The sequence below is a fragment of the Columba livia genome, chromosome 3 (assembly GCF_036013475.1).
Source record: "Columba livia isolate bColLiv1 breed racing homer chromosome 3, bColLiv1.pat.W.v2, whole genome shotgun sequence".
NCBI classification, from domain to species: domain Eukaryota; kingdom Metazoa; phylum Chordata; class Aves; order Columbiformes; family Columbidae; genus Columba; species Columba livia.
This window is the reverse complement of record NC_088604.1, coordinates 1,322,360-2,231,758: the sequence shown is the minus strand read 5'-3', so window position 1 is coordinate 2,231,758 and position 909,399 is coordinate 1,322,360. Positions and strand designations below refer to the sequence as shown.

General features: G+C 52.1%; 32 protein-coding genes and 5 long non-coding RNA genes across 116 annotated transcripts; 17 read left to right on the top strand and 20 right to left on the bottom strand.

Moving 5' to 3' along the window:
• Window positions 1–6,124: 6,124 nt before the first annotated feature.
• Window positions 6,125–70,537, bottom strand: FZD3 (frizzled class receptor 3). Of its 2 annotated transcripts, none has more exons than XM_065055549.1 (7): window positions 70,405–70,537; window positions 64,622–65,135; window positions 38,476–38,672; window positions 34,728–35,745; window positions 14,176–14,324; window positions 12,407–12,640; window positions 6,125–10,337 (listed from the first exon to the last, which is right to left on the bottom strand). In XM_065055549.1, exons 2-7 carry the CDS (start codon window positions 64,808–64,810, stop codon window positions 10,124–10,126), a joined length of 2,001 nt encoding a protein of 666 aa, XP_064911621.1. In that variant the 5' UTR covers window positions 64,811–65,135; window positions 70,405–70,537; the 3' UTR covers window positions 6,125–10,123. The 2 variants fall into 2 exon arrangements, with proteins under 2 accessions (XP_064911621.1, XP_005510629.1); XM_005510572.3 differs by lacking the exon at window positions 70,405–70,537 and adding an exon at window positions 66,437–66,587.
• A 74-nt stretch (window positions 70,538–70,611) lies between these two features.
• FBXO16 (F-box protein 16) lies at window positions 70,612–109,734 on the top strand. 2 transcript variants are annotated; one of them, XM_005510573.3, is made up of 9 exons: window positions 70,612–70,769; window positions 78,676–78,827; window positions 84,908–84,943; window positions 91,630–91,836; window positions 94,184–94,348; window positions 95,057–95,262; window positions 102,648–102,753; window positions 106,521–106,746; window positions 109,545–109,734. In XM_005510573.3, exons 2-9 carry the CDS (start codon window positions 78,732–78,734, stop codon window positions 109,610–109,612), a joined length of 1,110 nt encoding a protein of 369 aa, XP_005510630.2. In that variant the 5' UTR covers window positions 70,612–70,769; window positions 78,676–78,731; the 3' UTR covers window positions 109,613–109,734. The 2 variants fall into 2 exon arrangements, with proteins under 2 accessions (XP_005510630.2, XP_021154210.2); XM_021298535.2 differs by lacking the exon at window positions 106,521–106,746 and having other exon boundaries at window positions 70,614–70,769.
• On the bottom strand, window positions 93,821–110,846 carry LOC110364791 (uncharacterized). Of its 5 annotated transcripts, none has more exons than XR_010471054.1 (3): window positions 110,508–110,846; window positions 102,457–110,104; window positions 93,821–94,293 (listed from the first exon to the last, which is right to left on the bottom strand). It is a non-coding gene; the product is annotated as an uncharacterized LOC110364791 (long non-coding RNA). The 5 variants fall into 5 exon arrangements; XR_010471055.1 differs by having other exon boundaries at window positions 102,457–110,035; XR_010471056.1 differs by lacking the exon at window positions 110,508–110,846 and having other exon boundaries at window positions 102,457–109,110; window positions 109,904–110,487.
• A 256-nt stretch (window positions 110,847–111,102) lies between these two features.
• On the top strand, window positions 111,103–216,704 carry ELP3 (elongator acetyltransferase complex subunit 3). Its single transcript, XM_065055550.1, has 15 exons — window positions 111,103–111,296; window positions 113,911–114,010; window positions 114,867–115,005; window positions 117,250–117,320; window positions 120,255–120,318; window positions 122,121–122,189; window positions 125,646–125,800; window positions 149,811–149,972; window positions 154,371–154,497; window positions 172,512–172,705; window positions 179,045–179,135; window positions 183,861–183,926; window positions 190,426–190,653; window positions 193,689–193,770; window positions 216,289–216,704. Exons 1-15 carry the CDS (start codon window positions 111,278–111,280, stop codon window positions 216,363–216,365), a joined length of 1,644 nt encoding a protein of 547 aa, XP_064911622.1. The 5' UTR covers window positions 111,103–111,277; the 3' UTR covers window positions 216,366–216,704.
• Window positions 132,113–138,190, top strand: LOC135578958 (uncharacterized). Its single transcript, XR_010471065.1, has 2 exons — window positions 132,113–135,708; window positions 136,105–138,190. It is a non-coding gene; the product is annotated as an uncharacterized LOC135578958 (long non-coding RNA).
• Window positions 216,705–230,388: 13,684 nt separating the features above from the next.
• LOC102090600 (serine/threonine-protein kinase PDIK1L) lies at window positions 230,389–237,741 on the bottom strand. The gene is made up of 4 exons (XM_005510574.3): window positions 237,196–237,741; window positions 235,969–236,185; window positions 233,788–234,040; window positions 230,389–231,100 (listed from the first exon to the last, which is right to left on the bottom strand). Exons 1-3 carry the CDS (start codon window positions 237,739–237,741, stop codon window positions 233,805–233,807), a joined length of 999 nt encoding a protein of 332 aa, XP_005510631.1. The 3' UTR covers window positions 230,389–231,100; window positions 233,788–233,804.
• A 12,339-nt stretch (window positions 237,742–250,080) lies between these two features.
• On the top strand, window positions 250,081–260,391 carry PNOC (prepronociceptin). 4 transcript variants are annotated; one of them, XR_010471053.1, is made up of 4 exons: window positions 250,081–250,238; window positions 253,810–253,952; window positions 258,206–258,757; window positions 259,485–260,391. XR_010471053.1 is itself a non-coding variant. In XM_065055561.1 (4 exons), the coding sequence occupies exons 2-4, from the start codon at window positions 253,833–253,835 to the stop codon at window positions 259,532–259,534; spliced, it is 594 nt and encodes a 197-aa protein (XP_064911633.1). In that variant the 5' UTR covers window positions 250,081–250,238; window positions 253,810–253,832; the 3' UTR covers window positions 259,535–260,391. The 4 variants fall into 4 exon arrangements, 3 of the variants coding, with proteins under 3 accessions (XP_064911633.1, XP_064911634.1, XP_021154193.2); XM_065055561.1 differs by having other exon boundaries at window positions 258,206–258,629; XM_065055562.1 differs by having other exon boundaries at window positions 258,206–258,705.
• Window positions 260,392–261,062: 671 nt separating this feature from the next.
• Window positions 261,063–282,476, bottom strand: ZNF395 (zinc finger protein 395). 6 transcript variants are annotated; one of them, XM_065055555.1, is made up of 14 exons: window positions 282,345–282,476; window positions 281,751–281,904; window positions 281,443–281,522; window positions 280,451–280,498; window positions 279,419–279,522; window positions 273,228–273,480; window positions 270,547–270,761; window positions 269,523–269,635; window positions 268,611–268,846; window positions 268,393–268,493; window positions 266,726–266,990; window positions 265,785–265,877; window positions 265,479–265,582; window positions 261,063–264,380 (listed from the first exon to the last, which is right to left on the bottom strand). In XM_065055555.1, the coding sequence occupies exons 6-14, from the start codon at window positions 273,468–273,470 to the stop codon at window positions 264,269–264,271; spliced, it is 1,482 nt and encodes a 493-aa protein (XP_064911627.1). In that variant the 5' UTR covers window positions 273,471–273,480; window positions 279,419–279,522; window positions 280,451–280,498; window positions 281,443–281,522; window positions 281,751–281,904; window positions 282,345–282,476; the 3' UTR covers window positions 261,063–264,268. The 6 variants fall into 6 exon arrangements, with proteins under 6 accessions (XP_064911627.1, XP_064911626.1, XP_064911625.1 ...); XM_065055554.1 differs by having other exon boundaries at window positions 281,751–281,924; window positions 282,345–282,359; XM_065055553.1 differs by lacking the exon at window positions 281,751–281,904 and having other exon boundaries at window positions 282,345–282,466.
• A 98-nt stretch (window positions 282,477–282,574) lies between these two features.
• On the top strand, window positions 282,575–293,725 carry LOC110364793 (uncharacterized). 5 transcript variants are annotated; one of them, XR_010471063.1, is made up of 9 exons: window positions 282,576–283,388; window positions 283,485–283,571; window positions 284,703–284,795; window positions 285,697–287,007; window positions 287,121–287,921; window positions 289,252–289,374; window positions 289,949–290,079; window positions 291,001–291,096; window positions 293,552–293,725. It is a non-coding gene; the product is annotated as an uncharacterized LOC110364793 (long non-coding RNA). The 5 variants fall into 5 exon arrangements; XR_010471061.1 differs by having other exon boundaries at window positions 282,577–283,571; XR_010471060.1 differs by having other exon boundaries at window positions 282,575–284,795; window positions 289,252–289,538.
• LOC135578956 (uncharacterized) lies at window positions 293,249–302,031 on the bottom strand. The gene is made up of 5 exons (XM_065055558.1): window positions 301,738–302,031; window positions 300,233–300,339; window positions 299,883–299,940; window positions 297,581–297,632; window positions 293,249–294,197 (listed from the first exon to the last, which is right to left on the bottom strand). Exons 1-5 carry the CDS (start codon window positions 302,014–302,016, stop codon window positions 293,665–293,667), a joined length of 1,029 nt encoding a protein of 342 aa, XP_064911630.1. The 5' UTR covers window positions 302,017–302,031; the 3' UTR covers window positions 293,249–293,664.
• Window positions 302,032–325,403: 23,372 nt separating this feature from the next.
• LOC135578955 (uncharacterized) lies at window positions 325,404–327,689 on the bottom strand. Its single transcript, XR_010471051.1, has 2 exons — window positions 327,350–327,689; window positions 325,404–326,988 (listed from the first exon to the last, which is right to left on the bottom strand). It is a non-coding gene; the product is annotated as an uncharacterized LOC135578955 (long non-coding RNA).
• A 3,503-nt stretch (window positions 327,690–331,192) lies between these two features.
• On the top strand, window positions 331,193–520,506 carry NCOA1 (nuclear receptor coactivator 1). Of its 8 annotated transcripts, none has more exons than XM_065055540.1 (23): window positions 331,193–331,481; window positions 390,478–390,645; window positions 451,053–451,159; window positions 456,049–456,215; window positions 481,285–481,379; window positions 485,400–485,577; window positions 487,603–487,782; window positions 489,134–489,229; window positions 490,372–490,512; window positions 491,276–491,423; window positions 492,593–493,940; window positions 498,786–498,960; window positions 500,543–500,728; window positions 502,613–502,739; window positions 506,499–506,667; window positions 511,044–511,358; window positions 512,181–512,282; window positions 513,633–514,032; window positions 515,178–515,352; window positions 516,273–516,456; window positions 517,195–517,284; window positions 518,026–518,083; window positions 518,180–520,506. In XM_065055540.1, exons 3-22 carry the CDS (start codon window positions 451,074–451,076, stop codon window positions 518,068–518,070), a joined length of 4,407 nt encoding a protein of 1,468 aa, XP_064911612.1. In that variant the 5' UTR covers window positions 331,193–331,481; window positions 390,478–390,645; window positions 451,053–451,073; the 3' UTR covers window positions 518,071–518,083; window positions 518,180–520,506. The 8 variants fall into 8 exon arrangements, with proteins under 8 accessions (XP_064911612.1, XP_064911611.1, XP_064911609.1 ...); XM_065055539.1 differs by having other exon boundaries at window positions 518,177–520,506; XM_065055537.1 differs by lacking the exon at window positions 518,026–518,083 and adding an exon at window positions 427,710–427,855 and having other exon boundaries at window positions 518,177–520,506.
• A 688-nt stretch (window positions 520,507–521,194) lies between these two features.
• On the bottom strand, window positions 521,195–522,986 carry PTRHD1 (peptidyl-tRNA hydrolase domain containing 1). Its single transcript, XM_065055563.1, has 2 exons — window positions 522,734–522,986; window positions 521,195–521,929 (listed from the first exon to the last, which is right to left on the bottom strand). The coding sequence occupies exons 1-2, from the start codon at window positions 522,941–522,943 to the stop codon at window positions 521,759–521,761; spliced, it is 381 nt and encodes a 126-aa protein (XP_064911635.1). The 5' UTR covers window positions 522,944–522,986; the 3' UTR covers window positions 521,195–521,758.
• Window positions 522,937–530,498, top strand: CENPO (centromere protein O). 3 transcript variants are annotated; one of them, XR_010471052.1, is made up of 8 exons: window positions 522,937–523,080; window positions 524,424–524,728; window positions 525,648–525,817; window positions 526,199–526,310; window positions 527,343–527,602; window positions 528,049–528,220; window positions 529,282–529,882; window positions 530,200–530,498. XR_010471052.1 is itself a non-coding variant. In XM_065055559.1 (7 exons), exons 2-7 carry the CDS (start codon window positions 524,698–524,700, stop codon window positions 529,404–529,406), a joined length of 870 nt encoding a protein of 289 aa, XP_064911631.1. In that variant the 5' UTR covers window positions 522,937–523,080; window positions 524,424–524,697; the 3' UTR covers window positions 529,407–529,941. The 3 variants fall into 3 exon arrangements, 2 of the variants coding, with proteins under 2 accessions (XP_064911631.1, XP_005510641.2); XM_065055559.1 differs by lacking the exon at window positions 530,200–530,498 and having other exon boundaries at window positions 529,282–529,941; XM_005510584.3 differs by lacking the exons at window positions 522,937–523,080; window positions 530,200–530,498 and adding an exon at window positions 523,132–523,616 and having other exon boundaries at window positions 529,282–529,941.
• A 241-nt stretch (window positions 530,499–530,739) lies between these two features.
• On the bottom strand, window positions 530,740–549,233 carry ADCY3 (adenylate cyclase 3). Of its 2 annotated transcripts, none has more exons than XM_065055543.1 (21): window positions 548,898–549,233; window positions 547,758–548,572; window positions 544,257–544,406; window positions 539,264–539,394; window positions 537,284–537,395; window positions 536,312–536,439; window positions 535,990–536,148; window positions 535,744–535,906; window positions 535,562–535,666; window positions 535,269–535,411; window positions 535,030–535,191; window positions 534,860–534,947; window positions 534,642–534,758; window positions 534,162–534,421; window positions 533,993–534,074; window positions 533,415–533,573; window positions 533,004–533,150; window positions 532,770–532,883; window positions 532,572–532,698; window positions 532,252–532,376; window positions 530,740–531,724 (listed from the first exon to the last, which is right to left on the bottom strand). In XM_065055543.1, exons 2-21 carry the CDS (start codon window positions 548,430–548,432, stop codon window positions 531,542–531,544), a joined length of 3,330 nt encoding a protein of 1,109 aa, XP_064911615.1. In that variant the 5' UTR covers window positions 548,433–548,572; window positions 548,898–549,233; the 3' UTR covers window positions 530,740–531,541. The 2 variants fall into 2 exon arrangements, with proteins under 2 accessions (XP_064911615.1, XP_064911614.1); XM_065055542.1 differs by having other exon boundaries at window positions 535,523–535,666; window positions 548,898–549,231.
• A 1,855-nt stretch (window positions 549,234–551,088) lies between these two features.
• On the bottom strand, window positions 551,089–560,848 carry DNAJC27 (DnaJ heat shock protein family (Hsp40) member C27). Of its 2 annotated transcripts, XM_065055560.1 has the most exons (9): window positions 560,644–560,839; window positions 560,031–560,190; window positions 559,442–559,524; window positions 558,881–558,950; window positions 557,774–557,938; window positions 556,498–556,620; window positions 555,575–555,735; window positions 552,956–553,084; window positions 551,089–551,562 (listed from the first exon to the last, which is right to left on the bottom strand). In XM_065055560.1, exons 2-9 carry the CDS (start codon window positions 560,031–560,033, stop codon window positions 551,520–551,522), a joined length of 777 nt encoding a protein of 258 aa, XP_064911632.1. In that variant the 5' UTR covers window positions 560,034–560,190; window positions 560,644–560,839; the 3' UTR covers window positions 551,089–551,519. The 2 variants fall into 2 exon arrangements, with proteins under 2 accessions (XP_064911632.1, XP_005510632.2); XM_005510575.3 differs by lacking the exon at window positions 560,031–560,190 and having other exon boundaries at window positions 560,644–560,848.
• On the top strand, window positions 560,752–616,179 carry EFR3B (EFR3 homolog B). Of its 7 annotated transcripts, none has more exons than XM_065055544.1 (24): window positions 560,752–560,914; window positions 563,554–563,607; window positions 582,893–582,969; window positions 583,794–583,921; window positions 587,987–588,137; window positions 594,459–594,580; window positions 596,518–596,667; window positions 598,032–598,166; window positions 598,921–598,999; window positions 600,612–600,747; window positions 601,329–601,490; window positions 602,260–602,371; window positions 604,819–604,870; window positions 605,075–605,247; window positions 605,827–605,902; window positions 607,209–607,370; window positions 608,266–608,397; window positions 608,488–608,555; window positions 609,571–609,698; window positions 610,057–610,148; window positions 610,814–610,862; window positions 611,135–611,238; window positions 612,039–612,088; window positions 612,814–616,179. In XM_065055544.1, exons 2-24 carry the CDS (start codon window positions 563,592–563,594, stop codon window positions 612,917–612,919), a joined length of 2,460 nt encoding a protein of 819 aa, XP_064911616.1. In that variant the 5' UTR covers window positions 560,752–560,914; window positions 563,554–563,591; the 3' UTR covers window positions 612,920–616,179. The 7 variants fall into 7 exon arrangements, with proteins under 7 accessions (XP_064911616.1, XP_021154204.2, XP_064911618.1 ...); XM_021298529.2 differs by having other exon boundaries at window positions 611,132–611,238; XM_065055546.1 differs by lacking the exons at window positions 560,752–560,914; window positions 563,554–563,607 and adding an exon at window positions 570,154–570,307.
• A 257-nt stretch (window positions 616,180–616,436) lies between these two features.
• POMC (proopiomelanocortin) lies at window positions 616,437–620,261 on the bottom strand. Its single transcript, XM_065055557.1, has 3 exons — window positions 620,089–620,261; window positions 618,341–618,526; window positions 616,437–617,415 (listed from the first exon to the last, which is right to left on the bottom strand). Exons 1-3 carry the CDS (start codon window positions 620,209–620,211, stop codon window positions 616,768–616,770), a joined length of 957 nt encoding a protein of 318 aa, XP_064911629.1. The 5' UTR covers window positions 620,212–620,261; the 3' UTR covers window positions 616,437–616,767.
• On the top strand, window positions 618,500–630,795 carry LOC135578957 (uncharacterized). Its single transcript, XR_010471064.1, has 2 exons — window positions 618,500–618,832; window positions 622,042–630,795. It is a non-coding gene; the product is annotated as an uncharacterized LOC135578957 (long non-coding RNA).
• A 3,488-nt stretch (window positions 630,796–634,283) lies between these two features.
• Window positions 634,284–647,765, top strand: LOC102092967 (angiopoietin-related protein 7). Its single transcript, XM_065055305.1, has 6 exons — window positions 634,284–634,706; window positions 641,541–641,763; window positions 642,537–642,674; window positions 644,064–644,280; window positions 645,530–645,725; window positions 646,250–647,765. The coding sequence occupies exons 1-6, from the start codon at window positions 634,284–634,286 to the stop codon at window positions 646,394–646,396; spliced, it is 1,344 nt and encodes a 447-aa protein (XP_064911377.1). The 3' UTR covers window positions 646,397–647,765.
• Window positions 647,766–649,638: 1,873 nt separating this feature from the next.
• Window positions 649,639–656,715, bottom strand: STMN4 (stathmin 4). 6 transcript variants are annotated; one of them, XM_065055531.1, is made up of 6 exons: window positions 656,585–656,715; window positions 654,215–654,265; window positions 653,724–653,819; window positions 652,552–652,757; window positions 652,164–652,355; window positions 649,639–651,677 (listed from the first exon to the last, which is right to left on the bottom strand). In XM_065055531.1, the coding sequence occupies exons 1-6, from the start codon at window positions 656,628–656,630 to the stop codon at window positions 651,534–651,536; spliced, it is 735 nt and encodes a 244-aa protein (XP_064911603.1). In that variant the 5' UTR covers window positions 656,631–656,715; the 3' UTR covers window positions 649,639–651,533. The 6 variants fall into 6 exon arrangements, with proteins under 6 accessions (XP_064911603.1, XP_064911601.1, XP_064911599.1 ...); XM_065055529.1 differs by having other exon boundaries at window positions 652,552–652,760; window positions 656,585–656,702; XM_065055527.1 differs by having other exon boundaries at window positions 649,639–651,680; window positions 652,552–652,760; window positions 656,585–656,699.
• A 4,244-nt stretch (window positions 656,716–660,959) lies between these two features.
• On the bottom strand, window positions 660,960–667,717 carry TRIM35 (tripartite motif containing 35). Of its 3 annotated transcripts, none has more exons than XM_065055523.1 (7): window positions 667,559–667,717; window positions 665,924–666,371; window positions 664,806–664,928; window positions 664,210–664,440; window positions 663,333–663,355; window positions 662,384–662,505; window positions 660,960–661,676 (listed from the first exon to the last, which is right to left on the bottom strand). In XM_065055523.1, the coding sequence occupies exons 1-7, from the start codon at window positions 667,639–667,641 to the stop codon at window positions 661,111–661,113; spliced, it is 1,596 nt and encodes a 531-aa protein (XP_064911595.1). In that variant the 5' UTR covers window positions 667,642–667,717; the 3' UTR covers window positions 660,960–661,110. The 3 variants fall into 3 exon arrangements, with proteins under 3 accessions (XP_064911595.1, XP_064911596.1, XP_064911594.1); XM_065055524.1 differs by having other exon boundaries at window positions 664,806–664,901; XM_065055522.1 differs by lacking the exon at window positions 667,559–667,717 and having other exon boundaries at window positions 665,924–667,317.
• Window positions 667,718–668,950: 1,233 nt separating this feature from the next.
• Window positions 668,951–682,146, bottom strand: DRC1 (dynein regulatory complex subunit 1). 3 transcript variants are annotated; one of them, XM_021298539.2, is made up of 17 exons: window positions 681,959–682,146; window positions 680,749–680,836; window positions 679,628–679,740; window positions 677,371–677,554; window positions 676,704–676,841; window positions 676,468–676,554; window positions 675,845–675,967; window positions 674,231–674,370; window positions 673,335–673,469; window positions 672,980–673,209; window positions 672,494–672,666; window positions 671,512–671,601; window positions 670,732–670,818; window positions 670,269–670,456; window positions 669,436–669,579; window positions 669,240–669,342; window positions 668,951–669,105 (listed from the first exon to the last, which is right to left on the bottom strand). In XM_021298539.2, the coding sequence occupies exons 1-17, from the start codon at window positions 682,084–682,086 to the stop codon at window positions 669,001–669,003; spliced, it is 2,256 nt and encodes a 751-aa protein (XP_021154214.2). In that variant the 5' UTR covers window positions 682,087–682,146; the 3' UTR covers window positions 668,951–669,000. The 3 variants fall into 3 exon arrangements, with proteins under 3 accessions (XP_021154214.2, XP_064911591.1, XP_064911592.1); XM_065055519.1 differs by having other exon boundaries at window positions 681,947–682,088; XM_065055520.1 differs by having other exon boundaries at window positions 681,818–682,038.
• A 401-nt stretch (window positions 682,147–682,547) lies between these two features.
• LOC110364792 (uncharacterized) lies at window positions 682,548–687,624 on the bottom strand. 2 transcript variants are annotated; one of them, XM_065055525.1, is made up of 5 exons: window positions 687,463–687,624; window positions 684,973–685,161; window positions 684,579–684,748; window positions 683,071–684,309; window positions 682,548–682,720 (listed from the first exon to the last, which is right to left on the bottom strand). In XM_065055525.1, exons 2-4 carry the CDS (start codon window positions 685,123–685,125, stop codon window positions 683,088–683,090), a joined length of 1,545 nt encoding a protein of 514 aa, XP_064911597.1. In that variant the 5' UTR covers window positions 685,126–685,161; window positions 687,463–687,624; the 3' UTR covers window positions 682,548–682,720; window positions 683,071–683,087. The 2 variants fall into 2 exon arrangements, with proteins under 2 accessions (XP_064911597.1, XP_064911598.1); XM_065055526.1 differs by lacking the exon at window positions 687,463–687,624 and adding an exon at window positions 685,269–685,577.
• Window positions 687,625–690,114: 2,490 nt separating this feature from the next.
• PTK2B (protein tyrosine kinase 2 beta) lies at window positions 690,115–727,764 on the top strand. 17 transcript variants are annotated; one of them, XM_065055510.1, is made up of 31 exons: window positions 690,115–690,219; window positions 708,612–708,859; window positions 710,542–710,720; window positions 710,849–710,936; window positions 711,819–711,898; window positions 712,048–712,110; window positions 712,554–712,608; window positions 714,961–715,101; window positions 715,703–715,777; window positions 715,869–715,970; window positions 716,706–716,823; window positions 717,186–717,225; window positions 717,318–717,364; window positions 717,830–717,883; window positions 718,246–718,343; window positions 718,434–718,518; window positions 719,044–719,144; window positions 719,228–719,343; window positions 719,637–719,737; window positions 719,862–719,951; window positions 720,669–720,873; window positions 721,280–721,388; window positions 721,502–721,567; window positions 722,858–722,983; window positions 723,760–723,906; window positions 724,580–724,615; window positions 724,893–724,920; window positions 725,271–725,317; window positions 725,563–725,709; window positions 726,598–726,678; window positions 726,766–727,764. In XM_065055510.1, exons 1-31 carry the CDS (start codon window positions 690,183–690,185, stop codon window positions 726,979–726,981), a joined length of 3,126 nt encoding a protein of 1,041 aa, XP_064911582.1. In that variant the 5' UTR covers window positions 690,115–690,182; the 3' UTR covers window positions 726,982–727,764. The 17 variants fall into 17 exon arrangements, with proteins under 17 accessions (XP_064911582.1, XP_064911581.1, XP_064911577.1 ...); XM_065055509.1 differs by having other exon boundaries at window positions 725,262–725,317; XM_065055505.1 differs by having other exon boundaries at window positions 690,150–690,219; window positions 708,576–708,859; window positions 725,262–725,317.
• Window positions 727,444–733,802, bottom strand: CHRNA2 (cholinergic receptor nicotinic alpha 2 subunit). Of its 2 annotated transcripts, XM_065055516.1 has the most exons (6): window positions 733,191–733,802; window positions 731,771–731,925; window positions 730,996–731,040; window positions 730,695–730,804; window positions 729,447–730,548; window positions 727,444–728,944 (listed from the first exon to the last, which is right to left on the bottom strand). In XM_065055516.1, the coding sequence occupies exons 1-6, from the start codon at window positions 733,252–733,254 to the stop codon at window positions 728,819–728,821; spliced, it is 1,602 nt and encodes a 533-aa protein (XP_064911588.1). In that variant the 5' UTR covers window positions 733,255–733,802; the 3' UTR covers window positions 727,444–728,818. The 2 variants fall into 2 exon arrangements, with proteins under 2 accessions (XP_064911588.1, XP_021135550.1); XM_021279875.2 differs by lacking the exons at window positions 731,771–731,925; window positions 733,191–733,802 and having other exon boundaries at window positions 729,447–730,412; window positions 730,996–731,014.
• Window positions 733,803–735,722: 1,920 nt separating this feature from the next.
• On the bottom strand, window positions 735,723–741,509 carry LOC102086435 (uncharacterized). 3 transcript variants are annotated; one of them, XM_065055518.1, is made up of 4 exons: window positions 740,857–741,169; window positions 739,525–739,997; window positions 738,873–739,074; window positions 735,723–736,868 (listed from the first exon to the last, which is right to left on the bottom strand). In XM_065055518.1, exons 1-3 carry the CDS (start codon window positions 741,022–741,024, stop codon window positions 738,921–738,923), a joined length of 795 nt encoding a protein of 264 aa, XP_064911590.1. In that variant the 5' UTR covers window positions 741,025–741,169; the 3' UTR covers window positions 735,723–736,868; window positions 738,873–738,920. The 3 variants fall into 3 exon arrangements, with proteins under 3 accessions (XP_064911590.1, XP_064911589.1, XP_005512802.2); XM_065055517.1 differs by having other exon boundaries at window positions 735,723–736,798; XM_005512745.3 differs by lacking the exons at window positions 735,723–736,868; window positions 740,857–741,169 and adding an exon at window positions 741,343–741,509 and having other exon boundaries at window positions 737,468–739,074.
• Window positions 741,510–742,657: 1,148 nt separating this feature from the next.
• EPHX2 (epoxide hydrolase 2) lies at window positions 742,658–753,666 on the top strand. Of its 3 annotated transcripts, none has more exons than XM_065055513.1 (19): window positions 742,658–742,866; window positions 744,100–744,184; window positions 744,313–744,472; window positions 745,208–745,398; window positions 745,487–745,609; window positions 746,480–746,554; window positions 746,798–746,893; window positions 747,258–747,336; window positions 747,537–747,571; window positions 747,660–747,686; window positions 749,232–749,317; window positions 749,435–749,546; window positions 749,858–749,932; window positions 751,377–751,422; window positions 751,502–751,604; window positions 751,803–751,872; window positions 751,954–752,034; window positions 753,031–753,089; window positions 753,178–753,666. In XM_065055513.1, exons 1-19 carry the CDS (start codon window positions 742,766–742,768, stop codon window positions 753,260–753,262), a joined length of 1,689 nt encoding a protein of 562 aa, XP_064911585.1. In that variant the 5' UTR covers window positions 742,658–742,765; the 3' UTR covers window positions 753,263–753,666. The 3 variants fall into 3 exon arrangements, with proteins under 3 accessions (XP_064911585.1, XP_064911587.1, XP_064911586.1); XM_065055514.1 differs by lacking the exon at window positions 742,658–742,866 and adding an exon at window positions 743,201–743,657; XM_065055515.1 differs by lacking the exon at window positions 744,100–744,184 and having other exon boundaries at window positions 742,733–742,866.
• A 9,512-nt stretch (window positions 753,667–763,178) lies between these two features.
• Window positions 763,179–783,711, top strand: LOC102086252 (L-gulonolactone oxidase-like). Its single transcript, XM_021279865.2, has 12 exons — window positions 763,179–763,308; window positions 765,739–765,840; window positions 766,474–766,599; window positions 767,790–767,884; window positions 769,362–769,452; window positions 770,105–770,290; window positions 778,880–778,987; window positions 779,359–779,435; window positions 780,172–780,321; window positions 781,000–781,164; window positions 782,157–782,247; window positions 783,326–783,711. Exons 1-12 carry the CDS (start codon window positions 763,306–763,308, stop codon window positions 783,452–783,454), a joined length of 1,323 nt encoding a protein of 440 aa, XP_021135540.2. The 5' UTR covers window positions 763,179–763,305; the 3' UTR covers window positions 783,455–783,711.
• An 8,215-nt stretch (window positions 783,712–791,926) lies between these two features.
• Window positions 791,927–828,796, top strand: SCARA5 (scavenger receptor class A member 5). 4 transcript variants are annotated; one of them, XM_021279873.2, is made up of 9 exons: window positions 791,927–792,234; window positions 793,895–794,007; window positions 799,058–799,186; window positions 804,035–804,709; window positions 810,042–810,122; window positions 812,495–812,593; window positions 819,485–819,532; window positions 824,659–824,853; window positions 828,550–828,796. In XM_021279873.2, exons 2-9 carry the CDS (start codon window positions 793,896–793,898, stop codon window positions 828,684–828,686), a joined length of 1,476 nt encoding a protein of 491 aa, XP_021135548.1. In that variant the 5' UTR covers window positions 791,927–792,234; window position 793,895; the 3' UTR covers window positions 828,687–828,796. The 4 variants fall into 4 exon arrangements, with proteins under 4 accessions (XP_021135548.1, XP_005512800.1, XP_064911564.1 ...); XM_005512743.3 differs by having other exon boundaries at window positions 791,962–792,234; window positions 824,656–824,853; XM_065055492.1 differs by lacking the exon at window positions 799,058–799,186 and having other exon boundaries at window positions 791,977–792,234.
• Window positions 803,089–894,666, bottom strand: LOC135578953 (uncharacterized). Of its 6 annotated transcripts, none has more exons than XR_010471050.1 (3): window positions 894,276–894,299; window positions 890,959–894,175; window positions 803,089–803,198 (listed from the first exon to the last, which is right to left on the bottom strand). XR_010471050.1 is itself a non-coding variant. In XM_065055483.1 (2 exons), exon 2 carries the CDS (start codon window positions 893,874–893,876, stop codon window positions 891,021–891,023), a length of 2,856 nt encoding a protein of 951 aa, XP_064911555.1. In that variant the 5' UTR covers window positions 893,877–894,175; window positions 894,474–894,666; the 3' UTR covers window positions 889,968–891,020. The 6 variants fall into 6 exon arrangements, 4 of the variants coding, with proteins under 4 accessions (XP_064911555.1, XP_064911557.1, XP_064911556.1 ...); XR_010471049.1 differs by lacking the exon at window positions 803,089–803,198 and adding an exon at window positions 814,532–814,576; XM_065055483.1 differs by lacking the exons at window positions 803,089–803,198; window positions 894,276–894,299 and adding an exon at window positions 894,474–894,666 and having other exon boundaries at window positions 889,968–894,175.
• On the top strand, window positions 829,656–837,926 carry PBK (PDZ binding kinase). 2 transcript variants are annotated; one of them, XM_065055494.1, is made up of 8 exons: window positions 829,656–829,793; window positions 831,065–831,156; window positions 831,489–831,567; window positions 833,178–833,320; window positions 834,462–834,631; window positions 835,161–835,290; window positions 836,464–836,640; window positions 837,139–837,926. In XM_065055494.1, exons 2-8 carry the CDS (start codon window positions 831,111–831,113, stop codon window positions 837,342–837,344), a joined length of 951 nt encoding a protein of 316 aa, XP_064911566.1. In that variant the 5' UTR covers window positions 829,656–829,793; window positions 831,065–831,110; the 3' UTR covers window positions 837,345–837,926. The 2 variants fall into 2 exon arrangements, with proteins under 2 accessions (XP_064911566.1, XP_064911567.1); XM_065055495.1 differs by having other exon boundaries at window positions 829,789–830,055.
• Window positions 837,438–859,600, bottom strand: ESCO2 (establishment of sister chromatid cohesion N-acetyltransferase 2). Of its 2 annotated transcripts, none has more exons than XM_065055487.1 (11): window positions 859,546–859,600; window positions 856,235–856,303; window positions 852,764–853,715; window positions 849,913–850,003; window positions 847,759–847,819; window positions 842,995–843,124; window positions 840,904–841,035; window positions 840,566–840,655; window positions 840,040–840,183; window positions 839,369–839,553; window positions 837,438–838,032 (listed from the first exon to the last, which is right to left on the bottom strand). In XM_065055487.1, the coding sequence occupies exons 1-11, from the start codon at window positions 859,557–859,559 to the stop codon at window positions 837,894–837,896; spliced, it is 2,007 nt and encodes a 668-aa protein (XP_064911559.1). In that variant the 5' UTR covers window positions 859,560–859,600; the 3' UTR covers window positions 837,438–837,893. The 2 variants fall into 2 exon arrangements, with proteins under 2 accessions (XP_064911559.1, XP_064911560.1); XM_065055488.1 differs by having other exon boundaries at window positions 856,235–856,341; window positions 859,546–859,594.
• On the top strand, window positions 861,060–874,650 carry CCDC25 (coiled-coil domain containing 25). 2 transcript variants are annotated; one of them, XM_005512736.3, is made up of 9 exons: window positions 861,060–861,300; window positions 865,077–865,124; window positions 865,830–865,869; window positions 867,990–868,041; window positions 868,438–868,513; window positions 869,019–869,122; window positions 870,745–870,947; window positions 871,930–871,975; window positions 873,988–874,650. In XM_005512736.3, the coding sequence occupies exons 1-9, from the start codon at window positions 861,276–861,278 to the stop codon at window positions 874,015–874,017; spliced, it is 624 nt and encodes a 207-aa protein (XP_005512793.2). In that variant the 5' UTR covers window positions 861,060–861,275; the 3' UTR covers window positions 874,018–874,650. The 2 variants fall into 2 exon arrangements, 1 of the variants encoding a protein (XP_005512793.2); XR_010471047.1 differs by having other exon boundaries at window positions 861,141–861,300; window positions 870,728–870,947.
• SCARA3 (scavenger receptor class A member 3) lies at window positions 878,498–886,944 on the bottom strand. 2 transcript variants are annotated; one of them, XM_065055464.1, is made up of 6 exons: window positions 886,631–886,944; window positions 883,572–883,631; window positions 883,388–883,507; window positions 882,688–882,786; window positions 880,525–881,568; window positions 878,498–879,251 (listed from the first exon to the last, which is right to left on the bottom strand). In XM_065055464.1, the coding sequence occupies exons 1-6, from the start codon at window positions 886,635–886,637 to the stop codon at window positions 878,812–878,814; spliced, it is 1,770 nt and encodes a 589-aa protein (XP_064911536.1). In that variant the 5' UTR covers window positions 886,638–886,944; the 3' UTR covers window positions 878,498–878,811. The 2 variants fall into 2 exon arrangements, with proteins under 2 accessions (XP_064911536.1, XP_064911537.1); XM_065055465.1 differs by lacking the exon at window positions 886,631–886,944 and adding an exon at window positions 886,086–886,178.
• Window positions 894,410–901,781, top strand: CLU (clusterin). 2 transcript variants are annotated; one of them, XM_065055489.1, is made up of 9 exons: window positions 894,410–894,469; window positions 896,480–896,586; window positions 897,415–897,563; window positions 897,674–897,844; window positions 898,448–898,865; window positions 899,396–899,509; window positions 900,874–901,100; window positions 901,300–901,481; window positions 901,564–901,781. In XM_065055489.1, exons 2-9 carry the CDS (start codon window positions 896,490–896,492, stop codon window positions 901,568–901,570), a joined length of 1,365 nt encoding a protein of 454 aa, XP_064911561.1. In that variant the 5' UTR covers window positions 894,410–894,469; window positions 896,480–896,489; the 3' UTR covers window positions 901,571–901,781. The 2 variants fall into 2 exon arrangements, with proteins under 2 accessions (XP_064911561.1, XP_064911562.1); XM_065055490.1 differs by lacking the exon at window positions 894,410–894,469 and adding an exon at window positions 895,260–895,315.
• A 303-nt stretch (window positions 901,782–902,084) lies between these two features.
• Window positions 902,085–907,897, bottom strand: SLC35F6 (solute carrier family 35 member F6). Its single transcript, XM_065055493.1, has 6 exons — window positions 907,741–907,897; window positions 905,676–905,748; window positions 905,439–905,610; window positions 904,626–904,838; window positions 903,680–903,790; window positions 902,085–902,887 (listed from the first exon to the last, which is right to left on the bottom strand). Exons 1-6 carry the CDS (start codon window positions 907,815–907,817, stop codon window positions 902,418–902,420), a joined length of 1,116 nt encoding a protein of 371 aa, XP_064911565.1. The 5' UTR covers window positions 907,818–907,897; the 3' UTR covers window positions 902,085–902,417.
• Between the last annotated feature and the right edge of the window lie 1,502 nt (window positions 907,898–909,399).

Genomic DNA, 909,399 nt, shown 5'->3' with positions numbered 1-909,399 from the left:
GGTTGGAAAAGACCCTCAAGATCATTGAGTCCAATTGTTAACCCACCCCAGCACTGCCCCATGTCCTGAGAACCTCATGTCCGTCTGTCCAACCCTCCAGGGCTGGTGACTCCAGCACTGCCCTGGGCAGCCTGTTCCAATGCCCCACAGCCCTTTGGGGAAGAAATTGTTCCCACATCCAACCTCAACCTCCCCTGGGCAACTTGAGGCCGTTTCCTCTGCTCCTGGCGCTTGTTCCTGGGGAGCAGAGCCCGACCCCCCTGGCTCCAAGCTCCTTTCAGGCAGTTCAGAGATCAGAAGGTCTCCCCTCAGCTCCTGTTCTCCAGCTGAACCCCCCAGGTCCCTCAGCCGCTCCATCACACTTGTGCTCCAGCCCCTCACCGGCTCCGTTCCCTTCTCTCCACTCGCTCCAGCACCTCAAGGCCTTTCTTGGCGTGAGGGGCCCAGAACTGCCCCAGGATTGGCGGTTTGGCCTCCCCAGGTCCCAGCACAGGGACGGTCACTGCCCTGGGCCTGCTGGCCACACCAGTGCTGGTACCAGCCAGGATGCTGGTGGCCTCTTGGCCACCTGGGCACACGGTGGCTCATGTTCAGCCGCTGTCACCAACACCCCCAGGGCCTTTTCCAGCCGCTGTTCCCCAGCTGCAGCGTCCATGGGGTTGTTGTGACCCAAGAGCAGGACCCGGCACTTGGCCTTGTTGACCCTCATACAACTGGCCTGAGCCCATCGATCCAGCTGGTCCAGATCCCTCTGTATGGCCTTCCCACCATCCAGCACATCAACACTGCCACCCAACTCGGTGTCGTATGAAAGGCCTTTAAGGCTGGTTTGAGCTCGGGGAAACGCGGCACAGGGGAGCAGACGTTTCAGAAGGAGCTCTGCTCGGAGCAGGAGCAGCGGAGGCCGAGGCCGACGCCGGGGCTGGGTTGTGCTCAGCCTCAGCCCCGGTGTCCATCATGCGAGTTGGTGGGATGGTCCAGCTCTTTGCCTGTTCCCGTACCGCCCTTGATCCAACTAATGTGATTAGTGCAAAGCCCCACAGGGTCTGGGGCGGCATTGGGAGTTTGATTTATTGCTGCTTGAGGGGGGAACGGTGCCGGCTTGTGACAACCCCCGTGCAGCCGCAGGGCTCCTCACTCCTGCGATTTAAACAAAAACAGCAAAGCTTCAGTCCTGCCGGTCACAGCTTTTCCAGCAGCAGCTGCTCCAAGTTTTCCCCCCATTATCCCAATGCCGTGGGATGGGGGGACACCCTGGGGACACAGGTCACCGCTGCGCACAAAGACAGGTCAAAACCCCTCCCCGGCCGCCGGAGGGAGAAATGTCCCCCTGGAACAGGTCGAGGGGTCACTCACACTGAGTGATGGGGCAAACTGGGGTTCTGGGGGGCCTGGGGGTGACCCAGCACCTGTTAACGGCCGCAAAGCTCAGCACCTCTTGGTTGCGTGGCTGATAATTTATCGCAGCTCGGAGGCCGCCGCGGCGAGGCCGTCGCTCCAATTAGCGTTGTTGCTCTTCATCCTGCTCATGGGCTAACGAGCTCTGGCAGGATTCGGGCATTTCGCTCACAGTTAAAGACACCCAAAGACCAGCGTTAACCCTTCATCTGCCGCGGCGTGCCCGTGTTCCGCTGCCGCCACGCTCAGGTCCCCCGAGAGATTTCTGGACAACCAAGTCCTTCAGAGTTGTATTTGGGGAGAAACTTTTCAAGTTCAAAAAAATATTTGAAATATAAAGACGGCTTCTTATTTTCATTGGCGTCCAAACACTTGGTCAGTCCCAGATTTTACTGCTTTTCCACCAGCTGGCACATCGGTGCCACCATCCCCAAGGGCCTGGCAGCACCTCGGGGTTCGGGGACCACCGTGCAAGCCCCAAACCCCCACCAAGCAAGAGAGAACCTGCACAAAAAGCCAGTTCCCTCCCCCAGACATTAAAACTTAGGAGTGAGTTTGGCTTCTCCTAATCCCGCCAAGCAGATGTTTCACCTCTTCTGGCAGGGGCTGAGCTTTATCTGACGGCCGCGTTTCCACGGGGAGATCAGAGGGTTTGGAGCTGTGTTGGGGCTCGTTGCTCCTGACGGATTCCAGGTGGGATTTGTAGCTGGATTATGTTGCAATCCAGAGCCTTAAGGGATTTTTTCGGCGCGTTCTCCCAAGGCAGGAACGCTCCGCGCCAGCGCCGGGCCAACAAGCACGAGAAGCAGCGGAGGGCACGTCTACACCAGGCAAGACTGGGTTGTAAAAGCCCGCAGGAAGAAAACAGGATGTTTTCTATACTACAAGACAAAACAATAAGAAATGAAATCAATATTTGAAGCTCTGAGAGCCAAAAATGTGTCCTCGGCCGATGCCCAGAAGGAGCAGAACAAGCTGCTCCGAGGTGGAGCTGCAGCTTTGCTGGCTTTTCTTTCACACTTTTTAAAAGAACCCAACCTGTTGTTGGAAGGACAAGCTTGGTTTAAACCAGAAGATGACACAGCAGCCACCTGAGGAGGCTCCTTCTCTTTCCACTTCGGCTGCTGGGGTGTCTCCAGGTCTCATTTGAAACCTTCAGGGTTAGAAATGCCTTTTGGGGGTGAAGTAATTATTACAGTGAGCTCTGAGACACAGAATCCTGGTTTTGGGATGGCTGCAAAGCTGCGAGGAGTCTGACAGGACCCTGCACCTTCCTCATCCTCGTGTGGGCGGTGCAGATTGATGTGAAACCATCATTTTTCTGATCACAGAATCCCAGGATGTCAGGGGTTGGAAGGGCCCTGGAAAGCTCATCCAGTGCAATCCCCCCATGGAGCAGGAACACCCAGATGAGGTTACACAGGAAGGTGTCCAGGCGGGTTGGAATGTCTGCACAGAAGGAGACTCCACAACCCCCCTGGGCAGCCTGGGCCAGGCTCTGCCACCCTCACCCCCAACAAGTTGCTTCTCCTCTTGCAGTGGAACCTCCTGTGTTCCAGTTTGCACCCATTGCCCCTTGTCCTGTCACTGGTTGTCACCAGAAGAGCCTGGCTCCATCCTCCTGACACTCCCCCTTTCCATCTTGATCCCCAGGAATGAGTCCCCCCTCAGTGTCCTCTTGTCCAGCTCCAGAGCCCCAGCTCCCTCAGCCTTTCCTCACACGGGAGATGCTCCACTCCCTTCAGCATCTTGGTGGCTGCGCTGGACTCTCTCCAGCAGTTCCCTGTCCTGCTGGAACTGAGGGGCCACAGCTGGACACAAGATTCCAGGTGTGGTCTCCCCAGGGCAGAGCAGAGGGGAAGGAGAACCAACATAACCCCCAAAGGACAATATAGTCACTAAATCCTAACAAAAATCAGAAATCAGGGAGAAAGGTGATTGGGGGGATAAAAAAGAAGACACCAGCCTAATGCTGGGAGCTAGAAACGCAGAATTAAAGCACTCAAATGGAGCGTTTTGCTGGAGTTTTGCCTCGCACGCCGCCCGCCCTCAGGAGACACCCTGGCCACCCAGCAAACGTTTTCCAAGCCGGCGGCGACGTGGAGGCATCAAAACGCAGCCAAGTGCCGCAGGGGGAACTGCGGAGGCGATGGGATGAACGGGGAGCGAAGCAAAGGGTCTGGGCGAAGCGGGGTTTCATAAAACAGAAGAGCAAAGAGATGAGAAAGGGGGCGAAGCGCTCGGAGGTGTCACCGTGGGATGGAGGGGGAGCGGGAGTTGCCGGGGGGAGAAGGATGTGGGTGTTGGGAACAGGCACCGAAACCGGAGGCTGAATATCAATCAAAGGCGCTTGAGTATTATCCTGAAAACCAGTCGGACCGGTAGCAAGGCACGTCTGAAACGTGGATCCCGGCGCGCGGTCACGTCAGAGGGTCCGTGTTTGAGCAGCTCCGAGCTGGCGATAATGCCTGAAGAAAAGGAGGTTTTTTAAAAGATCCTTCCATTTCTACCCATTTTGATTCAATCTTTTGTCATCAAGGATTTTCTGGAGATTTTCCTTTCTTTGGGATTTGTGCGTGGCCGGATGCTCTTCGGCCTTCAAACTGGCGGAGAAATGGCAATGAGGGCACCGGTCGGCAGAGCTGAGGGGCAAAGTTGGACCCAAAACGGTGAACAGGGTGCGAAGGTGCATCGGGAACACGACAGCGGCTAAAATTTGCTGCCCTTAAACTCACCGGCCCTGGAGGTTTTTCAACTGAGATTGGCCATGGCACTTAGTGCCATGATCTAGTCAATGGACTGGAGTTGGACCAAGGGTTGGACTGGATGATCTCTGAGGGCTTTTCCAACCCAGTCCATTCTGTGATTCAGCGTGGGCACAGAGGGGGCTCTGGGCTGCCTCAAGTTCTGCCATGTCTCCTCTCCCATTTGCTCTTTCTGATTTCATGCTCGTCCTGTGTTCCTCAGCTGCAAGTCATCTAAAGCATCTTTAAACCTTGTTTCCGTGCACCCCAAGGGCTGAGCGCTGTCCGGATTACTCTAATCTCCCCCCAAAACCCTTCATCCCCTCCATGAACCCCTTTGGGACCTGCTAACGCAGCGCAAAAGTGAGGAGATAAATGATGCGAGCTCCGATTTCTCACCCCTGATGGTTTTAGCTCTAGTGAGAACCCCCCCGGCTGCCCCAAGCTGATCATTTTATCAGCTGCTCAAGTTGCCCAGGGGAGGTTGAGGTTGGATGTGGGAACAATTTCTTCCCCAAAGGGCTGTGGGGCATTGGAACAGGCTGCCCAGGGCAGTGCTGGAGTCACCAGCCCTGGAGGGCTGGACAGACGGACATGAGGTTCTCAGGACATGGGGCTGGGACAGGGGTAGGTTAACAATTGGACTCGATGACCTGAGGATCTCTTCCAACCAAAATGATTCTGTGATTCTATGATTCAGAGCCAACATGCTCCCAAACCAGAAATTCAGGGAAGAAGGATGAGAAGGGCTATTGTCCTTACGGCAGGATGGGCAGCGGCCTTTTCAGTGTCCCCAAACCAGCTCTGAGAGTCTCCAGGGCTCAGTAGCCACAGGCTCAGTAGCCACAGCCCTAATTGCTTTTTTCCCTGCAAGGAGTTTTCCGTGGCCGCTGTCTCCGCACCAACAGGCTCTTCAGCTGCTGCAGGTGCAGAATCTCCAGAGAGGCCCATGTTTTGGGATGAGCGGCTCTGCTGAGGATGCTCAGCCGGGCGCACGCACACACCGGTTGATGTTTATAAATATGGAAAGGGTGAGTATCAGGAGGATGGAGCCAGGCTCTTCTGGTGACAACCAGTGACAGGACAAGGGGCAATGGGTGCAAACTGGAACACAGGAGGTTCCACTGAAAGAGGAGAAGCAACTTGTTGGGGGTGAGGGTGGCAGAGCCTGGCCCAGGCTGCCCAGGGAGGTTGTGGAGTCTCCTTCTCTGCAGACATTCCAACCCGCCTGGACACCTTCCTGTGTAACCTCATCTGGGTGTTCCTGCTCCATGGGGGGATTGCACTGGATGAGCTTCCCAGGGCCCTTCCAACCCCTGACACTCTGGGATTCTGTGATTTCACGGCTCCACAAGGCTCTGCAGGACCTGTGTCTGAACCAGCAGCTCCTAAAATGTCATCACTAAACTGCATTATTTATCTTAACAAGACCCAAACCATCGCCGTGCGTTAAAACAGCACCATCTGCGATTATTAAAACTACTGATTTTATCACCAGCTGTGCGAGACAGAACGTACGGCTTCCCAAAACACTTATCTGCCCCACTGCTAGACAGCTACTTAAAAAAACCCTAAGTCATCCTGGTTTTGGGGTTTGATTCGGCAATAAAACACCCAACACAGAGCCCCAGACACCCCTGGTCCTGCTGCTCCCAAACCCAGCTGCCGTTCCTCAGCTCACTCGTCTTTTTGCTCACAAAACGCCGGTGGTTTGAGATTGTTGATTGTAGAAGGGTGGAATTGTTGATTGTTGATTGTAGAAGGGTGGAATGAACCAGAGCCCCAAGTCTGCGGAGAGTTTGTGTTTGCTGGAAGGGTGCCCGGCGTCCACGAGCGCAGATGTCAGGGGAAGATTAATCCTAGAAAAGCCTTCTTCAAATTCAGAGCAAGATTTAATATTTAAATCCGAGCTGCCGCTGAACTGGGTTTCAAAAGGAGTTGCACACGTCGGAGAGGGTTTGAAAGCTCGTTGACCAAGAGACTGGGAGTTTTCATTCGTTTTATTAAAAACTTTGGAAGGTCTAAAATGAAAATGTACACCTACTACAACAGAATCAGTTTGTACACTCACAGTTAAAGTGCTAAAAATTAAACGTTACAAAAGCGACACCGGACTAACTGTAAACAAGTCTACCAAGAGCCGAGTGCAAGTCGGGTCGGCGACGCTCGGGTACGACCCCACGTACAACACAAAAGCTTCTTCCCCTCTCGTTCAAAAATGGATGAAAGTATTAAATATACACGAGTGCACCGAGGGGAAGCGCTGGAGGGGGCGGCATCGAGTTCCCCAGCGCACGGACCCGACAGGCAAAACCCACATAAAACATCCCGCCTCCAGGGAACATAAATCCCGATCTGGGTGTAAATGAAGTACGTTGGGATAGGGGTGAAATTTCACATTCAATTCGACATTCTGCTGTCTCCGGCTCCCAGGGTTCTTCTCAGGGTCCCCCAGGCCCTTCCCGAGGGGGTTTCTCTCCCCTTCCTTGCTGGAACCATTTGGCTGCGGCTAGATTTCAGCTTCGATCTACAGCTTCTGTAGCAAAACTCAGGTTGAAGCGTGAAGAAAAGGGAGAGGGCTTGAGAGCAGATGAATTTCCAACTACACACGGCTTTTTGCTGCTCTTGGGCTTTTTACACTTGAAAAAGATGAGCAAGAGGCGGGTGGCTGAGCGTGGCCCTAAGAGCCTTTTCCATGAGGCGCTATCACATCTCTGATTTGCGATATTGCGATGAACAACAAGAGCTACGAAGGGATTAATGAGCAGCAAAAGCTTGGAGGAGTCTGTTGTCAGTGGCAATCGGGGCCCCCGTCTGGATTCACCAGCCCCAGCTCTGCCCGGACAGGACAGCAAAGGTCTCGGAGAAAAGCCGCGTTGGGGATAAAACCAGAGATTTAGTTCCCTGGGAATATTGAGAATAAGAAGCCAGGGATTTTATAGGAAGCTTCGATATTGCAATAGTGCAAGGCAGCATTTTGGGGCTTCAGTCATTGTACGTGTGGGATGGAGACACATGGACCTGCTGGGGGATGAGCTGGAGAAACTGGGGCTTTGAACAGCGAGAGGGTCAGACTTTGAGCAGCGCGGCCAAACAAAATCATTCTGTGGTTCTATTAATCCTGTGGGACATGAGCTCAGCTCCAGGTACATCAGGTCAGCCCAAGCACAAAGCAACCAGAGCGTTTCGGCAACCACGGAACCGCCGTCCTGGGCAGGGTTTAAGCTCCGGGCGAATTTAAAGACTGGCACAGGTCCCAGAAACAGGCACTGGAGCTCTTGGTGGTGCCAGGCAGGAAAACACCCCAAAAATGTGCCCAGGTACCCCCGTGTTGATGGCGCTGGGCTGCGTTGGAACTCGGACACGCTTCAGAGACCCCGAGCGTGAGGATTCGGGAGGTGAAGCTCTGCGAGTGCCCCGACCGGGGAATCCTACACCTGAAACCTGAAACAGTCGTAAAGGGCTTTGAACTCCCGGGGTGGAATGTTTTGTAGAGAGAGCGACGTGCTAATTCAGGTGTTGAAAATAAAAGGGAGGGTTTGGGGTTATGAGGGCATAAAACCCAGCAAGAACTTGAGTTTTACATTTGAATCATCTCTTTGGGGTGCTGGGAGCCTGTCCCTCGCGTACAGGACACACGCGCTAGGAACAGATCAGATATTCCCATCTGGAAGCAATATGGGGACTAAACCTCACAAGTGAACAAGCTTGCAAGCAGGATATATTTCAAACCTCCATCATCATTCCCCTCCCTGACTCTAAACAAGTTAAAGCATTGGCTACAATTTTTTAAAAAAAGTACTGGAAATTGAGCCAAGAAGATCAACATAAACACTTGAGCCTATTTAGTTCAGTTCCAGCGTTCAGGAAAACTACCCGGCTCCTTCTGCAGATCCAGATTCCTAAAACTATCATGCCTTGGAAGCTGCAAGTTACTCGGTAGAGGCTGAACTGGAAAATAAAAACGGGTTTTTCACCTTTGTGGCTTATGGGGATTATAGTTGTGCCAGTTTAGGTCACTCTAAAGACATTTCATGCCCCTGTGCTCTCAAAGAGGGGATCTGGACCTGGACAGTTGTCCCTGCAGCCGTCCCCCGGGGCTGTTTGCTGAGCAGGTTGCTCTGCCCCGGGGCGGTGGGATCAGCAACATCCCCGCCTGGATTTACAATAAAGCAAGCGCCGAGTTGTTGCTAAACTTCCATATTCCACACTGGGATTGGTTTGTGCTTCTCCTCCGTGGAAGCAAGCAAGACAATTCACGGTAGATATATTTCTAAAAGACACGGTGAACTCCCAGGGCAAGCTTTGATTTCAAAGAGCGCACTGTTACGTGCTTTGCTGTTGTGTCATCCGCTCCCATTAAAATGAGGAATCACAGCGCAGCTCCGCCTGTGCCGCTCGCCAAAGCCTCTGAAGTTCGCACCTCGGGTTTTTCCCCGTTCCTGCCCTTGAGGTGGTGCCAATAAAGGCTTTTCAACACGCCTCAAACAGGTCAAAAAGGGAATTATGTCAGGACAATGCAAAAATAACTATTCCTTAGCAGGGATCTGTAGTAATTACTGAGGTAGGTTTCAATGCAATCAGTGTTTCCTCGTGCTGAATGAATCTTGCAGGAGATGCTTCAGAAGATCTGCCGCGCCATCCAGGACGTGCCTCGGCTTTTGCCTGCGGTGCCAATGACGACTTGCTGTACCCCAACAGATTATTTACACCCAAAAAAACCCCAAACTGAGAATTCTCTACCAGGGAATGAAAAGAAAACAACCTACAGCAGAGGTCGATCGGCAATGCAAGCCCCTCAGCTGGGAAGCATACAACAATTTTTGGTGGATACCGGTCTCTTCAGGGCAGCGACACAGTGGCTGCCACATCCCGCTCTCTCCCTACCTTGATTTCTCCCACTCACGTCTAAATTCTTGCTCGACACCAAGAGAATCCCCCCAAAAAAACAGCGCAAGGAAGGTGGGACATCCCTGATTCAACTCCTCCTGCTTTGGCCTCCTCCTTCCTTGGCGTTTGTAAACAGGCTTTGTTCTGTTTGGAAGGAAAAGGGCGTACATTCCAGTTTGGGCGACAAATTCAGCTTTTTCTATTATTATTATTATCTTAAATAGATCAGGAACAGGCAATCTCAGCTTTTGTACATTAATCTAAAAAATAAGTGGCTGAATATTATCTAGATAACCGGTTTTTAAATTGATCTCTTCCTACATAGATTGTAAACAAGTAGAAAATTTAAATAGTACTTTGTAAAAAAAGCGAGGACAATACAAGTTATACAAAAATCGCTCTTCCCTGCCTCTCTGCCCCCCACCCTCCCACCCCGTCCCACCTACTGAGCCCAAACAGCTCTGGAAAGAGCTGGTGGTCACCCCCGGAGTTTCCTTTCCTTCTCCAAAAGGCTCATTCCTGCGTTGCATTTCCAGTGTAACAATTAAAACCACCCGCCGATTCTGCACAGACGTCCTTTATCCGGCATCTCACGTGCGTCCCCTCCCCCTGCGCTTGATGAGAACAAGCGTCGGTTCGTTATCTAATCAGAGAGGCACGCGGAGGAATTCCTGCAATATTCAAGAGTTCCCTTATGCCTTGCAAGAAAAAACCATCTCAGCGTGACTCTGCCAGCGAGTTTTCAAGGGGAACACCTACTGACATGCGGAGCCGTCAGACGGAGGGGGAGACGCTTTTCAACAAAGAAATTCAGCAATGGTGTCTGATGAGTACCAGTTATTGAATAAATAATTACCTACAGACAGGTTCACATGAGGCAACCGGCTTTTTACTCAATAATTCAAGATTGCTGAACGCTCCAGCTCTGACGCAAGCATGAGAATGCGCTGGCTTCAATGTGACGAAGCCGGTTTTGGCTTCCTGATGCACAAAACGAGCACCCGATGAGAGGCGTGATAATACTGAGCGTTATCATGTCACCAAGGATGGGACTGCGCGCCGGGCGGCTCCTCCTTGTCGAGCGAGGCGGCTCAAGCGCTGGTGCCGTCCTCCTCGATGACGCGGTTCATGCTGGTCCCATGTGTGATGTGTGTCATGGGGTTGGTGCTGAGGTCCCTGATGCTGCTGTGGCGTGACTGCTCGTTGAGCCGGTGGGAGCTGCTGTGCCTGGAGTGGTCGGTCAGCCGGGACATGCTGCCGTGAGGTAGTCGCTCCTCCACGCCTCTGTAGCTGCACGGAGTGTACCTGGTTCATCAAAACAGAGGACAATTACAGAATCGCAGAACGTCAGGGGTTGAAGGGCCCTGGAAAGCTCATCCAGTGCAATCCCCCCATGGAGCAGGAACACCCAGATGAGGTTACACAGGAAGGTGTCCAGGCGGGTTGGAATGTCTGCACAGAAGGAGACTCCACAACCCCCCTGGGCAGCCTGGGCCAGGCTCTGCCACCCTCACCCCCCAACAAGTTGCTTCTCCTCTTGCAGTGGAACCTCCTGTGTTCCAGTTTGCACCCATCACCCCTTGTCCTGTCCCTGGTTGTCACCAGAAGAGCCTGGCTCCATCCTCCTGACACTCCCCCTTTCCATCTTGATCCCCAGGAATGAGTCCCCCCTCAGTCTCCTCTTGTCCAGCTCCAGAGCCCCAGCTCCCTCAGCCTTTCCTCCCACGGGAGATGCTCCACTCCCTTCAGCATCTTGGTGGCTGCGCTGGACTCTCTCCAGCAGTTCCCTGTCCTGCTGGAACTGAGGGGCCACAGCTGGACACAAGATTCCAGGTGTGGTCTCCCCAGGGCAGAGCAGAGGGGCAGGAGAACCTCTCTGACCTACTGACCACCCCCTTCTAACCCACCCCAGGTACCATTGGCCTTCCTGGCCACAAGGGCCCAGTGCTGGCTCATGGTCACCCTGCTGTCCCCAGGACCCCCAGGTCCCTTTCCCCTACAGTGCTCTCTAATAGGTCATTCCCCAACTTACACTGGAACCTGGGGTTGTTCCTGCCCAGATTCAAGACTCTACACTTGCCCTTGTTCTGTTTCATTAAATTTCCCCCCCCCCAGCTCTCCAGCCTGTCCAGGTCTCTGATGGCAGCACAGCTTCCAGTGTCACCACTCCTCCCAGCTTGGTGTCACCAGCAAACTTGCTGACAGTCACTCTATTCCCTCGTCCAAGTCATTGATGAATATATTGAATTGTACAGGTCCCAGCACTGACCCTTGAACACTCCACTAGTTCCAGGCCTCCAACCGGACTCTGTCCCACTGACCATGACTTTCTGGCTTCTTTATTTCTGTTTATTTCCTTCAATTATTGCTACTGTTACCACCACAGACATGAAAGAATGTAAATAAATCTCACAAACTCTCTGCTTTTGTGAGAAAAAAACTCATTCTCTGGTTAGCTTAGTCATTTCGCTCATACAGCCCCCGGGCAAACGTTTCAACTCCTTGTGCAGCTTGGTTCTTGCTACAGCGCTGTGTATTGTATTGATAATTAGGCGAGTAAACTACCTGATGATAAATTATGTTATAAACCTTTACTACACCTCAAGTTAAAGCGGGTAACTTTTGTTATTGTCTACGTCAGCAGGGCTAGGGCTATTTACAGAAACAAAATCAATTCACACACACAAAAAAGCGGCCACAAAAAGCTGATTCTGGGAGAGATTTCTTTTCCCACGCACTGACATGATGTAACACAGATCGTGGCCTTTGCAGGAAAACCAGTGCTGAACACGTTCACGCCACGTAATTTCCAACCCAGACACTAGAAAGGAGAGATGCAATCAGGTAAGTAGGTATCAGCAGAACTTCTAGTTTTAGCAACACGCTGACCAAATGCCCAGCTAAGCAGAGGCCTGTCTGTTTTTCTCCAAGATTTTAAGGAGAAGGAAAGATGCTGAGGGGTCTGGAGCATCTTTGTGATGGGGAGACTGAGAGAGCTGGGGCTGCTGAGCTGGAGAAGAGAAGCTGAGAGGGATGTGATCAATGGGATCAGTATCTCAGGGTGGGTGTCAGAGGATGGACCAGACTCTGTTCAGTGGTGCCCAATGCCAGGGTGAGGGGCAACGGGCACAGACTGAAACACAGGAGGCTCCATGTGAACATGAGCAGAAACTTGTTTGCTGGGAGGTGCCAGAGCCTGGCCCAGGCTGCCCAGAGTGGGTGTGGAGTCTCCTGCTCTGAGACATTCAAACCCGCCTGGACCCACCTGTGTGATCTGCTCTGTGACCCTGCGTGAGCAGCTGGGTTGGACTGGGGGATCTCCAGAGGTCCCTTCAACCCAACCAGCCTGGGCTGCTGTGATTCTGGGAACGTACCGGCCGTCGCGCGATCGGTGCAGGCTGCCATGGTAGCTGCTCACTTTGCTGTGGACGCTGCCGGCCTTGCTCCTCTGGTCGTCCAGCATGGCCAGCTGGGTGGAGGAGGCGTGAGTGGAGGTGCCCTGGGTGGAAGTGCCTCGGGACTTGCGGATGATGGGGGTGTTGGGATCTCGCAGAAGAGACTGAGCGAAGTCCGGCTCTTGCAGCACCTGGCGACTCTCATTTACAACTCTGAATGAGACACGCGATTGGAATAGTTAATGTTGATAACAGCAATGTATATGTGATTGCAGCAACAGTGCTGTAACTGTATATAAATGGAACAGACAAATATTACAGCTTGGCATTTTACATTATAATGTCCCTATTTGCCCGATTTTGGACTTTTTAGCAAAGTTCATATTCTTGAATCCTTCCTACTCCCTGTATTTGATGCTCTAGCCCAGACATGTGGAATAACGGCAGTATATTTTGCCTTAGTTTGTGAAAATTGTTACGAGAACATTCTTGGGACAGCACTGTGACTTGGCACACTCGGGTTTCCCAGGGAACGCGAGAAGCCACTTCCCCACTCAAATGAGCATTTAAAATCTGGATTCAAACTGGCAGGAAGAGCAGAGCAGATGAAATACTACATATCTAATAATGCATAAACAACCCTTAGGTCAGTGGTTACGGCCCCACGGCTCCTCTGTTTGCTGGAATCCCTCGCTGGGCAGGGCTGGCAGACGGGCACACGCTTGGCTGCTCTACCACAGCATTATGAAAGGAGGTGCTATCACATCCTCGACACGCCTTTTTTCTTTTATTTTTCAAATATTTTTAATGGAGAGGCTTTATCCTCTTCTCACATTCTCTATATTATCCTTTCACGTTCTGTTTTCTCCACTTGGCATGCTCCTCCTCTTAATTTTTGTGCTTGCAGGGGATCACAGGCTGCCCAAAGAGGGAGGTTTGTATTGATTCCTATTTCATAGGAGCCACCCAGCTCTCTCCAAAACAGGATAAGACAGTCCTGCAAAACCGCTTCCTCTGCCTTCATGAACTCTATTCCTGTCCTCTACCCACCCAACTAGTGTGTTGCCTCTATGTAAATCCTATCTAAATGTATATAAGTGTATTAAAATCATATTAATTTGTTGTTAACCCAGGCATATCTTAGTAGGTCATCTACTGAATAAAGAGAAATCTACTCCAGCTCCACAGAAGGCAATTTTACTTGAAGCTCAGCAGAAGGCCAGTTCTGTGACGGGTGTACAAGTCAAACTCATGGAGTGGTCACTTAAAGGCTTGTTAGATTTGTGCACCTATTTTTGAAACACCTACTTACAGGGCAATATTTATAATTATGCAAATAGCTATTACATAACCATATTGTTTGTCTCTAAGTTTATTCCATACCTTAGTCTAAATTAATTTCAATCTCACAGAAGTGGTAAGACATTCTTAAACGTCATTTTATCAAACTGCGCTTTGGCACTAACGCATAAGGGGAGATTAAAAGCAGAGGCAATTGCTTTTAACGGCAATCACGGTGAAAAGAGCTTATGTTTAATTTCAACATAAAGGTCTGATTCAGTTGACTAGATAAGCTGTTGTTTGTCTTGCTCCATTTTGGAGAGGGAGGGGATTTCTAAGAAAAATGCCCCTATCTTTTCCTATATTTTTCTCCATGAAAACTCAACCAAGATACTCTTCCAGGACTACAGGGGAAGAGATTATTCGCCATTACTCAACCGGTTTATCTATCAGATAGCGATACGCACTCTTTTTTCCTGCGTCCGTGGAAGAAGCTCGCCCACTCAAAACAGGTCTTCTTGCTTCCGACCCAGAAGACAGAGGGTATCCCGACCACCAGGGCCATGAGATACTTCATGAGAAAGAGAATCAAATCCGGACGACTCATCTGAGTGACCTAGGGAGAAAAGAAGAGAAAAAGATGATACAAACCAGCATAGTTCAATACTCTGTTTATTAACTCAGTTAAAACAACTGTCTGTCCTTCAGCCAAAGTAAACATCAACAGGGTTCCTTTGTTCCGTGCTCTAGGGAGCACGACCGTGCGTGTTGTACAGCCCCGCTGTTGGGTAAAACAAAAGATTCAACTGCTGGCCTTGATTTGTATTTCTGGTCTTTTGTTTGTGCCCTGAATAATTGTGAAATATTTTCTAGTCTAAAAATTATAAAGACTCGATTCTTTGACGGAATGAACCTATATAAAGCCAGGTGCTACATTTGGGGAAAAATCTCAATGAAATGCTCCAAGAGATGTTCAGCACTGATCCTTTATTCCTTATGTGAAGGGTTATATCCATAATTTCCTTCCCTCAGGAACTCGAGGCATCAGCAAGGTATGACCGATTCCTACTGACCTGGCAAAACTCCTGCTATTCCAGGGGATTGATTTAATCTGAAAAAGCTCACCAAACTGATTTTTGCAAACATTTCAATTGTTTTTGAAAAGGCGCAGAGAAGATGCAAAGATATTATTTGCAGGTAGGTCTGTAAGGTAGTTTTAAAACAAACAGGCACCCGGGTACTCTTGAATCAATAACCCAGCTCAAACACTGAACCTTCAAGGACAGAGAACTTCAAGTGTAAGCCTGAAAGATACCACTGACTTCCTAAGAGAAGAGGAACCAACTTATTCTGGTGTAATTAAGTCCTCTGCAAGCATTCGTGTGACACTGGCACTTACACTGTGACCATGGAAGGTGCTCTAGATCTCAAACATCCACTGGCCATTCACCATAGAATCATAGAAGAGTTTGGGTTGAAGGGACCATTAAAGCTCATCCAGTGCCAGCCCTGCCATGAGCAGGGACATCTGCACCAGCTCAGGTTGCTCAGAACCCCGTCCAGCCTGGCCTGGGATGTCTCCAGGGATGGTTCATCCACCACCTCTCTGGCCAACCTGGGCCAGGCTCTCACCACCCTCATTTTAAACAATTTCTTCCTCATGTCTGGCCTGAATCTCCCTCCTTTAGTTTAAAACCATCACCCCTTTTCCTATCACAACAGCCCCTGCTCAAAAGTCTGTCCCCATCTTTCTTCGCGGCCCTTTTTAAGTCCAGAAAGGCCACACTGAGGTCTCCCCGGAGCTTCTCTTCTCCAGCTGAACACCCCAACTCTCTCAGCCTGTCCCCAGCAGAGCTGTTCCAGCCTCGGGTCATTCCTGGGGCTCCTCTGGCCCCTCTCCAGCAGCTCCACGTGTGTCCTGTGCTGAGGCTCCTCCTGCTCCCACCACAGACATGGAGCCGGGTGAAATGCTGAAGACCCGATCCCTGGGGAGCTGCCCAGAAGCAAAGGATGGAGAACGCAATATAGACCCTTAGTGAGGGGACATCTGAGGAAGAGCCACCGAGGGGACTCCATCGGTAATGTGTCCATGGAAAAGAAGCACCAGCATATCATTTTGTGAGTGGGCCCTGCTCAAAAGTCTGTCCCCATCTTTCTTCTCAGCCCCTTTCTTCTTTCTTCTCAGCCCCTTTTAAGTCCAGAAAGGCCGCACTAAGGTCTCCCCGGAGCTTCTCTTCTCCAGGCTTAAATAAGTGGAAATTTGATTGATCTCCCATTAAATTCTCCTGATCCCAACAGAAATGAAACAGATACGTAACAGGATAACAAAGATCCACAGATGGCCCAAGGATTAGCATGGCAGGAAGGTTCAGGGCTGTTTAATCGCGGGGAGATGCTCACGAAACTCGGTCTCTTTCCAACAAGGAGTCCCTGCAGCAACAGCTGTGAAACTGATAAAAACCGTACCTAAAAACACAAATACAACCTCTTAAAACTACACAAAGAACCTTCTTTTCCCCAAATGAAAATCTGAATTCACTGTATTTGCTGTGTAAAGATGATTTGCCAGAAGCAGGTTCATGCCCCATGAGTTTCCAACCATATAAAGCTGAGGGGCAGCACAGCGTCTATATGGACCAGTGAAAATCCAGCAATTATTGCTTTAATAATTTGTATTATTGCACATTTGTTAATAATATCACCATTGTAGATGGATGTTGAAGGTCTTTCACAACACTACGGACCTTCCTACGCTTGCAACCATCGAACCGTGCAAAACGAGTCTGCAAGTGGTTTTGTAGGTGGTTTTGTAGCCAACCTGTGAGTTTCCACTCAAGGAGAAAAATATTAACAATTACCCAATTAAAAATTATCCAGCAAAATTAAGCTCTCAAAAAATTAACCTCATTATCTCATTTCATAATGCGCAAATGTGGCATTAAGTGGAATAAATGGCGAAATTCATAGTTTCTTAATGAAAGTCATCTTCGGGTAAATTTTTGTATATGTATATAATGCTCGTCCACTGGGCCAAGTCCCCCCTGGCATAACTACTGCCCCAAAGGGAATTTAATTTTGATTTTTGCATTAGAAATAAAACAATAGTTTAGTGCTAAAGTTCTTAGTTGCTCATTGTACTACAGGACATATTTATTTTATTGACTGAGTCACTGCTTTATTTTAGAGCCAACAGAAATCAGGAGCTGTGATGTGTACTACTGCCAATACCGACACATATTAGACTCCCCGGTCATTAATACTCAAGTGACTGCACCTGTTTTAAACAAGATACATCTGTGGATTATGAGACATTCATAATCATTAACATTGGGAAAATCAAACTTGAAATTACTATTCCGGTCTTATAGAACTGAAAATCCCGGGTGTTTTAAGCCAAACCCAAGGCCGTTTCCCAGAGTGCGGCACTCACGTCAGTCCCAGCCCAAAATGCTGAAATCTCCTGTCATTAGGACAGAGAACAGGCTTCTAAAAGCAGTAAAACTACCCAACAACTCATGTTCACCCTCAGAGCTTAAATTTGGGAGATATTAACTTTGGCTGTGCTGCACGGCTATGTAGGAAGAGTTAAAAATACAACTTAAATCAGCAGAGCACTGCATGGTTAGATATAGGCACAAAACATGAAATTATAATTTGATCTGGAACATTCAAACTTCACCCACCACTTGACTAAAACGCCAAACGTTTTCCGAAAGCTTGCTTATCAATATTTATGCCTTCTGCTGAGAAAATCCGGGTAATGAGGATTTCTGAGGCAAGTTTGGGTTGAAGCATCAATGCCAGCGATTCCAGCACTAAGAACTCACTTGCTCTTCCTTTTCTCCACAAATTCAATGTGCAGGACCCAAACTCTTCTAGAATATCTAAGTCCAACACGTCAAACCTCAATAATTTCCTGGGGGAATACTTCAGGCTTCTGTTGTAAACACTGTCCACACTCCTAAATTAATCAGCATCTTCCGTTCTACAAATTCTTTCAGTTGAATGGCTAAAAGAGATGCAACTTCACTAAATTCCAGATTTCTGCCTCTGAAGATGATGGTGAAAACTAGATAAGATCCCCAGTTTCTATTTATCTTCTTGGAGAGCAAAGATGATGCAGGGAGTATAAATATTATATATATAAATATAATGTGGTCCTAGATGCTGTTAAGAGCATCCTCCCATGCCTCTAGAGATGATAATTTTCTCCTCTCCTCCAGCCCGTTCACTCAGCTTTGCTTGATTCTTCACACAAAACCTTTTGCACATTTGAGACAACAGAGGATTCATTCATATTTTGGATATAAGAGAAATGGGCAACTGATTTATTGACTCAGGTTGATGATGCCACCCATGCTTATGTAATACGGTCACTCGATGCACAATGTAGTGTTCGTAAAAATTCAGAATGTAAGCAAAATTCTTCTTGAAGTGTTAATTGTGTCCATTGAGTTTAAAAAACACTCTGAAAACTAAACTATCGACATAACTGAAAGGAGGAAAAGAAACTGAAATGCAATTACTAAGAATTTCAAATGTATTTTCACCTCTTAATGGGTTTTTCTACAAAAACCTTCAGAGCTGCTGGTTTCTGCTGTAACTACACATAAAACATTCTGTAATAATAAGCGATAAAAATCACTGCTATGTGTTCTATGCAGAATCTCATATAGAATTCCAACGCAAGCAAAGCACTGCTAATAGTCATTAGGCTGTGATTTACTCAGGAGATACTGTTAAATATAAAAAGCACAATCTCAGCGGCACAAGGGCAAAAAGAGCCTAGGAAATAGCGTCTATTATTTGTGCTTTGATTTTAAGTACACGGTAAGTAGCTTCTGAAGGTCCAATTAAGGGTATTTTAGCCAGGTAAGTTGAAGGCATTCTTTGTTACTCTAAAGAAGTTTTAGATATTCAGCTTAAAAGTAGGGACCTAAAGGGGAATTGATCACAAAATACCCTCTGCAACTGCAGCACCATCCAACTCACCTTAGTTGTCTATTTTAGGACTTCAATATCAACCCCAGATTATGTGCCACAGTAATTTCCCTTGAAACTAGTTCCGTAGGAGCACTAATGTCCACTTTAAGTTCTGTTCCGCAGGTAATCCAAGTTGTGAAATGCTTATAAAAAGTCCCAAAATGCAACTAAAAATGGAGGGCGAGCACTGTTTCAGCTATAAAATAATGGCTCTCAAATATTATGACTTTTTGGCACAGATGGAGAAGCACGAATCCCATGAGAAAAGTGATCCTGTTAATATTATAGATTTGAGTTCCACGCAGACGCAGCCAATAAGGGAAAAAACACTTGAACTATAAGATGTTTTAGTCCTCCTACACTCACATTATCAGCTACAACAATAAATGGGAACAGCTACTAAGTAATTTAATTCAGTCATTTCTTCAGTTTCCCTCTTGGCACTGTTGCCAGACCCTTCTTTACATCTGTTAATCACAGCGCGCCACTCATTATCATACATCAAAGGTTTTCAGAAGGCCTCTTATATATTGGCAAGCCACTGAGATGGATCTAGAGACACCGTAGATCTCCTCTGGGCCTTAAAAATCTGTGATAATACCTTGTTTTCTAGATAAAAGACCATCTTACAAGCATCACAGCTGCTTTTCCATGAGGGCAGCCAGTGTCAAGGCAACAGAGAGCAGAAGGCGGCTGGTGGCAACGTCCTTCGAGGTGAGAACCTCTCCTAGAGGAAAGATAATACTGGGGGTGATTCTCCATTTTCCTCCACACCTGATCGCTTTCCTGGAGATGCACGAGGGGCTCGTGCACTTCAGCAACATGAGAACGCGGCGATTTAGCAAAGAATGAGTTTGCGTGGGTCTCAAGAAACAGCCCGTCCATCACATGCGGAGTCGGACCTGCCGCAAAGGCGACTGGAAAACCTTGACTTATTCGCGCAGACACCGTGCAATTGCACAGTTCGAAGGCCCTGAAATGAATTTGGTTTGTTTTGCAGCGCTTGGCCTTCAGAGGCATCCAGCTAACAAGGAATATAAGCAATGCGATGCAGAGGTTTGGGTTGCGCGCTCTCCGCTCTGCTCTGTCCAGACACGTCTTGCGGGCACCGATGCTTCACCTCCTGAAGACCAACGAACAAGTTCTGTCAGATACAAAGATTGCATATGCGATAGCGAGATTTCCGCAACCCTTTTAATGTTTTCTTTCTTTCCTCCCATCTGCTGGGCTGGCATGGATCATCAAACAGAAAGGCGCTTTCCTCGGTGAAGAGGAAAAGACGTTCGTCTGAACGCGTTGCTTCCCTGCTGAAACTACCCAGTGGCAGGTGTTCAGAAAGGAGGTTAAAAACATCAATTTCAGCATTCCTCCGGGGAAAAACAAGGCTGCTTTGTAGGCACACTGTTAATTTAAGATGCTTATATAACTAATTTCTGAATATTTTTCCCTTCTGCCCCCGATTGATCAATCACGGTCGCTTTTTAGTGACAGAGACCAGTGGCCTCTCCCTACTAGAATGTATGAAATGGCAAATTAATGAGCTCGCTGCACACGTGGAGTGAAAGCACAAACACAGCACCTGTCCCCCTCCTCTGGGGCACAGTTCCACAATAACACTCATCATTTGATATCTCCCTCAGGATAAAAAGCAATGAAATTCAAATTAACCCGTCCTTTTGTTGAAAATGGGAGGAGTGGGGGAAAGACCAAAGGGAATCTGATCCAACAGTCTTGCTTTCATAACCATTTCCATCACCATCAATGCTTTGAGACTTAGAATATTATGCTCACACTGCTGATTTCCCAGTAAAACGTTGTAGTGTTTGTCACTGTAAAGCAAAATTATTTGTCCAGGTTATTCAAATCTTAGGACTTGCTTGTTTTACTCTTACCCAGCCAGCAAATCCACGTCACTGTTCTGGCTACAAGCTGAAGAATTGAGAAACTAAAAGCACCTGAAATAAAAAAGGTAATGGCTAAGCTGATTTAACCCTCATTTAAGAGTTCATGACAAAGCCAATATATATTTAAGGAGCTTCAAGTAGCTCAAGTCTGTGTGAAACAGTCTCACCAGGATCAGGAGACTTCCCTGCATCCCAAAGAAATGACATTTTTCTGGTTGTAATTACCAAAAGCCACATGGCTCATGAGACATCCGGACTATTCCAAGCAGAATCAATAGGATCATTCAGAGCGGGGGGATCACGTGAGAACACGGATCCTCTTTGTTTCTTACTCCCAGTTGTAACTCTACTCAGCCGCAGGAGCGTGAAAGCGCCATGCTGTAGCTTTGCCCATTGGCTTACATTAAAATAATTAAATTGTTAGAACAATTAGGGAAAAAAACCCTAACTATGCTCCAGACTTACTTAATAACTACTGAGTTGCTGTAGAGTGGATATTAAAGCAAAGTGCTCAGCCTTGCCAAGACTTGGGCCTGTAACAGATAGCTCAGAAACCTAACCCGAGTGAAAAAGAAATAAATAAGACTCTGTAATAAAAGCTTATAAAATTACCATCTTAATGGGATACAGGCTGCTCTGGAGAAACGTATTCACCACAGAAGTTTAGCACTAGCGCTGCAGATCCCTCTCACCATGCCGAACTCATCTACAATACATTCAAGGACTTAGTACATGTAAGTGCCTAAAAATACATTTTTACAAAAACTGCCTATACAGAATATTTTCAAATGCAATGAGTTGTATTTGAGAAGAGTTTCTCGAGTTTCCAGGTTCCAGTATGAGTTGGGGAATGACCTGTTGGAGAGCAGCATAGGGGAAAGGGACCTGGGGGTCCTGGGGACAGCAGGGTGACCATGAGCCAGCACTGGGCCCTTGTGGCCAGGAAGCCAATGGTACCTGGGGTGGGTTAGAAGGGGGTGGTCAGTAGGTCAGAGAGGTTCTCCTGCCCCTCTGCTCTGCCCTGGGGAGACCACACCTGGAATATTGTGTCCAGTTGTGGCCCCTCAGTTCCAGCAGGACAGGGAACTGCTGGAGAGAGTCCAGCGCAGCCACCAAGATGCTGAAGGGAGTGGAGCATCTCCCGTGGGAGGAAAGGCTGAGGGAGCTGGGGCTCTGGAGCTGGACAAGAGGACACTGAGGGGTGACTCACTCATGGGGATCAAGATGGAAAGGGGGAGTGTCAGGAGGATGGAGCCAGGCTCTTCTGGTGACAACCAGGGACAGGACAAGGGGCAATGGGTTCAAACTGGAACACAGGAGGTTCCACTTAAATTTGAGAAGGAACTTCTGCTCAGTAAGGATGACAGAACACTGGCCCAGGCTGCCCAGGGAGGTTGTGGAGTCTCCTTCTGTGCAGACATTCCAACCCGCCTGGACACCTTCCTGTGTAACCTCATCTGGGTGTTCCTTCTCCATGGGGGGATTGCACTGGATGAGCTTTCCAGGGCCCTTCCAATCCCTGACATTCTGGGATTCTGTGATTCTCTGGGAAATAAATATACGGGAAGTAAATATTTGGGCAGGAAACGATTCTGTCCATAGAAGAGCAGCACTGGTTTCCACCAGAAGTCTGCGTTGTGCCAGGGGAACACACTGGATTCTAATAATCTCCTGGAAAAACAGCTTGAATAAAGAATATCCCAGCAGAGAGCTGCGTCTCACGAGGTAACGCTGCAGGGTTTTCCTCATCCATCTCCTTGATAGGATCCCAGATGACAACTAAAAAGGTCCTGACTCACGACTGGAGTCTAATGCCTCCAACGCCTTTGCCCTGCAGTTAGTCCTGGCGATTGTCAAGAGGTTCAATGCTGACGGCTCTTGCGCTCATGGGACGGGAATGTAGAAGACAAGAGCTTTGGTATCTCACAATCATCGTCGGACGGGTTGATTCTGCAGCTTCCGGAGACTAAATCTGGGAGAGCTGAATCTCAGTGACTCTCTCAGGGTGTCTGGTAATCTGTGGCTTTACCATGACACAGAAGACAGCGTTCAATCACAGCGACTAATTTTTTAAGTGGTTTGTAATTAGAGAGATTGCTCAAGCACCTGCCTTCTGTTTTACCATGATGAGGAACTGGTGTCGCGAGTCTCTTAGCACTAAACATGGGACAAGCAAGTCTACGTGAACATCCTACCCAGGAGACACTTGAACCTCTCTTTGCTTTTCCTGAGAACGTGTAGGGGTGTCCTCTGGAGAGACATAAAAAGCAAACAAGCCCTCACCTGCCACACAGTTGTTTTCCCCAGCACAGCTTATCTTTCCTCTTGTCACTGGAATAAAAGACTCACATCACAATGCTTGAACGTATTACTCACTTTGGACCGTTCAGATGAAAACGACAAAGTATTACTTCAAGTCAAGGAATGAGTCACCTGAAGGTGTTGAAAACGAACAACAAAACAAAACTGATCTACTACAATTTATCTTATTTAAATCCCAATGCTCACCACAAAGAAAAAGGTCACGCAGTTGTCCTCACCCTCATTGTGGAACCAGATGGTGTTACTGAAATATTTGTGCAAACAGGTTGGCATGGGTCAATAAACTTACAGCTGACACCAAGTTTGATCAGCAAATGCTTCTTTATGGGCACCTGCAACACATCGCTTGATAGATCTCCCTTTCCCAGAAAGGAATTCCTGGCAAATCTGTCAAACTAGGGATACTGAAAGGTCGCTGCAGTAGGTTGCACTTGGAATATTTGTCCCATGGCCAAAGAGGTTGGCAGCTCCCCGTTGCCATTCAGAAACAAACAGCTTTTGTCTTCCCTTCAGATATTAGCACTTCATTGAGGCTCTAACAGTTAAGTCAGGAAAAAAAAATAATGAATGAGAAAATCTGATTTCTGTCAACCCTGCTGCTAAAAATGTGCTTGGACTAAAATCTTCGCAGCCTTAATATCTGTTTTGGCAGTAGATAATTCTTTCATGAATGTATTCAGTTCTTACAAGACAAAATTTAGCAAGCTTCCTACAATCCAGGCGTGGAGTATGTCCCCATTAATAAACTCCCACCACTTGAATGAAGACGCTTGGCATGAAGAACACAGAACAAAAGAAACATCCTCGGTCAAATCAAGTCTTCCACTGCTGCTGGTGATGGCACACGAGCCTGTTCAGCTATCCAGCTTTGTCCTGAAACCATCTAGTTCTCTATTTTCCAACCAAAGTTTATTCATGGCCATGTTATCATTCTGCTGTTTGACTTTATCAGCTCTTTTTTAACGTCCTTTATGGATTTTTGCATCCTTTTGCAAGGCACCCTCCTCACCCAAAGGCGAGCGCTAACACAACCTTGTTCTGCCGCCCTTTAATTAATTTTCACTTATTTGTTTCTTCATCCAGTCTTTTTTTCATCCAACACAACGCAGCCTCTCAATGCCATACAGAAAAACATAGTTGCACATGAGATTATATTTGTTCCAAGAAGCGAAGGCGTAATTGCCACGCCGTGAAATCGCGGGAGCTGAAGTCATAAGAAACAAATCAGTGTGATTTTGTCAAGGCAAATAATGGCCAAAGCATAGCTTTAAGCAAAAGTACGCAACTTAGGGGAGAAGAAACAAACAGCTATTTTAGCAAACATAGTATTTATAAAATATTTCTTATCTTCCCCAGACAGAAATACTATGTTCATTAGTCTAAAGGCTGCCTTTTTCAAGTTAGAGAGTGAATGGAGTAATGTTAAAGATCACTGTCATTATTTCATTAAAACAAAATCAGTTCAACTGAATCTGAAAAATAATTTGGTGTCAAGGCTGCCATAGCAATTGAGAAAACTTTACAGGGTAATGCTTAATACTCCAATGCTGTCAGGGTAACCGACCACGTTGCCAAGGTGACCCAGCTCGTGAGTTTTGATATCGCTTATCAGTTTGGATATTCACCAGTTCATGATACTGCTCAGCACTTTGGTGTTCATACTCTGACTCTTTTGTGGCAATATTGACAAATACTCACTGGTCTTAGGGTTTTGAGCGTAACGGATATTTTAACATAAGCCAGCATTAAAGATTATATATAATGACTTCAGAAGCTCTATTAATAAGAAAAAATGCATAAAGAAAACACAAGTAAATACATAGCAATATTACTAAGAATATAAACTATTAATGGAAAACGTGAATAATGCAGCTCTTTAGATAACTCAAATAGAGTCTTTTTGGTATAAAAAGGGTATTATTTATATTTTTTAAAGTATTTTTGTGTTCCTCAACTGAATTTTGAAGCTGCAGCTGATTCTTGAGTGGGCTCAGCTGATGTAGAAGAGATACTCTACTCTTTGTCTGCATTTACTTTGCTAGGAAACACAATAACTCTCTGTTAAGAAAAAAGAAGCGATAGAAATATGATGCTGGAGAGCACTGTTTCACAGAATCACAGAATGGACTGGGTTGGAAAAGCCCTCAGAGATCATCCAGTCCAACCCTTGGTCCAGCTCCAGTCCATTGACTAGATCATGGCACTAAGTGCCATGTCCAATCTCAGCTGAAAAACCTCCAGGGCCAGTGAGTCCAGCACCTCCCTGGGCAGCCATTCCAATGCCTGACCACTCTCTCTGCAAAGAATTGCTTTCTAATAGCCAGCCTCAATTTCCCCTGGCAGAGTTGAAGCACATGCCCCCTTGTCCTATTGCTGATGCCTGGGAGAAGAGCCCAATCCCCACCTGGCTAGAACTGCCCTTCAGGTAGTTCTAGAGAGTGCTGAGCTCAGCTCTAAGCCTCCTCTTCTCCAGACTAAACAAGCCCAGCTCCCTCAGCCTCTCCCCATAGGGCTTGTGTTCAGGTCCCTTCCCCAGTCTTGTTGCTCTTCTCTGGACCCGCTCCAGCACTTCAATCTCTTTCCTGAGCTGAGGGGCCCAGAACTGAACACAACACTCCAGGTGTGGCCTCCCCAATGCAGAGCACAGGGGAAGGATCACTGCCCTTGTCCTGCTGACCACGCTGGTTTTGTTCATATGAATGATGTAAACCAAAAACCAAACTTGAAATGTCCAAGTATTTGTTACATTTTCATGCTACATAGCCCAGACATATGGAACATGTCTGAGAGATCTGGACCAGTTTTACAGGTGAACTTGAAATAGTTTATATATCTAATTATTAGGATACGGCTATCATTAGAATAGATCTATAATTTTTAAGTACAGTCTTTACTTAAGAATACTTATTTCAGGTCTAGAAACAAATTATTTCAATGCAGAGAATAACCATCTTTCTACAGTTGTGTATTTATAGACTGTATTCTGAGCTGCTGGATGTTACAACACCAAGTAAATCTCTCAAACCACTCGCCACAGGAGTTGGGTGCCCATGTTACACCCCATGGTGTTACAGATCCAGCAATTACAGCCGCAATTTCTTGAAAAGCCAAAGACTTCTGAAGCAAATCTGTTGTCAGGGGTGGAACTGTCAGAGTCGCTTAGTCCTGAGACCAATGATATTCAAATGTAAGTACCTTTCCAAGACTTGAGTTTTAATAATTGGTCGAAAATAACAATGATACTCTGGAATAATTAGGAATAAAGGCACAGAAGTGCAGTATCTCTGCAATTTATTGTATTATACCTTGTGTTTCTGTGCGGACAGGACGAGCCGTTCGATGGTCAAGGAAGAGCACAACAAAAGCCATCTTACTGAAATTCGCTCGGACACAGAATATTCGGACTTAGAAACATCGAAGTTCAGCATTTGCTGAATTACAGGCAATTTCCTCTCATTTATTAAAATGAAAAGGTAAAACCTTTTGGAGGTGACTGATTTCTTAACATATATATTGCAACATTCAGTTCTGACGGTTAAAAGTGAAAACCAGAGAAATCAGAGCTCCTCACTTAGGTTTTGTTGCCATTCTAAAAGCAATTAAAAGAGTCAGTGGAAAAAAGGAGCTGCCTTAACAATGAGAATGAAAGGCTGTTCCACATATACAGCATGCTTATTAAAAAGAGAATGGAACGAAACGGAGAACTTAAAAATAGCAAGATCTGACGTGCTTTGGCAAGTCACCCTCAGCAAAATAGCGAATAAGGAGAAAAGGTGACCGTGAGGAGTCAGACCCGGGTACAAGTGCAAATGGAACAGCTGAGAAATCAACATCTCCCTTTGTCTCTAGCTCGGTCAATCCAATGAAAAAAACACAGCCAGAAATGAGTGACGTGAATTAATTGGTTGATTCCACTCAATATGTTAATTGACTGGAAATTGCATACGTGCCAAGGTGAGATAAGAGAATATAGCGCATCCTATGTAGGATTTCTCAAAGTCCTGGATGCGCAAGGAGCCAGGACTGAAAAGGAGAATTCAGAGAAATCAACTTGAGTATATTCTTTTCCTTCAATATATTCTTTTTCCTAAGCATCTAAACCAGGAGACATTAATTGAATCACTGCTAGGAAGCAGTGTATTAATAATACTGGGATTAAGGTTTTTCTGAGCTGACATTACTTCTGCTTTTGAAAGAAGCCTAAGTCATAATTGAATAATTGAGAATTGCTCAGTCTTTTCTGAGTAAACACCAATATGGCAAATATGGTTTTATCTCAACCTCTTCTTTTTTCTAGGACATAATAATTATATTCAACAAGAAGCGATTCCTTAGGGCAGATTTAAGCAAATCCATTACCTCTTCTAAGAGGAATTCTAAACAATCACTAATGAAAATGAGGAAGGAGGAGCAATGTAGATTCATAGACATCTCTAGATATATTCTCTTTATGCCTGTGCCACACAGCAGCCGCACTAAGACACTTCCCAACAAAGCCCCTTTTCTGTACCCAGCACGTTTCTGCAGAGCCGTTGTAACACAGATGGGAAAACAGCCGAGATGTTTTATATTTAAAAGGCAACACCGCTGATTAATGAAGAAAATGGCAAAAAAATGGAAAACGCCATTTATTGTAGCCAATCAAAATGGGGAAACACCATCTCAACTTCGCCAGCACCCCAAAAACGCAGACCCTACATCTCAAGAGTTTTTGCTTGACGCCGTTTTCGGCGAGATGTTTGAAAGCCCCATCTTTTCTTCTCCCTGGTCCGTGCGTGCGATTGTTCTGAAGCGCTTGTGCGTGAAAAGAAAGGCCGTGTCAACAGGGGTTACGCTTCACCCGCAACGCGGCCATGGGAAAAGACAGTCGGCTGCAAGAGCGTCGCTTAAGCGCACGCGATGCAACTTTGTCACCCTAAAATTTAGAATTTCTACGGTAAATTCAAATGTCTGTCAAGGATTTTTTGGGGGATACAAATAGAGTTTACAAAGTAAAGTTTCTTCTTCAATTTAATTCTCTGTTTTAGGGGAACGGGGGGGAAATGAAGAGATGTAGCTACAAAACCTGAGCTGGAACTTCCAGGAGCTCATCTCAGCGTCTCTTTTCCTTCTCCCCAGTTTTATTTAAAAGTAGGCGCTATGAGATATAATATTCCGTGGTGAAATGATATCAGAGGAGATGACTGAGCACTCCTGGCTCCCAGCCGACCATTACTTTACCCCCACGGTCGCTTTTCGGTTGGCACCTGTTCATAAGAAAACTTCCCTGCGCTGAAATGGATCCAAAGTCGGCGACGCGTGGTCTCCGCTCTCCGGAACGTTCCTGTGAGGTTTGTTCAGAACGTGAAAAAAGGACAAAGCCACAAGAAGTGGGAATAAAACGCACTTGAAAATGGTACCTGGGCAACCTTTAAAAAGGATGCAAACCAAGCAATGCGATTTATAGTTGTTCGTGATCCAAATGGAGACTTCTGTTGCAGCGTTAGAATCATGGAATCATCCATTCTGAGACATCTAAAATGACCTTGCAAACGTAAAGAGTCAAAAAATAAATAATAGCTGTGATTAAATCCCAAAGTACATTTATGAAAATGGAAAACAAGAAAGCTGACAAATTTTTGAGCCAAAATCATCAGCGGGTAACAGATTAATCCTCGCATTAAAATCCATTTCTCCAACGTTAATTGTCAAGTGACGCCTTAAAATAATCTGTATGCGGTGTAATGTTAATATGCGTAATATGCGGTCTTAAATATTAAGAGAAATCTATTAGCAAGATTCTACTTTGTTTTCCTTTGTGCCTGTACTAGATACATTTAACTGCCACTGACAGACGAGAGATGCTATTATATTAACAAGACGTTCTTCCCATTTACGCTTTTGGTCTCTTAGGTAACCACAATTCATCCTCTCTTCTCTCTCCGACACCGGCACCGCACAGAAGTGAGTGGGTGAGAACTCCCATCTCCAGTAAAAACCCGTCTGGATTTATTCCACAGCAAAACTGGGGCCTCGTACCGAATGAAATACATAGAGCAGGGAGGAAAACAAAGTTGGCTGATGGAAATGATATCGTTGCTGATGGAGATGATATTCGGTATTACATCACCTCATGGCATCGCTCTTAATAATTCAGTCTTTAAAAACACCAAGGCGGGTTTGATTTTTGTTTTAAAGCGAAGATCAGAAGAAAAGTAGGAGCGGTATAAAGAGATAAGCGTGGTGAGTGCTTCAAGAACTCACAGTTGGTTAAAATTACATTTGCAAATATAGTTGTGTTGGGGTTGTTCTTGCAGGAAAAGTCTTCTCCATCAGTAGTTGAAACGTGGGTTTTGATGCTTAGCAAAGCAAAATTACCTGTCTATAGGATTCCCAAATTCAGGCCTGTGTCCTTCTAGGTCTTAGGTGCTTATTTATGTATTTTCTTCAAAAATAGAGTAAAAATCATGTTACCAAGTTTTCTTTCTGGATTTTTTTATTCAAATCAAGACGTGTCAGGATCTAAAAGTGTATTTAAAAGGTGCTGAGGCACATCCTGACTCTTGAAGGGGAGAGATTGCAAAAAAAAACCACCCAAACCCAACCTCTCCTCATCCTTTCCCATGAAAAAATTCCCCAGAATTTTGCAGCAAAAAATCCTGACATAAATATATGAAATACGAGCAAATGTGACGTCTTCAAACAGACAATTAATTAAGCCAGGATTCATTGGAATGAATTTTTATAGTTAAAAATGCCATTTTTCTGCTTTAGCTAGAAAAGGAGGCCGGGGTGCCCCGCTCAGACGGAGACATCAGAAATGAGATAAATGGATGTTGTTCTCAGTAGCCGCTCTTGATTTTCACATTGTTTTCATTCTAATATATGGCCATTATTTCCTCTCTGAAATTCCTCTGGTCGAGCCCCAAAGCTAAAGAAATAGATGATACAGGGGTGTAGACACCTAAATTGAGTTCCTAGTGAAAAATAGAAGAGTTTCCAATACAAAATTCATTCTAAACTCACCCTGTTACTAAGATTTCCTCATCAAGAGGCAATAAAATGTGTTATCCAGATCTGCTTCTATTCCTCTAAATAATATCGAAAAGATAAGCGGGGAGCAGCACCTCCACTCTTTGCAAGTTAGCACTAAGGTCTTTTAATGCATTGAAACCATGATGAATATCAGATGGCAAGCAAAGATAATCGCACTGCTGAGATCATTTCTCAAGGACTCCCACTAGGGCAGCAAATGCCTTTGAAATAGTTTATTTTTCTTTCTTCTTTTCCTCTTTAATATCTACATTAGATGTTTCTCCCATCAGTGCCCAGCCTAGGCCTGAGGCACCTGTGGAAGCGGTGGAGGGTCTATTTACATTTGGATTTATGAGAAATGAATCTGAACTCGGAAGCTTCTTTACTTCGCAGCGAATCTGATGTTGTGGTTCAGCCCTATAAACCTTCTCAGGCCCAAACTACCTCACACAGCTCAATTATGGGATTCAAAAAAGTGGTATAACCTTTAATTCCATGCTCTACCATTCCAAGAAAGCAGATGTATTTCCTTATCTTGGGAAGACGACAATTATAATTTTCTTCCACCTTTGGATTTTGTGGCTTGACGTAGCCCATTCCTTCTCTCTGGGCTAGAAAAGCCATATCAACGATTAGAATTCCCACTTTTCATAAGAGAAACATACATTATAAGCAGAGTTTGCAGAGTTCTCCTTTTCCCTTTGTACCCAAATTCATCCCAGCTTTGAGACATCTTTTCATAGACTGGGGCAGGTCACCATGTCCCAGTTTGTAACCTCCAAAAGGAACAAAACCAACACTCTCCTTGTAAAAACCAAATCACTGCGGTGCGTGGAGGACGAGAATATGTAACAGCAGCTAAATGCACTTCAAACATCTGTTTTTTTCCCTTTTACCCTACTTTTTACCTTACATTAGACATGTCCAAGGTTAGATGTCCAATAGAAAGAAACTTCTCGCTTCTACGGCAACAGGAATTGAAAACCCGGCTGGATGTGGTCCTGGGCTGACCCTGCTTGAGCTGGGGGGTTGGAACAGATAATTTCCAGCGGTCCCTTCAACCTGAGCCATTCCGGGCTTCTGCAAAGCGACCAGCCAAAATCTGCTTCATCCTATTAGTTGCTGTAGCGTGACGTGCTCCATCAACATACAGGGCAGAAATTGCACAATAAGGAAGAGACAAACTTGGAGAGCCAAGGACTGTGGATTAAAAAGCCAAGCCAGTATCTAGAACTTGTTAATAATGATAGAATTATCAAAGAGATGATGAGGATGACAGCCACGCTGAACAGCACCAGGAGCATTGTGAATCTTATTGCCCCAAATGCTCATCCTAGTGTCCAACATAACAAAAATCCAACTCTCTGCTCCAAAGCTCTGTCCTCTGAACAATATCATTGTGGTAGAACCACCCAGTTACAAACAGAAACAGGAATGGGAGCAGAAAAGGAGGTATTATATTTTTAACTATAGCTAAAGAGATTGCTAGATGACTACTCCCTTCATTTCTGCATTTTACTTTGATGCAAAATGGTGCTATATGCTCTTAAAAATATCATATATGAGATAAAAGTCTGACCTGAAGAACACGGAATGCACACAGCGCCGCTAAAATGGGAATGTGGGCTACCACATCCTGGTATAATGGGAGTACCCAGTTCTACAGCTACTGAAAATCAAGTTTATTTTCCCTGCATGAACTCTTCTTGCACGAAACCATTTATTGAGGCCAAGCACCAACTCCTTTTTTTAAGGCAATGAGTGAGAAGTGGGATCCTAACAGAAAATTCAGCTCTTCCTTTGAGTATTATTGTGCTGAAAGTCGATTATAAAGATGCTTTTCCCCCCTCCAGTAAAAGAATGAATGTCCCAGCCTTGGTGGGAATGGAGATGGATGGTTAAGGCATTTTTAGGTTGCTGTGAGCAGTATTTCACAGAGAAATAATACTGACTTGAAGCAAATTACACCACTGCAAATAGCCCTAGCATCAAAAACCATCAAAATAATTATTTGTGATAACACCTTGGTCAATTTGCCGTTATTCACGCTGAAAGAAGGATGCTCTAATATAGCAACCTTGAGATTTCTAACGAAATTAAGAGATTTATCCAGGTTGATAGAAAACGTAAATCCCCCTACCACGTGTTTAAGTTGACACCCACAAAAACAATACATTTCCCCTACAATGGGAACGAAACTAAGTTTCTTAATGTGAGGTACATTGTCTATACCATAAATAAACCTCACCTCTCAATGTAGTAGTTTTTTCCTCACGAAAGGAGACTTGAGGAAACAATATTGACCCAAGTTTTGAGGGCTCAGAGCCCAGCTGAGCCCTCGCTGCCTGTTTTGCCTCCCGGTGCTGCCCAGGGAACAATTAAAGCCGCTGCCTGAAGCGCATGTACCCGCGATGCTGCAAAAATCAAGGACGGGGACGTGTTCATGGCCAGAGAGCTGCTCCCGGCTTCTACAAACCCTGCTCCTGCTTGGTCTCTCCCAGGAACTTGGACCCCGGTATCCCTTGGGAATATTGGGACATTGATTTCCTGTCTTTGTGAGAAAAATCAAGTTTTGATTTCACAAGGAAAGCAACAGATCTGACAAATAACCAGAATCATATGTAGCCTGCTCAACCCAAGAAAACATCCACGTAGCCAAAAATCAAGATGGAAGCGTAAAGATATCTTGTTGCTTCCTCTATTTTGGGAGTATTTAGCCCTTTAGGTAAAGAAATGTGATGATTATTTTTAATTTGACCGGTTTAGCAGCAGCCAGGAGAATCTGCAGCAAATGATTGACCCTATGGTACCTCCTGCACCAAGCAGCTGCATCCCCCGGCTCCCCCATCAGTGGTTTTCCAGAACGAGTTCCTGTGGCATTGGCCTCTGATGGCAAAGATGATGTAACGCTTGAGCAGACTAATGAATTTTTAACCTCAGATTTGCTGGTGTTAGAAGAAAAGCGCGGCTACGCAAGCAGCAAATTCTAACTATGGCAACGCTGCCTAGGGTTTACACGTAAACCTCACGTCCGCCGTGGAATCGACTACAGCTCTCAATTTGGGATAGTTTAGTATCAAATATCCAAATATTTGAAGTTAAATTACGTCAAGGCTTAGAAAAAATACAGTCTTATTTTGCAAGTGATAGTCTCCGCAACGCTTTAAATTTCCCCTAATTTAATAACGAATTTTACTAGCATGATCTAAGGATAAAATTATTTTTCCCCACAGCTTTGGAAATCTGTTTCAATTATAAGTCTGGGCAGTTTAATTAGGGAAACATGTTTAGTTTAAGAAAAAAACTGGATGGGTTAGAAGAAAAACCCTTCTAATGCTCCCTAGGGTCTCTGGGTCCTTCAACCCAATTTGACATGAATGAAACCATTATTGTTCTTTTGACTCCCGCTGAGCCATTATGGCAACGGTTTTCCAGAGATCTGAGTAGCATTTTACTACATGTTTTCATTATTCTACTAGCCAGGATTTTGGTCCTTTGACATCAGAAGATTTCAACTTTAAAACATTTTTTGTTCAACACATCCTTTTAATTTCGGAGATTATACACAGTTCAGATTGGCATACGGTGGGTATTTGTAATTAATTGAGAGAAAACTGCATGTCCCTCATTTTCTCTCTTTTTAAGCGTCAATCAGTTTAATGTATTAAAACCTGCAGCGATGAGGACTCAATCAAGCAAATTAAACTGAACACACCCACTGACAGATATTTCCTGCGATAAAAACGCTCACACGTTGGATGGGAGGGAGGAGTCACACCCTCATAAAATCGAACAGAGACAACAATAAAAAGAGTTAAAAGGCAATAAAAGGATTATTATCGAGCTATATAGACTAAGCCAAACCTTTAAGCGATATGTTGTTGTACTAAAATGTGAGCTTTGATGATCCAGCTGGTGTTTTAACTGCTTTAGAGCCAAAATACTAACTTGTTTTTATACCCCTGTGTGTGCAGCTATATAATAGATGCTCGCTGGACAACCTGCTTGAAATAAAGTAGCTTTCAAATAAGTTGTAGAAAATATCTATGCAATATCATTCCAAAAAGCAATTTGCCACTTTGGCTCAAAAAGTAAAGCAGGCTTCAAGTAATTAATAGTTTTAATACTTTCTTTGCGACCGCATAACACTGCAGTGAACAGGGGGCAGGTTGATATCTGGTGCGCTTAGAGGCGTCTGTCCTGGGATAACTCAATTAAACAAATGAGCAGGTAAGCGTAACTTCCTTGAAATAACAGAACTGATGAGCTCTAAGCTCTGTTTTCTTCAGAAGACACTTCAACTAAGATTTATAGAGATGTTTCTGACACTTGCATAGGCTGCACTAAAAGGAGCTCTAGGCCAATCAAGGCAACAAAACAGTTATAGACGAACAACAAAAATGAGAAAAAGCAGCAATCAGGCTGATGACAGCTCAGCGTAAATGCGAAAATCCCATCAGAGCAAACCTTCTAACGTATCTGCAATGAACAAAATTAAACTCATCAACTCCTGTTCTTGAAGCTGCTTTGAAATAGCATCTTTATACCCTGTATAGGTCCCATGCAGCCCAGAATCTCCACAGAAACACACCGAGCAGCTGAGGCAAGTCCCCAGTTTTCCAATAATACCTTGCCTTCCAGAAGGCCTAAAACGTTATCCAAATAATTTCAGTACAGAAAGAACCTTCCCTTGTAGGAACAGCAGTATTTTCAGTTCGGGATGACAAGTAAATCTTAACATATCCCCTCATTCCCCATTTTCAGCACTCCCGAACAGGTCATGTTGGCTTCCTCACCTGATAGGGACACGGGATGTGATATTCTCTGCAGCGTTCCTGAATCCACGTCGTCTCCCACACGCCGCGATAAGCCTGCTCATAGAAATAGCAGCCAATTACAACCAACAGTGGCACGAGGTACAGAACACTGAACACGCCAATCCGGATCATGAACTTCACCAGTTTGTCCTGGTTCTCTTTTTCTAACGGGATTTCAATGCGGACCCGATTGAGAGAGATAATGCCAGCTAGCAGGAGGGAAACTCCGACAACAACATACAGGCAGAGAGGTGCGAGGACAAAGTATCTCAACGCATCCACATCATAGAGGCCGACAAAACATACGCCGCTAATATTGTCACCTTCGATTTTATTCATGGCTAAGAGGATGATGGTGAGAGTTCCCGGAATGCCCCAGGCGCTGGCGTGGAAGAGCAATGCTTTCTTCTCGATGGCTTCGCTGCCCCATTTCGGCACCGCCGCCAGGAACCAGGTGATGGTGAGAATGACCCACCAAACGCTGCCGGCCATGGTGAAGAAATAGAGCACCATGAAGAGCATGGTGCAGGCTTTGTTGTGAGAGCCCTGGGTCACCGTGGACGCCTTGTACTGGGCAGGGCTGGAGGCGTTACACGCTACCCTGTCTTCAAGCAGGAAGCCAATGAAGAAAATTAACGACACCATCATGTAGCAGACGGCGTAAAATATGATGGGTCTTTCCGGGTAGCGAAATCTTGTGACGTCAATCAGAAAAGTTAAAAAGGTGAACAAGGTAGCGGAAAGGCAGACGATGGAGATGACGCCGATGAAGTAGCGAGCGAAGGAGAGTTCTTCACGTCGAAAGTACATGTTTGGGCAAGGAGGGGAACAGTCCCGTACCCTCAGGAAAGAGTAACCCAGATCAGGGTCTATTTTCAACTCCCGAGGACACCAAAAACCATAATCCCTCTGTACAGCCATTGGGGCCTCTTCTGTGGGCTCCCCAGCTAAATTGAGGTCGACGAGGCGAGGATACGGCTCATCACAATCTGGGAATCTAAAAGGGAAGAAAGGAGTTATTTATGAGAAATATACACATACTTGGCAAAGATTAGTAACCTTATTTACACGTCTGACTTTAGGCACACTAACTGGAGGGAAAACAAAGGCAATCCAAATAATGGGTAATCCATGAAATACTACACTATGTTTAAACAAACTCTAGAACTCATTGTTCTATTATGCAGTGGATGTTGAAACTATGAAATCCGTTTAAAAATAAACCACAGAAATAAATGGACCAAAGACCCATTAGGGCTTTAAACATAAAGGGGAGGAGGATACAAAATCCATCTCAGGAGGTCTATAAATTCAGGCTTACTGCAAACTGAGACTATGCGCCCAAGGAAGCATGATTTTATAGAACATTTTAAAACCTTGCCCTAAGCAACTGTACCAGCCACTATCAGACAGGATGGCGAGCTAGTTAGACCAAAAATTCAAGTGAGCATTAATAAATTGAAATCACGCTGAAGACTTTTCTGTAATGAAGTCCTCTGCCACAGTCCGTGTTCTGGCACAATGGCACTAACACAGCACCAGCTAACTTCCCTTGTTTTTAAGCTCTGGTTTTGAAATTTCACTGCCTGGGTCTTACTGAGGAGATGGAGAGACCTAAAGGGCCCAGGCACCTGTGTGGAGTATGGAGTTAGAGCTAGTTTTGAGCTACATTATCAGGACCTCAATGCATCCTCTGACTTTTTCTTTTGCTAAAACTTTTAATTACTTTTCATTCTCTCCGATCCAACTGTATGAGACGCTACTTCCTCCTGTATTTTAGCAGCTGTTGGAGTCATTTATATAAAAAAAATAAAGCTTAAAGATATTGTTTTCAATGTAATGTATCACAGTATCACAGTATCACAGTATCACAGTATGTTTGGGATTGGAAGGGACCTCAAAAGATCATCTAGTCCAATCCCCCCATGGAGCAGGAACGCCCAGGTGAGGTCACACAGGAAGGTGTCCAGGCGGGTTGGAATGTCTGCACAGAAGGAGACTCCACAACCTCCCTGGGCAGCCTGGGCCAGGCTCTGCCACCCTCACCCCCAAAAAGTTTTTTCTCAAATTTAAGTGGAACCTCTTGTGTTCCAGCTTGATCCCATTACCCCTTGTCCTATCATTGTTTGCCACCGAGAAGAGCCTGGCTCCGTCCTCATGGCACTCACCCTTTATATATTTATAAACATTAATAAGGTCACCCCTCAGTCTCCTCTTCTCCAAACTAAAGAGCCCCAGCTCCCTCAGCCTTTCTTTATAAGGGAGGTGCTCCACTCCCTTAATCATCTTGGTTGCCCTATGCTGGACCCTCTCCAGCAGTTCCCTGTCCTGCTGGAACTGAGGGGCCACAACTGGACACAATATTCCAGATGGGGTCTCACCAGGACAGAGTAGAGGGGGAGGAGGATCTCTCTCGATCTACTAACCACCCCCCTTGTAATACACCCCGGGATGCCATTGGCCTTCCTGGCCACAAGGGCCCAGTGCTGGCTCATGGTCATCCTGTTGTCCACCAGGACCCCCAGGTCCCTTTCCCCTACACTGCTCTCTAATAGGTAATTTCCCAACCTATACTGGAACCTGGGGTTGTTCCTGCCCAGATGCAGGACTCTACACTTGCCCTTGTTAAATTTCATCAGGTTATTCCCCGCCCAACTCTCCAGCCTGTCCAGGTCTCTGATGGCAGCACAGCTTCCAGTGTCACCACTCCTCCCAGCTTGGTGTCATCACCAACTTGCTGATAGTACACTCAATTCCCTCATCTAAATCGTTAATGAATATATTGAATAATATTGGCCCCAGTACTGCCCCCTGAGGCACTGCACTAGATACTGGCCACCAACTAGACTCCGCACCATTGACTACCACTCTCTGGCTTCTCTCCTTAAGCCAGTTTGCAACCCACCTCACTACTCTATTGTCCAGACCACACCTCCTCAACTGAGCTGTGAGGATGCTGTGGGAGACTGTGTCAAAGGCTTTACCGAAGTCAAGGTAGACCACATCCACCGCTCTGCCATCATCCATCCACCTTGTTACTTTCTCATAAAAGGCTATGAGGTTGGTCAGTCATGACTTACTCTTGGTAAAGCCATGCTGACTACTCCTAATAACCCTCTTATCCTTGATATGCCTTGAGATGGCACCAAGGATAAGCTGTTCCATTACTATAAGATACATTATGTATATTCTGTTTCAAATATCATGGAATATTTTTCTGTTATTTGTGTAATGTAAAGCTGCAAACTGTTTGCACACAAGCTCAACAAGCGGTGGATGCTCTGAAAATAGAGCTTTGAGATTTTATACACCCATCAAAATCAGACAGCTCCCCTTTCAGAAGAGACCATGAATCTCTAGCATATGTAATTTTGCCTCTCAGAGAAATTTCTAGCAGTATTGCCTATTAAACTTTGGTATAGCAGACAAAACCAGCTCAGTATAATTGACAAAGGAGAAAAAAAGAGATGGGTACATTCATTCATTTAAGAATATGCGTGTGCAGAAATTGCCCATAGAAATTTTCAGCTTATCTCTTGGGCAGACGATAGAAATATGACCTGTTTCCATGCCAGGAAACAGGCTGTAAAACACGTGGAAGGGAAAAGAAGGGCACTCACAATGGAACAGATTTAAAATAGCTGTTTCAGAACATAAAGCGACCTAGATCATAGTAAAATTTTAACCTGGGATTTTGAAAAATGAAAAAACCAATAGATTTTCTCACCTTGTGCACTCCATATCCTCGGGCCAAGAGACCCCAAACATCTCCATGAGCTTGGAGCACTCGCTGAACGCTCTCTGGCAGAGCCGGCGGCACGGGAGCGTGACCCGGCCGTACTCCATGCACACCGGGGCATAGAGGGCGCACAGGAACGGGCGGAAATCACGGGAGCATTCCAGATTCACCATGGGATGGAAAGGCTGGAAAAGAAAAAGAACTCAATAAGTACAACCAGCAGTTTGGTAGAACACTTCAGCGTGAAGCTGTAATTTGTCTCATGAGGCGTTAGGGCTTTGACAACCGTAACCATGACCTTCTTTTTCTGAATGTTGTTGGCAAAATTGCTCATCCTAACACAGTACTTAAATATTTTAGGAAGACAGGCAGTGAGGAAGCCTGAGGACAATGACAAAGATTCACATGGGACACTTATGTACTCAATTTGCATTAAAATGAACGGCAATCAGACAGCTGAACGCCCCTGAGGATTCAGGCTTAGCTTCACACTCTCCAATAAGTCACATAAACTCAACTCCTTTTAGTGCTTGTGTGACTGCCAGACACATCACGAATCTCCAGCTGCTTATTTGGTAGAATATGAAATCTTGCATTCAGTTGATGAGATTACAATCTGAGGAATGTCAGATAACGCAAGATTCCTTGACAATATAGAAATACAGCAGACCATGATCCTTCAAATATTATTTTCAGATCACAGCATAATAATTGTAAATAATCTATTCCTTGAGTTTCTTCAGCAGGGCAGCGTTCTCCCTTTATTCTACAAAATGCAAACACGGGATATTTTCCATTGCATTCTTCCCACAGTGTCTTGTCCAACAGTAACAGTAACAACGCTCCTTGGAAGCACCGAAAAATCGATCACAATTAGCCAATATACAGCTCTTCTCAAATATTTCTAAAGATGAAAAAGAAGGGAAAAAGTAGGACAGGGATTTATGTCTTAATAAAAACTGGTGCGCGTGGATAATCTTCTTACTGCCCCGTGTGGGTTCTCTTTAAAACTCCCTAAGAATCAATCAATATATTATTCTGAGTTTGTGTGGCACCTACCACTATACAAAGCCTCGCCATATCTTTGGATATTAATATAAGTTAAATTCTATCCTCTTCAGACTGGAACTACACAATACCAAAATACATTAGGACTTACAACTCTAGAACAAAACCAAACTGCATGTGAATGCTGAATTATTCTGTTACCTCCAGACAGGAGAAACAGCAGTGACATTCACTTTAATAAGTCACCTCCTTTCCTTGACTTGTATTTCAAATCATAGCTCAAAGGGAAAAGGAGACAGGTGCTTGATCAATGGCAAAGCTCATCTGAGCTCCATTCTAGAGAGATTTTTATTAAAAGTCCATTATCTTGATAGCAGAGTTTCCTCTTCTCCAAGCCCAGCAGGATTATAGAGCAAGAAGTCTAATCTTCACCATTTGTGAGGCAATAGCAGAAGCACAAATGAACCTGATATATATATATCTTTCTAAAACCTAAATCTTCTTATAACTGAAGCTGAAGAGTAGGCTGTAGAAAGATTATGTTTTCAAACAGCAATTTCCTAAAAAGTATTTTAAACCACTTCAACAGTTTCTTATTTTCCAAACCATAGAACAGAACAGACCTCACAACAAAAAATAGGTCACCTTCTGTGGCAAAACAGTGACAATTACCAGAAACAAGGAGGAACAGTTTCACATTTCAGTTCTTCCTTATCCCCTCCTTATTCTTCCATTTCTTCCTATATGCTTTCTTTTCTTTGCAAAAGGGTTATTTTTGGAATATAAGACGCATCCATGCTGTGATTTTATTGATTTTTTAAACATAAATATTATTTACCAAGCTGATTAAATCCTCTTTAGTGCTATGCACTTCTGGAAATGTTTGACGTGTCACCAAAGCCGTGCAAATCAACAAGAGCTGCATAAACCTTCAGAGCTATTGACAAGGAAAAAGGAAGCGACAGTTGGAAAGTATTAATATTGACATTTAGAAGCGCATTGTTACTCAAGGAACACTTTCTGTACCACTGGGCATTTACTCCAGATGCACATGTGGTTTTATTTTTAAAGGGTTATTGCCTATAACGCAGTTAAAGCCACTGTTTGACAACACGGATCCAAGAAACGGGTTCTAAGGAGTTCAGACACCTGAGACAACTGGGAAAACATAATATAATAGTCTTCCTTTATTTGATACAAAGGGAAAGTAAAACTCCACTTCTATTTCGGGAAGTGTTTAACTTTCTTTTTGTTTCAAAGAACCTGGAAAATAAGAAAATGAAGTTATATCTTTATCCTTCTACTATGTTGTCACTGATTTGCATTTCCATTTTCATGAAGAATTATTTGCTTTTTCTTGTAAAAACTTGCTTCTTTAGAGTCCTTTTGTAGTTTTGCTCTCCTGATGGGTATTTTAAAGATCCTGCTCAGTCAGGATTTTACCTTATTACTTACATTTTCCTCAAATGCATCTATTTCAGAATTTGAAACCATGCTGCCTCTTTTGTTTACTCAAAGCGCTCATTAGATTCTTATTAGAATATGTTTTCAAAATCATTTTGATTTTTATATACCAGAAGTTGTGAGGATAAGTATATTAAGTGATGATTGCACAATGACAAATAGTCATACCCTTAACAAACACATATTTGTTTCATAGCCTGAATTTTGCAAAAGGACAAGTAACAAAGCAGGTTAAGGGAACAGAGAGTGACCAGCATCTCCCTGTATCCTGTTGATCCTACGAGGGACTGGCAGCTGTTGAAATGGCTTTTGGCCAACTCCAGAGGACACTGGGCAATGGTGTCCCAGGGAAAATTGGAACTGAGACAGGAAACATCCAAAAATGGGGATGCAGATGGTGCTTTTTGGCACTGAAAGGGCACTCGCCATCCAAGCAGCGTGTTCCCTGGCTGTCGCCTTCAGGGCTAAGTTACAGAGATTCAAAGGCGCAAGATGCCAGACAGCTGCTGAACAGCAGCTTGTGCTGCCATCCAAGGGTCTGGTGGACAACAGGGTGACTGTGAGTCACCAATGTGCCCTGTGGCCAAGAGGCCAATGGGACCTGGGGTGCATGAGGAAGAGTGTGAGCAGCAGGTGGAGGGAGGTTGTTCCTCCCCCTCTGCTCTGCCCTGGGGAGGCCCCATCTGCAGTTGTGGGTCCAGTGCTGGGCTCCCCAGTTTAGGAAGGACAAGGAATTACTGGAGAGAGTCCAGCGGAGGGACACAAAGATGCTGAGGGGTCTGGAGCATCTTTGTGATGAGGAGACTGAGAGAGCTGGGGCTGTTGAGCTGGAGAAGAGAAGCTGAGAGGGATGTGATCAATGGATCAATATGTCAGGGTGGGTGTCAGAGGATGGACCAGACTCTGTTCAGTGGTGCCCAACGCCAGGGTGAGGGGCAACGGGCACAGACTGAAACACAGGAGGCTCCATGTGAACATGAGCAGAAACTTGTTTGCTGGGAGGTGCCAGAGCCTGGCCCAGGCTGCCCAGAGCGGGTGTGGAGTCTCCTGCTCTGAGACATTCAAACCCCCTGGACCCACCTGTGTGATCTGCTCTGTGACCCTGCGTGAGCAGCTGGGTTGGACTGGGGGATCTCCAGAAGTGTCTTCCAACCCCAGCCACGCTGTGGGGCTGTGATTCTAATGTCCCATTTATTTTGCAAGACACCCACATGGGCTTGGACGATGAGGCCCAAGATCTGCCCTCTCTTGGGCCTGATACATACAACACAGGGTCTGTGTGGAGACTCATTCCCTTCTGGCACAGCAGCTGGGGGTTGGGTTGAAGATGCTGAAATATCTGAAGTAACACGAGTGTCACTGAATCTTCCCTCACAAAGTCCCCCAGAAGGCACATTAGAGCTGCAGAAAACAAGTCTGGTTCTGAGTATGGCCTCAGTATACTCCTTAAAACCCAGTACAGATACGCTGAGCCCCAACAACACTGGAAAAATACACTTAAGTAGGGTTAATTTAATAGGACTGTTTGCCTAGTGCTGGCTGTTCTGTTTCGCAGCAGCTCCAGGCCTCTCTCACACCATCCTGCTATTCAAAATAGCAACAGCAGGCAGACAAAAACTCTCTTATGAATTATATCAAATCAGTTTATCTTAAAATCATGATGAGGCTGATCTAGACAGCACAAGAAAAAACCCTACAACCGCTCCTCAAAATGCAGAAAAAGAGACTCACTTCCATTTGTGCCTGTGAGCAGCTTGGGCTGTAAGCACGCTGTCTCTAAAATTACCATTTTTCATTGCAGTGCCTAAGATGAAAAGTCACTTCCATCTACCAATCATGTTGTTCACTGTTAAAAACAAAGCCAGAGAGATTAAGAGACTTTTTTATGCTCTTGCCCAAGGATGCAGATAAATGCTTAAGGAGAGATAAACACTTCTTCAGTCTTGAAGGTACTTAAGTATTTAAAATATGCCAAATCACATAACTGTATAATATTTCTACAGTTGTACACCCACTGGTCTTTCTAACCCGGAGAACGATCTTTATGACCATGCCAGTTCCAAACCCAGTGCTAAGAGCAACACTGTGAATCTGACTTTTTCCAGGCTGATGCAGCACACTCGCACCCCTCCTCTGCTTTGTGGTGCGGGTGTTGCGTAGCAAATACAACCCAAAAATGTAGCACTGCTTTTCTCTGAGCACTCCACCCTTGCCCATCTCTTCCTTCCCTCTCCTCCAGAATTGCCTTTGCTCGTAGCGAAGCTGCTTTGAGAAATTCCCCAATTCCCAGCAGTGTGGCCCCAGCTCCCTCCCTCCCTACAATTCCCGTCTGCTCAAAACGTTTGCATGGCCATGCTCTAACAAACTGTAGATATTTCCTATGGTTTTCTCTGTTTTTTTTTGCGGTGGTTTTTTTTGGTTTTGTTTTGTTTTTGGTTCTTGTTGGTTTTTTTTTTCAGAAAAGGATGAAAGTCAAAGGGAAGCCAGAATGGCACGTGTAGATTTTTCACCCCCAAATAAATTTTTAAACACATTCTCACTTTCAGTTACAGAGCAAGAGCAATAACTATCTATAAAAACACTGTGGAACTGTGTTACACGTTCAGACTTCTTGTATTACTGAGATATGTCACAATAAACCAAATGCTACCTTTTCTTTTCCACAGCAGTAGCCATTTAGCCGGCTGTCGCTTGGGCAGTGACACTATTGCAAGATTTAAACAAAACAACTTTAATTATTCTGTTTACATGTTCCTCTCTTTTAACAGAAAACTAACCAGGACACATTCTCATAAACTCACAGACAGAAGGAGGGAACTTTTCCTCCCTCAGGCTCACGGGATGAGAGCGATGCTATGACTATCAATTACTGCTGCAATTCTCTGGTGGACGCAACCGCCTCGGGGCATATCCTGTCTCAGACCAGCTATATCATCTGCTCCGGGTTGCCTGTGTTTGTATTTAGCTCGCCGTTCATTAGGAAAATACCCTGAATCGTATCTCAAAGTGCATGGGTAATGATGCTTTCCAGGCTGCCTCCCGAGTGGAATCGCAGAAGCTGCAGATTTAACTCTTCAGACAACTGCTGGTTAGAGTGAACACGTCACCGCCTCCTGCTTTTCATACCTACATGTCTTCTCCAACCAACCTGCCCTCACAGCTCTGACAGTTCATGTCAATGGTCTCTAGAGACTGTTACAGGCAGAACTGGTTTTCACAGCAGCCCAGCCTGGTTGTGGTTGAAGGGACCTCTGGAGATCCCCCAGTCCAACCCAGCTGCTCACACAGGGTCACAGAGCAGATCACACAGGTGGGTCCAGGGGGTTTGAATGTCTCAGAGCAGGAGACTCCACACCCGCTCTGGGCAGCCTGGGCCAGGCTCTGGCACCTCCCAGCAAACAAGTTTCTGCTCATGTTCACATGGAGCCTCCTGTGTTTCAGTCTCTGCCCGTTGCCCCTCACCCTGGCGTTGGGCACCACTGAACAGAGTCTGGTCCATCCTCTGACACCCACCCTGACATATTGATCCCATTGATCACATCCCTCTCAGCTTCTCTTCTCCAGGCTGAATAGTTTTCTTGAAACAGTGGGAATCTGTTCTCTGACGGCTCTGACCTGCATGCTCCTCAGAATCCTTCTAGGTTTGCTGTATCCCATCGCCACGCTGGTACACAAACGCAACCTGAAAATATTTGCTGTAAGCAAATATCTTGAGCTGTATAACTGCTGTAGTACTTGAACTGCCAATGCTGCCATCAAATGAGGCTGTACTTGGGAATCCAGCCTTAACCATGCTGGTGTTTTCTACAGAAATCCAGGGAGTGCTCACACAGGCACAGCAGGGCTGGTGCTTTGCAAAGAGCACTGAGCAGGGGCACCAACCGCTTTCAAAAGGAGCACAAGTGTGATGGAGCGGCTGAGGGACCTGGGGGTTCAGCTGGAGAACAGGAGCTGAGGGGAGACCTTCTGATCTCTGAACTGCCTGAAAGGAGCTTGGAGCCAGGGGGGTCGGGCTCTGCTCCCCAGGAACAAGCGCCAGGAGCAGAGGAAACGGCCTCAAGTTGCCCAGGGGAGGTTGAGGTTGGATGTGGGAACAATTTCTTCCCCAAAGGGCTGTGGGGCATTGGAACAGGCTGCCCAGGGCAGTGCTGGAGTCACCAGCCCTGGAGGGCTGGACAGACGGACATGAGGTTCTCAGGGACATGGGGCAGTGCTAGAGTTGGTTAGGTTATGGTTAGACTCAATGATCCTGAGGGTCTCTTCCAACTGAAAGGATTCTATGATTCTATGACAAAAAATGTAGCCGGATCTAACAGAAAGCTGCTCTTATTCCCCTCAGTTTGTTCCACTCAGATAGTGCCACATGGCCATGGACGTAATGGCTGCAAAAAGGGACAGAAACAGCCAGATGTGTAAGGGGACAGCCACTTCTCTTGGAACCCACCCACACTTGCTCAGCTTCACGTGACTCTGGAAGCGCAGCTTTATTACAGACACTTTATTTTGTTTTCCAAAGGCAATGGGTTAATTTGCCCACGCCTGCTTCTAATGCACAGTGCCAAGGCCAATTTAGTGTACAGCACTTAGCATAATGCACACTCAAAGCTTACAGAACCATTAACTTCCTGGTCTGAAGAAGCTTCGGTCTGCTTTATATTTTGTAATTACTTCTAGGTCTGCACGGTGATGGAGGTGTGAAAACCCAAATGCGGTACCAACAGCAATGAACACCAATGGGTATTTTCCCATTATCCATGGGAACCCTTATGAACCACACAACCCACCACCTTCCGATATCCCATGTCTCTAAATTTGATGTTCGCTGGAAAAGTTACAGTTGCAATGAGGATTAGATTGACACTGGGCTACTTTAGGCACCGGGAAGTAAAAAAAATTCAGATTGTTTTGCCTTAGCACTAAAAATATACTTCCACATTTAAATAGCTATTAAGTCATCCCAACAATAAAAATGTCAGGTAGTTAGTACGGTTTTAAATTATGTTTTTCTCGTGCTATAGGTTGAACCAGACAATAACCTTGTTACTCACTTTAAAACAGAAGACCAATTATTTCACCTGCCTTGCGAAAGCGCAGCAATCATGCAAACCATCCTGAGCTTTCTGGGCTGCAAACAGACAGCTGAGGTTAATTTCACAACTGCAGAAAAAAATAAGTAGGATAAAGATGAAAGTAGTTAAAAGCCAGCAAATGACATTAATCTCTGTCTATGTGACTAAAGAGCAAAGCCATCTGCTCTTGTTCTTTAAAGAGGTCTCGTGCTTCATTTGAAATTCTGAAGTTCCTTTGGACGACACTGAAAAGATGGCATCCATCTGTCAACGTGCACTTCTAAACGTGCTCGTGATGTTTTAGGGAGCGCTGAATGCAGATGGGTGGTCCTGGTAACAATTTCCATTTGCAAGAAGTGTTGGTTTTTCTAAGACGGCTGAGACTGCTTGGACTTCCTCACCATACGCCCGCTGTGATGGGCTTGGGACAACTCCAAATATCCCAGAGAAATAAATATGTAGCCCTCTGGATGGTATTTTAGATATTATTAAGTTAAGATGCTATAAGGCACACTTGCCTAGACAAGCAAGAGACTATTGGGCAGGAGCTGTAAGCCTTGGCAAAATAATATTTGTCACTTAAATGACACATTTCTGTCTCCTTCTGAGTACAAACCGCGTGCGATCGCTGCTTTGACGCCTGCCGAAAAATGCACCAGCGCCGCTGTTGCTGTGGGAAGGAGCAAGATACCCGTTAGGAGAAGTGGCGCATTAGTGATAACGAGCTTTTCTTTCCATCAACTCTGCCACCGCAGCCTGATCTGCATGTCAGGGACTCACGGACTAATTGCCAGCTCAAGGGAGGTCTGTCTCCTTGAGGAATAACAGGAACGAAGGGTATTAATATAACCAACTCGCTGCTGGTGCGGCACTCCAAAATTTATCTTGCTGAGCGAAGGAGAAAAGCATTTGTTATGAAGATTTCTTGGAGGACTTGATTGACACTGACTTGAGAGCAGACAATGGAGTTGGAAGCCAGATCGAGTTCTTCGGAGCACATAAAAAGGGAATTTCCAAAGCCGGGAAACACGAGGGAAGATCCCGATAAGGACGTAGCCAAGTTGCAAAATCACCAATGAGATTAGCTTTGTCTTTTCATTTTTACTGCCATCAACATACAGAACGACAGTGTCTGGCACCTAATAAATGGCATTAATACCCTGCAGAATAAAGTCAGAGAAGCTGGATTTCTAAAATACGATGAAAGTAACACTGAATCACAGAACATTAGGGATTGGAAGGGACCTCAAAAGATCCTCTAGTGCAATCCCCCTGCTGGAGCAGGAACACTTAGATGAGGCTATTTCTCAAGGGCTTGATGACTTCTGCTGTTTCATGTGTGACTTCGCTAACTGTGGTTTTTTACATGATGTAAACGTACATGTTTTTATATGACATAGAAGAATACCTAAGAGAGCTTATTATTCCAAGCCAATGTGGACTATACCAAGCTCCATGTTTTCCACTGGGCTGAGGACAGAAGAAAGCTGCTATTTTCTGAATTCTGACCTTCAAGGTGCTTCTTGACAGGCTGACCAAGGGAATCTACAGTGTGCTGACCCCCTTAAAAGAAAACTTGCTCTGTGCAATTGTCATAATCAACCTCCTATATGGCTGTGAAATGAGGACAAATTACAGTTGTCATCTAATGCACTTCAGGGAGCAGTTTCACAACAGGCCACCAGCCTCCTCTGCACTGACCTGGGTTTAAGATTGATTTAAACTGCCCACAAAACCAATCTCTAAGCCATATGTACTGTTTTGGACCATTAGTAGCATAAAAAATCAGGGTAAGATCCTGAATGCTGAGACCTTTAAGTGTTAGCATCTAAAGACCATTCCTGTAGGCTTAGGATAAAACTTTATAATACACCAAGGCTGATCAATTAGCTTTTTTCTAAGCTTAGTTTAGCTCCTTACTGACCTTACAATAGCTTTGGGCAAATGGAAGAGGTGCCAAATGGACATGTTACTGGGCAAAAAATGGGGCACAGCTAAACTCATCTTTCAAGTAATTAACATTGAACCCTAAGCTTGGGATATCCAATGTGTTCATAGAATCACAGGATCATTTTGGTTGGAAAAGACCTTTCAGATCATCAAGTCCAACTGTTAACTGAGCACTGTCTTAACTATCTAAAACAGAGTTCAACTGCCATGGATGCAACTAGACCCAGAAAACGTTACGAGGATGTGTTTAAGGCAAACTTTTGAGTTTTATAGCACTATTTCCACAACATGGAGTACAAAGACTTTGTGCTATAGTGGAGAATGGGTGTTGATGGCACTAAAACCCAAGAGCACAACCTTTTGCAGACAGAAGGCTGCAAGAGAAAAAAACCACATGAAATGACTTCAAGAAGGTCTATTCGCTGCTCTCTTGGCATCCCGTCTGCTGTCAAAATCATCTCATCAAATTCTTTTACTAGCCAAAACACCTGGTCGCATTTATGAGAAAGCGATGGCAGATTCAGTCATCATAACAAATACATTTACTGTTTGACCTTTGAACATCAGTGTTCTCAAAGCAGGAGTCATCATTCAAAAACTCTCATGTCTTTCCTGGTTGCATTAGGATCGACGTCTCCTTGGGCAGGGGTTAAATTACTTAATTTTGCTTCTCTGAAAGCCCATCAAGAGTCTAACTGAAATATTGCAGGGAATGATATCACAACATCCACTAGGATTAGAGAATCACAGAATGGACTGGGTTGGAAAAGACCTCGGAGATGATCAAGTCCAACCCTTGGTCCAACTCCAGTCCATTGACTAGATCATGGCACTAAGTGCCATGTCCAATCTCAGCTGAAAAACCTCCAGGGCCGGTGAGTCCAGCACCTCCCTGGGCAGCCATTCCAATGCCTGACCACTCTCTCTGCACAGAATTGCTTTCTCATCTCCAGCCTCAATTTCCCCTGGCAGAGTTGAAGCCCATGGCCCCTTGTCCTATTGCTGACTGCCTGGGAGAAGAGCCCAATCCCCACCTGGCTAGAACTGCCCTTCAGGTAGTTCTAGAGAGTGCTGAGCTCAGCTCTAAGCCTCCTCTTCTCCAGACTAAACAAGCCCAGCTCCCTCAGCCTCTCCCCATAGGGCTTGTGCTCAAGTCCCTTCCCCAGTCTTGTTGCTCTTCTCTGGACCCGCTCCAGCACTTCAATCTCTTTCCTGAGCTGAGGGGCCCAGAACTGAACACAATACTCCAGGTGTGGCCTCCCCAGTGCAGAGCACAGGGGAAGGATCACTGCCCTTGTCCTGCTGACCACGCTAGTTTGGATACAGGACAGGATCCCATTGACCTTCTTGGCCACCTGGACACACTGTTGGCTCATGTTGAGCTTCCTGTCCATTAGTCCCCCAGGTCCCTTTCTGCCTGGCTGCTCTCCAGCCACTCTGTGCCCAGCCTGGAGCGCTGCAGGGGGTTGTTGTGACCAAAGTGCAGGACCCGGCACTTGGCCTTGTTGAACTTCATCCCACTGGAATCAGCCCATTTTTCCAGTCTATCCAGATCCCTCCGCAGAGCCCTCCTGCCTTCCAGCAGGTAGACACTCCCTCCCAACTTGGTGTCATTGTTACTTTGTTCTTAGATTGTTACTTTGTTGTGTACTATTATATAAAAAAACCAAAACTAGTTGTGCCAAATGAATTTGCAGCTGTGTTTGGCTACATATTGAAACTTTTATTGACTCTGCCCAGTATTTATTGCCGAAATTGAAAATCGAATGCTCAGGTAATATAATAATGTCTCTCTAACAACAGTAAAGTCGGGGGGTGGTATATATGGCTTGGAAAGAAACAAGAGCACGACACTGATCCAGTACAACTATGTACATAAATAACATGATGCAAACTGAACCAAGAACATAATCTATTGGATTAATACTGTAAAAAGTATTCTGAAAAAAATTATCTGCAAAATGAATGCTAACATTCTAGCAGCTGGGTCTTAATCTAACATTACAAACCATCTGTTACATCTACATAGCAGTAAAAACACATACACACACACAGACGTACACATACATATGTCAACAGCTGGATAGGAGGGGAGATTTGCATCTTCGGGTCTCAGAATAAAGGATATTTCACAGGGTAATATTTAAAACATTTTGTCAATTGGCTTGACAACTATTAGTTTTCTTTCCCTCACAATTCCAGGAAGGCTCCACTACCAGTCTAGTCTATTAATCTGTCCCTCGGTATAGGTAATTCTAAAAATTAGCAGGTTGTTTCACATGTATAACCAATGCAGGGTAGTTTTCCTGGCTGTGTGGTCTGCACTGTACAAGCCCTGCAGTCCTGTATATGCATTTATTGGAGTATTATCCAATTCCAGTCAAGCTGCACCACCTCCAAATCTCAATTCAACAGCAGTTTCCACTTCATTTTTCAGAGTTACTCCACTAGAACTGTTAAAATTTATCCTGTCTCTCATACACCAATTACAGTTCTCAGACTATTTTGATTGTAAGGATTCTCAGGGGATTACATCTGGATTGGCTGATTTCTAACGCAAGAGAAGCAAAGCTGCAGTAGTTAGTGCTTTTCACATGCCTTAATTGGGTAGAGGTGGGCAGATCATGTTATAATCCAGATTTATTCAGGAAAATTTGGATATTTGCCTGGAAGCTCGAGGAAAAATCTAGCAGTGTCATCTCTCAGTGTTCCCACGGGCTCCACGGAGAATCGTCCTGTCCTGTGGCTGTTATTGCAAGTACAATAAAGCCATTAAAACACATAAAAGCTCACCTGGATAGTTGAACCTTGGGATCAACTTGCTATATTTTGGTATCACGCATTAAATTCTTCCCATGCACAGCACGTACAGCTGGACACAAACTATGGGAAAATGAGGTGGCTTTGGGGGAAGTTTTCTATCTTTAGAAAGAGAATTTTCTCTCATTATTGTAATTCTACAGTGAGTCTACACATTCTGACCAAATGTCGACTCTATCTACTGGATGGCTTTTTTAACTTTTAAGAGAGATTGTCCATCCCAATATTTGTTTGTTACCTAATTAGAATTATAACAGGGTCACTAAGTGGGCACCTTCACTTCGTCAGACAGTAACACGAAACAGAAACATTAAGACTAAGAAAATCTCAATTTACTCCAACATATTAAATGAAAATTCATTCCTGCTCAAAATAGAAGCTTTAAGATAATTAGTTGGTGACTTCAATTCAAATAATTAACCATTTTTAAAAAACATGGCTGAACACAGCAGCTGTAAATTAAAATTCAATATTCATCAGGGGATCCGGTCTCTCCCACTTAGTGCCAAGTTAATGAGCTCACTGCTGAACTCTACAGGGGAGGACAGGGAAAGAGAATTACAAAAAACAATTGCAATTGTCCACCACTTTTCCAACTGTTATCCACCTCACACACGTCTGAACGACCCGTTCTGAAAGCCGCACCAAAACTGTCACATTAACAATAAAACCAAGCTCCTGAAGTCGATTTTTCTTCCCTACAGTTAATAATTGACCAGCTAAATATTTGACAGGAATCCCCACAGTGCCTCGGTCTCTTTGTTTCTGCGGCATCCTAAAAGCGTGCTGGCTTCTCTCAAAAATACATTAAATAATAGTTTGCCCTCCAAGGGCCAGAAGTTTGTCCCTGTTGAGGACAAAGTTTGTGTGTGGTTGTTTCTCTTCTGTTTCACTCGTTATTTTGGGAAAAACTGATCCCACGGCGTATCCCGCGTGTCTTTGAAACACCCTTGACAAGTAGGACGAGCCCTAACACAATAACGGGATTAATAAGACAGCGGGAGAAAGGGAACACGGATGGAAGGAAACAAGGGAATGCAAAAAGGTGACGCATGTGAGGCCCCTCCACGGGATGACAGACCCAAACTATTTTCCAGTTAAATAAATAAAGAGATGCAAATATCTATAGGCATTGCAGAAGAAGTAAGTCTTCAAAAGAGATTTCAAACAGTGACACTCAAGTGGACTCTGTGTGCCAGGGTCTGTCTGGAACACGTGCCGGGGGGGTTTGCAATGAGGGAATCGACAGAAAATGGAATTAGTGGGATCAAATGATAAAAGAGCAGAGCAGATAAACACGAAAGACTCCATTAAATTGCTTGGAGATGTAAGGGTGATGCAAGACAAGGGGAGATAAGTGTGTTTTCCCATTGATTGCTTCTTTGAATAATTGCCCAACACTGCAAAAATCCCTTTCATCTACACATACATATATATATATTTATATATATAGGTGTCCAAAAGGCTGGAAAATGCAATTGAGCAAATCCCAGGTGTGGGGCTGGAAGGTGGGGAAGCCAAAAGAGCTGGAAACCTGCTGTGATAAGCCCCCGTTGTCTGGCAGAGCACACAAGACCAGTCTGGGGCCATTTCTGTTCCAAAGAACCATAGCAAGTTCACAGAGAGCTGGTTTTCCAGCTCCCTTTGTCCCTTAAACCTCCAAAGCAGCAGGATGGGGACAGGAGAGCGGGTGGGAGTGTACGGACGTGCATTTGTTAATGTTTCATGACGAGTTTTGTTTAATAGCTTGCTCAATTTTACTCGTACTTACCTCCCGGGTGAGGACTAACACCCGAAGATCAAAACTGCATTCTTTAATCCTCTCGGATGGATACACCAGGTTCTGGCAGAGGAATCAGCTGCCACTGTAGAACCACAAGCCATAGATCTTTTATAGTCCTGGTTTCAATTCAACGCCCCTTTCTTGAGTCCCCTCCGTGACCCTGGCTAATAAGAACAACTCATACAAAGTGGGAGAGGAACCAAAGCCTAAAATTTCAAAGCCTGGAAGCTTAGTATTTCCAGACAAAAGCAACAGCCTCCTGTTGTGTAAGGAAATAAAAAGCAAGTGATGGATCAGAAGAATTACGCTGCCTTTTTGTGATGCCACTTAATTAAGGTTATGCTGAAGAAGAGGAGAAATATTCTTGTAGTTGCAAAGTAAGACTAAGAAAAATGTCTGTGAACTCTTCAGGATTTGTGGTTTTTCAGGAGTTTAGCCACAAGATTTTGTAGAAGTGCAGCTGGAGGGCAAATTTTCAAATCAGACCATTTAAATGATGTTTCTTCTACACGAGGTAAGGACTATTCTTCTCTAAGAACCAGACAATTTGTCATTCAAAAAGCCACCATGGAAAATCTGAAGACAAAGTAACTTTGTTGTTCTTTAAGAAATTCATATCAAACTTTAATTATGTAACACATTTGTAAAATATGCAGATAAACTGTCCCAGAAGGCACTTAATATCCTGTGACACACGCTTTTGTTTCCTTGATTCTTTTCTTTATTATTGACAGGAAGCATCAAAACTGAAATCCAAGGTCAAACTTTATTACCATATTCTTCTCTGCAGTTATATTTCCATATCGCACCTGCCCAGATCAGACCACGATGCTAAAAATGTCCAGTAAAGAACCAAAAAGAATAGGAATCCAACTGATGGGTCTGCTGATTCTGAATGGCGTGTATTCATTCACTCCTCCGCAAAACACGATGCACAGATGTGAGATAATTGACAGTATGACTGAATTATTACAAAGGGAAAAAATGTAATACATGTAAGTTTTCTGAGAAAAATATTAAAAATGTGAATGATGCTTTTGCACCTGTGAGGGCACAAAAGCTAAACGAATGGCTGACCAGAATTTTCCCATTGAATTTTAAAAGAAAGATGTTTCTCCTTGCTCGGTGCCACAAACATGACAACCCTTGTTCTACAAATCAAGTAACAGGGAATATAAACAAGTTTACAAATTGAAAGCAACTTCTAAAAGATAAATTTCAGATTTCTACAACATATGAAGATGAACTACAAGGAGCCTTCCTCCCTTGTTCAAATTCAAATTAACCAGCCCTTTGTGCTTCTGTTTTCTTCTCTTTTCAAATTTCCTCCCTTGTTTCCATAGGAACCCCCTGGCTGACAAACCACCGAGCAGAGCCAGAGGCCAAGCTTAGCAAGGGGTGTGAAAAGGGGAGAGAGTCAAAGGGCAGAATTTGGCTGGGGAGAATCAAGATGCCAACCTTTGTCACCCCCCAAAGCGGGGGTAACCATAGGAACTGACTCTGCGGGACAGGGGTGGGAGGAGGAGGAAGGAGAATCATGGCCAAATTCACAAGATGGGAAACGAAACGGGAAAGGAGTCATTAAAAACGCAACGCTAGAACCTACAGGGAAAGTAAATCATCCTACACATACAAAAAAATCAACTATAAAGGATTGAGTGTCCAACTTTGCACTGGTTTTAAGTTCTCATAATAGCATCACATTAATTTATATGACACCACAGAGAAACTGGGCAGATCTGATTTTCAAATCCAACACTACTATTTAATGTTCTCCTGAAATGAAGCAGAATCATAGAACCCCAGGCTGGCTGGGGTTGACGGGACCTCTGGAGATCCCCCAGTCCAACCCAGCTGCTCACGCAGGGTCACAGAGCAGATCCCACAGGCGGGTCCAGGGGGTTTGAATGTCTCAGAGCAGGAGACTCCACACCCGCTCTGGGCAGCCTGGGCCAGGCTCTGGCACCTCCCAGCAAACAAGTTTCTGCTCATGTTCACATGGAGCCTCCTGTGTTTCAGTCTGTGCCCGTTGCCCCTCACCCTGGCGTTGGGCACCACTGAAAAGAGCCTGGTCCATCCTCTTCACATCCACCCTGAGATATTGATCAGCATTGATAAGATCCCTTCTCAGACTGGGCCAGCTTGTCTAGACTGGGCTTTTGCTATAAAAGATTGGACCAGATGATCCTTGTGGTCCCCTCCAACCTGGTATTCTATGATTCGATGATTCTCTTCTGCAGGCTGAACAGCCCCAGCTCTCTCTGCCTTTCCTCCTAAGAAAGATGCTCCTGTCTCCTAATCATCTTTGTAGCCCTTTGACTTTGAAGACGTTTCCTAAATGTCTCACAGATAACTGGAAACAACACAGCTTTAGGAAGATTGTTATTGAGCTATGGTTTCAAACATGCAGAGACAGTTTACACTAACAGTTCTACAAAATATGGAAGTTAATCTAGTCATTGTTACTGCAAGAGCAATCTGACAGCGCAGATTTACATACAGTATATTAAAATGGTACTGCATTCATATACTACATAAAATATAGATTTGGGACACTTATTTTTGTACCTTGTAAACGAGACAGCAGGAGGATGAGGCATGAAACAACTCTATAAAATTACAAATGATACTTAAAGGAAAAAATATGGTCCAACTGCTCACTGTATCTTTAGCATTAAAAGCAGGGACATAAAACCAACAGGCGGTTTGTTGGAAGAAAAAAACAAAACAAAACACAACAACAGCAATTTTTTCACGCACCACCTTAACTTCTGTAACTCTTTGTCACTGATTTCTGTGGATGCTAAAAGAACGTTTGAGTTCAGGAAGAAAACCGATCAATTTGTGGAAAAATACATCCGAGGTTATTAATGCAAGCCCTGATTTCCAAGCCCCAGGCTGCTGACCATGGGAGAACAGATGGTCGGTGGGTGTTACACACCCGACCTGCTCTGTATGACACCCGCTTAGGGTCACCAGCGGGTGACAGAACACCCGGCTGAGCACAGCTCTGCTCTGAATTCACGTCACTCTTCTTGGGTTCCTACATTTATCCATCTCCTCCCCATTTCCATTTCTTCCAGCCTGTCTCTCATACCAAAGATATTCTTTGAAAGCACATTTTATAAAAATGCTATTGTTTTGCAGGTCTGAAGTGTCGCAAAACTGAGTCATGAACTCAGTTCTAAAGCACTGGGTTCCTTCAGTACCAGCTTGGTGCTACATTTAAGACAAGCACAGGCTCCATTTCCTTCAGAAAGTCACCAAACCCTCATACATTTGCACCTCTTAATGACCACGATACAAAATGGGGAGTAAAGCGGCTGCACACAAGTGAGGCATATGTGAATTTCAGAAGATTTGTCCTTTGAACATTAAAATCATGCTTTGGTGAATTCTTCTCATACCGCAGAACACAATAGCTTCACAGCCACACAGGAACATCCCATTGATACCAAAAATTATTCAAATCCATAAAAGCCATCCCAACTGTCTCTAAAATCACCACGAATGTCTCTAAAATCACCACGAATGTCTCCCAAAACAAAGAAGAGAACTGCAGGCATACCAGCAAGAGAAATGCAGCTGCTCCTTGGGCATTTATTTCATACTTATTCTCTTGTCTTGACAGCCTGTTGTGGCTTTATTTCTGAATCCGATTGTCCTATAGTTAGAACCACCATCACACACTAGAGAAAGCAAGGAAGCACCTTTTCCAAATGACCAGTAAAATAAAAAGTTCATCCTAGCCAAGCCATACAACTTTTATCTAGTCAACCGTTACCTGCATCACTGACAACTTTTTGCACAAAAAACATGTTCTGAAAGAATAGCAAGTCAAAAAGATGGAAAACTAAAGAGCTTCCAACCTATTATGTCATCTTACAGGTTATAAGTCAGATATCTAAATAGTCTTTGTATCAGAAGAGTGTAAAGGGGGAAGAGAAAGGTCTTGCTGGTAACTTGGACCAAACAAAAGTGGTGACTTGATTCTCCAGAGGAGAATTTACGCTTGCAGATATAAAGCTACAACTGACTATAAAGCACATCGTCATTTGACTATTCAAAATAAATTCATGTGTGTTCCACCTTTCCTAATAATTCCTCTTTTAGCCGGCACCAGATGCTCCAGAATTAGCCACAATGCAGAGCCATCTGCCTTCACGACCCTGAAAACAAGCCCGCTGTGAATACATGTTGATTAAGATGTAGATCGTTCGCTTTAAACTGAAACGCCACATAAAACTAATGTTTTTTTCATATGCCTGCGCTAAACTATCAAGGCTAAACTTTGTTTCTATATTTCCACTGAATCGTCATTCAGAATTTATCTTTTATTCAATGAAATATGAACACGGTGGCAGTTCATCTTCAATTCACAAACGAAAAAAAAGCCCAATTCTACTTCTCTTCATTTTCCCTCTTGCTACTAGGCTGCATTTTGAAAATATTCATGTGGCATCTTGTTCTCATTAACAAACATAAAAGATTAGGAAACAGTAATTCTGAAATTATTACCCTCTGGAGAACGTCTGTTAGCCAGGCAAAAGAAAATAAGGGGTTTTACCACTTGCTACCTAGCTCTGCTATCTGAGTGTTGAGGATTCATATGCAGAAGATTTAACCCTTGTGTTCTTTGTATTTTGGAAAGAAGCATCTCTTTAGTACTCTGTTCTTACTGCTCTGTACAGCACAGCACTTGAACACCTTTATCTGGTTTCTGGAAGTGCAATGATGTGGGCCCTAGAGGCAAGAAAAAATAAATCAGAGACACACAGTTGTGATTGTTCACATTAAACATCTGTTCCTCCTTAAAATGTCACTTACAGTTCATATTCCCTTTAATTGTTGTACTAGGATGGATCACATGCTCAGGTATGATCTGGGTCCCCAAATCTATTCAGTTTGCTATTCAGGATTCTATATTTGACAGTCTGATTGTCAGAATTACAGTGTTCTCCCAGACACAAAACATTGCAGGGAACAACAGCCGAAAACTCCATTTGTGCGTCTATTCCTGGATGTTACTCTGTTTGGGTCAAGGACTTCACGAGACTTCTAGCCAAAGACAAAGCTCTTTCTCTTTCTTCCTTATTGAAGACTCTACCAGCTTCAAAGTAGGTACATACATGATGTATCTCAACACAAACAATTATCTCACTTGGCTGTTCCTCCTGTCCAAGGAGTCAAAACACTTCAGCATTCATAGAATATCCTTCATTCAGATTATCTTGAAGCTCACTGGACCTTAATGTGAAAAGGATCGAAGGTTCTAATATGATACCATTTAAGGCTACGTTCAAGAAACAGCTTCCTCAGCAGCCTCATTGTACAAAATTGTCAGCTCGTACTAATTTTTGTATGGATCTCCTTGGGGATGTAACAGCTCTAGTTGTACCCAAATTGTTCTTACCCACTCAGGATTTCTACCACCTTTGCATAACAGGTCAAGATTGAAATAACGAGTTGATGCGTTTGAAACAGACAATTGTCAGGTATTCCTAAACCAGAAATTTTCAAGCAGTATTTTGTCAGAAATTCCTTTGCTCTGCCTGTACTCTTTGCAATTCTAGCTTTGAGACATTATAGTTTAACGACAACAAAACCTAAAATCTTTATGTGGCTATTTCTAGGGTGAAAATTCAGAGTGGGAATAAGAGAATATCAAGTTAATGAAAGAGGAGGCTTTAATCAGCTAGTGCACAATTTGCTTATGATCATGTACAGCCCCATTGTTCTGTAGGCATCATAATCTTACACACTAAGGAGAAAATTAATCCTTACTGCAAATTAGTGTCTAAGATTAGAATGCTCACAGAACATCAGCTGATGAAAACCTACTTCTCCATTAGCTTTATATTCTTATACTTCTATGAGTTTTGCCTGCAGACCTGAAGAATACAGAAAGCCAAGGACAAGTGCTAAGATTTAGCAAGGGAAAAGAAGATGGGGGACAGAAAGGAGTAAAGATGGAATTACGGGAGGAGAATGTAAAGGTCTTCCACCCTACATTCACTCCATCCCTGCTGCTCAGTACAAAATCAAAGAAAGGTGCTTCCCACTTCTATCCAAAAAGAATCACTCAGAAATAGAAGAGGAATGGGGCAGCACCACCTCCCAGCTCCAGGGAAGGTAAGAATCACAACCATGGTAACCAACATCAGTCAATGTTGCACACTCTTCCCTGGCTCTTATGCAAATCAAGATTTAAGAGACAATATTCCACATTGAGTCCAAACCCTGATTATCTGAAATCAGTTGTAATATATGCCTGAAAGAAAAGCTATTTGAGAAACACCATTAAAATGGGCCACTTAATATTTGACCTTTCTACACTGGAAAAATGCCTAACTCCTATCCCACATACTAAGACCAGGCAGGGAATAAATACCACTATGTCTTCTTCTGATGTCATTTTAAAGCATACTCCAGTTCTTTTCCACAAATAAGAAAACCCCCAAAAAACAAGATTCCAAAGAGCACTGCTGGGAAAAGAAAAATATCTATTGCCACAAAAAAGAAACACATAGAAATAGAGTTAGCAAGATACACAAACCTTGCAGCACGCATGCTGCTCTGGGGCAGGTCAACGGCATTATCCTCTACAAGAATCAGTGCAAGCCAGAAACCACTAAATTTGAAACAAAACATGAAAAATCAGGTGCTTCACATCTGCAGTTGCATATCCGGTGACAAAGTCCATTAACTATTCGCTGCTTCTGCTTCTAAATATTTAAAAGTCCATGACTGGTTAGTTCATCGATATTAATGCGATGATTCCCAGCTGATGGTGTATGAGTCAACATTACCCCTCTCCCCTTCCAGCCACCTCCCTCATCCTGAAAATAAAAAAGTAAACCGTAGAATAACATTTTTTCTCTATTACTCCTTTTCATCTCCCACCTACGCACTAATCAACCTTGCCACGGTGGATCCCTAAGTCCCTGCTACTGCTCTTTTTTGATAAGGAAAATAGGAATCTGAGTGGAGAGACAGTGCAGAGGAATAGCATGTTATCTACTCTGCCCATATGGTGAGTGTATCATCTCATTTCTGGAGCGCTTGACCTCTGGTATAATCCCAAAAGACAACGCTGCTGCATTCACCAAGAGGGACCCATTTAGCCTTCGACTATGTCTGGTTCCTGTCTTCAAAGCTTCTTTTATCCCTAGTATCATCTGAAAGGACCCAAAAACACCAGGGTAAGGAGAAGAAAGATCTGGCAGTATATTCAAGTGCCAAAAGACTGGCAATCATCATATTAAATCACTTCTCTTCATCAGTGACAAAAGCTTTAATAGCACACTCTCAGGCTCCAACGGGTACCAAGTTACATGTTCGCTGACAAAAACATTTGTCTACAAAAATCACATTATAGGCAGATAAAAACCACTGCTTGCTAGTGTTATGCATAAGCAAATCCTTCCAAGCCAAAGGAATATTAAGTGAAAAAGGGATGGAAGATAATTATTCATGTTGCAGCGATAATCCAAGAGATGGGTAAAGAAGGGCAGGACAACTCCTGGCTCCACTTGGCCGGGGGCTCCAAAAAATACACACCCTTCACACCTATTGTATCTCCATCCTCCATTACGACCAGTGTGCTGGTCCATAGGAACCGGCGTCACTCCTTTTAGAAAGAAGATGATGTAAAATGACTCTCATTTTAGGCTCTGGCCAAGCAGATGTTAACAGAGGTTGGACCAGTGTGGCCGGTGTTTGTCCTCCAGCAAAAGGAGGCAAGTCCCTTTAGAGACACCTGGGGATACAATAATGCTCCAGGCCCTTCAACACAGAAATTCCTCCCTTCAGTCTCCCTGGGTTAAAGCAAATCGTGCTGTTGTAGCACAGCACAAAGTTTAAGGCATCCTCGTAAATAAAGGCACAAGAACCGATTATTTGAGTTTTGAAGAAATAACAGTAAATAACTTTTTAAACAGTTCCTTCAACAAAGCAACCAATGGTATGGGAAAAGAAGTGCATGGAATTTGTTGATGGTAAGACAACTGCTGTGGTGGTTCTCTTCATTAGTTCTCATTAACTCTTTCTCGTATTATATTCTTGCAGTACAAACAAGCTGAGTTTGTCTTATGGGTTTTATTAGGAACTATTGTAAAAAAGCACTACTGAAAAACTGTGAGAATGACAAAGCTTCCCCCTGCAATACACAAGATGAATCACACTGATTCTGCTGCTATGTTATACTATTTTATGCCCAGGGCAGTTAGGGAGGGCTTGGACATGAAAGACGTTTACCAGAAAAAGCCACAATGTAAGTTTTAATAGACATAATTCAGTTCAAAACTTAAGTGCTCCATCCATTTGACTGCAACATGAAATAATGTCTAAAAAGCCAAATAATAAAATCTTACTTCTTGCTAAGTACAGATTTAAAGGGCAATCTAGGCTGACACAAGGAGTGGAAATAGACTTACAAAAACCTGTGGCTTTCCATTCTTTTTTTCTGTTCAAACACCTAAAAAGCTCTGCAATGGAGGCACAGGCCCCTGCATAGGGCATTTAAGTTTGATAATAGCCTTATTTGCTTGCACAGTCTCAACCATTTTTCACAAGGCATTCAGAAGCAGCCCATAGCCCATCCCCAGACCAAACCCACTGGCCTATGTGCCAATTATATTGGCAGAAGGGAGTTGTATACATACCCACAACACCACTGCGCCCATGCTAAGTTTACGAATGGCTTTGGCAACGAGTAAGCGTATGAATCGCAGCACCACAGTGTTTCACACAAGCTAATTTCTGCTATTAAATTGAGCTTTATACCACAGAGTGCAGAGAAGTAACATTCACTTCTCAGCTGTTTCTCTCTCCATAGCAGAAAGCTATTTTATGAAGATAAGAACAATTATGTCAGTTATTCTGGCTCAGTCTGAGGGTCCATATAATCACTGCTCTGCTTTCAACAGTGGCCATAAAAAGCCTGTTAGTGAAAGCGATATTTTTGACAGTTCTGTGAAATAATTGGTTTAACATAACAAAAGCCAGATAAATGAACATCATGTTGGCCATTACTAGGAAGCTATTAGCAGCAAAAAGCATGATTTTATTTATTTTATGTATTAAAAAACCCTAGTGTGCCTGCATGTGGAGTGGTGCACCATTCTAATCGCCACATCTCAACAAGGACAAGGCTAGAAAAAGGGACTGAGAAGGGTAACTAAAATTATCACAGGAATGAAGCAGCTGAATTGCAACAAGAAAGCCAAAACGGCTGGAACACTTCAGTTTGGAGAGGAAAAGCCTGGGGGATACAACTGAGGTTTCCAAAATCACAAGTGTAGCAGAGGATTTAACTGCAGCATAATATTGCACAACTCTGGAACAAATGATATTAAATGAAAGTAGCAGGAAATTGGCTTAAAACAGGTTAGAGAATAAGTGCTTCTTCATGCAGTGGTTAGTGAGCTGGTTGACAGCATTCTATCATGGAATAATTTAGATAAATTAATCGCTTATAGATCCATTAAATCATACTGAAAGGAACAGGCAGACAGGTACCTTCTAACATCCATAATTCAGGGACTGCGGGTCCCAGGGAAGCACCAGCCCATAGACAAGAGGTCTCACTTGCATCCTTTCCCAAAACAGTCCCTCTTCTTCCCATGGGCAGATACAAAGCACTTGGTAGAACAAACCATGAGCAGGACATTTCTTATGTACCTTAAACGCTGTCCCAATTTTCTGCTGTGTGGAAGAGCCTGAAGTGCTTTGTTTCTATGCAGTCACCCTCACTGGTATCATCTTCCAAGTTCTGGTCTGGTCTCCTCAAACTTTTTGCATCCACAATACTGGTTAAGAGTTTCACAGCTATTTTTGAAGAGCCACCTCTACCTCTTTCTTCTGACTTGGCTTCTAGCAACTTCATTTGATGAAGCCTGGTAGAGACAGTCCATCCCTATAATGCTTCGCATGCCACTTATGATGGTAGTTTTTGTTTTGTTTTGTCTTCTATTTTAAAAGTAAGCCACCCTGTCATAGTCTAACGTTCCTCATATGGGAATTTTTCCTGTTCTTCTCTGGCCCTCCTTCAGTTCAAACACATTTTTTGCAATAGCTCGGAACTTCACCCAGCACTCCAGCCATTTGTGAGCCACAGGATTATATAATACCACAGTCATGTCCGGTCTTCATTTCTTTCTTAATTATTCCACGTCTGATTTGCCTTTTGGTTTTCTTACTGCTCAGTCACACTTTCAACTCATATTTCAATAGAACAAATTATCCTAACTCCAATGAAATCAGCTTATCACCACCAATGTGAGGAATATTATTCCCCCAACAATTCCTATCGCAAACGTAGTCTCCAGATCTTTACAATTCTTCATTCTGATTCAATCTCAGCTTTACGTTACTCACCACAGTATCAACAGGCTTTCTCATCTCACTGCCAGTCTTCTCTTCTGGATCATTTAAGAAAATACTGAGGTGCACAGATCCTGAAAGCCTTCAGCTGATAATCTGCCCCTCCAAGAGGTGAAAATCTACCTCCCCAACCACCCAACAAAACCAAAACCCACTAATATCTCCACATCTCTGCAAGCCAGTCTCAGAAGCCTTTAATCCAGTTGGTTTTCATCAATTCCTTCAATATCCTAAATTCCACCTTCCAAAGACAAAATAAACAGTTTGTACACACCTACATGTTCACCCTGTTATCCTATTAAACTTCTTTACTTGCTCTGGCTCCATTGTTCCTCCTTCCAGTTAGATCTTCAAAGGTCCTCAGAATTTACCCCAACCAATTCTAAAAAAAATATTCATTCCTGTTGCTATGTATTTAGCATAACTAGAATCCCTGGCCACATCCAAATGAGCCATTGAAATGCAAGTCCATAGTTCTTTCAAAGAAAGCAAATTTAAGGGTAAGAATCTCTGTTTTCTTCTTATAGTAAAAAACCTGTCAAGTCTGGTTCACAACTCTTCCATAGAGGAAAATATATAAAGCATTGTCTTTGTATCACTTAACAAGAACAATTAGATTAGGTTTCTATATTGTCAGGCGGAGCATTCAAAGATGAAATCTTTCTGTTCTCAGTGTACAGCACAACGTACCTACCAGTGAGGGCTCCCAAGCACTTCAAAAATACAAATAATCCTCATCTGCACAAATCTCTCATGAAAATTTGAACAGGCTGACAGCAAGACTTGCCTAATATTCTGAATTTCCACAGAATACCAAGTAAGGAAACCCCTTAAGCAGAGTGGTAGGATAGAGGACAGACTGAAATGAGCTTAAATGTCTTGTACTGGTACAAAGAGACTAAAGGTGTTGTTGAAGCCCCATCTGGAAAGTTCTCCAAAGAAAGGTCAGACAAATATCAGTGGAAATGCATTGTTGTTTGTTTGTTTGTTTTCTTAAAGGAGAAAATTATTACGTTTAAGTCCAAATAAGGTTTTAGGGGACAATGGCAACAGTAATAAGGTACCATTATAACAAAGCAAGCACAAATCTAAAAGCTTGTCTGTCTGGACAGAGAACAGACACAGGTTAACTAAAGAGTCTGCAAGAGAAGAGACTTTCTTTCAGCTGAGAAAAGCAGTACTTAGGAATGAGCAATTCCCATTATTTTCATAGTATATCTTATTATTCTCATTTTCTTCACACCAAACTTCAGGCAAGTAAGAAAAGGTCAAATATGACAAAGCCACCAAAGAACGTACTCTTCAGAATGAAGAATCTTCTGCTTTTCTGGCATTTAAATGCGACAGACCACTCAAAATATGCATCCTCGATCTGTCTAAATATTTAAAGTAACAGACTACCATACAAACACATCCAGAGTATTTCACACTCAGTTATAGTAAATTAGGCAAACTTTGCAGTCATAGAATATTTTAGTATATATTACAGCACGTATTTTGCAAGTGGTGTTTGCTTTTATATTTAAATTACTAATTATCTTGATTTATCTTTTTTTTTTTTTAATTTTTAATATAAATACCTTCCTGGCTTCTGTTACCAATTAACTGCCAACTAAAGGCCAAAAACGTTAATCTTGCTGAAAAAAAACAGTCTTACCTCCATTGCTAATGCTGCTGTTTGCTGGTCATAATGATTCAGAAGATTAGGCATAAAAGTGGTGTTGTAAGGCAGATCCTGGCACATCCGCAAGATGATGGGCTCACAGGAAAATAAACTGTGCCCTCTCGTGTGCCCCAGCAAAACATCCAGAAGCCACAGGTACCGCAGCATCCAGGTCCCAGCCATCCTTCCACACTGGGAACGGGGCCGGTCACTGAGCCCCACCAGAAACCTCCTTCAGCTCCTCATGCACCTTCAGATTTCACTTCCACGGCAATATTTGCAGTCCTTGTCTAAGGTTCTTCAGAACTGGGATGCTCTTTGTGTGCAACATCATTGGCTCAGTCTAGAAGATGATGTATTTGAGACAGACGTGCGAGAAATCTTGCCTTCTCAGTATTATACAGTGTGTATTAGGTCCAGGTATTAAGATGTTTAACCGCATTCCCACACAATTGACCCCATCGTGACAGAAGAGCAGTTGAGTTACGTTCTTCTTTTGTTAGATAACCTAGAATAAAACCCACAACAAACAGAATACAGTAAAAAGCCTTGTAATTGATTAATATGTTTTAGTTCTAAATAGCCTGGTAGACAAATTGCTTCAAGTTCCCGTGTGCAAGACTAGAGGGTCCCTTGACGAGTTTTAATCCTGGTTTCAAATGATTTCTGGTGGAAAAAAAGACGGTGTGCTGCAAAACTCAGGATGGCGAACAAGGGGAATGTATTTAATAGAAAAAAAATATTTTTAGAAAACCCCACACTTTACATTTAACCACGTGAGTATTACAATTGTTGACCACACTGAAACCAAGCTATTTCTGACTCAGCATCTCCACCAGTGCATTCGCAGCGATAGCATCTTTTTAGCTGCACGGCCTCGTAGCTTCTGCCGAATAATTATAAAACAAAAACAAAACAGTCACCACCACCAATACACAAGTCCCAGCTTGCAGGACTGAAGGCGACTGTTCTGTCCAACAGACACAGGTTTGGCTACCTGTGTTCAAATATGGCATTTTAGCTGTAAACAACTTTTTTGTTGTCTCTAAGCCACTTTACTTGCACAAATCTCACACTTTCCTCTCCAGAAACCATCAGAACAGGTAAGGATAAACCAGAAGACAGCATTATTCGAGGAACCCTTCCTCCACACGCTCTCAAAGATGGAAATTACAAAGGGAGCTACGTATGGTTGTTCTGCCAGTTCCACTCTACCTATAGAGCCAATTCAAACAGCAATCACTCCCCAGGCTGGATCTGCAATTTCTCAGCACTAAGGGGCTGGAGCGGAACGGGCAGAACAGGGACTCAGCATATTGTGCTCATCAACCAGAGAAACAAACTCTGAAGCTGGAGGTGAAAGCATGGAAAAAGCTGACAGAGCCATAAGAGTACAAAGAGGCCCCTTTCTTAGGATAATTTTGTCTTACGGCAATAAAATTTGCAAAATTCAGTCTCTAACCAACCGCTTTAAAAAAATATATATGGTTCGCACTTAAAGGTAACAGAAACTTGAAATTGTTTGAATTAGAAAACCCCAAGTACTTCATCGATATTCCCCAGAGAAGGGCAATTTGAACAGACTTCCAGTCTTGAGAGTTTAATGTTTTTCTTTAGATATTCAGAAAGGTGAATAAATTCTATACTCAGAGAGGGGAAAAAAGTGTTTCCTTTCTTCCTAATGCAAACTTAGGGAGAGATATGAAAGAATTAATTCCCAGACTTCAGCTGGTATCTGCCGATCAAGAAAGTTCTGAATGCACACTTTTGTTTACACAGGTCCATCTTATGGTCAGAAAAATTAAATACCTCTTTAAACCCTCATATACTTTGTGGGTTGGACTAGATAATCTTGAGAGGTTCCTTCCAACCTCAACAGTTCTGTGCTTCTCTTTCAGATCATGTGCGGCAATGGTTTTGGCTGGAGCTGTTCAAGACAGGCTGGTAAAAACAAACATGCAAACAGGAAAAAGCCCAAGATGTTAAACATAGCCATGTTAAATGAAGTTATTGACAACTTGCTTTCACAGGCTGCTTACTCGCACAGCTATTGACAGACAATCCATGCTTGACGCAGCACATAAAGAAAATAACACAAACAATACTGTTCCAAACCTAGGAAAAAATAAAACATGGCAAAAAAAAAGCAGAAAAGAGAATTATCTACAGCTTAAGCCAGGCAGAAGAACGAACAAACATAGCTTAAATTGCTTATATTCTGAAGGGAGCAAGTGCTGCTGTGAAGAGCAGTCAACACACTGAATTTAAAAGAGGAAAATTAGCCATAAGACATGTTACATCTAACCACACTTAACTTCAGTCCAACCTCAAGTTCATATGGCATTGAGAAGCCGTGGCCTCCTGATCTAAGGAAGCCATTCCTCAGACTTAGTTTTCAAGAATTTGGCATCTCTTTCCGGAAAAAAAGAGCCAAGGATCTGAACTATGCCATCTGCCAGGCCAGCATTACTTAACCCCCAACGACATTTTCACATCCTGACCAGAAGATTACAAGTTATAGACAGACAAAATCCATTCCTACTCAGTTTCATATGAGGCGTCTAATCTCCTTTGAATTCAGCCTTTTGGGTTTGATAGTTTATTAACAGGTTTCCACACTCAGGAAAAGAAACCTGAAAAGTTCGTTGCCATCTCCAAAACATTGGTTTCAAACACTTCAGCCACCAACAGCAAGAGATTTGATGGAATAACTCCAGCAAAGTCAATTTGTAGCGTGGATTAGCAATTGAATTTATAGCACGCTCCCTGTAATTCAGGTGCCATTCCAGCAGTGATCAGAAGATAATGCTTTATAAGAGTGGTTCAGAAGCAATTTCAGATGAACTATACTCACACCAGGTATTTTGTTAAAGCTGGAAGCACAAACATTGGGCAAATCCAGGCCAGGATCTTGGGAAAAACTCCAAGAACACTTCACAAATCATCATATTAATGACATTCAAAGTAGAGACTCCAAACAAATCCACACATCCTCTGACTTCCTCACAACCTCAAACTGAAAAAAACCCCATGCAGAAACCTTAACTCAATAAGCCACAAAAAGTTTTAAACTGTGCAAAAAGCATAAAAAGATTCATCGTTTCCTTTCAGGGCTTTTCCATTTTATGTTCAAGATCTTATTGCTATAGAGTATCATAAAGGAAATAAAGTCTATATTTATTAGAGACAGAAAAGCACATCATATTATATAGCCTAGTCATCCAGTGCCCTTTCGCGGAAACAAACAAAAAAATCTAGGTGAAAGTAAGAAAAAAGACAACCATGTAATTGCGAAAGGAGACGAAAGTTTTGCAAACGAGCATATGGATGACCTATTAATTGGTGTAGACAGATGAATGCTGTAATAAGCAATCTTTAGTGTCAAGATAGTTTCTTACCACACATCCAGTTCTGTACACTCATTGTTGAGCCTCTACATATGAAATTTTGTGGTTATTTTTATATGTATATAAAACCAAAACACTTGTGATGACACAGGGGATAAAAGAGGAGGAGGGGATACCTGCCCATCTACCCCAAGGCACTGCAAAAAAGAAAAAAACTGTGGGCAAAAGGGGTAGGAAACAGCTAGTTTGTTGGTGTGGTTACGGATTTATACAGTATTTACAATCATCAGAAGCCCATGCAATTCCTGCTGTAAAGGATAAATTAAGAAATGGGTAGATGACTATTATAAAGAGTGAAAAGCATTACATGAAAGGGTTGACTCCCACAAGTGATTTTTTTTTTAATATGATTTTCAAAGTTCCTAAAGGAGCAATGAGAAAAACATCATCAGACTTTAGAAAGAAAGTACGTAGGTGGATTAATTAACAGTTATCTGTCCCAGAGAAATGGGGTGATAAAACAACAAACCAGACTCCTCCTGTACAAGTGAGAAGAGGAGAATGTCACCTTAGTCACTCCCCACCCAATTCTGATGGTGGAGAAAGGAACGGAGCTCACTCATTGCACACAAGCACCAGCAGCGCTTCCCCAACCCATTCCCACCCACATGAAGGCACAAAAGGAGAATACATTATTCTCCCAACTCCATTTTAATTAGGCAGTGGGAAAGAAACTCCAGCGCTGCACTCCCCTTGTTCTCCACTTGTGTTATGGATTAAGGGAGAACCACACTATAATCCCCCACATCCTCTCTTTCAATTAGGGGACCACGGAGGAAAGAGGGCACATGCTGCAACTCTTCCACACTCCTCATCACTGTATGACGGGGGAGAATGAAGAAAGATGCTGAATATCTCTTCTTCCCCTCTCCCTTCACACAGTGACAACATGATGGTCCCTGCTCCAGTCCACACAGGGAGGACGGAAAGGTAGAAATGCTTTTTGGTGAGATTCTCTATGTATACGGAGGGATAATTCTAGCACCTCTCTCCACTTGAGTCAATATTGCTTGGCAAGCTAAAAGGACTGGAGAGGGAGCCTTAGCCTGGAAAAGGAGGTAGGGTGCAGATTGATGCTAATCCCTTTTCCCGTTGAATCCCCACTGTGTTTTAAAGGGAAAAGAAACAAGTCCACACACAGAACTAGCATCCTCTTGGATTCCAGCTGCACTGCAAAGGAAAAGGAAGGATACCATATAATCACAGAATGTCCTGAGCTGGAAGGACCCACCAGGGTCATTGAGTCCAACTGCTGTCCCTGCACAGGACACCCCACAGGTCACCCCGTGTGTCTGAGGACGTTGTCCAGTCTCTTGTTGAACACTGTCAGGTTGGGGCCGTGACACCTCCCTGGGGAGCCTGTGCAGTGTCCAGGAGCCCCTGGGTGAAGAACCTTTTCCTCATGTCCAACTGACCCTCCCTGGCACATCTTCTGCCATTCCCTCAGGTTCTGTCCTTGCTCACTAAAGAAAAGAGATCAGCACCTGCCTTTCCTTCCTTCCTTCCTTCCTTCTTATGTACGTAAGACCTGCACCCATCCCCCTGGGTCCCCACTGCATCGCAAAAAGAAAAGGAAGGATATATATGTACGTAAAACCTGCAACCCTTTTCCCGAGTCCACGCTGTATTGCAAAAGGAAGGAGATATATGTACATAAAACCAGCAACCCTTTCCCCTGGTCCACACTGTATTGCAAAAGAAAAGGGGAGCACACGGCTGGAGCTGGTCCTGCACTGCACAGGGAAAGGGGGAGCGAGGTTTGCGTGGGGGTCACATCCCTTTGCTCCTGGGTCACTGCAGGATGGAAGGAGGGAAGCGTGGGGCTAGAAACCTCCTGGGTCCCCAATGCACCGCAGAAGGCTGGGAGGTGTGGAGGGGGGAATGGGGTCCCCAGGGGCAGCGCATCCCCCTTTCCTTTTGATCCACAACAAGGAGAAAAGGGAGGGGGTGCACATGGACGAACACCCCCCAGGGGAGAGTCCCTGGGACCGCATCCCCCTCCCCTCGCCTCCCTGGTGCAAAGGGAGGGACCCGGGCGGGACGAGCATCCCCTTGTGAGGCCGGAGGGAGCGGGGACTGGGGACCAGCATCTCCCAGCGCCGGGGGTGGGTTCAGCACCTCCATGGCGATCAGCGGAGGGCAGGACCAGCATCCCCTGCCCCGCGGTCGCCCGATTTAACCCTCCGCTCCGCTCGCCCACCCCGCGCCCGGAGGACGCTTCATGGCCGCCCCCCGCCGCGCCGCCTCCGGGAGCGGGTGTCTCTGCCCTTGGCGAGCCAGGCGGCCGCTGGGGGGCTGGAAGAACGACACCCCTGAGGGAAACCCCCCGCTCATCTTTCACATCCCGGGGCCCCAGGTCCCCACCGTTACCTCAGTGCGGGTTCCCGCCGCGGTGACCAGGGTCCGTACCTCAGGTGGCGGCGGCGGCGGAGGCAGCGGCCGCGCCTCCTCCCGCCCGACCCCGCCGCAGCGCCTGCCCCGCCCCGCGCACCCGGCCACGCCCTGCCGCGCCCCGCCCCTCCACCCTGCCGAAGCGAACGGGCCAATCAAAACGGGCCGAACAGGTTGCTAGGTAAATCGGAACCTCCGGCCGTTCTGCCTTCCCGCCCCCCCGTTGCTAGGAGCTGATTGGCTGGGTGCCTCCCCGAGGGGGCCGCGGGAAGCGGTTGCCATAGCGACGGGAAGCGGCCTCGCGGGAGGACTAGGCCGCGCCGCCCGCGGGCGGGAGGAGGCAGGTGAGGGGCTGACCGGGGTGTGTGGGGACACGGGGCTGAAGGGTCCCCTGGGAGAGCGTGGGGCACACGGGGGACGTGGGGAGGGGGGTACAAATGCATTGGGACACGGAGTGGAAAGAGAGAGTAGAACAACCCCCCTGCAGTGCTGGTTCAGCTCTGGGTCCTCAGCACAGGACACACATGGAGCTGCTGGAGAGGGGCCAGAGGAGCCCCAGAAATGACCCGAGGCTGGAACAGCTCTGCTGGGGGACAGGCTGGGAGAGTTGGGGTGTTCAGCTGGAGAAGAGAAGCTCCGGGGAGACCTCAATGCAGCCTTTCAGTGCTTAAAAGGGGCCGAGAAGAAGGATGGGACAGACTTTTGGCAGGGCCTGTTGCGATAGGACAAGGAGTGATGGTTTTAAACTAAAGGAGGGAGATTCAGGCCGGACATGAGGCAGAAATTGTTTGTGCTGAGGGTGGTGAGAGCCTGGACCAGGTTGGCCAGAGAGGTGGTGGATGAACCATCCCTGGAGACATCCCAGGCCAGGCTGGACGGGGCTCTGAGCACCCTGAGCTGGTGAAGATGTCCCTGCTCATGGCAGGGGGGGAACTGGATGGGCTTTTGAAGGTCCTCTCGTACCCAAACCAATCCATGATTCAATTATTCTATACTTCAGGGCTGACCAAAAGTCAAATCATGTCCAAATGCCACTTAAACACTGACAGGCACAGACCATGAACCACCTCTCTAGGAAACCTTTCCCAGTGTTTGACCATGCTCTTGGTAAATGCTTCCTAGTATTTAGTCTGAACCTCTTCTAACGCGGTTTTGAGCCACGGTCATAAAGTGAATGGGTGTGGAAGTTAAAGCAGCGCAGCAGGGACACTGGCAGGGGGCAATGGTGTGGAGGAGCAGAAGGGATTTGGAGATTGTCACCTCTGGGGTGGAGCTGCCAACGCCTCGGTGGGCATCATGGACCAAGGAGGAGCACAGAGTTAGTTACTCACTGCCTGGGGTTGGGGTACTCAGACCTTGGGTAAGAACACAGGGATACTTCAAGCAAACCCTGACAGGTGTAAGGGTGTGGATCTCACGCAGTATAGGGTGCACAGGGTGATGGTGCTGGGGAAAGGCAGAAGTATCAGTGGCACGAGGTGCTGCAGGTGTTTGGTTTTCTCAGTACGGTGGCATTGCCATGTTCTGGGCTTTATTGATGCTGCAGCGTTGGTACCACAGAGGTGTCTGAAGCCGGGTGGGCAAACGTCTATGCCAAGGTCACAGAGCATGGGACCGGGGACACCTGTGAGAAGATGGATGTGGCAGTGGGGATCACAGCCAATATCATGCGGTCAGAGATGATGTGTTAACCGAGGACAGGACGTTGCTGTGCAAAGTGCAGGTGGCAAATGTGGAAGGCTGGATGATATCCGTGCTTCACAGCTTGCGGGTTAAGGGCTAGTTCAAGGGAAAGGAGGAATGCAGTGTTGTTATAAATCATTGCAGGTGTGCACTTAGCCTCCTGCCCTTCTCCTCTCGCCATCCTCCTAGGTGTTTCCCTACATACAAGGATCTGTTTCACGTCACCTTTTCCACCCAGAGCTATCCTCTCGAATTTTCCCATTTTGAATGCTCTGTTGTTTGGCCTACATTCTAGATCATTTTTCTGTTACTGCTGTTTGAAGCATTTCCTCCATAGCATAAATCATCGCACTGTTTATTGTCGATATAATAATTCACAATAAAAATTACTTCCATGCCTGATCTTGAGATTGATTCAGTTAAATTCTGTTTATTCGCAATGAACTCCTCGACTGTGTCATTGCTGTCACTTGGATTAATGCGATGAGGCTCTTTCTCTGCAAAATGCATCTTTAAACCTCCGAGTGCACCAGGCTCTGTTGAACCACAAAGACTCACTGCTATGGAGATGTGGCCAAAACCATGAATAAAGCAGGACTTGTTTGGAGTATGGTTTGCACAAACCCCTGGAATGCCATTCCAGAGGGTTAAGCGGAGATTAACCCAGCTAAAGGAAACGATTCCAATGCCCTTAGTTAATATGATATGATCACTGTGTATTCTTAATCTTCCTTAAATGCAATCATGTTTGTGGTTTTTTTTAAACCGAGGGCTTGACCCAACTTGTACTGAAATCAGTGAAAGTATTTCCATTGGCTTCAGCGGGGTTTCGATCAGTATTGAAATTGTCTCACTGTTAGACACCATTTCGCCCTGTGAAATTAATGTCTGTCTTCTTCATACACCTCAAACCCACAAATCTCCTGGCTCCCCACTCCGTATAACCTTTCATTCGAACTGTGAGCCATTCCCAGGTGCTTTCTGGCTGTAGTAACCCAAGCAGTTTGGCTCTTCTTTAACATTTGTGCTCTGCCGGGCTCCCCGGCTCTCTGCAAAGTGGGTAAGAGAAGTGCTTGGAAACAGCTGGACATCGCTGACCAACTTGGTGTGAAGTTAATCAAACAAAACCAGCTTGAAAACACTGTATATACTCATGAATCTCAGTCTTTCACCCAAATCACTTTTGCACAGATATTTATTATGCCAGCCACCTGCTCCTACATTGCCTTTCCTTTTCCTAGGACGGGGATATTAGATATGTTTTTTAGCATCATCTGTCAATAGCTTTTCCTCTCTGGCTACTGAAACCAGCATCTTCCTTATCTATATTTAAAGCCTGATTTCTTCTTAACCTCATCTTGCATCTCTTGCTGGTTGAATGTTTTTGGATCAGTTGAGCTGGATGAATTTCATCCCAGGATACACAGAGAACAAGCTGGAGCAATCTCTGGAATGTTATTTTGGGCAGCCGGTCCAAAGATAACGACTATTGCAGAAGAACAGTGGGGCCCTGGCTAAACAGCTTGACAATCACTGGTCTGCATGGTATACCAGCTGCTTTTTAATGCTTTCCTAACTCTGATCAGAGTTTCTTTAGGCTCTTGAGGAAGACAGATTAGTTTTTAATCCTGCCAGGGATAGGGAATTCAGGGTGAAGATAAGCACAGGTTTTCCTTTGGGGAACAAGCAGCTAAACTGTAGTTGGTAAACCAAGTCTCTCCTTAGAAGGCCTATGAAGAAATTTCAGTCCAATTTTTAGGCTAGCTGCGTGTTATAGGTAAGATGCTTCTAGATTTTTGAATGCTGCTGGGTCCTCTGGTGCATCCCATGAAATCCAAGGCTGCCTGACAACTGATGGTACTAACTCCCCGTGTGCCTTTGAGGAACCCAAGGGAAACATGCGCTCTGATCATCCCCTTGTGCTCAGCACGATCAGCCCCCTGGACAGGGCACTGGGGAGGCCAGTCCTCAAATCCTGGGGGCAGTTCTGGGCCCCTCACGCCAAGAAAGGCCTTGAGGTGCTGGAGCGAGTGGAGAGAAGGGAACGGAGCTGGTGAGGGGCTGGAGCACAAGTGTGATGGAGCGGCTGAGGGACCTGGGGGGTTCAGCTGGAGAACAGGAGCTGAGGGGAGACCTTCTGATCTCTGAACTGCCTGAAAGGAGCTTGGAGCCAGGGGGGTCGGGCTCTGCTCCCCAGGAACAATCGCCAGGAGCAGAGGAAACGGCCTCAAGTTGCCCAGGGGAGGTTGAGGTTGGATGTGGGGAACAATTTCTTCCCCAAAGGGCTGTGGGGCATTGGAACAGGCTGCCCAGGGCAGTGCTGGAGTCACCAGCCCTGGAGGGCTGGACAGACGGACATGAGGTTCTCAGGACATGGGGCAGTGCCAGGGGTGGTGTAACCATTCAACTTGATGATCTTGAGTGTCTTTTCCACCCAAAATGATTCTATGATTCTAAGTGACACCGCACAGTCCTAAAATCACCAAAGAATTCCTCATGTGAACACACGCCGCTGAGGCTGCATTTGGGGTTTCCTCCCTCCCCTCATCACGATTTTGAGTGTGGCCATGCAGAGGACGAGCAGAGCGGCTCGTAGTGGGTCGGTGCGGCAAAGGGGCAGCGAGGGTGGGACGTCAGGCTGGCACATCGCCTTCACAGCTAAAACATTTGGCTCCGCTCACCTTTGCACCTGATGGTACCTGCCCTGGCAGCCCTGTTTCCATATCATGCTCAGACACGGAGTTTTACGGCACGTGCAGCTGGGAACATGATCCCTGCCAGGTGTGCTGTGAGCCACGTTTGGCACAGAAGCAGCACAAGAGGGTCCGGAGGCACAACTTTGGGGCTAAAGGTTTTTAACACACCAGCTTTGTGAACACAGCTGCTCCAGCACCAAGAAAACAGCGTCCGCATAGGGAAACTGGAGCATGAATCCCAAGCTGGGAGTGTGTTGTGGTGACAATTGATGTTTTTGTGACTAATGTAGAAGGTCATCCCTGTAAAACAGGACATGGTTGCCTAAACCTGTTTTATTTTTGGCAGTGGAGCTCTTTCTCTAGCTTGTAATGTTGTGTTTTCTGTGCATTGGAAAGGGCAGGGGCCCTGCAGATAAACAAAACAAAACAAAACCAACCCGGTAGATGATCCCATTGTAATGCATATCCCACATGCACCTACTGGGTTGCACAAGAAGCCTCTGACATTGGCCAACTATGGAATTGTGGGACTTTGAAACCTTAGCAAGTCTTTTAACTTCTCTGTGGGAAGATAAAATTGCAGCGTGCAGACAACAAATTACTTAGGGGTCTCTAGAAAGAATAAAAATAAAAAAATCTCAGATGGCTGTGGAGCCATCCAGAGACCTGGACAGGCTGGAGAGCTGGGAAGGGAAGAGTTTAATGAACTAGAACAAGGGCAAGTGTAGAGTCTTGAATCTGGGCAGGAACAACCCCAGGTTCCAGTGTAAGTTGGGAATGACCTGTTGGAGAGCAGTGTAGGGGAAAGGGACCTGGGGGTCCTGGGGACAGCAGGGTGACCATGAGCCAGCACTGGGCCCTTGTGGCCAGGAAGCCAATGGTACCTGGGGTGGGTTAGAAGGGGGTGGTCAGTAGGTCAGAGAGGTTCTCCTGCCCCTCTGCTCTGCCCTGGGGAGACCACACCTGGAATATTGTGTCCAGTTGTGGCCCCTCAGTTCCAGCAGGACAGGGAACTGCTGGAGAGAGTCCAGCGCAGCCACCAAGATGCTGAAGGGAGTGGAGCATCTCCCGTGTGAGGAAAGGCTGAGGGAGCTGGGGCTCTGGAGCTGGACAAGAGGAGACTGAGGGGGGACTCATTGCTGGGGATCAAGATGGAAAGGGGGAGTGTCAGGAGGATGGAGCCAGGCTCTTCTGGTGACAACCAGTGACAGGACAAGGGGCAATGGGTGCAAACTGGAACACAGGAGGTTCCACTGCAAGAGGAGAAGCAACTTGTTGGGGGTGAGGGTGGCAGAGCCTGGCCCAGGCTGCCCAGGGAGGTTGTGGAGTCTCCTTCTGTGCAGACATTCCAACCCGCCTGGACACCTTCCTGTGTAACCTCATCTGGGTGTTCCTGCTCCATGGGGGGATTGCACCGGATGAGCTTTCCAGGGCCCTTCCAGCCCCTGACATTCTGGGATTCTTGTTAACTTATTTCCTAACCACAGAGCACGTTACATCACCAGATGCAGAGACAAAGATATAACATTTTTTCTTTGATTCCATAATAACTTAGGAGGGAAAAGGAGGAAAAACCACTCTGAAAAGTGATGTGCCCAGACAGATCCTGCAGTGGGTTTTGAAGATTAATCTCCCATTTGTTTACACAGGAATTTTGTTTGGGGAAGGAATGAGGGACTGGGCTTTGTGAGCCTCAGAGCTCTATTAGAAAGGTCCATTTGCTGGGTGGTTTTCAGATGCTTGGGTTCAGGGTGGGCTGGCAACACAATATTGGCGTTACTGGGTGGATTTTCCTTTTCTTTTGTTCCAAAAGTCCTATTATTCAACTTGCCACCCTGGAGCTTTTAAGCAATCTGAAGTGTTTACAGAAAAATTGCCTCCTAACTATATGCAGGGAAGTGAGATATTTTTAATGTGGTAAAGAAATTACTTGGTTTTCAGGCTGCGGCAGCTTAAGGCTCCAGTCTGGAAATGGGCTGCCTGAGGTGAGCAGTGACATTATCCTACAGAATCCAGCTGTGGGATAGAAGATGAAGCAAAAAGAGCTTTTCCAATGTTTGGGCAAAAATTTAGGAAGAAATGGCTTTGTCAGAATGTGATCCAGTTATTTGGTGTCACAAAAGGGACGGGAAAATGTTGTTAAATGTCCCATTTACTTCACATAGCAATTTTTCTTTAAAAGAGCAGCACCACCAGTCCAAACCATCAAAACCAATGCAGCCGAACACAGGACCCTGAGAGGTTTCAGTCAGCTCTGAACCATTCTGGATTTTACTCTTTCAGTTACATGCTACAGAAACAAATTGGCCCTTTGAGACCTGGCATTATATGCCCGTCAAACCCAGTAAAAACCCATCTAGTGTCACTGAAGTATCTGAAGTGATCTGCAATTTTCAGTGCCAGCAACTGGAAAAAGAAATTTCATATACATTCTAGATCGCTGTAAATCACACAGAATCACAGAATCCCAGAATGTCAGGGGTTGAAGGGCCCTGGAAAGCTCATCCAGTGCAATCCCCTCATGGAGCAGGAACACCCAGATGAGGTTACACAGGAAGGTGTCCAGGCGGGTTGGAATGTCTGCACAGAAGGAGACTCCACAACCTCCCTGGGCAGCCTGGGCCAGGCTCTGCCACCCTCACCCCAACAAGTTGCTTCTCCTCTTGCAGTGGAACCTCCTGTGTTCCAGTTTGCACCCATTGCCCCTTGTCCTGTCCCTGGTTGTCACCAGAAGAGCCTGGCTCCATCCTCCTGACACTCCCCCTTTCCATATTGATCCCCAGGAATGAGTCCCCCCTCAGTCTCCTCTTGTCCAGCTCCAGAGCCCCAGCTCCCTCAGCCTTTCCTCCCACGGGAGATGCTCCACTCCCTTCAGCATCTTGGTGGCTGCGCTGGACTCTCTCCAGCAGTTCCCTGTCCTGCTGGAACTGAGGGGCCACAACTGGACACAATATTCCAGGTGTGGTCTCCCCAGGGCAGAGCAGAGGGGCAGGAGAACCTGTCTGACCTACTGACCACCCCCTTCTAACCCACCCCAGGTACCATTGGCTTCCTGGCCACAAGGCCCAGTGCTGGCTCATGGTCACCCTGCTGTCCCCAGGACCCCCAGGTCCCTTTCCCCTACACTGCTCTCTAATAGCTCATTCCCCAACTTACACTGGAACCTGGGGTTGTTCCTGCCCAGATTCAAGACTCTACACTTGCCCTTGTTCTAGTTCATTAAATTTTTACTGCCCAGCTCTCCAGCCTGTCCAGGTCTCTGATGGCAGCACAGCTTCCAGTGTCACCACTCCTCCCAGCTTGGTGTCACCAGCAAACTTGCTGATAGTCACTCTAGTCCCTCATCCAAGTCATTGATGAATATATTGAATAATACCGGCCCCAGCACTGACCCTTGAACACTGCACTAGATCCAGGCCTCAACTGGACTCTGCCCATTGACCACGACTCTCTGGCTTCTTCCCTTCAGCCAGTTCACAGTCACCTCACCACCCGATCGTCCAGACTGCACTCCCTCAGTTTGGCTGTGAGGATCCTGTGGGAGACTGTGTCAAATGCCTTACTCAAGTCAAGGTAGACATACTTAGTTGTGATCATTCATGTAGCAAAAATCAAAGGCGTATTCAATAACATTTGTGATAGGGAAGAGCTGCTTATTTATTTATATGATATTAGTTCCATCAGGAAATGTGGCCTTTACTGTCGTGATTGCTGTGGGTACATAAAATAAAAGGCCTTACCCTAGCTGACTTTCAAATAATTTTGCTTGTGTCATTGCTATGCTGTGAAACCATTGAATTCCTTCCTAAAATGATTTGCTTTTCAGTTAGTGAAGTAGCACAGAGATAATATTGGTCTTTGTTCTGTTCAGTCCTTGTAGCCGTCGGTGCTGACAGGGCAGCAGAAGACCCACCATCTCCCACATCGATGGCATCTTCGCCCCCGAGAACCGTGGATGGCCCCAAGCTCCAGACCAAGATGAGCACGTGGACTCCGCTCAACAATCAGCTCATGAATGACAAGGCAAGATCTGTGCGAATGGGTCAAATTCATAGAATCACACAGTTGTTGAGGTTGGAAGGGACCTGTGGAGATCTCCCAGTCCAACCCCTTGAGGCAGAGCCAGTGTTTGCTCAGGATCTTGGCTGGTCAGATTTGGGGTATTCTCAAATCCTAAGGCGAATTCTCTTCTTCAGTTCACAAATTCTCAAGCCGTAAAAAAAACCCACAACTTTTTACCTATGATTCGATGACATCCCAAGTCCTGCTGCCTCCATCTATGGTTTTGTGCCCTTACAGCAGCCGTGAGAAAAGTCTATTCAGGCTGTTACTACTGGGACATGGGCAGTGATGCTGGTTTTAAAGCCAGGGTCACCATCAGGGATGGACCAAAGTCAAGGAGCCAGAGGTAGAAAACCTCATGAGTAATGGAATAAGAACTTAAAAATTTTGTTTACTATTAGAAGTATATATACATCAAACTCACATAGAGTCTTCACTATACATAAAACCTAAAGCCAGGATCACCATCAGGGATGGACCAAAGTCAAGGAGCTAGAGGTAGAAAACCTCATGAGTAATGGAATAAGAACTTAAAGATTTTATTTACTATTAGAAGTATATATACATCGAACACACATAGAGTTTTTACTATACATAAATCCTAATATGTAAAAACTAAATGTTCTAATGTGCGTAGTTTAAAGCATGGAAGTATTTTGTTCAAATATTGGTATTTTGTCCAATCATTTGGTTTTAAACAAAAAATGTGTATTTGTTTCTTAGTGAAAATTAGCAAATCATTCTTTTTCTGTGCTAGAAGACTTCGATTTAACTGCAAAGTGCGTGGCCGGTGAGCTCCATAGGAGCAGCTCATAGGAGAGACCTTCGTACCCATGCCCTGGCTGTTCTACTAAGCCTGGCAGTGCTGACGCGAGCTTGATATTTTGGAAACCAATGTGATGCACTTAATTTATAAATAACGAGTTGCATTTCCATGCCCTCCCACTCTGTATTCTTTATCTGGGATGTGCTAACATCACGGAGAGGGGGGTTGGCTTGTGTATCACCATATTCCTCCCTCAGAATTCCGTTTAAGTTTCTGTTGATGATTCATATTATTGAATTGGATCCCGAGTGGGCCATGACATCGCATAGTCTGGCTTCCTGGGTTTCTTGGGCCCTCTTGTTTCACGTTGTTCTCTTGGTCTTGAGCTCCGTAACTACGCTTGGCTAAAATATATCTTCAACAAAGGTATCCAGACTTCCTTTGGACTTATCAAGAAATGAACATGTCATCACTTCCCTTATAATTTTCTCATGCTTAATTCCCTACGCCATCAAAAGATAAAACATTGTCTCCTGTCTGAATACCTCTAGCATTAGCTTCCATCATTTAAATCTTCCTCTGCTAGCTTATTAAACTCTTCTGTAACCGGTATTTTTTCCTTCTGGAAGGACTTTTGCCCTGCTTCAAGCCAACACTTGAACTTTTTTTGATAAACTAAACAGATTGAGCTCTTTGAAGTCCTTTCAATCTGGCATATTCTCCAGCCTTTGAATCATTTTAATGTCTTGTTTCCTACACCCTTTATAACATATTTTTATAGATGCACATCACTGCGCAATAAAGTATGATCTAACTAGAAATAAGTATGTGGTTAAAACCACCCTTTCCCACCTTTGTACTCCTCTGCTTTTTAGGCAATCTGGGCTGCAACAAAACTTTTAGGAACTCATGTTGGATTGTTGTATATTCCAGCACTTAATGATGTTCTGGGTAGGAAAGAACACGCCATAAGCTCCCAAACCTCTGCTCAGTGATGAAGTTTGTGATAAATAGTGTTTGCTTGTTTCTGATCCAGGTTTTAAAGCATTGACCTTCCTGAAACTCCTTTTCATATATCACTGCACTGCTTTCAGTGCTGGCTCTGCAGAACAAAACAACTAGTTGCAATAACAATATTGCTGACAGCTAAAATCAGGAGATAATCCAATTGATATAAACAGGGAGCTAGCGAGTGACAAGGTGCCGTTTTCATACAATCGTATCTCTGTTCATTTTTGCACTCGAGTTAAGAGAAAGCATAACAGGAGAAAATCATATCTAGATAAAAGGTATGTGAAAAACAGTGAGAAGATGAAGGCATAGAGAGAAGAGCTGCATAAGAAATGTACAATGAGGGGCTGGAGGGGTGGAATTCAGACCTGGTCCAAGGCAGAAGCATTTAAGCTCCATCTAAACCACTCTTAGGAGCAGACCCAAGAACAGTTAGTAGCATAAACCTGTGTAATTTGGGGTAATCCTGGGTGTAATCCATCAGTAGTTGCTGTAGATCTCCCTGGATTTTTGGCATGCTCAAGAGTACATTTGTCTGCATTGTTGGTACGACCCAGCTCTCTCCTGCATATTGTACCTTGGGGGGTTGGACTAGATGACATTTAAAGGTCCCCTCCAACCCAAACTATTCTATGATTCGATGACATCCCAAGTCCTCCTGCCTCCATCTATGGTTTTGTGCCCTTACAGCAGCTGTGAGAAAAGCCTATTTGGGTGTTACATGGGCAGTGGTGCTGGTTTTAAAGCCAGGATCACCATCAGGGATGGACCAAAGTCAAGGAGCCAGAGGTAGAAAACCTCAAATTATGCAGCGTTTATGGTCAGAAAACTAGAGGCAGAGTCTTAGATACCCCAAGGTTGTTCTACAGCAAAAGATGGAGTGAAGGAAGGAGATAGGGCAGCCCACAGCAAAACCAGACTTCAGCATCAGTCCTAAAGGGCTGTGCTGCCTTTAAGGAAGGACTGGAAGGCGGAAGATTATTTGCCTTCTGCTGGGCAGTGATTCAGCCGTGGCATAAAAGAGCCCCCAGCGGCATTTGCAGCAAGGGCTGGAGGGATTTGCCAGGCAGCCTTGAAGCTGAGCTTATTTTAAACCACCGGAAGGCATGGATGGGAGGTGGCAGGGCTCAGGAGCAACCTAAGCCTTGGGGCACATCCAAAACCAGCCAGCTTAGGTACAGTAGAGCTTTAACTCCAAGGCCGTGGAGAAGAGGACAGCAAACATGGGCTTGATTAAGGCAGTGGATGATTACACCAATTTTGGGCCATTCTGTTGCTAATTAATGCTTCCAAGTGCCTGGAGTAGGCAGAACTTGCTGTCTGAGTTGGCTCAGATGTATCTCCAAGAATGCTGAGAGCAAATATGCGCCTTTCTTTGATCAAAGGCCATTAACATTGCTTGCAGTTATATAAATAGCTGCCTGCTTCACTTGAATTATCCAACCCAAAACTTAGATCTTTGACTATTCATCACAAGCCTGCGGCAAATCCTTTTCCAAGTTCCGCTTGGTAGAATTTGGGGTTTTTTTCTTCTTATTTGCCAAGTGTCCCGCATGCAAATGGAACAAAAAATAACTGTCAACAGACAAATAAAAGAAATGTCATTTTCCATTCCTCGCAAGAGACGTCCCTGCTGAGAGAGACAGAGCTAACGCCGTCAGCTGCCACACCAGACATCAGCGCTGATAACGTCTTTCTCTGCAGGAACCTTCTTCGCAGGCTGTCACAGCGATAACACGTGTGGAGTTTCTAATGATCAAGCATGTTTTCCTAGTTGCAGTTAATAGCTGGTTTTATGTGCAGTTATAAGCTGGGCTTTTTCCTCTTTGATCTGTCTTGTGCAAAAATCACCCACAGCATTTCCTCACTTCCCAGGTCACGAGCTTGAGTGCAGAAGTCAGTTTTGTGGTGGTGGGAAGCCACTTGCTAGTGCTTTAAGGTCTAACTCCCTATGGATAGAGGTCAACATCATAAATCCTCCTCTATACTTTGATACTGATCATTGTTCTTGTTAGTCGTCACTGTAAAGTAGCCAGAGAACAAAGACTGGTCTTGCTATCTTACTCGTAATGGCATAGCTGCCCCAAGATTGAAGCCATCGCTGGGGTTGTGTGATAGGACCTGTGTTGTGTTCACTCCAGGAGATTTCAGGCACCCAATGCTTCCAACTCAGGAAAACTGAATTTCCAACATAGAGACATGAGAAGCCCAGTGTCTGGTCTCCCCAAAGCATGTGAGATACCACACACCAGGACCAGAGGAAATGACCTCAAGTTGCACCAGGGGAGGTTGAGGTTGGATCTGGGGAATAGTTTCTTCCCCAAAGGGCTGTTGGGCATTGGAACAGGCTGCCCAGGGCAGTGCTGGAGTCACCAGCCCTGGAGGGCTGGACAGATGGACATGAGGTTCTCAGGGACATGGTTTAGTGCCAGAGTTAGGTTGTGGTTGGATTTGGTGATCTCAAGGGACTCTTCCAACTGGAATGATTCTGGTCTTCACAGTCATGCACACATAGCCCTTGAACTTCAGGGATTTTCTTCAGTGAAAGGAACCTTCCACAGGAACCAACCTGTAGAGTTGAAGAAGATCAGGAAGAAGTACATGAGGCCTTTCTCAGACAAGTAGAAGCCTCATGTTCCCAGGTCTTGGTCCTCATGGGGAACTTTAACCACCATGATGTCTGCGGTAAAGGCAACACAGGCACTCCCATAGGTTTCAGGAGTGTATTGATGATAACCTCCTGACACAAGTCATCAAGGAACCAACAAGGGAAGATGCTCTGCTGGACTTCATACTTACAGAGAAGGAAGAACTGGTTGAGGATGCAAAGGACAGGGACAATGCTGGCTGCAGTGACCAGGAGATGCTGGAGTTCAGGATACCCAAAGGGAAGGGCAAGACAAACAACAGGATCACAACCCAGGTTGACTTCTTCAGGGATCTGTGTGGAAGAATCACATGGGATATGGTCCTGGACAGAAGAGAGGTCCAGGAAAACTGATTGATTTTCAGACTTCAGTAAGGCTTTCAATACTGTCTACCATAATATCCTCATAGACAAGGTGATGAAGTACAGATAGAGAGTGAGGTGGACTGAAAACCAACTGACTTACTGGCCTCAAAGGATCATGGTCTGCAGCACAATGTTCAGCTGGAGGCCAGTCACTAGCAGAGTATGCCAGGGGTTGACGCTGGGGCCACGATCATTTGAAGTCTTCATTAACAACTTGGATGATGGGGCAGAATGCAACCTCAGCAAGTTTGGAGATGATACAGAATTGAGAGGAGTAGTTGTTTGTGCTCTCATGAGTCACAGAATCACAGCACAGCCCAGGTTGGAAGGGACCTGAAAACATCATCTGGTCCAACATTTTGTGGAAAAGGAAGCCTAGATGAGATGAACTAGCACTCTGTCCAATCACATCTTGAAAACCTCCAGCAATGGGGACTCTACCAGATCCCTGAGGAGGCTGTTGCAGCGATTAACAGGGGCCTGGAGAAATGGACTGACTGTCTGGAAAGCAGCTTGGCAGAGAATGACCTGGGGGTCCTGATGAACATCAAGATGACCACGAGCCAACCAAGGTGGCCATCGTCATCCTGGGCTGCATTAGGAAGAGCGTAGGTGGCAGGTGAGGGGAGGTGATCCTTCCCCTTGACTCAGCACTGGTGAGGACAGATCCAGAATGCCGTGTCTGGTTCTGGGCTCCTTGGTACAATAAATACTGGACTTAGTGGAACAAGTCCAGTGTAAAGCTGCAAAAATGAGCAAGTAATTGGAGAATCTGATGTGTACGGAAGCGTTGAGAGCTCTGGGTTGTTCAGCCTGGAGAAGAGAGGCTCGTGGAGGACCTTATCAATATGTATAGATATCTGATGGGAGGGGTAAAGAAGACAGAGCCAGACTCTTCTTGGTGGCGTCCAGTGAAAGCACAGGAGGTGATGGCCACAAATTGAAATACAGGAAATTCCATTTAAAGATAAAAACGAATGTTCTTACTGTGAGGGTGGTTACAAATTGCCCAGAAAGATTGTGGAGTCTCCATCCAAGAAGATATTCAAAACCCAGCTGGACGTGGTCCTGAGCAACCTTCAGTTGACCATAGCAGAACATTTTGACTAAATGATCTCCATGAGTTCCTTCCAAACTCTACCATTCGGTGATTCTGTTGATATTTTGTGGGTTGCGTAGATTGTTTTTCAAGCTTAGGAGATATTGAATCCGCTTTAAGTATTAAATTTTCTTTACATGTCTGTTTTATAGATATTTGAAGAAAGAAGAGCCCTGCTTGGAAAATGGGTAAACTTTCCTCTTTAAATATATATTTAAATACAGCTGGATTTCTGAACTGCTCAAGAGATTACTCTAATGGGAATGTAAAGCAAATCCTGTTTTGAAAAAAAGCTTCGTTTTTCTGCTGTGAAATTGAGCTTTAGCTACTCTGCTCTAGAGGAAGGTAAAGGTGTAAATTCCCTCAGTGCCCACATTTTGTAAGTTCTGAACTCGGGAAATCATATTCCATCATCGGAATGATCCAAAATGGGATAAGACGCCCTGGGAAGAGCCTGTGAAGTCTTCAAAGAAGGTGCTGGATGTTGAGGTATTGCCGTTGCCTGGGAGCACGTCTTTGAAACCTGTAATAGGCGACGTGTTATCTCCCAAGCGCACACATGCGGATCCTCATCCTGTAATCACTGAGCACCTCACAATCTCTGACTGTCGTTATCTTCACAGCTCCTACGTGAGACAAGAAAATGCTGTCACCACGTTTTGCAGATGAAAAGATAATGAGGCACACAGAGACGTGAGGTAGAATTTATTTACCCCGACCACAAATGACTGCAAGTTAGACATTTTGCCAGGTCTATACGTCTAAAACATAACATTTAAGCCTGGCTTGTTTGGTCATCCCAGGCTCCTTGTACAGTCAACAGAGAGAAAGCAGTAATTCCAGAGGGTAATTCTATTTGCCCCAGTCCTAAACTCACCCCTTAAAAATTGCATTGGGCTTTCTTTTCTATAAGGCAAAATCCATTTATAGGCCATTCCAAGAAAGCGGCCGTAATCTGCTCAGTCTCCTATGCAGACAGGAATACAGACTCAGGGACTTTAATGCAATAAATGAGTGAATTCAGCTCAGTGTGGCTTGGTAGTAACTGTATAGTTGAGTTCTGTGCACATCTTTATAAATGGAACCAGAGAACCAGTTATATGGTCACAAATGATACATAAGCTAAACAAAAATACAGAAATGTTGCTCCTTATCAGCACTTTGATAAAGAGCATTTGCACAGCAACTTTATTGGAATGATAATGCTTATTCTTTATGCCTTCTAGGTCACTCATGGGCATTTTTTTGCATTTGAACTGGTCTTTACAAACAAGTATTTTGATTTTAAGGTCCTGAGGATTATTCATCTTTATAGGAAATGTGCTTTCCATGACTTGTTGATGTGCACGTGTTTTGATACTAAGGGATTTCATGGGTACTAAGAAAGCAAAATACACCTTTCAGCTTGATAGTCAGGAGCTGACAGGCCTAAAACCCATCTCTTGAAAATTGTTGCGTACATATTCTATGCAAAGGGAAAGCACAAAAGCTGCTCTTAACTCCCTTCAAAGCCCGTGGTGTTATAATATCTGGTATGCAAAGCCTGGAGCACTTTGAGTTGGGGAGAAACGGTGTCAAGAAATCACAGTGCTCTGGGCAGGACTATTTGCATTGATCCACATGAGCCTCTCGTGCTCTCTGGGAGCACGAGATGAAACTGCTGAATGGTGGGTTTGTGAGGCTGGGAACCCATATTCAAAGTAGTTATACATGATTTATTATAATACTGGAAGGCTAAAGTCTGTCCTAAGTCCAGAACGGTGAAGTGTTTCCACTCTGGGTGATAGAATGGAAAGTACATACCTGCAGATGATAACAGGCTTGGAGGGATTTCAGGAACTTTGGAGGATAGAAATCAGCATGAAATGTTCTGCAGTGTAATAAGGGCAAGTGGAAAGTGCGGCTTGTAATGACGACATTCACAAAAACTGCAGATACGGGAAAAGCAAAGTATGCAGGAGTTCTGCAAAAAGAAATTGCTGGGAATTACGGTGGATCACAAACTTAATATAAGATGACAGTATAATTGTAATCAAAGGAGGGCTGTCTGAAACGTCCCCAGCTCTGGTCCCTGCACTTTGAGAAAGCAGAGGACCAGCTGGAGATAGTTCTGAGAACAAGTCATATGTGAGAACAGTCTCAGGTCCAGAAAATAAGAAAACAATCCCTTAACTCTAGGGAAGATGCAGAAAACATGTAATAACACCTTTCCAATGACATACAAAAGATTTCTGAAAAGAGGAAGGGAATTATCTGATCTCTGCGGTCACATTGGGTAGGACAAGAATTCATGACCTTGAGATACAACAGTGGAGACACAATTTAGACACCAGCAAAATCCAGCGCTACAGATCATTCACTGCTTGCCAAGGGGTTAGGGGCGGAATCTCCATCGCTGGAGCCTTTTGAGAACAGGTTAGACAAACATTTATCAGGAATGGTTTAGGAAAGTGGATCCTGCCGTGCAGCAGGAGATTTTAGCCTGGAGAACAGGAGCTGAGGGGAGACCTTCTGATCTCTGAACTGCCTGAAAGGAGCTTGGAGCCAGGGGGTCGGGCTCTGCTCCCCAGGAACAAGCGCCAGGAGCAGAGGAAACGGCCTCAAGTTGCACCAGGGGAGGTTGAGGTTGGATGTGGGAACAATTTCTTCCCCAAAGGGCTGTGGGGCATTGGAACAGGCTGCCCAGGGCAGTGCTGGAGTCACCAGCCCTGGAGGGCTGGACAGACGGACATGAGGTTCTCAGGACATGGGACAGGGACGGGGCTGAGGTTACGGTTGGATTTGATGAAATGGACCTGGGGGTCCTGGGGACAGCAGGGTGACCATGAGCCAGCACTGGGCCCTTGTGGCCAGGAAGCCAATGGTACCTGGGGTGGGTTAGAAGGGGGTGGTCAGTAGGTCAGAGAGGTTCTCCTGCCCCTCTGCTCTGCCCTGGGAAGACCACACCTGGAATATTGTGTCCAGTTGTGGCCCCTCAGTTCCAGCAGGACAGGGAACTGCTGGAGAGAGTCCAGCGCAGCCACCAAGATGCTGAAGGGAGTGGAGCATCTCCCGTGTGAGGAAAGGCTGAGGGAGCTGGGGCTCTGGAGCTGGACAAGAGGAGACTGAGGGGGGACTCATTCCTGGGGATCAAGATGGAAAGGGGGAGTGTCAGGAGGATGGAGCCAGGCTCTTCTGGTGACAACCAGTGACAGGACAAGGGGCAATGGGTGCAAACTGGAACACAGGAGGTTCCACTGCAAGAGGAGAAGCAACTTGTTGGGGGTGAGGGTGGCAGAGCCTGGCCCAGGCTGCCCAGGGAGGTTGTGGAGTCTCCTTCTGTGCAGACATTCCAACCCGCCTGGACACCTTCCTGTGTAACCTCATCTGGGTGTTCCTGCTCCATGGGGGGATTGCACTGGATGAGCTTTCCAGGGCCCTTCCAACCCCTGACATTCTGGGATTCTGTGATCTTGTGGCTCTCTTCCAACCGATATGATTCCATGATTCCATTCTGAGATGGCTGGGGAGGGAGGGGAAAATTGCTTCTCCTGAAGTGAATCATCTCTATCTACTTGCGAGCCTTTCCTCAAAAGAGCCTTGTTGAGCCGAGCATTCCTTCCTATTTGCAGAGCACAGGGATGCCTGCGTGTGATTGTAGCCCCGTGATCTCCTGCCCATATGCTGGTTTGGAGCTGAGGATCACATCCCATTGCAGCGATTAGTTCAAGTCAGTAAAACAACCCGTCTCCTATAGCAGAGAGGGGCTCTGCATGTGAAGGGGCAGAGCCGCTGTACTTGGGTGCTGCGGTCCTGGGCTCTCCCCGTGGCATCAGGCCGTGTTATTTGTGTGTGTGCGCTCATGGATTAACTGTAAGCTGAGCACTCCCCATTGCCAGCATAGCCTTATGTCATCCAGTCCCTGGGGAGACATTGTTCACCAGGGCTCGGGGAAAGGCACAGAAAAGGGAATAAAGAATAAAAATGTTCTTAGCTGCGGATAGAGAAGGTGCAACACCTTGAAAAGGGGAATCCGGTCCAACTGGTTGGGTTGCTGTAATCAGATGCAAGGGGAGGAACTGTGGAGAAGAGCAGCCAAATGTAGCATGGGGACATGCTTGTTAATACTGGAAAAGAGACAAATTATGCCGGCTTAAGTACTTGGCTGCCGCTGAATGCGGCGGGGAAGAAGCTGCGTGTTCCCATGGTCCTGACGCTGTGGTGCTGAGTTAAATGAGAGTTTCCCTGGCAGCGTAAGCACAGGCTGAGGATGCTTTACTGCGAAAGCCAGGGCAGAATGGGAAGAGTTAAAGAGAACCATATATTCTGTCTTCTCTGAAGAGAAGCTGGATTTGCTTTGCTGAATTCACTTCATCTCTTGGTGTGGAAGGGAGCAAGCCAGTTACCCCTTGTCTCCAGAGCTTGTATGGGAGAAATTTATCTTTGCAAAGGGGTGATTGCGGATTGTTTTAATTACAAGAGGATGTAGCTGTGATCATGAATGGAGAATCTGTGCAGTTCACCATGGGACAGAAAAAGCTTTTCATATCAAGCTGAGGGTGAGAAGGGGGCAGGCGGAACCTCCTCCGTACCCCTCTGCTACACCTTTGATTTTAGTCTTGTTTCTAAGCCCCGAATCCAAATGTCCTCCTTCGGTTTCTCCTCACTATGCTGCTAAACATCATTAGAGGTGAAAGTTATATGCAAAAGAGGGATGGGAGGGAAAGGGTGTAATGCCTTAATTCACTCTCTGTGTCTGACAGTGCACAGACATTCGGGAGCTTTCTTCTATTTGGCTCTTTGTCTCTGGGATCTCAGGAATGCCCATTCCACCCTTCCTCCATGCTGACCTTCTCATATGTCTTGCAGAGGTGTGTGCAAGATGAGCTATTTACTCCTCCATTACTGGGATTAAATGCATCCAAGTAAAAATAAAGAAAGAAACAAAGGGTGCTTTAAAATGATCTGGAAATAAATGACCTTTCATCTGCACAGGATACTTTATTATTCCGCCACTCCTCAACTTGACCATAGATTTTGGTGGATGGGGGCAAGCAGAGTCAAAAAAATCTGAATTTCTAGTCTGTTTTGTTCTGAAAGGGAAAATAAGGGACATTAAACCATTTAGCCACAATAATTAAAAAAAATATTGGAAGAAATGCATGGTTTTTCTTATTTTTGGAGGTGACATTGAAATAAGGGTTTCAATGCCCCTGAGGTTAAATGCACAAGTGAACGTGCTGTGATTTGAGCTGTGGAGGGCGCATTGTCAGGCGGGGAACGCCGACGTCGGGAGACAAAGTCCTGAAAGCAGAGTGTGTGTTTTGGGGACGGCCAAAGCATGAGAAAGAAACAACCGGGGTAAAGCAAAATTCCCCAAAGAGGGGAATTCCCCAAACAGTTTTCCCTTTGAAAAGAAGGTGAGTTTGGGTGAAGACTTGTCCGAAATTGGCGTTTCACCTCTGCAGAGCCACCTCGAGCTGTGCCGTTCTCACCAGGGATTCCTGCCGACCGGGTCCTCTGAGGTTTCCTTCCCCCCGGCACCCGGTGCAGGTTTGGAGCCAGATTACCTGGGTTGTGGTGATGAGGTCGGTCCCTTCCCAGGAGATTCCTGCTGACGGGGCCCATTTCCATCCTCCCGCTATCAACACAAACGAACCACCAGCCGCCACCGCCGCTGCTCCCACCCTGTTTACACAGCTCCACTCCATGCAGCCTTGGTGTTGCCGTCGTAGCAAAGGGATACGTGTTTGTGTGGCTACCTACGTGCTTGTTCCTTCCCACAACCATTTTAATCCTCTTTAGGTACCTGTCATAAGCATAGAAATGCTGTGAAAAAGTCTTTTGTGCCGCAGACTTCACTTGTGAGACATGGACAACTGATTTAGCTTCTCTTAGTTCCGCTTCTCTGTAGCGGGGATTCCTCTCCTCTGCAGCGCGATTGTGAGAATGAATATTTTAGAAATTGTGAGGCATTCAAATACCGTAGTAGTGGGTTCATATAAGTGTCAGGGTAGATGGGGAAGCAGCATTGAACTTGTTGTAGTTTGGGACCTGGTCCTGTGAGCACACGTCTGAGTGTCACACAGAATCACAGAACCCCAGAGTGTCAGGGGTTGAAGGGCCCTGGAAAGCTCATCCAGTGCAATCCCCCCATGGAGCAGGAACACCCAGATGAGGTTACACAGGAAGGTGTCCAGGCGGGTTGGAATGTCTGCACAGAAGGAGACTCCACAACCCCCTGGGCAGCCTGGGCCAGGCTCTGCCACCCTCACCCCCAACAAGTTGCTTCTCCTCTTGCAGTGGAACCTCCTGTGTTCCAGTTTGCACCCATTGCCTCTTGTCCTGTCACTGGTTGTCACCAGAAGAGCCTGGCTCCATCCTCCTGACACTCCCCCTTTCCATATTGATCCCCATGAACGAGTCCCCCCTCAGTCTCCTCTTGTCCAGCTCCAGAGCCCCAGCTCCCTCAGCCTTTCCTCACACGGGAGATGCTCCACTCCCTTCAGCATCTTGGTGGCTGCGCTGGACTCTCTCCAGCAGTTCCCTGTCCTGCTGGAACTGAGGGGCCACAACTGGACACAAGATTCCAGGTGTGGTCCTTCTTTCCACAAGTGAAGCCAAAGTGTGAGTGAGCAAAGAGTCTTGTAAGCGTGAGCGTGTCCTGGACGAGGCCATCCTGGGTCCTTTGAGGATTATAAATGATATGTTATGTGACTTCAGAGTTTCTTTTAATGTAGCCTCTCCATTTGTTCCCGGTTCCTACATGCTTCGCTCTTCAATGAGTCACCAGAATGTGCTGCTTATGCACTTTCCCTTGTCTTAAATGTGTGCTTTATTTTAAGAAGTTGAATCTCCAGTTTCTCAGAACCTGAAACTCCTTTCTTTTCCCCAGTTTGACAAGTGGACAGACGGTCAGAGGCGGCGGATCCTGGGGGACCTGTTGGCACGCTGCTCCCTGCCACAGCAGAAATTCTGTGCCAAGCAGCTGCACGATCGCATTCCCACCGAGGCTCTGGATTTCACCACGAGGCTTCCCCGAGTCCTTTCCTTATACATCTTCTCCTTCCTGGACCCGCGGAGCCTCTGCCGATGCGCACAGGTAAAAAAGCCAACGTGTACGTAAAGTTCAGACAGTCAGGTCAAGCTACTTGAAAGGAAAAAGGAAACAGCACTGTTTTCAGTAAAGACATACCAGTTATGTGCTTTGGACTGCAAGGATGTCTTCATTTGGCAGCCTGGTGCCAAATGCTTCGTGGTGCTTATGTGAGACCACATGCAACGTTTCTGCAGATCCTCAGTGAAGCCAGATTGGCCAAGATTTACAAAAGTGAGGAGTAATTTTAGATGCTCAGCTCTAAGGCATTTAACATGTGGTTCTTGACAAGACTGATTCTTCCCAAGAAGGAGGCCTGGTACTTTCTGGAAATCATGTTATTTTAAAGTACCTTGCACTGTGTGCAGAATCATTCATTGCTTTGAAAAGTATTGGCTTGTGCTAGTTGCAAAGAATCACGTGCGATGCTTTAAGAAAACCAGATCTTTTAAAATGCTCGAGGGCAAAGTGTTGGATGTGGAGAAGCAGAGAAGTTACAGATGTGCTTTGGAGTAAGGCAGATGGAGCTTCTGTCTTTTGAGCACAAACAAAACTATGTTTGCATGAGATAAAGCGCTGTGAGGTGATGCCCAAAGTAGTTCTGAATGAATAAGTTCAGATATTGGTGACGTTATCACCGCGCTAATATATGTATCAGAACCTCAGCTCGTTTAAAGCTTGTTCTAGTGTCTTGCACCAGCCCTTCATGTTTTATGTGGATGCAACTCACCCTATTCACTCCCAGGCAGGGAGAAGACAGGTTAGGGAATTACTTAGAAAGAAAGGTTTGCACAGTTCTACTTGTGTCAGATCGTTGGACAGCTGCTGTATAAAGCTGGGCAGTGCAACAGTGAGGTGACTGTGAACTGGCTGAAGGGAAGAAGCCAGAGAGTCGTGGTCAATGGGGCAGAGTCCAGTTGGAGGCCTGGATCTAGTGCAGTGTTCAAGGGTCAGTGCTGGGACCTGTGCTATTCAATATATTCATCAATGATTTGAATGAGGGAACAGAGTGACTGTCAGCAAGTTTGCTGGTGACACCAAGCTGGGAGGAGTGGTGACACTGGAAGCTGTGCTGCCATCAGAGACCTGGACAGGCTGGAGAGCTGGGCAGGGAAAATTTAATGAACTAGAACAAGGGCAAGTGTAGAGTCTTGAATCTGGGCAGGAACAACCCCAGGTTCCAGTGTAAGTTGGGAATGGCCTGTTGGAGAGCAGTGTAGGGGAAAGGGACCTGGGGGTCCTGGGGACAGCAGGGTGACCATGAGCCAGCACTGGGCCCTTGTGGCCAGGAAGCCAATGGTACCTGGGGTGGGTTAGAAGGGGGTGGTCAGTAGGTCAGAGAGGTTCTCCTGCCCCTCTGCTCTGCCCTGGGGAGACCACACCTGGAATATTGTGTCCAGCTGTGGCCCCTCAGTTCCAGCAGGACAGGGAACTGCTGGAGAGGGTCCAGCGCAGCCACCAAGATGCTGAAGGGAGTGGAGCATCTCCCGTGGGAGGAAAGGCTGAGGGAGCTGGGGCTCTGGAGCTGGACAAGAGGAGACTGAGGGGGGACTCGTTCATGGGGGTCAAGATGGAAAGGGGGAGTGTCAGGAGGATGGAGCCAGGCTCTTCTGGTGACAACCAGGGACAGGACAAGGGGCAATGGGTGCAAACTGGAACACAGGAGGTTCCACTTGTATTTGAGAAGCAACTTGTTGGGGGTGAGGGTGTCAGAGCCTGGCCCAGGCTGCCCAGGGGGTTGTGGAGTCTCCTTCTGTGCAGACATTCCAACCCGCCTGGACACCTTCCTGTGTAACCTCATCTGGGTGTTCCTGCTCCATGGGGGGATTGCACTGGATGAGCTTTCCAGGGCCCTTCCAACCCCTGACATTCTGGGATTCTGTGATGATGTTTGTCCTGAAGCTGGAAGAAGCATTTTACACCAAGTGACTGTGTGATGGAGCGTAACAGCAGAACGTGAGCAGAAGAAGACATTCAGAACAGGTCTATCAGTCTTAGGGAGTTTATTGATGCTGTTTTTCTCACTGGAAGCTGATAAATGGGTTATTCCAAGTACTGTAGCTTATTGAGGAGAAGTGCAGGAAGTTACCCCAAACAAGCTGAGATTTCTTCTCTGGGCCCGTGTTTCTTGGAGTATTTCACCCTGTGCTGGAGATCAGCTAACACTTAGACACTGAGCATGCCGTGAAGACCTTGAATGGTTTATTGAAAGGTTTAAATGGAGCATAAGAAGCGCTGAATATAATTGTAGTAGAGTAAGGACATAGGGGAATTACATCCACAGCGCAGAAGTCTCTTGCTGCAGTCTTGGATGCTTGAAATCCCAAGGTTTTCAACTTACTGGGCTTCCCAGGTGAGCTGGTACTGGAAGTACCTGTCGGAACTGGACCAGCTCTGGATGCTGAAGTGCCTCCGTTTCGGCTGGTACATCAACTTCTCTCCAACCCCCTTTGAGCAAGGAATCTGGAAGAAACATTACATTGAGATGGTGAAAGAGCTGCACGTCACGAGGCCAAAGGTACGTACAACCACCTCCAGAGCTGTTCGGGGCCAGTGGGAAAACAGGGCTGGTTGGGTTCCTGACCACTGTGCCTCTTTATCTTCCTGTCATCTCCCTTTCGTAAAATAGAAGATAAACCATTTTAAATTTCTCCCGTTTATAGAGCACATGGTAGCCAGAGGTGGAGCGCCCAACATCACCCCTGCTGACATTTCAGAGTCACTTTGATACCTAAAATCAGCAATTAGTAGTAAAATAAGTCTGGGGGAAGGGAAAAAACACTCATTATAGCCCTGTTATAGCCCTTGGTATTATTCCTTTCTCTCTTCTTCAAAGGGAGGTGGAACATTACTCAGTAGCCATTGCTTTTTCCTGAGATTCACTGCTGCCATGCCTGGTTTGTGGGGCTGTGAGGGTGGGATTCTTCTGCCCCGAATTCAAAGCTCAGCCTTCTAATTTTAACCAAACTCACTCATAGGCTTCCTCCGTAGTCCATGGAGAGAAGCCAGAGCATCTCAAAAGAAGTTCAGCTCAGCTTAACGCAGATTTTGGGACATGGGCCATGATGTTCACTGTGTCCCTCTTTCTGTTCACTGACAATAATGGAGCCTGGAGAGACTAATTTCAAGTTAATACCAAATTCTTAGAAATCTAAAGTTAGGCAAAATAAATCTCACTTTCACTATAAGCTACAATTTGTTTCCTTCTTTTCTTCTCTCTTATTAGACTCTTTCAAGGGATGACTTTGTAGTTATTGACGTGCAACCTGTAAGAAGCAGCGTCCCAGAGGCAAAACTTTCGGTGCCAGCAAGGAGGACGAGCAAGGAGAAAAAAGAGCTCCCGCCGTGGCGTTCGACAGACAGGCACCCTACAGACACCATCCGATTCAACTACCTCGACAACTACGACCCCATCGAACAGGCTCGGCAGGCGTAAGAGCTCGACCTCTTCCCTTTTGCTTTTTGTGCCACGTGGGGTATGCCTGTGTCCTTTCCAAACTCACCGCCTGTGCTCCAAGCTGCCTGGAAGTTGTTCAGCAACCTGGTTGCAAACCCACTTTGCTGCTTTTTTTGGCTGTTCTTGGGTTGATCTTGGTCTGGTTGTGTTGCAGCTGCTCTACTTTGTGCCCTTTCAGTGCAGAGGTGGGTACAGCTTGCTAGTGGCTGCCTATAAAATAGGCTGTAGCTCCTGGGGAAGTTACACAGATGTAACGGGAGGAATCAGGACAACAGTTTTGAAAAGTATTAGTTACCTAAATATTTAGACTGCATGGGATACACTGCCTAGATCCATCAGTTCCTAGGCTGCCAGGATTTTCTGGTTAACAGCTGGCAAAATAAAGGCATTAGAAAGGTGCATGAGGAAGAGTGTGAGCAGCAGGTGGAGGGAGGTTGTTCCTCCCCCTCTGCTCTGCCCTGGGGAGGCCCCGTCTGCAGTTGTGGGTCCAGTGCTGGGCTCCCCAGGTGAAGAAGGACAAGGAATTACTGGAGAGAGTCCAGCGGAGGGACACAAAGATGCTGAGGGGTCTGGAGCATCTTTGTGATGAGGAGACTGAGAGAGCTGGGGCTGTTGAGCTGGAGAAGAGAAGCTGGGAGGGATGTGATCAATGGGATCAATATGTCAGGGTGGGTGTCAGAGGATGGACCAGACTCTGTTCAGTGGTGCCCAACGCCAGGGTGAGGGGCAACGGGCACAGACTGAAACACAGGAGGCTCCATGTGAACATGAGCAGAAACTTGTTTGCTGGGAGGTGCCAGAGCCTGGCCCAGGCTGCCCAGAGCGGGTGTGGAGTCTCCTGCTCTGAGACATTCAAACCCCCTGGACCCACCTGTGTGATCTGCTCTGTGACCCTGCGTGAGCAGCTGGGCTGGACTGGGGGATCTCCAGAGGTCCCTTCAACCCCAGCCAGCCTGGGGTTCTGTGATTTCCACCCCAAAGTATAGTTTTGCACGTTGACTTGTGTTAGGACTGTCCCATGCTTTTTCCTTTGACACATCTGGCATCAGATATTTTCAGAACCGTAGACCTGTGGTCATGTTTCTGTGCATCAACAAGCATCAGCAGCAGCAGTCGCAAGGAGGTTCCTTTAGTCACCTCTGTGCCGTGTTCAACCCGTTTCTCATTTAAATCTCTGTTAATACCACCTCTTATTTTTCACAGGCTCACAGCAGTTACCTCCATTCAGCTGATGTACAGTAATTTGTGCAACTGGTAATAGTATCATTAAGCTGAGCTTGGTGAACAGGTAATGGATTAGCTTGAGTGCGAGTCCCTGTGAAAAGGATTGCACAGACTCTCCCCCAAGCGAATGTGCAAGAGGAGGAGATTCCTCTCCGCTGTGCCAACAAAAACCTTGGGAACCAACTGAGCCGCAGTGAAAGCACCCAGATTGTACATTACGTGAATAACTGATAGAGCTGAGATTAGCCTGGTGCACAGGAACAATCAACCCGTGAATTACCCCAGCCGAGCGGTTCTTTGGCTCAGCAAACGTGCACTTGCGTAAGCTCTTTCTCAACGTGATTAACTTCGCCGGACCCACCGCTCCTCCGGGGTATTCCACAAAGTTCCCAGTGTCTGAGCTAAAGCCTTTTATGAATCATTTTCTAATCCGCGTCCCCTAGTCCGAGGATACTGTGCTACTTCAAAGAGCTTTCCAGTTTCCACCTCACCCTCTTTCTGCGGGACGTTTCCAAACTTGAGCACCATTTTTTGGGTAGAGTTCTTTGAAGCTTTTAACTAAATATTTTGACAAAATGCCTCTTGTTGCAAATGGATGTCCTGATATTACTTCTCAGCTGTGCTAAATGTTTCTAGGTATCGGCTCCCAAAGGTTTATGTGAGATTTAGGGTCCCCTTGGGCTGACCGTAAAAAGGGGACAAGCCTTGTTTGATGTGTTTAAAAGTTGCTTTTTCCAGCATTAGAGCTGTAGATGCAGCTGACAACCAGATGCAAATGATTTTGCGTTGTTAATGATACAGTCAGTACATTGACTCTTTTCTTCTTGTGAGATTTAAACCTCCATCCACTTGTGCAATGGAGAACATTTAAATGCCAAGTGTTGGAGCAAATCTTGCATTTATCTGTCATTATAGAGGATTATTGCAAGGAGACAAACAAATTCCGTGAGATTTCCTTGTTTATCAAGGATCTCCCTTTAATATCACTTAAGCCAAAAGTAATTGCTGGTGTGTAGTCTCATCTGGAATGATTATTCAGCAATACAGGTGTGCTGTTTGAGTGCTGGCCCAGCTGCCCACTCACAAAATGATATTCTGGTGCTTCTTTTCCATGGACACATTACCAATGGAGTCCCCTCGGTGGCTCTTCCTCAGATGTCCCCTCACTAAGGGTCTATATTGTGTTCTCCATCCTTTGCTTCTGGGCAGCCCCCCAGGGATCGGGTCTTCAGCATTTCACCCGGCTCCATGTCTGCGGTGGGAGCAGGAGGAGCCTCAGCACAGGACACACGTGGAGCTGCTGGAGAGGGGCCTGAGGAGCCCCAGAAATGATCCGAGGCTGGAACAGCTCTGCTGGGGACAGGCTGAGAGAGTTGGGGTGTTCAGCTGGAGAACAGAAGCTCCGGGGAGACCTCAGTGTGGCCTTTCTGGTCTTAAAAAGGGCCGAGAAGAAAGATGGGGACAGACTTTTGAGCAGGGGCTGTTGCAATAGGACAAGGGGTGATGGTTTTAAACTAAAGGAGGGAGATTCAGGCCAGACATGATGCAGAAATTGTTTGTGCTGAGGGTGGCGAGAGCCTGGCCCAGGTTGGCCAGAGAGGTGGTAGATGAACCATCCCTGGAGACATTCCAGGCCAGGCTGGACGGGGCTCTGAGCACCCTGAGCTGGTGCAGATGTCCCTGCTCATGACAGGGGTGGCACTGGGGGAGCTTGAAGGTCCCTTCAACCCAAACCATCCTGTGATTCTGTGACCACCTTTCATGCTTGAGTGCTCCTCCAGTGTAGGCTTTTAGTGGAGGTGACAGGAGCAGTTAACGGGTGGCTTGGTCAGGTGTAGGGTGCCTATCAACAGCAGCACGATGGCAAAGTGGTCAGAGTGCCCCGCTGTGACACCAGGATTTGTTTTGGACAGCCACGCTCAGCCAACTGTGAGTGAATTTCGAATCGGTTGAGCCAGCGAGTCTCACGTGAATCCCATGTGAGATGATCTACCTCCCTGCAGCCCACAGGCTCCGGCAGACCCTGCCTGACCAGTGTACGGGCTTGTAAAACAGAACAGAAAAGCCAGATAAAAATCTCTGCCCCCCCAGGTTGTGTTAGGTAGAGTTATTCTTCAGATTAGATGAATTCTTGGAGCTCAAGGGCATAACAACCACTCTTCATGTAAAATGAATGTCACAGGTAATGAAATCTATGTAAAATCAGATCGCTAAAACAATAGGAGTGATTTCCCACAATACAAGGTTTTGCAAAGGTAGCCTGGGAGAGGAAATGAGTTTTGCTGTCGTCTGAATGCATATAGAGAGGAACCAGTGTTTTCTTGAGGCGATGAGCGGGTGTGAAAAGCCGCAGCAGAACCAGCAGAAAAGCAGCAGGAAGCCAAAGCGACGGCTGGGAGAGAAGGACCAGAGACAACACTTGGGGCAGCAGGTCGGCTGCGAAGCCGTGAGCCCACAAACCATCTTTTCTGAGTTCTGCTGCGCCGAGGCAAACCTGGCTTGTAGAAAAGTCTCTGTGAACAAACAGGATCACATCAAAGGAGCACCTGACGCCATCATCAAAGCAATGTGTGAGACTAGTCACTGGCTGCTGCTTTGAATCAAAGTTAATCTGCCTAATGTCAGGTTGAATTTTGTAGAATTTAAGAGGTAGTGAAACAATAAAGCTTTTCCTAGCTCTGGGAGCTGGTTAAAATCTCCTCTTGAGCTGAACCTCACATGACACTTGCTTTCTGATCCAAAGAGAGGTGACAACTCTCCTGTTCATCATAAGAGGGTATCCACGCTACGGCCAAAACATTGTCATTTAAATGGCAGAGGTGTCATCTTTCCATGTTCACATCCATAGCGGTATCTGAACAACACTGCTGTGAATTCATAGCAGAGAACTTATCCTTGCTTAGCCAAAAAAAGGGAAACATGGAAAGCCTGACAAGCTGCAGTCGATTCTGAATTATAAAGGGGAGCGGAGACAAAGGGAGTCCTAAAAGAGGTAACACAAAACATATACTGTAGGCTGTAAGACAGTAATTGGGTATTTACCTCAGAAAAACAAACGAATAGAAGATAGGACAGAGATCCTTGAGTGTGGGGAGGTTGTTTGGTTTAGATGGGATAGCGAGGGAAAAGATTTGTAGTCACTGAGCAGTGAAATTAAGAATAGTAATGACCAGATGTATAGTTGAGGGAAGAGAGGAGAAGAGAGAGAAAAGAGAAGAAGAGAGAAGAAGAAGAGAGAAGAAAAAGAAGAGAGAGAGAAGAAGAAGGAGAGAGAAGAAGAAGAGAGAGAAGAAGAAGAAGAAAAAGAAGAAGAAGAGAGAAGAAGAAGAGAGAGAAGAAGAAGGAAAGAGAAGAAGAGAGAGAAGAGAGAGAAGAAGAAGGAGAGAGAGAAGAAGAAGAGACGAAGAAGGAGAGAGAAGAAGAAGAAGGAGAGAGAAGAAGAAGAAGGAGAGAGAAGAAGAAGAGAGAGAAGAAGAGAGAGAAGAAGAAGAGAGAGAAGAAGGAGAGAGAAGAAGAAGAAGAAAAAGAAGAAGAAGAGAGAGGAAGAAGAGAGAGAAGAAGAAGGAAAGAGAAGAAGAGAGAGAAGAGAGAGAAGAAGAAGGAGAGAGAAGAAGGAGAGAGAAGAAGAAGAAGAAGAGAGAGAAGAAGAAGAAGAAGAAGAAGAGAGAGAAGAAGAAGAAGAAGGAGAAGAAGAAGAAGAAGAAGAAGAAGAAGAAGAAGAGAAGAGGAGGGCTTGAATTAGAAATTGCCTGGAAGGGCTTATCAAAATTTCAGTGTTGCTGCATGTGTGTGTGCAATTTATCATACAGGTGATTTCTGGTAGGTTTGGTTTGTTTTCTGCCTGAAGCATCCAGGTAACTTGTTGTTTATATAGGACCAAAACAAGAACGCAGCAAGGATAGATTGTGTCTTTGCACACAAAGTGATACTGCAAATGTGAAGTGGCAGATTTGTATCTAAAGCGTGGAACCACGTTAGCAAATTTTCACTAGGGCTCCAACCTGCCTGGAAAGGACCGGGAGGGCTGTTTCCTTCACTCCGTGCACACACGGTTCTGCTGGAAGGCATCTGGTGTTTGTGCTGCTCGCTGCCAATAAATCAAAAGATTCGCCTCCCACTTTATCAGGAATAATGAATTCCGATCCTGGCCTTGCGCTGGACCCCCGCCAAGGCTGTGCCTCAGGAAAGAGCCCTGCGCCTTCTCATGACAACAGCTCGGCCAAAATGCAACCTCCTTCCCCCCCCGGCCAAGCAGCTCGGGCTTCTGGAAACCAGCAGTAATTCAGTTAGATAATTTATGGCTCTAAAAACAGTTGCGTATTGTACTGGAGTGTTTACCCAATCAGAAAATAATTACTTTCAGTAATTGTTCTGTCAGCAGCCTGGGCCCAGTTTCTGACAAAAAAAGGGGCTGGTTTGCGTGAGAAGGGCACAGTGTTCCGCTGGCCCCCCGAATCCCAGCGCTCGTCTCTTGCTTTTCATGTTTCTGAATAGCCGGCCCCGTCCTCTCTGCCTGTGCGGTGTGTGGGAATTAAAAACGTTCCTTAAGGGAGGGAAATGGGGTGAAAAACACCCAGTTCAGCGCTGGGAGTGAGACCTCCTGGCCTCGGCTCGCCCCGGTGCCCTTTTCCTTTGCAGCCTTGAGAAACTCATCCTCACTGCCTACATTTTCCTAGAATCATGGAATACTTTGGGTTGGAAGGGATCTTCAAAGCTCCTCCAGTTCCCCCTGCCATGAGCAGGGACATCTGCACCAGCTCAGGTTGCTCAGAGCCCCGTCCAGCCTGGCCTGGGATGTCTCCAGGGATGGAGATCACGGTTGGTCAGTGCTGCTCCAACACCACGAGCATGGGCACAACAACACAGCAGAGCTTAATATCTTAATTTATGACCACAAGGCCAGGCCTGTGTTCTATCTAAAGATCACAGAGTCATTGAGGTTGGAAAAGACCTTTAAGATCGAGTCCAGCCGTAAACCTGACACTGCCAAGTCCACCAAGATGACCAGTTCATTCCCCATAATAATAGTTTGGCTTGAATTTTCTCTCTTGACTGTTAGCAAAGTGTTTACAGATTGCAGTTTTCCTTTATTTGCCATTTGAAATAATTTGTCGGATTTTTCTTTGCTATTTTTGGTCTGCAGCTGGTCTGGGATGAGTGAATACCAGATACATGCTGGTGTTGGCTGCTTTTGAGGATGTGTGTGTTATGGGTTGTGACTCTACTCCTGTATAAGGATAAATGTTGCTTTTAGCGTCTATTTCTACTCTTTATATTCATGGTTTTGTATTCATACTGTGCTTTTTAGCCAACCAAGAGCCTTGAGATGCTGGTGGTGGGGCTGGGAGATCAACCCAGCCAGCACACAGTTGCTTTATATTCACTAATTTATATTCACTAATTTCACTAAGTTGCTTTATATTCACAGTTGCTTTATATTCACTAATTCTGTATTGCAGAATTGGAATGTGGAAGGGGAATGAACAACTTCCGAGTCAATGTGTTTAAGGACTGACTAAGTTCTTAAGAAAATCCTCCTCACAGTATGGATTTTACTCCTGGTATTGGAAAAATGTAACAACTGGCCATGTTCTGGTGTACTTAATTTTCAGAGTCTGGAATATTCCTGTTCTGCCAGTTAATTATATGGACTTTATTAATAGCTGCATATAAATTTATGTACATACACATTTATGGAAACATATACAAGGAGAAGTATTTGGCTATGAAAACAATGAATAAATAACCTGTTGGACAGGCAGTCCTCCAGCATTATTTATGTTACAAGTTACATGGACTTAACAAAAAACTCCTGAACTGATTTAGCTAAACTTGTCTTGCTGTGAATTCCCTTAAGCTGGTGTAGCGTATTTAGCGATTTTAGCTTAAATCAGTAAATCTCGAGCTAAGGGCACGTGTCCGAAGTGCTGCAAACTTACCATTACCTTAAAGACCAGCAAGTTGCCACCTTCCTCTGGGCCGCCGCATCCAATCGTGCGCTCTTGGTCTGCCCCAGGTGCAAGATGAAATGTGTTATCTCAAACTGTGTCTTTTTGGGTGGCAACATCACAAGGGATTTTCTTCTTCTCAGCCCCAGGAAACCAGCTTGTTAATACTGTTCTGTTCCACTCTGCAGGAGAAAGAAAGGAGGAGGGGAGACCCCGGACCTCAGCCGGCAAGCAGCGGAGAGAAAAAAGAGAGCGAGTCGTGGATCTAATAAGCTCCATAAAGCAAAATCACTGGCAAGTATCACCCGCTTGGAATTATATCAACCGCAGCCCAGCAGCAGGGACACCCAGGAACATTTTGGCTCAGCGCTGTCTGTATGTAAGCAGTGACCTTGTTATCCGCTCCTCCGTCGCGTATCCCGACAGCCAATTTCCATTGTTTCCCAAAGCACCGGATCAATTCTCTCTCTCAATTCTCAATTCTCTCCTCAAAGCCGCTCTTCTGCGCTCGCAACTTGTGATCGGGACAATTCGATGGGGGTTTATTCTCCGTTCATCAGGCTGAGCCTGAGCGAGCAGCCCCAGGGTCTTAATACTGAGGATTCTTTATGCTCCTGGCTGGTAAAATAGGGCATCCTCCCATGAAAGGAGTCTGGGGAAGTCAGGCTTCCAGAAAACACCCCAGCTCGAAGCTTTTGTAGATACGGTGATGAATAACTGTCGGAAGAAGGACGTGCTCACAAGTGTATCGGGGGTTCTTCCAGACCTGGAAGCGCGTTTCCTAAGCGATGAAAGCGAGGGAATGCACGTGAGTTGAGCTAAAGAAGGTTTCCATGAAAGAGAGGCATTGTGTCCCGAGACTGGGAGGCATTCTCCTGCCCCAAATGCAGCCTGTTGGCGAGGAAATAGATTCAGTCAGTGTTAAAGAACGGAAAATATAATTATTCAGCATGTGTATTGCATTTTCCATTCCCTGATGGCTTCCTCTGGAGCCCTTAGATCAGAGCGGCCTTACGTGGTTTCATTCCACCACGGCTTCCTGTTTCAAATTTAAAGCTATTTTATTGTCAGTCTAGAAGTGAAAAAATCTTAGTTCAGGGTAAAAAAAGGTGAATTTGGTTTTCTTTCCCCAGATTTTAGAAAAATTAGGTGTTCTTCAAAGTTACTTAACCCGAAACCCACGATCAGGAAGGCACAGGCACTTAGTCTGACTCCCACCATGACATCCAGAGCCTCCTGCGCAACGTCGGTGGGAGGTTTTGCTATAAATTGCAGCAGCAGAGGGTTGAACGGTGTGTGTGGATGTGTCACCTTCTGTCCCTTCAAAAGGGACATGATGATTCCTCGAGCAAACAGTCACCAGAAAGCACGTAGCCGACACAAAATGCTCACAGATGTCTAGGGGAACATGTGGAGTCGGCAGGTACTGAATCCTCACCCCACAAAAAGCCCTGGGACAATCTCCAAGCCACTGCCTGTTTCCAAGCTCCACCATGATCCCTCGGTCCCTCCTAAGCAGTTAGGACAGCCTAACCTTGGTGACATAAGCCCAGACAGAGCTCAGTGTCTTCGTGCTGTGCAATTTTGGTAGCACTGGCTTCTCTTGGTGTGAAAAATCTGGTAGTTGTCGTGTCACTCTTTCCTAGACCCTTACATTAAAAATAGGCTTTTATTTCTCTAAAGTTGCCCAAATCTCAGTAGAAGAGCTCTGTTTCTTATTCTCTGATGTATAAACATGCTGTTAGGCTGGCCATTAATGACTACATGACACTAAAAGTTAAATTGCGGTACGCTGATGCATAGAAAATAATATATGACTTGCTAGGAATAATCCAAAATTAATTTCCATTTATTATTAAGGTAGCATTGGGAAATCTTGTTGAAATGGAGACCTTTGAAAAGACTTGTATTTAACTGACTCCAAATAAAGAGGCTTAATGCTCAAAATCTTTTAGTAAATCCTTAGAAGAACAGACTGTGACAAAAGTGCCCCAAGCAAGCAAACATCAAGTCAAATGAAAATGAAGCTCTTAAATAGATCAATGATTCAAGGGCAGAAAGTAGGTGAGAATAAAGTAAATTACAGCCAATAATGAAGATGTGGCTATTTTATGGAGCTCCAAGCTCCGGAGGCGGATGAACAGCACACAAAAAGAGAAGAAACACGTAATTAAGATGATGACCTGAGTCCTGGAATTACATCCACTGGCTCCACGTTTGCGTGCGGTGAATCAGTTCTCCTCCTAGTAAATCTGTGAGGTTTTGGAGTTTATTAGTAATCATGGCAACTGTAGCAGAAAATGTGACCAGGCTCACACTTCATTTGGAATAAATTAAATGAGCTAAATTAGAATAAGTAGTAAATTACAATCAATTAAGTTAATTAGGTCTCTGAATGAAGGGCCGCGTTCTTTCTTATGGATGCGCATGTCTCTGTAGCGGGGAGGGAATTCCTGCTCTCTCTTTACCCAGGGACATGCCTTACTCGAAGGATACGTCTAGTTGCAGTGTTAACCATCTCTTGAAGCGCTTTGCTGGATCAAGGTTTATGGCTTGTCTATACCCCCGTGATGCTCGCGTTGCCTTTAGCAGCTGCTCTCCTGGTATTTTCTACAGAAAAGCGAAGAATACAATGGGTTGGGTGACTCCTCCGGGCTGGGCATGGAAACCAGATCGGCTTTGGGCCACTCTATTGTACCTCTGTCCACTCGGACACGGAGCTACGCTGTCCATCATGATTTTTGTCCCTCCAAGTCCCTTGGCAGGTGTCACCGCTGTCACATCAGCGTCCTTTACACGGAACTTCCACCGAGGACTCTGCTGCAGCTTCTCAGCAAAACAAGAAGTGAAAATTCCCAGATACTTTATTAGGAACGCACAGTTTGATGGATGTTTTTGACAGCTTTGCAAATGACTGCGATGTCAGCAATCAGGGGCCGGTTTTGCCTTTCGGGCTGTCTGCTTGTTTCTATTCGAGACAGTTCCACCCTCACAGCTGTTTCTGAATTACTGACTTATTTTTAGTACTCACTAAATAACGTTTTCTTGACAGGATCAGTCATTCTTGCCTCACTGCCTATATCCTAAGGTGATAAGATTGCAGCATCTGAAGTCAGGAATATATTTCCCTATGACGTATTGACAGGGAATTGATGTTTTCAGTATGGATCACATTTACGTACCGTGTGGGTACAGCCCACATGAAGCTCCTCAGCACTAAGATACAGTCCTGTCAGTGTATATTTATATTCTGCAAACCTTATGTTGAATTTTATTTATTCATACAAGAAATCCTGTTGAACTTCACGGGACTACTCCTGAAAGTGAAAATAACTCAGTATAATGTTTGCATATTCAAGCTCAGCTTTTATACGTCACTCTAATTTTAAAAGTATAACCTGGCTCTAATAATCATGGCCTGTCTGTCCCTTAGAGCTTTGGCCACCCACATATTGCTTTTTAATGAGTTGCTACATAAATGTTTGGGTTTGGTAACGTTTGTTCACTATTGTTACCAAATAATTCATATCAGTCAATAAAACCCAAAGCTGCCGGTCTGCAGCACTTGTGTTTTTTGACTATTTGGGATCTTGCTCCAGGAATAAACAATCATGGTGTTGCTAAGGGGATTTTTTTTGCTTATTTTTTATTTTACTTCAGTAAAATGTTCATTGAACAGGATGTTAAAACAAACTTCATCCTTTACACTGCGAGACTTCAAACAGCAAGTGAGACTGGGATTAGTTGCAGCCATATGCCCAGGGGAGAATTTGTACATTAACATATGAACTGATGTGAAGAATCAGTTAATGAGGGTTTGGCTTTACTAGCATCAGTTTCTAATTGGGTCCTTTTGTCCTTAAGGTAAATTTCAACCAGAGCACAGATCACTGCAAGTAACGCAGATTATGCTTTATCATTTAGGGATATCATTTTGGAATATAATTTATAGAATGGAGATAGAATATATAGAATTTATACAAGTTCTCAATGGACTCTGACATTTTCAGCCCCTCTGAAGCTGTCGGGATGATATGATTTTTACTGCCTTCTCTTCCCAGCTATCACTCTCTGCAGATCTTCAATCTGTTCCAAAAACAGCAGTTCGTCCCAGCTGGGCTGCTCACCGGTCAAACGGTTACCTGCCCTCCATAGCAGCAGCAAAGATGCTGCTCCAGAGTTCCCAGTGGAACGCCGGGATCCGACCAGCACCTGTTCGAGCCCCAGTGCCGAAACCACATGAAAGAGGAAAGAAGGACTTCACAAGGACGAACAGCAGGTCCCCATGTTAGTGTCCTGCCCTGTGCCGCGGGGAGGCTATTGCAGAGATTGCCAAGATCCCAAATTAGTGTGCGGAGGGAAGGAGATGGTGCCGACAGCGTATTTCTGTAGGAGAAGGAGAAGGCAGGCATTCTGGATGGTGGGAATGCAGATGACAGTGATCTGCTGCATCAAAAGAGAACATATGGCCAAAGACGTCACATCTAGCACTTGTGAGAGCCACCTGCCTGTCACGGCTGTCATCTTGATATTGAACGCTGGCACAGGATTCACACGGGTTTAACTCGCTAATACTCAGTGGCAGAGCAAGAGACAGAATCACATAATCACAGAATGGTTCTGCTTGGAAAAGACCTTTAAGATCATTGAGTCCAACTGATACCCCACCCCAGCACTGCCCCATGTCCTGAGAACCTCATGTCCGTCTGTCCAGCCCTCCAGGGCTGGTGACTCCAGCACTGCCCTGGGCAGCCTGTTCCAATGCCCCACAGCCCTTTGGGGAAGAAATTGTTCCCACATCCAACCTCAACCTCCCCTGGCGCAACTTGAGGCCGTTTCCTCTGCTCCTGGCGCTTGTTCCTGGGGAGCAGAGCCCGACCCCCCTGGCTCCAAGCTCCTTTCAGGCAGTTCAGAGATCAGAAGGTCTCCCCTCAGCTCCTGTTCTCCAGCTGAACCCCCCAGGTCCCTCAGCCGCTCCATCACACTTGTGCTCCAGCCCCTCACCAGCTCCGTTCCCTTCTCTCCACTCGCTCCAGCACCTCAAGGTCTTTCTTGGTGTGAGGGGCCCAGAACTGCCCCAGGATTTGCGGTTTGGCCTCCCCAGTGCCCAGCACAGGGACGGTCACTGCCCTGGGCCTGCTGGCCATACCAATGCTGGTACTTAGATCAGAAGTGACAATGGGCTCAATCCAAAGTCCACAGGGACTCTGCCAGGTCCTGGATTGATGCCAGGATGACCTGAGACGGTTGGGCTTGAAGCAGAACATTCAGCAAATTACAAAAGAAAGCAATCAGCTCTAGGGAGATGAGGAAGCAACTGCCTTCTAAATGACAGAGCCCAGGGAACGGCAGAAGATGTGCCAGGGAGGGTCAGTGGGACCTGAGGAAAAGGTTCTTCCCCCAGAGGTGCTGGACACTGAACAGGCTCCCCAGGGAGGTGTCACAGCCCCAACCTGACAGTGTTCAACAAGAGACTGGACACCGTCCTCAGACACACGGGGTGACCTGTGGGGTGTCCTGTGCAGGGACAGCAGTTGGACTCCATGACCTTTGTGGGTTCCTTCCAGCTCAGGACATTCTGTGATTCTGTGAGTGACACAATCAAACCCAATTTCATGCCATTTCAGTCTAGGATTGGCTTGGGCAGCTGTTTTTGAAGACCTCACCTCTTGATACACCCAGCACCTCCATGTCTGCAGCCAGCTGGAAAAGTATTGGCTATGTTTCAGAAGCACCCAACATTTTAGCAGATTTTGGTGAAAGTCCTATTAGTTCACAAGTGGGTTATCAACATAAGGGTTGTAGTCTGTGACCCCAATGATTTTTAATAGCACAAGAACAGTGGTGGATAAAGAACCTGGAGTGAACAAAGGAAAAGAGGCTTCTGATGTGATAATATTGGCTTTTTCAAAGAGATCACAGAGGTGGAGTGAGGGGAGCTCCTACAGGGCAGCAACCATCTGGTAATTATTGATGATCCCAGCTAGGAAGGAGCTAACAGAGCACGTGGAAACCTCCAGCATCCCTTTGGATCTCCCTGGCGTAAGCGTTTTTGCAGGTCCATAGGCTAACCACCCATGAGGAGGATGCACGGTGCAAATGAGCGATCGCAAATCCTTCTGTGGGAGAAGAAAGAAAGAACCCAAACACAGGCGAAGGATGATATGTAGGGGAAAGCACTGGAACGAGTAAGATGAGGCCCAAGGAAAGCTTCATGTAGGAAACAGGACATAAATGCATCCTGGTCGTAAAAGCCAAGAGAGGAAAGCATCGAGGCTAGAGTTACAGACGCACGTATTTCTAAAGAAACACAAGTTTTCTACGAACTAAAGCTCTCACCCTGAAGTCACACTGCCTGGGCAGAGCCTTAGGAAGGTTTCAGGCTGGACTGAAGAGTTAAGCAGAGACTCGGGGCCTTGGTTGAGTTCTTGGTTGTCCCAGTCGATCAAGGGAATCCCACGGGTCTGGCAGCAGCGCTGTGACCTCCCAGGAATGTGGCAATTAACTCTGATGCTGCCACCCGGGAGGCGCTGGGAACAGGGAAAAAGTGGTTCTTCAGTCTCTTAATTTCTGCAAAACAATCGGCAACGGCTGCTGGGGTGCAGTTTAGTGTTATCAAAGAGGATGAGGAGGATGGAAGAAGTGGAGCTTCTGTAGGGAAGTGATCACATGGTCATTATTCATTATTTGCAAGGCAGAACTATGTATTTTTTATATCAGAGAGAGACAAATCCTATCTAAATTCCTTCAGTGGCCACTCCCGGACCTTTGTGATCTCTGCCAGGATTTTCCCAAGGTAAACTCGCCAACTGTAGATATTCCTGCAGCTGAGCTTTGCCAGGGAATGTTTGCAGATTGCCAGAAAGGTGGGCAGGAAAAGTAAAGATGTTTTGATTGACAACTATTTTGTCTGTAATGAGATGATGAATGCAAACCGTCTTTCAATTCAATCCAGATTTGTAAAGGTATTTGAGGTATTAAATGCCACCGAAATCCCACAGATTGGCCGACTGCCTAAATATGCTTAGAATCTGAATTCTCTGACTAAATTACTCTGATTCTGACATTATTTCTCTTTTGTCCAGCACCTCCACTGTTTGAGCCCCAGCCCTGGCACACTGCTCCATCTAACCAAGGATCTGACACAGACTAACAGAGGATCTGGAGTATCTTTCACCCTGTGGGATGGAAACTGAATTCAGCTCTTCAAAAAACCCTGAAGGGAGGAGAGAGGTAGTAACAGGAGCTAATGATCTAAACCATATTTTCAACATCTCTCAGCATCTCTTGTCATTTTTTTCCTGTTACTTGTTTTCTTTTTCTTTTTGGAGGCCTGTTTTTCTTTGCTGCCTGTTCCCTCCTCCTCCACAATGCTGTTTTCTCATCCTGGCGGCCTCTCCCCTCTCCTCACTGCCAGATTCACGTTACTCACAAAGAGACCCACCAGAATCCAGCAGTTGTCCAGGATGCCACCAGCAAGGAGAGGCAGGAGCTGGTGGCGCCAGCGAGGCTCTAACAGCAACGAACAAAAGCAGTTCCCCACATGGGAAGTTAATTCAGTCGTGGAACTCCCAGCCTGGAGAAGTAGATGTTGAAGCACCTGTGAGCTCTAGAAGTCACTGGAGATTCATGGAAGGATCTCAAGCTGATTTAATAGAATCACAGAATCATTTTTGTTGGAAAAGACCCTCAAGAACGAGGCCGACTGTTACCACTGCCCCATATCCCCGAGAACTTAATTTCAACATCTTTTCAACCCCTCCAGGGCTGGTGACTCCAGCACTGCCCTGGGCAGCCTGTTCCAATGCCCCACAGCCCTTTGGGGAAGAAATTGTTCCCCACATCCAACCTCAACCTCCCCTGGCGCAACTTGAGGCCGTTTCCTCTGCTCCTGGCGCTTGTTCCTGGGGAGCAGAGCCCGACCCCCCTGGCTCCAAGCTCCTTTCAGGCAGCTCAGAGATCAGAAGGTCTCCCCTCAGCTCCTGTTCTCCAGCTGAACCCCCCAGGTCCCTCAGCCGCTCCATCACACTTGTGCTCCAGCCCCTCACCAGCTCCGTTCCCTTCTCTCCACTCGCTCCAGCACCTCAAGGCCTTTCTTGGTGTGAGGGGCCCAGAACTGCCCCCAGGATCCGCGGTTTGGCCTCCCCGGTGCCCAGCACAGGGACGGTCACTGCCCCGGTCCCTTCCAGCGCTCCCCCTTGTGCCCCCCAGGAGCCCGCAGGTCTCCCGGCACCTCTCAAGCAGAAACATTTTACTGTTTTGTGAGGAAAACCCCGCAGCTTTCTCGTCACGCCGATACTTTGCTACCCCCTAGTGCTGACTGGGCGCAGGGACCGGCAGACGGCGGGGGGTGGAGGGGTGCGGAGGGGGGACTCGCGCCTCACCGATGACTCCGCAGCAATATCGATAAATATCGGTAAATGTTGAGGGCTCCAACTTAACACCAGGCACCATAATTACGGTCGGACAGGCAGGCACGCAGTCCCGTAGGGCCCCGGCACACACGCGTGGGGTCCCCCGGGGGACACACCACCCCCTCAGGTAGCCCCGATGGTACCGCCCGCTTTCCCCCCCCCAACCCGGGACGGGTGCCCCGCTCCGCCCCCCGGCGGAGACACCACACCGCCCTGCCTGCGGTGTGCGCATGCGCAGTACGGCCACACAAGCACCGCCGGTGGGCAGCCCTCTTGTCGCTTTCCGGCAGCGCGGCTGTAAGGTGCGACGTTTTCACGACGGCGCGTGTGGCGGGGCGACTTCGCTTCACGGCGGGAGGCGCTGGCCTGGTCCGTGAGGCGGCGGCTGAGCAGAACCGGGCAGCATGAGGCAGAAGAGGAAAGGTACCGGTGCGGGGCCGTGGGAGCGGTGTGGGGCCAGGGCAGAGCCCGGGGCTGGCGGCGGGGTGAGCCCTTACCCTCCCCCAGGAGCTCAGGGCAGTGGGACTGGGCTTTGCTGCCCCCCGGCCCGGGGAATGAGAGGCTGTGGGGCAGGGCCTGACCCTCCTCCCCATTCACCTCAGACTCAGCCAGGACCTGCTGGAGACCCAGCGGCCGTTGTCACCCACGGTGTGGTAGAGACCAGGCAGGGGGTTACGTGCTGTTTGGCCAATAGTATCAGAGAATCATTTTAGTTGGAAGTGACCGTCAAGATCATGGAGTGCAACCATAACCCAGCCCTGGCACTGCCTCATGTCCCTGAGAACCTCATGTCTGTCTGTCCAGCCCTCCAGGGCTGGTGACTCCAGCACTGCCCTGGGCAGCCTGTTCCAATGCCCCACAGCCCTTTGGGGAAGAAATTGTTCCCACATCCAACCTCAACCTCCCCTGGTGCAACTTGAGGCCGTTTCCTCTGCTCCTGGTGCTTGTTCCTGGGGAGCAGAGCCCGACCCCCCTGGCTCCAAGCTCCTTTCAGGCAGTTCAGAGATCAGAAGGTCTCCCCTCAGCTCCTGTTCTCAGCTGAACCCCCAGGTCCCTCAGCCGCTCCATCACACTTGTGCTCCAGCCCCTCACCAGCTCCGTTCCCTTCTCTCCACTCGCTCCCCCTCTGCTCTGCCCTGGGGAGACCACACCTGGAATATTGTGTCCAGTTGTGGCCCCTCAGTTCCAGCAGGACAGGGAACTGCTGGAGAGAGTCCAGCGCAGCCACCAAGATGCTGAAGGGAGTGGAGCATCTCCCGTGGGAGGAAAGGCTGAGGGAGCTGGGGCTCTGGAGCTGGACAAGAGGAGACTGAGGGGGGACTCATTCCTGGGGATCAAGATGGAAAGGGGGAGTGTCAGGAGGATGGAGCCAGGCTCTTCTGGTGACAACCAGGGACAGGACAAGGGGCAATGGGTGCAAACTGGAACACAGGAGGTTCCACTTAAATATGAGAAGCAACTTGTTGGGGGTGAGGGTGGCAGAGCCTGGCCCAGGCTGCCCAGGGAGGTTGTGGAGTCTCCTTCTGTGCAGACATTCCAACCCGCCTGGACACCTTCCTGTGTAACCTCATCTGGGTGTTCCTGCTCCATGGGGGGATTGCACTGGATGAGCTTTCCAGGGCCCTTCCAACCCCTGACATTCTGTGGTTCTGTGATTCTGTCTGGGCATCATGGGGGTCTGTGGGACGGGGCTCCCTCCCTTTCTTGTTTCCGCTGGTCCTGTGAGGGTGGCAGCTGGGGGGTGTCAGGGCTTTACCACCTCCCCTATTATTGTGTCTATGTGTGGAGTGGGAAAATGGGGCAATAACTTTCTCCCTCCCCTCCCTGTTGTTTTGAGGAGGGTTGAAGGCCCAGCCCCAACCTTACACGAGGGTTGGAGAGACTTAGCACCCCTCTGCCAGCCACCTGTTTTCTCTCCCTGTTTAACTGTCACTGTCACTAGAATGCAGAGTCCTTTGCACCCATGTGGGTGCCCAGGAGTTCCTTTTGCTCCTGACCGGTGCCCTGGTTGTCTGATGTGGATTGGGGTGCAGGGGACAGGAGAGTCCAGGTGTTGCTGGGCTTGTCCCTCATGCCAGAGTGGAAAAAAACAGGGAGAAGGATGTAGGGAGCAAAGATGATGCAGGGCAGCAGCCCCATGTGCCCCACAGAACTACTTGCAGACAGAGACCAGATGGAGCTTTGCTGTGGTGCTTCTCCTGGGTGGGTCTAAATTCCATATTTCAGCAGAGCTGGTACAAACAAAAACTTGCTGGAGCGGGTGTGCACCCACCTGTGTCCCTGCTGGTGGCTTCTCTGGCAAGCTTGGCGTGTAGATTTTACTGTCCCAGCACTTAGTGGTGTAGACAGAGCTGCACGAGGTGGAATAAATACACATTGTTGTTTCAAGTGTGGATAGATCATTTAATAGAACCACAGAACATTTTGGGTGGGAAGGGACCTTTAAAGCTCATCCAGTTCCCCCTGCCATGAGCAGGGACATCTGCACCAGCTCAGGTTGCTCAGAGCCCCGTCCAGCCTGGCCTGGGATGTCTCCAGGGATGGTTCATCCACCACCTCTCTGGCCAACCTGGGCCAGGCTCTCACCACCCTCAGTGCAAACAATTTCTCCCTGAAGCATCATTTGCTTTCCGTGATGGGGAGAGTTCTCAGAGCTGCCGTCTCCGTTCGGCTTCTCCCACTGTCCTCACAAACGCATTCTGTTCCTTACCACAGATCCTGGTCTCATCCGACTATTCTACTAATCGACTTGAACTTCCAATGGCTTTTTGTTTCTAGCTGTTGTGCAAATTGCTCTGACACAAGAAGGGGGAGTTTGTCCTAGAAGTAAAAGGAAAGCAGCAATTCAAGGCCGTGACTGTCATTTTTAGGGGGAATGCTGCAAATCAAGAGTGATAACGTGGTGGCAAAATTCCCTCTGCAGGCAGCAATTGTGGCAAATATTCAAAATTAACCACAGGGCAGGTGCGCCCTGTTGTCACAAGCAGTTAGAAAGCACTGACTGTACATGTGGTTTGTCACTTTGTTCTCATTTCAGGAGACCTCAGCCATGCTGAGCTGATGGTGATGACGATAGCTGACATCATAAAGCAATTAATTGAGGCCCATGAGCAGGGAAAAGATGTGAATCTGAACAAGTAAGTCGCTCTGGATGACACTGAAGAGCTGGTCCACCGCTGCTGAATGTGGCCTGTACAGTCTGCTACGTTCAAGCTTTATTTTAAAATGTTTTCACAGGCTACTCTCATTTGTCTTGGCGTTTTCTGATAATAAAGGCAGCAAGACTAGTAAATTTTGTGGTGATTTGTGACATCGTTGGCAACATTCAGATCATAAGATGGGTTGTGTTGGTGAAAAACTCTCAGAAATTTGTCATTGCCTTTTTGTGTTTCCATCTGTGTTCATCCTTCAGTAGTCCTGAAGTTCCATCAGGGAAAGGAGAGATTAATTTACAGATGCAATTTAAATCAGATTTTCTTAGCCATGTGTTATAAATGAGGTTGTTGTTTACAGAAATTTCTTTTTTACGTATGTAGAATAATAACACCTGAATTTCTCCCACTGTTTCTGTTTCATTGACGTGATATAATTGCAAACTTTTTGCTGATGCTGGAAATAACTGACACGAATGTCTTAGCAATGAACTCAGCTGCAGTCTGTGTGTATAGGGGTTAATCACAGGGAAGCTGTGAAAAGAATTAAATCCCAGAGTCTGGGTGTCCTTCACGATGTTTTGATAAAACCATATTTAGAAGAAAGATACACAGAAAGTAAAAGCACAGGCAGTTGTTGCATATCAGATCTGTTTGGAGCTTATTTTTGGTATCTCAACACACAGCACAGCTGTTGCAAGGAATGACTGTGCGCTCGTTAACTTACCTGGAAAGGTAAATTAGGAGAGCTTCTCTAGATCTCCATGTAAGTGAACAGTAACTTGAATGTGGGTGTGCAGGTCAGAACGGGGTTGTTAATCTGAGATATTTCTGCTTTTAGACTGAAAACCAAGACGTCGGCGAAGTACGGACTTGCGGCACAGCCGCGGTTGGTCGACATCATCGCTGCGGTTCCCCCGCAGTACCGCAAGGCTCTGGTGCCGAAGCTGAAGGCCAAGCCCATCAGAACTGCTAGCGGGGTAAAGCGCATACGTCATTCTGTCCATCCACCACCGTCCCCCTGTGCTCTCATTGATAAATTGTATGTAGTTGTTCTCAAAGACCGGGATATTGAACGTCCAGAAGGTTTAATGTAGCTGCACTGCTGCACTGGCAGCTGCCAAGTGGCCTTTTCTGTGGTGATATGGCAATCAAAGCACTTTGGAGAAGAGAAAGAGGAGATCTGGAGATTTGTTTTCAGGGCAGCATGTTTTGCTTGTTAGAATAACAGAATAGAATCATGGAATCATTTTGGATGGAAAAGCTCCTCAAGGTCATCGAGTCCAACCGTTATCCCACCCCTGGCACTACCCCATGATTGATCCTTTTACAGCAGGAGGCCGTGAGGGCTGGAAACCGTCACCTTGCTGGTGGTAGGAATTGAGATTAAAACTTAAACTGACCATGGTGGTGACACACAACAGTGGAGAAACAGGTTAGAAGGGACCTCTGAGGTCTGTTGTCCAGCCCCACTCAAAGCAGGTCCAATTAGATCAAGATGGTGATGCTTGAATAGCTCCAAGGGTGGAGATTCTACAGTTCTGTAACATTCAGTGGATGTGGATGGAGGGTCCACAGTGTCAAGGTCTGTGTTTCAATATTAGACCACTCTTATATTGAAAAAGTTTTTCCTAATCCTAGAATCATTTTGGTTGGAAAAGACACCCAAGATCATCAAATTCAGCTGTTAACCCACCCCTGGCACTGCCCCATGTCCTGAGAACCTCATCTCTCTGTATTTTAAATCCCTCCAGGACTGGTGACTCCAGCACTGCCCTGGGCAGCCTGTTCCAATGCCCCACAGCCCTTTGGGGAAGAAATTGTTCCCCACATCCAACCTCAACCTCCCCTGGCGCAACTTGAGGCCGTTTCCTCTGCTCCTGGCGCTTGTTCCTGGGGAGCAGAGCCCGACCCCCCTGGCTCCAAGCTCCTTTCAGGCAGTTCAGAGATCAGAAGGTCTCCCCTCAGCTCCTGTTCTCCAGCTGAACCCCCCAGGTCCCTCAGCCGCTCCATCACACTTGTGCTCCAGCCCCTCACCAGCTCCGTTCCCTTCTCTGCACTCGCTCCAGCACCTCAAGGCCTTTCTTGGCGTGAGGGGCCCAAAACTACCCCCAGGATTGGAGGTTTGACCTCAGCCAGCACAGGGTAGTTGCTATAAAAACAGCGTGGCTTAATCCGCAGGCCCTCTTGGTGAACAGAGATAAAATGTTTGTACTTAACCTGTTTCTTTGGAAGGTAATTGAGGCTGAAAGCATGAATTGTAATACAGTTAACACTCAGCTGTGTTTTTAAGCTTCCCTGCTATACGTACAGCGTGCCTAATGTTAAGAAACCAAACAAAAAAACCTCAGCAAAATCCAGGAAATGTTCAATTTTTATAACTTAAAAAAAGAAAACCCAGCAAAAAGCCAAAGAACCCCGTAAAAAACCAAAACCACCCAAAAAATTCCAAACAAAACCACAAAAAACCCACACTCCCCCCTCATATGCTTAATCTCTTTATTTTCTTCTTTCTGGCTATGGAATGCTTTGTTAAACTCTTACTCCAACCAGGATCTATGAAAACTAGAAATGGGGTATTCCAAGTTGGACACCCCAAATTAGTGGACACCAGGAGACCTGAGTGCGTCCATCTCTTCTTCCCTCCGCTCCTTTTTAAAAGAGAAGGTGGCATCCTACGTTGTGTTTGCATTTAATGTGCGAAAATCTGGTGGAGACCAGCGTGAGGGGAAAAATGGCTTGGCTCAGTTATTTTGTATTGTTTTTATTAGTTATATATATAGATATAGTTGTGTTTTAATTATCTTTGGTTTACATATTTTTGTTTCTCTCCACTTCTACCCCATTTTCATCCCTTGCTTGTACGCGCTCACCCTCGCATTGTTTTAGATGCGTGTTAGATGGTGAATACCTGAATATCCGTCTGCGTCTTTTCAGCAGGGCGGTTAATCAGATTTCTTGTAAGACATCGGGTTCTTTATAATACGCTGCCAGTTTATTCTGAACTGTGAAAAGATTAAATAATAGGATTCCTATTTCTTGATGTATTTGTTATCTCCTTAGAGATAACTCACAGATATTCTAGGCGGCAGACTAAGCAGAAAACATCTTTAAATAGCCTCTCGCAGATGCAAATGTATATAAAGCCTTCCAAGATGCGCTTGATTTTTGTAAATATAGAAGCAATTACTATAATTTTTGCTCTCTAACTTTGCTTCTTCCAGATCGCTGTGGTGGCCGTGATGTGTAAACCACACAGGTGTCCGCACATTAACTTTACAGGCAACATTTGTGTGTAAGTATGACAGCTCAGATGACCTAACAGGACTATTTGCCAGCATTTCTGTATAAATCGAATACTGACGTAGCATCGTACTGCGGACCGGCTTCCTTTCTGCAGAAGCGCAAAGCTGCAGATTGCCGATAACTGAATGTTATATCTAAAAATTCTCCTTCTCCAAGGAGGAGACCTTTATTTTTCATGGGCCAAAGCCTATTTGCCTTAGTAGATACCCAGTTTTGTGAGTATAGTAGTTAGGATAATAAATTGATGATCAGATGTGAGTTGCGTTACTGTGAACAGGTGCGTTGTGCAGGTAACCGGGTACTCAAGCAGGTTGGAGGAGACTGTTACAGAAAAAACCAAAAACCAACAGGATTCCACGGGCAAAGTTGGGAAACTGCTGACCTGAGACCCACCTGAGGAGGCGCAGATGTTGTCTGCAAAAACTTGCTGGGTGTGACAGCCCGGTTTGGAATCAAACACATGAGAGCGCAGATGGAAGGGAAGGTTTCCAGCTGGCGTTAAGCAAAAAGCGTCTGAGTTTTATTTGAATTGAGAAACCTGAGCTGGGTTTACCTTGAAGTTTGTTACCTCTGTTTAAGAATCCGCGCACCTGAAATCTCATCTGTTTTTTTTCTAGCCATATCAACTCATTATTTCAAACTGTTCCTTCTTTTTCCCACTTTGCCGCTCCTGGAACATCATTGTTTTTCCCTAACAGAGAGTGAGCTGGCTCCATTCTTGTTTTGGCGTGAGCAGCTTTTCTGTTTGAGATGTTCCAGGTAATTACGTGTACCAAACGGCTTCGATTGGCTCGCGCAACTTTTGCCAGCAAATTAGCTCGGCCGCGGTAATTTGGTAATTAATTTTCTAATGGTGACAGATGACTTGGGTTGAGTTTGCAGGGCAGGCAGTGAGGAAACTAATTATAGTGGGAACGCAATGTGTCTGGTTTGATAGAGATGGCATTATTTTGGTGTCTGTGTGCTTGAGATTCGCACCGTAAGTAACACTACGCCGACTGCTCGATTATCTTGTCTGTTGGAGAAGCTCAGTGCCCGCAGATAATGTCAAAGGGGTTGTCAGCCCTCCTGTCTCAGCTCATTTTTTGAGCACAGAATGGCTGTAAATTGATCATGAATCCCACAGTCCTTGAAAGAAAGCAGGGGACCCTTCAGGATAAATTTATATACCTTTTAATGACTATCTTCTGTGTACCATTCCGCTCCTGGGTAGCAGTCGTGCTGTGGCAGCTGCAAATCTGTCTTGCTGTGTCGCAGAATAAGGGTTTCAAACAAGCCTCTAGATGCCGAAACTGTAATTTAATACCAAATATCCACAGTAGATGGATTATATTCTTTTGAAGTAGCCTGTGTTCATTAAATAGCATGTTCCTAAGTTCAGAAAATAAATGTAAATGAGGTTTCTCACCATCTAGATATTTAAATGCTACAAATTGCTGGAAAAGAAACGTAGATTGTGTAATGGGATGATATCTCTATTTTATATCTTTTCATGGCAAACAAAGACTCTATTTTACAACAAATGAGACGATGTTCTCAACAGAATGGTGGGAAATATTTAAATTGTTTATGATTGTAAAATTTACTTTAAAAAAATGTAATGATCTATGGGTAACTGTTATTCTTAAAGTGCATGGCAGCTCCCTAAAATAATGCCATGTTCCAGGAATACGTTCAAAGTACATTTTGCTTCTCGTGAGTCTTATGAAGTTGTTTTCTGTGAATGCAGTCAGCGGACAGGTCTGAACTGGCTTTTGACGTCCCGTTCTCATTAAAATTAAATGAAACAACTGTTTTGCACAGTATACTGAGTGTTTGTAGACACACGCAGGCTCAGTTCCTCTCAGTGTTACTGGATATCACAGAATCACTCTCTCCAAAGTGTACATTTGGGTTTGTACGTATATATTTGCACAGGGTGATGCAGAAACACAGGAATTCACAGAATCACAGAATGGACTGGGTTGGAAAAGACCTCAGAGATCATCCAGTCCAACCCTTGGTCCAACTCCAGTCCATTGACTAGATCATGGCACTAAGTGCCATGTCCAATCTCAGTTTAAAAACCTCCAGGGCCGCTGAGTCCAGCACCTCCCTGGGCAGCCATTCCAATGCCTGACCACTCTCTCTGCAAAGAATTGCTTTCTAATAGCCAGCCTCAATTTCCCCTGGCAGAGTTGAAGCCCATGGGCCCTTGTCCTATTGCTGATGCCTGGGAGAAGAGCCCAATCCCCACCTGGCTAGAACTGCCCTTCAGGTAGTTCTAGAGAGTGCTGAGCTCACCTCTAAGCCTCCTCTTCTCCAGACTAAACAAGCCCAGCTCCCTCAGCCTCTCCCCATAGGGCTTGTGTTCAAGTCCCTTCCCCAGTCTTGTTGCTCTTCATTCACTCCTTCATTCACTCCTTCATTCACTCCTTCATTCACTCCTTCATTCACTCCTTCATTCACTCCTTCATTCACTCCTTCATTCACTCCTTCATTCACTCCTTCATTCACTCCTTCATTCACTCCTTCATTCACTCCTTCATTCACTCCTTCATTCACTCCTTCATTCACTCCTTCATTCACTCCTTCATTCACTCCTTCATTCACTCCTTCATTCACTCCTTCATTCACTCCTTCATTCACTCCTTCATTCACTCCTTCATTCACTCCTTCATTCACTCCTTCATTCACTCCTTCATTCACTCCTTCATTCACTCCTTCATTCACTCCTTCATTCACTCCTTCATTCTTCCCATGCTCTCAGCTGGTTTTAGTCTGGGAGGTGTATTGTGTTAAGTTACCGTAGTGCCAGAGCTAACAAAACCTTCCTTTTGTGAAGTTCTGTTGTTGTTGTTTTTTGCCGATTCGAGAGCTCTGATTAAATCGTTGCGATTGCATGAGTTTGATGCCTTTCTTTTTTGTCTTTTAATATCTGCAGATACTGCCCAGGTGGACCTGATTCCGATTTTGAATATTCGACACAGTCTTACACGGGATATGAGGTATTACTTCAATCTGCCACAATGTGTTGCCTACACTTGATAAACTTAGGTTAAGCTGCTCTTTATTTCTACAAATTCATTCGTACTGCAAGAACAAAAACCAAAAGCAGACTTCATAAATCTGGAGATCTAAAGCAGCTCAGCTATAGGACTGGAAATTCTTCTCCATTATTGCAGTGGTGGTTTTGTTCTCCCCTCTTGCTGCTGTTCATACTGTTACTGCTGGACCCCATGACTTGCTGGTGTCGTGATTGCTGCAGGAGTTATCAGTCTGTGCCCAAATTTTCTTAAACTGTCCTGCAGAAACCTAGTTTTACTTGTGGCCCAATATAGGTTTAAGGAATTAAGGCAGAGAAGCCAGAGCTGGAACTCCTCAGATCTGCCCAGTGGAAAGCTGAGAGGCAACACACATGTGGAAAATTGTCCCTTAATTCAAGAAAATAGTGTCTTAACGTGACAGTCTTCAAACAGCTGAGTAGGGATCTAGAGAGGTTTTGGGATCTCTGTTCTGGACACAGCCCTGAGCATCCTGTCCTAACTGGACCTGCCTTAAGTCCTGTCCATCTTACAGCACCCTCTGGATTAACAAAGGTGAAGCTCTGGAAAAAAAACCAACATTATTTAGCTGTTAGTGCCTCCAAATTTCATTCATGCCCTTTTATGTCTCTGTATCTACAGTGATTGCTCACGAAATAGATAGATTTCTGAAATAATGCTCTCTTCTGCTGTTTAACAGCAGCAGATCTTGTTGTGACTCAAATCTTGTGACTGGTGTTAACAAAATAGCTCATAGCTGTAATACAGATGCAAAGTAGCAAAATGAGGTAAAATATAAACTGGATTAATTTGGTAATCAGCGACGCAGCATCCTTTTAGTCTGGATCTTGTCTGCTGTTTTCCACTTCTCGGTGACTTGAAACTTGTCCTGTTGAAGTAGGAAAATCCAGTGTATTTGTAAGTGCTTTATAATTTGTGTTGATTTGGATACGTTGTATTAATTTGTTTCATACTAGCAGCATGTGGGAATTGTGTGCGGTTAAAAGCGGCCCCATCCTTTAGAGCTTCTAATATAACAGATACAAAATACCAAATGAATCCAGAATACAAGAGATACTTGAAAACCCTATCTTAGAGTATTATTAATAGGCGTGCATCAGCTAATAATATAAAAAGTGAGTTTCTTAGGGATTTCAGTTGAAATAATATGTTTAGCTTAAAGAATATTTGAAGTTTAGACTGAGTTCTAGAGGACACTCCTTGGATTACTGTTGTGGAAGTGAAGAGAAACTAAAACGACAGGGACAGCAAAAGCGGTACTTTGAAAAACAGTTTGTTTGTGATTTTTGCAGTATTTTTTGTGGCTCACAACAGAGATTCTTTATCCATCCTGTTGTAATGCACTCTGAAAGATTGTCTCATTCTTTTTATACCATCTTATCACCTCAGCGTGAAAATGTGTTTTGTTGTTAAAATTGGATGGTTGTGAGACTGAAGACTTGGGGGTCAATTAGGATTTGAAGACTTGGGGGTCAATTAGGATTTGAAGACTTGGGGGTCAATTAGGATTTGAAGACTTGGGGGTCAATTAGGATTTGAAGACTTGGGGGTCAATTAGGATTTGAAGACTTGGGGGTCAATTAGGATTTGAAGACTTGGGGGTCAATTAGGATTTGAAGACTTGGGGGTCAATTAGGATTTGAAGACTTAATCCATTTCAATGCTACAAGTTGTCTTTTGTTCTTTTTCACTGTGTCCTTTAGAAACAAGTTGTTTACAAAATGCATCTCCTTGTGTTTTCTTAGCCAACGTCTATGAGGGCCATTCGGGCTAGATACGACCCTTATCTGCAAACAAGACACAGAGTGGAACAGGTAAATTTTTAGTGATTGTGATGAAAATAATGAGAATACTTTTAATTGCCTGAACTGGTGGGCTGGAACGGTTGTGATCAGCAGCACTAAGCCCAGTCTCTAGTGATACAACCCAGCTGTCAAGTTTGTGGCTGATAATGACCTGGATGTTGGTACAGGACACACTGTCAGTGAGTTTGTAGATGACACAGAATTGGTGGATGATAGACCAGAGGATCATGCTGCTGTTCAAACAGACCCGAAGGTTCTTCACTCAGACAGTGCTGGACGTTAGAACAGATTCCCAAGGGAGGCGTCATGGTCCCAGCCTGACAGTGTTCAAGAAGAGACTGGACAATGTTCTCAGACACATGGTGTGAACTGTAGTGAGGTGACTGCGAACTGGCTGAAGGGAAGAAGCCAGAGAGTCGTGGTCAACGGGGCAGAGTCCAGTTGGAGGCCTGGATCTAGTGCAGTGTTCAAGGGTCAGTGCTGGGGCCAGTATTATTCAATATATTCATCAATGATTTGGATGAGGGACTAGAGTGACTGTCAGCAAGTTTGCTGGTGACACCAAGCTGGGAGGAGTGGTGACACTGGAAGCTGTGCTGCCATCAGAGACCTGGACAGGCTGGAGAGCTGGGCGGGAAAAATTTAATGAAATAGAACAAGGGCAAGTGTAGAGTCTTGAATCTGGGCAGGAACAACCCCAGGTTCCAGTGTAAGTTGGGGAATGACCTGTTGGAGAGCAGTGTAGGGGAAAGGGACCTGGGGGTCCTGGGGACAGCAGGGTGACCATGAGCCAGCACTGGGCCCTTGTGGCCAGGAAGCCAATGGTACCTGGGGTGGGTTAGAAGGGGGTGGTCAGTAGGTCAGAGAGGTTCTCCTGCCCCTCTGCTCTGCCCTGGGGAGACCACACCTGGAATATTGTGTCCAGTTGTGGCCCCTCAGCTCCAGCAGGACAGGGAACTGCTGGAGAGAGTCCAGCGCAGCCACCAAGATGCTGAAGGGAGTGGAGCATCTCCCGTGGGAGGAAAGGCTGAGGGAGCTGGGGCTCTGGAGCTGGACAAGAGGACACTGAGGGGTGACCTTCTTAATGTTTGCAAATATGGAAAGGTGGAGTGTAAAGAGGATGGAGCCAGGCTCCTCTCGGTGACAACCAACGGTAGGACAAGGGGTGATGGGTACAAACTGGAACACAGGAGGTTCCACTTAAATTAGAGAAGAAACTTCTTCTCGGTAGGAGTATCAGAACACTGGCCCAGGCTGCCAGGGGGATTGCGAAGTCTCCTTCTCTGCAGACATTCCAACCCGCCTGGACACCTTCCTGTGTAACCTCATCTGGGTGTTCCTGCTCCATGGGGGGATTGCACTGGATGAGCTTTCCAGGGCCCTTCAACCCCTGACATTCTGGGATTCTGTGTGAACTATGGGGTTATCCTGTGCAGGGACAGGAGTTGGACTTGATGATCCTGATGGGTCCTTCCCAACTCAGGACACTATCATTCTATGACCTGGACAAGGCTGGAGAAATGGGCTGGTGGGAGGTTTTTGAAGTTCAGCAAAGGGAAATGCCAAGTCCTCCCTCTGGGGAGGAACAACACCAGTCACTAGTACATGCTGGGAGCTGACCAGTTGGAAAGCAGCTTGTTGGAAGAGGACCTGAAGGTGCTGGTGGACACCAAGATGACCAAGAGCAGCATTAGGCCCTTGAGGCAAAGAAGACCGAGAACCTCCTGGGCTGCGTTAGGAGGAGTGTGTCCAACATGTCAAAGGAGGAGATCCTTCTTCTTGCCCCAGCCTTGCTGAAGCTCCACCTGGAGAGTTGCGTCCAGTTCTGAGCTCCCCAGAAGAAGATACGGGAGCACAAGTCTTATGAGGAGCAATTGAGGGAACTGGGGCTGTTTAGCCTGGAGAAAAGGAGGCTGAGGGGAGACCTTGTCGCTGTCTACAACTACCTGAAAGGAGGTTGTAGCATGGAGGGGGTTGGTCTCTTCTCCCAAGTAGCAAGTGATGGGACAAGAGGAAGCAGCCTCAAGTTGCGTCAGGGGAGGTTGAGGTTGGGTCTGGGGAACAATTTCTTCCCCAAAGGGCTGTGGGGCATTGGAACAGGCTGCCCAGGGCAGTGCTGGAGTCACCAGCCCTGGAGGGGTTGAACAGGCGTGGAGATGAGGTTCTCAGGACATGGGGCAGCGCCGGGGTAGACTTTTCCAACCAAAATGATTCTATGATTCTAAGTCTAGCAGAGGACCACTAAGATGATGAAGGGACTGGAGCATCTGAGGAGATGTTGAGAAAGCAAATACTCTTTAGGCTGGGGAAGGGAAGGCTTGAGGGCATCTCACCATGTTTATAAATACCTGGTGGAGGGCTGCGAAGAAGATGGAGCCAGGCTCTTCACAGTGCTGACCACTGACAGGACACGATGCAATGGGCAGAAATTTAAACACGAGAAATTCCAGTGGAACAGATTTAAATTGTGAGGGTGACCGAGCACTGGGCCAGGTTACCCAGAGAGGCGCTGCAGTCTCCATCCTTTATGATGCTCAAAGCCTGTTTGGACACGGAGTGGTGGTTTTAAACTAAAGCAAAGGAGATTCAGGTCAGACATGAGGGAGAAATTGTTTGCACTGAGGGTGGTGAGAAGCTGTCCCAGGTTGGCCAGAGAGGTGGTAGATGAACCATCCCTGGAGACATCCCAGGCCAGGCTGGACGGGGCTCTGAGCACCCTGAGCTGGTGCAGATGTCCCTGCTCATGGCAGGGGGAACTGGAAACTGGGAAGGTCCCTTCCCACCCAAACCATTCTGTGATCTTGTGACACAGGACTGAACAAACTGATGTTGCTGATGCTCCTTTGAGCGTCAGAATATTGCTGAACTTCTGTGGCTCTTGCTACTTCTTGGCATTTACTTACATGGAGAATTTAGTACTCAAAGAGTGGTTTTCCCACCAAGATGTTTTTTTGGGGTCTCCACTGGAGAGTGGAAGATCTGAAGAGTTTCTCCATCCTGTTCTGCTTTGGCTGGTTTCTTGTATATCTCCAAATCCACTGGAAAATTCTCCTTGGATTCTGTGTAGTGCTTTTCTCCCACAAGTTTGTAGGGAAAGTTACTTCTATGTGTATGGAAACAGATGCGATGAAACTTTTCTTACTGGCCTTAGGTAACTTCAAACTGGAACCGATGTGACTCCATCCACAAAGTGCCAGGCTCAAATAATTCTGCTTCCTCATGAAAACCTGTTATGCTGGGCTCAATATGTTCTGTATCATGTTCTCACAGTAGAAAAATAACTTTTGAGATTTTTTTGGGGGGGTGATTACAAGAAATGTGTGCAAAAGGATTAATGGTTTGTCATTCGTAAAAGTTATGACAAGTAAAAGAAGAAATTCGGTGTAAGAACGTCAGAGTCTTCAGACAAGTCTTTTAGATAAGTTCCCGATTGGTAATTTTTCCCTGGTACCTTTAATTTTACAGCTGAAGCAGTTGGGCCACAGTGTGGATAAAGTCGAGTTTATTGTGATGGGTGGAACGTTCATGGCCCTGCCTGAAGACTACAGAGATTATTTCATCAGAAACCTTCATGATGCCTTGTCAGGTCACACTTCCAATAACGTAGCAGAGGCCGTCAGGTAAGCATCTTGGTTTTCCTTGTTTAAAAGCGTTCTTTAATTGGTGTAAAGCCAGAAAACACTGAAGGCAAAATTTTTTGTTGAAGGCAACATTTATCCAAATATGTTCTTAGGCACAGGTCTGTGTTTTATCTCTTTTCTCATGGAAGAAGTGCTGAGCCGCTTCTGATTTCTTGACGTTCCACCCGGACTTCTACCTTTTATGCCTCGTCACCTTGATTTGGGGTTGTGACGAACGGCGTCGCCGTGGGATTGATTTCCTTTGGCTGGGAAGGGGAGCTGAGCCTGGCTTGGAGCAAGGCCAGACATCAGCTCCGGCCAGGGCTGAGTCACCCGCACAGCGTCAGCGCTCCCGGCCCCTCGCACACTCCAACGCAGTCGCCCTTGCGGCATTTCGGTGTGACAGGGAGACGCTCCTTTTATTTTACAGTCGATAAATTGAAAATCAGGGGCAGGTTTAGCCACGTGCGCTTTAGATTGTGAAATCCGTAACTTTCCAGTGCGTTTTGCGCTATAAAACTGAGTAGAATGAGAAAGATGTGACGGTTTGGAGCTTTTCGAACGAGGTGAGCGTCCCTGCTGGCGGCTTTAGTTTGTTACCTTGTTGTGGTTCAGTGCAGTGGATTTTCCTTAATACCATTCTCAGCCACTACAGAAAGCAGTTTTCAAACTGAGCAGGACCAACCCTTGTCTAGTTTCATGTCTTTGTATTTTGAAGTTGTAATTTCATTTGGTTTTCCTCTGGAGGGCAGCAAACACTTCTGCTGCTTTCCTTTGGGTTTTGTCTCTTGTCGTTACAAAGACCAGACAAAAAGTGCTACGCTGCTCTTTCCAAGTGAATTTTATCGAGGTAAAATCACAGGCAAGATGGGAAAAGAGTTGTTTTTCTTTTGCTCTCGTGCCCTGGTTGTGAGCGCAGAAGGATGCAGCTCATAATAGGAGAACAGTGGAGTTTACAGGTTGTCTATTCAAATCAGCGCTGTGGTTTTACATACATCAGGTGGTTCAGGACGTGCTTATTTCATATTCTTGCTGCTGCAGGTGCCTAGCTAATCTTATTGGACCTAAAACTGCTTTTCGAGCAGCCACTTCTTTGCTCTGCAGATTATTGGGAAACTATTTAGGACACAGATGATGTGACCAAGTAGTTTTAATTGCATGCAAAACCGAAGTGACTCTGAAGTGGGCACAGTGCCTCACGAGCATGCAGATCGAGCCGTGTCAGAAAACCTGCACTAATGATGTGTATTTTTTCCAGCAGATAGATAAAGGTTTGTATTTTTAACATAAAATTCATGCGAAGTGCATAGTAAATGGAGGTACATGGGAGTTATTGTAGTTGCACTTCCGAAATATTCTATAGGTGAGAAAATTGGGCTTGAGATGAATCGGATCTTTTACTTTTTGTGCTTCTTGCGTTGAGCCGTTGTCCCCTGTCACTGCAGTGCTCTTTTGAGATGGCCAATGACACTGGAAATAGACATTCAAGGTTGGATTTATGTCTCTCTGGAGGTGAGGATTCAGCCCTCCTCCCTCACCGCTTCCATCCACAGAGGCCACGCTACGTGGGGAATACCAACAGTTACACTGTGGGTCTCTCTCACTCCTTACTTTGAATGGGATTACGGTAGCCTTAACATTTGTATTAAAATTTTGGACAAATCATAACTTTAGATTTTGTACAACGATTCCCTAACGGGGAAAAAGACCTTCAGCCAGGTTACTGTTCTAAAAAATCCTCTGAGCATGACCTTTGGTTAAGCCAGTGGAGCATCTATAGGCTACAGGTTGAGGTATCTTTCCCTCTTCGTCCAGTCATTTCTTTACTTTGTCCTAAACCTGAGCTCTGCTTCTGTACCCAACGCTGTCTTTGCAGCGACAGCGATGCTGAATCGTGCAGCACTCAAGGGCTCATCCATCTGGCATCCTCCTCTTGACGTAATGGGGAATTTTCTTCATTGAATGTTTGTCTCGATCAGCCCGCTGCAGCGTCTGGGCCCAGTTAATCTGATAAAAAGGATGTGACTCTGGGCAGTTTGAACCATCCCTTTCCGTGGAGGTATGTTCTGTTCCTCACCACGAACCGCGATTCCGACTGAAGAAATAAGTCTTCAAACTGCCCTTGGACTCCAGCTGATGTTCCGAGTTGCCTTCTGTTTTTCTTACAGATTTAAAGTCTTAAGCCTCGTGGTAAATCACAAAGCTGCAAACCCAGCAGTGCCTACGTGAGAGAAATGATGTGGGACGAGGAGTGATCAGTCTCAGGGATGTGGGGCAATGCTCCAGCCAGTTGCTGCTGAATAAGTAAGGCTGAAATTGTGGTTTTAGAGCCAGTGGACAGAACAGGAACTTCAAGGGATGGCTCAGAGCATCCAGGCTTGGTTGCTGCTTTAAACCGTTTCCAGGTAAACTGGGCAGCTGGCTTGGAGGATGCGAAGAACTCCCTTTATATCTCTATTGATAAAACAGTGGGAGATCCTTTTTGCGTGAGTGGACCTGAAGTGAGTGAAGATTTTCAGTTTTATGGATGCATGAATAGAAGATGAGTCTAGAAATGACCATATTTACATACTATGAACTCACCAACCAAATGTGTGATGTTCTTAAAAAGATAAACCGCCAGACTTTCATAGCGACTCTGTTGCAAATGGAGGAAGGAATTTATTTCCCCGAGAAAGTGTTGCTGGTGTTTAGTGTTTCTGTAGCACCTCCCTCTTGAGGTAATAAACACTTTTTAGACTATTCAGGCAGAAGTCTTTGCTTGGGGTGCTTTGGTGTGCTTGAGAAATAAGTTGGCCAAGGAATGGGTGAAGAATTGCAGAGCCAGAGGGGATCTTTGTTTTGCAGAGAGTGTGCGAGGAGATTGAGAAGTTTTAATTTCTAGCTGCTGAGAGCACCACGTAGGAGAGTTGTGTGCGCTTCTGGGTGCCTGTAAAGCAAGGTTGTGGCCTTGGCGATAAGCTTCTCTTCTTTAGGAGGAGATTTGTAATTACTGCTAAAGAATTGCTATAAGATTTTTCTCTCTATAGACATACATCTTTCTCCAGGAGTTGTTCCCATCAAGCCAAAGCGTTGGCTTGATTGCTGCCGCCTTTGCTCTTTCGTGAGGACAGTGAACCAAGAAGGTGTAAAATCCACATGTAAATGAGAATTGCTGCTCCCCATCATTTTGCTCGTCTCACCTGACCCGTGAGTCACTGGAGGTGTTGGGTATATTTAACCGCCACCGTGACTCACCGCTTCAAAGAGAAGCTCAGCCCGTGGAGCGGAGCCAGGAGCTGACTTTTAATTAGCGAACGAGGCCAAAGGAGAGCTTGCCCGTGTGGAGAAAGGTGGGTGTCGGAAAGGTCCCCCCAGGCTACGCGCCCGTGCGCCTCCTTGGACCGCGACACCCAGCCCGGCTTCTCTTCGTCTATTTAAAAATGCACAGGAATTATATTTTAAATTCTATTTTAACAGCATCGCACGTTGCCTGATGTTCAGTCTGGTTGTAAATCACCTTCATGGCAAAGTAAGAAGGAGATAAAATAGCTGGAACCTCATGTTTTGCAGTCAGGTATCTTGTGCATCTGAGATTTATGTGACAATATCCAGGTACGCAGCAGACATAACAACTGTTTCCATAATAGATCTGTAATCCCAGACTAGTTCGGCTCTACATCCGCTCATCAGTCGGTTCTCTCTTAAAAAGCTCATTTTCCATTTGCATCGTGTGTTGAAGCCCAGAACTCGCGGAGGCGAGCGCTGTCGGCCGCGCTTGATTCCTGCTGGAGAAATGGCGGCTCCTAATACCGGCTGGCACCACGGAAGCGCCTTTTTCTTCGGGCTTGTCATCGATTGCTTCTGCCAAGCGTCCTTTTGTGTTTTAGCTTTGTCCTCTGCTGGGCTGGTGAGCAGGAGGCGACGCTTCCTGCTGCCACTGATGTTTTCATCACACAGGAGGAAATTTCCTTTCGATATCCCAAAAGCCGTATTGATCTCTTGGCGGTAAGCACATAGATCCAGCTACTTTAGAGCCTTCGCTAGAGGATAAAACACAGGTTTTAAATAAGCGCCGCTTAGGGCTGGATTGTTGTGTGTCCAGTTTAAGACCTTTTAGTCCATCTGAGGAAGGAAAAAAAACCCCTGAACGCTGGCAATTTCAGCAGCAGTTGGTTTGATACATGGAGCTCCTGACACATTTTAAAACCCAGCTGGAAGTGGCTCTTCTTGAACACACCAGGTCAGAGCAACCCATGAAAGACGTGTTTTGTGTGGTTATCAGCGGATACGTTTTCTGGAAAGGTCGTTATATTCTTTTTCTTAAATACCCACATTAGGTCTCATGTATCACTAATTTTTCTAGTATAGAACTACAGTGATTGCGAAGGTTGACAACTAAGCAACTCTGAATTTTGCTTTCCAACAGTGAGCAGTAAACCTCCTTTCAGAAGGTCGCTCTTTATTGTCAAAGTTGAAGTCTGTTTTACATTTCCCAAATCATTCTGTAGGAATTTTGCTGGAAGACACAGGTTTCTGCCGGTAAGTCTTGTTGCTGCCGCTGCTGTAGTTTTCCCAAGCCTAAGCCCAGCTGCTTGACTTAGGGCACAGACCTGCAATGAAGTGACGCGGGATAACAAGTGGGGACATTATGCCTGTGCGGTCACAGCTGGCTTGATGTATGTATTTAGCTGACCCCACTCGTGATAAATTCTACTGTAAATCTAAAGGAAAGATTTGATCTTTACCTTGTGGTTAATATAGCCAAAGAAGATGCTCTCCAACAACTCAGCTGGCGTGATTGACATACAGTTGCTTGTTACGCTAATGTGTCTTAATTGTGCTTTCTGAGTACTAATTGTGACTCTTGCAAAAATAACCGAGAGCTTTGACTCACCAGCTCCAGTGATTCATGCTGGGGCGATTTAAGAGGTTACTGTTCTCTTTTTATCTACCTCAACCCTCTGCTTGAGGTGACCGCTCCCGAAACAGGCGCCTAAACGTAGTCGGCCGCCCTTCAGCTGCTGAGTTCACCCCGTGGCAAATGACCGTCACCTGGAAGGGATCGTGATTTAAGAAGAGACGCCGCTTCTCTTTCTGCGGGAAGCCCGGCCTTGTTAAATCGCCCTGTTACAAATTGCCGGGATTTGATAGTCAGATCTCACCTCCCGACTTGCTGTAATGAGTAGGTGCTGTGACAGGTACTCGTGGAGCTCCGGCACAAACCGCTCTAATTGCTGCCTTGAGCGGCTGTTCTAGCGGTAATTTGGGCAAACCGGAGTGTGCGGGGACTTGGCCGGTCCTGTGTCCCCTCCTGCGGCTTCTGGCAGGGAAGGAACTGAACAGTGGGCGGCAGAAACATTGCAAATTGCTCCGGCTGCATCCATCAGAGCTTTTCTGTCAAATCCTTCGGGACATCTGACCGGGCAGTGATTTTTCTGTGCCAGGCAGGAGACCACTGGCTATTGTTTTAGTGCCAGATCGTTTGCAACAGATTCTGCCTGAATTTTGGGTTGTTCCCAGCGATTTGGAGACGAGCTCCTAATGTTCCAGAGAAGCAGGCAGATGTTTTTTGTTTCCAGCTTTGGATGAGACTCTTCCATGGTGCAGGAGGCTTGTTTGCCATTAAAATATTTTCGCTCCTGAGTGTTTACCCCTAAATACACTCAGTATGGAGAATGTCTTTCCATGTCGCAGAATTTGAGGAAAGGCTGTGCTGCCATCCAGAGACCTGGACAGGCTGGAGAGTTGGGCGGGGAATAACCTAATGAAATTTAACAAGGGCAAGTGTAGAGTCCTGCACCTGGGCAGGAACAACCCCAGGTTCCAGTATAGGTTGGGAAATGACATATTAGAGAGCAGTGTAGGGGAAAGGGACCTGGGGGTCCTGGGGACAGCAGGGTGACCATGAGCCAGCACTGGGCCCTTGTGGCCAGGAAGCCAATGGTACCTGGGGTGGATTAGAAGGGGGTGGTCAGTAGGTCAGAGAGGTTCTCCTGCCCCTCTGCTCTGCCCTGGGGAGACCACATCTGGAATATTGTGTCCAGCTGTGGCCCCTCAGTTCCAGCAGGACAGGGAACTGCTGGAGAGGGTCCAGCGTAGGGCAACAAAGATGATTAAGGGAGTGGAGCATCTCCTTTATGAAGAAAGGCTGAGGGAGCTGGGGCTCTTTAGTTTGGAGAAGAGGAGACTGAGGGGGGACCTTATAAATGTTTATAAATATATAAAGGGTGAGTGCCATGAGGATGGAGCCAGGCTCTTCTCGGTGGCCAACAATGATAGGACAAGGGGTAATGGGATCAAGCTGGAACACAAGAGGTTCCGCTTAAATTTGAGAAGCAACTTGTTGGGGGTGAGGGTGGCAGAGCCTGGCCCAGGCTGCCCAGGGAGGTTGTGGAGTCTCCTTCTGTGCAGACATTCCAACCCGCCTGGACACCTTCCTGTGTAACCTCATCTGGGTGTTCCTGCTCCATGGGGGGGATTGGACTAGATGATCTTTTGAGGTCCTTTCCAATCCCAAACATACTGTGATACTGTGAAATTTACCCCAAAGCTGGCTGGCCTTTCTTTCTCTTACTTTTACCTTGCTTATTTTCTCCAGCAAGCCCAACTTTTAGCCGCTGAAATATGTGTTATTTGGAAGAAATGTAAGTGAAAGTCATTTTATTAGATCCTAATCTTGTTACGTGTAGTTGCTCATTTTTCTCCCTCCTGCAGCTATGGGAGGTGATTGCCTATCCAGTTATCTGTCCTGTTCAGTATTTCCGCAGCATTTTCTTCTCTGTTTGAAATATTCAGGTTTGTGATGACTCAGGAAGGTGACGATGAGGAAGCCATACCCACGTGTTTCTTTACATGTGCAACAGCACATCTGATATTACGTGACTTTAGGTATTTTAAGGTGAATGCTGGAACCAAATACGTCTTTTTCAAGGGTTTATGAGGTGATAGTGTGTTTATTCATAACAGGAATTTGTGCTACACCACATTTAGCAATATCTGTAAATGCTGTTGATCCGTATTTTATCCTGTGCTGGTGGGAAGGATAATGGCCTTAGCGGTCATGACATTGTCAAAGCTAAATAATGAATTTCAGTGCCTTTTTTTGTACATTTTCAGCAAATTACTGCTGAACACCTGCCAAAGGGAATACTTTTCGCATTTTTGCTGCTTCACTGCTGTGCGTGTGTAATTTGGCAAGCGTAACAAGTTCTCCGGTGACCTGCACTAAAATGTTAATGGTAGGATGGGATCTGAGTGGCGAACTGGGACCAGTAACTGGAGCTGGAGTTTTATTCCTGGCTTGGTCACCTGTATGAATATGAACCTGCCCTGCTGATTATTCGGCTCTAGATCAAATGGTGCTCATGATCCAAAGGTGGTGTCACAACGAGACGGTGTGAGATGCACTAAATAAGCTTTCTGGGTTAATTTTCTCCCTGACACACGTATTACACTGTGCTTTACAAATGTACTGTTGTATTCTGATTTTTCCAAGTGGGCAGAAGATAAACATTACTGAGTTCTGTAAGGATGCAGACAACCCTAGATTGATGCTCCCGTGCCCTGGAGAGCCAACATGGGACCTGCGCTACCTATTTTTCCCCTTCTTCCAACAGAGATTGCTTTCCAGCCCAAATTAAAATGGGCTGGTGGAAGAGTGAGATGCGCTTTATAGTTCCCTCAGCTGTGCTGTGTTTGCCTCATTGATATTGTAAACTGAGATCCGCTGCCTTTCAACAGCGCTAAATTAATTTGAAAGAAAAGTAATTTTCTAGTAACGTGGTGGGTGCAGTAGGCATGCAAACAAAAAAGAGCCAGGTTGAATTTTCACGCTTTTATGGATGGATGTGGGTTTTCTGTGACTGTTTCGCTAGTGCTGTGCTGAGCAGAGACTGTTTGCTCTCTCTGCAATGTTTTGCAGCTCCTAATGTGCTCTGGGTCGTGGTGACTCCTCGTGGCCCATCGGTTTGCAAAGCCAAGCTCTCAAAAGCTGGAACTGGCAGAGCTGGGGGCGTTTGTGCCGCTTTCATTTGGTCACCCCCTGTCTGGGCCTTGGATTATAGAGTTACGTGTTTTATTTCTCTTTCTGCAAGAACTTGGCCTGGTTTGTCTTCAAAGATAGATCACGCACTCCTCTGAAAACTCTAAAATTAGTGAGAAGGACCTTTGTTCCTTTGATATTTAACAAACAGGAGTCACCTTTTCTGAGATGTGGTTCAGTGTGTGGGTTAAGGCAGCTCAGTTCGGGTGTTTCCCTGTGAACCGGGCGCTTCAGGCCAGTGGAGATGTGGGCAGTGGAGCCCCGAGAGGGATCCGGCTCCTAGGATCATAGCATGATCTCAGTTGGAAGAGACCCTCAGAATCATCGAGTCTGACCATAACCTAACTCTAGCACCAAACCATATCCCTAAGAATCATTGAGTCCAACCATAACCCACCCCTGGCACTGCCCCACGTCCTGAGAACCTCATCTATGTGTATTTTAAACCCCTCCAGGGATGGTGACTCCACCACTGCCTTGGGCAGCCTGTTCCAATGCCCCACAGCCCATTCCAGGAAGAATTTTTTCCTAATATCCAATCTAAACCTCCCCTGGTGCAACTTGAGGCTGATTCCTCTTGTCCTGTCACTTGCTACTTGGGAGAATAGACCAACACCCTCATGCTGAAGCAGGAACCGATGCTGGGGTTGGCTCCTGACCAGGCACAGGAGACGAGAACGTCAGTTCAGTGTAGGTGTTTGTATCCAGGAGCTGCACTGAGAGTCTTGGCTCCAATTCAGGCTCAGGCCAGAAGTATTTTCTTCTTCATCTCTGACTTCCAAGTAGCAAGAGATAGGACAAGAATGGCCTCAAGTTGCGCCAGGGGAGGTTGAGGTTGGATTTGGGGAACAATTTCTTCCCCAAAGGGCTGTGGGGCATTGGAACAGGCTGCCCAGGGCAGTGCTGGAGTCACCAGCCCTGGAGGGTTGGACAGATGGACATGAGGTTCTCAGGGACATGGGGCAGGGACAGGGGTGGGGGAACGGTTGGACTCCATGGTCTTGAGGGTCTCTTCCAACCAAATGATTCTGTGATTTCTGACTCCTTGAGCTTGTGCTGGTTTTTGCTGCATTGTCACTTTTTCCAAGATACTCCAGTTTCTTCCAGCGTTGGTTCTTGTTCCCATTCTCCTTTCCGGGTCTTTGCTTCACCCCACCTCTAGGAAGACACAAGTGGTCACTCACCTTTGGTCGTACTCTTCTGTATCCTCTCTGGTGTATTCGTCTTGTCAAAAGCCAAGTTGGGCCATTTGTGGGGGTCGTAGCCATGATAGGAAACACTTGGCTTCAATACTTGGCAGGAACTTGCTCCTTGGGACCAACTGGAGCTGCGAGGGATCAAGGCAGTTTTAAGCTACTGTAGCAGCTAAAAGCTGAAAGACTTTTCCAAAGCCCGGTCACTGTTAAAAGTTAAATAGCTGTTGGCACCTTACACTGTGGTGGAGCTGCAATGGACGGCACATGGAGCAAGAGAAATGGCACCGTCAGTTCGTGTCATCTGCAAAAAGCTTCTTCCTGAGCGCGTGGTTTTACAAGCACGGAGAAAACAGGCGCATGTATGTTTGTGTAGAACTTTTTTAGAGATTATATTGCAGCTTTATGGATGAGGGAGTTGCTTTGGTGAGAGAAGAAGATGAGCTAAACCGCAGCTTTTCGCTGGCAGTTTTGGCTGATGACTGCTTTTTATTAGCTCGGTTTATAATTTTATTGACACAATTTCTTTGTTTCCTCAAAGCAGCAATCAAGCTGTTCTTCCTTCCTCAAGCTAAATGTTTATACCGGAGTGTCAGATGGGGACAAGATGAATCCTGTTGATGTAGGTGCGGAAACTACAAAGCCAGGTCTTTACTGGACACTGTCTTTATTCAACAATAACTTCCAGGGCGGTGAGTTGTGGGCACGATATGCAGCACTGCAGAGGTGGTTATTTTCTTCAATAACAGCTGGTTGTTATTAAGAATATGCAGCTTTCCTTAGGCCACAGTGAGTCAATAGCAGAAGTGAAATTGGAACTAGATTGTTTTAAAAATACATATAAGTCTCACCTAGCGCTGACTCAACCGTAGCAAGAAAACCTTGAGCTTCAGTTTGGATTTAATAAGAGACTGTCATGTCATTTCTTTTGTAATTTTAGATATAAGGATTTTTTTCTCCTGAATCCCTTTTTAGCCTGCATCTCTAACTACATATTGACTGCTCCGTGGTAAACTGTCTATATAATTATGACCTAATCATCGATCGCATTGACTTGACAACAGACATTTAAATTGTTGTTCTCTCAGGTTTCCCTGAACTAAATAGTGCAGCAAAGATGTGAGAATCCAAGGGCAAATCTTGGGCATCTCCTGGTGGAAGTTGGATAACAGCCTTTGTTTCGGTGTCGCCGCCGTGACGTGGTTTGTTGTGCATGGGATGTGTTATCTGCCTCCTTGCACTTGGATGAGAAGAGAAAGGGACGTAGAAGAAAACCTGTCCTGTGGGAACAGCCGATATCGATTGCCTGGTTCAGCTGGAATTTAACTAAAGGTCAAATAAAATTGTGCTGGAATCCACAGAAGGGATGGCTGAAATGGGACTAAGAGCTACTTCTTTTTAGATTTTTATATTGCTTGGTGAAAAGACACCGGAAAATTGACCAAAATGAAATATTAAGCAAACGCAGCCTGCAGCTTGCTGCTTTTCTCCCCTTGAAATACTGGGCGGGTTGAGCCACAACGCTGCACAGAATTGATGCTTAAAGCAACGTGCAGGACTCTGTATTTAGTGTTTATCCTGAATTACTGGACAGAAATCCCCAAATTGTTACTGAGAAATGCGTTTGATTCTTTCTGAAACTTTATAGCTTAAAGTGTCTCCAATTTTCTCTCACTGTGCTGAGCGTATTTTGTTTCCAAGCTTTTCTTTTGCACCATAGGCTGACAAACGGCTTTGAAAATAATACAGTTTGGGGTTGATAACCCTCATGCGTGGGTTCTTTTCTTCACTTCAGAAGTGACCTGTGTGGTTTGGGTAGTACATGAGGGCATGTAATTCCTTATAAGCTATTTTATTTTCTTAAAAGGAGAGGAGCTGGGTTTGGCATGGGAATCTTACCCTATTTTTATAGCGAACCCACAACCTCGTAGCACCTTCAACCAACCCATCATTCCATCTGCGTGCGGCTCATCCATCCGCTTGTCTTGGCTGCTGGAAACTCAAGCTGGTGGTGCCTTGGACTGGCTGCATCTTCCACACATAAGATAGATTGGTTTAGTGTTAGTATTTTTTTCTGGCATCATATATTAGTCTGCAATTTCTGGTGTCTGGCTCGTGGTGAAGGCAAGAGTGTACACTCCGCATCTAATAGGTTGAGTATGGGCTTAAGACGTGGACATCTTACAAGCACCCCATGTTTTTTCTTTATTTAGACATCTTGGAAAAAGTTGCATTTTGCTGCTTTGTTGGACCTCAGTTCTCTTTATTAGGATAAGAGGTTTGGGTTTCTTTACCTGCTAAAATCCCGAACCACCTCCCTCTTTATGGACAGTGAGTATAGAGAGATTCTTTTTTCCATAGGACGCGTTTTCATCTTAGGGCAGATGAACTCCTTTCCTCTAGCTGCTTGAAACGGGATAATATTTCAGCAAAACGTCTAAGTTGTAGTTTTCTTTTAACCATTTGACATATATATGTAACTTTACCCGGATTTCCAACAATAAGGTCCTTCTCCAAAGCTTTTTCAAAGATTGTGGGAATAAGAGCAAAGACTTTACATGCATAAATAATTGAAATAAATTAGGAGAGGGAATAAATTATCAACTTAATACAACAGAAAACAGGTGTCCCAGAGGCGTCTGTGCTGGAATAGGTGGTCTTGACCATGCGGTTGTGCGTGGTGAAGGGGCAGGTGAAAATCAACGTAGATACAGAGTGATGTGGATAAGAAAGATTTGTCCTTATTTTCCTACAGGACTGTGATCTCCAAGTTGGCTGATGCTGCTCAGGAACAAGATTTTCAAGTTACAGTAGATAACTGTGAGAAACACAGACTCGATGCTTGGTGTTAGTTAAAAGACCCAACTCAGTGTGAGGGGTTATAATGAGGGAAATAGGGAGCAAACTGGCAAATATTGCTATGCTGCCATGTAATTCAGCAGTGCCTTCACAGCTTGAACCTCTGTTCAGTTCTTCCTTTTAAAAATAAGTGAGGGAAGAAGGAAAATTGAACTGTGGAACCAGAGAAAAGTATTTGAGGGTGATATAACAGAGATTTATGAAATTCTGAGCAACATGGAGAAGACAGAAGAAGGATAAACGTTGTTTGTTTTCTAAAGCACAAGAATTGGAGCTGTCAGATAAAATGGGGATTAAACATGAAGGAGGCGTTTCTTTGTGTGGTACATAGTTGGGCTGAGAGGTGATTAAATACATTCCAAGGGCAAATATCCACTGAGAGCTGGTAAATCCTGAAGACACCTACTAAAGATATCACCTCTGGCTCAGGGAGTTGTTGGAGAGGAGACAACTGGCAACTGAGAGAATATTCAAGGAAAATACGGCTGCTGCTTGTCCCCCTCCTGTTGTTCTAAACATCTGCAACCAGCTTTGGGTGGATGGGATGTTGGGTGAAATTTTAGAATCCCAGGCTGGTTGGGTTGAAGGGACCTCTGGAGACGCCCCAGTCCAACCCAGCTGCTCACGCAGGGTCACAGAGCAGATCACACAGGTGGGTCCAGGGGGTTTGAATGTCTCAGAGCAGGAGACTCCACACCCGCTCTGGGCAGCCTGGGCCAGGCTCTGGCACCTCCCAGCAAACAAGTTTCTGCTCATGTTCACATGGAGCCTCCTGTGTTTCAGTCTGTGCCCGTTGCCCCTCACCCTGGCGTTGGGCACCACTGAAAAGAGTCTGGTCCATCCTCTGACACCCACCCTGACATATTGATCCCATTGATCACATCCCTCTCAGCTTCTCTTCTCCAGCTCAACAGCCCCAGCTCTCTCAGTCTCCTCATCACAAAGATGCTCCAGACCCCTCAGCATCTTTGTGTCCCTCCCTGGACTCTCTCCAGTAATTCCTTGTCCTTCTTCACCTGGGGAGCCCAGCACTGGACCCACAACTGCAGGTGGGGCCTCCCCAGGGCAGAGCAGAGGGGGAGGAACAACCTCCCTCCACCTGCTGCTCACGCTCTTCCTCATGCACCCCAGGTCCCATTGGCCTCTTGGCCACAGGGCACATTGGTGACTCACGGTCACCCTGTTGTCCCCCAGAACTCCCAGGTCCTTCTCTGCAGAGCTGCTTTCCAGCAGCTCAACCCCAACCTGTGCTGGTGCTGAGGGCTGTTCCTCCCCAGGGGCAGGACCCTGCACTTGCCCTTGGTGAATTTCATTAGGTCCAAGTCCAAACAGACCTGTGGACTTTCCCTGGGTAATGTTGGTGTGTTTATGGATTGTGTGGGTCCCTTGTTCCACTGGGACGGGTTTGAGAAAGGCAGGGGGCTGAGATAAGGGAGGAGGAGATCACAGAACCCCAGACTGGTTGGGGTTGAAGGGACCTCTGGAGATCATCCGGTCCAACCCACCCGCTAATGCAGGTACACCTAGATAGATTGCACGGGATCGCGTCCAGGCGGTTTTGAATGTCTCCAGAGAAGGAGATAAGCATTCTCTGGCCCATATTAGCCCGGTTTCAGCTTTTTCTCTTTAAACCTTTAGTTTTGACAGAGAAAGGTAAAAAAGAGGTTGCAACGCACCTCCTGTTAGAGCAACACACACATTTTTCTTGTTTGAAATATTTCACTCTAGCATACGCTTATTCATCCTGGTGCTTTCAGTTATAGCTTGCTAATAATTTATTGCTGAAACAAAAAAGCCGCAACAGTGTGATCTGTATCGCTCTTACCTTGAATTTGATGGATGGGAGCTTAGAAAACATGCCTGCACTGCTAGAAGGTCCTGTCGGGGTTTTCTGTTCGGTCTGTCCAGTGTCCTTAGTTTTGCTGCCCGAGCTACGACAGACCTTTCCAGGCCTGCTCAGATGTGCTCTGAGAACAGGCGCTGATTACAGCTTGTTGAAATAATTACGCATTTATTAGCCCAGCTCAGTCCTGGCTGTCGGGAACGACACGGTCCCTCCAGCAAAGCTCCAGCCTCCTTGCCCAAAGGTCCTTAACATGATGTTGCTCTGTGGATGATATAAAAATAAACCAAATCACTCCGCCACCCCCTCCCCTCTATGCTCAACGTCATTACCTCCTTGTCGTTACAGCCAGGCGTTTAATTAGTCCATGCAAATAGCCCTGCTTTGATTAGGCCTGAAGTGCGTTCGCATAACCACACTGTGCTTTTTCTTCGGAGGGTTTTCAGACGTCGGATCCGTTCATTGTGGTTACAACTTGGTAAAACAAATAAAGAAAAAGAGAAAACTCCTAAGTTCTAGGGCTTTTTGCTTCAGAATGAATAGTTTTGAACATAGATCCTATCCTGGATTTCTACACCGAGTGACACAGCGGGAGGGAGCATAATTATGGATGACTTATCTGTTAGTGACATTTCACCAGAAAAAAAGAGAATTTGTTCTTATCTTTTAGCAGGTATAAGTAACATTACTTTGTCAAAATCGGGAAATTATATTTTAGTCAATAATTGACTGTATTTTAAGTAACTGGAAGTTTTTCAGTATTTGAAAAGCGAACCTGGGGAATCTGATGCTGAGAAACCAAAGCAGTTTGTTGTACTCCTGGTACTGGTGATAAAGAACATACTGAAATGTTGTAATGAAAAGGGAGCAGTACAAAGCCAAATAACTGGCATTTGAGCTTTCAGAAATATCTGCTCTGGGCAGTCATCAAACACGCAACTTTTGAAATATATTGGATGAGTAAGATGCCACCTGTTCTGTTTACTAGCAGGAAATTGTAGATATTGAATTAATTATTGGTAGCTGTGTTTCAGAGATTGGCGTTGTGATAAAGCAGAGCTATTAGAGATCAAGAAGGAGAAGGTCATTTAAGTAACAGGCGGGGATGTGGTACGTAAGATACTTGTGTATTATAGCAGCAGTTTCCTCTTCAGAAACCCATGGTGTCACTTTTTGTCTTAATTTCATATGTGTAGACATTGTTGTCTGCCTTGAACACCTGTAACTGAGTTACCATGCTCCTTGTAGTCAAGGGCACAAGAAGGTTTTTTTCAGGATGTCAGACTTGTTTGAGATGCTGGATGTTCACAGTCATAGAATCACAGAATTGTTTTGATTGAAAAATACCTTTAAGATCATTGACGCCAACTGTTAATCGCATACTGCCAAGGCCACCTCTACCCCATGTCCTTGAGAACTTCATCTCTCTGTGTTTTCAACCCCTCCAGGGCTGGTGACTCCAGCACTGCCCTGGGCAGCCTGTTCCAATGCCCAACAGCCCTTCGGGGAAGAAATTGTTCCCACATCCAACCTCAACCTCCCCTGGCGCAACTTGAGGCCGTTTCCTCTGCTCCTGGCGCTTGTTCCTGGGGAGCAGAGCCCGACCCCCCTGGCTCCAAGCTCCTTTCAGGCAGTTCAGAGATCAGAAGGTCTCCCCTCAGCTCCTGTTCTCCAGCTGAACCCCCCAGGTCCCTCAGCTGCTCCCATCACACTTGTGCTCCAGCCCCTCACCAGCTCCGTTCCCTTCTCTCCACTCGCTCCAGCACCTCAAGATCTTTCTTGAGCCCTCAGGTGGTTTTGGTGCCCCTGATGCCGCCATTTTGTGTGTGAGGTGATCCCGCCACCCCGGGGGCTGCCATTTTGAGCCCTGAGGTGATTCTGGTGGCGCCATTTTGTGCACTGAGGTGAGGAGCCCAAAACTGACCCCAGGATTGGTGGTTTGGCCTCCCCAGGTCCCAGCACAGGGACGGTCACTGCCCTGGGCCTGCTGGCCACACCAGTGCTGGGACCAGCCAGGATGCTGGTGGCCTCTTGGCCACCTGGGCACACGCTGCCTCATGTTCAGCCGCTGTCACCAACACCCCCAGGGCCTTTTCCACCGGGCACTTTCCAGCCACTTTTCCCCGAGCCCGGAGCACTGCTGGGGTTGTTGTTCACAGTGTTAATGCTAGGAACCTTCTCCTAAGGACTCCTTTGTTTGCTTGTTAAAATTCTCGTTTTTCCCACCCTCCACCACTTCCTTCTTTCCACAAGACTCCTGGCATCTCTTCTAAGGCAGGTTTGGAGCTATTTTGGTTTTTGGTTTGGGTTCAGGCTAAAGGTAGGTGAGCAGCGGTGCCTTTCCTTTCCCAGCTAAGCTGTGACCACTTATTGTGATGTGTTTGAGTGGGGAGCACCACATTTTGTGGGAATTGCTGCTGTTGGATGATCCGTTAGCAACAATGGTGATCAAGTAATATGAATATTTTCATTATTTATTCTGTCCACCTTCTAGATGGTTTTCTTTGGCTTTTGAAGTAATGTTCTGCAGGCAGGTTTTTGGGGACTGTTGCGTTGGATGAGTTGTTGTAGATCCTTCCCATTGTCATCCCAAAACCAGCGTTTTGTCACCTGGTGTGTGAAAAAGCCAAATTGTAGCACACCCAGATGAGATATTGTTTATTACAGAGTTGTGCAAGCCTGGCTGCTGGAATAAAGCCAGCACGCCAAAAGGAAAACTAGCAGCCATTATACACAAAGTCTTATCACTACTCAGGGCAGTCCTAAGGAGCCAGTTGGGTGCACGTCTGTATACTGGTTCCATAATCATTTTAGCATATAACGAGCAACATTCAGCTAAAGGACACTTGGTCCAGCGGTCTTGAGGCAGATGTTAAAGCAAGACTCAACTAATTGTGCGGGCTTCATAACATCTAAAGCTGCAAAGTCAGGCTCTCTGATTAGGTGATTTGCAAGTCGCCCTTATCTGACAAAGACTGACCTAAAACTGAAAAGATTTATGTATTTTTATGTTAGCAAATGCAGAACGGATTCATTCTTTTAAGTGATAATGGCAACACCATCTTTCTATATAGATGGCAACACCTAAATGCTTCTTGCTCTTTCTCTTTGATGCTGCCTTTGAACCGTTTCTACTGCTTCTTGTGCCTTTTTCTGCTCTTTTGTCTCCTCATTACGTCCTCTCCTCCTCTGAAACCTGTAAAACAGATAAACAGTTCAAAGCCGTGTGATTTACATGCTGCACATGCACCATTTTAACCCATTTACCTCATTCTTATAGTTTTATCTTTTCTGAGCTTCTTGGGATGCGTTAAGTCTTTCTGGTTTGTTTTGGCATCGTGCCGTTCTGGTCCCATCCAGAGAGTTTGGAAGCTGCTGTAGGATGGATTGTAAATAATGGAGTCTTTGATGTTCAGGTTTCATGAGACTTTCATCTGTAGACCAGAGTTTAATGGAGAGTGAGCAGGTGCTTTGGTAAGTGAGTTGTTTCATGCCAGAACGGTGCTGTCTGCTCTCTCTCTAAGTGAGAAAGTTCCTGAGACCCTGAGTCAAACTGGTGGAGATGTAGGTGCCTTTTTGATCTAAAAAAAAGAGCTGATTTTAGAGGCAGAGCCTGATTTGAAGTCTGCTTAATGTACCAGCTTTCTCTGAGAATTCACTCAAATATTCTCTAATGATGAAAACTAATAATCTTTCCTTTACTTCTTCCTATTTGAGACATTTCTATAATCACACTGGAAAAACCTGACTTCACAGTAGCTATGTCTGTGCAAATCTTAAGGTTTCTCTCTGTCTCATTTCCTTCGTTTCTATGGCTTAACATCTATTTTATTTGCATAATTCTCCTTTGCAGTCAGTCCATTATTGAAATTGCCCCACTGTCATCTTGTTCTATACATTTGCTTTGATTTCTGATTAGTCTTTTGATTATGTGGAGTTACTATTACATGTATTATATATAATTACATGTATTATAAATAACAAATAAGACTGCTCCAGGGAAGGAGGAGAAATACTGTAAGATGTTTATTACTGCTGGAGAAGATAAAATCCATCTCCACACTCAAGTTCCAGAAGAAAGGCACATCATAAATATTAATATTAATGTCAGAATGAACCTGGAAATGGGGTGAACTTGTATATACAAGACCATCACAGGTGGAGTTTTCAACTTGGGTTCATTGGATTTCTCAAGGCTTTCTATATTTTGCTTCTTTTGGTCTTCAGTTAATAATAGTTTTGGTTGCCTTGGTCATCAACAAGGTCGTCTTAACCTCTTGTGGCAGAGTATCCTGAGTCATCCTCTTCAGAGCTCTAGATATTTGCTTTTCAGGCTCTCTGCCTAGTTGGATAGAGCCTGTTCCCTCTTTGTATCTTCGTATTCCTGCAGGATATGTGGCTAGATGTTTGTTGTTTTTAAAGATTAAAAGAAGGCAGATCCATCATCTCCATTATCATGATAGGTCACTGTATCCTGTGGGTGAGCTTAGAGGCTTTTATAGAGAAATGGAGTATAATATGCATAAACTTCTGCAAAAGAATTGACTTGGTACGGTGAGATATTTTGGCATTAAAAAAAAGAGGCTAGAACAACATGTCACCCATTACATTGGTTTGCAAAACAGGCATAGCAGAAAATGATTGTTGTTGACCTGAATGATTTCTAATAGGATTCTGCTGGTTTTGCCTCTGGGCTTTGTGTTAAAACAGTAATTTCTGAGGGCTGGCAGGTGCCATCAATATTGGAGATGGGCAAATAAGGGGTAAGTCTGTATTCCATAGGAAGCTGTGTACAAGCAAGCTGTGTACTTCATTATGGGAAAATGTAAAGCTGTTTTTCTAGGAAGGGTGCAGGATTCTATTCTGAGAGACAGCGAAATATCTAGAAAATACTTAGGAGTTAAGTTGCATTATCATGAGCGTTCTGTATGATTCAGCAGCCAAATTACCCTTGACTGTATAAATAGTGGAAAATTGGATAGGAATAGGCAAATCATATCCCATCTGGATATAGCATTGGTGTCTCTGCAAAGTTCTGTGGCTGTTTTTGGTATCAAAGGCAACAAGAAGAATGCTTAAAAACTGGAGATAGTGCTATGAGAGGGTATGAAAATGATGTAAGTATTAAAAAGAGACGCATTTAATGAACAATATACAAAACTCTTTGAATCTAGTCTGACACCCTGATACCTACTAGAAGGGCAACATGGTGGAACACAACTCATTTAGGATATTTCCAGAGTGTATTATGATGATATTTTGAAATAGTTGGCTCATCCAGTGCTTAGGGGAGGTATTAATATTTCATGGGATCTGCTACTCTCAAAGAGCTGGTTGAGGTGGGGATTTGGTCTTGACTGGGATGGCTCTGAGATGGTAGAACTTAAGGTCCTGAAGGATGCAAGTAGCAGAATAAAGATGTCAGAATTCAGGACAACAAACTTCACACACAGAATCACACAGAATCGACTGGGTTGGAAAAGACCTCAGAGATCATCCAGTCCAACCCTTGGTCCAACTCCAGTCCATTGACTAGATCATGGCACTAAGTGCCATGTCCAATCTCAGTTGAAAAACCTCTAGGGACGGCAAGTCCAGCACCTCCCTGGGCAGCCATTCCAATGCCTGACCACTCTCTCTGTAAAGAATTTCTTTCTAATCTCCAGCCTAAATTTCCCCTGGCAGAGTTGAAGCCCATGGCCCCTTGTCCTATTGCTGACTGCCTGGGAGAAGAGACCAATCCCCACCTGGCTAGAACTGCCCTTCAGGTAGTTCTAGAGAGTGCTGAGCTCAGCTCTAAGCCTCCTCTTCTCCAGACTAAACAAGCCCAGCTCCCTCAGCCTCTCCCCATAGGGCTTGTGTTCAAGTCCCTTCCCCAGTCTTGTTGCTCTTCTCTGGACCCGCTCCAGCACTTCAATCTCTTTCCTGAGCTGAGGGGCCCAGAACTGAACACAATACTCCAGGTGTGGCCTCCCCAATGCAGAGCACATGGGAAGGATCACTGCCCTTGTCCTGCTGACCACGCTGGTTTGGATACAGGACAGGACACCATTGGCCTTCTTGGCCACCTGGGCACACTGTTGGCTCATGTTGAGCTTCCTGTCCATTAGTACCCCCAGGTCCCTTTCTGTCTGACTGCTCTCCAGCCACTCTGTGCCCAGCCTGGAGCGCTGCAGGGGGTTGTTGTGACCAAAGTGCAGCACCCGGCACTTGGCCTTGTTGAACTTCATCCCACTGGAATCAGCCCATTTTTCCAGTCTATCCAGATCCCTCCGCAGAGCCCTCCTGCCTTCCAGCAGGTCGACACTCCCTCCCAACTTGGTGTCATCAGCATATTTGCTGATGATGGTCTCAACTTGAAGCATTGAGGGATGCCCTGAAAGGTGAATTAACCGAGGTGAGTTTAGCTGATCTTCTGGGACAACCTCCTCAAGTTGCAAAGAGAGTTCATGTGAAGGAAACCAAGCAGGCACAGCAGGCTTTGCTTACCGGAGAAGTCCTGGTGGAGCTCAACCAGGAAAAAAGGAGTTTGTGCAGAATGTGAAAGGAGATGTGGGATGCCCAGGAGGGAGACAGGCAGAGGGGACGTAGGAAACCTTAACCAGAGTTGAAACTCAAAGGGATTATCGGACAACAAGTAGGACTTTCATAGATACCTTGTCAGCAAAGAAAAAACGAAGAAGATGTGGATCTGCTGGATAAGGCACGCAGTTCTGTGAGGAAGGACATGGAAATGGCTGAGATGTGCGTTGTTTCTTTGCTTTGGTCTTTATTTGCAAGATCTGCCCTTGTTGGGGACCCTTGTTGGCTGCCAGTTTGGGATGAGAGGTTGTAGCCATGGCAGAGGATGGTGTTGGCACCACCAGCAGGTTGTACACGTGGAAGGGAAAGGTGAGTCAGGTCCATGTCACCTTGGAGAGATCGTGACAACCGAGAGGTCCCCAGTGACTGGAAATGTCATGTCTGTGTTCAAGAAGTTGAGAAGGAGACCTCCAGACTGGTAAGTCCTTGAGAACATCATGGAACATGTCCTTGTGAAAGCTGCTTCCATGGTCGGGAAGGTGGCCAGGAGGACTCAGCAAGGATTTGCCTAACTGACCTGCTAGAAATGTGGGAAACCACCGTAATAAACAATACCTCGTCTCTGTGTGCTACAGTTTGGCTTTTTTCCGCACATCAGGTGACAGAACCCGTGTTTTGGGACGACATTTCCAGTGGGTGGTTATGATGAAACCTGTAAAAAGTAGATGTGCAAAGTCTGGCTTGAAACAGCCCACCTACTATAAATTGTTACATAAATCACTGATTAATAATAAAAAAAATTGACTTGAAAACTGCAAATCAGGCTCAAAGATATGCTACTTCAACAATAAGAAACAAAAATAATCAAAACCAAAACGTTACTCTTAAGCACACATCAGTTTGTCTTTTCTTCTTCTCTGTTGGCTGCATAATATTAATCAGTACAGCTTTTCTGGGTGCTGTTTGGTAACTCCTTCCATAAAACATCAGGTTATGTAAAACTAGGACAGGTTTTAATTCGTGTCTACCTCTGGTGCTCTGCATTTGGCTTCTTAACTTACAGTCTTACAATTTGTGCCTGTCCTTAGTTTTAGTAGTAGGTTTCCAATGAAACAGAATTACTCATTTTGCAAATAGGAAAAATGTCGAATATCCAAATGAGTTTAAAGTTTGAAAGTAGACAAAAACCAGAAGAAAAGTCCGATTTCTCGTTCTTTATTTGGGAAAATGGTGGAGATATGTTGTCAGAATCACCTTCTGGGGAAGGTTGACTATCACACACTCATTTCTTTGTCTTTTTTCCAATTAGTTGAATCTCTAGGCTTTTTTAAATATGGACCGTGCAATTCAAGCATTTATTTAATGTTGATAAAATAGAGTAGAGTATAAGACGGTGCTTTATTGGCTCCCCCTGAGTCCTTGGGAGAGCTGGAGATCGTGATGCTCAAACTGAAAGTGTCACATACAGAGGACGGTGGGTTGAAGAGACTCATGACTCTTCTTGGAAATGTTGTATTAATTACTTTATCTGTTTCGAGCTCGTTTTTGGGTTGCTTTTCTAATTACCATTAAGACACACTTCTCTTCATGGCACAGAGTCGGGCGAGACAATTCTACCAGCCCTTACACCAACCTGAAATCCTGTCGGTACCCTCAGTAAATGTCATAATTAAGGGTCTGTTGGCATTTGTCTTATGCAGCGTTTTATATCTTGGCCATAAATTTGCTTGTGGGGTGGGGAAGCATAATTATTTTGGCTCCCATCATTATTTCTGATTACAGGTGTTTAATATTAACACGCACCCTCTGGCACGATGGGCGAGTTTTCTGGCGACCTCCCCCCGTCCCTTCGCTAAAACTTCTCTCTTTAATTTTTGCAAATGACATCTTTAAGAATGAGCGGTTTTAGTTGGATGTTAATGAATCACACGTTGGCGATGTTTTCCTTGACGTGGTAAACAATTGTTCTGTTAATCTGTCAGATTAGTGAGCCACAAATGAAATGTTTTATGTGTTTTCTGTTGCTTTCTGGGCTTTTTTTAACAATGCTTATTTTGACAGCCATTACAGCCTGTCCCGCGAATATCCTGCTCTTTATATATCTTATGCTCTAACAGTTTGAAGGGCATTAATATTTTTGCTTGTAATTCTGAGCCCACGTTTTTTGGGGGGGGGTTTGTGCTTTTCTTCTTGGTGGTGTTTGTGTTGTGGGTTTTTATTTGTTTCTCATTGTTTTGTTAGTTCATTTGGGGTTTTTTTGTCATATTACATGCTCTAAAGTAGACTCAGAGCTTTATTTTGATTCCAATTTTTCCAGCTCTCCGGAGCTGGATATCGGATGATGAATCTTTACAGAACACCTGAAAAAGAGCTGAATTCAGTCATCTTGGTCATTTTGGTGTGCAATATTCTTTCAGGTACCAGAACAACCCTTACTCAAGGTGTCCTGTTTCTAGCAATGTTTAATATTAATACCGAGATCTCCATCATTTGGGACCATTAAAGAGACCGAAATTCCTCTCACACAGTGGCTGTTAATCCTGCCCACATCCCAGTTTGGGAATTTTCCAGATTCTTTGCAGTTTCAAATAGTTTCAAGAGAAGAAATTTCCTCCTTCAAGCTGTAAATCTTTTCCCCTCTGTTACACAACCACCATATTCTGCAGAAAAGATGGTCAAGTGAAATGATTCCTACATGGAAAGTAACATTATCCTTGCTGGTAGTGTTGGAAATGATGTTGATCGATGGGTTTATTTGGTTCTGGATCGCTTTGGATTCCTTTATTCTTTCGTTTTACTCTCTCGTAGGTCAATAACTTACCATTTGTCATCGGTAGGTTTTTCTACTCGCTGGAATAATTAGTCTCTGTTAGACGTCCAGTGATAAATGGGGGGAAAAAGGTTAACAATGAATTTTGTTTCAGCATTAGACTTCAATGAAGTTGCGAGCGTGCCGCTTGCTCACAAAGGGAGGGATTTGTGGCATTTTTCATAGGCTGTGTTGTACATTTTCTTGTGAGAACGCAGCTGGATCTTGTCCCAATCCCTGCAATTTACCTGAACACCCTGAGAATCAAATGAAAAAGTACCAACTACCCCAAACTGTCCCTAATGGGAGATCCTGTGTTATCGTCAGGGCGAGAGCGAGTGCTCAAATCACCTTTGGTTTATCCCCCAAACCAAGCACAGTTTTCATTGCCTACCCTGACTTTTCCTTCTGCCCAGGCTTCATTTCCAGATGATGAGAACTGAAGGCTCCATCTGGTCCAGGACCATCTTCCTAACAAGTACTATTTAAAAATAAAAGCCTTCAAAGCTGCCACAGTCCAGTTCTCTTCTATACAAAGCAAATCCCAGACTCGTATTCATGTATTTGTGCATCACTTCACCCATGCGTTGCCATAAGGTTGAAGACACCCTGGCTACTGGGATATTTGAAGTTTTTCAGCTCTATTTTAATTCTGGTAGTGACGTAGAAGCTCACCTGGAGAAATACTGGAAACTGTTTCGAAGTTATTTGTGACAACTTCATGATATTAATAGAAGATGTTTTTCTGGGTTTTTTTGCAGGTATTCAGAACGCAGCCTGACAAAATGTGTCGGGATAACCATAGAGACCAGACCAGATTACTGCCTGAAGCGACATTTGAGCGACATGTTGTCCTACGGCTGCACGAGGCTGGAAATCGGGGTGCAGAGCGTGTACGAGGACGTGGCCAGGGACACCAACAGGTGAGGAGGAGCCCTCAGGGGAAAGCTGAGCGCGGTTGCTTTCTGGAATTCCAGTTTGTTTTGGCAAATAGGTAGAAGCCTGGACATGTTTGTTTAGCCACCCAAAACTAATTTGGTATAAATAATCACAGAATCCCAGAATGTCAGGGGTTGGAAGGGCCCTGGAAAGCTCATCCAGTGCAATCCCCCCATGGAGCAGGAACACCCAGATGAGGTTACACAGGAAGGTGTCCAGGCGGGTTGGAATGTCTGCACAGAAGGAGACTCCACAACCCCCCTGGGCAGCCTGGGCCAGGCTCTGCCACCCTCACCCCCAACAAGTTGCTTCTCAGATTTAAGTGGAACCTTTTGTGTTCCAGTTTGCACCCATTGCCCCTTGTCCTGTCCCTGGTTGTCACCAGAAGAGCCTGGCTCCATCCTCCTGACACTCCCCCTTTCCATCTTGATCCCCAGGAATGAGTCCCCCCTCAGTCTCCTCTTGTCCAGCTCCAGAGCCCCAGCTCCCTCAGCCTTTCCTCCCACGGGAGATGCTCCACTCCCTTCAGCATCTTGGTGGCTGCGCTGGACTCTCTCCAGCAGTTCCCTGTCCTGCTGGAACTGAGGGGCCACAACTGGACACAATGTTCCATAATATTGATTTCCAGTTGTGAACTGTGGGGTGTCCTCTGCTACAGGAGTTGGACTCTATGAACCTTGTGGGTCCCTTCCAACTCAGGACGTTCCATGATTCTATGATAATGATTCTATGATTTGCTTTCTGGAACACTGTTGAGGAGCATGTCTTGACCTGTTCGCTTGAACACCCGTTTAACACTGAATTTTGAAACATTGAGCTTGCTGTGTGGCCACATATCTGTTAAGAAAAACTAATAAACTGCCCTGGCTTCATGGATTTCTTTGTGATATTGTGTAGAATGCAGCTTGAGAAAATTTAGTTATTTGCGATGTTTTATTTTAAACTCTATTTCTGGTATTGTACATCTCTCTCTTTTTTTTAATTTTTTTTTAATTGCTTCCTAAATAAATGTGGTTTGGTGAAGCAGAACAGAGAGAGCTCATAGTTCTTGTCTTAAATAGTTCAGAATCTATAGGCTTGATATGGCGCAGCGTAATCTCTTGGAGGTATTTTATGTTCTCTATACCAGGCGCCTTTTTCTGCTGAGAAATGACATTGGCAAGTACAGAGAGTGAGGCACAGCCAGAAACAACACCTGTCGGTAGATGAGCCACCGGTGTTCCAGGCATACGGCGTCTCTAGAGACTGCAAAAGTTATTTGCAAGCGGCCTGTGATTTATTCCATGTCACCTTGGACCTGTGGTCAAAAGAACAGTTGTCCTGCGTAGGAGAGCACACAATATATTGTTCATCCCACTCCTTACGGGCAAATAAGCCAATCTCTTGGGTTTTTTTTAATTGCAAGTCTGTTCAGATTTTGAAAGAAACATTTTTTCCTGTTTTTTTCCACTTCTAACACTCGTACAACTTCATTCTTGTTGCGCATTCCAGTCACCTACCAAAGATGTTAAATAACCATAATCACACGTAATGACAGGGAGAGATTATGGTTCAATAAGCAAAGCACATTGTGGTTAATACCTACCTTAAAGGCAGCAGCGCAAAACTGAACACGTTGGACATTTTCTTTTAGAGGCTTAAAGAATCCACAATGAGTTCACTCCTGCTGGTCTACCTTTAGTTTTGCAGGATGTCACTGCTGTGAAATGCTTGAGTTCCAGGTTTCAATAGGCAAGAAAAGCCATTTATTGAGTCGTCCAAGAGTTAAGGGCTAATATTTATAGGTGGTACTTTCCTCCTCTAGATGTCAGAGCTTTCCAAAGGAAAAGATCTGGACTAAGGATGTGTTGCGAGATGTCACTTTTAGGCTCGATGTATTCATACAGATTGTAAATTGAACAATTAATTTCTCTTCACCTTTTACTTCTTTCCACCTCAGATCTTTTAAAGGCATCTTATCCTAAGGTGGTACTTGAAAACCCCACTTAACTTGGGTCGTTTGTCCATCGCATCAGAGCCGGTGCCATAAATGACTCAAAGCTTTTAGCTTGTGCATTTGCTAACGAACCTTTGCTTTGCTGCTGCTGAATCAGAAGAAGGATGAAGTGGTGTGTTACAGCCTTGATTTCACTCCGAAATCATCCCGTATAAAATGATATTTGTAAAGGGTTTTGGCACTTTTCAAAGCTGCTTGCGGAATTCCTAAAAGGTTTTGCCGCAGGCTGGCTGAGAGCAGGGAAAACACAGACCGCTCGCTCCAATATCTCCCTGCAACTTTTCAGAAGAATGAATTGAAAGACACTTTTAGAGGAGGGTGATTCAGGTTTCTTCTGCAGCGACCTCATTTTGCTTCTGTTCTGCTTTGTGGGGGAAGTGTTTTGCCTTCAAACTTTTAATATTTCGCTCGTAGCAAAATGTCAGATTACAACCAATTAGACTAACTGTTTGGAAATTACTTTCTATTATGTTCCATAAGTCATTAGTGAGGTTTTTGAGTGCTTTTGGTGGCTGTGAGGCAGAAAAATATTCAAGAGCAGATCTAGGCATCAAATAATCAAGTTATTGATGCAGCTCAAATTCCACTTCTAATAAGAAAATAATTTTTATTTATGAAGCAAGTCTCCATTTACTCCCCTCAGGCTACTCAAGGTCTTGAGTAATACTGTCCTTGAACAGTCTCGGAAAAACACCGTAATACTTCTGAAAAAATCGTAAATAAACCTGTAGTCATAAAACTACATGTGGGGATTTAAAAGAGGCAGAATCTTCCAGTAGAGAGGAAGGAAATGGTCCTTAAAAGAAGGGAAGTAGCTGTTTAGTTTGGTTAATGTCAGGTCTTGGCAGAAGGTGTATGTAGAGGTGCTCAGATGGTGTTAATTTTTCATCCAAAGGACCGTGGTGGAGAAGAAGAGTCACTTGCTGAGCTAAGTTATTGGCAAGACATTCCCAAAAAACCCCAGGGTGAACTGGTGTAGTGGGAAGAAAATGGGGATTGTAAAGAAGGCAGGAGATGCTGAGAGGATGGAAATGTCCAGAAATGTCAGGCAGCAGTGGAAGAACCTTCCCAGCCTGGGCAGAGCAAATGCTTGTGGGGAGACGGCTGGTGGGGACCTCCTGGTCACGGCTGCGGGGGCAGGAGGCTCCTGAAGGATTGTTCAGTTTTGGGCCCCTCACGCCTAGAAAGGCCTTGAGGTGCTGGAGCGAGTGGAGAGAAGGGACCGGAGCTGGTGAGGGGCTGGAGCACAAGTGTGATGGAGCGGCTGAGGGACCTGGGGGGTTCAGCTGGAGAACAGGAGCTGAGGGGAGACCTTCTGATCTCTGAACTGCCTGAAAGGAGCTTGGAGCCAGGGGGGTCGGGCTCTGCTCCCCAGGAACAAGCGCCAGGAGCAGAGGAAACGGCCTCAAGTTGCGCCAGGGCAGGTTGAGGTTGGATGTGGGGAACAATTTCTTCCCCAAAGGGCTGTGGGGCATTGGAACAGGCTGCCCAGGGCAGTGCTGGAGTCACCATCCCTGGGGGGCTGGACAGACGGACATGAGGTTCTCAGGGACATGGGGCAGTGCCAGAGTTAGGTTATGGTTGCACTCTATGATCTTAAGGGTCGCTTCCAATGAAAATGATTCTGTGAACGATGGAGGTGGAATGAGACAGAAGAGTTTGCTTTCATCCTAATGAGTTATGTGAGGTTCAACCTTTGCTCCTGCATTTGTTTGTGCCCCTAGTCTCACTGAGCTCCAGCAGAGCAAGCCTGGGTTAGTTTGGTTTGATGTCAGTGAAGAAGAACATGGCATACTTCAAGATTCCCAGTCCAACCTGTGATTTGGAGGTTTGGCACCTCTTGGAAGCTGAATCATAAAATTGTGGAATGGTTTGGGTGGGAAGGGACCTTCCCAGCTCCTCCAGTTCCCCCCTGCCATGAGCAAGGACGTCTTCACCAGCTCAGGTTGCTCAGAGCCCCGTCCAGCCTGGCCTGGGATGTCTCCAGGGATGGTTCATCCACCACCTCTCTGGCCAGCCTGGGACAGGCTCTCACCACCCTCATTGCTTTAGCAGGTGGGTTGCAGTAGATGATCTCCAGAGGTCACTTCCAACCCCAGCCATTCTGTGATTCTGTGAGCTGGGTGCAGATGTCCCTGCTCATGGCAGGGGTTGGACTAGATGAGCTTTGAAGGTCCCTTCCAACCCAAACTGTTCTATGTTTCTGTGACTTTTAGGACATATTGTAGTTTAATTTACTGGCAATTTATTGGCAAGACTTGAGTGGTAATAAACTTATAATAAAACTCAACCCTTCTTACTTCCTAGAGAATAATCTCATTTAAACCTATCAAAATACGTTCTATATTCTGTGTCATCATTGTGAATCTCTTCTGTCTCTTCCCAGAGGTCACACCGTGAAGGCCGTGTGCGAGTCGTTTCACTTAGCCAAGGATGCCGGGTTCAAAGTGGTGGCGCACATGATGCCTGATCTCCCAAACATGGGCCTGGAAAGGGACATGGACCAGTTCGTTGTGAGTATGGCCTAAAAGAACTAGGAATTTCTGTTTTATTCCAGCTTTTCCATCTAACACCACCTCTCTTTCTTAGCTCAGCTCTTAGTTACGATCCCAATTGTTTTTTAAGGACAGATAATTTCAAATTCAGTTTTGAAGGTGGAGGTTGAGGAAGATTTGTTGAACTACTTCATCCAGAAAATTATATCCTTGCCTCATGAAAGACTGAGTCACTGGCATCTCTGTGGAATATAGCTTTTCCGATATTAACTAGGGCTCTAACTTTTTTCCAAGGTGGTTTTCTTTCCTTAGATATAGAATAGTACATGATTCAAAGTTAAAAGCATGTTACCTCGAAGGTAATTAATTGCCAAGTAGAGTGTCTAGGTGTATTATATGGCATCTCTGTTCTTGGCTCAGTGCTATTCAATATCTATATCAATGATATGGAAGAAGATATAAAAATTGTTTCTAGAGAAACTGAAATGAGAAAAGAGCAAATGGTAAACACTGTAGGGAATAAACCACTTTATCTGGTGGCATGGTAGATTTTTTTCACTATATATTTTTTCTTTTCAAGTCAAAATTGTTTGTCTTTTTAAAATAGCGCAGAAATTGCCATCATGATATAGGAACCACAGGTATATTTCTGTGCGAGGTCAGACTAGGTGCTTTCTGGCTCTAACAAGCCGTCAATGCAATGGAATATATTGGTTAGAAGTACAGGCAGAACGCAGTGGTTTATCTTGATATGTCTAGAAAGAAGCAATCGAAAACACGGCTGTATGGTGCATGAAGGAAATTCTGCAAACTGTGGTAGGTACTTTTTTAAAAGGGTTTTGTGCAGAATTCCTTGAGCTCTTCATAAACGTAATGTCACATACTCAGCAAATGTTATGTTTGTGTGACAAAGCGAGAGGCTGGGGCAAAGCGATGTGTGTAAAACTAGAAGTGAATCACAGAATCGACTGGGTTGGAAAAGCCCTCAGAGATGATCAAGTCCAACCCTTGGTCCAACTCCAGTCCATTGACTAGATCATGGCACTAAGTGCCATGTTCAGTCTCAGCTGAAAAACCTCCAGGGCCGGTGAGTCCAGCACCTCCCTGGGCAGCCATTCCAATGCCTGACCACTCTCTCTGCCAAGAATTGCTTTCTAATATCCAGCCTCAGTTTCCCCTGGCAGAGTTGAAGCCCATGGCCCCTTGTCCTATTGCTGATGCCTGGGAGAAGAGCCCAATCCCCACCTGGCTAGAACTGCCCTTCAGGTAGTTCTAGAGAGTGCTGAGCTCAGCTCTAAGCCTCCTCTTCTCCAGACTAAACAAGCCCAGCTCCCTCAGCCTCTCCCCATAGGGCTTGTGTTCCAGTCCCTTCCCCAGTCTTGTTGCTCTTCTCTGGACCCGCTCCAGCACTTCAATCTCTTTCCTGAGCTGAGGGGCCCAGAACTGAACACAACACTCCAGGTGTGGCCTCCCCAATGCAGAGCACAGGGGAAGGATCACTGCCCTTGTCCTGCTGACCACGCTAGTTTTGATGCAGTAATAGTAGTTGTAGTAGTAATAGTAATAGAGGTGAAGTCCGTGACGCAGCTGTAAACTCAAAATTCCTGCCCCAGACTCTTGTTGCTCCTGGATGATTTTATAACGCTGAAGGGATAGTGGACATCACATGAGCTGTGGGTTTGTGGAATTACTTGTGATGCAGGGTACAGCAAACCCTGAGTCACCTATTTGGTATCTCATGAAGCTGCAGCCGTAGTTCTGGGTTCTTTATGGGTCTGTCATTACTAGAAGTAATTTTAGGCTGGAGAGAATTTGTGGTGGAAGAACAATACTGACTAAAAGATTTAAAGAGAGAACCTTGGGTAAGACCCAGCAAAGAGGAGACAATAATCTAAGGCATTTGCAAGGTGTTAAACTGAAGAGGGAGGAACTGTTTAAGACAGAATTACAATCTTCCATAGAAAGTAAGTAGTGATTATTATTCTTTGCTACTTATTCATGATAAATAGCTAAGGGTCGGATCTCCAGTTACTCCTGTTTCATTGCAGGAGATTTAGGGACACTGAAAGATAGAACTTCAAGTGATGCTAAACTGCCTCAGGTTTCTGCAGGCCAGCAGGCTCCCTTGCTCATTAGAAGAAGTGTAATGCCGTGTTGGTTTTTTTCCATTTATTAGTGACAATTTTTGCAGAAATAGAAGAGGCAGAAGGCGAAATGTTCAGAAAGAGGAGACAAGAATGTGGCGAAGAGGCTGGAATTGTGAGAGGGGTATTCAAAGCAAACAGGGAAAACAGTTGAGCGTAGAAAAGCAAGAGAAGGAGAAAACAGAAAAGAGAAGCTCGACTGGTTTAGATTGTTTCTGCCAGAGAAGTCTCTTGGCTTTAGGAGCTGGGGACAATTGTGATGGTGAGCCAGCTCTGGCACGCAGCAGGGAGGATTTTGTGTTGTGGTGGGGAAGGATGGGAAAAGTGAGAGAAGCCCAAAGAGAATTAAGAAAATTTTCGATTTGGAAAAGGAATGGTTAAGCTAAGATCGGAAATTCTGTGCTGAAGGGCTGCAATTGGCAAAAAAAGCTGGTTGGAGGGCCAGGGAAGAGAAATGCTAAGCAGGGGAATAGGAAAACCAGGTGATAGTTTAAGAGGGGAATTCAAGAATACAGAGAGGGTGATGAGGGGACCAGCTCAAGTGACAGCCCTGTTGATGAGTTCAGAAATTTGAAGCAGGACTCACAGATCAGATTAAGATTTGATGCCTGTGAACATACAGATGCAGAGTTGGAGGATGAGTAATCAGTGTGGAGGATGAAGCCCTCAAGAAGTAATGATTGCTGCAGGAAGAGAAACGGGAGTTGGGGAATCATAGAGTAGTTTGGGTAGGAAAGGACCTTCCCAGCTCCCCCAGTGGCACCCCTGCCATGAGCAGGGACATCTGCACCAGCTCAGGTTGCTCAGAGCCCCGTCCAGCCTGGCCTGGGATGTCTCCAGGGATGGTTCATCCACCACCTCTCTGGCCAACCTGGGCCAGGCTCTCACCACCCTCAGCACAAACAATTTCTGCATCATGTCTGGCCTGAATCTCCCTCCTTTAGCTTAAAACCATCACCCCTTGTCCTATTGCAACAGGCCCTGCTCAAAAGTCTGTCCCCATCTTTCTTCTTGGCCCCTTTCAAGTCTGGAAAGGCCGCACTAAGGTCTCCCCGGAGCTTCTCTTCTCCAGCTGAACACCCCAACTCTCTCAGCCTGTCCCCAGCAGAGCTGTTCCAGCCTCGGATCATTTCTGGGGCTCCTCTGGCCCCTCTCCAGCAGCTCCACGTGTGTCCTGTGCTGAGGACAAGAGAGTTGGGGAACAGGTGATAAATCACATCGGCATGGAGAAGAATTATACCTGTGTTGTTTTGAAGAGAAGAAAGAGAAGAAAGGAGAGAAGAAGGGATCAAAAATGCCTGTGTTAGAGGTGCGCAGGGTCACCACAGCCATCTGAGACCAGAAAACACATGAAAATATATCAATGGAGTTGACGCCCAGCTCTGTGATCACTGTGTGTTTCTGAAATGAGAGCTGCAGGGAATGAGATGGAGAGGTGCTGGATCACTGGGACACGTTTCAAGATGGAATGGTAAATGAGACAGCTCTCCTCTTCCTTTTCACCTTCTCTGCCTTCCTCATCCAATCTTAAATGCTTTATCAGTTAATTTTAAAAGATCCTTTGTCTTAAATAGGAAAGAATAGACGGTAAAAACAACCCTCTGGGGTTCTTGTCCAGAGCCATGCACTGGTGAACATACCAGAAGTGTTCAGCAGACAATAATTCCTTCTTTCCTGGGAATTCAGCTAGATACTACGTTCTCTATTTTCTACGTTAAAATTTGATATCATAGTTTTGAGTTATTAAAACAGCTTATTTATATGCTGTGCTGTATAAATGTTAGTCCATGCTGGTAAATATTTAGACACTTCTACTGCATAAAAATAATGTGAGAGCAACGAGAGGAACCAAGTGGAGACCATCTGTTGTGTTCCTGCAACAGCACTAAGCCGCTCACCAGCAGCAATAATGCTCTTTTATGCGATATTCTCCTAGTTTCCAAAAACATATCATCTTCCTCTGACTTTCTGAAACAAAGACACCTGCAGCTTGTCCAGACTCCTTAGAGATTTGGGATTTTACAGTTAATAAGTTTGGAAGAAATCAGCGATTTGTTGTGATGCTCACCTCCTTTCTAGCCGCCCCGTTTCTCAGACCAGGGCCAGGTAGGACAAAAAGGATCCAGGTGACTTTAGAAGGAGGTCTGAGCACCTCGTTGATCACCAGTTGATATATTAAATCCAGGAGCTTCTCCTGGGAAGATAATAACTTGCTGATTGTGCTGACTGCGTACTAAAAATACTGGGTGCTTCTTCAACTTGAGCAGGTAATTACGGTTTCAAGAGTAACGTTGCTTCTGTCCTTTATGACCTATTGATTTTGAAGTGGTTTTTGCTGCTTTATCCGGCAGCGAGGATGCCCATCAGTTGCTCTTTTGCAAACGTATCGAGGTTTTTAAAGTTGTGTGTGTGCATAGCAACTGTTTTTCTGGAGAGTTTATTAATATATTGATAGGAGTGAGTATATTAGGTCTTTCATTATAAGTATATATTACTTTTTGCAGTAAGTGGCAGGTGAGTGGCCTTTTGCCTGCCATCATCTTGAAGATATTTACAATTAACTTTTTTAAACAGAGTGGATGTACTAGGCCTGTGTCCCACTTATGTTGTGCTTCTCCCCTCCTTTCCCCTGTCACACCTCTTTTCTTCCCTTCTTATTGATATTTTTTTAATAGCCTCAGAGGATTTCCTTCCAACTTCAGGTCTTTCCACCCCATTGCACATCTGGGCGAACGCAGCGGGGAGGGCGCGTGCTCTGCTCCCCCCACCGCCCGTCTCATCGCACCAGGTAGCGTACGTTTACACACACATACCGCTACTTACTGTTAGCAAACGCCGGCGTAAAGATAAGCGCGATTCACAGCGCCTCACGTAGCAGGTGGTCGGAGAAAATAATTAGAATAATAGCTGGAATAAATCAAGGGCTCAGCGGGAATAATGGAATTGTTACCAGAGCAGACACCTCATTCTGCGGAACGCGATAAACGCTCAGCTTGGCTGTTGTGGCACGAGGGAGATGAGGTGACTCTAGGGGTAAATGGTTGGGAGGATTCATGAATCACACTTGCCGACAGGGCTACCAAGCAGAACTTTGGATTTAAGCAAAAACTTTAAGAGGCTGAAAATTCCCAGGGCGCTGTTACTCATTTCTCATTCTGTTTCCGCAGAGCCACTGAGTGGCAATAGTCTAATCAAACTGTATCTCCTCTGGAATAATTCTTACTAAGCTAATAACATTTATTAATGGAGAATATCTTGTCTTTACTTTGGTTTTATGGTCTTTTCCTAAGCGCGATTTGCCGTCGCTGTTCCTCTTGGTCCTCCATGAGGGATGGTCGTGAGCCCATCTCAAACCTCATAGCCTTTTATGAGAATGTAACAAGGTGGATGGATGATGGCAGAGCGGTGGATGTGGTCTACCTTGACTTCGGTAAAGCCTTTGACACAGTCTCCCACAGCATCCTCACAGCTCAGTTGAGGAGGTGTGGTCTGGACAATAGAGTAGTGAGGTGGGTTGCAAACTGGCTTAAGGAGAGAAGCCAGAGAGTGGTAGTCAATGGTGCGGAGTCCAGTTGGAGGCCAGTATCCAGTGCAGTGCCTCAGGGGTCAGTGCTGGGGCCAATATTATTCAATATATTCATTAACGATTTAGACGAGGGAATTGAGTGCACTATCAGCAAGTTTGCTGGTGACACCAAGCTGGGAGGAGTGGTGACACTGGAAGCTGTGCTGCCATCAGAGACCTGGACAGGCTGGAGAGCTGGGCGGGGAATAACCTGATGAAATTTAACAAGGGCAAGTGTAGAGTCTTGAATCTGGGCAGGAACAACCCCAGGTTCCAGTATAGGTTGGGAAATTACATATTAGAGAGCAGTGTAGGGGAAAGGGACCTGGGGGTCCCGGGGACAGCAGGGTGACCATGAGCCAGCACTGGGCCCTTGTGGCCAGGAAGCCAATGGTACCTGGGGTGGGTTAGAAGGGGGTGGTCAGTAGGTCAGAGAGGTTCTCCTGCCCCTCTGCTCTGCCCTGGGGAGACCACACCTGGAATATTGTGTCCAGTTGTGGCCCCTCAGTTCCAGCAGGACAGGGAACTGCTGGGGAGGATCCAGCGTAGGGCAACAAAGATGCTGAAGGGAGTGGAGCATCTCCCTTATGAAGAAAGGCTGAGGGAGCTGGGTCTCTTTAGTTTGGAGAAGGGGAGACTGAGGGGTGACCTTATTAATGCTTATAAATATATAAAGGGTGAGTGCCATGAGGACGAAGCCAGGCTCTTCTCGGTGGCAAACAATGATAGGACAAGGGGTAATGGGATCAAGCTGGAACACAAGAGGTTCCACTTAAATTTGAGAAAAAGCTTCTTCTCAGTGAGGGTGGCAGAGCCTGGAACAGGCTGCCCAGGGAGGTTGTGGAGTCTCCTTCTGTGCAGACATTCCAACCCGCCTGGACATGTTCCTGTGCGACCTCACCTGGGCGTTCCTGCTCCAGCAGGGGGATTGGACTAGATGATCTTTTGAGGTCCCTTCCAATCCCAAACATACTGTGATACTGTGAACTTTAAAGACCCTTCGCAGGTAAAATAAATGAAAGGGAACCGGGAAAGAGCCAGAAGATGAGATATGTCAAGTGTGGGAAGCGTCATAGCAAGATGTTGGCAGAATCATCCAGGTTGGAAGGTACATGGGAGCTGGTGGATGCTGTCCAGAAACATCAGGTGGACCTTCAGCTGCTGAGAAGCTCTTTTTCCGTGAGGAGATCCTTGGGGAAGTCCTGTGGCTTCATTCTGTCTGCCTAAAATCTCATAGAAATAGAACTAAGAGGGTAAAAGCACAGGCTGGACCATTCAGTGATCAGTACAGGAGATAAATATCAGACTAAAGAGATTTTTAGTCCAATTCAGCAGAGCTGCTCTTATGTTCTTTAAATAAAATGCAATCATTGAATGACTTTAGTCGGTGAAAATTCCTTTTCTTACAGTCATGTGTCAAGCTGTGTTTTGGGTTTTTTTTTTCAAAAGGAATTGCAAAATAAGCATTTCCCAGAAATAGACTGATTTTAGTGCAACGCCTGGTGCATCTATGATCCAAGTGTAAGTTACACAGGTGCTACAGCCTCCTTGGTGTGTTGAACACAGGAGAAAAATGATGGTCAAGTAGTACAGTGCATAATATGAGTGTATTTGATGTTGTTGTAAAACTTTGAGACTATCGTCTCTCCTTTGGCTGTAAATTAGGAGATTGTTTTCCCGAGGGCTCCCATTTTTATCAAGGAGATAAAACTCGTAATGAAACTAATATATTGCACCTCTATCAGAAGCTTTTAATAACCGTAATAAAAGGCAGTTAAACTGTTGATCCACATTGATTTTTACTCTTTTGGGAAGACAATTATCTGTGTTTTTAAATGTAGCTCTGAAATGTTTAGTGGGGTAAGTGATATTCCTTTCAATGCCTACTGAACATCTCATTGAATCACTATTACTGGCAGCTAGCCAGAATTACCTCGGAAAACTTGTCTCTTCTTTCTTTTTATCATGGGCACATTTCCAGAAGCAGATGAGTTGGTATTTAATGATCGGTCCTTCAGTTCCTGGAGCTTCTCTCAGAGTCTTAGTAAACGTTAGAGCTAAAAAGCTCTTTGCTTTGGAAACAATTACAGCCTCATGAACGATGGCCAACGCCGCGGTGAGTTTTATGTTAATGAGAATCGTGGTAGTAAGGAACAGGCTATTTTTAGCAACTATTTTCACAGACAATTGCACTCATATTTCTGTGGATAAAACAAGCAGATAAAGCCCCAGTGTGTGCCCACTTCTGCAGATGGTGGAGTTGTGCACGCAAAGCTGCTCTCCCTGTCCGGCGTCTGCGTGGAAATCAATCTCATTTGCTTGTTGGGTGTGTTTGCTGCGGTTTTCTATAAAGCAGGTCTGATTTCTCCCTGAATATGTGCAATATAGGGAAAAAAATAGAAATTAAAGCTTTGGTGTGATGATGCGCAGGAGCAGAAGAGCTGAATCAGTTGAATAGTCCAGGTAAAACCGGTCCCTTATTTTCTGTGTCACTTGGGGGTCCCTGCGTAATGTGGGTAGGGGATCACAATTTAAACCCAAAGATGCAAAGGACGGGGGGTTCAGTACTGCGTGATCTTTGCTACGTTCCATTGTAGCGCATAGAAACACTGTGTGTTGCTGGACCATTAGTGTGGACATGATAAATTGCAAGGCTGTGTGGACAAATTGCGTTTATTATGGGTCTTGGATTGTTTCCTTTGTCTTCCTGAATTAGTATTTTGTGCGCACACGCGTTCTCCTCCAGCACGCCAGCCGTAAAAGTCATGATAATAACGATTGCTACCTTTACAATAGCCTCTCATTCAGAAAAAGCTTCTGCTAAATGTAAAGGTACCATTGAGACCCTTTTTCTACCTGAACTAAAAGATCATTTCTGCACTAAGAGTTGCTCTGGTTGAGTGGTGGTTTTTCAATCCAGGGTTCAGAAGTTGTTTTCTGGGGCTCTTTCACTAAGGCCTTTGCTGTGGGAAGCAATAATGAGCATATGGTTGGGAACATCCAGCCAAATGGGAATGAGAATAAAGGGATGTGACTTGTACTGAGAGTGTAGATTGGCCAGATATATAGGCATCATTCAATAAAATAGGTGTTTTACCACAAATCAGCATCAGCAACCCAATGCTTGCTGGTCCAATGCTCCTTATGGAAAGGTCTGATGAAGGATGGTTAGATTATCAAAACCATGATACAGTTGCTGGCCTGGGTGTTTTTTAGGGTAGAAGATATGCTTAAAGAGATCTGTGTTGTGAAACTAGTGTACTTAAGACAATGAAAAATGCTATATTTCCCATATCTAGCCCTAGGGACAAGCTGACCCTCCCAGAAACAGAAAACCCAGAGTTTCTGTGCTTGGTAAAAGTGAAGGTGAAACTTCACAGCAAATGGATTGAGGTATTCTCATGGGTTTCTTCAAAACTGCGTAATAAATGGAGACTCACGTGAAGCACCTGCAAGACAAAGCAGATGGAGCTGCTCGGTGCGGTGAGCACAATCTGGTGAGATTTGTCTTGGCGTTCGAGCAGATACTGTGATCAGGAGTCACAACCATGCTCCAAGGTCGTGTTGCGGGTGCCCAAGGCCTCTTCCAAATGTTAAATGTTGCTTATTATTGAGTTCACACAGAATCCCAGAATGTCAGGGATTGGAAGGGCCCTGGAAAGCTCATCACAGTATGTTTGGGATTGGAAGGGACCTCAAAAGATCATCTAGTTCAATCCCCCCATGGAGCAGGAACGCCCAGGTGAGGTCGCACAGGAACATGTCCAGGCGGGTTGGAATGTCTGCACAGAAGGAGACTCCACAACCTCCCTGGGCAGCCTGGGCCAGACTCTGACACCCTCACTGAGAACAAGTTTATTCTCAAATTTAAGTGGTACCTCCTGTGTTCCAGTTTGCACCCATTACCCCTTGTCCTGTCACTGGTTGTCACCAGAAGAGCCTGGCTCCATCCTCCTGACACTCCCCCTTTCCATCTTGATCCCCAGGAATGAGTCCCCCCTCAGTCTCCTCTTGTCCAGCTCCAGAGCCCCAGCTCCCTCAGCGTTTCCCCACACGGGAGATGCTCCACTCCCTGCAGCATCTTGGTGGCTGCGCTGGACTCTCTCCAGCAGTTCCCTGTCCTGCTGGAACTGAGGGGCCACAACTGGACACAAGATTCCAGGTGTGGAAGTTCCAGTTGCATTATAGCAGCACCAGGGACTGTTGCAGAGTAGAATCTACTTGGGGTAAGTTCTGTGCAAGCTTGGAGAGACTGAACATCTCTACAACTGAAAGGAGGTTGTAGCCTGGAGAACAGGAGCTGAGGGGAGACCTGATCTCTGAACTGCCTGAAAGGAGCTTGGAGCCAGGGGGGTCGGGCTCTGCTCCCCAGGAACAAGCACCAGGAGCAGAGGAAATGGCCTCAAGTTGCGCCAGGGGAGGTTGAGGTTGGATGTGGGAACAATTTCTTCCCCAAAGGGCTGTGGGGCATTGGAACAGGCTGCCCAGGGCAGTGCTGGAGTCACCAGCCCTGGAGGGCTGGACAGACAGAGATGACGTTCTCAGGGACATGGGGCAGTGCCAGGGGTGGGTTAATAGTTGGACTTGATGATCTTGAGGGTCTTTTCCAACCAAACTGATTCCATGATTCTATATGTGTACTCATACCATGCATCACAGTTAATATTTTTTCCCCATTCTCTGAGTGGTAAACTCAATCTAAAACCATCACGAGTCGGAATCTGCAAACAGATGCTTTTCAGTGCCACTAGTAGTATCTTACCATGTTCTGCTAAGTCTGAGGTCGCATAATTGAAAGATAATGACATTAAGTGACTTTAAAATGACCGCGTTTGGTACCGCATGTCCCTGCGTCCCAGGTGACAACTGGGCCTTGATGGCGTGTGTGTTCCCAGGATGCTCCAAAGGCAGCACAAAGGCACATTTTAGTCTCTACTTCTCGGTCAGTAGGCCATTGTCGGTATCAGCGAATGCAGATCCTATCATTACATTCTAATTAGACTTGCATTTACAAGAAAGAGGGGAAAATGCAAATTTCGAGTTAAAAAGGAGCCGCATTTTTGAGCCACAAGCTTCTGTTAATGCATATAATTAAGCTACTAAGTGATTGTTCGTTCCCTGCGGAGTTGGAAGTGTCATTCAACGCGGTAGCTTTCAAGTGCTACCCGTATTCGTAGTTATACAGCTGGTGGAGATAAGGAATGCTGTAATATGGAGAGTCAAGATAATGTTCATCTTAATGTAGTCAGACCTCAATTTAATCATTTGTTTAATGCAGGGACTACAGTAAAGGAACCAATTCAAGAATCAGGTTGACTGGCATCTGGTTTCTAGTGGGCAGTCATTAAAAACAGGGGTGGGTGACCTTTATTTTTTAACAAATCCTGACATTTTAGTAAATTGCTTTTAAAACTGCTGCACTTATCTTACGACCGATATCTCCTCAAACAGTTGGACATGTGAAGAGCAAGAAGGTTAAAGATGCCAAATGAATGTTTGGTCCGTAAAATGTTGAAGTGGGATCCCATAAAGTAATATTTTTCTCATTGGGGATAACTGCAGCTTTTGGGTGTCTTCAGAACATGTTTCTAATTTGCTCTGTACTTTAAGTGGTCAGTAAAATCAGATTAAAACTGCAAAGTCTAATCTTTTAGTAGTGACTATTACCAAACTTGAAAATGGGACCAAACCGCTGCGTGGTCTGATCATGAACCCAAATCATTTGGCCTTTCTGTTGCAACTCTGAACAGACACATGAGCGACTAGTGGGTTTTCTATTTAAAAAGGTTATTACGAACACACGTGCAAGTGAAATGTTGGGAGTCCAGGACTTCATCTCCTGATTCCATCTCCTCTTATATTCTGATATTTTGGTCTTTTGGTTCACATAGTGTTACATTGACTTTTGGTTATCAATAAGTATCTGTTTTCTTGGACAGTAATAACAATGTCATGCAATTTTCAAGGCTCAAAAGCAATCAATGGGAGTTGGACAGGAAGATTCCATCGTGCGCTTCGATACGTCTGCATTGACGGAAAAATCATTGGCTTCTTGGCATCCAAATGACTAATTTTACACCCATTGGGCCCCGATTATTCACAGCGGCCGTGAATTTATGAGGTGGTGGATGAATGGATCCTATAGATGCCGTTAGCTTTAATAACAGGGAACTTCTACAACAAAGGCATATGCTACTAAAATCAATTACTGTTCTCATAAAACATGTTAGTGGCAAACTTGTGTAACCTTGTAGACTGAGCATGTGTTGATGAATCTTATTAAGATTCATTGTTTGTAATTCATGGAGCAGCTGTTCCTACACTGGAGTGTGTTTAATGGAGCTCAGGTGAAGCAAAAAAAAGTGAATTCCAGGATTCTCTGGTTACTCATTTTATTATTTACTGTGAAAATGTACTCAACTTTTCTCTAATACCACATAAATTGGGCAAGGTTATGGGAAACGTTAATCTAGGGTGTAAAAAGGTCCCTGTTTATGAAGCTCCAGGTCATTGAAGTTTCGGCTGATCCGAATTGATATTTTTAATTACAATTAAGCCACTATGGTAATCTTTCACGTCCTGTCCATCATCTGCACACAAAAATTAAAGATTTTGCTCGAGCATCCATCATTATTATACAAGACATGCTAAATGCCTGTTGACTTAGTCTTTAGCTAGAGGGGACCAAACTTCAAGTTCAAAGAAAATTGGTTTAGTAGCTTTGAGGTTGTACGTGCTTCCAATTGGAATATTCATGTATTCACTACACCACGTCCTCAAGTGATTCAAAAGAGCCTGGAAATACGTCAGGATCCTTTTTCTCTAGGTCATCTTTGACCTCTAACTTCACAGCGCATTAGCAGACGTGGGTTTAAGCCTTGAGTAAGTGTTTGGTACCTCCTGTTGACTCCAATGACGCTATGGATGGTGGGCTCTGGAACAAACGTTGTTTTAGGGATTGAATTTGTTTTGGCAGCAAACTGTTCGGAACGTTTTTATCAGTCAAAGACACCTTTTAAGGTGTCTAATTAGAAATAAAAGGCTACGGTTCCTACTGAAGGTTGGCATGTGTTAGCATTTTATAGTTCCTTTGTTTCCTGAGAGACTTAATCAAAACTTTGTACATGGGAAAAGGTTAAGCCTTTCAATATTGGGATTTACCAGAACTATTTAAAGTTTACCACTGGAAAAAGGGGGTTGGGGAAAAAAAGGAGACACTGCTTCGTTGTATTGTTCGAAATTAATTATTTTTTAAGTAATTAAACTCGAGGAGTGTTTCGAGAAATAGTTTAAGAAATAAAGATGAAAACGTATTGATTTTATTTTCAATGCCAGCATTGCCAAAAGACGGAGCAGCATTATCAGCTGGCTTAAAATATTGACGTGAAATGTGCGATGTGTATGAAGTGGCAAAACTCAGGATGCGATTAGAAACCTTAACTTTTGACCTTGCCTTTGCTGGACGGCTTTAACCTCAGCGCCGCGTCCACGGCCGCCTTTAATCTGCAATGCAAATCGGGATGTTTCAGCATTCTGACCGGTGAATCATACATGCTTTTGCATTCGCTATCATTGCGAATACTAATATATAACCGTACTGGAAGCCTTTTTTCCTTGCTGGCGTGGTATATTTACCTTCCGATAACTCACTGGGGAAGCATCACTGCTTCTTTACCTTAATGTCTTTCTCTTCCTCAGTGCTGCTTGCCCATCGTTCCTCACGTCAGAACAATTGCCTCTTACACCATTTTCTTATTCCTTCTTTCACAGTGGCTTTGTTTTACGTTAGAGCTCCTCTAACCACCCACAAAAGATGGAATTCTGTCCTTTTGGGGTTGTTCCAGGACAACGGGATTCTGAATTATTTTTCTGACCCTCCGCTACTGTGTGACTTTGGATTACACACCTGCTTCAGCTGACTGCTTTGGAAATCAGTCCAGTAATTTATTTTTTGGTCCCACTTTTTGCATCTCGAGCGTCAGCTGCACACCAGGGCCAGCACAGAGGTGGTCGGCCAAGGGCAGAGCGTGTCTGCTGTACCTGACAGCCACCAGCCACAGGAATGACCTGTAACGTCAGACAGAACCCTCGGAGCAGAGGGGAGGACACAGGCGTCCAAGAGATGCATTAAGCAGACATGTCACAGGGAGGCAGATCCTGTTTCTGACCTTACTTTCATAGAGTCATAGAATTACAGAATCATTTTGGTTGAAAAAGACCTTTAAGATCATCGAGTCCAACTGTTACCCCAACCCAGGCACTGCCTCATGTGCCTGAGAACCTCATGTCCGTCTGTCCAGCCCTCCAGGGCTGGTGACTCCAGCACTGCCCTGGGCAGCCTGTTCCAATGCCCCACAGCCCTTTGGGGAAGAAATTGTTCCCACATCCAACCTCAACCTCCCCTGGCGCAACTTGAGGCCGTTTCCTCTGCTCCTGGCGCTTGTTCCTGGGGAGCAGAGCCCGACCCCCCTGGCTCCAAGCTCCTTTCAGGCAGTTCAGAGATCAGAAGGTCTCCCCTCAGCTCCTGTTCTCCAGCTGAACCCCCCAGGTCCCTCAGCCGCTCCATCACACTTGTGCTCCAGCCCCTCACCAGCTCCGTTCCCTTCTCCCCACTCGCTCCAGCACCTCAAGGCCTTTCTTGGCGTGAGGGGCCCAGAACTGCCCCCAGGATTGGCGGTTTGGCCTCCCCAGGTCCCAGCACAGGGACGGTCACTGCCCTGGGCCTGCTGGCCACACCAGTGCTGGTACCAGCCAGGATGCTGGTGGCCTCTTGGCCACCTGGGCACACGCTGCCTCATGTTCAGCTGCTGTCACCAACACCCCCAGGGCCTTTTCCAGCCGCTCTTCCCCAGCCTGCAGAGTTCATGGGGTTGTTGTGACCCAAGAGCAGGACCCAGCACTTGGCCTTGTTGAACCTCAGACTTGGCCTCAGCCCATTGATCCAACTGGTCCAGATCTTACTGGCAGTTGGAATCAATGATCCTTCTGGTTCCCTTCCAGCTTGAGATATTCTATGATTCATCGATGATGCTCAATAGACCAAGCCAGCCCAATGCTGACACAAAAGAAATGCTCTCCCCTCAAAATGCACGTTGGTTTCTCTCGCATTAGTGATATGAGTCATCCTGGTCAAGGGTGTGTTGGGAATCGGAGCTGACACAAGGTTGGGAGCAGGATGGCGTGGCTGGAATCATGGGCAGGGCAGGGAACCATCACATCTGCTGCCTTAGAGCTGCAGCACGAACCAGCCCGGAGTGCCTCCAGGTAAGTTGTTTATCACAGAATCACAGAATCGACTGGGTTGGAAAAGACCTGAGATCATCGAGTCCAACCCTTGGTCCAACTCTAGTCTGTTTACTAGATCATGGCACTAAGTGCCATGTCCAATCTCAGTTTAAAAACCTCTAGGGACGGCGAGTCCAGCACCTCCCTGGGCAGCCATTCCAATGCCTGACCACTCTCTCTGTAAAGAATTTCTTTCTAATATCCAGCCTAAATTTCCCCTGGCAGAGTTTAAGCCCATGGCCCCTTGTCCTATTGCTGATGCCTGGGAGAAGAGCCCAATCCCCACCTGGCTAGAACTGCCCTTCAGGTAGTTCTAGAGAGTGCTGAGCTCACCTCTAAGCCTCCTCTTCTCTAGACTAAACAAGCCCAGCTCCCTCAGCCTCTCCCCATAGGTCTTATGTTCAAGTCCCTTCACCAGTCGTGTTGCTACATTATGTCCTGTCCACAGAGGTGATCATGATGATTTTAGTATTTCATGGAGCTGGCAGAACATATATGCTTTTTCATCTTGTGGTGACCATGGGAGGTTCGTGACAAACGGGAGTGTTTTTGGAGGGCATAAACAGTCCTGGGGAAAGGAGACTGACCTTACATCTACACACACTGCAGAGCGAGCACCTTGACGCCGGGGTTGAGAGTCATCTGTCTTTATCTACTTTTGCCCAATTCAACAGCATGTTGGGCATTGGAACAGGCTGCCCAGGGCGGTGCTGGAGTCACCATCTCTGGAGGGTTGAACAGACGGAGATGAGGTTCTCAGGGACATGGGGCAGTGCCAGGGGTGGGGGAACGGTTGAACTTGATGATCTTGAGGGTCTTTTCCAAACTAAACAATTCTATGATTCTGTCTCCCTTATAAACTATTTTCTTCACAGATGGCACAGCTTAATGGGCTGCAGGGTTTGTTACCCGTCTGGGATGGCTGGTCTGTGTCTTGGATCCTCTTTGAGGAGAAATCAATCAATTATCTCTCCTGGAGGCTGAGGATGGAGAACGTGGATCTCACTTTCTGCATGAAACAAATTATTTAGTAACTCCATAAGGAGTTGAGGGCGACGAGGCCATGCCTGGATGGGGTTCTCTCATGACCGAGCAGCTTTTGACACAACCATTTTGCAAAGCTGCAGGTAACTCAAGTCAGCAAGTTAATTCAAGTTAAAACAAACCTGCAAAATTTAAAACCAGTACCTCCCCCTTGTGGTGGTTTTTTTGGTTGGTTTCTCTTTCTGGGTCCATCTGGGACTTACTGCACCTTAGGCCAGCAGCGCTGCTGGGGTGGTGATGGCTGAAGCTTCATTAGACCGTGAACACAGGATTTAACAGTTCATTTTGCAGCAGCCGTGTGGGCTTGGGGGTGTTCAGCCTGGAGAAGAGAAGCTCTGGGGAGACCTTATTGTGGCGTTTCTGGACTTAAAAGGGGCCAAGAAGAAAGATGGGGACAGACCTGAGCAGGTCCTGTTGCGATAGGACAAGGGGTGATGGTTTTAAATGAAAGGAGGGAGATTCAGACGTGAGGGAGAAATTTTTGAGACTGAGGGTGGTGAGAGCCTGGCCCAGGTTGGCCAGAGAGGTGGTGGATGAACCATCCCTGGAGACATCCCAGGCCAGGCTGGACGGGGCTCTGAGCAGCCTGAGCTGGTGCAGATGTCCCTGCTCATGGCAGGGGTGGCACTGGGGGAGCTGGGAAGGTCCCTTCCCACCCAGACTATTCTATGACTTCATCCGTGATCCAGATCTTGCTTTGTCTCAAACTGACTCAGTTGTTCCTATCTCTCTCTTTGTGAGGATGTGTATAAATGACTCAGGAGGCTGCTCTGCCTGGAAAAGACATATATATTTATGTATATATATATTTACTGTTTGATTTTTTCAGCTGGATTAGCTCTCTGCTCTGGTTTCCCTGGAGCTGCACAGCAGGTGGGATGGCCCAGGAGCGCAGGCACACCGGCTCGGGCAGGGAGTCCCATACAGTCCCATACATGTGGTCCTGCCGTTCCCCTGGCCTTGCTACCTCCTCCCATCCTCGAGCTGGACCTGGCATGTATTCTGGTCTGTGCAGATCCATTCTGGTCTGCTTAAGCTAGCAGGAAACCATTGGCTGCTTTTTACCCTGCTAAAGAAGGGGGTTGTGAAGCAGGGGGAGCCGACAGAGCTGCTTAGAGCTGCCCAGGTGGGGAGCTCCATGAACTCAGCTTAACAGACTTGTACTTTTTTATGTACTATGAGAATACCGCGCTGGAGATTGATCAAGTGGTGGTTTTCAAGTGTGCAATAGTCTAATCCAGTATTAGATCTGGCCCATCGATGCTGTTTTTTATATATATATACACACACAGATATATAAATAAATATAACGAGGACCATGTCATCACATCGGTCATTTTAATGGTTGCGTGGTTCAAGGTGCCTTGATTTTTTGTAAGTGATTTGATTTTAAGTGCCATTACTGAAATTTCATCTGCAAAAACCGCCCAATGTGATTGTTGTTCAGTGCGTAGCGCTGCTCAGTTTGCTGTACTGTGCTGGGATTTAGTCATAGGAGTTAGCAGGAGATACACTTTGTCCTCCCGTTCTCTGCGATTGTTCAGAACATCACTGTGGAATAAATCTGTTTTTCTTGGTTGCTGTTCAAATGATGTGTCCCAGACACATTGATTAATCTCTAAATGTGGTCTGCTGAGATCGAAGACAAGTACACTCATTTCTATTGTTCTAATTCTGAGCAGACTCTGTTACAATAAATGGTGCAGTATCTATTGAATTCGTGCTGAAAGGCAGAAGTAACGCACAGATTTCACTTGTAGCATTGTCACGTGGATTTTTTTCTTCAGTGGCGCCTCTTTAAATCTAGAACATGCGCTTTTATTTCCAAAAAAATGTCGTAAACTGATAAATGCTGGCATAATGTAAGCCAGTAATTCTTCAAATGTATTTACAATTGTCTTTTATGAAATCAGCTTTGAAATTAGTGTTGTTGAAGCCGGGGGGAATGTAGTTCGGTTTCGCCCTGACTTGCATGTTTTGTTCCACTTGTGCAGGAGTTTTTTGAGAATCCCGCCTTTCGCCCGGACGGCATGAAGCTCTATCCGACGCTGGTGATCCGCGGCACGGGTCTGTACGAGCTCTGGAAGACGGGAAGATACAAGAGCTACCCCCCCAGCACTCTCGTGGATCTGGTGGCCAGAATCCTGGCCCTTGTCCCCCCGTGGACACGCGTGTACCGTGTTCAGAGGTAATTTGCTGCTGTGGGCCTTGATTTATTGCACTTGGAGGGATTCTTACTTTAATTACAGCGAGATCTGACTCAGGCTTTTATGATTTTACAGTCTTAATCATTATTGCACTAAATATTTTTAAAATTACTTCCTACCTATTCAGAATGGGAAAGGCCAAGTAGAATGAGAAGCTATTTAAACAGAACCACCTCTCTAATGCCCCCAGAAATGTCAAGATTTCTGGAGGCTCCGCTTTTGCTGGGGCTGCAGCACACGTTGTACTTTAATGATATTGATAGATAATTGCCTCTTGGCTGTGGGGGAAGTTTCCTACCTTTATTGCGGGAGCTTCAAGGTGTGTAATATTTTTTTGGCTATAGAGACTTCCTTTCTTTCCCCGTGGGTGTTGCAGGGTTTTCATCAATGTACTATGGTTGTGCCATTATTTCCATCACTCGCCTCCCAGAACAATAGATAATACTTCCATTTAGCACTGCATCTTCAGTGTGGGGTCTTCCTTGGATTATTTGCTGTTATCTCCTCCATCTGTCTGATATTGGGAAGAGAGGCTGTAGCGTCTTCGCCTGCTTTTGCGTGTGCAGACAATACTGGGTTGGCTTCCAGTTCCATGAGCTGGAAACAGTGCAAACTGGCTCTCCAAAGTGTGCAGAATTTGGGAGCCTTGTGCATTAGACCTCATCTGCCTGGACTTCTCTAAGGCATTTGGTTAAAGATATAAGGAAGAAGATCTTCATCATGAGGGCAGTGAGACACTGGAATGGGTTGTCCAGAGAAGCTGTGGATGCCCCATCCAAGGAAGTGTTCAGGTTCAGGCTGGACGGGGCTCTGAGCAACCTGGTCTAGTGGAAGTTGTCCCTGCCCATGGTGGGTTGGAACTAGATGGTCTTTAAGGTCCCTTCCTACCCAAACCATTTGATGATTTTATCAGAAATACAGTGGAGCAGGGATAGGCAGAGAAAGATGGTAGAGAAGAAAGTGGCTGAAGGCAAGAAGCACTGAGTAGCTTTGACAAAGAAAGTACAGACTCGGGGTTATTAGTAGAGTTTCTCAAATATCCATTGAAAAACTGATTTTCCTCAAAGTTGTATTTATTTACAATGACACAAAAAAGTACGAAGGCACTGAGGAAATCTTGCAGGGCTGGGAAATGTTGCTGAAAAAGAGAGGAGGTGCAAGCAGGACCTGGTGGTGGCGAAGCTGGAGTGACAAAGATGGGATGAGATGCAGTTCAGGGAAGCTTGAGGTCAAACTCGGAGGAGGTTTTGCTGCGAACCATGAGGTCACTGTGTGAGAAGAGCAGAGGAGGGAAGGAAGTTCTTCATGTCTCAGTCTCTAATATGAGTAAGTCATGGCTGTGAAGCTGTGAAAAGTATTTTTTTCAGAATAACTCTTCTAAGAGATGAAAAGTATTAATGCAGCAGCCAGACAAAGCTTTGGTAAGAGTGTGTCTGGAATAATCTGCATCGTCCAGAAAATGAATGGTGGAAATATGCACAGGGGAGGTTTAAATTGGATATTAGGAAAGATTTCTTCCTGGAAAGGGTTGTTGGGCACTGGAACAGGCTGCCCAGGGCAGTGCTGGAGTCACCATCCCTGGAGGGTTGGACAGACGGACATGAGGTTCTCAGGGATGTGGGGCAGTGCCAGGGGTGGATTAATGGTTGGACTCGATGATCTTGAGGGTCTTTTCCAACCAAACGATTCTGTGATTCTGCTGTAGATGCAACGGCCTGTTTGTTCATGATGCTATCACCATAGCATCGCATCTAAACCCAACAGGTTTATTCTTAGAGGATGGCATGAGTTTTTAGCCTGGTAGGTCTTCTCCTAAGGAACATGGGCCTGGAAAAGTCTTTCCTTGGAGTGCTGAGCCCGAGCTTGCTCGGACTTCTCCGGCCACCAGCAGCCTCCGTTCAGCTGTCATCTGCTGCTCAGTTACTGTGTTCCAGTGCAATTGCTGTTTTCTTACCGACTGGCTCGTCTTATCTGAAACTTGTTTGTGGTGATTAGAGATTTTTACACCTCCAGTGCAAAGTCCAAAAGCTATTACTTTGATCTAAATTGCTTTTGGGGTTATCGTGTGACTCTGTAACAGAATCATGAACTAAACTGGATTTCTAAGAAGGTTTGTGGCCAGTCCCCCACTCTGCTTCACTGGGGACAGCGGCTTTTCTCCCTTTCTCCATTGCTGCCCTGGGCCCTTCCCTTCTCCCTCCAGCCTGTTGCCACGGGTCCGTCATCCTTCACATTTTGCATTTCAGGCTTTATTTCCACAATCCTTTCAGATATTAGTTATCCTGAGCTCTCTGTGCATTGACCGCCTGTTCTATATGTGCATTTTGTAGCAAACACCATCAGGAAAAGGCTAAGTTATCTATCCCCTTCCTTATTAGAATCACTATTTGGGGTCCCTGTCCCCTAGTACCAGTTTTTGAAGAAACATGAGAGACTTGATAGTTTTTAGTCCCTCGCATGCTTAAAATCATCAGTTTAAGGAGTGGGGTGAGCTTTGGAGAGGTGTCACTGACAAAACACTGTAGAAGTCTTTCAGGAAACCAGGTTCATGTTTAAAAGATAAATAAGATGCTGTTGCTAATGGCTGGTTGGAGGAGAATAAATCTTCCAGGGTGTTCTGTAACGATCAGAGATGCTTAATACTGTATTTATCCTCAACGTTTGTGAACCTCATTATCGCCAAAGTGCTTTGGTGTGTGAGAAGGTGTGAAATGACAGGAGTAGTGCCACACACCTCGAGACTTCTCCTTTTGTGAATCTCGGGGTTTTATATGAACATTATTTTCACTGGACTGATGGGGAGACGCAGATATGAAGAACTAAAATACTTACTCAACTGAGATTGTGTGATAAGTCAGAGCTGAGAGTGGACTCAAGCCCTTTAGACTTTCACATTGTGTTTCAATCAGCAGCTTCACAAGTGTCCTAAGTAATGCAAAATGTTTGAGAAATAGATTAAATAGGCCTTGCTGAAGCTTCTGGCAAATTGCACGTTAGTAAGGTCAGGATTTAATCCCCTGCATCCCTGAATTTGTTTAACATTTTAACAAGTCCTAACATCAGTGATACAGTGATGCCTTGTGGCGATTTAACAGAGGCAGTTCGTGTGTACGCTCACGATGCACACAGATATTTATTTAAATGCTCTAATCTGAAGCGGGGATGGAAAACCTATTTCTTGCTTAAAAAACTTATTTTTCACATGCATATTTTAATTTAGTTTGCTCCCTAGTAAGCAGATGCTACTCAAGTCACTGTATCGTGTAATCTCTCTTTTATTTGCAGTACTTCATTTACTATTTCATGGCTGACTCAGGATTTAGCTGAAGACCTGGGACTGGAAGATGTCGGGATGTTTTATCTGCATCCCTATGGAGAAAATACATACAGCCTGTCTTTTTGGAGTTGTTCCATAATTAGGAGAAAGGCGTTTAGTTAGATTATCACTGTAGATCTAACATGCTCTGGTGAAAATGCCCTTCTCCTCTAGTGAGTCCTTTAGTCACAACGTGAAGTGCCCATTTCCTCTAATTGAAGCTCTTTGAAGTATGTTTTGTTGGCTCTGTGGTGTCTTATTTACTCAAAGAAATCCACTGAATAAATGAACCAGTGAGCTAATTGTATTTTATCTCAACTTTTTGGCATGTGAGTGTAAGAGATGAGGAATTTTTCACACAGTCTTTGAACAAACAGCAGGGAAAAGAGGGGAGGAAAGTAAAATACTGGGCTTCCTTTATGCTGGAGAAATTTGTAAATAATCCCAGAATGTCAGGGGTTGAAGGGCCCTGGAAAGCTCATCCAGTGCAATCCCCCCATGGAGCAGGAACACCCAGATGAGGTTACACAGGAAGGTGTCCAGGCGGGTTGGAATGTCTGCACAGAAGGAGACTCCACAACCTCCCTGGGCAGCCTGGGCCAGGCTCTGCCACCCTCACCCCCAACAAGTTGCTTCTCCTCTTTCAGTGGAACCTCCTGTGTTCCAGTTTGCACCCATTGCCCCTTGTCCTGTCACTGGTTGTCACCAGAAGAGCCTGGCTCCATCCTCCTGACACTGCCCCTTTCCATCTTGATCCCCAGGAATGAGTCCCCCCTCAGTCTCCTCTTGTCCAGCTCCAGAGCCCCAGCTCCCTCAGCCTTTCCTCACACGGGAGATGCTCCACTCCCTCCAGCATCTTGGTGGCTGCGCTGGACTCTCTGCAGCAGTTCCCTGTCCTGCTGGAACTGAGGGGCCACAACTGGACACAATATTCCAGGTGTGGTCTCCCCAGGGCAGAGCAGAGGGGCAGGAGAACCTCTCTGACCTACTGACCACCCCCTTCTAACCCACCCCAGGTACCATTGGCTTCCTGGCCACAAGGGCCCAGTGCTGGCTCATGGTCACCCTGCTGTCCCCAGCACCCCCAGGTCCCTTTCCCCTACACTGCTCTCTAATAGCTCATTCCCCAACTTACACTGGAACCTGGGATTGTTCCTGCCCAGATTCAAGACTCTACACTTGCCCTTGTTCTATTTCATTAAATTTTCCCTGCCCAGCTCTCCAGCCTGTCCAGGTCTCTGATGGCAGCACAGCTTCCAGTGTCACCACTCCTCCCAGCTTGGTGTCACCAGCAAACTTGCTGACAGTCACTCTATTCCCTCATCCAAATCATTGATGAATATATTGAATAATACAGGCCCCAGCACTGACCCTTGAACACTGCACTAGATCCAGGCCTCCAACTGGACTCTGCCCCATTGACCACGACTCTCTGGCTTCTTCCCTTCAGCCAGTTCACAGTCACCTCACTACCCGATCGTCCAGACTGCACTCCCTCAGTTTGGCTGTGAGGATGCTGTGGGAGACCGTGTCAAATGCCTTACTCAAGTCAAGGTAGATCACGTCCACCGCTCTGTCATCATCCATCCGCCTCGGAGAGCAATGCTGAAACGGGAGGAAAATCCTGGAGTTCTGATACCCTTGTTTTCATTCTTAACAGGAAAGGAAAACTCCTTTTCTTGCCCCCCTCGGCAGCATCACAAGGCTGAAGCAGTTGAGGATCAGGTCTTTAGGACCCTTGAAGACCTTTGTCTATTGTAGAGCCGCTGCCAAAAATAGTAAATTGTTAACAGGGGCCGTGTGTGAGCGCACGTCCTCAAGGAACTGAATAGATCAATTAATACGTTTTGCGGAGGTCATCAGACAGCTGCCGGCTGGTGAGGACTTTCAATCACTGCTGAACCAAGATGGATTCAGCTAATTACATTACCAATTCCCTCAACCAGCCCATTCTCTGTCTGGTTTTGTTTAATGTGATATTCTATTCTTTATTCTGTTGGATGCTTGCGCAGATGAATTAAATACTCACCGAAGTCTGAGTGCTGTTTGGAGACCAACCTGTTGTACGATTTACTGAGTATCTGTTCTGCTTTTTAGTCCTTGTTTCCCTGGGTCTGGATTACACAGTGGAGCGCTTGGGGGTGTTATCAGAGGTGCCAGGGTGGATTTTGAGCAGGGAGAAGGAGAAACATTTGAAACCTCCATACAGAACAGCGTTAGGTAGAAGGAGAGCGTGGATTGGGATGTGCCAATAATCCACGTGTTTCTTTTTCAGCTCGTTGTGATGCAGAAATCCTTCTTTCCCTAAGGGTTGGTATCCCGCTTATTTAATCCCTAGAGGGACAAACTGCCCTGGAAGGCAGCGGAGAGGCCAAACCTGCTCTTGCTTTCAAATTTCATTTAATACCCCCGCAGAGAACTGCGGGACTGAGTTCTGCCACGTGCAGCCTCATGATTTACATTCCTGTTTTAATGCCCTAGACTTTCTGGCTAGACTTTGCTGCAAATCATTTGTTAAACAGAACTTTTTGGCTTTGAAGCAGCTGGTGTCCTGGTATTAAAATGTTGTAATTCTGATTAATTCTCCCTGATGGCCATTTAACCTGGAGACGGCAGGAAGACACAATCTTCCCAATTTTGGTCTCCAGCAGCAGATACCATGAAGACCATTGAGCTGGAGTCCTGGGTGAGACTCACGCTCAACTGGATGATCCTTCTTTTTACCAGACTCCCAAGTGACAAACAGAGCAAAACTATAACTTATTTCTCAGGATTTCAAGCACCTACTTTAGTCTTCATATTTTACCAAAATAAAACCTGTAGCTTTCCCCCTTATTTTGTGTGTGTTATTTCTTGTTCAACCGAAGACACGAAGTAACAGCAATTCAGATAAATTTTGTGGTCTGCTCTTGGGACTCTTGGCTGAGGAGGCTGTAGTGGTGCTTTATGGTGTATTGCCTGCTGGTGCTGTTGTTTGAGGGTTTGGTTTCTCTCTTCTCTGCAGAGATATCCCGATGCCGCTGGTCAGCTCAGGAGTGGAGCACGGGAACCTGCGCGAACTCGCCCTGGCCAGGATGAAAGATCTGGGGACGCAGGTAAAATATTTGTCAATTAATACTGATAAACAACTACTTGATGACTTTACACAAAGGAGCAGAGAGGAATATAATGACCAGGAGACGTGGGACGAACCAGATTTACTGCTGAACTAAAACTATCTGCAAAAAAACAAAATTTAATGACTGAAAACAACGCTTCTGAAAAGCTGGTTTTGTTTGGTTGGTTTTTAGTTTAGCACTTTCACTTCCTGAAGATACTTGGTAACTGGTTTGTGATGTTCCATCCTTTTACTAGAATGAAACCCTTAAATCAGACAGCATGCAGGGAGGTTTCTTTTTAATTTATGCTATTAGCAATTCTCCGTCTTTTCTTTTTCCCACGCACGCACTTACTTGACTGAACAACTGGAAGAAAAGCTCTTAGTCTGAGGCCAGAGAAATCTTGCAAGAGAGATTTCAGCACAAACAAATGAGACATAATATTCTTGATATTTCTAAGGTCAAATAAAAATATGAGTGGGGGTGGAGAGAGGGAGGAATTACGTTGATATCTGAAGTCACAAAGAGGTACGTATACCCAGTCTTGATTTTCCTCAGAAGGTCGCTGTGGCGTTTGGCATTCATGGTGCCCACCACGGTTTGCTCTGACGCCTCTCGCTCTTTGAACCTCTCTCCGAAACCCGGTTATCAGCCACAGTTTGCAAGCCCTCTGTCCCATCCCAACAGATGGGATGAGGGATGAGTTCACTCCAAATGCAACACGCGCCATGATCAACAGATGAGATCAGGTGTGAGTTAACTCTGCGTTAATTCTGCGCCGTTATGTGAAGTGAATGACAGACAGTCACTCCAGGGCTCCAATCCAATTATGAGTTTACTAAAAGCACGTGGTGGGAATACTAATTGCAGTGATTAGTGACTTGGCAAAAGTATTTTATGATGTCACAGAACTTATCAATACATTTAATATTATCAATAATTATTAATTATCAATACATTTTATTATTAATACTGTTAATTACATTAACAGTAAAAGTCCTTCTACAAGTGATGGATTGGCAACTGTTAGTAGCTATAATACAAAACTTAACTAGACTTTAACAGCAGAACTTAAAATGGTGTTACTCTTATATGTTCAAAAGGAAAAGAGAGAAAGAGAGGGAAGGAAAACTAAGGTGTAAGAGAGAGAGTAAGATATCACCACTCTCAGAAGGAGAGACAAAGAAATAGGGATATAGAAATAAAAAAAGAGAAGGAAAGATCGAAGAGAAGGGAAGAAAGAAAAGAGTGAGGGATCCAGCTGCTCTTATGCACCGTGGATGACGAAACTTGCACGAAGATGTATGGTCTCCGGTGTCCCCAGCGAGGATGCTGGGGTTTGCAGTTCAGGAGCGCAGCGTCCTCCGGTGTCTGCTCCGGTTCCCGCGGTGAGGCTGGTGCACGGAGGGTCCTCAGGGTGGTGGGTTCCCCTGGCAGTGATGTTTTAGGTGAGCTTTTTATAGCCCTCCCAGTAGAGGAAAGTCTGGGGGGAAGGGGTGATTGCGAAAGATCGACAAGTCTAAACAAGTCTCAGGCCGTGTTGAAAAGTCTCAGCCTTTTCCCTTTGTGTGCCAAGCTGGGCATATCAGAAGATGGGGCTCTGTGCCCTCTGGCACGTCCCCCACCTCCGGTATCGCCAGCCGGCCTGGGCTGTGGCTCGTTAGCTTGTCCTTGATATATAAATCACAGTTCACCCTGTGCTGAATTTGTCATCTCCTGCTACAGTGTTTGAGGCACGATTCCTTTTAGCCTTTGACAATCCTGGGGCTGGAGGAACTAGTTTTGCCACAATGTTTTGGCCATGATCATTGTCAATACATGACACCCTCCAGTAAAGTTATGGCCAAGTTCTTCCTTTCTTGGGATGTCCAGCTTCCTACACAAAATATCATGCAAACCCTGTGCTCCTTGAGACTTTTCCAAAGGGCTTTAATGGCCCTGGTGTTCAGACAGGGGCAGATCCTCATCACAACCCCTACATACATCTGTATTATGATTTAACTCTTCCTCTTTCTAGCTCGCCTTTTTTTAAAGACTTTTAAGGCATTCGTGGGATCGTTTCGGTTGGAAGAGATCCTTAAGATCATCAAGTCCAACCATAACCTAAATCCAGCACTAACCCATGTCCCTAAGAGCCTCATCATCGCTGCATCCAGCAGTAGTAAAGTCTTTGGCTGCTGTTGTGTCCCTGTAGTCCCACACCAATTTATGCTGCCCTGTATTTTTGGTGATTAACATGTATAGTTCTCCAGGGTACATCTACCTCCTTACTGCCTTTGCCATCTCACCTGGACCTTGCAGTTGTAGCACAAAAGATCAGAAAACAAACTCCAGGCTGTCCTCCTTCCCGCTGGGCTTTCCACGCCGGTTCATCTCTCCTAAGCTGGACTTTCTCCTTAAATCATTCCTCCCAGTAACAAGCCAGGGTTGGGCAGACGGCTTCACCAGCCACAGGAGCTTCCACCCCTCCTGCTGACATTTTGCTTCAAAGCCAGGCAGGGGAGACAACCTCCATGGTGCATCTAAGGCTTTTCAAATGATTTCTTCAGGGCTAACAGTGAACTCTTCCTGGGGTTTGATACTAAACCCACATCATCTGATCTGAACCTGATCAAGAGCAGCTGGAGAAGCTGCTCCATGGCGGTCAGGGCAGAGCTGAACCATTAAAGGGCTTGTCAGGCTGGGAGTCGTCGCTTTTAGATAATACCCCAATCTGGAAATATCTCCACTGTGCAGATGATTACAGATTTTAATTTAGTGAGGCAGAAACGCTGCAGCTGGTGGAATGAGAAACCGATCTGCTGCAACGTGCCTTGAAATGTAAGGTATTGTCGTGTTTTCCTATAAATATGCTTTGTCCTCTTGTCTTTTAGCTTGGAAAGGAGAGGAAAAGGCCAAGGAAGGAAGGGACTTGTAGGAATCTTATATGTTTGCAGACAGTTCTGGCGTCTGTCTTTGGGGAAGCGCGTTTGAGGGATGAGGATCAGTCCTGCCAACACTGCGACTCGTGTCTCTGCTTGCTGGAAAGGAATTATTCTTTAGGAGCTGGAAAGAAATGTTTCTGGAGGGAGCAGATGCTGGCCAGTGATTGCCAGCCGCTGAGTGCAAGGGGAGATACGCAGTTGGGCCATGGGATTTGAAAGGAGCATCCCAAAATACATCATCCTTCCGCATTTCTGGGGTTTTGAATGAAGAGTGGTAATTTCTCTGCCTTTTAGTGTGATATCTGTGTAGCTAGGAAACTGTAAAGCACAGAAGAGTTTGTCTAATCTAGAATCTCGGTACGACAGTGAATCCTGGTTTTACCATAGACCACTATAAAAAACAAACTCAGACCCACTGCTTTCTGCTATTTGGGAGATTGTTGGTTTATATTGATAATGGAATTTGAAAACATGCAGAAGGGGACGGGGCATGAGATAGAGCTGTCCTCATTCTGGGTGCTCTGAGCTTCAGTGTGAAATGAATTTTCACACATTCATCGAATCATTTTGGTTGGAAAAGTCCTTTAAGATCATTGAGTCCAACCAGTAACATCACACCACTAAACCATGTCCCTGAGAACCTCATGTCCGTCTGTCCAACCCTCCAGGGCTGGTGACTCCAGCACTGCCCTGGGCAGCCTGTTCCAATGCCCCACAGCCCTTTGGGGAAGAAATTGTTCCCACATCCAACCTCAACCTCCCCTGGCGCAACTTGAGGCCGTTTCCTCTGCTCCTGGCGCTTGTTCCTGGGGAGCAGAGCCCAGCACCCTCATTCTTTCCCTGTCTGAAAGTCCGGCTTTTGGAGGTACTTGGGCAGGTAGATGTTGCTGTTAAAGCATTTTTAGCCTATTGGTGGGATTATCTTCTTCTGGAATGGAATGGGCATTTGCAACTCATTTGCTTTGGGTAAAACTATTGTGGCTGCACTTTGTTGTCAAAAGTTGGGTTAAGCTTAGGACTGGGCTTTCCACTAAACCCACTAAGATGTGAATACATGTCGTCTCCAATGGTAGAAGTTTATACTGTCAACTGCTTGCTGATGTGAGTGGGGGCCAAATTACTCAACTCCATTGGCTTTGAGAAGCACGAAAGTTAACGCGGGTTATAACCCACCTCTCAAGCCTCATCTTTTCTTGTCTGACTTCTAAGGAAGATTTCTTTTGGCCGCCTTTGTTTTCTCCACCATTGCTCCCAAGCCTCAGTGATGCTCAGTGGATGCCAGATCAACGTTAGCTTTACTTTCTGATATTTGGGTCGGGCTTCTGCAACTGTTCCTATTTAAAAACTGGTATTGCTGAGGTTCAAAAACTGGCTGTATAAGGACTCTGAGATGCCTTGGCATAGATTTTGCCAACGTTAGACCTTCCCAATCCAGGGTAAAAATGGATTAGGCCCAAGTATTTTTTTTCCCCTCTTATTTCTTTTCTGTACGTTGATTTTTGCCTCCAGACCCTGTTGTTTGTGAATCGAAGTGTACATTTCCTCATGAGCCATAATAGTTGCTTAGTGAATTGATTTTTGCCAGCATGGCTTTCCATTTAGCACTAAGACCTCTTTCCGAGGTATATTAGGGATGGATCGGTGAGCACTTTTATTTTGAAGTCTGCCCATTTGAAATTAATCTGTGCAACTTCATGCTATTTCAGTTTAGTTTGAAACCCAATGGGTGGCTGGAAATCTCTAGAGCTTAATGTTTTTCTCCTATGTAATTTTTTTCCCCCTCCCTTTCTTTTCCCAGTGTCGTGATGTAAGAACAAGAGAGGTTGGAATTCAAGAAATTCACCATAAAGTGAGACCATATCAGGTAAGATTTGTCTTCTTTTTCTAGGCGCTTGTTTCAGACACAATTTGTAACGTGTGTTTGGTGTGGAGGCGTTGGGACCCATTTGTTGCATGTCCCGCCTTTGTAGATGGATCCAGTTTTCCATTTATTTTCCCTGCAGCTCTGGATGTCTTTTGTTTGAGCACAGTCACATGTTGAAATTTATGGACCACCGTGTTCAATAAACCGACTGCAGCCAGCAGTTAGTTTGATATTTGCGCCGCTATAACAAAATAGCTGCCTTCCCTTTTCTCCCTCCTCATTACAAATTGGGATTTAGAAGATATGAATAATCCCATGTGTGCATGCTGAACAGGAAGCATGTTGAGTTTACAGCCTGTTTTTGTGGATGTGCATGTTCATATAGGCAAACAGTGTAAGTGTATAAATACGCTTCAGCATGTGGATGTACATGGTGTTTCAAAAAGACGGACCCAATTTGAAATCACTGTATCTTTGAAATTGGGTGCATCTTGAAACACCCTGTATATATGTACATATAAGAGTAGATCCATTTAGCATATGACACGTATGTTGTGGTTTTCGTTCCTGAAGTCTTGAAGCGGGGCCCAAAAAATTGCTCTGCTTATTTTATGGAAAGGAAAAGGTTCACTCATGAACTTCAAGCATCCAGTTTAGGAAACTAATCCTCCTGTTCACTGTAGTCCCAAGGAGGGTCTGGTCCTTCCCGAAAGCGCTCAGGAGCTCCACAGCACCCGAGGAAATGAATTTTTTAATGTAAATCATACCCTACATGTAAATCATACCCTAAAAGTATTTTCTTCCTGTTCCTTTGCTGACATTCGAGAGGGACTGAAATGAGTCTGGAGTTTATCCATCGTATGTTGCCTTTGCATTCCAACAAGATTTCTTTGTGTCGAGCAGAAGATACTGCCAGCCTGGGCAGAACGCTGGCTCAGAATCACACCTGCATTCCTTTCTCGTCTTCTGTGCAATGGGTTTTAAATGTCAGCACTAAACTGGGCTTAGGCTTTGTGTGGCAGCACAGAGGGAGATTCCTTACACAAGTCCTCTCGCTTGTGCTTTGGTTATTTAGGTTTCAAAGAGGCTCTGAGTTTGGTGCCAGAATTTAAGTAGAATTAATATTCTCTGAGTTTAGCAAGGGGAGACCTTCTTGCTCTCTGCAACCACATGAAAGGAGGGTGTTGGTCTCTGCTCCCCAGGAACAAGCACCAGGAGCAGAGGAAACGGCCTCAAGTTGCGCCAGGGGAGGTTGAGGTTGGATGTGGGAACAATTTCTTCCCCAAAGGGCTGTGGGGCATTGGAACAGGCTGCCCAGGGCAGTGCTGGAGTCACCAGCCCTGGAGGGGTTGAAAATACACATGGATGAGGTTCTCAGGGACATGGGGCAGTGCCAGGGGTGGGTTATGGTTGGACTCAATGATATTGAGAGTCTCTTCCAACCAAAATGATTCTATGAAACATGTTCTCACTTTGCAAATCAGAGATTACCAGGAGCCATATTCCATTTTTCTCCTGCCATTATGTGAATTCAGATGGAGTGCAACTCTTCCCATCCTGCATAACAGTAGTTTAACTGGGTCTAGCATACATAAATACATAACAATCCTGAATAAATGATCTTGTTCTTGGCAGATTTCTGCAAGAACTGAGGCCGTACAGACTCGTTTGTCCGTGCAGCCTTAGTGCTCTGCTCCTCTTATCTGATCTGTGGTCATTCCATGAAATATCTTCCCAAGATGTCTGTTGTCAGCAGCGCTCACCTCATTTAAATTGTAAATGTATTGAGTAGTTAGCAAATAGCTTATCACAGGGTTTTCAAAGCAACGTTCTGTTGAAAATCCCCTTTGTTAAACTCATCTGTCTGAGTGGCAGGAGGATGTCATTATGTCGTCGCAGCAAAATTTATCATGACAGCGAGCAAGAGAAATATTCTGAAGATGGTATAATTTTTCATGCACTTTAGACTAATTACAAGGTATGATGTTTTCCTTGGCTTCCGAAGTAAACAACGCATCCTCTTGATAAAAGAGGCTATCATGTCAGATCTACAATAAATTAATCGCTTGCTGTAATTAGTTACACTTTTTGCAACTTCTTTTTGTTTAGGCATCAGTGGGCTGTGTGTATTTTTACAATGGTGATGGTTTGTCTGATTTAAAAAGTGTATTTTTCTAGTTTTTAATCAATTTGAAGTAGCTTCCTTGCCCGTAGCTGTCTCTAAGCTGCCTTTTCAATTAGTGCCGTTTCTCCGTAGGTATTTTCTTGCTCTCAGAATGGTTAAGGCTACACAGCTCTATGTAATAACCTTAAAAACGCTTTAGTGAGTTGTTGCTGTAAAGAGATGGATGGTTTTTGAAAGGTGAGGGGCAGCGACAGCTCTATTACGGGTAAGAACCTGTATTAGTGTTAAGCAGAAAGTATAAAATGTAGAAGCTGCTATGCCTGCAAAACATGGGATTTTGTATTAAGATAATGATCTTGATCACAGAGTCACAGAATGTCAGAGTTGAAGGGCCCTGGAAAGCTCATCCAGTGCAATCCCCCATGGAGCAGGAACACCCAGATGAGGTTACACAGGAAGGTGTCCAGGCGGGTTGGAATGTCTGCACAGAAGGAGACTCCACAACCTCCCTGGGCAGCCTGGGCCAGGCTCTGACACCCTCACCCCCAACAAGTTGCTTCTCCTCTTTCAGTGGAACCTCCTGTGTTCCAGTTTGCACCCATTGCCCCCTGTCCTGTCACTGGTTGTCACCAGAAGAGCCTGGCTCCATCCTCCTGACACTCCCCCTTTCCATCTTGATCCCCAGGAATGAGTCCCCCCTCAGTCTCCTCTTGTCCAGCTCCAGAGCCCCAGCTCCCTCAGCCTTTCCTCACACGGGAGATGCTCCACTCCCTTCAGCATCTTGGTGGCTGCGCTGGACTCTCTCCAGCAGTTCCCTGTCCTGCTGGAACTGAGGGGCCACAACTGGACACAAGATTCCAGGTGTGGTCTCCCCAGGGCAGAGCAGAGGGGCAGGAGAACCTCTCTGACCCACTGACCACCCCCTTCTAACCCACCCCAGGTACCGTTGGCTTCCTGGCCACAAGGGCCCAGTGCTGGCTCATGGTCACCCTGCTGTCCCCAGGACCGCCAGGTCCCTTTCCCCTACGCTGCTCTCCAACAGGTCATTCCCCAACTTACACTGGAACCTGGGGTTGTTCCTGCCCAGATTCAAGACTCTACACTTGCCCTTGTTCTAGTTCATTAAATTTTTCCCGCCCAGCTCTCCAGCCTGTCCAGGTCTCTGATGGCAGCACAGCTTCCAGTGTCACCACTCCTCCCAGCTTGGTGTCACCAGCAAACTTGCTGACAGTCACTCTATTCCCTCATCCAAATCATTGATGAATATATTGAATAATACCGGCCCCAGCACTGACCCTTGAACACTGCACTAGATCCAGGCCTCCAACTGGACTCTGCCCCATTGACCACGACTCTCTGGCTTCTTCTCTTCAGCCAGTTCACAGTCACCTCACTACCCGATCATCCAGACCGCACTCCCTCAGTTCAGCTGTGAGGATGCTGTGGGAGACTGTGTCAAATGCCTTACTCAAGTCAAGGTAGACCACATCCACTGCTCTGCCATCATCCATCCATCTTGTTATGTCCTCATAAAAGTCAATGGGGTTGGTCAAGCATGACTTCCCCTTGGTGAAGCCATGTTGACTGTTGATGTAGAGCCTTAGTAGGAATAAAGCAGATTTTTTTAAGCTGGGAGTAGCTGTTTTAGGTTAAGAGTGTAATCTGCAACTGGATTTTCTCTTTGTCTAAGTACGTTTAAAACAGACATTTAATAGGATTGCAAGTGAAATGGTTGATCACCCTGGTGAGGTGGATCATCCCAGCACATGGGGTGGTTTGTGGGGACGGCAGCTGCACGTCACTGTGCACCCACCAACTGGGACGGCATTCGGGCTGGATTTGGCTGTGTTTATACCAGAAGAAAAATGTTCTGTAAGTCTCAAGAGTCCCTGCAAACCCCTTGAGGGGATTCATCTATCCAGAACGCTCTGTGCCCAAGGGAGAACAAAAACTCGATCCAGTTGGGGCTTTTCTGAGCTGATCAGCTTGGCTGGTACATGCCTATGATGCTCTAGAAATGCACACAATGTTCTGATGAAGGTTCCTGATCTTGCATCTTCTTGTTCTACAAGTGGCTTTTGGGCTGGATGTGGACACAATGGGGCATCTAGTCCCTGCTGGAGGACGAGCAATGGAGCCACTTTTCCACTCATTTTGTTTCACCCTCATTCAACCAGGGATTCTCCAGTCTTACCATTTCAAACACTTAGTATGCAGAGTTTAATAATATTTTCTGCTTTTCCACTTGGAAAACGACCCACAGAATCTGGGGATTTTAAAAACCTTGTGCTCTTTTCCTCTGCGTTTCCATTTTGCCAGCGGTGTTACGTACTGAACGGTAGCTCTGGATGGGCGCGTGTCAGCCGTCCCGACACGCAGGCTGGAGTTGCGCTCGTGGAGAACGTGGCACATCGGCAGACACAGCGTTTCACCCCCCGAGCCGCACGTCAGCACCCAAATGAGCCTCTGTAGGCAGCGAGGGGTTTAATTGCGAGCTGCGTTCACCGGGCTTCACTGTGGAGGAGAGCAGGCAGGCGACAGCATCCGTACGGCTTCGCTGTAAACAAATCTTTAATTCATGGCTTTCTGGGTATTAGGGGATTTGCAGAGAAAAGACTGACTGAGGTGCTTTGCTTTAGTCTTTGTAGTGGGACAGGGAAGAGCACGGTAAGGTATATATAGGGATTAGTCCTATACTGGGCGCAAATGTTTGAAATGCGGCTGCACGGGGCATCCACTGCCACTTGCCCTTCGCGTTTGAATTCCTGAAGTTAAAGGAGTCTCTTAAAATGATGGCAGGTGTACCTGTGTGATGGTTTTGGTTCAGATCAAGGGGTGCTTTTGAAGCAAATCCTCTGGTCATTCCCCACTTTGAAAGCATCAAGAACACAGAAATGTGATTCCTTTTGGGTTGATTTAGAAAGCGCCTTCCAGGAGCGCACCTAAGGCACCCCAGCTGGTGATGGGTGCCCAGGTCATGGGACTGAGACCAGGTCTAGTCTCTACTGAAAACCTCCCAGCATATTCTTTAGAAATAAGTTGTTTGTGCTGAGGGTGGTGAGAGCCTGGCCCAGGTTGGCCAGAGAGGTGGTGGATGAACCATCCCTGGAGACATCCCAGGCCAGGCTGGACGGGGCTCTGAGCACCCTGAGCTGGTGCAGATGTCCCCGCTCATGACAGGGGGGACTGGGGGAGCTTTAATGGTCCCTTCAACCCAAACTATTCTATAATTCTATATTATGTTGTCACCAGGCTCTCGATATTGCAAACTATTGCTGCTGCTCCTCTGTTGAGTCCCTACAGCAAGATGGGTGGCTATTTGAGCTACACCATATCAATTCAAACCCAAGTTTTTTCTTCTTTGTGCTTTCTTATCCACCAGTTGCTCTTTATAGCTTCTAGGTGCTCTGCAGATGTAATTTCTTCTACCCAAGCATGGTCTTTATTTTATTCTCCACAGCTGGCCAACTCTTCCGTTCTGCTTGTTCTGATCTTCAGAGCTGCCTTTGTCTAGATCATTATCAGACATTGGATTTGAGGGAAGGAATATGTTGTTACTGTCACTTCTCAGGGTAATTTTCTGGCTGGTTTTGGTGTCTTCAGTATGATCTGAATAAGAAAATGCTTCCTGCTGATTCTGTGAAGCACACGTAATGCAATAATCGCTCACCGACAGCTCTTCCAGATCCACTCCTGTTACACGGCACAGTTTGCTCGTGTTGGTAGATCCTGTGCGGTGCTGGAAGGAACTAATTGGTAATTAATAAAGAAGTTGAGCGCTGCCTGGAAGGCCCATGTTCTGTAGACATCTCAAGCCATTCCATTGGCAAAGCGGTAGAGAAATGGACCTAGATGCAGATTTAGTGAAGGCAGATGCAAAACTGCTCATTCTACATTAGCAGGTTTCTAAACCGGAGCTGAATTGCAATTAGAGCAAGTCCCTTGGTTAGTGGCGAGAGCTGCTGCCCCCATCGCTTGGCAGTGATTATGAAACTCAAATAACTCAAGAAACAGAGGTTTTGGGTTCCTGATTTACAAAGAGGTAACCATAAGGGTTAGCAGCCCTTCTTGAAAGCTCGCAAACAGGGACACAAGAGCAGTTCTGTCCCATTGGCAAATACATTTCTATTAAATAGGCACATGTTTTATCTTTAATGTGACTGCGGTAACAGCGGTTCTTACCCAGCGCTGCTAAAATCCATCTAGAATTAAATTGGCCTTTAAGAAAGCACTTCATGTTTTCCCTGAATCATAATACTTTATGGACCCATGAAATTGGTTTTGGTCTGTTCAACGTGTCGCTTAAATATTTTTAAAGGAGTTTTTTCCCTTTTTCCCCCTTTGTATTCATCGCCGCTTCCTCTCTTTGCCCAGATTGAATTAGTCCGAAGAGATTATGTGGCTAATGGTGGCTGGGAGACCTTCCTGTCCTACGAAGACCCGGAGCAGGACATTCTCGTTGGGCTCCTGCGCCTGCGGAAATGTTCCGAGGAGTCGTTCAGAGCGGAGCTGAAAGGAGGAGTTTCCATCGTCCGCGAACTCCACGTGTACGGGAGCGTCGTCCCCGTGAGCAGCCGGGACCCTTCCAAATTCCAGCACCAGGTACGAGGCGTCTTTATTTTGCAGTTGTGCCTCTTTCTTGCACCCTTTGCCCCCGTATCATTGGAGAAAAAATTCATTTAACACCTGAGATTCATTCGATTGCTTTGAATAGCTCGCTGCAGTAGAAACAGAGTGCTGCTCCTGAGGTTTTTGCTGGCATGGTCATGAGTTATCTGAGATATAAAAAGGCCAGTCAATGCTGTCAGCGTTGCTTCGTGCCTGTACAATACAAACTCACGTACGCTGGTGCTGATTTGCCTTTAGAGCAAGAAGCATCTTTGGTTCTGAAGCATCTTTCCTTTGATCTCCTGTATGGTACATCAGACTTCTCTGCAAATGAAACAAAGCAGATATATCCATTGTTTCTTTTTATTTCCTTTGAAAATAGATCTTGTTTGAGAGACGAATTTCCCTTCTGAAATAATTACATATGGGAAGGCGAGATTTTATTCGGCACTACCCAGTTTTCTTTCAAAGGAGCGTTTATTGAACATGCTCTTCCTTTGAAAACAAGAAATCCAACTTCAATTCTGCTACGTGTATCAGTTTAAGTGGTTTAGCGAGACAGGAGTGAAGTGGCTTAGTTGGGTCTGACAGTTTTTTTGCTTCAGACGCACTTGCGAAGCCATTTCATGTATATCTTAAAGCGTGTGAAGAATTGAGTGGAAAGCCGCGGTTCTGATTCCTTGCAGTGACTTGTAGGAAAATGGCACATTATCCTCCTGCCGCATGGAACGTGCTGTGGCTTGCGGTGAGCAAAAATGAGAATTAAATTTTGCCCCAGTAGGTTTTGAACCTTTAGACTGAGATTTTTCCTAAAAAAACAATCAGTTTCTTCTCCTTGCCAGAAATGCTCCAGGCCAATGCTTTAAATTAACTTCCTTGTATTTCACTGAGTCTCAGAGTGTCAGGGGTTGGAAGGGCCATGGAAAGCTCATCCAGTGCAATCCCCCCATGGAGCAGGAACACCCAGATGAGGTTACACAGGAAGGTGTCCAGGCGGGTTGGAATGTCTGCACAGAAGGAGACTCCACAACCCCCTGGGCAGCCTGGGCCAGTGTTCTGATACCCTTAGTGAGAAGAAGTTTCTTCTCAAATTTAAGTGGAACCTCTCCTGTTCCAGTTTGCACCCATTGCCCCTTGTCCTATCACTGGTTGTCACCCAGAAGAGCCTGGCTCCATCCTCCTGACACTCCCCCTTTCCATCTTGATCCCCAGGAATGAGTCCCCCCTCAGTCTCCTCTTGTCCAGCTCCAGAGCCCCAGCTCCCTCAGCCTTTCCTCACACGGGAGATGCTCCACTCCCTTCAGCATCTTTGTTGCCCTGCACTGGACTCTCTCCAGCAGTTCCCTGTCCTGCTGGAACTGAGGGGCCACAACTGGACACAAGATTCCAGGTGTGGTCTCCCCAGGGCAGAGCAGAGGGGCAGGAGAACCTCTCTGACCTACTGACCACCCCCTTCTAACCCACCCCAGGTACCATTGGCTTCCTGGCCACAAGGGCCCAGTGCTGGCTCATGGTCACCCTGCTGTCCCCAGGACCCCCAGGTCCCTTTCCCCTACGCTGCTCTCCAACAGGTCATTCCCCAACTTACACTGGAATCTGGGGTTGTTCCTGCCCAGATTCAAGACTCTACACTTGCCCTTGTTCTAATTCATTAAATTTTCCCTGCCCAGCTCTCCAGCCTGTCCAGGTCTCTGATGGCAGCACAGCTTCCAGTGTCACCACTCCTCCCAGCTTGGTGTCACCAGCAAACTTGCTGACAGTCACTCTGTTCCCTCATCCAAATCATTGATGAATATATTGAATAGCACAGGTCCCAGCACTGACCCTTGAACACTGCACTAGATCCAGGCCTCCAACTGGACTCTGCCCCATTGACCAGGACTCTCTGGCTTCTTCCCTTCAGCCAGTTCGCAGTCCACATTTATTAATCTTTCCCTGAGTACATGCATTAACATGCAGTTTGGCTAGACGGTAATGATGTATGACCATAAGGCAGTGGCTGGGGTGGGGGAAATAATAAAATAAAAATTTAGGAAGGGAAAAGTGGTCATCCCAAGCATTTGAAAAAAAAATAAATACAAAAACAAAAAAGAGAGAAAGAAAATCAATTGAAAGTAGCCAGCTACAAACACTAAAATAGGCTGCAAATTGAAATTTCATGGCATATGATGCACTCATGTTCATTTGGAATAGTCAGCGTTCAAGAGGTTAATCAGAGAGTGTTCTTCACAGTCGCGGGGGCAATTTCTGATGAGAAGGAGGTTTTAGAGTGAAGAGTTCTGCGTGTTATTTAAAAATGCCTGTAAGTGTTAAATGTTTTCTAGAATTAAATCGCATCTGCTTCAGCGTCGCCACAGCCCAATTTTGTACGTCTTGTCAGGAAAACAGATGAACAAAGAGCCGGGTATACGTCCTGCATCCTAATGTTAGGAGTGAATTAATCCAATCAATTATTCCCAGATATATGGGACAACAAAGTTGTTAAATAGAGTGGAAAGGCTATTCCCTTATTTTGAAGTGTTATTGTGATTCCCACAGCTCTCCTGCAGTGCAAGATTTCCAAATGTAAATAGAGACATGGATCTAGTCCAGAATATTAATGTGTTCTTCTGCGATTCTTCTGGATTGGGCATCTCCTGTGTCACGAGCCGAGCTTATGAGAGCCGGGTCTAGTAAGGCGGCCGTTGAGATGGGTGGTGGTTGTTTAGGATCAGTTACCTCACCAGGAATTACAGGTTACCTACCAACTTAATATATCAATGGTTTTAACTCCGTTGTGTTGCTGGTGTTGAGAAGCAGCCGGACAGCAGAACTGCCCATGGATAATTTCACAATCACAATAAAACCCCCGTTGACACTGTGCTGTAAAGCTTAGCGTTGGTTCACCTCAAGCAGTAAGGTTTTGATCATTCCTGTGGCAAAAATACGAGTCTTTTGGAACTGTACTGATGCTTGCATCCTGACCTTGCTTATGCTTTCTATTTTTACAGAACTTACCTTTTATTTCCCTGTTATTTCTCCCGTTGTAGGGATTTGGTATGTTACTAATGGAGGAAGCAGAAAGAATAGCCAAGGAGGAGCACGGGTCATGGAAAATTGCTGTAATTTCAGGTACCTCGCTTTATCCCTATTATTTTTTTATATATATATATATATGTCTTAATCCGAAAATCATCCCGCTGCAGCCAGCGCCACTGCTGTGAACATTCATATCAGGTAGACAACGAGCATCAGCAGATGCTTCTTCGTACCATTCCGCCGCAGTTTTGTCTGGACGATACTATTATTGCAAGCGGCGTTCTGGGGACGCGCCGCGGGGAAATGTCCTGCTGTCCGTGCTGGAACGGACAGACAGAATGACCGTGGGCGTCCTCCTCCTCCAAACGCTGCCATTTCCAACCCCGTCGCGGGTTCTTATTGTCCGGGGCTGCTTTCCAGAGATGACGAGGATAGAAAATTGCCGGTGCCCGTTTTAGAGTCTTCCTGCAAATACCGTCATTAGGGTGGCCAGATGTGCTTTTAGGAGACATTAAGTTTCATCACGAAGGAGGGAGCTATATAAGAAAGAGCTGCAGCCTTTTATTTCATTTCATTTTCAAGGCGTTGTGACTAAGAGCGGCATCAGTTCATCGCCTGGGTGTGAAGTCAAGGTCGGGGACTGCCTTTGTGCCTTTATTTATCTTATATTAGTGGTTATGGTAGCTATAGAAAGCTTTTAGAGGCATATAGGTTATGTAGAGGTGGAGTTGGCGGTGTGAGCTTAACGGTTGGACTCGATCTTAAAGGTCTTTTCTAACCAAAATGATTCTAGAAGATGGAAGAATGTATGGGAAGAGGAACTCTTGTTGGCATAAAATTCATATATGCTGGGGAATTTAAACAGAATAGCTGTCATATAGACCTTTAAAAAAAAAAGTCATCATCTGATGCTGTCTTATTGAAAATAAAATCAACCCAAAAGCAGGAAACTACCACTTTGGTCCACGCTGCTGAGTGCTCAAGCAAAAAGCTTCTCTGTGTGTTTCCAGCTGTGTCGTGTATCTGGATGATAAAAAGCCAAAGCATTGAGGAATACGTGTGACAAGGGCTGGAGCGTGAGTGAGGACGGCGTGCAGGCAGGAGCTTTAAAATAATACTGTGTTCTCTGGTTTTGATATTTCTTGTTCGCTTAAGACATACGTGGGTCCTGTTTCCCAGTTGCTGCTGTGTGGCCACACCTGGAGTGTTGTGTTCAGTTCTGGGCCCCTCAGCTCAGGAAAGAGATTGAAGTGCTTTAGCGGGTCCAGAGAAGAGACACAAGACTGGGGAAGGGACTTGAACACAAGCCCTATGGGGAGAGGCTGAGGGAGCTGGGCTTGTTTAGTCTGGAGAAGAGGAGGCTTAGAGGTGAGCTCAGCACTCTCTAGAACTACCTGAAGGGCAGTTCTAGCCAGGTGGGGATTGGGCTCTTCTCCCAGGCATCAGCAATAGGACAAGGGACCATGGGCTTCAACTCTGCCAGGGGAAACTGAGGCTGGCTATTAGAAAGCAATTCTTTGCAGAGAGAGTGGTCAGGCATTGGAATGGCTGCCCAGGGAGGTGCTGGACTCACCGGCCCTGGAGGTTTTTAAACTGAGATTGGACATGGCACTTAGTGCCATGATCTAGTCAATGGACTGGAGTTGGACCAAGGGTTGGACTTGATCATCTCTGAGGGCTTTTCCAGCCCAGTCCATTCTGTGATTCTGTGGGTGTCGATTTGAACTGGGCATTCCATAGGGTGAAGAAATGTCCGTAACCGTGTCGCTCCTCGGTAAAGGAAAGAGGCAAAAGGGAAAATGGTTTGGTTTTGCTGGTAGCTTTGTGGAGAGAGGACATTGCGATTCCTCCATGCTAAAGATCACTTCTTTTAAGAAGAACAGAAAACATACAGCGATTACTAAAAAATTATTTGTGAAAGCATTCTTGTTACTAATTTTAGCTGTATTTTAGCAAACTGATGTGAAGAATATCTGCTTTGCATTGAGATCCATTGCCTGAAGTCTGTTTTGCTGCATGGACAATTTGTGGCATCCAACTAAGACCTTGTCTGCAATTTTCATTTTTTTTCCCCCCAAGTGCAAAGTACAATATGGTACAATTTGTCTTTAAATACAAGATACTACAGCATCTGCAAAGAGCACAAGTTTTCCTGCTGTTTCCTTGGAGATGTTACCACTTGAATTTTAGTTCTCCTGTAGGTTTTATCAGAAATAAAAACGCAGCCAGAAGTTCTTTCTCCATTGGAAGAGGAGCTTAATTTTGCTAATTTTGGTTTCAAAATAGACTTCTTCAATCTGGGAACCCACTGCCAAGTTAAGTCTCCAACATATTGCAAAATGTTGACTGCTTTCTAGAGAGAAGCGTGTAAGGGAGATCTGCTTTGAAGATCTCTCGCAGGACTCTGTCTCATTAGTACGATGTGGATTTTAGGAACGCTTCGTTGCGGTGTTTTCTTCAACAGTGTCCTTTCTTCAGCAGGATTTTCCAGTCTTGCACTCCATGGCTACATCAGCACCAGCCAAACTGCATCTTCAGGGGGTGGTCCCTGGTCCTCACTGGGGTCTGTCAGGGCTGAAACCTTCACAGGGCTCCTGGTGGTGAAGTAACAGAGTGGGTGGTTGGATTTCTGTACTCTCCCAGTCCCCCTGCCATGAGCAGGGACATCTGCACCAGCTCAGATCTGCTGATTGCTACCTCAGAGGTTAATCATAGAATCATTTTGGGTGGGAGAGACCCATCCAGACCAACCATAACCTAAATCTAGCACTAAACCACGTCCCTAAGAGCTTCTGGTAAGTAAAATAAGTGTGAGAAAAGAGCAGAAAGACCCCAAATGCCCAGCAGGAATCCCTGTGATGTGTTCCTGCGAGCAACAGGCACACTCAGCAGTTTAGACGGCTTCACCTTAAGGTTATCACCACACGTATTTTTAACAAAAAGCATCAAAACTAAAAAAAAAAAAAAAAATAATGCAACTGATCAAAAACAAGTGAGAACACCCATGCAGGGAAAAAGCCCTTACAATCTCTTCTCATTTTCACATGTATTTGCTTTATTGTCCCTCTTGCAAAGTTGTTGATGGCGCTCCCAGTTTGTGTGTCTGGACATGGAGAGGGTCACTCCAACATCAATCATGTTTGAGTCTCTGCAGCGCAAGGAGGCCTGGAAAAGCCTCCGGTGTGGCAAACAATGAATTCAAGCAGTTAATATAGGTTAATCCTAGCCAGCCTCTCGCTGCAGACAACACCCCTTACCTGCTCTGCAGAAATACCCTTGCTCAGAGCCCCGTCCAGCCTGGCCTGGGATGTCTCCAGGGATGGTTCATCCACCCCCTCTCTGGCCAACCTGGGCCAGGCTCTCACCACCCTCAGCACAAACAGTTTCTCCCTCATGTCCGGCCTGAATTAGCAGCTTTGGTTAGAAATTAGCAGCAGCCATCGTGGCGGGGGGGTTGGACAAAGTGATCTTTAAAAGTCTCTTCCAACCCAAACCATCCAGTGGTTCTGTGATCACCTCTGGCTGTTCCCTACCCTGGTACTGAGCGGGGACATCTCTTACTGGTTGTTTTAGGACAGCCCAGTTCCTAGAGACCCCAAAATTATGGTGCCCCCCGTAACCTGCTGTATGGCAGAGCCTTGCTTTGCGCTATTGACCACTGGAGATGTTCCTGTCTCTCCAGATGTGTGAGGCCAGATGTCCACCTCTAATACACCTTCCAGGGAGTGAATTTGGGGAGCCAGATGAATATGAAGGGGTCCAGGAGTCTCTGGCTGATAATTTGCCACAGCCTCAGTTTGAAAATGCATTTAACTCAAGCCAGATTAAGGTAAATTCAGATAAAAGTGTTCATGGACGACATCCAAAACAGGCAATACAGTTACGAGTGGTTATGAAAAACAGGAAAGAAAAAAACCACACTGTATGACTAATCTGCTTTTAGTGGGGTTCCATTAGAAACGCCTCTCTCCTGTCCAGCTGATTTGCTGCCCGTCCTGATCAAGGTAGTGTTCGCCGTTTCCTGACGTCTCAGGCTGTGTTCCTGACAGCCTCGCTGATTAGAAACCTCTTTTCTCCACGGCAAAGCGTGGCGGCTGCCAGAGCCAATTTTCCTTTTGTCCAGCCTCCCTGGAGAACTTGAGGCTTAATCTTTTCCCCCTCTGCCTCTGCTTGTTTCCTTCCCACGTGTAACCTGGCCAATGCTCTTAATTAAACGTTACTCCAGATGCCGATGGCCACTTCGTTAGGTCAGGTGTCGTGTCTTGGACTTGCCCGTTTCTTGCTTCGAGGAGGCTGAAGCTCCTTCCCCCTCAGCGGTGAGTCAGTGGCATATCTGAAGTGTTTGCATTTCTATAATCTCTACCAGGCTATACTGTAAAATCACTTGCTACAAAGATGTAAATGGGAAACAAGTGAGTAATCAATGATTGCCTCCTGATTAAGACCATAATAATCAGGTCGGGGTGACTGATCCCAACGTCTTTCTCCTAAGTTCACTGCAGCAGCCAGGAATCCACAATCGCAAGGCTGCGAATAGACATTAAACTAATACAGCCTGTTTTCTGTGGTCTCCACCAGAGAGAAAATGGTTGATTATCATCGGTGACTCATCTCCCAGGCTGTTGGTGCTGCTTGAGCGCCGGCTCATGTGTTTTAGGAAACTGTGCTGCTCTTGCCTTCGCCTTTTGCAGCTGGGGAGAAAACAGAGGTTCAGAACTTAGAATCACAGGATGGTTTGGGATGAAGGGACCTTCAAAGCTCATCCAGTGCCACCCCTGCCATGAGCAGGGACATCTGCACCAGCTCAGGTTGCTCAGAGCCCTGTCCAGCCTGGCCTGGGATGTCTCCAGGGATGGTTCATCCACCACCTCTCTGCCCAACCTGGGTCAGGCTCTCGCCACCCTCTTGTAGAAGATTCTTCCTCATGTCTGGTCTGAATCTCTCTCCTTTAGTTTAAAACCATCACCCCTTGTCCTATCGCAACAAGCCCTGCTCAAAAGTCTGTCCCTATCTTTCTTCTCGGCCCTTTCTAAGTCTGGAAAGGCCCCACTAAGGTCTCCCCGGAGCTTCTCTTCTCCAGCTGAACACCCGACTCTCTCAGCCTGTCCCCAGCAGAGCTGTTCCAGCCTCGGGTCATTTCTGTGGCTCCTCTGGCCCCTCTCCAGCAGCTCCATGTGTGTCCTGTGCTGAGGACCCAGAGCTGGACCAGCACTGCAGGGGGGTCTCACCAGAGCGGAGCAGAGGGGCAGAATCCCCCCAAACCTGCTGCTCACGGGGCTGGGGACGCAGCCCAGGACACGGGTGTTTTTTTGGGGCTGAAGCTGCATGTTGGTGGCTCATACCCAGTTTTCACCCCCAGCACCACAAGTCCTTCTGGGGGCTGCTCTCCATCCCTCCATCCCCAGCCTGGACTGATTGCAGGGTTGCCCCGAGGCATCGCAGCAGCATTAAATTCACCTGCGATGAAGAACATTAATGGGAGAAAAGCCGAGCCAGCGTATAAATCAGAGCTAAACTTTCAGGGCACATTCAACAGCACTGTAAAGTATCCTAATTTCCCTGTGTAAACAGCCTTTTGGTCACCCTAGAAGTAATAAATTACTCGAGTAATCAGCGTCTCATAATTCATATTGGATGTTGATTCATGGGCTGATTCGGAGATTGCCAAGTGCTGAGTTTTACTCGGGAGACCTTAGGATGAGGCTCCGAGGTGGTGCTGGGAGGATTGATGAGGTCTGGGGGGGCTCCCTGGGGTTTTCCTTCCAGCGCCGCTTGGTTATTTTTAGAAATGCCAATCTTACTAAGCTATTAATAAGAAAAGAAGTGGCCCGAGATAAGTGGAAATACGGGAACGTTAATGAATTGTCTCTCTGATGTTTGTCTGCTTCAGATTGATGGCCTTCGGAAAAAAAATTAATTAGGGGGATTTGGAAGAAGCGAAGGATAAACCGTACGAGGGGATTGGTGCTGTGGAGTAGCTGCCATGTACAATCCTCTAGTTCTTAATGAATTTCAATTTTGAAGGTTTAATAGTATAACAGCTTTGAAAACAGGCTTGATACTATAATAACCGGAGTCTCGGCGCAGGCGTGAACAGGAATGTTGGTGTCCTTAAGCAAGGACGCCACTGTGAATTCTGCACGGGTGTTTGATGGGAAGCTTTTTTTTTAATATACAGATCTTCGTAAGATATATTTTGATAATGCGACTGTAACTTCTGCGTAACACAGACCAGAGACGTCCACCTGTCCCAGGTGAGCGTGTTGTGGAAAGTGGGGACCTACCTTGGTTCTTTAGGGTTTTCGTGTGGTCTCCATCTCCCGGAGCTTTCCCTAGAGGAAAAACTGCTAAAACAAACCCTACACAACGTCTGGTGGAGTTGAATGCTTGGGGATTTACTCCTTTGGGCTTCCTCCTTCCTCCACAGCCCTTTTCCCAGTCTCAACCCAAACTATCCCCAAGTTTATAAAACTGAAATTCGATTGGGTAGGAAGTGTTTAGAAGTCAGATTAATGATGAAACGAAGGTGATTTCCATCCTAGTGACTTACAATACACAGCACTACAAATAGTGTTGAATCAGAACTGTGGGCAACAGCAGTTTTCAGGGGTTTAGAAAATAAACATGGTTTTCTTTCGCAGGATTCTTGCTCTCTGGTGCTGTTCTTACGCTGCCCGCAAGCGATAATCCTCCTTTTCAAGGCTGCGCCGGGGGGTTACGGCCTTAAAGCTTGTTCTTAGTCGAAGCTTTAAGCGCCGAGTCCGTTGACTTGTGGGTTTCATCTTTGTCATGTTCGTAACCCAAATCTGACGCGCGCTGGCAGCCCAGCTTTGCAACCGCTGCTTTAGCCGAGAATTACATCTGGCTTAAGGCAGGCTTATCTCCGCTGCGCTTTGTCGGTCTCTAAAGGCTGTAATCGAAAGACTAAGACTCCTCCCTGGTTTAGCAGTCTGGCCCAGCTGATCCGAGCAGCGTTTGCCATCATCCTACCCGAAGCGGGGCAGATATTAATGAAGCAGTGAATGATTTTCCTTTAAAAGCACATCCAAACCAGGACTGCACAGAGTTAATGTGCTGCTCAGAGGGCGTTAGTTTGCGCTCCTAGGGAACAATTCAGAGTTTCCCAGCAGATTCTTTCCGAAGCGTTTTGTTCTCCCTGCTCTTGGAATAAACAGGTTCTGCTGAACCTGTCTTCTGATCATAAGGCTCTTTGCTCTTGGGGTGGTTGAATTTACAGCCGGAAAAATGGAGAAGATGTGGCAGGTTTTAGCAGAATTGCACCGATGGTGTGTAAAACCACGCAAGGTTACACTCAAACAAAGGCAAAGCTGAGGTCCCCAGCACTGGGCACCCAGGAATCATCACGGGCGATGAACCGGGGAATGATGCACAAGGCGAGCGCGGCTGCACGGCAGCTGCCTCGCGGTGTATGTAGTTAAATATCACTCCATTGGGAGAGGACCGGTGGGAGAACGGTGTTTAATCGACTGTGGAGTCGGTGACAAACGCACCAGGAGTGCATTTGGAAGGGGAGATGAGCGTTTGCGAGGCGGGAAGGACGGTTGGGATTCTGGCGGCACACGGGGAAATGAGGGCGCGGATGGGGTGGGAAATGGTGTCAGCCGTAAATACTCTGGTTTCTACCCCTGGTGTTGCCGCTGCGCGGATTCGCTGCTCCATTTAAAGCTTGGATGCTTGTGACCCTGGATGCTTTGGAGCCTGGATGTTTGGGATCGCAAGGTACGTCCTTCCCCCCAGAAACACGATCTCACATCTGGACGTTTGACTAAACCAACCAGAATTAAATATTCACATGGTTTTGCGGCCCGTTCGCGAGGTTTTTGCGCAGAACCCGAGTTGCGCCGTCTGCTCTTCGCACTAGGGAGGACGTGCCCCCCACACCGAACCCAAAGAGCAAAGTGAAAAAGCCGAGTGGCTTGTTTATCATGAAGTCGTTGCTCATTTAAGGTAATTTTCTGCATGAGTGGTGCCTTTCTACTCTTCTGATGTGAGCAGTGTATTAGTATGCAGGCTTGGGTAGCTGAATGGTAGACCCTGGAGGCATCACTCCATTATTCAGAGCTCTGGGGAGGTCTGATCTGAAATGTCTGTTTTTCCATTTTCCAGCATTTGTAATTGCATGTATGTTTTCTTTGCCTTTTGTTGCCTTTGTGTTTGCTTTTTCTTTTAGTTATACCTGCTTTGAATTTGCATGTTTATTCCCTTTCAAAAAGAAAGCCCCCGCAAACGTAAATTACGCTAACACAGTTTAGAACATGTTACTCCTCTGGTGTCCACAAGGCATTAAAATGTGAAAAACCCTCGGTGGTTGAGGCCAGTGGACGGACTCGCAAGCTTTGCCGAATTTATCATCGCTTCTTTTTGGCAATACCCGATGCTCGAATTCTGTATTCGGAGTATTCTCTCCTTTTGGTGTAATGATGCTGCTCCAACCCCTAATGAAGTTTTCCCTTCTCATCCTCTTACCATTCAATGTAGGGACCTTTATCTGTTTCTATTCGGGGTGGGATTGTTGTGAGCTCTATTTTGAGGCCGTATCTCCCGTTTTGTGGTCCGGAGGTGTTGGCACTTGCCGGGGTCCCTTTTGGGAGCCAGTGCCCATCAGTCGCACCCCCGGCAATACAGGGGTTTTGTCAGCAACTGCACAGCACCCACAGGAGGATTTGGGACAAATAAATGTCCCCGTGTTCCTCCCACGAGATCATTACGACGCAGCCTCGTGCCTCTTGTCTCTCGCAGCCTATTTGCTTCAGACTCTGCCCAAAGAACACAAATAGGCTGCAACGGGTTGGGTGGATTTATCGTTTCTGCAAGTGCTGGGTGTCCCGGGGAAAGGAGTAAATATGGAGTAAGGATGCAAACGTCTTCTCGGTCTCCAGGTGTTTGTTGCCCAAGGACTTCTGGAGTCAGAGAGGGTGTCTCTGTGTCTGATGTTTCTGCTTTTCCAGTCTGGCTGCCTGCAACAACTGATAAACTTCTCTCCCCATCCCTCTCTATGAGGTTTTTAGGGTGGGTGAGGCAACCCTTGTACCTTGAGCCTGGGAGGAGGAATCGCTGCGTTTAGGTGAAGGTGGATAAAGGATAATCCATTCAAACCTTTCCTCTTGTCCCCTTGAGGGTTCGTTTGCCATTGGTTTGACTTTGCTGCTTGGCATCCCATAATTACCCCCTTCTGACCTTAATCCTGTTGCAAGTACTCCAAATTGCTCCCTTAAAACGGCACCAGGGAGGAGTGTGTGAAATGTAACGTACAATCAGTGCTGAAATATTAGAAGTCCTGGGTCCTCCTCCTGTGAAATGACAGAAGCATAAAGCTTCTGCTGGGATGTGCTTGAAAATATTCATATATCGTGGGTCCTTTATGTTTCCTCTAAGCAGCAACTCAATTGTTCTGATGTTGTCCTCTAATTTTGGTGATTATCTTTAGTAACACAATGACCGGAGAAATTGAGGCCGGTGCTTTACAATTACTTGAAGTACCTGAGCAATTAAATTACAATGCAGATACCTTTCTCTTTTAGTAGTTACATATGATGCTGAAAAACACGTGGCAGAAATGTTTTCCGCTTCCTTTTAAAAATAATCTTTGTGAGCTGAATTATGTGTATGCAGGCGCAGTTCTGGGAAAGTTCCCATCTGAAATGTTTCTGTTCTTTCAATGCGTGTGTCATCTCCTATAGAGATCTAGGAAATGCGGAGAGAGGCTGGAACAGCAGGGCTGCCAAGACAGAAGGTACAAATGGGTGAGTGTGGCAGAACCACACACACGTTCCAGGTTGCTCAAAAGGACTTGGTGCTCCTGGAAGTGCCCGGCAGCACCGGCCAAAGCCCTGGGTGCTCATCTGGGAAGGGACAAGTGTCACAGCCCAGAACGGAGCCAGCAAAGAGATCTGCTCAGTGCTGCTGTCATCCCTGGCCGGGCTCAGGGCTGTTCTGCTTTGTGAGCTCCTTGCCGAGTCTGAGGTTCAACAAGGCCAAGTGCTGGGTCTTGCGCTTGGGTCACAACAACCGCATGAACGCTGCAGGCTGGGGAACAGCGGCTGGAAAAGGCCCGGTGGAAAAGGCCCTGGGGGTGTTGGTGACAGCGGCTGAACATGAGCCACCGTGTGCCCAGGTGGCCAAGAGGCCACCAGCATCCTGGCTGGTACCAGCACTGGTGTGGCCAGCAGGCCCAGGGCAGTGACCGTCCCTGTGCTGGGACCTGGGGAGGCCAAACCTCCAATCCTGGGGCAGTTCTGGGCCCCTCACGCCAAGAAAGGCCTTGAGGTGCTGGAGCGAGTGGAGAGAAGGGAACGGAGCTGGTGAGGGGCTGGAGCACAAGTGTGATGGAGCGGCTGAGGGACCTGGGGGGTTCAGCTGGAGAACAGGAGCTGAGGGGAGACCTTCTGATCTCTGAACTGCCTGAAAGGAGCTTGGAGCCAGGGGGGTCGGGCTCTGCTCCCCAGGAACAAGCGCCAGGAGCAGAGGAAACGGCCTCAAGTTGCGCCAGGGGAGGTTGAGGTTGGATCTGGGGAACAATTTCTTCCCCAAAGGGCTGTGGGTAGTGCTGGAGTCACCATCCCTGGAGGGTTGGACAGACAAACATGAGGTTCTCAGGACATGGGGCAGGGACAGGGGTGGGGTAACAATTGGACTCAATGATCCTGGGGTTCTTTTCCAACCAAAATGATTCTAAGCCCTGAATCTCCTGCTCCTCTTGGCGAGAAGTGTTGAGGTTGTGCCAAACTGACATCCTGTCCTGGCCCCAAAATGTCTTGCTTTGGCTCCATGTGTAACATTACTGCGCTTGTTAGTTTTGGGGTTTATTTTTTAAAGGATATGTCTCCTCCTGTCCCAGGGATATCCACTGGCTTTACGTGTGATTTTCCACGTTACCATCCCCAAACCCCAGCTGTCCTGGCCACCACCGCTCTGTGCCCTTCACACGTCTTCACTTTCCTCCAAACTTTACAGCACTGGCACATGCAGAGAACAGTCATTGCCTCCAACTTCACTTTCTACGGACACAGCAGAGGTTGGTGGTTTCAGTACTAGTGACATTTAACAGTGAGAGCATGTAGCTTATTTATTTTACCTCCATAACCTGAGTTTCTTGCATGACGAAGGGACAGGAGTTGGACTCAATGATCCTTGTGGGTCCCTTCCAACTCAGGACAGTCTGTGATCCTATGATAAGATGGGGCTACCACAGAGTATTCCCTTTATTCACAGCAGAGGAATTGAAGGTATATGCCTATCCCTAGCCTGAATCAGCTGCCAAAAGGAGAGGGACGGCACTTTTGTACTGCCACGTCGTCCTCAAAGCGCTGGCCTTTTGCAGGTTGTCCTTGTCACCCGTGCTGGTGGCAGCAGGTGAGCTCCCTCCTTGCTTTAGCGGATCAGAAAGCTCCGATGCCGCGGGTGAGGCTGCCGGCTGCTCCAAGGGCAAGGACCAGCAATGCACAGCCCAAATATTTATGCGCTGTTAAGACTGCAAATTACTTTTCAAGCACTCCAAGCTGGCTCTATAAATACAGCGCTCTTGCAGGGAAGAGCTTTTTGGGCTGCAGTATCTGCCGTGACGTCTGTCAGCGTTATCTGTTTGTGCGGGCATCAGAAAAGCAGACTAGCTTGGCTTGTACCAACAGGATTGTCTCCTTATCTCTGTACAGAAGATGCTTGTTCGGGGAGGTGGGGGATGAGATTGAATTCCCCTATCGCAGGTGCTTGCCCTGTTCAAACCGAGGTCCATTAATAAGCACCCTTTCCTTTCGGCGTTTTGTCACCTGTGCCAACCCCGTCTCCGGCCGCCTCTAAACCAGCCTCATCGCTAATTCACTCCCCACACTGAAGAGGTGCCGGGAACCGCAGCCGAATCCACGCCAGCATGCCTCGTTTTCCAAAGCCGTAGGTTAATGCCTCCCTGCAGCGCGATTTCGCTGTAGCATCGCTCCATCCCGGTGACGTAGCAGCCTTATCGCAGCACTGTAAGGCCTGGCACCGCCGCCGTCCCCCCCGCTATAACCTAATTACTATGCAGCAAGATGATCAGTTATTTCTTCTTTATTTTTTCCCCTAGACCAGGTCTATTTGTGTTCTGTCAAGTAGAAAATTAACATGGACACAGGCCAGGGATGTTTCACGCCTGAGTGAGCCGAGGCTGAAGGTGGCGGTGGGGAAGGCAGGCTGGATTTCTGAATGGTAGGAGCGGGTGATGTCGAGCGTCGCCGGCCCGTTTCGTTAGCCACATCGTCAGAGAAGTCAAGTAGCTGGGGAGGAGACGGAGAAAAATCGCCCGTAGCGTGCAGAGTCCTAATTAACCGCCCATCTCGGTGTGCTTTGCTCAGAACGAAGCTCAAGGGTATTTCTGTGGAGCAGGTAAGGGGTGTTGTCTGCAGCGAGAGGCTGGCTAGGATTAACCTATATTAACTGCTTGAATTCATTGTTTGCCACACCGGAGGCTTTTCCAGGCCTCCTTGCGCTGCAGAGACTCAAACATGATTGATGTTGGAGTGACCCTCTCCATGTCCAGACACACAAACTGGGAGCGCCATCAACAACTTTGCAAGAGGGACAATAAAGCAAATACATGTGAAAATGAGAAGAGATTGTAAGGGCTTTTTCCCTGCATGGGTGTTCTCACTTGTTTTTGATCAGTTGCATTATTTTATTTTTTTTTTAGTTTTGATGCTTTTTGTTAAAAATACGTGTGGTGATAACCTTAAGGTGGAGCCATCTAAACTGCTGAGTGTGCCTGTTGCTCGCAGGAACACATCACAGGGATTCCTGCTGGGCATTTGGGGTCTTTCTGTTCTTTTCTCACACTTATTTTACTCACCAGAAGTCACCAGAGGCTCTTAGGGACGTGGTTTAGTGCTAGATTTGGGTTATGGTTGGTCTGGATGGGTCTCTCCCACCCAAAATGATTCTATGATTAACCTCTGAGGTAGCAATCAGCAGATCAAACTGCAGATCTACAGGAACCTTCTAAGTTGTTCTTCAGTACAGAGCCATCATACTTATAGCATGAATTATCTCATTCTGATGAGTGAGAGGGGAAGTTCAGAAGAAGAAGCTGGTTCTGACCGCAACCTTCCTGCACTGCTCTGAGCAACCTGAGCTGGTGCAGATGTCCCTGCTCACGGCAGGGGTGGCACTGGGGGAGCTTTAACAGCCCCTTCAACCCAAAACATCCTGTGAATCTATGAAGAAGTAGGTACATGAGGACACTGCTGATTTAATGGCAGGTCGGCTCACTCACGAGATCGCCGAGTGTTTCTTCATTGGCATTTAAAATCTCGTAGCCCATAGGAACAGAATGGTGAATGGCTCACATGCTGGCTGAGTCATCCTAAATCCCCCATTTCTCAGCAATTCCTCTCCAGCTGGGTCAGATATTTCAGCAACCATCTCTGGAAGAAGCCTCGAGACATTACGTAGCATCTCACGAACCTTTAACTTGACAAATTTGGGGTTGAGTAGCAGACGCATTTCACTGTCCCTGTCTCTCTCCATGCCTGCTGGCAGCGTTTTGTTAAAGCGTATGAGAAGTTACGATATTAACTCTTCAATATTTAATTGTTCTTGGTTGAGAGTGGGCAGATCTGTCAGCTCCGGCTTCATCCGCCGCGGTTGACGGCGGTGGTGGGTTTCTCTCTCCTGACAGCGGATGCTTTGGGTGCAGCTTTGGGCAGGCCTGTGTAACTCATTAATGAAATAATTGCTTCTGTAATAAAGAGATCAATGAGATGTAATCTCACCATCTGGACGCTCTAGGACGGGTCTTTGCTGCAGACTCGCTGTTTAGAAACCAGTTCTAGCCCAGGGAGCTCCTGTGTGCATCCCAGAAGCTGAATGATGTAAAATCAGCTCTTTTATTCTAGCGTTAGATTTCTTTTCATTGTTTTTAAATTAAGAAAAAAAACCTATTGGTGACAGTCTTTGTTTTGATATTTTGCCTTAAGAACAAACCAGAAAATCCCCAAACAATCCATTTGTGAACATTATAAAGCTTTTGCTGTGGTTTTCCTTCACCAACACGCAAATTCTGCAGCATGATAGGGTAGGAGGAAATAAATATCATATATCTACTCTGCTTCAATAAAACTGCATAAGCAGTTCACTAAATTAATGTATTTAGGAATTCTTACAACTAAAATACCTTCCCAGAGCGGGGCTGGCGCATCTGTACCCCACAAAGCCCTCAGGCACATGAGGCTCCCACCCTGTCCTGTCCGTCCCCAAATTTGCCCTGTTAACTCATATTTGGTGCTTCAGTCTTTGGCAAAACCTACCCTGGCAAATTAGAGTTGTCCTCCAAAGCTGGTGTCCCCAAACATCTCTTCTTCACCTTGAAATTGCTCCATTACGGAAGGATTTGTCACAGCTTGCGTTCACCTTTGACGCTGAGGTGGTTCTACCAGGGGGGCGCTTTGCTGGATTAAAGATCTCCCTGGATTAAGTAAGTGTCTCTGTTTGAAAGGACTGAAGTTAATGTGAGGATACTGCCCTTTACATGCAAGAAAAAAGGAACCTTCCAATGGGTCAGATCCCAGACCATGCCAAGCCATTCTAGATTTAAATTAAATTAAATCTGTAGTGTATAAAGGGCAAGTTGCAAAGAGGAGAGTAAAAGTTGCCCGAGCTGTTTTCATAGTGTGGTTTCTTTAGTTTTATTTATCAAGCCCAAGACTGCGAGTCGGAGGAAGGACCAGCTCCATCAGAAAGCAACTGTATCTCTGCGTTTGCATCAAATCCAGAGCGTGTTTAAACAGACTGGGGGGCGGATTTACTGGGGGCATTGCTGGGGATATTCAGGGCTTTGCTTGTGAGTCACGGCTTCAAAAATAATCCAGTTTGGAATCCGCAAGGCCATGGGCGTTGGGTGATAGTGAACCGGGTCGGTGAGCTGATGAAGGAGCTTCAAAACTCGCCTTTTAATCGCAGAATAGCTTTGTGATTTCAGACAATTTCCCCGGCTGATCTCAGCTCTTCTTGCGGGACGTGGTGATGGCAGCACCTCCCTGCTAGACATGGTGGTGTGAAAATAATCATTTCAAATCTCTGGGAAGGGCCACACGGGAAGAAAGCACAAGTTGCATTGGACAGGGAAAAAAATGAGGTTTTTCAGGCACGGATTTCTCTTCCAGGTCCAACAACCAGACTAAATACAGGTTGTGCACAGTTGCCGTTTAATCATTTAGACCTCAACAGAGAAAGGATTATGAAACACTTCACACACAGCGATATTAACAATCGTGTGAGTACATGAAGACGTGTCCACATCACAACTCAATCGCCGCGACGCTAATTGGCTCCTTGTGGTTGGTGCGGCAGCAGGAGGTCATGAAATCCCGAATTCACCCATCCCTGGATTTAGTCTCTCTGTGGGGAAAACACTTGACCCCAGCACTGGGATGTTATTATGGGTGCAAAAATATATCAAAAAGAGCTCCCAGTGCTCCATTTTTGAAGCAAATTCATTGAAATAACAATATTTTCAATGACCTTTAAAAATAAAACAATCATATTATTATTTTCCACTCCCATTGCCTGGATTATGTTTTCTGCCGACTGCTGAAGTATCGGTATTTCTCAGTAATTCTCAACAGAATCTGTTGCTTTAAAAGTGAACACGTCTGTGTTCACTCCTCCTTTTCAGAGGATTTTTATCTCCAAGTATCTTCAGGAATTTTCAGGAAATGAGTTACCAATTATCTAATCTTTAAAACAAACCATATATCTTTGCCGCAGGGGTAGATGTAGGGATTGTTCCTTGGTTTCTGCAATTAATAACTGTTCTTTGTGATTGCTCTGACATGCCCAGGTTTTCTCAGCGGTGTTAAGAACGTTGGTTTCTCTGTCTCCTCAGTGCTGATAAGGCTTGTTGGTTATCTCACATCCTTCACGGTTTGCCCATTGTTGCCGTTCTCCGCGGTCGGTTCCCAGCGATTCACGTGAAACGGCCTCGTGTTTTCCCTGCAGATAAAATCCAGCATTGTGGAAAAAGTGTAAATGCCAAAACAAACTCGTCGGAGGTTCTGGATGGATCTGCTGCACATTCTTAACTCATGCATCAGTTCAGAACGTGGTGTGTGGCTTTTTGGTCGGCACCCAGTACACGACAGACAAGAAAACATTCTCTTGTCCTATTTTCCTACTGCTCTCATGTGTTTGAAACCCAGTTTTGACCCTTCCTCATGTAAACAGGTCCTACCAAGTGCCAGCACATGTTGGCTTTTCTTGAAGTCTGATGCAGAGCCTAAGTTTGGATAGCAGAGGGTTTCACAAAGAGATTTTGACAGCTGGCGAAGTGTCTTCTTGGACTTGGTGAAAGTCAAAGCAAGGACTGTAAAGAAAAACCTAAAAACCTTGGTTTCCACCAAGACCAGTGGTAAAAAAGAGGTTTGTGTTTGCTCACTTGCCATCAATGTCAGGCTCCAAGTCACCCAAGCCCAAGTTTTGAGAGATTCTAAAATGGGAGGTTCATGCTCTCTGAACGATGGCCTGAGATCTCGTGATGGTTTGGCAGCCTTGCTCTGGTCATGGGAGACACACTCGGAGGCCAAGGAGATTCTCTGAGGCCTCTTGTTTTCTTTCTTCGCTTTTCTGGCTGTGTTGGAAATGCAGATGTTTATGGTCTGTCCTGTGGCAGCGGCGCCTTCCAAGCCCCCTGTGCCATCGCTGTGTTTAACCCATGTCTGTTGGAGTCCTGTACGTGACCACGGGAGCTTTTCTGCCTTCCCTCTCTGAGCCTTTTCAAAACTGACAAAAATATAGAATCACAGAATCATTTTGGTTGGAAAAACGCCTCAAGATCATTGAGTCCAATTATTACGCAACCCCAGCACTGCCCCACGTCCCTGAGAACCTCATGTCCGTCTGTCCAGCCCTCCAGGGCTGGTGACTCCAGCACTGCCCTGGGCAGCCTGTTCCAATGCCCCACAGCCCTTTGGGGAAGAAATTGTTCCCACATCCAACCTCAACCTCCCCTGGCGCAACTTGAGGCCGTTTCCTCTGCTCCTGGCGCTTGTTCCTGGGGAGCAGAGCCCGACCCCCCTGGCTCCAAGCTCCTTTCAGGCAGTTCAGAGATCAGAAGGTCTCCCCTCAGCTCCTGTTCTCCAGCTGAACCCCCCAGGTCCCTCAGCCGCTCCATCACACTTGTGCTCCAGCCCCTCACCAGCTCCGTTCCCTTCTCTCCACTCACTCAGCACCTCAAGGGTTTTCTTAGTGTGAGGGGCCCAGAACTGCCCCCAGGATTGGCGGTTTGGCCTCCCCGGTGCCCAGCACAGGGACGGTCACTGCCCTGGGCCTGCTGGCCATACCACAAATATTTTCCAGCCATGGCAGCGCGTTCCCCTCGCAGAGCATCGCTGTGCCAGCAGCAACGCTGGCAGTCATGGGGAAAACATCCTTTCTGATACCAAGAGCAGCTGCCTCCATTGTCCCAAATCCCAGGGCCTGGCTTGAGACTCGCTGCTGGTTCTGGGTAAAATCCATAGCTCTTTGGCCAACGTAGCATCCCCCTTTCCCGTTGCATCTTCTAACCACAGATCCTGTTCTCAGCACCCTTGAAGGACAGTCCTACCTACCCAAGATCCTCCAGATGGTCTGGGTGTCCGCGCAGTGAGCAAAGCACCAAGCCAGGTACCTAATTCCCCCAAAAAACCTTAAAGAGGCCTCGCTGTCACCAGAATTGCAGCTGGAATGTCCATGGATTGAGGCAATTTGGAAAGTTCAGCTGACTGGTTCTCTGCCATGTACACAAGGTCCCACTATCTGCTTCTGAGGAATATCTGGAGGGGAGATGAAGGTGCAACACACAATGTGCCTCGACCGCGCATCTTCGGAAAAGCATTTAGTCGTCGCCAAAAGCTGCGGGCGCCTGTGTTGGAGCCTCTCGTGCCATGATCTAGTAAACGGACTAGAGTTGGACCAGGGGTTGGACTCGATGATCTCTGAGGTCTTTTCCAACCCAGTCGATTCTGTGATTCTGTGAGCCTCAGTAAGTCTCCACAGTGGAAATTTTGTGAACTATGATCCCGAAAACAATCTCATTTTCACTTAGTTCTGTGACCAGTGAGCCACAGCGAAGGAATCTTGGAGGATGCTCGGCCTGGGCGATATTTCTGCGCGGCGGGGCTGAGTCGGGTGGATTTATGGGCTCTGTGCTGAAAAGGTCACGGGCAGGAGGTGCTGCATGTGAAATCTGATTTCTGCCCTCCTCCGGGTAGCAGTTCCGTGCCAATCACTCATCCTTCTGGGCTAGAAAGGTGTTTAACCCCAACGCTGTGGTCACCTTTCTCTGTCTCCTGCTACAGGCAGACTTCTAAAAAATTTAATTAATTAACTTTGTGGTTTACATGTTATGCTGCAAAGCCACGTTTGGGGTTTTATCAGTAGGCTTCACCATTATTCGGGCGCTTCCAAAGGAAGAGAACAAAAGGCGATTAAATTATCCAGCAGCCGTTGCCAGAGGATGTGTCATTTGAAGATTGCGGCGAGGGACGCGTCCAAAAAGCTGCAGCTGGCTCGTGGCCACGGGTTTCCATCCATCCAGGCAGGCGGGACCGGAGCCCCCGCGCTTCAGCCACATCACCGGCCGTGAATCTGGAAGAGGTTGGTTGAAAACTGCTCTGCTGAGTTCAAACTAAACTCTCCTGCACAATATGATACGGAATATTTAAAATTTAAAAGCCTGTTTTAAAGATACAGGATGAGAAATTCTGGCTTGGAAAGTCAAAAAGCTCCTTGGGCCAGATTTTGGCCTTAAGTGCCCAATCTTGCTTGATCTCCTGGAGAACAGGAGCTGAGGGGAGACCTTCTAATCTCTGAACTGCCTGAAAGGAGCTTGGAGCCGGGGGGGTCGGGCTCTGCTCCCCAGGAACAAGCGCCAGGAGCAGAGGAAACGGCCTCAAGTTGCGCCAGGGGAGGTTGAGGTTGGATGTGGGAACAATTTATTCCCCAAAGGGCTGTGGGGCATTGGAACAGGCTGCCCAGGGCAGTGCTGGAGTCACCAGCCCTGGAGGGTTGGACAGACGGACATGAGGTTCTCAGAGATGTGGTGAAGTGCCAGAGCCGAGTAACAGTTGGACTCGATGATCTTGAGGGTCTTTTCCAAGCAAAATGATTCTATTCTCTGATTCTAAGCCCACACCTCTACACTGTGGGTGACTGGGGGGGTGGCTTCAGACTGTATTTTTGGTACCCTGGGCCACATCTCTCCACCACACTCTTGAACTTGGCCAAAGAGCCATTGGCAGACCACCCTGCCCCTTCAGAGGGTGAACTGTGTTCCATCTGCACCTGGAGCACAGCTTGTGGTTTCGTTTCCCCCAAAAGGCACCAAAACCTCCCCATGAGCCAAACTGGTGCACGAGTGAGGATGAGATGGGATTCACTTCAGCTGCTCTGAACCCAAAGGCTTTGTTAAACCCAGCCTACAATATTCACTGGGATGTCACGAACATGGAGGTATCTCCTTGTAGTCAGGGTATGTCAGGGAAATCACAACCAGAACAGAGGGTGTTCTGAGAGCAGCATGGCACAAATGGGAGAGAAACGGGGTGACATCCACAGACATGAGAGAAATGCAAGACAGAAAACACCGCTAAATAGAATATAAGATCTGTGGGACACTAACAACTGCCTATAAATCACACAGAAGGAATCCATCGCATCTACTTTGTGAAATTATCACAACTTTGTACGAATTCAAAAGCCAAAAGAACCCAAAGTTACAGGATTGTCCTGCTGAGTTCTGATCATGTAGAGAGTGGGAACACACAGCCCTAAGAAAATCAGAGCTACGGCTCTTAAAAAAAACGTCATTTTGTCTGTTCACAAGTCGTCCAAGGGGTAAGTGCTGATGCCCAGCATGGACTCAGTCCTTGTCCGTCAAGCCTACCTGAAAGGAAGGTCCCATCTGTGGCACAAATTCTCTTCCCAAATCTTTGCTGCTCTAATTTAGAGCAAACACACAACAGAGCAGGTGGGACCTGTTCTTCCCACTGCTCCAAGTCACACCCGTGCCTTCCAGTGAAAAGAAATGTCACCCAAGAAGTAGCACAAAAGAAAGGCAGAATCACAGAATCATTTTGGTTTGAAGAGACCCCCGAGGTCATGGAGTCCAACCATTAACCCACCCCTGTCCCTGCCCCATGTCCCTGAGAACCTCATGTCCGTCTGTCCAGCCCTCCAGGGCTGGTGACTCCAGCACTGCCCTGGGCAGCCTGTTCCAATGCCCCACAGCCCTTTGGGGAAGAAATTGTTCCCACATCCAACCTCAACCTCCCCTGGGCAACTTGAGGCCGTTTCCTCTGCTCCTGGCGCTTGTTCCTGGGGAGCAGAGACCTGATACTTGAGCCCCAAGTGCTTCCATCAGCTGATCCGCTACACTGAATGAGATCATGTCTTTTGAGACTTTTTTTCCCCAAAAACCTCTTGCCTTAAAAATGTTCCTGCAGCACTGGAGCGAGCGACACCTCCCCAGTTAGAGCTGGGCAGTGGGGAAGCCACCCTGTGTCTTCATGGCAGCTCTCAGCTTGAGGCACCTTCCGTCTCCTCTTCACAGAACACTTTCCCGTTGAAGGACAGCAATTTTGTGCCAGGAGTTACTGCTGAGATGACGGCTGAGATGCTTCGCGAAGCGGCACAGCCGGGGACCCCTGGGGCACAGGGCCGGCCAACTGCATCATCACTCTTGTTAATGGCTTGAACCCGTCGCCCTCGAACCAGGAGGAGCTGGCGCTTAACTAGAGCCACTTAATAGTTCTGAGATTAATGGAGGTGGCGCACAACGCTCTGGCACAGCCTTTAAAATCCACACCTTTCCTACGGGCTTCGGAAGAAAAGGGGGAATGTTAAATAACTCTGATCAAGGTGTTAGTAAAACCGTCAGCTGAATTACTCAGTTGTCCTTTACCTTCAAGAGAGTTCTTTGGCTTTAGTTTGAATCTTGTTGAATCATTGAATGGTTTGGGTTGAAGGGACCTTCCCAGCTCCCCCAGTCCCCCCTGCCATGAGCAGGGACATCTGCACCAGCTCAGGTTGCTCAGAGCCCCGTCCAGCCTGGCCTGGGATGTCTCCAGGGATGGTTCATCTACCACCTCTCTGGACACCTCTCCTTTAACCGAGTTGCTCCGCGCCACGCGTGGGGTGGCTCTGCTGCTTTACTGCCAAAATCTGTATGTTGTGCCCCAGCGCCTCTGGCTGATGAACCCAGAGGATGTTTTTTATGCAAAATACTGTCAAGGTGATAGTTTAGAGGTCCTGACCCTCGCGGGCAGGGATCAGGAATGGACCAGTGAATGTGTGTGCGGTGAACTTGGGTTTTTCCTTTGCTCCAGGTTCCTGCTGAAGCTGAGTGAATTTGGATCCCTTCGGGATGTTTTTAGCTGAGGACACTGCTCTGCTGTCATGTCACAGGTGCTTTGCCACTGCTCAGAGGGAAACTTGCTCAGGTGTTCCCCAGTTTGGGGTTCTTTGTGGCTTTTCAAGCTCTTCCCAGCTTCAGTTGGAACGAGGAGCACGAGGCCACCTCAGGTCTGGGTTTCAAGTGTCTTTTCCATACCTTAAATTAATAAAATGCTTCCGCAGGGTTTTGGCCGTGGGGTTGTCTGGAGCTGCAGTGCTTAAGCCATTTGGTAGCTATTCCAATGCGCGTTCAGGAAATAAATTACCACTAATTTAAACAAGTCTGTCCAAGCAGCGATGGGTGCAATTGCTGCAGCGCGGTGTGGGCAGGAAGGGGTTACCGGCTGCTCCGCTCGCCCACTGCACAGGAGACGCGATTCCTGGAGAACCATTTGTGAGCACCAGGGTTTCCAGGAACCCGCTGGAGGGATGAGAGGAGAAGAAGGGGGCTGCTTGTGATGGAGTAACCGCATCCTCTCTGTCCTCCTGTCCCTTCCCACCAGCTGCGCTGACGGCGATGCTGAATTCCTCCTCCTCCCTCCCCTAGTAATTAGTGTCTGTGAGTAATTAGCCAAGGTGAGGAGGAAGGCTGGACCGGTCCTGCCTCGCTCAGTGGGGCCGGGCTTACCCCGGGGTCTCATTAAGAAAGGAAGGAGAAGGACGAGGCTGTTTGAGGACCGAGGCGTTCAGCGTTGTCCTTTTCAACGAGGAAATTGGATTGCGGCGGCAGAGCCCACTTGTTTTATCTCAAGTGGAGCTGAGCTCGTTTCTAGGAGCGATCAGACGGGGTTTGTGGGGTTTTAGAGCCCTTCAGTTCCTGGTAATGATGCCGGCAGCTGGGCCGCCTCCTCTCTACAGCCTGTTCTTGGGGTTTTGTTCTCCTCGGGGTGCTCTGAACTCTTGACTCACGTTTCGCTGTTGTTCCCGTGTCGCTTCCTCTCTCCCTCGCAGCCTTTCTCAGGACAAAGGACATGGCGTGTAATTCAGGGTAGACAGAACAGCGATGTTCCTGCGTAAAAACATTGTAATTAGTCCAGATGCTAACGAGTAACGACCGCCGCTCCACGGCAGCTGGGGAGGCCCAGTGCCCACTGTTCAGAGAGGCCGAGCTCTTTTCGGCACCGTCACTGCGTGGAAGTGACTTTCCAGCCTGGCTGGCTTGTCATTAATTAAACCTTTCTGTCGTTCTTCTCACAGGTGTTGGCACAAGGAACTACTACAGGAAGATCGGCTACGAGCTGGAAGGGCCTTACATGGTGAAAAAGCTGGAGTGATGCCCCAAGAGCTCCTCACCCCACCAGCTGCTGCTGGGAGAGGAGAAGAGACAAGACTCATCCTGGAAAGAAAGCTCAAGGTGACAAACTTAGGCATAAAACCAAAATCTGCCAGTTTTGAAGGACTTGCTTAAGCCAGAGCCACCAGCAGCAAATGCGGTGTCTCCTCTGGGGAGAGCGGTTCTCCAGGTTTGCGTGAGCCTGGTCTGCAGGACACTCTGGTGCATCGCAGCAGTGCATAGGTGAACTGAAAACGTTGTTTCTGTCGTGCTGTCAGCGAGCTTTTGGCGTTGAAATTGTGTGGGTTGTTCTGCAACATGAATTAATTCTCTCTGTGTATTTATTTCTGTCGGGCTTAGCTTTTTCCTGTCCATCCCAAGTGATGCCGATTGATCCTTTTACAGCAGGAGGCCGTGAGGGCTGGAAACCATCACCTTGGTGGTGGTAGGAACTGAGGTCAAAACTTAAACTGACCGTGGTGGTGACACACAACAGTGGAGAAACAGGTTAGAAGGGACCTCTGAGGTCTGTTGTCCAGCCCCACTCAAAGCAGGTCCAATTAGATCAAGATGGTGATGCTTGAATAGCTCCAAGGGTGGAGATTCTACAGTTCTGTGACATTCAGTGGATGTGGATGGAGGGTCCACAGTGTCAAGGTCTGTGTTTCAATATTAGACCACCCATATACTGAAAAAGTCTTTCCTAATCCTAGAATCATTTTGGTTGGAAAAGACACCCAAGATCATCAAATCCAACTGTTACCCCACCCCAGCACTGCCCCATGTCCTGAGAACCTCATGTCCGTCTGTCCAGCCCTCCAGGGCTGGTGACTCCAGCACTGCCCTGGGCAGCCTGTTCCAATGCCCCACAGCCCTTTGGGGAAGAAATTGTTCCCAGATCCAACCTCAACCTCCCCTGGGCAACTTGAGGCCGTTTCCTCTGCTCCTGGCGCTTGTTCCTGGGGAGCAGAGCCCGACCCCCCTGGCTCCAAGCTCCTTTCAGGCAGTTCAGAGATCAGAAGGTCTCCCCTCAGCTCCTGTTCTCCAGCTGAACCCCCCAGGTCCCTCAGCCGCTCCATCACACTTGTGCTCCAGCCCCTCACCAGCTCCGTTCCCTTCTCTCCACTCGCTCCAGCACCTCAAGGTCTTTCTTGGTGTGAGGGGCCCAGAACTGCCCCAGGATTGGCGGTTTGGCCTCCCCAGGTCCCAGCACAGGGACGGTCACTGCCCTGGGCCTGCTGGCCACACCAGTGCTGGTACCAGCCAGGATGCTGGTGGCCTCTTGGCCACATGGGCACACGCTGGTTCGCATTCAGCCGCTGTCACCAACACCCCCAGGTCTGTATTTCCAGCACCTGCTCTGCTGCTTCTCCAGCCCATAACCCAGTGACCGGTGCACGAGGAGGCTGGGTGGCAGCGGTGGCCTGGCAAGGTGACAATATCTGACACCCACAAACCTCCCTTACCTGCACAGTCGGGTTTCTCAGCCGAGATCTGGCCACAGAGGATCCCTCCTGACTGTTCCCAGCTCTTCCTCTCTCTGTTCCAGCTGGGAAGGGCTTTGGGGAGGGTTGGTCCCTCCCAGTATGGAGGTGGGAGCTCCTCTGATCCTCCTGGTCCTCCCAGGAGATGGGTGTGATGGTCGCCTTTTCCAGGCGTCGGGAATTCTGCCAGGAGTGACGGAAACATTAAAGATTCTCTTTGCAAACAGAGCCCGGATGTGGGAGCGAGATGAGGTGAAGATCTCAGCACCTTTCTCGCTTCGCCTCGACCCTTTGGCAGGGTGGGGACAGCCCAGGACATGCGGGTGCCCTTCGACATCGGCGAGTCGGGGTTTTCTAAAGCAGCTTCTGGTGCTGCCCGCTCGAGTTAACAAACTGAGACGGGACCAGCCAGAGCTCCGACCTCCTCTGCTGCTTTTTTATAGCATTTCAATCAAAACCAGGGTTGAAATCCCAAGTAGCAGCCTGTAGAGAAGTTGACGTTTCAGGTGTTGCTCTAATCAATAACTGGCGGGAGCTTTCTGGAAACTTCGTCACTAACGAGCGCTCAGACACACGTGATTAACTCGGCGGAGCGGTTTGGGGCGGAAAGCTCAGTAAATGCGATTCCGTGCCGTGATCTGTCGCCGGGCAGAGCTGCGCTGACGGCTGCTGACGCACGAAGGCTGGAGACAACCGAGAAACCTGCAATAAGGTCGTTGTTATTGAAGGTAAATGCTGGTGCCCTGTGTTTTTAAGGGTTGGGGAGTGAGAAACCACAGACCCGGTGGTTGGTACCAAAACCCCAAGCGTGTTTGAGCCTGTTTGATTTGAAGAGACGGAAGCTGGTGCCACTTCATTTGTTTCACTGATTTTTTTTTTTTTTAATCCTCCAAAATAGTGGTAAATGGGCCACGTTAAACTCCTGACACTGTTCAAGCAGCAGAGACAGAAAAGGACGTGATTTCCGTGCAAAACATCTTCTGCAAAATTTGTCGTCCCGATGCCGCTGACATAATTATGAATCACTCTGACGCTTTCAGCTCTGACAGCCCGGGGTTTGGGTTTTGTTCAGGTACTGACCAGAAAAATCTCCCAGCTTCCGTGTGTCTGAAAGCACGGCCCTCCGGCCACTCCAGGAAATATCAGATACGTTTTCTTTTGGTTTGTGTTTAAGGCCAATGTGGTTTGAGTTAACTAGCAGCTTTATCAAGAAATAAAGCAATTGGGGGGGGGAATATTATTTTTAGTTTCCCATCAGTGTGTTCTTTCTGGGGTGATTTCACGCCGCACTGGCTCAGCAGCTGCAGAACTCGCCGGGCTTGTCTGCACAGGTTGTTTGAAGTGTGATGGATTGATTGGATCGTTGGATACAAACACAGGCGAAGGAAGAGTGGGGCTGTAGCAGGAGCCGGGCACAGGGCGCTCCTCCAGCGTGTGGTCCAGCTCCCGCGTCGCCGGCGTTCGGATTTGCAGTCAGGAGCCAAAATGAAAACAAAACAAACCAACACAACGAAAACGCGGCTCGCACTAAAGCTGCCCTGGAGGGATTTGGGCTTTCTTGTTTTGTTAAGTACATCAGGCAACAACAGCAATGAAACCACGGAGCCTGGTGAGATTTTCGACACCTTTAGCTGGAGGCACAAAGGAAATGTGGGATACAACGGGGACAAAAGTGGCTGCGCAGATCCCTCCCGTGGGGACGCTTGAAGCTTTGTGGTCACCTCTTGAGCTAAATGTCATTGATATGTGGTGGGCGGGTATCCAAATAAGTTTTGGGCAGTGATCACGACGAACCGCTTCTGCAATCCCTGCCAGGCAACATATCAAATAAAACATGGGTTTTGTGTGGTTTTTTTCTCCTCCCATCACTTAAAATTCACACTCCTGGCTCAAGAGGAGCGGAGGCCTTGCCCTGGGCACACAGGGTGGAAGCCAAGACCTTTAGAGCAACAGGACTGGGGAAGGGACTTGAACACAAGCCCTATGGGGAGAGGCTGAGGGAGCTGGGCTTGTTTAGTCTGAAGAAGAGGAGGCTTAGAGCTGAGCTCAGCACTCTCTAGAACTACCTGAAGGGCAGTTCTAGCCAGGTGGGGATTGGTCTCTTCTCCCAGGCATCAGCAATAGGACAAGGGGCCATGGGCTTCAACTCTGCCAGGGGAAATTGAGGCTGGCTATTAGAAAGCAATTCTTTGCAGAGAGAGTGGTCAGGATTGGAATGGCTGCCCAGGGAGGTGCTGGACTCAGCGGCCCTGGAGGTTTTTCAGCTGAGATTGGACATGGCACTTAGTGCCATGATCTAGTCAATGGACTGGAGTTGGACCAAGGGTTGGACTGGATGATCTCTGAGGTCTTTTCCAACCCAGTCCATTCTGTGATTTATTATAAGAGAAATTACCAGTAACAGTTTAATTTGGCTGTGTTGGCTTTGTCCTGGCCCGGCTGCTCATTTGGATTCTTGGGAGCTGATCAGCTTTTCCAGTTGGTTAGGACATTTCTTTTTTTGCAATATTCTGAAATTTGGGGCTATTACATGAGCTTTTGGCTTTGTTGGTTTTTTACTCCCCGAAAACAGCATCCTATTCAGTGCAGGTTCATCATTCTTACTGAGCTACCGTGTAGGAAATCAGCTAATTGCATCCTGTAATTAATTACAGAAGGGAGAGCAGCTTTGAAATCCAGGAGCTTCGCTGCAGCCTTTGAAACGTTTGTCTTGCACTGCCAGGAGTTGTCGCACGGTTTGAGGTTGGTTAAACGCAAATGGTGTTGCCATCGGTGGCCAAACTCGGCGTCTTTTACACGGGACTCAAGTATGTAATGAAAGCAAAAACCACCCAAAAAATCAACCAAAATAACCCCCACACCAAGGTGATTTGTATTGAGAAGCTGCAGCTCCTCGTTCTTCTCCCTTCCTGACGGGAGTGATGTCGGTTAAGCAGACAAGGGTTCTGTAGATGAACAAAATCCAGAAAACTCAATTTGCCTGTGAAACCCAACAGATCAAGGGCTTGGGATGATCCTGCACCCGTGGAAATGAAACCTGGGGCTGGGAAGGGCACAAGTCGAAACAAGTTGAAGTTTCCAGGTTGAAACGGTGAGAAAGCAGCAGCGAGGGCTGCGCTCCCCAGCTCCTTCGCGGCCGATGAGGAAAAACACGCAGGCACGAAGAAACCAAGTCATTAGCGGCAGCTGCTCTCTCGTTTCATGGGCAAACAGTGGTGAGCGGCTTAAAATACTCTGAAGAAGCAGCAAAAGGTGAGTCAGTCTCCTTTCTGCATTAATTTTTGTTGCGTTCCTCCTGCTCTGTCTTTTCGGGACGCTGATGATCTCTGCCTGCGACCAGACATGGCCAAGATGTGGCAGGGACCTCAGGTGCAGCTCGAGACGCGATTTCGGACGTGAAAAGCAGCATTGCCACCTTCAATATTTCTCCTGCTTCTATTTATATGCTTTTCCCTCCTTGCTTTAAAATTGTCTTCTGCCCCTGCCTCGCTGGTCTGGAGTGACTGGGGAAGGGCCCACTAAGCGCAGCTGGAAGCACAAGGGCTGCAGAGCTGGGTTTTGTGTCCCCGTGGCCATGAGATGACGCTGAACTTTGCCCAGGAGAGCAGGGACGAGAGGAAACGGCCTCAGGTTGCGCCAGGGGAGGTTGAGGTTGGATGTGGGGAACAATTTCTTCCCCAAAGGGCTGTGGGGCATTGGAACAGGCTGCCCAGGGCAGTGCTGGAGTCACCAGCCCTGGAGGGCTGGACAGACGGACATGAGGTTCTCAGGACATGGGGCAGGGACAGGGGTGGATAACGGTTGGACTCCATGATCCTGAGGGTCTTTTCCAACCAAAATGATGCCATGCCTATGTTTTTCGAGCACATCTGGGCCCCTCTGTTCTTTCTCCTTTGGTGCTCAACCCGAGCTTGGAGGATGCGATGAGCATCGTGCCCCTGCATGAGTGAACGCGCAGCCCAAATCAAGTCAAGAAGTAGATGAAAACAATGATTCAACCACCTTTTCAGGCAAAAAAACAATTACAAAGCTGTTGCCGGGAGCCGCGGGATGTGACACACCGATGGCTTTTGCTGAACTGTCCCAGGCAGTGACTCCTGCCGGAACTGGCTGCTGGACAAGGATGTGTGACCACAGCCCAACAGCAGTAGGAGATTTAAGAGCAGCCAGGAGGTGCCTCCAAAAACGTGAGGTGTTCAAGCCCAAGATGGCCAAGGTGAAGCATCACCATCCCAGGAACGCAGCCGTAAAACAAGAGGACAGCAACACGGAGATGAACATGGAAAAGCAGGGGATGAGCAGCTCAACATTAATGACAGCAGAGCATTAAGGGCAACTTTTACATCCAAGAGACCTTTCTGCTGTTGAAAGGGATGAATTTAGCAGAATAGATGCTGCTCAGCTTGGGGGAAATAGAATATGTTTCCAGATCTTTGCTTGGTACATCCTGCATCCAGCTCTAAGCCAGGGTTAGTGCCGTTGCTTCCCGAAACCCCAGCAGCTCAATCAATGATTAACAAAGTGAACTGGGGAAAAACAAACCAAAGAGAAACAGAGGAAATAAAAAAGGTAAGTAACTCAGAAATACCTAATGACACCGGGCAGCACCCCTGGTGAGGCCAAGCAGGCCAGGGTGGTGGGGATCTGATCTGCTCTCGGGCATCGATCCCCTTCTACCAGCTCAGAGTCTGTTTTTCTCCTTGGCGCAGCGGCAGGAGCTGCCTCCTGCCTCCAGTGCAATAAGCTGTCACGCCAGGGGCTCGGGGAGGCCGCGCCGAAGCTGTAAGGATAGGACAAAATTAAATCAAGAGATGCAGAAGTCAGAAAGGAGCCTGATTTTAAAAAACACGGCTGTCACGATCCGGCCGCGCTCCCCAGCTTTGGTTAACGAGGAGTCCGCGGTTCGGAATAACGAAGTCGAGGTAAAGCGGCACCGCTTGGACCTTGGGTAAGCAGCACAGGATCTTTGGACTCAACTTGAGGCCTTTTCCAAACGGAAAAGAAGTGTTTAACATAGATTTATCGCCATCACCGCCTTCTCCTCCTTTTGTCCCTTCCCTGTTGGCGCAGGGACTTCGTGCCCAAAGTTCCCTTCCCAAGGCCACCTGCATGGACTCAGAGACACTTTGGTGCTTCTAAACACTTGCAGCTTTATATTTTCCCCCCTTTCTCTTTTAGTTTGCTTATAATTGTGGGAAAAAGCCAAATGTGGTGGGTTTAGCCTCAGTTTTACGTGTAAGCAAAAGGCTGAGACTTCCCTGTCATGACCTGCCAGCTGAAGTGATCCAGCACTTCTTCAGCAGACGTTAGTGCTGGTTTAAGGTAAAAAGCTTAAAAAATAAACCTCCTAAGTCAATGTGTACAACTTCCTCTGTAGATGCCTCTTTTCATTGATACTTCCTCCCAGAATCTGTCCAGTTCTAGTTTTTGTCCTAATCCAGCTGATACCACAATCAAAACTAAATAGAAGCTTTGGCCACATCCAGCAGCAATCATTTTAAGTACCCACTGATGGTTCTTGGGCATTAGACCTATGTCCAAGCCTTGTGTATACACCATATAAGCCTTAGATAGACTGGACGCATCCCACAGCCCTTCCAGGTCACTTCCCAGGCAGCCAGGGGTGAAACACAAGCTCAGGGACACATCTCCCCATGCAGGAGCATCCTTAGATCCTTCCCTCCTCTCCACCGCCGGGATTTCAACCTCCTGCACCATTGCGTGTATCGGAGCGCTCCTAGGAATTTATTTCCCATTAGTAACGTTTCTTTAATTAAACCTCGATGCGAGAGGGCTGATGGCTTTCGGGTTTTACACCCCTGTGTGGACATCAGCACGTGGTGGCTGCCAGACGTCCCTCTTGTCCGTGTTCTCAGGAAATCCAGCTGTTCCATGCTCCCGACATCCCTCTTGTCCATGTTCTCAAGAAATCCAGCCGTTCCATGCTCCCAGCGTCCCTCTTGTCCGTGTTCTCAGGAAATCCAGCTGTTCCGTGCTCCCAGCGTCCCTCTTGTCCATGTTCTCGGGAAATCCAGACGTTCCATGCTCCCGACGTCCCTCTTGTCCGTGTTTTCGGGAAATCCAGCTGTTCCATGCTCCCGACGTCCCTCTTGTCCGTGTTCTCAGGAAATCCAGCTGTTCCGTGCTCCCAGCGTCCCTCTTGTCCATGTTCGCGGGAAATCCAGCTGTTCCGTGCTCCCAGCGTCCCTCTTGTCCGTGTTCTCGGGAAATCCAGATGTTCCGTGCTCCCAGCGTCCCTCTTGTCTGTGTTCTTGGGAAATCCAGCTGTTCCATGCTCCCAGCGTCCCTCTTGTCCATGTTCTCGGGAAATCCAGCTGTTCCATGCTCCCGACGTCCCTCTTGTCCGTGTTCTCGGGAAATCCAGCTGTTCCATGCTCCCAGCGTCCCTCTTGTCCATGTTCTCGGGAAATCCAGCTGTTCCATGCTCCCGACGTCCCTCTTGTCCGTGTTCTCGGGAAATCCAGCTGTTCCATGCTCCCGACGTCCCTCTTGTCCATGTTCTCGGGAAATCCAGCTGTTCCATGCTCCCAGCGTCCCTCTTGTCCATGTTCTCGGGAAATCCAGCCGTTCCATGCTCCCGACGTCCCTCTTGTCCGTGTTCTCGGGAAATCCAGCTGTTCCGTGCTCCCGACATCCCTCTTGTCCGTGTTCTCGGGAAATCCAGCTGTTCCATGCTCCCGACATCCCTCTTGTCCGTGTTCTCGGGAAATCCAGATGTTCCGTGCTCCCAGCGTCCCTCTTGTCTGTGTTCTTGGGAAATCCAGCTGTTCCATGCTCCCAGCGTCCCTCTTGTCCATGTTCTCGGGAAATCCAGCTGTTCCGTGCTCCCAGCGTCCCTCTTGTCCATGTTCTCGGGAAATCCAGCTGTTCCGTGCTCCCAACGTCCCTCTTGTCCGTGTTCTCGGGAAATCCAGATGTTCCGTGCTCCCGACATCCCTCTTGTCCGTGTTCTCGGGAAATCCAGCTGTTTCGTGCTCCGGGCTGTTCTGCAAACAGGGAACAAGTAGGAGGCTGTGCCGAGCAGGAGGTGTGAATCATGCCAGCAGACTGCACATTGTTACCATTTAAAAACAATTCAATCTGAATTCTTTGATCCTGCAGCTCTCTGAGAATAAAGGAACTCTAAGTAAGCTTAAAAGGAAGCAAACTGCTGCTTCCAGCTTCAAAAAGCCTCGGCAAAATCAATTAAGAGCGTACGAAGGATCTTGGAAGAACAGGGACTGACAGATTGAGCCACACGAACTCGGTACCTTTTCAAATCCTTTCTCTCTCCGATGTTCCTGCGCGAGCAGCGACGGCACGTAGGAGTCTTTACGTTTTGCCTGCGAGAGAACCTGGATCGTGCTTTGCAAACAGAATGCAAATCCGACAATTAAATGCAGCAGCTATTTAACAGAACAAAGGAGCAACACATTCTAAGTTTAGGTTGAGAGAGGAGGAAGAACAAATGTGAACCAAACACTCCAGTGCTGAAGGTTCTCATTAGGAAATAGTCTATACCCGTATCCGATGCATTAAGCTGCAGGTTGCCCCATTTTCCCTTGTTTTGCAGAAATATTTCTCTGGATTCAGCCAGGCTAGTTCATTTCTGCCCCCACACAGGTCAATAACTTCGTTCTTACCTCTCCAGCCATAGAGAAATTTAACTCAATCCTTCCTCTGACCCTTTGCAGAGGGAACGTTTCCAGGTGATGGATCAGGATGCGATGCCGCGGCCCCGAGCTTTAGCTGAACCCAACCTGCCGTCTCTCCTCCTTCCCGAGCCGCGAGAACAGGTTGGGAAACCGGCTTTCCTTGGTAAATCTGCTTGTTTAGCTCTTCCTGAGCCCCTGCTGACAGGAGACACAGTCACATAATCATTTTGGTTGGAAAAGACCCTCAAAATCATCAAGTCCAACCGTTCCCCCACTGACCTTCGTTAGTCTTTGTAATTAAGAGACCTGGGAATCTATTTAGTTCCAAAAAAACCCCTCAAAAATGCTTCCCAGCAGCTGTAATGCTATGGGGATGTATTTAACAGACATAGGAAAAAGACAAGACCTGCTGCCTGGTGGATGTGCTGGGTTCATGATTAATGGAAGGTTCTGCTAACGAATGATTTGGAGGCAAAGCTTAACTTTAGAGAAAAATAGAAGAGTATTGACTGAGTTGATCCTGAGTGGGGACAGCAGCGAGTATTTAATTCCTCCCCGGATGAATTCAGCCTTCAGCTATCTTGCGTCTCTGTGACCGATGTTATTTGTCCCATTGAAAACAAATTAACTAGTCTGGAGCATCCTTAATCCAAAGCAATCAATTAAACTGCCCGGCTCGATGGACAACGCCAGCATCTAGAGAGGTTGTTCTAACAAACAGCGCCAACGCGTGTGAGGCTCATTGCAGGGGAAAGTACCTTCACTATCTGCTCACCTGAGATACAAAGCTGAATCGCCAACCCACGTTCCTCGCCGTTCTTTTTTCCTTCGGGAGGGATTGTGTGGCAGATAAACAAGCAGCACATCCTTAGTGACCGCTGCGGGTGCTCTGAAAAAAGAATTAAATACAAATAAAACTGGAGAGATCCAAGCTCCCCAATCAGGCACTGGGCCCTGTCGCCCCACAATGCGCTTGACAGCACCTGTTTCTTCCCAAAATGTGAAGTCAGAAGCGGTTATTGCTGGCAGAACTCTTCCTCCGGTCACCCAAGCAGCGGTGGTCACCAAGACCCATGTACTTCAATGGGAGAGGAGCGATGAGTGGCAATATTGAGGGTTTAGTGCTTTGCAGAGCAGCATCGCCGGCTGTCCCGAGAGCTGCAAGAAAAATTGTCCGCAAAGAAGGGACCATGGAGAAAACAGCTCCAGCAGCACCCAAACAACTGCCAGAGCCAAAGGTTTGCCCTAAACCCCCCGGTCAGTAACTGCTCATGGATTTATTTTCCACAAACAAGCCTGATTCCAGCGCTCTGACACCAGGGACTTCAGCAACTGGCCATGCGCATCCCCCAGGAGTCCCCTTCATTCTCACAGCACCAGGGAGCACCATCCATTCCATCTTTCTCTGTAAAATACATAGTTTAACAAATTTCCCATCCCAGAATGTCAGGGGTTGGAAGAGACCTGGAAAGCTCATCCAGTGCAATCCCCCCATGGAGCAGGAACACCCAGATGAGGTTACACAGGAAGGTGTCCAGGCGGGTTGGAATGTCTGCACAGAAGGAGACTCCACAACCCCCTGGGCAGCCTGGGCCAGGCTCTGCCACCCTCACCCCCAACAAGTTGCTTCTCCTCTTGCAGTGGAACCTCCTGTGTTCCAGTTTGCACCCATTGCCCCTTGTCCTGTCCCTGGTTGTCACCAGAAGAGCCTGGCTCCATCCTCCTGACACTCCCCCTTTCCATCTTGATCCCCAGGAATGAGTCCCCCCTCAGTCTCCTCTTGTCCAGCTCCAGAGCCCCAGCTCCCTCAGCCTTTCCTCCCACGGGAGATGCTCCACTCCCTTCAGCATCTTGGTGGCTGCGCTGGACTCTCTCCAGCAGTTCCCTGTCCTGCTGGAACTGAGGGGCCACAACTGGACACAATATTCCAGGTGTGGTCTCCCCAGGGCAGAGCAGAGGGGCAGGAGAACCTCTCTGACCTACTGACCACCCCCTTCTAACCCACCCCAGGTACCATTGGCTTCCTGGCCACAAGGGCCCAGTGCTGGCTCATGGTCACCCTGCTGTCCCCAGGACCCCCAGGTCCCTTTCCCCTACACTGCTCTCCAACAGGTCATTCCCCAACTTACACTGGAACCTGGGGTTGTTCCTGCCCAGATTCAAGACTCTACACTTGCCCTTGTTCTATTTCATTAAATTTCTCCCCGCCCAGCCCTCCAGCCTGTCCAGGTCTCTGATGGCAGCACAGCTTCCAGTGTCACCACTCCTCCCAGCTTGGTGTCACCAGCAAACTTGCTGACAGTCACTCTGTTCCCTCATCCAAATCACTGATGAATATATTGAATAATATAGACCCCAGTACTGACCCATCCCCAAATTTTAGGTCTTTCACAAACTTCTCTGTATTTTCTTTTTTTTAATCTCTATTATTATTAACAAGCCGTGTGCAGCTTTTGAAACAAAATACCACGGATTCACGCACTCTTCCATTTTATTCCGTTCCTTTCCCGGCTACAGACGTTACATTCACCCTTTAGATCACTTTTTGAATATAAAGCTCGTTTGCAGAGAGCTACACACTGCAGCTCCAGGATTCTCCCCCCGCGCCCACCCCTTTCCTTAAGAAACAGTCACTTAAATTAGAGGCTGTCATCGCACGGGTTCATTTTCCAATTCACCAGGTATTAGAGTAAGACTTACTAAACACAAAAGAAAAAAGAAGCGTCGCACGTGATTCTAAAGCAAAGCTCAGTATCACCACACTTTCCCATGCGTTGGGAAATACAGTGTTTTATAAATTTATAAATTAAAGTACAGAGTTTGCAGCGATTAAAGTGTACGTACGGATTAGCTAAAAATACCTAGTCGCTGGGAGGATGCTCGCTTAGCATGGGCGAGCAAGGAAGGCCAATGGGCGAGCAAGGAAGGCCAATGGGCGAGCAAGGAAGGCCAATGGGCGAGCAAGGAAGGCCAATGGGCGAGCAAGGAAGGCCAATGGGCGAGCAAGGAAGGCCAATGGGCGAGCAAGGAAGGCCAATGGGCGAGCAAGGAAGGCCAATGGGCGAGCAAGGAAGGCCAATGGGCGAGCAAGGAAGGCCAATGGGCGAGCAAGGAAGGCCAATGGGCGAGCAAGGAAGGCCAATGGGCGAGCAAGGAAGGCCAATGGGCGAGCAAGGAAGGCCAATGGGCGAGCAAGGAAGGCCAATGGGCGAGCAAGGAAGGCCAATGGGCGAGCAAGGAAGGCCAATGGGCGAGCAAGGAAGGCCAATGGGCGAGCAAGGAAGGCCAATGGGCGAGCAAGGAAGGCCAATGGGCGAGCAAGGAAGGCCAATGGGCGAGCAAGGAAGGCCAATGGGCGAGCAAGGAAGGCCAATGGGCGAGCAAGGAAGGCCAATGGGCGAGCAAGGAAGGCCAATGGGCGAGCAAGGAAGGCCAATGGGCGAGCAAGGAAGGCCAATGGGCGAGCAAGGAAGGCCAATGGGCGAGCAAGGAAGGCCAATGGGCGAGCAAGGAAGGCCAATGGGCGAGCAAGGAAGGCCAATGGGCGAGCAAGGAAGGCCAATGGGCGAGCAAGGAAGGCCAATGGGCGAGCAAGGAAGGCCAATGGGCGAGCAAGGAAGGCCAATGGGCGAGCAAGGAAGGCCAATGGGCGAGCAAGGAAGGCCAATGGGCGAGCAAGGAAGGCCAATGGGCGAGCAAGGAAGGCCAATGGGCCAATGAGCCATTCTTGTGCCCCGCAGTTTTGTGAGGGTGCCCAAATCTACCTGTATTGCAGAAAAGCAGACCTGATCACGACTAAAACCAGCCCTGGAAGAAAACCAGCATGCTCTGAGGTGGCAAAAATGAGTTGCAGTGACTACAGGATTAAAAAGGGTGGAGGAACCTTAGTTTAAAAGAGCAGCTCTGCAAAGAGGGATTGTAAGCGAAAGCTGCGGAAAGGAAAACTCAGCAGCCAGTCCCGATTGCCCCAGAACTCCCAGGTTAGGTAAGAAATCCAAGAGCGAGGATTAGGTAAAACCGGGTTGTACTGCAGGTGTTGAGACTAAAGTCAGATCTGTCTCCTCTAGATCCAGACCCCCTTTTTCAGCCTGTTTGCCTGCATGGAGGTGTCAAGAGCTGAATGAGCTTCAAAGCAACCGTGTCTGTCACACTGCACACAATCCATGACACACCGGATTGTCGATTCTCTAAATTCAATTTTGGGGTTTAACCTACCGATTTAAATCAACTTATTTTTCCCACAACAGCTCTTTTCAGGCACAGCTCACAGCGGGCAGCCCGTTCGTTACCTGCTACAGGGACGGAGGTCAATTAGTGCTCATTTGTGCAGGGTAACTACGGGCTGTGTTCTATGGAACGTCATGGGAGGCTGGTGAAGCCTCTGGATAAAGTCACAGCAAGAAGATCCTCTCCGTGAATTAACTTTACGACAAAGTATTTATAAGAGAGTCTTCAACATTGCAGCCAAAATCTCAGTAGAGCAGGGGGAAGAAATATATAATGTTTTTAGCAGAAACAGACATATTCCCGCCCTCCGCGTGGCACAGGTGGTTCACCCCGTTATCTTTTTGGTTTTGGCATTTATTCCTCTCCTACAAAAGGAATCTGTCCCCAAAGGACATTACTTCACCTCCGCACGACACAAGAGCAGAGGAGGAACCTTCCCCAGGAGCTCCTTAAAACAAGCCAAGATCAGCAGCAGTTTACCGAGACTCCCAAACAGGGTGCAAATCAGGCTCCCCATTTACCTGCCAAGATCCAGTTCAGCCCTTTTCACCCCCCTCGTAAGAACAGCTGGCGCGAGCCGCTAACACAGCAGGAAGCACGATTCCTCCAGCTACTTTAAGTGTTAGTGACGCATACGTTCTAATCAAGAGTTGGCATCTTTAACGTTTTTTGTATTTATTTTAAGAAAGCGTTTTAGTTAATCTAAGCAAGAATATTCAAAAAGCCACTGCGAAGAAAAATCCATCTTCTTGTGTTTCGGCTCAAACTTCGCAGAATAGACACTGAGCACTTTGCCAGCTCATTCAGACATCACTCAGTTACGTGGCCAAGAAACATGAAGAATTACACCCAAAAAAAAGCTCCAATTAAACCTCCCGAAGACAATTTCTGCGCCAAGGACAAGCGATGTGGTTTTATCAGCGAGAAGCCAGGGATGGAAAGGGAGTCAACACAAAATAGGGCACAGACCCATCTCTAAACGGTTTCGGCATGTTGTTTTGCCGTCCTTCGAAAGGGCAGTCATGGGATGTCAAGGGAAGGGGGTACAAGGGTTGTTTTAAAAAGAACAGGTGCAGAAATTCCTCTACGAGTACAGCCAGACAACTACGGTCACCTCAGCCGAGTTTTCACCTGCGCTACTCGCCAAGTAAAAGAACACGAATGTAAAAACACCGAGGGTTTGCATAAAAAATAAGGCTTTCTGTAGTTCTCCTCTTAAAATTACTGTACAAATAAATAAAATTGTTGTCCATTTAAATATAACCGTTGGGGAAAACTGGCAGCCGGCAACAGTCTTCGGATGGACCCGCTTGTTCCAAAGGCGCGCGGAGTTGGTCACCATCGCCGAGGCCTCCAAACCGCAGCGAGACCTGCAAAGAAAACATGTTAAAGTTGCAAAATAAAACACTTTTGACCGAGAACACTGGCCCGCAAAGGTCCCCTGACCCACCGCGCTGCCTCGGGGGTGTCAACTGCACTTTGGGAAGAGCACAGGGCGGGTACCCAAGCAGCCTTTCCTCAGTAAAGACCAAGTTCTGAGCAATGTTTGACTTCAGGATGGCCTGAATCACAGGTTCTACCCATAGCCTTGTCTTTAAATTCATTTTGGTGTTTTTCACGCTGTTCTGAGGAGATGTAGCATTTGGCTGCCCTACACCGCAAAGTTCATTGCCCTGTGATCACGAAGTATTATGGAAAAACAACAAAAAGCAAAGCGCCTGTTTGCTTTGAACTTGCCATTGCAGAATTTCTTCTGATGCACCAAGATTTAGGGTTGTGAGAAACGCTTTCCAGCTTCTGCCCTACTCCTGATTTTCGATTAGGAAAGTCTGATACAAAACCCCGTCTGTTTTCTGGACCATGAGCTGGCAGTTCAGACAAGCCCCGTTTGGAAAGGCAAGCTGGTTTTCATTTTAAGCCAGACTAACACAGCGTGAGGCTCACGCCTGGTGGCGTGGAACGCTGTGCCATGAGTTGCTGCTGCATCAACTCCCATTACACGCCACAAACAACCAGAGGAGATATCCAGCCAGCTTCCTACCGAACGAGAAAATAAAGTGAATTGAGACAGAAGTGGTTTTGAGGGATACATCCTGGTGGTTCCACCCTGAACCGACGCTGCGAATCTATTTATAATCACGGTTTCATCGTGAAAAAGGAAAAAAACACAGCGGTAAGCCTGACATTGTGCTGCTAGAGCCTTTTCTTCTGTCTTTATCCTTGCAAATTCCTCTCTGGCAGCAAAGCACTTCAGGGCTGGGCTGCCAACTAGTGGCACTGTCGCTATTTCAGAAGCGCCAGTCCCCAGAAACGCAGATCCTACCAAGCTCAGCGATAAAACCGATTTGTGTCGATAAAAAGAAGCGTTGGTCTTGTCCGCTGAGACCTCAGTAAAGCATAAATGTATTAGACAAGGGAAGAGCGGGATTAGTAAAAAGGAAGAGGTAAAGCGGTTAACCTGGCCCAAGGGAAAAGTGAACCAGATAATTTGGAAATGAAGAGGTTAGAGTCGAGTTTTATCAAGACTGGCGCTGGCAATGGACTTGTTTAATTAATGCTTTCACTGACAGCCTTGGCACAATTAGAAGTGGGCCGACAACACAAGGTATTGCGGTTATAAGAAAGATGAGGAAATGATGAGGGTTATTCACCGTTTCTTCTGACAGGAGGTGAAACTCAGCAACAAAACATCAGGTCACGCACCCGTGAACAGAAGTTTCTGCTGTAACCCAGAACATTATCAATCTGAAGCAACTCAGGTCAAAAGAGGGCTTTAGGATATGAAGAAATTATGAGAGGATTAAGTGATATAGATATGAAAGGAGAGAGATGCGATCCTGGAACACATCAGGAAGAATATTTCCAGACTAGAGAATAAATTCTTGTGCTTTACAAGGACTTGAAGAGACTTGTCTAGAGTAACAAATTATTTGTGTGTGGAGGAGATGGAGGAGCCAACCTACCAACCTCAGACAGGAAGAAACGCTGCTAAGGTTACAATTGTTCTCTAGAAAATAGTTCAGAATGAGCAAACAACCAGCAAGGAGAAAAACATTTTAAGCTAAAGGACAAATCTGTCACAAGATCAAGAGTATTAAACTGCTCAGAAATGCATTTGTGTTGCAAAGGATAATGTCCTTAGCTATAAGGACAGCCAGGTGCTCAGTGATAGTATCAGACACAAAACCCTTTATGCGTTTATGATACATTTACCAAATAAATTCTAGGATATGATGCCTGTGATGGCAGAAAACAGGACTTGAAAACCCTGGAAACTCCATTCTGTATTTTCACCGCTCTGCTGGAAAACACAGAATCTAACAAACCACCTCAAGTTCAAACTTCCACCGAGGTGGAAACTAAAGAGGCCATTAAGAACTCAAAGGTCAGGATCAGTGATGCTTTATTTTTCCAAGTGGGCACATAAACCCAAGAGTCTCACTGCAGGACTCAGCCAGACCACCAGACCTCCAGTCCAGCCTTTTCCAAGATAGTTTTCAAGGCCTTTAAACAATTTGGGACAGGATGCTCCTGTCCCCTGGTGCACCCCGCTCTGATGAGCTCTGAGCATTGACAGTGCTTTAATTACAGAAAAATAAACCTGGTTTTAATCTGACAGTTACTGTCATACCCAAATCCCATATTTAAGATGCACACCTACAAATATACAGTGGCCTTGCCCACTTTGGCTTCTATTTAGTTAGAAAATATATTGGAAAAGCAGCAAACAAGCATGGGAGTGACGGCAGAAACCTGTCGTTGCTTGTGGAAATAGGCGAGGTTTAGGGTAAAGGACAGGCTGGCCTAAATCCAGACAGCAAAGCCAATTCCCCGAACAAACACCCCTGAGGAGGCCAAAAGTTTCTTTGTTAGAGGCACTTCCCCCAAATTCCTTTTCCCAAAGGTTGTTTTTGATTTCTAGTTTGACTGAGTCATTCTGTGGCTGAATTTTCGAAACTACCACAGGTCACATTTGATTTAAAAGGCTTAGGCCTGGAGGTCAAGGATAGAAAATCCCCTTTAAGCTCAGCTTAAATAGCCTGGCAGAGGCACCAACCTGAACGTCCTTCGCCTCTACGAGACCGAGCGCTGGCGTTTTTTGCCGTAGGAGATTTGCCTGATTCGGACTTCGAGCTGGAAGGCATCCAACCTTTCTTTTGGGTTAAAAGCCAACATATCGCGCAGGAGCTTGCAGAGATCATCGGGCATGGCCTTCTTGCTCTTCAGGGGAATCTGTAATTTCAGGTTGGGATTCTCCAGCAACGCTTCTCCGAGGGGAATAAGCTCCTTGCCTTGGCAGATGTAAGTTCCTGAACACAGATTAGGAGGAATCAGGTTATACAGGTAAAGGCTACAAAAATTAGTGTCATGTCCAACAATCCCGAAGACAAAACATACGAAAGATTACTGGAAAAAATCACTCATTAAGAGGCAACCACGAGGTCAAATATTGTGAGAAGTTATCAGAAGAGGCTGCCAAAATTCAATTTCACCCTATTCAGAAGCTCTGAAAGAGGGACGGAGACTCTGGTTGGCTGAGGTAACTTGAAAGAGTTAAACACAAAACTTGTTTGCTCAGTTAGTCAAACAATTTTCAATTAAAATGACAGCACATGCCATTTACCCTAAGCCAACTTCTCCCCAGCAAGATTAAGGAAGGGAAATGTAAATTTGCTGCTGGTAATCTAAATAATTTCACCGGTTGTTGAAAATGATTAACCGGCTTCCAAAACAGACAGTATAACCAGCTTTGCTCACTCAAGCTGTTCTGCCCCTGCACCGAGCAAAGAATAAATGTTGCAAAGGCAGCGACCTGTCTGTGTACAGAAAAGGTTGCTTGCAAACTCCTTATCTCGACTTGGCGGGCAGCTGCTTTAATGAAATCTGTTCATGCTTTGGTCTCAGCTGCAGCCATTCGCTTGTTTTCCTAGGCAGGAACTAAACCATTTATCAATGTTTGGCATTTTTAGACGAAATAAATAATAGAATTAGAACTGAGCCTACTTGAAGGTGGAAAAAATAAAGGGGTAGCACGATAGCTTAAGTTCCTCTGTAGAAATTCCTTTTAAGAATTTAAATATTTAAAAGACAGACAGGTAAACTATGATCTCAGTGCCTGGGTAGATGTCTTCAATTATTATGCTAATGCGCACGACTGGCATTCTCTCCTCTAGAGATGGATTTTCTGCCGCAATATAGTCTTCTGAAATCACTCAGTACAGAATATTTCAAGTGTGTGTGTATGTGGGGGGTTTGGAGTAAGGAGGAGGCCACTGGAGGAGTCATCCCAGCGAGATCTTGCATCCCTAAACGCGAGGAAACTCAGCCAGATGGCAGCGAAGCTGATCTAAATATCCTCGCCCAGATTATTTTTGGCTCCTTGGAACACCCTTTCAGTGCTCCGAGTGATCCCGTCCCTCGGTTAAGCCAAGTCAAGAACACAAGCAAACCCGCAAGCCCTATTCCAGAAACATTTTGGTTTTAAGAGCATTAAAACCATTTTTGAGAGCATTTCTGAGCAAATGGGAGTATATGGACACTAAATCCTCTACGAAGAGCAGAGCTGTAAGACAGATGTCTCACCAACAGCTACGAGTTTTTACTCTTACAATTCATTAGTGACAATAAAGGCCAAATCCACTTTTGAAGAGCATTTCTTAGATTCAAGGAAGCCTGACAGCAGAGAAGCCGGAACATAGATTAGTTTTTGTTGGAAAAGACCTTTAAAATCGAGTCCAACTGTTAACCTCGCGCTGCCAAGTCCACCACTAACCCATGGCCCTGAGAACCTCATCTCCATGTCTGTTCAACCCCTCCATGGATGGTGACTCCACCACCGGACCTGGGCAGCCTGAGATATTTTCCCTTAACCTTTAAATCCCACAGAGTATTTCTGGCAGAGGGAACGATCTTCTACACAACATGATTTTTCAACCCAAAAAAGCATTCCCTCTGCCTTAGCGATATTGCTTCAAGACCTGGAAATCCAACATGAGAAGCAACCAAATCAGGAGCAATACGTGCTGAAGAAAAAGAGATTTCTTTACTGTTCTCTTAAAAACAAAAACCCAAAACACCCCCCAAAAAAACACAATTTTGGGTTTCTTGGGTTGTAAAGTGCTTGGAAAAAGCCACATCTAAAGCATTAGTAACTATGCCTGGGAGAAACACCTCTCAGAGGATCCCTATGGATCCAGAGTATCCCCTGACACCAGGACAGCACTGATCTGACCCTCACCAAGCAATTCCTTCTCAGTATCCCCGTCTCGGAAGGTGATCCTCTCCACCATAGCCCAGAAAATGATCCCAAGGGCAAATACGTCCGCCTTGGCCGTGTAGTGACCTTCCCAGACTTCTGGAGCCATGTAGAAGTTGGAGCCGCACGCGGAGGAGAAGCGATGCTGGTTCACGTTCCCTTTCCCCTGACACACCTTGCTGAGGCCAAAATCCGCAACCTGCAATGCGTCAAAAGTAAAACAAAATCAGTTATACACCAACACCGTGTTCACAAACAGCAGCTCAGTGAATTTCCCTCCGAAATGCCCCACGACGTGGCACCGACGCTTATCACGTGGCAACCCTGGTGAAATGATAAGCTGATTATTTCCTTCGAGCTGCCCCTTCCCAAAATTCCTGTTGTTTGTTCCCCTTCCCAAGATGGGCGAAAGACTTATCTGAGCGTTATCTTTCAGTGCAGCTTACTCTGATTACATCTAATCAGGCATAAACATACATTGAACAATATCTATGGTAGAATTAGCTGTTACCATTCCACGGTGAGCGCACTGAATCTCTTGCATTACCATTATTATCTACAGTGATTAAGACGACATTGATTTAAGCGTCCCTTGACGGCTCTACAGGTCGAACTACAAATACCATTATTGATCTGAACGGTCAAGAAATGAATTATCTACCGACCTGTTATTTTATGTCTGACTACAGGAACTCTCAGGACTGAAAGATCGGGAGCGAGCTGGCTCCCAGTGTTTCCAGCAGCTGCACAGACTTTCAGTTTGGTGCTACGAGAAATGCAACCAAACGTCTTTATCTCCATCAGGGCATCAACCCACACGCAGCACGAAGACATTCCCCACCTTCCCTGAACATCAATATGTGCTTGAGGCAGCAATATTGGAAGCGCTGGCTGCTGTAACGGGACGGTGTGTTCTTAAAGTTTAAGGGCACAGAAAATATTGCTTCATTTTTCGACTGATCGTCATATCTCTGATTATCTAGGGTGCAGAGATTCAACGGCCCTGAACTGCTCCTCTCAACAGACACTAGAAACACCACCATGACCTCAACTCCCTCCCAAGACTCCTAAAAAACTAAACCCCACAACTGATATCAGATGTTCCAATTATTACAAGTATCACAAGACTCACCAAAAGCCTGTTAGGAAGTACATGACATGTACGCGTGTAGGTCACACACTCGTTACAGCGAGGTTTTATTCCCTTACCTTCACAATGGGACTTCCACATCTATGAGAAATCAAAATATTGTCGGCTTTGAGGTCCCTGTGCACGATGTGGTTTCTGTGCAGGAACGCCACGGCGCTGCTGAGCTGCCGCATGAAGCTGTTGTTCAGCTGCGCGTCGGGGCCGCGGGACAACAGGTATTCGTTCATGTTGCCCCCGTCGCAAAACTCCATGACGAACCACAGAAAGCAGGCAGATTTGGGATCCATGCACCTCCGCCCTTTCAGGCAGGTCTCAATTAGCAGCAAATGGCTGTCTGATTTCCTGTAACGATGACTAATTGGCTGAAAGGCTTGCCCGTCCTGCAGGATACACTCCTCCAACTGGATCACGTTCTCATGTTGCCTCTGGATGCTCTGCAGGGCCCAGAACTCTTGCAGAGCCAGTTCCACGTTTTCGGGCACATGGCAGCGCATCCTTTTCACAGCGACTTTGCTCCTCGTTTGGTTAACGATGGCCTCGTAAACCACGCCGTAGCTCCCCCGGCCCACTTCTCGCACGATGCTGTACTTGGCTTCCGCAGCCATCCCTCGTTTCAGCCCAGCAAACGGCAAATCAGAGGAAAATACCTGAACTCATGGCAACCGGTCATCACCTGCAGTAAAACCCTGGAAGAGAAAGGGATTAAAAGCTTAAAACTCTCCCAAACCAAGCAGTTTACCAACTATCAACTGCAAATACTTCCAACCGGTAACGATTTTATTGGCATATGTATCAGGATATGATGCAGCTCCACGAGGACAGAAAACTAAACTGGCTTTTTAAGATAAAACCTATAGCCATGGTAACTTCAAGACATTATCAAATAGAATCCTGACTGCGCAGCGGGACACAACCACCTGGAAATGACATTGATTTGTCCACAGCAGATGAAGTTCAGTGAGAAAGAAAAAGGGTTTTATAGACACGTTTCCTGAGCAGGGCATGAACGGGAAGACAAGACCTCCTGGGTAACGGCTGTTTCTAGAACTGACTTTTAAAGAAATTAAGCTCACCAAAAGTGCCAGTTTGACACTAGATCTTTCGCCCTCACTTTCCCCACCTTGTTAACATACTTCCCCATCAATGGCAATGTTGTGTTCCTGCATTTTCACCACCGATTTTGTGCCAGTTTGTGCCCTGATACTCCCCCCCTTTCTCCAGTTCACCCCTTCACAAGCCCCACACTGCATTTCATCCCCACCTCAAGCTCCCTGTCCCATTCCCACATTACCTACCCCAGGTAAGTCTTCACTCTCTGGCACAGACTCCCTGGGATCCTCATGGTCCCTCACTCACTCCCACCTCGCAGTCCTGTCCCCTGATAATCCTGCTCCCACCTTAGCCCCTCATCTCACTTCTCCCTAGCCCAGTGCTCTTCAACACCAGCCCAAGTTACATCTTTAATTAACACATTAATTCTTCTCTCCAACTCAAATTTTCTCAGCTTTCATGCCCCACATGTTCCTTTCCCAACCCCCACAACCCTTCCCCCTACCCCACAGCTGTTGCCTTCAAAGCCCCACATTCCCCTAAATTCTCCTCCCTTTCCAAACCTTCTGTCCAGCCCCCTCCAACCTAACCCCCTCCTCCCCACCCAATTTTCCTTCTCAGTCCCCCTCCAGCTCCATCCCCCTGCTGTGCTCTTTTCCCAAATCTTTCATCTTTTCATCCAGCCCTCCCACCCTATTCCTTGCTCTCCAGCCTGCAGCCCCCACCACAGACCAAACCCCAACCTTCCCCCAAACCCACCCCCACCAAACCCCAACCTTCCCCCAAACCCACCCCCACCAAACCCACCCCCCACCAAACCTCAGTGTACGGAACGTTTAACAAAGAACCGTGGTTTTTATGTAACTGAGGACCTAGCACCTGACCCCAGCCGGGGGAAGGACCAAGAGGCATCAGAATATGAATCCTTAATGTAAAACACAGTCTCCTCCTGCAATATAAACTGATACCTGTATTTACAAGTTAATTTAGGGGGAAGAGTAGCCAAAGTACCAGGAATCCATATCATAAATATATCAATAAGGGGAAGGGTATTCTATGCATCAGGGTAGTCTGTAAGCCCTGAAGAACCCAGCCAATGGGGAACAGGGGAAGGAAATTGCAGCCAGGATTTTGGGGGCTTTTTGCCCTATTATGCGTGCCTACCTTTAGGTAGAACACAGGGTGCTGCAATATCGTTATTAAAAAAATTGCTTTGCTGAGAGATCCTGCCTGAGCCTATTATATTTGCAAAAGAGTTGTTTCCTACACCAACCTTCCCCCAAACCCACCCCCCACGAAACCCCAACCTTCCCCCAAACCCACCCCCCACGAAACCCCAACCTTCCCCCAAACCCACCCCCCTCCAAACCCCAACCTTCCCCCAAACCCACCCCCCTCCAAACCCCAACCTTCCCCCAAACCCACCCCCCTCCAAACCCCAACCTTCCCCCAAACCCACCCTCCACCCCCCACCAAGCCCCAGCCTTCCCCCAAACCCACCCCCCACCATGCCCCAACCTTCCCCCAAACCCACCCCCCACCAAGCCCCAGCCTTCCCCCAAACCCACCCCCCACCAAACCCCAACCTTCCCCCAAACCCACCCCCCACCATGCCCCAGCCTTCCCCCAAACCCACCCCCCTCCAAACCCCAGCCTTCCCCCAAACCCACCCCCCACCAAGCCCCAGCCTTCCCCCAAACCCACCCCCCTCCAAACCCCAACCTTCCCCCAAACCCACCCCCCACCATGCCCCAGCCTTCCCCCAAACCCACCCCCCACCAAGCCCCAACCGTCCCCCAAACCCACCCCCCACCAAGCCCCAACCTTCCCCCAAACCCACCCTCCACCAAGCCCCAGCCTTCCCCCAAACCCACCCCCCACCAAGCCCCAACCTTCCCCCAAACCCACCCCCCACCATGCCCCAACCTTCCCCCAAACCCACCCCACCCACAGCCCAGTCCCAACCCCCATCTGCATGTGCACAAGCCCAGTTCCCTTCCCCACCTCAGCCCCCCCCTTAATCACCTCCACTGCCCACCCACCTTACCTCAGCCCCCTTCCCCGCCTCCCCCATACCCTCAGGGGTAGCGCTTCCCCCCTTCTCGCCTAAAACCGCCTTACTCACCTCAGGCCCCTCGCCCACCCCCCTCCTCGTCCCTGTCTCCTTCCCCACCCCCACTTTGTCCCTGTCTCCTTCCCCACCCCCCACCTTGTCCCTGTCTCCTTCCCCACCCCCCACCTTGTCCCTGTCTCCTTCCCCACCCCCCACCTTGTCCCTGTCTCCTTCCCCACCCCCCACCTTGTCCCTGTCTCCTTCCCCACCTCCCCTATGCCCTCAGGTCCAGCTCTTCCCAGCATCTCAACTAAAACCTCTCGGCCACCTCAACCCCCTTTCCCCACCCCTCTCAGCCCCAGCTCCTTCCCCACCTCAGGCCTCCCTTCCACCATCCCCTCAGGCCCAGCTTTGCCCCGCTTCTTCCCTAAGACCCCGTCCCTTCCCCATCCTCCCACCCCCTCAGGCCCGCTCTTCCCAGCACCTGGCCTCAGGCCCCTGCCCCTACCCTCTCCCCGGCAGCCCCTCAGGCCCAGCTTCGTTCCCGCTTCCACTCGTCCCAGCCCGTTGCTCGGTCCGGCTCCCCCCTCACCACAGCCGCCCGCTCGCGTCCGCCGCCGCAATTCCCGCCACTACCGGCCACCCCGCCCACTAGCGGCAGCCGGCCAACCAGAAAGAAGGAGGCGCGGTCAAACCAATGATAAATCAGATACGGGGTGGGCGGGGCCGTCTCCGGGCCAATCGGCGAACGCTTTGCCTTCCCCAGCTCAAGCTGCCCGGGAGGGGAAGTTCTGCGCCTGCATGGTGGTGGCGGAGAGGGTGGAAACTACAAGTCCCAGCAGCCTTTGCGGCGGACGACAGGTGCTGGCTAAGGACAAACTTCCTCAAAACGCCGTGTGTGCTGGCGCTGTGGGTCGTGTCGGGGACCGACAGCAAATGCCGTGTCTTCCCCATCCGTCTGTCTGTCCGTCCCCTTGTCCCGGCGGCACTTAGTGAGGCAGTTGTGTAACACAGGGAAATGCAGCCGCCCCTCTGCTTTGGCCCAAAGATTTAAAATAATGAAATAAATACATTTTTTTAAAAGCTTTTGGCAGGTGCTCAGAGGGTGCTCAGCCCACCTGGGTCCTGCTTCCCCTGCGTCAGGGTCCTAGTGCACCGCCCCCAAGACACGGTGGCATCAAACACCCTGAAAAGAGCACCAGAGGGATGTGTCCCCACCCCAGAGCATCATCTTTGGGGGTTCACCCCAAACTGTGGGTCACCCCCTTGTTCTCAGCCCTGCCTTTGTGTTCAGACCGTGCCAAGGAGGAGGAGCAGGATGGGGTTCCACCATGGGCAGGGTGATTTCCAGTCCATTTCTCTTAATTTGCAGCATTTTCAAGCAGTGTAAAAGTGCCTTTTCAATCCAATTTCTTATTCCCCCCCCCAAGCTGCAGCCAGGACAAAAAACTGGGTGTGCACGAGCAAGACAATTTCCCCACCACACCTGCAGAAATTAGTGAAACAAACCAGTTTATAATGACCTGATTTCGCCAGAAAATTGAGCCATTTGCTGATATTTTACTTTACGGACAGCGACCGGATCTGGTTGCATGGCTGGGGAAGCAAGTTCCTTGACGAGGGGAATTTCAGACCATCCCACGTTTTGTTCCCACTCCTGTTAAACTCCGCCTGGCCACCTTTGCAAACTAAAATACAACTTTACGAGGTGTCTTTGGGACGTGCAGATGAGCTGCTGGAGATATCCATGCCCTAAATAAGACTTTTCCACTGATGGGGCCGGGAAAAGGGACTGGCAAGAGGCAGATGGGACCATCCCCATCCCAGCAATAGGGGCGGTTGTGGTCCCTTGGTGAGAAAGCGCTTGGAACATCCATCCTGGTTGTATTTGCATTAGGAATCACAACCGAATAATACCCTGGGGTGCTCCCAAACGTCACTTTGGGATGTCCCGGTGATGGGGACCTGGGATGGCAGCTGGGTACCAGCCCTGGGGATGGAGCATCCTGGTCCCCCAGCGTTAATCAGCAAAGCCAGGGAGGTTTCCCCCCGGGGCCAAACTCTGCGTGGGTATCACCCCTCCTTGAAACTGGTTTTAATAACAGCTGGAGCTCCCGAGAGGAAATAAAACCACAGAAATATTTCCTCACGTCTTAAAAACAAGGAGCCAGACCCGGGGATGCGCTGTCACCCCCCGGGGGGGCACATCAGCCCCAAATCCTGGCTCTGTGTGGAATTGCTCCAGGGAGGATGCGCCCAGTGGGACGTCGGGTCCCACCCCGTCGCCTTCCCAGCCGTGTCCCGCTGGCGGGGAGGGTTTAATTGCCTTTCTCTGGGTTCTTATTCCCTTATTATCGCGGCAGCATCCTTCAGCTTGCGATGTCCCGCAGCAAGGAGCCCATGGCTCATCCCTCCTCCTCTCCCCTTGCAGCCGCCCATCTGCTCGCTGCGTTTCTGTATTTTATCCTGTGGAAAAAAGTCATTTTTCTTATTAAGTTTTCTACCCTTGCAGGCTTTCCTAGACCTCTAGCACATCCGCCCGAGCTGCCTCTTTCCCCATCCCTTGTGGGGGAACCACCCCATCCTTCAGCATCACCAGAAACCTGCTCCCGCTATCAGAAATAATTGTGATTTTTGCATTAAAAAATAATGAAGCATGAAGAGGACCAGTGGGGCGGTCAGTCTGTCCTTCCTCACCCGTGCAGCATCCACTGGCTCCGGCAAACGCATGGTCCCACATATCAGGGTGTTAGTGGGGGGAACATTTTAATGGAGCAACCTAAATAAATAAAATAAAGCAAAATCTCGAATATTAAACGTTGGGCCCTCTGGGACTGTTTGGACTCTATTAAAAACCACTGCACATTCCTCCAGTGACTCAGAGGGTTTATGTGCTAAAGACGACAGTGATGTAGCAGTTTTTCTTTCACAAAGCACCAAACGCTGGGGTTCGGGGGTTATATTTTTTGGCGCATCATGGTTTAGCGGGTACCAGCCCAGGCTCTTTACTGGGAGGATGCTGGGAATGATGGGGTGAACTGAGGGTGCAAGGGCTGATGGAGAAATGTAGTTACTGCTGAGCAAAGAAATCCCTTATTGTTATTTTTTCACTATCAATTGCTGAACCTGTTTCATTAAACTTCAAGGTGTTTTCTCCGGTGTGAGCCCGGCCGGAGCATTTGGGGCTGCGCAAGGATGGATGCTCCGGGCTTCAGATCCATCCTCCGCACTCGGGTGGGATCATTGGCCCCTCAAAACCCAAATCCTGCCCCAAAACCACCCCCCCAGCACATCTCTTCGTTGGTTATCGGCTCTATCGCAGCGCCTATAGACATCACGGTGTTTATAAGCGATGGAGATCTCATAGGGAAGCTGATTGCTAATTATCTCCCCTCCTGGGGACAGCTGCCAAATGTCACCCATCAACAGCCAAAGGGGGGGACACGGGGGGCCCGGGTACCAGCGGGGACAAAGCTGCATCCTCATCCCATGTCTGGCAGAGGACGTGAGGATACAAAACAAAAAGCGAGAAAAAGCTCCAATTAGGGTGAAAACTCATTTGCCAGCCCCGCAGCAGCACGGGGGGGGTCGGAGGTGGCTGCGGGGACCTTCCAACCACCTGATGGATGTCGAGGGGGGGGACACGGCTGCTTTTCTCCCCCAAAATAGCCGCCGGTGGGAAATGAGTCACTGGTTTCAATCTGGTTTCTCACCAGCCACCATCCATCAGACGGGGCTGAGTCGAGCAGATTTTTTTCCCCCGGGGAAGATGTTTGTTTGCTTTATTTTTATGGGAAGGAAGAGATGGAGGGGGGGTTGCTGTGGCCCTAAAGCGAGAAGCGAGGAGATGGTTTGAACATCATCCTTCCCATCTTTCAAGTGCTGGCCCCAGGGGTTGGACACAAATATGACAACCATGGGGATAACAGCATCGTTGCTCTTGGATGCTTTGGGGGGCAGAATCTAGACCGGTAAATTTTGTATATGTCTATGGACATGACCACCCTTAAAATGTTTATTCTTAAAATCTTTCCTCTACAAAGCTTGTTTTCTGCCTTAAAGTGGGTTTTTTTGAGATTTGCCTAAAGTCAAGAGCTTTTCCCCCCAAAAAAATCAGGCCATGGTGCTAATAAGGTGATTTTCCCACACTGGGATCAAGCCCATCTCCAAATGAACCCGCTCTTGGAGGGGACATACAAGGGATGATATACTATATGTCGGAGCAAATTTGGGATCAAATCTACCATTTCCCCCTCCATTTGAACAAAAAAACTGTTCCACAACCTTTTATAACAGCTCGGTCAACATCCCATCCCAGCATCCCTGTGGCCTCCCAGTCCCCATGTGGCTCCTGAGAGCCAAGCATCCCATGGGACACTCCAGATGTGGCTCCACAGGTGATGAATTGAGAAGGGTTACGGCTTCAGGCATTCAGAGACCTTCTTGACGACCTTAATTCATCAGTGAAGAGGTAATTTGTGAAAGGACGGGTGTTCTTCGGCAACGTCTCCTCGCTCCCCGCTCCAGCACTAATAAGCAGCTGCAGAAGGGTTTGAGCGACAGCTAAATGAGCACAATTGGGCTTTCAATAAAACTGCAATAATGTCTAACTAGATGACACAAATACTTGGCAGGGCCCCGTCAAGCCCCCATCGCTTGTGTTGCTGACAATATCTCCTGTTGGTTTTATTTCTTGAGGAACCTATTGATGGCTCTGCTTGGAGAAGACTGCAAACCATTGTCCAGCCGTTCTCTGCTTCATGGGGTCACATCAAGGTGGGTACGTGGTGATGGTGGTGGCAGCTGCCACTTGCGTGTCCCATGGGGCAACAGAGCTGGGGAAGGCAGAGCTTTGGGGATGTTTTGGGGATGATGTGTCCCAGTATGGGGTAACCAAGGGGATGGTTTGCGTTGCTGGCACAAAGAGTTTTTGGGGCAAAAATCACCTTGAATGGCAAATTTGGAGATGTTGGAAGAAAAGTTATCACCCATGTTTGTTGTTTGTATAGAGGTGATGCGACAGAACCCCCAAAACCAGCACTGGAGGAAGGGTGGGAGGTCCAGGTCCATCTGCAAGGAAAGTAGGGGCTGGTGGAGGCTTTCTGATATGGTCAGGGCAGTTTGGTACCACAAATCAGTCCAAAAACCACCAGGTTGGATGTTCTCCATCACCTTGCTGTGGGCCAGAGGGGATCTCTGAGTGCTGCCCCATCCCCACTGGGACTGGTTCAGGGATGGAGGTGGAGATGGAGATGGAGATGGAGATGGAGATGGAGATGGAGATGGAGATGAAGATGGAGGTGGAGATGGAGGTGGAGGTGGAGATGGAGATGGAGGGAGAGATGGAGATGGACATGGACATGGACATGGACATGGAGGTAGAGATGGAGATGGAGGTGGAGATGGAGATAAAGATGAATATGAAGATGGAGATGAGATGGAGATGGCTACATCCTGTAATTCCAAGGTTCACTCCCTTATTATTTTTAGTAAAGGTCCTCCTGGCCCTTTTTGTGTCTCCGGTACCTTTCATCCCCCTTTGGTCAGAAAGTCCCGGGAAGGTGGGATGGGACCTCTGGAGGACTCTGGTCCCAACCCTGCTCAAATCAGGGCCAGTCTCAAAGCTGCTCAGTGCCCGTCCAGACATGGTTCCAGCATCTCGAAGGATGAAACCCTGAGGTTGTGCAGAGTGGAGCAGCCACGTCTTTTGGGCGTTGGGGGCAAAATCTTCCTTTCCCAATGCAAAGTGGCAATTCCGTGTCCAAATTGCCCCTTCCCATCACAGGGATGAAGGGCACCAGGCAGGAATTATGATCTTCTCAGATGCTGCCTCAAGCTTAATTGCTATAGTCCTTCCATTGCAGGAACAAATATCACCTTCCCTTCTTTCCTGCTTGATGCAAAGTGCAGGAAGGGATTGCTCTCCCGTCCCTTTCATGGTTTTTCCCCTTAACATTTCTCCCAAATCCTTCAACTCCTCCATTCTTGACCTCATACTCAACCAGGACCTGCTGGAGACCCAGAGGCCACTATCGCCCATGTTATGGTAGAAACCAGGCAGGGGGTTATGTGCTGCTTGGCCAATAGAATCATAGTATCATTTTGGTTGGAAAAGCCCCTCAAGATCATCAAGTCCAACCATAACCCACCCTCGGCACTGGCCCATGTCCTGAGAACCTCATGTCCATCTGTCCAACTCTCCAGGGCTGGTGACTCCAGCACTGCCCTGGGCAGCCTGTTCCAATGCCCCACAGCCCTTTGGGGAAGAAATTGTTCCGCACATCCAACCTCAACATCCCCTGGGCAACTTGAGGCCGTTTCCTCTGCTCCTGGCGCTTGTTCCTGGGGAGCAGAGACCTGATACTTGAGCCCCAAGTGCTTCTTCCATCAGCTGATCCGCTACACTGAATGAGATCATGTCTTTTGAGACTTTTTTTCCCCAAAAACCTCTTGCCTTAAAAATGTTCCTGCAGCACTGGAGCGAGCGACACCTCCCCAGTTAGAGCTGGGCAGTGGGGAAGCCACCCTGTGGAGAAGAGACCAACACCCTCCATGAAGAGCTGCATCCACACAGGAGGATGGTTTCTGCCCCCTCAGCCCCATTTCTGAGTTCTTCCAGCTCATTAAAGTGCTGGAAAACTGAGTAAAAAGCAGTTTATTTCCCCACCCCCAATGCGTTGAATCATGTCCAGCCCATTTACAATATCACCCTCAGCACCTATCAGTGATGGAGTCAGAGGGTGCCCCACGATGCCCCTCATCCCCAAGGCTTGGCAAAGAGCTGCTTTCCCTCCCACAACATTTAAACTTGGGGTTTGCTCAAATTAGAGTGGTGGTGCTCTGCATGCAGACATGGTGTGCCAGCCCTGAGCTACTTGTGGGGGTGCAGAAAGGGCTTGAGCCTTCATCATGCTCATCCTCATGGGCAGAGCTCAAACCTCCCATCATTGCTGGTGAATGGCAGAGAGTGTTGGGGTGTTCAGCTGGAGAAGAGAAGCTCTGGGGAGACCTTATTGTGGCCTTTACAGACTTAAAAGAGGCTGATAAGAAAGATGGGGACAGACTTTTGAGAAGCGCCTGTTGCAATAGGACAAGGGGTGACGGTTTTAAACTAAAGGAGGGAGATTCAGGCTGGACATGATGCAGAAATTGTTTGTGCTGAGGGTGGTGAGAACCTGTCCCAGGTTGGCCAGAGAGGTGGTGGATGAACCATCCCTGGAGACATCCCAGGCCAGGCTGGACGGGGCTCTGAGCAACCTGAGCTGGTTGCAGAGTGGTTGGACTAGGTGACCTTTGAAGGTCCCTCCCCACCCAAACCACTCTGTGATTCTGTGATTCCAAATCAGCAGCACCAGTCTGTACCTCACCATTGGCATTTATCAACCCCAAATCGGGGACAATGAAATGCTTTAAACTGCTGCTTCATCTTCTTAAAGCATTCCATGGCAGCTGCCCATGAGCAGGATGCAGCCCTGAGTGCCTGATTTTTGAAAATACGCAAATCCTGGGGTCAGTTTTGGGCCCCTCATGTTTAAAAAGGCCTTGAGGTGCTGGAGCGAGTGGAGAGAAGGGAACGGAGCTGGTGAGGGGCTGGAGCACAAGTGTGATGGAGCGGCTGAGGGACCTGGGGGTTCAGCTGGAGAACAGGAGCTGAGGGGAGACCTTCTGATCTCTGAACTGCCTGAAAGGAGCTTGGAGCCAGGGGGGTCGGGCAGCATCCTTGGGCTGTGTCACACAGCTTAGGGTATGTCCTCACCCCCTCCAGCTGCGACTTTCCACAAGACCAGAGGAACAACACAACTTCCCAGCTCCCGAGTCTTCCAGCTCCTGCGTCCTCCAGGCGGCTTTGGAGTCCTCTCCATGTTTCCCTTGTGCCAGATCCCATCTGCTTTATGTTTTCTCCCTGAAAAGGATCGTTGCTTTTTCGCTGCTAATTGCCTGTCGCTCCGAATCCTCCCGCTCCGCCTCGCCAGGGATGCTCTTCCCCCTGCCAAGCCAGGGAGGAGAGCGCTTGGGCAAACCCAACTTTGAACCAGAAACGCCCAAAAAACCTTTAAAAAAGAAAAAAAATCATCTGTATTTTCCAATGTTACACAGGGTGAACATTCCCCAGATCCCAAACCAAATCCCTCCCCAGTAGCACTGATGGAGATTTAGGTGCTGGTACCCACATGGATCTGGAAAAACCTGGAAATGCTGCAAAACTGAGTATTTCTCCTGCCTAGCGTGCTGCCTTTGGGCACTTCGGCTGTCAGTCACCCCCCCACACCCCTCCGTTAATTAGCGAGACCATAAACGACGTCACCCCGATGTCATTTGCTGCCTCTTGCTCCTGCCAGCTCAACAACATCATCATCATCGGCTTGAACAAGGGGCCGTGGAGGCAATTCCCTTTGGCCAGGTTAGGGGAGAAAAGGCTCCGTCACCTCAATAAACACCAAGAAACTGAGATTTTGGGGGCTATGCATTGAACAAAAGCCCCAAAAGCTTGTAAAATTACCCCAGGAGAGAACAAAAGAAACAAGAAGCCTTCCCGCTCCCGCTCGGCTTTGCATAAGAGCTGGGGAATATGTCCTTAATGAAAAAATGAGTGGTTAAGGAAAAATTGAAGCTATATATATATATATAATACACTAAAAAATAATAGTATAGGATATATTGGAAAAAATCAGCATCCCTATCTCCAGCGCTTGCCTGGGAGCATGATGGGGAGCTGCTTTACCCCATAGGTCCTACATGATATTGCTCACCAGCCCCATTTTCCCCTAAAACACCCCAAATGCAGGCTCATACCTTGCCCCCAGCACCAGGCGTGTCGCCTCCATCCACTCCTACGACGCTGTTTCACTTCTTGGCATTTCGATCCATTTCTAGATTTTTATTTTACGCCTGCTCAAGCGCCGACACATCCCAATTCTTACCCGGGGGCATTCAACTCAATGATTTAAGAGCTGTAGCCGAACCAAAAAGCGGGCCAAGGCGTTTCGCTCGGATCTCCAGCCCTTCCTGGGGAGTCGTTACAAGAAATTACCAAGATAGGATCACAGCGCCGCGGCAGATTTGATTTTGTAATTGCCGAGGTGGGGCAGGGTGGGATGCTCGGGGGATTCTGGCTCCGTACCAGTGCAAACGGGATGAACGTTATGGCTCTGGGTCACTTAAACAAGGAGAAAAATGGGGTGATGCTGCTTAGCAGAGGAAACTATTGAAGGTTGGGATCAGTTTGGCCTTTCCAAATCAAAGGCAACGTCTCTCCCCGGTGCCGGAGCGGCCAAATCCGCCCCCACGAGGTGCCGGCATGTGGCTGCGTCTGCCTCGCCGGGCGTTTCCATCATCTGTGAAATGTAAAGTTGGGGTTTTTGTGCTCCCCCTGCCCGCCCGGCATCATCCACTGAGCCTGAAATCCATTATTCCCACCCGCACGCCTGCCATCGGTGCGCGACACGCTCGGTGGTTGCGTGGCAGTGCCGCAGCTGTGCCGGAGCGTGTTGGTAATGGGGGTCGGGGACCCCCCCCTTTCACCTCCTTCTGGGGTCTAAAGGGGGAAAAAGAGGCCCCCGGAAAGGGCTGAGGGGTGATTTTTGGGCTGACCCAGCTGCTGGTACCTTCAGGTCCTTGTACCCCCCAAATCTGGGCTGGGGCACATCGTCACACCCCCCCCCCCCCACAATCTCCATCCCAACCCCACCATCCCCAAGACACAGGGTGCCACCTTTGGATAACCACAAGGCCAACATCCCTCACCTCTTTCGTGGGCTGCCCCTCGGATTTGGGGAGGAGGAGGAGGGAGGGATGAAGGATGCGGGAAGGGATGCACATCCCTGGTCCCCAGCTAGCGCATCCCTCCGCCGGCAGCCCCCGGGGGTGGGCTCAGCGACGCACGTGTGCGGGGAGGGAGGTGTGGGGACGCGTGTGTACACCGTCTATATATACCACCGTGGCACAGGCGCCGGCGGAGTCACAGATCAGAGGAGCCGGCAGCCGACAGCACACCCGCAGGTAGGAAAATCCGCTTTAATTTTCCATCCTAGGGGGGCTCAGTTTGGTTCTGTTTTAACCCAAGGATGGTCCGTCCGGCTCCGATTCATGGATAGATCTTCCCCTCCCTGCTAAGGGTTAAATGAAATATCTTCCTGGAGGGAAAAAAAACATCTTTATCCCAAGAGAGGAAAAGTTTCTGCTTCACCATCCAGCCCCCAAAATCAAGCGGAGCGGAGCAGGAGGGACGCAACAGGAGTCGGTGCGGGACGCCTGCCCGAAACCACGGGAAACCCACAGGGTGATGGTGGGTTCCTCCGGGACGAGCGGCATTTTTTAGGGGATTTATTTGGTGACCCGCCACACCACAACTTACCTCATTCAGTATTCCTGCCCTTTCTTCTTGTAGCCAGGACTTCACCAGGGTCACTGCAAGATGCTCCTGCCTTGCGAGCCATCCCTTTTATTCCTCAAAAAAACCCCACAAAAAGGAGGAAAATGATGTGATTTTTGTTGCTTTGATTTTTTTTAGTCCCTTCCAAATAGCAGGAATGAATGGCTGAGCTATGGGGACACAGAGGGAAATGTTCTTCCCGAGCTTTTTTACCTCTAAACAGCCTTTTCTCAGCCTCTCCAGCCCACATCTGTGTTTACAGTCGCGCTGCAGCGTCTAATTTCGGCCAATTATGGCCAATTACCTGATTGAGGGGGACCGACAAAAGGAAACGCTTATTTTTCTAGTGAGTGCCAGGCATCTGTAGCCAAACCACCCCCCCCAAAATCCCTCAGATTCTCCCCAAAATCCCCCCCAAAAGCTGCCAGCACAAAGCCGTGCGGCATCGCAGGGGTTTGGGGGAGCCGGTGGGAGACACTCTTAGACAATATTGCGTTTTTTCGACTGGAAAGAAAAGCTTTGACTCCTTCAACTCTGGGTCCAGATCGTGCCCGGTTGCATCTCTGGATCAGGCCTTGGCTTATGGGTAGCGGGGGGGGGAAATTAGCAGGGAAAAGCAATATTAATTTGGGCTGGTTGTGCTCTGGGGGTGGGAAGTGAGATGCTCTGAAATGTGCGCCCCGCATTGATCCTGACCTGGGAAAAAGCGAGAGCATCGCTGGATTTAAACCCCAGTGAAGGTTTTTGGGGATGGACGGTGATCCCGCTGCTGGGATAATTCCCAATGTGTCCCAGTTCGCATCTCCCATAGGGAAAAGGGGATGGAGCATCCCCGGGGAGAGGCAGGGAGCATCTCCCCAGCCCAAATTGCCTCAAATCAAGCGAATAAAAACCCATCTCGGCAAGCACCTGCTTCCCTTTTCACCTCTTCTCTTCTCCATCCTTCCCCCCCTCCAAATCATCCCTTTTGTATGGCTGCATCTCCCACATCATCCCACCCAGAGCGATAAATACAAAGCCGCTTGTCCTGACAGATAACCAGACCCAACGTTATCTGAATCGCAGGCTGGATTTCTAGAAAAACCTCTTCTTATTTTTCTTACCCCCTCCCGAATATTAATAAGGATCATTCAACTGGATTGTAAACTCCAAATGACGCGCCCGTGGGGCAGTGGGAGGGGGTCCCGAAGCTATTTTATGGGATGGAGTGGTTGTATCCTCATACCCCCGGCATGGAAGGGGAGGAAGAGGAAGGTTTGTGCCCAGGAGCAGCCCCATTGTTAAGGAGCCGTGGGGGTGGCTGTGGTGTGACACCGGTGTGTCGCGTCCTTTGCTGGGGTAGGTGGCATCTGTGGGTGCGAGGGCAGTGGGACAGGATGGTGCAACCCTTGGGAAATAGGGTCCAGGTTGGATTTTCTTGGGGGGAAAAATGGAGAAAAATACCAAAAAAGTGGGGGAAAAAAAGAGGAAAAAAAAAAGGGGTGAAAAATGGGAAAAATTGAAAAAATAGGGAAAAATTGAAAAAATAGGGAAAATAGGGAAAAACTGGGGAAAAAAGACATCCCTCTCTTTCTTGAGGGTCTGTGGCTGCAAAACTCAGAACGGGGCTTCATGCCGTCACCACCCCCAACCCTGCCGTCCCCCTCACCCCAAACACCCAAGGGCAGAAACAAGAAAAACGTGCCCTTTGAAAGGCTGATTTAATATTTGGGGGAGCAAAGCGGGGGTTGTTTCCCTCCTTGCCACCCCTGCCCCGGCTGGTGATGCTGCCAGGGTACCGCATCCTGCCCGATAGCATCTTTCAATTAACCGGGAAGAAAAGCCGAGCCGTAATCTCGCAGCCTCCTCTGCAACCAGATGTGACCTGCTTTTCCCAGGACTTGGTGGCTCTTGGGGACACGGGGGCAGTGCTGGGGGGTGGGTTGCAGCCCCCTCTTTGGCTCCGCTGAACCCTGTTTTGGGGCTCAGTGATTTTTTGGGGGGTTTGCCCTCTCCTGGGAGCTTTCTGCCAAGCCTCTGACTCACACCGCCAACCAGTTTTAATGAGACTTGACGAAGATTAAGCCTTAATTCCTGCCCCTTATCAGCTTCCCCTGGTCCCCTCCAGCAAATGACAACTGGGAGCTGCCAGGGGCTGTGTCACTGCCCGGCTGGTGGGGACAAAAGGTGACCGTGACACCGTGCAGGGACCCCAGTGGATGCTCTGCCTTTGTGGCAAAGTGTGGGGGTGTCCCCTCATCTCGATGGGGTGTGAATAAATGGGGACCCCCTGGCCAGGTGCTCAAGCGCCCCCCCAAGCAGCCTGAAATGCTGCTGGAGTGACACATGGGTTGTAAAGCCACCGCCACCGAGGTCTTCCGCATCTCTGACATCCCGGTACGGGTGTTTCTGGGTGTTGCTCCGGTATGGAGGGACCCCAGTGCCATCAAGGGTGGCACCAACCTTCACGTCTCCATCCTGTTCCTCTCTGTCACCTCCACCTCCTCCCCTTGTGTCACTGTGCAGCCCCAGGACCTGCTCCCCAGGACCACAGGGATCTCACATCCCTTTTCCTGATGGGATGAGGGCGAGGGGAGGGTCAGGAGGACCAGCCCTCCTGTTTGCGGATGGCTGGGGGGATGCGTGGGGCTAAACAGCCTGGAATTGGGGGGAAAGCGCACAGCCTTGGTCATGTCACTTAATCACTGCCTGTCACTGGTGTTGGCAAAGCTGGACAGGACACGGGGTTCTTTGGCTTTGCTGCTCCACACCGGGTGGGCTCAGATCCCGGCGATCCCTCCCAGCAGCGATGGCTGAACCCTCCCAAGATACAGACAGGGGCGGCAGCACCCCAGAAATGGCCGGGAGGGGAAACCGGAGCAGAACAACCTCTCTCAGCTCCGGTGATGCTGGGATAAGGAGTGTCCTGTTCAGGGGACAGCTGGGGACGTGCTGCCCCACCACGTCCACCTGCTAAAATAAGCCCCGTCTGGGACTTGTGCCATGAGATAGCCTGGAAAAAATTAAGCCGGGACACACCGGATCCGTTTTGGGGATGAGGAGGCAGTCGGGCTCCTTTCCCAAAAGGATAATTTTGGCAGGGGGACCAGGTGGTGAGGGAGGACGGGCTGAGAACGGCCATACTTCGGCGCAGGTGCGGGGCTCGGCGGTGCCGGTGCCGTCCTGGTTTGACGGGTTTTCCTCTCTCCGGTGCCGCAGCCGCTGCCGGTGCCAGTGTCACCATGAGGACCGTGCTCTGGGACCTGCTGCTGCTCTGCCTCTTCGCCCGGGCGCGGGGCGACTGCCGGGGGGACTGTCTGCACTGCGACCGTCAGCTCTACCGGGACAGCTTCGACGTCCTCGTAAGTCCCCTGGGGGTGGCACCCATGGGTGCTGTGCCAGCTGCACCCCTGTGCTGGGTGGGCACCTTGTGCCAGGGTTTGGGGCTTTGGAGGGGGGTTTGGCTACCGGTTGGTGTCAAATCTCAAGGGGATGGTGCCACCTGCTGTCACTGTCCCTCCTCCTTGGGCACCCCCCAAGGGACACCAAGATGGTCCTGAGGGAGGATGCAGAGCCCAGATCAGCTGCTGGGAGTGATGGGGACAACGCTGTGGTGGCCCAAAGAGGGTCTCAAGACCCCCAGCATCCCCAGCTCCCATACCCCCATGGCTTGTGGCATCACTGTCCCCACCTATGCCAACCCCAGACCCCCCAGATCACCACCCCATCCTCCAAGAAGACACCAAAATCCCCCCGGAACCCCATCAGGATGGGACCAGCTTTGCAGATGCCCAGTGAGCTGCAGTGTTTCAGGGGATCGGGCACCCCACAGACCCTCTACCTTCTTCCCTTCGATGCTGGATGGAAAGAGCCATTAAATGACATTTTTGGGTTTCTTTTCCAGTCCCTAATCCTTTCTTTTCCCCTCCACCGAGCCATGGCCGTGCCCTGCCTGGCAGCATTTCTTTCCCTCCTGTTCCCCCTCTGCCCTCGAGGGATTATCCATCACCCGCTCGCTAATTTATTAACAATGATAAATCACAGCAGGTTGGGGCGTCTACCCAAAAGGACGTGGCATGTCAGGAAGCCCCCAGGGCTGGAAACGTCCCCCCAAAACCAGGTGGGATCAGTGACTTCCAGGGCTTCGTGGAGATGCTGGAGCCACCCCAGTGCCACCCCCTTGCTGGCAAAGCCTTCTGCAACCACACGTCACTGCCACCAAGTTTTGGGGCGCGATTGCCCTGTTTACGCCCCAAAATGTTGGTTTGTAATCTGAAGGCACCAGTGTCTCTGCAGGGACAACCCCCTCCTGCCTAGTCCTGCTTCTGGAGTTGCATCTGGACTCGATGATCTTGAGGATCTCTTCCAACCAAGATGACCCGATGATTCTGTGATTTTGCTCTGTCTCTCCTGGCCAGCAAGATGGAGATGGGATGGTTGGTGGCTCCTGGGTCCCATGCAAGGTTGTATCTCAAAGCAAGAGTGGTTTGAAGCAGGCGCAGAGGAACCCGGGGTCTTTGGAGGCTTGGTTTCAGCTGGAAAAAGCGGCATGGTGGGATTTAATACAGTCTTCCACCATTTCCAAAGCAACGGCCAAGGGAGTCCCACCAGCACCGTGGCTGATCCATCCTTCAGAAGTAGAAACAGGAGATCCCTCTGAAGTCACAGGTGTATTAGCACCATCATCACAGCTTCCAGGGCAGGACAGGAAGCAGCTGATGGAGCTGGTCTTGAAGATGTGGATGCATCACCTATGTCCTGCTCCTCAGAGTCACCTAGGGATGGTGCAAAGCCATGGTGGCACCAACAATGCCAAATGAAGATTGGAAGGAGCCACCCCAGGTAGTTTTGGTGCTGGAGGTGGTGGACCGTTGGATGGTATTTCCTGAGGACTCCCAAAACACTGTGAGCAGAAGCTATTTCCATGTGAATTAAGACCACAGCATGACGGCTGAGGACCCTGGGATGTTTATGGTGCTGCCTTGTGGATGAGCAATAGGACCATGGATGGTCTTCCAGTTGATGCCTCGGGTAATGCCTTTTGAAGCCTATTAGCTGGTGCTCATTGGAGCTGTTACCTACACAGGATCCACCACCTTTCATCTCAAACGCAGGGCACCGTCAGGACACTGTCCATCAGCTGTAGACCTTGGAGATCCCAGGAGAGAATCTTGGCTCAGCACAGGGTGCCCTTGGTGTCTCCACAAGGACCGTTGTAGGTGTCCCAGCTTGCAAGGTCCTCATCACCACCTCACTTTGGGACAGCTATTTTTCTTTCGTCTTTGTGTCTGAAGAACCTGGATGCCCTCAGGGATGGCAACAGCCACGTGCTTGAGCTTCAGCCCTGAGACACCACGTTGGGATTTGTAGCACCTCTCACCTGGTGAAGTTAATGAACCCATGGTGAAGAGGGTCTTTGCAAGGGTTTTGGTCTTTGCAAGGGTTTTGGTCTTGCAGGTAGTTTGTAGCAAGGAGACACGCCAAAGTGCTTCATCATGGCATCCTCCAGTTGGCGTTAAGCATTTAGAAGAGCCCACCATGAAGCTCATGCTGGGATGGAGACACTTCAATGGAAGGGAGGACAACCCTTCCCTCCTGGGCCCTCCAGCCCTGGTTTCTTTGGGTATTTAGTTTGGTTCTTCTACGATTGTCTCCTGGATGGTTTCCCCTGGGTGCTGGTTTTGGTGGTACTGGAACAGGCTGCCCATTTGGGGCTATCACCCAACAGTGGTGCCGGGTCTATGTCCTGCCTTGGTGGATGAGGCGTCTTGGAAAGAGATGAGCCACAAAAATGGTAGGATGTACCCATGGGTGCTGAGGAAGCCCAATGGGAGCTCTTGATGAGGCTGCTCTTGATGGCCTTTGAAGGAACATGGAGAAGGAGGCGGGTTCCTGGGGTCTGGGAGGAGGCAGATGTCACACCTGACTTTGCGGAAGGCATGGAGGAGGATCTGGGAAGCCATGAGCTGGTGGCCATGAGATGGTGGAGCACATCATCCTGCAGACATGCAAAGGACAAGAAGGTCACCAGGAGCAGCCAGCATGGATTGATGAAGGGGAAATCATGCTCGACCAACCTGATCGCTTTCTGCATGGAGACAACCAGCTTGTCTTGACTTTCATCAGGCTTTGACGTTGTCTCCCGCGACATCCTCATGGACCAGCTGCTGAAGCACAGGGTAGATAAACAGGCAGTGACGTGGATTGAACCCGGGGGAGCTTGACATCTTCATTAACGACCGGAACGATGTGGCAGACGCACCCTCAGCAGTTGTCAGAAAATGCAGAGTTCGGAGGGGTGGATGGTCGACCGCAGGGTTGTGCTGCCATCCAGAGGAGCCTCGCCGAGCTGGAGACATGGGTGGGTAGGAACCTCCTGAAGTTCAACGAGGAGAAGAGCTAAGTCCTGCCCAGGGGAGGAACAACCCCAGGCACCAGCACATGCCGTGGGTCCCTTCCCACCGCCACTGTCCTGCCACTTAGTGATTTTTTGGGCTCATGCCCAGCTGAAGGACCCAGCAGTGCAGAGCATGGGGCAGTGGGACCAGAGTATGGACATCAACAGGAGAAGTGCAGAGCATGTCCAGCATGGAGCAGAGCCTGTCCAGGCATGGTCGGGAGAGGGATGCTGAGCAGCTGCCATAGGTCCCCAGCATCTCCACTTCTGGGAGCCCATAAAGGAGCTTTGGGATGGGACACCTCACCAAATGAGGCCAGGCAATGCCGGAACCTTTCCACGGGTGTCTTCCAACATGCTGCATCACTGGACAGGCTAGATGTGGGGGCATTTGGGGTACGCTGGAACAGGCTGCCCAGGGCAGTGGTGGAGTCCCCATGCCTGGAGGGGTTGAACAGACGTGGACATGAGGTTCTCAGGGACATGAGTTATGGCCAGGGTTGGGTCAATGGATTCCATGATCTTGAGGGTCTCTTCCAACCAAAATAATTCTATGATTTGATGATTCAATTACTTGATGATTCTACACCACGCCGTGCTTCCCAGTGTCCCAAAGTCCTGGTGGGACCCAAACCCACCTGACACCCATCCACATGTCTCCTGTGGTCTTGGTGGGACCCAAACCCACCTGAAACCCATCCCTCTGTGTCCCACAGTTCTGGTGGGACCCAAACCCACCTGACACCCATCCCCATGTCTCCCACAGTCCTGCTGGGACCCAAACCCACCTGACACCCATCCCTCTGTGTCCCACAGTCCTGGTGGGACTCAAACCCACCTGACACCCATCCCCATGTCTCCCATAGTCCTGATGGGACCCAAACCCACTTGACAGCCATCTCCACATCTCCCACAGCCCTGGTGGGACTCAAACCCACTTGACAGCCATCCCTGTATCTCCCGCTGTCCCAGTAGGACCCAAACCCACCTGACACCCATCTCTCTGTGTCCCACAGCCCTGATGGGACCCAAACTCACTTGATACCCATCTCCATGTCACCCACAGTCCTGGTGGGACTCAAACCCACCTGACACCCATTTCCATGTCTCCTGTGGTCTTGGCGGGACCCAAACCCACCTGACACCCATCTCCATGTCTCCCACAGTCCTGGTGGGACTCAAACCCACCTGACACCCATCCCCGTGTCTCCCACCCAGGTCTGCATCCTGGAGTGCGAAGGCGAAGCTGTGCCGCGGGCCACCTGGGAGCTCTGTGCCGCCGCCGCCGGCCGAGCCGCCCCGCGTCCCCGTGACCTCCAGGACGCTCCCTGGCGCGGCGCGGTGCCGGCAGTGCCACCGGCAAACCCGTTCCAGGTAAGCGAGCTGCTGCAGCGCCGGGAAACCGAAGACGACGAAGGCGTCGAGGTGGCGCCGGGCGCTTTCCCGCAGCCGCCCGAGGACATTTCCCGACGATCCGGTTTCCCCCGGGGGACGCGCGGCTGGTGGCCGGCGCCGACGGCGAAAGGGGTGCAGAAGCGATACGGGGGTTTCATCGGGGTGCGCAAGTCGGCGAGGAAGTGGAACAACCAGAAGAGGTTTAGCGAGTTCCTGAAGCAGTACCTGGGCATGTCGCCGCGCTCCAGTGAGTACGAGGTTGCCGGCGGCGTCAGCGAGCACAACGAGATCTAACGGAGCCCCCGCCGCGCCGCCACGGCGAGGTCCGCCATGGCCAAAAAAGTCAACCCTCCTACCCCTCTACACCACATGTCCGTAGGTGCAAATTAAAAAACAAAAGGGGGCAAAATAATTTGGAAGATGTTGATTTGGAGAGCGGGGAGGGGTGGGCAGAGCGGCCGCCGCGGCATCCGGAGGGTGGTTGGGGAAAAGTCCTTTTGGTCGTCAGATTCCACCCCCCCGGCAGGGACGATGGGCGAAAGTTGGTTGCTTTGTGATTGGACACAAAATAGGTGTGAAGGATGGCTCAGCGCCCCCCCCCAAAAAAAGCAGATATTTAAAAATTATGAAAATTTTTAAAAGGTAATTTAAAAATTAAGGAATTTTCACAATTAAATCAGATTAAAGTAAAATTTTCCTTGTAGAAAACTCCTTCGTCCTAAATTGCTCCCGCTCCACCTCGCCAAATTCCGCAGTGGGTTATCCCCACGCTTCCACCCCACAGGACCGGTGTGTGTCCCCGGGATGCTCAGACCCCCATCCCACCCCCTCCAAATTTCTCATTTGGAAGAATTTACCTTTTCTTTTCCCCCTTTTTCTTGGTTCTTTTTCATTATTTTTCCCCCCCTTGGGTGGCATCTCCCTAAATCCAGGGATGTACCCCCAAGCCCCGGGAGGGAGCCCCTTGCTCCCTCCGCTTTCGGCTCAGCTGATTTATTTTCCCTTTTCTTTAATTCTCTTGATTTTTTCTTTTTCCTTATTTTTAATTTTTTATTATTTTTATTGTTATTTTCTCTATTATTTTATATTTATATTTTTATAGCGTTCCGGCACCGCATCCCAGCACCTTCCGCCAGGCACAGGCAAAATTAACCCTGCTCCTGCCCGCCTCCATCCTCTCTCTGACGGACCCCAAAGCGCTTCAGACTCACACGCGGTCAGAAACCACTTTGCTCTTCACTCACTTAAGCCAGACTTAACCCCGGGACCCGAGGAATCGCGGACGGCGACGGGGAGCGAGATGCCGCGGGGATGGGGGGGGACGGGACCGCGGGGGAGCGGGCGCAGATTTAAACGAAATAAGGCAAAACCCACCAAAACCCACCAAAAACAAGGGGGGATTTTCGCCAAAATAATCTGATTTTTTGGCTCAGCCGCTACGAACGAACCACCTTGAATCCGGCGGAAAATCGGCCTGGCGCCCAGAAACCACGTGGCAATGTGTCCTTAAACCGTAACAAAATGTTTATTTTTGATTTTTTCCCCTTTTATTTTAGTTTTACCCTTTTAAAAGCGTTTTCCTTGATGTTTTATAAAGCCTCTGGGGTTGACTTCTTTGCTCAGCAATACAAACCGCGCACGTTGTTTTCGTTGCGTCCCCCCCCTCATTCCCCAGCATGTGTCACGTCCCCAGCATGGGACGCGGGGGTTTAATTCTGTCCGTGTTGCTCCCATGAGAATAATCAGAACTGGTTGGTCCTCCTGGTTGAATTCGCTACCCAAAAAGAAATCAAGCACATTATGGGAGCGACTATCCCCAGGTCTCACCCGCAGCGCTGCCGTTCTTCACCCTTTGTAAAAATAATTAAAAATATAATAATATAACATAATCCCTCTGGAAAAAACAATTATCCCAAGATCTGGTTCTTTTTAATTGTTTCATACAAAGATTTCTCCATTAAACTTGTACATAGCAAAAGGATTAATAAATCAGTTTACTGTTTCTACGATATCATTGCGACTGGCGACCGTCACTTGGGTCAGCGCTTGGGGAGAAGGTCCCTGACCCCCCCAAAAAAGCCACCATGGGGGGGATCAAATCGCCCCACGCAGATGGGAAATAGTTTGGTTTTAGGGTGGAAAACAAGGCAAAATTTGGTAATTTGTATTATTTGAAGAGTGGGGGCTTTTGGGGTGGTAGAAATGCCCCCCTTGGGTGGAACTTGCAGAGCTGCTGGGGGTCTGTCCTGTTGCACGTGTGTCCCACAGCCAAAAATGGGATGGAATCAGGGTTATTTGGGGGAAAAACCAGCAAATTATAGGGTTTTTTGCACCAAAAAGCATCTTCTCAGCTCGAGTGCTCTGGGCCACAAGAATTTTCAGGATGCTGATAACCGCCCCCAGGTTTAGCACATTAATCCCTCCCAGCAGCTTCCAGGTTGAAAACTTGATGAAATGGGGATTTTTGGCGGGGGGGGAAGCAGCAAAATAAAGGAGCGACGGAGGGAGCGGCGGCGCAGGGCCGGGCGGACACTGCGACCTAGTGGTGCCACACATGGTTGTGCCAAGGAGAAATACCACGGGTCGCGAACGGCGGCTAAAAGGGTCCCCAGGGGACACCGGGGACACCGGGGGACACCCCCACAATTGGGTCTATAAGGACAAGGCGGAGGCTGTGAGCTACCAGGTAACTTTTCTTTTTATTTCTTATAAAATATATTTCATATTGCTGCTGTAAAAATTACATTTCACATTTTTTATTCTTTTAACTTTTTTTTTTTCCCCTCTTTTTCTTTGTTTTCTTATCAATAAAAATAATACTTGGAAGACAGCTGAGAAAAGCTCCAAAACGACAATATTCACTTGATCATCGGCCCCGCTCGGCCGGTGGCCCCATGGGGGCACGGCCACGGTGACAATGTCCCCAACCCCCCGGTGACAACTCAACGGGGGCACCGAGTGACAACCAGGGGTCACCCTGCGCTAAACCGACTCGCTTTGCCTTTCGGGGTCCCGGCTGGAGATGGGGGAGCAGTCCCTAATTAATGAGCGCCCAATTAAGAGGGTCCTATATACATACATGTACATGCGCCGGGGAGGATTTAGAGGTTGAGGCCAAAGTCTTTGTGAGATCAATGAGGCTCGAGTGTTGGAGGAGAAGTCCAATGGTCGGGAGGTGGCTGGAAGTGAGTTAAAAAGGAAGAGGAAAGGGAAATAATAGGGGGAAAAGATAAGTATATATATATAAAAATGTATCTCCAGCATGAAGCAACCTGATAGACACGGAGGAAGCCGTGCTGCTGGTTCTGCAACAACAGGAGGGGGGTTTTCTTCTTTCAAGCGTAAAATTGCTGAAATGGGCCCAAAGTAGGAGGAGAAAAGAAAAGAACAGGCCCTGAATTGATTTGTTCATTGAAAAAATAGAGATAAAGGAAAAGGGGAAAAAAGAGGAAAAGGGAAAAAGGAAAGGAAAGGGGGGGGGAAGAGAAGGAAAGGGGGGGGAAGAGAAGGAAAGGGGGGGGGAAGAGAAGGAAAGGGGGGGGGAAGAGAAGGAAAGGGGGGGGGAAGAGAAGGAAAGGGGGGGGAAGAGAAGGAAAGGGGGGGGGAAGAGAAGGAAAGGGGGGGGAAGAGAAGGAAAGGGGGGGGGAAGAGAAGGAAAGGGGGGGGGAAGAGAAGGAAAGGGGGGGGGAAGAGAAGGAAAGGGGGGGGGAAGAGAAGGAAAGGGGGGGGGAAGAGAAGGAAAGGGGGGGGGAAGAGAAGGAAAGGGGGGGGAAGAGAAGGAAAGGGGGGGGGAAGAGAAGGAAAGGGGGGGGGAAGAGAAGGAAATGAACCCCAAAATGAACCCCAATGGCTTCGTTTGACATTTCCTGAGTGATTTTGCTGGGAGCCGAGTCGTGTCCCACCAGCGCCTGGCACCGTTTTGGGGCAAAAAGGGCATCAAAAGCAATAAGTTCCATCTCCGGTCCTGCCTGGGGTTGAATCATGGGGAGAAAGGCACAAGGATTGAGGAAAAGAGTAAATTAACCCTTATTCTTTTTGCCTTCCATGCTCCGAGCACCGTTTTTAATAAATATTCGGAAAATTAAAATGTAGCTGTGTGGGATTCGCCGAAGCACCGGCTCATTTCTGGAAAGCACCGGCAACTCCGGCATTGCCGAAAAATGGGATCGCAGGGGGATAAATGAGCCAAGCTCTGTAACGTGATGCAGGTCGGACGCTGCAGCAGCAAAAACATGGGGGTTTTTAACCATTTTTTTAAAAATGACCTCTTTTTGAGTAGTGCAACAACCCCGCCACGCGATGAATTGTCACCAGTGCTTTGCAAAGCCATAAAACGCTCAACTTGGGAACCCGCAAAGAGTCTCCGAGGGGAAAAGGCTCTTCCCAACATTTTGCTCCTAAAACGGGGATAGGAGGATGGATCTCCAGGAGATAAACCTCTTTGTTTCCCCTGAATTTGAGCCATCCGGGGGTATCACACACGGTGCTTTTTTCTTACTTTCTAGTAGCCTAATTTTTGCATCCATCACTTGGATACCGGAGCAAACAGATCGCAGGACAATATATATGTACAAAATTACAAACAAACGACATAAAATTATACTCAAACGCATGGACAAGCACCAGTAATACAGATGAATGTCTCTCAACCTGCTTCGCCCAACCCCTTCGACAATGGGAGCAATATGGGACTCTCCCAAGCGCTTGAGTTGCTTTTAGGAGGGAAGTTGAGTCCTTATAAAACACCCCAGGCGCAGGGATCGCTTTGGGCTGAGCGGCTGTGATTATACGGACTATGATTATCGAAAACGCAGCGAAAAGTAGTAAAAAACACGGTCCAAACTGGGGAGAAAAGGCGACGGGGCAACGCGGGACATCGCGACATCACAAGCAATGCTGGTGTAGGTGTGATAGTCACAATAGTGAAACCAGGAGCAATTCGGGTCGGGTAAAGTATTTTAAAGGATGGAAGGTCAGAAAACTGATTCCCACCCAGCGTGATGGGATTTAAAAGCAAATTTAAAGTGTTTCGCTGAATTGTGGCCATGCGGTGATGCGTCCCAGCCCTCCCAGCGGCCTGTATGGGTGGAATCATTACATTGAAAGATAAAATTGCTCAGTCTGGTTTTGAAAGACACAGCGAGGGCCACAATGTAGCTTTTCATGGAGCTAAACCAACTTATGAAGCCTAAAATGAGAAGAACACTGAGTTTTGCCTTCATTCTCAGAGTCTTCCTGATTAATATGTTTGGGGTGGTTTTTTCCCCCCTCCAAAAATGAAGCGTGGGAACCAACCGGAGACAGGCGCAGGTTGGAGCTACCGGTGGGACACAACACGAGCAAAAGCTTCAACCACACAGGGAGAGAAACCTCCGGCTCCTGCTCCAAAAATGCTCCTGCCTTGCTTGCAGCAACCCAAGCGCATTTTCTATAAGCTATGATCATTACCGACCCCTTCTCTTAAAGGTCACCAGAGATTTGCACTTTTTAGGTAGTCAAAGGACATGAGAAGTGGCCTCAACGCTGCGACAGTTCGGGAGATTATTAGGGCTGAACTGGGAAATGCAGGAAGCTCTTTGGTCCCCAGATCACCCACAATCTCCCCCAAACCCTGAGGAACCGACTTCCCTCCCAGCCCAAAACTTATACCGTACAAAGGGAAATATTCTTCAGGTTAAAAAAAAAAAAGTTGGAAAAAGGATTTTCTTTAAAAAAACAAAAGAGCAAACCCAGCAGATGTACAATATACAGAAGGAGGAATTTACATGCAGCTCTGGAGGCGTCTTCTGGGGTGACAGGAGGTACCTCCAAGGTCCCTGGTTGCAGCACTGAGGGACTCGGGTGTCCCCGGGGGGAGCGGGGAGGGACGTGGCACCGCGGTGCCGCTCAGTCCAGGAATCGCTGGCAGGCTTTTTTCCACCGGCAGGCCGTGCACCACTGGTCCCGGTGCTCGATGCCATAAACCTTACGGCACTTTTTGGCTTCGCCGCGGACTTTTCTGCAAAAAGGGAAAAAAATCATGCTTACCCACTCGTTGGGGAATTTTGGTTGTGTATCTAAGGGTAGTGACGTGTGAGCTTTGCTCTGCTGAGTCTCAGTAGAGATCACAGAATCCCAGGATGTCAGGGGTTGAAAGGGCCCTGGAAAGCTCATCCAGTGCAATCCCCCCATGGAGCAGGAACACCCAGATGAGGTTACACAGGAAGGTGTCCAGGCGGGTTGGAATGTCTGCACAGAAGGAGACTCCACAACCTCCCTGGGCAGCCTGGGCCAGGCTCTGCCACCCTCACCCCCAACAAGTTGCTTCTCAGATTCAAGTGGAACCTCCTGTGCTCCAGTTTGCACCCATTGCCCCTTGTCCTGTCACTGGTTGTCACCAGAAGAGCCTGGCTCCATCCTCCTGACACTCCCCCTTTCCATATTGATCCCCAGGAATGAGTCCCCCCTCAGTCTCCTCTTGTCCAGCTCCAGAGCCCCAGCTCCCTCAGCCTTTCCTCACACAGGAGATGCTCCACTCCCTTCAGCATCTTGGTGGCTGCGCTGGACTCTCTGCAGCAGTTCCCTGTCCTGCTGGAACTGAGGGGCCACAGCTGGACACAAGATTCCAGGTGTGGTCTCCCCAGGGCAGAGCAGAGGGGCAGGAGAACCTCTCTGACCTACTGACCACCCCCTTCTAACCCACCCCAGGTACCATTGGCTTCCTGGCCACAAGGGCCCAGTGCTGGCTCATGGTCACCCTGCTGTCCCCAGGACCCCCAGGTCCCTTTCCCCTACACTGCTCTCCAACAGGTCATTCCCCAACTTACACTGGAACCTGGGGTTGTTCCTGCCCAGATTCAAGACTCTACACTTGCCCTTGTTCTAGTTCATTAAATTTTTCCCACCCAGCTCTCCAGCCTGTCCAGGTCTCTGGATGGCAGCACAGCTTCCAGTGTCACCACTGCTCCCAGCTTGGTGTCACCAGCAAACTTGCTGACAGTCACTCTAGTCCGTCATCCAAGTCACTGATGTCATTGAATAGCCCTGGAGATGTGGAAGGGTCCCTCTGCTTTTTTCTGACGCCTACTCCCCACCTTTTTGCCGGTGGGACCCTCACCTGGTGCCGATGGACACCCTGGGTGGCGAGGCGACGATCAGGTGGGACTTGAGCATCGGCGTCGGTGGTTGGGGTTCGCTGAAGCTGAGCGACCGGCTCCGCACCTGCGGGGAATCGGGTGTCAAAAGGCAGGGGGGACAACGCAGTCCCCGTCCCGTGTGCCCCTGCATGCTCTGATGGGACAGTGGGAGACGCAGGTGCCTCCAACTCATAAATGCAGATGTTTAAAGCGAGGAGAGATGAGGTCCCCATAGCTCTCAACCCCACACTTCAAAAGGATGAAGGGGAAACGCAGGCAGGACTCACCGGTGACAGGGACGGGAGAGTCGAGGTCGCAGTGGCCCAGCTGATGCTGGTGAAGATGTGCGGGGACACTGGAATTTGGATCGAGGGCAATGCCTGTAGGGAAAAGAGGGGTCAGCATTAGCCCCGGGCCCACCCCGTTTCCCTGCTCTGCCCCACAGGCATTCACATCCCCAAGAAGACCAGTCTGGAGTACCCACAAACTGGGAACGGGATGGAAATCCCTGCGCAAACTCTTCTCCAGGACTGGATCTGACACACGCGCCGTGTCACCCTTTGCTAGGGCACAGCAGCTTCGTCACTCCCACAACTGCTTTTGGTTGTAATACTAAACCATGTGCCACATCCTCATCTATACATATAGATTTTTCATACTTCTTTAGGTGGGCTTTCTACTTTTAGATGATGTCGCATCCGCTCCATGGGATGGAAATGGATATAGGTGAAGCTTATGGATCCATACAGCCTATCCCTGCGCCAGCTGGCAGCTCCCCAACAACGCTCGGCTCCCAAGCAGGGACACCGAGACAGGGTGACCCTGCAGCCACTGCACCGGGTCCCCAAATTTCCTGTGCCTCAAAAGCCCATGTCCTGGTGCGTGCAGCTGAGACGTGCAGGATCCAGCGCGGCTGCATTCCAGCCCTCCACGTTATCTGCCGGCAGAAGGGCGTGTTGCATACCAGCACCAGGTAATTGCAGGGGAGCGGAGACAGGCAGCTCCCCTCAGCCTGGGAACGGTGGCAGAAGCACACGAGCCCATTAACCAGGTGTTAACGAAGCTGGTTGCTCAGCCAGACAGTGCTACACCAAAGCCTCTCCCGTGCTGTGGAGGTGGCAACAAGACATCCCTGCTGTCATGGCGACTTGTAGCAAACCGGAGCATGACCTCCCCTTTGGCAAGATTTTGGGAGGTGACACAGCCCCAGGAGATGCCACCAGCTCACCTGGTAGGCGTGATCAGCCTGGATGTGCCAGAAGGAGCCGGGGGCAGACTGGCTGAGGGCGCTGCCAGCCAGCGCGGGCTCCAGCGCCGGCTGCTCTACCAGCAGCGCCTCCGGCTTCGCCAGCGCCGGCTGGATGATGATGGGGGCGGACGCGGACGTGGGGCTGGTGGCAGTGGTGGCCTCCGGCGTCGGCTCTTCCTTCACCTGCACTTCAGTGTAGTAGAAATCCTCCTCCCGCTTCCGCTGGTCAGAGTCTGCGCCATCCCTGCCGGGGGGTGGAAATAAAAAAGGGTCAGAGGTGAAAAAGAAGCCCTGTTTCCATCACGGGGAAGGTGAGCAACCCCCAGCTCCACCAGGAGGGAGCAATCTTGCCTTGCTGGGCAGAGCAGCTCGGCTCCAGGCACCAAAACATCACATTTGCTGCAATCAGCACAGCCCCTTCGTGCTTCCAAGGAAGATCAATACCCCTTCCAGGACCTTTAGAAACACTGACACATCGACCGGGCGCCACTGAAAATCCCCTGCTCATTTCTAATTGAGTTCATCCAGCACAGCTGCGAACAAAGCCCCGCAGTTCACCCAGCTGGAAAGTAGTCCCTGAAGTCTTTAATTATTTTTCCAGTGTGTTTAGCCGGCACTGGATGGCAGTCCGGCACTGGATGGCAGTCCGGCACTGGATGGCAGTCCGGCACTGCCTGCTGCACCGCGGCCCTTCTGTCTTGCCCAGAGCGGGCGCCTGTGCCAGCCCTGATGGCCACCACCACACAGGCACAGCTTTGAGGCTGCCAGCCCTCATGAAATCCAGCCGGGATGATGCTTTTCGGCCTCTGCCCAGGAGCCCAGGCCTCATGTGTAACCTGACCCCCCAGCCTGGTGCAAAAGGGACACCCGAGCTGGGCAGTCCCCAAGCCCAGACGGGACTCCTGGAAAGCTCCAGGCTCCCTGAAGGTGGGGCAACAAATACAACAGCGGCTTTGGTGACACCCGACTGTTTGGCTGAGAACTGCCAAGCTCAGTGCACAAGGGAATGATGAATTACTCAGTCTGGTTTTGAAAGACACAGTGAGAGTCACAACACAGCTTTTGACGGGGCTAAGCCAACTTACGAAGCCTAAAATGAGAAGGAACACTGAGTTTTGCCTTCATTCTCAGAGTTTTCCTGATTAATATGTTTTGGGTGTCTTCTTCCCGCCTCCAAAAATGAAGCGCTGGAACCAACCGGAGACACGCACAGGTTGGAGCTACCGGTGGGACACAACACAAGCAAAAGCTTCAACCACACAGGGAGAGAAACCTCCTTCTCCTGCCCCAAAAGAGCTCCTGCCTTGTTAGCAGCAAGCCAAGAGCATTTTCTATAAGCTATAATCATTAGTGACCCTCTCTCTCAAAGGTCACGACAGATTTGCACTTTTTAGGTAGCCAAAGGACACGAGAAGCAGCCTCAACGCTGCAATGGTTTGGGAGACTTTCAGGGCTGATCTGGGAAATGCAGGAAGCTCTTTGGTCCCCAGATCACCCACAATCTCCCCCAAACCCTGAGGAACCGACTTCCCTCCCAGCCCCAAACTTTTACCACACAACAGGAAATATTCTTCAGGTTAAAAAGGTGGCAGGGTGCGCGGCTTCAGCACCAAGAGGGAATCAAGGAGGCGAAACCTTCGTCTTACCCAAGGTGCTGGGTCTTGACGTGCCGCTTGATGCCAACGATGGAGCGCAGGACCTTGCCACAGCTCGGCCACAGGCACTTGTACATCACCTTCACCGAATTCTGGCAAAGAGACGACACGTGTCACCCCCTGCCCAGCACCAGCGTCCCCTCCGTGGGACAACGGCTCAGCCAGAGCCACCCCACCGGTGCCAGGACCCCCCACCACAGCAGCAGTACCTTTCTCTTGCGCGGAGCGGGTTCATCAAGGAGAAAGGGGTCGGAGTCAGTCTCGAAGCCATCGTCTGCCTGGGGGGAGCTCAGGGCCTCGCTGGAGTATTTGGGGCTTCCGGCGGGGTGGGGCGGCGAAGGGGTGGAGATGCCGCTGCCCCCGCTCCAGTGCCCGCTGGTGGTGCTGCTGCCGCTGTCCGAGACGTCGCCGCTCTCCTTCCAGGGATCGCACGGCGCCCGTGTGGCTGCGGGGAGGGGACATGTGTTGCCACTCTCGGCTGGGGGCCACCTGAACCCCCACAAGGGCACAGACCAGCCCTGAGGCTGGGTAACTCTCAACAACAGTTTCCCTCTATTTATTTTTTTGTGAAAACTTGGCGAGGTGAAACCTTGCTCGGTGCGAACTTCCAATTATTGGGAGTTTATCCATTTTTTTCCCCCTCCCCATTCTGCTTGGCACCGGTGCAGCCCCGCGGGCACAGCCAGCACACGGCGAGCAGCCAGCACCGGGGCATGCACATTTCCCACGGCTCCGGCCGGTTATTTTTATCCCTTCGGCTGCATTTGACTCCCGGGGAATGAAACCGTCTCTAAAAAAAGGAGTGACCGGACGGTGCTCCCTGGTCTGGGACTCCTGCACGGGGCTCCCCGGCCCCATGGGACGGCTGCGGTGAGCAGGGTTACCCCACCACGCTGCCAGGGCTGTCCCGGTTCGCTCAGCACCCATGGGTGCCACCGTGACACTGGTGCCGGTCCCCAGCCACCTCCAGCCCAACACGGTCCTGGCAGCTATTCGGTACCTCTGCAGCGAGCAAGAGCCCCAGCACTGAGATCCAAAGGGCACAGTGCACTTCTCCACATCTCCTTTTGTTTCAGATGTTGCTTTTTTTGAGTAAATTAATATTTTAATCGCGCACTCACGGGGGATGCTGCTCTCGCCGGTGGGAGGGCTCTGCACCACGGGGCTGCAGGAGAGGCTCGTCAGCACCATGGCTGCCACCATCTCGTCCATGTCCACAGCAGCGTCAGCTTTCCTGCACCGTGAGGGGAGAGATCATAGAATCGCACAGAATCCCAGAGTGTCAGGGGTTGAAGGGCCCTGGAAAGCTCATCCAGTGCAATCCCCCCATGGAGCAGGAACACCCAGATGAGGTTACACAGGAAGGTGTCCAGACAGGTTGGAATGTCTGCAGAGAAGGAGACTCCACAACCTCCCTGGGCAGCCTGGGCCAGGCTCTGCCACCCTCACCCCCAACAAGTTGCTTCTCCTCTTTCAGTGGAACCTCCTGTATTCCAGTTTGCACCCATTGCCCCTTGTCCTGTCCCTGGTTGTCACCAGAAGAGCCTGGCTCCATCCTCCTGACACTCCCCCTCTACATATCGATCCCCAGGAATGAGTCCCCCCTCAGTCTCCTCTTGTCCAGCTCCAGAGCCCCAGCTCCCTCAGCCTTTCCTCCCACGGGAGATGCTCCACTCCCTTCAGCATCTTGGTGGCTGCGCTGGACTCTCTCCAGCAGTTCCCTGTCCTGCTGGAACTGAGGGGCCACAGCTGGACACAATATTCCAGGTGTGGTCTCCCCAGGGCAGAGCAGAGGGCCAGGAGAACTTCTCTCGACAAGTGGAGGAAAAAGCAGAGAAACAGCCCAGGCACAACCCAGGGAGTCACCGGGTACCCAACGGGCAGCACAGCCGTGCAGGTTCCCCCTTGCCTCCTCCTTCCATAAACTTAAGTCACTGGGAAGGATGTTTTCTACCCACGTGGAGGAAAAACAAATTAAAAATCCCCTTAATCCTAAATTAAACCATCCTCCGGATAATCCCGCGCTGGGGAGATGGATCTATTCCCAGCATCGCTGTTCTGTCAGTGTAAAATGAAGCGCAAGTACCAGCAAAGCTGCCAAGAATCCCCCTCCTGCCAGATATATCACCAGCCAAAGGCACAAACCTCTTGGGCACGTCGATATTGCTGGATACGGATCTCTGCAGCGCCTCAGAGGGGCCGGGACTGCCGGCCGTGGGCAGGGCAGGGGGCTGCACGTCCTGCACCCTCCAGCACGGCTGCAAACCCTGATCTGGCAGTGGCACCTTCACCTTGTCGCTCAGCAGGTTGTGCTGCTCCACCAGGCCGGGACACTCCTGCCCGTTGTAGGTGACGAGGACCTGAAAACGGCACAAGGAGCGGTTTGTCGGTGCTACCGAGGATCCCGCCTCCTCCTCCTCCCGCAGCAAAGGGGGACGCAGAGGGTGTTGGGACAAAGGGACCTCAGACTGCTGTCACCGCAGATTAGAGGGACACCAGGGTCCATGCCAGTCCTACCACCCAGAGATCTGCTCTTCCCAGGCACAAATTCTCCAGCAAACCCAAACTGAAGGATTTCCTGAGCTGGTACCAGCTGCATCGCTAAATGTTGCGACTTTGGGTGGACTTTTTTCCAATGAATTTGTCTGCTTTGGTTTTGTTCTCCTACCATCTCACAATTATTACACACCCTGGCAAAGTACATCAATGAAAGGATTAAAAGCCAGAAGGGGACGAGAGAATGGAGGTTTCCTGGGCAAAGTGATCTTGAATTCACACCTTAGCTTCTCCAGGCAGGAGAAGATGAGCAAACCTCACCTCCTCCTTCCCACAGCCTCAAACTCCTTCTGATGGGCAGGTTTCCACCACCACCACCCATGAGCCTATTTTTGTTGATGGAAATGCATCTGTGTCAAAAGACGCTACATGTGTCCTTGGCTATTTATAGGAACAGAAACATCTCTTTATGGAAACGCCGTGGGATGGACACATGCACACACCCCCTGATGGGGGACGAGGTTGTGAGACCATCTCAGGTGGGACCTCGGGCAGATACAAGGTGGAAAAAGCCACCCACGGTGGGACCATTGTAAAGGGGACTGGCTCATGGATCAGGACACAGAAAATCCTGATCCTGCTTTCCTGGGGGCATGAGGAGCCAACATCTCCTTCAGCTTTGCACAGCCACCAGCACAGGTCCTGGCTGTTGCTGGGAGGTGAAGACATCCCACCACTATTTTTATGCCGTTCCCAGCAGCAAAGCAAGTAAAATAGGCACACGTAGGAGAAAACAACCCTCACTGTCCTGTGCTTGAGAAACACGGGACAGGAGGAGCCAGAAAACCAAACAGAGGCCTTATTACACTCAGTTTTATGAGCTCTGCCCAGAAAAGGTTTTACGGTGCTGCAGGTAGCAGCCAAGAAACGGGCCCTTGAACAGCACTGCTTGGCCATGCGTTGATGGGTGGGATGGAGAATAAGTGCTGTTCCCTGGGCTATGCAGCATTCCGGCCAAGGCACGGCCCTCTTGAGCATCAGGAGCTCGGGGAACAAGAAATGGCTTGTCCCGCAGGACTAGATGTCTTCTCTGGACAAGCCATCAGACCTCAACTCTTCCCTAAGAGCTTCCTCACCGCGTACATCTGCACCATCGACCCTCAACCCTGCAGCAAAAAGCTGCGGCACACTGAGCTCTGAGCCACGAGGCTCATGGTCGTTGTGGCTGAACTGGGGGGGTTCCTTCAGCTGGAAACATGGGTTATGGGGAGAAAGGACAAGTTCATGGAAGAGAGCCACTAAATGTATAGAAACCACCTCCCTTAGCTGGAGAACACTGGAGGGAAGTATCCGGTCTTCTCCAGTCACCCATTTGTGGCCAGGACTGGAGACATCTCCTCGCGAAGATGGATCTCCACTTGAGCTGGTTTGGTCTAAACCCATCAGGCATGGTTGGGTCCAAGTGCACGAATGCTGACAGCCATTAACAGCTCACAGTAATTACAGATTCCGTAATTGCCACCACACAGAATCACAGAACGTCAGGGGTTGGAAGGGCCCTGGAAAGCTCATCCAGTGCAATCCCCCCATGGAGCAGGAACACCCAGATGAGGTTACACAGGAAGGTGTCCAGGCGGGTTGGAATGTCTGCACAGAAGGAGACTCCACAACCTCCCTGGGCAGCCTGGGCCAGGCTCTGCCACCCTCACCCCCAACAAGTTGCTTCTCAAATTCAAGTGGAACCTCCTGTGTTCCAGTTTGTACCCATTGCCCCTTGTCCTATCACTGGTTGTCACCAAGAAGAGCCTGGCTCCATCCTCCTGACACTCCCCCTTTCCATATTGATCCCCATGAATGAGTCCCCCCTCAGTCTCCTCTTGTCCAGCTCCAGAGCCCCAGCTCCCTCAGCCTTTCCTCACACGGGAGATGCTCCACTCCCTTCAGCATCTTGGTGGCTGCGCTGGACTCTCTCCAGCAGTTCCCTGTCCTGCTGGAACTGAGGGGCCACAACTGGACACAATATTCCAGGTGTGGTCTCCCCAGGGCAGAGCAGAGGGGCAGGAGAACCTCTCTGACCTACTGACCACCCCCTTCTAACCCACCCCAGGTACCATTGGCTTCCTGGCCACAAGGGCCCAGTGCTGGCTCATGGTCACCCTGCTGTCCCCAGGACCCCCAGGTCCCTCTCCCCTACACTGCTCTCCAACAGGTCATTCCCCAACTATACTTATACCTTACAACAGTAGAGCCCAAGGAGTTTTATTCCCCCCTAGAACCACCCACCAGAGCACATCCCGCCAACCAAGGACACCGAGAACCTCCTCACGTACCTGCTGCCCGGTGTGGAGCTGCTGGCAGCCGGGGCTGGGGAACTGGAGTGCAGGGCCGCTCTCCTCTGCCGGCAGCGCGCAGGATCCATCGTCTCGTGGTGCAGACACCCGGCCGAGGTCACTGGTGGGCAAGCCAGGGATCTGGGTGGCCACCAGCACCCCCTCGGCCAAGGCGGCGGGGGCAGAGACGCGGGTGCCGAGCAGGGAGCGCTTCCCCAGCCGCCTGGACAGCACGCTCGCCATCTTGGACACGCTGCGGAACAGAAACATCATCAAGTCCAACAGTTCACCTAACAAACTGGTATCAAAGTTTGTTTCCAATTCCTCCCAAATCTCTTTTGTTTTCCACTCCAACTTCTGCCATGAGTAACTTCCAGTGTGAAACTATTAACTTCTCTTTTCACTGAAAGGCTCTTTTTCCCCACTAATTTTCCATCTTTTGTTAGGAAGACTGAAGAGCTGATGCTGGAAGTGAGAACGCTTATTCTTCTTAAATTATTAGCAGGAAAATTATCTCATCAATGATATGAAGCAAGGTGCGATAAAAGGATTGAAGTTAGCTATTCAATAAGAGATTTAGGCATCCTCAGGGAAGACTGCAAGACATTGCAGCTTTAATTCACAGCAACAACATGAAAACCTTCATTCACCTGCTGCCTCATCGCACTAATTCCTAATAAAGGAATTTGATTGGATCTGATTAACACCTTGAGAAAATCCTGAGGTATACAGTCAGATCATCACAAGCAATCACCCAGCAACTAGACTGCATTAATCTCCAGTGCAGGACCGTGATGTTCAACCCGTGTCCTCCCCCGACGGCCACCCTGGGAGCTGAGACAGCAGCTCCCAGACACTTAGACCCTTGGGGACATAGGGACAGCAGTGAGCCCGAGCTCCCCAAACCCTGCAGCTCTTGCATTTTACGGTCATTTCTAAATCCCTCTGGGATAAAACAGAGATGAGCCAGCACAAAGGGAACCCTGCAGACGCAGCCGGGACAGCCCTTGGAGCCCAAATCCCCTCCCCGAGCTGCCACCGTGGCTCTTCACACCCGTCACGTCGAGTCCCACGGTCGGTGCCCGGCAACCTTGACCTCCAGACTTGGCCAACCTGCAACTCCCCTGCGCACAGCCTGGTATGAAAACCCTGTGGCAGTGAAAGCCAGCACCCCCTCTCAGCCATGCCCCGGTGCTCCCCATTTCGGGACCTCTTGTGCTTTTGGGAGAGGTTTCTCCGAGCTCGCAGTTCATGCCCGGCCCTCCCGGGGTCGGTGTGGCAACAAAACTGGAGCATCCCCATGCCCTGCTTTGTTAGAAAAGCAAATAATTGGAATATTTTTACCCTAAACTGTTTCTATCTATTATATTTTTGCCACTCCAATAGCTCCCCTTTCCTCTTACATGAGTTTTCCTTGTGTTGGTGTAGCTCTGCTAGCAAAGCCGATCCTGGAGCAGCTTGCCTGCCTCATTTCTTTGGGTTTGTCCATTTTATTGCTGTTTTAAAAGAAACAAGTGTTTTTATAGGTTTCCTTAAAAGCAAGGGACACCCAGGCATGGCGAAAGAGATAATATCCCATGGCTCCAGCAGCACGTGCTGTCCTCCTCTTTCCCACTGCAACACCCTCTGCGAGGAGCACGGCAAGCGAGGATGCACATCGCAGCGAGGCTGAAGGCTGACGGGGTTTGGGAGGAGGGAGAGGTGCCCTGTGGTGCACCAAAAAAGCCACGTGCTGTCACACTGCCAACAAATCTGTCACCTCTGCCACCCTGCCTGGGCTTGTCAGCAAGTGTCACCCAGCAGGCTGGGGGTCGCGGGTGTTGGTTGGGTGTTTGTTGGGTGTTTGGGGCATAACTTGGGCCACGGAGTCCAAGTTCAAGGAGCTGCTGCTTGTGCGAGAGGGAGGATTAACCCTGAGCCACGGGGCGCTTGCACCCATACCCTCCCCTCCTCACTGCAAGAGATGTTAAGTTCCCCATCACGAAGTGGCAGCATTTTAATGGCAAATCCAGCTTTTTTTTTGCACATCTGATTTACACAGCGCTGTTTTGCACGCTACCTCAGACAAGAAAAGTTTCCTGAGGAAGGGAAGGGTAGCTCGCTGCTCCTCTCGACCTCCAGCTATCCCGGGAAGGGTTACTCCAAACCACGTCCCGCTTCAAAGGACACTCAAGATTTACGAGCGGTTTTATGAATAACTGTGCGTGCTCCGCTTGCTTTGCCCTCCCCGAGTAGAAAATTAACAGCTATTTAGGAGTCATAAAGAACACAGGAGGAAAAGCAGGACAGGGTACAAAATGGATAGAGGGGTGTGCTGGGGGCAGCACCTCACACCAGGGCCACACGTCCCGCAGCGCTCGGGGACTTCACCGCTGTCACTGGGATCAAAGGGGCCGTGGTGGTGACCGAGCAAGAGCCATTCCCCGTTCCCCTGCTCATCTCCCATCTCGCCCTGCCCAAGGAACACGCCGGACTTTGTAGCGTCTGGGGATCACCGGGGGCATTCCAGATAATGTCGTTTTTTCTGTCATACAACAGGTTTTCTGATGAACACCAGCAAGCTGGTTAAGCAGTTCTGCTCCCGAATCTCCTGTACACCTGGATGGGACTGCAGGAATTAACCACCAGACCAGTGTTTTCTCCAGCATCACCTTAAACCCTTGCTCTCAGATACCCCGAGCACCGGGATTTGGGAACTACCCCTCTGAGGGCTTGAGGAGCCGATGTGGCGATGTTGGTGCTGCCACCGCATAGACGGTGGTGCCAAATCTCCACACACTGGTTTCAATGCAGTGCCAGGTGCAGGGAAGGCAGCACCGATGGTGGGAAGCTGCTTTTCATTTCCTTCGGGGTTTCGTTTCGCCTTCCCTTTCCTTCCCGGGGCGGGGAGCGGGAAGGAGGAGATAGGCACCATTACAACCAGGGGAAGGAAAACCCTCCCGAAGAGTCAGTTTTTGGAGCTTTCCAGCAGACCTTTGAATGCCAGATCCCGCTTGGGCGCTCAGCCCACAGCCGAGGGTGACAAGCCAAAATCCTTCACCCCACCATGCCCCCAAAACACAAAGCGAAGAAGAGGAGCAAGAGCTGGGAGGGCGACAGCAGCGCAGGCGGAGCCGGGAGGCCACGCTGCCGCCGGAGCCCTCCCAGCTGTTCGCAATCACGCGCCGCAGGGGTCAGACCCGGCACAGATCCCAAATTATTTCTTGCTTCAATGCCGGGAGTGTATTTTAGACGGTGGGTTTTTTCTCCAGCTCTCGCCAGGGAAAAACATCAGCCCTTGTGCCTACCGGCGTCACTGCCGCCGGCAGCTGAGCCAAGCGCGGGGGGAGGTTTGGGGTTTGGCAAACAAGGGACCCCTCGTTTAGCGAGCGGGGAAGGTCGGGGGGCACCGCGGCGCTCACCCCGGGGTTTGCTGGGAGAAAGGTAGCTCCTGCGCAAACCAGAGCCACCACCACAAACCCCCTGCCCAGATAATGCGCAGTTACAGCACACGCTGGGTTTTTCCCCTCTTTTTTTTAGGAATAAATGCTGGTAGGTTCCCTCAAATCCAGCCTAACTGCTGCCACAGCGCACCACGCAACCCGCACCACGAAGTCCGCGCTGTAAGAGACCCTAAACGCTGCAATGACTGATAATGAACCTCAGCTTTTCATCTTCTCTCCCAGCCTGTGGTTTCCAAAAAAGCTTCTTCTCAACCCAAAACGTCCCAAAGCGCTTTACAAACCCCACTCCAGCCCCGCGCCTGTCAGCACACGTGACCGGGAAACAAGATATCTGCACGGAGCATTTTCCAAAGTTTGGGCGACAAGGATCTACCGACCCCGAGATGGAGCCAAACCCACCCATGACCTAACAGCCAATAATACAAAACAGGCGCTTTCCCAAAGAGTTTCCCCCTCATCCCGCCTCGGCGCTCGCCGCTCGGGTTATGCCCGCAGACGTGTCACCACTGGGCTGCACCAAAAAGGGCTCCCTGACCCTCGCCCACGCCAGTGCTCGCTGGAGAAAAACGCTTCTGGAAGATGCCCGCCTGCCTAAAGACGCATTTTCCGGTGCAGGCGGGAACGCCGGCGCAGCCAGAACAACGTCCCCGGGCACCCGCGGGCCGGTGCGCACCGGCGGCGAGGGCGGCCAGGAAGGAAAGGGCGGGAGTTTTGGTGCTTTCTGGGAGCAGTGCCAACCGAGCGTGACTCGAAGCCGTCATTCGGGTACCGGGAGAAGCACGCAGCAGGTGACAGGGCACGCACAGCACACACGTGTGCATGTGTGCGTGCACACGCGTGTGCAGGGCACGTGGGGAAGATGCGTGTGCCAGGGCCTGCAGCGCAGGGTGGCACTGGGCAGGGCACGTGTGTGCGGGGCGGGGGACATGCACGGGAGGGGACACACGCACACACATACATGCACAAGTCGAGGGGCGGAGCATGCACCGGGGCGGGGGGCATGCACCGGGCACAGGCCCCGGTTGGGCGGGACATGCACGGGAAGGACGCGGGGGGGGGAGCGAGAGTTGCAACGGAGGGGGTGCATGCAGCGGGCAGGCGGGGGGTGTGGCACACACCGGGGGGGGGGTGTGTGCAACGGGGGAACGGGTCCACCGGGCAAGAGGAGGGGCGTGCATAGGGGTGGGGGGTGCACCAGGCAAGGGGGGGCTGTGCACAGGGTTAGGGGTGCACCGGGCAAGGGCGACGTGCACAGGGTTTGGGGTGCATACACCGGGCAAGGGCCATACACCAGGGAGGGGAGTGCATTGGAGGAGTGGGTGCTCTGGACAAGGCGGGGGTGCACAGGGTTGGCGGGTGCACCGGGCAATTGGGGGGGCGTGCACAGGGCTTGGGGTGTATACACTGGGCAAGGGCCATACAGCTGGGGGGGTACGCACCGGGTGGGGGGGCGTATACACCGGGCAAGGGCCATGCACCGGGGTGGGGGGGTCGTATACACCGAGCAATGGGCATGCACCAGGTAGGGGTGCACCGGGCAACGGGGCGGGGGGGCGTATACACCGGGCAGGGGCCATGCATCGGGGAGGGGGGGGTCGTATACATTGAGCAAAAGGCATGCATCGGGGTAGGGGTGCACCGGGCAAGGGGGGGGGTTCGTATACACCGAGCAAGGGGCATGCACCGGGTGGGGGGCGCACGCTCCGTGCAGAAGGGCGGGCCCCCAGCAGGCAGGCCCCGCTGGGGGAAGAGGGCAGGACTCGGGGGAGCGGGTACGCGCCCCGGCGGACGGCAGAGAAAGCGGCTGGGGAAGGGGGTGCAGAGCCGGCTGTACCCCCAGAGGGTCGGGTTGTGGAGCGGGCCCGGCTCGGCGCTTACCTCCGGCGCGGCTCCCGCCTTCCCCCGCCCTCCTCCCCCGCCGACAGCTTGTTTTGAAATCCCCGTCCCCGCCGCCCGGCTCACGTACGCGGCGGCCCCGGGCTGGAACCCGCCGGGCGGGGCGGGGAGGAGCCGGGGCCGGGGGGGCGCGGCCGGGCCGGGCGGGAACCGCTCCCGCGCGCGCGGGTTTTTTATTTTTATTATATTTTGGCTTTTTTTCCACCCCCACCCCCCCCCCGCTTTTTGTTTAATTACTCCCCCCAGGGAGGAACGGCTGCCCTACTTGGGGGCACCGTCGCCCCGCTACTCACAGCGTCCGGGTAACCCCGCTCCGCTCTTCGCCGCCGGCCGGGTTAAAGCTCCCGGGGCCGGGCTGGTGTAAACAACCTCCCCACATGCTCGGCCCCTTCCTCCGCATTGGCTCCGCCGCTCCCTTTAAATGCACGCCCCCGCCAGCCCGGCCCGGGGGATCCCGCCGCTCCCCGCGGGGGAAGGAGGGTGGGGGAAGCGCTCCGGTTCTTTGCGGTTCGTTCCCGGTGCTTCCCCTCCGAGCGGGCGGCGGCCCCGCCGTTCCCCCCCGCTCTCCCCGGGCTTCCCGCAGCCCCCCGGGGCTCCGCTGTTTACCCAAGCGCCGGGCGGGGGGAGGCCAGGCGTGGCGGCTGGCGGCGCTCCCGCTGCTTCCTTCTTGCTTACTAAGCTGGATTGGCCTGAAAAGCGCTTCTTTTTTTTTTAATTTTTAAAGTTTTGGCCATCGGGGCTTTTTTGCCTCTGCAGGGCCGGGGGTCCCCTCACTCCCCAGCACCGTCACCCTGCTGTCCTCGTACCCCCGCCAATGCACGGACACCCTAACGGGCCCAACCGCTGATTTACCTTAATTTTGAGGGGACACCGCGGTGACCCCGACTCAAGTCTCCGCCACAGCGCAGCCACACGAAAACCTCGAAGGTTTTTCTCCTGCCACGATCTCACTGAGCCTGTTCGGCAATAGGGGGAAAATAACACCAGTGATGCTCCTCTTAGGGTTTGTTTCGGGCACTGGATTCCCCCCCTCAAAGCTTCGCCTTCTGTGTTCTCCATGGCAAAACCTCCCATTTTGCTGCTTGTACCATTATGGCAAAGTACAAAATACATTCGGGCTTTATGCAGGATCCCCCCAAATACCAAACACCAATTCTTACTCCCCAGGATAATTCAGCAGATAAGGATTATTCAGTATCAAAGATAAAACTGAACTAAATCAGTGAGGGGGGGGAAAAAGGAATAAGCCAAGACCCTGGCTTGCTTTTTAAAGCTGAAAAGCTTTTTTTAATTATTATTATTATTATTGTTTTAAAGCTGCAGCTGTATGAACATGAGTGGGTCCTGGAGGAATCTTGATCCCGGCTGTTTTTTATTCCTGGGGTGTGTCTTGGGACACCCCAGGGGAAACCTCCCTGGGGATCACACCGTGCCCTCCAAGCCCAGTTTGTCTGGCAGAGCCCGTGGTTTAATTTCTAATTTGGGGGGAAAAGATAATAAAAAGCATGATAACCCTTCCTGCTGTCAAAAGGGCCACTCACTACCATCCCGGCCGGTCAATCACCTTTAAAACCTCGGTGTTTTAATGTCTGTCGGGTAGCAGAGACAAACACTGGGCCCATTGCCAGCTTAAAAAAAACAAGTGTATTTTTACTGTCCCAGGCAAGATGGGATTTTACTCTAGTTGTTCAAAGTAAATTGTTGGGATGGGAAGGGGTTATCATCCACTCGTATAAAAAATGAAACCTGCCTTGTCTGCATGATGTCTTTAATATCTATTAACAGTGTGTATAGATGTATTTTGTCCAGTAAAAATAAAGCACTTTCTCCAAAGCACCCAAAGAGGAAACAAAATGTCTTTTTCAGCACTGGTTGTGCACCTACATTTCCTCCCGAAGTCCTCAGGTGTGGATTTCCAAGTCACCTCAATACCTGTTGAGATGAAAAGTGAATTATTACACACGCAGATGAAGGCGGGTGCCTATGAAAGCCCTCACCTTAACGTCTCATCTGCTGCCATGGCCGCCCCTTATGTCCCCATGGCCACCCCTCATCTCCTACCATGGCTGCTCCTCTCCTGCCCCCATGGCCACCCCTCATGTCCCCATGGCCACCCCTCATCTCCTGCCATGGCTGCTCCTCTCCTGCCCCCAAGGCCACCCCTCATGTCCCCATGGCCACCCCTCATCTCCTGCTATGGCTGCTCCTCTCCTGCCCCCATGGTCACCCCTCATCTCCTGCTATGGCTGCTCCTCTCCTGCCCCCATGGTCACCCCTCATCTCCTGCTATGGCTGCTCCTCTCCTGCCCCCAAGGCCACCCCTCATCTCCTGCCATGGCTGCTCCTCATGTCCCCATGGCCAGCCCTCATGTCCCCATGGCCACCCCTCATCTCCTGCTATGGCTGCTCCTCTCCTGCCCCCAAGGCCACCCCTCATGTCCCCATGGCTGCTTCTCATGTCCCCATGGCCACCCCTCATGTCCCCATGGCCACCCCTTATCTCCTGCTATGGCTGCTCCTCTCCCGCCCCAAAGGCCACCCCTCATGTCCCCATGGCCACCCCTCATGTCCCCATGGTCACACCTCATCTCCTGCTATGGCTGCTCCTCATGTCCCCATGGCCAGCCCTCATGTCCCCATGGCCACCCCTCATGTCCCCATGGCCACCCCTCATCTCTTGCTATGGCTGCTCCTCTCCTGCCCCCAAGGCCACCCCTCATGTCCCCATGGCTGCTTCTCATGTCCCCATGGCCACCCCTCATCTCCTCTCATGATCTCACAAGTCGCCATCCCTGGAGAGGTTTAAAAGACACATAGATAAGTGAAGAGAAGCTGCTAAATTAATGTACACTGTGATTAAGTTATCAAAGACGTACCCATCATTAACCAGCTGACATGATAAACGCTTTCTGGCCACCTGCAAAACGAGGGGACGCTCTTCAAGTTTTAGATCCTTCTGTGTGACAAGAGGAGACACAAGATGAAGTGATACATTGTTTAGAAGTAGAGTGCTTAGTTTCTATTTAACTAATAGATGCACTGCAAGTAAGAAACGAAACAATTATAACTAACATAGTCAATTATTTCTTAGTATAGATGTCAAAAAATTCAAGAATTGTAATGCATATGTAATAATTATGTGAATATAAGCAATGCGCGAGCATCCAGTCTTTGGAGCACTTACGGAGGATGGTTCCTAGTGCTGATAAAGTAAAGAATGCTGCTTAACAGTATAATTGATTCTGCTGTTCAGTTTATTTCTTCGTTTAATGAGGTTCTCAGGGACTTGGGGCAGGGCCTGGGCTGGGTTAACGCTTAGACTCGATGATCTTGAGGGTCTTTTCCAACCAAAATGATCCTGCGATTCCATCTCCCCTCATGGCTGCCCTTCACCTCCCCTCAAGGACGCTGCCCCTCGTCTCCCCCCACATCAGCCCCTTACACCCCACGGCCATCACGCCTCATCCCCTCATGGCCGCCCCTCACTCCCATGGCCACCACTCATCTCCCCTCACTATCTCCCCCCATGGCCGCCCTCACTCCCATGATCGCCCCTCATCTCCCCTCATGATCTCCCCCCATGGCCGCCCCCCACTTCCATGGCCACCCCTCATCTCCCCTCACGATCTCCCCCCATGGCCGCCCCTCATCTCCTCTCACTCCCATGGTCACCCCTGTTCTCCCCCCACCATGCCCCCCCCCGCCGTGACGTCCCCTCCGCTTCCCGCCTCCCGGCGCTGGCGGGAACGGCGCGTGCCCTCCCCGCCCCCCCGCGCACCCTGACTACGTGCAGTTCCCCACGTGGCGGCCGCGCGCGCCCCCCGGCCAGAGAACAGCGCGCCCGGCACGTTCGCGCCCCCGTCCAGGGGGAGGGGGAGCGGCCGGCCAATCGGCGGGCGGCAGAGCGAGCCGGAAAGGACCAATGACGTGAGGCGGTGCCGCCCGGTGACCAATAGCGACGGCCGCGGTGCGGGACGTCCCGCCCCCCCCCGGTGCCCCTAGCGGCGCTGCGGCCGGAGCGCGGCGCCAGTTCCGAGCGGCTGTGGCGGCGGGAGGGCGGCGCTCCCGCCTCCCCTGGCCCCGGCGGGGGCTGTGCCAACAGCTGGCCCCGTTCCCGGCACCCGCTGCGGGTTGTGGCTCCGCGCCGGCGACCCTCCCTCCCTTCGTTCGCCGGTCAGCCAGGCCGCACCGCCTCAGCTGGGGGCGGAGGCCCCGCTCGGACCGCCGGCCCCGAGGAGCCGGGAGGGCCCGGGGTCCTCATCTCCCGCCCCACCCGGGACTGTGTGAGGCGCTGAGGGACGGGGAGCTCTGCCCTCAGACCCGCGGGTGGCGAGGGCTGCTCCTCAAGGGGGAACGGCCCGAAAACGGGCAAGGAGAGGTGGTGGCTCTGAAACGAAGACAAAACTGAACAGCGGAGTCAGTTACACTGTGAAGCGGCATTATTTCTTTTATCAATACTGGGGACCATCCTCCACAAGTGCTGCCAAGACTGGATGCTCTTGTGTCACTTATATTCACATAATTATTATATATGTGTTACAATTTTTGAAAATTTTGACGTGCATCTAAGTAATAACTGGTGATGTTGGTTATAATTGTTTAGTTTCTTACCTGCCATACATCTATTAGTTAAATATAAGCTAAGCACTCTGCTGCCAAACAGTGTATCACTTCATCTTCTGTCTCCTCACGCTGAAGGATCTAAAACTTGAAAAACATGCCCTTGTTTTGCAGGTGGTCAGAAAGTGTTGATCATGATGGGGGCGTCTTTTATAACTTAATCACAGTCTGCATTAATTTAGCAGCTTCAGCTCAAGCTCAGGTTGGCGTGTGGGGGTCACAGTTATTTTACTAAAAGAGGGATAAGTTAGGGTAAAGGTTTAAGGAAAATTATCTGTTGTGTTCACTTTCTTTTTAGTGCAACAAGCAAAGAGATGACGGGCAGCAGGCACCCGGCTGCATTGCAAGTTAGCCCTGTCCTAACTAGGCTGGACACTCAGCCCAGGTGAACTGTGTGGCTGCGGCATCGTGTGCGGACAATTCCTGCTTAGATATTCCTGCTTAGATAATTCACCACCTTGGTTTAAAAGAATGTTTACGGCCCATTAAAATGCCATAAAAGCAACAACAACAAACAAATCCCCGACAATAAACTATCCTAAACCTTGCAAAACTCCTTCAAGACAATGTAAAGCTTTCACCTCAGGACATTATTTGATCTCGTGCCTTCCCAGCTTTACTGATTCTCATTGCGTTAATTCCGCTGTTGTTATCAAGGGTTTGGGCTCGATGTCACATTAAATCTCAGCTGAAAGTAAGCTAAATCTGAGGAGAATAAATATTAATGACACCGGTATAAAGTCTAGATTTGGAGACTTGGTGCAGTATTAGAGCGTTTAATAATACCGTAGAAACAGGATGTGTGTTATTCACTGCTTAAATATTCCAGATACTTGTCCAGTCCTGGGCAGCTCTTTATATACTAATAAAGTGTAACGTGATCGATACTGGTGCGTAAAACTCATCGATACGTCAGTGGATTTAGAACTGACACCCTCTGGCATCTCTGCCGAGATTGTGAGTGACGGGGGGTATCGCTGATGAAATCCTGCACCGAGATAATTGCACCCAGCACAGAAAGCTTTTTTTTTTGTGGTTAATAGCCCACTTTTAATCCACAGAGCGCCCTCCTATCATGTTTAGTAGCACTAATGCACCTTTAATGCAATAATTTATTTTTTGAACCATTTTAATTGGCCTAGTCTCCGTGACATTCTGCTCCCGGCAGCTTCGATACGTTACAAGCTTCTTCGCTTTTGTTTGCTTGGGAATTTCTTTGGTGTCTCCAGCTTTTGTGTTAGGTGTTTACTGCCTAATTATTCCTTCGTTGTCCCTGCGGTATTTGTGACTCAGGAGCTTTATCAGGTTCTCCCTCTCTGCCCCACCAGTCACGTCCTTCACGGACTTTTGATTTTCCCTCTTGATTAATCACGATGACCCTTCACTGTAACTTTAGTAATTTTAGATAGGCTTTTGGAAATGGGGCGACCGGATCGGCATCAGTCGCCAAAACGTGGTATTTAATACACCAGCATAATGATGTTTATTATTTTGGTCTCTATTTCTCTCCTAACAGCTGCCAGCGCCTGGTTTGACTGCGGCTGAGCCTTAAACTGATCTTCTTGGACAACTCTCAACAATCGCCCCCAAATCTCTTCTTTCCTGAGAGGTAATTGCTGATTTAGAGCCCGTGACTGTACACGTATGATTAGCGTAATTATTACAAGATGTGTTTCTTACTGACATGAACTCACACCTGCAAGATCCTCCCCTGGTTTCAGGCGCAGCAGTTTGGGATAATTTGGCCTGTAAATATTGTCACCTCGCTCCTCATTCCCTGGTCAGATTATGTAACGATGTGTTGAAGAACAGATCACCCATCCCAGATCCGCGAGGGATCCCATCTGTTACCCTCTTGCTTTGGGAATGGATGTGAAACTGTTGATTCCTCACCTTGGTTTTTTATTATAAACCAATTATAAACCATTTTTTATTATAAACCAATTATCTACAACAGAGGTTTCTGTTCCTGTCCCACGAAACCTCCGTCTCTCTGAATTTGATACGGAATCTTGGTGAATCTCTGTGAACCTGTAAGTGGAAAATCCCAATTAAAAGTATTTAGTGCTGGTTTAGTCTGGCTTATGTAAGTAGAACTAAAATATGCTTATTCCTGGTGTTGTTATTCTTTTTGCTCTTTGTAGTATTCCCAGTATCACTATGTGCGCAATGTGACCAACATGCACAATTAATTGTGCAACGTTTTTAAACAGTGTGGGGAAAACACAATGGGAAAAAAAATGCCATACATTAAAAACCCCCATGTCCACAGGACGACCGTTACTCACAGCTTTAATTTCAATTAATATTAAATGTTAGTTAGAATCCAACAACGCTGAGCAGTTGAATAAATCTGGCTTGGGTTTACCACCCACCGCTCTGCCCGGCATTTCACTTTGGCCTCTGTCCCTCGACCTCAAGAGATAATTCATTTCTGAATGCACAAGCTCGGGATAAACTGCTTAACTGACATTTTAAATCTATTAATATATTTCATTTTGTTTTGATAGGAGATGAACCAGAGCCAAGCCACCGATACCAAATTAACCGAGTAAACTGGAGGGTTTTTTACTAGATTTTCCTATGTGTCGTTGCCATTACAAATGACCTGGGCGACTCCAGACTGGGAAAATCCAGACCTCAAAGTTGCTGATTCTTGCAGTTGTTGGAACGGGATGTTTTTAAAATCCTCATCTCTAAGACATTTAGGGAAGAAATGTGGAGGGGACAAATTGAAGCAACTACGCTGTTGAAGAAAAGCAGGAAAATTTCCTCAAAAAGCATCTTCCGTGAGTTTCGCTTCTGCCCTTTGGGTTTCCTGAGCCGCAGCAGCTCGTCCTTCTGACAGCTACAATTTTACTTGATTTACGCAAGTCAAGGACACGTCGTTGTTCATCATCCTCCTTCCCAAATTGGGTGTCGACAGCTGGACCAGCAGCACAAGAACCTCTGAGTCTCAAAGCAGTTCTTGAAATCACATCTCGTTGGGGTGGTCTGCTTGGGAAACCAACACTTCTCCCTGTGTTTCTGGGGTGTTTGATCCCGCAGGACCTCAGAGCTTGTCGGAACTGTTGGTTTGGCTGTCAGAAGTGAGGAGCCTCTACGGTGGCACGTGGTGTCCATCTAAAATGGATGTTACATCATCAGGTTGCACCAGGGGAGGTTGAGGTTGGATGTGGGAACAATTTCTTCCCCAAAGGGCTGTGGGGCATTGAACAGGCTGCCCAGGGCAGTGCTGGAGTCACCAGCCCTGGAGGGCTGGACAGACGGACATGAGGTTCTCAGGACATCGGGCAGTGCCAGGGGTGGGGGAACGGTTGGATTCGATCTTGAGGGTCTTTTCCAACCAAAATGATTCTATCATTTGAAGTTAACCACATCTCGATGGGACCTTTTGCTTATTTCCCACACTACAAATGATTAATCACTTTTTGAAGCCAGGCGTGCAGAACTGCTTCTCGTGGGGTACGAGGCTTTTGGTGGCGACCGCGCAAAATGGTTCGTCTGCCTGCAGAGGCTTCTGGCGAGTCGAGAACTGCAAGAGGACACCGTGGCCAAGCATCATCTCCTGCAAACATCGCATTTTTGGGATTCAGGACATCTGCCTTGCTCGTCTTCGTTTTGCAGAGCGTGTTTTATAGGAAAAAGCTTGAATTGGGCTGTCAGGAGGAGATGGAGTCCTGGAGCATGTGTTTTTACACAGCTTCTGGTCCGGAGCAGATGACGTGACCTGCCCAGGCTTGACATGATCAGCTGGAGGGGAAAAAGCCTCTTGGATTTACAAGCAGCTACAACCCCTCGTCTGATCCAGAGCTGCTGTGGTAAACCTGTGATCAGGGGCAGGTCTGGGGAGAAGGGAAGGAGGAATCCACGAGGGATAATTTGTTGTTTTTAAGTGAAATAATCCCAGCTTTTTTAATTTCCTTTTTTTCAGTGAGCCCTTTATTGAAACGTGCCCGTTCCAGTCAGTGACACAAAAGCTGGTGGTTGGATCCTGACGCCCTTTTAATACAATTTTGCCAGTTCTCACGTGCAGAAGCTTCGTGGGCACCGAGCAGGAGGTCAGGAGCTGCTTGAGAAGATTATCTGCATTTCGCTTCACCGTGCATGATATCGCAAAAGCGTTCTGCAACGCGGTTATTTGCAGCGTCTCGCACGAGCAGGGGGACCCAGGAACGCTCTGCGGAGGTGGTGGGATCCCTCACATCAGCATCCCCGGAGGAACCTCCGACCCGCGCACGAGCTGCCGCTCTCAGCCGCGGCGTTTCGAAGTCGTGAAGACGATGACGATACGTGGCGGCGATTCCCGCTTGGGCAATTCAGCCGTTTGCAATTTTGCTTCTTTCCAAACGCCCTCCGGGCTCTTTTCCACGTTATAAACAAACCAGCCTGCAACATGTCGTGCGGAAGGCAGAAACCGGTGCCCTGGATGCTCGCCCTGCGCTGCATTTCTGCTTATTTTTTGATAGGGAAACCTGAAAATACCACTTGGTGTAGCGCTTTGGTGATGCTTTTCAGCGGAGTTATGTCTGATGGAACAAACTGCAAGAGCAAGCATGTTTTGAAAAGAAAGCCTGTGCTCTTTTTCGCTGGGGTTTTGTTTAAAAATTAAAAAGGGAGTTCTACTCCGTGTCCATATAAAGGGTTTCGTGACGCGGCTGTGGGGAGTGTTCACCGCTTGGCATTTCCAATTGTGAGACAAAAAAGGAAACAGGAAGGAACGATGTAAACAGCGGTAAGGGAGCCCGTGCTCGCCGTGGGCTCCGAGCAGCTCTGGCCCTGTTCCTCCGCTCGTTTTCGGAGGGGGCGGTGGAAAGAGGGCAGACGGGCGCTGCCAGAGCTTCGCGGAGCCCTTGGCTGGGTTGCAAATCTCCCGATTGCCTCCACTGCCTCTTGCTTCCAGCTGTTGGCCCTCAGCCCCTGCTTGATGCAACGAGCTCTTAGGGGGAGGAAAAAGGGGGCAAAATAATGCGTCACCGTTAGCTGCAAAATCAAACGTCAGGGTGCTTTTTCAGGCACTGTGTGACCAGACGGAGACACCCCACTCGTATGTTTAAAATATTGCGTTTTCTAATACAAGTACGAAAATATTTGGAAATGTGGTGCGAGTGCTCCCCAAGAGCCTGAAAAAGCAGTTTGGTGGGTACCAGATGGGCCACGGAACAGCAAAACCTGCAAACCGGCACCTGCTCTGGCCAGGGGATCCTCTCTTGCATCGACCGAGCCCCAATTGCAAGAGCTCATTTGGGGAGCAATCACCTTAAAAATCATCCCCAGGCTCCCTCTTGGATTTCCCTCTGGTTTTCTGCAAGCATATAATTACTTTTTAGATGTGATAATGGTGTGATTAGCCTTCGCGCCCCAGCACCATGTCAGCTGTGCCCGCACCCCGTATTGCTCTGCCTGTGCTGCCATTGTGCCTCCTTGTTCCCCAAATTACGAGCGGGCGACGTATTTTGTGTGTTTTATCCCAATTGTGCCGGGGAACTCGCTCAGGCTCCTTCGCTGCCGAACGTGCCCGTCCGACAAGCTGCCGATGGAGCCGGGAAAGGGGAAGGGAGTGAAACCCCTCAGCTCCCGGCTCCTGGTTCTTGCAGCCGCTGCTGGGACGCCCACGGGGAAGCGGAACCTGCTCTTCCCTTAACGAGCTCGTCCCAAAACCCGCATTTCCAAATCGCGGTGTAAGCACCCCGCTGTGTTTCGCTGGAGGAAATGGTGCTTTCAGCCGCTCGCCGCAGCTCCCGGCTTTCGTGGAAATGGTGAAACGCGGCGATAAGCGGTTTTTTGGGTGCATTAGGGAGCTCACGGCCCCGCTCCTGCTCCTGCCAGGGAGAGGTTTGCTCGGTGCCGGAGTCGCAGGGACGGCTCTGGGAGCTGAGCCCAGCTCTGTCCTTTCACTGTCTGAGCCAGGAAAAGCCAAGAGGGGAAGAGCCGCTCACGAGGTTTCCTTTTCTGCTCTTTGCCGCCTTCTGCTTTGCTTTTTTTTAAACTCTGGCCTGTTTGCACTTTGTTACGCCCCCTTTCCTTTGACTTGATCCTATTTAACTCTTTGCTTTCCCTCCCAGCGCTGCTCTCTGCATGGTTTCAGCAAACTCCAAGTCAACACAAAATAGTGGAGTGCACCAGGCATGGGCTCTGCTTTGTGTCGGAGCCGGGTTTATTTTGGAAGCGGAGCAGATCCAAAGCCGGTGAGTTACGGAGCTCCTGGGACAAGAGCCAGAGGACTCAGGCTAAGGAGCCATGGGTCACCGGGCGCAAACTGGAGCTGCTCCACTGCATCTCGGTGGGCAGTTTTGGGGAAGATCGTCTTGTTTGGAGAATGTGATGAAGATTTAGAAGAGCGACAGAGCTGGTGAGGGGCTGGAGCACAAGTGTGATGGAGCGGCTGAGGGACCTGGGGGGTTCAGCTGGAGAACAGGAGCTGAGGGGAGACCTTCTGATCTCTGAACTGCCTGAAAGGAGCTTGGAGCCAGGGGGGTCGGGCTCTGCTCCCCAGGAACAAGCGCCAGGAGCAGAGGAAACGGCCTCAAGTTGCGCCAGGGGAGGTTGAGGTTGGATGTGGGAACAATTTCTTCCCCAAAGGGCTGTGGGGCATTGGAACAGGCTGCCCAGGGCAGTGCTGGAGTCACCATCCCTGGAGGGCTGGACAGACGGACATGAGGTTCTCAGGACATGGGGCAGTGCCAGGGGTACGTTAACGGTTGGACTCAATGATCTTAAGGGTCTTTTCCAACCAAAATGATTCTGTGATTCTGTGATCAGGTGTGGAGGAGCCCATCTCCAAGCAAAAGCTGGATCAGCTGTGATCTGAGGAGGAAATAGCGATCTGCACAGACTGCGTTGCTGGTGAGGAGGAAGGAGACCGAGGAGGAATGTGACAGATCTATAAGATGGTGAGTGGCTTGGAGACAGTGAATTTTCCTTTACTAGAGGGGAGAAGATGCAAAACTGGTTTGCAACACGTTCAAAACCACACGGAGTCTTTCATCTCGATCCCCTGCGGAGCTGCGGGACCCCTCGCTGCAGGATGCTCCGGGTGCTGAAGGTTTCACATGATTCCAGAAACTCGCAGGACATATAGATGGAATTAAAATGCACCAAGGGCTCTTAAATACAAAAGCATCGCTTCTTCCCCACAAAGTTACCAACCTGCAGGTTGCTGAAGGCTGGTAGACCCTTCATGGGGGATGTCAGCAAAGTCTTGTCCTCTCCTGGGTCTTCTCCCTTCCAAAATGTTCCAGGGTTGGGAGAACCCCACAGAGATCTTCCACCTGAGTGGGTGGATTTGTCCTCTCCTGGTTCTTGCTGGCAGCAGGTGAGATATGGTCACTGCTCCCTGAGCAGGTTTTTAGGATCATGGACATTTCTTCTTGGCTATGCCTGTGTCGATCTCACCCTGCCCTTCCCTGCAGTCCCGGACTTCTCACTCAACCAACCCTCCTTCTTTCACTCTGCTTCATTTAAAATAGAAAATTAATAATTAACTGGCCCATCCTTTGAGCAGCAGGTGAAGAAAATCCCAGACACCCGCCTTACGGGTTTTGTGTCACTCTGGAGTTTGTGTTCCCAGGAGCAGAATGCTGGTGTTTGGGGTGCTCAGGGCTTGCCTCCACCACCTCTCTTTGCAACCAGCCTGTCCTCCTGCAATACTGGCCACAATATTTGTGAAATATTGTGAATATTTCAGCACGTGAACGTCTTTTTTGCATCTGCAGGGCGTTCCCTCCGAGTCCTGGGTGTGACAGTGGGTCACAAACCCCCTGCAGCATCTTGCCGCCTTCTGTGACCTCCATCCTCTTGTCCCCATCTTGCAGGACATGTCAACGTGTTCCAGCTGCTGAAGGTGGAACAGGAGGAGGCTTCACCCTAGTCTGGCAATTTCGGGAGACAGAAGAATGATAGGAAAGGAGGTAGGAGCTGGTTGGTTTGATCTCTTTCTGCTTTTTTTTGCACTTTATTAATGTGTTACCCTTTGACGCTTTGGTTGGGTGGAGGGAGAAGGTCGACCTTCTTTTCCAGTGGAGAAGGAAAGTCCTGAGTTATTTCCCATCCTAGTTTAACTGCAGCCCAGGAACTTCACCACCCCATCTCTAGAGCTTCAACTCCAACAACGGCCAGAGAAGCAAAGATGCCTGTTTTGGATACATTACATCTAAAACCCAACACTTTGGGCAAAACTGGATGAAAGGAATCCTCTTTCATAAAGATTCGCCCTCCTGATTGATGGGTGAACGTGCAAATGCTCCCACCCTGCTCCCTTATTTTTACGACACTTGTAAAGATGTCGTTAGTGTTCAATCTCCCTTCCAGTGCAAATGAACCAATGGGCATATAGGAAGGCGGGTGAACATATAGAAAGGCAGCAGAGCATGTGGAAAGGCAGCTGAGTGTATAGGAAGGCAGGTGAGCATATGGGAGGGTGGGCAAGCATATAGGAAGGTAGATGAGTGTATAGGAATGCAGGTGAGTGTATAAGAAGGTGAATGGGCATATAGGAAAGCAGGTGAACATATATGAAGGCAAGTGACCATATAGGAAGGTGCGTGAATGTATAGGAAGGCAGGTGAGCATGTAGGAGGTCAGGCGAATGTATAGAAAGGTAGGTGAGCATATAGAAAGGCAGTTGAGCATGTGGAAAGGCAGGTGAGTGTATAGGGAGGTGAATGGGTGTATAGGAGGGCAGATGAGCATATAGGAAGGTGTATGAGTGTATAGGAAGGCAGGTGAGCATATAGAAAGGCAGTTGAGCATGTGGAAAGGCAGGTGAGTGTATAGGAAGGTGGATGAGCATATAGGAAGGTGGATGAGCATATAGGAAGGTGAATGGCCGTATAGGAATGCAGGTGAGCATATAGAGTGGCAAGTGAGTGTATAGGAAGGCAGGGGAGTGTATAGGAGGGCAAGGGAGTGTATAGGAGGGAAGGGGAGTGTATAGGAGGGAAGGTGAGTGTATAGAAGGGCAGATGGGTGTGTAGGAATGTGGATGAGTGTGTAGGAAGGTGGATGAATGTACAGGAAGGCAGGTGAGCATACAGACCCTGCCGGGGTCAGGTATCTGCACCTCAAGCAGCCGCACCTCCCTCCATCAGGAACAGCCGGTGCTTTTGGGGCTACTGGGATTTTTCTGGGGGCACAGGCCCCCATGAGCAGGAACCCCTGACCCCCCGAGGCTCCCGCACCCAACCTCCCCTCAGGCACCGCGGCTGCGCTGGCACAGCCGTGCCAGAGCCGGCGTGCCAGGGCTGCGCCGCGGTGACTCATCCCACACCTCGGCAGCACAACTCCAACCAGTGACACGTGACAATAGAAACGTCCCCAGCTCTTGAGCCAGCAAGAACGTCACAGGGTGTTTTTCTTTTTACCCTTTTTTAAATTCTGGCTTAGCCCCAATAAACCACCGTGTAGCAGCAAAGTCCCCTCCCTGGTTTCTCCACATCGGCCACCGATGCCAGTGGGGGCGGATGCGGGAGGGGAGAAGCAAAGCCCGGCGAGGTGGATATAGGGGACGATGCCACATCCTGGTGGGACACGGCTCGGTGTTTTGCCTGGATGCAGAGCTCAGGAGCAAAAAGGGGAGGAGGAGCAGTTGGGGTTGTAGCCCAGGTTTTTTGGGAGGTTTGTACAATGAGAGGATGAGGAGGAGAGGATGGGTGACTGCTGGGACAGAGAGCTGGGAGCAGCCAGAGCCTCCTGCCTTGATGGCGGGATGGGGACAAGGGGTCTCCTCGGCTTTGGGCTGAGGTGGTGGGTGATGGAAAGAGGGGTGAAAGGGCTGTGCCTGTCCCCACCAAGCCACCCAGGGCCAGTGGGGTTGTCACAGGGGTGCGGGGACATCCTGGGACCAGCCACGGAGTCGTTATCTGTCACTCCTCGTCACTGCTGCTCCCGTTCCACGCTGGCCCTGTCAGCCTTTTGGGAGGGGGATGAGCCGAGTCCCACCGCCCCATCAAGCCAACTCACACCCAGGATCCAGCAAAACGCGGCCACTGTCCCCACCGCTGCTCGTCACCCCCACACAGCCCATCCAAACCACCCCAGGGATGAAACAGCACAGCACACCCATTAAAAACGATTAAAATAGCAATTAAGGACTATTTACACAGCTCTCCATCCACAGACTCTTGCTCCCGGGAAGCAAAACCACGCTACATGTGATTCTTTTCCCAGGGGATCCCAGCTGGATGTGTGGAAGTCATTTTGGGGTTTTTTTTGAAGCTTCTCCAAAATATAATCCCACATTTTCCTTCTGCTGTTATTCTTCAGTCAATCCCACGTGGGGGCCACCCGGTGGGGGCCCCGAGGGACACTTGGGGATCCCCGTGCTGGATGCGGGGGATAACCTGGGCCACCTACACTCCGTTTCAGTGCTGGGAATGGAGCGGGCAGCTCTCCAGGGCCGCTGTGACCGGGAAGACCCTTCAGCAAACTTGCATGAAGCCTCCTGGCCCACGACAGCTCCAGAACATCCCCGGGACGTCCTACACCACATCGAATCGCTTCTCCGGCAGCGCTGGAGGTGCTTCTTCTTGGGGTTCGGGGGGGCTGTGGGGCTGCCGGGGCTGTGTTCCCCGGGGCGGTTTGCACACCCGGGCATACACGGGGCTGGGGTCCCCCTTGCTGTCCAGCTCCTCCTGGGCTGTGATGTCCAGCTCGGGGACACTCGGTTCATCCCCTCTGGTCAGGAACAGGGAGTCCCCCGAGTCACCCAGGGTGCTGCCGGCATCCTGAGGCTTTTTCAGCGTCCCGGGTTTGTACCGGATGCTTTCATAGATACGTCCCTCGGCATCCGGCACAGGGTCCGTTGCGGCGGTGCCGGCATCCCCAGGCAGGACCGGCAGCTGCCGGTGCCGCAGGAACTCGGGGGTTCTTGAGGACGGGCTGGAAGGTGCGTGGGAATGGGGTGTCCAGCCCGGCACATGGAGCTTGGGGTCCCCCACAGCGGGGTTATCCGTGTCCCCCCGCACCGCCGGGCTGTTCTCCTGCTGCCGGGGATCACCGGGAGACGGGGCGTCTGCAGGAGGGACAGGGGGGATGCTGAGCTGCGGAGTGCCCCCCCAAATCCTGCTGTGCTGGGGGGGGCATCGCTGGCTAATGCAAGGGAATCATAGCAAGTAAATGGGATTAAATGGGTCCCAGTCCTGCTTCTGTCCCCGCTCTCTGCTTTTAGCAAGAAGGATCACAGAATCATCAGATCATTTTGGTTGGAAGAGACCCTCAAGATCATGGAGTCCAACCATTCCCCACCCCCGGCACTGCCCCATGTCCTGAGAACCTCATGTCCGTCTGTCCAGCCCTCCAGGGCTGGTGACTCCAGCACTGCCCTGGGCAGCCTGTTCCAATGCCCCACAGCCCTTTGGGGAAGAAATTGTTCCCAGATCCAACCTCAACCTCCCCTGGCGCAACTTGAGGCCGTTTCCTCTGATCCTAAAAGACAATTAAAAGGACAGGAGCAGCAGGGGAGCATCCCGGGTTGCGGGGGAGCTGTGCTCCCCGCCGCGGGGCCAGCGCGGCGTCAGGACCTGCCGCTCGCCTCTGCTCAAATATTGATTTAGAAGGAGGCTCCGCTGCGTGCGCGGATCTGTGAACACGGGGCTGGCCCAGCAGGACACCCGGCCGGTTTGGTCGCTCTGAAGGTGAAAGAGGCTCTGGAAAAGCTGCAGAACCGGGCGTTCCACCCCAACGTGAGCACCCCAATGTGAATGCCCCACTGTGGGCACTCCAGTGTAAACACCTCCAGTATGAGCACCCCAGCACAAGCATGTGCTGACCCCCCCGCAACATGAGCACCACAACATGAGCACCCCAAAATTGGTATCTCAGTCTGAGCACCTTCAATATGAGCACTCCAGCACAAGCACCCCAATGTGAGCACCCCAACATTAGCATCCCAATGTGAGCACTCTGGTTAGCACCCCAGAATGAGCACCCCAACACGAGTATCCCAAAGGGAACAGCCCAACCTGAGCACCCCAAAACAGACACCTCAATGTGAACACCCCAACAGAAACACCCCAACATGAGCATCTGAACATGAGCACCCCAACACGAGCGTCTTAATGCAAGCACCCCAATGTGAGCACCCTAGCCTAGGCACCTCAACATGAGCACCCCAATGTGTGTCCCAGCCTAAGCACCCCAACTTGAGAACACCAGTGTGAGCATCAAATGTGAGCACCCCAACATGAGCATCTCAATGTGGGCACCCCAGCGTGAGCACCCCCAATGTGAGCACCCTTGTGTGAACACCCCAACATGAGCATCTCGATGTGAGCACCCCAGCATGGGCACCCCAACGTGAATGCCCCACTGTGAGCACCCCAATGTAAACTCCAGTGTGAGCACCCCAGCATGAGCACCCCAACATGGGCACCCCAACATGAGTATCCCAGCTTGAGCATCCCAATATGAGCACCCCAGCATGAGCACCCCCAATGTGAGCACCCCAGCATAAGCAACTCAATGTAAGCATCCCAGCCTAAGCACCCCAAAATGAGCGTCTAAATGTGAGCACCCCAACATGAGCCACCCTCATGAGCACCCCAACATGAGCACTGCAATATGAGCACCTCAGCATGAGCGTCCCAAAGGGGATATCCCAGTCTGAGCTCCCCCTTGTGAGCACCCGTCTAAGCACCCCAAAGTGAACATCTTAATGTGAGCACCCCAACATGAGCACTCTGTTAGCACCCCAGCATGAGCAACCCAGTATGAGCACCCTAACATAAGCACCCCGATTTGGGCATCCCAGCGTGAGCATCCCAATATGAGCACCCCAGTGTGCACATCCTGACATGGGCACCCCAACATGAGCGTCTCAACATGAGCACCCCAATGTCAGCACCCCAACATGAGCACCCCAATGTCAGCACCCCAATGTGAACACCCCAATGTGAGCATCTTGATGTGAGCACCCCAGCCTGAGCACCCCAACATGAGCATCCCATTGTGAGAACCCCAATATGGACGTCCCAACGCAAACACCCCAACATGAGCACCCCAACATGGGCGCTCCAATGTGAGCACCCCAACATGTGCATCTCAACGTGAGCACCCTAGCCTGAGCACCCCAACATGAGCATCCCATTGTGAGAACCCCAGTATGGACAACCCAACACGAACACCCCAACATGAGCATCTCAATGTGATCACCCCAATGTGAGCACCCCAACATGAGCATCCCATTGTGAGAACCCCAATATGGACCCCAACGTGAACACCCCAACATGAACATCTTGATGTGAGCACCCCAGCCTGAGCACCCCAACATGAGCATCTCAATGTGAGCACCCCAACATGGGCACCCCAATGCGAGCATCCCCATGTGAGCACCCCAAAACGAGCATCTCAGTGTGGGCACCCCAACTTAAACACCCCAACACGAGGATCCCACCATGAGCCCCCAATGTGAGCACCCCATCTGGCCACTGCGGTGCACCCCACATCCTGCCTGCGCACCCCGAGGGGCCGAGGCTTCACATTTGGGGTGTCCCTTCCCCACCCCACTGCAGCAAAGGGGGGAAACGCAGCGGGGGAGCCCCAGGAATGGGGTACGGGGGGGACACCCCATAAAATACCCAACAGCCCCCCATGGCAGCCCAGGGAGGAGCAGGAATTGCGTTTGAGCATCTCAGCTGCAGCGTGGCCAAGTGGGGCAATTAAGACATAGGGTTTAATTATCCTCGTTATCCAGCCATGCTGATTAAAGCGAACGAGCTGATTCCTTAATCTGGTTGGAGGGTTTGAAGCATTAAAACATCTCTTTTTTAATGCTTTCCCATGGCAATTCCCTTTCTGAGAGCGGGACGGGGATTGTGAACGTCTGACACGGTCCTGCTGGTGAACTGGGACTCGCGGCGGGTTTTACTGGGATATTCTGCTGTAACTGGGAATTTTAGGAGCTGATTTTGGATGCCCGTGCAGCCTCCTGCGACCCCCTTCACTATATCATGGGGTGTCCCCATCATCTCCTCCGTGCCTGGGAAGCGAGGGTGGCCACTCGCCACTAACGAGCTTCACTAATTGCCCCCGTTTTGGCTGCCGGGGGACTCGGGGGTGCAGCCCCCCTATGTCTGGCCAAGGGCCGGCTCAAAGTCCCGCCAACTCCAAGTTCATCAGCCGGGCAAATCATTAACCGGGCTGGCTCGGTGTCACCAGGCTGAGCCTCAGGGACCTTCGGACCGTGGCACCCAGCTCGGTGACACTGGGGTGGCCCTTCCCCAAGGCATGGCCAGTGTTCCAGTGTGGGGGGACCCTGGCCTGCTGCACCCCAAACCTGCAGCGGGGGCCATGGAGGGCCCAGGTGACACCCAGCACCCATGTCCCCAGGTGTGCGAGGGCCCCGGGAGCAACCACAGAGGGACGCGGCCACATCCTTGTCCCCAGCGTGTCACCTACCTCCCGGCAGCGCTGTCCCCCCATCACCGGAGCCCAGCCTGGCCAGCTTCACCTGCAGCAGCAACGAGGGGACACTTGCATATTGACCCCCCAGAACTTGTGCACCCCCCCCCGAACTTGTGCATTGCCCCCAGAACTTGTGCATCCCCCCCCAACACTTGTGCATCGCCCCCAAAACTTGTGCATTGCCCCCCAGCACTTCTGCACCCCCCCAGCACTTCTGCACCCCCCAGCGCTTCCACATTCTGCCCATTTGTGCATTCCCCCCAACTCTTTTGCACCCCCCTGCAGTTGTGCACCCCCCAGCACTTCTGCATCCCCCCCAGCCCTTGTGCACCCCCCAAACTTGTGCATTGCCCCCCAGCACTTCTGCACCCCCCAGCACTTCTGCATCCTGCCCATCTGTGCATTCCCCCCAACTCTTTTGCATCCCCCTGTAGTTGTGCACCCCCCAGCACTTCTGCATCCCCCCCAGCCCTTGTGCACCCCCCCTCCCCAGCTCTTCTGCACCCCCAGCACTTGTGTACCCTCCAGCTCTTCTGCATCCTGCCCATTTGTGCATCCCCCCCAACACTTTTGCACCCCCAGCACTTGTGCATCCCCCCCCAGCCCTTGTGTGCCCCCCAAACTTGTGCATTGCTCCCCAGCACTTGTGCACCCCCCAGCACTTCCGCATCACACTCATTTGTGCATCCCCCCCAACTCTTTTGCACCCCCCTGTAGTTGTGCACCCCCCAGCCCTTGTGTGGCCCCCAGCACTTCTGCACCCCCTAACACTTGTGCGCCCCCCACAGCACTTGTGCATCCCACCAATTTGTGCATCCCCCCAACTCTTTTGCACCCTCCTGCAGCTGTGCACCCCCAGCACTTCTGCATCCCCCCCAACACTTGTGCACCCCCCACTCTTCTGCACCCCCAGCATTTGCGTACCCCCCAGCACTTCCACATCCTGCCCATTTGTGCATTCCCCCCAACACTTCTGCACCCACTGCAGTTGTGCACCCCCCAGCACTTGTGCATCCCCCCAGCACTTCTGCATCCCCCCAACACTTGTGCACCCCCCCAGCACTTGTGCATCCCCCCCAACCCTTGTGCACCCCCATCCCCAGCACTTGTGCACCCCCCCAGCACTCGTGCAACCCGCCCAGCATTTGTGCATCTTCCAGCACTTGTGCATCCCACTCATTTATGCATCCTCCCCAACACTTTTGTACCCCTCTGTAGTTGTGCACCCCCCCAGCACTTCTGCATCCCCCCCAATGCTTGTGCACCCCCCAACACTTGTACGTCCCCCCCAACCCTTGTGCACCCCCCAACACTTGTGCACCCAACACTTGTGCACCCCCAGCTCTTCCGCATCCTCAAAGAGCATCCCCCCTAACACTTCTGCACCCCCTGCAGTTGTGCACCCCCCAGCACTTCTGCATCCCCCCCAGCACTTCTTCGCCTCCCACACTTGTGCACCCCCCCAGCACTTGTGCATCCCCCCGACTTGTGCATCCCCTCCAACTCTTGTGCACCCCCCAGCACTCATGCACCCCCCCAGTACGTCTGCATCCCCCCCAGCATTTGTGCATCATGCCTGACAGTTGTTCACACCTCCTGCGACTTGTGCATCACCCCCCAAAATGTGTGCCCCCCCCAGCACCTCTCCATCCTCTCCTGGCATTTATCTATTCCCCAAGCACCCATGCACCCCCTAATTCCGCCCCCCTCCCGCATCCCCCATGGGCACTTGTGCACCCCACAGCACTTGTGCATCATCCCCCCAGGAACTGTGCACCCCCCGTATCACTCGGGCGCCCCCCCAGCCCCGGGGTCATCAGTGCGGGTGTTGGGGGGCTCAGAGGACCCCAGAATTTTTTTTGGAGGGGTGTCAGTGTGGGAAAATGGGGGGTGGGGGCAGCTGCCCCCAGTCCCGCATCAACCAGTTCCAACTGGGCCGGCGGGGGCACCCGTATCCCCCCTGCAAACCGCGGGGATGGGGCACCCACAGGGTCACACCGTGGCCAGGGCCACCCGCTGTCCCCACCCCCTTGTCCCCCATCCTCTTTCCCCCCCGCCGCCCCAGCCCTGATGCTTTTGGGGGGGATGCAATTGAAGCATTTGGGGTGAATTTGGGGTGAGGTGCGGGATGTTCCCCGTGCTGACGCTGGAGGGCTGTCAAAGCACACGGTACGTGGTGGGACAGGGGACATGGGGTGACAGGCCACTGTCCCCGCAGCCCCCCAGCCCGCCGCCTCGCTGGGACGAGCAGGCACAAGGTGCCACCCAAGGGGCTGGGGGACACCCTGGGACTGACCCCTCTGACGAGCCCCGTGTCTTCTCCCATTTTTGGGGTGGGATACGGCCGTTTTGTCCTGCAGGAAAAGGGAGAGGTCAGTGCTGTCACCTCTTGTCCCCAGGGATGCTGAGACCAGGGTGACACGGACCCCCCCAGTCCCCTCCCCTCGCTGCTGTTTGTTAATTCATCCCCGTGTCCCCTGCCCCAGCGCTTGTCCCCACCCCAGGTTGGTGGCACCCAGACGTCACCGTGCCAGCACGGATAGTGACCCCCCCATCCATGGCATTTCCCCAGAGCCCCCGATATCCGTGACAAACCCTCGGGAAAGAGCCAAATCCCCCCGTTTTACCCCCAAAAAGCGAAGGTACCTGTGGAAGAAGGAGCAGAGGAGGAGCAGGAGCAGGATGGTGGCCAAGCCCCAGGCCACTGTGGCCACCACGGCCACCGAGCCCAGTGCCGGGGCCATGGAGTGGAGCTGGGGGAGAGACGAGCCCCGGGTCAGGCCGGTTTGGGGGGGGATTGGGGTGATAACGGGGTGCGCAGGGCTGGTGAGAGGGTGCTGGGGGGAAATCTCGTTCTCCCTTTAATTTCAGGAACCATTTTCCCAGTGATGACTCCCCAGCCCTTCATCCCAGTGGGGTGCACAGTGTCACCCCCCCAGCATGGGAGGTAATAGTGCGGTGTGGGGGTGATGCTGGGTAATGGGGGTGGTGCTGGATAATGGGGGGTGATACTGGATAATGGGGGTTGATGCTGGGGGGCTGATGCTGAGGCATTGGGGGAAGACGCTGGGGTGTGGGGGGTGATGCTGGATTGTGGGGGGTGATGCTGGGTGGCAGGGGGTTGATTCTGCAATGTGGGGGGCGACGTTGGGAAGGTGGGGTGTGATTCTGGGGTGTGGGAGGTGATGCTGAGATGTGGGGGGTGATGCTGGGGGGCTGATGCTGGGGCATTGGGGGAAGATGCTGGGATGTGGGGGGTGATGCTGGGGGGCGGGGAGGGTGGTTCTGGAATGTGGGGGGCGATGCTGGGAAGGTGGGGTGTGATTCTGGGCTGTGGGAGGTGATGCTGGATTGTGGGAGGTGATGCTGGGGGGTGGGGGGTTGATTCTGGAATGTGGGGGGTGATGCGGGGGGGTGGGGGGTGATTCCGGGGTTTGGGGAGTGATGCTGGTTGATGGGGGAGTGATACTGAGATGTAGGGGTGGTGCCGGGGGGGTGGGAGTGACGCTGGGTAATGGGGGGTGATAATGGGGTGTAAGAAGCGATGCTGAGCTTTGGGGGTGATACTGGGGAGTGGGGGGTGATTCTGGGGGCTGGGGAGTGATGCCTGGGGGGTGATGCCGTTGTCCCAGACATCCCCACCTTATCCCCACCTGGGTGCCCCCAAACCCGCACCGAGCACGTGGAGCCCCCCGCTTTGAGAAAACACATTCCCAAGCTCTCCCAAAAATATCCTGTATCCTTCTCCTACCCAAGCCCCCCCCGCCTAAAACTTGGGGTGACCCGAGCTCCCCCGGCAAGCCCGGCAAAGCGAAACGCCGAGCAGGCTGAGCCCGTTCTGCCGGCTGTGACTCAGCTTCCCGGCACGACACCCCGAGCCCCGGAGCCGTGGGGGGGTTCAGGGACCCCCCAGCTCCAGCCACCCCGGGATCGGGACACCCCCATTGGGCGCAATGACAGGCAACAAACCCTGAGCCCATCCTGCCTCAGTTTCCCCAGCTGGACCCTGAGACGAGTGAGACCGGGATCAACTCAAAGTGCCTCCCCACACCCCACCTCGCTCGGGCACCCCAGCCCGCGGTGGGGACGGGGCTGGGGACACCCCATGGCCCAGGACCCCCCTGATTCCCACCCCTGAGGACACCACTCACCCCACGGCGGTGCCGGACCCACGGGGACGGGCACAACCGGCTCCTCTGGGTGCTCGGCGCGGGACGGGAGGGGTGGTTGGGTGGCACCCGCCGCACCCCGCTTCCTGCTCCCACGGGACGTGTCTGCAGCGGCCGCGGGCATGTCGGGGTCACCTGAACCCTGGGGTGGGGGCCCTGCACCCCAGGAATGGTCCTGCACCCCCAGGAGGGGTCCAGGTCCCCCCAAAGGGATCCTGCACCCCCAGGCCCAGCACCCCTCAAATCCAGAGCCCCAGACATGTCTCAGACCCCAGAAATGTCCCAGACCCCCAGGAGGGGTGTTACACCCCCAGACCCAGCACCCCTGAATTCCATACCTCTTAGAGGGGTCTGAGACCCTGGGGAGGGGTCTTGCACCCCCAGACCCAGCACCCCTGAAACCTGCACCCCCAGGAGGGTTTCTTGTCCCCCAAGAGGGATCCTGCACCCCAGACCCAGCACCCCTCAAATCCAGAGCCCCAGAAATGTCTTAAACCCCCAGGAGGGGCCTTGCACCCCCAGACCCAGCACCCCTGAAACCTGCACCCCCAGGAGGGTTTCTTGTCCCCCAAGAAGGATCCTGCACCCCCAGACCCAGCACCTCTCATATCCAGAGCCCCCAGAAATGTCCCAGCACCCCAGGAGGGGTGTTACACCCCCAGAACCAGCACCTCTGAATTCCATAGCTCTTAGGGGGGTCTGAGACCCTGGGGAGGGGTCTTGCACCCCCAGACCTGGTACCCCTGAAACTTTCACCCCCAGGAGGGCTGTTTGTCCCCCCAAAGAGGCTCCTATACCCCTGAAATAGGGAACCACAGGAGGGGTCCCAGACCCCCAGGAGGGATCCTGTACCCCCAGACCCAGCACCCCTAAAATTCAGAGCCCCCAGAAATGTCCCAGACCCCCAGGAGGGGTCTTGCACCCCCACACCCAGCGACCCAGCACCCCAAAACCTTCAACCCCAGCAGGGCTCCTGGGCCCCCAGAAGAGGCTCCTGCACCCCCAAGCTCAGCACCCACAAGACTGGGAACCCCAGGGGGGCTCCTGGTCATCCAAGAGGGATCCTGTACCCCCAAACCCAGCACCCCTAAAATCCAGAGCCCCCAGAGGGGTCCCAGACCCTGCACCCCCAGCACCCCTGAAACCTGCACCCCCCAGGAGAGCTCCTGGTTCCCCAAAAGAGGCTCCTGCACCCCCAAGCTCAACACCCGTGAGACTGGAAACCCCAGAAAAGGCCCCAGATTGCCATGAAGGGTCCTGCACCCCCAGATCCAAAAGCCAATTGTAATCAAAAGGGCAATAACTACATTGTCCCAACTGAGGGAGAGGCACATTTTTGGGGAAAAAACCTACTTTCTGATCATGGAAATGCGGGTTCGTAGCATCCCAGCCCCTTGGTGTGTCCCAAAAATGGGGTTCACACTCAAATAGTTCAACACCTCCCTGAGCCCGGCACATCATGGGTGGAATGTTTTGCTTATCACAAGCTCATCTGCAAAAGCGTGGCGGAATCTGTGGGGATTTTCTGCAGAGGGCAGCACGATCCAGGAGATCAGACGCGTCTTCCCTCCCGCTGAAAGATGGGGAAGATCCGTCAAATCTGTATTTTTCAGCAAAATGCTTGGTGGAATATTCCCTCGTTGGTGCCAAAATGCTTTGGAAAATTTAATGAACTAGAACAAGGGCAAGTGTAGAGTCTTGAATCTGGGCAGGAACAACCCCAGGTTCCAGTGTAAGTTGGGGAATGACCTGTTGGAGAGCAGTGTAGGGGAAAGGGACCTGGGGGTCCTGGGGACAGCAGGGTGACCATGAGCCAGCACTGTGCCCTTGTGGCCAGGAAGCCAATGGTACCTGGGGTGGGTTAGAAGGGGGTGGTCAGTAGGTCAGAGAGGTTCTCCTGCCCCTCTGCTCTGCCCTGGGGAGACCACACCTGGAATCTTGTGTCCAGCTGTGGCCCCTCAGTTCCAGCAGGACACGGAACTGCTGGAGAGAGTCCAGCGCAGCCACCAAGATGCTGAAGGGAGTGGAGCATCTCCCGTGTGAGGAAAGGCTGAGGGAGCTGGGGCTCTGGAGCTGGACAAGAGGAGACTGAGGGGGGACTCATTCCTGGGGATCAAGATGGAAAGGGGGAGTGTCAGGAGGATGGAGCCAGGCTCTTCTGGTGACAACCAGGGACAGGACAAGGGGCAATGGGTGCAAACTGGAACACAGGAGGTTCCACTTAAATTTGAGAAGCAACTTGTTGGTGGTGAGGGTGGCAGAGCCTGGCCCAGGCTGCCCAGGGAGGTTGCGGAGTCTCCTTCTGTGCAGACATTCCAACCCGCCTGGACACCTTCCTGTGTAACCTCATCTGGGTGTTCCTGCTCCATGGGGGGATTGCACTGCATGAGCTTTCCAGGGCCCTTCCCATCCCTGACATTCTGGGATTCTGTGACTGTGCCTCTGTGACTGTGACTCTTTAAGCTGTGACTCTGTAAGCTGTGACTCTGTAGGTTGTGGGCTCAGCTATAAGAGGAGGATGCACCGGTGTGAAATTATTAGTTTTTTGGTTACTTTCACTGCGGTTGGCTCCTCCAACAGCACAAATTGATTCTCCATCATCTGATACCGTGTGAGCGGGAGCCCGATGTGAATGTGAATGAAAGTAGACATGTCGCTTGTTGATTAAATCAATTTAAATTGGAATTTTAATTCCTACCTGAGTGATTTAACAGCAGATAAGAGGGGTGAGGAGAGCAGGGGGAAGCTGAGGAGCCAGGCAGGAATTGGCCTTTCTGGGGGCAGCTTTGTAACTCATCTCAGGAATTGAACAGGGAATTAATCATATTTTATTCTGGTATTTGCTTTTCAAGAAGCACATTGAGCCATCACTGGGGGTACAAGCACAACTCAACTTATTCTCCAGCCCCTACACCAGCCGGAGTGCTATTAAGTTAACTTTAGCAATCAAGAGAACAATTCATAGAATCACAGAATTGTTTGGGTTGAAGGAACCATTAAAGCTCCCCCAGTTCCCCCTGCCATGACAGGGACATCTGCACCAGCTCAGGTTGCTCAGAACCCCGTCCAGCCTGGCCTGGGATGTCTCCAGGGATGGTTCAGCCACCACCTCTCTGGGTGCAAATTTTGCTGCTTTTCCCATGCAAAATTCACTGCGTGACTCCCAGGGATCTCACAACCTCATTGTGCACTAAAGCATCCTCCAAAATCCCCATCTCCTGGCCAAGAGGTTTCTTTGGGTTACAAAACCACTTCCAGGAGCATCTTTGAGGATGCTCCAGCTTGGAGAAGAAAGCCGAGGTGGGCAGGAGTCCCACCACTGCCTTTGCATCCTGGACACACCGAGATGCTGAGCACCCAGGGGCTGGGATTAATTATTTTACGATGAAGAAATTGTTTGTGCTGAGGGTGGTGAGAGCCTGGCCCAGGTTGGCCAGAGAGGTGGTAGATGAACCATCCCTGAGACATCCCAGGCCAGGCTGGACGGGGCTCTGAGCAACCTGAGCTGGTGCAGATGTCCCTGCTCATGGCAGGGGGGACTGGGGGAGCTTTAATGGTCCTTCAACCCAAACCATCCTGTGATTCCATGAAATGGTGTCTGCCAGAATTTCAGCAAGCCAGGCCCAAGCCTGTGCCTTCCTGAAACAGGAGCACTGGTGACATTTGACAATCCTGGCCCATTGCCTCTTCTAATTAAACCCTCTGTCTCCAGCAGTCATTTGTCACCCTATTTTAAGCCGGCTGGAGCTGCTGTGCCATTCTGACGTTCTTGCTTCAAAATTTAATGACTTTTAAAATTTACCAGAAGGCTGAGAAACGCAGCTCCATGGTGTGTCTTCATCTTTCCATTTGCACATGAGAGCTCCAGGCTTTGGTGCATTTTAATTGCAGCTTGACCAAGCGATGGGCGCCTGCAGCCAAAACTGGGCACTGAGAACAGCATTTGGAGGAGCCGGCGAGTGGAGTTTGTGGCTTGTTGGGAAGGTGACACCATGTGCAAAGTTGAGTTTACACCACTTTTGTGCCTAATTACTTTGCCTGAAAGGAGCCTGGTGGACTTCAAGGGTTTCTTGCGAGTCAACGCTGTTGTGATGGGTTTTGATGGGGCCAGCCAGGGTGATGCTGCAGTGCCCTTTCCCTGCCGATTTCACCCCAATTTCCATCTCTGGGGGGTCCCGGAAGGTTTCTAGCTCCCTTGGGCTCTTGGTGTTTTCCCAGCACAAGCGGCTGATCTCTGTTGTGCTGGTTTATCCCTTCACCGTTGCTTTGTAGGGACATGGTTTAGAGGTGGACTTGGCAGTGTCATGTTTATGGTTGGACTCGATAATCTTAAAGCACTTTTCCCACCAAAGTGATTCTCTGATTCTAGAAACAACGTCAGGAGCACAAAACTATCTAAGCTGAGGGAATACAAATGATTCCCCACCTTTCTCTCCCAGTTTATATATAGGATGTCAGAACTCAACTGGCTCTCAGGCCCACCAGGAAAAGCAGAGAAAACTACAATTTTTGAAATAAGCAAGGGGAAACGCTCACCTTTGAGAAGCCTTTGGTACACAGGAAAAGTGCTTTGACATCTTCATCATGGAACAAAGCACAGTGGAGCAGCCCAGCTCAAGAGCCCCGTGCTCTCGCACTTAAGTCAGGCTTAGTTTGGAGCACGGCAGCCCATCTAACCAACCTGGAGGGCTTTGTTGGAGTCTGTATCCAAGGTTTGCTCCAGACTTACTCAACATCCATCATCACCACCAGGAGATAAGTTAGGACACTGTAGACTCAACGCGTATCCCTACACATCCATGGCCAACTGACTTCCACCAAGAGCAGGACATGAAGACATGGATGTTCAGCTAATACATCACTTCAGCAGCAGCAGCTGCCAGGAACACAACCATCTTTCCTCCACCATCTCCCTGGTTGCATTCCACATCATCATGATGTTTCTGAGCTTTGGCCCAGGATACTGAAAAACTGAACCTAAAGCTGCTGATGTTCATGCTTCATTTATTTGGTGAGCATGCTAAAGCTTTCTCCATGAGGCTGAGGCTCAGTACTGTAGCTATTATGATGCTGAGGTGTATTTTGGGGACACTGAGGAAACACCCAATCTCCAGCTGAGATGATGAAGCTCAGTGCAGGAGTTGGTGGCTTTGGTGCTTCATCTTATGAGAAGCAGCTGAGGGACCTGGGGGGTTCAGCTGGAGAACAGGAGCTAAGGGGAGACCTTCTGATCTCTGAACTGCCTGAAAGGAGCTTGGAGCCAGGGGGGTCGGGCTCTGCTCCCCAGGAACAAGCGCCAGGAGCAGAGGAAACGGCCTCAAGTTGCGCCAGGGGAGGTTGAGGTTGGATGTGGGAACAATTTCTTCCCCAAAGGGCTGTGGGGCATTGGAACAGGCTGCCCAGGGCAGTGCTGGAGTCACCAGCCCTGGAGGGCTGGACAGACGGACATGAGGTTCTCAGGACATGGGGCAGTGCCAGGGGTGAGTTATGGTTGGACTTGATGATCTTGAGGGTGTCTTCCAACCAAAATGATTCTCTGAAATTCTATTTCACTGACTTGCCCATCATCTCCTCTGGTTTCAATAAGACACCGTCATGGCCACTGTCCAGAGGAGACTCCCTGCTTTGAAGCCCCATCCTGGACCTCCCTGTGCTGGGATATCAGTGTTGACCGTGATTCCAGGTGCTCCACCAAGCTCTGCACGGCCTCACCTTTCCCCAGATCCCAGGATTCTGTAGCATTCAATAGCTTCCTAGAAAAGAGAGGAGCTTTGCTTCCTTCCAGCGAGGACAAAAGGAGGCAGGGAGGCAGCCAAAGGCGAGATGAGCTGAGGAACAGCATCCGGGCTTGGAGTGGGAGACCAGCTGGAAATGATTGCCCTGAGGATCCAAACACAGCCACAGCATGTTGGTGAGCTCCATGTGTTGTCCAGCACCTCCTACACATTTAACCAGCTCCAAGGGATGTGTGGGAAGGGGTGTCAGTGTCCCCCACATGCAGGACATGGGTGTCCCCATGAAGGTACCAGCAGTGCATGGTGCAAACGTGTGGGTGGACATCGGTGCTGCGGAGCCAAAGCATTTCAAAGCCAGGTTCATGGAGGACATGGTTGCACCATGGAGGTCCAACTTTCAGATTGGATATTAGGAAAAAATTCTTCACAGAGAGGGTTGTGAAGCAGTGGAACAGGCTGCCCAGGGCAGTGATAGAGTCACCATCCCTGGAGGGGCTTAAAAGGAGTATAGATGAGGTTCTTAGGGACATGGTTTAGTGCTAGAGTTAGGTTATAGTTGGACTCGATGATCCTAACCGTCTCTTCCAATCAAAATGATTCTATTATGATTCTAACTGCAGGTGTGGTAGGTCCCTTTGCTTTTCTTCCGAAGCCATCATCTGCATCTATCCCTTCCAGATGTGGCACCTGGACCCTCCTGTTTCTCTCCCATCTGCCACATCTGTCACAGAATATAAGAATCCCAGAATGTCGGGGTTTGGAAGGGCCCTGGAAAGCTCATCCAGTGCAATCCCCCCATGGAGCAGGAACACCCAGATGAGGTTACACAGGAAGGTGTCCAGGCGGGTTGGAATGTCTGCACAGAAGGAGACTCCACAACCTCCCTGGGCAGCCTGGGCCAGGCTCTGCCACCCTCACCCCCAACAAGTTGCTTCTCCTCTTTCAGTGGAACCTCCTGTGTTCCAGTTTGCACCCATTGCCCCTTGTCCTGTCACTGGTTGTCACCAGAAGAGCCTGGCTCCATCCTCCTGACACTCCCCCTTTCCATCTTGATCCCCAGGAATGAGTCCCCCCTCAGTGTCCTCTTGTCCAGCTCCAGAGCCCCAGCTCCCTCAGCCTTTCCTCACACGGGAGATGCTCCACTCCCTTCAGCATCTTGGTGGCTGCGCTGGACTCTCTCCAGCAGTTCCCTGTCCTGCTGGAACTGAGGGGCCACAGCTGGACACAATATTCCAGGTGTGGTCTCCCCAGGGCAGAGCAGAGGGGCAGGAGAACCTCTCTGACCTACTGACCACCCCCTTCTAACCCACCCCAGGTACCATTGGCTTCCTGGCCACAAGGGCCCAGTGCTGGCTCATGGTCACCCTGCTACATCTTTAGGCAAAGGGGATCCGTATCCATCAACTCCACCACCCTCAAATTTCGGGCACCATGGGCAGAGGGGCATTTCTTCAAGGTAAAACCAGGTGGTGTGTTGAACCATGGGGCCCGTTACACAGCAAAAGACCAAATGCCGAACACAAGTGGAAGGACGCGCTGCTGAAAAAACAATAAAACAATTTTTAAAAAGAGCCTTTGAATAATACCAAGTATTAAATATACTGTACTACAGCTCAATGTATTTCTACAAGGACTTTTCTAGCCATGAAAAGCAGGCAGTGGGATTGCACGTCACTTGATGGCAGAATCAGCTGAACCAGGACAGAGAAACCTCCAATGTGTTTCATGTCTGGTCTTGCTGTGTGCGAGGAATCAGAGCAAAACCCATTGGCCACATCCCTACCGGTAAGAGAAAGTCTCCTCTGGTTTTGAGGGTCACCAGCTGGTCCCAGGAGCCCTGGACCAAAGCCTTAGCTTACAGTGAGAAGCCAGATTGAAGCAGCTCCTCCAGATTTGTCATACTGAAGTTGTTAGAGAAAATGTGATCAGTGCCCAGCCTTGCCAGGAACGATAAATTGATCATTTAATATGTTTAGTGGAATAAGGATGTGAACTATTTCTTTGGGCAGCAAGATGGTAGCATGTGGAATTCATCAAAGGGCAAAAGATCCCAGATCTTCTCTTGTTTTCACGAGCATAAATCACCTCTTTCTTGGGGGAACTTCTTCAAGAGCAGAACGAAGCTCAACTACCATATTGGGTGTAACAGTTTATAACTAATATTATTGTAGCAATATATATAATACAAAGTCAGCTGCAATCTCATCTCTTCAAGGTTAATTTAGCGTTTGAGAGCCATCACAAAATTAGTACTGGAACCCCAGGTTCCAGTGTAAGTTGGGGAATGAGCTATTAGAGAGCAGCATAGGGGAAAGGGACCTGGGGGTCCTGGGGACAGCAGGGTGACCATGAGCCAGCACTGGGCCCTTGTGGCCAGGAAGCCAATGGTACCTGGGGTGGGTTAGAAGGGGGTGGTCAGTAGGTCAGAGAGGTTCTCCTGCCCCTCTGCTCTGCCCTGGGGAGACCACACCTGGAATCTTGTGTCCAGTTGTGGCCCCTCAGTTCCAGCAGGACAGGGAACTGCTGGAGAGAGTCCAGCGCAGCCACCAAGATGCTGAAGGGAGTGGAGCATCTCCCGTGTGAGGAAAGGCTGAGGGAGCTGGGGCTCTGGAGCTGGACAAGAGGAGACTGAGGGGGGACTCATTCCTGGGGATCAAGATGGAAAGGGGGAGTGTCAGGAGGATGGAGCCAGGCTCTTCTGGTGACAACCAGTGACAGGACAAGGGGCAATGGGTGCAAACTGGAACACAGGAGGTTCCACTGCAAGAGGAGAAGCAACTTGTTGGGGGTGAGGGTGGCAGAGCCTGGCCCAGGCTGCCCAGGGAGGTTGTGGAGTCTCCTTCTGTGCAGACATTCCAACCCGCCTGGACACCTTCCTGTGTAACCTCATCTGGGTGTTCCTGCTCCATGGGGGGATTGCACTGGATGAGCTTTCCAGGGCCCTTCCAACCCCTGACATTCTGGGATTCTGGGGTTCTGTAATATGGTGGCATTCGGTGGAGTATTTGGGCGTTTTTTATCTTTTGTTTTGAACCCCAAATACAGAAATTGGATATGCAGTGTGGTTAAACCAAGTTGGAGCTGGCAGAAAAAGGGCTTAAAGTGAAAAAGAATGGTTGGAGATAAAAGAGCGTGCGTACGAGAGCCAAACAACTGCTCCAAAGGCAGATTTGACAGGAGAAGAGTGAATGAATGCACAAAACTCGAGCCTCCTAGTGAGCACAATAGCCCGAAACAATACAGAATTGTTAAAACAAAAAAAGGAAAGAAAAAAATACAGCAAATAAGTTCAGAGCAGTCGGGTTTCTTGCCAAGAGCATTTTCACATGATTAAATATAATAAAATAAAGTGTTGGCAGAGCTCTGCCTGAAGATGATGGGATAGAGGAGAAGGAATGGCAGCGAGGGGGGTACGGCGATGAGGCCGAGGGAGCAAGAATTGCTTCGTGTATTCCCCGAGCGATGGCTGGTGACGCTCCCGGGGTCCGCAGGATGCCGGCAGCTCTCTTCAAAGCGAGCGGGGACTGCGGTATTGATCTCAAGTGGAAAATATGCAGTGATGTATAGTAGAACCAGCCATGGGCCAGCCGGCAGGATGAAGGGAATCTTTCTTACAAAAGAAAATTGAGCGTAACAGGGGGTCGTAGCGACTGTACCCGCCTGCCGATATTGCACGCGAGCTCCGCTCCGTCTGATCCCCGCTTGGAGGGGAAGAAGGGAGGCAGAGCTACTGCTGCAACAAGATGATTTTGGAGAGCGACGAGGCACATACAGCTCAATTAGGAACATCTGTCTCCCATCGCCTGTGCTGATGCCTGGGATCCCATCCCATCCCATCCCATCCCATCCCATCCCATCCCATCCCATCCCGCCCCATCCCATCCCATCCCATCCCATCCCATCCCATCCCATCCCATCCCATCCTGCCCCATCCCATCCCATCCCATCCCATCCCACCCCATCCCATCCCATCCCGCCCCACCCCACCTGGCCCCATCCCATCCCATCCCATCCCATCCCATCCCATCCTATCCCGCCCCATCCCATCCCATCCCATCCCATCCCATCCCATCCCATCCCATCCCTTCCCATCCCATCCCACCTCATCCCATCCCATCCCATCCCATCCCATCCCATCCCATCCCATCCCATTCCACCCCATCCCATCCCATCCCATCCCATCCCATCCCATCCCATCCCGCCCCATCCCCTCCCCTCCCCTCCCCTCCCCTCCCCTCCCCTCCCCTCCCCAAAACCTCTTGGAGAACACTGGAAGCCCACAGATGATCACCATTTCACTATTACATCACTAGCTCAGAGCTTTTTGCAATCAAAACATTGGAACAGGGAAGGGATTTTTTGCTTTGCAGCAGGGGCCACAAAGGGGTGTTGTACCCCAGGCCTTAATCCAGAGGTTTTGGGGCAAAGCGGGAAAATCCAGGACTGTAACTGACAGACGACTGTTACCCACCAATGTACAAAGAAAGTGCAGATTCCTGAATGTGTGTGTTGAGGAAAGCTTCTTGTTTTCTGCAGTGGTTTCTGGAGGTGAAATGCTGGGGGGTGAGCAGAGGGGTCAGGAGGAGAAGCAGCATATCTGAGAACATTCACTGCACTTAGAATCAAGGAGTCACAGAGTATCTTGGGCTGAAGGGACCATTAAATCTCCCCCAGTTCCCCCTGCCATGAGCAGGGACATCTGCACCAGCTCAGGGTGCTCAGAGCCCCGTCCAGCCTGGCCTGGGATGTCTCCAGGGATGGTTCATCTACCACCTCTCTGGCCAACCTGGGCCAGGCTCTCACCACCCTCAGCACAAACAATTTCTGCATCACGTCTGGCCTGAATCTCCATCCTTTAGTTTAAAACCATCCCCCCTTGTCCTATCGCAACAGGCCCTGCTCAAAAGTCTGTCCCCATCTTTCTCATCGGCCCCTTTTGAGTCTGGAAAGGCCACACTGAGGTCTCCCCGGAGCTTCTCTTCTCCAGCTGAACACCCCAACTCTCTCAGCCTGTCCCCAGCAGAGCTGTTCCAGCCTTGGGTCATTTCTGAGGCCCATGGTACCTGTTGGGACCCTTGAACAACAGCACAATGACATCAAAGGGTAAAGTTGAATGTTCAAGTGGGATGGGAGACGAGTGAAAACAAAACCAGCCATCTGGATGAGTATGGATCAGCAGATGGGATATTGCAGACAGCACCGATCAGCTCATGGTTGGTGGCAAATGAAGCACAGGATCACTTGCTTGGTGCAAACACTCATAGTTTACACCGTGCAGTTGAATCCCACCTATTTATTTCACCTACTCGGGAGACGGGGCAGATGCCACCATCAGGGGTGGCTGCTCCTGGTGGACGCTGGTGGGACACCCAGGGTAAGTTCATCCTTTTCCAGCCCCAAACAGCAGCTATTTAACCAGATAAGCTGAAAAATAGCATCCTTGAGGCCAAGGAAATCAGAGCTGCGTAATACTCTGCTTGTCCCAGAGTCACCCTGCGCGCTGTCTTGAATGCGAGAATAAGCCAACAGGAAATGTAATTAAAGCAAAAAGAGATGATTTAGATCAAAATCACCCATTTGGCTCCGATTCTGAACTTCCCCAACCGGAGAAATTGAGATTTGCAAGTCAGACGCAGACCATTTATCAGGGCAGCTTCTCCAAAGAACGGGGCTCATACTCTCTCAGGTACAACCTTGGCCAAAATAAAATTGAAGTTATTAAAATTAGGAGTTATTGAAAGCATCTCCTGGAGGTGCAGCGCCTGCCCTTCAAGCACATGAATTTCTACAGACCTGTGGATGAGGTGGTACTTCTAATTTCGCTCAGTGATGCCTTGGATTGTTTCCAAGCCCTGGTCAATCGAAAGCATCTTGGGGCTGCGTGGGGTCGAGCGTCTTCTCCAGCAAAAGAGAAAAGCTCCTCGAGCAACCCCCGAAATGCCGAGGGAGGGCATGTGGCTGAAAAGTGATGCAGCCGGCAAATTTTGGGGCTGACAGAATGACATTAGGGAGAGAATTCAGTTCCAGATCGAAGTGAAAAAATACTGCAGAAAACTTTACTAAAGATGATAATTGCTTTTATGAAAGCTGCCAAGGATCTGTTGGCAAGGGACTGAGAAATGAGGCAGAATAAAAGAGGAAAGGGAACAGCACAGTGAGGAAATTAGTTGTGGGAATGGTGCTTTTTCACATTTAGTTTTCCTTTTGAATTTACTGTGGGAAGGGGCTGTATTGAGGAGGAAGTCATTGACAGTGACACTGCCCAATTTGCTCTCCAAAGCAAGATTCCAAACCACTCGCCCCTGCCACATCCTTCGGAGAAAGGTAAATGAAATGATCCCTTTTTCAACGAGGTGGCGAGAGCGAAGCCTCGGTCACGTCCAGAGACCGAGGAAATTTGGGATCTTCAGGGATTTGCACAAGTTCCCATCATCTGCCGGTTTGCCCAGGAAAGCTTCGCTGCTGCTCCCAAGGCTCAGTGACAGATGTGACAAAGAGCCAGGAGATGACTTGAGGAAATCTGAACTCCTGCTTCGTGCTACGAGCCAAACTCACACACATTTGGGTGGAAAATGGGGTCCTGTGCACGCACCAGTTGTACACTCCGGAGGAGCCCAGTCCAGCATCTTTTCTGAACTGGTCATAGAATCACAGGATGATTTGGGTTGAAGGGTCCATTAAATCTCCCCCAGTTCCCCCTGCCATGAGCAGGGACATCTGCACCAGCTCAGGTTGCTCAGAGCCCCGTCCAGCCTGGCCTGGGATGTCTCCAGGGATGGTTCATCTACCACCTCTCTGGCCAACCTGGGCCAGGCTCTCACCACCCTCAGCACAAACAATTTCTCCCTCATGTCTGGCCTGAATCTCCCTCCTTTAGTTTAAACCCATTGCTCCTTGTCCTATCACTACAGGCCCTACTAAAAAGTACGTATATCACAGTTTAAAAATGTATATCATGGTGAAAAAGAGGCCGGCAGGGTCAGCGTAACTCTGTACGAGTCACCCCCAGCTCTCAGACTGCCTCTTGGAGCCCTCAGGAGGAGAAAGCAAACTGAGAAATGCCCTGATTTATATCAGGATCTAGGCAAGGATTAACAAATTGTGAGATAATGGTACAATCTGCTTGCACCATCCTCCAGTAACCCTGTGTCGAACGCCTTCGCAGATGAATGGGGCTGGTTCATTAATAGCTAATGCCTGGGCCAGAAAACTCATTTATTTAAAATCATTAGCAGAATGGAAAAGGATCATCCTGTAGGTTAGAAACCCTGGTTTTAGATTTTCTCTTTGGATGGAGCGGTTTTTCTTTTAGCTTCCTTAGATACCATCGTGCTGGGTATAACAATGAGATAAGCAGCCTCAGAGGCTGTTAAACATCAGATGAAAGATGCAGCCGTCGTCAGCGCTGAAGACGTCAGGCGTGTGGCATTCCAAGTTATGTGACCTATGGGAGAACGACCAAAAAATCCTCAAATTTTATTCTAAAGAGGAAATTGCAGGGCTATGAATGAATCTTTGTGCCGCTAACAAACCCCATTGCCAGAGCTCGGCTGGTATTTTAGGGGATGCTGCTACGCTGAGGGCAATAAAAGCCCATGCTCATTTTCATGTTTATGCAATTAGAAATAGAAATGTGTGTGGGAAAATTCTTTATCTCAAGAAAATTCCCTGTTGCAGAGACTTGCTGGAGCACCTGCTTCCCCTCTGCTCTGCCCTGGGGAGACCACACCTGGAATATTGTGTCCAGTTGTGGCCCCTCAGTTCCAGCAGGACAGGGAACTGCTGGAGAGAGTCCAGCGCAGCCACCAAGATGCTGAAGGGAGTGGAGCATCTCCCGTGTGAGGAAAGGCTGAGGGAGCTGGGGCTCTGGAGCTGGACAAGAGGAGACTGAGGGGGGACTCATTCCTGGGGATCAAGATGGAAAGGGGCAGTGTCAGGTGGATGGAGCCAGGCTCTTCTGGTGACAACCAGGGACAGGACAAGGGGCAATGGGTGCAAACTGGAACACAGGAGGTTCCACTGCAAGAGGAGAAGCAACTTGTTGGGGGTGAGGGTGGCAGAGCCTGGCCCAGGCTGCCCAGGGAGGTTGTGGAGTCTCCTTCTGTGCAGACATTCCAACCCGCCTGGACACCTTCCTGTGTAACCTCATCTGGGTGTTCCTGCTCCATGGGGGATTGCACTGGATGAGATTTCCAGGGCCCTTCCAACCCCTGACATTCTGGGATTCTGGATAAGGCAGCAGTGAATTCAGGAAGGCTGATGTAGATGGAACTGTGTCAGTAGATGAGTTTTCTCATTTTTGGGGGATAATCTTGTGGCTCTTGCTGTTAAAATCCCATTAATCCTCTGCTGCCCGGTGACAGTGGGTGCTGGGGTGCCTGTGTGGTGGTGGCAGCTCTTTGGTGCATCCAGGCGTTTTGGACCTTGCAGCCAAACACCTTCCTGCATGAACCAGAGCTGAGACAACTGAAGCCACCCAGAAGCTCTGAGGAGCACCCAGGGCCCACCGAAATTCTGCCATGACCATGATGCAGCCCAGGACAGCCTGTCCATGCTGGGAACCCCATTTTGGAGTTTCAAAGACGTTGGTTTCACAGACCAATCAGCCCATCCACCGTTTTCCTGACTCCTGCCCAGCCACTGACCTCTCCATTTGTACCTCCAGTGCGTTTTGTACCTTCCTGCAAATGTCCACAAAGGGGTGATAGCAACAGGGAAATCACATCTGCCACCTTCCCACAGGTCATGTCCACACAGCGGTTTTTACTCCTGGCTCCAGCATTTCCTGCTCCCCAAACCCCTCTGAAGAACTGGGTTTAGACATGATGCAGGAATTGTTTGTGCTGAGAGTGGTGGGAGCCTGGCCCAGGTTGGCCAGAGAGGTGGTAGATGAACCATCCCTGGAGACATCCCAGGCCAGGCTGGACGGGGCTCTGAGCAACCTGAGCTGGTGCAGACGTCCCTGCTCATGGCAGGGGTGGCACTGGCATCCTGTGATTCAATGATTAGATGATGGGACGAGGCCTGGCACAAGGCTGGCACATCCTTGCCTCTTGTAGTTTCGTCTCTAGAAGAGCTCCAGCCAAATATTCACAAACTATACCCTTGGCAACCCACAATTTACATCAGTTCTGTTCTCACATGAGGTTTGCATCAATTTAACCATATCAGCGTGGCTGTGCTAATGCTAAAGTCCTCAGTCCAGGTAAGATCTGCCCAGCAGCACTGACGGTCCGAAACGCTTGGACTCAATGATCTTGAGCGTCCCTTCCAGCCAAAATGATTCTACAATTCTATGAAACAGCAGCTTTGGTAAAACTGAATCATCTCCATATAACTGTGCAGCCCGACAGCTCTAAAACCAATGACTTAAGTCAGTAATATTAGCTAATTTGGCAGATAACACAGTATTAACTTCAGGAAAGGAGGGAAGATCAAGGAATTTCAGCCAAAGCAGGAAAGCTCCGTGTTGGAAGCAGCACCCGACGTGCCTGTGTCTGCAGGGAAACAAAGCGGATTTGGGCATGAAAAGCTGAAAGTAGCTTTGATACACTAAGCCGCCTGCCGCCAAGATTTCCATATATTTTTTCACTTATCATCCATTGAATTGGATTTTAGGGGTAATATTTTAGCTCCTGAAAGTGTTCCCAGTGATTTTCTGTTTGATGAAGGCCCTGCCGGCTTTGGCAGAGAGAATCAGACCTTCCACAAGAAAACACTACTATTTGATGTTTTGTGAGGTGTAATGTACAGCCATTAAACAAAGAAAAGCAATCCATAGGATCACCAAGAAGGGGAAAATGGAATGTCCTCTTCCTCTGACCTCCAGTTCCATCTTCAAGTTAGCTGTGGTTTTGGGAATACCGCTACAATCAGGTGGCAAAGACATGGGTGCAGTTTGCCTGTGTGCGCTTATGGAGGAGGTTTGAGGCAAGGCAGGCGCTCTGCCTCCCTTGCTGGCTTGTTTCCACTCAGAATTCAGCAACTGGGGAACTATTATTGGATATTTCATACAGAGCAGATGGCTCTGCATTTGCTGAATCCTAAATGAAAACCACTAAGGCAGCAAGAAAAGAATATTCCATATTTCACCGTCCTTGGACGTGCTGTGGTCTCTCTGGGAAAGATGCAGAGCGTCCTCGGGGAGGGCGGCCGCACCAGCCGAGCCTACGAGAACAAAAGGGATAGAAGAAATAATACGTGTTTCTCTGATGTGCCATGTTAGATTCATTTGTTGTCTGCATGGGCAGAGAGCCGCATGGCTGTAGCAGCAATAGTTCTCCAATGTAGAAGATCAAGCACAAAGATGAGAAATCAAACCTCCAAGGGAACAGGGAGGTAGAATTTTAAGAAAATAACAAGAAACCAACAAAAAAAGAACCTGAGATGTGTCGGGATAAATCCTGACATGGAGAACAATCTATTCCCTGAGGTAAGGAGCAACATTTTGACGCCAGGATCTCAAAGCACTAGGCAAATACAAATTAAACCTTGTAATCTGGTACTTCGATAAGTATTGTTATCCTCGGTTCTCTCAGTGAGGAGACAGACACAGGCAAGTCCAGCGACTTTCTTCGACTTCCAAGTCACGTCTGCAGTGTAAGCGTGTCCGCAATTCCCATCCCTGGCTCCCAGCCCTGTCCTCCCAACAAAAATCTTGCCCGACTTATGGGAGCAGATTCCTCAGCTCTCCCGAGCAAGAAAATACCATGAGGCTCCTCCCAGGACAATCTCCATCCTCTTTGCTGAGCAAAACACAAAGAACAGCTTCTCCTCCCTCCCAGGGTACACCCACGTATGTATGGGGATGGCAAAATCCTGGAGACCCAAACCCTGTACACTTAATTTTGGTAATATCCTCCGGAATAACAACTTAGCAGCAGAGTTTTCATTATTATCCCAAACTGTATTTATCAAGATGGTTTCAACTGTTGCACAAAACTTTGGGGCAAGTAAATATTTGATATATGGACATTAGTTGTAGCATGGAGAGTGTTGGTCTCTGCTCCCCAGGAACAAGCGCCAGGAGCAGAGGAAACGGCCTCAAGTTGCGCCAGGGGAGGTTGAGGTTGGATGTGGGAACAATTTCTTCCCCAAAGGGCTGTGGGGCATTGGAACAGGCTGCCCAGGGCAGTGCTGGAGTCACCAGCCCTGGAGGGCTGGACAGACGGACATGAGGTTCTCAGGACATGGGGCAGTGCCAGGGGAACGGTTGGACTCGATGATCTTGAGGGTCTTTTCTAACCAAAATGATTCTATGATTCTCTGATTTCCAACTGTACAGCGCTGGTTTTATAACCTATTTTATTTGCCATTTCATAGCCTATTTATAGAACCCGTTAGCTTGCAAAAGATCTTTGAGATCCTTGAGTCCAACCACAATTGATTTTTACTCTGTAGCCCGTGTGACATCAACAATCTGTGTCAGCTCAGTAAAGGAAGCACATCAGCCTTTTCTCACAGTATTTCCTCTGCCTTTTCAGCAAGGTAAGCCCTGCAAAAAGGGCCTGTAAGTATTAGGGTTATGCTTTCTAAGAAGCCAGAAACAACTACAATACCAGCATCCGTGGCCTCTTGACAGATCTCCCCAGCAGCGGGGTTAACACAGCCAGATTTTCAGGAGAAAGAGAATGATGTGCGACTTCCAAGAGCATCTCACCTCCTCCCAGTCTGCTGCCGCTAGTGCTGCCTGATTTGTGTGCAAGGGCAGAGCCAAAACCACTAATAAAACTTGCATTGAAAAAATGGAATAAAGAAGTGGAAATACTCCATAAAAGTAAAGAATCGCTTTATGGTCCCTGTGGACTTTCCTTCTTTATCTCTTCCTATTCCCTCCTTTTTTGTTGTTGCAATTTTCCCCATTTAATGTGTTTTCTTCAGACTGCTTTTTGTCCCTCTGCTTCTTTAAAATGCTCTCCGTGAGATGCAGTTCTTTCCTGACTGTTAATTCTTCCCTTCATGTCTCTACCAACACAGTGCCCAAACCCCTCCCTATCATTTCCAAATCCATCCTTGCAACAACACCCCTATGGAAGAGAAATTCTGCATTTTGCAGCCTTTGGTGTGCAACTCAATGGGAACTGACGCAGGGACTTGTGCCCTCTGGTGTTGAGATACCTGGTGGTGGGGTGGAAATTAGAGGCCTGGCTTCACAGGGCTCCCCACGAACCCACAAGAGGAGCCAAGACAGTTCCCAAGGTGGCAACTTGCCTGGTGGCTCTTGGTGTTGAAGGTGGACGGGACGACTTGCTTGGGAAGTCTGAGTGCTGCAGCGAGGGCTAAAATGAGGTGGGATGGATCCAGGAGTACACAACTGCTCAGAACACACAGAATTTCTGCTTTTAAATGAAGACATAGAATCACGGAATCATTTTTGTTGGAAGAGCCCCTCAAGGTCATCAAGTCCAACCATTCCTCCAGTTCTGGCACTGCCCCATGTCCTGAGAACCTCATGTCCGTCTGTCCAACCCTCCAGGGCTGGTGACTCCAGCACTGCCCTGGGCAGCCTGTTCCAATGCCCCACAGCCCTTTGGGGAAGAAATTGTTCCCCACATCCAACCTCAACCTCCCCTGGGCAACTTGAGGCCGTTTCCTCTGCTCCTGGCGCTTGTTCCTGGGGAGCAGAGCCCGACCCCCCTGGCTCCAAGCTCCTTTCAGGCAGTTCAGAGATCAGAAGGTCTCCCCTCAGCTCCTGTTCTCCAGCTGAACCCCCAGGTCCCTCAGCCGCTCCATCACACTTGTGCTCCAGCCCCTCACCAGCTCCGTTCCCTTCTCTCCACTCGCTCCAGCACCTCAAGGCCCCAGGATTCGAGGCGCAACAATCTCCAGTTTCTCCTCTCCCTACTACTTCTTCTCCATATTCCCATGGTTCTTCCAATCTGACTTTATTTCTTCATCTTCCTCCCTGTTGCAGTTATTCCCCTTCATACAGTCATCCCGTGGTTTCTTTCTGCACCACTAAGGTCTCTTCTTTCCCCTTTATGAACTGTTGTCTCCTTGACTTTCCTTTTCTCTTGGTCTCCCAACAGTTCACCCGCACTCTTGAAGCCAGAATGCTGGAGTTTTGCACCAAAAAGCTGTTAGGAGACCAGAAACAAAAAGTAGAAATAAATGGTTGGTTCTCATCTCGATCACACGGCAAACATCACTGCTATACAGAGTTCTGCAGTGTGTCTGGTTTAAATGCATTTATTAAAAGCCTAATTGGGAGAGGGGCAGTAATGACAGGATTTCAGGCGAGGTTCAGTTCAGCAGTTTATAGAGAAAACAAACCAAAACACCCAAACCTTTTTCAAAGGCATTGACGCAAATCAAATCAGCAGCAACACGGTGGTAGGTACCATGGGCAAGAACTGCAATGGAAATGAAACTGCTCTTCAGCTACATCTTTCAGGAGAAGGCCAAGCACATCATTGGAGACAGATCTTGCTCAGTAAGCAGTTTGGTAGGAAACAAGCAAGCAAATTTTGGGGTTGCACTAAAAGAAGTGTGTGTAGGAATGGTATGTAGCACCTTTGCGGACATTCGCAGCTGCACGTCTCAAATCCTCTATCACACGGGGTACCACAGAACTGCAGGGGGTTCAGAGCTGCCCACCCCAATGAGCAGGATCCTCCAGCATTAAATAGCTCATGAGGGCAAATTGATGCTGTTTCCTAACGAGACGAGGAGAACAAAAGCTACATTTAGGCCTAAATTGGCCAATTACAGGATGTGAAGCCAACTGTGGTGACCAGCTCTCCAAATAACTTCACTGAGAGATTTCTTGCCGTGGGTTTGCTAACGCTTTAGCTTCTCACTGCATCTGTTGCAACTTGGTAGTAAGTTTACTCGAGGGATCCCACACTAGATGGTCTTGACTGTACCAGAGAGTGAATACTGTACGTGTTTTACCTCTTTATCTGCATTACAGACACTACACACACGTTTTACTTGGGTGGGGTGTGAGCTATTTGATGTGATCCCCACCAAAAGAGATGTCAAGAAACAATATAAGCAAAGCTCAGATCTCTGAGAATCATTAATTGGTGCCACGCACATGGAGTTATTCCCTCACTAGGAGCACAAGATCTTTCAGACAGAATTTAGTAGGACTTATTAATTCTTACTTAATTCTATTCCATTCTATGAGCCAACAGTGTGTCCAGGTGGCCAAGAAGGCCAATGGGATCCTGTCCCGTATCCAAACGAGCGTGGTCAGCAGGACAAGGGCAGTGATCCTTCCCCTGTGCTCTGCATTGGGGAGGCCACACCTGGAGTGTTGTGTTCAGTTCTGGGCCCCTCAGCTCAGGAAAGAGATTGAAGTGCTGGAGCGGGTCCAGAGAAGAGCAACAAGACTGGGGAAGGGACTTGAACACAAGCCCTATGGGGAGAGGCTGAGGGAGCTGGGCTTGTTTAGTCTGGAGAAGAGGAGGCTTAGAGCTGAGCTCAGCACTCTCTAGAACTACCTGAAGGGCAGTTCTAGCCAGGTGGGGATTGGGCTCTTCTCCCAGGCATCAGCAATAGGACAAGGGGCCATGGGCTTCAGCTCTGCCAGGGGAAATTGAGGCTGGCTATTAGAAAGCAATTCTGTGCAGAGAGAGTGGTCAGGCATTGGAATGGCTGCCCAGGGAGGTGCTGGACTCACCGGCCCTGGAGGTTTTTCAACTGAGACTGGACATGGCACTTAGTGCCATGATCTAGTCAATGGACTGGAGTTGGACCAAGGGTTGGACTTGATGATCTCTGAGGTCTTTTCCAACCCAGTCCATTCTGTGATTTTCACAGTGTATTTCTAAATCTGTCAGAACACCGTTACCCAACGATGGACCTTTACTATTGACTATTAAACCATTTGGGGTAACGCAAGTCCAGTTTGCCCAGACATACATTTTCTAATTTTCTGACAGGTTGCTGTTTTTTTGTTGTTTTCATGTGTAATACCTTAGCTCACATCTCTTGATAATGCAGTCCCATTTCATTTCTAGAACTGGAACCTAAATAAATCTGGACATCAGTTTTTACATAACATGTGTTCATGGTAATAGGTATTTTCATGGTAAGAGCTCGTTACTGAGAGAGCCGACTAATTCATCAGCAGTCTCAACAGCAAACAGTTGCATTTGGGAACAAGCTGTACTAATGCTAAAAATATTCTGCAGTTCGAATAGTGTAGAAAAAAATTACACATTTCTATTGCTTTTGGTCCATATTTTATGATCCCAGCATGACTTCATTAAATTTTCACTGGGTTCCTAAATTTGCCATTCACCGTCATTGAACAGGGTGTGTGGTACCTCCTTACTTAGGCAGCTCTTGGCTAGAGGTTCCATACAGAAGGAGTTAAACACTTCCAGCCTATAAAACAGCATCACTCAGGCCTCTCACAATGTCATATACCATTGTACCAGTCGGGAGCCCATGCTGGCAATACTTCCTTTACTTAGGGGCCACGTTTTTATCAATCAAAATATTTTTGGTGATGCAACAGCCTTGTTGCCACTGCAGGGAAGTCTTGTATTGCTAAACCCACGGGTTTCTTTTTCTCAGGAAGGATCCATGATTATTAAAGGAGAAAGCCATGAGCTAAATATGTTTAATACCTGGTTTCGTTTACCGGCGTATTCCTTATATTCAGGTTAACCTCAGGTTGTGGGATTCTCCAGTCACACATCTTGGGTCACTTCGATGTCCAAGCTCCATTATAATTCCTCTCATTTGCACTATTTCTCCACCAGTTACAAGAAGGACCATCTCCCCAATTTAGGTCATTGCCATTTTTAACATTGTACTTTCCACCAACTGGGAAACTGCAGCATCCTGAAGTGTTAACAATATTAGTGACACTTTGCAACAACTTGTATCATCTTCAAAGCAGCAGGGTTACAATTATCACTATCAGGAGGCACCAACAGAAACACAGTTGCCCACGTTTGAAAATGGAATTGTTTTTTAATTTTCCCTGCCCTTATTCTCCTCCCGTTCCTTTCTTGCTTCTGATTTCAGCCACAGCAGCTGACCAACAAGGGAAGGTGTTAAATACTCACAAAAGGTGAAAGAAAAGCAACCAAAGCAGAGAAAACCTAATATTTAATATTCCATGATTTTTCATGTTTCTCTGCTACCTGTGAAGGACAGAACGGGGAACATTTTGTTCATGATCTACAGATTCCAGGTTGTGACAAGCGTCCCCATCTTCCCTTTGGACTTCGTTGATTTGAAATGACAAAGAACTCATTAACTACAAACACTGCTTCCCATTCATCCTGCATGTTGTACTCCTGGAGCGCCACCTTTACCTCTTTCCTCTCTCCTCAGCTGCTTCCCCTGTATTTTCTTGCATTTCTAATCACTTCTGGTGCATCTGTTCTCCAGGTTGAAGCATCTACCTCTGCAGGGGTCTCTGGAACAAGTAAGGACCTAATTAACGGCACAGGATTTCCAGAGGCAGACCCCAGGCAGAATGAGGCATTTTTGAGGATAACAAGATACCCGGGATCCTCATAGCAAAGGACAACAAAAATATTTGGAAAAAAAGCCTTTTTTCTTTTCTTCCACCTTGTGCTTCAAGGTGCAAGTACCGCTCCTAATGACGAGGCAACGGGAAAGATCATGGAATCATTTTGGTTGGAAAAGACCCTCAAGGTCATTGAGTCTGACTGTTCACCAGCCCTGTCCCTGCCCCATGTCCTCAGAACCTCATGTCCGTCTGTCCAACCCCCAGGGCTGGTGACTCCAGCACTGCCCTGGGCAGCCTGTTCCAATGCCCCACAGCCCTTTGGGGAAGAAATTGTTCCCAGATCCAACCTCAACCTCCCCTGGCGCAACTTGAGGCCGTTTCCTCTTGTCCTAAGATTTTGCGTTAAAACCTCTATTGATAGCGACCAACGCAACAGAAACCTGGTGGTCGCCGTGGTGGTGTTGGCATCGGTGGTGGAAGGGATGGTGGTGTGGTGATTCGAGATCTCAAATTAGTGGGGAAGTGGTTATGATGGCATCAACCCTTTTCTTCTCAATGCAGTGATGCGGGGAGCCGGAGTGGAGGAGCAGGAATCCGGTGTTGGGCACTCTTGGAAACGATGGAGTGAAGGAGACGGACTGCCAGCTCTGTGTGATGGCAGCAGGTCTGGTGAGCCTCACAAACTACTCCTGGGTGTAAAAGGAAGCCCTTAAGTGCCTACTGGCTGCACGAGGGCTTTCGTGCTCTTCAAACTAGTCAAGCAGATGATACTTCAAAGGCATTAAAAGTAGGTTAAGGAAAAGTATTTCACAGACTGAGCAGATATCTGAATAAAACTGACAGTCGTTAAGCGCAGATGAGTAAATAGAGGAGGTTCTCAGGGGGATCATCTCTGTAGGGTTAGAGAACAGCTCGGCTTTATTCCCTGTTCAGCACTTGGTCTCTCCGGCGCGATTGCCAAAAAAGGACAAGTTATACCAACTCTGATGGGAGTTATCATTCCGCTCACCAACAGACTGAAATAATAGATCCTTTTTTACACAGGCCACCTAAAAGCCAACAACGAAAAAATACCACCAGGAAAGAATGAGAAAAATATTGTTTTCTTTCATATTTAGTATTATCTAATTAACCGAGCACTTTACAATCGGGGTGAATTGCAGATAAAGGCAAACACGGGCACTGATAGCGACGAGCGATCTGACCTGTGCGAGGGCTCGGGACCTTAACCGAGCTGAAAAAAGCTGTTTAACACTTTCCTCTTAACCCTTAACCATCTAGAACCACCCCCCCTGCATCTAATGAGTCCACTTTAAAGGGCTCTGGAGCATATTTAAATGCACTTAGAAATATAATTTACTTCTGTGATTAGTAACACTTGAGATGACTAAAACCGAAATAGTGTATTTCCCCACCCCCCTTTTTTTTAGCCTTTTGCTCAGATGAGATAAGGAAATGAGGTTACATGGTTTCCCTTTAGAGTTTATAATCAGCCAGACTATTTTAATAATCTCCATTTAGTTCCACTTTCTGTTTCTCAAAGGCCAGGACAATGCAGCAGCGTTTGGGTCGCAGGCTCCACAGGAAGACGTTTCAAAACCCAACAAACACCATCACCACAGTTTTCTTTCCATTATTATTTTTCCTTTTAAATGTCAGGAAATATTTCCACCGACAGGAAATTTTGTACATCTTTTTCCAAGTGATTTCCCACCTTCAACTGGCTAATGTAGGGAATTAAAATACAAAAACTACGCGTTAGCTTGAGGAACTTTTCAACCCATAAGAGATCAGCAGATCCACACAATCTGCTCTGAGAATCCAGTGGCACTAAGTGTTGAGCCTGGCAGGAAACCTGGTATTCCTTGTGGTAGGAAATACAAAGCTTTTTAGCACTGATTTGGGAACAACAGGATTCTGTATAAGCATAAGTATCACCAAAAATGAGTATATCTACACTACAACCTCCTTTTTGCAACCAGCGCTGTCATTAAGTCGTCCGGTGTTATAAGAAATGAAATAATTATCCTATGAAAGACAGGAGTTAATAATAGTCACAATAACTTCGGTTAAGTACATAAACGCATTATTAATCATTAACAGAAATCAGCCCATTAATATTGCTTCAAAGCAGAGGCACTGTAGGAAACGGAGGTTTCCTCTGTATTTTAAATGGGGCCACTTGTTCTCTAGCTTTATTCACCCAAAAAAAGCGATTGTTTAGGGAAAAATATAATAAATCTGTTGCAATTTCGCATGGCTGTCCCTCTTTTGACACCATCTGTGGGCAGATTAAATGCTGAGATCTGAATCAACATCTCTGCATTTAATCTCTTCTTGATACTTGCGCAGATTGAGAGGTAAAAAAGTACATGATCACAGTCGTACAAGTATGAGTTACAGCAGGGCCAACCTAAGGAATTCCTTCAGTCAAATGTAAATATGACCCTGGAATTGTGGAAGCACACGGTTTTGCTCTCTGAGGTCTAATAACAACACAAAAGCTTTCTCTCCGCTTCAACGCAGCATCAGAAGCGCTTTGCAACCTACCCCCGCACTCTCCGCAGCTTCTGAAGCTCAAATTAAAGTCCGCGGAGTTTCCTGCGGGACATGAAGTGTTTTCCTTTGAACTGTTTACAACGTGCTCTCCGCCGTGCCCGCGCTTGGCGCCGACACCGTAAAAAGCCACCGGCAGATGCGACGCGGTCACTTTGCAGCCAGGAAAGCAGAAGAAACACGCGCCGGGGGCTTTTCTACCCACGGCGAATAACTCGGCGGTAACAGACGCCGCGAAGTTACAAACCGCACACTTTTGCCCTCGCATCCAGCGTAAAATAGGTCACGGTAGAGAGACTCTGTGGCTTTAAGTATTGCCTGGCCTGAGCCGGATTATCATTAGGTTACGTAACTGCTTGATGAGCTGCTTTTCATTAAGTCTTCCCCGAGCGGCGCTGGGAGCCGGCGCTGCCTCCAACAACCATCCTGGGCAAGGATTTCATTCTGCTCTGAGTCCCCGCGTCCGCAGCCAGGCCGAGGCGTTCGCGTGGACCACGCAGGTGGCTGAAAGCGAAACAACTCATTAACCTTAATGGGCTAGTGCATTAATTTCGGTTAAAGCATGCTTGCAAAGTCGTAAAAGTAAGAGGTTTGGAAAAGGTGTTGAATCGGCGTGTTGAAAGCATCTTGCTCTTGGCTTGGAGCTTTTGGGGTTTTTTTTTTAGTGAAATGCATCCTCTGGTGCATAAATACCCCAAAAGTTCATATTTTAGGTGGTCTTGAATGCCAGCAAACAGGCTGTCACGCAGGAAATGATGGCACAACGCTGCACACCTGCACCTGAGACCTTAGAAGGTGGAAAAAATGTTAAACAAAGCAGATTTCAATCATATCCTCACACGGACTCAGAAGCAGCGGGTAGTACCTTCAAATGCCAAAGTGCTTGCGTCCATTGCTTTGTCCCATCTCAGGATGAGCTGGAGGACAAGGGGTGTTCATCCTCACGTCTCATTTCTTCCACGTTCCACACGGGTGGACAGCTCATGCAACCCTGGTGACCTGCTGGTCCAGATGCCATCATCAGATGTCATTCTTGTCCCCTTCTCCTGCCTTTTGTTCCTCCCGGTGCTCCCATACTCGGTATTCCTGTTCAACCCCTCATTTAGGGCAACCTGAACGTTTTAATTACATTTTTAGGGCATAAGTAAGTCAGTAGTAAGGGAGGAGCTCAGCACTTCTCAGTGTGAAACAGAGTCAAGTTCATATTCAGGAGTTATGTGGATCTCTAAAGAATCATATATGTACTAAATGAATTGTTTATTACTTATTACAATGCTGAATTTGGCCAAGAAGCGTTAACGAACTCCATACTATTAATTTTGCCTTCTCAGATTAACAACTTGAGGCTTGCAAGAAACTCTGAAAAGCCTCTGCTTCCTAAACTGAAATAAAGCCTGAAAAATGGCCTTTAGTGCACGTGAGTTGTACAGAACAACGTGCAACAGGTGACAGCGTCACATCGAGGGTTGGTGTCAGGAAACAGGACAACTCGACACTGTTTTGGTTGGGGATTCCATCACTCATTTGCTGCTTGACGCTCATTTAAACCTCTTAAACACTGCTTTGCCTATGTAAAATGAAGATGATCAAACAAGCTTCTTTTACAAAGTGCTCAGGCTAGAAAGATCGAACACCAATAAATTATTTGTCATTTATCAGTTGGAAATTAAGCTCCCAGATAAAGTCTCACCCACTGTGGTATCACTTACCTGGCGGGAGAGGCCTTTGTTTTGGGTTTAATTCTAGGAAGTTTTGAAATAATTTCATTTTGCTGATGGATTTCATTTCTATTTCATGTGTATTTCAATGAGACATTTAATCTTTTTCCTAATACTTTTTGAAGTCTCATTCATTTAAATTGTCAAAGCCTGACAGCTCCATAATGTACTTAAACCCGGCATTGTTTATACTCGCATTCCATTTAAAAATTAGCCGGCAGATTAAAGTAATAAAAATGGTTTTATACTTCTCAGCGCTAATATCATTGAAAACTTACAATGTCCCTACTGCCGGAGATTAGCTCATGTATTACTTTCCCGCGAGGAATGCGCAGAGGGGAAATATTCTAACACCGAGTTTTGTTATTAGTTGGGAAGGCTGAACATTTTCTGCCTGAATAAAGCCCAAGTGGGCACAGCCTGCAGAGGCACTGGAGAGCTGGCAATGCAGGAAAGCTCCGGACTTCTGCAGAGCTTCCTTCCCTCATCGATGTTGCAGAGTGAGCGGGACCAGGAGGAATCTATTAGCGCTTCCACCTTGGTGTGTTGCAACCAAGGGTCATACAGCAGCTGCTCACATCACCTCAGTCCCTACCAAGAATGCAGTTAAAGGAGAATTGGGAGCATCCCTTCGTTACCTCGGGGGTTTGGACCTTGGTTTGGCTGGGGGTGCGTGATCTCAGGTCGCCACTCCCCTCCATCTCACTGCTCCACCACATCTCCTCCGTCTCACTGCTCCACCACATCTCCTCCGTCTCGCTGCTCCACCACATCTCCTCCGTCTCGCTGCTCCACCACATCTCCTCCGTCTCGCTGCTCCACCACATCTCCTCCGTCTCGCTGCTCCACCACATCCCCGCTCGTTTTGATGCTTTTGTTCACAAGCACAGGCCTGAAATTCTTCTAAAATAAGAAGCTTGCTGTCTAGTTGAAGATGGACAAAACATACAGTATTTCATATGCAAACGCACCTATGGTTAAGCAGGTTTGGATGAAATGGCCCAGGAAACATCTCATTGATCCTAAAATAACAAGAAAAAACCCCAATTCATAAGCCTGTGATTGATATCCCCTGTCCCTTTACTTGCTGAAGGGTTAACTGGGGTTTATCTTGCCCATCCCCTTCACAGGTGCTGCAGACACAGTCACTTATTAAATACACCTGGCATGGGCTTTTTTATGAGAAGCAAGAACCTTGGGGGTACCTGGGACCCCAGGGAAGGTGCAGGTTTCTGAGGGTGACAGAAAATCCAGTTTGGATGATGATGATGATCATGATGTGGGTGACCATGGCAGGTGGATTTGTGATGTTGTGTGGTTGACTGGGGTTTTCTTTCTTTAAGGCCAATTTGTTTTGTTGTAACACAGGCACTTGCAAGCCCCTGAGGAATAAAGAGCCCCTGTGGAGGAAAACGAGGCACCTGAAGCTCTGGTTTATTTTAAACTGTTCAAGCCATCAGGGTGTTTTGCTTCATAACACATGAAGTGTTTGGGGATTTTGTAGTTTCATAGAGATGATAAATAATGTAACCAGATGCGGCCTGGATGTGGTAAAATAGTTGATACAGCAGTTGTGACTGTTCTATGGATGGCATCTTTGTTTGGAAGTAGCCGAAAATGTCAGTGACACCAAATGATGGGTCTGTGTGGGACGATCTGTCACCCTGTACTGCTCGCTGAACTTCGTGTTGGTGTTCCCAGCTGATCCAGGGACTTTTCAGCCCTTTTGATGTGTAGTCAGAGAACAAGAAGAAAGACAAAAGCCTTTAGGTCTTTCTTGAAGCCTTGGTAGGGGATGGTGATTGGAAAACAGACCCCAACAGGTAACTTCCAGCACAAAATGCCGCTGCTCAGCGACACCAGCCCATCCAGGCGAGTGGGACAAGGAGACCACAAGCGTGGAGGCATCTTTGGTTTGGGGGACGGGTTGGGCTGGTTGAGCTCAACCAGACGGTGCTTTAGAACAGGGAGGTGTTGAAGCGGATAAATTAACTAAAAAGCAGAGTCAAATGATACTGTTAAGCGGTGTTCTTTATTTTTGCATTGAAATATGAGAAGCAACTCGTTGGGGGTGAGGGTGGCAGAGCCTGGCCCAGGCTGCCCAGGGGGGTTGTGGAGTCTCCTTCTGTGCAGACATTCCAACCCGCCTGGACACCTTCCTGTGTAACCTCATCTGGGTGTTCCTGCTCCATGGGGGGATTGCACTGGATGAGCTTTCCAGGGCCCTTCCAACCCCTGACATTCTGGGATTCTGCGATTCTTTATTTTATCAGAACTGCAGGACATTGGGGACCATCCTCCATAAGCGCTGCAAAGACTGGATGCTCTTGCGTTGCTTATATTCACGTAATTATTACATATGCATTACAATTTTTGAAAATGTTGATGTACTAAGAAATAATTGATGATGCTCGTTATAATAGTTCATTTTCTCACATCTATTAATTATTAGTTAATTATAAACTAAGCACTCTGCTTCTAAACAATGTACGACTCAATCTTCTGTCTCGTTGCGCAGAAGGATCTAAAACTTGAAGAGCATCCCCTTGTTTTGCAGGTCGCTAGAAAGCACTGATCATGATGGGGATGTCTTTTATAACTTAATCACAGCGTACGTTTATTTAGCAGCTTCTCTCTTCAGTGTGACGAGAGGGCTGTGGGGATGAGGGTGATGTCGCCATGGGGGTCCCAGGCTGGGGAGGCAGCGCCTGCGGCCGGGGCCTGACCGGGGCGGCTGGGGGGGCTCCGATGGCACCTCCGGTGCCATCGGAGCCCCCCCCAGCCGCCCCGGTCAGGTCCCGGCCGCCACTGAGATGGCCCAACAGCGGAGATGGGGACAACAGCGGACGATCCGCGGCCTCCCCAGCCCCTCCGGGCCGCGGGTGGGCAGGGGAAGATGGCGGCCGGCAGCGGCTGAGCGAGGAGGAGGAGTGATCCGTGCCGGGCCGCGGCGGCCTCCTCCGACACCGCCCCCCCCCGTCCTCCTCCTCCGTATCCAGCTCCGCCCCGTCCCGCCGGGAGGGAGAGCGGCGAGCAGAGCCGGAGAAGCCCCGCAGCCTCGCCGCGCCGCCCAGGCAAGGGGCCCCGGCTACCCCGGGAGCCCCGCAGCGGGAACCGGGGCCCCCAGCTAAAGCGCCCGCCCGCCCGCCGCTCATCGCGATCGCCGGCGGGCGCAGCTGCGAACCCCCCCGCCGCTTGGCCGGGGGAGTCGCTGTCGCGTTGCCCGTTGAGCTCCACGGCCTCAGCCCCGGCGGGGGGAGGCGGCTGTCACCCAGGCAGGTGAGTGGCGCCCGGGTTGAGGGAGGGAGGGCGGAGGAGGAGAAGCGGGGGAGGCCGGGGCGCCCCGCCGCGCAGGGCGGGGGTGTGTCTGGCGGGGCCGGCCCGCCGCCCCCCGGCCCCCGCCGCAGCCCCCCGGCCTGCGGGGAGGCGCAGCTGTCACGGCGGGGGCGGGCACGGCGGGAGGGGGGGGACGGCCCGGCCCCCCGCCCCGGGCTGCCATGGCGGCGGGCGGAGCGCTGAGGGGCGACGCGGCCTCTCCCCTCCCGCTCCCTCCCGCCACCTTCCCCTCGCCCGCCCGCCGGCCCCTGAGGAGAAGCGCCCCGGGGGCGCTGCAACCCCAACCCTCCTTTTCCTATATATCCCTCACCCCTCATTATTATTAATTCAAAGTTGATTAAAAAAGTGAAAGCGCCGTCCCCCCCACCCCCCCACCCCTGGGGATGACCCCCCCGGGCAGGGAGGACGCTCGGTTTGGTGGCGTTTTAGGTGACAGCTCTTTGTCTGCGTGTGACATCGTGTGTGCGTGTCCCCCCTCCCCGGTGTGTGGCTGTGTCCCCCCAAAACCCACCCCCCGACCCCGGCGGGGCTCTTCTGGTTGTCAGCAGAGGTGAGTAAGTTTGGTCAGGGGGAGCTGGACGTGGCCGTGGGGGGTTTTGGGGTCACCGGAGTGGGGAACAGCTGCTTGTCAGGTGGGGTGAGTGGGGAATCGGGCTCCTCAGAGCTTGGGGGGGAGTCCACCCCCCATTCCTAGCAGAGCGCTTGCCCTAAATTTCCTTCATTTCTCCCTTAGAGACACGGACCAGCCGCGTATCGCAAATAATCCCAAATACCTGCCCGTGCAGAGGCGAGCGGCAGCCCCGGCTTGTGCGCCGGGGGGGCTCCAGCTGCTGGAATATGACATTTAGCGGTTGAAAAACCCGTCGCGGGAAGGCTGTTTCCTTTCCCGTGTAGGTTGCTAGACGCTCGCAAGCCCTCCAGTTTCCTAGGTGCGTTTTGACCTTTCGGTGGCTGAGAACTGGGTCGTGTGCGTTGGGTGACGGTCTCCTGTTTGTGCTTTGGTTTCTTGTCTTTTTTTGCACCTGAAAGAGCGTGTTTGCAAAGGCGGAAAGGTGTGGAGCGCCGTCTGGGGCTGCCGCTTGCATCCACTGGAAGCTTAAGCAGTGTACGGTAGATAGCAAATTTTCACTGGCCAAATACGGTGCAGCCCTCCCCCCCCCCCCCAAAAAAAAAAATAGTGACACAGCAAAGTGTATTAAAACTGGAAATTTGGACTCGTGTGGGTGGCGCTTGTATGTTCTTCGCTTTGTCTCGTGGCTTCTATGCTTTGTGTTGATGGTTTAAACTGAAAGAAAGACCTGGTTTGTGTGGGCTGGCAGGATGCACATATGTGTGTGTGCAAAATGTGCATGCGTATATATATATATATCTATAAAAAGAGTAATGTACCTGGTGGGTTCTAGTGGCAAGATGGTAAATATGAACAAAAAAGATGCTTCGTTTCCCTTTCTGGGCTCGCTGTCCCATCGCAGTTTGGAGGTTGTGATCTGCCTGCAGAATATTTCGGCAAAGGTGTTTGTGCTCTGAACTCTTTCTGCTGTGCCCATCAGTTTCTACAAGTAAACACCAGGTGTTACGTATGGAAGTGTAGGTAGTATGTGGTGCATCCGTAGCTTTACACTGAGGCCTTTTGCAAAGCGGCAGAGAAACATTGTGAACCGGGAAAAGATGGATGCAAAGCCACAAATGTGTGGAGGAGCGAGTGCTGTGGTATCCGCAGCTTTGCAGCGCTGTTCGGTGAAAATGATTAAAGTTCAAGTTGCCACTTAAGGGGACAAACAGCTCTTGATGGCAGATAATAAACAGTAGTAACTTTGGCAATCCTGCGCCTGGCTCGAAGCCGACGGGCACGGTGAAATGTTAAATCTCGACTTATTTGCTCAAGATGGGTATCTGCTGTTTGGAAACGCGTTGCCAAACAATATGGCAGCGCAAAACCCCCTGTTTCCTCCCAAAATAAATAGGCGAACGGGGGCTTTGGCTCTTTGGGAGTCAGACCCTGACTTTGGGTTCACTCCGGGCCGACTTTGATTTGGAGCGTGCGTGTTTTTCCCCGAGCCTTGCCCTCTGATCGTTCTACGACACATGCTCACAACTGCATGACTAATTCAGACAATTAGTCATACGCTTCCACTGGAGGTTTATTGGAGCGGGATCGCTGTCATTCTCGTGTTGTAAAAGTCTGCGTTTGGGGACGTGGACCCTCTGTTGACTTCCCTTGGGTCTCCTGGTGCTGTTGTCGGGTGGGCTGCTACAAATCTTCAAAGCCTGTTAAGATTATTAGGCTCGCTTAATTATATCAGCACATTTTCAATGAGCAGATATGCTGGAGATCGGCACCTCGTCGCTTGCTAATCGGAGGGGGGGTGATTTGCATCAGACTTTGCAGGGATTGCCAGAAATGAAGGTGTGAGTGCTACTACTAAAAATATCCCGTCTCCTGCATAAATAGTTTGCTGGTTGAAAAACAGTATATTTTGTATAAGGCAAGTATTTATATGACAAGTTATTCTTGTTTTGCTTGGTTGACTGTGTTTCTTTGAAGCGCGGTTCTTATCTCTATGATCAAAGAGGAGGGATAAAAACCATAGTTTTAAAAGTTAGATTCTGCCTTTAAAGACAGGATTTGAAGCAGGAAGGGGTTGGGCTAACAGGTAAATATTTTAACCAGGTGTTTCTGAACGGCCAACATGCTGTGTAATACCCTGTAGCATGTGGCCACCATTCTACATATGAATTTTAATTGCTGGCAGATACAAATAAGCAATTTTTATTGGTGGTTCTATGTCATTGCTGTTGCTGCGGCACCCGGGAAGCCCAGGAATGGACCAGTGGGGTAAGAGGGATGCTAAACCAGAGCAAAAGCGGCCTCTGCTTCCCAAAACTTCCAGCCTGAACTGAAAGAGGAGCCGAGTTGTGATGGGAAAGCAGCTGGATGGTGGTGGGCAGCAGGAGACTCGCATTAGTAGCTTGAATATTGAGTTTTTGGGAGTTTTTTAGTAACATCGCAGCGCAACGGCGCTTTATGGTCTGGGATAGGCCGTTTGGCTGTAGCTGCAATATTAACAATTACGGCTTGGACCTCTTTGCACGCCCTGGATGTGTGAGTCAGGGCGACGCAGAACAGGTTTTTACCGCCGCGGCAGCATCTCCGTGTTAAACTGACCATTCGAAACGTTGCGGCTTTGCCGTGGGACAGATTGCAAAGCTCTCGGGGGCCCGGGCTGGGTCTAAAGGACGTGTCAGCACCGTGCGCTTCACCTGGGCTCCTGTCATTACAAAGGGAAAGAAAAAAACCACCGCTGAACTGGTTTGGAAGTTCTTTAAGCCTGAACTAATTTACCTGGCTGGGAATGTAGGTTAGAAACTAGGCTTCGCTTAGCTTTGGGCTAGAGCCAGCGCACTCCGCAGGGAAAACGCAGGCGGAACAGCTTCTGCGCCGATAATCCTGCGCTACTGCTCCTGTTTCCTCCGCAAAGAGCGCTGGGTTCTCGTGTGGACGACTCGGATGCGTCTCGGCACAAGGAGTTTGGGATTTTTTCCCCTCGGATGCCCTTGGGTGAGTGGGGGAAGAATGGAGGGCGGGTTTTCTCACGTGGATTTTGCGGCGAGGATCCTCGGGCGAGGTTGCGTGGCCCAAACTGGGTGGGTTTGTTCACCAATGCAGGGCCATCCGCACATAGGTATTCTGAAATCTGTTTAAACCTGCTTAGTGGTTTATTACGTTCTGCAAGCCGGTCGTGTGTGTCCACGCGGAGCTTCGCCTTGATTTAGCAGAGCTGACGAGTTACAGAAAGGTGATCTGGGAAAATAAAACATTGCAGTGAATATAGAAACCAACATTCTGCTGACTTGCTCGGGTTAGTGAATTCTCCAGCATCCATATTATGCTCTGACGATTCCCAAATCGTCAGCTTCTTAAAACTGCTTGGTGAAAGGGCTCTTCAATGTGTGTTTTTCTGCAGAGGGAAAAGATCCTTAAGCGTCAGGTCCTGTTTTAAACAAGTCTCAGGAATGTCTCAGTCAAGGCTGATCCTGCAACTTGCTATTTCGGAACATACATCATTAAAACGTCTCTTTTTGAGCTATTTATGTTTCTTTTTAATTATCTATCATGGAATACGCTATGAAACAAGCTCAAACCAGTGTTTCTTTGGCTTAATTTTCCCCACTTTTTAAATGTGGGGTCTCTTTTTTCTGTAATTTTCAGAGTGTGAAGGCTTCAAAAATAAGGCAATATGTCAGGCAGGGCAAGAAGTAGGTTTGTTTCTTGTCTTTGTATGATGGAATTAGGAAAGAGGAGCTGTTGAAAACCCAAACAAATCGGTGGCTTTCCTGTGTATTTGGAATCCACATTGTGCGTGGAGGGGTAAGTTTAGAATCGCAACACTGCCCTGGGATCAAATGCTGTTAAATGGTATCACACAGTAGCGAGAAGGTTGGGTGTTGATACTGTTATACACTTGATATTAGTGGGTTTTTGTCCTGTCTTTGGAAATAAAGGAGTTGGGAGGGGAGAGAGATTCCCCCACAGCACTGGGATCCCCTGGCCAGAAGGTTTCAGAACAGTATTTGCCATTTCAATAATAATAATAATAATAATAATAATAATAATAATAATAATAATAATAATAATAATGATGTAGGTATTAAAATCTTTCTAGTAAAACTGCACTGAAAGTTTGACAATGAGAACTAAACCCTTTTTCTCTTGTATTTTCCCTTTTCTGGTAACATTCTCTAACTCCCGGATTGAAGAAACAGGAGAGAAAAGCCCTGAATTTTTCAGACCATTAGATCAGATTCATATGTAAATTGGACAAGAAATCTCACAGCTCCGACTCCTGAACTTCTCGTAGCCCTTTTCTCTTGTGAATCCCCTCCTTGCTGCCTGTCCTCCCGCTCCCCAGAACCTGCATTTTGCTTTTCATCTGACCCTTTACATCCAGTTTTATCAACACGCTTCCCAGACCTTGACTAAGTGGCGAGATGCACTTTTCAGTGGACGTGCCGCTCACCCTCTGTCTCTGAAGTTGTTTTTTTCACTTAACGGAAGTCTGACTAACCCGAAAAGGATTTTGACGCGTGTTTGTGACCAGTTACGTCAAATCACACTGGAATAGTTGTGTGTGAAAATCAACATGTAACTAGAATTAAACCTATCGCAGGCTGGGTGTGTAAAGCTCAATCTCTTTGTCTTTCATGCGTTTCTGAGACGTGATCGCTGGCAAAATGAGTTTGGTGTCTCCCTGCTAATTCTGTAAACATCTGGCAGCTACGCTACCTGTTTCTTGTTTTATGAGCAGAGGTTTCCAAGCTGGATTTTACCAGCACGGCTTGGCAGGATGGGTTTGCCAGACTTTCCTCCATGCTCCAGTTGCGCTCGGCCGAACGGGGAATAGCAGACAAGTGGTTTTTAATGATGGAAGGTGCTGCCTTAGGATTGAAGGAACGATCACTGGGCGCTCTGGAAACATTGACAGCAGAAACATTTAGAGCAGAACCCAACAGATCACGCTGCGCTTTTATACGGCTCCTAAGTCCAAATTTAATAATGCAAAGCCGCACGCACAGCATTGCCGAGGATATAAAACTCGAGCGTTTACAATATGCTGATGGCTCAACTTACTGCAAAGTGGAGCGCAAAGTCCCAATGTGTGTTGAAATGTAATTAGTGCGAAGCCTAATTTACTGTTGTATGAATAGTTAGGATTTCTTGGAGTGGAACTGGGGTAAAATGTCTCCAAATGTCATTTTAAGCATGTTGATTTATGGAACGAGTGGGAGCTGCTGGTGGAGGATCAGGTAAAACCCCACGTTACGTTGGCTTCGGATTCAAGGAGAACAAGAACCAAACCAGTTCAGAGCGCGGAACTCTTGCTTTCTTTTAAATTAAGGTTATGCCAATCCACCATTTTAGAGCACGCTTTGTATTTATACTGTTTGCAAACTTCCTCGGTGCTCTTTCAACCGGATCCTATTGTCTCAGCAATTCTTTTTCTATAGAAATGTTCTCTGTAAAAATACTTCCATGTGGGTTTTCCCTGGGTGTCCTAAATCACCTTTCCCGGGTCCATATTGTAGTGTAATCGGGTCGTGTTCCGTGTGGAATATCCACCGAAGGCCAAGTGGAAGTTGTGGGATCTCCGACAGCCAAATTAATAGTTATGGCCTTAACCTTTAAAACAGTTTCCCCAGACTTGATGGAGTTGGCACAGAGTTCTGTGTTTTTGAAGGTGCGATGGTGATAATGCCTTTGAAGGCCCAAAAGAAATGAACAAAAAGCTTTACCGGATTGAAAAATGCCATTGAAAATAGCATTTGGCTTGATTTTACGCTTTTGTTGTTGTTGGAAATGGAAACAATATTGTATATACAAAGGTCGCTGTATGGAAAATATCTGGTAAATATACTTTAATCTAGTTTATTTTTCAAATGCAGTGAAAATGGAAAAATAAACTACCTAAATTCTGTTAAATACATCTGTTCCCATGTGACATAATGTGATAATTTAATATTATTTTCTGATACTGTTGTGGATGAGCTATGTTAAAATACAGCATATTAAAAAAGTACAGTTTGATATTGCAGGCTAGAACCCAAACCTGGGAAGTTGCATTAAATCAAGAAGCTATGCAGTTTGTAAAGCCGAACATTCAAGTTAGGAAAAACAGATGCAACTGCAATTATAATTTTGTAGCCACGTGATATTTTTCCATAGGTTCTGTGTCTTATTCACTGGATGGGTTGGACTAACAAAGTGGAACGGATTACGGTTGCGCAGACGATCACAAATCTGTCACTCTATAATTTTCAGTGCTTGGTTTTGCAACCTACTTGGTTTTCTTCTAATGGTTTTAGATGATAAGCTGCTTGATGATGTTCAGTTTTGATATGAACGGAGCGTCGTGCGTGTATCGGCTGCTTTTTGTAACGCCCCTCCCTGCAAGACCAAGAACTGTTCCAATTTCTTCAGGTGAATAAACCAGAATCGCATCAATTGGATGATTTGCCCAAGTAGCCGGGGGTTTGTGAAAGGTAAAAGGCACTTGACGGGTTACTCTCAAGTATCCGGAGCACTCGATCGCGCTGGTTGTATATGTGGATTCATTAGACTGGGTGCAACTTGCCTTGAATTTGCCAGCAAACCCTCCAGAGGCTTTGGCTCTGGAGGTCCCTGCGTCATCCACAAGTAGCTCTGGTGGCTTTCGGTCTTTGGAGCAGAGGTTCCCAAACTGTGGTGCACATGTGGTGGGGTCTGTACAACACTTCAGAACACGGGGAATTTTGTGACATGACCGCAGGAACTCCTGATGCCGGAGGTTATTGTGAGACCCTTGGTGTGGGTGAGTCCTCGTGGTGGCACTTGGGAGTTGTCATCACCTGCAAAGTGCTGTAAAATTGGGGATTTCAGGTGGGCTTGTGATGGAGGTTGCAAAGGAGTGAGGATGGAGATGGTGGATGAGGATGAGGCCACCAGCATCCTGGCTGGTATCAGCCATAGCATGGCCAGCAGGCCCAGGGCAGTGACCGTCCCCATGCTGGGCATTGGGGAGGCCAAACCTCCAATCTGGGGGCAGTTCTGGGCCCCTCACGCCAAGAAAGGCCTTGAGGTGCTGGAGCGAGTGGAGAGAAGGGACCGGAGCTGGTGAGGGGCTGGAGCACAAGTGTGATGGAGCGGCTGAGGGACCTGGGGGGTTCAGCTGGAGAACAGGAGCTGAGGGGAGACCTTCTGATCTCTGAACTGCCTGAAAGGAGCTTGGAGCCAGGGGGGTCGGGCTCTGCTCCCCAGGAACAAGCGCCAGGAGCAGAGGAAACGGCCTCAAGTTGCACCAGGGGAGGTTGAGGTTGGATGTGGGAACAATTTCTTCCCCAAAGGGCTGTGGGGCATTGGAACAGGCTGCCCAGGGCAGTGCTGGAGTCACCAGCCCTGGAGGGCTGGACAGATGGACATGAGGTTCTCAGGACATGGGGCAGTGCCAAGGGTGCGTAATAGTTGGATTCAATGATCTTGAGGGTCTTTTCCAACCAAAATGATTCTGTGATTCTAGGATGTGCGTCATGTCTCGCTTTGGGGAGCTGGGATGAGTGTGGAAGATGGGAAGCAAAGGTTTTGGTGTTTGGGAGGTCATAGGTTAGGCAACAAAGATGCTGAAGGGAGTGGAGCATCTCCTGTGTGAGGAAAGGCTGAGGGAGCTGGGGCTCTGGAGCTGGACAAGAGGAGACTGAGGGGGGACTCATTCCTGGGGATCAAGATGGAAAGGGGGAGTGTCAGGAGGATGGAGCCAGGCTCTTCTGGTGACAACCAGTGACAGGACAAGGGGCAATGGGTGCAAACTGGAACACAGGAGGTTCCACTGAAAGAGGAGAAGCAACTTGTTGTGGGTGAGGGTGTCAGAGCCTGGCCCAGGCTGCCCAGGGAGGTTGTGGAGTCTCCTTCTGTGCAGACATTCCAACCCGCCTGGACACCTTCCTGTGTAACCTCATCTGGGTGTTCCTGCTCCATGGGGGGATTGCACTGGATGAGCTTTCCGGGGCCCTTCCAACCCCTGACATTCTGGGATTCAGGTCAGCAGGGCTCAGGGTGCAGAAAGGGAATAAACATCATTTTCATGTCCTGATTTGTGGAGAATGTGGTGTGCTTTTTAGGCGGGGTGGGGATAGCACAGATTTGTTCATTTTGGGGTGCAGAAAAGTTGGTGATCAAGTCCTGCCGGGGAGAACTGTCACCCAGCCAAAGGGATATGCTGGTTTCGGGAGGTCAAACGTGTTCGGACGTCACTAAAAAAGCAGAAACACGTTTCTACCGATGGCCTCCAAAAAACCTGTGGCCTCCGTTCCCAACCTGAGCTGTTGTGCGGTTGTTGACTTGCTGGTAGGTGTGTGCGTGGTGCTACGTGCGAGGAGAGCTGGATTCCTGAATTCCTGCTCCGCCACAGAATGTATGATCGCAGAGATACCGCCGACTGCTTCAAAACAGCGGTAAATAACTTCTGGAGGCTTTTTAAGGAGGTATTTTCAACCCAAGAAGCACGCTTTGACTCTCGGGTTTCCTCCTGGATGCTGGAAAATACCCCCATTCGGTAATTCAGACATTTCGCGTGCGACTGGCGGGCCAGAAAAAAAACCAACAACCCTCTTCAGGGCTTGTAAAAACATTTTAAACAAATCTAGTTAAACAAGATTTAAGTTTCACTGCAGAGGTTTAAAGTGCGAGAGGAAAATACACAGAACAGCCATTAAAAATTAAAGAAAAAAAGCAACAAACTCCCCAAAGAACACTATGTGGAAATGGTTTCCTCCCTCGGTGCTGCCTGTTCCTTTGCTGATGGGGAGAACTTTGATATTAAATGTTCCGGGGGTTGGTGCTCTTGGGTGTTTGGCCCCCAAATCAGGTTTTGCTGCAAATTTAGGTGCTTTTGAGAACTCATGTTTGTTGAAACGAAGCCCCAGAGATTATTTGGAACTTTTTCTAAGTGTAAATATCATCTTTGGGGAGGAGGGAAGTGTAATTGCCACTTCACCAACAGGCGTGGGCTTGGCCAGCTTGCCACGGGGAAATCTGGAGATCCAGCGTTTGACCCTTAATCTGCATTTACTCTTTGAACAGCTGCTCTGCAGCCTTCAGCTTTCTCTTTATATTGTCTAAAAGCAATATAGCACTATGATTTTAATTTGTTTACTAAGAGAGCTCTTCAGCTGGGCCTCCCGAAGTGCGAGGAATACGGAACAACTGCTCCTCGAAGACAGAAGAGCCGGGTTGGTTTCAAGCTGTTTAAAAGCCTTCGGATCGGAGATAAGTGTGTATTTTACATCCCGACCAGCGAGTTCTAATGAGATTTAGAGCACTAAACGAGTTCTCTCCCAACCCACAGAATGATGCACAGAGCTATTGTTCTCGGCAGCCCTCGCTGGTGAAATAATTTAGGAAATTGCGATACGCTGCAAACTGGATTTAATCAGCGAGTCGTTTCCACCTTCAGAAGATGACTTAAGTAGATATAAAGCATTTTTTGAAGTCCACAAGGGAAGTTGTCCTTGTGTTGCTAGTGAAAAAGGGTTATCTGGAACTTCAAACACGTCAAGAGGCTGTAGGATTAAGTGTTCTCTGTCGTGATGAGGGCAAGTTGTATCTTCCAAGTGCCGGAAGGTTCTAAAAGGGTGTTCTGTTTCTCCATCAGTAGAAGATAATGAAAGAGCACAAGCGAGGAAGAGTCGTGGTAAGGAATACAAAGGTGGAGATGCTTCTTCCCTGTTGAGCGGCGAAAAGGAGATGAGCAGTACAAGAACACTAATAGGATCCTTGTGATGGATCTACACGTGGCCGGAGGGTCGTTCGCTGCCCGTGGTGTGCAAGCGTCCATCATTTTGACTCCAACTCAAACAGATTCAAAGGATTGGAGTTTTTCTTCAGGCCAGAGGTTCCTCTCGTAATCCAGAGGTTGTGCTCTGGAAATTCTAATTCTGATGTGGTTTTGAGAGCGACACGTGGAGGTGGAATAGGAGGGAAGACCCTGCGCTGCTCTGCAGAGAAAAGAAAGGTCAGGCATCCACGGCTATAAATGTATATCGCCAAGACTCCTCGTCTGAGCCTTGAGCTCTTTCCATCTCCCCGTTCGCAGCAGATTGTCAAGACTGAAGATAAGTCTTCTCTTTTACATTTATTTTTCCTCGAGTATTGAAAGCTTTGTTCGTTCCAGGCTCATTTCCTACTTTACTGCCGCATACTCGGTTCAAGGTCCCCGAAAATGTTATGAACAGTCTTATCTCTGTAAGCTCCCGCGGGTTTTATGTACCTGACCGTGTCAAACTTCATCCTCTTTTTCCTCTGAAATGACCTGTGAGAATTCTCATGGGGGCAAAAATGAGGATTATTGAAATATTATCTGTTAAGTCAGCACAGAAGGGTCGGAGCGATCTGGCGGTTGCTTCAAACTCAAGATATTCTGCTGGTTGCTAAAGAACATTTTACGTTTCCCTGATTCAAGATGGCTCGAAACCTTGTCCTTGTCCTCCTTGATTCTACTCCTATCAAAAATTACCAAGTATCCATAATTAGCTGATCGCAAAGCGCCTTGAACCGAACTCCAAACCAGGGAATTTAAGGTAATTTACACCAAAGTCATCCCTTTTGAAAGGGAGATGAGTTGAACTTGGCTCCCTGTTCTCCTCCCCATAAGGAGCTTCCTATGAGTTATTCTGAAGGATTTTTGCTGAATTCTCCCCCAAATCTAGTGATTTTTACAGATAACAAAGTCTATATAATAAGTATTATCTTTGCTTTGGAATCGCAACGGGGCTTCTGAGATAGACTCGAAAAGGCGTCTTGGCTTGCATTGTAGGTTAACCCAAATAAACGGTTAGTAAGTAATAGCAGTAATTAGTATTTCTAATGAGGTAGTAACAGGCAACCTGAATTAGCTCGAGCTCCCATTGCCCCTGAAACTAAACAAACAAATAAGCTGTTTAGGGAGGGACTGCAGTGATTCAAGTGTATTTGTCATTTCTCGTCCAAAATGTCTCTAAGGTGATATTTAGTGCACTTTTCTTAGTCATGTAAGCGTGATATTTAATCATATATGTGGTCTGTATTTTGCTTACCGTGGTTCCTGCTGGGCTGAGACACCCAAGCTGGGGCCTATATTATTCGATATATTCATCAATGACTTGGACGAGGGAATAGAGTGACTGTCAGCAAGTTTGCTGGTGACACCAAGCTGGGAGGAGTGGTGACACTGGAAGCTGTGCTGCCATCAGAGACCTGGACAGGCTGGAGAGCTGGGCGGGAAAAATGTAATGAAATAGAACAAGGGCAAGTGTAGAGTCTTGAATCTGGGCAGGAACAACCCCAGGTTCCAGTGTAAGTTGGGGAATGACCTGTTGGAGAGCAGTGTAGGGGAAAGGGACCTGGGGGTCCTGGGGACAGCAGGGTGACCATGAGCCAGCACTGGGCCCTTGTGGCCAGGAAGCCAATGGTACCTGGGGTGGGTTAGAAGGGGGTGGTCAGTAGGTCAGAGAGGTTCTCCTGCCCCTCTGCTCTGCCCTGGGGAGACCACACCTGGAATATTGTGTCCAGTTGTGGCCCCTCAGTTCCAGCAGGACAGGGAACTGCTGGAGAGAGTCCAGCGCAGCCACCAAGATGCTGAAGGGAGTGGAGCATCTCCCGTGGGAGGAAAGGCTGAGGGAGCTGGGGCTCTGGAGCTGGACAAGAGGAGACTGAGGGGGGACTCATTCATGGGGATCGAGATGGAAAGGGGCAGTGTCAGGAGGATGGAGCCAGGCTCTTCTGGTGACAACCAGTGACAGGACAAGGGGCAATGGGTGCAAACTGGAACACAGGAGGTTCCACTGCAAGAGGAGAAGCAACTTGTTGGGGGTGAGGGTGGCAGAGCCTGGCCCAGGCTGCCCAGGGAGGTTGTGGAGTCTCCTTCTGTGCAGACATTCCAACCCGCCTGGACACCTTCCTGTGTAACCTCATCTGGGTGTTCCTGCTCCATGGGGGGATTGCACTGGGTGAGCTTTCCAGGGCCCTTCCAACCCCTGACATTCTGGGATTTTGCTGTTTCTGGTCGATGGGTTAAAGGCTCCAGGAGTTCAAGGCCAACTCCCAAAATTCAGCTGGCAGATGTTTTTTAGTTGTTATCTTGACAGGCTGTTGGAGACATTTTTGGTGTGTTTTTTCCACATCACCCCAACACTATTTTAACCAAAAAGGTAGAAAATAAAGGTCCAAACCAGCTTCACAGGCAGAATTTTCAGCCTTCAAATGTGAACATATTTTTCTGAAAAAGCCGAATTGCAGAAGAGTGATGGGAAGATGTTGGAATGGGAATAACTCACCCTTGCAAATCTGATTGGTTCCTAAAAATGGCTGAAATTCAGGCTGTCTCCACAAACACGAGGAATTAACCATTTCAGACATTTGTTAGGGAGTTGATTACAATTTATAATGGCTTATGATGTGTTTGCACAGTGTAAGTAAGTAGTGCAGTTCACTTAGAACAGAATTAGTCTCAGATTCTCAAGGAGAAGTGGCTGTTCTTGCTGATCTGGCTCAACTGGGCTCGCTCAGGATCTTGGTGGATGTTTCTGGCAGAGCTGGAAACCCATCCAAGGCTTTTCTGCTGTGTAACCCTGTGTTTTAACCACAAAATGCAGCTTTTTCATCAGCGCAGATACTGGACCTTTGAATCCAAATTTAAACCTGTGGAGCGAGTGGTGACAGAGTAGCCAAATACCCTTGCTTTTTGTAACTCTTCCCCCCGAAAATGGCTACTTATGTATTGAAAAAGTTCTTGAGGTGTGTATATTTAATATTGATACTTTAAACAACAATGAAATACTGTAATCCTTGAGTTGTGCTTTCAACTTTTATTGCTCTGGAAATACCTTTTTTCTTTAATAAAAGAACCCAAGTTTATTTTCCTTGCTGCGCTGGCACGATCTCCGGTGTTGATGGAGAGCTCTGGTTTCTAATGAGCCCATTAAGCCGCTGCCAGTAATTAGCATTTCTTAAAAATCTGCTTTTGCATGTGGATATCGCTTTATCAAGAGCACTAAGAGGAGGCTCTGGGTGCCCTTTGGTGAACTGGGTGGGGGGAAAAGGACTTTTCCTTTAGCACAGCTGGAGCAAAGTTGCTCAACTGAGCCATTCTCCGAGGAGTAGGGACCGAGGAACAAGTGCACGTGGGGTAGGAGTTAATGAACACTTTATGGCTTAGAAGTATTGATTGTGGCTGATGGAACAACCAGCAATGGGAATAATCTCCCAGGGAAGCGACGGGTTCCCCAACATCGCACGTTTTAAGGGTTGGGCCAGACCAGCTTGTCTAGATGGTGTTTTTGCCAAGGAAGGTTGGACCTGGATGTCCCAAATCCCTGGGATTTGATGGTTCCATGGACAAGGTTGCGTTATATCGCTGTGCCGTGTGTCAAACTGCAGACCTGTTTTGAAATCTGTGATGTTTCTAGAATATTTCCCCTTAGGCTGGATCACCAAGCTCCTCGTGTAGCCTGCAAGTGCGTTTTGACTTGGATTCACCACTGGTGACAATGCTGCTACAGATGGATACAGATATGACCAAGGATACAGTGAGACCCAAGTCTCAGATTTATCGCGGCTTTTTTTTTTTGCTTTAATGGAATAACCGTGTCTTAATGTGGAAGTTTATAAGTGAAGCCCCACCCCAAGGCTTTATAATAGAATAATTGTGGCGCTAGACCTTCATCGTCCTCTTATCTTGGGGACTTTGTGTCCTTGGGACGGTGGCGTTGAGGAAAGGAGCATTGTTGGGTGAAATAATCCTGTTGTGATGCTGCTCCGGGTCCTTTTTGTCCCATGTCACAAGCGAAACATCATTTTCCTCTTGGGGTTTGAAAGCAATTCCCAAAGGAATAGTTCCACGCGTGGCTACGTCGCTACCGTGTAGTGTGTCAGCCCCAGTGTAAACGTCTTCATAAAGCCCTTGTGTAATCCTCTTAGTCAGGCTAAAAATATGCAGGGCTTTATTTTATTGTTTATGAAGATTTTTATCATGGGCAAGGTTGTATTTGCTTCCAGCAGAAGCACGTGGTAGCCATCTGTGTTCTTTCTTTTCTTTATGTTTTGGCAACATTTGTTTGGGGTGTTAGACCCTCTCAGGATCTCTGGAATCGATTGTAATTTCTACTCGGAATGGCTTAAGTGATATTTCTGCTCCTAATTCAACGGCTACACATGTGCTATGGAAATACAGCAAATCTTTCTTTTCTTTTGCAAACGCAACTCAAAAAATGATGCAAAGAGCTGATTTTCTTGTGTTTGATTTTTCCGCTGAGAAGATGACCCCGGTGTTTTAGGAGCGGGGAGGGATCGCTTTGAATGGGGGGAGCTGGGTCGTGCTGCTGGGTGGTGAATTGGACTGGGCGAGCTCCTTGGTGCTTCGCCTCGTGCCGCCGATTCGCTTGGAGCAAAAGGGTGAGTGGCACACAAGAGTCATTGAAAACCTTCTCCCTAGAACTGAAAACGAAACCCAAAAACCAGTGCTGCCTCCTACCTGTTGCCATTTTGATGCTAGAAGCGTAACTTGAATTTTTGGGGGTTTCTGCAGTAAAAGTTTCAGCTGTTGTTGTGTCTAATGTACATGATTCTGTAAGAAATGAGGTTTCTCATTTCTCGTTTAACTTGATGTTTGGAAGAAAGTCTCACAGAAGGATTTACTTTGGTTCAGTCTGGCACTGCTACTGCTCACAGGTTCTTTGTGAAGGGATGAAAATCCTGCTTTAAAAATTGGAGTAACAGAGTAGCAAAAAATGAACAGAACCACGTTTCTTGGGAAGCCTAGAACATTCCCATAATGACTTTACGTTATCGATTGAGTTTTCAGATAACATGAATTACGCTGAGTTTCTGTTTCCCCGTGACCCGGTTCACGCCTTTCCAGGAGAATATTTTGTACTGATATTATTCATAAAGAAACTTCCGACTCCTTGTATTTCAAGGGCATTGTGAAGATAAACCCCTGTAGCTGCGACAGCCCTATCAACAGCAAAAACCCACCTTATTGGTGAGAGTCACCGAAGCCAAGAGGCACATGAGGTCGGATTATGGCTACAATGCACTTTCACAACTGGAAACTCAGGTGCTGGGGCCGAGGTGCAAACGCGGTGTATGTTACACCGGGGTTTCTAAAGGCAGCACGTGTAGCAGCTTGTGCCTCTGCAAGAGCTTATTAAACCTCAGGCTTCTAACACAGCTCATCACTCAGCGGCACTTTTAGAGAGGAATTAGTTACCGACGTCAGCTGCGAGCATAAAATTTTGCGTGTAGTTGCAGAGGATACTTTGTGCTTACGGTCAGCTAAAGTCTGCGTTCTGCAGAATATGACAAAGTGAAGGATGACTTGCTGGAAAAATAAAGGGAGAAATGCTAGAGATGTTCCAGAATGTAACTTTTCATCTCCTTTCTTTGTAAAGATTTTGTAATATGATGCGTAACGGGGCTCTAGATATGTTTAACAATAATACTAATGCACTGGAATCTTAGGAAGGTACGACAGATTTCTTGCTCTGCAAAACGTGTGTGCGGTCCCAGGAGAACAAAACACCTCGTGCAGTGGCTTTGTCAGAGCAAAGGGCTTCACAGCACCAGGAGGAGGTTCCTTCAGCTCCATTTGGTGCCATCAGCTCATCTCCTCAGCCCAGGGCCACAGGTGACACCGCAGTTGAGCTCGGTGACACGCAGCAAGGGATTTTCTGCATGCCAGGTTGAAACGCTCTTTGCCTTGGTCCTACCCCAACCTGATGGATGACAAATCCTCAGGATGCTCTTGGTCAACAAGTTGAGAGAGGTTTGGTGTGGCAGGAGGAGGGCAGACACACTATCATTAGTGCATCCTGACTCGGGCTTTAGTAGAGTAATGAGATCCAAAATGTGTTGTGGTGTAGCAGAACATCACTGTCCTCATGCTGAGAAAGGCCTTGAGGTGCTGGAGCGAGTGGAGAGAAGGGAACGGAGCTGGTGAGGGGCTGGAGCACAAGTGTGATGGAGCGGCTGAGGGACCTGGGGGTTCAGCTGGAGAACAGGAGCTGAGGGGAGACCTTCTGATCTCTGAACTGCCTGAAAGGAGCTTGGAGCCAGGGGGGTCGGGCTCTGCTCCCCAGGAACAAGCGCCAGGAGCAGAGGAAACGGCCTCAAGTTGCGCCAGGGGAGGTTGAGGTTGGATGTGGGAACAATTTCTTCCCCCAAGGGCTGTGGGGCATTGGAACAGGCTGCCCAGGGCAGTGCTGGAGTCACCAGCCCTGGAGGGTTGGACAGACGAACATGAGGTTCTCAGGACATGGGGTAGTGCCAGGAGTGGGGTAATGGTTGGACTTGATGATCTTGAGGGTCTTTTCCAACCAAATGATTCTATGATCCGGCAGAGAGCATTTGCCTGTGCTGGGTTGCTTTTTTTTTTTTTTTTTGGTAATCCCAGGATGTCAGGGGTTGAAGGGACCTGGAAAGCTCATCCAGTGCAATCCCCCCATGGAGCAGGAACACCCAGATGAGGTTACACAGGAAGGTGTCCAGGCGGGTTGGAATGTCTGCACAGAAGGAGACTCCACAACCCCCTGGGCAGCCTGGGCCAGGCTCTGCCACCCTCACCCCCAACAAGTTGCTTCTCCTCTTGCAGTGGAACCTCCTGTGTTCCAGTTTGCACCCATTGCCCCTTGTCCTGTCCCTGGTTGTCACCAGAAGAGCCTGGCTCCATCCTCCTGACACTCCCCCTTTCCATCTTGATCCCCAGGAATGAGTCCCCCCTCAGTCTCCTCTTGTCCAGCTCCAGAGCCCCAGCTCCCTCAGCCTTTCCTCACACGGGAGATGCTCCACTCCCTCCAGCATCTTGGTGGCTGCGCTGGACTCTCTCCAGCAGTTCCCTGTCCTGCTGGAACTGAGGGGCCACAGCTGGACACAAGATTCCAGATGCAGTCTCACCAATCTTTCCGAAAGCAGCACAACGTTGTTTATTCCAACGCCCTGTGTGTACCTTTGCTGCTCCAGCTGTATCCTCATCTGGGTGAAGTGCTAACACAGTTTACACTGACACATCTTCCACCCCGAGTAAAGCGAATTCTGCCAACAGGAACACTTTTCACCACTCTAAGCCACGTACAATACCTGTCCTGACTGTATTAAACACCCCAGGCTGATCCATGATGTCTGTGCAGCCTCTTTGTTCAGGAGCTCATGCTCCACGCGCCTGCGCCGTGTCACCCAGCGGCTCATTTTGCAGGTGACTAAAGGGACTCACGAGCTCTGTGCCGCCTATTGTCACAACCTGGTGTCCTGACTCAACAGGATTTTGCTTTTTCCAACACAATTGCCCTTTTTCCCTAAAGGGAGGGAGGTGTAACGCACAACCTGGGGAAATGCTACAAGCATTTAGTAGGCGCTTGGCGTTCGCTTAAATCATCCTCATTTTCTGACTTGCTCTTAAGAAAATTAATTCCCTTGCTGGGATGACAGTTGAAATGACTGCTTGAAGAAGTGGGCTGACTCTTTTATCAAAGCATAATTAAAATGAGTTTCGAGCTTTCTCAGCTTATTTTTGAACGCTTGAAAGTTCACCGAGGAGTGGTTTAGTAAAAGCAATAACATAGGAGGTACATATTTACAAAGGGATGCAATAGAGACCCCAAATTTAGGCAATTTTCTGAAAGCAAGACAAACTTGTTACCTCAAACAAATGTTGACGCAGTTTAATCTCAAACGGGGGGCAGGGACAAAGTAACTTATTTCAAGTTGCTTTTAAGTATACTGGAAAACACAACAAACAGGAAACCACAGCTCATACCAGGAGTCCGTGAGGAGCCTCGGTCGCTTCACCACTGATTGCCAGAAAGCAGTAAAACTGAAATAGCTTTGAGCAGCTCGCAGCAACAGCCTTGCTCTAGCTTTGGAAAAGAATGAATGTTTGTAACATGTTTATTATCCTTCCCAAATGCTGCCGGTTGCGTGGTGTTTACTAGGTGGAGTAGGGACCGGGCAGCTTCACCTTCTCCATCCATCCTGTGCTCAAGGAGAGGAGCCGCGGTTTGTTCTTTTGTGCCCAGGTGAGATGCTCTTTGACGGCGTGTTTTTCTAAGCTGTTTCGGTCCGTCGGAAAGAAATAGTTGTTGAGGCGGTGAGTAGCTCATAGCTTGTGTAATTGCTTTAAGGGCATTGTTGGTGAAGGGACTGGAACACAAGCCCTATGGGGAGAGGCTGAGGGAGCTGGGCTTGTTTAGTCTGGAGAAGAGGAGGCTTAGAGGTGAGCTCAGCACTCTCTAGAACTACCTGAAGGGCAGTTCTAGCCAGGTGGGGATTGGGCTCTTCTCCCAGGCATCAGCAATAGGACAAGGGGCCATGGGCTTCAACTCTGCCAGGGGAAATTGAGGCTGGCTATTAGAAAGCAATTCTTTGCAGAGAGTGGTCAGGATTGGAATGGCTGCCCAGGGAGGTGCTGGACTCAGCGGCCCTGGAGGTTTTTCAGCTGAGATTGGACATGGCACTTAGTGCCATGATCTAGTCAATGGACTGGAGTTGGACCAAGGGTTGGACTTGATCATCTCTGAGGGCTTTTCCAACCCAGTCCATTCTGTGATTCTGTTGGGGAAAAAGCCTCGTCAGGAGAAAGCTCCGGCTTGTGCTGGTGAGGAAAATCCGAGTGGGAACCGCTCTTGTGCAAGGTGACAGTGGCTGTTACGTCCGTGATGGGCCCATTCACTTAAACCTGGGCTCAAACCACGTAATCGTGAGTGTCCGTGTCCACGTGCCAGCCTGTGGGTCCGGGATGTTGGGTTACACCTGTAGTAAAGCTTGTGGAAAGCCGGTTTACACCTTGGGCGCTGCTGGGCAGGTTTGCGGACGAATCGTGGTCGTTCCTAATACTGCAAGTCTTAGCTTGCTGTTCTCTCTCCCTGTTTGACTTTCTTTGCTTATAATGTTTTGTAGTCCAGGGATCATCTGCAGAAGACTCTGAATCCACGATGCTTCTTTAGCAAAAGCAGAGGATGCTCTTGACCTTGTATTTACCCATATACTAGATATATTATGGGGCTAGAATGAAAAATGAGATCAAAGGATCATCTAAGTGGATTCTTTTAGGTAAATTATAAGTGATCCAGGTTCTTTCCCCGCCGCTGCTTTTCTTCTGCACCTTTGTCACAGCTGCAGAGTCGCTCTTGTAGCTTAAGCCCCTTGGGAAGTTTAAGTTTGTTAAAATATTAGCTGAAAACCTCTATGTCCAATGTGAATAAATTCGTTATAAAAAAGTAAGTTATAAATTTGATTTAAGAAATCACAGCAAAAGCTGTGAGGTGATTTTGTGGCTGTGGAGGAGGCCAGAATTCAGGCACCTTGAACTCTAGAAAAGCACAAATCTCAACCCACAACAGGCAGGTTTTGCAAGCGGCGTGGCAGGAATGCGTGTTATCTACCCCCTGTCTCCAGGCACATGCAAATTCTATTTATTTAAGCAGATTTAGATAAAAAGGCCATGGCGGTACATCCACGGGCTCGGCGTTCCCGTTCCCCAGAGCCGTGTCGCTGGATTCGGTCTTGACCGTCATCTCCGGCGCAGGAGCACGACGTTCCCATTCCCGCTGCCCGGAAACTTTTGCAAATGATGTTAAACCCTCCAAGAAAACTTTTTGGGAAGTTGAGAAGTATTTTTGGCTTTGAAAGGACAGCTGTCGCTTTAGGTGGATGTGTATTTTAGGTTAAACTCAGTCTTTATCGCAGGGAAGCGCCGTCTGTAAAGTGATCTCGCGGGGTTTTGAGTGTTTTAATGAGCTCGGCTGCAGCAAAAACCTGTTCAGTGAAGAGTCTTGGTGGCCAAGAGTATTTGCAGCGTCTTCTCTCCGGTTTGAAACACTATTTGAGGATCTATGCTCTGCTTTTTCAACTTAACAACATGTAGCATCACAGCCTGTCCTCATGGGTGGTTTTGCTGTGGTCTGGCTTGGGCACGGATGCAGGTTGGGTCGATTTCTTTTAATCCGAGCCTCCTGTTTTTCAGAGTTTCATAGGCATTAGTGAATATTTAGAAATCACTTTTGCACCCTGAGAGGTAAATTACTAAACCACAGTAGCCTCCGTAATGAGGACCATTAGCAAGAGAGGTAAACAAGTACACAAATATTTTACTGTTGGTTCTCGTTCTGTGACTCTGGCTGCGTTCTTTGGGTATTAATAATGTTAAAGATTACAAACCTTTTGTGTGCGTGTTTGCGGTGGGCACTCAGAGCTCCTTTTACATGGCCTTGGGCAGGCGATGCTTCAATGAAGCATCTCGCCTTTAAAAGCCCCAGCAAGGAGAAAAGCTCTAAAAGCCATTAAAGGAATAGAAGGAGCGGATGCTGCTTTGATATTTCAAACCTTTCCCTTTGTGGAGGGGAAACGAGGGACAAGGGAAAGAAAAGAAGAGAGGAGGAAAACTGGCTAAAGGTATCAGAGAAGAGAGGGAAGATGAGAACAGACTGGAATGGGAGGCAGAAAGCGAAAGGATAGATGTAAGTACTTACGCACGCTAATTAAATTATTTCATTTTTGTAGAAAAATCTCCTTATTGTTCCTTCTCTGGTGGGATTTGGTAGAACGGCGCGAATTTTGCCCACACTTGGATGTGTCAGGCAGCTAAATAGGCTGGGTCTCTCTTGTGTTTGGTTGAGTTGCCAAGTCAGCGTTGTGTTAATTGCTCAGTTTACGAAGCACGTGGTAATAATAGAAATGTCTGTCAGAATAAAAGGGTATGCGGGGAAAAATTTCGAGGCTGCCGCAGTCGCGGGTGGGAGGTAAAAGTGTCAATTTTCGTGTCGTTTGCTGTCAGACGAGTCTTCTCCAGCGTGGAGCATCAAGAAAGGACCCACAGCAGCTGACGGCTTCGCCCTTATTTACCTCTGTAAATTTTAATCCCTGAGAAAACCGCTGGATCATTGGAAACCGGTGACCCACAGCGCCGGTACCGAGCTGCTACGTACTGGTGTGTAACAACGGGCGTTGAGGCTTGGGATTTAACAGCTCTATGCAAATATTGATCTTCCAGTTGAGTTTATTTGAGGAGCGAGAACATGGGAGGGTGTCGGTGACCTTGGCGCTTCACCCAATGAACCCGTTGTCTCAGTCGAAGAACCTCAATGCTAATGGGATCATTTGATGTGTCACTCACTGGGGCTTCTCCTTGGGTAGGAGGCGTTCTCCTCAAAGGAAAAATGGGCTGATTCCAATGGGATGAAGTTCAACAAGGCCAAGTGCCGGGTGCTGCACTTTGGCCACAACAACCCCCTGCAGCGCTCCAGGCTGGGCACAGAGTGGCTGGAGAGCAGCCAGGCAGAAAGGGACCTGGGGGACTAATGGACAGAAGGTCAACATGAGCCAACAGTGTGTCCAGGTGGCCAAGAAGGCCAATGGTGTCCTGTCCTGTATCCAAACGAGCGTGGTCAGCAGGACAAGGGCAGTGATCCTTCCCCTGTACTCTGCATTGGGGAGGCCACACCTGGAGTGTTGTGTTCAGTTCTGGGCCCCTCAGCTCAGGAAAGAGATTGAAGTGCTGGAGCGGGTCCAGAGAAGAGCAACAAGACTGGGGAAGGGACTTGGACACAAGCCCTATGGGGAGAGGCTGAGGGAGCTGGGCTTGTTTAGTCTGGAGAAGAGGAGGCTTAGAGCTGAGCTCAGCACTCTCTAGAACTACCTGAAGGGCAGTTCTAGCCAGGTGGGGATTGGGCTCTTCTCCCAGGCATCAGCAATAGGACAAGGGGCCATGGGCTTCAACTCTGCCAGGGGAAATTGAGGCTGGCTATTAGAAAGCAATTCTTTGCAGAGAGAGTGGTCAGGCATTGGAATGGCTGCCCAGGGAGGTGCTGGACTCAGCGGCCCTGGAGGTTTTTCAGCTGAGATTGGACATGGCACTTAGTGCCATGATCTAGTCAATGGACTGGAGTTGGACCAAGGGTTGGACTGGATGATCTCTGAGGGCTTTTCCAGCCCAGTCGATTCTGTGAATTTCTGATAACCCACCTCTGTTGATGGATGGATGGCATTTCCTCAAGGCTTGCTCCATTTTTTGGCATATTTAGCAAGCACGTTTCCCTTGGGGTGTGGATGTATATCTTCTTCATATAGAACTAGGGAATGCAAAGAGTCCACCTGCTTTAATTACCTTTCTGTGAGGTTTTAGTAGGGCTTTGTAATGAGGCTAAATTGTGTAGCAAGTGAATTAGATCCAAGTAAAATCCTTACTTCATTACAGGAGGGTCAGGAGACATTTCACGACGCCTTTAGCAAATTGTAGTCCTCTCCAGTTTGCCTTTTAATGGGAGCATCAAATCATTTGCTCGTTTTCAACCCTTACTCTTAAACGTAATTTTTTTGGAAGGCTTTACTAGTTATTAAAAATATACTTAAATTGCATGGAGCTTCAGCACAGCGGCGGCTTTGAGAATCCTGACAACCTCCCTTTTCCTGCTTTCAGCCTTGCTTTGTACTATTTTATTTAGTCTTTTATTTGAGTGGTTTGGTTCGTCATGACGGTAAAAGTCCTTTTGGATAAAGCGAGTCCCTTTTAACCATATAAGCTGTGCCGAGGAAGCAATACGGGAAGCTCGGGGTGCTGGAAAGGCTGCGATTCTGACAGCATTGTTGTTCATTTTGCAATAGTTTCTTCTGACTCCACTCGAGACTCCGGTGGTGATGTCAGCCAGGATACAGTTTATGTTCTGTCTGTCACCCCAGTGATAGATTGCACTGAGTCTTGCCAGAATCCTCAATTGCCTGGGAGATTGTAGTAAAGTTGTTGGTGGAATCCTGCAGAGCGGGAGCCAGGACTTGAGAACCTCAGGAGAAGCCTCTTGAAGAACAATCTGAGCATGAACATCACCCCGTTCCCTTGAAAAGTTACGTCAAGCTCCATCCTTGGACATCCAAAGGGTGAAACTACTTATTCACGCTGTAATAATTAATACCTCGTTCAGCTTCCAGCTGTCGTGCTTTCCAAACGTTGTCTCAACAGGTTGCATAAGAAGATCATTTGGACCATTGTCACTATAATAAGGCCGTAAAACTATTTATTTAGCAAAAGCTCGAAAAGGGAAATTGCAAAAAGGGAAAGCAGATGCGATGCCGGCAGCGAATGGCATTTATTTGGATTTATTTATTTTTATTTAATTGGTGTAAAAAGAGTTTGAAGACGTGACGAAACAGAGGGAGCCGCTCTGGGTGAGAAATACTCAGCGTCCAAAACCCACCCTTGTGACTAATGGCATCTTTTTGATTTAGTTAACAAGCTATTATAACCAGGAGTTAATTCTGTGTCTATATAATGTATTTCAGCGCGAGCAACAGCACACAAGGTGTTCCATGATTGTCCAATCCCTAAGAGCGAATGTGCGTAAGGAGTAAATTTACAACGCGGAGCAGACAACGTTGTATCCCGTGAGGAGGTGAATGAAGAGGAGTTGATGGGGAATGGGAGCACCAGCGTAGGGAATGAGTGGGATTTGAGCTGTGCAGAGGTTGGAATAGAGGAGACGCTCTCAGGCAATAGGGATTTATCCATTGGGTTTAGCGAAACCGTGACGGTTTGTACCCATGGGGGATCCTGAGGAGTTACTCCAGGTAGGGATGATGGAAGAGGGAAAAGAGACCTAAGAAATACAAGGTGCGGGGAAATACTCCCAAATCAGGAGGGGATTGGAATCATTAGACACTGTGTATCTTATTTCTATCTGGGGAGCGGGTTATTTAAAAAGCCGAGGATGATGAAGACCCTTCATCGTGAGGAAAAGATTCACTTTGCGAAAGGAGTTAAGAACGACGCTTGTCAAACCTCGTGCTCTAAAGATGAATAAATTATGTTGTCTCAAGTAGTGTTTCTAATATAATAATCCTGGCATTAAAAAGGAGAAGGTGTGAAGTGTAAAGAAATGAATGCAGTGGGAAAACAAGGAAGGTGAAAAGCAACGATTGGATTTTTGGTGGTAAGGAATTGGGAAATAATTTTGGACAAGTTTTGACTGCAAGATTTTGTGGATTTGGGACAAAGCAAATCAGCCCTTAAACACCCCAAAATCTTCAAGTCTAAACTGAAGGAAATGTTTGCAAATAAGGGATTTCATCAGTATGGACGTGATGCCTCGTTCAACAAAGCGCTTGACAACCAACTGCTGCCTTTGGGCTGTGCAAGATGAATCCATAGATGTTTTTCCTCTCACAAAAAACCAACCCCATGTATCTCCAGCCAATATATACGTCCCAAAGAGGATTTAATTCTGCACGGTCGACTTCTTGCAATGGGTCGGAACTTGTGCAGCTCCAACTTGTTGCGTAACCCAGCTATGTTGATGTTGTTCCTGCTGACCAAAGGCGGCTCCGTTGCCTTGTTGCTTGCAGAATGATGAGATGCACTGGAAAATTAGCAACTGGCCAAGATTTTGGGGAAAAAAACAAAAGAGGAAGAGGAATAGGAAGCTGGTAAGGGGAATAAATGCAGATGTTATGAATTCTTGTAATTATTACTTCATTGAAATCTTGCCATGACAATTCAGCGCTCCCTACAAACCGAGCTGGCTCCCAGCTAAAGGCTGAAAAGCGGCTGCTGATCGTGTTCAGATCTGGAGGGCTCTGGAATAAGGAAAATAACCTCTGAAAAGTCAAACGGCTTCTTGGTGGTTTGACCTGCAAATTGGGGATTGAAAACCCCAAAAGACTTTGGCACAAGAAAATGATTCAGGGTTGTGCGAAGGTTGTTCGCATCAGGTCCCAGAGCTCAGCCTGCGAGTGATCACCCGGGTTAACGCTGCTCCTGGTGTATTGGGAGAAGAGGAGGGTTAATCCCAAACCTTTTCGAAAGAAAATGAGATAAAGTTTGACTAAGAATACTGCATACAAGGAATTAATATTCTGTAAATAGGTAGCGAGATCAGCTTGTGAAATAAATACCGTTCTTATGCAATTCTTTAACAAAAATAAACACTTAAGACGAGGGAAAAAGGAGTTAAAAGAGGCAGGACAGGTTTGCAGGTGGTCACGTAACCTGAACAAACTTATTTAACCTTTAAAGAAGAAAACCATGGTAAAAGGCTAGAAATAATTGGCTTTAATTTTCAGGAGGCTTCAGATTGTAACCCAAGTTGTTCTTATGTTGCCGTGATATGCTCGAGTGCTTTAAAAAAGGCCCTTTTCTGAGGGATCTGGGTGGCTGATAATAATGAGTGGGGAAACATTCCTTGCGCCACACGGGCTCCAAGAGGAGGAATTAAGGAGAGGGGTGTTTGCAGAGCCTGAAACGGGGAGTTGGGACCAGCAGGAAGTTGCCACAAAGGCGCCCATGGCAAAGAAAGACTTGAAATGAAGAGGAAAGGAGGCGAAGCAAAGGGCGTGTAACCAGCGTGGAAAATCCCAGAGCTGCGTGAACGTGGGCCCCCAGTTAAATGATGTTATAGCACAAGGTGAGGATAAGAAAAGGGATAAATGTCTTGTGTATGATGATCAATGATGAGTGGCTACTCCGCATCTGATGTTTCTTTGCTCTCCAAATGCTCCAGAATCTTTGCTTCACCGCTTCTAGAATCTTGCTGGGCTTGCGGGACAGACCCCACTTGGTGTTTAAAACCTCGGGGATGACGCTGAGTGCGGCTCGTTGGGCTCGATGGACACTGGAAGAGCAGGTACGGGGGGATTTTATGCATCGCTCGAGTGCGGATGCAGCAGATGTGCACCCCAGGGATGCTCCCGCTCACCCCCGTGCTGGTTCCGAACAAAACCAGCTTTTCCATATGTGGCAAAGGAGTGATTTTAGGGTTCTTCTTGCTGCAGAACAACATTTTGTTCAGCTGCAGACACCGTTCATGGTCCATATCCTTGCAAGTACCATTTTGTCTGGATAAATCCTTTCTCCTCAGCGAAGTGCAAAACAGGCCCCGCTTTACAGATGTGTGTGTGTCTCTGTTTTAGCCTTGGATCGTTGTTTTCTCAGTCAGTTCCATTTTTCCCAGCGTAATGCAAGCTGGACTTTATCTTGCAGGCGTTCAGTTGCTTTTGGTAAATACGAGCTCAAAATGTTAGCCAATCTAGTCTACCAAGTAACATGAATCAAAGCGTATATTAAAAATCATACAACCTTATATCTCTAAATAATCCGTTATATTTAGTGTGCATCTACTTAAGCTAAATGATGAGTATTGAACTTGAATGGGGCTCATCCACTGACCTGTGAGCAGTAAAACCATGGCCACCCAGCTCACTTATTCAGCAGGGAGAGCTCACAGTAGCTCATCCAGGCTGGTGTATTTATAGAGTAAAGGGGTTGACTCGTAGTCAAATTGCACATGGTAGGAAAAGTCTGCACGGGACTCCCTGAGCCCACAAGTTATTGGGGTTCAGTTCCCGTTCTGCTTCCCGTGGGTCTCCTGGTAGTTCTCGGCCTGGACCAAACTGCTCTGCTTTACCTGGGGAGGGTTGAGTGAACCCACCACACCGTACATGATTTTGATGCCGATTCGGCTCATTCCCGCAGCTCGAGCGGTAGCATCTCACCATCACGTCAGGCCTTCTCTTCCCTCCTTGGAGCACGAGCTTTTTCTTTCTTGGAGAGCTTTTGTTCCAGAATAGGAAGCTGGTGTTGCTAGGGAGTCGGTGTTTGCGTGGGGCTCGAACGGCCGCGCTTCTCCGAGCTCCTGAAACATCTCGCTCTGGTGCTTGAGGGATGAGCCCGAGCGCTGAGTGGAGTTTGACGAGCCCCCTCGATGAGTAGAAATGAACCTTTTGTCATTTCCAGGAGGCTGTTAATAGCAGCTCCGTCTACGCACGCACGCAAATGCCTGTGTTGAGTCACAACGATGAAAATAATGGAGCCAGAAAATCCCCTCCTTCAAAACGGGGGAAAAAGGCTATTTCCTGAGCTCTTGCAGCTTCTATTCATAGAGGTCTGGCTGCTCAGCTCCAAAGCAGGAATCAATTAGAAGCGCTCGTGACATTGTCTTCTGGAGCTGTGTCTTGATGGACACCGGTCTTGTAAATGGGTTTGTAGCCCGGTTGCCCAAACCCGGCGGAGGAGAAAGGTTGAGCGTGTGTTTGTGGTTCTTGTCGGTAATTACAACCCGGAGGATCAGGCGGAGGGAGGAATCGCTTCTGCGGGCACGTGGAGCTTCGGCATCACCCGCCGTGGGGCTGGCGCTACGGTCCACACCTCGTTTAAAAACATATCCGTGACCTAGTTCGTGGAGCGTGTGGTCTCTGTGGGGCCAACTTCATTCTCTAGTCCTCAACCAGACCGGTCTGGGCATCCATTAGGAAGAGAAGAACATTGGGTGTAACCACCCGAAATTGGTGCTTTTCAGGTACGTGCTCCTCGCCGTGAGGATTTACACTCGTCCTGTGGATGAAGGGAATGAGGAGGGTGGAGGTGAGGATGAGAAAAGGCACATTGTGGTTTTGGGCTGCTGCTTGTGCGGCGTTTCCAGCCGCTGGAGCGCAGGAGATGCAGAGCCCGGCGTGCTGGGGGGTTTTGGGGCGATGGGAGAGGGCTGGACATGCTGTGGAACCCTCACATTGCCGCGAACACACCAATTCTCACTCCTTTATTCCTTGTTTCTCATCCCCAAAATAGGTGGTGCTGGGAAGGCTCACATATCCCCTCCAAATCCCCATATATGCCGCTCCAAAGCTGCCATTTCCTCGCAGAATTTATTCCCCTTTTCTCCGTGCCAACGACAAACCCTTAATTGTTTGGTGAGCTTGTGTTTTTAATTGTCTGGCCGGGCCAGCAGCGTGTGGTGGAGCCTTTAAAGTATTGTTTCCAAACACAGATCCCTTTGGGAAATGTCTGTTTTGCTCCGTTCTGCAATGGATCTCTCTCTCGCAAAGGCTTAGTTTACATAATATCTGAGTGCGAATGTGGAGGCCTTTTGTAAATACACTAAGATGCTTACTAAGCTGGTTGCCTGCTTGTCTACATAACAAAGCCCGGAGTTATGTAGTGGGTGTAGAGAAAGGGTGTGACATGTACTTTAACCTATTAGGCTTGCTAAATCTGGGGAAAAGGGCTTTTGCTTTATTCATCGGGATGGTTTATCTGCGCGCCGGCTCCGTCTCCGCGCACAGAACACAGAGCGTTTCGCCTTTCAGCAAGGGTTTCATTTCCGAATAAATAGGGTTTGAATGCTCTCTGTTGGCTTTCAGAAAAGCTAAAACCAAAGTCTTCGAGGGTGGGTTTTTCTTTCACACCACACTGTGCTTTCTTTGCGTGTTTCCGCAGTGGTGGATTTGAAGACGTTGCTTTCTCAATCTTGTGGTTTTTTGGCGCTTTGTTTTTCAAAACCCTGAATGAGTCTTGAATCTGGGCAGGAACAACCCCAGGTTCCAGTGTAAGTTGGGGAATGACCTGTTGGAGAGCAGTGTTTTCCCCCCTGCATCTCAGCAAGAGAGCGTGAACACCCTGCTCTTCGCTTCCAAACCCACTAAAAACTGTCACCAAAGCCTAAATCAAAAGCAATTTGGTCTTTTTTTAAAAAAAATCAGCCACAAGGCAAGTGTAGAGTCTTGTATCTGGGCAGGAACAGCCCCAGATTCCAGTATAAATTGGAGAATGACCTGTTGGAGAGCAGTGTAGGGAAAAGGGACCTGGGGGTCCTGGGGACAGCAGGGCGACCATGAGCCAGCACTGGGCCCTTGTGGCCAGGAAGCCAATGGTACCTGGGGTGGGTTAGAAGGGGGTGGTCAGTAGGTCAGAGAGGTTCTCCTGCCCCTCTGCTCTGCCCTGGGGAGACCACACCTGGAATCTTGTGTCCAGTTGTGGCCCCTCAGTTCCAGCAGGACAGGGAACTGCTGGAGAGAGTCCAGCGCAGCCACCAAGATGCTGGAGGGAGTGGAGCATCTCCCGTGTGAGGAAAGGCTGAGGGAGCTGGGGCTCTGGAGCTGGACAAGAGGAGACTGAGGGGGGACTCATTCCTGGGGATCAAGATGGAAAGGGGGAGTGTCAGGAGGATGGAGCCAGGCTCTTCTGGTGACAACCAGGGACAGGACAAGGGGCAATGGGTGCAAACTGGAACACAGGAGGTTCCACTGCAAGAGGAGAAGCAACTTGTTGGGGGTGAGGGTGGCAGAGCCTGGCCCAGGCTGCCCAGGGAGGTTGTGGAGTCTCCTTCTGTGCAGACATTCCAACCCGCCTGGACACCTTCCTGTGTAACCTCATCTGGGTGTTCCTGCTCCATGGGGGGATTGCACTGGATGAGCTTTCCAGGGCCTTTCAACCCCTGACATTCTGGGATTCTGTGAGAACCAGAGAAAACTGCACAACGCTGAAAACTTTACAGCCTATCCTTATATATCCTCTTATACAGCAGTTAGTGAGCAAATGTGCAGGAACAGGGATGATGAGAAAACTCATTTTGCTCCAGAGCTCGTGGTCGGTTTTCACCCTTATCTTCTGACTCATAGCGCGAAGCTTTGTTTTAATCATTTTGCAGCATAATTTGTTGTAAATGACAACCTTTCAAACACCGACTTTCCCAGAAGTTCTTTTTCATCCCTTCCTCTTGTTTTACCTCCAGATGAGTAACCTCGCCGAGGCAAAGCCCGGCTTAAAGTCATTTATTGCTGGCGATGGTTGGAAATTAAATCAAACCGTGGGGACGAGGCTTTAGAAATTAAACCCTCCAGTTGCTGAGTCTATTAGGATGTCGGGCTGGGAATCGCTGGCGTTTCAAATGAAGAGCTGATTTGTTTTGCTGGATGATAAGAAGCTAAAGATCATTTACTGACCCTCTCCAGCTGCTTTCTGGGTGTTATTTCTGGGTGTTATTTCTGGGTGAGAACCGTCGTCTTGTATCGGTTGGATTTTTGCAGCTCGTTTTACCTGCTAAACCACTTTCTTCTCCTCGTGGCCTCGTGGCTGCGCTTGGTATTTTTATCTTTGAAGTGGATTTGTTCAAGAAGTTTTGCTGGTGTCTTTCCCTACAAACATCCTTGTTCTTTTTAGGTAATAAGCTCACTCCTGGTTCATGCCAACGCATGAGATCTCTTTAGGAGAACATGATTGTAAATAGTTTATTTACTAGAGACACAAACCTGTAAGAAGAAACAACAGCAAAATTAAAGTAAGTAAAACAACAAAAAAAGAATGAGTAATAAGGCGTAAATGTGTTTAATATACCCGGTACCATAATGAAATATTCTAATTGCAGAGGCTTTGTTCCAAAGCACAAGTTATATTGACATTTCACTCCCAGGTGACTTTACAAGGTTAAGAAAAGATCAAAATGACTTGCAAGCTGAGCAGATTTTGAACATAAGGCTGCGTAATATTTCTTTATATACAGGAGAAAGATTCTTTAGGACTTTTCAACAAGAAACGTGGGGATCTTTTATCCTATTGTTGCAGTGAGGACTTGGCACCGCCAGAGTTTGTTGCTGTTAACCACGGAAAATGCTCCTGACCCGGAGAGGAAAGAATCTGTTCCTACACACACAACCAAATGAGGAATTATCTCTTGACCAAAGCGGTTCCCGACCATCAGACCGAGTGCAAAAAAGCCCCGTGGCATGAGGGGAGCTGTGGGTTTCTTTGGGCTTCAGGATGCTTGAAAATCCATGTTCTAAATGGGAAGAATAAGGGGTGTTTGTGTGGTGGTTGCAGCGGAGCCCCGTGGCTGCTGGCACAGCGCTCCCGTTCGCACGCAGCTTGCTCAGCCAAGATTGGTTTGTTTCTTTCTCCTCTAGAAGAGAAATAATTGAAACCAGTATTTCCTGCCCTTGAATATTTGTTCTGTCAGAAACGAGCTTATTTTTTTATTAAGCCGTTTGATATATTATGTATTAGCCAAACGTGCAATGTTGCCGTGTAGAACCGGTCTGCTGCTGGACGAGCTTTTTCTCCTCCTTGTGTTGCCCCTATTCCAAACGCTGACAAACTGGCGAGTGTAACTTCTGCTGTAATTAAATTAGACTGAGATTGATTTTTTTAATTCGCACGCTTTAGCCATAAGAATAACACAGTGTAGGAGAAGTAGTTTGGCATAGAAATTTTGTTCTTGAGTAGCCTTGGTGTTTATGTCCCTTTATTTTGTGACTTTGCAGTCGGTTCCATTTTTCTCTTCTTTGCTCAATGGCTCTTCTTGGTTTTGAAAGACCAGGACGTGCACTATCAGCAAGTTTGCTGGTGACACCAAGCTGGGAGGAGTGGTGACACTGGAAGCTGTGCTGCCATCAGAGACCTGGACAGGCTGGAGAGTTGGGTGGGAAAAATTTAATGAACTAGAACAAGGGCAAGTGTAGAGTCTTGAATCTGGGCAGGAACAACCCCAGGTTCCAGTGTAAGTTGGGGAATGAGCTATTTGAGAGCAGTGTAGGGGAAAGGGACCTGGGGGTCCTGGGGACAGCAGGGTGACCATGAGCCAGCACTGGGCCCTTGTGGCCAGGAAGCCAATGGTACCTGGGGTGGGTTAGAAGGGGGTGGTCAGTAGGTCAGAGAGGTTCTCCTGCCCCTCTGCTCTGCCCTGGGGAGACCACACCTGGAATCTTGTGTCCAGTTGTGGCCCCTCAGTTCCAGCAGGACAGGGAACTGCTGGAGAGAGTCCAGCGCAGCCACCAAGATGCTGGAGGGAGTGGAGCATCTCCCGTGTGAGGAAAGGCTGAGGGAGCTGGGGCTCTGGAGCTGGACAAGAGGAGACTGAGGGGGGACTCATTCCTGGGGATCAAGATGGAAAGGGGGAGTGTCAGGAGGATGGAGCCAGGCTCTTCTGGTGACAACCAGTGACAGGACAAGGGGCAATGGGTGCAAACTGGAACACAGGAGGTACCACTTAAATTTGAGAAGAAACTTGTTCCCGCTGAGGGTGGCAGAGCCTGGCCCAGGCTGCCCAGGGAGGTTGTGGAGTCTCCTTCTGTGCAGACATTCCAACCCGCCTGGACACCTTCCTGTGTAACCTCATCTGGGTGTTCCTGCTCCATGGGGGGATTGCACTGCATGAGCTTTCCAGGGCCTTTTCAACCCCTGACACTCTGGGATTTTGTGATTCTGTGTCGTGGTCCATCATCTGATCACTCTCCTCAGCATCAATCATGGGGCTGGTCCATTTAAACTTAACCTAAACCCTTCACTTTTTTGAGACGAGGTCAATATTTTAGATCTCAACACTGTCCCAGGTCTGGGAGCATTTCCCTGATGTGTAATTTTAGAATAGAATCATTTTGGTTGGAAAAGACTTTGAAGGTCATTGAGTCCAACTGTACTTTGAGGTGGGACCCCAGTTTTATATAAAAGGACTTGTTGAGTTTTTGATGCCATAAGATGAGCATGAGGCTGCGATGGGTTAATGGTACTTGATACATTGGGGCAAACTATTCAATGGGGATTATTCAAAAAAGGTGATTGTTGGAGGAATTCCCGAGGAAAGGGTGACCTCAACGAATTGAGGATGTGCATGGAAAATTTCAGAACTTATTCTGGTAATGGGGTTGGTATCGTTTCTGCCACGGCCCTTGCTGGTTGTGATTGCAGCGATCCCAGTTTCTCCCATGCTGTAATTACACAGTATCACAGTATGTTTGGGATTGGAAGAGACCTCAAAAGCTCATCCAGTCCAATCCCCCTGCTGGAGCAGGAACGCCCAGGTGAGGTTACACAGGAACATGTCCAGGCGGGTTGGAATGTCTGCACAGAAGGAGACTCCACAACCTCCCTGGGCAGCCTGGGCCAGGCTCTGCCACCCTCACTGAGAAGAAGTTTTTTCTCAAATTTAAGCGGAACCTCTTGTGTTCCAGTTTGATCCCGTTACCCCTTGTCCTATCATTGTTTGCCACCGAGAAGAGCCTGGCTCCATCCTCATGGCACTCACCCTTTATATATTTATAAACGTTAATGAGGTCCCCCCTTAGTCTCCTCTTCTCCAAACTAAAGAGCCCCAGCTCCCTCAGCCTTTCTTCATAAGGGAGATGCTCCACTCCCTTAATCATCTTGGTTGCCCTACGCTGGACTCTCTCCAGCAGTTCCCTGTCCTGCTGGAACTGAGGGGCCACAACTGGACACAATATTCCAGGTGTGGTCTCACCAGGGCGGAGCAGAGGGGCAGGAGAACCTCTCTGACCTACTGACCACCCCCTTCTAACCCACCCCAGGTACCATTGGCTTCCTGGCCACAAGGGCCCAGTGCTGGCTCATGGTCACCCTGCTGTCCCCGGGACCCCCAGGTCCCTTTCCCCTACACTGCTCTCTAATATGTCATTTCCCAACCTATACTGGAACCTGGGGTTGTTCCTGCCCAGATGCAGGACTCTACACTTGCCCTTGTTAAATTTCATTAGGTTATTGTAATTTGCAATAACACCCTCAAAATGCTTGACCGCGAGTCGTTGAGCGTAGAATTCATCTCCCCAGAATTAAACCAAAGCAGAAATTAGTGAATAATCCTGGTACAGTATTCCAAGCCTATTATCTTGTCTTTTCAGTTTCTTATGTTATATCTGCATTACTACGCGTCGCTGTTAAACAGACCTGCTCGCTTGATTTCATATTCTTTTAGACATCAAAAGTCTTTGAACAAGCCTGGAATTACTCATGATGTCAGGCTGCATTTCCATTAGACTTAATACACTTTTTCCCCCACCCCCCGCAACACAAAAAGGCAGAAAAGGGTAAAGCGAATATATTCTTGGCGGCGGAAGCGTTCGGCAATCTGGAGTTATTTATATGTTTGGAACGCGGGAGCGTGCAATCATAAAATATTAATATTGCTTTATAAAATTACAAATAAATAAATAACCAACTGTCTTTGCAGCGGATGGAGCAATCGGGGCCGGAATCGCTCCTGCTCAGGTCTTACAGTTTAGCGCTAAACAAATATTTGCGCCGGCGTTTGTCTCCGCGTCGGCAAAGCCGCCGTGGTTCTGTCTCATCGGTAATAGGGCTTTGAAAGCAGATTATGGGATTGCTGTTTACACAGCGCGTTTGTCCCGGAGAATGGGTTCTAGCTGGGCTGGTTTGGGAGCGACGTGCGGCTGCTCGTCCTTATGGTTTTGAAGACTCTGACACGGACACTGAGCTCGGCGTGGAGATGGGGCCTTGCTGCTTCATTCCAGGATATGGTGACAAACACGCTCTGTTGGATTTTCTTTACTCGCTTCTTTAAAGGAGGAGACGGCGCTTTCAGTGGGAAATCACAAAGGGACAGATGATTTTCAGGATTCTTAGGGAGAGGAGCTGTTAGACCTCAAGAGTCCAGAATTCGCGGGTTCGGATAAATGATGTAATTCCTTGCTTTGTGCCAGAGCTATTAGAAGCAGAATACTTTTTAAAAGTATCATCTCCCCATAGTAATCTATGCGTTTGCATCCAATCCTTTTAAAAAGTATCATCTCCCTATAGTCATCTATGCATTTGCATCCAAAATCTGCATCCCCAGCTCTTGGATGGAGTTGTTCCCCAGCTCTTGGATGGAGTTGTTCCCCAGCTCTTGGATGGAGTTGTTCCCCAGCTCTTGGATGGATGTTTAGGGACAGATCATTAAAACCGAAGCACTCGCCAAGTAGGGAATGGTCAAGTTCAGCCCGAGTTCCTCCACAAGGGCCCTTTTTTTAGGTTTAGAAGATTCATAAACCATTCCTTGTACTCAGAAACTAAAACAATGGGGGTTCATACCTGCGCTTGTTTGGACAGAGAAAACAAAATTGCATGTTTGTGCCTGAAAAAGGAACATTTTGCTTGGAATTCCTGTTTTTAGGGGTCAGTTTAGATGGTGTCACAGGCTCTTCATGTCATGGGGAGGTTTAGGGTTAGAAAGCTGGAGGATTTGCAGTATCATGGCATTTTAGTCTCCCAGCTGGAAACACAGCTCAGAGGTCAGAAAAATCCCCTTGGAAGAACACAATGAATATATTTATAGTATATTTTTATAGAATTTATATATTTATCTGTAATTCATGTAAAAACGCTAAAGCACGTTTTGCTTCACCTCTTACGCAGTGTCAAGATGTGGCGCCTGTAATGCTTTATGGCGATGGGGAGGGAGATCCCTGTCTCAGCAGCTTTGTGGAATAGCAGCATGTTTTGGGGGGACAACAATGTGTCTGGAGCGGAGATGTGGCCTCCAGCAGCACTTTTTGTGCTTGGAATTGGGTTTTGCTGCCCAGGGCTTTGGAGGTTTAGCCCAATTCTTGTGTTTAGCATAGAGAAGAGCCAACCTGTGTAAATGAATTAAGGAAGAAGCTCAAGGAATGGTCACTGAAAATGGAATATGGTCATCGCTGCGTGATCCTGATGGAGCAGCACGTCCCAGTCAACTGTAAATGTTAGTACCCAAATTGAGTCTTTTTTGCCACGTGAAGAAGGTTCATAAACTGGGAGGCTTCGGTGGATCCGCTCCATACGCAAATATCAGCGCTACAAAATCTCAGGCCTGTGTTCAAGAGGGCATTTGTTAGAGGTTGTTTCGTATTGATGTCTGTTTGTTGTTATCCGTGAAATTAAACAAGTTCTTGGTTCTTGACCTGTGCTCTTTAAGAGAGGTCTCTATCTGCGCTTAATTCTCTTGTAATTAATGAAATATCCATTGGAGCCCGGGGCAAATGTTCTTTGTTTCATCAGTTGACTGAAGTTCTTGGCCACAGTCGCTTCTGTCGGGAAAGTTAATGAGTTACAGGCGCTTGTGTTGGCTCCACCATTTGCAGGTTTTGCTTAAGTATGAAGTTGTATGTCCCTTGTCCCCTCTATACATCCCTTGACCCCTCTGTGTATCCCTTGTCCCCTCTGTACTTCCCTTGTCCCTTCTATATGTCCCTTGTCCTCTCTGTGCATCCCCTGTCCATTCTATATGTCCCTTGTCCCCTCTGTGCATCCCTTGTCTGCTCTATATATATCCCTTGTCCCCTTTATATGTCCCTTGTCCCCTCTGTGCATCCCTTGCCCGCTCTATATGTCCCTTGTCCGCTCTATATGCCCCTTGTCCACTCTATATGCCCCTTGTCTCCTCTGTGCATCCCTTGTCCCCTCTATATGTCCCTTGTGCCCTCCTCTCTATACATCCCTTGTCCCCTCTGTGCATCCCTTGCCTGCTTTATATGTCCCTTGTCCCCTCCTCTCTATACATCCCTTGTCCCCTCTGTGTCCCTTGTCCCCTCTGTGTGTCCCTTATCCCAGTTTCTGATACAGTTGCGTATGTTCTTGGGAGTGAAATTTGCATCTATTTTTCTTTATTTCTAACCCCCAAGCCCGTAAAGGTAAAGCCAGGCGGTGATTTTCAGATGTTAAAAGAGGTCTGGCCTTGTTATTAGGAAAAGATAATGTTATCTCCTGCTATTTCCCATGCTGGGAATAAAGAGAAGAAACTTCCCCAGGGACTAAACTTGCCAGGGAGGCATTTTGAGAGCTGGTTCCCATCTCTTTTCCTTAGAGGATCAAGTCCTGGTCCTGCAGAGCCGAGGGAGCTTGAGGAAAAGTCTCCGTCTGCCAGATGGACACACGTGGAGCTGCCCTTTGGATCTCAATCCTCATTCGGAGCAAACAGCGTTTGCTGAATTCAGCTTCTGGGTTGTGCTGTGGTTTGCCTGGCCCGCCCTCCGGCTGCTCTTTAATTTGGATTCTTATTGACGGTCTCCACGCAGCCCCACTCTTCGGGGAGGAAACGCGGCCGCTTCGTTCTTACGGGGTTTCTCCGGGATGAGTTTTGCCTGTTTCCCACTTGGGTAGCTTTCCAGAGATGGCACAATCAGCTCGAACATCACGTGGATTCAAATACAAATATTTCTCTTTAATTTGCTGCATTTAGGAAATGAGTACATTTTGTATATCGCTAAATCCTCCTAGCTGATCTTTCTTCCTTCCTGTGAGCACATATTTCTAAGCATATTAATGCTTACCAACACTTGATCAGCTTCAAAGTACTTGTTTATATGAGGGCGTACTCAAGGCATATTAAGTTTAATTTCAGGCTTAAGTTTCATTTCAGGCCGCCAGGGCAACCTTTGAGCTCTGGTTTCGTTCCCCACATTTTACGCTTTATATCCTTAATGTCTGTGAAATAAAACTTGAGAGAGGAGCAATGAGCGTTTGGAGAACAAGACCTGCATTAGGACCAGAGTCTCTCCCAGCCACCAGGACCTTCACCACCACGTTTGTGCAAGACTTTTGGGCTGATTTCCATGCATTTTGGGACCTTCTGGCAAGAGCTACAGAGAACAGAAAGGCCAACAGTGATGCTGGTTACGTTGCAAAGTGTGAAGACCACTGTAAAATATAAAACCACCCAACATGGAGATGTGTTGGCTCCTGTGACAGGGCAGGAGCTAGTGAAAGTCCTAGTGAAAAGTTTGGGAGATGAAGGTGTATATTTGGAGGAGAGCTCTTGATAACAGGAATGGAAAGGGCTCAACACGCAACACACTTTTTCCAGCGCCTTGCATCTTTTTATGGCACTGAAGCACGGACTAACTTGCTGACGCTGTGCTCAACGCTTTTGGAGAACCAAATGAAGCCAATAAATCCTTTTCCTGGAGGTACGCTCAATATTAAGCCGCTACCTGTGGCTTTGTAGGTTCATCAGCAGAACTTTGCGCCGCCTGGGAAAGCGCTGAACGTCTCCGGGTGCTCGGGAATCAAGAGCCTCCTCAAGAGACGTCGCTTTGTTCAGGCTTAATAAAAACATCACGTTTTCCAACGCTGGGCTGAATCACCGGGGAATTCTCCCTTTCAGCCCGGCCTAACCGAGTGGGAAAAGCACATACCCAAGATCATTTTATACGCCTCGCTCTAGGAAGTACTTTTGAAATGGTGTTTAAAGCTTCTCCGTTTTATTTTTTACAAAAGCTTCCCTGGTGTTTGGCTAAACAGGCTCTTCGGGAGAGACTTTTGTAAAGCAAGGGGAGGAGAAAACAGTTCTTTCGAGTGGTCTTGAGCGATGTAAAGAGCCGCGGGACGTCGGAGCGTCGCCACTCGGAGCCAGAGCGAGCGGGGCCGGCACAAGCAGCTACTTGTAGGAGAGCAGGAGGTAATTACCACGCAGCGAGTTCGCTTGAGACTTCAAACGCCGCGGAGTTAATTTGCTCTAACGCGACCGAAAACACCAAACGTTTGTAGATGGGCTGCTCCCGAGATGAAGGATTTCAGCAGCGATTAATGCGCTTTCAAGACGTTGCTTTTAAACCACCGTGTCCCTGCGCAGGTGGGGATTTGCACGGGTGATATTTGGATCATTTTACCTGTTGATAATTCTGAGCTTGGCTTGGAGAAACTGAACAAAACCCACCTGGAGACAGTACAAAGACACCCATCCTAGTGCCCGTGGTCTGGGTCTTCTTGGTGGTTCGTGTCCTACCGTGTGCAATTTGACTACAGGTCAACCCCTTTACTCTATAAATACAACAGCCTGGATGAGCTACTGTGAGCTCTCCCTGCTGAATAAGTGAGCCGGGTGGCCATGGTTTTACTGCTCACAGGTCAGTGGATGAGCCCCATTCAAGTTCAATACTCATCATTTAGCTTAAGTAGATGCACACTAAATATAATGGATTATTTAGAGATATAAGGTTGTATGATTTTTAATACATGCTTTGATTCATGTTACTTGAGCTAAAATTGGCTAAAATTTTGAGCTCGTATTTACCAAAAGCAACTGCAGATGACACTGAACGCCTGCAAGATAAAGTCCAGCTTGCATTACGCTGGGAAAAATGGAACTGACTGAGAAAACAACGATCCAAAGCTAAAACAGAGACACACAGACATCTGTAAAGCGGGGCCTGTTTTGCACTTGGCTGAGGAGAAAGGATTTATCCAGAGAAAACGGGACCTGCAAGGATATGGACCATGAACGGTGTCTGCAGCTGAACAAAACGTTCCCACAAAACCCTAAAATCACTCCTTTGCCAGATATGGAGAAGCTGGTTTTGTTCAGAACCAGCACGGGGGTGAGCGGGAGCATCCCTGGGGTGCACATCTGCTGCATCCGCACTCGAGTGATGCATAAAATCCCCCCGTACCTGCTCTTCCAGTGTCCATCGAGCCCAACCCCTAAAGAAAGGAAAAAAATGGGAGTAAATCCCTTTAACAAATAATCTTGGGCTTCTCTAATATTTTCTCTGTATGGTTTTGATCGCACTCTTGTTTTAAGATTGATCTGAAAAAAAGAATTCATTTTTGAAGCGTGTTTTACACACATTATTGCTTTGCAATGTCTTTGGGAATAAAATAGTTCCCTTCAGTTTGCGTGCGCTCCTGTACAGTGTTTATAGAAATCACTATTTATCTGTGAGTCCTTCTCAAAGTGTAGGGAGGTTGAGAAATTACATTGTGCAGTGTTCAAGTTAAAAGAAAGACATTTTGGTTGGAAAACTTGATGGAAAGGTGTTTTACCCATGATCGAAACCTCCAACTCTCCCAGGTCCTGACAATCTGTTGAAGTTTCGCTTGAGCGAGTGAGAACACGGTGCAAAGGAACCGGTTAGTGACAGGTACCTGCCCATCGTATCCATGGATCTGAAGAAGACATCATGGAGAAGATGACGACTTCATCATCATATCCCGGATTTGCAAGTTTTCCTCAGAAATTAAAGCATCTTTACTGTTCTCGGTGCCGTGCCTGGCGATGGTGGAGCTCAAACAGCGGATCCCAGGGGAGGATGGGGATGAATGGAGCGGCTGATCCAGCGGATTCCCAATATCACCTCCCAGCGTTTGGGTATCACTCTCGGCGCCAGCTGTGGGGCACATCTGGCTCCTCCATGCTCATGACGGTGCCACGTGAACCCTATGGATATCCAACATGAAACAGGAGCTCTTTGTTTCTTTTTGTTGTTGCCAGAGACTTTGGCACATATTGGGGACAACACTGGTCTGGAGAGTCAAACCCACCTGGTGTCCACACTCCTACCAGGTGGGATGGTGTGAAAATGGCTTTTCTTTCATTTTTAAGAGATTATTCCCTTGAAACTGGGGATTAGGATGCCTCTGGCTGTTTGAGGAAGACAAGCAGGGCTGCAAATTACAGGGCCGTGTAACTCATTGTCTGTATCTTAATTCCATTATAACACACACACCGTCCCAGTCAGATGGCACCAAGACCTTGTAAATGAATTGTCTGCTCTGCCATAGGTTTGTGGGGATTTAAATGCCCAAGAAAGAAAGGGCAAGATGTGGGTGTTTGAGGGGTGGTGGAGCGGAGCCTGGTAGGATTTGGCTCTTCTGGGTCCGTGATGCAAAGCGAGACCGGCTGGTGGGTAGAAAGAAGATCCATCGCGTATATCTGGTTGTTTTGTCACATTTGGGCAGTGCAGGCCAGGAAAGGCAGGACCCATCCTGCTGAACTGCATTGCTCCTTCGGATGGAGCAGTTGGCTTTGAGCTGGGGTCTTCTGTCATGTGTCGGCATCCCCCAGGAAAGAATAGTTAGATTTTGGGTATAAGATCCTCATAAAAACCAATTTCTCACAATTTTCAGGTGGAGAAAATGCTGGGCTAGGTGGGTTGTGTGTTTGCTCAACCAACCGAAGGACGTTGTTCATGGAGATCGGTTGTTGGAGGTGCCTTCCCCGATTGAGTGTCTTGCAGCCCCCAACATGTCATTACAAACACCGATCAAGGAATTCTTTCCAGAGCAGAGTTTTTCCAGGGGTGATGCTGAGCAGAAATAACTCTCCTTTTGGATAATCTTCTGGATTTCATTCTTTGGACTGCAAACATCGCCACTTCAGCTCCATTTCCTGCAGCCACGACAAGACTCATTAATATTACTGTTTAAACACAGTTGCGTAGGTGTTGGTCACGGTTATTGATACGAGTGGAGCCCCCTGATTTCTAACATCTGGAAAGATCTGTCTAATCCAACAGCTGTATCATCTGGGAGAATGAGAAAATACTTTCTCATAGCCTTTAATTCACACGAGGGCTTTGCCGGCTGTCAAGATTAGCTTGACAATTTATACAAACATCCATCTTTTTATCGTACCTCTCTCTAATGCGGTTCCTATAAGCTGTAGAAGTATAAGATTAAGTTTTGGTTAAGATTTAACACATAATATATATGATCAGAAAAACAGTGGCTAATGGTATGAAAAGCTTTGAGACAAGAATGGAAAAAATGTCTTAAACACTTCTAAATGGCTTTGGAAAATAAGTACTTAGTGCCATCTAATCCGTGGTAACTTGCATGGAGGTAACCATGGAAATGTTATATATACAGCTCATCTCCAAAGAGCTTATTTTAAGGCGCTGGAATCCGGCTCTTAACAGCGATACTGGGATTTGGTGACACTTTTGAGTGACCTGAGCTGGGTGAAGATGGTTGGATTGGATAAGATTTGAAGGTCCCTTCCCATCCAAACCATCCTGTGATTCGAAAACTTTGGTACCGTCCCTTCCAATTTTGGGAAAAATAAAGCCCGAGACATCAATGTCCCAAACACCCACGGTTGGGGTGAATCCCAGAATGTCAGGGGTTGAAGGGCCCTGGAAAGCTCATCCAGTGCAATCCCCCCATGGAGCAGGAACACCCAGATGAGGTTACACAGGAAGGTGTCCAGGCGGGTTGGAATGTCTGCACAGAAGGAGACTCCACAACCTCCCTGGGCAGCCTGGGCCAGGCTCTGCCACCCTCACCCCCAACAAGTTGCTTCTCCTCTTGCAGTGGAACCTCCTGTGTTCCAGTTTGCACCCATTGCCCCTTGTCCTGTCCCTGGCTGTCACCAGAAGAGCCTGGCTCCATCCTCCTGACACTCCCCCTTTCCATCTTGATCCCCAGGAATGAGTCCCCCCTCAGTCTCCTCTTGTCCAGCTCCAGAGCCCCAGCTCCCTCAGCCTTTCCTCCCACGGGAGATGCTCCACTCCCTTCAGCATCTTGGTGGCTGCGCTGGACTCTCTCCAGCAGTTCCCTGTCCTGCTGGAACTGAGGGGCCACAACTGGACACAAGATTCCAGGTGTGGTCTCCCCAGGGCAGAGCAGAGGGGCAGGAGAACCTCTCTGACCTACTGACCACCCCCTTCTAACCCACCCCAGGTACCATTGGCTTCCTGGCCACAAGGGCCAGTGCTGGCTCATGGTCACCCTGCTGTCCCCAGGACCCCCAGGTCCCTTTCCCCTACACTGCTCTTTAATAGGTTCCACTTACACTGGAACCTGGGATAGCCCAGCGATTTTTACTGCTGCTACATGAAAATCTTGGCACCGAAATGAAGCGCAGGTGCCGCTCTTGGTACCTCTTTGCATTTTGGGAATGGGATTAAATCCCTGGGATGTGGCTGCAGAACTGACGAAAGCCCCTGGCAGACCTATCACGACTTAAACGATTTTAAGGCTCAGCTGCTGAAAGTCAGGAGTGCTGAGATTAGCGGGATGATGCTGAAGGTTTTAAACCCAGATTGACCTAAACTATTATTTTTACTTAAGCCACGCATGTTTATATCATTTCTCTGATTTATTTTTGCTAAAGACAAACCTATTTCCTTTGGCTGCAGAACCAGCAATTAACCTTCCGATTAACCATCTGTTTGGATCCGTGTAATTTCCTTTTCCAGATCTACGGTGGTTTTTCCAAGTCGCTTGGGCAGGAGACGCTGCTGCTTCACAAGGTGCAGGAAGCAAAGCCCGCAGCACTTAACAAACAGTGTCCGCATCAATAATGCTCATTTTACACCCGCAGAAACTGGAGCAGGAGGCAGCTTGCCCAGCTTTTCAGATTGTCCTTCTCCTTTCTGTGTGCGCCTGCCGTCTCCTTGAGTTGTTTTGCTGCTGCAATTAGTGATAATCACCCCCTTTTTGGGTCAGGAAACCCCCTCAAATAGCTCAGGATGGCGTTAAAATCCTAATGGCTTGGGGGAGTGTTTTGGTTAATACATATAAAAGAGGGATGGGTGTTGTTTTTGCTGGATTTGCAACATTCTGTTCCTTCTGGTCATGTTTCTATACAGCACATTGCAGCTGGAGCGCCCTCGTGTTACAGTATAAACACCATGGGAGCGATCTGGGATTAATTATAATGGATGCGTTAGTTGAGATCTGTGTTTTCCTATATGCTCCCTTTCTCGTTACCTGAACGAAGTATAATTGGAGATGAAGCTGAGAGAATTGGGCTTGTTCAGCCTTGAGGAAAAAAAGTTTAGGGGAGAACCCATGGTCCAGTATTTCAAGGTGGCTACAAAGCAGGTGCAGATTCCCCTTGTACAAGGAATCCCGTGGAAAAGCCGAGGGTGGTGGGTACAAGGTGCTCCAGGGGAGATTCCCGCTGGACACAGGAGGGAAATTTTTAATCTGAGAACAATCAGCCATTGGAATAATCTCCGCGTGGAAGTGGTGGGTTCCCCAACGTGGACGCTTTGAAAATTTGGCTGGAGAGGGTGCTGGGCCAGCTTGTCTAGACCGGGCTTTGCCAAGAAAGGTTGGACCAGATGATCCAGATTCAAGGCCAAGCTGGACGGGGCTCTGAGCAACCTGAGCTGGTGAAGATGTCCCTGCTCATGGCAGGGAGAACTCGGGGAGCTGGGAAGGTCCCTTCAACACAAACCATCCTGTGATTCTCTATGATCCTTGTGGTTCCTTCCAACCTGATATTCTACAATTCTATGCTCAGGATTTCTGGGCTCGATGGAGGAATTACTGGGCCAAATTCAAGACTTGAAGGCTACTGGACAGATGCTGAAGGGAGTGGAGCATCTCCCGTGGGAGGAAAGGCTGAGGGAGCTGGGGCTCTGGAGCTGGACAAGAGGAGACTGAGGGGGGACTCATTCCTGGGGATCAAGATGGAAAGGGGGAGTGTCAGGAGGATGGAGCCAGGCTCTTCTGGTGACAACCAGTGACAGGACAAGGGGCAATGGGTGCAAACTGGAACACAGGAGGTTCCACTGGAATAGGAGAAGCAACTTGTTGGGGGTGAGGGTGGCAGAGCCTGGCCCAGGCTGCCCAGGGAGGTTGTGGAGTCTCCTTCTGTGCAGACATTCCAACCCGCCTGGACACCTTCCTGTGTAACCTCATCTGGGTGTTCCTGCTCCATGGGTATTGCACTGGATGAGCTTTCCAGGTCCCTTCCAACCCCTGACGTTCTGTGATTCTGTGACCTCAGGGTGCTGCTTCTCCACTCTGGTGTCTTCTGCCTGGATAAGTGTTGGTTCTTACCATGGTTATTCCCTCTGCTTTGGGATATGGGTCTCCAATTAAGAAGCTTGGCCGAGGGGCACCCGTTGGCCTCGCTGGACTGGCGTTTTGGGCACGTTTTGTGTGCCCACCTGAAGTATCTACAGCCCCCGGTTTCTTTAAGGTGGTTTTTCCCTCAAAACGTGCCGTTCCTCGGTAGGTCAAAGCGATTTGGAGGCTGCGTGTTGCGTGGGTTTTGAAGGGATATAGGAGGTGACACTTGGGAATCCTTCGCTTTGCTGCTAGCTTCTTTGTCAGAAAAGGGTATATCAAATTCTCCCCTCCAATGGAGACACCAGGAGTTATTTCAGGAGATTCGTTCTTCGCTGAAGTTCCTCCAGTTGCATCTTTGTACCACCTCCACTGGAGCTGTTTCTCATTTCCAGCTCCGTTCGGTTTAACATTTCAGAGGAATATCGTCTAAGAAATTGCCAACTGCGCCGTGGTTACCGAGTTGCTGTTGGAAAGCAGAAGGAAATTCCCCGCTATTGCAAACCAATAAACAGATCAGAGCTGGGACTATGAATGTGAAAACAATCTATTTGAGCTGGATAATGAAGAGGGATGTTGAACCTCAGCAACTGTTTAGATAACTGTCCGTTGATTTGTTTACCATCTGCTTTTAATTCCGAGAAGGAAAAGCTGTGGTTTGGGGCTGCATTGAGGAGCGTCGCAGAAAAAGGCTTCTTCACGTTGCCACCGGCCACAGGTGGGAATTCGCAGCCAAATCCCAGGCGATGGGGCCGGTTTCCCTGGAAGGATCGGAGCAGCAGGGAGCTCTGGATTGCTGGATGGGAGAAACTTGAGCGTTAAGAGGTCGGTTTGTAAGCAGGAGACACGTTTTGCTGAAAACACATCTCGATGTGTTGACTTAAAGTGGTTTATAAACAGTTTTTCCCCTCCTCTTTTATAACGTTACGTTCAGCTGAGCATCTGCAGTCAATCGCTTCTGAAAAGGCTTTTTCCTTCCTGCCCGTGCCCCATTTTCATGGCAAACCGCACCAAAAACCAACGCGATGCTTCATTTTCTGGACCGATGGCGGGACCCGATGGATGCAGGAGGAGATGGGGAAGATGTGTATTAGCGCTGACATTTCGCTGGTCCGCATGTGTCCCTTTGCTCTAAAATTCCTGGAAAACGGGCTTAGGGGAGCATAGCTGGTGGTGGGAGATTTCACGAGCTGTTTGAGGCGGCGGAGGAGAAAAGTGATGGTTAACCCTTGGTTTCTCTCTTTGAGTTGGCTCTTCTTCCCTTACCCCGTTCTGGAGCTGCTCTTCCACCAGTGCCCGCTCAAGGCCAGTTTATTTTGATTTTATTATTATTTTCTGTTAGTTTATAATAGCACAGAATAGGTTTTATACGGGAAATGATGATTATCGAACGTGTTCTGGCAGCGGGTGCTGGTAGCTGGGGAGGTGATGTCGTTGTCCTTGTTGTTGTGGTCCCATACAATGCTGAAGGTGAAACAGTGTGTGAAAGCTGACGCTGGAATTCCCAGTTTCCACTGGGAATTGATTCAGACAACACATTCAAACAGCTGAAGTTATAAAGACACATAAGCTTATGGCATTTTGGGGTTTTTATTAAGTTTTATTTTAATAAGTATAAATACATGAGAAAGAGTTTTAAGTTCACTCCAGCTCCTCTGTATAAACTCAAGCCCTCTACACCCAGTAATCCTTTATTTCTAAAGCACTGCTTAGGCATTCAGGCTGATAAGCCTATCGTCTTAAATCTTTGGCTATTTTATATATATGTGTATATATAAAATATATATTCTAGGCTGCATCTACTGGTCCTCATGCATGGTGGCAGCTGCTGCATTGGGTGCTGTTATACATGGAATTTCACTCCAAGTCCTCAACATTACCTTTTTACTACTGTATTTTCTTTCTGTAGCTCTAGCTACACATTCTTATATTGTGCATATATGGATTGATGCTGTTCCTTAATATATGGAGTTATAACTCCAGTATGATTGTTTTCTTCATATTAATATGCTTTGTGTTATTAAATTGTCAGCTGGGGATTAGAGTAAACACAGCACTTCTGCGTTTGTATCCAATCTGTTTATCTGTGTTGTATAAAAATCTCCAATATAATGATATGAGTAACGAGGGCAGTGAGAGAACAACAGTTTCCCAATCTTGAAGCGGTGATTGTTTCAGAAAGTTATCTTCATTTTTTTCTCTTTCATCATCCCAATATATTTAATCATCAAGAGACGACGCTTAAGAAGCGTCGCAGAACATTCTAAAATTATTTAATGGGCTTTACTTTTGAAGGAAACCTCTTGAGTCGGCTTCTCGGAAACTTCTAAATTGCTTTTGCATATAATGGGCTTTGTCACAGTTCAGGTTCGATGAAGGTGATGGGATACAGGTCTGAAATCCCAGGGCTGAGGACAGGGAGGGTTTTAGTAGAGATGTGGACCCATGATGGGCTTTGCATCTCCAGCTCACACACAGTCCTGAGCTTGGCTCAGCAGGACCCAGGCCCACGTGAAATTATGCTTGAGGTCTAATGTCATTGGAATTCCAAATTCATTGGAGCCAAGAGAATGAGGATTTCACAATGTCTGATACCTCCCCATCATTGTTTTGACAATAAAGCATTAAAAATGTAAGACAAGAATAATTAAGAGCTGCAAGTCCAGACATACAACTGAATAGCCGTGTTGTCACTGTTGGACTCTGGTACATGTTCTCTGTGTTAATATATTAATGAAAAATTTTGAACTCTAATTTTCTATACAATATCCTTTAAATATTTTAGATATGATATCCTGCTCTTCTAGGTTGGTTTCTTTTTCAATTCCATTTTGTTGTAGAAGAAGAAAAGGCAGGAACATCTGTCCCAGGCTGCTGGCACTTCTTGTTAAGCACATTTTAGTGCTGGATAGTAGGAGAATAAACAGCTTAAAGTTCTGTACTACGTCCTTGTGATCCAGCGCTGAGCCCACCTCGATGTCCGTGTGTCGCGTAGTGTATCCTTGTGTTAGTGCATTGCATGGTACATCCGTGTGCTTGTGCTTTGCGTGGTGGCGTGTGTATCCGCCTATTTGCATCGCGTGGTGTATCCGCATGTTTGTGCTTCGTGTGGTGTATCTGCATGTTTGTGCGTTGCGCGATGTATCTGTGTTTGTGCTTTGCAGGGCGTATCCACGTGTTTGCGCATCGCGTGTTGTATCCTCATGTTAGTGCTTCGCGTGGTGTATCCACGTGTTTGTGCATCACGTGGTATATCCGCGTGTTTGTACGTCCTGTGGTGTATCCTCATGTTAGTGCATCGCGTGGTAGATCCGCGTGTTTGTGCTTTGCGTGGTGTATCCACGTGTTCGTGCGTCATGTGGTATATCCGCGTGTTTGTGCATCATGTGGTATATCTGCATGTTTGTGTGTCGCATGGTATATCCGCGTGTTTGTGCATCGTGTGGTGTATCCGCGTGTTAGTGCGTTGTATGGTGTATCCCTGTGTTTGTGCGTCACATGGTGTATCCCTGTGTTTGTGCGTCATGTGGTGTATCCCCGTGTTTGTGCTTCGCGTGGTATATCCACGTGTTTGTGCGTCATGTGATGTATCTGCATGTTAGTGCGTCGCATGGTGTATCCGCATGTTAGTGCGTCGCGTGGTGTATCCACGTGTTTGTGCTTCGCATGGTGTATCTGCATGTTAGTGCGCCGCATGGTATATCCACATGTTCGTGTGTCATGTGGTGTATCCACAGGTTTGTGCTTCGTGTGGTGTAACTGCGTGTTAGTGCATTGTGTGCTGTATCCACACGTTAGTGCATCACGTGGTATATCCTCGTGTTTGTGCATCGCGTGGTGTATCCACATGTTTGTGCATCGCGTGGTGTATCCACATGTTTGTGAGTCATGTGGTGTATCTGCCTGTTAGTGCATCATGTGGTGTATCCGCGTGTTTGTGCATTGCGTGGTGTATCCACATGTTTGTGCGTCACATGGTGTATCCGCGTGTTCGTGCGTCATGTGGTATATCCACGTGTTCGTGCGTCATGTGGTGTATCCGTGTGTTAGTGCATCACGTGGTGTATCTGCATGTTAGTGTGTCGCGTGGTATATCTGTGTGTTAGTGCATCGCGTGGTGTATCCCTGTGTTTGTGCATCACATGGTGTATCCGCCTATTTGCATCACGTGGTGTATCCACGTGTTTGTGCTTCGCGTGGTATATCCACGTGTTAGTGCATCACGTGGTGTATCCACGTGTGCTTTGCGTGGTATATCCACGTGTTAGTGCATCACGTGGTGCATCCGCAGGTTTGTGCTTCGTGTGTTGTACCTGCATGTTAGTGCGTCACGTGGTGTATCCCTATGTTTGTGCGTTGTGTGGTGTATCCACACGTTTCCACGTCGCGTGGTGTATCCGCGGGTTTGTGCATCACTCCAGGTGTATCGGCCAGCAGCCTGTTTCATGATGGTACCTACACAAACCCATTTGTCGTCCTTTAATCATCATCATCGGCTTTGAATAGAAAGAATTACAAGTCAGTCTCCCGTTCCTCAGAGCGAGATTGTTCTTTGCAGGAGATCTCAGATTAGGGATTTTTTTTTAAAGTGTGGCAGGAGCTGGTTTTGTTGGAACAGGGAGCCCGTGACAACTTAAAATTCCACTTTCAAACATGCGTCTTCTTTTCCAGCACATGGAATGAGCGCTTGCAGAGCTCTTCAAAGCTCTTCTGTACAAGCTCGTCTCTCCTAGATTACTCAGGCATCACCTCAAATAAGGTCCTTTGGAAACGTCACGCGATTTCAGCCTTTCCGAGGAGCTATCAGGCAAGCAAGCGCTTATCATCCTTTGGCATCGGTCTGACAAAATCGTTTGCAAATGACGGTAGATGCTTGCTAAGATAACTGCGAGGCTTTGGAAGGAAAGGGGCCTGAGCACTGCATGAGGACTGAGCTGCGTTAATAATTATCTATATGTCGTTTGGCTGGAAAGCAAATTTGCCCGAATGAAAGAAACCGACTATTCTGAGGATGCAGATGCTGTTCCAGAAATCAGGGTGTTCGTGGAGTTCAGCCGGTGAAGGAGGAATAAGGTTGGATCTAGTCTATATCTGGAAGTTATTAAAAACTCATATGAGGTGTGTGGTTAAGGCTGTTAATGACTTGAGAGCTTTTGGACATAAATCTCGTGGTTATTTTGGCTCGGAGCAAGCCATGGATTAATTTGGCAAAATGTAGTGGGTGGGCACCTGGGGTGTTGGGTTGTGTGTGGATACAAAAATGCTTCAGGTTTTGTTGGTTTGGGGATTTTCTTTTCCCTGCTTAACCCTTGGAAAGTGGCATCTGCTAAAGGGCTTCCAGAGTTCTCTCTGCAGGATCCCGCAGCAAGTTCAATGTTCTCCAGAGCTGATGATGGTCGAGTCACGGCAACGGAGACATTTTGGCTTGTGCGTTTTCCACTGGCTCTTAGGGGTGGACCTGCTGGAAAGCAGCTCTGCAGAGAAGGACCTGAGAGTTCTGGGGGACAACAGGGTGACCATGAGCCAACAATGTGCCCTGTGGCCAAGAGGCCAATGGGACCTGGGGTGCATGAGGAAGAGTGTGAGCAGCAGGTGGAGGGAGGTTGTTCCTCCCTGTCTGCTCTGCCCTGGGGAGGCCCCATCTGCAGTTGTGGGTCCAGTGCTGGGCTCCCCAGGTGAAGAAGGACAAGGAATTACTGGAGAGAGTCCAGCGGAGGGACACAAAGATGCTGAGGGGTCTGGAGCATCTTTGTGATGAGGAGACTGAGAGAGCTGGGGCTGTTGAGCTGGAGAAGAGAAGCTGAGAGGGATGTGATCAATGGGATCAATATGTCAGGGTGGGTGTCAGAGGATGGACCAGACACTGTTCAGTGGTGCCCAACGCCAGGGTGAGGGGCAACGGGCACAGACTGAAACACAGGAGGCTCCATGTGAACATGAGCAGAAACTTGTGTGCTGGGAGGTGCCAGAGCCTGGCCCAGGCTGCCCAGAGCGGGTGTGGAGTCTCCTGCTCTGAGACATTCAAACCCGCCTGGACCCACCTGTGTGATCTGCTCTGTGACCCTGCGTGAGCAGCTGGGCTGGACTGGGGGATCTCCAGAGGTCCCTTCAGCCCCAACCAGCCTGGGGTTCTGTGGTTCTGCGCGTGGTCCAGCTGCCAGCAAAGTGCTGTTACGGCTTCACCACACTTGGGAAACCCTGAGCTGGTTCAAAATTACAGCAATTGGCATAAATACCAAAATTGGGAACTGAGGGCTTTGTGTTGTGATGAGATGGGTGAATGAGGAATGAAGAAAAGCCAGCAGTGGTGTAGGAGATCTGTGGCAGGTGGAGCATTCATGAACAGAGTAGATGCTGTGGTGACCTGCTGAAAGTTCTTTTCTACTTAGTGTTGAAGACATAAATACAGCTTTTCCTTTCTGTTGAGCTCAACAGCCCTTCGTCTTGGCTTATCATCCTTGAAGGGGTTTAAAAGACGTGCAGATGAGGCTCTTAGGGACGTGGTTTAGTGGTGGTCTATGGTTATGGTCTTAGGGGTCTCTTTCAACCAAAATGATTCTCTGATTCTATCTCCTTGCTTGTCTCTCAGTGGGTCAAACCCCACATTGGGGGGCATGTGGCAGAGAAATTCAGCCTGTCTTCATCAATCCTTCAAATAGCCCCATGAGCAACTGCTGGACAGTTGGTCAAGGCCGGGAGACTTGAACAACGTGCCATAAAATGCGGCTGCTGCTGCTTTGCCCCAACCTTGGAGCTACTTGTGTCTCTCTCCTGTCCCTCAAGGGCTCCCGCAGCGACTGTTTCCACCTGGAGCTGCCCTAGGCTGGGCTTAACAAAGCCTGCTAGGGCTTCTAAGCTGGGCTCTGCAATGGGCCTCTCCGGTCTTGCCGGAGCACTTCAGGCTTTGGGAACTGGCAGGTTAATCTTGATCTCAGACAGTAGCAGCAGATGGAACCTTAGTATTCGTGTTGCCCATCGTTACCGATGGCCCAAACGAACCAACAAGATCAATCGCTCCTTCAGGTTTCTTTTAAAGCCTATTCTACTCTTTCTGTTCTCCAGTTTAAGCCCCACAGCTTCAGCTGGGAGGAGCGAGATCCCTGCAAACCCTGGCACGCGTTCAACACCTCCGCAGTACAGAAAGCTGTTTATTAAACTTCCTCGCGGGTAGATAAGACAACTCGCTTTACTGGAACAAAGTTAATTTATTTATTTTATTTTTTTTTTTTTTTGCTGAGGTCTTAGTTGTGTAAAATTATCCTTTCCAAATACAGTGATTGTTTTTCTGACCTTTTAATTTGCAACAGCAAACTGGCAAACGGATTTAGCCCTCTTGCAAAACGGCTTTTCTCTCCGTCTCCTGCAACACTTCTTTGGTTTTGGGTATAAATCAGGCAGTAGTACGTGAAAAAGTAGATAAGGAGGGAAAACAGACTTTCCAGATGCCCAAAAATGTGTATGCATTGTTAAGCAAAATCAGATTTAAAGGGAATCTGAAAGATTATTTTCATGGGGAGGGGAAATGTAGTGAGAATGAGCATTGAATTAGGAGGCTTAGAGGTGACCTCATCACTCTCTATAACTACCTGAAGGGCAGTTCTAGCCAGGTGGGGATTGGGCTCTTCTCCCAGGCATCAGCAATAGGACAAGGGGCCATGGGCTTCAACTCTGCCAGGGGAAATTGAGGCTGGAGATTAGAAAGCAATTCTTTGCAGAGAGAGTGGTCAGGCATTGGAATGGCTGCCCAGGGAGGTGCTGGACTCAGCGGCCCTGGAGGTTTTTCAACTGAGATTGGACATGGCACTTAGTGCCATGATCTAGTCAATGGACTGGAGTTGGACCAAGGGTTGGACTTGATCATCTCTGAGGTCTTTTCCAACCCAGTCCATTCTGTGATTCTGTGATTCTGTGAATTGAAGCTGTTGCCTGTTGTCTTTACTCCAGGGAGATTAAATATCTCTTTTAAAAGTGCAGCATTTACACTGGTCCAACAGTTTGGAGAAGCTGCAAAATATACTTGGTGCCGCACGTTACTTGTGAGCGGGCAGAGCAGGAAGGTCCTTGGGGAGGCTCCATACAATAAACACTAAATCCCTCCCAACTCCTTTCCGCTTGCTTTTTGTAGTTGAGTATCATTTATTAGCTTGGATTACTTGGGCTAAATGGAACAAGCTCGCAGCTGATGGACAGGAGAGGATCCTACAGTCACAGCATGGGCCAGGGTTGGCCAAACCCATGGTTGTCTCCACGTTGTAGGTCTATCAAGTGAAGAGAGTGATGCTGTTCTTGCTCCTGCTTCCACGACCCCTTGTTGGTGCGTTTTAATATTCAACAGCCACCGATAAAATATCGAGAGCCTTAAGTAAGATATGAGAAGGGAGGTATTGAGGGATGGTTCACATGCCGAACTGCTTCAAAAGCGACTCGGTCCAGCACGGGCCAAGTGAGAACTTGCTGCAAAGTGATTATGCCCCGTAGGTCCATGGCCAAAGCTGCAGGAGAAAGCACATGATTTGGAAAAATGACTGGAAAAATGTCCTAGGAAGCTAAAGATGAAAGGTTTGGGGTGAGAACTCGCTAAGGTGGAGGAGGGCAGGATGTGTCTGCTGGTCGCTGGGATGTCTGAAATGGTTTAGTGGATGTATTTGACTCAAAAATATATTAGCGGTTGACCTTGAGCCTAAACGCCGTGGTAGATGATATCTTCCTTACGCTCTGCACTGGTTTTTCAGGAGGTCATCTGGTCTGAACCTTGCTCAAAGCAGCTTCAGAGGACACGCTTAACGAGATCATGGATAACCCACCTCTTGCCCTCAGCTTCAACCGTTGAAACCCAAGGTCCGATCTGACGACTTGTACGGGATGTTTCTCTTTTCTGCCTTGTTGGGTTGAGGGGAACGTGACTTGGGTGCTTTGTTGGGTGGAAAAACATGGATACGCCCAATTCGCTTCAAACCGTTCAGTGGAAGTTGTCAATAGTTTGAGCAAAAAATGCTGAATACAGGATTTGGAAAGAAAACAAAAGAGCAAAGGTCATCAGTCAACACGAGCTTCAGTGAAAGGGCTTGGAGCTTTTAATGTTGGAAATCTCTCAGTGCATATGCCTACTAATTAAAAGGCTTGTTGATGAAAGGGAAAAATATCCTTGGCTGTTGATGTATAGAATCTACAGATACTTATTACTTTTATCTGTCCTCCAGATCTCTCTGTATCTTGAACTGAAAGCTTATGCTTAATAGGGCTTGTGAAGTGTCTTTTATTATTGCCTCGAGGGAGTGAATTTTGGAAAGGAAAGCCGAGATCCAGCTCCTTTAGCTTCTCACTGTGATTTCTGGACGGCGGGTGGTGGTCTGCAGACAGATCGTGTGCTAAAGACCTGGGAAAGCTCAGCAAGATCTTCATACATGGTTGAGGAGAAGCAAGTGGGTGGGACATGGGAGAGCTGGAGGGGATGCAGCGCTTCTGCCGGGGGTTATGTCTGGAAGATCTTGGGTGCTCTCTAAATGAAGCGTGTGTTTCTGGCTGCCTCTCAAACCCTCTTTCTGCTGCTGATATGGGCCCAGATCATCTGGTGGCCTTGGACCAGCATCGTCCCGCTGCCGCTTGTGCAGCTTTCCTGCTGTCCCGGAGTGATTCTGGGGCTGCCTGGAAGCTGCACGTGGTTCAAAGGCCATGGTTCCACCATCTCCGGAAAGGAAGAGGTTGTTAATAGTATCTAATATGATCTTGAGAAGCTGTAGGACATCCCTGAGTTCAGCTGTCTTGGAAAGAGTGGGTTGAGGTCCATGTTCAGGAGTTTTGGATGATGCAGCTGGTGCCGGAGGGAGCTGCGCTGGGGACCCCGGTGCGGTTGGTGGCCCCACCAGCCCTGGTGTCAAGTCCTGAGGAAAGTTTGCTCTGCTCTGAGCTGAGAATATAAGAACAACGTTGGTGGATCTGCGCCCTGTTTCTAAATGCAGAGACTCCAGAAGGACGTGAGAACTGGGCAGGCCTTGCATGATACTTTCCCAACGCTCCAGCTGGTCATTGTGAGTGCCTTGGAGATGATGCTGCTGTCTGAGTTTCCCTCCCTCCTTTTGCCTGCTTGATTTTTCATGAATAAATTTTGCAAGGAACGATTTATAGGAGTCTTGGGTTGCTAATGATGGCTGCGTTATTAACTCGGTATTCTAACGACCATGTCCGTGTGAGTCATTGCTTTTGTGACAGCAGGAGCAGTGATGGGGACAAGCAGGTTTGGAACTAATGATGGTTCTTCCCTCATCTGACTTGAGATGCTTGGAGATATAAAGTTAACCCAATAATCCTAGTAACAATGAGAGAGAAAGAAAATAGAATCATAGAACCATTTTGGTTGGAAAAGACCCTCAAGATCATCGAGTCCAACCGTAACCCACCCCTGGCACTGCCCCATGTCCTGAGAACCTCATGTCCGTCTGTCCAGCCCTCCAGGGCTGGTGACTCCAGCACTGCCCTGGGCAGCCTGTTCCAATGCCCCACAGCCCTTTGGGGAAGAAATTGTTCCCACATCCAACCTCAACCTCCCCTGGGCAACTTGAGGCCGTTTCCTCTGCTCCTGGCGCTTGTTCCTGGGGAGCAGAGCCCGACCCCCCTGGCTCCAAGCTCCTTTCAGGCAGTTCAGAGATCAGAAGGTCTCCCCTCAGCTCCTGTTCTCCAGCTGAACCCCCCAGGTCCCTCAGCCGCTCCATCACACTTGTGCTCCAGCCCCTCACCAGCTCCGTTCCCTTCTCTCCACTCGCTCCAGCACCTCAAGGCCTTTCTTGGCGTGAGGGGTCCAGAACTGCCCCAGGATTGGAGGTTTGGCCTCGCCAGGTCCCAGCACAGGGACGGTCACTGCCCTGGGCCTGCTGGTCATGCTATGGTGTCCATCTTCTTCATGCCCACGGTGGGTGTCTGCTCTGTGACTTGGCCCATCTTCCCTTCAGCTTGCGCAGACATTTATCACACACGGCATCCTGGGCAGGCAGCTAAACCACTTATCTGGGCCATGTGTGAAGAAATCACTGTCTCCTCTTTGGTTTTGGACTTGCCACCTGCTGCTTTTGTTTCTCGCCCCCTTGTTCTTGCACTGAACAGGCTGCTCCTGTGTCCCTCCTCTGCTCTGTCTCAAATTCATCGGGACAGGTCTCTGCTCCTTGTTGTGTCTAGTGATAAAGACGTGCAATGTTTTTGGTTTGTAGTCACATTGGTAAAAGCTCCAGGTGTCGTGTCCTGGGCGTCGTGCAGCTCTCGGAGTCGTCGTGACGCCACGTTTCAGTGGCTCCTTCTGGGACCGCGGTACGGCCACGTCATTAGTGATGATCGAGTTGTATTTTATGACTTGTTGCTCGGCCAATTATTAATATGTTTAATATATTCTATGGCATGTAATGTAGTTCTAGTTACTCGAGAAATCATACTTCACAAAGTTAAATGATTTACCGAGCGCTGAGTATGTTACGTCAGAGCTATTAGTTTGCAGCCAATCTCCTTGTCTTAATAAAAACACACACAATTGATTTAAGACCTATATGTCGATAGACATCACTTATTTACTTCCTATAACTCCTAATTAGATTTTATACCAACATTCTTCTTTTCTTCCTGGATGTCGGCTGGAGTGATAGCTCATTATTAACCTGGTCATTCTGCTCACGTGTTTAAAATATCGACACCGCACCGTGTCCTCCGATGCTCTGAAATCTCCCAAATTGACCTGCAAGGAGCTCTGATAGGTGGTTCAGAGTTGTTTTATTTAATTCTTTTAAATCTTTTTAATGTCCAGCTCTTAAATCCCCCGGGACGCAGCTGGAGATCCCCTGACTTGAAACCACGCGGCTCTGCTCGCTGGTGTTTCACATCTGCCCGAGTTGCTGTTTGGAATAGAAAATGTTTCCTGTGGCATGACTGGACCATCTGGTTTCTTTCTTAATTAATGAACAGAAATATTTGTTGCATTCTGCTGCGGTTCCTATGATATTGCTGCTGGTCGCTCTGTTTCTGTTCCGGCCGTTGCTGGAATTTGCTGTTCCTGGGTAATTTTTATAAGCAGATACAGTCAAACCTGTGAATATTGTGGTTCCTCTCATTTCATTTTGCTTCTCTTGCCGTTTCATATCACTACATTTCTGATGTATTTTAATATGCCAACAGTTTAGTTTTTCTTCTCGTTGTTTTAGATATATTTTAATTCTGATTATTGTTTTCCTATTCATGAGAGACGGGTTGAGAAGAGTTATTGTATTGTTTCAAAACAGGAACATCATCCCTTTTTTAGTTTGGGGAGCTTAATTTCCCCCAGGAACACATCTTGCCCTGGGAATCTGGAAACATAATCTTAAAGTTTCCTTTATTATTTATGTTTTGCTGGTTTTAACATTCCTTAGCGTCATTTTGTCTAATTATTGGAAGCGCAGTGAAAGCAGCTGGGACATAGATATTATTTATATATATGTGACTTAGAAATTAAAAAACCATCTCCTACTGGTAAAATGCAGCTTTCAGACTGGAAGGCTGAACGATACAGCGGTTTGTGCGTCTTTTGTGTTTGGTTTTGTGCACGTGTGTGTAAAAATGGATGCTCAACAAGGCAGGTGTCCCATGTCCTGGTGGGATGTCCCCTGGTCTCTGGATGCGGATCCGTGAACTTCTGGGGTTGGTCGTTGCTGGCACATTGGAGACGATGCTGCCGTCTGAGTTTTCCTCCCTCCTTTTGCCTACTTGATCTTTCATGAATAAATTGCAACGAATGACTTATAGGAGTTACTGGAGAGAGTCCAGCGGAGGGACACAAAGATGCTGAGGGGTCTGGAGCATCTTTGTGATGAGGAGACTGAGAGAGCTGGGTTTGCTGAGCTGGAGAAGAGAAGCTGAGAGGGATGTGATCAATGGGATCAATATGTCAGGGTGGGTGTCAGAGGATGGACCAGACTGTGTTCAGTGGTGCCCAACGCCAGGGTGAGGGGCAACGGGCACAGACTGAAACACAGGAGGCTCCATGTGAACATGAGCAGAAACTTGTTTGCTGGGAGGTGCCAGAGCCTGGCCCAGGCTGCCCAGAGCGGGTGTGGAGTCTCCTGCTCTGAGACATTCAAACCCCCTGGACCCATCTGTGTGATCTGCTCTGTGACCCTGCGTGAGCAGCTGGGTTGGACTGGGGGATCTCCAGAGGTCCCTTCAACCCAACCAGTCCATGGTTCTCTGATTCTGTGAGTCTTGTCTTGTTAATGACAGGCGTGTTATTAAGCTGATATTCTAACAAATGTGTCTGTGTAAGTCATGTAAGTGATGGGGACAAGCAGGTTTCTTCCCTCATCTGGTTCTGGTTCTTCCCTCATCTGACTTGAGATGTTTTGATTTGGAGGCATAAACTTAACCCAATATTCCTAGTAACAAGAAAGAAAATAGAATCATAGAACCATTTTGGTTGGAAAAGACCCTCAAGATCATCGAGTCCAACCGTAACCCACCCCTGGCACTGTCCCATGTCCCTGAGAACCTCATGTCCGTCTGTCCAGCCCTCCAGGGCTGGTGACTCCAGCACTGCCCTGGGCAGCCTGTTCCAATGCCCCACAGCCCTTTGGGGAAGAAATTGTTCCCACATCCAACCTCAACCTCCCCTGAGCAACTTGAGGCCGTTTCCCCTGCTCCTGGCGCTTGTTCCTTGAGAAAAACTTACTTACTCTTTCATTAGAATTGAGGCAGCTCATCACAATATGAACAGCTCTATTTTATGAACTTGTTTTTTTCAACAAATCTTCCAAAGTATTTTGAAGCCACAGAATAGTTTATATATAAGCATTCAGCATTCAGCTTCTCCTTGATCCACTTGTAGCTTATGCTCAATAACATCAACAATTTACTCCCGGTGTCTTTGTGAGGCAGGGAAGGATCTGATTATTTGGGATTTTACATGTTCCGTGGTGCTCTGCTGCAACACCACCTCTCATTGTCCAGTGGTAGTTTTTCATCTCCCGTGTTGCGTAGGTACCATCTCACTACGGCAGATTCTCTGCTCCATCTGGGTTTTTCTGGAGGGTGATCTTTATTTCTTCAAAGTGCCGTTGGGAGGGGAGAATTTAAAAAACCAAATGTATTAATTGCAGTATTAAGTTTTCATTTGCTTCATTTCCCCAAGTATCTTAAAGCTTGAGGAACCTCGCTGAGCTATTTTCTAATGACATAAAAAAGACACCGTGCAGTTGATAGTATTGAGATGGTCGGCTGTGAATTAATAGTTGCAAATTAACAACGTTGCTGTTTTTCAACTGAAAATGGCATTGGTTCCATAACATTCAGAAATATAAATGAAAGGTAATGCAAATGAACTATATTTTCCCCCGCAGGACTCAGCGGTTGATGCTGGTCCCCATCAGCAGAGCTCAGGTGAAGACGGCCCATGGAAGGTCAGCGCCTGCGTTTGCCGAGGCTTTAGGAACCCCTTGTTTTCCCGTTTAATTCACCGAAGAATCCCATTTCTCCCATGAACCATCTTTCACCTCGGGAAGACAGAGGTAAGGTTGCGAGTCTCTGTGTCTTCTTTCCTCTGGTGGAAAATGTTTCAGCCTGTTGGGGAGCTGGTTTTGCTGGAGCACCTCTTGATGCACAACGAGTTACTGGGACTGCAAAACTCGCTTGTTTTTCTCCATCCTTGGCGTTCTTTGGGTTGTTTTCCATCCGTGAGCCGTGCAGTCACTCTGCATTGCATTCGTAGCTACGAGAGCTGTTTTAGAAGCTCGTAAAGATGGAATTATTGCCTGAATCGACCGCGCTTTCTCAATATGTTTTGCAAAAGGGAACAGCTAATTGCTGCGCTGGCAGAATGGTATGCGAAGGATTTGGGCTAAAGGATAATACTGGGTTTTGGTTGATCGGTTCTATGCTGTAGGCCGGCTCGCGGGGTTGCTCAGGTGAATTCAGTCCCTAACTAGAGTGTTTTTCAAGTCACAAACTTGTGAAATCACAATGTTTTATGGCAAGGGCCGATAGGATTTCCAGAGCAAGAAGCGTGTGCTCAGCATCCTTATAGCGGATGCATGTAACAACTCCAACACTTCTGCGGTCTGCCCACAGAACAGATATAGAAATGAACAAAACGGTGAAAACTATAGTGGTTGGATGAGGGGTTGGCTTCAGCTTCTGTGTGACTGTGGGGTTCGCAGCCTCGCTCCATCGAGACCGGGAGAATTTACCCCTATGGACCATGAGTACGCAGGACAGGGGACCTGTAACCTGCTAATTCCCCTGGAAAACCAGCTTCTCACTGACGTGCTGTAAGGCAAAAATTACATATATCGCTACAGCTGCTTTCTTGTGATGAAATTTGATATTGCTTGGATCGCAGTTCCCTGTCTGATAGCCGGTGTTGCAACTTTGGCGTCGGAGCTGGTTTTGGCTGGAGCGCGATGGAAAATGGGATGTTTTGTGCTGGATTGAGTGGGGCCTGTTCCTTTGCGCTGTAAATACTGCTCCCAGTAAGATACTGGTGGTGGGCGTCCTCCTTTGGCCACCTGCTTCCTGTCCCCGAGTCGGCTGCTTCTCTAACCAGAGGTGGGACGATCGGTGGTGGTTTGGAGGTGTTGGGGTGTTGTTGGTGGCAGGAATGGCTGTAAAACATGGGAATGATAGCAGTTCTGTATTGCTGTGTGCAATACAGTGTCAGGCCGGAGTCACCCGAGAGGAGCCGGTGGTAAGAAACCAGCAGAGCCCCAGTTCAATGCTGGGAGAGCTGCTCAGAGTTAATTACTAAACCAATAAGCGCTTGGATTCAGGATTTTTCACCGCAACAAGCTCACCTTTCCCTCTGCACATAACAGCTCCTTTTTGGCTGGAAGCAGATGAGCCGTATCACGCAAAACCAAAGTCAAAATCAGCTCCTGCAACTCTTAAGAGACCTTTATTCTTCTCTCTGGTATCTGGCCAGGTTCAGCTTTTGCAGAGTGGTGCGGTGGTGGCTTCTCCCCAATTTCCAGCCACTAATTAACACCTGCCCAGGCCGGAGCTTGCAGACCGAGGCCCTTGGGCTGGAGTGTGTGTTCTTTATTTTCTCCTATTTTCCCCCCTCTCCAAAGCAAATCGCGCTCTCAGGCTTTACCCGAGACATCTGAACATCAGGCAGCTTGATGGATACAGCCCAAGGGTTAAATATCTGGGAAATCGGAGATCGTTGCAGGGAGGAAGAGTGAGTTCTAGGCTAATTTTAAGGGTGAGGTGCCTCCTCGGCTGCTCTGGATTTCCCCTAATTTAGGGGACTGATGGTGGGGCTCCCACCTTTATCCCACCTGGCACCTCCCCGCCTTTCGTTACGTTTTTTTTACCCCCCATCTGTCTTATTAAATGTCATTCTTTCCTCTAGCAACTGGATTTCATGCCAAGCCAAAACGTCCCGTTGCTGCGACTGAGTTCCCAACCCCTTTATCCTACGATGGGGCTTTGAGATGAACGCGATCGCTCTCCCCCACCCAAACCCTCGGGCTTCGCTGAGCCGAAACTCCTCCTTTATTCCTTAAAGATCATATTCCTTCCACTTTAAGTAGATTTTCTGCTGCTAACAGCGTTTTCAAGTGTCGCAACACTTTGTAAACGGTATCTCGTGAGACGTATTTGCCGTAGGTGTGTTTCCTTGAAGCTGTAACCTCTGCCTGGCCGGTCCCTGTTCCCAGGGCTGCTGGGGTAGGGAGGACACAGATGACGGGTTTCGAAGTCACCGTGCTCCCATATTATTTACCTTATCTGTTCGTTTTCGAGAGGGACATCATTTCAGCCATGGATTTGAAACGCTCTGCCGATGCAGACGAAGATGCACAAAGCACTTCTGGGGACTTCAGGAGGAGAAATCCCAGGCTGAACGAATTAAAGCCACTCCTGAAGCTTTGCTTTTAAAACACAAAGAGCCCAAACCAACCAGGAACGTCCCCTGTACCCACTGAGAGGCTTCAGCACTATCACGTGGGTTTTGTTAGAAATACCTTTCTGGTAGACGTTTGTATTTTGGAGGCACGCGCGCCTCGCTGAAGACACAAGTTTCAAATGTACGTTGAGAAGAAACCAGCCGATGGGATTTCAGAGCCTGCTGGGGACTTTGGCTCTTCCGTGTGACATTAAGAACTGTTTTCATAGGGAACTGCTTGTAGTTTCACATCTGAGAGCTCTTTCTGTTCCTTTTTTCTAAAAATACCATTAGATACTCTTGTTTTTGTGCAGAAATCCTACAGTTGGACAGTGAGACTGGGTGCTTTGTTTATACAGAAAGTATTTGAGGCGCCTCTTCCATCAAGTAGAAGCTTTTGGTGTTTAGTTCCTTCAAAAAATTAAAATATCTAAGTAAGGATGGGCTCATCTTCCATTCGACGTTGCTTAGATTACATCTGTTGTGTTGTAATATCCAGGTTGTGGTTTTGCTTATCTTTTGGGACAAGCCACTTCATCCATTTGCCTTTGCTACACTTAGAAATTTTAAGCAAATGCAGCTACGCGGTGATCAATTTATCATCATCTTCGGTGTGTACATCATTAATACAGCTTGTAACCCCTTCCTCCATGTCTGCAGTGGTGTGTACATCATTAATACAGCCTGTAACCCCTTCCTCCACGTCTGCAGTGGCGTGTACATCATTAATACAGCTTGTAACCCCGTCCTCCACGTCTGCAGTGGTGTGTACATCATTAATACAGCTTGTAGCCCCTTCCTCCACATCTGTGGTGGTTCGTTCAACAATGGAATCTTAACTCATTGTTGTCTCCAGCCCCACCATGTTGGTGGCTCTTGCTATGCTGAGGAGATGAGGTGGGAACGTGATGGTGTCTTGGCCAAGTAGGATTGTAATCGGCGTCCAACAGGACGGTCAATGATGCCGCGTGTGTTAAATGACTTTTTAATCTGCTGGGTTCTCTGCTGCCCTCGAGGAATTTCTGCTTCCTGGCCCACAAAGATGATGTATCGCTTAATTGAAAACCACACTCAAGCGAGTCCATGGGTTTTCAGGATTTAACGATTTGCTGTTCTTTGCCTAATGCAGTATTTGCTGCGCAAGCCTTTCCTGTGGATGGGAGGTTATAAATCGGTGCCTATTTACTTTCTTTCATTGTTTTAGCTATTCTGGTACCTTTTGTCAGTTTGTGTTAGTTACTGCTCTGACCTTCTCAAGGGCAGCTCCTTGGTGTCGTGCTTCCCGCTGGCTGGAGCTGGGACACCAGCCGTGGCAGATTCTCCCTGCAGGACACAACTGTGGTCGCTGCCTCTGTAAGCCAGAGGAGTACAGGCAGTTCTGCCTTGGTTTTGTTCATAGAAGATGTTCCAGAGATTGGCAGGATTAGAGTCATCGGATCACAGGATGGTTTGGGTTGAAGGGACCTTCAAGCTCCCCAAGTGCCACCCCTGCCATGAGCAGGGACATCTGCACCAGCTCAGGTTGCTCAGAGCCCCGTCCAGCCTGGCCTGGGATGTCTCCAGGGATGGTTCATCCACCACCTCTCTGGCCAACCTGGGCCAGGCTCTCACCACCCTCATTGCCCACAATTTCTTACTCATGTTTAGCCTGAATCTCCCTCTTTTAGTTTAAAACCATCACCCCTGTCCTATCGCAACAGCCTCTGCTCAAAAGTCTGTCCCATCTTCTCGGCCCCTTTCAAGCACTGAAAGGCCGCACTAAGGTCTCCCTGGAGCTTCTCTTCTCCAGCTGAACACCCCAACTCTCTCACCTGTCCCCAGCAGAGCTGTTCCAGCCTCGGGTCATTTCTGGGGCTCCTCTGGCCCCTCTCCAGCAGCTCCATGTGTGTCCTGTGCTGAGGACCCAGAGCTGGACCAGCACTGCAGGGGGGTCTCACCAGAGCGGAGCAGAGGGGCAGAATCCCCCCCAAACCTGCTGTTCACGGGGCTGGGGATGCAGCCCAGGACACGGGTGGTTTCTGGGCTGCCAGCGCACATGGCCGGGTCATGGCCAATGTCTCAGCCCAGCACCCCAAGTCCTTCTCCTGGGGCTGCTCCCCATCCCTGCATCCCCAGCCTGGACTGATACCGGGGTTGCCCCGACCCAGGTGCGGGACCTTGTTGAACCTCCTGAGTTTCACATGTGGCCACTTGTTGAGCTCATCAAGGTCCCTCTGGACGGATCCCATCCCTCTAATGCATCAACCACACCACTCAGCTCGATGTCATCTCCAGACTTGCATGAGCATCACCACCCTGGCTGTGTTTTTGGGGTGATATCTCTCCATTCCAGAGTTTTTCCTCCTCCTGCGAGGCTTTTTCTTCTCTCTGAAGGCACTTGGATAGGTTGAAACCATCTGGGGACAGCGAGTTGAACCCTGCAAGAGGCAGGTTCTGCTCCGGGGTGGTTACAGCTATTGCTGCAGAGCTGCAGCTTCTGGGGAAAACAGCGTGATATCTGCAAAGGGAGCTCCTTTTATCTTCTAAAAATAACAAAGAAACCTGCTTAGACCTGCCTTTTTGTTTGTTCCCTCACTTTTGATCTTGTCTTTGAAAGAGGAAGATGTTAGATGGCTTAAACCCTTAGCAAGGACTATTTGTGCTTTCAGTTGGAGGAGTCTCTTTTATCCTCCAGTTATCACTAAGAACATGTTTCTCGAGCTGATGGGAGTTGTGTAACCGCTTGTCAATAACTCAGGAGAGCGGTGAGAACTGTTTCTGGTAAACTTTTCAAGAGATAGATCAACACAAAACCTCCAAAGCCACCGCTTGGGGCCAAAAAGCGAGAAGCATGTTGCTGGTGTTTCTTGATTTCCGCGCTGAGTTGGTGGTGAGGACGTTCCACCGGCACCAGGTTTTGCTAAACACAAAGAAAACTATCGCTATCTAGTTCCTGTGGTTTGAAGGTGAAGGTTATATGCGTTAAAACACACGCGCGCGCCTGCTGCCATCAGGAAAGGACCCAAAATTAAAGTATTTCCCAGCAGTTTCACCCAAATACTGGTTTAAATGGTTATTTACTGTTGTGAGCTGCGTCACGTACAGTAATACTTCTCAAAAAACAGTAATAGTGGTAAATAATTTTAACTACAAGCAAGTTTTAGGAGCGTAACACCCGTGAAATCCTGATGATTTGGAATGAGAATCTTAATGTTCGTAGAATCGTTTTGGTTGGGAAAGACCTTGAAGATCGAGTCCATCCTCACTCAGCGTTCCTCTGTGTCGTTCCGTCCTCCTCTTCCAGCATCTCAAAGCACCTCAACTGATGCTTAAAGCTTCGGAGTACAATGTTGATAAGAATTATCAACTCGGGGTGAAATTCAGCATCTGTAGGAAAATCATCTGGAGCACCCGATACCCCGCTGGGGTGGGATGGAGTTGATGCAGGGACATCCGTGGCATCAAGTTAATTAATACCCAGTGAACTCTTGTCTCTCTGAGCTGTAAAGTGATGGTTTTTTTCCATAAAACTGGCTTTTTTCCCCATACAACACTTGATTTCCTCCTCGAATTTCCGTACGTCTTGGAATTGCGAGTTACAAATGACGAGGCGATGGGAATAGATAGCAAAAAAATACATAGGAATATACAGCAAACTCCTCCTAGATGCTTCTTTATTAAGTATTCTCTTCATAAAGACCTTAGACTCCCCTTGGAGGTTTCAGAAGAGCCTCGTGAGATTAATAAAGCCTGAGCTTTAATGTGCTTTACCTCCCCAGCCCCACGTCCCCATCCTTGTTATCCCGCATTGCTTTATACAGTGAAAAGCACACGTTTGTTTAATGGAGCTGTCACGAATCCTGGCTACGGATTTATATTAAAATCTACTTGACGCCGTTAAAATGAAATTCAGAATCAAAGGAAAATTGCCCTGGTGCTTGTTACGGTTCGTATGGCAACGTCACCTGGGAGCAAGCGGATTCCTTTTCCAAGCGTGGATGGGTTGTTAAGAAGGGACCAGTTTTATCTGCAGGGAAATTCTCTGCTGTCTTAAGCCCAAGTGTGAAGAGGGAAAGGCAAACTAATTAGCAAATTTTAATAACAAAGTAAGGGAATATCAGACGGATGGTGTGTCTTTTAGCACTGGATTTGTACAGCTGAGTGGTTTCTATCTGAATGCGAAGCAAATGAAGGGAAAATATTTTATGAAGATCACAGAATCACAGAATCCCAGAATCGCAGAATGTCAGGGGTTGGAAGGGCCCTGGAAAGCTCATCCAGTGCAATCCCCCCATGGAGCAGGAACACCCAGATGAGGTTACACAGGAAGGTGTCCAGGCGGGTTGGAATGTCTGCACAGAAGGAGACTCCACAACCTCCCTGGGCAGCCTGGGCCAGGCTCTGCCACCCTCACCCCCAACAAGTTGCTTCTCCTCTTGCAGTGGAACCTCCTGTGTTCCAGTTTGCACCCATTGCCCCTTGTCCTGTCCCTGGTTGTCACCAGAAGAGCCTGGCTCCATCCTCCTGACACTCCCCCTTTCCATCTTGATCCCCATGAATGAGTCCCCCCTCAGTCTCCTCTTGTCCAGCTCCAGAGCCCCAGCTCCCTCAGCCTTTCCTCCCACGGGAGATGCTCCACTCCCTTCAGCATCTTGGTGGCTGCGCTGGACTCTCTCCAGCAGTTCCCTGTCCTGCTGGAACTGAGGGGCCACAGCTGGACACAAGATTCCAGGTGTGGTCTCCCCAGGGCAGAGCAGAGGGGCAGGAGAACCTCTCTGACCTACTGACCACCCCCTTCTAACCCACCCCAGGTACCATTGGCTTCCTGGCCACAAGGGCCCAGTGCTGGCTCATGGTCACCCTGCTGTCCCCAGGACCCCCAGGTCCCTCTCCCCTACACTGCTCTCCAACAGGTCATTCCCCAACTTACACTGGAACCTGGGGTTGTTCCTACCCAGATGTAAGACTCTACACTTTCCTTTGTTATATTTAATTAAATTTTTCCCTGCCCGGAATAAAATTCTCATTTAAGCAGCCTTAAATTGACAGTGACCATCACAGTGCATGGTCCAGAGGTGGAAAATAAGTGAAGCTTCATACTTGAAGTGGAAGATTTAATGGAAAAATCTTCAAAGGAACAGACTAAATATGTGAATGGGTGATTCAAACCCCATAATTGTACAACTGGAAGAACCGCGAAGGAAGTGGGTGTTCTTGAGCAAGGAAAGGTCATCCCACATCTTGACAAATGTTAGAAGAAAATCTTGTAGTGTTACTGATTTCTTCTTCTTCTTCTTCTTCTTCTTCTTGTTCTTCTTGTTGTTGTTGTTATTATTATTATTATTATTATTATTATTATTATTATTATTATAGAATTGTAAATGAGGAAAAACTTCTTCACCATGAGGACAGAGCCCAGAGGTTGGACCAGATACATCCCAAGGCCCAACCTCAATTTTCCCTCCAATCCACCAAATATTTTGCATTTAAATACATGGTGCTTGTAAACGTTTTGACAGCAAAATTTGCTCAAATGTATAGAAAATACAGTCCAGATCCACAAATGCCTATTGCCAAGGTGTGGAGAAACCCCTTAGGGAGCAGATATTGGTCATGGAAGCCGTCAGCAGATGAGTTTAATGACATTAAATGTAGTATTATTCAATGAATTCTAGTAGAAATGCCTTCCTTTTTCCCGCACTGTAAGCGGCTTCACTGTGTATTTCTCCCCGGCAGCCAATTTGAAGCTATTTAGACATTTCGAGTTGGTTGTACCGAGCGAAGCTCCGCTTGCACATCTGTGGCGTCAAACGCTTGGTGGGGTTTTCATCCCTCTTTGTAACCTCAGGAAATTGGTATTTCTCCCCACTTTGATCCCGGTGGAGGAGGGGGAAGCGCCGCTGCCGAATTTTGCTGATTCTCATCTCATGAATGGGAGACTCCTCCAAATTTCCTACATTTATTGTCTTCTCGCGTTCTGCGGGCTCTTCAGTCCCTCTCTACCACGTCTTTAGTTCGTGAAAGTGAGTAATTAGAGACCCGTGCACATGTCAGAGTGATGATTTACAGATACAGCTGCAGCGTTGTTGTTTTTTTTTTTTCTTAAATATAATAGTGTAATGTCGCAAATGAGCTCCCTTTGCTCTACATTTCTCCGGGCTCCATCTATCTTTAGATGGAAAATGCAGCTGCACAGCGGCCTCCTGACTGATGTAAAAATGGGGAGGAAGCTTTTCCGCTTGGCGTAAGCACGTTATTTCTGAATATACCATGAAGAATGGCATTGCAACACAATGGTCATCCCCTCCCCTCCCCTCCCCTCCCCTCCCCTCCCCTCCCCTCCCCTCCCCTCCCCTCCCCTCCCCTCCCCTCCCCTCCCCTCCCCTCCCCTCCCCTCCCCTCCCCTCCCCTTCCCTCCCCTCTCATCTTATCCCATCCCACCCCATCTTATCCCATCCCATCCCATCCCATCCCATCCCATCCCACCCCACCCTATCCCACCCCACCTCACCCTATCCCACCCCATCCCATCCCATCCCATCCCATCCCATCCCATCCCATCCCATCCCATCCCATCCCATCCCATCCCATCCCATCCTTCTTTCTCCGGCAGATGAAAATACTTCATTACAATGTTGTTTGGTCATTATTTCCCGAGAGGGTCTGCAGTTGCACTCTAGACCTTTCCCACCCTGCCGTTATTAACGTGAGTGTTGGTAACGAAGTATTTAATCAGTTATTTCCTGTATGGTAGGTCTTGGTTTGGGATGCTGCAGTGGTCTTTGAAAATGATGGGGTAATAATGGGTGAATGACAGGGTAGAAGCAATCTAGCAACTCTTTTGCATGTTAAATATGAAGGACAGATAAATTTCACAGCTGTTAGCAATGATTAGAGCATTTGCAGACAAGTAAATAAGTCATTAAAAAAAATAGAATCACTTCATAAACCACTTTACCGATCTATTGTCAACACCGTGACTGTACACGGGGTAAATAATTTCAGTAAGTACCGAAATCTTATTAAAAATTTTAATTAACTCATTGGCAGGGTAATAAATATTTCATGACAGTGAATGAAATGCGAGCGCGAAATCCTCAGCAGGAGACCTGGAAACCATCGCTCTTGCTCCTGAGTCTCGCAGGTGGTCGTGATGAACCACCTTCTCCAGCGCGGTGAGGTGTTCAACCCTACCATGTTACCATTTGAGAGCTGTGGCTTGAAAGAGGAGAATGAAAATTAAAAGTCTACATAACAGCCCAATTCTTCATTGTTTCCAAGAGGTACTTGGTGAAGGAGAGGACTCATTGCCTTGACACAAGGGTAGGGGGTGTTGGAGGACGGTGTCACCTTCTGGCTTCACCGTCCTGGTGCCTTCTGCATCATCCTCTAGAGAAAAGGGGAGGAACAGCCTCTTTCTTAGAGAAGAGCCCCCAATGCCAAATATTTTTAATATTAACACAATTAATGTGATTTAGCTGTGATTACTCAGGTGTCGCATTGCCGCCACCTCCCCAAGGCAGCACCTCCAGCCCAACCCTCCCTGCAAGTGGGTCTTTTCCTCACTTTATTTTCACAGGCTTTCATTATCAAGTAGAAAATCAAGCTGTTACTTGTCTCCTAGCGTGATGGCACGGTTGTAAAATAAACCGCAGCCTTGCACCGCTGTGAACTTCCCACCCAAGCACTCGAGCTGCTTTATGTGCCCGTATTGTCCGTGCAGCTGCGGGACTTGCAGTCCTGAAATTCAGCGCCACATGCATTTACAGTTCTTCGTGAACACGCCATTTTTATTGCTCTTAATGGTTTAATAAATACCAGGATTTTTTAATATTTTCATTAATTTCTTTTGAACATTGAGTTTCATCTTCTCTTTCCAACTGAAATGTTGGTGGCAGCTCCAGCGCATTGCAGAGCAGACGCCTTTGCGATGCTGACTTTACATTTGCATGGAGGACGTGTTTGTTATGTGCACAAATTTTGTTACATAAAGTGGCCTTCAGTTTTTCTACTTTGTGCTGGAAGATAGGGTAGGAACAACCCCAGATTCCAGCATAAGTTGGGGAATGACCTGTTGGAGAGCAGTGTAGGGGAAAGGGACCTGGGGGTCCTGGGGACAGCAGGGTGACCATGAGCCAGCACTGGGCCCTTGTGGCCAGGAAGCCAATGGTACCTGGGGTGGGTTAGAAGGGGGTGGTCAGTAGGTCAGAGAGGTTCTCCTGCCCCTCTGCTCTGCCCTGGGGAGACCACACCTGGAATATTGTGTCCAGCTGTGGCCTCTCAGTTCCAGCAGGACAGGGAACTGCTGGAGAGAGTCCAGCGCAGCCACCAAGATGCTGAAGGGAGTGGAGCATCTCCCGTGGGAGGAAAGGCTGAGGGAGCTGGGGCTCTGGAGCTGGACAAGAGGAGACTGAGGGGGGACTCATTGCTGGGGATCAAGATGGAAAGGGGGAGTGTCAGGAGGATGGAGCCAGGCTCTTCTGGTGACAACCAGTGACAGGACAAGGGGCAATGGGTGCAAACTGGAGCACAGGAGGTTCCACTGCAAGAGGAGAAGCAACTTGTTGGGGGTGAGGGTGGCAGAGCCTGGCCCAGGCTGCCCAGGGAGGTTGTGGAGTCTCCTTCTGTGCAGACATTCCAACCCGCCTGGACACCTTCCTGTGTAACCTCATCTGGGTGTTCCTGCTCCATGGGGGGATTGCACTGGATGAGCTTTCCAGGGCCCTTCAACCCCTCATATTCTGGGATTCTGTGAGATGTTTTATCTTCTACCAAATTCCAGGGATTTATAGCCAGGTAGGGTTCCCCCCCCCCGCCACCTTTTATTGGCATTTTCTTTAAAAGACTGAATCTTCTTGCGGTTTGTGAGCATTGGATTCATTAGCAACGATTCCTAATTCATCGGACAAAGCAAGAAGTTCTCTTCTCTGGAGCAGTGAAGAATTTTGGGGAAGAATTCAACAAAAGTGACACTGGGTTACTTAGAACTCCCAGCCCTTTGTCACCGCGCTGGGATCCTGCGCCTTTCAAAGGATGTCCTACTTTTCCGAAACCTTATGTGGGGGGTTTTGTGCCATTTTCCTGTATTTTCTCGGGCACTCGCCTATTTTTGTGTTGTAAAAACAGTTTCAAGGAGCACCGAGCAGCATCGGGAAAGGATTTGAACGCAGTCGCTTCTCCGCAATGCTTTGCAAAGCAGCCGAGCATCTCTCGCCCTTCATTTTAACAGGCGAGAGACTTGTGGATCTCTCCTGCTATTAATATCTGTGATTTAATAGCATTGCTATGGACTTATTTCTGCAGTTCTTTCCTCCCAAAACCCTCCCAGGGCTGTACATTTTAATTAGTTTCACCTCACGTTCCCTCCACGAGGGAGCTGGACTCCCCTGACCCTCTCCTGCTTTCCCCTTCCTTCGTGCTTTTTACAATATATTGATTTTTTGAAGGTATATTTACACCCATTTCTGTAGTATGAATACACTTGACCACTACTCTGATGTTTTATTTCAACACACCCACTGTATTTAGGGCGGGAGATGCACCCAGCGCATCATTTTCCCGCAGCTTCTTGTAGCAAAGGTCCCATTTGTGGTGCTGCCTCATCCTGTTTCTTCATTCTTAAGACTTAATTGTAAATCTCTCCATCCTCCTTATTTTTTGCATCCTTTATCTCTTATCCTGCTCTTTGTTTCATTAATACCTGTTGGTTTTGCAAACCTAAGGATCAGCTCGCAAAGGACGCAGGTTCGGTCCTGCTGCTTCACACTGTGCAAAATGGTTGAGCTTTAGCTAAGCTCAGCTTAAGCTTTAGCTTAGTGGAGGGAACTTTCAGCGCTTCAGCCTGTGGAGTTTTATCATGTCGGTCGTTCTCGTGCACGTGAAACAAACAGCCCGTGGTGCTTCTGTTGAACATGGAGGTGATGCCGAGGTACAAAACGAAGCCCTGTCTTATTTTTCACTACGAATTAATGTATTTTGGGGGAGGATTTCCCTGAACTTTTGCAGGCTTCCTATTGCAGATGCCTTTGTTGCAGAGCCCTCCGCAGCCCGCTTCAAGGAGAAAGCCTAAAGGAGAAATTATATAACGAAGAAGCAGAACAGTTTTGCTGCAGTAAAGCCAAAAAAAACCCCAACAGAGCAATCTGGTGTTGGATAGAAGTGTTGCCCCGGCGCCCTCGCTGGGCTGCTTTCCCTCCCCGTGGACGCAGCTGCAAAAAGGTGTACGTTTTTCCTTAAAAAAGGAAAAGTGGCTTTTAGGTGTAGCTGAGGTTTTGGGGCAGGGGTTGGAGGTGACCCTAGGGCAGGTCTCTAAGGAAAAGCAACCTATAAAATCCTTACGTTCCGCAGATGCATGGCTTGGGAAATACATGGGGATGGAACTGCGATGCTCTGGGTGGACCAGGAAGGGGATAAACAGTCAAGAAAATGCACGTCATATCTACATTTGCATGAAGAGAACATTATATGGAAAAAAATGGTTATGAAGTAGAGGGGGTGTTTGCCTCTATCACCAAATCTATTTAAATTCAGATTTTTAATTAGATTTCAAATGGACAGTGTCCCTTCCAAGCAGGTCATAGTATCATAGAATGAGAGAATGTCCTGAGCTGGAAGGACCCACCAGGATCACTGAGTCCAACTGCTGTCCCTGCACAGGACACCCCACAGGTCACCCCGTGTGTCTGAGGACGGTGTCCAGTCTCTTGTTGAACACTGTCAGGTTGGGGCTGTGACACCTCCCTGGGGAGCCTGTGCAGTGTCCAGCACCTCTGGGGGAAGAACCTTTTCCTCATGTCCCACTGCCCCTCCCTGGCACATCTTCTGCCGTTCCCTGGGCTCTGTCACTGGTCACTAAAGAGCTTTTACAAAGTGTGTATCTGAGGAAGCGTCTTTATTGAGAAGTGAAGTGAGGCTGTTGGTTTCCATCCTTGGGATCCTGCATCTCACGTGCTCTTACCCCAGGTTACCCACAGCTGGAGTGATGGCACCGGAGAGCTGGGAAAGGAGGAATCTGGCCTTGCAAACCCTGCGCTTGCCGGGTGATGCTTGATCTGTGCACGTGCATTTCTGCGTAGGCTGGTAAAATAGTGGCAGTAGTGACAGCAGATTGGATTTCAGATTCAATATTATGAAACATTTCTTCCCCAAAGGGCTGTGGGGCATTGGAACAGGCTGCCCAGGGCAGTGCTGGAGTCACCATCCCTGGAGGGCTGGACAGACGGACATGAGGTTCTCAGGGACATGGGGCAAAGCCAGGGGTGGGTTATGGTTGGACTTGATGAACTTCAGGGCTTTTCCAACGAAAATGATCCCATGATTCTGTGATTCATAACCTGAGATGTTCATGCCTTGAGCTTGCACTTCACCACGAAGCTCCAAAGCACACTGCAAATGCTGAGCAAGACTTTTCTGCTTGTCAGGGTAGAGGGGGCCACATTTTAGGACCACAAAGATGACCCGAGGGCTGGAGCAGCTCTGCTGGAGGACAGGCTGAGAGAGTTGGGGTGTTCAGCTGGAGAAGAGAAGCTCCGGGGACACCTTAGTGCGGCCTTTCAGTGCTTAAAAGGGGCTGAGAAGAAAGATGGGAACAGACTTTTGAGCAGGGCCTGTAGTGACAGGACAAGGGGTGATGGTTTTAAACTAAAGGAGGGAGATTCAGGCCGGACATGATGCAGAAATTGTTTGTGCTGAGGGTGGTGAGAGCCTGGCCCAGGTTGGCCAGAGAGGTGGTGGATGAACCATCCCTGGAGACATCCCAGGCCAGGCTGGACGGGGCTCTGAGCACCCTGAGCTGGTGCAGATGTCCCTGCTCATGGCAGGGGGACACTGGATGAGCTTTGGAGGTCCCTTTGCACCATGATTGTAAGGGTAGAATTGAAGCGGGAGTCTTGGCTTCCCCTTTGATTGACTACATAAGGCTGCTCTTAATTTTCTTCTTAAGGAACAGAGCGTTAACAGCTTCTGTGCGTTACTCTGGGCTTGGGAGGCCAAATGTCCGTGTGTGTGGGGCTCAGGAGATGCAGGTGGCGCTTGGGGATCCCTCAGTTGGGCTTGTAACCCCGGCTGCTCCTCCCCGGGGCAATATCTGATGGAGCTGCTGTGACGTCCCTGCCGAACGAGAGCACTTCTACCTCTTGCTGAAATTCCTTCTTGGTCACGAGAAACAGTAGTTAATACTACATTAAACCCATAAGTTTTTCCTTCCTGCTGTGATTCATTTTCATTCTTGGGGCGTTTATACGATGCTTGAGAGTGCGTTGGCAATTCTCGTTCGTACCAGACCAGCATTTAAAAGCAGGATATTGCTGTGTGCAGTCGTACGGGGAGTCAGATGGTATCTAGAGATTAGATTGCAGCAATGTAGGGTCAGAAATTTGCCTTACCCTCGACAACTTGATCTTGGGCTAGGAGACTTAATTATCTTCCTGTGTTTTCTGCTCTGAATGTCCATATTCTATTGAAATAGCAGAGATTTATTTGAATCAGAGTACGGGATTTCTGCTTCATTGGTGCCGTCCCGAGCCGGTGTGTTTGTATGCGAGATAAGCTGCTTTCCACCACCACATACTTTAATTTCCTCTCCCATATCCCCTCTCTGGTCTTGCCATCCCGATTTTGAGTTGTCTTCTTGTTTTGTGGTGAAAGGGCATGAGCCACAAGATGCTTTGCTTGGACTTTTGTGCAATCACGGCCTTTTTTTCAGCCTACAAAACGATTTAAACCAGCCCCATCAACTGATTTCGAGATGTGCTCTTTGAGGTTGGGTTTTAACACCTTTTCCAGGGGCTGGGAAGCCAAGTCAAAGCAACCTCCACGTTTCTCAGGAGAAGGATTGATCTTCCAGCTCCCTTCTGGAATGTGCACAGGTTGGGTCGTTGGGAAGATTTGTCTTCCCAGAGGTGTCAGCAACACTCTTGAGTTTGAGATTCGTGTATCGAGCAGCTTGGGAAGGAGGAGTCGTCTTTGCTGGGGGAATTTCTGGAGCTCCGTACACCAAAAAACCCACCAGCCCGCAATCATTTCTCATTTACTTCATTTTAATTAATATTGGAGAAGGTAAGGCGTGGATCGAGGATTGCCGGCTTACCTGCCGTTCACCTGGAGACTGAATTCTGCTTTTCAAATGCAAGTTCACAGAATCCCAGAGTGTCAGGGGTTGGAAGGGCCCTGGAAAGCTCATCCAGTGCAATCCCCCCATGGAGCAGGAACACCCAGATGAGGTTACACAGGAAGGTGTCCAGGCGGGTTGGAATGTCTGCACAGAAGGAGACTCCACAACCTCCCTGGGCAGCCTGGGCCAGGCTCTGCCACCCTCACCCCCAACAAGTTGCTTCTCCTCTTGCAGTGGAACCTCCTGTGTTCCAGTTTGCACCCATTGCCCCTTGTCCTGTCACTGGTTGTCAGCAGAAGAGCCTGGCTCCATCCTCCTGACACTCCCCCTTTCCATCTTGATCCCCAGGAATGAGTCCCCCCTCAGTCTCCTCTTGTCCAGGGCCCTTCAACCCCTGACATTCTGGGATTCTGTGCTTCCTCTGTGCTCCCAAACATGAATTAATTCTATGTCAAAAGGCTTTAAAGAGGTAATGGGAGCCGTGGTGGAAAAGACGAGAAATGGGGAAGGGGAGAACAAAGCAAAATGGAAAGTAAAGTAAAGGCAATGCATTGAAATGAAGCGGAGCTTGCAGGTTTTAACTTGAAAAAGCAGGTGAAGGAATTGGGTCATTGAAAAAAAATGGGGATTGGAGGGATAGGAGGATGGGTGAAAAAATGTGGGTAATAATGGGGGGGACACAGCAAAATGGAGACACGTGGATGGATGGGGGTGGGAACCCTGGTGTGAAGGGAGCAAACTGTCCCCATCAGCCCTGTAAAAAGGGTCAGTGTGTGTGGGGGGGAAATGTTCTTTTTGGGTTTTCTGCCCCAAAACGAGAGGGAGTTGTCTGGCTCAGTTACCACCGGGTACTTCAGGCTGCTGGTTTATTTTTCCCCTCTTTTTTTCTTTTAATTTGAAAATAAGAGGGGTGTGTTTATGGGGCCCATCTGTGCACGTGTATTTATATTGTATATGACACTTGGTAACAATTGCATATAACAGTGAGCTATATACAATTTTTATATATCCATGTTTGTACCATTTATATATGTATTTATTTTTACATAATTTCTATATAGACATTTTAATATACCTGTGCATGTATATAGTTTATATACATATTTATTTATATATATCTCGAGAGAAAGAGATAAAAATTGTATATAACTTGTTATATACATTTATAAAGTGTTTGGGATGTGAGGTCCCCCCACTGACACCAAAGGGCGACTCAATGTAGCCGGAGCAATCAAATCTACTCTAACGATGTTCTCTGTGACTTAATTCCCATTAAGGAAGGAAGGTGCCGTCTTCCCGGGTGTGGTTTTGAACCTCTTATTAAAAACAAGCTCCGTTATGACTGTAAATCCCTCGCTGCGGTGGGTGGTAATGGATTAGGTGTTTATCGGGCCACAGCATCACTAGTTACCTCGTATTGATTAGAGCGTAAAAAATGTTTAATTTGGTGCGTAATTACCCGCTGTAATTTTAGTTTTTGCCTGAATAAACTATTTAATTAGGACACGAGCTTCTAATATTTCAGGATGTACCGAGCAGCGATATAATTGATGATACGCGGTGCCGGCGGAGCGGTGATGGAGTTTTTATGGCAGAACACATAACTGTGTTTCATTGAACGTTGCCCGAAGCCACGTGCTGATGTTTTTGGGCACAACATTTCCAGAAAGCTGAGTTTCCATTTTGCTGTTGGGTTTTGATGGTTTTTTGCTTATCGAGTGCATCTCTCACAACTTCCTTGTGCTGGAAACAATTCCAAATTGCAGATGGGTGGAACAAATGGTCCCTCCTGCTCTTCTTTCCCCGGGTTGTGGTGACCTGGGAGGGTGTTCATCACCTTGGAGATGAGTGGGGATAATCCTGAACCTTTGTTAGGAGCCGACCAACGTTTGTCTGGATTAATTACAGCAGAAATAAATGAGCTGTATTGGCTTCCTCTGTCCCTTTCCATTCCTACATGGAGAGAAACGCCTCCTACAGTGTCCTGCTAAGAGACAACCAGCCTGGGGTTACCAGGTGCTTCCAGCTTGGCCAACACCAGCCCTTGGACCTTCCTAAGCTGGTGTAACCCATATATTACATTTTTAGGGTCTGTAAGTGGCTGGTGTCAGCACATCGGGAGCGCTGGAAACACGTTGGTCAAATGTCCCACCCTGAGGATGCCTGATAGAATCATAGAATCATTTTGGTTGGAAAAGTCCCTCAAGATCATGGAGTCCAACCATAACCCACCCCTGGCACTGCCCCATGTCCTGAGAACCTCCTGTCCGTCTGTCCAGCCCTCCAGGGCTGGTGACTCCAGCACTGCCCTGGGCAGCCTGTTCCAATGCCCCACAGCCCTTTGGGGAAGAAATTGTTCCCACATCCAACCTCAACCTCCCCTGGGCAACTTGAGGCCGTTTCCTCTGGTCCTAGATGGACAAGGTGATGGGCAGAGGGCTGGTGGTGCCAATAGCTGCGCCGTCTTGGGCTGCTGGTGGTGCTTTCCAAGCGCAAAACTGTATGTTTTTGTAATTAATTAGCAAGATCTTTAAAATTGTGGCAGGATGTGTTACATGGGGAAAGTGTCACTTCTGTGGTCACGGTTTGGACAGATTCACCACCCCAGAACAGGCCCCGGTGTGGTTTTTGACGGTAGATTCGTGGCCGAGGCTCAGTTTGCTCAGATGTAACAACTCCAAAGCGACGAGTGTAATTCGGAAAATATCCAAAGGCCACAAAATTTGCATATAAGCTCACAGACTCTTACATAAGCCAAGGATATGAGTATTCACAGGTATGTTTGCTTGAACTTGTACCTTCCTTCTTAGAATGAGCGTTGCCACATGTTTAATTCCCGGGTAACAAATACTGTTCCTGAAGAATTAAGACTCGCCCACATGTCCCATCTGATTCACATGTGATTATCCTCTTATCATCTCCTTATCATCGTCTCTTACCATTGCACCCTCCTGTGCACCCTCCTCCATCACATGGAGATCTTGGCCCTGCAGAAGACTCTGCCCCAGCTCTTCTTCATCGCTCAGCTTCATGTTTTTATATGTTTTCTTTTATTTCAGCCTTAATATATATAAAAATCATTGGTATACACTTCTTGAGTCTTTCCAGTTTTCAAAATATAGACAAATGAAAGGAAGGCGAACGTGGCAGCTGAAAAAATAGCATCTTCCAATCTCTTTTAATACCTCATCAATTAAGGAGAAAAAGGGGCAGGGCGAAAGAGAGATGGAAACAGAGGTGAAATAATTGCGCTGGGGAGGTTGAGGTTGGATCTGGGAACAATTTCTTCCCCAAAGGGCTGTGGGGCATTGGAACAGGCTGCCCAGGGCAGTGCTGGAGTCACCAGCCCTGGAGGGCTGGACAGACGGACATGAGGTTCTCAGGGACATGGGGCAGTGCCAGGGGTGGGTTACGGTTGGACTTGATGATCTTGAGGATCTTTTCCAACCAAAATGATTCTATGATTCTTCTTGGGCCTTGGCTCAGGAGCCTGCCCATGGCAGCCTGCTTGGAGCAGAGGGTCTTACCATGTGTTCTGGGATGTTGACCATCCACATCTTAGCAGCCGTGCAAAATATCCAGCAGTGAATTACCCAGAACATGTTGACTTTCCAACTGGGCACTGGTAAGTGAAGATGGGAGTCTTGTCTCTGAAGGTGCACATCTATGGTTAGGCTGAAGGTCACCTGGTGGTGGTGGGGAGATAGATCATTGCAGGTGGAAGGGACCTAGTCCTTCCATCTAGTCCAAATGTCATTAGAGGTGAGCGGTGTAAGGTTGTAATCACAGGATGGTTTGGGTTGAAGGGACCTTCCCAGCTCCCACAGCCCCCCCTGCCATGAGCAGGGACATCTGTACCAGTTCAGGTTGCTCAGAGCCCCGTCCAGCCTGGCCTGGGATGTCTCCAGGGATGGTTCATCACCACCTCTCTGGGTACCTGGGCCAGGCTCTCACCACCCAAGAGCAGGGGCCTGTCCACCTAAACAAGCAGGTGAACATCTGAAAGCTGTTCCCTGGAGGTCCTTTTTCATCTCCAGGGTTGGTGCCGGGAACCTGCCTGGGTCTTCTGCTGGTGGCCACCTCACCGCAGCTTTGGTTCCTGGTCTCAATGACTTTTCTTGTAGATAAAAAGAAAATACTTTGCTTCTAAACTGAAATAACGATTTGGAAGCATTCTGCAGCAAAAATGGGGTAGGATCAGGCTCTAAGATTTTTAACCATAACGTGTGTTGACTGCAGAGCCCCGGTGACAATTTTGCTGTAGTCACCGTGGATGTGGGATCCCCATCTGTCACCTTTCAATGCTACACGTGGAGTTGTCTTACTGCTGGAGCTGAGACCCTGGAGAAGAATTAGGATCAAGTTTAATCTCTGTAAAGTCAGGTCTAACTCCTGCTCAATCTGTCCATAGACCTGGGGTTTGCTGCGACACTTGATGCAATAAAATTGATTACAGACCTGCAGAAGGACTCCATGGAAATCCCTCAAAAAGTTTTGCTTTCAGATTTCTGCTGGAGCAGAAAATTCATCTAAATAACGACATAATTCTCCAGGGCAAAAAGTCAGGGGTTGAGACAGTAAAACCTCCATTTCTTGGTATTATTCATTAGATTTGAAGCCTTCCTTCCTCTCTCAGCTCAGTCTCTTCTTCCCGGTGTTGCAATAAGGCGGCATCTGTCCATAAGCAGCATGGGTTTCGCTGCGTCTCTGCTCGTCACCCGCCTCGCCCGTCGCTTTGCCCTCGGTAAGCGCCGTCCAGGGCCGATTTATCGGCCCCTGGCACCCTGACACCCCGCAGACAAACCGAACACCCTGCTAACCGCACGCTAGAAAGGCAGCGCAGCTTCTCTTGCTCTGGCTCAGCAAAACGAACGCTACGCGATGGTTTTACAGCCCCAAAATTTGGAGGAGGTGCTTTTGGACCATGCAAAACTTGTTGCTGTCTCTAGTGCTGCATCCCTGTGCTAGGCAAGACGTCGGGGAGGGAAGGAGCTGGGATGGGAAGGTCTCCCCTCACCTCCCCAGCACTGATATTTTGGGGGATGTTTGAAGAATTAGATGGGATTTGAGTTATTTTTCTTTCTCTTAAAGGGATGCTGTTTGGGCATAAATGGTTTGTTTGAAGTAGCGGGTTTTGCTTGTGACGGTTTCCACGCACAAACACGTGCAGTGCCGGTGGCTGCGGCTCCGTGCGCTGTTTGCCCAATACAGGGTCATGCTAAAATGCTGTTTATTTTTCCTTCATTCTTTGACTGAGAAAAACAACCCACTGTCTTCTCTTCACCCCCAAACCTCCTCATTATTTCCTCAAAACACGGGGTAAGAAGCGACGTCTCCTCAGCAGCACCGCGCTGGCACGAGCCGCCGTGTGAAAATAACGACGTGGAGGGGAAATCACCTCCCAGGTTTGTAAATCGCATTCAGCGGCGGTGTTTGCAGAAAAACAGCTTTTCTCCTGGCGTGGGTTGTGTCCTGATCGCGGCCTGGGTGGTTCAGCCGTGCTCAGAGGAGCCGTTGGACACCTGCGATCGCTTTTAATATTAATTTTTGTAGGTATGGGCTTAAATCTGTAATGAAAATCAGAAGACCTCATCAGTGTTTACAGATATATAAAGGGTGAGTGTCAGGAGGATGGAGCCAGGCTCTTCTGGTGACAACCAGTGACGGGACAAGGGGCAATGGGTGCAAACTGGAACACAGGAGGTTCCACTGCAAGAGGAGAAGCAACTTGTTGGGGGTGAGGGTGGCAGAGCCTGGCCCAGGCTGCCCAGGGAGGTTGTGGAGTCTCCTTCTGTGCAGACATTCCAACCCGCCTGGACACCTTCCTGTGTAACCTCATCTGGGTGTTCCTGCTCCATGGGGGGATTGCACTGGATGAGCTTTCCAGGGCCCTTCCAACCCCTCACATTCTAGGATTCTGTGAAGCTGCTTCTATTATCTGCAGGAAGCGGGATGGAGGGGTGCTGGGTTTGGCGCTCAGAATACCTGCTTTCCTGGGTATTAAATGAGAATCCGTCTCATGCCCGCTCACGTGTGAATCTTGGAGACCCCCAAATCTTCATTTCAAAGTCAGTCTGTGCTGGAAACTTTATTGGGACAGAGCATGAGTGCTGAATTTATCAATATCGACCTGTTTGATGCATCCAGCTTCAGCTGAAAACATCCCCAATCTTATTAGCTTGTAAGACAAATGTACATATATATATATATATTTAAAGCACCATGATGTGGCTGGAAACAAACCCTGGCTGAGCTGATTTTAAGCAGTTCCGAGTTTACTCAGGTTCCCTCGGTGGGATTTGTCCCTGTCCTGGGCACAGGAGGAATTGTGTTGATCCTGAAGCCAAAGCTGTGCTGCTTGTGCCACAGAGATCCATACACACTCATAATGGTTGTTGAAATTGTAAAGATTTTATAGCATAGCGACTCCTTGGGAGCAATTAGAAATATTTTAGAAGACAACTCCATCCTTTTTTTCTTATAGAACAGTTTGAAATAGAAGATCTCTTAAAAACACTCTTCAGTTTGAGCAGGGCTTTGCTCCTCAGCTCACGTTTGGTTTCAGTTTCAGAGCCTCCTGAGAAATGTGATATTTTTGGACTTTAGCGTTACAGTGCTCGTTAGAAAATGGTGTTGATTGGCTTCCTGAGGCTGGTCGTGGTTCGTGACGTTTCTGGAGCTGTGCTAAACGTGGTTTGTGTCTATCTACGCCGAGCAAGGAGATGGGGTGTGCGATGTGGGGGACACCGATGGCAGCGGGACCTGGAGTTCGGCACCATCCAGCGCTGCCAGGAACCTTTGAGAAACCAGCGGTGGAAATGGTGGAAGAGCTTCTCTGCTGAGAAAACGTCTTTCTAATCCTGGTAATGAGCAGCTGACGCATCCTTGAAGCAGGAGGGTTGGGATGAAGGAGGCGCAGGTTTGCTCTGGACCGGTGCTGCTGGATGACGGGTGTTCTCAGGAGATACCTGGCCATCAATAACTTTGTCCCAGGTGCTCTTTAGGCTCCGGCTTTGGCCCATCAAACCCACCCCAGGATCTCAGCTGGACCCCAGGACTGCTGGGCTGTGCTTTGGGAAGTCCCCACCAGTGGATGCTTCGTTCTGCCTTTCCATACGTTTCTCGGTAACATTTTGGGGTGGTGTTTGGTTCTTTGGGTCAACAAAAAAACCCAGTGAGAAGCACGGTCCTTTGTCATCGAATCACAGAATCATTTTGGTTGGAAGAGACCTTTAAGATCATTGCGTCCAAGCATAACTTAAGTCTAGCACTAAACCATGTTCCTAAGAGCCTCATCTATACATCTTATAAGCACCTTATCCTTACCCTCATCACCCCAAGCAGTTTTCACTCATGGTGTCTCATTCCCAGCCTTCCCTGGGGAACCCGAGCCTTGTGCGGCCCCAAGAACAATTGGATTTTTGCTCTTGTAGATGCCGCGGTTATAACAATCTCCTCTGCAACGTGAAACTCAGTTTGGGCCAAGCGGCTTTCAAGTCAGGGTTGTTTTGACTGCGTGATCATGAAGGGCATTTCTCAGGAGAGATCTTTCTGATCCGGGGAGCACGTGTTGGCTCAGGAATGCTGCAAGGTCCTGGGGCTGAAAGCATCTCTGCTCCTGTGTAACCATCCTGGTGGCCAGTTCTTTCCTATGTATGTCTGAAAACAGCTTGATCCCTTCTTCCCCAAGCTCTGGAGACTCCCTGGAGCAAGGGGACGTGTTGCAGCTGCGTGTGCCGGCCGTGGGGACCCGCGCCCCACGTTCAACGTGCCATTGCTTTGCCAGCAGACTTGGCCCCTGAGCGATCTTACTGAACCCGGGGAGAATGTTGCAGGACCTGCTCTGCGAGTGAATGCGCTTGAGCAGGGGGAATATCAAATTCTGGAGAATTTAACTTTAGGAGAGATTAAGTTTAGTGCCCAGAACCTTACATGAACCCACCAAGAGGTGCTTCTCCAAGGGGCTTCACCATCACCACAAAGGCTTTTGTGGTGTTACCTGCCGCAGGAGATTTCAGGGCAAAGATTTTCACCCAGCTGCATTGTTCAAACATGGGATTTGAACGTGATTCCCATGTTTGTGAATGACATGAGGACTCGGTTTTGGCAGGGCCAATGTCCAAGAAGAGGTGGGAGATGCCTCCTCCGTGGGGATCATCATCTCTGCTTCAGCAGTTGTTAAGACATCATCGTCTCTCTACTTGGGGTTTAATCTATCCCCACCAAAATCAGCCTAATCATGCCGTTTTGTGAACAAATGACACTTTTCCTCCCTGAATTCCCCAGAGCTTTCACTGGGGACACTGAGCCGCGGTGTTGGTGATGCTGGATGCCTCGCTTTGCCCACACCCGCACTGTGCCGCTCTCACCGTCGCGCTGCCTCTCTCTCTTCCTTTCTTTCATTCAGAAAAGATGCTCCTTTCTTCCCAGCCACCCTCGCGGGCTTGTTTTGATGAGTCCCCTGTCTGGAACGAGCTGTGGTTTCCGCAGAAGTCGTATGTGGTCGCCTCACCTGCATTTGCTTTGTGTTACATCAGCTGGAAGGCGCCGCCTTGCGCAGCCTGGAGTCGGTGACCTGTTTACACCCACGTGCTTCCTGAGCCCCAGACGCTCGGTGCCGTGGGGAACCCAGAGCAGACAGAAAACAAGAGCTGGGCTGTTGTCTTCTGGGGAGCAGGGTCTGAATTATGGTTTTCTCTGGCATGAGCAAGGTGTCCTGCTTGTTAGTGGTGATGTAGATTGTAAAATCATCAAATTATCGCTGTCGTTGTGGGTTGGGCTTTGACTTTTAGATTTGGGATTATCAGTGGGATCATACAATCACAGGATGGTTTGGGTTGGAGTGGACCTTTGAAGATCTCCAAGTCCCACCTCCTGCTATGGGCATGGACATCTTCAACTAGATGACCTCAAGTTGTGCCAGGGGAGGTTGGGGTTGGATGTGGGGAACAATTTCTTCCCCAAAGGGCTGTGGGGCATTGGAACAGGCTGCCCAGGGCAGTGCTGGAGTCACCAGCCCTGGAGGGCTGGACAGACGGACACGAGGTTCTCAGGACATGGGGCAGTGCTGGGGTGGGTTATGGTTGGACTCGATAATTTTGAGGGTCTCGTCAACCAATATAATTTTATGATTCTATAATGTTGTTCAAATCCCGTCCAACCTGACCTTGAAGACATCTAAGGATGGAGCATCCAGAACTTCTCTGGGCAACCTGCCCCAGCATCTCACCAGCCTTAGGATGCTGAGGTGCTGCCAAAACGCTGCCTGGTCTAAGTCTGGAGGTTGCTGTGACTGCTTAGATGGAAACTAGATGTTAAGCAGGAAAGACGAGTGTGTGCTGTGATCTTCCCAGCTGCCTGGTCACCAGAAGGGCACACAGACCCAACATGGAGTGGGCGGTGGGGAAACCAAGTCCTTCCTTGCAGAGCTCAGCCCCGCTGTCGTGTTTGGGCTGGCACGGCCCTGCTCTGCTTTGGCGTTTTGGCAAGATGCTGAGTTCTCTGACCAGAGCCCCAGCTTATACAATGGAAATGGTCCTTTATTTTCCTTTTGGTTAGTCTAATCCATTCAGGGTGTGACACCTGGGGCAGGGACAGTCTAATTCTGCGTATTTGAGCTGTGCCAAGCATCATAGCGCTCTGCCCCCGGGTCCTGTTGTAATACACGGCTGGAGTGGATTCGGAGCAGAGGTCTCATTGATCTGATATCCCCTCTCTGATGGCAACGGCTTAAAGAAGATGCAAAACCAAATGCCTGGAGTGGGCATCTACAGCTTATCCTGTAGGGAAAGTCTTCTCCTCCTCTCTGGCGACCCAGGTGCATGTTGATGCTCTGAAGAGGAAAGATGAAGATGCCAAATTTTCTGGTCCATCCCTGACTTCAATGAGAAAACCAAGCAGAGGTCGATGCTGAGGGATGACACCGAACCCAAAAGCTGGTTCTGGAAGCATCTTAGAAATGCCTTGTGTTCCTAGCTGAGGATCTGGAGAACAACATCAGCGTTAATAAGACATAGACATAGACAGGAGATCTGGGCTTAAAGAACTTGCTGCTGGACCACAGGTAGCACCTACTTGGAGGGATCAAGCGGCCTTTTGTCTCACAGCTCCCCATCGGGAAGAGGAGGCAATCTGCAGTTTTCCCACTTAACACATGACTTTTCTAACTGTAGGAATTTGAGGATTAATGTTTTTATTTGTTTGCTTGGGAACAATTGTTGTAAATAGGGCAGCGATGAGCCGGTGTGGTGCTGGGCATTGGGAGGTCGCTGCGTGCCCCATCTCCCGAGCAACCCCCGTCACGCCATCCGGATCCTGCATGCGAAAGGCCACGAGCCCGGGATCCCGCTGGCTTTGGAAGCCCGTTTGAGAGCGGAGGCTTTGCTGAGCAGCGGGATTTCTGTAAGAAAGCAGAGATTCCCGGTCCCCGCTGTGTCCGTCATTCAGCGAGAGCCGCTTGTCCCTGCTGCTTTTCTTTTCTCTGCCCTCATTTTGTGCTTTGCCGGGTAGCGACTCGACCCTCAGTGCGACGCGGAAAATGGTCAGGGCTTTTTTCTTCCTTTTGTGCACAGATGAAAAGATTAAGCTTGTGTGCATTTGAATCTTTAGAACGTAATGAGATTGGGATCCCTAAGGGTTAAGGATTTCAACATTTCCTGCAAGTTTCGGTCCCTTTTTGCACGTGCTGCCTTTGGCAATCTCAGGGTGCGCTCTTCTGTAATGCAGCTATTTTATCAAATTGCTTCGCTGGTGGTGTATAATTTTGCTCTAACTGCTGCTGATGGCAGTGCAGAGATGATGAGAGGCACACAAATCTTCCTTTTAAAATAATTCACAATAGACTGGGCTGGGTTCTTTGCATCCTTATGGTGAAGGAACTAAGACCATCATGTTCCTCGGTGGAGACCGACTGGGATCTGTCCTGTATCCCTTTGGTGGGGAGACTGGATGTGCAGTGGCTTTCTGAGCCTGTTAGTGGTCAGAGTGGGATTATTCTTGTTGTGATACTGGTTTTCATGTGCTGCTCTGTGGTTCTGGAGGCATCTTAGAAATGCCTTGTGTTCCTAGCTGGGGATCTGGAGAAGAACATCAGCGTTAATAAGTTACTGTCTTTCATAGAATCACAGGGTGGTTTGGGTGGGAAGGGACTGTTAAAGCCACTCCTGCCATGAGCAGGGACATCTTCACCAGCTCAGGTTGCTCAGAGCCCCGTCCAGCCTGGCCTGGGATGTCTCCAGGGATGGTTCATCTACCACCTCTCTGGCCAACCTGGGCCAGGCTCTCACCACCCTCACAGTGAAGAATTTCCTTCCCTCCGTGGTTCATTGGAGAAGCATTTCTCCTGCTTTTCAGGATTGGAGGTGACCACACGAGAAGCCCACTCTGACAACCTGCAGCATTGAACCTCAACCCCAAACCCACCTTTTCCCCAAATTTTCTTGATACAAACTATTGAGCGAGAAGAAAGTGGCCTTGCACTCAGAGCAGTATCGTCATCACTGGAGCTTTAATTCAAAACCATAATGAACCTTTTTGATGTCCCTTCCCATCTGGGAGTAGCGAGGATGCTCTGGATGATCCTGGCTCAGCAGACCCCGTTTTGTTGACGGGTGCTGCCGGTACCTCTGTGTGCAGCTGCCTTGCAATTAAGTTTGGTTACCTAAGCCGTTACAATTAGGTAAGAATAACAAAGGCGAGACATTTATAAAAGCAAGGCTGAACCCAGGGTGTCTCCTGATTGTTTTCTCTTGTCACATAATTGAACCCTCAGGACCTCTCTGCTCCATGGGAGGTCAGCTGTTTTCATAACTGGTTTGTAATTATTCCTGTTGTGGAACCTCTTAGGAGGCATTAAAACCGCAGCAAGGCGAGTGAGGAGGAGTCGATCCCTCCCCTGGCACAGGGAGGGTCTGCGTGTAGCGCTCGGCTCCTGATTGTGGTGTTTGTGAAAGATTTTGGGGACAGCCCCCACGTGTGAACAACGATGTCCTTCTGGCGTTAGAAGAGCAAAGGTTCATTGATTCAGAAGGGATCAGACAGCAGGACCACCGACCCCGGATTAATACACCAGTGTCACCCTCCGGGGTGGGCTCTGCTCAAATTAGGCTGCAAGTTAATTGTCTGGTGTCTTAATTGACTCTTTTCCTTCTGGGGTGTGTGCTAAGGCACAGTTACCTACACACAGGATCCACCTCCGAGGCAGCCCTGAGTTAAACCAGGAGCTCGTGTCTTCTCCTGAAGACGGGCCAGGAATGGGCCGTTTGAGGACACCTGAGGTTCCGTGTGAACATGAGCAGAAACTTGTTTGCTGGGAGGTGCCAGAGCCTGGCCCAGGCTGCCCAGAGCGGGTGTGGAGTCTCCTGCTCTGAGACATTCAAACCCCCTGGACCCACCTGTGTGATCTGCTCTGTGACCCTGCGTGAGCAGCTGGGTTGGACTGGGGGATCTCCAGAGGTCCCTTCAACCCCAACCAGGCTGCGATTCTGCCATCAATATTAAATAATAATATATCTATAAATGCATATACGCATTATTTAGCAAGTCTTGCTACTGACTCAATGGATATCTCCATATATTTTTAGGAAGAGAAGATAAAAAGGTGTCCTCTTCCCATCTGAGTGCCCACCTCTGTCCTTTGCGACATACATCGAGTTCTTATCGTGGAGCCCAAGTGCAGTGAAGCATCGTGCGTTGTTTTCAACACCTTTCCCTGCATCACCCTCCCCACTGACCAACCCCCACTGCAGCAAAATAAGAAGAGGGAGTTTTGTAACGACGGTGGTTCCGCAACCATACCCTGATTTGTAGAATTTTGGCTCTATGTTTAGATTCCTTGATCGCCGCTCCAAATTCACGTGCTCTACTGTATATTTAACCCCTTTGACATGGGTGTTTTAGCCATTTAGGAGGTAGAACCCTGCGCTGGGTCTTTATTTCCCCTTAACTCTGCACTTCTTCCTGCTGAATATCAAGCTTGCAGGGTTTGTAACACACACCATCCGTTGGGAAGAACATCTTTTGTTTTTGTCGCTTAGCAATTCCAGGGCTGAGTTTCAATTCCAATGACAAAATTCACCCTTCACTTACCCAGAGCTCACAGAGGTTTTGCTTCATTTAATATGTTTTCTAGCCAAGAAGGTTCTACAGCTAAAATCATGTGTGTTTGGCAGTCCTGGGGTACATGGAGGAGATGATAAAACAGTGGTCAGATGTGTCCACACCTGACCTGGAGGTGGTTCCTGGGGAGACAAATGCAAACTGTTGTTCTTGGGACAACGTGGCTTAAGCTCAGCCTGAAACCCGGAGGAGAATAAAACTTCATTTCAGGCTATTCCTTAGTGGGCAGAAACTGGGTTACAAAACCAGCTGGGGGGGTCTCCAAGTACTGGCTATTGATTTATTTATTCATCCTTCAGGAGAAGAGTCTTCAAACCTCAAGGCAGTTGCACACAGAAGAGTTTGCAGCTGCACATTTGGGGTGGGTAGAAGGAAAATGCTGATTTTTAGCACTGGTAATCGCGTGTGACATTCTTAAAGGAGAGATTTCTTTGCAAGCCCAGCTGGTACTGAAAAGAAGCTCCTGCCTGTTTCCTCGTAACTTTGATTTCAAGTTTATTTGTTGGGAATGTCCTGTAATGTTGGATTAGCACTAGGTGCACGTGCATGGGTGGAGATCCATGGTCCAGCTGCTCAGGAGAGGCCTCAGAAATTTTGAGTTGGTACTTGGAGAACTGATGATGAGCCCCAGACATGTCGTGACCCGTGTCTTCTGTGATTTGCACCCCCAAGCCCCCCGACCCCCAGGGTTTCCCCATGTCTTTGTGTGCTCCTGTATCTTCCCCAAGCATTTCGTGCTGGTCGCCAGGATGGAGCCAAGTGAAGAGGCACAGGGTGTAGGTTTTGCTGTAGCTCACAGGGGTGGTTGTTACCACCAAAAATGGGGAGATGAGAGAATCACAGGATGGTTTGGGTTGAAGGGACCTTCAAAGCTCCCCCAGTCCCCCCTGCCATGAGCAGGGACATCTGCACCAGCTCAGGGTGCTCAGAGCCCCGTCCAGCCTGGCCTGGGATGTCTCCAGGGATGGTTCATCTACCACCTCTCTGGCCAACCTGGGACAGGCTCTCACCACCCTCAGCACAAACAATTTCTGCATCATGTCTGGCCTGAATCTCCCTCCTTTAGTTTAAAACCATCACCCCTTGTCCTGTCACAACAGGCCCTGCTCAAAAGTCTGTCCCCATCTTTCTTCTCAGCCCCTTTTAAGTCTGGAAAGGTCGCACTCAGGTCTCCCCGGAGCTTCTTTTCTCCAGCTGAACACCCCAACTCTCTCAGCCTGTCCCCCAGCAGAGCTGTTCCAGCCTCGGATCATGTCTGGGGCTCCTCCAGACCTGCTCCAAGAGGTCCATGTCCTCCTCCCGTGCTTTCAATGTGTTTTGTTCTCTTTTGCTATGAATTCGCAGCAGCCACATGTTGTGTCGACACCTCCACAAGCCTCAGAGCTGCTGTCGCAGAGCAGGGACCAAGCGACCTCCAAGCATCTCTGAGATGAGCCAGCTTGGGCTCAGTTGTGTTTTGTCACCAATTTCTTCCTCAATAAAGCCAGACTTGGGCTTTTAAACAGCGCGTTGCTGTGGTGGAGTTTGTAACGGAGAGGCTGGGAACAGCATCTTGGTCACTGCCGTAGCTGGCGTGCCCGAAAGAATGTGACATGCTTCATTAAGTTCAGTTTTTATTTAAAGTTTGCTCTTTTGGACTGGAGTAAACAGAAACATGAAGTGCTGACAGTTGCTTAAACTAGACATTTACCATGAACTGCGTTTTCTAGATGCAGAAATCATAACCTAGTGACTTTTCCTGTTTTTTAGAGCTTTTCTTAAGTGACGGAAGCAGCCAGGCTGGAAAGCGCTGAATTTGCTGGCTTGGCCAGACGTGAACGTGCAGCTTGGTTTTGTTGCTTTTTTAACGAAACAAAGCGATTTTGTTCTATCTTTCCCATTCCGATCTTTACCTCGGATGCTCCTCATCCGCTCTTTGCTACCTGGAGAGGGTCGGAAGCCTCTCTGGAGCTTGGCTGTCAAAGGATGTTAACGCAATCGTGTGCATTTAATCACAAGCCTCGTGTGTTCGGGCTGGATTTATCCTGCTCAGCTCCAGCCGTGGTCCATGGGCACGTGGACCAAAGAGAAGCCGCTGTGGGACAAAAGGAGCAAATCCATCTTTGTGGAGAAGCTGGAGGTTCTTGCAGGGGTTCTTGGCTGCTTGAGCATCAGGATCAATCTCCTGCTGAAATGTTTGTCTCTATAAATAATTAGTAGATTATAGATTGGCGCTGATGGAGTTAGGTCCTTGTAACTGGGCAGTATAGGGCCATTTGTGGGGCTTGTGTGTAAAGCACAAACTACAGAGTAGTAGAGGGATCTGGTGGCCTCGTCTCATCTACTGTTGGTGCTACATCAGCTCTGTGGGTCAACAGACACCATTGCAAGGAGCTTGTTAGAGGGTCTTTGTGAGACTTATGTAAAGCTGGGAGTTGATTTGAGCAGTTGTAAAATCTGAGGAACGTTTTCCACTCCTTCATTTACCATGAAAATCGTTTTCAGCTGTGAGGTTCTTCTCCTGGAGCGTCATCTGCTCACCACAGGGCGGCCGTGTCTCGGGTAAACTGAACCTCATTTTCCCTCCCTCACCTGCAGTGACATTAGTGGAGATGCTGGATTTTAGAGGTCAATGTCAAGTGCTCATCTTACCTACGTTACAAGTGGGCACTTGTGGTATTGTGCGAGGCCTCATCTTACTCCAGTTCCTGCATTTTGCTTCTCCATCTCTTGGGGCTTGTTTGAATCGGGGAACTTTGAATGCTGGGGGAGGAGAATTCAGATTTCCTGATGTTCGGTAAGTCTGTTGCCCACAGCTGCACAAGGACTTTTGGAGGGACTTGAAAATCATGCAATCAAAGGACGGTCTGGGTTGAAGGGACCTTTGGAGATCACCCAGTGCCACCCCTGCGATGAGCAGGGACATCTTCACCAGCTCAGGTTGTTCAGGGCCCTGTCCAACCTGTCCTTGAAGACCTTGGATGGGGCATCGACAACTTCTCCAGCTTGCCCATTGTGAAACCTGAGATCTGTTGTGATGCCTAGAGATGCCGAGCAGCCCGACCATCGCCCCTCAGCTCCAGCAGGACAGGGAACTGCTGGAGAGAGTCCAGCGCAGCCACCAAGATGCTGAAGGGAGTGGAGCATCTCCCGTGGGAGGAAAGGCTGAGGGAGCTGGGGCTCTGGAGCTGGACAAGAGGAGACTGGGGGGGGACTCATTCCTGGGGATCAAGATGGAAAGGGGGAGTGTCAGGAGGATCAATGTGGAGCTGGGAGTGAGATGCTCGGTAGGGCGGCCCTATGGTGTTGTTGCATTGCCACAAGATATTTTATTTTATTTTATTTTATTTTATTTTATTTTATTTTATTTTATTTTATTTTATTTTATTTTATTTTATTTTATTTTATTTTATTCCATTCTATTCTATTCTATTCTATTCTATTCTATTCTATTCTATTCTATTCTATTCTATTCTATTCTATTCTATTCTATTCTATTCTATTCTGTTTTGTTCTATTCTATTCTATTCTGGTTTGGTTTTCTTCACTCTATTTTTTCATTTTTATTTTATTTCATTTTGTTTTCGTTAATTTTGTTTTATTTAGTTCTATTTTATTTTGTTTTATTTTGTTTTGTTTTATTTCACTCTATTTTATTTCATTTTATTTCATTTTGGTTTATTTCATTCTATTTTATTTAGGGGTTTTTTTTTGTTTTATTTTTTTCTGTTTTATTTTTATTCTGTTTCATTTTATTTTATTTTCTTTAATTTATTTTCATTTTGGTTAGTTTTCTTCTATTTCATTCTGTTTTATTTCACTCTGTTTTCTTTTGTTTTGTTATATTTTACTTTCCTTCACATTATTTCATTCCATTCTATTTCATTCCATCACTTCATTTCATCTCATCCCAGAAGGTTCTCAGTCTCTGCTGTTCCATCAATCCTGTGAAGGCCGATGCTGCGCAGGTGTTTGCGGGTCCATTTGGTGGGCGGCTGCAGGTCTGTGGATGCGTCGACGTTCCCAGCGGCGGGTGCATTAATGCTGCAGAATTCACAATTCATCACTGTGCCCGCGAGAACGGGCAAGAAAACACAACGTGGGCTCCTCGCAGGAGCGTCTGAAATTCTTTGTCTTCCAAATTCTTTGTCTTGTTTAACTTTTATGGTGACGTCGCATCACAGAATCCCAGAATGTCAGGGGTTGGAAGGGCCCTGGAAAGCTCATCCAGTGCAATCCCCCCATGGAGCAGGAACACCCAGATGAGGTTACACAGGAAGGTGTCCAGGCGGGTTGGAATGTCTGCACAGAAGGAGACTCCACAACCTCCCTGGGCAGCCTGGGCCAGGCTCTGCCACCCTCACCCCCAACAAGTTGCTTCTCCTCTTGCAGTGGAACCTCCTGTGTTCCAGTTTGCACCCATTGCCCCTTGTCCTGTCACTGGTTGTCACCAGAAGAGCCTGGCTCCATCCTCCTGACACTCCCCCTTTCCATCTTGATCCCCAGGAATGAGTCCCCCCTCAGTCTCCTCTTGTCCAGCTCCAGAGCCCCAGCTCCCTCAGCCTTTCCTCCCACGGGAGATGCTCCACTCCCTTCAGCATCTTGAAGGTGAAGAGATGGAGTGAACAATCCCCCAGAACTGGGGGCTGATGCTCTCATGAAAGGCAGATGCAGCCAGGACAAAGACATCAATTAATCATCCATTTAACGAAGCAGCTGGAACCGAAGCCAGCGCTGGAGCCGGGCCAGCCCAGCAAGGGGAATTATTTGCTGCTGGAGTCGTAAAAAACTGGAACAGCTGAAGGGGTGGGATTTGGTGGGAAACTCTTGAAACTCACCATATTTCTCCACGATTTTGGTGTTGATTTATATGATGCGCCTCCCGATCCCTCTGAGACTGCGAAAAGCAGCAAAGCTGGAAGTATCCCCTCCAAAAAACGCTTTGCTATGCGAGATTGTGACCAGACACTCGGGTTTGGAGCAGGCGATGGGGTTTATTCTTCAGCGTCGGTTATTTCGGAGGTGTAGATGAAATAGGGTCCTCATTTGGGTGTTGGATTTTTGATAGAATTCCACTCCTATTTCAGCTCTTTTCCATTTCCCCTCGTGCTGTCTTGACACAGCCGGACCACGTCAGGTCTCTGCAGTCGAGACCATATTTATTACATTGTTTGTGCCTGTAGTACATGATTATTTTGTATTTTCATACATCTCAATATTACTGCTCCCCACCCCTGGCCATTCTCTCCTGCATTTTGTCATCTTCTCCCTGAGACATTCCACATCTATGGTCCTGCAGGCTCCACCATGCAAATAACAGCACCAAAAATACTAAAATCACCAAATAATTTGGGTTGGAAGGAACCTCTGAAGGTCATCGAGTCCAACCCCCCCGCCACGAGCAGGGAAAATGCTACCTGGACTTTATTCTTTAATGAAAGTTTTCTGCAGCTTTATCTAGATAGGCTTTTAGTTCTCTGCGACCTTATTCCATTCTACCTCTACTTTGCTTTTTTTTCATACCCTTTTTCCTCTTTCTTTAATTTTTTGAAGGATTTGGCTTTTTTGCTCCTTGATATAAAACAGCTGCAGGAGCTCGAAGCATTTTCTCCTTTGCTGACTTCTTCTGGAGCATCATGTATCTCTTATCTCTCTCTTATCTGTATCTGTATCTCTCCATCCTACCGACACGCGTTATTTCAAGTTTCTCATCCAAGTTTCTGTGCTCCGTCGCTTTTCGAGTCCTTCCTCCTCCCATTCCTTGATGTCTGGAGCTGTGCTGTGCAAATCCCATCCTGGCAAGTTTACTGGTGACACCAAGCTGGGAGGAGTGGTGACACTGGAAGCTGTGCTGCCATCAGAGACCTGGACAGGATGGAGAGATGGGCGGGAAAAATGTAATGAAATAGAACAAGGGCAAGTGTAGAGTCTTGAATCTGAGCAGGAACAACCCCAGGTTCCAGTGTAAGTTGGGGAATGACCTGTTGGAGAGCAGTGTAGGGGAAAGGGACCTGGGGGTCCTGGGGATAGCAGGGTGACCATGAGCCAGCACTGGGCCCTTGTGGCCAGGAAGGCCAATGGTACCTGGGGTGGGTTAGAAGGGGGTGGTCAGTAGGTCAGAGAGGTTCTCCTGCCCCTCTGCTCTGCCCTGGGGAGACCACACCTGGAATCTTGTGTCCAGTTGTGGCCCCTCAGTTCCAGCAGGACAGGGAACTGCTGGAGAGAGTCCAGCGCAGCCACCAAGATGCTGAAGGGAGTGGAGCATCTCCCGTGTGAGGAAAGGCTGAGGGAGCTGGGGCTCTGGAGCTGGACAAGAGGAGACTGAGGGGGGACTCATTCCTGGGGATCAAGATGGAAAGGGGGAGTGTCAGGAGGATGGAGCCAGGCTCTTCTGGTGACAACCAGTGACAGGACAAGGGGCAATGGGTGCAAACTGGAACACAGGAGGTTCCACTTGAATCTGAGAAGCAACTTGTTTGGGGTGAGGGTGGCAGAGCCTGGCCCAGGCTGCCCAGGGGGTTGTGGAGTCTCCTTCTGTGCAGACATTCCAACCCACCTGGACACCTTCCTGTGTAACCTCATCTGCGTGTTCCTGCTCCATGGGGGATTGCACTGGATGAGCTTTCCAGGGCCCTTCAAGCCCTGACATTCTGGGATTCCGTGGTTCATCTCAGCTTTGCATGAAAAGACTTCGAAAACTGATGTTCCTCTGATCAGGGCAGCGGAGGAGGGACCTTCACCTTCCTCAGCGTCCCCGAAATCAGATGCTCAGATGCTGCCTTGATGGCAAAAATGAAAATATTTGGATGCGGATCAAAAGAGGCGTTTTACAGCCCAAACACCTTGAGGTTCCTCTTTACTTTCATTGATGATAGTTAAAATAGTAACATATAGACGTTGCTGGTGCCTGTGATGTGATTCTTGGTGTGATGATGAGTCCCCAAGTTCCTTCATGGTCATCGGGACCAAGGATCCCCAGACATGGGTCCCTTTGCTGTAAAGCAAAAGCTTGATGGTAATTTTGGCTTTTTTCCCCCAAATTGTTTTATTTTTGCCTCTAGCTTCATACACAAGCCAAACTCATCCATTATTTTAGCAGAATATATAGTTGTGGTGTATGTCAGCGCTGGGGAAGAAGCCAATGAGGGTGTCCTGATCCCTTCCAGGACGGTGTGCAGCCTGGTCCTGGTTTTGTCCCATGTCCCCTGGCTCTGAGTCCCAACTGATGCTCAGAGGAGCCTCTTGACCAAGCTGGAAAATGAAATGCTGCTGCTTTCAAGTGCAAAAATGCCCCTTTTTATGGAGCAACCACAGGCCCTGATCAGCAGGCTGGGACGTGGGAGGTGCCGGAGGAATGATTGAGGTAAAGGAATTTATTTGCACCTTAGTTTTTCCCCTCATGAGATGATAATTTTGCTGTGCTACAGAAGAAGGTTGGGACAGTTCAGTTTAAAAATATTTGTGGCACATCCAGCGCGATAAGAATGTGTGGATTAAAATCCCAGAATCCCAGAATGTCAGGGATGGGAAGGGCCCTGGAAAGCTCATCCAGTGCAATCCCCCCATGGAGCAGGAACACCCAGATGAGGTTACACAGGAAGGTGTCCAGGCGGGTTGGAATGTCTGCACAGAAGGAGACTCCACAACCTCCCTGGGCAGCCTGGGCCAGGCTCTGCCACCCTCACCCCCAACAAGTTGCTTCTCCTCTTGCAGTGGAACCTCCTGTGTTCCAGTTTGCACCCATTGCCCCTTGTCCTGTCACTGGTTGTCACCAGAAGAGCCTGGCTCCATCCTCCTGACACTCCCCCTTTCCATCTTGATCCCCAGGAATGAGTCCCCCCTCAGCCTCCTCTTGTCCAGCTCCAGAGCCCCAGCTCCCTCAGCCTTTCCTCCCACGGGAGATGCTCCACTCCCTCCAGCATCTTGGTGGCTGCGCTGGACTCTCTGCAGCAGTTCCCTGTCCTGCTGGAACTGAGGGGCCACAACTGGACACAAGATTCCAGGTGTGGTCTCCCCAGGGCAGAGCAGAGGGGCAGGAGAACCTCTCTGACCTACTGACCACCCCCTTCTAACCCACCCCAGGTACCATTGGCTTCCTGGCCACAAGGGCCCAGTGCTGGCTCATGGTCACCCTGCTGTCCCCAGGACCCCCAGGTCCCTTTTCCCTACACTGCTCTCCAACAGGTCATTCTCCAATTTATACTGGAATCTGGGGCTGTTCCTGCCCAGATATAAGACTCTACACTTGCCTTGTGGCTGATTTTTTTTAAAAAAAGACCAAATTGCTTTTGATTTAGTCTTTGGTGACAGTTTTTAGTGGGTTTGGAAGCGAAGAGCAGGGTGTTCACGCTCTCTTGCCAAGATGCAGGGGGAAAAACCCCTTTGCTGTCCCTTTATTCAGCACTTCTACACCAGCGCACTGAAAAGCCGGCGTCCGGCTAATGAGCCATATTTGCATTTTCCGCGGCCGGTTTCCCTCAGGCGTTTCACTTCGCATTTCTCAGATCGATCGAACTTTGCCGAGGCCGTTTCGGAGGCGGCCACGCACTCGTCGGCCAACGCGCCGGGTAGAAAATGACGTTATTTCAGCGGTGACCTTGAAAAGCGACGTGGAAATGGCTGATCTGGGCAGAGCCGGCGACTCACACAAGTAAGGACATCAACGTGCTTTATTTTCCTTTTAAAGCGTTCCTCGTTAGAAGAAAAACAAAATGCTGATTGCTTAACGTTCGTTAATCATTGATGGAAGAAGTAGAAGCAGCAGATGAAGTTAATGATTTCACATGTATATTCGTCCGCTCTAGCAAAGCGTCGCAGGATTTGAAGGCGCTTTGAAGCCGCCATGGGGTTGTTGTGTCCCTGAGGTTTTGCGCTTTAATTTCTCCTGCCCATAAGTCGCTTGTTGAGTCCGGGACAGTGTGAAAGTCGCTGATTTACTCGGGGTGACTAAAACACCGTCGCCGCTTCAATCCCACAGCGTGGGGAGGGGGGTGTAGGAATTTCCACCCTAAACCGCTGCGACGGACTGGAGCGCTGGGGAAGATCGGTTAGGATTCATGTAAGCCTTTAAAACGCCGCATAAATCGTAGCCGGAGGCTCCGCTGCACCTCTCTGTGTGGCACGAGCAAATTCCCATTTCCAAATATGACTCTATCCTGTTTTTTCCTCCATTTTTTCCGTCGCCAATGACATCAACACATCACTACATAGCATGGGATCTAAGCGCTGGGTGTTGTGATGCCGCTCTTGAGGTTTGTATCTCCCTCTGTGCTTTCAGAGCTATTTTGTTCACCCCTTTTAAATTTTGGGGGTTATCAAAGTAGGTCTTCCGTCAAAAAGGGGCACTAAAAACCCTCTTTTTCATTAAAAACATGGGGATCCAGACGGGTGAGACAGAGTAGCAAAAAGCATCCTGTGTCTGGAAGGTGGGCAAATTGGTTTTAAAGGGGAGATGATGATTTGCCAAGAGGGTTGAGAAGAGCTGGGACCTGAAATCTCAGTCACGAGTTGGTTGTTTCCTTGTGCTATTTGGGTTTTTGTGGTCCTGCAGGGCCTCTCTTTCCCATCCTTTAGTGGTTGTGACGATGACGGTGGTGACCAGGGTGAGATCTCAGTGAGCAGCATATTGTGGGAAATAAAGCCCCAGCATCACATCAGCGGTGAAGCAAATCTCCGTGCAAGACCTTAAACCAGAGCAAAGGTGATTTTAGTTTGAAATGAATTCAATCCAAAGTGGATTTCACAGATCCGTACTCACGTCCTCGTACCTACTGAGTTGTGGGACCAAGACGTGTGTTGGACACAAGCTGCTTGTGTCCAGGAGGTCAGAATCAATCCCAGACTGGTTGGGGTTGAAGGGACCTCTGGAGATCCCCCAGTCCAACCCAGCTGCTCACGCAGGGTCACAGAGCAGATCACACAGGTGGGTCCAGGGGGTTTGAATGTCTCAGAGCAGGAGACTCCACACCCGCTCTGGGCAGCCTGGGCCAGGCTCTGGCACCTCCCAGCAAACAAGTTTCTGCTCATGTTCACACGGAGCCTCCTGTGTTTCAGTCTCAAAGATGCAGGATTCCTGGAGATGGGATGGAGATGGCAGCTTGTGTGTTCCTCACACCTCCTGGCTTCTTCTGAGGGTCTTCGTGTGCTTCTTCACACCTTGGAGGAGCTGCTGGTGGATGGTATGACCACCCTGTCCCATCTCCATGGCTCACCGTGTTTTACCTCTCGGTTTTGCCTCCCAACCTGAGTCTCCTGAAACGCTGCAGATAGATGTTTGCTGAGATCCTGACGACCTGATCACCTGGCTACCGTCAGCATTTGCCATTTTGTAGCCATTCTCCTGCTGTTTGTTCCTTCCGGCGTTTCCACATCCATCGTCCCCATTTGCCCAGTCTGAATACTCACAGATCTCCACAGTTTCCTGGTCCTTACGCTACATTGATACAAGATGGTTGGACTAGATGGACCTTTGAAGGCCCCTTCCAACCCAAACTATTCTGACCGTTGAAGATCCCTTCCAACCCAAACTATACCACGATTCTGTAGAAGGACTTGACGCTCTTTGCTGTTGTTGTTGGTCGCAGCTGGAGACCCAAAGGAAAGAAACTCTTGTTTTGTCCCTCTTGAATGGACAAAACTGGATCATCTCTGATACTTGGTCATGCTGGACTTGGGTGGGTGAAGCAGGGGGATGGTTTGGTCCGTGGGCATATGCTTTGCTTGCTGGCCAAGAGGACAGAGGATCTACATAGATACCGGCCGAGGTGGAGTGTCCGTCATGGCTCTTCCTTGCCAACCACACCAGCAATGGTGACGTTGCTCCAGAACCAAAAGCATGGCGCCACCTCCTCGGTAGGACCAGCACACATGGGGTGTCCATGGCTTGGTGTCTGCTGGTTGGCCCGGGACGACTTCTTGGGGCTGTTCAGGGCGCTGTGCCGAGCAGCGTTGAATTAATTCCATGAGAAATACTTTCCGAATGGATGGTTTCCACCACGCTCCATTTTGGAGCTTGGAGTTGATGCTTAAGTTGAAAAATAACAATAAAATTCAGCTTCTGCATGGCGGCTGCTCGCAGAACGACAGCAGGAAAGCGGAGCCGGCGCCGAGCGCTCCCAACAACTCGCCAGCCTTCTAAAATGTTCACACTTTGTACCGCGGGCATGTTCGTTACTTAATTAGTTTGACTTTCATTATTCTTCCTGGCAAAAGCCACCAGGATCCAAAGGTTGTTCAAAGGGCACGGAGTGATGCAATTATTTTTGCTCCTTTTTTACCTTTCCTCGTGGGTTTGCGTCTGACATGGGGCTCGGGGGAATGTGATGCTGAAACGTCCTCGTCTATGTTTTGCTGTGGGTTGTTTGAACGCATTTTAGCCCGGCTTGTCATGGAAATGCTTGTTATGATGTAGAACGCTGCGACTTTGGGATTGTTTTCAGTGTGCTAATCCTCACTGCTGCTTTTAATGCTGTGAGTGCAGCTGCATAAGTTAAAGTATATATATATAATCTCATTTTCAGCGGTGCTGCTCCTTGCAGTGATCCCTGGCTGCGTACGAGCCTCAGTCCCTGCCCAAAACGCTCCCCCTCTTTCCATCCTTAGAAAATGAAGCAGGGTTGGTTGGAAACTTTAATTATTTAGAGCGCTTTTAATTAAGTCGGTTGCTTCAACGGTGAAAGTAAAATAGTTGTGATTCAAGGTGCGGGATGCGGCGTTGTCTCCCGGATCCCATGGCTGGAGTCGGGCTGGGGACGTTGTGCCGGGTTAGTCCCGGTTTCAGCCGATGTCAGTGCTGGGGAGATGCTGCTGAGATCCCACCACGGTCCTCAGGGCTCTGCCGGCCCTGTCCTCCGCTCTTTGGGGAGGAACCTACACACACACACACAGAATCACACAGAATGGACTGGGTTGGAAAAGACCTCAGAGATCATCCAGTCCAACCCTTGGTCCAACTCCAGTCCATTGACTAGATCATGGCACTAAGTGCCATGTCCAATCTCAGTTGAAAAACCTCCAGGGCCGCTGAGTCCAGCACCTCCCTGGGCAGCCATTCCAATGCCTGACCACTCTCTCTGCAAAGAATTGCTTTCTAATAGCCAGCCTCAATTTCCCCTGGCAGAGTTGAAGCCCATGGCCCCTTGTCCTATTGCTGATGCCTGGGAGAAGAGCCCAATCCCCACCTGGCTAGAACTGCCCTTCAGGTAGTTATACCCGCTCTGCTCCTGGCTTTTCGGCGACCAAGAAATAGGTGTCCGAGGTCGGCTTCAAAAGTTTGTCTTAGAAAAGGCACAATGACACCAGGATGGAGATGCCACCACGTTCATCCTCAGCTCCTGTGTCACCTTGTACTTTCCAGTCAGGGTGAGATCCAAGGCTGCATCTACACCGAGAATTTCTTCTTTTCAAACATAATCAGTGCGATGTGCAGTGTCTTCTTCTGACGTGCCTTGCCCGAGGCTCTCGCTTACCAGCTACCTGTCAGTGGCTTTTAGGATCCCACCCCGTGCCGATTGTATCCAGATCTGCCTGGGATCCGCACACAAAGGACAAAGACTTGGTGGGTGCGCGTCTGAAATTAATAGGAATTGTATGCTCTGGGTGCTGCTCACGTGCTTGGGTCTGTGCTCAGAGGCCCTGGGAGCTGGGGGGGGCACCTGGGCACCAGTTTGCTACTAGTCGGCCACATCCCATTAATCAATAATGACCCGCATCGTTGCCAAGCCGGTGCCCATCAATCTGCTCCCCATGGGCTGAGTTTTGGAGGGACTGGTGTTCGTGGGACATTTCCCGAAGAGCAATAGGATTTGTGGTTGGGTTCTTCTGCCTCTCTTTACCTCTTGCTTTTTAAGACCTGAAAAGTGCATTTTAAAAGATAAGTGGTCCTGGGGGCTGTGTCCTCAAATGGGGGGTGTATAACATCCCGTCATCACTTCAGGGTACCCAAGGGATGTGAGTGCGCTGGAAGGATGAAGGATGGACAGAATCGGGGTGTTGGGCAGCACTGGTACCATCCTGCTCGGCAGCAGCTTTAAATAAGAAAAGAATGGATGCTAGAGACCAGCACAAGGGGGTTTCAGTGGTTCAAACACCAGATGGTTTCCCAAAAAAACCCCAACCCGACAGTTTGTGGGCACAACACACTGTCATGTAAAATATGGGCAACCTCTGCAAAGCTGCTCAAGTTAATTGTGTCTTTCTTTCCCTCTCCCCCCCCACTACGTTCCCTACTGCCTTATTTACCTCTTAATTATATCACATCTAACTGGCTCTGTAAATACCTCAGGGCAGGGATCCTCGTGTTTCGGAGGCGTCTGCTGCAGCTGCGAGTGATGGTAATAAGGGATTAATAATGATGCAACAAGCTCCGACTTTGCCTCCGTCGCTGCTACTGTTGCTGGGTGGTGGTTTTTATTTTTTTCCCTTTTCCTCCATATGGTTAGTCTAAAATATCAGCTGAGAAGAGAGGGAGGTGTTTGGAAATCTAAGCCCTGCACAAACGAAGAGAACTGAAGATGGGGGGAAAAAGAACTCATCTGCATTTTTGAAGCGGCGTTCGCTGCGCTTCGCCCGGTTCCTCTCTAAGAGGGATCCCTCCAGCCTTGGCTTTCACCCCTGCTCGTTCTGCTCGTCCCCCTTGTGCCTCCTCCTCCTGCTTCGCTGGGGCACATTGTCACCGTGTGTGGGGACAGCTGTGACCTCTCCATCTCAAGAAAGCTCCAGGAGGAATCTGAAGAGCCAGGTAAGCCCCTGTCCCCGGCCGGGGGACGGTGCCACCACGGGCTGCGCCACCCGCGAGGATGCTGAAGTCCTGCTCTGTCTCGCTGGGGTTTAGACCACAGAATTTGGTTGCTAAGCCTGATTCGGTGTCTCGGAGGCAGGTTGTGCTTTGCTGCGTGGTCCCAAACTTGTGGTCTCCCAGCCCCGGGATGTGTTTTAATGTGGAAACACTTGCAGGTGGCAACTGCTGCATCCTCCCCACAGAGCATCTCATAACGGTCGTGCCCTTGCTCGGGACCTCTGGGTATTGCTAAAATGCAAGTAAACATTCAGGAAACCAACCCATCTCCTAAAGTATTACCTGCTATTCGTCGCTTTTTTGTAGCTTTCTAGAAAACCCGATATTTTTTGTGCTCTGTCTGCTCCTGGGTGCCTGAGTGCGTAACAAGCAGGAGCAAGCGGCTGCTCCTCGGAGCTTTGCAGCTCCACGTCCCCTCGCTCCGGAGCGGCAGGAGGGAAATGCAGCTGGAAGGTGATTAAACCGGAGCTTTTGGGGCTCTTTGTGGTTGCGATGCCATGGAGGAGGAGGAAGAGGTGGCCGGGGGGTGCCGGTCCATCCCCCGGCTGGGATGTGTTGGGGGGATGCAGATCAGGACTATATGGAGGTGCTTTGGGGTTCTTGCAGGGTTGATTTCTGAAGGAAACAACTCTGCACTCGCTCTCGTGACAGTAAAAAGAAACCGTTTGCTCCCTAATTCGTTCTCCTTCCCAAAGCAGGATCCTGCTCTAATTAGTCTAAATGATTCCCGGCCCTCCCCTGCCGTCCTCGGCGGGAAGCGCTGTGATAATCTGCTCGTTGCAGGGGGTTGGACTAGATGACCTTAAAGAGCCCCTTCCAACCCCAATTATTCTATGATTCTATCTCGTTTGATTCTATTCTTGATTCTATCTCATCAACCCAGGTTGGAAAATCCCCCCGCTTTGCATCCACCATACGGATCACATAGGGACCGTATATAAGCAACCCAGACCTGTTGAGTTCAAGCAGCTTCTCCTTTTCACCGGGTTTTGCTCCAACTGCACCCACTTTGTTGTTTTAATCTTTTGCTTCTAAATCCCTTTAATCACTTTGTCATCCAGGCTGCTCTTTTAGCGCGCGTTGTGACTATCTGTGTGCTGAGAAGGTGATCTCAGCTGGGCATAATCCTCTGTTTGCTTTGCTAATTACGCAGCGATCGCTCCTTAAAACCCCCGACCCTTCGTTCTCCGTCTCTGCTGACCGTGCCCAAGTATGCGGGAGCGCTGCATTTTGCGTTAGTTCCCATCCAACATTTCACCGGTGTTACCTGACTACTGTTAAATACTCATAACACCACCCCACCCCAGTAAATGGCAGTGGGAGCCGCTTCTCCCTGTACCTGAGGTTATTTCCCCCCACGGTTACTGATTAAAATTGTGTTTGACCGAGTTTCATTTTGTTTCTTGCCCGTATTTTTCAGCTCCCTGCGATGCTTCATAATCCATTTGTGCTCTCAGCGATGGTTACGTCTTTTCCAAATGTTGTGTTGTACACAACATTTGTGTTCATCCCTACAACATTTGGCTCATCCCTAATTAGGTTAATAAATGGCAGCGGGCTGAGCAGGGATCCTGTGAGCACCATCAGGTTCCCCGCACCGCTCAGGGATTTAGGATGTTCTCGGTGGTGCTCCGCAAACTGGTGGAAGAAGAGTTTGCATTGCGTCTTTCTATCAGTTATCTGCTCAAGAGCAAGATCTGACATGGTATATTCTTAGTTTTGATACGTTTTGGAAGCCCAGCCCGCTGAGGTGTTCAGGGAACATCAAGTATGCAGCTGTGGGTGACAACACTCTTCATCCCTTCGGGCAGCAAAATCATGCAGGATATATTCTAGAGGTTGGAACCTTTTCTTCATCCTTGCGAGGAGGAGGATGGTGACCCCATCCCACCTTCTACAGGCAGGTGAGAAGGTGGTTTCTACCCTGGACCAGGTGTGGTTGAGAAGCTGGTTGAGATCTTGTGGTCGCAAGTGGTCTCATGTAGCTCTAAAATCTGCCCAAATTGAAGGCAAACGTGCTGCTTCTGTCACACGTCACCCCTGCTTGGGTAGAGGATAATCACGGAGCTGGCGGCATCTTGAGGGTGTTTCTTCAACACCAGTAATCCAATTATCAAGGAAATTCCAATTCTCTTCGGTGGGTTTCATAAGGGTTTGTCTTCATTTAGAAGAGGTGTTAATGCTGCAGTTGTTTAAGCTGGATTTTTCTTTCTGTGTGGTTTTATTTTTCTAATATCTCCCTCTACAGCCTTTCAAAAGATTCACTTTCGGCAGAAAAGAGACCCCGTTCAGTGGACTTTTTTTGTTCTATCTTACTAATGGCTTTCCTTCTCCATTGAACAAGCTGCAGCACAGCACTTGGCTCGTCTCACTGCTCCGGTTAATGAATTAATGGTCAGTCCCGATGTCCTGGGGAGCAAACCCTTCTGCTCGTTGCACCACAGCCCCAATCCCTGTGAGCACTGGTAGGACCTTTAAAAATGGCCCAGTAGAGGTTTGCGTCTTCTCAAAGGCTGGGCAGAGAGGTGGTGGATGAAGCATCCCTGGAGACATCCCAGGCCAGGCTGGACGGGGCTCTGAGCAACCTGACCTGGTGCAGATGTCCCTGCTCATGGCAGGGGCTGGTCTAGATGATCTGCAAAGGTCCTTTCCAACCCAAACCTTTCTATGATAGTAACAAATTCCCATCCCTCCGAGACAGATGGGACCTTTGACCACCTTGCCCCTTTCTTTCCCACTAAGGACTATTATTGAGGGTTTCTTCATCGTCTCTTCTTCTCCACCCACTTAAGTCTCTTCACATCTTCACAGCTCCCATTTGCGATCCTCAACATTTCGCTTTCCTCTCACAGACAAGTCAAAGCTGGAGAACCTGAAGGAATAAAATGAACCTGCAGAGCAGTGTGAGCACCACAAGTCCTTGGGAGGGCTTAGGAGAAGCAGAGCAGAGGTGGACAGTAGAAACCAGAGGTCTCAGGTGGTGGGGGAGGCAGCAGAGGACCATTTGTCCTGTTGCTTGCACTGACCTTTGTTGGGTGGTGCCAGAAGCACCTGCAGATGCTGCCGGTGGTGGGACCACGCAGGAGAAAGCAGAAGCAATCCAAAGCGTTGGACTAAAAGCAGGAGAGATGTGAGTAAAGAATACAAAGTGAGAAAGAGCAAAATAAAAGGAAGAATTAAAACCGGCCAGAACTTCTGCTTGATACAATCACAACAACTCTTTTAGACATCTTCCAATGGTTAGAAGGTCATTAGATACGAGGTCTCAGCCTTCCCACCAATTCAGCTTCTTGGCATTTTTGGTCTTGTCAGTGGATGTATTTTATATTGAGCCAGCATATGGTGCCTTCCTTTCTGTCTGATCCACCAGGGCTCTGGAGTTTGCTCAAGCTCCTTGCTAAAACACGAAGGTACAGCTTGATCCGAGAGCTTCCCCAAACAAGGTTCCTCCACCAGTGAGTTTTTGCTGGGCTTGTGACTGAAATTGACCCAAAATAAAGACAGGATGATAGGCATCAATCGCTGGAGTTTAGGGAGGAATTCCACTTTGCCTCACTGCAGTGTAAAAGGTAATTAAATACGCTTTTTGCTCCAAAAGTGGGGAGCGCTGTGGCTGTTTGGGGGCGCCTGGAGCCGCCGTTTTGCATGGTACCTTCCCCAAAAAGTGTGGTTTGGATGCACATCTGGAAGATGACATTGCTGGATGTCCATCACCGGCGCTGCGGTGGCTCTCGCTGTGCTGCTGGAGTATTCGGTTTGTTCTTTAATCCACGCATTTGAGGTATCCGAGATATTATGCAAGTACAGAAACATGTAATAATGAAATTAGGGAGGTGTGTATATAGATAAATCCTAAAAAACGGGGTTTTCCACCAGGAAAAGCCACGACCATGCCAACAGCCAAGTGCCGTCTCTGCCGATGGGTTTCCCGTGCCGTGGTCCGACATACGATGTGCCGCTGCTTTCTTGTGAATTAAGTGATTTTTACGAGGCCACGTGTGCTGGCGCCGCAGTTTAATTTGCCCTACACGCGAACCTGATGTATTTGTACGCTCTGCCAAATACTTGCTTCTCCCCACAGAGAAAATTGTGTAATTGCAACATGTAATTCACGGGCGTAATATGAAACTAAGTGTGTAATGTTCTGTGACTGCGAGGGAATTAGCCTGATTTTTTCCCTTTCAGAAGCTGTATAAATTAACCCACTTTTCCTATCAGTTACTGGGAGAAAAGGTTGCGCTCCGTGCCATCCTGTTTTGTGTCTTATCTCTGCTGTGAACATTGCCAAGCGATGCTTGTTGGCATCAAGGGAAACTGCTCAAGGATGGCATCTAAATTGTATCTCCATTTCTGGCTTCACCTCGCTTTGTGTTTGCAACTTATTCTCGTTATTAGTGTGAAGCAATAGCAAAAAACAATTAATAATTATATTTTATTTTTGCATTAAAATAGCATGGTTCCTGCTTGTGGTGTAGAGAAGAACATCCTTTCGCGGAAATGGGATGGAGCTGTTGTAGCCAGCAAGTGTTGACCCCGGTAGAATCATAGAATATGGAATAGTTCGGGTTGGAAGGGACCTTCAAAGTAATCTAGTCCAATAGTTTGGTGTGGAAGGGGCCTTCAAAGTCATCTAGTCCAATAGTTTGGGGTGGAAGGGACCTTCAAAGGTCATCTAGTCCGATAGTTTGGGTTGGAAGGGACCTTCGAAGGTCATCCAGACCAATAGTTTGGGGTGGGAAGGGACCTTCAAAGGTCATCTAGTCCAATAGTTTGGGTTGGAAGGGGCCTTCAAAGTCATCTAGTTCAATAGTTTGGGGTGGAAAGGGCCTTCAAAGGTCATCTAGTCCAATAGTTTGGGTTGGAAGGGACCTTCGAAGGTCATCCAGTCCAATAGTTTGGGTTGCAAGGGGCCTTCAAAGGTCATCTAGTCCAATAGTTTGGGTTGGAAGGGGCCTTCAAAGTCATCTAGTCCAATAGTTTGCAGTGGAAGGGACCTTCAAAGGTCATCTAGTCCAATAGTTTGGGTTGGAAGGGACCTTCGAAGGTCATCCAGTCCAATAGTTTGGGTTGCAAGGGGCCTTCAAAGGTCATCTACTCCAATAGTTTGGGTGGGAAGGGACCTTCAAAGGTCATCTACTCCAATAGTTTGGGTTGGAAGGGGCCTTCAAAGTCATCTAGTTCAATAGTTTGGGGTGGAAAGGGCCTTCAAAGGTCATCTAGTCCAATAGTTTGGGTTGGAAGGGGCCTTCAAAGTCATCTAGTTCAATAGTTTGGGGTGGAAAGGGCCTTCAAAGGTCATCTAGTCCAATAGTTTGGGTTGGAAGGGACCTTCGAAGGTCATCCAGTCCAATAGTTTGGGTTGCAAGGGGCCTTCAAAGGTCATCTACTCCAATAGTTTGGGTTGGAAGGGACCTTCGAAGGTCATCTAGTCCAATAGGTTGGGTTGGAAGGGACCTTCGAAAGTCATCCAGTCCAGCCTCCCATGTGGGACCGTACCACAAGCCCTTGCTCTCGTGTGCTTTTTAAGCAGAACATTGCCATTTTTACCATCCGCTGACTAACTTTCCCTCCCTCTCCCTCATCATAGTGTCCTAAAAGGAAGTGGGCAACAAGAAAAATTATTTATTATTAAAATTATACCCACCAAACCTTGACCCACCTTCTCAGCGGGTTCCTCACGCTGCTGCTATTTCTTTCTAGTGCTATACGTACATTTATCTCACCTTTTACCAGCCTCACTGCTTCCAAACATATGAACCGTGCGTGATGGGGGTTATCTGGGACCGACAGCTCCAAAATGAAAAAGAATGAAAGAAATCCAAGCAGGATGGCACTTAAGCCCAGATCTTAAGGAAAGACTTAAACCCGAGTGCGTCCACCGCTGCAGAGACCACCGTGACCAGCCCATCGCTTGGCCGATGGTGCTCGTTCAACCCACGTAGGTTTAGTTTTCTGCTCCCGTGGATGGCTCTGTGTCCGCTAACAGCAATGGTTGAGTGTTTTTCTTCTGGTTTTTGAACATGGAAGTATCTGGATTCAAATGCAGAGTATGTGCTGACAAGGTGCGCTTTGGGAAAACAGCTGGTGGAAGAAGAAGTTTGAATTTCTGCTGGGCTTTTAATGAGGATAAAAAACAAAGCGGTTTTAATACTCGCAAATCTTTACACAGGCTTAAAATACCTGTTTGGAGTCATTTTCAAGGGAAAATAATGTGTTGTTATCCTTTTAAATGGACTTTTCCCATGGGTGGTGGAGTGGCTCAGTTGATATGGAGTTATGACCCATGAGTGGTGGGTTCCCATCTTATGTAGCACCGAGGCACCTGTCTCTTAAGTATCTTTATCTTTGAGTTGTCGTGCTGTTGATGTGAATTTAGGCTTGGTTTTGTCTAAGGTCTTGGCCAGAGGGTTGAAATGGAGGGAGAGCCACAGCTGTGACCAAGTGGGCACCTGGATTGACCCAACTCTTGGAGAGGAACCAGGCTCCTCGTCAAGAACATCATCATACGTGGCTATGGTTGCTTCTGATCTTTTGAGTCAGGAATTACCTTCTGAGGGAGACTGAAGAGAACCTATAACACACAGTGTTTTAGCAGCAAGCACTTGAGCCCATGCTCAAAGTTGGTGATAATTCATCTGCAGCATTTCAGTGCTCCAGAAATTAATGCGGTGAGGTGCAAGACAGCACCTTCTGAAGGCGTCGCTGCAACTGGTGGGCTCTGTTCCCTTCAACATTGATGACAGTGGCATGAGGTGGCTCATTCTTTGTAGTTTTCCTATATTTTTATACGGGGCTAGAAGGAAAAGTTTAGTTTCCATGTTTCTTCTTTCCCTTGCACCAGAGAGTCGTGGTCACTGGGGCAGAGTCCAGTTGAGGCCTGGATCTAGTGCAGTGTTTAGGGGTCACTGCTGGGGCCGGTATTATTGAATAAATTCATCAATTATTTGGATGAGTGACTGTCAGCAAGTTTGCTGGTGACACCAAGCTGGGAGGAGTGGTGACACTGGAAGCTGTGCTGCCATCAGAGACCTGGACAGGCTGGAGAGCTGGGCGGAAAAAATTCAATGAAATAGAACAAGGGCAAGTGTAGAGTCTTGAATCTGGGCAGGAACAACCCCAGGTTCCAGTGTAAGTTGGGGAATGACCTGTTGGAGAGCAGTGTAGGGGAAAGGGACCTGGGGGTCCTGGGGACAGCAGGGTGACCATGAGCCAGCACTGGGCCCTTGTGGCCAGGAAGCCAATGGTACCTGGGGTGGGTTAGAAGGGGGTGGTCAGTAGGTCAGAGAGGTTCTCCTGCCCCTCTGCTCTGCCCTGGGGAGACCACACCTGGAATCTTGTGTCCAGTTCTGGGCCCCTCGGTTCCAGCAGGACAGGGAACTGCTGGAGAGAGTCCAGCGCAGCCACCAAGATGCTGAAGGGAGTGGAGCATCTCCCGTGGGAGGAAAGGCTGAGGGAGCTGGGGCTCTGGAGCTGGACAAGAGGAGACTGAGGGGGGACTCATTCCTGGGGATCAATATGGAAAGGGGGAGTGTCAGGAGGATGGAGCCAGGCTCTTCTGGTGACAACCAGTGACAGGACAAGGGGCAATGGGTGCAAACTGGAACACAGGAGGTTCCACTGCAAGAGGAGAAGCAACTTGTTGGGGGTGAGGGTGGCAGAGCCTGGCCCAGGCTGCCCAGGGAGGTTGTGGAGTCTCCTTCTCTGCAGACATTCCAACCCGCCTGGACACCTTCCTGTGTAACCTCATCTGGGTGTTCCTGCTCCATGGGGGGATTGCACTGGATGAGCTTTTCAGGTCCCTTCCAATCTTTATATTCTTGGATTCTGTGATTTTGGGTTGATTTGGTGCCCTGTGGTTCTTCCAAACAACTCCAGAGCATCTCAGAAAGTAAATCCTAGAAAGACAGGAGAAGCATCAGAAGCTGTGGGTCATCCCTCCATGGTGCAGCATGGCTTTTACTGAGCTCATTCCTTTTATTTTTGCGGTGGGTTTTTTTTTTTGGCTTCCTATTTTCAAACTGTTTGTCCTCGTGGGAAGATTTGCAGAGGTAGATGCTGGGACAGAAGTTGGATGCCGGGGGGATAGAAAATCACGTGCGGTGACAGTCGCTGCCCCTCAGAGCGCACGATCTAATTAAGACAGACACCAGATGGCTACGACAGACAGATGTGGGTGAGCACCAGGTAACGAGGAGTTGATTGCAATTAGTGCAATAAGCAGCACTTCAATTATCTCCTGTCCGGTGTGTTTGTGGGGTGGGTTTTATAAGAAGAGCTTGGGAAAACAGCGGAGCGGCACGGCGGATTTCCAGAGGTCTCCTTAGGCATCAAGTATTGATTACCCACAGCTGGATTATTTGTTTTCCTCATGCTAAGGCAAAGCCCTTTCCCATATTTTCTCGGTTGTTTGTGAAACGAATCAGCTATTGGAATTATCTCCGGGCTAAAGGGGAATCGCTGCTGCGGGTCTGCGAGTTGTAAATGTGAGCGAGATGATGGGCGTATTAAAATTCACGCCTTCTCTTTGGATCGTCGCCTCTCTACACGTGATACTTAGTCTGCAGGACATTGATTTATGCACCTCTTTCCCTTCTTTTTGTTGTGTTTTTAGGGATTATGTAGAGAGCAAACACTTGCAGAGCTGATGTGCAACTGGCCGCTGCTTTTGTCCTTGAGGAATTCACTTGGATCTGTGTATTTTTGTTACCATATGCAAAATTCCCTTCAGACGGATAGGTTTGATTTTATGAGTTGTACAACCCGCTTTACCTTCCCAAAGCAAAGGATTTCTTGATGGAGAAGCTTGGATTTGGAGAGCAAAGCTCATCTTTTCCATTGTGCGGTATGAAGACATTTAGAGGGCTCAGAATTAGAATTAAAAGAAAAATGGGGCCCTGGAAGGTGGGATTAGTGTCCTGTCTCTCCACCCCGTTAGTATGAGGTTCACTCCTCCCCATGGCTGTTCTGCAGAGGACACAGGTCTGTAGGACCTAGGAATGAAGGATTTGATTCTTGGTGCTGGCTGGCCCACCATGGCCACCATGGGTGGTTGTGAATCATTGAATCATGGAATCACAGGATGGTTTGGGTGGGAAGGGACCTTCCCAGCTCCCCCAGTTCCCCCTGCCATGGGCAGGGACATCTTCACCAGCTCAGGTTGCTCAAAGCCCCATCCAGCCTGGCCTGGGATGTCTCCAGGGATGGTTCAGCCACCACCTCTCTGGCCAACCTGGGCCAGGCTCTCACCACCCTCAGCTCAAACAATTTCTTCCTTATATCTAGTCTGAATCTTCCCTCTTTTTGTTTAAAAGCGTCACCCCTTGTCCTGTCACAAGCCCAGGACCACTCTTATTCCCCATGGGCACAGCACCCTGTTGGGGTTTCCTACCTCATCTTCTGCAGAACCTCCTGCAGTGGTGAACACAGTATGGGTTTGGTGCCAGGAGTTCAGTTTTCCACTGGGATACATTTGGTTTCTTGGTTAGAGACAGGGAGCGAACCCACCACGGTCTCCAAGGTGGGAAGAGACCTTCAGCTCTGCCTCCATCTCCTCGTTTGGTCCTGAAGAGCAAAGAGCTCTTGGGAGGTTTGGTGCCAGCTCATGGTTCTCTGCTCGGTATGGGGACTTTGCACATCCAGGGTGCTCTTCACAAGAGGATCCAGAGCGGTTTGTAAATATTAAGTCAATTAATTCCCAGGGAAATACGAAGTCAATTAATTCCCGGGGGTTGCCAGCACTTGGGGAGCTGCTTGTTCAATAGTCAGTGAAAAAACAAAAGCCCTCATGGCAGGGGTGGGACTAGATGGGCTTTGAAGGTCCCTTCCAACCCAGACTGTTCTGTATTTCCCTCTGTGACCTGGGACAAGTCCCCGTCCCCCTGCCGCAGCCCCCGAGGGAGGGGAATAATGAGACAGAGAAGTGAAATTCATCTTCAGAAACGTTTTAAGCTGTCAAAATGTTAAATCTTTCATAACGTTAGTCTCTTGCACATCAGTCGAGTTTCTGATTGCTGCCTCTTAACCTGCATTGCATCAGCGATATTTAAACTTATTTCCCTCGTGGCACAGCAGGGGTTGGGGCATAGAAATGACCTGCCCGGAACCACCCAACCTGCCGTGGTCCTCTCTTCTCCATGCCGGTGGCAGTGGAGACCTTCTCCTGAAGGGTGGAGGCATCTCACGCGTCCTGCCCGTCCCCTGCCCATGGGTGCGGATGCGGGGAATTGAGACGCCAAGTTTTCGCTCCACCGCTTCCCCGAGCTGACAGCTTTTATTAGCCTGCTGCCTCCGCGGAGACGGCGATCATTAAGATTTCTGCACATCCCGCTTCTTGCCTAGCAAGGAAAGCAAACACCAGCCCACGAGGCTGGATGGACTTGGGGACATCGGAGCGTGCTGCTCTCTCCCTAAATTCATCCTCCTCCCAATGCCGTGGGCTCAGCTTAAAGAGGGGATGTGAGATCAATGAGGGTGGATCTCCCTTTGCCTTCAGCTTGAGGGTGGTGAGAGCCTGGCCCAGGTTGGGCAGAGAGGTGGTGGCTGAACCATCCCTGGAGACATCCCAGGCCAGGCTGGACGGGGCTCTGAGCAACCTGAGCTGGTGAAGATATCCCTGCTCATGGCAGGGGGGACTGGGCGAGATTCAATGGTCCCTTCCCACCCAAACCATCCTGTGATTTGATGATTCATCTCTCGTTTTCCCCAGTGAAAGTAAATCTATCTTTATCAGCTCCCTTCTCATCCAGCCTTATGACCACAGAGACATGGGCTCAAGGTAGGGTTGCTGCAGCCTCTTCTGCTGACCTTGAGCATGTTCCATCCAACCTTGACTTGAGCATGCTAAAATGTGGTCATTGTTCTAGGCTTCAGTATTCTAGCTTGAAAAACGGGAGAATACTACTACTGTAATCTTGTATTATTTACTAATTCCTAGGTTAACTTTTTTATATTTGTTGTATTTCCAAGTGTTTTCTCCTGACTGCTGTGCTTTGAAGAATCTCCTCTTCAAAGATGGGATTAACAGATGAAGTGTTTCATGTAGCTGAGGTTTTTGGGGACATCGATTAGAGGTGGACTCGACAGTGGTAGGTTAATGGTTGGACTCGATGATCTTAAAGGTCTTTTCCAACCAAAACGGTTCTATGATTCTATGATTCTGTGATTCTGTGGTTATTGTTAATATCATAACGTTGTTTGGTGCCATGAGAGGACATAACGGGAACCAAGACAAACCCAGTTGCTCATCCTTCCCAGTAACATGTGTTGGGTTGGGTGTCCCAGAGGGTCCATCTGGCAGCATCTCCACCAGGCTTGGGCAGAAGATGATGGACTTACAGACCAGGTGAGAGACAGGAGGAAACAAGGCAGGGAAATTGGGGTGAGGCTCCAAGAAAAGAAGATTTAGTTGGAAGGCAGATGTCTCTGCAGGCTGAAGTGATGCCATATGGATACTGGGATTCTTTTCCTCCTCCAAGGATTGTTGCACAAAACAGATGTGACATTTTTTTGGACAACTTCAGCCACCAAAAAAAACAACTTTTAATCAAGACTTTCCATCTCTCGCCTTATTTTCTGGAGGGTGAGGTCAGAACAGAAGTTCTATTTAAAAAACCCACCCCAAACCTGCCCCCACACGCAGAAGGTGAGCGAGTGATTCACTCCTCACCCGTTGCCTCTTCTCTCTCCACATCACAGCTCTGGCGTTTCTTCTGTAACCTGAAAAAGTTAATGAAATATATAAACAGGAAGGTTTGTTCTGCCCCCGGCGCTGAGAGGAGCAGCTGATGATGAACTTAGGAGGGGAACAATATAGATGTGTCCTTGCGACACTCCAAGTATGTTCTTAATTGCCTCTAATTGAGACTGCGTATGCACAGATGGGTTATATTTTGATGATAAATAGCTGTAATATAAGGGACTTTTCCAACATTGTTGTGTGCTTAAAAACAACCTAATTGTTTCTCTCTCAGTATGTTAGTATTATTTTGTAAGCATTTTTTTGGGGTCAAATTCATCCAAAATGTGGCAAATGCATTTTAGAAATAGGGAATTCTGTTAGAATGAAGTATTCAGTGGCCAGTTCCACCTTCCACACTGTCAGTTCAAATCATTGGGGCTATTTGTGTCTGCTAGAGGTAGCGATGGTCTTCGGGAAGCTATTGGAAATCCGGAGAGCAGAAGCATTAAGCCACAATAATTCACATCCTTTTTTGTTAATGCGGAAATTGCATTCATGTCGTGATCCCCAAAGCTGGGTTGGAATATTGATGTTGGCTGGTGCTTTGTTCTCCATATCAGGGCTCTGGTCTCTGCTGGGATATTCGTTAGCACCACAAAAATCAGCATCTTCTTCAGGTACACGCTCCAGTTTGACGTGTTGAGGGACGGATGGAAGAGGAGAAGAGGTTCTCCTGCCCCTCTGCTCTGCCCTTGGGAGACCACACCTGGAATCTTGTGTCCAGTTGTGGCCCCTCAGTTCCAGCAGGACAGGGAACTGCTGGAGAGAGTCCAGCGCAGCCACCAAGATGCTGGAGGGAGTGGAGCATCTCCCGTGGGAGGAAAGGCTGAGGGAGCTGGGGCTCTGGAGCTGGACAAGAGGAGACTGAGGGGGGACTCATTCATGGGGATCAAGATGGAAAGGGGGAGTGTCAGGAGGATGGAGCCAGGCTCTTCTGGTGACAACCAGTGACAGGACAAGGGGCAATGGGTGCAAACTGGAACACAGGAGGTTCCACTGCAAGAGGAGAAGCAACTTGTTTGGGGTGAGGGTGGCAGAGCCTGGCCCAGGCTGCCCAGGGAGGTTGTGGAGTCTCCTTCTGTGCAGACATTCCAACCCGCCTGGACACCTTCCTGTGTAACCTCATCTGGGTGTTCCTGCTCCATGGGGGGATTGCACTGGATGAGCTTTCCAGGTCCCTTCCAACCCCTGACATTCTGGGATTCTGTGAGAAAGAATAGGGTTGGAAATCAGAGATATTTTCATCTGTGTGGCCATGGGCAGGTCACTTGTGCTTCTTCTCCATTCCTCCTCTCTCTTCTTTTTTTTTTTCCTTCTGATTAGTCTTTTTGAGACTAATTAGTCTCTGGTGAGCAGATGCAGTGATGCATCAGGAGGGACCAGAGTCTAGTGCTGTATCCACGTCTGTGGACCAAGAAGCAGGGGAGCAACAACAACATGGAGATGGAGAACCACCTCTGAGAAGCTCCAAACCTTTGGCCTCGCTGGTGGCTGGAGCTCAGCCCTGGTTTAGCTGGAGCTCAGCCCTGGTTTAGCTGGAGCCGGGAGCTGCAGTCAGCATCGCAGGCACCGTTTTGCTGAACAAAAACCTCCACGTTTTGGGTTCGCACCATGTGATGTCTCTTCGGCCTCATCCATGTGCATCTGGAGGAGGGCGAGAGGCCAACGCTCTCTGCGTTGACGCAGCGCTTAGGTCTTGATCCTGCTGTGGTCAAACGTCAGATACGTGGGGTGAATTTGGGGGTTGCCTTGTGCAGTCACAGGGGTTGGACTCTGATCTTTGTGCGTCCCTTCCAACTCGGGACATTCTATGAGTCTGTGATGTCCTACGGAGCTTCATTGAGCGAGCGGCACCATTGGGGACACCAACAACATTTTATATTGTTCCTTAATATATATATTTTTTGGTGGAGGAGCAATCAGTTCATCAGAGGTCTGCATTGGAGAGACCCTGCATTAAACCTGGAGAGCTCATCCCCTCCCCAGCCTGAACTAATTAGCCTGTGTTTATTACCATCCCATCTCCTTCCTCTGCCTGTTTGGCTTCCAAAGCCAGCAGAATATTCACGTTTTTACAACAAGCCCATGTTTAGAAATCAGGGTTCTGCCTTTCACCTCGGCAGGAGACGTCCCCTGGTCGTGCCCTGACCCACCGGGACTTCCAAACCAAGTCACCCCCGTTATTTTTAGACCAAATGACATTTTTCAACTTGTCAGCCCTGGCAAGTTTTGCTGTAAAATAAACGACTTCTACAATAAAAAAGAAACATTGAGTGTATTACATCAAGGGCTTAACTCGAGCCAAGGATTTCAGCTCAGGCTGCGATGTTGTCCTTAGTTCACCTCTCTAGGACATATGGTCGCTCTTGCCAACCCACGGTCCTGCAGTGGAGCATCCTGGTGGGACGGTCGACTTTACCTGCCCTATCACCGCGCATTTTTTCCTTTAATTCAGTTGCCGAGAGGAAAGATCAGGACCTGTCAGAGCAACAACACTTCCAGAGACTCAGTGTTTTGGTGAGAGCGAGTTAAACCTTCAAGGAGGTTTAAACCCCGGGAAGCTTGGCTGAAACCTCAGCAATCCCTTCTCACCCAGAGCAGATGATGCAGCACTTTTAGTTTTCCAGTCTAAATTTTTCAAGAGTTTGCTGGTTTTCCCCCCTTCCTTATATTTGCTTTGGCATCGTTCCTTCTTGCCAACGTGCCGAAGACGCGGGGGATGAACCCGGATCCCTGGTCCTGGCTGCCTTGCTGGCGCTGCTCAGGGTTTCCGTGGACGAGCTCTCGTGCCTGCGGCACCGGTCGCCTGCACTGATCTTGCTGAAATGCTTTCAGTAACCGCGTTCGCCTTAGCACCGGTGACACACGTGTTAGCAGAACTGCCTGTGTGCTGCTGAAAAACAGGCTCTTTCCCCATAGCACAGATATTTCACTTATTTTGGAGTGGAGGTGTTCAATGCTGAACATGGAGGTGGGTCATTGGGGACCCAAAATGTGTAGCACCCCATGGAGTACTCAGTTGTAGGGGATAATGAAGCTGGTAATGCTGGTTTTCATCAAGTCACAGGGTGGTTTGGGTTGAAGGGACTTTGAAACCTCCCCCAGTTCCCCCTGCCATGAGCAGGGACATCTGCACCAGCTCAGGTTGCTCAGAGCCCCGTCCAGCCTGGCCTGGGATGTCTCCAGGGATGGTTCATCTACCACCTCTCTGGCCAACCTGGGCCAGGCTCTCACCACCCTCAGCACAAACAATTTCTGCATCATGTCTGGCCTGAATCTCCCTCCTTTAGTTTAAAAGCATCACCCCTTGTCCTGTCACAAGCCCAGGACCACTCTTATTCCCCATGGGCACAGCACCCGGTTGGGGTTTCCTACCTCATCTTCTGCAGAACCTCCTGCAGTGGTGAACACAGTATGGGTTTGGTGCCAGGAGTTCAGTTTTCCACTGGGATACGTTTGGTTTCTTGGTTAGAGACAGGGAGCGAACCCACCACGGTCTCCAAGGTGGGAAGAGACCTTCAGCTCTGCCTCCATCTCTTCGTTTGGTCCTGAAGAGCGAGGAGCTTCTGTGCTGAGGACCCAGAGCTGGACCAGCACTGCAGGGGGGTCTCACCAGAGCGGAGCAGAGGGGCAGAATCCCTCCAAACCTGCTGCTCACGGGGCTGGGGACGCAGCCCAGGACACGGGTGGTTTCTGGCTTTTAATACAAACACTGGGGTCTTCAAGCAAGCAGAAGAGATGCCCACAGCTGTGTCCATCCCTCTGCGCTGCGCTGGGGTCAGGAGGAGCTGGTCTGAAGGTGTGCTCTGGGTCTCTGAGGACTTTCAAAAGCTGGTGGGACTCAAATTGTCACCTGTCTGATCCGGAGATGTCTGAGCCGGCACCGGTGGCTTGTGATGAGCAGCAGCCTTGTGCCGGTCCGGGCACAGGGTGGGAGATGTTGGAGCACTAAAGGCATCTCACCGTGCTTTCGGGCAGGCTGATAAACCCTGGGGAGAACCTGGGCTGGGGGACTGTGGTTGCACCTTCTTGGGTTTGTTTTATCACAATCCATCAGCAGTTTAATCCTTGTTAAAATTCCAGCTTTTAGAAAATAATGGAAGAAATGAAGAACTTAGTCCATTTACTCTCTAAACGTCTACCTTCTTGTCCAGGATCCTGTTGCTTTATTTGTCAGAGAATGTGTCTTCTCACAATGATACACACTTTGAAAGTCGTAAAATAAAGAAAGAATTTGGAAGGGGCATTATCCAATATTGGATTATTGTGGTTACTGAATGAAAAATCACTGAATGGCTTTAGAAAAGCAAGGGAAGCAACATGTAGAGCTGATTTGTTTTCTGGAGAAGCTCCGTGCCTTGTTTACCGTGTTGTATGAGGTTTGGTGCTTAGTCCCATGTAGGCAGTTGGAATGGTCTGGCTGAGTTCTCAGCTTGGAGAGTGTCAAGGTCTTTGGCCAAACTTCTTTAATAGTAACCAGAAAGAAGCTTTAATTTGTTTTCTTGCCCTTATTTGGTTTACACAGTATTTTATTCAGTTAAATCAAAATGCGTAATTCATTTTTAAGGAGAATTCACACATGGGATACTGCAACGTTGAAGTCCTTGTGACTTCTGGACCATGTTCATTTGCTTGAACCTCTTGTTTGCCACAGCATGGACTAGTTTACCCAACATCTGTTGAAATTACAGCCAAAAAATAAGGGTGAAATGTCCGTGTGTTGGCGAGAGCTGGAACCCAGGAGGTGCCCAGCGTTGGGACGGGCCAAGGACCGGCCGTGGTGGGAAGGATGGGGCCGGGAGGGCCGTGCATGGGTGGCACCTAAGCAGAAGGTGGGGACGGGGTTCGTGGGAGGGTGTCACATCCCGTTAAAGAGATGAGTCAATTTGCAGCTCTAATTAAAGCCCGGGCTGTGTGCTATGGGGAAAGGAGGTGGTGGGGGAGCAGGCACGGGGACACAATGCGAGGGGTGGAGTGTCCTCTGGCAGCCGTGAGTCAGAGGAACTGGGGGGAGAGGGCACAAGATCCAAAGATGGGCTGAAGGAGGAGGAAATGAAATACAAGCAATCAAACACATGTAAACAAAGCATTGGAACGAGCCCGTGTTTAGATGGTTGTTAAAATGTTACAAGGCCAGGAAGGTAAAATCTGTGGGGATACGGGGAAGAGCTCAGTCTGTGACATAAGGAAGACGGTGCTGGTGTGAGGGCTTGCTTGGCCAACCGGTGACCAGGGGACACGGAAAAGAGGGTGATGTGATCACTTGGTGTCTTCCCTTTGTGCCATTTTCTACACAAATGAGGCATCGATTCAAGAAGAAAGATTTGTGTTGGGTTGGTTACTTCTTCAGAGGTCGCTTGGTCGCTGATGACACCAAGCTGGGAGGAGTGGTGACACTGGAAGCTGTGCTGCCATCCAGAGACCTGGACAGGCTGGAGAGCTGGGCGGGGAAAATTTAATGAACTAGAACAAGGGCAAGTGTAGAGTCTTGAATCTGGGCAGGAACAACCCCAGGTTCCAGTGTAAGTTGGGGAATGACCTGTTGGAGAGCAGTGTAGGGGAAAGGGACCTGGGGGTGCTGGGGACAGCAGGGTGACCATGAGCCAGCACTGGGCCCTTGTGGCCAGGAAGCCAATGGTACCTGGGGTGGGTTAGAAGGGGGTGGTCAGTAGGTCAGAGAGGTTCTCCTGCCCCTCTGCTCTGCCCTGGGGAGACCACACCTGGAATATTGTGTCCAGTTGTGGCCCCTCAGTTCCAGCAGGACAGGGAACTGCTGGAGAGAGTCCAGCGCAGCCACCAAGATGCTGGAGGGAGTGGAGCATCTCCCGTGGGAGGAAAGGCTGAGGGAGCTGGGGCTCTGGAGCTGGACAAGAGGAGACTGAGGGGTGACTCATTCCTGGGGATCAAGATGGAAAGGGGGAGTGTCAGGAGGATGGAGCCAGGCTCTTCTGGTGACAACCAGTGACAGGACAAGGGGCAATGGGTGCAAACTGGAACATAGGAGGTTCCACTGCAAGAGGAGAAGCAACTTGTTGGGGGTGAGGGTGGCAGAGCCTGGCCCAGGCTGCCCAGGGAGGTTGTGGAGTCTCCTTCTGTGCAGACATTCCAACCCGCCTGGACACCTTCCTGTGTAACCTCATCTGGGTGTTCCTGCTCCATGGGGGGATTGCACTGCATGAGCTTTCCAGGTCCCTTCCAACCCCTACCATTCTGGGATTCTGTGTTGCTGTGATGTTTCCTGGCTCTGTAGTGGATGAACCGCTTCTCCCACAGCCACCAGAACCTTGTCCTGACCCTGTCTGTCTTTGATTCCAGGTGCAAAGTAGGTCAACCAACATGAGTGGCCTTGGGGACAGCTCAACGGACCCTGCCAACCCCGACTCCCGCAAGAGGAAAGGTTCACCCTGCGACACAGCCCAGAGGTACGTGCGCCGCTCCCCATCCGTCCCCGGTCGCGGCTACTTTGTCATTCCCACCGCGTCGCTCCGTCCCGTCTGCTCGAGCAGATGGAGCCGGGTTGCAGCCGCTCGGAAACGTTCACACTTCCCACCAGAACTTCGCTTTGCTTTTAGCGGTGGCTGCGGTGGAAGATGGAGCACGATGGAAATGCGGCTCCCCATCTGCTCCGCTTGTTGTTAGGTGGCAAATGATAATTTGAAGGCTGGTTATCAAAGTTAATGTATTGATTTTATAAACGGAGAGTGCTCAGAGCAATAGGAAAGCTTTCTCAGGGTAAATCTGGGGTAAATCTGTGAGGTCTGCAGATCATCCCAAACCTTCTGCCTCTACACACAAGATTCCCAAGAAATCCTTATTTTTGTAATATTCAGGAAGGCCGGTGGAGACCTTGCTCCAGGGTGCAGTTACAGAACAGAGAACATTCCTGTCTGAAATATCTCATTTCTGTGTGCTCGTGCAGACTGTTTCAAAGCTCAGCTCGCTGCAGAAAGGCGCCTTTTGCTTAGGACCGAACCTTCCCGTCCCAGCTACCTCACCACCTCACGTAAGACTCCGAATTCATGGGTGGAGGCGGCTGTGATCTCCTTCCACTGGCTTTTCCAGGCTCCCTGTATATCCCATGTGCCTTTTTCCGTGGCGATACAGTCTGTTAGTAAGGATGAGTGTTAAGTGCTGCTGCTGACTCCATGTCTCTGCTGCCTCGGATGCGGTTTTGCTCGTCGTCGCAGAATATTGATGCACCGAGCAAACCCCAGGTGGATTTTCTATCATTTACAGCTCATACATGATATTCTAGATGATAAATGTAAAGGCTACGGTGTTCCAGTAGAGAGACATTAAGTGGCTGGTTGAGGATTTCTGTTTATTGCACTTTCTGGTTCTGTTGAGCTCACACACCTTATAAAGACTCGGCAGTTCATGTGTCATTAGAGGACTCATAATTTCAGAACATGTTTTGATGGCACTTGTAGCTGTCTTATTCCTACCAAATACACCTGTCATCATGTGAAATGTTTCCCCCTTCTGGATGAGTCATTTGGGTCAGAGCTCTGCAGCCCTCGCTGCCGTCTCCAGCCTGGTCTCCAAACTGGTCCTCACCACGAAGGTGAGTGTGGGGTGAAGCTCTTGGTCCTTGGGTCCCCATGGGCAACTCTCCTTGAAGGAACAGCTCTCCCAAGTAGCAAGTGATGGGGTGAGAGGAAACGGCCTCAAGTTGCGCCAGGGGAGGTTGAGGTTGGATGTGGGAACAATTTCTTCCCCAAAGGGCTGTGGGGCATTGGAACAGGCTGCCCAGGGCAGTGCTGGAGTCACCAGCCCTGGAGGGTTGGACAGACGGACATGAGGTTCTCAGGACATGGGGCAGTGCCTGGGTTGGGGTAATGGTTGGACTGGATGATCTTGAGGGTCTTTTCCAACCAAAACAATTCTATGATTCTGTGGATGAGCACACACCTGGCTTTGCTTCATCTGCTCTGCCTTTGGGAAGCAGATCTCTTGTGCTTTGTTCCCTAACCCCTAAGCACCCCAAGAAAACCTTCTGCTGCCAACACCAGGAGTCTTTCAAAATATATAGGGTGAGATCGTAGAGAAGCAGAAACTTCTGGATGAAGGATTCTCCTTCCTGTCCAAGCACCATGAGCTTTTACATCCGCAAAGCACCTACGGGCATTTTTGGATGTGTTGACTCACGTACTTGTCATTGGGTTGACCATCCAACCCCGAACTCTGGAGCTGAAGCATGTTACCAAAATCCTCACCTGCATCTTCCTTCTTTCAGACCGTGTCCCGACTGGCAGCCGCGCTGGGGAGGGACCTCGTCCTCCTCCCTGGCTGACCAGGCCCCTCCGGAACGTCCTCCGGAGCAAAGTGAACTTCAAAACTCCTTTGTTAAAATCTGGAAGGTTTAACTATTGCTATTGATGATACTTGGGACTCATAAAGAACAGCCCACTGCTGTAATATTCTCATGATGCTTTTATGTAAGGAAAATTGGCCAATTCTCCCTCCTACAATTTGAAAGTTGCCACAGCAACAGCGACATTAAGGGTTTTCATGAAATGAGCTCACCCACAACAGAAGGGGTTTTTTTCTTCTCCCCTCTGCTATTGCTTTTTTGTTCAGGGGGAGAGCGAGGAATTAATGTGACTTAACTAAAATACTCACTCGAGAAGCATTTGCCTGCCTGTTGCTGGGGAACGTGCCAGCGCGGGTGTCACCGATACCTGCGCTAGAAGAGACCGAGGTCCATGGCTGGACCCAGCACTTCTGCAGCAGATGAACATCCAGCCTACGTCCATTAAGCTGTTTTTGCTGCCTGTTGTCCCTTGTCACCCCTTGGCAGCCCCTGCCAGGGACGTGAGGGCTCCTGCAGCTGCCCAAGCCCGTTGCAGAGGAGCTTCCAGGTTGCACCACAGAAGGTCTCGCTTGAGGACTTCATGAGGTGGCCCAAGCAGAAACATGGCTTGTTGGGGGGGTTGGACTAGATGAGCTTTGAGGTCACAGAATCCCACAATCCCATAGTGTCAGGGGTTGAAGGGCTCTGGAAAGCTCATGCAGTGCAATCCCCCCATGGAGCAGGAACACCCAGATGAGGTTACACAGGAAGGTGTCCAGGCGGGTTGGAATGTCTGCACAGAAGGAGACTCCACAACCTCCCTGGGCAGCCTGGGCCAGGCTCTGCCACCCTCACCCCAAACAAGTTTCTTCTCAAATTTAAGTGGAACCTCCTGTGTTCCAGTTTGCACCCACTGCCCCTTGTCCTGTCACTGGTTGTCACCAGAAGAGCCTGGCTCCATCCTCCTGACACTCCCCCTTTCCATCTTGATCCCCATGAAGGAGTCCCCCCTCAGTCTCCTCTTGTCCAGCTCCAGAGCCCCAGCTCCCTCAGCCTTTCCTCACATGGGAGATGCTCCACTCCCTTCCAACCCAACCTTTCAGGTCACTTCCAACCCAAACTATTCTGTGATTCTCCACACTCACAGCTGACTTTGCCTTTTGTTTTTTCTTTCTTTTTAAATTCTGCTTCCCCGCTGAGTTAAAGTAGGATGCGGGATTCCTGTTGCTCTGCTGGGCAGCCCCACCACTGTGGGCAGGAGGAATCAGAATCACAGAATGTCCTGAGCTCGAAGGACCCACCAGGATCATTGAGTCCAACTGCTGTCCCTGCACAGGACACCCCACAGGTCACCCCGTGTGTCTGAGGACGGTGTCCAGTCTCTTGTTGAACACTGTCAGGTTGGGGCTGTGACACCTCCCTGGGGAGCCTGTTCAGTGTCCAGCACCTCTGGGGGAAGAACCTTTTCCTCATGTCCAGTCTAAACCCTGGCACATCTTCTGCCATTCCCTGGGTTCTGTCACTGTCACAGAGAGAAGAGCTCACCCTGCCCCTCCTGCTCCTGCTGGTGAAGCTGTAGACCACGATGAGGTCTCCTCAGTCTCCTCCAGGCTGAACAAAGCCAGGCACTTCAGCCTCTCCTCATACGGCTTCCTCTCCAAACCCCGCACCAACTCCGGAGCCCTAAGGAGGAGCGAGATGATGGAGGATGAACGTGGGAGCCAAGGGGAGGTTCCTCACGAAGATTCAGCCCTGCAGTCATCAGATATTTTCATGGGAAAGCAATTTTAATCAGCAGAACAATCCCCAAGAGACAACATCAACCTGTCAGACCTGGGTATTGAGCTAATAATGGGGAATTAGGAACAAATAAAGAAACATCTGTGCAGCCTGAGGAGCTCCTAGAGGGGAGGGCTGGGGTTGTCCCAAACCCTTTTGGTCACATGTGGTTTCCGAAGGGTCTCGACAGAGTTCTCAGGGTATATTCACGCTCTTCCTGAAGCCTTTGGCTGTTGGTGGAGTTTGTTTGGCCACGTAGCACAAGCCAGAGCTCAATGCGGTGGGACACAGGTCTACCGAGCTGGACTTCTGGAATTGGCTTTTCTAACCGGTGTTTTCTCAGCCCATGCATGTGCGGTGGGGCCAGGAACATCTCACCATGACCACAGGCATCTCAGCAGCTTCTCGGTGTCCAGTAAATAACAGGGATTTTCAGGCAATACTTCTTGCTGGGCATCCTGTGGAAGTTGTAGCAACCTGCCAAAAGGCATCACAACCGGTGTAGAGCCATGTTGGGCATTCTGCACTGTCCTCATTTCATCCCGTGGTTGATGCAGAGGAAGATATTTAGGGAAAATGTGTCTGTCCCACATATACAGTTCATTTGGGTGGCTTTGATTCTTATAATGCTTTAGTAGAGGAATATGTTACCGTGTCCACAGTGCCATGTCATAGCACGTAAATGACATATTCTCCATTCCCAGAATTTGGGAATAGTTGGTGGGAGAGCGCTTGGCATCTGCAGCCGCCAGGAGCTGATAGAAAATCTGCTTTCACTGCGGCAAAAAGGGAGATCTCATGAATATTTCTCATCTTCCTCTTGTCACCGTCGATTCAGGTTTTCACTTTGGTGAACCCTGGTGAATATTGTTAACCTTTACGTGTGTGAATTGAGGATTAAACTTGTCAACAGCTGGAATAGTGGCTATTTTTGATGATTTTTGTTATAACTATTTTTGAGAGGAAGGCGGAGTCCTGAATGTTATAGATCTGGTTTTTGGGGGTGTCTGGCTAGCCCTATGTATCATTAATTTTGTTCATCTTTGTGTGCACAAAAATACATACAAAAGCCTGAACGAACTCCCCGGTATTTTGGATCTATTCGGATTATGCCACGGTTGTCACTTTGGCCACTCTTTATATTTTTGGGTTCTTGTCCAGTACCCAAGTGTGACCAGACTGAACAGTAGGGAAAAAACCCATTAATATGACTTATATTTTGTTTTCTTTCTGTAACAGCAATGAAAAGCGCCGACGGGAGCAGGAGAACAAATACTTGGAGGAGCTGGCGGAGCTGCTGTCTGCAAACATCGGGGACATCGACACGCTGAGTGTCAAACCTGACAAATGCAAGATCCTGAAGAAGACGGTTGATCAGATCCAGCAGATGAAGAGGTTGGAGCAAGGTAAGGCCGCAGGTTCTCCTGGCACCCAATTGCACCCGATAATCGGGATGTAATTAGTGAAAAATCAGGACGTAATCATTCCACTTGCGATCGTTTTCCTTCTCCCGCTTTTACAGAAGCATTAATAGGGAAGGGGATGTTTCATCTCCGGCGCTTGGCTTGTTTGAGGTACCACCTTTGTTTCTGGTGCAAGGTGGCACTTTGTGTTCATGCTTCATTCTGCAATTACTCCTTAGATTAAAATAATCAGAAGTGCTCGTTAAGCTTTCAGGATCAGGCCCATTAAGTGCTTATCAGCAATATTGCGATAAACCGTGGGCAGAAACCCCATTTGACGGCCAGGTAAGGTGAAGGACAGACAGCTCTGCCACAAGCTGTGCAAGACTCGGTGCAGAACCACCTACCCTTGTCAGATCTGTTCTCATGCCAACCAAAGAGATTAGAGGAGGAGTTCATCCCCCTCCTGCCGGTGAATACGGTGCCGTCACCAGCAAATGGAGGAGAGGTGCTTGAGAAGCCATATAAAGGTTAAAATTCACCTTGAGTGTCAACTTGTAGACTGAAATGTGGAAGTCCAAAGGGCTCGAGTGATGCAGAGGGGAAGGGCTGAGGTGCAACCCCAGCATCCCTCCGGGAACTTCTGCAAGTGGGTTCCAGTTTGCTCCACATCGTGCAAACATTTTGTCCTTTGTGCAAATACTTTGTCCTTCATGCAAATTCTTCGTCCTTTGTGCACAAGGTGAATCCCGCTCAGTGTTCACGCTGAGGGCACGGCATCCGTCAAGCGTTGCCTTTGCCAGAGCTCCCACCGCACGCTCCGTGTGGAGCCGTGTTGCCAGATAATAGATGTTCAATTTTGCCCAAACCCCATGGCTGGGACATGGGTGGGCACTCCATAGAGTCACAGGATGGTTTGGGTTGAAGGGACCGTTAAATCTCCCCCAGTGCCCCCCCTGCCATGAGCAGGGACATCTGCACCAGCTCAGGTTGCTCAGAGCCCCGTCCAGCCTGGCCTGGGATGTCTCCAGGGATGGTTCATCTACCACCTCTCTGGCCAACCTGGGCCAGGCTCTCACCACCCTTCATTATAAACCATTTCTCCCTCATGTGACCTGAATCTCCTCTGCTTTAGTTTAACCCAGGCACTGCTGTCGATCCTCCCAGCTCGCTCTTATTTTAGGCACAGAATTTGGGGGCAAACACAGTGGCAAACCATTCGGTTCACGTTCCACCGGCTGCCCAGGCTTCCCAGTGAACCGGGCGCACCGGTTTTGGATTTCATTCACGTCGTGCCCGGGCTGCGAAAGGCGTTTGGTAGCGGGTGAGCACGCCCGGGTTCCTGCTCGCCACCGCTTGACTGTTCATTAGTTTCCTTGACATTGCACCACAGGGCTGAACATTAACTAGGACAAGCATTACTTTAAAATACGATGCCTTGAGCTTTGCTCTGTATTTCTGGCTTATCTCATGCAGCGCCAAATTACCGAAGAAAAGAAACTTCACCTGTATTTGTTCTTAGCAGTTTGCTGCAAGAGCATTTTACATGAGGAGATAGGAGAAATACGGTGAAAAGTCAGAATATTTGTGGCCAGGGACAATTTTCTGTCCTTGTAGTTATACGAAGTGTTAGACATTGCGTTTCCCTTCCTGTGTCCTTCCTCCTCCTCTCTGTTTCTCAGCCGTAAACCTGATTAATATTTGCTAACTCCCGAGGACGTGGTTTTGTAGCTATAGTGTTGTGAACAGCCACATATCCTGCAACACGTGGCCGTGCCGCATCTAATTCCACGGTATGAAACTCGCCGGGAGATGTGATTCAATGTAAGAGAGAGGAGCCGGGGAGCTTGGGTTTTGCAGTGATGTGTTACAGCAGGCTCAGGACATCCCAACAAACCAGAGAATCAAACAGATCCCAGCAAACAATGCTCTTCAGCCCAATAATAAGCAAGAAGCCATAAGCACCAGGGAAAATAACGCTAAACCTCGCAGCGCAGCAGATTTCATTGAAAAAACAGCCGACGTCCTGTTATTAATTTAATTAATGACATGCCAGGCGCAAAGCCGGGGAGCTTGAGAAGGGGCAGGTGGCAGCGCCTGGGGATCAGGGACATCCCATGAGGGTTTGGGGGTCACATCCCGGGAGGGTTTGGGGGTCACATCCCACCTCTCCCACCCCTGCACGTCCAGCGTGGGTTGTCCCCACGGTTGAGGCGCAGAGGAGCGGGCAGATGGATCGAACGCAGGGGCCGAGTCGTCCCTCCCATCCCCCCGCCTGCCGGGCTGCTATTTAAAGTATGAAGCAAATGCTTTTAGAAAAGATTCCGAGGGCTGGCCACCTTCCAACGTTAGTAATGTACAGTTGGCAGAACACGCGGTTTGCGGCTGTGGCAGCAACCTGACATTCATCTGCCAAGACAGCAATAAACGCAGCGGAGGAAGAGGCCAGACAGTTAATTTTTCAGCTTTTGTCCGTCCCACAAAAAGTTTTCTTGATTTTTTTTCTTTTTCAAGTTGAGTGGTTTGAGTTGCGGGGCCTGGGCTGTGTCTGTGGGCATTGCTGGCCGGGGAAAGGAGGAGGAAAGGCCACCGATGTCCCCTGGGCAGCACGGAGGTCAGCAAGGAGAAGGTCTCTCCAAGAGTCCCTCCTGGGCTCCTCAGGGCTGTGTGTGGGCCTCCCTCCTCTTGGCCTTCAGATGGACATTGTGCCCAGCACGTGGATGCTGGAGGTTCCCTCCTGGGATGAGTCTTCTGAGCATGAGCCAGCGTGTGCCCAGCTGGCCAAGAGGCCACAGGATCCTGGCTGGTACCAGCACTGGTGTGGCCAGCAGGCCCAGGGCAGTGACCGTCCCTGTGCTGGGACCTGGGGAGGCCAAGAAAGGCCTTGAGGTGCTGGAGTGAGTGGAGAGAAGGGAACGGAGCTGGTGAGGGGCTGGAGCACAAGTGTGATGGAGCGGCTGAGGGACCTGGGGGGTTCAGCTGGAGAACAGGAGCTGAGGGGAGACCTTCTGATCTCTGAACTGCCTGAAAGGAGCTTGGAGCCAGGGGGGGTCGGGCTCTGCTCCCCAGGAACAAGCGCCAGGAGCAGAGGAAACGGCCTCAAGTTGCCCAGGGGAGGTTGAGGTTGGATGTGGGAACAATTTCTTCCCCAAAGGGCTGTGGGGCACTGGAACAGGCTGCCCAGGGCAGTGCTGGAGTCACCAGCCCTGGAGGGCTGGACAGACGGACATGAGGTTCTCAGGACATGGGTCAGGGACAGGGGTGGGTTAACAGTTGGATTTGATGAACTTGGGGGTCTTTTCCAACCAAAGTGATTCCATGATTCTGTTCTGCTGCGGAACCCCCGCTGTGAGATGGAGCTGATGTCCATCCATTATGTGCAGGTTAGCTTTCTCAAGGTCAGTTTAGTTCAGAGAAGTGCTGCTGTGGTCAAAGCCCAATGGATGGCAGCAACCTGCACAGCTTTGCTGCTCAACGTGCATTGCTTTTTGGCTTGTAGGGCTAGCAGAGGTGGTATGAAGGCTTTTAGAAGAAGCCGCCAAGGCAGCGTGGTGGAGATTTGATGGAGTCAGGAGGCCGCAGGACAGGGAGGAGGCTCAGTTGCCACCAGGAAGGCAGCTGATGTGTGGCTGCAAATGTAAAAATAAGTCCTGTTGGTCATACAGCAAAGTACAAAAATGAGTAGAGATGTTGGAAAAGCTGCACTGATGTGCAGATCACCACATGATGGAATGCCTGATGTCTACTCTTCATAGAGGCTGGGGTCACCCTTGCCCCAAGGAGAGGCAGAGCCTCAGCATCTAGCACTCCATGACACCACATTCTGTAGGCTCTGGAAAAGTATTTCTCTTTATGCCCTGGAAGAGCTTTTCAATGAAACACCCAGGTTTTGGGATGGCGATAACCTTTCATTTATGGAAGGGGCGATGAGCAGTGTGCAGGGATCTGATGGAAATGGGAGCCAGCGGAGGAGTCATAGAATCACAGGATGGTTTAGGCTGGAAAGAACCTTCCCAGCTCCCCCAGTGCCAGCCCTGCCATGAGCAGGGACATCTTCACCAGCTCAGGTTGCTCAGAGCCCCGTCCAGCCTGGCCTGGGATGTCTCCAGGGATGGTTCATCTACCACCTCTCTGGCCAACCTGGGCCAGGCTCTCACCACCCTCAGCACAAACAATTTCTGCATCATGTACGGCCTGAATCTCCCTCCTTTAGTTTAAAACCATCACCCCTTGTCCTATCACAACAGGCCCTGCTCAAAAGTCTTTCCCTATCTTTTATGTACTGAAAGGCACCTCATCTCTCCTGTAGAGCACCCAACCTTGCAAGTGTCCTTTTTAAGATGATCTTTTCCCCGAAACCCTCTCCATTGGTAGGCTTCTTTGTTTCCTTCCAGAGCAGGAGTATAAATCCAACACCGTAACAGAATAAATCACGTAGCATTGAGCTTTTCATTCCCCTGCATACAAACTCAAACAGCCGCAGAGGGTTGCCCTTGAAACAGCTCCGAAGGCATCACCGGTGACTCTATCACCGCCGGCATCCAAGGCACCTCCTTCCCCCATATCCCGGCGTTTGCTCATCGCTGACGTCTCTCCCGCTGAGCCGCCGTATGTTCGGCTTCTGCAGCAATCGGTGTGCAGAGCCGGCAGGTACCTGGTCCAGGAGCATCCGCCACACGGCTCCCGGCATCGCCAGGACACCTGGTGCGATGCTCATGTGTTTCTGCTCCTACGAGGTCCAAAATGCCCAGCAGATTTACTCCGTAGTTGCCAAAATGAAGGATTTGTCCTGTGTTTGCTTGGATTTGTACAACTTGGCTTGGTTCTTGAAGGACCCCAAGTCACTGCTTTGACTTCAGTACAAAGCTTGTTGTGACCATGGAGGGTCGTATGACCCTGTGTGTGGCACCTTCGGCCCCGGTGAATCCTGGCTTTTCTGTGCCCAATCTGCTGAATTTATTCTTATAGATGGATAAGGAAAATTTTTAAAAATCTCATCTTAATTAATGCCATTTTATTCTGTAATAATTCTACAGAATAGTGACCTGATTCAGGATGTTTTAAAAGGGACCTAGGTGAAGAATTAGCTTGCTTTCCCAAACGTTAATGTGTTAACCTGCACAGTTACCTTGGGTGGGGAGGAAGAGAAGGCTATTTCTTGAGCCTTTACTTTAATAATTTGAGAGGTTTCAGAGATAAGAGCATTTCTGTCTCTTGTCAGATTACACTAAAATTCCACAGCTTGTTCTTCTACTACATGGAAGTGTCCTCTTTTGGGACACAGGCTTCTTCAGGCAAGTCTGTGCTGCTTTGTCCATAGGGCACATCAGCCCAAAAAGAAGAGGACCTTGAATTGAAGACCACCCCCCATTTGGAAGTCAACCTACTTGAGGAAGTAATTATCCTTTTGGGTAAATACAGTAGGTTCATTAATTGAAGTATATGAAATAATTATTGATTTAGGCTGCTCTGTTGCACACAATCACTGGGCTGTCAGTGGCTTTCCTTTAATTAAGTTTCCCTGCTGTCTTGTCATATGCTTAGATCTGGCCCCGGATTTATTCTGTGATATACATGGACAGCTTTGAGCGTGTTGAGGTCGTGGGTCCTCAGTGGGACATTTGGAAGCCTCTTCACAACAAATGCTGAGGTTCTGCTTGGCTTTGGGAATGCCAACACATGATGATTTTGTTCTCAAAAGAGAACAAAAAAGCCTTTGGCTTGCTATTTAGCAGTGGTCTGGGAAGAGGCTTCTCCCACAGCCTGTGACAGCAGCGTGAGGTTCGGGGAGGAGAAGACATTGTCCTCGGGCACCGAGTCAAGAGCCCCTTCTTGTCCCAGCAGCCGAGTGATGTGGTACATGAGTAAAGATCATAAAATCACTCCCATAAAACCACAGAGCGAGTAGTTGCGTGCAGTGTGTGGAAGCTGAGCCGAGGCCCCTTGGTGAGCTCTGCCCCGAAGCAGAGGAGCCCGGTGCAGCCCAGTTAAACCAGCTGGTTTCTTCTGCCCAGCTCCAGGCTCCCACGGTACCCTCAGTCCACAAGGGTTTGTGCCGCAGCCCCTGGGCTCTGCATGGACCTTCATCAGCTTGGAGGAAATATCCAGCCCCAGTCCACGTTACTGTGTCTGCAATGGAGCTGGAGATCGCCAGTGCAGGAGGGGATGGAGAATTTGGGACCTTCCCCCTCACTTGGTTTTGTCTTGCCAGGATAATGTAGTTAAAGTCTTTAGTCTTTTTTTCATTTAGGATCTTCCTGAATTGTCTGCATATCCTTCTTTTACTGACGCCAATTCAAACGCATCTTTCTTGACGTGCATTGAATCCCAGGCAGTATTTCCAGTTTCTGGTTAAATTTCTCAGGTCCTTGGAGCTGCTGCCTCCACTCCGCTGACAGAAAGTACCTTCTGCATAACGTGCTCTGCCTTGTTTATCCTTGCATTTTATATTTTTGAATGCTCTTTCAGCTCTTCCTTTCCCCGTCTTGTAAGCCAGTGTCCTTTTGGAGAAACTGAACGTTTTACTGGGGGTTGGTGATGTCTCTGTGCAGCTGGAACCACCTCATTTCATCAAGCTTATTTCCATTTTGGATAGTGTTGGTGTTTGACAAGTGGGCTCAAAGCAGGGTCAGCTCTGGGATCGGCCCAGGCTGCTGAGGGCTTTACCCAGTTGGGCTTTGGAAGCCCCTAATGATGGAGAAGCACAAGTGCAACCTGCTCCAAGACTTGGCTGGTCTCACGATGAACAAGATTTTCCTCCTGTCCCACCTGAACATCTCTTGCTTCACTTGCACCCATTGCTTCTCATCTCACCATGATGAGAACCTGGCTCCAGCACCTCCATAACTCCTCTCCAAGAGGAAATGGCCACAAGTTGTGCCAAGAAAGGTTCAGATTAGTTATTAGGAAACATTTCTTCATGGAAAGGGTTGTCAGGCATTGGAACAGGCTGCCCAGGGCAGTGGTGGAGTCACCATCCCTGGAGGGGTTGAACAGATGTATAGATGAGGACCTTGGGGACATGGGTTAGTGCTAGATTTAGGTTGTGGTTGAATTTGGTGATCTTGAGGGTCTCTTCCAACCAAAATGTTTTTACGATTGTTGTAGGCACGGGCAGGCTGTCAGGTGCCCCTGAGCCATCTCTTCTCCAGGCTGAGCAAACCCCTTCCCTTGGCCTCTGCTCTCAGGATCAGTCCTCCAGCCCTGACCATCTTGGTGACCACCACTGAACTCACTCCAGTTTGTCTTACGCTGGGGTCCCAAAACTGAACGCAGTGTGCGATGGTCACATCGATGTGGTGCCCGGGCTGGACATGCAGATGGAGCAGGTTGAAGACAGGAGCCAGTAGCCGCTCTACCAAGTACTGGTTGCCATCAGGAGAGCCAAGGGGAGAGAGGTCCCAGGGGATCTGGACCCTGGGGATGTCCTGCTGCATTCCCACATCACATCTGAGCTCCTTCCTTGGTGGCCTGGAGACCTGCCCAAGGTGGGTGTTGCTGCCAGGAGGACATCACCACCACCTTTGCCTTGTGTGAAACTGAAATTGAGAGAAACTACAGGATTCAGAGAATTCAAGTGTAATTTTTGGTCACTTTCATGTGCTGAGTCAATACGGAGATCCTCCCGTGGACCCACAAGAGGACACTCATGAAGTGGAAGAACAAGTTGTAGAGTTTTTGCGTAATCAGAAAAGAGATGGAAACGCCATTGCTTGGAAAACTATTAAAGCGAAGGCTCAAGAAATAGTCTGAACTCAAAGCATCCCAACTTTAAAGGCCAACAATACATTATAAAGAGAAGCTTAGGTGCAACATTTGAGGTTTGACTGAAGAACAAAAACGAGCGGCAGAACGGCAGCTGAGGAGCGATATAAGTGGAAACGTCTCTTGGAAATGGAGTAAATGAAAACCGCTTTAAGGGGTTTACATTAATTAAAGGATTTTTTTTTTTTAATTAATTAAAACCACATTAAGGTTTGTGTCAAATCTAAAATTAGATTGGAATGTCTTCAGGCTACAACTGTCAGCCTGGTGCTGTAGTCTCCTCTTCAAATGCATTGACTTTTAGCAGAGTTACCCTGATTTCATTTGCTTCAAGGGAGGTCAGAAAAGGGGAGTTTTGCTTTGGCAGGCTCCGGGTTCCTCCACCTTCATCCCTGAGGTCAGGAAGGACCTTCTTGACCAACGGTGCTGTCTCTTGCAGATGGGAAAACTCTTTCTTCATCCCAAATCTGGTGGTTGGGTTGATCTGATGGAGCTGCTTGTGCAGGGAGGGATTGGCACCACGTCCATCCCGTCTTGGTGGCCAATCTTCCCCCATTTGTTCGAGGGCTCCAGAGAAAGACAAACAACCGTGCCCTGGAGGGCACATGAGACGCCAGCGGGGAGGGGGAATTCCTCCTTGGCTTCCATAGGTGCCCCCTGAAAGGCCTCAAGTGTGGGGCTGCGCCAAGGTAAACAGAGAACAAACACATCGAGTCCTTTGAGCTGTTTAACTTCATCCTTCCAGGAATCCTTCTGAGATCCTGAAGAGCATGAAACCACCTGCTCGGTTTGGGTGGAAATGAGTTTCGGATTGTTTCTGTGCCAACGTTGCCCTTTAATTTGTTTTTTTTTCTTCCATTTGGCAATTATGACTCTTCCCTAATATATTTTTATGAAGTTGTTGCTCTTGTTCTCTACCTTCACTTGACTTATCCGACAAACCAAGCTCTCTTAGGACCTTGGTGTCAAATAGTTACACCTTTCCTTTCATCAACCCAACAGCTCTTTTCTGTACTTCTTCCAACTGAAGTTGATTTTTCTTGAGTGAATTGGCCCAGACTGACATGATTTTTCTTACCAGATCTTAGCAGTAGCATTAAGTTGTTGCTGGTACCACCCGTGGTATACTGGTGGTAACGGTGGTTATTTGTTCTTGTCACCTCCATTAAGCCATCTCCAACTTGTAGCCAAAGCTCGTGTTCTTGGTGGATGAGTGCATGACCTTCAAGTAGTGGAATCTGGGAGAAATTAGCACAGTTTAGCAGAGCAAGTGGGTAGTTTTGTTACCATTTGGTCTTCTTTTCGGTCAACCCACCCTTGAGCTTGTGTGTGTTTTGACCACCTTACGTTGGGTGCCAGAGGAACACTGGTGACCTCCCCTCATCTTGATGAAGCGCCTTTATTCTTAAAATCGAGTTTCGTGGAGCTTTTGGGGAGTCTCTGCTACATCTCAGTGCCATCCAACATCTTCATGGATGTGAAAGGATGTACAAAATTATTCAAGAAGACATGGAGATCTTGGAAGCGAAGGCAGCCGGTGTGAACTTGGGGTGCGATGGAAAGCAAGGTGGGCTTCTCTTGGGTGACGTTACGTGTGGGTGGTGGTGGTGGGACAAAACTGGAGCCTAGGCTGGAAGGGGATTGCAAAATCCAGAGCCAGAGGCTGGAGAAGATGTCTTGCAGCTTGAAAGGTTGAAGAGCTCTGTTGAATGTGTTTGAAGGGGGACAAAATGGAGTGGGGACGTGATGGTGATGCTATAAACACTAGGAAGAATGGGAAGTGCTGGCTGCTAGAGAGGTTAACCTTGATGGCTTTGTGGTCTTCAGGAAGTCAGACTGGCCCATCTCTATAAATCTGAACATTTTGATTCTGAAAAATGCCTCGAGAGTGAAATTCCCACCTACAGCAGCAACTTGTGCCAGCGCAGAGTCGGGGCGAGAATCTTCACTTTGCTTCCCGAGCATCCGCCTGAATCCCTTGCCCCACATTCCCTCCTACGCCCTTCCCGGGATTGAAACCTCCCCGTTATCAGAGTAATTAATTGCACCTCGCGCACGAGGGGTGACGAGTTTGCTGGGGCGGGTGTGGGGAATTTCACGCCTTCCCCTTCTCCGCAGTTCGGTTGCGAGGTGAAACGTTAACCAGATTGCATCCCGCGCTCCCCGCAGACGTTGGGAAGTCTGTCTCTGTATCTTCTGGAATAATCTGCTTTCTATCAGGGATTGATTTCAGATACAAGCTCCCCCGGGTCAGTACTATAAAAATCTCTGCCTGTGCAGCAGCACCGGGGAGCATCCCCTCTATATGTTTATTCTATGGAGCCGTACCACCTACAAAGCATGTCAATAAGATTCGCATCCCTGCCCTGACACTTTTAATCTAGCTGGCAACTTAAATATAGAGCAAGGGGAAGGGGAGGCTGCTAAGAATTGCACAGACCTCTCCAAACGGTGCCGTTATTTTAACAAGTGAACATTTGGTTATTACATCCTCAAGCTTTTAAACATCTCACACTGTCAAGAACTAATAAATCCTTTAGCACCTCGCCGTAAGAAGAGGATCTGATAGGATGTAACAGGCGTGGGGATCATGCGGGAAGTCATAAACCACCTGTAGAAATCACTCCTCCTCCTGCCTTCTGCTGCTTTAGATTCGCTTTTTTTGACTCCTTTTTTCTGTGTTTTTTCCCTCGATTCAATCTCATTTTTAAGAGAGTTCGGAAAGGAAGAGGAAAAACATCCCCTTTTTTTCAAACCCTTTTTGTGGCCCTTCTTGCCCTTTGTAGAGATGGACAAAACCTATTTGAAGATTCGTCTTCCCCCCGGGATGGCACCCGGGCAGGATTTTGTGTCCTGGGAGCTTCTCCTCCCTCTGCTCTGGACTCTGGTTCGTTTGGTTGATGATCAGCAGTGGGTTCGTGGATCCCATGAGCTCCATCCCTTTGGGTGCAGGAGCAGGATGAGCGAGGCCCATCCCACGTCTCTTCTAGCAGCCGTGTTGGAGGCGTCTCATCTGACCTAGTCCCATCTAAGAGGGGTTTCAGAGGCAAACTCACCCTAAAGCATCTCTGCAAGTGCCCATCTCATTACTGACCCATGAGAGCGGCTGGCGGTGCGAGCATTGCCATGCCTAAAAACCAAGAACTAACACCATAAACCTATTTTCTTACAGGGAAAAAAACCCCATACTTGGAGTCAGCAATGCAAGTCTGACTGTTTTCATTTCAGATCTTCCCCTGAACAAACTTTTCTAGACCTTAATCCTCCTAACGCTCCTGTGAGCAGAGGAAATAAAGGGAGATTTGTACAAGGAGATAATGGCTTTTATTGTGCCGAGTGCTGTGGTTGGGCAAAGCAAACAAACTTGCCGGGACATGAGCGTGAGAGACACAGGAACCGTCTCGCTCCCTCCGGGGCCACTTTATTCCCCGGTGCCCGGTTGTCGAGCTTCTCATCTGGCTTCTTCTGCCTCCCCGAGCCCCATGATTTCATCCCGGGGGGTTTGGTGGCACTTAAAGCCTCACCAGAGCCTTGGGTAGAGAACCAACAACGCCATCTGGATGGTTTGAAATGATACTTCTCACCGTTCCTTCTGCCCTTGATTATTTGGGAAGTCCGCCTTCCAAGACAGGTTTTCATTCATTAATTAAACCTCCAGTCTCACGTAATTACTTAAAAGGAGCCTATAACAAAGATGGGGACAGACTTTCAAGCAGGGCCTGTTGTGACAGGTGATGGTTTTAAACTAAAGGAGGGAGATTCAGGCCAGACATGATGCAGAAATTGTTTGTGCTGAGGGTGGTGAGAGCCTGGCCCAGGTTGGCCAGAGAGGTGGTAGATGAACCATCCCTGGAGACATCCCAGGCCAGGCTGGACGGGGCTCTGAGCAACCTGAGCTGGTGCAGATGTCCCTGCTCATGGCAGGGGGGACTGGGGGAGCTGGAAAGGTCCCTTCAACCCAAACTGTTCTATTATTCTATAACTACCCTTTAACTCGTTAAATCCATATTACAATGAGCAGGGTTGACGAACGCTGGAGTGGTGGATCAGGTTCTCCAGTCTGGTGTTTGCTCTGGGTTTGGTGCAGCTGCTGTGCTAAGACAGTGAATTATGTGCGTGGACACTTTCTTATGGGAGCAGGGAATAGTTTGGACCAATCCAAGTGTTGGAAATAATGGATTTGGTCCTTAAAAAATTAGTTGCAGGTAGCTGCACCTTGTTCCTAGGCGCAGAACTCCATCACATGAGTCTCTGCAGTATTTTCCAGGAAGGATGGATGTTCAGCCTGGTTCCTTGCTCTCTCCCAGGTGCTCTCCCATGTTGGGATAGTGAGCAACCAAGGGCTCTGCCTTCGTGTACCCACTGGGAACATCCAGCATCTGGTGCTGCACCCACAGTTCTGTAGGTGATGGTTGCACTGGAAGAGTTAAAGTTCATTTTGGAGGTGAGGTCCTCTTGAGGAGGCTCTGTGCAGATCAACAAGAAAGCCATCAGTCTTCACCGGTGTGGCTTGGTCTGTCTTCTCTGGGTGGATTCCCATTCCAGGAGGCTCCATGTTCTCTGGTGGCTTCCTATACCACAGGGCTCCTTCTTCTGTGGGTGGCTTCTCATACCAGGAGGCTCCATCTTCTCTAGGTGGCTTCCCTTCCCATGCAGCTCCATCTTCTCTGGGTTTTTTTCCACACCACACGGCTCTGTTTTCTCTGTGTGGCTTCCCATACCAGAAGGCTTCATCTTCTCTAGGTAGCTTCCCATACCATGCAGCTCCAACTTCTCTGGGTAGCTTCCTGTACCATGCAGCTCTGTCTTCTCTAGGTAGCTTCCCTTGCCAGGTTGTTCCATCTTCTCTAGGTAGCTTCCCATACCACGTGGCTCCATCTTCTCTGGGTGGCTTCCCGTACCACATGAGTCCTCCTTCCCTGGGTAGCTTCCCATACCATGTGCCTCCATCTTCTCATCTTACCCCAGGTTCCAGTATAAATTGGGGAATGACCTATTAGAGAGCAGTGTAGGGGAAAGGGACCTGGGGGTCCTGGGGACAGCAGGGTGACCATGAGCCAGCACTGGGCCCTTGTGGCCAGGAAGCCAATGGTACCTGGGGTGGGTTAGAAGGGGGTGGTCAGTAGGTCAGAGAGGTTCTCCTGCCCCTCTGCTCTGCCCTGGGGAGACCACACCTGGAATCTTGTGTCCAGCTGTGGCCCCTCAGTTCCAGCAGGACAGGGAACTGCTGGAGAGAGTCCAGCGCAGCCACCAAGATGCTGGAGGGAGTGGAGCATCTCCCGTGGGAGGAAAGGCTGAGGGAGCTGGGGCTCTGGAGCTGGACAAGAGGAGACTGAGGGGGGACTCATTCCTGGGGATCAAGATGGAAAGGGGGAGTGTCAGGAGGATGAAGCCAGGCTCTTCTGGTGACAACCAGTGATAGGACAAGGGGCAATGGGTGCAAACTGGAACACAGGAGGTTCCACTGAAAGAGGAGAAGCAACTTGTTGGGGTGAGGGTGGCAGAGCCTGGCCCAGGCTGCCCAGGGAGGTTGTGGAGTCTCCTTCTGTGCAGACATTCCAACCCGCCTGGACACCTTCCTGTGTAACCTCATCTGGGTGTTCCTGCTCCATGGGGGGATTGCACTGGATGAGCTTTCCAGGTCCCTTCCAACCCCTGGCATTCTGGGATTCTGTAGCTTCCCATATCACGTGGCTCATTCCTTCCCATCCCCATCCCCCAGGGGCATCTCACAGCCAGAGCTGCATGTGCACCTACTGATCACACTCATGCGCACGTGCTCCATCCACCCTTCAGTTCACTTACGCCACACCACAACATTTCCCATGGCCTCCAACAGATCCCTTTGGTGCAAGTCGATCCCCGCCATGGCTGCAGATTCCCAAGCGTCCCTTTGCTGCCGTGGAGGGGCAGGTGGGAGACACAAGGAAGTCGGGTTGGAGGAGCGGGCCTGCGCTCCCCCCTCGCCGCGCTTGAGCTTTGCATTGTGCTCACACGTTGGCCAGTGGCTCCTCGCCGGTGCCGTTCGCATCTTGGACGTGCCCGTGCAACTTGAGCATCGAGCTGGTTTAACAGTTGACACGAGTGAATTTTTAATATGAAGTTTTCTTGGACTTGAACATGCAGGGCTTCAAGTTGCTACGTCTTGAGAAAAGACAGTCTAATTCTTTGCAAAATTAATTAAGTCGGATCGTTAAAGTGGTGTTGCGATGTGTTTTATGCCTGCAGGAGGAGAAGGAAGGCTATGCCAGGGCTGCATTAAAATCGGGGGGGGAGATGCTTGTAGCCCTTTCTCATCTCTGCGGATTTGGCCGTGCAGAGGTGACACAGTTTTTGAAGGAATTAGATTTGAGATTAAAGTTTTTTCCTCCCTTTATTCCTTCCCCCAGCAAGATGGAAATGTTCTACCTGCCTGATCTCAGCGTCGACTATAAAAAAGTCTCGGCTCCTTATGCCTGTTCTCTCCTGTCAGCATTCAGCGCTCATTAATTTTGATTTCGCTCAGCACCATATAATTTTTCCTGACATTGTTCAGACAACCAGCCTTTTTTTACTTAAGACATCTCGACACTGTTAATGTTTAACTCTAAAAGGTGTGAAGACAGAAAGAAAAGCCCTTTTCCTTCTGTTTCATGGCAGCGCGCTTTCCTCTGAGCCCTTCGCCACTGCCCAAGGGTTTCATCAGATGCAGAAAGACAGAGTTTTCCATATAAACTTTGCCAAAGTGTTGTTTGTTGATCGGAGCAAGGAGTGGTGTCTTGGATCTTAACCTGTACTCCTGGTGCTGTTGTACACTGATGGTACATCAGGTCTACCCGGAGTCCTTCAAGAGACCCACCAGTTGGTCAACCACCATGGGGCGTGAAACCACTATCGGTTGAAGCCAACTCTGGTTGCTTTTGGGTTATGAGCGTTCATGCGGCGTGTTATGGCAGCTCAGAAGATGCCAATGAACTTCTTAATCCACTCCAGGAGGAGTTGCAGAAGCGTTTGTGGTTGTGCATTGCGTTTCTTCAGCTGGAAAATGGGAGTGTTAATGGGGATTAATGTCTTAGGCTCGTTAAAGGGAACCATGTGTCTTGTCCGTCCTCCCTGAGGTCCTCACTTGGAAGGATGTCACCGGTTGCCATTTGGTTGAGTGCGTAGGAGTTGGTGAGGACGAGGGCAACGCTGGAATAAGTTCTTTGCAAATTATAGTAAGGGTCAAATGGGTTAAAACAAGACTAGGGATGTATTTGCATCGTGGGGTCCTGAGGAACTTGGTTGTGCCTGTTGCTGGTTAGATACATATTTCAAAAAATAAGCAAAAAGTTTAAAAAAGCCAAAGAAAATTCCTGCCCTCAAAATCTTTATCGTCTGTGTGGGAGAAGAGGGGAAATACCAGCTGGAGAAGCAGCCAAAACGGGTGAGCAGCCCATAGCCACGTGGAAGGTGATCTGGGCGAAGATGTCCCTGCTCATGGCAGCGGTTGGACCGGATGAGCTTTAAAAGTCATTTTAACCCAAACTATTCTGTGATTCTGTGATTCTAATGTTGCTTGATCATGGGATGACCAGGCTGAATCCCCGTTACAGAGTTGGATTGTTGCCTGTCAGGAGTGTCCGTTTCTTGGGGATGGTTGTAGATGTGGTGGAGGTGGCTATAGCCCTCCTGCCAATGGGACCTGCCACCAGCTCCATATGGCGAATTGCACCAAAGCATCATGAGATGTTGTCCTGGTTCTGAAATATCCGTGTTGAAGGGTTTTTCGGGCAAGTGGAAGGATAAGTCATTGCTGCATTTATGTAGACGCTGCCCTGTTGTATCTTTCTCTCAGGTGGTTTAAAAGCTGCCTTGAAATCACTGACCTCATTATAAATCCAGCGTCCCACCTGCGAATCTATGCTGGCAGATGAACAAGTCTGTGTGGTTTCATCCTTTTAGGATTTGATGGTGTATGCAGTGGTTGGAGAGGTTGGTATCTGCTGAGACCAGCCCTGGGCTTTAGTGCGACTTCCCAGTGCCACCATGGGCTGGTGAGGACAGGCTCTTGGCAAACAGCTCTGAGAGTGTTAGATGGAGCCGTCATAGAATCATGGAATCATTTTGTTTGGAAAAAACCCTCAAGATCATCCAGTCCAAACATTCCCCACCCCTGGCATTGCCCCATGTCCCTGAGAACCTCATGTCCGTCTGTCCAGCCCTCCAGGGCTGGTGACTCCAGCACTGCCCTGGGCAGCCTGTTCCAATGCCCCACAGCCCTTTGGGGAAGAAATTGTTCCCACATCCAACCTCAACCTCCCCTGGCGTAACTTGAGGCCGTTTCCTCTGCTCCTGGCGCTTGTTCCTGGGGAGCAGAGCCCGACCCCCCTGGCTCCAAGCTCCTTTCAGGCAGTTCAGAGATCAGAAGGTCTCCCCTCAGCTCCTGTTCTCCAGCTGAACCCCCCAGGTCCCTCAGCCGCTCCATCACACTTGTGCTCCAGCCCCTCACCAGCTCCGTTCCCTTCTCTCCACTCGCTCTAGCACCTCAAGGCCTTTCTTGGTGTGAGGGGCCTAAAATTGCCCCAGGATTGGAGGTCCAGCCGCCTCAAGGAGAGACAGAGCAAAAGAGAGAGAACAAAAGCTGGTTGAGTGCTGGCTGTGGAAGAGGGATAGCGACGCCCCCAAAAAACCTCAAAATTAGACTCTATCTTAGCATAAAAATTTTAAATGGATCTGGCAAAATCACCCTGAAAAACACCTTTTTCTTTGCTTTGTCTGTAAGGAGAGCATGAGGCAAGTAGCTCAGGTCTCCATCAGAGATGTCCCATGTTCCATGGGGTGGATCTCACCCCGGTGTCCCAGGGTGACCTGGCGTCGCAGTTGGGTTTGTCACCAATAGACCAACCCAACGGGTGGTGTAAAACCGGCGAGCGCAGGGGTCGAAAGGATCCCAAGATCTGCTCTTCTGCTTCTTGCGCTGGTATTTTCAAGCTCTGAACCTCACAGCTTGTATTTTTCCACATTTTTTTTAAAATTCATCGATCAGATAATTTCCTTCCTCCCACTAGTATAAGAAGTTACACAACCCAAGAGCTGCTGATTTCCATACAGTGTTTTGGAGGAATCTGGTATTTGTGGAAGTGAAGAAAGGAGGGCTCTGGGCTGGGTTTTCTGCAGCTGCCTCCGTGGGAATGTGCTGACGTTGAATATGGGGGCGTTGGGCAAATCGCAGCTTCCAATCTTGAATTTTGGTGTAGAGGAACCTCCAGCTCGGTGATGCTCCGAGTCTTTCCCCCAACACATCTCTCACCTCACAGACAGGGCTGGACACGCCGTCCTCTTCAAGTACCACTTAAAACCATGAAAAAAATGCCATTTCTACAGTCTGGTTCCACATTCCTGCATCAATGCCATTGTCGTCTTCTCCTCTCGTGGCTTTTTGAGATCATCTCTTTCCTGCTCCACTGACGGTGCACACCTTCTGCCAAGGAGTTCATTTTTATGGCTTTTTATTTTCCTGTTGGGTTTACGGGACTGGCGAACCCCGTAGTAGGCACGAGTTAATGGCCCAGCTTTCTGTCATGCTCTCGGTCCGTGGGTGCATTGAGTCTGTTCCATCTGATTTTAATTAACTGGAAATCAAAGCTGCTCATTTGAGAAATTACAGATGTGGATTGTCAGGTTTTTTTTTAATTGCGCATCTTTTAAAAATCACAGAATCCCAGAATGTGAGGGGTTGGAAGGGCCCTGGAAAGCTCATCCAGTGCAATCCCCCCATGGAGCAGGAACACCCAGCTGAGGTTACACAGGAAGGTGTCCAGGCGGGTTGGAATGTCTGCACAGAAGGAGACTCCACAACCTCCCTGGGCAGCCTGGGCCAGGCTCTGCCACCCTCACCCCCAACAAGTTGCTTTTCCTCTTTCAGTGGAACCTCCTGTGTTCCAGTTTGCACCCATTGCCCCTTGTCCTGTCCCTGGTTGTCACCAGAAGAGCCTGGCTCCATCCTCCTGACACTCCCCCTTTCCATCTTGATCCCCAGGAATGAGTCCCCCCTCAGTCTCCTCTTGTCCAGCTCCAGAGCCCCAGCTCCCTCAGCCTTTCCTCCCACGGGAGATGCTCCACTCCCTTCAGCATCTTGGTGGCTGCGCTGGACTCTCTGCAGCAGTTCCCTGTCCTGCTGGAACTGAGGGGCCACAGCTGGACACAATATTCCAGGTGTGGTCTCCCCAGGGCAGAGCAGAGGGGCAGGAGAACCTCTCTGACCTACTGACCACCCCCTTCTAACCCACCCCAGGTACCATTGGCTTCCTGGCCACAAGGGCCCAGTGCTGGCTCACGGTCACCCTGCTGTCCCCAGGACCCCCAGGTCCCTTTCCCCTACACTGCTCTCCAACAGGTCATTCCCCAACTTACACTGGAACCTGGGGTTGTTCCTGCCCAGATTCAAGACTCTACACTTGCCCTTGTTCTAGTTCATTACATTTTTCCTGCCCAGCTCTCCAGCCTGTCCAGGTCTCTGATGGCAGCACAGCTTCCAGTGTCACCACTCCTCCCAGCTTGCTCAGACAGAGCTGGCTGAGATCTTGGGGGTTCAGCTGATATCACCCTCCAAGAGGCTGTGGAAAGTGACGGGGAGATGTTGTGCCTGGTGCTCCATCATGTTTTCTAGGCATCACATCAACGTCTCCATCTTGTCCAGCATCCTTGGTACCCACAGGGGCACCCAACGCACTCTGGGAACGGCCTCGAATCCTCCTCGCTTGGGCTTTTTTGCCTTTGAGCTGTTGAATTTTGAATAGAAAAATCCAAACGCAAGGACTTTTGGGGCTGCTGTCACGAGAAATGAAGAATGAACATTGTGCATAGAAATCTGGGGTTGAAAACAAGCCCTTGGAGAGCGTGGGGCAGCGTTTGGGTCGCGGGGGCCTCTCCGTGGGGGTTTCCTTGGGGAGCAGCAACGAGCTCCTCGCAACTCCAGGCAAAACGCAATTTATTACAAATTTTTGCTCTGGGAAAGTGGAAACAATTGTTCTGATTTTCTATGTTCATGACGTTTCTCAACAAGACCGTATTTTGTAGTTTTTATGTTCTGTTTCAGAAGACCCACATGCAATATATTGTTTTTCGGATACTCCTTTCCCATTTCTGGGGAAAAAATAAAAGGCATTTCAGCTGCAAAATTTTACATGAAGAGCAGAATCAGACAGCTGGTATGATTTTAATTGAAAAGATTTAAGAGATGGAGAAGATGGAGAGACGGGAGCGCTCGCCCTGGATGCTGCACTGGAGCTCCATGCGATGGAGCCTGCGGGCCGGGGTTGACTCCCCAAGACCAAGAGGCTTTGTCTTGTTGTAACACAACATGTTTTGGGTAAAACATGATGAGTTACAGTATTTTGGGGGCTTTTCTGGTCGTGTCCTCGAGCTGCGTGGTCGTGGTCTCAACGTTGCTCCGGGGAAGGTCTCTGGCCGTGGTCAGGAGGTCACAGCTCCTCTCCCCCTTTTCCCTACCTTAGGTGCTGGATTTCTCCCTGTTTTGGATGCCTGATTTTCTCCGGATATTGGGGATTTAGCTACAGAAGTCTGGAAGCAGAGGGAGGCGAGTGTAGGATGTTTTTGCTGTGCCCCGTGCCACCAAACTCGTGGTGGAGAAAGAGCAGATGACCCAAAAAAGGAATAGAGGTGACTAAGATGAACTGGGGAGGTTGGGAAAATAAAACATAATAATGCAAAGAGGGAAAAGAGACAAAGAAAGGGGAAAACACCAGTGACCCTGTACCTGAGTGGGCATTGGAGTGGTGGCACCCACTTGCCAAAGCCACAGTTTTCGGTTTTGCTCTATGCAATGTGGTTTAGGGCAGAGGGTGTGAGGCAGTTTATTGGGGGGGCCGTTTCTTGTAGAGGAACAGAAATAACAGTTTGCCTTTCTCATGTATGCTTTGGTCTCTTATTAACAAGAAGAAAGGACTTTGTGCGTTGATGTCTTCTAAAATCAGCGGAGTAAATGCTCCAAACAGATCGGCTGCTCATCCGCACACCTCGACTTGCTGCTGTCCCCCCGGCCTGGGCTGCTCCCCACTGTTTCAGCAGCTTGTCACCCCTCTGTCACCCTTGCTTTGCCGTCAGCAGCCTGTGGTACCCCCAGACACGGCTGGGGATGGGGAGAGTGGCTCATGGTGATGCCCAATCTGTTCCCATTGCTTTGTGCTGCTGGGCATCACTTCCAGCATCAGGGCACCTGAGCAGATCAAAATAGTGTGGCCAGCAGGCCCAGGGCAGTGACCGTCCCTGTGCTGGGACCTGGGGAGGCCAAACCGCAAATCCTGGGGGCAGTTCTGGGCCCCTCACGCCAAGAAAGGCCTTGAGGTGCTGGAGCGAGTTGAGAGAAGGGAACGGAGCTGGTGAGGGGCTGGAGCACAAGTGTGATGGAGCGGCTGAGGGACCTGGGGGTTCAGCTGGAGAACAGGAGCTGAGGGGAGACCTTCTGATCTCTGAACTGCCTGAAAGGAGCTTGGAGCCAGGGGGGGTCGGGCTCTGCTCCCCAGGAACAAGCGCCAGGAGCAGAGGAAACGGCCTCAAGTTGCGCCAGGGGAGGTTGAGGTTGGATGTGGGAACAATTTCTTCCCCAAAGGGCTGTAGGGCATTGGAACAGGCTGCCCAGGGCAGTGCTGGAGTCACCAGCCCTGGAGGGTTGGACAGACGGACATGAGGTTCTCAGGACGTGGGGCAGGGACAGGGCTGGGTTATGGTTGGGCTGGATGATATTGAGGGTCTCTTCCAACCAAAATGATTCTGTGTTCCCACGATTCTATGAGTCTATCACTCCCAGTCTCGCTGTGCTTTAGCAGCATCCTCTATCCCTTTCCATCCCTTCTTTTCATCCTGCAAAGAATCAGCTGCTTCAAGCCAGGATGTTCGTGTGGCTGTGGAACAGCGAGGCTGAGCTGGAAATGTCACCTCTTCCCACACTGAGCTTGGCTGCCCGGGCTGGCACGGGACAAGATTGTTTTCAAAGCATCCGTGGTGTTCCCAGGCACCACAGTGGGCATCAGGTATCTGCGGTATCTGTCGGTGGTGTTGGGTGACCTGCTTATAGCACACTTATCTCACCATTCAAATCCAATGATATTTTTGGAGCAGCAAGGACCCCACGGTTATATAGACTCCAGAGGCGCCTAGATATCTCTCTGGATATCAGAAAAACAGGGTGTATTTTGAGGAATGCATTTAAAATAGCTCCTCTATGCAAGAAAAAAGAAAAGGCTTTAATGACATTTGCGGCCATGAAGTTCCAATGGGGGCCGCTGGCGTGCCTGGTGTTTATTGTGCGATGGGAATTTACAATGCCCGAGGCTGCCAACGCTGGATCCCCACAGCCTCAGCAGCAGCAGCGCCGGGGCTCGTGTCGCTCCCATTGGTTTGTTTTCCTGTGGATCTGTCTGTCCAGCTTCATAATCAGATTACGAGCTCGGGGAACTGGGAATTTGCTCTGTGTTTGGCTGCATTGAGCGCAGGGGATGCCTGGCCCGCTCCCCAAGAGCATCAACCTGTCGCCAGCCGCAATTAACGCTGGAAAAATAGCAATCAAATTGAGATGAATGGGTTAAGGTGCAAACCAGCGGTTTGCTTGTCGTGTATTCCTTGGTGCTCGGGATGGAATAGCTAAAGAGCTGCTTTAAGGACATGAACTGAAGATGCGCTGATGCTGGTGCATCTCTGGGATGTGTCAGCTCGGAGAAGACGAGCAGGATTTTTAAGGGATTCATCTGCTCCTGGATCCTGGTGCTGCAAAGGTGGGAAGGAGAAGAACTTGTGTGGGAGGGAGATGGTGCCAGCGCATCGTTCTGATCCTCCCAAATAACGGGCAGATGAAGCTATTGCACTGAAACACGAGGAGGATCCTGCAGCCCAATTAGAGGATTAGGGCTGAAACCTGTGCATCACCTTTAAGTGCATCAATTTATTAAGAGTATGGAAGTAAAAGCAGCCATTTCTCATGCTGTGGTACCCACCAGCTCGCGTGGTTTTGGGTGTACAAGAAGTTTTTCCACGCCTGGAAGGGATTTGGGTGTCTGCATCAGGAGGGTGCTGCTCCTTCACCATTTAACCGTCGCCGCTCAGAGGTGGGTTGGGTGGGGTGAACTCTGGTTTCTGCTTGAAACAGGGGAAACTGAGGCCTGTGGGGACTCAATAAGCTGCTCGGGGGGTCTGTAGCAGGACACAGGGGTCAGGGATTTTAGGGCTGAAGTCAGACTGTTGCTTGAGCACCCAAAATCTGTGCGTGCTGGAAAGGGGGTGCCCATTGCTTGTTGGTTTTGGGGCCACAAGAGCAAGTTTTGGGCAAACCCTTCACGGGGTAAAGGATGGAGTCGGGAAGGAGAAACACCCAAAGTGAGCTTGAAGATGGATAAAGATGTGTCAAGTCCTGAGAGGACGCAGAGGTGAAGAGTTTAAAGTGCCACATCTGTGCATTTTGCAAATGTGATTTGATGTTGAGTAATAAACTTTGCATCCAACATGCTGCGAAACAGCAAATGCAATTTAGCTTTTGCTTACGGACGAGTGGGGGGAACAGCTGCCTTGGTGCCACAATGATGAGAAACGGAGACCAACGTCGAGAGGGATGAGCAGGAAACCTTCAACAGTCCTAGAAACCTCTCAGCTGTTTATTTAATGGATATTTATCCCAAGAAAACATCTCTTGCCCTCTGGGAACTTTCATCGGCCTGGTTTGTTGGTACACAAAGACATTTGGTTGATAAGCGTGTATTTATTGATGCACAGGCGGGTTTCCAGGTCCTGCGCGAGGCACGGGGCGTTGAGGAGCCTTTTCCCTTGTCCTGCTGTGTTCACAACTTGCTGCCATCCCTCTTGAAACCAGTTTGGGTGATGTTCCTCCTCCAGCTCCCCCCACCGCACACGTGTTTGGTCCTTGGGTGTTTGCTGAGCATCCCCTTGGTTTCCCGGCAAACCCCGGGATGTTATTTCTGCAAGGATGGGGCCACATCGCCCTGGACCCATTGTGCACGAATCACCAACCGCATCCCACGCCCCCCATCTTTCTTTATACCAACAATTAACAGTTATACAGAAAGAACACAGCTTCATTTTCAGCTACGAGGCTGAATTTGTGGTGCCGGTACCTGGGAAAACCTTGTAAATGGTGTAAAATTAATAAGGGGACCACATTTCAAGTCATTTTTTGGCTTCCCACAAAGAGTCTTCTTCATATTTAATCAGAGCTGCCTGTGTGAGCCTGGACCACGGATGCTTCGGGTCTCCCGTGCGGTTTTGCATCCTGCACAGCTGATAATTCCCATTGCCCCCCCGGCTGTCCCCAGGACCTTGCCTGTTCGTATTGCGGAGCAAAACATCACCGGAGCAAAAAGCATCTGCAGTCTGAGGTGTCCCTGCTTTCCTCTCGCTACGTAATGCATGATTAACGAAGCAGGTATCCTCTCCATTAAGATTTAGCTCCCACTTGCCTCTTTCTGCTCATATTCTGCCCAAATGGCGTAATTAAGCAGTAATTAATCTCTTTTCTGCAAATACATCCATCGCCCCAGAGGCGCCAGCTGTCCAGCCATCGGGGTTTATTTTCACCTGTGTCCCGTGGCGATGGGGACAATGCTGTCCCTGTCACATCTGGAGAGACGAAGGGATTTTCCATGGATGTGGATGTAGAGGAGCAAACAAATCCTGGACAGGCTGGAGAGCAAGGCGGAAAAATGAATGAAATAGAACAAGGGCAAGTGTAGAGTCTTGAATCTGGGCAGGAACAACCCCAGGTTCCAGTGTAAGTTGGGGAATGACCTGTTGGAGAGCAGTGTAGGGGAAAGGGACCTGGGGGTCCTGGGGACAGCAGGGTGACCATGAGCCAGCACTGGGCCCTTGTGGCCAGGAAGCCAATGGTACCTGGGGTGGGTTAGAAGGGGGTGGTCAGTAGGTCAGAGAGGTTCTCCTGCCCCTCTGCTCTGCCCTGGGGAGACCACACCTGGAATATTGTGTCCAGTTGTGGCCCCTCAGTTCCAGCAGGACAGGGAACTGCTGGAGAGAGTCCAGCACAGCCACCAAGATGCTGAAGGGAGTGGAGCATCTCCCGTGTGAGGAAAGGCTGAGGGAGCTGGGGCTCTGGAGCTGGACAAGAGGAGACTGAGGGGGGACTCATTCCTGGGGATCAATATGGAAAGGGGGAGTGTCAGGAGGATGGAGCCAGGCTCTTCTGGTGACAACCAGTGACAGGACAAGGGGCAATGGGTGCAAACTGGAACACAGGAGGTTCCACTGCAAGAGGAGAAGCAACTTGTTGGGGTGAGGGTGGCAGAGCCTGGCCCAGGCTGCCCAGGGGGGTTGTGGAGTCTCCTTCTGTGCAGACATTCCAACCCGCCTGGACACCTTCCTGTGTAACCTCATCTGGGTGTTCCTGCTCCATGGGGGGATTGCACTGGATGAGCTTTCCAGGGCCCTTCCAACCCCTGACACTCTGGGATTCTGTGAAACAGCCCTGAAACCCCAGCCACATCATGTCTCCCTTGCCCGCGATCACCAGCTTTCTCACATCCCACTTGCCACCTGCCTTTGGCTGCTGGATTTACTCTGGATTCCTCGGAGAAGCTGCGCGTCATGGCTGGCGCCTTTTGGGGGAGTGCGAGATGAATAACAGGGCCCTCTCTATGAGCTTTGGGGTTGTTTTGTTTGTTTGTTTTCCTCAAAGGGATTATTCAGCAATAAGAGTTTTCCTCAGCAGCATCACCCGCTCCGTGTCGGATGCTCTTTTCCCATCCCCAGCTGCCCAGCATCCATGATATTCCCCGTATATCACTGGTTCGAGCTGCTTTATGTTTCCTCCAGCAGGATCCCTTTGGCACATCGTGTTCTCTGTGAATTCCTCCCAGCGGGTTCGTTTTCACAAAGTGTTGTCCGAGAAGTTCCAGATCAAATATTGTAAACTGGATATACCGTTTCCTTTTCAAAATGTTGATTTTGGATGTCTCTTTCTGCCTAAGATGGATTTTTCCTTCCTGCTAGCGGTAGATGGTGATCGAATGAGTGCTTTTATTTTATAATAATGAATAAATAGTTAGAAATGACATTATATCTTCACAGGACTGAGGGATGAAATGCAAACGCTGGAGTTTTTTGGTGCACATCCTGCATTGCCTCTTAGTATTTTAGAATCATAGAATCGTTTTGGTTGGAAAAGACCTTTAAGACCATTGAGTTTGATGTTAATCTCACGCCGTCAAGTCCACCTCTAAACCATGTCCCTAAAAACATTATTATAGGCAATAAATCAGTAGTAAAGTGACTTTTTTGTTGCTAAACCATCCCTTTTCCTTTGCTACAGAGAAAGCAGCTGATGATGAAGTGCAGAAGTCCGACATCTCATCCAGCAGCCAAGGCGTGATTGAGAAGGAGTCTCTGGGACCTCTTCTCCTAGAGGTGGGTGCTCAAATGTGGTTGATGCTCCAAGGTCCCACTACTGCCCTAAGAAAGTGAAATACAGAGGAGGAAGGCAACGGGGATGGAGTTGGGATGCTCTAAACCCAGCTGCATCCCTGGCCTAAGTTGCAGTTAAACTGATTCTAGTCCTTCGCGTCAGCAAGTGTGTTGGAAAGTGAGTCTTGATGGAATGTGGACTTGGTTAAGTTGAAGCTGTTCTGCGTAACTTCTTAATATCAGCATTAAAATATTGAGTTGCTTTTGGTTTGGAGGTGAGTTGAGTCTTGTGGTGGGTGGTTTTCAGCAGATCTGGATCTTCCAGTGCTCTGAAAAATAGGGAGGATGAGGAGGGCGCTTCGCATTTCTGTTGGCATGAATAAATCAGAAAGAATCCTGTCTCAGGAGGAAGGTCCAAGTTGGACCCGATGGGGTATGGAGAAGGTTTTTATATCAGGGTTTTATAATATCCAGGCCCCAGAGATAAACTTCAAATCCAAAATGGCTCAACCGGTGATTTCACAGAATCAGAATCATCAGTTTCTCAGGGGGTGGTTGGGTTGGGGGGGTTGACGATCACCATCCTGCATCCGCCTTCTTGCCTTGAACCCACCTGAGAAAATTACACACTCGCAACCCAAAAGGAAGTCACATCTGATTCATTTAATTAACTGTAAGAGCTTAATTGCCGACATGACACAGCCCGATGATTTACTCTGCGTTTTCTGGTGGGAGCCCAAGAGCTGAGAGGTAAAATAAGGCATCGTTTTTGAGACAGAAAACCAGGCTGGGTTTCAGGATACCTGGGGAGAGAGATTCCACCCCCCCAAGTCACATTTTTGGCCTCTTCTGCATCTCCAAAAGATGGCAGGGTCGCATTTGTGGAACGGCTGGAAAATGGGTGCTGGAAACGTGTGGGTGGAGTTCAGGGGGAATTGCATACAGAGGTGCTTGGTTTAAAAGAGGCAAAAGAGTGCACTATCAGCAAGTTTGCTGGTGACACCAAGCTGGGAGGAGTGGTGACACTGGAAGCTGTGCTGCCATCAGAGACCTGGACAGGCTGGAGAGTTGGGCGGGAAAAATGTAATGAAATAGAACAAGGGCAAGTGTAGAGTCTTGAATCTGGGCAGGAACAACCCCAGGTTCCAGTGTAAGTTGGGGAATGACCTGTTAGAGAGCAGTGTAGGGGAAAGGGACCTGGGGGTCCTGGGGACAGCAGGGTGACCATGAGCCAGCACTGGGCCCTTGTGGCCAGGAAGCCAATGGTACCTGGGGTGGGTTAGAAGGGGGTGGTCAGTAGGTCAGAGAGGTTCTCCTGCCCCTCTGCTCTGCCCTGGGGAGACCACACCTGGAATCTTGTGTCCAGTTGTGGCCCCTCAGTTCCAGCAGGACAGGGAACTGCTGGAGAGAGTCCAGCGCAGCCACCAAGATGCTGAAGGGAGTGGAGCATCTCCCGTGTGAGGAAAGGCTGAGGGAGCTGGGGCTCTGGAGCTGGACAAGAGGAGACTGAGGGGGGACTCATTCCTGGGGATCAAGATGGAAAGGGGGAGTGTCAGGAGGATGGAGCCAGGCTCTTCTGGTGACAACCAGTGACGGGACAAGGGGCAATGGGTGCAAACTGGAACACAGGAGGTTCCACTTAAATTTGAGAAGCAACTTGTTTGGGGTGAGGGTGGCAGAGCCTGGCCCAGGCTGCCCAGGGGGGTTGTGGAGTCTCCTTCTGTGCAGACATTCCAACCCGCCCGGACACCTTCCTGTGTAACCTCATCTGGGTGTTCCTGCTCCATGGGGGGATTGCACTGGATGAGCTTTCCAGGTCCCTTCCCATCCCTGACATTCTGGGATTCTGTGAAAAATGCAGGAGGGGCTTAGAAATTAGTCTGGAAAGGTTTTGAGGAGTGAAACAGGCATGGGAATATAAAGCGATGCAGGAGAAGAAGGCAGAACCTCAACAAAACACCAGGATTTGGCTTAAATTGGGAGAAATCATCCTATGAGAGCAGCGGCAGAGCCAACGAACTCGTGAAAAAGAGCAGCGTCCCTAAATCCACTGTAAATCTGCCTGGTTTGCAGTGTGGTCTTGGGAAACGTGCCTTTCCATCGCTGAAATGCTGCACATCGTTCTGCTGGGCTGGTCCCCTCGTGTCCGTGTCCACATGTGGGAAAAGGTGGCTTGTTGTGGCCCTTGGGTGATGGGGAGTGAAGCGAGGACAGCAGCACATCATAATAGAAACAGCTCTGGAAAACCTGAGCTCTCGCTTAGAAAAACAAAAGGAAATTAATTAAATCAGCCAGCTCACGACTCCAAATTACCCTCCGCGCTTGGGCCGGGTATCGATGCGTTACTGCTCGGTCGATGCCGCTTTGTAAACAACTCACCGTGTATTATGTGGTTTAAAGCCCGTGTTTAGACGACGGTTATTATCTATACAAGCTGAGGAATCATTTCTTAATCGTTCTCCTCCCGTGCGCTTGAGGCGCTGACCCCAACCCATGCGCGAAGCCCTTTGCGGATGCCAAGCCCTCGCTGAGTTTATTCTCCATGCGGATTGATTGCAAGGAGCAATTAGTGGTTTCGCTGGTCCCCAAGGGCTCCGCAGCCGAAAAAACATCCCCCAAGTGACTTCCAGCTCCTTCGGGAGCCCTGGGCTCAGGGGGGATTGCAGACCCGGAAAAGCAGAGGTGAAAAGAGCCGTTAAAAAGCATTTTGTTCATTTTTAGGAAGGTTTTTTGCCTCTTTGACTTGTTGTTCGGGCTTGACTTCCGTGACTAATTAAGCTGATGAGGTAATTTAATGGAATTTCATTCTAATAATTCAATGGAATGGGGGGTGCGCAAGTTGGATGCCCAGCGGCTGCCGCCTCTTCCCGGCTCCCCCGGCCCCCAAAACCAGCATCACCTGGACAAAAGGGTCCAAGTGGGGTTTAAAACCCATCCAGGGGCCTTTTATGTTTTGTGGGTGCCTGAAGAGCAAAGGCTGGTTGTCTTGGCAACGGCTGCGAATAAGGAAAATTGCCGCCAATCTGCCAGAACCATTTTAACAAACGATTTCTTTCTTTTTTCCTTCTCTTTTTTAAATGCTTCCCGTTTCTTGCGCTTAAATGTTGCTCTACAACAAGTCCTGGGGTTTTATTTAGAAACTGCATTAAATAAAGTTCCATCGGAGCCCCTCGCTGCCAGCACAGGCAAATGGGAGGATGGGGAGGAGAAGGCGATGCTGTGGGTACCAATTTTTGGGCATCCCGAGTTTCTCCTGTATCCGCACCATCTCCAGCTCTGAAATATGACCAGGTCTTGTTGCAGGATCACAGTCCACCGGGGCTCGCTGTCCATGAGCAGGATAAGCAGGAATTAGGCTGCAGAAAAACCAAATCTTGCTTGGATTAAACATTTGAGGTGCTTGGAAGAGTGTAAATCATCAATCAGCCTTCTCAAGGGCTCAATGTGCAAGCACTGGGCTCTGCAGCTCTGAGTTTATTTTGTAGCACCAGAAAGCTATGGAAGAAATTACCACCCCAGACCACAGTGGTTAATTAAAATCCGTGATGGTGTCCTCGTTAAAGTAAGCAGAAGATCTGCCGGTGGTGTGTGGTTTGGTCTGGGTCGTGCTTGTCCTCCTCCATTCGATTCCAGGGTTGAATTTGCCACTTGCATCCTAAACGCATGAAAAAACCCAACAAACCAAACAAACCCCTCATTCTGCACGATGCAAAGGCTCTGTCATTCTTGGGCTGTAATTAAGCAAATCAAGCATATGCTTAATTTCAGTGCCTTGCCAAATTAGAGCCTTTCTGCCTGCTCTGGCCCTTGGCAGAGGATCGTTTCTCCTCCGCTGGCACCGTCCTTAGTGGCAGGAACGTCCTTAGCAGAGGAGGTTGCGGACTTGAAGACGTGTTTGAAGCAAACGTGCTGTTATTTGATCGCTGCTGGGACACAGAGCGGGGATGAAGCCAAGGTGTGCGAGGCAGAGGAAGGTTGTCCAGGGTCAAGGAGCATCCTGACCTGGGTTTCTTCCCCTTGCAGGCATTGGATGGCTTCTTCTTCGTCGTGAACCGCGAAGGGAGGATCGTCTTCGCCTCCGAGAACGTGACCAGCTACCTGGGTTATAACCAGGAGGAGCTCATGAACACCAGTGTCTACAGCATCCTGCACGTGGGGGATCACGCCGAGTTCGTCAAGAACTTGTTGCCGAAGTCTCTGGGTAAGAAACCGCCTGAGGTTGGTTTTCTTAATCAGCTGGGGCTTGCAGAGCACTGTAAAAAACACTCTTGTGTCTTCAGTGATGTTGGCCTTAGAGTGGTTTTTATGTATATTATTTATATAGAATCGTTTACATGGGAAAAGACCTTTAAGATCATTGAGTCCAACCATAACCCACCCCTGGCAATGCCCCATGTCCTGAGAACCTCATGTCCGTCTGTCCAGCCCTCCAGGGCTGGTGACTCCAGCACTGCCCTGGGCAGCCTGTTCCAATGCCCCACAGCCCTTTGGGGAAGAAACTGTTCCCCAGATCCAGCCTCCCCTGATCCCTCATCCCCTCCCACCTTGGAAGAAACACAGAAGGGAGATGAGCCTTTCCCAAGTAGCTTGACTTAAAAATACAAGTTTTGCTTAAATTCACACTCATCTTCCTTCTGGGTGAATACAATGATGTCTTTAAAGACCCAAATGTATTGGCACTCATAGGATTGAGCCTGTAGAGGTTCAGGCATTGTTTTTTCCCTATGGTTACCCACTTTCAGGCTGTGTATTTTGCCTTTCCTTGGATGTTACAAGCCTCTTGGCTCTTCTTGGAGAGCAGGTTGCATGAAAACTTGATAATCTGCTGGTGGCAAAATCACAGAATCCCAGAATGTCAGGGACTGGGAGGGCCCTGGAAAGCTCATCCAGTGCAATCCCCCCATGGAGCAGGAACACCCAGATGAGGTTACACAGGAAGGTGTCCAGGCGGGTTGGAATGTCTGCACAGAAGGAGACTCCACAACCCCCCTGGGCAGCCTGGGCCAGGCTCTGCCACCCTCACCCACAACAAGTTGCTTCTCAGATTTAAGTGGAACCTCCTGTGTTCCAGTTTGCACCCATTGCCCCTTGTCCTGTCACTGGTTGTCACCAGAAGAGCCTGGCTCCATCCTCCTGACACTCCCCCTTTCCATCTTGATCCCCAGGAATGAGTCCCCCCTCAGTCTCCTCTTGTCCAGCTCCAGAGCCCCAGCTCCCTCAGCCTTTCCTCCCACGGGAGATGCTCCACTCCCTTCAGCATCTTGGTGGCTGCGCTGGACTCTCTGCAGCAGTTCCCTGTCCTGCTGGAACTGAGGGGCCACAACTGGACACAAGATTCCAGGTGTGGTCTCCCCAGGGCAGAGCAGAGGGGCAGGAGAACCTCTCTGACCTACTGACCACCCCCTTCTAACCCACCCCAGGTACCATTGGCCTTCCTGGCCACAAGGGCCCAGTGCTGGCTCATGGTCACCCTGCTGTCCCCAGGACCCCCAGGTCCCTTTCCCCTACACTGCTCTCTAATAGCTCATTCCCCAACTTACACTGGAACCTGGGGTTGTTCCTGCCCAGATTCAAGACTCTACACTTGCCCTTGTTCTATTTCATTACATTTTTCCCGCCCAGCTCTCCAGCCTGTCCAGGTCTCTGATGGCAGCACAGCTTCCAGTGTCACCACTCCTCCCTGCTTGGTGTCACCAGCAAACTTGCTGACAGTCACTCTATTCACTCATCCAAGTCATTGATGAATATATTGAATAATACCGGCCCCAGCACTGACCCCTGAGGCACTGCACTTTATCCAGGCCTCAGCTGGACTCCACCCCATTGACCACGTGTGTTGAAGATGGATATCCACAAAGATGATATAGAGGGCTAGTGAAATCTTTCAGCTGCTGCCCAGAGGTTTTTGGAAAAGGCAGGTTATAGAAAAAAGGGGATAGATTTGCTGCTCCAGTACTAAAAGGTCTCGCTGCTGCTCCCCATCCCTATGGAGATGTTTAGCTGGACTTACTGGAAAAGTGCCATGAGCATCATTTGGGGGGACGTTCAAGTACAACAGCAAGAGCCAGGAGCCCTCCTGGGCTCTGGAAGTGGCTCAGAGACCCCATGCCTCAGTTTCCCTGCCCGTAAGATGGAGATGATAGGACCTACCTCCTCAGAAAGTCACAGAGGGACATGCACATGGCACAGCTCCTAACAGTCCTTCTTTTTCTCCTCTGTCCCCCAGTCAATGGAGTTCCTTGGCCCCAGGAAGCAACGCGGCGCAACAGCCACACGTTCAGCTGCAGGATGCTGATCCGGCCGCCCGATGAGCCGGGCACCGAGAACCAGGAGGCTCGTCAGCGCTACGAGGTGATGCAGTGCTTCACCGTGTCCCAGCCCAAGTCCTTCAAGGAGGAGGGAGAAGGTAGGAGAAAGTGTCCGCTGCTTGTGAGATGGCATTTGGGCAGGGGGGACAGGAGGGGAGGTGGGATGGGGATCGTAGAATGGTTTGGGTTGAAGGGGCCTTCAAAGCTCATCCAGTGCCAGCCCTGCCGTGAGCAGGGACATCTGCACCAGCTCAGGTTGCTCAGAGCCCCGTCCAGCCTGGCCTGGGATGTCTCCAGGGATGGTTCATCCACCACCTCGCTGGCCAACCTGGGCCAGGCTCTCACCACCCTCAGCACAAACAATTTCCTCCTCATGTCCGGCCTGAATCTCCCTCTTTTAGTTTAAAACCATCACCCCTTGTCCTGTCACAACAGACGCTGCTCAAAAGTCTGTCCCCATCTTTCTTCTCGGCCCCTTTTAAGTCTGGAAAGGCCGCACTAAGATCTCCCCGGAGCTTCTCTTCTCCAGCTGAACACCCCAACTCTCTCACCTGTCCCCAGCAGAGCTGTTCCAGCCTTGGATCATTCCTGGGGCTCCTCTGGCCCCTCTCCAGCAGCTCCACGTGTGTCCTGTGCTGAGGACCCAGAGCTGGACCAGCACTGCAGGGGGGTCTCACCAGAGCGGAGCAGAGAGGCAGAATCCCCCCAAACCTGCTGTTCACGGGGCTGGGGATGCAGTCCAGGACACGGGTGTTTCTGGGCTGCCAGCGCATGTGGCCGGGTCATGGCCAATGTCCCACCCCGGCATCCCAAGTCCTTCTCCTGGGGCTGCTCCCCATCCCTGCATCCCCAGCCTGGACCGACACCGGGGTTGCCCCCACCCAGGTGCAGGACCTTGCACTTGGCCAGACCACAGTGCTGCTCTCACGCTTTTGGGCTGAATCAGTTCCCTGCGGGCAGATATCCGCAGGGATTTGGGACAGTCAGGGTTCCCTTGGCACCGTGGGGGCCGTTGCTTTCCTGCTAGTGCCCTGACAACTCTCCTTTTGGTGTCCCAGCTATTATTTTTCCAGCACATTAGCTGGATTAATCCATTGCGGTTTACACAAGAGATCATGACTGGAAGGAATAAATTATGGTATTTTATGACCAAATCCTTTGCCCGAAGCCGACAGTTGCTGGCTTTTAGTACTGACTTTTATTGTACAATGCTGCCAGATCTGAGAAGCCTTTACAATTAATTTCTCCAAGCGCTGGAAACCTCTTTTCCAGCAAATTTTATAGAGTTTAGACAGAGCCTATTTGCTTTGAAGGGCTCAGGGTAAACTCTGCCAGGGCAGGATGTGGCAATCAAGCCCAGCAGTGGTATTTAAATTAAAATTTTAAATTGCAAGTGGTGGCTGTAGTGTCTGATTTTCATATTCTTGGTCCCTTCTCCTACTTTGGCAGATTTCCAGTCGTGTCTGATATGCATTGCGAGACGATTACCTCGACCGGCAGCCGTCGCCCCTTCCGAATCCTTCGTGACCAAGCAAGACACCACAGGTAACATCCCAGTGATGCCGGGGGGTCCTGGCTCCAGAGGATTTGTTGTCTTGGGGTGGGGATGGGTCAGTGGTGCAGGAACCCAGAGCATGAGCATGGTCCTGTCCTTTGCAAACGGACCGATGGAGGTGACACCTCAACTGGAGACACCTCAACCAATCCAGGAACACCAGAGCCATGTCCTGCACCCAACCCCTCTCTGCTCCCTTGGGTTTCAGGGTCTGTCGAGGTAGCTGGTTGGTGGGAATGAAACAATTGTCACCCTATAATCATGGAATCACAGGATGGTTTGGGTTGAAGGGACCACCAAAGCGCATCAGGTGCCAGCCCTGCCATGAGCAGGGACATCTGCACCAGCTCAGGTTGCTCAGAGCCCCATCCAGCCTGGCCTGGGATGTCTCCAGGGATGGTTCATCCACCACCTCTCTGGCCAACCTGGGCCAGGCTCTCACTACCCTCAAGGGTAATAATTTCCTCCTCATGTCTAACCTTGGTCTCCCTGAACATTTCAGATCCGGTTTGCTCTCATTCAAATATTGCGTTGTGATGGCCACTCTGGTGACCATCTTTTTGGTGGGTAATCATCTGGACTTCCCTGCAGCCTGAAGATCCTCAGTGAATGTTTTCTCTGCCCACGGCTCCCTGCCCGTGGCTGTAAAATAGCTGGCAAAGCTACCTGGGGTTTCATTTCCAACCATGTTATAGTTGGACTCAATGATCCTGAGGGTCTCTTCCAACTCAAATGATTCTAGGATTCTATTTTGAGGGAAAAGCAGGCGGCAGGTCCTGCTTGGAGGATCTCCTTGGTGTGGGCAGGGTGGCTGGAGGGTGTCCCACCAGGTGAGGGGTGTGAATCTGGGGACCCAAGATCTGGGATAATGAGGGTCCCTTCACAATTAAGTTCTTCTTGTTGGGTTTTGTGTCTGCTTTGACTGGCCAAGGTGTGCGTAGAGGTCAGCGCAGGATCCAGAGCAAACTCCTTGAACCTCCACCTCCTTCTGGAGGACATCCTGGTGTCCTCCTGCACCTGCTGCCTGTCACCAAATAGGACCTGGCTTCATTTTCCACATTGACAGACCTATTTCTGTTGATGGACTCCTCATGCTGTGCCTGAGTAATGTGTCTTCTCTCTCCCTGCCCAGGTAAAATCATCTCCATCGACACCAGTTCCCTGCGAGCCGCCGGCAGGACGGGCTGGGAGGATTTGGTGCGAAAATGCATCTACGCTTTCTTCCAGCCGCAGGGCAGAGAGCCGTCCTACGCCAAACAGCTGTTTCAAGAAGGTAACGGCTCCTCTTCCCGCCGGAGCGTGGTCCTCCTTGTCGGATAAACCCTTTCTGCAAAAATGGATGCTGCGATAATAATCACAAAGCGCCAAGGGGAGAGGAGAAAGGGCTGAGTAACACTGGAGGGGCTCCTCTCGCCTTTCAGGAAATACAGAATTGAGACAAATATGAGCTAAATATGATTTTACATTTCTTTTCTCATGCCATCTGCAAATGCCATCCCTGGTGTTTAAGCAGAAGCAGCAGCATCTCTTTTGTGAGCATCTTTGCTCTGTTAGCTCTTTGATGAGCATCTTTGCTCTGTTGATGAGGATTCTCAGGACAGGGAGGTGGGAAAGGCAGGAGCAGGAGGTCGCTGAGCCTCCGAAGAGCTGGAACTCTGCCGGGGTTACATCCTGCTGCACCTCCCCAGCCGGGCTGGGCTTCACCAGCTTGGACATTCTACACTGGTGTGGCCCCTTCAGAAACTCTGAGCACTCAAGGATGGCACTGGGTGCGTTTAGATTTGGAATTTGGAGCTGGAGAAGCAGCTGGGAGGATTTTGGTGCCACTGTGGTTATTCATAACCCTCTTATTTTCTGCGTCTCTGGGGTTGGCACACATGCAGCATGTGCTTTTGTTTGCTGGGAAGGTGATTGTGCCAGGCAGGTTCTCCCTCTTCTCCGCTCCCTCCATCCTCTTCTTGGTACTTTTAGGGTGTTGTGGGTTCTGCCTTGAGCTTCTAAGGGGGAATCAATGTGTTTCTGGTTGTCTCCTTCAGTGATGACACGCGGCACGGCCTTCAGCCCCTCGTACCGATTCACCCTGAGCGACGGGACGGTGCTCAGTGCCCACACCAAGTGTAAGCTCTGCTACCCCACCAGCCCGGAGATGCAGCCCTTCATCATGGGCATCCACATCATCGACAGGTACGTCCCCACCCCACCGCTCCAGAGCTGTGTCAGTGTGATCCAGGAATCAAAGTGTCCCTTCGGATGAGAGGAAACGGCCTCAAGTTGCGCCAGGGGAGGTTGAGGTTGGATGTGGGAACAATTTCTTCCCCAAAGGGCTGTGGGGCATTGGAACAGGCTGCCCAGGGCAGTGCTGGAGTCACCATCCCTGGAGGGTTGGACAGACGGACATGAGGTTCTCAGGACATGGGGCAGTGCCAGGGGTGGGTTATGGTTGGACTCGATGATCTTGAGGGTCTTTTCCAACCAAAACGATTCTGTGATTCCCTACAGCAAAAGGAGGACCCACGAGTGGTCTGTGATACTGGTTTGGAGGTGTGATCCCCATGAGGAATCTGAGGCTGAAAGCCAAAGCTCTGTTGCTCTTGATTATTCTTATTTCTCAAAGAGGTGGCCCCAGGAGTTCAGGTCGAGGTTTATAGACGTGCTTCAGATTTCTGCCTTGCCCTGGAGAACTTCAAATATTTGGGGAGGGAGAGGCTCTGACAAACTGGCAGGACAGGGAGAGGTGAGGCTGTGGACCTGGGCTGTGCTGCAGAAACACGAGGGGGCTGGAGGAGGAGAATGCTGCAGAGCATGGTCTTCCTCCAGCCCTGGGTGTGCGATAGACCCAGCAGAGTCTATGGAGTCAGAGACCCAGCCTTTGGGGTTTAGCCGGGGAGCAGCTGTGATCATGAGCAGCCTCACGTTTCTGAGGAGATGCTAAAGCTGCTGTACCCCATCCATGGGGCTGCAATGCATCCTGAAGGGCTGGTGGAGATGGGAAGGATGAGACCACCAGGGCTTGTGACCTGCTGCTCTCCAGCCTTCAGAGCTCTGCAGCATGGCCAGACTTAAAGAAATTTTTCACACTGAGGGTGGTGAGAGCCTGGCCCAGGTTGGGCAGAGAGGTGGTGGATGAACCATCCCTGGAGACATCCCAGGCCAGGCTGGACGGGGCTCTGAGCAACCTGAGCTGGTGAAGGTGTCCCTGCTCATGGCAGGGGTGGCACTGAATGCACTTTGGTGGTCCCTTCAACCCAAACCATCCTGTGATTCTATGGACAGGGGGGCAGGAGCTGCCTGAGTGACACTGAAGGTTTTTCAAAGCATCTTGTGACGTTTCCTCTCCTTCTCCTCTCCCACAGGGATCACGGCATGCTCTCACCCCAGGAGAACACTAACTCCGCCATGGCCCTTCCCCGGGTCAGCCCCTCGCTGAACCCCAGCATCTCCCCAGGCCAAGGCATGGCCCTGCCGCCCTCCATCCCCCCCTCCAACGGCAGCATGTTGGCCACCAACGTCAACCAGCAGCCAGGCGCCGGCCTCCACAACAACAGCAACTCCAGCACCAGCCAAACCAACTTCGGATGTTCACCTGGGAACCAGATGGGAGCCAACGTTGCCTTAAGCCAGGGACAAGCTGGTCCCCAGAACAGTAACCACACGCTGAACCTCAACAGCTCCCCCATGAACAGTCCGGGGATCACCCCACCGCAGTTCATGTCCCCGAGGCATCGGGTCAGCCCGGGGCTGGTGCCCAGACCCCGCGTGCCCGGCAATCCCTTCTCGCCCACCATGCCCACCATGCACTCTCCCGTGGGCATGGCCAACAGCGGCAGCGGGGCCGGCGGTGCCACCGGCGCCGCCAGATCCTTTCCCGGCGCCCCCATGAACTCCATGCAGGGCTTGGCCGAAGGTCCCAGCACCCCGGTGGGCTACTCCACACCACCCCCTGTGCTGAGACAGCTCAGCTCGCAGAGCTCGCCCGGCCGCCTCGCCATGCAGCCCATGAAAGCCGAGTCCAAGGACAGCAAGGAGATCGCCTCCATCCTCAGTGAGATGATCCAGTCGGATGGCGGGGCGGGGGACAGCAAACCGCTGGATTCGGGCATGCTGCATGCCAATGACAGGCTCTCAGAAGGGGACAACAAGTGCTCCCAAGCCACCAGCCACAAGCTGGTCCAGCTTCTGGCCAGCACGGCGGAGCAGCAGCTTCGACACGCTGACGCAGACACGAGTTGCAAAGATTCGTTGGCCTGTGCGGGCACCGGTGGCACCTTGGCCTCTGGAAACCCTCCCAGCAGCACCTGCCCTTCCTCCCACAGCTCCCTGACCGAGCGGCACAAGATCTTGCACAGACTCCTTCAGGAGGGCAGCCCTTCGGACATCACCACCCTGGCCATGGAGCACGAGAAGAAGGAGAGCACGCCGAACCCCACCACCACCCCCGCAGCTCCCAGCCAGCTGCCGGGAGCCTCGGACATCAAACTGGAGCCGGACACGCTGAAGAAAAAAGACGCCAAGGATCATCAGCTCCTAAGGTATCTGCTGGACAAGGACGAAAAGGAACTTGCTGCAGCCCCGGCACTGAGCCTGGACGACGTGAAGGTGAAGGTGGAGAAGACGGAGCAGATGGAGCCCTGTAACACGGCCCCGGTGCCACTCGCCAAACCTCCTGCCACGGAGGAGGTCAAGCTGGAGACGCAGGGCCAGGTGAGTGCACCCATCCATGTCTGAGCTGGTGGGATGCTCCTGACAAGTTGGGTTTTGGGGGCAGGTTCTTCCAAATCTGCTGCTGTGGGCTCTCCACAGCAAGGTGGTGGGGCTGGGAGAAGTGTGGGGAGATGTTGTGTGGCTGCCACAACTTTGTGTGTTGGTGCCACCTCCTCCAGTGCTGGTGCCACCTTCCCCAGCACTGGTGCCACCTCCTCCAGTGCTGGTGCCACCTTCCCCAGCACTGGTGCCACCTTCTCCAGCACTGGTGCCACCTTCCCCAGCACTGGTGCCACCTCCTCCAGTGCTGGTGCCACCTTCCCCAGCACTGGTGCCACCTTCTCCAGCGCTGGTGCCACCTTCTCCAGCGCTGGTGCCACCTTCCCCAGCACTGGTGCCACCTTCTCCAGCACTGGTGCCACCTTCCCCAGCACTGGTGCCACCTTCCCCAGCGCTGGTGCCACCTTCCCCAGCACTGGTGCCACCTTCTCCAGTGCTGGTGCCACCTTCCCCAGCACTGATGCCACCTTCCCCAGCACTGGTGCCACCTTCTCCAGCACTGGTGTCACCTTCCCCAGCACTGGTGCCACCTTCCCCAGCGCTGGTGCCACCTTCTCCAGCGCTGGTGCCACCTTCTCCAGCACTGGTGCCACCTTCCCCACCGCTGGTGCCACCTTCTCCAGCACTGGTGCCACCTTCTCCAGTGCTGGTGCCACCTTCCCCAGCACTGGTGCCACCTTCCCCAGCACTGGTGCCACCTCCTCCAGTGCTGGTGCCACCTTCTCCAGCACTGGTGCCACCTTCTCCAGCGCTGGTGCCACCTTCCCCAGCACTGGTGCCACCTTCTCCAGCGCTGGTGCCACCTTCCCCAGCACTGGTGCCACCTTCTCCAGCACTGGTGCCACCTTCTCCAGCACTGGTGCCACCTTCTCCAGCGCTGGTGCCACCTTCTCCAGCACTGGTGCCACCTTCCCCACCGCTGGTGCCACCTTCTCCAGCACTAATGCCACCTTCTCCAGTGCTGGTGCCACCTTCCCCAGCACTGGTGCCACCCTCTCCAGTGCTGGTGCCACCTCCTCCAGTATTAGTGCCACCTCCTCCAGTGCTGGTGCCACCTCCTCCAGCACTGGTGCCACCTCCTCCAGCACTGCTGTCCCCTCTTGTCCAGATGCTTGATGTTTTGGTAGCTCAGACCTTCAAGGTGATGTTGGGAAGGGAAGGAGCATTAGGGAAGTGTACAAAACTGCGAAAGAAACACGGCACATCACTGCAGGAGGTGGTTTGAGTGCGGAGAAGACCACATGCATGTTGCCATGCAAAAAGGTTCTTAATTCTGCATCTCTGGGCACATTCAGGCCTCGTGTCCCAGGGAATTTTCAATCCCTTGCCCTCTTGTTGGCTGCGATTAGCAATTATACGGGCCTTTTAGTTCTCCTAAAAGTATTATTAAATTGAATAATCCAGTGACAGATCTCTGCAATAGAGGTTTGGGGGTATAAATATTCATTACACGCCGCTATGAATAGAAGAGATTTCTTATTTTTGAAAGCCAGGGGAGATGGTAACACGGATAAGGCTGCTTAATCCTTTTTAAGCAAAGAGAAGAGAGCGGCTGACATGAAGAGCGGGGCTGATCGCCGCTTACGGACTGCGGCAAATACGGCTTTGGAGATCGGGGATGAATAACGGAGCTGGGAGAGCCTGGGGTGACAAACACACAATAAGTCTCTTAATAAGGTTAAGGGCTCAGTTGGCTTGGGAGCTGCAGTCGGTTATTCTATAGGCGAGTGGGAATCGCACTCGTTATCTCTTTCTGTAAAGTACTTTCCTGGTGTCATGGGCTGGATGGTGTGACCTCCCCGTCACCTCCCATGTGAGATCTGTCATCATGGGGAGCGGCTGAGGGACCTGGGGGTTCAGCTGGAGAACAGGAGCTGAGGGGAGACCTTCTGATCTCTGAACTGCCTGAAAGGAGCTTGGAGCCAGGGGGGTCGGGCTCTGCTCCCCAGGAACAAGCGCCAGGAGCAGAGGAAACGGCCTCAAGTTGCGCCGGGGAGGTTGAGGTTGGATGTGGGAACAATTTCTTCCCCAAAGGGCTGTGGGGCATTGGAACAGGCTGCCCAGGGCAGTGCTGGAGTCACCAGCCCTGGAGGGCTGGACAGACGGACATGAGGTTCTCAAGACATGGGGCAGTGCCAGGAGGGAGGAACGGTTGGACTTGATGATCTTGAGGGTCTTTTCCAACAAAAATGATTCTGTGATTTTATGATCTGGATTAACATAAATTGCCCCTGGATGAGGAAAACTCAAGGTAAAACTTTCTTATTTTGGGAGGCACGTTGGAGCTTGCTGGTGCGGAGTGAACATGCCCATAGAGCTGGGTACCCACCCTGATGCTCCTGCAGAAGGAGCACCCTGTGGGGATTCAGGCCGGACATGATGCAGAAATTGTTTGAGCTGAGGGTGGTGAGAGCCTGGCCCAGGTTGGGCAGAGAGGTGGTAGATGAACCATCCCTGGAGACATCCCAGGCCAGGCTGGACGGGGCTCTGAGCACCCTGAGCTGGTGCAGATGTCCCTGCTCATGGCAGGGGTGGCACCGGGGGAGCTTTAACTGTCCCTTCCCACCCAAACCATCCTGTGATTCTGTGATTTGCTGAGCATCAGTGCTGCTTCCAGGTCCTCCATCCTCCAGAGAGGCCAGAAAGCCCTATTAATTTAACGAGGCTGTGTGAGCTAATTGTGCTGTGCCCGCACACAGGCGCGTGGAGCTGGGCCGGCTCCAGCCTGGCCGTGTTCATCAGCCCCTCTCCTGCGCTGCTGGCAGCAGCTGAGCATTTTTAGGCTCCTCCGTGGCTTTTCAGTTCCAAATATCCCTCCCCCGGCAGCTGGAGAGCATCAGGATTATTTGCTGGAACGTACCGAGCGCTTCCAAAGAGTTAAGAAAAGAGCCTGGAGAGGGTTTTGCGGAGTCTTAAAATGGCTTTTCTGAGGAGCGAACAAGCCTTTGCTGCTCAGCAGCTCAGGACCAAGTTTCATTTCCACGTGTTTTCTGTTAGAGGCTCCTCTGGTGGGGAGGGGGAGCTGCCGTTTCTAATAAAATCTTGCTAGATTTTTGTTTTCTTATTTTAAGTATCAAAATATCAATTAGGAGCGACACGAGTTGTGGGGTGAGCTCATCAGCCTCGAAGGAATTATTTTCTTCCTGGATTTATCATATGGAATTAACCCAGGTTTGCTCAGAGCCACCTGTTAGTGGGCTGAGAACAAAACATATTTAGGTAAGGCTAGAAAAGAGCTAATAGGAATTGCAGGAGTTAAAAAAATGAAAGGAAGACTTGAATGATCTGAAGTTTGCAATAAAATCATGGGATTATTTAATTTGTGCAAGGATTTTGTTGCCCAAGGCGCTCGGGAGGAGAATTATCTCCATCCACGGGCAGGTCCGGCCAGGGATGAAGGTTTGGGTGAGCGTCTCCATCCTCGTCCCCGAGCTGATTTCACTCGTGGGGCTTCCCATGAGCCGGCTGGGCGAGGGGTGGAAGGCGGAGGTGTTGTCCCTTGATTTGCCTTTGGGTTGTTCCTGATTTTGGAACCTTGTTTGTCCCGGGAGCTGAAGGTTTGGGGAAGAAGCTGCCCAGGAATATTCAGCCACCCTGTGTCTCCATAGAATCATAGAACCATTTCGGTTAGAAAAGACCCTGAGGATCACCAAGTCAAACCAGAACCCAACTCTAGCACTAACCCATGTCCTGAGAACCTCATGTCCGTCTGTCCAGCCCTCCAGGGATGGTGACTCCAGCACTGCCCTGGGCAGCCTGTTCCAATGCCCCACAGCCCTTTGGGGAAGAAATTGTTCCCCACATCCAACCTCAACCTCCCCTGGCGCAACTTGAGGCCGTTTCTGCTCATCCTATCAACCTCTCCATCCTCCGACCTCTTCACAAACCCAACAAGCAATGAAAGAGCTTCACTGCTCCCATTTTAACTCCACTTAATGTCCATTTTGGGTGCCTGCAGCTGCCTCTGTGCCCTCCTTCTCCCTCTGCCTCCAAAATAACCTCCTGTAGGAAGAAATGAACTTGAGGAGATGTATTTCTGCTGTATCGTGGATGTCTCCCCTTTGCTTCGGTTCTCTTTGCTTTGCAAACTTGAGCTTTAAAGGAATTCTGCTTGGTGGAGAAATTACACTATTTGGAAGAGTTTTCTTAGCTCAAGCCCATTTATCTCAGCCCCTTTCATCCCAACCTGCTGCTTTACAGCACCGCGTTTTCAGCCACCGGTACAAATCCCTTTCCCAGGAGCTTTCCCATTTATTCAGGTCCCTGGCTATAATATCTACGTTTCCACTCGTAGCGCTGACAAAGGCTGGAAAAGCTGGATGATATTTTGATCCGCCGCTGAGGGGAATCACACACCCCAGACCAGCGTTGGTTTCGGACACTCATTCCAAAAAGACACTTCTATTTCTTAGGAAAGACCAATTCTTTAGTATTATCATTTCCGCGTAAGCGTATGTATATTCACAAAGCAAATTATCTCTCGTTTTAAACAGCTGGAGGTTGTGCATACCATTAATAACTATGCTAATTGCAGCACATAAGCATCTCGAAGCTGCCGCTGAGGACCAGGCTCCAGGGTGGGGACCCATGTACAGGGGGGACAGTCCTTGTCCCCCCAGGGTCTGCGTGTGGCCAGGCAGGGGCACGGGGCTGGTTCTCTGTCCATGCGAGATGCGAAGGGCTGGGGGAGCAGCACTGGGGGCTACGTGGATGCGAAAGCAGCGCTTGGTCTCGCGTTTGGGCTCAATCACCCACCCGTGATTCATCTTTTCTTTCCTTCTGTAGTTTGCTGCCGAACTGGAGCAGCTGGACCAGCTGCTGCCCTCGCTGGAGAAGGCGGCGCAGCTGCCCGGCTTGTGCGGAGCGGACAGGAACGAGAGTGGCGTGGCCGTCAAACCGGAGATGCTGGCGGCCCCCCTGCCGCCCAGCGCCGCCGCCAGAGCCCCCGCGGGACTCAACCGTACGTGTCCATCCGCGGGGAACGCCGGGGATCGTCCCCAAAGCGGGTCCCTGCCGGGGTGGGAGGGGAGGGTCTCCTATATCACCGGCTCTGCTGGCGCAGCACCAGCCTGGGTCTGGCCACAGTGATCATAGAATCGTTTTGGTTGGAAAAGACCCTCAAGATCATCGAGTCCAACCATAACCCAGCCCTGGCACTGCCCCATGTCCTGAGAACCTCATGTCCGTCTGTCCAAGCCTCCAGGGCTGGTGACTCCAGCACTGCCCTGGGCAGCCTGTTCCAATGCCCCACAGCCCTTTGGGGAAGAAATTGTTCCCACATGCAACCTCAACCTCCCCTGGGGCAATTGAGGCTATTGCCTCTGCATTGAGCCCAGAGGGGTTGGGGAGCCGTGCTGTGCCTCCCCACTTTGGGGACACATCAGGGAGGTGACAAAGAGCTGTCAGGCCCATCTCTGTAGCCATGAACCAATTCAGCCATCACCTCTGAGCTGAATCCATCACAAGGTTTCTCGCTCAAGCCTCACAGTTCCTCACCAAGGAGACACTTGTCCCAGGGCTGACATAGTTGGCCCCTTCAGCAGCAGGGACACTCGTCATGCCATGACATAATTAAAAGCGGGGCTGATTGCCTTCGGAGCAAGAGTAATCCCACATCCAAATTAGAGTGGGGAGGGAGGCGAGCATGGTTGAAATGCCAGCTGTGGCTCTCCTGGGTTACAGGGTCCAAAATAGCAATTACCACCCAGGAGATCCACCACGAGCCTTGCTGAAGGTGCTGCCCTTGGGTTTCACTCATGTGGGGGCAGTAACGTGCCCCTGAGCTGCTCCCCAAGGGTTTAGAGGCGCTGCTGGCTGGGAGAGAGGTGGCCAACAGCTGTGGCCCGTGGCCACCAGTTTGCAAAGCTGCCTCTTCCATTTGTTTTTCAGTTCAACTGGAGCATTTGAGACGTGCTCCCTGATGGCAAACTGCAGCTGAGCCTGCAAAAAACCCTATCTAAACAAAAAGGAGAATAATGCCAGGCCTAATGACATGTCTTTCATTGATTTAAAGCCAGCAGGTGAGAGCTGCCCATGCGGGAAGCAGCGCTGCTGATCATCCCCTCGAGCTGCCAGGTTACGGGGGACATGGCTCCTGCGCTGGGGTCACCCCGGAGGGAGCAGAGCCTGCTTGATGCGGCCTTTCATCCACCCAGCTGATTAATTCTTCTGCCCAGCTGACTATTTTAAGCTGCAGCTACTGGGTTGTGGGTGCCAGGCCAGCTTCTGGATCCCTTCACCCTCCACACAACAAGCAGGAGCTACAGTGCTGCCTGGGGGCTGTTGTCACCGTCACCTGTTGCACACGATGCTGCCCCAGGGTGGCTGCGGGTGACCGAGCCACAGGTGGGACCGAGCTCTCAGCTTCAGGCGAGGTGACATCCCACCACCACCCGCTTCTTGCCCTCCAAGCTTCCCGACACCAGCTCCCCTCCCCAATCCGCCGAGCGCCGGTGATCTCGCAACGAGCCCTGGGGAGACATCTGACTTGTGCTTTTTCTTTCCTCTTTTTTCTTTTTTGAAATAATGGAATGAACCTGCAGCGATGAGCAGCGTGCAGGGCGTGCAGGCCGGTCGGACGCCCTTTGAGTTCTGCGACCCCCTGGAGCCAGCGCAGCTGAGGCCGGTTCCTTGTCCCACCAGCAATGGCAGCAGCCCGCACGCCCGCGGGCCGGCCCAGCAGGGCAGGGGCACGGTCACGGCTCCCAACCCCTTCCCACCCGACACAGGTACGTACGTGGGCACCCGCTCCTCGCCACCTTCTCCGGGTTACACTGAGGCTTTCCAGGGAGTCCCACAGGTGAAAAGAGTTGGCAAAGTGGAGCTCGACCATCCCTGTTCACCAGCAGCGAGTTCCCAAGCTGTGCTTATCCACAGAATTAGAGAACTATAGAATCATTTTGGTTGGAAAAGACCCTCAAGGTCATCCAGTCCAACTGTTACCCCAACCCCAGCATGGCCCCATGTCCTGAGAACCTCATGTCCGTCTGTCCAGCCCTCCAGGGCTGGTGACTCCAGCACTGCCCTGGGCAGCCTGTTCCAACGCCCCACAGCCCTTTGGGGAAGAAATTGTTCCCACATCCAACCTCAACCTCCCCTGGGCAACTTGAGGCCGTTTCCTCTGCTCCTGGCGCTTGTTCCTGGGGAGCAGAGCCCGACCCCCCTGGCTCCAAGCTCCTTTCAGGCAGTTCAGAGATCAGAAGGTCTCCCCTTAGCTCCTGTTCTCCAGCTGAACCCCCAGGTCCCTCAGCCGCTCCATCACACTTGTGCTCCAGCCCCTCACCAGCTCCGTTCCCTTCTCTCCACTCGCTCCAGCACCTCAAGGGTTTTCTTAGTGTGAGGGGCCCAGAACTGCCCCAGGATTGGAGGTCTGGTTGCCTCAAATAGGGCCACCCACACCCTGGTAAATGATGCTCTGCCTGCGACAGTCCACCATCTTCAGCATCAATGAGCCTGGAGACTGTTTTGGGGCAAGACAAGGAAGGATTGGGGACAAGCTGCACCGTGACTGTGCCACGAGCTGCCACTGGCACCGCCGGTATCTGCCTGTTGCCGAGCAACCTTATGGCTTTTTTTAAGAGATGTTGAGAAATGGAGGAGTGCTCGGCAGGAGCTGCCGTGCCAGAGCGTGCGCTGGGATGCTGAGCATCCTTGAGCTGGACCTTCCTCCCCTCCGGGATCTTATTTTCTGGTTTTTAAAACCAACCCCACGCTCCGGGTGGCACGTGAAGCCGGTGGCTCCTTGTGACAACAGTGAAGACACCGGGCACTGGGCAACCACAGGCATTTTCAAGCAAATAACATATTTTATTGGGAAAAGAATCAGCACAGCTGAGCTTGGTTAGAAGAAGAGAGATTTTCACCTTCAGCAACTGCCTCCATCAATATTTCTGTTAGAAACTCGGGGTTTTTGGCAAAGGGGCGGCCACCGATGGCACATCCCAATGTGGCATCATCACCACCCTGGCCAGAAATGTGCTGACCCCTCCGGTTCCCACCTCCCTGGATCTCCACAGGCTGCATCACCCGAGGTGCCGTTTGATCTTCGGTCCCGATTCCTTTTGCAAATGGGATGACGTAAAGTCTCCAGCCCCATAAATCTCTGGCCGGCGCTTGGGCTCCAAGTTCTGCTACAACTTAATTTAATTGCGTTGGCTCTTTTCCCCGTGCAAATTAACTTTCCTCCAGAAGAGAGGCAGGAGATGCTAACGGGTGTGGGCTTTGGGTTTTAAGCTAAAATCTTCAGTAGTAACAATTTGCTTTCAAGAAGAAACCCTCTAACTTGACTAAATTTTGAAACTCTTGCTAGAAATGTGCTGAAAAGGGAAACTTTTTAATAGCGTTTGCATATAGAGAGCATACAGGGTCATGCATATCTGCTGCGTGTGCTTTACCTGCCTAGATTTTCACCCAGAATTTCATGCTTATAATTAATGGTTGGGAAACCACACCTGCTATCTGTAACTTTGGGTTGGAAAGAGCTGGGAGTGGTGAATCTTGGTGTCCCTTTCGGGGATGTTTTAGGACACCGCTGGCATCCCGTTGCTCTGAGCTTGCCCGCTGACCCCAGCAGCACTAATATTTCCTCCCCTTGTCCCGCTTTTGCCCCCTAGGGATGCCGGAGCTGGAGATGGGGGTGCCGGATCACCAGTTTGGACAGCCGGGAATGGGGGAGCAGATGCCCTGGCCGGATAACGGCATGGCAGCCATGAACCGGGGCGCCATGGGTAAACCCGAAGAGTAAGTACGGCGGGGCTGGCGCCTTCCCCACCTCTGCCGGGAGAACATCGCGGTGTCCTGGCAAGACCTGCCTGGGTCACCTCTCTTAGGGACAAACGTACAAGTAGATGAGGGACGTGGGTTGAGAGGAGACACCCGAGGGATGTGAGGACATGAATAATCCACAAATCCATGGTCTTGCTGAGGATACTCCAAGCGCTGTCCCTTGCCAATATTTGGGTTGTTGTTGTCCAGAATCCCCTCTCGCCGGGGCAGCGGTGGGATCTAGAGAATCACAGGACGGTTTTGTGTTTTCACGCGATTACAGCTTTTCGCAGTCCCCGCGTGTTTGGCTTCACCTAAAACGATCACAGCTCTAATCGAATAACCCCCTCTGGTCCTCTAACCACCTTTTTTGGGTCCATGCCCCATGGAACAGCCAAGGTGTGATGATCTGCCCAAGGAACAACGTCACTCCTTGGCTAGAAACGCGTTGGAGGAGACCGCAGGTCAGATATTTGGGCTGCCAAAGCCCAGCTTTGCAGAGAGGCAGAATTTCCTCTCTTAATTAACATCTTTAGCAGACGAGCACAGTCTCTGTTTTCCCGTCCTTAAGAAGACGTGTAAGAGTTGTAAGTGAGCAAGCTGGTAGCCAAACATCTTTTTCTTGGGGCTAAATTTGGATTCATTTCTCAAAGCTCTTCACTCAGCCCAAGAAGAGAGTTGCCTGAGTGGTCTCCGCTGCTGCAGCTGGATCTTGGACTTCTGCTGGAAAGGCTTAGCCGCTTGTTGCTTGAAAGAGCTGGGAGATAAAACAAATCCCCGTTTAATTTAGCATTTACATCAGCCTAAGGGAAGTAACTTTCCTTTTTAAGCCTTGCCGGTGGTGTTATTTTATGGGATAAATTTGTGGGGCCTACCTGGCAAAAGGCAGAGCTGCTAGAAAAATCAGTCCGTGTTTGAAGCTGCGAATGTTCCTTAAAATGCTGCTTCTGGGTTAAAAATGACCTTCCCTTAGTCAGCAGCCGTGCGCTCCAAGCACTGCGTCAGTCTGGCTGGCTGGGGACGGTGCTGTCTCCTTGGCCAGCGCAGCTGCGAGGAAAGGAGCTGGATTGTCTCCCGGCTCCCCCTTCGCAGCGGGATTATGGACCGGGGACCGCGGCGTTGGCGTGGAAGGTTTGGATCTGCGTGGATATCAAGGAGGGAAGAGTTTGGTGGCCGCATCGCGGGGATCCTCGGGTGGGAAAAGCTCCTCGGGTGGTTTTCAGGGCAGAACCTGGGCCAGGAGACAAGGTCGGACCGGTGGAGCGGCAGCATCTACACGAAGCCTGGTGAGATGTGGAGGTAACGCATCTCACACAGTTCCTGCCTTTGGAGAGCGATGGTTTCAACCACGCATTAAAAACCGCAGCATGGTTAAGGTTTGACAAGGTGATATTTGATTTTCTCGGCATTGAGGAGGGAGAAAGCAAGGAGAACCACGCTGCATGGTGGGACATCTCCTGGCTCCATTGGCTCCTTACAGCAAAGTTGGGCTCTCCACGTGGTGAGCCACCGGTAGAATCAACATGGAGCAGGACCACGAGATGACAGTGAGATGAGAGATGGAGGGCTGCTCGTCCTGGTGAGCCTCGGTTCTTCCTCAGTTAGGGTCTCTGGGCACCAGTGGTTCCTGGCAGAGGTTGTGGGCAGCTGGAAGAAGCTGGTTCCCAGCTCAGTTCCCTCTCGTATCTTCAGTAACCGTATTTCTGGTGGAGCATCATGGGTCAGGCCCACCTAGGCAGCATCTTGGTGGGGTCTGAACACTTCCAGCTAGCAGCATGGTGACCAAAATCCAGCTTCCACTGCAGCTGAGAGAAGGGATTCTGCTGGGGAAGAGCCTCTGGATGTTGGTCCTCAAGTCCTGCAGATGTGCTCCAGCTGTGGAGGCCACGCTCGTCCTGGGAGATGCCCCTGATCCCAGCCTGTCCCCCCACTGGAGATCACAGAGCAAGGAGACAAAGCCTTTGGAATGCAGATATTACAGGACAAAGAAATATATTTTAGCTACGATCAAGGCAGCAGAGATTTGCTTTGGGGGCTGCGAAGGTTCCCCAGCTGGCAGGTTTACGTGGGCTGAGGTCCTGGTCCTGCTTAAGGAGCTGCTGGTGCCCAGATCTGCGTGTCCTGGGAAACAGGAGCTTCTTTCTTTAAATTCTCCCATTCCCCAAATCCTCTCCTCTGCCTTTGCCTCCTGATAAAGCGGGATGGCTGCAACGTCCCTCTCCATGTCCCAAGCGCTCTTGTGGCTCCTGCAGCAGACGGACGCCTTGGGCTGGGTCCAGGTCTCCTCAGAGCAAGTCCAAGTCGCTGTTCTCACATGTTCCTCTAATCCCCCAAGGTCAAACACGCCACCCGGGGCCGGTTTGGTGCCATCTGAGCTGCGCGAGGTTCCAAGGACATCTGTGCAGGCTGGAGACCTTTCAGAGCAGCGCTTGGAGAACACGCCGGGGAGATGTTTGACGGGACCTCAAGCAGCATTTGATGCCATCTCTGCAAGCAGCTGAATGTTTCCTCCTCACCGCGTGCAGAATCAGAATTTTCACCTTCAGAACAAACAAAACCTGAAGGGTTGTGGTGGATAGAAAATGTTTGCAACACGAAACCAGTGTGAGCAGGGACCTGTCACCTGCCCAGAGACTCACCTGGAGCCCACCATGGCAAGCAGAGGATGGGGATGGATCTGCAAGCTGGGTTGGGCTGCAAAGCAGGATGTGCTGGAGGTTTATTCACTATATAAAAGTTATATTGTCCCCATGATCTCTTTATAAACCAACTTTTGGTCCGGCACAGGCTGAAGAGACGGTGCCAACCTGCATTTCGCCTCCAGCTGCCTGTTAACGCGGAGCAGCAGCCTGGCCTCCCCTTCCTTTGCGAGAACGACGCCTGCGCAGCAAACGTTGGCTTGGCAAGTTCGAAACAGGGTTTGATACAAGCAGCAAGTCGCAGGGACTGTGGCTGCGGAGTGAAACCAGCCCCGCTTTTCCCCTCCGTCTCTCTGCTCCCGCTCTGCAGTGTGAGAAACCCCAGCGCCGAGTCTTTTTGTTGCCCTGGACGAGGCCGCGTGTGTTGGCGGCAGCGGCCGCGCTCGGTTTGGCTCCGGTTCCGTGCTGTACATCTGGTCCTCATCTGGAGCTGAAAGGATAAACATGTCGGCTGCTCGGGAACCGCTGGCACGTTGGAGCCCTCGCCTTTGTGCCTCTCGGCGAGCGTGATGTGCCACGGCTCTCGTCGGCCTGTCAGGCCCGGCAAATCCCATTGACTCCAATTAGTCACGTCATTGGAATGTGTCTCATTACATATTAATCTTCTTCCCAAAGAATATCGAGCAAGCTTTGCAGAAATCATGTTTTTTTGCAGCTCAAACGTTCCCCTTTGCATTTAGCTGCTTTGCTTCCAGCTGCTCCATCCAAGCCTCCCCGTGTTCGTGCCGGCACAAGCTTTGCTCCGTCTCCCACTTTCCTCCCCAAAACGCCTGTGGGAGCAAAGCAAAAGCACCCAAGTTTTCTTCCTAAACAGCAAAAAAATCACTTTATGGGCTTTATTGCGTGGAGAGGCTCATCTTTAAAAGCAGGTTTTGGCACAAGGCTTGAGGTTGAGCGGGCTCAGGCGGGACGGGGCCGCGTCCCGCGGGGTTCGGGTGCCGCAGCGGGTGGGAGCGCGTCGCTCGAGCATCTTCCCGCTCAACCTCCTCCCCGCTTTGTGAAACCTTAACGGTCCCTCCCGTTGCTCTCTCCGCAGCCAGTGCATCACCTCGCAGCTGGACGAGCTCCTGTGTCCCCCCACCACGCCGGAGGGGCGGAACGATGAGAAGGCTCTGCTGGAGCAGCTCGTCTCCTTCCTCAGCGGCAAAGACGAGACCGAGCTGGCCGAGCTGGACCGAGCTCTCGGCATCGACAAGCTGGTCCAGGTAAAGAGGGAACGGCTCCCGGAGGTCACACATGGGGCTCCACGTGGGCGCGGAGGAGGATTCCCAACATCTGGCGGTGCCGGGAGGCCAGATGCGAGCGAGAATGCGCGAGCGCATCAGATTCAGAGGCGATACTTAATACCATGCCATTCTCTCCCACCCCCCCAGCCAAAAAAGCTGGAAAACAGCCCCGGGAAATACAATATCTCGCTTGGCTTTTCAAACGCCATTCCCCATGGGAACGGGCAGCCTGGTCAAGAGGCGGCCGAGCGGTTTTGTGGTTTATCGGGTGAGCTGGCAGGGTGTCCCGCGTCCCCGCCTCGCCATGGGGATTAGGGCACGGAGGAGCCTTCCAGCTGGAATCCCACAGCCCGGGATTCCTGAGCCGGGGCTGTGCCGCCTAATTATATATCGAATGGCCTCGCTGGTATGAAACCACACAGCCCTTACCGTGGAGATTGGTTTACAGTGCAGCTGCCCCTCCGTCTGGGCTTGAAATTCAGGGGGCAAAAAAGACTTAGGTTTGTTTTTAGTGGTGCTGGGGCCCTGTTTTATGCAGCTGAGCTCCCGTGGAGACTCCGTTTGCAGAGACCCGTGGGGACAGATGCTTCGGAAGGGGCCGAATGAATATTTAGATTGATAAATACCAAGGCATGGCAGGGGGAGCCAGCGAGGGACGTGGAAAATGAGGCAATGCAGACGGATCGCTTGGGGTTTGTCATCGAGCGGTTTCTTTTTCCATGCCCCGTAGCACATGCACGCTTTTTCCAAAACAAGGAACAGATTCGAAAGCTTGTTAATTTATGGGATGTCCTAAGAAGCTTCTCAGAGCAAATCCCTCCGGCTGCTCCGGGCCTCATCCTGCATCATTTAAGCCCGGAGGTGGCAAATCTGTGGCTGCGCTACGGGGAGGTTTTATCTCTTTGCAAATCAGGGGTAGGAAATTCAGCCTCTCTGGTAGGAAGGACCAGAGATGCTCTTGCCAAAGATGCAGCCGCAGCAGCTCGGTGTTTTCAGGAGGGTTTTGCAGCCTCAGCTGGCAGAGCTCCCTGCACCGCTGCATTGAGATGCCCTCGGGTGGCACCAAGTGTCCCCACGCCGATCCGGCGCTTCCCTTGCCGAGCGCAACCTGATTTGGGGGTTTATCTCACGTTTGGACCCCGACCCAGCGTCGCTCCCATCCATTAATGGGAATCTTGGGCTTTTTCTGTGGTTTCAGCTGAACCTCAGAAAGATTTTGAAATAGTTCCGTGAAATATGGGCTTGAAATACATCTTTAGAGAAACAACACATCAGCATAAAGGCATCTTTGGGAAGAAAGCGTGTTAGAGTTGGGATGTGTTATTGGCAGGTGGGGGTTCGCATCTCCTGGGGCAGAGTGTGGGGATTTAGTCTGGTTTAACCAAACCCACTACAGGTGGGATGAGGTGCTGGAGATACCTGCACCCAGTTTAATCAGGCTGGAAACGGGGTGATTTGGGGAGAGAAGAGTAAAAAAGCCCCATTTCAGCAGGTCTGGGGTTTCTGGCCATCGCTGGCTGCTGTTTCATATCCTGATATCTCTATAAACTCCATCTTAATTTATCTTAAGCAATTTATTCCACCCCCCCCAGACCTTAATTGATCCTAAGCAGTATATTTCCCCCCCAACCATTCCCATATCTCACCCCAGCCCTTTGGTGGGCACCATCTCCCCAAGTCCCCAGAGCGGTGGGATTTGAGGGTGGTTTGTGTGCACGGTTTCCTTTAACACAACTTCCTCATCGCCTGTGGGACTCGGATCAAGGATTCTGGCTCCATAGTGTTATTTCTCCACGGGTTCGCAGCTCAAACACCACATTTCTGTGCCTGAGCCAAGCAAGACCAGTGCTGATCTTCTTACCGTGATTTGCTGGCGTGGAAATCATCCCCAGCTGTAATAAGGCTCAAATTTATAGGAGTGGTTGTTTTAAGTTGGTGCAAAAGTAATTGCAGTTTTGGACCGTTGATTTTAAATCATTATAACCAGGCTCAAACACATCTTCATTAATCCAAATAGCAACCATTGCAATCAACACATTTTTGCCCACGAGAAATAAGTTTGTTTATTCCTGTAGCATAAAAATCCGTGCTTGGGGATTCAACAAACACTTTGAAAGCGTTTTCTGCATCCTGTTCGTTGTGGAAGTGTTTTCCTTGCAAAAAGTTGTCGAGATGCTTGAAGAAGTGCCGGTCGGTTGGCGAGAGCTCAGGTGAACGTGGCAGACGAGGCAAAACTTCACAGCCCAATCCGTTCAACTTTTGCAGCGCTTGTTGTGTGACGCGCGGTCGGGCGGCGGCGCGGAGAAGAATTGGGCCCTTTCTGGTGACCGATGCCGCTGCGGCATTGCAGGTTTGGTGCATCCCATCCATTTGCTGAGCAGACTGCTCAGATGTGACGGTTTTGCCGGCACTCAGAAAGCTGCAGTGGATCAGATGGTGAGCAGAGCACCAAACAGTGACCGTGACCTTTTTTTGGTGCAAGTTTGGCTTTGGGAAGTGCTTTGGAGGTTCTTCTCGGTCCAACCACTGAGCTGGTCGTCAGTGGTTGATGTATAAAACCCACTTTTCATTGCACGTCACAATCTGACTGAGAAATGGTTCATTGTTGCGTAAAAGAAGAGAAGATGATGCTTCAAAATGATGATTCCTTTGATTTTTGGTCAGCTCATGAGGCACCCGCTTATCGAGCTTCTTCACCTTTGCAATTTGCTTCAAAAGCCGAACAACCGTAGAACGGTGGACGTTGAGTCTCCGGCAGCTTCTCGTGTCACTGTAAGAGGATCAGCTTGGATGGATGCTCTCAATGGGTCGTCGTCTCCTTCCGACGGCGGCCACCACGCTCCCCTTCAAGGCTCTTGTCTCCTTTGCGAAACCCCTCGAACCACCACTGCACTGTGTGCTCGTCAGCAGTTCCTGGGCCAAATGCGCTGTTGGTGCTGAGAGTTCTCTGCAGCTTTACAACCCATTTTGGACTCGAATAAGAAAATCGCTCGGATTTGCTGTTTGCCTGACATCATTTCCACAGGCTGAAATAAATCTAAAATAAACAGCAAGTAATAAGTCGGTAGCAAAAAAAAAAAACACCAAAAAGCAAGAAAAGCTCATTAAAATGATGCATGACGTAACCACATTGATTTAGGACTGTATTCCAGCATCAAACGGGAAATTTCAATGATGCAAAAAACCGCAATTACTTTTGCACCAACCTTATACTCAGGTCCTGTGTCCAGGATGCTTTTGGGGCAGATGGCGACTCTTCCTCCAGCTGCGCTTCCCTCCAAAGCTGCATAACAACAGGAAAGGAGAGAGAGAGAGCACAAACTATTCCCCGTGTTCAGGTTGATCCTCCAAGACTCAGGTTGGGTCCAGCCCATCGTGCTGATGTTTGGAGACCAGATGAGCAGCTTGGCATAGCAAACCCTGCGGAGAAAGGGAGAGGAAGGCAGAGGAGGGCAGGGGAACAAAGGGGAAGGCAGGGGAAGGCAGGAGAGGCAGATGAAGGCAGGAGAAGGCAGGGGAAGGGAGAGGAACGCAGGAGAAGGGAGATGAAGGCAGGGGAAGGGAGATGAAGGCAGAAGGCAGGGGAATGCAGAGGAAGGCGGGAGAGGGCAGGGGAAGGTGGGAGAAGGCAGGGGAAGGCAGAGGAAGGCAGAGGAAGGCAGGAGAAGGCAGGAGAGGCAGATGAAGGCAGGAGAAGGCAGGGGAAGGGAGATGAAGTCAGGGGAAGGGAGATGAAGGCAGGAGGCAGGGGAAGGCAGGAGAGGCAGATGAAGGCAGGGGAAGGGGGATGAAGGCAGGGGAAGGGAGATGAAGGCAGAAGGCAGGGGAAGGCAGGACAGGCAGATGAAGGCAGGAGAAGGCAGAGAAAGGAAGGGGAACGCAGGAGAAGGCAGGGGAAGGGAGATGAAGGCAGGGGAAGGGAGATGAAGGCAGGGGAAGGGAGATGAAGGCAGAAGGCAGGGGAAGGCAGGGGAATGCAGAGGAAGGCGGGAGAAGGCAGGGGAAGGCAGGAGAGGCAAATGAAGGCAGAGGAAGGCAGCATCACCTGCGGCTCCCCTGCAACCCCCTGCCAGCCCAGAGAGATGAGCCATGAGCCCTTCCGAACAGCCTGGCCTTGGTCTTTGCTCCCAAGCAAGCCAAAAGATACCATTTCCATCCCCCTGAGGTTTGCCAAGCCCCGGGGAGCGGGTGTTTAATGGCCTCCTCCACATGGTGCTCAGCCCAGGGATGCGGCTTCCAGGCAGCAGCATCCTCACGAGTGGGCCCCCCGTCCCCACTGAGCACTCCCAGGAGAAAACAGCTGCCGGCGGGGCTCCAAAGTGATATATTTACCTTCCCCCTTTTGCTTTCACCAGGGCGGTGGGCTGGAAGCCCTGACAGAACGGTTCCAACCCCAACAAGCCACCCCACCACTCATGATGGAGCAGAAACCCGGCATGTACCCCCAGCCTTACTCCTCCGCCTCTCCCACCGCCAACCTCCCCGGCGCCTTCCCCGGCATGGTGAGGCAGAAGCCGTCGTTCGGAGCCGTGCCGGTGCAGGTCCCTCCGCCCCGCGGCGCCTTCCCCAGCACCATGGCCATGCAGCCCCGGCAGACGCTCAACAGGCCCCCGACAGCCCCCAACCAGCTGCGACTTCAGCTGCAGCAGCGGCTGCAGGGCCAGCAGCAGGTAATTCACAGAATCCCAGAATGTCAGGGATGGGAAGAGACCTGGAAAGCTCATCCAGTGCAATCCCCCCATGGAGCAGGAACACCCAGATGAGGTTACACAGGAAGGTGTCCAGGCGGGTTGGAATGTCTGCACAGAAGGAGACTCCACAACCTCCCTGGGCAGCCTGGGCCAGGCTCTGCCACCCTCACCCCCAACAAGTTGCTTCTCATATTTAAGTGGAACCTCCTGTGTTCCAGTTTGCACCCATTGCCCCTTGTCCTGTCCCTGGTTGTCACCAGAAGAGCCTGGCTCCATCCTCCTGACACTCCCCCTTTCCATCTTGATCCCCAGGAATGAGTCCCCCCTCAGTCTCCTCTTGTCCAGCTCCAGAGCCCCAGCTCCCTCAGCCTTTCCTCACACGGGAGATGCTCCACTCCCTTCAGCATCTTGGTGGCTGCGCTGGACTCTCTCCAGCAGTTCCCTGTCCTGCTGGAACTGAGGGGCCACAGCTGGACACAAGATTCCAGGTGTGGTCTCCCCAGGGCAGAGCAGAGGGGCAGGAGAACCTCTCTGACCTACTGACCACCCCCTTCTAACCCACCCCAGGTACCATTGGCTTCCTGGCCACAAGGGCCCAGTGCTGGCTCATGGTCACCCTGCTGTCCCCTGGACCCCCAGGTCCCTTTCCCCTACACTGCTCAATTCTTTCCCCCTCCGCATCCCCGGGGATGGAGGGACCCTCAGTCCCACCTGCAGCCCACACATCCCAATCGGAAGGGATGGGAAGCTTCTGAATCAGAGTTTTTAAGATGTCCCTGGGTTTTTTTTCCTCCTCTCCAGCTGATCCATCAAAACCGGCAAGCGATCCTCAACCAGTTTGCAGCCAATTCCCCGGTGGGCATCAACATGCGGGCAGGGATGCAGCAGCAGATCACACCGCAGGTAAGGGGGATGTGGCATGGAAAAACATCATCGAATCGTCAAATCCCAGGGTGGAAGGGACCACAGGGATCACCTGGTCCAACCTTTCTTGGCAAAAGGCCGGTCTAGCCAAGCTGGCCCAGCACCCTGTCCAGCTGAACCTTAAAAATGTCCAATGTTGGGGAATCCACCACTTCCCTGGGGAGATTATTCCAGTGTTTGTGTCATGAAAAATTCCCCTCTTGTGTCTCAGTTTTCCTCTTGGGTCCAAATTAGGGGTTAATCCCTCCTGGTTAGCACAACCTGGTCTCTTTAATTAATGGGACAGAAAAGTTCTCTGCATGCAGAGAGATGCTGCAAGATGAGCTGCTCTGGGTTGGGTTTTTTTGGCTTCAGCCTTAATTCCAGCTCCTCCACCTGCTTAAGGTATAAATACTTCGTTATCACTTAGACAAGGATGTGCTAACGCATTTAATTGAGAAGGATCTTTAGGAAATAGATGCCATCCTTTAAATACCAGAATCTCTAGTCAATCTTCTTAACGATCCTGCAAATCCCTCAGGCCCTAAAGTTCTTGTTTGGCTTCTAATAAAGTGGATGAAACATCTGCTGGGTGTGAGGAGAAATTGGAAAGCATAGCTGATTTCTGGTGACTTTATCCCATTTTTTGGAGAAGCCTTTGCATTTTTGTGACGTCCCCGATGTGTCATGGGGAGTGTTAGTGAGGAAAAGGGACCGAATGGTTCCCGTTGTATTCTGATTTCAGCCGCTTTATCGGGCTTTTTAAGGTGATTAATTGCAACACATCTGGCTCGGCCATATGGGGAATGAGCCTGTGGTGATGGCAAAACTTGTGAGATATTTGTTTTTTAAACATTTTGCAACTGAAAGAGTCCAACTCAGGGCCCCTGGGCTATGGCTCATGGGATCATAGAATCATAGGATCATTTTGGTTGGAAGAGACGCTCGAGATCATCGAGTCCAACCATAACCCAGCTCCAGCACTAAACCTGAATCATTCCGGTGAGGGCACAAGTGGGTGCCATGGAGGAGAGGGGCGGATGGGGCAGCCAGGTGACCCACAGTACTTTTTCCCAGCATGGGGGATACTCTGGGATACTCTGTAGTTTTGACATTCAGCACGTCCAGAGGCCAAACTTTCAATATCACCAACCTGCTCTGCCCTGTGGCGGCGCAAACAGGCTGATTTGGGGGTTTTTCCAGCTTTCCTCGCAGCGAGGACGAGCGCCCCGAGCCGGGGAAGGGGAACACCCGCAGCCCTCATGCTGGGACGTGGAGGGGAATGCTGAGCTGTTTGCCAGAACCAGAGGGTAACGGTGATAACCGGGGCGTCCCCCTCCTTCCCCACAGCCTCCCCTCAACGCCCAGATGCTGGCGCAGCGTCAGCGCGAGCTCTACAGCCAACAGCACCGGCAGCGGCAGCTCATGCAGCAACGAGCCATCCTGATGAGACAGCAAAGCTTCGGAAACAACCTCCCCCCCTCCGCCGGGCTCCCGGTGCAGATCGGAGCCGCTCGCCTGCCCCAAGCGCCCCCCCAGCAGTTCCCTTACCCCCCAAATTACGGTACGAGCCCAGGAAACCCTCCCACCTCCACCAGCCCCTTCTCACCGTTGGCATCCAACCCCGAGGCCGCGCTGGCTAACCGCGGCAGCATGGTGAACAGGGGGATGATGGGCGCCGTCGGAGGACAGTTCGGCGCCGGGATGACCCCGCAGATGCAGCAGAACATCTTTCAGTATTCGGGATCGGGTACGTGGAGCAGTTGGTTGCATGGGAAAGGCGTCTGGTGGTGGGGAGGGAGGGGGGCAGAGCTGGGACCCCCAGGATGCCAAAAATGCTCATCTGTCACCCCGGGATCATCCCAAACCATCTCACCCAGCCTGAGAACTGGTCTAGTCTCTGGTCTCTACCTCCCAAGGGGACATTTTCTGGTTGAATCTCAAAAAAAACCAGAAAAGATCATAGAATCATCGAATCACAGGATGGTTTGGGTTGAAGGGACCTCCAAAGCCCATCCAGTGCCCCCTGCCATGAGCAGGGACATCTGCACCAGCTCAGGTTGCTCAGAGCCCCGTCCAGCCTGGCCTGGGATGTCTCCAGGGATGGTTCATCTACCACCTCTCTGCCCAACCTGGACCAGGCTCTCACCATGGTCTGACGATATCACCTGCGTAAATAATTCCCTCTTTCCTTGCAAACTGAACTGCGAGGCAATGCTCTAAATTGAGCTTCCTTAAAAATACCTGCTCTGAAAACGGCCAAGGCTGAGATGGCTGGAACGAGCTGCAGGCAGCTCACGCCGCTCGTATGGGCACCCAGCTCATAGGAGACAGGTGAGCCCGCACAGAGGTTGTGCAGAAGGGTCAAGCATCAGTGCAGGGTCTCAGCAAGGTGGACATCCCTATGAGTAGCAAAAATGACAGCGTGGCTGCAGGAGCCCTGCAGAAACCCCCTTTGGCATCATCATCACATCGTTCCCCTGGTTGTTTTCTAGCCAGGTATGATGCTAAAGAGGAACATCTGCTGATGGAAAACATTTGAGGAGGGGGTTTCTCTGCTCCTTCATCCCTGAAATGTTGACATTTGAGCGATACGGCTGCACAAAATGAAAACCAGAGAGCCCGAGACCGAAAGTCATAGTATAATTTTGGGTGGAAAAGATCCTCAGGCTCATTGAGTCCAACCGTTCCTCCACCCCTGGTACTGCCCCATGTCCTGAGAACCCCATCTCTGTCTGTTCAACCCTCCAGGGCTGGTGACTCCAGCACTGCCCTGGTCAGCCTGTTCCAGTGCCCTTTGGGGAAGAAGCAGCCCCGCGGCTGCAGGGGAGGAGGAGGGAACGGGTGTTGCTGCCGGGGGGTCTCAGCACTGCTGACACCATCTGTCCTCCCCAGGCATGGGTCAGCAAAGCGAACCCGCCTTTGCCCCGTCGCTCAGCCCCAGCAGCCCCTTGATGTCACCGCAGCTGCCGCCATCGCAGAGCCCCATGCTGCAGCCAGCACCGCCCACACCGGGCTACCAGTCGCCGGACATGAAGACCTGGCAGCAAGGAGCCATGGGGAACAGCAAGTAAGAACGTGGTGGGGACAGCCTGGGTGACACAGGTAGAATCCCAGAATGTGAGGGGTTGGAAGGGCCCTGGAAAGCTCATCCAGTGCAATCCCCCCATGGAGCAGGAACACCCAGATGAGGTTACACAGGAAGGTGTCCAGGCGGGTTGGAATGTCTGCACAGAAGGAGACTCCACAACCCCCTGGGCAGCCTGGGCCAGGCTCTGCCACCCTCACCCCCAACAAGTTTCTTCTCCTCTTGCAGTGGAACCTCCTGTGTTCCAGTTTGCACCCATTGCCCCTTGTCCTGTCACTGGTTGTCACCAGAAGAGCCTGGCTCCATCCTCCTGACACTCCCCCTTTCCATCTTGATCCCCAGGAATGAGTCCCCCCTCAGTCTCCTCTTGTCCAGCTCCAGAGCCCCAGCTCCCTCAGCCTTTCCTCCCACGGGAGATGCTCCACTCCCTTCAGCATCTTGGTGGCTGCGCTGGACTCTCTCCAGCAGTTCCCTGTCCTGCTGGAACTGAGGGGCCACAGCTGGACACAATATTCCAGATGTGGTCTCCCCAGGGCAGAGCAGAGGGGCAGGAGAACCTCTCTCGACCTGGAAGGTGACACTGAGGTGGTAGTCACCACCAGGTGTGTTGGCAGGGGCTGTGGTGCCTGTAGGTGACACCTGGCTGGGGACACGTGCCAAGCTCAGGCTGTGTCCTCCTTCCACGATGTCCTCCAGAAGTCACCATCAGCTTTGCATCTGACTGGCCCTTATTCCAGCCCGAAGCCCTGTAACAATTCCTCTCTCGGCACTGATGGTTCTCCTGCTCTACCCCATTGCACCAAGAGCCACCTCCCTTCCTCCCTGTCCCTCCTGCTGTCCCCAGGGACCTGTCAGGACCTGCTGTGGGCACCCGAGTAATGTTTTTTTTCCCTCTTTCCCAGCGTTTTCAGCCAAGCGGGACAGAACCAGCCAGCGCCTGCTCAGCAGGGCATGTACAACAACATGAGCATCACTGTCTCCATGGCGGGAGGAAACACCAACGTCCAGAACATGAACCCCATGGCTGGACAGATGCAAATGAACTCGCTGCAGATGCCCGGGATGAATTCCATGTGCTCGGAGCAGGTCAGTCCCTGCTCCTGGGACGGTCACCAGCTCCCGGGGGGTTTAGTGTCCCCTCCTCTTGGCCCTGGGGGTACCGGTGCCCAAAGGGGGACATGGCAATGGTCCAGCTGCCTCCACATGGTGCTCTGGGGTGTCCCATGTTTCCTTGGGGAGTACAGGGACGTGCTGAGCATCTCCAGAACTTCCAGCCGTCATGGTGGGTCCGTTTGTAGCCACGTGTCCCTGGGGAACTGTGAATGCTAGGGATGGGAAACGGGGAACGGGAACGATTGGATACGAGGCCTTTCCATGAAATCCTCCCTGGCCAGATTGAGATGCCTCCAGCTTTTTCAGCTGCCGGGGTTTATCTCGGTGCCGTGAAGCTCCTGGAGGACACGCGTGGCTCGTTGGTTTGGTGCAGGAGCGTTGCGGGCCGGGGCTCACAGCCTCCCCGGGGAGAAGCCACAGGGCTCGGCAATGAGGGAGTGAGCTGGGCGACGTTTTATGCTCCCTGGGCGGGTGAGACACCCCCAGGGCCAGCAGCAGCCCCAGGTCAAGGTGCAAGAGGTGGGGAGAAGGGCGAACAAGGTCCTCCTGGGGTCCCCCCAAAACCCTGCAGCTCACAGTGCAGGGAGGGTGCTGGCAGTGCAGTCACCCCCCCTGTCCTCCCCAAATCCCCCCAAAACTCAGCTCGGGAAGGCGGCGATCGTCCCTCCGACGTCCAGGAGCCCCGGCTGAGCCGGATTTTGCTTTTGCCAGGTAAACGACGCGGCGCTGAGACCCGCAGGCCTTTACTGCAACCAGCTTTCCTCCACTGACCTTTTGAAAACAGAAGGAGATGGGGCGCAGGTCAGTAAGAAACCGCTAAGCACATCTCAGGTACCCCCAGGAGTGTAAACCCCCCCCGAAAAGGCTGAACGTCCCCAGCCGTACCGGGGTTTCCACCGGAGCTGGCCCCGTGTGGCAGGGTCAGGCTGAAGCCACCGGCACTGGGTGACAGCCAGCCCGCAGGGACATCGGTGCCGCTCACAAACCCTCTTTGCATCCAAACTCGCGCCGCTGCCGTCACCGTTTTCGCCGGTGTGGAAGAGCGGGGTGACGCCGCAGCCGAGCTGGAAAATCAAAATAAACGAGCGTTGGTGCTAAACACCCCTCGCCCCGGCGCGCTGTCACCCGGGAGGGTTTCTTTCCTAGGCTCAGCTGTCACTGGTGGCCCCTGTGTCACCACGGGCTGTCACCGGCGAGGAAATTTGGCCGGGGGAAGCCGTGGGGCCGGCGTCCGTCCCCGTCCCTCCGCGTAGCACCGATGATGCCACCGCTTCGTCCCCGGCGTCGCCGTCCCCTTCCCCACTCCACAGAGCCCGCGGGGACGCGCCGGCAGCGCCGCCGACACACCAAAACTCTTTTTGAATTTCCACCAAACAGCCGCGCTGGACCTCGCTCACCACCGCAGCCACCCCACAAACCACCTTCCCCCAGGGGATGCCTTGAGGCTTTTATTTTTTTCCCCAAAAAAAACCTCAATTTTTTTAAATTATTTTTAATTTTCGGACCCGAGCCGAATGAGTTGCAGCGGTTTTCTTTTTATAGGACAAGAAGACAGAAGAGTTCTTCTCTGGGGTGGCTCCAGACTAGAGGAAGTTCTCTAGTGAGTTCACGCTTCACGTAGTTCCCAGCTCCGCCGCCGCCGGCCCCTGCCCCGGCCCCGCTAAAATCCCCTCTTATCTCTTTTGTGTCCCAGCAGGTACAACAGGTTCAGGTCTTTGCCGACGTGCAGTGTACAGTGAATTTGGTAGGAGATCCCTACCTCAATCCGCCGGCTCCTCTGGGCACCCCGAAAAACGCCGCCGGGCCGCCGCCCCCGCCGCCGGGCCAGCAGAAGAGTCTCCTTCAGCAGCTACTGACTGAATAAACCGCTTGGTTTTTTTTTTTTTTGGTTGGTTTCTTTTTTTTCGAGGAATGTGAAATTTAAATAAGAAGACGTACAGAGATATATAAATATATATATATTATATATTTTTCTGAGATTTTTGATATCTCAACCCGCAGCCATTCTTCAGCTCGTAGTGTTTGGAGCAAAAAGGGGTCTTTTTTTTTCCGGTTTATTGGGGGGGAGGGTTGGGTTTTTTTCCCCTTTTTTTTCCCCCTTTTCTCTCTTTTTTTTCCTTTTTTCCCTTTTCCCCCTTTTTTCCTCCCCCACCTTTTCCCCTTTTTCCTGTTTCCCCCCCTCATTTCCCCCTTTTTCCTTTTTTCCCCCTTATTTCCTTTTCCTGCTTTTCCTTCCCCCTTTTCCCTGTTTTCCTTTTTCCTTCCTTTTTTCTCTTATTTCCTTTTCCTATTTTTCCTTTTCCCTCTTTTTTCCTTTTTCCTTCCTTTCTCGCCTCCTTTCCCCTTTTTGCTTTTTCCCCTTATTTTCCTTCTTATTTATTCCTTCCCCATTTTCCCTATTTTCTTTCTTCTCTTTCCCCCTTTTGCTTTTTTCCCCTTATTTTGCCTTATTTATTCCTTCTCCTTTTTCCCTTTTTTCTTCCTTCCTTTCCACCTTTTTATTCTTTCCCCCCCTTATTTTCCTTTTCTTCTTTATTCCTTCCCTTTTCCCTCTTGTTTCTTTCTTCTTTCCGTTCCCCCTTTTCCTTTTTCCCCCTTATTTTCCTTTTCTTACTTATTCCTTCCCCCTTTTCCCTTTTTTCTTCCTTTCCACCCTTTTTTCTTTCCCCCCCTTATTTTCCTTATTTATTCCTTCCCCCTTTTCCCTCATTTCTTTCTTCTTTCCTTTCCCCCTTTTGCTTTTTTCCCCTTATTTTCCTTACTTATTCCTTCCCTTTTCCCTCTTGTTTCTTTCTTCTTTCCTTTCCCCCTTTTGCTTTTTCCCCCTTATTTTCCTTTTCTTATTTATTCCTTCCCTTTTCCCTCTTGTTTCTTTCTTCTTTCCTTTCCCCCTTTTCCTCCCTTATTTTCCCTATATATTCCTTCCCCCTTTTCCCTCTTTTTTCTTTCCTTCCCCCTTTTCCTTTTTCCCCCTTATTTTCCTTATATATTCCTTCCCCCTTTTCCCTCTTTTTTCTTTCCTTTCCCCTTTTGCTTTTCCCCCTTATTTTCCTTTTCTTATTTATTCCTTCCCCCATTCCCTTTTTTCTGCCTTCCTTTCCACCCTTTTTTCTTTGCCCCCTTATTTTCCTCTTCTTATTTTTCCTTCCCCTTTTCCCTCTTTTTTCCTTCCTTTCCCCCTTTTCTTCTCCCTCTTTCCCTTTTTCCCTCTTCCTCTTCCTTTCCTCCACTTTTCCCTTTCCCCCCATTTCCCTTTCCCCTTTACTTCCACAAAGCGCTGGAGCCGGCGCAGCGCCGAGGCAGGACGGTCGCTTTCTCGAGCCAAAACCACAGATGATTCTTATTTTTGTAAATCACGCCGCTGGCTTGGCCATGCGGAGGAAGCTTTCCCGGCCGGAGAGCGCGGCGGCGGCACGAGGAGGAGGAGGAGGACGACGACAAAACCAATCTCAGTTTCAGCTGGATCTGTCACTGATCGCAGGGGCACCGAAGGGGATCGCCGCTGGATTTCTGCGGGGAAAAAGCCGCTTTTTTAATTCACCCTTCGACACCGAAAAGGAAAAGAAACAAAGCCCTTCTCTCCCCTCCGCCCCCGCCCGCTTGTGCGTACAATCAGCTTTTTCTAGCAATCGTGAGTTTGTTGGTTTTAAAGTAAAAGAGAAAAACAGAGTATTTTGACCCACCATTTTTTCCATGTTTTATGCTGGTTTCAAGGCCTCCGAATGAACCGGGGAGGGTGGGGGGGGGTTACAATGTGTATATGACAACAGGAGGAAGAAAAACATGCAAAAAGACAAAAAAAAAAAAGATACAAAAAGAACAGTTTTGGGGAAAAACTGCAATAATTTTTAGGGGGAAGGATGGGGGGAGGGCTCTGTCAATTATTGTAGATAAAATTTTCTGATTAAATATTAAATAAAATTAAGCAGTCGGTTCTTTCTGCTTTGATTGTGTTTAACAGCTGAGGTAGCTTAAACTATTTAAAATAATAATAATAATAATAAAATAATAATAATAATTGAATTCTCTGTTGGGAGATAGCTTATTTTTTGTTTCCCCCTCAAGCCTGTCACTGTAAATAGCTCTGAGCTCTGTATAAATCTGTTTTCTTTTAAGCTGCGGGTCGCTTCTAATATTCACTGCTGACTTTATGGGGGGCGGAGGGCGGCTATGGGGCATTTTTTCCCCCTCTTCTCTAAAAATCGCGCCGGTATTGACATTTACAAGAGTTAAAGATGACCAAAAGAAGAGATAAAAAGGACCCGAGTTGCCAGCGAACGTTTGGTTGTTTCTGTGCCGCCGGCCCAAGTTCACGGCCACAAAGAGCCGCGTTGTGTTCACCTGGGAAAGGAGAAATGTTGGGGGGGGTGACGGCAGAATTAACAGCACGAGCAGGACGGGGAGAGGCGGGACACACGCGCTTCTCGCTGACAACGCATTTTGGTTTAATTTAAAGGCATTTTGCTTCAAACATTTACTGTAAAGGAGGCGCGAGCTCCGCGGCGAGTCCCGATGCTGCCGTCTGCTGTTCACATGGCTCCACTCAAATAAAGTCACAGACAAACCGGGCTCGCTGGAAAAAGCGACCCCAGCGGGACGGAGCCGGGGGTGGAGGTGGGAGAGACGCCCCTAAAATGCACCTGAGATATTTTCAAGTGTGGCAGAATGGGAAAAATCTGCCTGCGCTGGCATTAATACAACACGCAGCTGCTTTCTGCACAGAATGATGTTTAATCTTCCCCCCAAACAGCCCGTTTCACACCGTGTAACGTGAGTTGAGAGAAGGGAACGGAGCTGGGGAAGGGAGCACAAGTGTGATGGAGCGGCTGAGGGACCTGGGGGGTTCAGCTGGAGAACAGGAGCTGAGGGGAGACCTTCTGATCTCTGAACTGCCTGAAAGGAGCTTGGAGCCAGGGGGGTCGGGCTCTGCTCCCCAGGAACAAGCGCCAGGAGCAGAGGAAACGGCCTCAAGTTGCGCCAGGGGAGGTTGAGGTTGGATGTGGGAACAATTTCTTCCCCAAAGGGCTGTGGGGCATTGGAACAGGCTGCCCAGGGCAGTGCTGGAGTCACCAGCCCTGGAGGGTTGGACAGACGGACATGAGGTTCTCTGGACACGGGGCAGTGCCAGGGGTGGGTTAATGGTTGGACTTGACCTTGAAGGTCTTTTTCCATCCCAAATGATTCTCTGATCCTGCTGCTCTTAGCCCCATGCTGCCAGCACACGGCAGCCTCCCCAAGCCCCTTCTCCCCATGAGAAGCAGCTGCCCGGTCACAGTCACTTGAGCAATTTAAATTTCTTCAGGTGCTGGTGCACCCGCTCCTTGGGGTAGGGCCGCAGCGCCAGGCAAGTGGCCACGTTCTCGGGCTGCTCAGTCCACACTTCATGGTCGATGTCGTGCTGCTTCAAGGTCTCTGCCAGCGCCACCAGCGCCGCCTCGTCCGGAGCCTGGGGGACAAAGTCACAGATTCACAGAATGTGAGGGGTTGGAAGGGCCCTGGAAAGCTCATCCAGTGCAATCCCCCCATGGAGCAGGAACACCCAGATGAGGTTACACAGGAAGGTGTCCAGGCGGGTTGGAATGTCTGCACAGAAGGAGACTCCACAACCCCCTGGGCAGCCTGGGCCAGGCTCTGCCACCCTCACCCCAAACAAGTTGCTTCTCATATTTAAGTGGAACCTCCTGTGTTCCAGTTTGTACCCATGGCCCCTTGTCCTGTCCCTGGTTGTCACCAGAAGAGCCTGGCTCCATCCTCCTGACACTCCCCCTTTCCATCTTGATCCCCATGAATGAGTCCCCCCTCAGTCTCCTCTTGTCCAGCTCCAGAGCCCCAGCTCCCTCAGCCTTTCCTCCCACGGGAGATGCTCCACTCCCTCCAGCATCTTGGTGGCTGCGCTGGACTCTCTGCAGCAGTTCCCTGTCCTGCTGGAACTGAGGGGCCACAGCTGGACACAATATTCCAGGTGTGGTCTCCCCAGGGCAGACAGTGACGGGAGGGCAGTTCCTGTACTTCACATCTTATTCAAAAGGCGTTGTATTCTTGCTGCACCACCAGCCTCTGCGAGCGCTGGAAGGGCTGTGAGCCAACAGGGGTTGGAAAAACCTTCAAAATACGGTGGGTTTTCATTTATTTTTTCCGCCTGGACAGCTGTCCCGCTCAGCCCACCCCGCCCCTCAGGGCTCCGCCGCTCCCGCCCAAAATGGCCGCCGCCCCCTCCCTGAGCGCGGCGCTCCCGGCATGCCCCGCGCACCTCCAGCACGACGGTGCGCATGGCGCCGCCCTGCTCCAGATAGGCGCCGGTGTCGGGGTGCTGGCGGTGCGTATGCACCGCGGCCAGCGCGGCGTGACAGGCCTGTGCCACCACCGCGCCCAGCGGCCACGACAGCGGCGGCCGCGCCAGGTCCCCCCGCAGCACCACGTACTGCACCAGCGCCGCCGCCGCCGCTCCAGGTGCCGCCATGCTGCCGTACGGCGTCCGCACAGCCTGCTGGGGGGTGCGGCCGGAAGTCGGGAGGCAGCGCCGCCGCCATTTTGTTGTACGGCAAAACGTCTTTCCGGAGGCCTGTGAGGCGCGCAGTTCGAGCGGCGGTTGCTGTGGTGAGTGCGGAGCCGTTGGGGAACCGGCCCGGGGGTCCTCTCAGCCGCCTCCGTCCCCCTCGGCGGACACCCTGGGGGTCGCTGCCCAGCCCGGCCCGTCTGTGTGGGGAGACCCCGGGGCCTCCTGTTCCCCCCCCCGAGGCCTCCTGTTCCCCCCCCCGAGGCCTCCTGGATAGTCCTTCGTCTTTAATCCTTTCAGTATCTTCCTATCTTTAAAAAAAAAAAAAAGCTAAATATGTCAATGCTTCGTACAAATATATAAACCGATGCATTACTCTTAAAATCAATGTAATTATGCAAACTTGCACTGAGTAGCCTTTGTTTTTAAAAATAGCTGTTGGTGGGAAGACCAGCCGTTTAAATGAAGAAATCCATATTAAAAGATGGCGATTGTATTATTGCAGTTATTTGCGGATTAACGGGTGTTCAAACTCTTCAACTGTTTGCCCAGCAATAATTCTCTGACAGGTCGTTACGTTTTTAGTTTGGTGTTGGGTTTTCTCTGTGTGTGGCGCATCCTTCAGATCAGCATTTCGGTAAAACTGGAAGCCTCCTTCAGACTTTTATGTTACTAGTTTCAGCATTTAGGTTACTAACCCCCTGCCCAGGGCTTCCTGTCACCCCCTCTGGACCTGTGTCACCCGCCCAGGGCCTCCTGTCACCCCCTCTGGACCTGTGTCACCCCCCCAGGGCTTCCTGTCACCCCCTCTGGACCTGTGTCACCCCCCCAGGGCCTCCTGTCACCCCCTCTGGACCTGTGTCACCCCCCCAGGGCCTCCTGTCACCCCCTCTGGACCTGTGTCACCCCCCCAGGGCCTCCTGTCACCCCCTCTGGACCTGTGTCACCCCCCCAGGGCCTCCTGTCACCCCCTCTGGACCTGTGTCACCCCCCCAGGGCTTCCTCTCACCCCCTCTGGACCTGTGTCACCCCCCCAGGGCCTCCTGTCACCCCCTCTGGACCTGTGTCACCCCCCCAGGGCCTCCTGTCACCCCCTCTGGACCTGTGTCACCCCCCCAGGGCCTCCTGTCACCCCCTCTGGACCTGTGTCACCCCCCCCAGGGCTTCCTGTCACCCCCTCTGGACCTGTGTCACCTCCCCAGGGCTTCCTGTCACCCCCTCTGGACCTGTGTCACCCCCCCAGGGCTTCCTGTCACCCCCTCTGGACCTGTGTCACCTCCCCAGGGCTTCCTGTCCCCCCCTCTGGACCTGTGTCACCCCCCCAGGTCTGTGGTGGCTCATCCTTCTCGCAGAGGCCACTTAATCTTGTCCTTGCTTTGCTTATGGGGCTGATGTGAAGAGGGAGAGCTTATAGAAAACGGGTGGTTATAACGTGTCTTTTCAGTGGGATTGTCCATGTGTGGTGCCAGACCTGCCCTCGGCGCTTCTCGGAGTCCTGGTGCAGCAGCAGGAGGACGAGGAAGGTTCCCAAAGGAAGAGGAAGGTCCCTGAGGAAAAGGAAAATTTCTGGAGGAAGAGGAAAGCCCCCTGAGGAAGAGAAAGGTCCCCCCGAGGAAGAGTTGTCGCTGCCCCCACGTTATTTCTGCATTTCAAGTGACAGAGCCCGGCCAGGGGGGCTGACACCCGCCTGCCCACTCACAGGAGAGCGGAGAGGGAGGATGGAGGAAGGGAAAGCACATCCACCGGAGGGTGAGCTGTGGGGTGCGGGGTGAGCTATGGGGTGCAGGGTGTGGGACAGCCCAGTGCAAAGTGTGTCCTGCTGCAGGAGTGAACCCTGAAAGGCTGGGGGACAGAAGTGATCCCCTTGCATGTTGAGTCGTGTGTGGAGTCACTCTCAGCTGATTTAGGGTGTGTTTGGTCACTTGCTCTGCTCCTCAGGAGCTCAGCTCGCTGCTGTCTGCCCTGGGGAGGCCCCATCTGCAGTTGTGGGTCCAGTGCTGGGCTCCCCAGTTGAAGAAGGACAAGGAATTACTGGAGAGAGTCCAGCGGAGGGACACAAAGATGCTGAGGGGTCTGGAGCATCTTTGTGCTGAGGAGACTGAGAGAGCTGGGGCTGTTGGGCTGGAGAAGAGAAGCTGGGAGGGATGTGATCAATGGGATCAATATGTCAGGGTGGATGTCAGAGGATGGACCAGACTCTGTTCAGTGGTGCCCAACGCCAGGGTGAGGGGCAACGGGCACAGACTGAAACACAGGAGGCTCCATGTGAACATGAGCAGAAACTTGTTTGCTGGGAGGTGCCAGAGCCTGGCCCAGGCTGCCCAGAGCGGGTGTGGAGTCTCCTGCTCTGAGACATTCAAACCCCCTGGACCCACCTGTGTGATCTGCTCTGTGACCCTGCGTGAGCAGCTGGGTTGGACTGGGGGATCTCCAGAGGTCCCTTCAACCCCAACCAGCCTGTGGTTCTGTGTGGGGCAGTGTTTAGGGTCTGCTGGCATTCAGCCTTGCTGTTTAACATTCCCAAAAGCTCCTTTGCCAGATGTTTGCTTGTCTTCTGCCCCTTTGAAAAACTGTTGTAAGTGGTTTCTTTATGTGCGTGCATGGAACCAGTGCAGACTGTGAACAACCGCAGCCTGGATTTTTGAGCATTTTGTGCTTTTCCTCTCAGGGGTGTTCGCTCACCTAGAGATGCTGGAGGCACGGGCTCACGAGGCGGCCGTGAAGCAAGCGGCAGCGGAGCAGCAGAAAGAGCAGCTGGCCAGGCTGGAAGCGAGAGTGCAGGAGCTGCGACAGCGGCGGGATGAGCTGCAGGCTAAAGTGGAACTGCAGGAGCAGGGGGTGAGAAAAGGCTCCCGCAGAGACCTGGCTCAGAGAGGGCTCTGGTGCACTCCGGCTCTCAGAACGTGGATTTATTGAACTTATTCACGCAGAGCCAACTCCTACTTTTAACTTTTCCCTTTTTAAGTGACATAGAGTCCCGCTGTCCCCTGTTTTCAGTACCGTGTCGTCCAGAACTGCTGGGTCTATGTGCTTGGTGGTCGTGTGGCCACTTCTGAATTCTTCACTTGAGTTTTTCACCCCTCTTCTTCTTCATTTCTCCCTTCTTCTGCTTGAAAACCAGTCTCACATTTCTCAGAGCTGTTTATTATTTCTCTGTAGCCTGAGTGCAGGTGACACATTCATATCAGTGATTTCTGACCTCTCTTCTGCCTTTTGTAGCAACATGGGCAAGAAGGAGTTGTGTCAGATCCAGCACAGCACAGTGCTCAGACTGTTTTAGAGTGGAAGATAAGAAAAGTTAAGTCCACGCTGCAGGTCTTTTACCTCACAGGTAACATCTTGAGATTCGCGTGCGCTCTGCCAATGGCTGCATTTCTGGGGTGCTAAATTTAGGAAAATGAGCCTGACGTGAAGCGTGATGGTTTTAGACTAAAAGAGAGGAGATTCAGGCCAGACATGATGCAGAAATTGTTTGTGCTGAGGGTGGTGAGAGCCTGGCCCAGGTTGGCCAGAGAGGTGGTAGATGAACCATCCCTGGAGACATCCCAGGCCAGGCTGGACGGGGCTCTGAGCACCCTGAGCTGGTGCAGATGTCCCTGCTCATGGGGATGAGCTTTTAAGGTCCCCACTGGATGAGCTTTTAAGGTCACTTCAACACAAACCATTCTGGGATTCTATGATTCCCTGTTAATGCTTCTGCTGTGCCTGGAGCATTTAGAGTCTCAAAACGTTGGAAGAGCCATAGCCTTGCAATTCCCTGCCTTTCACAGGAGGCCTCTGGGATGTGGCAGGGTCTGTTATTTACTGAACTATATCATTCTGCTGAGGCCAAACCTCCATTTGTGGGGTCAGTTTTGGGTCTCTCGCTACGGGGAAGGCCTTGAGGTGCTGGAGTGAGTTGAGAGAAGGGAACGGAGCTGGTGAGGGGCTGGAGCACAAGTGTGATGGAGCGGCTGAGGGACCTGGGGGGTTCAGCTGGAGAACAGGAGCTGAGGGGAGACCTTCTGATCTCTGAACTGCCTGAAAGGAGCTTGGAGCCAGGGGGGTCGGGCTCTGCTCCCCAGGAACAAGCGCCAGGAGCAGAGGAAACGGCCTCAAGTTGCACCAGGGGAGGTTGAGGTTGGATGTGGGGAACAATTTCTTCCCCAAAGGGCTGTGGGGCATTGGAACAGGCTGCCCAGGGCAGTGCTGGAGTCACCAGCCCTGGAGGGCTGGACAGATGGACATGAGGTTCTCAGGACATGGGGCAGTGCCAGGAGGGGGGAACAGTTGGATTTGATGGTCTTGAGGGTCTTTTCCAACCAAAATGATTCTGTGATTCTCTGATGAGAGAAGCACTGAGTAAACCCTCTATCTCCCCAAGGGATCAGTGGGAAGCTGAGCAAGCATGGCGTGTGTTTCTGCATCAGCACGGCTTACGAGGGCATCTACTTGGATTCCTACTACCTGGACCTGCTCACTGAGCCACAAGTGCGGATTCACCGCCACTCCGTCCCCATCTTCATCCCCATGGAGCAGATTGCCAAGAAGTACTTGCAGACAGACATCAGGCGCTTTTTGTCCGTCCTGTCCGACCATCTGAACGCTTACGTAGGGAGGAGGTACCAGGCAGACCAGTTACAGGTACGAGTGGCTGTAATGATGCTGTTCACCGTCCTTTTCCCGTTGACGTACCAAGCGTTACGAGTGTCTGAAGTGCTCTGGGGAATCTGGGCTGTTTTCTCTCTTTGGAGCACCCACAGTTCTGCTTTTTCAGAACTTCACAAATTATTGTGTGACTATGAACTCAGCTGTCTGTTCTGTCAATTATCACCTCCTTGGATGTCTTGCTCGTTAAAAATTTACTGCCGAATGCAAAGCTGTCCTCCTCTAGGGAGGTTCCTCAGCTGGAATGTAGTAAAAAGCTGCTGGAGCATGTGGCTTAAGATGTTGCCAAGCATTATTTTATTTAAAAGTCTTTCCCACACAGCCACCCCAGAGTGTATAGACATGCTGGGCTGGAGCTCGTCGAGCTCCTACTCCTACCCTGCTGTTCTGTCTTCTTAACTTCAATGTGTTTGTCCCTCCAGGAGCACTTTTCAGATCGGCTAGAAGGAACCATGCAAAGGAACTCCTTGTGTAACTTGTTGGTCTTTAATTACAACCCATCAAGTAAAAGCGAGACCTTTCCATTCAACGCGAGGCTGCTTTATGGAGATCTCTGCTGCAGCCTCCCCACTGAAGTTGTCATTTCCTGTGCACGTAAGTGGATGATGTGGGGTGAACAGACCGTCTTGTCACTCTGCAGGTGGACGGGGTTTCTTTCTTTTTGAGTTCAGGGACAGAAGGGAGCGAGCTGTCATTTCTGTGGGAGAAAAGATGGTAGAAGGGGTTGTGTGAGATCAGTGCTGGGTCTTGAAGTGGTTGTGACTCATCAAATCACAGATGGTTTGGGTTGAAGGGACCTTCCCAGCTCCCCCAGTGCCACTCCTGCCATGAGCAGGGACATCTGCACCAGCTCAGGGTGCTCAGAGCCCCGTCCAGCCTGGCCTGGGATGTCTCCAGGGATGGTTCATCCACCACCTCTCTGGCCAACCTGGGCCAGGCTCTCACCACCCTCAGCACAAACAATTTCTGCATCATGTCCGGCCTGAATCTCCCTCCCTTAGTTTAAAACCATCACCCCTTGTCCTGTTACTGCAGGTGCAGAGGGGCAGAATCCCCCCCAAACCTGCTGCTCACGCTGCTGGGGACACAGCTGAGGACACGGGTGGTTTCTGGGCTGCTGGTGCACATGGCCGGGTCATGGCCAATCTCTCACCCCAGCACCCCAAGTCCTTCTCCTGGGGACTTTTTATGGCCTTGTCAGGCATTGGAACAGGCTGCCCAGGGCAGTGCTGCAGTCACCATCCCTGGAGGCTTGGACAGACGGACATGAGGTTCTCAGGGACACGGGGCAGTGCCAGGGTTAGGTTGTGGTTGAACTCAATGATCCTGAGGGTCTCTTCCAACCAAAATGATTCTGTGATTCTAAATTTCAGTTCTTTTCTGAGCTCAGGGAGCAGCTGCGTGGCTGAGGCTCCCACGTTACTGTCCTCACCCTCCAGCCATGGGTGTTTCTTAAGGCCCTTGTGCTTTTCATCGCCATCAAATCCCATGGGGTTTGCAGGATGCGCAGGAAGGAGAGAGAAGGGTTATAAGAAAAAAACCTGCATGGTGAGGTCGAGCGCAGGACTCCCAAGGGATGAAAAGAGAAGCGAACAGTTGTACATATGCTGGCAAAATGGTGTTTCTTTCCCTTTTAACCATCGCTTTGTCTCCAGCGGACGCTCCCGCAGCCCTCGCAGAGACGGCAGCAGCGCACTCGGACCTGTTTCGCCGCCTGGCCCTGCACAAAGCGTTCGGCTCCTTCGGCAGCGCGGGGGAACACGTGGATGGAGCTCGGTGACCGCCCGGCCTTTCCTTGGGAATGTGTCTCCCCAAGCTCGATGGGCAAATATTCTCTGTTGGCCTCTTTGGATCTTGAAATCGATGTTTTCCTGAGGCTTTGGGGTGTCTGGTGCAGGGAATCTCTCCTCGGCGCTGTGCTGCTTCGCTTGTTCAAGTGCCCATCTCCACAGCTGCAGGAAACATCGCGCGGCTGAAATCAGAAACTGTATTTGAACTGCAAAATCTCAGTGTTTTGAGGACGACAATTTATAGATCAGCACCATGCACCTCAAAAAGAGGGGAGCGAGTGGATAAGCTGTGCCCTACGGCCATAAAGGACTTTGTGTCAGAAGCTGGAAGCGACCGAGGGACAGAAGTGACACTGAACTTTCCAGAAAGTGTCACCCCCGCGATTTCCTTCCCTTCAGGCACGTGGTGGCTTTGCTGCCATCCCATCCTGCTTCAAGTCTGGCTCAGATCTTTAAAAACTTGCTGGTTTGTAACAGTCCTTCCATGACTTGTTCATTAAATAAATCAAATATAAGTTACTGAAATGGTGGTGTTTAAAAAAAATCTGTTTTCGTTGAGCCTTATAACGTGGTTGAGTAGAACAGAACAGGGTTTAAATTGCAATATATTATTATAATGTGGTTTAAATAACAGTATTTGCTCCTGTCTTATTTTTAAGCCGGTTCCACGTGTGATAAAGCAACAGGGCAAACACTTTATAATTTTTTAATTTATTTCTGTGGTCATTAGAGCTTCTTGTCCAGCGTGGACAACCTGTTTAAATGTAACCTCTGCCTTTCCAGCGTAGCGGTTCCACCTGTGCTCCAACCAAAGGCCTTTTCATCGTCCCGCATCACTTTTAATTCTGCGGAAAAAGTGGTACCCTGGCCTGACGGCAAGTCAAGCTTGCAGAGCACAGGTTTATGGGTAAGTGCCTGCCTAACCTTGGGCAGAGCCCAGACCTTGCTGTGGGGTGCAGGTCTGGGCCAGGGTTTTGGAGGGAATTCCATGGAAAATGGGCGCTTAGGCTGTTAAAGTGCCATAGCTTGTTGCTGCGGCAGCTGTCACAAAGCCAGGCTTAACCCAGGTCTTGGGCTCACCCCCCTGGTTGTGTGGGACAAGGGAGGCAGGTCTGGGATTCAAGACTCCAGCATCACTCTGGGCTCCTCTGGGTGCTGCTTGATGTGGATTTTATTTCCTTCCAGGCGGTGCTGTGGGGATTAAACTCCCATATCGCTCATGTCACCATTCCCAAAACCCCACATCCCCTTGCACGGGGGGGTCAAACCCCTCTTGCCACATCCACCCCCTACCCTGAACAAAGCAGGCACAGAATCTGGCTGTGAAATTCAGCTGCTTCTATTCAAGAAATTAGCGGCATAATTACACTCTGAGGGTTCCAGCCTCCCCCAGGCCCTGGCGCCATCGGGTTTTACACCCCCGTCCGCTCCTGGGCCGGTCCCTGCTCCTCCATCAAGTGACAGTAAGTGACAGCAGCGTCCAGACGAGCGCGGGGAGGGAACAGGCACAGTTAAAAATATAAATGTCCATCTCTATCTTATATTATATATATTTATATATCTGAAATACACAATATTGGTTCTTTTTTTCTTCCGAGGCGGCGCTGCACTCTCCATCTCCCCGCTTTACCTACGGTGCTTTGTGACGAGGATGAACTTGATACCAACAGCAAGACCCCGGATGATGCTCCTGCTTCGGAGCTCCTGGCACGCAGGAGCGATGTGGTGGCTTCCCAGCCGGCCCTGAGTTTGGATCTCCTCATGCCGAGCGCATGGTGGCCGGGGCCGGTCCATGATGCTACTTTAATGTCCGTGCTGTCCCCTCAATGGTGTCACCACTTGCCTGGTGAAGCCTGGGACACCCGGGGACAGGCAACATGTCCCCAGCCCCATGTCTGCGAGCTTGTGCGTGAGCGTGACCGTTCGGAGGATCCCACCAGGGTGGCCTCATGTCCCCCTCCTGCGACGGAGCGAATCCCCCAGGAGAAACCTCCGGCATGCGAAGGGGTTGGTGTCTCCAGTTTGGTTTCAGGTCTGGACTGCGGTGGGATGGACGTTCCCCGCTGCCGTATGTCCCTCCGGCTCGGTGCCAGGAGGTGGTGGCGGGTGGGCACGGGACCCTCACTCAGGAGCTGTCCACCACCTGGTGGGGCAGGGTGACGGAGGAGCCGTTGAGGAAGGAGCCCTGCTTCTCCCGGCCCTTCAGGAAGAAGGTGAGCAGCTCCCCTTTGCCCTTGACGTAGATGGCTCCCCGGCGCACGAAGCGGAACCCGTATTCCTTCAGGATGAGGTGAGTCTCCTCCACCACCTGCAGGGACAAGGGGACATGGTGGGAGGCAGCGGGGGTGCTCACCTGGCAGGTGACATGGGGAGCAGGGCCCTCCATGTGCCGCTCAGACAACAGGTCTACCCACCAGCCTGCCTCCCACCCCATTGCTTTGGGGTGCTCCTTGTTGAGCATCACCTTGCCCCATCCCCAGCTTGCAGGAGCCCCTCAACCAGCTCCAACCCCCACCTGTGCTCCTGCCAGCACCTTCCCCCTCCCACCCAAACCAGCCGTGTTCTGAGGGCTCCAGCCCCCCCAAAACTGCACCCATGTCAGGCCAGATGAGAAATTGGTTGTGGTGAGAGCCTGGCTCAGGTTGGCCAGAGAGGTGGTGGATGAACCATCCCTGGAGACATCCCAGGCCAGGCTGGACGGGGCTCTGAGCAACCTGAGCTGGTGCAGATGTCCCTGCTCATGGCAGGGGGGACTGGGGGAGCTTTGAAGGTCCCTTCAACCCAAACCATTCTGTGATTCTGTGATTCCATGATGGGTTCCCCTTGTCACCCCACCTGTATGTTCCCCATCACACCGGTGGACTCCATCCTGCTGGCCACGTTCACCGTGTTGCCCCAGATGTCGTAGTGCGGCTTGCGGGCGCCGATGACACCCGCCAGCACGGCCCCCTTGTTCATGCCTGTGCAAGACAGGGAGTGGACGTCACCTCCGTGACTGGTTACACGGACAGGACAGGGCTGCAGGACAGTCCGGCCCAGGGGCTGGGGCAATATGGTTCCACCCCAGATCAGCTGCTGCCCAGTGTCCCAGTGCTGGTGGGGAAGATGGGATAGGGGACACCAAGGCAGAACCTGCCCCACGCTCCCAGACTTGCCTATGCGGAGCATGAAGTTGTTGAAGGACTGGTAGTTGATGTTCATCAGCGTCACCTTCATGGCCAAGGCGAAGTCGGCGAGGTCGGCCAAGTGCTGCCAGCGCTCCTTATCCGAGAGGGTCTCCTTCTGCAAGGGCAGCACCGGTCAGCTCTGCACACCCCTTGCCCATTGTCCCCCCCACCACAGGGACCTCTCACCTTGGTGCTGTAGCCATTGGTGTTGGCATCGGGGGTCACTCCAGAAGCGGCCATGTAGGTGCTGCCGATGGTTTTGATTTTGGTGATGCACCGGAACTGGGGTTCATCCAGGAGCTGAGTCATGGAGACAAGACCCTCAGGCATCCCAGCGCCATGGCAGGTCCTTCTGCCCCCAGAAGAGAAGGTCTGGCCAAGCCCCATGCCATCCCCATGGCCGGCTCCATCCCGACTCACCGCATCGAAGTCGGAGATGATCTCGTTGAGGAACCGCAGGCACTCGATGCCCCCGTTGTTGATGCTCTCCTCTGTGTAGAAGTCGGCAAAGTTGGGGAGGGAAGCGAACATGACACCGATCTCATCGTAGGACTGGCTGTACAGCTCCTGGGGACGGGAGGGACAGTGGCCGTGAGCTGGGGACATGTCCACACGTGACACCAGCACCTCCAGCAAACCCTCCCGTGAAACCGTCATCCCTTGGCATGTGTGAACACATGAGGGTGCTCTTCAGCCTCACCTTGCATGGCCAACACATCATCTCCATCCAACCAAAGCTGCTCAGCCAGAACCTATGGCAAAGCCTCCAGATCCAGAGGACTCCCCACCCACAGAAATGGGGGTAAACATCCCCTGCCAGGTGCTCCTCACCTCATCCCGCTTCTTGGAGCCCAGGAAGTGCCGGGCCACGTGCTCGGGCAGCATGTTGGTGACAAGGGCCTCATTCCAGCGCCGCATCTCGTAGACCCGCTCCTTCTGGTCGTGGACATCGATCTTCCAGAGGAAGAGGGTCCTGGCCAGCTTCTCCACCTGGGGGTGGGGGGGACACAGCTACACCCCCAGTTCCCACCCGCCGGTGGATCCCCTTGAGCACTGGGAGCATCCTGGTCACCATGGGGCCGGTCTGGGCTTGGGGACAACCTGGGAGAAGGCTCTAGGACAAGGTGAAGCCCTAACTGGGGACATGAGACCTGCTCCGAGGTGCAAACAGGACACTCATGGGGCACGCATGGATCTTGGGGCCACCCCTAACCATGGGGGTGGGACAGAGGTGTCCCCTGCACTGCTGTGGTTCTGGAGAGCCCTTGGGTGGCCTTCCTTGGGGAAGAGCTGGAGATGCTGTTGACAGCTGGGGACAAATCCTTCTGCCTTGGAGCTTGCAAGAAATAAGGGGCTGAGGGTGAAGACGCGGAAGGGAGGGACCTTCCCGAGGCCGGGGCGTCACTCACATGGCGAGAGAAGTAGTAGAAGCTGAGCATCACGATGAAGATCATCGCCGTCATGGAGTACTTGGAGGGGACCAGTGAGGACCTGCCAGCAGAAGGAGCGAGGTGTGGGTGGGTGGTGGCCATGGCTGTGACCCCCCCACCGTGTGCCCACCCCCCTGCCACCCCTTACACGCTTTGCTGGCCGCGGCGGCGGTCGTACTGGTCAAAGATATACTCCCAGGCGTAGATGTTGACGGTGCCAGTGGCCCCGGTGATGAGCACCATGAGGGTCAGCTTGACCATGTGGCTGACCTGCACCAGCATGATGGTGGCCACCAAGGCCAGCAGCGCAATGTAGCTGTAGTACTTGGGCTGCTCCCTGCAGCCACCTGGCCACGGTGGCCCCATCGTCATGTTGCTTGTCCCACCATGGTCCTGCCAGCAGCTGAGCTGGGGGCACGAGGGCAGCGTGAGGAGGGGGACGTGGGGATGGGGGTCACCTCTCCCTGGGCTGCATGGCCACGCAAAGGGACAGGGTGTTTTGCAGAGCAGGACAAGGTAACCCCACCTGAATTTCCACCCTATAGTGCAGCCCTGCTAATTGCTTTAATGATTAATTCCAGGCTGCTTGGAGGGAGGCTGGAGCAGATCTGCCCCGCTGATGGCTCACCATGTCCACAATGTCGGCCATGGTGACGATGACGATGGCGGCCATGGCCCAGGTGTTGCGTGCCCAGCGGGTTCTGTCAATCCAGGTGGAGAAGGCCACGAGTTTTTTGGGGAAGACCTGCAAGGAGAGGAGAGTCGGAAGGGGTTTGCCCAGGCAGGACACAGCAATGACCACCACGATGACCCATCACCACGAGCAGTGAGCCCGTCCCGTCTCACCCGGGGGAAGATGGCAGCCAAGGAGCAGAGGGTGAGGATGAGCAGTAGGACCTCCCCCACCACAAAGGTCACGTAGTTGGCCACCAACCTGCCAAAAAGCCCAAGAGGGGACAGGTTTGAAGCCCAGCAGGGCCATGGGACCACCCATCCCCACCAGGTCCCTGCCGTACCAGGGGTCGATGAAGACCTCCACCAAGGCGGTGAAGAAAAGGACAACGCAAGAGCAGCTGAAGGCAGCTCCGCTCTGCTTCTCCTTCTCCACTGAGTAGCGCGTCTCCATTTCGGGGTCAATGAAGCGCATGGAGAGCCGGAAGGTGCTCTTCCCCTTCAGCCTGTTGGTGACATGGCCCATCAGCGCCTGGTGGCAGCAGGAACCTGCCAAGCTGTGCCACCGGCCGGTGTGACTCACGCCTGGATGGACTCGCGCTCCAGCAAAGCTTCGTTGAGTAGCTTGTTGAGCTCCTGCTCGTTCTGTGAGGCGTCCATCACCCGCTCGGCCAGGTCCCGCAGGCGCAGCCGCCGCCGAGGGTTGGGGAAGGAGGGGTTCACCGCCTGCACCCACACAATGAGGTGTCAACCAGACCACGCCGGCACCGGTGGGATGTCCAACCACCCCAGCGTGGCCACCAAATGCAGGTGAGATGCGCTTTGCACAGGCTGTACCTCGCCATCCTCCTCCCCGCTCTCCAGGGTGCCCCTCACCCTGGCATCAGGCTCCTCGGACTCCTCAGGGCTGAGGCTGCCGTTGAGTTCCTTGGTGTTGACCAACGGTGGGGAACCACCATGGGAAGAGGTCAGCGACAGCTTCTGTAAGGTGGGAGGCGGTGGGTGGCAGTGAGGTGTCCCCTCCAGCCCCAGCTCACCGCAGCGTCCCCGCCACTCACCACGCCGTTGATGCCGTTGCGCAGGGGCTGCTTGGGGACCACCACGAGGTAGGTGACGATGCCCTTCTCCTTCAGGTACTCACAGCGGGTGCCACCTTCTCCCGGTTCCACCTCAAACTCGCCCTTCAGGCAATCCATGGTGCTCTGCGAGATGTGCACCCGCCTGCCGGCACCGGGTCCAGCGTCACCCGTGGGCGCGGGACACCCCGTGTGTCCCCCTCCGCCTCCCCCCCAGGAGATGCTCACCCGGGGATGCCACCTGCCTCCATCTTGTTGGCCACGGTGACATCGGTGGACCACACGTCGTACTGCCAGCGCTTCTGGCCCAGCACCCCCCCCAGCACCGTCCCGCTGTGCACCCCCACCCGCATGTCCACCGCCGTCTTGGTCTTCTCCCGCACGTAGCTGGGGGGGAACACAAGGATGATCTTGGGGTGACCCATTTCCATCCCGACCCCCATCATTAATCATCACCTCTCTGTATTTTAATACATGTTGAACCCCCGGGGTGCACCCCAGCCCACCCTGGGGGGGTGATTCCCCCCCACCCAGAGGAGACAAGCCTTACGAGATGGCCTCCACCATGGCCAAGCCCATCATGATGGAGCAGACGGCGTGGTCCTCCCGGTACTCGGGCAGCCCGCAGATGCAGTAGTAACAGTCACCCAGGATCTTGATGCGCAGCTGGTGGTGTTTCTGGGGATGGGGGGGTGGGTATCACCCCCAAATCCATCCGCTTGGACTCCCTTCCCCCCCATCCCTCCCCCATCCTGACCTTGACCCGCACAGGCAGCTCCAGCGCCCGGCAGGGACACAAATAATCGGATTTTCCATTCCCATCCCGCCTTCCCAGAGGGCTCAGCTGGGCCCCCCCGCCTTTCCCAACTCTATTTTTGCAGCGCGGGGCGTGTCCCGCATCCCAGAGCGATGAACATTTTAACCTCCTCCTCCCCACCCCGGGATGCGGCTTTTGCCTGGAGCCAGGGCGGGTGTTGGCTGAGACCTGCGCCACTCCTGGGGGGGTGTCCTCCTGGGTCCCTTTCCCGAACTCCTGAGTCCCTTTTCCGTACACCTGGGTCCCCCCTCCTGAACTCCTGGGTCCTTCCCAATCTTGGTCCTTCTGAACCCCTGGGTCCCTTTCCCGAACTCCTGGGTCCCCTCTCCTGAACTCCTGGGCTCCCTTCCCAACTCCTGGATCCCCTCTCCCAAACTCCTGGAACCTCTCTCCCAAACTCCTTGGCCCTCCCGAACTCCTGGATCCCTTTCCCAAACTCCAGAGTCCTTCCCAATCTCCTTGGTCCTCCAAAACTCCTGGGTCCCCTTTCCCGAACTCCTGGGTCCCCTTTCCCGAACTCCTGGGTCCCCTCTCCCAAACTCCTGGGTCCTTCCCAATCTCCTTGGTCCTTCCAAACTCCTGGGTCCCTTTTCCATACATCTGGGTCCCTTTCCTGAACTCCTGGGTCCTTCTCAATCTCCTTGGTCCTCCCGAACTCCTGGGTCCCCTCTCCCGAACTCCTGGGTCCCTTTCCGGAACACTCACAGCTGCCAACTTGTCGAAGCGGGCGAAGAGCTCGTTGAGGAGCTTCACCAGCTCCTGGGCGCTGCAGGACGAGGAGAGCTGGGTGAAGCCCACGATGTCGGCGAAGAGGATGCTGCGGGGAGCAAGGGCGAGCGGCTCAGCCCCAGAGTCACCCCCCCCGGCCCCCTTGGAATCCCCAGCTCCCCCCTCGCCTTTTTCACCAGGAAAATGGAGATTTTGGGACATGGCTGAAAAACGATGCTCTGTAAATCACAGAAGGGCCCCAAGCCGTAGTTTAGTTTGCACAATGCAAATGCACAATGCAAACACATGGTGCAAATGCACGGTCTAAATGCATGGTGCAAATGTAGAGTCTAAATGCACGGTGCAAACACATGGTGCAAATGCAAAGTCTAAATGCACGGTGCAAACGCACGCTGCAAATACACGGTCTAAATGCAGGGTAGAAATGTAGAGTCTAAATGCACGGTGCAAATGCACAATGCAAATACACGGTGCAAATACAGAGTCTAAATGCACAGTGCAAATGCGCCATGCAAGCGCATAGTGCAAACACACGCTGCAAACACACGGCCCAAATGCAGGGTAGAAATGCAGTCTAAATGCATGGTGCAGATGCACAATGCAAATACACAATGCAAACACAAGCTGTAAATACACAGTCTAAATGCAGGGTAGAAATGTAGAGTCTAAATGCACGGTGCAAATGCACAATGCAGATGTGGGGTGCAAACACATCCTGAAAATACATGGTCTAAATGCAGGGTAGAAATGAAGTCTAAATGCACGGTGCAAATGCACAATGCAAACACATGCTGCAAATACTGGGTCTAAATGCAGGGTAGAAATGTAGAGTCTAAATGCACGGTGCAAACACATGGTGCAAATGCAAAGTCTAAATGCACAGTGCAAACGCACGCTGCAAATACACGGTTTAAATGCAGGGTAGAAATGCAGTCTAAATGCACGGTGCAAATGCACAATGCAAATACACGGTGCAAATACACGGTCTAAAGGCAGGGTAGAAATGTAGAGCCTAAATGCATGGTGCAAATGTAGAGTCTAAATGCACGGTGCAAACACATGGTGCAAATGCAGAGTCTAAATGCACAGCGCAAACGCACGCTGCAAATACACGGTTTAAATGCAGGGTAGAAATGCAGTCTAAATGTATGGTGCAAAAGCAGAGTCTAAATGCACAGTGCAAATACACAATGCAAACGCATGCTGTAAATACACAGTCTAAATGCAGGGTAGAAATGTAGAGTCTAAATGCATGGTGCAAACACATGGTGCAAATGTAGAGTCTAAATGCACAGTGCAAACGCACAATGCAAACACATGCTGTAAATACACAGTCTAAATGCAGGGTAGAAATGCAGTCTAAATGCATGGTGCAGATGCACAGTGCAAATGCAGAGTTTAAACGCACAATGCAAATGCACAATGCAAACACATGCTGCAAATACTGGGTCTAAATGCAGGGTAGAAATGCAGTCTAAATGCACAGTGCAAATGCAACGTCTAAATGCACAGTGCAAATGCACAATGCAAACGCACGCTGTAAATACACGGTCTAAATGCACAGTGCAAACACATGGTGCAAATGCAGAGTCTAAATGCACAGTGCAAACGCACATGCAGACACAATGCAGACACAATGCATGCGCTATAGTCTGAGCGCTCCCCTCTCCATAGGGACAAACTGCAGCAAAGTGACATTTCCAAGCTCCTGGGCCCGGGCTGCTGGAGCTGCTTGTTCCTAAAAGATCCCAAGGCCCAGGTGGGTCTCCGGCCCCATGTCACCCACACGTACCCCGCACACGATGCTCTGCAAACCACAAAGTGGCCACAAGCCACGGTTGGGTTGACAACCATCCCCTCCCATGACAAACTACCCCGATTTCTCCCCTCTTTTCTAGCCAGGTCTGCAAAAGTGCACATTTTTGCTAAAAAAAGGGAGTTTTTTCCCCATCCTACCTGACGTTCTCGTGGCGGTACATGTACATGGTGTTGAACTGTTGCATCTCCTTCTGGCTCGGGTCTTTCTTCATGTCCTTCAGCATCTCGTCGGCCACGTGCTTGGGCAGGATGGAGAGCATCAGCCGCTCCTGCGGACAGCGGTGCGAGAAACGCAGTTGTGATTCCTGCTAAGATGTTTAGTGTTTACAGATACAACCAAACGAGGCACGGGCTCTGAACCTGGAAAAAGGTGGTTAAGTTCCATGCAAAAAGTTATGAAACTTGTTTATGAAGGGAGCTAACATTTTAAGGGTGAACTAAACATATAATGGGTGCCTGCTAACGAACTAACACTTTAAGGCTTAGACACACAATAAAGCCTTAGTTTAGAGCTTTAGGTTAAGAAGAACAGAACCCCATGGAACGCCAAGATAAGAAGTTCTACTGCACCTAGCTGTAAAATTGAGGAGACAAGACAATGATTTGCAGCAAAAGGGGGCGCCAGGCTGGTTTCAATTGACTTGGCAGCTTGGGTCCCAGTCAATTCAACACAATGAGCCGCAGGTACAAAGTTCACTGTGATGAAGCTGAAGGAGCCTTCATCCAAAGACCCCTCCTCAAATTCACCAAGCGGCACTGAGCAGGCGCAACAGTGAGGGGTCAAGGAGGAGACTATGGAAATGGGTGTCTGAGACTCATTTTAATAAGGAGCGGGAAAGGTCATGAATATGTATGTTCCTGGGGTCATTATGAATATGGAACACGTTACTGTATTTAAGCACACCTCTTATTGTTTAAAGGTGTGCGTGTTGGGCAGAGCGAATCCCCCGCGCACCCAGCGCTGTTTTGCTTATGCTCTAATGAACACGTGTTTAAGGAATACAATTAAGGAATTGGATTAAATGTTTATCCATAGAAAAAGCCTAAGTTATTTATTTCAGCGGGGAAGGGAGATCGGATCGTCACCAGGTGAAGACAAGCCCGGGCCAAGAGCAAGCGACACGTGGTGCAGGTCCATAGTGCAAATACATAGTGCAAATACGTGGTGCAAAGGCTTAGCCTAAATGCAAATGCATGGTGCAAAGGCTTAGCCTAAATGCAAATGCATGGTGCAAAGGTACAGTCTAAATCATCGAATCACAGAGTCATTTTGGTTGGAAGAGACCCTCAAGATCATAAGTCCAGCCATCACCCCAACACTGGCACTAAAATACACGGTGCAAATGCACAGTGTAAATGCACAATGCAAATGACTGTTTCAATGCATGGTGCAAACGTACAATTTAAATGCATGGTGCAAGTAAACATATGATGCAAATGAACAGTCTAAGTGTGCAATACAAGTGACAGTTTAAACACGTGCAAATGCACAATTTAAATGCATGGTGCATGTGCACAATGCAAACGCATAGTGCAAACACATGGTGCAAATCCACAGCCCAAATGCACAACGCAAATGACAGCTTCAATGCATGATGCAAACGCATGGTGCAAATAGCGTATTGCACTCCACAGTGCAATAGCAGTCTTAATGTATGGTGCAAATGCACAGCTCGAAATATATGATGCAAGTACATGGTGGAAATGCACAGTCTTAAATGCGTGGTACAAATGTACCGTGCAAATGCACACGCACAAAAAAAACGCATGGTGCAAATACACGATGCAAATGCACAATGCAAATGCACAATGCGAATTCACAATGCAAGCACATGGTGCAAATGTACAGTGCAAACACATGCTGCAAATGCACAGTGCAAATGCACTCTGCAACCCCATGGTGCAAACACACGCTGCGGTCTGAGCGTTCCCCTCTCCATGGGGACAGAGAGCAAAGTGACATTGCACAGAATCACAGAATCGTTTTGGTTGGAAAAGCCCCTCAGGATCACCAAGTCCAACCATAACCCACCCCTGTCCCTGCCCCATGTCCCTGAGAACCTCATGTCCGTCTGTCCAGCCCTCCAGGGCTGGTGACTCCAGCACTGCCCTGGGCAGCCTGTTCCAATGCCCCACAGCCCTTTGGGGAAGAAATTGTTCCCACATCCAACCTCAACCTCCCCTGGCGCAACTTGAGGCCGTTTCCTCTGCTCCTGGCGCTTGTCACTTCCAAGCTCCCAGGCCGCAGCCGCTGGAGCTGCCCATCTCCAAAGGATCCCAAGGCACAGACAGGTCTTTGATCCAATGTCACCCACACGTGGGGACAGTGAGTGGAACAAGCCACAGGTGGAACAAGCAGACTGAGCTTGGAGTGGGGTGTCCCAGGGTGAGCTGGGAGCCATCACTGCAACCCCAAACCTGCACCCACAAGTGGAGGGGATGCACCCATGGGTGCCAGGTCCCCCTTGGCCATGCTCTGCCAGGGATACCAGCTGCTGCTTTTACCATTTTCCTCCTTATTTTATGAGTTCTCACAAAAATTTTTGGCAAGTCCCAGCCAGGGGAGAGTAGGAGGGCGGCATTTTTGTGCCATCAGCCTCCCTGTCCCTGTCACCATGGGAAGGAGGGACAGTCCCACATGCTGATTTGGACACCAGCTGCAAAATTTGCTTGGCCACCCCAGATCCTTTCTGTAGGTGCCACGTGGAGCTCAGCCCCTCACTGGGAGCTTGAGAATTAAAATGCATTGGCTTGGCCAAGGGTTTATCCCGAATAAACCTGGGACACGGTGCTGGGGGTGACCTCAGGGTCTGCACTCATGTCCCCCAAGGTCCCTGTGAGCTGACCTGGGGTGTCCCACCCCAGGGCTGGGTGAACAGACCTGGATTAAACCACCCCAGGGAGGATTTATCGATTTACAAATGTGGTGGGTACCCCACATCCATGCACAGGACTGGACCGAGGTCCCCCAGGAGGATCAAGCCCACTTGGGGACACCACACCCAGTGCTGTCCCCACAGCCCTGGAACCAGAGAAAGGATAAATCTGCCCGGCTGCACCTGGGGATTTGCACTAAATGTGAGTAACTTGGTTAATGAAGTGGGTTTTCCCACAGGACGGGGCTGTTTCTGCACGCAGCCGTGGTGGGACTGTTGCTGGAGAAACGGCACCGTGTCCCCATCCCTTTCCCTGTCCCCAGGGGCTGCTGGCAGGGGACACACGCGGGAGCTCCCCAGCCACTCTCAGCTCCCATTAACCTCAGTCCTGCCTGCAGGGCTGCAGGTTCAGCCACCACCGATGGCCTGGAGGGAGGAGGGACGGATGGGTCCAGCATCACTCCTTGTCCCCAGCGCCTCGGCCCCGCGCCAGCAGCTTTTCCTGCAGGATCACAGGCTGTTTTTAGCTCAGTTCCCCAAGGAATCAGAGCTCATGTGACAATAATCCCCACATCCCTTCCTGGAACCCTCTAAAGCCACAAGCCGGGGTCTCCAAGGCTCCCTCACCCAGAGCATCCCCCAGCCCCAGGATTTGCCCTTATCACCCAACACCTCCCCAAACCCAACCCCTTAGGAGCCATCGGAGCGTCCCCCCAGGTTTTGCAGCAAAGAGCACGTTGGTGGCACTGACCTGGCCCCACCACGTGTCTCTTGTTGCCATTGGGAGCAAATTGCTGGCAGTGAGTCCAGCCGATAAGAGATGGGAGGCAGGGATGGGGCCCAGATAAGGTGCTAAAATTAGTCCAACTTGTCACTCAACAGGGCCCTGGAACGGCTGCACCGTGACACCGGGTCTCCTCTGGCTGCTCCTCTTGCCAATGGGGACCTGGCTGGGGATGGGGACCTGCTGTGTGTTTGTGCTCAGGGACAGGGACGTGCTGTGACGCCATGCTCAGGGATGGGCACCTGACACGTGGCTGCACCTGGGGACCCGCCATGTGACTGTGCATGGGGACAGGGACCTGCCACGTGGCCCTGCCAAGGGACCTGCTGCGTGGCTGCACCTGGGGACCTGCCACACTGCCATCCAGCGAGACCTGGCCAGGCTGGATGGGCAGAGAAGAACCCAATGAAGTTCAACAAGGGCAAGTGCAGGGTCCTGCCCCTGGGGAGGAACAACCCCAGGCACCAGCACAGGTTGGGGCTGAGCTGCTGGAAAGCAGCTCTGCAGAGAAGGACCTGGGAGTTCTGGGGGACAACAGGGTGACCGTGAGTCACCAATGTGCCCTGTGGCCAAGAGGCCAATGGGACCTGGGGTGCATGAGGAAGAGTGTGAGCAGCAGGTCAGGGAGGTTATTCCTCCCCCTCTGCTCTGCCCTGGGGAGGCCCCATCTGCAGTTGTGGGTCCAGTGCTGGGCTCCCCAGGTGAAGAAGGACAAGGAATTACTGGAGAGAGTCCAGGGAGGGACACAAAGATGCTGAGGGGTCTGGAGCATCTTTGTGATGAGGAGACTGAGAGAGCTGGGGCTGTTGAGCTGGAGAAGAGAAGCTGAGAGGGATCTGATCAATGGGATCAATGTCAGGGTGGGTGTCAGAGGATGGACCAGACTCTGTTCAGTGGTGCCCAACGCCAGGGTGAGGGGCAACGGGCACAGACTGAAACACAGGAGGCTCCATGTGAACATGAGCAGAAACTTGTTTGCTGGAAGGTGCCAGAGCCTGGCCCAGGCTGCCCAGAGCGGGTGTGGAGTCTCCTGCTCTGAGACATTCAAACCCCCTGGACCCACCTGTGTGATCTGCTCTGTGACCCTGCGTGAGCAGCTGGGTTGGACTGGGGGATCTCCAGAGGTCCCTTCAACCCAAACAGGCTGGGATTCTGTGGTCCCACCAAGGGACCTGCCATACAGCTGCTCCTGGGGACCTGCTACATGTCTGCGCTGGGGCTGGGGACAGCCTGGTGGTGGCCGTGGCAGGATCTGGGAGAGGATGGACACGCGGAACATCCCCAAACTGAGCACAGGGTGCAAAGCTGCGAATGCACCTCCCACCTTGGCTCCTCCTGTCCCCATCACCGCCCGCCACGGTCCCTCCGCACCGCGCAGGGTGGGTGCCATGTCCACATCCCAAAGCCACGCCGCTGTCCCATCGCCATCCCCTGTCCCCGCGCTGTCCCCGTGCCCAGCGGTGGCTCCCACCTGCTGCTGGCTCTGCTCCTCCAGGTTGAGCTTCACCTCCAGGGACTGGCGCGCCTCCAGGAAGGCTTTGCGGTGCTTGCGGTCCGCCATGTAGTAGGACATGGTGCCCACCGTGATGGCACAAAGGTAGATGGCAACGTTGGACAGGATCTGTGGGGACAGAGAAAAGGAGACAAGGGGTGAGCGGAGACACTGAGAAGCCCCCAGGGACGGTGCCGGTGTCACCGCAAGTCCTGGTTTGGGTGAGAGTGGAAAAATATATTCAAGTGGTGGAGAAGGACTTAAAATACACCCTGGGGATAAAGCACTGAGCCATGGCCACCAGCAGCTGCTGGGGGGACACCATGGGGACCGCAGGGACCATCCCACAGCCACCATCATCTGCTGGGGAGACTCCATGGGGACCGAGGGGACCATCCTACAGCCACTGTTATCTGCTGGGGGGACTCACTGGGGACCAAGGGGACCATCCCACAGCCACCATTATCTGCTGGGGAGATTCAGTGGGGACCAAGGGGACCATCCCACAGCCACCATTATCTGCTGGGGAGATTCAGTGGGGACCAAGGGGACCATCCCACAGCCACCGTTATCTGCTGGGGGGACTCATGGGGACCGTCCCAGTGGTTCTGCAGGAGGGATCCAGCCAGGGAATCACACCCTGAGCATCCCAGGAGCGCTGGTGGTCCCCGGGGGATGACGCTGCTTCATTAAAACTTGCAGAGATGTTTTGGAAAAAGGCAGCAGGTCGGCAGGGACCGGGCGCAATGACAGGGGACAGGGGACCCGCTCCTGTCCCCTCTGCCATGGGAATTGCACCCCTTTGTGCAGAGAAAGTGAATAAAAACATAGCCAAACCCTAAAATCGTGTATTTGTTCACACTCCTGCCGCTCTACATCCCTCTCAGTGGCACGGAGCCACCTCTGGGCTCTTCTCCATTGGGGATGTGCCGCTGTGCTCAGCATCTTTGTCCTGTCCCCAGTTGCCCGGTGTGGACTTTGTCCCCTCCTTGGTACCAACTCTGTCCCCTCCCTTGTTCCTGTATCCCAGCCTGGTCAGAGGAAAACCCCAATGTGACCCTGGTCCCTGGGTGTCCCTGTCCTCGGAGCTTTTACCACCCAACAGCAGCCTGGTCTCACCACGTGGAGATAGGGAGCAGCTACCAACCCCTTCCACGCAGGGGGAAACTGGGGCACAGATGAAACAAACCTGGTGCAGCAATAAACACAGGACCCCCAGCTGGTGCCCCAGGGCCTGATCCTGCCCCAGGTCCCACCACCGCAGTGGGGGGATCCCCGGGAACCCCCTGCACCCACAGCGCGGCAGACGGCAAGCGAGGAGGAGAAACCCCCAAAACAAGCAGCCACTTGCTATTTTTAACCAGCCTCTTGGGTTGTCATGGCAACGGGCCATTTTCCCAGGGCTGGATGGGGATGGGGCAGCTCGGGGGCCACTGGAAACCCCTGGGACGCACTGGTCGACACAGCTATGTCCCACGCTGAGCATCTTCCAGCTGCATCCCACAGCCCTGCAGTGGATGCTCAGCCCCAAAATCCTCCCCCAAAAGCCTCCCCCAGCACATGCCTTGAGTTGCAAAACACCTCCTGGCACCCCAAAGGGAGGAGACCCCACTGCCAGCACCGCCACCGGTTATTATTTGTGCTCAGTAATTTGGGGGGAGCGAGAGCAAGACACGTGCAGCGTGGCCAGAGGAATGAGCCTCATCCCTCCTTCCACATCCTGCTGGGATCCCATCCGAACCAGGACCGGGTTGTCGGCCAAGCCCGAGGATATTTGTGCACAAAGCACAGCAGAAACGGCCCCAAAACCACCGAACCCCAACAATTCAGCCTTCGCTGGCAGGAGTTGCCGGCATCTCTCGTGAACCCCCCATCGGTCCACGCCGGCCCCGCTCCAGCCACAACCCTATTAATAGCGGTGCCCTCCGGGAGCTGCACCGCTGGCTGTAATAATAATAATAGTAATAATAATAAAGCATCTGATGTTTATTTCTGGACATAATGTTCCTCCGTTATTTGCAGCGGGCATGCGGCGTTGCCAAGGTTTTGCCGGCCCCGGACTCTCCGTGCCGCGGCAATGATTAACGCGGTGGTGACGGCGACGCATGCCCGCTGCCGGCCTCGCGTCCCCCCCGCTTTCCATGCACCGGGGCTGCTGGCAGCGAGAGGTTTTCATGGCTTTGCATCAGCCACGTGTCGCGTTTACATCCCGGGTGGGGAGTGACAAGTGGGACAGCCGCTGCTGCACTGGGATTTCTCCTCCAAATGGGCATTGCTGGGAGGGCACCCACGCCATCAACCCAGCACCCAGCTCCACAAATTGCGCCCAATAAGTGCTTTACTTAGCAAAACCCCGTGTGACACCAGATGTCCCAGCCCCAAACCACACGCCCCAGAGACAAGGGAAAAAAAACCAGTGTTTTGGGGCTTTTTGGCTCCATTTTCCAAACTCCTGGTGCGACTACAGGCTCGACACTCCCAAAACTTCCCAAAAAGTGAATAAATAGCCCTTGTTTCCCTTCCTGGGAGCAGCTGGAGGTCTCCTGGGACCTGACCCGGAGTATCCCCAATTGCCGCAGCATCCTCCCATCATCCCACTCCATCAGCGATGCTTCCAGCGGGATTTTCTCCTCTACCATCAGCAGCCGCCAACACAAGTTCCCAGCTTGGGCTTCTTTCCTTTTCCCCCCATCCTGGCCAGGGAAAGGCTCCCCAGCTCGATGGGGACATGGGCGGGAGGAAAGGGACACGGCCAAGCTGTGAAACACACTGATTTAGGGAATAAAAAGAGGTTTCAGCTGCTCCAGGCGGGTAAATCCCAGGAAATATTAAGAACCTGATGGGCCAGGGACCGCTCTCCCCCGACCGACCCCCACATCCCCTCCTTTGCCGTGTATGTGAATGGGCGGCCCGTCCTCAGGGCCACGTTTGGGCTCAGGGACGCTGTTTTTGCCCCTTTGCTGGTGCAGAAAATCACCCCAAAGAGTCTCCAGGCTCTGGCCCAGGCGCAGGGCTGGCGATGGGAAAGCGCCAGTGGCTGTTTGTTTGCCAGCCCGGGAGCTGGGATCCTGCCACATTCCTGCTCAAAATGGCCATTTTTGGCCATTGTTGCAATTCGAAGCCAAGTCGGCACCAGCAAGGCTGCTGGGCAGGGTGGGTGGGGGAGCCCGCAGCCCCCCCGTGCCTCAGTTTCCCCAGCAGCCCAACCGTAACCTGTGTGTCCATGGTGGCTCTTGGAAATGGACTCATTGTCGTGTGCATGGGTGGGTGCTCCCGCACTCCCCAGCACCCCGTCGTTTTGGGGAGCCCCCTGGCTCCCAGCAAACACCACAACCAGCTCGCAGGGTGCGGATCAAACCCAACTTTAGGCTCAGGACGTTGGGACAGTGACAGTAACTCATGGAAACACCAAACAGAGATGATTTGCCCGTCACTTCCCACCACCCCAGGGGTCCCCATGACCCCTTGCCAGCCCCGTACCTGTCTCAGCAGCGTCCCCTCGTCCAGGGCGTCCTGCTGCTGCTGGGCGACAGTGACACCGAGCACCAGCGTGTGGATGCCGCAAGAGACGGCGGTGATGAGCACGATGGGCGCCAGGCGCAGCGGCAGGGTGATGAAGAAGGAGAAGACGAAGAACGCTTGCCAACCCACCGTGTCGCTGGCCTCGGGCGAGCGGGAGAAGTTGAGCCCCAAGTAGCAGAAGATTTGGGCCAAGATGAGGACCCAGAGGACATAAGGCAGGAACCTGCGGGTCACCCGCTCGGGGAGCAGCCGGTACTTGCAGAGGATGAAGAGCAAGACGTGGGCGACCAGCCCGGCCACCGCCGCCAGCACCGGGGCCAGTTTATCAGCGCTGTAAACCACGGCGCACATGATGAGGACGTAGCAGTCGAAGAGGGCGGCGAAGACCACCAGCACCAGGAGGGTTTCGTGGCGTTGACGGCGGAAATAAGTCTGGTAGAGGTTCTCCAGAGACTCGGGAGCGAAGGTGAGGCGCATGAAGCGAGGCAGGCAGAGGCAGGGGCCCGAGCTGCGCACCGTCACCTCGTGGGTCCGACCCACGCCGTGCTCGGGGTCCGACGGCAGGCTCACCGAGTAGTCGGCGGAGTACTCGGCCGAGCACTCGGGCTCCGAAAAATCCCTGTTCCTGGGCATCGCGGCACCTGTCCCTGCTCCGGCGCTGCAGAAACGCCGCGGTCCCCCGCGTCCCGATGCTCAGCGGGGCATCACCCACAGCATCCCCCTGGAACCGCGAGGCCTCTCCCCTTCTCCCGCAGCCGTAACCCCAAATCCGGCTGCGTGCCGAGGAGCAGCCGAAGGAGAGAAAAAGGGAATAAGGATAAATCAAGGCCGGCGTGGCGTGGGGAGGCCGGGAGCCCAGCGATCCCTGCCAGCTTTCCCTCCCCAGCCCTTGCGCACTTGCCAGGTTGCAACCGAAACGTGGCGGAGCCAGAAAGATGTCGCGATGCCTCCCCGCTCCTCCTTCGAGGGCAGCCGCTTCGGGGGGCGATCCCCCCCGCTCCCCCTCTTTTCCCCCCCTTTCCCAGCCGCTCCGTTCCGCAGGGATGGATGGAGAAGGACCGGGGAGGGGAGGGGTGGTGTGGGGGGTGAAGATCCCACCTGTCGCAGCCCGGGGAACGATGCGTTTCGCCTCCCCCGGTCGCCGGCAGCATCCTCCGGTGCCCGGAGCGCCTCCCCCGCTCCCTACGGCCGGGGCCGCCCTGTCCCGCCGCCCCCGCCGCCTCCCCGTGGCCGGGGCTGAAGCAGCGGCGGCTCCGGGGCCATGGCAGCGGCTCCGGGGGTGGCGGGGGGATGGAGCGGGCAGGGCTTCCCCGGGGCCGGGCACCCACCGCCGGCTGTGCCGGTACCGGCGCGTCCCGGAGCGTCTCCGCCCCCTGTAACCCTCTCGGTGCCGGCGGCTGGTTTGGCGCCACTCCCTCGGTCCCAGTGCTGCTTTCCTGCTCCCCTCTCCATCCTCATCATCACCCCGGCCCCCCCCAACCCCTCCCCATGGCAGCTCTCAGCTCCCCACAGGGACCCACGTACCTTGAACCAACGGCCTCGCTGGGTGCCGGGGACCCCAGCCCCAGGGGGTGAGGGGGGTGCTGGGACATTCACCCCCTGCACCCAAATAACCTGCCAGCCTAACTCACCCCATGGTCCTCCCTGAGGTCACAGCCACCAGTTGGAACAGAGAAACCGAAGGCTCCCTTCCAGCACATCCCCCTTCGCCTACGCTGCCCAAATCACAGAAACATTTTGGTTAGAAAAAACCCTCAAGATCATCGAATCCATGTATTACCCCACCCCTGGCACTGCCCCATGTCTTGAGAACCTCATCTCCGTCTGTCCAGCCCTCCAGGGCTGGTGACTCCAGCACTGCCCTGGGCAGCCTGTTCCAATGCCCCACAGCCCTTTGGGGAAGAAATTGTTCCCACATCCAACCTCAACCTCCCCTGGCGCAACTTGAGGCCGTTTCCTCTGCTCCTGGCGCTTGTTCCTGGGGAGCAGAGCCCGACCCCCCTGGCTCCAAGCTCCTTTCAGGCAGTTCAGAGATCAGAAGGTCTCCCCTTAGACTCCCATTCTCCAGACTATAATCACCCCATGCTGACTAATACCCTACCAAAACCTCTTCAGAAAGTTCCCCCCTCCTCTTCCTCATGTTTCAGCCATCACCTGTTCCCCTGGATCTGGAAAACCAGCTGCAGTTCCAAGCGACAACCACGCTGGTTCCGCTCCGACAACCGCGGAGCTGCTGCATGGCCGGAGTCACCGCACTCCTGGGTTTCCTCAATGAGAGGCCATCACGGCTGCTCTACCAGGGGAAGTAATTGCTTCTGTGCAGTAATTAATACCTAAATGGGTCTGAAGGTTGGCAAGGGGACCCAGCACTGGTTCGTGAAGCCTCATCTCAGCAGAGGGTTTGTTCCCCGGGCCCTTTGTTGATGTGCTAAAGGAAGCAGGAGCCTGGAACAGCAGCAAGGAGCAGAACGTGGCTCTCAGGCACAGGGCCAGAGCAGAAATCCTCATGTCCTCCCCACCTGCCAGCTCTGCCGAGCACCAGGAGGCAGGCGGAGCGCAGGCAGAGCCTCTGGGCACGGCGAGGGAGGATTTTCATTCCCAGAGATCTTCAGAGGTGGCTCCTGGCTGAGTTTCTGGCTGCAGAATGTCCCTTCATTTGGGATTCAGATCCTGGAGGCTTTGTGGCCGGATGGACACTCCAGGAGCAGGACTTGCTGTTTGTGTGATGGAAGAGGACGTAGGACTCACAGCCTGGACGGCGGCGGGTGCTGGAGGGAGCCGATGGAGCCGGAGGAATCATCACCCATCCAGGGCTGTCGGTGAGATGTGTGCGTACGGAGCTTTGATGGGTAGTAAAACCCTGGCCCAGGCTGGCCAGAGAGGTGGTGGATGAACCATCCCTGGAGACATCCCAGGCCAGGCTGGACGGGGCTCTGAGCAACCTGAGCTGGTGCAGATGTCCCTGCTCATGGCAGGGGGGCACTGGCTGGGCTTTGGAGGTCCCTTCAACCCAAACCATCCTGTGAATCGATGATTCTCCCCCTCTGCACCCCCTGCCCAGCACCAGGCCCCACCGCAGCTCAGTGAATCCCACCTCATATCCCTCTGGGACTGTTCCCTTGGTTCCCGATCCAGCTCCCGCTCCTGCAGAGTTGATTCACAACCTCCATCATCACCCTCCAGGGCAGCTCTTCACCATCAGCCTCGATCAGACCCGGCTTGGGAGAGAAAGGAGTCAAAGGGCAATTAAACATTAACAGCAAGCAGGAGGACGGCTCACAGGGCTTCCTTTGTTGCAAAGAGGGGTTTAATTTATAAAAATAACACAACTTAGAAGGTCACCGGCATCGCTAGATGTGACACACGTGTGCAACTGTCTCCGAACATCCCGTCAGCTCTGTAAACAGACAAAGAAACCCCAAGACCGGTGGCCAGAGTCACCTGAGGAGCAAAACAGGAGGGACCGTGCACAGCATGAGGGGCCTGGAGAGCCCCTGAGCAGCAGGAACCGCGGAAGCCTCAAAACCACTCCAGGTACTGAGGTTTCACCCTCGAAGTGAATGTACCATTCAGCAACAGGGCTATTTACCCTCCTCAGAGGTAAAAAATAATACAGACAAAGAGGTTTAAACCCAGGATTAAGTGATTTCCTCTACCAGACAAGTGGGGAAGTTTCCAGTGAACTCTGCAATGTTACAGAATATGTGGAACAAGACCCTGTCAAGTGTGAATTGCCACAGTCCGTCTTGCTGATCTCCCCGGCCTGGAAGAGGAAAAATGGAGCTATTTTAAACATTAACATCTTGTAGAAACGTTTCCCCTTGGTTATTTCTACACCAGAGGAGCAAAAAGTGCCTCCCAGCGGGACAGTTTTCTTCTTCTCAGTAACTCAGCACGAAAAACCAGAGCAAGAGCAAAGTGATGCTGGCTTTAAAGTCCCTTAACGCTTGCTGCCAAAAAGGAAGGGGGTGTCTACTGTTGCTTTATAAAACATAAAAAAGCTGCCTTGAAGTGAAAATAAATTAAAAAAAAATATTGCACCGACCATAGGAGAAAACGCTTTAAAACAGGGTACCTGTGCGGTGGGGTAAGGATTTTGTAGCTCAGTGTCCTGCCCTTCCCTGCCAAACTCACAGCGCAGCAAGGAGACAAAACTGGGTGCTGACAAACCACAGGAGCCCAAGGAACCCCCAGTTTGGTCTCCCCTAAGAGCCTGGCAGACATCACAGCTCTGACCGCCTCAGGAACACGACGGCCAGATCTTGAGCCTCAACAAGCACTTGTTGGGGTGAGCGGCAACACTCCCCCTCTAAATCAAAGCTGTTCAAAGAAAACACCAGTTGTGATGGGGAAGGAGCAACCTGCACCCATCTGCTGATCCCCAACCCGTAACGCAACCAGCAATGCAGGGCGATGAGAAGAGAGGGTTGGGGGAGAATGTGTCCTCTCCATCACTCGCCTCACTTGAGAGCATCACGGGGCCAAGCGAGCAGGGAGATCACAGGCACCCACGCAGCTCCGTGGGGTGGGTGACGCTTGGGAAACGAGACTGGCCCAGGGGAGGGGGAGCAGAGCGGAGAGAAGGAAAAGGACACACTTGGAGACAGTTTCTCCCTGCAGGGCCAGAGAGGTTTCCTCAAGCAAACCCCCTTTTCCTCACCGCAGCATCACTGGGTGTCTGCTGGAAGGAGCCAGGTTTGATCAAGGAGCTGAACCGCCATGGCGCTCGGCAGTGCCCGTGCGGTTTTTTGGCACGGGGAGCTCTAGGATCGCCCAGACAGACTGACAACCCCCTCCCCTCCCGGGCGTCCTCCTCCCACCACACCAAGGCTCTCAGGTCAGATTTTGCTCTGCCCTGGCTGCACCCACAGGTTAGAACAGCACATCCAAACCCCTCCCTGCTGCTGACACCCAGGAGGTGACACACAGCTGGGGAGGTGGGGACACCGCTGCTTCCTGCACTTAACACCAACCACAACCTGAGGCTACGGATGCAGGGAAGGCTCTGGAGTCCCCTTTGCAAGCCACCACAGTTGCTGCAGGGAGCATTGGTGTCCGTGTGAGGAGGAGAGTGGTGCCACACGGCCGTGAGGCTGCCAGGGAGCTGGCTGGGAAGAGGGGAAGGTTTCCAGCTCCAAGTGGCTCTTGTTCCCTACTTGATGTTTTTGAGGAGCGCGGTCCGGGCGTTCACCACGGCTTTGAAGGCGTCCTCGCTGCCGGGAGCCACACACTTGTCGGGGTGGAGCAGCACGGCCAGCTTGCGGTAGGCTTTGTTCACTTCGTCCCTAGGAGACACGACACAAGAAGAGAGGACGTTCTGGACTTAAAAGGGGCCCATAAGAAAGACAGGGACAGACTTTCGAGCAGGGCCTGTTGTGACAGGACAAGGGGTGATGGTTTTAAACTAAATGTGGGGAGACCCAGGCCGGACATGAGGAAGAAATTTTTGACACTGAGGGTGGTGAGAGCCTGGCCCAGGTTGGCCAGAGAGGTGGTAGATGAACCATCCCTGGAGACATCCCAGGCCAGGCTGGACGGGGCTCTGAGCAACCTGAGCTGGTGCAGATGTCCCTGCTCATGGCAGGGGGGACTGGGGGAGCTGGGAAGGTCCCTTCAACCCAAACCACCCTGTGACTTGATGAAAACCAGCATTACCAGCTTCATTATCTCCTACAACTGAGTACTCCATGGGGTGCTGCACATTTTGGGTCCCCAATGACCCACCTCCATGTTCAGCATTGAACACCTCCACTCCAAAATAAGTGAAATATCTGTGCTATGGGGAAAGAGCCTGTTTTTCAGCAGCACACAGGCAGTTCTGCTAACACGTGTGTCACCGGTGCTAAGGCGAACGCGGTTCCTGAAAGCATTTCAGCAAGATCAGTGCAGGCGACCGGTGCCGCAGGCACGAGAGCTCGTCCACGGAAACCCTGAGCAGTGCCAGCAAGGCAGCCAGGACCAGGGATCCGGGTTCATCCCCCGCGTCTTCGGCACGTTGGCAAGAAGGAACGATGCCAAAGCAAATATAAGGAAGGGGGGAAAACCAGCAAACTCTTGAAAAATTTAGACTGGAAAACTAAAAGTGCTGCATCATCTGCTCTGGGTGAGAAGGGATTGCTGAGGTTTCAGCCAAGCTTCCCCAGGTTTAAACCTCCTTGAAGGTTTAACTTGCTCTCACCAAAACACTGAGTCTCTGGAAGTGGCATTGCTCTGACAAGTCCTAAACCATTTTGTGATTCTACGAGCAGTGGGGGAAAACCCCTCTCCTGGGGCAGATCCACCCTCTCCCCATAGGACTGTGCCACCATAGATGTTCCCATCACAGACACGTGCCTGTGACATGTGCCTTGGTTGCTGAGACTCCAGCACCATGAAAGCAAAGAGCCGGGAGACAGCGTGGGGGCACACGCACCCTGACTCAGCTTCACATCAAACCGCCTACACGCTCTGGGCGAGGACCTTGCAAATCACTTCAGCCCCCGAAGCCTCGGGTGTCTGGGCCAGGCAGACATCTCGACTTCGGCTGCAGGCTGTGCGGAGAGGGAGGCGAGTCCGTCTGTCCCGGTGATCACAGCAAAACTGCCCTGCAGAGCTGCTGCGCCCTCCCCGTGGATGGGAATGGGCTGGAGGAGGGGTTGGACTCGACACCTACATTTCAGAGAGCCAGCAGGAGGATGTGCGAGTCCTGAATGGTGTATGGTAGCCAAAACTCCACCCTCCAGCCCCTCTGCAAGGAGTACACAAGGGTAGTCATAGAATGACAGAAACATTTTGGTTGGAAAAGACCCTCAAGATCGAGTCCAACTGTTAACCTCACACTAGCACTGCCCCATGTCCCTGAGAACCTCATGTCCGTCTGTCCAGCCCTCCAGGGCTGGTGACTCCAGCACTGCCCTGGGCAGCCTGTTCCAATGCCCCACAGCCCTTTGGGGAAGAAATTGTTCCCACATCCAACCTCAACCTCCCCTGGCGCAACTTGAGGCCGTTTCCTCTGCTCCTGGCGCTTGTTCCTGGGGAGCAGAGCCCGACCCCCCAGGCTCCAAGCTCCTTTCAGGCAGTTCAGAGATCAGAAGGTCTCCCCTCAGCTCCTGTTCTCCAGCTGAACCCCCCAGGTCCCTCAGCCGCTCCATCACACTTGTGCTCCAGCCCCTCACCAGCTCCGTTCCCTTCTCTCCACTCGCTCCAGCACCTCAAGGCCTTTCTTGTAGTCCTCATGTTTCAGAAAGAACACAAGGCGCAGCTCTAGGAGTTTCTTTTAGCTGCCCAAATCGTACAGCAGAACTGGGAGATTTGATATCCAACCTCTTATAAGGCAATGACCAATTCCACCTGGTGAGGAAGACAAGAGGAAGCTTGTCTTGTGGGAATACCATTTCCAGGTGGGAGAGCTGTAACATCAACTCCTTTTTGCTAACATGGGCAGCAGCCTAAAAAGCTTCTCCAGGCATGGAAAGCAAGGCAAGTAAAGCTGGAGCCACTCTGGACACGTCTGGTAAATGAGTGACCAGAGGTGGCTCAGGCTGGAGGCAGGAGGCAGGGCACGGCTGAAGTTCTTATGTTCATCATTCCCATCTCACCTCCAGCCTGGCTTCTTTGTTAAAAGGGGAAATTTGGTGCTCAGGATTAAGGATTTATTTTGCATTGCCTCAATTCTGTGCCCAGCTGCTATATAAACCAAAGCGAAATTATCAGGTCACTAAAAGAACACAGATGCCACCAGCCTGCCAGGTCAGAAAGATGAGGGACAGCCAGGAAAATGTTGAATTGTCCCTCACCTCGTGGCTCCGGGTTTGACCCCCAGCATGTCCCAGCTGTCCTTGCTGTTGCGGATCCTGCGGATGGCATCTGCCTGCTCTTTGGTGAAACCCACCCCCGTGCTGGAAGGGGGACGTTTCCCACCGTTGTCACACAGGTCAATGATGGCCGAGTAGAAAGTCTGAGGACATAAGGAGGAGTTAGTGGGAAAAATCCACCTCCAAACAGATTTCTGCTGGGTCATGTCAAATTGTACTATGTCATTTTTGGGAAGGAAACCAAATAATCAAAACCAAACCCAAGAAATAGCTGAAGAGTATAAAACACAACAGATTCGAAACTGAAAAAAATGTACATATGAAATAATTCTTTGCCATGAAACATAACTGAGATGGGTTGCTGTCTTTCTCAGTAAAATATGTTCAAAGAACAGTCCCCAAAGGTGGTGACAGTGCATGGGAGACCCCACTGCCCTCGCTGGCTGCGGACGCACCCTCCAAAGCACAGGGGAGCATTTGCACAACTGCTGAATGTTCACTCCCTGCTGCCTGGGCTGTGGCGGGGCTGGGGTACCCCAGTTTGGGGGGATCTGGTCCCTGCAAGGACCACAGGACAAGCTGAGGAGAAGGTCAGGCCCCACATTTACCTCAAACCCACCTCAGCTCAGTGTTAGACCCATATAGGTGACACAGGCATTTCTGCTTTATGTTCCCAGGGCTGCAAGAGGGATCATCAGCTCTGAGCAATGTAAAGCTCAGGCCAGCTCAGGACAGACCCTGAGTTAAACAGCCACGGGTTTCTCAGGGTGGCATTTCATGGGAAGACACCCCTGGGGCAGAGGGCCCATTGGTTTTGTGGGATCCAAGCAGTTCAGGGAATATTCTGCCATCAAATCCTGGCTCAGCGTGGTGTCTGTGCCCTCAGCACCTTCATTCCACCTCACCTGAAACATCTCGTTGATTCCTTCTCCTGTTTGTGCTGATGTCTCAAAGTACAGAAAGCCCCGGCTCTCTGCCCAGAGCCGCCCCTCGCTTTCATCCACGCTGCGGTGCTTGGTGCAGTCAATCTAGAGAAGGAGAAACCGCAGAGATCAGACAGGGGCTGCAGCGGCAGTGAGAGCAACACAGCCCCAAGGGCGACTAGTAATCTGAACAAGGGGATCGAGTGCACCCTCAGTGAGTTTGCAGGTGACACTAAACTGGGTGGGAGTGTTGATCTGCTGGATGGTGGGAAGGCCATACAGAGGGATCCGGACCAGCTGGATCGATGGGCTGAGGCCAATTGTCCGAGTTTCAACAAGGCCAAGTGCCGGGTCCTGCACCTGGGTCACAACAACCCCATGAACGCCCCAGGCTCAGGGAAGAGTAGCTGGAAAGTGCCCAGCAGAAAAGGACCTGGGGTTGTTGGTGACAGCAGCTGAACATGAGCCAGTGTGTGCCCAGGTGGCCAAGAGGCCACCAGCATCCTGGCTGGTACCAGCACTGGTGTGGCCAGCAGGCCCAGGGCAGTGACCGTCCCTGTGCTGGGACCTGGGGAGGCCAAACCCCAAATCCTGGGGTCAGTTCTCGGTCCCTCACACCAAAAAAGGCCTTGAGGTGCTGGAGCGAGTGGAGAGAAGGGAATGGAGCTGCTGAGGGGCTGGAGCACAAGTGTGATGGAGCGGCTGAGGGACCTGGGGGGTTCAGCTGGAGAACAGGAGCTGAGGGGAGACCTTCTGATCTCTGAACTGCCTGAAAGGAGCTTGGAGCCAGGGGGGTCGGGCTCTGCTCCCCAGGAACAAGCGCCAGGAGCAGAGGAAACGGCCTCAAGTTGCGCCAGGGGAGGTTGAGGTTGGATGTGGGAACAATTTCTTCCCCAAAGGGCTGTGGGGCATTGGAACAGGCTGCCCAGGGCAGTGCTGGAGTCACCAGCCCTGGAGGGTTGGACAGACGGACATGAGGTTCTCAGGGACATGGGGCAGTGCCAGGGGTGGGGGAATGATTGGTCTCGATGATCTTGAGGGTCTTTTCCAACCAAAATGATTCTGTGATTCTAGGAAATGCAGCCTCCAGTGCTCCTCACACACAGATCTGGCTCTTAGAAACTCTTCCCTACAACTTAACAACATTTCCCTTGCTGCAGCTGGAACTCAAGAGCTTGGGCACAAGCTGGGGCCACAAGGATCCCCAAGGGCTGGAGATGAGGATGTGACCACAGCCCAGCTCCCCAGCACAGCCCACCTTGTTTGCACAGACAACGAAGACAATGTTCTCCATATTCCCGTGAGGGCCCAGCTCCTGCTTCATCTCTGCCAGCCACGCGTCCAGGGCATCAAAAGATTCCTTTTGTCCCACATCATAGACCAGGATGACTCCCTGTGTGTCCTTGTAAAACTCGTTCCTCACCTGTGGGTACAAAGACAGGGAGCTGGCACCAGTGACATGCAGGGCGAGAGCACACGGCCCGGAAAATTTCAGAGATCATTATTCACCTGGCACCTATTTGGTTCTGGAGTAAAAATCTCATCTCCAGAGAAACAGAAGATCACAGGAAAAGGACAGATGGTAGAAAGCAAATAAGAACCTGATCATGCTGCCCGCAGGCCCATTGCAGGAGTGTGATCAGCCCATGAAAAGTTCGTCACACGCAGAAAGAAGCACAAAGGCACAAGGGTGTCGCGAACTCTTGAGGAGACTGGAAGGTATGGGAGTCAACTGAGAGACCCGTTTGCACGTGTGCATGTGTGTGTCCCTGTGCATGAGGCAGCGGGGCAGAGCGAGGATTGGGGGCAGCCACCCCACAGACGGTGATGTCTAAGCCTGGCTCTTGGAGGGGTCTGCAGCACGTCTGTCTGTCTGTGCAGGTGTGTGTCAGGGGGTCTGGAACAGCAGCTGGAGTGAGGTTGCAGCCTCTGGGGCTTGTACAGAATCACAGAATAGAACCACAGGATGGTTTGGGTGGGAAGGGACCTTCCCAGCTCCCCCAGTCCCCCTGCCATGAGCAGGGACATCTGCACCAGCTCAGGTTGCTCAGAGCCCCGTCCAGCCTGGCCTGGGATGTCTCCAGGGATGGTTCAGCCACCACCTCTCTGGCCAACCTGGGCCAGGCTCTCACCACACAAACAGGCTCTCACCGCACAAACAATTTCTGCATCATGTCTGGCCTGAATCTCCTCTCTTCCAGTGCTGCCCTACATTAGGTGTCCATGGCAGGAAAGAGGGATGTGTGTTGTAGCAGAGGAAACTCCCAAGAAACATATTTTCAAGTTTCCCACCACGAGACCCAATTTAGGCAGATCTCAGGAAAGCTGATGGGTGTCAAACACTTCTGAGACGGGTCTGCCGTACCTCATAGAAGAACGGGTGCCCCGCCATGTCAAAGATGTTCACCTTGATCTCTCGGTCTCTGACCTGCACTCTGAAAGAGAAGAGGGAAACACTTGTGAAGGCTCCAGCTCAGCCCTCACACAGGCTGTGTTCCCACTAAAGAGCTGGGTGACTGGGGACAGGAAAATCGGTACAAAGCTCTGAGTGCTGCAGTTTAATGGCCAGAAAATCACAGAACAGTTTGGGTGGGAAGGGACCATTAAATCTCCCCCAGTTCCCCCTGCCATGAGCAGGGACATCTGCACCAGCTCAGGTTGCTCAGAGCCCCGTCCAGCCTGGCCTGGGATGTCTCCAGAGATGGTTCATCTACCACCTCTCTGGCCAACCTGGGCCAGGCTCTCACCACCCTCAGCACAAACAATTTCTCCCTCATGTCTGGCCTGAATCTCCCTCCTGTAGTTTAAAACCATCACCCTTTGTCTTATCACTACAAGCCCTGGCAGACCCATTCCTGCCATCTGCGACCATGCAGCTCATCCCACTCTCCCGGCATTTGCGACTCCTCACCGCGAAGGTACTTACTTTGTGACACCGTAGTCGATACCAATGGTCGCCAGGTATTTGGGAACAAACCTCTTCTCACAATAGCGCTTTATAATGCAGCTCTGGAAGAAGGGAAAAGGGAGTTTCAGCAGGATGGCACCACACACTGTAACAGTCACATTGACATAGAATTCACCAACAGCCCCCGGTCAGCTGGACGGCTGCAACACATGAACTCTGCCCATAGTCCCTAACCTAACTAATTAACCCACAACCAAAGCACCAATCTCTACCAGGAGCATTTTTTTTCTGCAAAAGAAAGAAAAAGCCAAGATTGCAGCCCCTGAAAGTCAATTATTCCTTACCTGTCTGGAGGCCGTAGTGCCACAAATATCGAATTTATTCCCTTAGAGAGAACATCCAGCTGCAGGAGCTGTTTATTCAGGATCCTGGGGACAGTCGGCTCCCCCAAACCCACAAAGAACATTTCAGCAGCACAAGAAGCACATTCAGGGTCACAGTGAGTCCCTCCAGCCCCAGTTTTGGCCCTGACTGGCAGATATACTGTTTAAGGAGAGCAGAGGAGCTGGCTGCAGAGATAAATGCCATAAGGACAAATGTCACCTGCCATTTATTTGCTCACTCTCTCTGTCCTGCAAGATCCTTCTGGATTTTCTTACTGCCAAGCAAGGCATTTGTCTGCCCCACGGGAGTCCTCATGCTGTCAGCAGTTAAACGGGATTAGATTTATTCAGCAAACAAAAAAGGGAAGTTCTTCATAACAGAACCTGGTTGGGAGAAGAAACAACATCCCATAGAAGAGAATGGTAATTCAGCACAGGAGGAGGAACAGGAGCTGCTGAGGAAACTCCAACTAAAGCCAGACTGGGAGGGGTGATCTGGAGAGACCGACTGCGGTCTTTCTGCAATTAAAAGGGGCCCATAAGAAAGATGGGGACAGACAGAAAACATCTCTGTAGCCGCCATAACACCCACCCCCTTCCACACAGCCAATAAACGCGGGCATTTAGGCGCGCGGTCCCGCCCCCATGCTGTCAATCATCCACTCGCCCCAACCATCCGCCTCGCACCACACGGCACGACCTGCCCCTGATTGGCTCCCGCCAGCCGGCACAGCCACCAATCCGCGACCTCTCTATCAGGGCGGCTGCTTGCATCCGGCTCCCCATTGGATAGTTGGCCTGCCCACCACCATTCGCCCGCCAATGGCAGCGCCTCACCTTGCCCACCTCCGCGTTGCCCATGGAGATGACTTTAATCCGCAGCGACTTGCGCGTTTCCTTCCGCTTCGGCGGATTCGCGTCCATGGCGGCCCGGGGCGGAGCGGACCGAGCCGGAGCGGCGCCAGCCGGTCTCGGTTGAGGCGGCGGAAATACGGACGGAGCAACGGAGCGCGGCGGGCCCAGAACCGCCTCACCGCGCTGCCACTCCCGCTCTCGCGAGACTTCACCCCCCGTACCCGGCAGCAGCCCGAAGTTCTCGCGAGATTTGGTGAGAGCGTTGGCGCTCTCCGCTGTGCCGGGGACCGCTACCGTCCAGCAGGGGGAGGTAGTGAAGCGCGGGAGGGCCCGCGTCTCCTGTCCCGCCCCCGGCGCGCCCTGGGGGTCGCTGTGAGGGGCCGTAGCCAAGGGACACGGGACTGCGGTTCGCGTCCCCTCCCCGCCAAGTGGAGCAGGGGCGTGTGGTACCTCCGCCAGGTCTTCGTCTCCTCCCCCACCCTGTCCCGACACCTCCAGGGGCTGCAAAGCAGCAGCACGTAGTGTCGCGTTTTGCTGGGTACTCCCTGGGAGGGGCGGCGTGGCCCTGGAGAACTCCAGGGATTAGCTTGGTGCAAAAGTAATCGCGGTTTTTGCCTCATTGAAATTTCCCGTTTGACATTTGAATACATTCCTAAATCAATGTGGTTCCGTCATGCATCATTTTAACGAGCATTTCTTGCTTTATATGTTTTTTTGCTACCGACTTGTTACTTGCTGTTTATTTTAGATTTATTTCAGCCTGTGGAAATGATGTCAGGCAAACAGCAAATCCGAGCGATTTTCTTATTCGAGTCCAAAATGGGTTGTAAAGCTGCAGAGAACTCTCAGCACCAACAGCGCATTTGGCCCAGGAACTGCTGACGAGCACACAGTGCAGTGGTGGTTCGAGGGGTTTCGCAAAGGAGACCAGAGCCTTGAAGGGGAGCGTGGTGGCCGCCGTCGGAAGGAGACGACGACCCATTGAGAGCATCCATCCAAGCTGACCCTCTTACAGCGACACGAGAAGCTGCCAGAGACTCAACGTCCACCGTTCTACGGTTGTTCGGCTTTTGAAGCAAATTGCAAAGGTGAAGAAGCTCGATAAGCGGGTGCCTCATGAGCTGACCGAAAATCAAAGGAATCATCATTTTGAAGCATCGTCTTCTCTTCTTTTACAGAACAGCAAACCATATCTCAATTGGATTGTGACATGTGGCAAAAAGTGGGTTTTATACATCAACCACTGACGACCAGCTCAGTGGTTGGACCGAGAAGAACCTCCAAAGCACTTCCCAAAGCCAAACTTGCACCAAAAAAAGGTCACGGTCACTGTTTGGTGCTCTGCTCACCATCTGATCCACTGCAGCTTTCTGAGTGCCGGCAAAACCGTCACATCTGAGCAGTCTGCTCAGCAAATGGATGGGATGCACCAAACCTGCAATGCCGCAGCGGCATCGGTCACCAGAAAGGGCCCAATTCTTCTCCGCGCCGCCGCCCGACCGCGCGTCACACAACAAGCGCTGCAAAAGTTGAACGGATTGGGCTGTGAAGTTTTGCCTCGTCTGCCACGTTCACCGGAGCTCTCACCAACCGACCGGCACTTCTTCAAGCATCTCGACAACTTTTTGCAAGGAAAACGCTTCCACAACGAACAGGATGCAGAAAACGCTTTCAAAGTGTTCGTTGAATCCCCAAGCACGGATTTTTATGCTACAGGAATAAACAAACTTATTTCTCGTGGGCAAAAATGTGTTGATTGCAATGGTTCTTATTTTGATTAATGAAGATGTATTTCAGCCTAGATATAATGATTTAAAATTAACAGTCTGAAACCGCAATTACTTTTGCACCAACCTAATAAAGCAAAGTGATTGACCAGCGGGTCTGGGGGGGATCCTGCCCCTCTGCTCTGCTCTGGTGAGACCCCCCTGCAGTGCTGGTCCAGCTCTGGGTCCTCAGCACAGGACACACATGGAGCTGCTGGAGAGGGGCCAGAGCAGCCCCAGAAATGACCCGAGGCTGGAACAGCTCTGCTGGGGACAGGTGAGAGAGTTGGGGTGTTCAGCTGGAGAAGAGAAGCTCCGGGGAGACCTTAGTGCACCTTTCCGTACTTAAAAGGGGCTGAGAAGAAAGATGGGGACAGACTTTTGAGCAGGGCCTGTTGTGATAGGACAAGGGGTGATGGTTTTAAACTAAAGGAGGGAGATTCAGGCCAGACATGATGCAGAAATTGTTTGTGCTGAGGGTGGTGAGAGCCTGGCCCAGGTTGGCCAGAGAGGTGGTGGATGAACCATCCCTGGAGACATCCCAGGCCAGGCTGGACGGGCTCTGAGCAACCTGAGCTGGTGCAGATGTCCCTGCTCATGGCAGGGGGAACTGGGGGAGATTTAATGGTCCTTTCAACCCAAACCATCCTGTGATTCAATGATTCTGTTATCTCCTGCCCTAGCATGACCTGCTGCATGACCATAGCAGGGTGTTTGCCCCCATCATGGGAACCCACTCTCCTTTTGCTTCAGCTGGGTCCCTGCAGGAATGAATTAGGCCAGGATGGGAACGTCCCAGTTGGTGGGATGCTGCTCACAGCCTTCTGGGCGGATTGGTTGGAAAATACTGGTTTCATCTTGGTTAGGAGATGTGGGGCTTGGCGTTGAGTCAGTTCTTAGTGGGGAAAACGGGACCTCCTCAAGGATGGTCCACTCACAAAACAAGTTCTTGAGGGGAGGATGTTGCTGAGGCAGGTGGCCTTAGGTGACACCAGAGCTGGCACTGTCCCCATGGCACCCCAGGACACAGCCCATGGGGTCTGAGCAGAGGGACCCATCCCTGCACGGGGCAGGGTCAACCACAGGGACCCTGGTTGTCAATACTGTCCTTGTTTGCTCCTTGTAGGCCAGCAAGATCCTGTCAAGAAGAGGAACTTTTCCATCATGCTGCGACGACGAGGTACGAGGAGGGGACACATGGGCTTTGAGGTCTCCTTCCTAGTGGGGGTCACAACCACCTCTGGGCGAGGAGAACTCCAGGCAGGACCCACAGGGTTTGAGCATCTCTGGGGACTTGATAGAGATGGATGTGGGATGGGGTGTCCTTGTCTGAGATGTTCTGAGCTGAGGGACCCTGTGACCCCCCCACCGTGTCCTGCTGTGACCGTGTGTCTGGCTGGTGAGGGGCCCGGTTTGGAAGGGGGGCTGGCAAAAGTGGGTGCTGGGGGTGTGACGGGGGTCACTGGTGTGTCCCCAAATTGGGGACACTGGCGGTTTTGTCCTCAATATCTCTTGTGGCTTCCTCTGGACTGGCAACCAGAAGCTGCATTTTGACAGGTCTGTTATGGGCTGTTTGGGATCTTCTGCCTCATTATCTGGTCTCATAAATCTTTGCCTAAAGAGTCCTGCCATTATCCATCCCTCTGGGTGCTTTATGACGCCAGCTCTGTTCTTCATCTTCATGTCACCTTATCTTCAGCTCTGTTCTTCTTTGTTATCTTGGGTTTGTTCTTCGTCTTCTCGCTATGTGGCCTCTTGATGAAACCAGGCACATGCCTGTGTGCCAATTTATGCTGATTCCTTTAACCCTTCCTCCGCTGGTCCTGTGCATCCACGTACAAACATTCCTGGTCTTACGGGTGTTATTGTTTCTTACAAATCTGGCAGCTGAATTCAGCCCTTCCTGCTTGAGATACTGCTGGGGACACCTTGGTCCAGGGCACCGTCCCCCTTCTCGAGCCACGAGGGACCTCACCTGCTCAGCAACAGCGTAAAACTGGGCTTATAATTCCCACTGACAAGTGCTGTCCTGCCCCGATCCCAGTGGGGCGGATGAGAAAGAGGTTGAGGGTTTTTTTGGGGGGGGATTTCACCCTGGGCCAAGTGTCTCCTTTAGTTTATTTGGAAAAGAGTAGAAAGAAAGTAGGTAGTTGTTTGTTTCTTTCTTTGTTTGTTTGTTTGTTTTCCCCTCTTTGTTTTGGTATCAGATATAAAGCCCTATGTGGGGTTTTCTCTGGGTTGGGAGCTACAAAACCCCTCTGTGCCTGGAGAGGAGATGCAGGAAACAGCAGCATGCCAGAGTTTGGGCAATGTAAAGGCTCATAACAGCCTTGCCGACTTATTGGTTCGGGATACAGCAGCAGACACCAGCCCAGCAGGTTTAGGGATAAACAATTTATCTCTAAATAACAGCACAGTAATAAGTACAGATCAGTAGTGCAATTATCCGGGTTATAATGACAGCAAATCAAGTAATTCACTAATACAAGCCTAGAGTTAATATCTAGGCGTGCAAGGCCATGAATAGCAGGCAGGCAAGGAGCAGGATGTGGCTTCTTCTCCAGTCAAGTGACTTGGACCAGCTGACCAGGCTTGGGGAATCCCAGATTCCATGATGGGACCGTCCCTTTTGGTTGTTGTGCCGTGGAAGCATCATTTGGGCTCATTAACCCACCGTCGCATCCCGCCTCGATGGTGGTGCACCTAGAAACCACCACAACAGCAAGTACTAATACATAAAGAGGTGACTAAACCAAGTAAGAAATGGCTCAAAATAATGGTAACATGACATAAGACATTGAATATTTCCATAGAGGGAGGGAGATCATCCTAAAGGGGATTCCGACCAGCTACACTTGACTATTTTTTGAGCAAATTCCAAGGTTTGTGTGATGGACATAATGGACAGATATTAACATTTGTTGTGCCTGCTCCCTCCTTGGCTTCAGCAGTCGGTGTAAGCCTGTGAGCTGCAAAAACTGTCCCATGAGATTGGGGACAAGGAGGATCATGGTGGCGGGGTTATAGTTAGTTGACAGTACTTGACAAGCAATAATTGGGGCAGTATAGTTAAAATCACATCCAGGCAGGGTAGCAAAGCTTCAGATACACAGATAAACTAATGCAGATAAAGTATGTTATATGTGGCATCAATATCTACAAAAGAATATGAAGATGTGAGGGCTCACAGCCGTTCCTGCCGCACACAGGTGTTGTCCCAGTGTGTTTATCGGGAGTGTTTGCACATGAGAGGCTTCCCAGGGTGACCAAGACACATATTGGGGGCTCTAAAGGGATTTTCTTCACATGCAAACCCCAGTCTTGGATCAGGGACGCAAGATTTGGTGTCGCCTGGTCACCAGCACAAGTGTGATGGAGCAGCTGAGGGACCTGGGGGTTCAGCTGGAGAACAGGAGCTGAGGGGAGACCTTCTGATCTCTGAACTGCCTGAAAGGAGCTTGGAGCCAGGGGGGTCGGGCTCTGCTCCCCAGGAACAAGCGCCAGGAGCAGAGGAAACGGCCTCAAGTTGCGCCAGGGGAGGTTGAGGTTGGATGTGGGAACAATTTCTTCCCCAAAGGGCTGTGGGGCATTGGAACAGGCTGCCCAGGGCAGTGCTGGAGTCACCAGCCCTGGAGGGCTGGACAGACGGACATGAGGTTCTCAGGGACATGGGGCAGTGCCAGGGGTACGTTAACAGTTGGACTCAATGATCTTGAGGGTCTTTTCCAACCAAAATCAGTCTTTGATTCTATGATTCTGTGTTTCTGGCTGGCAGAGCCTTGGGTTTTTTTGCCTTTGAACTGGCCCTGCCGCTGTCACCCTGCTGTGTTTGATGTCTGAGCAGCCGTTCATGAGGTGTGCACTAAAGATGTGGCAGTGACAACCTTGTGCATGTCCCCTGAATGTCCCTGTGGCCTGTACAGCTGCGCCGGGCTTGGGGAACGAACTGGTGGTGTTTGGGCATGAGAGGCAGAGCATGCCTCAGTTTCCCCATCCCGGAGGCGGGGTGTTGATGGGGTGGTGCAGGGCACCACCGTGTCCCCAGACTTTGTGTTGGGACAGAATAACTGGGAATGTCTGGAGGGGTTGGGGACATTCCTGTAGCTGACTCACACCAGTGCTCCCACCAGAGACACCCATGGGTGCTCCCCTCGCAGCTGCAGGGAGGGCAGCGCTTGGCTTTTTGGCACAGATCCTGCTCCATTGGCTGCTGTGAGCACTCCATGTGTGGGCAGCATCACCTTGCACTGTGACAGTGTCTCCCCTGTCCCTCCTGTGCCACACATGTGCAAGAATTGGATCCTTGTGCAAAAAGTGATGTGGAAATGTGTGAGTGGCAGCACATCGCATGTAGGAACCATCGGGGCACGGGAAGAGCCCGTCCTTGGGCATTGTGTGAGTGACCTGGCGGGTGTTGGTGCCAGAATGGGTGCGGGTGTGCAAGAACCAGTGCAAACACCCTGAGACCTGGTGTGTGGGAGCAGCCATGGGGGTCTGGACTGGGGAGTCTGGCTCTGCCCTGGGTATGTGGTGGCCAGGAAAGGGATCAGTGGCTCAGTGCTGGAGACCCCGCTGTGGTTACTGCAGCAGCTCCGTGGCCATGGAAACAGCTGCGGGAGAGAGGGGGGATGCGGGAAGGGGGATGCGGGGAAGGATGCAAGAAAGACCTTGAGGTGCTGGAGCGAGTGGAGAGAAGGGACCGGAGCTGGTGAGGGGCTGGAGCACAAGTGTGATGGAGCGGCTGAGGGAGCTGGGGGTTCAGCTGGAGAACAGGAGCTGAGGGGAGACCTTCTGATCTCTGAACTGCCTGAAAGGAGCTTGGAGCCAGGGGGGTCGGGCTCTGCTCCCCAGGAACAAGCGCCAGGAGCAGAGGAAACGGCCTCAAGTTGCGCCGGGGAGGTTGAGGTTGGATGTGGGAACAATTTCTTCCCCAAAGTGCTGTGGGGCATTGGAACAGGCTGCCCAGGGCAGTGCTGGAGTCACCAGCCCTGGAGGGTTGGACAGACAGACATGAGGTTCTCAGGACATGGGGCAGTGCCGGGGCTGGGTTATGGTTGGACTTGATGATCTTGAGGGACTTTTTCCAATCAGGATGATCCTATGGTTCTATGATCTATGATTCTATGCTGAGCTCTGCACAGCGTTTCTGAGCTCTATGCAGGGACATGGCCACGTGTCCCGAGAGCATCCTGTGCCCCAAGTGGTTCGGCATCTCCCCCTTTACCTGCTGGAGAGGTAAGGGGACTGTGCTGTGCCCAAGACACACGGTTGTGTCCCTCTGGGCAAGGATGGAGTGTGTTGGGGTCCCTGTTGTGACAATGACAGGTGGGGGCTGAGGAACCGTGCTGGGAGCAGGCGGGGTTTGATCCTTCTCAGCCCTTGTCTTGTCCCCCACCCCAACCTCCATGGATCCTTCCTGACCTTGGGCAGGGATTGTAGAATCACAGAAGTGTTTGAGTTTCCTTGGCCGCCGTGTCCCTTGGCTGGTGGCCTCGCAATTCCCCATGAGCAGAGGGACGAGGGTTCCCGGGCTGGGGGCGATTGGCCACATCTGCTTCAGGCTCTTCCTTCATCATCAGGTTTTACTTTGAGGCTTTTAAATTCACAATAGAAAGGACTTTGTGCCTGATTCTGGGGCTGGGCCTGACCAGGGACACTCAGGAGCTCTGTCCCTTGGCCTGTCACTGCTGCCGTGTCCCCTGCCAAAACCCTCTGGCCCCCCGGGGAACGCGGCTCTTCGTGCGGCTGCTCCGTCACCAGGGGAATCAGCAACACCGATTAACTCCCGAAATGTTTTAATTAAAACATAATTTCCCTGCGAGGAGGATCGTGAGGCACCAGCTATTGCCTAATTAGATGATCCAACCCGGGGGGTTTTGCAGCAAAAAGCTCAGGGAGGAGGAGATTCGCAGCAGCCCAGTGCCAGCACCTCCTGTGCCCCCTGTCCCTCCTCAGCCCTGTCACCTCCAGCCTTGTCCCTGTCCCCAGGTGGCGGGTCACTTGTGCTTGTGACAGGATCTGGCACGGGGAGGGCTGGGGCTTTGCTGATGGGTCGGTCTCAACATTGTGGCTCTATCACCAGAGGCTCTGACGAAAAGGGAGCTGGGGAAAATAGGCAGAATGGGTCCAAATGGTGGGAAAAAGGTAAATGTGAAGGAGAAGAAGTGGTGCTGTGCCGTGCCGGGCGTTGCTGTGCAGTCGTCTGCAGTGCCACGCTGCGTTGTGCCGCGCAGTGTTGTGCCGTGCGGTCCAATCCTGCCTCAGTTTCCCCTTGGGCAGCAGCGCGTTGCTGCATCACTTCAGTGCTGCTAAGGCACCTCGGGGAGGTATTTTCCGTATTCCTCACCCTGTCCAAACGCTCTCAGCCCCTCCCCTGCCATCCCTGTCTCTCCAGGGCAGTCTGAGCCCCCCATCTCACTCTCCAGAACTTTCTAGAAGCGCTGAGCAGACCTGGGCCTCAGCAGCGCCCATATTTCGGTAGCCTGGTGCAGCTCCCACTTGGCCGGGCTGGCAGCGGCCAGTGCAGGGAAAGGCCACGGTTGCCACTCAGGTGGCCACGGTCGCCACTTGGGTGGCCACAGATCCCAGGGTGGGTGCTCTGTGGGGCTGGCGGCGGGATGGGGGGAGCACACGCAGGATCTCCCCCGCATGGGAAAAGTGGGGGGTTTAACACCCCCAGGTGCTTATTGCCAGGATGAGCAATGCGAAGAGTGACCAAGCTCTGGAAGGAAACCCCTCTGCTGGGGTTTGGGGTCCCCAAATGGGGCTTGGGGCCAGCTGACCTGCTGAGGAAGGATGTTCAGGGGCTCACCAGTGTGTTTGGGGGCGCGGGGGGGTCCCGGCTTGCTGGGACAGCCCAATGTGCAGGGCAGAGCTGCTGCCACTGGGGCTTGTGCTGCCAGGTGTGGGGTAAAGCCCCAGGGTGTGGTTTGGGGGTGCTGTGGGGTGTGCAGGGTGGGTGAAGGGAGGGGTGGGTGATGTGGGATGCAGGGAGTGGGTGCTGTGGTGTACAATGGGGGGTGGCTGATGTGGGGTGCAGGTGATGGGTGCATGGGGTACAGGGGGTTGGGTGTGGGGGTCGTGGGTGCTGTGGGGTGGGTGCCCTGGGGTGCAGGGGGGATGGGTGCTGTGGGGTGCAGAGTGTGGATGCTGTGGGGTTGCAGGGGGGTGGGTGCTGTGTTGTACAGTGGGGGGTGGCTGATGTGGGTTGCAGGTGGTGGGTGCTGTGGGGTTGCAGGGGAGGATGGGTACCATGGGGTGCAGGGGGTGGGTGCTGTGGGGGGTGGGTTCCCTGGGGTGCAGGTGGATGGGTGCATGGGGTGCAGGGGGGGGTATCCTGGGGTGCTGTGGGGGTGGATGCCCTGGGGTGCAGGTGGATGGGTGCAAGGGGTGCAGAGTGGGGTCGGTGTTTTGGGTGCAGGGGAGGGTGGGTGTTGTGGGGTGCAGGAGGTGGGTGCCGTGGGCTGCAGGAGGTGGGTGCTGTGGGGTGGGTACCGTGGGCTGCAGGCGGTGGGTGCAGCGGGGTGGGTGCTGTGGGGTGGGTACCGTGGGCTGCAGGCGGTGGGTGCTGTGGGTGCAGCGTGGGGCAGTGGGGGGTGCACCGTGTGGACGCGTCTCTGACCTCGCCTGTGGGGCAGCGGGTCCCGGGGCCTCAGTTCCCCCGAACCGCCCCGGGGGGGCCGCGCGGGCGGGAGGAGCCGCGGCCGCGGTGCCGCCCCCGGTTCCGCCCCCGGTGCCGCCCCTGGTGCCGCCCCCCCGGTGCCGCCCCCGGCCGGCGCCGCTCGGGGAGGGGGCAGAGCCGGGCCGGGCAGCGCCGCCTGCAGCCGCACCGAGCCGGGCCGGGCCGGGCCGGGCCACGCCGGGCGGCAGCGCCATGTACGGTGAGTGCCCGCGGGGCGAGCCCGGTGCCGGTACCGGTGCCGGTTCGGGGCCGTGCGCGCCCCCGCTCCCGCTTCCCGCGGACTTGGGGCTGCATCCCCCGGGGCCTGGTTAGTGGGAGCCTCGGTCTTTGTAGGGCGGTGCACCCCCAGTTACTGGGGGGTATCCCCTCTTTGGGGTGGGGGGGACCTCCATCCTATGAAGAGCTGTGCACCCCCAGTTTGCAGGGTGTTGACCTCGCGTTGTGGTTGGGGGGACCTTGGTCCTTTGCAGGGTAGCGCACCCTATAAGTTACTGGGGGGGTCACCCTCTCTTTGGGTTTTTGGGGGACCTCGGTCCTTTATAGAGCCGTGCATCTCCCTGGTTACTGGGGTGACCGGTCTTTGGGTTTGGGGAGGTCAACATAATTTGGAGGGGGACTTTGGTTATTTACAGGGCTGTGTGTCCCCCTAATTACTGGGAGTGACCCCTCTTTGGGTTTGGGAGGGGACATTTCTCCTATATAGAGCTGTGCATCTCCATAGTTACTGGGGTGTGACCCCCTCTTTGGGTTTTGTGGGGACCTTGGTCATTTACAGGGCTGTGCATCCCCCAATTTCTGGAGGGTGCCCCCTCTTTGGGGTTGGGACACACACTGTGATCCTATAAAGGGACATTACCCCCTCCCTGGGGGACCATGGGCCATTAACCGTCCCCCCCTGAGCTGGGGTTCCTGGGGCCACCTGCTCCCCAGGGCTGGGGGGACCTTGCTCCTCTATAGGACCAGTGACCCCCATACTGGTGGGGGCTCACCTAGTCCTTGGGGTGGGGAAGCTTTGGGTGCTATATAGGGCTCTTCAGCTGCACCTGGTTATTTGGAGGCAAAGTGTCACCCCCCCCATCAGATCACGGGGGATCTCAGTCCTATATACAACCACACCCCCGCCGTACCGGGGACCTGCCTGGTCCTTGGCGTGGGGCAGCTCCATATAGGCCTGTGTACCCCCGGGGTGTTTGGGGGATTGCTGTCCCCCCACATTGTCACCCCTCTGCGCAGGGTGGACATATGGGGTCCCGCATCCCTGGCGGGCGATACCATGTGCGTAATGGGGAGCAGCTGGTGGAGCAGCTGGTGCCCCCCCCGGGGCAGCGGGCCATGTTAAGCCGCTGGGAGCTTTTGGGAAGGGCTGGGGGGTGGCCGGGTGGCTCTTAAATCCTCACCACCCGCCGCCCGAGCATCCTTCCCTGTGCTGTCAGCGGAGGGCCAGCACCACGGGCGAGGGACCCCCCGACCGCTGCCCTTCCTGGGGGGGTCCCAGCCCCGCTGAGGGCTGCGGGGTTGTTGAGGGGCTCTCGGTCGAGCCCCCTCTCTGCGAGGAGCTGCGGTGCCGCGGGTGAGTGATTTTGGCAGGGTGAGGTGGGTGGGCAGGGTGCTGGACCCCCCCATCCCACCAGGTGATTGGGTGTGTGTTTTGGGGTTCAATGGGGCGCATACATGGGGAGGTCCTGAGGTGCATCGGGATGCAGCACGTGCCTCCTGCGGGGAGGGAGGGGAGCTGTGGGGCTTGCGGAGGGGGTTTTACCCGCAGGGGGGAAGCCGAGGCAGGACACGCGGTTCCGTTCCTCTCCTCCTGGTGCTGACTCCTCCGTGGCCTCCGTTGAGTCATTCAGGTCTCCCAGCTGGTATTTTTCCACCCTCTAAACGAGGGAATGCTTCCCTCCCCTCCTTGGCTCGGTGACGATTCTTCATGTCCCCGGGGCCGCGGTCCCTCTGCAGCCCCCCCACACTGGGGTTCCCTCTCCCGCTCCCACCGCAGGACCCGTCTGTCCGGCATGGGATGGCAGTGATGCTCTCCTTGCAGGACACACATCTCCGATGCCCAAATCCTCCCGACAGTGCCCAGTTCCCCCCTCATTCGGGGCTTTTCCATCCATGTTGGGGTTTGAGCTGAATTTTGGGTTGTTTTTTGGCAATTTGTGCCACTGGCAAGCAGGGAGCTGTTGTCATCCTCTGAGCAATTTGCAGTGCCCTGGAGCATTTAATAATCCTCTGCTGGGGAGCTGCAGGGGACCCCAAACCCTCTGCAAACCTGGGGGAGAGCTGAGTAGCCAAAACCCCCACCAGCCCCCCGATGTCACTTCGATGATCTGTCCCAAGGGGCGTGACACACTCTGGTTGTCCCCCGGGATCCCAAATGGCAACGCCACATGGGGCCATGGCTCCTCTTACCCCTAGCTTACATTTTTGGGAAGCCCCTGCTCCAAAGTACCCGGCGTTTCCTCAGGGTGAGGAAGGATGGAGCGTCTCTGGGGACCTGAATGTGACTTTGAGGACAAAAGCCGGGCTGGTCCGTTCCGCGGTGGCGCTCGGGGCCGAGCATCGCTGCGGCTTGTGGCCCTGGAAAGCGTCCAGCAGCTGGAAAGCTCTGTGGGATACTTGGGATGAAAGGTGCATTAGAAATGCACAGGATTATCAGTATCTTTTTAATCTCTTTTTTAACCGTCTCTTGGCCTGGGGGAAGGATTTGGTGGATGTTTCTTTTTCTCTGTGGACAGGACAAAGCGGTGCAGAACACTTGCTCCGTTATGGGGGAACCTGCTCCCTCCCTGAGAGGGGGACACGGGGGGCACGGGCCACCCTTTGCATCCCCCTCATCCAGCGCTGGCACCTTGTGCTGGGCTCGTGTTTGCGTGTGGGAGGCAGGAGATCGTGGTGTGGGGCCCTGTGTCCATTTTCAGCCCCCATTCCATTTCTTTTTGCATCGCTGGTGAAAACGGGAGAGCTGAGCTTCAACCACAGCCGTGCCAGCCTCGATCATTGAATCTTCTCATAGTTTGGGTGGGAAAGGACCGTTAAATCTCCCCCAGCTCCCCCTGCCATGAGCAGGGACATCTGCACCAGCTCAGGTTGCTCAGAGCCCCGTCCAGCCTGGCCTGGGATGTCTCCAGGGATGGTTCATCTACCACCTCTCTGCCCAACCTGGGCCAGGCTCTCACCACCCTCAGCACAAACAATTTCTGCATCATGTCTGGCCTGAATCTCCCTCCTTTAGTTTAAAACCATCCCCCCTTGTCCTATCAAGGATGGCTGGTTTCGTGCAAACCACAGGTTTGTGAGCTGAACCGTTGGGCTGTGTCCCTGTCTCCAGTTGGAGCTCAGTGTCCTAAGCCTGGCTTAGGGATTAGCTGCTCCACGGGAGATTTCACACCGGGGCTGGGCTTTGGCTGACGAAATAGCATATTTCCCCCTGCTCGGGGCTGTGCAATGGCCTTGGCTGTGGGAAAAGCGCGGTCCTTTTTGTTCCCAACCCCAAAAAACTTCCTGTTCACTCCTGTCTCCAGGACCTGGGCTTTGATTCAGAAGCATCTACAAAGGGCAGAAGGAGCTCCTCGGGCTGACAGCGCTCCAGGAGCGGGGCCGTGGCTGTAAGGGGAGCGGGGAGCTGCGGGATGGCGTTAACACCTCCATGGGGAAGTGGTATTTGCTTTCCAGTCCCCCCCATTTTACTGGGGCGGCCGCGTACGCCAGACAACAAACCGAATCTCCACCGCGGTTTATTTCCTCCACGTCCCCTTGCTTTGCTCTCTGCTCACCAGCACAAGCTGTCTCCTCCCACAAAGCTTGAAACAGAGAAGGTTCCCCTTTTTATTTTTATTGTTTTTTTAATATTTCTTTTCGGCGGCAGCTGGAACAGGGGAAATGGGGCTTTTTTGGGGAGAAGGCGTTGTTGGCGGTGGGTGCCAGTGAGGTCCCCACGATCTGCCACCGAGTCACAGGCAGCAGCCGTGCCAGCGGATGGGTTTTGTGCTAAATAAATAGCTCTTGGTGGGACTGGATGGCTCAGCGGGGGAATGTGAAATGCAATTAAGAATTAAGCTTTTTCTTTTTCTTTTTTTTTTTTTTTTCCTCTTCTATACATTCTAACTAAATGATTTGCAAATTAATTCAATGCTCGTAGAGGAAAAGGGGCTGTTTGTGGTGCCGGCAGCGCCGGGGGCTTTTCTGAGCCGCTTGGTCGTGGTTCTCATAAGGTTTGTGTTGAACCTCGATGGCTGCAGCCAAGTCCAGGGCTTTCTTCCTGCTGTGTTGCCGTGTCCGGGCAGGATTTGACCCCTCCCTGGCAGAGATTGTGCCAGGCCAGGCGCTGACATTGTTCACCTCAAACCTCAGCAAGCCCGAGTGCTTAAGGGCTTTGGTAATTACTTGTGCAATCAGTAATTGCACAAGAAAACACATTTCCAGAGGTGTTTGGCTCCCGGCTGTAGCTCTGCTGGGGGGATTGGAGATGTTCCCCTTCCACAGACATTCCAAACCACCAAACTGCCAGGATCGGGAATTACAGATCAACCTCGGACCGGAAGGTTTGGATAAGAAAGGTGAATGAGAGCGGAAATCCGATGCTTTGAAGAGGTTTATAGATGCTGGGTAAGGACGTCAAACTGCGACTGTATTTGCAATGCCTGCCACAAACAGAACCCTTCTGCCCGAAGTGGGCAGCGGCAGAGGTGCTCTGCACGTTTTCAAGAGGTATTATCAATGCACTTTGCTTCATTTTTGCCGGTCTGAAGCTGGTAATGCCCAGCACGTCAGCCCTGGTTGATGGAGAAACACAAAGAGAGGCTGTTGTGATGGGGCTGGAGGTTGGTTGTGTTTGCTGAAGGAGTAATCAAGAGAAAAGAGAGAAGAAAGGAAGGGGAAAAGAAAGGGAAAAGGGAGGGGGGAAAGGAAAGAGAGAAGAGAAGGGAAAGGAAAGGGAAAGGGGAAAGGGAGAGGGGAAAAGAAAGGGAAAAAGAAATGGAGAGGGAAAAGAAAGGGGAAAAGGGAGAGGGAAAAGAAAGGGGAAAAGGGAAAGGGAAAAGAAAGGGGAAGAGGGAGAGGGGAAAAGAAAGGGAAACAGAAATGGAGAGGGGAAAAGAAAAGGAAAGGGGAAAAGGGAGAGGGAAAAGAAAGGGAAAAAGGGAGAGGGGAAAAGAAAGGGGGAAAGGGAAAGGGGAAAAGAAAGGGGGAAAGGGAAAGGGGGAAAGAAAGGGGGAAAGAAAGGGAGAGGGGAAAAGAAAAGGAAAGGGGAAAAGGGAGAGGGAAAAGAAAGGGGAAAAAGGAGAGGGAAAAAGGGAGAGGGGAAAAGAAAGGGGGAAAGGGAGAGGGAAAAGAAAGGGGGAAGGGGAGAGGGGAAAGAGAGAAGGGAAAAGAAGGCAGGCTAGAGAGAAAGCGCAGCTGTGGCTGGTCCCATCACATTTCCGTCTCTGTAAATGAGGGTTTTCACTCAGGTTTTGTGCCACAATTAGAACTGGCTGTGGGCTTTGATGTCGCGTTTCTTGGGGAAGAAGGAAACCGCAGCCCCGTGCGTGGTCAGCATCTCTAAAGGCCCTTATTGTGCGTTTTGTTGACCATGCAAAACAGGACAGAAGGTTGCTTCTTGTTTCTTTTTTCCTCTAAAAACCTTTCAGACTCGCGAACCCTCCCGTGTCCTTGGGTGTTCTGTGGCGTCCGGCTCTGCGCTGCATGGGGCAAAGCTTTGGCCTTGCAAAATGAACCTTAATTAAGGTTCTTCTCTTAATGAAGCAGCTTTTGGAGGCTGGTGCTGATGTTGGGTGGACTCTCAGCCTCCATCAGAGCTTCTCCGCCTACGCCATCTGGGCCAGACACGCAAAAACTGGGGAACATCTCGCATCGAGCCCAGAGTTTGAGTGGATTTCCTGCAGTTTAAGCCTTTTCCCCCACTCAGCTTTCCCTCTGCGTGTGTTGTATAACAAAACCAGGCGCCCATTAAGGCGCTTAACTCCCCTTCTCCCCTCGAACCAGTGCCAGGTACGTGGTGCAAACCTTCAGCTTTAATGGGTGGATTCCCCTGTCTGCAAAAGGGGCTGGTGCGGCTTTAATGCCTGAGTCTAATCACCGCTGTGAAATATTAATTAATTTGGAAGCTTTGCACACGCGCTGCGGTGCCGGAGCAGGCTCAGAAGTGTAAATAATGGAGGGGAGGATCTGTTGCTGGTGTAAGCGGGAATTTGGGCTGATTTCTGTCCCATCGTGGGGTTGTTAAAGCTGGATTTGATGCCTGAGCTGTCACTGTTTGGAAAGGTGGGGAAGATGGGGATGAGCTGTTCAGTTTGGGCCCCTCATGCCAAGAAAGGCCTTGAGGTGCTGGAGCGAGTGGAGAGAAGGGAACGGAGCTGGTGAGGGGCTGGAGCACAAGTGTGATGGAGCGGCTGAGGGACCTGGGGGATCAGCTGGAGAACAGGAGCTGAGGGGAGACCTTCTGATCTCTGAACTGCCTGAAAGGAGCTTGGAGCCAGGGGGGTCGGGCTCTGCTCCCCAGGAACAAGCGCCAGGAGCAGAGGAAACGGCCTCAAGTTGCCCAGGGGAGGTTGAGGTTGGATGTGGGAACAATTTCTTCCCCAAAGGGCTGTGGGGCATTGGAACAGGCTGCCCAGGGCAGTGCTGGAGTCACCAGCCCTGGAGGGCTAGACAGACGGACATGAGGTTCTCAGGACACGGGGTAGTGCCAGGGGTACGTTAACGGTTGGACTCAATGATCTTGAGGGTCTTTTCCAACCAACTTGACTCTGTGATTTTTTGCACATCCCTGCGTGACCCCACATCTCACTTTCGGGTCTCTCTGTGCTGTGCTCACAGCTTCAGGACAGCCGGAGCACGCAGGAGCTGTGTACCCACACATCCCGGCCCTTGCCTGAGCCCCTTCTACTGTCCAGTGTCCCATCAGTGTGCGGTCACTGGGGCAGCTGAACCAGCCTCCCAGCCCTCACCCATATCGGTGCCGGCTCACGTCCCGGATGAGCCGCTCGGACAGGTAGGCACCGATGCGATCCAGCTTCTCCGGGGCAGAGAGGGCATAAAACGTCAGCTTCTCCATGTTGGTCTTCACCAGCCCATCCTGAAAGAGAGCAGCACAGCGTGTCACAACCTCGCACCAGCCCTGGCAAACATCAGGAGCATCTCTGCAGCGGGTTCTCAGGGACATGGGGCAGTGCCAGGGGTGCGGGAACAGTTGGACTTGATGACCTTGAGGGTCTTTCCAACCAAAATGATTCTGTGATTAGTTGGGCAGACCCAGGTGGGATTCAGAGATGTAGCACCAGTGTGGATTCAGCCTCCGGCCCTGCTCCCGTTTGGGGTTCCCTGCCCAGCACAGAGCTGTCGTTTGGGGCTCAGCACCCCGGCTGCGTCGGTGGCAGCAGAGAGAGCGGTACATGGAGCAGCGCCAGGGGGATGCTGCGAATTTAATTGCTGAGCTAAAAGGCTTTGCAGCGCCGGCTCCACGCAACGTCTGGGAGAGCGTTTCCCTGTCTGACAACGCTCCCGTCCATCCCGCTCAGCGACGTGAGAAATACGTCCTGGCAGTGACAGCCTTGGCTCACTGGTGCCCGCCGTCTCTGCCTTTGCTCTCGGTGCCTCAAAATATTTCCTTGTCCCTTCATGCCGGTGTCAAGGGACACGTCCCCCTGTGACCAGTGTTGCCTTGTGCTGCCCTCGGAGGTTTGGGTCTTCTGCAACGTCCCCAAAAGCGTCTCTGCCCACCGAGGAGCTGTCAGCTTCTATCAAACCCCTTTGCAGATGCTGGTTCATACCAAAGGACACTTGGATGAACAAGGGAACGAGCTGCGGCCGTGCAGCCCGAACCCTTCAGGAAGGTCGGGAGCTATTAATTAACATCAGCACATTGCTCCGAATTCCAGAGCTGCGAGCTGGATTCAGCCCCCTCCCCAACTAAATATGGTGGAGGTTTAATGCAACCGCCCAGGGTCCCCCCTCTTTTCACCGCGGCTCTTTTCCAACACATGTACTTTGCACCGGGCTGAACAGAACTGCTTGAGCCACCTTGGGGGGCAAATGGAGGCTGACAGGTGCAGAAACTGGATTTTTAATGTAGGTTTTCCTGCCTCTTAATTGGTGGCAGAAGCTCAGAGGAGCACCCGAGTGAAGAAGAAGAAGAAGTGGGTCTGCGACCCCGACATCTCTTTTGGTTCCCACCATCCCTGGTAGCACCGCGTCTGTCCCTTCTCTCTGCTCGTTTCTTGCTTTCCCTGTTGTTTTATCTCCCCTTCCCATGGGCTCCATCCCTCTGCTCACCCCGGGGTGGATGGAAAATAGGACTAAAGTGTCTCAGGGCCAACTTGAATATTGCTCAGTGACATTTCTAACGCGTAGCGGGGACATTTCATCCTTTTCCCCAGGCGGACTCACCCACCGGGTGCCAAAGTGCTGATGGAGTCGGAGGGTGGATGGATGTGAAGGAGACTCTCGCTTTGTAAATGAGATTTTGCTAAGCAGATTAGGGAAAGGTCCCTGGTTGTGTGCGGGGAAGGACAGGACAGGGCTGGGCTGCCTTCGGGATGGTGCTTTTGCTTGGGGTTGAGTGGGTGACCTTCACGGGATACTAGGTTTAATAAGGGATTTTGCGTGATTTAATTAAGATTTATTTGCAATCAGTTGGAATGCCCTTATTAAGTAAATTCCAGGCATCGAATACTATGGCCATGAGGTTTTCTGGCTGCGCTTATTGCCAGAGTGTTGTTAAAATGGGGATGGGATTAATGAGGAAAGGTGAGCGCGTGGTCATTTTGGGAGGTGAGCTGGGCCTGTGTCCTGTTCTCAATGGGCAGTATTCTGTCCCAAAACCCCAGTTACAACAGGTACCTGTGAACCCTCCTCCTGGAAACACATGTAATGAGTTTATTTCAGAGCCTTGGGGCTCATGCCGGTGTTGGAGTGGCTAAGTGGGGGTTATGCCAGCAACCCGCAGTCACCGGGACTGAAAAAATGCAATTAACCCTCATTAGATGACTTTCTCAGCGGTGAATTATTGAAGGAAAAGGTCCTTTGGCTCGCTTTGTGCCCCAGCGAGTGTAGATGTGACCCGCCGCGGCCGAGGGTGACAGTGAAGAGCCAAATAAACGCCGCGGGGTGTCCCAGGCGGGCGCGAGACAGAGGTGACACACGTGTCGTGGGCGGCCGCGGGAGCCAACGCTGCTCCCGAGCTTCCCACCTTATCCCCTTCCATACGGAGAAGGTTGAGTCACGTTTCTCCCTGCTAGATTTACCTTATCTTTAAGCAAACCCGTGTCCTCGGCTCTCGAGCTGCCAGCAGGAGGAGAGCGTGACGCGCCGCGCGGGTCCCCGCATCCCTGGATGCTGCTGGCTCCGAGCATCCCCCCTTGTTAGCACAAACCAGCCACGCTTCATGCGCAGAAACAACAGAGATTCAGGCTCAAAGGACCTCCAAAAATCCGCCCTGACCCCCCGCCTTGGGGCTCAACGAGATGCCCAGCGTCCCCGGCCGCCCCCGCGTCCCGGTGCAGCCGCCGGCGGAGCAAACCCGGCGCGGTTCCCATCGGAGCCGCCCCGGGTGACTCAGCAGCGCTGGCTGAAAAACTCCCTTCTTTATTTAAACGCCGGCTCCTCGCTCGGCTGAGCATCTCCCCGCAGCGATGCTGCCGCCGGCCGAGGAGCAGAGCGGTACCCGGTGCCCCGAGCCCCCCGGTTTGCTCCGGAGACGATGGCTTTGAGCAGCTGGGCTCTCAGCCCCGCACTGCGGCTCTGTGCCGCCGGCCCTGCCTGCTCCTGGGAGATGCTGCACGTGGCCGGAGCAGGTACCGTCCCCTCGTTTTGTGCTTTATTTCCCCGGGGTGTTGGGTTGGATCTCCAGGGAGGGACAAGCTGATGTGGTGACCTTCAGTGTCATCTTTTTATTTTATTTATTTATTTTTAGATACCTTGTGCCAGCGTTGCAGCCGCAGGGTTTTGTGTGTCCCCCCCCGGTGCCACCACGTTGGTGCCTCGCTCAGGGGTGGTGGGTGGGGACGCTGTGGTGGGTGCGAAAGGAAAACAGCGTCTGGAAAAACAGAATCGTAGAAATAAAGCCAAAAATTAATGTCTGAGAGCCTTTTAAGGGGGGGTTGTTGCCAGCCCCAGCGTTAAGGTTTGCTACTGTCAGGGGCTGGGGGGGTCCCATCCAGACCTGATTTCAGCCCTGGAATCAGGGCCAGACTTGGGTTTGTTGTTCTCTGGAAAGTCCTTGGAGCGGGGAAACAAAACAAGGGAGATATTTCCTCTTTCCTCAAGGTCTGTGCTGTTTTTACTCTGCTTGTTTGAAGGATTTCTGGTCCCTCTGTCTGTGCGTGTGTGTGTCAGGCAGAACCGAGAGCAGGCAGAGGTTTGGGGCAGGAAAGTTGTTCTCGGTTTGATGCCAGAGACCCTTTCAGGGCCGCGCTCAGGGAGCTCAGCCCTCTCACCGGACACCAGAGAGTCTCCTTTGGAGACCTTGTCCTTCTGCTGCACCGTGCTGGGACCTCACCGGTGGCTTTGGGTCCCATCCGGACCATCTCTGTCCCCCCACGCCATGGGACCGATGGCTCCCCCGAGTCCCCTCTTCTGGCAGGTGATTCGGGTCTTGGTCTCTTTCCCACTGCTGAATTTCTTTAGGTGAGGCCTTAAAAACCTGCTTCTGGAAGAAGAGGTCGTGTTAGGTGAGAGGGAAGGCATTAGCTTTAATTATGCAATTATCATTGATGGGATCCGTGCTGTGTCTGCTCCTCAGCTTCATTCATCGGGATGAGAGTTGGGGATTGGGAACGCGGTTGGGCTCTATGCTCGAAATGTATGTTCATCCTGAAAACACTCCAAAGTCACATTTCTGGAGGTGAGATAATCACTGAAGAGGCTGCAGGAGGTGGAGGGGACCTGGTCTCTTGGGTATGGGATCATTTATGGGGGAAACTTCCAGATATTTTGCAGGGAGAGCTCGTGGCCCCCGCTGAGACACCGGCAGGGAGGTACAGTGGGGTAAATCGCGCTGCCTCGGGCCGAGGGGAATTGATGAAGACAATGCAGGAGATCATCAGACGCTCGTTTATGTGAAAGGCAAACGAGAATTTATTAAGAGGCCCGTTTAAAGGTACTTTGGAAAAAGCAAAATCGATGGCGAGCAGATGAGAAGGGAGGAGGGAGAGCAGCGGATGTGAGACTCGGAAATCAAATATTTGCTAGCGGGAAGGTGCAGGGGGGTTGCAGAGAGGGCACAGGGGGTGAAAGGAGCTCTTTGCTGGGAGTGCTGGGCCTGGGGACCCCAAAGGGGACCCCAGAACGAGCGTCCACCTCCCCTGTGTGAGCACATGGGTGCCGGGAGCTGGCACGAGCAGCCGTGAGCTCACGCGTTCCAAGCGGAGCGGTCCCCGGCTCCCGCCGCCGCAGCCTTTGTCCCCCCGGCTTCCGCGTCTCGCCGGCGGTTGCCAAAAAGCAGCCCCGGATTACTCAGCTTCCCCGGGCTCACAAAAGCCAATAGTTGGTGGGGGCTGACACCAATCTCCTCGGTGGGTGCAGCACCCCAGTAACACCAGGGAAGATATTCGTTGTGCTGGAGCAGGGGGTCTGGGCATGCGAAGCCCTCAGAGCGGTGCTGGGGAGGGCAGCGTGTCCAGCAATCTAATTTTCTTTCCCCTTTTTTAAAATAAACGAACTCTGCAGATATTAATCAGCGGCTGGGAGGCCGGGCAGCGCTGGTACAGCTTTCCACGGGGGGTGTAGCAGTGTGGAGGTGCCCAGGGATGCTGAACCCTCTGCTGCTGCCACTGTCCCCGTGCTCGGTGCGTGTGGGAGCACAACGGATGCTCAGGAGCCCTCCTGGACCACTGGCCACCCCCAAACTGAAGACTGGGGCATCGATGGCTACTGTGGAGCATGAGAAATGGGATGTAGCACAGGGATACATACCCAGGTTGCAAACCCCTTCCTTGGCAGCTCCCTGAAAGCAGAGCAGGGGATAGCAGCCACATTTCAACATTTGGTGGCCATGGCTAATTGCTCTGAGTCGGGATGAGGGTGATGCCCGGCTTTTGCTGCTCTGCAAAGCTGCTGCTCTAAGAGGTTTTGCCTCAAGGCTGGTGCATCAGGGACAAGCTGCTGGCCCATCTGAGGCCACTCAGAAATTGGGGATGGTTGCGTCGCTGTCCTGCAAAACACAGATCACTTGGTGTCCCCTCGGGGGAGAGGGACCACGGTCCAGCAGCCCAAAGGTAGGGGGGCAATCGAAGGGGTTTGGTGATTCTCAACAGCTCAGCATTGGAGCTGCAAACAGGAAAAATGCATTTTCCTTTCGTAGCCTTCATAAAACGCTCTCTCGTCTTTCATTGTCGCCGTCTCCAGCAGCCCGAGCTCTCGTTGTCACTGCACGGGGCAGGGGGTGAGTGATGTGTCCTCGGGTGAGTGAGCGGAGGAAAGAGCTCGTGGGCTGAGGACCCACAAAAGAGGATCTTGCAAGACACAGAGGCCCAGATTTAGGGGAACTTGGGACATCGTGGTCTCTGGTGGTTGCTTCCTTGGGCAAGAGAAGCAGATAACCCTGCAGTCCTACATCAAACGATGCTGGCCGCCAGCCAGTTCCCTGCCTCTCAGCTGTGATTTTCTTCCCTTGCGTGTTTTTTTTGGCTGCAAAACTCTGGGATGTCACCAGCTTGGTGCCATGTCCTCTTCCCAGGCTTCCCCACTGAATCCAAGGATGCGTTTTCCACCAAAGGCACCTTCACGCAGGGGATTGCCCAGGGGCTGTGGATTGTGTCCCTGCTCACCGGCTCTGTCTCGTCTCTTGCAGGCGTGTGCGGCTGCTGCGGTGCCCTGCGGCCTCGCTACAAGAGACTCGTCGACAACATCTTCCCCGAGGACCCAGAGGTAGATGAAATGCTGCTTCACTGAGCAAAGCTCCACTGCTTGGGTTGCAGGGATGTGCTGTGACTTCACAGAAACAGCTCCTGGGAGGCAGGGGATGCTTTGGCTCCATAGAATCACAGATGGTTTGGGTTGAGGGGACCGTTAAATCTCCCCCAGTCCCCCCTGCCATGAGCAGGGACATCTGCACCAGCTCAGGTTGCTCAGAGCCCCGTCCAGCCTGGCCTGGGATGTCTCCAGGGATGGTTCAGCCACCACCTCTCTGCCCAACCTGGGCCAGGCTCTCACCACCCTCAGCACAAACAATTTCTGCATCATGTCCAGCCTGAATCTCCCTCCTTTAGTTTAAAACCATCACCCCTTGTCCTGTCACAACAGGCCCTGCTCGAAAGTCTGTCCCATCTTTCTTCTTAGCCCCTTTTAAGCACTGAAAGGCCGCACTAAGGTCTCCCCGGAGCTTCTCTTCTCCAGCTGAACACCCCAACTCTCTCACCTGTCCCACAGCAGAGCTGTTCCAGCCTCGGATCATTCCTGGGGCTCCTCTGGCCCCTCTCCAGCAGCTCCATGTCCACCCTTGTCCCCTGTGGGCTGAGATATTGCTCGAGGCTGACAAATGGTTCGTGTTGTATATACAGTGTGGGGTGCTCAGTGGAGGTCCAGCTGAGGTTAAATATGATCCTCCTTTGTTTTCCCTGGTGTACAAAGTGTGGGGAAGCACTGGGACAGGACCAGTGTGCTCCAGACCTCTGGCATCACTGCCAAGGTGTGCTCCTGATGTTTGCCAGGGCTGGTGCGAGGTTGTGACACGCTGTGCTGCTCTCTTTCAGGATGGGCTGGTGAAGACCAACATGGAGAAGCTGACGTTTTATGCCCTCTCTGCCCCGGAGAAGCTGGATCGCATCGGTGCCTACCTGTCCGAGCGGCTCATCCGGGACGTGAGCCGGCACCGATATGGGTGAGGGCTGGGAGGCTGGTTCAGCCGCCCCAGTGACCGCACACTGATGGGACACTGGACAGTAGAAGGGGCTCAGGCAAGGGCCGGGATGTGTGGGTACACAGCTCCTGCGTGCTCCAGCTGTCCTGAAGCTGTGAGCACAGCACAGAGAGACCCGAAAGTGAGATGTGGGGTCACGCAGGGATGTGCAAAAAATCATAGAGTCAAGTTGGTTGGAAAAGACCCTCAAGATCATTGAGTCCAACCGTTAACGTACCCCTGGCACTACCCCATGTCCCTGAGAACCTCATGTCCGTCTGTCCAGCCCTCCAGGGCTGGTGACTCCAGCACTGCCCTGGGCAGCCTGTTCCAATGCCCCACAGCCCTTTGGGGAAGAAATTGTTCCCACATCCAACCTCAACCTCCCCTGGGCAACTTGAGGCCGTTTCCTCTGCTCCTGGCGCTTGTTCCTGGGGAGCAGAGCCCGACCCCCCTGGCTCCAAGCTCCTTTCAGGCAGTTCAGAGATCAGAAGGTCTCCCCTCAGCTCCTGTTCTCCAGCTGAACCCCTCAGGTCTTTCAGCCGCTCCATCACACTTGTGCTCCAGCCCCTCACCAGCTCCGTTCCCTTCTCTCCACTCGCTCCAGCACCTCAAGGCCTTTCTTGGCGTGAGGGGCCCAGAACTGCCCCAGGATTGGCGGTTTGGCCTCCCCAGGTCCCAGCACAGGGACGGTCACTGCTCTGGGCCTGCTGGCCACACCAGTGCTGGAACCAGCCAGGATGCTGGTGGCCTCTTGGCCACCTGGGCACACGCTGCCTCATGTTTAGCTACCTAAGCTGCAAGGGACCAGGCAAGCTGGGAGCCACATAGTGTTTCCCTGGCATTGTTCTGTCCATCTTTGAGGAGTCTGTGTGTTTATGGTGTTTGTTCCCAGCAGCAGGACTGCCATCATCCCCTGGCCCGTCATCAGGAGCCTGTGGCATCCTCCAGGCCTTTAAAAGCCCAGAGTGTCTCTTCTAGAGCCAGATGGAAGCCTGGCTGGCTGTGGGCAAGCAGCTTGTTAGGGTGGCCCTGGCTGCAGCTTGCTGGGAGTTATTCAGGACAAGCTTGGGTGTGTTGTATGCCATGAACATCTCTGTTGAGCTGTGGTGATGTGGCACAAGTGGGATCAAGGATGAGGTGGAGGGAGGGGATTCAGGTCCTCAGCACAGGACACACATGGAGTTGCTGGAGAGGGGCCAGAGGAGCCCCAGGAATGACCTGAGGCTGGAACAGCTCTGCTGGGGACAGGTGAGAGAGTTGGGGTGTTCAGATGGAGAAGAGAAGCTCTGGGGAGACCTTAGTGCGGCCTTTCCAGACTTGAAAGGGGCCAAGAAGAAAGATGGGGACAGACTTTTGAGCATGGCCTGTTGTGATAGGACAAGGGGTGATGGTTTTAAACTAAAGGAGGGAGATTCAGGCCGGACATGATGCAGAAATTGTTTGTGCTGAGGGTGGTGAGAGCCTGGCCCAGGTTGGCCAGAGAGGTGGTGGATGAACCATCCCTGGAGACATCCCAGGCCAGGCTGGACGGGGCTCTGAGCAACCTGAGCTGGTGCAGATGTCCCTGCTCATGGCAGGGGGGACTAGGGGAGCTGAGAAGGTCCCTTCAACCCAAACCATTCTATGATTTTATGATGAGGGACAGTATGCTGACACTTTTCCAGAGAGGATGCAATGGGGATGCGCTGGACTGGATGGGAATTGCTGTGTTTGTTTTGTCCAACTCACCTGCCTGGTCCTGGCTGGATCCCGTTCCCTTCATCCTCCCTCCCCACGTCGCTTCCAGCTTTGCCGTGTTTACTGCAAGAAGAGAAGCACCCACCTGGAAATAGTTGCCTGGCCTGATTAGAAACTCTAGGGGAGCACGGGGAGGGCTCCTTCCCTTTGAAATACCTCCTGGATTGATTCTCGTCGTCTCTCAACAAAGCCACGACACACAAACAACGGCTCAGCTTTGTGCTGCGAACTCCAGCCCGCCTTTTATCCTGGGGGAAGAGATGGCAGCAGCCTGCCCGAGAAGTGCTAGAAGTTGGAAAACCTTCAAAGCCTCATCCGCATCACCCGTCATCCGGAGTGACAGGACATTCAAAGCTCTGCCTGATGTTCTGCAGTTAAGCGGCTGTTAACAGGCTCCACTTGCTATGTTGGGAAAAGAAAAGGCTTTCAAAGATTCTTTTTGACATCTGATGACAAGCCTCGGCGGGTTGGGGGGGGATATGTCCCTTCCTCCGCCGCCTGTGCTTGGAGGCACATAATTGGGTTGGAGCATGAGCTAATTTTCAAAGTCTTAGCTTTGAAATGCCTGAAGTGGGTTTGAATCAACCTCTGGTTTGTGGGTCGGCGCTGGGGGAGCAGCAGGGCACGTGGCTGTCTCTCCTGCCTGTGAGCTGAAGGCAGCCTTGATTTCAGCCTGTTTGGTCTCATCTTTGTGTTACCTTTACCGCTAAAAGGAGAAAGTGTTCTCATTTGAGTTCGCAGCAATGCGACTCACCATCTGCGAGAGGGTGGCTGGCACACGACAACTCCACAAGTGTCCCTTTTTTCTCTCGGTGGCCTGTGTCCAGCTGTCCCCAAAAGAGAAGCCACTTTGTCACAATAATATTGGGCACGGAATGTTGTTTTCAGCCTTGTTTCCAACAAGAAAGGAGCTTGATGCTCCACACTGCTTGTCAGTCACCTCTTCATACCTTTTATTTTTCCCTCTGGGCCAGTTTTAACCTGGTTTGACAGATGGGTAAGAGCCTCACAGATCCAGGAGGAACTGGCTGCTTATTTTCACCATACATAGAAGAGCTGTAGTGGTGTCTGAAGGACAGACAGGCTGCAGCGGGGGCTCAGCCACGCTACAAGACACCAGAGAATCTACTCAAGACTGGAGCCAGATGTCAACATTTCTGGGGCATCAGGAGATGGGATCGATCTTGCTGTGTTTTACCAGCTGGAACCTGGAAGTCCAGGGTTTATCAGACAGTTTCTTTTCCCCCGAGAGCGCGGGTGCCTCCCCAGCTGCCCATCAACGTGCAGGCAGATGTGCAGCTCCTGCCCACATCGCTGCTGCTGAGCTCGGTGCTTTCGAGTTTTCTTCTCGCAGCACAAGCTGGTGGCTGCTGCGGGACACCCAGGCTGCGAATCAGCGGGGAGAGGAGCTGGCTTGAACATGGACGTTAAAAGAGCACAATATCAAGATATCATTGAATGGTTTGGGTGGGAAGGGACCTTCAGAACTCATCTAGTGCCACCCCTGCCATGAGCAGGGACATCTGCACCAGCTCAGGGTGCTCAGAGCCCCGTCCAGCCTGGCCTGGGATGTCTCCAGGGATGGTTCATCTACCACCTCTCTGGCCAACCTGGGCCAGGCTCTCACCACCCTCAGCACAAACAGTTTCTGCATCATGTCTGGCCTGAATCTCCCTCCTTTAGTTTAAAACCATCACCCCTTGTTCTGTCACAACAGAGCAGACTCAAAAGTCTGTCCTCAACTTTCTTATTGATCCTTTTTAAGTACGGAAAGGCCTCAATTATATGAGAGGAAATGGCCTCAAGTTGCACCAGGGGAAGTTGAGGTTGGATGTGGGGAACAATTTCTTCCCCAAAGGGCTGTGGGGCATTGGAACAGGCTGCCCAGGGCAGTGCTGGAGTCACCAGCCCTGGAGGGCTGGACAGACGGACATGAGGTTCTCAGGGACATGAGGCAGTGCCAGGGGTGGGGGAACAGTTGGACTCGATGATCTTTTCCCACCAAAATGATTCTATGATTTTATGCTATAAAGAGCAGTTCAGAGCGAGGGAAGCCCACAGGCAGCGTGCGGGGAGATGCAAAGTGTTGCTGGGTCTGGTCAGAGGAGAGATGGTGGGAGCAGCCAACACCACCTAACACTATTCCAAGGTTATTCTGGGTGTAAAACATTTCTCCTTGGGTCAGCCAGAGGAGGAGGTTGGTGTTTTGCTGGTGGGCATGCAGGGGGTTTGCGAGGGAGGAGGAGGAGGGATGGCCGTGGGCTCATGCTGCTGTCGGCGGTGACCTCGGCCTCTGTCTGCTCCCAGCTACGTGTGCATTGCCATGGAGGCCCTGGACCAGCTCCTCATGGCCTGCCACTGCCAGAGCATCAACCTCTTCGTGGAGAGCTTCCTCAAGATGGTGGCCAAGCTGCTGGAGTCGGAGAAGCCCAACCTGCAGATCCTGGGGACCAACTCGGTGAGTAGGAACGTGGCGGGTGGTGGCACAGAACCCTACTGACCCTGTCCTGGGCTTTCCACCCTGCCTGTCACCCCACATCTCTGCCAGGACAGGAAAACTTGTTGGGAAAGGATGGAGAAAGGCTGCAGGGGAGGGTTTATGGTGTCCCCTCTCGTGTGTGAGGTTTCTGAGACCCCATGTGCTGTCCCTACTGTTTGCTGTGACCAGTCGCTGGTCTCTGATCTCTGCTGCCTTCTCGCTCTTGAATTCAGCTTTTCCTAAACGAGCCTGAGCACAGGGGGGCTGTCAGCAGTTTTGGACAACAGAGCAGCTCAGGAGGTGATCCCCATGGATTTTGGGAGCTCTTTGTGCTCAGCAAAGGGCTGGCTTAGACAGAGCCGCGGCTTGCACTAAGTGGCTTAGCTGGGCTGGGATGTGTCGGTCACAGACATGAAATAAGGGGAAAGGAGGACAGATGAACAAAGGTGACATCCTCCCAGCATCCAAACTGCTGGTCCTGACTGGCAGCCCCTTGTGCATGGCCATTCTGCTGGTTTTTACTGGGAACACTGGTGTACTTGACACCTGGGCTTGCGAGGGCTCTGCTGGTGCCTGGTAGCTTGGCTTGGACAAGCTGCATCTGTCCTTGTGGCTTTGTAAGAAGGAGTTTAAATGGAGCTGATCATCCTTATTATGACCTGTCAGTACTTAAAAGGGGCCCATAGGATGGGCACAGACTTTTTGGCAGGGCCTGTTGTGATAGGACACAGGGTGATTGTTTTAAACTAAAACCCAAACTATTCTATGATTCTATGACCATCTCTTGTCTCCATGGCTGCCTGAACATGGGAGGTTTGCCCCACATGGGCGTGAAAAATGAGGCAGGGCTCTATCTTGCTTTGACCCAACGCCTTCTACTCGAGGACATCTGTCACGGGACTGGTCCCCTCAAGTCTCTGCCGTGGCACCATAGGGGCTGTCCCCTCCCTGGCTCCACACCAGCAGCTCCCATTGAGGTTCAGTTTCATGCTGGGTGCCAGTGGTCCCTCTGATGCTGAGCTCTGCTTGGACACCTTGCAAGGTCCTGAGATGGCTCATGGATGACCATGAGCCAGCACTGTGCCCTTGTGGCCAGGAAGGCAAATGGTACCTGGGGTGTATTACAAGGGGGGTGGTCAGTAGGTCAGAGAGGTTCTCCTTCCCCTCTACTCCGCCCTGGTGAGACCACATCTGGAATATTGTGTCCAGTTCTGGGCCCCTCAGTTCCAGAAGGACAGGGAACTGCTGGAGAGGGTCCAGCGTAGGGCAACAAAGATGATTAAGGGAGTGGAGCAGCTCCCGTGTGAGGAAAGGCTGAGGGAGCTGGGGCTCTTTAGTTTGGAGAAGAGGAGACTAAGGGGGGACCTCATTAATGTTTATAAATATATAAAGGGTGAGTGCCATGAGGATGGAGCCAGGCTCTTCTCGGTGGCAAACAACGATAGGACAAGGGGTAATGGGATCAAGCTGGAACACAAGAGGTTCCACTTAAATTTTAGAAGAAACTTCTTCTCAGTGAGGGTGGCAGAGCCTGGCCCAGGCTGCCCAGGGAGGTTGTGGAGTCTCCTTCTCTGGAGACATTCAAAACCCGCCTGGACATGTTCCTGTGCGACCTCACCTGGGTGTTCCTGCTCCAGCAGGGGGATTGGACTAGATGATCTTTTGAGGTCCCTTCCAATCTCTAACATACTGTGATACTGTGAAGTGTCCAGAGAGCAGCCACAGAGAGGAGCACCATAGAACCATAGAATAGTTTGGGTTGAAGGGACCTTCCCAGCTCCCCCAGTTCCCCCTGCCATGACAGGGACATCTGCACCAGCTCAGGTTGCTCAGAGCCCCGTCCAGCCTGGCCTGGGATGTCTCCAGGGATGCTTCATCCACCACCTCTCTGGCCAACCTGGGCCAGGCTCTCACCACCCTCAGCACAAACAATTTCTGCATCATGTCCAGCCTGAATCTCCCTCCTTTAGTTTAAAACCATCACCCCTTGTCCTGTCACAACAGGCCCTGCTCAAAAGTCTGTCCCATCTTTCTTCTCGTCCCCTTTTAAGCACTGAAAGGCCGCACTAAGGTCTCCCCGGAGCTTCTCTTCTCCAGCTGAACACCCCAACTCTCTCACCTGTCCCCAGCAGAGCTGTTCCAGCCTCGGGTCATTTCTGGGGCTCCTCTGGCCCCTCTCCAGCAGCTCCATGTGTGTCCTGTGCTGAGGACCCAGAGCTGGACCAGCACTGCAGGGGGGTCTCACCAGAGCGGAGCAGAGGGGCAGAATCCCCTCCCTCTTGTTTTATTGAGGAGTCCAGAGCAGGAACGATGGTTTAGTGATGCTTTTTTTTTTGGCTTCAGAGGGCAAACAGCACTGAAAACTTGTGGGCTTTTATAGAAAAGTGAGTAATGATAATGAGACACTTCTTCCTCTGTCTGCTAATGAGAAATGTGCCTCAGGCTTGTGCTTAATTAGAGGGTGCTGTCTCAAGCAATCTTCACAATAATGGAGCTGATGGCGAAGGCGGGAGGAGGTTGTTTATAGAAACCTGCTCCGTGTGAGTCACTCTCCGCAGCGTGAAAATCTCGCCTGGAACACATCTCCCACCTCGCTGGGGTGCTGGGCTGTGCAGGGGCTGATCCCGGGACCAGCCGCCCAGATCCACGGCCACAGCGAAAATCCAGCATCCCCTCATCCCTACAACCCCATCCTGTAATCCCTGCGGTGAACATATGGAGCTGCAGCTTCAATCCACTTTGGTTCCTCATCCTCGTTAGGGCAACCTCCCCGCCTTGAGTAGGAACCATCTAATTTCCAGCTCCATGTCATTCCTGTTTTATTTTCCCTTCGAACCAACACTGATCTTCCATTTAAACCGCTCTTCCCCCGCCTTGATGTTCCTCTTCTGATGTATTTATGTCTGATGTATTTATAGGAGGCGGCGTTATCCCTTCCCAGCCGTTGTTTTGCTTCTCCTCGCGTTTCCCCGCACTCGCTCTCTGCTTTCCCAGCCGTGTTGCAGTTGCAGCTTCTCGGCTCCAAGCACGGGGACCCCAAGCTGCCCAGCCCTGCACCCCTACAAACCACAGCAGAAATAGTGCTGCATTTCAGTGTTTTAAACTGTGTTTCTTAGTGGAAAAACAACATAAAGCTACAGAGCAGCTTTTTAGCTGGGATGCGTGAAAGTAAGTTGCTTTCCTGAAGGTTTGATGCCTCCTTTTGTGTCGGCCCAGCTCTCAGTGGGTCATTTCCATGTGTCCTGGTGCTGCTTTGTGTTTCTGGACAGGTCGGAGAAGGGAACGGAGCTGGTGAGGAGCTGGAGCACAAGTGTGATGGAGCGGCTGAGGGACCTGGGGGGTTCAGCTGGAGAACAGGAGCTGAGGGGAGACCTTCTGATCTCTGAACTGCCTGAAAGGAGCTTGGAGCCAGGGGGGTCGGGCTCTGCTCCCCAGGAACAAGCGCCAGGAGCAGAGGAAACGGCCTCAAGTTGCGCCAGGGGAGGTTGAGGTTGGATGTGGGAACAATTTCTTCCCCAAAGGGCTGTGGGGCATTGGAACAGGCTGCCCAGGGCAGTGCTGGAGTCACCAGCCCTGGAGGGTTGGACAGACGGACATGAGGTTCTCAGGAAATGGGGCAGTGCCGGGGGTGGGGGAACAGTTGGACTTGATGGTCTTTTCCAACCAAAATGACACTGTGATTCAGTGTCCTGTAGTCACCCTTGCAGGGACAGCCACGTCTTGGAAAAATGCAACAGTTTGTGAGCAAGTGGCCAAGTCCTAAAATGTCCCATTGGCAGAACAAGGAGGCTTCGAGGCCCGTTTTTCTCTGTTCTTGGCTGCTTTTTCTGAGTTCTGCCCCTGCTGGAGGCTACAGATGGATGCAGGGAGGGCAGCTGCTTCCAGCTGTGGGCTGATGTGACCCCCGTGCCACATCCAGTGGCACCGGGCCAGGAGCTGAACCGGGTGGGTGCTGGCGTGGATGGGTGGGCTGGCAATCCCTGGGGCTTTGGTATCAGGAGGGATGAGCTGGTCTCGTGTGCTTCCCTGATGGGACAAAATGAGCTGCTGTCCATTGTGTGGCTGTGGGGCTGAAACCTGCAGATCCTGCCTGTGGATAAGCCATTTTTCCCCTTGATTTCATGACATTTTTTGGCCGTGGGATGCTTGGGACAGCTCTCCCAGAGCTGCTGCGGGGATCCCCATTACTGCTCCTTGTTCTGCATCCTTTCCTCGCCTCCTGTCGCACGTCGAGTTTTCATGAGCTGAAAAAAAGCCCCATTAAAAACCTACTTTGAGCTCTGCATGGTACAGAGGTTCCTTATGTAACAAACCTGCATTTTTCTGGTGAGTAAGAGGAGTTTATCAGTTGGAGTCAGTCCCTGCGCTCTGGGAACGATTCCTGGCAGGGCTGAGCTTGCTCAGAGCCAGACTGTGCAGCTGCCGGTATTAATAGCAGCGGGTACACGCTCGTCAGTGCCAGCGTGATGGACTGGGACGGCTGGGCTGGCTGTGCCAGTGGTGGGGGGCACCGGGGGGCTGCTGCTTCTCTTCTGGCAGGGCTGGATGCCAAAGAATGCAGAAAGCAAGAAGTGAGAAAAGCCTGCTGATGGAATGGGGGTGAAGGAGCTCCTGTGTGGCGGGGCTTCTCCAGAGCGTGCTGAGCACCCTGGGAAATGCCAGGTGGGCAGGTAACCCCTTGGAGGTGGGTTAGGTCATAGAATGGTAGAATTGTTTTGATTGAAAAGGACCCTCAAGATCAACGAGTCAAATCATTCCCCCACCCCCGGCACTGCCCCATGTCCTGAGAACCTCATGTCCGTCTGTCCAACCCTCCAGGGCTGGTGACTCCAGCACTGCCCTGGGCAGCCTGTTCCAATGCCCCACAGCCCTTTGGGGAAGAAATTGTTCCCACATCCAACCTCAACCTCCCCTGGCGCAACTTGAGGCCGTTTCCTCTGCTCCTGGTGCTTGTTCCTGGGGAGCAGAGCCCAGCACCCTCCATGCTACAGCCTCCTTTCCCAGCTGAACGGGGAACCCAGTAGTTGTAGTACCTCGATCCAGGACTGTTTGAGTGATGTGGGATCGCTCGGTGTGACCGCAGAGCTGTTCTAAGCAATGCAACTGCACCAGCATCGCATCTCCCGATAACACTGGGAGAGCAGTTAACAGCCAGGATGGTTGGGGTGTTGCTTGGACAAGGACCATCCTGTCCCTTAATTGTGCAAATGGCATCAGTGCAGCACGGGAGCACAGAGTCATGGAATCACAGGGTGGTTTGGGTTGAAGGGACCTTCAAAGCTCCCCCAGTTCCCCCTGCCATGAGCAGGGACATCTGCACCAGCTCAGGTTGCTCAGAGCCCCGTCCAGCCTGGCCTGGGATGTCTCCAGGGATGGTTCAGCCGCCACCTCTCTGGCCAACCTGGGCCAGGCTCTCACCACCCTCAGCACAATTTCATTATATCCATCTTGAATCTCCCTCTTTTAGTTTAAAACCATCCCCCCTTGTCCTGTGGCAACTGGCCCTGCTCAGAAGTCTGTCCTCATGAAAGCAGCCAACAGATTTCTCTGCCTAAAATCTTGGCAAGCAGCTGCTTACACCCTTGCTCCAAGTGGGAGGATAAAGCACGGAGACTCAGTGGCACATTTTTGTCCCAGGCCAAGGATAAACCTCGTCCCTTCACAGCACCGAGCGCTCTTGGGTGGATACAGACTGAACGCTCTGTGTGTTCCAGCCGGCAGCTGATGCCTTGGATTTCGTGGCAGCTCTTGTTTTATTGAGGTTCTATTGCTGGTTCCTTTTTCAAGCTACCCCTCTCAGTACGACTGGGTGAGCTGAGGCTCCCCCTTCCTTCCTGACCCTTTGTTCCCATCTTTTCCCAATTCAGACAAAAGCTTGAGAAACATGTTTAATCTTTCTTCCTCTTTAATTCTCTCCATGGAAGCTTAAAATCCAGCTCCGCTGGTCAGCTGGCGTTTCTGGCAAGCTCGGCACTTGCTGGCACGGCCGCGCTGGGACCTGGTGCTGCAGGCGAGATCTGGGATGTGGTTAAACAACCTGCTCGTGGTTGGTTTCTCCGCTGCCGTTTCCAAGGCTGTTTTCACCCCTGTAGCAAAGTTTGGGGAATGTTGGCCAGATTTTGTGCCATCTGGGAGGATGGAAAGAAGCCGGGGGCAAATTTCTGTCTTGTTACTAAGATGTGCTGCGTATTAGGGATCCTTTAACTCAGAGCCTCGTTTGCTGCTTTGGGGAGGAATTCTAAGGATATTTTTGCTGTCGTGCCCTCTGGGCTGACCCCCCTCTTTCTTCTCCTCTCCCAGTTTGTGAAGTTTGCCAACATCGAGGAGGACACCCCGTCCTACCACCGCAGCTACGACTTCTTTGTCTCCCGCTTCAGCGAGATGTGTCACTCCAGCCACGACGACCTGGACATCCGGACAAAGTGAGTGTCACCCATGGGGTGTCCCTGGCTCCACGAACGCATCTTGGGGGGGCTTTGCTGTGCCCCCAGCTCTGCCTTTCTTAGAACCACAGGATGGTTTGGGTTGAAGGGACCTTCAAGCTCCCCCAGTCCCCCCTGCCATGAGCAGGGACATCTGCACCAGCTCAGGTTGCTCAGAGCCCCGTCCAGCCTGGCCTGGGATGTCTCCAGGGATGGTTCATCTACCACCTCTCTGGCCAACCTGGGCCAGGCTCTCACCACCCCCATTGTAAAAAAGAGGAGAGAATCCCCTGCTTTTGGGGACAGGCTGGATCCAGGCTGGGGGAGCAGTTGTTTTGTGCTGTGATGGATTCGCTCAGTGATTCCCAGAGCCGCTCAGGCTGCTGTTCTCAACCCTCCCTTATTTTCCAGGCATTAAACCCTCCTGACTGCGCAGGAGGATGAAGCAGGAGCCTGGAAGACTCACTAGAGCCCATATCCAACCTCTGTGGCCGTGTGGAATATTGTTTGCAGCATTACATGTGTGCCAGAGAAGTTGGTTTGCGCTTTTTGTCCTGAGAACAGGGCAGCTGGGCTCACTGTGGCCACAACTGATGACAAGACAAGGGACAAATGTGCCCTTGGGCTTCCAGCTTGTTTTCTGGGGCCAAAACGTGAGCAGTCTGCCCATCCCAGGGCTACCCCGGTGCATCTTTAAGCATTTCTCACCTTTGTCCAGGGCAGCTGGAGCTGAGAGCAGGAGGCAAGGGAGCGATCCTGACCCCAAAATGAGGATGACAATGGGAAGAAGCTCCCCACTCTTAGCAGCACGAATATTCACTCAAAAACTGCCTCCTGCAGCCCCGTGCTCTTATTTTCCACATTTAAAGGTGGTTACATCTCTCTAGACAGCATCGAGGACTGGCTTGCTTTGCTGGGATGAGGAAATGCACCCAGAGGGATTAATTACCACTAAAGCAGACAGATTAATGTTGTTTACTACCACCCAAGGCAGGCCTGTCGGGGACGTATTTAAAAAGACCCAGCGATTGCAATATCTCCGGGAGGCACCGATGCTGCAGCACCGATGGTTTAGCACCCACAGCTCTCACTGGGAAGCTCTGAGCAGGAGGATTCTGCTGCCAAGGAGCAGATTTCTGTCGAACCCAGATGTCAGGCAGCATCTCAGCACGTGGTGTTGCTGGAGCTGCGGTACCAGGGACCAGTTTTCTTGCAGAGGGATGAACCCCTGAGGTTCACCACTGCTCATGGAGCCTTGTCTCCGAGGTCCAGCCTTGTCTCCTTTCACCACTGCAGACACACAGGGGTTTTTTTTCTTTTATTTCCTTAATAAGGAAATAATGCAGAAGGCTCATTATTTCCATTTGGCCTTCAGGGCACTGGTGACGCCAGCTAAATTGCACTGGAGATTGGAAAAGACAAATTCTGCAGCTCCTGTAATTAAAACGGGGGCTGCGCATCCCTGGGCCATTGGTCCTGCTCAGAGCTCCTCGTGTCTCAGTCGGATTATTGCCTTGATTAGATCTGCGAAATGTGTCACGGAGACCTCCGAGCGGGTTATTTAATGCATTTATTTCTGCAGATAAGCGTGTGGTGTCTTTCTCAGGCGTCAGCAGCGGGTGTTGAGCGGCTGGTTCCAGCCCTGGGAAGCTTGCTGCATCGGGACAGTTTTATTGAGGATTTTATTGGACTCAGAAAGGACACAGATATCAACAAGCACCTGAGTTTCCTGAGCATCCATTATCCCCGTGGATGCAGCCTCTGGGAAGGGGGAAAAATGGGAAACCCACAGAGAACGGAGACTTCCCACAGCCAAACCAAATTGGTGCCTTGTCTCCAACTTCTTGCAGTTTCACCCATGTATATTTGTGTATATAAATGTAAAATTACGTATGCTGTATAGATACGGAGCATTTGGGCGTCCGTTTGCTCCCCAGGATCCGGATGTCTGGCATTAAAGGCCTGCAAGGAGTGGTGAGGAAGACGGTGAACGACGAGCTCCAAGCCAACATCTGGGACCCACAGCACATGGACAAGATCGTCCCCTCGCTGCTCTTCAACTTGCAGCACGTGGAGGAGACCGAGAGGTGAGTCCCTGGGTTCAAACGCGCCGTTTGCAAAGCTCTGAGCGGCGGGCTGAGCTCTGGGAGGGATTCCTGCTAAAATACTCCCAAAGCTGTTGTTTTAAAGCCAGCCGAGAGGAATCTGAAGAACTTAAAAGGTGGTTTGGTTGCTGACCGTCTGTTCTTCCAACGTAATCCCCTGCTGGCTGCGTGCTGGCCACCAGTGGGGTGTTTGAAGGGGAATAGCATAGAAGAAAAGCACAGAACAGAAGAGCCAGCATAAATTCCTCCTGGGAGTGTCCTTTGGAAGGTTAAGAGAGCTGTATCAGCCCTGGGCAGTTGGCTTCTGGCCCTTTTTTTCCCTGTTTTTTTCTTGTAAAGTGAAGCGTCAAGGTAGTAAAAGCATTTGTGGTGTTTGTGTGATGCCAAATGAGCTTGAGTGTGCAAAAAGGGATAGATCTGCTCTGGGGGGTGTGTGCGACTGGTCCTGGGCTGGGAGTGCTTTGCTGTTCCTCCCCTGGGAAGCTGTTTCCACCATGGGAGGACATTATGTCCTGCATCCTTACCAATAAGAAAATAGAATCACAGGATGGTTTGGGTTGAAGGCACCGTTAAATCTCCCCCAGTTCCCCCTGCCATGAGCAGGGACATCTTCACCAGCTCAGGTTGCTCAGAGCCCCGTCCAGCCTGGCCTGGGATGTCTCCAGGGATGGTTCATCTACCACCTCTCTGGCCAACCTGGGCCAGGCTCTCACCACCCTCAGCACAAACGATTTCTGCATCATGTTCGGCCTGAATCTCCCTCCTTTAGTTTAAAACCATCCCCCCTTGTCCTATCGCAACAGGCCCTGCTCAAAAGTCTGTCCCCAGCTTTCTTCTTGGCCCCTTTTAAGCACTGAAAGGCCGCACTAAGGTCTCCCCGGAGCTTCTCTTCTCCAGCTGAACACCCCAACTCTCTCAGCCTGTCCCCCAGCAGAGCTGTTCCAGCCTCGGGTCATTTCTGGGGCTCCTCTGGCCCCTCTCCAGCAGCTCCATGTGTGTCCTGTGCTGGAGGCTCCACATCCTTCCCCGTGATCGTCCCTCTGATCCTAGGGACACAGGAGCTGTCCCCGCTGCCTGGCACACCCCCCTGCTCTGCAATCCCTGTGGCCCTGCTGCTCTCTGATCTGTCTCCAACCCAGCAGCGCTTCATCCCCAGTTCTCTGTGGGATGGAGCTGCCCTGTGTCCCTGTCCGGGTGACATTTGGGTGCTGCGGGGTGACCCGCAGCCCTCCGGGGCTGATGCTGCTGTTGTTTTGCTCCGTTTTGCCGAGTTCTGTTCCTCTTCTCCCACCCAACTGCTGCCACACGCTGGGTGCCGCTCTCACCGCCCCCCTGTGCTTTGGCAGCCGCTCCCCCTCCCCGCTGCAAGCCGCCGAGAAGGAGAAGGAGAGTCCCACGGAGCTGGCGGAGCGGTGTCTGCGGGAGCTGCTGGGCCGGGCGGCGTACGGCAACATCAAGAACGCCATCAAACCCGTCCTCATGTGAGTCCTGCGCCCCTCGGTTTTTGGCACAAGGGAAACTGAGGCACGGGGAAACCGCGGGCAGGAGCTGGGCGAAGGTACGATGCTGGAGATGGGGACAGGGTTGCAGGCTGAGCTCTTTAGTTTTGGATGTGATGGGGAAGGTGGCAAGGATTGCTACATGCACCTGTGAAAGGGCACGTCCTGACTGCTCCAGGTGTGTACTTCTAGAGTGCCGTATGTGGCAGGCTAAATGCTAATTGGCAGCCCTATCTTGAGATATATTTCATAATTAACTGCTGTCCTTGTCAAGGCTGCTCTTTCATGACCCAGAATGCTGCCACTTTTGATGTGAAAGAATGGCTGTTTTTCCAGTCTTGATCTGACAGGTTATTCCAAACCGGATCATAGGGATTTTTGGCTATATTTTTCCTCTGTGTGAGCATATTCCCCTTCAGGCTTTTATTTCTACGTTGAAGAATTAGTTACCACTGCTGGATGAATGGCTAGACGGGAGCAGCTATTCACTGTGAGGTTTGAGATCACAGGTTGCCCCATCAGGCGTGCTTTACAGAAGGTCTTCAAGCCCACACTTGTATTCTTGAATGACAAGGTGTGTGATGACCTGTCACTGAGAAAAATCACCTTGGAAAGGAGTTTGTGTGGCTGTTCTCTCCTGCAGTGTTTGCTCCTGCCATCCCGGGTGCTGCTTTGCACCCCTGAATGGTTTTGGGGACCCACAGTCATTTCCCCTCCGTTTCCATCTCTTCCCCAGCCACCTGGACAACCACTCGCTCTGGGAGCCGAAGATCTTTGCCACGTGCTGCTTCAGGATCATCATGTACTCAATCCAGGTGGGGACTGTGGCTGGTGGCACCATTTGGGGACACACGGGGATGCTTGGGAGCGCCTGTATCTGCCTGCACGGCTGAGTCAGAGCCGCGGCCGCATTGGCGCATCCTGGCAGCGCCGAGTCTGAGCTCTCATGATGAGCTGCGCTCTGAGTGTGCTCCAAAACCAGCTGGAGACAGGCACAGTGCGGTGCTCCTGCAGTGTGAGGGGGACACGGGGGTCATTCTGGAGTTGAGGTCTCTGAGGAAGGTGGATGCAAATGCTTCATCTGCTCTGAGCTTCTCCCACCATAGTGGGGTCAAAGCAACGTGCTGGGGAGGGACCCAGGTCACCTTGTGAGCCTCTGAAATGCTGCAAACAAACCCAAACTCCAAAAGCTGGGGTCAGTTTTGGGCCCCTCACGCCAAGAAAGGCCTTGAGGTGCTGGAGCGAGTGGAGAGAAGGGAACGGAGCTGGGGAGGGGCTGGAGCACAAGTGTGATGGAGCGGCTGAGGGACCTGGGGGGTTCAGCTGGAGAACAGGAGCTGAGGGGAGACCTTCTGATCTCTGAACTGCCTGAAAGGAGCTTGGAGCCAGGGGGGTCGGGCTCTGCTCCCCAGGAACAAGCGCCAGGAGCAGAGGAAACGGCCTCAAGTTGCCCAGGGGAGGTTGAGGTTGGATGTGGGGACAATTTCTTCCCCAAAGGGCTGTGGGGCATTGGAACAGGCTGCCCAGGGCAGTGCTGGAGTCACCATCCCTGGAGGGCTGGACAGATGGACATGAGGTTCTCAGGACATGGGGCAGTGGTGGCCTCGGCAGTGTGAGGTTAATGGTTGGACTCAATGACCTTAAAGGTTTCTATGGTTCTGTCCCTGTCCTTAGACACGGGGATGCTCAGAGACAGACTCTGCCGGGCTCTTCTCACTTGGGTCCATGGAAATGCAATTTAGCTAAACCCAAAGTGATGGGAACAAGTCCATCATTTCTTTTTCCACATGGATCTTGACAAAACTCTGCCTGCGTCCCCACGGGATGTTGGGCACGGTGCCGCCTTCCCACCCCGTCCCGTGCTGCTGGGGCTGCCCCACACCTGCTGCCCCACTTCCCCACAAGTGAAGTTTGCTTCACTTTCGGACTTGGCCAAGCCACAGCTCTGCTTGGAGAACTCGAACAGTGAAACGCAAATCACCGCTCCCTGCTCTCTTTCCTTGTCTTCAATCCTGTAAACTGCCTAAAACCCTTTACAGCACTATGAGATCTTATAAAATCCTTTTAATGCATATTGGGGGTGTCAGGTCATGGTAACTCAGCAGGACTCTTTTGAAATAAAGATGTGTATGGGGAAACCCAGACAAAAGTCAAATCCTTTCCCCCTGAAATCCCCAGGATTAATTGTCACAATTTCCTTTAGATCTGTACAGCTCCTTAGATCTTTTTCCTGTGCAAATTGCTCCAAGCTCTTGCTCAGTCATGTAAAGTCAGATTCCTCCAGGTGCCTCCTTTCGTTTTGCATCCACAGCTGGGCAGGGACAGGGCACATGTGCAGGGTTTGTCCCCAGTTGCTGTGTGGGTCACAGGAACAGCTGTCACCTTGTGGTTGCAGCACCTGTGCTGATGTTCCTGTTCTCTTTCCAGCCGCAACATTCCCATCTCGTCATCCAGCAGCTCCTGGGGCACCTGGATGCCAACAGCAAGAGCGCGGCCACCGTGCGCGCCGGCATCGTGGAGGTTCTGTCCGAGGCAGCTGTGATCGCAGCCTCCGGATCTGTCGGTAACTGGATAAACTGATCGTTTTCATCTCCTTCATCCTTTGTTGTGGTGGCAGCGAAGTTCCCCTTGTGCTGGGCACTGGGGAGGCCAAACCGCAAATCCTGGGGGCAGTTCTGGGCCCCTCACGCCAGGAAAGGCCTTGAGGTGCTGGAGCGAGTGGAGAGAAGGGAACGGAGCTGGTGAGGGGCTGGAGCACAAGTGTGATGGAGCGGCTGAGGGACCTGGGGGTTCAGCTGGAGAACAGGAGCTGAGGGGAGACCTTCTGATCTCTGAACTGCCTGAAAGGAGCTTGGAGCCAGGGGGGTCGGGCTCTGCTCCCCAGGAACAAGCGCCAGGAGCAGAGGAAACGGCCTCAAGTTGCGCCAGGGGAGGTTGAGGTTGGATGTGGGAACAATTTCTTCCCCAAAGGGCTGTGGGGCATTGGAACAGGCTGCCCAGGGCAGTGCTGGAGTCACCATCCCTGCAGGTTGGACAGAAGGAGATGAGGTTCTTAGGCACATGGGGCAATGACAGGTGTTAGACTCGATTTCGAGGGTCTCTTCCAACCAGAACGATTCTGTGATTTCTCTCTCCCCACCGCAGGCCCCACGGTGCTGGAGGTGTTCAACACGCTGCTGCGGCAGCTGCGGCTCAGCATCGACTACGCGCTGACCGGGAGCTACGACTGCGCCGCCGGCGTCAGCACCAAGATCATCAAGGAGCATGAGGAGAGGATGTTCCAGGAGGCCGTCATTAAAACCATCGGTAGGACACGCTGTGGGCTGTGCTGGGGGATCACGCCCTGAGTTGTGGGTTTTGTAGAATCATAAAATAGTTTGGGTGGAAGGGGCTGTTAAATCTCCCCCAGTGCCACCCCTGCCATGAGCAGGGACATCTGCACCAGCTCAGGGTGCTCAGAGCCCAGTCCAGCCTGGCCTGGGATGTCTCCAGGGATGGCTCAGCCACCACCTCTCTGGCCAACCCGGGTCAGGCTCTCACCACCCTCAGCACAAACAATTTCTTCTCATTTCTACAGTTTCTGCTTTTACGTATCTGCAGGATTATCCAGGGTGAGACAAAGTCACCCTCATGCTAAAAGCAGTGATGGGAAATGAGATTTATCGTGGTGGCGGGTCATCAGCAGGTGGCATTGCAGCCCCAGCCGTCCCCGCCGAGCTGCTGGGCACCCGCAGATCCGTGTTTCTCCCTGAGGAAGGGAGGGAGAGGAGGGAAAAAGAGCAGGATGTGAATGCATCAACCCCCAAAAAGAAAAGGGTAGAGACAGGGGTTGGCATCTGTCAGCCTCCCCCTGTCCGGGCCTGGGCCTGCCCCACCTGGGAGGTGTTTTAATGGGTTTGAAGGTAAAATTCCTGCAGATGCCACGTCCCGGTGGGCTTTGTCCTACCCCAGCCTGGCTATGAATATCTGGCAGCAGGCTTATGGGGGGCCAGACAGACAGACCCCCAAGCACTGGGTGCTTTTCAAGGTGCTGGGCTGCTCCTCGCACACTGCCAGCGCGTTTTTGTCCCCACAGGGTCCTTCGCCAGCACACTGCCCACCTACCAGCAGTCCGAGGTGATGGTGTTCATCATGAACAAGGTGCCGCTGCCCTCCTCGCAGCACGGCATCGAGGCGGGCAGAGCCGGGTGAGAGCGGGCGCCTTCCTCCCTCCTCTTCCTCCCCCCTGCCCTCCTCTCCCTGTCCCCTGCATGTGGGTGTAGAGCTTGGAACACAGAGCTCCTGCAACCATCCCCACCTTGACGTGGCCTTTGGGGACAGAGTGGGATGTGGGGACATTGTTGGAAAGGCTGAGCATCGAGAATTTCCATTGGAGAGTAAGGGAAGCTGAAGAATGTGCAATCCTTGTTTAAAATCCATTTTCTGCTGCAAATGTGATGACAAAGGCCCTTTGAAACACCGGAGCATCAACAAGGAAAGATATTTACAGGCAGTTGAAGTCTGCATTTTTTAGAGCACCTGCTTAAAGATTAATTTGTCAGGAGCTTGGTCCTAGAGTGTCACCCAAAACAAGCCAGGAAGGCAAAATAATATTTGGGGAGTGATTTCAGATGTGTCAGGGCAGCGAGGTGGCTGTTGGCGGCTTTTGAGAAGCTCGTGTGTAGAATCACAGGATGGTTTGGGTTGAAGGGACTTTCAAAGCCCACCCAGTGTCCCCCCTGCCATGAGCAGGGACATCTGCACCAGCTCAGGTTGCTCAGAGCCCCGTCCAGCCTGGCCTGGGATGTCTCCAGGGATGGTTCATCTACCACCTCTCTGGCCAGCCCGTTCCAGCGTGGCTCTGTGGGACTGGCTGCTCGTTGCTGCATCCCCTCTCCAAACTGCCTCCGAGCTTTTATTAATACTGAGCGGGAGGTGATATTTATACCCAGTGGTGGAGGAAGAGAAGGAAGGGAAAATACCCAAACAACATAATTGCTTGAGAAGTGTGGGAACAGACCACGAGAGCTATTTGGAGCGAGGATATCAGCGCCGAAACGTGTAGGTAAGGAGCAAACAGATTTTCGTGCTATATTTATCTTCAAAGTACGGTCAGGCTCTTCCCACTTGTCTCTGATGGGAGACTTTGCCGGCTGCTCCGCTCCTCGCTCGCGGGGGGTAGTTCCTGTAGTTCCTGACGCCTGCGGTGCAGCTCAGTCCCCGGGCTTGTCAGCTGCCTCTGCCAGAGATGTTAGATCTCGTCTGACGCTGCGTGAAGAACGGTGTGGGGGTGAGAGATCGGCCATGACCCGGCCATGTGCGCTGGCAGCCCCACAAACCACCCGTGTCCTGGGCTGCGTCCCCAGCCCCATGAGCAGCAGGTTTGGGGGGATTCTGCCCCTGTGCTCCGCTCTGGTGAGACCCCCCTGCAGTGCTGGTCCAGCTCTGGGTCCTCAGCACAGGACACACATGGAGCTGCTGGAGAGGGGCCAGAGGAGCCCCAGAAATGATCCGAGGCTGGAACAGCTCTGCTGGGGACAGGTGAGAGAGTTGGGGTGTTCAGCTGGAGAACAGAAGCTCCGGGGACACCTTAGTGCGGCCCTTCCATACTCAAAAGGGGCCGATGAGAAAGATGGGGACAGACTTTTGAGCAGGGCCTGTTGTGATAGGACAAGGGGTGATGGTTTTAAACTAAAGGAGGGAGATTCAGGCCGGACATGATGCAGAAATGGTTTGTGCTGAGGGTGGTGAGAGCCTGGCCCAGGTTGGCCAGAGAGGTGGTAGATGATCCATCCCTGGAGACATCCCAGGCCAGGCTGGACGGGGCTCTGAGCAACCTGAGCTGGTGCAGATGTCCCTGCTCATGGCAGGGGGGGCACTGGATGAGTTTTGAAGGTCCCTTCAACCCAAACCATCTGTGATTTGATGATTCTGGGTGTGTAGGTGAAGCCGGGGTTTGCAGAGGAGCTGCAGCCTGCACTTCAGTGGTTGGGATGCTGCTGTGTGTGGTGTAGCTCCATCCCTGGGCAGAGGTGGGAAAAACAGGCAGTGTGTCGTGGGACAGCCTGGAAATTCATTAGGAGCTCCCTGTGTCTCCACAGGGCCAGGAAGGACTGAGTTCAGACAGTAGAAAAATCAAGATTTACTCTTTTTTGCATTAAAATAAAACAGAACCTGTCGCGGAAGTGGAAGTGTGGCTCGTGGTGGCTTTGCAAGGAGCGAGGCAGGAGCGAGGAGCAGGGGAACCTCCATGGATAGGAGGTTTGGGCTTCATCTCACTGCTTTTCAGCTGTTTGAAAGTGAAAGCCTGTTCAGAGCCGGTGTCTGGTGTCCCTTGGGGAGTCACTGTGGGTTGGGGACATCCACAGGCTGGTTAATCTTCCTGAGCTGAGCTTGTGCCTGCCTGGAGATGTGAATTCTGCCTCAGTTCTGATGCCTGTGGCAGGATGTACACTTTGATATCCATCATTCCTTTCACAGCCTTTTTGCTGCCTGTTAAATCTGGAGCTCATTTACTGGTGACCTTTACAGTGTGGTTGGTTGTGGGGACAACTCTGTGGGAAAGCGGTCCTGCCCTTGCTGAGGCTCTTCCATCCTTCGCATTGTCTCGTTTTCACTTGGATTTTACCATTTTTTCTCCTTCTCTCTGTGGCAGGGAGAACCGGAACCGGCTGACACAGATAATGCTCCTCAAGTCCCTCCTCCAGGTATGAACATGTCACCGTCCCCGCAGGAGTGTCCAGCCCCCACGCTGGAGGAGCTGAGCTCAGGAATCCTCCCCCCGGGTTTGGTTTAGGAAGAGCTCAAGCTGCGCTTAGTCTTCTCTGCTTGCATCCCCTCTGCCTTGGTGTGTTTTAACCTACCCCAAGTGACACTGTCACCTTGTCTCCCTTTTCTTCGGATGCTTCCAGGTCTCCGTGGGCTTCCAGTGCAGTAACATGCTGACGGCGCTTCCCAGCGCCTTCCTGGACAGGCTGCTCTCCGCAGCCCTCATGGAGGACCCTGAGATCCGCCTCTTCGTCCTCGAGATCCTCATCAGCTTCATCGATCGCCACGGGAACCGCCAGAAATTCTCCACCATCACGTATGTCCTGGGGGGTCCCTGGCAGGGCTGGGAGCTGCAGGGCAGCCTTGGGAGGGAGATCTGCTGGGCTGGGAGCGCTGCTAGGATTATTAACAAATCTGGGACCACGTCTGGGATGGTTTAATGCTGCAGATCAGGGGTCTGAGAGAGACAGAGGGTCTGAAAAATGTGGGGCCATCCTGCTGAACACAACCATGGTTAGATGGCAGGCCCAGGAGGATGCGCAGGAGCGATAACCTTCTTGAGTGAGTTCATCATGTTGTCCGTGCTGCGTTACCTTGGAAGAAGGCGACTGTAATCCCAGATGGAAACGTCCCCGTGGGTTTTGCTGTGGTCCTGCTAATCCCCTTTGCTTGCAGGCATCTTCCTCAACTCACCTTTGTGTTCCTGAGCTCCGCTGCCCTGAAGTCCTGTAGTGATTTGACTCAGTACTCTTGAATATCTGAATTGCTCTGATGGGGTTTTAAAAGCCGCTTTTAGCTCCCCGCTTTGTCCCTGAGCAGTAGCTCTGCAGGTGTGTGAAAATTGTGCCTCTTCCCTCCAATGTCTGATTTTTCTCCTCCCCTTGGCTTCTTGCAGCACCATCAGCGACATCTCCATCCTGAAGCTGAAAGTGGACAAATGCTCGCGCCAAGATACCGTCTTCATGAAGAAGGTAGTGGCAGGGGCTGGGCCAAGCTGTCCTCATGTGGACTGATGTAAGGAACATGTGTCTGTTTTCCCGAGTGACACTGAGCCGTGGCGGTGTCCCGTCATGCCTCTGAACCTGGGGATGTCCCTGGGAAAAGCCAGTGGGATTCGATTTGCATCAGCGCTTCACATGAAGGCTTTTCTAGACTCCTAAACCTGCTCTTTGCCCAAAGGAATGAGTAATCCAGCGTGTGCTGCTGTCCCAAAAACTATTGATCAGGTGGCTGTCAAAGTTGACAGATCATTTTCTTTCCTTTCTCCCTTCTTTTTCTTTCTTCCCCTCCTCCCTTTCCCTTCTCCCCCCTTTCCCTTCTCCCCCCTTTCCCTTCTCCCCCCTTTCCCTTCTCCCCCGTTCCCCTTCTCCCCCGTTCCCCTTCTCCCCCGTTCCCCTTCTCCCCCCTTCCCCTTCTCCCCCCTTCCCCTTCTCCCCCCTTCCCCTTCTCCCCCCTTCCCCTTCTCCCCCCTTCCCCTTCTCCCCCCTTCCCCTTCTCCCCCCTTCCCCTTCTCCCCCCTTCCCCTTCTCCCCCCTTCCCCTTCTCCCCCCTTCCCCTTCTCCCCCCTTCCCCTTCTCCCCCCTTCCCCTTCTCCCCCCTTCCCCTTCTCCCCCCTTCCCCTTCTCCCCCCTTCCCCTTCTCCCCCCTTCCCCTTCTCCCCCCTTCCCCTTCTCCCCCCTTCCCCTTCTCCCCCCTTCCCCTTCTCCCCCCTTCCCCTTCTCCCCCCTTCCCCTTCTCCCCCCTTCCCCTTCTCCCCCCTTCCCCTTCTTTCTTCTCCCCTTCTCTTTCTATTTCCCTCCCGTAAAACATTGCCAGGGCTGATGCGAACCGCTCTGGAGCGAACTGGAGGCCAAGAGAGGATCAGTTTATCGCCTCTCGCACACCATAGAGCAGCAATGCAGCCCCTAAAACAAAACTGTTGCCGAGCTGAGTTTCCCTTGCCCTGCTCTGACCCACATCAAGCAATGTGTCGCAGGGCTTTTATTTTACTGCTGTGGTTTGTTAATGCTTCTCAAAAGAGGAATCATTCCCCTGGGCTCCGCTCTTGGACCTGCTGGTGCCTCTGCCCCATCCAGGTCCAGCATTGCATGGTGAAACGCCACCGGATGGTCACAGCTCCCTCTCCCTGGGGCTTTCTTCTTTTTTGGGGGGACCAGAGGAGCTCTGCTCCCTCCCACATGGCTGGAGATCCCTGTGCCTGCCCCTGCTGCTTTTCTTTCTCTGCGTCGATGGCAGGGGATGCTCAGGAGGTGACCGCATCCTTCTGTGTCCCCACAGCACGGCCAGCAGCTCTACCGGCACATCTACCTGATATGCAAGGAGGAGAGCAACGTGCAGGCTCACTACGAGGCTCTGTACAGCATGCTGATGCTCATTAGCATCGAGCTGGCTAACGAGGAGGTGGTGGTGGATCTCATCCGCCTGGTGCTGGCAGTGCAGGTAGGTGGGGGGGTGGATGTGATGGGAACAGAGCGTCTGGGAGGGGGGTGTTTTGGATTTGGGGTCTGTAAGGGAGGGGGATGCAAGTGCTTCATCTGCTCTGAGCTTCTCTCACCATAAAATCATAGAATCACAACATCATTTTGATTGGAAAAGACCATCAAGATTGATTCCAACCATTAACCCACCCCTGGCACTGACCCGTGTCCCTGGGAACCTCATGTCTGTCTGTCCAACCCTCCAGGGCTGGTGACTCCAGCACTGCCCTGGGCAGCCTGTTCCAATGCCCCACAGCCCTTTGGGGAAGAAATTGTTCCCAAGATCCAATCTAATATCCTACCATAGTGAGATCAAACCAACACACTGGGGAGGGACCCCAGTCACCTTGTCGGCCTCTGAATTGCTGCAAATGAACCCAAACTCCAATGCTGGGGTCAGTTTTGGGCCCCTCACACCAAGAAAGGCCTTGAGGTGCTGGAGCGAGTGGAGAGAAGGGACCGGAGCTGGTGAGGGGCTGGAGCACAAGTGTGATGGAGCGGCTGAGGGACCTGGGGGGTTCAGCTGGAGAACAGGAGCTGAGGGGAGACCTTCTGATCTCTGAACTGCCTGAAAGGAGCTTGGAGCCAGGGGGGTCAGGCTCTGCTCCCCAGGAACAAGCGCCAGGAGCAGAGGAAACGGCCTCAAGTTGCGCCAGGGGAGGTTGAGGTTGGATCTCAGGGACGTGGGTTAGTGCCAGGGTTGGGTTAATGCTGGACTTGATGAGCTTGAAGGTCTTTTCCAACCAAAATGATTCTGTGGTTCTGTGATCTGGGGGGTACGTGATGCCAGGAGCTGGATGGAGCCCACGCTGTGGTCTCATCCATCCTCACCTCATGGAGCCGTGTCTCTGTTGCAGGAGATTGCCCAGATCAATGAGGACAACTTGCCAGCCTACAACCGCTGTGCGCTCTTCGCCCTGGGTGCAGCGTACCTGAACCTCATCAGCCAGCTCACCACCGTGCCCACCTTCTGCCAGCACATCCACGAGGTGCCGGGGGGGTCTGGGGACAGGGATCTGCCATCGGCTCTCCTGGCCACCTGCAGGGCCTGAGCTCTGCTCCTCATTTGTCTTCTGCAGGTCATCCAGATGCGACAGAGGGAAGCTCCCTATCTGCTCCCTGAAGATGTGTTTGTGGAGAAACCCACGTAAGAGCCTGGAAAAGACTGGGAGCAGTGGTGACACTGGAAGTTGTGCTGCCATCCAGAGACCTGGACAGGCTGGAGAGTTGGGTGGGGAGAAATATAATGAAATAGAACAAGGGCAAGTGTAGAGTCTTGAATCTGGGCAGGAACAACCCCAGGTTCCAGTGTAAGTTGGGGAATGACCTGTTGGAGAGCAGTGTAGGGGAAAGGGACCTGGGGGTCCTGGGGACAGCAGGGTGACCATGAGCCAGCACTGGGCCCTTGTGGCCAGGAAGGCCAATGGTACCTGGGGTGGGTTAGAAGGGGGTGGTCAGTAGGTCAGAGAGGTTCTCCTGCCCCTCTGCTCTGCCCTGGGGAGACCACACCTGGAATCTTGTGTCCAGTTGTGGCCCCTCAGTTCCAGCAGGACAGGGAACTGCTGGAGAGAGTCCAGCGCAGCCACCAAGATGCTGGAGGGAGTGGAGCATCTCCCGTGTGAGGAAAGGCTGAGGGAGCTGGGGCTCTGGAGCTGGACAAGAGGAGACTGAGGGGGGACTCATTCCTGGGGATCAAGAGGGAAAGGGGGAGTGTCAGGAGGATGGAGCCAGGCTCTTCTGGGTGACAACCAGTGACGGGACAAGGGGCAATGGGTGCAAACTGGAACACAGGAGGTTCCACTGGAAGAGGAGAAGCAACTTGTTTGGTGTGAGGGTGGCAGAGCCTGGCCCAGGCTGCCCAGGGGGGTTGTGGAGTCTCCTTCTGTGCAGACATTCCAACCCGCCTGGACACCTTCCTGTGTAACCTCATCTGGGTGTTCCTGCTCCATGGGGGGATTGCACTGGATGAGCTTTCCAGGTCCTTTCCCATTCCTGACATTCTGGGATTCTGTGATTCTCCCTGCTCCCAAGGAATTGGGGTCCATAAGATCATAGTTTGGGTTGGAAAGGACCTTCAGAAGCCAATGTTTCTGACCCAAAGGGACTGGACACCCCACTGACACGGTTCTACCCTCTCCCTTGGTTTTTCTCCATCTCTGTAGGCTGAGCAAGAGCCTTGACCGTCTGGGTCCGGAGGTCTTTTTCTGGCAGAGCAAGATCAGTGAGGTGCTGGGTGGCAGCGGCTACAACTCGGACCGGCTCAGCACACCCTACATCCCCCAGCTGACGGGTACACAGCAGCCCGGGGCATCCCGGGAAACGGGGAAGGGAGGAAACTGGTCCCAGTTGTGAGAGTGTGAAGTTCTTGTCCTGTGCATGTGCCTGTTGTGTTTCTGCTCTCTGTTAGAGGTGCAGCCTTGGGGAAACTGAGGCACAAAGTGGTTAATCGGGAGCTGGTTGGGGTTGCCACGTGTGGCTGGGTGGAAGGAGCTGGGAAGCTCCCTGGGCTTGGCTCGGTCCTCGATTCTGCTGATTTGGGTGAATTTGGGTAAATGTTTTAGATGGGCTGCTACCCTTGGGGTGGGATGTGAAGCTGTGTTCCCGGAGTGTCTCCAATTAGCTCTTCTGCCCTTCCTCTTCCTCAAAAGATGAAGATCGACTGTCCAAGAGGAAGAGCATTGGTGAGACCATTTCACTGCAGGTTGAGGTGGAGTCGAGGAACAGCCCGGAGCGAGAGCAGGTACCGTGCTACGCCTCCTCCCTTCAGCACCCCTTGCTCTTAGCAGCCTGGTGGAGGGCAACTAAGCCATCTCTAATTCTTCATTTGGTTGCACGCATAATTACTCCTCTGATTGCAATCACAAGGGCTCGTAACTCAGCCCCGGTGTGTCTGGCAGTGAGTAGGGTCACAAAGACCCCAAGTCCCCCCCAACACTCCGCTCTGGGTGCTGGCAGCTCCTGGCAAGGGGAGCAGCACGGCAGGAAGGGTTTCCCACTGCTATTTGGGTAGAAAATATGTATTCTCCCTATATGCCTGTTTCTGAGCTACGAGAGCCTTTGGGGAGGTGGCTACTCCAGCCCGAAAAAACGTTTTAAAAGTGCATTTTGCCAGGAAAGATAGCCCTGATCTTTAAGGACAGGTTGTGTTTTGGTGTAAGAGCAGAATCACAGGATGGTTTGGGTTGAAGGGACCATTAAAGCTCCCCGAGTTTCCCCTGCCATGAGCAGGGACATCTTCACCAGCTCAGGTTGCTCAGAGCCCCGTCCAGCCTGGCCTGGGATGTCTCCAGGGATGGGGCATCTCCCAAAATACAGCCTGGGAATGTGGGTCTGCATTGCTGTGGTCCCAGAACGCTGTCCTGTGCTGTGTGTTGAGCATCATGTGCTTTTTTCCCCTTCCTTTAGAGAGCACCAGCAGAAGAGATCACGTATGAGACACTGAAGAAGGCGATAGGTAAGCAGGGGAACCGGCTGGTGTGGTGTGTACCTGTGGGTGCTGTCACCCCAGTTTATCTGTGCACACCATGGATGGATCCTCACCACCTCACTGTGGCACCTCTGCAGCTCTGGGGGTGTCCCTGGGGGTGCCGGTCCAAAAGCCAGAGCTTGGAGACCCTCTCCTTGGCTTTCTAGTGATGCCCAAATCTGTGCTGTCTGCTGGGGCGGTGGGGGTGCAGCACGGGGTGAAGAGCAGCCCAGAACCGTCTCCCCGCTCTGTTTCAGTAGACAGCGTCGCCGTGGAGGAGCAGGAGCGGGAGCGAAGGCGGCAAGTGGTGGAGAAATTCCAGAAAGCCCCGTTTGAAGAGATCGCAGCCCACTGCGGTGCCCGGGTGAGTCGGGGCTGGGGCACTGGACATCCCCATGGCTGTTCTGCTGGGGAGAGGCAAATGGTGACAGTCACAGAATCCCAAGCTGGTTGGGGCTGAAGTGACCTCTGGAGATCCCCCAGTCCAACCCAGCTGCTCACGCAGGGTCACAGAGCAGATCACACAGGTGGGTCCAGGCGGGTTTGAATGTCTCAGAGCAGGAGACTCCACACCCGCTCTGGGCAGCCTGGGCCAGGCTCTGGCACCTCCCAGCAAACAAGTTTCTGCTCATGTTCACATGGAGCCTCCTGTGTTTCAGTCTGTGCCCGTTGCCCCTCACCCTGGCATTCGGCACCACTGAACAGAGTCTGGTCCATCCTCTGACACCCACCCTGAGATATTGATCCATTGATCACATCCCTCTCAGCTTCTCTTCTCCAGCTGAGCAGCCCCAGCTCTCTCAGTCTCCTCATCACAAAGATGCCCCAGACCCCTCAGCATCTTTGTGTCCCTCTGCTGGACTCTCTCCAGTAATTCCTTGTCCTTCTTCAACTGGGGAGCCCAGCACTGGACCCACAACTGCAGATGGGGCCTCCCCAGGGCAGAGCAGAGGGGGAGGAACAACCTCCCTGACCTGCTGCTCACACTCTTCCTCATGCACCCCAGGTCCCATTGGCCTCTTGGCCACAGGGCACACGTGGTTCTGAATTTTGCCAGACCACCTTCCTGCTGCTCTGGTGACTTGGGGAGGACAACAGGGTGTTTGTCCCATTTGTACCACCGTGATACAACACATTAATACGGCCTCTGTGTCTGTGTTACAGGCGACGCTACTGCAGAGCAAACTCAACCAGATCTTCGAGATCACCATACGGTGAGTTGGCGCGATGGCCGAGCGCACTGTGCCCAACACAGTTTGTCAAGTCATCCAAAACGCTGCTGGCGGAGCGGGGGGTGTCTGACCACAAGGCCACTGCTGGGTGGGGGACAATAGGAGCTACGTGTGTCCCCCATCAAGGAAACTCATGTGCCAGGGATGGGTCCCAGCCTGGGTTTGGGGCCTGTGTGGTGGCAGCGGGGACAGGGGTTGCTGGGAGCAACCTCTGGTTTGTTTGCCCAAGTTCTCCTCTGCTGTGGTAGCACCGGGGAAACCTACAATGGTGCAGGAATGTGTGTTTTCTACACCAGGCTTTGCTTCCTACCCAAACCTCTCTGGAGACCACCTCATCGAATCATACAGTCATTTTGGGTGGAAGAGACCCTCAAGGTCATCAAGTCCAACCATTACCCCACCCCTGGCTCTGCCCCGTGTCCTGAGAACCTCATGTCCGTCTGTCCAACCCTCCAGGGCTGGTGACTCCAGCACTGCCCTGGGCAGCCTGTTCCAATGCCCCACAGCCCTTTGGGGAAGAAATTGTTCCCACATCCAACCTCAACCTCCCCTGGCGCAACTTGAGGCCGTTTCCTCTGCTCCTGGCGCTTGTTCCTGGGGAGCAGAGCCCGACCCCCCTGGCTCCAAGCTCCTTTCAGGCAGTTCAGAGATCAGAAGGTCTCCCCTCAGCCTCCCTTTTCATCCACCTTCTACCTCTTGTGTTTCAGGCCACCACCGAGCCCCTCTGGCACCATCACAGCCGCTTACGGTCAGCCCCAAAACCACTCCATCCCGGTGTACGAGATGAAGTTCCCGGACCTGTGCGTGTACTGAGGGCGGCCGTGCCGGCGGGACCGAGCTGGCACCAAGGGACCTCTTGGGGACAGAGCGCCGACCCCGCGGGGAGCTCATCCTCGTGCAGGACGGGTGGGGACACGGACACCGAGGCCACCCCAAGATTTGTCGGCACCACAAAGCCGTGTCCTGTACTTTTCTTTTTGGACTCGCTGCCCGCGCAGCCACGTTTCTGCAGCGGTCGGTGGTGCAGGAGGCTCGGGGCACGGTGGCACGGGGAGGTTGCTGTGATGTCCCTCTCCAGTTTTGGAGAGGAGAAAGGAGATGCCCTGGCTCTGGGCAGAGCACGTTGGGCACGCCTTCCCAGCACAAAGCAAACCTGTTTCTTGGGGAAATCCCTCCCCACATCATCCATCGACCACATCAGGAGCCCCCGGCGAGGGGCAGATGGAGGGGGTGAGACTGGAAAAGGCAGGAGAAGGTCTGGGGTGCCATGTGCTGGAGCCTGGGGCAGCCCCAAAACCAAAGCCTGGCTTTGGGGCAGGTTATTGGCGAGGGGATGGTCTCCCTGCATCTTCCCATAGCCCCCTCAGTGTGGGGACAGTTTCCCTGGGTGCTTCGAGGTGTCCCCATGTCCCCGATGGAGAGTTTGCCCGGTGAGGGCGGTGATTGTCCCACCGCAGCGTGGGGACACACACAGCAGCCTGGCTGGTTCCAGGCCACTTAAGATGTGATTTCTTTCGGAAAACCCGCTATTTTTGGGAGAACCCACAGGAATGCCCAGCTGAGCCCGCAGCGGTGACACAAGGCACGAGCAACCACCATGCTGGCAAATATTAACTCATTAACCCACTGTTTTCATATTTTGGGGTTTGGGTTGTCACAGTTTTGGGGCTCCTGTCTCAAAGAAAGAATTACTTTTATTTTTCTTTAGCAGGATCACTTTGATAATGTCCCATCTTGCACCAACTGAGCCGTAACCACCAAGAAACCCCTGCACTGCAGGAATTAGCTGAGATAAAAGGTGTTTTACAGGGTCCACCCTGCATCCGATGGGCTGTGGGTCGCACCACTTCTTGCTCAAGAGCCTAAACCTGGATTTGGGCTGGGGGAGGATGAGCCCATCGAGAATTCTGCTTTGGATACACATGGTAGAAAGTTCTGGGTCCTACCAAACCAAAAGTGCGAGGTGAAAGACGGTCAGGATGGGGAGGACAGGTCGCTTGGGGGGTATTTAGTCATTCAAGGGGGGTATTCGGTCATTCACGGGGGGTATTTCATCATGCACAGGGGGTTTTGTGTCAGTCATAGGGGGTATTGAGTTGTTCGTGTGGTATTTAGTTGTTCGCAGGGGGTTTCAGTTCATGGTGTATTTGGTGGTTCAAAGGGGGTGTTTGGTCGTTCAAAGGGGGTTTTCAGTCATTCACAAGGGTATTTAGTCATACACAGAGGGTTTGGAGTTGTTTACAGGGGATATTCTATTATTTATGGGGGCATTTGGTTGTTCGTGGGGGAATTTAGTTGTTCACAGGGGGGATTTTAGTTGTTTGAAGGGGTTACTTGGTTGTTCCCAGGGGTTATTTAGTTGTTCACAGCATTTTCAGTCATTCATAGGGCGTTTTCAGTCATTCATAGGGGTATTTAGTCATTCATAGGGGTGTTTACTCATTCACAGGGGTACTCAATCATTCACAGAGGATATTTAGTTGTTCTCTGGGGGTATCTAGTTGTTCACAGGGCATTTAGTCATTCACAGGAGGTTTTCAGTCATTCACAGGGGGTATATGGTTGTTCACAGGGCATTTTCAGTCATTTATAGGGCTATTTAGTCATTCATAGGGCTGTTTACTCATTCATAGGGCTGTTTAGTCATTCATAGGGGTATTTACTCATTCATAGGGGTATTTACTCATTCATAGGGGTATTCAGTCATTCACAGGGGATATTTAGTTGTTCTCTTGGGGTATCTAGTTGTTCACAGGGTATTTAGTCACTCACAGGAGGTTTTCAGTCATTCACAGGGGGTATTTGGTTGTTTGCAGGGGGTATTTGGTCATTCAGATGGGGTATTTAGTTGCCCGGGGGGGGTCTCTTTCAAGCTCTGGACTTGCCGCTTCTGTCTTTGTCACACGAAGAGACACAGGAGGGTCTGAACTGGATCCGTGGGTTGGGGACAGCAGCGTCCCCATGTCCCCCCAGCTTCCTTCAGCCACCACCTGTTTCCCCGCCACCTCTCGCTACAGACCTTCGGTTATTTTAAGCTTAAATACACATCACCTCCCCCTTTTTTTGAATGTATTTTTCCCCTTGGGGGGCGGGTAGGGTTTGCGACCGCCCCGAGGTCACCCCTTGTAATCCTAGTTTAGGAAGTGATCTAGCTTAAGAGGACAGGAAAAAACAGGGTTTATTTCGGTCCCCGGGCTGGATCATGGCACTGGCCCCGCTCGTAGCGTGGCCTGAGGGTCTCCTTGGGGTCCCCGTGTGTCTCTGTCCCCTGTCTCCAACCCCTTTTTGCTCCCCGAGTTATGCCCAGAGCTGCTGAACCCCAAGTTTGGGCTGGGGCAGGTTTTGGGGTTGGTGATGGGAACGGAGGGTTTGTTCTGATGAATAAACCACGAAAATCTTGAACAAAACACAGTGGGAAAAGCAAGTAAAGCCCGAATTGTGTGTCCACAGGGAAAAACCACCACCAAAACTCTTCAAAAAACACAAAAAAGGTGGAAAGATGAGCTCAAGTCTTGCTCGCCCCGAAGGAGCCACATGGACAGCGTGGGGCACATCTCGGGGTGCCCATCGTCCCTTTTCGGACAGAAAATACCCCTGGGCTCTGCTCCCGGGACCCGGACTGTGGGTTTTCCCTGTTGTCCCTCTGCTCCCAACGCTTGTCCCCACGGGGCCGGGGCTGTCACCTCCCCGCTGGCTGCGTCCCCCGGCATGTCCCACCGTCACCCCCTCCGCATTTTGGGACCCAAACTCCACCTGTAAATGTCCCCCCCCAACACACACACAGTGTAAGTGACCTGTTTGTACATCACGTTTAGTTTAGATACTTGTGTACCTATAGATGACAAATATATTTCTATATATTTATATATAGAAATATATCTATATATTTCTATAAGCGGGGCAGTTTTAGGTGCATGTGTGCGTTTCCATCTCTGTATTTCGGAGCACTGTGGCGTTCGTGTGTGTGTGTGTGTAGCCCAGGGGAGTGGGTTGTTCAAAAAGGGCCGAGAAGCCGTGAATATTTTCCAATGCATCATCTTAATGCCCTTTTCGAATAAACGTTGATGTTGCCACCTTTAGGGTTCTGCTGTCTTGACTTGGGCAACGTCTTTCTGCCCTGGAAGAGGAAGAATGGTGCTTGGAGATGGGCTTTAATGGTCCCCACTGTTCTGTGGTCCCAATGGTTCTGTGGTTCTAATGGTCCCCATCCATGATTCTATGATTTCCAGCCATCCTCTATACCCCCCAGCTGCAGGATTTTACTTTGCAACTATTTTCCCCACCCATTTACAACCAACCAGGTACCTATGGAGACATTGCCGACACCTGCTTAGCTTGCAAAAAACTTTATTATTGTTTTTTAATTTTTTTAGAATTGTTTTAGAATTCTTTTAACCCATCATTTACAGTATTGTACAGCTCAGTGAAAATATATGAAAATCATCCAGCGTGCTCCCAGCTGGGCATCATCCCCCCCATCCCCGTGCGTGTCCAGCCACGTCTTTATCCCAATCCTGTTCCCACCCGGTGACACCCGGGAGCACCCCCCCTTGGAGTAACAATTAAGAAGGACATAAGGAGTGATGTCTAAGTGAAACACATGCCAGCGGGACGCTAAAGCGAAGGGGGAGGGCAGGACGCCTCTTGGGCTCTCCCCCCCATCACTGCCCCTTCTTGTAGGCGCTTTTGACGATGGCGTTTTTGAAGAGAGTCACTAGCGGGGTCTGGCCGTGCTCCGAGGTCATGAAGCCCCCGTAGCGCTTGTCCTTCAAGGGTGCGTGCCAACGGAAATGGCGCATGCGGTAGGACCCGCCGGCCTTCTTCTCCTCCTCTTCCTCCTGGCTTTCCTCCTCCTCCTCCTCCTCCTCCTCGCCGGGCAGTGCCCCGGTGCCGCCGAGCACCAGCTCCCTCCGGAACTCCATGGGGTAGCTCTCAGCCGACTCCTCCTCCACCCCATTGGGATAGACCTTGATGGGTCTCCTCTTGCGTCCCACCGGCTTGCCCCAGCGAAAGTGCTCCATGGAGTACGAGCGTTTGCCTTCCTCCCGCTCCAGCCCTGTTCCCTCCTCCTCCTCCTCGCGGCGGGGCGGTGGGGTGGCGGGGAGCAATGCCGGGGCTGGGTTCCCCGCCACCGCCTCATCCCGTTTGTGGCCCCCGCCGCTGCTGCTGTTCCTCCGGCCGAACTTGTTCCAGCGAAAATGGCTCATGACGTACTTGCGGATGCTCTCGGAGAGGGGCTGGAGGTGCCCGTTGCCCGGGTAGACAGGAGCCTCGGCCGACAGGTCGGCTCGGCACGCTGCCACGCACGCCTGGAGCGGGGAAAGAGGGGTGGGAAGGGGGAGGACATCACATTGAGGATGGTAAGAGCCTGGCCCAGGTTGGCCAGAGAGGTGGTAGATGAACCATCCCTGGAGACATCCCAGGCCAGGCTGGACGGGGCTCTGAGCACCCTGAGCTGGTGCAGATGTCCCTGCTCACGGTGGGGGTGGCACTGGGGGAGCTGTGAAGGTCCCTTCAACACGAACTATTCCATGAAGCTATGATTCTATGATCACCTAGGGAGGCTTTGCAGGGTGTTGCTTGCACAGAGTGGGTCTTTCACAAGATGTTTGTGCCCCACTGAGGTCCCCATGCAGTGCCACTCACTTGGTGAGGACCTTTGATGGCTCAGCATCATGCCCAGGCACCAAAGCAGCCCTGGGTGGCTGGAAACACTACTGAGAGATGGGCACAGCCCCCTCTGTGGGGACCCTGGAGCAAACTTGTCATCTGAGCTGCTGTCAGCATCACCCTCCGTGAGCACCCATGGGGTGAACCTGATACTCAAATTGCTACTTCATCACATGCAGGATCATAGAATCACAGAATCCCAGAGTGTCAGGGGTTGGAAGGGCCCTGGAAAGCTCATCCAGTGCAATCCCCCCATGGAGCAGGAACACCCAGATGAGGTTACACAGGAAGGTGTCCAGGCGGGTTGGAATGTCTGCACAGAAGGAGACTCCAACGCAGGAGGGATGAAAAGCTCAAAAACTTATTTTAGCATCGTCCCCCAGTGTGAAGCCGAGAGGCACAAGCCCCCCGAAACCTGTGGGTCACTGGGTGCAAACCCACATCAATGCAGGTCCCCCCGTGGTGACACAGTCCCTGTCACCTCCACCCCCAGCCCACTGTGCCAGTCCCTGGGGGGGTCAGAACCCAAAGCAACCAGATGGCAATCGCCGTCCCCAAGCTTACCAGAACGCCGCTGTCACTGGTGAGGTCCTGGCACCTGCTGCTCTCCCAGCACGGACCAGTGGCACCAGTGGGGTGCCAGAGCAGCAGCCCCAGCAGCACGGGCAGGCTGCCCCACAGCGCGCTCGGCATCGCCGCTGGGCTCCCGGGGGGGCGCGAGGGGCTTTGGGTCTGGGAACCGTGCAGGAACTATGGGGAGAAAAATAAGAAACCCCCTCTTTTATTCTTCATTGCAACCACCTTGTCGAAGTCGCCTCTGCTGGGGTTGCAGGGGTGGGGTCCCCCCAGCTGAGCCCCCCCAGCCCTGTCCCTTTGCCCGTCCCATGCGAGACGCGTTAGTGCTGCCAAGCCCTCCTTCTGCAGAGTTTTCCTCCATCCTCAAGGGATGCTCCTCGCTGTCACCTTGGGGGGACTGTTTTCCACCGGTGGGGAAACTGAGGCACGGAAAAGGGATGAAGCTGCGCCCGCATCGCTCTGCTCTGCACCAAAAACCAGGTAACATCCCCGCTCTGTCTCTTCCTTTATCCTTCCCAACAGAAAAACGTCTCTTTGGAGCCCAGGTCCTTTGTCACCGCTACCGTCGGTGACAACGGCTGTCGGTGGGGATTGCAGCCGCCTCCGAAAAACCCCATAAAGATGAGTGATGCTGCAAGGGGAAAGTGTCAGAGACCTGCCTTCAGGTTTCATTCCTTGCCAACCACTCATGGCTTGCAAACCGAGTCCTCTAAAAAATGAATATATACTCCTTCCTAACCTGTCCTGCGATGCCCCTCGAGCAGCTGCAAAACTGCGGCGTGGTGGGAGGCATGGCTGCAAATGATATTAAATTAGGATTAGGAGAGTGAGACGTGAGTATTTTACAAGAAATAATATTGGAATTGGCTTGGCTTTTGGGAAGGGCTATGGTGGGGTTTGGGATGTGGCGTGCCCACGGGGCTTCCAAAATTAACCCAAAATCTGGCAAAAACTGGGGGGCTGGAGGGTTGTTGCTGCTGTGCCGACAAGGATGAGGTTGGGGTTGGTCCCCCAGGATGCAGCTGAGGGTCCCGAAGGATGCCCGGGTTGCTTTCTCTCTGCAAACCCCAACTCTTTCCCCAAAATCCATATTTAACTCAGTTGACGCTCGTGTCTCATCTTCCCTCATGCTGCAAGGAGCAAAACCCCATCCCACATTGAAAGAAAACAGATGGAATATCTCATTTTGGCCCAAAATGTGTGTCTGGAAGGGAGAGCTGACCCTCCCCTCTGGTTTTAGAGCCACCAGGTCGAGCTGGACGGAGGGGAACTTTGTTTGGCAGGGGGAAAAAAAGACCCTGGATTTAGGGTGGTAAATAGCAGTTCAGCAAGGGGAATAAAACAAGACAGGCCAGATTTAAACAGAAATATCTCTCTGTCGTCTGACCAAATTTGTGGGTGTCGCTGCTCAGGACTCCACAGCACAACAGCACTTCCGTAACATGTTAACACCCAGTAATGCAAATAAACCCGACAATAAGCGCAGGCGAGGGGGTCGTAAAGCGGAGGCAGAGAGGGAAGGGGATGTTGTATTTATTTGTTTGATTTGTTTATTTGTTGTATTGCCCATCCCTTCCTGCAAAACCCCTGCCACCCACCGTGGCGCCCGCCGCCACTGATCCCCGCCGTCCACCTCTCCCATATATTTGGAGAGTTCCTTCTCCCCCCACCCCACGCACCCCAAAACACATCGAGGAGCCCCCCAGTGTTAGGTGGTTGGTTATTGGGGGGTTTACCTGCGGGTGGGGTGGGAGCCCGACGGCTGCCGTGCGTCCTCCGTCCCCTTCTCCCGGAGAGCATCTGCCACCCAACCGCTGGACCCACTGGCTTTTTATACCCCCCCACGGCGCCGATTGCATCCGTCTGCGGAGGGAAGGCGGGGGGGGGGGGGCGAGAGGGACCGCTCCAGGTACCGAACAAAAGATGAGCAAACGACGGGCGCCTGCCGGATCCGGCCCCGCGGCGGATGGGGGGATTAGCATCTCTCCACGAACCGCAGCCAGTAAAGTTTTTACGGACGATGCTGCTAATTGCATTTGCAGCTTTGGAGCCGGGGGAGGAGGCGGGGGGGAGGGTGGAAAGTCTTTTTCAGAATACAAGCCACGGCGATGAGTTTGGCACGGGTTGTTTATTACTGACGCACCGGACAGGAGTGTCCGTCACTCTTAGGCTCTGGTGTGGGAGGGCTTGGTGCTCCCATGGGCGCCAAGGGTTTGCGGTTGTCTTGCAGTGAAATAAAGGGGATTTGGTGAAAAACAAACCTCTCGGGTCAGCAGCGGCTGGGCATCTCTGCCTGCCGTGCTGGGGAGTCCTGTGGCCACCGGCTTTGGGGTGAAAGCATCGGGAGAGAGTTTTCCAGCCTGGGGGGTGGCTCTTCCAGAGCATGGCCAGGTCTTTATGGTGTAGGGAGAAAGTGAGGTCAAGCAGGGTGAGGCTGGGCCAGGCTCAGTGCTCCCTTTCTGCACCCAAGACAAGCCCCATTCTCCCTGCTCTGCTTGAGCTGGACCAGTTTTGGGCTGTGGACGCTTTCCCTGTTGCACAGGGATGTGAAACCCAGCGGGACTGGGCTCACACCTCAAATCTTGGGGCAGTTCTGGGCCCCTCACACCAAGAAAGGCCTTGAGGTGCTGGAGCGAGTGGAGAGAAGGGACCGGAGCTGGTGAGGGGCTGGAGCACAAGTGTGATGGAGCGGCTGAGGGACCTGGGGGGTTCAGCTGGAGAACAGGAGCTGAGGGGAGACCTTCTGATCTCTGAACTGCCTGAAAGGAGCTTGGAGCCGGGGGGGTCGGGCTCTGCTCCCCAGGAACAAGCGCCAGGAGCAGAGGAAACGGCCTCAAGTTGCGCCAGGGGAGGTTGAGGTTGGATGTGGGGAACAATTTCTTCCCCAAAGGGCTGTGGGGCATTGGAACAGGCTGCCCAGGGCAGTGCTGGAGTCACCAGCCCTGGAGGGTTGGACAGACGGACATGAGGTTCTCAGGACATGGGGCAGTGCCAATGTTGGGGTAACACTTGGACTCAATGATCTCAAAGGTCTTTTCCAACCAAAATGGTTCTATGACTCATGTTTTCTGTAGGGTTGGCCTTGGCTAGTCTATATGTAAGAGCTGTGCTGGCTTCCAGGAGGCTCCTTCATACTCCTTGTCCAAGCCTTACATGGGCTAGCAGGAGGGATGCTCCATCCTCTACAACATGTTTGGTGCAGGATAGAACCTTGGAAGGGGCCTGGGGGTGATGAAGGGACCAAGGAGGCTGGAATGATGGGGAAACTCATCCGGTGCCAGGTCCCCAGCCGCCTCAGGCCAGCTGGCTCACGCCTGGAGGGCTCAGCTCTATTTTCCATCCAAAAGAGGATGGCGACGTGCAGACCACCCCTGCGGATGGCTGGGGCTTTGCTAACTCCTGACTCTGCTCTGGAGGTCATTTGGGCTAAAACCACGTCCCAAAACCCCGCCAAGCCTCACATGGGAAGTTTAGCAGCAGCAGAACACTGTTCAGAGCAGGTTTACCAGGGTTTGCAGGGCTTTTGCACCCTGTGTCTTGCATGTTTTAGGTGGATTTGCCTCTAACCTTGCTCTTCCCCTCCACTGGCTGCTGTCCACAAGCATCCCGTTGTGGTGACATTGGTTCTCAGCCACATATAAGGATCAGGTGATGATTTTAAGATTTTTAAGGTCTTTTTTCTTTTCCAGCTGTGGGCTTACGCAAGTGGAGAAAAACATCTGCATCGGGATTTTCCATCCTCAGCGTGTGATGCCAAGGTGGCCCTTGAAGGCTGGACCATTCTTCTGGAGCACTTAACAGTGACTTTTGTCATGTCTGGGCTCAGGCAAGAGCTGGACATGGGCTGTGGGGGTCCTTCTCCCCAGCTCGTATGACGGACAGTTGTTGCTTCACATGCTTATGAGAAGACAAGCTGCAGGGAACAGCAAAGCCACACACAGGGGTTTGTCCACGATCGTAGCAGCAGGGAGCACGTGTGGTCTCATCTTGGGTGGGAGAAGAATTTCCTCCTACTTTGCTCGATACAGTCTTCTGGAGGGAGAGGAGCCACCCCGGGGGAGAGCAGCCCATGAGCGGGATGCTGGGACTGGAGGGACCCAGAGTGTGGCTGAGCCTCTTCGTCCAGACATCTGCCTTAGGAGAGAGAAGAAGCTGAGAAGAAACAGGACATGGTTTGTCCCTCAGAGGGCTCAGATATGCATCTCCTTGCCAAGGGATTTCAGGATGCAACAGATCCACCCACGTACCCTGGGACGGGGTGAAACCCTCCAGAGAGGGGTTACTAATGAGGTAAAGCACCAGAGGTTCAAGGAATACCCTCTGCAGCATTTCAGTTTGGTTCACATCTTCTCCAGACCCCATGTCCTCCCCAAATCCATCCCCAGATCATCCACATCTCACCCCAGCACCTGCAACTGCGTCAGCTGCCTCCGTCCTCCCTGACGGATCCCCCCATCGGCAATATTTTTCCATGACAGAGAGCTATTCTGAGATACTTTATGGCCCAAACCGGAGCTATGATTCCCACTTTAAAGGCTCTTTCATCTTCATTAGGCCAATCTGAGTGGCTTATGTTTATAAGGAAGATGCAAAATCTGTTTAGGAAACCTCGGTGAGCAGAGCGACTGCAGGTGAAGGGCTGAGATGAAGCATCCTCTGCCATAGCTTTGTGTCCGATACCTCCATCCTCACTGGTCTCACCACCCGTGCTTTCAGTCCTTCCTCCTGGTGACAACCACAACTGGAGCTCAACCTCTCAGTGCCGGGGAGCTCAGCATCTCCTGGGGATGTCGGTACCCCAGCATCTCAGGAGGATGCAAGAGTGCCACCCTTGCAACTGGGATGCTGGTGTGAGCAGTTCCCCCTCCCAGTGCTGGACTGTTCCCAGTGTAACAGCAGGATACTCATCTTTTATTACAAAATCTTTTTAGTACAATTTCTTCCTTTTTTTCCAAAGGGTGTCCAGTGTGTAAGTGATTAGTGGATGCAGCCGGCTCCCAGGCAGATGAATGGGAGTGGTGGGAAGCCAAGACAAGAAGAAAAGGACCCTCCCGCAGGGAGAATTATGACTCTTCTTTCTTCTCCCTGAGCAGGGGAGAGCTGAAGAGCATCCAGGACCATATAATTATACTGCGAGAGCAGCATCCTTCATCCCTGGCTCTGAGGGTGGCCAACAGCAACACAAGCCCACAGGGATCTTCTCCACTCCACTTTAGGAGTGCCTTGAATGAGATCTGATGGCTTCATCATGACCTTGTCCCCATAACAGCCACACACTCAGGGCGTGCAGCCCTTTCCCGGCAGGGCTGGACACGAGGGTGAGGCATCCGTGGGTGAACGGGTTCATTAGCCGCGTGATTTCTGGCCTTTCCGATTTAATTTGGAGAAGAGGTCTCACCTGGGTGTGAATGAGCCGCCGTGCGTATGTCACAACTGTGCTCAAATCCCATGGGACGTGGAGCTGCCGTCCCGCCCGGTTCCAAACACCAGCGTCAAGGGGGCAAGAGGTGCTCTGTGGCTTCCCAAAACGTCATGATGGCCACGATGGTCTGTCCTAGGAGCTACATGTCCCTTTGGCGCAGCCACGTGCCTTTGGGTGCTGAGACAGTCCCCTTCCCTGTTACCTGGGGACAGATTCCCTGCAGGATGTTGACCCAGGTCTCCTGGGCTCAGCACCCATTTCTGCTCCCGCCCGGGTGCAGCTGGTGGTGCTGAGGACTCTGGTGCATCTGGACCATCTTCATCTTATGTTTGTGAAATGGGATAAGGATGGATCCACAAGGTGGTTGCATTAAGGGCTTGTGCAGGGTATAGTGAGCAAAGACCCAGGAGACATCCAGAAGAAGACCCAGTTGGATCACCACCATAAAACTATCTATATCTCCATCCTTTGAAGATTTTAAATCCAGAAAAGACTTACTGATGGTAAAACTAAGCCTTGGATCCAGAGACTGGTAGATCACCCATAGGACCAGGGCCTTTTTGGGTGCCTAAATGGAGGTGAGCAACTATGTGGACACCCAGAAATGTGGTTTCCAGCTGGCTTGGATCAAGGGGTCCCATCTGAAACCACCCATGTCTGCCCTGAGTCCGTGGAAGTCAATGGAATACAAGTCATGCACCTTGCTCCTGGAGAACAATGCTGCTGCTTGCTTGGTTGTATCTTCTCGGAGGAGCAAGAGCAGCTCTGAAGTTAAGGGCTGGGAATCCCACCACCCATTCCTTGGCTCATCAACCACCTGGTACCAAGCTTAAGTTCTCATGAAGGTGCTGAGCTCCACAGCAAGAGCAGCTCTGAATTTAAGGGCTGGGAATCCCACCACCCATTCCTTGGCCCATCAACCACCTGGTACCAGGTTTAAGTTCTCGTGAAGGTGCTGAGCTCCACAGCAAGAGCAGCTCAGGGCAGCCTCCAGTAGAAAAAGAAATATGGCACATATGTGTTTTATCAGAGAGAGAGGAGACTTTTCCTCTCTACTGGCATCAACTGATTTTCCTCCTGACATTGATGAAATCAAGATCAGACCTAAAATGAAGAAGAAATGATTGTGTGGCATGGGAGCTGTTAGGACTCATTGCTGCTCTGCCTAAAGCCAATGACTTTTCCTAACCCTGCTTACATGCAAAAATCTCTAATTGTGCCTGATTCTCTCTGATTAGAACCAAAATTGGGCACTTCTCTAGGAAGAGGCAGCTAAAGGCATTTTGGGATCTGAACGACATCACTCTGATCTATTTGCTTGTAGGTATTTTCTGCGATTACTTTTGCTATTTTTGCTCATAGGTATTTTCTGAGGTTACTTCTGGTATTTTTGCTTGTAGGCATTTCCTGGCATCCTCTTTTCTTCTTGATATTTGCGAAAAACTTGAGTCACATCACCCTGCTGGACAGATCATGCACCGACTATCATTGCAGGACCCATGCAAGGCTGCAGCAAAACCTGTCCCCAATGAAGCTCCTGCAGGGACAAGAACCTTTACAGCTCGAACAGGTTTGTTTCTGCTGCTCTTCCAAGTTTGTGGTAAAAGGACACATCTCTGCAGCGCATGCCCAGGGCGATCTGTGGGTCACTGTGCTTAATAACCCTCCACGGATTTCTTTTTTCACAATCTTTTCTAGAGTTTGCTTCAAGCCATTCGATTTCCAGCACCTACGGCATCCTCGGCTGGGAGCTGCACAGCCCATGTCCTTGCTCTGTCAAGAAATGCAGCGTTTTTTTAATTATAGGAGCAACGTTTCCAATGACACAAGTGTTTTAAAAGGTGCTCGTTGTTGCTTAGCAGCTCCTGATCATCCTTCAAGACCCTGATCTCCCTTAGAAATGATGCTCTGGTGGGTACCAGCTGCACATCTTGCACCAGGACGAGGTGTGTGGCACTGGTTTTGCACTGAGCTGAGCTTGATGGGGACCCAGAGACTCGGGGAGCTGTGGGTGAAAGGGCTTTGGGTGGCCATGGTGTGATGTCTGGGGATGCTCCCACGCAGCAGTTGGTCTTGCTGCAGATGTAGCCGGTGAGCAGAGCCAAAGGCAGGAGGAGCAAGACCGTCTGCACCTGGGGAGGGGTGTGCGTGACCCCAAAAGATGCTGGGGAAAGCAGCCTGGAAAAGCAGATGAGGGAACACTTGTCATTTTGGACATGCAGCTCTGCATACGGAGAGTTCTCTCTAGGGAAGCTGTTGGTTTGCACAGCAGGCTTTGAGCACCTCTTGGCACATTTATCCCCCGTTGTGGCTGAATTCCCCCAAATATTGGTAGGCTGGAAAATGATCACATGTTCTGGCACCTCCAGAATTCCCTTGTCTTTCTCATCTTGATTTTTCCAGGCAGAAAGTTCATCCCAACTGGCAAAATCTTTTTTTGGGGAAGCCCTGTCATAGAATAGCAGAATAATTTTGGTTGGAAAAGATCCTCAAGATAATTGAGTCCAACCATTCCCCACCCCTGGCGCTGCCCCATGTCCTGAGAACCTCATGTCCGTCTGTCCAACCCTCCAGGGCTGGTGACTCCAGCACTGCCCTGGGCAGCCTGTTCCAATGCCCCACAGCCCTTTGGGGAAGAAATTGTTCCCCACATCCAACCTCAACCTCCCCTGGTGCAACTTGAGGCCGTTTCCTCTCATCCTATCTGCCATAGAATCATTTTGGTTGGAAGTGTCCTGCAGCTCCATCTTGATCCCATCAGAAATTAAAACAGGAGTCTGCAGCTTGATTTTCCATGGGTTTGGAAAGTTGGAGTCGGGCTCATCTCGGCAATCACAACTGAGCCGACCCGAGTTTTCTGCGGCTTTATTCCTGTTACACCTGCCTTTCTCCTGGAGCCCTCCAAGGGATCAAGGCAATGGCATTCCCTAGTGAGGAGCAAGCTGGCTCAGAAGAGGCTCTCAGCTTCAGAAACAATCACTAATCTGGCAGTTGAGCACAGACATTACAGTTCTTGTTTGTCCTGGTTTTGCCCCTCAACACCAATCTCCTTGGACAGCAGTGAAAGGACAAATACCACCGTGACCTTTCTCCAGTGCACCTAGTTTTCTCATGTGTGCCAGATTTTCCTCACTGGGATGCGAGAAGCACAACATCAGGGCACCACCAGGACATCACCAGGACATCACCAGGGTATCACCAGACCATCACCAGGCATGACCAGGCATAATCAGGTGTCACTAGGCAGCACCAGGGCATCATCAGATGTAACCAAGCATCACCAGGCCATTACCAGGACATCACCAGGCACCACCAGGGCATTACCAGGGCATCATCAGGGTGTCACCAGGTGCCACCAGACATCACCAGGTATCACCAGGTGCCACCAGGCATCAGCAGGGCAAGTCCAAGCATCATCAGGACATCACCAGGGCATTATCAGTTATCACCAGGCATCACCAGAACATCACCAAGCATCACCAGGTATCACCAAGTGCCACCAGGCATCACCAGGGCTCACAGCCCCTCCATGCCCCCATTCCTGCATGCACAGTGCTACAAAACAGAAACTAATGGTCCTGAGCCCCATCTGTTGCTATTTATGTCCCCCTCATTAAGAGTTTTTGGGGGAAATACAGTTGACTTTCTTTCTTGGAAATGCAGAGGATCAAAGTAACCACTGGGCATCCCCAGTACAGGAAAGACACAGATGTCTCAGAGCGAGTGTGCTGTAGGAGCAGTGAGACGGTCACAAGGGCTTTGGGGCTGTAACCCCCAGCAGGGAATGATGGCTTAGGGAGGAATAAGTCCCTTTTCTCTTGAGGAACCGCTCAGAGCAGACGGGAGGGCGAGAGGAAGGCAGTTGCCCTTCAGGCTGATGGTGCAAGGAGCTCTCAGGAACGAGGTATCGTGTTGCATAGGAGAACCCCTGCAAGGTGCACTTCTTGCTCAATTACAGCTGCCGGGAATAAAAAAAGACCAAACCCACCAGTCAGTAAATACAGTAAATATTGCACCTTATTTTAGTCTGAATGAATCTCATTTCAACTCCTGGGTTTGGAAATTGTCCTGTTGTCTGGGCTGGAACGACAGGATCAGCAAATCTTTGGCTGGGGTAGGGGCACAGCCATGACCCTCTCAAGGGGGTGCCCTGGGGACATCCCTCCTGCCTGGAGCAGGTCCTCGGGTCCCTGTCACCCATCCGAGAACATGGACGTGCCCCTGGGATGTGGCTTCTTCTCCAGTGACAGCAGAGCCAGCCCAGACCACGGACTGGGAGGAGCTGCCTGACTTTTGGGTGGCTAAAAGTGCTGGGGACAAATCCTGCCCTCCCTTGGGGATGGGATTGCCCCCCCTGCCTGGCACGTGTGCACCCCAGCCCCAGGGCAATAGGAGACGTGAGTTTAGGAACCCAAAACTGTCCGATTCAACATTTTCTTTCCTCATTCACATTTTCTTTTTGGAGCCAGTCATATACACGCAGACACACACAGACGCATTTGCACACCCAGAGCCAAATCCCCGATTATTGCCTGTGCCCCTAAGAGGGATTACAGCTTCTTAGAGGGGAGGAACCGGCTTTCAGCAGGGTTTAGGAGCCCCGCGGGGACTTCATCCCTGTAACTCTGCTGCGTTCCAGGGTCCCACAGGAAGAGAACTGCACCAGCCCCTTCTCCAGCCCACGGGATGCTCAGCCATGTCCCACTTTCCTTCTTTCTGTGACCTCAACTCTCTTTACATCCCACACTGAAGTTGCAGGAGGGAAGAGAGGATGGGAGGGGGATTTGGGAGGCTGGAGGGGGCTGAGAGAGGAGCACGAACAGTGTCGCTCGTCCCTTCGCGATGCTGCCCCTGCCCAGGGCTGGTGCTCTCAGGGCTGGATTAAGGGCGAAGGAGCTTAGCAAAGACCCCGGGCAGAGCCGGATCCCAAAGCAGCCCCAAGACCTGCGGTGCCTTCCTGAGCACATCTCCGCAGCTCCAGCTGGATCCTAAATCTCCATCCAATGCCCCCAGTGCCCCCCATGCCCTCCCCAGGCCAGGATTACCCCAGGCAGGGCATCCTGGGGCAGTTTTGTGTCCAGAGCTTGGGGCTGGTGGAGAGCGTGAGCCCTTGAAACCTATGGACCCTGTACCTCAGGGTACAGCTTTTGGTGATATTTGTGGAGCATGAGTGTGGGCAGTGGAGCAGCACTAAAGTTTACTCTGATTTGGGGTTCCCTGGTCTTCAGAACCTCTGAACTGCCTCTTACTGCTTATTATTTTATAGCAAAATACCAATTATTTGTGTTAGTGGTGGGAGCTAATCCGAGTCATTGCAATCCTAAGAGACTGGGGTGGGTAGGGTTGGATTAGTCTGTCTTTTCCTCTAGGACATAGTGAATGATGGGAGCTTATCCAGGGTTACCTGGACCATCTCTTCACTCCATTGCACAGGAACAAGAAATGGAGAAGTATTGCAGTTTTTGACATTTCTTCCTCAAAGAGAGACCATGTGAGAGCTGGTGGGCTGTTTGCACGCAGAGCGCGTGAGCTGTTGAAGGTTGGAGAAGCTGCAGCACGTGGGCGACGGTGGTGGGGACCTCATCTCTCCAGAAACTACAGCGAGAAGCAGATGGAGTGGGATTTGGGATGGGGTAGCAATACAATAATTTTGATACCCAGAGAAATGTTGTGCATTCCTACATTTGCGAGGAAGCAGAAGACATGGATGAGAGGAAATGGCCTCAAGTGCACCAGGGGAGGTTGAGGTTGGATCTGGGAACAATTTCTTCCCCAAAGGGCTGTGGGGCATTGGGACAGGCTGCCCAGGGCAGTGCTGGAGTCACCACCCCTGGAGGGCTGGACAGACGGACATGAGGTTCTCAGGGGCATAGGGCAGTGCCAGGGGTGGAGGAATGGTTGAACTCAATGATCTTGAGGGAGAGAAGGATGCTCTACAACAGCTGCTCACCAGGATGCTTGAAAACAAACAGGGTTGTGTGATCTGCATCTATGGCTTGCGAAAGAGTTGGCCAAGGAGTACCCAGCTCTCCTAGTGTTGGCTTCAATTAATCATAGAATCATACAGTAATTTTGGCCCGCCACTACCCCGTGTCCCTGAGAACCTCATCTCCATCTGTTCAACCTCTCCAGGGCTGGTGACTCCAGCACTGCCCTGGGCAGCCTGTTCCAATGCCCCACAGCCCTTTGGGGAAGAAATTGTTCCCCACATCCAACCTCAACCTCCCCTGGCACAACTTGAGTCTGCTTCCTCACTTCCTTTCTGGATGAGACCAGAAATCCTGGACCAATGGAGGGGTTGTAGCTGACGTCCCCACAAAGAGCGGGGAAGGATGCTGAAGATGAACAGACCAAACGTGGAGTGCTCAACCTTGGGTCTTTCAGAGCCATTTATCTCTATTAGCATCACCGAGACTCTCTCATTGAATTCCCCCCTCCCTCCCTTCCGCGCTCCCCCTTTTTCTCTAAATGCTCCCCAAACAACTCAGACATCAATGGAAGGCAGAAGAAATGGCTACTCTTTGTCTCCCTGAAGAGGCAGCTTTGCAGCGAGCCCTGTCGGGGCAGCTGGCGATGAGCTACCAGCAGGGACCATTTTCACGTCTCCCTTTGTGAAGGAGCAGCCTTGAGCAAAATGCCACTCAAGGGGGCATTGAACAAAATGTACGTTCGCCTCTTCCATGTGGCGCTTGGCGCCCGTCTCCGCCTCTGACGCTAATGATCCGGATGAGGGCTGGTTTTTAAAATAATAGGGAGAAGAAAATGAAAGGGAAAGGGGCTGGAGGAGGGAGGTCAGATCCATTTAGGAGCCCAAACATTTACGGGGAAAGTGCCTCCTGAGTGGTTGCACAAAGGGTCAGGCTGTACGTGGCTTCATCCCTCCTCCCCACCACGACTGGCCATGAAAAGGGGGAACCAGAACTGTAGGGCCTCCGTGAAAGACAAGGATAATGGATTTCATTATAGACGAGCACGTTAAATGTCTATCCACTCGTGTGCAATAAAGGAAAGCTGGTCTTCAGCTCATTGTGCTGAGGAGCTCTTGACTGCCATTCATGAGTAAGATATTGATTCACTGCCCCAACATCCCCCAAACCACCCCATAAAGAGATGGCTATGGGGTGCAATTCACCTTTTAGTCATGCTGGTGTCTACCTTCACATCCTTATTTTCTCCACTGGCCATGGGGTGGCTCAGGACAAGCCTGGAGGGTAAATACATCTGGCCAGATGAACAAATCTTGTGGTGGGGAAGTGGGGTTTGCTGGTGCAGTGGTGGGATCCAGCCCAAAGAGAAGTGTCAGCACTGAATGGTCTTCACGTTCATCATGTCTAGATGGACCATCACTCCTCCCTTCCCTTCAATGACCTTTCTCTGGCTTCCCCTTGCCTACAGCCCCATTTTCCCATCCTCTGCCTGTGGTGTCCCTTCACACAGCACTTCTTGGTGTCCCTCACGGCAGAGCTTTGCAGGATGATCTCAGGGTCCCTCTTCCCTCCGTGCTTTATGCAGCACTGCTGTCCAGGCTGGCTGCACGCTGGGCTGGCACAGCTCCTGCGAGGATGCTTCAACCTCATTTAGGGCCACAGAAGTGATGCGAGGCTGGAACAGCTCTGCTGGGGGACAGGCTGAGAGAGTTGGGGTGTTCAGCTGGAGAAGAGAAGCTCCGGGGAGACCTTAGTGTGGCCTTTCCAGACTCAAAAGGGGCCGATGAGAGAGATGGGGACAGACTTTTGAGCAGGGCCTGTTGTGATAGAACAAGGGGTGATGGGTTTAAACTGAAGGTGGGAAATTCAGGCCGAACATGATGCAGAAATTGTTTGTGCTGAGGGTGGTGAGAGCCTGGCCCAGGTTGGGCAGAGAGGTGGTGGATGAACCATCCCTGGAGACATCCCAGGCCAGGCTGGACGGGGCTCTGAGCAACCTGAGCTGGTGCAGATATCCCTGCTCAGAGCAGGTCTGGCACTGGATGAGGTCTGAAGGCCCCTTCCCACCCAAACTATTCTATGATTTTATGATTCTATGACTCCATTCGTTAAAATTATGAATGAGCTTGGGACAACCTCAGCTCCCACAGGGACTTACTGCTGAGGTCCATTCTCCAAACCTCTCTGGGTGGCGGATATGAACACAGAGATTTCTGTTGTGCTGGAGATGCAGAAATCTCCCCAGCGACACAGTGACACATCCTGAGCTGTCAGGACTCGGACGCAGGATATCCCCATGCACTGCCCCGACCAACTCCCTTGCAGAGAACAAGAAAACAAATGAACCCCCTTCTCCAAACATTTTTACACACTGAAAGCAAAGCCGGGAGCTGTTTGTGGGCTGGTGATCCAGCTGGGCTTTTAGTTTTTCTGCCTAAGCCTAGAGCTAAACTGGGATTGCATCCTTCTCAGGGGAAGAGAGACTGGATCTGCTGGGCTGGATCCAGCTGTGGGGAAGTCAGGGCAGGACATGGCCCCACCATGGCACGTAGGGTTGGGATGCTGGGGTGTCATGCAAGCTGTGTCCCCGCTTTGTCACCCACAGCCTCCTTTCAGCCTTACTGGGGGCCATTGGCAGTGCAGGAGGGTCCTGTCCATGGAGGTGACAGGTCCTCCCAATGACATTGACGTGGCCATCTGGGATAGCTGCTGGAGGATGGTGGGGTTCAGCATCTCTCCCAACCACCCAAGCAGATGTTTGCTCAACTTCCCTTCTCCAGGCAGTTCCTCTGGTTTTGGTGGCCATCTGAGCTGGCTTGAGTGTCTCCTTTGTGAGAATCAATTTGGGAACATCATCTGGAAACTCTTTACATTAAGGGAAGAAAACACAACAGCCAACACTGTTGTTCAACATGGAAGTATCTGGTTTTAGCTTCGGTTGAATGATTAGCAGATGTAATTAGTCAAGACTGTTGGCATTACTCCCTTGCAAAAGCAAAGACGGAGCCCTGGGCTAGGGGGTAAAACAAATGATGGCTGCTCCCTGCCCTGAGCCCCCATCCATGGCCAGGCTGGGAAGCTCTCCCCCCAAAATGGCTGGGATGGGGCATGCCAGATGAACCTGCTCTCTCCCAAAACGCATCCCAGGGGTGGGACAGGGGGTTTTCTAGGTGAGGGGAAGCCTCGTCCTCCTGCCAAACCACCGACTTAATCCCCCATATGCTGATAAGTTCACGCCGGGACCCGTGCTCCTCCCTCCCATGCGTCGTCTGAAACCGGCGGCTCTCTTGGCCCTATTTATAGCGCGGTGATAGGATCAGGGGGAATAAGCGTTTAGCATCCCTTAAATCACACCCTGCTCTCACGGTGTTCGCTGCTCTCTGCTCTTGCTGCCCAAAAGCCTGACCAGGAATTCTGAAGGTATGTTCGGAGCTGGGATGCTGCTGGGAGATGCGGCATCTCTCGCAGTTCCTTATCCTCACCGGACTGGGATGGGAATGGCTTTTGGTGGGGACAAACCTTGGGAGCAGACGCAGAGGGTGATGCCGTGGCTGGGAGCCCTGGTGTAAGGCAGGGATCAGAGGGCAGCTCTGGCTGCAAGGGGAACTCGATTTCTCCAAATCACAGAATAGTTTGGGTGAGAAGGAACCTTCAGAGCCCCCCCAGTGCCCCCCCTGCCATGAGCAGGGACATCTTCACCAGCTCAGGTTGCTCAGAGCCCCGTCCAGCCTGGCCTGGGATGTCTCCAGGAATGGGGCTCTGGATAAAAGGGACCAAGTAATGTATTTTTCTCAGCTGGATAGTGACCCAGCCACTACCCCTCCATCCCTGTCCTGCTCCTTGGACCTGAGAATACCTGGGACAATCACCCAGAGCCAGGGTCCATCCAGACTGCCCCGGGGTGGTCTAACCCTGCCCAGGGGTGGGTTGGTGGTCTGGGCTGCCCATGCAGATGACGAGCATTCACTTTTAAGTTTCATTTATAGTTCCATTTGCCAAGAAAAGTCATGCACAGGGACATGGAGTAAGCCCCAAATCTGTGCCCTGTGTGCCTGGACTGTGTGGATGGCTCAAGGAGGCCAGAGAAGGTGGCTGTGGGTGGGCAGCATGATGGGGAGGGTTGGTTGCTCATCCTTCCTTTCTATCACCTGTCTCCTTGCTCTGGTTCCTGTTTCAGGGAGTGATGGTGTAGCGAGATGCCCCATCTGATGGAGACACCTCCTTTCAGTGCATGGTCCTGCGTGGGCAGAAAGCCCTGCCCAAGGGGCTGACCATCCCCAGCCAGACCTCAGCACTCCCCAAGCCAACCAGGAGGGGAAACGCAGACCACGAAGCCAGTGGAGCCTGTCTGGGACAGTGGAAGTTCTCCCACTAGAGCTTGGTGGCCACAGGGTGACACCAAGAAGGATGCTTTGTGGGGACAGACAGGTCCTTTGCCTACAGTGACCCCCTTGGTGGGAGCTCTGGGGTCCATACTGACATTCTGTTCCCATAAAATTGCAATGCCACTCACTGACTCTCAGGAGAAGACCTGGTGTTATGTCCTGGGGGTGTCCACTTTTTTCCCTGACGGTGTTTAATGATGAGACACGTGGGCTCATCCCCGGGGACCATCCTGATGGAGGTCTGTCCCAGCACCAGCTCTACCAGGGTGGGTTTGCTGTCCCTCATCCTGGTGGCCACGCTGAGCAGCCCCTCGCTGCAGAAGTCCCTGCCCGTGGGGTACAGAGACCATGAGGGTCCCCAGGAGGGCACAGGCCTGATCCAGTGCGGCGAGTACAGCAACCAGGTCCTGCCCAATGGCCGCTGTAAGATCGTGGCCACGTTGCCCCAGGGGGACGAGCAGCGATGCCCAGACATGTTTCGTTGCACTGATGAGGTGTCCTACTGGCTCCATGAGAATGAAGAGCGCAAGCAGCAAGTTATGGAGCTGCGGGAACTGATTTCAGAGCTACAGGAGGAGCTGAGGAACCACCGGCACCGCATCAAAGTCCTCGAGCTCCAGGTAAAGGGCTGCCCTTTGCAGAACCCTCTTCACAGCTGTCCCTGGTCCCTCCCCATGGTCCCTTCCAGCTCCCAGCAGCTGCAGGAGGAGGACACCTGGTGAACCATGTGGTGTTGTTCTGACCACGGCTGGGATATCCATTAAACCCCAGCTGCTCCTCCTGCCGTGATCCAGGAGCCTTCCAGGGCTGATCTTTCCTAACATTAGCCCCAAACCCTTTGGTGTTCTATCTGTGCTATCTCCTCCACCTTTGAGCATGCCTAGGAGGGGTTGCTGATCCATCCCATTGCCCATAGCAGGATCCAGGGCTGGACCTGGAGTTTTGGGTGGCCAGTGAAGGACTACATCTCAGATGGCCATGGCTGAGAAGGAGAAGACCTGATGTTCAGCCCGCAGCACCCTTCCTGGAGTTTCCTTTCTGGTTGTCAGGTGTTGGAAAAGGCTGCCCAGGGCAGTGATGGAGTCACCATCTCTGGAGGGGTTGAACAGACATGGAGATGAGGTTCTCAGGGACATGGGGTAGTGCCAGGGTAGTTTATGGTTGGACTCAATGATCCTGAGAGTCTCTTCCAATCAAAATGTTTCTATGATTCTGTGGTGCTCATCCCACCCCAGCTCCATTCGCCAGCCTCACAGCCTGAAGCTTCACACTAATACATTTTTTCCAACCTCGTTTGGCACTTCTGAAGCTCTCAGAGGTTTGGTGTTGCCCCACGATTTTACCCAGCAAACCCTTGGCTTTCAGCAGCAGTGAGCAGCAGCTTGCCCAGGGCTGTAGCCAGGAGCGGGGATGGATCAGGGTGTGTTTTGCTGGCCATAGGAGTAATTTCCCAGCTAAGATGTCTCATGGAGTTGTTGATGAGACATGTGGAACATCCAGCAGCAATGGAAGAGCCTTGAGACTGCTGGGTGACCAGCACCTTTGTCTTTGCCCTTGGAGGAGATGAGGTCTGATATGGTTGAGCTCTGCGGGTGGTTTATTCTCTATCTGGCTTATTTTCATGCTCATCCTTGGCACCCCTGTTTGGAAAACTCCTTTCAGGCAGCCCCACGGGGAAAGCAAGGCTGTGCCGAGGCTGCGGGGCTGTTTGATGGTCGCATTGTTGGGTGGGCAGCTGTGCCGTGGGTGTCTCCATGGGTGCAAGCTGTTCCTGGGGTGGCAGAGGAAGGGAGGGGGGTATGTGAGTCAGGATGGGTGCTTCTGCTCAGGCAGAGTCACTCAGTGCCCCCCACCCAGGGTCCCTCCTCTCATATTGGTCCTTGTCCCCATCTTACCTTCTCACCCACTTTCCCATTTTCTCCTTGCGCTTGGACTGGGACAAGCTGGTGCAACAGGTCTTTGGTCTCTTGACTTTCCACATCCATCCCCTGATGACATTTTGGACTGTTTAATCTCTCCTGCCCCAACCCCAGCTCCCTGCACTGGCCCCAAAACACACTCCTGGTTCTCCTTGGACTTGCAGCTCTTTCACCGACCTCTCCAGCTCAGAGCCAAGGAGGGAGATGGATGGTAACACACTAAATGTTTCCTCTGCAGTGTTCATGCTCTTAATCCATTCTTCATTTCCAGGGTCTGAAATGACCCATCTAAAGGCAAAGTGGTCTGTGGCAGAGTCTCTTCAGAGTCAGAGGGAGGACAAATCTCCCTCTGGAGATGCTGGTTGCCTAGTGGTGGCTCTAGAGGGACCTGAGCTGATGGCCTCAAGCAGGACACTCAGTGTTCATGAGGAGTCATTAGATGTGGAGCACAGGCTCCCAGTCAGTATCTTATCCATGCCCAGGTCCTGCACCTCCTTACCCTACTGGTCTCCTCCTGTCACCAACTGATCCATCTTGATGTTTATTAGCAAATTATACACACAATTAGGTTCACTGGGGAAATAGGAACACTCCAGGTCTTTCCAGCTGCTGTCATTTAGACCCCTCATACATGCATATACACACATATATGCACATGCATATATATATATATATATATATGTGCACATAGACATGGATGTACCCATGCATGGTAGATGCCTCATCTCTGGAGACATCCCAGGCCAGACTGGATGGGGCTCTGGGCAGCCTGAGCTGGTGAAGATGTCTCTGCTCACGGCAGGGGTAGGAAATACCTGATCTTTAAGGTCCCTTCCAACCCCAACCATTTTATGATTCCACAATAGTCTCACACAGTCACACAAGCCCATAATACTCCTGATAATCGTGTTTCCCCCTTCTTATGTGCTGCAGGGCTCAGGTGGGACCTGTTCAAGACCATGTCCTAGCAGGTCCCTTTCTGGCCCATCAGCAGTGGCTGAAGCTTCTGCTCTTGCTGTCTCTCTGTCACCCTCCTGGAAATTTCTATGCCTTATTTTATTTTTTAACCTTGTTATCCATTTCCCTGCTATTTGCTGGTTTGTGGTTTTTTTTGTACTGAATCATCCTTAGATTGTGGATGCTCTCACATCATTCCCTGGCTCTCCTGCCTGTGTCTCACAGCTGCACAGAAGCTGGTAGATGAGGGTTCTTCTGGAGCAGCACCAAAGCAGGGGAATTCCTCATGCCCACTTCCACGCAAGGGTGTCTATGAGATCCAGCTGATCTCATAGGGATCTGAACAGCGAATGTAGACATAGATGCTGCTAGGACCTCTTGGATGTCTCCTGGAGGGTGAGATGACTTGGGAGAGCTTGTTTCTCCTCAACAGGAGCCCAGGTGAGCAGCTTTGAGGGAGATGTGTCTGTTTTGGAATGCTGCTGGTGTTCTCACCCTACAAGGAGAGCAGGGGGATACAGGATGGACCCAGGTGTCCTGGAGCAGCCACGTCCCAGGTCCTGCCTAAGTGTCTCCAGGTGGTTCATACATTGTGGATAGTGTCAACAACATCCTTGCCACCAAGATACTAGGGCACTCAAGAGGGGAACATCCTGAAGCTGGTGAGGGGCTGGAGCACAAGTGTGATGGGAGCGGCTGAGGGACCTGGGGGGTTCAGCTGGAGAACAGGAGCTGAGGGGAGACCTTCTGATCTCTGAACTGCCTGAAAGGAGCTTGGAGCCAGGGGGGTCGGGCTCTGCTCCCCAGGAACAAGCGCCAGGAGCAGAGGAAACGGCCTCAAGTTGCCCAGGGGAGGTTGAGGTTGGATGTGGGGAACAATTTCTTCCCCAAAGGGCTGTGGGGCATTGGAACAGGCTGCCCAGGGCAGTGCTGGAGTCACCATTCCTGGAGGGTTGGACAGACAGAGATGAGGTTCTCAGGACATGGGGCAGTGCCAGGGGTGGGGAATGGTTGGACTTGATGATCTTGAGGGTCTTTTCCAACCAAAATGATTCTGTGTTTCTATCTGAGATCTTCTGAGATCATTTATAGAGTTTGAGACCTCGACTGTAAAAGGCCCCTGAGCAACGGGATCCAGCTGGTGAACCGGCCCTGCTCTCTGCAGGAGGGTGGGCTGGACACCTCCAGCCATTTCTTGCAGCCTCAGTTCTTTTTTCCCATGAATCCAAAAAAACAAAGGAATGGGAAGCCTAGGAGAAGAAAGAGGAAAACCAAATCTGGATTAAAATGAATGTGGTACCAGAGTGGGGGAAAGCAAGAAGCAAAGCTGCCTGCTGAGCAGGGCTTTATAATCAAACAGATGGAACCAGAGGCAACCAGAGCTGCTGAGCTGCTCGTCTCTGCTCCCTGCTGACTTTGGGATGCTCCTATAAGGAGTTTTCCTTCTGTGCTGGTTTGGCCACTTCCAAGTGCCTGTGCCCAGTCTTGGAAGATGCTTCATCCCCTCGCATCTCCCCGCTGTGTCAGCACGGGTACGTCTCTTCCATCTCCATTCCTCCCACCAAGGAGCGGTTGCTGCCTTAATCCATCTTCTTAAATCAGCCTCTGGCTGCTACTGGTTGGTCTCACTGGGCTTTACCATCAGGATTTATCTGGGACTTCAGCGTGGGATGGCCTGTCAAGACGAGACGTCTCTCTGAGCTGAGAGCAAGAGGTTCTTCGAGGTCACAGCTCCTCTCAGGTTAACAGGGACACCCAAGTTGGGTCACAGAATCATTTTGGTTGGAAAAGACCCTCAAGATCAACCATTAACCTCACACTGGCACTGCCCCATGTCCTGAGAACCTCATGTCTGTCTGTCCAAGCCTCCAGGGCTGGTGACTCCAGCACTGCCCTGGGCAGCCTGTTCCAATGCCCCACAGCCCTTTGGGGAAGAAATCGTTCCCCACATCCAACCTCAACCTCCCCTGGTGCAACTTGAGGCCGTTTCTCTTTATCACTTGTTCCTGGGGAGCAGAGTCTGACCCCCCAGCTCCAACCTCCTTTCAGGCAGTTGTGGAGAACAATGAAGATGAGTTTGCCCCATCTATGTCCTTTCTTCCCACCCCGTTTCCTTCCTTCTGACATGATTTAGGGAGCAAAAGGACCCCCCTCGTCCAGCCCTCCCTGTGCATTTGCAGCCCTATTGCATTTGCACACCTGGGACGTGCACAGGACCCCATGGTGCAAAAATACATCCCAGTCCCACCAGAGCAGAGGGATGCAGTGAAGGGAGCAGCATCAGGGCATTTTGGGGGGTGGTATGGCTGTGCTGTTTTTAATCAGCAGAAGGAAAAAAAGCAAAGAAAGAGAGGTATGAGCTGTGGAGGAGGGGATTGTCTGGGAGAAAGCATCACAGGGTTTACGCAGAGAGCTGATGCGTGGGTGAAGGGAGCTGGAAGAAGCCTGTATCAGTCACAGCTCACAGAGCAGGTTGGGGGGACGGCAGATTTATGTTAGAGCTGGAGACACTGCAAGGTTGGGAAGGAAAACACGGTGCCATTACATGGCATGATCCCCACTTCTCTACCTTTTCCTGTCTGGATTTGGGAATGGGGGAAAGCTCGGTGGGCTTTTAGCAGGGTCATGCAGGCAGTGGGAAGGATATTATAGAGCTGCCGTTAGTTATTGGTACAATAACCCAGCAGTGGCGATGCCACCTCCTGGGAACAGCAAGACGCGACGTGTCCCGGCAGGACATGGGGACTGAGGTTTGGGCTGGGTTCTGGGAGAAGGTGCAAGGGAAGAAAACTTGCTCTGGGCGTGCAAACCCTTTCATGTGGAGGAAATCCCCGACCCCCGGCAGCACTGCTGTGGTTTTGCTGGTACTGGTGAGTCAAGTGCCAGATCTGTGTCTCTGAGGATATTTAACAACCTGCAAGCTTGCACAGGCACCTGAAAATCCAGATTTACCCCTGATGCTGGGGATGGGGAGGAGAGAAAATAAACCCATTTATTTTCAGAGGCTTTGGGGTGGCTTGTGAGCCTGAGACAGTGACACGGAGCGGGTGATGGAGGAAGAGAGGTCCCCATCAGGGGACAGGGAAGGGCAGTGCTGGTGCAGAACCAACATCCCTTCACTGCTGATGGGGCTCCAGCATTGCCGGACCCTGGGGAGGGTTTGGGAAGAAGGTGTGGGACTGTTGCCTTGTCCCCGGCAGGTGGGGAGGGCTCCCAGGCTGCTGTGGGATTTTTGAGGTGCTGTTTAAGGTCTGCTCTGCCATCTAATGGACATGGAGCCCTAAACAAGAGTGACGAGCAAGTCTGCATGTCCGGTGTGTGCTGGTGGGCCTCTGGGTCTTCCATCTCCTGATACAAGCTGTGAGCATCTCCAGCCACCTTGCGTGGTCATTTTGCACAGGATTACACACTGGTTGTCCCAAAAACAAGCAGGAAAAGGGTTATGATTGGAGCTGGGGTCCTGTATCACATCCACTGCTTGCATAGCATGGTTGTTGTAACTGCTGTTTACAGGACACCAGTGGCTGCCCAAAGAGCAGGAGATGGCTCACCATGCTATGTTCAGATAGTTTGTGGAGATCCTTATAATGTTATAAAAATATCACATAGTTCAAGGGGAGATCGGACAGCTTTTTGGAAGGAAATCCCAAAAGTCGTTGCTAAATACGTACAAAGCACACCCATGTTGCGATGGGTTGCAGACTGGAGGGTGTTTGGAGTGGAACCCTAAACTCTTGCATTGCTCTTGTAAACCTGGGCTTGCCTGTGTGTGGCCTTTCTGCACCTGAATATTAAGCTGCCTGTGGCTCCCACGATGGGCTGGGGGCTGGTGCAGGGTTGCAGGGTGAGGGTGAGGGTGCAGGCACAGTCCTTGGTCTCCATGGAGAGCAGGCAGCAAGTGTTCCTCTGCCTCTCTGCCTTCTTGCTCTCCTGCCTGACCATAGAATCCTTGAGTCACAGGATGGTTTGGGTGGGAAGGGACCTTCCCAGCTCCCCCAGTCCCCCCTGCCATGAGCAGGGACATCTGCACCAGCTCAGGTTGCTCAGAGCCCCGTCCAGCCTGGCCTGGGATGTCTCCAGGGATGCTTCATCCACCACCTCTCTGGCCAACCTGGGCCAGGCTCTCACCATCCTCAGCACAAACAATTTCTGCATCATGTCTGGCCTGAATCTCCCTCCTTTAGTTTGAAACCATCACCCCTTGTCCTATCACAACAGGCCCTGCTCAAAAGTCTGTCCCCATCTTTCTTATGGGCCCCTTTTAAGTCCAGAAAGGCCACACTAAGGTCTCCCCAGAGCTTCTCTTCTCCAGCTGAACACCCCAACTCTCTCAGCCTGTCCCCAGCAGAGCTGTTCCAGCCTCGGATCATTTCTGGGGCTCCTCTGGCCGCTCTCCAGCAGCTCCATGTGTGTCCTGTGCTGAGGACCCAGAGCTGGACCAGCACTGCAGGGGGGTCTCACCAGAGCGGAGCAGAGCGGCAGAATCCCCCCAAACCTGCTGGCCGTCCCTGGGGGATTCTTTGGACCATGACCCAGTCCCCGGGCATCCCTCCATCCCACCTTTCTCCCTCTGCTCAGCACGAGGAGGCGATCGGCCGGAACCGCAGCCTGGCTCAGCGGGTGGAAGACCTGGAGCACCGGTACAGCGAGGCCAGCACCCTGCAGCACATCCAGGCCACGCTGCTCTACGACATGCAGGCACAGATAAACAACATTTCCGTCCTGACCGACTGGGCCTGGCGCAACCCCACCTGCCTCAGCCCCGCTGAGATGAGGCTGCAGGAGGAGATGCACCATCCAGGTGATGGGGACCTGCTGGGGCTGGCTGGGGGGATGCTTTGTCCTTACAGCCTCTCTTGAGGGGTTTTGTAGGGAAAGGATTTGGGAAAACTGCTTTAAATCCCCTTTGCATTGGCCACGAGTCCTATCTAGATATCTGTTTTGAATGGATATTAGGAATAATTTCTTCCCCAAAGGGCTGTGGGGCATTGGAACAGGCTGCCCAGGGCAGTGCTGGAGTCACCAGCCCTGGAGGGTTGAACAGATGTGGAGATGAGGTTCTTAGGGACATGGGGCAGTGCCAGAGGTGGGTTAATGGCTGGACATGGTGATCTTGAGGATCTTTTCCAGCCAAAAATGATTCTATTATTGTATCTCACCCAACCTGCCTTTCTGAGACATCCAGATGGGCTCCTCAGGGCAATGGACACCTCTGGGATGGCTTCCGCGCTGCCTAGGAGAGTGTTCCTGTCCCTCGGTGGCGTCTTAGTCTCTCCATGGATGGTGAGACACTCTCAGGGTCCAGCTTAGGTTCTGACAAGCAGGTTGGCATTGAACTGCAGATCATCCCGCAACCACATCATCCTTCAGTGCAGGTCTGTGCTAATGAAGCCACTTCACTGAGGAGTGAAGCCAGCCTGCTGCAGAGGTTTTCAGCTTCGGAAGAAGCTCTGAATCCAGGATTATTTGTCCAGCTCCACATTACGATTGCATGAAAATAAAATTGGTATTGCTTGTGAGCTCTTTTCTCCACACTGTGCACTAAACGTCGTGTTTCTCTGCTTTTTTGCTCAGAGGTGAAGCACGTCAGGAACTGCCCCATCGACTGTGCTTCTGTTTACTACAATGGGCTCCGGCGCTCTGGGGTCTACAGCATCATGCCCTTGGTTGGAGGGATGCCCATTGAAGTGCTGTGTGAGATGGACACCGAAGGTACTGCAGGACACACCTACAACATCTTCTAGCAGAGCTTTGGGTGGGATTTGCCTCATCTGAGAGCTGCATTTTATATCTGAGTTATTTTGAGAGCAGCATATCCAGTAGGGCTCTTCTCCAGGGATGGAAGACTTATCCTCCTTACTGGCTATAGAAGGGGTTTGGATGAATAGTTCAAACCAGACATTATGGGATTTAGTTGCATAAATACAGATGTTCAATGTTCTTCGAAATGTCCTCATGCATCCAATATTTGCAACACACTAGTGGATACACCACAGGGTTTGCAGAAAAATAAGCCCTTGTGGAGTGGCAGCTGGTCACTGGGAGGTATCTGGAGCATCTGTGGGTAGTTGAGGGCCATGTGTGGGCAACCACTACTTGTAGCTGTGCTGATGTGAGGAGAGGGGAGGTAGATCCTCTCCCACAGGTATTTTGGAGTGTAAGTGAGGGAGCAGATGACCTTGCACACCCTTGCTGTCTAAAAATCCATCTGGAGCACACTTACTGTCATGCCAAGGTGTAAACCTACTAACAAAATTAGTCTGTGACATTTGAGTTTTGGAAGAATAATGGCGATTATCAGGGAAACGGGGTGGTTGATCGTCAGTTCCTTGCCCCACGGATCTGCTGCCGTTTGGGTGGATGTGTCACATCACACATCCCATGCTGAAGGAGGAGGTTCAACTCCCCACACGCACGTATCTCCCCTGTTGTGGTATCTACAGGTGGCTGCAGCCTTGGGATGCACGTGCTCATTAAGAAACAGGCTGTTCAGACAATGTGGTCACTGTTATGTCACCACTATTATTTGCATGGCTGTCAACACAATCTTGGACACCGTAGAGTGACAGACTGTACAAACAGCAAATAAAAAGATTGTCCCAGTCCCCTGTCTCCCCCGCAAGCCTACAATATTGGAATAAAATAAGAGAAAAGAGAGGGATTTGGACAGATGGGAGAGCAGATGGACACAGTGAGACAATACTGGGAGAGCTTGTGTGCCTTGGTGGTGCTGCAGGAACAGTACATAATAATCTTCAAACTCCAGGATCTCTAGTTTGTTCCAGTCCCAAAACATTCGCCTCCCAAGAACTACCATCTCCCTCTCATTTAAAACCAGATCTGGGACAGTCGACAGGGAACATCGTCATGAAACAACATGGGAGAGGTAGGAGCCCTTTTCCATGAGCTATGATGGGCATTACATTATCCCCATGCAGCAACCAACACTGTATTTTGCCACTTGTTGGGAGTGGAAGTGACAAGGAGACACCTTGCTGAGCTACAGATGGATCCTCAGAGGTGACACCACTAAGGGGTCTGTCTGGGACACCTTGGATGCTCCCTGGAGACTCCCATCTTACCTTGTCTCTCTTTTGGCAGGTGGCGGCTGGACAGTCATCCAGAGGCGTCAGGATGGCTCAGTTGACTTCAACCGGACCTGGAACGAGTACAAGGAGGGCTTTGGGGACCTCCACGGTGAGTTCTGGCTGGGCAACGAGAACATCCACAAGATGACAAACCAAGGGGACTACTCTCTGCGCATCGACCTGGAGGACTGGAACAACAAGCACAAGCACGCCTTCTACCAGGTCTTCAGGTAGAAAGTGGGGTGGCCTTCTCTGCTTCTCATAGATGCAGCTTGCTCAATGATCTTCAGACATGGGAACACTGTTTAGATCAGAATGGTTGTATCTAGAGAGCTTTTCAGACTGGGTCCAAGTTGTCTGTCCTTCCTTTCCCACCTGGATTTGACCACCAGTTTTTGCCCCAGGTTGAAGCCTGGGTTTGAGCTAGAGAATGTGCCGTCTTGTTTGGCCATGGTCAACATCCACAGCCCCAGGGGAAGGGAGCTGTAGGACCTAATGGACAGTCCCCAGCTACTTAGGGATTTCATTTCTGCTGAAATTATCAACCTCTGTGTCAAAAATAGGGTTTAGAATCCCATGGTCTTGCTGGGCAGGTCCTCCACCATCTTCCTAGTTTAGAGTCGTGTTTTGCACGTCTTTACTTCGCGGTTTTTGTTTGCTGGGCCTGACGTAATGTTCATTGGTGCCCATAGCTCTTCCTCTTCTCTGGTGTTTTATTTATCCATACCACACCAGCCACATCCTTTCTTAATCAGGGGTGACCTGGTCTGTCCCAGATGAACTCCTTCACTGTCCCTACTGGAAATGTTTGTGGGTGACTGCGGAGGAATCCACCATGGGAGGATGTTCAAGGGAGCACTGCACCCTGGGGACACTTGAAGCTTGAGGGCTTTGAGTAGACACCAAAACTGCTGGGAAATAAATAAATAAGTAAATAAATAATTTTAATGTGCCCTGGAGCATCCTCCAGCAGCAAATGTGTGCTCTGGACTCCATGATCCTTGTGGGTCCCTTCCAACTCAGGACGTTCTATGATTCTATGAAGGGTCAGCCCAATTTTTCTCCTCAGACATCATGTGTAGTGGCAGTGACCTTCAGCCTTTGCTAGCCTGGGGCCAGGTTACTAATTAGCTCAGTCTAGGTGATGAGTGGAATGCTTGTTATGTGGAGAGGAGGCAGGGATGTATAATTAGAGGGTCATTCTTGCCAAAGCTGCCACGGTCCTTTATTGTGGTTTTAGAGTCATGCTCTGCCCAGTTCAGCCCTATAACAAGTGCCCTGAGTCAAGACAAAATCATCTACATCCCACAGAAGGGAAAAATACATCATCGTTGGCTTTTAGAGGTGATGAATCACAGCAGGGAGCCTGGCCAGAGCAGCTCCATGATTGCTAAGTGTTCACACCAGGAATGCAGGATCCAGGTTGGACAGGAGACTCAAACACTCCCCATTAAAAAGTCCAACCTTCCTTGCTTGCAGCATTGAGGACGAGGCAAACTACTACCGCCTGCATGTGGATGGGTTCAGCGGGACGGTGGAAGATTCCTTTGCCTGGTATCACAACAAGAGGAGCTTCAGCACACCCGACTCGGGGAACATCTGTGCCGAGATTTCCCACGGAGGCTGGTGGTACCACCAGTGTTTTTTCTCCAACCTAAACGGCGTGTACTACAAGGTAAGGGGGAGGGATGAGGATGCAAAGTGCTTCTTCTCCAAACCCAACGGGATGTACTACAAGGTAAAGTGGGAGGATAAGGATGCAGGTATTAGTACACAAGGCCCAAGCCTTGGAGGAGGCTGTTGGTCCTCATATCATAGCAATCTTTCCTGGCTTGACCAGCCTCTGCTCTCAATGTGCTGAGGCAATCCAGCCTTTTCAGTTCCATGGGCCAGACATATCTTTTGAGACACCTCAGCATGCCGGGGTTTGGGGCCATGTGGTGGAAACTTGTGGTATGGGTGACTCATGCAGCCATCCGTGTGATGGATGGATGGATGGATGGATGGATGGATGGATGGACGGATGGATGGACAGCAGCTCCATTGGAACCATTTGAAAAATGTTGGGCTTTACTTGCTCTTTTCACGGCAATATCATTAAGTTCTTTGCTCAGAGCAATCGGTTTTCAGATGCTCCCATCCAGATGATGCTTCCATGTGTTTCCCATGCCTGACCATCCTTCTTGCTCTGCATCACAGGGTGGCCGATACTCCATTAAAAACCGCAAGATCCTGGGGCCAGATGGTATCGTGTGGTACTCGTGGAAGGACACAGACTACTACTCCCTGAGGAAGGTGGTCATGATGATTCGGCCACGCACTTTCCGGCCCCACCTCTCCCCATGAAGGAGCCTGGGACATTCTTCATTTCACTAGGGAGAGAGGGCTGGAAAAAGTTTGCTGTGAGCAAAAACTGATGCTGGACATCCCCGAGGGACCAAGCCACCATGCTTGTTGCTGCCTGTTTGCTTTGGAGAGAATGGAACCAACATCAGAGATGTCAAGACCTTCAACCAGTCTTTGGGTGGTGAAAGCTCTCCTGAAAATGTGGAGGTGATTGCCGAGAAGTGCTTTGCAAAGACAAACATGGGGCTCACCGTTTCACTGGGTAGCAGCAGCCTTGGGCATCTCCAAGGCTTGAGACTAAATCCAGTTGGTGATGGGCGTCAGCCACACACTGAGATTGGACCTGATGTTGAGCGGAGATGTTGAGGTCTCTGGCTACCAACCCAATGGTATTTTAGAAGGAAGAGAAGAACTAGCAATCCTATATGAGTTTTCCACCTGGGACGTGACAGACCAATTCTTCTTCTGTAAGATGAGCACCTCTCTGATCTTGGCAAAGTTCACATCACCACGTATGTATTTGGTACTGAAGGTCCCACCACCCCAGGGGTGTGCTCGGGTGGCTCCAACGGGCTGAGATGGCCCTGAGGAGAAGGCCAGGAGGTGCTGAGATGGCCAGAAGATTCTGAGATGGCCAGGAGACCCAACATACAAAGCCTATGGGCAAACGAGGAAGGTCTGCAGCGGCCCTCGCCTTCCCTGGCAGGGGTTGTGTCACACATGTGGACATTAGCTGGCTGTGATAATAATACTCCAAATGATAAGATTTAAACATTTAAAAAGCTGAATGTTTTCAACTTTTCCATTCCATTTTAACTTTTCTGTCATTTGTCTGGCAAAGAACTCCTGATGAGTTTCTTGTCCACCCTAATAGTGGTCTGTAGGAATGATCAGACATGATTTTAAGACTTTTTCTTACTGCCTTACTCTGGATTCATCATTGCCGTCTTTTCATTTTCCGTTCATAGCTGATGCAAGTGATCCTCCTTTTTTCCTGACTTTGCTTCCTCGCAGGATCAAGAGATGGAGGCCGGGACTTGGTCTCAGCCCTGATTGTGTTTGGTGACGAATATTTAATGAAATTACCTTTTTCCTGTTTCATGTGCGCAGATGAGTTCAAAGAGGGTTCAGCGAATGGGAGAGACAGATGTATCACAGACAAAGCACCGTCCCTCCCAACTGCTTGTCTCCCACTTGATGTTCTTCTGGCTCCCTGATGGCTTCTGTAGCTTTTACACTCTTCTGGACAATATTTTGCCTGGAACCTCATTTTCTCATGGGCAAATCAAGCAAAAATAAAATTATCTTCCAAGCATTCTACAAACTAATATCCCCCAGATAATAAAAGAACATTATTTGTCTTTCCCTCTGTTGGGTTTGCCTTGGTAGTCTTCCTTGAGGGGTGTCCCCAAGACATATCAGATGGTGCTTGGGAGTTACCATGGGCTGGTCCACACTGCTGTTGTATCATCACTTGTGGTGAACATCTGGGTGGTCCCAGATGTGGAAGGAGAGCTCTCTTGCCCTGTGGCACGTGTGTCTCAGATGTAACACCATTCCTTCAGGGTCCAATCTTCCCTCTTTAGACTGCAGACGTCCCAAAGACCAGGATGTCCCCTGGCTAAGCAATACTCTGTGAAGAGGCTGATAAATCGCTTGAATAAGCAACAACCTAATGAACTAATGATCTCATTATCATTATTAATCTACAATCTGATTTTGCACATTATTAAATACAATGATAAAGGTATCACTCTTAAACTGTAGAAATAACACGCTACTACTGCTGAGCTACAGTTCTACCATCCTTCCCTCCCCACAACTCTTCATACCGGGGTGCGTGTCCCTTTTTACCCTCTTTTGGACACAGCCCCAATAGATAGTCCAGCTAATTGTCCAATGACATTCCATGTGGCTGGGTCCCCAGATCAGTGTCACCACCATCCATAGATGTCCATCCTCCAACCACCTAAAGATCCCATCCTCCTGTGTTCCCCACCTGCTTTCCTACCTTATTCCTGTTGTGGTTTTTTTTTCTCTATTTCTGCCTTAGTACCTCTTTCTTTCAACCCAAATAATCTACCCCTAGTTACTTTCCCCCTCCCTTATTAGTCGCAATTCTGTGACACCCATACCCATTCTATGGTTCTATGATCCTTGTCCTTGAACAGTTGTAATGATTCCCCCAGTTCCCTGCAGAGGCCTCAGCTGGTTAAGACGTCCAATGATCCCACCACACACCTTGATCACCAGTGCCAGCTTTCCATGAATGAATGGCTGGAACCTTGCCCGAATTTAGAATTTCTGAGAAACCAGCACAAGGCTATGGACTAGAGGAAGGACATGAAGTGGCAGAAGTGTTTCTGCTCAGTGTTGGTGATGCACAAGCCAGAAAAAGCCCAGAACTTGACAGTGGGCTGGTGGAAGGAAGATTCACCTCTTTGCTTGGTGTCCTGGTGGCCCTTCCAGGATGCTGTTTCTGTAGGTGCTTTGATCTGTTACGTGTCACTTTGCAGTGATGAGTACTTCTTTCCCCACATTGAGGTCAGCAGCTGAGTGGCATCTGTCATGTCTGCTCTGCAGAACAGCCTCTGATGTTCAGGAGGTGCAACTCATAGCACAGGTCTTGCTTGGGCTGGGGTTTACGGATGGGATTGCATCAAGTAGGAGAAGTGGGATCAGGTACAGAGGTCTGTCCAGGTCTTAGCACTGAGACTCTGGCATGTGCCATGAAATGTCTCCTTGGGAGGTGTCTTGAAGGCACCAAATCTTTGTTTTGTGCTTGCCCCTTATATATCCAGGCTGTGCCCATGGGATGATGTTTCAGGAGAAGACTCCACCATGTAGGCAAGGACCTGATCTCCATCATCTCTTCTCTGATGTTTGATGCACGATGCCCAGGTGTGAGGCTCTGAACTCCAACCCTTCACCCAGGTGTGGGTGTCTTCTACCATTGGAGACCCATAGGCTATCGATGGCTGGCACATGGGGTGGGCAGAGGTGACATGGGGTCCACAGGACATGGGGCCCTCTGGAACCAGATGGGAAACTCTAAGAACACCTCAAATGGATCTACAAGGTGTTTGGGGCATTGGGGTAAAACAGACTCATCTCCTTGATGCACACGCTGCCTCCCACCCTAATTTCCCCATCCCAGCCCCTTTCCCCTTCCCAGAGTAAGTGACCCGGGGATGCCCCCCCAAAAAAAAACCCACAAACACCACACAGAAGACACTGCACAGTTCATGAGAAAATGAAAGAAATGCCAAGGCAGTTTATTTACAATAGTTGTATACAAAAAAAAGGACAGCTCGTGTCACAGCTAGAACAGCCCCCTCCGTCTCCTTTGCTGCCCTCTCCCATGCTCCCCCCACCGGGACTGGTCCCCTCGGGGCTCCAGCGTCTGGGTGAGCATCTCACAGCTCACATAAAGAGATGTGGTTCCATCAGAGCTTGAGAAGCCTTATCTGACCACAGTGGAGACCAAAGGTTTTGTTAGCATCAGGGTTGGAGGCTGTTGAGGTGCCAGGGCATGGTGGTACTGGGACCAGTGCCTGATGACAACTGAGAGAGGAGGGGACATTGCTGCCCCTTCCGCTGGGAAGGGACTCACTGCAAGCTCTCTGCTTTGCTCCCCCTCCCTGGAGGCAAAGATCACCTAGGGGATTGCCCAGCAGGTCCCACAAAACACCTCCTAGGCGCTTGGTAGGTTCCCAAACTGGCCTCTCTCTTGCCCTGTTGTCACCAGGAGCTGCCATCGCTGCCCCCAGGGGTTCCTTATGGCCATTATCTTCTGCTCTCCAGGGAAGCATCACCATTCCAACTCCAGTTCTCCAGCCTGGGCTCCCCCAGCTCCATTTTCCCTCTTGTTTTTCCCCATCCCTTACATCACGCTTTCCACAACCCTGCCTTGTTTTCTTCTCCTGCTTTCACTCTCCATGGGGGTGATCTTCCTTTTGGAATAACCACCTCTAAAAGTGATGGCTTTCCAGCTGCTCTAACTGAAGAAAAGGGGCTTTCATCCGAGTTCCCACAAGGTGATTCTCAAGAGGTTCTTACAAAAAAAATGTAGCTCTTTGGGAAGTCACAGGGCTTTTGAGTTTCACCCTTGAAAAGGATCATCAGGGTCTCCTACAGCCTAATAAAGCCTTTGGAGCAAGTGACCCTCACCCTCTGACCACCTCCAATGGGGGGGTCTCTTCTCCCCCTTCCTCAAAATGGTTCTGTAAGGTCTATGGGCAAACAACACCCGCTTTGGGCAAAAGGCCCTGAGTCCAGGCAGGAACAAGGGAGGGAGAGGCACCAAGAGATGCCGCTGCCCATCGATGGGGTGGGGTGGAGAAGAAGGAAGCCAGAGGGATGCCCGCCTGCCCACCCTGCCTGCCCAGCACCAAATTAAAGTCACACATGACGCACATTCCCCCCCAAAATCTTCCCTCCCCACCCTCTCCATCCCCCCTGGCTTTTCCCCAGGGGGGGGCACCTCCTCTACTTCGCCAGCCCTCGGCTGTCTCCTCCAAACATGGTTGACGGGTGGGTCGTGGTACCCACCAAGGAGATGGGCATCCCAAATCCGGCACCCTCCCGCCCACCCTCCCTCCTTCCTCCTCCCTCCCCACCCTCCCCAAAACGACTAGGATGGCTTCACTTGTCAAGTCTTGACATTCACGAACAAAGAAAGCAGAGGAACGTCCACCCTTCCACCATCCGACCTTGCGCTGCGGCAGCCTCTGCCACCTCCCCGGAGCTGTCAGTCCCACCATCGCCTCTTTATCTGGAGGCTTCTTCCTTGAGCTCCTTGTTTTTTCTCACTTCTTCTGCGTGTTTGTCCTGCGGAGGGGAGGGTAGGAGGGAAGGAAGGGGGGGACACGCATTAGCTGGACGGACTTCGGGGTCCCCACGGGCTGGCCAGCGGCTTCGGAGGGGTTCGAAGGCACGAGGGCGTTTCGTGAGGTTCATCCCCTGAGGGACACCACCGATGGGTCAACAGCGTCCTCTCCTCCCCTGGGGTGATTTTAAGGACTGTGGAGGCACTCGGGGACTGATTGTCCTCGCCCTCTAGCTAGGAGGTAGATGTCAACCAGACGGGATGGACCGGGAGCCCCAAGGAGATGGGGTTAGCTCGGATTGTCCTTCATTATCTGGTGCTCTCCACCTCTGACCCAAGGCTAGCTGAGGTGCTTGGTGAAGGGCACTGGGCGAGCTCCTTGCAGAAGGGATGTTTTGGAGGGAGCTGGAGATGGTGAGGGTGGGACCTTCCATGCTGAGGTTGGGAACAGACCTGCTTCAGGGAGAGAGAAGAGGTCTGCACCGGCTGGCAGGGTGGAAGCATCTCCCAAGCATGGCAGTACGGACCCTTCCAGCTCCACCGGGGAGCTGATGGCTCCATGGCCTCTGGCGAAGGGACCGGGGGAAGATTTGCCACCCCGAAGGTGGAAAAATTGCCAGTGGTGGGTCAAGACCACCATGGCGGGACATGGGGAAAGCAAAGGCTTTGCATGTTTATGGGTGAGGTGTAGGTCCCAGTTCTCCACCCACCAACCACTCACGAGCCTACGGACATGTCAGGCAGGACCCCCCCACCCCAGGTGGGACATTGTGTTTGGGTGTTGCTGCACAGTGGGAGGGTAGAGGGACCCTCCTCTTTGGTGGTGTCCCCAGGGGATGATGCCACCCCAAAAGCCATGCAAGGTGCCCAGGGGTTCTGTGACACCCTCCTAGACTGGTGTCCCAGCACGTCCCCCCTCCCTCCTCATCGGGCTCTCACCTTCTCCTGCAAGCGCTCCAGCATGGCGGCTAAATGGGCCTCACGGTTCTCCTTGTTTGATTCCATTTTCTGCGCCAGCTTCTCTTTGGCCATCTTGATGAAGTTGTTGTTCTCCTCGATGGCCTTCTGGATGACCTCCCGCTCGTGCTCCCGCTTCTCGGCCAGATGCTTCAGCAGCTCAGCCTCCTGGTACTGGTGTGGGCAAAGAGGACACAATGGCCATGGGGACCATGGGGCCCTTCTCCTCCTGGCCAAAACCACCCTCTCCAAACTCAGCAGCATCCCCAAAGTTGGGTGCACTTTGCTGAGTGAGCACCCTCAGCCCAAGTTTGGTGTCCCCAGGGCATGTGCCCATGCTCAAATGCTGTGCACAAGCCACCAGACCTACCTTCCTCCTCTCCTCTGCTGCCTCCAGCTTCTTCTGGATCTCCTCCAGGGAAGGGTCACGCCGCCGGGGCAGGGAGGCGTTGAATTCGGGGATGCCATCGAACGATGGGGGCTTGAGGATGACCTCGAAGGACTGCCCCGAGGTGCGCTTGTTGAGCTCGATGACTTCCATGTCGGAGATGACGCACCAGGTGAGGTCCACCGTGTCTGCTGGGAGAGGGGCAGGGGCTGACCACTGGCGTGGGTGCATCCCACCCCTTTGGGCAAACCACCCCCAGGGTCATAGAATCATAGAATCATAGGATGGTTTGGGTTGAAGGGACCTTCAAAGCTCCCCCAGTGCCACCCCTGCCATGAGCAGGGACATCTTCACCAGCTCAGGTTGCTCAGAGCCCCGTCCAGCCTGGCCTGGGATGTCTCCAGGGATGGTTCATCCACCACCTCTCTGGCCAACCTGGGCCAGGCTCTCACCACCCTCAGCACAAACAATTTCATTATATCCATCCTGAATCTCCCTCCTTTAGTTTAAAACCATCACCCCTTGTCCTGTTGCAACAGGCCCTGCTCAAAAGGGTCCTGCACCTGCAGCCCCCACAATGGGCCACCACCAGCTCCATGGGTTTCACCCAAACCCCCGGACCCCAAATGCACCGCTGCGGTTCAACCCCAATGTCACGAGTTGGGATTGGGACTCCAAGACACGCATCAAGAGATATGACCTGGGAATATTTGGGTGAAATAGGGGCTGGGCATCCCCACAGGAGAGACACAGAGATCAGCCCTGCTTTGGGGACCGGGGTCAGGACCATGAAGCCCCTTTGCAGCTGCAGATCCCAGCCAGAAGAAGTCCCCCAAGGCTGAGCATCCCCCTCCATCGTCTCTGGACCCGCCAACATGAATCAGCCTGAATCACCCAGAACCGGCTGCCTAAAAATACTGAGCCCACGCTCGGCACTTCGCGCGGTGGAGCTGCGGTTGAGGGGGAGCTGTGGGGCTGCCCAAGTCCCCCCAAGCCCTGATCCAGTCCTCTGCTTCCAGCCAGTGCCAGCAGACCATGGAGACACCTCTCTGGGTTTGAGGGTGACCCTGCTCATGTCAAGCGGGGGTTTGCAGCCCCCCACAGCCCCCACCATACCTGCGCCCCTGGATCGCGGATGGGCAGCAGGGTCCTACCTTCGTACGTGTACCCCGGCTTGTTCAGGGGGTCCGAGAGGAAACAGGAGCAGAAGAGGGAGACGAGAGGCAGCTCCTTCATCTTCTCTTTGTAAGCTGGGGAGAGATGGTGGAGTTGGGGGTCAGAGGGGTTGGGGGGGTTCCTGCCAAGCGTCTGGGGTGGGGGATGCCATGTGTCAGGGAAGGGTTGGGACCAAAGTTTGCCCAGATAGTGCAAACAGGGTGATGTGGGTGGGGAAAGCAAGACATGCAAAGGGGAAACTGAGGCACACAGAGGCAGGGTGCTTTACTGATGGCCACAGGGGTTCTGTCAGTCCTGGGGTGTTAACCTGTGGGTGTCCCAGGGCAGAGCCACCCCCAGGGTGGTTTGGATGGGACCCCACTCAAACTAGGGGTGCCCAGCATGGGGTAGGTGCCAGGGTTGGGTTCATGGCATTGGATGAGTCATGCTGTCCCCCGTCCCCACGCATGGCCCCATGAGGATGACTTACCAGCCAGAGTCATGGCGTGGAGATCCTTGGGCGTCCTCAGCAAGAGAGTTCCTGTGGGAGGAAAGAGCTGGGATCAGTGCGGGATGTCCCAGGGGGTGGGGCACTGGTGTGATGTGGGGGACACTACGGTGTGACACTGGGGTGACACACACCAGTGTGTCCTAAGGCCACCCGTGCTGTCACCCCCACTCATGTCTAGAGAGCCCCAGTACTCAGCTCGCCCCTTGCAGATGGGCTGACGCAGCAGGACCATCTCCTGCACCCCACTGGGAACCTCCCTGGGGGTCCCCACGGCTGTGGATCATTAGTGGGGGCGTCCCTGGGACCCCCCACCCATCCCCAGGGTGAGCACCAGACCTGGCAAGGGGCAGCAACACCCAAAAACCCATTAAAATACGGATAATCAGGGGCCATCCCCCTCTCCCAGGGTTTCTGGGGTGCGCAAAGGGCTTGTCAGTGCCACCAGAGGGGTTTCCCGGTGAAATGCCCTTCCCAGCAGCACCAAAGCACGGGCTGAGATTTTTTTGAATTATTCATGGCTTTTGTTTCTAAAGGAAGAAACAACTAAAATCCTTCTTTAAAATGGGGAGTCGTAAATCCCCGCAGCCCCCCAGGGATGGGGTAACCCCCACCATGGGCATCTTGGGGACACCAGGGCGCTGTCAGCTCCACAACCACAACACACCCCAACCCAGCTCGACTTGGGGAGTGCCCAATAAACCCCGACCCCTCAACCCCATCCTGCTGAGATCCAACACAGCGTTCTCGCAAATAACCTGACAGGAGGGAACAGGGACAAAATGTGGGGACACACTGCCGGGGACATCTTTTTTGAAGATGCTCCCCCGCTTTTAGGTGACCCCCAGAACCAGGGCTGGTTGGGCTTGGGGGTTACCCAGGGGTGAACCCCCCTGGCTGGAGGGGTTCGCTCTCTCTCGGTGGCTCTTGCCCAGGCAGGGTGGGGACGCTCGGATGGCTCGTGTGGTGACACGAGGCTGTGCCGGGAGCTCTGACAGGCTTCATCTTCCCTTCCCACCCCTTGTGTCACCACCCAAACCCTTGTTTTCCCTGGGTTCGCTGAGCGGGGGACACACCTGAACAAATGTCATGCTAGAGAACCCCTTCTTCTAGACATTCACAACAATAAAATGCAGAGATGACCATCGGACCCAAAATGTAGAGCATGATGGGGTTCATCCCTAAGGGTACCAGCCCCACTCCTCCTCGTTGGATGAAGATGCTGGTCAAGATGTTCGGAGGCTTTTCCAAGAGGAAAACCCCTCCCTGTTTAGCTTCCTTCCCTCTCTGCTTCCCAGACCCAGTGCCCCCCTGGCAGCCTCAACCAGGGGTGTGGCTGGGGATCCTGCTGCTGCTGACACCCCCAAACTGAAATCTGTCTCCCTCAGGCTGAAATCTGTCCCCCCTGTGCTTAAACCTCGCTCGAACCCCCAGCACAGAGCGGCCGCGGGAGCGATGCTGCTCCCAACGAGGCACACGTGGCAGGGAGGGGACCCGATCCCACCCCCCCAAAAAAAGCTGCAACCTGGTTTCACACCCTGATCTCTGCTGAAAATCCCCTGAGACAGTGGAGACCCCCACCTCTGCAAATCTCCCATCCCCTTCCCTGGAAGAAGCGCACAGAGATGGAGGGGATGAAGGAGCTGGGGGGGCTCCCAGCTCCTTCTCTTGAACCTTCCCAAGAGATGGATCCTCTGCCACCCCTGCCTTGCCGGGGGTGAAGCAGGATGGCAGCCGCCTCCTCCCTCCCCCTTGCTTTTCCCCCCCTCCCTGAAATAAATCTATCAGGTCACCTCCGCCAGCATCCTGCCACCATCAATAATTCAGCCTGGCCCTGGCCTCCGGGGGGGCTCTGCATCCCTGCACCCACATTTGTGGGTAGGGGGGGTGGTCCAGGTGAGGTCATGCACCCCTTTGGGTGTTCCGAGGATGCTGAGTGTGCAGGACCCCCCTGGGATGCTGGGACGAGGTGGAGGATGCTGAACCCCATCCCTGCACCCCCCTGTTGTGGGGGTCCTCCAGAAGCCGCAGTTTGGCTGTTGTGATGGGGGAGGGACACACAGGTACCCCTGGCTAAATCCCAGTGTCCAGGGGGGTGGAAAACGCCCTTTCGAGGGTGGATACCACCCCAAAATAAATAGGGGTGCGGGGGTGTCCCGGCACAGCGAGGAGGATGCTGGAAGGATGGGGAGGGGGACAAAGCGGGGTGTCGCAGCTAGAAAGCGACATTCAGTGACCCCCTGAAAAATTCCCCCCCCCCACTTCAACCCCTCCCGAAAACTTTTCAATGCTTCCCCTTCCAAAAAAAACAACCACCCCCCCGGCCAGCAATCACCCCCCCATAGCACTCACCCCACCGCCGGTGCTTGAGCTGCTTCTCCGCGCTCCTCGGGCTCATTTAACGCGGGCGCGGGGGGTTCGCGCGGAGCATCCCAGCCCGGGGGGGGGCCCAGCACTCCCCCCCTCCATGACATCACCGCTCCGCTCCGCGATTGGAGCATCCGCGCTGCCGCCTCTGATTGGCTGAGGAACTGTGCGAACCGGGTACCAGCCCGATGACATCACGCCCCAGCAGCTATTTTCAGGCTGGGTCTTGCGGGGGGGGGGGGAAGAAAAAAAAACCCCAAAAAATTAGAAATCACCTTTAAAAAATGATAGAAGCAAGGGGGGAGTTGGGAGTGAAGGTGGGTGCGGGTGAGGGGCTGTTTTTGGCCCTAAAAGGGGCATTCGAGGGTTTTTTTGGGGGGGGGTGATGGATGAAAAGGGCTGAGCGCATGGTGGGAAGCAAGCGTTGGCTCTCTGCTAGAGCAGGACAAAGCTGGGGGGTGACAAAGTGACAAAGAAGGGGACTGGGAGGGTTTAATGGGATCCTGGTGGCATCTCCAATGGATAAAACCACCTTGCTCCCCTAAAGCCAGGCTGTGGGGTGTTGTCCCCATGCTGGGGGTTAACAGGGGGGCCCTCTCCATCCTCCCAGCACAGGGATGTGGCATAAGGCCACTGTGACCCACCCCTGTCCCCAAAGCCACGTGAGGGCTCATTATCTTCCTCCAAAGTGGGCAACGGGAATTGGGAGAGGTCAAGTCCCAGATTCCGAAATTATTTCGGTGCGAAGCTGCCGGGGATGTCGGGGCGAGCGAAGGTCCTCAGGGAGCCTCAGTAGAGCTAGGACATCTCTCTGGGACACGTCCTTCCCATAAAGTGACTTTTCTTCCCCCAAATCTGCTTCACCCTGACCTATTTATCACCGACAGCTGTGTCTGACGGTGATCACACGCCCAGCACCTCTGGGGAGCTGTGCGGGTATATTTAGGCACTGGTCTCCTCTGTTATGCAATGAGCATCAGGGCGGCTGTGGGGAGGTGGTTCCCCATGGAAAATAAATGTAGGGTGGCTTTGCAAAGCCCCGTGGCCTCAGGACATGGGGAAGACAGGGTGATCCAGCTGGAAATGGGGGTGACATCACGTCATCAGCCATTTAGCTCATCTGAAACTCAACAGCGTGTTGCTTCCCTCCAAAAGGATCCACACCAGACATCCCCCAGCTCGGCGGGGTTTGGGTGCCCACCCAGGTGTGGGTGTTGTGGGTGGGATGCCGTGGGACATCCGAGGGGACAGAGCACCAGCTGTGAGCTGGAGGAGCCAAGGGGAGGAAAGAGTCAGGACTCAGCGGCCAACTAGGGGACAAACAGCCATTGTGGGGACACACGTGGCTGCGGGACGGTCCCTGCCGTGGCTGGCACCGGGTTACGTGACACCCCACGACGGGAGGGTGCAGGAGGATCTGCTCAAATACTCCTTTGAGCTCTCTACAGACCCCACGTTGGTGGCCGCGTGGCTGGTGGGGGGTTCTGGAGCCAGTAGAGATACGGGGAGCACTGGGAGGGGGGCACATTTTGACATGCCTCCTTGTCCCCCAGCTCCACAGGACCAGCGTTTGGGGGGGGACAGCGCTTGGTTCCAGATCCTGGAGCTCCTGTGGCTTTGGGGACACTTGGTGGCCACCATCCCTAAGGGTTGTCACCTTCCACCCCGTGAAGCCTCCTGGCTGCTCCAGCACTGGGAACTGTTTTTCTCCATCACTATGTGATGCTCTAATCTAAACAAGGTGTAGAAAAAGGAGACAAAGAAGATTTGGGTCCACCCAGGGCAGCCACGGGCTGCCCCTTTGCCGTCCACATTGTCCCCACCAAACCCTCCTTGGGGACAGGCTGGTGTGGGGCCCTCTCCAGCACAGGAGATGGCAAGAGGTGGCTGGAAGGGAGGTTGGTCATGGAGCTGATTCTGGGGAGGAAAGAGTCCCAACAGGAAGAATCATAGAATCATTTTGGTTGGAAAAGACCTTTGAGATCATCGAGTCCAACCGCTCCTCCACCCCTGTCCCTGCCCCATGTCCTGAGAACCTCATGTCCGTCTGTCCAGCCCTCCAGGGATGGTGACTCCAGCACTGCCCTGGGCAGCCTGTTCCAATGCCACACAGCCCTTTGGGGAAGAAATTGTTCCCCAGATCCAAACCAAAAGAGGAGGCCCCAGGAGAAGCACCAGGTGAAGGTTTTGCCTTCCCCACGACTGTCCCTCTGCCTTAGGGACACTTGCCCGGTGCCAATGGCCAAACCCCTCCTAGACACGGATGGGAGAGATGGAAAAACCCTTTTGCAGTGGGCGCGTGGGACCTATCTGCATCCCGGGCTGGACCAAGAGGAAGGTCCGTGTGTCCCGGGATGCTTCTGCTGACCCAGGCCCGCAGGGGGACCCCAGGGATGGGGTGAGCGGATAGGGTGTCCCCCAGGCCCTTTCCCATCCCCCAGCCGTGCTCAGGGTGGTTTCAGGGCTGGGGTGGCCTCTGCACCCCCTGCCTCCCCAGGACATCCCCAGCCTCCCCACAAATGTTCCCCCCATTGCTGTCACTGAACCTGTCCCAGCGCTGGGGACCCACCTGCAGATCTGTCCCCTGCACCCCCCCGGGCTGGCCCCACCCTGGGAAACCTCCTTTTGGAGGGGTCCCCCTTGCTCCCCCCACCTATCCGGGATGCACCGGTTGGTACCCGGGGCTGGGGAGGGGGGGGGCGTGGAAAAGGTGCTTTGCACCTCCGGATTGGGCAGAAATTACATCATCGCCGGGCTGCGAGCCAATGGGAGAGCCGCCTGCTGCTCCGAAATATCGCCCGTCACTATAAACGTGGGGGATGCTGGGGGGCGGGGGGGTGTCAATACAGCCCCACACCCACCCGTGGACCAGCGGTGCCCACCCACCTCTTGCAGGGATGGGTGGGGATGGGGATCCCGGGCACCCCGCTGCTCGTCCTGGGCGTGAGCAACCCAAAATGATGCTAAAATTAAAATAAGAGGAGAAAATGAGAGAGAAAGAAAGGAAAGGTAAAACACAAATAAAAGAAGAGAACATTTAAAAAAGGAAGAGAAAAATAAAAGAAGAGAAAATTTAGAAAGTAAAAGAAGATAAAATAAGATAAAAATAAAAATAAGGTAAAATAAAATAAGAAAAAAGTAAAAATAATTTTAAAATGTTGTTTGTGATTATTGTGATAATAATAATAATAATAATAATAATAATAATAATAATAATAATAATAATAATAATTATTATTATTATTATTATAAACCGAGGCCTTTCTGGTTGCTGCGAGGAAGGAGGTTTGAGCTCAGAAAAGGTGCTGTGAATAAGCAGCGTGTCCCAGGCAGGATCTCGGGTTTTGGGAGGGACGCAGTGGCTGCAGAGGAGGGTCCCACGCAAACCCCACCTGCTCCATCCTGCATCTTTCCCCAAATTCCTCCTCCCGTGTTGCATGTGTGAGCAAACGCTCAGTCCCGGGAGACATCGCCCATGGCTGCAGGATTTACGCTGGGCAGCAGCAGATGATGGGCAGCATCAGGGTCTGGCGCAAGGTGGGATGCTCGCCCCAATTCTCCTGCTCTCCCCATATCCTGGGATGCCGGGTCGGTCACCGATAACGTCAGCCCACCGGGGTCACCCCCACACCACACGCCTCCAATAACAACATCTCCCTTTGAGGTTTTTTTGCCTTTTTTTTTGCTTTTTCCACCGCCAGCTCTTGTTCCTAAGGAGCATCCTATGCAAATGGGGAGAAACCATGGAAACCGCCCGTTAATATCGGCATGCTGGCAGCACAGCCCACCAGCACTCCCCCCTTTCCATATAAACACCAAGTGCTCACCAGGACGGGGGAAACAGCCCTTTTCCAGCAGGATTAATACCCCAGCATGGGGTTGCAGAGGGTGTTTTTGTCTCCCCCATCCCACTTCTGAGCATTTTCCACCTCTAAACACCAACCGCACATCATCACTTGACTCCTGGAGCTGGGGATTTAGGGAAAAGCCCCTCAAAAGGGTGAAGTCATGGGGAGAAGGTTTGGAGGAGATGGGTTGTTACTCTCAACAATGTTCCCCTTATGTTCTCTTTTTGGGGAGGGGAAACTCATGCTTCTGCCCACATCCACCCAAGCGTGTGGGACTTTCCCATCCCCAAGGTGTGTGGCCAAAGGTCCCATCCCCTGCTTCACCCGCTGCAGCGAGACCTGGAACCTGAAAGCTGCAACACTCCTACAAACCTGGAAATCCTAGAGATGGTTTCATTTGCTATTTCCAGCCCCCTGGTAGGGATGTACCTTCTCCCCAAAGCCTTCCTGGCTTTAATCTGGGTGGAGAGGACAGGGAAGGAGCGGTTTGGGCAGAGAGAGGTGCAGAGTCGTACCAGAAGAGCAGATTGTTTATTAATGATAAAAAACCAAAGAAGCAGTACATACATAAATTCTTTTTTTCCCCCTTAATTTCTTTTCCTTAAGGAAAGCTGAAAAAAGCATCTGGAGAACCCCAAATGCAGGCAGAGGTGGTGGTGGCCACTAGACGGGGACATCCTCCCGGACACGGACCCGGAGGGGACAGATGCGAAGAGCCTCGGGCTGTGCGCCCACCGGCGTCACCCCCACGTAGAAGTAGGGGAAAACGGTGCCACCGAACTTCTCGTGGAAAGTGTAGATGTGGGTCTTGCGGTCGGTGTCATAGAAGGACAGTTCCCCCTCGTCACAGTCCAGTTCCACCCGGATCCGCCTCAGGTCGCCCGGCACCGCCTCCAACCGCGCCGTGTTGGACGCTCGGCACTTCTTGCCGTCCTTCCCGGACAGGCGGTAGATGTACCAGAAACCGGAGCGAGCGTCGTGGTGGAAGGTCCAGTGGGTGCCGCTGTGGGGCCGGGCCACCCCCACCCGCCAGTTCGTCATGCCACCCAGGTCCACCTCCCAGGTGTGGAAGCCGGTGGAGAAGCCGCGGGAGCCCAGGATGCAGGGAGCTGAGGTGAAGCGCTCGGGGTTCTCCACCAACAGCTTGTAGCCACCGTTGGTGACACTGGTGAGGTCCTCAGACACTGAGAGCCAACCTGCTGCGGAGTTGGGGTCGAAGCTGAAGGGGACTGTGGTGGGGACATAGAATCATATAGTCATTTTGGTTGGAAGAGACCTTCAAGATCATTGAGTCCAACTGTTACCCCAACACTGACACTACCCTGAGAACCTCATCTCTGTCCAGGGATGGTGACTCCAGCACTGCCCTGGGCAGCCTGTTCCAATGCCCCACAGCCCTTGGGGGAAGAAATTGTTCCTAAATCCAACCTCAACCTCCCCTGGTGCAACTTGAGGCCATTTCCTCTGCTCCTGATGCTTATTCCTGGGGACCAGAGCCTGACCCCCCTGGCTCCAAGCTCCTTTCAGGCAGTTCAGAGATCAGAAGGTCTCCCCTCAGCTCCTGTTCTCCAGCTGAACCCCCCAGGTCCCTCAGCCGCTCCCATTACACTTGTGCTCCAGCCCCTCACCAGCTCCGTTCCCTTCTCTCAACTCTCTGGATACACATGGTAGGAGCCTGAGTTGCTGTAGGGAGGAGCTTATGGAGAAACTGCAGCCCTGCATCTCCCCAGCCTTTCCTTTGTGGGGACAACCCATGGAGAAATACACTCCCCAGGGCTTCCTTTTCAGGGTGCAAGTACCCCAGGGCACCTGTTCTGCTCTCCATCTGCTTTCTCCAGGCTTATCAGCCATGTGCACAGCTGTTCCACGTTCCTGTACTCTCCAGCACCCACCACCCCAGGACAACCACCCTTTTGGGGGGGACCCAACAACTCACCTACGGTGATGATGTCCAGCATCTTCTTCCACACGTTGTACTGCAGCGAGCCCAGGTACTTGGAGACATCAAGGAGCATCCCCCAGGGAACGGCCTCCGGCTCCTCGGCCGTGCAGGCAATCCTGGGGCAGAGGATGGAGACGGGTCCAGGGATGGAGGAAGGGACTGGACTGAGTCCCTTGCCACCCTGCATTTTGGCAGAGACACCCCACCAGCACCCTACATCTCCCCTGAGCTTTTCCCCAACCTTGTTCTCACTCCAGGAGAGTGAAGAATCACAGAATAGTCTGAGTTGAAGGGACCACCAAAGCACATTCAGTGCCACCCCTGCCATGAGCAGGGACATCTTCACCAGCTCAGGTTGCTCAGAGCCCCGTCCAGCCTGGCCTGGGATGTCTCCAGGGATGGTTCATCCACCACCTCTCTGGCCAACCCGGGTCAGGCTCCCACCACCCTCAGCACAAACAATTTCTGCATCATGTCTGGCCTGAATCTCCCTCCTTTAGTTTAAAACCATCACCCCTTGCCCTATCACAACAGGCCCTGCTCAAAAGTCTGTCCCCATCTTTCATATCAGCCCCTTTTAAGTCTGGAAAGGCCAAAATGAGGTCTCCCTAGAGCTTCTCTTCATGTCAGGAAGGTCCCACCACAAAATCCCCCCAACATCAGGGTCTTAGTGCTTCCCTCAATGCTGTTTTGTTCCTGCATGTGTGTGTGTGTCTGGAGGCACCCAGGGGTGCTGCCTGCCCTTGGGGACCCCCACCACATTCTGGTGGAGCACCCAGACGCAGAGGGGATATGGGGGTACGGGAAGTCCCTTAGGGCAGAGACCCCACTCTACAGTGGGGCAGGAGACCCCACTCAGCCCCCCCGGAGGGGATGTGGGGGCTCAGCCACCCCAATCATAGCATGTCACTGAGCAGGGGATGCAGCAGGGACTGGGACTTACCTGCGCTTGCGGTTCTTGTGGCTCTGAAAGAGAAGAGACATCAGGCATCAAACCTCAGCTTGACACGGGGGATTGCAAACCGTAGATTCCCAGAATGTCAGGGGTTGGAAGGGCCCTGGAAAGCTCATCCAGTGCAATCCCCCCATGGAGCAGGAACACCCAGATGAGGTTACACAGGAAGGTGTCCAGGCCGGTTGGAATGTCTGCACAGGAGACTCCACAACCTCCCTGGGCAGCCTGGGCCAGTGTTCTGATACCCTGACACCAGTGTTTCTTCTCATATTTAAGTGGAACCCTTTGTGTTCCAGTTTGCACCCATTGCCCCTTGTCCTGTCACTGGTTGTCACCAGAAGAGCCTGGCTCCATCCTCCTGACACTCCCCCTTTCCATCTTGATCCCCAGGAATGAGTCCCCCCTCAGTCTCCTCTTGTCCAGCTCCAGAGCCCCAGCTCCCTCAGCCTTTCCTCACACGGGAGATGCTCCACTCCCTTCAGCATCTTGGTGGCTGCACTGGACTCTCTCCAGCAGTTCCCTGTCCTGCTGGAACTGAGGGGCCACAGCTGGACACAAGATTCCAGGTGTGGTCTCCCCAGGGCAGAGCAGAGGGGCAGGAGAACCTCTCTGACCTACTGACCACCCCCTTCTAACCCACCCCAGGTACCATTGGCTTCCTGGCCACAAGGGCCCAGTGCTGGCTCATGGTCACCCTGCTGTCCCCAGGACCCCCAGGTCCCTTTCCCCTACACTGCTCTCTAATAGGTCATTCCCCAGCTTATACTGGAAACACCCAAAGTATCCCCCAGCACCCCGGTAGAGGGTGACACAGCGAGGGTAACACCCTGCTGGGCATGGGGGCAGCACCCCGGAAGGGCTTTACCATGAGGAAGGTGTAGTCATCCTCCTTGAGGTCCGCCTGGAGCTGGTGGGCTTCATTGAGCAGTGCCCGGCTCTCCTCTGCCAGCTGCTTCATCTCGCTCTGGATGCGCCCATCCTTGAGGCGCATCTCCTCCCGCACCCGGGCCAGCAGCGCGTCCTCCTCACCCCGCAGGAACTCGTGCAGCTTCTCAAACTCCCTCCTGATCTGCTCCTCCAGCCGTGCCGCTTCCACCTGCACCACGCGGGGATGTTACCACCTCCCTTCGGAGCCCCCAACAACGCTGGAGTCCTCCCATATGCTCAACCGGAGCCCCCCAACCAGCTCCAGTGCTCAGTGACTCGCCCCCCACTGCCCTCCCAAAATCAGCATCCCCACTGCCACGGCAGGCTCATCCCATCACCCTGGTCCCCAATTCCCCATCTGAGTCCTTCCCCCCACCCAGCATCACTCTCCTCGCTCAGGGATGGAGCAGCCCAGGATGGGTACAGCGCTCCACCCCCAAAACCAGCTGCATTCCTGCCCAGGGCGTGTGCACACATGTGCACACACATGTCAGGATCAGGCTCATTGCCTCCCCGCCAGGAGGGACCACGCACCTGGTTGTGTTTGGCGATGGACTCGTAGGAGCGATGCACAGCCCCAAAATCCTTCGCCTTATCCCGCAGGGAGGTCTCCATGTTCCTCAGCTTGGCCTGCGGGGATGAGACGCCTTCAGGACCCTACGCCCGGGGTTTCCAGTGCGGAAAAACAAGAGCCCCAAACCCAGTAGGATGAGGTTAAGCCGGATCCTTGCTCAATCCACCCTTTGCCCTCCTGTAGCCAAGGTTTGCCAGTGCTGCATGGGGCTGTGCAAACACGCCGTCCCCGTGCAGCAAGGCAGAGGAGCTTTGCTTCGTGGTGAATCCTCCCCCCTGTTTTTAAGCCCTTTCACTGATGCACCAACAAGTCCCTGCCTGTCCCAGCCGCTGCCGCGCTCCCAGGACGGCTCAGCACCGCGGGCAGCCTGCCTGGCCTTGCAAAACAGCAGCCCCACGGCCGCCCCGCGATATTTGAAATCTGGCACGTTCCCATGGGCTGAGTCAGGGCGGCAGCGGCTGCTTTCCCGCCTGGGAAGCGCGGCAGGTCCTGGCACAACGCCCGGCTGCCGGCCAAGCCCGTCTCCTCCTCTTCCTCCTCCCTGCACAGCCGCGGCCCGTCCGGCTCCATGGGGCTTGTCCGGCTCCATGGGGCTCGGTGCTGCCTCCCCACACCGTGTCCCTCCAGTTGGGGGAATTGTGCAATCCCCATCCCAAACATGCTCCCAGCCCCGAGGCGCTGCTGCAATAACCAGCTGCTGCAACAACCAGCGTGGCCGGATCCAGGCGGAGCAAAAATGAGCCAAGGAAATGCGGGGAGCGGGTCAGACCCCTCAGAGCATCATCCCGCTCCCGCTTCCCGCAGGGCAAAGGGCCGTGTCCCAGGGGACGGGGTGGCACTGGGTAATTATTGAGCAGGGTGAGCGTGGGGCAGCGGTGCGGCAGGGACACTCCCAAGGGACCCACCCTCATGGCGTGGCTTGTTTTCATCCTGGCACGCCGGCGGGTACAACCGCGCTGCGCACGAGCCAAAGTTGTGTGCTGACAAGTCTGTGCCAGGGCATGAGCAAGCTGCACCCCTCCAGATCCTGGGGTGCCTCTCCGTGCCACCGCTCCCCCCTTCCTGGAGCATCCCTCACCCTGAAATCCGCCGCCGCCTCCTGCACTGGCCGCATCTGATGTCCTTCGTGCTGCTCGGAGCTCTGGCAGGTGAAACACGCCAGCTCCTTATCCTCCAGGCAGAAGAACTTGGCTTCCTCATGGTGCAGGGGGCAGAGGGCGGCCGCCCGGCCCCGCCGCTGCCCGTCCTCCTTGATGATCATCTCCACCAGGTTGTTGAGCGTGTGGTTGACGCGAAGGTCATCGAACGAGGAGGGCTCTTTGCAGACGGGGCACACGTGATGCCGGTGCTCCCAGGAACGGCTCACGCAGCCTTTGCAAAAGTTGTGGCCGCAGCAAAGCGTCACGGCTTCCCGGAAAGGCTCGTAGCAGATGGGACACAGCAGTTCCTCCTTGAACGTGGCCATGGAGGATGAGGCCAAGGCCACCGAGCTGCTGGCCGAGGGGCTGGCTCCCTTCTCCATGGCGCTGCGGAGAGAGGGAACAGATGGAGACAGGCTGGAGCGGGTTTTCCGAGAGCCTCGGCTGAAAAAACAGCCCCGTTCCTGATGCAATCGGTTTCCTGCCGGTGACTCACCCCGCAGCTCCCTCCCCGGGCAGGGACTCGCCTGAGTGACACCGCCCCGGGCCACTGGCGGCCACCAAGGGCCGGAGGGCTCCGGCCACCGCGCCGGGATGTGCCGGGGCCGCGAGGAACGGGCCGGAGCCTGCGCGGGGATCGCCCCGGTCCCGGACCGCAACGCCGGGGCACCCCCAGACCCACAACCCCCGGGACAGACTCTGTGTCTGGTCCCGGACCCCCATCCCCGCGGCAGCCCCCCTACCTGGTCCCGTACCCCAGTCCCCGGGGCAGCCCCCGTGCCCGAACCCAGGCCCCCAGCCCCGGTGCTCTCCCGCCGTGCCCGGGACCCAGACCCCCAGCCCTGGTGCCCGAACACCGGTGCTTTCCCCGGGGCCCAGACCCCCGTCCCCGGTGCTCTCCACCGATGCTCGGACCCGGACCCCCATCCTGTGGGCAGCCCCGGTGCCCGGACTCGGACCCCCCATCCCTGGGGCAGCCCCGGTGCGAGACCCAGACCCTCACCCCAGGTGTTCTCCCATTGTGCCCGGACCCGGACCCCCATCCCGGGGGCAGTCTCGGTGTCCGTACCTCGGTGCTTTCCCCGGATCCCCATCCCCTGTACTCCCCTCGGTGGTCGGACCCGGACCCTCAACCCCCGGTGCAGCCCCCGTGCTCGGACCCAGATCGCGGTTCCCGGGGCAGCCCCGGTGCCCAGACCCGGATCCTCAGCCCCGGTGTCGGGACCCGGACCTTCACCCCCGTTGCCCGGAGCCGCACCCCACTCTGGGGGGCAGCCCTGGTACCCGGCCCGCGGTGCTTTCCCCAGGGACCGGACCCCCACCGCTGGTGCCCGGATCCCAGCCCCCGGGGCAGCCCCGGTGCCCGGAGCCGGATCCCCAGCCCCGGTGCCCAAACCCCCACTCCCAGCTCTGCCCCGGAACCCCACTCCCGGAGCATCCCCGGTGCCGCAACCTCGGTGCTGCTCCGGTTGCCCCCCAGGGCTGCTCCGGTACCCGGACCCCAGCCCACGTGGCAGCCCCGGTGTCCCCGGTTCCCAGGGCCGTGTCCCGGGGGGCAGGTGGGGGGTTCCTACCTTGCCGAGGGCGAGTGGCAGCGCCTGCAGCGGCTCCTCCGCCGCGACGGGCGTGGGGGGGTCCGGGCGAGCGCCTGCAGCATCGCGGGGCCGGGGCTCGACCGGTGCTGGCGACGGCCGGGGGCGGACGGGGAGGAGCGGGGCGGGGGCCGGGCTGCAGCCGCCGGGGAGGGACCTCACCCGGGCACGGCCCCACGGTTCCTCCGCCCCCGCTCCGGAGGTTCTCCCGGTCCACCCCCCCCCGGTTTCCAGCTGCTGCACCGGTTCATGAGCCCCCCTACCGTGCTTGTCCGGAGTGGGGTGGGGGGTTTAGGGCTCCCCTGCCCACCCCTCCGTGGGGCTGGGACCGCTGACCCCCCACTTCCCTCCCTCTCAGGAGCTGGAGGCTGCTCGGTCCCAGGTTTTTGGGATATTCTGTGGCTCCAGGAGCCCGCGCTTCAGCAGAACAAGTGGAGATGTGCTGGGTGGTGTCTGCTGTCCCCTGGTCCCAGGCAGCGCGTCCATCCCTGCCTTACTTGCTCCAAAACCCTTTCCTTGCCCTCAAACCCTTTCCTTGCCCCCAAATCCTTTCTTTGTCCCAAAACCCTCACCTGACCCAAAACCCTTTCCTTGCCCCAAAAACTTTTCCCTGCCTCAAACCCTCTTCCCTTCCCCAAAGCCCCTTTCCCTGTCCCAAAGCCCCTTTCCCTGCCCCAAAACCCTTTCCCTGCCCCAAAACCCTTTCCATGCCCCAAAACCCTTTCCTTGCCCCTAAACCCTTTCCCTGCCCCAGGGCCCTTTCCTTGCCCCAAGAACCCTGCCTCCCACCTCCTCCGTCTTGCCCTTCGTGTTTGCATTTCTGCCCTGTGGATCCCTCTGCACCCCACGGATACAGCGAGGAAGCCGTCCCAGGGGACCACCGGCCCTGGAAGCTGCTGGGAGCCCCCGATGGGGATCGGGAGAAAGCCTATTCAAGTGCACAGATACCCTTTGTGCAAAACCAAAAACCTGTTATTGTGCTCTGGTATGAGAAACTTTGTGCTGTGTCAGCGTTAGGCAGGGGAGCTGGTGCGGGGGTGTAATTTAGGGTTCTGCTTTAGCCAAGGCTAAAGATAAAGCTGGCCAGGAAACCTGTACTGGGAATGAGATCTAAGTGGTGCGAAGCAGAGGGCTGGAAGGGAGTCACGGATGCGACACGGCCCTCCTGGAGATCATTCTGCCGGTAGCGCTGCTTTGGGCTGGTATTACCTCGGAAATGCAGAATTTAGGTAGAGACGTAGCGACACTGGGACCCAAGAGGGAAAAGTAATTGGGGATGATTGTTTGGGGAGAAAAAAAGTGTCGAGGCAGCAAAAGGAAAAGTAAATACAAAGGTGAGAGGGGTGCTCCTCACAGGCCACGCACACTCACGGCTCAGATTTAGAAAAGGTTTATTAGCCCCGGCTCCAGACACAGCTCAGGGCCTACAACATCTCTGCCTTGGCCTTGGGTGCTCGCTGCGCTTCCCTGGGACAGGCCAAGCTCAAGTCCATCCACTTTGTGGGGGGGCAGAGCAGCTCGCTGTTCACCTGCGGGGAAGAAAACCCCGTGAGCCTGACAGCAGTGGGGTCTCCAGGACAGTGACCCCCGTGTCTGGGACCTCCGTGTGGGGCACACACACTGGGGTGTCCCCAGCTGCAGGGGACGAGGGTGACACGCTCACCCTGGAGCTGACGTACTCCTCCAGCAGCACGCACAGCTCCGAGTTCTGCTGCTGCAGGACGGATGTTTCGGCCAGGAGGGTGGCCCGGGACGTCAGGACATTGCTGGGCAAGGAGAACAGAGGGTTGACATGGCTGTGGTGTCCCCAGCGATGCCACCAGCCTGCCCTGGCCCCGCCAGCACCGCCAGCCACTCACTAATATTCCTCCAGTGCGGCCGCCAGCGCATCCCACAGCTTCAACACGGGCTGCGGGATAACGTGTGCCAGCGCTGCCCAGTACTCCTCGTCCCTGGAGCTGTCCCGTTCTGGTAGCACATCCTTCGGGGATTCGTCCTTCTCCCTGGGGACACAGAGCAAAGCCTTGGGGCTCAGCTCCTCACGGGGGAAGAACAGCCCCATACCCAGTGACAGAGCCCAGGGAACGGCAGAAGATGTGCCAGGGAGGGTCAGTGGGACATGAGGAAAAGGTTCTTCCCCAAGAGGTGCTGGACACTGAACAGGCTCCCCAGGGAGGTGTCACAGAACCATTTTGGCTGGAAAAGACCCTCAATATCATCAAGTCCAACCATTAATCTTGCAGGGGAAGCTCTTGCGGCAGCCAGAATCACAGAATCCCAGAATGTCAGGGGTTGGAAGGGACCTGGAAAGCTCATGCAGTGCAATCCCCCCATGGAGCAGGAACACCCAGATGAGGTTACACAGGAAGGTGTCCAGGCGGGTTGGAATGTCTGCAGAGAAGGAGACTCCACAACCTCCCTGGGCAGCCTGGGCCAGGCTCTGCCACCCTCACCCCCAACAAGTTGCTTCTCCTCTTGCAGTGGAACCTCCTGTGCTCCAGTTTGCACCCATTGCCCCTTGTCCTGTCACTGGTTGTCACCAGAAGAGCCTGGCTCCATCCTCTTGACACTCACCCTTTACCAGGACAATCCAATCACACCCAGTCCTGCCCAGACCCCACCACAGCCCCCTCTGTGCCCCAGTTTGGCTCCCCCTGCAGTGACAACGGCCCCTCTCTGCCCCACATCAAACCTCGGCTTGTTAAAATCCCGCATAAATGCGTTCAGGATCCTTAGGACATCATCGGTGCGGATGGACGCAGATGGAAGGGAGGCCGGCGGGCTCTGAGGCGGTTTGAGCTCGTCCCTCTGGGGGCTGGATCCACCGTGCTCCCTGTCCTCAGCTGGATCCGTGACATCTCCTCCCGGGCTGCCCTGGCTCTGGAGAGAAGCCAGCAAGCTGGACATGGGGCCTTCCACCTCCTCCCCAAGAGCCACCTTCCCCAGCACCTTCCAGCTCTGTCCCTTGGCAAATTTAGGGAGCTGAGGCTCTATTCAGCCACAGCAGAAGATCACAACACTTCAGCCCTGGCATGTTCACCTGCCTTATCAAGGAAACATTTCAGGGTCAACACGCTGGTCTCCTTCGCTGGGTGTTCAGATGTTCTGCTCCCCCATTCCTGGATCCCCAGCTCTGCTGGCCCTGGTGGTCTCACCTGCCTGACAGTCACCTCCCGGGCTTTGTACTGCAGGAAAAAATCCAACAGCTGGTGCAGGTCATCCTCACTGTCAATCCCGAGGGCCTGGGGAGCAGAGGAACGAGGTGAGCATCCCTCAGAGACATCACAAGAGTTGGGGACAAAACAAAGAGCATTTCACAGCATCACAGAATGTCAGGGGTAGGAAGGGCCCTGGAAAGCTCATCCAGTGCAATCCCCCCATGGAGCAGGAACACCCAGATGAGGTTACACAGGAACCAGGCGGGTTGGAATGTCTGCACAGAAGGAGACTCCACAACCCCCCTGGGCAGCCTGGGCCAGGCTCTGCCACCCTCACCCCCAACAAGTTGCTTCTCCTCTTGCAGTGGAACCTCCTGTGTTCCAGTTTGCACCCATTACCCCTTGTCCTGTCACTGGTTTTCACCGAGAAGAGCCTGGCTCCATCCTCCTGACACTCACCCTTTCCATATTGATAACCATTAATGAGGTTATTATTTTTAATTATTAATTAATAATTATAAATTTCCCCAGAGCAGAAGGTTCCCCTCTGGCCATGCCATGCAAGGCACAAATGGATGGTAAGAAGTGTTTAGTGTGGCACAGCCCAGGTGTATTTGTGGGTGGGAGAGTCTGAGAAGAGGCTGGAGGGGCCCTGGAGATGTTTAATTCTACAGCAGGATGGCCATGAGCCTGGGGTGGCTCAGTCCTGCATCATGTGGACATGGGGCAGAGCTTTCCCTGGTGACCACCAGCTTCCCTTCCCCAGCCACAACTCACCCCAAAGATGGAGTCGAGCTTCATGAGGATGCGGTCGTCCCTCCCCAGCGCTTGCAGGAGCCTCAGCTGCTTGCCCTCCAGCAGGAAACCCTTGGGAGACATGCAGAGAAGAGGGTGAGGAGAAATAGTGAGCACCTGCATTCCCGCTGCAAAGCCAGCCCGTGCCACACTGCGGCTGTGCCACCCTGCGGTGACAGACCGAGCGGGCAGCGGCTGGGAAGGGTGAGGGGGCTCTGGAACAGCCTCCCAGCAGAGAAGGGAGGTGGAGTAATCAGCACGGTGATGCCAAAAGGACCTCATGGTCTGAAGCTCTTGCTGAGTGTCCCCAGAGATGGGAAACAGCCTGGAGCAGCGGATGGAGAAGCCTGGGATTATTCTGGTCTGGGCAGCTGTGGATTTGGGCAGCGGGGCTGTGCCTGCCAGTATGTTTTATTAGCATCACAAAATCATAGAATCATTTTGGTTGGAAAAGACCCTCAAGATCATTGTGTCCAAGCATTACCCTCACATTGGCACTGCCCCATGTCCTGAGAACCTCATGTCCGTCTGTCCAGCCCTCCAGGGCTGGTGACTCCAGCACTGCCCTGGGCAGCCTGTTCCAATGCCCCACAGCCCTTTGGGGAAGAAATTGTTCCCACATCCAACCTCAACCTCCCCTGGGCAACCTGAGGCCGTTTCCTCTGCTCCTGGCGCTTGTTCCTGGGGAGCAGAGCCCGACCCCCCTGGCTCCAAGCTCCTTTCAGGCAGTTCAGAGATCAGAAGGTCTCCCCTCAGCTCCTGTTCTCCAGCTGAACCCCCCAGGTCCCTCAGCCGCTCCATCACACTTGTGCTCCAGCCCCTCACCAGCTCCGGTCCCTTCTCTCCACTCGCTCCAGCACCTCAAGGCCTTTCTTGGCATGAGAAAAGATCCAGCACAAGCTGGAACGACCAGGGAACAGCACGCCTGCTCCCTGATCAAGCCATGTGCTACATCATCACATACCGACTCGTCGCTCACGAGCTCCAGGATCCTCTTGGCAGTTTTCTTGCAGATATTTCGCAGAGGTGCGACTTTATCCTCAGCCTTCATTGTGTTTTCTTTTCCTCCTCCTTCACTGCCCACTTTTTCCATCTCCTTCTCTCTCTCTTCCTCCTCCTGTCTGTCAGCGCTGCTCTCTGATATATGGAGAAGGAAAGGAAATCATAATTGTTCCCTGCAACCTGAAAAGCACCTCAAAAAGATCTTGGGACACGAGCTGGCTCTTGGTCAGCTTGTCTGGAACTGGGAGCCCCGGGTAACGTAGAGTGCAAGGATCCCCAGACTGCTTTGGCATGAGCCAGCTCAGGGCTGGGGACCTGGGCTCGCGATGTGCCCCCTGCAAGATGCCACCTTGCAATGGCAAGGACAGGAGTGACAGAGGGGGCTGTCACAGAGGAAGGTGAGGGTGTCCCGGTGACAGCAGGGTGACAAGGGCGCTGTGCGTCCCACCTGTCAGGATCTGCGCAGCCAGCTCGGTCGCCCTCCTCTTCGCTTTGTAACACCCGAGGGGGCCGACGTTGTTCAGGAACCAGTAATGAGGCTCTTCCCAGTGCAGCCCCAGTTGCTGGGTGTGAATGACAAAATCTGCATCCAGGGCTTTGCGCATCAGCCCTTTGGCTTCTTCCTCATTCATGAGCCAGACCTCTGTGAACTTCTCACTGTCGCTGAGAGCAAAGTGCCTGCGGAGGAGGGAAGTGGCTCTTGGAAGGGGAATCTGTGCCCCAAAACAATGAGTCAAATCCCCTTGCACCTTAGTTAGGTGCTCGGAGGCCTCGCTATGGGTGGGTGCCCGCGCAGACCCCACCTCATCTTCCTCTGCACCACCTTGCACTTTGCCATGATGCGCTCGCAGTGGGTGGTCAGGCTCTGTCCCTCCTCTCGGAACTGCTGCTCTTGTTTGGCCAGTTTTGTTCGCAGGTTACTGAAGATGGTGTAGAGCCTAGTGAGGGACAGTCAAGCTGGGCGTCCTCAAAGAGGCACCTTCAGGCACAACCAGCTTGCATGAAGGATTTGGGACTTAGAATCATCAAATCACCAAATGATTTGAGTGGGAAGCTCCCCCAGTCCCCCCTGCCATGAGCAGGGACATCTGCACCAGCTCAGGTTGCTCAGAGCCCCGTCCAGCCTGGCCTGGGATGTCTCCAGGGATGGTTCAGCCACCACCTCTCTGGCCAACCTGGGCCAGGCTCTCACCACCCTCAGCACAAACAATTTCTCCCTCATGTCCAGCCTGAATTTCCCTCCTTTAGTTTAAAACCACCACCCCTTGTCCTATCACAACAGGCTCTGCTCAAAAGTCTGTCCCCGTCTTTCTTCTTGGCCCCTTTTAAGTCTGGAAAGGCCGCACTAAGGTCTCCCTGGATCTTCTCTTCTCCAGCTGAACACCCCAGCTCTCTCAGCCTGTCCCCCAGCAGAGCTGTTCCAGCCTCGGGTCATTTCTGGGGCTCCTCTGGCCCCTCTCCAGCAGCTCCACGTGTGTCCTGCACTTGGACTCGGGGCTGCTCGCCTACTGGTGCCTGCTCAGTGCCGAGGTCATGGCCGGGCTGTCCAAAGCTCTCTGAGGGTGACTCTGCCCTGGGTTGACCCCAGCCCAGGGATGGAGCCTGTTGGCCTCTTTTAGGTGATGGGCTCCACAAAAAATGGTGTATGGGAGGCAATGGCAGGTAAGGCAGAGCCCATCTTCCAGGGATGGATCTTTACCGGTTGATCTTCCTCTTCTGCTGGCTTCTGATGATGGCGTTCTCCTCGTCCTGCTTTCTAAGCACCTGGAGGTTGAAGTCCAGCTTCTCCTGGGTCAGCTGGTAGGCGGCTTTCATCTGTTGGAGCTGCTTCTCCAGGTTCTGGCATTTCAAAAAACACAAGAACAAGCTGTGCCACGAGCAAAGGCCACAGGGAAGCCTGGATCCTGCTGATCCTGCGTCTCCAAACCCCATCTTGCCATGGGCATGTCCCCAGCTAACCCCATGGCATCACTCAGGGGTGAGTGATGGGATGCTGTTGCCCATAAGTACAAGCTATGGGGCCATGTCTGGGGAAGGGAGAACGGACTGAAGTTGCATCCAGCTTTAGCTCAGTGGGGCACTCATTTGGGCCTCTCTCCTCAACCCAGCTGGGATTTTCATGTTGGTTTGAGGAATCGATGAGGCCAGACCTCGAATCCTGGGTCAGTGTTGGGCCCCTCATGCCAAGAAAGGCCTTGAGGTGCTGGAGCGAGTGGAGAGAAGGGAACGGAGCTGCTGAGGGGCTGGAGCACAAGTGTGATGGAGCGGCTGAGGGACCTGGGGGGTTCAGCTGGAGAACAGGAGCTGAGGGGAGACCTTCTGATCTCTGAACTGCCTGAAAGGAGCTTGGAGCCAGGGGGGTCGGGCTCTGCTCCCCAGGAACAAGCGCCAGGAGCAGAGGAAACGGCCTCAAGTTGTGCCAGGGGAGGGTGAGGTTGGATTTAGGAACAATTTCTTCCCCAAAGGGCTGTGGGGCATTGGAACAGGCTGCCCAGGGCAGTGCTGGAGTCACCAGCCCTGGAGGCTTGGACAGACGGACATGAGGTTCTCAGGACATGGGGTAGTGCCAGGGGTACGTTAACGGTTGGACTCGATGATCTTGAGGGTCTTTTCCAACCAAAAGGATTCTGTGTCTCTATGATTACAGCAAGTCACAGATGCGCTGTGGTGTTGATGCCGTTGCTCGCAGGGAATGCAGTGGATCCAGAGGTGTCCCCTGTACCTCAGGTGTGCAGTGGGAGCCCCTGGTGCCCGCTCACCAGCCGTGTGCCAGCGCTGTGCTCTCCCACCGCACGCCCTCCCGCGTGGGCAAGGGCAAACTCACGACAGTTCTCACACCAAGTGGACTTCATGGATGGTAGAGAAACCAGGGGGTTATGGCCAAATGTCAAGGGGAAAAGCTCCCACCCCCTAGGCCAAGGCACTGATGAAAGAGGAAATTGAGCTGAGCTGAAATGACCTTATGTCACTCACACTGTCCAATCCTCCTATCAATCAAGATGCCAGAAGTCGCAAACCCCTTGACCTTCCCGATCTTCATATGTCCCAGAGCTACGGTTCATGTAGTACAGAGCCCTGAGAGCCACGGGCAGATGGACACTGTGGTGTAGGACCCACGGAGAGGAGGGAACAACAGCTGCATCCCCGTGTTGACGCGGGGATGGACTGTGCACGCTGAACAGCTGAGGGGAGCAGCCACCAGCTGCAGCTCTCCTGACACGCAGCTGTCCCACAGAGCCAGCTGCACACAGAGAAGCCCAGGGAGATCCGCTCCACCGCCTCTCCACACGGCACACGCCAGCCTTCCCTGTACCTGCACTTCAATCTCCAGCTGGATCTTCATGCTGTTATACTCCTCCTCATCCTGCAGCAGCAGCTGCTTCAGCTGTTTCTCAAACTCTTCCACCTTCCTCAGGCGGGTATGGATGTATTCCAGCTACGGGGAGAAGGAGAACATCATCCATCAGTGGAGAAAGCTTCCTCCTGTGAGCACAGCACCTTTTGCCAGCACAAAGCAATGTCACACAAGGATAATTCCCCTGCAGAGGACGCTGAAAAACTGTCCCTTGGCCCCCACGGCCCTGAAGAACCAACTGTCTTCGTGCATGTGGGTCTTTCAAGGCATCCAGTGCTGGAGAGCAGCCCTAGTCCTGGCAGCCTTTGGTCCGTCACTGCAGGAGACTTTGAGGTTGAGGTTGGATGTGGGAACAATTTCTTCCCCAAAGGGCTGTGGGGCATTGGAACAGGCTGCCCAGGGCAGTGCTGGAGTCACCAGCCCTGGAGGGCTGGACAGACGGACATGGGGTTCTCAGGGACAGGGTTTAGAGGTGGCTTTGGCAGTACGAGGTTAACAGTTGGACTGGATGATCTTAGGGATCTTAAAGACCTTTTCCAACCAAAACAATTCCATGATTTTAAATCTCACATGGGCCTTACCTCCTGTGTGTTGTGGGCCTGGATGGCTTCCTCCCACTTCTTCTTGTTGCTGTCCAGCAGCTCTCGCCGTTCGAGCTCAAAAGCTTTCTGTGAAGGAGAGAGCACCCTTCACCATCACGTTATCCCCACTCATTGCCAACTGTACCCTGGTCCAGGCCAGCAGCCTGCAGGAGGGGACATGCAATCGGCTGCAGGTTTTCCCATGGGACTCTTGTACTACCACATGAACTGGCTACCTCAATCTGCAGGAGTTTGTGTCGGTAAGTTTTCAGCATGGTCCTGATCTGCTCCTCCATTCTTTCCAAAAGCAGGTTGATATCATCCGACTGCTGCTTAATGGCCTGGACATACTGCTCGTCTTTGTTTTTCAGCTCCTGGAGGAGAGCAGATGCTGAAATCAGAGAGTATTTGACCAGGAATCCTCAGGGGCTAACTGAGAGGGTACAATTACAGAATTACAGAATGATTTAGGTTGGAGGGACCCTGAGAGCTCATCCAGTCCCCCCTGCCACGAGCAGGGACATCTGCACCAGCTCAGGTTGCTCAGAGCCCCGTCCAGCCTGGCCTGGGATGTCTCCAGGGATGCTTCATCTACCACCTCTCTGCCCAACCTGGGCCAGGCTCTCACCACCCTCAGCACAAACAATTTCTGCATCATGTCTGGCCTGAATCTCCCTCCCTTAGTTTAAAACCATCACCCCTTGTTCTATCACAACAGGCCCTGCTCAAAAGTCTGTCCCCATCTTTCATATCAGCCCCTTTTAAGTCCAGAAATGCCACGATAAGGTCTCCCCAGAGCTTCTCTTCTCCACACTGAACACCTCAACTAGATGCCCTTTAATGGTCCTTTCAACCCAAACTATTCTGTGGTTGCTGGTTGTCCCTGCCCGTTCCCCACCCCACCTGCTGCAGGTCACTGATGAGCTGGTTCTTCTGCTCCAGAAGCCGCGTGCATCGCTGCTGCTGCCAGTCCAGCAGCTGCCACAGCTCCTGCGGGATCGTCCGCTCCGTGGCCAGGGCCCACCTGGAGGTGATCTCCGCAAACCTGGCCGTGCCAGACTTGGCTTCCTTCTCCAGCCTCTCCAGCCTGCAGCAGTGAGGAGCACATGGCAAACAGGGAGCTGGGGCAGCAAGTGCTGCAGATGGGGTTCCATGGCCCACGCTGCAGGAGCACTTCCCTGCATGACCCGGTTTGGATTCAAATTGGTGTCAAGGTATCAGAGGAGCAGCAGCTTTCTTGCAAGTGGTTGTTAAGAGCAAGGGCTCTAATATTAACCATTAACCCACCCCTGGCACTGCCCCGTGTCCCTGAGAACCTCACACAGATCATCCAGTGCAATCCCCCCATGGAGCAGGAACACCCAGATGAGGTTACACAGGAAGGTGTCCAGGCGGGTTGGAATGTCTGCACAGAAGGAGACTCCACAACCCCCCTGGGCAGCCTGGGCCAGGCTCTGCCACCCTCACCAGGAAGAAGTTTCTTCTCAAATTTAAGTGGAACCTCCTGTGTTCCAGTTTGCACCCATTGCCCCTTGTCCTGTCCCTGGTTGTCACCAGAAGAGCCTGGCTCCATCCTCCTGACACTCCCCCTTTCCATATTGATCCCCAGGAATGAGTCCCCCCTCAGTCTCCTCTTGTCCAGCTCCAGAGCCCCAGCTCCCTCAGCCTTTCCTCATAAGGGAGATCTCCGTCTGTCTGGTGACTCCAGCACTGCCCTGGGCAGCCTGTTCCAATGCCCCACAGCCCTTTGGGGGAGAAATTGTTCCTAAATCCAACCTCACCCTCCCCTGGCGCAACTTGAGGCCGTTTCCTCTGCTCCTGGCGCTTGTTCCTGGGGAGCAGAGCCCGACCCCCCTGGCTCCAAGCTCCTTTCAGGCAGTTCAGAGATCAGAAGGTCTCCCCTCAGCTCCTGTTCTCCAGCTGAACCCCCCAGGTCCCTCAGCCGCTCCATCACTCTTGTGCTCCAGCCCCTCACCAGCTCCGTTCCCTTCTCTCCACTCGCTCCAGCACCTCAAGGCCTTTCTTGGCGTGAGGGGCCCAGAACTGCCCCCAGGATTCGAGGTGCAGCACTGTACATCTCACATCTGTATTACAAAAGTCTTTATTCTTCCCGAGGCACCATCCAGTGTGTTCTGGGGACGGCCCAAGGGTCAGGTTGAAGAGCAGCCAATTTTCCACCCTCAAGCTTGCTCTACAGACAGTTTCTGGACACAGCACCTGCTTCCTTAATGAGATTCCCACTGGGAAACCATCCATCTGAGCAAGGACAGGTATCTTGCTACAGGCAGCCTCCCATAAAATGTTCCTGCAGTGCCCTCCAAAGGCAGCAGGAGCAAGGACTCGGTGTTTCCCAGCTGATCTCCCGTCCCGCAGAGGCTGCCCAGCAAATCTGGTGTAGCAGGACATGTTTGCCCAGGAATGGACACAGATGAGCCAGAGAATAACGGAGGCTGGAAGGGCTTTGGGAAGTCACCGACTCCTGGTCACAGCAGGATTAGGCTCAGAGTCAGAGCAGGTTGTGCAGAGCCTCGTCCAGGCATGTGCTGAGTGTGTGCAAGGAGGAAGATCTTCATGACATAAAATAATTGATTTGGCTGGAAAAGACCTTTAAGATCATTGAGTCCAACTGTGAACCTCACACTGGCACTGCCCCATGTCCTGAGAACCTCATGTCCGTCTGTCCAACCCTCCAGGGATGGTGACTCTAGCACTGCCCTGGGCAGCCTGTTCCAATGCCCCACAGCCCTTTGGGGAAGAAATTGTTCCCCAGATCCAACCTCAGCCTCCCCTGGCGCAACTTGAGGCCGTTTCCTCTGCTCCTGGTGCTTGTTCCTGGGGAGCAGAGCCTGACCCCCTGGTTAAAACCTTATTTCAGGTAGTTCTAGAGAGAGATATAAGATGCGGAGGGTCTGGAGGAGACTGTTAAGTGCCCCCTGGAGAAGCCACCAGCCTTGACCTGCTGCACTCTGTAACGATCCAGCTGCAGCAGGATGGACCTGGAGGCTCTTTGTGCGCCTAAATTTTCCTTTTGAGCATAAATTCACTGTTGCCCTGACTGCTAAGCGTTCCCGGATGACCATGGTCAGGATGTCCTCCGAAAGCTGCACCGACACTGCACTGCCCCTTCCCAGCAGCACAGACCCACCGCGCAGCCTCTCACCTCCGCAGCTTCAGCTCTGCCTCCTCTGCTCTCCTCTGCGTTTCCCGCAGGTCAGCAGCCACCTGGATGTTTGTCACCATCTGCGTGCCTTCAAAGAGCAGCTTGGCCAGCCTCTGTGAAGTGAATCACAGAATGGCTGGGGTTGAAGGGACCTCTGGAGATCCCCCAGTCCAACCCAGCTGCTCACGCAGGGTCACAGAGCAGATCACACAGGTGGGTCCAGGGGGTTTGAATGTCTCAGAGCAGGAGACTCCACACCCGCTCTGGGCAGCCTGGGCCAGGCTCTGGCACCTCCCAGCAAACAAGTTTCTGCTCATGTTCACATGGAGCCTCCTGTGTTTCAGTCTGTGCCCGTTGCCCCTCACCCTGGCGTTGGGCACCACTGAACAGAGTCTGGTCCATCCTCTGACACCCACCCTGAGATATTGATCCCATTGATCACATCCCTCTCAGCTTCTCTTCTCCAGCTCAACAGCCCCAGCTCTCTCAGTCTCCTCATCACAAAGATGCTCCAGACCCCTCAGCATCTTTGTGTCCCTCCGCTGGACTCCCTCCTGTAATTCCTTGTCCTTCTTCAACTGGGGAGTCCAGCATCTCACACTCTGGAGGGATAGTGGAGCAACCCTGGCTATGCCTGCCTGGGGTCTGGCTCCTATCCCCACACTGAGGTGCCTGTGCAGACCCAAACCCCTCGTGTTTCCACACTATGGTGGGGTTCGATGGGCACTGCAAGGACATCCATACCCTCCGGGCTCGTCCCTGTCCTGTCAAACCCTGCAGGGCAGCAGCACCAAGAGGAATGTGCTGAGAGCACCTGCTTATTTTGCTTCCCCTGCGTGTGCGGATGGGGCTCGGGATTTGGGCTGGGGTTTGGATGCACAGCGACAGTCCCAGATCCTTCCAGCCCAAGGGCTGTTTGTCCCAGGGGACTCATCTCGCAGGATCCAGCCCAAGAATCACCCCCCACTCAGTCCACTCAGTCCTGAGGAGTTTCTGTCCCTGCTTCTTCTCCCATAAGCGCTGCTGTGTGACACTGAGCACCGCACGGAGCTAAAAGGAGGGTAAGGCAGAACATCTAGAGGTCAGGGACGCGAGAGGACCTTCCCGTCCTCCTGCCGCACCTGCCCGCTCTCCTCTATCTCCTTATGGCTCCTTCTCTGCTCTTCCTCCTCAACCGCCTTGGGCTCCGCATCTTCTCCAAGGGCCGCCCTGGGCAGAAAAGGGGAAAACACAGAACATTTTGCACCCTGCCGCTCGGAGATGCCCTTGGATCTGGGATCCCAGCCGGGCTGCACGTTCAGCACAGCACAATTCGCTCTCTGTCCCCCCCGCTGGGTTCAGTCCCAGGTGTGGCGGGTTCACTCGACCCCCAGCCAAAGCAGAGCAGTTTGGTCCAGGCTCCAGAGGAGGGAACGGCCTGAGCCGCAGCCAGGCCAACAACTCCCGCCAGGAGACCCACGGGAAGCAGAACGGGAACCGAACCCCAACAACTTGTGGGCTCAGGGAGTCCCGTGCAGACTTTTCCTACCGTGTGCAATTTGGCTACGAGTCAACTCTATAAATACAACCCTTTACTCTATAAATACAACAGCCTGGATGAGCTACTGTGAGCTCTCCCTGCTGAATAAGTGAGCCGGGTGGCCATGGTTTTACTGCTCACAGGTCAGTGGATGAGCCCAATTTAAGTTTAACACTAATAATTTAGCTTAAGTAGATGCACACTAAATATAATGAATTATTTAGAGATATAAGGTTGTATGATTTTTAATACACTCTCTGCTTCATGTTACTTACTAAGCTGGATGTGCCTCCATGACAGATGTCCCTGACTTTGGGCTGAGCTGGGATTGCAGGGGTGGTCCCTGACCCGCTGCCATTCAGCAGGGAGTGGGGGGGTCTCTGCCTGGCTCAGGATTCAGGGTGGTCCCCGGCCCAAGGCCACTTTGGGGGGAGGTCCTGGGTGCCAGGAAGGCTGGAAAGGCCACGTTGGCTCCCTGCCCCCCGCCAGTTTGTGGTAGGGGTCCTGACCCAGGGCTGGTGTGGGGCGGGGCTGCTCTGAGCCCTGGGGACGGTCTCCCAGCCTGTGCCGGTCCTGGGGGCAGCTCGGCACGGGGTGCCACTTTGGGGTGAGGGAACTGTTTGGGGGTGGGGGCATGAACTCCAGTGGCAGTTTGGGGAAGAGGAGATCACCTGCGACCAGACAGAGTCTGGGGAGAAGGAGCGGGACCTGGTGCCGGCGTGGGGCAGGGAGCGGCCTGAGCCCGGCTCTGATTTAGGCGGGGCCGATGCGGGTGTAGGCGGTGCGGAGAAAACACGAACCCCGTTTCTCACCGGCGCTTGGCATCAAGGCGGGCAGACATGCGGCGGCGGCGGGCGGCGATGCGCTCCTGGGGCCCGGGGTCGCTGGGGGCCGGGCCCGGTGCCCGCCATCCCGCACCCGCGCCCGCTGCCCGGCTCATGGAGCCCCGGCCCGCCCGGAGCGGCGGCTGCTGCGCATGCGCACGGCGGCTGCGGCGTCCCTGCACTGCTTAGCAACGCCAACACCGCGCATGCGCGTCGGCGCTCGTTCCCTCGTGTAAAAACGTCGCAGTGCGCATGCGCGGCGCTTTCCTGCCTACTCCCAGCGACCGTTAGGGACGGGGAACGTCTGCGGACCCGAGCTGAGGGGAAGCGGCGATAAAGGGGGTCAGGGCGGAGTTCTTGGTGCTGCAAAACGGCCCCGAGGGCCCTGCGAGAGCTCGCTGGGTGCCGTGTGCTCTGCGCGGCTGGTCCTGGCTGGGTCAGCAGAACCCTGTGAGGCAGCACGGGGCCTGTGCCAGGATCCCGCTGTGCCCAGCGCCCGCCCCCCGCCAGCCCCGCGGAGCCAGGAGCTTGTTCCCCCGGTTTAGTCCACAAATGAAGAGCTCCGGAGGCTGTTTCAAGGATTGCAGAGTTTTATTCTGACAGAAGCGTGGTGTCAGCGCTGAGCTCTCCACTCACAGCTGCTCTTCGGGGCTCTGCTGCTCGAGGCCTCCAGGGGCGACAGGCGGGTCTTTGCTCCATCCCAGCAGAGCTCCAGGCGCTTGGGGGCTCCTCCTGTCCTTGGTCCCGCGGCTGCACAGGGAGCAAACGAGTCGGGGGTGTGAGCAGCAGCATGGGACGTCCCCTGGGCCCCAGCAGGGTGGGGGCAGCTGGCTCAGCGCTCAGGGAACCAGCTGCCACCTGCTGCAGCATCTCCATGGGCCAAGGGGGCCCAGCCAGCGGGGAGTCAGCACTTTGTGTCAGCCCCATCCAAACCAGCACCAGCAGAGGCCACCCCGTCTGCCAGCGCCACCCCAACGCTCCACAGGACCTCGTCCTGCAGAAACACCTCCTGACCAACCTGGCTCCAACAGCCGCCCGGCACAGCCCGGCCCTGGCCTTCCACGCTGCGCTGCCCCTGCCCACGCTCCTCGCGGTCTCACCTTGTCCTGCTGGAGCTCTACGCCACCACCTCCGTCTTGTACAAGAGCGCGTCAGCCCTGCGCTGGAGATCCAGTCGCACCATCTGCTCCCACTCCACGGTGTCGGTGGGTTCCGAGCTCCCAGCGATGCACAGATAGTCCAGTGCGGCCCTGACTCTTCTTTTCACGGTGGCCCAGGAGCGCCAGATGCCCTGCTGCACACTGTGCCCCGGCTCCAAGCCCCTGAACCCCACTGCTGGCAGCGGCTCCAGCCCGGCCCTACGCAGCCGCTCCTGGGCCACAGGGCAGGGGGGCTGTGCCCATGAGGGCCAGAGATACGTGGGAAGCACGCTGGGTAGAAACTCGCCCTGCCCACCCGGCTGCAGGTCCAGAGCAGCCCATGTGTCCTTCTCGGCCAGTCCTATCTGTCCCTCTGGTGTCCCCTGGGCGCTGAGGAATGGACACGACATCTGCGAGGTCTCACTGTCCCCAGGGCTCCTGGACCGCGTGGAGACCGCACTGGGGAGAGACCCCCCCTGCCCAGCCGGCTGCAGGTCTGCGCTGTCGGCATCGCTGCGTTCTGTCCAAGACTGCTGCCCAGGAGACGCCCTCATGTCCTGCCCATCCAGTCCCATCTGTCCCTGCGGTGTCCTGAGGACAGGGTGCGGGGCTTTCGAGCTTTTGCTGCCCCAAAGGCTTATGGGCTTGTTGCGGTCCATGTGGCACGTCTCAGGGTCTGTTTTGCTGAGCAGCTGGTCTTTCTCCCATGTGTAGACTGGCTTCCCACTGATGACCAGCTCAAATTTCAGTTCCAGCTTCATCTCCACCACTTGCCCCTTGGCCACCACCAGGTAGTAGCCGTGGGGAATGACGACCAGCACGGGCAGGTCCTGTTGTTCCTCGGGCTCGCTGCAGTGCGGGCAGCCGCTGGTGACGCATCGACGGCACTGCAGGCAGACCAGATATTCTCTGCTCTTGGATTTGCACAAGGCTGGAGTCGTGCTCTTCAGAGATGTTGCCTTTGGCTCCTCCATCAGGTCGTGGCAGACTTTGGTCATGTCCAGGGAGTCCATGAGGGATCTGCTGAGCTCCTCCATGTTGCCGATGGAGTGCCGGTTCCTGGGGAGCTCCGAGCTGCTGTCGGCACAGGAACGTCCACCTGGACCCTTGTCTTGTGTGTCCTGAGGGAGCTCCCCTGCAGAGGCTGCTTCCCCATCGCAGCTGCTTCTCCACAATTCTCCTTGCCGGGGAATGCACTGGCTGTGGGGGAAATAGCGGCTGGACTGTGGGGGCTGCTGTGGGGCAGGACAGACCCAGCACCCTCTCTCTGCCTTCTCCCGTCCCATGGGAGATCTCCCAGCTCCCCGGTTCCAGCCCTGCCAGCTCTGGGGTGGCTGGCTGAGCTGGGGACCTGGGGACATGGGCCAAGCCCAGCCCAGCAGCGCGAGGGCAGAGCGAGGGGCTGGGCACCTGCAGCTCAGGGCTGGGGCTCCCGAGGGGCTGCCCCTGCAGGGAAGGGCTCTCCTTACCCAGACCTGGAGCTCTCTGCAGACACCTCCTCGCCTTCACAGGGCTCCGGCTGCGATGGGCTCCCTTGGCCGGGAGCCGCAGCAGAGCCCGGGGCAGCTCTGGGACAGGGCTGCTCCCCCATGGGGTCCGTCCCGCTGCTGCTCTGCGGGCTCTTGCTCACACAGGTGCCCTGTCCGCAGGAAGCAAAGCCCGGGTTAGTGCAGGGTGTCCCCTCTTGGCCAGGAAACAAGGACCCTGGGAAAGGGGGCTGGAGTGACAGGGACAGGAGTGGCCCAGCCCCAAGCCTGGTGCCCAGCGGAGGTGGCTCGGTGGCTCCAGGGCAGGGGCCCGGCTGGGTGGGCAATGGCCACTGCTCACTGTTCCCTCCCAGAACGGGGCCCAGGAGACACTGACCTTCACCTTGGTGGTGTTGGCCCAACGGGCCATGTAGATGCTCACACCCATGATGCCCAACGAGGTGATGGTGCGGGGCAGCAGGATGTTGCACAGGACCCAGACAGTCAGGAGTACAATGAAGGTGAGCAGGGTCAGCTGCCATTCCCCCATGTCCCTGACGCAGTGCCAGAATCTCCTCTGGGGTCTCTGCAGGACAAGGGGATGTGCAAAGGATCAGCTGGGGAGGCCGAGAAAGCTGGCGAGATCCCCGGGGTGAGGAGAGGTTGGGGTGACACCGAAGCACCCGCTCCTACCTGCGCCTTTGCTTCTCCTTCCATCTCTGATGTGTTTTCCACACACTTGCCCATCTCGCTTGCTCGCTTGCCCACTGGCTCGCGCGCAGTCAAAGTGACACCTGAGCCTCCCCGAAACCCGCTTAAATAAGGGCCACGTTTGTGATGCAACGGTGACATCACATTGCCACACAAGGGCTGCCCCGGTGACCCAAGGCACCCCCGCCAAGGTGAGAGTCTCAGCTTCCCCCCGGGGGACACTTGGGTGCCGGGGAAACAGGGAGAGCCGAGCGAGGACAGGCAGGGTGTGGGTGCAGGAGAGGGGCACCCCTACCCGTGTTGGGGGTCCCCGTGTGGAGGGGACAGCGGTGTTGGGGTGCTCGGGAGCTCGGGGACAGGGCGCAGCGATCGGGAGGTGCCCGGGCTCTGCTGTCTCAATATTTGCCCAGCGGCGGGGCGGTTCTTGCTGATGAACGTGTCCGTCTGTGCTCCCCGGCATAGCACAGTGGGGCAAAGGCGGAGACGGGAGCGTTGTGGTCCAAGGAGGCTGATGGAACAGCCCTGTGTGCATGTTCCTGGGGTGGGATGCAGCCGGGGACACATCGTCCTGGCAGAGGGTCCCCCAGACCCCTCATGAAGGTGAGCAGGGTCAGTTGCCATTCCCCCATGTTCCTGACGCAGTGCCAGAATCTCCTCTGGGGTCTCTGCAGGACGAGGGGATGTGCAAGGGGACAAGGGGACACAGCCCAGGGCCTGCGGGGAGCAGTAAAGTCCTTCTGGGCCACCCACCTGCACCCCTGGGCACAATGGGCCACTTTGCCGGCCACCTGGGCCTGGAGGCACCAGGGTCTGTTTGTCCCCAGCCGGCGCCACTTGCCCCAACGCTCTCCCCCACTTTGGTCTGGAGTTTGGACCAGCAGTGCTGGTGATAAGCACCAGACTTTATTCTAACCAGAGCTGTTCAGGGGAGAACCAAATGTAAGTGGGAAAGAGAGAAAGAGAGAGAGAGAGGAAAAAAGGGAAAGAGAGAAAGCACGACAGAGAGCAAGAGAGAAAGCAAGAGAGCCCCTGTGTCAGGGTTTGGGGGACACAGCCCAGGGCCTGCGGGGAGCAGCCCCACGGGGAGCCAGAGCGGCCATCCCCAGGGGCAGCGGTTCTGAGCAGCCAGGGACCCTGTGCTGGTCTCTCGGCTCCTCTCCTGCCCCAGGGATCCTGGCCAGGCCCTGGGACACCCTGTTGTGGCCGCAGGGAGGCCCGAGGGGGAAGGATGGGGGCGAGTTGGGCCAGATCCCCTCAGGGCTCCTCAGGGCAATTCCCGTCTGCCCACAGGAGCCGTCAGGGTGACTTTTCGGGCCAGCGCTCCCTACGCTGCCCTGGCCTGGCTGTGGAAGAGCCCGTTGACCTGGGACCGGCCATGGGCCGGGGTGGCCGGTCCCCTCCCGCGGTGCCGGCGGGTGCCAGTCTCTGTGTCCCCAGCTGGCCCCAATGGTCCCTGCACTTTGGTCTTCAGACCAGCAGTGCTGCTGCAGAAGAACACGAAAAATCTATTGTGGGAAACTGCAGCGGGTCTGTGGAATCCTTGACAGAAAGTATGGGAGTAGAGATCAGTCTTGAAGATATTAAGGTTTATCCCTGAGAAAGATGGGAGTAAAGGAGTATCCGGAGATATGGAGTTGTACCCGTGAGAGAGAAGGGGATAGAAGAATAACATGGATGATAGCAAAATTAGCTAATTAGTGCTGTAACTTGTAACCAATAGTGAAAAGACACATGAACTAGTAGAATTGTACAAAAATGCACTTGTAGCAATAAATGGCATCTACTACTTTCATCCTGGAAGTACTTGGCCCGTGTCGTTTGTCCGTCTCAACCGCGACAGTCTATTTAGGCAGGTGATAATCTACAGACAGGCTTTATTCTAACCAGAAAAGTGAACCAACTAGAAATTTGGTTCATCCAAAATTACTGAACACTCTGCCAACACTAAACAACATTAAACAACACAGATTCGGCTACTGGTTGGGAGTTTAATTACTACACATCTGATTCAAATTCAAGGAATCCCAGATCTTTGGCATGGTGGTTCAATTGTGCATCTTCCCACTTGTCCAAAGTGAGAACTCAGGGGTCCCCAGAAGACCACAGAATGACAGAATGTTAGGGATTAGAAGGGACCTCAAAAGATCATCTAGTCTAATCCCCCAAGATCACTCACCAGATCAGCGAGATGGACAAATCCTCAAGGAACGTCCCTTAGATGCCATTCCAGTCTGAGGAAGAGAACCTTCCACTGCACACCTGCTGCCCCAAGGACACCAACTCCATGTGGGTTTCTGGCAGCTCCATTTATGCCCTACATTGAACCTCTGCTGTTGTCATTTATAGTCAGCGATCCAGAAACTTCTCTCAGCCGAGGAGTTTCATTGGGCAAGGGCTCCATCTGTTGACCAGGGTGTGGGTACATGACCATAGTGGTCTGTGGGTGGAGAAGCTTCTGGTACTTTCAGGGTGGTGGTTGGGGGGGTGAACCTGCCACAAATGGGCCAACCCTGGAGACATCCCAGGCTGGACGGGGCTCTGAGCAACCTGAGCTGGTGAAGATGTCCCTGCTCATGGCAGGGGAACTGGGGGGGCTGAGAAGGTCCCTTCAAACCAAACTGTTCTGTGATTCTGTGAGAACTCACAATCTACCGGGCAAGGTCCTGCACCTGGGTCAGGGCAACCCTGTTATCGGTCCAGGCTGGGGATGCAGGGATGGGGAGCAGCCCCAGGAGAAGGACTTGGAGTGCCGGGGTGGGACATTGGCCGTGACCCGGCCACATGCGCTGGCAGCCCAGAAACCACCCGTGTCCTGGGCTGCGTCCCCAGCCCCGTGAGCAGCAGGTTTGGGAGGATTCTGCCCCTCTGCTCCGCTCTGGTGAGACCCCCCTGCAGTGCTGGTCCAGCTCTGGGTCCTCAGCACAGGACACACATGGAGCTGCTGGAGAGGGGCCAGAGGAGCCCCAGAAATGACCCGAGGCTGGAACAGCTCTGCTGGGGACAGGTGAGAGAGTTGGGGTGTTCAGCTGGAGAAGAGAAGCTCCAGGGACACCTTAGTGTGGCCTGTCCCCACCACCCCCCTTTGGTGGACACCTTTGGGTCCTGCTTGGCTCCTGTCCCACCCACCCGGGCAGGAGAGAGGACATGCAGGTGGCAGAGCTGCTTGTAGGGGACTCCAGCCAGGAGGTTCAGCTCCCTGGGAACGTAACATCACTGTGATCTTCAAGAAGGACCTGGGAAAGAAGGGTTCTGGGGGCCATCCAGGGCATCCTGGGGACATCCTGGCAGCAGCCCCCCAATCCCAGCTTCCTCCTGTCTCCACGACAACCGCAGATACAAATACCATGGCAACCCCATGGCAACAGCTCAGGCAATGGCACCAGTTCCCGCAGCCTGGAGCCGGGCAGTTGCCCGGGTGTGCTGAAGCTGGAGACCTCTTCTTCTGCGCTTCATGGCCACCATCCTTCCAAGCCTGCAGTGGTCACCACCAGTAGCTCCGGATGGAGGAGAAAGGGTGGTCCTGCTGCCCTGAGGTGACCAGACATGGTGGTCTCAGCCTCATCCATCATCCTTGGGCTGGGGTTGCATGTCCCCCAGCCTGGCATGGTCCTGCCTTTCCAGGTCTGCATCAGCGGCTTCATGTCCAACCTGGACTTCATGGAGCCCCTTTCAGAGGACACTTATTTGCCCTGGGACAGGACCCAAAGGCCCCCTCCAAAGTGGGGTGTTGGGGAAGGACTTTGGGGTTGTTCTGGCAGGATCTCGACTCTGCTGGGCTGAGTGAACCCACTGTGGAGGGACCAAGACACCAGGAGGGTGGTGGCTGCACTGGGTGAGGAACGCCGGTGTCACGGCCAAAGAGCCCAGGGCCCAGCGAGCCGAGCAGCCTCCTCACCAGCGACCATCAAATGGTGAAAGAAGAGCAGATCAAGCCCACGTTGGGTGCTTTCCCCCATATTGGGTGCTTTCCTGCAGATCCTCAGGGCCTGACCCCCTGTCCCCTTCCAGCCTGGTGGCCTGACCCTACTGCTCCCGAGGGCTGAGGGGTGCTGCTTGGGAGCACCCACAGGGACCCTCTGTGCTCCCGGGGGTGGTGATGACCCTGTCGGGGCACTAGCACTTGTCTTGGCTCCTTCCGACAGCTCCCAAAATCCACCCGAGCACTCCAAATCCTGCTCCACCCATGGCTCAGCACCCTGTCTCCCCCAGACCCCCCTCACTCCTGCTGTTTTTAGGGGTTTGGGGTCTGAGCCATTTGGGAAAAGGATTTGTCGTCCCCTGCAGGTGAAAACAAGATTGGTTATCGAAGTGAATAATAAAAATAACCACTTTGCTGGAACTCGCTATAGGTTGTGGGGGCTGAGGGGAGCCCCACACTCCCCGGCGTGCTGGAGGGGGGGCAAAGGGTATTTCTGCAGCTCAGGCTGACCGACCTCAAGGGGCAGCAATAACCTGCAGCATCCCTCTGCCCTCTTGGAACGAGTGGGGACTGCTCCATCCAGCCCTCCTGGCTCCGAGGACACCCCCAGCTGCCTCTCCTGGCATCATCTCCCCACGATGCAACTTTTTGGTGCCACCAAAGAGCTTGTGGTGGCTCTGGAGCTGCAACCCGTGTCGTTCTCCATCACCTCCGGCCCCGGCCCTGCTCCCTGGCAAAAGTAAGTTGGTGCTTTTCTCCCTCCCGCAGCCCCGTGCTGGGATGCTCGAAGCCGTTTATTGAAGCATCGCTCCCCAGTGATGGGAGAGCTGCTATTAATAAATCCCGTCAGATTTTATCGCTTCTCTCTGTGCCAATGAAGAGGGTGGTTTGGGGAAAGGGGGAGGCGGTGGGAGGGGCGGGGAAACCTGTTTCTCTCGAGCGTTTCGTAGCTACGAGCTCGCCCTCAGTGCAGGAGCATGGGATGGCTCAGCAGGCTGTTCAACCAGCTTTCCCGTAAGTCACAGGGCTGGATCTTCTTAGGGGGGGTTGTGGGGGGGCTCTTGGGGTAATTTTTGGCAGGGATTAGCAGGGGGAAAGGGTTGCGCTGCTCCCTGGGGGGCTGTGCTGCTGTGGGTGCAGGAGCAGCGTGCCAGGGTCTCTCCCAAATGTTTGGAGCCCAGGCACCCCCTTGGGAGCGCATGGGCAGGATGGGACAGGGGCGAGGGGATGGAGAGGGAAAGGGGTGCAGGGGCAAGGGGTGCACGGCGCTGGTGCCACCTCCCCGGCTCCTCAGCAGCGAGCAGAGGGGTCCCCGCAGCCGGTGGTCTCCCTTTGCCCCCCCAGCTGCCCCCCTTGCCCCCTCTGCCCCTTGCCGGGGGATTCGGAGGTGGCTCTATCCCTTTGACGATATTTAGGCATTTCAATCGCTGGCTGGCGTCGGGCAGGAGAGTGGGCGCAGGCTGTCAGCGCCGCGCTCGTGCGTGGGAGAGCGGCTGCGGGAGCTCCGGGCACGGCTGCCGGGCTGGGAACAGGGTGATGGTGGTTGACACGTGTCCGTGCGAAGCTCTCATGGCCCTGCAGAAGGTCTTCCTCATGTCCAAAAGCTTTTTGGTCTGTCCCTCTTTCCCAACCCATCTCCTGGGGTTCCCTCTGTGCTGTCTCAGGGATGTTCCGACTGTGCCAGCAGCTGTAGCAGGATGGGGCCGTGTCTGAGTGTAGCACCAGTCGCTCCCAGGCATCACACCTCATGGGTGGTTAATTTGGGGAGCAGGGGGAGCTGAGCTGCTAAGGGAGATGGGGTGACAGCTGCCTCTGAACGCCTCTCCAAGGCAGGGGATGCCCACACAGGGGGGCCCCCACTGTGCTGGGAAGCAGCCACCAATGGGGTGACCCCGCAAGGCACCCGCTGAGCAATGGGTGGGGGAAACCCAGGGGGGCTGCAGCTCCCCGGGACCCCACAAACCCCAGACTGGGATTTGGGGAACTGCTTCACCCCACTGCTTCCCTGTTCCCGCTCGGCATGGGGGTGCCCCCCATCACCTTCAGTGCTCCCTGGGATCGTGGCTGCCCCACTGCATGGGGGGGGGCATGAGCTGCACCCCACTGCTCCCTTCTTCCTCTAGCTCTTCCTCGTCCCTGAGGCATCCCCAGAGCTGCCCAAACCACCCTGGGGTCAGGTTTTCTGGGGATGTTCAGCCATGGGGGGGTCCTCAAAGGAGCGTTAAAGCAGCGTTAAGGGGGACCTGGTGCACACCAGAAGCAGGGAGCTGTTGCTGTGCCCCGGGGGTGTGACAGTGCTGGACGGCCACCCCATGATGAGGAACGTTGTCCCCAGCAGCTCTTGCACCATCATCCTTCCTGCTGCCACAGGTTCTTCCGCAGTGCTGGGGCAGTTTTGGGGGGACACCCTTGCGGCAGGAGCCCCATGGGCAGCCTGCCAGCTCCTCCCGGGTACGAGCGGAACCAGCTCCAGCGCCGGCTGCCTCGGGCTCCCTGCCCAAATTCCTGCCTGATCCCACAACCTGCCGCAACCCGCCCGCAGGGGAAGGCTGGGTGGGCAGCCGAGGGGTCCCGGGCCTTCCTCGCCTTCCTCTTCCTCCTTGGCACCGCCAGCCTCGGCGAGCCCGTTCCAGAAGCGGGCGGGCAGGAGTGGTTTCACCCGTGCCAACCCGCGGGACACGCACCCACCGGGACAAACCGCCCCGCCGGCGACGCCACCGCCTGTCCCTGCCACCAGCCGGGGGGCCAAGGCACCCCCGCCAAGGTGAGAGTCTCAGCTTCCCCTCGGGGGACACTTGGGTGCCGGGGAAACAGGGAGAGCCGAGCGAGGACAGGCAGGGTGTGGGTGCAGGAGAGGGGCACCCCTACCCGTGTTGGGGGTCCCCGTGTGGAGGGGACAGCGGTGTTGGGGTGCTCGGGAGCTCGGGGACAGGGTGCAGCGATCCGGAGGTGCCCGGGCTCTGCTGTCTCAATATTTGCCCAGCAGCGGGGCGGTTCTTGCTGGTGAACGTGTCCGTCTGTGCTCCCCGGCATAGCACAGTGGGGCAAAGGCGGAGACGGGAGCGTTGTGGTCCAAGGAGGCTGATGGAACAGCCCTGTGTGCATGTTCCTGGGGTGGGATGCAGCCGGGGACACATCGTCCTGGCAGAGGGTCCCCCAGGGACATGCTGCTCCTCCTACGCCAGCCCTGGTTGGGTCCCTCTGCTCCGTACCCAGGGATGGATCCCCCAGAACAGGAACATCAGGGGATTTTTGATGCTGAGGGTGGTGAGAGCCTGGCCCAGGTTGGCCAGAGAGGTGGTGGATGAACCATCACTGGAGACATCCCAGGCCAGGCTGGACGGGGCTCTGAGCAACCTGAGCTGGTGCAGATGTCCCTGCTCATGGCGGGGGGACTGGGGGAGCTTTAATGGTCCCTTCAACCCAAACCATCCTGTGATTCGATGATTCTGTGACTCTATGTCTGGCGTCTTGTCCAGGGATTGGGAAGGACTTGAGAGGCTCGGAGGTGCCACATGGGGCTGGAACTGTCCCCAGGAGGTGGCAGGGAGCCGGTGACAGTTGTGTGCATGCTGTACGCTGGTGGTGGGACCACAGGGGACGAGACACCGACGTTAGGACAGGGAGGTGGGGAGAGGTCAGTGGCGGTGGCTTCATGGACGAGGTGATGCTGTGAGGCTCCTCCAGCCCTTTGTTGACCCGAAACTGCACCCAGCACAGGGGTATTTGCAGGACGAGGTGACCAGAGGTCTGTCGGGGAGGGGACAGTGTCCCATTGCATCTGTCACATACCCCTCCTTGCTGCCACTGCAAAGGACAGGCAGGGATGCGCAGTGTGTGTGTGTACGGGGAACACACCCTCACTTTAACCGGTGATGCTTTGCACACACTAGTGACACACACACACGTGCCGGGCACAAGTGCCACCGTCCCCAAGCTCTACATTCCCATGCCTTTGTGCTCGCCTATTATTAATATTCAGCATCAAAGGTTCTTCCAGGCGCTGGGGGCTGGGAAAAGCAGCTTCTGAATCACTTTGCTTTTTCCCCGGCTGGGTTATTACTCATGAGGGCAGACGGAGCTGGGAGCCTTCCCTGCAAAGCCGTGCTCGTGTTGGGAATCGCAAGGGTGGCAGAGCCTGTGCGATCCCCACGTCTTCTCCACCGAGTCATCCCGGCATGCACAAAAATCCCAGGGAGACCCTTCTCTGGGGAATACGGGGGAAAAAATGGGGTTGTTCCCCAGAAAAATCCTCCTGCAGCTCCTGTGGGACAGCGCTGGTGGCATCACAGTGAAGTCTCTGGGCTCTGTTTGAGGAAGCGGCTTCAAAGGGGGAACAGGAACATGACATGTTGGAGATGTGGCTCCCGTCAGCCCCGTGGGGAAGCCTCACTGGACTCAGTTTCGAGGCGGTTTGCTATGTTTCATGTTAAAAAATGGCTAAAAAAAAAACCCAACTTTCAGCAGAACTTGTTCCCGCAGAGGGAAAGCGCAGCAGCCACGTTCCCCAGCTGTAGCCACCAGTGTGGCAGGTGAGCCGGTGCGCTGGGTGAACCGGGATGGCTGCGATGTGCAGAGAGGGGCCGGGGGGAAGGAAGTGCTGCAGATTTGCGTACGGGCTGTTTCGCTGGTCTGTGCAGCCCGGAGGCCACAGCTTTGAGCAAAGAGCCGCTAGAAGTGATGAAAAACATGACTTTTTTAGAGTGTGAGTTATTTCATCCTGGGGAGAAGCCAAAAACAGGGGCCTAAGAGTGTCCGCTTTGCTCCTTAGAGTGGGACAGTGATGCTCTGCCCCCGGGAGGTGATTTCCAGGGAGGTTTTGGGGATCTTGGTGCTGTTAATTGCTGCAGGAGAGCTCTGCCTGTCCCTTGCCCTTGCCCCTGTTTGCCCCCTGCTCTTGTTCCTGCCTGTCCCCTGCCCCGTCCCTGCCTGTCCCCTGCCCTGTCCCTGCCTGTCCCCTGCCCTGTTCCTGCTTGCCACGGGCAACCTGACCTCAATCTTGTGTCCTAAGGTGGCCCCAGTGAGTGTCACCTGGGGTGCTCGGGCTCTGAGCCTCGGGCAGAGCGTGGCACACGCTGAAACGCTGCACACCCCGACATGTCGCACGCTTTTATTTTTGCATGGCATGACCAGCCACACCGCACACTTCACCCTGTTGCACACCCGGCCACGCTGCACATCTTGCCACATTGCACACCTGGCCAAGCTGCGTGCCCAGCACATGGTGCCACGTTGCACACCCAGCCACGTTGCACACTGTGCCATGTTGCACATGCACACCCCGGCACGTTGTACATGCACACCCCGGCATGTTGCACACCCGGCCATGTTGCACATGCATACCCAGCCATGTTGCACATGCACACCCCGTCATGTTGCACACCCAGCCATGTTGCACATGCACACCCAGGCACGTTGTACATGCACACCCTGTCATGTTGCACACCCAGCCATGTTGCACATGCACACCCAGGCACGTTGTACATGTACACCCTGTCATGTTGCACACCCGGCCATGTTGCACATGCACACCCAGCCATGTTGCACATGCACACCCAGGCACGTTGTACATGCACACCCCGGCATGTTGCACACCCAGCCATGTTGCACATGCACACCCAGGCACGTTGTACATGCACACCCCAGCATGTTGCACACCCAGCCATGTTGCACACTGCACACGTCTTGCCACATTGCACTCCCACGCCAGCTGCATGCTCAGCCATGCTGCGCACTGTGCCGTGCTGCACATGCACACCCGGCCACATTGCACACTGTGCCGTGTTACACATGCACACCCAGCCACACCGCACACCTGACCATGCTGCACACTGTGCCATGTTGCACATGCACACCCAGCCACACTGCACACCCAGCCATGTTACACATTGCACACCCAGCCGCGCTGCACATGCACACCCAGCCAAATTGCACAGCCAACCATGCTGCATGCCCAACCATGCTGCACACTGTGCCGTGTTGCACAAACACACCCAGACACATTGCACACTCGGCCATGCTGCACACTGTGCCATGTTGCACATACGCACCCAGCCACACTGCACATGCACATCCAGCCACGTTGCATTTGCACACCCAGCCACGTTGCACACCCAGCCACGCTGCATACGCACACCCAGCCACGTCGCACACCTGACCATGCTGCACGCCCAGCCATGCTGCACACCGTCCCATGTTGCACATGCACGCCCAGCCACACTGCACTTGCATACCCAGACACGCTGCACATGCAGCCATATTGCACATGCACACCCAGCCACGTTGCACACCCAGCCAAGCTGCACACTGTGCCATGTTGCACATGCCACATGCACACCCAGCCACATTGCACTTGCACACCCAGCCACATTGCACTGTCCCCTGCCCTTGTCCCTGCTTGCCGTGTTGCACATACAGCCATGTTACACATGCACACCCAGCCACGCTGCACACCCGGGCGTGCTGCACATGGTGCCGCACTGCACATCTTGCCACACTGCACACCCGGCCTACCTGCACGCTCAGCCGTGCTGCACGCTGTGTCACGCTGCACGTGCACTCCCGGCCACACCGCACACCTGGTCACGCTGCCCACCCAGTTGTGCTGCACTCTGTGCTACGATGCACACCTGGCCACGTTGCACACCTGGCCATGTTGCACACCTGGCCATGTTGCATGCTTTGCCACACTCCATGGACCAGCCGCACTTCACGCCGTACCCTGTTGCACACCCTGCCATGCTGCATGTTGTGCCATACTGCACATCCTGCCATACTGCACACCCTGCCATACTGCACACCCTGCCATACTGCACATCCTGCCATACTGCACACCATGCCATACTGCACACCCTGCCATACTGCACATCCTGCCATACTGCACACCATGCCATACTGCACATCCTGCCATACTGTACACCGTGCCATACTGCACATCCTGCCATACTGCACACCGTGCCATACTGCACATCCTGCCATACTGTACACCGTGCCATACTGCACATCCTGCCATACTGCACACCGTGCCATACTGCACATCCTGCCATACTGCACACCCTGCCATACTGCACACCGTGCCATACTGCACACCCTGCCATACTGCACACCATGCCATACTGCACACCATGCCATACTGCACACCCTGCCATACTGCACATCCTGCCATACTGCACACCATGCCATACTGCACACCCTGCCATACTGCACACCATGCCATACTGCACACCATGCCATACTGCACACCCTGCCATCCTGCACATCCTGCCATCCTGCACACCATGCCATCCTGCACATCCTGCCATACTGCACACCATGCCATACTGCACATCCTGCCATACTGCACACCATGCCATACTGCACACCATGCCATCCTGCACACCATGCCATCCTGCACACCCTGCCATACTGCACACCATGCCATACTGCACATCCTGCCATACTGCACACCATGCCATCCTGCACACCCTGCCATACTGCACACCATGCCATACTGCACACCCTGCCATCCTGCACACCCTGCCATCCTGCATACCCTGCCATACTGCACACCGTGTCACATTGCACATCTGGCCACGCTGCCCACCCAGCCACGTTGCACGTCCCTCTCCCGCTGCCCAGCTGTACCCCACGCAAACCAACCCCAAGGCCGCCATCCCTTCCCTTGGCATTGAGCAGCTGCTGTGGTTTAACCCGAGCTGGTAATGTAACATAAGAGCTGCTTGCTCACCCCCTTCACCCCAGAACAGGAGAGAGAATCAAAAGGGAAGGGAGAAACTTGTGGATCGAGATGAACCGTTTAATAAAACAACAAAATACACTACGAGTAATAAGATGTATAAAATAGAAATAGAAAATAAAGTAAAAGATGCTCAGTTCAATTGCTCTCAAACTGTCTGCACCGAGCAGCCAGTCCCAGGCAGCAGAACCTGATCGCAAACAGCTGATTTGGGGAGAAAAGAGAGAAAAAGGCACAAAGGGCCCAGATTTCTCTGCAAAAAAGGCTGATGAAAGGCTGAAATAAATAAACTCCCAAACAGGTCTCCATCCTGGTTCCAAAAAACCCTAAGGTGAAAGATTCCTGACTCTCCTTCAATAGGAAGCATGATGCTGATGGCATGGAATATTGTCACTGATCAGCCCGGTGTCAACCAAGGTCTGTCCCATCCGCGTCCCCTTCCCGCTGCCCCACACCTGTGGGCAGAGACCCAGGCTCTCAGTAAACAGCAATGAAAACTCTGTCCTGGGGTGTTATCCGCATGTTCTCAAACTAAACGCGAACAGTGACTGTGCTGGCTATGGAAAAGAAAGGTTTCTAACTGCATGGAGAAAATATAACTAATTAATTAATTAGCTAATTAATTAATTTGCAGTCAAACCAGGAGGAGGAAGGGGATTTGCCTTCCCCTCCCTCTGCCACTAAAGCCAGAGGCAAAATAGCTGCCAGGATCTGGCCGGTCCCCATGGGGCCCTGCTGGGGCGGCTTCCAGCACCCGGGGAATTTCCACCTGGCACAAATCGGGATGTTTTGCTGCCCGCTTTGATCTCCAGAGGCTGAAGCACCGAGGGATTTCAGGTGGGAAATCCCCACACCCTTCCCCTTGCAGAGATGGTGGAGGATGCTCCGTCGCATCCCTGGCATCCCAAAAGGGGGTGACATGAAACGAAGCCAAATCTCCCGCCCTGGGACCTGCGCTCCTGGCCACAAGTCAAAAAAACCCCTTGGCATAAAAAATTAGAGACCTCATACTGGAAGAAGTGTAGAAATTGAGGGAGTTCAAGGGGGGTAAACATCGATATTTAGCCTGAGCTGGTCCATCTGCAGCTCAGGTCAGGCGGGCAGAGGGTTGAAGGCGCCTCAGGGCATCGCTTGGGTTATTTGATTTTAAAAAAATGTGATTTAAAATGCTTATCTGTCTGAGAACAGGGCTGAAAACTTTGCAAAGAGACTTCCAGTTTGGTGGCGAGCCGGTCTTGCGTAAGCCTGTGCAGCTGCGTGATAGCACCCGGTGGAAATGATTGCCGAGCAAGAGAAGAAAACGCTTAATTAAATGACAGCAATGAAGTTCCCCCCAATCTCAGCTGAATTCCCCTGGGACGTGCAAACTTCCCACATTTTGCAAACCCAGCCCAGCGTGCTGGGACCGCGCAGCTCTAACCCAGACTTGGGAGGTGGTTGTGAAGCCATATAGGGCAGTATAGATAATTCAGTTGTCACTGTGTGGTGTGACCACAGCCGAGGGCTTTTCCAGGCTGTGGCGGAGCAGCTGGGGCTTGAAATTCCCATTTGATGCAGGGGAAGGGCTGGAGGAGCTGGAGCTTTGCACCCAGGTGGGAAATTTCTGCCCCAAAAATGCCACAGCCCTGCCAGGAGTTTTGCAGATGAGTTTCCTTCAGGAAGCTGTGATGGATATAAGCGGAATTAATGTAAGCACCCGGGTTTTCTACCCCAAACCCTCTTTTCTCCTTCCCCTTTCCCGAAACGAAGCAGGAGCAGCATGTCCCGTGATCCCTGGGGTTGCCTGGCGACCGGGAGGGATGCTTAGCGACCGGGACCAAAAAGTGATGCTGCGAGCCCTCTCCTGCTCCGGTTCCTTCTCCCCCAGCAAGGTTCCTGGGAAATACGCCCACCCTGCTCCTGGGAAGCTGATTTCCCTCCCCGAGGGGCGGCTTTGATGCTGCTATGGGGTTATTTTTAGCCCAGTGACATTTTGTGAGCTGGGGTGGTTTGGTTTTGGGGGGAAGGCTGAGCCCCAGCAGCCCCTTGGCCTGGGGATGCTGCCTCAGCCCCGTCCCCCCGCATCACCCCGGAACAAAAAGCATCTCCCGCATCCCTCCTACAACACTCCTCAAGGCTTTTGGATCCCGACCCCTGGCCTGATTTTGGGAGCTTTTGCAGCCTATTGGCATGTTTGACCCTTTTCCTAACACCACAGTCGCATCGTTCTGGCTGGGGCGGTGTTGGACCCGTTTGCATTGTGGAGGTGCAAGAAAAAAACATGGACCAAATGATACTTCCATTATTAATTGCAGGAATGAGTGGGAGCCACAGGATGATCCCGTGACACAGGATCGAAGCACCAGAGCCCTGGGACCTTGATCCCAGATTTCAGAGCCTGCCCATGACCCTTTTTGTGCCCGGCAGCTGCAGGGGGGTGTGAAATCACAGCTTTGCTGGATCAGCTGTGAGTTGTTTCTCTCTGGGCATAAAAGATGAGGGATTTTGGGTGGACCCCTTGTCCTGCAAAGCTGGGGGCTGCTCGGGGGGTGTCTTTTCCCCCTGTGGGATTGCGCCTGGTTGGATCAGCAGAGGTACCTATGGCTCTGGCATGGCAGGAAGATATCAATAGGGGTGCGGACCAGAAGGGGTGGTTGTAGCGAACTTTGCATCTGAAACCCAGGCAGTCGGCCCTGGGGGAGGATGCTGTGCCCCCCCCAGCTACAGGGCCCACAAATACTTGGAGGGTAGCTGCAGAGCCTCCCTGCCTGGGGAGGAGGTGGCCAGAAGCAGATAGCAGTGCTCAGAGGGGACATGTTATCCTCAAGACTGGTACCATGTTGGTCACGGCCAAACAAAAGCGGGGCTGGGGGTCCCTGAGCCCCTCACCGTGATGCATCCTCGTGGGGAGCCCCACACGGGCATCCCATCACCTCGGGGCCCGGCAGCCTGTTGTCCCCATCTCCCGGTGAACCCTTCCTCCCCAGATGGTCCTGCCTCTTCCCATCCCTGCTCCAGACAGGCAGTGCCGCTCAGTGCCGGGAACATGGAGATCTGTGCCCGTGCCTGAGTCAGCCCCTCCAGCTGAGCTGCTGCGCGTGGGCTGTGCCGGCAGCTCGCCGGCTGTTGTTGTTAATTCCCCGGGAACGTGTCACTGGTACCGGCCGTCGCATGGGCTGTTGGGGTGCAGGTCACCGTCACGGCGTTGGGATGGGAGGTGCGATGTGGGGGAAAATGGGATGCGGGATGGGATGTGGGGGGTGATGGGATGCAGGGAGAGATGGGATGGGAGGTGGGATGCAGGGGGATATGGGATGCAGGGGGAGATGGGATGGGAGGTGGAATGCAGGGGGAGATGGGATGGGAGATGGGATGGGATGGGAGATGGGATGCAGGAGGTGATGGGATGCAGTGGGAGATGGGATGGGAGATGGGATGCAGCAGTCAATGGGATGTGGGGGAAAATGGGATGCAGGATGGGAGATGGGATGCGGGAGGTGATGGGATGCAGGGGGAGATGGGATGGGAGATGGGATGCAGCAGACAATGGGATGTGGGGGAAAATGGGATGCAGGATGGGAGATGGGATGCGGGAGGTGATGGGATGTGTGGGGTGATGGGATGCAGGGAGACATGGGATGGGAGATGGGATGCTGCAGGTGATGCCATGCAAGGGGAGATCAGATGCGTGGAGAGGTGGGATGCAGGAGGAGGTGGAATGGGAGATGGAGTGCAGGGGGAGATGGGATGGAGCCTGGTGATATGCAGGGAGAAATGGGATGTGGGATGGGAGATGAGATGCGTGGAGAGATGGGGTGCAGGGAGTGATGGGATACAGGGGGGATATAGGATGATGGGGGAGATTGGATATGGGGGTGATGGCATGCGGGGTGAGGAGAAGGGATGCAGGAGGTGTTGGGATGCAGGAGGTGTTGGGATGCAGGGAGAGATGGGATGCGGGGGGTGATGTGATACAGGGGGGTGATGTGATGCAGGGGAAGATGAGATGTGGGTCCCTGCCCAGCCCTGCACCCAAAACCAACCCCACCAATGTTTTCCCAGTCTGAAAAATGAAGGGGCCTGCCTGGGAGAGGGGGATACCACCCACAGGAGACAGAACGAGGGGTCCTGGGCTGCTGTTGTAGTAGGATGGGTATTAGATGGAGAGAAACGCGATGGAACCTGAGGAGGTCTGGGGGATGCTTGTCATCTGCTGGGGGTGATTGCAGCTGTTGTGGGGAGCTGCTGCACCGGGCATGGGGGTGTCAGTGGGGAGCTGTGTTTTGGGGTCTCTCAGCAGAGGGGACGGTGCTTCTATACCTGCTTCAACCCCCTCTCAGGCGGCCAGGCAGGAGCCTGTGTCATTTCCTTTAGCTTTGCGAAACACAAGTTTCCTCTGCGGGGACATCACGTGAGGAGCCCTCGGTCCCCATCCTCCCCCAGTGCTGCCTGCCCGGGGTGGGGGACAGGGACAGCGGGACGCTCCCAGTGCCCCCAGCCAGCTCCCACCGCTGGGCCACTCTCCCACCTCCCATCCCACCTCCAAGGGCTGTCACATCCCAGCATTGTCTTGTGTGTTCCAGGGATGTGCCGGGTCCGGCTGGTGTGAAATCCCACAGGGATGAACCCTCGTTGGTGGGAATGGGGAGAGATGCCCTGGGGGATGGAGGATGGGGGTGGAATGGGATGGAATGGAATGGAATGGAATGGAATGGAATGCAGAACCCCCCCAGCAGAGGTTTGTACCAGGCTGGAGCTCAGCTCCCAGCTGTCACCGAGGCCCCAGCAGCATCCTGAGGACACTCACCGTGTTTTTGTGTCGCTGACCCTCCATACCTGGCGAGGATCTACGTCAGGATGGCAAAACCCTGCTTCCCGCTGGGGACAGGGCTGGAGTGATGGATGGGAGCGGGGCAAGGCAGATTTGGGGTAGATACAGAGAATAAGAGATAAAGCTGGGAACACCCACCCCCTCTCCCAGTGAAATGCTGGAAACTCACTGGTTTCGGTAGGGGAGCGGGGCTGGAGTGTGGTGCCAAACAGGGTGAGAGCCCGTCTGTTCCCTGGGGAACCGAGCAATAAAGCCGTGAGTCATTTAAATACCTGCATAGATAGGGGAAGGCCGGGGGCAGAGCAGGCAGCCCTGCCTGCTGGGGCCCTGCCTGGGTCCCTGTCCCCTGCCTTTGGGGTGACTCCGGCTGGGCTGGGGTCCCCGCACTGCAGGGGGACAACGGGGACAGGGTTGGATGGAGCCAGGATCCAACTTGGCTGAGAAAAGTGGATGAGGATGGTCCGGGGAGGGATGCGCTGGGTCCCGGCGTGAGGGATGATGGAGTCCACAGGGCTGGTTGGCAGCCAGAGACCCTCCTGGGTGACCAGGGTGAGTCACAAGTCCCCATTGTCCCCATCCTCTGCTTCCCATGGGGTGCTCGCGTTGGATTCCCCCCGGTGCTTTGGGGTTGCGGCATCGCTCAGTGGGCTTTGGGGTTTCCGGAGGAGGGGGATGCGTGCTGCCTGCATCTGCTGCCTGCGTCCACCACCCCGCACTGTGACCACCCAAACGAGTCGGTCCTGGGCTGGGTGGGCCGTGCCTCAGTTTCCCCATGTGTATGCCGGGCTCGAGCAGCTGCTTGCGGCACGTGTGTGAGCCTGCCTGCGCGTGGGCCCTGCCTGCTGCCTGCTGCCTGCTGCCTGCTGCCGGGGTGCTACGCAAATGCCTCTGCGCACACTTGTCAGCCGCAGCAGGAAGCGCCCGCTCCGTCAGCGCGGGCTCGCCGTGGGGACACAGGGGACGGCCACCTTGCTGTAAGTGTCACTTGCCTCGTGCTCCCCCGTCCCTGGGTGCCCCGGGGTGTGATGGTGGGACCGAGCCCCTCACACCACAAGGTGAGTGGAGGGCTGAGCACTTGCACACTCATCACACGGAGTCAGGGAAGGGGGTGGGGGGGTTCAGTGTGTCTCTGGGGCAGGACGAGGTGGTGGTCGCCAGCCCAGGTGTGTCGGGGTCTGGGGTGGAGCTGGAGGAAGCGGCACTTGGGGCACCGAACTTTTCCCAGAGTGTGGGAGCGACCGGAAAAAAACTTCCTGGTCTGTGCTGTGCTGGGTGCGGGACGGGGGTGGCTCCGAGCGGCCGTTTCGGGGTGTCACCCGCAGGAGAAGGGAACAGGGGCTGGGGAGGGGACGCGGAGGGTGCAACGAGGGGACGTTGGTGGCAATGGAAGCTCTTGGTTTCGTTTCATCGGCTTCTCCGTCACTGTGTGCCCGGCTGGGGCTGCGTTGCGTCTGATGTGGTTTGGGACAAATCTGGGGTCCCACAGGACGTGTCCCCACCCTGGAGATAGTGTCTTTGCTGCCCTTCTCAGCTTTATTTTGAACTTATATCTTGGCCCAGGCAAGGTGGGAGTACAGGGGCTGTGAGACTTGGGGTGCTTGGCTGGGGGGGCTGGAGCCGTCCCTTGTGTCTGTACGGGGCTTGAGGGGACATCGAAACGTGGGATGTGCCCTTGTTCACCCTGGTGGCCTCCAGCCCTGTCGGACTCTGGCCAGGATGGTCAGAGGTGCTGCCCAGGGGCAGCAGGATGCTCCCTGTGAGCTGTTGTTATCCATGGGATATTATCCATGGGATACTCTCTGCAGGATGCTGGTATCCGTGGGGTATTATCCATAGGATGCTCTCTGCAGGATGCTGGTATCCACGGGATGCTCCCTGTGGGATGCAGAGATATGGATTTGATGGGCAGGCTGTTCGGCGGATGAGGAACTGGCTGGACGGTCACACCCAGAGAGTGGTGGTCAATGGCACAATGTCTGGATGGACACCAGTGACAAGTCGTGTCCCTTGGGAGTCTGTACTGGGACCAAGACTAATTAATATCTTCGTCAATGACACAGTGGGATCGAGAGCACCCTCAGCAACGTTGCAGTGCCACCAAGCTGAGTGGTGCAGGGGACACACCTGAGGGACGGGATCCACCCAGAGGGACCTGGACAAGCTGGAGCAGTGGGGCCATGTGAACATCATGAGGTTCAACAAGGCCAAGGGCAAGGTCCTGCACCTGGGTGGGGGCAACCCCAGTGTCGGTCCAGGCTGGGGATGCAGGGATGGGGAGCAGCCCCAGGAGAAGGACTTGGGGTGCTGGGCTGAGACATTGGCCATGACCCGGCCATGTGTGCTGGCAGCCCAGAAACCACCCATGTCCTGGGCTGCATCCCCAGCCCCGTGAGCAGCAGGTTTGGGGGGAATCTGCCCCTCTGCTCTGCTCTGGTGAGACCCCCCTGCAGTGCTGGTCCAGCTCTGGGTCCTCAGCACAGGACACACATGGAGCTGCTGGAGAGGGGCCAGAGGAGCCCCAGAAATGACCCGAGGCTGGAACAGCTCTGCTGGGGGACAGGCTGAGAGAGTTGGGGTGTTCAGCTGGAGAAGAGAAGCTCCGGGGAGACCTTAGTGCGGCCTTTCAGTGCTTAAAAGGGGCTGAGAAGAAAGATGGGACAGACTTTTGAGCAGGGCCTGATGTGATAGGACAAGGGGTGATGGTTTTAAACTAAAGGAGGGAGATTCAGGCCGGACATGATGCAGAAATTGTTTGTGCTGAGGGTGGTGAGAGCCTGGCCCAGGTTGGCCAGAGAGGTGGTGGGTGAACCATCCCTGGAGACATCCCAGGCCAGGCTGGACGGGGCTCTGAGCACCCTGAGCTGGTGCAGATGTCCCTGCTCATGGCAGGGGAACTGGGGGAGATTTAACGGTCCCTTCAACCCAAACCATCTGTGATTCTGTGATGCTGTTACCAATGGGATGTTATCCATGAGATGCACCTTGCAGGATGCTGTTGTCCAAGGGACGCTCTCTCTCTGCATCCCTCTCCCCAGCAGCATCACTCGTCAATGCAGGGACACAGACGGGACACAGATGGGACATCCAGCCCCAGCCTTGGCCCCACGGGTTCCCCGAGAGGGCAAGGGGACATGTGGGCATGGGGAAAGCAGAAAATGAAGAGGAAGTGGGGAAAAAGAAGAGCCAGAGCAAAACATTCCCAGCACATGCTCTGAGAAATACCAGCTGCCTAAGTCGGCAATTCCCGCTCTCAACCAGGAGCCGAGTTCCCTTTCCCTGGGGCCTGGCTTGGACCATTGTCCCCACTGCAACATCCCCTGCGTGGGTCCCTCTGATACAGGATGCAGGATTTGCTTTTTAGATATGTATTTTAGATATTTCTCGGAGGAGAAGCTCTTTGGGTACCAGCCTCTTCCCCAGAGCTGCAGCAAAGCCTCAGTGGAACATTTCTGCACCTGCTACCGAGCTGGGACAGGGGATTTACTGATTTTGCTTTATCCTCTTGCTGGTTGATCCCGATTTAGCAGAAAGCACTCATCTGGCGTGGCGCGATGCTGGGCGGCCGCAGCGGGATGTGGTCTGCAGGCTGGTGTTGCTTGTAGCATCCGTGATATCACCTGGGGGGTGGCCAGAGGCAGGGCAGAGCGAATTGGGATGCCCTGGTTGTCCCTGCATGAGAAGGAGACATGGTTGTGAGGTGCGTCACCTGCAGAGAGCTGGCCAGCGGAAAGAATGGACCCAACCGACCAAACAACAAAATCTGGTGTGAAAAATGTGTGAAGAGGTGAATTGAATAGTTTTTCTACTTAGAGGGCTGGTATGCAGGCTTGTTAGCGAGTCCCTGCTCTGACACCATCCTCAGCTCTTTAGAGAAACCCTTCTCCTTGCTGTTTCTCACCACTCTAATTCTAATGTATCAAGTCAGTAGAGATCAAGGTCTGTGCTTCTAGCAGTTGCCAAGATAAATGCTTAACAACATATACTTTTATCTGGCTTAAAGGATGGGACATTCAAGGGGATTGCTCCCAAGTTCCTGAAATTGTGCATGCAGAGAAGTTTCAAAGCCTTAATGTTCAACATGAGTATAAATTATTTATATCTGTCATCATGATGGCTGATCAACTTCCATCTGTCTTTTGAAATTTAATCAAAATGGATTGGCTAAAACTAAATTGAAGGTTTATTTATGTGATCGTGAGTTAACTTTCAGGGGTATTAAGGCTGTATTTTATTCAGGAGAAGGAACATTTCATATACAACTTCACTGCTTTGGTTTTGTGTGTTGAGTCGTTGCAGTTCACATCCATGTGCCCGTCGAGCTGTGTGCAGAGGTGAGGATGCTGCTGCCTCGCTCAGGTCCACGTTGAGCATCCCATCACTCTCATAGCCGCGCTCTATCACAACCATGAGGATACGGAGCCTTTTTGCCTGTTCCCTTACCTGGGAAACAAAGTTTGGGGCTGTCTGCGTGTTGTGCCAAAAACCCCTTCACACGGACCCAAAAGCGTCAGGCGACGCCGTGTGTATTTTTAGGCCGGTGACTCAAGCAAGATGCTTTAAAAAGACGACGGTGGCGGGAGGCAGCACACGGCGTCCCGATAGCACGTGGGGCTGTCATTGTAAAAACCGCTGGGACGTGCTCTGCAAATGATGGTGCAAATCCCAGCGAGGAACGGGGAAACGGGGAGAGAAAAGCTGGATTTGGGAAGGGTCCCTGCTGACATCTCCTTGCTATTTCTTTTCTTGCTATAGGGTTTTTCTTATTGCAGGGTTTTATTTCTTTGCTCTTGGTTTTGCAGAGGTCGGTGACGGGGCAATGGCTGCAGCCCCCGCGTGCTCTTCATGCTTGTGGTGTGGGACAAGTGGCCTTGAAGGGAGATGGTTTAGTGCCAGTGTTGGGTTAATGGTTGGACTCAATGGTCTTGAGGGTCTTTTCCAACCAAAATGATTCTGTGATTTATGAGTTTGGGCTGGGCTGGCTGGTGTTGATGAGCACCGGCCCTGAGAGAATCAATTTGATTGGAAAAGCTCCTCAAGATCATCAAGTCCAATAATTAACCCAGCCTTGGCACTGCCCCATGTCCCTGAGAACCTCATGTCCGTCTGTCCAGCCCTCCAGGGCTGGTGACTCCAGCACTGCCCTGGGCAGCCTGTTCCAATGCCCCACAGCCCTTTGGGGAAGAAATTGTTCCCACATCCAACCTCAACCTCCCCTGGTGCAACTTGAGGCCGTTTCCTCTGCTCCTGGCGCTTGTTCCTGGGGAGCAGAGCCCGACCCCCCTGGCTCCAAGCTCCTTTCAGGCAGTGCAGAGGGTGATTTCCGTGTTGCAAACCCCAGCGACACACACGAGAGCTGTGACGCTCCTATTTGTTTAATCAGTAACTCAAAGACCGAGCTGAGCTGGGCTCCAGCTCACAAACAGCCTAATGGGTGAATTTCCATATTTTTTTATTTTTATCGTTTTTATTGCACACCTACAAAAATGTGGTTTGAGCAGCTCTTTGCAAACCCGAATTTGCCACCGGGCTGGCTGCAGGTGAAGGGATGTGCTGGCTGGTTTTCTGCTCATTGAGGTTCCCTGCAAAGCTCGGTGCTGGCCTCAGAAACCAGCGACCAGGCTGAGACAAACCCTGTGCCCTTGCTGGGCTTATGGGAGCTGAGTTTGCCTGGTCTCAGCTGGCTGCATGTTGAGAGAGGTGGAGAAAACAGCCCAGAGCATCCTCTGTGCCAACCCTGCCCAGCTCGCCACCCAAAATCCACCCAAAGAAGAAAACTTTGAATAACCCAAGCCCCACACACCCCATTCAACTCTTTTTCTCAGCAAAAGAAATACTCAAGCCACTTCCCTTCTGGCTCAAATGACACTTTTTGAGCCGGCTTCTGGGTTTTGTCCCTTCTAAAAATAAAAGAGCGCATTGATATAAACCAGTATCGCCCTTCCAGGTGAGAAGGAACTGGCTTGTTCACCCCAGTTTGCTCTTTAGTGGGGTTTTTTTGCAAAACTCTCTGCTAAATGCAGCTGGGTTGGGGGGGTCATGTTGTTGACCCCCAGTCACAAGTTCCTGTGCTGGAACGGTGCAGCCCAAGGCTTTTACCTGGGTTTTATGGGGGGAGAAAATGGTGAGTGCTGGGGACGCTGGGGTCCCTGGAGGTGACAAGGACACAGGTATTGCTCTGGAGGTGATGGGGACACAGAGATGTTGGTCTGGAGGTGCCAGGGACACAGACATATTGTTCTGGAGGTGCCAGGGACACAGAGGTGCTGCCTGGAGGAGAAGGGACATAGAGGTGAAGGGACACAGAAGTTCTGCTCTGGAGGTGACAAGGACACAGAGGTATTGCTATGGAGGTGGTTGGACACAAAGATGTTGCTCTGGAGGTGACAGGGACACAGGTATTGCTCTGGAGGTGATGGGGACACAGAGATGTTGGTCTGGAGGTGCCAGGGACACAGACATATTGTTCTGGAGGTGCCAGGGACACAGAGGTGCTGCCTGGAGAAGGGACATAGAGGTGATGGGACACAGAAGTTCTGCTCTGGAGGTGACAAGGACACAGACATATTGTTCTGGAGGTGACAGGGACACCAGACTCCCCTGCCAGAGCTGCTGGGCTGGGTGACACTGGTGGCCGTGCGTGACCAGGGCTGTGTGACAGGACACAGGCCACCCTTGTCCCACTCTGTTGTCCCTCCCCACCTCTGCCTCCAGCCCCCTCCATCTCTCCATCCCTTCCACCCATCCCTTCCCTATGCACCCCAGGGTGTCCCCACTGTCCCCACATGCCTCCCCATCCCCCTGACCCTCTCCCCACCCCGTCCCCAGGGTCCCCAAGGTGCCAGCGTGCTGTCTGTCCCGCAGGGAAGGGATGCTCAGCCGCTAGAACCCCCGGCGTGGTGACAATGACGTCCATCCCCGAGGCCTTGGGTCGCCCACGGAGCAGCTCGTCCCGCAGCCTGGCCGGGACGCTGGAGGCCACCCTGGGCATGGGGATGTTGGACATGGACAAGGAGGAGATGCGCATCCTCAAGGTCTGCTTCTACAGCAACAGCTTCAACCTGGGCAAGAACTTTAAGCTGGTGAAGTGTCCCGTCACAACGCAGATCCGGGTAGGTGGGGAGAGGGTGATGGGGCAGCACATGGAGGATGTTTTGTCCACCCAACGTCAGAGCCGACTCCATTCCAGACATCAGGCAGAACACAAGGAACAAATTGTTTGTGCTGAGGGTGGTGAGAGCCTGGCCCAGATTCCCAGAGAGGTGGTGGATGAACCATCCCTGGAGACATCCCAGGCCAGGCTGGACGGGGCTCTGAGCAAACTGAGCTGGTGAAGATGTCCCTGCTCATGGCGGGGGTGGCACTGGGGGATCTTTAATGGTCCCTTCCCACCCAAACCATCCTGTGGTTCTATGGTGATTCAGACACCCTTTCCCATGGTGTGGGCGCCCCATGGCTGAGAAGCACCAAAACCTGGAGAGCAGGGAGAAAATTTGGCCATCTCTGGTGGCCCAATAGGAGCTTGGAGAGGACAAGGGCTTGTTGTCCCCACTGGTGGTTCCTGCAGTGAGGATCTGCCCCAATGAGTCGCTGCCGGTCCTTTTGTGGGCAGCAAAGAGGAGTTTCCAGGCCCTGGTTCACCTCGCCTGGGGGAGACATCCCTGGGCAGTGATGCTGGGAGTGATGGGACAAGCGGGTCATGGAATGGGTGACGCTGACCCTTCCTCTGGACAATCATTGCAATGGAGTCACAGGGAGATGACCAAAGCACAGCTGAGCTGGGGGTTGTTCCTCAGCTGGTGGGACATGGAGGGGGACAGGGCTGTCCCATCCCCAGGAGGAGGTGGCATGGCAGAAGGTTTCAGAGGAGTGGTTGGAGCAGGAGAGGACTTGTCAGGTTGGGAAGGAGATGTCTGTGTAGAGGAAATGCAAGAGAAACCATAAAAGGAAGGCTGATGGGACTGCAGCTTCCTCACAAGGGGAGGAAGAGGAGCAGGCTCTGAACACTTCTCTTTAGTGACCAGTGACAGAGCCCAGGGAACGGCAGGAGATGTGCCAGGGAGGGTCAGTGGGACATGAGGAAAGGGTTCTTCCCCCAGAGGTGCTGGACACTGAACAGGCTCCCCAGGGAGGTGTCACAGCCCCAACCTGACAGTGTTCAACAAGAGACTGGACACCGTCCTCAGACACACGGGGTGACCTGTGGGGTGTCCTGTGCAGGGACAGCAGTTGGACTCAGTGATCCTGGTGGGTCCTTCCAGCTCAGGACATTCTATGATTCCATGAAATGACAATGGTCTGGCTGTCCCCAAGGTCTGGCTGTCCCCTGGGCAGGGCTGGGAGCACAGGAATGGTGGTCGCTCCTCAGGAACAGCTTGGCCACCAGATGTGTCAATAACCGTCAGCTTTTTGTTGGCTTTTTGGGTACCAGGTCGAGAGCAGAGGCCCCTCTGGATACCAGAGCTCTCCAGCAACACCAGTGTCTGCTTTGCTCCCTGCTTACAACTGATGCTGTGCACCGGGTGTAGCTCAGCTGAGGTGCAAGGAAGGCTAAAAATGACCTAACTGGGCTTTCATCCCTGACCAAACAACCTCTGGGAGGTTGGATAAGACATGTCCAGGCTGTGGGATGCTGCAGAGCAAGGTGGAGGCATCTCTGGAGGCTTCACGTGGAGATGGCTGGGGCTGTATTTTTGCTCCGGGGATATTTCTGTTGCAATTTTGCTGCGTTTCCTCCTCGTTTTCCTGCTGGCTGGGGCTGCTGGGGTCTCAGCCCTGCTCCGTCCCTCCCCAGGAGGTGATCAGGTCCATCCTGGTGAGCGGCCGCATCGGGCCCGACATCAAGCTGGCCGAGTGCTACGGGCTGCGCCTGAAGCACGTCAAGTCGGACGAGATCCACTGGCTGCACCCAGACCTGACAGTGGGCGAAGTGCAGGAGAAGTACGAGTGTCTACACCTGGAAGCCGAGTGGAGGTAGGACCTCCTGGGGGTGGTGTCCCCCTCCATGTCCCCACAGCCACCCAAGGACACAGGGACCAGCGAGCCCTCTTCTAGGGAAAGCTCCTGTGTGTGGTTCTCATGGAGGGGCTCTCTGTTGCCAGGTATGACCTCCAGATCCGCTACCTGCCAGAGGATTTCATGGAGCGCTTCCAAGAGGACAGGACCACCTTGCTCTACTTCTACCAGCAGGTCAGAGGTGACCCTGGGGATCTTCTAGCCCCAGCCAGCTCTACTCTCCAGCCACCCTGACCCCCCCCCCCAACCTCCAGGAGGATGTTTCCTCCTCCCCAGCCCCAAAAATGTGGGTCCTGAGAGCCCCAAGACCTTGCAGCCCATTTACCCTCACCCTGGGCTGCTGACAGATGGCCCCTTGGGGTCCCATCCTGCTGCTGGCTCTGTGCATCTCCAGTGGGGACAGCTGATCCCAGCCTTGTCACCCCCCTCCTACACCGGCTGCAACCCGGTGTGGGACATTAGAGGGCGCCAACCCTGCAAGTGTCCCCTGCAAGTGTCCCCTGCCAGCATCCCCTGCTGGTATCCCTGTGACCATCGCCTGCCAGCATCACTGTGAGCATCCCTGCCAGCATCCCCTGCAAATGTCCTGTCAGCATCCCCTGTGAGCATCCCGAATGAGCATCCCCTGCCAGCATCCCTTGTGAGCATCCCTGTGAACACATCCCTGTGACCATCCATCCCTTACAAGCATCCCCTACGAGTGTGCCTGCAAGCATCCCCTGCAATCACGTCCTGCAAACATTCCCTACAAGCATCCCTTGCAAGCATCCCATACCAGCATCCCCTGCCAGCATACTTTCCAAGTGTCCCACACAAAACATCCCCTGCCAGTATTCCCTTCAAGCGTCCCCTGCAAGCTTCCCATATGAGCACCCCCTGCAAGCATCTTTGCCAGTATCCCAGTATCTCCTGCAAGCATCCCCTGCCAGCATCCCATATGAGCATCCCATATGAGCATCTCATATGAGCATCCCATATGAACATCCCATATGAGCATCCCCTGCTGGCACCCCTGTGAATGTCCGCTGCACCCCCTGACCCCGCGTCTCCTCGCAGCTCCGCAGTGAGTACATGCAGAACTACGCCAGCAAGGTGAGCGAGGGCATGGCCCTGCAGCTGGGCTGCCTGGAGCTCAGGTATGTGTCCCTGCCTGTCCCGGCCCCTCTGCAGCAGCGGGAGGGCTGGGGGAGATGGGAACGGGGCTGTGGGCACGGCAGGGGTTGCAGGATCGGGGGATGTGGTGGGGGGACGCGAGCGCAGGGCTGATGTCCCCCCCATCTGGCAGGAGGTTTTACAAGGACATGCCTCACAACGCGCTGGAGAAGAAATCCAACTTCGAGTTCCTGGAGTGAGTAGGCACAGCACCCACCCCAGGCAAAAACCCCGTGCCCCAAACCCCCATCCCTGCCAGCCAGCCCCCAGGGGCTGGGGTGCTGCAGGCAGCCTTCCTCATCCCCCTGCAGCTCCTCATCCTCCTGCAGCTCCTCATCCTCCCACAGCTCCTCATCCCCCTGCAGCTCCTCATCCCCCTGCAGCTCCTCATCCCCCTGCAGCTCCACATCCATCCCCCCGCAGCTCCTCCTCCCCCCAGCCATGATTTCTGCTGATGGGCAGGATGCAGGAGGGGATACAGGAACCTTTCACCCTCTGCTGGGTGGGCGGTTTCTCCCCCAGGAGCCTCCCCTTGCTCTCAACACCCACTTTTCTTGGTGCACGCCCACCTGCACTGGTCTGCAGCTCCTGGGGGGTCCCCACAGGGCCGTTAACATGTGGGGGGTCTCTACTCTGCAGGAAGGAGGTGGGTCTGGACCTCTTCTTCCCCAGCCAGATGCAGGAGAACCTGAAGGTAAGGGACGTGTTGGGGGGTAGGTGTGTGCAAGCTGAGCGGGGTGTGAGGGTGCAAGGGCTGTGGGAGGGCACAGATGTGGTTGGGGTGCTTGAGTGCATGTAGTGAGGTGTGCACGGAGATTAGCACGTGGTCATGCAGGTGGAGATAGATCCGTATGCACACACATATGTACACACACATTAAGGTGTTTGTGCCTCTGTGTGTGCATTCACATGCAGGCCTGTGTATGTATCAGTGTGCACAGGTGGATTTGGATGTATAGGCATGTCTGCTTGCACATGTCAAGGGGGCTTTGCATGCGTGTGCATATGTGTGGGGGTAGATTTCTATCTTCGGGTGAGTGCATGCGTGCACGTGTTCATGTACATGCATGTGTCCTTGTGTGTGCACATGTCCTTGTGTGTGCACGTGTCCGTGTGCATGCACATAACCACGTGTCTGTGTGTGTGCATGTGTCCATACCTATGTCCCACATGCCTGTGTGTATGCATGTGTCCATGTACATGCACATGTCCTGTACATGCGTGTGCCCCCGTGTGCATGTGTCCACATGTCCATGTGTGTGCACGTGTCTGTGCGTGTGCACTTGTCTGTGTGTATGCTTGTATCCATGTGTGTGCATGTTTCTGTGTCCATGCACATGTCTGTGTCTGTGTACATGCATGTATCCATGTGTATGCATGTTTCTGTGTCTGTGCATGTGCACTTGTCTGTGTGCACACATGTATCTATGTGTGTGCACTTTTCCTTGTCCATGCGCATGTCCGTGTGTGTGTACATGCATGTATCCATGTGAATGCACATTTCTGTGTCCGTTCACATGTCTGTGTCTGTGTACATGCATGTATCTGTGTGTGTGCACGTTTCCGTGTCCGTGCACGTGTCTGTGTGCATGCATGTATCTGTGTGTGTACGTTTCCATGTCCGTGCACATGTCCATATCTGTGTATGTGCATGTATCCATGTGTGTGCACGTTTCTGTGTCCGTGCACATGTCCATATCTGTGTATGTGCATGTATCCATGTGTGTGCACGTTTCTGTGTCCGTGCACGTGTCTGTGTACATGCATGTATCTGTGTGTGTGCACGTGTCTGTGTCCGTGCATGTGTCTATATCTGTGTATGTGCATGTATCCATGTGTGTGCACATTTCTGTGTCCCTACACGTGTCTGTGTACCTGCATGTATCCCTGTGTGTGCATGTTTCCGTGTCCGTGCACATGTCCATTTCTGTGTATGTGCGTGTATCTGTGTGCACACACTTCCACGTCCATGCACGTGTCCGTGTACGTGCGTGTATCCATGTGTGTGCACGTTTCCGTGTCACTGCACATGTCCATGTCTGTGTATGTCCATGTATCCATGTGTGTGCACGTTTCCGTGTCACTGCACATGTCCATGTCTGTGTATGTCCATGTATCCATGTGTGTGCACGTTTCCGTGTCACTGCACATGTCCATGTCTGTGTATGTCCATGTATCCATGTGTGTGCACGTTTCCATGTCCATGCACATGTCCATGTCTGTGTATGTCCATGTATCCGAGTGTGTGCACATTTCCATGTCCATGCACATGTCCATGCCTGTGTATGTCCACGTATCCATGTGTGTGCACGTTTCCATGTCCATGCACATGTCCATGTCTGTGTATGTCCACGTATCCATGTGTGTGCACGTTTCCATGTCCATGCACATGTCCATGTCTGTGTATGTCCACGTATCCATGTGTGTGCACGTTTCCATGTCCATGCACATGTCCATGTCTGTGTATGTCCATGTATCCATGTGTGTGCACGTTTCCATGTCCATGCACATGTCCATGTCTGTGTATGTCCATGTATCCATGTGTGTGCACGTTTCCATGTCCATGCACATGTCCATGTCTGTGTATGTCCATGTATCCGAGTGTGTGCACATTTCCATGTCCATGCACATGTCCATGTCTGTGTATGTCCATGTATCCATGTGTGTGCACATTTCCATGTCCGTGTATCCATGTGTGTGCACATTTCCATGTCCATGCACATGTCCATGCCTGTGTATGTCCATGTTTCCATGTGTGTGCACATTTCCATGTCCGTGCACATGTCCATGTCTGTGTATGTCCATGTATCCGTGTGTGTGCACGTTTCCATGTCCATGCACATGTCCATGTCTGTGTATGTCCACGTATCCGTGTGTGTGCACGTTTCCATGTCCATGCACATGTCCATGTCTGTGTATGTCCACGTATCCGTGTGTGTGCATGTTTCCATGTCCATGCACATGTCTGTGTGCATCCCGCCCCCTCCGCCCCTCCCCGCCGCGCGCCCCGCACAGCCGGGGTGCCCAGCAGCCCCTGTGCCCGCAGCCCAAGCAGTTCCGGAAGATGATCCAGCAGACGTTCCAGCAGTACGCGCTGCTGCGGGAGGAGGAGTGCATCCTCAAGTTCCTGCACACCCTCGCCACCTTCGCCAACATCGACCAGGAGAGCTACAGCTGCGAGCTCATCGTGCGTCCGGGCGGTGCTGGGATGGGATGGGACGGGATGGGTTGAGATTGAATCAGAGAATCATTTTGGTTGGAAAAGACCCTCGAGATCATCCAGTCCAACCATTCCCCCACCCCTGGCACTGCCCCATGTCCTGAGAACCTCATGTCCGTCTGTCCAGCCCTCCAGGGATGGTGACTCCAGCACTGCCCTGGGCAGCCTGTTCCAATGCCCCACAGCCCTTTGGGGAAGAAACTGTTCCCCAGATCCAACCTCACCCTCCCCCAGCACAACTTGAGGCCGTTTCCTCTCGTGGGGTTGCAGTGGGGGCTCCAGGGACCTTCCACACCCGGGGGGTCCAAGCCCAGTGGGTGCAAAACAGCATCTGAAATTTGCTGAACCCCTTTTGGGGTAAGAAAGTGGCAAACCAGTAGTACTGGGCACCACTTTTTGGGGGCAGAAGGGGGAAAAACACCTACTTGCTCATACTATCCAAACCATCCCCTCTCCAAGAGGGTGATTTTTCACAGTGTCTCCCACATTGCAGCAGGTTGCAGGGGGGGTCTGGCTATTGGGGTGCCCCCCACCCCAAATTTTTATCCTCCTCCTTCTGTCCCCCCAGCAAGGGTGGAACATCACAGTGGACCTGGTGATCGGCCCCAAGGGCATCCGGCAAATGACAAGCAAGGAAGCCAAGGTGCGAGGGTTTTTTTGGGATGGGGAGTGAGGGGGTGGCTGCTCTGAAACTCGGGGTTCAAGCTGCCACTGGGGCTCTGACCTCTCCCCAGCCCACCTGCTTGGCCGAATTCAAGCACATCAAGTCCATCAAGTGCTCCAGTGTGGAGGAAGGTCGCGCTGTGCTGCAGCTGGGGCTCAGCGGCACCCCCCAGGTCAGGAGGCATTTGGAGGGGTGCCCAGGGTGCTGGGGGGTTTGGGTGGGATGGGGGATCCCCCCGGTGCCATGGGGTGACTTTGCCTCCCTGGGGGTGAGGTGGGATGTGGTGGGTGGCTCATTGACCTTATTCATGGAGATCAAGATGGAAAGGGGGAGTGTCAGGAGGATGGAGCCAGGCTCTTCTGGTGACAACCAGGGACAGGACAAGGGGCAATGGGTGCAAACTGGAACACAGGAGGTTCCACTGCAAGAGGAGAAGCAACTTGTTGGGGGTGAGGGTGGCAGAGCCTGGCCCAGGCTGCCCAGGGAGGTTGTGGAGTCTCCTTCTGTGCAGACATTCCAACCCGCCTGGACACCTTCCTGTGTAACCTCATCTGGGTGTTCCTGCTCCATGGGGGGATTGCACTGCATGAGCTTTCCAGGGCCCTTCCAACCCCTGACATTCTGGGATTCTGGGATTTCCTCTGGGAGAACCCCCACCAAGGGGTGACTGACCCCCAAAATAGGGCACAGGGGGTTCCCCCTCACCCCAAGGGGCCAGCCCTGCCTGGGGGTGGTTTGGTGCTGGTGTGTTGGCCTGGGAAGGATGATACAGAGAAACTGGGTCTGCTGTGGAGTCACTGAGTGACCCCAAGGTGGAGAAAATGGGGGGACCCACCCCAGCACCCCCTACCCCATCACCCCCACCCCAGCTCTGGGCTCACCCCCGTTTCCCCGCTGTCCCCCCCAGTCCCTGGCGATCAAGACAGCATCTCTGGCCGAGGCGGAGAACATGGCCGACCTCATCGACGGCTACTGCCGCCTGCAAGGGGGCTCGGACACCTCCCTCATCATCCTCCCCCAGAGAGGTGAGCACCCCAGGGACACCGATCCCCACCTGTGCCCCCCTGAGCCTTTCTCCACGGCCACAGCATCACCTGTGGCTTTGGTGTGAGCTCAGCTCAGACCCCCGAACTCATTGCATGTGTGGGTGAGGTTTTGAGGGGTCCCCAGTGCCCATGATGCTGTGATGGGGGCACTGACACTGCTGGTCCCCACCTGTGCCCCCCTGAGCCTTTCTCCACCCGTGCATCAGCTGTGGCTTTAACCTGAGCTCGGCTCAAAGCCCCAGACTCACCACATATGTGCTTGAGGTTTTGCGGGGGTTCCCAGCACCCATCAGGCTCTGGGGGGGGCACTGGGATATGACTGTGTGCTGTCCCCTCCACAGAGCGGGAGAAGAGGATCAGCCTGCCCCAGATCCCAGCCCCGTGAGTAGCCCTGACCCAGAATTTTTGGAAAGCCCCCAAATCCTATACCCCCACCCCTCTCCCTAACCTCCTCCACCTCCTCCTTCTGCCAGGCACCTGGTTGAGCGGCAGTCCCTGTTGTCCGACAGTGCCAGCATGGGTGAGTTGTTCGGCTCTTTTCCTTTCTCACCCCACGGAGGGACAAGGGGGCTGCAGGACACCCCTGCCCCAGGATCTGGGGGGGTTTCATGGAGCTGGACCCCCCCAGCCCTTTGTCTGGGGGCTTGAGATGCAGCAGAACAGCCTGGGAAGGGCTGGGTTGGCTGCAGGAAACGCTGCAGGCTGGGGATGCTGCAAGAACCCCCCTGCCTGCATCCCTGCCCGCATCCCTGCCTGCATCCCAGCATCCCTGCCTGCATCCCTGCCTGCATCCCTGCCAGCATCCCAGTGTCCCTGCCCGCATCCATGCCGGCATCCCTGTCCACATCCCTGCCTGCATCCCAGAATCCCTGCCTGCATCCCAGAATCCCTGCCTGCATCCCTGCCCGCATCCCTGCCCGCATCCGTGCCTGCATCCCAACACCTCTGCCCACATCCCTGCCTGCAACCTCCTTTTTTCCCCCAGACTCTGATATTTACGCTGAAATCCCCGATGAATCTTCACGACCGAGGTCTGGAGGTAGGTGCCACCACCCCAACCAAGCCCTCCCACCTCCTCCTGCCCACCCCCATTCTCCACACCATCCCCTCAAAACTGAGGACAAGGTTTTGCCTTCACTCCCCCCCGCCCCGAAAAAGAAACCCAAAATAGGGCTGAATGAGCTGGTGTCACTCTATGTGCTATGGGGCAGGACCTCGGGGTCCTTGCTGGGGGGTGATGGAGGGGGTTGGTACCATCAGCATCTCCCACATAGTATGAGGCGCTCTGCCCATGGCATAGGCAGGGGTGCAGGCAGCTTTCCACATGCTGGCACTGCCACTCTGTCCCCCTGTCCCCTTGTCCCCTTGTCCCCCTGTTCCCTTGTCCCGCTGTCCATGAAGCCCAGCACTACGGCATCTCCCGGGAGGACGTCACGTTGGGCAGGATTCTTGGAGAAGGTTTCTTTGGAGAGGTCTATGAGGGGATCTACACCACCCCGGTGAGTGTCCTGTCCCCCCTGCCCTGCCCCTGCCCCCTCCATGGCTGGGGGGCCGGGTACAGCGCCCCCCACCCCTTCTTCTCCTGGCAGAAAGGGGAGCGGGTCAACGTGGCCGTGAAGACCTGCAAGAAGGACTGCAGCCCCGAGAACAGGGACAAGTTCCTGAGCGAAGCGGGTACATCGGAGGGTCCTGCTGCCCTTTGGGGGGTCCTGCTGCCCTTTGTGGGGGGCGCGGAGCCTGGACAGATGTGGGGGCCAGGTGGTGTTTGCAGCATTGCAAGGGTAGGGTGTTAGAGACCAGATGGAGAAGGGTTGGATCCCTTCTTCATCCCTTCTCCATCCCATCTCCATCCGGTCCTGGCATCTCCTGGTCCCTGCTTGGGGACAAGTTGCCATTGCGATGCGGGACTGGCTGGGAGGAGCCCAGTGACTTGGCTACTTGGCTGTTCTCCAAAATACCTGATTTATGGGAGGGAAGGCCATGAGGGAGGAAGAAAAGCTGTGGAATCCACATGTAGGAGCAGATGGGCACCACCTGGATGGAAATCCCTGGGGAGATGGAGCCCCATCCTCTTTAGGGACATTAGCTCCTTCTGCTCCATCTCTGGCTCCATGGCAGGGACCTGTCCCCCCACCCCAGGACAGGGCTCCTGGAGGGGGGTCCCCCCATTGCAGGGGGTCTGACTTGGTGTCCCCACAGTGCTGATGAAGAAGCTGGACCACCCTCACATTGTGAAGCTCATTGGCATTGCAGAGGAGGAGCCCACCTGGATCATCATGGAGCTCTATCCCTACGGAGAGGTGAGCGGGGGTCCCCCCTGTCCCCCTGTCTCCCCCTGCTCTGTCCCCTGGGTCTCTGAGCCCCCTCGTTTGTCCCTTTGCAGCTGGGCCAGTACCTGGAGCAGAACAAGCCCTGTCTGGCTGTGCCCACGCTCATTCTCTACGCCCTGCAGATCAGCAAAGCCTTGGCCTACCTGGAGGCCATCAACTGCGTGCACAGGTGGGACAGGAGGGACAAGGAGCCGTGCAGGGTGGCAGGAGAGGCAGGGGACAGCAGGCACTGTGGGGGGACAGTTTGGGGGGAGCAGGAATGGGCAGAGGTTGGCAGTATCATTTGCTGTAGACCCTTCTTGTCCAGGTGTGAGCTCTCCTTCTCCATCCCTTCTTCATCCCTTCTCTATCCCTCTTCCATCCCTCTTCCATCCCTCCTCCACCCCTCTTCCATCCCTTCTCCGTCCCTCCTCCGTCCCTGCTCCATCCCTCCTCCCCAGCCAAGGCTCTCTCTCCTTGCAGGGACATTGCTGTCAGGAACATCTTGGTGGCCTCCCCGGAGTGTGTGAAGCTGGGTGACTTTGGGCTCTCCAGGTACATCGAGGATGAGGAATATTATAAAGGTAAGAGCTGCATGATGGGGTTGGGGCTCTGTGAGAGTGGAGACCTTGGTGAGACCTCGCTGCCTGCGCTGGGGCTGATCCGTCCCCACCAGTGACCATGACCACCCTCTGTCTTTCCCTCCAGCATCCGTCACCCGTCTCCCCATTAAGTGGATGTCACCCGAGTCCATCAACTTCCGCCGCTTCACAACGGCCAGTGATGTCTGGATGTTTGGTACGTGGTCGGATGGAGATGGAGCAGTGTCCTGGGTATTGTCCACCCCCTGGGGCATTGTCTTAATGCCCAGGGACAAATCCTGCTTCAGAACAGTGGGGTTGTCCCAACCTTGACCTTGGGGAAGGGGCTCCTGGTGCAGAGCTTCTTGCAACTCAACCATCAGTAGCTGCTTCCTCCAGTGAATTCAAGACAGTTGGGGGGCTGAGTTAAACTCTGCTCCCTGCAAATATCCACACCCCTGCCCATCAGCCCATCCCCATGGCGTCTGGAGCTCAGCTGTCTGTCTGTCCATCCCAAACAGCCCTATGGCCAACAGTGACCAGGAGCGGGCAACCCTTTCCTCTGCATTTTCCACCCCAGGAGCAGAAAGGCTGATTGGTCAATTGAGGTTGAGGTTGGATCTGGGGAACAATTTCTTCCCCAAAGGGCCGTGGGGCATTGGAACAGGCTGCCCAGGGCAGTGCTGGAGTCACCAGCCCTGGAGGGCTGGACAGACGGACATGAGGTTTTCAGGACATGGGGCAGTGCCAGGGGTGGGTTATGGTTGGACTCAATGATCTTTAAGATCTTTTCCAACCAAAACCATTCTGTGATTCTATGACTTGACACCACACAGCAAAGCATGGCAATGTCACCACATCCCCAAAAACCCAAGCGGAGGGGCTGTTGCCCCAAGTTTCACACCACTTGAGGTTGCTCCTGTTGCTCCCCCAGCCGTGTGCATGTGGGAGATCCTGAGCTACGGCAAGCAGCCCTTCTTCTGGCTGGAGAACAAGGACGTCATTGGGGTGCTGGAGAGGGGTGACCGCCTGCCCAAGCCCGACCTCTGCCCCCCCGTCCTCTACACCCTCATGACGCGCTGCTGGGACTATGACCCCAGCGAAAGGCCCAAGTTCAAGGACTTGGTTTGCAGCTTGAGGTGAGTGGGGACATGGGGGAACTGAAGAGGAAGAAACTTTGTGCTGAGGGTGGTGAGAGCCTGGTCCAGGTTCCCAGAGAGGTGGTAGATGAACCATCCCTGGAGACATCCCAGGCCAGGCTGGACGGGGCTCTGAGCAACCTGAGCTGGTGCAGATGTCCCTGCTCATGGCAGGGATGGCACTGGGGGAGCTGGGAAGGTCCCTTCCCACCCAAACCATCCTGTGATTCTGTGGTGATGCTGGTGTGGCCAGCCAGGAACACACTCTGTCCTCCTGCTCCTTTCCCTTTTCTCTTCCCATCCCTCCTCCCTCCTTCATGTTTTCCACGGCCCATCCACGCTTTGGGGTATGGCAAGTGTGCCAATGCTGCCTCCTGGGACTGTAACCCTCTCTGTCCCCCCGCAGCGACATTTACCTGATGGAGAAGGAACTGGCCAAGGAGCAGGAGAGGAACAACCGCCACCGGCCTCCCAAAATCATGGAGCCATCGTCCTACCAGGAGCCACCTCCCAAGGTGAGGAGAGGCCAGAGCCCGTGCGGCTTCATCTCCCCACCTTGACCCACCCATGGATGCTGCAGACATGGGACCTCCCCGATCTTGCACCCACCGTGTGTTTCTCCCCACAGCCCAGCAGACCCAGGCACAAACCACCACCCCAGAGCAACCTCCTGGCTCCCAAGCTGCAGTTCCAGGTGAGGCAGGACATCTGGAGCACGTCATGGGGATCTGAGCAATGGGGTCAGTGCCGGAAAGCCATGCCTGGAGCTCGAGCCCTTGGGGGCTCATGATTTTTGGGGCTCCAGGGTGTCCCACACCACCACCAAGTGCCTCTTGATGCCTTGCAAGCAGGACCCTGTGCTGCTCAGGGCTCAGCCCTGCTCGCCTGCGTGTTGTCCATCCCTCTGGGCTGGCAGAGACGTGTTTGCCCCAGGGAAGGGCAGGTTGCACCCGGGCACTGGCTGGTTTGCAGGCACATCTGGGAGGAGAGGAGGTTTTGATGCTTCTGGTGTTACCCGGGCTGAGTTTGGGCATGCTCTGCAAGGGCTGGTGCTGGTCCCCACAGCTTCATCAGGGTGAATCAAGGCAGACAACAGGGTGACCATGAGCCGACAATGTGCCCTGTGGCCAAGAGGCCAATGGGACCTGGGGTGCATGAGGAAGAGTGTGAGCAGCAGGTGGAGGGAGGTTGTTCCTCCCCCTCTGCTCTGCCCTGGGGAGGCCCCATCTGCAGTTGTGGGTCCAGATCTGGGCTTCCCAGTTGAAGAAGGACAAGGAATTACTGGAGAGAGTCCAGGGAGGGACACAAAGATGCTGAGGGGTCTGGAGCATCTTTGTGATGAGGAGACTGAGAGAGCTGGGGCTGTTGAGCTGGAGAAGAGAAGCTGAGAGGGATGTGATCAATGGATCAATAGCTCAGGGTGGGTGTCAGAGGATGGACCAGACTCTGTTCAGTGGTGCCCAACGCCAGGGTGAGGGGCAACGGGCACAGACTGAGACACAGGAGGCTCCATGTGAACATGAGCAGAAACTTGTTTGCTGGGAGGTGCCAGAGCCTGGCCCAGGCTGCCCAGAGCGGGTGTGGAGTCTCCTGCTCTGAGACATTCAAACCCCCTGGACCCACCTGTGTGATCTGCTCTGTGACCCTGTGTGAGCAGCTGGGTTGGACTGGATGATCCCCAGAGGTCCCTTCAACCCCAGCCAGCCTGGGTTTCTGTGAAATCCTCAAGAGTGACTATTTTGGGTGCCCTTTTGGGGCCGGGCAGGGTCCAGGCAGTAGTGCTGGAGGTCTCAAGCCCATATAGGCTCAGAGTGAAGAAGAGCTGAGTAGGAGGAAGGTCCCGATCCTGCTGCACAGATGAGACCAGAGGCTCCTGGCGCAAAAGCCGCTATTCCCTGCATTGTCTGCTCTGTTTGTCTGTCTGTCTGCACTAACCCCCCGTCGCCTTGTTCTGTGCCCGCGCCGCCCCGCTGCCCCCCCGCAGGTCCCCGAGGGTCTGTGTGCCAGCTCGCCCACCCTCACCAGCCCTGTCGAGTACCAGTCGCCGGCCACCTCCCTGCACACCCCACCGCTCAACCGCCACAACGTCCTCAAGCGCCACAGCATGAGGGTAAGAGGGGGATGCCCAAATCCCGCAGCATCCGGAGGACGTCCCAGCCCCGCATGGTGACACCCTGGGGACACTGGGGACGCGGCAGGAGGCGAGGGCCGGGCGGAAGGAGGGATGCTGGCTGCACCGCGCTCCGCTCTGTGCTGCCGTCTGCGCTGCTTTCAGCTCCGTGTCGCTGTCATCCCGGCTGCGGGAGGGACAAATCGCGTCACCCATGGGTGCTGTTTGCAGGATGAAGCCATCAAGCCCGTGAAGGGCTCTGGGGTGTCACCAGCCCCCCCAACACACAAATTGGCACACACATCGCTGTGAACGCATGTTGGTGGATGAGCATTGGCGCGGTGTCCCCAAAAATGACAGGGGATAGGTGGCTGCTGCTCCTTGGAGCTTTGGGTCAGCTTCTCACTCGGGGTGGTGTCACTTGAAATGCCAGCAGTGGTTTGCAGCCTGGACTCAGTCACTTTAGCCCCAAAATCAGAGGTGGGTGGTGGGGCACATCCTGAGCTGCTCTGTCTGTGCCGGCACCGCTGCGGTGCCACGGGCACGGTGAGCTGCTCCCCAGGCCCACAGAAAGTTCCGGAATGTAGTGGTGGGAGATTTGGGGCCAACCAGTGTTTTCTTGTCCCTGCTGGAAACCACAAGAGCTCAACACATCCAGTTTGGGGGTGCATGGCTGTTGGGGTCCGGCGCATGGCTTGCATGCACGGAGTGGGGCTCTGGTTCCCGGTGCCAAAATTGGGGGGTTCTCTGAGTCCTCAACCCCAATCACACACCAGGAGGAGGATTTCCTGCGTCCCAGCAGCAGGGAGGAGGCGCAGAAGCTTTGGGAGATGGAGAGGCTGAAGATGCAGGAGGTGCTGGACAAGCAGCAGAAGCAGATGGTGGAGGATTACCAGTGGCTGCGGCAGGAGGAGAAGTCCCTGGTGAGTGGCCTTGGGTCGTCTCCAGCTCTTGCACCATCACAAAAGTGCTGGAAGAGCCACAAAAACCATTTATGTTGTTTTTCACGGCCGGAAAAGCCACTTTTCCTTGAGGGAACAGCTCCTCCGGTAGCCAAACCTCTTGCACCTCTTTATTTTTTGCATCCTTAAAAATCTCATAGAGCTGCTTGATTTCAAAACGAATATCCAGAAACTTGGGCAATTTTTAAATACATTCAGTCGTGTCTTAATGAGCTTTTATAAAGCTTTTTGAAATATGGACTTGGAAATAGCTATGGTGTGACTAATGCATCAGCTTGTGGTGAGACAGGCTTGGAAGGAGACGGGAAATCTTTTATTCGATTGACTTTATGCAGCAAATAAAGCAAAGCCCAGCTTCCCCACCACGGAGGCTGCAAACAGCGCTTGGAATTCACCTTCATTTTAATTCGGAGCAGCACTTTGAGGTTTCTGGTATCCCAGGAGCCCATAGGGGCGATGGGATGGGATGGAGATGGGATGAAGATGCACATGAAGCCCCTTCCCCTTACACATCCCCAGACCCTGCAGAGATCTGTTCCTGTGATATTTTTCACGAGTCCCCCCAGAAATCAGGAAAGTCCCTTTTTTCCCTTTATTTTCCTATTTTTCTCACAAAGCTTTTCCCCTTTTGCAGGACCCGATGGTGTTTATGAACAACAACCCTCCTCCGGTAAGCGGTGGAGCTGCTGGGTCCCAGTGTATTTGGGTGCAGGGGGTCCTTCTTTTGGGGGATGTCCGGAGATCCCCATTTGCTTTGGCATGGGTGGGTGATAAATACTTATATACACACCCCTCGCATGGGTAAAATTAATCAAAAAGCGTTAATGGGGTGAAATTCTGGTGGTGCGGAGCTCCCCACCACAGGAGGGGATGGTGATGCCCCTTCCCTCTCTGCTCCCTCCAGCCAGGACTTTTTTCCTCTCATTTGCTCTTTTTTGCCCCCACAGCTGCTCCCGGAGAAGGAGACGGATTACAGTGAGTGCCCAGAGCTGCACGGGGTCGGGGGGCTGCCCCTGGCACCCACTTTGGGGGTGTGAGCGGGGTGCCATGCGCTGAGCCGCAAGGAGCCTCGGGAATCGGATCCCTCCTGGATTTGGGATCCTCCATGGAAGAAGCCCCAGATTGTGGTGGGGGGTCCTGCCTGTCGTGGGCATGGGGCATCCAAGGGGGTCTGACCGTGTGGGGAGGTGGCACAGCTGGTCGGTCGGGGTGTCCAGCTGCAATGGGACATGGTGTAGGACATGTCATGGGTCCCAGGGGTCTTGCAGCTTGTCCAGGGGACCGTCTGGAGTGACCCTCTTTCCTTTCCATTACTGACGGCGTAGCGGAGTTCATGGGGCACCCCCAGAAGCCACCAAGACTCGTGGTGCAGGTAAGACCTCTCTGGGCAGAGCCACCGTGGTCCTGGTTCTCCTTCTCCATCTCTGCGGTCTCATTCCTTCCCCTCCATCATCTGCAGGATGGGACTTTTCTGACTGCGCCAGGCCACAGAGGGGTCAGACAGACCCACCAGCGTCGGGGTCATGGGTGGGTCTTACCAGGGCTCCCCGTAGGTGTTGGTGTTTCCCTCCTTGCCCCCTCGGTCCATCTGATCACCGTTGTGTCCCCATTCCCCAGCAGTCCATCCACCCGGCCCCCACCGCCAACCTGGACCGCACAGATGACACGGTGTACAGCAACGTCATGGACCTGGTGCGGGCCGTGCTGCAGCTGAAGAATGAGATCAGCCTCCTGCCCCCCGAGGGGTACATCCTGGTGGTGAAGGTAGGGTGGGTAGGGAGGGGGCAACGCCAGGGGGGTAATGAGGGAGCTGGAAATGAGTCTGCTGAGCGACTCCTGCCAAGCATCCTTCTCAGGAAGGTCTTGCACATGTAGGAGGGAGCATTTCCAATATGTCCTGCTCCTCCTTTGGGTCCTTGGGTCAATGGTGAGAGCATGTCCAACATTCCCAGCTCCTACTTTGGGTCCTTGGGTCAATGGTGACAGCGTTTCCAACGTGTCCTGCTCTTCCATTGGGTCCTTGGGTCAATGGTGAGAGCATTTCCAACATGTCCTGCTCCTCCATTGGGTCCTTGGGTCAATGGTGAGAGCATGTCCCACGTGTCCTGCTCCTCCACTGGGTACTTGGGTCAATGATGAGAGCATTTCCAACGTGTTCTGCTCCTCCATCGGGTCCTTGGGTCTATGATGAGAGCACTTCCAACGTGTTCTGCTCCTCTATTGGGTCCTTGGGTCTATGATGAGAGCATTTCCAACGTGTTCTGCTCCTCCATCGGGTCCTTGGGTCAATGATAGGAGAGTTTCCAACATCTCTTCTTCCATTGAGTCCTGGGTCAATGATGAGAGCATTTCCAACATGTCCTGCTTCTCCATTGGGTCCTTGGGATAGTAGAGTTTCCAACATGTTGCCTTCTTCCATTGAGTCCTGGGTCAATAATGGGGGTGTTTTGAACGTGTCCTAGACCTCCGTTGGGTCTTTGCGTCAATGATGGTAGAGTTTCCTACATGCCCTGCTCCTCTGTTGGGTCCTTGGGTCATGTGTCCCATCATGCTCCTCTCCCAAATGGGATCCCTGACTCAGTGGCCCAGACTGTTCCCATGCCCTGCTTCCCTGTGCCATGGACCACGCCAACCCTGCCACTGTCCCCACAGAACGTGGGCCTGTCCCTGCGGAAGCTGATCGGCAGCGTCGACGAGATCCTGCCCATCCTGCCCGCCAGCTCCCGCACTGAGGTAGGACCAGGGAGGAGAAAGAGGGGTCTGGTGTGGGGTTGGGTGCTGGTGGCACCCGTGCCTTTAACCCCTGCATGTCCCGGTCAGATCGAGGGGACCCAGAAGCTGCTCAACAAGGACTTGGCCGACCTCATCAACAAGATGCGCCTGGCGCAGCAGAACGCCGTCACCTCGCTGAGCGAGGAGTGCAAGCGGCAGATGCTGACGGCCTCCCACACCTTGGCCGTGGACGCCAAGAACCTCCTGGATGCCGTGGACCAAGCCAAGGTCCAGGCCAACCTGGTGAAGCTGTGCTTGGAGTGAAGGAAGGAGAAGGGGTGGAGAACAAGAGGAGGAGAGGGACCACCACGCGTGGGTCGGTGGAGATGGAGGAGGGCGTTGCGGAGGAGCTGGCTTTTGTGTGTCCCCCGTGGCCTCGCCGTCCTGCTCTCCCTGTCCCCTGCTCCTCCCGCAGCCGCTCGTGTCTTTATCATCATCTCGTCGCTCTTCTGAAGGAGGGAGGCATCTGGTGACTCCTCCCCACAAAGGACTAGGGGGGACCTGGCTGTCCCCACAGGCAGCTGAAGATCCCTCTGGCTCGGCGGCTCCCCGGCTGCCAGCAGGTCCGTGTGTCCATCCGAGGACAGACGGCCGCAGGTGGCATGTCATGATGGGGACCTGGACCCCAAGCCGGGGTCACAGCGTCTGGGGGAGCTGGCATTCCAGGAGACTTCACGGGGGTCCCCAAGGGGGCCATCAGAGTGGTGGCTGGAGGGACCATTTGCATTTCCTTGTACATAGTAGAGAAGAATTTATTTGATGATGGGAGGTGGGTCCGGCGCGGGTGGCTGGTGCCCGTCCCCAGGCCCGCAGAGCACGGGGAGGGATGGGACACCGGGGACCGCAGCCTTCGGTGACACAAACCAGGAGAACGGTGCCTCTTCCAGCTGCATTTTTCTCTGAGCTGCTCCGTGTTGAGCAACGGCAGCAGAACAGCTCTCTGTTCGGTTTGTGCTTTTTGAGTTGGAAACCGTCCGGTTCGGGCTTTTTCCCCAGCATCTTCCCACAGCGCTGTCATTCCGGCTGAGATAAACCATGCGCAAAGTCCTGTTGTGCCCGTGCTTGCCTGTCGCCTCCCCTGGCGCAACTTGAGGCCGTTTCCTCTGCTCCTGGCACTTGTTCCTGGGGAGCAGAGCCCGACCCCCCTGGCTCCAAGCTCCTTTCAGGCAGTTCAGAGATCAGAAGGTCTCCCCTCAGCTCCTGTTCTCCAACTGAACCCCCAGGTCCCTCAGCCGCTCCATCACACTTGTGCTCCAGCCCCTCACCAGCTCCGTTCCCTTCTCTCCACTCGCTCCAGCACCTCAAGGCCTTTCTTGGCATGAGGGGCCCAGAACTGCCCCAGGATTGGTGGTTTGGCCTTCCCAGGTCCCAGCACAGGGACGGTCACTGCCCTGGGCCTGCTGGCCACACCAGTGCTGGTACCAGCCAGGATGCTGGTGGCCTCTTGGCCACCTGGGACAGCTGTTCTGTCTCCTGCTGCCGTGAGCTCTGGTTGGGGATGGTGTGGAAACAACCTCTCATGCCGGTGGGCTGCAGAGGGTCTATGTTTGGGCTGGGCTTTGCAGAGTAGAGACCCCTAAACCATGCAGCCGAGCAGGGACCACCAGCTCACAACCTTCTGCATGGACCATCCAAAGCATTATCACCTGCCCCATGTCATGCTCAGCCGTGCCAGCCCGTGGTCCTGAGCACCCTGCAGTCAGAATACGTCCTAAAGCACCTGTGAGGTTGCCCAGCACGTTGGACACATGGCTCTTGGGATTTGAGTGGGACTTACAGCAGCTCAAGGAAGCAGAAACCTCTCCCAGATGCCTCCAGGCTGTGCTCAGGCAATGGGGAAGCTGTCCCATGCCTTCCTCAATGCTAGGACATCCGAGACCACCCCGGGCAGGAGGGCAAGGAGCTGTCCCTCCACACCGTCCCCAGGTCACCTGTCGCACAGCCCTTGCTCCACCCTGCATTTGGCACCCAAGGGTCCTCCATGGTTTGAACTGGGTTCTCCCGGGGAGAGGTGAGGTTTGCCTGGACATGGGCTCCACCGTGCCCGCTCCCCAGGAGGAGGGACCCTGCACTGCCCACCGTCCCCACCACAGCCTGGTCCCTAGATCATCCCCGCCAGGTAGGGCGGGAGGAACAGCCCCACGGTGCCCAGCAGGCAGACGATGATGAACATCCAGAGGAAGATGCGGTCGATCACCATGGCCACGTACTTCCAGTCTTCCTTCACCTGCCGAGCAGAGAGGGGCTGTGAGCCTGGACACAGGATGTGGCCCCATCATTTGGGAGGACCCTCTGGGGTTAGGAGACCACCCAGGGCTCCCCAGCATGAGGAGATACCTTGGTAGAGTCCTGGAGAAGCAGGGCTGGGGATGGACCTCTCTGGGAAGGCTGCTTGGGGCACAACAAATCCCACCCAGGGATTTCTGAAACCACTTGGGTAGAAATAGGGGTGCAGCCCCTGAACCAGGTCCCAGCAGAGCAGGATGGGCCATCTCTGCTCTCCAGGGACAACAGAGGGACCTCTAATATTCCCACAGCTGGAGGAACCTTCAACTGACCCCATGGACCAGGCATCTCATTGATCTTCTCCACAGCATTGGGTCCTCAGCAGCCAGGGAACCAACCAGGGGTCCCAGCACAGACCTCCCAGGGAGGTCCAAGTGGCGGGAGGCAGCACCCAGGGTGAGGAACCCCCCCTCACCCCCCCAGCTCTCAGGGTGCCTACTCACCGAGAAGTCAGCGTCCTCAGCTCGCAGGTGGTCCGCGATGTACTGAACCCCTTCCAGGGCCTTCAGGATGCTGGGGGACAGCACCAGCCCCTTCTCCGCACCCACCGCCTCCTCTTCCTCCCCCTTGGGGGGCGCCCGGGGGGCTGAGCCCCCCACCACCTTCCCAGCTTGGCGTCTGCAGCCATAGCGGCACTGGGTGTTCTGGCTGTGGGACCCCGCCTGGGACATGCGGCTGGGGTACGTCTTCTCCTCTTCCTCCTCCTCCTCCTCTTCTTCTTCCTCCTCCTCCTCCTCCTCCCATTTATCATCCACATCGGTCTCCAGCCAGCACCGGGAGGTGCTGAGCCTGGTCCCCGGGAGGTCGTACTGCCCCGCGGTCCCCTCGGGGGGCGGCAGCGCCGGGGGCCGCTTCATGAAGAGCCAGCGAGGGATGAAGTTGAGGAAGAAGCTACGGACCCAGTGGGGCATCGTGTGGGTGCTGGGGGAGCGGTGGTGGACGTTGAGGACAAACACGGTGATGATGATGGAGAGCGTGACGAAGATCATGGTGAACAGGAGGTACTCGCCAATGAGAGGGATGACCAGCGAGGTGGAGGGGATGATCTCCGTGATGAGCAGCAGGAAGACGGTGAGGGACAGCAGGACGGAGATGCAGAGGGTGATCTTCTCCCCACAGTCGGAGGGCAGGTAGAAGACCAGCACGGTCAGGCAGGAGATGAGCAGGCAGGGTATGATGAGGTTGATGGTGTAGAAGAGCGGGAGGCGACGGATGACGAAGCAGAAAGTGATGTCAGGGTAGATCTCGGTGCAGCAGTCATACTTCTTGGAGTTATAGGTGCCAATGGCATTTATGATGGCCCACTCGCCACTCTCCCAGTAATCCTTGAGGTCCACGTGGTGGTCCATGTTCTCCAGGTCGATCTTGGCCTTGTCATATGTCCAGGAGCCGAACTTCATCTTGCAGTTCTGCTGGTCGAAGGGGAAGAAGGTGACGTCAATGCTGCACGAGCTCTTGTAGATGGCGGGCGGCACCCACTTCACCTTGCCATTGGAGAAGAGGTGGGCCTTCGTCATGTGGGTCACGGCAAACTCCCCGTCAGCACTGCAGGGATGGAGAGGTGTGAAGGTTGGAGGAGGATGAAGGGATGGGATGGGATGGGATGGGATGGGATGGGATGGGATGGGATGGGATGGGATGGGATGGAGTAGCAGACCCTAGGGGCGCCCTATCTTGGCAGCATCACTCACTTGTTGTAGAGCACGATGTCGGGGATCCAGATCATCTCAGAGGGCACCCGGATGGAGGTGACATTGTCAAATTCCGCGGGGTCCCAGCGCAACTTGTAATCGCTCCACTCCTGGAGGGAGACATGGAGGGGAAGGCACCAAGTCACATTGGGGCTGATGGGGCAGAGCTGCCCGATGCCTCCTCCTCTGGCAGCATCCCCCAGAGGAACAGCAACATGGAGATGCCACCCAGGGGGACTTGGTCCCAAAGGCTGTCCCCTCCTTGACACGGTCTCGCCCCAGAGAGGGACCGGACTCCTACCTGCTTCAGCCAGACATTCGTGGTCATCATCTGGTTCTTCTCATCCTGCGGTGGGAAAGAGGGAGAGGTGAGGGGAGATGAGGAGAGGGCTTGTCCCATCACTGCATCTTCCCCCAAATCACTGCTTTCACATTCTGCCCTCCGCATCTGGGGTTCAGCTCCTGGAAGCAACTGCTACAAGTCCAAGGAGAGACTATATTTCTCTGAGAAATCTTCTCACTAGATGGCAGCAAGAAATAGCAGATTGCAGCTTAAGGCTCTGAGCTGCTCTGATGGACAGACAAATGTACAGTCCCGTGGAGAGGTTGGTGGAAGGATGGACAGATGGATGGGTAGGCAGGCTGACAGGTGAATAGATGGTTAGATAGATGGACAGGTAGATAGGTGGATGGGTGGATACATAGGTAGATAGATGGACAGGTAGATGGGTGGATGGATGGGTGTGCATGGGAGGAATGAGGGATGGATGGACAGAAAAGCCCAGGTGTGCCCCAGGGCAGGTAGATGATGGGTAAGGACATGGCAGGGATGAAGAAGCACGGTTTTCCTTGATGTTCTCCTGCATCAAGGGAGAGTTTGGGATGGAGAGGAGGGGTGCAGACCCTGCTGCTCATTGGAGCTCTGAGGGAGGCAGGGTGGGTGGTTTGTCACCCAATGGAGATGGCCAAGAGGTTGCTGGTATCCAAACCCAACCTCCCACCAGGGACCCCAGCCCCTGGTCTTGCAGACCAGTAGGACCAACTGGGAAAAGTCAGATGCCACAAGGGCTACTCACCACATCGATCAGCTGCGCAATGGAGAGCCCGAACCTCACAATGACCACGTCGGACGTGTTGGGCACTGGCCGCGACCAGCGGTTGTAGCCGGTGAAGAGATGCTTGAAGAGACGCTCCTCGGCATGGCTGCCCGGCTGGTCCTGCAGGCTGGAGACTGCGGGGAGATGGGGATGGACCTCACTGAATCGGGGTGCCCAAGCCATGCTGAACCCCACCCTGGGACGGGGAGAGGGGAATTTCCCTCCTCAAAGCTGCCCCGGGGGGCGAAGAGAGGTGCAAGCTCAACCTTGCAGCACCAACTGAGAAAATCCCCCTCTTGGGTGGCTGAGGTCCCTCTCCCCGCCCCCTCCAGCTGCTCTTACTGGTGCTAACTGGTTTGTCTTTGCAAGGTGAGGGGTGACCCAGTCCTTGGGGAGGCTGCAGCCCACCCAGAGTCCTCCCTTGGGGCTGGGAAGGAGTTCAATGCTTTCTCTCTGCCTATAAGTTGTTGATGTTGGTGTTGGATGCCGTCAGCTTGCGGCGCATCGCTCGCCCGTCCTCGCTCGCTGCAGAGCCCCATAAATTTCCACCAGCAAGTCTGAGGACGCTGAAGGAGGAAGGGATGGAGCCGGGGAGGGCTTTGCACAGCGAGGCGTGATCAAAGGGACATTGAATGGGTGGCTCTGCCCTGCAGAAGGAGGATGCATGGCCCCACGGCATACCCAGCAAGGCTTGTTGAACTTTGGCCAGTGATGATGTGCTGAGCAGCATTGAAGGTTTCAGAGGTTTTGGGGAGGGCTGGTCCCAAGTGGAGGGACAAACAAGACGCTCAGCTCCTTGGCGATCTTGCGTTGGCAGGGGGTGGGAGTAAAATCCATGTTTTTCCCATTCCTACAACATTTTAGCTTGCACAGGCTGGATGTGGGGTCCCAGAGCCGCATCCCCTGGGGGTGACCCAGAGCAGACTGTCCCCCCCCAAGTGTCTAGGTGGTGTTGAGCTGCCCTGCAAAGACACGAACCCCATCCTAGCAGGGTGTGTGGTGGAGGACTGGGGGTGCTGGGAGACTGCATGGGGGTAAACTGGGAGACAACTGGTTTTCCAGGCACACACGCCTCTCAGCTTCCCCTCCTCTTTCCTCTCCTCTCCTCTCCTCTCCTCTCCTCTCCTCTCCTCTCCTCTCCTCTCCTCTCCTCTCCTCTCCTCTCCTCTCCTCTCCTCTCCTCTCCTCTCCTCTCCTCTCCTGTCCTCTCCTCTCCTCTCCTCTCCTCTCCTCTCCTCTCCTCTCCTCTCCTCTCCTCTCCTCTCCTCTCCTCTCCTCTCCTCTCCTCTCCTCTCCTCTCCTCTCCCCATATTTTTTCCCCGTGGGTGACACCCATGGGAAGGCAGGGCCCAAGGGAAGGAAATTTGGGTGCCCCATGGAAAGCCAGAGCTGTCCTTACCTGCCTGAAAGGTGACAAAGCACCACATGACGAAGGGGACAATGCCATGGGACAGGCGCCACATCCTCCCAGTACCAGTGTCCCCCAGGGATCCCCACCAGGAGGGACCAGGGGGAGCAATGGTGGTGGTGGTGGTGTGGGAGGAGGCTCAGCGAGGAAAGTCACCACAGGGGACCTGTGACAGGGTGTCCTGTGCGTCCCCACCGTCAGCGAGTGCTGCAGGAGCCATGGGTGGAGCTGGACGTGGGCTGGGAGAACCTCAGGAGGGACACAGCCGGTCCGGGGTGGTTGTGTGGTCTGGGATCCTCCACCAAGTCACCTGCCCCACATTTCATCCCTGGAAAGACAGCAGAGAGTGGCACTGTCACCGTGGTGCCACCTCAACACTGTGGTCCCCTCAAAGCCAGCATCTGGAGCTCATCTGAGCTGCCACCATGACACGGTCAAGGGAAATTGTCCCCAAAGCATCTTGTCCCTGTTTCTGGTCCCCAGGTGACTTATAGCAGAGATGGAGCCCAGTGCTGCAAACCTTACTGGGGTGACCAGAAAATAACTGGTTTCAACCATCCTTCTGCCCCCCCTGACTCTAAGCTGCTTCATGCGCCATGGGTGAGAAACATCTCACGGGGAGAAACATCTCAGCTGCTCCAAGAGCTGAGACCGAGCCCCAAATCGGGTCCTGGGGCTGGTTTCTCCAGGAACACTCACTTCTGAGAAGAGGGATCACCCTTTAACCACCCTCTCCATCCATCCATCCATCCATCCATCCACCCACCCATCTGTGCATCCATGCATCTGTACGTTCATTAATCCATCCTTCCATGCATCTATCCATGGATGTGTTTGGTTCCCCTCCCAATATGGCCAGTCTTTGCAAGGGGACGAATCTCGGGCTCTGCCCAGGTCCCAAAATCTTCTCCTCTTCACGTATTGCCTCTTCACGAGGCGACTCCTGCACACCTGACTGTGCCCCCAGGACCCACCTCCCCTCTCCAGGAGGCAACTCCTTCCATCCCCAAGAGAAGGAGGTTCCCAGGCCAGCTCTGATGTTGCTAAACAGGAAACTCCTTTGGCTTAAATTCCTCCCTGAGCCGGTAAACCCACAAAATCCTCCTGAACCCATCATCATCTTCTGCACAGTTTTCAACTGATTAATGCATGGATGGTGGAGCGGGGTGAGAAACGGGGGGAGAAACACTGGGCACTGGAGAGGAAACTACGGACATTCCTGGCTGAGATATCTCAATACACCGGTCCTGCCCTGTACCTGCAGCCCTGCCTTGACTCCCCACATCCAAACCGTTTTCCTGTGTCCTGCAGCGCCGGGTTTGCCACGTTGCCCACCCCCGGGAGGCACGTCCACACCTGCAGAAATGCTGCTGGCTGGTACCTGCCAACCGCTTCACTGGGGGATGCAGGAAGCTGCCCTGCCAGGATGCGAAAGGCTGGACCGGAGGATGCTCGCGACTGCAGCGAGCCCGGCAAAGCTCTCGGCATCCCGACGTGCCGTCAGGGAGCCAGCGACAATAAATATTTATTGGATTTTAAAGGTGGACAGTGGGGGGATAATTTTGTTTGTTTTTTGGTGAGAACTTCAGGCACAGCTGGAAAACTTCTGCTGCCTCCCCGTCGCTCCCTGCCCGTCCTCAGCGCTCGGCAAACAGCTTTAACCACGGGTGCTTGCAGGGAAAAAGAGCTTCTCTCCTTCCCACCCAGCCTGGACAAAACGAACCCCCTTACCTGCTGCGGGAAGAGAGAGGAGGGGTCCCCAAATTCCCGTTCCCTCTGCGATGCCGGGTTGGGCTGCTGTGCCACGCAGGGCTCCAGCGGGGACTGAGCTCCAGTGATGATGTCTCGGCTCTTACTCGAAGTGGTGGCAGTGACGACAGGGACAGGGGGAGGAGGGAAGAGTCATGGCCAGGCAGGGAAGGAGGGGAGGATGAGGGGGAGGAAGGCTGCAGGGACACCAGCTCCCCTGGCCCTCCTCATCACCCCCATGCGCTGGCAGAGCATCCCCAGGGTGGGAAAGGGCTGGATGAGACAGGGATTTCTCAGTCTCTCCTAAGGCACTGCTCAGCCAGGGGATCGGGAAGGGGGCGTTGGGCTTTGCGTGTGAGCGTGGGGAGGGAGAGGGAGGGAGAACAGGAGAAAAAGTGCTGAGGAGTGCAGGAGCTGGAGCACAGAACGGGGTGTTGCAGGGGGGATCGCAGGGCACTGCATGGGGCATCGCAGAGTGTGTTGCACGAGGTGTTGCGAGGGCATTGCATGGGGGCTTGCAGGGTGTTGCATGGGGCATTGCACAGGTTATCGCATGGGTATTGCATGGGGTTTGCATGGGGCATTGACGGGGGTATTGCATGGGGATTTGCATGGGGCATTGCAGGGGCTATTGCATGGGAGTGTTGCATGGGGCACTACATGGGGTTTTGCATGGGGCGTTGCAGGGGCTATTGTATGGGAGCGTTGCATGGGGTTTTGCATGGGGTATTGCACAGATTATTGCAAAGGACACTGCAGGGGGTATTGCACAGATTATTGCATGGGGCATTGCATGGGGTTTGCATGGGGCATTGCACAGGGCATTGCATGGGCATTGCACGGGGTATTGCACAGATTATTGCATGGGGCATTACAAGGAGCATTGCATGAGGTTTTGCATGAGGTGTTGCACAGATTATTGCACGGGGTATTGCATGGGGCAATGCAGGGACTGTTGTAGGAGGTTTTGCATGGGGTATTAGATTATTGCACAGGACACTGCAGGGTATTGCACAGGGTAATGTGTGGGGCATTGCATGGGGCACTAGTTGGACTCGATGATCTTGAGGGTCTCTTCCAACCTCAATGATTCCATGATTCTGTGATTGTGTGGGGCATTGCTCGGGGTATCATATAGGGCACTGCAGGGGCATTGCAAAGGTCCAGGCTCTTACACGGCTTGGGGCATACAGGGGGCTGCTTGGCCCCATCCCCACCAGACCAGGGTTCCCCCATGTGTCCCACACCCCCAGGTTTGGTTCCAACCCACCCGTGGGCAGAGCAGCTCGGGTGGGCAGTGACATCCCCTGCTCCATGTTCGCCCCATCAAACACTGACAGGGGGACGGTGGCAAAATTGGGGAAGCAAAGCCATGGCAACATCCAGCATTAACCCCCCATCCCATCTCAGGTGTCCCCATCTGAGGGGACAGGGATGGGGTGGGGACAGGGCTACTTTGGGCAGCAGAGGTGGTTCTCCGACCATGAAAGGATGGGAAACCCAGAGCTCCGCGCTGCTTCCCGACCTCCCGGGTGAAGACCCAGAGCAGCCTCTCTCCTTCCTTCCTGCAAGGAAATTTAATGCATGACCTTCCTGCAAACGAAGCCCAGGGCTGCAATTTCCAGCCCCGGGGGACCTGCCCAACAATTTGCTTCCTTTCCCCCGGGAGATTAATGACAAGGCAGATCTGGTCACAGAGGGCACTGGAATTTGCTGCTCTCCCAGCTCCGCCACCGATCCCCCATCCTACCGGCATCCAGGGGGCTGTTCCCACCATCCTTGGGATGCTGGGTACCACAAATCCACGGGGAGGACCACGAAGATGACATCCCACCATCTCACCACGGCAGCTGATGACGAAGCCAGGCAGAGATCGGGTTGTCCCCTCTCCAGGAACACGTCACCGATGTGAATATCATGCTGAGGTGATCCAGATGTCCCGTTGATGTCACGATTGCATCAGACCACTCCAGTTTTTAATCATGCATGTCATGGGTGTATCAAACCACTGTGGCAAACCTCCCTTGTCCCAGGAGAAAAGCCCCGTCCTTGTGTCATGGTTCTCAGCCCATGGCCACGTCCCAAGGCTGCTTGTGGAGGGTGTTGGGTGTGGGATGGATCCCCAAAACTGGGTGATGAGGAGCGGGGAAGATGGAGCGATGGATGCCAGAGGGATGGGGAGCAGCTGGATATCGCATGAGCTGCTCCAGGAGATTGATCCGGGCCCACCAAAGGAGGGGAATTAGGGAGAAGGATGTGTCAGGTAAGACCGCAGCAAATTAATCAGGAAAAAAGGACAAGCAACATTGATTTTTCTGGGGAGGGAAAAAAAAAGGGAGCTGGCTGCTGGGATGGTGGGTTGAAGGCTGGGGGGTGGTGGGAACGTTGTGGATGCTGGGGGCTCCGGATAGGGTGACAGTTTCGGAGGTGGAGGGGCAGTGTATTAACAACCTCATCCCTCCTCCTTTTCCCTCCGAGTGCAGAGGACGGGGAGGAAACAGAGATAAGGCTGACGCGGGCCGAGCGCAATGCATCTTTATTCCGCTGCCCGGGGCTGCTCCTGCCTCCCGCCCCGCTCGGGGGGCACTGGGGGGCCGGGGCGCCCTGGGGTGGCCCTGGACCTTCCCTCCAACCTCGTGGCTTACCAACAAGAAGGGATTTGTTTGCTTCCAGCTGTTTTGCCGCTGCCCAAACCTCAGTGGGTTGAGAGTAGCAGAGGTGCCAGCTTCAGTTTAGTACTGAGCGGTTCATCTCCATCCCCATCCCCTCCACCCTGCCCAGCCAGAGGCACCACATTCCAGAGCTCAGGGTCAAAGAGGAGCGAGGGGAGCAGAGGGGCTGGGACGGAGCCCCCGCAGAGGGTTTGCCCAGGGAGGGGGCTGGGGACACGTGGTGGCAGCGGGCTCTGCTGTGTGACATGTGCGATGGCGTCATGTGTGTGACAGCATTGCATGTGTGATGGCATTGTGTGATGGCATTGTGTGAGCGATAGCATTGTGTGTGTGATGACATTGCATGTGTGATGGCATTGTGTGTGTGATGGCATCGTGTGAGCGATAGCATTGTGTGTGTGATGACATTGTGTGTGTGATGGCATTGTGTGTGTGATGGCATTGTGTGTGTGATGGCATCGTGTGAGCGATAGCATTCTGTGTGTGATGACACTGCGTGTGTGATGGCATTGTGTGTGTGATGGCATCGTGTGAGCGATAGCATTCTGTGTGTGATGACATTGCGTGTGTGATGGCATTGTGTGTGTGATGGCATCATGTGAGTAATGGCATTGTGTGCAATGGCACCATGTGTGTGACATCACGTGTGACAGCATCACACGTGTGACGGCATCACATGTGTGACAGCATTGTGTGTGCGATGGTGCCCCATGTGCAATGGCATCACGTGTGTGACGACATCACGTGTGACAGCATTGTGTGTGTGATGGTGTCCCATGTGCAATGGCATCACCCGTGTGACAACATCACGTGTGACAGCATTGTGTGTGTGATGGTGTCCCATGTGCAATGACATCACCCATGTGACAACATCACGCGTGCAATGGCATCACACGATGGCGTCATATGTGCAACGGCATCTGCATGCGATGTCATCACCTTTTATAACATCACGTGTGATGGCATCACACGCATGATGGCATCACGTGTGTGATGGCATCACGTGCAATGGCACCACGTGTGCAATGGCATTACACATGTGATGGCACCACGTATACAGTGGCATCACATGTGATGGCCCCACACGTGCGACGGAATCCGATCGCAGGCAGCATCTCCTGTCCCCTCCTGGCACTGCCACCTCCAGCCCAACCATTTCACAAACCCCCATGCAGAGCCTCGACTCCCAGGACCAGGACAAGGAGCCCGGACACCCCAAAAGCCGGGGAGATGAGGCGGGTTGGGGTCCTACCAGCAAGCAAGGCCATGCGTGGGGTGACACGGGGCCCGTCCCGCTGTCCTACGGCTCGGTGACAGCGGTGACGTGGGTGGCCGAGCTCCGCAGGCGCTGGCTCAGCTCGGCGTGCAGCTGGTGGGCTGTGGCCTCGAGGCTGTGGGCCAGCTGGCTGGTGAGACGGAGCATGTGGGCCACCACCCGGACATCCTTCCGCAGCCTGGGGAGGGGGACAAAGGGGCTCAGTGTCCCCTGTGTCCCCAGCAGCATCGCCGCAGGGGGTGTAGAAGGTGATGCCGCAGTTCTGGGCGTCCCAGCGGGATGTCCCCAAGTAACTCCTCCATCCTGCTCCATCATCACACTGCGGCTCAGCTGTGCTGGGTCACTGGTTTGGGAGTGACAACTCCCCCCTCCTCACATCCTACCCCCCACCCTGCCCTCGAGGACCCCTCGCTGTCCCTGCTGCGGTGGCTTTAGGGCAGGGACACACATGTGGATGAGCACCCAAACCCCACACGTCACCCGAGAGCCACCACAAAGGCTGTGGGGCTCTTGGGGACACCCAGACCCTTTAAGGTGTCCCCAGCCTGGGGCTGCTTTCCCCCACGGAGTTTGGGGCATCATCTCCACGGAGCATCTCCCCATGTCCATCCCCCCGTGCGGCACTCACTTCTCCCTCTTCTCCGCCACCTGTGGGTGATCAGTCTCAGCCACGTGAGCCTCCAGCTCCTTGCGGACGTTCTCCAGGCTCTCCCGAAATTCCAGGTTGGCCCCCCGGATGGCGGGAAGCGCCTCGGTGATGACGTCCTGGTAACGGGTCTGGTTGTCCTCCAGCGTGGCCGCCGTCTCCAGGTCCCTCAGGCTGGCCCTGGTGTCCTGCAAGAGGTCCTTGAGATGATCCAGCTCATGGCGGGAGATGGAGGGGGGCGGCCCAGGGGGGCTGCAAGGGCTGGGGGTGCGGAAGGTGATGCCGCAGTGCTGAGGGTCCCGGAGGGGGTCCCCATCCTGGGCCAGGTGGTACCCCAGCTCCTCCGGCTCGGTGTTGGGTGTCACGTCCTCTTCTCGTCCCCCGTGGGTGGTGATGGGGGGGACAAGGGCGCAGAGCCCCACCAGCAGGCACCAGTTTGGGCCCCCCATGCTGTCCTGCAGGAGCAAAGAGAAACGGGGGGGGGGGGGGTCAAGGCTGCAGCTGAGACCCCCCCCAAGACCCTTTGGGGTCCCCCCAGTTCACACCAGCAAAATCCCCTAAACACCCTTATTTTTCCATGCATCTGCCCCTCTGGCTGCTGGGATTTGGGGGTGCCGTACTGCACCATCCACGCACCATGAAGGACCCCAATGGGGTAAGGGGGGACCCTTTCTGCAACCCCCCCCACAAAGCACAACACATGGAGCATAGCGATGGGGAAACTGAGGCACCAAGGGGTTAAGCTGAAGGCTGGAAGGGCTGGGGTGGGACTGATCCTGTCGGGGGGCACCTTGTGCCCCCAAGGCCCCCCCTGGTGAGCCGGGGCGAAGCAGGAGGCCGCGGTGGGGGGGTGCAGACGGTGGGGGGGTGCAGACAATGCGGCTCTTTCAAAACCGCCGCCGCAAAGTCTTGGCGCCGGGACCGGGTGCCAGAGGCGGCGGGCGCGGGGGTTTGGGGGTTCGATGGGGTCCCCACCAGCACCCCGCACCCCCCAACCCCTTCTGTAGACAGGAAGGGGCTCCCACGGGCATCCCCGAACCCCTGCAGCATCCTGGGGTGCTATGAGCTCCTCAGGTCTCAGCCCCGCACCTGGCAGGAGTCGGGGGGGTTCAGTTCGGAACAAAGGGCCCCCCGAAAAGGGGGAATGTGGGGCAGCGGGGAGCAGAGCCGGCGGCGGCCCAGCCCTGCCATGAGTTGGCCGGGTCTCAGAGGCGTCGCCGTGCTGGCATTTCGCTGGCACCGCGGCTGCACCGGAATAGCAACAGCCCAGCAAAATTCTTCCTTCCCCCCCACCTCCCAAAAAAATGCTCCCACCTTTTTTTCCGTCGGGAGAATGTGGGCTCGGTGCGGCGGCGGCTGGAAGGCGGGGGGGCTGCGGCCCCGGCTTTGGGGTGAGCGGAGGGGGCTGAGCCGGAGCTGCCCCCGCGGCGATGGGAGGAGGAAAAGCCCGGGAGCTGGCGGGAGCCAGGGAGGGGGGGTCATCCACCCCCCAGGAGGGGGTTGTGGGGGTCCCGGGGACAGCGGGACGTTGGGGACAAGGGACGGGGTACCCCGAGCCCCGCTGCTGATAAATGCGTAGCTTGTCCGGGCTTGAGCCCCCCTAAAATAACTCTGCCCCTCCCCGTTAGCAAAGAACAGCCCCCCCCAGCTCTGCTGCGCTGTGCAGAGCTGCAGTTGCCCCTCCCAGCTCCCCCCTCCTCCAGCGTCCCACCGCTTGTGGGGCAGGTGGGGAAACTGAGGCACGGGGCTGCGATTGCGAAACCGCTGACGATCCCCCCGATATCCCCCCGCCCCGCTCACCGCTCGGCGACGCGGCCGCCACGCCACGGCAATGCCGGCGGGTCTCCACGCACACGCCACGGACACGGGTGTGGCACTATGTCAGCGCTGGTTTGGGGTGCACGGGGGGTCGTGTGTCCCCCCCGGGGCCGCCTCTTTGGGAGGCTTCAGGGCTGCTGAAATGGCCAGGCAGCGTTCACGCGTGTGCACGTGTGTGCTTGGCATGCAGGCGTGTGCTGAGCGTGTACAGACGTGCTCAGTGCCCACGCGGATGCCTGGTGGTGCACACTCGTGCTCAGCAGTGCACGCGTGTGCACGCACATGCCTGGCAGTGCACGTGTGTGCTGAGTGTGTGCTCGGTGTGCACACACATGCCTGGCAGAGCACACGCAGCCTCAGTGCACACACACGTGCTCGGAGATGCACACGCATGCTGAACAGCACACATACACACCCTCAGCAACGTGCCTGGTGGTGTGCACACACGCTCAGTGCACACACACGTGTTTTGCATATGCACACATGTGTGCATATGTGTGTGCACGCGTGTGCATATGTGTGTGCGCATGTGTGTGCATACATGCCTGTATGTGTTCATGCCTGCCCGTGTGTGTTCATGCATGTGTATATGCATGTGTGTGTGTGTGCATACATGCCTGTATGTGTGCATGCCTGCCTGTGTGTGTGCATGCATGTGTGTATGTGTACATGCATGTCTGTATGTGTGTATACATGCCTGTAGCTGTACATGCATGTCTGCATGTGAGTGTTTATGCGCATGCTTGCACACATACATTTTTCTCTGTCAATTTGCACGTAGATGTGTGCCAGCACATGGGTGTGAACACGTGTGTATGCATGTGTGCATGTGTTCTGCATGTATGCAAGGCACATGCATGTGCATGTGAACACGTGTGCATGCACATGTGTGTACCTGTGCGTGTACACACGTGCGCACACCTGCAGCACATATGGCCGCTCTGGCCTGTGCCCCCCGCCCCCGCCCCTTCCCACCTTCAGCCCAATTAGGATTTGGGTACAGGCAGGTTGGGTCAGTGGGTGCTGCTGCACCTTGGGATGCTGAGGGACCTGAATGGGGGTCCCGGGCTCCTCGTTAACGGGAAAAAAACAAGCGATTACAGGCAAAACCCCGGGGAGCAGAGAGAGGGAACGGGTGGAGTGGCGGCCACCCACAGCCTTGGGGATGGAGGTCCCCAAAGCCCCCCGGGACAGGGAGGGTGCTCACGGGACAAAGCCGGGTTGCCCCCGTGCAGGGGTGCCCTCTGTGACAGTCACCGAACGGAGGCGCTAGGACCCAGCGCAGCACCCAGGCAGGGGGCGAGGCCTCGGGGGCGGGGCCCGCGGGGGAGTGTGGAGCGGCCTCCTCGCTGGAGGGGTTGGGGTCAGGGGTTCGAGTCCGGGTGCTGCCGGCGGTGAGGAGGCCATGAAGCGGTGGGCTGTGTTGTTCGACCTTGGCGGCGTGGTCTTCGGGCCCGGCCTGCAGCACTTCCTGGGCTTCTGCGAGCGGGACTTTGCTCTGCCCAGGTATGGCCTGACCCGGCCCGGCCTAGCCCGTCGGCGCTTTTCCGCCCGCGCCTCGACGAGTCGCCGCTCGGCCCGAGACACGTAGAGACGAGGCGACAATACTGTGTGTGTGCGGCGCCCGGCCGCACGGGGTGTGCGCGACTGGGCAGCAGGAGCGCAGGACCGGGTGTGGGGTGCAGGGTGGGGTCCCCCTGTCCTGGGTGTGGGGTGCAGCTTGGGGTCCCTGTGTATATGTGGGGTGCAGGCTGGAGATGATCCTGTCCTGGTTGTAGGGTATAGGTCAGCAGTTAAAACTAACCCCCAGGTTGCCATAGGGGGTGTTTGCAGAAGCGCTAAGAAGAGCATCTAATACTTAATTAACCAAGATAATTAATTAAGTTCATCCCTTCCCCAGCGCTGAGACCTGACACAACTAAATGCACAAGCTGGAGCTGACAAAACCCAGACAATTGGATCCCCGAGCGGGTCCCAAACAGCCTCTCAAGTCCCACTGAGCCCTTTGCCCCATTTAATATGAGATATTTGGGAATTACTAATTGCGGAAGCTCCCAAACAGCAGCCAAACAGGTTCTGTCTGTACCGCCTGACATGCTGGAGTTTCCCGGCAGCGCCTGGCTGTTTAAAAGAAAAAAAATGGCAAGGAGTTAAAAAAAGAATAAAATATTAAATAGTCAAATGCTGGAGGACATGGAGCAGATGGAGCAATAAATTCCCAGATTATCAGGCCATCAAGCATATTTTTTGCTTCGTTTTATATTAAAAAGAAGATGACAGCAATCCTGCTGGAAAAGGTAAAGCCGTTTATTTTTAACCGAGCTGCGTTTTTATCGACTTTGTCCTAAGGCCCGTGGCTATAATCTTGTTTTATTGCTGCCCAAGAAGGCCTTTCGTGATCTTGTGATAGGGGAAAGTTATTTTCCCTGAGATGCAGCTTACAAAATAGCCTTACTCTTTGCATTATTTTATATTTTTGTTGTTCGTGTCGAAACTCCCTGCTCGTTTATCTGCGGGGCGAAGTAATTGAACTGCCAACGAGAAATAAATGGGCAGCGATCTCCCGGTCCGGTAATGGAGTGATGCTCCAGTCCCGGAGATGATGGAAGAGAGAGTGGGACTGATTTAGGCAGCTCCATATCCCCGACACAGAGCATCCCCATAGCACCCCCCCGGTATTGGGGTGACCCCCTGGTATTGGGGTACCCCCCAGCTGACCTCCCCTCCTTCTCCTTGCAGTAATTTCTTGCAAAAAGTGCTGTTTGCTGGCGGCTCTGACAGCCCTTACGCCAAAGCCATGAAGGGACAGATCACCCTGTCCCAGGTGAGCCCTCGGGTACCAACCGTGGAGCACTACGGATGCTCCGATGCGCCGGGGGAGCACAGGCTCCGCGATGGGCTTTGTTTTATGTTTTTGGGGGTTTATTGAATGATTTTGTGGGTGTTTTCCAGCTTTGTTCGGAGGTGGAAGAGGGCTGCCGGCAGCACGCCTCTGCATCAGGCATCACCCTGCCAGCCACCTTCTCCATCTCCCGCATCTTCGAGGAGATGGCAGCCAAGGGGACGATCAACACCCCCCTGCTGCAGGCGGCCAGGGTGCTGCGGAGGAACGGTGGGTGCCAGGGGGGGTTTGGGGTGTGGGGTGATGGAGTCGGGGTGCTGGTGCCCTCCTGAACAGCTGCCGTGGAGGTGCTGGTTGGTCCCACCATGGAGTCCCTGCTCAGTCATCATCCTCATCATCATCATCAGGAGGAGGTTGAGGTTGGATGTGGGGAACAATTTCTTCCCCAAAGGGCTGTGGGGCATTGGAACAGGCTGCCCAGGGCAGTGCTGGAGTCACCATCCCTGGAGGGCTGGACAGACAGACATGAGGTTCTCAGGGACATGGGGCAGGGACAGGGGTGAGTTAATGGTTGGATATGATGATCTTGAAGGGCTCTTCCAACCAAAATGATTCTGTGATTCTACCAAAGTGCTCTCTCAGCATCTCTAACTAAATATTCCGAGCCCTGCTGCCAAATCCATCAGACATGTAATCACCCCGCCAGCAATTAGCAGGATGCTGCAGCCCATCACCCCACACCATGATGGGTCCATCCTCAGCATCTCAGCATCCCTGAGCTCTGGCTCATGTCCTGAAGGTTCAGATTTGCTTTTCTAGAGGTACAAACTGGGCGTAAGCTCCTGCTGAGCATCCTGTTATCTCCTGTTGGGTCATCTTATTCTAGACAGAGCCTTGTAAAGGGGAAATTTTAGGCTGGGAAGGTCTGAGAGATGTGTCTTGGGGAGGAGAAGTGAAACCAAACGCTTTTGGGGGACTGGCGTGGGCAAACCAGCCCTTTCCTAGGGTTTAAAACCTGCGTCCTCACCAACAACTGGGTGGACGACAGCGCCGGGCGGCTCTTCACGGCCACGCTGATGAACACGCTGCACCGGCACTTCGACCTGGTGATCGAGTCCTGCCGCCTCGGCCTGCAGAAACCGGATCCCCAGATCTACACCTACGCCCTGGGCGCTCTGCAGGTGAAACCGCAGGAGGTACGGCCGTCACCCCCAAAAGAACAGTCACGGGTGGTCGCTGTGAGCGCCCGCATTGGGTGCTGAGCCCTGGCTGGTGCATTTCCAGGCCATCTTCCTGGATGACATTGGGGAGAACCTGCGGCCGGCTCGGGAAATGGGCATGGCCACCATCCTCGTCAGGGACACCGACACCGTCCTGAAGGAGCTGGAGCAGCTCTCGGGTGTCCAGGTACGTGGGGTGATCTGGGTCCCCCATCCCCTGCTCTCCTGGGGTCCATGGGGTGACGGGTGGGACGGACCCCTTGTGCAACGATGCTGCTCTGCAAGTGGTGCTTGTGTCCTGGCCTTTGGTTTGGTTTGTTTTCCCTCCGCTTTAATTATACAGTTGCTTCTTTCATGTCTAGCGATGTAGGGAAAGCGCCAGCATAAATCCTGCTGGTCTCTGTGCACGGAACGGCTGGGTGGGCGCAAGCAGAAACACACAAAGGTGTCGATGTGACCTGGTCATGCGTCACCAAGCCATTCTTTATCTCCTTCATTCCCCCTTCCCTGTGTTTTCCTGTCCTTCCTCGCCCTGGCCCACCAAGGCCCCTCATGCTCAATGGAACCACTTGGAGTTGGCATCTTGACTCGTGTTGTTGCCAAACTCAAATAATATCAGGCTTCCAGATTGATGAGGTTGACTGCAAAGATATTTGATGTTTTGGGGGGGCACAGATTGTTTAAAGACCTGTTTGGAAGCTAAAGGCCGGTTCTTTTACATGCCATTTTGTTTTGAGCCTTCACTCATGTTTTTTGGCTTCATTGTAAAGACTCTGATTATTTTTCGTATGGCTTCTGTGAGGAGCAGAGGTTGGACTCGATGATCCTTAGTGGGTCCCTTCCAGCCTGGGATATTCTGTGGTTCTGAGTCTTGCCGTGATGTGGTGCTGGCACAGGACTTGTGGGCAGCTTTGGGAACCAATGTGATGGGGACAGTGACCTCCTGCAAACGCTGCCTGTCCCCATAACCTCATCCCGTGGCCCTCAAATGTGTGGCTGTCCCATGGTGGGGACATCCCGCTGTGGCCACCGCTCACCCCGTGCTCCTCACCCGCAGCTTCTCGGCCAAGAAGAGCCGCTGCCGACCGCATGTGACCCGTCCAACGTCACCCACGGCTACGTGTCCATCCGGGTAGGGGGCTGCCTGGGTGACAAGGTGTCCCCAGGCTTGATGGGGGGTCAGGTGTCCTGGGGAGGGTGTTGAGCTCCATGCAAGGACGTGCCAGCCGAGGGGTGGCTTGTTGGGTCGTCCCTTGTCCTCTGGGGTGGGGGATGCTGAGGTTGTCCCATCACTCAGCGGCCAAACTGGTAGGGGTGGTGAGTGGTGGGTTGGGGGTGACAGCCAGGGCTGGTGAGGGGTCTCTGTCCCTTCCAGCCCGGCGTCCAGCTGCACTTTATGGAGATGGGACACGGCCCTGTCATCTGCCTGTGCCACGGCTTCCCCGAGACATGGCTCTCCTGGCGCTACCAGGTGATGGAGGCAACAAGGAGATGGACGGACGGATGCACGGACAGATGGACGGACGAATGCACGGACAGACGGATGGACGGACGGATGGACGGACGGATGGATGGACGGATGGATGGATGGATGGGCAGATGGATGGATGGGGGTGGGATGCTGGGGTGGAGGGGGTGCATGGCCACCACTCTGGGGGATCCTGGGGCTGTCCCACCACTCTGTTTTCAGCTTTGAGTGACACAGGGGATAACCCAGTAGAGTTCCTCACCCTCCAGTGTCACCAGCTGCCCTGGGGACATCTCTGGGTGTGCTGGGTGGGCAGGGGAGCTTCGGGTGGCTCCATGCCCCCCAGAAGCTGATGGTTTCCCCCCAGATCCCTGCGCTGGCCGATGCCGGATTCAGGGTGATCGCTCTGGAGATGAAGGGCTATGGGGAATCCACGGCCCCGCCGGGTGAGCTGGCTTTACTGGGCTGTACTGGGATGGGGCGGGAGCTGCCGGTCCTGAGGTCCAGCCCAGAAGAAGATGGGTGGAGGAGTCTTCTCCTGGGGGGATGGGAGCTGTTCTGCTCCTGCCGCGGCTCCGGTGGATGCAGAACACATCCATAGAAATGAGGGGATGCTAAAATCATGGCAATTGTGTCTTTTGTGCAGATATACAAGAATATTCGCAGGAGCAGATCTGCAAGGTGAGGAGCTGGGGGGCGGGACGGGGGCGGTGGGCTGGTGGGACACATCCTGGCCAGGACCTGAGCCTTTCTCTCCTCCTGTCCCCAGGACCTGGTGGTTTTCCTGGACAAACTGGTGAGGAGCTTCCTGCCACGGGTCCCTGTTTCTCGGCAAGGTTTGGGCACTTGTCCCTCTGGTTGTCCTTCACCTTTTCCTTCCCATGAAGACACAGCTGAGCTGCCCGGTGACTCTGTCCCATGCTGAGGTCCCTGGTGACTTTGCCCCAAACCCCTTGGGGCAGCACCGAGCCCCATCCTTGTGTTCCCTGTGGGTGTGATTTGAAGGATGGGGACGTTCACCCAACCCATTGTGGTGGGGACAGCCCATCCTTGGGAGGGTCCCCAGCTCCACGTCACCTCCTCCTGGGTGTTGTGTCCTTGCTGAGGACGGGGACATGAGCTGGTGGCGCCTGGTTTGGGTTTTGCTAAGTGTGTGGGGAAGGATACTCGGTCGCAGCCCCCGTCCCCCATTAAAACCCAATCGTAGCAGCTCCTGAGTGACTGGGGTGGCCGGGGGACCTGCTCTGCCCCTCAGCACGGCTTGAACCCCATGTCATCTCGGCGTCCCATCCCCTTGGGAGCTCTGTGTTTAATTCCCATCCCAGCGAGAGGATGGGGTTGATGGGCTTGATTCCTGCGCCTTTTCAAAGAGATGGAGTGGAGGGGGAGGAAAGCAGTGCTCACAAATGCCAGCACCCCCAGGGCTTTTCCCTTGCGAAACAGCTTCCGAGGGGGCGAGTCCTTCAAAAAATGCTAAAAAGAAAAGAATAACTCGAGAAACAATGGAGAGGAAACAAAATGAGCCCTGGAGGGCTTTGCAAGGGCTCCTTGTGCGCTGGTGTCCGGATGCAGGAGATGCCGAGTGGTCCAGGGGCCGGCGGGTTGATGGGGGGATGGACCCGTCAGCCCCACATGGGAGGCGGGAGCTCCCACCTTGTGATGCATCTCCATTCATCACTTGTAGGTCACTCTGGGTCACTTGTGGGTCAATCTCAGTCACTTGTAGGTCACTCTCAGCCACTTGGGACCCCCCAAACCCTCCACCCCTCTTTGTGGGGGTCCCAGCCCCCTGTTGTCACGCCGTCGCACGGCAGCGAGCAGGATTCGCCAACCCCAGCCGACGCCGCCGGGGGGGAATTTTAATTACACTTCTAAATATCAGCTAATTATGAACCGGCTGCTACATCGTCAGCAGCGCGGGGTTTAATTGGATTTATTTGTAAGTACCCAGAGGGGTCAGGAAGAAGGAATGGGGGGGAGAACTGCAGGATCTGCACTAGGGATGCTGTGAGCCCGTCTCAGCGATTGGGGATTTATTTGGCTGTGACAATAGCGAGATGTTCCCCGTGCTGTCACCTCAGGGTGACCAGCAGCCTCCAGACATGTTTTCAGTGGATAAATCAAACGCTTTTCCTGCTGGAGAGCGCAGGAAATGTTTCATTAAATGGGAGCGAATTGCTCAGGGGGATCCAGGTAACGCTTTTTCCTCGGGGGCAGGGAGGAAAATGCAAAAAAGTAGCAAAAAAAGGGGAAAAAAAGGACAATATTGGTGTTTTGTGATGTCTTTGGTGCGCGTGGGGCGCTGCCGTGGGGGCGCAGCGCTGACACCCCCTCCCCGCAGGGCATCCCGCAGGCCGTGCTGCTGGGTCACGACTGGGGCGGCATGGTGGTGTGGAACATGGCTCTGTTCTACCCCGAGAGGGTCAGGTGGGTGCTGGGGTCCCCCCCGGGGTTCGGGACACCCCAAATCCTGTCCTGTCCGCACGGCAAAGCCCCGGCTGGCGCGGGGGGGCCCCGATGCTGAGTCCTTGTGTGGTGCGGCAGAGCCGTGGCCTCGCTCAACACGCCGTACCGCCCCGCCGACCCCACCAGCGACATCGTGGAGAAGATGAAGGCCGTCCCCACCTTGGAATACCAGTTCTACTTCCAGGAGCCGGTGAGTCCACAACCCCAATTTTTATCCCCCACCACTTTTTTGGGGCTTAAACCCCCCACTATGGGGTATGGGGACCCCCCGGGCACCGCCTGGTGTCACACCATTGGGGATCTCCGTGTCACCACAGCTGGGTTGGGGTCCCTCTGCCAGACTTGTCCCCAAGCTGAGCTCTGCAAAACCCCATCCCCAGCGCCCCCCTGAGCCCCAGCGGGTGGAGGATCCACCCTGGGGGGAAACTGGAGCCCCCAGGGGTTTGGGGTCCCTGAGGAGGGTCAGTGTCACCCCCGGTGCTTCCTGGCCCCCCCATGCAGGGTATTGCAGAAGCGGAGCTGGAGAAGGACATTGGCCGGACACTGAAGGTGCTGATCCGCTCACAACGCCAGGAGGTAGGTTTGGAGCTCTGGGTGGGCCTGGGGGGCTCCACAGCCTGATATTCCTCTCCAAGCCCTCCAAAAGGGGCTCAGGGGTGGCCTTGCAGTGACCCTAAGGGATTCCCCACCCTGTGTTTGCTGTCCTATGAAAGTCTGCATTGTCAGCCATCAGTAGGGACCAGAGTGAACGCATCCTTCTAAGCAGCGCAGGTCCCGCATATTTTTAAGATTCAAAGCTGACCCTGAGGAGGGACTAAGAAGAGCTCTAGGAAGCCATGGTGCCTGGGGAGAGACAGCCCGGCCTGGGGAACATGTCTGGGCCAGGAGCTCTCCCCGGCACTCACGGTGCCAGCGCTGCGGCCTTAACCCCTGCGGATAAATGTTCTTCTCTCGCTGCAGGGCACAAACCTTGCCAGTTTAAAATAACAGAGAGCGCACAGGAGGCCGTGCCTTGCCGGCGGCATCCTCTGCCCGCACCGCCGGCTGCTCCTGGCTCTGCAGCGGGCAGGTCCTGCATCCCTCAGGATGCTCTGTGCCTGCTCCCAGCTCTGCATCCTGGGGCTGTGTGATTGGTTTCCTGCACCCCTCAGGATGTGGCGATGCTCCATGCCTGTTCCCAGCTCTGCATCCTGGGGCTGTGTGATTGGTTTCCTGCATCTCTCGGGATGCAGGGATGCTCTGTGCCTGCTCCTGACTCTGTGTCCCACGGCTGCAGGATTGATTCCTGCATCTATAGGGATGCACTGATGCCCCATGCCTGGAGCTACACAGTTGGTTCCTGCATCCTTTGGGATGCACCGATGCTCTGTGTCTGTTGGCTCCACAGTCCAGGGCTACACAGTCAGTTCCTGCATCTTTTGGGATGCAGTGATGCTCTGTGTCTGCTCCCAGCTCTGCACCCTGGGGCTGCACAGTTGGTTCCTGCATTATTTGGGATGCAGCGATGCTCTGTGGCTGCTTCCAGCTCTGTGTACCAGGGCTGCATGACTGATTCCTGCATCCCTTGCGATTCAGCGATGCTCCGTGCCTGCTTCCAGCTTTGTGTCCCACAGCTGTGTGATTCATTCCTGCATCTTTAGGGATGCAGCGATGCTCTGTGCCTCTTCTCAGCTCCACAGCCCAGGGCTGCACAGTCAGTTCCTGCATCTTTAGGGATGCAGTGATGCTCCATGTCCACTCCCAGCTCCGCACCTTGGGGCTGCACACTTGGTTCCTGCATCCCTTGTGATACAGTGATGCTCCGTGCCTGCTCCCAGCTCTGTGTCCCACAGCTGTGTGATCGGTTCCTGCATCTTTAGGGACGCAGCGATGCTCTGTGCCTTCTCCCAGTGGGGGATGGAGCCCCAAGTCTGCCTGGCAGCTCCAGGGATCCCCCCAACAGTGGGTTTCCCCCGTGGGGATGGGTTTCCCCCCCGGAATGGTGTCCATCTTGCCTCCCATCACTCACCTCTCTCCGCAGGACCGGTTGTCCTCTAAGATCAAATTCCACGAGGTCTGGAAGCGAGGTGAGGGGGACACAGAGCTCGCTGTGGGGTGGGGGGACGAGGCGGGGACATGGCAGCAGTTCTGGGTCTCTTGTTGCAGGGGGGTTGCTGGCGGGCTTCCCAGAAGACCCCCCCGCCAGCCCCATCCTGTGCGGCCCCGAGCTGCAATATTACATCCAGCGCTTCCAGAAATCCGGCTTCAGGTAGGGGCAGGAGCCTGGGGGGTGGTGGTGTCCCCCTCTGCAGAAGGGGGACCCCCGAACCCACCTTGGCCTTGCTTGATGACCCCGAGAAGGCGCACGGCTGCTGGGTGGAGGCTGTTGTCAGTCCCATGGGATTGTCCCCACGGTGGTGACAGGAGCCGGGTCCCAGCATCTCCAGCTCATTCCCTTCTCTCCCAGAGGCCCCTTGAACTGGTACCGCAACATACGACCCAACTGGCACTGGGCGCTCTCTGCCAGGGACAGGAAGGTGGGGACCCATCCTGTCCCATGGGGACGATTTACAGACCCGGCACCTTCCCCACACCTTGTCACCTGTGTCCCCTTGTAGATCACAATGCCAGCGCTGATGGTCACGGCTGGGAAGGACATGGTGCTGCACCCCAAAATGAGCGAGGGCATGGAGCAGTGGGTGAGTCACCCTGGTCCTGAGACCCTTCTGTGAGACCCCACAGTTGGATTTGACCCAGAATGTGAGGGGTGGAAGGGACCCATCCAAAGCACCCTGCCTTGGGTTAAGCCCTGCCTGGAGATGTGATGGGGCTGGGTGTTTTGGGGACAGTGTCTCAGGGTGGATGGCTGAGGTTGGACGGAGGTCCCAACCCAGTCCCAGTCAGCCCCTCATGATGGGGCCATATGGGGACACCGGGACATGAAGCCACAAGGTACATTTGAGTGCTGAGAGGAGACCAGAGCAGAAGAGATGGAATCCCAGAATGACGGGATGTCAGGGGTTAGAAAGGCCCTGGAAAGCTCATCCAGTGCAATTTCCCCTGGAGCAGGAACACCCAGATGAGGTTACACAGGAAGGTGTCCAGGCGGGTTGGAATGTCTGCACAGAAGGAGACTCCACAACCTCCCTGGGCAGCCTGGGCCAGGCTCTGCCACCCTCACCCCCAACAAGTTGCTTCTCCTCTTTCACTGGAACCTCCTGTGTTCCAGTTTGCACCCATTGCCCCTTGTCCTGTCACTGGTTGTCACCAGAAGAGCCTGGCTCCATCCTCCTGACACTGCCCCTTTCCATATTGATCCCCAGGAATGAGTCCCCCCTCAGTCTCCTCTTGTCCAGCTCCAGAGCCCCAGCTCCCTCAGCCTTTCCTCCCACGGGAGATGCTCCACTCCCTTCAGCATCTTGGTGGCTGCGCTGGACTCTCTCCAGCAGTTCCCTGTCCTGCTGGAACTGAGGGGCCACAACTGGACACAATATTCCAGATGCAGTCTGGGATTTGGGGACATCACTTGGGAAGGGGGGACATTTGCCTCCTCTGCTGCCTGCAGCGGTATGAGGGGGATTCCTTTTGCCGAATGGAGGAGCTGGGGATGCCGATGCAGCCCGGGGTGGGCTGTGCTGATCCCGGTTCTGCCCAATCTTGGCCCAAACCGTCCCCTCTCGTGTGTCCCCCCGCAGATCCCGCAGCTGCGCCGGGGGCACATCGAGGAGTGTGGGCACTGGACACAGATGGAGAGGTACCGTGCACGCCGTGGGGCCGCCAGGTCCGGGCTCCCCCTTCCCCGGGGAGCACCAAATCGCACCCCAGCTCCGTGTCACCCCCAGGCCGGTGGCGCTGAACAGGATCCTGCTGGAGTGGCTGGAGGGGCTCCCCCCGCCCTCCCCCATGCCCAAGATCTCCAAGCTGTGAGCGGGCAGAGCCTGTGCCTTCCCGCCCCCGGATGATGCTGCGTTTTAGTGTTCCATTTTACCTCTAGGGCTTGATTTTTGCCTTTGCTTGGTTTGGTGTTTGGATGGGTGGAAGGGCTCGGGGAGCCGGGACTGGGGTGGCACAGGGGACTCTGTTTCGTGCAGGGTCCCCATGAGCTCTCACGGAGGTCCTGGGAGATAATTTGGGGCTTGACCCATCCTTGGGGCTGCCCCATCACCCCGACCCCATCCCAGGGGCTCCCTTGGCTCAGGGGGTGGCTGGAGGGTCCCAGGTTGTGGCCGCGTGGTTGGTTTTGGTGTGGAGGTTTTAATGTATAATTAATGCTGCCTGAGAAATCACCTTTTGCCTTATCACGGTAAGAAATAAAGCACAAAGTGACCCAAGTGCCTCCGCTCTCCCCGCTGTCCATGGGGTGCAGGTTCCTGCAGCGTCTGGTCCCCATGGCCCATCCCCATGGTGTCAGGGCTCATCCCCAGCCTGCATCCGCCTCCCCCTGGCCCCAACAGACATTATAAACCAGGATGGCGTAGGGATTTGGGCAAACACGCTTGGTATTTCCCACCCCCCTGGCTAAATTCTCCCCGACCCACAACTATTTTCAGCCGGGGCGTTGCGGTTTGTCTGTCTGCGTCTCCCTTCCAGCGAGCCCACGGGAATGTTGTTGCATCCGGATTCGCTCTGGAAAAGGAGCTGCGTGGATTTGGAGGGACGGGAGGGGGACAAAACCACCCCCTGGGTGGGCGGTGATAGGTTTGAAGCCGCTGCCCCCAGCCCGGCATTATCCACAACCCCTCTGCTCCCCTGGTTTGCTGCTGGGGGCAGCGCTGGGAGTGGGTTTGGGGGCTGATTTGGGGTTTGCCCATGAAATGGAAGATCCCAGAGCATCATCCTCAGGCAGCCGGGACCGTGGCCAAGCGCCCGCCCTGCAGCCCTGCCCATAAATCTAGGCAAGTGCTGCCAAAACAGCCTCTGCTGTGGCGCTGGCATCGGCGTTTGGGGCTTTTGTAGGTGTTTGCGGGCTCCTGCCAGCCCCCCCCGCACCCCAACCCCTGGCATTGTCTCCTCCTTCTCTACAGACATTCCAACCCGCCTGGACACCTTCCTGTGTAACCTCATCTGGGTGTTCCTGCTCCATGGGGGGATTGCACTGGATGAGCTTTCCAGGGCCCTTCCAATCCCTGACATTCTGGGATTCTGTGATTGCTCCTGCTCCAGCAGCCCCTTCCCCCAGTTCCATCCTCATAAGCCCCAGACCCCAATCCTGCAGCCCAGAGCAGCTTCTCCAGCTCCCACCCCCCCCCAGCTGTGAGTGTCCTGGGCCCCACAGGGGTGTGTGGTTTTGGTGCACCCTGCACAGGGATCCCTTGACCCTGGGGTGCACAGGTGCGCCGGTGCATAGAATCACAGGATCATTTTGGTTGAGAAGACCCTCAGGATCATCGAGTCCATCCATAACCCAGCCCTGGCACTGCCCCATGTCCTGAGAACCTCATGTCCGTCTGTCCAGCCCTCCAGGGCTGGTGACTCCCGCACTGCCCTGGGCAGCCTGTTCCAATGCCCCACAGCCCTTTGGGGAAGAAATTGTTCCCAGATCCAACCTCAACCTCCCCTGACGCAACTTGAGGCCGTTTCCTCTGCTCCTGGCGCTTGTTCCTGGGGAGCAGAGCCCGACCCCCCTGGCTCCAAGCTCCTTTCAGGCAGTTCAGAGATCAGAAGGTCTCCCCTCAGCTCCTGTTCTCCAGCTGATCCCCCAGGTCCCTCAGCCGCTCCCATCACACTCGTGTCCCTGGGGTGCTCATGTGCTCGGTCCCCTGGGCGCATCCTCCATCCCACATGAGGACATGTGCACAAGCTCCGGTACCCGCACAGGCAAGTGGGATGCAGCGAGCCCAGGGTGCCCAGTGGGGATGGAGACACCCCCACAGCACCCACAGCATGATGGATGGAGCCCGAAATGAAGAAATAAACCTGGCTGCACATGGAGCTCCTCCGGGCTGTTGCTTTTTGCAGCTGGAAGCCACTCGTGGTGGTTTTGGTGAAGGGAGAGGGACCATGATCCTCGGGATGCTGCAAGAGCTGGGAGCTCGTCCCAGCAACAATGCTGTTGTCTCCAGCTGCGCGCTGCACCGCGGCTCCATCCTGCTCCTCTCCCAGCTCTTCGGTTTGCAAAGAAAGAAGACAATGTCTGGAAAAGCTCAGGGTGGTTTTCAAACCAGAGGCTTGGAAGAAGGCTCGACACGAGAGGCAGCTCCTGGAGCTCCCCGGGCAGCCCACCAAAGCTGGGTTTAATTTTTAAGACAAGCTTGCAATTCCCGCTCTACAAATACCAACGCTCACCATGGAGAACAACAGAAAAACTGGATGTTGAGGAAACATCACGTTGTGTCCCCAGGGGAGCGGCGGCTCAGCCGCTCCGATCGGGTGACAGTGGCAGCACCCAACGCATCTGGGACCCGGCGCTGGGGACGTGGTTTGCAAGGCTGCCTGCAGGCTGTTTGCAGGAATTACAGCCTTATTTCTCATTATTTGTCCTACACTGTTTTTTTTAGGGCTTGAGCAAGCTGCCAGCAGGGGACAGTGACAGAGGTGGCTGTTCTGGCTCTGCTGCGGAGGAGAAGCTGGTGGCAGTGGTGCTGTAGTCAGGGGACAAGTGGATCTGGGGGGGGACAGGCATCCCCAGCTTTTTCCCCTGTCGCTCTGAGCCCAATGGGGCCTCTGTGATGAGTCTCCATTGGGAAATGTCTGCAGGATGTTGTGCGCGGGGTGCAGGGCGCGGACACGGGCTGCGGTGCAAGGTGCACACACGGGGTGCAGGGTGCACACACGGGGTGCGGGTGTCAGGGTGCAGGTGTCAGGGTGCAGGCTGCACAGACGGGTGCAAGGTGCAGGCTGCATACATACGGTGCAAGGTGTGCACAGAGTGCAGGGTGCATGCCCAGGGTGCAGACGCTGGGTTGCATGGTGCACGCATGGGGTGTAGGATGCACACATTGGATGCAGGGTGCACACATTGGGTGCAGGGTGCACAAGCAGAGTGCAGGGTGCTGGCTGCACATACAGAGTGCACAGTGTGGGTAATGGGGTGCAGGATGCACACACAGGGTGCAGGGTGCACGCATTGGGTGCAGGGTGAAGAAACGGAGTGCAGGGTGGTGGCTGCAAACATGGGGTGCACGATGTGGGTAATGGGGTGCAGGATGCACACACAGGGTGCAGGGTGCACACATTGGATGCAGAGTGAACACATTGGGTGCAGGGTGCTGGCTGCAAACATGGGGTGCACAGTGTGGGTAATGGGGTGCAGGGTGCACGCATTGGGTGCAGGGTGCAGAAACGGAGTGCAGGGTGCTGGCTGCAAACACGGGGTGCACGATGTGGGTAATGGGGTGCAGGATGCACACACAGGGTGCAGGGTGCACGCATTGGGTGCAGGGTGCAGAAACGGAGTGCAGGGTACTGGCTGCAAACACGGGGTGCATGCTGTGGGTAATGGGGTGCAGGATGCACACACAGAGTGCAGGGTGCACAAATGGAGTGCAGGCTGCATGCATGGCATGCACAGTGTAGGTAATGGGGTGCAATATGCACTCATGGGGTGCACAGATGGGGTGCAGGGTGCAAGTATGGGGTGCACAGTGCAGGTACTGGGGTGCAGTGTGCACACATGGGGTGCAGGCACTGGGATGCAGGGTGCACAGATGGGGTGCAGGATGGATATAAAGGGTGCACAGTGTGGGCACAGGGTGCAGGGTGTGGGCACTGGGGTGCATACGTACAGTGCAAAGTGCACACACAGGGTGCACACCGAGCATGCAGGGTGCACACACAAGGTGCAGGATACAGGGCCAGGGCATGTGGGTGCAGGCTGGATACCTGCAGTGCAAGGTGCACACACAGAGCGCAGGGTGCATGGTGCAGGTACTGGGGTGCAGGGTGCAGATATGAGGTGCACATTGCAGGTACTGGGGTGCAGGGTGCATACACAAGGTGCAGGCACTTGGGTGCACACATGGGGTGCACACACAGGGTGCAGGTTGCACTCATGGGGTGCATGGTGCAGACACCAGTGTGCACACACAGGGTGCAGGCACCAGGGTGCACGCACAGGATGCAGGGTGCACACATGGGGTGCACACACAGGGTGCAGGCACTGGGGTGCACACACAGGGTGCAGGGTGCACACATGCGGTGCAGACACGGGGTGCATGGTGCACACATGGGGTGCACACAGAGGGTGCAGACACTGGGGTGCACACACGGGGTGCAGGGTGCACACATGCGGTGCACAAATGGGGTGCAGAGTGCACACACGGGGTGCATGGTGCAGACACCAGTGTGCACACACAGGGCGCACACATGGGGTGCACACACACAGGGTGCAGGGTGCACACACAGGGTGCACACGCGGGGTGCATGGTGCAGACACCAGTGTGCACACACAGGGCGCACACATGGGGTGCACACACGGGGTGCAGGCACTGGGGTGCACACACGGGGTGCAGGTTGCACACATGGGGTGCACACACGGGGTGCAGGGTGCACACACAGGGTGCACACACGAGGTGCGAGGTGCACACATGGGGTGCAGGCACTGGGGTGCACACACGAGGTGCAGGGCGCACACATGGGGTGCATACATGGGGTGCAGAGTGCACACATGGGGTGCAGGGTGCACACACGAGGTGCATACACGGGGTGCATGGTGCAGACACCAGTGTGCACACACAAGGTGCACACGTGGGGTGCACACATGGGGTGCAGGGTGCACACATGGGGTGCACACACGGGGTGCACACACGGGGTGCAGGCACTGGGGTGCACACGCAGGGTGCACACACGGGGTGCAGGCACTGGGGTGCACACACGAGGTGCAGGGTGCACACACGGGGTGCACACATGGGGTGCAGGGTGCACACACGAGGTGCATACACGGGGTGCATGGTGCAGACACCAGTGTGCACACACAGGGTGCACACATGGGGTGCACACATGGGGTGCAGGGTGCACACATGGGGTGCACACATGGGGTGCACACATGGGGTGCAGGCAGAGCCTGGCAGGGCCACGCCGGGGGCTGAGGAGGGTGCAGAGCCCCAAAGCCAGGGCTGAGCTCTGGGCAGGGTCTGTCGGGGCAACGCTGCCCCACGCACGCAGCGGGTGGGCTGGAAAACCCACGGCTGCGGCTGCTCCTGAGAAACCTGCTGTGGGACAAAAATATAAGAATACACATGTAAAATCCAGCTGCTCTGGGGCACGGGCTCAGGGCTGCTGCAGGAAGGAGATGGGCCTAATCCTAGTCCTAATCCTAATCCTGATCCTAATCCTAGTTCTGCACTTCCAGGACTTTACCCCATACCAGTCTCTGGCTCTGGCAGCCATGGGCAGGGTTCCCTTTGCCCCTGGGTTTGGTGCTGGGGGGCAGGACTGCACCCCGCCGCGGTCCCTCGCACCCATCGGGCTTCATGGCACCCGGTTAAATTTCAAGCCACCCCTGGACTCTGGGACAGCAACGGCTTTTCCCTGGGGATGCTCGGTTAATATTTCACCCCAAAGGGCCTGAAAACCCCCGTTTGCTGCATGCCGAGGGCGAAGGTCCCTCTGGGTCCGACACGTCTTTATGCGGCTCAAACCTCAGCGTCAGCACCCCCAAACCTCCCTGGCACGAGGGTGTCACGATGTGACCGGCTCTGCTTGTCCCCTGGACCAAAACCCCTGGAAATGTGCTGTTTTCTTCTGCTTTTAATCGGCGTCTCCCTCCAAGCACCCATGGGTGCTGCGGGAGGGATGCTGAGCTGCAGGGGGACGCGGTGGGACTGCGGCTGTGCCTGGTGGGGACAATGAAGGGACAACATGTCCCTGCTCCCATCCAGGGCCAGCTCTGGTCCTGTCCTCATCTCCTCCAGCCGTTCTTCTCTGGCCCCATTGCAGAAAGGAAGCAATTAACTCATAAAAGAGGAAAGAAATAAAGCCCTTGGAGATTGAGATGTAAAGAATAAAAGCCGCACATAATTAAATTTCGGCTGTTTTATTTTTAAACGCAGAAGAAAGAAGGCAAAAAGCCAAACGCCACCTGATTTCTGCCTGGCCCGGGCACTGAAGGAGCTCCAGCAAAGCAGCCCTGCCTCAGTTTCCCCGCTCCGGTAGGGGAGGCAGGAGCTTTGGGAGCCCCCCAAGTGCAGGCAGCTCTGGGGAGGAGCCCGATGGGTGGGGGACAGGGGGAAGCTCCAGTCACAAGCCAAATTTGGGGGTAAATCCCATCTCCGTGCTCCTGCAGGGGCTCAGAGGCAGCCCCACACACCCGCCCCTGCAGCACAGCAGCAGGGACGCTCCTCACAATTGGGAAGTGCAATGCAATTTGGGAATTCATTCGCATTGCTAATGCATTGCAACTTGGGAGTGCACTGCAGTTTGGGAGTGCATTGCAATTGGGAATGCATTGCAATTTGGGAATGCATTGCAATTTGGGAGTGCGTTGCAATTTGGGAATGCATTGCAATTGGGAAATCATTGCAAGTTGGGAGTGCATTGCAATTGATAACTCATTGCAGTTTGGCAATGCGCTGCAATTTTGGAGCTCTTATAATTTGGGAGTGCATTGCCATTAGTAACACATTGCAATTTGGGAGTGCACTGCAATTTGGGAATTCATTTGCATTGCTAATGCATTGCAGTTTGGGAGTACACCGGAATTTGGGAAATCACTGCAAGTTGGGAGTGCATTGCAATTGGTAACTCATTGCAATGTGGAAATACACTGCAAATTGGGAATGCACTGCAATTTTGGAGCTCATTGCAATTTGGGAGTGCGTTGCAATTGGAATAAACTGCAATTTTGGAGCTCGTCCAATTTGGGAGTGCATTGCAATTGGTAACGCATTGCAGTTGGGGAATACACTGCGATTTTGGAGCTCATTGCAATTTGGGAGTGCATTGCAATTGGAATATACTGCCATTTTGGAGCTCTTGCAATTTGGGAGTGCATTGCAATTAGTAACACATTGCAATTTGGGAATGTGCTGCAATTTGGGAAATCACTGTAAGTTGGGAGTGCATTGCAATGGGTAACTCATTGCAATGTGGAAATACACTGCAAATTGGGAATGCGCTGCAATTTTGGAGCTCTTGCAACGTGGGAGTGCATTGCAATTAGTAACACATTGCAATTTGGGAGTGCACTGCAATTTGGGAAATCACTGCAAGTTGGGAGTGCATTGCAAATTAGGAATGCACTGCAATTTTGGAACTCATTGCAATTTGGAAGTGAATTGCATTTGGTAAGGCATTGCAGTTTGGCAATGCACTGCAATTTTGGAGCTCTTGCAATGTGGGAGTGCATTGCAATTAGTAACACATTGCAATTGGGGAGTGCACTGCAATTTGGGGATCATTTGCATTGCTAATGCATTGCAATTTGGTAGTGCATGGCAATTTAGGAGTGCACTGCAATTTGGGAAATCACTGCAAGTTGGGAAATCACTGCAAGTTGGGAGTGCACTGCAATGGGTAACTCATTGCAACGTGGAAATACACTGCAAATTGGGAATAAACTGCAATTTTGGAGCTCTTGTAATTTGGGAGTGCATTGCAATTAGTAACACATTGCAATTTGGGGATGCATTTGCATTGCTAATGCATTGCAATGTGATAATACACTGCAACTTGGGAGTGTGTTGCAATTTGGGAATGCCTTGCAATTTGGGAAATCACTGCAAGTTGGGAGGGCATTGCAATTAGTAGCTCATTGCAACGTGGAAATACACTGCAAATTGGGAATGCACTGCAATTTTGGAGCTCATTGCAATTTGGGAGTGCATTGCAGTTAGTAACACATTGCAATTTGGGAGTGCACTGCAATTTGGGAATTCATTTGCATTGCTAATGCATTGCAATTTGGGAGTGCACTGCAATTTGGGAGTGCATTGCAATTTGGAAATGCATTGCAATTTGGGAAATCACTGCAATTTGGGAGTGCATCGCAATTTTGGAAATCGCTGCAAGTTGGGAATGTATCACAATTGGTAATGCATGTCAGTGTGGGAATGGACCACAAATTGGGTATGCACTGCGATTTGGGAACTCATTGCAATTTGGGAACGTATCACAATTGGTAATGCATTGTAATGTGGGAATGCACCACAAATTGGGAATGCACTGCAATTTGGGAACTCACTGCAATTTAGCAGCGCATTGCAATCTGGGAATGCGTTTGCCATTTGTGTTCCAGATGTGCCAGCGAAGAAGCAGCTGCAAAGGCAGGATGCTGGCACAGGACACTGGCGCAGGACTCAGCACCAGCAGCTGTCCCAGCCCCCAGCCCCTTTTCAACTGCTTTGGAGACCCCTGGCCAGGCCAGGCCCCCAATAACCCTTTGTCACCCCGGCAGGGACCCTGTCCCACCCCAGCACCCCCTGCCATTGCGCTCCTGTGATTTACACCAGTTGACACCCGGTCTCCCAGTCCCCAGGGTGACTTTGTGGGGTTGAATCCTTCCCTGCTCTGGATTTTCCAGCGGCCAGGAGAGACTCTGCAGCATGCCAGGGCATTTCCCATCCCACCCAAACATTCAGAAACCAATTCACAAATAGCTTTGACACCTGGCAAAACACCACTTTTTAATTTAATTTAATTATCCCCTGCTGTTCTGCAGTCATTAGCCAAGCTGGGAAATCCCTCCTGGATCAAAACAAGGGTTGGGGGAGATGGTGGTGATGGGGCAGAGCTGCATCCCTCCTGCATCCCCCTCGCTGTTAATGAATAACCCGCGAAGGGTATTTTTGGGCAGGTTTTGATGACCTTTGCACAGCACTTGGACCCAGCGTGGAGGTATCTGACCCCAGTCTGGGGTCTCTCTGTGCTCCAAGGCGTGTCGGAGGATTATTCATTAATTTGCTGAGTTGCAGGCAGGAAAAAGAAAGAAAAGAATCACCGAATCTCTGCAGGGTTTGGGGATGGTCGGGAGGTCAAGGTGGATGTGAAGACCCAGGGAAAAAGCTGCTGCGAGGTCCTTCGCAGGCTGCGCAGCTCCTGCTCTGTAATTAAACAGCAATTTTGGGGGGTTGTGCTGGAAAAAATGAGGCTCTGACCACCACATGAAGGCAGCGGCGGTTCCCTGCCCTGCTCCCGAGGGGTCACCTTGTCCCAGTTAGCCAGCGCAGAAAAACCCTTATCATGCCCTCCTTAATGAGGGACCGGGGAGGTTTTGCTTATCACCAAAGCGCAGCCGCGGTGGCAGAGCTGCAATCGCTGCTGCTCGCCGTTCTGCGGATGAGACGCGTAACCTATGTGGATCCTGATCCCCTCTGCTCCCCGCGGGGCAGCTGAGCAAATTTGGGGTGCAAACAACACCCTCCGCCTTGCAAAACAGGGAGTGACGTTGGGGTTGGATCTTGGGGACAATTTCTTCCCCAAAGGGCTGTGGGGCATTGGAACAGGCTGCCCAGGGCAGTGCTGGAGTCACCAGCCCTGGGAAGGTTTAAAAGACACATAGATGAGGTTCTTAGGGACATGGTGCAGTACTGGGGTGGGTTATGATTGGACTTGATGATCTCGAGGGTCTTTTCCAACCAAATTGATTCTGTGATTCTCTTCTTGCTCATGGCAATGCGATGCAGCAAGACCGTCGCCTCACCAGCTGCTGGATACCCCCAAACCCACCAGCACGTTTTCCCTATTCCCCCCTTTTCCCGCTGCGAAGGCTGCAGCTTCAGGGGACCCTCCCCAGCGTGAGGACCCCCCAAAAGAGAAGCGTCTTCTCCCCAAAACCCCCTAAAGCATCTTCTTCCCAACACCACCATCCCTAGAGGATGCAGGACCCCGGGTTCAAATCATGTCCGCATCCCTGGGCTCAGCCCATCTCCTCCCCCCAGACCAGGCAGAGCCCAAGGGCCGGGCTGTTATTCATTATCCTTCCACAAGCTCCTTGTTGACCCTCAGGGCAGGAACCAGCTCCACCAGCCTTGGTGTGGCCAGGACCTGGTGCAGGAGCAGCTGGAGTCCCGCTCATCCCACAGAGAGCCCGCACAATGGTAAGGAAAAGCCAAAAGAGGGGAAATGCTCATTTTTTTGGGGTGGGAATGGTGGTCCAGGCAACGTGGAGTGCTTGGGGCTGGTGGGGATGACAGGGCTTTATAATCACCTTCCATACGGATTCAATAACGGTGCGGCCGTGATCATAGAATCACAGGATAGTTTTGGTTGGAAAGGACCTTCGAAGCTTGTCCAGTCCAACCCCAGTGAGAAATATGATGAGAAATAGGAAAGGGGGTTCAGAAAAGAGAGAGGGATGGGAAAACAACAGATTCCCTGGATAAATGAGTGTTTTCTAACACATGGGTTTTCAGTTTCTGGTGGTTTTTTTTTCCATTTTCCCTGGCTCCCAGCCCAGCCCTGGGTTTATCCTATGGGGGGGGAAGCTGCAAAGCAGCCCCAGCCTCATGTCTCCCCTGTCTCCAGGGCTCCCTGCTGCTATCTGGGCTACATCTCCCATAGCTTCTTGATGGCCCTGCTCATAGGCAGAGTCACCAAGGGCCACCCACTGTCCCTGCCCTGCCTGGAGGTGGTGGGAGGGGGTGGCGTGTTGGGACGATGCTGCAGACACCCCTGGAGAAGTTGGGGGCGTCTACTTCTTGGGTGGGAATTGAAGCCGTCAGAAATGGGGAGAAGAATTTTGAGGGTGGGAAGGTGGAGGGTTTGGCGATGGAGAAGAGACTGCGGGAGGTGACAAGGGAACAAATCATCCCCTACAGCCAAGGTGGGACACGTTGGTGGGGTAGAACATTGGACCAGCCCCACCTGGGGCAAGGGGACTCACCGTCTTCTCTGGGGCTTGTTGCCCAAACCCACTGAAGAGAAGCTGCTAAATTAATGTGAACTGTGGTTCAGTTATCAAAGACGTACCCATCATTAACCAGCTGACATCATAAACACTTTCTGACCACCTGCAAAACGAGGGGATGCTCTTCAAGTTTCAGATCCTTCTGCGTGACAAGAGGAGACAGAAGATTGAGTGAGACATGTTTAGAAGCAGAGTGCTTAGTTTATATTTAACTAATAATTAATACAAGCATTGCAAGGAAAAAACTAAACAATTATAACGTCATAAACTATTTCTTAGTATAGATGTATGTCAAAATTTTCAAAAATTGTAATACTTATGTAATAATTATGTGAATATAAGCAACGCAAGAGCATCCAGTCTTTGGAGCACTTATGGAGGATGGTCCCTAGTATTCCCAGTGCTGATAAATAAGGAATGCTGCTTAACAGCATAATTGACTTTGCTGTTAAGTTTATTTCTCCGTTTCACCAGATCAGGTCCTCCCATGACCAGGGACAAAGTGTCCCCCCCCACTAGGACCCATCCAAACCACCCTGCCTTGGGTGAAGCCCTGCCTTGGGTGAAGCCCTGCCTTGGGTTAAGCCCTGCCTTGGGTTAAGCCCTGCCGGGAGATGTGATGGGGCTGGGTGTTTTGGGGACAGTGTCTCAGGGTGGATGGCTGAGGTTGGACGGAGGTCCCAACCCGGTCCCAGTCAGCCCCTCATGATGGGGCCATATGGGGACACTGGGACATGAAGCCACAAGGTACATTTGAGTGCTGAGAGGAGACCAGAGCAGAAGAGACAGAATCACAGAATGACAGGATGTCAGGGGTTAGAAAGGCCCTGGAAAGCTCATGCAGTGCAATCCCCCCATGGAGCAGGAACACCCAGATGAGGTTACACAGGAAGGTGTCCAGGCGGGTTGGAATGTCTGCACAGAAGGAGACTCCACAACCCCCTGGGCAGCCTGGGCCAGCCTCTGCCACCCTCACCCCCAACAAGTTGCTTCTCCTCTTGCAGTGGAACCTCCTGTGTTCCAGTTTGCACCCATTGCCCCTTGTCCTGTCACTGGTTGTCACCAGAAGAGCCTGGCTTCATCCTCCTGACACTCCCCCTTCCCATCTTGATCCCCAGGAATGAGTCCCCCCTCAGTCTCCTCTTGTCCAGCTCCAGAGCCCCAGCTCCCTCAGCCTTTCCTCCCACGGGAGATGCTTCACTCCCTTCAGCATCTTGGTGGCTGCGCTGGACTCTCTCCAGCAGTTCCCTGTCCTGCTGGAACTGAGGGGCCACAACTGGACATGATATTCCAGATGTGACGGTGCAAAGTGAGGGGACCCCAGCACACATCACACTGTGGGAGGATGGGATGGGCTGTGCTCAAGGGAGATGTCTCCAGCACACCAGGGCATCCTCCCACTTCGCCCCAGTGACTGCCAAGGGAGCCCAGAGTGACTTGCTCACATGGAGACACCTCCGCTTTGGGGACTCGAGGGCTTGAGACAATCCTCTGTGCACATAAATAATTAATCTTGTTGGAAATGTGGCTCTGGTGCAGTGTTCTTCGCAGCCACAGAATGGTGTGGAAAAGCAGGGGTGGCGCTTGCTTTCTTCTGCTTCAGCTCTTGGTTTTGGTCCAGGTTCACGGCCAAGGAGGAGTCAAGTTCCAGAACTGGGCCAAGACCTATGGCTCTTCTCCAGAGCTGTACTTTCAGCCCACCTCGGTGGAGGAGATCCGGGAGGTAAGGGGGGTCCTTCCAGGAGGCAACTCGTGAGAAATGAAGAGGAGGAAAGGCCCAGAAGGGCTGTGGTGCTCCACCATGTTCAGTCAGAGAGGTCACAGATGGTGACAGCACGAGTCCTTCCCGCAGCCCCAGGAGATGGCCCGTCCTACCAAACTGCAGGTGTGCGCCAGCAGATGAGCCAAACACCTGAAAGAGGCAGAAAACGAGTGCGCCTGGCCCCAGTTGGACCCTGTTCCTTGGGCATCAGCGTCTGGTGTCCTTCTGGGGTCTTCTGCCCACCCTGGCTGCCACACTGAGGGGTGGGAGCCCGTGTCACTTTTGTCACCCCAGAGGTGCTTCTGTCACCCTGGGCTGTCTCAAGTGGGCATCATCTCTTTTGGGGTCGTAGAATGACTTGCGTTGGAAGGAACCTTTAAAGGTCACCTAGTCTAACCCCCAAGGATGATCTCAAGGGCTGTCTTAGGTGTCTGGGCTCCAGGGTGGTTTAACCCCAGATGTTGGGTTACGCAAGTGAAGGTGGAGTCAGTGGTGGGTAAGATTTTATCTTGGGATGTCTCACAGCACCTCATCCTTATCACACAGCGTTGGGGGAGAGGGTTGGACACTCAGGGCCGCCCGTTGTCTCCACAGATCTTGGATATGGCCAGACAGCGGCACAAGAGGGTGAAGGTGGTGGGGGGTGGTCACTCTCCATCGGACATCGCCTGCACCGATGACTTCATGATCCAGATGGGGAAGATGAACAGGGTCCTCAAGGTGAGACCAGCTCCTGGGTGGTGCCACGGTAGCCCTGAAACGTGGTGGCACCCTGTTTGTGTGACCACCGAGTGCATGGACACCAGCGCTGCCATAACTAGGGTGAGAGGTGAAGGGTGGAGGGTCTTTCCTCTCCTCACAGCCTGGAGTTCTCCCAAACCAGACCCTGAAATGCTGGTGCACGACTAGGGAACGGGCATCTTCCCAGCGTAAAATCATCCCTTGTGCCCTGGAAGCATTTGGAGCAGCGATACAAATGTAAAGAAGTGATGTCTTCCCAACGTGTGTCCAGTGAGGGCTTAACCTTGGCACATTGTCCTCATCACAGTAGGGTCTGGGTGGGGTGAAGGTGCCTGGCAGGGTCACCGTCACATCTCACTTGATGTGAGCTTGCGAGGTGCCTTGGGCAAAGACCTGGCCGGATGTTCCTAGAGTCATAGAGCTGCAGAATCGCCACATCCCAGGTTGGAATGGACCACAAGGTTCCCCTGGTCCAACCTTTCCTGGCAAAGCCCAGTCTAGCCAAGCTGGCCCAGCACCCCATCCAGCTGAATCTTCAACGTGTCCAATGTTGGGGAACCCACCACTTCCCTGGGGAGATTATTCCGATGGCTGATCGTTCTCATCAGGAAAAATTTCTCTCTTGTGTTCAATCAAAATCTCCCCAGGAGTAATTTGTACCTGTTGCCCCTTGGCTTTTCCATGGGTCTCCTTGTTCATGGTCCATGGTTTGTTCCTGTGTCAGGTGGGAAATGTCCCCATGAGCAATTGCTCCATTTGTTGATGTTGGGAAGGAAATGGCTCAGGAGGGCAGAGCAGACAAGTTTGCTGAAGGTGGAGCATTGACCAACACCTGGGGGAAGTTATGGGAGAGGTTAAAGACCCCTGAGACCGGGGAGAGCAGAGGGGAGTGGGGGCTGGACCAAGGACAGAATCCAGTGGCACCAGTGGGTTGGATGAAGTTTGGGTTGGGTGAAGGTCTGAGATGGGTGGCAGCTCAGGACGGAGCAAGTCCCTCATGGTACGTGGCTCTCCAATATAGACATTATCAACTGTGTTGGTGGGAGCAGAGATGTCTTCCATGGGGTGTTTCTTCTCTGAGCTGTGTGACCTTCACCCATCCCATCCCATCCCATCCCATCCCATCCCATCCCATCCCATCCCATCCCATCCCATCCCATCCTTTGCAGGTGGACAAGGAGAAGCAGCAAGTGACGGTGGAAGGTGGGATTTTCCTCTCAGATCTGAACGTCGAGCTGAACAAGCATGGGCTGGCCCTGGCCAAGTGAGTGAGACAAATGCATGGTGCCGTCCCTGTGCGTCCTCCAAGGTGTCCATCCTTGCCCCAGGCCAAGTGCTGAGACATGGCAAGCCAGGGATGTTTGAAGAGCTTTTGCTGCAGAATAGGGGTGTTTACTTCAGGATCTGTTTTTCCATCGGGGCCCTGCAAACCACAGGTCAACCCCTCTATGGTGGAGCAGCTGATCCTGCCTTGGAGCAGGAGGCTGGGCAAGGGGAACCTTCATCCCCACCAGCTCTGTGTTCTCACTGCACCCATCAGGCTGGTCCTTTCCATGTCACAAAGGAAAACTCTACATTCCCTGTCCCTTGGAAGATGAGAGCAGCTCTCCTAGGGTTGCCTCATGTGGGGAAGAGTTTGACAGGCTGCTCCAGGCAATGGGGCTGAAGGTTGACAAAATCAGGTAGAAATGAGTTTTTGATGGCGAAGCGCAATTAGCCATTGGAATATCTCAGCAGGAGGTGTGAGAGAGTCTTTGCATCGCTTTGGCATGTCTGCTGTCCCCAGAAGAGCGGGTGAAGGTGATGGGCTGGGGGTCCAGGGCAGCCTGGGGCAGAAGATGAGATGCTCCAACACGTGGTTCTCCCTGGCAGAGGGTGTCTTGCCAGGGACTTGGAGAGAGCCAGATTCAGATGGCGCTTTGCAGAGGAAATAGCCATGGGCAGCACTTCTCACGCTCAATCTCTTTCATTTGCTGACCTCAGGGAAGAAATTGCTCCTTAATTACCATCTAACTCAATATCTGTGTTGCTCTGTCAATGAAAGTGATGAGTTTGTCAGAGGGCTCAGAGAAAGAAGCTCCACCTGGGCAGGACTCGCTTATGGAGGAGGAACCCACCAAGGCTTGCGATGGTCATAAACCCCACGTTTGGTTCAGGAGGTCCCTGCTCTCCAGCTGTTGGAAGCTGGAGGAGTATTTGGGGAAAATGACAGGAACAACACAGAGTTTTTTTTAACCTTCTACCATCCCCACGTACCCAGCTTGACCATGGTGGGAGGGATGGATGGTCTGCAGCCCTTATGCTTGTGGGTGCTGCTTCCAGCTTTGCTCTACAATGGTGGTTCTGGGCTAAACCCGGTTTCCTCACCCCTTGCTCTGAATGCAAATGATTGGGATGTCTGCACCCCAACAAGCCACCCCATGCCCATGGGGAGAGATGGGCACTTGTGAGATGGGACACGGCTGAGCTGACCATGGTGACCTATTGTCACCAGCTGCGCCTTCCTCCCCATAGACCATAGCAGCATCTTGAAAGATACATGCTATGGAGACAAGCGCGTGTGGCCAACGAACCCACCCATTGCTGCAGGTTTTGGGGAAGGGTGGAAAACCCTGCTGATTGGGTCAGGGCATCATGTCCTGGGGGTTTCCATGCAGGGTCTGCACACAGTGTAGTGCCTGGCAGGGTGGGCTGTGTCCCACACGCTGTGGTCCTCACTCGGTCCCTTCACCTACCCCCAGTTTAGGAGCCGTTTCTGAGGTGGCAGCAGCTGGTGTGATCGGGACAGGGACGCACAACACTGGCATCAAGCACGGCATCCTCCCCACGCAGGTGAGACAGCAGTCGGTGCACGGACATTGTCAGCGTCTTGAGGGTTTTGGGGAGATGTCCAGTCACTTGGTCTGGTGTGCCCAGCCCAGGGGTGAGGGGGAAGAGCACTGCAAGCAGGACGGGTCTGTCCTCCAGGGATGGGGCTGCTGGGGACATCCTCAGGTCCGCCAGGCACAGTGGGACCTCCTCACCTGCAGCCAAAATGTGACCCAGCTGGGAACTCCTCTGTCCCTGTGCTTTATGGTCTTGTGGTCTGATGAATAAGCTCTGTGTTAAGAGAAAGCAGTTCATGTGTTGAATCACAGAATCGTTGACCCACAGGATGGTCTGGATGGAAGGGGACCATGAAATCTCCCCCACTGTCACCCCTGCCATGACAGGGACATCTGCACCAGCTCAGGTTGCTCAGAGCCCCGTCCAGCCTGGCCTGGGATGTCTCCAGGGATGGTTCAGCCACCACCTCTCTGGCCAACCTGGGCCAGGCTCTCACCACCCTCAGCACAAACCATTTCTGCATCATGTCCAGCCTGAATCTCCCTCCTTTAGTTTAAAACCATTACCCTGTAATTTTTAGTTTAAAACCATTATCATGGCTGGCTCATGTCCCAACACCCAAAGCCTATACCAACCCTGACACCTCTCCTCTGGGCAGGTGGTGGCCCTCACGCTGCTGACAGCCTCGGGGGAGATGCTGGAGTGCTCCGAGTCCATCAACGCCGACATCTTCCAGGCTGCCCGCCTGCACCTCGGCTGCCTGGGCGTCGTGCTCACCGTCACCTTCCAGTGCGTGCCCCAGTTCCACCTGCACGAGGTGGCCTTCCCCTCCACGCTCACCGAGGTACGACGTGGGCGATGCTTCCCAAGCATCCGCGCGATAAGCAAAGTTCTTGGCAAGGCGATGTGGTTGGGAGGGAGATGGGAAGTGGCCGTGCTCTGGTAGAAAATCCCACAGGCGTGTGTAGGTTGTACTCCTTGTACATCTTCATAGAATCATAGGATCATTTTGGTTGGAAAAGACCTTCAAGATCATCGAGTTCATCCATAACCCAGCATTGTCCCATGTCCCTGAGAACCTCATGTCCATCTGTCCAACCCCCAGGGCTGGTGACTCCAGCACTGCCCTGGGCAGCCTGTTCCAATGCCCCACAGCCCTTTGGGGAAGAAATTGTTCCCACATCCAACCTCAACCTCCCCTGGCGCAACTTGAGGCCGTTTTTCTCTCACCCTGTGATGTTCCTTAAGCTGGAAATTTCTCCAGGGTGAGAAAGGAGAGGAAGGAAAAGCCACGTTTCTTAGCAAATGCCACTTCAACTTCCTGTGGGTTGGAACCGCATCTTCTGGGAGCAGAGAGATGCAGGTAGTGGGGTGGGAAGAGAGGAACTCATAAGTTGGCTTGGGGGATGTTGCAGACCTGAGATCCAGGGGGCAGGTGGCTCCTGCTCCAGAGGGACTTCCCAGTTGGGCTGGAGGTGGCCGGTGGGAGCTGCGTGTCACCGATGGGACCAAGGCAGGGGAGAAGAGGGTGAAAATACTTAAAATCAGAGAACAGTTGGTTTGCAGGATTGTTAGAAGCTCTTCTTGCGCAGCAGAACCAAGTAAAACCTCAGCAAACAGGCAACTTATAGAACCACAGGATGGTTTAGGTTGAAGGGACTGTTAAAACCCCTCCAGTGCCAGCCCTGCCATGAGCAGGGACATCTGCACCAGCTCAGGTTGCTCAGAGCCCCGTCCAGCCTGGCCTGGGATGTCTCCAGGGATGGTTCATCTACCACCTCTCTGGCCAACCTGGGCCAGGCTCTCACCACATCCTCAGTGTGAAAAGTTTCTTTGGCATGTTCAGCCTGAAGAGCTTCTCCTGCTCTTCTGGAGTTCACCTCCCATTCAGGTTTGGGGCTGGCAAGGTGGTTGCTCTCTTGGGGAACAGCCAGTGCCATCTTTAGGGAAAAGTCTGGACAACGAGACCTTTGTCATTGTCCCCACATCCTGCAGCATCATCCTCACTTCTCAGCATCAATTGCCTCCTGCCTGACTCAGCTCAGAGATGACAGCGATGGGACCGTTTTCCTCCAGCCGTCGCTATCCCTTGTGTACAGCCCTGGGGGTCTGCAGCTGTTGCCCACCCCATGGTGGGGTGGGATGGGATGGGATGGGATGGGATGGGATGGGATGGGATGGGATGGGATGGGATGGGCAGCAGTGGGAGCTGCTTGGGGTTGCGATGCCAGCGGTGCCACCAGAGCCAGGATGGGGGTTTGCCCGGAGCCATAGGCTCCATCCCCCCTGGAGCTCCAGGCTGTGTGGGACTGAGCATGAAGGCTCCAGTGCAATCGAATTAGCGATGCTGAAGGAGCCCGCGGGGCATCAGCACTGCCGCCCTCAGGGCTTGAGCTGCTTTGCCCACAGACAACCCCATCGGGAGGTGGACCAGCCCGCGCCTCTGCTCTGTTTAACCCGGTGTTGGCAGATCTGGTGACCCCAGCCATGCATGACTAAGCTTAACGTGGATTTAGTGTTCCAGCCGGAGAAAATTGCCCTTGCTGGAAATCTCGGGCTGATGTGCTGCCTGGACCGAGCGAGGAGAGGGAGAAGAGCGTGTGCGCTGAGCCAGCATCCCCGCGGGCAGCAGCGTGTCCCCGGGGAGAGCGGCAGTGTCCCGCGGGCACCCAGGATGTGCCACCTCCCATCGTGTCCTCTCCTGCTGCTCGGTGAGCGGGAAGCTCGGTGTTTACTCCAGTGACAGACAAGCCACTTAAAATAGCCCATGAACTTCTTGTGCTTCTGAAAATAAGTTGGGCCTTTCTTGTGCATGAGGTCTGGGTGTTTTTTGGGATGGGACTCCGCACCTCCATCATTAGCTTGGAGAGGAGAAGCTCTGGGGAGACCTTATTGTGGCCTTTCTGGACTTAAAAGGGGCCCATAAGAAAGATGGGGACAGACTTTTGAGCAGGGCCTGTTGCCATAGGGCAAGGGGTGATGGTTTAAAACAATAAAACAGAGATTCAGGCTGGATATAATGAAATTGTTTGTGCTGAGGGTGATGAGAGCCTGGCCCAGGTTGGCCAGAGAGGTGGTAGATGAACCATCCCTGGAGACATCCCAGGCCAGGCTGGACGGGGCTCTGAGCAGCCTGAGCTGGGGCAGATGTCCCTGCTCATGGCAGGGGAAAATGGGGGAGCTTTAACAGTCCCTTCAACCCAAACCATCCTGTGGTTCTATGATCTCCCAATGTGAAGTTGGGTTGAACTTTTTTTGAGCTGAACTTGGGACAGACCGTGCTGAGGATGAGGAGGAGAGTGACAGGTGAGACATTTCAAGGGCCAGACTGAACAAACCCCTTATTGGGATCCAACCACAGAGCTGTGACTGGAAACTCTCTTTAAACCAACTGCCACATCTCTACTGGTTCTCTGTCTCCGTCTCACTGAAGGTCCCTGTCACCCTGGCCAAGGTGCACGGTGCTGGTGACCGGCCCATCTGGGACGTGCTCAAGGGCATTGGGTTTCTGACCTGCTGTCTCATAGATGGGAATCTTACATAGCTCTGAACACTTCATATGGCTGTCTCCTCCCCAGCAAGTTCTTCTGATGTCCCACCATCTGTCCTTTCTTTGCTGTCCCCTCTTTGTGGCCATGTCCTCCCTGAAGACCACGTCTTGCTGTAGCCCATGACAGGGCACTAGATTGGCCATGGGAGCATGAGAATTTCAGGACAGGGCTGAGGCACCTGAGACGGTGGCCTGGGGTGCTGGTACATGGATGCTCCATACTGGTCAGTAGTTACCTACAGATGAGTTTTCCATCCCCGGCACGAACCAGCATGAAACAGGCTGATTTCCCTTAAAAGAGGCACAAAATGTGCTGTTTGGGGGCTGTGCATCTCCTGGGCTTTATGAGCTTCATTCTCCACGTGCCTGTGGCCAGCGGTGGGTGTGATCCAGTTCCCTCAGGACGCCTTTTGAAGGCCCCATGAGCATTTCTACAGAGCGATTCGCAGGGATTATTTTCTCCTGGGAACACATCAAAACCAAATTTCCCCGTCTCTGCCACCATACAAACTTCTTCCAACCACTGCGTGCAATTCCTCGGAGCCCTCCCACGCTCACGGTGGTGGGAAGGCAGATGGAATGAGCTGTTCCATCGGATGCTCAGCCCCTCCATGGCACGGCTGCCGTATCGAGATGTCACCTCTGCCTTGAGCTGAGCGACCATCCAGCTCATCCCGTCTGGCATCAGATCATCGCGGAGGCTGAAGCCCATAGAGATGCCACCTGCAAGTTGGAAGACCTGGTGACCTTTTAAATGTTATGTGGACACACTGTGTCAGATTTCTGGTTGGGGAAACTGAGGCAGAAAGTCCATCAAGAAGAGGAATTGGTGACAGTGGAAAAGAACATCTCCTGCTTCGACCACTCATCATCTTTGTCCCGGTGTGTTCTGACGTCCTCGCTGGTGCATCCTCAGCTGCATCCTCACCCACTGTCTCATTGAGTCTCACAGGTCCAGTTCCAGCCCTGGCTAACGACCGCATGAGCCTTCATTAAGTTCGGCTCATGAAAAATAAATAGACAAAAGCAGCAAAATCTGTTGCAGGATTGATCAGAGCTGCAGCGCTAGGAAAGCTCTGAGAAACACCGCCCTTAATTTTTTAAGGACTGAATTATTCAGCGTCCCGTTGGGGTGACTCGAACGCCACCACCAACGTGAATTTAACGCACTTGTGCGGTATCTTTTCCATAATCCCCAATGCAAAGCTGACCGAGGTGGACAGAGGGGTCCATGTGTGTCACCCGTGTCCCTCGGTGTGTCCCCCCTGCTGTCACCCCTACCAGCTGCACCAGAGCTGCCAAGAGCTGGAGCATCTCAGCGCCTGATTTTTCCTGGGTGGTGCGAAGGGAATAAGGGAAGCCTGAGCTATTTCTCGATCCTGCAGTGAGGTCGCTACCAGTGCTTCCAGTTTCAGAGGTGATGACTTTGTGTTTAATGGCTCGGGAGCATCTTTTGTGAAATGCCAGTTTGTTTACTGAGCTGAGACTTCCCCGGTGCCCTGCAGCAGGGATTTCCCTGCTTTAAATGCATTTAAATGTTTTAAAATATGGTGAGAACCTGCCAACTCCTTCCAGCTTGGTCCTCACCCCCCATCAGGCTGCTCGGACCTTCGCTGTGTCCTCCAGCACCTTCCCGCAGTGTTGTTTTACACTTCTTAATCTGCCTTTTAGCTAGGAAAGTTAAGCTCATGTTCAGCATAACCCCGCTTTCCTGAGCAGGGCAGGTAGCTTAGGCTGAGCTTTACTCAGCATTATTTGCCCAGGCTTTACCCCCGGCAAAGCTCAGCCCGTCTCTCCGCGTCCCTCGGGGCTGTTAGCAGGGTGAAATGCGCTCTATAAATATTAATGCCATTATCAATTTCTCAGCCCTCGCTGCTCCTCGCCTGCTTCCAGATCTCCGGCTTTCATGTCGAGCGGCCCAGCCGAGCGGAAGAGAATAATGGCAAGGGAGCAGGTTGCTTGAAATATTTAAGCCTGAGTTATCTAAGACGTTGCAAATAATATATGTGTCAGCGGAGCCGGGCTTGGATTTGTGGTTATGTAAGATGCGCAGGCTTTCTTTTCTGGCCTCGTGATTGTCTTTATCAGTGGGATGAAGTCGGCTGCTCTGGCTGCTGGCGGTGGCTGGGAACGAGAAATGGGACCGAGAGGGTTTGTTGCACAGCTCAGGTCACCAGAGACACCCACAGAGCATCCCGGGTGGTGGCAGCGATGGAGCCAATGTCCCTGGCCCCAGAGCTGCTGGGAGGATGATGGGGATGGGGATGAGGATGAGGACGAGGACAGGGATGGGGATGGGATGAGGACAAAAATGAGGATGAGGACGAGGATGTGGATAAGGATGGGGATGTGGATAAGGATGGGGATGGGGATGAGAATGGGGATGGGGATGGGGATGAGGATGGGGATGAGGATGGGGATGGGGATGGGGATGAGGATGGGGATGAGGATGGGGATGAGGATGGGGATGGGGTGAGGACGAGTATGAGGACGAGGATGAGGACGAGGACGGGGACGAGGACGGGGACGAGGACGGGGACGAGGACGGGGACGAGGACGGGTCAGGCTCAGATATGATTCTTCTTCCCCTGAATACAATAGTTTGGGTTGAAGAGACCATTAAATCTCCCCCACTGCCACCCCTGCCATGAGCAGGATTTAATCCCAGCCTTTCAAGAGGCAGATCGTAGCCTGTAGGACTCCTCTGAGCCTGTATTGGGGTTATTCTGTAAAAACCAAGAGAATCTTCAGCATAAAATGAAGAAAAGCTGCGGTCACGGGTCACCCAGCAGGTCATTGTAAATGGAGGCGCAAAGGGAGCGGCAGAGGGAGAGAAAATCATGGAAGAGCTTGCAGCGCAAATATAAACCAGCATCAGCCGTTTCACAGCACAAGCTGAACACTCGGTGCAGCACATCCTGGGTGAACACGGGAGAACTGAGACACCCATGGCGGCGCAATTCTCCAAGAGTCCCAAGAGTTTATCAGGTTTAATCAGACTAACGGTTCTACAAGAAAACCAAGCCCAACCATTTGCAGCAGAGGTGCAGAGAGACTCAAACCTCCACATTAGAAAGAAGTCTTCCCCAAAGTTACTGTCCATAAAGACAGTATCAATTCATTAATCAGGCTAAAATCAGACAGCAGGTTATTTAGACAAACTACAGTCATTCAAGCATCAATGGCATAAGAAGAAGAAGCATGAGCACAAAAAGTGTGTCGCAAAAGAAACTGAAATTTATCTAAGTTTATACAACCTCTTAGCTTCGGATTTGCAGATTTTCATCCACCACCTCTCTGGGCAACCTGGGCCAGGCTCTCACCACCCTCAGCACAAACAATTCCATTATATCCAGCCTGAATCTCCCTCTTTTAGTTTAAAACCATCACCCCTTGACCTATTGCAACAGCCCCTGCTGTCCCCACCAATGCATCAATCAGTATGTAATAAGACAATGATTTTCTCATGCACGAAGGTCTCCGATCTGCCTTTGAACCCGTGGAAACTTTGAGCCGTCTGCAGACTTGCACAGCTTAGTGATTTGGTGGGTGAAGAAGAGCTTCTTTTGGTCTGAGCCTACCATTTCCTAAGCATAACCCGAATGCTGTCCCTTTGGGGGTGTCTCGGGCACCTGGGGTGGATCCCTCAACCCCAGCTCCTCCAAAACCACCCAAACCCCCTCACCAGTGCTGGGCTTCATCTCATCCCTCCTGGCCAGAATTGTTTGGTTTGGCCTCAGTGCATGGAAGCAACTCTTGAACTGGTGCTCAGACATCGTTCCCTGATGTAGTGGAATCCTGGCACGGGCAGCACACAGGCAAAAAAGGAGGCTAAATAACCATTTCCTCACCCAAAATGCTCCCTCCCCACACTCCCTGGCTCCCCTTTGTTGCTCTGATGGATGCATGCAAGTGACTTCTTGTGCTCCATCCTCCACACCTGCCCCTTGTCCCATCCTTGTCCTTTCCCCGAGGAACATCTGGAGCATCCAAAGCTGCATTGTGGCAGGCGGGGTGCCCGACCCTCAGCTCGGCAAGTTCTTGAGTGTGTTTGCAAACAACAAAAGCAAGCAAGCAGCTTCTTTTGACCTGGCTGTCATGAAGCAAAACGATTTATCCTGGACTCCTGAGAGGGAAGCAAAGATGAGCAAAACCCCCAGGTCTCTGCATGCTCTCATGGAGCACGTTGGCCACGTTAGAGCACCGAGGTTCTCTGGCTCCCGCTTGGGCACTCAGCCAGCAGACAATGTCCCCAAGGACTCCCGGAGCCGCCTCGCTCGCTGCCTTCTAATTATCCTACAAAGTCACAGGGCTTATTGTCTCCAGAGCCACATCCCTCCTCTATCACGGGGATCAAAAGCGCACATTGAAAAGGTCGCCCCGCTGGCAATTTGCTTCTGCGCTCAAACGCTGCAGCTGGAAGACAAACAGACGTGGGCAGGATCACCTTGGGAAAGCTGTGTCCGCCTTTTCCCCGCTTGTTTTATCTGCTCAATGCGTTTGTTCCGAAACCAAACGGCTGAAGACGCAGGGTCGTAGCTTTTGCTCTGCTTCTACTTGTGCAATCGTTAACTGTTCCTGACACAAGAGCTTCCCTGGCCAGAAAATAGGCTGTTTTGGGGCCATCTCAGAGAAATTCTGTGGCCTTTTGGGAGGTGTGAAGATGAAGACAACATTATCATTAATTCTCACCAGTTACAGGAATATACTATTTATCTTCCCATCCTCCGTGATTTAATGGGACCATGGCAGTACAAAAGACCCTCAGCTTATGGGAGTGTCATAGCAAGATCCTTGGTGCTAAAGCAGCCCAGCGTGGTCATTAGTAGCTCATTAAGACAAATAACTCACAGGAGCCAGTGGGAAAGGAACAGCGGCACAACTGAGGTTGCAACGACCTTCCTGGGGTTGTATCCATGGGTCATTGCACCTTCTCCTGGGTCAGGAAAGCTCCTGGAAGAAAAGCTGCTGGGGTTTGAAGCCTACAAAGCTGTGGGAGATGTCTGCAAAGCTGTGGGAGATGTCTGCAAAGCTGTGGGAGATGTCTACAATGATGTGGTGCCCACAGCTCCTCAAATGGGCTGGTGAGCAAAGGCTGCTTCCTCCAGACACACTCACAGCACAGACACAGAATCATAGAATCCCAGAATGTCAGGGGTTGAAGGGCCCTGGAAAGCTCATCTAATGCAATCCCCCCATGGAGCAGGAACACCCAGATGAGGTTACACAGGAAGGTGTCCAGGCGGGTTGGAATGTCTGCACAGGAGACTCCACAACCTCCCTGGGCAGCCTGGGCCAGGCTCTGCCACCCTCACCCCCAACAAGTTGCTTCTCCTCTTGCAGTGGAACCTCCTGTGTTCCAGTTTGCACCCATTGCCCCTTGTCCTGTCCCTGGTTGTCACCAGAAGAGCCTGGCTCCATCCTCCTGACACTCCCCCTTTCCATCTTGATCCCCAGGAATGAGTCACCCCTCGGTCTCCTCTTGTCCAGCTCCAGAGCCCCAGCTCCCTCAGCCTTTCCTCACACGGGAGATGCTCCACTCCCTCCAGCATCTTGGTGGCTGCGCTGGACTCTCTCCAGCAGTTCCCTGTCCTGCTGGAACTGAGGGGCCACAACTGGACACAAGATTCCAGGTGTGGTCTCCCCAGGGCAGAGTAGAGGGGCAGGAGAACCTCTCTGGACCAGAGAGCAGTGCCTGTGGTCTCTGTTAGCCCCTTCATGCATGGCTGGTCTGTGTTGACTCCTTGCCAACCCAGTGCTTTCTGGGTCACTGCAGACAGGCTCTTTGGACCTGCCCTGGCACCCCCAGAGTCCCCAAGGTGCCTCCAGCCCCTGCTCCTGGGATGGGAAAAATCACCAACCTTGTTCCTCTTGTTGTTGCAGGTCCTTGATCACCTTGGGGACCACCTGAAAAGATCCCAGTATTTCCGATTCCTGTGGTTCCCTCACAGCGAGAACGTCAGCGTCATCTACCAGGACCCCACCAACAAGGCAGGTCCTGCAGGCTCCATGCGAGAAGGGCTGTGCACAAAGCCAGGCGCCCTCCCAGGCCCAATGGCCTAGGCTGGGCTTGCAGTGCAAGCGCCGCTGGGGCGTCTGATCAGGGAAAGCACATTTTTTGGGGACATGAATGCAACTGGGGGTGTCCAAGCTTTCAGCATCCTCATGGCAAAGCCTGGTCTCTTCCTGGGATGTAGCCCTTTTTCATCACAGAAGTCTGGGGACTCCTGGGGTGCCCTTATCCCTGCTCCCACTTTGCTCCTGGTCCAGGCACGTGCTCCCATTTCTGCACCCACTGGCAAGAAAGCTGCAAACCCTGCTGCTCCCTAACCACCATCATCTTCCTCTGCTTGGCTTTGCAGCCCCCCTCTTCCTCCGCTAGCTGGCTGTGGGATTACGCTGTTGGCTACTATCTGCTGGAGTTTCTGCTCTGGATCAGGTAGGAGCAAGAGCTGGGCAGCGATAGGGGACAAGGGCTGGACTCATCCATCTCTGTTTTCTGCATCTCTGCCCTGAAACCTGTGCTGTTTCACAGCATGTCCTAGTGAGGATGGCAAGGGAGGAACTGTGACACGCATCCTGGGGAAGAAGGAGACGCTTTTTCTGCTCCGAGTGAGCTCCTGTGCAGAGGAGCGGGTTTGGGCCGGGGTGCGTGTCTGGGGCTGCACTGCCCTCTTGTGTGCGCAGAGACGGAGCCGTGCTGGAGCAGCCTGAGGCTGCAGTGGCAGAGCGGCTCTTTAGAATAATACAGTAGTTTGTATTGGAAGGGACCATTAAATCTCCCCCAGCTCCTCCCTGCCATGAGCAGGGATGTCTGCACCAGCTCAGGCTGCTCAGAGCCCCGTCCAGCCTGGCCTGGGATGTCTCCAGGGATGGTTCATCCACCACCTCTCTGGCCAACCTGGGCCAGGCTCTCACCACCCTCAGCACAAACAATTTCTGTATCATGTCCAGCCTGAATCTCCCTCCTCTAGTTTAAAACCATCACCCCTTGCCCTATGGCAACAGGCCCTGCTCAAAAGTCTGTCCCCATCTTTCTTCTCGGCCCCCTTTAAGTCTGGAAAGGCCACAATAATGTCTCCCCAGAGCTTCTCTCCTCCAGACTTGCTCCATCACACCTCACACCGTTGGCAAACTTCTGGGGTCCGTTCTCACCTCCTGCTCTCCCCCTGCAGCACCTTTGTGCCCAGCTTGGTGTGCTGGATCAACCGCTTCTTCTTCTGGCTGCTCTTCAGCTCCCGGGTGGAGAACATTGCCATCAGCTACAAGATCTTCAACTACGAGTGTCGTTTCAAGCAGCACGTTCAAGACTGGGCCATCCCCATGTAAATGGCTCTGCAGACCCTCCCTGTCCATCCCCAGCCGGGCTCCCCACCCAAAGCACATCCCGTTCCCTGCCTGTGTCCTGTCACAGTGCAAAGCCTTGGAGAAAGGGACCTGGATAGGAGACAGCATTGTACCTGCATGGGGATGCTTCTGCATCTGTGTCACGGGGTACTACAGACTTGTTGGGTTGAAGGGACCTCTGTAGACCCCCCAGTCCAACCCACCTGCTAACATGGGGTCACCAGAGCAGATCACACAGGTGGGTCCAGGCGGGATGAATGTCTCAGAGCAGGAGACTCCACACCCGCTCTGGGCAGCCTGGGCCAGGCTCTGGCACCTCCCAGCAAACAAGTTTCTGCTCATGTTCACATGGAGCCTCCTGTGTTTCAGTCTGTGCCCGTTGCCCCTCACCCTGGCGTTGGGCACCACTGAACACAGTCTGGTCCATCCTCTGACACCCACCATGAGATAGTGATCCCATTGATCACATCCCAAAATCCAAGCCACACTGTATTTTGGTGCTTTGTGAGCCCAAAGCAATGTCAGGGATCCTGGGACACACCAAGCCATTCCCTGTATTAGCATGGGGCTGGGGATGGAGCTGTGGGGCTCTGGGTTCGAGCCTGAATGCAGCTGGTTGTGGGCATTAACTGGGGCTGGGTGCTTATTGTGGGCAGTGAGAAGACAAAGGAAGCCTTGCTGGAGCTGAAGGGCGCCTTGGAGAACAACCCCAAGATGGTGGCTCACTACCCCGTGGAGGTGCGCTTCGCTCGGGGGGACGACATCTGGCTGAGCCCCTGCTTCCGACGGGACAGCTGCTACATGAACATCATCATGTACCGGTGAGCGCGGCCCCATTCCGCTTCTGCGCCTCTTCTTCCTCCCTTCCTGCAGCTCCGGGAGCTGTGCTGAGACCCAGCAGCCAACGCGGCTCAAACACACCAACACCAGCTCTTGTCTGGGCTGCAGACATGGAATGAGCTCCGGCACCTTTCACCGAATCACAGAATCCCAGAGTGTCAGGGGGTGGAGGGCCCTGAAAAGCTCATCCAGTGCAATCCCCCCATGGAGCAGGAACACCCAGATGAGGTTACACAGGAAGGTGTCCAGGCGGGTTGGAATGTCTGCACAGAAGGAGACTCCACAACCCCCTGGGCAGCCTGGGCCAGGCTCTGCCACCCTCACCCCAAACAAGTTGCTTCTCCTCTTGCAGTGGAACCTCCTGTGTTCCAGTTTGCACCCATTGCCCCTTGTCCTGTCCCTGGTTGTCACCAGAAGAGCCTGGCTCCATCCTCCTGACACTGCCCCTTTCCATCTTGATCCCCAGGAATGAGTCCCCCCTCAGTCTCCTCTTGTCCAGCTCCAGAGCCCCAGCTTCCTCAGCCTTTCCTCACACGGGAGATGCTCCACTCCCTCCAGCATCTTGGTGGCTGTGCTGGACTCTCTCCAGCAGTTCCCTGTCCTGCTGGAACTGAGGGGCCACAACTGGACACGATATTCCAGGTGTGGTCTCCCTAGGGCAGAGCAGAGGGGCAGGAGAACCTCTCTCGACCTTCCCTGCCCACCCCTCTCGCACATTCGAGCCAGAAGGGCTGGGGTGTTCTTGGAGCACCCAGAGCCACCCACCCATCCTTCTCGAGGATGTTGCCCTAGGTTGGGGTCCACTGGCCCAGTGCTGCTGGGATACTTGTTCCCAGAGGGTCTCCATCACCCGGCGCTGCTCACACAGCCTGTGTGCAGTCCCTGTGGGTGTCCTGATCTCAGGGGATTTCCTGGGTGTGCAAATCCCCCCACAGCCCGTGCTGATGTCCCCCCTGCCTGTCCCCCACCCCAGGCCCTACGGAAAGAACGTCCCCCGCCTCAACTACTGGCTGACCTATGAGGGCATCATGAAGAAGCACGGTGGGAGACCACACTGGGCAAAGGTAGCAACGGCCCCGCTCCTCTGGGGGAGACGGTCTGTGGAACGGGGTCCCTTCCCCTTCCCGTTGCATTGGAGCGGGTGTGCGGTGGAGGGGGGTCAGACCAGAGCCCCACATCAGGCTGGCCGTGAGGGAGGTGGGTTCCTCAGGGAGTTGCTGCTCACAGAATCACAGAACCCCAGAATGTCAGGGGTTGGAAGGGCCCTGGAAAGCTCATCCAGTGCAATCCCCCCATGGAGCAGGAACACCCAGATGAGGTTACACAGGAAGGTGTCCAGGCGGGTTGGAATGTCTGCACAGAAGGAGACTCCACAACCTCCCTGGGCAGCCTGGGCCAGGCTCTGCCACCCTCACCCCCAACAAGTTGCTTCTCCTCTTGCAGTGGAACCTCCTGTGTTCCAGTTTGCACCCATTGCCCCTTGTCCTGTCCCTGGTTGTCACCAGAAGAGCCTGGCTCCATCCTTCTGACACTCCCACTTTCCATCTTGATCCCCAGGAATGAGTCCCCCCTCAGTCTCCTCTTGTCCAGCTCCAGAGCCCCAGCTCCCTCAGCCTTTCCTCCCACGGGAGATGCTCCACTCCCTTCAGCATCTTGGTGGCTGCGCTGGACTCTCTCCAGCAGTTCCCTGTCCTGCTGGAACTGAGGGGCCACAACTGGACACAATATTCCAGGTGTGGTCTCCCCAGGGCAGAGCAGAGGGGCAGGAGAACCTCTCTGACCTACTGACCACCCCCTTCTAACCCACCCCAGGTACCATTGGCCTTCCTGGCCACAAGGGCCCAGTGCTGGCTCATGGTCACCCTGCTGTCCCCAGGACCCGCAGGTCCCTTTCCCCTACACTGCTCTCTAATAGGTCCTTCCCCAACTTACACTGGAACCTGGGGTTGTTCCTGCCCAGATTCAAGACTCTACACTTGCCCTTGTTCTATTTCATTAAATTTTTCCCTGCTCCCCTGTTTGCTGCCCACCCTGGGCATTTCTAGAGGGGATGGAGGTGCCACCACATCTGCAGGGGCTGACCACAGCGGTGCTGGGTCCGGGGTCAGCGCCACCTTCCCCTGGACACTCTGTCTCCCGCAGGCGCACAGCTGCACCAGGAAGGACTTTGAGAAAATGTATCCGGCCTTCCCCAAATTCTGCTATGTCCGGGAGAAGCTGGACCCCACCGGGATGTTCCTGAACTCCTACCTGGAAAAGGTGTTTTACTGACGGGGGCGATGCAGGGGATGGAGGATGAAGCCATGCCCCCTGGTTCTTGTGACACCCCAATGCTCGTGGTCCACAGCGGTTGGCATGGGCCAGCCCCACAGCAGAGTGGCTCCCATCCCCGTCCCAACCGGGTTCTGTGGGGGCTGGATGTCTCTCCTGGAAACCAGCAGCTTGGGGAGCCAGGTCCCTGTCCCCCAACAGCCCCACGCGCCTCCTGTGCAAGCCAACATCCCAATAAAGAGCTTTCCTCAAGCAGAGCTCCTGCGGCCTGTGCTGCCAGCCCAGCGTGTGCCATGGAGGGGCCTGGGGACAGGGGTGGGGTGGGTGTCCCTGCAAGACCCGGGGCTGGGTGCCTCCCCAAACTCCTGGGTCCCTCCCGAACTCGCGGGTCCCTGGGGTATTCCTGGGTCCATGGGGCACTCCTGGGTCCTTCCTGAACTCGTGGGTCCCTGGGGCATTCCTGGTTCCCCTCCCCATTTCCAGGTTCCCCTCCCGAAGTCCTGGGTCCTTCTCGAAGCCCTAGGTCCTTCCTGAATGCCTGTGTCATACCTGGATGTCTGGATCCCTCCCGAACTCCTGGGTCCCTCCCCGAATGCCTGGATCACACCTGAAAACTCCTGGGTCCTTCTGAATTCCTGGGTCCACGGGGCACTCCTGGGTCCTTCCCGAACTCCAGGTTCCCCTCCCGAACTCCTGGGTCCTTCCCAAAGCCCTGGGTCCTTCCCAAACTCCTGGGTCATACCCGGATGCCTGGGTCCCTCCCCGAACTCCAGGATCACACCTGAAAACTCCTGGGTCCTTCCGAATGCCTGGGTCCCCGGGGCACTCCTGGGTCCTTCCCAGACTCCTGGGTCCCTTTGAGACATCTGAGTCCATCTTTGAAGGACATCCTTCATGTCTCCCATAGCATCCTCCAGTAATAAGCTTATGGACTCGTTACAGCTTTCCCATCTGTAGGTGGCACAATCAGAAAATGAACAAGTTTAAACCCCAGAACTGAGAAGTCACCCGTGTTCACTTTAGGAAGTGAACGTTGCCTCGGTTCTCCCAGTTCCTGATGGCAAATGTTCCGGCAAATGCTGCTCCACCTTCAGCCCAACCCCTACGATGGGTTTACTAAGAGGGTTCTCCAGGCTGCCCAGGAGAGATGGACAGCGGGTTGACGATCCCGTTGGACAGACACCATGCCCTTCATGTGCAGGGAGCACAAGGTTTCACGGGACGGGAGCGTGATGCTCATCCCAAACGTGTGATGATGGCAGTTTGACCTGTCCTGCTCGTCCCTGCCGCGGCCTCCTAGGGTTTCCTGTCCCCACAGCTCCACACGGCCTGGGCAGCAGTGGCATGGCTGGGATTGCTGCTGTGCAAGGCTGAGGACGGGGACACCAGCAATGGCATCTGGGCTGCTCTTGGTGGACAATGACAACCCATCCATGGGCGATGTGGGGTGACAACCCATCCAATGGTGATGGGGGTTGACAACCTGTCCATGGGTGATGGGGGGTGAGCTCTGCAGCAGTGGGCTGGTGCCAGGGTGGCAATCGCAGCTCATCCATCACTGAGCTCAGGGCACTCGGCAAGATGCTGGAGTCATGGACAAAGTCAACGACCAGAGCCGCTGTCCTGGCCATGTCTGAGCAAACAGGAACATGGGAGGAAGGTTCCAGTGAACGCCTGTTGCTGTAGGACAAGGGGGGATGGTTTGAAACTAAAGGAGGGAGATTCAGGATGGATGTAATGGAATTGTTGGTGCTGAGGGTGGTGAGAGCCTGTCCTAGGTTGGCCAGAGAGGTGGTGGATGAACTATCCCTGGAGACATCCCATTAAATGTCACAGTCCATTCGGTGGTAGACTCGTGATGGTTCTTTTACCTTGATCTCAGAGCACTGAGGATCCTGAACTGATGGGTCCCTCCCCGGATGCCTGGGTACTTCTTGGACTTCTGGGTCCCTCCCCAAACTCCTGGGTCCCTCCCTGGGGCTGTTGCTGCAGGGGCTGTTTGGGAGCTCCAAAGGCAAACGCTCACGTGACACGAATCCCCGTCACCATGTGAACGCGCAGGGTTCTCCTTCCCCCAGTCCTGGGACTCCTGGGTCCCTCGCCGGACTCCTGGGTCCCTCCCTGGGGACTGTTGGCTGCAGTGGAAATATTGAATAGAGTCAAATAGCAAAAGGGCTGGCTCGGGCTGCACAGCTTGGCCCACGCGTAAGAGAACCATAAACCTCTCTATCTTCACAGACTGTTCACACTCAGATTCAACCCAACAGCAGAATTTCACCACCTTGCTCCCCGTTGGACCCTTTCCCTGACTTCGTGCTTTGTTCAGCTGCAGACATTGGGTTTGCTCCATGGCCTTGCAGGTGCTGTTTTGTCTGAATCAGTCCTTTTCTTCTCAGCAAAGTGCAAAATAGGCCCCGCTCTGCAGTTGTCTGTGATGTCTCCGAATTAGCCTTGGATTGTTGTTTTTCCCGGTCAGTTCTGTTCTTCCCAGCAAAGTGCAAACTGGACCTTGTCTTGCAAGTGTTTAGTGGAGTTTGTAGTTGCTTTTGGTAAATATGAGCAGAACTTCACAGCGGAAAATGTTACCAAATCCATCTTACCAAGTAACATGAAGCAGAGAGTCTATTAAAAATCATACAACCATATATCTCTAAATAATTCATTATATTTAGTGTGCATCTACTTAAGCTAAATTAATAGTATTGAACTTAAATTGGGCTCATCCACTGACCTGTGAGCAGTAAAACCATGGCCACCCAGCTCACTTATTCAGCAGGGAGAGCTCACAGTAGCTCATCCAGGCTGTTGTATTTATAGAGTAAAGGGGTTGACTCGTAGTCAAATTGCACACGGTAGGAAAAGTCTGCACGAGACTCCCTGAGCCCACAAGTTATTGGGGTTCGGTTCCCGTTCTGTGGATATTTTTCCCCTAGAATTAATCCATTGTTGTATGTCTGTCTTTGAAGGACATCCTTCATGTCTAATTTAGTATCCTCAAGTAATAAGCTCGTGAACTTGTTACTCGTTACCTCACCCCCCCCCGAACTCCTGGGTTCATCTTTGAAGGACATCCTTCATGTCTCCCATAGCATCCTCAAGTAACGAGCTCGTGAACTTGTTACTGCTTTCCCATCAGTAGGTGGCACAATCTGAAAATGAACAAGTTTAAATCCCAGAACGAAGAAGTTGCCCGTGATAAGTTAATTGTAAAAATGGGCTGCTGGGCCAGTTGGCCTGAGCAGAAGAGTGTCCTGGAGGGCTGGACAGATGGACATGAGGTTCTCAGGACATGGTTTAATACCAGGGCTGGGTTATGGTTGGACTCCATGATCCTAAAGCTCTTTTCCAACTTTAATGATTCTAGATTCCATAAGAGCAGCTACAAACCCACCTGGAACACATTGAGGTGCAGATGGAGATGTTTGGAAAAGCAAAGCAGCAGATGAGGAGCCGGTTCCAGGATCTCATGGGCAGCGACACATCAAAACCTGCTGTGATCAACCCAGAATGAGGGGAGATGGATCAACAGCCGCGCTGGTGGTCACCGCGATGGGGTGAAGTTCCACGGACACGTGGGACACGGCTGCTGAGATGACAGAGCGACCGTGCGAGGAGCCGGTTGTTCTGCAGAGTTACAAACCTGATGGCGTTTGGTGTTTGGCTACCATATCTGCTACCAGATTGTGTTTCCAAAGCCAATCAGACTCTGTTCTGGTTTCAGGAAGGCTTTTGTGGTTATTAAATACCTGCAGCAGAAACTGCATGGGCAACAAAGATGCTGAAGGGAGTGGAGCATCTCCCGTGGGAGGAAAGTCTGAGGGAGCTGGACAAGAGGAGACTGAGGGGTGACTCATTCATGGGGATCAGTATGGAGTGTCAGGAGTGTAGGTAGTTAGGGTCTGGCGGCCGGAAGATCTTCACGCTGTATGGAAAGGTAGTAGCCCCTCCCTAGATAGGTAGAAGCGTGTGACGTAAGCAGACGGAAGTGACGTTGTAAACTCAAGGTATACAATGCTGTGTTACCCGCCAATAAACACCATTTGCCGTCCACCATGTTGGTGTCTGCGAGCTGATGGACCAAGCGACCTGGGGTTGGTCGCCATGCTGTTCCTGAACCAGGTCGCTACTGCTTCTTAGAGGCAACACAGGAGGATGGAGCCAGGCTCTTCTCGGTGACAACCAGTGACAGGACAAGGGGCAATGGGTGCAAACTGGAACACAGGAGGTTCCACTGCAAGAGGAGAAGCAACTTGTTGGGGGTGAGGGTGGCAGAGCCTGGCCCAGGCTGCCCAGGGGGTTGTGGAGTCTCCTTCTGTGCAGACATTCCAACCCGCCTGGACACCTTCCTGTGTAACCTCATCTGGGTGTTCCTGCTCCATGGGGGGATTGCACTGGATGAGCTTTCCAGGGCCCTTCAACCCCTGACATTCTGGGATTCTGGTATGACTCTTTGCCTCATGGCTTTTATTTTTTGCGTGGAAACATCGAATCGGAAGCCCTGGATGGAGCACTCACTTCAGGCTTTTGCACTCTGTTTTCTGAATTCTTCGAAGGCCACTTAGCAATCAAAGGGCTTTTTAAATAATTCTCTGTCTCTCAGATTTTTGATGAGATAACGAGCTCTGGATCAGCTCCAGGTGACTTGTGTTTGGACTCAATCCCCAACCAGCCTTGCATCTTGTCCCTCAGCAAGCACCATTTTGGGTTTTCAGGAAGTGATTTCTTGGCTTGGTCCCTTCTTGGTTCCTGAGCTCACTTTGCTCTTCTGCCCCATCTCTGCCTGGTGTCACAGTCCATTTGGTGATGACTCGTGATGGTTCTTTTACCTCGATCTCGAAGTGCAAAATTAAGGTGACCAAAATGCCAAGGGGTTATAATCCAATCAAGCAGTGTTGCCTTATTAATTTGCCCATAAAGCAGCACACAATAGAGAGAGAGAGTAAGAAAAAGAAAAGGGAAAAGAAATGGGAAAAAGTAAAAGTAAAGATGAGAAATGAGGTTGCGTTTATCACCAGTTGAGTTCCAAAGGCGTCCCTCTGGTCTCCGGTCCCGTGGAGTCCGGCCGGTCCTCCGTCGTGGGTTGGGATCCTCTGGTGGGAAGATCTTGACGGTGTCCATTCTGGAGTCACCTTTTATGCTTCTTCACCCCGCCTCGCTCCCATTGTTTTAGGCCAGTCTCTGCCTTTGTTTTGTAATCCAGGCTTAACTGTGCAGGCTTGAAAGATCCATGCTTTCTTTTGCCAACACTTACGTGTCCAGTATTCAGGGGTCTTTCTCTGGTCCATTGGGTGACCTCAGGACCCTTGGTGAGCTTCTGGGCATGCTCCTTGTCATTGGCCATTGTTTGGGGGAGCAGATGGGAGACAGGTGTGACTGAGGCTGCAGGTGAGAACACATCTTCTGGATGGCAGCTGTTGTCCCTGGGTCGCAGAGACCCTCATAACAATCCCTTTCAGGAGGTGGGGGCTGGTTTGGCTGAAGCAGCAGGCAAAGTCCACACAGCAGCCATTGTGAGCAGCAGCCCACCCGTACCAGAGAAACCAGTGCAGCACAGTGCTGCTCCTTGGGACACTCTCCAAGTCACTGTCCATGTGTTCTTTCTGTCAGGGCCTCAGTTCTCTCAGTTCTTGATGGCGATGGTCAGGCAAGTACTGCTCCATCTTCAGAACGACTCTCACAGCCCCCGAACTCCTGGGTCCGTCCCAGACACCTGGGTTCCTCCTGAATGCGTGGGTCCTTCCCGAACTCCTGGGTCCCTCCTGGACACCTGGGTCCCTCCCAGACTCCTGGGTCCTTCCCAAACTCCTGGGTCCCTCCCAGACACCTGGTTCCCCTCCAAAACTCCTGGCTCCTTCCTGAACTCCTGGCTCCTTCCCGAACTTCTGGGTCCCATCCCGAACTTCTGGGTCCCATCCTGAACTCCTGGGTCCCCTCCCCGACTCCTGGGTCCCTCCCCGATCTCCTGGGTCCCTCCCCGATCTCCTGGGTCCTTCCCCGATCTCCTGGGTCCTTCCCCGAACTCCTGGGTCCTTCCCCGAACTCCTGGGTCCTTCCCCGAACTCCTGGGCCCCTACCCGAACTCCTGGGCCTGCCCTCAAACTCCTAGGTCCCCTCCTGAACTCCTGGCTCCCTCCCAAACTCCTGGCTCCCTGGGGTATTCCTGAGTCCCTGGGGTTTTTGGCTGTGCCGAGGTCAGAGGCTCCGTCACCAGCGTCACAAGCTGGTGGTGGCAGCAGGTGACAGTGGGAATGACAGTTCCTGGAGCCGGATGGTGCTGTTGGCTGACGCTGTTGTTCTCTGCCGGTGTAGCAGCAAATCACCCAGATGCTGGAGAATGTTCCCACCAAGCTCAGCCTGACCCTCCGTCTGTGGGACCAACAGGTTGGGTGCTGCCATGTATGGACCAACTCCCATCTGGGTCTTGGTCACAGTACGTTTACGGCTTCTGAAAGGGTGTGTTGTCATTGTCATGGCCCGGCTGATGGCGCCGGGGGAACCGAGTGGCTCTGCCATCACCGCAATGGGTGCTGAACCAGACACAACCAGCGGTGACCACGCCGTCCCAGTCTGCCAGTGCTGGCTCCGGCTACATTCCCAGAAGGGAAACAGTGCACTCACAGGCCCCCACCCCAAGGGGACAGCAGTGACCACCCCGATGGTGTCACCAAGCCAAGCCTGTCCCCCCCAGCTCTGTAGAGTTGCTGGAGGGCGCTTGGCTCTGCTTCAGGACCAAGGATGGGGTGGGACAGGGCTCCTGGGGACCCCGAGTGGCCTGGGGAGCCACAGGATGCACTGGGGAGTGGCCAGCACCCCAAAAGCAGCAAGGCACCTGCAGCAGCACCTTAAAACGTCCCCCCACCTTGTTCCCACTTAGAGATTGCCCACAGTGGGCGCACATCCTGCACCGAGGCCAAGAGCAGCAGTGATTTGGGGGCAGCTCAGCATATCCCCTCTGCTCCTCTGTGCCTCAGTTTCCCCCGGGTGCGGCGGTGAACAAGCACCCGTCCCCTCTCTGGGGGCTGCGGTTGCTCCTGCCCGCCGTGGGCTGAGCTGCTGGGGAACTGGGCTCCGAGGGGAGAGGGACATTGTGGAGACCCCCTGGAGCTGGGACATGGAGCGCCCCACGCAGCCCGCTCCTGCCCCAGGGCCAGGGCTTCCAGGGAAACTGCCCCTGTGAGCCGAGCATACCCAGGGGACCCTCCTGCCCCTGTTCCCCAGGGACCCTCCTGTCCCTGTTCCCCGGGATGCTCCTGTCCCGGTTCCCTGGGGATGCTCCTGCACCCCCAGGGAGATTGTCCTGCCCTAACTCCCCCAGGGATGCTCCTGCCCAATTCCCCCAGGGGTGCTCCTGCCCCAATTTCCCCAGAGATGCTCCTGCCCCAATTTTCCCAGGGATGCTCCTGCCCCCATTCCGCCAGGGATGCTCCTGCTCCGATTCCCCAGGGATGCTCCTGACCTGATTACCCCAGGGATGCTCCTGCCCTCCACCCCGAGTGATCCTCCTGCTCCAGTTCCCCCAGGGATGCTCCTGCCCCGGTACCCTCGGGACTCTCCTACACCCCCCGGGGGATCCTCCTTCCCCGATTCCCTGGGGGATGCTTCTGTCCCTGTTCCCCCAGGGGATGCTCCTACAACCCAGGGGATGCTCCTGCCCCCCGCCCCGGGTGATCCTCCTGCCCCTGTTCACCCGGGGATGCTCTTGTTCTGTTTTCCCCTGGGATGCTCCTACACACCCCGGGGAAATCTCCTGTTCCGTCTTCTCCCGGGATGCTCCTGCCCCCGTTCCCCCAGGGATGCTCCTACACCCCCGGGGGATGCTCCTATCCCGGTTCCCAGAGAATGCTCCTGCCACCCACGGGGGATCCCCCTGCACCGGTTCCCCCGGGGATACTCGCCCCGATTCCCCGAGGGATCCTCCTGTCCCTGTTCCCCCGGGGCTGCTCCTGCCCCGGCCCCCCCGGGATGCTCCTGCCGCACCCCCGCCACGGGTGATCCTTCTGCCCCTGTTCCACCGGGGATGCTCCTGCCCCGGTTCCCTGGGAATGCTCTTGCCCCCGTTCCCCGGGGGATGCTCCTGTTCCGGCTCCCCCTGTTCCTGCCCCGGTTCCTCAGGGATGCTCCTGTCCCGCCCCGGTTCCCCCGGGATGTTCCTGACCCCGCCCCGGTGATCCTCCCGCCCCTTGCTCCCCCGGGGATGCTCCTATTCCGCCTCCCCCTGTTCCTGCCCCAGTTCCCCGGGGATGTTCCTGCCCCGCCCCCCCCCCCGGATGCTCCTGCCCCCATCCCGGGGGATGCTCCTGCTCCGGCTCCCCCGGGGATGCTCCTGTTCCGACTCTTCCGTTCCTGCCCCGGCCCCCAGGAGATGCTCCTACCCCACCCCGGGCTGCTCCTGCCCCGGCACCCCCCCCCGTCTCCCCTTGGCCGGGGAGGCCCGGGGCCGACGAATGGGCGGTGGGGGCGGCCCCGGAGGGTGGGGGGTGTGTGGACCCCGCCCCCCGTCCCGTTCCCCATCTACAAAACGCTCCGGGCCGGGCGCTCTGCGCTCACAGGTTCCGGCTCCGCAGTTGCCGCGCCGGCTCCACGCGTCACCCACCCCTGGGACCCCCACCCATGGGAACGGCGGCCCCTCTGCAGCCGGGGGGAGCTGGCGGTGAGGTCGGGGGCTCCCCTTGCTGTCCTCGCCCCCCCGCCCCGGCCAGCATGTCGCAGCCCGGGGAGTGAGCCAGGAGACGGGGGAAGGGGCCACGAGAAACTCGCTCCCGCGTGGGTCCGCCCGGCAGGTGGGTAGTGTCGCCACAGGGGACACGCGGCTCCGGGCAGGGGGAGAGCGGGATGGGGGGTGCGGATGGACACCCCTGCGGGGGGTTGGCGCGGGGGGACTCCTTGAGCATCCCTGCGTGGGGACCCCCGGGATGCAGGAGCGGGGAGCGAGGTCTGAGCCCGCGGTGCTGTGAGACCCACCCAGGTCACACGGGTGATGTCACCCGTGTGGGACTGGGGATGCTGCTCCTGGCCAGGGTGGTCCCAGTGTTGGGGGGGCTCCCCACGGAGCACAGCACCCGTGTGCTGGCAGCTGGAGCTGGGGTGGGGTGTGGGGTGCAGGGATGAGTTTGGGAGCGCTCAGCAGGTCCTACTTAGGGTGTGAGTTTAATTCCTTCTCCACCAGAACCCTGCTGGGGGCTGATTCCACCCCCCTGGCTGGGTGCTGTGACAAAACCTTGGTGGCAGTGGGGGCACAACCCCCCTGGGCCCACAGTATTTGCTGTGGACATGAGACCAGCCCAACTCCAGCCTCCTGACCAGAGGGGCAGTGGCAGCAGGATCAGGCCCCTGTGCTTGGCTCATGGTCAGGGTGCTGGGGGTGCGGGGGTACCCCAAGCCCTTGGGGTGCAAGATGCCCTGGGAAGCTCATTTAGATACACTGGCCCCCATCTCCCCAGCCCTGGAGAGGGACCCCCAGGCTGGACATCTGCAGGGTGCGTGGTTGAGCACGGGTGGGTGGTAGGAGCCCTTTCTTGGCCAGCAAAGGGTCTGTGGTGGTGGGGAGCATCTCTCCGAGCTGTGAGGACACGGGCAGGATGTGCTGGTGGTGGACCTGTGGTCTTGCTGAGCCGCTCATCAGCTTCTCCCTGTGCTCACTGGGAGGGTCTGGGTCTCATTGGGGGCTCTGCCAAGCCTGGCCTGGGCCATGGGCAGGGGAAGAAGCCATAGGCTGAGATGTGGTGGCTGGTTTTGCCAAGCAAGAGCAGACAGGTCATAGGATAGAATCATAGCATCGTTTTGGTGGGAGGAGACCCTCAAGATCATCCAGTCCAACTATAACCCAGCCCTGGCACTGCCCCATGTCCTGAGAACCTCATGTCCGTCTGTCCAGCCCTCCAGGGCTGGTGACTCCAGCACTGCCCTGGGCAGCCTGTTCCAATGCCCCACAGCCCTTTGGGGAAGAAATTGTTCCCACATCCAACCTCAACCTCCCCTGGGCAACTTGAGGCCGTTTCCTCTGCTCCTGGCGCTTGTTCCTGGGGAGCAGAGCCCGACCCCCCTGGCTCCAAGCTCCTTTCAGGCAGTTCAGAGATCAGAAGGTCTCCCCTCAGCTCCTGTTCTCCAGCTGAACCCCCAGGTCCCTCAGCCGCTCCATCACACTTGTGCTCCAGCCCCTCACCAGCTCCGTTCCCTTCTCTCCACTCGCTCCAGCACCTCAAGGCCTTTCTTGGCGTGAGGGGCCCAGAACTGCCCCAGCATTGGCGGTTTGGCCTCCCCAGTGCCCAGCACAGGGACCATCACTGGTCATGCTGGCCACACTATTCTTGATAAACAAGGTCCCCTGGCGGCAGGTCCATGGCACTGTGGTGCCAGCGCCATGCAGGGTACAGGACTGACCACGTCAGGGCACACCACAGCCACTCAGCACCATCTCACATGCCTGCTCTGCTCCACCAGGATGGAGAACAAAGCCATGTACCTTCACACCTTCAGCGAGAGGGAGAATGGCTCCATCTTTGAGGAGCCCTTCGAGGGAAGAAGCCTCTCCAAGCTGAACCTCTGCGAGGACGGTGAGTGCGGGTGCCACGTGTGGATGGCTCTGGGGGGCTTTGGACCTGGTGGCAGAAACCTGGGGAGCTTCTGGGGGGGACATGGGGACTTGAGTTGCTCAGGGAGCAGCTCAGCCATTTGGTGAAGGTGTGTGGCCTGAGTTGGGGGCTCAGCTCCAGCTCTGGGTCCCAAGGGACCAGAACAGAGGAGTGATCTTGGTGTCTCGGTGATGAACGTGTGTGTCTCAAATGGAGCAGGAATCTCCTCTCCTGTTGGCCCCATGGGGAGAAACGCTCAGGGAATCCCACTGCAAGGAGGCATCTGTGCCTCCTCTCCTGTCCCCTGGTCTGCTCTGATGGGCAATGACCAGGACCTCCTGTGGTCCTGCCCTGACCCGGGCTGTGCTGCGGGGAAGGTCACTTTGCTTGCTAAAGGCTGGTTTTGGGGTGTGTTTTGGTATTTTTTCTCCTCCCAGCCTCTGGTTCTCTTGCGTGTGGTTCTGTCCAGTGATGCTCTGCAGTGGGGACAGAACCCCTGGGGATGTGGGACCTGCTTGTACCTCCCACACACCTGAGCTGGTTTCCACCTCCACCTTGGGCCTGCTGAGCTTTTCCCTTTGCTTTTGCCGCAGGAAATGCTGTTTGTGTTTCACCAGACCCAGACTTGGTCCCTAGCAAACAGCCCTGGTGAAGTTTTCCCCAGCGTTTTGGGAGCAGCCGGGGTGGCAGAGCTGGGTGCTCAAGCAAAGACATGAGGTCCCCTCTGTTGACACCTGTGGGGCCACTGGGGAAACTGGTCATGCTCTGAGCAGCCTTCCCAGCACTGCTGTCCCCACCACAATCAGGGCATCGCGGTGATGGGGGACGTCCCTGGGATGTGATGGAGAATCCTGAGCACTTCCAGAGGGCATGTCCTGTGCCAGGATGGGGCAGGAACAACCCCAGGTTCCATTGTCAGTAGGGAAATGACCTGTTGGAGAGCAGTGTAGGGGAAAGGACCTGGGGGTCCTGGGGACAGCAGGGTGACCATGAGCCAGCACTGGGCCCTTGTGGCCAGGAAGCCAATGGTACCTGGGGTGGATTAGAAGGGGGTGGTCAGTAGGTCAGAGAGGTTCTCCTGCCCCTCTGCTCTGCCCTGGGGAGACCACACCTGGAATCTTGTGTCCAGCTGTGGCCCCTCAGTTCCAGCAGGACAGGGAACTGCTGGAGAGAGTCCAGCGCAGCCACCAAGATGCTGGAGGGAGTGGAGCATCTCCCGTGTGAGGAAAGGCTGAGGGAGCTGGGGCTCTGGAGCTGGACAAGAGGAGACTGAGGGGGGACTCATTCCTGGGGATCAAGATGGAAAGGGGGAGTGTCAGGAGGATGGAGCCAGGCTCTTCTGGTGACAACCAGGGACAGGACAAGGGGCAATGGCTGTAAACAGGAACATAGGAGGTTCCACTTGAATAGGAGAAGCAACTTGTTGGGGGTGAGGGTGGCAGAGCCTGACCCAGGCTGCCCAGGGGGTTGTGGAGTCTCCTTCTGTGCAGACATTCCAACCCGCCTGGACACCTTCCTGTGTAACCTCATCTGGGTGTTCCTGCTCCATGGGGGGATTGCACTGGATGAGCTTTCCAGGGCCCTTCAACCCCTCACATTCTGGGATTCTGTGAGTACATGCACTGGGTGAACTGGGAGCACCCAGCCCTGGCCAAGTTGCTTTTGGATGCTTGTGTGGTGCAGGTGGTTCATCATTGCAAGAGGAGGTGGTTATTGCTGTGTGAGTGTCTCCCCCTGCCCTCCAGCCTGCAGGATGGGGACAGTTTGAGCCCAGAGGGTGGATTTCACCTCCAGGTGAAAGCTGAGTCTTGATGCCATTCTCCACACTTGCTGTCACCCTGCAAGTGTCCTCTGCCCTCAGCAGCATCTGCTCCTGCCTCTGCCCACCTCCCTGCAGCAGAGCGAGAGTCAGGGACTGTCCCCACGTCCCCAGACAGGGCAGGGGACAGTGGAGCCTGGAGGGAGGGATGCTGGAAGAGCTGGTTTCCCCCAGCACCGAGGCCACCATTCCCAGCAGAGACTTTGCCCTGGTGTGGGCAGAGTTCAAGGTATCTCCCTGGCTTCAGCGGTTTTGTGGCAGGTTGTCCTGGACCTCTGAGGACATAACTCCCCATAACTCACCCTGGTCCTCCAAGCAGTCGCAGGATGGTTTGGGTGGGAAGGGAACTCATCCAGTCCAACCCCATGAGCAGGGACATCTTCCCCAGCCCAGGTTGCTCAGAGCCCCATCCAGCCTGCCCTTGAAGCCCATTGCTCGTGGGGCTGTGTCTGGGCTGCAGCTGCACAGACCAAGGGCAAAGTCAACCCTGAGAGCTCTATCATGAGGATGGAACCACCCACATCCCTCCTGGGCTCATGGAAAGCGCTCAGCATGGGGTTGAGGACCTGCTTGCCGTGACCCCCAGGCTGTCAGCCCTGGCTCCCCTGGAGCTCGGGGATGCTGAGTCCCGGCTGCTCTCAGCCTCGCACCTTCTGCATCCCCACCAAGCGGCTGGACTGGAGCTCCCGCTCCCCTGGGCATGGGCAGGGGGAAGAAATATTTGGTGTTCCCCTTGGTTACGGGCCGGAGCGCGGCCGCAGGCTGCCCGGAGCAAACCCCCGTGCGCAGCTGCGGCCGGTCCCGCTCTGCCCCGGGGAGTGGGCGGATCGGGGCACGGGGCCAGCTCCTCAGAGCCTCCAGGGCCTGACACGAGTGTTAATGTCAGGAAAATATTGCAGTTTTCCCTCGTTCGGAACCCCCTTGGCTCCATCTGTTTGGCCGGTGACAGTGAATGGGAACTGCGTGCGGGTAACGAGTTGCAGATGGGGGTTCAGGGGGAGGCGACGCTTTTAGCACCTGAGCTGGGGCGCATGAGCACCCGTGTCCCCGTGGGTCCCCTCGGGTGTCAGCCAGCCTGACATCAGCACTCCAGTGTTTCCCAGCCAAAAAATGGGGCTGGGTTACGCGATACACCCAGCGTAACCCTCCGCTGGCTGGAGGCGTTCGCACAGCTCCAGCTGGACAGACACACAGACCAGCTGGGGGCAGGCTGGGACACCCCAACCCCTTGTACTGCCTCTCCACCTGGTTTTGGATGATGGGCTGAGGCCGATTGTCTGAGGTTCACCACGGCCAAGTGTTGTGTCCTGCGCTTGGGTCACAACAACCCCATGAACGCTGCAGCTGGGGAAGAGCGGCTGGAAAAGGCCCTGGGGGTGTTGGTGACAGCGGCTGAACATGAGCCACCGTGTGCCCAGGTGGCCAAGAGGCCACCAGCATCCTGGCTGGTACCAGCACTGGTGTGGCCAGCAGGCCCAGGGCAGTGACCGTCCCTGTGCTGGGACCTGGGGAGGCCAAACCGCCAATCCTGGGGCAGTTCTGGGCCCCTCATGGCAAGAAAGGCCTTGAGGTGCTGGAGCGAGTGGAGAGAAGGGAACGGAGCTGGTGAGGGGCTGGAGCACAAGTGTGATGGAGCGGCTGAGGGACCTGGGGGGTTCAACTGGAGAACAGGAGCTGAGGGGAGACCTTCTGATCTCTGAACTGCCTGAAAGGAGCTTGGAGCCAGGGGGGTCGAGCTCTGCTCCCCAGGAACAAGCGCCAGGAGCAGAGGAAACGGCCTCAAGTTGCGCCAGGGGAGGTTGAGGTTGGATGTGGGAACAATTTCTTCCCCAAAGGGCTGTGGGGCATTGGAACAGGCTGCCCAGGGCAGTGCTGGAGTCACCAGCCCTGGAGGGTTGGACAGATGGACATGAGGTTCTCAGGACATGGGGCAGTGCCAGGGGTGGGTTATGGTTGGACTCAAGAATGAGGGTCTTTTCCAACCAAAAAGATAACATGATTCTATGAAACCTCCAGGGTGTGGGGGTTTTGGACTCTTCCTCCACCTTTGGTGTCTCCTTAGAGACATCTCACATCTGGCAAGGAGCAAACCTGGGCGGCGATGGTTGACCTGGCATGAAGTTGCTGGTTCTTGGCAGCTCTCAGAAACCTTGTGTCTCTGCAAGGGTCCAACACAAAAACGCAGGCACCCAACACCCTGCACCCCATCCCAGCACCATGGGGTCATCCAGAGAGCCAAGACATTGGGCTGAAGCATCCATGCAGCCCTGGGGCTGGGGCAGAGGGATGGAGGGTCTGTACGCAGATCAGGCTCCGGCTCCTCAGACCACAAGCTGGCCCAGATTTCAACATGAGTTGGGTTTCGAATGTGTGCAAAGCCCAAAACCAAATGATTTTTCCCTGTCACTGGGCTCATGGCACAGGAGCCTTCCTTGTCTTTCCTTATTTCTTCCTTCTGCTTATTTTATTCCTAAAACCCACTTCCTCCTCACCCAGCTCTTGCTGCTTGTGGCAGCATTGAAGAGGAGCTCGATGTCAGCAAGGACAGGTTTGGGCAAGCAGGGGTGTCAGGATCTGGGTGTCTTAGAATGATTTGGATTGAAGGGATCATTAAATCTCCCCCAGTCCCCCCTGCCATGAGCAGGGACATCTGCACCAGCTCAGGGTGCTCAGAGCCCCGTCCAGCCTGGCCTGGGATGTCTCCAGGGATGGTTCATCCACCACCTCTCTGGCCAACCTGGGTCAGGCTCTCGCCACCCTCTTGTAGAAGATTCTTCCTCATGTCTGGTCTGAATCTCCCTCCTTTAGTTTAAAACCATCACCTCTTGTCCTATCACAACAGGCCCTGCTCAAAAGTCTGTCCCCATCTTTCTTCTCTGTCCCTTTTAAGTCCAGAAAGGCTGCACTAAGGTCTCCCCAGAGCTTCTCTTCTCCAGCTGAACACCCCAACTCTCTCACCTGTCCCCAGCAGAGCTGTTCCAGCCTCGGATCATTTCTGGGGCTCCTCTGGCCCCTCTCCAGCAGCTCCATGTGTGTCCTGTGCTGAGGACCCAGAGCTGGACCCAAATGGACGGTCCCGACCCAGGAAACATCATGTGGATGAACACTGTTGCACTCAGCGCTGTTTCTGCGCCCGTGATGTGTTGCCCAAGTTATATGCACAATATTTCCCACGGTGGGAGGTGCTCCCCTGACTCCCCGCTCTGTGCGCAGGTCCCGGCAGGACGGTGAAGGCAGCGGGGCGCTGCGGCCGCCTGGGCTCCCTGGCCGCGCTGAAGTACGCCGTGCTGGGGCTCTACCTGCTCGTCTTCCTCATCCTCGTTGGAGTCTTCATCCTTGCAGGTAAAGGTGCTGCGGCTCCCCGGGGCGATGCTTCCCCGTGCAATGCGAGTCGGGTCTGGCCGTGAGCATGGCACCGTGTTTCTGGTGACACTGTGGTGGCGTTAGGGAGGGTTTTCCATTCTATCCAGAGGAGAACAATATGGGATCCAGCAGAAGCGGGGTGCAGAAGCAATGCCGCCTTGGGCATCGCCTCCATTTCCAGCTCCCTGGGGACAATGCCATGAGCACGATCCAGTGGGATCGCACTGCGTGTCTGGAGCAGTTTTGATTAAAGCTTTGAGGCTGGAGGGTCCAAACATCATGTCCCTGGGGATGGTGAAGCTCAGGAGCCCCATGTTCAAAGCTTGAGTTGTTCCCAGGGCTGCCACGTTGGCACCGATTGTTCCTCGGGGTGAGGACGGTGCGACAGGCTGCACTTATCCCTGCACAGCACAGCCCCCAAGGCTCCTGCCACCTCCCTTTGTGTTTTAGGGAGCGCAGGGCTGGGAAGGGCGCTGGCAAACACCCATCATTGCTCCCAGCTCACCCCCGTGTACACATCCCATGCGGTCCGTATCACCACCGGTTCGTTACCTTCTCGTTGTGCTGGGAAATCGAGGTTGAGCCCACAACCTCATTACCCCCGCCTTGCACCCATACCACCCCCATACAGGGCTCTGCTGGCCAGTGGGGCTTGGAAACAGCCTCAAATTGGGAAACGCCACCACCAAGGACCAGCTCCTCTCTTCTCACCCACCTCCTTCCCCTTCTTAACCCCAGCACCCATGGGGGAGACATGAAACCCCCCTTTTCCAGCCCCAAACCTCCTTTGGGATGATTTTCCATGTCCTGCCTGCTGGGGGGTGATGGATTTAATAACTCCAGCTGCTGGCACCGTGAAGGCAGCTCGTGTCTTTTGCACAGGCTGGATTTAGTTTGTTATTTCTTGGGCTGTGGAAGGGACGGAGAAGGTTTCGCTGGAATTTTGAAACCTCTCCCACTGATTTCTTGCATTACATTGTTTGAATGTTGTTGTTGGCCGGCGAAACCCTGAGCGAGGGATGCTGTGAATTGTGCAAAGAGCTCGGGATGGACGCTCTTGTCCTGGGCTGAGCTACAGCTGCTCACCCCAAAGCAGCTCCAGCAATAACAATCACATTGTGGCATCTGGAACAGCTGGAGGTTCATGGTCACAGGCATCTTTAAAGCCTTATCTCCCGGAGTCCCGCGACCGGGACTTTCAGGAAGACCCCAGTGAAAACCACTTTGGGTTGTGTGCCGCAATCTTGGAAAAGAGGACAAAATGAAGAGAGAAATCATCTTTTTGTTATTGCTTTCCGGAACTTTAAGCCAAGCCTCTGGCTTTGGCTGTGCCCGAAGCTTGTCTTATCCCATAAAGAAAAACCACAGGCACCAGGCTGGTCTGGCAATGGGCTGAAGAGCAGCTTGTTAACCAGAGACCCTGTGCAGCCCATGGAGAGAACCCCAGCTTCAGGCTGACACCTCAGTGTTGGAGCTGATGGTCCTTGAGGAGCAGGACTGGGTATTCCTCGGCACGCTTAACCATGGAGGGCTGGGTTTTCCCGTGGAACATCGCACTTAGTGCTCATGGAGAACACACACCAGCATCCCTCATCCTCCGTCAGAGGGGAAGATGCCCAGAAAGATACAGCATTTAGTGAAGAAAGCTTGTTCTCACCTCCGCCTTGGGCTGGAGAGCGCTGCTCACCATGCTGGAAGAAGAACATCCCAGTTTGGTGCCACCCGTGTCCTCCTGCAGCCACGGTGTCGTCCCTGCTCAGAGCGCCGGGTGTCCAGCACATCTGCAGACGTGACGCTCTTTGGAGAGGGATGTGGAGCTGTTACACCCCAGCTGCTCCCCAAAAAACAAGGGGGATGGGGAAACTGTGTCCCCGGTCCATGCGTCAGCGTTCTTCACCCAGGGCCAGCAGCACGGAGCGGGGATGCTGCACCTGCCCCCTGTGCTGCTTCCCACCCTGCCCACGGGAAAGGAGGAAATTCCCCAAAAGCCTCCCCGGAAAGCATGTATGTGTGCGAACACCCACGGAAATGTGTGTGTGTGTGTGTGTGTGCAAACACACGCTTGCACACCCCAGGGTGCTGCCTGGCAGGGCTGGGGTGTTGCAGGAAGCATCACCCCCCTCGAGATACCCCCAGAACGTGCTGGTGTCCCCAGCACGACAACCTGGTGCTTTTGGGGATGCAGCTGCCCCAGGCATCGTTTCGGGCAGGTGTCCTGTGGGTTGCAACACGCCCCATGGAAATGGGTTAGAAAATGAGCAAACTGCTAAAAATACCGGGAACCACCTTGGAGCTGTGGAAACAGGATGTTTTCAGCTACAGAGCCGGAGCGGTTTCAACACAACCTGCTTTTAATATCCTCTCTCACAAGCCTGGCAGCAGTTTTCTGGCTCCTGGGGATGCACACGCTCTGTCTCCCCCTCGCCCCCCCCCAAAAAAAAAGGCACCTAGCCCGAATTTAGGAATCTGATCTCACCTCCTTTTTGCAAGGTCTGGGTTAAATCCCAGCTGCCTGCATGCACAGACCTGCACTTTGGTGTTTGAACCCCAATCCTCACCTGGCCCTGTGCCTGGGAAACCCAGGCAAGGCTCGTTAGGATGCGGCTAATGAGCCAAGCACCTTCGTGTGGGCGTCTGAACCGTGCGCATGGATAGACATCCGAGCTGCATCCTATCTCCATGCATCAAGGGTCAGTACTGGGCCCTGAGCTATTCAATGTGTTCATCAATGACTTGAATGAGGGACTAGAGTGACTGTCAGCAAGTTTGCTGGTGACACCAAGCTGGGAGGAGTGGTGACACTGGAAGCTGTGCTGCCATCAGAGACCTGGACAGGCTGGAGAGCTGGGCTGGGAACAATTTAATGAAATAGAACAAGGGCAAGTGTAGAGTCTTGAATCTGGGCAGGAACAACCCCAGGTTCCAGTGTAAGTTGGGGAATGACCTATTAGAGAGCAGTGTAGGGGAAAGGGACCTGGGGGTGCTGGGGACAGCAGGGTGACCATGAGCCAGCACTGGGCCCTTGTGGCCAGGAAGCCAATGGTACCTGGGGTGGGTTAGAAGGGGGTGGTCAGTAGGTCAGAGAGGTTCTCCTGCCCCTCTGCTCTGCCCTGGGGAGACCACACCTGGAATATTGTGTCCAGCTGTGGCCTCTCAGTTCCAGCAGGACAGGGAACTGCTGGAGAGAGTCCAGCGCAGCCACCAAGATGCTGGAGGGAGTGGAGCATCTCCCGTGGGAGGAAAGGCTGAGGGAGCTGGGGCTCTGGAGCTGGACAAGAGGAGACTGAGGGGGGACTCATTCCTGGGGATCAATATGGAAAGGGGGAGTGTCAGGAGGATGGAGCCAGGCTCTTCTGGTGACAACCAGGGACAGGACAAGGGGCAATGGGTGCAAACTGGAACACAGGAGGTTCCACTTGACTATGAGAAGCAACTTGTTGGGGGTGAGGGTGGCAGAGCCTGGCCCAGGCTGCCCAGGGAGGTTGTGGAGTCTCCTTCTGTGCAGACATTCCAACCCGCCTGGACACCTTCCTGTGTAACCTCATCTGGGTGTTCCTGCTCCATGGGGGGATTGCACTGGATGAGCTTTCCAGGGCCCTTCCCACTCCTGACATTCTGGGATTCTGTGAGAGCACAAGGCTCCCCCCAAATTTCCAGGTTCCCCCTCCAAACCCCATCTCTGTGCTCTGGGAGCTGGTGTGAGACCAGGAGGGTTTTGGGGTGGGCATGACCGGGAGCTCTGTCCCATCGGGGATACAGAGGTGGCAGATGAAGGGTGATCTTGAGCTGGGGTGGGGTAGGACAAGGGGTGATGGTTTTAAACTAAAGGAGGGAGATTCAGGCCGGACATGATGCAGAAATTGTTTGCACTGAGGGTGGTGAGAGCCTGGCCCAGGTTGGCCAGAGAGGTGGTAGATGAACCATCCCTGGAGACATCCCAGGCCAGGCTGGACGGGGCTCTGAGCAACCTGAGCTGGTGCAGATGTCCCTGCTCATGGCAGGGGGGGCACTGGGGGACCTGGGAAGGCCCCTTCAACCCAAACGATCCCGTGATTCTATGATTCCTCCTTCCATCCCTCCCTTGGGAACAGCCCTGGCAGCCCCAGGATGCGGTACTTGGATTTTGACAGCAAACCGCACCCCGAGCTGTGGAGCCCTTCCAAGCCAACCTGCTGGTCTTCATTATAGAGCGAGAATGTTGAGCTCAGGCCCAGGAGCAGCGGCCAGAAGGGAAACCTGATTGTTAACGTTAAAATTAAAACCTCAGTGTGGGGAAGCAGCAGTTTTGCGGGTCTGTTTTGAGGCAAGCAAAGCAGATGCTTTTAGCAGCCAGTCCTCTGGCCAAAGGCAAACACAACTGGGTGAAGCTTTGTAGCCCCTTGACCCACCTGGCAGAGCCCAGAGCCTGAAGCCAGAGCTGCTGGGAGCCTTTGCTGCCCTTCTGAGCAAGGGGTCTTCTCCAGACCTTCAGCAACCAACCTCCTTCTCCAACCATGGAGAAAACTGTGGGGCCAAAGAGGAGCTGAGGTGGTGAATCTTTGGGGGTTTGAGGTAGGGCTTCCACCTCCAAGCACCGAGGAACAGGGGGATGTCACAGAATCACAGAACGCCAGCCTGGTTGGGGTTGAAGGGACCTCTGGAGATCCCCCAGTCCAGCCCAGCTGCTCACGCAGGGTCACCAGAGCAGATCACACAGGTGGGTCCAGGCGGGTTTGAATGTCTCAGAAAAGGAGACTCCACAACGTCTATGGGCAGGGTCGCACCTCTCAGGAGGGTCCCCTCTCCATGGGGTGCTTTCTGATGCCTCCCTTTCTCCATCCCTTGCAGTTTCCAGACCTCAGACTTCCCCCGAGGACCTGAAGGTGCTGATGGGGAACGTCAACCGCCTCAACGAGAGCTTTCGGGACATGCAGCTGAAGCTGCTGCACCTGCCTCTGAAGGGGGATGTGCTGGATCACATCTGGAGGCTCCAGGACCTCCTGCAGAACCACTCAGACTCCTTGTTCCTCATGACGGGGTCGCTGCAGAAGCTGGAAGGGCTTCTCTGGAGCCTGCAGACCCAGGCCAGCCAAACGGACAGGGCCGTGTCCAACCTGTGGGACAGCCTGAGCCAGCAGAGCGATGCGGCCCAGCAGGAGATGTACAAGCTGTCGGTGGAAGGCAACAGCAGCCGGCTGCTGCTGCAGCACCATGACCACCTCCTGAGCCACTTGGGCAGCAGGATGGAGAGCCTGAGCGACCAGGTGACGGCCGTCAGTGGGGCGGTGGACACCATCAACAGGACCTTCTCCTACGATGTCAACGTCCACCGTACCCGCATCCAGGACCTGCAGGTGCTCATCAGCAACGCCACTGAAGACGCCCGGCAGATGCGGCTCATCCACATCGCCATGGAGCAGCAGCTGAAGCACGAGCTGGCCATCCTCAACAACGTGACGGAGGACTTGCGGCTCAAGGACTGGGAGCACTCTGTGGCGCTCAAGAACATCTCTGTGATACGGGGTAAGCTGAAAACCTCTCACAAGCAGCTCCCTCACTGGTGCACGAGGCTGTTGTGAGGATGGGAGTGTCCTTGGTGCTTTGGGTGGTGGTGGGAATGGTCCCTGTGGCATGGGCATGTCCTGTAGGGATGTCTCAGGGTGTATCAAATCTGTCAGACAACCCTGTTTAGGTGTCTGCAGCATCCAGGCATCTCCAGCACATAGAAGCACCAAGCCAAAGGATGGTTTGGGTTGAGGGGACCTTCCCAGCTCCCCCAGTGTCCCCTGTCATGAGCAGGGACATCTTCAGCAGCTCAGGGTGCTCAGAGCCCTGTCCAGCCTGGCCTGGGATGGCTCCAGGGATGGTTCAGCCACCACCTCTCTGGCCAACCTGGGCCAGGCTCTCACCACCCTCATCGCGATGAAATAACCAACCCATCCCTGATAACCCTTGACTGTTAACCGTAGTTTTGCTGAAGTCCTTTTTTGGGTATTTATATGGTTGTCTCCCTAATCCCCCCTCAGTCTGTTAAGCATCTACTTCCTTTTTTCCTGATTATCTGCAAGGTCCAGCCATTTGTCACCTCCTTATCTCATGAGTGTAGCTGTATGGCCAGGGTTAACCATCTGCTTGGACATTTCTGCCACTCTAATGTCAGAAATGCACAGATTAGGTTCTCAGGGACATGGGGCAGTGCCAGGGTTGTGTTCACGGTTGGACTCGATGATCCTGAGGGTCTCTTCCAACCAAAATGATTCTGTGATTCTCTGAATTTCCTCTGTCCCTCATGCCACACTCTCACCTGGCTGGAGCTCCTCACTGCAGCAGCTTTTGGAGGCAGAAACCCAAGTGGTTCCAAAAGGTGCTGGGCAGATCTCATGGGACACATTCATAGCTGCTAAATATCGTGGTGGTGGCTCGTTCAGTCCTGATCGTGGTGGCTCGTTCAGTCCTGAGCAAACTGGCCACAGGAGGGGAAACACCATGAGGAAACACAGAGGAGCCCAGTACAGGGTCCCTGGGGCAAAGGAGTCTGGGGGGCAGTTGCTTGCCCGCTTCTAAGCTGTTGGTTTGTACCTGTGGAGATGCTGTTACTTATTTCTGGTGTTTTCAGCTGAAAAAACAGATGGTGAAGGATGGGGCTGATGCCAAGGCACTTGATTCCTGTGTCCATTTGCTGAGCCAGGAGGGGACAGATGTGGTTTGAAGTGCAACAGCTGCATCTCCCCACCTAGGCCAACCACCACCCTTGGGTGCCTGCAGCTCACTGCGGTCATTTCCCTAGTCGTAGAATCATAGAATTGTTTTGGTTGGAAGAGACCCTTAAGATCATCGAATCCAATCATTAACCCTCCTGGCACTGCCCCATGTCCCTGAGAACCTCATGTCCGTCTGTCCAACCCTCCAGGGATGGAGACTCCACCACTGCCCTGGGCAGCCTGTTCCAATGGTCCTTGGTCTGGTCCTCAGGGGATGTTGACTCCTGATTCCTGGTTTGGGGCTGCTGGGACCATGTTGCACCCCCTGCTTGGAGGTTTCCGTAGCTGCCCACCCACCCCTGGTGCCCTCTCTCCCGCCCACTGCCATAGGGAGGACATCACGCTCTCTTGGATGAAGCCACCCAGGAGGGGACAGTCACGAAGCCCATGCGCCACGTTACTCCAATTAACACCAGCAGAAAGCCAAACAAATCCCCTCCCAATGGGCCAGTACCTGATTTATCAGCCGCTGCTCTGACACATTCTTGGCAGCCCCAGCTCCCCATCCCTCCTCCCTCCTGCCCCGTCAGCACCCACGGACCTGGGGCTGGATCATTTGAGGACCCTTTTGCCCACCTATCTTCACCCTGGCTGCAGATGTCCTTGGGTGAACATGCTGTGCTCCCGGCTGGATTTGCACGAGCAGAGCCGGTGCTGGGAGCTGCGGGGCTGCCTGCCTGGGGGCATTTTCCTTCCCCAAGACCTCAGCTGCCGCAGGCTCTGGCTTTTGAGGCTGTTTGCTGGTGATGGCAGCTCGGGGAGGTCTCCGGGCTCATCTCCAGCAGCTGACCCTGCCAAGCAGCTCGCGTGTCTCCGGGAATGGCTCTGGGTCTTAAACGAGGGTGTCATGGGGAGGGAGGATGCTCGGGATCCGCCGCCCGCCCGCATCCGCTTGCACAACGCACGGGCGGGACGCGCTGGCGGGTGTGCCGGGGCGAGGGCAGCGGTCCCGTCCGGCCGTCAGCGTCGTGCACGTCATGCGAGCCCTCGCCCCGATGCCTGGGGAGGGTTTTTCTCGTCCGCGGACGCAGCCCAGCCCTGTGCAGGCAGGAGGGTGCACGGGCTGCAGTTTTCGTCGCTGAGTGCAAAGCGCAGATGCGGTGGGGTGGGGACCAGCTTGGCATGATGTCTGTAGTGTTGTCCCTCCCCGTGCTCCTCCATCCTGCACCCCACCCTGTGTCCCATCCCACCAGCTGTCCTTGGGACAGGACCACGTCTGCTCATGGAGCTGCCAGGATGTCCATCAGCCAGCAGAACATCTCCTCTCCGAAGCTGCGGCACCTGCCTCTGAAATGGGATGAGCCTGGAGGCTCCAGGATCTCCTGCAGAACCATTTGGACTCCTTGTTCCTCATGATGGAGCCACTGCAAGAGCTTCTCTGGAGCCTGCAGACCCAGGCCAGCCCAACCAACAAGGCAGCGTCCAACCTCTGGGACAGCTTGAGCCAGCACACACCCCAAGGCAGTGTCTCCTGGAGATGTTCTGGTGGCTGATGGACCACAGGGCTCACTGCTGTGGGAATAGCTGTGAAGGACGGGTGCCGAAAACCAGGAGCCAGCAAACAGGATCAGCCCATCCACAAGCTCCATTTCTAACTCCAGACATTGGGTAAAGTGAATGAAGGACAATTTCCCTGGCTCTTATAGAGCTGATGAGATTGTCTGTTGCCCGTGGTCATCCTCCATGAAACTGGTCCCCTTCTTAGCCCCTCCATGCCATTGACCTCCATGGTGACCCATGGGATGGTTTTCTGAGGTGGTAGATGATGAGATGAGTTGAGAGATGAGAGATGTAGAGGATGAGTTGAGTTGAGAGATGAGATGAGATATGATGAGATGGTGGCAGAGGATGGGGGGCTGCACTGTAGCAGCCAATTTTAAGTGGGAAGGGCAGCTCCAGCCCCTGTCCCACCAAGAGTTGCCCCAAGCAGGCAGGTCCCACGTCCCTTCCAGGGTTAACAGAACCGAGGTGGGGCCCTAGCGTGGGTTATTTCCCCAGGTGCCCATAAAACCAGAGAAGATGGAAGTTGCCAGAGCTGGGGGACAAAAGACATTTTGTGTCAGCGGGATTTTGCTCTGGTGTCACTGGTGTGGGACTTTTCCTTCAGAGAGAACAGCTGGGTCAGAGTCAAGGTGACAAAATGAGGGACCTTTCCCCAGATGTTTCCAGGGTTGCTTTTAGTTTTGCTCGCGGTGGGAAAGCATCTGTTTGGTTTAATTCAGTGGTTTTTGGCAGCCCAGCCTTTGCTGTGACCACACTGGGGTGCAGCAGGGGAGGGAAGAACTTGACCCAAACGTGGGCAGGGTCATGCAGAGTTTCCACTGTCCGTCCTGGGACCTTCGGGCAGGAGATGTGCCAGTAGAAAACACCTTTTACCTCGCCACTCACTGAAACCCATCAAAACCACTGTCAGTTCTATAAAGCCGTGGATCTCGAGCAGAATCTGCTTTCTGCAATGCCCTATAGGCTGAAATTAATGGCGCTGACGTGTTTCAATTCTTTACTTCTGCATTCTAGATGTTCTAGACATGATGCAGAAATTGTTTGTGCTGAGGGTGGTGAGAGCCTGGCCCAGGTTGGCCAGGGAGGTGGTAGATGAAGCATCCCTGGAGACATCCCAGGCCAGGCTGGACGGGGCTCTGAGCACCCTGAGCTGGTGCAGATGTCCCTGCTCATGGCAGGGGAGGCACTGGGGGAGCTTTAACGGTCCCTTCAACCCAAACCATTCTGATTCTATGATTTAATGGCTGTTGCAGAGCCCTCCTTTAATGCTATGGGAACAAAAACTATTTCACCAGCCGTCCCAGTGTCTCCACACAGCGCACACTTTGCCCCACGTCCTTCTGTGGACGTTGCTGGACCTTCTCCATCGTGGAGAATCCTCCCTGTCCCCGGGCAGGCAGCGTCCCTGCTGCTCGCGGTTCCTCTTCTTCCCACCCAGAAATGCCTCCTCATCTACTCAGCTCTCCCGGGTGTCCATTGTTCTTTGCATCCTTTTGTTTTGCCAATGGAGAACAGGAGATGCGTCCCCAGGGTTTGGGGTCCATCCCCACGTCCCCTCGGTGCCCAGAGATGTGCATCACCTAGAGAAGAGGAAACCCAGGGCAAGAAATGGTGATATTTCCCCATAGTCCTCTCCAAACCCGTGGTCGTCTCCAGCTGGGGGTGTTTCCTGAGCTCGCTGTGGTTCGTCTGCTCAGGAACCCGCTCATTTCTGCAGAATATTTGCAGATCCTAATTACTCCTTCATTAGGACGGCTAAACATCCCCCCTTTTCCTCTCCTGATTCTTCTGCATTACCACATGTCCTGGAGCCCTGGCTGGTCGTTTGCTTTCCGCACAACTCTGAGATTATGGCTTTTGGGGTTTCTAGGAAAACAGCGTTTAACAGTTTCCAATTATCACCCTGGCTCGCTAGGACAAAGACCAAATGGCCCCTCCAGGCCTCTCTCTGCCCTATTTTCTATCATCCCATGACTCTTTTACTTCTTTTTTTCCTGTTCAAATTCTCTCTTCCAATTGATTTAGCTCATAATTATTTTCAGCTTTGCAGACTTGGCCCTTTGCAGGCTGAGTGATATAACTATTGCTGGGTTGGACTTTCTGCCCGCTCACCAGAGTTTACATCGCAAAACAGTCACAGGTGGCCACTTTCTGATGAGATCAGTGATGCAAATCCTCTCCTAAAGGGTATCTCAGTGTATCTAAAATGCTTTTTCTTTTTTTAAATTTTATTTTAATTTTTTCTTAACATTATATCATTGGAAATGTCACAACTCTTGGTCAAAATGAAATTCCAGGAGGCTGGAATTTCCCATAGACTCACACTCAAGGTGGAAGCGCCGGAGCTGCAAGGTGAAGATTTCTGGCACTTAGGTTGATGGAGTTGGGCTTTAAAATCCACAGATTGTGGAAGAAAGCTGCTGGCTTGCTATCACTTTGCTCCTGTCTGCAGGGATCTGGGTTTCTTAGAGGTCCATGGACACCTGATAAACGATAATGGCTGGTTAATGGGTGGGTGGATGTGCCCATGCACCTGCTGCAGGGCTGTGAAGCTGGGGCGCGATGGTTGCGCTCCAAACCTTGTGTTTCAGGGCCACCAGGACCCAAAGGAGACCAAGGCAACGAGGGAATGGAGGGTGAACCTGGTCTTCCCGGCCCGCCCGGGCTGCGAGGTAAGGAACATCACACCCGGGGTGCCCACAACCCCACAAACCTCCACCCAAAGCCCATAGAGTCATGGGGCACCTCCTGGTGGCTTCCCAACCTGTCCCTTGAGACCTCAGTGGCTACAGACAGGTCCTGAAGAACAAAAGGGTTAACCTGCTTCCCCATCTCCTGCCGGACTGTCAGTCTTTGGGGTCAAAAAGTCTCTCTCATCGTGTAAATCTGCTTATAGGTATCTCATGGTGGGTGTCAGAGGATGGACCAGACTCTGTTCAGTGGTGCCCAAGTCTGGACTGGACCAGTGTGGACTGGATGATCTCCAGAGGTCCCTTCAATACCAACTGGTCCATGATTCTGTGATTTTCCAGCTGGGACCAGGGCAGTGAGAGCTTCAAGGGTCCATCTCCTGATGGTTGATACCCCCAATTCAATTTTAAGAATGCCAAGTTTTTTCCCCATCTCAATTTCATCCATGTTTTTTTGAGAGAAATTCAGTTAAAATACAGCAGAAGACACCCCCCACCCCAAAAAACAGGAGTCAGCTTGAGCCTGTTTCTAGTTTTAAACCGAACCTAGAAATACTGGCTTTCCATCCAAGAGCCAGGAGGGGCACAGAGGTGATGGAGGATCCCCTGTGGTGGGGACTTTCTGTCCCCAAGAGACTCTTTGGAGGTGACAAGATGCATAGACGAGCTTCTCAGGGACATAGGTCAGTGCCAGGGTTGGCTTAACAGTTGGACTCAATGATCTTAAAGGTCTTTTCCAACCCAAATGGTTCTGTGAGTCTACGATCTATCCCACCCAGGGCATGGACCTCCTTCTCCATCTCCAGCCCCGGCTCCACCTTGTTTCCTGAAGACCTGACCTATGCAAGACTATGGTCTCAGAGTCGGGTTTAGCACCCTGGCCCCATGCATTCGAGCTGCCGGTACTGAGCTGGGCTTAAAACCTCGTGTTTTGATACCCTGGTGGGTGGCAGGACCAGCCGAGTGAGGCGGATCAGCTTGGAAAGCCGAGCTCTCGCGGAGCCCGCTCAGCGCTGGCTGCCCCTGCGCCTTGCACCGACAGCTGCATTTTTCTGCGTTGACAGATTCATGACTGTTTTTCTTGGGTGTAACAAGCATCAGAAATAGATTGTCTGGCTTCTTTCCCCTTCTCCTTTTTTTTTTTTTTTTTTGTTTTCTCTTTTCTTTTGTTTAGACAGAAGAACAAAACAAACTCCGGAGGGTTCACCTTCAGGAATAGTTGCTGAAAGGGCCACTATTTTTAGGTCTTTCTCTGTCTCATTTTCTCTGCTGCTTTTCGGATGCGGTCGCAGCAGGAGAAGGTCAGGTTCAGGTGCAGCCCGGCTTGTAAAGCATCCCTGGCAAATCCCCTTTTGCACGGTGAATCTACCATCCTGCTTTTTCCCCGCCTTCTCCATCCAAACACACAGCCGGGTCCTGCTGCGTCCCCCTGGCAGGGACGTGAGGTGTTGGCTGGATGCAGCAGGGAAAGAGTTAAGCCCAGATCACATTCGCTGGAGCTGGTGCCCAAGTCCCTCTTGGCAGCTTCTCTCTTTTCTCTTAAACCAGAGGAAAAGAGTGACTAAGCTTGGAAAAGCCCAGCCCAGGAGGGGTTGGAGGCTCAGTGCCAAGGGAACCCGGCGACACAGCATCATGCCAGGCAGGACACTGAGCTTGGGTGTTGAATGAGCTTCATCTCAAGGACTTCTCCCCCAGGAGCTTCAGACCCAGCCCCAGGCTCAGGTTCAAGCTGACTCTCTGCTGGAACAACATGGTGGGACCATCCCAAGGTCCCACCAGAGCCCATCACCACCATGGGGTCTCTCCATCCACCTCCCCTCGCTGGCCCCATGGGTGGAGGTCACCCCCAATGTGTCCCCTACGAAGGGAGCCCAAGCTCTCAGACTAAAGCCCCCGTTTCCCACCTCCCGGAGGTCGGGGTGCTCAGGTAAGGGGTTTTAATCCAACCCCTTCTCCAATAAATAACAAACCCACCTGCTCCGCATGCATGGATGGAAGGGACCTGCAGCACGTGGTGGGCACATCATGTCTCCTTGGGGTCTCTGCTCCACCCTGGCTCCTCACTCTTCGCCTTGGTGTCCAGCTTTGGAGCCCAGTTACCTTAAGCTGAGCCTTAAGGTGCTCCAATCACCAGTCCATGTCTGGGTTAAATCCATCCTGTACCCAGGGGGGCAGAAGGAGAGGATGAGGTGGATTCCCAGGTGTTTCTGGATGGTCCCCAAGTCCTGGCAAAGAACCAGAGACCACCTGCTGTGTTTGCTGGTGAGCAGGACGCACATGTGTGTGTGTGCACGTCTGGTTTGTGTAGGTCTCAGCTACAACAGGGTCATTTTGCCTCTTTGTCCTCGCTCCAGGGCTGCCTGGGGAGAGAGGACCCCCAGGACCACGTGGCTTGAAAGGCGACCAAGGAGACCTTGGCCCTCCAGGCCCAGCGGGGATGCGGGGATCCAAAGGTAAGGACCAGCCCCTGCGCTTGCTCCTGGTGGGTCGTGGAGTCTGGGTGGGCTCGTTGGGCAGTAAAGTGGCTTCTGGAGACCACCAGCATGTGGGGCAGAGACACCGGTCGTGGGGGTGAGAGTGGTGGGTCCCTTGGCTTGGGACCCACCTGGCTGGGGACCCCCAGCACCAGTACGGGTTGGGGTTGAGCTGCTGGAAAGCAGCTCTGCAGAGAAGGACCTGGGAGTTCTGGGGACAACAGGGTGACCGTGAGTCACCAATGTGCCCTGTGGCCAAGAGGCCAATGGTACCTGGGGTGCATGAGGAAGAGTGTGAGCAGCAGGTCAGGGAGGTTGTTCCTCCCCCTCTGCTCTGCCCTGGGGAGGCCCCATCTGCAGTTGTGGGTCCAGTGCTGGGCTCCCCAGTTGAAGAAGGACAAGGAATTACTGGAGAGAGTCCAGGGAGGGACACAAAGATGCTGAGGGGTCTGGAGCATCTTCCTGATGAGGAGACTGAGAGAGCTGGGGCTGTTGAGCTGGAGAAGAGAAGCTGAGAGGGATGTGATCAATGGATCAGTATCTCAGGGTGGGTGTCAGAGGATGGACCAGACTGTTCAGTGGTGCCCAATGCCAGGGTGAGGGGCAACGGGCACAGACTGAAACACAGGAGGCTCCATGTGAACATGAGCAGAAACTTGTTTGCTGGGAGGTGCCAGAGCCTGGCCCAGGCTGCCCAGAGCGGGTGTGGAGTCTCCTGCTCTGAGACATTCAAACCCCCCTGGACCCACCTGTGTGATCTGCTCTGTGACCCTGCGTGAGCAGCTGGGTTGGACTGGGGGATCTCCAGAGGTCCCTGCAACCCCAGCCAGCCTGGGGGTCTGTGAGACGAGATCTTGCTGGGCTGGGAACCTGCTCATGAACAACCTCTGCACTGAGAACTTTCCACCAAGCAGTGGAGAGAGCCCAGGGACTGGAGGGAGAATGGCAAACCCGTTGGGTTTGTGATGCTCCTGCCACACAACGGGGCTCAGTCCTCGCCAGAGCCCTGTGAGGACCAGCCGGGCTGCCCTCCCACGCTTGGCTCTGTCGGGGTTTTAGGAAGAGCCTGCTGTTTGTTTTCTGGTGACCTTTTCCACCTCGCTGTGGTTCTGCGGCTCCTCACCACACCCCGGCTAAGAGCGGGGAGAAGCTGTGGGGGTAGGAAGTGGCTGCGCACCTATTTAGCAGGGCAGATCCGTCCCAGGAGATCTATTAAAAGAAGTTCCATCCTGCAACCTAAACCAGGATGAATAATCCCCAAACAGGCTTTTTCTGCCTCAAAATGCCTTGTGGTCAGGAGAAGGCAGGAAGAGCCCAGCCCAAGGATGCGGAGCCTTCCTGGGCAGAGCTGGGGGCCAAGCTGTGACCCCCTCATGTCGTGCTGGTGCGGGATGTTGACTGGGATGTGACCACGCTGGCCACCAGGAGCTGGGACGCGGCCACAGACCCGTGTCCAGCTCTGGAAGATGCTGTCGCTCTGCGGGCAGCGCCACGGGCAGATGTTGGTGGCTCTTCTTGCAGAGGTGCCTCCTGTATCTGTCTCACAGCTCTCCATGCAGCGAGCTCCTGGGGTGGAAGCTGAAAGATGTCCTTCTAAAGAGTCCTGTTCCTGCCCTGTGTGAGCTGATGGAGCTGGGACAAGTCTCCATCACCCCACCAAGGCAGAGGCTGCCAGTGGGATACAGAGCCTGACGTGCTGCAATAGTAAGGCAAGCAGCACGTCCTGCTTGCTTTCCAGCACTATCTCTTGGGGTTTTAGACCTGTGCAACTGCAGGATGGACAATATGTTGTGGGGTTAAAGGACTTTTTCGGGCTGGACATGATGCAGAAATTGTTTGTGCTGAGGGTGGTGAGAGCCTGGCCCAGGTTCCCAGAGAGGTGGTAGATGAACCATCCCTGGAGACATCCCAGGCCAGGTTGGACGGGGCTCTGAGCAACCTGAGCTGGTGCAGATGTCCCTGCTCGTGGCAGGGGGAACTGGGGGAGATTTAATGGTCCCTCCAACCCAAACCATCCTGTGATTCTGTGATCCAAGCTGTGGGGTGAAAATACCTGGCCTGATGCTGCAGAAGGTCAGACCAGCCCCTGGACACGTCCCTGGCGTGAGCCTTGCGAAGGCGTGAGGGCTGCAGGGACGGAGGTGCTAACGCGAGAGAGACGTCAGCGCTGAGATGTTCCTGGCAGTGCATCAAACACTGAGGTTGGCCAACCAAAACCACAATGCACTTCGGGACTGTGGTTTCCTTCCCTTCCCTGGAGCAGAGGAAAGTGGGTTTTTCTCATAGGCCAGTGCCAAGCGCTCATTAGAGGAGCAAATTATCCCAAAGAGCCTGGGACAGTTGAATTAGGCTTCAGTATCACAGAATCACAGAATGTCCTGAGCTGGAAGGACCCGCAGGATCATGGAGTCCAACTGCTGTCCCTGCACAGGACACCCCACAGGTCACCCCGTGTGTCTGAGGACGTTGTCCAGTCTCTTGTTGAACACTGTCAGGTTGGGCCGTGACACCTCCCTGGGGAGCCTGTTCAGTGTCCAGCACCTCTGGGGAAGAACCTTTTCCTCATGTCCCATCTAAACCCTGGCACATCTTCTGCCATTCCCTTGGGTTCTAGAGAGGGTCCAGTAGATGACCAAGCTCCAATAACAAATTTGTTCTGCAAAGCGCGTCCCTGTGGGACATGTCGCTTTTGGAGGGAGGAGATTGATGTGCTCCTGCATCACGTTTCCACTCCTAAGTCAACAATGTTAACAGCTGCTGTGCTGGGTCAGTGCTCAGATGTGTTAACAGACCCTGTTAAGCATCAACACCCACAAGCTTGGTGACTCTTCCCCAAAGTGGGTCGTCATCTCAAGCCCCCTTGCCCAGGGAAATCAAGCACTTCTGCTCTTGGTTTTGGGAGGCGATGGCTCGGAGAGCATGCCGAAGGGTTGGTGGGTCTTTGCCATGCGGTGCGTTGCTTCTGTCTATCACCATATTGTTGGTGTAGAGTAACCTCTGTATCTGAGGAGGCCTGTTGGCTTGAAGAAGGTTTGACCACCTCCAGGGTTCCACCAGCATGGCCTGGGTGCACCCCCTTCCTCGTGCAGTTCTTGGGGACGCCCTTGGTTTGGGGTGAGGATGACTCTATGGCAGCAAAGCCATCAAGTGTCCTCCCAGGGGATGGTCCATTCCCAGGTCCCACCAGAGCCCATCACCGCACAGGGGTCTCTGCATCCACCTCCCCTCGTTGACCTGTGTGGATGGATGTCACTTCCAGGGCTTGGACATGTCCCCTACAAAGGGACCCCCAAGCTACACCCCCTGTTTCTCAGCTCCCAGAGGTCAGGGGTGCTCAGATAAGGGGTTTTCATCCAGTCCCTTCTCCGGCAAACAGAAACCACACTGGCAGCAAGCTCTGCATTTCTACAGTTTATGGGATTCTCTGAAATTTATAGGAAACAGACAGCGCGCCAGGCAACGGTCCAAGGCCAGGCTTTAAGCAAAGGCCTGTTTTTCTGCCGCACCAGTCTTACACATCCATAATGACTTTGCTGAGCAACCAGTTCCTGGGAAATAGAGCCTGTCCTGGGGTGGGGAGAAACCTGGGGGACATAAGCCTCCTCCCCAAAAATCCTGGGTCAAACCATCCCACAGAGATGTTCTGACTTGGTCAAGCCACAACTTCTGTCCACAGCAGAGTCCTGACTATTCTCCCTTGTTGGTATTTTCCTATCCTTGATGCATTTTCCCTCAAAATTACCCCAGTGGAGTATTACTTTTCTCCTTTCCAAATGGGGAAAATTCTTCTGGAAAGTGATTATACATCAGTCTTCTTCACTCTTCCATGGAGAACACTGTGCAGGGAACACGTTCAGGAGGAAACAGCAGAAAATGAGCCAAGGCAGGGATTACTAATTCATAGATAATTTCAGGGCAATGAGAGAAGTTCCCTTCCTAAACACCATGTGCAGGCAAGGAGGGAATTGTTGGTATGTTGCTGAAGGCAGAACATGTTTCTGCCCATGAAGATGGGGGTTGGCAGCTTCTCTTGGGGCTTGGTCTGGGACCATGGTGGTGCATGTCACCCTGCAGACCCAGGAGCTCTTTCCACCCTCCTCCAGTGATGTCCCATCCCATGAGCTTTGCAGGTTTTGTGCCCTGCCCCTCTCTGCAGCGCTGATTTTTGGAGCGGAGGTGATGCAGGACATCAATGAGGACCAAGCTTCTGCCATGGGAAGAGCTGAGGGTCACTTGTCACGGCATCTGTGCCAAAATTGTCTGCACGCTCCAGAATGTCCAGCCTGAGCTGCGCTGATCGACCTGCAGTGGGAAATGGTTGAGCAAACCCTTGACACTGGTTGGGTGGAGGCACCATGAGGACGTTCTGGTAGGACCAGTGGTGATGCTGAACTCGTGAGCTCTGTCGCATCCCCAGGGTCTCTTCTTTCCAGCTCACAGGGGTTTGTCCCCAGCCAGGGATGTTCTTCATCCTGGACACCTCGTGGAGCTGAGCTTGACCCAAGAGTGAAGTTCATCAAGCTGTGCCACCAAAGGGACGATGTCCTTAAGAGAGATGTCCTCTCTGCTCACTGGAGAGGTTTTGGGAGAAAAGAGAGATGGGAAGAAGGGAAAAGGAGAAAAGCCTTCCTGGAGAGCAAGGAAAAGCAAGGGGAGTCCTTATTGTGGCTTTTCCAGAATGAAAAGGGGCCAAGAAGAAAGATGGGGACAGACTTTTGAGCAGGGCCTGTTGTGACAGGACGAGGGGTGATGGTTTTAAACTAAAGGAGGGAGATTCAGGCCGGACATGATGCAGAAATTGTTTGTGCTGAGGGTGGTGAGAGCCTGGCCCAGGTTGGCCAGAGAGGTGGTGGATGAACCATCCCTGAGACATCCCAGGCCAGGCTGGACGGGGCTCTGAGCACCCTGAGCTGGTGAAGATGTCCCTGCTCATGGCAGGGGAAAATGGGGGAGATTTCATTCTCCCTTCAACCCAAACCATCCTGTGACTCTATGAGAGCAGCAACGGTCTCATGTGGCAGTTGAGTTATTTACTCCAAGAGTTTCAGTCCATGACTTTTGTGCCCAGCACTGCTGAATCATTCCTGTTCCTCAAGCTCCACCTTTGCACCTTCGCTTCTCTCCATCATTCCTATACAATGCCCTATAGGATGGAGTCCAGACTCTGCAGGGAAAGCACTTCTAGAGTCACAGAATCATTTTGGTTGGAAAAGCCCCTCAAGGTCATGGAGTCCAACCATAACCCACCCCATGTCCTGAGAACCTCATCTATGTGTATTTTCAACCCCTCCAGGGATGGTGACTCCAGCACCGCCCTGGGCAGCCTGTTCCAATGCCCCACAGCCCTTTGGGGGCTCATATTGTTCCTCATATCCAACCTTTAGCTCTGGAAGAGCCAGATTTTTGGGGACAAACACAAAACCCCCATAACCGTTGTTTTCCAAGCCCGTTTCCTGCGGGCTGGGGAGGCGGGTGGTGCAGAGCAGGGGCTGCTGTGGCGTCCCGGGACCGTCCCGTGCCGGGAGCAGCGTCTCTGGCGCCCGTCCCGCTGCTGGGGGGGCTGTTCCCATCTGGTTCCCATCAGCGGGCCGGGCTGCGGGCAGCGTTCCTCATCCCACACAGCTGCGCCTGCCCGGGGGACCCATCGCGCCTTCCCACAGCCTCCGACTTAAAGGGCAAGAATTTCCTGCATGCTTTTTTTTATTATTATTATTATCATTATTTTATTTTGTACAAGATCTCAGAGCCTGTGTGTGCTGTTTGTTATTCTTACACAGAGACAAAAGGGGATATAGCAAAGCGGGGCTGTGCCGCAGGGCTGGGGGTCTCTTGTGGAACATCGCTGGCAAAGCCAGGACCAGCAAAGCCAGGACCAGCAAAGCCAGGACCGGCAAAGCCAAGCCCACAGCCTCGCTCAGGATGGTGTTTATAGTGGTGCACGCCACAGAAAAGCACATTTGCTGCCTGCTGGGGGCAAAGCTGGAGCACAGACAGGGTTTTGGGGTACGGGGTGCAGGCGCAGGCAGCCCGTGCTTGCGGGTCACAAGGAAAGCCAAGCCATGATACAGATAATTAGTGAGCTCATTATTTTTCCCTGGAAGCAGGCGTGTTTTCGGAGGCAGCCTGTTTACCCAGCTGCTCCGAGCCCCTCGGCATCGCTGCTTTGGGTTCAGCAGGTCTGCTCGTGCGGAGGGACCCGCTGGGTGCAGGAGGGTCGATGCTCCGCCGGGGCTGCAGGAAAGCACATCCCTGCCCTTGACCTCTGCAAAACGAGGCCTTTTTAGCCCCAAATTTGGGGTTTATTTAACCCCAGACTCAGGCTTTGCTTTCCTTTATTCCCGCTCCGTTGTTGGGATGGAGCGGGGCAGAGCGGATGTGATGGTTTGAGGGACCACCAGCCCCTCCATCCTCCATCTCCTGCGGGACGTGCACCCCAGGAGGACTTTCAGGGTGTTCTCCATCCTTTCCCTGCACCCCAAACCGAGGGTATTGTAGAGTCCAAACCAAGGGGTGCCCAGGGCAGGGTCCCCCCTGCAGATACAGGGGTGAGGAACCACTTTGAAGCTCAAACCCCGGAGCCTGGGGAGCCGCTGGTGCCGCGCAGGATAAACCCGCACAAAGCCGTGTTTTCCCAGGGCCAGGTTGGTTTTGCTTTTCAAAGCATCATCCAGGAGAAGCTGGAGGGGTGAGAAGGTCCCATTGCCAAGCAGAATGTCTGGGGGGGTCAGGAGAGGGGATGGCAAGTCATTTGCTGCTTTGTGCCTCAGTTTCCCCAACCTGATCAAGCCTTCCAAGAGCTGCTGATACCTCAGAGCAGGATATCTGGGAAAAAGCTGATTTTTAACAAGATTTACGGCTTTCTTTTCCCAGGTGACCGTGGCCTGAAGGGAGAGAAGGGGGACCGAGGTGGTAGCACAGGTAAGCGCTTGATCACGGTCATCTCCCCAGTGCTTTGGGTATGGTTTTGGTGGTGTTATGTGGGGCAATGGCTCCTGCAAATCGGGCGGGAAAGCTGCTGGACGAGGCTGCTGAGCCCTGAGCTTGGCTTTTTCTCCTTGGGCAAGAAGGAACCGGTGCAACCAAGAGGTGGGAGGGATGTCCGACCAAGGATGCTCAAGGAAGGTGGTGGTGACGTTAAGGCAGAGCCAAGCAGGGGGAAGCACCTTGTTCTGCAGCCCCAGGTGTGCGGAGCCCCCAACCGGAATGGTGGGGCTGACCCTCCTGCCAGCCTGGGGTCATCCCTCCTTGGGGACATTCCTTCTGCCTCCTCGAGGACATCCCTTCATGGGGACGTCACTCCTTGGGGACATCCCTCCCTGGGGACATCCCTCCTGCCTCCCTGAGGACATCCGTTCTGCCACCCCAGGAACATCCCTTCTGCCTCTATGGGGACATCCCTCCTGCCTCTCCAGAGTCATTCTTCCCTGGGGACATCTCTCCTACCTCCTTGGGGACATCCCTCCCACCACCCCAGGACATCTCTCCTGCCTCAGGTGCCCACACAGATGCCCAAAGCCAACTGGGGTGTTCTGCTCCCCGTGTTTTCCAGGAGATAAAGAGGGTCAAGCTCAATCATAGAATCATTTTGGTTAGGAAAGACCTTTAAGATCATCGAGTTCAACAATAACCCACCCCTGGCACTGCCCTGTGTCCTGAGAACCTCATGTCCGTCTGTCCAAGCCTCCAGGGATGGTGACTCCAGCACTGCCCTGGGCAGCCTGTTCCAATGCCCCACAGCCCTTTGGGGAAGAAATTGTTCCCCACATCCAACCTCAACCTCCCCTGGCGCAACTTGAGGCCGTTTCCTCTGCTCCTGGCGCTTGTTCCTGGGGAGCAGAGCCCGACCCCCCCAGCTCCAACCTCCAGTTCAGAGAACAAAGAAATGCCAGGGAACAAGCCCAGGGCTGGATGCTGCCCACCCTTATGGCTGTGCTGGGCAGGTACCTTGTCCCTGAGACCCCTGGAGATGCTGATGGTTTCCTCCAAGCTTTGGACATCCCTTCTGGGGACAACCCTCCTGCCTGTCCAGGGTGTCTCTTCTTGGGAACATCCCTTCTGCCACCCCAGGGACATCCCTCCTGCCTCCTCAAGGACATCCCTTCTTGGGGACATCCCTCCTGCCTCTCCAGGGTCATCCTCCCTTGGGGACATTCCTTCTGCATCCTCGAGGACATCCCTTCATGGGGACGTCACTCCTTGGGGACATCCCTCCCTGGGGACATCCCTCCTACCTCCCTGAGGACATCCCTTCTGCCACCCCAGGGACATCCCTTCTGCCTCTCCAGAGTCATTCCTCCTTGGGGACTTCCCTCCCACCACCCCAGGGACATCTCACCTGCCTCAGGTGCCCACACAAGGTCTCCAGGTCCCCGTCACCAGTCACCATGACACCCAAAGGGTGCCAGGCACAAGCAAGGACGTGGTGGGGCCATAAGGGGAGCAGGGGGCCCTGCGGTGGGACGCACCTGCACCCCAAGAAGGACCCAGCACCCCCGTCCCCTCCAGCCGCTCTTGGTGGGCGAACACGACCAGTTCCTATCTGCAAAGTCCAAATGATGGGGAATATCACGATTTAGTTTCCTGGGATAGACGTACCCCACATCCACCACCTGGAAACTTGATGTTTGCATCCAGAGTCACAATCCGAAGGGAGCAGAGCGGGGGCAGCAGGAGAGGGAGGTGGGGGTCCAGGGAACGGGGGCAGATGGTCTCCATCATGGGGGGAAAGACAATATCTCAACCCAGCTGCAAAGCATCAGGCCCCATTTTCTCAGCCACTGGGAGTCATTTCTCCTCTTCAGCCTTTCCTTGTGTGTTTTGCTGGATTTTGGGGGCCGGGCAGGGAGGAGGCCGAGGGGTTTGGGAGGATTTGCTGCAGCAAAAACCAAACGCACACGCCCAGGATGAGGAAGAAACGGCGGTTTGGGGGGTTTAGTGGGTATGTTGGAGCAGGACGGGGCCGGGAGATGCTGCAGGCAGGGCTGCGGTCGGAGACCCTGATCTTGGGCAAAGCTTCTGCAGCACAAGGATGTGGACAACCCGCTTTGGTCCCCGAGCAGCTCCTGGTGGCTCCACCGGCTCCCGGGGGACAGGACACGAGTGCAGCCCCCACTGCAGCTTTTGAAGGGTCTCCAGGGGCTGTGGGCTCAAAACAGCCCCAGGCTGGGCTGGGATCAGCTGGGTTGGGACTATCTGAGCTGGGATCAGCTAGGCTGGGATCAGCTGGGTTGGGACTATCTGAGCTGGGATCAGCTAGGCTGGGATCAGCTGGGTTGGGACTATCTGGGCTGGGATCAGCTAGGCTGGGATCAGCTGGGTTGGGACTATCTGGGCTGGCATCAGCTGGGTTGGGACTATCTGGGCTGGGATCAGCTGGGGCTATCTGGGCTGGTCTGCAGGGCTGTTATGGGCAGCTGATACTGGTTTGTGAGGAGACTTCTGGGGTTTATGAGCTTTTACGAGCCCTCTAAGCAATGCTCGTTAGAGGCTAAGCGGAAGGGCTGAGCTCTGAGAGTTAATTAGCAGCCCTCACCCTGCTGATTAATGGGAACATGCTGGTAGAGCTTGGATCTCTGCCCTCATTCCACATCTCTTCTCCTCCTTGGGGATGTGGTGATGAGCATCTAGTGAAGAGACGGGACAAGGATGGACTCATGGGGAGGAATGAGGATGTTGGGTGAGCAACTGGTTTGGGTTGGAGATATGGAATGGGACCTGGGTTGTCGGTCACCTGCCTGCTCTCCTGGCACCAGGGAGTGTGGGTGGCTTTGGACACAGAGCTAGATGGACATTAGATAGGATCTTGGGAACAATTTCTTCCCCAAAGGGCTGTGGGACATTGGAACAGGCTGCCCATGGCAGTGCTGGAGTCACCAGCCCTGGAGGGCTGGGCAGACAGACACGAGGTTCTCAGGACATGGGGCAGTGCCAGGGCTGGGGAATGGTTGGACTTGATCTTAAAAGTCTTTTGCAACCAAAATGATTCTGTAATTCTGTGATATCCCACCACCACGAGGTTAAAGCAGAAGCGGGACCAATGTCAGATGTTTCCGGCTCTTTGCAGCTCCCTCTGCAATGGTCACCTCTTGGCGTGGAGACCCTTGGTTTCACCCCTTGAGAAGCTGCCGTGGTCCATGCGTGGGCAAAATCACAGCAGATCAGGAGGTTTTGTTCCTGTTTGCACTGCTGGACCGTTGGTGGTGGTTGTGGTGGTTTTGGTGAGATGGAAGCAGAATGCAACCCCCCAACCCCATTTCCACTGGGGACCAGCCTTGGGCATGGAGGATGAGCTGATGGGCGTCAGGAGGAGACTTCGCTGTGCCTGGAACCGCTGCTTCATGCAGCAATCCAACCCCAGTTATCTTCTCATTCGAGAAGTGATGTCAGTGAGCATTTCCAACGGGAACGCGTGTTTTGATAGGGGAAAGAAAAGAAAACAAACCAACACCCTGGCTTTGAGAAAACCTCTTTAAATACAAATCTCTGAGCAGCTGCAATCCAACCTTGGCTGGGGGGGCCCAGCTCCACCCGTGGCCGCCGTCCCAGCCTGTGGTGACTCACGGAGCCCAGCTGCCCGACAGCGATTTTCTCCATTTGACCCCTTTTCCATCCCAAATAACGGGATTTGTGGCGTGTTCCTTTTCTGGGTTTCCTTGGCTGGGGGTGGAAGGAAGAACAGCTGTGGGTTGGGTTTGGTGCTGAGCTCCTCGGTCATTGCCCTGGCAGATAAACCAGCACCCCCAGTGCTTCTCCCTGGGTGACCACGCTGGTCCCGCCTGGTGACAGGGTGATGATGGGGGGGGAGCACACATTGTATCCCACCACCCCAGTTCGGCTTTTGGACCCATTGGAGCTTCCCCACAAGCACCAAGTCAGGGTCCAACTGGGCAGCATGGACTTGGTCCTTGTTCTCCAGGCTGGAAACACAGAATCCTAGAATGTCAGGGGTTGAGGGGCCCTGGAAAGCTCATCCAGTGCAATCCCCCCATGGAGCAGGAACACCCAGATGAGGTTACACAGGAAGGTGTCCAGGCGGGTTGGAATGTCTGCACAGAAGGAGACTCCACAACCCCCTGGGCAGCCTGGGCCAGGCTCTGCCACCCTCACCCCCAACAAGTTGCTTCTCCTCTTGCAGTGGAACCTCCTGTGTTCCAGTTTGCACCCATTGCCCCCTGTCCTGTCCCTGGTTGTCACCAGAAGAGCCTGGCTCCATCCTCCTGACACTCCCCCTTTCCATCTTGATCCCCAGGAATGAGTCCCCCCTCAGTCTCCTCTTGTCCAGCTCCAGAGCCCCAGCTCCCTCAGCCTTTCCTCCCACGGGAGATGCCCCACTCCCTTCAGCATCTTCGTTGCCCCGTGCCTCCCAATCACTTGAGATTCCCTTTCTAGTCCCTTTTGGAAATGCTTTGTGCCCCGGTTGTGTTGGCATCGTCCTCCTCCCGCCTGGTTGCTCAGATCTCCCTCCTCATCACCAGCCTGAGCTGTATCCCTTTGGTCTCACCTTGGTGGCTTTGGGACTGGGTTTTGCTGGTCCCTGCCCTCCCTGCAGCAGTTCTAGGCTGTGAGCAGGTTTCCCATCTTGGCGTGACCACTGCAAGGCTCATCCTCCCCCAGTAAAATAGGGACATGGGGCAATGGGTGCAAACTGGAACACAGGAGGTTCCACTGCAAGAGGAGAAGCAACTTGTTGGGGTGAGTGTGGCAGAGCCTGGCCCAGGCTGCCCAGGGAGGTTGTGGAGTCTCCTTCTGTGCAGACATTCCAACCCGCCTGGACACCTTCCTGTGTAACCTCATCTGGGTGTTCCTGCTCCATGGGGGGATTGCACTGGATGAGTTTTCCAGGTCCCTTCAACCCCTGACATCCTGGGGTTCTGTGACAACCCTGGGTCCCTTCCAGCACGGTACATGGTGGTGGTGGGATGTCCTCAGGTCTCCTGGAGGTGCATCACCCTGTACTTTCTTCAGCTGAGGGCACGGAGGTGGGCAAGAGCAGGACTCAGAGATGCCACCGCGATCCCTCTGACTTTGTTCTGTGTCCCCAGCAGCCACCGCCGAGGAGGGGACGGTCCGGCTGGTGAACGGCTCCAGCTCCCACGAGGGACGGGTGGAGGTTTTCTACGACCGGCGCTGGGGCACGGTGTGCGACGACGGCTGGGACAAGAAGGACGGGGACGTGGTGTGCCGGATGCTGGGCTTCCGAGGCGCCGAGGAGGTGTACCGCATGGCCCGCTTCGGCCAAGGTAGGACCCTGCACCCCTGCCCCACCTCATCCACCATCAACACCCAAAAATCAACCCAGAAATGAGCCTGGAGGCATCCAGCGTGTCCCCGACAAGGACTGTGGTGGCCCCAGAGTCACAGAATCCCAGAATGTCAGGGGTTGAAGGGCCCTGGAAAGCTCATGCAGTGCAATCCCCCCATGGAGCAGGAACACCCAGATGAGGTTACACAGGAAGGTGTCCAGGCGGGTTGGAATGTCTGCACAGAAGGAGACTCCACAACCTCCCTGGGCAGCCTGGGCCAGGCTCTGCCACCCTCACCCCAACAAGTTGCTTCTCCTCTTCCAGTGGAACCTCCTGTGTTCCAGTTTGCACCCATTGCCCCTTGTCCTGTCACTGGTTGTCACCAGAAGAGCCTGGCTCCATCCTCCTGACACTCCCCCTTTCCATCTTGATCCCCAGCAATGAGTCCCCCCTCAGTGTCCTCTTGTCCAGCTCCAGAGCCCCAGCTCCCTCAGCCTTTCCTCACACGGGAGATGCTCCACTCCCTTCAGCATCTTGGTGGCTGCGCTGGACTCTCTCCAGCAGTTCCCTGTCCTTCCTGAACTGAGGGCCCAGAAGCTCCATTCCGGTTCAGCACCAGTTTATTCAGCACATCCAGCCAAATATTTTGGCGCTGGCTCACGGGGCCGCGTGCGAGGCCACCGCTGGCGCTGGCCCAGGTGGCCCGTCCCGTCCCCGTGCTGACTCAGCGCTGCGGGACCATCCCTAGGCTTGTTGTTTTTGAATGAACGCTTCGGGTTTTCCAGCCGGATGTGATTTTTGAGATCTATTTTCTTTTTAGAATAACAAAAGAAAAAGAAAAAAAGGAAAAGCTTTTAAAAACAGAGGGGAACTGTCAGGAACACTTTGGCGGGCGGAGGGGCGGCCTTTGGCCCCAAACCGTTGGGGTGGGGTGGAATTGATGATCTTGAGTGTCTCTTCCAAACAAAATGATTCTGTGATCCTGTTCAGAGCAGCTCCCTGTGCACTTGGGCTCTTGAGCTCCTTGGGTTGTTTTCTCCTCAGCTGCTTGGGGCTGCCGAGGAGATGATGGGTCCCAAAAGCAGGTACCCACCATGGCCATCATCTGGACAGGAACGTGTCGGGTGGTCAGAAAGGCTGAGGGAGCTGGGGCTCTGGAGCTGGACAAGAGGAGACTGAGGGGGGACTCATTCCTGGGGATCAAGATGGAAAGGGGGAGTGTCAGGAGGATGGAGCCAGGCTCTTCTGGTGACAACCAGGGACAGGACAAGGGGCAATGGGTGCAAACTGGAACACAGGAGGTTCCACTGCAAGAGGAGAAGCAACTTGTTGGGGGTGAGGGTGGCAGAGCCTGGCCCAGGCTGCCCAGGGAGGTTGTGGAGTCTCCTTCTGTGCAGACATTCCAACCCGCCTGGACACCTTCCTGTGTAACCTCATCTGGGTGTTCCTGCTCCATGGGGGGATTGCACTGCATGAGCTTTCCAGGGCCCTTCAACCCCTGACATTCTGGGATTCTGTGACATTCTCTGCGAGCAGGGCTGGATGCCTCCAGGAGTTGGTGTCCTTCACCCCAGCCCTGGGACACCTTCCACCAGTGCCTGGTTGCCCTTTCCTGGGTTTCTTCCACCATCTCCCAGCCTGGTCCTCTGTTACCCCTGAAGCTGGTACAACCTCTTGGCTGTGGAATCATTGAATGGTTTGGGTTGAAGGGACCATTAAATCTCCCCCAGTTCCCCTACCATGAGCAGGGACATCTGCACCAGCTCAGGTTGCTCAGAGCCCCGTCCAGCCTGGCCTGGGATGTCTTCAGGGATGGTTCATCTACCACCTCTCTGGCCAACCTGGGCCAGGCTCTCACCACCCTCAGCACAAACAGTTTCTGCATCATGTCCAGCCTGAATCTCCCCTGTTTTAGTTTAAAAGCATCGTTGTTATTGACTCATGTCCAGTCTCAGCCCAGCACCCCAAGTCCTTCTCCTGGGGCTGCTCCCCATCCCTGCATCCCCAGCCTGGACCGACACCGGACTTGCCCCCACCCAGGTGCAGGACCTTGCCCTTGGCCTTGTTGAACCTCATGATGTTCACATGGCCCCACTGCTCCAGCTTGTCCAGATCCCTCTGGGTGGATCCCGTCCCTCAGGTGTGTCCCCTGCACCACTCAGCTTGGTGGCACTGTGAACTTGCTGCGGGTGCTCTCCATCCCACTGTGTCACTGATGAAGATATTCATTAGTCTTGGTCCCAGTGGGTCCCTTGATGGACATCCCACCTAATTGTGAATAGTGACCTTGCATAGAAGTGACCCACTTTATTTTATACATATATGTTATTTTTATATATATTTTATATATATAAGAATATATTATATATATAAAACATATATATATTTATATGTTATATATACACATAATATATTATGTATGATATGTATGAAATGTAACATGTTATGTAGTATATAAGTTATATGTTACATATTATATATATATAAAAATAACATATGTATAAAGTTAATACACTTTATACTACATAAATATACACTTTATAGTACATAATATCATATATAATATATACTACATAATATGTTACATTTCATACGTCATACATAATATGTAATGTATACTACATAATATGTTACATATTATACATAATATATAATATATACTATGTAACATGTTACATTTCATACATATCATACATAATATATACCACATAATGTGTTACATATTATGTAGTATATATGTTCTGTATTATACATGAAAATAATATATATGTATAAAATGAACTTAATACACGTTAGCAGAAAGAGGGGTGGATGCAATAATGACCGGGGGGATTTTCATAAGGGGCGATGCCTTTTGTTCAAGGCCTTGAATGAGTTTCGCTTTGTCCCCGTGACGCGTGTTCCCTTGGTCACGGGGGACGCGCTGGGACACCAGTGCCCATACTGGTACCAGTGCCCATACTGGTACCAGTGCCCATACCGGTACCGGTGCCCACCCCAGTGCCCATACTGGTACCAGTGCCCATCCCAGTGCCCATACTGGTACCAGTGCCCATACCGGTACCAGTGCCCATACCGGTACCAGTGCCCATCCCAGTGCCCATACTGGTACCAGTGCCCATACTGGTACTGGTGCCCATCCCAGTGCCCATACTGGTACCAGTGCCCATCCCAGTGCCCATACTGGTACTAGTGCCCATACCGGTACCAGTGCCCATCCCAGTGCCCATACTGGTACCAGTGCCCATACTGGTAACGGTGCCCACCCCGGTGCCCATGCTGGTACCAGTGCCCATACTGGTAACGGTGCCCACCCCGGTGCCCATACTGGTACCAGTGCCCATACCGGTACCAGTGCCCATCCCAGTGCCCATACTGGTACCAGTGCCCATACTGGTAACGGTGCCCACCCCGGTGCCCATACTGGTACCATGCCCACCGCAGTGCCCATACTGGTACCAGTGCCCATACTGGTACCAGTGCCCACCGCAGGGCCCATACTGGTACCGGTTCCCATCCCAGTGCCCATACCGTTACCGGTGCCCATACCGGTACCAGTGCCCACCTCAGTGCCCATACTGGTACCAGTGCCCATACTGGTACTGGTGCCCACCGCAGTGCCCATACTGGTACCAGTGCCCATACTGGTTCCAGTTTGGCTGCCGGTGTCCCCAGCGTGTCCCCGTTCCGCAGGCACCGGCAGGATCTGGATGGACGACGTCTCGTGCACGGGCACGGAGCAGAGTCTCCAGCACTGCAGCTTCTCCGGCTGGGGCAGGACCAACTGCGGGCACGCCGAGGACGCCGGCGTCAAGTGCCTGGCGCTGTGAGGGGACGGGACCCCAAATCTGCCCGGGGGGTTCGCTCCGTCCCCGCCAGTCTCACCCGAGCTTCCCAAAGTGGTTTGATTCTTAGAGAAATAAATGCTTTTTTAATATTCTCTACCGCGCTGGTGCAGCCGTGTTGGGGGGGGCAAAGAGCGATGGGGATTTGGGGGGTCCTGGGGGGGCATAAATACACAGCCTGGGTGTGGGTTGGCCCTGGTTCAGGAAGCCCCTGCGTGGGGGGTACGGAGCACCCTGGGGTGTCTAAGCTCCCCAAACCCACCCAACGAGACACCCCATGAGGGCTTGAGGATTCCCCCCAGAGACCCCCCAAAATGCCTTGGAAACCTCCCAAGGGCTTGGGGACGCTGCTGAACCCCAGAGACACCCTCCTCATGGTCTGGAGGCTCAAGAGCGAGCCCCACAAGGGGGTGGCAATGCCATGGAGACCCTCCCCAAGGGCTTGGGGACCCTATAGAGACCCCTCCAAGGGCTTGGGGACCCCATAGAGACCCCCCGCCAAGGGCTTAGGGAACCTATAGAGACCCCCTCAACGGTTTGGAGACCCCATAGAGACCTCCCCTCCAAGGGCCTAGGGAACCTATGCAGCCCCCCCCTAAAAGCCTTGGGGATCCCTTAGGGCTCCCCCGAAGTCTTGGTGACACGTGTGAACCCTCCAGAGCCCCGTTGACCTCCCTCAGGTGCCCCCAAATCCTTGGGAACACCCAGGGGACCCTCCAAAAGCATTTGGGGGTCCTTTAACGCCCCCAAACCCCCTCTCAGAGCCTGGGGACACCCTCAGACCCACCCCCAGACCCACCCCAAGTCCCGCCCAGCCCCGTAGGCCCCGCCCCTCGGGCTGACCCCGCCCCCTGGACTGTCCCTGCCCCCTGGACTGCCCCCGCCCCCTGGACTGCCCCCGTCCCCTGCACTGCCCCCGCCCCCTGGACTGCCCCCGCCCCCGTATGCTGATCACTCCCCTTTGGGCTGGCCCCGCCCCCTGGGCCGGCCCCGCCCCTCCTCGTTCCGCCTCGTTTGGCTGCGCGGGATCGCCGTAGCGGGGCGCGGGTTGGTTCCGATTTCCCGCGCGCGGGATTCAAGCGGCGGCGACCGGTAACGGCCACGGGACGGGGACACGGGGAACACGGGAACCCCAGAGACCCCAGAGCCGTCCGGGGGACAGGGCGGGGGACACGGGGGACGGGACGGGACGGGACGGGACGGGACGGGACGGGACGGGACGGGACGGGACGGGACGGGACGGGACGGGACGGGACGGGACGGGACGGGACGGGACGTTGCTGCCCCTGCGGAGCCCAACGGGCGCCTGGGTGCCGGGCACGGGTTGGGTTGATCTTCGTATGGGATTTGTTGGGTGTGTTTGTTGTTGTTATTGTTGTTTTAATTCGATTTATTTCACTTATTTAGTTGATGTTTCATTTTATGTATTTGTTTTATGATTTAATTTATTTATTTTTTGTTTTACTATATTTGCTGTTTCAGTTTGTTTATTTGATGTTTCATTTTCTCTGTTTTTTTGAGCTTTTGTTCTATTTTTTTACTTTACGTTTTTATTTTACTCATTTACTGATGTTTGATTTATTTCATTATATTTGATTTATTTTTTGATGTTCTTGTTTGCATTTTTATGCGATTTTATTATTTGCCTTTTAATGATTTTATTATTTGCATTTTTGTTTTTTTAATTTGCATTTTAATTTATCTTCATTTTTGTCTTTTTTATTATTTCCTTTTTAACGTTTTTATATTATTTGCTCTTTTATTATTTTATTTATTTTATTTTTTATTATTTTATATTTTATTTTATTAGATTTTTCTTCCTTTTTTGGCTTTTAAATCAATTTTACCTCTTATTTTTACCTTTTAATTTGACCCCGTATTTAATTGACTTCTTAGCCTCCCATTTGATTTTTATTTCATTATTACTTTTTCCTATTATTTTTAATTTTAAATTTTTATTTAATTTTATTGTTTTAGTTTTTGGTTTCTTCCCGCTTTCACTTTTCCTGCCCCACTTTCACTTTTCCTGCCCCACTTTCACTTTTCCTGCCCCACTTTCACTTTTCCTGCCCCACTTTCACTTTTCACTTCTTTATTACTTTAATTTTTTAAAATTATTTTAACTTCTTGATTTATTTCTAATATTTTTTTCCTTTCGAACCCCTTTTCCTGTTGAATTATTTTCTCTGTTTCATTTGGCTGCTTTTTCACGTTGTTTTCTTGGGGTATTTTCTCGGTTGTTGTTTTTCACGGTTTGGTTTTGGTTTTTTGGGGGGGTTTGGGGGTTTCCTGCTGTTCTTGGTTCAGTTTTTCGGTGTTTTCTTGATTTTGTGGTATTTATCGTCCCGCCGTGCTGCCCATAGGGCCCCATAGGCTGCGGGTGACCCCGGCTCCCTCTGCTCCACCACCATGGAAACCTTCAGGTCCCCCAACCCGGCCCAGAGGGACAAACGCGGTGAGTCCGTCACCCCAAACGCGGGGGTCACCGGGACCAAACGTGTTTAAGGGGTAAAACCATCCAGCCAAGGAGCCTGGGGGGGGGTTGCTGAGATATGGGGCGAAAAGGAGCTTTTCAAGCATCCAAACAATCACCATTTATAACCAGAGCATCAATACTCATGGAATCGGTTCGCTTGGGAAAGACCTTTCTGATGGGCGAGTCCAACTGTTGAGTGGTGCTTTGATCTGTCACACGTAGGGCTGGTTTTGTTGTGTTTCTTATATATATATCTTAATATTTATATTTATTTTGGTGTTTTGTTGTCTGTTTTTTAACCGGGGGCCCAGTTTCCATCACCATCCCAGCCTCTCCCTTCATGCAGAAGTTGGGATACGGCACCGGGGTCAACGTCTACTTGATGAAAAGGTGCGTGTGCAGGTGGGGCTGGGAACGGTGCTGGGCGCTGGTTTTCCTCCAAAACCATAGAAATCATTGAATCACAGATGGTTTGGGTTGAAGGGACCGTTAAATCTCCCCCAGTCCCCCCTGCCATGAGCAGGGACATCTGCACCAGCTCAGGGTGCTCAGAGCCCCGTCCAGCCTGGCCTGGGATGTCTCCAGGGACGGTTCATCCACCACCTCTCTGGCCAACCTGGGCCAGGCTCTCACCACCCTCAGCACAAACAATTTCTGCATCATGTCTGGCCTGAATCTCCCGCCTTAGCAGTGTAGGGGAAAGGGACCTGGGGGTCCTGGGGACAGCAGGGTGACCATGAGCCAGCACTGGGCCCTTGTGGCCAGGAAGCCAATGGTACCTGGGGTGGGTTAGAAGGGGGTGGTCAGTAGGTCAGAGAGGTTCTCCTGCCCCTCTGCTCTGCCCTGGGGAGACCACACCTGGAATCTTGTGTCCAGTTGTGGCCCCTCAGTTCCAGCAGGACAGGGAACTGCTGGAGAGAGTCCAGCGCAGCCACCAAGATGCTGAAGGGAGTGGAGCATCTCCCGTGGGAGGAAAGGCTGAGGGAGCTGGGGCTCTGGAGCTGGACAAGAGGAGACTGAGGGGGGACTCATTCCTGGGGATCAAGATGGAAAGGGGGAGTGTCAGGAGGATGGAGCCAGGCTCTTCTGGTGACAACCAGGGACAGGACAAGGGGCAATGGGTGCAAACTGGAACACAGGAGGTTCCACTGCAAGAGGAGAAGCAACTTGTTGGGGGTGAGGGTGGCAGAGCCTGGCCCAGGCTGCCCAGGGGGTTGTGGAGTCTCCTTCTGTGCAGACATTCCAACCCGCCTGGACACCTTCCTGTGTAACCTCATCTGGGTGTTCCTGCTCCATGGGGGGATTGCACTGGATGAGCTTTCCAGGGCCCTTCAACCCCTGACACTCTGGGATTCTGTGAGACTTGTCCCAGCTCCATCAGCTCACACAGGGCAGGAACAGGACTCTTTAGAAGGACATCTTTCAGCTTCCACCCCAGGAGCTCGCTGCATGGAGAGCTGTGAGACAGATACAGGCGGCACCTCTGCAAGAGCCACCAACATCTGCCCGCAGAGCGACAGCATCTTCCAGAGCTGGACACGGGTCTGTGGCCGCGTCCCAGCTCCTGGTGGCCAGCGTGGTCACATCCCAGTCAACATCCCGCACCAGCACGACATGAGGGGGTCACAGCTCGGGCCCCCAGCTCTGCCCAGGAAGGCTCCGCATCCTTGGGCTGGGCTCTTCCTGCCTCCTCCTGACCACAAGGCATTTTGAGGCAGAAAAAGCAAGTTTGGTGATTATTCATCCTCTCACCACCCTCAGCACAAACAGTTTCTTCCTCATGTCCGGCCTGAATGTTTCTCCTTCAGTTTCAAACCGTGTGTTATTATGCACCTCTACCATGTGCACACGAGCAGATCTTAGTTTATTTTAGCATTATTCTTTATTAATTCCACCAAACCAAGTCAGACGCTCTCCAGAACGGCTCCTTGGTGACCCATCTGTGCTTTAACCCCGGTGCTGCCCGCAGTTCTGAGTCGTGTGTGTGTTTTCCCCCGCAGGTCTCCCCGCGGTTTGTCTCGCTCCCCTTGGGCCGTGAAGAAGATCAACCCTCAGTGCAACACGAAGCAGCAAAGCGTCTACCAGCAGAGGCTGAATGACGAGGCCAAGGTCCTGAAAAACCTGCAGCACCCCAACATCGTGGGTGAGTTTCCAGCACGGCCCGTGTTGCTTTAATTGCGAATGACGTTGTTGGAGCTGATGTTCAAAACTGGCCCCGGCTGGGTGGAGAGGTGGTGGATGAACCATCCCTGGAGACATCCCGGGTTGCGATAAAATCATAGAATCATTTTGGTTGGAAAAGACCCTCGAGATCATTGGGTCCAACCATAACCCACCCCTGGCATTAAACCATGTCCCTGAGAACCTGTCTAAATGCCTTTTAACCCCTCCAGGGCTGGTGACTCCAGCACTGCCCTGGGCAGCCTGTTCCAATGCCCCACAGCCCTTTGGGGAAGAAATTGTTCCCCACATCCAATAACAAGAACAATAAGAAGATCCAATAATAAGAACAATAAGAAGATCCAATAACAAGGCTCCGGATCCCCCTGCTGCCCCTTTGTGTGTGACAGTCGGGCTCTGTCACGCTCTTGGCTCTACAATAGGAATACTTTGAGAAGGTGCTTTAGTCTGTGTTTAACTTTGCTCTTGTCTGAAGTCTCTCCAGCGGGAACAGCAGCTTTGTTTGACTTCATCCTGTTGTTTGTGCTTTAAAGTGCCTGGTTGAGGTCACTTGTGTTCGAAAGGCTGCGTGCAAAGAACGTTGTTTGTACCCCTAAAGCGGCATCTGTCGCTTCTGGCAGGAATTTAAGAGCCAGGGTAGTCTTGACCCTTCACATTGCGAACATTTCAGTGCTTTTGTCTGTAAAAGGTGCCGTAAATCATTTACAGGGTGAGAGTTCTGCTATGTGGTTACGCAAGGCTTTGCCATTTCTAACCCCACCTGAGAATTGTTTATGGACGGGAGTAAAACCTGGAGGAGAAAGGACGGGCCGGTCCGTGTGTGTGTTAATCTTGCGGGACGGCCCCTGTGACACTGCGGTTTGACTTACTGAATGTCACCTCATCCTCTGTGTGCCTCCTGCTTTTTGTATTGGGGGATGTCGGTGCCACCGATCTGCTTCTCCATCCTATAAAAATCAGGGTCAAGGTCCTTGCCCTGGTATGGGGTGTAAAGCTGAGCTGGGAAAGCACCTGCGTAGCAGCTCCCAGTGCTCCATCAGGCTGGAAAACGCATAGAAACGCTCATGTCCGCATCGACTCTAACAAATAATGTCTGTTGGAAGGTTACCGGGCGTTCACCGAGGCCAACGACGGCAGCATGTGTCTGGCCATGGAGTACGGAGGAGAGAAATCCCTCTACGACTTAATCGAAGAGCGAAGCGGGGACGCGCTGGGCCCTTTCCCGGCTGCCACCATCTTCAAAGTGGCCTTGAGCATGGCGAGGGGGCTGAAGGTGCGTTCGGCCTTAACCGGGGCTGCTCTGGACCCGCGCACGCTGGGGAATAACGGAATGTGGTGTGTGAGGCGGCAGGTGCAGAGCAGATGCTGCGGCGCTTCGTATAAAGCCTCGCTGGGCTCTTTTTTACCGGGGTGCTGTACAGACTTAGGTCAAACCAAGCCCTGAAGCTTCAATGAGCTGCTTGTTAGGGGAAAAAGGGAGAAAACAGCCTCAGTGGTGCTGTGGAGCTCCAGGGATCAAACAGACGGGTCCTTGGCCGCTTGTTAACACCCGTTTGTTGCATCACACTCAAGTGTTCGGTGCTAGAGGCGGTTTAGAAAAAGCAACCATAAGCCTCCAAAATTAGGCTGGGGGAACAACCTGCCCTGTGTTTTGTACACGTTACGGATAGTTGTCCCATCCTCGAGGTTTTAAGGCTAAATCTGTTAAATATTAAGAAGTTGGTGCTTTGTTGTCCAAATGCGACGGCTCCTCCCGCCTCGCCGTAGCTGTGTCGGCGCTAACGGCCTCTCTCTGCCCTCAGTACCTTCACAACGACAAGAAGCTGCTCCACGGAGACATCAAATCTTCCAACGTCGTCGTTAAAGGGGATTTTGAAGCCGTCAAGATCTGTGACGTGGGAATGTCGCTGCCCCTGGATGAGAACATGACCGGTAGGTTGAGGGGGAAGGACCCGAATCCTCGGTGCATCTACCTGGGAGGGAAGCACCGACGGGTGGTTTGCAGCAGCATCTCTGGGCGGTCCAGCGTTAATTTTCCAGCCCTTGACGTCCGTCTCGTGCCCTCCACGCTCGTACAGACACAGAATTGCCGGGATGCTCGCGCTGAGGGTCTCGAATCTTTCACAGGGCTGGAAGGAAGCACGAGCCAAACGTGTTACAAACGAGAAGCAGATGCCTAACGGCGTCGCAGCTTGGCTGCCAACAGCAAGAAGGGGTTTGGGTTAATCACAAGAACGCCTTTTCACGCAGCGCTTGGGCCTGCGACAGCCTCGTAATTTATCAAGCTGCTCCATTACATTTTTATTAGTAGCTGTTCCCTTTTATAAGGAGCGAGAGAGCTGGAGGCAGCGCCCCAGTGTAATCTCCTGAAGAGGAGCATGGTTAAAATATCAGGTTTTGGGCTGGTTGAACAGCAAGAATTGCTCTCCACCCAGCCTGGAGTTTGGCTTTGCCTCTTTGTCTTGAGGAGACAACGCGTACCCACCAGGGGTGATGGTGCTGGGTCCATGTGGCAGCCAAGGATTAAAGCCCAACAGTGTGGAGGGATTTTGGAATTCGCTTCTTAATCAGCCACGTGAGAGAAGTTTGAGCAGCCGAGATCTTTCCCCAGCTCAGGGATCTGCGGGGGAAATGCAGCACCTGGCCTTGGGGAGCACTGCCCGGAGTTAGAGAGGGATGAAAGGGATCCAGTTGGAGCTGGTGCTTCGTTCATCTTCATCTTCAGCTCTCTGAGGCTGGTTAAGATCAAGGAGGTGTTAAATTGAACAGTGGTTTGGGCTGGTGTAAAGAAGAGGGAGTGTGGGTGGAGGTTTTGGCGCCTCACGAGGAGGGGGTTGGGGTGGCTTCGTCCCCTGGCTTGTCTGGGGACAGCGATGTGTCCTGTGAGGGGCGCTGGGCAGGGGCCACAGGTGAGTAAAACGCAGGTAACACCCCTGTCCATCACGGGGTGCTTAGAGCGGGCTGAGCCCAGAGTGCAGCTCCAGCCTTCGGTTCTTCACGCTCTGCGTGACCTCGGACACTTTGCCGCAAAAAATCTCGCTGTGACGGTGTCTTGGTGGCTTTGACAGTCCCAGCGGGCACCGGAGCTGCGTTGTTTCCTTCCAGTGAGCGACCCGGAGCTGTGCTACGTGGGCACCGAGCCCTGGAAGCCCAAGGAGGCTCTGCAGGACGACGGCGTGATCACCGACAAGGCCGACATCTTTGCTTTCGGGCTGACGCTGTGGGAGATGATGACCCTCTCCGTGCCCCACGTCAACCTGCGTTGTGACCCTGACGATGAAGGTTTGTTCCTCCGCTGAGCAATTTCTGCTCCTAGAAACGCTTTCCTCCCTCGGGGGGATCGATTTGTGCAGCTGCAGCTCTGGGGGGTGCTGTGTCGATACCATCAAAATGACACAGCCAGAAAAGCCTGAAACGATGCGGTGCTTGAAATGGTGCACCAAAATATTTAAGGCGGCCGAGTCTTTTAGGAAGAAGCGAAAGTGGGGATGCTGTGACACGCTCACCTCTGACAAAGCACAGGGGAAGGCTTGAGTTGCTCCAGGGATTTGTCACAGAATCATCGTGGTTGGAAATGACCTTTAAGATCATTGAGTCCGACCATAACCAGCCCCAGCACTGCCCGCTTGTTTCTGGGGAGCAGAGCCCGACCCCCCTGGCTCCAAGCTCCTTTCAGGCAGTTCGGAGATCAGAAGGTCTCCCCTCAGCTCCTGTTCTCCAGCTGAACCCCCCAGGTCCCTCACCCTCGTGCCCCAACCCCTTTTCCCCCTTCTCACCCAGATAACTCTTTTGACGAGGACTCCTTTGATGAAGAAGGGTTTTACGCGGCGCTGGGAACCCGTCCTGCTCTCAACGTGGAGGAGCTGGACCCGTCCTACCAGCGCATGATCGATCTCTTCTCCGTCTGCACCAACGAGGAGCCCAAGCAACGCCCGTCGGCCGCGTGCATCGTGGGAGCCCTGGAAGCCACCGTGTCCCAGCATTAACAGCACTCGAGCTCAGGGATCGCCGCTCTCTCCTCTTGAACTCCTCCAGTTAGGAGAACAGTGGAAGTACATAGAGAAACAAGCTCAAAGAGCAGCAGTTCACACCTTTTATTGAGCAGGCAGCCCCCCAACAGCATCTCCTGCAGCACAACACCATGAGGGGGCCCAGGCCTTACGCGCTGGGGGAAAATCCTGTTGTTTTAAGACATCTCATAGCATATAAATTTAGCAACAGCTCGGACTAAGTCTTTTGCCTTTCCCAGCGCACGCTGCAGGGAGCTCGGGGAGGAAACAGCATCTTTATATTAATTAAAGTTTTTAAGTTACTCACAATAAAATTTAACTTTAGTAGAAACAAACCTACCGTTAACACTAACCCGTAAGACAACTCTGTACACAAAGTGACCCGTTCTGCCCCAGCTCGCTCGCACGGGCAGGGAGAACTCGCGCTCAGCAGGAAAACGGCCTTTAGCCGCCTAGCAAGGCTCAAGTGTTCATTTCAACATGGATCTTTAGATTATTAAGCTCAACTTGTACTGATACGTTAGATCAGTTGGTATAAATAAAATTATAGACAAGGAAGTTGGGGGTCTGGCAGTATTTTGTTGCGAATAACTTGCCATCTGGGGTGGGGTCGGAGAAGGCGATTTCGTCGGTGCTCAGGTAGCAGCCGTACATGAAGGTGCTCCTGAAAAAGAGAGAAACGAGGGTGCTGCAAACACTTTAATCTGACGCTTAAACCACATTTTCGAGGTGTTTTCCCCCAAGGCTCCTTTGCAGGGAGCTCGTTTTGCTTCCATCACTTGGTTTGAAACCAGAGAAGACAGTTGTGAGGTGCCAGTTTGTCATCTTGGATATAACCAGGAGGCGTTTTAAAATGAGCAAGAACAACGATGTGAGAGCAAATAGAGGCATAACACTCCCAAAATACAGTTTTACATGGAAACCTGGGGGTTTTAGTTCGATATGTTGAAGCAGTTCCCGTTTGGAGCCCAACACGGCACCCATGGCCTGTGGGGTGAAGACATTAAACACTAAACCATGGGAGAACATGGAGAATATTCAGAATACTGTGATTCTACACAAATATATACATAGGTACCCGTATCTCTGTGTTTCATGCACACAGAGCGAGCAGATATAAGATCTGTGCTACTACAGACCCACAGACCATCAAGCTCCCCCTCAAGTGAATCTGTATCAACAGACAAGGGGAAGATTTTAACTCTTCCACTTTGGTTCGAGCTTTTCAAGCTCAGAATTTCCTGCCTGGAAAAGTCTCCAGTGTTTTGGGCCCATCCACTAAAATAAAACATAGAAGATTTTTTTCCCCAACAAGCACAAGTTTCTCTTGGAAAATCCAGTCTGTGTAGCTGTGTTTCAGGTTCTAGCCAGAAATTAACAGCTTGGCCTATGCTTGTATCAGATTTTAAATGAAAATATTAGATATACAGAGGATATTTGATTTATATCCTTCCAGTGTGAAGCGGGGCTGATGGAAAGGGAAAAATTTGTAGAATCCCAGAGAGTCAGGGGTTGGAGGGCCCTGGAAAGCTCATGCAGTGCAATCCCCCCATGGAGCAGGAACACCCAGATGAGGTTACACAGGAAGGTGTCCAGGCGGGTTGGAATGTCTGCACAGAAGGAGACTCCACAACCCCCTGGGCAGCCTGGGCCAGGCTCTGCCACCCTCACCCCAAACAAGTTGCTTCTCCTCTTGCAGTGGAACCTCCTGTGTTCCAGTTTGCACCCATTGCCCCTTGTCCTGTCCCTGGTTGTCACCAGAAGAGCCTGGCTCCATCCTCCTGACACTCCCCCTTTCCATATTGATCCCCATTAATAAGGTCAATGAGCCACCCACCACATCCCACCTCACCCCCAGGGAGGCAAAGTCACCCCCAACAAGTTGCTTCTCATCTTTAATCAGAACTTCCTGCGTTCTGGTTTGTACCCATAAATACTTTTTGCTGCGGTCGTGGTTTTCCCTGTTGAAGGGCAAACCCGGGATGGGGTCCTGCTCCTACCTGACCACGTCCACCATGCGCCGGGCGATGCCTTTTCCACGCTGGGGCCCGAACACCCAGATCCTGCTGACGCCGCAGAGCGCGGGCTCGGCCCGGCTGGAGCAGCGCCAGGCGCGCTGGGGCTGCGGCGGGGCGTGCGGATCGGGGGACGCGGCGGCTCCCGCCTCCGACAGCACCCGGAACGCCTGCGGGATGAGAGGACGTGTCAAAATGCTCCTTATCGCCCTGATAACAGCATGAGCTCTGCTTTAATTTCTTTGTTGTTGTTTTTTTCCTTTGGGAGGGGTTGTTTTTTCATAGAATTACTGTGGTCGGAGAAGACACTCAAGATCAACAAGTCTAACCATTACCTGCCCCATGTCCTGAGAACCTCATGTCCGTCTGTCCAGCCCTGCAGGGCTGGTGACTCCAGCACTGCCCTGGGCAGCCTGTTCCAATGCCCCACAGCCCTTTGGGGAAGAAATTGTTCCCACATCCAACCTCAACCTCCCCTGGCGCAACTTGAGGCCGTTTCGTCTGCTCCTGGCGCTTGTTCCTTCACTCCAACTCCTTTCAGGCAGTTGGAGAGAATCGGTTTTATTTCCTCAGCTTGATCTCCCCCCATCCCACATTTCTAACACACAAACATCCCCAGTTATTCGCAATTTCCCCCTCTAATTAAAACCACGTACCTGCTTGATTGACTCAGCCACTAAGCACCCGATGATCATCTTCTCGTTGGACACAAACAAGTACATTTTCGTCTTGGCTGGGCAGCTCAAAGAAACTTGCTTAAAGCCCAGCTCATTATCTACAATTTCTCGCACATCTTCTGCCTAAGCAAACAAAACTGGAGCATTAGGAAATAAAACGCACATTCTTTGGCGTGAAAACTGTCAGAAAGAGGCCCTGTTTCCTCAAATAAGCTTGTTTTCACACCGAATCAGGCCCTAATGGCGTGGAGAATGGGCTCTCACTTGTGTCTTAACCCCCTACGCTCATTTGCTTCTCACCCCCGTCCTCAGGATGGAAAAGATCAGGTTATGTTGGTCAAATAAGAGCCGAAGTATCAGTGCAAGGTGGGGATGTGTCGGGTGGGTGCCCACAGCCCCCTTGGCTCTGCTGCTCGCCCCGGCACTGCTCCCAACGCGTGATCCGTCCTGGGAGCTGAGCCAAAGCTCGGCTACAACACACCCCCAAAAATCAGCAAGCCTCTACCTTCTTGACGGCGTATTTCGGGTCATTTGGAAGGATCAGGACAATTTTCCCATCCCAGAACTCGGCCACAACTCGCTCTTTCTTCCAGCCCTGCCACAGAGGGGAAAGAGGGAAAACAAACAAGTGGTTTAGCATGAGAGAAAGCGACTCCGTGAAAAATCTGGCACATGAAGCTGTAATTTGAACCACCTCAGCTTTCAGGAATAAAACCGAGTTATGCTCAAAGTGGTGAAGACAGAGTGGCTGGAGCTGCTTGACTTGCACTTCAACGTCCCCCGCGGGTGACAACCGCTGCATCCAGATGTCACCCGCGGTTCCCCCGCTCGTCCTGGCCTTACCACGTATCTGAGCCCCTCGAGGAAGCGCTCGTGGTGCTGGATGTGCTGCGCCTCGTCCTCCGGGCTGGCCGCCGTGTAGATCATCCCGCACGACTTGCAAACCACGGCACCAAAATGCTTCTGTCCCGCGTCCTGGTGGCAAACAGAACCACCTGAGCGCTCCAAAACTCTTCAAAACCACGTTTGGTTTAAGGAACGAGCTTAAGAATCGGTTCTAGATACAAGAATCAAAGATTCAAGTATTTGTTTTCATTTGGATTTGTGAAGGGGAGGACAAGCTGCTGCTTATTTGCAGAATATTCAGAACTCTATGGCATTAAATTATCCAGGGATGGTTCATCCACCACCTCTGGGCAACCCGGGCCAGGCTCTCACCACCCCCACGGTGAAGAATTTCTTCCTCATATCTGATCTAAATCTCCCCTCTTTTAGTTTCAAACCATCACCCCTTGTCCTATCACATATATACAATTAACGTGCTGTTTGGAACAAGCCCTGAAATAGTTCGGCAACATCCTCACTGAGGAAACAACGCAAAAGCGCACTAGAAATTTTTTAAAAAGATGAATTTCTGTATAGTTCCGTATAGTGTTTTCATCAGTGATCAGCAGACAAGAGCGATCACACCAGCCCTGCTCCCTCGGGAAACCGGCTTGAAAGAGTCGGCGTGTCACCGAGCGAGAATGAACGGTTTACAAAACAAATTACCCATTGCTGAGGGTGTATTTTCTGGAAACCCATACATGTGATGGCTCCGTGGCACACCAGCCTCAGTAACACCGTTTGGGCCTCCTCCTGCTCCTAAATCAGTATTCCACGCTGAAGGGCAGCAGTGGGAAGGCTGGCGTGGAGCTACCAGAGGCAGCTGGTTGTTCTCATAGTGAGCTGGTTGGGGCTCAGCACCTGGTTGTGCATGCCTGCTCCTTGTTGCATGTCCTTGCTCATTGTTGCACATCCCTGCTCCTCATCCCACATCCTTTCTCCTCACTGCATGTCCCTGCTCATTGTTGCACATGCCTGCTCCTCATCCCACATCCTTTCTCCTCACTGCATGTCCCTGGTCACTGTTGAACGTCCCTGCTCCCCGTCACACATCCTTTCTCCTCTCTGCATGTCCCTGCTCATTGTTGCACATCCCTGCTCCCCGACACACATCCTTTCTCCTCACTGCATGTCCCTGCTCATTGTTGCATGTCCCTGCTACTCACTGCACATCCCAACTCCTCCTTGCATGTCCCTGGTCCCCATTGCACATCTCTGGTCCCCGTTGCACATCCTTGCTCCTCACTGCACGTCCCTTCTCCTCACTTGCATGTCCCTGGTCATTGTTACATGCCCCTGCTCATCGCACATCCTTGCTCCTCACTGCATGTCGCTGCTCATTGTTGCACATCCCTGCTCCTCACTGCACACCCCTGCTTGTCGCACATCCCTGCTCCCCATTGCACGTCCCCTGCTCCTCACCCTATGTCCCTGCTCAGTGTCGCACATCCCTGCTCCCCATTGCACACCCCTGCTCCTCGCCCTATGTCCCTGCTCAGTGTCGCACATCCCTGCTCCCCATTGCACACCCCTGCTCCTCGCCCTATGTCCCTGCTCAGTGTTGCACATCCCTGCTTCCCATTGCACGTCCCCTGCTCCTCGCCCTATGTCCCTGCTCAGTGTTGCACATCCCTGCTCCCCATTGCACGTCCCCGCTCTCCTGGCTGCCGCTCGCCCCTGTGGTCGCAGTGCTGCGCCGATTCCGCTCCCAGAGCAGGCCAGAAAACCACGGGAAAGGAAAATTATCTGGCCAAATTCACTCCTACAGCATCCATACACGCTTGGCTGAGTTTCTCTTGGCCTTTTTTTTCTAGCATTACGTTCCATAAATCTTTTTAATTCTAAAACGCACGAGTCCCAGTGCAACCGTAACAACCTATTTCCCAGCTACTACCCTCTCCTTGTTTAATACGAAACATGTTAATCACCACCCTGTCATGCTCATCAGTGCGGTCAGTTTGGGGTTGACAGGTGAGGAAACCCACTTATCGCTTCTCCGAGACATTTCCCTTGTTCCCTGACCACCGAGCTGCCCCGAGGGAACCTTACGATGATCATCTGGTCCCGGGAGCTCCTGCTCAGCTCCTTCGCCTTCTTGCTTTTCTGCGAGGTGTGAGACGGTTTTGCGCATGGGCTGGAGCCAAACGGAGAAGTCAGTTCATCCAGTGCAGCCTGCGGCCTGAAAATCATTGCAGAGAGATAGAAATTACTGCAGACAAAGGTTAACGTTACTTGCTGGGTACCAGGGCAGTGACTGTTATTCCAGAACAGCCCAAACTAAGCCAGGTACAGCAAAGCTTCTTGGCCGCTGTGGCGCCAACTCCTCCGGGGGAAGAGGCTCTAGAAATTGCACCAGAAACTCAATAACGGTTGATTGAGCATCTCTCCCACTTCCACGTTCATCCCATTCCCAGGATACTGGAAAAGCAGCAGCTCCTTGAACAGTCAGAGGGACAAACAGCAAAGTGATGAGCAGAGAGGCAGGTCCGTGAAGTGTGGAAACTGTGGGTGAAGAAATTGGTGCCCAAATCCAGCAGCTCCCTCCTCAAACCCTGGACATCCAAACTCCCTGCACAGCCCCAGGTTATGGGCAGTGAGTTGCTCAGCTCCAGGAACCTGCCACCCGAGCCTGACCAGGATACAACACACACAAAGTCTGCCCTAAACACTCCACAGACGCTCTCCTGACTTGTTTAATTTGTGCACAAAATAACAGCCACCTAAACTATATCTCTGCCACTGGGTGGGTTGAGATCTGTGGGTTTGGAACGTCTCCCGTGGATGGAAGGAGAGACCAACATGAGGAGCCGTGGCTGTGAGGACCTGGGAATGTGGGCACAGGGGACACAGGGAGCAGGAGCCTCAGGTGTCACCAGGGTGTGACACACAGAACCGCAGCTCAGGGTCTGCACTGGGCTTCTGGGAGGTGACATCAGTTGCGGACAAGGGTCCTCCCTGCCAGGATCGGCAGGAGAAGCAGCATCGCAGAATCATTTTGGTTGGAAAAAACCCTCAAGATCATGGAGTCCAACCACAACCCACCCCAGCACTGCCCCATGTCCTGCAAACACCGTCTACGCACCTTTTAAACGCCTCCAGGGCTGGTGACTCCAGCACTGCCCTGGGCAGCCTGTTCCAATGCCCCACAGCCCTTTGGGGAAGAAATTGTTCCCAGATCCAACCTCAACCTCCCCTGGCGCAACTTGAGGCCGTTTCCTCTGCTCCTGGCGCTTGTTCCTGGGGAGCAGAGCCCGACCCCCCTGGCTCCAAGCTCCTTTCAGGCAGTTCAGAGATCAGAAGGTCTCCCCTCAGCTCCTGTTCTCCAGCTGAACCCCCAGGTCCCTCAGCCACTCCATCACACTTGTGCTCCAGCCCCTCACCAGCTCCGGTCCCTTCTCTCCACTCGCTCCAGCACCTCAAGGTCTTTCTTGGCGTGAGGGGCCCAGAACTGCCCCAGGATTGGCGGTTTGGCCTCCCCAGGTCCCAGCACAGGGACGGTCACTGCCCTGGGCCTGCTGGCCACACCAGTGCTGGGACCAGCCAGGATGCTGGTGGCCTCTTGGCCACACGGTGGCTCATGTTCAGCCGCTGTCACCAACACCCCCAGGGCCTTTTCCAGCCGCTCTTCCCCAGCTGCAGCGTTCATGGGGTTGTTGTGACCCAAGCGCAGGACACAACACTTGGCCGTGGTGAACCTCAGACAATCGGCCTCAGCCCATCATCCAAAACCGCCTCACAAAGCTCCGAGTGTTCCCATTTTGCAAGGAAAACTGACTCTAAAGTGCTCGCCACGCCAGCACCACCATCCCCTCAAGGGGAAAAAAAGGGAAGAAAGTGAAAAATTGAACCCAAAGAACTAGTGGAGCATTTAATCCAGGTTCTGATCAAGGTGGACAGGAATTAGGCCAAGAGGAATTGTTTCATATTCAGATCCAGCCATAGACATTTTACATCCATTTTTGACTTTACGACGTGGGCTTCAGCTACTGGGAAGCACATTGCTTGGGGCGTTAATAATTTAATTCATAATAATCTAACCCACCTTCAGGCTTCTGTAGGTAGGGTGGTATTTCTCAAGCAATCATACAAGTGGGAAATTGTAACTGTTGTGCAGCAAACCTTAAGATGGAACTAATACACCAAACGATTTTATAGATTTGGCTGCTAAGGAGAATTTCCGAAGCGGAGACTCGATGGAGGGAAAGCTTGTGCTCATCAGCCCCCCCAGAGAACCACGAAGCTGAGAGCGTTTGTGCTTAATGACAAACACGGCGATTTCCCCCCGTTCCAGGTCCCGCCTGCGCCACCAAAGCCATTTGAAAAAGCCACATGAGGAAGCAAAGCAAATATGGCAATCAGATCTCGCTTTCAACACCCCCGCGGCACAGCGCTGCGGTAGCGACTTCTGGAACGGTTTATTTGGCTCTTTTAGGAGCAAATTCAAGTGGGTTTGTTTTCATATGTTCACACTAAGCTCGGCTCACAGTGCTTGAATCGGTAACAAAATGCATCAAGAAGTCAGTTCAATATGGGCGGGGGATTAGCGGCTCTGCTTCTCGTGTGGGCAAACAAGGCTCTTCCCACTATGAGCACAGCAGCAAATTAATTGAAAAAATCAGCTAATTGGAAGCAGAGCCACCAGGTAGCAAAATGACACCTTGCCAGTAAAAAAATGAGCAAGATGATGCTTTTCAGAGCCAAAAAGGAAACTTCACACGTTTGTGATTTGTTTCCAAATATCAAACGTGGCCCAGCAGGTTTGTAAAATACCCACTTAGGTGAGCACGGGAAAGCAGAGGATTCCGTTAATCCTTTTCACCCGTTTTTATTAATATTACAACTTCTGTCTTGCCTTTGGCGCCCGGATCTAAACTCCTGAGCGTGCTGCCGCACTGAAAATTTACCTGGTTTAAATACCAACGAAGCGCAATACAAAGCAGAGCTGGGCGGTAACTGCTGGGTGCATTGGGGCGGTTTCCGTGCAGGATGTTGGTCGGTCTTGGCCATGGCGCCGTTCACTTACAAATGTACAATCACAGGAGGAGCTATTGCGGAAAAGCAATGAGCTGATGGCGGGGAGATCGGTTTGACGCTCAATTTAAGGAATATATAAAGAGCCAAACCCTGATGAGATTCTAGTGAGGGATGGTGACACCTCCCCACATCGAGCAAAACAAAGACATCATGGTTTGGTACCAACTCACATTGTATTTGGCACTGTTGAGTCTCTCTGGGAAGCGACTGCTCGTTGTAGACACTCCAGATAAAGATATAGAACATGCAGAAGTCACATAAATAACTAAAAATCCCTCTACGGGCCCAAACGACCCCCAGGTTGTGCTGTTCTTAGTGATGAATATATCCTGAACCAGCCCCCCTTGTTCTAATGATTTTATCATTAGCAACAGCTATGAGAAAACTGATCTTTCCTTTTTAGCGAGATAAAATAATCAGCTCAATAATATGTATTATACAAATTCACAGGTAAAATATGTGTATTTCCTTACTCATGGGCTAATATCCCTCTAAACCAACCGCTTTCATCTTCCCTTTAAACAGAAAGCAAAGAAGAAAACCCTATGAAAACGCCAGACTCCCAAACCTTCCAAGGACGGGGAGAAAGCGAAGTTACTGTTTTTAGAACTAGTATTATTATTACTTTTAAAGAACCATTCAGATACGACACTTCTGATCATTCTCGAAGGGAGCTGGCAAATATCACAGTATCACAGTGTGTTTGGGATTGGAAGGGCCCTGGAAAGCTCATCCAGTGCAATCCCCCACGGAGCAGGAACACCCAGATGAGGTTACACAGGAAGGTGTCCAGGTGGGTTGGAATGTCTGCACAGAAGGAGACTCCACAACCTCCCTGGGCAGCCTGGGCCAGGCTCTGCCACCCTCACTGAGAACAAGTTTTTTCTCAAATTTAAGTGGAACCTCTTGTGTTCCAGCTTGATCCCATTACCCCTTGTCCTATCATTGTTTGCCACCGAGAAGAGCCTGGCTCCATCCTCATGGCACTCACCCTTTATATATTTATAAACATTACTAAGGGCACCCCTCAGACTCCTCCGAACTAAAGAGCCGCAGCTCCCTCAGCCTTTCTTCATAAGGGAGATGCTCCACTCCCTTAATCATCTTGGTTGCCCTACGCTGGACCCTCTCCAGCAGTTCCCTGTCCTTCTGGAACTGAGGGGCCACAACTGGACACAATATTCCAGATGTGGTCTCACCAGGGCGGAGTAGAGGGGGAGGAGAACCTCTCTCGATCTACTAGCCACCCCCCTTGTAATACACCCCAGGTACCATTGGCTTCCTGGCCACAAGGGCCCAGTGCTGGCTCATGGTCACCCTGCTGTCCCCAGGACCCCCAGGTCCCTTTCCCCTACACTGCTCTCCAACAGGTCATTCCCCAACTTATACTGGAACCTGGGGTTGTTCCTGCCCAGATGCAGGACTCTACACTTGCCCTTGTTAAATTCCATCAGGTTATTCCCCGCCCAACTCTCCAACCTGTCCAGGTCTCTGATGGCAGCACAGTTTCCAGTGTCACCACTCCTCCCAGCTTGGTGTCACCAGCAAACTTGCTGATAGTACACTCTATTCCCTCATCTAAATCGTTAATGAATATATTGAATAATATTGGCCCCAGCACTGACCCCTGAGGCACTGCACTGGATACTGGCCTCCAACTGGACTCTGCCCCATTGACTACCACTCTCTGGCTTCTCTCCTTAAGCCAGTTTGCAACCCACCTCACTGCTCTATAGTCCAGACCACACCTCCTCAACTGAGCTGTGAGGATGAACCCACCTTTTCTTGCTGGTCGGGGCTGTGCTGAATATGGGATAGACGACAGCGTTGGAAGGAGACGCTGCAAAACACAAGAGACGTTATTGTGGTTTCGGATCCTTTTTGGTTGCAGAAGCAGAAATTCCAACACCAAGGAGGCTTCAAAACGACCCACGACAGTAAAATCCAACTGCATAACGAGTTTACAAGAGCAATGGGAAGCTGGCGACGCTGCAGGATAGAATATTTATCTCCATAAGTGCAATCTAGGCTTTAGCATTTCCTTGGCTATTAATTAAGGGTGTTAATTAAGCACAGGCTTCTCCATTTGCCATTATTTTGGCTAAGCACTAACCCACAGCTTCATCCTGGAGAAAGTGCGAAATGACAGCAGTTTTAGGATAATATAGCAAAGATTTTGGTAAGTAAAACTAATCAAATTATTAATTAGGAATATATTTTCCCTCCGGTGTAAAAGGTTTAGGAACGAGAGTGTTTTATGCACCAAGTGCATCTGCAAATAGACACGAATTACAGAAGAACACTAAGGTGCGTAGGCAAGAACAGGTTTGGAGAAGGGGTGAGCCTACGGAAAATGACTTAAAGTTCCAAAGGCAGATAAATAAGTTCCCATGGGAAGCAAAACTAAAGGGAAATGGGGAAAAAAAGCTCAGGGGTGTTGGCGATTCCTTCAAGAAATGGATTAAGAGCAGCTGGGCCAGAAAGATGTGGAGGAAGGGCAAATGTGAGTAAATGTGGAGCTTTTCCTGAAGGGACCATGAGGGGAACAGGAACCTGGGGGAGCCGAACGGGAAGGGGTTGAGGCAAACACGCCAAATTGTCAAATCAGCTTCAGCTGAGAAGGCAACGAAAAGGGGAAAACCCTTAAACCAGCTGGCAAAACACTTGGTGAGGTTTCATTTCAGTCACCAATAAAGAAATGGTTGTGCCGAGGTCGTCAGCGCAATTAAGACACAAAGGAGTGATGAATTCCCACAGCTGGGGGAGGGCGCAAAGAGAACTCTCAGGTAAATTAGATGAATGAACCCAGGGCTGCTGAGGCCGGAACAGCAAATGCTGCTTCATTTTAGGGGGAAAAATGGAGAAATGAGGATAAAATAACACGAGCTCAGCCCCTGCAAACATCCACATTAGCACATATTTGGGAGATGAGACAGCAGGTAGAGGCCAACACAATAGTTGGCTTTAATGAAATAATATTTGGGCAACGTGGTTTAGTTTTTATTATCACCAAGAGGAAAAATAACCAATGTATTGAAATATATATAAGGAACTTGTGAAAATTTCCTTGCGTTAGTGGGGAAATACAGTGGTTATAAACCAACCGTCATTCTGTGGTTACAAACCAACCAGGAGGGTCAAAGAAATAATGATTGTTAATGATTCGTTGCCAAAACACAAAGTGTGGAGTGGAGTTTCCTCAGTGATTATCAAGAGGAGATAATAATAGATCCTTATAACTTTGGGGATAAAAGAACACATAGCTTAATTTAAAAAGAATTCTTAGGCTGAGAATAAGCAGAAACAGATTGAAATAAGGATAAGGAGATGACCGCACTGAACAACAATGGGGAGAATAAGGGGTAAAGATCAACCCTCTGGGCAGCAGCTGCCTGGAAAACACTCAGGTTGCTTTAAATAAAGGAAAAATGGGTTTTCTGTGGGCGTGTGAGGTGTATTAATTAATGCCTTCCTGCTAATTAGGGCTGCTGAGGCTCAGATGGGTTTGGGAGCAGCACAGTAAAACATACGGAAAACAGAGAAATGAAAAGTCAGGTGCCTAAAAATCCTGGTTTCTAAAGGCAAATGGGAAGAATCGGGATAATAACCCAGGGAGAAAAGAATGGGGGGAAAATAATAGGATTCAGATGCAATGATTTCCCAAATCTTACAGGGAATGTAGTGAAGGAAACATGGGCCATAGACATGAGGAAAACAAACAGTTTATAGTGCTTAAGAATAAGAGATTGATCAGAGAGACAGCAGCATCTCCGTAATTACCGAACCGCTAATTAAAGCACCAAATGACAGGGGGAGATGGGAATTGAGCAGAGCGGGTCCTGCTGGGGGAAAACCAGGTGAATAGAGGTTTTTCCACCTCGTTTTCCTGCGGGAACAAAGTTCACAGACCAAAACGTGGATAATCCAGCTCACCTCGTTTCTTGGCCTGAAGTGGAGAGTGGCTGGAGGTGATAACGCAACCGTCCGACTCACAGGTGGTGGAAGAACCAACTTCATCACCTTCCTAGAAATTAAAACCATATTTTTAGGGCAGAAAGAAAGTTGATCGAGTTCTCGGGCAGCAGAATCCCACACGCTCAAGGGGCGATAATTGACATTACAAAGCGGATTTTCCAAGAATAAAAGGCGGGCTTAGCAGAACAGGCGTCTCACCTGTTATTAAAGTCACACCTGATTAACTTGAATTTGAAAATGGTTTTGATTCTCAGCACCTGCTTTGGGTTTATTGCAGCATACGGGGGTTTTCCCCTTTTGTTTTAAAATACATCTTGAGCATAGATGTTTATATCATTTCTCACCTGTGTTTCTCTGCCTCATTCTCGAGGTGTGTGTCTTTCTGGACCCCTCTCATTAACGTTCTATACAAAATTAACATTTGCCAAGCTGATTTTTGCCTTGAATTCCGCTCTTTTTCTATACAACAGCGTGTTAATTCCCATCTCATCAGGAACAGCCCCCAGGTAAAGCTGTGGCCGAATCCCAGCCCAGATCAAGCCCAAACTTGGTCTATATTACAGAATCACAGAATCGACTGGGTTGGAAAAGACCTCAGAGATCATCCAGTCCAACCCTTGGTCCAACTCCAGTCCATTGACTAGATCATGGCACTAAGTGCCATGTCCAATCTCAGTTTAAAAACCTCCAGGGCCGGTGAGTCCAGCACCTCCCTGGGCAGCCATTCCAATGCCTGACCACTCTCTCTGCACAGAATTGCTTTCTAATCTCCAGCCTCAGTTTCCCCTGGCAGAGTTGAAGCCCATGGCCCCTTGTCCTATTGCTGATGCCTGGGAGAAGAGCCCAATCCCCACCTGGCTAGAACTGCCCTTCAGGTAGTTCTAGAGAGTGCTGAGCTCAGCTCTAAGCCTCCTCTTCTCCAGACTAAACAAGCCCAGCTCCCTCAGCCTCTCCCCATAGGGCTTGTGTTCAAGTCCCTTCCCCAGTCTTGTTGCTCTTCTCTGGACCCGCTCCAGCACTTCAATCTCTTTCCTGAGCTGAGGGGCCCAGAACTGAACACAACACTCCAGGTGTGGCCTCCCCAATGCAGAGCACAGGGGAAGGATCACTGCCCTTGTCCTGCTGACCACGCTGGTTTGGATCCAGGACAGGACACCATTGGCCTTCTTGGCCACCTGGGCACACTGTTGGCTCCTGTTGAGCTTCCTGTCCATTAGTCCCCCCAGGTCCCTTTCTGCCTGACTGCTCTCCAGCCACTCTGTGCCCAGCCTGGAGCGCTGCAGGGGGTTGTTGTGGCCAAAGTGCAGCACCCGGCACTTGGCCTTGTTGAACTTCATCCCACTGGAATCAGCCCAGTCTATCCAGATCCCTCTGCAGAGCCCTCCTGCCTTCCAGCAGCTCCACACTCCCTCCCAACTTGGTGTCATCAGCAAATCTGCTGATGATGGTCTCAATCCCCTCATCTAAATCGTCAATAAAGATGTTAAACAGGACTGGACCCAACCCTGACCCCTGGGGACACCACTAGTGCCTGGCCGCCAGCTGGATGCAGCCCCATTCACCAGCACTCTCTGGGCCCGGCCCTCCAGCCAGTTCTTAACCCAGCAGAGAGTGCACTTGTCCAAGCCATGGGCTCCCAGCTTTTGCAGGAGTATATTATGGGAGACAGTGTCAAAGGCCTTGCTGAAGTCCAGACAGACCACATCCACGGCTTTCCCCTCATCCACCAGGTGAGTCACCTGATCACCAAAGGAGATCAGGTTGGTCAGACAGGACCTGCCCCTCCTATACCCAATAATAAAAAAAATGGGTATTTGTAACTTTTTCACTTTTGGCCTCGATCACACAAAATAATTATATATATATATATTGTCTTTTGCAAAAAGATCCTGTGGAAATCATTCCTTTCAGCTATCAGGAATGGAATATTAGTGCAACAGAGAGATGGATGGTGAGACTGGGACGCTGACAGAAACTTCATTAATATTTACCACAGTTTTAGAGTCATAGAATCATTTTGGTTAGAAAAGAGCCTCAAGATCATTGAGTCCAACCATAACCCAGCTCTGGCACTGACCCATATCCCTAAGAACCTCATCTAAGTGCCTTTTCAACCCCTCCAGGGCTGGTGACTCCAGCACTGCCCTGGGCAGCCTGTTCCAATGCCCCACAGCCCTTTGGGGAAGAAATTGTTCCCACATCCAACCTCAACCTCCCCTGGCGCAACTTGAGGCCGTTTCCTCTGCTCCTGGCGCTTGTTCCTGGGGAGCAGAGCCCGACCCCCCTGGCTCCAAGCTCCTTTCAGGCAGTTCAGAGATCAGAAGGTCTCCCCTCAGCTCCTGTTCTCCAGCTGAACCCCCCAGGTCCCTCAGCCGCTCCATCACACTTGTGCTCCAGCCCCTCACCAGCTCCGGTCCCTTCTCTCCACTCGCTCCAGCACCTCAAGGTCTTTCTTGAGCCCTCAGGTGATTTTGGTGCCCCTGACGCCACCATTTTGAGCCCTAAGGGGATTCCCGCCATGCCTGGGGACGCCATTTTGAGCCCTGAGGTGATTCTGGGGCCACCATTTTGAGCCCTGAGGTGAGGAGCCCAGAACTGCCCCAGGATTTGCAATTTGGCCTCACTGTGCCCAGCACAGGGACGGTCACTGGTCCTGCTGGCCACACCAGTGCTGGTACCAGCCAGGATCCTGTGGCCTTGCTTTCCTATGCAAAATCCACTAATTTATCTGAATAAAACCCAGCGTTCAAACCACTGGAGCTTCAGCGAGCTCTGTGTGCGTCACCCCAACATCCCTGTGACAACTCACCGCGTTCTCGGCATCGCTGCCTCTTGCACCGAACAGACCCGAGGTGCTTCCACTTTCCTGCGGGGACGTTTTTCCTTCACACGCCGAATCTCTCTCTCGATTCACACACCTCGTGAAACCCTCCTTGTCTTCACCTCCCATCTGCTGAGGTGCGGGAATCCTCCTCAACACCTCACCCGCCTCCAGAGCTTTGTTTCTATCAGCCCAATCAGACTTTGCAGCTGCCGGGGGCCGGGGCTGATCGTTTTCTTGCAGAGATCTGGTGTCCACAACAGGTTTCTTGGAGTGCGACCTCTTCCTGGCAGAAAAGAACGCAGCTCCCAGCTGGAGTTTCAGGGCTGGTTTCACCGTCATGCTCAGCACTCTGAAGGGTGAATCCATCTTCTTTTTAATTAAGGGATTCACATTTTCCTTCTCCACAGCAGCTTTTCCCACCGGGGCGCCTCCCTTTGCCTTCTTGAGCGTTTTGGGGACGGTTTTGCCATGTTTGGAGCTGGTTGCGTGCTTGGGTGGCTTTATGCTCGTGTTCCTGCTCACATTCACGTTCATCTTCTCACTCTTGCTGGCAGTGGGGAGACGTTCCCCCCTGTTCTCCTCACCCAAAAAGCGGCTCTCACTCAACTGTTTCCTCTCCACAAGAGTCAGGTACCGCTTCTCCTTGCTATAAAAAGACACCACGGGAATGAGTGGCTTGTAGGACGACGCCGTTTTTGGGGATAATTCCCCTGAGGATCCGCTCTGTGTGGCCATGGGAACGCTGGTCGCTTGAAGAGGAGAAATATCCAACCTCCTCGGTAGCGCCGGCTTCACCTCGTTTTCCTTCATCTCATCACCAGAGCTCGAGGACCATTTTATTGTTGAAGCAGAGCCATTATTTCTGGGTTTCTTGAGTGGAGACGGACGTTCGGCGAAGCCCGTCATCGGTTTCTTCACAGGAGTCTCGAAGGATAAGCTGTGAAAATAATTACGGAGCAAAACACGACATGTACGCTGAGAGCTTTTCGATTCCTCTTTTATTTAAGTAGCGCTTAATTTTCACTCAGCCTAGTTGCCTGTACTGATATACACCCTGTAACAAGTATCAGACATCGAAATATAATATATGTGAGAAATGCAGTTGTGATTCGTGCTAAGATGTTTAGTGTTTACAGATACAACCAAATGAGGCACAGGCTCTGAACCTGGAAAAAGGAAAAGGTGGTGAAGTTCTATGTAAAAAGTTATGAAACTTGTTTATGAAGTTATATTGATAGAGGGTACTAACATTTCAAGGTTTAACCAACCACATAAGGGCCTACTAATGAACTAACACTTTAAGCCACGTAATGAATATCTAGTTTAGAGCCACATGTAACCAATTGTGTCAAGAAAAAACCAGAACCTCGTTGACTGCGGAGATCAGAAGTTTTACAGCACCAGCTGCAACCTTGAGGAGACAAGATAACGAAGATTTACAGCAAAAGGGGGCGCCAGGCTGGTCTCAATCGACTTGGCAGCTTGGGTTCCAGTCAATTCAACACAATGAGCCGCAGGTACAAAGTTCACTGTGATGAAGCTGAAGGAGCCTTCATCCAAAGACCCCTCCTCAAATTCACCAAGCGGCACTGAGCAGGCGCAACAGTGAGGGGTCAAGGAGGAGACTATGGAAATGGGTGTCTGAGACTCATTTTAATAAGGAGCGGGAAAGGTCATGAATATGTATGTTCCTGGGGTCATTATGAACATGTAACACGTTACTGTATTTAAGCACACCTCTTATTGTTTAAAGGTGTGCGTGTTGGGCGGAGCGAATCCCCCGCACCCCCAGCGCTGTTTTGCTTATGCTCTACTGAACACGTGTTTAAGGAATTGGATTAAATGTTGTTTATCCACAGAAAAAGCATAAGTTATTTATTTCCTATACAAATATCAAAAAGCTTAAGGCTGTCTCGCTGTTATTTTCTTTCCATAGCAACTCTGCTTTCCTGCCTGACCCCGTTACAGCACTTTGGGGTGGAATTTGGACAAATCGGCACTATTTGTGATTAAAGAGAACAATAAAATGTGTTCTTTGTTTCAGACTAACTCAGATTTGCTCCTGAACCCGCTGGCCAAGAGGAGACAATAGGGTTGTTTAAAACCACGTTCAGCTGTTCCCGGTTGTAACACATTTGGTGCAAAACCCCAGGAGGTGTTTGTTTCCTCAGCGCCCGTTTACACTTTATCTCAGGCATTTGTCCTTCAGAACTCAGAACCCAAACTTCACTCCCCTCCCAGGAACGTTTTTGGGGGGGAAGAACAGGACGAGCGTGAGAAAAAACTGTTCAGCTGCTCCAGTTAGGAAAGAATGAGAAACAAGCTGGGCTTTGTGCTTTAAAGCTCAGCTTTTGTCCAAAGTTTCTCCTTCACTAGATTTAGGGGAAAAAAATCTATAAGTTTTTAGGTATATCTAACTGCCCTGTGCTATGCCACAGATTTTTAGCTTCAGTTTCCTTGACTATTAGATGAAAACTCTCAAGACGCTCAATACAATGTAAAAAATAACATACGTTGGGCGGGGAATAACCTAATGAAATTTAACAAGGGCAAGTGTAGAGTCCTGCATCTGGGCAGGAACAACCCCAGGTTCCAGTATAGGTTGGGAAATGACCTATTAGAGAGCAGTGTAGGGGAAAGGGACCTGGGGGTGCTGGGGACAGCAGGGTGACCATGAGCCAGCACTGGGCCCTTGTGGCCAGGAAGCCAATGGTACCTGGGGTGGGTTAGAAGGGGGTGGTCAGTAGGTCAGAGAGGTTCTCCTGCCCCTCTGCTCTGCCCTGGGGAGACCACACCTGGAATCTTGTGTCCAGTTGTGGCCCCTCAGTTCCAGCAGGACAGGGAACTGCTGGAGAGAGTCCAGCGCAGCCACCAAGATGCTGGAGGGAGTGGAGCATCTCCCGTGTGAGGAAAGGCTGAGGGAGCTGGGGCTCTGGAGCTGGACAAGAGGACACTGAGGGATGACCTCATTAATGTTTATAAATATATAAAGGGTGAGTGCCATGAGGATGGAGCCAGGCTCTTCTCGGTGGCAAACAATGGTAGGACAAGGGGTAATGGGATCAAACTGGAACACAAGAGGTTCCGCTTAAATTTGAGAAGCAACTTGTTTGGGGTGAGGGTGGCAGAGCCTGGCCCAGGCTGCCCAGGGGGTTGTGGAGTCTCCTTCTGTGCAGACATTCCAACCCGCCTGGACACCTTCCTGTGTAACCTCATCTGGGTGTTCCTGCTCCATGGGGGGATTGGACTAGAAGATCTTTTGAGGTCCCTTCCAATCCCAAACACACTGTGATACTGTGATACATCACTAAATAATAAATATGAGGTGATGCTACATGTATCTCAGAACAATCTTAATATCTTTTCCACTTTGCATTAGAAGCTCTGAAGGATTTTAAAGATCTGTTTTATTCTATCTGCAGCAATCAGGTTGTTTTATTATGAAAGTTCACATACCCATCGGTCTCGGTAGAACCGCGGCTCCTTTTCTGGGGGGCAGCGGCTGCCCCGTCCTCAGCAGAGCGCCTGCAACAACACGGGTTTCATGGCTTGAAATAAGATTTCTAGTAAAAAACCAAAATTAAACGTAGTCAAGAAGGAAGAGAAGGCGGGGAACCAGGAAGAAAACAGCGTGACGGAGGCTAAAATAACGTCGGGATGCGTTTTGTGGAGCGTGAGCTGTAAAACAAGCGCACCCAAAGGATCTTCAGCTCACGTCCAGTTGTTCATCACAAGCGGGTCCTAGAGCTGTTTCTCTCAAGTGGAGTCGGATCATTCAGAAACATGTTTTATTGTCCATCTCTGACAAAGCTCTTTCCACAGTGCTCCTAGAAATCTGCCTCTATCCATGGACACCTTATTCCTATGAGGATTTCACATTGGTGTTTACCTCCCAGCCAAGGCAGCTCTTTACACAATGCACTTTTAGAGTTTCTCTCCCACTTTCCACCTTGCCCAATACCCCAAAACCCACTTTTTGAGCCTTCAATGACACACGAACCAATAAAAGCACATTAACACTCGCTGCTGTTTGATCCATCTCTTCCAGTCTGAGCCTTTGACACAGTCTCCACAGCATCCTCACAGCTCAGTTGAGGAGGTGTGGTCTGGACTATAGAGTAGTGAGGTGGGTTGCAAACTGGCTTAAGGAGAGAAGCCAGAGAGTGGTAGTCAATGGTGCGGAGTCCAGTTGAGGCCAGTATCCAGTGCAGTGCCTCAGGGGTCAGTGCTGGGGCCAATATTATTCAATATATTCATTAACGATTTAGACAAGGGAATAGAGTGCACTATCAGCAAGTTTGCTGGTGACACCAAGCTGGGAGGAGTGGTGACACTGGAAGCTGTGCTGCCATCAGAGACCTGGACAGGCTGGAGAGTTGGGCGGGGAATAACCTGATGAAATTTAACAAGGGCAAGTGTAGAGTCCTGCATCTGGGCAGGAACAACCCCAGGTTCCAGTATAGGTTGGGAAATTACATATTAGAGAGCAGTGTAGGGGAAAGGGACCTGGGGGTGCTGGGGACAGCAGGGTGACCATGAGCCAGCACTGGGCCCTTGTGGCCAGGAAGCCAATGGTACCTGGGGTGGGTTAGAAGGGGGTGGTCAGTAGGTCAGAGAGGTTCTCCTGCCCCTCTGCTCTGCCCTGGGGAGACCACACCTGGAATCTTGTGTCCAGTTGTGGCCCCTCAGTTCCAGCAGGACAGGGAACTGCTGGAGAGAGTCCAGCGCAGCCACCAAGATGCTGAAGGGAGTGGAGCATCTCCCGTGGGAGGAAAGGCTGAGGGAGCTGGGGCTCTGGAGCTGGACAAGAGGAGACTGAGGGGGGACTCATTCCTGGGGATCAAGATGGAAAGGGGGAGTGTCAGGAGGATGGAGCCAGGCTCTTCTGGTGACAACCAGGGACAGGACAAGGGGCAATGGGTGCAAACTGGAACACAGGAGGTTCCACTTGAATCTGAGAAGCAACTTGTTGGGGGTGAGGGTGGCAGAGCCTGGCCCAGGCTGCCCAGGGAGGTTGTGGAGTCTCCTTCTGTGCAGACATTCCAACCCGCCTGGACACCTTCCTGTGTAACCTCATCTGGGTGTTCCTGCTCCATGGGGGGATTGCACTGGATGAGCTTTCCAGGGCCCTTCAACCCCTGACATTCTGGGATTCTGTGATAATCTTCACGCAATATTCACTTCTCACACCTGAAACCCCAGAATAACCAAATACCCATATCACGGGAGACTAATAACAAATATTCATAAACTGCTAGAACACCACGTAAAGAATTATTTTTATTAATTCAACAATCTGCCAGCAGGGGGAGGTTCCTCCCAACCTGCCCGTGTTAAAGCATTGCTGGTTTTGGGGTGAAGAGAAGCTGCTAAATTAATGCACCTTGTGATTAAGTTATAAAAGGCACACCCAATTAACCAATTAACATGATAAACACTTTCTGACCACCTGCAAAACGAGGGGATATTTTTCAAGTTTTAGATCCTTCTGTGTGACAAGAGGAGACAGAAGATGAAGTAAAATGTTGTTTGGAAGCAGAGTGCTTAGTTTATATTTAACTAATAATTAATAGACGTATTGTAAGTAAGAAACTAAACAATTATAACGAACATCATCTATTATTTCTTAGTATAGATGCATTGTGTGTTGACATCTTCAAAAATTGTAATTAATATGTAATAATTATGTGAATATAAGCAATGCAAGAGCATCCAGTCTTGGGAGCACTTGTGGAGGATGATCCCCGGTGTTCCCCAGGGGAGAAGGACCAAGAGACATCAGACTATGAATCCTTAATGTAAAACACAGTCTTTTCCCAGAATATATACTGATAACTTTATACATACGGACACCTGTATTGATAAGTTAATTTAGGGGCAAGTGTAGCCAAAGTACCGGGAATCCATATTGATAAAGGGAAGGGTATTGCGTGCGTTGGGGTAGTCTGTAAACCCTGCAATACCAACCAATGGGGAATATGGGAGAGAAATTGCCGCTGGGACTTGGGGGGGATATAAACAGGGGCTTTTTGCCCTATTAGGTGTGCCTGCCTTTAGGTAGAACACTCGGTCTTGCAAAATCCTTATTAAAATATGCTTTGCTGAGAGATCCTGCCTGGGCCTATTATATTCGCAAAATAATTGCTTCCTACAGATTCTACTGGGGCAGCAGCCCCTTAGCCCAGCACCCCACACACTCCCACCAAAAGGGCCCTACCAAAGGCCAGACATAGGGAAGAAATTGTGCTGAGGGTGGTGAGAGCCTGGCCCAGGTTGGCCAGAGAGGTGGTAGATGAAGCATCCCTGGAGACATCCCAGGCCAGGCTGGACGGGGCTCTGAGCAACCTGAGCTGGTGCAGATGTCCCTGTCATGGCAGGGGGCACTGGGGAATCCAAACCATCCTGTGATTCAAAGTGCCCCAAACCCCCTACACCTGACCCAGCACCAGGGCCTGACCCCACGCTGCACTCCCCCCCAGTCCCCACTCCACCCGCGACAGTACGTGGGGCTGGGGCACCTCAGCACCGCCCCAAACCCCCAGCTCGGCGTCCCTCTCACAACCCCCAACCCACACACCAGACCCCGGGCCCAGCGCCACCCCGCCCCAGCCCTCAGCGCCTGAAAACCGCCCCGGGCTCTGCCACCCGCACCCCTCGACCCTTCCAGCGCCTCGACACAGCCCCAAACCACCACCTCCCGCCCCTCCGAGCACCCACAGTCCCCCAAACCCGCCCCCGGGCAACCAGACCCGACCCTGCTGCCTCACCTCAACGCCGCCATCACTCCCGCGCGTTCGAACCCGCGCGCCTTCTCCCGCTCGCCCACCCTCCCCCTACCATTGGCCGAGCGCCCCGTCACTCACGTGTATTTCACTGCCATTGGCCTATCTACGGCGCGCCGCTTTGCGCCCGCCCTCTGCGCTTTCCAGCCAATCACGTAGCAGAGCTTGCCGCAGCAACACCCCGAGAGACTACAACTCCCAGCGTGCCTCGCGAGCACAGCGCCGCTTCTGCCCCGTGCGGACGCGCGGGGGCTGCTGGGAGTTGTAGTCCGTGAGGTCCCGGGGGCGACTTCGACGTGTGGAGGGATGGGGCGAATAGAGAGACATTCGCGAAGGCTAAGGGGGCATTTAGGGGGTGCTCGGCAGCGCTTTTGCCTTTCAATGGGCCATCAGAGCCCTGCCGGGAAGAGCATCCTCCACAAACCAGGGTTAATTGCAACTGAAAAGCAAAACCCCGCAGCCCGGAATGGGGCAGAGGGAACAAGGAGCGTTTCCATTGCCCGGGGCTGCACGGGGAATCACCCGGTGAAGGGAGGAAACGACCTGAAACTCTGCTAGTGGCCTTTGCTCCTTATAGAACAACGTTGTTTGGAAGAGACCCTCAAGTCCAACCGTTACCCCAAACCCTGGCACTAACCCACGTCCCTAATTAAACAAACAAATAAACTGAACAGCAGAGTCAATTATACCGTTAAGCAGCATTCTTTATTTTATCGGTGCTGGGGAAAGCTGGGGATCATCCTCCATAAGCGCTCCAACAACTGGATGCTCTCGCGTTGCTTATATTCACATAATTATGGCATGTTCATAACAATGTTTGGAAACTTTTAATATACATCTATAACCATAAGGTTGGTATGAAGTTAGTGATAATTGATTAGTTTCCTACTTACAATACGTCTATTAATTACTAGTTAAATATAAACTAAGCACTCCGCTTCTAAACAATGTGCCACTTAATCTTCTATCCCCCTAGTTTTGCAGGTGCTCAGAAAGCATTTGTTATGTCAATTGGTTAATGACGGGTACGTCCTTTGTAACTCAGAATCACAGAATCATTTTGGTTGGAAAAGACCCTCAGGATCATTGAATCCAACCATAAGCCACCCCTGTCCCTGCCCCATGTCCCTGAGAACCTCATGTCCGTCTGTCCAGCCCTGCAGGGCTGGTGACTCCAGCACTGCCCTGGGCAGCCTGTTCCAATGCCCCACAGCCCTTTGGGGAAGAAATTGTTCCCACATCCAACCTCAACCTCCCCTGGGCAACTTGAGGCCGTTTCCTCTGCTCCTGGCGCTTGTTCCTGGGGAGCAGAGCCCGACCCCCCTGGCTCCAAGCTCCTTTCAGGCAGTTCAGAGATCAGAAGGTCTCCCCTCAGCTCCTGTTCTCAGGCTGAACACTCCGAGCGCCACTTACTGTACCCTGAGCCGCTTTCACTCATATTGCGCTGGAGGAGTCTTGCGCATGTGCACAAGGGGTGGCGTCAATTTGCAAACTGCGCATGCGCAAATCGACGTGCCAGGCTGCTGGGATGGACAGCGCATGCATATAGCCCACATGACTTGCCAGCACACTATTACGCATGTGCCCAGCTCTCAACGGCTTCACTGCCCAATGAATTTGCGCATGCGCTCTGCTCTCTTTTCCACTCCTGCTTACCCGTCAGCAGGCGCTGCCGGAGCGGGAGCCCGGGCCGGGCGGGCCGAGGAGCCGCCGCCATGGTGTTTTTCTTCACTTCCAACGGTGAGTGGGCGAGGGGAGAGCGTCTGGAGGCCTTGGCTCCCTCTCCGGGGCGGTGTGGGGCCTGTGAGGGGCCGGTCCTGCCGCGGGGAGCGGAGCGCTGGGCCGCGGCCCTGCCCAGTAACGAGCCGCCCTGCTGAGCACCCTCTTTATTGCTTTCAGTGTGGAGTGTTGAACTTAGGCAGGAACAACCCCGGGCTCCAGTATAGGTTGAGAAATTACATATTAGAGAGCAGTGTAGGGGAAAGGGACCTGGGGGTGCTGGGGACAGCAGGGTGACCATGAGCCAGCACTGGGCCCTTGTGGCCAGGAAGCCAATGGTACCTGGGGTGGGTTAGAAGGGGGTGGTCAGTAGGTCAGAGAGGTTCTCCTGCCCCTCTGCTCTGCCCTGGGGAGACCACACCTGGAATATTGTGTCCAGTTGTGGCCCCTCAGTTCCAGCAGGACAGGGAACTGCTGGAGAGAGTCCAGTGCAGGGCAACAAAGATGCTGGAGGGAGTGGAGCATCTCCCGTGGGAGGAAAGGCTGAGGGAGCTGGGGCTCTGGAGCTGGAGAAGAGGAGACTGAGGGGGGACTCATTCCTGGGGATCAAGATGGAAAGGGGCAGTGTCAGGAGGATGGAGCCAGGCTCTTCTGGTGACAACCAGGGACAGGACAAGGGGCAATGGGTGCAAACTGGAACACAGGAGGTTCCACTGCAAGAGGAGAAGCAACTTGTTGGGGTGAGGGTGGCAGAGCCTGGCCCAGGCTGCCCAGGGGGTTGTGGAGTCTCCTTCTGTGCAGACATTCCAACCCGCCTGGACACCTTCCTGTGTAACCTCATCTGGGTGTTCCTGCTCCATGGGGGGATTGCACTGGATGAGCTTTCAAGGGCCCTTCAACCCCTGACACTCTGGGATTCTGAGTGTAAAAATCCCAGTTTGGGCTGAGATGGGCTTTAGCTTGAAGGCATTTCAGGACTTGAAGGATTCACTGAGCTGAGGAGCCTCTTGGTGATGGTTCCTGAGGGGCAGCGGTCCCTGTGTGTGGCTGAAAGGTGTCCTGCACTGTATTTCTGTCAGCAGTTTGAGGGAAGGCATAATGTCTAAATTGTCTCATTATTTTTCCTTGAATCGAGATGGTTGTTTTGTCTGCCCATATACAAAGATTGTGAAGCATCACAAACCTGTGGTTTGATGTGCTATAGGCTGATAATACAAACGGTAGTACAGGAATGTTCCTTTTTTATTTACCCAGAGTCATTTCACCAATGTATAACCTGCTTTGTGGAGTTTTCTGTGTGGAGTTTTCTTGCCTGCTGTAACCACAAACTTGTATCTTTAGCATTGGTTCCTTCAGGTTTGGAGATGTTATTTGCTTGATGAGCAGGATTTGACTCCTGGCTGTTTGATTTGCCTCGGGAAGGCAAAACTTAACAGCCTTGTGAGTGTTTCTGAAATAAATTTGTGCTTGGGTTTTGTTGAAAACCTTTTTATCTTCTCTTAGGGAAACTGGGGCCCATTACACACGCAGGGAAAGACACCCTGGCTGTGTCATCGCTTAACCTGACACTGCATGGAAACATTTTCAGCTGCTCAGCAGCTGCGAGTGAGGAGTTCAGAGATTTCCATTGACTTGGCCCTTTTTTGGGGGAGAAAAGAGCCTGTTATGGTGCTGGGCAGATTTGGTAGCTTGGGGGTTAGCGGGAGCAGACAAGATACAGTTAATGATATGAACAGTCTCCTTTATTTGTGAATGATGGTTGCACAGGGTGTTCCTGACACGTTATCATCAGTTTTGCTGCCAGGGAGAGCTCGACAAGAAGCAGAATGTTGTGCCGATCTGGTGCGTGTTAAATCACCGAATCACACAGAATCACAGAATGGACTGGGTTGGAAAAGACCTCAGAGATCATCCAGTCCAACCCTTGGTCCAACTCCAGTCCATTGACTAGACCATGGCACTAAGTGCCATGTCCAATCTCAGTTGAAAAACCTCCAGGGCCGGTGAGTCCAGCACCTCCCTGGGCAGCCATTCCAATCCTGACCACTCTCTCTGCAAAGAATTGCTTTCTAATAGCCAGCCTCAATTTCCCCTGGCAGAGTTGAAGCCCATGGCCCCTTGTCCTATTGCTGATGCCTGGGAGAAGAGACCAATCCCCACCTGGCTAGAACTGCCCTTCAGGTAGTTCTAGAGAGTGCTGAGCTCAGCTCTAAGCCTCCTCTTCTCCAGACTAAACAAGCCCAGCTCCCTCAGCCTCTCTCCATAGGGCTTGTGTTCCAGTCCCTTCCCCAGTCTTGTTGCTCTTCTCTGGACCCGCTCCAGCACTTCAATCTCTTTCCTGAGCTGAGGGGCCCAGAACTGAACACAACACTCCAGGTGTGGCCTCCCCAATGCAGAGCACAGGGGAAGGATCACTGCCCTTGTCCTGCTGACCACGCTCGTTTGGATACAGGACAGGACACCATTGGCCTTCTTGGCCACCTGGGCACACTGTTGGCTCATGTTGAGCTTCCTGTCCATTAGTCCCCCCAGGTCCCTTTCTGCCTGACTGCTCTCCAGCCACTCTGTGCCCAGCCTGGAGCGCTGCAGGGGGTTGTTGTGGCCAAAGTGCAGCACCCAGCACTTGGCCTTGTTGAACTTCATCCCATTGGAATCAGCCCATATTTCCAGTCTATCCAGATCCCTCTGCAGAGCCCTCCTGCCTTCCAGCAGCTCCACACTCCCTCCCAACTTTGTCATCAGCAAATTTGCTGCTGATGGTCTCAATCCCCTCATCTAAATCGTCAATAAAGATGTTAAACAGGACTGGACCCAACCCTGACCCCTGGGGACACCACTAGTGCCTGGCCGCCAGCTGGATGCAGCCCCATTCACCAGCACTCTCTGGGCCCGGCCCTCCAGCCAGTTCTTAACCCAGCAGAGAGCGCACTTGTCCAAGCCACGGGCTCCCAGCTTTTGCAGGAGTATATTATGGGAGAGTATATTATCTTACAAGTTGGAGTGAAATCCTCCTCGGTTCTGTTAGTGTTCCCCTGCTCTTCGGCAGGGTGGCTTCATTTTCACAGAACCATCGCTAATGCAACTTTATTGTCGATCATTTAATTTTATGCTATGTGTAGCGCCTGTAGTCACAATGTTGTCACGTTCTCTGAACCCTCCTACATATCCAGGGTGGATTTTTTCCCAATTTTTAACTCCCACAGGCATATAATCCTCTCCTATTTTTTATATTTATTACCTCATCATTAAATTGACAAGTTTTATCTGGGCTATGTGCTTGTGATGTTTGATTTCTAATGTAAAAGCTCTTTGGAAAGGACCGGGTCTGTACCCACGTGGTTGCGCTGCCAGAGTTGTGACACGTAACCGAAGCGTGTTAATTATTTTAGTGACTTTGCAAATAAGAGATTAGACGCTGTATTTTCAAAGGGTCCTTTCTGGAGGCAGGTTTGGTCACCTGCGCTTCATTCGTTTGCTCTCGGTCCTTAATTTACACGGCATCGGTGAGGAATTTTAGCAGTGCCACCGTGAATTCTGTTTGCTCTGCAGCAGCGGATGGAAAGTGCAGCCCTGGTGCTGCGGCAGGTTGGTTGAAAAACGCCGCTTTCCAAAATCCTTTGAAGCATTTGGGACAAAACGTGGAGGAAACACAAGCGAAGTTTCCTTTGGCCCCAGGAGGGACATGGGACGGGTGATTTTAGCTCTAATTGCTGTGCTGGAGGCTGGAGTGTGGGCGTCATTCCTCACAGAGTTTGTCCAAACCCCTTTTGACTTGTTTCCCTCTTTCTCTCCCTCAGTTGTTCCTTCCGTTTACACCATTTACATGGGAAAAGACAAGTATGAAAGTAAGTACGTTAACATAATGATGCCTGACAGCTCGGATGTGGTTTGTGGGGATTTAAGGTCATTTTGAAAGAGGATATCTTTCTATGTCTTAATTTGATGTATTCTTTGAAAACTTGTCTACCCTTTCAAGTAATCCTGACTTACCCCTCTGAAATCCACTGCTTTGGGATAAATTTTATAAATCCTCTAGGCAGCGTGAGTGCCTTGAAATGCTAAATTAAGTGGAAAAAAGCTTCTCTAGGGAAAAAAAACAGCATATTTTCAGGTGGTGTCTGATAACTTCTCGCAAACCGACTGTGTCCCCGCTCAGCTTGGACTTTCCCCTCTCCACAGTGATTCATAGTCCGCAGGTTTCTCATCCTTTCCCTCAAGGTGAAGGTCGCGGTTCTGCCTCATCTCCCGTTCCCACGTTGGCAGCTGATATGAAACCCAGGGAAGAGCAATTTTGGCGACGTGCCCTGAAAGTTTCCCCCCAAGGAATCTATTTGAAGAAACGTAGTTTCATTTAAAAAATTCAAAATGCAGAAGGGGTGGAAGTGGGGTGTAAAGTGAGGTGTAATCTGGGCTTTTCTGGTCGTCACCCCTCACCGGGTGGTTCCTGCCCTCCCTGTTTCTGCCAGACCGGGGTTAAAACCCTTCCTGCTCATCGGGTTTGTTGGTGGTGAGATCCTGAGCTTTGCTCATTGATACTTTTATTCCTACAGATGAAGATCTAATAAAGTACGGCTGGCCTGAAGATATCTGGTAAGTACTGAAACTCACTGGAAAACCGAGCCGAGTGATCAAACAACCCACAGAAGCTCTTGATTTCCATGGATCTCTGAACTGCCTGAAAGGAGCTTGGAGCCAGGGGGGTCGGGCTCTGCTCCCCAGGAACAAGCGCCAGGAGCAGAGGAAACGGCCTCAAGTTGCGCCAGGGGAGGTTGAGGTTGGATCTGGGAACAATTTCTTCCCCAAAGGGCTGTGGGGCATTGGAACAGGCTGCCCAGGGCAGTGCTGGAGTCACCAGCCCTGGAGGGCTGGACAGACGGACATGAGGTTCTCAGGACATGGGGCAGTGCCAGGAGTGGGTTATTGCTGGACTCAATGATCTTAAAGGTATTTTCCAACCTAAACGATTCATCCCCCTGCATCTCAACCCTCCGTTTTGTTCATCATAAGATCTGGCCCCTTTCTGAAGCTTTTTGAGATTTCTCTCTGCAGGACTCCAACAACTCTATGAGAATTATAAACTGAAGCCCTTCAATGCAGAATTTGATCAGTTTATGTAGTCTTAAACTGCTGATTATGTAGTTACATTATTTATACTGCATAATTATATTTAGATTACGCACTGCCTATGTTTCTCTAGCTAAGACATGATTGGTTTCTATCTTAGACACCCATCACCTCCCACGTTTCACCACAAAGCACTTTAATTCCCCATTCTCCTCTCGCTTCATCAACTTTCTTCCCCGTTCTGTGTGGTCAAGGGCATTTCAGTGACCCTTCAGTTGTGGGCTGGATCAGCTTGATGCAGCCTTGCTCACTGCACGGGTGCCCATTTGTTTGCATACACAGTCCCGCATCTCTCCACGTGCAGTAGCAGTAACTCCACACGCTGATATCTGAGTTTCAGAACATTGGTGCCAGTTTGCTGGGGAAATGGGCAGAGATGAATGGGTGCAGATCGGTATTTGTGAGAGCGAGCGTCTCCTGAGTGTAGCAAGAGCATCTCTGCACGGAGCAACAAACCCAGAACACTGAGAGAGGACAGTCAGGTGCCTTCAGAAGAGAAAAGCAAGAGAAGGGGAGTTCCCAGACCTTTTAGCAGCATCTTTGGCTGGATTAGTCCCTGAAATTAGAGGAGCCCGCTCGCGGTCGGGCGGTGTTGCACAGAGCAGAGGTACCGCGCTTGCTGCCCTCTGCTTTGCTACCGGTTTCTAAACAAGAATCGCCCCTGGGTTGTGCTTCTTGTTCTTCGTTTGCCCTTTAAGCTGCGGTGTTGTGGAACTGGAGCTCGAATGGCTGGTAACTGCCGCTCCGCAGAGGATGGTTTGTCAGCGCTTTGACCGGCAAGGGAATATTGTGTGTTCTCTTCTAGCCAAAGAGATTGCCCTTCAGCCGAATAACACACTGCTGTAGCAGTATCACATTCATTTTCATCCTATCGCTGTGTAATTTAAGGTGTTGCTGTTATTTAGGAGTGACCTTGAGTTTCATCCACAAGTTCCCTGAGCAGTTATTTTTTCCCCATCTCTCTCCTGCCTTTTTGCCCACACTGACATAATCCACGTTGTTTTTTCATATTCTGATGCCATCTCAACAAAATATTGCAGGTCCTTGTGCAGAGGCCTCCTGGGAATTATCTTCCTAATGTATCTGGCACCCTTTAGACTTAAATTTGTTTAACAGGGGTCCAGTGGAATGGGGATAAGAGGCTCAGGAGGTACAAGCGAGAGTCCATATGTTGGTGCTTGAGGGGTTTCTGTCTTGCAGCAGGAAGGAAAAAATCCCATTATAAAGAAAAGGGTGTTGAGAAGGGTTGGAAGGTGACGTGAGATCAGTTCCCCGGCTCTGTCCTTGGAGGTCTGCAGGGCTGGAGTGAGCGTTGATCAGCACAGAGGCGTAAAAAGTAGGTGGTAAAACAGGGTGAAGTTAGAACAGGTCTGGAGAACAAGCAGAAACAAAGGAGGGGAAAGGGGGTTTGTTTGCTGTGTCTTGAAGGACGGGCCCTGACTCCCTTACCCGCTTTTAAACGCGTCTGTCCTGACTGTTGCTATAATTTTGTTGTCTGTGGAGTGGCTGTTTTGTTACTAGTTAGAAATCCGAGCAGATCACCATCTCTTACCCTCTGTTAAATGTGCTGCTTTTTTCTTCTGTAGGTTTCACGTGGATAAACTGTCCTCCGCACACGTGTACCTTCGCTTGCACAAGGTAATCCTTTGACATGTATCTTTAAAAACATTCCTATTCATCCATGTAAGAGCTGCACTTGCAGATTCTGGAGCAATTATTGTGCATCTGACCGTCTTTTCTCTCATGCAAAGTCCGTGGGGCTCCCAGAGGGTGCAGGTAACTCCCAGTTTGGGGAGGCTGAATTTCCACCCTCCGCTCCCACATAACCCGATAGGGGGAGTGACAAGTTTCCTGTGGCCCAGCGGAACAGTTAATTTCCGCTTGACGCCAAGTGTGTGTCCAAGAACCATCGCCCCGCTAAAACGTGGAGAACACCTTTGAGAGAAGTGGGGTGCGGATCTCTGGGGCCGTGGCGCGTCTCCGCGTGCCCCTCGGTCCCTGCAGCCCCGCTCACTTTTCCTCGCTCTGCCGCAGGGCCAGACAGTGGACGACATCCCCAAAGAAGTGTTGATAGACTGTGCTCACCTAGTGAAGGCGAACAGCATCCAGGGTAAGGCCGATTCCCCGCAGATAGGTGCGAGGCGAGTGTTTCTGCTCCGCACAAGCGCCTGTTTTTTGGATCAGACCTTTGTGACGTTCCCTCTGCGTTAAGCCCGTGCCTGCGGGTCTCACGGAAAACAGATGTCGCGTTATGCTCTTGTAAAGAGGAATTTGAAATCTCCAAAGTTGTTTGTGCCTCCCTGTTGCTGTCTGAGCCAAGGAGGCTTTGCAGCCTCCTCTGGAACACCACCTTGGGGCCCCCCTTCCGCAGTAATCACTCTGCTGGCAGGGACGCTCTCCATCTGGAGTTCGTTAACGCTGCCGCAGCACTTGTGTTGCTGCAGAAAACCATGTCGTGGTCTTCTGTTTCGCGCTAACACTGCAAGGGCTTCTCCGTTTTCTCCTTTTGTAACGTTTGTGGCAGCAATAACTGCTCGTTTCCACACGCACTGAAGGCTTCGTGGCCTCTTTCAGCGGGGAGAGAATGGAAATGTTTCCCTTTGTTTCTCCGCTAGGCTGCAAGATGAACAACGTCAACGTGGTGTACACGCCGTGGACTAACCTGAAGAAGACGGCGGACATGGACGTGGGGCAGATCGGCTTCCACAGGCAGAAGGATGTAAGTGCTACAGACTGGAACGTTTCTGCGTTAGGAACTGGGCGGATCGTTTTCAGCGCTTGCCCCTAAGCCGGGGAATCATCCGCTCCTGAAATATCAAAGAGATCCCATGTTTGGAACATCATCTGAAAATCCGTGATTGAGTGTCAGCCTCGTGTTTGCAAATGCAGCTCGGTGTACCCGACGGGCCTCTGTGCATACCCAACGATTCCACCTGCTAATCTGTGCTATCTGCTTGAATTTATCTCCACCGAAATCCCCTGTCTGCATACAAGCCGTCACTTTACATCGGCTCACAGGCAGTTGTTAGGAAGCTCCTTGTCCCTGAGGTTTCCCATAGCAGAGACCAAACAATCTATTCTCAAGGTACGGTGTTGAGCAGCTCGAGCTGGTGCCTCCCAATGAGGTGGAAAAACCGTGGACAATTCTACCCCTATAATCCAGTCCCACCCCCTGCGCATCACTCCAGGCAAGCTGCAAATTATTGTAGAGTCCGGGTCTCCCCATTCTTCGTCACATCTCTTAGAGCAGCAAATGGTAGGATGATGGAAACAGCCTCAGGTTGCACCAGGGGAGGTTGAGGTTGGATCTGGGGAACAGTTTCTTCCCCAAAGGGCTGTGGGGCATTGGAACAGGCTGCCCAGGGCAGTGCTGGAGTCACCAGCCCTGGAGGGGTTGAAAATACACATAGATGAGGTTCTCAGGGCCATGGGGCGGTGCCAGGGGTGGGGAATGGTTGGACTTGATGGTCTTTTCCAACGCAAATGACTCTCTGATTTTCATCAGGTGGGCTGTCAGTTAAAGTCCTGACCTTCAGTTGCTATTTTGCACCCAGAGCTGGAGAAAATAAGTTCTTAGGAGCAGCCAAAACCGTTGGAGGCAGTTCTGTCCCTTTACTTATGTCCAGGGCTGCAGCTCCCTGATCATCCAGCTTGAAGGCGCTGAGGCCTTTTTTACTTGCCAAAGGTTCACAGCCCACAGAAGTTACACTGAGCAGATTAACTTACGTTAAGCGAACTCCATATGAGTAGTTCCTAAACAAGCTCCACGAGGAGCAGTTCAGCCAATAATTCAGTAAGCTCAGGCAGTCCCTCCTCTAAGCCAGGCTATTCCTAAGCCTGACCTAGTGTCCGCAGATAATATTATACTTAAATTTTGGTTAATTGGCTGCTGGGAGAGAAGACGCTCTAGAGGTGCAGTTGTTTGACTAAAATAGGTCTGTACCAGGGCAAGAAGTGCTAAGAATCCTACAGTCACCAATGACCACATGAGCTTCTCTCCCCAAACGCTTTGCAGAGACCCCGGCTTGTCTGTTGGCCTCTGTTGAGCTTTGTGCCTAGAAGCAAAACATTAACGCTTATGTACTTAGAAACCCTCCAGCTTACGGGCTCCAGGCACTGGGAGTCGCCCCTTTTTGCTGTTACACAACTTGCTGAACAGGCCTCGGCGGCAGATTTTCCTCAGCGGCTGTTTTTGTGGGATTCAGCCACGCGTGAAGTGGAAATGGGGCGTTTGCTTTCCGTCGAGAAAGCTCCGGGATCAAAGTTTGGGTGGTGTTTTGGTTTTTTGTTGTTTGTTTGTTTGTTTTTTTAATAAGGATCATAGTTTTTTGCACTCCAAAGGTAAAAATGCTGACGGTGGAGAAGAAGGTGAACGAGATCCTGAACCGGCTGGAGAAGACCAAAGTGGAGCGTTTCCCAGACCTGGCTGCTGAGAAAGAAGCTCGAGACAGGGAGGAGAGGAACGAGAAGAAAGCCCAGATCCAAGAGATGAAGCGGAAGGAAAAGGAAGAGATGAAGAAGAAGAAAGAGCTGGAGGAGCTTCGGTAAGTGTTAAATTGTTGTGCCAAGCGCTGCAGTTCCTGTCGGTGCTGCGAGGGAGTCGCGGGTCAGCGGGTTCGGTTGAATCGGCGTCACTCGGTGCTCAGCTGGCACAGGCGGCTGCACGGCCCAGCGATTCCCTTTGTCTTTAGAATAAATGCATTTGCCTCGTTTCACCGAAAAGAAACCGGGAGGTTAAAGCGTTGTGGAAAGAAAGGACTGTGTGGTTTTGCAACCTGTCCCTAACCTGGGTGAAATGGGGGGAGTCGCTGGGATGGAGCGGTCGCTTCCAGCTCTGCAAGCACTGAGCTTTCCTTAGAGTTCTCCAGCTTCCTTTTGCATCCCTGATTTTAACTAAAATGCCTGGAAACCCTCAGTTGGACTCTCCTTTAACCACAGAACGGGCAATGGTTTGAAATGTCGTTCTGACCTTTCTGTGCCGCAGCAAGTCTGCGCTCGTTCCTTAGTACTGACCGCCCCGTGCAGCGTCCAAAATCTCACTTTGAAGCTTTATTAAGTCGTGTTTATCTGTAAATGACAGCAAAGCCAGAATTTGAAGAAACACTGGGATTTCCTGAACACTTCTACACATGTAGAAGTCAGAATAGAGGGATTAGAGAAGCAAACTAAACCGAAGAGAAGGCACCGGCTGGTGTGTGGGTGCTGCAGAGTGAGGGCCCTGCCTGCTTATTTAACCTTGTCCCCTTGGCCATCCCTCAGAATCAAGGTTTTCTACCTCCTGGCTTGGTCTAGCTGGTAATTGCTGAAGAAAGCTGTGGAGAAGCCGCCTGCGCAGCGCCCGGCCTTTCTCCGCTTGTTTTCATTAGCCCCAGAGTATGAGATAAGCAAATATTTGTCCAGCCTGCCTGAGCTCGGAAAGGGAAAAAAGTTGTTTTTCTAGTACTCGGTCGTGTTTTATGAAAAAGGCGTCTCTGTCGGTGGGTTTTTGCAAACACAACATGCAGGATAATGTCATTTCCTTTCCAGGAGCTACTCGTCGTTAATGAAGGCTGAGAACATGTCCTCTAACCAGGTGAGAGCCAGTTGATGCCCGCAGAAACCTTTCCAAGACGGCTGAAATTCCACACGGGATGGGGATGGTGCAGCCTGCTGTGGGTGACACAGGGGACGTCGCTGTCACCTTCCTGGAGGCCGGAGCTGCTTTCTGAGAGGGCCCCATTGGTTCTGTGAGCTTGTGCTGCTGGAAATATGTGTGGAGTTCAGAGTCCCAGAGTGTCAGGGGTTGGAGGGCCCTGGAAAGCTCATGCAGTGCAATCCCCCCATGGAGCAGGAACACCCAGATGAGGTTACACAGGAAGGTGTCCAGGCGGGTTGGAATGTCTGCACAGAAGGAGACTCCACAACCCCCCTGGGCAGCCTGGGCCAGGCTCTGCCACCCTCACCCCCAACAAGTTGCTTCTCCTCTTGCAGTGGAACCTCCTGTGTTCCAGTTTGCACCCATTGCCCCTTGTCCTGTCCCTGGTTGTCACCAGAAGAGCCTGGCTCCACCCTCCTGACACTCCCCCTTTCCATATTGATCCCCAGGAATGAGTCCCCCCTCAGTCTCCTCTTGTCCAGCTCCAGAGCCCCAGCTCCCTCAGCCTTTCCTCACACGGGAGATGCTCCACTCCCTCCAGCATCTTGGTGGCTGCGCTGGACTCTCTCCAGCAGTTCCCTGTCCTGCTGGAACTGAGGGGCCACAACTGGACACAAGATTCCAGGTGTGGTCTCCCCAGGGCAGAGCAGAGGGGCAGGAGAACCTCTCTGACCTACTGACCACCCCCTTCTAACCCACCCCAGGTACCATTGGCTTCCTGGCCACAAGGGCCCAGTGCTGGCTCATGGTCACCCTGCTGTCCCCAGGACCCCCAGGTCCCTTTCCCCTACACTGCTCTCTAATAGGTCATTCCCCAACTTACACTGGAACCTGGGGTTGTTCCTGCCCAGATTCAAGACTCTACACTTGCCCTTGTTCTAGTTCATTACATTTTTCCCGCCCAACTCTCCAGCCTGTCCAGGTCTCTGATGGCAGCACAGCTTCCAGTGTCACCACTCCTCCCAGCTTGGTGTCACCAGCAAAGTGGCTGACAGTCACTCTATTCCCTCATCCAAGTCATTGATGAATATATTGAACAGCACAGGTCCCAGCGCTGTCCCCTGAGCACTCCACTAGATCCAGGCCTCAGCTGGACTCTGCCCCATTGACCACGAGTGGTCCCGGTTCCCTTCCCACCCCACTGAAACAGCTAGAGCCAAAGCGATTCGTCTCCCCATGAGCTGTTTGGGCATAACCTGCCGCTCCCTAACGGTGACCGTGACCTGCATGTGCCACCTTGATACCTCGAGGAAGGGGAAAAATGCACATTTTTAACAAGGAATAAGCAGGAGTGTAAGGACAGGAGGTTGGGAGGGAGGGTGAAGTTAGAAGAGCCCCTGGTTGTGTCTCTGCTTTGCCGGAGCTCTGTCACATCTTCAACATCAACCTTGGGTAAATGGAGCTGCGGGGAGTGAGCCTCAGTTTAAGCCCCACCTTATTTACTGTAGTCCCAGCCTAACTGCTCAGAGCCATGTGTGGTTTGGAGAATTGGGGCTTTTCCTCCTGCTTGGCGTGCAGATCCCCTTGGAAATCTGAACCGGGTTGAAGTCTGAGCGTCTCCTGACAGGCCTGGCCCGGCTGTGCCATTGGTGACGCGTCCCAGGGAGGGACCCGGTGAAAGTGCTGTGCCGGAGTCTCCTCTCCCGGCCCTTTTCCTTGTCCCGGTTCAGCAATAAGCTCAGGATCTGCGGGACGGGGATGGGTTGTGCTGCTGGTGGGATCCTGGGCTCTGTTCCTCCCACTGCAGTTGCCCAGAAGTGACACTTTGCCAAGTGACTTTTTGCAGGGACAGCAAACTGCAAAGTTCCCACCCCAGAGCTCTGGTTGTGCGGTTATTTGGGCTGATTTTGTGGTGTCTGTACTGAAACGACAATTCTGCAATCCCGCTGAACGCTCTTTTTCCCATTTTCACATGCACAACGATCCTGATTTGTCTTTTCTCTCCGCAGGACGGCAACGACTCGGATGACTTTATGTAAATAAAGTCTCTCTCCTTTCTCAATCACGAGGTGCTTTGAGATGTCTTAATATATCACCGTCGCTAAGAATACCAAAAAACACCCCAAACCAGTGAACTCTGACTCCATTTCTTCAGAACCGGGTTGGTTCTCCGGGCAGCGCAAATAGCAAAAGGAGGTTCCTGTGTCTGCGCAGCCGGGGTGGACGGAAGCACAACCGCCTTTCAGTTCTACAAAGACAATGATATTTATTCTCGGGTGTAGCTCTTAACCCAATGAGATTGAAAGAAAAACCACGATGACGCCGCCAGCTCCAAACCGGGGGTGTAAAACCAGCTCACAGGTGCTTCGCAGACCGGAAACCTCGTGGCTCATTAAATACCAAGCAACAAACAATGAAGTTTGAGCTGAGCTCTAATTGCAGCCTCCTCACCTATGGGCTGGGAGCAGAAAGTAGCCCCGCAGTGTATTATTTTCTTAACTTACATTTGATTTCTCGGCTGGAAATCTCAGGAGAGAGAAGTTTGGGAAGATGTGGAGTTTTGCGCAGCGTCTGCCTGGGCCGGACTGAGCGCTCACTGTACGAAACGGTCGCGATAATCACGACAGCCCCTGTATATACGTCACCATTAAATCCATATCGTGCTGATGAAACACTGTGAGGTACAGGGGAACAGCAAAATCTACACCAGTCTGGGTTTTGGTGCAAAGGCGGCAGGATGGGAGCTGGGGAAGAGCCCCCAGTGCGAAGGGACCATTTCTGGTCCAGGGTGGGTTTTTGGGGCAGACAAAGGCGAAAGGGAAGCGCATCTTAGGGAATGGAAATCCTCATCTCAGCAAAGAATGAGCCAATTACAGGAGAAAAATCCTCCCCTGCTACAAGGATCAGTCCCAATAACAGTAAACTTTCTGATATTTTACTTTTATTTATTATTTCATTATTAAGGGGTTTTTAAATTTTATTGTTAAGTAAACCTAAAGTTTGAAACATCAACTTATTTTACATGTTTCCCAGCATCTGGGTGCAGGGTCGGGGGGAGCAGGGGGGCGTCCTGACCCCCGTCCACCCCAGTTCCTTACTGGGAGGAGGCCGCTGGTGGCCTGTGCATCCTCTTGCTCCTCGTGTCCCGTCCAGCTGCCACCACCCCGGACTGTCCCCAGTGTCCCAGCTCTTTAGGGACCTGCTCTGCGAACTGGGGATGAACCACTGGGGCTGCTGGGGAAACTGAGGCAGGTGTGGCAGCTGCTTTTCTTCCCCCTCCCAACCATCAATGGCCCCTTTGATGGGACGGGTGGTGGCCGGTGACGGTGACGTTGTGGAGCTGCCACCGGTGACAGTGACGTTGTGGAGCTGCCATCGGCACCGCCCGGCGCTGCAGCTGCCACTGTTGTGCTTGGCCGCAGTTCCGGCTGTCCCCGGCCACCCTGCATGTCCCCAGGCACCCTCTGTATCACTGACCATGGGGCCACATGTCCCCAAGCACCCTCAGCATCACTGCCATAGGGCCACAGTCCCCAAGCACCCTGTACATGGATGTCTATGGGGCCACCTGTCCCCAAGCACTGTGTGTATGGTTGCCCGTGGGCTGTGTGTCCCTGAGCACCCTGTGTGTCACTGTCATGGGGCTACTTGTCCCCAAGCACCCTCTGCATGGCTGTCCACAGGGCCATGTGTCCCCAAGCACCCTCAGCATCTCTGCCGTAGGGCCACATGTCCCCAAGCACCCTGTGCATGCCTGTCCATAGGGCCATGTGTCCCCAAGCACCCTGCATGTCCCCAGGCACTCTGTGTGTCACTGTCATGGGGCCACATGTCCCCAGACACCCTGTGCATGGATGTCCATGAGGCCACGTGTCCCCAACCACCCTGTGCACGGCTGTCCATAGGGCCACATGTCCCAAGCACCCAATGCATCAACATCCATGGGGCCATGTGTCCCCAAGCACCCTGTGTGTCCCCAGCACCCTATGCATCAATGTCCATGGGCCCACGTGTCCCCAGGCACTCTGTGCACTGACGTCAATGGGGCCACATGTCCCCAAGCACCGTGTGTATGGCTGCCCGTGGGCTGCGTGTCCCCAAGCATCCTGCGTGTCCCCAAGCACCCTGTGCATGGCTGTCCATAGGGCCATGTGTCCCCAAGCACCGTGTATATCACTGTCATGGGGCCACATGTCCCCAAGCACCTTGTGCATCAACAACCACGGGGCCACGTGTCCCCAGGCACCCTGTGTGTCCCCAGCACCCTGTCCATGGCTGCCCCGGTCGGTGGGTGCTGGCTCCACACCATCCTGCCACGACCCCATTTGCGACAACCCCGGGGCAGGACATGGTGACAGCAGCAGGGGTGACACCCCAGCCCCCCATTCCCCTCCGTGCCACCCCCAGCCCCACAGCCGCCAAACCAGCCCCCCCGATGGCCAGCAGCCCCGTCAGCACATCCCGCCCGGCCCTTCCGCCTCTGCTCCTCGTTTATTTATTAATCCTCCTGCTCCCAGCTCTGGAATCCCACCCCGCCCTCGCCCCCGCCCGCAAAGACAAACTGTGGCGGGTTTCGGGGGGAAAACCCTGCTCTTGCACATTTTTTGGAGGCCGGTCCGCAAACACTGGCACAGCCGCTGCCCGATGTTCCGCTCCCGGCCAGATGTGCTCCGGCTTTCCGCACACGCAGGAGTTTGGGAGGGGGCCAGGGGTCGCGGTGGGGGTTACAGCACGGTCAGGGTGGGTTTACTGGGTCCCCATGTCCCCCCAAAGCACCAGGCAGGTTTGCAGGGTCCCCATGTGTCCCCCCAGCATTGGTCAAGTTTGCAGGGTCCCCATGTCCCCCAAAAGCACCAGGGAGTTTGTCAAGGTCCCCATGTGTCCCCCCCAGCACCAGGGAGGTTTGTGGGGTCCCCTTTTCTCTCCCCACCCCCAAAGCACCAGGCAGGTTTGCAAGGTCCCCATTGGTCCCCGCAGCACAAGGGCGGTTTTTGGGGTCTCCTTTCTCCCCCCATCCCGCAAAGCACCAGGCAGGTTTGCAAGGTCTCCATGTCCCACCCCTCAAGCACTGCTCAGGTTTGCAGGGTCCCCATGTCACCCCCAAACACCAGGGAGATTTGTGGGGTCCCCTTTTCTCACGCCCCCCAGCACCAAGCAGGTTTGCAGGGTCCCCATGTCCCCCCAGCACTGGTCGGGTTTGCACGGTCCCCATGTCCTCCCAAAGCACCAAGCAGGTTTGCAGGGTCCTCATGTCCTCCCAAAGCACCAGGCATGTTAGCAGGGTCCCCATGTCCCCCCACCAGCACGTTTCCATCCCGTCCCTTGTCACCAGCTCCCTCCCGTCCCCAGAGCCCCAGCAGTCCCACCCAGCCCTGCCCGGTGCCCGGTCACCTGTGCCCATCAGTGTCACGAGTCGCAGGGTCTCTGCTCCCCCAGCTCTGTCCCCCCCACCCAGCGCTGGCGGCTCCAACCAGGGCCGGGCGCCTTGGCCCGTGTTACCAACCAGCCCGGGGCTGTTTCTGCACTGAAAACAGGAAAAGCCTTTGCCAACAGCAATAAACCACCCGGCCGGCTGGATCCTGCGCCCCGGGCAGGGCACGGGGCTCCCCCAGCCCAGCCCTGCACCCTTTACAGCGTCCCCATGTCCCCCCCGCACCGGGGAGGTTTGCGGGGTCCCCATGGGTCCCCCAGCATGGGGCAGGTTTTCAGGGTCCCCATGTCCCCCCAAAGCACCAGGCAGGTTCACAGAGTCCCCATGTCCCCCCAAAGCACCGGTCAGGTTTGCAGGGTCCCCATGTCCCCCTAAAGCACCAGGCAGGTTTGCAGGGTCCCCACATCCCTGTAAAGCACCAAGTAAGTTTGCAGGGTCCCCATGTGTCCCCAGAAAGCACCAGGCAGGTTTGCAGGGTCTCCATGTCCCATCCCCCCCCAAGCATTGGTCAAGTTTGCAGGGTCTCCATGTACCCCCCGCACCGGGCAGGTTTGCAGGGTCCTCGTGTCCCCCTCAGCACTGGTTGGGTTTGCAGGGTCCCCATGTGTCCCCCCAAAGCACCAGGCAGGTTTGCAGGGATCCCACGTCCCCCAAAAGCACCAGAGGTTTGCAGGGTCTCTATGTCCCTCCCGGCAGATGGAGGGGACAGCGGGACTGTTGTCCCCAGCACCACGATGCTTTTGGCACCTGGGACCTGTGGCCACCCAGTCTGTCCATGTGGGTCCCCCCACAGCCCGGGTTTGGGGACCCCAGGTTTGGCTGACATGAAAATGGGTCCCATTCCCTTCTGCCCCTGCAGTCGGTCTGGCCAAGCAGCCCAGTTGGGGAAACTGAGGCACGGAGCAGAGCAGCAAGCGCCTTCCCGTCTGTGGGGGTCCCAGCTGCAACCCCCCCTATTGCTTACACAGATCTATAGGCATCCTGTGTGCCTATACATGCGTGCGTGTGCCCACACATGCACACACATCCTCATGCACACACAGTCATGCACCCCAGTGTCCCCCCCCGCAGTGTCCCCAAGGCAGGAGCCACCTGTCCCCAAACATCTTTATTGTGCTGGGAGTACACTGGGGACACAGCGTGTGGTTTGGGGGGGATAGTGAGGACCAGAGCGGGGACAATGGCACAAACCAGCTGCACCCGTCCCACAGGGACCCCCCAGTGCTGAGCCCGGAGCCGGCAGCACCTTAGAGCGGGGACCAGCCCCGTCCCTCGACTGGGGACACTGGGACCCCCCACCCCCCTGTCCTGCGAGGCTCAGCCTCACACCCCCACGGGGGACACTCTGGGGGTGGCAATGGGGACCCCCTGTCCCCGCTGCCCTGGTCAGCATCAGGCCGGGTTACTGTCCTGGGGGGCCGGGGGGGCCCGGCAGCCCGGGGGGGCCCTGCAAACCGGGGTCTCCCTTGGGCCCTGTGGGGCCAACCTGCCCCACAGCCCCGGGGGTCCCGGGCAGCCCTGGGGTGCCCTGGGGGCCGGGGGGTCCTGCTGGCCCGGGCACCCCAACTGGCCCAGGGGGGCCGGGGTCTCCCTTGGGCCCCCCCTGGCCCCGGGAGCCCGATTGCCCGAAGCTGCCCTTGGCGCCCTTGAGGCCGGGGAAGCCTTTCAGGCCCAGGGGGCCCCTTTCTCCCTGGGGACCGGGGGGTCCTGGGGGGCCAGAGGGTCCCGGGGGGCCTGGCGAGCCGAGGCCGCCCACATCACCCTTCTCGCCTTCGTGTCCAGGGGGGCCCTTGGTGCCAACGTCGCCCTTGGGGCCGCGGGGGCCCGGGAGGCCGGGAACACCTGGGGGGAGAGGAGGGGTGAGTTGGGGCAGCAACCTGAAACGGGGACATGGGGACATGCACAACCCTGCAGATCTTCAGTAAGACCAGGATCAGCTGAGCCTGACTCCCCCAGCCCTGCAGATCTCACTAAGACCAGGACCAGCTGAGCCTGGCTCCCCCAGCCTACAGATCTCACTAAGACCAGGATCAGCTGAGCCTGGCTCCCCCAGCCTACAGATCTCACTAAGACCAGGATCAGCTGAGCCTGGCTCCCCCAGCCCTGCAGATCTCACTAAGACCAGGATCAGCTGAGCCTGGCTCCCCCAGCCCTGCAGATCTCACTAAGACCAGGATCAGCTGAGCCTGGCTCCCCCAGCCCTGCAGATCTCACTAAGACCAGGATCAGCTGAGCCTGGCTCCCCCAGCCCTGCAGATCTCACTAAGACCAGGATCAGCTGAGCCTGGCTCCCCCAGCCCTGCAGATCTCACTAAGACCAGGATCAGCTGAGCCTGGCTCCCCCAGCCCTGCAGAACTCACTAAGACCAGGATCAGCTGAGCCTGGCTTCCCCAGCCCTGCAGCCCTTTCTGTGGGTCCCAAGGGGGGCCACAGTGCCATGGAGGGGACACTGCAGGGCTCCCCCTAAAACCAGGTCCAGGCAATGGCCTGGGCTCACTAATTAGGGCAGCCCCATAACGATAGCTGCAGGCTGGGTGGTCCATGGTGGAGGGAGAAGCTCTGGGGTGCCCATGGGCTTGTGGAGCCGGTGGTGGAGCTGGGCCAGCCCCGCTGCTCCCAGGGTGCATGGAGATGTCCCCAGTGTGCATGGAGATGTTCCCAGGCCACCCGAGACACTGGGGGAAGCTTTGAGCACCCTCATCCAGGGGCCTCTCCAGCAGGACCACTAAGAGGGGTCACTGGCATCAGGCTGGAAGGACAGGGCTCACCTCCCCGCTGTCCCCATCCCCACACACAGGGACAGCTCTGCAAGCCAAGTCAAAGAATCTTTGTGGTTGGAAGAGACTCTCAAGATCATCGAGTCCAAACATTACCCCCAGCCTGGAACTAACCCATGTCCCTAAGAACCTCATTCATGCATGTCCATGCAGCTCCATCCCCAGGACACCGCTGTATCCATGGGCATGTGTCTGGCTGCCTTTGAGCGCACCCCAGCTCCACCTTGGCCTCAGCAATGGTGGTTGGGCTCCTCCATGGTGCAGGACGCTCCCAAGGACACCAGATCCCACCATGCTCAGCCCCAACCCATCCCCTGCCCACCGGGATGCTCCTCACCTCGTAGGATGGTGATGTTCTTCAGCATCTCCCCATGCCGCACGTCCACCACCTTCATCTCCTCCATCACCATGGACAGGTTGCGGATGTCGAAGTCCAGCCGGGCGCTGAGCAAGCTGTACCGCTCCCGCAGCAGGTCTGTGGTGCCCTGCACCAAGCTGAGGGACTTGTTCAGGTAGTAGAGCTCCTCGGCGTGGGTGTGGAAGCCCAGGGTGCAGGAGAGCCGCACGTCATCCAGGTAGCGCAACATGCTGTGCACATGGCTGTCGGTGGCGTTGATGTTGGCGAAGATGGTGCCGATCTCGATCTCATGGGAGCTCATGCGACCTTCCAGCGTCTCGAAGCGCTCGGCAGTGCGGTTCTGCGTGTACCTGTTGTGGTAGCGCAGGTCGTTCATGTTCTCCTCGTGGTCGTCCAGGAAGGAGGAGATGTTGTCCAGCTGGAGCTGCAGCCCCATCACCTGCAGCACCAGGTCATGCATGCTCTCCGAGTTCTGGCCAACCTGCCGCGCCACGGCGCCCGCGCTGCCCTGGATGCTCTTCACCAGCTCGCTGGTCTTGGACGAGGTGGCCCTCAGCCCGCCCAAGAGCCGTGTGTAGTTCTGCCACTCGGTCACGATCTTCTGCAGCGTCAACGTCTCCTCGTCCGTCTTCCTCTGGATGACCTGGATCCAGTCGGAGGTTTGCCCCAGGGTGAAGTTCATCTGCTGCACGGCTGCTTGGACATCGTAGCGCTCCTGGGCCAAGCCCTTGAGAGAGTTGTCCAGCTGGGCCGTGACCACCTGCCAGCCCCCAACCTGGGCCAAGAGCTGCCTCAAGCTCTCGTTGACCTGCCGGATGGAGAAGGAGCAGTTGTCCACCTCGCTGGTGATCTTGTTGCTGGTGGATGAGAGTTGGTTGTGGGTCTGGGCAGTTCGATCGAGCAGGATTTCTTGAACCAGAAGCATCTTCTGGATCTCCTCCAGCTCGCCCTGCAGCTTGGTGATGTCCTGGCCCAGCTGTCCTGTCTCGTGGCACAGGGAGCAGTTTCCCGAGGTCCTCTCATCTGAATGAAGGGCAGAGGGGTCTGTTACCCGACCCCATCCCTCACCAGGCCTGGAGACCCTCTTGCTGAGGACCAGGAAGGAGGAAGGAGCCTCACCATGGTCTGTCCTTGCAGACCCTGGGGATGGTCACCACGGAGCCATGACTGAGACAACCCTGATGCCACCAGCCCACACCAGCTCCCACCCTCATCCTGCTCCTGCCACCTCTGTGCAGAGTGATCTCCAAAAAGCCCAACCCCACCAACCCCACCCTTGGGGTTGTACAGTTGTCCCTTCCCAAAACCCTGGGTGATACAGAATCCCAGAATGTCAGGGGTTGAAGGGCCCTGGAAAGCTCATCCAGTGCAATCCCCCCATGGAGCAGGAACACCCAGATGAGGTTACACAGGAAGGTGTCCAGGCGGGTTGGAATGTCTGCACAGAAGGAGACTCCACAACCCCCTGGGCAGCCTGGGCCAGCCTCTGCCACCCTCACCCCAACAAGTTGCTTCTCCTCTTGCAGTGGAACCTCCTGTGTTCCAGTTTGCACCCATTGCCCCTTGTCCTGTCACTGGTTGTCACCAGAAGAGCCTGGCTCCATCCTCCTGACACTCCCCCTTTCCATCTTGATCCCCAGGAATGAGTCCCCCCTCAGTCTCCTCTTGTCCAGCTCCAGAGCCCCAGCTCCCTCAGCCTTTCCTCCCACGGGAGATGCTCCACTCCCTTCAGCATCTTGGTGGCTGCGCTGGACTCTCTCCAGCAGTTCCCTGTCCTGCTGGAACTGAGGGGCCACAACTGGACACAATATTCCAGGTGTGGTCTCCCCAGGGCAGAGCAGAGGGGCAGGAGAACCTCTCTGACCTACTGACCACCCCCTTCTAACCCACCCCAGGTACCATTGGCTTCCTGGCCACAAGGGCCCAGTGCTGGCTCATGGTCACCCTGTTGTCCCCAGCACCCCCAGGTCCCTTTCCCCTACACTGCTCTCTAATAGGTCATTCCCCAACTTACACTGGAACGTGAGGTTTTGGCTCTGGGGGAGCCCCAGGACCTGAGAAGTGATGACGCTTCAGCCCTTGGGGGGACACTCGGTTCCAAAGCCTGGAGAAGACCTCCAGGTCCAGGTGCAAACCACTCACCCAACCCTTGGAGATCCTCCTGGATGGACATGATCTTCTTCTCATAGTAGGTCTGGGCTGAGCTGATGTCGTTGGAGATGGAGTTGACTTTCTTGAACACTGTGGAGGAAAGGTGGGGGTCAGGGCTGGCGGGCACTGGGACGTGATGGTCCCTCCACACCTTTCCCCTGGGTTCATTCCTTGGCCAGGAGGGTGGCCAGGACTTGAGGAGCTGGGCTGGGTGCATGGGTGCTGGCTCTTCAGGGCGGGTGTCCCAAGGGACTTCAGGTTCAGGGCTTGGCTGAGATCCCTGCTCATGGCAGTGGGGCTGGACTAGCTGACCCTTGAAGGTCTCTTCCAACCCAAACTATTGGACTGGATGACCTTTGAAGGCCCCTTCCAACCCAAAGTATTCTGTGATTCGATGATTCTAAGGTCCACAAAGCATCTCCAGGGTCCCAGGGAGCAGCCGACCCTCTGCTGAACCTGGAAGAACCTTCTTGCTCGTGGAGGTGATGGGGTGCCGACCTCTGGACTCTGGGGTGGTTCCTGAGGTCCCCATGGGGGTAAAACCACCTCCTGGTGAGGTGGCATCACACACAGGGTCCCACACGAGTCCCAGAGGGAGCTGGATGCTCCTCCCCATACCTGTTTGCTGAAGGTGCTTTGGGGAACCCCAAAACCCCGAGGAGCTGGACCCCCCAGCCCTGCTCGCGCTCACCCACGGCAGCCAGGATGCTCAGGGCCACGATGAGCAGGATGGAGAAGCCGTAGAGGACTTTGACGGCCTTCTGGAGGGAGAGGTGCTCCTGGCAGCGGCTGCAGCTGCTCCGCGCCCGCCCTGAGCGCAGAGAGGGGAGGATCAGGCCCTGCCGCCCCCCGTGTCCCCCCCGGGACGGCCTTACCGCTCGCTCGGCAGCTGAAGGTCGGCATCTCCTCTTCCTCTGCTCCCGCTGGTTCGGCTTCTGAAAAGTCAACACAGGAGTGATCTGAGCTGCCTGCACCTTGTGTCCTGCACCCTGCACCCTGCACCCTGCACCCTGCGTCCTGCACCCTATGTCCTGCACCCTGCACCCTGCATCCTGCACCCTGCGTCCTGCACCCTATGTCCTGCACCCTGCACCCTGCGTCCTGCACCCTGAATCATGCACCCTGCGTCCTGCACCCTATGTCCTGCACCCTGCACCCTGCATCCTGCACCCTGAATCATGCACCCTGCATCCTTTACCCTGCATTCTGCATCCTGCACCCTGCGTCCTGTGTCCTGCGTCCTGCATCCTGCACCCTGCATCCTGCGTCCTGCACCCCGCATCCTTTACCCTGCGTCCTACACCATGTCCTGCACCCTGCGTCCTGTGTCCTGCATCCTGCATCCTTTACCCTGCATCCTGCACCCTTCACCCTTCACCCTGCGTCCTGCACCCCGCATCCTTTACCCTGCGTCCTACACCATGTCCTGCACCCTGCGTCCTGTGTCCTGCATCCTGCACCCTTCACCCTGCGTCCTGCACCCTTCACCCTTCACCCTGCGTCCTGCACCCTGCATCCTGTGTCCTGCACCCTGCGTCCTGCACCCTGCACCCTGCCTCCTGCACCCTGAATCATGCACCCTGCATCCTTTACCCTGCACCCTGCATCCTGCACCCTGCGTCCTGCACCCTGAATCATGCACTCTGCATCCTTTACCCTGCATTCTGCATCCTGCACCTTGCATCCTGCACCCTGCGTCCTGTGTCCTGTGTCCTGCATCCTGCACCCTGCGTCCTGCACCCTGCACCCCGCGTCCTTTACCCTGCGTCCTACACCATGTCCTGCACCCTGCGTCCTGTGTCCTGCACCCTGCATCCTTTACCCTGCATCCTGCACCCTTCACCCTGCGTCCTGCACCCTGCATCCTGTGTCCTGCACCCTGCGTCCTGCACCCTGCATCCTGCATCCTGCACCCCTCACCCTGCGTCATGCACCCTGCGTCCTGCACCCTGCATCCTGCACCCTGCATCCTGCACTCTGCACCCTGCGTCCTGCATCCTGCACCTTGCACCCTGCATCCTGCACTCTGCACCGTGCACCCGGCGTCCTGCATCCTGCACCCTGCATCCTGCACCCTGCATCCTGCGTCCTGCATCCTGCACCCTGCATCCTGCACCCTGTGTCCTGCACCCTGCATCCTTTACCCTGCATCCTTTACCCTGCATCCTGCACCCTGCATCCTTCACCCTGCATCCTGCACGCTGCACCCTGCACCCTGTGCCCTGCACCCTGCATCCTGCACCCTGCATCCTGCACGCTGCACTCTGCACCCTGCATCCTGCACCCTGCATCCTTCACCCTGCATCCTGCACCCTGTGTCCTGCACCCTGCATCCTGCACCCTGCATCCTGCACCCTGTGTCCTGCACCCTGCATCCTGCACCCTGTGTCCTGCACCCTGCATCCTGCACCCTGCATCCTTCACCCTGTGTCCTGCACCCTGCATCCTGCACCCTGCGTCCTGCATCCTGCACCCTATGTCCTACACCCTGTGTCCTGCACCCTGCACCCTGCCTCACATTGTATTAAACATATCACATTAGCTTCCCAATCAAAGGCTGGGAAATGGTTTTAATACGAAAATATATACTAACAAACGCTAAAGCAAATGATTTTCTTCTCTTTTGCTACAATTTTGTAACAGCCACATGTTTTTATTCATAAAAAAGGGGGGGAAGAAATCACTTCATTTAAAAAAGGTTATTTCTTCCCTGAAAGCGAAAATAAATCCTCAAAGTCTGAAATTTCCAATAACATTAGAAAACAGGGTATGGCTAACATGCATGACATGAAATCTAAATCTTAGCGACGCGTCTAACTCCTGATTTAAGACATTAAAACCATACCCAAAATCACTAATGAGAAACTCGTTTTGAACACTGAGACTTTTCCTCATCTCTCCGGGCTCTAAAACCGGAAGATTTGACGGAGCTTTTTCCAAACGAGCGAACACGGTGCAGATTGTTCCTGCTATAGCTGGGACCAACATTCATTTGCATCAGAGATGAGTTACCTGAAATCCTACATAATATTAAGAGCCCCTTTTCTTGCTATAATACAATGCATTGCATGGCGTTGCATGGCGTTGCATGGCGTTGCAATGCAACGCCATGCAACGCCATGCAATGCAACCGCACGTCACCCTCAGCCCAGTGACAAAACCCCTTGGGGACACATCGCCCCCACTTCTGCGGGACTCAACCGGGACCTTTGCGTTGCCAAATGGGCAATTTGGGGATATTTGCTTGGATTTGCCCAAAAAGCTGGTGATGGAGAAGCCGATGGCTCCTGGAAAACCCCCAATCCCATGGGGCAGGGGGATAGTGGCCCCTCTCCAGCACCCCAAAACTTAACCCCCCCCCCCCCATCCCTGGCCCCCCAGCTCCTCACCAGCCAAAGGGGTTTCCAGCCCAAGGGGACACAGCCGGGGTGAGCGCAGCACTGGCTTTGTAAAGCCTGGCTTTATAAAGCCTGGCCTCCCCCATGCAAAGGAGGGGGGTTGCAGTGGGGGGGTCGCTGGGTGGGGCGGTGGCGATTCCCTCCCTCCCTCCTCTCCTTACACGGCCCTTCGCTTTTCAGTTGCCCCAAATGGAGCTTTTCCGCCCCAAATTGAGCTTTTCCACCCCAAATGGTGCTTTACTGCCCTGGGGAGTCAACAAGTGGCAGGTTATGAGCAAGCGGGACCCCCCCAGCCCTTCTTGCTCCTCACCCCAATCGGGGGGTCCCTGCCCATGGCTGGAGCCCCCGGCCGTGGGGTGCGCTGGGATTCGGGGGGTGCATCACCCCAGTGCCCCCCGCTCCACCACAGCCATCCCCCCATATCCCCAGTGCCAGCGTCCCCCCCTGTCCCCAGTGCCAGCGTGCCCCCCGTCCCCAGTGCCAGCGTCCCCCCTGCTCTCCCCACAGCTCCAGCCCCCCATCCGCCCCCCACTCACCTCTCATAGCCCCTCGCTGAGGGGGCGGTGGGTCCAGTCCTGCACCCCCCAGGCCTCACGTCCCGCTTCCCGCATCCGCCCCGGCCAGCGTCAGCGAGCGGCCAGCATGGCCGGGGCTGCTGCTCCCCCCCAAAACCGGCCCCCCGCTCCCAAAACCGCCCGGGAGCCGTTCAGCGGCCACCCTGCCAGTAGAACATCCCCTGGGCACCGGTGGGCTCTGCCCACGCGGGACGGGGACGGCGGAGCCACTGGGACGCGCAATGGAGGAAACGGCTCCGGCGCCCGCCCGGCGTCCCTGAGCACTAATGGCAAACAAATGTGCAACCGACACTGAGCTGGACTGTGCTGGGCCGTGCTGGGCGTGCTGAGCCGAGCTGGCCTCGATCAGCAGCATTTTTGGGGGGTCTGGGGTCTGCAGAAGGGGGGCTGGTTTGGGTGTCCTGGGCTAAGGGCAGAGTGGTGCAGGAGTCTGGCTTGGGGACGTGAGGGGCTGGGGTCAGAACAGGGGTTTGGGCACATCCCTGGGGCAGGGATGTGGGGAGACGGGCTGGGGTGCGGGGTATGGCCCCTGGATGTGGGGAGATGGGGCTGGGGTCTGGGGTATGGCCCCTGCATGTGGGGAGATGGGCTGGGCTCTGGGGTATGGCCCCTGGATGTGGGGAGATGGGGCTGGGGTCCGGGGTATGGCCCCTGGATGTGGGGCGGGGATGTGGGAGACAGGGCTGGGGTCCTTGGTATGGCCCTTAATGTGGGGCAGGGATGTGGGGAGATGGGCTGCGTTCCTGGGTATGGCTCCTGGATGTGGGGCAGGGATGTGGGGAGATGGGCTGGGGTCCTTGGTATGGCCCTTAATGTGGGGCAGCAATATGGGATGTGGGGCTGGGGTCCTGGGTATGGCCCTTGGATGTGAGATATGGGGCTGGGATCCTGTTTATGGCCCAAGGATATGGGGCTGGGATCCTGTTTATGGCCCATGGATATGTGGCTGGAATCCTGTTTATGGCCCAAGGATGTGGGGCAGGGACGTGGGGAGTTGGGGTGTAGGATCTGGGGTACAGTCCCTGGATCTGGGTCAGGGACCTGGGAGATGGGTTTGGGGTCCTGGCACAGCCCCTGCATGTGGGGCAGGGATGTGGGGATTTTGTGTGACGGGTCTGGGGTCCTGGACCTGACCCCTGGATTTGGGTCCTGGATCTGGGATGATGGGTCTGTGGTCCATGGTCTGGCCCCTAGATCTGGGTCAGGAATATGGGGGTTTGGGGAGATGGGTCTGGGGTCTGGCCCCTGGGTCTGGGATATGGGGTTAGGGGTCTGTGGTCCTGGGTGTGTGGTTGGGGGTCTGGGGTCCTGGGTCTGTGTTTGGGGGTCTGGGGTCATGGCTGGGACCCTGGTTGCTGTGGCTCGGCACACTGGTCCCAGTCCTGAGACACAGGACGGGGGTCCCATGGCGCTCAGGGATGTTTGGGGGCTCCTTGCTGAGCCCCTTGCCCCATCCCACGCTTTTGGGTCCCCTCACGTCCCCCCCTGCAATTTCTAGGAGCATTTTGGGGGTGTCTCTGCTCCATCGCCGGGATTTCCCCACCCAGAGAACACCCTGGTGCCCATCACAATGATTTCTTCATCGCCAGAGTGATGTTCTCGCAGCCATCGTGTCCTTTGATACCCAGCCCATGGCATCTTTTTGGGGTTCAGATGGTGGCTGTTGGTGGCACCTGAGGTCTCCTTCACCATCCTGATCCTTGGCTGCTCTTCCTCACCTGTGCTGACCCAGCGCTGCGGCTGCCAGCTCGTCACAGCACCACTAAATTTACTTCTGCTGGGGTGGCTGTTGTGTCCCAGCCACCAGTCCCTGGGCTACCGGCCCCTGGGCAACCTGAGGGGCCCCAGAATCACAGGATGTCAGGACTGGAAGGGACCTGGAAAGCTCATCCAGTGCAATCCCCCCATGGAGCAGGAACACCCAGATGAGGTTACACAGGAAGGTGTCCAGGCGGGTTGGAATGTCTGCACAGAAGGAGACTCCACAACCCCCTGGGCAGCCTGGGCCAGGCTCTGCCACCCTCACCCCAAACAAGTTGCTTCTCCTCTTGCAGTGGAACCTCCTGTGTTCCAGTTTGCACCCATTACCCCTTGTCCTGTCACTGGTTGTCACCAGAAGAGCCTGGCTCCATCTTCCTGACACTCCCCCTTTCCATCTTGATCCCCAGGAATGAGTCCCCCCTCAGTCTCCTCTTGTCCAGCTCCAGAGCCCCAGCTCCCTCAGCCTTTCCTCACACGGGAGATGCTCCACTCCCTTCAGCATCTTGGTGGCTGCGCTGGACTCTCTCCAGCAGTTCCCTGTCCTGCTGGAACTGAGGGGCCACAACTGGACACAATATTCCAGGTGTGGTCTCCCCAGGGCAGAGCAGAGGGGCAGGAGAACCTCTCTGACCTACTGACCACCCCCTTCTAACCCACCCCAGGTACCATTGGCTTCCTGGCCACAAGGGCCCAGTGCTGGCTCATGGTCACCCTGCTGTCCCCAGGACCCCCAGGTCCCTTTCCCCTACACTGCTCTCTAACAGGTCATTCCCCAACTTACACTGGAACCAGGGGTTGTTCCTGCCCAGATTCAAGACTCTACACTTGCCCTTGTTCTATTTCATACCTGTTGTCGAGGGCAACTCATCATTTGGGGGTGCCCAGGTGAGCCCCCAGCTCCCACCTTGCTGCTTCTCTGGCTTCAACCAGCTTATGGACCAGAGCTTGGGGTCCCTGGGTCTGTGCACTCACAGGGCTTGTGGTCACCCTCCATCACTTGGTTTAATCGTTGAAGTCGAGCTTAAGGGTCTTTTCCAACCTAAATGATTCCACGATTTCTACGATTTTAAGTAGCAGAACGACTACAACCTGAGAACCACCAGGAGAGATCTTTTGAGGTCCCTTCCAATCCCTAACATTCTGTGATTCTGTGAGAGATGGAGAAGGACATGGACCCACCGCCCTTTGAAGACCACGAGGAGCATCAGGACATCACCTGGGGTCACTAAGGGGTTGAGACTCAGGTGTTGGACACCGTGGCTCCTCTTTCCTCTCCCACTGCTCCCAGAGGCTCCTGAGCCTCAGTTCCTCGTGTGGTGGGGAGCAGAAATGGCCCCGATGAGGAGCAGAATTGGCCTTGATGAGGAGCAGAAATGGCCTTGACGCTGTGCAAGCAGCAAGATAACAAAAGCATCCATCCCCCCGTTATCAACGCAGTTCACAGCCCAAACGCAAACTGTGAGCTGCCGAAAAGAAATTTAACTCTATCCCACCCAAACCCGGTACAGAAAGGAGGAGGAAAAACAAAACCTGTGGCTCTGGATAAAAATGGTTTAATAAATGAGAAGTAGAAAAAGAAGGAAAGAAAATAAAGAAACTAAAGCAAGGCTGTTGCTCACCACATCACACAGTCCCGAGGAAAAGCTGGTCCAGCTGGCCCAGGCCTGGGGATGGAGACACCATCCCAGTGCTCCCAGCACCCCTAGGGTCACAGCTGGAGAGCCCAGCACCGTGCTGGATGCTCTGAAGAAAACCAACCCCGTCCCAGTCAAAACCAGTATACCCAGCGAGCCTTCCCTCCCTGCACTTGAACACCACAGCAAGAGCTTGTGCATTGCTTAGTCCTACCTAAAAGCTTCCCAGTCCTGCCTAAAAACACACAGACTGGCTTAAAAGCCCCAAAGCAATTTAATATCTTCATCAATGACACAGTGGGATGGAGAGCACCCGCAGCAAGTTCACAGTGCCACCAAGCTGAGTGGTGCAGGGGACACACCTGAGGGACGGGATCCACCCAGAGGGATCTGGACAAGCTGGAGCAGTGGGGCCATGTGAACATCATGAGGTTCAACAAGGCCAAGGGCAAGTTCCTGCCCCTGGGTCGGGGCAAGTCCAGTGTCGATCCAGGCTGGGGATGCAGGGATGGGGAGCAGCCCCAGGAGAAGGACTTGGGGTGCTGGGCTGAGAGACTGGCCATGAGCCACCAATGATAATGGCTTCAAACTAAAAACTATAGGATAATGGTTTAAAACTAAAAGAAGGGAGATTCAGAAAGGCATTTAGATGAGGTTCTTAGGGACACCAGTTAGTGCTAGAGCTGGTTAGTTTATGGTTGGACTTGATCATCCTGAGGGTCTCTTCCAACTGAAATGATTCTGTGATTCTATGATGCAGAAATTGTTTGTGCTGAGGGTGGTGAGAGCCTGGCCCAGGTTGGGCAGAGAGGTGGTAGATGAACCATCCCTGAGACATCCCAGGCCAGGCTGGACAGGGCTCTGAGCACCCTGAGCTGGTGAAGATGTCCCTGCTCATGGCAGGAGGGACTGGGGGAGCTTTAATGGACCCTTCCCACACAAACTATTCCGTGACTCTACGATCCCTCTCTGGGCAGTCCCCCCCGCAATGTGGCTTCCAGCCAGCCCCTGTAGCTGGTCCCATCTTCCTCCAGACTCCTGAGACAGGCAAGAACCTTGCCATCGGCAACCCTCTCGCGTCCCCACCATATCTCCACCGGGAACCCGCAGGTGATCTGGTACGGTCCCATCTCCTCTGCCCGTGCCCGCGTGGCCCTGGCGGCCGCCAGCAGCAGGGGCAGCATCCCGACCCACTCCGTACCAGCCGCCTGCGCCAGCCGCTGCAGGACCGCGGCGCCCTGTCCCGGCTTCCCGGCCTCCGCCACCTTCCACGCCGGCCACACATCGCGTTCCGGCATCAGCCTCAGCACGGCGTCCCGCAGGAAACGCGGCACCCGCGGCAAGAGGATGGTACTGGGCGTCCCATACCGCGCCCAGACCTCCCGGCTGAGCACCTCGACCACTGTGGCCGCCGTCTTCTCCCGCAGCGGGAAGGCTTCCAGACACCCCAAAAACTCATCCTCCAGCACCAGGAGGGTGCACGGCTCCCCGGCGCCCTCGGGGAGCCCGCTCACGCAGTCCAGGCGAAGCTGCGACCACAGCCCCTCTGCCCGCTGAGGGGGCACCCTGCGTGTGGCCCCCCTGCCCGCGGCACACTGCAGGCAGCTCTGCACCCACAGGCTCACCTGCTGGCTGTCACCTTGCCAGCACGCCACCTGCCGCACCCTCTCCAGGGTCCCCTGCACCCCTTCGTGCCAGCGCCCGTGGCACTGGGCGATGATCTCTTGCTTCTCGTGCTTTGAGGGCTCCCAGAACCAGTGTGTGCCCGCGGCCCCGCCGGCCATCGCCCCGGCCCTCCTGCCCGCTTTGTGGCACCACTCCCTGCCCTCCGCGTCCTCGCTCCTGTCCCCTCCCACCCACCTGATGTGCAGCCTCCCCGCTTCGGCGCAGACCCACTGGCAGATGCTCGGCCACAAACCCTCCCTGCAGCTGAGCCACAGCTCCCAATTTCTTATATGGCTTCGTAGCGATTTCACCAAGGCCCACTGGTCGGTGTACACGTAGAGCGGTGCCGGGGACCGGTGACGGCGCATGAGCTCCCTGAGAGCCAGCAGCTCCGCGCTCAGCGCCGAGTGGCCCTCGGCCACCCCCAGCAGCCACCGCTCCTCCAGGTTGACGGCGGCAAAGCCCACGGAGGAAACCTGCTTGGTGGCCACGAACCACACATTGGCCGTGGGGACGTGGAGGAGCAGCAGCCGCAGCGGGGGAGCAGTGGGGACCAGGCCCCTCTCGGCTTGGGGTCCCCTTGCGGTCGGCCCCTCGTTGACCAGGCACAGAGTCCACCGTGCCGGCTGCAGGTTTGTCCCGCCGGACCCTGACCCTTCGCCCCACAGAAGACATTTCCACGGGGAATGCGGCATCTGGATGCAGATGGGGGCCGACCCCATGAGGGTCTTGAACGCCTGCATGGCCCAGACTGCCGCCAGGGACGCCTTCTCCGGCCACGGACGGGACACCTCGCGCTCCTTCAGCATGCGGGAGTGATGTCCCACCGGGACCAGACACCCCTCTTCGTCCTGCTGCAGCAAAGTGGCCGCCACCGTCTCTTTGTTGGTCGTCAACTTGATGATGAAGGGCCGGGATTTATCAGGGAAGCGCAGGGGGGGCGCAGCCTGGATGGCGCGTTTGAGGTGCCTCAGCGCCTGCTCCTGCTCCACTCCCCACTCCCACGGGACGTGCTGCAGGGTGAGGCGCTGGAGCGGCCGGGCCAGCTCCCAGTAATCGGGGATGTGATCCTGCAGGTTGGCAAACTGGCCAAGCAGCGAGCAGAGTTTGTGGATATCGCATGGGGAGGGTGCTTTTTGGATGGCCTCCACCCTGCTGGGGGGGATCCCTCGCCCCTTGGGGCCAATCGTCATCCCCAGGTAGACCACATTGGGCTGCACAAGCTGCGCCTTCTCATACTTGGCTTTAAAGCCTGTTGTTTGGATCAGCTTCAGGACTTTCTTCGTTCGGGCTTCAGTTTCCCTCTTGTTTCTCCCGGCGATGAGGATGTCATCGACAAAGGATAAAACCCAAGCTCTATCTTCTTGGTCCAGCTGGGACAACATCTTGTCCACGCGCCAGTGCACGATGGAGGGGGTGCTGTGGAAGCCCTGGGGCAGGCGGGTGAACAGGTACTGCTGGCCCCGGAAGGTGAAGGCAAACCTGGCTCTGGAACTGGCCGCCAAGGGGATGGCGAAGGCGGCGTTGGAGAGATCCAGCACCGAGAAGCACTTGCTCTGCGGGCTGAGCGTGGTGACGAGCTTGGTCCTATCCAGGGCCACCCGCGGCACCACCACTGGGGTGCTCCTGTTGATGGCTTTGCAATCCAGCGTCAGGCGCCACGTCTTCCCGTCGCTCTTTTTGCTGAGCTTAAAGGGGCTGTTGGAGGGAGAGGTGCCTCGTACCACCACGCCACCCCGCTCCAGCTTCCACAGTATCCACGCTGCCACCTCCTCCATCTCTGCTGACAGCCAGGGCTGCGGTTTGAAGGGCACCGACATCCCGCTCACCTCCACCTCGCCGGCCACACGCCCACAGTCTGTCTCATCCCGCGCCCACACGTCCGGGAATTCTTTCTTCCATCGCTCTTCCATCCTGGCGTCTGCCAACATCAGAAGGTGCACTGGGGGCCCATCACCAGGTTCCTCCCACATCTGCTTCTTCCCAAACGGCAACCGCAGGGTCCTGCTCGGCCACCAGCCTTTACCGGGGCTTCGGAACTGCCAGAACTCTCCCAACTCCTCCTCCGGGTCCCCAAACAGCGTCTCCCGGAGGATGTTGTACACCAGCCCATTCTGCTTGTTCTTCCTGCTCCAGGCATAGGCCATCGCCCCGAAAACCGCGAAGGCAACTGGGTGGCACCTTGCTGGCTCCTCACCTCCGCCTCCCGCTGCCACGGCAGGACCGAGGGACGTCCGTCTGTCTGTGCCAGCACCGACAGCACACGGGTTACGCAGCTGCTCTGTGCTGGGGGAGGAAGAGGAGGCTGGAGGAGGAAGAGGAGGTTGGGGGAGGAAGAGGACGGTTGGTCGGGCCTCTCTGGGGTGGTCAGATGTCAGACCAAGATGGCGCCTGCTCGGATGTCCCCTCTTCCACGGAGATGTCCCCTCCTCCACGTGCGCTGGGGCTGCGGGGAGCAGAGCGGGGTGTGAAGCCCCTAGAAAAGGGGGTGCGGGGGGGCTGGGTGAAGCACCAGCCCCTCCTTAACCCCAAGAACCTGCACCCACCTTCCCAGGCTCCCCCCGGCACCGTCCTGGCAGAACATGCACCGACATGTCCCTTACACAGTCCCGGAAGATCTCGCACCCCCATCACCCCCGCCGTGCACACGCGTGTCCCGGGACAACACGCACCCCAGTGTCTCCCGCACGCTCCGGGGGGCCCGTGTACCCCCCGCCCGGCCCGTCCCGTCCCGTCCCAGGTACCGTCCGTGCGGCCGCGCTGGGCAGCGCTCCCGGGGGCGGCTCCGGTCCCGCGGGGCCGTGGGCACCTCCCACCGCCCGGAACGGGGCGGGGGGGGATCAGCAGCTCTCCAGCCCCTGCGCCCCGGCCCCGCCTCTTTACTGGGCGCCAACCAGTTCCTCCAGTTCCCCAGGCGGCGTTCGGGCGCTGGGCCGTGACCAGCAGCTGAGAAGTTGTTTATAGCCCCGGGGGGGAGCTGCGGTTTCGGGCTGTGCGGGGGGGCCATGGCCGGGAGCGGAGGTGGGTGGGGCCCGTGCCTCAGTTTCCCCCGTGCCTCAGTTTCCCTTGTGCCTCAGTTTGTTTCCCCCGTGCCTCAGTTTCCCCCGTGGCAGCGGCGGATGTTGCACCTGGGCCGGGGGTGAAGGAGCTGGGGGGGTGGTCCCACGCAGCCCCCACTGGGTACGCGGGTGGGGAGGGGATGCCCCGTCCGCACCGGCCCCCCCGGGATGGGATAATAAAGGCTGCGCAATGTCTGGCGAGGTTTGCCCCGCCGGATTTTGTGAACCCCAGGGAGAGCGCGGATAGAATGCGAGGTCCCCGTGTCCCGTCCCCCCCACACCCCCGTTTTTTGGGGGGGCGATGCCCACCCGCGGCGAGGCGGGATGTGCGAGCGGCACCACGCCCAACCCCGCGGCGTCGGGGCGCGGGGGAGAACGGGAAACGGGCCGCGGGGGGGACGGGGCCGGTCCCGCCGGTTCCAGAAAGCTCCGGGGCCGGAGCGGGGCGGACCCGCGGGGCCGCGGCCGGATAAATAGGGGCGGGCGGGGGCGGGTGCGGTGGAGCCGGCCAGGGCGGCGGGGTGCAGGTACGGATCCCCATCCCATCTCTGTCCCCCCATCCCTGTCCGCCCCCCATGCCATCCCTATTCTCCCATCCCCGTCTCCCCATCTCCTCCTCATCTCCCCATCTCCTCCTCATCTCCCCATCTCCTTCTCATCTCCCCATCCCTGCCATGAGCTCTGCCCGGTCTCAGCCGATGCTGGACCCCCCCCCCCCCCCTCCCTGGGATGCCGCTGCCCTGTCTGTGGGAGGACTGGGTGCTTCACGCTTGTTTTGGGGGTGCACAGCAACCCATGGGTGTGGGGCAGCTGCTGTTGGGGCAGAGCTGGGGGCCGTGCACCCCGGGGTGCCGCCCACCCCTCCGCACTGTGCTGGGGGTGTGATACGATGGCTGGATGCTGGATGCTCAGCCCATTGGGCAGGAGTTTCCCACAATGCCCCGGGTCGGGCGGGATGGAGCTGGGGCGGGATGGGGGGTTATTTAGGGGGCAGAGCTGGGGAGGGGCAGCAGGGCAGGGGGGTGCAGCGGTGCTGCAATGTGTGCTGCAATGGGTGCTGCAGTGCTGCAGGGCACCGGGGGGGGGCGGGCAGAGCCCCACCGCAGCTGGGCCATTGCACAAACTTTTTTTGCGGGGGAGGGGCGGTTGGAAGCCCCGATATTGCGCAGCCCCGGATGCCTTGGGCATGACACCTTTCGGGGAGGCCGGGGTCCTGCCTGCTGTGCCCATCCCTGCCTGCAGCTGGCAGGGGTTCAGAACTGCCCTGGCTTTGCCCCCCCCGCTCCTTAAAGCCCCCCCGGCCCTTCTCCATCCCTGCTGAGTAACAGAAAAGCAGCGCTGGCTCTCACGGTGGGGGGGAATCTGTGCCTGGTCACTGCCTTGGCCGCCCGCCCTGCCTGGCCCTGGGCCTGGGGCTTGTTTGTCCCGCAGGCAGGTGGGGGGGAACACAGGCTACACATCCTGCCCCCCCAGCCAGGGCTGCGAGCAGGACCCCCCTGCCCAGAGACCCCCCCATGAGGATGCGCTGCAGCCCCTGGCTCCCCTGGGTAATGCAGCAGTAGCTCAATCATCGCCGTGTCCCCAAAGCGATGCCCGGGGAGGAGGTGGGGGCTGGTCCCTGCTGCTGACTCAGAGCCCCGTGGCCGGGGGGGTGGGGGCGGATCCTGCTCTGACCCCCCCGCTGCCTGCAGGGACGGGACCATGGCCGGGACCATGGCGCTGCTGCCGCTCGCGCTGCTGGGGCTCCTGCTCGCCGGGCGGGGGGGCCAGGCCCTCGTCCCCCCCAGCGAGCTCAAGCGTGAGTAGGGGGGGACAGCCCGGGTGGGGGTCGTAGGGTGGGGGGCGCGGGGGGTCTGGCAGCACCCCAAGCAGCACTGGGTGGGGGGATGCTGGACCCAATGGGTTGGGGGTGGGCACAGCTTTTAATTGGGGGAGGGATTGTTCCCTGTAGGCCGGGGGAGCAAATGGGATGGCTGTGGGGTGGGGGGGGGTGGGCTGTGTGCACGGGGGGGGCTGGATGGAGGGGGCACGGTGTCATCCCTGGGGTCGCTGGATTGGGGGAGTACAGCATCATTCCTGGGGGGGGCACAGCGTCATGCCTGGGGGGCAGTTTGTAGGGGGGCACAACATCATCCCTGGGGGGCACCATGTCATCCCTGGGGGTGGCTGGATTGGGGGGCACATCATCATCCCTGGGGGGGGCACAACGTCATCCCTGGGTGAGATGGGAACGCAGTGTTGGGGCTGGATGCTTTTGGGGGGGCAAGAAAGGAAGATTCTCCCCCCAGAGATCCCCCGGGGCTGGGGTAGGCACAGCGAGAGCTGGTGACAATGACCGGATGGGGACAGCACAGCCGGATGGCCCCCTTGGCGTGAGGCCATTCCTGGGGGGCAGGTGGGGGGAACTCACGGCAGCGCTGCCCCAATGTTGGGGTGATGGGCAGCGAGATGCGGCTCCAGCCTGGGCGGGATTTTTGGGTCACTTCTCTTGGCCTCTATGAACTGGAATGGGGCCGTTGCTGAGCAAACAGGACTCTGCCCCCCCAAATATTTGTGTGTGCTGGTGGGGCTCCCCCCACCTTGGGAGCAGCGGGTGAGGGACACTCTTCCTCCCCCTCCCCACCAGAGATGTCAGCGGCTGGCAGCAAATACATCGACACGGAGGTGGAAAACGCCATCAACGGGGTGAAGCAGATGAAGACCCTCATGGACAAGACCAGCAAGGACCACCAAGCCATCCTGCACACACTGGAGGAGACCAAGAGGAGGAAGGAGGTGAGCGAGGATGAGGAGGGCGGTGGTACCCGGGCTGGGATGCATCCGGGGGTCCGGGGGATGCTGTTCCCGGGGTGCTGGGTGCCGTTCTGGATGCGGGTGCTTTGCAGGAGGCGGTTCAGCTGGCGCGGGACAAGGAGCAGCAGCTGGCGGCCAAGCAGGAGGTTTGCAACGAGACGATGCTGGCGCTGTGGGAGGAGTGCAAGCCCTGCCTCAAGCACACCTGCATGCGCTTCTACTCCCGAACCTGCCACAGCGGCTCAGGGCTGGTGGGACGGCAGGTGAGAGCTGGGACCGCAGCAGTGGTGGTGCTGGGAACGGAGGGATTTGTGGGTTGGGGGTTTTTTTGGTGTGATCCTTTGCATCTGGAATATTGTGTCCAGTTGTGGCCCCTCAGTTCCAGCAGGACAGGGAACTGCTGGAGAGAGTCCAGCGCAGCCACCAAGATGCTGAAGGGAGTGGAGCATCTCCCGTGTGAGGAAAGGCTGAGGGAGCTGGGGCTCTGGAGCTGGACAAGAGGACACTGAGGGGGGACTCATTCATGGGGATCAAGATGGAAAGGGGGAGTGTCAGGAGGATGGAGCCAGGCTCTTGTGGTGACAACCAGTGACAGGACAAGGGGCAATGGGTGCAAACTGGAACACAGGAGGTTCCACTTAGGGATGAGAAGCAACTTGTTGGGGTGAGGGTGGCAGAGCCTGGCCCAGGCTGCCCAGGGGGGTTGTGGAGTCTCCTTCTGTGCAGACATTCCAACCCGCCTGGACACCTTCCTGTGTAACCTCATCTGGGTGTTCCTGCTCCATGGGGGGATTGCACTGGATGAGCTTTCCAGGGCCCTTCCAACCCCTGACATTCTGTGACTGTGATTCTCCCCTGCCCGGCAGTTGGAGGAATTCCTCAACCGTTCGTCCCCGTTCTCCATCTGGGTGAATGGCGAGCGCATCGACTCGCTGCTGGAGCGCGACCAGCGCCAGGAGCGGCAGTTTGAGGACCTGGAAGAACGATTCGGTTTGCTGGAGGACGAGGTGGACGACATCTTCCAGGACAGCACCCAAGTCTACGGCCGCATTCACCCCTTCTTCCCAGCGCCCTTCGGCGGGTTCCGCGAGGCTTTCCGCCCCCCGGTCCAGCGCGTCCGCCTGGTCCCGCGCAGCCAGAGGTTTTCCCGGGAGCTGCATCCCTTGTTCCCGCATCCCCACCACAGCTTCCACCGCCTCTTCCAGCCACTCTTCGAGATGACGCAGCGGATGCTGGACGAGGTGCAGGGCGGCTGGGAGCGCCCCATGGGCACCCTTGGCTCAGGTAGGGTGCTCGGCCACAGGTGGGTGTCGTGGGTCCCCCAGTTGGGCTGGAAGCAGCGTGCTTATGGCCAGAATTCCTGGCAAGCCCCCCCTTTTTATTAAGGGGTGACTAATTTAGAGGATGAGCTCAACGACACATCAGGGAATCCCCATGGGAGCCCAGGAATCACAGGCTCCACTGTTTGCAGAGTACTTTGCCGGGTGTTTTTTGGGTTCCCCCCGCCTCCACTTAAATCTTGGCTGCCGGAGCCGCCGCCCTTTCGGGAAGGTGTTTGTTTTGCCCGAGTGCCGGTGCCGTCACCGTCTGCCACCGCGGCCCCGGCGGCTGGGAAACGGCGATTTCGAAACGCGGGCTGGCAGGGAGCGCTGCGCTGCGGAACAAACAGCCGGCGGGGGGGGAAATTGCCTGGGAAAAGCACTTTAATGCCCCGCCGTGGCACCCCGGGGTGTTGGCGCCGCAGCTCTGCCCTGGGGTTGGGGGTCTGTGGTGCTGCCCCCCGCACCGCGGTGGTTTTGGGGTGCTCTCTGTAGAGTCCCGTAACTTCAGCGATGACCGCATGGTGTGTCGGGAGATCCGGAGGAACTCGGCCGGCTGCCTGCGGATGCGGGATGAGTGCGAGAAGTGCCGGGACATCCTCGCCGTGGGTCAGCGGGGGGACGGGGAGGGTGGGATGGACACATTTAGGGGTGGCACATGGGGTGCAAGGGGGTGTAGGCACTGGGGATGAGGGGGTGAGATGCGGTGGGGTATAAGGTGGTGCACGCACCAGGGATGGGGTGCAGTGGGGTGCAAGGGGGTTCATGCACTTGGGGGTGAGGGGATGATGTGCAGTGGTGTTTAAAGGGGGTGCACACACGGGGGGTGAGGGGATATGATGCTGAGGGGTGCAAAGGGGTGGATGCACCAGGTTTGGGGCTGAGGGGATAAAATGTGGTGGAGTGCAAGGGGGTGCACACATTGGGGCTGGGGGTGAGGGGAGGAAATACAGTGGGGTTTAAAGGGGTATACACACTGGGGGTGAGTGCATAAGATGCTGTGGGGTGCAGGCAGCAGGGTTGGGGGTGTGGGGATGAAATGCAAGGGGTTGCAAGAGGGTGCATGCAGTGAGGCTGGGGGTGAGGGGGTTGAATGCAAGAAGGTGCATGCACTTGGGGGTGGGGGGATGATGTGCAGTGGGGTTTAAAGGGGTGCATGCATGGGGGTGAGGGGATAAGATGCTGTGGGGCACAAGGGGGTGGATGCACCAGGATTTGGGGTGAGGGGATAAAATGTGGTGGAGTGCAAGGGGGTGCATGCAGTGGGGCTGGGGGCACAGGGATGAAATACAATGGGGTGCAGTGGGGTGCAGGCACTGGGGCTAGAGGGGTTAAATGCAGTGGGGTTTAAATGGGTGCAGGCACTGGAGTGAGGATATAAGATGCTGTGGGGTGCAAGGGGTGCAGGCAGCAGGGTTGGGGGTGTGGGGATGAAGTACAGTGGGGTGCAAGGGGGTGCACATGTTGGGGTTGGAGGTGAGTGGGTTAAATGCAGTGGGGTTTAAGGGGGTGCAGGCATGGGAGTGAGTGCATAAGATGCTGTGGGGTGCAAGGGGGTGCATGCACTGGGGCTGGGGTTGAGGGGGCTAAATGCAAGAAGGTGCAGGCACTGGAGGTGAGGGGGTAAGATGCTGTGGGGTGCAAGGGGGTGGATACACCAGGGTTGGGGCTGAGGCTATAAAATGTGTTGGGTTGCAAGGGGATACAGGCACCGGGGCTGGAGGTGAGGGGGTTAAATGCAGTGGGGTTTAAAGGGCTGCAGGCACTGGGATGAGGGAATGAGATGCAGTGGGGTGCAAGGGGGTGCAGGCAGCGGGGCTGAGGGCGTGGGGCTGAGACTTGGTGGGGTGCAAGCGGTGCATGCACAGGGGGTTGCGGGGATGAGATGCAGCTGGGTGCGAGGGGGTTCCAGCAGCGGGGCTGGGGTGAACCCCGGCACCCTGCTGCCCCCAAAGCTCCCCGTGTCCCCCCAGACTGCCAGCAGACCGACCCCGCGCAGCAGCAGCTGCGGGAGCAGCTGGAGGACGCGCTGCGCCTGGCCGAGCGCTTCACGCGCCGCTACGACGAGCTGCTCCGCGCCTTCCAGGCCGAGATGCTCAACACCAGCAGCCTCCTGGAGCAGCTCAACCGCCAGTTCGGCTGGGTGTCCCGCCTGGCCAACCTCACCCAGGGCACCGACGGCTTCCTGCAGGTCACCACGGTGCGTCCCCGCGGCCGCGGCGCTCGAAACGCCCCCGTCCCGCCGCCGTTTTTGTAGCCGCGGAAAGTGGGTCAGGGGGAGAAAGAGGCGATTGTGAGCCCGGCCGGGCACAAAAGCGGCGGCTGCACCGCTGCCAGGGCCAGGGGCCGGTGCAGGGGACTAGCCCGGCTCTCCCTTTGTGCGTCCCCCGCTTTTCCAGGTCCTGTCCAAGGCTCCCAACCCCTCGGACCCCTTGGCGCCCCCCGACACGCAGGTGACGGTGCAGCTGTTCGACTCGGAGCCGCTGTCCCTCACCGTGCCCGGGGACATCTCCTGGGACGACCCGCGCTTCATGGAGCTGGTGGCTGAGCAGGCGCTTCGGCACTACAAGCAAAACGCCATGTGAGTCTGTGACCCCCAAATACCCATGGCAGAGCTGGGGGGGGCAGGCCGTGCCTCACCCCCAAAATCCTTTATCCCACAGAGAGTAGCCGGGCGATGTGCCCCTGCCCCACCGAGCACCCCCCATCACCCCATCCCATGCTGGGGGGGCCGAATGCCGCTGCTCCCCCCCACCACTGCCGGGGTCCCACCACGGGCCCTGAAACAGAGAGGAAATAAAGGTAGAGCCAAACCCCCCAACTGTGCTCAACTCTTTGGGGCGCATCCCCCACACAGCAAATAAACGTTGTAGAAACAGCCGCCTGAGGATGAGCGTTGGATGTTGTGAAATGGGGAGGGCACGATGTAACCCCCCCCCAAACTGGGGGGGGCAGGCAGGCCCCCAAGGATGCTGGGGCTTGCTGCCTTGTCCCTCCCCCCCGGAAAGACGTCCTGGTGCTCTCCTTCCCTTGGGGACATGGGTGATAAGTCCTGCAGGGTCAGTGTGATGGGGGGGACACAGCACCAACCGTCCCCTGGGGACAGCAGGGCCCAGGGGGGGTCCCCACCCTGTACCCCAGCCCCACAGGGACCCCACAACAGCACAGACACCCAGGGAGCGACTCACGGGCAGATGCTCTTTACTGGGGGGAGACACAAGTTGGGGAGCAGCGGGACCAGCCCCAACCCCCCACAGCCCCCCAGCACCGGAGCCCCTTGGGAACAGGGGCAGAGGCTTCAATATCTCCCCCCTGGACAAGGAAGGACATGCCCAGCGCCGCTGTCCCCTCCCAGCAAGGCAGGGACAGGTTTATCCTGCAAATAACAGCAGGACAGTGGCCGCTGGCCCCACCACGGTGTCCCCACCCCCACCGTGTCCCCACCACCACGCCGAGCCCCCCGAGGAGGGGACAACAATCCAGGGAAATAAAGCCCAGGGTCACACGGGCGCGTGGCTCAGCTGTCGCTGTTGATGGCCGTGCTGTCCCCATGCAGCAAACCCTCCCGTTCGGCGCCACTGCTCTCGTCCCCGCGCCGGCGCAGCCGGGCAAGCAGCGGCCGGTGCAGCCCGTTGTACAGAGCAGCCCCCGTCAGCAGCACCCCGAACCCCAAAACCTCTAGGCCATGGAAGGTCTCCCAGCCCACGGCCAAGCTGACGGCCCAGATGACGAGGGTCCGGAGACTGTCCAGCACCATGCGGGTGGTGGCGCTGATCTCCTTGGTGACGCTGATGCCGGCGAAGTTGAAGAAGGCGATGCTGCCGATGTTCCCCAGCAGCGCCAGCGCGATCAGGGGCTGGTGACCAATCTGGCAAAAGGCGTCCAGGGCGTCTTCCAGCGTCCGGCGAGGGTTCCCGCTGAAACCGCCCGCGGGGATGTAGTACATGGGCACCAGGAGCAGGGCCAGGATGAGGAAGCCGAAAAAACCTGGGGGGGATGTCAAAAAATCATCAAATCACAGGGTGGTTTGGATTTAAGGGACCTTAAAACTCCCCCAGTCCCCCCTGCCACGAGCAGGGACATCTGCACCAGCTCAGGGTGCTCAGAGCCCCGTCCAGCCTGGCCTGGGATGTCTCCAGGGATGGTTCATCTACCACCTCTCTGGCCAACCTGGGCCAGGCTCTCACCACCCTCAGGGCAACAATTTCTTCCTCAAGTCCAGCCTGAATCTCCCTCCTTTAGTTTAACCCATCACCCCTTGTCTTATCACAACAGGTCCTGCTCAAAAGTCTGTCCCATCTTTCTTCTCAGCCCCTTTTAAGCACTGAAAGGCTGCACTCAGGTCTCCCCGGAGCTTCTCTTCTCCAGCTGAACACCCCAACTCTCTCACCTGTCCCCAGCAGAGCTGTTCCAGCCTCGGGTCATTCCTGGGGCTCCTCTGGCCCCTCTCCAGCAGCTCCATGTGTGTCCTGTGCTGAGGACCCAGAGCTGGACCAGCACTGCAGGGGGGTCTCACCAGAGCTGGGCAGAGGGGCAGGATCCCCCCAAACCTGCTGTTCACGGGGCTGGGGACGCAGCCCAGGACACGGGTGGTTTCTGGGCTGCCAGCGCACATGGCCGGGTCATGTCCAGTCTCTCAGCCCAGCACCCCAAGTCCTTCTCCTGGGGCTGCTCCCCATCCCTGCATCCCCAGCCTGGACCGACACCGGGGTTGTCCCGGATTTGCAGGATTTAACGCCCCTCAGGTGCTCAGCACCCCAAACTGATGTCCCAACAGACCTTCGGTGCCGACTGCCCGCAGCGGGTGCACGTCGTGCTTGTAGACGAACTTCTCCTCCAGCACCATCTGGATGGCGACCACCACCTGCGCCATGATGATGAGCAAGTCACCTGTGGAGAGAAGGACGGACGGGGGAGAGAGGAAGTACGGATGGATGGAAGGGGAAAAAGAAAGATGGGGAAAAGAAAAATAGAGGGGAGAGAAGATGGGGAGAAGGGAAGATGGGGGGAGAGAGGAGGGAAGGAAAAGGGAAGCGAAAGGAAAGGGGAAGGGAAAGGGGAAGGGAAAGGGAAAAGAGAAAGGAAGGGGAAGGTAAAGGCAAAGGAAGGAGAAGGGGAAGGGTGGAAGGAAGGAAGGAAGGGGAAGGAAGGAAGGGGAAGGAAGGAAGGGGAAGGAAGGAAGGGGAAGGAAGGAAGGGGAAGGAAGGAAGGGGAAGGAAGGAAGGGGAAGGAAGGAAGGGGAAGGAAGGAAGGGGAAGGAAGGAAGGAAGGAAGGGGAAGGAAGGAAGGAAGGAAGGGGAAGGAAGGAAGGAAGGAAGGGGAAGGAAGGAAGGAAGGGGAAGGAAGGAAGGAAGGGGAAGGAAGGAAGGAAGGGGAAGGAAGGAAGGAAGGGGAAGGAAGGGAGGGAGTGAAGGAGGAAGGAAGGAAGGAAGGAAGGAAGGAAAAGAGAAAGAAAGGGGAAGGGAAGGAGAAAGGGGAAAGGAAAAGGAAAAGGGAAAGGGAAAGGGAAAGGGAAAGGGAAAGGGAAAGGAAAGGGCAAAGGAAAAAGGAAAGGAAAAGGCAAAGGAAAAAGGAAAGGAAAAGGCAAAGGAAAAAGGAAAGGAAAAGGCAAAGGAAAAAGGAAAGGAAAAGGCAAAGGACAGGGCGCTGAGCCCCTGCCCACAGGCCAGGCAGCACCACAGTGCCCTGGGGGGTTATTTCCCTGCCCGTCCCTTTCCCCTCGTACCGGTGATCACGTCGCTGAGCTTGTGCCTCTGGCCATGGGAGCTGTGCAGGTCTGCCAGCCCCACCACCACCAGCCCCACCACGGTCACCAGGATCCCCAGCCACTGGCTCAGCTCCAGCTTGCGGCCCAGGAAGGCGACGGAGAGGAGCCCGGTGAAGATGACGACGGACCCTCGCAGCATCTGGAAGCTGGAGGCGCTGGTCATGTTTAAGGCTGCGCGGGGAGAGACAGACCCGTAAGTGTGTGTGGTGCTGGAGCCGAACCGGGGCCACCGCTGGGCTCTGCCCCAAGGAACACGTGAAGGACCAGAGGAAACGGCTTCAAGTTGCCCAGGGGAGGTTGAGGTTGGATGTGGGAACAATTTCTTCCCCAAAGGGCTGTGGGGCATTGGAACAGGCTGCCCAGGGCAGTGCTGGAGTCACCAGCCCTGGAGGGCTGGACAGACGGACATGAGGTTCTCAGGACATGGGGCAGGGACAGGGGTGGGGAATGGTTGGACTCAGTGATCCTGAGGGTCTTTTCCAACCAAAATGATTCTATGATTCCCCGAATTAAGAGCAGTGCGGTGATTGACCAGAGGAAGGGGCAGCAATGCTGTCTCCCCCATTCAGAGCTGCTTCGTGCCCAGACACAGCCCCACAGGAACCCCGTGTCCCCCCGTTAAAGAACACAACTCACTGAGTCCTGCCACAACTCATCACACCCCTTCAGCATCCCTCCCCAAAACCGAACATACCATGGAGTCCCACAGCCTGACAGCCTCAGGGACAACCAGGAGGGGACAGCAGTGACGTCCCCGTCCCCAACACTCACCCACATACATGATGCTGGTCCCGGTCATGTCGCAGAGGGCGGGCGGCAGGAAGAGCAGCGGGTTGAAGGGCTGTGCCAGCGCCGTGCTGGGCTCCGGCCTCCGCCGATCCCTCCACACCAGCAGGTAAAACACCCCCAGGCAGGAGAATTCCCCCAGGAACATGCCCACGGCCTGCGGGAGAAGGGGGTCAGGGGGGTGGTCCGGCCGGCGCAGCCGTTGTGCTGGGGGGCGCTCACCTGCAGGAACGGATGCTGGAAACCGTGCTCCTCCGAACCCCTGCAGCCGGGAGCGCTGAAGTTATCGGCCCATCTGTGAGACAGAGAGGACAGGGGTTAGAGCGGGGGTCACCCCAAAACCCAGCGCGGGGCTGTCACCTGGACCAGCAGCCCCTCAGGTGACAGGCGGGGGCACAAGAGACAAAGATGCGGGGACAGGAGACGAAGACGCGGCTGCCCCAACCTGCCGGCAGCTCCTGGCCCGGCTCCCGGCCCTGAGTGACAGGCGGGGAAATGGACACCGCTGTGTCACATAGTCCTGCGATCCGGTGTCCCCGTGTCACACAGCCCCGCAATCCGGCGTCCCCACGCCCGTGTCGCACAGCCCTGTGACCGGTTGGCCCCAGGGCCTGGTGTCCCTGTGCCCACGTTGCACAGCCCCACGATATGGGGTCCCCACACTCGTGTCATACAGTCCTGCAATCCCATGTGCCCGTGATCCCGTGTCCCCGTGATCGGGTGTCCCTACACTCCTGTGTCCCCCTGATCAGGTGTCACTACAATCCTGTGTCCCCGTGACTGGGTGTCTCCATGATCAGGTGTCCCTGTGATCCCATGTCCCCATGATCCAGTGTCCCCGTGACCCCGTGTCCCCATGATCCTGTGTCCCCGCACCCGTCGCTGCTGGAGCCTGGGAGCCCAGGACAGCGTGGTGGGGTCACCCCAACCCCTCCCCTCCCCTCTGTGTCACCTTGAAGCTTTGGGCGCTAAGGGTCACAGGACACACAAAGGACACTGGATCGCAGGCTGGGGGGGCAGCAGCTCCCACTGCTCACACCCCCAGCCACGGTTTTGGGGCACAAACCCCCTCTTTTGGGTGCACCAAGCAGCACAGAGGGATGAATACAGACTGTCCCCACGGCCCATTTCAATGAGGGACCCCAGCCCCTGGGTGACGGTGCCCGTTCCCCCGCACACCCCCATGCCGCTGTGCACCCCGAGACCAGCACCCCGCTCCCCTCCGGACGCTTTTTTGCTGACGCCGAGCGGCAGCTGCACCGCAGACCTGCTGAGCTCGGGGGAAACGGGGCAGCAGCAGCGGCCGGGACAATCCCCAGCCCGTCCCTGTCACTTGGCGAGGGGCTTTGATTTCGGTGTGAGTCAGCGCCGGGTGACACGGCACAGCCCCGCTGCGGGTGTCGCAAGAGGCTTTGTCGGACACACGGGTCTCGTGAGCCGGCTGAGCGCCCGGGTCACCTCCCGGCTCTGCTCTGCCTCAGTTTCCCCACCCAGGGACCTCGGTTTGCCGTGACACCGGCTGCAGCTTCAAACCCCGCTGGTGTGCAGGTGTCTGCCCGGCGGCAGCGGGACGAGCCGGCCCGGCAGGTCTGCCCTGCCCGGGCAGCTCTCACCATCCTCATCGTGCTGCACCCGGGGGCTCCCCCAGGGAAGGGACTCAGCCTTTTTGGCTTTTGGGGTGAGCTGCAGCGGGTGTGGGGAGCCTGGTTTTGGGGGCACTCGCATGGTTCCTCCCCAGCACCCACAGCAGCACCCACAAGAGGAGCCCCCACCCCCCTGGCCATGCACCCCCTTCCTCCCCATCACCAGGAGCTGGACCGCAAGCACCAGCACCCCCAGTCCCATCGGCCCCCCCACTAGGGTCCCACGGGGCACCCCCAGCCAGGCCTGACCCCCAGTCCATGGGGCACCCCAGTCCCACGGGGCACCCCAGCCCAGGCCTGACCCCCAGTTCCATGGCGACCTCCCAGCCGGGGGCACGGGGGGGCTGTGCCAACCCAGCCTGACCACAGCCGGGCCTGGGGCGCCCAAGGGCCGCTGTCCCCAGGCCACACGAGGGAACACGGAGCCCATCCCGGGGCGTGACATCACCGGAGCCTGGGGGTACCAATCCTGTGACAGAAGGAGGGGATTGGAGGCCCCGAAGGCCGAGCTCAAATCCCCCGCGGGAGCGCGGGAGCTGCGGGGGGCTGAGCCCCGGGAGGGCCCGAGCCCCGGGGTGCCCAGGGCCGCTGCGGGACCCCAGCCCCGGGATGTGGGACCCCCCTCAGCCTCCGGGAGAACTCACTTGGCCGCCAGGGTGTTGATGGAGCCGGTGAGCAGCATGAGGGCGGCCAGGCCCAGCTGGTACCGGGACCACGCCATGGCCCCGGCCGCGCCGCCGCCGCTCCCGCCCTGCACCGGCCGCGCCACGGCCCCGCCCCGACCGCAGCGCCCCGCCCACCGTCCGTCAAACTCCGCCCCCGATTGGCCCCGCTCGCCCATCAGCGGCTGACCACGCCCACAGGTCTGTGTGACCCCGCCCCTCAGCATCTAAACCTGCCCACATAGCTGTATGACCCCTCCCCCGGCTTCTAACCAGCGCCCATATATACACATGGCCCCGCCCTCGCGGTCTTGTCGTGATCGCTGCGCTTCCGGAGTCAGTCACGGTGCTCCCCGTTCCGGTGCTCCCTGTCCCGGTGCTGCCCGTCCCGATGCTGTCCGCCCGGTGCTGCCCGTTACGGTGTTCCTTGTGCGACGCTCCCTGTGCTGTCCTTCCCGGTGCTGCCCCGTTCGAGTGCTCCCTGTCCCGGTGCTGCCCTGTCCGAGTGCCGCCCGTCTAGTGCTTGCCTGCCGGTGCTCCCTGTCCGGTGCTGCTCTGCTCGGTGTTGCCCGCCCTGGTGCCGCCCGTCCCGGTGCTGCCCTGTCCGGGTGCTGTCCGCCCCCGGTGCTCCCTGTTTCGGTGCAGCCCTGCTGGCGCTCCCTGCCCGGTGCCGCCCATCCCGATGCTGCCCGTCCCGGTGCTGTCCGTCGCGGTGGTACCTGGCCCGGTGCTGCCCGGCCTGGCGCTCCCTGCCTGGCGCTCCCTGCCCCGGTGCCCCGTGGCCCCGTCCCCGCACACCACACTCCCTACGCTGTCGCCCTGCGGTCCCCCCGCCGCCGGTCCCCCTGGAGACATGCTGGTGCCCCGGTCCCTACGCCCTGGTGCCCCTCTCCCCGGCTCGCTGTGCAGCGCCGCGGTCCCCGTGGGCGGTGTGTCCGAGACCCCGTGTCACGCGTGTCCCCGCCGCGGCGGTGCCGGCAGATGGCGCCGGCGGAGCAGGATCGGGCTCTCCGGTCCCGGGAGTCGGGCCCCGCCGCCTGTCTCAGAACCAGGCAGGAGCGACCGACCCTTCACCCCGGCCGGGGTCACCATCCCTGGCTGCCTGCCCGGGCTAACCCTGCCTGGCCTAAGCCCGCCCCTTGTCGACTAACCATGCTTGGACTAACCCTGCCTGGGCTGAGCCTGCCCTGCGTGGACTAACCACACCTGGACTAACTCTGCCTAGGCTAAGCCTGCCCTGCCTGGACTAACACTGTCCCAGCTAAGCCCTGTCTGGGATAACTACTCTGACTGAACACTGCCTGAGCTAAGCCTGCCCCATCCTGGACTAAACCTGCCCGGCTAAACCCTATCTGAGCCAGTCCTATCTGGGCTAACCCTGACTGGGGTAAACCTTGCCTGGACTAACCCAGCCCTGCTCAGACTAACCCTGCCTCCACTAACCTTGCCCAGACTGAACTGCCTGGTCTAACCCTGCCCTTTCTGGACTAACCCTGCTCCAGCTAACTTTGCCCAGACTAACCATGCCTGAACTAACCCTGCTTGTTCTAACCAGTCCCAGGGTAAACCCTGGCTGGACTAACCCTACCCGGACTAACCTTCCCCAAGCTAAGCCCTTCCTGGTCTACCCCTGCCCTGCCT

What these genes read in the sequence shown, in the direction of transcription:
- CHRNA2 (XM_065055516.1), bottom strand. Translation starts at nt 733,254, where the DNA reads ATGTGGCGCCTGTCCCATGGCATTGTCCCCTTCGTCATGTGGTGCTTT. An exon ending in TTGCGCAGCTGATCGATGTG is followed by an intron (nt 731,041 to 731,770) that starts GTGAGTAGCCCT and finishes TTCCCACCGCAG; the next exon opens with GATGAGAAGAACCAGATGAT. An exon ending in GACATCGTGCTCTACAACAA is followed by an intron (nt 730,549 to 730,694) that starts GTGAGTGATGCT and finishes CCATCCCTGCAG; the next exon opens with TGCTGACGGGGAGTTTGCCG.
- DRC1 (XM_021298539.2), bottom strand. Translation starts at nt 682,086, where the DNA reads ATGAGCCGGGCAGCGGGCGCGGGTGCGGGATGGCGGGCACCGGGCCCG. An exon ending in ACAAACTCCTGCAGATTGAG is followed by an intron (nt 676,555 to 676,703) that starts GTAGCCAGTTCA and finishes TCTCCTTCACAG; the next exon opens with AAAGCTTTTGAGCTCGAACG. An exon ending in CAGAAGAGGAAGATCAACCG is followed by an intron (nt 673,470 to 674,230) that starts GTAAAGATCCAT and finishes GTCCCTCACTAG; the next exon opens with GCTCTACACCATCTTCAGTA.
- PTRHD1 (XM_065055563.1), bottom strand. Translation starts at nt 522,943, where the DNA reads ATGGCGGCACCTGGAGCGGCGGCGGCGGCGCTGGTGCAGTACGTGGTG. An exon ending in TGCGCACCGTCGTGCTGGAG is followed by an intron (nt 521,930 to 522,733) that starts GTGCGCGGGGCA and finishes TTTGTCCCCCAG; the next exon opens with GCTCCGGACGAGGCGGCGCT.
- FZD3 (XM_065055549.1), bottom strand. Translation starts at nt 64,810, where the DNA reads ATGGCTGGGACCTGGATGCTGCGGTACCTGTGGCTTCTGGATGTTTTG. An exon ending in CAGCAGCATTAGCAATGGAG is followed by an intron (nt 38,673 to 64,621) that starts GTAAGACTGTTT and finishes TTTCTTTTCCAG; the next exon opens with CCTTTCCATCCCATGGTGAA. An exon ending in ACATCCCGTGTCCCTATCAG is followed by an intron (nt 14,325 to 34,727) that starts GTGAGGAAGCCA and finishes TTTTCTCCCTAG; the next exon opens with GTCACTCAGATGAGTCGTCC.
- DNAJC27 (XM_005510575.3), bottom strand. Translation starts at nt 560,730, where the DNA reads ATGGACGCGAATCCGCCGAAGCGGAAGGAAACGCGCAAGTCGCTGCGG. An exon ending in ATCGACTACGGTGTCACAAA is followed by an intron (nt 558,951 to 559,441) that starts GTAAGTACCTTC and finishes CTTCTCTTTCAG; the next exon opens with AGTGCAGGTCAGAGACCGAG. An exon ending in GGCACCCGTTCTTCTATGAG is followed by an intron (nt 557,939 to 558,880) that starts GTACGGCAGACC and finishes TTGTACCCACAG; the next exon opens with GTGAGGAACGAGTTTTACAA.
- CENPO (XM_065055559.1), top strand. Translation starts at nt 524,698, where the DNA reads ATGGAGGAAGGGAAAGCACATCCACCGGAGG. An exon ending in GAAAGCACATCCACCGGAGG is followed by an intron (nt 524,729 to 525,647) that starts GTGAGCTGTGGG and finishes TTTTCCTCTCAG; the next exon opens with GGGTGTTCGCTCACCTAGAG. An exon ending in GCAGGTCTTTTACCTCACAG is followed by an intron (nt 526,311 to 527,342) that starts GTAACATCTTGA and finishes TATCTCCCCAAG; the next exon opens with GGATCAGTGGGAAGCTGAGC.
- LOC135578953 (XM_065055483.1), bottom strand. Translation starts at nt 893,876, where the DNA reads ATGGCCTATGCCTGGAGCAGGAAGAACAAGCAGAATGGGCTGGTGTAC.
- ESCO2 (XM_065055487.1), bottom strand. An exon ending in GCAGCGATGCCGAGAACGCG is followed by an intron (nt 850,004 to 852,763) that starts GTGAGTTGTCAC and finishes TTTAATTTCTAG; the next exon opens with GAAGGTGATGAAGTTGGTTC. An exon ending in TCGAGGGGCTCAGATACGTG is followed by an intron (nt 840,656 to 840,903) that starts GTAAGGCCAGGA and finishes CCTCTGTGGCAG; the next exon opens with GGCTGGAAGAAAGAGCGAGT.
- STMN4 (XM_065055527.1), bottom strand. Translation starts at nt 656,630, where the DNA reads ATGAGCCCGAGGAGCGCGGAGAAGCAGCTCAAGCACCGGCGGTGGG. An exon ending in CCACGCCATGACTCTGGCTG is followed by an intron (nt 653,820 to 654,214) that starts GTAAGTCATCCT and finishes ATCTCTCCCCAG; the next exon opens with CTTACAAAGAGAAGATGAAG. An exon ending in CAGCAGAGGAGAGGAGGAAG is followed by an intron (nt 652,356 to 652,551) that starts GTAGGTCTGGTG and finishes TGCCCACACCAG; the next exon opens with TACCAGGAGGCTGAGCTGCT.
- ADCY3 (XM_065055542.1), bottom strand. Translation starts at nt 548,432, where the DNA reads ATGCCCAGGAACAGGGATTTTTCGGAGCCCGAGTGCTCGGCCGAGTAC. An exon ending in TGGCTGCCATCTTCCCCCGG is followed by an intron (nt 534,759 to 534,859) that starts GTGAGACGGGAC and finishes CTCTCCTTGCAG; the next exon opens with GTCTTCCCCAAAAAACTCGT. An exon ending in TGGCCGACATTGTGGACATG is followed by an intron (nt 534,422 to 534,641) that starts GTGAGCCATCAG and finishes TCGTGCCCCCAG; the next exon opens with CTCAGCTGCTGGCAGGACCA.
- ELP3 (XM_065055550.1), top strand. An exon ending in AGTCTTACACGGGATATGAG is followed by an intron (nt 120,319 to 122,120) that starts GTATTACTTCAA and finishes GTGTTTTCTTAG; the next exon opens with CCAACGTCTATGAGGGCCAT. An exon ending in GTGGCCAGGGACACCAACAG is followed by an intron (nt 149,973 to 154,370) that starts GTGAGGAGGAGC and finishes GTCTCTTCCCAG; the next exon opens with AGGTCACACCGTGAAGGCCG.
- LOC110364792 (XM_065055526.1), bottom strand. Translation starts at nt 685,427, where the DNA reads ATGTCACCGTTGCATCACAAACGTGGCCCTTATTTAAGCGGGTTTCGG. An exon ending in AAGGAGAAGCAAAGGCGCAG is followed by an intron (nt 685,162 to 685,268) that starts GTAGGAGCGGGT and finishes CTTGTCCTGCAG; the next exon opens with AGACCCCAGAGGAGATTCTG. An exon ending in GCAGAGAGCTCCAGGTCTGG is followed by an intron (nt 684,310 to 684,578) that starts GTAAGGAGAGCC and finishes TTTCCCCCACAG; the next exon opens with CCAGTGCATTCCCCGGCAAG.
- CCDC25 (XM_005512736.3), top strand. Translation starts at nt 861,276, where the DNA reads ATGGTGTTTTTCTTCACTTCCAACG. An exon ending in TGTACCTTCGCTTGCACAAG is followed by an intron (nt 868,042 to 868,437) that starts GTAATCCTTTGA and finishes GCTCTGCCGCAG; the next exon opens with GGCCAGACAGTGGACGACAT. An exon ending in AGAACATGTCCTCTAACCAG is followed by an intron (nt 871,976 to 873,987) that starts GTGAGAGCCAGT and finishes TTCTCTCCGCAG; the next exon opens with GACGGCAACGACTCGGATGA.
- POMC (XM_065055557.1), bottom strand. Translation starts at nt 620,211, where the DNA reads ATGCAATCGGCGCCGTGGGGGGGTATAAAAAGCCAGTGGGTCCAGCGG. An exon ending in GGCTCCCACCCCACCCGCAG is followed by an intron (nt 618,527 to 620,088) that starts GTAAACCCCCCA and finishes TTCTCCCCATAG; the next exon opens with TTCCTGCACGGTTCCCAGAC. An exon ending in CCAGTGACAGCGGCGTTCTG is followed by an intron (nt 617,416 to 618,340) that starts GTAAGCTTGGGG and finishes TCCCCGCTCCAG; the next exon opens with GCGTGCGTGGCAGCGTGCCG.
- CLU (XM_065055489.1), top strand. Translation starts at nt 896,490, where the DNA reads ATGGCCGGGACCATGGCGCTGCTGCCGCTCGCGCTGCTGGGGCTCCTG. An exon ending in CCGGGACATCCTCGCCGTGG is followed by an intron (nt 899,510 to 900,873) that starts GTCAGCGGGGGG and finishes GTGTCCCCCCAG; the next exon opens with ACTGCCAGCAGACCGACCCC. An exon ending in GCTTCCTGCAGGTCACCACG is followed by an intron (nt 901,101 to 901,299) that starts GTGCGTCCCCGC and finishes CCGCTTTTCCAG; the next exon opens with GTCCTGTCCAAGGCTCCCAA.
- SLC35F6 (XM_065055493.1), bottom strand. Translation starts at nt 907,817, where the DNA reads ATGGCGTGGTCCCGGTACCAGCTGGGCCTGGCCGCCCTCATGCTGCTC. An exon ending in TCCAGCATCCGTTCCTGCAG is followed by an intron (nt 905,611 to 905,675) that starts GTGAGCGCCCCC and finishes CTTCTCCCGCAG; the next exon opens with GCCGTGGGCATGTTCCTGGG. An exon ending in GCGGGCAGTCGGCACCGAAG is followed by an intron (nt 902,888 to 903,679) that starts GTCTGTTGGGAC and finishes CATCCCCCCCAG; the next exon opens with GTTTTTTCGGCTTCCTCATC.
- LOC135578956 (XM_065055558.1), bottom strand. Translation starts at nt 302,016, where the DNA reads ATGTCTGGGGCTCTGGATTTGAGGGGTGCTGGGCCTGGGGGTGCAGGA. An exon ending in GGGTCCGGCACCGCCGTGGG is followed by an intron (nt 300,340 to 301,737) that starts GTGAGTGGTGTC and finishes TCTCTCCCCCAG; the next exon opens with CTCCACTCCATGGCCCCGGC. An exon ending in ACACGGGGCTCGTCAGAGGG is followed by an intron (nt 297,633 to 299,882) that starts GTCAGTCCCAGG and finishes TTGCTGCTGCAG; the next exon opens with GTGAAGCTGGCCAGGCTGGG.
- EPHX2 (XM_065055513.1), top strand. Translation starts at nt 742,766, where the DNA reads ATGAAGCGGTGGGCTGTGTTGTTCGACCTTGGCGGCGTGGTCTTCGGG. An exon ending in TTCCAGAAATCCGGCTTCAG is followed by an intron (nt 751,605 to 751,802) that starts GTAGGGGCAGGA and finishes CTTCTCTCCCAG; the next exon opens with AGGCCCCTTGAACTGGTACC. An exon ending in GCGAGGGCATGGAGCAGTGG is followed by an intron (nt 752,035 to 753,030) that starts GTGAGTCACCCT and finishes GTCCCCCCGCAG; the next exon opens with ATCCCGCAGCTGCGCCGGGG.
- LOC102086252 (XM_021279865.2), top strand. An exon ending in ACCAGGACCCCACCAACAAG is followed by an intron (nt 778,988 to 779,358) that starts GCAGGTCCTGCA and finishes TTGGCTTTGCAG; the next exon opens with CCCCCCTCTTCCTCCGCTAG. An exon ending in GGAGACCACACTGGGCAAAG is followed by an intron (nt 782,248 to 783,325) that starts GTAGCAACGGCC and finishes TGTCTCCCGCAG; the next exon opens with GCGCACAGCTGCACCAGGAA.
- PTK2B (XM_065055496.1), top strand. Translation starts at nt 702,523, where the DNA reads ATGTGTATGCCGGGCTCGAGCAGCTGCTTGCGGCACGTGTGTGAGCCT. An exon ending in GTCCGACAGTGCCAGCATGG is followed by an intron (nt 717,365 to 717,829) that starts GTGAGTTGTTCG and finishes TTTTTCCCCCAG; the next exon opens with ACTCTGATATTTACGCTGAA. An exon ending in AGCTCTATCCCTACGGAGAG is followed by an intron (nt 719,145 to 719,227) that starts GTGAGCGGGGGT and finishes GTCCCTTTGCAG; the next exon opens with CTGGGCCAGTACCTGGAGCA.
- TRIM35 (XM_065055522.1), bottom strand. Translation starts at nt 667,078, where the DNA reads ATGGGGATCCGGGGAAAGCACCGAGGTACGGACACCGAGACTGCCCCC. An exon ending in CCATCGCCAAACACAACCAG is followed by an intron (nt 664,441 to 664,805) that starts GTGCGTGGTCCC and finishes CGCGTGGTGCAG; the next exon opens with GTGGAAGCGGCACGGCTGGA. An exon ending in CACAAGAACCGCAAGCGCAG is followed by an intron (nt 662,506 to 663,332) that starts GTAAGTCCCAGT and finishes CCTCTGCCCCAG; the next exon opens with GATTGCCTGCACGGCCGAGG.
- LOC102086435 (XM_065055518.1), bottom strand. Translation starts at nt 741,024, where the DNA reads ATGACCCCCCCTCCCTGGCTCCCGCCAGCTCCCGGGCTTTTCCTCCTC. An exon ending in TTCTCCCGACGGAAAAAAAG is followed by an intron (nt 739,998 to 740,856) that starts GTGGGAGCATTT and finishes TTGCTCCTGCAG; the next exon opens with GACAGCATGGGGGGCCCAAA. An exon ending in GTGGCGGAGAAGAGGGAGAA is followed by an intron (nt 739,075 to 739,524) that starts GTGAGTGCCGCA and finishes CCCCCTCCCCAG; the next exon opens with GCTGCGGAAGGATGTCCGGG.
- NCOA1 (XM_065055534.1), top strand. Translation starts at nt 451,074, where the DNA reads ATGAGTGGCCTTGGGGACAGCTCAACGGACCCTGCCAACCCCGACTCC. An exon ending in GCATCGACAAGCTGGTCCAG is followed by an intron (nt 506,668 to 511,043) that starts GTAAAGAGGGAA and finishes TGCTTTCACCAG; the next exon opens with GGCGGTGGGCTGGAAGCCCT. An exon ending in CAGAAGGAGATGGGGCGCAG is followed by an intron (nt 517,285 to 518,176) that starts GTCAGTAAGAAA and finishes TTTGTGTCCCAG; the next exon opens with CAGGTACAACAGGTTCAGGT.
- PNOC (XM_065055561.1), top strand. Translation starts at nt 253,833, where the DNA reads ATGAGGACCGTGCTCTGGGACCTGCTGCTGCTCTGCCTCTTCGCCCGG. An exon ending in GGGACAGCTTCGACGTCCTC is followed by an intron (nt 253,953 to 258,205) that starts GTAAGTCCCCTG and finishes TCTCCCACCCAG; the next exon opens with GTCTGCATCCTGGAGTGCGA. An exon ending in GGGCATGTCGCCGCGCTCCA is followed by an intron (nt 258,630 to 259,484) that starts GTGAGTACGAGG and finishes ATATTTTTATAG; the next exon opens with CGTTCCGGCACCGCATCCCA.
- PBK (XM_065055494.1), top strand. Translation starts at nt 831,111, where the DNA reads ATGGAAACCTTCAGGTCCCCCAACCCGGCCCAGAGGGACAAACGCG. An exon ending in GCAGCACCCCAACATCGTGG is followed by an intron (nt 833,321 to 834,461) that starts GTGAGTTTCCAG and finishes GTCTGTTGGAAG; the next exon opens with GTTACCGGGCGTTCACCGAG. An exon ending in GCATGGCGAGGGGGCTGAAG is followed by an intron (nt 834,632 to 835,160) that starts GTGCGTTCGGCC and finishes CTCTGCCCTCAG; the next exon opens with TACCTTCACAACGACAAGAA.
- SCARA3 (XM_065055464.1), bottom strand. An exon ending in GAGCATCCTGGCTGCCGTGG is followed by an intron (nt 882,787 to 883,387) that starts GTGAGCGCGAGC and finishes TTTCCTCCACAG; the next exon opens with TGTTCAAGAAAGTCAACTCC. An exon ending in GGAGGATCTCCAAGGGTTGG is followed by an intron (nt 881,569 to 882,687) that starts GTGAGTGGTTTG and finishes CCCTTCATTCAG; the next exon opens with ATGAGAGGACCTCGGGAAAC.
- EFR3B (XM_021298527.2), top strand. Translation starts at nt 579,803, where the DNA reads ATGGCTTTGAGCAGCTGGGCTCTCAGCCCCGCACTGCGGCTCTGTGCC. An exon ending in GCTGCACGTGGCCGGAGCAG is followed by an intron (nt 579,897 to 582,892) that starts GTACCGTCCCCT and finishes CGTCTCTTGCAG; the next exon opens with GCGTGTGCGGCTGCTGCGGT. An exon ending in GCCTGGTGCTGGCAGTGCAG is followed by an intron (nt 607,371 to 608,265) that starts GTAGGTGGGGGG and finishes TCTCTGTTGCAG; the next exon opens with GAGATTGCCCAGATCAATGA.
- FBXO16 (XM_005510573.3), top strand. Translation starts at nt 78,732, where the DNA reads ATGGCATCTTCGCCCCCGAGAACCGTGGATGGCCCCAAGCTCCAGACC. An exon ending in GAGCCCTGCTTGGAAAATGG is followed by an intron (nt 84,944 to 91,629) that starts GTAAACTTTCCT and finishes TCTTTTCCCCAG; the next exon opens with TTTGACAAGTGGACAGACGG. An exon ending in GCCTCTGCCGATGCGCACAG is followed by an intron (nt 91,837 to 94,183) that starts GTAAAAAAGCCA and finishes TGGGCTTCCCAG; the next exon opens with GTGAGCTGGTACTGGAAGTA.
- LOC102092967 (XM_065055305.1), top strand. Translation starts at nt 634,284, where the DNA reads ATGAGACACGTGGGCTCATCCCCGGGGACCATCCTGATGGAGGTCTGT. An exon ending in TCAAAGTCCTCGAGCTCCAG is followed by an intron (nt 634,707 to 641,540) that starts GTAAAGGGCTGC and finishes CCCTCTGCTCAG; the next exon opens with CACGAGGAGGCGATCGGCCG. An exon ending in TAAACGGCGTGTACTACAAG is followed by an intron (nt 645,726 to 646,249) that starts GTAAGGGGGAGG and finishes TCTGCATCACAG; the next exon opens with GGTGGCCGATACTCCATTAA.
- SCARA5 (XM_005512743.3), top strand. Translation starts at nt 793,896, where the DNA reads ATGGAGAACAAAGCCATGTACCTTCACACCTTCAGCGAGAGGGAGAAT. An exon ending in GCTGAACCTCTGCGAGGACG is followed by an intron (nt 794,008 to 799,057) that starts GTGAGTGCGGGT and finishes CTCTGTGCGCAG; the next exon opens with GTCCCGGCAGGACGGTGAAG. An exon ending in GGACCGAGGTGGTAGCACAG is followed by an intron (nt 819,533 to 824,655) that starts GTAAGCGCTTGA and finishes CTGTGTCCCCAG; the next exon opens with CAGCCACCGCCGAGGAGGGG.
- ZNF395 (XM_065055551.1), bottom strand. Translation starts at nt 278,966, where the DNA reads ATGCGGAGGAAGGGGCCGAGCATGTGGGGAGGTTGTTTACACCAGCCC. An exon ending in AATATCGACGTGCCCAAGAG is followed by an intron (nt 269,636 to 270,546) that starts GTTTGTGCCTTT and finishes CTCACGGTGCAG; the next exon opens with GAAAGCTGACGCTGCTGTGG. An exon ending in AGGGTGTCCATCGGCACCAG is followed by an intron (nt 264,381 to 265,478) that starts GTGAGGGTCCCA and finishes CCCTTTTTGCAG; the next exon opens with AAAAGTCCGCGGCGAAGCCA.
- LOC102090600 (XM_005510574.3), bottom strand. Translation starts at nt 237,741, where the DNA reads ATGGCTGCGGAAGCCAAGTACAGCATCGTGCGAGAAGTGGGCCGGGGG. An exon ending in GTGGAAGTCCCATTGTGAAG is followed by an intron (nt 236,186 to 237,195) that starts GTAAGGGAATAA and finishes GACGCATTGCAG; the next exon opens with GTTGCGGATTTTGGCCTCAG. An exon ending in TACTGAGAAGGAATTGCTTG is followed by an intron (nt 234,041 to 235,968) that starts GTGAGGGTCAGA and finishes ATCTGTGTTCAG; the next exon opens with GAACTTACATCTGCCAAGGC.